Source organism: Chrysemys picta, chromosome 11 (assembly GCF_011386835.1).
Source record: "Chrysemys picta bellii isolate R12L10 chromosome 11, ASM1138683v2, whole genome shotgun sequence".
NCBI classification, from domain to species: Eukaryota; Metazoa; Chordata; order Testudines; family Emydidae; genus Chrysemys; species Chrysemys picta.
In genome coordinates, this window is record NC_088801.1 from 59,265,986 (window position 1) to 60,419,418 (window position 1,153,433).

The following is a 1,153,433-nucleotide window of genomic DNA, read 5'->3' on the forward strand; positions in this document are numbered from 1 at the left end:
GCAGAAGTGTTCTCACTGCACTCCCTCTCCCAATGCCCAGGGAGGAGAGAGAAGCTTTGCAACGTGGCTAGGTTTAAAAACTCCAGGCTCTGACAGTGTTTATACAAGAGTGGGCACTCCAGAGGCAAAGAGCCCGCCCAGAAAATGCCCTGCTCCTGCAGCCATGGATGTGAAGGAGAAAGCGAATATGGCTGTCTTGTTCTTTTTAATTTCTCACTACAGAACACGACGTTGGAACATCCCTGTGGGGAAATCTCAGCCAGGGGCTGCTGCACACTGGAGAGAGCGAGCTCCTAGTCTGCAGGAGATGCTTTCACACAGTGCTCCGCACACAGCGCTGCAGCTACTGCTATGAGGAAACCGGCCAGCTCCTCCTCCAGCCCACCCGCCCACGCACTTTTTCTCAAGGCCGCAATCTGGCAAACGTACAATTCTCCACAAACATGGCGGTGCGGGAGGGGCGCGGCAAACTCCCCCGTCAACACCCTTCTCCATTTGCCCGCCCTACAGAGACTGAGGCGGCGGTGCCGTGGTCCCTCTCTAGCTACCTGGAGGCCCACCTCTATGATCAGGGGCCTCCTCAAGCGCTGAGGGGCGGGGGGAGAGGGGTGTCTGGCTGGCGTGCGGCGACCAGCGCGGCCGTTGACGGGGCTGGCTAGGTACGAGACCAGCGGGGAGGGGCCGGGAGCCCAGACTGGCAGTTAGCAGCGACTCCCCTTTGTGTCTGGGCTGGGAACGGGGAGCGAGCAGGAGCCAGCCGGGGCTGGGAGGCGACGCGGGTGGATCCCCCGCACCCCTCCTGGCCGAGCCCGTCTGCGGCGGGCGAGGGCAGGGAACAGGCGCTGCCGCGTGGGGGACTCAGCCTGTGGGGAGACCCCACAGCCCGGAGCCGCCGGGTCGCTCTACGCGGAGCGGAGCGAGGAGGGAGAGGGGCCTCTGTCGCTCTCCCGGCCGGCGGCGAGCAGGACCTGGCGCCTGATCCCTTGCTTAGCTGGAGGCACCCGGGGGGCGCCCTCCCGTTCGGAGGGGCGAGGGCTGCGCTTGAAGAGAGCAGATGGGCCCAGGCGCAGTGACTGCGGGGACCGCTCCTTGTTAAGAGACGCGGAGAGGGCGACGGAAGGCAGAGCCCGTCCGCGGGATGGGACGCGTCTCTGAGCCCAGGCTACTTCACCGGTTGTCCCGCGTGCCCAGGGCCGAGTAAGGAGGCGCCAGAGGTGACCGTTGCTATCCGTTTTCCCTCCTCACCCCTGGATATGTTTCATGCTAAACCTGGCTGCTTCTTCGATATCGTGAAGTTGCGTGGGAAATAATCTGGGTTTCGGGTGTGACCGCAAGAATAGCTGCTCACCCAGGGGAAGGGAAATGCATCCTGGTTTGGAGACAAAACCTCCCTTTCCTATGAGCGTTAGAAAGAAGAGGAGCCAAGTCCCGAGGCATGAAGACAGATGTGTGTAATGGAGTAAGACCTCAGACAGCTCCTGTCATCTGCCGTTTGCCCTTCCAGACTGGATTGTGATCCAAGAGAGTTTTAAGATTGTTTAAAGGGAGAAAAATTCTCCTTTCGGTATTTTTTTTTCTTCTGCCTCCTTCTTTGGCTTCCTCAGGTATGAGTGCCTCTCTGCAGCACCTTTTGCTGGTGCTCTTGCTCTCCAGTGCCACCCTGCTGCTCAGCACTGCGGCTGGTAAGTAGCTACCCGGTGTAATATACTAGCCATTTTGGCACAGGGAAGGGGGTGGGGTCCATCAGTATTTCGGTATATCTGTGACCCATTAAAAAGTAGTGTGTCTCTCTCAGTGAAGTGTGATGATATTTTTAAGTGAGGACCTACTGACCATATTTGAGAATAAATCATGCTTTATTGTATAAAGGAACCCAATCTGCAGTTGAGGTTTATTTTCTCTTGGTCTGCTCATGCTGGTTAATGGCTTGTTCTCGTTCTCTCTTTTCTTTAAAGGATAATTTGGCATGGTGTTTTTTTTCTATGAAATGTTTAACATCTTTGTGAGGTAATGCCAGTATTTTTAAAATACAGTTTAATCACAAGCAAGAGCTATGTCTGGTGGCAATGGGGTCTTTGGGCACAGCCATTTTTTATTCTACTAACATCGATGCTATTAGGGGCATTATAACTACAACATTTGATATATGTTTTAGGGAAAATAGACTTATTAATAATGCATATTTCTTGGAGCTTGAAACAAAAATGAAAATTTTTCACCATTGTCATTTATAGAATAGTAAAATAAGATGGTGATGAGGAATACTGCAAGATCTGAGTGTATATATAATGTTAAAGGTTTCATTTTCCTACAGTAAATGAAAGTCTAATATTTTTGGGAAAAAATGCTCTATTTTAAATTTTTTGAAGCTCAATGTTAGATGCACAGAACAATTTGCCATGAGATTTAAACAGTATATAGCCCTTGCATCCATTGGCTTTTGATCATTGTGGCAGATTAGCATGAAGGAGCTCTCTGAAGTGTTACCCAGGTTTATTAGGCGCTAATACTTATTCCTCCCTTCTGTATGCTTTTAGCAATTTTTGGAAGATTCATAGTACCTTGGTATCTTTCTTTCCACTCAGAAGCCAGTGTAGAATGCTCAATCTTCCCAGCATTCTTTTTATAATCTACTGTGTGAGCCTCAGTTATAGGATAATAGAGAAATGTGCAGTTTCTTGTGAAGATGGCATAAGAAGATTGATAGTTGGTGCACATTTTTTTTTTAAATTATTGTTTAATGCATTTTGGTCAGTGTTCAAAATAATCTGTTTTTGCTAGTAGAATAATACTGTGAATTGGACTTGTTCGGTCAGTTTCTCCATTGCTTTACTAAGAATGGATAGTCTTCCATTTTATAAAAGGCTTTCTTTGGGGAAATATTGAACTGAAATGATTGATATGGAGCACTTTCCTGCATCAGCCTGACTTTTGCCCGTCCTTGACATTTTTAGATTATCTACCATGTTTCTCTGTGATAGTTTGGAAAGAGGATTGTTTTGAAGAATAAACCTTTCAAGGTCAAAAGCTTTGGTATTAAAATGCGTATGACTCTAAAATATCCCATTATCTAACCTTGTCCCTTAAATGTGAAACTTAAAAAAATAGTTTTGTTTCTCATTTAATTACTTTGTTAAACTTTTATGAGCTAATTTTTCTTTGTGCTGATGAGAGTGAAGGTATAATGGCACTGATCTGAGCCAGGCAGGGGATGGGCAGGTGCCTACAAGCCTACTTAGTGAGCTTCACCAATTTCACCTCGATTCTGACCTGTTATCATCACTGCTACTGGGTTTGTCTTGTACAGACTGATCGTCATGTCATATTCTTTGGTCATCTTGTGAAATGCATGAACTCATTTTCACATTATGGCTGTATAATACTTCTGCAGTTAATATGTACAATACAAAAGTTCTGTACCTCTTAAGAAGTCTTGGTGACAACTATGTCTAAGAATATGTTAATATTTTGAGATTTAGCTAAAATAACCATTCTAAAGCTTGACTATAAATTTAACAGTGTATTTCAGAAAAGGGGGAAAAAAAAAAAACATAGGAAACCCCAGGAGGTGAAGGTCTGCCTATATATATATATATATATATATATATATATATATATATATATATATATATATATATATATTATATATATATATATATATATATATGCGAATGACCCACTCCCCCGAAAGGAGCTGTGCAGTCACATCTGAGTACATAATTTTGGCCCTGTGAAGCTCTGAAATCCTTCATTAATGTCCCACACTACGTCTGACCTAGTGAATGGATAAAACAATAGTAGGTGAAATGCACTGTTGATAAACGTGAAGTAATGCACAGTGAAAGGAAAAATTTAATTTAAAACTTTATAAGGTATATGAGTAATTGAGTATCAACTCAAGAAAAATATCTAGGCATCCTTGGAGGACAGCTCAGTAAAGAACTTTGCAGCTAGTCTAAACAAAGAAAGATGTTAGGAGCATAAGAAATGGGGTGGAACATAAAACAATGGCATTAGAAGTCTATGGTTTACCCTTATCTAGAATACTGTATGCAGAAAAGGAGATAGTAGATAGGGCTCTTCCTGTCAATGTAACATTTGAAGACCTAATCGGGGGCTTAATTTGCTATGGTATAAGGCTCCCTCCGTCCCCCCCTGACTTTTCATAGGTCTATATCCTCCATGATGTCTTCCATTTCTTGCCCCCTCACTTCCCCCCCTGGACTTTGCAGGGTATAATATAATCACATATAATATTCTATATGCTGATACAATTCCCCCTCCCCCTGTGATTTTTTTCTGAAATGACACCTCTGAACCTAATAAATATGTATAACTGAAGACTCAGAATTCTTCCTGTCCAGTTACTGTGAGGAAATCTACCACGTTCCTGTAGAAAATCTCTACAGATCTTAATAAGTGTCCAGTATTCTTCTATTAAGTTTGTATAGTCATTACTCTTTAGAGGAAGGCTACTGTGAGGGAACAAGTCTCAACAAAGGGTTGATAGGACCTTTAAAGATAACCTACAAAGGGAAGGGAAAAATTGGGCTTATGCCACTTTTATTTAGTTTTATTTTGTATAAAGAAGGCTTGAGAGTCTTCCTCGCACTTCTTTTAATTAGAAATAGCAATCATATTGAATTTTCCCTTTTTTTTGTTGGAGGACTTCTTGGCTGACTCTTATATCCTGGGACCTTAATTGAAGAGGAATGGGTATTGAATCCTTGAACTTTTCTCGTGTGGCTCTTGTTAAACTCCTTTTTTTTTTTTTAAACATTTATTTAATAATCTGAATAAAAATCACTTCCCCTCTAAATCAATCAGTTTCACTACCTTGGTATCTGGGATGTATAATCCTCAAGGACCTGCATTTCAAATTGTTTTCTTTTTTTTTTTTAACATTATTAAAATTAGCATATATTAGAAAAGAAAAAAATGGGTTTGTGTCTTTTTAGGACATCTTTAAGAAATCCGTTGGTCTTTATCTGCATAGTTCTTTGTCTCAATTATTAATATTAAAAAGCTGAAGTACTTTTAAAATGGATGGAGTTCTGTAATGACTGAAGGCTTTTAAAAACCTATTAAAATAATATTTTATATTTTATATAATGAATGAATTGGGGCAGTCTTGTCTCGTTCTGCTTAGAAAGTTAGTTTCCTTGTGTTTCAAAATTTTATTCCAAATGTGAAATTGAGAGAGGTAGGACAGATTGGCAATTAAATTCAATTTCTCTAGTGAGCAGTATTTCTGACTCATGATCTAAGATGGTGTCCTCCTGTGTGGACTATTGATCAGAGGGGTAGCCATGTTAGTCTGAATCTGTAAAAAGCAACAGAGGGTCCTGTGGCACCTTTAAGACTAACAGAAGTATTGGGAGCATAAGCTTTCGTGGGTAAGAACCTCACTTCTTCAGAAGCAAGTAATGGAAATTTCCAGAGGCAGGTATAAATCAGTATGGAGATAATGAGGTTAGTTCAATCAGGGAGGGTGAGGTGCTCTGCTAGCAGTTGAGGTGTGAACACCAAGGGAGGAGAAACTGCTTCTGTAGTTGGATAGCCATTCACAGTCTTTGTTTAATCCTGATCTGATGGTGTCAAATTTGCAAATAAACTGGAGCTCAGCAGTTTCTCTTTGGAGTCTGGTCCTGAAGTTTTTTTTTTGCTGTAAGATGGCTACCTTTACATCTGTTATTGTGTGGCCAGGGAGGTTGAAGTGTTCTCCTACAGGTTTTTGTATATTGCTATTCCTGATATCTGACTTGTGTCCATTTATCCTCTTGCGTAGTGACTGTCCAGTTTGGCCAATGTACATAGCAGAGGGGCATTGCTGGCACAAGCCTATGATCCTGAAATTGACCAAAATGGACCCTGAATTTGGTAGAGCTCTGCCCATTGCCTATGGCCACTGTATCTTTCCTTTCTCATTTGAGTAGTAGTCAGGAAATCCAATTTTTGATGGTTAGATGATGGGAACTTGTTCAAGGGGAGTTAGCCTGGCAGACAGAACCACTCTACTTGCTTGAGGGATACAATTGGTACACTTGAGGGTACGTTAGTACATAAACCCTTCCCCCACAATAAAGTAGGTATTGATTAACTTTTCTGAGGCCTTACTCTTAAGGTTACCATATTTTGAGTGTCCAAAAAGAGGACACTCCACGGGGCCCCGGCCTTGCCCCCGCCCCAACTCCACCCCTTCTCCAAAGTCTCCGCCCCCTCCCCTGCTTCCCGCGAACATTTGATTCGCGGGAAGCCTGAAGCAGGGGTGGGGGTGGGGGGAGGAGGCGTGGCCCAGTCTGGCCCCCGCAACCGAGCGGCTCCCTCCGGCCCCGGCGTCTCCAGCCTGGCTCGGCTCGGGCCCTGGGGTGCCGGCCCAGGGCCGGCCCCTGGCCCGGCACCCCCGGCCCGGCCCAGCACCCCCGGCCCCGCACAGCCGGGCCCGGCCCAGCATCCCCCGGCCCCGCATGTCCCTATTTTCCCGGACATGTTCGGCTTTTTGGGATTTCCCCACGGACGGGGATTTGAGGCCCAAAAATCCGGACGTATGGTAACCCTACTTACTCTGAATGTACCAGCCCCTCCTTTTAATGGTGGTTTCTGTATGTCAGCTGTGGTTTCAAAAGTCATGTTACCAAGGTGCCAGAGAACAGAGCAGTGCACAGACAGTGCTTCTGTGTGAATGGGCCTACCCTCTAGAGATTCAGGGGTAACTGGGTAGCTGAGTCTCCTGCTTCTTTTGATCTGACCTAGGGCAAACTTTACTACTTTGCCCTGGACGAAGAGATCAGGGAAATTTAGCTGAGTTTTCCTTTTTCACTGGAGCCGAGCCTCTGCGATGTTTGCTTTTCTTTTTTTGCAGAAGAGGGATTGTCTGGCCTTGTGTTACTTTTCTAGCAAATATAGCCTAAAAGGGACATCAACTTAAAAAAAAATCTCACTGCTATTTGAATTTTTTTTTTTTACATATTAACACCAATGTTTAATATAACTGAAATAGACTAGAGAAGAATATTTTTCTCACATTTTTGTGTACTTTTTTTCAGCAATTTGTACAGTCAATTTCGCTGTTTCCTCTGTAGAGTCAGGAAGCCAGTACCCTTTTTATTGTCTTTCACACGGCATCAGGAGAGAGAACATTTTAAAATGTGATTGTGAAACCACAGAAATTAGAGGGGTACTCACTGTAGCGCTTGGGGTCTACACCAGGAGGCCTTGTAATTCATTGTTTAAAATTGACTAGATTTAAAGTGGAAGAGTGTGCCTTAAATACGGATTTACTTGGAAAGGTGCTAATACAATTTCCCTGGCCAGTGTGAAAGGGCCTTGTATGAATGGCTGCATAAATCCCATTGAGAACAAAATGTGGGTAACAGATAAACATACTAATCTGTTACTGCTAAATTATCATTTTAATATTCACAAATTAGGCAATAACTTTATGCTGACATATTGAATTGTTAGTACCACTTTCCTTTGTTCAAATAGTTCATCAAATACATATTCATTAAATGTAAATTATTTAACTTCTCTAGGCCAGATTTGGCTTTTGATCTACATCTGGCTTAACTGAAGTGTAGTTACTATACCAGGGATTCTCAAACTGGGGGTCGTGAGGTTATTACCTGGGGGGTTGTGAGCTGTCAGCCTCCACCCCAAACCCCGCTTCACCTCCAGCATTTATAATAAGGTTATAAATTAAAAACACTTTTTTATATTTAAGGGAGGTCGCACTTAGAGGCTTGCTGGGTGAAAGGGGTCACCACTACAAAAGTTTGAGAACCATTGTACTATACAATCACACTGTTGCGCCTAACAGCAGTTATTTGCCTACCTTCCTTTTTAAAATATCAGTCTTACCTAATTGTTTAAAATCTTTTGCTAAATATTTTCCTGTATGTTCCATAGTAAATTTAGAAGTATTAAAAAGCTAAAAAATTTTTTTGCTTCCATTGTTTTCTGCCAGAAGTTGTTAGGAGCTTTAATTCCCTTCATTTTAAGGGTAGACCAGTGAAATAATGCATCATGTTTTGTGTGCAAAACAAACAAAATGAACCCTTTATTATTTTTGCAGCTCACTAAAATGTACTGTATGCCTCACAAAAATAAACATGTAGAATATGCACAGAAAAGTATGTGGTCTAAATATGATGTGACAGCAAGAGAATTTCAGAAACTTACAGAAGAAGGATGAGGAAGGAGAATGGTAACAATAATAAGATTCAGTAAGGAAAGTCTTCATGGTTCCACAATTTAAAAATTTAAAATAAATAAATATATATATATATGTATGTATGTATTTTTAGTAAAAAGTGACGTAGCTTGGCAAATGAGTTCGAGTGGATTCCAAGCATATGGTATCTCATGGGAGAAGACTCAGAGGTATTTGTAAGATTAGACAATGAAAGGGATGTTGTAACTGGTGTCACTCATGGAGTGGCAGGGTCTAAGGAGAATGCTGTCAGGCTGTGTGATGTAGAGCCTTGACAGAAAAGAAAAAGAAGATAGGACTTAGGGCAGGTCTACACTGCAGCAGGGATTGATGCTCTGAGATCGATCCATCAGCGGTCGATTTAGCAGGTCTAGTAAAAATCTGCCAAATCGACTGCAGATCACTCTCTAGTCAACCGCTGTACTCTACCACCGATGAGAAGAGTAAGGTAAGTCGACGAGAGATTTTCTCCCCATGGTAACTCAACCTAAGGTACATTGACTCAAGCTATGTTATTCACGTAGGTGGAGTTGCGTAGCGAAGATCGACTTACTCACGGTAGTGTAGACATAGCTTTAGTGTGTACTGCTTTAGGGAACCAGTTAAGGATTTCAAAAGGGAGCTGGTATAGTCAAAATGATGGACAAGAAAGAAGATTTTGGCAGGCATGTTTTTGAATGGATGGAAGAAAGGCTAAATTAGTCACAAAAAACACATGAAGAGGACAAGATTAGGGCATGGAAGAATGATTGGACGTTGCGATAGGAAGGAAAGAATGGATTTTTTAACTACTGAAGAGAAAAGAGTGAGAGGATTTCATTGTGGTCTAAGTGTGGGGTGAAAGGGAGAGGGGAAAAGCTAAGGTGACACCCGCTACCTACTCCTAAAATCTAGAGAAATGAAGATGACATCTTCAGTCCTTTTTTCTTTTCAGTGTTAAACTATCTGTGTACCCGTGAGAGATGAAACACTCCACTTTTATCCTTCCCTCAATCATGTCTTCATTCCTACCGGAGACTCCCTCCAAACTTTTCCTTCTTTTACATTCCTGATTGTCTTGCCGGTTACCATCCAAGCAGTATGCTAAAAGTGCATTGAGAAAATTGTGGTGTGAAGGGGGAGGGGTTGAAGCAACATCATCTATTATTTTGGGAAGGAGCCTGCAATTGGGTTAGGCTAATAGTCTAACAGACAAGTTATGTGAGAAAATCTGGGATCCCAACTAACTACAGTAGACCAGAGTATGCCCCCAGGAACCCCAGATGAAGGTACTGTGTGTGAGTGGAACTCTGTGTCTGGAATGTAGAAGGAGCAGGGCCTGGGCAGGTTATGCTTGGAGTGAAGAGCAGGCAGCCCTGTGTTGAGTGGGGTGGGGCAGGAGAGGATGCATGCATTTTCCCTGCTGTCCTTTTTGAGTTTACTCCCCCCTCCCCCCCCCCCCCCCCCCAAAAAAAAAAAAATACAGCGTGGAAAAATTGCCCTTTAAGGAAGGTTGTGACACAGACCTATTTGTGGTTCACTATTCTGTGTCAGCAACTCTTGTCAGGCCTGACATGCTCCCTACACTTAACACACAGTTGTCGTAGTCTATATCTGAAAAGTGTCAAGTAAGATGATCTTGGAAAACTGATAACTCACTGATAATTAGTATTCTTGTGTGGTGTATGCACAGGACAAGTATAGCGAGTTATATGTATATGCTAGAACAGTGGTTCTCAAACTGTGGGTCAGGACCCCAAAGTGAGTTGCAACCCCGTTTTAATGGGGTCACCAGGGCTGGCTTAGATTTGCTGGGGCCCGGGGCCAAAGCCCAAGCCTGAGGGCTTCAGCCCTGAGGTTACAGGCTCCCTGCCTGGCGCTGAAGATCTTGGGCTTCAGCTTTGGCCCCTGCACACCTGAGGTTGGTGGGGCTTGGGCAGGCTCAGGCTTTGGTCCCCCCCTTCTAGGGTCCTGTAGTAATTTTGTTGTCAGAAGGGGGTCGTGGTGCAATGAAGTTTGAGAACCCCTGTACTGGAATTATGTTCTTCAGATGTGTTTGGTAAGCAATACATAAGTCCAGTCTGCCCTAGACAAAGGAATGTGTATTTATTTCTCTGACCAGCTTGTTTGTCGGGCAGAGACAATGAAGGTATATTCTGTACCACGAAAGATAATTGAGCAAATAATTAAGCAATCAATTTGCAAACATCTAGAAGATAAGGTGATAAGTAGCAGTCAGCATGGATTTTGTCAAGAAGAAATCTTGTCAAACCAATCTGATCGCTTTCTTTGACAGGGTAACAAGCCTTGTGGATAGCGGGGAAGCAGCAGACGTGCTATATCTTGACTTTAGTAAGGCTTTTGATACTGTCTCGCATGGCTTTCTCATAAACAAACTAGGGAAATACAACCTAGATACAATTTGTATTGTACAAATACAACCTGTAAGGAGGGTGCAAAACTGGTTGGAAAACAGTTCTCCGAGAGTAGTTATCTGTTTCACAGTCATGCTGAAAGGGCATAATGAGTGGGGTCCCGCGGGGATCAGTTCTGGGTGTCGTTCTGTTCAATATCTTCATCAATGATTTAGATAAGGGCATAGAGAGTACACTTATAAAGTTTGAGGACTATACCAAGCTGGGAGGGGTTGCAAGTGCTTTGGAGGATAGGGTTAAAATTCAGAATTATCTGGAGAAATGGTCTGAAGTAAATAGGATGAAATTCAATATGGACAAATACAAAGTACTCCACGTAGGAAGGAACAATCAGTTGCACACATACAAAATGGAAAATGGCTGCCTAGGAAGGAGTACTGTGGAAAGGGATCTGGGGTCATAGAGGACCACAAGCTAAATATGAGTCAACAGTGTAATGCTGTTGCAAAAAAAAACGAACGTCATTCTGGGATGTATTAGCAGGAGTGTTGTAAGCAGGAGTGTTGTAAGCAAGACACAAGAAGTAATTCTTCCGCTCTACTCCACGCTGATTAGGCCTCAACTGGATTATTGTGTCCAGTTCTGAGCAACACACTTCAGGAAAGATGTGAACAAATTGGAGAAAGTCCAGAGAAGAGCAACAAAAATGATTAAAAGTCTAGAAAACATGACATATAAGGGAAGATTGAAAAAAATGGGTTTGTTTAGTCTGGAGAAGAAAAGACTGAGGGGACAAAACTGTTTTCAAGTACATGAAAGGTTGTTACGAGGAGGAGGAGAATTGTTCTTCTTAACCTCTGAGGATAGACAAGAAGCAATGGGTTTAAATTGCAGCAAGGGCAGTTTAGGTTGGACATTAGGAAAAACTTTCTGTCAGGGTGGTTAAGCGCTGGAATGAATTGCCTAGGGAGGTTGTGGAATCTCCATCGTTGGAAATTTTTAAGAACAGATTAGACAAACACCTGTCAAAAATGGTCTACATAATACTTAGTCCTGCCATGAGTGCAGGTGACTGGACTAGATGACCTCTTGAGTTCCCTTCCAGTCATATGATTCTATGATTTATATAAAAGCTATCAAGATAGCAAGGGGAGGAGGTAACAACTTAGCTATCACCAGCAGAGGAGAAATGAGCATGAAGTCTTCATCAGACTCCATGGCATTTCTTCCCAGCAGGAGAAAAAGAAGTCTATCTAAGAATACATTTCCACTGTTTATTGATCTATAAAGACAGGTGGTTCAAACCTCAAAGCATGAGTTCAATCAACCTATTATAATATGATATTGTATACAGAGTGTATTGAGTAAGGTCATTTATGAAAGTTGATGACATGCCGATGATTGATATTGTGAAATGTGTGTAACAGTATATGAGAAATAATGAATACTTACTGATATTATGCTTTTAAGTCTGTGAGCCAACACAGAGATAAACAGGTTTTCCTCCAGACAAGAAGGGAGGGAGCTATCTACCTGTCTTCAATGTGTAAAGTAAGCATAATGAAATCAAAACAATGGATGTCCTATTTGCATGTGAATCAGCTGGGGAATGGGAAGCCCACTGGAAGGGAAGAACAGCATGAGGTCATTCTGCCTCTTTAATCGGGGTCAATGGACTCAGAGAGTTAAGGGGAAACAGAGCCATTTTTGCATCTTTCACCTAGGACAACAAGGGAAACCATCACCTTGTACTTCCATGGAAGGTCCTGACTGAGAGAGTGTCACCCAAGTCTGGAATGTAGAAAGAGTGGTAAGAAATCTGCCTTGAACTAAGACTGTAGCTTGTTGAGTTAAATTATAGGGCAGGCGATGACGCAACCTCTGACTGGTCTGGGTTGATCTCCAAAAGTTCACAGAGGTTCTTAAAGCATCTGCATGCAGAAGGAGTCCTTGGTAGGGCAGCTCCACTGGAGCCATGCAACTCGGGAGTCAGGATGGAGTTGAGGAGCTGCTAGGAGCACAGAGCCAGTGAGGAGGGACAGGGACAGGATCTACATATGGGTTGTACTGTTCACCTGCCTCCCTTCCTCCCTGGCGGAAAGATTAGAAGAAGCTCAGCAAGGGGAACATTGTGGAGATTTCCTTCGTATAAACCCCTTTCATTTCATGTGGAAGTGGTCAGGCATAATATTTTAAATTTTCATTGTAGCTTGTGCACAGACTCAGGAAAATAAATCTGCTGCTGAAATCCATAGTCATTAGCAGCATGCAAACCTAAGTCATCTTTCAAACATCACTTAGATAAGGAAAGGCAGAGGTAAAATATTGGCTCTTAACATGCAAAATGTATAGATATTTTAAGTATTTCTACATAGAAAAACCAAAAGAAGATACCATTAAACAGATTACAATGCAAAGAACCTGCATAATCCAAAATTATTCTTTGTAGATATTTATCCTAGTTAGTGTATCAACCTTTATATTAAATGACATAAGCCAATCACTTTTTCGTTGGAAATAAACTTCTCCCCTAACCTTGTTGCTGCATAATTAAGAATGTTTAAGATGCTTCACAGACTATGTTGTAACTTGTCTAAGTGGTTGAATTCTTGTTGGGAGTTTTAAAAATAATACATATGCAGCAGTCATTACTTTTTGTAGTATGAAGAAGTGAACTGCCCCTCTTTCGTGGTGATCCTATTCTTTTTGCAGGTTTGGATGGTATATTTATGTGCCTTTCATATGTTTGTTTATGTAGTGTTTCTTACTATGTCAACTTCAATAAAACAAATAAGTTAAAAATGAATTTAAAAATATACTTTAGAGCCATAGCTTTCATTCATAAACACTCATAATGAAATGTGTTTTCAGCACTAAAGTTCCTGAACATTTTTCACTTCATACAACCACTCTCAATCTTTTTATAAAAACATCAGTGCATAAGTAAACTTGAAAAAATGATCCTTAGCAGTGCACATAATTCAAGCTTTAATCAATATCATATTAAACCAGGATAGAGCATGGCAAACAGCCAAATCATTCTTTTGCTAGATCAGTTGGTTGGTCTGAATTACTGGTTGTGCTGACTCAGAAGAAAACTTTTAAATAATTCAACTGTTTCTCCATTACAGGGAGAATTTGCCAATTTATACCACTTTAGCTAGATCGTTCTGTCAGCATTACTATTATGGACCCATGTTTTGATCTGTTTAGGGTTGAACTGAAAACTCATAGCCTAGATTTCTTTTTCTTGAAGATTAATCAAAATTTATTTGGTACAACAGTTGTTTTGTTTTCAAAAGCTTTTGTGACCAGAACTGCAATATAAAATAGCATCTGCTTTTTCCAGCATATCTAATCTCTGTTTGTCTTTATACCTTATGGATTTAAAAACAATTTTTTTTATTACTATTACTCCTGTAAGGCTGATACAACTATGGATGATCAAGCATTTTGTAGTGATACCATGAGGGGAAAAAATGAAAAATGTCTAATGTGTTTTTAAAAATCAGTTAAATTTAATCTAGAACTACAGGCACTGCTATGCACTAATCAAAATTGTATGTTTATTTAATGACGTTGCTACAGGGCAGAGTTAGGGTGTTGGGGTGTATTAATGTATTTGATTTAAGATTAACTCTGAATATCCTAGATTTGAAATGTTTTTAAGGATAATTACATCTCTGTAATGACTTTATCATTAAGTTACTGATATGTATACAACAGTTAATTTCAGAGGTGAGATGAACCAAATAGGTCTCAATTCATAAATTTAGGGTTTGATTAATTCTCATTTTCAGTGGGGTAAGGGGTACAAATTGCAGAGGTGGTTGTATTACAAAGGGGATTCATCTTGGTTGGTAGTTCATATGCTTTTAGCTTTCCCTTCATTAAAACATCCCCCAAGTGCTGTACTGATTAACTTTGGGCACCCAGATGGAGTGGAGGATACAGTTTCATTTAATCCCCTCCAGGCAGACTTTTATTAGCAGAAACAGTAGGTACTGGATTATACTTAGAGCCCAGTTCAGATACAAAATTTGTATCCGCACCTGATCCGCAAACATGGTCCATACGTATCCTCAGATAAAAAGTGGATATCTGCAGATTTTCAGGGCTCTAATTACACTGTCAGAAGCTGATGTATGCTAAAGATGAAATAAGCACAAATTCAGTTAAATGCAAATCAGTAATTTTAGTTCAGGTTAAAACTAGTTGTCTTGGTAACTCATTTCAACATTCCTTATGTCTTTTTTTTTTTAATTATTATTATTTATTATTAAAAAATAAAAATCCATTTGATCTGCTGTTTGGTTAAATACTTTATTGCCCTAAATCCTGGATTAGGTTTAATATGAAACCTGAATATTACCTTTCTTTATCTGTGATAGACTTTTTGACATGAAAATCTGATATTTTTCTTACTATGGAAAGCTGAAATTAAACTATCTGTATCTGTTTTATTTGATACCAAATTGTATTTGGGAATTCTCAGTTTTTCACAGTGCTAACTGTGAGGGTAGATTTTGGATATTACTGAATATGCCATATATGCCAGGAAAATCTAGCCCAAAATGGAATGGTTAACCAAATAACTGAGGATATGAATATTTTTTTTAAAAAAGTCATGGTGTTCTATTAACTCTTTTTTTCAGTGTATTAGCATCATTTCATATTGGTGTTTGAATCTTTTAGCTTATATTAGTGTCTCCTGAGAGAAACATAAGTAACACATACTGACTTTGACTTTTGGACACTCTTCATATCTAAGGCTTCAGTTGTGCTAAAATTTAATATCCTATCCAACAAAATATTTGGATCAACTGATAATAGAAATTCTGATCAGATCTACAGATTCCTTCCCCACTCCTAATCATCCCATCCCCTCTGATGGTAATGTGTTTTCATTGTTTTAGCTTAGTTCAGACACTTGGCAAATAACTTTTTTATGGGATTAAGGTAGGAACATAAAATTTAAAAAACAAACCTTTTCTTGGTGGACTTTTACCCTGTTGTAAACTATTCTCGTAATCATAAACTGGATTCTTATTCTGTTTCTGGCTGTGGTGCCTAAACCCAGTTAGAGCATAATTTAATTAATATTTTTCCAAGGCTTACAGAAGAGTTAGTGGAGTATATAAAATACTACACTGCCATATCAAAACGTGAACACACACAGGAGATTTCAGTTATGAAAAAAAATTAATCTGGTTACTATAGGAGTGTTGATATCATTAAAGGTGGTGTCAGTATTTCCATTATAAATGTTGGTGCCATTTGCAGGGGCCAGGTGAAGTAACTGTTATTCTCTATTACAGGGATCAGTAATCTTTGGTACATGGCCCGTCAGGAAAATCTGCTGATGGGCTGGGATGGTTTGTTTACCTGCAGCGTCCTCAGGTTCGACCAATCGCAGTTCCCACTGGCCGCGGTTCGCCGTTCCAGGCCAATGGGGGCTGCGGGAAGCGGTGTCCCCTCCCCAACACTAGACTTCATTTGCCTTCTTAGTTCAGAAGCTTAATAGCAAAAATTTAATTGAAAACAAGTAAACAAAATGCATACAGTGCTATGATTAAGATTTTCAATGCACATTAGTCAGGAAATTGAAAGTTATCATTCCCATAGCAAGCCTTATTTATTCTTTGTGTGAAGGGGTGCTGGAACAGTTTTTATGGGGGGGAGGGGGTGCTGAGAGCCATTGAGCCAAACTGTAAACCCTGTACATAATGGAAACTACTTCAAGCCAGGCGGTGTGGCAGCACCCCTAGTTCCAGCACCTGTGTACGTGTGTGTGGTATCACATGTTGCACTAGATGCTAACTTAAATATAAAGACATACAGAAATCTACATTAAAACATTATTTAGATTAAGTCAAGCACTGTAAAGTTAGGAAATGCCAGTATTTAGGTTTTGTGCAAGTTTAATTTTCCTTCCTTTTTCATCTGTATTATGTTAGGCTTTAATTATATAACATACTATTTTTTTTCCTCCATAGGGCCCTTGTCTCATTTAGTTTGCAAGGCTGATGATGCTTGGGGAATGAAGTTGCTATTAAATATTTTACTCTCATTATTCAGTTAGTGGTCCTTGCCTTACTGCATGTCCAAAGCTTGCCATAACTACTGCAATGCATGGCAGTCAAGGTGGGCTGGGGAGCAGTCCAGAGCAGCAGTCAAGTGGACGTGGGTTGTCAGTAGCCAGGAGGTCAATCGGTATCAGACAGTCTAGGCAATGGTTAGTATTCTCACTGGGGTCAGTAGCTGGAAGATCCAATCCAATGGGCCAGGATAGTGGATTAGAGAGGCAAGGTCAGGTGAGGCGGCAGGGCAACACGGTGTGGTCCAGCAAAGTGACAGAGCAAGGCAGTCTAGGCAGTAACCAACAGGCAAATGGTCTGTTGCTCACACAGCTTCCTCTTCCTGTTGGGGTCTTTATATAGTCCAGGTATCCAATGAGAGTGCTGCTTGTCCATCCAATTAAGGGCCTGGAGCGTGGCTGCTGTGGTTCTGTAGGCCTTTAGCACTAAGGCTGTTGGTCAGGGCAATGGTTCAGTCGCTGTCATGGTGCAGTGAATAAGGATGCTGCCTCAGGACCTGGTGGGCCTAGATCTTGACGACTACGGAATTAATAATTTCCTTATGGTCTTCTCTCCTGTCACTATAGTATCGGAGGGCCTCACAGACATTAATGAATTTACCTCTACTGTGAGATAAGAGAGCACTATTGTCCCCTTTTTACAGATAGGGAAACAGATACAGAGACTTAGTGGCAGAGAGAGAATTAGAATTTATGATCTATTATTGACTTCGAGTCTTGTGCTCAGGTTATACTACCTTACTGCCAGAGATACTGAGCATCCATAATGCCTACTGACTCCAGTTGCAATTATGAGTTCTCCGTACTTCTGCTTATCAGTCCACAGGTTTCTCAAATTGGGCCCTAGAAAATGAGGAACATTAGAGGTCACCTGCCAAATTTTAATTGAAGTAACTTGGTCAACATCACATCAGAAGATTGGCAGAGTCCAGAATTAAGACTGAGCTTTCCTGTGTGGTAGTCACCAGCCTTAACCGCAAGACCATCCTTTTTCTTCATTTACTCCCCCGCTGTGTTTTTTATACATGTTCCAACTTCTAGAACAAATGAGATGAGCATTCTGTGCATCAAATGAGTCAGAGGTCCAGTGGAAAAAACAGTATGTGGCTATGTAGTTAAAAATGGTATCATTTTTTGTGTGCACAAGAAGCCAAATTAATGCCGTACAGGCAACAAAAATTTTGGCATTTTCCAACTTTGGAGTACTTGACTTTGCAGCTGGCAAGTGCTAAGTGCTGTACTTAGAGAGAAAGTTTAACTATATTGTGACAAAGTGAGGCTGGATGGCTGCAAGAGGGTCCTGGAAGGCCTATATATTAGGCCTAGAATGTTAAAGGCCCTTTTCCCTACAAGCTGAGAAGGGATTACCTCAGGTCAATTAGGGACACCTGAATACAATTAAGGGCTGCCTGAGGCCTTTAAAAACCCCTCCTCTGGGGTTTTGTGTTTACGAGACGGTTTCCTTTTTTGTTTGGTGAAGGATCACCCCTTAGGCCGACCCTGGTGCCTACAAAGGAGCACAGAAGGGGGAAGGCAAACACTGCCCAGAGTGGGGTTGATTTACCCCAGGCCTGCCACCGCCAGAGGGGAAGTGCTAAGTCTGGCGAGACGAAGAAGGTGCCTTGCAATTAGGGCATGTCTACACTTGAAACTTGGTGCAGGTTTGTGTATCTCTTTTATGTGATCCACAAGTGCTCTGTGAGCAGTGCATACACACAGAATTATCTTGTGGGTAATATAGTTTTGCCTCATATCATTGCTGCCATATAGCCCAGGGATGTTTCAAAAATATCACTCAGCATTCTGGTCAGACATCCCATGATGCATTGGTCCACTACTGTATTGTATGTATTCTGGGCATACTGCGCATTGTGGGATTCCTTCTGGGAGGTAATGGAATTCTGGGTGTTGGGGTCAAACTAAATAATTCCCATGATTCCTCTCCTTTTATCCCATCATCCATCTTGTTTTGCAAGCTATTTTCAAAGTGCTGTCCAAAAGCATGGAGGAAGCACTGAGTGTTATGATCCTTATGGTGGTGAATATAAACAGGGTTGCTGCGAGCATATTACATTTAGGTTTGTGACTTCAAGACTAGGGAGATAATGGTCCCTGAGGAGAAGCACGAAACTGAACAGAGTTCTCCTTGGTCGTTTCTTGTGGAGCACTGCTTTTGGACTCTGCCAACTAGACTTGACCAGTGGGAAAGAATAGTGCTGCAGACCTGAAATGACCAGGGTGCTGGCATAACCTAAGGATGTTAAAAGCCACTTTCCTAGAAATCTGTGAAGAGCTCTTGCTGAAGCTGCAGCAGTGAAACACCTACACGAGAGCTGCCATTGGTATGGAGAAGCAATGTGGCCATTACTATCTGGAAACTCTTCATATCTAACTGCTACTAGTCAGTAGCTAACCAGTTTGGTGTCAATAGATCAACCACAGGGGCAACTGTGATGGAGGTGTGTGCTTCCATCAGGAAGGCGCTTCCTCCCTCCACCCTCCAATCATAAGGCTGGGCAATGAACAGGAGATTATGAACAGGTTTGCACAGATGGGGTTTCTGAGTTGCATTGGATCCTTTTTTTAGGACTTGCATGCCTGTTCTTTGCCCCTTATCTGTGCTTTGGAGTTTGTCAACAGAAAGGTATATTTCTCTATGGTGCTGCAAGGTCTGTTTGATCACCATGGATAGTCCACCAGTATTAATATATAGGATTTTTTTGAAAACTCCATAACATCAGGGTCTTTAGAAACTCTGGGTATTTCCCCCCCCCCCCCCCTCCTCCCCAGTGACAAATGGGACTTTTTCTCTAGTAGTGTTGATGGACTTGATGACATTGCCATTCTTCCAGTCTTTCTGGGATGCCCTGCATACCCTCTGCTTCACTGGCTTATGAAGCCTTTTACTAGGCAATTGGACAGGCAAGAGGAACTACCCTGAGTAGCTGCAGAATGACTGGAATGTGCATTTGGGAGACTGAAAGGTAGATAGAGGCATCTGATGTTTAGGCTGAATGCTGATGAGAAATAACTGCTGCTTATGATAGCTACTTTGTGTTTTGCACAACTTTTGAAAGAACAAGGGGGAGAGCCTTGCAGATGGATGTGAGGAAGAGATTCAGAGACTTGCTGAACATTTTGAACAGACAGAGAAGATGCCTCTATGACATGCTACAACTATTCAGGGGCACAGAGTCAGGGATGCCTTATGCTTCTACTCTGAAGCTAGAAGCCACTTGTGATCAGCGTGTATACATTTGCTTAAATCACTATTACTGCCCTTGAAATCATGCATATGAACAATGGGCAGAGCTTTCTTCATGACATACATAGGGGTTCTATTATACTTTGTGGTGATTTTAACATAGTGTATCTAAGGATTTTATTATAGGACATATGAAGGTGCAGTGGAAGTAGCCATTTACATGAATTGTCCTAGATGCAGAATCATGACTACAGAGATATTTAGAATGCATTTTTAGTAAATAACAAGTGTACCAATGGACTGTTTTAGTAAAAAATACATAACAATGTGTAAATAGAAAAAGAGGAAAAAGAACTATTCCTCCCCCCTCAGTAAGTTTTAAAAAGGAGCATGCAAGTTTCTGAGGCATGGCCACAAATGTGTACATGTAGAGCACTGAAAACTATTCTTGGGATGCCAGTGGAAAGATATCTCCCTTTATATGTGAGGGAGTTAAGGGGGTCTCCAGCTGTCTACTGTCTTCTTTATTGTCCTGTGGCATAGAATGCCTAGAGAAGGATCTATTTCTGGGCATTGTTGCAGTGAATTGTGTCCCCGCAAAAGTGGAAGTCTCAGTGGTTAGAGGGCTGTAGGGGATGTGAAGGCTGTGGCACCATCCTTACAGAGGTACCAGGATGGCTTCTATAACAGCTGTGCTTGTGAGGGCATGTCCTTTTTCTTCCTCCTCTTTGTGCTTCAGACACCCTTCCCTCCACACCTCTGTCTTTTTTATGCCTCGCTTGGGATGTGCACAGGAGTTCTTTGAACATGTCATCCACCTACATAGATTGGACAGGTGTTCACTTAATACTAGCACCTCTGTCCTTGGCCACCACAAGGTGTCAGCTGCTTTGGGGGAAAAAAGAGGACAACTGGTTATTGTGAAAATTGAGGTCTCCATGCCAACAGTGATAAAATACTGCTTTTTCCTTGATTTTTGGAATTCCATTTCATAGCCTCTTCCTATTCCTTGGTGATCTTGTAGATGGTAAGGTGCTTTTATGTTCTTCCTCATTTGTGCACAATCCCTGGGCCTGTGATGGGGGAAGAGAGAGGGGGTTGTTCTGCCAACTCGGGAAAAGGGTTAATTAATGCAAGATGGGTTGTGGCCATCAGGAGTACGGACTATTTAAAGACAGTGTAGCAGAGGAAGATAAGTAATTTTGTATATTTCTCTAGCTGATATGATGGGCTCGGAATGGGGCCTGCAGATGTAGGCTAGTAATTGCATGTGTACTTATTCAGGCGGTCCTTATTTTGGAGGCTGTTTACTGTGATGTGTGTCTCCAAAAGGCAGATGAGCATTCTCTTAAAAAGCAATGGACAAACTGTGAAAATAAGCTACTGTTTGCCAGGATGATGCCCCCAGACTTATGCATGAGTGGAAGGAAGACATAAACTCTTTGGGCAGTGTCAGGAGAACTGCATTGCTGTGCAATCTCTGTGCCAAATTAGACCACTACCTTTGGTTTAAGTTCTCTCTTTATTTTAACACTTGCAAAACAGCGTAAAGAGCACTGCAAAATTAATAGACTTCTGCAGTTGCACAACGGGAACTGATATTAAAGTGCCTTACAATAAATTTCTTTGAGGAAATGGTTCTGTACCATGTATGACTTTTCAGAGGTACCTCATAATGCCTCATGTTGGGTTGTAACTTAAAATGATCTCATTAACCAATTTGGTGTCGTCATCTTGGTGGAAAAACTTATTTTTGGGGGGTGGAAGAAATCAGACATGAGAGAGAGTAATAAATACTGCAGGAGGGGGCTGTGGGGTGTGACCCAGCAAGCTTAAGCTGTGGTTATGTGTTTTGTAATAAAAGTTTATAGATGTTGTATACTGTCTGGAGTGGATGCCATTTTGCGCAACAGGTGTGTGTGTGTGTGGGGGGAGATAAAGGGAGGTTAAAAGCCATGTAGGTGGAGAGAGCCTATACCAATAAGACATGGATTTAAAGGCCAGGAGTTGGAGAGAGCCTACACTAACATGGGATGGGTGCAATGTGGCAGCACCCTGCTAGTATCCAGAACTAAGTTTTTATTTAGTTCAAATTCCCCCTCCCCCACTTACTGATGCGATCATGCAATCTTAGTGGAAGTGGTTCCTCCCTAGTTTAGGTGCCTGCCTGCCTGTGATCGGAGTGGTTCCTCTGGCTGTGCGCCCATCTCCAACCTGTTCGGGTTTTATCTGAAATTGGGGATGTTGTATGTAATTTCAAAAGCAGCAATGAATAATATTGGAATATCCTTCATGATTGTGGAGGATGGCTCACCTTGGATCCTAGGTTGTCCAGAAGAAATAGTTTGGAAGGCAAACCTGTGGGTGACCATTGCAGAAATGAGGTCTAGAAGGAAAACTTCAGTAGCTTGGATGTGTATTTAGACCCTCAGCTATTTTATTTTTTGTTTTTTCCCAGAAAAACATCATCAAACAGGTAAAGGGGGAACTAAATGCAAACCCACTGGAGGAATGTATAGACTTCCACCTCCATATCTAACAATTATTTCTTATAGAGTGCTTTTTACCCAAGGATCTCAAGGTGTATTAGAAAGATAAAGTAGTAGTAATGTTCCCATTGTACAGATGGGGAAAGAGAATTTCTTCTAAACGCTATCAACTTCTGAAGGTATTTGAGATGATGGTACAAAAATATACTTGTATCACCAGAGTGTAACACATACAGACTGTGGACTTTCTTTTGTAGCTGTGCTAGAACTTTTTTTTGGATTTTTGCCTCTTAAGTACATGAGTATAAAATGCTGGTACTGTACAAGACTAATAGGGACAAGATTTGGTCCTAATCGGGACAGTAGTAGCCTCTATGGCTGCTCTGCCCTCTGTCTCTCCAGGTTTCTTGTCCACTGGATTTGCACGGTCTCTCCAGGTTTGTCTCTCCAGGTTTCTTGTCCACTGGAGTTGTAGCTGTAAGCACCTTAACTCAAACCTCTCCCTGTGTACAAGAGCAGAGTTCGATCCCCAGAGCAGAGGTATGGTGTTTAGGGAGTAAGGTCCTGCAGCATGGGCTACCTGCATCCTGTTCCTTTCATCCCTTCTCTCACAGTCCCTGAATCATACTATGGAACTCCACCAGTTCCATTAGTTTCAGAGGTTTCTCCAGCCCTTACTTGGAGGAGAAGCACAGACTGTTAAGAAGAGCAGAACGGAGCTGATTTAGCTTATGCCAGTAGGCCCTCCTTGGTCTCCAAATAACCAGTATTCAACTGGAATTAGAGTTAAAATTAAGGAGAAATAAAGTATCTGCCCGCATAAGATATTAATGCTGCATATATAATAATTGATGCTCCAATATAGGTGTTTTGAAATCGATAGTTCCGTGGACCAGAAGCAGTCCATGAACACTTGCTTGTGGTCAGCAGTGAGCTGGCAGGTCACATGGTGCTGACTTTTTCCCAGTCTTCTGTTTCTACAGATTGTCTTCATTGTAGTGTTAGCTCAAGTTACTCTTCTTGAGTTAGTCTAGTTCAAGTGAGAGCAGCCACACTCCAGAATAATACTCATGCAGTGCAGAGTGCTTGTATTAGCAGCACAAAATGGCTGTGTCCCACTGCATTTACTAGCTCATGCATCAGCAGCAGTTGAGCTTCAACCCACACCCCTTCATGGGCCAGATAGCTTGAGTTTAACAGTGGTTCTCAACCAGGGGTACATGTACTCCTGGGGGTATGCAGAGGTCTTCCGAGGGGTACATCAATTCCTCTAGATATTTGTCTACTTTTACAACAGGCTACATAAAAAGCATTAGTGAAGTCACTACAAACTAAAATTTCATATGGACAATGATTTGTTTATACTGCTCTATATACTATACCCTGAAAAGTAAGTATAATATTTATATTCCAATTGATTTATTTTATAATTATATGGTAAAAATGAGAAAGTAAGAAGTTTTTCAGTAATAGTGTTTTGTATTTTTGTATCTGATTTTGTAAGCAACTAGTTTTTCAGTGAGGTGAAACTTGGGGGAGATATGCAAGACAAATCAGACTCCTGAAAGGAGTACGCTAGTCTGGAAAGGTTGAGAGCCACTGGTTAAAAGCACCACCAAACTTGAAGTAGAGCTTTTTGTGTGGATTGGAGTCGGGTTAGGGCAACACTCAAGTTATGCCTTAAACCTAACACTGCAGTAGAGAGAAACCTAGATGCTCGTAAAAGCAGCTGAAGAAAAAGGAAGATCCAGATTAGCTGCTGCTGCTACATAAGATGAAGGGAGGAAATGGGAGCCTCCCTCAGGCGGGAGCCACTAAGTAGAATGGTTAAAAATAACTACTTTTCCATGTAAGTTATTGTTTAAGTTGCCACAGGGTTGTTGCTCAGTCGTGAACCGGAGGGGGATATTCTCTAGACATTCGGAATTAAGATGTGGTTCACACTTGAAAAAAGGTGAGAGAACCCCTGCTCTATTAAGTCATTTCTATTTTTTTTTTGTATTTACAATATTGCATTAAGACCCTAAACAAGATTGGGGTTTCATTACAAACATGTAATAAAAAACAGAATCTTCCTCAAACTGCTTGCAATCTAAATAGCCAGAGTGGGAGGAGAGAGAGAGAGAGGCAGAGGCTTGCCCTGGCTCACAAAGCAGGTCAGCTGCAGAACTGGAAATAGAACTCTGGTTTTCTGACTCTCAGACCAGTGCCGTATCCATTAGACTATACTATTTCTTTCTGGTATGATCCCAAAATGACAATCTTTATGAAATCTCAGAAATGCAAAGTTTGTTGTGAAATTATTACATTTGATTTGATAAAACTTTTTAAGCTTAAAGGGAAATGAGTAGTGATTTTTGTCTGACAACTCATTGTGGAGATGTTAACATCTATAAAAATTCCAGCTGGTTCTTTTAAAAGTTACAAATGCACTACTTAATATTTTTACAGCTATCAACTTTTTTCCAATATGCAGGCTAATGTTCATATAAATAATCAAAAAAGCGTACAATTGTACTCATTAAGAATAAACATTTTAATTACATTTAAAAATGCATACTGCTCTACTATCGTCTAAGCTATGTTTAATTAAATATGAAATTTTCTTAACCTCTCAATGCTTGGTTTTTCTCCTGTTGCAATGCTACACCAAGCACTCCACAGGAAACTTCCCACAAGTCAGATCTATTGATGGTACTGATTATATAATCTAGTTACCCTCCTTAGTCTTCTTGAATGACCCTCTTAATAAAAAATTTTATTAAACAGCAAAGACAATTGAGCAACTACCCAAGTTGTTTTTGATAGCACAGGCAATTAATTACTCAAGTATATGAAGATATTTTAATTATTCAAGATAAAATCTCAAACAGTTTTTTGTACTGAAATTCAGTTCATCCCTCCTGCAACCCATGTGAGTGAATTTCCAAAACCAAATTGTATATAATTTTTCTATCCATTGCTCCACTTTACAACATTAAAGAATGGGTATACTGTGGTATATGTCCACCCGATCCCCCAAAAGCAACAATCAGTAGGAAGCTTCTCTATACAACCTTCCCTTTTCTTTCCTTGAGTGGTGATTGGCCCTTTGTTTGTTTCTTTTTGTTTCTTGCTCCTCTTTACCAAAGGCCATACTTCTAAAACATACTTATAACATCAGGTAAGAATTATCACCTTACAATTGTCTTTTTGTTTTTGCTTTTGTAGATCCTTTCTCCGTTTCCTTTTTCTCATATACTTTACTTATTTCCACTTTTTTCCCCCTGTCAAATGTTTTCTCTGAAGTGCCTGTTTAGCCTGAGCAGAAGAAAGAATGGGCAGCCTGAGGCATAGGCATGCACAGTTGTAAGACATTGGTTGAAGATTTTGGCATGCCATATTGTTCTAGGCATACTAATTGTAAACCCTGTGTTTGCCCAGATTTTAGGAGGAGGATCTAGGGACCAAGGATATAAGAAAAGGAGAGTTAACTTTTAGTAAGTGGCTCTCTCTTTACATCCCAATTTAATTTTTTTTTAAGAACCATGAACAGAGGTGAAAAAATGGTGTTACTATGTGATAGTCCAGTGGGCTACCAAAGTACACACTTTTTTGGAAGCTCACTTTCAGACACAGGTGGTGCAAATAATACTTAATAGGGAAAAATTATGTGGGGCTCTGTCAGCATTAGATCAACACTATTTTTATCCTTTGTTTTTCCTTTTTTTTCTCTACCTTCCGTTCTTGTTTTTTTTTTCTCACAGCACTGGTATTATTTTGACTGATTCTGAATGCATGTCTGCTACCTAAAGTAAATCCTGGAGGGCAGTGGATTATCAGCAATGGGCAATTAGCCAACACTACACAGTGGGCCTGCCGCACACACACACACTTCTGGCAAAATACTGGCAAATACTCTCCATATCTTTCTTTGATTATAACACTCTAATTTGCCATACCATAATAAAGGAATACTATAGAATACCCAGTCTGCTTTGTGTGTTGCTCAGTATGTTAAAATTAAATATGTCCATTGTATGGGAATTAGCAACATTCCTTTTGATGAGCATATATATTGAAGATGAGTGTTCTCTTAATCTCAGATGATCTAAAAGATGATAGAAATTAATAAAAACCTAAGAACTGCCATACTGGGTCAGACCAATAGTCCATCTAGCCCAGCCAGTGTGACAGCCACTAGTACCAGTGTTTCAGAGGGAGTGTACGGAACAGGATAGTTGGAGTGAATCACCCCTGTCGTCTTTTCCCAGTTTCTGGCTGTCAGAGGTTTAGGATCACCCCAAGCATGGGGTTACGTCCCTGACCATCTTGGCTAATAGCCATTGGCGGACCTGTTCATCATGAACTTATCTAATTCTTTTTTTTTAATCCAGTTACGCTTTTGGCCATCACAGCATCCCATGGCAATGAGTTTCACAGGTTAATTATGCATTGTGTGGAAAAGTATTTCCTCTTGTTTGTAATAAACCTGTCACCTATTAATTTAATCAGGTGACCTCTGTTTTTTTTGGGTGTTTTTTGGGAGGGAAAGAGTAAATAATACTTCTCTATTCACTTTTTCTGTGCTCATGATTTTATAGACCTCTATCATATCCCTCCTTCATCATCCCTTTTCTAAGATTAACAGACCTAATTTTCAGTTTCTACTTGTATGGAAGCTGTTCCATACCCTTGATCATCTTTGTTGCCCTTTTTTGAACCTTTTCCAGTTTCACTCTATCCTTTTTGAGATGGGGGGGGGGGGGGGGGGGGGACCAGAACTGGACACAGTATTCAATGTGTGCGTGCACTGTCTATTTATATAATTGTATATGTTATTGTTAGGTGGGTTTAATTGGATTGTACACACTCCTTAGTGTCGTTATGGCCAACTTTACCTCAATTTAAGCCATGTGTAACATGCCTTGATATTGAGGTGCTATGTTCCATTCTTCTGGTAAACTGCTGGGGGTTTTTCCCTCTGATTATAATGGCAAGAAATGTTGCTAATTGCAGATACTTAGCAAATTATTTTGGGGTTTAAATATATTGTATTTCTTGAAAGAGAGAGGAGAACAGAATCCTGACATAATTGAATAAGTGAAATTACAGATTGAAAAGACCTCTTAGATCATCCAATTTATCACCTTGCCTGGTCAGAATACTTGTGGAACTCCTTGGTATCCAAATTATCATCAGGATGCCGTGGGACTTTACTGTCAAAATCCTATATTAAATAAATCAAGCTAGCCACAGAAACGTGTGAGAGCTGTACAAAAACCATCATAACTTGGTCTTGGGTACTGGGCTACAGTTCGTTTGGTGTATGAAGATCATGACATGAGACTTATGAAATAAGTCCATATTTTAAGCTCAGTCCATGTGAGACAGCCATGAGAAATTCAGTAAAGTTAAAAATGTTATTTTTTCCTAGTAGCATAGAAGAAGACCAGATGAAAATAGCAGTTTAGTCTGCTGTATTACCAGTCATAAATGAAAATGCTTTCTGAGAGGTACTCCTAGGGGAATTTTACGCTCTGCGTATGTGCATAATTAATGAACCCTACATATCTTTATTTTTTGTGCAGAAAAAAGCTTCTGCCAAAATGTTGCTGCAGTTCTACCCTTTGCCCACCAGTGAGCGCTGTGGCAATAGAACAAAGCAGCAGTTCCCCGCCATCGAGGGAAGAGAAAGAGCCTGCCTTCTTCACAGCAGGCCAGATCAGGAGACAGGCTCTGGGGAGATGGACAGTGTGGGCTGCTGGAGGAGGGGGGTCAGACAGGGGCTCATAAGGGCTAGTGGGAGAGGATAGACTGGGGCAGGAACTGAATGGGAGTGGAGGCACAGGGGGGAGGGAGGTGCAAGGTCACATGGTGATGGTGGGGGGGGTACAGGTCCACATAGGGACAGGGGAGTGGCTGTGTGGGGGCACAGAGACACAGGGGGAGCGGGTACAAGGACACAGGGACAGGGAGTGGCAGTGTGGGGGCACAGAGACACATGGGGAGGAGGTATAGGGACACATAGGCATAGGGGAGTGGCTGTGTGGGGGTACAGGGACACAAGGCAAGGGGAGTAGCTGTATGGGGGCACAGAGACACATGGGGAGGTGGGAGAGGGTACAGGGACAGGGGAGTGGCTAGGTGGCACTAGGGGATATGGGGGGAGGGTAGAGAGCCACATGGGGTGAGGGTGGTGGTACAGGGCCACATGGGGATGGGGGGAGTGGGTGTCTGAGTGGGGGTGGAGGGACACATATGGACAGGGAGTTCAAGGACACATGGGGGTGCAGAAACACATAGGGATGGGGCAAATGTGCCTCACTGAATGGGAGAGGCTAGGGGTCAGCCTAGCCTCTCCCATTCAGGGAATGGGAAGCTCCCTAACAATCCCTCTCCCCTCCCCCAATTCCCCCCCTCAAAAACAAACAAACAAAAAAAACCCTGTTCCATACTTTTCCCAACAACCCTCCAAGTTCACACCCAGGCTCCTTCCCAGCAATTTACTTCCCTCTCCCTCAGCTCCTCTGTTACCCCTGACTCCCCAACACCTTTGCACTGCTTCTGAGGGGTGTGGGAGATACAGTTCTGTATTGTAGTTTAAATGAATTATTAATCAAAGTTCTGTATTAATGTGCCTAGTAAGGAATCTATTTGTCAAAAAACATTTCCTGAATCTTTTTTTTTTTTTTTTGGTCTGTATTGTTACAGACATACTTGCTGACATGTATTTTGAAATAAATGACCAAAAATGATTGAAACTGGTATGATTATATTGTTTTGTTTTGACAAAAAATATGCAGAATTTTGCAGAATTTTAAAATATTTTGCACAGAATTTTTAATTTTTTGTTGCAGAATCTTTAATTTTTTGGTGCAGAATTCCCCCAGGAGTAGAGAGAAATGTCAGAAATGGCTATTATAATCCCTTTTCTGCTTGTAAACAAGAACAACACTAGCGAGGTGGAAGACTGCTGACATAGTTGAAGATAACTTGCTAATTTCCATCTGCTGCTGAGTGAATGAAACTCAAGACTCCAGACTAGTGGGAAGAATGAATCTTCTGATTGGTACTACATAAAGAAGACCATTTTAGAGATAAGAATAACAAAACAACTCAATAAACATTGAAGATACTGAACAATAATTTCTGGAGAAATATTGTCTTTTTCTGGGTTCTTTGAGTAAATCTATATAGATAAACTTTGATGTCAGCTTAATGATGCACAAGGTTTGTGTGTAAATACCACTTGAGCACCAACATTTTTATTTATCCTGCTGTTTTTCCCTGAAATGCAGATTTTGTCTAATGTTGTTGAGGGTAGAGTAATCTGTGCAGAGCTGATGTGTTCTTTCACTCCAAGTCCCCCATAAAAGTATTATATGTATATGTAGTGTTGAATGGTTTTGATGCTTATCTTTTTCTCAGATTCTCAAATCTTTTAAAAAATGGTGGTATAATTCTGCAGGTGACTCATTTAAGAACCAATACTTGAAGTATGTAAAGGTCTGTTCAGTCAAATACAATGGACACCATCTATTCCTCTTTTATTTAAAAGACAAAGTATTGTTGAAGGTGTGGGGGGGGGGGGGGGGAAGGAGAGGGTGGGGTTTCCTGACAAAATTGCTACAAGTGGTTTTTGTTGTTGTTGTTTGTTAAATGAAACATATTTAGCCACTCTCCAAATAAACAAACAAAGGTTTTGCTTATCGGGCATATCTGTCTGGGACTCCATTACCATAGTATCTGAGTGCCTCACAATCTTCAATGTATTTACTAGTAGCTGAAAGCCTATGCTGTTGCAATGGTGTAATTAGTACAGTCATACATGTGTAAAAACTGAAAAATTTAATGGAAATTAAAAATTAGATAGAAACAGACCTCGAATCCCAGTGATGATTGAACCTGGTGATACTCTGAACAAAAAGAGCTCTCCACCTTTCTTGTAGCTATTGGCATTGCTTCATACCTACTCAACAGAGTTCCATGAGAGGACCTTCCCTCTTATGCAAAGTAAGCAGTCATGGGATAAGAGCCTTTGGAGAGGGATCTTGTCAAAGGCTTTCTGAAAGTTCAGGTGTACACTATATCCACTGGATCACCCTTGTCCACATGTTTGCTAACATCCTCAAAGAATTCTAATAGATTGGTGAGACATGATTTCCCTTTACAAAAGCCACAATGACTCTTTCCTAACAAACCATGTTCATCTATGTATCTTATAATTCTGTTCTTTACTATAGTTTCAACCAGTTGGCCTGGTACTGAAGTTAGGGACACCAGCCTGTAATTGCCAGGTTTGCCTCTGCAGCCTTGTTTAAAAATTGGTGTCACATTAGCTATCTTCCTGTCATCTGGTAGAGAAGCTGATTGAAGTGATAGGTTACATACCACAGTTAGTAGTAATTCTGCAATTTTATTTTTGAGCTTCTTCAGAACTCTTGGGTGAATACCATCTGGTCCTGGTGACTTCTTATTGTTTAGTTTATCAATTGCTTCCAAACCCTCCTCTATTGACACCTCAAACTGGGACAGTTGCTCAGATTTGTCGCCTAAAAGAATGGCTCCCTCACATCCTGTGCAGTGAAGATTGATACAAAGAATTCATTTAGTTTCTCCTCAATGGCCTTATATTCCTTAAGTGTTCCTTTTAGCACCTGGATCATCCAGTGGCCCCCCTGATTGTTTGGCAGGCTTTCTGTTGATGATGTACTTAAACTTTTTGCTGTTAGTTTTTGACTCTGACTAGTTGCTCTTCAAATTCTTTTTTGGCCCGCCTAATTATAGTTGGCTTGGCAAAGTTTATGCTCCTTTCTATTTTCCTCAGTCAGATTTAACTTCTAATTTTTAAAGGATGCCCTATTGTGTCTGACTGCTTCTTTTACTTTGTTATTTAGGCATGGTGGCACTTCTTTGGTTCTCTCACTATGTTTTTTAATTTGGGGTATACATTTAATTTGAAACTGTATTATGGTGTTTTAAAAAAGTGTCCATCTAGCTTGCAGGCATTTCACTTTTGTGACTGTACCTTTTCATTTCCATTTAATTAGCTTCCTCATTTTTGTGTAGTTCCCCAGGAAAGTCTTGCTCATCTAGTTGGGGTGGAGCTTGCCTGCCTGTGTTTGATACCCTGAACCAGGGAATCTCTGAGGTTCCATGGAGCCCTTGAGCCTTTCTCCTTCTGGTATTACAGTTCCTTCTGGAATGTTGACTTGCCTTGCAGCTACTTAAATCAGAATTGACTTCCCATTAATGGGTGAAGCAGAGAAACAACAACAAAGCATATCTTCTTCCCCTAAAAACCTAGAGGCCTGACTCCACTGAACATCAGGGGAGGTGTTTTCACAGGGTTCCAGGGAGGAAGTGGAAGAGCATACTGTGGAATCAGCCTTCCAGCCTCATTTACTTCCATACTCCCTGGGCAAGAGCTGATGGTTTTGGTGGTTCTTCCCTTGTGGAAGGGAAAATATTTCGCATGATTAGGATATGGGAACAATGTTAAATAAAGCTCTAAATAAAGTGAATTTGTGAGGGGAATAAGGTATTACTAAAAAGATCGTAATAAATTACTAGATTTTCTTATCTTGCTGTAGTGAGAAATTGCATGAAAATAGAGTTTTGGTTTCCTAACTATGAGAAAATTACTAAAACCATAGATACAGATGGATCTTGTTACTGGCATTGGGGAAGTGTACAGATTTTGGTCTACTGTGACAAAACAAAGCTGCTACCTCTTGGATCTCTGAAGAATTCTTATACTAATAAACTCTCTTCTTGATCAAGAAATATCCTATATTCTATGATCCACAAATAGAAAAACTTTGTATCATGGCCTAACATACCTTTAACCAAAATACTGTTGCCCATCTGCTGGGTGATAGGCCAGTTTTGGGGCCTTGCAGGTTAGTTTCCCATTGGAGGGAAATAAATTATTTAGAGTCTGGATATTTTTGTAGAGAAAATTGTTTTATTTACACTATATATACATCCCAGTCCTTGAACAGTGGTGAGCAGACAGCATGCAGGCAATCCCCGTTTTCTGGAATCTGAGCCCAAACACCAATGCTTGGTTCCCAAGGGAGCAACTCTGTCCCAAGATTTGAGTAGTTAGACTAATCAGAGAGCAAACTCTCCCTTGCTGTTTGCCACAGCTCCTTCCACTCAAAAAAACCTTCATCACAAAATTAAGAACAATACAGCATTTCTTCAAAGACTGAACAATGCTCAACTGCCAAGAAAAATAATTTGTAAAACTATGTGTAACAACTCCATCTGGTGCCTTTTGCTGTGACAATACAATCGGAACTTACCAATTGGCTTATATTATCTCACCTTAATTGGCAGAATAAACACTTCTTAAATGGTTATTTTGCCTAGATTTGCCCATGTGAAAATATTCCAATTAAAAAAAAAAATCTGGGAACACTAACTGCATTATTGCTGCATTTCTATGGGCCAATGGAAGAGTCAAAGTGAGCATAAACTCTTCAACTATCTGAGGGTGTCTGCTTTCCCTATTGTCAGAAAATGTATTTTAGCTACTCAAATATAATTTGCTGCCCCATGGTTTTCCAAAGACAAAGTTACACTTGCTGAATCATCAGGTGGATGATGAGTGAGGGTTTGGGAGAGGGGTTGAGTAGTCTTTTGACAGATCTGTTGTCTTGCGCCAATTGAAAAAAAGAAAAGTGGTAAAGGCATAGAATGTTTATAACATGTTAGTATGTCAGAGAAATGGTTGGAAGCAATTTTGTCTAATAAACTGAAATCCCTTTATCACAGAATCTGGCTACACCATGAAGTTCCGGATAATTTAATATTTTAAAAAAGGCAAGCAGAGACTGACAATGATGATTGGACTTCTTCAGGGACAGAAAATTAATTTATATTTGAGGTCTGTCAGCTCCTTTCTGATTTAGTTCCCATTTTCCTGTTCTTACATTACAAAATCAGGATTCAGAAGGACTTGTGATGGAAGGAGGGGAGCTGATAAGCACAGCTGTTTGCTGCTGAACTAGTTCATGAACTCCTTGAAATTATCAAGGGAAGTCCTCTACCAAAGGGAAGATGCAAATAATATGGGACTAAAAGACCTGTGTCTCTAGGATCTTTCCTACATAGGAGAATTGCCATTCTAGATCAGAATCAAAGTCCATCTAGTCCTAGTATACTCTCTCTGATAGTGGCCAATACCAGATGCTTCAGAAGAAGATGCAAGAACCTTGCATTAGGCTGTGTGGTGGGGTAATCTGCCCTGCACATAGGTCTCATCCTGGCCTCTAATATTTAGGCCATGTCTACACTACCAGCTTCTCCCGCCAATATAGCTATCGCCACTCCTTCAGGTGGTTTTATTATGTCAAAAGGAGAGCTCTCACCCGTCGGCATAGAGTGGCTACACGAGTGATCTTACAGCGGTGCAGCTGAAACCTTGCTAGTGTAGGTATGGCCTTAGATTGGCATAAGTTCTGAAGCACATTTTAATATATATTTCAAAGTTTGTTGTCATTATTTATAACTCTGGAAATTCTTGATATGTTTATTGAAATATCCAGTCCTTTTATGAATCTTGTTATATCCTTGGCCACAAGAAGTCCACAGTTTAATCTCAAATTGTGTAAATAAGTATTTCCTTTTATTGATTTTGAATTTTCCACCCTTCAGTTTCATTGAATGCCCTTTTTTCTTGTTTCATGAGACTGGGAGAACAAAGTTCCTGAGCTACCTACTCTCTTCTTATTCTTCTCCTTTCTAAGGTAAACAATCCCAGTCTTCTCAATCTCTCTTCATGGGGGAATTTTTCTAGGCCTTTGATTACTCTCATCACTATTCCCTGAATCCCCTCTGGTTCTGCAGTTTTAAGATGAGGTGACTGGTACTGCATACAGTATTTCAGATGAGGCCACACTGTTGATTTTATAAAAAGGCATAGTGTTCTCTGTATAATTTCACCATCCTATTCCTTATTAATAATATCTTATTAGCTTTTTTTGTCCACAGCTGCACAGTAAGCTGTGGTTTTCATCTGTCTACTTGCACCCAGGTCCTTTTCTTGAGTTGATACAACTGATTGAGAACCCTGTAAGGTTTGCAAGTAGTTTTAATTTTTCCCTTTAGTGTGCATTATTTTGCATTTATTGACACTGAATATTATTTGCCATCATGTTGCAGATGGACCTAGCTTGTTTAGGCGTCTTTGAAGTTCCTCACAGTCCTCTCTGATCCTGATTAGTCTAAATAATGGTGTGTCCTCTGCAAATTTTGCTACATCACTGCTCGTCCCCCTTTCCAGATCATTAATAAAAGTATTTAACTGATTGGGATCTGATATGGAACCTTGAGGTATGCTGCTGTTAACCTTTTGCCATGATTAAAATTGACCATTTAATCCTACTCCTGGCTTTGTCTCCTACCCAGTTGTTGATCCATGACAACACTTTGCCTCTCATCCCATGGTTACTTAGCTTTTTTAGTAGCCTCTTGTGCAGGATCTTGTCAGAGGACTTCTGGATGTCTAACTAATCTGTTGTCTTTTATCCATTATTTTGACACAGAATTTTGAGAGATTAGTGAGACACAATTTTCCGTTGCAGAATGCATGCTGGTCAGCTCTGCTGTATAGTCTTTACAGCTTTGTCTCATTTGGGGCATTTTTCTCCATTATTTGGTGTTTTATTGCAGGAAATCTCTGCAATCTCTGGGAGCAAAAAACAAAGACCAAGTATTTATTTTGTATAGCAACACAGATTTGTTACCTCTTGGCTACCAGGTCAGCCCAATATTAAAGTTTTTAATATTTGCTCTTTTATGCTTTGAAAGGCTACTGTAGTGTTCAGCTAAGAGTATATCCAGTCACTTTGTAATAAAGGTAGCATCCTTAACATTAGTTTCAGAAGAAGTCAATGTTTTATGGGAAACAGAATTCAACCCAATACAATTGTAGTTGCTTTGGTCAGTAACTATAGAAATTATATACTGAAAAACCATTCCTGTGAAATTACAGTTGATTTATCTGATAGGGTAATCTGGAAATTGTATCTACAGAGAAGAACACTTCTATCTATATTCCAGGTTTTCATGATTTTAAAATATTTGCTCCAGGGTACCAAAAAAATGTACCTTGATTAAATAAAAGATTAATCAAAAAGTCCTGTTAAAATATAAAATGGTAGAACCTCTCCTTTTGTTAGCCTTATAACAAAAACTGTTGGTTTCATACTATAGTTTGTTTCCAGTATATTTTTTAATGCAGTATATGTCAGGGATTTGATGTGTTCTGACTGTTTGAATAGATTATATTTTTGTTTTAGCATTTGTCAGACATGAAATGCTGCAGTGTGTGGGTTCTGAAATTCCCAGGCTAAGAGTATAGAAGAAGCAGCATGGTGAGTCCCTCTGGTGAGGCATTTCTCATGTACTTCTCAGCCAACTGTTTCCTAGGCCTCATCTACATTTAAAAGTTCGGTTGACATAGCTACAGCCCTCAGGGGTGTGTGAAATTCACAGACCTGAGCGCTGTAGCTATGCCAACCGAACCCCGGGTGTAGACGCAGCTAGGTTGCCGGAAGAATTTCCATTGACCTAGCTGCTGCTGCTGCTGCTTCTTGGAGAGGTGGATTACTGAGAGTGATGGAAAAGCCTCTTCCATTGCTGTACGGAGCATCTAACCTATGGTAGCTCTGGTAGTGTAGACATGGCTTTAACTCTGGAACGAAAGATTGACACAACAATAAAAAACATTTAAAGGTGACTTGCAAAGGGTAAAAACTCTGCCTTTTTCCACATCACTGATTTATAAAGAGAGCCTCAAACGCTTTAGTCAAAAATATTTATTTTTCTGTTTATTTTTTAAATGTTAGTAATTCAAGTCTTGTTTTATTCTGGCAGGCTTTATGGTGACTGGGGAATTAGTGAAATTATGACATTGCAAAAGTGTGAAAACCTGAGTGAGTGAGAGAAACTTTTAATCAAACTGTTAGAAACAAAGAAAGTTTTTATTAAACTTGAAAGCCTAAATAATGCTGTGGAGAAATGTCTTTATTAAAGCACTATTTTAGTGTGTCATCAAAACAGTGTACAAAGGGGAATTGGTGGACATAGTTTATTTTGCCTTTCAAAAAGTCTTTGAGGAAGTCCTTTACAAGAAGCTATTGAACAATCTAAGTAGTCTGAGAGATAATGTACTGTCATGGTTAAGAGACAGAAAAAACAGTAGAAATAAATTGTCACTGTTCAATATAGCAAAATGGTTAAAGGGTGTGTGTGTGTGTGTCTCAAGACTTCATATTAAGAGTGGTGTTTAATAATCTGGTAAAGATGGTAGACTGTGAGGTGACAAGTCTGCAGATGACTTTATTTATGTTACTCAGGACTAAAGAAGAACGTGAGGAACTTCAGAGGAACGTAAACAAATCTAGGTGACTGGGAAGGAGGGTGGCAGATTGCAATTTAGTGTTGACAAGTGCAGAGTAATGCACATTGAAAGGAATAATTGGAACTACGTGTACACATTGCTGGGTATGAATAATAATCACTTGTGGGGGAGGACGAGCTGGGTGTCCTTGCGGGCAGTTCAATGAAAACGTCTGTTTAGTGGGTGGTGGTAGTCTGAAAAATGAAGTAGGCTCTGGTCATGACTCCATACCTATAGTTGAGTTCGACTTTGCACTTAAAGTAGGGATTCAAATGCTTTGTTTTACATGAAAAATACAATATATTCGCCCCCAACTTGCACCACTTACTCTGAAATAAAGTGAATTTTCTGAGAATTTACAAGTAAATCCATTGGTTTGTGTTAAACTTCTTAAAGAATCCACTTTTTAATTAATATTAACACCTGTGATAGTCTTTTGTGTCCCAGATGATACTGACTATGTAATGCAAAATGCACCAAACTTCTCATATAGTTGAAATATTATGCATAGACTGTATTTGAATAAATTTGGTTGCAAAGAAATTAATGGTTTTTGTATCTAAGTGATACGGTTATGTAGGCTGCAGATAGGGTTATGTAACTCTCAAGTTGGACCATTCTGACATTAGAGATAACTCAATTGATCACCACACTTCATCTACAGCTAATTGGTATGTAACAATTCTTTTGGCTGTAATAAATCAGTGGTGTGAGGGAGACAGGACCTAGTCAACAGTTCTCACTGGTAGATTGTGTGGCCCAGCTGTCACTGCTGCTTAAGATTTCGTGTCCACGTGCGATCTTTTACCTTTAGCTTGAAAGGCTGTCATTGGCATTGTTGCATCAGTTGCACTGTGCATTGAGGCAGCACTGCTAGAGAAACTGGACAGATATATAGGGGACCTATTGAAACACAGTCACCAGGACTCAAGGACTGGTCTTTCCCTGCCCTCTGTTACATAATGTTAGTCTCACTGACACAGTGGTTATAGACTGTTTTGCCCGTGTGTTCTCAGGAACACTGCAATTAAAAACCCACAACTGGCCCATTCCAGCTGATGCAGGCTTGTAGCGCTCAGGCTAAAGGACTGTTTAACTGTGGTGTAGAAGTTTGGGCTCGGCCTGGAGCCTGGGCTGTAGGAGACCGTGAGCTGGAAGGGCCCAGAACTCAAGCTGCAGCCTGAAAGGGTATGTATGTCTATGCTGCAGTTAGACATCTGCGGTTGGCCAGTGCCAGCTGACTCAGGCTTGAGGGCCTCTGGCTGTGGGACTATTTAATTGTAGTGTAGACTTCTGGGCTTGGGCTGGAGCCTGGACTCTAGGACCCTGCGAGGTGGGAGGGTCTCAGAGCTCAAGTTGCCGCCCAAGCCCAAAAGTCTACATTGCAGTTAAACAGCCCTGCATCTGGAGCCTTATGAGCCTGAGTCAGTTGGCACAGGCTAGCCCCGGTTTTTAATTACAGTGTAGACTGACCATCAGTCTGTTTGTTTCCTTCTGCTCCTATCCAGGCACCCATCCTAGCTCCTGTCCCTATGGCCCTCTCCTATGTTCCTGTCACAGCTCTTTGCTTCTGTCCGCCTTGGCTCCCCCACCCCCCGGCTCCTGACTGCCTCCTCTGCTTCTATAGTGAAAGTATCTAGATGGTGCAAAGTATCTTTAAACTACAGAGAGCCTGTATTATCAATGTGTGGCCATCTGGGTGATCGTTTTCTAGAGGTTGCATCGTCACATGTTACAAAGACACCCCAGCGTCCCACTACTTTCTAGATTTTGTGTCTGACTCCACTGCTATGAAAGTCACTGACTTTGATGGGCGTGGCCCCTTTATCTTTGCCTAAACCTAAGGCCCTCTGTTTTCAGTTTTGTTTCTGTTTAAAATATCCTGTGATTTGTATCAATGTTGATTACATACGTTAAAAAATGGATGAAAATCAGTGCAAAAAATTAACTTGACAGTTTTCTGAATTAATATTGTGGGCCAGGAGAACAAAAAAACCACAAAAAATAAAAGTAAGAGGATTGAAAGTAAAATCAGTTTAATGCTGTGGTTTATTTCATGAACTATATTAACAGTATGTATATACACACATATCTTCCACTGCATTGCCTTACTTTAACAGACAGCCCCGTATTTATACTTAAACTAATTAGTAGTAACATAAACACATCTACCTATTATAATGTATTGGATCTTAACATAATAAGTATTTTCCTGTACTTAAGTTAGCAATGCGTGAAGAGAGCTGATGGGTGCTCATTGTCTGCGGCTGCAGGGGACTAAGGCTATGTCTACACTACTGCGGTAAGTCGACCTATGCTACACAACTCCAGCTACGTTAATAACGTAGCTGAGGTCGAGTTACTGCGGAATCTACACCGTGGGGGGTTGACGGTAGAAAAATCTCCCGTTGATTTACCTTACTCTTCTCATCAGGGGTAGAGTACAGGGGTTGAACAGAGAGCGGTTTGGCGGGTCTTTACTAGACCCGCTAAATCGACGGCTGATGGATCGATCTCAGCACGTCGATCCCTGCCGTGGTGTAGACCTGCCCTAAATCATAGAATATCAGGGTTGGAAGGGACCTCAGGAGATCATCTAGTCCAACTCCCTGCTCAAAGCAGGACCAATCCCCAACTAAATCATCCCAGCCAGGGCTTTGTCAAGCCTGACCTTAAAAACCTCTAAGGAAGGAGATTCCACCACCTCCCTAAGTAACCCATTCCAGTGCTTCACCCGCCCTCCTAGTGAAAAAGTTTTTCCTAATATCCAACCTAAACCTCCCCCACTGCAACTTGAGACTGTTATTCCTTGTTCGGTCATCTAGTACCACTGAGAACAGTCTAGCTCCATCCTCTTTGGAACCCCCTTTCAGGTAGTTGAAAGCAGCTATCAAATCCCCCCTCATTCTTCTCTTCTGCAGACTAAACAATCCCAGTTCCCTCAGCCTCTCTCATAACTCATGTGCTCCAGCCCCCTTATCGTTTTTGTTGCCCTCCGCTGGACTCTTTCCAATTTTTCCACATATCCTTCTTGTAGTGTGGTGTCCAAAACTGGACACACTACTCCAGATGAGGCCTAACCAATGTCGAATAGAGGGGAATGATCACGTCCCTCAATCTGCTGGCAGTGCCCTTACTTATACTGCCCAAAATGCCGTTAGCCTTCTTGGCAACAAAGGCACACTGTTGACTCATATTCAGCTTCTCGTCCACTGTAACCCCTAGGTCCTTTTCTGCAGAACTGCTGCCTCGTCACTCGGTCCCTAGTCTGTAGCAGTGCATGGGATTCTTCCGTCCTAAGTGCAGGACTCTGCACTTGTCCTTGTTGAACCTCATCAGGTTTCTTTTGGTCCAATCCTCTAATTTGTCTAGGTCCCTCGGTGTCCTATCCCTACCCTCCAGCATATCTACCACTTCTCCCAGTTTAGTGTCATCTGCAAACTTGCTGAGAGTGCAGTCCACGCCATCCTCCAGATCATTAATGAAGATGTTGAACAAAACTGACCCTTGGGGTACTCTGCTTGATACTGGCTGCCAACTAGACATGGAGCCATTGATCACTACCCGTTGAGCCCGACGATCTAGCCAGCTTTCTATCCACCTTATAGTCCATTAATCCAGCCCATACTTCTTTAACTTGCTGGCAAAAATACTGTGGGAGACAGTATCAAAAACTTTGCTAAAGTCAAGGAATAACATGTCCACTGCTTTCCCCTCATCCACAGAGCCAGTTATTTCCTCATAGAAGACAATTAGGTTAGTCAGGCATGACTTGCCCTTGGTGAATCCATGCTGACTGTTCCTGATCACTTTCCTCTCCTCTAAGTGATTCAGAATTGATTCCTTGAGGACCTGCTCCATGATTTTTCCAGGGACTGAGGTGAGGCTGACTGGCCTGTAGTTCCCCGGATCCTCCTCCTTCCCTTTTTTAAAGATGGGCACTACATTAGCCTTTTCCCAGTCATCTGGAACCTCCCCCGATCGCCATGAGTTTTCAAAGATAATGGCCAATGGCTCTGGAATCACATGGGGAGAAGTGTTGGGGGATGCAGAGGGATGGGTGATTAGTGCCTGTGAGAGGTGGAGGATGCAGGGGGCAGGGTGGTGGGTGTCTAGAGGGATGCGGGGAGGCTGGGGTGAGAAGGTGCTGGGTGTCTGCAGGGCTTTGTGGATATTGGGTGTCGGGGGAATGCAGGAGGTAAGGAGATTGTGCAGGAAGCCACGGGATTGTGCAAGAGGCCGATTTACAATCCGTACATTATATGTTTTGTGGAATGTTATTGAAAAACAACTAGAGTGACAAAAGGAAGTTAACGTCACATTTATAGACGTTGCATCTGCTTTAGACTCAGTGCATCCATCAGTGCTATGGATACTGCTACACCAGTATGGGGTGCCTGAGGACCTAGTGTGTCTAGTGGAGGAACTTTATCATGGTACATTTAGTTGTGGCAGGGTCAGTGATTGTATTAGGGACTTGTTTTCAGTAGAATCAGGAGTATGCTAGGGATGCATTCTCTGACCTACATTGTTAAATATTCTAATAAACTAGCTGATGACAAACCTGATTGAGACCCGAATAGGATATGTAACACTTAAAGATTAATCTTTAGAGGATTTTGAGTATGTGGATGATATTGCCTTACTTGGAGAGATTACTAGCCAACTGCAGCTAATGCTGGAAGAGCTGGGGAAAATTGCCATGATGAATGGTGATAAAATGGTCACAGCTATACATGACTCCTATAAAACAGGAATGAATGGTGGCCGATGCCGCATGTAGATGGCAATGGCATTGAATGGGTGAATAGTTTTATTTATCTAGGTAGTTGGTTGATGGCAAGAGGTTCCATAACCAAAGAAGTCACATGTTGGATCGGTCTTGTGTCAGTGGCATTTCAGTGTCTTGAAAGGCTTCTGTTTGGGCAGCCGGATGTTTGTGTGCCAACTAAGATATGAGTGTTCAGTGGTGGTGGTGACAACTCTGTTATATGGAGCAGAAACATGGCCATTAAAAACATCTGAGGAGAGGAAACAAAACAGTTGTCAGTGTCAAAAGTTAAGGCATGTTCTTAACATCCATTGGTTTGATTTTTATCCCAAATGAGGAGATACTTAGAAGATCCTGGCAAGTTGCAGTCTTACATCCATGGAGAACAAGACGCCTGCAGGAGCAGGTGGTGTCATGTCCAGTGTGCAGAAGAATGTATGCTTTTTACGGAAGGTCTATACAGTTGAGGTTGAAGGAAATAGAGCATCAGGCTGACCACGAATGAGGTTGGCAGATGCAATTTTGAGAGATTTAAGAAGCCTAAATTCTCCCATACTGACTTGTGTGAAGAAAGAGTATTTGCAAGGGACCATTCGAGATAGAAGTCTATTCTGCACTCCACCATTGCTACCTCATAGCCATGTGACCTGCTGTTGCTTTGTATTTGTATTTTCTTTATTTTCCAAAAGAGAAGTTGATTTTCATTAGATGGTAACTATTAAAACATGCTGATTTGCAACATAGTTGCAAGAGATATAGTCTTTATGCTAAATCTGGTACTACTTTTACTAGCCAAGATGATATACTATCTATACACATTTATTTAAGCAATTATATAGATTAATTTATATTTATTCAGATTTGTAATTTTTACTTTTGCAATTATATTAGAAAACGGTGAATGATTCATTTCTTATTTACTATATTAATTTGTTACCTATGATTTATGTCAAGCTCTATTTAGATGGAAATTCAAATGCAATAAAAAATGTACAAAAAACCTATTTTATTTAAACAGCTACCTCAGATGTGCTGGATACATAAGAACATTTATCTAAAATGTATTGAAATGTTTTTCATCTAAAACTAATTTATTAAACAAAGGAAGGCTCTGTAGCTAGTGAATTGAGCTGATTTGTTTCTGGTCACCAGGTCCTTTAAGATTTTTAGAACTAGTGAATCTCACCTTCTAACACCTAGTTTTTATTCACAGATTAGAGGAGGCAAACAAGCTTTCCTGCTTCAACTCCTAACTAGTTTCTTAACTTACAGGTGAGCTAGTCTTTGAACTGAATTAGATGAATAAAACTGAAATGAAAGGGATCCAATCACTGTACCTCCAGAGGAGGCTATTGGTGTCAAAAGCTGGTTTAGCACTTCAATATGCTCGGGTTCCAAGTGCTTAACTAGTGACTTCCACCAGTTCAGTGGTTTGACTTCCTTTAAAACTTGGCAGCAAACATACTGCTGAATATTTTTTGTATTTAATGTACATGATTTTAATAGATAATAGTAAGTTTAGGCCTTGCATAGGTCTATTTCAAATATGTTTATTTTTAAAAAATAAAACTATATTTAAGTTTAATTTAAAAAAATCTTATTTAAATAAAGAAATATTTTTTTAATGGACAATTGTCCGCCCTGATTTCTTCCCATTCCTGTATCACTCCCCAATCAAGCTGACAGTCACAGAAGGCTACATTCTAGTGAATGTATGTATGGTATACTGCATCCTGCTTGTAAGCAGGAAGATGTTTGTGTTTCCTTCCTTATATGTGTTTTACACATTTTTTTATTATCAAGGAAGACATTAAATTTTAAGCTTTATTAAGGGTTGTATGTTCAACTGTCATAGACTTTAAGGTCAGAAGGGACCATCATGATCATCTAGTCTGACGTCTTGCACATTGCAAGTCACAGAACCTCACCCACCCACTTCTGAAATAGACCCCTAATCTCTGGTTGCGTTACATGTGATTATTGGCGTTACTGAAGTCCTCAAATCATGGTTTAAACACTTCATGTTACAGAGAATTCACCATTTACACTAGTTTAAACCTGTAAGTGACTTGTGCCCCATGCTGCAGAGGGAAGTGAAAAACCCCAGAGCCTCTGCCAATATGACCTGGGGGGAAATTACTTCCCGACCCCAAATATGGCAGTCAGTTAGACCCTGAGCATGTGAGCAAGACCCACCAGACAGATACCTGGGAAAGAATTCTCTGTAGTAACTCAAATCCCTCCCCATCTAGTGTCCCGTCTCCAGCCACTGGGGATTTTTATCTGTGTATTATATAGCCAGCAGGTTTAAAGTTGCTCCAATTCTGCCAGCTTGCCCCTGCCACAAACACCCGTACTATGGCTCATTGTGTTATGAAATTGCCCTCTGATAATACTTGATCCTTTTGGCTCTCATGTTTAGATTTCAGAGTAAAGGCTAACACAGTGCAAATTCTGTAGTTCATCATTGAGAAATGATCCTGTAACTAATGAAGTACATTATTTACAGAGACAGGGCTAGATTGGCAGAGGTTCCCTTATTGTTAAGTGAAATTTCCCTAAAGCAATGGAACAATTGAGGGCAGAATTAGAATGGAATTTAAACGAAGTAAAGATTTTGTGGTAGGCAGCCAGACGACCAGACCCAGTATTCTGAAGTACCAGCTGGGTCTGTTTTCATAATCTGATACTGCAGTGTTTCTTATCTAGTTTATAGTTGACTAAAATTCATGAGAACTGCAGTATCCCCTTAAACTAGGAATTGGTAATAGGTTTTGTTGTGGATGTCTGCAGGCGAGAGGTTCACTGATCCTGTTGGAGTGTTGGCCAGTAACGTGGAGGCTAGGTCACTTTAGTTCATCTCAACATACCTCACTTATAAATTGGCTAAATTGACCCCTCTTGGTACAGTTTAATAATAATTAATAAATAAACCAAAAAGTTAGTGACTCATTAACAGGAACAAATCAGCTGTCGAAGTCTACCGGTGGATTAGAATATTAGCCTCTGAGGTCCAAATGTGCACTGCTAGTATGAGCAGGATGTGAGACATTTTTGTTGTTTCCAGTTATGAGTGCAGTCTACATATTGAGTAAGATCAATTCACTGTGAACTAAAAGCATTAGCTATGGAGAAGATTTACTCATTAGCAGCTAGTGCTGTTTCAGCAAATACTGTTATGGCAATGTAAACAGAACTAGTTTTTTCTTTGGAGGGCTGTTGAGGGGGGCCAATTTCAAACTGCTTCTGAGAGTGCTGGCTTTCAATAAAAGGAGACAAAGAAAATATTTGCTACTGTTTCTAGTAAAACCAGAACTTTATTAGCTATTCATTTATATCCTGGCTAGCAGTAAACATGCTGATGCCGTAGAGGCACCATGCACAATACCAACTTTTGTAAAGTGCTTTGAGTTCCTACAATGCAAGTTACTGATTGTTAGTCCTAATAATAAATTCAGCTCTGCTATTTTATGATTAAGTTTATTTTGAGAATTACCAGGACGGTTAGATGCCAAAACAATCCCTATATGTACAATGTAATGCTGCAAGTGGCGAATGTGCTCAGTTTAAAAAAAACTAATAAAAGGAAAACCTATGGCAATTTTTCTCCAGAGAAATCAAATTTTAACAATATTGGACTTCCCTACTTTTTTCTCTTGGGTGGTATTTCAAAGCGAGCTGGCTAGATTGTGTCTGCAAAATTTGCATGTTTACTAAGTTATTGTGTACCTACCAGTTTGGGTGCAGAAATGCCAGATCGATGGGCACGCAGTTTAGGTGATTGCTTTTGAAAATGTGGTTCTTTTAGATATGAGAAATATGGTGGTTACAAGATAAGTTTTATAATGTTATGGCTCATCTTTTTTAATGTAAATAATAAAAGGTTTGGTAAATGATGTGTATAGTATATGCACATTCAGGAAATATTGTATGTATTTGATTCCTTTAACCAATTTTAAGTCTCACTTCTTTCTCGCTTTCTCCTTCTCACTTTCTTTCTATAAATAAACTTTTACATGTTAGATACTAAAGAATTGGCAACAGTGTGATTATTGGCTAAGATCTGAGTTATATATTGACCGGGATATGTGGCTGGTCCTTTGGGATCAGAAGAACCCTTTGATGAAATTGGTTTTAAATAACTACTCATCATTAAGTCTAGTGTCTGGGTTTTGAATCCAGGACTGGAATACCTAAGGAGGCTGCATTTCTGACATCTTGTTAGCCAGTATGGTGTGACAGAAGTTTACTTTTGTTGCTGGTTTGGTATATCTTGTGGAAGAATAACCACCAGTTTTGGGGTGTGTTTGCCCTATTTCTCAGCAGCTTGTCCTGAATTTAGTTTTCTCAGTTGTGACCCACTGAGACACGGTGACAGACGGGCATGAAAGGGATTTATTAGCAGACTGCTGACTAATAAGATTGTTTATATATTAGGATCTGAATTAGCAAAATATTTCCTCTAAAGATTTTTGAGAGAGACTACAATTTTTCCCTCCTGTATCTGTTCTTATTGATATTTTTGTTAATTTATTAATGGTAGGGAGGGGCTTATTTTTGGCATGATCCCAGGCCCACTGAAATCAGTGGGAGTCTTTCTATTGACTTCAGTGTGCTTTGGATGAGACCCTTAATAGAAAGAAAATGAAGAATGAGTGGCTTTGTGCCTGTAGTTCTTTGTGACACTAGTTGACATTGACCTTTTGTTTTGAGAGGGTCTACAGTGATGTTACTTTGCACTTCTGTCAGTAAAGTGGTGGGAGTTGGCAAGGGGAGTATTTAAATTGGATTTTAAGTAAACCCATTGTGTATTGGAAGTAAGTCCATTGTGTTGCTTTGTAGTGTTGTTTTTTTTTTAAAGAAAATCCAGTCTGTTTCTTGTTTTTCATTTAGGGTGCTACAGAATGTTAAAATATGTTAATTTCTAACAGCAAGAGAGTGTCTCTAATTTTTGTTTTTGCTGGGCCCTTGGTTACTTGCTTAAGACAATACAGAAAATGTAAATAATGTAATGTAAATATAAGTAATGTTCATAATATTTACTGAAAAAAGCAACAGAGGGTCCTGTGGCACCTTTAAGACTAACAAAAGTATTGGGAGCATAAGCTTTCGTGGGTAAGAACCTCACTTCTTCAGATGCCTTGCATCCACGAAAGCTTATGCTCCCAATACCTTTTGTTAGTCTTAAAGGTGCCACAGGACCCTCTGTTGCTTTTTACAGATTCAGACTAACACGGCTACCCCTCTGATACATAATATTTACTGAAAGCAGAAGTATGTACAGTACAGACATTGCTTAGTCATAGATTCCTAGACTTATAGCAGCCTTGCAAAACTGTCAAGATCCTTTATTAGCTCTAGTACAAAAACAAGTCTCCTGCTCTTTATCATGGTAAATGGTGAAAGAAACTAATGTTTTACTTTCTTGCTCCAAAAAACTACTTGCCGCAATTAAGTGGGCAAGTGGAATTTTGCAAGAATGTGGCATAGTCATAACCTGAGTTGCTTATAGGGTATAGCAGGGGTAAGCAACCTATGGCACGCATGCCAAAGGCAGCATGCAAGCTGATTTTCAAGTGGCACTCACACTGCCTGGGTCCTGGCCACCGGTCTGGGGGGCTCTGCGTTTAATTTAATTTTAAATTAAGCTTCTTAAACATTTTAAAAACCTTATTTACTTTGCATACAACAATAGTTTAGTTATATATTATAGACTTAGAGAAAGAGACCTTCTGAAAACGTTAAAATGTATTACTGGCACGCGAAACCTTAAATTAGAGTGAATAAATAAAGACTCAGCACCCCACTTCTGAAAGGTTGCCGACCCCTGGGGTATAGTATTCTTAAGGCCCTTCATTTTTATTTTTTTATTTTGTTTAAAATTTCCAATAATTTATCTGTGATTTACAAAAATTTTAAAATGGATGAACATCAATGCAAAAAATTAACTTCACAATTGTCTGGGTAAATATTGGGGGATAGGAAGGCAGAAAAAAGCAAGAGGATTGAAAGTAAAAGCAGCTTAATGCTATGGGTTATTTCACAAACTGTACATCTACCCATATATGTGTACATACATGTTTCTTCTACTATATTGCCTTATTTTAACAGGCAGTCTCGCATCATGTAATGTACTGGATGTTCTTAATATATCAGTATTTTCCTCTACTGGAGTAATCCAAAATTCATGTGCAAATCAGTCAAAAACAAATAGCATTTGTAAAACCTGGGAATTGTTGAGAAAGGATCAGTAAAAACTGAAAACAAAGGGCCTGAAGTACTCTTCGTGGCTCACTGCATCCCCTTTCTGGGGAGGGTGAGTTAATCATGTCCATTTTGGGTTATTTGGTAGGGTGGCTGCTTCTCTGTGGATGCAGTTTTATGATGATCATTCTAAATGTTTGCACTCTGTTCCCCTAAATAGTGATAGGTATTATGTAAAAAGTGTGTGTGTGTGTGTCTGTACCTTCAGGTTGTGAAAGAATCTGAAGGAGTTTGAGTAAATTACATAGGCCTGATTTTCCTAGCCCATATCTCAGTTTCTGAAGAAAATAAGTAAGATATACTTTGCAACTCTTTTGGTAATAAGCAGACTTTGTTGCATGAAAAATAGCTATATAATGCCAGGGATCATAATGTGGGGAATAGAGATAAGCGCAGGCAAGAAGGTATTAATTTTACCTCTACATAACTCAGTTTTACTGTGTTCTCATATTAAATGGAGTACAGAGTCACAAAGCCGTGACTGCTTGAGCCTCAATCTAGTCATACGCTTACGCATGTCCTTAACTTTAAATATTTAAAATTAAGCTTGTGCTTAAGTGCTTTGCTGAATTGGGATCTTGAAGGGCAAATCTTCTCTGATAAAAGAACCTGTAATATTTCTTTTATTTTTATTATTATATTATGTTGGATTTTCATAAAGAAAAGTCATATTCTTCTTGGCATTTAAGATTTTGTGTGTTTGTGTGTAAAATAATGTTTTGTAATAGATTTATTTACAATTCTTTCTCTTTAGCATGGCCTGGTATATACGATTGCCACTAATGAATTATTGAAGGCTACAAGTAGGGCTTACACCTAATAAGAAATGAGGCTATAATAACCTTTTCAAACCCCAGAGAAAAGATTAATCGCTTCAGGACTGATATGGGCATTGCTGAGAGAGCAAAAAGCTATTTGTTCTGAAAAAAACAAAACAAAAGTTACTTCCTGAGCTGAAAATTGATTTAACAAAGAATATTAAAGGTGTGGTGAATTGCATTTATAATTTCTAGCGTTTGACATATTCGTTATAGTTTATTGAACACCTTTGAAATAAAGAATGTTGATGCTTTTTTGCTGTTTAACAAAAACAATTAAATGGATTTTTTTAAAAGTACTAATTCACGGGGGGGAGGGGGAGGGAATAGCATAGAATAAGGAAATCTTGATATTTGCCAAATATCTCTTCTTAAGAATGAGCAATTACTACCCCCAAATGCATTAGAACCATCGTAAAGTTGATAGGAATGAACATAAATCAGAAGCTAGGAATTATAGAAAATTGATAAGGGAAGCAAAAGGATAAAAGGAGAAATCTATGGCTATCAGCGTTAAGGACAATAAGGAGGAGTTTTTAAAGTATATTAAAAACAAAAATAATCCTAACAGTGGTCCATTACTAGATGGAAATAGTAGAATGATCAATAATACAGAAAAGGCAAAAGTGTTCAAAATATTTCTGTTCTGTATTTGGGAAAAAGAGATGATGTATTCTCATCATATGGTGATAACACCCTTTTCATTCCACTAGTATCTCAGGAAAATGTTAAACTTCAGCTACAAAAGCTAAACATTTTTAAATCAGAAAGTTTGGAGATCTTGCATCCAAGAGTTTTAAAAGAGCTGGCTGAGGAGCTTACTATGCCATTAATGTTGATTTTCAATTAACTTGAAATACTGGGGAAGTTCCAGAATTCTGGAGGAATGTTAATATTGTGCCAATATTTCAGAAAGGTAAACAGGATGACTGGACTAATTACAGGCCTGACAGTCTGATATTGTTCCTGGGCAAAATAATGGAATGGCTGTTATGGGATTCGATTAATAAAGAATTATAGGAGGGTAATATAATTCAAGCCAATTAACATGGGTTTATAGAAGATAAATCCTGTCAAACTAACTTGATATATTTTTTTTGATGATATTACAAGTTTGGTTGATAAAGGTAATAGTATTCATAGAATCATAGGACTGGAAGGGACCTCAAGAAGTCATCTAGTCCAGTCCCCCGTACTCATGGCAGGATTATCTAGACCATCCCTGACAGGTGTTTGTCTAATCTGCTCTTAAAAGTCTGCAATGATGGAGATTCCACAACCTCCCTGGGCAATTTATTTCCGTGCTTAACCAAGCTGACAGTTAGGAAGTTTTTCCTAATGTCCAGCCTAAACCTCCCTTGGTGCAATTTCAGCCTGTTGCTTCTTGTCCTATCCTCAGAGGTTAAGAAGAAAAATTTTTCTCCCTCCTCCTTGTAACAACCTTTTATGTACTTGAAAACTGTTATCATGTCCCCTCTGTCTTCTCTTCTCTAGACTAAACAAACCCATTTTTTTTTCAATCTTCCCTCATAGGTCATGTTTTCTAGACCAGAGGTTCTCAACCTTTTTCTTTCTGAGGCTCCCCCCAACATGCTATAAAAATTCCCCGGCTCATCTGTGCCACAGTAACTGGTTTTCTTCATATAAAAGCCAGGGCCGGTGTTAGGGAGTAGTAATCAGGCAATTGCCTGGGGCGCCATGCCACAAGGGTCCCCACAAAGCTGCATTGCTCAGGCTTCAGCTTCAGCCCCGGGAGGTGGGGCTCAGGGACCTGGGCTGCAGCCCCATGCAGTGGGGCTTTGGCTTTCTGCCCTGGGCCCCAATGAATCTAATGCTGGCCCTGCTTGAAGGCCCCCCTGAAACCTGCTTGTGGTCCCTTAGGGGGCCCCGGACCCCTGGTTGAGAACTCTTGTTCTCAACCAGGGGTCAGTAATGTTTGGCACGCAGCTCACCAAGGTAAGCACCCTGGCCGGCCGGGCCAGTTTGTTTACCTGCTGACACGGCAGGTTCGGCCGATCGCGGCCCCCACTGGCTGTGGTTCACCGACCCGGGCCAATGGGGGTGGTGGGAAGCTGCGGCCAGCACATCCCTCGCCCGTGCCGCTTCTCGCCACCCCCATTGGCCCGGGACGGCGAACCGCGGCCAGTGGGGGCCGCGATCGGCCGAACCTGCCGCGTCAGCAGGTAAATAAACTGGCCTGGCCCGCCAGGGTGCTTACCCTGGCAAGCCGCGTGCCAAACGTCGCCGACCCCTGTTCTAGACCTTTAATCATCTTTGTTGCCCATCTCTGGACTTCCTCCAATCTGTCCACATCTTTTGATATAATATACCTAGACATCTGTAAGACATTTGCCTGGGTAACTGCATGACATTTTGATTAAAAAACTAGAAAGATATAAAATTAATGTGGCACACATTAAACTACTTAAATGCTAGCTAACTGCTTGGTCTCAAAATGTAACTGTAAATGGGGAGTCATCATCAAACTGGTGTGTTTCTAGTGGGCTCCTGCAGGGATTGGTTCTTATCCCTATGCTGGTTAACATTTTTATTAATGACCTGGAAGAAGATCTACAGACTTTCAGTGATGACTGTATATGAAACAAAAATTGGAGAAGTGGTGTAAATAATGAAGACAGGTAATTGAAACAGAGTGATCTGTTTTGAATGGTAAACTGAGTGAGTGCAAGCAAACAGTATGTGTTTTAACATGTTTAAATGTATAATATTGGAATTAAGAATATAGGCCATACCTACGTGATGGGGGATGACATCCTGGGAAGCAATGACTCTGAAAAAGATTTGGTGGTTGGCCTGGATAATCAGCTGAACTTGAGCACCCATTGTGACAAAAAGAACTAGTGCGATCCTTGGATGCATAAACAAGAGAATCTTAAGTAGGAGTAGAGAGGTTATTTTACCTCTAAATTTGACACTGATGTGACTGCTGGAATACTGTGTCCAGTTCTGGTATCCCCAGTTCAAGAGGATATTGAAAAATTGGAGAGGGTTCAGAGAAGAGCCATGAAAATGATGAAAGGATTAGAAAACCTGCCTTATAAGGATAGGTTCAAGGAGCTCAGTCGATGTAGCTTAACAAAGAGAAGGTTAAGGAGTGATTTGTTTACAGTTTGAAAGTACCTACATGGAGAACAAATATTTACTAATGATCTCCTGAGTCTAGCAGAGAAAGGTATAACACTGTCCAATGGCTGAAAGTTCACTCTAGACAAATTCAGATTGGAAATAAGGTGTAAATTTTTGACAATGAGAATAACTAACCATTGAAACAATCTGCCAAGTGTTGTGGTGAATTCTCCATTTTTAAATCAAGATTGGATGCTTTTATAAAAGATATTCTCTAGGAGTTATTTGGGGGAAGTTTTATGGCCTGTGCTATACAGTAGGTCAGACTAGATGATCACCACGGTCACTTCTGGCTTTAATCTATGAATATGGCTAGCAAATTGGGGAGAATGTGAGAAGAAGGCATGGGGGCTGCCCGAAGCCGGTAGCGCTGACTCGGGCAGCTTGGCTCTTAAACAGAGCCGAAGAGTCAGGGGAGGAGCAGAGCAGCTGGAGCCCGGGAGGGGAAGTGCCCGGCCGGGGGCGCAGAGTCCGGAGGCATACGGGCTGCCCGAAGCCTGAGTGCTACCGGCTTCATGGTTTGCCGGGCAGCCTCCAGACCCTGCGCCCCCGGCTGGGCGCTTCCTCTCCCGGGCTCCAGCTGTGTTGGGGAAGCGCCGGCCGGGGGCGCAGGGTCTGGAGGCTGCCTGGCAAACCGTGAAGCCGGTAGCGCTCAGGCAGCCCTTTTCGTGTGGCTGGGAGGGAGGAGGGGAGTTAGGGCGGGGACTTTGGGGAAGGGGCGGGGAAAGGGCGGAGTTGGGGCGGGGGTGGGAAAGGGGCGGGGCCAGGGCCCGTGGAGTGTCCTCTTTTTATTTTTTTTATTTTTTAAATATGGTAACCCTACTGTACATACTCATAGAAGCACTAAATGAAATGTAACCATTATTCCTGCAGTCAAAGGTGCTGAAGCCTTACAAAAAGCATAAAGCAACAGTATGGTATTGCCACCCTCAGGGGTGGCAAGTTATATGGGCCCATGGTGCCCGGGCTTCAACAATATTCAGGGCCCAGGGGCCTGCCGCCCCCACGTGCTTCTCCTGAGTGTCCCGTGGTCCCCACTTGCTGCCCCCGTGCACCTCCCCCAGGCCTCATAGCGTCCCTGCCTTTCGCCTGCAGCTCTGCGCTCCACTCTGCTCTGCTGGCTCCTGGCATCGACTGCAGCTGCAGGGTCCTAGTGCCCCCCATGCACTAATGTCAGGGCAGGCTGACCCTGCCTATCTGCCAAGGACCCTTCCCTTTTCCAGCATAGGGCCCCTCCTGCCCCAGGCTGGGCAAGGGGCAGCCCCATCCCCCACCCCCAGTGAGGCTACAGAGAGGGGCAGCAGCAGGGGAGGAGGCGTACATGTGATGGCAGACCCCTCCCCTGCACCCACCACAGGGGAGGTGAGGGGGCTTCCTGGACCTGAGAGGGGCCCTAGGAGCACATGCAGTGGTGCGAGGTGAGTGTGCTGCCAGGTGCTATATCCCCTTGTCCTCTGTTTGGGAACTTGAAATATGGTAACCCTAGCAAAGGATCTAAAAGTTATCGCAATATTTTTTGTGATCTTGTGACCCCCTCTACAATAGCTTTGTGACCCCTTTTTGGGTAGGGACTCCCGGTTTGAGAAATGCTTCCCTAAAGGCTATTAGTATGTGGAAACAGGGTCCTGTTGAAAGTGTCTAAAATATAGCTAAAGACACAAAGTTGTGTGGGTTTTGATATTTACTATTAATTTTTACATTCTGGAATATTTTTTTTAAAACACACTTTTCAGTCCTTGAGATGACAGTTTTTCATTAGTGGAATAATAGTCTCCCCTGCTGGAAAAGCTCTAGCCTTTTGCTGTATATTGAAAAATGAGAGATTGTTGGTATGCTTTCCTGACAAATTAAGAATGCTCAGTGTTCTGTACCATGAGTTTTCCATGTCTGATATGCATTGAATGTATGTTTTAAGCTACAGTATTTATTTTCATGTTATGGAAAGTTGAAGAAAGATAAAATAAAGACTACAGTTCAGTGCTCTGGGGAGTGAGGGGAAGAGAGAGACTTAGACAATAAATCCCCAGAACTGGAAATCTCAACTTGTGATGCTTTTTTTGCTCTATGCTGTCACGTAGCAGCTGTGTGCCATCTTGACTCCGGTGGGGAGGTCCAGTTTCCTCACAGTTCCTTCACTCTGGTACTGCTGATCCTGCTGTTTTTCTGCTTCATTACACTAATCTGTGCATTGTTGGTGCCTTTTCACTTCCAGCCCTTCAGACAGGTTCAAAGGCTACTTTAATGGAACCAAAGAAAAGCGCTACAGCCCCACAAAAATATTCAACCAATTTAGCAAATATTCAATAGTATGATTACAGAATTAAATTCAGCTGCAATGGTACAATGACAGGCTTAAAGGAAATCCAGACTGAAGTTCAACCTCTTTGGTGAGAAGTTGATACAGTGAAAAACTTGTTGTTCTATTTAACGGACTGCTAAATTATGAGCTGCTGGAAGTGAGTAAGAATAGCAAACCTTTCTTGTTGCAGTTAATAATTATGGCAGAAGTAAGTCTTTCTACACAAAGATTCTAATATAAATTCTTATTTTTTAATCTTAAAATGTAATTTTTTTATACTCTTATGTTTGAAATGAACCAAATTAGTTGGTGCTACTATTGGAAAACCTTCAATATCAAGATGAAATATTTTAATTAAATTTAATTGAGCAGTAGCTATTGTGTAGTCATTATTCACTTGTAAACATGGTCTGCCTCAGTTGACAGCAATATTATATACAAATTCCAATTTAATTTGTGGTTATCATCATTGTGACAAACTTGTTTCCATATAATCTGGTTTCTGTAACATTCTTCTATGCTAATCCAGACCATGCTTTATCACCACCTTTGGGGAAGTGGGCTTGCCAGTTATGCTTCTGGTTTGTTGTGGTTTTTTTTTTTTTCTTATTTCTTTTCCATTTTCCTTTATGACCACTTGTCCAAGGAATCTGGCATGTGGCTACTTCAGTTTTGCTACCACTACACTACTGACTTAAATATGTAAGCTTGGTCAAACATCAGAATAATACTGCATTTGGAGGTCATGTTTTGGAATGTACTATACAGGAAGAAACGCCTTAATGTTATAGGTCAATCATAGACATCTTTTCCTTTTCACAAGAAATCATAACAAAGAGGATTGTTAGCTCTCTTTGTGTTGAGAGCATTTATTATGCCTCAAGTTCCTACTTGCTAGGGGCTCCTCCTTAGTCAAACTGCATCACGTATGGGTGGCCTGTTGGTCTCAGGGAATATCCATTTGGTCCCTGGAAATTTTGGTCCTGAGAGAGTTTCCCTGTACTTTTATTTGATATTACAAACAATATGTAGTGCATCTTTTGATGCAGCATTTGAACAGTAGATGTTGCAGGCTGCCTTTCCTAGGTAGCCCTAGTCTTAAGGTCTGGTCTGGCATTATGCTAAGGAAGGGTAATTTCTTAAATGTTAATAAGTTTCTTTAAATATTTTTATGTCACCTAGACATCCTAGGCAGTTATGCTGAGATGATAGGATTGTTCTTTGATTTCTTTTTGATAGTTAACTACAGTTATTGCTAGACTGTTCAGCTGCAGCTTGGCAACCACAGGAAACTGTATGGAGAGTCTCGTCCTCTCTCCATCTCTTTGAATGAAGGTGATGATTTTAGAAGAAGTGAGGGAATATAGCAATCTATATATTCAATTCAGGAAGTCCCCTGCATATGTGGATTGAAGTTATCTTTGGGGGGAATTTGAGGCTTTTTAACAGGGCTTTGGGTTGAGCCCTCTAATTGGCACTGGTTCAGAAACAACTAAGCTGCATTATTAATTTAACAGGTTTTATAAATACACATAGAGACATATAAGTACTTTTCTAAATAGAATCAAATTAAATGGCATCTATTTTCTATAATGATAGTTTGTATTGTTTGGGTCAACCCTGTAACTGGGGCCTTTAAAGAGGAGTAATCATTCTAGAGCACTATCTTACAGGTAGATGTAGTGTGAACGTGCATTATTTTTTTAACTGTTTTAATGTTTGGTTTTGATGAGATGTGAGCTGATATTGCAACATCTATCAAGTTATATTGAACATTGTCAAACTCATTAGATTACTGCTTTATTTCATTAATTCAAAGCATCAATACTTTGATTATGGTGAAAACATGTGTATTTGCTATTTGCCCAGCCAGAGTAGGGTAGAAAATACATTAGAACTGTTACATTGGTGTTAATGTAACAGTTTTGTCTTGGCTGCTGCAGATGTCTGTTTTAAAGACATGCATTTCTTTAACCCCTGTACAATTGTAATACTTTTTACAATAAGCTTTTTACATAAGCTTTTAAATCTGGGTAATACTTCAGTCAAACTGTGTGTTAATTATAACAACTCATTAAAGATTATGGTTATGATGGAGGAAAAAGGATTGAAATTACCCTAGATTAATTTAGTAATATCTGGGATACATTCTTTTCTAGAGTCCTTGTTTGTCTCTTCTCTTTGGAAGTAAAAGCCCTGCTGTCAGGCACAGATTTGCCTGTGGTTCCTGTCTATTTGGTGGAGGCTGTTTGTGGTGCTGGAGAGGCATCTGTAATGCTGGGGAGTTGCCAGGACCTCATTAAGTGCATCTTGGATCACAGCCAGGCGTCCAATGCAGTGGAGCCTCAGCATTTTCTCTGAGAACCAAGAGAAGCAATTGGAAAAGGGGGAGGGGAAAGGAAGAAAAGTCTGCTTCACCTAAGAATTGCTGTGTTTTATTGTGTTAAATGGGTCTAGCTGAACTCTTGGAATTAAATTTAGCCCTTAACATCTACTAGCTGTTGTAAAGCTGAATAGAGCATCCCCTCGCCCCCTTCTTCCTTTTTTTTTTTTTTTTTTAATTAATGAGACACAACAATTGTAATAGGGCATTCAAACTTCTGTCCTTCAATACTGTTAATAAAAGTGACTTTTCTTTTGCAGTTTTATGACCCAGATGAGAATGAAGTAAACATGACCAGTGTAGCAAAATAAGGCAGTTTAAAAGATAATTTGTGAAGTTTGAGCCTCAGATTTTCCATATCTTTAAAATTGTACATTCTGTTGAAAAGGAAATATATCAGTTGATCCTTATGTCCTTAAATTGCTCACTGTAACAGTAAATGATGTGAATGAAATGCTAATGTACATACATTTGTGCATAACTTTCTGTAATGCACATGCCTAGGTTTCTTTAAGTATATAATACATGCAATAATTAAAATATTATATGCTTCAATTACACAGCTGGAGAAATAAATGTTTACCTGCAAGAGGCCATATTTTAAGATCTTTTTAGATATTTGAGACCTAAAGTAACTCAGTCCTTCTGAGATCAAACAAGAAAGTTCGTAGCTCTCTGAAATGAAGTTCTTCTAATGCAGAAGGAAAAAGTAGAATGCAACCTGTGATCATACTACTAAACTAAATTCAAGCTATTAAAAAGTACATCTTTGTGGTGCTGGTGTAGCTTTGAGTAGTGCTGGCCATAAAATGCTCTTTGTACAGACACAGGGTAAAAAGTACTGCCTTATCAAATGTTTTGAACAACTCACATGTAAAATTGTACACTGAGACTAGCTAAGCGTGAAGGGAACCCAGAATAGTTTAGTGTTCAGCAGTTATGTGATTATAATGTGAATTGATCTCACTGAATGGCTTAGAAGAGTGTGTTACTTGGATACGCCTCAATCAGTCTCTTCTCTGTCTTCCTCATACCCCTTCCCATAAAGTCTCCAATACTGATTGAAAAAAGACATGAAAATTAAGCTACAGTGTGATACTATCCAGCACTGTCAACTGTGAAAGGTATTATTTGTTCATGTTAGCTGATTTGTTACGTAAATTAGCAAAATAAATCTCTTCCAGGCTTTTAAAATTTTGTTTCTTTTGCAAATACCTGAGTTGTAAACTAATACTGGGAGATCTAATAGGATATCCAGGAAAACAGCAATCTGGCCAGCACAGCTGGGCCAGAGGGAGATCATTTTTCCTGGAGGAATGGTGGATTTTGTTGTTGATTATAGTATGTATATGGTAAACTTCCATACAGCACAATTTTTGTTGTACACTGTGAAAATGGAAACTAAAAATGTGCCAAGTTATCTATGATACTGGATTGCGAAGTACATGGAGACATAAAATTCATGTACTCACAAATGCCCCCAAACTAATCAGTTTGTAGCAGAGCTCTCAGAATAAGTTGAACTGTTTGTTGCTGTGAGTACACTACAGCTTTTCTGTGAATTTTACAAGCAATTACTATGGACAGCTTTGCCCATTTTATGTTCCATACTTATTTTTTAGTATAAGATTTTTGTACAGCAATGAATATGTATTGTAGGTATTTACTTGACATCACTGTTCAAGATATGGGAGTTATTCTCATATTTTATTTGAGCTTGTGAAAATGCTTCAAATTGAGATGAACTATAGTCAGAGAAATTGGACACTGGTAAACACTGTTGCTCTTTGTACAGCAGCAGATTGGTTAATAGATTCATGCTGCTGCTCTCTGCAAAGGAGCCAGGTCCGAACAAGAGGCCCACTGTTCCTGTGTGTTCTGGGATGTGGATATATTCATAGTTAGTTGGGATCTTTCTCTGGGGACAGTTGGGCAACCCATGGTTGTTGGGTGTTTTTAGTTTGTTTTTTTTACTACTTTTGTTTTGGCAGTGCAAGCTGTAATATTGATGAGTGATTAAAACACTTTTAAAAAGAAGCATTGAATTTGTGTAAAACCATTCCGCAGTTTCTGAAAGAAAACATTGTTACTTTCACGTTTTTTTTTCTTTCCTCTCTCACATTGACACTTACTGTTGATGGTGGTTTTTTGTTTTTGTTTTGGTTGCTGTTTGATTCTTGAAAAAGGCTGCTTGATCAACTTATTATTTAGTCTACCTGAACTGTTCCACCTCTTACACAGTAAGACTTTGACAAAAAAAAAAAAGGGTATAAACAAGGATAAACAAATCAGTGCAAGCAAAGGAGTCCACTGAACAACCAAAAAGTAATACATGGGCTGGCAAAAGTTGACCAGCATTTCAAGTCGTGCTGTAATTTACCAGAGAAACCCTCAATTAAAAAAAAAAAAAAAAAAAAAAAGACCTACTTTGTAGGCTAATAATGTTAGTATATACCAGACTACTGATGTGTTTGCTGTTAAAATAAATTTTAGTTATGCAAACTTTGAAATTATTTGGAGCAAAAAAATAAAAGTTCAGAAACATTGGCACACACACTGGAAAAACTGTGTGTGTTGTACTTAGTTTTTAAGGCTATTGATTTTTCACATATCTGTCTCTGCCACATAGAAAAAAACGCCTGGTTGTTGGTAATGGTCAGGGGGAAATGACTTTGACCACTGCAGCACACTCATTTATTAAGGAAAGAACAGGAGTTAGGTACTTGGAAGAAGTATGGAAATATATGGTTAAAAAAAAAAAAGAGTTAGTCCGTCTATACATAATCACATCTCATTAATTTTATAAAGAATTATTTTTATGTGACCAGTTAGTCAAATTAATGTGCAAAATAGCTTGTCATTTCCACTACTCACATGTCTGACTAAAGGAGTGTTCCTTTTATATGACAAAGGATGAATATAGGACTTTGGACGACTCAGATAAGGAAAACTATGTTTAAAAGGGACCTATATTTAATTTCCATTTTAACTATCTCATCCATTTTAACTGTATAAGCATAAAGTACCTAAACCAAAATTTAGCCAGTTGGATCTTTGGACTGTTGATTTGGATTTTTTTTAAACTGTAGGTGATGCACCTTTCTCGCTGTAATAATTGGAGTCAACATTTTGGTTTGTTGTGGTTTCGATTGGAATGCTCAAAATCAGATTGCAAGCCTATACAGCCAGCCTATGGATCTGTGACTCCTATACCCACCATCCAACCTTTTTTTGCTCCTAGAAATAGCTCCTAGAAAAGAGTCTAGCAAATAATTTAAAATTAATAATTTTATCCATTGAATTCTCTCTTGTCATAATTTCCACAATCAGTTATGATTTCCTTGAATTTATTCAAATATCTAAAATATTTTTTACTCTGCTTATTCAAAATTTGAACTTTTTCTTGCAGCTGGTTAGCCCAGTTGCACTACATTTTTTTCTTTCTTGCTTGTGTACAAGAAGTGCTTATATACTCATCCAATTTTGCACATGCGGATTTAAAATTTGGTTTTCTTAAATATCTATCTATGTGACTTTGCAACTTGCTTTTTGCAAACATTTTTGTCAGTGAAATTTAATTGCTCAGTTGTTCATGGAAAGTGAACGCACAGATTGTAAGCAAGACAAGCCAAATTCATTTTAACATTTCAAAAAATGTGAAAAATTGTTTTTCATTCATAGTTATTGTTATTCTAGCTTTTAATTATTTAAAAACTTATTTTAGATGTTATTACTCAAGCTCCACACCAATGGGCATCCTGAAAATATTTTAAAAACACAGGAACTTAAGAGATGCAAAGTAAAAGTGGAACAAAGCAACAGCATTTCTTCATCACTCGTAGTGACAAATACAACGTAAAACCTCCCATTGAACATTCTCACTAGTTGGAAATCCCACACTTCATTGCTTCAGTCCTTCACCAATGCCTGCTCAAAAGCATGGGCTTTGCTGTGTGCCTTTCAGGTCAGCAAATCCAGGCTATTTTGGACTTTGGGGCACAGAGCATTTCAAAGGAAACAGGCTATTACCAAACGTCTTTATCACACAGAGGCATCAGGCTCAGGGAACTTTGCTGATAGCAATTGTGGCAGGATGACATAGCACATTTAAATAATGTCTAGCCCTTTTCTTTGCAAAGATAGCCTTGAAAATGTAAACTGATTACTAGGACTGAAAGGTTTTTTTCCCCCACTGCTTTTCATTCTTATTCTGAAGGAGAGTCAGCAGGGATGGACCCAATGGGGAATCCCTGAACTCCTTTCAGGTTTGCAGAGAGCCGTCATTTTGGGGTAAGCCGGTGTTGGAATTCCTTCCAAGACCTTTCCACTTGGACTATTCAGAACACTTTGTTCAGTTCTGGAGGAAAACTTCATACAATTCTCTTGGATCCAAAAAACTCAGTTCGACTCCAGCTCATCACTCAGATTACTTTATTAGGCATGTAACAGCTCTTTCTTTCCATGCTGGCCAGGCCCAGGTGCAGGTAATTTAGGTTCAGGGTGGTATCACAATTCAGGTCACACACTACACAATTTATATTCATTTTTCCTATTAACAGCTATGCTTCTTGCATGTGAGGACCAATCGCTTTGCAGCTTGCATAAGGCAAACTCATCATGTCAGTGTGTTTCTGCCTACTTTTGTTTATAATAAACATATTCACAATAGTTAGTAGTTTCAGAAATTACTTGTTTGAGCTTATTCAGCAGTTACTTGTTACTTGTTCAGGCTTGACTTGTCTTGTCTTAACTTGGGCCTGTTCACGTCAGCTAAATTATCCTTACAACCTGTTAAAACAAAAAACAAACACACAAACAAAAAACCCCTCGACCCACAAAAATATTTTCCCCCTTTTCCCCACCCATAAGAAATAGTCCTAGCCACCCATCGGCGTCTGCTATGACTAAATATTTTCAGGACGACTAGAGGGAAGATTAGTTGAAGCACCTGAAAACTTAACTGAGGTCATTTATATGAAATGGAGGGGGAAAGGGGTGACTTTTCAGTCCATAACCTGCTTCCTGCTGCAAGGTTATTTGGACAATTGACCCTTGCACAACTCATGTAAATATTAGCATCTGAGCCTTCCACAACCAGCTGGGGTGCACTTACCCTGTAACAGAAGACTGAACAGTGTGCCCTTGTTGCCAAGAAGGCTAATGGCATTTTGGGCTGTATAAGTAGGGGCATTGCCAGCAGATCGAGGGACGTGATCATTCCCCTCTATTCGACATTGGTGAGGTTTCATCTGGAGTACCTGTGTCCAGTTTTGGGCCCTACACTACAAGAAGGATGTGGAAAAATTGGACAAAGTCCAGCGGAGGGCAACAAAAATTATTAGGGGGCTAGAGGACATGATTTATGAGGAGAGGCTGAAGGAACTGGGATTGTTTAGTCTGCAGAAGAGAAGAATGAGGGGGGATTTGATAGCTGCTTTCAACTATCTGAAAGGGGGTTCCAAAGAGGATGGAGCTAGACTGTTCTCAGTGGTACCAGATGACAGAACAAGGAGTAATGGTCTCAAGTTGCAGTGGGGGAGGTTTAGGTTGGATATTAGGAAAAACTTTTTCACTTAGAGGGTGGTGAAGCACTGGAATGGGTTACCTAGGGAGGTGGTAGAATCTCCTTCCTTAGAGGTTTTTAAGGTCAGGCTTGACAAAGCCCTGGCTGGGATGATTTAGTTGGGAATTGGTCCTGCTTTGAGCAGAGTATTGGACTAGATGACCTCCTGAGGTCCCTTCCAACCCTGATATTCTATGATTCTATGAAGGTTCTTCCCCAAATCTTCATTTGTAGCTGATCTTATGGGAAGATTGGACTCTTATTTTTGAGGGATGACGGAAAAGGTAAAAAATTGTTTCCAAGGCTCACCCTAAAAACCTAAATATTTATTGCTTTTTGTTGGTTCCAGACCCTGTGAGTATTATATTACTGGAGATTCAAAAGTAAGTTGCTGTAGTAATGCTGCAGCAGAGCTATCCACTGTTTTATTTTTTCTAAAAACTGTGTATAGAGCCAGCATATATAACACCAAAAAAGTGAAATGTGATGAGATAGAGATGAACAGTTTCAGATCAGTTTAGATCTTTAGTATATGGCTGGTCAGAGAGGGTTGTTTTTTTTTTTTTTAATTACTTGCTTTATCCATACGAGGCAACTTGATAAAAGTCAGTGTGGTCGCTCTCCTTCCCCGTGCTAGTATAAATAGTAAATTTCTTCTAAGGCTTTTGTAGTCAGGAATGTGAATTCTTGTGAATTTCTGGTGTGGGCAGGATAGGATTAGGGTGTATCTCAGCAGAAGGTGATTGTGGGGTGCATAGATTCTGTGGGATTCTGATGTTTAAGATGCTTTACAGACTGGTTCCTGCTCTGAGAAGCTTAAGTCTAATGTAGATTATAACACAGCAAGACATTTAGTGTCCTACTTCATCTTCTGTTCCATTTTTAATTAATTTGATGGTAAATCCAAGATGGAGAGTCTGTGTCAACTTTTAGCTTGATTGTATGAGATTTACAATTTTGAGTTGAATATCAGTATTTGAAACTTAATTGGGTGTTGTTAATCTAGTACAATTTACGTAAAAAATGAATGTCAAAATGTGTACACTAGAGGGTTCCAGAAGTGAGAAGTGAATCAGAGTTGCTGATCTAATGGATTTGTGGTATTGTGGGATTTTGGCAAATGCAGAGGTCAAGTCTCCTGTGAGTGTGGCATTTAGATCTGGTATTTTTGGGAGGGAACTACTAAAGTAAGCCTTTCTACCCCTCAAAAAATCCCACACACCCCTCCATTTCATTTGAAAGAATATTGGAAAGGAGATTTTCCCGTTGTCATTCACTGCACACACTATACGAGGGGTAGGATTTTAGTTCTTTTGTCGAACATAAATGCATTTATATGGGCATAAATAAATAAATTTATTTAGTGCTGGATGTGTCCCTTGCTACAATTTTTTAAAGCGTGTATTTACTACTGTTGCCTGAGTCCTTAAACAAGGCTGAAATGTGTAGTTTGGCATGAAGAATAGGCTTTACAGGCTATCACATATTGCAAATTCCTTTTCTGGCTCTTAGAACCAGCTTAAAAGCAAGGCAATACAACGGTGTCATCTTTTTTGCCTTTCAAAGGTATTTTTATGGTAACATTGATTACTAAATCATTTCATGATGTTGGTACAAAAAGGCTGTTCTGTTTAGTTTGAAGGTCACTAAAACATTGCTACTGTACAGTAAGGCAGTGGTCTCCAAACTTTTTTGATCGCGCACCCCTATCAGTAAAAAAGTTTTGACCACGCACCCCCTGCTGCGCCAGCTCTACCATTTTACCTAGACAAATACAAAGGAGAGGATTGATGACTATTAACCAACACAGATGCTGAAGTATGACTATATAGGGCCGATATTCCCCTATAAAACTAATTTCCAAAACAAAGTCTTACTAAAATCTGTTTTAGGTATTCCCACACCATCCAGTCAAAGTCTTTCTTAGCATCCAAAGAAAGCCACTAACAGGAAGACTTGCTAGAATTAACATTATACATCAAATTCAGAGTTCTTCAGACTATCAGAAAGATGCCTGCCAGTAATGAATCCAGATTGTTCTGGGTGAACTCATTTGGGTTAGAGGACATCCATCTTTTTGCTAGACCCCTGTCATAAATTTTAGAAATCGGTTTGTATGATGCACAATTAGTAAGATCTTTTCCTTCTTTAGGAATAACCACTATTTTTGCCTCTTTCTATGAATTCGGAATGTCATTCCCCAGCAAAATAACATTAAGCAATTCAATTAAAACAAGGACCAGCATTTGCTGTAGAGATTTGTAATGCTCCCCAGAAAACTTGGGACCAGGGCCGGCCTTAGGCCAATTCCACCATTTCCCCCGAATCGGGCCCCGCGCCTGAGAGGGCCCCGCGCCGAGTGGCAGGGCCACCCAGAGTGGGGGGCAAGTGGCAAAGAATCCCTTCCCTGGCTAGAGGCGCCTTTTTAATTTTTACTCACCCAACGGCGCTCTGTGTCTTTGGCGGCGGGTCCTTCGGTGCCATCGAAGACCCGGAGCGAGCGAAGGACCTGCCGCCAAAGACTAGGAGCGCGGCCCGGTGAGTACAAGCCCCATGTGATTTTTTTTATGGTATGGTTTTTTTTGTGTTTTTTTTTTAAGTCAACCCTGCCGGGGCCCCGTCGAAACTATTTGAATCGGGCCCCGCACTTTCTAAAGCCGGCCCTCCCTGGGACTTGGCGCTCTATTGGATTTTAAATTCTTAATTACATTTTTCAAGGTCCTCTGCAGCAATTTGCCTATCAAGAGCTGCCACATCATCCTTTGAGAGCTGAAGAAGTTTCATACTTCTGAAATATCTATTTATGAGTTCAGGATGTGGATGTTCTGAAGTGTACAATGTATGGAAAAAGTTTAGCAAATGTTTGAGATCTGTTTGATGCCAGTTACTTAATTTTCCTTTTTATTTCTAATCAGCGGGATGGCTGATTTATCCTTTCTTCTTTTTGTGGTAACTTTTTGACTAAAAGCCTATCAGCTTTATTGTCTTTCTCATAATAATTTTGTTAGATATAGCTAAGTGTTCGCTCCGCCGTATCTATTTGTAACAGGTTAATCTTCCCTCTGACCTCAGTTATTTTCTTGAATACTCTTTTAGATGTTGTAGATTTGTCTGCCTTCCAAACCATGAAGTTCTTAATCAAACTCTGTTCTTCAAGAACTCTTGTCTTTGTGAGATATGATGCTTTATTTATAAGGATCCCCCACATTATCACCTCTCCAGCATCCCAGACAACACTCTCTTATTTATCCCTTCCTAATCATTTTCTTCTATATATTTTTGGAAATTTTCTTTCAGCTCTTGAATTCTAATGGAGTTACACAACAAATCTCTGTTCATCTGCTTGGTCCTTCTCTTCCCCCCCCACCCCACTGAGTGCCAATTTTTTAATCTAACACATGCAGCTCCACTAATTGCTCCTATTTAAGCCAGAAGGAGGAACAGGAAGTTTGTCTGAGCAACAAGGTGGCTTCCTATTGTCGCTATGTTGGCCCCTGCTTGTGACTATCTCCTGCACCCAATCCTGTTCCTGGTTCCAGCTCTACTCCTGGCTCTTGCCTTACTTCCACATTTGCTCCTGTTTCCACAGTGCTCTTGCTCTGTGCTTGATCCTTGCCTTACCCCCTGCCCTTACACCTTGCTATTGATCTTCAGTGACCACTCCTGGCTCTAACCCCAGCCTTTGACCTTGATTCCGGCTTGACCTTTGGCTCTAGCATTTGGTATCTGACCTCAGTTCCGACCCTCAGCTTCAATTCCTGGTTCTGATTCCGGCTTGACCCCTGGCTCTGGTAACTGGCAGTTCACTCTGGTGCCTACCCTTAGCTTTGTTCCCTAACCTGAATACCTGCTCTTCCCTTAGACCTGATTCCTCCTCTGACCACTATGCCAGACCATAACATGTCTGTCTGTGTGTGTCTCTCTCTCTCTCTGTCTACTTGCTACTAAACCCTGTTATTGACTTGAATTCCATGGACCAGATTCTTCAACCACATTCTCAGTAGCATTTACAAGTGTAGTCCTTTTTACTATAATGAGACTACTTTTGTGATTAAATATTACTCAATGTGAGTAAAGATTGCTGCATGTGGCCATACTTCACGTACAATTCCCAGATGCCTTTTCACGAAGTTCTTTATAAATTATTTAAACAAGAATTTCAGAAGACGTAGGATCTTTGTGGGTTTTTTATTTGCCTTCTCCTGTAATACTTAAAATACCCGTAATCTTGGCTTTCCTATAGAATATCTCAAATGTGTACCTTTCTGTTTACAGTTTTCTTTTGTGCTGTCTTTTTTTACCTTTACGTTTGGCCCTGTGGTCGATTTTGAAATTGGGCTGCTGATGGCTTTGTCAGGATAGTCTCTCTTTTTTCTTTCTTTTTTTTTTTAAAGTTAGCTTTTTCTGTTTAGAGAGATCTTAGTCATGCATGAATAAATGCTTCATTATTTTATGCATGAAATGTTGTTTTTCCTCCATGAGTGATTTTACTGTCTTGATGTCACTGAATGTGAACAGTTGCAAATTTCGCTTGCTGGGATTTCTTAAATTTCTTGGTCTTTCTCCATATAATGAGACAGTCAGATTTGATTTCCTTTGTTCTCTGTTTAGGCTTTTATTTTCCTCTCGATGCACAAGGATTTGTGCATCTTTGGCAATTCATTTTATTGTTCCCAGTTTTACATTATGGTCTCCGGGTGATATTATGGTTTATGTGTTCTGACAGAAAGCAATGTAAGATACAACACTAAGACCCAAAAGTGGAATGTAGAGATTGGGAAAATACCTAAATTTCCCTCATTTTGTGGGTTTTAACTGAACTGATTGTAGGGTAGTTTCTTCAGCTGACTTTATAAAAAGGTTTCGTTGTCAATGAACAATACCGCTATTGGGTAAAATTTTCAAAAGTAGCTAAGTCATGTTTCTCCTTCTCCTCCTCCTCCTGTGTTTCACAACTGTGATTTTACATAGCTCTTAAAAAAAAAAATATATAGGCAAGACACCAGAAAAACATCATAGTTACTTCTGGGGAATTCTGCACCAAACTTAAAATTCTGTGCACAATATTTTAGAATTCTGCATATTTTATTTGTCAAAATAACCCAATATAATCATGCCAGTTTTCAATTATTTTGGTGGTTTATTTCAAAATACATGTCAACAAGTATGTCTGTAACAATACAGACAACAAAAGATTCAGGAATTTGTTTTGACAAATAGATTCTTTACTAGGCATATTAATACAGAACTTTAAGTAATAATTCATTTAAACTACAACACAAAAATGTATTTCCCACACCTCTCAGAAGCAGTGCAAAGGCTTGGGGCAGTCAGGGGTAATGGAGGAGCTGAGGGAGAGGGAGGTAATTGCAGGGAGTGAATATGGAGGGTTGTTGGGTGTAGGTGGGAGAAGTATGGCACAGTTTTGGGTTTTTTGGGTTGGGGGGGTTGTTAGGGAGTTGGGGAGCCTCCCCCATGCAGACCTTGGCTGATCCCTAACCTCTCCCATTCAACCAGGAACATTTGCCCCCGTCCTTGTCTGTTCCTGCACCCCCACTCAATCTCCTCTCCTCCCCCTGCCCCTATGTGGCCCTCCACCCTCTCTTCCTGTCCCCATGTGGTCCTGCACCCCCATTCCTATTCAGCCCCTGGCTCAATACTGTCACCCCAGTCTGTCCCCTACTAGCCCTTCTGAATCCCAGTCTGTGACCTGCCCAGCAGCCACATATGTCCTGCTCGGTGTGGCCCCCCCCAAATCTTGTGCCTCCTTACCTGGCCCCACGGGCAAGGTGCTGTGAGGAAAGCAGCCTCTTCCCCTCCCGCTCCACGAGCCATCTGCCCTCTCTTCTGGTGCCACAGCAGCCCCTGGTGGGCAAAAGGTATAATTTCAGTGCCTCCCCAGTAGAATCTATTTTCTGTGGGGATGGGGCGGGGAGAGTCTGTGGGGGATATGAATTCTGTGCATGTACAGTGGTGCAGAATTCCCCTAGGAGTACATAATAAATTCCAAAAAGAAAGAGGCTAAAATAGGGTGTAAATGAACTGTGTTTAGTGCATCTTAGCAGCCTTCAGTTGTATAATCCTTCTGCTTGATATTGTTGAAAAAGTCCACACGTTCTTGGGCAGAAGAAACTTGGAGACTTTATATGTGTCCTTTCTCAGCTTGGGAGTGGAAAGTCCCGTTACTGCAAACAGGCCTGAGAGAGGGACCTCTCTGCAGACAAGCGATTGAGGATGGGACTATGGCAAGATTCTTTCGTTTCCAGTACTCTGATTTATCAAGACATTGCATCTGAAAGCAGTGTGCTCCAGCTATTACAGCTCCTACATAGGAAATACAGAGACCTTGGATTCCCCAGAAGGTGAGATAGACCAAGCAAACTAGAAAAGGGGCAGGTAGAGAGATTATCAGTCTCCCTTGCTTAAAGTTTTTCTGAATGGTGTTTATATATCTACTGAGTGACATAACTGTGCGCCTGTGCCCTTTCCCAGCAGCTCCATCTTCACTAGGCTCCAAACACTCCAGTCTCAACTTCCACTTCTGAGAAGGTACGTCAGCCAAGATGAGGCTATGCATCTTAACTTACAGGTCTCCTAAGGCCCTGTATTTCATTCCAAATGATACTGAACCAGTCAGTAATGAACCATTACCCTTGTAAAAAGTGTCATGAGTCTTCTAATGACTGGATGGTCAAGGATTCCATTTTTTTACACTACCTCTTAAAGGTGACAATTCCAATAGCACATTGGCTAACACAGGGGTCGGCAACGTTCGGCACGCGGCTCGCCAGGGTAAGCACCCTGGCGGGCCGGGCCAGTTTTATTTACCTGCTGACGCGGCAGGTTCTGCCGATCGCGGTCCCCACTGGCCGCGGTTCGCCGTCCTGGGCCAATGGGGGCGGCAAGAAGCAGTGCGGGCGAGCGATGTGCTGGCCGCGGCTTCTCGCCGCCCCCATTGGCCCGGGACGGCGAACCGCGGCCAGTGGGGACCGCGATCGGCAGAACCTGCCGCGTCAGCAGGTAAATAAAACTGGCCCGGCCCGCCAGGGTGCTTACCCTGGCGAGCCGCGTGCCGAACGTTGCCGACCCCTGGGCTAACAGATCAGATTCAGCTGGTTACCATGCTTAGATAATGGTTCAGTGCCAACTGAAAGGACCATTGCCACCATTTCCTTCCATGTATAGATTTCCTTGGTAATTAACCGTCGCAATCCTAACCAAGTCAAATTCTACTGGGTAGAATTGAAAGATAGAAAATTAATGAGACCTTAAAAAATTCTCTTTTGGCTTTACTGATTATGAAGAAGGAAATTTCCCAGTTCTTTTCTGAGTGGGTTTCTAGTCAGTGTTACTTACCATAAATAATGATACTGTGTAATTAGTCAGATGTCTATGGAAGAACTAATATAAACTAACGTACCTTAAATTAACATACTGCCATTAATATTTAGCACCTCTTTTAAAAGTGCTAGTATTATCAGGCTGGGCAGTGTACAGGCTATAATATAATAAAAGGATTCGAGCATTTGAGGCTCTCTAGTCATGGCAGTGCTATTCAGAGTCCATATTCTTATTTTATTTTTTATTTTTTTAGGGGTTTTTTGGCCTGGCTCAGCTAGTTACAAAGTGTATCCACTGGAAGGGCTATTTCTCAGTGGTTCTTCAGGCTTTGGTGTATCACTGGGGCAACAGAAAGATTTCAACATTGGATGGTCTGAAAAAGGACATGATGCTAGAATATTCAGAAATTCATCACTGTTTGAAAAGCTACAACAATTAACTCCTTTCCTCCAAAACATGCAATGGACATTAATGGGGTTGCTGTCCTAATTGCTGTGGTTGATCCTGCGTATCTTTTTGCTTCTCTGGCTCATGAAGCCATATATTGACAATCTGGACAGAAGCAAGAAGCCATTTAATTACTGCTTGTTTAACTGCAAGATGAGTGTGGAGTATTTGGCAGATTGAAGGGCTGGTGAAGGTATTTTATAATGCGTGTTGGCACCTCTGAGAAATACTTGTCTTGCATTATGCGTATGTGATGTATATTGTACATTTGTGAGACAAAAGGGAGAGGCAGTATCAGAAGAAAGGAAACTTGAGGTAAAGAGTCTGTCTGCCAGTTATGAGAAGCCTGAATTAGAGATGGTTCCCACTGTTAATAGCAGGCTCGCTGTAGTGGGATTAAGATCTCAAGATCATTTTGAAAATTAGGCCATAATTTTGGTTTGGTGAGGTACATGTTGAGGGGTAGGTGTCTTGGGCCTATGAATGTGTATGTAAATGAAATATAGTGAGATGTTATATTTTGGGCTTTTGGTACCTCATACTTTGAATAGTACTAATTTTTATACTGTGTGCTTTTGATACCTTCAGTGACTGGTGCTATTGCAATGAGAGGACTGCAGGTATTGCTGTAGCTACATCAGTGTATGTAGGCATTCACGATGATCCTATATATTAATTTAACTTCAACCAAGGTAGAATTTCCCTAGTAAAATGGGGCAATTATATTGGTTTTGCTATAGACCTCTATTGATGGGAGACAAAGGTGGGTGTGGACTTGTGCCTTCCCACTGGAAAAAAGAAAAAATGTGTTACCGTGCCATGACTTTTGAGTATAGACTAAGGCTTGGTCTACATTGGGGGCCGGAGAGGATGGCTCTAAGTTACGCAACTTCAGCTATGCGAATAATGTAGCCGAAGTCGACGTACTTAGATCTACTTACTGTGGTGTCTTCACTGTGGTAGGTCGATGGCTGACACCCCCCGTCGACTCCGCTTCTGCTTCTCGCTCTGGTGGAGTACCGGAGTCGACGGGAGAGCGCTCAGCGGTCGATTTATCGCATCTAGACTAGACACAATAAATCGACCCCCGCTGGATCGATCGCTGCCCATCAATCCAACGCGTAATGTACACATGCCCTAAGCCTTAGAGAAAGGGAAAAATGGACTGTTTAGTGAGAGCTGACCCTTTTGTCTCTAGGTTCCGCAAGGTGTTTTTCTACATTAGGGCCCCTGGAAGATGGACCTCTCCTGGGAGTCTTAATGTAGTCTCAAAGTTCTGAGCAGAGTGCCCCCCTGGAATTATTATTATTTATGCAGGATATTATGACGACACTAATTTAACCATAAATTCCTTTATTAAATCCAAAGGCCGAATGCTATTTATACAATTGCTCTAAACATGAGTAAAAACCTAAATAATAAGAAATTTACTATATTCAAACAGTAACAAAAGTTTATAAATCCGCTGAGATTCATATTGATTGGCTCCAACATGGTCAGTAATGAACGCTTTAAGAGTTTGCTTTTTTATGCCCTTTAATAAACAAGGGATATCATTGCCAACAACAGACTTCAACTAAAAACCAGTTTGAGACAGTTCACCCTTATTTTCGGTTTTAATTCAGATAAGATTTAAAACCTAATTTCTCCCCGAGGGCTTTCCTCCCCTCGTCACAGTTTTTTCCATTGCACCTGGATTCACGTAGGCCCTAATTTTTGAGAGAACACTGATGTATATAGAGTGGGAAGGTCCATGATGGCTCCTTCTAAGATAGATTTTCTTTATCTAATTTAAAACCATCTTTAGTCATTAAGGGGCCTTTCTTTTTAGAAACTTTTTTTTCTTATTACAGTAGTTACTTCTTGTACCAGGCATTCTTCGTACTCTATTCTTTTTGGTCTTAAAACTCATTATTTTAAAGGCCCTCCTTCTACTTGCTAGTCAGGGCTTTACTTTACAGCACATATATTTTCTTAAACAGCTTAAGCGAACTCTAATCCTTTAATGTTATATTTATTCTATGCCCTCTTTAACTGTTTAGGCCTTGTCTACACTCAGGAATAACCCTGTTTCAGCAATCAGTGAAGCTGCCCCAACGTATATCCCAGAGGCCTTGTCTAGGCTAGTGTGTGAGAGCAAGCTAAGATGTGCTAGCATGTTTTAAAAGCCTTGCCTTTCTATACCATGGTAAACTGGTCCAGTTCAAGTCCTAGGCTTCTCTGTTAAGCTAATGCATGCTAACATCATACCTTAAATTCTAGTGAAGACAAGGCCAGTATGTAGAAAAGGATATGTAGGAATTTACACCAGTTAAAAATCAATATTTACCTCTTTTTGAAACACTGTTCCACAAATTAAACATAAAACTATTATCAAGTACCAACAAATCTATATTTTTTTCACAACACACAATCTTAACTCTGACTTGGACTTATTCTTTATTAGTCAATATATAATGAATATATCAAACTGATGTGTGTATAAAGACATATTTTAAAGTGTGTGATGCATTTATGTTTGTGTATGATGTGTATGTATAATACTCATGTATTCCTCTTTTGTATATAGTCATCTGTATTTTGGTATTTGTGATAACTCTGATATATCTAAAGGCTTTCTAACTCAACCTAAACATTCAAGGCATAATTATTTGTTAAGCACTACAGAATAAGTGAAGTCTGAAGTTATTTTTATTTTCAGAGATAAGATGAGCTCAAAACAATAATAATTTTTTGAAAAGTGAATGACAGAAAATTTTAAACAAACCTTCTCTTTCAAATTACTTGTTTAATGTGTCCCAGTCTTTCCAGAATTCTACCCTGGAATCTGATGTGGTATGTGAACTTTGAGGTAGATTTGTTTGGTTTTAGTAAAGTTGAGGGAAGGGTTTGAAAAGTCAGATTAATAATGGGGAAACTAGCTTTAACCTAAATTATGCAGAGTCCAGCATCCCACCATAATATATATTGCAATATACTGTATTTCTGTTAACATTCAAGGTGAACAAGTGATGTGTTTACTTTTTTGTTAGTTTATAATTTAAAATAAATTACTAGAAGATGTATAAGAAAATGTTTTACTTTATTCCATTTGTTGCTGTACAATGAAATTTTGAATTACTATCAGATTATTCTTTTCTAGCCTCATCTCTGAAAACAGCAAGAACTCCTCAAAATGCTTTCCAACTAAACCAGCCGTCTACAGTGGATGCTAATCATTTGTAATGGCATCCAGGCATCTGGCTTGTTGATCCTTTGATTGAAGTATTAGTTGTCTCAGAGGTCCTGAAACCTGTCTGATCCTGTAAATTAGTGTGCTGAATCTTGTAGCATAAATTAGCACAGATAAATAAGATACTCTAAAATGCACGTTCAGTTTAGGACGGTGGTGTCTTTTCTCTGTGCTAATAAACTATTGTGTAACTACAACTGTAGCAAAAAAACCCCACGCATGGGGGTAAAACTATTTTATTTTAAAAACAAACAAACCTAAGTTCTTTTGGCACTGGATGGATTTATAGGTTAGTCACCAGAACTTGTTCTTATCAGGTTTATTACCATGTCAAATAATTCAGTCTCAGAAAAGAATCTCTCATTAGGAGAGTTACCACAAACAAGATTTTTATTATATAAATCTATCAAAAACAGTAAAGAACTATTATGCATGTAAGATTTACCTGGAATATCCAGTGTAATGTACATTTATAGCAGCATATTCAGTATAGCAATAATGTTTGACATAGCAGCAATTAAAAAAATATACACGTGGATTATATATCTTTACTATATTAATATGTATTTGCATGAATTAGAATTTTAGAAATTAGAATTAGATATTTGTTTTGAACTAGATTACGAGGGAAAAAATGAATTCATTTATTTGAAAAAAGAAATTTTAGTAATCTGTGGTTTTAAATTAGTCATTTTTCTTGTAATCTGCTACTTTGAAAGCAATAACATTTTAATGTAAATACCAGAGCACTATAAAACCTTCAAATATTATGCCTTCTCTTAAAAAAGAAAAAACCCTGAATATTGATTGAGCTAAAGAAATACAGTAAATCATAATGGTTAAATCTGGAAAAACAATGAACAAGAATCCATGTTTTAGTGACATCTGAAATTAGATAACTGATGGTTGTTCAATGTTCTTGTAGCAAAATATATTCTGTTTCAGAGGGTTTTTTTGTTGACTCTAGTGTAATTACTGGTTTGCTAGCCAGCTCGATATCCTCATTTTGTGCTTTTGGAGGATTCCGTAAAGATAGAGGCGTTGAGAGCAAAAAGCTCTTACTGGGAGATTGTCTTTCTTCAGTAAGTCTTGAGTTTTTTCTCCTTATCCTTTCTATCAGGTAGTTGAGAATGACAGTTATGCTGTTGTCCTACACATTAACTTCAGTTCTGTTTTAATTCGTCATATTGGTGTATACACTGCCTTTATGTACACTGGAGCTTAATGAGATACAACTGACTTCAACCACTAGTGGATCACAACCCATTCTGGGGGAACCTCTGTGGGCAGAATCATTCTTTTCCTTTTGATTATTCTTTCATATCTGCCCAATGTAAAGATGTAATTCTTCCTTACTATTAGATCAAGACTACAACAGCCAGATTTTCTCAAGTAACATTTTCCCCTGTGTAAAATGAATTACTGGTCATGTTTCCCAGATGTTTTTTATTTCCAGGAGGTAGATTACATGTTGGCCCCACATACTCTGATACTGCAAGTGTGGAATCTGTGAGGAAATCAGTTCTTGTAGCAGGAGTGTGGTTATGGATGCAAAGAAAATCTGTAGAGTGTAAATAATGCAGTATTGTCTTTGTAAGTCTGTAGACAGACTGAAACCATAACTCAGGGAAACATGACAACAGTACCCTGAGTCATTAATTCTGAAACCTAATGAACTTAAATGGCAACACTAACTTTTCACTGTTGACCTTTTTAACAAACATACAGTAAATATTCTTAGTCTACCATCTATCTCCTTCCAGACCTTCTCTACTCAGATTTTTGTACCTCCTCATTATGATGCATGAAGCAACTTCTCCATTTCTGCACCTGGGAGAGGGATTCTTGTTGTTGTTGTTGTCCTCCCTCCCCACCCCCTCCTCCAAGAGCTATGTGTTCTTATTAATGAAAGCTTTTCACTTAGAACACACAGTACCAAGGGTGGAGGTAGTTCTCAGTTCCTGCAGCAATGGGTTCCACAGTCTTGGACCAATCCCTAGTAACACACTGTCCCCTCCATAATGAGCTTTCACCTTGCAGTGGATAATTTTGCTGTGCCAGCAGAGTGGAGTTGATGGACCAAAGTGTTGATCCCAGGCTATGGGGCGAAATCATTAAATACATTGAAGATTACTACCTTGAAGTTGACCCAGTATTCTCTGGGGAGTTATGAGAGGGCAGGTTTGATGTGCTTGTAATATCCCATGTTGCTGAGAGGCAGGCTACTGCCTTCTGCTCCAGTTGTAGTTCTGTCAAGCCTGAAGGTTTCAAGATAACATTGCTATAGTCTACCCATCAGGATAAAAAAAAAAGTGTGTACTGTTGAAACTAGGACATTGTCCACTAGATGGTACAAAATTTCCTCATCAGTCATGATGGTAGAACATATTTGCCAGCTGACAAAAGTTTCAGCACAGTTAGCAAGACCTCTGACTTCCCCCAGAAGCTTCCTAAAAAGATTCCACAGAAGGGGAGTTCTTTGGAATATATTGTAAAATACATGTATAATATATATTACAGTGTGTGTATGTGTATGTATATGTATATATACTGCCTTTGACTATTTTTTAAAGATATTTGAAGAAGCTTTCAGGAAAAAGACTTGGTAGTAAGAATCTGGAACTGCCTTTGGAAAATTAAATGTATATTTTATAATGCATTTCCCATAACTAACCCTTCCATTGATATCTTTATATATACTGAAATCATAATTGAGTTTCTACAGGAAGTTTGTCACATCTGTGTTCTGGGAGAGATACTACTACTTTGCTTTACTTTGCCCATTGCTGCAAGGCTTCCTGTGTTGTTCCTTGCAAATACTTCACTGTGACAGCTCAGATAAACAGAAGCCAGGCAATCATATCCAGAAAAAGTCCTTGAACGCCAGTCCAGGGCAAAGATAAGGAATTCTGTCTTTTCCAGCTCCGATGAATGTACAACCGCCACTGGGAAAAGTTTGTGTGACTCAGATTCTAATTTACTTCTCATTTGGCATAATTGCAAAACAGTAGTGTGTGTATTAAGAAAAAAAATAAAAAAAGTTGATACAGTACCATCTTGGTTTAACTCATGCAGAAGTATTGTTTAATGACTTCAGGTGCGTTAACTATGTTGTTTCCCAATAATAATTGTATAATATGGATTGTGTGTATATTAGAACTCAGGTTAAAACATGTTTTGCTCCAAGATTTTCATTACAAAAATTTCTAATTTTCAAAAGTTCTATCTGCCCAGGTATGTAAACTCTAATTGGTTTTTGCTTTATTATCAAACATCATAGAAAGGAATGGGTGAGTAGATTTTGTGTTTGAGCTGGTACATTTTAGTTTTGCAAGGTTATAGAAGTGTTTATGTATACACACATTCACATTCTTAAAGGGCAAACAGTGGAGACCACTTTGGTGCACCTTGACTGAAACAGCTAATATTTTGACTTAAAATGTAAGAGTGTTTGTTTTAGAATCAACAGTGCTGGGTATCCATGTTCTACCTAGAATCATGAAAAAAAAATAGAATATAGGAGATGTTTCTTTTGGAACTGAATTCTTCTCAGTTGTTAATCATAGAAGCATTCTGCCTTACGGAATTTGACTTCATGTCAGGGTTGGTTTGGAATTGCCATCATCTTGGCTAAACATAAACAGGAGTCTTTGCTTAATAATTATTCAGACAGACAAAACTCCACTGAAGTAAATGTAAATAGGTCCACTAACTGGAAATACTGCACTCACCTGCTCCAGGTTTAGGACTAGATAGATTTTCCTATTTAGTTTTAATGGGAAGCAGAACTTTAAGGTTAAATGTAAAACAGATTAAAACTCAAAAGGATTAATTGTGCTTGCATCATTTTACCCCTTTACGTACATGTGAATTGATTATGTGCAATGTTCTATTTAGTAAAATGGTCCTTTTCTCCTAGTAAAGAGAAAAAAGAAGGGTTATTTCCAGAGCTCACTCAGCCTGTCTTAAATACAATTATTTGGGACCACATATTGTTTAGCATTTTAGCATGGCCGTATGGTAAGAGTTGGGAATGATTTGCTGTATTTGTCACATTGTATGAGATGGAGAAAGAGACAAACTGAACTTTTCCATAAGCAATGACCAATGTGATCTCATTGTTTCCTTGTACTCCCCTGTCTATCTGAGAATGTAAGCTCTCTGGGGCAGGGACTGTCTTTTTATTCTGTTAGTGCCTAGCCTGTTCCATGATTGGGGCTGTTAGGTGCTACTGTAATACAAATAATGCTAATAAAAAGAACTGTTCGGCATTGAGCAATTTTGAAAATTTGCCCCTGATTTAGATGCTATACATGGTAGCTGAGCTATTTTAAAAATCTGGATCCAGTTTTGAGCACTTTAGAATCGGAGACATTGAAAAACATTCAAAATGCTAAGCATTGAAGTAGGGATGTCAGACTAGTATGTCAAAATGCAGTAGGTCAGCGGTTCTCAAACGTTAGCAACCCGAGGACTCCCATTTTGATTTAAAAAATTTTGCAGACCCCCAGGCACCCCACTCAGCCCCAGGCCCTGCTCCCACTCCACCCCTTCCCCCAAAGCCCCACCACCACCCAACCTCTTCTTGCCCCTGCTCCACTCCTGTCCCTCCTCTTCCTGCCCCCGCTCCTCCTCCTCCTCCCTCCCAGTGCCTCCTGCACGCCCAGGAACCAAGGGAACTCCAGGGGGCTTGTTGGCCCTGCTGCTCAACTCATGCTCCTCCCTCCCAGTGCCTCCTGCACACTGGGGAACAGCTGTTCAGCAGGATGCAGGAGGCACTGAGAGGGAGGGGGAGAAATTGTTCAGCAGGGCTGGCAGATCCTCTGGAGTACTGTCGCAGACCCCAGTTTGAGAAATGCTGCAGTAGGTTATTGAAAGTGACATTGTTTCTTATGAAGTTAATTGGAGTACTGAAAAGCTTTTCTAAATTCAGATAGCTGGTTCAGCTTGTGTTCCAGTATACCCAACAACCATATTACTAATTGTCACCCACAGTAAAGGCTTTAGGATGGAAACCTTTCCTGAGGATCATAGGAGGTCTGCAGGAGATTGGCTTTCCACTTTCAGAGCTCTGCAGAAACCGAGCTTTACAATAAATTCTGCAGGTTGGCAGCGATAGTATCAGGGGAACTCTATAGGATTTCAAGATCTGTGGAAGTGCTGGTGAAGTGGGAGTATTAAAGATTTAAAGCTGTGTTTAAAGTTACTGCATCTCTTCAACCTCTCTCCTGCTGGTCCTGCAAGCTGGTGGAGTTCTTAAATTATGCAGGGCTTTGCCCTCACCCCAAGCTGGATTGAATGGGCGTGGAGAAAGCCATGCAAAGGTAAAATACTTCACGGACCTCCAGAGGTAGCTGTGTCCTGAAGTAGTCTGAGGTTCTAGGAGCTCCTCAGACACTCTGTCATGTAGACTTAGAGCACGCAAATTTTAAAAAAATCCATGAGACAGCCTTCTGACTTGTCCTTTAACTATTCAGTGTATTCCTTTTTTCCTTCCATTCCCTCTGCCTGGCCTGTTCTTTCCCACAGTGTCCATTCTAGTTATTATGATCAACTAAAGTTTTCAGGTTTTTGGGGCAGGCATGATGTACATGTGTGGATTGCAATTATATATTCTTCAAATATAAAAAATGCTATGTGAACAGTTAGGGTTGCCAAGGCACAATGCTGTAAAACTCAAAACCATAAAATACAGGAAATGTAGTTTAAAGCCATGTCCCTTCATAAATCACCTTATCCCTTATGAACACCCACAGACACTCTCAAACAATACTTCAACACTTTTACCAGCGGTAAAAACCTGAAGTTGAACTAAACTCTAAGATTATTACAGAAGACAAGGTATTTGTCCGGAGTTAATAGTGTTCAGTTATGCTTTTTTCTCCATTAATTTGTTAATATTAGATACATACCTTAAATGAGTGTAGTTAAACACAATGTGTGATTGGAAACTTCTACAATATTGTATTTTATGGTTTTACCATTACAATTTGATTTTCATTTACAGTTGCTTTCCAGTAATTGAGTTCTCCTTAGCTCCAGGGAATAATTTTGATACAGGCCATTAGAGGCCTCTGCACAGGGCTTAGACTCTTGGATTGGCAACCTCTTACAAAGGGATGGTGTGGCTTATGCCAAGGCATTTCCATGCAGGAAATGTTAGCTGCGCCCTGTGTGACTATGGAACTTGTAGTTGTACAGTGTATAAATTGGAACTTGATTATAATTTGGGGAAAGCTAAAGATACTGTGTTATAAGATTAAGCAAATAACTGCTAAAATAGGATTATAAAAAAAGTGAAAATCCATTTTGGATTGTTAACACTCTCCCTTCCCTGGTGCTTTAATCTGCTATTGCAAACCATTTAGCTATTTTTCTTTGTCAGTGAATGTTTGTGTGAGGGAACGTCAGTCATGCACAGTTACGGTGAGATAATCGTATGTTTAATGTGTGAGAAGAGGTTTTTCACTCCTGGTAAACCTGATCCGTTACCAATCTATCCAATATAGAATTTCTAACTTACCCTCAGTATCTGTTTGTTACACACTTGTCCTTTTATTTTGCACTGTGATAATATATTGTTAAAATCAGTAGATGTGTATTATAAAAGAAACAAAGGAGGAAGAGGGAAATCCACAGAAGTAGATTAGTTTTTACTTTCTATACCAATGCCTTAGTTCAGTCACAGCTGAATGTTTTTAAATAAAAGTCAAATCTTCTTGTAAATACTGAATCATTAGACCATGTTTGGAGAACTTTTGTTACAGTCTCACAATACAGACTCTTTAGAAATAATTACTGTGAAAATTTCCATCATCTTTCTTATTGCGTAAAATGGTAGAAATCAGATATGGGAAAAAAACATTAGGTCAGCTGGTCTAGTCCTCTGCCAGTGAAGGTTTGTTTTTTACGGTATGCTACTTTCCGAAGCCCCGGCAATGGCTTTGGCAGAGGGTGACTGACCCTTTAAGAGGTAATGGGTCCCACCCCACCTGTGACACAGTCAGCCTTCCTCCTGAGGTGGGGAAAATTAATGTAGCCACATAACAGGAAAGTTATGTGGTTAAATCAGCTCATGCCTGGAGATAAAAGAGAACACTACAGAGAGGTAAAGTGGAGGAGAGGAGGCCAGCCTACTTTGCCTGTTTAGGGAGAAGGGACAGAGTTGAGAAGGGACAGCTTGGAGAAGCTGAGTGAAGGTCACAGCTGGTTGGAGTTACCCCACACAGATCCCAGAAGGAGGGACTCCTTACCTAAAGAGGGAAACCTAGGTAAGTTAGCAGCCCAGACCCTCTAGAAGAAGGGTTGTGGGACTCCTGACTCAAGGAGCAGAAATATACCTGAAATATTACAAACAGACCCCAGAAAGAAAACTATGGGATCTCTGAATCAAAGGGAAGAACGGTTGGACTTGAGGGATGAAGGAACAGTGTGCTATGTTGTAAGAAACTCAATAAATGAGACCCCATCTAGGGGTATCTTACTTTAAGTATTCTGGTCTGGGAGTGAGATTTTACAAGAGGCAGATGAGGGAGCTAAGGGCAGTACATCTGCAGGGCTGCATTATGCCCCAAGGGGGTGCCCTGAAATGGCCCTCTGGCTCAAGTTTATTTAAAATGACTTGAGAAGAATTATGTACCAGAAATACCTTTTTCCGATTTATCTCTGTTAATAAAATGCAAGTTACAATTTCTTGACTTGTTTATTTAGCTTTCTTATAAGAAAATGGGATTAGGGGTAAAAAATTTAAAAGACCCAATTTCAAAGGTGATTTAGGCACTTAGCCGATATCTTGTTGACTTATAATGAGACTTAGGCTTCTAAGTGCATATGTCATTTTTGAAAAAATGGGACCTAGGCTTCTAAGTCACTTAGGCACTTATGAAAATGTTATCCTTGCTATCAGTGCTATATGAATGCAACACTATACTAAAATATGTGCAATTTGGAGCATGAAAAATCAGGTGTTACAGTGTGATTTCTCCCCAACCCCCTTTTGAATATCAAGACTAATCTGAACTTTTATTTAAAAAAAAAATTGCTATAACCCTTTTTGCTGTGAATATATTTTTGAAAATGTAAACTGTTAATTAGTGTTATATTCTCATGGTTATCTTTCTTAAAGATCCTGTGGCATAGGCGCCGACTCCGTGGGAAAAAATGATGGGTGCTGAGCATCTCCCCTATTAAAACCTCCCACTCCCTCCCAGCGCCTCCCATCCACCGCAATCAGCTGTTTTGTGTCATGCAGGAGGCCCTGAGGGAGCGGGGGAAGGAGCGAGAATGCAGTATGCTCAAGGGAGGGGTGGAGTGGTGGCAGGCGGGGGTGTGGAGCCTTGGGGGAAGGGATGGAGTGGGAAAGTTGGCACCTGTGTTGTTACAGCTACTCAGGGCCGGCCTTCTGTAAAACCCATACACAGTTCCCTTGATTTTTAAGAGGTCACCCCAAACCAGTTCACAGCTGTGCTTGGTGCCACGTGAGTTGTCACTGGTGGCACCATGGTTGCTTCAAGTTCTCTTCCAGTCAGCTCCTGCATTTCAATACCTGAAAAAGCCTCTGGCCTTGGAGTGGTGGAAAGTGCAGAGGAGTGAGAGGCAACCTGGTGTACCAGATTAGCCACAGGATTGAGGTCAAGGGAGACACATGGATTCTGATCATTGCATGAATGCTGACACACTCTGTAGCCTGAGGGAAGTCATTTAACCTTTGTTTCTCTGTCTAGAAAAAAAAGAAATAACCCCATCTCACAGGGTTAATGTAGTGATTAAAGTGTGTAAAGTTCCATGTGTACCTAATTCCCCTCTAACACTTCTATGAAGTTACTTCTGATTCTCACCAATGTGAGAGGAGAATCAGATTCTGTAGATGCTAACATTCACCAGACTGGACACACATCTCTCCTGTAGCTATGGTTTTAAGCTCTGTCTAGTTGCTTATTGGCAGAATTGTTGAAAAACTTGTTTAAATGTTGGTAACTATGCATGGACCCTAGTGCAAGTAGCTGACTTCCATTTCTACATTAGGACCCAAGAATTTTTCTTCTTCCACTCTGTTTTTTAATATAAAAATGATCAGTTAAGTTTGGGAGGGAGATGGGCAAAAAGAATTTCAAAACACTTGATATCCCCCACATCAAATCCTTATGCTGGCCTTTAGCAATATGCACACAGAGGACAGGAACTGATTGAATTTGAGGGAGAAAGTAAGGCCTTGTCTAGACAAAGTGTGTGACAATTTGTGGTGTAAATCTACAGCACACTAGCGTGCCGCACACTAGCTGTCCATATGGACCCTGCTGCCTCTCACTAGAAGTTCTCTGGTGCACTTTAACTAGTCCTGTTTCAAAGCAGAGTAGATTAAAGTGCACTAGGGAACTTTTAATGTGCAGTAGCAGGGTCCATAGGGACAGTTTGTATGTGGCACACTAGTGTGCTGTGGATTTATACCCCAGCTGGCTGTGCACTAACTAGTCATATAGATAAGCCCTAGGTGATGGTAGACTCTCTCACCCCTCCCTCCCAGTCCAACAAAGATACCAAGGCTAGATTCAATGTAGTATAAAACAACTGCAAAAACATTGGCTATAGAATAAAGGAAAAAGAGCATTTTATTTTACTTAGTTTAAGTGCATATCTGAGTCTGTTCTTATGCTGTGTGCTCGTAACTCAGGGCTGGCCCTGGTGTTCTGCCTGTTGAGGCAGAAAAGGTTTTCAGGCCCCTGCCAGAATCTCTCCTTCACCCAGCAGCTGAAAAACAAAATTATAAAACAGCCGCATGGAAAAGAAGTGAGATGCCCCTCTGGAAGTGGACAGTAACCACCCTTCTCATCTGCCCCTAAAAACATCCCTGACATAGCTCCTGCTGCTGTTCATTGATTGTGCAATGCAGGAGCATCGTGCAAAGGGGCTTGATCATCTATCAGCCCTGGGATTAGGAAAAAGAAGAGATCCTGAACACAGCAGTCCAAGGACATTCTGTACCTAGAGTTGACATACAAAAAGGATAGCAAAAGCCAGCCAAACAAACAACCCCTATAAACCAGCTGATGAAAGGTAAGTTAAATAGCAATGTTGCATTGAAAATAATAGGACAAGTTAAATTATAGCAAGCTAAATTATATAAATAGGTTACTGTAGGTTCAGAAGTGGTGAATAAGGCCACAGATAGCTAGGAAAATGAAATATTCAAGGCTTCTACAGCTTTGGAAGCCACATGTATTATTTATTTAATTCAGACCTACATTTGCCTTAAATTTGTAATACAGAGTCTTAAATTATTAATTCCCTCTTTTAAAATCTGGTAAATTAAGTATTATTGGAGTATTTAGTGTTACAAATTTTAAAACAATTGTCAACAACGATATTCAAATACTATGGATTTACAGTGGACTGAACAGACCACACACAAATGTGTTCATAAGATGAACACTGAAATAGAACACAGGAAGTTTGAAAAAGGAAGTAAACAGACTTCTGTGTCAAATCAACAACAAACATTTAAGTTGTGTAGGAAAAGAAAGTAAAATGGAAGCAGGTAGTGTTAAGGAAAAAAAAATATGATACTAAAAAATTGGGGTAGTAAGATGATGCCAAAGTTAGCAATTTGAATGGGATTCACAAAAAGTACAGACAAAAGTAATTTTTTAAATTTGATAACCAATACATATTTTGTTCTGTAGGAAAATTTGGGTTGGCTGGCTCATCAGGAGATGTGGACTACAGTTTGTTAGTACAGTTTGTCAGCTGCTAACACAATAATTTTGTGTAGAAATCCAGTCACTCTGTGTGCCTCGAGTGTTGTTTCACAGTGTGACCACTCTTACTTGAGCTAGGCTAACTTTTGAGAGACATTAACTCAAGTGTATATAGATAACTTTAGTTAATTCTACAGTGAAGACATAGCCAAAGATATAATAACTTTTTGCTTCTTGACAAATCCATATTGCACCATTTAGCTGTTCTTCACCTGAAAGTATCAGAGGGGTAGCCGTGTTAGTCTGAATCTGAAAAAGCAACAGAGGGTCCTGTGGCACCTTTGAGACTAACAGAAGTATTGGGAGCATAAGCTTTCGTGGGTAAGAACCTCACTTCTTCAGACCCTCTGTTGCTTTTCACCTGAAAGTAGTTGCCCATTGATATTTCAAAAAGCAACTGAGATATCAGTGCACAGAAATCTTGTTTTCCAAAAAGGCTAGCCTTTCTATCAGTGCTGATAATGCAGTCTGCACACTGCGCTGCCTTCGAGAGGGGTAGAACACAGACTTCTAACTAATCACTTTCTTAAAGATGGGTATGAGAATGTGAAGGACTAAAATGTATCCAGGTTCAGAAAACAACAGAGGCATGTATCTTCTAGGGTTCGATGCTATTTTAGTTCAGCAGTATCTTGTAATGAAGTTAAATGATTTAAAGCTGTCTGCATTCTCAGTCGCTTCATCATTTTGAAATCGAGATTGGTACTGCCAATCATTGCAGTTTTGGCACTGGTTTGGATTCACAGGATGGCTTTGTGTAATTGCCAAGTATTTGAAGCTGCTACTTTGCAAAGTGAAAGCAGAATAAATCCAAATAACTTTCATTAATATAAATTTGTAGTATTTGGGACATGAACTAATGTGAATGAAATATTCCCAATGACCTTCATATTAAATATGAACTCTCACATTTTTGGTATACTGCAATATGCAAGCCATATTAAAATATAAATCAGAACTCAAACAACTTTCACATTTGTTTCTCCCCTTGTGTTAAAAGGCAGGAAAGGTTTATAATTTTCTAAACACTTTCTTCTCCACTACTCTGACCCTTTGGAGTTTCCTGTTTATTTAATCTTTTTTTAAGTCCAATTCTCTTCCACAGTAGGATTCTTGGGGCTTGTCATCACTACTAGCTAAATTGGCGCTGTTGCGATTGATGCAGCGGGTATCAATTTAGCAGGTCTAGAGAAGACATAAGTCGATGGCAGAACGCTCTCCCTTCAACTTCAGTACTCCTCCCCCCCGAGAGCCACAAGCTATATCGACGGGAGAGCATCTCCCATTGACATAGTTCGACTTACAGTGGTGTCTACTCCATCCTAAGCTACTTCAACTTAAGTTACATAACTTATGTAACTTAACTAGTGTAACTTAGATCGACTTACCTTGTTAGTGTAGACCAGACCTTATACAGTTGATTGTTTTTCTGGTAAAACAGGGTTAGCTTCCTTTGGAATCTTTCTGCAGTGCTCCTAAAACTGCCAAGGTTTATCCTCCTGGAAGCTGGGCTAGAGGTGAGGAATGAAAAATTTCTAATTTTTGGACTCTTTCCCATGCTTCATATCACATTGTGCTATTAATGGCATCCTGTTAGGCAAGGTTTTGCGTCAATTTAAAGTGCAACAACATTTAAGATAACTAGTAATTTAAGGTTTTTCACCATAAATCAATATTTCAGATAGTCTTTGTCTAAAATATTATTTCTTTGCTGGAGACAATACATTTTCAGAGAGGATTAGCCTGTAATAAGAATCCTGATGAATTTACATTTGGTGCTAATACAGTGAAACCTACAAGCATGCGTGAGAGGAAACAAGTGGTTACTAAAATGCATTCTTTTCTGTTGAGCAATAAAATGTGCTGTACAAAATAAAATATGACACAGGATTCTAAGTGATGATTCTTGAAATAATTTGTTTCGTACATTAAATGTCAAAATAATATCAACAGTTTAATGAGTAAACTTAGTTGTGTACTAGTATGTGTTACTTTAGTCACATGTGCCCCTTTAACAACTAGTGGTATAAAGATGCATACTGCTACTTGGTGCTTCCAATGAGGTGAAAGTGTCTTCATAATGTTCCCAAAACAGATTCATGCCTTAATGACACAAAAGCACCCCAAAATAGCATATGCACTGCAAAGGGGGACAACTTTTACCATTCTGGGCTTTCTAAATTTAAAATCTTATTAATTAAAGAGGCAAGTCATTTTGGACCAAAAATGTAATCTGCTTTCAAATTGTTGCAATCTAGTGGGGATTCCAAGAGAGATAGATAGTGGGAGTTATATAGAGGCAGAGAGACTATTTTTGGAGAGCTCCTATCACAAACAACCATATCTTCTTCCTTTGCTATTCTGCATGCTCTTTCCCCACCTCCTTCTACTTGTCCCATTATAAATATAACTAGTTGTATCAGTAAATAGGTATAACATTTTGATCATTTGTGTTATTGTCAACTACCAACATGTAGCAATTCTGCCCTATAATGTTGTTTGCAAGTTTTTGTTTTCTTTTAATTTTCATTTCTGACTTTCACACGTGGTTGCAATATCAAAAATCCTTTCCCCTGAGATTACTCTCCTGCAACCACAAATGTTGATTGCAGCCTAACAGAAATAAGAATAGAATCTCAGCCTGACTAACTGAAATAAGAATAGAATATTTGAAGTGTAGCAGTGTCAACACTGGAATCCTTAGTCTTCCTTTTCCCCTCCCTTAGGAGTGAATGCAGCACACAGTATTGAATAGACAGGAAGAGAGGACATGTTGATCAAATACTAATGCAATTGACTTCCTGTGGTATTAATGAAAACATGACTCATGTTTTAAGTATTTTAAGTTGGATTCTTGTAAAATAACTTCCGATATTGCTATTTTAACTTAAAAAAAAAAGTCACATACATATGGTTGGTTGGTATAGTACAAAATAATTGCAGAGAACGTTAATGTGTCAGAGCATGTCCTGACATGGATGAGTCTGAAATCCCTATCAAATTAGCTTTAGTAAGCAGACAACAGACACAATTTAAATGTTTATCTTCTCCATCCAGAAACATTGAAACTGGAATAATGATAAATATTCAAATAGCAAAATATGACAAGATGTTCCTGCGTCCTGGTCTGACACAAACATCCAGCATAGTCATGAAGGTGTCTGTTGGTGAACGTTTGAAAATGCCAGTAAATTAAAATTTATTTCAGAAAGTGTTAAGTGTCTAAACTTTCTGGTTCCAAAGTGCAGGAATCCCTAAGTTGTGGGAGACCATCCTCAGCTTTGTCCACCAAAGGGGTTAAAAAGTTTAGAAAATCCCCAGTGTAGGTTTTTGGCTTCCTTGATTGGATCCAGACCTAAGGTACCAGTCACAATGAATCCACATCAATAATTTATAACCAAGCATGAATGCTTGGCCTCACAGGTGTCGGTCTCTGTTGAAAGAGTCAGTCCTTGACAGCATAGTTCTAGATATCTGGTACTTCTGGTTCCTCTTAAAGAAATGCAAAAGCATATCCATAAGGCTCTGGTTTTGGAAGTCACTGTCACAGCAAAGAGTGACATTGAAGACTGAGGCAATAGTACAGATCTTCACCCTCCCTGACATCCAAAGCTGCTGTTTCCGTGCTTGAAACCTCTTCGCAAGTCTGATAAGGGTCCTGATACTTCCTTGGAGCCAGTGGTTGCTGCTGGATCCATGGTTAACATGGTGGCCAGATTCAGTATGTCGAGCTCCTGGAACACACTCATTTGAATCAGTTGTTGGATCTGGGAGCCTCTCAAGCAGCCCTGGGTATGTTTTATCCTCAGTGCTTAAAGATAGAGAAAAGAAATGGAAGGCAATGGGCTCAGTTCCTTCTTCTCTGGGAAAGAAAAGGGAAAAAAAAAAAAGGGCTAAATCACTTTCCTTGTCTACACAAACTTCCTGGAAATGCATGAATCTCCCCCTAGAACTCCTATTGGTTTCTCAGGGAAATGTCTCAACTCTTTTGGATTTCTGCTTCACCAAGCCATTCTTGTCGTCCTTGGAAACCTCATTGGGTCAGGCCTCAAATACATGCTCTGGATTTGGAATCAGGCCACGACCGACACAACAGGCTACGACAGATCAAGGAACCCTGGGAGCATTTGAGACTTCATTCCAACCTTTCTGATGGCAAGCTTACCTTCTCTCACACAGGGTTTATGATGGAGAATTCCTTACAGGTGAAGACGACTTCTGCCTCCTGCTAGTGTGTGTGTGTGGGGCACAATATAAAGGGGGTGGACGTGTGACCACCCCATGTGTCTCCTCTGGGAAGAACTTCCAGCCTCACCTCCCTGGGCCAGGGCAGCCAATCCTGCTGGCTCCTGAGGGACTGGGGCCACAGGAATGGGGAACACATGCCTCGGGGCCTGACCTGCTCCCTCCTGAGCATAGGCCAGGGAACCCCCAGCACCTTCCCCAATGACACCCTCCTGCCATGCCCGGCCCGGGGACCATCACACTCTTCCCACCCCACCAGAGTTACTGTACTCTGTTCTTCTCCCACTATGCTCCCCTCTCCCCCAAGCACGTTTGGTCCCTCTCCCTGGCAGCCGGGGCCAGGTGAAGAGCAGAACGGAGCTGCTTCTCACGCGGCTGAAGGTGCCTGCTCTGGATCTCTGTCAGTACAGTGTGGCGGCTGCTTGCGAGAGCCCCACTAGGGAGGTGGCAGTGGCCCACTCCCTTTGCTCCCCACAGGGGTCAAGCGAGCCGGAAATGTGCCGGAGAGTAGTGGGGGCTCTGGCTGGCTTGGCCCCTGTCCCGGGCAGCTGGGCCCGGGAGGGGATGGGCTGCTGCCATCTTGTCAACCCTTCCTTGGGTCTCATCAAATGCACCCCACAGATGTCAGCCCTCAGTTCTTCACCTCTCTTGGGGTGGATTCTGCAATTCTCCCATTCTTAGATCAGGACGTGAGTTACAGCCCCCTGGGTACCAACCATGACTACTTCAGCAGGTCCAACTAGCGTTTGGATCCTGCTGTTGACTTCTGTTCAGGAGCTATGATAGTAGTTAATACACAGTGACCACACAGCTTCTTCAAACTGTATTATTTCGTATTAACACCAGGATTACAGCATTCAGAGACATGCATTAAAAATTACACAAAAAGAGACCTGGATCTTACCTGGCCTTTCAGCAGCTCCAGGCTTAGATGCCTAGGCCCATTTTAGAGACAGACTGCCTGCGTACAGCTCCTTTTTTTCTCCCAGTTTCTGTGTTAGCCTTCCTATATGCTGAACAATTGTTCCTGGTAGGAAGAGAAGGGGGGAGACCTTTTAATTGGTCAGGATCTTTTGGTCTTTAGCATCTCCCACTAATTGTTCCCCAGGGGTCTCTTAGTTGCTTTGAAGGTGTACCCATGACAGTCTTATCTCAGTCCTAACTTCAATTTCCTGCCTAGGCCAGCCCTGTCTGACTTAATCCTTTGAATTCAAGGAGGCAGCAATACAAAACTGAACAGGGAAACCAAGTCACACATAATATTAATAAGACTAGTACTGATACCTCCCAGTTCATCACACCTAGTCAAAACAGGCACTCATTCCTCTACCACTATTTATTGGTATTGCCAGTGCTTGTAGTTGCTTTTTATTCCCCAGAATGCTATTTGTAGAGGAGAATATATTTCCTTTTTAGACAGAAAGCTCTTTAGTGCAGGGACTGTCGTTTACTATGTTTGTACAGTGCCAAGCACAATGAAGGCCCCACCTAGCTGAGACTAAGTACTACCACAACGCAAATAAAAATATTATTTAAACTTCTGAGTAGAAAGCAAACATAATAGCCTTTCAATCATTTAAACCACTCTAGCAGTTTTTCTGGATTTACTTCATGTAAATTAGCCTCTTCCTTAAACTAGCCACAATGAATGAATTCTTTTATAAGGAAACAAAGTCTGGGTGGCTTCATTGTCAGTAAAGGCTAATTATTAAAGGTCCCATGTAGCAGCAACTTGGGAAGGTAGCAAAAACCTTTTTCACATGTGATCCTAGCTGTATTCAGCTACCACATGCAACTAATTTTAAAGTCTGCAGGGTTTCCCTAGGAGAAGATGATAAAATTTCTCAAGGATGCATGATTTCTTCCCCTTCCCTCTTGAAAGTCATACATTTCAGTGTTTCTGTGATAATTCTCAGATTTTACTTTTCAACAAGGAAATTAGCTTCAGTTTGGGAATGATAGTATTGTACCATCTTTTCATACATTTGTTTCCTTGGCCAGTCCCATGTCACGGAGCAGAGAATGCAGGACAGCTGAGTATTCCAGGCGTGAAGCATTTGTTCCTGTGAATAAAACTACTGCATGTGACTGGCAAGTACTTCTTAGGGCAGCATATGCTAGTCGATAATATAGGACCTTTTTGTCTTCAGCAATGTGACTGACTATCCTCATTTGAAAAGAAAAGGATATATATGAAATACTAGATAGCCAACTGAATTTTCAGGCTCATACTACTGTTTGGCATATTCACATTATAGTAAACTCCACTTAGTTTAAGTGTGATATGTCCCTTGTAGAACTCTAATTAGGGACTTGTAGTGTAGCTGAACACTGTATTATAGGTGAGGCTGGTAGGCCTGCCAGTTTTTCAGGTTGTCCATTTCCCATTATAAGACCCTATTTTCAGTTGCTTATAACTTTGCCAAACTTTAACTTTTTGAGCTGAAATTTTCCATGATGGTTGTCTGCTTTGGGCTGGATTTTTTTAAAAAACAAACATATCAGTTCAGCTGTTTCCAAGACAAGGCTAGTGAAAATATGTTGTTTCCCCCATATTAAAAAAAATATTTGAGAAGTTCTAAGATCCCCATTCATCAGAGAAGAGACTTCAGATTTGGCAAGGGGCGTTAGCTTTTGTGTAAGGGATGTAACATTTGCTTTTCCCATGAAAATCTGCTCCAATTTGGCTAACTTCTAAACTTGTGAAAAATTGCAGTTCACACATTCAGTAAAGACTAATAAAACATTATCAGCTAAATTCTCTGAAGATTCTGTCCACACTGTGTACACTCCAGCCCAGGCCCGAGCAGGACTTCCCCTACAGTTGTAACTCTGGGCTGCTGTGAGCAGACCAGGCCCCGGTACTGAGGGCAAAGAGCCTGTGTTTCCTGTGCTCTTAAAGGCGCACACACACTTGCCAAAGCTGCATGAAGGAGGAAGCTGTCTAATTCAAATTCACATGGGACAAGAGCCAGACCTGCAAGAGGAGGGAGAGTAGATTGAGACAAGGAGCTGGACAGGCAAGACTGGAACTGGCTGGGAAAGGGGATGAACTTGGGATCTCAAAGTAGGAAATGGAGACTAGGAGCCAGTATGTGAGAGGGAGACTGAGGTTGGATGAGGAGCCAAGGGCTGGTTGAGCAAGACTTCTGGGACTGGGAGCTAGGGACAGAGACTGGGACTGGTTGGGCATGGAAACTGGAAGACAGAGGAAGAGACAGGGACTAGATGAGCCAGGAGATTAGCAGCTGGAGGGAGGAGACTGGGATTGGCTGGGAAAAGAGACTGGAACTGGGAGATGTTGGGTGGGGGGTGAGGGATTGAGATTGGATGAGAAGCTGGGGGGAGACTAGGACTGAGTGGCTAAAGAGACAGACTGAGTACCAGTGGGGTAGAGGGAAAGAGATGAGGTGGAGAAGGGGGAGACAGATCTGACAAGGAGCTGGAGCATGGGGAAGGTTTGGGACAAGGAGCCATAGAGGGAGGTTGGCTGGTGAGCCTGGAGATGGAACGGGGATGGTGAACCTGTGTGAGGGTGGAGCAGGTGGAGGTTGGGATGATGGGGAGAGTCAGGAGCCAGGAGGAGAGGAACTGGGACTGGCTGGGCAAGGAGACTGAAATGGAGAGTCTGAAGGAGTGAGAATAAGATTCGGATGGGGAGTTTAGAGGAGTGAGACTACGACTTGCTGGGCAAGGAGACTGGAACTGGAATGAGAAGCTTGAGAAGTGGAGATCAGGACTGGCTGGGTGTGGAGAATGGGACTGGGATGAGAAGCTAGGTTAGGGAAGAGAGAGAACTGGGACAGGAACAGTTTGGAAGATGAGGTAGAAAGGGATCAAGCTTGGGGGGAAATGGGCAGAAGACACTGTGCCCACTAGACACACATCCTTACAGAGCCTAGAATGGGCCCAAGAAAAATTCCTGAGTCTCCCTATTCTGCTGTTGTCAGCAGAGATCTGTGAAGCCTCCTGGCAAAGTATCCTATCCCCCTCTACTGCTGGTCTACATAGAGGACGACAGCCTCCTACTACTATCAGTTACTCAGCTTAAGTCTGCGTGGTGTATCTAAAGGTTCTCACCCTGCTGATGATCCGTGTGGTTGTCAGTACAATATAACACGATGGATTTTCTGTATTTTCAATTTTTTTTTAAACCTATAACATTATATACAAAAATAACCTAATGCTAAAAAGAACATTATTAAGGTTCCCAAGTCAAGCCCTTAAGTTAGGAAATGCTAAAATTTAAGGCTGCCTGTGCAACGTTAATTTGGCCCCCTTGTATGTATGCATTATGATACAATCTTTTGTTATATTTTCATATCCTACTTTTTCCCACAGGACCCCTTTCTGATTCAGTGCACAGGGTTGACCTGATCTTGGGGTGACTTAGGCTCTTGTAGGTGGTCACTAGTTGTGTGTTCCTCATTTTCTGGTGCTTGATGTGACAGGGTGCCTGGGGAGGGCCACACTGAGAGTGCCATCCTCAGGGTAGATTGTAAGAAATAGGACAGACAATCCCCAAATCTGGTGGGTTGCTCTATAATTAGATTCACCAAACCCATAATGAAACAGCGTCTGCAGTACCACACTGGTTAATCAGAAGTGAAAACAGACCCCTTTAGATATTCCAGCCCTTGCCCTCTCATCCAGGCAACACAATCTAATATAGTGAGAGATTATTGAAAACCCATTTTACCATATGTGAGGTTCTTTCTAATCGTAAAAGATCAGACACGCGTCCTTGGGTCAGTATGAATCTCAGATCTTACCCAAATATCATGCTGCCAGTCAATCCTTAGTAAACTAACTAAAGATTTATTAAGAAAAGAAAAGAGTTATAAGAACATGTCCATCTAGGTGTCCATCTAGCCCAGTATCCTGTCTTCCGACAGTGGTCAGTGCCAGGTGTCCCAGAGGGAATGAACAGAACAGGTAATCATTAAGTGATCCATCCCCCTATTGCTCATTCCCAGTTTATGGCAAACAGAGGCTAGGGACACCATTCCTGCCCATCCTGGCTAATAGCTATTGATGGGGCTATTGTCCATGAATTTATCTAGTTCTTTTTTGAACCCTGTTATGGTCTTGGCCTTCACAACATCCTCTGGCAAAGAGTTCCACAGGTTGACTGTGTGTTGTGTGAAGAAATACTTCCTTTTATTTGTTTTAAACCTGCTGCCTATTAATTTCATTTGGTGACCCCCTAGTTCTTGTGTTATGAGAAATAGTAAACAACACTTCCTTATCTACTTTCTCTACACCAGTCATGATTTTATAGACCTCAATCATATCTCCCCTTAGTTGTCTCTTTTCCAAGCTGAAAAGTCCCAATCTTATCAGGGCCGCCGCGGGGGTGGGGGGGCAAGTGGGGCAATTTGCCCCAGGTCCTGGCCCGGTGGCGGTCTGGGTCTTCGGCGGCAGGGGGTCCTTCAGTGCTGCCAAAGACACGGAGCAACTGAAGGCCTCCCCCCGCCCCCCCGCTGCCGAAGACCCGGACCGCCATCGGTGAGTACAAGCGCCGCGGCTCCCCCGCTTTGCCCCAGGCTCCCTGATCCTCTGGGCGGTCCTGAATCTTAATCTCTCCTCATACGGAAGCCATTCCATACCCCCTAATCATTTTTGTTACCCTTTTCTGAACCTTTTCCAATTCATCTTTTTTTTTTTTTTTGAGATGGGGCGACCACATCTGCACACAGTATTCAAGATGTGTGATAAATGATTAATAGATCATATACATAAATATGATTGCGAAGTCCTTATATCAGTTTTGTAGCAGTGACGGAATAAACTGCTGGCTTGTAAAGTCTCTCTGGTAACTTCCAAACGATTGGAAGGTTCTCAGTCCATAGTTCAAGATTCTCCTTTTAGTTGTAAATCCACAGTCCAGAGAATTAGAGCAGGGAAGAGGCAACATGGAGATGCCTCAAGGTTATATCCTTTTGCCATATGCATGGAAATTTACTGACCCAAGATGGAGTCCAGAGTCACATGAGCATATCACATGCTCCTACATATTCTGCTGAATCACAGGAGGTGGACATTGGCTCCTTGGTGTCTGAGGCATCCTCAGGAAGAGCTATCTGGATGGGATGAGTTTCTTCAATGGCCCATTGTAAGAGTGGAGTGTCCTTGGTAGGCCATCAACACATAGAATTTACTAGATAGCTCTCTGAGGGGTGTCACCCAGGAACACACCACAGGTTTAAGATGCAAGTACATAGCCAATATTCATAACTTCAGGTACAAAGATGATACATGCATATAAACAAAATAATCATATTTAGCAACTCATAACTTTTCCATTGACACTTTACATGATATACTTTGTACAGGATTTGTTGCAATTGTATAACAGTGGTAGCAAGAATGATACAAATGGTCATCTTTCATATATATATATAGCATTACACTTGACTTGAGACACAGGGGTCTTACTTGCAGAAGTGCGGAGCAGTCCCAGATGCAGCTGCCATCAGTGGGAACTGTGCTTTGAACATAAAGTGCTATATAACACTAAATCCTCTGAAAATGTAGTCCAAGGCGTCTCATATTGAACACCTAAAATTAGTGTGTACTCTGACCCTAATGTCTCCGTGCTTCAGTTCCCCATCTGTAAAATGGGGATAATATCTCACCTCCAATGTTCCCTCTAATTTTTTACATCCATGTGTGGAATTAATTTTGTTATGTGCACAATTATGGAGATGATGAGTGGCGAGGTTGGGGCCGAGAGGTTTGGAGTGTGGAAGGGGGCTCAGGGCTGGGGCAGAGTGTTGGGCTGTGTGGGGGTGGGGTGAGGGCTTGGGTTGGGGGTGCAGGCTCTTGGGTGGGGCTGGGGATGAGGGGTTTGGGGTGCCAGGAGGAGGCTCAGGGCTAGGGTAGAGGGTTGAGATGTGGGGGGATGAGGGCTCTGGGTTGGGGCCGGAGATGAGGGATTTGGGGTGCGGGAGGGGGCTTAGGACTAGGGTAGGGGATTGGGGTGTGAAGGGGTGAGGGCTTTGGCTGGGGGTGCGGGCTCTGGGGTGAGGCTGGGGATGAGGAATTTGGGGTGCAGGCTGCCCCAGGGCTGCAGCGGGGAGAGAGGACTCCCTCGAGCCCTCTCGCAGCAGCAGCCCAGGGCCGGGGGAGAGGCACCTCTCCTCGCTTGTGTGGCCCTTGATAGCTGCGCAGCTTAGATGGAACTTAGCTCACCTCACAGGGTGCTGTGAAAATAAATAAATTAATGTTTGTGAAGCACTCGGATACTATAGTGATGAGCACCATAAGAAAGCCAGTGAGGAAAATAATTCTTCATAGTAGGATTTGAATAAGGTGCAGTAAATAAGATCTGGGGTCGCACAGTGAACAATGAGCAGAAAACAAACATTGAGTAGCTGCTCATTAAGAGAGCATCATCCATCAGGAGCACAGAATGAGGGCAGGGGTTCTGTTTAAATAGTATGTTGTTTTGTAATTAAAGATCGTATAATAATACATATGCAGAAGGGGGTCAATTTAATGTTGCACAGATAACCTTAAAACAGACATTTCCGAACCTTTGAGTGCTTGATTTTGCAACCTTATTATTGATATTGCAACTTTAATGTTGTTTTTGTGTGTAATGTAATATTCATAGATACCACAGAGTGTTTCTGGGATTATTATTTATAGGCAAGTTTGCTTAGCAGTCTACCTTTATATGGGGTTCTCAGGATAAGGAATATCTTGAGTTTTTGACCCCTTAGTGCCTATTTATGGTTTTATAATTAAGAGTAGTTTATTTCCAGTTCTGGAAATTTTATTTAATCTTGTTGCTACCAAACAGTTATAAACACTTTTGGGTTGGTTATAATATGGGAATGTTATTGCAGTATTAATCAAATTTTCATAAAGACATACATCTTTGTGGGACAGCAAAATAAATGCATTTAATAATTTACAGTTTTATGTTCTACAATTTAATGATTTTTTTTTTAAAGTTCAGAGTTAATTATCCCAAAAGGTCACTTGTCTATTAAACAATGCATCCTGTTAGTAGTAATCACTTCCTGGAATTGAAGGAGCCAAGATTACAGCTGCTTACATGTAGATGTGTACTGCAAATTCTTCACAGGAAATTATCTTTGCTACGGAGCATAGTGTAGACCAGTATCATGGTAGTGTGTTTGAATTCATGTGTCCACGTTCCCATGCATCAACTTTAGTGTGTCCTTTTCACAAAATTACTTTCAAAGAAAAGTATGTTGGTGGTGTAAAAAGTATGTTCATTGTGAAAATTGGAACTAATTTAGATACTTTGCACTTGTTGACTTTCAACTGAGGTCCTCCTTAAAGATATTTGTTGTTCTGTTACTAATGAAAGTATGATATAGGCTTAGTATCATGAACTATGTCTTTATGAAAGTGATGATGATATAAATAGAAAAAAGTACAAAAATCCTGTGGATAAAATCTTTGAATTCTTAGATATTCAAATATTTTAAAGTTTGTTGATCTTTTAATATTAACGCTAAAAGGAATATATATACTCAGAGAAGGCTAATGATAATTATCTAAGATTAAGAGATAATTTGGCATAGGATCAAGGTATTCATTTTCATCCTCTTTTACTGGATTTTTAAAATATCCTACTGTGAATCCCACAGGGGAGGATTGTGCATGTGCTGCTGCTCCTGTCAGCGTTTGTCTTCCCAGAAGCATTGGACAGGATCATATCATTTTCACTCTGCTGAAATGCTCTTTCTTGGCACTCTTTGCTAAATGTGGTATGCAGAGGCAGCAATAGGTGTGATGCTGGGGAGAAGAAAGTGGTCCCAATGGAATAGATTTGTGGAAGAGCAGAGACAAAAAGAAAATGGAATGGGCGATTCCATAGGCGGCACGTGATTCTTTCATTTGGGATGGCTGGGCATGAGCCCTGGAAGCTCCCTAAAAGTGTGTGTGGGGGCGGGCACTGGTGCCTGGACCATGACCCCAGCTCCTGCTCCACCCTTGCTCGGCCTCCTCCCCCCAAAGCCCCTCCCGTGCTCTGCCTCAAGGCCCTGCTCCTGCTTGGCCTCTTGCCCTGAGGCCCTACCCTCACTCTACCTCTTCCTGGCCTTACTCCCCCAAGGCGGAGAGGAGTGAGCGGCGGGTGGCAGGGAGCCTCTGGGGGAAATGGCGAAGCAAGGGCGGAGTGAGGGCAGGTCAACGGTCTGGGCGCCAGTGGCCCCCCACTTCTCACAAGCTTCCAGCAGCAGTGCTCCAAAGGTGGCAGGCCAGCACGCCTCCAAAGGGAGGCACGCTGCATCCGGCATTTCTTGACCATTTGGGGAGGCTTAGCCTCCTATGCCCGCCACCCGTCGGTGATGCATACACAATATTGGACTGGACTGGTAGTCCAGTGGGAGCCCATCAGCGTTCAGCTTGATTTAGCTCCTGATGCCAAAAGGATCTGGAAGTAATTAAATGATAATACACTTAGCACTGGCAAAAGGATGTGTACCATGTCGCTACCGAGCAATCATAATAGGTAGGCTGGAGAAGCCTCCCAACTGATGCACACTGTGCATTGGAATAATTTGTATTCCGTATCTGTAAAGTTTCAGAAATCTACATTTTTTTAATGCACTTAGTCATGTTTTTTTGTTGTTATCCTATTAACCTTGGAGTAGACCTTAGCTTTGTTTGTGACTGCGGGATTACAGGTTAAAGGATAGATGTTCATATGCCGAGAACAAAATACTCTTGAATGTTGGCTTTTGAAAGACCTAAATCACCCTTTCTATGCTAGACCTAGTGGGCTGATTATGATGTATGCATATATGCAGACATTTTTATGAAAAATTGGTTACAATCTAGAAATTGATTTTCCTGTTTTCTTTTCTTCCCAAGCTACCCAGAGTGAGGAGCGGCTGTGTGCATTTAAGGACGCATATCAACAGGACCATGGAACCAATGAGAATCAAATCTCTCAGGAGAATGGCACAATTTTATGTGTGAAAGGCACCAGCTGCTATGGACTTTGGGAAAAAACACGAGAAGGAGACATACATCTTGTAAAACAAGGTAAGTAACAGTTAAGCTTTGCTAATCCTTTTGTGTAGAAGTAACCTGTTGGTATGAAGGCTTTAATTTGCAAGGCTTTTTTTGCTAAACAATTAGATAAATCTTGTTCTTCTTCTTCTGAAACTTACTGTATGGCAGTTTATTAAGTGTGAACAGAAAGTTCCTTTTGAAAAAAGAAAAGTGTTTTGAAAGACTAATAGGTACATTTTCAGTGCATAGTTCAAGGCAAATTAGGCATAAAACACCTTTTTACCCTGCAAGTCAAGATTAAAGCTGCTTTCCTGGGTGAATTGTAGTACATTTCCTAAGTTGGCAATATGTCTGATAGAGAGTAAACTTCTCTTTAATCAGAGATGTTCATTTTACATTAACTGTATGTGTTTGATTATGAAGGACTCTATACATGAATATAATAAATATGTCACAAAATTATAATTTTCTCAAAAATACTTCCACTAATCAACCAATCTTGCTCACTAGAGAATTGGTATTTAGTGATCAAGGATGTTAAGAGAGTCATAGCTACAGTAAAAGTCATATTTACTCTGAGCAAATGCCATTTAATCCAGGTGTAGAACTTTTAGGCCATTTCTAAGTCATTTTTCAGCAGAGACTGATAATCACATCTGATAACCACACTGTAGTAGTTTAGGGAAGTGTGTAAATATCACTGGGAACCAGGTAAAAACACCACATATATTTTTCTTGTAACCTAACTCAAACTGTGTTCCCAATCTCCAGAGCTGAAAGGCTAGAACATTAATTTAATCTTTCACTTAGACTATCTCTGATTCTCTTTAATCAGTAGTTAGAGGTATCTGAATGGTACTTTAATCCATTCTGGATGTAGAAAATGTTCTTTTCCACAAAATTTAATATATTTAGAGGAAATGATTGGGGCTTGATCCACTTCTGCTGGCAACATAGCTGCAGATTACAATCATTTGCATGATAGGGCAACTATGCTTTGGGGTCTGCACCTCAAGGATATTTGCTCTTTTGTCCTCTAGAGTTTCTACGAGGGAGAACAGTTTTAAATTGTGGCCAGCGTACCTCCTGGGCAACACTGGGTTACTGTAGATCTCCTGGAACGTGTGATGATTGTGGGTGACTCATACTATTGAATGGCCTTCTCCAGGGAGACTTTCCATTGCAAGGGGGCTATATGCACTGGATTAATCCAGTCGAAGGTAGCATAACAGAGGGATGATTTGAACACTTCATATTTAAAGACACAGTGTGCAGTGTCCCAGTCAGTTACTCTTATTATTTTAATCATGTTTTTTTAAATATATTTGGGGGGCGGGTTTAATTAGGGGTAGCGGTTGGATAAGGGATAATGGCAGGAATGGGGGAGTTAGTAAACCTAAAAATAAGAGCATAGGAAAAGGAATTAAGGGGAAGAAGGTTGGGAACAGTGGTGAAGGGAAAGTGATGGGGAATATTCCAGTAAATTATTAAAGCTGTTAAAGAAGACAAAGCTACATTTGGAAGGGCTTTCAAATTAAAGACAAGAAACTTTTTCTTGTAGTGCTGGTGGAACTCAGAGTGAGGTAATGTGGTCAGAGCAGCAAGCCAGAATGATAATCTTAACAGCAGCATTTTGAATGGATTCGATGAGACAAGTTTGCTTTAATGAATACCAGAGAGGAAGAACTTGCATTTGTCAAGACACAAGATCAGAATAGACAGAATTTTATAGATATTACATAAGAATAATCTGCAGGATTTAGACATGGCCTGACTTTATGACTTTAGAGAGAAGGTCAAGACAAAGATGACATCCAGATTGTGGGTCCAAGTGACTAAGAGGATGGTACTGTTGCCTGTGGTGTCAGAAATGTAGGAAAAAGGGAGGATCTGCGGGGGAAAGATCAAGTGCTCTGTTTTGGCCATGTTGAGTTTACGGTGACAGCTGGATACCTGTGAGGAGATGTCAGAAAGATAGGTAAAGATGTGGGTTTTGATGAATGGGAGAACAGGTGAATTTGTGAGTCATTAGTCTGAAGGTGGTAGCTCAGTGGTTCTAAAACTTTTGTACTGGTGAACCCTTTCACATAGCAGGCCTCTGAGTGTGACCCCCTCCTTATAAATTTTAAACACTTTTTTATATATTTAACACTATTTTAAATGCTGGAGGCAAGCAGGGTTTGGGGTGGAAGCTGACAGCTCTTGACCCCCCATATAATAACCCTGCGACCCCCTGTGGGGTCCCGACCCCAAGTTTGAGAACCCCCGTGGTAGCTGAAGTCTTGCAAGCATATAAGATTAACCTACTCATCTGTGGAAGGAAAGAAAGAAGAGGTCCAAGGATGGAGCCATGTAGGAACCCCACTGAAAGTTAGACTGGGGGATAAGAAGGATCCACCAAATGAAACAGTGAAAATATGGTTTGAGAGGGTAGGAGAAGAGCTAGAAGAGGGAGGATGGAATTACAAAAGTTGAGTGAGGACAAGATTTCAAGGAGAAGTGCATGTTCGAAGGTGTCAAAGGCATAGATCTAAGAGAGGAAGATGGAGTACTGGCCCTGAAATCTGGCCAGAAAGAGATCACTGGAGATTTTGGGTAGAGCAGTTTCAATGAAGCATAGAGGGTGGATGCTAGATTTGGGGAGTGTCTAGGATGGAACTGCAGAAGAGGAACTCCAGATTACAGTTGTAGATGGCACATAGGACGTATTTGGAGATGAAGGGAGGAAGAGAGGCTAGGTGATTAGTTTTAAGAGTGTGGGGAGCCCAAGGTTGTTTGTTTTAAGATGGGGGAAACTAAAGTAGGCTTATACTGGAACAAGAGAAGCCTGATGAGAGTGAGAGGTTGAGGAGGAAAAAAATAGTTAATTAATTATATTTATTAATTATATTTAGTATATAAAAATGTAAACACTGGTGCAAAATCAATTTTGGTACCATTTGGTACCATTTCACTTCCTTCCTTTTGCAGGATGCTGGTCTCACATAGGAGACCAACAGGAGTGTCAGTATGAGGAGTGTATAGTAACAACCACCCCTTCCTTGATTCAGAATGGAACGTATCGCTTCTGCTGCTGCAGCACTGACTTGTGTAATGTCAACTTCACTGAAAACTTTCCTCCTCCTGACCCAACTGATACAACACTTTTCAGTAAGTCAAAACTCCTAGACCTACATGATTTCATGCTTTAAGTATAATTAATTTGAGAAAGACTTATTTTTCATGCTACTATGGAGTATTGATAGAAACCTAAAGCTATACTGTGCTGCTTTTGTTGTTGTTGTTAAATTAAAGTACATTGGCACTTCACTGCTGCTTTTATTCTTTCACAGAGGTCATACATTATCTTGCTTTGTACTTTCAAATCATTTAGGTCCTGTACACGCTGGGATTGGAACTATGCAATCTCTATAAGAACGTTCAAATATGGCTGTTGCTTAAAGAATTCTAGCGTGGTTTTCTGCCTCTTGTGGTCAGGGGTTATTTTCCGGTGCATGCAAGCCAAATGGTACCTTAGACTGTCCCCTTGGGTTGTCTGTCATGGGGTTATTTGTCAAAAAGACACTGTCCATTCTAATCAGGGAAACCATGGTAGAATCCCATTAGCAACAATTATATATAAATATGGTTATAACTAGCACCCTTCTGATCCCACTGTGAAAAGAGCATTTTAGATTCTGTATACAGTGTATTGTAAAGTTGTACACTGTAGTGCCCAAACACTTAAAGCACAGTATGGTTTGGTCAGAGTATATGGGGTCAAAATGTGTTCCTTGATCATAGTACAGTCTTGGATTTTGTAGGGCTGTAGTAAACTTCAGGAACGTGATTAAAACACATTCAGAATCTACATAGCAGTACTGTACCACCTTGATAAGCATATTGGGGTACTACAGTGTTGTAAACAGACTGCCCAATATAGTAACTTTATATACTGTGAAGAGATCATATCTTATAGCATAAGTGATAGTAGGAAGATGCAGCTAAAACCAAAAGAGATGCTGCTTTGATTAAGGTTTAGATAACAGTACTGCCAGTAATCTCCAGAAATCTGAACTGATGAACTTTCATTGCCTTCACTTTGACAGAAAAGAGTGAGAATTAAAATAAGAGAAGAGATTTCTGTGCAAGATGAGTTTCCTCACTGGAATCTTCACAAGCTATTCTAATCTCTGTTCTGTTTTGTAATTGTGTAATTTGTGACTATCAGCAGCTCTTGCCTGCAATACATGTTTCACACCACCCAACTTAATAGTGTCAGAGAACAGAAAAGAAAGAGGGGGCTGTAAGAGAGCAATTTGTATTAATCCCTGTCATGATTGCTATGCCAGGATCTTTTTGTCCTGGCGGCAAATTGAAATAGAAGAGCCTTGAGGTGGCTAGTGTCATTCCCAGGAACCTGACCTGACAGGAAATCTGGAGCTAATTTTGTTGCATCACTCCTCAACAGAAAGAGGTAGAAAATTCCTGCAGTTTTAATGGCTTAATCTATACTTCCGTACAGCCTTCTTCACTGACCATAGAAAGCCCTTGTAAATAAGGCATTTTGTGAATGTGGAGTTCTGGATTATTCATATCTACGTAAAATTAATGGTCTACCTCTGGAAAATGGCTACTTTTTTATAAGACCTTTTCTTTGTTCACATCTGATATTTGGTTTAGCCTAGAACCTCTCCCTGTATGGCATTGAAATTCTGTTAGGAATTCTACATGGATTTGACATATTAGATAGCAATATTTAAGCTTTTACAAAGAGAAAATTTATAAATTACATAACTCAAATGCTGAAGAATGCCTGTATGTCTGATAAACGTGAGAAAATTTACAGTTTTTCTCACATGTTTATCAGACACACAGGCAATCATCAGCGTTTGATTTATGTAATATAGGTAAGGTGATCCAACCCCATTTTCCTTGGATTCTGCTAAAATCAGAAATCTATTTATTATGTATTGAGAAGTGAAAAAAAAACTATTTACGAGAGCATAGCTTAGAAAGTAGTGCCAAAATTTCAAAATATCCACTCCTGAAAGTAATCCTTATCCAAATTCTTTTAGTTCTAATGTAAAACACAACAAAATGTAAACATTTAATAGATGTGGTTGCAAAGTTTAAGTAATGTGAAAGATGGAGATTCATTTTGGAAACCTCAGACTGCAAGATAGTAAGTCTTTTTTTCTTAGACCAACCTGTTTTCATTCAAAATAGCTGATGCATGAAGGCTTCATACAAGACTTAGTTGCTACATATAATCATTCTCTTTCTTATGGCTCTTTTTTTCTCCCTACATCAGTGTGATTTGATTTCTAGCAACTGGTACAATTGTGACAGTCTCTGTGGCACAAGGTCAAACATGCAATAACTCACTTATGCCAGAGCTGGACGGGGAACAATTTTCCTGTCGTGAGAATTTTTTTTTAATTTCAAAAAGTTTTCCCATCCCAAATTTGGGGAGACAGTCAAACATGTCAAAAATTTTCATGAACAGACAATAAAAAAAAAGGTGGCTCTGATCAATGAAAACATTTTGTTTTGATAATTTCAAAAGATTTCTGTTTCAATCTTTTAAATTTTTTACTATAATTAGCTTACGTTTTAAAATTAGTCATTTCCAAATATAAAAGGAATTTTTTGTTTTGAAAAGGGTCATTTTGAGAATTTCGAATTTTTTTCCAAAGAAGTTTCAAAACAAGAAATTTGCCAAAACTGAAATTTTCTTATGAGCAGATTTAGTTTAGACAGTTGGCATTTTCTGATGGAAGGATGTTTAGTTGAAAAATTTCCAACTAGCTCTTCTTACACCCTGATCCAGTAAAGCATTTAAACTGTACTTAACTTTAACCATGTAAATAGTTCCATAGAAGTCAAAAACATGCTTAATTTTCTCGAGAGATTGGAGTCTTACATACATTTATAACATTCCGTTCAGGGCATTGAGAGGTAACCATAGATATTCTTTTGTTGTAACTTTTCCTTTCATGCACAACAGAGCATGCACAAATAGAAGTTTGTTTCATATGACATTTTTCATACTCATGATATTCTAATGCGCAATTTAAAAAAAATGAGTTGGGCATTAATAAGTGTCTATGTAAGTAGTCATTAAGGGCATGATATATCCAAGTTTTCAAAAGTGGCCTCTAATTCCTGGAATACCAAATATAAATTTGAAAAGTAGGTTGATTATTAAAAGAATCTGAAAACATTACAGACCTAAATAATTTAAAAGCTAGTCAGTTTAGAAAAGTGAGTTAATAATGCTTACAGGTACTGTACTGCCAGTGAGTCAGCCAATTTTATGGTTTAACAGTTGTGTTTATTTTGCTTTTCAATTTTTTGTATTCCACCTGTAGCTGTGTGTGAAAGACATGCACAAACTGACTGTAGGGTACTCAAATTCACAAAATAAAAAACCTGAAAAAATCGAGAAACTCTTTATTTTTCTTTGATCTTTTTCAGTTACAGTAATTTTTGGTCTTACAAATAAAAATAGTAGGTCAAAATTTCCAACAAAAGGGGGATTTTATATTTAAATTTCAGCCCCATCATTTTTTGAAAGATACTTTTATAAACAATGAAAAATGAGATGTAGAATAGAATGGTCCCTGAAATCACTGTGCAGTGTGTTCAAATTAGAGTTGTTACAGGAGCCGAGCCATTGCATTGAATTTTCTGACCATCATGCATGTAAAATCTCAGCTAACTAACTATTCTTTTTTTTAAATAAATAAAAGTTCCAGGACCTTATTTTTCTTTTTGGTTAACAGTTCAGTCGTTCATTTAAATAATCTCTCATTTGACTAGCTGTAATACCCACCCTTAATACTTTTAAGATAGTATGGGAAAGACCAAACCTTTTCTGCTTGGTAGCGAGCATTTTCAAATCAAATTTTGTATACTCTGTGGCATGTAGTGCACTATATATTGCCATATCCTGCCAGTATAAAGCATCCAAAATTGGGGATGTTTGTGTCCTTCAGATGCTAAGGGTGCAAGAAGAGTGAGGAATGACATTTATGCGAAGCTTGAAGATTTATATCTACTGTATATTATTTTGAGTTATAGAAGTGTATAATGTCTTTTTAAAAAATCTACACTTTTTTTGGAAAACATTTTATTTCACACTCTGATAAGTCAAACTTGATCAGATGGATTTACCAAAAAAGGTGGTAATAAATAATGACTGACAGGGGGCAAAGTTTGACCTTATGGTTAAAGGTTTCTAGAGATCTGGGATTGATTCCTGGGCTCTGCCAAAGATTTTCTATGTGATCTTGGGCAAGTCACTTAATCTCTCTGGGTCTCAATTCTATATTTGTAAAGTGAGCATAATATTTCCCTGTCTCACTGAGTATTGTGAGAACAAATTCTTTAATATCTGAGTCACTTATATACTATGATGTTCAAGTGCATACAAGAACCTGTATAGATAGAATAAGATTGTATCCTTGATCATACGTATATTATCATTAAAATGTTGAAATTACTAAAGCAATGAAATTCAATATTAAGATTGTGTTTCTGTAACACATTCTGTTGGGTATATGATATATTTCTAGTTTAGGGAAACTGTGTTGATTTTTGTTCTTTTCATAGTAAATGTCGACTTCAATTATTAGAGGATTTGGAAGGTTATTTAAAACAATAGCATAAGGTATTATTTATGTAAAAGATTTGACTAACTCCCACAACAAAACAAGTAGGTGTTTCTCTGTTTTGGATTGCTGATTTAATGGTTTAACATTCCAGAGATGCATCATGACCTTCCTTTGCTTAATGTCCTTACCACTAAAGTAAAACATTATTTGTGTAAGAGTGCATACAAGTTTGTGAAAACTTTCTTGCGAAAGCTACACTTTTTTTTCATTTTTATAAAGTGAATAGCTGGGTCAGGTGAGTGAAGGTGGCATCCTGATGCTGCTCCTATTGTATGCAGTGTAGTTGTAGCTGTATCGGTACCAGGATACTAGAGAAACAAGGTAGGCGAGGTAATATCTATTATTTGACCAACTCCTGTTGTTGAGAGAGACAAGCTTTCAAGACTTGAAGAGCTCTGTGTGGCTCAAAAGCTTGTCTCTCTCACCCACAGAAGTTGGTCCAATAAAAGATATTGTTGCTCCTATTGAAAGTTTAGAATTAGATCATTTCAGTTGCCCTAATCCTGCTCACTCTCGCTTCTTATCTTGAACTGTTTTTCTTGAGAGTAGCATTTGATACTGGCTCCTCAAAATTGACACTCCTTTTATTTCAGTTTTTCAGCAAATGCAGAGCCTGAGCAATTTCATTCTCGGGTGATACTAGTTTTATACAGATGGAGCTCTTCTCTCTATTTTGGCAGTGTTCTGTCTACTCAAAGACAGTGATTTGTCAATAAATGTGCTTCCCTATTTGAATTCTTTTCCTTGCCCATCCTCACATGATAAATGGTCATGATTCAAAGTAAAGCTACAGACTGCTGGAAAATGGCCAGTCTCTTGTAGAGGAGAGAAGTAAAAGCAGGGTCCAAGTGGCATTCTATCCTTGATCTCTTGCAGTGTGTGAGACGGATGAGACCGAGTAAGATCTGTGCTTCAGCGTGTGTGTGTGGAGTGGACCAAAGTCACAAGTTTATTTAATCTTTTCCGGGTTAAAAGTGTCAGGATGAGAAAGGGCCACTTTTCTGCCACTGCTCCTCCTTGTCCTGGTGGGAAAGGACCAGATTAGAGAACGCTACCCATCCTGATTCTCCTCTTCACTGGTTGTGGGGAGGATCTGCCCAGTAGAAGTCCCAACATCCCACTTTGCTTCTTGGGAAGTGGTTGGAGGAAGGATTAAGCCACTTCTCCTTGTGCACTTGAGCAAGAGAGAGATTAGGCTGTTGGACACTATGACGAGTTTCCCCCCCGGGTGCCACTGAGCCCTCTGACCCGCCAGCCTGGATTCCTTCTCACATTGTGCTGCTGTGACAGGCTGCAGACCTGCTCCTGGTCCTACACTTCCTACAGCATTCACACAGGTAAGGACACAACCAGCTGCAGTTACATGCAGGTTCTCTGACCAGCTACTGCATGAACAAACAATAGAGAGGCTACAGCCAAAATAACCATGAGCTTCCCAACCTAGGACCCCTTCCCCCAAAATATAAAACCAGAATTATACCATCTTGCACTGCACAGGGGTTTGTACAGTGTAAGATCATAGATTTCAGCCCTCCCCCCTCCCCCCCCCCCAATGTGGAGAGGAATATGCAACAGCCTTTGCCACTTGAGCTACGATTTCCCATGCATTTCACTCAAACTCACTGGTTTAGATAAAGAAAAAACAATCTACAAAAGATAGATTTTAAGTGATTAAAAGTGATAGCAAACAGATCAAAGCAGATTACCTAGTATTATTAAAAAAAGCAAACTAAGCTTAATATACTAGATAGATTGGATATGAATTAGCAGTTTCTCACCCTGAGAGGTAGTACAAGTAGGCTTGCAGATTTTTAAGGGACAAGCTGCACTTGCTTTATAGTTTGGATTCCCCAGGTCTTTACAGGCTAGAAATCCCTTCAGCCTGGGTCCAGCACTTCCCCCAGTTCAGTCTTTTTTCCTCAGGTGTTTCCAGGTCCTCTTGTGTTGGGAGTGAAGAACAACAGATGATGTCTCTCCCTGCCTTATATAGCTTTAGCCTATAGTGGGAGTCCTTTTGTCCCAAACTCAGTTTGTGGAAAAACAGAGACATCCCAAGATGGAGTCAGAGTCATGTGGCCCGGTTACATGCCCTTGCATACCTTGCTGAGTCATAGCAGCTATTACTTACACGCTGCCTGGAACGTTTACAGGAAGGTTAAGTTCTTCCAGGATCCATTGTGTTTGCTGATGGGCCATCAGCACTGTCTGGCTTCTTCATTTTTATACCAAAAAGGCTAGTTGTGGATGTCACCCAAAGTAAGCATGATTGAAATACAGATACATAGTCAATATTCCTAACTTTAGATACAAAAATGATACTTGCATACATAGGATAATCATATTCAGCAAAGCATAACTTTTCCAGTGACACCTCACATGACCCATCTTGTACAAAATGCATCATAATTATGTCATAATCATATCATCATAATATCACTGTGAAGAATATGGGGTGCAGTGTCACAGACACCAACACCTATTTTTTCTGCTCAGTGAAAAGATGGGACAGAATGGATCATTGTCCTTTCCTCAGTGTCTTGCAAGGAAATGGCAGGTTGTAGGAGGGGTAATTTTGAAGTACTTACTGGGGATGCTGAATGTCCTATGAAAAGGGAATTTGCCTGGAGAAAGCTAGGTGTTTCATATGAATGGGCCATGCCTTTCATGTCTGAGTATCATGCACAGTGAAGATGAGTATCTTAGGGAGTGGATACAGGTGAGTGCACATGGGTTTGGTATATGCCTTTGCTAAGGGAAAGCATGCAGAGGGCTGCACATGGGAATAGAGCATAAGAAGGAGGTATCTATGAGGGAGATTGTGGCATATGCCCTTTAAATGGTAAAATCATTTAAAAAAAGTGGTTTTGATTCTTTTTCAATTAGAAAAATTGACAAAGCTTTGCAACATTTTTTTATACCTGCTCCTTAATCTTTTAACTGACTCTTCAATTCTTTTTCTAATTTTTGTCTGAAAATTGAAAAATGGTTTAAAAATCTAAGAAGGTAGACTTGTTGCCAGGGGAACCAGAATGGGGGGGGGGGGGCAAGGAGCAGTGACCCTCCCGCTTTAGAAAGTGGATGGGCCTGGCCCGTCCACTTTTTGCCATGAGCCTAACCCCCTAACTCTCCTCTTTCCGCCGAGGCCCTAACCTCTGGCCAGGACAGAAGCTGGAGTCCAGCCCAGGTAAGAGCAGCCCAGGGAGTCTGGGCAGCTGTGGGGAGCTGCAGACCCTCCATCTACCCAGAGATGGATATGGGCCGGGGGCTGCTCTCAGCCCCCCCTCCCCCCCGTGGGGGGGGAGGGGGGGCTGAGAGCAGCCCCCGGCCCATATCCCTACCCCCTTGGCAACCCACCTAGGGCAGGTGGAGGGTCTGCGGCTCCCCACAGCTGCCCGGGCAGCTCTTACCAGGGCCTGGCTGCAGCTCTTCAGCCCCTGAGGCTCTACCCCCAGGTCAGGCCAAAAGCTAGAGGTGTATCGGGGTAAGAGCCATGGGGCAGCTATGGTGAGCTGCAAACCCACCACCTGCCGTGGGCTGAGGGCCCAGGGGGTGGGGACATGGCCCTGGGGCTGTTCTCAGGTCCCCCACCCTGGGCAGGTGCAAGGGTCCAGGCTCCCTGGCCCGGCTCCAGCTTCTGGCTTGGCCGGGGAGGACCTCGGGGGAAGAGGAGGGGTAGGGGTGTGGCCACAGAGGGAGTGGGACCTCACGCCACCCCCCCTCCCCCCCCACACTTTTAGGAAGAATCTATCATCCCTGCTTGTTGCCATTGGTTATTTGATTGTAGGAAGTAAATTAAAAGGTTTTCTGTTTATTTAACATGGGATGCAGACTGAGTGCATTGATCAGAGAGTGACCATGTTTTGGAAGCACAAAATCAGGACGTGCTAATTAAGACCAGCAAGGGTGGACATTGAATGTGAGTAAAAAGGTTTCAGCATGTGGGATTAAGAAATGGGGGGTACAAATGGAGGAGATGAGAATGGTGGCAGGGAGCCGGTGTGGAGCAGGTTAAGGCAGTTCAGTATCCACCTACATGTTTATACTGAGATTGGGACAAAATCCAGCTTTTGCAGAACCAGCAAAAACACTTCAGACGGTCTCTTAGAACCAGGATACCTGGTCACATGAGTCAGGTAATGTCTATTAATGATTGCAGTTAGAAGTGGATCTACCAAAAGCTGAATATCTCTTAAAGATTGACTTTAGCAGCATTTAATGTTTTAACCATATAAGAACACCAGTCTCTCAACATCAAACATATCTTTACTGAATTTAAAATAGAAGCTTTGTGTGTAACTGTGGTCTGAACATTTGAAATGTTGTAAGCTGTGAAGACAGAACCTCCTGTAACAAGAAAAACTAAAGTCTATGTAGAGGTATGTTGATACAGATCTATATACATTAAAGATCAAAATGCTGATAACAGACACACAATATATTTATCTCAGTTTTGTTTGTAAAAGTGGGAACATTTCAAATAAATTTTTCCTAAAGGCATTTCACTTTGATAAAACAATAAATAGGGAATTTATTCACAATCTGCTGTTTTCATTTCATTGGATAAATGAGAGCAGCACAATGTGTCTGTTTAATCAGGGCTGTATTAGCAGAAATCAGTAGTATGGTATAACACTGAGTTCAGAGAAAAATGACCTTACCAGTATTCTTCAGAAAATATATTGGAAACTGAAAGAGAGCAGTGGGTAATAGAAAATAGGGTTTGACAGTTACTTTGATATAACTTGCCTTGATATAACCTTGATTTTGTGTGTCTAATGACAGAGGTGAAGTCAGATTTGTTTTTAAAGTATAAAAAAAATTGTTTCCACTGTTTTTCAATTCCGATTTCTTATTTAGAACTTAATCCTGCAAGCACACATTTGCTTAACTTCAAGCACGTAAATGGTCTCTTTGACATCACTGTGTTAGATTGGGGCAGGGACCAAGTTGTCTTGTGTGTCTCTAAAGTGCTGCACGTTCCTCTAATACTGTACAGACATATCTCCATTTCTACAATGATCAATACCCCCCACAACACACCTTTCAAGATTCTTGGGTCCTACACATACCTATCACAACATGTGATATACCTCATCCAGTGCATCAAATGACCCAACAACAATTATATGATTGAAACTAAACAATCACTATACTCTCAAATGAACTCACACAGAAAAGTGATGAGACAAAAACACTATCATCTGTAGCCGAACTCTTTTCACAAAGTGATCACTCCATATCCAACCTGTTGGTACTTGTCCTCAAAGGAAACCTGCACAGCATCTTTAAAGGGCAAGCCTGGGCACTTAAATTCACAACTGTGCTACACACTAAAAAACGGACTCAATAGGTTTACTGGTTTTATGTCTCATTACAGCAATGCGTAACACACCTCACTGCCTGCTAACCCTTAACTGCCCACTTCATTTTAAGTGGTCTCCCACAACTTGTGTTTACCCCCTTTTTCCTTAACAATCTGTCCCAACTTTTATTTAGCTCAGCCATTCTGGTTTCCTTTCCCAGACCTGAAGGAGAGCTCTGTGAAGCTCGAAAGCTTGTATCTTCTACCAACGGAAGTGGGTCCAACAAAACATATTCCCTCACCTACCTTGGCGCTTTTTATTCTGAGACCCACATGGCTACAACAACACTGCAAACAATCTGAATACAATGTAATAATCATCCGATGTCCATTTCTACAGTACATTTTGTATCTTTTATGTGAATGCTTCCTCAAAAGGAAGCCAAAGGCAAATACAGAGTGTGAAAATGAAAATTCTTGGACAATGTTTTAGTGGAAAATTGGAGAATAAATCAAAAGGGCAGGGCAGGAGTTGGAGGTGGAATACTATATTGCCTCTTCTCTTTTTATGGCAAACAGGGAACAGGCTAGGATGATCTACTCTTCCAATCTTTAATCCAGTTGCTATGATGAGGAACTTGCTGATATATACATCTTACACACATTTTGCAATGCTATTTAATAGGCTTAGATTGAAGAGTAACTTTCAGGGTTCCCTGTGACTTGAGAAGTAGTGTGTTTGGGGCTTTTCTGGAATGAGGTGAAAGATGTCAAATACATTTTCTTGAAACACTCCATATTGGCCAACTTATAATACTGTTTCTGGTAGCAGCTTCTAAGAAAACTAAAACCTGACCTTTTGTCTCAATGGAAGGTGTAATAAATATGACGCTCTAGACTGGTGTGTTGTAGCCATGTTGGTCTCAGGATATTAAAGAGACAAGGTGGGTGAAGTAATATCTTTTATTGGAGATCAATCCAATAAAAAATGTTACCTCACCCACCTTGTCCCTCTAGAATGGGGAAGTAGACCGACATGACAAGACTATTTCTCCTTTTGCTGATAGTCTTGAGATCTTCTCTGCTATGTCTGTAATTGGTTAATTCTGCTCAGGATACTTGGTTGCTGTTTGGCAGACACAATAAAAAGTCCTATGAATATTATCATGGATCCACAAGATTGGTGCTACACCCCCCCAGCTTTAGAACAGTCTGTACCCAGAACCTCTTCAGTGTAGCAGACCCGCAAGAGGTCTCACTCTTCCTGCACAGGGTAGGCCACGTGGCCTCACTGCCTCCTTAGACTGAACCTCTGGGACTCCAGCACTCTTCTTTCACACCGTGAGCTCTGTTCAATGAATCCAACTCAGATGGACTCCTGATAGAGACACTCTCCAGGAGTTAATGCACCTCACCAAGCATTTGCAGTGACTCTCAAACAGTGTTGTCATAACAGTTGGTTTATTAGTCAACTGGAACACAGCATAGGAAGTCCTTAGGTTAGCATAGAGAAATGAAGGTTAAAGCATAGACCATTCTGGTTAGCTGAGAGCCCAGCCCATTGAACCTCATTGTTCAGGCTGTCTCTCCCTGTCTGTCCTCCTTGGTCACTTCCCAGGTGGGAGCCCAGACTCCTTCCAGCAGCTAACTCTTATCCCCCACCTCACATTTTCCCAGTACTTTGTTCTTGAGGTGGGGAAATCCATCTTCTTCTGGGTCGTTGGTTATTAGGTGTCAATGTTCTACTGATTGGATTTGCCATTGTCTTCTCAGATTCTCCATTGATATGGGGCCAGTCATTTTTAATGACTTTTTTGGGCTCAGAAAGCTAGACGTCATTCATATCTATGTCTCTTAGCCTGCCCTGATAGCAAACAGTCCTTCCCCCCACTTCAGGTAACCATGCAAAATATAGAGGAAACTGATGCACACAAAAGATTCATAAAAATATTACAGAAAATTCCCCCTTTGTCACCTCTAAAATTAGTAATAGTAAAATAAGGGGGAGGGAGGCTGCATATATAAGAATCGTATTATACTCTCATGTGGGTAAAAACTGATTTCCAAATATTCACTTGGTCCTTCCTTCTTGAGCTGGCAGGGCCTGGGAATGCTCTGAGAACAGTATATTCTGCTCCTGGGGGGTAAGGAAGTGGCAATTCAACACACAGTTTTTGTAGTCAAAACAGTTAATTCTTGTAACTCCCTGTTGTGGACTCCATTTCAGTTCTATTACTGAAATGAGATATACGCATATAAACACTCTTACATTGGTACAGCTGCCAGCATGCTGGACAGTTGCATCAATTTCACTATACAAAAACTGGGTTTAGACCAGCCCTTAGTGCACTGTAAAAGCTCTGTCTGAAGAAGGCAGTTAATCCTACAGTGATAGGTATTTAAGAAGTGATTAAGGCTGGGTATCTTAGGAAGTCCACATGAATGTTTACAGACTATTAGAAGGTTCAAAAGTTCATAGCAAATAGCTCCAGAATGAAATACCAGCCTCTCAAAAATACTCTCCCTCTAATTCCCATTGAAGACAGATGAATCAGATAGTTTGAGTTTCTAGGCAATGCCATTAAAAAAAAAAAAGAAAAGCTTTTTCAAAAAGTGAAAAACCTTCCAATATTTTAACTTTTATACCTCCTAAAACAGTTGTCCAATTCACTTCAAATTTGGCATAGTATTTCTCTGACAACAGGAGACCACATATGGAAAATTAATTGCAGATTGGATTTGTTTTAAGGAATTTAGGGATGGGTGTTAGTCAGGTACAATGTTATCTAGGGAGTCAAAACCTTGGATCCATAATTACAGAGGCACTGATCTTGACTCAGTAGCTCAAGGTTGAGTTTTGTATTTGTGTTATATAAACACACAAAATGATATTTTTAAATTGAATCTAGAGTTGTAGAGCTAGTTTAATTTATGTAATTACATTGGAATTCCAAGAATGTGGACTATTCCTGTGTCACATGATTTTACTTTGCTCAGTTGTAGTTAATGTAGACTAAGGCGTGGTCTACACGCCCCCTAATTCGAACTAAGGTACGCAACTTCAGCTACGTGAATAACGTAGCTGAAGTTCGAAGTACCTTAGTTCGAATTAGTTCAAACTTACCTTGGTCCACACTCGACAGGCAGGCTCCCCCGTCGACTCCGCGGTACTCCTCTCGGCGAGCTGGAGTACCGCAGTCGATGGCGAGCACTTCCGGGTTCGACTTATCGCGTCCAGACTAGACGCGATAAGTCGAACCCAGAAGTTCGATTTCCAGCCGTCGAACTTGCGGGTAAGTGTAGCCAAGGCCTAAGGTGTAATGCTCATGTTCTGTGACCTTTGATGCTAGAAATTGAGATGACTGCTCTACTACTGTAGTTTGAATATAAAACGAGAATATATGAATCAAGACTTTCGCAATATAATTTGTTGTGCTGCTCTGTTACATTATTAAAAGCAGTAATGTATATTAACTGAAACATATGGCAAGTCTAGGTATGCCATCAAGATATATCATAGCGTATTAAGAATTTCTAGAGATGAAATTTAGTAGAGATACATTATTAAAGTATGTGAAGCTCAGAGATATCTAATGTGATTAACATGCAGCTTGTAAATATTAAACATGCCATCTTCCCTCCACTCATTTGCTCCATATTTTACGAATTAAACATTTGTCTTCTATAAAGCACAGACCCTGTGGAAAAGGCATTGCTTTCTAGAAGCTGATCAAACTTAGAATCACAAAAATGTAGGACTGGAAGGGACCTCAAGAGGTGATCTAGTCTATTTCCCCACACTGAGGTAGACCAAGTACGCCTAGACCACTCCTGGCAGGTATTTCTCGAAGGCCTGGTCTACACTGGGGGGTGGGGGGTGGAATCGATCTAAGTTACGCAACTTCAGCTACATGAATAACGTAGCTGAAGTCGACGTACTTAGATCGACTTACCGTGGTGTCTTCACCCCGGTGAGTCGACTGCTGCCGCTCCCCCGTCGACTCTGCCTGCGCCTCTTGTTGCTCACCTTTGGACTCTCTCCAATTTGTTCAAGTCTTTCTTAAAGCATAGTACCCAAAACTGGACATAGTTCTCCAGCTGAAGCCTCCCGCTTACATATGACATTCCTATTAATACAGTACATTCAAGAGTGATATTTGTCTTTTTTCATGACAGCATCACATTGTTGACTCATTACATTTTTGATCCATTATAACCCAGCTCCTTCTCAACAATACCACTGCCTAGTCAGTTATTCCCCATTTTGTAGCTGTGCGTTTAATTTTTCATTTCTAAGTGTAGTACTTTGCAGTTGTCTTTATTGAATTTCATCTTACTGATTTCAGACCAATTCTCCAATTTTCATAATCTGGAGATATTAGCCTCACTGGGAGTATTATAATTTATAAATCTATCTTCTATTCTGCTTTGCTATTACCATTCCTCTTACTTGATTTTGTCATGGGCACAGATTTACCATGTTTATTTTTCGTCACAATTGTTTGGTTGAAAGATTAAAAGGGACAAGGACAACCTTTAAGCTTTAGTTGTAAAGCATTCTCAGGTGCCATCTGCTAATACTATTGGCATTTAATTCCTACACCTTTTCTAACCTGAATGTGGTCATTGTGAGACAGATCTTAGCATGCAGAAAATTTTCAATAACAAGAGGCAGATAGACAATCTAAGTAGTCTTGAGCACAAAATTGAATGCCAGTAATGTAGAATAATCTGTTTTAGATCACTGTATTAAGTATGAATAACCCTATTCATGCAGAATACAGAATTATTACTTTAAAAATCTCTCAAGGGAATTTATCTTTCCTGTTTTCTTAATTAGGTATTTTCTGTAAAAGCACTTGCTTCTGTCCAGTAATGTGGTAAATTTACAGATTGAAATTTGATGCTATAACAAAGCTTTGTCTAGCACTATGGCTTTGTCTACACTAATACTGTAAGTCTATCTAAATTACTCTAGTTTAGTTACGTAAGTTACGTAACTTTAAGTCAACATAACTTGCATCGACATAAAGCAGTGTCTACGCCATGTTATGCTGATGGGATTTAGCACAGTAGTGAAGACAAGCTCTGATCCAACATTTAAAAAAACAAGATTTTTTTTTTTTAATCTTGATTGAACTGATTAAAGTTTTCACCCAAGTTTTGGACTATACCCATTAAGTGATAGCCCACTGAGGTGCCAAATAGGATTTACAGGCCAAGTGGCTAATGAATGCTGAGACCACTGTTGAACAGTACATGAACATTGGTTGCTGCGTTCCTCTGATGAGACCCTCTGATGGTGAATTCTTTCATGTGATCCGGTCTAAGAAGTCACTACCCTCTATGGTATTGTGGTTCTTTCGTGGTACGGTAGAACCTCAGAGTTATGAACACCTCTGAAATGTTTGTAACTCTGAACAAAACGTTATGGTGGTTCTTTCAAAAGTTTACAATGAATATTGGCTTAATACAGGTTTGAAACTTTACTATGCAGAAGAAAAATGCTTCTTTTAATCATCTTAATTTAAATGAAACAAGCACAGAAAGAGTTTCCTTACCTTGTTAAATCTTTTTTTAAACTTCCCCTTTATTTTTTAGAAGATTAAGTTTAACACAGTACTGTATTGTATTTGCCCTATGTATGTATGTATGTATGTATGTCTCTGCTGCTCCCTGATTGCATGCTTACAGTTCCAAATGAGGTGTGTGTTTGACTGGTCAGTTAATAAATCTAGTGTTCGTAACTCTAAGGTTCTACTGTATCTGAGTGTCTTCCAGAAGTGGGAATTAACAAAAATGAATGTATGCCTAATCTGATAAATCTGAATCTTACTGCCTTACCAGAGGAAAACTGTGTGTCAGAGTGTAGTTTTTCTTTTTTTTAACTGCATGTCCTTTATAATGTTCAAAGGGAAGGCAATTTCAAAGTAGTGCACTGTGTATTTGGACTGGAATGTAGCGAGTTTTGTGATAAATCTTAGTTCTGGTTCAAGTGTGTGTTACAGTCGGCCTCTGAGAAAGCCTTACTTCCTGTGCAAACAAGCATTGCACTTGTTTTAGAAAGTTGCATTGGTTCTGAGGAGAAAGTCCCAGAAGGTGAGGCAATCTTTTAGGTATGCTGGGCTAATGCCATTTAGTGCTTTGAAAATAAGGACTGATTTAATAAATTTACATTTAACAATGTGTTCAGTAGGCAGCCAGCAAAGAGAGCAGAGAACACCATGGCAAGGTACTTTGGTAATGTGTATTGCTGATTAGGAGTGCTACTGCATTCTGCACTGATTGCAGTTTTTCTTAAAGCTGATGCTTTCAAGCCCAAATAAATTGTGTTTTTATAATCCAGACAGGAGATGATGAAGACACTCACTAAAAGCTTCACCAGTGACCCCATGTACATAATTGTGCTATTAAAATCCCGGCTGGCAAAAAGGAAGAGATTCAAGAAAGATCAAGGGGAAAAAAATGTACTTGTGGTTTTTATATTTTGCAGGGTATATGTACAGCTGTTGATTTATATTTTAATTGTTTAAAGAGCAATTCTTAATCACGTTCTGAATAGCAGTGCCAAGGTGAGTGCAGCGAAGAGCAAGATTCCTAATTCTATAAATTCACATGAAGGGCCTGAGCAACATGCCAAAATAATAACTGAACATAAACATTCTAAAGAACTGTGCCCATATCCTGCCTGTCACCACTGGTACTAGTGCAGCAGTTGCACACGTTTCACAGGAAACTGCACAGAGAATGCCATCTAGGAACTGTTAGAGCAGTGGTTCTCAAACTATTGTACTGGTGACCCCTTTCACAGAACAAGCCTCTGAGTGCGACCCCCTTATACATTAAAAACACTTGCTTATATATTTAACACCATTATAAATGCTGAAGACAAAGCGGGGTTTGGGGTGGAGGCTCACAGCTCGCAACCCCCCACGTAATAATGTTGCAACCCCCTGAGGGGTCCCGACCCCCAGTTTGAGAACCCCTGTGTTAGAGCAACTGTAGTGATACAGGGTAAGAGAGACCAGAGCTGTGCCATACCTGACAGATGGCCCCAGCATTCAGTCTCCACACCCAGAGGCACCATGGGAGATATGCAGACCCCCAACTCCCAGAGAGGAGGGGCAGAGCCAGGCTGGGGTCTTCCACTCCCCTGTAAATTCTCTGGCCCCAGCAGTCCATTCCCCCTACCTCTTTAGTATTTTATGGAGCAAGAACCCCTCACCTTCTTGGGAGTGGTATTTGGAAAAGAGAGAGTGCCAGCCTGACCTAAAGCAGGACATTTTTTTATCTTGGAACTCTTAAATGTGAAGATAGGTCTTAACAATTCTCAGGAGGTTTGGTTACTCTGCGCAGCTTTTGTTGCCAATTGGTTAATTATGTAAAACATAGAAGTGTCAGCATCAAGAAATAAGGACCAAGAAATCTAGTTATTCAACCTGGCTACTCTTGAGAGATTGATGTTCAGGAAACAAGAAGAACTTGATGGATTCAGAGAAATATGATATTTATTTCTGATAATAACAGTCTGATATACATTTGAATACGTATGAAGTATCTGTGTTGCCAGATGAGATGCTCTAGCTTAGTTTTTATATAGAGCTTGCATATCCTTCTATTTACACCTCTACCTCGATATAACGCTGTCCTCGGGAGCCAAAAAATCTTACCGCGTTATAGGTGAAACCGTGTTATATTGAACTTGCTTTGATCCGCCGGAGTGCGCAGCCCCGCCGCCCCGGAGCACTGCTTTACCGCGTTATATCAGAATTCGTGTTATATCAGGTCGCGTTTTATCGGGGTAGAGGTGTACTTGTATTGTTTCTTTCCTCGTTCTCTTTTTCTTCTTCTCTTCAATCAAGTATTCTTCCCTGTCATCTTGCTTTTCTTCTGTTCTCTTCTTTTGGAAATCTTAGGAATATTGTTTTACTTATTCATTGAAATTTGCTTTTGTTGGTATGCGCTATTCTTTATCTCTATTTTGGTTGTTATAGTGTTTTTATAAAGTCATAAATAAAAAGAACAGGGCTCTGTTGCTATAGAAACTAGAATCCAATCATTTTAGGGCTAGTCTACATGTGGCAACACCTTAATGTGCCTTGTGTGGTCGCAGCGCTGGTTTAAAAAAAATAAAACACCCACCTCCACAAGGGGCATAACTACCAGCGCTGGGAGCGCGGCTCCCAGTGCTGGTGCACTGTCTACACTGGTGCTTTACAGCGCTGAAACTTGCTGCGCTCAGGGATGGTTTTTTTCACCCCCTGAGCGAGAAAGTTGCAGCTCTGTAAATTGCCAGTGTAGACAAGCCCTTAATAAAGTGTGAAAGAGAAACTTGTCCTTGTTGCAGTTTCCATTAGTACTGGCTTAGGAATGGGAAGTCTGATTATTCAGGCTGTTCGAAACCTACAAAGTGTTTTCCTAACTGGGGATGCTTGCTACTCTCATAATGGATACAGATCTTTCTAGATACAAAATTTTTTCTGGTGCATGTTTGTTTATTTTAAAGAAATCTTGTTTGATTTCACCAGTTCATTAAAGGACATTGCAGTGTGTGTTCACGATTTAAAAATTTTTAAGGAACAAATATGTGCTTTATCTTACAATCTAATCTATAAAAGAATAAATGAATGTGTCTTGTGGATGGTTCATATAGTGCATATCCATACAAATACAGGGCCACAGCTTTTAAGAGCCTAATTCTTTAGATAACTTTAGCAGCATGAGATGTATGTCTAAACAGGGTGAATTATGAATTCAACCCCCGAGGGCATGTGTAGAAACTGAAAGAGGAAAGGTGTAAGACAGGGCTTCTCAAACTTCATTGCACCGTAACCCCTTTCTGACAACAAAAATTACTACATGACCCTGGGAAGGGGGACCAAAGCCTGAGCTCCACCACCCCGGGCAGGGGTGCCGAAGCTTGAGGGCTTTAGCTTTAGGGGGTGGGGCTCAGTCCCAAGCCCCAGCAAGTCTGATGCTAGCCCTGGCGATCCCATTGAAATGGAGTTGCGACCCGCTCTGGTGTCCTGGCCCACAGTTTGAGAAACACTGGTATAGCAGAAAGAAGAGACCCTTTCAAATGTGTTACTAAGCATTATATGCCTCATTAAAAAAATCACTATTGTAACCATGGTCAACATGACTCATGCTCCTTGTCCAATCCACATCTATTCCTTACCTTTTTCAAGAGTTTTTTAAGATAAAGATAGAGGCTGGGATTTTCAAAGGAGCCTAATGGAGTTGGGTGCTCAGATACCATTGAATCTGAATAGGACATGGCCACTTAATTCCTTTAAGCTCCTTTGAAAAGCCCAATCAGACTGATTACATATTTCCAGACTACCAATTAGCAACCCAGTTCTGCTGAGTGCCTCCTGTCTGGTTCAGAGGATGTTTACCTCCCATTAATTTGCATAGAAATTGAGGACACTCAGCATCTCAAAAGATTGGTTCCAGTCCTTTTCCCATCAAAGCAAAAGGCAGAACACCCATTTCCATACCATTACTATGCTGGTAAAACACCTCATGTCCATATATAAAACTTTTTACAGTAGTGCACAGATATACACACACCTTCAAAGTTATACTTAGCCTGAGCAAGGCTCAAGCACCATTGCATCCTGCATCATCAGGTCACTGCAGCATTGTAACACTTGGACAGGAAATGTAAGTGTTGGAACTGCAGTAGTAAAGCTAATTCTAACAGTGTAGCCAGACAGTGTTCCTGCTTACCAGGTGGTGGCTCAGAACTCTTGCTTTGCCACCTGTCAACCTATTCACCAATTGTATGTACCCGGCTGAATCAATATTCAGCTGATCTATGCTCTGTCCAACCCTACTCTTCATTTGGAGCAACTTAGGATGTTCTTTCTTGGTCTTGTGGCACCTTTAAGACTAACAGATATATTGGAGCATAAGCTTTCGTGGGTGAATGCCCACTTCGTCGGATGCATCCGACGAAGTGGGCATTCACCCACGAAAGCTTATGCTCCAATACATCTGTTAGTCTTAAAGGTGCCACAGGATTCTCTGTTGCTTTTTACAGATCCAGACTAACACGGCTACCCCTCTGATACTTTCTTGGTCTTGGCTCTCTCTTTACTCACTCACCACATGTGTAACAAAGGAATGCAGAAATAGGTTTGCCAAGTACAACTTTGTGTTTTGTAAAACAGGTATACTTTTTAAAAAAACATCTACGTTTTATCCCATTTTCACCTGGAAAACAGAAAAAAAGTCACCGGTTAATGAGCAGACTAAGATGAACAAACACAAGTTCAGACGCACCCATTCTCCTGCTCTTCCCAATGTAGGTACTTTTCTGAGGTGAGGGCAGTTGCCACGGTAGTCTCTGCGGTGCTTTATTAGCATCTTCGACACCCCTGAGATCTGAAAGAAAGAACACAGTTAAAGGGTATGCACCTGTGCTACTTCTCATACTCCTTCCTTATATCCAAAGTGCATCCACTTTCCTCCTATCTCCCCCATAAAAGAATGACACATTCCCAGGAACCTCATTGCACTAGCTGACAGAGGAAGCCACAGTGAGAGACATGGAGGAATGTCTTCCCTTTTGGACACAAGTCCTGATACTCCTGTCTCTGGAACCTAGTGGAAAATAAGAGCGAGAAAACTGTTAGTTCAGCTGCAATACAAAGCACAAAAAGCCCAACCACAATTAAATGAAAAATAGAAAGCTATTTGAAAATATCAAATAAACGAGAAGAATAGAAGTAAGCTTCTTTGCCTTTCTGAGCACTGCTTGCCGACCCACGGTCAGTCTTGTCAGCAGCTGTAGTGTAGACATACCTTAAGGTATTTACATTTGCGTGGGCATAGCAAGGCACACCCCGTCTTCACAAGACGTGTTCAGATCCAGGACGATTCAGAGATCGCATCCATTGGAGCAAACCAAAAATATGAGTAGATGTAAATATACACTGCAGACCAAAGACACTATGCATCTTCTCCAGAGAGCTGTGCAACTCTTACAGGAGTATTGTATGTCATTTCAGTGCACGTTGTGCACCTGAAACTTGATACATAGTGTGGATGCCCTGGTCAGTGGGGCAGTTCTATACTGCAGACATGGCATTACTGTATCTCTTTAAAAATGTTTTTTCTTACCATTTCTGCTGGGTGCTTTTATTTTGCTGTAATTATACATAAAAATATTTTGCTCCTGTTTAAAAAACAATTGCTGAATATAAATGTAGAAATAAAAGGTTAGACAGATTTCATTAGTGTGACTGTTATAGACCTGACCTCTTTGTATATTGGTAGCTGTATTTTTTAAATGTATTAAATTCCATATTGTCATTAGTTGTTAATGTCAAGGTCTTGGTGTTTTTAATTTTAGTAAAAGGTGTGTATTTTAACCATATTACAGGGATGTAGTCAGGTGTCCTACTCAATGAACACTGCTATTCTGTACTTTTAGATACATATTAGATGCAAATCTAGAACAGTCATGTCACTTCCATGACCTATTTATAGGTCAACTTTACCACATTTTTTATTTGTGTGGCGGGAGGGAGGAAGAAGAAGAGGGCACAAATATAACAATCCCAAAATGGAGATCAGATAAATTTATAATCCTCCTTTTTTATGGATTCTCAGAGTTAGTATTTTCCCTTTGATGATTTTTGACACAGTGCTGAAACGAGACTTTGTTTGTCAAACTGCTGACTGTACTCTATGGCACTGGCTGACACATTGAGTAATTTAAATCAATTCCACGGTATCAGGAAATGAATGACCAGTCGTCTCTGAATCTTTTGTCTGAGAGGTAAATCAAGAATGTTTCTCTTAAACTTAGCCAAACGATTAACATCTAGTGAGACAGGTCCTTGACAGACCTGGGCAGAGATTGCTTAGTCTTTGAGAGTAAATAAGAGACCAGATATCTCATTTTCAGCAGCAAACTGTCTGTCGTTATCATATCATTGCAAGTGTGTAATGTCAGTGTGAGAGCATACAACAAGCAAATATTTTTAAAACAAAGTTGAGATTTTTTAATATCTTATGAACATGTCAATTACATTAGATTGATTTCCAAATTATGAGAAAAGATATAAAGCCATGTAGAGAAAAAAGGTGAAGAGGACTTAGAGTGCTGCAGTGCACGTTGTGAAGATTATAATGAAGATTAAAATTGCCTAATGGAAAAAACTCCCAAGATTGTAAATTCTTTATCTCGTTTATAGTGTTTCAGACAGATTAGATCAGCATGAAACATGATACAAAAGTTGTTAATGTGTATAGCTTCCCCCCACCCTATATTGAGCTGGTTCCTCCATTGAATTGGTGCAGTGTTATATGTATAAATACTAGTTTACACAGTAATGAGTAGGATGAGGATAGAGGGTAGCTGAGTCCTGCATGAAGGAGAGCACAGCTGGGTGGCCACCATATTATTCTCTCCAGTAGCAGAAGTATTACCTACTGTAGGGGGAGTGCATGGCTAAGTACTTAATTAGCATGATGAGGATCACAGTTATTCCCTGTCTCTCTAGATAAACCCATTTTCTGCCCAAACCTGCCTCTTACTAACCTGATGCTTCCAAGAGAGAAAAGTGTATGGGCAGTGTGGATGGGGTTTGATACTTATTACCAGTCAGCATCAAGAATTCAGATCATCACTTGATTTTGCTTGCAGCCATTTACAGCCTCCACTTACGCTAGAGCTGAAGTACCTCAGTCTTGCACATTTTACAAGGATCAGTCAAAATGGTACCGATACTGTCAAAAAAGCTGATCCTGAATATGCTCAATTCAATTAACAGTGATAAACCTTTATTGTGTGTTTGAAATCATAGCAGTTGCATTGATGTACTGGCTCCTTGTGGTGTTATGATGTCTGTCAAAGTGTCTTGTACGTTTATTTAGGTACCGTTACACTGTCCGTAGATGAACGTTTTTGTCTTATAATGTAGCCATTGAAATAAGAATGGAAACCTCTATCTCATTGAGTTTAAATATTTATTAAATTAAATAGAGAAAGTTACTTTTAAGGTGCTCTGAAATAGTTAACTAGTTGTCCTTCAGGAGTATCATAATGATACTTTGTTGTTTGGCACAAAGGATTTCTATCCTTTAACAGGTCTACTTTTTGCTATATGTTTCACTGAATTTCATAGTACATTCAGGATTTGAGTAAATCAGCATGCAGTACGTTTGTCAGAAATAAATCTTCATTGTATGCAAGCATTTTAAAAAAATGGTTGGCTTACCCATTTCTAATCAGATTACTACAGGTTTTTCCAGCAAGTGTTTATGTAAGGAATCGTTGCCTTGTGAAGTTGTTGCTTGCGGTAGATTTCTATTCTGGGTATACTATTTGCAATGTTAAAGGCACATATATTTACAATAGCTAGGTATTTCAGTGTGCAAAAGATTTGACTGAAACCATAAAAGTACTCAGAAATCAGCTTTGAATTGAATTCACCCTATCTTTTGAGTTCCTTAGAATTTTGGACTTTTGTCTGCAAACTTCCTGAAGAGCTCTGCATAGGCTCAATAGCTTGTGTCTCTTATCTACAGAAGTTGGTCCAATGAAAGATACTACCTCACCCACCTTGTCTCTGTTCAATCTCTTTGTGAACTTCTGTATTATTGACTGTTCAGGGTGCACTTCAAGTTTGTTAATATAGGGCAGATGGGACTTGTCACAGAGTGGAAGTAGCATTGTATTTTTCCAAACATACTCTGTAGTAGTGGGATAATCTAATGGTCTGAGCAAAGGGCTGGGAGTGTTCTGATCCCAGCCCTACTCATTCCATCTGCAGTCAAACTATTTTAGATCCTTAGGAATCTTCTGCATATGTGCAAAATATGTATTACTCTTTATTACTGTTGTTGTACTTTTCATCTTCAAGATATTTTACCAACAAGTGTCACAACAGGCCTCTGAGGTTAGGTAAGGTATTATTTCCCCCATTATACAGATGGCTAAAGTGAAGTACAGAGAGGTGAAGTGACCTCCCTAGGGTCACGCAGTGAGTCAGTAGCAGAGCTGGAAATAGACCATAGAATTCTTACCTTCTGGTTTATAGTCTAACCACTAGAAAATGCTCTTTTCCCTTGTTTTAAAATAAGTTTGTATACAAGAGCTAGTTATTTATTTGGTGAAAGTCAGCAAGGCAGAAACCACTTTTAGTTGATTTCTCAGAAATGAAAACTGCATTTCAGTTGGGCTGTTTGATCCTGGGGAGCTATCAAGTGTAAACTCTGTAGTTGTTGCCATGTCAGTCCCAGGATATTAGAGAGACAAGATGGGTGAGGTAATATCTTTTATTGGACCAACTGCTGTTGGTGAGAGAGACAAGCTTTCGAGCCACACTGAGCTCTTCTTCAGGTTTGGGAAAGGTACTCCCAGCGTCACAGTTTATTGCAACAATTTGTAACCCACTAGCCCCCTCTTTTTGTCCTATGACTGCAGAGGTGTTAATGGGCCGCTCTGCCTTGAATAAACCTCCCTCCCTTCCCCCACGTGATGGATTGTTGGATAGGCAATCTTCTCCTCCAGCCCTCTATTTCCTCAGGGCATGCCTTTATGTGGCTGCCATGTCTCTGCCTTCTCTTCATTTTCTCTTAGGCCTGGTCTACACTGGGGAGGGGGCGGGGGGGATTGATCTAAGTTATGCAACTTCAGCTACGTGAATAACGTAGCTGAAGTCAACGTATTAGATCGACTTACCGTGGTGTCTTCATTTTTATATATTTATTTTTTCTACCCGGTAGTCAGAATGAATCAAGGATCACAAAGATTTTTCCCTATTTCTGCTACTTCCTTACTGTGCCCCCATACCCCTGAACTAGGGAGAAAGACCCCTGCAGAAGCCAGTGTTTTATGTCCAGAAGGAAACTGAACCCTCCCTTGGGCAAGGATAGGAAAAGAGGAAGAACAGCCCTTCCCAAAGCCTGCCATATAGAAGAGGAGAAGGCTGTCCTCTTAGAGCACGTCTTCACTGGCAAGGTTAAAGTGCTGCTGCTTTAACGTGGCTTGTGTAGTCACGGCCCAGCGCTCTAAAAAAAACACCTCCACAAGGGGCGTAGCTACTAGCATTGGGATCACGGCTCCCAGTGCTGGTGCACTGTTTACACTGTCACTTTACAGTGCTGAAACTTGCTGCTCTCAAGGGGGTGTTTTTTCACCCCCCCTGAGCAAGAAAGTTGCAGCACTGTAAAGTGCCAGTGTAGACAAGCCCTTAGTCAGCAGTGTCCAAACGAAAAGATCTAGCCACGGCAGGCTCCACCTCTGCTGTACTATGGGAAGGGACACAAGATCCTCATCAGTGTGGAGAGAGGACTCTGCAATGACATTGGGTGCTAGCTGGGGCTGGAAGGAGGAAAAGGAAAGAGGGTAACAGAGAGAGAGCGAATGGTAGAGAAAGAGTGCTGGCAGAGCTGGGAATGAGAAAAAGTGAAAGTGATTGGGTGCTAGCTGGGATGGTGAATGAAAGAGGGAGGTATTGTACACCATTTTCCCCAGTGACCAGAGTAAAGTACAACAGAAGGGCATAGACACATTTGGAGAGTCTTTGCTGGCCTGAACTGCCTGCTGTGTGTGCCTCAGTTACTCACTCAACTGTCTACAGTGCTGGCCTTCCCAGCAGTTACCTGACCTGCGGAATCATCTGGTAAGATAAACTGCTATTCAGAAGAATGAACAAAAATAATTATTCTGGTAACGTAACTGGAAAAAACCTAATTAAGCAAGATGATAAAAGATAAAAAATGGCTATTGGAGAGAAGGCAGATGGGGAAAACAGCAGAGAAGTAGGAGGGCTAGTGGGAAAAATGGGTCTCACATTTAGTTTTTTGCCTGGTCCCTCTGACTCCTCTAGTTTTACAGGCCACTGTCAGTATATATGAATTATTTGGACATTTTAAAATCTCTCTAGGCATGGAATAAACATACAGTACATCCATGGTTTAAATAAACACAAACACAATTTTCCCGCTCATTACTGACCAACAGAGAGGTGGTTTTGGTTTGATTTATTTAAATATAGGAAGTTTTGTTCATATGGAACAGTTGAGGCTTACACTGTTGTCTGGAGGCATAAATAATGAGGCTTTCACACCTTTCTGTGTAAACACTTCAACTTTGTATCTCTGTATAGTCCTGTTTCTTTCCCTCTCACCCATGCCTTCAGTATTCTAACATTAGACTTTCTTCCAGTCATACTGTCAGTTCCTCCGGACTCTGGTGGTTTCTTATCAGGATATATCATCATTGAAGATGGGATCAAAAATCTTAAAAGTATTTTACTGTGTGTAATGCAGGCACATTGACTGAAATCAGTGCATTAACCACTGAGTACCTGTAGGAAAACAGCACTGGTTATCTGACAAACTTAATAATTTTTGAAATGTCACATAAGTGTTTAACCCACAGCTCCATAACCATAACACTTTCCTTCAAATTAGAAAGTACAGGAATGTTGTGTTGTATGTTGTACAATGTTATGTTGACTGAAAGTACAGGAATGTAATGTTGTATTGATTTACTGAAGAGCTACATTTTAATACTAGAATATTTGCTATAAATTTGACTTAAAACTCGACTGAATCCTGAACCAGAAGGCATATGGCTTTGTTAAAAATACATTAATCCTTAGTTTATCTTTCTGAACAGGACTGTAAAAGGATTAAGGAATCTGGGCTGGGGCGTTGTATTTAAACCACCCTTTGCTGCTAGCACAGCACTGTTGTTCTTTCTTTGACGCAGACCCAGACAAAGGCTGAGTGTAGCAAGGAAGCAGACAGCACGCTGACGCCTCCAGTCAATGCCCCGGCCTGGCTCCAGGATTTGTAAACAGAAACATCCTAGGCTCCAGTAAGGCAGACAGTGGCTCTCCTTCTGATCTGCATGCAGGAAGTGCCTGCTTGTACAAGCCCAGCTATTGCACATAAGCACATATAACTCAGTGTTTAGGTTTGGCTGAACCTTCTTACTGTGAAAATTATTGGAGAGGGAAGGGAATATGGGTTTACTGAAGTCATAGACAGCATTCCAAAGTTTTGTAACAGCAAAAAGATATTTTGAAAAAGAAAAGTCATAACCTTAAAGTTACAGAGTGCTTTCCATTTAAAAGCCTGATTTTTAGATTGCTCACATTTGCAGATGACACAAAGTTGGGATGCGTTGCCAATAAGGAGGAGGACTAGAATATAATACAAGAAGATTTCTATGACCTTGAAAACTGGAGTAATAGAAATGGATGAAGTTTAATAGTGCAAAGTGAAAGGTCATGGATTTAAGGACTAACAAGAATTTTTGCTATAAGCTGAGAGCAAATCAATTGGCAACGACAGAGGTGGAAAAAAACCTGGGTGTAACTGGTTGATCACAGCATGATTATGATCCACCAATGCGATGTGGCCATGAAAAAGGCTAATACAATCCTAGGATGCATCAGGCAAGATATTTCCAGTAGAGATAGGAAAGCGTTATTACCACAATACAAGGCACTGGTGAGACCTCATCTGGAAAACTATATGCAGTTCTGGTCTCCCATGTTTAAGAAAGATGAATTCAAACTGGAACAGGTGCAGAGAAGGGCTACCTAGGATGATCAGTGGTATGGAAAACCTACCTTATGAGAGGAGACTCAAAGAGCTTGGCTTGTTTAGGCTAACCAAACAAATGCTGAGGGGAGATAAGATTGCTCTTTATAAATACATCAGAGAAAATAAACACGAGGGGGGAGAGGAGTTCTTTAAATTAAGGGCCAATGTTGGCACAGGAATAGGGTTACCATACATCCGGTTTTTCCCGGACATGTCCGGCTTTTCGGCAATCGAACCCCCGTCCGGGGGGAATTGCCAAAAAGCCGAACGTGTGCGGGAAAATGCCGGCCGGGCACTTCCCCTCCCGCGGCTGCTCTGCTCCTCCCCTGAATCTTCGGCTCTGTTTAAGAGCCGAGCTGCCGAGCGCTACTGGCTTCGGGCAGCCCCCATGCCTCCGGACCCCAGCTGCCGGCCGGGCACTTCCTCTCCCGGGCTCCAGCGGCGTAGGGTCCGGAGGCATGGGTGCTGCCCGAAGCCGGTAGCGCTCGGGCAGCTCAGCTCTTAAACAGAGCCGAAGAGTCAGGGGAGGAGCAGAGCCTCCGGCCGCGGCGGCTCTGCTCCTCCCCTGACTCTTCGGCTCTGTTTAAGAGCCGAGCGCTACGGGCTTTGGGCAGCCCCCATGCCTCCGGACCCTGCGCCGCTGGAGCCCGGGAGGGGAAGTGCTCGGCTGGGGGCGCAGGGTTTGGAGGCATAGGGGCTGCCCGAAGCCCAAGCGCTACCGGCTTCACGGTTTGCCGGGCAGCCTCCAGACCCTGCGCCCCCGGCTGGGCGCTTCCCCTCCCGGGCTCCAGCTGCGCTGGGGAAGCGCCGGCCGGGGGCGCAGGGTCTGGGGGCTGCCTGGCAAACCGTGAAGTCGGTAGCGCTCGGGCAGCCCTTTTCGCATGGCTGGGAGTGGGAGGGAGGAGGGGGCGGAGTTGGGGCGGGGAAGGGGCAGAGTTGGGGCTGGGGTGGGAGATGGGCGGGGCCAGGGGGCCCTCTTTTTTTTATTTGTTAAATATGGTAACCCTACACAGGAACAAATGGATATAAACAGGGCATCAAGTTTAGGCTTGAAATTAGATGAAAGTTTCTAACCATCAGAGTGAAGTTTTGGAGGGTTGAAGCCTCCCAAAGGGAGCAGTGGGGGCAAAAAAACTAACTGGTTTCGAGACTGAACTTGATAAGTTTTTTGGAGGATGGTATGATGAGATTTCCTACAAGGGCACATGGCGCATCTGCAACTGCTAGTAGCAAATACCTCTAATAGCTGGAGATGGGACACTAGATAGGGAGGGCTCTGAGTTGCTGCAATGAATTCTTACCCAGGTGTCTGGTTGGTAGGTCTCGCTGTCATGCTCAGGGTCAAATAATCGCCATATTTGAGGTCAGGAAGGAATTTTCCTCCAGGTCAGATTGGCAGAGACCTTGGGGTTTTTTTCACCTTCCTCTGCAGCATGGGGCACAGGGTCACTTGCTGGTTTAAACTGGAGTAAATGGTGTATCTTTGTTACTTGAAGTCTTTAAATCACGATTTGAGGACTTCAGTAACTCAGCCAGAGGTTATGGGTCTATTACAGGAGTGGGTGGGTGAGGGTCTGTGGCCTGCGATGTGCAGGAGGTCAGACTAGATGATCATGACGGTCCCTTCTGGCCTTAAAGTCTATGTAAATATTTTTTCTAGCAGCTCTTCTGCAGTTTCTCATATTTTCTGATCTGTGAGATATGTCCAAGAATGTTGCTCTTGTGAAATATTTAATTATTGAGTCTGTTGCAATTAAAATAGTTTTAACCTGCCTTTGTAAAGTAGTCTCACTTTCATAGTTCTGGTACATGCATTCTTTTGTGGCCCAACATTTTTACAGATGCTGAGTAAGTGACTTCCCTCAATTGAAAGCAGTTAGCTGCTCTTTGATTTAATGTCAGAAATGAAGACCAGTAGGTCCAACATCAATGTAAGGGGACATTTTATCTTTGTGAATTTTTTTCTCATTTATTAAAGAACATAATTAAGTTTTCAAATAATTTTCATTTTCATGATTGCAAACCAGATATTGTATATAGCTTATCTTCCATCAGCTAAATGCTAATCTTGAAACCAAGATAAAGTGTACTTCATTCAATTTGCTTTTGGAGGTGAGACTTTCTCTCACCTTACTTCCATCAGTAGCCAAGAATCTATCTCTTGACTTTTTTTAAATGCAGTTTATTGTGTAGCCTACTTCAGGTTTAATTTCACATTAGCAAGGAACTTCAGATCTATCAAGACTATAATTAGAAACAGTATTTTAGTATTTGGCAGTCTTTTCACACTGTACTATTAGAAGCTAACCCACAGATGTCTCTGGACTCAGAGTAATGAAAACAGAGAGAAAAGTTGAATTGGGCTTTTAAGGACTTTGCTGAAGAAAATGACAATTTTTACACACAAGACTTGAGTCTAGATCAAGCCCTCCCATACTAAACCCAGAGGCACTAGAGGAGGAGGTCTCGGTGAGGACTTCCTTGTGTAGATGTTCCCTACGTTATCTCCTGACAGGGCGGGGGGTTGAGGAGTGGGCACAGATTTTTTTCTACACGTGTGCAAAAATGCCAAGGGCCCAAACCTCAACTATAGATTCTGGTGGATGGAGAGATATGCATGGAGGCCCACTGGAGCCACACAACCAAAATCTTGCCGTGCTTCTTCAAGGACCTCTCTGGGGATTCTGCTAAAAAGATATTACAGTCCCAGCTGTATTATCTCTCTGTGCATTTGTGTGTGCTAGAGGGGTATGTGCATTGCCATCTCTCGTGATTTCATTGCAAGTCTCATGATATTTGGTGATTTTTTTTCTTAAAGCCCGAGTTCCTAGAGTCAAGTGGTTACGTGGAAATCTCAGCTTTTGTTTGTTTGTTTGTTTTTAAAAACCCTACCCCAAATGGTTGTCAAGAAAAGCATGAACATGTGACCTAAGTGTACTCTAAATGCTCAGAAATCAGAAGGCAAATAAAAAATATCCCTAAATTTATTATTTAAAAATCTAATGAGTTTTTAAGGCCTGAATCATGATTTTTGCACACTTAGTGTTGGCAATACTGCTGATATGAAACACACATTTTGACATCGTGGTGTCTCTTGCCTGCCCTCTCCTCCCAGTCTGCTCACTCCATCCACTCCTCCCTCTACGAGGTCCAGAGGAGTCCTCCCACTGAGCTATGAGAGGAGATTGACCTCCATTCCACCTGGCAATGGGGACATCTCCACACACACAGACCCCCTCCATGAACAGATATCAGGGGTCCTTGGAATTAAAAAACAAACAAACCCTAAATCAGGTACTTTTCAACTATTTATAGATAGAGTAGAAAGTGTTCCTTATAACTTTTAAAGAACTGAAAAGTTTGTTTCTGTTTTTTAATTAAAATATCTAAGAATTCAGTAGATTACAATACACAGGTATAAAACTACACTTTTAAAAAAAAAGTTGGAATTTATTTATGTTATAAGTTAAAGGTATGGATAATGTACAGATAAGATTTTGTTTTCCATTGCATACAGTAATTAATTACATCACTATTATCAGACGCTCAGCTGTACAGGGATGAGGTTGAAGCAGTATTAATAACCTGCAGACTTCCCTCTATAGAACATACCATGTATTGATGGGAGGAGGGGCCAACAGTGTCAATCTACAGATTTCTGTAGATCCATTCATTTCAGGGTAAAATGTGGTAAACCTTGCTCGTTCACTCCTTGTGCACAGAACAATGAGCAGGAAACTAAGTTGAAACTGATGGAGTTTTTTACCTCCAAATGAGGAAAATGAGTAAGGGAGAAAATGTCCCTTTGACAAGAAATAGCACATTACAGGTCTCTTTCATCCACCAGTGATTGGCAAATTCTATAATTGCAAATATCTCAGCACTTTAAACCATCATTGCTTTTGAAAGTGTGCTGTGCTTGAAAGAGTTTTCAGTTACTTTCAACCTAAAGATTAAGGAAATGACCTCTTTATGTCTTACAGGAGAGCAGTTTTTGATACTTTTTATGAAAGATACTTTATACAAAGGAAATTGCATCATAGTGGCATAAGTATTGGAAAATTTAAGCATTCAAGACAACTCCTCTGCCTTCCCATAGTGCTTTTTGAGGAGGAGTCCTCTGGGAGTCAGGGCAGATGGCAGCTCTGTTTTGTTTTGGAAAGTTTGAGTGGGAACAGTTTAATTTGTCAAACAAATTTTCAGAATTTTCTTTTTGTGGGAAATTTTGAAATCTCTAACTTTTTGTTCTGAATTACAACAAAACTTTTTTCACAATGTCATAATTTCCCGCAGAATGAAATTCTGAGATTCAACCAGCTGTATTACAATGTAACATAAGAATGGCCCTACTGGGTCAGACCAAAGGTCCATCTAGCCCAGTATCCTAGGCCCAGATAGGCCATTGATGGACCTATCATCCATGAATTTATCTACCGTATATACTCGTTCATAAGCCGAATTTTTTAGTAAAAAAGGGAAGCACCAGAGAAGGGGGTCGGCTTATGAACTGGTATAGAGAGGGAGAGGTGGGACACAGCCCCTCCCTCCAACAGAGGCAGCACAGCCAGCAGAGCCAGAAGGGAAGAGGCGGGGCCAGAGTATCTCCGCTTCTGGCCATGCTGCTCTCCCCCCAGCCTCCGAAGCAGCTGCAGCTTTGGGGCTGGCAGGCTGGAGCCGTGCCACTCGGCCCCGCCCCGCAGAGCAGGCTGTGGCCACGCCGCCCGGCCCGCCGGAGCACACTGCAGTCATGCCGCCTGGCCCAGCCTGCTGGAACATGCTGCAGCCGCGCCGCCCAGTCTGGCCCGCTGGAGCAGGCTGCGTAGGGTTACCATATTTCAGCAAGCAAAAAAGAGGAGGGGAGGAGCCCCGCCCTAGCCCTGCCCTTGTCCTGCCCTAGCCCCACCACTGCCCCCCTCACTTCCCGCCCCCCTCAGAACTCCCAACCTTCCCCCCCCCCCCGCTCCTTGTCCCCTGACTGCCCCCTCCTGGGACCCCTGCTCCTAACTGCCCTCCAGAACCCCACCCCCTACCTAAGCCTCCCTGTTCCTTGTCCCCTAACTGCCCCCTCCTAAGACCCCCACCACCCTACCCCCCCCCAGGACCCTACCCCCTACCTGTACCCTGACTGCCCAAAACCTTATCTACACACCCCCCAGAAAGCCCCCCCCGAACTCCTGACCCCCCCCCCCGTCTCTTGACTGCCCCATCCAAAACCTCCCTGCCCCTTCTCCGACCCCCTGGCCCCCTTGTTGTTGGCCTTTGCCTAATGTCTCTGTGAACTTGCTCAGGAAGGACCTGAGCCGTTCGTCCCGGCAGGCTGGCTGGCAGGGGAGGAGGAGCGGGGGAGGAGCTCCAGACTGCCGGAGGCGATCTGCGAATGCAGGGAGGGAGGGAGTGAGCTCTGCTGCAGGGGAGAGGAGGGGGAAGTGGAGGAGGGTCTCTCTCTGGCTGTCGGAGCCCTATGTAAGTGGCACCATCCGGCCGGCTGCCCTGTTAGCCGCGCGCGCTCTGCATGGGGGGCGGGGAGTCCGGACATTTACAAATTCCCCCGGACGCTATTTTTAGCTCAAAAAGCCGGACATGTCCGGGGGAATCCGGACGAATGGTAACCCTAAGGCTGCGGCTGCACTGCCCAGCCTGCAAGAGCAGCTCCAGCCAGGCCAGAGACATCCTCCCCAGATAAGGTGGGAAGGGATGGGATGGGGAGAGTGTGGGGGTTCTGGGCTAGGGATGGGGTCATGTGGGGGGTGGTCACAGGGGTTACTCCCCTGACCCCAGCTTCTCCCCCCCACCAGTTGCTGTCCCGGCCCATAAGGGTAAGCAGCTGGCGCACCGGGACACTGTTTACTTAGGTTTACCTCCATGCCCGCGGACGCAAGGTAAACAAACCATCTCAGCCCACCAGCGGCTTATCCTGATGGCCCGGGAGCCAAAGTTTGCTGAACCCTGAATTATAGGGTCGGCTTATGAACGGGTCATAAAATTTTTCCATTTTTACTTATCCATCTTGTGGGGGGGTCGGTTTATAAACGAACTGGCTTATGATGGAGTATATACGGTAGTTGTTTTTTGAACCCTGTTATGGTCTTAGCCTTCACAACATCCTCTGACGAAGAGTTCTGTTTGCTTTTTTGATTGCTGCTGCACATTGAGTGGATGTTTTTAGAGAACTATCCACAATGACTCCAAGATCTTTCTTGCGTGGTAACAACTAATTTAGACCCCATCATTTTATATGTATAGTTGGGATTATGTTTTCCAATGTGCATTACTGTGCATTTATCAACATTAAATTTCATCTGCCATTTTGTTGCCCAGTCTCCCAGTTTTGAGAGATCCTTTTGTAGCTCTTCACAGTCTGCCTGGGTCTTAACTGTCTTTAGTAATTTTATATCATCTACAAATTTTGCCAACTCACTGTTTACCCCTTTTTCCACATCATTTATGAATATGTTGAATAGGACAGAACAGACCCCAGGGGGACACCACTATTTACCTCTCTCCATTCTGAAAACTGATTTAATTTCACATTTGAGTTCCTTCAGAACCAGTGAATACCATCTGGTCGTGGTGACTTATTGCTGTTTAATTTATCAATTTATTCCAAAACCTCCTCTAATGATACCTTAATCTGGGACAGTTCCTCAGATCTGTCACCTAAAAAGAGTGGCTCAGCTTTGGGAATCTCCCCCACATCCTCAGCCGTGAAGACTGATGCAAAGAATCATTTAGTTTCTCCGAAATGGCCTTATCATCCTTGAGTGCTCCTCTAGCATCTCGATCGTCCAATGGCTCCACTGGTTGTTTAGCAGGTTTCCTGTTTCTGATGTACTTAAAAAATAATTTGCTATTACTTTTTGAGTCTTTGGCTAACTGTTCCTCAAATTCTTTTTTGGCCTTCCTAATTGTATTTTTACACTTCATTTGCCAGCATTTATGCTCCTTTCTATTTTCCTCACTAGGATTTAACTTCCACTTTTTAAACGATGCCTTTTTGCCTCTCACTACTTCTTTTACTTCGTTGTTTAGCCACGGTGGCTCTTTTTTGGTTCTCTTACTATGTTTTTTAATTTGAGGTATACATTTAAGTTAAGCCTCTATTATGGTGTCTTTAAAAAGTTTCCACGCAGCTTGCAGAGATTTCACTTTTGGCACTGTACCCTTTAATTTCTGTTTAACCAACTTCCTCATTTTTGTATAGTTCCCATTTCTGAAATTAAATGCTACAGTGTTGGGCCACTGTGGTGTTTTTTCTGCCAATGGGAGCTGCGGAGTCGACGCTAGGGGTGGGGGCAGCGCACGGAGACCCCCTCCCCAGGAGCCACAGGAACGTGCAGGCTGCTCCCGGGAGCAGTGCAGAGGCGGAGGCCACCTGCAGCTGGAGCTCTGAGCTGCCCCTCCCCCGCAGCTCCTGGCCAACACAGGCGGTGGGGCTCCCTGCAGCTCCCAGCCACCGCAGGTGGTGGGGCCACAGCTCCTGGCTGCATCGGGGCCCCCCGCAGCTCCCAGCAGCCGTGGAGCTCCAAGCCCCCACAGGTGGTGGGGTACCCAGAGCTTGGAGCAGCCCCCGCAGCTGCCCATCCTCTGCAAGCGGTGTGGGACCCCACAGCTGGGCTCCCCATTTTGTTAGGGATATTTTTAGTAAAAGTCAGGGACAGGTTACGAGCTTCCATGAATTTTTCTTTATTGTCCGTGACCTGTCCCTGACTTTTACTAAAAATATCTGACAAAATCTTAGTCTTATTCATCATTTATATGCTACACATAAGGCTAATATTATTCTGGGGTGCATTAACAGGAGTGTCATATACAAGACACAGGAGGTAATTGTTCCACTCTACTCAGCACTGGTGAGGACTCAGCTGGAGTACTGTATCCAGTTTGGGCTCCACACTTTAAGAAAGATGTGGACAAATTGAGGAGAGTCCAGAGGAGAGCAACAAAAATGATGAAAGGTTTAGAAAACCTGACCGCTTAGGTAAGGTTAAAAAAACTGGGCAAGTTTAGTCTTGAGAAAAGAAGACTGGGAGTGGCACCTGATAAGTCTTCAGTTGGTTAAGGGCAGTTTATAAAGAGCACAGTGATCAATTGATCTCCATGTCCGCTGAAGATAGAATTAGAAGCAATGGGCTTAATTTGTAGTAAGGAAGATTTAGGTTAAATATTGGGGGGGGGGGGGACTTTCTAACTGTAAGGATAGTTAAGTACTGGAATAGATTACCAAGGGAGATTGTGGGATCCCCATCACTAGAGGATTTTAAGAACAGTTAGACAAACACCTGTCCAGAATGGTCTAATTATACTTGGCCCTGCCTTGGTGCAGGGGAATGGACTAGTTGATCTCTTGAGGTCCCTTCAAGCCCTACATTTCTATGATTCTATGCTTGCTGAATTTATTCTTTTTTTATGTTTATATTTTAGTGTGGTTTCCTGAGGGGTCAAGTGGATCAAAATAGTTTCAAATATTTTAGAGTATAAATAATAAATGTTTTAACTGCCATTTTTAGTGAGGAGACTGATACTGGGAATTAGATCATACAGACCATTTTGTGATAAACCAATCAGTGTGAGATTAAAATTTAGAATGACAGCTGAAATACTTGAGCTCTTGGAAACGGTTGATAATATTATGTATCTGTTCAGAGAGCTGGAAGCCACGCACTGTGTTATAAAAGCCCTGCAAGGCCACTGTGAAAGGAAATAATTTTAGAAGCAGCTAGAATTAATTATACTTGCAAGGTCCTTTTTGCCTACTTGGAAAAGCTACATCTTTGCAGCACTGTGTTCAGTTCTCCGCAGCTGAAGGCCACATTGCGCACGTATTCTGTAGTTCTGTTTTGTATTAAGTTCATGCTTTGAACTTCAGGATCTTCTCTATATTTGTGTGATCTCATCTCCAGTGTCATTCAGATTCCTTACTTAAAATCATCAAAACAAAAAACCCTGCAATAACAGTTTCAAAATGAATATTTTAAACCTGTCACAACAGAGAAACTTTATTGAGAGCTTTAAGACCCTGATCCTTCAAAGCAATCTGCCTGGGCAGTACCTTAGGACCACGTGAAGTCCCATGTACTTTGATAGGAGTCCACATAGGTTGTAAAGGTCTGCCTACATGCAATATTTTGAAGAATCAGGCCTCAGGCTGCACTGTTAAGAATTCAGAAGTGAATACAGCAAAATTAAGGTCCAAGACTGTCATTTTGTTCTGTGGCTAGCACAATGAAGTCCTGGTCCATGACTAGGGCTCCTTGGTGCTATAGGAATACAAATAATAATAAGGCCCCATGTACTCTGACGCAAGGTGGACCTGTATTCTGCAGCAAAGCCATTTTCGTTTCTGCAACACTCTGGTGCATGAGACTAGAAATTCTGTGGAAGCTTTGTGCAAATTTTAAGATGGAATTTTTTGTTTATTTAAATGTTAAAACGAATATTATCACTACCGTATCCTTTGTGTTACTTACTATGTCTTGATTATGAAAAACTTACATGTATGTTTAACTTTATATGTTTTGAGTAATCCTGGTTAAATTAGCGGGGTTACCCACTGCACAGAGTTAAAAGTGTGACTCTGTATGGCAGGGGTCGGCAACTTTCAGCATGTGGCCCATCAGGGTAATCCGCTGATGGGCCGCGAGACATTTTGTTTACGTTCACCGTCTGGAGGCACGGCCCCCCACAGCTCCCAGGCCACGGTTCGCCGTTCCTGGCCAGTGGGAGATGCGGGAAGCAGTGGGCTGCAGTGCTAGCTGCCGCTTCCTGCAGCTCCCATCCACCGGGAACGGGGTGAACCGTGGCCGCTGGGACCTGCGGGGGGCCGTGCCTCCGGACAGTCAACGTAAACAAAATGTCTCGCGGCCCGCCAGCGGATTACCCTGATGGGCCGCATGCCGACGGTTGCTGACCCCTGCTGTATAGGATCATGGCCGTAGTAAATTTAGTGTTTCATGTTTGATGTTAGCAGCTCATTGAGCAGAACACCTCTTCTTGAACAATTGTTAGGTTGTCTGAAGAATTAGGAAGACAACATTGTCCTGTTTGTACATTTCTTCTAATTAGTTCACATTTTACTGTTTTCCTTGCATATTTAAAGGTTGGAAACTTCATTAGTGTTTTAAATGAGAGCTTACATTTGGAGTACAATTATATGGCAAGAGTTAATTTCACTAAATATTACAGACAAAAGACATGGACTACAGAGGCCCCTGATTAAGGTTGCACATACAACCTTACGTGAACTCCTGCCCCCTTGTGTTTATTCATTACAATACAGTCTTTATTTAAATAATCACAAACTATTTCTCAAGTAATGCATTATCATAAAGTGTTTATCTACAACATACATACATATACGTAGTATCTTCTAGCACTGTCTCATGTTCTTTGTATGCCAGAAAAACATAATCAGTTAATCATTTACTGTATAAAGTACAAAGCAGACCATATATGCACAAGAGCACTTGAGCTTTAATGGGCAACATAGAGGACTAGTGGAAAGTTGTTTAATGTATATAAAAATATGCATTACAATACAGTCTTTAATTATTTGATCACATATTACTTCTGAAATAGAATGATATGATATATATAATACAGATTTGCACAACTATTCTACATTGTCTACTTGTTTATATATATTACATACAAAGAGCTACATTAAGCGAATATTATGATTGCAAAGTCAAGCACTCAAAGGTAACGAAACACCATTTTTAAGGTTGCCTATTTAGCCTTAACTGGGCCCTTTCTGTGTATGCATTGATAGTCTTTAATTACATGATCACATACTATTTTTTCTATAGGACCCTTGCCTCGTTCAATGTACAGCATGGATGGTGCTCACTAAATGAACAGCCATTTAGTGTTCCATTTTATCCTCGTCATTCAAAGTTCTACCCCAGGCCTTATTTACTGCATATTATTCACATCCTGTTCTAAATACAGAATTACTCACTTCCTCATAGTTTTTTTTTGTAATGTTTCGTGTGTGTGTGTGTGTGTGTGTGTGTGTGTGTGTGTGTGTGTGTGTGTGAGAGAGAGAGAGAGTTTATGTGACTGTGTTGGGGGACTGTGACTTGTGAGAGGCAGAATCTCTGTGGGTGTGAGAACTGATCTGTGTGAGAGAGAGACTGTGTGTGTGTGTGTGTGTGTGTGTGTGTGTGTGTGTGTGTGTGTGTGTGTGTGTTAGCTAGATATAATTAGGGAAGTGCACTTTAAGTTCCTCCCTTCCTCCCTCCCCTGCTCGGCCCGGCTCTTCCCTACCCACCACCCACCTGACTCACGTGGAAGTTTCACTCCTCCTGTCCTTGCCCTGGCCCGTCCTCCGCCAGAGACCTAGCGGCACAGGCAGGAAGGGTCCAGGGAGGGACTCTGCTCTGGGCGTTGGTGGGCCGGGTCGCTCTGGGCTTCCTGAGGCTAGGGCCCTCAGCCAGCTGGCTGAGGAGCGAGTGAGGGAGGGGGTGGGGTTGAGGTTGGGGAGAAGCCCACTGGCCCAGCGCAGGGGAGGAGCCGGAGAAGAGAGGATTCCAGCCGCAACCAGTGAGGGAAATGGTGCCCCAAATTTTGGGTGCTCTACACAGCCGAGTATGCTGTGTATACCTAAGGACGGCCCTGACTGAAGGTTTTATAGGGCTTTGCAAACAGTGGTGTATACACACTCTAAATATCATTTCCAAGGCCAACAGCCATTAAGGTCCCTGTGACATCTTGTTTGCTGGATTTTCCAGTGCCTAGGGCTGCCCCATTCAGAGTTTATCATAAACTTCCAGTATTTCCTTTCTTTGTGCCAGTCAAGATCCTAGCTGGGTCATGGGTCTGGTGTGGAAGGGAGTCCCTGGGGGTGAGGTGGTAGGAGAGCGAGCCCTCCCCATACCCAGCACTGGTGGCTCCTGTTCCATGGGGATGGGCCTGGGTCTGGATGTTGTGATCTCATGTGCGAGGTCACAGCAACACAGAGAGTCAGCTGGGCCAGGTTTTAGTGAGTGGCAGGCCAAATGTGAGTAGCACTGTAACCCCACGTGCCACGTTGCAGTGCCACTGACTCAAGTCTGACCCAGCAGCACTGTTGATACACAGGATATGGTAGCCCAAGGCCTGGTCTATTAGTGGAAGAATAGCAAAATTCCACCTCAGGATAGAGAAAATCATGAGGCTTGACATCTGAGTGGGTGCACTTAGAGAGACCAGGAATCAATTCAGGGCTTTGGGAGATACCATCAACCTTTGAGTCTAACTTGTTTTAATTTCAGCTGCTGATTGCTTTCCTAGATTTCATGCTGCAATGTATTTCTGAAGGATTATTATTCATTAAAGAAAACTAAGGATTTTAATTATATTAAGATGTCTTGATTTCAGATATAGTCCTTGTACAGTTTATGGGTTTCAAAACCTAGAGAAATGAGGGATGAGAGGAAAACAAGTGAGTTAAAAGTAGAAATCATATGAGGATAGAGGAACCTTCTGGTGAATGTATATGCCAAGTTCATTAAATCAACATAACCGAATGACCCTTTTAGAAGAAGTCCTGAACATTACACTACTATAGCATTTTCTAGTAATATAATGGACTTGTTACAGCTTTTGTCATTCATAACATTGGCCCAGCCCTCCAATTTGTATTTTTAACAGTCAACCTTGTGTGGTTGTTCTGTACATTGCCATATGGAAGACAGTGATTCAGTTTCCAGTTTTGGTGTCTCACTCGCCATACAGGCAAGAAAGGCCCTGGTGATGCTGCAGAGGTAATGTTCTCAGCCATGTTTAGCTAGTCAACTGTTCTCTCCTCCTTAAATTTTAAAGATAAAAATAAATTAGGGACATATAGTGTAATCCATACAGCATGATTTGTTTCTCATTTCTGTTACTTTGTCTGTTGTATGGTTCTGAATCTTTCTAATGTACATTAAAAAAAATGACATATACTCTTTCTCCTTTCTTTCAGATTCATCTAATTCTTTTCACCGAGATGAGACTATTGTTATTGCCTTGGCCTCAGTCTCTGTATTAGCTGTTTTGATTGCTGCTATATTCTTTGGATATAGGATGCTTGCAGGTAGAATTTGATGAGCTTTTCTTTTTTCATATTATTCTTTTAACTGTTCTTCACAATTATAATTCCCTTACCTCCCTCTATTCCCACCCCTTTAAATATATTTCTTAATGGCCCATAGAAATTTATAAGGACTCCTACATATTTTCAATCTGGGTTCTATTTTTCTTCCATGAATCCTCTGCTTAACAAATAGCTGGAGTGAAGCCATCAGTCTTCTCTAAGGCCAGCACCAGTGGGATTCTGTGTCACGCACAAAAGAATAGTTGTGTAGCAAGTAGCCATCACCTTCCCTACCACCTACGCTTCCCATCTTAGTTTTACTAGCTCGGGGGAGAAGGGTTTGCAGTGTTACTCCTGGCTTGGCATGTCCTTCACCGTAACAGCCACTGTTGCCGTCAAGTCCCAGAATAGTTCTGTAACCATTCTCAAATGTATTTTTGCATAAAATCTTAACTATCAGAACTTGGTTCCTGTATCTGCAGGGGACCGTAAGCAAGGTCTACACAGTATGAACATGATGGAGGCAGCAGCATCAGAGCCTTCACTAGACCTGGATAATCTAAAATTGCTAGAGGTAAGTGTGCAACTCAGAATTTCTGCCTCATTATTTACTCTTCATTGTTTGCTCCACCTGTGATCAAATTACCTGCCAGATATTGTTGTAATATTTAAGAAACAGATATATGTAATAAATGTGCTATATTTTCCCACTTTTGTATTGTCCTGGTTACATCTTTTGTGAACTGTGGTAAAAAACATAAACAAAATCACTAAACAAATAGAGGTTACCTCAGAAATACCAGAAGCCAAAGACATTATTTTACCTTCTCTCTTTACTCACCAGTATCACTGATATTAGTCAGAATGTGCTCTTCTTTTAGAAGAGCATTAACTACTGAAGAGCAGTAAGGGGTACTTGCCCATATTGTATTTCAATGTCACATCAAAAATGCTTTTTCTATTTGACATTGATAACCATGTTAAAAAATATTTAGAAATACAATATCTTATAGTAATAGTCTGAAACATTGTAGTAACATTACTGTAAGTATAGAATTTACTGTGGATTGCAGTAGTATATTTCAATAATAGTGGGGTGCTGCATGTTTTCTCAATTTCCTTCATGTCAAATAGTCTGCACAGTGAGGTGTTCCCCATGTCAATGGCAACTGGAGGCAGTCCAGAACTTTTCTCTGGGCCTGGGCGTAGGAATCGGAATAACTCTCCAAAATTCTCTGCCTCTGGGTGGCACAAACAGCTGGCTCCCAGGTCTCCCTTTGTATCAGAACTTTCAGAGGATGTATAAAAGATTAACAAAGTGTCTCTGTGTCTTCATTGACTTAGAGGTTTTTCCACCTCAAAACTGTCCAACTTAAAAAAATTGGGCACTGAGGAGGGTTTGAAGGACAGCATCGCTGCTCCTCTTCCCCTTATCCCAGAAATGGCAGAGAGTGACAGCAGGCCGCAGGAACTCAGCGTCCATGTCCCTGCTGAGACATTGAGGTGGCTGCAGGGAAGTCTGGCTTCTGATGGCATGTAGGCAAGGTCATCTCTAAGAAAGCTGAGCAGGCCACAGTGAAACCAGCTCCAAGTTGGAGTTTGGGCAAGGTCTGTGCCAAGAGAGTTGAGCTGACTTTATGGAAGCTTCCTTCACTAAGACCAGGTCAGAGTCAGTGACATGTTTTCAAGTCCCCATGGCTTCTCCCTTAGTCATGGGACTCCTGTTCGTACAGTTTGCAGAGCAAACAGGAAGGTTTCACTGGAGTCTCCTGAGTCTCTTGGGAAGGCAAGGTTGGTGGGAACCAGGAGGGAAGCAATTCCTGCTCTGAACCGTCATGTAGGCAACGTCAGTGCTGAGGTGGTTGAGAAGGCTGCAAAGCATCCCCCCTTCCCACAAGTTGTTTTATCTGCAAGGCTTCAGCTGTCATGAAAAGTGCGTTCTTCTGGGAGTGGACCATCTCAGAAAACGAGTGCTTGAGATAATGAGGGAAGGAAATTCGATAGAACTCACTCGTTGTCCCAGGGAGAAGTTTATCCTTTCCCCAAAAAATAATAAACCAACACTATCAACAAGACACTTCATAGCATTAGAAGACAAAGGATGGGATTAGGAACTTTGCTGTGAGTTTTTTCTCAGATCTGTATGCCACAGAGCCTGTATGTCCATCTGAGACTTGGCGGCTCCTTTAGGATCTTCTTAGAATCTCAGCACTGGATGTGGACTAACTTGAACAGGATCTGACACTCTCAGAATTGGCTTCTGCCCTAAATGACTTCGCTCTAAGGCAGGCACAAGGTATTGATGATTTGCCTATTGAGTTTTATAAGGCCTCTTGGACCCTTCTTGGGCCTGACTTGCTTCAGGTTTTTCAGGGGGGCATCAGAGAGAACATCCACTCAGTTGTCATCGAGTGGTTCTTCCTGTTGCCTAGGAATGGGGACCTGTGTCCCCGCTTTGCCCTGAATATAACATTTTTTCAAATGCCTTGGCAAATAGACTGAACATGACTGGTTCAGTCATGCACCCTGCTCAGACCTATTGCATTCCCACAGGTCCATTTTTGATAACCTTTTCCTAATGTGGGAGGTAATTTCAGCCTCAAAAATCTTTGATTTGCATATTGGCTTGATTTTCCTTGACCAAGAAAAGGCTTTTGATCATGTAGATCATAGATATTTGTTTCGCATCCTTTGTGCTTTTAGTTTTGAGCCCAGGTTTGTCCTCTGCATTCAGTTGCTGTAGTGTATAATGAGATATAGTCTTCTTCTTAAGATGAATAGTGTTTTGAGTACCCCCTTTCCAGTCTGTAGGGCACTGGTGGGCAACCCGCGGCTCGCACGCAGCCTGTAAGGGTAATCCGCTGACAGGCCACGAGACAGTTTGTTTACATTGACCGTCCCCAGGCACAGCTGCCCGCAGCTCCCAGTGGCCGCAGTTCACCGTTTCTGGCCAATGGGAGCTGCGGAAGCAGCGTGGGCTGAAGGGACATGCTGGCTGCCACTTCCCACGGCTCCCATTGGCCGCGAACGGCGAACAGGGAGCTGCGGGAGGCTGTGCCTGCGGATGGTCAATGTAAACACTGTCTCGCGGCCCGCCAGCAGATTACCCTGACGGGCTGCGTGCTGGCCGCAGGTTGCCCACCACTGCTGTAGGGGAATCAGACGGGGTTGTTCCCTGTCTGAGATATTGTATGCTCTTTCTATCAAGCCTCTGTTCTGGTGTTGCGAAAGCACCTTTCTGGCCTTTCTCTCCCTGTTTGAGCTTGTACCCCAGCGAGTCTCCACGTAAATGATGTGACTCTGTTTATTACTCATGATTGTGATGTTCAGGTTTTGACTGAATGTCAGCACTCTTTTAATCAGGCTTCATCAGCTCTCATAAATTGAGAAAAGAGTGACTCACTCCTGCTGGGGCTTGGGTGATCTCTTGTCCCCCAACTTTGCTAGCGGGCTATTGTGGAGCCGAACTGGTTTAAGGCACTGGGAATTATGCTGGAACCGGGTTATATTTTGAGTCAGAACTGGGAGGGAGTTATGGAAAAGTGGAGGTTGCAAAGGTGGAAGTTAGATTTTCTTGACTTTCCTCAATAGATTATAACAGTTTTAAATCAGGGCAAATATAGAACCTAAACAAGCTGAAAGTATATATGTCTTTAAGGGTGATATGCAAACCACTAAAAGCAAGGAGAGGTTGAGACAGCATCCTTAACTCATTGCTTTTGTTCTTTGGGTTTGCAATACATACAACAAGTAAGATTACCTAGTGCTCATAAACTCGCTAAAGGAGTATACATACTACAGTTAACTGTGACCAATGAGGTTGATTGGTCATGCATGAGCTAAAAAAACATTTACTTTACAAAATATTAGATGGTAAGAAAATTAGTTAGCAGTACAGGAAATATATGGGTTTTATCTGTGCTGTGTATTTAAAAAAATATGCTGAATAAATGAGTTTATTCCATTTCTCTATGCTCCAAACGTGTAAATTACATCTAGTTTTGCCTATGGTTGCACTGGAATGTCGTATAGACCTTTGGACAACGTTATGGTTGTACAGTACAATATATTGACTACAGTGTGTCAGTGTGGTTGTGCAGTAGTGACATTTTCGTGATGTATTGCAGTGTAGGATCTGCAGCTCCTTCAGGATCTTCTATACAAAAACTATACAAAAACAGATTGTCTTGCAGCCACCATTTTTTATTTGTTCCTTTTGAATGTCTGTGTCCCAATGGCTGCTTTAAAAACTCTATTTGGGATTTAAAAAACAATTTCAGACATAGAAATGTTTTAAATTGCTTGGTTTTGAAACAAAATTTTAAATAAAATTTTTAAAGTATTCTACCCTGAAAGGTGAATATTTATTTTTAGTAGTACCCTATAATTATTGTGTCTCGCTAATTTCATATCAAGATTGTTCCATTTAGAAATAAAAATATAGGGTTTTTTTTAACTGCTAGATGCAAACTCTCCTTGGACTCTGACAGCCAGACTTGCTTCTTTTCTTCTCATGCATCTTAATAAATATATTGCAATGCTAATGATGCCCTCAGTTACACCTGTGCAACTCTCGCTGAAGGCTTATGAGACTGCACACGTGTAACTGATAGCATCATTTGAAGATAATGGATGTAACTGAGTGCATAATTGGTGCTGCAACATTATCATCACAGGTGGTGATGTGGGAAAAGGAAGGAACCCGGCTTGACTCAGGTTGACTTTGCAGCTGGCATTTGGAAATGGATCATTTTATTTTTAATTTCCAAACTTTTAGCAAGCTGTCTGTGAAAATAAGTGAGACACAATAAACGTGGAATTCTACAATGCCATTTTTACAATGTAACTACTCAAAGTAGAACCACAGTTGTAAATTGTGACGCTGTGCTGCGGTTCTTGGAACCATGAGCCACCGTATTACCCCTTAGCCTCAACAAGTGAGAGCTTTGCTGCTGCTAAGCTATGTGTTAGCTCCCTGACACACCAGCAAACTCTTTTCAGGACTTGGCCAATCCAAACCTTGCTTAGCAGGTTATAATCAGTTCCTGAGGTCCCAGAAAAAAGAACAGGAGTACTTGTGGCACCTTAGAGACTAACAAATTTATTAGAGTATAAGCTTTTGTGGACTATAGCCCACCTCTTCGGATGCATAGATATCTTTTCTCCAGTGCACAGCCCCTCTGACTGTAGGACCTACAAAATCTTACGTTCACTGCCCCCTTTAAAGACACAGAACACAGCATCTTATTAACTTGACTAGAGGGTTAACACACCCTTCCCTTCCATCAGAGCACTGACTTGGTTTATGGTAAAAGTAAAACCAGTTTATTAACAAAAGGACATATGTTTAAGTGATACCAAGTATAAGGAATAAGGATAGAAATGGTTACAAACAAAAGTAAAAAGATGCTTCTAAGATTAAAACTCAACTTCAAACTAGTCTTTTGTTCAAAGAAGTTTTTCTCACCACAGTCATTCTTCCAGCATGTTCTTTAGCCAGAGCTCAAAGCACTTAGTTTCTTTGACTCCTCAGATGAAGGATGATTTAGGGGTTCGCTCTCCCCTCTTTATAGTCCAGTCAACCTTTGAAATGCATTTTTCTGAAGAGTATCCCCTAATAAAGTTCCTTTCCCCTGCTGGATGTAAAAGTCACGCTGTCTGGTGTAGATGCTATGCTGGCTTCTTCCCCGTTTATGATTGTTTTTACAATGCAAATGATCTTCCTGCAATCTCCGATACCCATTATCTTTTGGCCGTACCTGGCTTGAATAACATGGAAGACACACTCAAGCAGGCAGACCCACATTTCTTTGGCTAGAAAAAAATCTGTTTTACCTGCATGGTTGGTTTACAGACTATGTGTAATTTTATATATAGTGTTAATGTGTACATTTCACAATGATATTAATCACCAGTGTGTCACCTGTTCGCATCCAATACCTTACATGACACCTTTTAGATACAGATTATGACAACAGTGAGTTGGGGTACTGGGCTGGTCAAGCCAGCTGAAACTCAGTGCTAGATACCAGAGAGTCCCTTGCCTTCTGGGTTTGGGACACTTTTAGGGTCACAGAAATGCAGCTGTAGGATCTGTCTTCTCTGAGAACCAAATTCAATACAGTGTTCAAAACTTCATAGTTTACTTGGAACCCTGCTCTTTCCCTCATGGGGCAGTAACAGTTTTAAAAACAAACTTTTTAAACTGGAGTCAGAGGTCTGTATTCCAAAAATGTGTGCACACATGTATATTTCTTTGCCTGTACATAATGAGTAATTCCTTGTGGAAGTATAGCTATGCCATTATCAAATTTTAGCATGTGTATACATTTATTTCATGCAAATCTGAACCTCGGTTTTATGAAAATGTATTTCTTGAATGCTGACACTCTATTTGGTAATACATGTTGAGTATATGATAGTGAAATTTAAAATGTGGCCCATAGCTATACATATCCATTCTATTTTGCAGTGTGAAAACCTTTCTTGATCGTTACTATTTTAATCAATGTAATGACTACTTTTAACTTTTTACAGCTGATTGGCCGGGGGCGATATGGAGCAGTGTATAAAGGTTCCCTAGATGAGCGCCCAGTGGCTGCAAAAGTATTTTCCTTTGCTAACCGCCAGAACTTTATCAACGAGAGGAACATTTATAGAGTCCCACTGATGGAGCATGACAATATTGCCCGCTTCATTGTGGGAGATGAGCGATTCACTGCAGATGGACGTATTGAATATTTGTTGGTGATGGAATATTATCCCAATGTAAGTACTTCATAGAAAATAAATTGGTTTGTTTATACCTAAGAATAGTAAAATAGAGAGGATGTAGTACTGTCCACACTGGTGCTTAGGTCGGTGTAACTTACATTGCTCAGGAGGGGTCTTATTCACACCCCTGAGCAGTGTAAGTTATACTGAAATAAGTGATAGCGTAGACCCAGCCTAAGGGATTGAGGGGTGAGTAGCTAGCTACCCGCTCAGCTGTGGCCAATTGGTTGATCAGCAACAGTTGACATGAGAAACTGCAGCCCGGGCAGAAGGGGGTTGCTGCCAGAGAGGCTGAGAACCACTTTGCACCAGCAGCAGACTGGCAGAAAGCTATTCAAGGAACAGGATTAGAAGCCCCTGAGGACTGATATGAGACTGCTGGGGAGGGCACAGAGGCCCTAAGCAGGTATCACTTCTGCTATACTCTCTGAGTTGGAGCTGATAGGAATATGACATAAGGATTTGAGAATAGCTGGAGTTGAACTAGGAGGCTAGAAGAGCAAAGTCATAAAGGCCCAGTGTACGTCAAAGGGGCCTGAGGCCAGGCAAGAAATACTGAATCACCTCACCTTAATTCTCCCACAGCAAATAAACTGAGTTCTATGCAACTTATGAGGGGTGGGAGGTGGAGAGTAATCTTTCACATGAGATCTTAAAAACTAAGGATGAGTGTGGTTGCTCCATGTGGACATTAATGACCCCATGGTATATTTGTTTAAAAAAGATAGTCAGGAAATGAGACTGATGGGAATAATTTTCTTCATACCCTTCGCCAAAATGTTGTGTAGTATGCTTTGTTCTGGTTGATTTGCTGACCTCATACCAGAACTGGCTGAATTTCATCATTGGGGCTGTGTGCATACATCATAACTAATATTACATATATTGATGCTGAAATAATTATTATAAAATAATTGAAGTGTATGTGAAATATATATAACAAACACAAGCTTTAATTTTTATTTCAGAATTATTTATTTGGTTCTTGTTGGTTTTAATATATAAAATAGTTAATATATTCAGGTAATCGGATAACTTTTAAAAATGAGATTTGTCCTTGTATAACTGAGCTACTAATACCATATTCTCTACTATCCAGAAGGATGAGGATTGTGGGATGAGTCTTTGGGGTGAAAATGGGTGGGGAGCATCAGTGTTCAAACAGGAATGGAATATCCAAGGGCAATTATTTTAATCAATAGTAATAATTTATTTCTTATATATAAATGCTTCCCATCCAAGATATTTTAAGCTATTATATATATACATACATACACACTTTAAGTGAGAATTAAAAATGAATACAATAATATAAAATATTTTAAAAGCCAAACAATGTGGCATAATTTATAAAGGAGACAGTGTCCTAGGGGCCAGTGATTAAAATTGAATGCTATAAAGAATGTCTTAGGCCTTGTCTACACTACGAGAGTAGTTCGATTTTACTTGCATCGAATTTTTGTAATCGATATTGCAAAGTCGAACGTGTGTGTCCACACTAAGGACAGTAATTCGACTTTGTGCGTCCACACTAACGGTGATAGCGTCGACATTCGAAGCGGTGCACTGTGGTCAGCTATCCCACAGTTCCCGCAGTCCCCTCTGCCCATTGGAATTCTGGGTGTAGCCGGCAATGCCTTCTGGGTAACAAAATGAGTCGAGGGTGCTTTTGGGAAACTGTCGTCATCCGTCCATCACTCCCGCCCTCCCTCCCTGAAAGCGCCGGCGGGAAAACAGTTCGCGCGCTTTTCCAGTCATTGACAGCGCGGACGCCACTGTACTCCGAGCATGGAGCCCGCTGCGACCATCGCTGCAGTTGTGGCCGCTCTGAACGTCTCGCAGCTTATCATAAAGGTTTCCCTGAGGCAGATGCAGAAAAGTCAGGCAAGGAGGCTACGGCACCGCGGTGATGTCCTGAAGTCTGAGAGTAGCACAGACCTGTCAGAAAGCAGGCGACCCAGCGCCGAGGACATCACAGTGGCAATGGGTCATGTTGATGCCGTGGAACGGCGATTCTGGGCACGGGAGACAAGCACTGAGTGGTGGGACCGCATAGTGCTGCAGGTCTGGGATGAATCCCAGTGGCTGCGAAACTTTCGCATGCGGAAGGGAACTTTCCTGGAACTTTGTGAGTTGCTGTCCCCTGCCCTGAAGCGCAGTGACACCCGGTTGCGAGCTGCACTGAGTGTACAGAAGCGAGTGGCCATAGCCCTGTGGAAGCTTGCAACGCCAGACAGCTACCGGTCAGTCGCGAACCAGTTTGGGGTGGGCAAATCTACCGTGGGGGTTGTTGTGATGCAAGTAGCGAAGGCAATCGTTGATGTACTGCTGCCAAAGGTAGTGACCCTGGGAAACGTGGAGGCGATCATAGATGGCTTCGCAGCGATGGGATTCCCAAACTGCGGTGGGGCCATAGATGGAACTCACATCCCTATCCTGGCACCGGACCACCAGGCCACCCAGTACATTAACCGAAAGGGATACTTTTCCATGGTGCTGCAAGCACTGGTGGACCACAGGGGACGTTTTACCAACATCTACGTGGGATGGCCGGGCAAGGTTCATGACGCTCGTGTTTTCAGGAACTCTGGTCTGTTTAGACGGCTGCAACAAGGTATTTACTTCCCGGACCACAAAATAACTGTTGGGGATGTGGAGATGCCTATAGTCATCCTCGGGGACCCAGCCTACCCGCTAATGCCCTGGCTCATGAAGCCCTATACTGGCGCCCTGGACACTGAAAAAGAACTCTTCAACTACCGGCTGAGCAAGTGCAGAATGGTGGTGGAGTGTGCTTTTGGCCGTCTCAAGGGGAGATGGAGAAGCTTACTGACTCGCTGTGATCTCAGCGAAACCAATATCCCCATTGTTATAGCAGCTTGCTGTGTGCTCCACAATCTCTGTGAGAGCAAGGGGGAGACCTTTATGGCGGGGTGGGAGGTTGAGGAAAATAGCCTGGCTGGTGATTACTCACAGCCAGACAGCCGGGCGATTAGAAGAGACCAGCGGGAAGCGCTGTGCATCCGGGAGGCTTTGAAAGCAAAGTTCCTGAGTGAGCAGGGTAACCTGTGATTTTATAGTTTGTGTACTGAGAAGCTAAACCTGCCCCCGTTTCTTTACCCAGGTAATGTTGACTATCCTATCCAGTTACATACCCCCTTCACCCCCCCTCCAACACACGTGTCGAAATAAAAATAGTTCTACTTTGTTAAAGCACACCGTTTTCTTTAATACTGTTTTAGCGGGAATTTTTTAAAACTGGGACGCAGACTGTGGTGCGGGGCGGGTCTAGTGTTGTGATGCGAATGCAGCTTCTAAACTCAAGGATTGACAGGCTCCGCTGCGGTGGGATGCTTGTTTCAACGGAGCCTGTCACCCCTCCTGATCGGGACTGTGTGTATGGGAGGTCTATTTGACTTTGTGGCAGGGGGAGGACGGTTACAGATCCCATGCTGTGTGGCTCTGTGATCCTGTCTAAGGACCGGCGCTTAAGATCTGTAACTGCCCTCCCCCGCCACAAAGTCACAGAGCAACCCCCCCCCCCCCAACATTACATCAAAACAACCTCCCAGACTAACCGGGGCAACTAGTCACTGCATCACTGCACTGTGTATGTGCCCTGCTGCTGTGCCTGCCCCCGACTATGTACCCTGCCAAAGGAGACTGTCCTGTCCAATTTCCAACCCCCTTTCCCCTCCTCCTCCAAAAGAACATGATTGAAACAGTAGTTAACAGAAACGAATTTTTTATTATCAACTACACATGGCATTGGGAGGTGAAACTTGGACGTGGGCTTGTGTCAGGTGGGAAGGAAAGAACTTTTCAAATTTTGGGAAATGAGAGCCTTCTGCTACTAGAGCTCTCTGCAGGGGTGGAGTGAGAGTTAGCAGGGACTCTGCCGCCTCTCCTTCTTTGCACTTTGGGTGAGGTGGGTATGGGACTTGGTGGCGGGGGAGGGCGGTTAGAGATGGACTGCAGCGGGGCTCTGTCCTCCTGCCTCCGTTCCTGCAGAACATCCACAAGGCGCCGGAGCGTGTCCGTTTGCTCCCTCAGTAGTCCAAGCAGCGTTTGAGTCGCCTGCTGGTCTTCCTGCCGCCACCTCTCCTCCCGATCCATGTTGGCTTGGTGCATTCGGGTCAAGTTCTCCCGCCACTGGGTCTGCTGTGCTGCCTGGGCTTGGGAAGAGGCCATAAGCTCAGAGAACATGTCCTCCCGTGTCCTCTTCTTCCTACGCCTAATCCGCGCTAGCCTCTGGGAGTGTGATTCCAGGCTAGGTTGTGAGACAGTCGCAGACGGGGCTGTGGAAATGGGAAAAAGGGAGTGAATTCCTCTGAAAGATAAATGTAGTTGTGAACAAAGAACATAGTCTTTCTCTGTGAACAAGACCATGCACAGCACCTTTCACATGCGCACTCAGCACAAGGTCGAATTCTCGGCCTTCGCATTCTGTGCCTGGGGTCTTGAACAGCACATTTGAGAAGCGAGGCAGCACAACGGAATTTCTGTTGCAGGCAGACATGGTAAGCCGTACACTTGTGGCAGTTTAAAACTTTTATATTACCACTGGCCTCATTTCACATTTAAATCAATGTCAGTCCCTGCTGCCAGCAATCCGGCAAGCGGGAACTCTGCCCCTGTCCCACCCCCTCGCGGCTGTCCCCGGGAATGATCCCTTTCGGCTGCCCCTCTCCCGCCTCCACCGCGTGGCTGCAAACCAGCGGTGACAGTTCTGTAAAGGAACGGGAAAGCAGTCCCAACACTAACATTCCCCTACCTAATTAAAAGCAGGTCACCATGGCCGACATCACCCTGATGAGGATCTCCGAGAGCGACAAAGAGAGAATGCTCCGGGAAAGCCTCCAAAGACCAGGGCCGTATGCCGCCCTGCTGTGCAGAGCAATGATCCCCGAGTACCTGATAATCTCGTGGCGCGGCAACGTGTCGTACTTCGGAGGACCCAATAAGGCCGCTCTCCCCAAGAACCTCATGCAACGGCTTTCAAGTTACCTCCAGGAGAGCTTCATCGAGATGTCCCAGGAGGATTACTGCTCTATCCCCGCACATATAGACCGCATTTTACTGTAGCTGCAGTAGCAGGGAATACACAGTAGAGCGGCTTGTGCAGGACAATCACTGAAAACCGGACATTGCTAGATTTCTTTTCAAAACTTGCACTGCCCCTTACTAAACCGTTAAGCGCCTAGGGCACACTAATCATGAACAACCCATTCTTTTAATTGTTAATATTCCTGTTTTGTTAAAAATAAATGTTTAGATGTTTACAACACTTACTGGCTGATCCTTCACCAGATTCTGTGTCCGGGGTAATGGCTGGGGACGCTTCGTAGGGGATCTCTGTAAGGGTGATGAAGAGATCCTGGCTGTCGGGGAAATCAGCGTTGTGAGAGCTGCCAACTGCCTCGCCCTCCTCATCTCCTTCCTCATCTTCCCCGTCCCCTAACATGTCTGAGGAACCGGCCGTGGACAGTATCCCATCCTCAGAGTCCACGGTCACTGGTGGGGTAGTGGTGGCGGCAGCACCGAGGATGGAATGCAGTGCCTCGTAGAAACGGGATGTCTGGGGATGGGATCCGGAGCGTCCGTTTGCCTCTTTGGTCTTCTGGTAGCCTTGTCTCAGCTCCTTGATTTTCACGCGGCACTGCGTTGCATCCCGGCTGTATCCTCTCTCTGCCATGTCTTTAGAGATCTTCTCGTAGATCTTTGCATTCCTTCTTTTGGATCGCAGCTCGGAAAGCACGGACTCATCGCCCCACACAGCGATGAGATCCAAGACTTCACGATCAGTCCATGCTGGGGCTCTCTTTCTATTCCCAGACTGCACGGCCATCACTGCTGGAGAGCTCTGCATCGTTGCCAGTGCTGCTGTGCTCGCCACGATGTCCAGACAGGAAATGAGATTCAAACTGGCCAGACAGGAAAAGGAATTCAAATTCAAATTTTCCCGGGGCTTTTCCTGTGTGGCTGGTCAGAGCATCCGAGCTCGCACTGCTGTCCAGAGCGTCAACAGAGTGGTGCACTGTGGGATAGCTCCCGGAGCTATTAGCGTCGATTTCCATCCACACCTAGCCTAATTCGACATGGCCATGTCGAATTTAGCGCTACTCCCCTCGTCGGGGAGGAGTACAGAAGTCGAATTAAAGAGACCTCTATGTCGAACTAAATAGCATCGCAGTGTGGACGGGTGCAGGGTTAATTCGATTTAACGGCGCTAACTTCGACATAAACGCCTAGTGTAGACCAGGCCTTAGTTAACAGTGATTAAAACTGAAAATGCCTCTGAAAAAGCAGCAGCAGTGATAGACAGATGTGTAAGCAGAGAGACCTCTACAAACCAAGAACTCCCACAGGAAAAGCTCAGTCACATGCAGACCTCAGGTGCAGTGGTTTACACAAGCCAAAAATGTGTTGTGATTGTATATCAGAGAGATTCTGAGGTGTGTGATGTAAAAGTTTACAGAGTATTGTCAGGCAGTGAGGTACTAGCCTTTTTGTTACAAATCACTTTCCAAAACTTAATTTTCTGGTTGAAATTTTCCACACTTGATCTTAACCTGAGAGAGAGAAAAAATTGTTCTTGAAAGATCAAGTAAAACTAGTTCAGCTAATTTTCAAATATGAAGACAGTGGAAAAAATATGCTTTTGCCATTGTGCTATTTATATACCTGAGTATGAAATGAAGCGGGTCTTATAGGCAAACATAGTATGCAATCATGTAAATAAGCACTGTATTGTAATGCATATACTACCCCTGGGAGAATTCTGCACCACTGTGCAATGCAGAATTTGTGCAGAATTAATGTTCTGCACAGAATTTCCTTTCCCCCCACAGAACTGGGGCTGCAGAGCTGCTGGCTGCCACTAGGGGACATTGGACCCAGCAGAGACCAGCTCCCTAGCTTGCAAATATAAGACAGTGCTGGGAGGAGGGGGAGCTAGAGGGTTCCCAGCAGCTGCATTTCCCAGCATGTCCTGAAGGAAGGTGGCAGTGTGCAGGAAACTCCGTACAAGCCCGGGACTCGGCATCAGGCTGTTTCTCCCTCTGGATCCCTGGGCTCTAAGAGGAGGGGCTGCACATGTCTGGACTGGGGGGTACCCCACAGCTGAGGTCTGGGGATAGGGGATGTGGCTGTCTGGGCTGGGGCATGCCCCGCACCTGGACTCTGGGGATAGGAGATGTGGGTGTCTGGCCTGGGGATGTGCCCTGTGGCTGGGCTCAGAGGGGAAGGGGTGCCGGTGTCGGGCCTGGGGGAGCACCCCATACTGGGCTCAGGGAGGGGGCAGAGGGTATGAGTGTCTGGGCTGGGGGGTGCCCTGTGGCTGGGCTTTGGGGGGGAGGGGAGGTTTAATGGACTGTAATGTTAGTAAGACTACTTGCATAAAGGAGCGCTTGTGGGAGTAAAGATTGGCAGGATCTGGCTCTTATTTTACTGGGAATCTTGCATCTTCCAGATAGAAGAGACTGGAGTTTTTCTTCTGACACTTTTTGAAAATAAGACCTATCTAGAATCTTTTCAATTCCCAAAATGACAGCATTCAGTTTCTCTTTCAGATGGGTTCCTCCACAGCTTTGTCAGGAGCTCTATTTCCTTGTTTAACTTCTCTCAGTGGGAAAGGGGATCATGATGTTCCTGTTTCTATCCCTGCAATGTTTGTTGACTGACTGAGGGCTTGCCTACACTTATAGCACTTAGTGAAGACGCTGTCTACGTCGACGTATATATTCCACCTCTCAAGTAACTATGTCAACGGCACAAGCCCTCCTGGCTACGTAGCGCTGTCGACACTACAAGTTTGGTTGGTGTGAACGCGTTGCTCAGGGGGGTGGATTTTGCACACCCCGAGTGACATAGTTATACTAACATCAATTGGTAGTGAAGACCAAGCCTAAATCTACTGGGACTGGGAAAATACCAGGGAGATAAGTTAGTAAACCTCTTATTATGGCTAAAATCCTGATATCATTCAAAGTCCACCATTTTGTACTGAACATAGTTTCTTCAATTACCTTTGTTCAGGCACTGTTCATCAGGAATTTCAGAACATTATAACAGCTGCAAAAAATAAATGCACTCTCTTGGTTTATCTACTTTCATTTTCTGACTAAACCAAAAAACCAATAGCAGCAACAAACACTGATAAAGGTAAACTTGGGCCCTGATCCAGCAACTGATAGCATGCGGGTAGACTGATGAGTAATTTCAGGATCAGGGTGTTAGGGAGCACTGCGTGTGATGTGGACCTTTGAAAAGGTTTTGATTTGGTTATTCAACGTGATAAAATTTCAATGCACTGTTTTTATTCTTTTTCTAGGGTTCTTTGTGCAAGTATTTGAGTCTTCACACCAGTGATTGGGTGAGCTCCTGTCGTTTGGCACATTCGGTAACCAGGGGCCTGGCATACCTTCACACGGAGTTACCTCGAGGAGGTATGGTCAGGAAGGGACATGTTTACACCACAATAACTGGGATGATATCAGCTAGTAGTTGGGGGCGGGGGGTTGTTGTTTTGTTTTTAATGTTAGTAGCGAAGAGAAAATGCATGGTTTGAGAAATTAATTCATGTGAGCAGATGATGTTTCAAAATACAGACTACACAGAGCTTCCTGTAGTACATTCTGATCTCCTGAGTACTCCAGGACCATGATGTAGATCTGTAGACACTTTTATGAAAATGTGGAATGAGATACTACAGAATCCTATAAACAGGCAAGCAAGAAGCAGAGTTGCACAATTCTGCTGTATCATAGCAACAGATTACTAAAGACCTAAAGAATTTAACGTACAGTATGTTAATGAAAGAAAATGAAGTGTTCTGATATGTTGTGCAGTTCAGATATAGGTCACTGAAGTAGTGTATGTGGTTTAAAAAAGAGTGGGTATGATGTATATGGAAGGAAAATATTTAAATCTTCTGTTTTATTGTAGTTTTATTTTTCATACTATTTCATTTTTTATTTCAGGACAAAGATCATATCTTTTTGGTGTGTAAATGACATCACCTATATACTTTAATGCTTTATTACAGCACTAGATGAGACAACATACTGATATAAGCCTTTTTCTTCTGTGCTTGCATGCTTCATTTAACATTTTGGGAACTAAAGTATTACATACTAGACATATTCTGAGATGTGTGATGTAAAAAATTACAGAGTATTGGCAGGCAGTGAGGTATTAGCCTTTTTGTTACAAATGGAAAAGATAAAAAGCTGTAGAAAGATCCGTTCACCAGTAACTAGTAGAATTTGAGAGTGTGCTGAATTTTAGATTAAAAGCAAGGTTACATAAAAATAAGTATTGATATTTGCTAAGACAGTGAAACATAAAGGAGAATAGCTATCTAAATACTAGGCTGGTGCTACCATACTTGGTATTCATGTATGCTAGTGAAACTGCAGCCACCACTTTAATTTAATCATTTTGAAATGTACATCCAGGTCTCTCCGTAAGCAGCTATAATTGTGTAAGCCTTCTACCACCATAGAGAGAGAGCAATAGACCGATTTGTAAAAGCCAGCAAGGAGCTCACAGAGTTTAAGAAACTCCTGTGGTTCTATGAACATCAGATCATAACAAAATCACCTCTATAGTCTTGGCTGTTGTAGTAAACAAGTCTTGATTCAAATAATGGATATAAATTGTTCCACTGTCTAGCAGTAGTAACTTAAGAATTCTTGTTAAGATTATAGTCACAATATTTTATGATAAAAGCATTGCCAAGCCTCTGTAATAAACCTTTCCAGAAAGGTTTACATTTAATTTGTTCAGCCATATTATACAATTTATAGTGAAATCTACAAAAATTTGCTAAAAACATCTATACTGCAATTAAAAACCTCTGGCTGGCCCGTGCCAGCTGACTTGGGCTCGTGGGCCTAAGGCTAAGGGACTGTTTAATTGCAAGGTAGATGTTCAGGCTTTGGCTGGAGCCCAGGCTCTAGAACCCTGCAAGGTGGGAGGGTCCCGGAGTTTGGGCTCCAGCCTGATCTGAAACCTCTACACTGCAATTAAATAACGCTTTAGTTCAAGGCCCATGAGTCCAAGTCTGATGGCCCAAGCCAACCATGGGTGTCTAATTGCAGTGTAGACTTACCCAATGTGTGTTCAGTTGTCCAACTGGAGTAGTAAATTTAAGAGGAATCTGAGGTTCTCCTGTGGGGCAACTGAGATCCATTTCAGTAGTACTGTAGTGCGTTCAAGCATTGGAATAAGTGTGAGACGTATACTTATATAAGTGCCCCCATCTGTCCAATTTCTGCACAGACACCAAGCTAATTATAGTGAATTGCTGGTGCTTTCTTTTAAATGAGGACTCTATGAATATGGTGATCTCATGTGGACTGGCCATTAGATCAGTGACAGCAGATCCATGCTTAAATACACTATAGCTACACTGCCAAAAAATGCTGAACTATCTATTGGAATCAAAAGAAGCTTGTTGACTATTATTAGATCTATGCATTGCAATTATATAATAATGACAGAGTCCTGTGGCACCTTATAGACTAACAGAAGTATTGGAGCATAAGCTTTCGTGAGTGAATACCCACTTCGTCAGACACATGTAATATAATAATGCATTGCATATAAATAGCAAAATATCATGAACACCTGTCAGTGTTTCAGTAGTTAATAGAGCGTGTTGCAGTGGTCGCTATAAGCAGGGAAAATTGTTAGTGGCCTTAAAAAAAAAAAAGTTCTATAAAAAACAAGCAAACACGATTTGGTTCCTCTTTTGCCAAGCAAAAGAGCTACTCAAGTAATAATGAACACTTCCATCTATCCAAATAGACCATTATAAACCTGCAATTTCCCATCGCGACTTGAACAGCCGTAATGTATTGGTGAAGAATGATGGAACATGTGTAATTAGTGATTTTGGATTATCCATGAGATTAACTGGAAATCGACTGGTACGTCCGGGTGAGGAGGACAATGCAGCTATTAGTGAGGTGAGCATGAATTAAGAAAACACAATGATGAGCATTTGTAAATGGTATCTAGCAAGAGAAAAATGAATTTGGAAGCAATCTTGAAATACTTGCTTCTCAAGTCATAGGGTAAATGCAGTGGTTGCACAATTTCTATGAAGGGAAGATATTGAAAAGAGTGGGTTATAGCATTGGGGCGATGAGATTCTTTTGCCCTTTTAATAAAACATTTTAAAACAAATGAAGTGTTTTTGAAAGAGGGCATATAGACAGCCCTGGAGTTGGAAGTCCTCATTCAATAGAATAGATCTGACAGGTCAGTGGCAGTGAACGTTTTCCCACCAAAGCCCTGTGGTCCAAACTTGGAGAGACCACTGCTAGGTCCCAGAGAGTAATTGACTCTCCATACCAATTTAATCCTTTGTCTCTCTGCTGAGATCTGTAAACATAGGTGCAATTGCAATGGGGTTTGTTGTGGTGTGGATACACAGTCTTTAGGTCTTGTATTGAGATTGCCAGTTCATTTCATATAGGCCCCAAACAACCTTCAGATGGTAATAATCTTTTGTCATGACCAACCCTGAACTGGATTTGAAGCAGTGGCATAGAAGTAAAGTCTCCATGTCCCACTTCCAGCTTTCTACAAGCCATTTAGACCCTTCCATCATCCCCTGAACATCATTATACGGTCAGATTGTGGAGATTGAGGGGTGATGGCCCATGCAAGGATGTTTAAGAACCTGCTTCTTTCTGTAACTTATAGAAGCATGAATACAGTGGAATCTGAATATAGGAAACTCAATTATAGTGAAGCACTGCTTTAAGTGAAGAAGAGTGAAAGTCCCAGAATGCTTCAGTCCATTTCAGTGGACTTTGAATTCCCTTACAGTGAAGTCTCACTTCTCAATGTGTGTTCAACTGTGTTAATCTAATTCCCTTGGAATTCAGCAATAATAATAATATACTATAAATAAATAATGCTTAGTGCTTAGATGTTAATTTTCTAGAAATTCAGAACTCAATGCCTAACTGAAGAAAGAAGCAGAGAGAGAATAAGTTACCACTTTTTAAAGGGCAAGCATAAGTGGAACCTAACACTATCCAATGGGTAACGAAGAAGGGCTGGTCTGACCTTGCTACCTATTCCACAGTGAGAGTAAATATGTGTGGAGATAGACATGCGAGTAGGCATACAGTTGTCAACGTTCCCTGAACCTGCAGGAAATAAGGGGAGGCCCTACCAACATTCCTAGGTGAAGAAGATGAATTATTTTCCCAAGTAGGTCCTCTCCTGTTATCGTACAATACTCTGCTATAAAGTGAAGTTATTTGTGAAATTATCATTCCTCTATCAAAGCTTTCCACTGTGTCCTCTTGAATATGAGGACACAATACAAGGGATATAATCATTTATTTTGCATGTATTTGATAAGTATAACAGAAGCAGCATAGCGCAGGAAAGGTTTTATTATGACTAGGCTGGTGATAAGAGGCTAGAGTCCAAGAATATACATAATGGAAGTAACTGCTTTTTCTTCTAAATGATAGAAGGAAACACAAGGTAGGGTAAGAATAATAAATAGGATCTGTAATAAACTGAGTCAAATGTAGGCTTTACCTTGTGAGTTAAGAGTGCAACTGTTGGTTCCTACAGGTTGGTACAATCCGCTATATGGCTCCTGAAGTGCTAGAAGGAGCAGTGAACTTGAGGGACTGTGAATCTGCTCTGAAACAAGTAGATATGTATGCCCTAGGCCTTATCTACTGGGAGATCTTCATGAGATGCACAGACCTCTTCCCAGGTAACTAAAGAATTGATTGAAATAATGAAGTTAATAAAAAATATGGATCAGAAACCAAATTTGTGTTCTAACGTTTTAAAAATACAATCCATTACACTTGTGTTACAGAATAGATTTTTCTTAACTGTTTTTCACCATTATCTCAGTGCCATCTAGTGTTAAGGATTTTATTGGAATTAGTACAGTGTACTCAGTTGTAATACAATGGACATGGATGAAACACATGTCCTTGTATAATTCATTTGCCCTGTTAACCATCAGTACATGCAGCCTGTTGAATTGATGTAGCATCCCATGTTTCTCTCAAACCGCCTGTTCTAGTGTGCATGGAAAGTTGCGATGATTCAATGTGGATCTTCACAGCTACTCCTTTAGCATTTCATGCTAAACTCTTTCGATACCAGTATCCCCTGAAAACTCACTCAGTGCCTGTAATATGGTAGAAGGGGAAATGGGCAGGTAAAGTGGAACCCATGGGAATGCAGCCCAGAGCCACTCTTGTATTTATTACTGAGGTGCATCCTGTGGATTTAACAGGTGCTGGCATGTAGTATTCCATCTATAGCGGAACAGCTGTACATTGCATGCTGGGACCTATAGTCTGATTGTGCCTCCCTCCCATGTTACATACAATCTGTTTTGTTTCATACAAATTAGATGTGTCCCACAGGTTCCTGGCCAGTTGCCAATGCACCCCATCAATTGGGCAAAGTTTTGAGTGCCTCCCAAGGCAGTTCTAAACAATGACTTGTTCATATTTAACTAACTCAACTACATTTTGTTAATTTAAAATTTCTGTTTTAAGAGAAAGGGGAAAAAACGTCATAGGGAGCAACCTCCATGCCACCTCCTCCCATGTAAAAGTTCTTGATTCCCTGTTCTTTTTTTTACAGCTGTGATTTCATTATGGGGTTTTTGTTTGTTTGTTTGTTTTTCTTTCCCAACAGGGGAGTCGGTGCCAGAGTACCAGATGGCGTTCCAGACAGAAGTTGGAAACCATCCCACTTTTGAAGATATGCAAGTACTGGTATCTAGGGAGAAGCAACGACCAAAATTCCCAGAAGCTTGGAAGGAGAACAGCCTGGTGAGATAGCTGGCTCAAGCAAATTCTTCTTTTTAACTTTCTAAGTCATGCTCTCACTTTTCAAAGCCAAATGTTGAATCCATTTTTCTTCTACTTGACATTAATATTTAAAGTTCTAGAGCTGCTCCAGGCTGGACTTTTTAAAATACTGAATTCAATTTAAAAGAATTCATTGTTATAAAACAGTTCAGATTAAAACTAGGGGTTTTAAAAGAGAAATACTGTAATTACCACTGGATTTTTAGGTATTATAGGTGCAAAAGTACATTATATTTATTATTATTATTATTATTATATGCCAAGTGCCCAAATTTCCTCAACGTAAACAAGGCAGAAATATCAAGACATTCCATATCTGGAAATTGTATAAACTAAGAATGCCCCAAAATTTTAGCTAGTAAAAATTACATAGTATTTGCTATTGAAGCTAAGCAACATAAGGATTGTAAAGCTGAGTACTTTCTTAAATTATATCTTCTTTTGCCAAGATGTATATTCTTCAGCATTTGCAGAGCCTACAGCTTTCACCGATCATTTCGTAAATATTACCAAATTTTAGAAATATCATGTTGCTTATTAATTTGATTTCATTTGAAAAATTTATATTCTCAAAAAATATAAATAAGGCAGTTTTCTGGTTAGGAGATGAGAAAAATTTCCCAACATTTGTCTGTTCCACTGAGTCCATACAGCACTGAGAATATCTGTTGCACACTATTCCCTACTTAGTAATTGAGGTAAAATAATCTCTGTAAATTGAGGGGTTATCTTTAGGCTGTTTGTTAAAGGTAGAAAATGCAAAGTGTGATGAGTTACATATTTATTTCACAACAAATATAAAAATAGTCAAAGAAGTGAGAGAAATTGTGGGTAAAAAAAAAATGGACTAAATATTTGGCTTTTAATAAAAGTGATTTTCTAGTTGTATTGTTTCAATGGCTGAAATTTGTCTTCTTGAACCATCAGACGCTTTGGTAGTCAACGTGTAACAATCTGCGCTCTGCAGGTGATAGGGAACCTGCTCTAGCACGTGTCAGCATGTCTTAAACCATTTCAGATATGGGCACAGTCTACTGGAGTAATGTTATTGCAAGACATTCTGACGTTTTTGAAAAAGTGAAACTACCTAGAAACAGTTGCACAGTTTCATCCATGTTGTTCAAGAAAACCATGTTGCAACTATTCTCACTACAGCACTGATGTTATATTACTGGTAAATACAGCTTTGGAAGAACCAAGTTTGGCACAGTTGTAGCTAGTCCAGTTCACAATGTTGATTGGACTCTTTGGGTCTGCCCGTGTCAGCTGACTTAGGCTTTTGGGGCTTGGGCTATGGGGCTATAAAACTGCAGCGTAGTTGTTTGGGTCCAGGCTAGAGGCAGGGCCCTGGGATCTCAGGGTGGGGGAGGGTCCCAGAGCCCGGCCTCCAGGCACAGCCCGAATGTCTGCATTGCAGTTTTATAGCTCCATAGCCTGAGTCCCACAAGCCACGTCAGCTGACATGGGGCCAGCCACGGGTGTGTTATTGCAGTGCAGACATACCCTATTGATGCTCAGGTTGTGTTATTTACAGATTTGCATTTTAAATGCTAATTCTGCTGAACTATAGAACTTTAGGATTATTATAGGGTGGACTGGTAGCCCCTATATTTAGGTGACTACCATTTTTCTTGTGTTGTCACCAAGATTTTGGCAACATTCCAAAATAATAACTGAAAATGTACATTCTAATCTAATGCTGGGCCTATGCTGCTTACAAAATAATCATCAGTAGCAATACACACACTTCAGTAGGAGCACTAGGAACAGACAACATCTCTCGGAGGGGTGGGGGGAGAGAGCTGGTCTAGGCTTTTTTTAGTAATTTCCCCCACCTCCTCCAGACCCAAGACATGGTCCCACTGGCCCATTTCCCCACTCTAGGGGCACCAGTTGGGGAAAGAGCTCTCCCTACCTCCTGGGAGGAATGGGAAGAGAGGGCTGGGCTCCTCTTGACCACTCCTTAGACCGCTGGGGACATATGCTGGGTCCATCTTTACCACCCCACCCCATGGGAATAACTGCCTTGTGTTCTGCGCAAAAGTTTCAGGGTTCAAATCCCACCAATGATGCATGATATGTGACAGTTACAGTTGCACATAATGCATTTTTTGGCAAATTTACTACTGGCAGCATTTTTTTTTGCTGAACTTGAATTATGATACAATCTCTAATTACATGATCACGTTCTATTTTTTCCATAGGGCCCCGTCTCATTTGGTGCCCTGGATGGTGCTCTGGGGAATAATCAGGGTGGTGTAGTGAATGAAACAGTCTGTAGATTCCCTGCTTCATTTGCTCTAGAAGTTGGAAGGTGTGTTAATGGCTCAGCGAGGGAAATACAGGAAGAAAGAGGATGGTCTTGTGGTTAAAGCAGGTGACTGTCACAGGAGAGCTCAGGTCTATCTCTGCCACTGTTTTTGTGCATGACACTGAACATGAAATTTAGATTAAAATTTTCAAAAACACCTAAATCCCATTTTCAAAAGAGGCTCTGAAATACTGAGGTCAGTTTTGAAAATGGGTCCTAGGCTCCTAAAAAACACAGGCTCTTTTGAAAATTTAAGCCTTAAGTCAAAATGTTAGCAGGTAGCCATTAAGGTTGTTCTCATTTCCTCTGTGCCCCACTTATGACCCTGGGGAAGTAGAAGTGTGGAGCACTTGTAACTGCGGCTGTGCATGCTCCACACCTCTATGTGTGGAGCCTGGCAGCATGGTCTGGCGGAATGTTCAGAGTCTCACGTGCCTCTGCCACTGACTCATGGAATTGCCTCAGGAAAGTCTCTCTCTGCATTTCGCCATCTGTAAAATGGGGATAACAACACTTTCTTCTCTCTCAGTGAAGAGACATTCATTAATGTTTGTGAGGTACTCAGATCCTATAGTGATGAGCAGTCTGGAAGAGATCAGGAGGAAATAAGTACTCTTGCATTAATTGTGTGTCCAGCAAAATAAAGCACAGACTGTCAATTGAGTGATGAGGATAAAAACGATGGTATTCCTGAGTACTGTGCATTCTGTACACTGAATGAGGCAGGGCCTCAGTTGAAAAAAAAGTATGTGATCATGTAATTAAAGACTATCATAATCCATATGCAACAGAGCCAGAAGGAAGGTTGCACAGGCAACCATAATTCTGGCATTTCTTGACTTTTGAATAATTGACCATGGTTTTTTTTTTTTAATGTAATACATTATAAAGGGTATTAGGATTATAGCATCATGTAAATGCTCACTCTTTTGTGTAAACTAACTTTAAATGAACAGATTTGTGCATTTTTACCTTCATTCTCTCATTAAAATGTACACCAGCCTTATGGCTAAAAGTCAGTATTTCACTTTATTCAGATTACTATAAATCATAAGAAAGTAGATTAAAAACACAACATAAAAAGGAGAATAATTTTACACAAAGTTTCTCTTGCAGGCTGTGAGATCCCTTAAAGAGACAATCGAAGATTGTTGGGACCAAGATGCTGAAGCTCGACTGACAGCCCAGTGTGCTGAAGAGAGGATGGCTGAACTCATGATGATTTGGGAGAGGAACAAATCAGTCAGCCCAACAGTCAATCCTATGTCTACTGCCATGCAGAATGAGCGGTAAGAAGTGAAGTAGTCTGGTGTTAGTCAGCTGTCCTCAGTACACAGATAACCCTGGGAGTGAGATTAGAATGTTAACAGTAGCCGAGTATTCTTGGGAACTGGCATATTTATATGAACGTGTGTGAACTAGTTTGTATATGGACTTTGCCTAGTTTTGTGTAGATTTTTCACTAACTTACTGTATGAATCCACAACTAACTGATTCCTTGTAGCTTTGGATCCCCAAATTCCCACAAATTCAATACACCTATGATGTACACAACTGTATTTTGGAGAGAGAAGATCAGACTTTCTGACTGAGTTATATAGCTGCCTGAAAAATAGCCTTGTACTTTCATAGTCAAGATAAAGAAGTGATTATGAAGTATCTGTAGGAACTCTTGCTAAATGATTCATAACATTTCTGTTTAAAATGTTTCTGCTAAAAGCTTTGTGTGTTCACTGCCAGCTGAGAGACATGAGTTCAGGAAATCATTCAGATTCCCAGTCCTGTATTTTTCAATTAAGGAACCACAAGGTCAGCATTGACTTTCTAATTATTCTGATTTGCAGAGAGAGACACTATGTATTTTCCTTTTCTGACTGTAAATGATCCAAAGGGAAGGAGAGTCAGCTGAGTTGTTATTAATGCTTCGTGTCTACTAGAGATCCTGTTTGGGGATACTCTTGATACCCAGGACAGTGTGTCTTGTCTTATTAAACTTGTGTTTAAAATTATGTATCATGGATTTTTATCATAATTTGCGACTCCATGATTTTTCCTGTTTCATTTCCTCCATCCTCTCTGCAGGGCTCTCTTCATCTCCCTCACCCCAAGATCTCTTCACTGCACTTAGAGTGGAGCCTCAGCAGTGAAGTGGGCAATCATCAAATGGGATGACAAAATTCCTTACTTTTGGCTTTAAAAACAATTAAGAGGCATTGTTACATAAATAACATCCATGATAAAACCTGCTGCCCTACTAGTTCAATTTCATGGCAGCCAGAATTTTTCATGGAAGCTATAGTGTGTTATCAGAACTCCTTAAGTGGTTGGTCTTCGAATTATACATGAAGGGAAAAATAGAGACCTTCAGTGGTGAGAGGCGGTTTGTTTATATATATATATATATATGAAGTCTTAATGTCAGACTTTTTTTCTTTTCTTTTCTTTTTTTTAAAGCAACCTGTCACATCACAGGCGTGTGCCAAAAATCAGGCCATATCCAGATTACTCTTCTTCCTCTTATATTGAAGACTCAATCCACCACACTGACAGTATAGTGAAGAACATTTCTTCTGAGCATTCACTGTCCACTACACCATTGACTTCAGGGGAGAAGAACAGAAACTCCATTAACTATGAACGACAGCAAGCACAGGCTCGCATCCCTAGCCCTGAGACTAGTGTCACCAGTTTGTCCACCAACACAACTACCACCAACACAACTGGCCTCACTCCTAGCACTGGCATGACTACCATATCTGAGATGCCTTATTCAGATGAAACAAACCTACATGCTACAAATGTCATGCAGCCTGTTGGACCAACTCCTGTTTGTCTGCAGCTAACAGAGGAGGATTTAGAAACCAACAAGCTGGATCCAAAAGAAGTAGATAAGAACCTAAAGGAGAGCTCCGATGAGAATCTAATGGAGCATTCCCTTAAACAGTTCAGTGGACCAGATCCACTCAGCAGCACCAGCTCCAGCTTGCTTTACCCACTGATCAAACTTGCAGCAGAGGTGACAGGACAGCAGGACTTCACACAAGCTGGGAATGGTCAAGCATGTTTGATTCCAGATGTCCCATCTACTCAGGTCTACCCTCTACCCAAGCAGCAGAACCTTCCGAAGAGGCCTACTAGTCTACCTTTAAACACCAAAAATTCAACAAAGGAGCCACGACTGAAATTTGGTGGCAAGCACAAATCAAACTTGAAGCAAGTGGAAACTGGAGTTGCCAAGATGAACACTATCAATGCTGCAGAACCTCATGTGGTAACAGTTACCATGAATGGAGTGGCCGGGAGGAGCCAAAGCATAAACTCGCATGGTGTAACAACCCAATATGCCAATGGTGCAGTGCCATCTGGCCAGACAACCAGTTCAGTGGCACACAGGGCCCAGGAAATGCTGCAGAATCAGTTCAGTGGCGAGGACAGTCGGCTGAATATTAACTCAAGTCCCGATGAGCATGAACCCTTACTGAGACGGGAGCAGCAAGTTGGCCAAGATGAAGGTGTTTTGGATCGTCTAGTGGACAGGAGAGAGCGACCGCTGGATAATGGCCGAACAAACGCCAATAACAACAACAGTAATCCATGTCCAATGCAAGACGTTACTACACTTGGCACCCAGAGAATGACAACATATCCTGGGCAGACCCAGACTAGAAGAGCACAGAGGCCTAATTCACTAGATCTATCGGCCACAAATACTTTGGACAGCAGTAGCTTGCAGTGTAAGTGTTGACAGGATTCGAAAAATTTCCCAAACATTTTCTTACCTGAGAATTAAACATATCTGGCTGGATGAAAAATACCTGTATTGTCTCAAAGTCCAAATAGCCACCCCCCCCAAATTGCATGCATATTTAATTTCTATTGGTGTAATTTCACTCCTCCCATTAAATTAAATTTGTAGCCCCTGGCCTGAAAATATATCAGTTCTTTCTCCCTCCCCCACCTCTGGAATAAATTGGTTCCCTTTCTAATCAATTCTGCTTTCACTCTCCAAATCCAATCACTTCTACACCTCTTCCTCTTTGCAGAGCTTCGCTGCTACTGCTGTCCCAGTTCCTCTCCTGGGTATACTGGAGACCCTAAGCCCCCTGTCCAATATTTCAGGGTTGTTAAAATAAAATATTATTATAACTAGTTACATATTCCATTATTTTTAAATGACTGGTTCTACTATATTATTATGAGCTTTTCAGAATAAGTACATCTGATTTTATTGTGGTAAGTAACAACAATTACAGTTATATAAATTACTTTTCTTGAAATATTCTAATCCTGTGAGCTGATGTCTTGGTACCCAATATTGGTATGCAGCTCTCACGTATGATTAGCATTAGATACCAGGGCTGAGACCTGGAAGATCAGTATGTCCCATTAGGGGATTCAGACTAGATAGAAAAACTACAGACTGCTCCAAACCTTTGTGTGAATCCTAGTGTAATAGTAAATATGTCATCAAATAGTGTGTGTGTTGGAGAAATTAATCAACGGTAGTATAAAGCAACATATTTTTAGATATAAACAATTTTAATAGACTGTAGAATAACTGTAATCACCCTTTGGGCTTCAACAGCAAAGAAGCCACAATGGGCTTTTTGTCTTTTCCCTGCAAGGCAAAAGTAATGAAAGGTTACAGCTAAGCTCTCCATTAGTTATAGCCTCCATTAGTTATTCCCTGTTCTGTTCAGTTTCAAAGGGACTATTGGAAAGGCCTGTTTATCTTTCTTTGGGAACATTTTTTTTTTCCAAAATACCCTGTGTTCTTGGAAGAAGCCAAGGTAACTGTGATTGGAAGGCTGTGAATGTGCTTAGGCAGACAGAGAATATAATATTAGCAAAGTTATTTGGATGGGGGGGGGTTTCCCAGCAGAAACTGAGGAGATGCATATGTTTAAGTTAGCAATGTAAAACACACTGATACTTTTTGGAAAGGAAGAGTGCAAACCAGCAACACAGCACTCATTAAATACAGTTGAATGTTCACTGGTGGAATGTTTTTCTAGCTTCAGTTTGTTCTCATTTAGTAAAATGAATTAAGTTAGGTTTGCGGGGGTTTTTTTTTTTTTTTTACAGTCAAATCTCAGTTGCTGATATTTAAACACAGAAAAGGTGACAAGCAGCTGTCTTAAAGGTTTCACCATCCTCGATTCAAGTCCTGGTTCAGGAAAATCAGAGAATAGAACAGGGGTAGGCAACCTATGACTGATTTTCAGTGGCACTCACACTGCCCAGGTCTTGGCCACCGGTCCAGAGGGCTCTGCATTTTAATTTAATTTTAAATTAAGCTTCTTAAACAAAACCTTAGTTACTTTCCATTCAACAATAGTTTAGTTATATATTATAGACTTATAGAAAGAGACCTTCTAAAAACATTAAAATATGTTACTGGGACGCAAAACCTTAAATTAGAGTGAATAGATGAAGACTCAGCACACCACTTCTGAAAGGTTACTGACCCCTGGAATAGAACATTTGGCCTCAAAATGAAAAGCTAGGTTTTGTCTGTGATCACGTATGTAAGAACCTATTTGCCAGGTAGAATGGAATTTAAAAGGTAAATGATGTAATGATACCATTTAAAAACTCAGCATTTACTGTCCTGTAATATTGCAGTAGTGCTTTGTCTCCCATTCCAAGAATAGAAAAATAGCATGGTTACAAAAGTCACATTAATGTAAATGCTGAGGGCTAGATTCTACTCTCTTACACCAGTGTATACGTAGGGTAACTGAAGTGACTCCACTGGAGTTACTACAGATTTACACTGTAATAATGGAGAGCAGAATCTGGCCCTTTGTTTTAATGGCACCTACTGTACATAAATACTAGTCACCTCTCCTGTCACTATTGCTAGTTTTGACAGGATTTGTTTTTTTCAGCCTACACGTACATGTAACCACCTTGAACTCTCAAGCATGCTCTTCTTGTAACATTTTATTTTCTACTTTTATTTTCAGTAGATGACCCATCACAAGATGGCAAACCGGGCTCAGGAGAAAAGATCAAGAAACGTGTGAAAACTCCATATTCACTTAAGCGGTGGCGCCCTTCAACATGGGTCATCTCCACCGAACCACTGGACTGCGAGGTCAACAACAATGGCAGCGAGAGGGCAGTCCACTCTAAATCCAACACTGCTGTTTACCTTGCAGACGGAGGTGCTGCCACAACAATGGTGTCTAAGGATGCAGGAGTGAACTGCCTGTGAAATATTTTAAAAGCCGACGAAATGACATTTTTGCATTATTTGAAACAAACACGCAGAAGACATTTTAAAAAACTGCTTTCTCCTCCTGTCAGCACCCCCTGCCAAGAACTCGCTTTAAATAGATTTCAGCTATGCAGAAATTTTTTAGCTTATGCTTCCATATTTTTTGTTTCATTTTTTGAACGTTTTTGCACTTTTATTTAGTATCGCTAAAGTTAAGTCTGTCTGGTTTTGACCACAGAATTATATATATGTGTATCAAAAATGTGGTCTCAAAATATTTTTTTAAAAAAAATAACAAAAAAATGTATTGCTGATAATCAGTTTGGACCAGTTCCTAAAGGTCACTAAAAACATAAGCAGACTATAAGACAGGTTTGACTGCAGTGGTGTCTTGTATCCATGTTTTGATTTCTGTGCACAAGTTAATTAGTATGTTTCTATGTTACAGAGTGTATTATCTTTTGAACGCCCTACTTTTCTTGTGTTATGTTGAAATGTGCAATAGTCTATAGTTCACAGTATGCTTTATTGGAAAGTGTGTTTATAAAACTGCCACACATTCTCCCCCTCTTTGTGAGTATTGGTTAATTTTTTTCTTGACAGTTTGGCAGTCGGTCATTAATGACAGTGAACTTTGCACACCATAGCCAGCTTGAAGCAGCTGCCATTGAGCTCTAAGATTATAATGGGAAATGCATGAATTTTCCCCACCTTGAAAGGACTTTTAAAAGGAACAAACAAAATCTGATTTCAGCTGCCTTTCTTTTCAACCTTCCATATCTTAATCAGTTTCCTTCATAGGAGACATGACACTGGAAGGGGAAGTTCAAAGCAAGACTGTGTTGAACAAAATGTGAGGAAACAAAGTAAGTCTGCCATTTTTCCATTTGATTTTTGCTGCAGTTTCACAGTTTGTATTTATGAACATTTTTTATTGATTGCTATTAATGTGTATTTATCAGAAATCCTAATGAACTGTCCTACTAAGATCTTGAATATAAGTAGGTTGCATTTTGTTACTTACAAGAGAAAAAAGCCTGACTTATGATTGACACAAACGAGTCATGTGATGAGCAGCTAAGCATCTATTCAATACCTCCGCAGAGGTAAATATTGAGGTCTGGAGCCATGTCTATCAAATTGCATATGCAAGTATGTTTATCCTAATTGGCGACAGCTGAGTTAAGTGAAAACTAGTTTTCTTAGAGTTTTGTATAGACCTCTTAATTCATCTGGCTATTAGAATTTTAAACATACACTTTTTAAAGTTATGGCCATGCGGGAGAGATTTCCATTTTTTATGGTGAAAACACTCAGAATGTATGTAACACTACATACATTGACTTCATGTATTGTGACCATTAATCCCTTGAGGTGAGTGACCACAACTTCTTCCCAGGATACTAGAACTTGTTGTCTATTTAAAAATAAGTAATTACTTCCTTACTGGCCATTGCACCCACATGAGGCTTTTGTCTCAAGAGTGATTATTTACCCTGCTGAAATAAATTTAATAAGAAGTAATTAGCTAAAAAATTGAAGTATTTAGCGTGGTGTGGCACTGAGCAAAGCTTTGTAGCTGTATTTGAAAACGGCTCATGTCCCAACACCTAAAAAACTGTAGAAAAATGATTCCGTCAGCATGCCAAATCCCTATGACAGGATGCTGGCAGTCAAGATTTGCCACCAAACTTGCCTTTTTTCAGCTGACTGAATCTGATTTTCTGTCCTTTCAAGACCATTCATTTCCTTGATATTGCTCTGGTACAATCTTTCCCCATAAGATAACTTTCTAACTCTCTTTGAGTCTCTGATGATTACCTGCCATATGTAATATATGGCCTTTCATATCTGACTCTGTTTCAAAAGCTTCCTTGTTTGCATTCCTGTCTCTCTCTGGCATCTTATAATGCTTCCTAAATGCTGTAGGCCAGATTCTGCTGTCAGATACACCAGTATAAATCCAGAGTTACTCTGCTATTATACTGGTGTAACTGAAATCAGACTCTGGCCCAGTGTAGTTGCAGGAGTGTAGATCAGGGCAGAATTTGGCCTCCAGCTCTTTAAGGACTGCCCGGGTCCTTACACCCAAATAAAGGCCCCTGCTTTTCTCTTAGGCACAACTTTGTTAACCTAATGTATAAATATACAGTTGCTTCTCTTTATGTTACTAAAAAATGTTCTCCGTTTTATTTTCAGTTCTTTCTCCTGCTTGCCATCTGTTGCAATCTTACATCCCAGATATTGAAACCTTGCCATTTGTTCAGTTGGCTTGCATTACACGCCGATCTGAATTCTTGGCACGATAGTCATAATATTGCCTGGGCTTTTGTTTCTTTGGGGGTTTACCTTAACTTGAAATTCTTCACACTTTTTGGATCTCTGTGTGAATTTCTGGAGTACAATACTTTGTTTTTTGCAACAATCACGGTATCATGTGCATAATGAAGATTGCTCACATCTCTTCTAGTGACTTTTTGCTTTGCCTTAAGTGTAACCTTTATCATCATTTCAGAGTGTTAGTTTAAAAAACATCTGTAAAACACTCTGTGACAGTTCTCAGGGCATCCAGGACTGTCTCTCACCTTGGTTACCCCCTACCTCCAGCAAGAGGGAGTCTTTCTTACGGTAGCTGGGTGTCAGCTCCTTGACACCATGAGTCTTTCAGCCACTCAAGCACTCTTCTCTGAGCTATGCCATCCCTAACTTCACCTTGCAGGTTAATAAGTGGTGCACCCCAATCCCTGAGTCCTTTTGAATTATTCCCCTGCCATATTCAGCCCCTAGCATTAGCTACTCACAAAAATTCCAGACCCGCCCATTTTATCTTAAATCACTGCACCTGTAAACCACGCAGCACTTGTGAGCACTTATACTAAAACAAAACTAGGGTTATTTAAGAAAGAATAAAGATTTAACTAGTGAAGTGAGAGAAAGTGATAGAAACAACTTATGACAACGCAAACCTGGGTCTACACTTACCAATGGTTATCTTTCTTATATAATAAGGTCGTCTTTCCCCTCAGGGTTCAGTCAATTGCTGAGCTGGCGGGTGTCACAAGAATCAGGATCTAAATGTTCATGAAAGCCCCCTGCTCCTTAAGTGGTTTCTATAGATACCTTTTATGTTACTCTTTATGGATAAATATCCTGTAAGATGTGTTTGGTGCAGTGAGTTTGTCAGGTCTGAGGTGAGAGATGTTTGCAAAGAACAGGGGCCCTTTGCCAAGGAGCCTCTGTATCACATACTCACACTCTTATCTAAGGGTTTGTCTATACTACAGCCTATGCCAGCAAAATTTATGTCGCTCAGGGGTGTGAATATTCCATCCTCCTCACGCAACATAAGTTACACCGACATAAGCACTCTTGTGCACATTGGGTATGTTGGCAGGAGACCTTTTAATGCTGACATAGCTTCTGCAACTCGCAGAGGAGGTTTTATTACGCCAATGGGAGAGCTCTCTCCCGTTGGCATAGAGTGTCTTCACCAGATGTGCTGCAGCGGCACAGCTGTATGTATAGACATGGCCTAAGTTGAAACATGCTAGGAAAAGAAAAATTATATGCTCTAAATACTACTCCTTTCTGCCAAGGCTGATTACACCAGTCTTGTAGCTTTTGTTTTAGGCCAATCCTTTGTAAGAATTCAAACTTTTTTATGCTTGATGCAATCAAAAGGTTTAATAAAATCACTGTATCAGATGGAAAAGTCTTTCTGGCATTCTGCAATTTTCCCTAAGCATCCTTAAAGCAAATATAACTTTCACATTTCTCCTGTCTTTCTCTAACCTTTTGCTGAAAACCTTTGGGGTAAATCACAATTGTCAGAAAGTATCTGTTGTATAATCTATCATGGATAAATATCATTTGTAACATAGTAGAAATATGTACACTTTATCCCAATATGAATTCTAGATCAAAAGGAGCAACTTTATTACTTCTAAAGGTCAACCCAAACAAATGTTAGGTATATATTAAAATGTTCTAATTTTGCAGCACTAGATGAGGTGAGACTAAATATGGCTTAATTCTGATGTATAATTAGCAAAGCCTTTGTTTTGCTCACAGTAGGTAATCTTATCTTTGCCACAGAACACAGTTCCTGTAATTAAATTACATTGAATTATAGCTCACAAAAGTACCTTGGAGAGTCATACTTAAGGTCAAGTCAAATACAAGAGAGAGAATTCTACAAATCAAACCTATTTGTTAACTAATGTACAGTAAATCAGTTTTGGAAAGTCCAGTTTATTTCTTTGTTCTTAAAAAAAATACATCAATGGATAATGATGAAAGTTTTTAAATTACCATTTTTCTAAATGCATATTGCAGACAATATAAATATATCAAAATGACAATAGACTGATATTGTAAATAGCAATGGATTGTGCCAATGTCAAATAAGCAATGGTAGAATATTTTATATGTTCACTTCTAATATGGAATTCAAGTAAAATGTCACAACAAACATAGGTGACCTATCTATGTGTAGGACACTCAGAAATCTTACTGGTTTTAGAAAATCACACGTATTAAATCTAAAGGACTTGTCCACGCAAATATGTTGTCTGTTCACACATTTCCTACTCCTATGAAGTTATTTATCAACATCACACAGTTAGTTTTGAGAATAGGAATTCCAGCCATATGTGTAGACATGCCTATATGGTGATAGATTTATTTTCTTTTTAACAGAGATAGAGATTTATGAGTAGATTATGAGGAAATTCAGGGGAAATGTTCCAGATAGTGCTCCACAAATGCATATGTGCACACCGGCTAAATAATTAAAAGATAATCCCACTCTTGCTATTCCCAGGCGTATTTAAATTGCAGAACTAAAAGTAAAGAAATACTTCATTTAAAAGAAAACCAGGATGCATTCTGATTATATCATTTTCCAAACCCGGGAATACTTCATTGTAAAAAACACAAATTTTGTCTGTATTATGTTTTGTTAATATAATAGTTCACTTCCCAGTCTTTTCTGTCATTCATTCACATCTAGAAAATTACCTGGTTTTAGTGGCAACACAGTTTTGTTATTTTTTCAAAGTTTTTTGGGGCAGAAACAAAAGTGAAAGGGATGTTAGCAGGTTGCAGGGATAAACTGAAAAATGTTTGATATGAAGTTGTTTAGAAAGTAAATATCCTCCCACCCAACAACTTACTCCAGAAAAGCTCTTTAATCCTGAATGCTACAGGAAAAGATACATATATTAAAAGAGACATGAACATAGACATGTATGGAAGAGATTATCAAACAAAATTTGATAAGTAATATATTCTTACTCAGCAAATACATCTTATGTACATAATATATATGCTGCATAATTTCAGGGGCATGCAGTTTGCTGGACCCCTCCATGTGTTCTAATGATATTGCTAAAGTACTTTTGAGAGAGAGAAATTAAAAATATACATATTCCACTAGGGTAACAGTCATGGAAATATATTCAGATTTTTCTAATGTGATAAAAAATGAAAACAGCACAACTATTTTGTCCCTTAAACATTATCTATACAGCATAGCCTTTCTGGAAATAGTATATATGCGCTGCGTTTTACTGCCAAAATGTGTCAGAACAATGCATCTTTTATGTTATTTGATTTTTGAATATAGATTTACATTCACAGCTTCCAGATCCTGACTTTGATCTATAAAATCTGTAGTTACGGGTGCTTAGCACCTCTCAGGATTTGACCTCTTATCCATAATGAAATCTGCTTCCCACCTTTTTTGGTACATATAAAAAGAGTTAGTAAACCATGGGCCGGCTATAAACACAGAAATTGCAACCTGAACATCTGTCATGAGTAAAATTCATACACGTAAGTCAATACAGAAAAGTTTTAAATTATGCTGTGATTCATACATGCACACAGGCACTGACTTTTGGTTTTCCCGGTGGGTGCTCCACCCCCTGCTCCACCCTGAGGCTCCACCCTTGGCCTGCACCCTCCTCCGAGGCCCCACCTTCACGCCTCCCCTAATGCTCCCGCTGCTCACTCCTCTCCATTCCCTCTCCTGAGGCTGCCCCAACCGCCGCTCCCTCCTCTCTGCCCCTCCCTCCCCTAGCACCTCCAACCAGCCAGCCCGAGAGCTGATCAGCGGCCAGCCCCAAGGCCAGAACCAGTGTGGCTGGTAGCTGCTGAGCATCCCCTATTTTTTTTCCATGGGTGCTTGAGGCCCGGAGCACCCATGGAGTTGGTGTCTATGTACATGCACCAAATAATTGTTTTAATCTTGTTTTTTCCTTTATCATTTTCTCTGTGGTAGCAATAAGGAACTATCTATAGTATAGAGTAAATCTGTAGGCTGTCCCCTTATCCAGATGTCAGAACTCATTTGTAACAAATCTAACAAAACATTCACCCACAGATAGACATCTCATTAGCCTATGAAAACTGGGCTGTAGATCATTCAGCACTTTCTCTACATTTAGATTGTGGATTTTGCACTCAGGTGTGCAGCACATCAGGTAGATTTGTATTTCTCAGTTGTTCACATTTTATATGCATTACTTTTAACCCTTTCTTACTGCAAAAGCTATACATACTGCAATGGAGCCATAATACATTTTTGTATTTGAAATATTGTGTATGTATTTAGATGCATATGTGTTATGCATTAATTCCATTTTTAAATACTATGAGTTGGGTATGAAATAGGCACATATAATGTCCTGATCAAATATGTAGTTTTTCACAGGCCATTTTTAAGTTGCGTCTTCTCCATGTTGCAATAGAAATTGGACTACAACTATGAAACTAATACAATTCCTCCTTAATACTTAATATCCCTCAGAATAGAACCTGGTCATTGACTGTATCTGGACTGTATGTACTTTGAAGAAAGGTAAAAAATGGGGAATACAGTCAATATGAAATGCCTTTGAAGCTGAATAATTAAAGGTTGTTGGGGTTTTTTTTAAGTTACACTCAGAACATTAAAATTAAGTCTGAAATAAATCTAAGATATTTAAAGAGTAATATTTGACATTTTCTTTTACAAGACCTTTGTGATGTTATAGCTAAGGTTATGTGTGCAGTTCTGATATAAATCCAATTTTTCACAAGGCCTTAAATATACTGAAAAAAATTCTCTTCTTGGGTTAAAAGTTATACAAAGCTTCAAGTCAGGAATATATCTGTTTTGTTTTGGTTTTGTGTTTTTCATTTTTAAAATGTAGTTTAGTTTTGGTGTAAAATAATAATTAAACAGCTGTCACATTTTGGGCTTCCTTCTGCTCTTGCTGAAGTCAATGACAAAACTTCCAATGACTTCTGGCAGGATCAAACTTTTGGCTCTCCTGGGAATTAAAATGGGAATTTTATTTGGTATAACTTTGTCTAAGAAATAGTTTGTACAGGACTTGATTCAATTTCCATTAAAGTCAGTGGGAGTCTTGCCAGTGATTTCGGTGGAAGCAAGATCAGGCCCCCTGGCCTTCTTTACAGTAGATTTCCCCCCTTTTTATAATTTCTCATCATTGTTACCACTGGTGTAGCTCCAATAGCCGGAATGCTAATGTACACAGGCCACTTCTGGGTGCCGGCATTTTGAGCAGGGTTAGATAATATTCTAACTAAAGCTGCACCAGCAGGTCTACACTAGTCCAGCCATGACAGCAGAGCTGCACCAGTGGGAGCACTGGCAGGACATTGGAAGATAAAGGGCCTGTTTCTCACTAACTGTAAGGTTCCTTTATAGTGGTCTGGGCTCTGATGTAGTCACAGCCATTGTCCAGGATTCAGATTAAAACACGTGCCAATGCCATTTTAAATAATCTTACTATGTAGCTCAAGTGGTTTAATTTACATCATTGCAAAATAAAATCGAACCCAATGAACTGCTGATCTGTAATAATCTGAAGTTGACAGTGATTCCAAAGGTGCCATTCTAGTTAATTTCAATACATAATCCATGTTTCAACAAATTCAGTAATTGGCCTAGGTTTGGAAAAGCTCCTTCAAATCTCTTCCATTCTCTTGGGTAAATTAATCCATGAGTTTGGGGACAAGGGGGCGGAGTTGTAGGGGTGGCTAATTGGCTGTTTTACAATTTACAATGAAAGGTTGTGGCCATTTCCACACTTTTGCCGGTTTGTTAAAGATCGAAACTAGCTCCTTTCTTTAGAGTTTAGTACAGGGGTAGGCAACCTATGGCACGTGTGCCGAAGGCGGCACGCGAGCTGATTTTCAGTGGCACTCACACTGCCTGGGTCCTGGCCACTGGTCCGGGGGGGCTCTGCATTTTAATTTAATTTTAAATGAAGCTTCTTAAACATTTTAAAAACCTTATTTACTTTACATACAACAATAGTTTAGTTATATATTATAGACTTATAGAAAGAGACCTTCTAAAAACGTTATAATGTATTACTGGCACGCGAAACCTTAAATTAGAGTGAATAAATGAAGACTCGGCACACCACTTCTGAAAGGTTGCTGACCCCTGGTTTAGTATTCGGGGGGCTTCCAAAAGTTAGCTTTTCACAGTTGACTTACTCATTTTTCAGGCTGAGTAGTAATTTGCAAGATTTCTTTCTGGAGCACTTGATTCAATCTTGTGTGTTCAGAACCTGATGATGATGTAGTCTGCAGCCTAATCATATGTCTTAGGCTACCACATGCATGTTCGGTCACCACTGAAAGGAAAGGAAATAGTTAATGGGATCAAGTAACATTAAGGTTGTGAGGAAAGCAGGTAAGGCCAAGTTAATACTGAGTTCATTTGTCACTTTGATTTTCCTGGTTTGTGGCTTTTCTCTCTCTCTCTCTCTCTCTCTCTCTCTCTCTCTCTCACACACACACACACACACACACACACACACACACTATATATATATATATATTTTTAAAGGAAAATATGCTGTATTCACATGTTATATATGCTGGAATCATACCTTACAATTGTTGTTCGTTACTTCTCCCCCCCTCCCCACGATATACAAGGACAACGGCCAAACACTGATTTGTAGGGTTTGGTGTTTTGCAGAAGCTGAAGTGTGGAGATGTGAAACTGCTGTTCTCCTTATGAAAGAAAGGAAAACTATAACCTAGAGAGCATTAATTTCTGAATGAGCTTTTCTGGGGGAAAAAAGCCTAAAATAATAATTTTGGAGTATCACCAGAACCCTTTTGCTAACGGATATTGTTGTGGGTTTTCTTCTCTCAAATTACAGATGAAATATCATGTATGAATTTATAAATAGTTACTTTCAGTTATTTTCCTTTTGTATAAGCTGCCCAGTACCTCGCTATGCTGTATAAGTTGTGTTTTATGGAACAGTGTGAGTATGAAATCTAAAAAGCTAATTACTTTTCCTTTTTTAATCATCTGTGGATGCCACTATGAAAGCTGACATCGTTAAGCCACTACAGAGTTTTCTATGAATACTTGTAAGAAAATGCTTTGTTACATATGAACCTAAATAAAGAGATTGTATTGATACAAACGCAGGGATAAGAACATTTAAAGACTATTCTTTAGGTTTAAAAGGCTTGCTGTAAAACGGTGCATTATTCCATTTATTAAAGATCATATTCGTGACAAAACGTGTGGACTTTTGTGAATTTGTGACAGTACCATTAACTCTGATTAGCGTGAGCAGGGGCCAGGCCACTACAGTGGAGGGGGAGTTAGATAAAATTTTACTGGCTAAATCATGTGACCTTTGTAGACGTTTTGGCTTTGGTCCTGCCCAGAGGAAATGTGAAGCGTTGCATGTATTAAGCACTAGCCAAACAAAAATGAACAAAATGGGTTCAACTGATTTCAGATTAAAACTAGAATTTTCCCATCACCCATAAATAGGATGTTCATCATTTATCAGTTGGATTTGGCCAAAAGGTTTTACACCCAGCTGAACTTGGACTGAGTGCATGAATCTAATCTTTTAGCTCCAAAGACTACCACCAAAGCAAAATCAGTGGTAGTTGGGAGTTTATCCTATAGCAGATATAACTAAACTTTTTAGAGGAAGGGAAGCATGTCCCAATGGTTAGGGCACTCGCGTAGGACTGCTGAGACCTGGGCTCAAGTCCCTGTTCTACCACAGACTTCCTGTGTGACCTAGGACAAGTCACTTGTCCTCAGGTCCCCCATTTGCAAAATGAGGATAATACCATTGAGAGATAAACACATTAAAGACTGTGAGGTGCTGAGATTGATGGTAATGGAGGCCATATATGTACCTGAGAGGGGGGGTGTCTCATTACTTCCCATATAAAGCAATGATTCTCCTTATGGCCCAAGGTGTGTGTGCCTTTGCAGGAGTAGGCTAGAGTAGAAAGTGCAGCTGTAACCCCTTCTCTGCCCAGAACACCTTGCATAGGAGGCAGCACACATTGAATGCCATGGGGGAAGAGCCAATAAGCACTTCACGCCCCAAGGGAGTTGTGACCATGTTGATACCTGGCATAAATCTCTTAACCTGTCAAAGTCCAAATGTGAGAACCAAAATGAAGGCTGCAAACGTTACTCCTGGAGGAGCACAGGTGCTGCCATATAGGGCAGTCCATCTACTGCCATGTCTTGTGTCCAATAGTGGCTCGTAACTACTGCTTCCGAGGAAGAAATCTGTTTCAGAGGAAGGAACTACTGCAATAAGGAGTTATGAGATAACCTGCACCCAGGGGGAAAAGTTTGCTCCCAAGTTCCAGTAGCAGTTACCTTGTGCCTGAAGCTTGAGGGTTTAATGCCTTCTGAACTCCATGTTTAGTTTATTAATATTTCCTAGTATAATTTTAGCTATTCCTGTTATTCACATACATCTAATCCTTTCTGAAGCCTCAGGATCCTTCACATAAAAGGGACATGGAAAATGGCAAGCTGGATATTAAAATCATTACTGATCTGGGAAAAGTCTGGAAACTTACTTCTCAATCATACCGCCATGAAGCATAAAACAAATCCTATTACCTTGCTACTGTGCTTTTGTTACTTTGACTGAGTCTAAGCTACACATTGAAACTACAAAGCCTGTTGTGCTTTGCTCATGTTAAGAGTGTGAGAGGAAATGTTACCATTTTTGTTTTGGTCGGTATGTGAATAGTTATTGCAGACTATTTACTTTTATTTCATATTTGCTTCTCTGCAATTCTGTACTTTGCTCTGTTTTCTATCCCCAAATAAAAATATAATTTTTAAAGGCGCTTTGATTCTAGACTGTTTATTTCACAGTCAAGATAACATCAAAGCATGAGTCTCCATGAAAGAGAGAGAAAGCACAGTATAGTGTTGTGTTGCGCTCTCAGCGTGTGGAAAGGCAAGGAGATGCCTTACATTTATAGGTGCAGAACATCTCCCTGAAATTTAAACCACAGAAGGGCAGTGGAAGCTGAGGACAATGTATAAGACCCAAGCTGGATTTTCTGGGGTATGTCTATCTATTCTTTGGTTATTCCAAATTTCTGGCCAGAAATTCAGAGGGGGGTCATCCCCAGGATGTCAAAATGTGACTGATATCTCCCAGGCACATCTTGAGGCCCAAACTCACTCAGGCTCTGTTGGGTTAGGTTCACTCTTCTTTGTATCACCTGAATGGTCTTTGGGGCAGTAGTGCGCTAGCAGGGAGGATGAGACTACCTGTCCTTCCCTTCTTTCTCCGAGCTGAAGGTAGCTTGTTTGGAGTTTCTTGCTCTTCCATACCTGCAAGGGTAACAACGAGCTATAGTTCAACGATGCACCACATAAGACCATACCGACCTGAGGCCTTGTCCTCTAGCCTCTATTACTTTTCTTATTTAAATCAAGATGTGTTGGTAGAGAGTGGGCACACAGTACCAGTAGCTGGTAGACTGCTATTAGCCTTGTATTTGCTGTGTTTCCAAACCCAGGTGGGGGTCTGAAGCAGTTGGAGAGCATTCCTCACTGGCTCAATATACCTGAACAGTGGAATGCAGCCATGAAATGGACAATGCTGTGCAAGAACAAGGGGGCCATCCCTAGAGGGTGATGTTGTGAGAGGAAACCGTGCAGACACATTCATTGGTGCACTCACTCTGCTCTTCTCAGGTCGAGGGCACCACAACTGCCCCCTGTGGGGCTCCAGAATGGACTGTAGATGAGGAAGCCTCCAATAGCACCTAAACTCAACTACTACCATGTGGTCTGAGTTATAAACACTGTGGGGAGGCCCTTGGAGCTAGAGCCAGTGATCTTTCCACCAATCCAAGAGCAGTCAGGAGCCCAGGTTCCACAGGAATCATAGCAAGAGCAGGACGAATAATATATTTTTTCATTCACTGGTGTAATCGAGTCCAGTCATGGCTAGTCGCCTTCTTATGGCCAGGTGTGCCGCACAGCTCTCTGGCTGGACTAGCACCCCTTGCCAATGGTTACCCCCATGCTGTAGAGGTTTCTCTGCCTGGTAACACGGCCCTCCAGCCAGGTCACATCTGTAGTTCATCCCTTCTGGGGTCCCAATTGTCCCAAGCTAACAGGCGGAAAATATCTTTAGCAGAAACAAAAATCCTTCCAACCCTCTCTGGGGCTCTTCCTCAGCCAGTCTTCAGCTCAGTTTGCTGCCCCATTGCTGGGCTCCACCATCCTTACAATGGGCTTGTCCTCGGGGCAGGAAGGAGAACCAATTCCCATCCTCTACTCTGAGTTCTGACCAAGACCACTTAGTCTTTGTCCTCAAAGGAAACCTGCACAACATCTTCAAAAGACAGGCCTGGGAGCTGAAATTCATTATTTTGCTATACATTAAAAATCATGGACTCGGTAAAGAAACCATGAATATAGACCTCACCAGTCAAACCAATACAGCTTTTGAAAAGTCATTCACCATGAGAGGCAGAAGATTCTCCCAACCTAGATCCTGTGGTCTCCACAGGTATTTCTGCCTAAAGAGAAGGTCAAGCAAGTGAGTGATGAGGGGAAGCTTTCTCTGTACAGGCCTTTGGAACAATTACAGTGTCAGATCTCTCTGGGGAGATGCATACAGTGCTGTGCAGGGAGCCAGGCACATGTAAATCAAGGGATCATGCAGACTCTTATTACATGGAAAGGGTGACCTAGGGCTTGATCCTACAAGGATCCAAGTACCTTTAGTGACATCGGTGGGAGCTGAACAGGGCGCTGCATCTGCAACTATTACCAGACTTGAGAGACCAGCAAGTGTTTAGCACTGAACAGTGACCGTAACTGAAACCTTTGAAATGGTGGCTGAGAAACATTGTGGGGCAGATGTGGATGCCTTCATGTAAAAACTGAAGACTTGGAAACAGTCACTTCAATGTTGGTAACATCAGCCCTTGAGTATAGAAGGGACAATATGACCAAGTGTGTCCAAATCCTGACCAGTGAGATCTACCACATCACTCCATCTGGCCCCAGTCAGAACCAGAGCCTTCTAGGTTCCTGAAATCTGTTTTTGACTCATCTCTAGCAATAAGACCATCTCCATTAGTATTATAATGGAATCAGCTACCTGAAGCTAGTTCACCCTGACCCACACTGGGTGTAAATTTCAATTTCTTTTTCCCCCTTAGAAGGAATAGCTTGTGCTTCTACACTTACTGCTCCAACCATAAGCTGGTGGAGGATTATTCCAAGACCCCACCAGTCCACAGTCCTGGAGTTTGGCTCTCCTCGGAGGACCTCTGGAACAATGGTTCTGGGGTGCCACAGATGCTGTTTGTAGTGTCCTGAAACCAATGCCTGAAAGAATGAAAATCTCCGTGAAACCAGGCAATGCCCTTTAGCCCATCTCCCTTCACCCTAAGTGCATAATGTTTGGGCTTGGCTAAATATTACAGATCCTGCTACCAAATTTGAGGATGTCAGAGTTACTGCCCCATTTAGCTGGAGCAGAACAAGAGTCCTATGATCTGTGGCAAAGCAATATAAACATTCTTCCCCATTATAAAGGTAGGGCTGGTGAGGTATAAGAAAGAAGAGGCAGCTTCAGCGCCAATGCCCCGTGGTGAGTAAATATCACACTGTATCTAACTCAGAGCAGGGCCAGCAAACCCCTTCACTGTATGAACATCAGTATTCTAGATCTGGCCACAGCAATATCTAATACAAAGCAGGGGTGAATTTGAGATTAACTGAGATTATAACAAAACATAGATTCTTAAGGGACTATAATTCACTGTATACAAACTATTGGGTGCTTTGCAGAATTAGAACAGCAGGGAAAATGGGAAAGGGTATTTCACTGACACTGGTGCATTTCAGCCACTTCTCTGATTTATTTCTCTCTCTAAGATCCTCCAAGAGAGCAATAATTATGCCTTTGGAATGCACCAAACAGTGAGTATTTTCAGCAATATTCCCTGGGGAGAGGAGGACACCCCCAGGAACCTCTAGACAGTGCAGCTTTCTAAGAGATCCCTGGTATTTATGCCCTACAGTGTGACTTTAAATGTCTTCTTTATCAATCAATTATTGTTATTTTTGCATCTATTCTGGCTGAAAATCAGGCTGGAATATTTCACATCTGTGACACTGATGGAACAATGGTTAGAAATAGCCAACAGAGTAATGAAATTAAATTATATGGAAAATGCACCTGGTAAGTGTCCATATCCTGAGATGGCAGCAAAGCGACCCAAGTGAACAATCAGATACTTTCTTTGCAGAGGCCAAAATGGTCATCTTCACAAACCCATCCCTGTCCAGCAGCAGCCTAGGTAATTTGAGGTCTCTAAAAACAAGGTGAAATGGAAAAGGACCAAGTGAGAGGTCTGCAGTGGGGCCATGGATGAGCCGAGCCCCAGACTACAGAGATGCTGCTGGAACTGATAGGAGAACAACTCACGGTCCTGCCCTCAGTCAGGATTTTCTCTTCAAACTTCCATCCTGATTGTTCCCAATTCCTCCCTCTTCCCACCAGGATTCTCTATGGGCAGGACAGGCTTTTCCTGCTGTCACATCAAAAAAGGAATCTGATACTTCCAGGGTCCCTCCCCTGTCTCCACGGGGTCAGTCTTCTGTGACAGTTGGGGAAGGATCTGTGGCAGGAAGGGAGGTGGCCTTGCTCCATGACATGGAAAAGAGAGTGGCTGGGAGGAGGGGGCAGAGAGGAGCGAGCGGGGGGCAAGGTCTCGGGGGGGAAGAGGCAATGCAGGAGCGGGGCCTCAGGGGTGCGAGGGCAGGGTCTTGGGGGAATGGGCAGCATGAGGGTAGGGGCTTGAGGAGAAGAAGGGCTGGGGCCTCAGAGGCAGCACAGGGGGTGGGGCCACAGTTTGGGCACCTGTGGCTCCCGCACTTCTAGGGCGCTTCCACCGTTCCTGGCTGATTTGGCTCATGTGGAAACATCTCCACTTTCTCCGTGTACGAATTTGCCACCCAGCCTTCCCTGCTCCTCGGCAACATGCTCTGTGATCCTCCCCATTGGATGGGTGGGGGAAAGACAATGGCAGCAGAGCTAAACGCCAGCTGTACTGCCGCTGCTTGGAAGAGCCAAAGAGCAGTATATGGCTGTCGTGCCTGTGCTCACCCTACTGCTCCCTGGAGGTCTGTGGAGTCTATCTCGACCGTCTGGGAGAGTGGGTGGCCAGTCTGTTCTGTTCCCAGCTCTGCCTCCAGGAGAGGAGGACACAGCAAAGGGGACAGAATCTGTAGCTCTTTGATGTTAGGACCCCTGAGTTTACTCACTGTGACAGTGGAAGGAAGAATCTGGGCTCTTTTGTTCACAGGAAACTGATCCTTAGGTCTTATCCAATATAGTCATTCCCATCTTCCTACGTTCTTGCAATACACTGTGAACAATCAATTAAGATAACCCACTACCTTTGGACCAGATTTCAATACAAAATTCAACTATGCTGTTATCCACTTTTGACCACTAGATGTCTCTGCTTCCATATTCCAAGTAAAGAGTAGACGAGGGGTAGGCAACCTATAGCACGCGTGCGGAAGGTGGCATGTGAGCTGATTTTCAGTGGCACTCACACTGCCCGGGTCCTGGCCACCAGTCCGGGGGGCTCTGCATTTTAATTTAATTTTAAATGAAGCTTCTTAAACATTTTAAAAACCTTATTTACTTTACATACAACAATAGTTTAGTTATATATTATAGACTTATAGAAAGAGACCTTCTAAAAACATTAAAATGTATTACTGGCACGTGAAACCTTAAATCGAAGTGAATAAATGAAGACTCGGCACATCACTTCTGAAAGGTTGCCGACCCCTGGCGTAGACTCTCTCCCCCTTTACAATTGCTGTGAAACGCTAGGACGCAGGTATTGAAAGAACGAGGAATACTTGTGGCACCTCGTTCTTTTTGCTGATACAGACTAACACGGCTACCGCTCTGAAGTACTGAAAGGTATTTAGATCCCTAACTCCCATTGATTTAATGCAAGATAGATCCTCAAAGGTATTTAAGTACCTGGGCCTAGATGCCTGTGTCTTCTAGTTTTTTAGCTTCTAGCAACATGAACAAACTAACATGAATAACTTTCCAGCAGTAGAATTGTCTTTTCTGTCTATGAGAAGAGCCCTGCAGTGCTCCATCTCTGCTGCAGCAGTGGTATAAGTCATGATAAAGGAGAATGACATAGCAGGAAAGAGCACATGAGATGCCACATCTGAACAATGCATGGTATAAATGCTGTTATCAGTAGTGGAAGAGAAGTTTCTAAATCCCCCTAGACTGTGTTGGAAACTCTCAAAAGATCAAGCTGTCACCCTCCGAGCAAGTGCAGAATGGTGGTGGAGTGTGCTTTTGGACATCTCAAGGGGAGATGGAGAAGCTTACTGACTCACGCTGATCTCTGCGAAACCAATATCCCCATTGTTATTGCAGCTTGCTGTGTGCTCCACAATCTCTGTGAGAGCAAGGGGGAGACCTTTATGGTGGGGTGGGAGGTTGAGGCAAATAGCCTGGCTGCTGATTACGCCCAGCCAGACAGCCGTGCGATTAGACGAGCACAGCGGGACGTGCTGTGCATCCGGGAGGCTTTGAAAGTTAGGTTCCTCAGTGAGCAGCGTAACCTGTGACTATTAAGTTTGTTTAAAGAGAAGCTGAATCTGCCCCCGTTTCTTTACCCAGTTAATGTTGACTATCCTCTCCAGTTACATACCCCGTCCCCCCCCCTCCAACACACGTTTAAAAATAAAATAAATGGAACTTTGTTAATGAACATTGTTTTCTTTATTACTTTTTGGGACTCTGTGTGTGGGGGCTATGTGACTTTGTGGCGGGGGAGGACAGTTACAGATCCCCTGCTGCGTGGCTCTGTGATCCAGGCTAAGGACCGCTGCATAAATTCTCTAACCGCCCTCCCCCGCCACAAAGTCACATAGCCCCCCTCCCCCCCACACACAGAACTTGAAAACCACCTCCCAGACTGACCAGGGTGCCTAGTGACTGCAATGTGTGTGTGACCTTCTGCTGAACCTGCCCCCGTGTCTGTACCCTGGTAAAGGTGACTGTCCTCTCCAATTACCAACCCCCTTCCCCCCCTTCAAACACACTCTCCTCTAAAAGAACTTGAGGGAAACAGTAATGAACAGAAACGTATTTTTTATTAGCAACTACACAGTTAGGGGATGACACTGGGACGGGGGCTTGGGTGAGGTGCTTTTGGAGTGAAGGAAAAGACTTATCAAAACTTTGGGAATGAGAGCCGTCTGGTACTTGAGCGGTCTGCAGGGGTCGAGTGACAGTTTTCACGGCCCCTGCCGCCCCTCCTTCTTGGGACTTTGGGTGAGGGGGGTATGGGACTTTGTGGCGGGGGAGGGTGGTTAGAGATAGACTGCAGCAGGGCTCTGTCCTCCTGCCTCCGGTCCTGCAGAACATCGTTTGATGTCGCCTGCTGGTCTTCCTGCCGCCACCTCTCCTCCCGTTCGCTGTGTGCTCGCTGGTATTGCGACATGTTCTCCCTCCACTGGGTCTGCTGGGCCGCCTCGGCTCGGGAGCAGCCCATAAATTCTGAGAACATGTCGTCCTGTGTCCTTTTCTTTTTCCGCCTAATCTGCACCAGCCTCTGGGAGGGGGATGCTGGGGTAGGTCGGGAGACAGTCACAGCTGTGGGACGGGAAAAAGGGAGTGAATTACTCAGAAAGATAAATTTTTGTGAACAATGAACAGTCTTTCTCTGTGAACAAGACCATGCACAGCACCTATCACATGCACACTCAGGACAAGGTCGAATTTTCGGCCTTCGCATTCAGTGCCTGGGGTCTTGCAGTGGAGATCAGACAAGTGGGGCAGGACAGCGGAATTCGGGTAGCAGGCTGATATGGTAAGCCGTAGACTTTTGGCTGCTTAAAACTTAAATTATAGAAGTGCCCTCCTGTCACGTTCAAAGCAATGCTCCTAGCGTTGGCCAGTTCCTGCTGCCGGCAATCCGGCAAGCATGAACTCTGCCCCTGTTGCACCCCTCGTGGCTGTCCCCGGAAAAGATCCCTTTATGCTGCCCCTCTCCCACCTCCACCGCGTGGCTGTAAACCGCCGGTTACAGTTATGTAAAGGAGCAGGCAAGCAGTCCCAATACTAACATTCCCCTAATTCAAATCAGGTCACCATGAGCGACATCACTCTGCTGAGGATTTCTGAAACAGAGAAAGACCGCATGCTGCGTGAAAGCCAGCAAAAACCAGGGCCGTATGCCACCATGCTCTGCAAGGCAATGATAGCCTGGCGTGGAAAAGTTTCCTACCATGGAGGACACAATAAGGCCGCTCTCCCCAGGAACCTCATGCAAAGGCTTTCCAATTACCTCCAGAACAGCTTCGTGGAGATGTCCCATGAGGATTTCAGCTCTATCCCCGGACATATAGACCTTATTTTCCAGTAGCTGCACTGGCAAGGACTACAAAGTAGAGCGCCTAGGGCAAAGTAATCATGATAAACTGGACATTGTTAGATTCTTTTGCAGTAATTGCACTGCCAAAGACTAAAACGTTAAGCGCCTAGGGCAAACCAATCATGGAAAAACCCATTGTTAATGTTCCTGTTCTGTTCAAAATAAATGTTTACATGTTTAACACACTTACCGACTGATCCTTCCCTTGATTCAGGGTCCAGGTTAACACGTGGGGAGGGTTGGTATGGGATCTCTGTGAGGGTGATGAAGAGATCCTGGCTGTCAGGGAAATCAGCGTTGTAAGTGCTGTCGACTGCCTCGTCCTCCTGATCTCCTTCCTCATCTTCCCCGTCCAGTAACATCTCCGAGGAAGCGGCCGTTGACAATATCCCATCCTCAGAGTCCACGGTCAGTGGTGGGGTAGTGGTGGCGGCCGCTCCTAGAATGGAATACAGTGCCTCGTAGAAACGGCATGTCTGGGGCTGGGATCCAGAGCATCCGTTTGACTCTTTGGTCTTATGGTACCCTTGTCTCAGCTCCTTGATTTTCACGCAGCACTGCGTTGCATCCCGGCTGTATCCTCTCTCTGTCATGGCTTTTGAGATCTTCTCGTAGATCTTCGCATTCCGTTTCTTGGAGCGCAGCGATCAGATCCAAGACTTCCCGATCAGTCCATGCTGGGGCCCTCTTTCTATTCTGAGATTGCATGGTCACCTCTGCTGGAGAGCTCTGCATCGTTGCCAGTGCTGCTGAGCTCGCCACGATGTCCAAACAGGAAACGAGATTCAAACTGGCCAGACAGGAAAAGGAATTCAAATTTTCCCGGGGCTTTTCCTGTGTGGCTGGTCAGAGCATCTGAGCTCGGACTGCTGTCCAGAGCGTCAACAGAGTGGTGCACTGTGGGATAGCTCCCGGCGCTATTAGCGTCGAATTCCATCCACACCTACCCTAATTCGACATAGCCATGTCGAATTTAGCGCTACTCCCCTCGTCGGGGAGGAGTACAGAAATCGAATTTAAGAGACCTCTATGTCGAACTAAATAGCTTTGTTGTGTGGACGGGTGCAGGGTTAATTCGATTTAACGCTGCTAAATTCGACATAACCTCCTAGTGTAGACCAGGCCAAATAGAGCTAATAGGTTTGTCTAACTAGAAGATTAGTACATATACAACCAAAACTATTTCAAAATCTCTTCCTTTATAATGTGTAGAGACCATATTTATTTGTATTTCATACTCCCTTTAATGTTATATAAAAACAAACAAAACAAGACTGAACTTGAGAGGACAAGGAACATATTTTCACTACATTCTCTAAAAACCCAAGTATATGTATAGCTTTCTATCAATCATTTATGGATCATTTATCACCACAGTATGGTAATTGGATAAATGATATCTGAGCTGCCATGGTTATTTCCTATTCTAATAATACTCATGGTGTGAATAACTTTTAATAGCAGCCACTGTAAGTGCCTCTAATAAAGAGTTCTGTCTTGTTCAAATGGAGTCTTCTGTCTTGAAATTGGAACTAGAGAAGCACACTTTACATCTCCATATAAATGTGGGTCCCACCTCAATCGTGCTGCTATAATAAGCTATGTGGCTAGGCTTTAAAAATCTTACATTTTCCCAAATACACCTAAGGAAAAATAATTTGCTTGCTCATGGCCACACCCCATGTTTAAAGTTGGAAGATGCACTTTTTTCTCCAAATACAAATTAACATTCAGTACATTGTCTGCAACAGGTAAACATTTATTTTATTTTCTTGTGCTTTGTTTAGATGGAAGGGAGGCTAGTGTCTGACTCCAAAACCAAAAATCAGTACGCCTCAGAAATCCTGTGGATAATATCTTTTTACTGCTGTTGAACCTTTCCTCAAACAGAAGTCCATAACAGGTTTCAGTCACTTCATTCTAGTTAAGAGAAAATGGACCACATTCCCCTTCAGATGCTTTTTAGGCTGTTCCTTATCAGGCAGAGGGATGAGTTTTGAGTAACCCAAGTCCCTCATTCTCCTCAATAGCTGAATCTTGCCCACAATGAGGCTGTCTCTTAAATCAGATCATGAATTCATTATGTATGCTATAATCATGTAAATACATGTCGTGTGTTGACTGTTAAAGAAATTAGCCTGGTGCCTCTTCCTGAGTAATTACATTGTTATAAGTGGGGTGAAACCTTGTTATGGGTTGAGTTAAAACCTCACTGAAATTGATAGGTTTGAACTTACTCTTCAATTAACAAAACTGCAAGGTTAAGGCCCCCCGCAGACAAAAAAACTGGGAGAGAGACATGCAGCTGGAAGGAGCAGCTTAAAGCACAGGATCTGACCCATGAAGAAACCTGGGAAGAGGTTTTTGGAGTGTGGGTGCAGGCTGAAAAAAGTGTGCTTGGTACTGTGAGGGGAAAAAAAGCTGTTTCCTGCTATTTGATTCTCTCTGTATTCAGAGACACAGGATTTTCTGCATTCTTTGTAGATCAACAAAACTGCATCAAAGAAATACACGACTATCACCGATTTCTGCTCCCAACTGGAACATCCCCAGAGCTCCAAACTTTGACTACCTACTTGGGTAAAAAGGGGCAAGAATATGTTGCATATGGTGGGCTTGCAGGTGGAAGTACTGTCTGCTTTTGTAACACTGTTACACTGGAGAACAGGGTTTGCCAGACAAACATGCATTATCTAAATGAAGGTAAGTGGATCAAAGGCTTGGGATACTGTTTCATACGAAAACATTTTTTAAAAGGCTTTAATAATGTAAATGTTGTGGTGCTTCTTGTTCAAATTTGTAACAAGATTTTATTTATGGTATCTACTTTGATTTATATTCAAGCACACATCCATTGATCAGGTTGCTTTTACATAAGTTAAACCACACACTATCAAAATATCTCCCATCCTTCAGTCCACCCACCTCCCCTGATGTCAAGAAGAAATAAGCTTTACAGCTCCTCTGGAAGGTTAACAAATTGAGGATCTTGCAGACATAGGTGCAAGTTTCAGAATCAAGGAAACCTCAGAGTCCAAAGCTTTATCAGCAGTCCCTCCTGTTAAAAGAGACACCAACATGGAATCTAGTCAGCTAAAAAAATGTAAAGTAACTGAATATGTTGCCTGCTCCTGTGTCACCCACAGGGGTGCTGACTAAACAGGGGATTTATATGCAAAGTTCTGTCACATGGTTGTGGGGTGGAGTCTAATTTTTGGATTAGAATTAGAATTCTCCAATCTTTTAATTACAGCAATCATAGCTGTTGTTTGTAATAATAGCAGGTTAAAAAGATTCAGACACAAGTGTGACTTCTAAAGCATCCTTTTAAGCCTGGAAGAGCTTTAACTCTATTGCTTTCCATAACGGCTGTGCTTTTGCATGGAGAAAGAGGCAGTATCTTTGGTAGCCAGGTCCTCCTAACCCATTGATTTAGGTTTGGGACAAAGTTGTAATGTGTTTTGAAATTACTTTTGAGTGTTGTCTGTTTTAACAGGTTTTTTTCTTTTTAGCACAATGCTATTTCTGTGTACATTAGGTTGAGTAGTGGACAGTTCTACTTACAAACCCTTGGTCTGAAAAAACTGCCTGTGACATTATTGGTTTTAACCGAGGCCTGGTCTACACTGGGGGGGAGGAGGGGGAATTGATCTAAGATACGCAACTTCAGCTACGAGAATAGCGTAGCTGAAGTCGACGTATCTTAGATCGACTTAGAATCACTTACTTCGCATCCTCATGGCGTGGGATCGACGGCCGCCGCTCCCCTGTCGACTTTGCTTCCGCCTCTCGCCGAGCTGGAGTTCAGCAGTCGAAGGGAGAGCGATCGGGGATCGATTTATCGCGTCTACACTACACGCGATAAATCGATTCCCAATAGATCTTTCGCTACCCGCCGATCCGGTGGGTAGTGTAGATGTACCCTGAGTCAGGACTGCAGGTTTGGCCATTTGTTTACTTAGATTTCTTTCTTTGATTTCTCTGCTTTCTGTCATGGTTACTATTTTGCCCCTCTCCCTACCTTGTTTACCTTCATGTTTTATGTACATTCCACCTGATCTGAAAACTCTTCTTGTACGTTTTACCTTTCTGTCTCTAGGGGCATTAAGAATTTACTACCTGACATGCTTTTAAGCAAACCTAACTGAATGAGTGTTGTGTATTTAGCTCTTCTTGGGCACTGTTTGCAATACATGTATTTAACAGGATCCTTGTAATACTGGTAGATCTAAAATTAAATCTACTAACAATGGCTTTGCTCCCAGGACGTGAATCAAATACCCAGATTCAAGAAACTAGAATATTGGGGAAAGTTAGAATTTGGATCCAAACTTCGTGGCTTGGAACTTTATTTAATTTTTAAAAGAATCTAAAAATCTTTCAACCTGCCTATAATGTCTTCTCAAACGTTTGAGATCTCTGACTTAGTTGCTTATATCACTTCCATGAGTTGTGGGAGTAAAATCCTGTTGTAACACATTCATTACAGCTAACCCAAATGAATATATGAAGTACGTGCTGTTTGATTAGGACTGGGTACATGACTTTACATGCTGAACTTTGACTAGGCATAATGCATGTAAAGCCATCAAAACTGTTAATTAGTGAACAGTGTTTTTAAACGCTTTGTTTTTGTTTCTCATGGCAACCATATGGAACTGGGCCATTTTTTTCTTGGGGTGTGTCTATAATATGGGGAGTGCTATAGCCCTTACTGAAATTTCTATTGATAAGTACAGTCAGAATTGTGGCTTTGTTCCTTTGTTCCTGGAGCCAGAGGAACAAGGCTGGTGCTCTTGGTTGGCTACTGGGACTCAAGCAAAGACTTCAGCCTGAGGTAAATGTAAAGCTGAACATGCTGGGGCTGCGGGGAAGTAATCTAGGGAACAGTAGCAGCAACAAGTTAGTTAAAGGGATGCAGCAGGTGGCTGCTATTTGTAGGGTCTCTGGGTTGGGACCCGGTGTAGCGGGTTGGTCCAGGTCTCCTTCTGCCCTTCCCTGCTCTATCAGCCAGCAGGTGAAGTGGTTGAGTGCCCTGAGAAGGGAGATTACATAGGTCCAGGGAAGAAGCTGAAGACCCCAAAGGGGGTCAGTATGCATTGAACTTTAATACTCTGGAAGAGGGATGAACTGAACTGAAAGAGTGGGTCAGTTGTAGCTCGCTATAGAGTGAAAAGTCTACAGGGAGGAACCCCTGGGGGCACTACTCCTTTCCAGAGCAGGGACTATTTGAGAATCAGCCCAGAGAGGGCTGCAGAAGACCAGCAAGGGTACTGTGATAGGCCCTGTTGGACTGTATACCCTAGTCTATTTTATTTCACACATGGACTGTGTGAGATTCAGCTGGAGGGCTGAGTCACTGGAAAACCCACCTGAAAAAGAAAGACTGTTGGTGGAGAGCACTGCAAGAGCAGAGAGAGAGCAGGCATTTGTACACCCACTAGGAGGCGCTCATGTGATGAGAGGCCTTGCCCAATAGGGTTAATGTAACTTAATGCTTTTAGAAGTGAGAGAAACCTTGATGCATTGGAATCACCAGATACAAGCTTGAAGTAGGTTTAAATACTATGGGCCTGATCATCACCTCCTACAGAAAAATCCTCACTCTGAGGATAAGTTTGCTGGAAACTCCAATATTCCCTTGATGGAATTTTCTTCCTATTCTTCTCTAGAAGCAGAAGAGTATCTAACCTTGCACTGGAGAAACAGGTGTACAAACTTCAAATGTACAATAGAAGGAAAACACAACATACCAGCAACACAAACTCATGTATAATTTCAGAGGTTTATCACATGTAGAATCTTTTATTCATTTGATTTGTCACACACTTAAATCTTGATTATTTAATTTAAGGCATTTTTGGTTGTAATTTTTAAACTAGCTAGTTTCCATTGCAATCTCTTGCAGCAGCAACACTGTAATAATCTCAGTTTGTCCCTGATTGGGGAGAACGATCAGTAGCAGTATGTAAGAGAAAGTGTGTGTGTGTGTACACACAGCCACAGCCCAACTGTTTGGAGAAGGAGTGAGCTGAATAGGGGGATTGCTGACCTGCTTGTTTTTAAATTTAAAGGAGAAAATAGGATTTTTTTCCCCTATAAAGTAGATTTGAGGAAGCTAGAAAACATACTTGTTAAGTAAATGATTGTGTATGCTTGCATGCGTTTGGACATGTATTTTTCAATTTTATAGTTGTACTCCATTGTGACTGAACCAATGGCAAACTGCTCCAGAGATCTCTTCCTTTGTTCATTTAATCTCATTTTAGATTATGGGCTATGAGACTCAAGGCTACCTAGAGGCAATAGGAGTTTGTTTTTCACAGAATAGAGCTGTTCCACAAAGTCTTTCATTCTACTGGTATAAGAAGTGCTATATTAGTCCAAATCCTATTTGTCATCTTCCTTGACCCAATGTAAAAACTGAGGACAGAATTTAGCCCAGTGGTTGTGACCTAATTGTGTAAGGAGAACAAGAGTTGGCCTTTCATGTTAAGGCAATGAAACATTTTAAGTATCACTACTGACCCCCAAGATCAAGTATATCATAAACCCACAAATCCAATTCTTGGAAAAAAAGAAGAGCTAACTTTACTCTGCACATTCCTTGGCCATTCCATTCTTAAAAGAAATCCCCTCAAATCCAGGAAGTGGAGCTGAAAATTATGTAGCTGCCTCCTCTAACATTAGACCATGTATTCATGTACAACAAAAGGCCTTACTTGCCTGGGATAGAGGTCACTTTTTTTTTTTGGTGGCATTGTAGGCCTTGAATGACCAATGTGCCTTAGCAACACACCAGCACAGTGACCTTTCTCCAATTGTTTATTTGGTGGTTCTTCCTTCACCACACCAAACCTATGGAGATTTCACCATATACATTTGTGGATTTTGTTTCCTCAACTCTTCCTTGCAGTAAGCATGTACGGTATTATCAAACAGGATCCTTTTTCATACTTGTCTACTTGTTCCTTGAGTGAGGGATGCTTTCCTGCTCCCTTATTTTGCTATGTGGTTATGGTGCATGATGCATGTAATTATGCCTTGACCTTATTAGGTATAATGCAAATGATCCTTCTTTCTATTATATATGAAATCAGTGGTAAAATTCCCAGAGAACTGAAACATTCATGGACATCCTTAAAATTAAGAACCCTCAAGCATCCAGCAGATAACTGACATTTGGAACACTATGCAGAAGCGAGTTGAGTAGTATTAGCAATATCAAGGAAAAGATGGCTAGTCACGTGACAGAAATTACTATCGGGGTATATTTGTTGAACGTTGAGCAACAACTGCCAAGAAAAAGATGGACTAGACAGCATTGTGAGTTTGTTTGTTTCTACACACACACACACAAGTGTATGCACTCAATATACATATAGTACTATATAGTCAAAAATACGGCCTTTAATGTATATAAAATTGTATCCAGTTGATACTTGATGAGGAGATTGAGCTTGTAAAACACTTTTAAAAGCTCTTTGTCATATCAATACATCCCTTGTACAAGAAAGGTTAATATTTAACACTTAAAATGTCTTATTGTTATTTGTGAAGTACCTGAAGGGTTTTTTTTGTTTTTTTTCCCTTCATTTTTGTGAATTAGGTGATCTTATCTCCATTTTACAGATTGAAAAACTGGGTGGAGAGATTAAAACCAATATTGTCAAATCTCAGGCACCTAATTCCAGTTTTAGTTACCCGCGTAAAAATGGCTTAACTTTTGAAGTGATGAACTTGCTCCCCTTCCCTGGCCCCAGCCGTGTCAATAGGGTGAGGCGGGGGTGTGTGTGTGTGTTGGGGAAAGGACCGCCCACCGCATTCACCGGTGGCGGGAAGCTGAGGAGTAGAGCAGGCTGGGGCTGGGTTGCTCCGCTTCCCACCGCTGCCGGTGAGTGCGGGGGTGACCCCTTCCCCCAAGCCCGCTCCCCTGAGCGACATGAGTGGGGGTCGTGGAGCAGGCTGGGGCTGGGTTGTTCCACTTCCTGCTCCTGGCCCCCCGCTAATGCCCCGGGCCACTCTGAGTCTGGGGGGCCCCCCACAGCTCCTGCCTCCCCAGCCCTGCAGGCCTTGAGCACAGCCCAGAACCTTGGCGGGGGGGAGGAGCAGGGGCTTGGGCTGCGTAGGGCACCATAATTGTTAACCCTGGGAGGCAGTCTCCTATACGTGTTCCCACTCACCCCTCTCGTTCACAAGGTGCTCCTCAAGATACCGAGGGATCGAGTGGTGGTAATATTGATAGCCCCAGCCTAGCTCCAGCAACACTGGTACGCATCTCTCCTGGAAATATCTGTGGAAGCCCCAGTGACGTTGCCGCTCTTCCCTGACTTAATAACTCAGGATCACGGCTGTCTCCAGCACCTGCACCTCACGGTGTGGAAGCTCCATGGCTAAATCCGGTGGAACTTTCCTGCTCGGACCAGGTTAGACAAGTCTTGTTTGGCAATAGGAAAACCAGGGCCACCTACCTTGCCAAGTGGAAGAGATTCTGAATCTGGTCGGCACAGCACCGTTCGTCCCCGACGCTTGCCTCTATTCCACTCATATTGGACTACCTTCTCCATCTCAAGCAGCAGAGATTGTCCATGTTATCAATAAGGGTTCACTTGGCCGCCATCTCTGTCTTCCATCCAGGTGCAGAGGACTGGTCAGTCTTGTCCACCCTATGGTCAGCAGTTTCCTCAAAGGTCTCGACAGGCTATATCCGCAAGTTCGACAGCCAGTCCCGGCCTGGGACCTCAACCTGGTCCTTTCCAGGCTCATGGGACCGCCCTTTGAACCGCTAGCGACATGCTCCCTGCTCTACCTCTCGTACAAAGTCACATTTCTGATAGTGATAACCTCAGCCAGGAGGCTGTCTGAGCTCAAGGCCCTAACATCAGCGCCTCCTTACACGGTGTTCTATAAGGACAAGGTTCAGCTCACACCACACCCAGCTTTCCTCCCGAAGGTTTTCTCCCATTTCCACAAAAACCAGGACATCTTCCTCCCAGTGTTTTATGCTAAGCCGCACTCAAGCGGCTGGGAGAAGAGACTTCACTCATTGGATATCTGCAGAGCATTAGCCTTTTACATCGAGAAAACAAGGCCATTCCAAAAGCCTGGACAACTTTTCGTGGCTGTGACAGACAGAATAAAAGGTCTTCCAGTCTCCTCTCAATGAGTTTCATCGAGGATCACATCCTACATCCAAGAGTGTTACAAACTGGCAGAGGTGCTTGCCCCTCAGCTCACTCCACCAGGGCGCAGGCTTCTTCAGCAGCATTCCTGGTGCAGATTCCCACCCAGGAAATATGAAGAGCGGCGATGTAGTTGTCCATACACACTTTCACCACGCACTATGCCATCACCCAGAAGGCCAGAAACAATGCGGCCTTTGGTAGAGCAGTGCTCCAATCAGTGGACAACTCCAACCCCACCTCCGTAACTTACGCTCGGGAGTCACCTGATTGGAATTGACATGAACAAGCACTCGAAGAAGAAAACAGTTCTTCGAGATGTGGTGTTCATGTCCATTCCAATATCCACCCTCCTGCCCCACTGTCAGACTAGCTGACAAGAAGGAACTGAAGGGGGGTTGGGTCAGCAGGTTACTATATTGAGCACCGTGAGGGCATGACTCCAAGGGATGCCCAGACCGACCCTACGGATACTTCTAGAGGAAAAATCTTCTGGCTGTTGTGCATGTGGCGCGCGCACACCTCATTGGAATGGACATGACCACATCTTGAAGAACAACAGTTACGAGAAGGTGAATAACCATTTTTTCAGGGTGCGGAAGGAGGCTCTGGGCTGGGGGATGGAGCCGAGAGGTTCGGAGTATGAGTGGGGGCTCTGGGCTGAGGCAGGGGGTTGGAGTGTGGGAGGGGGTGCGGGTTCCAGGGTGGGGCAGAAATGAGGGGTTCAGTATGTGGGAGGAGGCTGGGGAGGAGTATGTGACCCTTCTTGACCCTCCCAAGTGTCACCTTTGTAGGTACCCAACTTTAGGCACTGAAGTTTGCAAATTTTGGACTAAGTGATTTGCCCACAGCAACTAAAGGAGTACCTGAGATGGGCAAAGAACTCAAGTAAAATGTACTCTCACAAACATAATGTGGCTAAGTTAACACTGCTGTACAGATCTTTACTATTGAATTTCCTGACCTATGTGTGGTTAATTTATTGCATTAACTTTTTTGCATTTAATTTCTAGCATTGGAGGGAGGTGATAAATCGTGAAGAAGATTGTCTATTATTGCTCAAGGACATTCACTGAGCAATCCTCGCTGCCAGTGACAAATAATATCATATATGGAACAAACTCAAAGAGCAGATAGTGCTCCTCAGTTAAAATGATATCTTATTTGTGCCTGTTACCAGTCTTTCATACATTTAGGGCGTGAAAGAGTTTCACCTAAATTACTTTAGTCTTAAGGCCTTCCTGAGTTCATGCCCATAACCACTTATTTGAATATTTAGTATTAGCACAAACCTGTATAAGGATTGTTTCCATCAGAATATTGTTCCATAGTCTTTTAATTAAAATATTTTTGAAAACACTTAATACAAAGAAGATAATGTATACTAATAGAGCAGGGCTAAGCACAGTAACAATATTATTAATAATTTATGGGATACAATTTAACATTTACTTGATTATGTGATTATAAATAGGTAATCACACTGATAATATTCAATAGCAATATCGTGTTTGCAAGCCATTACCGAAGTGAGTTTCAAGTGTAGAAAGTTCTTTTCAGTAACAAAGACGGAAGGTTTCAGAGTAGCAGCTGTGTTAGTCTGTATCCGCAAAAAGAACAGGAGTACTTGTGGCACCTTAGAGACTAACAAATTTATTAGAGCATAAGCTTTCGTGGACTACAGCCCACTTCTTCGGATGCATACAATATGCAAGAAGGAAGGGTATTTTGCCAGTTGTGGTAGGTAGGGAGCTATGGTAAGAGAGGTTCATGTATCAATTTTGTCATGGTTTGAAGTTGAAGAGCTTTTCTTTGTATTCCAAATAATCTGAACATATGAACTATAAGGCAGTTAACAAGTTATTTTTACAGGTTTCATTGTAGGGATATGAAATAGGAATCCATCAGATAGCTGTAATTGTTTCAACATTAGTTAATACTTTTGCGGTCTCCCGAACGTCTTCCAGATAGCTGGTATCATTAGTAAAGCCAATTAGCCAGAGTGATGTTTTTTTAAATTTGGTGATGAGTAACTGTGCTCTCATTACTGGTTTACTGTATTTAGAACTAACAACAATTAATTGGGCAGTTCCACACTAATGAAAGACACTTAGGACAGCTTGATGACAATTCTTGAAGACCTAGGTTCAATTCCCTGTTCATCTTCCGACTTCCTTTCTGACTTTGGACACCTCACTTGGTCTCTCTGTCCCCCAATTTCCCATCTGTAAAATAGGGATTATAGTAGTCCCTGGCCTGGGGTGGGCAGGGTCGCTCTAAGCAGAAATACATTAAAGAACCCTGAGTCATTGTGGTGACAGGGGCCAGCTATGTACTTTCACTTGAATTTTAGACAGATTTTGTTAGCTAGAATGAGTGAGTTGTGTAACTGACGCAAAAAATTACATGTGCACATAAGTGATTTAAATCAAAGATCTGTTCAGAGAGTGGCATGCTACAGCGCTGCTTGGATTTAAATCCCCAACTCACTTCTACAGGCCACTTCTGTACCTCATAGCTCTAAAATGGCTTGGTCTGGAAAGTACCCCCTTACTTGTGGTAGCTGCTAAGAAATGCCTTTGGTAAATGTGTGGAGCCAGTGCAGGGGCAGTGGGTGGGAGTCTGAGTACTGGTTTCAAGTATCAGAGGGGTAGTCGTGTTAGTCTGAATCTGTAAAAAAGCAACAGAGGGTCCTCAGAGCACCTCACCCTCCCTGATTGAACTAACCTCGTTATCTCCACACGGATATATACCTGCCTCTGGAGATTTCCCTTACTTGCATCTGAAGAAGTGAGGTTCTGACCCACGAAAGCTTATGCTCCCAATACTTCTGTTAGTCTCAAAGGTGCCACAGGACCCTCTGTTGCTGAGTACTGGTTGTGAGTGTACCAAGAGCACACTTGTAGCCTATAGATTTACAACCCTAACCTACCTGGCCACCTCCTGCTGCTGGCACCTGCTGGACCGAGGCCGAGGTGAGGGGCGTGCATGGAGGAACGGAAGCCTGGGGCCCGTCGAGGGAGACAAGAGCCCAGGCGAAGCGGTGGGGTGGGCTACAGCGTGAGGCAGCACGAGACTGGGCCGGTGGCGTGTGCAGGGGGTTAGGGCACGCGCACATGCACAGACCGCGGTGCCGCTTTAAGAGCCCGCACCCGGCCACTCAGGAGCGCGCCCCGTAGCCAATCAGGACGCTGTAGCGGCGCGAGCGGGGCTGAGGCGTGTCCAATGGCAGGCGGCGGAGGGCGGTGCGGGCGTCCGGGGCACTATTGTTGATGAGGCACACGGAGCAGGCGGCTCGGCTGTTGGCAGCGCGAGGGGCCTTGCGCTCGGGGAGGGGGGGTGCGAGGTGTTTACACCCCCTTGAGGAGCCGTCCGCGGTCGCGGTCTCTCCCGGAGCTGGACACGCAATGTCCCACCAGCGCGTGAGGCGCAATGGCTCCCCCACCCCTGCTACCTCCTTGGGGGGAGGGGGGGCAACCGTGGCGGCAGGCGGGGGAGCGAGCAGCCGCCTGCAGCCCATGCGGGCCACGGTGCCCTTCCAGCTCAAGCAGCAGCAGCAGCAACATGGCAGCCCCACGAGGAGCGGCGGCGGCGCCGCGTGCGCCTCAGGCGGGGGTCTCTCACGCGCGGCGCCTGCCTCGCGCAGCACCAGCCCCACGCGCGCAGCGCCCCCGAACGGCGGTAGCGCGCGCGCCAGCCCCGCGGTGGCCACGCAGACGCCCGGGGGAGGGGGTGGTAGCGGCCCCGCCGCCTCTGTCTCCTCGCGTGGCAGCCCCACGCGCGCCGGCGGGGCGGGAGCGCGTGGGAGCCCCCCGCGCCCTCACCAACTGCTGCCCCCTCCTCCCCCGCCACCCCCTCCGCTGCCAGGCTCCGTTCTGTCCCCTTGCGCCTCCCCCGTCCCGCCTTTGCCGGAGGGCAGTGCCACTGCCTCGGCTGGCAGGGTCCGGCATCGCCAGCGGCGGCGCTCCCCAGAGCAGGGCAGGAGCTCCCCGGAGAGGAAGAGCCCCAGCTCCCCCGTCTGCAAAGGTGAGAGAGTGTGAGTGTGTGGGCAATGGAGACCCTAGGGAGGAGGCTCTGGGGCGCAGCCTTTCTTCTCTTGGCAGCCTTGCTGGCCCCCTTCGTCTGCGGGACGATGGTGTGACGGGGGCGAAGCGCTGCATGACGGGGTGGCAGCAAGGCCCTATGTCTGTGGGTGGGCCCAGTGGTGGCGGGGGGAGGATGGTAACTGGGGACCCTGTCAGGTGGAAAGGTGGTTGACTTGGCCATTGGAAATGGGGGTGATGGTGGCTGGGGCCCAATAGTGATTGGGAGAGGTCCGCATGGGGCAGTGGAAACGTGGGTTGTGGTGGCTCAAAGCCTGCGTGGTTAAGGTGGGTAGGAGATGCCCTCACCTCCTGGGGGTGATGGCAGTGCTTGGCCCAGTGTGGCTGCACTGAGTGCTGAAGTGCCACTGCATCCAAGGTAGTAGTGGAAACTTTTTCTGTTAGGGTGTTTACACTGCAATTAAAAACCTGCAGCTGGCCCATGCCAACTAACCTCAGGCTTGCAGGGCTTGGGCTAAGGTGTTGTTTATTATGGTGTAGTTGTTTGAGCTTGGGCTGCAGCTTGGGACCCCTCAAAGGAGTTAGCTGGCTTGGGCCAGCCACAGATTTTTAATTGCCATGTAGACATATCCTTGCAGTAATCGATGTTCCAGCTTCTCAGCATATCACTTGCTGCAGAGGAAAGTATTGTTTAGTATGGGCCTGAAAGTCAGGACATTTTGTGTTCTATGCCTGGTTCCTCCACCGACTTACATGTCTTTGAGCAAGTCACTTTAGAATCAGACAAAGTGATGTCTGTCTGTAACTTGGGAATAATGACTTTTGCTTTGGTGGCAGAGGGGGACATGATAATTAACTTTTTGAACAGCAATTTACGTACATAAAGTTCTATGTAAGAACAAGTATTTCTGGAGGGCAGAGGAGGTTTGGGAGGGTGAGGAAAAGATGGGGATGCGCTCAGACTTGTCTGACTTTTTCTTCAGGACCAGTTTAACGTCACTTATTGGCTTGCTGTAATGTTTATGTAGTGAATGGCTGATGGTACTATTACACTTTTCACTTGCTAGTTCCATCATCTTTCAGTTACAGAATGGCAGTCAGTATTGCAGTATTTTTTTACGCTTGTTCTTAGTATTTACAGAAAGCAAAAAGCGTAGAGGGAGAAGAAAATGAATAAAATACTCAGCCCTTCTGTAGAGCACTGATTCTCAAACAGGGGTCCAGGGTCCCCTGGGGGTCCCTGATCAGATTTCAGGGAGTCCACCAAGGACCGAGCTTGAGCCCCCGCTACCTCCACCCCCTGACTCATGTCAATGTGCCACCTAGCTTTTCTGGGTTTGGGGGTGGGAGGGTGGGGGAGAGACAACCAAAAATTGCAGCATCACTGCAGAGGAGAGATCTCCCCCTGCCATCAGAAGGAGTTACTTCACAGACATTAAAAAGCAACAGAGAGTCCTGTTTCAGAGTAGCAGCCGTGTTAGTCTGTATCCACAAAAAGAAGAACAGGAGTACTTGTGGCACCTTAGAGACTAACAAATTTATTAGAGCATAAGCTTTCGTGGACTACAGCCCACTTCTTCGGATGCATATAGAATGGAACATATATTGAGGAGATATATATACACACATACAGAGAGCATAAACAGGTGGGAGTTGTCTTACCAACTCTGAGAGGCCAATTAATTAAGAGAAAAAAAACTTTTGAAGTGATAATCAAGATAGCCCAGTACAGACAGTTTGTTAAGAAGTGTGAGCATACTTACAAGGGGAGATAGAATCAATGTTTGTAATGGCTCAGCCATTCCCAGTCCTTATTCAAACCGGAGTTGATTGTGTCTAGTTTGCATATCAATTCTAGCTCAGCAGTCTCTCGTTGGAGTCTGTTTTTGAAGTTTTTCTGTTGTAATATAGCCACCCGCAGGTCTGTCACTGAATGACCAGACAGGTTAAAGTGTTCTCCCACTGGTTTTTGAGTATTTTGATTCCTAATGTCAGATTTGTGTCCATTAATTCTTTTGCGTAGAGACTGTCCGGTTTGGCCAATGTACATGGCAGAGGGGCATTGCTGGCACATGATGGCATATATCACATTGGTAGATGTGCAGGTGAACGAGCCCCTGATGGTATGGCTGATGTGATTAGGTCCTATGATGATGTCACTTGAATAGATATGTGGACAGAGTTGGCATCGGGGTTTGTTACAAGGATAGGTTCCTGGGTTAGTGGTTTTGTTCAGTGATGTGTGGTTGCTGGTGAGTATTTGCTTTAGGTTGGGGGGTTGTCTGTAAGCGAGGACAGGTCTGTCTCCCAAGATCTGTGAGAGTAAAGGATCATCTTTCAGGGTAGGTTGTAGATCTCTGATGATGCGCTGGAGAGGTTTTAGTTGGGGGCTGAAGGTGACAGCTAGTGGTGTTCTGTTATTTTCTTTGTTGGGCCTGTCTTGTAGGAGGTGACTTCTGGGTACTCGTCTGGCTCTGTCAATCTGTTTTTTCACTTCAGCAGGTGGGTATTGTAGTTTTAAGAATGCTTGATAGAGATCTTGTAGGTGCTTGTCTCTATCCGAGGGATTGGAGCAAATGCGGTTATATCTTAGAGCTTGGCTGTAGACAATGGATCGTGTGGTGTGTCTTGGATGGAAGCGGGAGGCATGTAGGTAAGTGTAGCGGTCAGTAGGTTTCCGGTATAGGGTGGTATTTATGTGACCATCGCTTATTAGCACAGTAGTGTCCAGGAAATGGACTGCTTGTGTGGATTGATCTAGGCTGAGGTTGATGGTGGGATGGAAATTATTGAAATCATGGTGAAATTCCTCAAGGGCTTCTTTTCCATGGGTCCAGATGATGAAGATGTCATCAATGTAGCGCAAGTAGAGTAGGGGCGTTAGGGGACGAGAGCTAAGGAAGCGTTGTTCTAAGTCAGCCATAAAAATGTTGGCATATTGTGGGGCCATGCGGGTACCCATAGCAGTGCCGCTGACTTGAAGGTATATATTGTCTGAACCTGTAAAAAGCAACAGAGGGTCCTGTGGCACCTTTAAGACTAACAGAAGTATTGGGAGCATAAGCTTTCACTTCTTCAGAAGAAGTGAAGTTCTTACCCATGAAAGTTTATGCACCCAATACTTCTGTTAGTCTTAAAGATGCCACAGGACCCTCTGTTGCTTTTTACAGGTTCAGACTAACACGGCTACCCCTCTGATACTTCACAGACGTTGACTCCATGAGCAGGCAGCAGCTACCCCAGGGGAGACACCATTGCTCTGCCATGCCATACATCAGCACTTTAGGGAGCAGGGCCAAAAGGAAGGTAGAAATCTGGGGGGGGGGGGGGAACAACACATGACTCTGTGTCCCCCCATTGCCCCATGCATTGCCTCTGATTGGGGGTCTGCAGGTTTGTCTATTTAAGTTTAGGGGCCCTGGAGTAAAAAAGAGGTTTTGAACGACTGCTGTAGATTACTAGTCCCAATTCAGACCCATGAGCTGTGTGATACTTGGAAACTGTTGTCTAGCTTGTAAGATTGCACTGGGACCATACAAAGGTAACAATGAGAACTCCTTGATTTTCATCATAGTGCTGCCCATGAGTCTGGGATCAGGAGGAGGTAATTGAAGTATTAATTTTAGGGTACTCACAATTTTTTTAAATGTATGTGCAGTGCCTCTCTCGCTAACTGCCACCAGTGTCAGCCCTGCAGAATAATGTGTATGCAGGAGAGTGATGACAAACTTTCAATATAATAAAGCATTTGGGGAACAGCACATGCTACTATTAGTAAATTGTGTAGATAATTAAAATACATTTACTAGGAAACTGAAACTTAAGGGATATGTAGAAGCTGAAGATGGTACTAAATGCTTGCATATGCAGTTTTGTTTTGCCTTAAATAGTGTGTGTGCAGGAGCACTCCTCCTACTTAGTTCAGGGATCTCAAACTCAAATCACCACGCGGGCCACATGAGGACTAGTACATTGGCCTGAGGGCCGCATTACTGACACCTTTTTCATACAAAGATACAAAAGCCCCACTCCCCCCATGCCCCTGGCCCTGCCCCCACTCCACCCCTTCCATGAGGCCCCGCCCCTGCCTTGCCTCTTCCAACCCCTTCCCCAAAGTCCCTGTCCCAACTCCGCCCCCTCCCTGCCCTTATTCCAACCCCTTCCCCAAATCCCCACCCCAGCCCTGCCTCTTCTCCGCCTCCTTCCCTGAGCGCGCTGCGTCCCTGCTTCTCTCCCCTCCCTCCTGGAAAGTCCTAAGCGCCGCCAAACAGCTGTGTGGCGGCGGGAAGCGCTGGGAGGTAGGCAGAGGAGTGGGGATGTGGCGCACTTGGGGGGACGGAGGTGGGAGGTGAGGGGAGCTATGGCGGGCCTCAGGAAATAACTCCGCTGGCTGCGTGTTTGAGACCCCTGCTTTAGTTTGTATATGCTGAGCTTATTGTACATACCAGGGGCTCTTTGCATCCCTGCATTCCCCCCACAAGCTCCTTTATGCCACCCCTCCCATCTTCTCTCTTTCCCCCCCCTTCCCTGGACACCTTGCAGCTTCCCGTCTCCTTGTTGGGGGGGAGATGGAGGGACCTCAGAAGGAGGGACACAGAGCCCCTGTCATCGAGGGCATAGCGGGTGAGTGGGATTGACAGTGTAAACAGAGGTTCTGGTATTGGGAGGAGAATGGGGGACCCTGGTATGGGAGCAGGGGGAACGGAGGAACACACAGAGCTCTTGGCAGGGGGAGATTATGGGAGACATTAATGGGTACCATGAATGCAGTTGTTTTGAATGATCTATAGACAATTACATAGGTGCTTGAAGCTGTGGCTATGCTAACAAGTCAGCAGGGGCTTCATGTGTCCCTATTTTCCCTCTTTCCATTTTCTGACCACCACCACCACCCCTCTGCCCCAAATATAATCAGTAGGGTTCTGGCCATTGATGCCTAGAACATTCCCTGGGATCTTGGAATTGAGTGGATGTGGTGTTCAAAAGTTATCACGTTACAGATGCAGAGAAGTGTTATTGAGTTGAATGTAAGGCCTTTTCAATCTTGGTCAAAAACTTAGCCTGAAAAAGTATGAGGGAGTATTTATAATTATTTTTCCCTACAAGACTGTGAAGCATGTGACAACAAGTTATGGCTACTGAAGTTGTTACTGTCTCATGAAGTTGCCTGTGCTGATCCACACTATAGAATTCGTGTCTCAATAGTTGTAATTTTCAATTCTTTCACCTCCCCCAGACTGAAAGCCTCATTTTGCTCAATATTTCTGTCTTATCTGGCCAGGGAAGATCTACAAGATTGCTTCTGAACTTGTGTTTCAGGTGGTAGTGTACAGTCCTTTATCAGACCATTAGATAGGAGCACAGTCCTGTCTGCACAGTCTTCAGTTCCCTAGTCTAGAAAACTGACAAACCTACTTTACTGTCTATCTGGCTAATTATTTTGTTTACATAAAAATCAAGGTCTGGAAACAAACCAATAACTTGGTCACTAATTGTACATATTTATGCAAACATATCTTAGAGAACAGGTAGTTCCTTTATATATTTATCAGGATGTGGAAACACTTTGTGCCATAACATGCATTTCACGAGTAGCAAGTGTCTAAATATCTTAAACAGCAGCTTTTGTGTTGACCTGGAATTAGGAAACAAAGCAAGCTTGTTTTTCATTATGGTTATTACTATTTATACTGAGTGGTCCATTACTTTATATATTGTTGGTAGTTACAATGAGTTGACTAGTCTTTTTTCCCCCTTGTGTAGCGGGGAAAATTGGAGTATTGTTAACTGGTTTTGCTAATAAAATGCGAGCTAAGGACGTGCAAACTACTTCATGGTGGTGATTAGATAATCTACTGCTCAACAGTAATTTCAGCTTTCTAGCTTTTGGAACCAGTTAATGATGGCTTAAACTATTGCACCTATGATTTGTAACCACAAGTTTTGGAGATTAAAATGTGCCTTGGGGTTAGCCAAAATATGTCTACTTCTAAATTTAGATGCTGCTTCATAACCTTTGTGCAATTTTCTACTAAAAGGTCTGATCTTTCTAGCAAGCAGCTGAAGAGAAATTTTGAATGGATAAGCTTGCTACAACCTGCTTGACTCAGGCCTAGTCTTCACTTACCGGCTGGTCCGGCGGCACGCCATCGATGTTCTGTGATGGATTTATCGCGTCTGGTTAAGACGCGATAAATCGATCCCGGATCGATCCCGGAAGTGCTCACAGTCGGCGCCGGTACTCCAGCTCGCCGAGAGGAGTACGCGGCGTCGACGGGGGGAGACTTCCTGCCGCGTCTGGACCGCGGTAAGTCCGGACTAAGGTACTTCGAATTCAGCTACGTTATTAACGTAGCTGAATTTGCGTACCTTAGTCCGAAGTCCGGACTAAGTGGGGACCAGGCCTTAGTGTTTGACTAGGTCTGATACTCTAAGCTTAGAAATATGACTAGCTGACTTTTGATTTTTAGTTTAGGGATTTTGAACTGAGTTATGACTTAGATGAGGATTGACATTTAGCTTGAGTTGCTGTTTGATTTTTTTTCTTAGTGCTGTCTAGTCCTTCCTATGCATCTGACTTGTAAACTCAGAAGTTGAGGTCCATCAACCTTTACTCTCTTCTTGCTGTTAAGCCTTTTCCGTGCTCCAGTTTGACTGGAGGCTAAGTATTGGCATCACTCTTTAGAAAAAACCTTCACATACTGATCACCAGCCTTTGATTAAATGCTTTAGAGGTCAGAAATGTATTAGGCACCAGATGAAGATAAATTATTTTTCCTTCTTGTGGGAATGGCCCTCTGTAATTATGTCCACTAGTAGCCTAATTAGTAGCTATGTAAAATATGTATTATAATATATTTTAGCCACATGCGATTGGTTTCTTGATTCTCATGTTTGTTTAGGTGAGAGTTCAGTAGATCTTGGCTCCAGAACTTTTGTTCTTAAATAATATGAAAAAAGTACCAATGCACCAATAAAGATTTTGTTGCCTTAATGGTGAATTAACTACAACGGGGTGTATTTTTTCCATATTTTTTTCCGTGCTGCTTTCACTGAGGACAAGAAATGTCTTTCTCCAGCTCCCTCAGTCTAGATACTGATTAATTTGTTCACTTTATTCCCACTCTCTTGGCTCCTCCTCAGAGTGTCCTTTCTTGGATTTTTATGTTTGCCAGCTCTAGCTCCCTTTGGCCTGTCAGGACCATGTATTATTATTCATAGTAACTTGTGTTATAGTGCGATCTAGGAACCTCCACAAAGGAACATGTTTTTTGTTGTGCTAGGCACTGAAAACAAACAAACAAACAGGCAAGACAATCTCTGTTCCAGAAAGTGCATAAACAGTGGATGAAATAGACAGAAAGAGGAGCCAACTGAAAGTTGGGCAAAGGTTTAACAAAAGATTGCCAAGTTTAGTAGAATAAGCAGGAGATGATTTTTCACTGTCCTAACCATTGATATAGGCTGCTTTTGGGAAGGCAGAGAGGTTCCTCTCAGAGCTCTTATTAGTGCCATCTCTTCAGTTCCCCCACCACCACCCGCATCTTCCATTCCCCTATACTTAGCTGCAGTCTGGTAGGGGGAGAGAGTTCTTTTCTGGAACAGCAGAGGAAGGTGCTGGATGTTCTTAATACAGGAGCTGTTTTCACAGCGCTTCTAAGCAATTGTAATGGTGTAGCAAAACCCAGCAGTAAGATCAACGGGCTGCACTGTCAACAAATGACATTCTCATTTGGGGCCAAATTAATGATCTGGGAACAAGTTCTCGCTATTTAGTATTCTAGTAACTCATCTCTCCCTGTTGATACAGTGCCCCTCAAATTATATCTTCTTACTGATTTAGCTGTCAGTACTAGAAGCGGGGAGAAAATGTGTGCTATTGGGAAACCTTGGCTTCCAAACTGTCACTATGAGATTAGATTTCAGAGTAGCAGCCATGTTAGTCTGTATCCGCAAAAAGAGCAGGAGTACTTGTGGCACCTTAGAGACTAACAAATTTATTTGAGCATAAGCTGTGGGATGAAGTGGGCTGTAGCCCACGAAAGCTTATGCTCAAATAAATTTGTTAGTCTCTAAGGTGCCACAAGTACTCATGTTCTTTTTATGAGATTTAGAGTATCCTTTTGCCAAAAATGTCCCAGGCAAGGCACAGTTGTGGGTATGTTACTACTTTTTGCCTCCCATCCACATCTTTGGATTTCTCCAAACAGGGGGTCCTAGTTTAAAACTGCCCGGTTTCTCCAAGTGTTCACTGACCACCCCAGATTTAAATTATTTGAACAGCCTATTTGACTCAGGAAAGTCTCTCTCTATTCTCCCCTTCTGGCCCCTTCCAGTCATGCATTTTAACACCTTTGATTAGCTTTGCTTCTTCAAGCCCTATTTGCAAGATATCTTGAGGATGTAGCTCATTAATCCTGGAAATAACTCTGCTTGTTTGGGGATGTGCATGCATGTGCATTCTACCAACCTAAAAGAAGCCTACTGCATGTTCCAATATGTTCACACCACTAATGCTTCCTGTGGTTTGCAAGCCAAGAGACAAACTGCCAGTTGCAAGCAATGCCTTTTGGGCTGGTATCTGCTTCTTGGGTGTTGTGATGGGGAATTGTCTCCTTAGACCATGTTCTTTACTGGTCAGAACAGTGGTCAGCAATACCACCTAGTGGTTCAGGTCCAGGGGGTTGTCAGTAGTACGTAGTATTTCAAGTCTGGGGAGTTGGTGGAATGGGAACCTGGGCCCTCCCACTCCTCTGGGTTCCATCCCAGGGCCCTGAGGCAAGCAATGCAGGTGTGTGATCTGGGCTAGGGTATCGTCCAACTTATTCCCTGGGTTACTTCTACCATATCCTGGCCTCTCCAGAGGCAAAGTGAAAGCCTAGCTTATGGTCTGCACAGTACCCTCTTCAAGAGATTGCCTTCCCCACTTAGGAGCAGCTACTCCGCTGTCTCTTCTGTGGTGGCTAGTAGTTCTGAGCTGAGGTTGACTTCCATGGCAATATGAGATTCCTGCTGGATGCCCATAGAGCTGCCACTGCGGGTCTGCTCCCTTGCACAAACTGCCATGACTGAGCTGTGCTGCGCCCTTTTAAGCTACACATCTGTTGAGAGCACACCCAGCATGTGTGGCTGGATGGAGCCTCCTGTGACCAGAGCTGCCCCTTAACCCCTTGTTCCCCAGTGTGGGATTTGTACACCTATCACAGGTGTTTATGAACCTGGTTATTTTTGATAGCTAGACAGAGAAAGGAAAGCATCCAGGTACACTACTATCTAGATGACCTTTTAGTGAAGGCTTACTTTTTACAAGGTTGTAGCGGTCCTTATGTGCAGTGCAATGCTGGTACTGTATCTTCATGGTTTCATCATGAATTGCCAGAAGAGTTCCCTGATTTCATGTCACAAACTTCTCTTTAGGAGCACTCTTGACCCAACCTCACTCTTGTTTCACTTCTTGAAGAAAAAGTTGTGGAAATAAGCTTCTTCAGACTGCTGAGGAGCCAATTGTAAGTAAAGAGGGATTATGGTAGCACAGGTAGACTTATGGTCCCTTTGCACCATGCACCACCTTCACAGCTTTGTCCAATGGGTAGATTAGAAGTTGCTCCTGCAAGTGACACGCCCAGGTTTGACAGACCAATTTGGTTACTTTCCCTCTGCCTTCTTGGTGGTAATCCTATAATTTAAATAATTATTACACTGCTTTTGAAGATTAATACATATACTTCTCTGGAAGTTGTTTGCTGCTACTTATCAGTAGTTAGCTGGAGGAAGCAGTAGGTATCCACCCAAAGGTGATAAAATTACGATTAGGGAAGCTAACGCTACCTTGATTTTTTTGAGGCCTATAACTTTTTTCTAGTACAGTGAAAGCTTTGTTATCCAGCATGCTGTGGGAATGGGAGTGCTGGTTAATAAAAAATTCCAGTTAACTGAGTTATACTTACCAATGGAATACCAATTTTCAAAGAATTAAAATACAATAAAATGAATAAAGTATAAAATAGTGTACAGGTACTCACCAATCCAGTAGTAATACTGCACTGCAGAGTGGTTGGTTTCTTGAAGCACTTATGTGTATACGGGTAAAATTTTCTATACAGTAAGTTATTTTATGACACTGCATATCACTACGGGCGTACACCCAGATCACTAAAAAAAAATGTAACACTAAAACTATACTGAACATAATTTTATCTTTGATTCAGAAGTCACTTCAGGATCTTGCAATGCCTCTGGTCATCATTATCAACATCAATTATCACTGTAAGTGTAGGAGATTGGGCTGAATCTGTAATGACCCTATGACACACCCTGGAAGCTGCATTTTTGAATAAATCCCTGATATCAGCTTGCTTACTTGTCTTTTGCCTCTTTTGCATAGAAGTAGAGTGCAGAATGTGCAATTGCATAACCTCCTGGGCAGTATAGTAGTCCTGGTTACTAGATTGAAGATTTGTATTGGAAGATAGAGAATTGCCGGTCAATTTCCAGTTGATTAAGTGCCAGATATCACAGCTTTTACTATAGTTAAACTGCTTCAGTTACATTTGAGTAGAATGAAGAGGTTTATTGTGTCAGTTATAATTAATTGGGAACTTAAATCTTCTGTTTCAGTATAATCGTTTTTGTCTACTTGTACTGGCTATGTGGCTTAAATGTTGGCTTGCTAATCACTTATCTACTACTGAAGACTTGTACTTAGTCTCTTGTGTGTGTTGCACAAAATACATTTTTATTAAGTTGTAATGTCCTAAAACATGAAAATTAAAAAAAAAAAAAAGTTGGTGCTTTTTTTTTTTTTAGTAAGGTTGAGGAAGTAAGCACTTAATCTTAGCGTAAAAGTCTGAAACTAAAGTTTCAGTAGCACTTTTTGTTGTAACAGGCAAGTATAGGGTGACCATATTTCCCTATGCTGAATGGTAAAATTTCTTGTATTTAAATGGGTTCTACAGCAATCAATCAGAGCTATGCAGTACAAACGTTCAAATTAACATCAAATTAACTAAGCCCCCGTTAAAAAGAAATACTAAGTAGTTGCATTATTTTAATTTACCTTCTTATCTTTAAGGCTTTAGGGCTCACATGGAGAGAGGTGACACATAGACACTCCCATACACCTCTCTCTCAAAAGAGGGGGATGACAGACTGATCTGATTAAACCCTCACTGATTGGCACTCTCCGCCCTCCATGCCTGGCTGGGCCCCCAGGATGGACCTGCCTCTCCTGGTACCACGTGTTCCCGAGGCAACACATTGGGGTGGAGTGGGGGGTGCCACACAGGGTCACATGCCTCCCCTCCCCAGATTTCTGTCAGGGTTCACGCCAGAATGTGGCCAGCAGCAGCCTTCTGGCACTGTGCGGGAGGGAAGGGACAGGAGCTGCTTTCAGCGGCAAGGGGGAGGAATGACCTGGCCAGTGTCTTTGCAGTGCCCATCTGCCCCCTCCCCTCCCCTGTGGCTGGAAGCAGCTTCTCCCTTCCTGCCTGCACAGTGTTAAAAGGCAGCTACCCTGTTTCCCCGAAAATAAGACAGTGTCTTATATTAATTTTTGCTCCCAAAGATGCGCTAGGTCTTATTTTCAGGGGATGTCTTATTTTTCAATGAAGAAGAATACGGTACACATTTTTTGTCTTATTATCGGGGAGGTCTTATTATCGGGGGGATGCCTTATATTACAACGAGAGGCAAAACTGTAAGTAGACCTTATTTTCGGAGGATGTCTTATTTTCGGGGAAACAGGGTAACACCTCCAGGCTGCTGCTGGTCATCGACATAACCCAACCACCTCCTGTCCCCTGGTTAAACCACGGGCAGGAAGGGGTTAAGCCCTAAGGATGTATTGTGCAACAGGGCCCAGGGAACCTGACTGTTGGGGCTTCAGTTAACCCAGCCAGAGAAGTGGCTCAGCACAGAAGGGTGCCTAGGGGACAGGATGGAGCAGCCCCACACTTCCTGGGGCAGGACCTGCGGTGGGTGGGGGGGGGGGGGCAGAAGAGCTAAGCCCCTGCCTGGGGGGCTGCTGTGCAGCCTGCAGGGTTGGGGTGCAAAGAAGCTGGAAATTGCTTCCCCTCCCTCCCCCGCCACTCCAGAGCTTCGCTGAGGGGCGGAGAGGCTTCCCCAGCGCTGTGCGGAGCTTTGGCACATGCAGGGCTTGGCTCCTCCTAGTCAGTGCCCCGGGCTGGAGTGTCTTGGGCTTTCCCAGGGCACCAGCCCAGCCAGAGACAGGGGGCAAAGGAAGGAGCCTGTTGGCCAGGTTGTTGGTGAGCTGAGCGCTCTGACCAGGGGCTGGTTCTCCGCACCGCACTGGGAGCAGAATGCGCCCTGCTGGGGGTGGGTGGGGAATATGGAGGAGCAGCGGGGCGGGGGGCAGGGGGGAAAGCATGGAGAGGACAGTGAGAGGGGGAGCACGTGGTGGGCAGCAGAGGTAACATTTAATTGGCTGCTGCCTGCCCCCACACACCAGCCACTGCAGCTGGCAGCACGTAGCCAGTGCCAGCCAGAAACGGGACGGGGGGTGGGGCCTGAGAGCTGACAAGGACTGTGCTGACGGACCAGCAGGGGGAGCAGCCGGCCCTGCGTGCTGCATCTTTGACCTATCCCAAGCCTTGCACACCCACCCCCATTATCTGCCATTGGACCCCCCCACTCACCACTGGTGGGCAGGCGTCTGGTGAGCAGGGATCCGTCCAGCAGCAGGAACTGCCAGTACTGATGGGGAGGAGACAGAAAATACGGGACAATTTGCCCGTTTTTAAGAAAAAGTCAGGACGCTTGCAGGAGAGCTTAAAATGGGACGGCTGATCATCCTATGCAAGTAGTTTAGACTCCAAGAACCAATTAAGATAACTTAATGTTCCATTATAAATATGCCTTTTTAAAAAGTGTGTTTTCCAATTCTTGCAGTTGTGTCAGCAGCTAGAAAATGTGATACCAGTCTTTGTGATGCATTGGCTGGCAGATGTCCTAGTTTAGGGGACCCCATTATTGGAGGGCGTGGGAGGGGAGGAAATGGAAGAAAATATTCAGTGTAAAGTAAATGTACTGAATTTCATTTTTATGGAAGAGGAATGTTGCCCTTATAAATTCTCACTGAATTGTATACACAAATAATTTGCCAGTAGTTTTTATAATAAAAAACGACCAAATTAGAGTAGAAAGAGAAACTGAATGTGCTTGAAAAATATTAATGAAAATCACAAATTAGTACTTTCAAGATAAAAGAAAGTTGTCAGGATGCTAAGTACAAGGCAATGTATTTCTGCTTAGAGAAGTTAAATTCTTTAAAAAAATCAGGATCTTTAAAATGTGTGGTCTGAGTTTCCCTGGGGATTTTTGAAGGCAGAAGCAGTAACTTTTTTTGTCAAAATACAAGCATTTTATTAGTAATTAATAATCCTCCCCTTCAGATACAATAGAACCTCAGAATTACAAGTACCTCGGGAATGGAAATTGTTCGTAACTCTGAACAAAACATTACGGTTCTTTAAAAAAAATTACAACTGAACATTGACTTAATGCAGCTTTAATGCAGCAGAAGAAAAATGCTGCTTTAATCATCTTAATTTAAATGAAATAAGCATAGACCTTAGCTTCCTTACCTTAGAAACAGTTGCCTTACCTTTTAAATTTCTCCTTTATTTTTCTTTAGTAGTTTAACAAGGTACTGTACTTAATTTGCTTTTTTTCTTCCCCCCCCCCCCCCCCCCCCGCCATCCGATTGCACACTTCCGCTTCAAACATGGTGTGTGGGGACTGGTCATTTCGTAACTTGGGTGTTTGTAACTCTGAGGTTCTACTATAGTTAAACTATTGCATATTTCAAGAATGTTCCTCCGTGCTTTCTGCAAACTTGATCCCATGTGTGAGTATGTTTGAGGCTCTGTACACAGTGGCACTGTAGGACTGAACTCTGTGGCAGCAACCCCAGATTTCACAGCAATGCTAATTTATTCTGTTGCCATGAAATATCCTCATTCCCATCCCATCTCTCCCACACAGATACCCGCAGCTATGGTTTATGGTTGAAAATACGCATTGATGTAAAACTTGTTTTCTACTGCCATTTATTTTCGTGGATTTTTAAGGCTGGAAGGGACCTTTGTGATCATCTAGTCTGACCTCCTGTATAATGCAGACCAGAGAATTTCCCCGAATTCCTATTTGAACTAGAGCATATATTTTAGAAAAACATCTGATCTTGATTTAAAAGTTACTAGTGATGGAGAATCTGCTTCACCCTTTGGGAAGTATTTTTTATGGTTAATTATTGTCACTATTAAAAAAAATTGCACCATACACCTCTACCTCGATATAACGCCGTCCTTGGGACCCAAAAAATCTTACCGTGTTATAGGTGAAACCGCGTTATATCGAACTTTCTTTGATCCACCGGAGTGCGCAGCCCCCCCTCCCCCTCCGGAGCACTGCTTTACTGTGTTATATCTGAATTTGTGTTATATCGGGTCCCGTTATATCGGGGTAGAGATGTATTTTGAATCTGAATTTGTGTAGCTTTAACTTCCAGCCATTGGAATTTGTTATACCTTTGTCTGCTAGATTAAAGAGCCCTCTACAGTTAAACTTTTGTTCCATATAGGTGCTTATAGACTAAATTCATCACTCTATCTTCTCTTTGTTAAGCTAAGTAGATTGAGGCCCATGGTAAGGCATGTTTTCCAATCCTTCTTTCATTCTTGTGGCTCTTTTCTGAACCCTCTCCACTTTATCAACATCCTCCTTGAATTGTAGTCGTCAGATCTGGATACAGTAGTCCAGTAGACATTGCCAAATACAGAGGTAATATAATATATCTCTAGACCTACTCAATATTCCCATCTATGTGTTCGGGAATCATGTTAGTTCTTTTTTGCCACAGCATTGCACAGGAAGCTTGTGTTCAGCTGACTTTCTACCTAAGTCCTTTTCAGAGTAACTGCTATCCAGGATAGAGTGCCCCATTATGTAAGTAAGGCCTACGTTCTTTGTTCTTAGATGTATAATTTTATGTATATTGTTTGCCTGTGCCCAGCTTAGCAGGTGATCCAGATTGCTCTGTATCAGTGACCTGCCCTCTTTATTTACCATTCACCCTGTCTTGGTGTTATCTGCAAATTTTATCAGTAATGATTTTGTTTTCCTCCAAGTTATTGATGATGTTAAATAGCTTAGGGCCAAGAAACAATCCTTGCAGGATGCCAATAGAAACACACCTTCTCAGTGATTCCCTGTTTACAATTACATTTTGAGACCTATTGGTTGTTAGCCAGTTTTTAATCCATTTAATGTGTGCCATGTTGATGTTTGTATCATTCTAGTTTTCTTGATCAAAATATCATGCAATATATAGTCAAATGCCTTACAAAAACCTGTATTACATCAACGCTATTACCTTTATAAACCAATCTTGTAATCCCGTCAAAAAAATCAAATTTGTTTGACAGGCTCTATTTTCCATAAAACCGCATTGTTTGGCATTCACTGTTCTTGTCCTCCTTTAATTCTTTGTTAATAAAGTCCCATATCAGTCATTCCGTTATTTTTCCTGCGATCAATGTCAGGCTGACAGGCCTATAATTACTTGGGTCATCCTGTTTATTCCTTTAAATACTGGCACAACATTAACTTATTCTAGTCCTCTGGAACTTCCCCAGTGTTCCAAGGCCTATTGAAAATCAGTAGTCATAGTCCAGATTGCTCCTCAGTCAGCTCTTTTAAAACTCTCAGATGCAAGTTACTGAGACCCACTGATTTATTTTTTTAAATGTCTAACTTTCATAGCTGCTCTTCTAACATCCTCATGAATTATTACTGGGTGGAAAGTATTTCATTATCATAAGAATACATCTGGCATTTTTCCCAAATACAGAAGAAAAATATTTAAGTACTTTTGCCTTTTCTGCATTGTTATTGACAAATCTACCATTTCCATCTTGTAAATTGAGCAATACCATGGTTAGGATTCCTTTTGTTCACTATATACTGAAAAACAAAAACTGCTTATTGCCCTTAACGCCATATGGTTTTCTTTGTGTCCTTTTGCTTCCTTTATTAATTGTCTACAATTCTTAGTTTCTAATTTATATTCACTACTATCAACTTCCCCTTTTTTCCATTTTTTAAAAAATAGCGGTTTCGACCTTCCCTCTAAGTTAGGTGGTTGTTTTAACAACTATTGTCTCTTAGGTGTGGGGTTGTGGACTTTTGGGCATCTAGTAAAACATTCTTAAACAATTCCCAGTTATTATTCATGTTTTTCTGTTGAAATTATTTCTGTCCACTGATTTGGCTCAGAATCTTCACCTTTGTGAAATTCGTTCTTTCTAAAGCACCAGTTATGTTACTCATTTGGGCTTTATTTTGTTTGCACACAAGAAATGTAAGCAAGTAAGGCAACACTAATTATTTAGCTTTGTGATCGGTTCCTCTTTATCTGCCAAGACAAGGTCTAGTATAGAATTCCCCTGTGTTGGATACAATATTCTGAGTTAAGAAGCTGCCACCCATATAATTCTTAGAAATCATGAGGATGTTATGATTCTGAGACCTCCAACCTATGTCACTCCACTGAAGTGCTCTGTGATAACACAGCTTTTTTCCCATACACATTATAGATAAGTGCTTAAGGAGCTGTTCACTTTGTCTTCAAGGACGGGTGTTTGTTATGCTCTCCAGACTACTGAGCTGTGTCTAGAGGTATGTTTACACTGCAATAAAAGACCTGCAGCCCCAAGTCTCAGAGCCTGGGTCAGCTGACTTGGGCTGTGGGGCTAAAAATAGCAGTGTAGATGTTTTGGGCTCAAGCTAGAGCCTGGGCTCTCAGACCCTGTGAGGGAAGGGGTGGGTCTCAAGAGCCTGGGTTCTAACCTGAGCCCAAATGTCTACACTACAATTTTATAGCCCCGTGAGCCTGATTCAGCTGACCTGGGCCAGTATTGGCAGTGATGTGGGTGGTCTTTTGCAATATAAATATATCCTAAATAACTTAGCTTGGCCTTTGTGCCCAGGGACCTTGAGAGCCTGTATCTGACTTCAACTGGTTCTCCCTGATCTCCATGCTTTCTAGCTTGTTAGTCTATGCTTTTGTCTCCACTACTTGTTTGCTGTAAGCAGGATTCAGTATTTTGCTCTCCAGGTGCGGCTGGTTGGAATAGCTAGGATTTTTCATTGTAATTAAATTAACTCTCCCTTGTGGGGAAAGTTGCAGGACAAGAGGCAACTGGAAGCAAGCCCTGCATGATAGAGAGACTGGAAAAAAAGTTGAGTACCTGGCTTCAGTGTGATACTGGATTCCTTGCCATCTTGAAAAATGCCAAATGATGTAGCCACAGAATCAGTCCTTAGGGCACTGACAGATTGAATAGGACAAGTAACAAATCTTCTTTGAGTGCTGGTACCTATGGGTATTGCACAGTGGGTATGCATTCGCTATGTGCCCCTGGAGACAGAGAGTTTTGAAAGCAGTGTCTGTTGGTCCGCATTTGCACCCTAGCACCCCTTGTATCTTCAACCAAGAAGTTAAAAGGCAGGGCAGACTGACCACTTCTCCAGTTCCCTTTCACAACCACACGGTTTGTGTTGGAACCTCCAGTGTCCAAAGCTTCAGCTTTATTCCTTTTTCTGTGAACATATATGTAGACATTTGTAAATAGCATTTAGAGTTTTATCGATAGTTTTTAGAGTTAGCTGTCCACACCTGACCCCATCCCCAGGCATCTTTTGGGGGTTGTGTACCACTCTTTTTCAACAACTAAAGTGCAATAACAATGGACAAATGGGTGTTGAACATCATCCATTCTGGCTATACAATAGCATACTTCCCTACACCCTTCAAAACTTCTTTTCTCAGCCCTTTTCGGGCGCCACTCTCACAAGAAGATTCTCAAACGAGAAGTTGAATCCCTCTTACAGTGGGGCCCAATAGGGTGAGTTCCTCTTCAGTAGAATGGGAGGGGTTTTTACTCAACTTAATTTCTGATACCAGAAAAGAAGGCCAGTTGGAGACCAATTTTTGGTCTTTGCCATCTCAAGTTTCACATGGTCACATTGGCATCTGTAATTCTATCCTTGGAAAAAGACGCGGTTTACAGCTCTTGACATGAAGGATGCCTACTTTCACGTGGACGTTCATCCCGCTCACAGATTCTTTCTCGGATTCATACTGGACTCTGATCCCTTTCAATACAAAGGACTCCCTATTGGCATTGCTACTGCCCATAGGGTCTTTATCAAGGTGTTCTCTGTAGTAGCAGCCTATATCAAATGCTGTGGTTTCATGGTCTTCCCCTAACTTGACAATTGGCTCCTTGTTGCCAAGTCACACCAAGAGGCTTATGCATTAACTTTGACAATGCTGCAACTTCTCTTTGGGGGTCAGCATAAACACCAAAAAGTTCACCCTCACTCCTATGCAGATTAGTTTAAATTCAGTCACAGAAAGGGCTTACCTGCAAAGGGAAGGTTTCATACTATGAATGATCTCATAGACCAGATCATAAGCAGTCCTTGAGTACCTATTAAGATTTCTCACTCTCCTAGGTCATATGGCTTCCTGCATTTATGTCACACCATATGCCTGGCTCCACCTTCAGTGCTTTCAGGTGTGGCTTCAAACTGTGTACTTGCCAAACCAGCAGTCCATGAACACCATAGTGACTGTTCTTACCAAAGTGATGTGATATCTCTGCCAGGTATGCGTGGGTGTTCTCTTCTATGCCACCTCACTGGACAGCATGGCCATTACAGATGCTTCCTGGCAAATCAGGGCAGAAAAGACCCACGCCATAGACATTGTCAATTTGTCTTGGATGTACTACCCTGCTGCCTCCCACAAGGGAATTCTCCCTTAAGGGAAGAAGGCCAGCACTCCAAATCAGAGATAGTTAAAATATATTGGGGGGACAGAGGATAGACTTTCAGTCAAGAGCATGCTGAGTATTGTAAACTATTCTTATGACAACCACAGATGCCCAAGGCAACCTACGACTATATCTTTCCTCTGTGGGAAAGTATAAAGTGGGATAGGTTTTTCCTGCCACACCTAAGACTTCTAAAGAATTGGGTTGTAATTTCTTCTTGCTGCTGTAGGTCACCATGCCCTAATGTCCAGATTATTGTTCCCAGCTTTTTCTGAAGGTTGCCAGTCCCCGCCACTCCCACCACCTCATTCCCCTTGAAGATTGCTATTGAATGAGGAGAGGGACATCAGCTCAGATGTAGAAGAATAGGTAGGCTTTTAGAGACCTTTTGGTCCCCAATTTTTGTCATCCCTTCCTTCCCCAAGCCACCATTTTGTAAGTCTCGAAGGTTCCTCAGTGTACACCAGTAAAAATTTATTCTGGCATCACTAACAAAGATAAATAGGCCTGTTTCCTTGGTGATCAGGGAATTGTCACTTCTAACTGGGCGGTTTTGTTGTGTTGTTTTTTTAACCTTAGAGAGTGGCCCTTTCACTATACAGGCTGTTCAAAGGTAGCCAAGTCTAGACAGGCATCATCTCAGCCCTCTCCTTCGGACATGACCACTCTCAGAGCCAACAACAGAAAGAAATAAACCAAAATGAACTTGTCATCTGAATATAAGTGCCCCCTGCATGCTTTCACAAGCAATACTAATATGGGTAGGGAGTATTGCAAGGTATGGTTCCTCTCAGATTTAGACTTTGTTTTAAGTGCACTTTTTTTTTTTTTTTGAGGAAGAGGAGGAGTCAGGGCATGCAGACAGTCATCCTAGCTCTCCCATGATTGGGAGCAATGGAACTTATCCCGTCCCTACAGAGGAAACAAGGCATTTACTCCATATTGTTTCTAGTCCAATAAAAGTTGGCTACAGAGCAGTTGTAGAACAGCTTGTATCTCAACAGATCTATGAAAAAATAAAAATTCAAGACAGATTTTCAAAGGAACACTAGCTGCCATCAACATACAGGGCTTCATGATACACAAGTATATTTGAAAGATACTTATCTCCATCTCTCAATTCGACAGTTTCACAGATACTTCCTATACTTTGCTCTTAGAGCAAAATTCTACCAGTACAGGTACTTGCCCTGAGGTTTAGCAACAGCCCTGCAAGTGTGTATGAAAGTGTCAATAGCAGCTCTCAGATTGAAAGGGCGGGAGGTATGTCTATCCCATGTTGGGCAACCTCCTTTATCCAAGCCTCATACGGTGTCGCGGTCATAGATTATACCCTCGAGTTAAGGAGCTGCAGAGCCACAGTTTTGTGAAAAATGGGAAGTGTCATTTAACACGATCTTTGAGTGGAGCTGGATACTGTCCTCCACAATCCAGTGGCTAATAGCAGGTACAATTACATCGCTTAGCTCCTGTGAATCTTTCCAAGACATCTTGTGGAGTGGAGGACAGGGTCTCATAATTCCGGGATATACAATGTCAAACTGCCAAGTTTTGAAGACCCCCATTGGTAAGTCATGATGACACAGCGGAGTCTCCTGCCATTGCCATTTAAAAAAAATTTTTTGAATTAGTGCCCTCAAGTTGTTACAACACAACAGGGTTTCACTGCCGCTCATCTAGTATCTTTGATGTACTTTGGTGCTGTGCTAGCACATACCTTGTATAATCCACAAACCAATGGTTTGTGTTGATATGTCAGTTAGGAATGATGTCAAATATTTCATTAACTCTCCAACACAAATAGAGAAGCAAAGGTACTTAATATTGCCGATACACTGTTTAAATAAATCCGCAGACAATTCACTCCCATGAGACCAATTTGGTCTCCGGTATTCCTTTATCTCTCTGATATACATATTTAAAGTTAATAAAGTATAAGCTGAAGCAGAAAAGATAATCCAGATAAGTAAGTTAGTCACAGTCACTGGGTAAGTTTTTATATGTTCAGATAGAACAGACATAACAATAGGGAAGTCAACTTGGTGTAAAACTGAACAGGTACTCAGTTCACTGCTACTTTCAGTGGCTTTTAGCTTTTGAAGTGGATGGAGTTCCTCTCACCAACCTTGAAATAGATCTGAGCTGGAATCTTGATAAAATGTTTGAGTCCTTCTGGCTAAGGCTAGGTAGCCTGTCAAGTAAGAATCCCAACTGTGCCCATCCTCCTCCCCTACCCCCCTACCCCCCCCAAAAGGTCAAAACTTAATGAAGCTAATGTCATTTTTGTTTATAACTTCATTATCAGGTTCCATGCTACAAAGAGTTCAGGGTAATGCATATTTGTTTTTTAAAACTTTTTAAAATTGGTCTTAAAACAAAAAATCTGGTTTCTTTGAGATTTGTAAAACTTGCATTTGTAAAGTGTACATTTTGGGCATGCTCCTACCAGAGGACAGAATTTTGGACTATTAGAAACAAAAGATCCAAATGGTCCTCACCTAAATGTTTCTTCTACACTACACAATTGGTGAAAGATATTGACATCCAAAATAAAGGACCATATATGTATTTTTTTTTCTCATGGGGTCCATTACATTCAAGAGAACCAGAATCAAAGATTTCCCTTTTGTACCTGTATTTTTTTAATTGAAACAACTTGGATGTGGAGTATACAAAGATCGTCAATCTTCAAAGTGTATTTTCATGTTTACAATAATTATATTTTTCTTTAAATGTTCCCTCTATTTCCCCTATCCACTGTTGTGAATTTGAAGTTTCAAGTTTGCTTTAATTTCATTGTGTGATGTCCTTATAGGGAGGAAACCTTCCCTCTTGTTTTCTCTTTCTCCCCTCCTCTTCCCCCTCCTCCCCCCACGCTCCAGGAGATAGCTTGAATTAAGTATCAGGGGGTAGCCGTGTTAGTCTGTATCTACAAAAACAACAAGGAGTCTGGTGGCACCTTAAAGACTAACCGATTTATTTGGGCATAAGCTTTCGTGGGTAAAAACCTCACTTCTTCAGTTGCATCTGAAGAAGTGAGGTTTTTACCCACGAAAGCTTATGCCCAAATAAATCGGTTAGTCTTTAAGGTGCCACCAGACTCCTTGTTGAGCTTGAATTAGACTCCCTATGGGAGTCATTGTTCATTCTCTTATGAAGGAATTCATGAAATACCCATCATTTGCAGTGATGGATCTAAATTATAGAACTTTTAAAGTACTTTCACTTAAAAATGATTTTAGGGATTTGAAGTTTGTTACTCTAGCTTTGTTCTGTTAAGTTACAGTTATGTTAGGCTCCTTTCTGCCTCAAAATATGTATGTACAGGTAATGAAAGAGAGTACTTGCTTTTCTCTATAGGCCTACACAACATCCTGTGTGCTCTATTGATACTTTTTTTTTTTTTTTTTTTTTTTTTTTTTTGCTTTTCTTAATTGAAAATTAGTTGCAGGAACACTTTGTTGAAAAATAGATTTAGTTGTGGGAGGTGGAAGGGTTGATAATTAGGCTAATTAAAACAGACCTAATACTCTTCTGTTCGTTGAAACAGCTCTATTGTTTTTCATCAGCGCAGCTGTTGTAATTGTTGTCTTGATGGAAGTGGATCTCTTATTATGTAGGTCACATCAAGGGAAACTAGCAGATGAGCACTTGGTGCAAGTAATATAGCATGAGAAACTGTAGAGGAAAATACTACAATGAGAACACCATGAATAGTTGACTGAAATGGAAATTTACATTTTGAAACAAGCAGAGGGGTTAAATGGTAGACTTGGCTGATTGTATTAAGGCAGGATTTAATAATTTGGTAGTGTCGGTCTATTCTTAAGCGTAGGTGTCTGAGTGATTATTAAAACTGTATTTCAATGTCAACTCCATTCCACCCCATCTAACTAACAGTTTAATAAAATTCAACATTATGGTATGTTTTGGGGCAATAGAAGTCTAGGGAAATATTCACACTAACTTTTTTTTAGGATCTGATATGCATCTCTAATAAAATTTAGACAACTGTTTAGCTTGGATTTAAATAACTAACAAAATAATTCTTTCAATTATCATTTAGTTTATTACAGTGTTTGGGGGGAGGGATGGGTGTATCAGTGGTGGTTTCCAGTGCTTTCTTTTGAAGCAGTTATTTTACTAGTAAGGTAACTGACTAAACTTGGATTGCTGATTTTTAGCTCCCTTTGGCTTTCTCCTCTTAAGAAGACCTTATTAAAGAGGAAGAAAAACTTTGAAAAATATTTAGATCTTTATTTAGATATGAATCTGATAAAAATGACATTTCTTATATCACTTCAGAGGCAAGTGTAACCTCTCTAATAAAGAGTTGTACATGAATGTGTATTCTGGTCCACTGTTGACCAAAGAGAGTGCTTTTTTTTACCTTGTGCTATAATGTTAAATGTAACTGACCAGTTTGATAGTACTGAGAGCCAGGTTGAATGAACTACTACTACATGTTTTCTTTGAGAATCCCCTAATGCAGCGGTTCTCAACCAGGGCTCTGGGGCCCACTCAGGGGAGGGGGATAAACAGGTTTCAGGAAGTCCACCAAGCAGGGCCAGCAATAGAGTTGCTGGGGTCCAGGGCAGAAAGCTACTACATGGGGCTGAAGGCAGGGGCCCTGAGCCCTGCCATTCAGGGCTGAAGCCAAAGCCTGAATAATGTAGCTTCTCTGGGGCCCCTGTGGCATGGGGCCCCAGGCAATTTCCCTGCAACACCGCCCTTGGCTTTTCTGTGCAGAAAATCAGTTATTGGGGCACAGGTGGGCCAGGGAGTTTCTATAGTATGTTGGGCAGGGGGAAGGAGGAGGGGCTCAGAAAGAAAAAGTTTGAGAACCCCTGACTTAATTTAGGCTGGAATGCAGAAAGTGATTCAGATTGGCCCTTTCAGCAGTGATGCTGCTGCGTGGGATGGTAGTGTGAGGAGTGTTGGGGCCAAATATGCCAGCAATTTATTTTTTATTTTATTTATTGGTCCACCCTGGCCCTAACATGGAGCAGCTTAGTGACACCATGGAGACTCGTGCTGTGGTTAAGCCTTGCTGGACACAAATCTTGTCTAAATGGTGGTTGGCATACATGTATGCTGTTGTCAAACTCCTCAGGATCATACACAAAATTGCTGCCAAGGTTCTGACCATGTGTTAACATGCCAATTCCCTGTAGTATGTGATGTGGAGAGTACTGGAAAGAACCTTTTTGATGATTCAGCTTCTCTTCTACAGAATACAGAACCAGCAAAACAATGTAGTGTGGTACATAGTAATATTTAGTGAATTTATTTGATATAGAAAAATCCTCTTCAAACCCTTACATCCATGTGGGATATTTTTTTTTTAGATTTTGGTTTTAAGGCAATTTGTCTTTGGGACATATTCAGGACAGACCTTCTCTAGGTTTTATTGAATGTCATTAAGAATAAACCACTGGTGGAGTTCCTGAACTGATCTGTGGACCATAGTTAGAAGGCTAATCACATGAAGCTAGTTTTCATTTTCGATTGCTAAATTATAGCATTTTTAGCTGGGTGGGTGTGGTTGGTTTTTTTATTTTATTTTATTTTAGTGCAAACACTCTCCTGATATTTTCAAGTATTGCTGTAGTAACAATAGAATGTTATCTGATTGTCTCATGGACTGCCTCTCCTCCCAACTGCAATGTTCCTATTAAAATGTGGTCTACGCTACAGAAAACTTTGAGGACCTCAGCTGTCATAGCTGATAGGATATTTCTGATTTTAAACGATTGATCATACGTTTTCTTGTTTACTCAACAAAATGAAGAGCTTCAGAATAGCATAGGATATGTTTTGTAGCAATTTACTTAAGTCAAACTTACAGTTTTGGCACATGACTCCATGTTGCTGGAAGTTGTATGGATTTTTTTTTCTCAAGTATTGGAAGGCTTTTATTCAGTAATCAGCTTGTAAACAATTCATAGTATATTTCTTCCCCTATCAGTAAAAGTTTGCCATACCAATTTTCTAATTCTCAGCATTTGAAAATATATATTTGACAAGTTTTAAAACTCTAAAATTCATAAGACTAAAAAGCAAAACTATTTTGTTATTCTGAAGATTCTTTTATATTGCTGTTCTCCAGTAAGGACAGTGTTTAACTTGGCCATGTTAGGCATCTGTAGAATTTCTGGGTTTTGGGCTTTTTTTTTTTTTTTTTCATTTATTAAACGTAACTCTCTAACATGGCACACTTAATGTATTTTTGTTTGTGGCTAAGTTCAAGTTGCCACATACAACAAAAATTGTTGGAATTTCTTGAGAATTAAGTGCTTATTCTTGCAACATTAATTTTGCATTAACACTTTTTTTGCATTTAATACTAAGTACACATGTGTATGTGAAACAACAGAACATTATAAAAGTATAATTCTCTACTGAGTAAGAATTCATTTGAAAACATTACAGGTTACTGAGTGAGGTTGTGGAATCCCGGCCATTGGGGGTTTTTTAAGAACAGGATAGACAAAAATCTGTCATGGATAGTCTAGATATACTTAATCCTGCTTCAATTTGGAGGGATGAGACTAGATGATCTCTTGAGGTCCCTTCCAGCCATAGATTTCTATGATTCTGTTGTTTACTTGGGAAGGCTTGTACAAAAGACTGAAAAACTTGGTCCCTGGCACTAAAGAGATTATATTTTGAAAACTAGAGCTCAGACAAGAACACATTGAGAGACCAGATGATAGTTCAAAGTTAACTTTTTTTTTTAACAATTTTGGGTGGCCTATTTTAAAAGGGATTAATGTTTGTAGGCTCCACAAGTGGATTTTGGAGAGGAATTTGAAGTTAGAGGGTGTGTGCCTGTCACTGTAGGATGGAGTGGTTTATTCTTGGTAGTACATAAAGTACAGTGCACCAAGAAAAATCATATTTGACTATGTAGTTTTGTGATAATTTTTAAATTGTGGTTGTGGAACTGAAACAGCCAGCTGTGGAATTCAGAAATGATGGTCAGTTTTTCTCTTTAAGTGTTTAAAAAAATAATAAATTGAGGTACTGCTGTTATTAATAAACCACTCTTTTTCTTGTCATCAGACCTCTTCCTAGAAATACTTTTAGTATATAATGTGTGTATTAATAACAAATATAATGAAGCTAATGTGTTTATTTCAATGCTATATTTTAATACAAATTTCACAGTAGTCTTTTCAAAAGTATTGCAAGTATAGCTGTGCTTATAAGGCTTCTCTCACCTTTCCTACTTAAAAGAATTTCAGATTTAAATGTTGGTGTCCAAGTTTACACTGGTATTTGTTTGCACATTTTTTAGTGTTGACTTTAATTAGCCACTGTCCTGGCTAAATGCATAGTACCAGAAGTGACAACTCCCACTCTCCTGTTTATATATATATATAAAGTTTTTAGAGACACTGTCAGCTGCAACACTGTTAGATGCTTGAAAAGAAGGCTCTTTTCACTAATATCCCCCCTCACTCATTTTTAACAGACTGACTTGCTCCTATGTTGCCTTTAAGGGTATGTCTAAACAGCAGTTAGGAGGGGCAGTTGCAAGGTGTGTAGGCCTATCTGAACTAGCTTTGATTTGATCTAACTTGCTGAAAAAGCAGTGTAGCTATGGCAGCACAAGTGGTAATACGGGCCACCCATCCAAGAACAATCTTGGCTGCTACCTTAGGTATGTATTTGGGTGGCTAGCATATACCACTGCCCAAGCTGTTGAGCTACACTGTTAATTTTAGCAAGGTAGCTCAGTTAAAATTAGCTCAGGTGGGCCTACATGTGCTGTGTCAATTGCAATGTATACAACACCCTAAAAGTGTAGATTTTAGGGTTTGTCCTCTGCCCAGCAACTCAGGCCAATATTCGTCAATAACTTTACACATAAATTTGTATGAGGAATATTGCTGGTAATATGGCTACCTTTTTCATATATATCACTTCTATCTTGGTACAGTCAGGAGGAATATAGGCCTCTGCATAGCTCCGTTTCTGCCTCCATCTTTTCTCTTCTCCTGTTGCTCCTCTCCTTGTCCCGTGTTCTAGCCATTCACCTTGCCCCTTTGCGTTCTCTTACAGATAGGCTTAATGTGGGAATTACTGGACAAAATTTTAAGGCCTTTGTTACACAGAGTCAACTCAATGTAGGCTGACCTTTCCACTTTAACCTTGTGTTTTCTTACATGCTGCAGCCTAACTTGGAACAACCTTCTTCTTTCTGTCTTGAAGGCATCTTCACTTTCCTTCATATCCCTCCTCAAAATTCCCTATTTTTGCCTTGCTTTCTATCAACTTCAGTTCATGTGCTACCTATTTTTTTTCATTTCCACAGTCACAAATTGCTATTTAAAAATACAGAATTTGTATGAATCACTCACTGTACAACTTCAGTTATTTTTGATTTAACCCATATTCCTCCTTTCCTGTGTTACTTTCATGTTCTACATTAGTCTAATTTAAATCTTTTGGCTCTTTGGGGTTGGGATTGTCTTTTTTTTTTTTTTTTGTCTCTAGAATGCTGTTGGAAGCTGTCTCTACACAAATATTTAAAATTAGGGCTGTCGAGATTTAAAAAAAATTAATCTCAATCACGATTAATCGCGCTGTTAAAGAACAATAGAACACCATTTATTTTAAATATTTTTGGATGTTTACTATATTTTCAAATATATTAATTTCAATTACAACATAGAATATAAAGTGTAGTGCTCACTTTATTTTTTATTACAAATATTTGCACTGTAAAAAACAATTTTTATTTTTCAGTTCACCTCATACAAGTACTGTAGTGCAATCTCTTTATCATGAAAGTTGAACTTACAAATGTAAAATTATGTACCATAAAAACTGCATTCAGAAATAAAACAATGTAAAACTTTAGAGCCTACAGGTTCACTCAATCTTATTTCTTAGGCAGCCAATCACTCAGACAAACAAGGTTGGCTACAATTTGTAGGAGATAATGCTGTCTGCTTCTTGTTTACAATGTTGCCCAAAAGTGAGAACAGGCGTTCGCATGGCACTGTTGTAGCTGGCGTCGCAAGGTTTTTACGTGCCAGATGCACTAAAGATTCATATGTCCCTTCATGCTTCAACCTCCATTCCAGAGGACATGGTTCCATGCTGATGATGGGTTCTACTTGATAACGATCCAAAGCAGTGCGGACTGACGCATGTTCATTTTCATCATCTGAGTCAGATGCCACCAGCAGAAGGTTGATTTTCTTTTTTGGTGTTTGGGTTCTCTAGTTTCCGCATTAGAGTGTTGCTCTTTTAAGACTTCTAAAAGCATGCTCCACACCTTGTCCCTCTCAGATATTGGATGGCACTTGAGATTCTTAAACCTTGGTTCTAGTGTTTGTAGCTATATTTAGAAATCTCACATCGGTACCTTCTTTGCATTTTGTCAAATCTGCTGTGAAAGTGTTCTTAAAACAAACATGTACTGGGTCATCATCCAAGATGGCTATAACATGAAATATATGCAGAATGCGGGTAAAACAGAGCAGGAGACATGCAATTCTCTTCCCAAGGAGTACAGTCAAAAATTTAATTGACGCATTCTTTTTTTTTTAATGAGCATCATCAGCATGGAAGCATGTCCTCTGGAATGGTGGCCGAAGCATGAAGAGGCATACGAATGTTTAGTATATCTGGCATGTAAATACCTTGGAACACCAGCTACAAGAGTGGCATGCGAACGCCTGTTCTCACTTTCAGGTGACATTGTAAATAGGAAGTAGGCAGCAGTGTCTCCCATCATTGTAAACAAACTTGTTTGTCTTAGCGATTGGCTGAACAAGAGGTAGGACTGAGTGGACTTGTAGGCTCTGAAGTTTTACATTGTTTTGTTTTTTGTGCAGTTATGTAACCAAAAAAAATCTGCATTGGTAAATTACACTTTCACGATAGAGATTGCACTTCAATACTTGCATGAAGTGAATTGAAAAATACTATTTCATTTATCATTTTTACACTGCATATATTTGTAATAAAAATAATATAAAATGAGCACTGTCCACTTCGTATTCTGTGTTATAATTGAAATCAATATTGATAATGTAGAAAAAACATCCAAAAATATTTAATAAATTTCAATTGGTATTCTATTGTTATACGTGCAATTAATCGTGATTAACTTTTTTGAGTTAATCGCGTGAGTTAACTGTGATTAATTGACAGTTAATATACTTAAAATAATTATTAACCAGTTTGAAAAGAAAATATCTTGGTAAATTTCATGCAAACTGTATATGATGGCAGACCATTCTGGATGTAATATAGAAGGGGAAAAGGTTACTTTTCAAAAATTCTTTTTGAAATGTAGTTCAACACTTTGTTTCTCAAATTAGACTAACAAAAAATTGATTATCATATATGTCCCTTTCCAGATTTCTCCTGTACCATACCTTGGGTGATACCAAATTTGAGTAACTGATGAATCCTTTCAATTTATATATTGTGTCCTTAAGAGAAAAGTAGGAGAGAGAAATAAATTGTCATCAGACTTCTTTTTGTTTATAATTATATATAAAAAAAAGGAAATAAACCTTAAAGGGGGAGGGAATGCTTATGCAAATACTTGAAATCTGCTCTCAAATCTATGCTGCTAAATTTTGATTCTCTACTTCATTCACAGAATAAAGACACTAAATTAGCAACACATTGTCCTGCACTCAGGTTATTTCTTTCAAGGTTTCCAACAAGCTTTTCTGATGTAAATCTCCCTGCGTAACTTCTACAGACTATTTTTGGTGCATTTTGAGCATACTTTTGAACTATAGCTCTTAATATGTATCAAGTCACAAATAAAGGTGTTATGGCTAAGGCTACATTTTAGTCACGGGTATTTTTTTTAGTAAAAATCATGGACAGGTTATGGGCCGTAAACAAAAATTCATGGGCCTGTGACTTGTCCATGACTTTTACTAAAAATACCCGCTGTTACTAAAACTTGGAGGGTTGGGGAAGGGGGCGGTCCGGGGGCTCTACAGGTGCTGGGGGAGGGGGGGGTGGTCGAGGACCCCTGCTGGTACTGAGGGATGGGGTGGGGCGGACTGCGCCATGTGGCCTGGGAACCCCACTGGTACTGGGTGAGGGAGGGTTGGCGGGGCTGGCAGGGGCTCCCTACCTGGCTCCGCATCCCTGCAGCTCCTAGGCGGCGGAGGGCAGGGGCTCCTCCACTGCTCCCACCACAAGTGCCGGCTGCCGCAGTTCCTATTGGCCGGGAACCGCAGCCAATGGGCGCTGCGGGGGTGGGGCCTACAGGCAGCGCGGAGACCCCCTCTGCTGCCTAGAAGCTGCAGGGAGGCCGCGCCCCCCCTGCACTCACCAAACTCTTGCTCCTTGCCCTGAGCCCTCTCCCACACACCCAAACTGCTGATGATGGCCATGGGGCTGCTGCAGAGGTCACGGAAAGTCACAGAATCTGTGACTTCCCTGACAGACTCGTAGCCTTAGTTATGGCATTTTCAGTTTTGAAGTGCCATGTTTTTGAGATGTAAAACATACATGCAGGCCACTTAAAGCTTTTAAAGATTATATGGTACTTCCCTCAAGAGTAGTAAAACTTCCAGGTATATAGCACCTCTCATCTGAGAATCTCAAAATATTTTAGCAACATTAAGCTTTTCAATAGCTTTGTGAGATGGATAACTGCTGTATTTAATTTTACAGATGGGTAAGGTGAGATTAAGTGACTTGGTCAAGGCAACACAGCAGGTCCATGGCCAACTGGGATCACAACCCAAGAGTCCTGAATGCCAATGTTGTCTGTCCTTGCTCATATATGTCACACTTTCCTTTCTCATAAAGTCCTGCCACTTCAGCTCTGCAGAAATCCAGTCCAATTTTCAGTTAGCGTACTTACTGTTTATCTAAATTCCTCTTTAAACTTTAGTTCAGCAGTTCCTGTTCTAAACTGAATGTTATTTTCAGCCAGGCAGTTGGTGCATTCCATTCCAGAGGTGGCTGCATTTCAGGCAAAGGAATTCCTTAGTATACATGGTTTATAATGATCTTAGAAATCCTTCACGATATATATATAATTGTAACATTGTTATAATGGTTTTTGTATTCCAGTAAAAGCTAGTAACCCCATCATGCTAAAAGATACTTGCACTGTATTTAAATTGATAAACTATACACTAAACAGTACAAGATATTTGCATAGATGTAAACATAGAAAGCAGAAGCTTACTTAAATTACTAATCAGATGTCTATAGGAATGCATAACTAACTAGACATATTTTTTCTTCTAAAAAGCAGCAAAGTGGACACAGATCCTTTCATATATGTACTGTGTAAATGCTGCGTTCTAGAGAGCTACTGAAAATTTGTTTAATTTTCCTCTTCCTAGATCCTCTTTATCTAAAATGGATAGGGCTTTTTTTTATATACGCTCTTGAAAAAATGTACAAAAAACCTGTCTAAAGGACAACTCCTAAGTAGTTTCTTGTTCTTTTTCAATGCCCTCTGTGCATTTACATTTGTAGTGGCACACCTGATATCAAGCTGCAAAAGTACCTTGAAAAGTTGTGGCTGTGGGTTGAGGGGAGGTGGTGCCATAAGCATTTCTTGTGTAAAGGTGATGGCATCACTCTCTTCTGAATAAGGGAGTGCATCCCTAACAGCCTAAGTTACTTTGCCACCTCTGGGAGCAAGCGGCGTTTGCCTTCATGTCCTGTGGACTTGAGCTTCCCTCAACCTAGCTTAAATCCTTATTGTAAATAGCTAGTTTAGAGTAGTGTAGGTTATCTTAGTATAAATATCCCTTTCCTTTCCTTGCGAGCCTTTGCCCTTTACCAGGACTGTCAGGCCCTGAGGTTTGTAAAGGCTTCAAGAGGTGTGCCTCTTACCTGGCTATCATACTGGAGATCTGGTGCCTTTTCTATTTCCGGGCTTGTCTACACTACCTGCTGGTTTGGCGGGCAGCGATCAATCCGGGGGGGGTGGGGGGGGCGCTTTATCACGTCTAGTATAGATAAATCGACCGCTAAGCGCTCTCCCGTTGACTCTGGTACTCCATCAGAATGAGGAGCACAAGTGGAGTCGACGGGAGAGCATCAGCTGTTGACTTACTGTAGTGAAGACACCGCGGTAAGTAGATGTAAGTACATCGACTTCAGCTATGCTATTCACGTAGCTGAAGTTGCGTATCTTAGATCGACTCCGCGTGGTAGTGTAGACAAGCCCTTAGTGAGACCCACTTAATAACCCCATATACAGTTTGCCACACTTTCATGCTCTGCACCAAAAGAGAGAGACATTTGAGGCTCCGGGCTCACCTGGCTTCTTGATGCTACTACCTGATATCTTATTGGGCTTATTGATGGGACATCCGTCACCGTGTCCCCTCCCTTCAGATCTCATTTCTCCTGCAGCTCCAGGTGCATGATTACTTCAGATAACTGGGTGCTAGACACCATCCAGGACAGATACTCAGTTCAGTTTTGCACCAGATTACCTCACTATCCTCCCACTCTTTCCCTCTTCAGGGACCCATTTCAAGAGAGTGTCGTAATGGAGGAAGTGGATTCACTCCTCAGGAAATGAGCCATGGGGGGATTCAATGGGAATACAGAAGGAAAAGAGATTCTCTCCCCCCCCCCCCCCCCACAAATTCCTTGAATCCCAATTAGAGGAACAGTCTGAGGGCCAACTGGACCTTAGAAACCCCAACAAGTACATAAGAATATTAAAGTTCAGGATGACCACTATCGAGGATGTTATCCATTCCTTAACCAAGGGAAATTGGTATGCAGTTCTCAGCTTAAAGGACACCTGTTTTCACTTAGCAAACAGTCACCTCAAGTATCTGGTTCTGTGTCCTAAAACTTCTTTTAACAAAACCGATAGGTGTGGGAGGCCTTCCCTAGGAGTCTCTTGCTCAAGCATTTATTTATCAAAATAATATATTTCAAACATTTATTTATCAAAATTGCCTTCTGGATAGCAATTCACTCTATTAGGAGGGTGAGTGAGCTTAGTGCTTTGGTGGCCACTCCACCTTATAATGTGGTCCTCAAAGACAAAGTTACCATGAGACCCCATCCTGGATTTATGGCCTAAGGTGCTCTCATATTCCCACTGGTCTCTATGTATTTCCCTCCTTTTATTTTCCCCCAGATCTTATTCGCAGCCAGAGGAAACTCCTGTCCATGACATACAGGAGGGACAATCAAAATCAGCCTGGCAGAACGTGCATGAGAACTGTCTCTGGACAGATGAGCAATTGATCAAAATCCCATTCTCTGATCTCTTGGGGCCAAATCCTGTTCCCATTGAAATAAAAAAAAGTTTTGCTATTGAGTTCAATGGGAACAGGCTTTGACATTTGGAGAGGAAAGAACAAAACCACTCAAGCAGGGGCTATGTTGCTTATACCACAGATATCAAAGGCTGCTGACTCGTGTGAGAAAGTCAGCAGACATCTGATCTTTGTCCATTGCAAGGGAGAAATCAGCAGTCAATGAGGCTAGAACAGTCTTTGTACTGTATCCAACTCATAAGTCCATCTGCAAAGGATCAAGGAAATATGAAGGCTCCAGATTACCTTAAAGTCCTCAGTCCCTTGGTTAGAATGCTCCCATCAGTATATGTTCGTAGTCCAGAGGCTGGAGCAGGAATCCAAACCACTATTTAAACACCTTCCGTCCGACCCACCCCTCCCCTCTTGAGGACTCCTGACCAACTTAACAGCAGAATACATATGCTAACAAACTTAAACAAAGGCTTTGTTTAAGTTTGTTAGCATATGCATTGTGCTGTTAAACCCATATAAAGAATGAATGCCCTCCCTTGCTGCATTCTGCTCTTTTAAGGAGCAGAATGCAGCTCCACCCCCCTCCAGAGGGGGGGCTGGCCTCACCAAGTGTTACCGGTACCCCCTACCCGCTAAAAATCTCTTGCCGGTACTGCATATTGGAGTGTACCACTCTACTTGCACTCCTGAGTATTCCTCTCCCACCATCCACCTGATGGCTTGCTAATCTCCCACAAGTAGGTATGCACAGAGGCCATCCAAGAAGAAAAAGGTTACTTATCAGTAACTACTGTTCTTTGGGAACTGCCTCTGTGTAGTCACACTATCCACACACCTACCCCCTACTTAGGATTTATATGTAACATCAGGTTTCTGTCCTTAGAGAGAAGGAACTGAGGTGTTTGGGAGGGTGCACCCCTTTTTATAGAGTAGGGTGAGGACTTCACTTATGCATCAGAATGCTCATGTACACACACATCCTTCCTTCCTGTACTGCTTTTCAATGCTGTTTCACAACTTGACTCTGAATTCCACAAGTCTGAATGCACAGTGGTGCCTCTCTAAGAACAAGTTATTGGTAACCTGTCTTTCTGAGACATTTATTTTCAGTATGGAGGACAAGCATTCCATGCATCATTTTAAAACATATTATAGCTAGATCACATTTTGAGTCTAAATTACTTGTTGTTTCAATATTAGGAAAACAAATCTAAATATTTTGCATACTGAAATGTCTAGTAGCTAAACTATTAACTCTTTATCTTTACATCTGTGAAGTGTCTCATTCTGAACTCTGATCATGTGTGTGTGGTTTTGTTTTGTTTGGCTAGGTTACCATACGCGTAGTCCAAAGTCATAAGCAGTCTCCTTCATAACTGTCCATCAGGATGGCTGTTTTCTGCTTAGTAGTATAAGTTTTGTTGATCATTGTGGAAATAAACTATGCAGTAGTTGACATATGGATCAACAGCCTGGGCTTTAAAAATAAATCCAATATTAAATTAGGCATAAATTTTGGTAGTACTTAAAAGTCACAGCAAAAAAAAAAACATTAAAAAAACACCCTAATAATATTGGTAATTACTTTGTTCTGTGCTTTTATAGGGAAACTCTGAAAACACATTTCATGAGAGCAATGTAATCATGGGGCAAATGTTAAAAGAACAACAACAAAAAGGAAATTTTGAGCTTCATTTCCAAGTGGTCTCTCATAGCTCCTATGGTATTACATTTTGTGTGTGTGCACTCTGTACTGAATACATAACAATTCTATTTCCAGTATGGCTAATTGAAAATTTGCTTTATTGAATTTTACTTGTTCTTGATACACACAATTTGCTTGTGAAATCTTATTATTATTTTTATTTTTCTAGTTGACAAATCACGACCGCCTTCATCAAGCCCTTCCAGTATAATTCGCCGCACTTCCTCACTGGATACACTTGCTGCTCCCTACCTCGCTGGACAATGGCCTCGTGATAATCATGGACAAGCTGCTCCCTGTATGAGGGACAAAGCCACGCAGGTAAGACAGTTTTGTTAGGTGGTGTATTTCAGTGTAAGAGACTGCTTTTTTTTTTTTTCATGTATACATTCATCTTCCAAGCTCACTTCTTTGGAATTTTCCTTCCCTTCCCAAATTCCTGGAGAGAGTTTGTTTTTCTATTTATTCCCAAATTCTTCTTTGCACCCTTGCACGCTTATGCCCCCCCCCCCCCCCCGCGTTCTATCCGAATTCGCGTTATATTGGGATAGAGATGTATGTTTGCATATGCCTTCCCCCAAGAAATTTTCTGGGAAACCCACCTAACTTTGTCACACAAATTCATTCTTATCTGGCACATAGTTTCATGTAGTCTTTTGAAGCTCATGACACTTCCCAGGATTTATATTGGTCATGTCTCCTCCTATAGAAATTACATATAATTCCACAATTCATGAACTTTGCATCTTAATACAATGGACTCCAAACCTACTAAAACTTAAATCAGTAAGGTTTATCAAGTATGTTGCAGGAAATGGCTGCATCTGTCACAATAGCCTCTTTCTGTATTCAGGACAGGATTTGAATAGTATACAGTAAATAATGCCTAGGCCACATATTGAACAATGAAGATGAAACAAGCTGTTGAATAGTTGGTCATTCAGTAAGCACCGTCCATTCTGTGCACTGAATGAGGTAGATGACCTGTGGGAAAAATATGTGATCATGTAATTAAAGACAGTATCATAATGCATACACACCAGGAGGTTGAATTAAAGTTGCCCAGGCAACTTAATTCTAGTATTTCCTAACTTTTGAGTGCTTGACTATAGATTATGGTATAGTTGCTTGTGTGATATTGCAATTATTAATTGTGCAGTATTGCTTATATACCAGAATGTTTGCTTGTGGCATGTCTACACTACAAACTTAAGTCGATGTAATGTTAGGTTGACTTACAGCCACCACAGTAATTACTACAGTGGTTCATGTCCATGCTGGCCTCCTTCTGTTGGTGGTGCGCATCCACTGATTTAAGAGGGGCAGTGTAGGGAGCTGAGAGAGCCTGGGCTCTCAGCTCTGTGTGCAGCTCCCTGCTGGGAGCCTCCCCGTCCCCCCAGGCTCCCTGCTGGGAGCATGGCTTCCCCCATGGCTTCTGTGGGGAGCTATATGCCCAGAGCCCAGGCAGAAGCCCAGATCAGGGTGAGGAGTCCAGAGCCTGGACAGGACCCCAGCTTGGGGCAGGGAGCCCCCCACCTGCCCCAGGCTGACAGCCCCGGCTGTGAGCCAGGCTCTCTTGTCAATTTCCTGACTCTAGCACGGAGCCGTGAAATTGATAAAATGAGAGCCAATAGTTGATATAAGTAACCTGCAGTGTCTATATGGACACTGCATTTCCCGAACTACGCTGACATAAGCCTCTCATGGAGGTAGAGTTATGTCGCTGTAGTAGGGCACTTATATCGGTGGAAGCAAGGCTATAGTGTGGAAACTGACACAATTAGGTCGATGTAAGCTGCTTTACGTCAACCTAACTCAGTAGTGTAGACCAGGCCTTTAGTCACGTACTCAAGCAGTACTAGAAATGTCTGTTAACACCCAGGATCAAATTAATCCCTGGTCAGAGCACTAAAGTGATTGGGACTTGTACCCACTTAAACCTAATGGGTCAAATTCTTTCCTTGTTTTAAGTGAAACTAAATTAGAGTTAATACTTCTGTTATAGTTGGGGGTAATAAGTGTTCATATGAAATAGGGGAGAGACCTACTATGTAGATTATAGGAGTGGCTGAGGTGACATCTTCATACTGATTACTTATAGGAATATCAAAGTTGCCATAGAGGGCTTTCATTCAGTGACTTGTGCTTTCCAGCAGTGTCTGAATCCAGAAAATCATAATTGCATGCCCTCTCTTAGCTTACTTGCTTCTAATTTCTCTTTTTTCTTTTGTTTTTTGGCAAGAATAAGCATACCCTTTTAAAATTAATCCTTTAATCTTCTTGTTACAGACAGAGAGTGCCTGGGCTGAAGAATATTTAGAAAAGAAGAAAGGATCTCACAAGCGTTCAGCATCCTGGGGCAGCACAGACCAACTCAAGGAGGTCAGGAAAGCTATTGTTTGAAATAAAGTTGGGCCAGGCTTGTTGCCTGCATATTTTATTACCATGAGGTTTGAAGAAAGTGCAAACGTTTGTGTTTAGTCTTTCCATATAAAGATTGGAGGTGGAGAAAATAGAAATACATAATTCTATGGCTGATCTGTTTTGTAACTGATAGGATCACCGTGTAAGACACTAATATTTAATGAAGTGGGGTAGGGAAAGCAATGAGAAATCGAGGAAGTATCCGTTAGCTGAGAGAGGAATTCAAATGGTAGTATAATTCCTGTCAAACTTAATTCTTCTTTTCGTGATGATCCAATATTGTATTCCACTGAGGGTTATGCGCCCCGAGCCGGAGCTTTTGAAAGTATTACTGTTCGGCAGTCCGCATGTGCACACTGTGCCGCATCATGGCCTTGCCTGAGGTGATAAAGGGCACGGTGGGCTATCGACATCTCCAGTTTCTTCTCACCACCTCATGGTCCAAGCCAGAGCTTCTACTCTCCAATCGTCCTTGTGACACACTTTCTGACACTTTTCAAAACCTATCCTTAGTACTGTTTAGATTTCTTAGTGGTTCTGCATTTACTTTTTCTGTTTTCTGTTCAATTCTTCCTTTCATATCAGATTTAGGACTTGGGACACTGCTTCAGTGGTGTTTCCTGCCAACCGTTACCCCACCCCAGCACCCAGTCCTGGGTACTAGGTATGCTGAAGATGCCAGGGTTCAAAACCTGTGATTCCTGCTCCCACTCATTTTCCATCAGCAACATACACCAGCATGTACTGCTTGGGGGAAGCCCCACATTGCATCCAGGTACAGTATCTGCCTCACCTGCTTGTACTTGGGAGAACCAGACGCTCCGCCTCAGGAAACACCTTATGGAGGCTGCCATGGGATCAACACTGGCTCCTGGTTGGGGAGCACTCCCTTTACATTGGCCTGAACAGGTGAAGACCGCCCCATCTACTGCAGAACCCTGCACTGGGGCCTAGTCATGAACCAAGGAAGCATGCACATAAGCATGGCAGTAAGTCTTCCTCCAAATCTAATGAGGACTCGGCACCATCCACGATTTCTGGCCACAAAGTATCCATGCGTTGTAAGTCTCACAAGAATAAGAAATGGCAGGACTGATCACTAGATCCACTGGTTTCGATCACAGACCCAGCGACTCTGCTGGCATCTCATGAACCATTGGTCTCCAGATAGATGCAGTTCCTGATACCGACTCCTCCGGCGAAACGGATACCATTGACCTCTGGGAGAATTGGAGGTGCCCTGAATCCCCATGAGTTATTCGCACTCCACGACCACCGATCTGATCACCAAGTTGAAGGGACCCTTTGCCCGCTATGCTCCTGCTACCTCCTGTTCCAAGAGTCCTAATGGCACCACCATTTGGTGAGGTTTCTGAATCCTCTGTTTTGGATGATATGGATCTCTGACCCGGTCCACCACTCCTGTTCTGGAAGCACGACTACTGGAAGGTTCCGACAAGACTGGGGCACTTCCCCACCTTGCTTTGTCTGCAGAGTTTGTAGCTGGCACTGTGGTCCCAAGTTGCACAACATCAGGGTCAACTGGGTTGGCCATACTGGAGATCATGGCCACAATATTCACCCTCTGAACGGTCCCGCTCGGTCTGGGAGGACTCCCCCACTTCATCACCACAACCCTCGTCAGGTAAGCATTCCAACATAACCCTGGATGCTGCACCGATTAGCCCGACTCCAATGGTACTGACCGATCCTGAGAAGCATCCCTCATCTTCCCAGGATTCAGCTGCCTCTTCAATCCCCTCCTTCCCCGCTGGGTGACTATCGCCAGTTCCAGGAATTGCTGCGAAGACTAGCTAATGCCCTACACATTACCATAGAGGAGGTACTAGACAGTCAATTGTAAATTGATGGGTCTACCCTTCGAACCGTTGGCAACTTATTCCCTGTTCTACATGTCGTACAGGGGGCGTTTCTGATAACGATAACCTCAGCAAGGAGGGTGTCTGAACTCAAGGCCCTAACATCAGAGCCCACTGACACCGTATTCTATAAGGACAAGGTTCAGCTCAGGTCACATCCAGCTTTCCTCCCAAAGGTTGTCTCCCAATTTCACATGAACCAGGACATCTTCCTCCCAGTGTTCTATCCTAAGCCGCGCTCAAGCGGCAGGGAGCAGAGGCTTCACTCATTGGATGTCCGCAGAGCACTAGCCTTCTACTTTGAAAGAACAAAACCATTTAAGAAGTCCATTCAACTGTTTGTGGCCATGGCAGACAGGATGAAGAGTCTTCTAGTCTCCTCCCAACAAATTTCGTTGTGGATCAAGTCCTGCATCCCTGAATGCTATAACCTGGCAGAGGTGCCTGCTCCTCCGCTCACCGCACACTCTACTAGGACTCCGGCTTCTTCAGCAGTGTTCCTGGCACAGGTTCCGACCCAGGAAATATGCAGAGCGGCCATGTGGTCCTCCATACATACGTTCGCCTCACATTATATGATTACCAAGCAGGCCAGAGACGATGTGGCCTTTGGTAGAGCAGTGCTCCAGTCAGTGGATATCTGAACTCCGACCCCGCCTCTGAATCTTAGGCTTGTGAGTCACCTGATTGGAATGGACATGAACAAGCACTCAAAGAAAAAAAGTTACTCAACTTCTCATAACTGTTGTTCTTCGAGATGTGTTGTTCACGTCCATTCCAATAACCACCCACCTTACCCCTCTGTCGGAGTAGCTGGCAAGAAGGAACTGAGGGGGTGGCGGGTCGGCAGGGCTCTATATTGAGCGCCATGAAGGCACGACTCCAGGGGGTGCCCAGGTTGACTCAGTGGATGTTGCTAGGGGAAAAATCTTCCAGCTGCCCTGCCGTCTTTCTGGTCACTCTCTTCTAGACACTGCAAGCGTGAAGTGTGCGGGTCACTTTTGGGCATGTGTTTACTGCAGGCCTCACAACTTTTAAACCTGGGGAACCGCGGCATGCTGTGGCCCCAAAGAAACGATGGGGAAGGAGGAGGGACCCCCAAAGAAACCTGATTGGAATGGACATGAACAATACATCTCAAAGAACAGCAGTTACAAGAAGGTGAGTAACCATTTTTTTTCTGGTCTCTCCAATTTTGGCTTCCTCTTCTCCTCTGCATGTTGAAGCAAACTCCACACTTCGAACATTGCAAGAGCTGCTGACCCAACACAATGGCAGACTCAGATATTCCAATCTGTGCACACTTTACCTGACGGCTTGGTTTTTGGATGGACACCATTACTAGCGCAGGAACGCTCTATGGCGGTGTGAGATGTCCTTTTAAGCAGCAGAACAGAGTCCACAAGACACTCGTATCAAGCCAAGTGAACACGCTTCACTTCCTGGATTACCAGACAGGGCCTTGTCTCTGAAGTGGTGGGCATCCCGCTACTCCTTTATATAAAGGAATATTTCCTTTATCTGAAAGACTCAGGACTGACCCTCAGTTCCATTAAGTTGCATGCAGCTGCCATTAGTGCCTTTCATCTGCTGGTGGACGGTCATTCAATCTTTACCCACCCATTAACTGTGCAGTTCTTGAAGGGCCTCCTGTGAAAATACCCTTCCATTCAACTTATCACCCCCCAATGGAATTTAAACTAATTCTCACGTTGCTAACTACCTGATTCGGACCTATGGCCTCATGTTCACTATCTCTCCATGAAAGTCGCCTTCCTCCATTGCCATTATATCGGCTAGGAGGGTTAGCGAACTCGAGGCCATAATGGCTAACCCTTGCTTCACTACTTTCCATAAAGACAAGGGCTCTTTACGACTCCACGCCAAGTTCCTATCCAAGTGGTTTCCCAATTCCACTTCAGATTTACTTACCTTCTTTCCCAGATCTCATGCCTCGAATGAGGAAAGAAGGCTTAACTTGTTAGATGTTCAAAGGGCATTGGCTTTTTATCCTGAGCCTGCCCCGGCTTGTTGGAGGGTAATGGATGCAGGGGGAATGGGACTCTGCGGGATGGGGGTCCAGATGAAGGTGGTTGGGGCTCAGCGGGTGGGGGGGGTCTGGGGCTTGAAATGGAGGTCTGGGTGTGTGGGACTCTGCTGAGAGGGGCTGAGTGCTTAGGCAGTTAGGCTTGGTGGGGTGGGTGGGTTCAACGTGTTGGGGCTTAGTGGGGTGGGGGTCCAGGTGTGGGGGGCTCATCTGGGAGGTCCAGATGCAGAGAGGGTGGGGCTCATCGGGGTGGGGGTTCTAGCATGGGTGCTCAGCAGGGGTGTGTGGAGGGGGTGAGGCTTGGCAGGGGGAATCTGGGTATGGGAGGGTCCAGATGTATGGGGGTTGGGCAGATTGTGAAGTAACCCCCCATACAGTAACCCCATCCCCCTGGCTGAGGAGCGATGGGTGCAGGAAGCAGGGGAGAGGGGGTGCAGAGCTTCCTGCAGCCAGGGGAGGTTTCTGAGGGTGGCTCAGCCACAGCCCCGCCTTCTCCTTGCAGGTGAAGAGGAAGTCGGTCCTTCCCCATCCTCAGCCCAGGCTAGTAGCTGAGCCCAATGCAAGATAGGTGCCACCAACTGAGGCATCCCTATCCGCACCAGCGCTGCCAGGGAGGAGCCTGTGACCGTTCTTGCAGCTTCCCTTTGCTTCCCTGTCAGAAGTCATTTTTCTGCAGGGAAGCAAAGAAATCTGTGGGGGACATGAATTCTGCATGTGCGCAGTGGCACAGAATTCCCCCAGGAGTAACATATGAAGTGCGGCCATGTGGAGTTCAGTACACACCTTTTCCATATACTATGCACTAGTGCATGATTCCACGATGGATGCTTCATTTGGAGCAGCAGTCCTCCGTTCCACAGTGTCCTCGCACCATCCTCCCATATAGGTACTGCTTGTTAATTGCCCTCAGTGGAATACAATAAGGGACCATCACTGGAAGAAGAAAACAAGGTTAGTTACCTGTAACTGAAGGCAGTCCGCCGTACCCTTTATTGCCTCGGGTGAGACTATAATGCGGCACTACTTTCAAAAGCTCCAGCTTTGGGCATATGGTGCATGCAAGTAACGCTCACTGGAATACAGATAGGAGCTATGCATCTCGAAGAACTTCGTTTACTGGTAAGTAACCTCCTTATCTTCAGGTACTGTCATACTGGTATGTGAGAACTGGGAATATGTGCAGGTCTTCATAGAAAAATGAAAACTAATATTTTAGTATTGTGGTGATTTATCTGTAGAGTAGCTGACTCAACATTATATCAAGTAGATTCTCATAATTAGCAGTGTTTCAGTTTTTACTTTTTTGATAATAGTCAATGTAGTAATTGAATTGAATTTGCGAAGGGAAATCTGAGACTCTTCTTTCCCCTGTCAGATTGCAAAATTGCGTCAGCAGTTGCAGAGAAGTAAACACAGCAGCAGGCATCATCGGGATAAAGAAAGACAGTCTCCATTCCATGGTAACCATGCAGCCATTAATCAGTGTCAGGTAAGGCTATGCCACTTCTCAGGGCATTGTGGGAGTTAACATAATGTTAACTCCTGTGTGTTCCAAGTAGTGATTTTTAAAGAAAAAATACTGGCATCTGTTTTGAAATACTTGATTACTGCTCAATGATGTATATCTGTGAAATATATAGAACCTTTTTGTCTTATGAGATGAAACTGATTTTCTTTAGCATGCTGAAGTGGGGTGTGTTTGTGTTTTTTCTCTAAATTTAAGAAAAAATGTAAAGGGAGTTTGGTGAAGAATATACTGATTTACAACGTAATTTGTAAGGACTCTGAGGCAGAAGGATGATATAGTTAAGTTCACTGAATTAGAAGTCAACCAGTATGGATAAATTTAATCTAATTCTATGTAATAATCTTACAGGTAAAGTGATGTGTCTAGGGTTATGACTTTGCATATAAAAAACTGCATAGAACCAGCCTGGTGGTATACGTGGTAGCGTCTTGAGAGTGAAGTTTAGTTTCTTCTTGACTCTTGGGCACTGGGCAGTCCTGGGCTGAGTGCTATGGAGGGATCCCAGTTGTCCATCAGATAGACATGAAGGGATTAGGCGTAGATGTTGACTTCCTTTGAAAGGAGTCCCATTCAGTTACCTTTAGGTGGAAAGATGGTAGCTTGTGAGTGACTCAGGGAAGAATAGTGAATCCCGAGACACAAACTGCAGAGGAAGGATGATGATAATATATTTACAAAGCATATAATTTTTCCTCTAGAACTGTAGAGGGTATGAAAATGTCCATTCAAAAGTTCTTTACTACTTCTGTGTCACTAAATTCATCCTTGTGTTTAGGATGAAGGGAGTAGCATAGATGTCTTCCCAATAGGTGCATGGTCTTGTCTCTTATCACACTGTGATGAATTCCTATCATGATTTCTCAAAAAAACTTCTTTAAATTTTAGTTTCAGACATGTACAACCAGCTGAAGAAATTGCTGGAGTTGCAGATCATGATCTCTGCACATCTTAAATTTTCAAATCAGTTCCGTTTTGTATCTAGCAATGTGAATTTGACAAAAAGGTTCTCCTTCATGGTCATGTTAATTGTTCCTAATAGAGAGTTTCCTCTGATGGGTTTTCCCCAGGGTGCCACCTGGAACCGGGGTACCACTGAGCCCCTCTGACCCCCCAGCCTGGGCTTCCCCTCACACTGTGCTGCTATGATAAGTTGCCAAGTCCTCCAAGCTTGCTCTTTCACCAGCCTACACACAGGTAGGGACACACTCAGTTGCAGAATTTACAGGCTGCTGTGATCAGCTCATCATGGGGAAGCTACAGCTAAGGAACTGCCCAGTATTATACCCCAAATCATACCGTCTTGTGCTGCACAGAGATCTGTACAGTGTAAGCTCATGAAATTTGCCCCCTCCCTCAATGTGGAGAGAGAATATACAACAGCTTTTTGCCTCAAGGTACAACTCCCACACACTGGTTTGTGATGAAACAAAGCAAATTTATTAACTACAAAAGATAGATTTTAAGTGATTATAAGGGGTAGCAAACAGATCAAAGCAGGTTACCTAGCAAATAAACACAAATGCAATCTGATCTTAATATACTAAAGAGATTGGATATAAGTAGCAAGTTCTCACCCTAAATGATGATTTAAGCTGGCTGCAGAGATATTTAGGGGACCAGCTGTCCTTGCTTGCAGCTTAAAAACTCCAGGTGTTCCTTTCACAGGCTAGAAATCCCTCTAGCCTGGGTCCAGCAGTTCCACCCCCAGTTCAGTCTTTGTTCCTCAGGTGTTTCCAAGAATCTCCTTTGGGCACTGTCAGTGAAGAACCACGATGATGTCACTCCCCTGCCTTAAATAGCTTTTGATATGGTGGGAACCCTTTGACTCCAAGCTTGGTTCCGACGCGTTTCAGTGGAAAAACACTGGTATTCCAAGATGGAATCCAGTACCAGGTGATATGGTCATGTGCCCCGGTAGTGTCATAGCAGCCATGACTCGGAGGCTGTTTGTAGCATCCTCAGGATGGCTCCCCAGTGGAAGATTAGCTTCTTCTAAGACCTGTTGTTCTCTTGAATGGGCCCTTCCCAGCCAGCCATCTAGACTGACAATCTTTTGCCTAGTGGGCATACCCCAGGTGTAAACACATTTCTAATAGATACATAGACAATATTCCTAACTTCTTGTAGTGAGGCAATTGTTACATTTATTTTAGTGATGCAAGAACAGAGTGGGATTGGCTTTTTAGGTTCAATGTTGATTTGGGCCACTACTTCAGCAAACCTTTGAATTTCTAGCTATTTTTAAATTTATTTTTCTTACATGAATTTTTACTCCTGATGCAGTGGGTAGCACTGAAGGTGCTAGATGATCCCTCTTCCATTATTTGTTATTTTGTCCTTTGGTTCTGCTGTTAATGTTGCAATGCATTTTCACTTTGGTAAAATTTACAGACCATTTTATGGTTTCTAGCTCAAATGTCTTCCCTCCCCCGTATTTTGTTCCTATGAACACTGTTTTCTCTCCACAGTCTGCTGCCCTACCTATCTGTAAATCAAGCTAAGATGATTTGACACCAGTTAAAGATCTGCCCTCCCATCTTTATCTTCCCCCAGCCTCAGACTTCACTACTTTATCTTCTCTCGCAGTCTCCCCACATTCATCCTTGGGATATTTGATGATCCCACTGACTTGTTTGGCTCTTATTTACTGACCTGCTTTCTTGATTTACTGCCTTGGATCAGTCTGTCCCGTTCCACCCTCCCCCCTCCCAATCACTTCCTTGACATTATCTTTGACCAACAAAGAATATATATGTAGAGAAGCATAACCTACACTTACTTGGAGGTATAGGATATTGGGGCCAAAGATTTTGGACATGTTTGGGAAAAACAGAAGTAATTTCCTACACTGTCTTTCAGTTATTTTTCTTATGGAAAAGTCTAATTTTTTTCAAACAAGAAGGGCAGGGGTGGAAGGTGGAGAAGCAAAAGTTGAAAAAGTAATGACAACCTGAACTATGGAGCTGCTAGTGTTTTTGCTATAACATGGATGAAGATTTCCAAACTTGTGGGGTCTCCTGGTGTCTTTTATGATGTGCAATTCATCTAAACTCACCATACTAGCTGATGCAGAACAGGTGCTTCATTAAATAGATTACCTCTTTTCCAGGAGAAGTAAGGAAGACAGTACACAGTTCACGTTTCTCATTCCATAATAAAAGAACTCGAGCAGGTTAGGAAAAAAAATTCAGTTTAAAATTGACCAAAATAGGGTTGGGGGGGGTTAGGAATCGTGAGTTATTCTCTTGTATTTTGATCAGGTGTAACTGGAACACTGGGCCTAGGGGTTGTCCTTCAAGAGATCAGCACACAGCTAATCACAGCTCTATGAAGAGACTGTTTTTTGTTTTTTTCCCTTTAACAATTACCAATTTAAACCCCTTGAAATTGGAGGAAGACCTACTAGTTGTGTTGTGGAGAGACTTTTTTCCAATCCTGGAGAGTCCAATCTAATGTGCCTGAACACTTGAAAGTGCCTCACACTTCCAATCACTGGCAAGAGCTCAGTGGGAGAGAGCGCTCAGTTGCTAGGAAGAACATCCGGCAAATCCCAGAGCAGCACCATCAGTAAAAATTAGAATGAATACCAGGAGGAAGGTTGGTTGATTGTATGTACCACTCTCTGTTTCAGATTAACAATTACAAACAGAGGAAAGCTGAAAGTAATTGGAAAGTCTTAGAATAGAAATGCTGGAAAACGTCTTGAGTTTTTAAAAAAGCCCAGAAGATAAATTATGTAAAACAAACCAAGTGAGCATTTGTAATGTACCTAATCTTGAAATGCAAAAAGATTAAGAGATTGACAGTAATGAAATATTTCTCTCTCAGTTTAGGCCAGGGGTAGGCAACCTATGGCACGCGTGCCAAAGGTGGCACGCGAGCTGATTTTCAGTGGCACTCATACTACCCGGGTCCTGGCCACCAGTCCGGGGGGCTCTGCATTTTAATTTAATTTTAAATGAAGTTTCTTAAACATTTTAAAAACCTTATTTACTTTACATACAACAATAGTTTAGTTATATATTATAGACTTATAGAAAGAGACCTTCTAAAAACATTAAAATGTATGACTGGCACGTGAAACCTTAAATTAGAGTGAATAGATGAAGACTTGGCACACCACTTCTGAAAGGTTGCCGACCCCTGGTTTAGGCCATTCTCTAATCAGCCTATGACTAAAGCTGCACTTGAGCAAAGGCTTTTTCAGAGCATTCCACTGATCTGTCTAGCTTATGGTTGGGGTACCAGTACCGAACCTCTTCTTGCTGTTAGAGAAGATACCACTCAGGACAGTCCCTAAAGTTCCTGCTGATGCAAGAAAAGGTCCTTCTTGAACTCTGTACCATGCCTCATCTGCAGTTACTTTAAAAACTGCAGTGTGGATGTTACAATGTTTCTAACCCAGTATAGGAGAGCTGCAGAAACTTTTTGGAAAACTGCATGAATCTCCATTCTTCATGTGGAATCCCCTATGGGCCACTGGTTCCAGGAAAATGATCTAGATTAAGCTGCAAGAAAGCTCATGTAACTCTTGTGGAAAATTTCCAAAGCAACTAGTGACTCATTTATTTTTCCCCTACTGCAGACAGTGAGAGACCAAAACAAAAAGCATAAGCAAGTATTTCCACAAAGTACATATGTCATGAACATACAGCTAAGGGTAGCATAAAATCCCTCTTTTACCTGTAAAGGGTTAAGAAGCTCAAATAATCTGGTTGTCACCTGACCAAAAGAACCAATAAGGGGAGAAGATGCTTTCAAATCTGTGTGGGAAGGTTTTTGTTTTGTCTCTCTTTGTTGCTCTCTCCGGGACAGAGAGCGACCAGGGCAGGAAAAATACATCTCCTAAAGCCGTATCTGAAATAAGCATCTAAGATTGCAAATTGTAAGTAATAGCAAGGAAATGCGTTAGGTTATCTTTTGTTTTAGCTTGTGAATTTTCCCTATGCTAAGAAGGAGGTTTATTCCTGTTTTTTTGTAACTTTAAAGTTTTGCCTAGAGGGGAATCCTCTGTGTTTTAACTCTTACTACCCTGTAAAATTATCTTCCATCCTGACTTTACAGAGGTGCTTCTTTTACTTTTTTCTTTATAATAAAGTTTTGTTTTTAGGAACCTGATTGGTTTTGAGTGTCCTAAAAACCCAAGGATCTGGTCTGTGCTCACCTTGTTTACCTATTTGGGTGGTATATTATTCTCCAGCCTCCCCAAGAAAGGGGTTGAAGGGGTTTGGGGGGATATTTTGGAGAAACAGGAACTCCAAGTGGTCCTTTTCCTGAATCTTTGTCTAACTCACTTAGTGATGGCAGCATACTGTCCAAGGACAAGGAAGAATTTGTGCCTTGGGGAAGTTTTTAACTTAAGCTGGTGGAAATAAGCTTAGGGGGTCTTTCATACGGGTCCCCACATGTGTACCTAGAGTTCACAGTGGGGAGGGAACCTTGACAATATATACAGTGCACTCCTCTTAAATTGTTGGCCCTTCCTCCTCTGCCTCACACTCGGAACAATTTCCCTAGAAGTTGAGTTGCAGTGCTTAAAACAACTGGGACTTTCATTCTACTTGGCTGTGAGCCAAACTTGAGTTCCCTATTGGAACAAATTCCTGTATATTAATAGTTTAGTGAGGGGAATAGTGATAGTTTAGTGGGGGGTGGAGGTGGGGGAATAGCCTTTAAAGACTTCAGAATTTTGCCCTGTACATGGAATTTCACTGTATCCAAGTTAACTGTGCTGTCAGTGGGTTCCCTTGAACTCTCTATAGCAGCTTTGGATGCTGTAGTTCTTAACTATTTCAAATACAATAATTTACTTCCTTTTAAATTAAGATAATTATGATCTCAGTGTAGAAAATAAATGTTAGAAATTATGGTAATTTCATAATAATGAAATGATTCAATCCTTTTTCAGTTTTCTGTACAAAATCAGTACAGATAATGTGTAGATCTGTCCAATCTAAGTAAGCATTTCCAACACCCTAAAGTGAACTAATAAAGTTTTGAAAACTAATAATTGTCTCAAACAAGCCATTTAGTACATTAAAAATTCAGAAGTGGGCCTCTGAGAGGATGTAGGTAAGAGTTCAAGGACATTGAAATTTAAAACAAAAATAGCATTAGTATGATGAATGCAGATATATATAAATAAGGTGTCCTTAATACTTTAGATAGATTTTTTTTATTTCAATGGAATTAAATAAGCCAGTCTTTTGGTAAATATGAATGATTTAAAAATCACTCATTATCAGTGTGTTTGGGAAGTTGTTCCATTATCAGTGTCGTTTAACTTTTTTCCTTCCCTCTTTTGAGAAGAGTTGTTGCTCCCCTCTCCCGCTTTACTGTTTTAAAAACCTATGACAGGATTTAAAAACCAAGAGTTACAATGTACAGTAGGTAATGAATAGTTACAGAAGAAAATGGTGACATGCTAAATGTATAAAGTTGGACCCTGATTTGAGTTATATAAGGTACAACTCTAAGAATATATTACATTTCAGTACATATACCTTAGTGTGTCTACGCTGCACACTAAGCATGGACTCTGACTCAGTTTTGAGCCCAAGCCACCCTTCTGTCCACACACAAATCAGTCTGACTCAAGTCAGCAAGCACTTAAGACTTGGGTCCTAGGACACTGCTGGGGGGTCAGAGCCACAGTCGTCCTGCTGTGACTCGGGTCCAAGCCCTTTCATTTTGCACTGTGATGCAGGTCAAGCTACATACTGGAGTCAGAAAGTCAGGGTAGTGCAGTATGGACACATTAGCATGGCTGTGAGACCCGGGTCCAGCAACTGTAAACCTGGGTTTACAGTACAGTTTGAATGGAGAGGGGTAACTAGTGGTGTTCCCCAAGGGTCAGTCCTAGGACTAATCCTATTCAACTTATTCATAAATGATTAGGAGAAAGGGGTAAAAAGTGAGGTGGCAAAGTTTGCAGATGATACTAAACTGCTCAAGATAGTAAAGGGCAAAGCAGACTGTGAAGAGCTTCAAAAAGATCTCACAAAACTAAGTGATTGGATAACAAAATGGCAAATGAAATTTAATGTAGATAAATGTAAAGTAACGCACATTGGAAAAAATAACCCCAACTATACATACAATATGATGGGAGCTAATTTAGCTACAACGAATCAGGAAAAAGATCTTGGAGTCATCGTGGATAGTTCTCTGAAGATGTCCATGCAGTGTGCAGAGGCAGTCAAAAAAGCAAACAGGATGTTAGGAATCATTAAAAAGGGGATAGAGAATAAGACGGAGAATATATTATTGCCCTTCTATAAATCGATGGTACGCCCACATCTTAAATACTGCGTACAGATGTGGTCTCTTTATCTCAAAAAAGATATACTGGCACTAGAAAAGGTTCCAAGAAGGGCAACTAAAATGATTAGGGGTTTGGAAAGAGTCCCATATGAGGAGAGATTAAAGAGGCTAGGACTTTTCAGCTTGGAAAAGAGCAGACTAAGGAGGACTATGAGAGAGGTATATAAAATTATGAGTGATGTGGAGAAAGTAAATAAGGAAAAATTATTTACTTATTCCCACAATACAAGAACTAGGGGTCACCAAATGAAATTAATAGGCAGCAGGTTTAAAACAAATAAAAGGAAGTTCTTCTTCACACAGCACACAATCAACTTGTGGAACTCCTTGCCTGAGGAGGTTGTGAAAGCTAGGACTATAACAGCATTTAAAAGAGAACTGGATAAATTCATGGAGGTTAAGTCCATCAATGGCCATTAGCCACGATGGGTAAAGAATGGTGTCCCTAGCCTCTGTTTGTCAGAGGGTGGAGATGGATGGCAGGAGAGAGATCACTTGATCATTACCTGTTAGGTTCACTCCCTCTGGGGCACCTGGCATTGGCCACTGTCGGTAGACAGGATACTGGGCTAGATGGACCTTTGGTCTGTCCCAGTACAGCCGTTCTTATGTTCTTATGTTCTAATGCTCAAGTGCAGGCTGGGAAACACCAAGTTGACAAGCCCAGATCCCACAGACCTGGGCTTAGCATACAATATAGACATATCCTTTAAGGTCAGATTCTGCTCTCTACTCAGTATTTCGAAGAACCATTATGCTGTGTTACAGGAAGATGGGTGCCTAGATTGTTTCTGCCTGTAGCAGGAAGGGGAGGGACTGGAAACCACAGCCCTGGTGGCCAGTTTGGCCATAGTTTCTTTTTGTTTCCACCAAGAGCTATATTGATAGCCCTCATCCTCAAAAAAGTTTATCATGAGATGAAACTCCCTACCCCCCCTTGACTCTCTGGGAGCAGCTACAACCTTCCTTGTTAAGTATTAGGTGTGATGCTGGTCCCAGTCTTACCACTGCTGTTTAGGCGGTGGAGACAATCCTGTCTGTTTCCGAAACGTGCAGATATCTGAAATCTTCAAGGCAACTACATGGAGCAATCCACTTGTGTTTGTCAAGCATGGATTGGGTTTAGCTGCTGGATTGGATACCAAATTTGAGAGAGTAGTGCTCCAATCTCTATTCAATTGATGTGACTTATTCCCACCTTCCTTAGAAATACTGCTTATCAGCCACCTACAATGGGATCCACACTGACACTTGAAGAGAGAATGGTTAATTAGCCCTAGAGAAACTGTGCTGCTTTGAGAAGTTGTAGTCCATGTGGATCCCTGCCCCGCTCTCCATCCCCACTTTTTGGAGTGCACAGCAGACACAGGTTTCAAACTGCAACTGAGGGAGCGCTGAGGCTAGTCTTCCCTGTATGTTCCTCACATGGGAGCATGAGAAGGGTCAGGGTGCATGCTGATGGATACTGCTACTTAGGGCATGTCTTCACTACCTGCCGGATCGGTGGGTAGCAATTGATCTATTGGGGATCGACTTATCGCGTCTAGTGAAGACACAATAAAATCGATCCCCGATGGCTCTGCCGTCGACTCTGGAAATCCACCGCGGCAAGAGGCAGAAGCGGAGGCGGTGGCGGCGCGGCAGCGGTCGACTCGCCGCTGTCCTCACAGCCAGGTAAGTCGACCTAAAATACGCAACTTCAGCTACGCTATTCACGTAGCTGAAGTTGCGTATCTTAGGTCGACACCCCCCTTAGAAAAGCTTACAAGCTTGTGTGCATGGAGCTATATGCACCTACAATGTAATTCACATTCACTACAACTTCTCAAAGAGCAACAGTTACTGTGGAGTAAATAACCATTTGTTATTGGTGTTTCCTTTCTTCTCTGTTTCCTTCATCTGCTATTCAACTTTACCACTTAGTTCAAAAAAACACTAATGCTTAAATCAGCCTTCCACCTCTCATGTTAAGTCCCTTCCCTCTGCTCCAAATCTTCTTTCCTTATCCCATCGATAGGTGTCGGGTCACTGTGCAAGCATCTGCCATCTTCATCTGTCTGAGGTGACACTAAGATTCACCTCCTTCCCATCTGCTTAGATGGAATCTGTCCATCGCTTCCTCAGCTTTCTTCAGGGTCTCATTCCTACCACCTCTTTTTCCATGCTGTCTTTGCCAGGTCTCCTTCCTTCATTCTCTGTATGTATCTGAACCAGCAAAGTCATGGTTCCTGGATTTTATTCACCACATCATGAACTTTGACTTTCATCCTAATACTTTCATTTTGAAATCTATTTGTGTAACGCCTCTTATGGGGCAAAGATGCCTCATCTCAAACACATGAAGGTGTTGAACTACCATCTCTGTATCACTAATGTTTCTGCATCATATAGCATTGCATGCCATTGTTGCATACAGTTGGACTTTTAGTCTCAGTGGCATACACTTGTCCTATGCAACCCCTGATATCGTATTTGATGCTCGTCCAGCACTCCCCAGTCTGCACTGTATCTCATGTTCAAACACATCGTCTTCTGTAACCCAATTGCCAAGGTACTTGAACTGGTCAGTCTGATTTAGTCTCATTCCATTAATCACTGTGTCCAGTTTCTTGTAACATCTCTTCTGACCTAAATGAATTCAGTCTGTCGTGCTCATTTTCGTTCCACGCCTACTCAGCTGATCACACTACTGGTTTAATATTTCCTCTAGGTCATACTTTGAGGATGCCGTTTTTGCTATGTCATCTGCATATAGCAGCTTCTCACCTTTTCCTACTAACGTAGTTCATCAATATGATAAACAGCAGCAGACTGAGAGCCAAACCCAGCGCAATCTCACTTTCAAAAGGGTGTGTCATTCCAAAACATGTTCAAATAATTGTTTTGGTGATCTATCTAAGGCATTCACCATGGTTATTAAGTCCTCAGACTCTCCATCTTTCCTCAGCACTGGTCTGAGAAATCCTTCTATGAGCCTTCTTGTATATCTTTCTAGGTCTATAAAAGCCCAGAAGCTATCCTCTTAGCCATTTTTCTATTCCTTGCTGAATTAAAAACATTGTCTCTGTGGTTCCTCGTCCTTTCCTAAAGCTGATCTGCTCTTGTTTGATGAGGGGTTCCATTATTCTCCTAATCCTATAATCTCTAAAATGTGTTCCAGTAACTTCAGCCCTGTGACAATAGCTTTATCCCTTGATAGTTTCCACATTCCTGGATGCTTCCTTTCTTATCTGTTGGGACCAAGAGAGACTTGCACCAGTCTTTGTGAATTCTCTTGTCTTGCCATACGGCTTTAACCCGTGGGGTCCCCAAACTGTGGTGCACGCCCACTAAGGGGGATGTGGAGGAACTTTTTTTGGGGGGTGGGGGTGCAGCAGGCACCGGGCCAGCCCCCACAGGGGGCGGGGAAGGAGCACCACCCAGCCCCACTCTGTCCTGGCCCCAATCCCACCCCCAGCCGAGCCCCCGGCTTCCACTCTCAGGCGCAGTCCCGTCTTTGGTCTCCAGTCCCATTCCTGACCCCAGCTCCCAAGGGAGGGGAGGGTGCAGACAGATTACATTACGGGTAAGGGGGGTGCGACATAGAAAGTTTGGGGATCACTGCTTTAACCACTCTGCTGGTCCATCTTGTGCCTTTCTCACTCCCAAACTTCCACGAGGTCTGCCGTCACTTCATCAGGTCCCGCTGCCTTTGTTCTCTGGACTGCATTTGTCATCTCTTCCTCTGTTATGTCATGCTCAGGCCCCACATTAAGGTCACATGTTGGCAACACCACCCTAATGAGGATTACTTTGTTTAAGAGACTCTAAAAGTATTGTCTGGCTACGCTGGAAGAAGGATAGGAAACACTGGATGTGGTTTAATTAGGCCACAATTTTATTCTTAAATTTCTGGGAGTACCCAGTGGATAAAAGTGTACAGTGCAGGTAATTCCATAATAATTTCAATGTATACACAGAGGTTTTCATCAGTCCTCTCCTTTACCGATCTTGGTCCCCGGCCAACGTGTTGCTGACACTTCACCATCTCCCTCCCTTCCCCCCTCTGTTTCCTCTCCCCTGGTCGAATGAGGATTAAGGGGAGGCAATGGGTGGGGGGGGAACTGATGCAGCAGGTAGACATAAGAGCCCCAACTCCCCGCCCCCATTTCTACTCCTTTAAAGAATACCTCCTTTAAATCCTTTACCAATCCATGTAATGTGATCACTGTATCCCTTCCCTATGGAGTACCTGCACTGGACATCCACCCCACATTTACATAATGAGTTGCGGCATCATAGCCTAACTCCAGTTTCATGTTTGCCCAACTAAGCCCCTCAACCTAACCTGCTGTGGGGAAGGCAAAAAAAACCCCACCTTCGCCTTGGCCAATCTGGCACTAAGGGTATGTCTACACTACGAAATTAGTTCGAATTTATAGAAGCCGGTTTTATAGAAATCGGTTGTATACAGCCGATTGTGTGTGTCCCCACATAAAATGCTCTAAGTGCTCTAGTCGGCAGACCGCATCCACAGTACCGAGGCTAGCGTCAACTTCCGGAGCATTGCACTATGGGTAGCTATCCCACAGTTCCCGCAGTCTCCGCCGCCCATTGGAATTCTGAGTTGAGATCCCAATGCCCGGATGATGCAAAACAGTGTCGCGGGAGGTTCTGGGTACATGTCGTCAGGCCCCTCCCCCTCCGTCACAGCAACGGCAGACCATAGATTCGCGCCTTTTTACCTAGGTTACCTGTGCAGACAACATACCACGGCAAGCATGGAGCCCGCTCAGCTCACCGTCACCTTATGTCATCTGGGTGCCGGCAGACGTGGGACTGCATTGCTACACAGCAGCAGCAGCTAACTGCCTTTTGGCGGTAGATGGTGCAGTAGACTGGTAGCCTTCATCGGCGATCTGGGTGCTGGCAGCTGTGGGGCTGGCAGCCGTAGGGCTGCATTGCACCAGCCCCTTGCCTTTTGGCAGTAGATGGTGTATTACGACTGGTAACCGTCCTATTACAAGTTGGATCATCGCACATTAGCAGAATCTTCCCTGAGCAGCAGATTGTGCAATAGGCCTGAAGGCCATCGTAATACACTAACTGCCAAGCGCCCAGTATTTGCTGCCAAGCACCCAGAAAGATGCCGAGGGCTATCAGTCACGCTGCACCGTCGTCTTAAGATGTAAAAAATAGATTTGCTCTGTATTCATTTGCTTCCCCCTCCCTCCGTCAAATCAACGGCCTGCTAAACCCAGGGTTTTCAGTTTAATCTTTGGGGGACCATTCTGTGTGACAGTTGTTTGTGTTTCTCCCTGATGCACAGCCACCGTTCTTGATTTTAATTCCCTGTACCTGTACGCCATGTTGTCACTCGGCCCGCCCTCCCTCCTTCCCCTGGTCCGTCAGATACTAGTTTCGCGCCTTTTTTCAGACCAGGCGCCATAGCTAGCACTGGGATCATGGAGCCTGCTCAGATCACCGCGGCAATTATGAGCACTATGAACACCACGCGCATTGTCCTGGAGTATATGCAGAGCCAGGACATGCCAAGGCGAAACTCAGACCAGCCGAGGAGGCGATTGCAGCGCGGCGAAGAGAGTGATGAGGAAATTGACATGGACATAGACCTCTCACAAGGCACAGGCCCCAGCAATGTGGAAATCATGGTGTCACTGGGGCAGGTTCATGGTGTGGAACGCCGATTCTGGGCCCGGGAAACAAGCACAGACTGGTGGGACCGCATCGTGCTGCAGGTGTGGGATGATTCCCAGTGGCTGCGAAACTTTCGCATGCGTAAGGGCACTTTCATGGAACTTTGTGACTTGCTTTCCCCTGCCCTGAAGTGCCAGAATACCAGGATGAGAGCAGCCCTCACAGTTGAGAAGCGAGTGGCGATAGCCCTGTGGAAGCTTGCAACGCCAGACAGCTACCGGTCAGTCGGGAATCAATTTGGAGTGGGCAAATCTACGGTGGGGGCTGCTGTGATCCAATTTGCCAGGGCAATGAAAGACCTGGTGATAGCAAGGGTAGTGACTCTGGGCAACGTGCAGGCAATAGTGGATGGTTTTGCTGAAATGGGATTCCCAAACTGTGGTGGGGCCATAGACGGAACCCATATCCCTATCTTGGCACCGGAGCACCAAGCCACCGACTACATAAACCGCAAGGGGTACTTTTCAATGCTGCTGCAAGCCCTGGTGGATCACAAGGGACGTTTCACCAACATCAACGTGGGATGGCCGGGAAAGGTACATGATGCTCGCGTCTTCAGGAACTCTGGTCTGTTTCGAAAGCTGGAGGAAGGGAATTTCTTCCCGGACCAGAAAGTAACCGTTGGGGATGTTGAAATGCCTATCGTGATCCTTGGGGACCCAGCCTACCCCTTAATGCCATGGCTCATGAAGCCGTACACAGGCAGCCTGGACAGTAGTCAGGACCTGTTCAACTATAGGCTGAGCAAGTGCCGAATGGTGGTGGAATGTGCATTTGGACGTTTAAAAGCGCGCTGGCGCAGCTTACTGACTCGCTCAGACCTCAGCGAAAAGAATATCCCCATTGTTATTGCTGCTTGCTGTGCGCTCCACAATATCTGTGAGAGTAAGGGGGAGACGTTTATGGCGGGGTGGGAGGTTGAGGCAACTTGCCTGGTCGCTGATTACGCGCAGCCAGACACCAGGGCGGTTAGAGGAGCACAGCAGGGTGCGGTGCGCATCAGAGAAGCTTTGAAAACGAGTTTTGTGACTGGCCAGGCTACTGTGTGAAACTTCTGTTTGTTTCTCCTTGATGAACCCTCCAAACTCCGCCCCCCCCCCCCGACCCGGTTCACTCTACTTCCCTGTAAACCAACCACCCCACCCCACCCTCCCCTCCCCACTTCGAGCACCGCTTGCAGAGGCAATAAAGTCATTGTTTTTTCACATTCATGCATTCTTTATTAATTCCTCACAGAAGTAGGGGGATAATTGCCAAGGTAGCCTGGGATGGGTGGGGGAGGAGGGATGGAAAAGGACACACTGCATTTTAAAACTTTAACTCTTATTGAAGGCCAGCCTTCTGATGCTTGGGTGATCATCTGGGGAGGAGTGACTGGGTGGCCAGAGGCCCCCCCACCGTGTTCTTGGGCGTCTGGGTGAGGAGGCTATGGAACTTGGGGAGGAGGGCTGTTGGTTAAACAGGGGCTGTAGCGGCGGTCTCTGCTCCTGCTGCCTTTCCTGCAGCTCAACCATACGCTTGAGCATATCAGTTTGATGCTCCAGCAGACGGAGCATTGACTCTTACCGTCTGTCTGCAAGCTGACGCCACCTATCATCTTCAGCCCGCCACTTGCTCTTTTCATCCCGCCATTCAGCCCGCCACCTCTCCTCTCGTTCATATTGTGCTTTTCTCATGTCTGACATTGACTGCCTCCACGCATTCTGCTGTGCTCTATCAGCGTGGGAGGACATCTGGAGCTCCGTGATCATATCGTCCCGCGTCCTCCGTTTTCTCTTTCTAATGTTCACTAGCCTCTGCGAAGGAGAAACATTTGCAGCTGGTGGAGGAGAAGGGAGAGGTGGTTTAAAAAAAAGACACATTTTAGAGAACAATGGGTACACTCTTTCATTACAAGGTCGCATTTTTCCTCTGCCTGCTGGTTTGGTGTGAGAGATCACTCACGCAGTGCCCCAGGCAACATATTTCGGCTTGCAGGCAGCCATGGTAAGCCACAGTCTTTTGGCTTTTTTAACCTTCTTAACATGCGGGAAAGGTTTCAAACAGCAGCGCATTTCCCATATCAAGGATGAATTGGGTTGGCCATTTAAAATGGGTTTTCAATGTAAAAGGAGGGGCTGCGGTTTCCAGGTTAACATGCGGCACAAACCCAAGTAAACCACCCCCCCACACACACACACGATTCTCTGGGATGATCACTTCACCCCTCCCCCCACCACGTGGTTAACAGCGGGGAACATTTCTGTTCAGAAGAGCAGGAACGGGCACCTCTGAATGTCCCCTTAATAAAATCACCCCATTTCAACCAGGTGACCGTGAATGATATCACTCTCCTGAGGATAACAAAGAGAGATAAGGAATGGATATTGTCTGCATGTCAGCAAACACCGGGACCATACGCTGCCATGCTTTGTTATGCAATGATTCCAGACTACGTGCTACTGGCCTGGCGTGGTAAAGTGTCCTACCATGGCGGACAGGATAAGGCAGCCCTCCCCAGAAACCTTTTGCAAAGGCTTTGGGAGTACATGAAGGAGAGCTTTCTGGAGATGTCCCTGGAGGATTTCCGCTCCATCCCCATACACGTTAACAGACTTTTCCAGTAGATGTACTGGCCACGATTGCCAGGGCAAATTAATCATTAAACATGCTTGCTTTTAAACCATGTGTAATGTTTACAAATATTTACAAAGGTACACTCACCAGAGGTCTCCTGTGTGCCCTGAGGGTCTTGGGTGAGTTCGGGGGTTACTGGTTACAGGTCCAGGGTCACAAACATATCCTGGCTGTTGGGGAAACCGGTTTCTCCGCTTCCTTGCTGCTGTGAGCTACCTACAGTACCTCCATCCTCATCTTCCTCGTTCCCCGAACTGTCTTCCCTGTGTGTTTCTCCATTGACGGAGTCATAGCACACGGTTGGGGTAGTGGTGGCTGCACCCCCTAGAATGGCATGCAGCTCCGCGTAGAAGCGGCAAGTTTGCGGCTCTGCCCCGGACCTTCCGTTTGCTTCTCTGGCTTTGTGGTAGGCTTGCCGTAGCTCCTTAACTTTCACGTGGCACTGCTGTGTGTCCCTGTTATGGCCCCGGTCCTTCATGGCCTTGGAGACCTTTTCTAATACTTTGCCATTTCTTTTACTGCTACGGAGTTCAGCTAGCACTGATTCATCTCCCCATATGGCGAGCAGATCCCGTACCTCCCGTTCGGTCCATGCTGGAGCTCTTTTGCGATCCTGGGACTCCATCACGGTTACCTGTGCTGATGAGCTCTGCGTGGTCACCTGTGCTCTCCACGCTGAGCAAACAGGAAATGAAATTCAAACGTTCGCGGGTCTTTTCCTGTCTACCTGGTCAGTGCATCTGAGTTGAGAGTGCTGTCCAGAGCGGTCACAATGAAGCACTGTGGGATAGCTCCCGGAGGCCAATAACGTCGAATTCCGTCCACACTACCCCAATTCCGACTCGCAAAGGCTGATTTTATCGCTAATCCCCTCATCGAAGGTGGTGTAAAGAAACCGGTTTAAAGGACCCTTTAAGTCGAAAGAAAGGGCTTCGTTGTGTGGACGTGTCCAGGCTTAATTCGATTTAACGCTGCTAAAATCGACCTAAACCCGTAGTGTAGACCAGGCCTAAGGGTAAAATCCCTTTACAGCCTCCCCCCCCCCCCCCAAAAAAAAAAAAAAAGAAAGAAAGGAGCAACTAGTGCAATGCCCATAGCAGATCCTGACAAACCCAGTGTAACACCACTCCCGAGGGTGGGTGCTGCTCCACCTGGTCCAGGTGAAAAAGGGCTTTTCCTGCAGCGGCATGTATTGCAGGGGGGCAGGACCTGTAGCTGCAGTCAAAAGTAGCTCTGTGGTGCTCTAGCCCTTAAAGTGGCACACACTTTTTCCAACAAGCCAGACAATGGACCCCACCACTTAATGAGATTATTTTAATTTCTTTGGCACTTGTTTACTAGTACTCTTCCCAGTCATTTACAAGTGATGTTATAATACTTTCCTTTTGTGTCTCATTTTTGCAATGCTGTAGATATTTTTGCCAGCCAACTGTGGGTAGTGTACAAACTTTCTTCTAAATCCATCCTTTAAAATGCACATATTTTGTGATCTATTTCTAGTGATCTCCAAAATTTCTATGCATTCTTGTATTTGTACTGTTGTCTTGTATTTGTCCAGGTAAGATTATAAGCTTTTTGAGACTGGAGCACTGTCTCCCTTTAAAAAAAAAAAAAAAAATAGTGCAATAATTGTTGGCTCTCCAGTAAAATGTGAATATGTGAGGTCTGAAAAAAGAGTACTTTAGATGGGCATTCCATGTCTTCATATCTAATATGTGGTGAGGAAACAAAACATAGACCTGTATTTATGTAATTTTTTTCTTCATCAGTTGTACTAAGTCAGTGTAAATTTAAAGTAACCTTCTGGAGGTACTTTTTAAGGAGAAAAAATAATTTCCTTTGCTAACAAAACTGCCTTACAATTTCAGCAAGGCTATGAATATACAGTAAGTGAAATGCAGATGGATTGGAACTGAGCATTTTAAACTACATTTAAAAAAATACTGTTAAAATAACATTGTTTCCAAAGTAGAGTACTCACAAATCCAGGAAATCCCAGGTAGAGAGCAGCAAGGTATTTCTGAGGAAAATTTACTTCTCCAAATGGAAAATTTCTTAATATGGGTTACGGTGATTTTTATTATTATTGCAAAAGGTTTTTCTTCCTTTATTCCTTAATAACAATAAGCATTCAAGGTTAGCTTTCCTGTGTTGTGGAGCAACGTGGGAGCTGGAGGCAGACTGGGTAGTGGTCAGGAAAAGACTTTTCAAGATTAGGCAGCTGTTTAGAAATTGTCTAGTTAATAGTTTTTCTCCTGTTGCATATAAACTTGCAAAATCATCTCAGAATATCTGTTTTCATCTAAAGGCACATCTTTCGTCTTAACAAAACTAAGTTTGTGCTTTGTTTTGATAAACATTCTTTCCGTGGAAAACAGTATTCTTTAATTTTTTAGCTTTTTTTCTTAAGTGTAAATCTACAATATTTATTTACTCATCTTCCCTTTGGTTTTCCAGGCTCCCATCCCAAAAAGTGTAATTGTTCCTGTTATACCCATAACCAAATCGACAGGATCACGTTTCCGGAACAGCATAGAGGGGCTGAATCAGGAGATTGAGATAATAATTAAGGAGACAGGAGGCAAGGAAGAACAGCTGATTGTAAGTATCTACTGCCCCCAAAAAACTGTTTTTCAAAATAAGCTTTTTTTTTTAAGAGAATTTTTCTTTTCACATTGACTTACTGTACAAACTTGGTAATGTAAATTTGCACATGATTAACTTGTCTTCTACTACTGAAGCAGAATAAAAAATTTCCTAATGATTAACTGTCTTCTACCACCACATGAATAGAAAATAACTTCCTTTAAATCTTTTGCTGTTCTCTTCATGTTTACAATGTTTACACTGAGGTATTTATGCCATAAGTAATCAACAGAAAAAGGAACAATTCTCTAAAACTTATTTTGGTGAGAATTGCTTTAGTCATTTTTATAGCGTTTGTTTGCTTCTTTCTCCTCCCTCCTCCCCCCCCCCCCAAAAAAAAAATCAGGAAAATTCTTGCCTATTTTGCATCAGAATTCATGGTTGTTATAAGTGACTTTCAAAAGTAACTATTTCACATACCCAAGCCCAACCCCAAAAAGGAACCACTGGTGTTTTATATTAAATTGTTACTCTTCAGTGATTGCCTAGCTATGTTTTCATATGACTGTTTGTTGCCTTTTGGAAAACACTGTCCTCATGGCTTTCTTTAAGTGTATTGTTCTTCAAGGAATTTCTTACTCTCCTGAAGTCTGACCTATCATATCATCTGTTGTAGTACAATAATTCATCTTCCTCCGAATAGGCTTCTGTTATGTAGTGGACCGGGTATAAGAAACTTCTTAAGTTGTATAGTAATCCCTTTCCTGATGAGATGGGCAGCTTCACTCATATGAAAAAGTATGATTTTTTTTGTTTTGTTTTGTTGGTAACAGCCGCAAGATATTCCAGATGGGCACCGTGCTCCCCCTCCGCTGGCGCAGCGCAGTAGCAGTACTCGCAACATGGATACCCAAACACCCGGTGGAGCAGACAGAGGCAGTAACAACAGCAGCCGTTCCCAGTCTGTGTCCCCCACCTCGTTTCTTACTATCTCAAATGAGGGCAGTGAGGAGAGCCCTTGCTCTGCTGATGACCTTCTTGCTGACTCCAGAGATAAAGGTACTACATAAATGGGCTCTACTGTTATGCTGCTCTTACAATTTAAGAAAGAGTTGCACTATTCAGCACTTGGTCTTAGTATTTATTTCATTCTTTAATAACCGGTAGCCACCCATATTCAAATGATGGATTTTCCTCATTCACTGTTCTGCCCCAAGATGTATACTAGGAGAAGGAGTTTTCACCTCCCTTGTACAGTGATGGAAAGTTAACTTTTCTTTTTCTTCTAGGCAACCTTATTTTCCCAATTCCTCCATGTGTGAAGATATTTTGTGTGCATGTGCACTCTTATACACCTATCAGAGTTTGGTAATTGAGAGGGGGAAATTCTGATCAGAAACTGCTGCTTTAGCTAGTTTTTAGAGAATGCAAGGACAATGCATACTATATTTCTCTTTTTTTTTTCCTGTTTGAGACTGTGAGCTCCAACTCTGCAGACCATGAGGTGCATGTTGCCATAGCTGCTACCAAACAAGCCATAAGGGTAACTTACTGCAGGCTTTTTGGGGTGTGTGGGTGTGTGTGCACGCATGTTGTTCTGTTTTTTGTTCTTTCTTTTTTTCTTTTCTTTAAAAAAAGAGACCTGTAAACTTCCTTACAAATATATTTTGGACATATGTAAGTGATGTCTACATGCTATTTGGAGCATAAGGCTGATCGGACATACACTGACGTCAATAAAAAGACTCCTGTTGACTTCAGTGTACGTTGGATCAGACCCATTGTGTGATTATTTAGTTATAGGTTTCCTGTTATCAGAACCCAAAGCTATTGCACATAATGCATAATTATTTTGTGAAACTCATTGTCATGGGATGTTGTGATGGCCAAAATATAACTGGGTTCAGAAAAGAACTAGGTAAGTTTATGGAAGATAAATTCATCAGTGGCTGTTAGCCAAGATGATCAGGGATGTAATGCCATACTTGGCGTGACCCTAAATTTCCAAAATTGCCTGTTCTGTACACTATCCCTGAAGTTCTGGTACCAGCCACTGTCTGAGACAGGATACTGGATTAGATAGACCATTGGTCTGACTCGGTACGGCCATTCTTATGTACTACACACACATTTCTAAAAAATTGCCAGAGCACTTGGATGATTTGTGTTCATAAATGGTGAAGAAAAGACAGCCTATGGACAACAGTGAAAAACACTACCCAAACTCCTCTAAAAGTTTAATAAACCAGTGACTGATAAACATCAAGATGGAAGTAGTATAAATGGAACTTGCCATGGAACCTGTCAGTTTACCGACTTTTTGAAATTAGCCCATTATATAAGGTTACTTTTTGATGGCAACATCATGACAAATATTTTCATAAATTCTGTAGTAGGTTTAGCGACTTATGTTTTGATATGTCTTTATCTGAGACTGAAAATGAATGCTTACAAAAACCTTACTTAAATTAACTCACTGACAAGGGTTTCTGTAGCCCATTCCTTTTTTCTTGTGTTTCATAGACTGAGAATAAAAGCATAGGGTTCCTTTACTTATAAGGAAAATGTCATCTTAACATGGGAATTTGTCTCTGTTCTAGCTATACCTTAAAATAAATCCCAGGAGAACATGCTATTAATAGCCATTTTATCATATCCCATCATATAAAACGTGACCTTTAATGGGAGAATTGCGCATTGTTGAATATTCTGTATGTTTAAACTGCCAATTAGAAAGTAGTGAATGCCTAATAGTAGAAAAACACACTTGCCTGTTACATGCACCCCCTAGCATTCGGTGCATCTTATTTGCTATATTTAATTTTTCTTTGATTACTAGGAACATTTAGATGGTAACAGTAAAAGGATTTTTGTTTAATAAGGGTTCATCTCTTGCTGCTGCTTAGTCTTCACTCGAAGACTCTGTTTGTATCTATCTCTAGGGTAACTAATTGTGATGGCCTAATCAGACAGACCTGCTATATCAGGCCAACATGTGCTATCTCCCATTGATTTTGCAAGATGAATAAAACAGCATACTTGAATTCTTAATAAGCAAAGGTCTCGTTTTTATAAAGATATTACTAGTAATTACAAATTATAAAGCTTACTATCTAGAATATTTTCATAATTTTTTTCCAAAGGTTACTGGATTTTTAATACTGTGCTTATTAATGTATCTTATTACTAGCTAAAGGTTTGCTATCATTGGGCTTATGAATGACATTTTATTTAGTAGAATTGAGTTCTGCTTATAATAAAATAAAAGATAAACCTTTAAAAACAGGGGGAAATTACTTTTTTTTTTTTCTTCCCTTTTATCTGTAAATTACCTGGCAAGAGATTTTGGTGACTAGGTGCTATATAAACATTACACTAACTAAAATTGGATTTCGGGTAAGACATCTTAACAGATATTATTAACCTAAACTTTCAAAAGTGACTAGTGATTTTAGGGTATGTCAATTTTACGTTCCCCAATTTGAAACACCTATAAGGGATCTTGCTTCCCCCCTCCCCCTTTACAGGGAAAGTGCTTTGCATTAGCACTTTTTGAATATCAGACTCCTTTAAAGTGGTCCATGTTGGGCAACCAAAAATTGAGGCACCCCAAATCAAGTCACTTTTAGAGAGTATAGACCTGTTAAAATAGCCACTCTTCCAAAACTCGGCCAATTATACATTATTTTGCTTATTCAGCAACAGGAAGTAGGAGATGCAATGTAGTTCAGTAGATGCTTTATTGGAGCAATCAGAATCCCTGAGTTCTCTTGCTGGCTCCACCATTGACTCATTATGTGATGTTGGGCAAGTCACCTAACCTTTCCTAATCTGTAAAATGGGGCTGCTAACAATTATCCAGCTTTAAAAAACATTTTGAGATCGGCAGATGAAAAATGTGATTAAAGACAGCACAGCCTTGAAAAATCTGTGTCTGTTGGGGACAATTTCCTAGAACTGCTTGACTAAAGGAGGACTGGATGAAAGGCATGAATCCACATGCTCCATTTTCCCTCTTGCTTTTAATTTCCTTAATCTTTTTTTTTTTAATTTTTTGTTGTTTTTGATACGTGCCACAAAAATCTGTCTGTTGGGAATATTGCAGTTAACATATGGCAATCCAAAAGGTGTGTAAATATTTTGGTTTTGTTTTGGATCTATGGTATCTGTTCTGTATGTTGATAATCTAGAATTTGTTTTGTTTGTTATAAAGAAAAAGATTGAAAAAATTGTATAAATAGTGTTAACAAAGAAAAGTGTGATTAAAAAGTTTTAACACAATTCAGCAGCAACCTGTCCTGATTTAAGGTGCATTGCTGATAGACCTCAAATGAGACCTGTCCGGTCATCTTGGCTGGATAGGTTGTGATTAAGATTGAGATGTGCGATTGTAAAATTGGGGTGCTGTGGAACATATGCAGGGGTCTCAAAAGAATATAAAGGAGTTGTGGGAGGGAGGAGGTTGAGAGTTGTGATATATGAAGGAGTCCATCTACAGGTGGAGGAGAAAAATGTTCCAAAGAACATGGGTAACGGGGAATGGGAAAACTCTTGATTTAACTTTGTAATGTTGGTAATGAAGGCAGTTTGGATTTGTTTGTCTTTCTTTTAAAATAAGTGGGTTCATTTAAATATTTTGGTATATTTGAGTAATTTGATATTCTTTTCCCACAGAGAATGGGAACAACTCTCCCTTGCCCAAATATGCTACCTCGCCAAAACCCAACAACAGCTACATGTTCAAGCGTGAACCTCCTGAGGGCTGCGAGAAGGTGAAAGTCTTTGAGGAAAGTTTGTAAGTAGTTCTTCAGTTCATAAGAAATATAACATTTATCATTCAGGCTGATCTGACATCAGTTAATTTAGTTCAGTGTCTGACACAGAAACTGCTCCTCAGTCTCTTAACTATTACTACTACTACTGTTAACATTACTACTTCTACAAGGGCCTCTTTGTAGTCCCATTTGTAGAACATGGTGCTCCTGGCATCGAGCTATGGAATTGTCTTGAAAAGCTGTGTACGTTGGAGGTGGTGCATGAGAGATCATCCTGCCCCATCCCCTTCACTTCCTTTGCTGCGAATGGAATTTGCCTTTGTGTCTGTGGGCTAGTTCTTCCCTTACTCTAGCTGCTTATTCTCTTGTATAGTAGGTTAGTATAGAGTAGCAGGGGATAGTGCTGCATACATTATCTGCCCTTACCAAGGGAGTCTTTGACTCTCATTGGGACCATGTGAGGCCCTTAGCCCTCTAAGGGCTTCAAGAGTTGCTCCCTCTTGCCAGTCATTCATACCGGAGACTGATCTCCATATTCAGTGCCTTTTGTGTCTGATGGAGACCCACTCGATATTCTGGTGTGAGGTTTGCTATGATTTGCACCCCACACTAGAAGGGAGGGACACTTGTGGCTCCAGATTCATATGGCTTCTCAGTGCCTAAAGCCTAATCCTCCAGTGGACCTATCAGTGGTACTGAGACAACCCTCTGTGCTTAAGTCCTCTTACACAGATACCAAGATGTACAGTACTGCTCCAGTCTCAGCACTGCCTTTTTCTGTGGGCTTGAGGTTAGGATTTCCTTGCCCTTCTACTGGTGAGAAACCCTTACCCAGCATTCCTTGGTGCTGCTGGCACTAGCTAAATCAAAAGATACACTAAAGAAATATTTTTCAAATCACCTCATACAAGTACTATAGTGCAATCTCTTAATTGTGAAAGTGCAACTTACAAATATAGAATTATTTTTACATAACTACACTCAAAAATAAAAATATTTAAAAACTTTAGAGCCGACAAGTCCACTCAGTCCTACTTCTTGTTCAGCCAATCGCTAAGACAGACAAGTTTGTTTACATTTACAGGAGATACTGCTGCCTGCTTCTTATTTACAGTGTAATCTGAAAGTGAGAACTGGCATTCGCATGGCACTATTGTAGCCAGAGTTGCAAGGTAATTACGTGCCAGATATACTAAACATTTGTATGCCCCTTCATGCTTCGACCACCAGTCCAGAGGACATGCTTCTGTGCTGATGATGGGTTCTACTCGATAACAATCCAGAGCAGGGCGGACTGATGCACATTCATTTTCATCATGCGAGTCAGATGCCATCAACAGAAGGTTGACTTCTTTTTTTTTTTTTTTTTATTGGTTCGGGTTCTGTAGTTTCCAAATCAGAGTGTTGCTCTTTTAAGACTTCTGATGGCATGTTCCACACCTCGTCCCTCTCGGATTTTTGAAGGCACTTCAGATTCTTGAACTTTGGGTTGAGTGCTGTAGCTATCTTTAGAAATCTTGTACTGGTACCTTCATTAATTGCAGATTTGACAAAATGCAAAGTGTTCTTAAATCGAGCAACACATGCTGGGTCATCATCAGAGACTGCCATAACACAACATATATGGCAGAATGTGGGTTAAACCATGGACAAGGAGACACAATTCTCCCTTAAGGAGTTCAGTCACCAATGTAATTAATGCATTATTTTTTTTAATAAGAGTCATCAGCATGAAAGCATGTCCTCTGGAATGGTGGTCAAAGTATGAAGGGGTTTTATTAATCATGAATTAATTTTTTTAATCAAGTTAATTTGTTTGTAGTTAACTCACACAATTAACTCAAATTAATTGGCAACCCTAATTTAAGGTTTCAGAGTAGCCGCCGTGTTAGTCTGTATCCGCAAAAAGAACAGGAGTACTTGTGGCACCTTAGAGACTAACAAATTTATTAGAGCATAAGCTTTGGTGGACTAAAGCCCACTTCTTCGGATGCATACAGAGTGGAATAAATATTGAGGAGATGTTTATGCTCTCTGTATGTGTGTATATATATCTTCTCAATATTTATTCCACTCTGTATGCATCCGAAGAGGTGGGCTGTAGTCCACGAAAGCTTATGCTCTAATAAATGTGTTAGTCTCTAAGGTGCCACAAGTAACCCTAATTTATACACTCTAAATATATCACTGTAACAGGGTGGCTTGCCCCTTTAAGGGCTAGAGGCCTGGGGCCAGCCAACCCTAATTATAAAATAGGAACACCTGAGTAGGATCAGGTGATTCCCCTACAAGAGCAGCAGGAAGCTGCAGAGAGAGGGAGAGAAACTAAGTAAAGGACAACCAAAGAAAGCTATGGCAGAGACTTCAGAAGAGCTGCTGTGAGCAGGAGTTATACATGTCCTCTACAAGACCCTTGACCAGGGAAAGGTTTGAGCCTGAAAGCCAGAGGGCAAAAGAAGGCTGAGGGCTAGGGAGAGCAGACTCAGGGGAGAAGAGAACCCCGAGGACTAAGATTTTGTGTTTTATGCCATTAAATTAGACCTTGGGAGAAGGGGTGGTATTGTACAAAAAAAGCCTGTGTGGTATTTATTTCAGGAACCTATAGATTCAGAAGGATAAAAAGGAGGAAGGGCTCCTGCAGACCCATGCTGGTCACTGGAGGCGCTACAGGGCGGAGGTTAAATTCCTTCCTGACATTACTTCATTGACTTCAGTGGAGTTACACCAGAAGTGAATTTGGATCACTTTTCTTTTTTACTCTTAGTGTAGTTTCCTTAGCCCTGATTAATTGACACCTAATTATAAAATGCCTTTTCATTAGGTACTTTCCTGTAATTTACAAACGTCGTAGGTCTCAGAAGGAAATGTGCAGAGAGACTGTGCAGCTGCTATTTTTTATTTTCACTGAGAGTTTTAGGAATTGTTTAGATATCAACCCTCGAGTGCTAGCAGTCATAATGTATCTTCCTGTCCTATTGCAAGCCATGGAATGTATGCTGGGAAATTCATATTCTTCAAGTAGATGCAGCTGTGTATTTCACATAAGTATGTGGGTGTGCCCAGCAGTCTGGAGCTGGAGAAATTTGCCTAGCAGTACCCATAGAGGGGCAGGGCTCATGCCTTGTGGTCATGGCCCCTCTCCTGGCTACATGAGGTGGTGCTGCCCCAACCCTCCCTTGGTTCCTTCTTACCACCCATGGCTGGAATCGGAGCTCTGTGTGGTCTCAACCTAACAACCTTTCAACTAATTTAGTTTTTTCTCTTGTTATATATACTTAGTGTTAGTTATAGTAGTTTGTTTCCCTTGGTGATGTTCTCACCGGGTTTTAAACATTTGTCATTCATGTGGGGGAGCGATCCCCTCACATAGTGCTTGCTCTATCTCAGCAAGGCCCACATCAAAGAGTGTTGCTGTTGCATGATTTGCAGGTCATTTAAGAAACGGACTCAAGTGGCTCAGGACTTTGGCCTGAAGCAGCACCTACTAGAACAGGCCATGTGGCCTGCTTCAGTATCCAGGCCCTCCTTGGGCCGGAGATCACCCTCGGACTCCGAGAGTGCAGCTGCTTCACATTCTGGAGCAGGGGCCTCCGATGAGGGAGAGGTCGGTACCAACTGTTTCCACATCAGTGGCATACCAGGCAGCTACAGGCCTCCTCTGCCTTTTGGTCCCGACCTCTCCTTTGGTGCAGGACTTTTCCAGGGCTGCATGAACTATAGCCCCATCAATCGAATGAGCCACTGAACCTTTGGGTCTGTCGTCCTGGAGTGGTACGGGGGACCTAGATACTGATAACCTCCTCTGCACCACTGCAGCTGGTGCACCGCAAATGCTTCCACGGCAGCTTTCACCACCCTCCATGTCAGTACCCTCAGATGCTCCGGTACTGTTTTTCAATTCAGGACTGAGACTGCTTCCGACACCGGCATGATCAGCACCACATCCATCGGCAGCACCGCTTCCTGCCTCATTTTGGGCGATGGACGAGGTCAGACTCACTACTTGCTCCCTCTGGTCTTGCTCTGCCCTTATCACTGGGATCCTGAGGCTCCTCTGCATCTGAATCAGGGTCGTCATCCTCCTGCTCTCCACCACCTGACCAGCATCAGCGGGCTTTGCTGGACCATTACAGGTACCAGGATTGGCGCACGTCTCATGGTTGGGACGGAGGTGCCTGGCCCGGGTGCCTACTGGTCAGCAATGCCTTATCCATGTCTGTGGCCTCCATGGAATCCTCCTTGGTCGTGGAGGTCCCACTTTTCATCTCCTGGAGGGTGAGATCACTGCCCAGGTCTGCAATGGAGACTATCAAACCACTGCAGGCACAGGGACCAGTAGTCCTCCTTCCTGCAGAGCCTCCAGAATTGTCCCAGCTGGGCCCGTCAGCCCTGGAATAGGATCTGGCTTTGCCTCAGTGAAGGGCCTTGTCTTCCTCTCCGGATGATGCTGTGCTGCCTGACTCATCCTTCCCTTCAGTACCGGAGGATTTTAAGGCATACCAAGACCTGTTGCAGCATGTACCTGCTTCCCTCATTATCCAGGTGGAGTTCTTGCAAGAGAAGACTCACAAATTGGTGGACATCCTACAGCTGTCTGCCCTGAGAGTCTCCCTCCCTATCAGTGATGGGCTGCTTGAACCAGCTATGGCTCTCTGGTGCACATCGCCTGTGGCTAAGTGCATGGAAAAGCACTATTTCATTCCTGTGCAGGGATTTGAGGGATTTTGCTCCAATCTGGCACCAAATTCTTTAGTTGTAACTGCAGTGAATGACAGAGCTCGGCAGGGAAGGTTTAAGTCCACCCCCAAGGATAGGGTTTCTAAATGATTGGACCTCATGGCAGGGCTGGCTCCAGGCACCAGACGAGAAAGCACGTGCCTGGGGTGGCACATTGTAAGGGGCGGCATTCCGGCCAATCTTGGGGCAGCCAGCCCAGCCCTGAAGGGGCACGGACCCCGACCCTGGGGGGGCAGGAACTAGTAATCCCCGCTGCTCATCGTGCTGCCGGGCTCCCTGGGATGTGCCACTCCCCGCCGCCTGCATTGGCCTCCGCCTCCCGTGCCACTCTGAGCCCGGCCTGGCCGAGCCACCACCTCCTGCAGCCCCCGGGCACTGGAAGGAGGGAGGGTTCTGCGGCGGCCCGGCGGGCAGCAGAGGCAGGGAGGGAGGGTTCTGTGGCGGGCACCGGAGGGGCGGGCCCCACTGATCCCAGCGCCGTTTGCAGTGTGCCGAGCCCCGCTCCAATGCCAGCCCCACGCGGACGTCGCAGACCCCAGTCAGCGCTGCCTGTGTCAGCCCCCTTGGAGCCTGCCCGGCTGGGAGAGGCACCCCAAGGCCGGAGGGGGGAGCCCCTCTCGCCCGGCTGCAAGTGGGCTGCAGCGCCTGGCTGCCCACCCCCCTGCAAGCCGCTTTGACCGCCCTCCACACGCTCCCTGCGGCTGCTGGGGTTTTTTTTGTGTGTTTGTTTGTTTGTTTGCTTTGGCAGTCTGTCCGCCTTTTTTTTTTTTTTTTTGCCTGGGGCGGCAAAAAAGCTAGAGCCGGCCCTGCCTCATGGGTAGTAAGATTTACACCACCTCTTGCTTACAGATGCAAATTTTTCGAACCAGCAAGCCTTGCTGTCCAAGCACAATTTTGTCAACTGGACAGCTATGTCAAAGTTTGCAGACCAGCTGCCCAAGACCCCTCATGAGAAGAATTTGGGTATTTTTCACTGAGGGCTGCATGGTGGCTAAGACATCCTTTGCAGTCTGCGCTAGACATCACGGATACCTTGGCCAGGGTAATGTCCTCTGTGGTCACCATGAGGAGGTATTCCTGGCTGCAGAATTCAGATATTACCCCAATGTCCAGCAAGCCATTGAGGATTTTCCCTTTGACCAAACGCTGTTCTTGGACAAAACTGACGAAACGCCACACTCCTTCAAGGACTCCAGGGCTACCCTGTGGTCCTCGGTGTACATGCCGGCAGTGCAGAGGCACCACTACCACATTCAGCAGCAGTAGTATTGTCCGCTGTGCATGTTTGGACAGCCTTTCCATCTTCCGAGGTAACAGGACTACCCCAGAAATAGGGACAGATTCCAAAGGAGAAAGTGGGCTGCGGGTTTGGTCAATCCATACGCCCTCCCACTGCACTCTCCAAGGGCCGATTTTGACTCCTTGATCCAAAGCATTGTTCCAGTGGTTGCTTCCACCCTTCTCATCTCCCCAGTTTGAGGACAGGCTGACCTGCTTTCACAATCCTTGGGAGCTCGGCATCAACAAATGTATCAGGTGCATGAGGTTCCAAATGGTCACTCCATCGACTATCCTCCTTGCATTGTCTCAGAACGACTGGTTTGCTGCTCTGGACCTTCAGGATGCCTACTTTCATGTGGCGATTTTGCTGAGCCACAGAAAGTTCCTTTGGTTTGTTGCAGTGGAACACCGCTTTCAGTACTTTCATGTACTTTCTTATTTCTGATTAAAAAAATAATGAACATTTAGCATAGGATAATCTATGGAGATACATTTACTCTTATGTAAATGTTCATAATTTGTGCAAAAAAATACACCCTTGAGGCTTACAGGACTTTTATAACCAACAACAGTGTACAGTAGACGATAACAATGTATGTATAGAGTACAGCAATATTCCTAAGTTAGTTACAGAATGGTGGGAATATTTTAAACAGGTGTAAATCAGTGCCTAAATAGGGTGAGTGTGAATTGGTTTGATTTTATATATACTACCTTGGCTATGATCTCATTAGATCTTATAAACTATGTATAATTACATTCAGCACATGGAGTTTTTCTGTCCAAGAAAAATGTGTTAAAGGAAAAGGAGCAAAAGCCTTATTCAGAGCCCAGTGAAGTCAATGAGTGTCTTTTTCCATTGACTTCAGTAGGCTTTGGATTGGTCCCTTGGTGAGTCAGCGGGTGGCACTTTTCTCTTGAAGGACCAAATTGTTCCTGATAGGCACTGACGGAAGTGGACAGACAATGTGGATATCCATTGCCCCAAGGGAGAGTCCTAAAGGAATTGTCTTAGGGAGACGTGATCCCTCCTTGCGCTCGCTGGTGCGTACACTGGGAGAAGGAGGGACTTACAGGCAACACAGTCCATTACTTGCTCTCCCTGGAGTGTCTGGTTTCTCTTCATGGGCCAGTGCAGAGCCAGTGGGGCAGTGACTGCTCCCCACCCCGTGGGGTGTCTTACCTCCCAGGGAGGACAGAGAGGGAGCAGTCGTTCTGCTGCTTTGAGCACAGGGAGTGGAATTGTGACTGGTCTTTACAGAAAATCTGCAGATGTGTGAGCGAGGCTCTTTGTGTCCTCTACAACCCTACGTACCTACTAGGGGAGTCAGATTTTGGCTCTGAGTTGGCACAGAACTAGTGCATCTGTTTACTGCTAGGGGGACTTGGCTACTGGAGTTTGTCTTTTAGATGAAACAAAACCCTGACCACATGTAATCATTAAAGGTCCTGAGGCACATTTTACAAACTGGTTTAGCTCCCATAAAAATTGCAATTCATGTGACTTTCTGCCCCCCTCTTTTTGTATTTGTAACTTGTAGAATCAGTAAAAATTGTTTTCTATTTCTCTGCAAAGAAAAGAATAGAAAAAATAATTGCTGTTAAGAAAAAATAATTGTTCTTATGATAGGCACCTGTAGATGTAGCTTCCATATTACTCCTGGGGGAATTCTGTGCCAAAAAAATAAAAATTCTGCACACAATATTTTAAAATTCTGCAAATTTTATTTGTCAAGATAACATGTGATCGGTGTCGGCCCACCTACCCGCTAGGGGGCGGTGGGGAGCTACGAGGTCACTGGCCGGCCTGGGTCACGCCTCCGTCAGCGGGGAATTAGCGGCGGGGCGGCTGCCAGCCAGAGTCTGTAGCGCGCCCCTCAGGCAGGGGAGCGCCGGCAAAGGTCAGTAGCGCGCCCCTCAGGCAGGGGAGCGCCGGCAAAGGTCAGTAGCGCGCCCCTCAGGCAGGGGAGCGCCGGCAAAGGTCAGTAGCGCGCCCCTCAGGCAGGGGAGCGCCGGCAAAGGTCAGTAGCGCGCCCCTCAGGCAGGGGAGCGCCGGCTAAGGTCAGTAGCGCGCCCCTCAGGCAGGGGAGCGCCGGCTAAGGTCAGTAGCGCGCCCCTCAGGCAGGGGAGCGCCGGCAATGGTCCCGGCGTGGCTCTGCCGGGTAGGGGAGCGCAGGCCCACCCTACACCACTGCGCTCCAGCCCAGGACCCTGACAGTGGCAGAACGAGGGTCCCACCACTGGGTCAGCGGGGTCGTCCCGCTACATAGACTCACCACTGTGCAGCTCTGTCCCTGGGCTACTTCCTACCCGATTGCTCGCCCGAATCCCTCTGGTCCCGTGAGTGCGTCGGGGTAGTCCGCTGCTGGCAGCTCCGGCTCCCCCTCAGGCTCAGGCTCCTCCAGCTCCTCTGGGTACTCGGCTGCTGGCAGCTCCCGCTCCCCCTCCGGCTCCTCCAGTTCCTCTGGGTACTCGGCAGCAGGCAGTCCTGGCAGCCCCAGTCCGTCCTCCAGGTGAGGTTTCCACAGGTCCAGGGCCTCCCCTGGTGTGGCAGCAGGCTCTGAAGGGAGCAGCCTGCGGTCTGCGTCTGCCTCCCTCCCTGGTGCTGCCCTAACTGAGCTAAGGGCCCCGCCCTTTATACTTCCTGTTCCACCCCTCCCCTTCCGGGGGGTGGAGCAAGCTTGGGCTGGCCCCGCCCACTCAGGCTGAGGGAAAGGCACTTTACCCTCAGGGTCGGAGGGAAGCCACCCTGGCTCCCTACATAACACTACATAATCATGCCAGTTTCAATTATTTTGGTAATTTATTTCAAAATATCTGTCAGCAAGTATGTCTGTAACAATGCAGAGACACACACAAAAATTCCCCCCAGGAGTAGAGAGTTAAAGAAACCCCTATGATAACCCAGTTCTTGTTTCTCTTCCCCCTCCACCTCCCAGATCCCAGCTGGGGGGGGCCCGCCCGCCCAGCCAATACACCTGAACCCCCTACCCCTCAGAGCCCAGCCACAGCTCCCCGCCTTGCCCCGACACCTGCACCTCCCCCCCCCCCGAGCCCAGCCACGGCCCCCCCCTTGCCCTGACACCCGCCCCCAGAGCCCACCCGCAGGACCCCCCCAGACCCCCACCCGCTGAGAGCCCAGAGATGTAGAGGGAGAAACAGCCTGATGCTCGGTCCCAGACTTCTGTGGCGTTTCCTGCTCACCGCCATCTCCTTCCCTCAGGGCATACTGGGAACTGCAGCTGCCAGGAACTCTCTAGCTTAGTCTGCCACAGCAGTGTCTTCTAGGTGTGAGCTGGGCCCAGCGGCCCTTAGTTGTGGCTAGTAGCACTGCAGCCCATTTCTGTGGGGGAAAGGAAATTCTGCACGCACAACATTAATTTCTGCAACAATTTGCATTGTTCAGCGGTGGAGAATTCCCCCAGGAGTACCATATGGAGGCATCTTTTAGGAAAGTTTGAATCCCCTAAAAATTAGGTTTAATTGAAAATGCTGGAATAAACTTGTAACTTTGCCATAAGGTCTGACTACTGGTTAAAACTATTTAAGATGTAGGAACACACATAATACATTGTAAGAGTAATATTGAAATAGTGTTGCTTTTTATTTTCAACTTGAAGAGGAGGGAAGGTCTTTAGGGACTGAGCATATTATCTCCTCAGAATTCTAATCTCTGAGGAGAATTCAGTTATCGGTTAGTTCAAAAACTATGTAGCTTTTCAAGGGGCTCCAACTCAAAAAGAAATTAGACTTGGAGAATGAAAGACTACAGATTTCAAAATACTGAACTGAGGATTACATCCAGGCTTTTTACTCTGTTACCAAGTGCAGGTCTAATAGGTGGGTGACCGTTCCTAAAGAGAAATGCTTCAAATGTCTCAGATGAAAGCATTAACGTAAATGTTTGACTTTCAGAGATACTGAACATCCATAGTTTCCACTAAAGTCAATGGGAGCTGTGAATGCTTAGCATTCTGAAAATTGGGCCAAATGGTACATAATACCCATTTCAGAAAATAGAACACAAAGTGACACTCATTTTAGAAAGTCTTCCTCCTTGTCTTCTGTGATGCTGATACATTAGGCCAGCTTTTGTCAAAGAAAAAATATAATGACAAGTTGTGGAAGTCTTCCTAAAAAGGTCAAATTAATACCTCAGTGCTGTGATATGCAGTGAATCACATCGTTGCCAGGCTTAATTCCCAGACTTTCTCAGCCAAGAAAGGTTATCTCCATTGGTTGCCTATCACCTCATCCTTTACTTAAAATATAATTTGTGGTTTTTAAACGTCTGGCTTGTAAATTGACTAATTGGCCATCTACGAATTGCCAACCCAAAAGTACACATAGGCTTAATTTGTAATTATGCGATTGGTCCTATTAACTTGAAGTTAAGATGGGATGTAAATCTTTACAGGGTTGGGTTTTTGGTTTGTAGTTTTGAGGAGCGAATGAGTATATAATAATAGTTGAAGCAGTAACGCAAGGTGTCTAGTTACACAGCTAAACCGCATGCCGCTGTTGTGCCACAGTATGAGGCACAATGTAAAAAATAGAGTGCCTGCAATCACTAGGCCAAGGGTTCTCAAACTGGGGGTCGTGACCCCTCAGGGGGTCGTGAGGTTATTACATGAGGGGTTGCGAGCTGTCAGCCTCCACCCCAAACCCCACTTCACCTCCAGCATTTGTAATGGTGTTAAATATTAAAAAAATATATATAGTAGGGCAGAGAAAAGAGATCTCTCTAGGGAGAAAAATCACCATCCCTAGAGACAGATGTATGATCTAGGGATGGTTAGTCTAAATGTGAGTATCAGGCAGCGTCATTGCCTTAAGAGGCAGAAAAGGGTAGGTGACAGTAAATAACTTGGTGATGAATTTGGTACACTAATGTATTAGTTCTGCTCTGAAAAATGAATTCGTAAAAATAGCATAATTGAGTCCATGTTTGTCAGTGATTTCCAGATCGTATTTGCTCATGTACAGGTATAAAAATGTGTTTAATGGCCAGCCCTGCAAACTCAGCATGGGATCTGAAAGTTAAGCTCCGTTTTTCTATGTTGTGCAGCATGACCACCAATGAAGACTCAACAGACTAAATTCTATCCTCAGTTACCCCTGTTCTATCCACTGATGTTTCAAAGGGTAACTGAGGGTAGGATCTGGCCCTGTGTTTTTGGGAGTTAGATTGGTATTTTCAAAAGAGTCTACGTGAGTTAGGAGCATGAGTCCTACTCTCTTTAATTTTGACTTGTGCTCCTGTCACTTAGATGCTTTTGAAAAATGCCACCACTAGTTAACAGCTCTGCCTTAGGATGCAAGAGCCAGAATAGAATCCAGCTCGTTCTGTTAACTCTGCAGTGCTATCCAGAGTAAGAAGTAGTAAAAACTTGTGTGTGTCACTTAACCACAACTTCTTAGTCAAGTAATTTTGACAGTCATTTTCCAGTATAGAAGTAAAGTACTTCAAAGTCCCTGATCTGAACCTGTGTTAGACAAAAGAATAGCTTAGGTCATAGGAGCATTGTGACAGAAATATGTACAGGAATCAATAATAATTCACCCTCTGAGAGATAGGGCATTGTACATATCAGTCGTCGTCGTCGTCATCATAATTTTTCCTGCACTATCAGTTGCATGATATCTTGTTATGCGGATGATACCAAACTGGGAGGGATTGCAACTTCTTTGGAGGACAGGGTCATAATTCAAAATGATCTGGACAAATTGGAGAAATGGGCTGAGGTAAACAGGATGAAGTTTAACAAAGACAAATGCAAAGTGCTCCACTTACGAAGGAAAATGTTTTTTAGTTGTAGTTACATTAAGTGAGGAGTTACTGTATATTGAAAGTTGTTCAAATTGCAGTGGACGGACTTAATATTTTTCCAGGATTCTGCTCCACGTAGGACACTTAATATATATTGTATAAAGTATATTGTAGTGCAGTGTAGGCTGCATATGGTCTCCAAATTATATAGATTTCAGAGTAACAGCCGTGTTAGTCTGTATCCGCAAAAAGAATTATATAGAGTTATACAGAAAGGAGGATTTAAAGCTTTAAACACTCCTGATTCTGAAATGGTATGCTGTTGAAGCTCTGACATGACACTACATGCAGAAATCATCAATCCAGAATCCACCTTTCAAATTATGACCTTTACCCTTTTTAAGATGACCAGCAAATAAAATTAGTTATATAATGAATATCTTTAATAGAAAAAGGTGTATTCTGCACATAATATAGGACCATATTGTACCCTCCTGCAGTCAAACCCATAGAAGGATGACTGGGGTTCCAGAAAACTTCAAAATTCACCTTAATTTCCTTCTAGCACTACCCTCAGTTGCAGAAGGAGGAGAGTTTAGACGAGGCAGAGGGTTTGAATTCCCAAACCCAGAGTTCAGGGGAATTCTGCTATCAGCTTTGCGCATCATAGAGCTCCTCTGAGGAAGGCTGGCCCCCTGTGGTATTATCTTCCACCAACAACATTTTCACCCAACAGCATGGCTCCCTCAGGGACTGTACTCCCATTGGACATCTTCCTTTATGGGTGTGTACTAGAAGCCAGGGAGAAGCTGTCCTGTAAGAAAAATATATCCTAATGTGTGTATTTAACAATACCATGATTTTGTAAAATCTAAATTGGACTTAGTTTGCATCATATGCATAGGCACAACCTGACAGGGATAAAAGGGACATAGTTCCCCTCCACCTGCACACACACATTTTCCTTCCTCTCAGTGCTTGTCTGTGCACGTGCGTACACAGCGCTGCTGATACACTGTAGGGGAAACAAAAATGAAAATTCTTTTCCCCTTCATGCTATAGACCTCTCCCAGCTGCTGCTTTTCTCCTTTCACCACAACCATGCCACACCCTGTGCCAGCCGAGTCCTGGTGAACACAAGTGTTGACAAATGAGGCATCAGGTAAAACTGTGTTTGGTCTTTTCTCCTTGCTGGTGATGCTGTTATGCAGCTACCACCTCCCTTCCTCCTCACTGTATCCACATTGGAATAAAGAAATAGTATTCTGGAAGGGAAACAAGGATGAGAATTGGGGAAACATCAGGAAGGGTAGCAGTGGGAGTGGAAATGGATATGTTTATAGTAAAAGAGGCTATTCCTCTGCATACTCTTCAACAAGCTCCTAAATGTGTGTGGGTGGGTTGTTTTATTTTGTTTTTTGGGGTTTTTTTTTGCAGTTATACCTTGGTTCCTTGTATCAGTTACAAACTTTTGTTCCAAATGTGGTTTTGCTTTGGAAAGGCATCATGTAAAATGGGCACTTTCTTAATCAGTACCACTTCTCCGTGTATGTCAGAGTCCTATTCGCTAACTTTAGTGTAAAAAATATAAGCTTTGACTACTTTTTACTCCTACTTTAAACCAACACAGCCTAAGGAGGAGTAAATTGTGCTCTGTTTTGGTTTCTACATCAGCAGGAATTAACTTGTTTGGGGGCTGTATTTTACTTTCCATTACAAATGTGTAACATTTGCAGATGACCTGGGTTGCAGAGGCTCAGTTGGGTTGAATTGAGCTGACTTTTGTTGGTAGAATCTATAATAACAGTGATGCAAAAATCAGAACGCAGCTTAATTTTCATTTCAGTACCTAGGGCTGGCAGTTAGGGAGAAAAAAAAAAAGTCTCTCTCTAAATAAGGCAGAGTCTGAGAAACAACACATGGGAACCCACAATGTCTTCTGAACAGAATTACTTTTCAGAGTAGAACCACACTTAAAAAGCCTGATGTAATCTAGAGCAGACTTCCATAGTTATACCATAGTGTATCTTGGGAAGCAGGAGACAGTAGGTCTGCAAGGTGTGACGTAAGTGTTTGTTTGATCTTCAGTTCTTCTCCAAGTCGCAAATACTGTCAGTTATGTGATGAATGCTCTTACTCTTGCTGTATGGGCATGCTGCAAATCATTCTAAATATGTTGATTTTTTTGTCATAGTATGTACAGGTCACCTTTTAAAGATAGTCTATGCTTTTCTGCCAGAGAGTGAATCTGATTTTTCTGTGTTGAATTTAAACCATTTTGTTTTGTGTTTTATTTGCAGGCCAAAGCCATTGCATGAAATTCCAGCCTTCTACTGTCCTGACAAGAACAAAGTGAATTTCATTCCTAAAAGTGGCTCTGCTTTCTGCCTTGTCAGTATTCTCAAACCACTTCTTCCCACACCGGATCTTACGCTCAAAGGCACTACTCATAGCCTGACTGTCTCCTCTGGCATGACACCTAATTTGCTACAGCCCATTGCCATGGCCTCCCTGTCTGCAAACACTGAGCAAGACCGGATCTCTCGTGGAACAAGTACAGTAATACCACAGACCTCTATACTCCAGCAATCAGGACATATCGAAGAAGCTGAGTGATGAGTCTCCATTGTGCAGGCATTGTTCTGGAGAGACTGCTAGGAAGACCTTGTTTAAACTAGTTGTGACTGGTCACACCTGTTTGTTCATTTTAAGAGCTCATGACATTGTCATAGTCATATTCTCCTGATCTCCATGACTATATTGGTAGCATGCTGAGAAATCTAGGAGGAAGCAGTGCCGTACTCTACTTGTGAAGACTCGCGTTCAATTTCTCGCCTGCTTTTTTTTTTTTTTTTCCCCAAGCTCTGATAAGACAAAGACTGTTACTAATTCTTTGCCATTGGAAGGATCAGTTATTGTGATGCTTTGTGTCCTTTAGACTTTTTCAACAACAACAAACATTTTGAGAGACAGCTGATGCCAGCAACCACTGTAACTTGCAGAGAGAGAGGTAACCATATGGCACTGCAAGACCCATCTTTTGTATGAAAATGAATATTTTATAACAAGTTTGCATTTTCTGATACAGAGCAGGATGTTCAAAAGACACTTTCATAGCCACTGTTTTCTCTTCTTTGGGTGGTACGTTTTTCTCAGCTGTTTTCCAGCTGCTGGGACCAAAGGATTGTTGAAATACTTTAGCAGTCTCCGTCATGTGACCTTGTTCAATGGTCCCTACTCCCAACAAAAGCAAATAAATTAATGCATACAAAATGTAAAACAAAAGGAAAGAAAAAACAATATTAGTATGTTATGTGCATTTGGTTTTGATATCAGAGGTTTGTGCTTTGGTAAACCACATTGTTCTTGAACGGCTACTCCCTAGATAGAATTCCTGTGTACATTTAATTACATGGGCAGAAAATAGCATTTTAGAGCACTTGTCCCAGTAGCGTAATCACTTTTCCCTAGAACTTTTGTTTGGGTTAAAAAATGTCTCTTCCCTGCCTCCACCCAAACAAACAAACAAACAAAAACAAAACCTGCCACTTGGCTCTTGAGAGATCTCTTGGTTACTTGTGTAATTCAGTCTGAATCATGCATCAGTTTTTGGCACAAAATTCACTCTGTTGTGGCTGATCACTGTACTATAGACCCTAGCCACATGATACTGAAATGGCTATGCATGATTCCTCATCCTTGTCATAATGCTGTTTTGTGGGTGTGTTGAGGGTAGTAGTTTGTTAGGCATGGTATTTGTTACACAGCAGTCAACAGCAACAGATATGTTCTCCCTTTTTGACTAGCAACATTGTCGAGTGTGTCAGAGAGAGGATATGTTGATGCCTGGTTCTGGTTTGCAGCTGTTACCAGTTTCCTTTATGCCTCTGTGGTTCTTTGACAGTTGAAATAAAAAATGAAAACGGGGAGGGATGTTCAAAGAGAGCTTGTTCAGGGACTGCAGTGAGATTTCTCCCAGAGTACTGAAATGCACTTCTTGTCTTTAGATAAATATCACAGTCCAAACATCTGCAACTGCTTTAATACCAAAGTATCTTCAGGTTACAAAAATCAGTTGACAGAATCCCTGTTTTGGGGAGGTGGCTTCAGTCATTTCAAAGTAGGTGTTTCAATGTATAGTCTCTGGGTCTGAATAGTCACCCACTGCATATGTGCAGCTCTCATTGACTTACATACCAACAACTCCCATGGATCAGCTGCATAATCACACACCTGTTTGTAATTACATCTTTTTAAGAACCATATCGCAAATGTAATCGTTTTGTTCTTTGTGTAACACACTGAGAATTTGGTTGCAGACACGTGAGCCAGGAAAAATACTCGTGTGTCTTAGCAGCTAATAGTTTCTATGTACTTATGATGCACATTGGGTAGTTCCTATAAATCCCACATAATAACATATAGCAATAAATCTACTAAAAGAATAACTGTAAAATGCACCAGCCTACATAAGTGCTGCATTTATGGTATAATGAGCACCCTTTTTAAAGTTCCCTAATAACCAAATTTCAACACTTAGTCCATTGTGGTTATTTATAGGGTTATTAGATCTGTTAAATTAATTAACAAATTGAGGACCAAATCCTACTCACTTTACTCATTCCCATTGAAATCAGTGGGATTACTCATGTGAGTAAGAGCACTTGGTCATGAATGAACATATTTGGTGCACACCAATAAAGTTGGGGGAGGGGAGAGTTTGATAAGATAGTAGTGGTTAGTACATCCAAGCTACATTATAAAAGATTACCATTTTAGGAATAATGGGACATTACTAGTAAATTCTATGGACACCTAAGAGAGGTCTCCTTTCTAAAACATTTAAAAATCATGGTAGCTTATTTAGACAGCGTTAGGGTTTGGACAAAATCTGATATTTTTGGCTTTGTGGAAGATGGAAATACTTAGGCAAGGGGACTTTTTGTATGGCATCCAAACTAATTTCTACTTCTTTCATAGTAACAGGTAAAGTGCTTCTGCCATTAATGCCAAACAGCATGGTGCTTATCAGGAGATCTTAACTGGATAGTTAAGTACCAAAGGGCTAAAGTCAGCATATAATAAAACTTTTAGTCTGGGGTTATTAACCGTCCTCCGTCCAAATGCATTCTAATGTCTTTGTTCAACATAGTGAATATTTTAAAATAGGAAATGGGATCTCCTATCTTAGATGTTTCGGTAGTACCAATCATTGTAATAGTTGAACATTACCCCCTCATTTAGTTAGTTCACATAGAAGTGCATTAGGAGACAATGTACTATATAAAATAGTGGGCTACTCCACTAGGAACCAAATGTAAATTCTAGTTTTTTTTATAAAAGTTGAAAAACCCCAAAACTGAATTAGAGGTTTTTTAATGTTAAATTTTTTTGAACATGCCACAGCAATGACTCATATTAAGGTGGTAAGATGGCTTCTATTTGAAGATCAACTTCTGCAAAAAAAAATTCTTTAGCCTTACATTTTTCATGCTCTTTCTTGTTCCAGAACAGAGGTATTTGGTAAAGTTTTATAGGTCTTTTTAAAGACATGGATCTTAGAATAGTGTATGGGTTTTTAACTTCTTGAAAATGGGGGGTGTTGGTGTTCCATACATCTCTCAAATATGGTCTGACATAAAGACTTCAAATTAGTTGTGACATACCTATCCCCAGTGAAAACTAGTGCACAAGACTGGCTACCTTTTTGAATTCTCTAATTCTTAATTATTTAGTCAAAAATTGTCCAGTGACCATTTACATGGATTCACAACTTGATGCACCTAGGACTTGTTTTTCTGAGGTGTTGAGTACTCCCAACTACAGTTCAAAGCAGTGGGTGGTTCAGTGCTTACCATCGCTGAAAATCAGGCCCTTAGTATCCTAAACTGGACATCCCAAATGTGAGGCATCCAAAGTTAGTGAACACTTGTTGGCCTTATTTTCTACCAACATTAAAAACAGCCCAATGTCTGTGGAGTTCATAAGCTCTGTAGAGTATAAAAGGCCTGTGCCATTGTAGTAGTAGTAATATAGCTCTAGGTTGGCAGTTGCAACTATTAAAATATTTTTCTTCCTTCTTTACTCAAGACACAGGATAATAGGATCTTATTAAACTTTCATTTGCTTCTGCTGCTTATTCCTCACCTGATGCCATAATCCCATGTGTGACATCACAGTTTAATGGGATATAGAGAAAAAAGAATGACATGTCAGGAGTATTAACTTTCAAGAAAAATCCTGTTTTCATCCATGTGACCCCAGTAAAGAAGAAAGGATGGAAAATACAGAAAATATTGAAGCAAAACTTGCTAACTTTTTAAGATTTCCATAAAACCAACATGTTTCAAAGTAGTAGCAATGTTAGTCTGTATCAGCAAAAACAACGAGGAGAACTTGTGGCACCTTAGAGACTAACAAATTTATTTGTACATAAGTTTTCGTGGGCTACAGCCTACTTCATCAGATGCATGGAGTGAAAAATACAGTTGGAAGATATCTATAACAGTACATGAAAAAATGTACTTTTCATGTACTGTTATAGATATCTTCCGACCGTATTTTCTACTCTATGCATCTGATGAAGTGGGTTTTAGCCCACAAAAGCGCATGCCCAAATACATTTGTTACTCTCTCAGGTGCCACAAGGACTCCTCGTTCTTTTTGATAAAGCCAACAGCAGTTCTTCAAGGATATTTACTCTCGAGGCTACTCTTTTAGTTTACTTTAAATTATGGTTTACGGATCTCAAAACATTGAAATTATTGGAGAGTACTGTGGAAGTTGATCCTATTGGGGAAAATAGGAGCCTGTATCGATAGGCACTTACATATCCCTCATCCTTGTAGTATTTGGGGAAGTTAAAATATGATGAACATTATGCACCTGTTAACAAACACATGAAAAACCATAGTCCGGGTGAGTTTTAGGCCTACGGCAGGGACAGCATTTCTCAATGCTTATGCACCAATTTATCACTTTTAATTCCTATTCCCAATGGGTTAAAGTTGCCAAGAAAGCTTTTCAAGCAAGGAGTTATGAGAAATTAATAAATAAATAAATGTTGGTAATGAGGGGGAAAATTAACAACTAGGGACATCCATTAGCTTTTCCTATTGGTGTCATCGGTGGCAAATAAATGGTAATGCAAAAGTCCCTTACAAGAGTACCCTATTTTTTTTTTCCTTCACCACCATCTCTGAAATAATGTGGTGTGACTTCCACACATCAGTTCACTGCCAGTGGTATCAAAAAGGTTTTACCCTTTCTGATTTATTTTCTCTCTTGCTGAAGACCAGTCATCTTTTCCACAAAAACCTTAGGGGAAAAATCTGATCTGGTAAACTGCATGGAAATAAAATGTGTAATGTGTAGTTGCAAAGACCAATATTTGGGTACCCACAGGTATTTTGATCCACCTCTGTCTCTTAATGCACATATTAGTCTTGTTTGGGGACTTTTTCCTCTATTTTTCTAGATTGATGTGAGACTTATGTCTGCTAGAAATTTCTTCTTGAAAAAACGTTCAGACTTGTCCTACCCACCCAGAATTTATTCACACATTTTCAATAAATATCTCCAAAACAGGGCTTGTGTGTTGTTTCCATTTATTCTTTGTTTTTATTTAATTATTGCCCTCACAATAAACAATGAATGACCAAAAATAAAGGGCCTGGCCATAGGCACCCAAAATGATTGTTGCTAGAGGACCAGGGCCTTTTCATCCAGTCCTGAAGTCAAGGGACCCTTCACACCTATTGTACTCAACAGGAGTTGAGAGCTCTCAGGACCAAAGCTGTTTTTCTCTGATAAAGCTCAAGTTAGTAAAGAGATCATCCATCGTAATGGATGAAAAAGCACAATGTAAGAGATAAATATCATTACTGTTAAAGAGCTTTTATGAGATTATGGTGTCAGTTTTCAAAACTGGGTACATAGGCACCTAAAATCAGAGCACTTACTTTAAAAATGCAGGGTCCCGCAGCTCCCATTGATTTAGATGGGATGTGGGGGTGCTTAGCTCCTCCGAAAATCAAACTGCTGTTATGTAGGTTCCTGTATATTTCAGAATTTAATTTCGAGACACTTTTTTTGCAAATGTTGGTTTGTGTGTATAGTTACAGGGAAAGAATATTAACCATATTTCATCCTGTTACTGCTTTCTTGGATTCGTTTTGTCTTTTGCACATAGTTTTGTGAACTTCAACTTTGCTAAAGGATTGATGTTGGGAAAGCAGCAGCTCTTGTAGGGCTGGGCTGGGCTATTTGTCTGAATTGCAGAAAGGTAATCAAAAATTGCAGTCAACCTTTCAAATCAGATCTCCATAGGAAATGTATCCTGCAAGCATTCACAGCTTCAAAAATAACCTGTTAGTCACTTCTTCCAATCTGAATCCTCAGTATATTGATAATTAAACAAAAATATAATTTTGATTTTACACTTTGTGAACTGCTTGCTTTTTATTAAATTCTGTAATTTGGGAGGCTATCGGTAAGAAGATATCCAAAAGTGCCCTTCAATTTTATTTTCGGTTAGCTGTCATTTCCTTCCTCTGTTACAGTGATAATTTGTGGAGATGCTCATATATATTGTACTGATACAGTAGAACACCAGAGTTACGAACTAACCAGTCAACCACAGGCCTCATTTGGAACTGGAAGTACGCAATGAGACAGTAGCAGAGACCAAAAAAGCAAATACAATACAGTACTGTGTTAAACGTAAACTACTAAAAAAATAAAGGGAGAGTGACATTTTTCTTCTGCATAGTAATGTTTAAAAGCTGTATTAAGTCAATGTTTAGTTCTAAACTTTTGAAAGAACAACCGTGACATTTTGTTCAAATATTTCAGAGTTACAAACAACCTTCAATCCTGAGGTGTTTGTAACTCTGAGGTTCTGCTGTAGATTGCTTTGTTACATGTAAGCTGAGTGAGTGAGGTGTCTTCCAGGAACACTGTGCCGAAAGGACCTATTTCTGAGTTTACGCTGTTGTAAATCTGGAGTAACTCAATTGAGTTAAATGGAGTTACTCTGGATTTTCACTATTCTGTCTTTGATATGCTATTTGTACCCATGTTACTTTTGCCTAACAGCATGAATCTGAGTTCTGATTTGTGAACTCTTTCCACTGAAAATATTCAAAATCTAGAATAGGTGAATTTGCCTAAAATAAAGTAGTAAAATTTCCAGCTACTTTTTTACCTTTTTTTGTTGTTTTGGCAGCTGAGACGGTTTTATGTGCTGTGGTGGTCTGAACATTTGCTTCATTCATTATCCTGAGGGTGGTGGACGTTTTCGCTACATCACACCTGAGCCATGGCCATTTCAAAGGAAAAGTTAGAAAGGGGGGATATAGGGAAGATTAGGTTGGAAGACAGTAGGTTAATCCTCACCCCTATTCCCCACCCCCGCCCCACCCCACTGCCTCAAAGACACATTGAGAGTGATTTTTCCCACCTCTTTGATAGGTTGTATAGACCCTTTGGCACCCCTCATGCCTATGGTCCAACCTGGTTAAGGAAAATAACAGCAAGCTAGAGAATTGGAGAGGCGAGCTCCAGCAGATGGCTCCCTGAATGGATCAGTGGAGAGAAGAGGACGCCTGCACTCCTCTGGAACCTAATTCAATGAAGCCGCTGCACTTCATTACTAACTAAGTGGCCATTAGAGCGGGCAGCCTTACAGAGGAAGCTGCTCAAACATTTCCTGCAAATCAAGCTCCAGACTGGTCTGGGTTTTTTCTTAATGTATTTTGGTTCGAGGAGCCTCCTGAAATCCCCTTTCAGTCCCTGAGTCAGAATCGGCTTGTTTTGCTGATCTCCACACACACAATCAGACCTACTGATGGAGGAGGCTTTTGCTGCAGAGCAGCGAGACTGGAACTATGCTCATCCTATGCCTGTGAGCAACAGTAGCTCACTTCCTCGAAGTCACGTGAGAGTGCTGATGGTTGCTAAGATCTGCCTGCTCTGGGTAGGTCCTTTCTGTTTAGAAGGCCAGAACATTTTCCCTTCTGACAAATCATCCTGAGCCATATGTGAGCTCAGGATGGAGGAGTGGGACTGAAACTTTCCTGGAAATGCCCACAAGGAGTAAAATCAAGGTGAGTTTCCAAGTGTATTAGATTTCTTTTAAAAAATAAAGTGAATAGATTGAACAGAAAAATAAATAGGCTGCTAATCAGAAATTCAGAATAATAGAACAAGATCACTGACTTTTTTTAAGGCTCATCACGGCTCCTGAGGCAGGAGACCTATTAAGAAGTGATTTGTCCTCAGCCCACTTAGAGGGGAGTGGGACCTCAAAGGGGAGGACCGAGGAAGAAATTTCTAGAGGGCTTTGCACAAGGCAAGCCACAAAAGGACTCACTCTGGCCATGGTTGGGCACCCATGCCCATAAAACACACCAAAAAGTCTAGCCTCCCTAACCCCCCTCCACCCACAAACTCACAAGAAGGGGAGGAAGAAGTACCCCAAAAAACCCAGAAGGTATTCATCCCCTAATGCAGACCTCTCCTCTTTCGAGGGAGAGGTTTTGGACCCCAAATCTGAGCAGGACTTGGAAAAATGCAACAAAAAAATTCTCCCCCTGGGAAATTTGAGGCAACATGCAAAAAAAATTGTGTCCACAGTCAAGATCCAACCTGAGCAGGCTCCTGAGGATAAGCCTCAAAGCAAAAATGTCCCTCAAGAGAGCGATTCCCGTGCATTCCTCCTTTGAGGATGTCATCTGAGAGGAATGGGAAAAACCTGGAAAAGATACTCATTAACAGGCATGACCTTAGTTTCTACAAGCTCCAAGAACCAATGTATGCTATTACTGAAGTCCCAAAAGTTGATGCTGCAGTAGCATCCCTAGCTCAGAACATTGGTTCTCTCTTCAGAAGGGGAATTCTTCCCTAAGGACCCAATAGACAGCAACGTGGAAGCCACCCTCAGAAGGGATTTCGAAGCTTCCTCCACCACCTTCAGAGTATTCCTCACAGCCACATTTTTGTGATAGATACGATGTCCTGCCTGGGGGACATTAGGGCCCTAAAAGCAGGGCCAGCTCTAGCTTTTTTGCCACTCCAAGCAAAACAAAAAAACCAGCAGCCACAGGGAGCGCGTGGAGGGCGGTCAAGATGGCTCACGGGGGTGAAGGGCGGTGCCCGCCCGCTCCCTCCACCCGTGGGCAGCTGGGCGAGAGGGCTCCCCCCTCCAGCCTTGGGGTGCCTCTCCCGGCCTGGCAGGCAGAGCCCCTGGGGCGTGCAGGAGGTGCTGGCTCAGCCGCTCCTTTAAAGGCGGCTTAGCCGGGCTGGGCTCAGAGTGGCGCGGGAGGCAGAGGCCGGTGCAGGCAGCAGGGAGTGGCGCGTCCTGGGGAGCCCGGCGGCACGGTGAGCAGCGGGGATCGCTAGTTCGTGCCCCTGCAGGGCTGGGCTGGGACTGGCGGAGCTGCGGCCCGGGCTGCCAGAGCAAAAAAAAAAAAAAAAAAAACCATGTCAGGCTGGAATGCCACCCCTTACAATGTGCCGCCCCAGGCATGTGCTTTCTCGTCTGGTGCCTGGAGCCGGCCCTGCCTAAAAGACACAAACTACCCTGACATGCACATTTCTGGGGGGAAGTCTGGGACTGGGAATTTGCTGGTGTCATACAGTATAGCTGGGGGTGATTTACATGCTGGAGGCTGTGTGTGGGCAGACCAGGAATGGTTGCTCTCACAGTGAAGCAGTGTAGAAGGCACCGTAGGTTGGAGAATTGAGGGCAGAATCAGTCCAGATTGTACGCTGGGTAATATTACAATGAGATATCTCCTCTTTAGAGCATTAGGTAAGAGAGTGGCAGAAAATACTGCAAAATATAAACAGTCTCTTCCTTCCACATTGAGTGCTTTAAGAAGGAAATACAAACCTGCCTTCAGGCAAAGATGCTCCCCACAAAAGTCTCAGAGGAAGGACAGCAGATGTGCCAAGGGAAAGTCTTGGGACGTAGGCACGAGCAAAAACCCCAGAGGAGACTTCACAGCTTCCAAAACCCCATTAAGACAACAAGCGAATGTGCCTCTACCCAGATCTGAACAGAGGAGGCAAAATCACCCATTTCTCAGAGGAATGGTCTGCATCAACCACAGACAAGCCAGTAACAGAAACAATGAGTCAGGGTTACTCCCTGGAGATACAGGCTTCACTTTAACCCTTCTTCATCCAGTCTCCCATTTCAGCAACTCTACCAAAAGCAAACTCGTCTGGAACAAGATCTCTCATCTTCTGAACATAGGAGCGATAGAACGAAGTTCCCTCAGAAGAGGGGTTCTCAGAGTTCTTCTACTTGTCATCCAGAAACCCACCGGGAGGGTGGAAGGGTCAGAGCCATCCTTGATCTCAAGAGGCTTAACAAGTGAGTGAGGGCAACAAAATGTTGGATGGAGACTCTACTTCTACGGTGTCTTTCCTGTCTCAAAGAAACCTCCTGACCTTACTGGATTTGGCAGATGCTTGTTTCCAAATTCCCATACATCCATGTAATTGCAGGCTTCTGAGATTTGCTTCTGGCACATATCGCTGACAGTACCAAAAGCTCACTTTCAGTCTCTACTTGGCCCCTAGTGTCTTTACAAAGATGCTGGTGGTGACCATAGCCAGGTTCACATCAAGTACACTCACCTATACCCCTTCCTGGACATCATTCTAATCAGAGCCTCAATCCAGGCTTCAGTGCACAGCACCATGACTCAGATTCTGGATCTAGTACAAGGGTGTGGCCTGGTAATAAACATCAAAAAAGTTCCTTGATTCCCTCAACAAGGATCACTCACCTGGGAGTGGCCATGGGCACTGTGGTGATGAAGATCTACCCATCACTTGACAGGTTCCAGGAGATCCAGAATCTCTCATCCATATTGTGCAAATGCATGATATCGTAGCTCGGTGTCTTCAGCTCCTGGGCCTCCTGGCATCATGCATGGGGATCACTCCATCAACAAGGTCACATCTCAGATGTGTCCAGGCTTGCCTGCTCAAAATATGGGACCACTCCCCAAGTGCATGACAGATCAGGTGCTGGTCCCAAATCAGGTGCTTTTCTCCTTAAGATGGTGCACAGTCCTGAGTATGTCCACAAGGACCTCCCTATAGACCTTCCAGACCCTCTACTTCTTGAAAGCAATGCCAGCTGACAGATTGGGGACCTGAAACACCACAAGGAATCCGATGCTGTGTTTCCTCTTCCCAAGGCTCCAATCTCCTGGCATTGAGAGCTGTTAAACTGGCACTATGGAGGGTCCAGAGCCACAGGGAAATCACATCTTAGTTCAGTCTGACAACATGACCAGCGTCACATACATAAGCAACCAAGGAGGGACAAGGAGCCTGATGCTACATGTAGAAGCAATGGACATAATCAGATGTGCAGAACAGTCTCTTTCTTCCTTAAGAGTACTTCACATAAAAGGAGAGCTGAACCAGAAAGTGGATTGGCTGAGCAGATGGAAAGTCAAAAACTTGGAATCATGTCTGAACCAAGAAGTTTTTAACCTGATCTTACAGAGGTTCGGTCTGCTGTCAGCCGACCTGTTAGCAAATAGAAAGGAATGCAAAAAGTCCAAAGAACTACACCAGGAAAACAGATGCCCCGTCACACAAATGGCCCTAAGGCCTGCTATACACATACTTTCCCTAGCAAAGGGAAGGATAGGTATCCAGACAAAGTGGGAACAAGCAGTGATAATCCCGCACTGGTCAAGGAGACCCTGGTTTTCTGACCCAAGAGAGCTGAAACTGGAACCAACATTATAGCTACTAGTGAGACCAGACATTCTTTTCCAGGGTCCTCTTCTCCTTCCAGACCAATGGCAACTATCAGCCTGGCTATTGAAAAAGAAGTGTTAGCAACACACTGCCTCCATTCCAGTCATAAGACATTTTGCTCTCATCCAGGGGAGTCTCTGCACTAGAAGCCTACTCCTCCATCTGGGCACGGTCAGTGTCTGGTGCCAGGAGCACACTGCAGTAAGGTGCAGGGGTCCCAGCTATTTCAGACTTTCACCAAGAAGGCATGGACAAAGATCTTCAGCCAGATATCCACTGTTAGTAGCATTCTAGTAGCAGGATCCTTGTTCCTTGGCAAAGAACCCCCAAGTACCCAGGTTCAAGAGCAGTGAAATTGGCCAAACTGGTGGTCAGGTCAGTCTTCCCAAAATGGGACATACCACTGGTGTTGAAAGCCCTAATAGCTCACCGCTTCAACCCTCTGACTTCAGTATCAGCATTCCATCTCTCCATCAAAACCTGTTTGTTGGTGGTCATTAGGTCTGCTAGGTGAGAATACCAGGTGGCAGCCTTATTTATGCAGGAAACTTACTGCATGTTCCATGATAAGGTGGTGCTGAGAACGCCACAGACATTTCTCCCCAAAGTGAACTCCCCTTTTCTTGTTTCCCAGGACGTTATCTTTCCCTCATTTTGCCCAAGGGTACTGCATCCAACTGAGAAACTGTGGCACAATTTTGATGTCAGATGTAACAGAACTGTAGGAGATGCTGTTAGCAGAAAGGAAATTATTGGATAAGAAAATGTACATTACTGTCTGTTCGTTTTCTTCCCCCACCTGCACCCCAAATTGTCCTCAGGACAACTGAGAGACTGACTTGCCTTTCCGCTATTGCTTAATAGAGGAGTGGAAAAGGGCTTTCTTGCCATGTGACAAGAACAATACCCCCTTCCTCCAACCTCATTTTTGTATTTTAATTACTCTTTCCAGAATTTCAACTAGTTTTATATATTATCTGAAGCCATCACTCCTGGAGACATTATAGGAGCTAGAGTGGCCTTTGGAGAATCCATTGATTGCCCATTTCCCTCAACAGTTGAAAGAAATATTCAGGTGAATGCTGTATTGCCCAAGACTCCTGAGGAAATTTTATTCCATCTGTATATATCACCACTACACCTTTTCTCCGGTTCCCCTCCCCTCTCCCCCAGTAGAACTGCCATGTACAAGTAAGCCTTATCACCTCCCAATTCATTAGCAGCATCCTGGCCCTAGTTCCACAACCTTCTACTCCCAGTTATCAACCCTGGGCTCAGACGTCGCCCATTTCCCAGTATCGCCTCGCTCTTGTTCCCCAAGCAGCGTACCTGCACTTCAAAGAGAGTTTACCACTGGGACGCAACTTACCTTCCCTTCTCCTCCCTGCTGCCCCCAAATCCCTTGAAGATTTTGAATAGAAGAAAGGTAGTCACCAGATCTACCTTGATCACGTATAAACTGGCCATCAGGAAGTTTAGACTTGAAATTAGATGAAGGTTTCTAGCCATCAGAGAAGTGAAGTTCTGCAATAGCCTTCCAAGGGGAGCAGTGGAGGCAAAAGACACATCTGGCTTCAAGACTAAGCTTGATAAGTTTATGGAAGGGATGGTATGATGGGATAGCCTAATTTTGGCAATTAATTGATCTTTGACTATTAGTGGTAAATATGCCCAATGGCCTGTGATGGGATGTTAGATGGGGTGGGATTTGAGTTACTACAGAGAATTCTTTCCTGGGTGTCTGGCTGGTGAGTCTTGCTGATCACAGTATTTGGGGTCAGGAAGGAATTTTCCTCTGGGGCTGATTGACAGAGGCCCTTCCTCTGCAGTGTGGGGCACGGGTCACTTGCTGGAGGATTCTCTGCACCTTGAAGTCTTTAAACCACAAGTTGAGGACTTCAATAGCTCAGACATAGGTCAGGGTTTGTTACTGGAGTGGGTGGGTAAGATTATGTGGCCTGCGTTTTGCAGGACATCAGACTAGAAGATCATAATGATCCCTTCTGACCTTAAAGTCTACAAGTCTAAGTAGAACTATTCTAGATCTTCCCCAATGCAATGTGTAGTGAGAACTAGGCAGGCCCCTAACAGTGTTAATACAAAACTCTTCTGCATACAGGGGTATGTAAATTCTTGTCTCTAAGTGCCTGTCCACACTTACAGGAGGATCAATGCTGCGGCGATCAATGCATCGGCAGTTGATTTAGCAGGTCTCATGAAGACCCACTAAATCGACCGCCAATAGCTCCTATCAACTCCTGTATTCCACCTGATTGAGAAGAGTAAGGGGAGTGGACAGGAGAGCGTCTCCTGTCAACACCACATAGTGTGGACCACGTGATAAGTAGATCTAAGCTATGTTGATTTGAGTTACGCTATTCATGTAACTCAAATTGCGTAGCTTAGATCGACTTTTCCCTTTAGTGTAGACAAGGCCTTGGTGTGCAGCAAAAGCATATGCATCAGAAAAGGTCCCCAGCCCTAACCCAGCACCTTGCCACAGATCAAAGACTCTTGGACTTGTTTTGATACAGAAGCACGTCTGTAATGGATAACACTTTTTGCATCCCTCTTGGTGTAATTGCTTATATGAAGTATTTCAATATTAGCCTGAAAACTAACTACTGCAAGCAAAATGGTGCTCCAGTATAGGGTTACCATTCGTCTGGATTCCCCTGGACATGTCTGGCTTTTAGAGTTAAAAATAGAGTCCGGGGGGAATCTGTAAATGTCTGGACTTCCGCCCCCCCCCCCATGCAGAGCGCGCGCTGCTGACAGGGCAGCTGGCCAGATGGTGCCACTTACATGGGGCTCCGACAGCCCGAGAGAGCCCCTCCTCCTCTCCCCTGCAGCTGAGATCACTTCCTCCCTCCCTCCCTGCATTTGCAGATCACCAGCTGGCCATTCGCACCGGCAGTCTGGAGCTCCTCCCCCTGCTCCTCCTCCCCGCCACACTGGTCTGAGTGCCAGGGTAAGGGGGTCGGAGAAGGGGCAGGGAGGTTCTGGAGGGGGCAGTCAAGAGACAGGGAGCAGGGGGGGTCGGGAGTTCAGGGGGGGCTTTCTGGGGGTGGGGATCAGGTTTTGGGCAGTCAGGGTACAGGTAGGGGGTAAGGTCCTAGGGGGGCAGTTAGGGTGTGGAGGTGTCTCAGGAGGGGGCAGTTAGGGGACAAGGCACAGGGAGGCTTAGGTAGGGGGTGGGGTTCTGAAGGGCAGTTAGGAACAGGGGTCCCAGGAGGGGGCAGTCAGGGGACAAGGAGCAGGGGGTGTGTTTGGGAGTTCTGGGGGGGGCTGTCAGGGGGCAGGGGTGGGGAGAGGGTTCAGAGCAATCGGGCCAGGGAGCAGAGGGGTTTAGATGGGTCGGGAGTTCTGGGGGGGGCTGTCAGGGGGTGGGGAGTGGTTGGATGGGGTGTGGGAGTCCCGGGGGTCTGTCTGGGGGTGGGGGTGTGGATAAGGGTTGGGGCAGTCAGGAGACAGGTAGGGGGTAAGATCCTAGGGGGCCAGTTAGGATGGGGGGAGGGTCTCAGGAGGGGGCAGTCAGGGAACAAGGAGCAGGGAGGCTTAGATGGGGGTGGGGTTCTGGGGGGCAGTTAGGGGCAGGGGTCCCAGGAGGGGGCAGTCAGGGGACAAGGAGCAGGGGGAGGGCTGGAAGTTCTGAGGGGGGCGGGAAGTGGGAGGGAGTGGAAGGGGCAGGGGCGGGGCTAGGGCAGGATGGGGGCGGGGCTCCTCCCGTCCTCTTTTTTGCTTGCTGAAATACGGTAATCCCACTCCAGTATAAAGTTTCTGCTTATCCTGCCAAGCACTAACGTGGAATCTCATTAATTCCTACATATCAGTGTTCATTTTCAAATAACGTGTGACCAATTTTTGGTTTCACTTTTCTTCATATTTTATGTCCGAATGACATTTCTGTTTAGCAATACAGTATAGATTTCCATGCTGCAGCAGTGAGTGTCTAAATGGGCTTGTAGAGAGGTTTCTTCTATCCCCCGCAGCAACCTCATTGCTGTGTCTTTGTGATCCAGAGCTGAGAGTAGCATGATTTGCTAGAATTTGGGGGGTGTCAGTCACACAGGTACCAGGAATCCCTTGTCTTGCAGTGAGAAGAAAACTATGGTCTCCATTGTGGCTTGCAGAGTGTCTCGGGGGACTTGAGTGTTATGTCTTAATTATCCTCATCTGACTGGGGATAATCTGACCCCACACCAGGTGCCTGGCTTTAGTTATGACCTACCACCACCAAACTGGGATGGGGGCAGGTACACTCATGCACCTGAATTGCATATCATCCACTCACCTAATTACAACAAGATTTACATCATACCAGAATTCTGCCAGTCCATTAACATTCCTCTTTAAGAAACTTGTTGAATCACAGTAAACAGCAACCTGAAGAGCATGCAAACAGCATGAAGGTAAAAAGATACAAACTTGCCCAACAAGATTTAACTTATAATTCAAAATAAAAACATTAGAAAAAGTTACCGTATATGTGGGGGAGTGAGTTGTCCAACATGCTGCAAGTGCTCATGTAATGAGATGTTAAATCACTCCCACTCCCCAAAGGATCAAAATGTACAGGTGAGCTCTACTTGTTCCCTTTTGAACAAAATACTTAATCTATTTAACAATACAATGAAAAGAAAAATTCTATTTCTACAGAGAAGTAGCTGGGTAATTCTGCTGCTGCTCTATCTGGTTTATAGTTTTATAGCTTCTGTAACTGATGAATAAAATGACTCCTTGTTAGAATAACTGCTACTCTAATGGCATTTACTGTGAGCCAACTTCAGTCGTGATTACCACCTCTGCAGCCCCTCTAAAGTACCTGTAGTTGCAAACAAAGGCAGAATTTGGCCTGTGCCTTCTTGTCTAAGGCTAATTGAATGAATAGGCTGTGTCCTGCCCATGATACAGCCCTTCTGTGCTGCTCTGTCACTGCAAAGTGTCCGTAAAGGCAGTTTAACCAGGTACCTAGGGATCCCCCCCAGCTCTCTCACAGCTAGTGTACGGGCTCTATGCCTTTCCCAGCCTAGCAGAGAGGGAATAGCCTGTAAAAAGTGGATGTGACTGGAGTACTCCTGTGCTCTGGCCCTTGGAACCACAGGCAGTTTAGAATAGCCTTGAAGCTGTTCAAAGTTGTGCTGGGAGCCAAACATGTCCAGGCCTTCCCCCAGGATCAGGAAGTCAAAGACAATGTAAAACTACCTCTGTTCCCTCCCCATTAGTCCTGCCTCATGCACAAATTGGCCAGATTAGAGGGTCTGGCCCAAGATGTGCAATTGTCCTGAAGGTTAATGAGGGTCCTGTGAAAGAGCCAAGGTACTCTCTGTCCTGAAGTATTTTCTGGAAATTAACATCTTCACATTGACGTAAGGTAACTCTTTTTGGGGGGAAAGGGACATGCAGGAAAGTAACTAGTTTGATACAACTTTGCTTGTCTTGTAATTTTGTCTTGATGAAACTGAACCTTTTCAGTGTTGATCCTGAACAGCTCGCCATATTTTCATATAACATTGAAAATAGCCATAAAATCAAGGCATCAAAGATAAAGTGACTTTTCTCTAATGCTCTCAACAGCACCCTTAATGCTTTTTCTATAGTTTGGGACTTTACTGTCTGACATTATGATTACAGTTTCCATGTTGTGTGTCTGGACTACAATCTGAAATCCTCTCTAGAAAAGCAAGAGGAAAAAAAAAAGGTTCTATATTTAAGGCCACTGTAGTGAGACATAATAAGAGCTTGTCCATTGGATAACTGTAGTCAAGCATTGAGGAGTTCATCATCTGAGCGCCCAATGGCATCTGGATTTGAAAGAGGATCCAAGTCTGCAAACAGACTGAACCAGGCTGACATATCTTGATTACTGCTCTCCATAGCTAGAAAAAAAATCAAATAAAATTACATTCTTTGTTGAACTGCTCTTTGACCCAACCAGATCTTTTAAGTAATAAAATATTTAAGTTGGCCATATCACATTTATTTAGTAAAATGAATTGGATAATTGCTATATGTTCTCTTTAATCAAAGACCATAAATACTGGACTAAATTATTAACTCCATTAGCACTTCAGAACAGCTTATTAAGATAATGAAGATAAATTATTAGCTTATCTACTATTCCACAGGGTGCATGCAAGCTAATTTTAAATAAATGCACTGTAAAATGGTTTGAAGTGTTACTGAAACAGAAACCTCCATTAGTAAGCCCCCAAAAAACAGTTCATAATGCAAAGATGAAAATTTAGACGCAAAATCCACTCCAACCTTTTCTCTGCCCCTTAAGCATATGCAGTACATTACTGGAGTGTGTCACTGTGGCAAATGTCAAATACCATAGTTGTTTGTTTGTGTTTGTTTTTCCTCTTGAAATATAAAAAAAATGATAGTTTTGTCCCTATGCCAAGTGCTTCTTAGTGCTCTGTCCTGCTGCCCATCACTCTAGTATCTGATTAGCTCATTTGGATGTTGAGAGTAGGGGAAAGAAAATAGATTTGTGCCATTTTTGGCATCTTCTGAGGCACAAAGAAGGTCTGGCTTTTTTCTAAAATAAGTTTTTGTTTTTTCTCCCTACTTATTTTTTACATGAGAAATTCAGGTCTTTTCTACCCTGTTTTTCTTGGAAGACATCATGGGCATTTGGAGAACCAGTAGAATAATGACATCACAGGTACCAAGACAGTGAGAATGCATTCCCACTTTTCCCTCCATGTGCCCAGAAGGACAGACAAGTTTTCCAACAATTCACTGGGAAAAAATCATAGAGGAGCTCAGTTTAGTGAAGCACGAAACCATGGGATATGCTTCCAGAAGTCCTAGCCCCTCACCTCAGTGAGTACAGCACCAATGTGCACACAGTCAAGTGGACATAGTTGGGTAGGGCTTTGCAGTGTGACCACTCAGATCTGGGGTAGGCCAACCAGGGTGCTCACACCTGGCTGCCACCGGAGTTAACTCTGCAGTGAAGACATACCTTTAGTAAGCAGTCTTGCTGATGCATATTGAGGAGTAGAATCTAGTTCCCTCTCAAATTGTATTACAGTGAAAGGCACATTTCATTTGCATATAAATGCAACATGGAAGTTTTTTGATTAAAAAAAGAAAAAAAACTCTGGGTTTTATAAACCTAGTGAAACACTGGAACATCATTACATATAATCTATTTATAACTTAATTTTAAAAAGATAAATGCTGGTTATGTAAGCATTAATTTCAAATAAAACAGTAGTAAAAATTATATCGTCCCTATTGAAGAAAGCTCCCTTCTTGCTCTCTGGCTGGATTAAATCTTCACTGTCTACAGCATGTGAATTCTCTAGACCAAGCAAACCATGCAGACACATGAAATTGAGAAGTGTTTGTTATACACCAGCACATGCACTTCAGTTGCTGTATAAACTCTCACCTCTCCAAGTTACTTTGGACTTTACATCTGCTGACAGCAAGACACTGGTTGATATACCCAGTAAACTACTGAAAATATGACCATAAGGGTACAGTATCTGTTTTACAAGTCAGACCCCCAAATTCCAATCCCATTTTGTAAGTGTTTACAGTAGTTACTCATGTTAATATATACGATCTGGTATTGATATGATGCTACAGTCTTTGCTGGAAGATACTAGCATCCAGCCTTGAAATAAAATACAGAAGGATAGTATTCACAGATCCATGTGCTAAAGTAATTTTCCTGTTTCTATTTTAACTCTTCAGTGCTGAGAGATGTGGACAAACATATCACTACTTTCAGAGTTATCTTGTCTCTCACCAGCAAAGTATTCTGTTTGGAATAAGCCAAAAATGTTAGGTATGAAACACTGCTTATGAAGAAACCTTGCTGCTGCAAAGATATAGAAATAACTTACACGGTGGTGGTATCTTTGGAGTGCTGTGTGAAGGGAATGACTGGTTACCAGTCAGTGAGTACGTAAGAGACCACACAGATGTCCAGCCTTAGAGGAAAAAGTAATGGATTACTGAGTAACAACCACATACCGAAGATATTGTAAAACATCATCTGAGTGCAACATATAGATCCCACGTAGAACACTGATTATTTTGTGGTAAATGCAATTAACTATGAACTTGCACTAATGCTGATAGGATTCAGACGTTTTGCTTTGGATAGCCTAAGGAAATATTAACCACCTACAAAATGTTTAATGTATCAACAGTAACCCCCTCCCACTCTTTAGGATAGTTCTGGATGTCCCACAGTTGCAAACATGCTACAATGTGATACTTAATATTCACAAAGTATATAAAATCCTGTTATTTCTGTTCTTGGTTACACAAGTGTAAACCAAAGGTATGTCTACACTACGGGATTAATCCGAATTTATATAATTCGAATTTTGGAAACAGATTGTGTGAAGTCGAATGTATGCGGCCACACTAAGCACATTAATTCGGTGGTGTGCATCCATGTACCGGGGCTAGCGTCGATTTCCGGAGCGTTGCACTGTGGGTAGCTATCCCATAGTTCCTGCAGTCTTCCCTGCCCATTGGAATTCTGGGTTGAGATCCCAGTGCCTGATGGGGCAAAAAACATTGTCGCAGGTGGTTCTGGGTACAGCCTCACCCCTCCCTCCATGAAAGCAACGGCAGACAACCATTTTGCAACTTTTTTCCTGGGTGAACACTGCAGACTCCATACCACGGCAAGCATGGAGCCCGCTCAGCTCAAGACAGCAGTCATGAACATTGTAAACACCTCGCGCGTTCTCGTGCAGTTTATGCTGAGCCAGGACCAGAAAAACGAGACGAGGCGGTGGCGGCAGCGCAGCTACAAGCGTGATGAGGACATGGACACGGACACAGAATTCTCTCAAACCGCGGGCCCCGGTGCTTTGGAGATCATGTTGTTAATGGGGCAGGTTCTATCCATGGAATGCCGATTCTGGGCCCGGGAAACAAGCACAGACTGGTGGGACCGCATAGTGTTGCAGGTGTGGGACGATTCCCAGTGGCTGCGAAACTTTCGCATGCGTAAGGGCACTTTCATGGAACTTTGTGATTTGCTGTCCCCTGCCCTGAAACGCCAGAATACCAAGATGAGAGCAGCCCTTGCAGTTGAGAAGCGAGTAGCGATAGCCCTGTGGAAGCTTGCAATGCCAGACAGCTACCGGTCAGTTGGGAATCAATTTGGAGTGGGCAAATCTACTGTGGGGGCTGCTGTGATGCAAGTAGCCAAAGCAATCACTGAGGTGCTGCTACGAAAGGTAGTGAGTGGGAAATGTGCAGGTCATAGTGGATGGCTTTGCTGCAATGGGATTCCCTAACTGTGGTGGGGCGATAGATGGAACCCATATCCCTATCTTGGCACCGGAGCACCAGAGTACCCAGTACATAAACCGCAAGGGGTACTTTTCAATGGTGCTGCAAGCACTTGTGGATCACAAGGGACGTTTCACCAACATCAACGTGGGCTGGCCGAGAGGGGTTCATGATGCTCGCATCTTCAGGAACACTACTCTGTTTAAACGGCTGCAGCAAGGGACTTACTTCCCGGACCAGAAAATAACCATTGGGGATGTTGAAATGCCAATAGTTATTCTTGGGGACCCAGCCTACCCCTTAATGCCATGGCTCATGAAGCCATACACAGGCAGCCTGGACAGGAGTCAGGAGCTGTTCAACTACAGGCTGAGCAAGTGCAGAATGCTGGTAGAATGTGCATTTGGCCATTTAAAAGGTCGCTGGCGATCGTCACTGACTCGCTCAGACCTCAGCCAAACCAATATCCCCATTGTTATTTCTGCTTGCTGTGTGCTCCACAATCTCTGTGAAAGTAAGGGGGAGACCTTTATGGCGGGGTGGGAGGCTGAGGCAAATCGCCTGGCTGCTGATTACGCGCAGCCAGACACCAGGGCGATTAGAAGAGCACACCAGGAAGCGCTGTGCATCAGAGAAGCTTTGAAAACCAGTTTCATGACTGGCCAGGCTACAGTGTGAAATTTCTATGTGTTTCTCCTTCATGAGAACCCGCCCCCTTTATTGACTGATTCTCTGTAAGGAACCCACCCTCCCCCTTCCCCCAGCTTGCTTTCAAAGGAAATAAAGTCACTATCGTTTAAAAATCATTTATTCTTTATTAATTGATTATAAAAAGAGGGAGAGAACCCGGGTGGGGTTTGGGAGGAGGATCGGCGGGAAGGAAAAGGCCACTAAAAAAAGGTTAAAAAAATGACAGTCTTTTGCTTGGGCTGTCCACTGGGGTGGAATGGGAGGGTGTACGGAGCCTCCCCTTCGCCCCCACCTTCTTACACGTCTGGCTGAGGAGGCTATGGAACATGGGGAGGAGGGTTATACAGGGGCTGTAGCGGCACTCTATTATCCTGCTGCCGTTCCTGAAGCTCCACCAGACGCCGGAGCATGTCTGTTTGCTCAAGCAGCAGCCCCAGCGTTGCATCCTGCCTCCTCTGATCTTCCTGCCGCCACCTCTCATCTCTAGCGTCTCTCCTCTCCTCACGTTGGTCCCTCATGTCCTCATGTTGGTCCCTCCCATCCTCACGTTCACTGGCTTCTTTCCTATACTTTGAAACCGTGTCCTTCCACTCATTCAGATGAGCTCTTTCACTGCAGGTGGATTCCATGATTTCTGCGAACATCTCGTCTCGCGTCTTCTTTTTCTGACGCTTTATCTGAGATAGCCTTCGGGACGGAGGAGGGAGGCTTGAAAAATTTGCAGCTGCTGGAGGGAGGGAAAAAAGGAGAGAATTTTTTAAAAAGATACATTTTGCAGAACAATGCTTATACTCTTTCATGGTGACCAACACTATTCACATTACATAGCCCATGTGATTTCTGTGCAAGGTCGCATTTTGCCTCTTAATATTGAGCGTCTGTGGCTTTGCTGCTAGAGATCACAGACGCAGGTCCGGGCAACAGAATTCGGCTTGCATGCGGCCATAGTAAGCCATTTTCTTTCAGCTTCTGCGCCCTCCTTTCCCACATACCAAGCAAAACCCGTTGAGTGCTGCGGTTTTCCTGTTAACCTTCAGCAGCAGAAAACAAACTAACCCCCCCCCCCATCCAATTCTCTGTACGATTGCTTTATCCCTCCCCCCCACCGCGTGGCTGGTATCAGGGAAGTTCCCTGCTAGCCAAACACGAAAAGCTCTGGGCCAATCCCCCCCCCACACCCCTCCCCCCGCGCTTGGCTAACTGCAGGGAAGGATTTCTTTTCAGCCACAGGCAAACAGCCCAGTAGGAACGGCCACCTCTGTCCCCTTAATTAAATTCCCGTATTTCAACCAGGTTACCATGAGCGATATCACTCTCCTGAGGATTACACAGCGAGATAAAGAACGGCTGTTGCTTGAATGCCAGCAAACACCAGGACCATACGCTGCCAGGCTTTGTCATGCAATGATACCAGATTACTTGCTGCAAGCATGGCGTGGTCAAGTGTCCTACCATGGAGGACGGAATAAGGCTGCACTGCCCAGAAACCTGGTGGCAAGGCTTTTGGAGTACCTCCAGGAGAGCTTCATGGAGATGTCCCTGGAGGATTTCCACTCCATCCCCAGACACATTAACAGACTTTTCCAGTAGCTGTACTGGCCACAAATGCATCCCAAGTCCTCAGGGCAAAGTAATCATTAAAAAATGCTTGCTTTTAAAACAAGTTTTATATTTTAAAAGGTAAACTCACCTGAAGTCCCTTCGATGGGGTCATGGGTCTTGGATACTGGCTTGGGAGGGAACTTCAGTCAGGCTGAGAAAAAGATCCTGGCTGTTGGGGAGAATGGAGTGCTGGGTGTTCTCTGCAAGCTCGTCCTCCTCCTCCTCTTCCCCGTCCGCAGAATCCTCAGGTGTAGCTGATGAGATTATCACCGCCTCAGAATCCACGGTCAGAGGTGGGGTAGTGGTGGCGGCCCCCCCTAGAACTGCATGCAGCTCGGCGTAGAAGCGGCATGTCCGCGGCTCTGACCCGGAGTGACCGTTTGCCTCCTTTCTTTTTTGATAGGCTTGTCTGAGCTCCTTGACTTTCACGCGGCACTGATCTGAGTCCCTATTGTGGCCTCTCTCCATCATGCCCTTGGAGATTTTTTCAAAAGTTTTGGCATTTCGTCTTTTCGAACGAAGTTCTGCTAGCACTGAATCCTCTCCCCATATAGTGATCAGATCCAGTACCTCCCGTACGGTCCATGCTGGTGCTCTTTTTCGATTATCGGCCTGCATGGTTACCTGTGCTGATGAGCTCTCTGTGGTCACCTGTGCTCTCCACGCTGGGCAAACAGGAAATAAAATTCAAATGTTCGGGGGGCTTTTCCTGTCTACCTGGCCAGTGCATCCGAGTTCAGACTGCTGTCCAGAGCGGTCACAATGGTGCACTGTGGGATAGCTCCCGGAGGCCAATACCATCGAATTGCGGCCACACTAACCCTAATTCGAAATGACAATATCTATTTTGGCGCTACTCCGCTCGTCGGGGTGGAGTACAGAAATCGATTTTAAGAGCCCTTTATTTCGAAATGAATGGCTTCGTTGTGTGGACGGGTGCAGGGTTAATTTGATTTAACGCTGCTAAATCCGAATTAAAGTCATAGTGTAGACCAGGCCCAAGATAAACTGAAGGCAATCTGGATTTAGGCTTGTGTAACTGGAAACAGAATTTGCCCCAACACTTTCTTTGAATTTTCTAGAAGAAATTGGAAATTCTAGGGTAACTCAGATTCAGCAGTTCAGTTCAAAGTCTGTATCTGACTTTTTTACTATATAATAAAGGGCTAAAAATAAAAGCCAGAAAATATAAATGACTAAACAGTGTGTATTTTATAGATAGAATGTGTTATCACCAAAAATAAGGACAGTGGAGATTTTCTCAACATGTGCCATCAAGTTAGCAGATTTTGCTCATATTTTGTGGATTCAAAAGCACAATTGTATACATGACAAATTCAGGACTTGTGCAAGTCTTACCCACATAAATAATCCTTATTCATGCAAGCGGTCCCACTGACATCATGAGGGCTACTCACATAAGGTTGGAAGATCAAGACCTAATTTAATAAATTGCGGAGCTACATGTTTCCAAATCTGAATTAATAGATTTTTGGTTATGTCTATAAATTGCCAGAAGGTAAGCACGCTATTTTTGGAAAGAAGCAAAACTTTGTTATTGGAAAGGGTGATAATTTACAGAATTCCTGGCTGGATTAGTTAATATTCTGAGCTTCATCACGGCAGTACTTGCCTAACCTCTACTGCACTATCATTACTGCAAGACAGTTCTTTTTAGTCCCTAATACCCTTGCACCCAATCCTTCTATGGAAATTTTGCCATTATTGTCAAATGGAAGCAGCATCTGGCCTTTTGTACAAACATAAGAAAAGATCTGTAGTCTGAGTAATTCAGATGCTTACTACTGAAGCTTCCAGCAGCATGAAGGCCAAGGTCAAGGACCTGTGAAGGTAGGAATCCAGATGAACTAGGCAGAGGTTCTGACTCTGTAGCAGGATTCTGTGAAAGGAGACTGGTATGAGGACTCCCAAGCACGTTTTGACTTTCCTGGACGATCTCTCCAGCACTTGAACAGGGACTCAGTATGTTATCCAGGAATGACAGCTCTTTCTCAAAATCTTCTCCTTCCAAAGAATCTACCAGCAGATTGCTGGAAACTGAAGGAGGAAAGAAAATAAGTTGGAAGAGTATTTTTTTGAGAAAATAATAGCACAGACTGTGGTCCTTTATGATTACTAAATTCCTGCTAACTTTTTAATATAAAATGAAGGGTCATATTTTGCTCTGTTACAAAGGTGTACCCATAAGTTCACTCTGACTTATACTTCTGTTATTGAAAGCAGGATTTGGCCGAAAATATGAATTCATATTGCACAGAAGACAAGATAACAATATACCCTCACATCTGCATGTGGTTTTACTGAAGTTAGTGGGTAGCTATGTTGGTGGGACACGCTCTCCCGCCGATATAGTGCTGTGTACATGAGCGGTTATGCCGCCAAAACTTATGTCACTCGGGGGGGGGGGTGGTTCACACCCCTGAGCGACAAAAATTTTGCCAAAATAAGTGCTAGTGTATACAGGCCTTCCTATGGATGCCTTAGTCTCCAAGTGAGCAATGGCTATTCCTGTGAGTCAAAGCCATGTAAGGGCATGTGACCCTGGACTCCATCTTGTGCCTGTACTTTTCCACAAACTGTGCTGTGGGCTTTGTTTGGGACAGTAAAATTTCATCGACATGGGAAAGGGTATAAAGACCCTGGAAACATCTCCATTTTGTTTTCATTTCCTGCTTCACTTCTTTGGACAGGATTTCTAACAAGGCAGCTCTAAACAAGGACTGATGACCCCCAAGCTGTTTGGATAATTTCCAGAGATACTTCTGCAAACTAGCAGTTTATTCCATCATTGCTTCAAACCTGGTATAAGAACTGTGCAATCACTTGCATGCATGTGATTTCCTTAACCATTGTAATTCTCTTTCTTTTCTCTTATAAATAAACCGTTAGATTTTAGTTACTAAAGGACAGACAGCAGCATGATTATTGGGTAAGGTCTGAGTTATATACTAACCTGATTTTGTGGCTGATTTCTTGGGATCAGAAGAACCTTTTGTTTGATTAAACTGGTTGTCAATAACCACTCATAATTAAGTCTAGTGTCTGGGTGGTGAAATGCCTAAGGTGACTGCATTTTTGACTTCTTGTTAAGCAGTGTGGTGAGCCAGAAGTTTACTTTTGCTAACAACCACCAGTTTGGGGTAAGTCTGCCCTATTTCTCAGCAGTTTGTCCTGAATCTGGCATCCTCAGCTGTGATCCACTGAGGCACGGTGACACCTAGTCTTTAAAATAACATCACACGTATACCCAGAACTGAACAGGGTATTCAAGGTGACGGTGTGCTATTGACTTACTGAAAATAGTATACTGCTATTGTATGTATTTTCTCTCCTTTTTAATACATCCTAATATCCTTCTGCATTTTTGACAACTGGTCAATGAGCTATTTTCATTGAGCAGTCCAAAGTGAGTACAGATCTCTTCCTGAACAACTACAATTAATTTATAATCCAGCAATGTGCGAGAGTAATACAAATTGTTCCTTTCTGTGAGGGTATTATAGACTCTTCAGGACCCAAAAGGGGGTGGAGGGCGCTCTGTGGTCATATTACACCACATCCCAGCTTCCCTAATGAAAGGAGGCAATACTTCTCTGGGAGGTAGAAATATAGGATCCAGAGGAAAGGGCAGTCAAGGAAAGGAGGCAAAAACAACTACACCTAGTTCTCAAAAGCACATCAAAGGCAGGTAGTCTCCTAGGAAGGTTGTTGCTGGTAGGAGACCAGTACTTTGGACTCCCCAAAGGATGGTTGCAGAACATGGGTGTTTATTTTGCATTATAAACCTTGTTTGAATAAGTAGCCTAAGGAATTGAGGGATTTTAGGAAGAGACTTAGTGAGCGTTGGCTTTAGAATAAATATTCAAGCCCTCTTTTCCAAAATTAGATTTTTTTCCCCCTGTATCAAAAAGGGTCACTTGTGTGTGGGAGTACTTTGAAATTTGGCCTGGCCATTTTCCACTGTGCATTCTCTTGCACTTATCTATGCTCAATTTTTCTGCCACAGTGTTGCCCAGTTGACTGACTTTATTGGATCCCTCTAAAGTTCCTGAGTCCGTCCTTCTTTTGACTAACCTAAATAATTGTCATCTGCAATTGTTGACCTTCACTGTCTATTCCATTTTCCAGATTATAAATAAATAACACTATTCATCCCAATATGGATATTTGGAGTTATCCCACTATTAACCTACTTTCATGTTGAGAATTTACCATGTCTTAGTTTCTAATCCATGACAGAACTTTATTTTTCTCCCCGTGACTACTTAGTTGCCTTAATTGTCTGTCTCTCTTGAGAAACTTTTTAAGTGAACGAAGTAGGTCAGTGAACCAAGTAGGTCTTTATTTGGCTGAAAAAGCAGGAACTTATTAGGTCTTTTTCTATACTTGGGAATTGCCCTGATTCAACAAACTGTGTAGATACAGGGGTGTTGACCCTTATATGCATACAAGGGCAAGCTCGAGTTTGTACCCACTGTGCTAATCGGGAGCCATAAAAACCATGATTAGCTCAATCCATCCTAAGGCTAGCTTGCCTTTGCCTACACTTAGGAGTCAACTCACTGGTGCAGCTACAGACACAGCTAAATTGTAGACAATGCCTTAGAGACAGTAGGGCTGGGCCTTGTAAAACAGTTTCATTAAGTGCAGAGTGTAGAGATTATCAGACTTGCTGCCACAGTAGCACCTCAGAGTTATGAACACCTCGGGAATGGAGGTTGTTCGTAATTCTGAACAAAACATTATGGTTGTTTTTTCAAAAGTTTACAAATGAACATTGACTTAATATAACTTTGAAACTTTATTATATAGAAGAAAAATACTACTTTTAACCATCTCAATTTATATGAAATAAGCACAGAAAGTTTCCTTATCTTGTCAAATCTTTTTTTAACTTTCCCATTATTTTTTTTTAGTAGTTTACGTTTAACACAGTACTGCACTGTTTTATCTTATTTTTGTTTTTGTTTTGTTTTTTGGTCTCTGCTTCTGCCTCATTGCATACTTCTGGTTCCAAATGAAAAATTTTTTTTTTTTTAAAAAGCTCTTTTGTTCAGAAGCTGTAGTGCCTACATGCTTTCAAATAAGGGCTTGAAAATGGGCTGGGGTCCCCCTGGGATCAAAGATCTGCCTTTTGCTGTTTGTATGAAAAAAAATACACACATTTGGCCAAACTATGAGCCTTTGAAAAATTTGTTTGCATATGCTCAATAGAAACTTGTTAGAAGTTGGCAGCTAAATGCTCAGAAGAGTCCATCTGCACTGAGCATTCTCTAGCCCAGCACTAAAAGGACTGAGCAGGACTTTCCCTGAAATTGCTGTTGTAGCATTGGGCACAGGAACTGAGAGCAGGATGATTGCCTTACCTGTGTTCTCAATCCTAACCAGACAACGTGGAGGAGGAAGCTGCTGAGTCAGCTACAGAGGGGACAAGAGCTGGACTTAGAAACCTAAATGGGGAGACTGGGACAGGGAACCGATTGGAAAGCTAGGATTGGGTAGTTAAGGAGACTGGGAGCCAGTGTGGGTGGAGGGGGGGAGAGAGACTAGGAAGGGTGGGCAAGGAGACTGGGAGACATTGAGGGGGAAGGAGGGCGGGGGGACTTGGAGCCTAAGATTGAACAAGGAGTTGGGGGAGACTGGGATTGAGAGTCTGGGGAAACCTGGGGTTGGCTGGCAAAGAGACTGGAACTGGAATGAGGAGCCAGGGAAGAGACAGAGTGAGAAAAGCTCAGGCTGGAGGTGATGTGGCAGGAGTCAGGCTTGGAACGGAATAGGCAGAAGGATCTGTGACCAGTAGACATACTCCCCTTCAAACCCAGAATGGTTGAGGAATAGAACCAAAGATTCCCAAATCTCAATATTCCTCTGCTGTTAGCAAATACCTGTGAACTGCCCTCTCAAAGTTTGTCTCTCATTCCCCCTCTAGTGACTGGTTCACATAGAGGATGACAATCTATTACTGCTATTGGTTAGCTCAAGCGGCAGAGGTCTGTGCTGTGGATCAAAAGGTTTTAATCCTGCAGATGACCCCTCTGGATGTCGCTATGATTGCACTACATATGATGGAATATCTGTTTTTTGCATTGCTTTTTTATAAACCTAGGGAACTCATGCCTAGAGCACAGTCCATCGTATGAACCGAATGAGACTTCAGTCCTGTGGAAACAATTGTATCATCATGTATATGCACAAGGACGCAGAATTAAGGTTTTACAGGCATATAGTTTGTGTGTTTGTGTTTAAAGATATAGCATGTAAGATCAGGACTATAAAATACACATTGGTGTGTGGCAAGCTAATGGTTTTATAGGCATGAATTTGGAGTGACTTCATTACTTGTCACCCAATCAAATTACCTGAAATCCAAAATATACATGTATTTAACATCTTACCTGCTTCACTTTCCAAATGGATAGAAGTTTCCTCATCCAACAAAATTAACCTGATTCAAAAACCAAAAAGAATTGGTCAGATTGAGCACTAAGATGCAAGATGTGTTGAAATGTTAGTGGCTCAATGCCAAAGAGAGAATTAAGGCCTACTTTTCCTTTCGCTAATGTTGGTTTTACATTTAGGTAACTCTAAGAATTTCAGTGAGGTAGTTCTGGCTTTACACTGGTATGAGTGAGAGGAAAATCTGGCCCCTTGTTTCAAAATTTACAGGGCTAAAGCCAGATCTTGAAAAGGCTGAACTCCCTTAATTCCCAATAAGTGATCAGCACTTCTATAAATTACACCATTTATTAAATGCCTAACTATTGATTTAGAAGTCTAACATTAGGCAGTCATTTTCAGACCATCCTGGCCTGTGTTCATTTTGTATTTTTACTTTTTAAATTAACTTCTCTGTGCTTGGTGAACTTAAGGTAATGGAAATTGATCAAGACAATGAAGTGAGAAAATGGTATTGACAGATATATAGAGAGTAATGCATATGAACTAATATCTATTTACTATATCTGTTTTGTTTTTATTAAGATTGCAATAGGTTCTAAAACGTTACAGATTGACACATTTCTTATAAACAATTGTGTAACTTTGCAAACTTTGGCAAAGTTGTGTAACATTTTTTGTTTAACATATATAAATTAATAAACAAGTTATCATCAAAGAAGGTCTAATCTGGCTAAGAACACTGACTACAAACAATTATTTTAACCTTATGAGATGTTTTTGGTGGAGGGGAAAAAAACCAGAAATAAAAAAATCAAGAAAATGCCAAAGTGGAAAAAGAATGAAAAGGGTTTTAAAATGCATGTTGGAGAAGAAAGTAAGTTTATATATTATTATTTATGAATACTAGGAAGCAGAGACCCTCTTCCTAATGCCCACACCAAACAGGTTCAACGTATGTTTTTAATCCTCTACAATCTCTCATCATTTTTCTTCTTGCTTACTTATCAAGGTTTGTACTGATGGTGTCTTTCTCTATCTTCTCTTTATGTTCTTCAGTGGGATTGTTTAGGGAAGGCTCCTGTGGTTGCTGAGAAGTGGAGAAAATATAATTTGAGAGGAAACTGATGATATCTACAAATTCACCTCTCCAGTCTAATGATTTGAACACAGTAATCTATGTAGCAGTAACTTCTCTCTCAATTAACTGGTTGTAACAACCATTTTTTGTAATTAAGAAATTCTGGTTACACTTTGATACTGTGACTGTAGTTACACTGTAATATCACAGATGCACTAAAATTTTGGTCATACTTTATATAAAGATTCCATTTATAAAGATTAATAGATATTTTAGGCATGTTCCAGACATGAGTAGTATGTGTTATAGATTATTATGAGCACATCATTAGACGGAGTTATAGGTCATGGATAGTAATAAGAGATCTGTTGGACTCTATAATATTCTAACAATTAACCATTTATTAAAATATCACTTATTTATTAGCTCCTTATATATTCCATTTTTATAAATGGAACCTTAATATAAAGTGTGACTACAGGGTTTTTTGCTTTTCTTTTGCTTTTTAAATAAAAATCAGATAAATGAACAACTTATTTATCCATTTGATAAACTTGCAAAATGAGCATGGGGAATGGACTGGTTTGTGCCAGACTTGTCAGTAGTTTAATTCTAGACAAATAAATTACAATTATTATTTGAATTTGAAATTTACTTCTCCAAAAAAATAGTTTTCATTTCAAGAACCATGTATCTTACAGAAATAACATGAAAACTTCACCTCAAGTGCAACAGAGTGATATGGGTGGACACCTATGAACTCCTCATGGATCTTGGACATCAGTCCTGCTGTCTTCTTGCAGAAGTGCAAAAGGGTTATCTGGGAAGGAAAAGTCAAAGGAGATATTACACAGACTTACCTCTGACAGCTATTTATATCATTATTTCCCTGTCTCCTTCAACATAAGCAAATTCTAAACAAATTGGGAGTTCTTCCCAATCCTGAATCTCCCATTTCAGTAAGAATGATATGTAAGGGATGTTTCAAGATGGAAACGTGTAACTCTATCCTCCCAGCCATCTGTTCATAGGACTTTGTATGTTCCACAGAGAGAAGAATTGCTTCTGAAACTACAGTCTTTTCTTCCAGATATTGCTGTGGAGAGGACACGACAGAGAGAAAATAGAAAAGTTCACTAGTATGAAGGAGCACAGACTCTTCTGTTGAGAGAAAGATTGGAAAGGAGGATTTCTCTCTGTCCACGATATCTTTTGGAACAATTTTGCAAAACCCCTTCTGCCATTTTTTTTATTTCAACAAGGATGAAAAAATGTATAAATATGGACACTCTCCTCTTAACAAGAAGCCCAAAAATGTGCAAGATTCTCCATTTTGAGGGTTCCTGCCAGAAACACGCTTACTTGTGAAACACTCAAGTGCCAGCACATTTGCAGTGAACAGTAAACTAGGGCTGGACAGGAGTGACTTGAGACTCACTGATTTTTCAGCCTACGGAGAGTAGCAGTGAAAAGGATTGATATTGGATGGGGGAAGATTTATCCAAACCACGAAAAAATTGTTTGGGTTCAGTTTCTTTCAGGGATCAGGTTCGTTCTTATAGCTTGAACTGGTTTTCTTGTCCAGGGGCCATTGTAATCAATCCAGAAGGCTTTAAGAGCTGCTCCCATGACAACTGATGAGCAAAGCCTTTTGGGTTCACTTCAGTTAGGAAGGCAGGACGGAGAATTAGGCTTGGGAGTTCTGAGAATATCAGAAGCACTGCAGGTGGCAGAAAATAAACACAGCTGAGCAACAGAATCCAGGCACGTACTTCTGCTCAGTTAGGCTTTGCATGGAAGCACAAGCTCTTTGGTTAGAGGCTCTGTTTTGATAGCTGAATCTGTGGAGACTGTGTTACAGTAACTTTAGGGACAAAGTGAGAAAATGGCTATACAACATCAATGGCAACATTTGCCTTCAAAAAAAAGTCCTGTTAATTAGAACTAAGACTCCCATCTTTCTATAGTATATACACCTCTACCCTGATATAACATGACCCGATATAACACAAATTCGGATATAACACAGTAAAGCAGCGCTCCAGGGGGGCAGGGCTGCGCGCTCCGGCGGATCAAAGCAAGTTCAATATAACACTGTTTCACCTATAATGCGGTAAGATTTTTTGGCTCCCGAGGACAGCGTTATATCGGGGTAGAGGTGTATATGTTTCCACCTAAATGCCTTTCTTCAATACATATTTCTAGTTTCCATTCCATTCTCTCCTATTTTCAGCTCATTCTGGAGTTTTCTCCAGATGTTGCTAAAATTCAGAAAGCACTGAAATGAGGAAAATGGACACTTGTAAGTTGGATGGATCACAAACTTATTGAGCCTGATCCACCACAGCATTGCTTCAGCTTCATGGCAATTTAACTTCATGCATTTACTCTCTAAACCTGGGATACAACACAGCCTCTTATAAAATAGAAATTCTTCCAAGAAATCCCAATGGAAGGTGCTAAAGCATTGTCTGTACGAGTTTGCTATGTATTTCAAAATGTCATCGCAATATGGATTATGGAGTATTGTGTCCAGTTCTGGGCACCGCATTTTAAAAAAGATGTGGAGAAATTGGAAAGGGTCCAGAGAAGAGCAACAAGAATGATTAAAGGTCTTGAGAACATGACCTATAAAGGAATGCTGAAAGAATTGGATTTGTTTAGTTTGGAAAAGAGAAGACTGAGAGGGGACATGATAGCAGTTTTCAGGTATTTAAAAGGGTGTCATAAGGAGGAGGGAGAAAACTTGTTCACCTTAGCCTCTAAGGATAGAACCAGAAGCAATGGGTTTAAACTGCAGCAAGGGAGGTCTAGGTTGGACATTAGGAAAAAGTTCCTAACTGTCAGGGTGGTTAAACACTGGAATAAATTGCCTAGGGAGGTTGTGGAATCTCCATCTCTGGAGATATTTAAGAGTAGGTTAGATAAATGTCTATCAGGGATGGTCTAGACGGTATTTGGTCCTGCCATGCGGGCAGGGGACTGGACTCGATGACCTCTCGAGGTCCCTTCCAGTCCTAGAATCTATGAATCTATGAATATTTATAAATTAATCAGTGTGTGTATTCAAATGCTTCCTTCACAATGGAGATATCGACCATCAACTATGTCCTGTAAATATCAGAAGAGAGGATGCTATCACCAATGCATTGCTGCTTATAAGATCTTGTTCACTTCTTGCTCTGGTTTAACAACTTCATTTTCCCACATTATATCAAAAAGTTAGATTTCCTTCAAATATCCAGTATAAGGCATTCTGCAAAGCTAACATGGATACCTGATAGATAGCAAGGGAATGCGACAACATATTGCAGCGACTAGCTCCAAGTAGATCCACCTTCTGACAGACATCCATTTTCAACTTGTCAAACTGGGCTTTGGTATTTTTCACTTGCGTCTGCACCTAGAACCATGAAAGTTGAAATATATAATAGCAAAAGGAGATCATAGCTATGTGTGTGTTTTGCAGAAAAGAACCCCTGAAAATGTTTCACAGGCCTAGTATGTATAGCAGTCTCATCCTGGAGAATCTATACACTCAAGATTGCATGGCAATCTGTAGGAGTAATTTGTAGGCCCCATTGTTATAGGTATTGCACATGCACACATAATGTAGAGATTGTCCCTGCCCTAAAGAATTTATAATAAAATGTCAAAAACCCTAGAAATTAGCTGCTAATTATCGTCTGCCAAAATGATAAAAATATCCTGTTTATATGCAAGAAAGTAATGTTAAAGTTGACACAGCATTCAGATAAACACAGGAAATTCAGAAATCCACAGCACCTTTAATTGCCCACTTGCAGGAATTCACTACAATCTGGTCTTGTGACTGCATACAAGGGCACTATCTGATAGTAAGTAAGGAGTCTGACTTCCCTTCACCCCACTTTTTGGTCAGGGAAAGTGCTAAAAGAATAGTTGCAGGGAGGCTAGAATGAGGAAGGCAAGGCGCTACACCTGAGTTGGGAAATCTTTATGATGTATATTTTTTGCTTATGGTAACGTGCTTTGATTTTTGCTGATAAGCACCTTCTCCTGCTTCAATAATCAATATTTTTTTTTCCTGACTTCCCTCAGCAGCTTACATGTAGTGTCAGGGATTTTAAAGCAAGAAGGAGAATATATGTACACTAACAACATGGAGCAGAAGAACCTGATGAAGTGGTAAAAGGAACAGCAACAGAAAGAAGAGAAGCAACATCAGCTCCAGTAACTTATGCAGTGGCAGCAGCAACACCACCACCAACAGGAACTGAGATGATGAGGCAAGCTGCTTTGCTTGTCAAGAGAGGTGATCTGTCTTCTGTTACCCTTACAGGAGGAGGGTTCTTAACCAAAATGGAACCTCTGTATTATAATGAAGATCATACAGTATTCTGTTTTTCAATTATACTGTATTTTATAACTAGTAAGTCACATGGCCTTGTATTGTGTGACCACATGATTTACTGTAATCAAATACTAAGACATGTTTCTACTAAGAAAACTTAAAACATCCTACTGGTGCATCCTAGTATAAAAGACAAGGCTGTGGTGGCCAGACACACCCAGCTGTGAGCTCTGTGCCTGGAGTCCAGGCAGCTCCCAGGAGCCTCAGTGCAGCTGCTAGGCTCCCTACAGCTGAAATGGTACTGTACGTGGTTTGTCCTTGTCGACACTTGCAACTAAACCATGTTCAATTGCACCCATTGCTAGCAAGAAGAAGGAAATAAATACTTTTCTGAATTTCTCCATTTGCTTGCAGGTGTCAGGATCCAGTTCTTGGGACACATCCTTCATCCACAGTAGGGCCCCTCTGTATTCTATGCGGGCCTGCTCCATATGATCAATTGTTAACAAGGTATCAGACACAGCCCTGTGACTGAATGTTGCCAGTTCCTGCCCAAGGCGAGACAAGGGGGTACAAAGGGCTACCCTGGAGGTAAAAGAAAGGAACAAGTAGAATGGGTTATATGCCAAATGCAAATACATATTCGGTTGTGGGGGAGAGCTGGGAGGAAACAAACAGTAAATTCCAGTAGGAGACAAGCTACAATTTTTGTGTATGTGTGACTATATGTTGTGTTGAATGCTTTCTTGCATGTAGAAAACGCCTCAAAGGGTCTGACTCTGAAAGGTACTGACCACCTCCTGCTAGATGCCCTCTGCAGTGAATGGAGCTTGCCATTTTGCAGGATAAGACCTAGGGTACATGACTACACTGCAGCCAGAAGTGTAATCTGCAGCTTATGTAGAGGTACGCATGCTAGCCATACTCTAGCTCAGGGCTAGTCAACAGCTGGACCATGGGCCAAATCCAGACCACCAGATGTTTTTGAACAGACCACGAAATCTTTTTATTTACTTATTATTATCATTATTGTTATCATCTTTGTATTATTCTCTCTAGAGTCCGGACCTTGACTATACCTGAACCAAGAAATTTGGACCTTGACAAAAAATAATTGATTACCCCTGCTCTAGCTGTACGTACCCGTCTGAACCTCCCGAATACATACCCACTTGTGCAGCCTGTGCTGAAGCCCATGCTGCTGCATCCTCAGTTCTATATTTAGTGAGCTAGATAGAAAAAAGCTAGCAAGAGTACATCTACACAAGCTGCCATTCACATGTGTGGCTGCAGTGTAGTCATACCCCAAAGTGGTCAAACGCTACAAATGCCAACATTCATAAAAGAGAATGGTCATACATAACTTAAAAGAAATGTAGCAAGCTGCCAGGACCAGAAAGGATGCATTCATGTAGTATTCATTTGGAATTCCCAGGTTTCAGAACACAAATGGAATTAAAATATCATACAATAGTAATGAGTAATGTTGTGCTCTTGGCATCACATACTAGACAAGCAGGTGAAGGTTCTGGTCCTGATAGCATGGGTGTATGTTTCTGCACACTAGCAGCAGTACTGTTAAAAATGTCGTCAACCTCCAGCTAGCTGAAAGTGGGCATTTATAACTTGACTGCATAACGGTTACGGTTTAACACTGCCTAAGCAACTCTGTTCTAAAGGCTCTTTTTCAGCTGTTTATAACTTGCCAAACTCTCAGCTGTCAGGCTGAAACTTGCCAGGTTTGGTTTCTGCTTATGAGTGGACTTTTTTGGAAAGTTTGAACAACATAGTTGAACCATGTTTTTGAGAAAAGAGTATGGGAGAAAAAATACACCTTTGGCATAAAATGTGTGTGACAAACCCACCTATTATCAAGGCTGCCCAATGCTTTCCATTATAAGACCACATTTTCAGTTGCTTATAAATTTGTAACACTGTAACCATTCAAATTTCCCATGCCAGGTGTTCAGCCATTTCTGAGTATGAAGCAAGGGAAAAATAAGTTGTTTTGCCCATGTTATAAGAATTCTGGTGAGCATAAGAATGGCCATGCTGAGTCAGTCCAATGGTCCATCTAGTCCAGTATCCTGTCTTTCAACAGCGGACGGTGCCAGATGCTTCAGAAGGAATGAACAGAACAGGGCAATTTATCAAGTGATCCATCCCTCATCATCCAGTCCCACTTTCTAGCAATCAGAATTTTAGGAACACCCAGCGCATGGGGTTGTGTCCCTGACCGTTTTGGCTAATAGCCATTGATGGATCCATCCTCCACGAACTTATTCTACGGGTTGACTATGCGTTGTGTGAAGAAGTACTGCCTTATGTTTCTTCTAAAGCTGCTGCCTATTAATTTCACTGGGTGACCCCTGGTTTGATATGTTATGTGAAGGGGTAAACAACACTTCCTTATTCACTTTCTCCATACCATTCATGATTTTATAGACCTCTTATCATATCCCACCTTAGTCGCATCTCTTCTAAACTGAACAGTCCCAGTCTTTTTAATCTCTCCTCATATAGAAACTGTTTCATACCCCTCATCATTTTTGTGGCCCTTCTCTGTATCTTTTCCCAATTATAATATAGATAGATAGATAGATATTTGAGATGGGGCATCCAGAACTGCACACAGTATTCAAGGTGTAGGGTACCATGGATTTATATAGTGGCTTTAGGAGATTTTCTGTCCTATTATTATATCCCATTCCTAATGTTTTCTAGCATTTTGTTACCATTTTTGATTGCCACTGCACATTGAGCATATGTTTTCAGAGAACTATATACAGTGACTTCAAGGGCTGTTTCTTGAGTGTTAACACCTAATTTAGATCCTGTCATTTTGTATGTATAGTTGGGATTATATTTTCCAATATGCATTACTTTACATTTATCAATATTGAATTTTATCTACCATTTTTTTTGCCCAGTCACCACATTTGATGAGATCCCTTTGTAATTCTTCGCAGTCTCCTTTGAACTTAACTAGAGTAATTTAGTATTGTCTGCAAACTGCAAATTGTTTACCCCTTTTTCCAGATCATTCATGAATATGTTGACCAGTACTGGTTCCACTGCAGATCCTTGAGGGACTCCAGTATTTACCTCTCTCCACAGTGAAAACTGACCATTTTATTCCAACCCATTGTTTCCTGTCTTTTAACCAATTACTAATCCATGAGCAAACCTTCCTTCTTATCCCATGACTGCCTACTTTGCTTAAGAGCCTTTGGTGAGGGACCATGTCAAATGCTTTCTGAAAGATTAAGTACGCTTTATCCACTGGATCACACTTGTCCACGTGTTTGCTGACACCCTCAAAGAATTCTAATTGATTGGTGAGGCATGGTTTTCCTTTACACAAGCCATGTTCACTTTTCCCCAACAAATCATGTTCATCTATGTGTCAGTAAAGAACTGAATTATCAATTGTTTCAACCAATTTGCCTGGTACTGAAGTCAGACTTACTGGCTTGTAATTGCCAGGATCGCTTTGGGAGCCTTTTTTAAAAATTGGCATCATATTAGCTATCTGCCAGTCATCTGGTAGAGAGACTAATTTAAGTGACAGGTTACATACCACAATTAGTAGTTCTGCAATTCACTTTTGAGTTCCTTCAGAACTCTTGGGTGAATACCATCTGGTCCTGGTGACTTATTACTGTTTAATTTAGCAAAACCTCCTCTACTGACACTTCAGTCTGGGACAGTTCCTCAGATTTGTCACCTAAAAAGAACGGCACAGGTGTGGGAATCTCCCTCAAATCCTCTGCCATGAACACTGATGCAAAGAATTCACTTAGCTTCTCTGCACTGGCGTTGTCTTCCTTGAGTACTCCTTTAGCACCTCAGTTGTATACCCACAGATAGTTTCGCAAGCTTTGGGACTGGGATGAGAAGCCTGAGAAGAGATTGTAATTGGCTAGTTGAGGAGAATGGGACTGGGACAAGAAGTCAGGAGTGTGGATGATACAGGCCTGGGACGGAGACAGGGCAGAAGAGATCAAGCTCGGGGTAATTGGGCAGAAGAGTCTGTGCCCACTAGAGCATACTTCCTTGCAAAGCCTGGAATGGAACCCACGATTTGTGAATCTCACCATTCCTGTACTGTCAGTACATATTTGTGAAACTCACTGTCAAAGTGCCCTATCCCTCTCTAGTCCAGGTCCATATAGAGGATGACAACCTATTTTCACTATCAGTTACTCTGTTAGCTCAACTGGCAGAGGTCTTTGTGGAGAATTTAAATTTTCCAACACTGCAAAAGACCCATGTGGATGCCAATACAATGCTATATGATGGAATTTCTATTTTGTTGGTTCACTTTTTTAAAAACTTGAGAAATTAAACAAAAGCTACTTTGGGCCCCCTTGTGCATATGCATATGCATTATGATACAGTCTTTAATTACATAATCACATACTAATTTTTCCCCACAGGAGTCCTGCTTGATTCAATGCATAGGATGGACTTGCTCTGGGGATGAATCAGGGTTGCGTAGTGAAGAAGGCTGTTGTCTGTACAACCCCTGCTTCATTGTAAAGGCAACCTTAATAGTGGCATTTCTTAACTTTTCAGTGGTTGATTTTGCAACCTTGATGTTTTTTTTTATGTAGTCTTTTTGTGTTTAATGTATACAAACACACACATTACAGTTCTCACTTCAGCAGGAGGCAATAGAAACAACATTTGGTATAGCGGTAATACCTAATTGGACTTATTGATGCTTTTTGGTGGTCCAATAAAAATACTTTGACAAGCTCTAGGGTTTTAAAAATCTATCATGAAGATACTGTAATTTTAAAAATTATAGTAGGAGATGGTTGTCATTAATATCCCAACATTCTATTACCACTGCACATTTATGCACAAAAGAACAGAGTGAAATTTTAGATCAACACATTAAAAATGTGTGGAAAAATAATCTCCTCCAGTGTTATCATTGAGGCAGGGTTAAGGAGGATCCTTGCCTTGTTCCATAGAGTCTTTGAAGGGCTTCAGCCTTGCCTCATAGCACTGTCTGGCAAATAATTCTACATTTTGGAAATTAACTTTATCATTTAATTTTTTTAAAACCCTAGGAAATTCCAAGAAAAAAACTGCATTAAAAGAAATTGAAGACCATGATCCTGATTAATTTTCTGCATACAAAGTTAAATGCGAGTCCTCCTGTGCATAAAGTTAAGCACCTGCACAAGTGTTCGCGGTATCAGGACGTAAGATGTAAGGTGAAGAACTCAAAAAGTTAACTAACTTTGCCCCACATTCATATAACTTATGATAGTCTTACACAATCATATGCTATTATTTCTAAACCTGGTTGGAAATTTTCCAATAGAATATTTGTTTGTTGGAAAATGCCAATTTGTGAAACGCAAAATGTTCTGCAGGTTTCAAAGGAAATTGGCCCGGGCCTTCCAGGTTCAACTAATCTTTCAAAGGAAATTAGCCAGGGCTTTCTGAGCTCCTGGCTCATCATCAGTCCGCCTAGTGGCTGCTGAGGCTCCAAGGGGTTCCAGGTGTCTGGCCCCTCAGCAGCCTGAAAACTTCAAGGCCAAGTTCCAAGGCTCCCAGATTCTTGACAGGTTTCCTGGGATGGGGGCAGTCATGGAGCAGTGGAGGCCAGGGTTTTCAGGCTACACTCCTTGACAGCCCCAGAAGCATATTTCATTTCAGAAACAAAATATTCCAGAATTTGACTTCCACAAGAATTTGAGGTTTTGATTTGTCCCAATTTGAGCTGAATTTTTTCTCCACACCTCAAGTTGTTTTGTTTTTGAAGAGGTGAAATTCACTTTCTTGTTCAGTTATATTTATTTCTACAGGTCCCCTGCTAAATTTGATGTGTAAGCTGAATGGTGAATAGTGAATGAGGCAAGGTTAGACAGTCAATGAGAGGTGCTGAGAGCCAAATTGTTTGCAACTACCATTCACTTTACACTTGTGTAACTGAGGCATTTTCTAGACTAGAATTGAAGGTGTGATGTTAGCCTGTGTTAGCATATATAACACACTTTGAAAGTCTGCTATAGATAAGGCACGCTGCCTTTAACACGTGCTAAACTGGTCAAGTTAAACCTGGGGGGATTCCAGGCTTCAATTCGACCAGCTGAACATGTGTTAAAGGCAGCTTGCCTTGTCTGCACTAGACTGATGTGTTAGCATATGTTAGCTAATGTGTGCTAATCTATTTCAATTCCTAATCTAGATAAAGCCTGAGACCACATCTGGGACCTCCGTGGACAGAGTAGACTTTATATAGTGAATGAAGCATGATTAAAAATACATATTTAATCCACTGTCCTTCATCCAACCTGTGCTTTGAATTAGTCATATTTATAGTGGAAATAACGGTATGTGATCATTAACTAACAAAATAATGTATTAGGATGCAAAGTGGCATAATTAAGGTTGTCTGGGTAACCTTAACTTTTGGTATGCTTTACAATTTTTTTTTTTAAACATAGGTTCAAATTTAGAACTTACATATAACTCTTCAATGCACTTTAGAGGAGGGTAAGTATTATCATCTCCATTTTACACCTGGGGAAAACTGAAGTAATTTGTCCAAGATTACTCAGCAGGTCACTGACAGACCTGGGATTGGAGCACCCCATTTAAGATAAACTAAAACACCCCAGACTAATTAAAATGTTCTGTTTCTATCTTTGCTTCAAACAGCAGTGAAACCCATTATGAATGGCCTTATTAAAGAACCTCTTTTCAACAACCAAAGTACCCTTTTCAATGCAGAGATAGCAAAGAGAAATATTACTTCCTTCTATACATCAGATTGTTTTTCCTTTGTGAGCTTGAAGATATTGGGTAAAATGCAGTCATGGTGTAAATAAATGCAACACCCATATAAGTCTCTGGCTAACTTCTATGATGTAAATGATGTACATTAATCAGAAAACTGATGTAAATGATATGGTAGTCTAATTTGCAAGAGAAGTCCATCAGGCCTGATTCTGCCACCCTTAGTCATAATAGGTAATAATTCATACTCATAGGCCCATTAATTGCAATGGGACTGCTTACATAGTAAGGTACTACCTGACATAAATAAGGTTGGCAGAATACAGTTCTCAGAGGAGATTAAAATGAGTAACTTACACACCAAAGGCACAAACAAGGGAATACAGCAGGAAAACCAGCTAACAGGATGGTGTAACAGCACAGGGGAGATGCAGATCTGTTCCCTGCTGCAATTTTCCTGCTGCCCCTTCTCAGTGCAAGCTATACTACTTTATCATTTGCACCCACTTATAATGATTTTTGATCAATTTACTCATGACATTTAATTTACCCCACAGTGTAGACTGCAGAATTTGGCCCAGTATGTTTTGTGCAACAGTATGGGTTTTTTTGGTAAGTTCAATTCAATTCTATTATTTATATTTGCAATTCAAATTACACTGATCTTACTGTCTGTAGTTGTTGATTATTTGTATTTTCTGTATATATTTCTTCTATTATAGTCTATTTGTTTTACATAAAATTGTATTTGCTTTCCATGGATCTAACCTTAGAATCTTAAAGCACCAAACAGATGCATTATTCATGTACATAACTTTATATTAATAGCACCAAATGTAACTTGAAAGAAGACTACATAAAATAATTGAAAACCTTTGTTGAGCAGAAGAACAGAGGATCTTTCCAGTGGCTTCCATCATTTTGCCAGCTTTAGTAGCATCTTGCTCTCCTTGAACCTTTAAAAGGAGCCCTAGCTCATTTTCCTCCTCAGACATAACTATAAAAGGAAATAATTGCACAATATAAATAGATAAACTAACACTTCCAATGTATTTAATCATATTAAGAATAGTCCCCAGAGGGTGGGAAAACAAGCACATTATTGTTCAAAGTGATAAAAAGATCTTTAGCTTTTGACAGCATTTACAGTTGGATATGGTATGTATTGGTGGAGAGGAGGGAAAGAAAGAATACGTTTTAAAATAAAACATGCAAATGTCCAAATCAGACTTTTCAAGTACTTTTTTTTCATGTGGGATAGTTGGGCATCTGAGACTCTCTTTGGTAGGAGACACTGATAAAGAATATAGAGGCATGCTACACAAAAGACTTTAGTTGTTAACAAGACTTAATCTTGTTGATTATGGTAATTTATTACTACATTTAAAAATACTTTTAATTGAACTCTGATTCATAAAGGATGTACTTTAAGCAGTGATCCTTGTCTGCTTGCTTTTACTATCCTTTGTTACTTGTACTATCTGTAGAACTTTATAGAGATAACACTGCGCCATAATTTAAGTTGGAAAAACTCCCAATTTTATTTAAAATCATTTATTTTCATAAACAGGGAGGAGCTTTTCTGAAAATTTAGGGAAACTAAAATTAAGTTTTATATAAACCACTGGTTATGTTTTCTAATAGTTGTAATGGCTTCCTTTAGTTCAATGAGAGCCTCAAGAATTAGGGCTACTAGAACTAGTTGAATTAGCCATATAACGGCGTTCTTCATTTTCTGCAATTAGTACAAATATAGGTAGCATTAATGTATTCTATCACAAAATCCCAAATCTTGGCACTCAGGGTTTACACTAAAATAGTGACATTCTCCAGAAATTAAAAACCATTTCAAATATGCCAGAAGGTTGTTTTAGGTTAAACAGTTATCTGGTTTTAACAATGGATTTAAATTCAAAACATTAAAAAAAAATTAGTGGTTGTTATTACACCAAATTAAAATACATATGTTTATTGCATACCATTGAGTCTCTGCTGGTATTTCTCAATAGTCTTTAGAAGATCTATACAACTTGCCTGAATGGAGTGAAAAACCTTGGGAAAAAAAGAGTTAGTACATTAGTCTATGGAAATAGTAATGTGACTATAAATAAGAAAATGTCTGTTTGGTATATAACGTTCTACGGCCTAAGATTGAGCAAGTTTACCAGTAAAAGAAATTTAAAGCTAGAGAGATTCTTTTAGAAATCACTTGAGATAATCATATATATGACTTCCATTGGTAAATATTCTTCTAGGCAGAATCTATCCAAAGCCTATGAACCAAATTCATCTCTAGCATAAGTAAATGCAATGAAGTCAAAGGATCTTGCACCTCCTTACACTGGGGCTGAATTTGACCTGCAAACAAACTTACTCAATATAATCAGGATAGACACACACAAGAAATGAAGGTTACTTATACAGGGTATGTCTGCACTTCAAGCTGGAAGTGGAATTTCCAGCTCAAAGAGATATATCTTCACTAGCTCTGCTCAAGCTACCATGTAGTCACAGCAGCGGGAGGGGCTGGCCACCCCACATATGTGCGTACCATCTCAGACAGATAAGTACTTGAGCAGCAAAACATAGATTCCATGGCTATTTCCATGCTGTGGACTATATGGGGCCCTCCTAGTTGTTGAAAACCAAGACATTTACAACTAATACCATTACAGCATCATCTGTATTTTCTTTCCAGTCACCAACCATTCGCTGGATGTTTAGTAATTCTTTTGATAGTGGAAAAAATCAGTAGCAGGGACATCTGCAGGATGAATGCAAACATGAATGAATGTTTGTCAAAGGCAAGTGCTACTGCATGAAGTAGAAACCCAAATACCATAACACGGTAAACAATTTTTGGTTATATATGTGGAAATATAGGAATACCAAAGTGATAAATTGTAGTTGCTATCCATGATAGGTGGTGAGGCCTTAGAGGGGAAGCTTGAACTGACGGCCAGTCACCCATGAGATGTCAGGGAGACAGGCCAAGATTTGTTTCTTTTTAGACATTTTAGATCTTTTCCTTGTGAGAAGAGAGGGTAGCAAATACTCAGGAAGCCAAATGTCAAGATGGTACAACTGCAGCAATGAGTAAAATGTTTCTGTAACAGGGTGGCATGCCCCTTTTAAGGGTAAAAGGCTTTGGGACAGTCAGCCCTGTTCTGTAAGCCCCACCCTGCTACATCTGTGTAGGGTTGGATTTAAGAGGAAGGAAGCCCTGCAGTGGGGAAAATCGAGGAGACAGATTGTCCTATGGCCTCGCTGAAGACAGGAGCCAGTCAGGGACTACAGCCTGCCTGAAAACCTGGGTAAAGTGAGAGTATGCCAGCCTCTAGGTAGTGAGGTTGAAGCCTAGGAACTGGGGTTTGGACAGTTTATTGCAGCTGGGGTTAGCCTGCAAAGGAGGAAGCTAATAGTCAAGCCTGGCTGGGCTGAAGATTTGGTTGTTTTGCTATGTTCTGTAGACTTTAAGTGACAGACTCTGAGGCCCCAAAAAGATTGGACTCTGTTACATGGCTTGACCAGACAGCTAGAATGAGTCAGAGAAAATACTGGGTAAATTGAGGCAGGGCTGCTGCAATACCACTTCCAGCCATTGGTGATTGTTTCCATTTCCCTCCTAAAGCCTCTATAATAGACCTAAAAGAGCAGTATCAAAAGCTTGTAAAGGGAGATCAGAGAATAAGGAAATGTGGAAGGTGATGGTTAAGGCTGTATGTCTGTCACGGAGGTCACAGATTCCATGACTTTCTGTGATCTCTATGACTTCTGCAGTGGCCAGTGCAGCTGGCTCCGGGGCTGCTCGAACAGATCAGGCAGCCCCTGGAGCCAGCCGCCAGGGCCGGCTCTAGGCACCAGCAAAGCAAGCAGTTGCTTGGGGCAGCAAATTTGCAGGGGCGCAAAAATCCAGCATGAGAGCTGAGAACCAACAGGGGGCCCTGGGAGCTGTAGTTCCTTGGTTAGCTCCCTGCCTATAGAGCCAGCCCTGGAGCAGGGAAAGAACTACATTTCCCAGCATTCCGTTGGCCGCAATTAACAGGAAAGGGAGGGGGAAGGAGTGGAACTGAAATCTCATGCTGCAGTTTGCTGTGAATGGTAGGGACAGAGCCAGCTCTAGGTTTTTTGCCGCCCCCCCACCTACGCCCCCCGTGTTGCCCCAGCCCTGGACTCTCCCCCGTCCACACCCCCTGCTGCCCCAGCTCTGGCCCCACCTGCACCCCCCTGCTGCCCCAGCCCTGGGCTCTCCCCACACCCGCATCTCCTGCCACCCCAGCCCTGTGATCTTCTCCCCCCAACCCCTGCCGCCCCAGCTCTTGCCCCCACCTGCACCTCCTGCCGCCCCAGCCCTGGGCTCTCCCCCCCCCCCCCCCACCCTCCCTGCACCTCCTGCTGCCTCAGCCCTGGGCTCTCTCTCCCCACCACCTCCCCAGCACCTCCTGCTGCCCCAGCCCTGGGCTCTCTCCCAAAGAAAGAATTGGGTGGACTAAATGGACAGTGCACTTCTCTATCTGAAGCCTAGCAAGGGAGATCCCACTAGAATTTAAAATGAAAAGTAAGGGAGGGGAGGCTCTACTAGGACCTGGGCAGCTTTAGGTACAGTATCAGGCATGTAGGAGGATTTACACTTCTGAGCCATGGAAGCAGAAATTGACTTTTCTTTTCCAGATTTAGCTAATATTCAGAAAGGGAATCTAGCACCTGCCTTCCAGATTTGAACACCCTCAAAATCCAGGAGTGCTCAAGCTCTATTTGGGCAGCTGTTACTTCATTTCTCCCAAATCAAATATACTGATCCACTGTAACTTGCTGCAGAAAAAGTAGAATAAATTGAGCAAGAAATGCTTCCCAGTGGTTATTAGGACTGGAATTGCTATTTTCAACAGCCATTGTTTTTTTGTGTTTTTTTTTAGTTTTAGTTGTTTAAAAGGAAGACAGTGATATTGCATTGGCAAATTCCCCATAGAAAGAAAGAGTGGAACAAAAGAATAATAAAGGCACCTCAACTTTTCCTCATTTATGTAGGACAGTCTTATAATATGCATCCAGATATCCTTCAATCACACAAGCTGAAAATTGTTCCACTTTACTGCAGTTCTGTAACCATATGGGAACCAATCCTGTCTGTGTTCTGTGCACATCCAAAATTCCTGCTGAATGACCCACCCTGGGAGTGAGTTACCAGTGACCCAGGGCTGGGGCGGCAGGAGGGTGCAGTTGGGTGGGGTGGGGGGTAAAGAGCCCGGGGGGGAGTGGCAGCCAAAAATTTCTTTGCTTGGGGCAGCAAAAAACCTAGAGCCGGCCCTGCCAGCCGCACCGGCCACTGCTGGGGCACTTTGGGTGTTGGAGGGGCTCAGGGTTGGGGTGCGGGGTGGCATTTACTTGGGGGGGGGCTCCATGGAAGTAGCCGGCATGACCCTGCAGCTCCTAGATGGAGGGGCCAGGGGACTCTGCAGCCGTGCGCTGCCTGCACCCACAGGCACTGCCCCCGTAGCTCCCATTGGCTGCGGTTCCTGGCCAATGGGAGCTGCAGAGCTAGAGCTCGTGGCAGGGGCAGCGCAGGGAGCCCCCTGCCCTTTCCTCCCCCTTGGAACTGCAGGGATATGCCGTTCGGAGCTGAGGGTATATCTACGCTACAGGGGGGAGTCTATTTAAGATACGCAAATTCAGCTACGTGAATAGCGTAGCTGAATTCGGCGTATCGCAGCCGACTTACCCTGTTGTGAGGACGGCGGCAAAATTGACTTCTGCGACTTCCCGCCGGCGGCTCTTACTACCACCTCCCCTGGTGGAGTAAGAGCGTCGATTCGGGGATCGATTGTCGTGTCCCGACGGGACGCGATAAATCGATCCCCGAGAGGTCGATTTCTACCCGCCGATTCAGGCGGGTAGTATAGACCAGGCCTGAGTAGGGAGCCTGTCAACCCTCTCCCTCCCCAGCACCAGCGGGGGTCCTGGGCTGCATGCGGCCGCCTGCTCTCCCCCAACTCCCCACACCAGTGGGGATCCTGGGCTGCGTGCCACCTGCCCCCCCCAGCACCAGCGGGGTTCCCAGCCTCCCCAGCACCCGCACTACCCCTGGACTGCCCCCCAGAGAACCTCCAGCCCAAGTTTTATTTAAGGGAATATAGTACAAATCATGGACCGGTCACAGGCCGTGAATTTTTGTTTACTGCCCATGACCTGTCCATGACTTTTACTAAAAATATCTGGGACTAAAATGTTGCCTTAGTGATGGTCAGACTAGCTAAAGAAATTGACTAGCTACAAGTGTGTGTCAAGATGTCTTAAATGCAGCTTCACAAATGTCTGAAAAATGGTGGTTTTTCCAGTTTGTTGCACTATTATGATGCATGCTTGAAAGAAAAGACAGTGATAACCTAAGAAAAAATTCTTCTGTTTTTATGTATTAAGGAGATCTATTTTAACCAAAGGTTATCCTTCATAAGAGAACCTATGTAGTAAAAGAAAGGCTACTGAAATGATGTGGATAATAGTTAATGAATGTAATGTGAAACTCACTTATTTAAATAGTTCATACTGCAGTCAAATAGCTTTCATACCACAAATGTTATTGTTGTGTCTTACATGTAATCAAAGATCTGGAGATGCTCCAAAAATTCAGAAGAATGGATAGTAGAGAAATGTCTGGGTTGTAAGGGGCTTTTTCCTTGCAAAAATTAATGCCTCCATTTAGCACGCAAAAAACAGGATTTGGACATTTAATTTGTAGCAGATTAGAGATTGCTTAAAATGGCTGGCATCTACATCTCAGACTATTTTTCTTAACAAGACATCTGTTGCTTTGATTCCCTTGCTTGGATAGACTGGATTAGAAGAGGAGAATCGACCATAATTTTTCTAAAAATTCAAGTTACTACAGAGAAATCATTTTTGTAATTTCTTTCCTCCAAGAGAAGGCTTTTTTAAAAACACATCATCTGATTTTTTCAAAGGGGTTCTAATTCTTATCAATTTTAAACTAGATTGATTAAGGCTGTAGGAGGTCAAATTAATGACCTCAAGTCATACAATCAGTGAGTTAGATCTGGATTTCAATTACTGCCATGTAAATCTGGATTAACACCATTGATTTTGCTAGAGCTGACTGAATGGCACCATTGTTTTTAATTGAATTACTCCGGATTTACAATTGTCTAAATGAAGTCAGAATCTGGCTCAGTGGAGTTTAGATCTAGGATTCCTTCTGATGTTCTCATCCTCTTACTCTACTGTAACCTTGTTAAAAATAATAACTGTCCACTGCTGGAGGCAGGTTAATAGTTTTACTTTGTGTTCCTATCAGCAAGAGGGCAATTATTTAATTTGTTTATAAATCTTGTAGCTACATCAAAAGGACCACTGATCTCTTGATCTAAGAAAGAGGGGAAATGTTTTGTGCAGTGCAAAGACAGAGACTGCACTCTGTTTCAGTCCAGAGCACACACTGCCAGAAAATGACTTAAGGCATCCCTCGTTCATCGGCAGTGAGCCTTCAGTTATCAAATCAGACACATGGAGGAGTTATGTCACCCAGTAGCCTTTAATGCTGCATCTGTTCAAAACTGAACAGAAAAGCATATTCCAAAATCCTTTCATAAATAAATCCTCAGAGTCCTCAATCTAGCTGGCAGAGCCTACATGCTACACTTAAGTTAATGCAGAAAACAGTAAACAGCTAAATTAACCCACTATAGTTTGTTAAAAATAAGCAGTGATTTATGTGTAGACATACTAATGACAATTCAGTTAACTATAAAGTATTTTATTGTAATAACTCCTTTTGCTTCTGAAAAAAATTGATAAGAAATTAATGCCACTCTTACACTACAATCCACGTGAGCTGCCCATTCCACTGCAAGCAAATAGTACTTGTCAATATACCATTAAGTCACTGGTAGTAAATGCTAAGAAAATGTAATGTATTCACTAGAATTCTGCAGTGTGCTATGGATACTTTTTCCATCACTCTGCCAGACACCAATTCTGTTGCTTCAATGTGCACAGGCCTAGTCTACGCTAACGTTAAGTCAATTTAAATTGCCAGCTGTTGACCTACTTGTGCTTAAATTTATCTCTGGCTAACTTAAGTGCCCCATTACAGTGAGCCAGTAAAACCACCTCCACAAATGGCATGGAGCCATGGTTGACCTATTGAGGTCAATGCAGTGCAAGTGTAAACATGCATGTCGTGCATGACCTGTGTCAACCCTAACAGTCCTCCAGGAGCTGTCCCACAATGCCCCATTCCCTGCAACAATGACTGCTCTAGTCACAATTGCAAACTCCACTGCCCAGGAATCACAGAAACCAGAAGACAGCCCCACCTTTTAAAGTGCCTTGCATATTTTTGAAATGCCTTTTCTTGATTGCCTGCCTTGGTGAGTACAGCTAGCAGCCCTAATTTGTTGTATGCATCTGCCCAACCAACCATGCTGGCTCCATAGAGTAGACCGGAGATATTGGATCTCCTGGGCCTGTGGGGAGAAGAGGCTGTGCAAGCATAGCTATGGACCAGCTCTAGAAACATGGACATCTGCAAACAGAATGCATGGAGGATGCAGGCGGAGGGGAATAACAGGGATCAGTAGCAGTGCCACATGGAAACTAAGGAACTGCGCCAAGTATACCCAAAGGCCAGGGAGTGCAGCAATCAATCTGGTGCTAAGCCACAGATGTGCTACTTTTACAAAGGCCTGCATGCCATACTGGTGGAGATCCTACCAGTACCCTTCAGGAAACCTTAGAGAAGCCTGAGACAGACAGCCCTGCCATGATCAGTGATGAAGAGAAAGAGGAGGAGACAGTTGGGGGGGCTTCAGCTGTCCCATGAGCCAGAACCTATTCAAGACTCCACCACAGTCCTGGCAGCTGAGCATGGACAAGCCCGATGAAGGGCAAGGGACCTTCGGTAAGTGTGCACATACGTTTTTCCTTACAATGTTTAAATTTAAAGAGGTAGCAGTACAACAAGCAGAGGTAACGTTGGCATCTGCTTTTCATTCCCCTGTTGAATTAAATGGCGAGGGGAAGACATGTGGAGCAGTTTGTGTATATACATAGGGAGATGTCCCTTGTATCCTCCAGTGAGATCTTGAGGAAACTTCAATGGAAATACTCTGCAATAATCTCCAAGGGTTGATAAGGCTGGCTGTATTATTTCTTCCTTCTTGGTAGGACACTTTCCCACAGCACTCTGTGATGAGTTTGGCTGGCACCATTGCAGTAAACAGACTAGAGGCATATGGGCCCAGGTGGTTTCAGAACGCCAGTAGCAGCTGTGCTCTTTGTGCCTTTGTTGCCTTCAGGAATGAGATATCTGCTTTAAACCACCACTGCCTGTGGATAGAATCATAGAAACCAATTTTTTCAATCTTCCCTCATAGGTCATGTTTTCTTGACCTTTAATCATTTTTGTTGCTCTTCTCTGGACTTTATCCAATTTGTCCACATCCTTCCCAAAATGTGGCACCCAGAACTGGACACAATACTCCAGTTGAGGCCTAATCAGCACAGAGTAAAGTGGAAGAATTGTGCCATTGCCTTATACTCATACCCATGGAATAAGAACTGAACATTTATTGTTTCATGCAACTGAAGTTCCCTCCCCCATACTCAATCCTAGTGGGCAATAGTTATTATGGCTGGGGTTGTGGAGCGGTGCTGTGCAGAGGCGCTCCACAGCCAAAGTGTCAATAAACATGTCTTATTACAAGTTTTTATGGGAATAAGAGAAGGGAGTTTTGAAAATTTTCTTTCCCATTCTGTTATGACTGTAAATCCAATGATACAGCTGCCTGTTTTTATCAGCAGCAGTTGCTGCTTTGAGGGATGCCCCCTCCATACCTGCAGTATGGCTAACCCTGATGAGGAGGAGAAAAAAGAGGATGAGGGAGAACATGTTCAGTGAGAGTGTGCAAACCAATGCTGCATTGGACCACAAACACCAGGCATGTCAGACAGCATGGAGAAGAAAAGAGGGGACAGGAGACAGGCCGAGGAATCCCAGCAGGAAAAGGAGAGGAAGATGCATCAAGACATTATGGGTCTTTTCAGGTAGCAAACCCAAATGATGCAGACCCTGATTGACCTACATGTCCAAAAATCCTGGCCTCCCCACTTTTTGCAGTCCTTGGAGAACTCCACAGTAGCAACTCCCTACACCCCCCACATTCCATGTGGCATCATAGGCCACCTCCTTACCCACCCCCATTCCATATGGGGGGACAACAAGGAAAACCACAGCTTCACAATTATGTGAGAGCCACAGCTACATGGACTACATTTGTGCAATGAAATGGAAAGAAATTATTGCTGCCTTTCCAATTTCAAAGTCCCATTTCCAGGCCCAAAGAACAGTCCATCACAGAACACTACTATAGCTGACTGTTAAAGTGTGGTTTCAAAGCCTCCTTCAGCTGCATAGCTGTACATTGGGCTCCTATAATAGCCCATGTCTGGCTGTTCAAAGTCAACAGATAGCTTCTCCACCTCTTCCCAGTCAGCAGCTTTCCCCCCTTTGCCTGACAGATGTTACACAGGACACATCAGGCAGTTACAACCATTGGGATATTTTTCTCACTGAGATCCAATCTAGTGAGTAAGCACTGCCGGCATCCCTTCAATCTACCAAAAGCACATTCAACAGTCATTCTACACATGCTGAGTCAGTTGCTGAATCTTTCCTTGATGCTACTGAGGCTTGGGACTCGTGTATAGCTTCATCAGCAAGGGGTAGACTGGGTCCCTCAGAATCACTATTGGCATTTCAATATCTCCAAAGGTAATCTGCTGGTCAGGAAACAACGTGCCTATTTGCAGCTTTCTCAACAGTCCTGTGTTATTGAAGATATGAGCATAATTCACCTTCCTTGACCAGCCCACATCAATATCAGTGAAGTGTCCCCAGTGATCCACCAACGCTTGGACAACTATAGAAAAGTAGTCCTTTCTGTTGAAGAACTCTATGGCAAGGTGGGCTGGTGCCAAAAAAGCAATGTGCATGCCATCTATTGCCCTCAGTCCAATTCAGGAACTTCACTGCTATAAATCCATCCACTATGTCCTGAATATTGCAAATAATCACAGTCCTGCATACCAGGAGACAAATAATGGCCCTACACACTTGCATGACGACAGCCCCCACTGTGGATTTTCCAACTCTAAAATGATTTCCCACTGACTGGTAGCAATCCAGTGTTGCAGGCTCCCAGAGAGTGATCACAATTCACTTCTCCACTGTCAGAGCAACTCTCATTCTGGTGTCCCTGCGCTAGAGGGTTGAGGTGAGCTCAGAACACAGATCCAGGAATGTGGCCTTTCACATCAGAAAATGCTGCAGCCATTGCTTATTGTCCTGAGCCTGCATTATGATACAATCCCACCAGTCAGTGCTCAATTCATGGACCCAAAAGCAGTACTCCACTGTCTGCAACTGCTCCATGAACACCAACAACCTTGAATTATTTTCTGAGATGTTCCTCTGCAAAATGTCCAAGAAGAAATTGTCATGTCCCCTGTGTTCTTGTGGTACTCCCTGAGTGTTTGAAAATACAGGAGAATCATGTGTCCTGTATTTGCAACATTCATGAGAATAGTGCAGAGCACTGTGGGCTCCATGCTTCTGTCTGAGATGGTGGACACCAAAATGTGCTGCACAGGTTTGTGGGATTTAAAAAAAAAAAGGCATAAAAATTATGGGATGGAGTAAGTTGCATTCTGGGAACCTGACCCCTAGCTCCCAGAGATTCCTTGGCAAGTCATTTCTATCCCACAACACATTGCGAAAAGTTCCTAAAAGATCTCATGTCAAACAGCAGCGTGAGGCACACTGAGATATCTACCCGTGGTGCACTGTACTTTACATCAACACAATTACACCTAGAGAATATGCGCAGTGCTGACGCAAGCAGCCAAGTATGCATGCAAATGAGCAATGCACAAACTTTGGTGGCTATACAGCAATGTAACTTGCAGCAACCAAAGTCTGTAATATAGACATGGTCACATAATCCTTACGTTTACCTCTAGTTTGGCATCCAGCTCTGCATCAGATGCAACCACATGCTCGTCTTCTTTCTTTCCTGTAACTTTGATTAGGACTTGCTTTGTCTTCCAGTATTTCTTCTGCATTCTGCTGACTACAGACTGGTCTTCTGACCTATATTTTCCATTGGTATCCTTGGAGTGACTATGAGAAAGAGATAAGTAAACAGATCAAAAATTGTTTCAACAATTTACTATGTATACAACAAAGCAAGAAATTAATAAAATATTACCATTGCAAAACAATTTAGCCAATCAGTGCTGACATAGTACTTTCTGAATGTTCTTTGAAATCTATTTGTGCATTATGTCTAGTTGGTATGAAAGCCCCATAGTCCATCATAATGATGTCTGAATTGGTACTTACATATTTTTAATCATTAGGACTATTTACTGCAGCGTAGCTTGAAAGTGATTAGTACAATTAAAGCTATATGGAAAAAGGAATTTTGATATTTCAATGTTTGTTTTCATCCCAAACTGGGATGGGAACTCAAATTTTCACAAAACAAAAAGGTCTGAAAAATTAACATCTTGACAATGTTATTTTGCAAAAATTATTTTAAGAATTTTATTTAATTTTTAAGAAATAATTATTTTAATTTAAAAATATTGTCAAAATAGCAATTTGAAATAATACTCTTTTACTTTTAAATGACAGTTAAAAATTATTTTCCTTTTGGAGCTGACATTTCACTTTTCTCAAAAGAAAATGTTTTGATTTCTGAAAGAAAGGAAAAAATTGCAGAAATCAACTTTCCCGCAGGAAAGTTCAATTTTGACAAACCCATCTTTTCCAATGGGAGAAAAAGGTTCATTAAAAAAAATGCAACCAGCTGTATATACAATGTTGCAGGTATTTGTAAACTTCCAATTTTCTACCCCACACATAGCTACTTCACCGAACATGGTGCTTCTGCTTATGGCCACTGACTAAACAAAGCTCAAAATTCCTAGCTACTTTAAAATGTGTAGAATATAGGCACTGGAAAAACTAAATGAGGGAACTTTTTGGCTCAATGGCTCAGAAAACTGATTTTCATTCAATAGAAATTATATCAGTGTTTTGTCTATATAGCTTTTAAATATATTGAATGTTAGCATGCTTTCAAAGGTTTAAAGGTAATTTCCAAACGACTCAACAAAAAACACATCTGTTCATGAAATATATACTGAATGCCACAGGCGCCAACTTTGTGATTTCCTGAGAGATGCTAGACCCCCGTTCTGCCCCAGGCCCCACCCCCACTCCACCCCTTCGCACAAGCCCCCGCCCTACCTCTCTCCACCCCCATTCCTGACCCATTCCGCCCCTTCCCCCCGCTTCTTCCTGCCCCTGCTTCCCCCCCTTCCTCCCAGAGCCTCCTGCACACCGCTGAACAGTTGATCACAGTGGATGGGAGGTGTTGAGAGGGACGGGGAGGAGCTGATTCCTGGGGCTGCCGGTTCCGTGGGTGCTCCAGTCCCAGAGCATCCACAGAGTCAGCACCTAGCACCCAAATAACAAAGTCAAAGGGACATAACTTGCCTCAAAATGTTTATCTTTCAGGTTCTCCAAAGTCACACCAGTTCAGATCTCATGTGAAGACCTGACAAGTATTGGTTGACTACTAGAGAGTCCATTGGAAGACATTTCACAGGTTTGCAAACTCTTTGTCAAACATATTTCCACCTCTTGACTTGTTTAAATATTTAAGTGACATAGCCCCTATTATCTTAAACCACATCTAGAACATGCCAGGATAAATAGGGAACACTAGCAAAAGTGGGACTAAAAAAAAAAAAAAGCTATAATAGGATTATTAAACTTGCATAGAATAGTCCCAGATATCTTACAACTATTTAGATACGTGGACAGTTCATTGTACTGTTTGGAACTGGTAACAACAACAAATGCTAAACATGTCTATATAATAAAGAAGATATTGTAATTTTTAATGAAGAAATTAAAGCCTGTGGACATGCACATATGTTAGGTGGCTCTAGAGGATCAGGGCTAACCATCTGTCATTGCCATATCATTTTTCAGTATATTGATCTTAAATAAAGAAGAGAAAGTCTAAACAGCTTCACAACTTTAAGATCCTGTCAGATATTGTATTAGAAGAAACAGTTATTTGAAACCTTGCAATTCTAGAAGCCTTGTAAAATGATGCCAGGCACAACATCTCCATTTGATACATGCAAGCTTGATTTACAAACTGGATCAGCACTACCTGATACTATGGCCCGTGAGGCCTGATCCTGCAGGTTATTAGATGTGACTGATTTGGAACTGCTCTGTAATTTATGAATACTGCATGTTGACCTGGTTATTGGGGTGTTTAATGTATAAGTATATTGATTTAGTTTTAATAGGATGAGAAAAACAAGCAGGATAGGAAAGAATGGCTCAAAATAAGTCACTTCTCAGCAAACATTTGAGAGTTAAGTGACAGTGCCCAGAAAGGAAAAGCCTGAGAACACAGGAGATCAAAAGAGATGTGGCAAGTTTAATTAGGACTGCTCTTTCAAAAGAAGGGGGAGAGAGTTGTTTGGGGGAACCACACTGAGACACAGGGACCTACTGAGTGTATTGGAAGAAGTTAGGTCTGCCTAGTTTACAACCAGGTGACGATAAGACTTTAGGTAAGAGAGAAACGTGTAGACTGTTTTAAATTTCTTTTTCTCTAAATGCATTGTTCCTACTGTTAAAAATAAACAGTACTTATGTTTTAAGATGACAGTTTTATCACAGTATGCCATTGGTCAGAGACTCCCAGAGAAGAACTGCAGGTGTTTGAATTCAGTTGGTCCTGCAGAGTAAGAACAGTGATACACAGGGTATTGTAGCCAATAACTTGGTCTATTTATGAGAGATTTGTCGAATTCCATCCCAGAGTTGACCAGATGCTTGAGGGCATGCACTTAGAGAGACCAGAAAGGGGACAGAGGTGCCCAGTAACCATGATACTGAGCATCTCTCTGTTTCTCAAATGAAGTTCATGAAGACCTAACTGGGGCTATTTCTATCAAAAAGTAACTGTCACTTTTATTAAAGACCCTATCCTGCAAACTTGCAGTTTCCTATCAGCTTCAGCAAGACTCCACATGGGCATAGGGGTCAATCTGCACAGATCAGCTTGCAGGATTAGTGCTTGAAGCCCCAATCCTGCAAACAGTTATGTATATGCTTAACATTGCATAACTTTCAATGGAACCATTCATGTATTTGTATGTTTGCAGGAGTGTATGCAGCCATATAGAATAGATGAATTCCTAGGAGGCAAACATGGGTGGGGAGGGGGGAAGTGAAAATCTCCTTCAAGAACATAAATGCAGAATGTTAAAATAAATGTTTAGGTTGACAAAAGTAAATAAAAGGGGAATATCAAAGCTAAGGCTGACACACTAGAACAGACTTGTGCCCGTGGAACCCAGGCTACAAGTACTGATGGTGTAAGTCTACCTGGAGTGTTGCTTCCTGCAATAGGTGTTGACCCTGTCCACATCAGCAAGGCAAATTACTTCAATACCAGTTGAGAAGGGATCCAGGGGATTAGTTCTTTTATACAGTGTGGACTCAACCTAGGAGAACTTTCATATGGAAGACTGTTTAAACAAGAGAAAGGTGGCTGGGTACTGAAGGAGAGGAACATCAGATAAGATGGGAAAGAGAGAGTATTTGTGCCCTAGCCAAAACTGGCTTTTACATTTTTTTCAAAAAGCAATCTTGAAAACTATTACAGGAAATAATTTTGTAGCCTCTATTAATCTAAGGTGATGGGAGAAACACCTTTTAAAAAATATATAATTTTCAAGTCTATGTTACTGCTTTGGCTAAAAAACAGTGTGAAGCTTTCCTCTTTTCCACATGGCTGTGCTACCTGAAACACTTTTCAGGTCACTTCTTGTAAACCCCTTCAGGGTCAGGGAACACTCATGTTGTGGAGGAGTCACCAAGAAAACAAATTCAATGCATAGGACGGGAGATAGAGGGATAGTAGGAAAAGAAATTACTCAAATGAAACATTTTTTAAAAGATTATTTTGTTTCTTTTAACATTATAAACCATGTGCAGTCTTTTTACAGCCTTTTCTCCCCAGGAAGGATAATGCTAAATTTTTTCAATAGGCTCTCTTTTTTTCAGCAATATTTTTCTTCTGGGTATTATATGTTGCTATAAAGTAACACACTCCTGACTCACCTAGGATGGCTATCCATTCTGCTGTGGCTCTTGTTACACCTATGGAAATAGACCAAAAAATTGTTTTTTCTCTTCTTTTCACTTCCACCACGTCATTCGAGAAAAAGCACATTTAGTACAGAGAAGGAACAGCAACTGAAAGCTGAATCATAAAAGAGCAATAAAAAGAAATTTCTTATATGTTGGGCAGGATACCATGGTCAGGGGCAAGGTTACAGGAGGGAGAAGGGGACTTGACCTAAAACAATATTTCAAAAGAGAGAGCCGAAAAAAATCTCACACTTATCTAAAGTTGCTGAGAACTTACAGAAATCAAGTTTCAGGGCTGTGGGAGTAAGAAATTAAAACTAGAGTTGGTTGGGAATTTTTCTATTAATTGTTTTTCGTTGGAAAATGACAATTCATCAAAACCAAAACTGTTCACAGGAAAAGGTCAGTTTCAGTGAATTTCCCAGGTCGAAATAAATTTCAAATTGTTGAAATGGGATGTTTCAACATTTTCTAAACCAAAAAGTTCTTTTTTTAAACTACTTTGTTTCAAAATGTAAGTTAATTTATAGGGGGGGAAAGGTGGAATAAAAGGTCAGAATGAAACATTTCAATTGATCCAATCTGGATTATTGGTTCACAACTATTTGAGATTTTGACTTTGTCCCAATTTGGGATGGGAAAATTTCTGAAATCTCATATTCTTCTGGGTTGGGAAACTAGTTTCCTACCTAGTTGTGATGAAAATAAAACCTACTTTTTCAATCCCCAGAATAGCACTGGGCATTAATAGGGTGACCAGGTGTCCGGTTTTCGACCGGAACACCTGGTCAAAAAGGGATCCTGGCGGCTCCAGTCACCACCGCTGACCAGGCCATTGACTGTCCGGTTGGCGGCGCTGTGCAGCGGGGCTGGCAGGCTCCCTGCTAGCCTCCGCACCACCCGGCTCCTGGGAAGCAGCCGGCATGTCCCCCTCTGGCTCCTACGCGTAGGGGCAGCCAGGGGGTGCTGCACGCATATGTGGAAATAGCCCTCTTACTTCCTACTAAGATGTTACTCTGACCAAACATCATCTGCTCCTGTTTTTTCATTTGTTGTCTTCTATACTCAGCTGATGCTTAGGTCAAGTTGTTCCTCCCTCTCAATTGAGGGGGAGGGTCTTTAGTTTTGGGTGGGTATAGGCTTCTAATAGCACAAATCAGTCTGGGTCCTAGGACACTAGGGGTGTGGGTTAGAGCCCAAGTCCCACTATGACTTGGGTCCAAGCCCTGCCATTTTGCAGGGTGAATGCAGGTCAAGCCGCAGACCTGAGCCAGAAGGTCTGAGTAGTGCAGTATGGACATGTTAACATGGCTGTGAGACCTGGGTCCAACAATTGTAAATCTGGGTTTACAATGCAGTGTGGTGCTCAAGCTGGCTAGGAAACCTCAAGTCCACAAGCCTGTATCTTGCAGACCTGGGCCTTAGCCTTAGAAATCCAAATCTGAGAGCAGTCTAAAAGCCTATTTGGGCACGTATGCCTCTGAGCTGAGCTAATTAGGTTGTAAAGTCTGGAGGAGAGGGACAGGGTATGTCTATGCTGAATGTAAGCCTAGGGTTAGTAGAACTTGAGTTAGCAGTCTTGGGTTTGTTAACCTAGGGCTTGAGCGTTGACACTCATTTGTAGCCCCACCTTAGGAATTGTTGAATCCTGTGTGCCAATGTGGGGTTCCAGTGTCTACACTGTATTATGCAAGCCTGAGTCCAGCCACCCATACCCCAGACTTTTTAATGTACTCCCAAAATGTGGCTGCTTAGCCTCGGATTAGCGTGATTTGTGTGTAGACGTGTGGCGTGTGGGGGAGGCTAGGCTTGAGTCTGAGTTCAAACCTTGGGTTTATACTGCAGTGTAGACATACCCAAAGTGTCTTCATACCTGTTAGTACAGACTCCAGCACACTGGGTCTCCAGTTTGATTGGAATCTGTAGATGCTGTAGAAATCTGATAGTTGATATCTGATCAGTAGTTTGAAGACATATGTTAAATGTTATTCAAATGAGAGGGATGCCAAGTAGCATCCCCATGAGCCAGTGGAAATGAAATCCCATTTTAAGCCCTGCACTAAGGGCCCCCCTGGAAATTTGGGGTGGAAGGGCCCTGGTAGCCAGGAGAAGAAGAAAAGGGTTGCTGAGAACAGTGAGAGGCATGCGTGGCAGTAACTGGCAGTGATGAGGTGCTATGTGTTGGGGGAGCAGTAACTGGTAGTGATGAGGTGCCAGAATGCAGGGGGCATGAACTGGCATTGAGGGGGAATGCTGTGGGGGCACTAAGATTTTGGGGGGTGCAGTAAGTGTCATTGAGGGAGATGGGGAAGCAGTAACTGGCATTCATGGGGCAGGCTGTGGGTGGGGGAGGCGGTAACGGGCAGTGGGGAGGCGGCGCGTGTTCTGAGTGTGTGGGGGGTAACGGCAGCGAGAGGGGCGCGTGCTGTGTGTATGGGGGGCCGGTAACGGGCAGCGGGGGGGGGCGTGCTGTGTGTATGGGGGGGGCCGCTAACGGGCAGCGGGGGGGGCGCGTGCTGTGTCTATGGGGGGCCGCTAACGGGCAGCGGGGGGGGGCGCGTGCTGTGTGTATGGGGGGCCGGTAACGGGCAGTGGGGGGGCGGCGCGTGCTATGAGTGTGTGGAGGATAACGGACAGCGAGGGGGGCGCGCGCTGGGTTTATGAGGGGGCCGGTAACGGGCCGCGAGGGGGGGCGCGCGCTGGGGGGCGGGGCCAGGGAGCCCTGCGGAGGGGCAGTAGGTTTACGGTCGGGTGCCGTGAGGGGCTGGGAGCCCCCTCCACCCCCCCAGCCCGGTGTACGGCCACTGACAGTCACTCACCGCCATGCAGCCTGCGGGGGCCGGTGACGGTTCCGGCCCGTTGGCCCCCACCCAGCGTTGCAGCAGGTGCCGGCTGTGGAGCTTCCTTGGGACCAGGCGAGCCGCCCCGCCTCCCAGCACTCGAGACCGGTACGGGCTGTCTGTCACGGCGGAGCGGGTCAGGTGGCGGCTGGGGGGTTGTACTCCCGCCCTGCCCCGCCGGACTGACACGGGCTAGTAGGGAACGGGGGGCATCCGTGACCCCAACCTGCAAAGCACCTGGCTCTGCCCTGGGCCAGCAGGCCCCACGTCCCATTCCTCGGGCACCCCCTCTACACCCCATTTTGTGCTGTCTGGTTGCTGCCCTGACACCCAGAGGTGGCTGCATTTCAGTGGTACCTTTATAAATAACGCGTGTGTGACCTACTGTGGGGTGAAAGGGTCCCTGTGCCCTCAAATATTTAATCCAGCCTTAGTTGATGTTGTCATGTTGTTTTCTGGTGGTGGTTGTTTGCCCAAGGGTACGGGGGGCTTTACAGGCAAGTAAGAAGACATGGGCTCTGCCCTTTTAAACTTCCACTCTAAACTAGACATGGCATTGCCTAATAGTGTCAACCAGCCAAGGATGGGGATGGGTACAATACAAGTTTTCTCCTTGTCTCCTATATAGGCATAAAAGTGAGAGCTAATAGCACAGGCCAGAGCAGCGATGCCTGATGGAAAGCTAACCTGGAATTAATTTTGTTTTGAGAAAATCATCTCCACTGTCATTCCAAATCCTATGGACTATTATGGCCCCGTTTAATTTTGAAGATGGTGACCAGCTCCAAAGGTAATAGGGGTATGCAGATTTTGCTGTGTATTCCAGTGACATTTAAAATGTCACATTTTCCCCCCAAATATTTAATTGTGTTCCAGTTGAGGGAGCTCTGAAAACAAGACGTTTAAAATGGGGCAGGGGGAGGGAAGAAATCCTGCTGAGACTGTTCTTCTCCTTGCATTCAACAAAAATCATCCAGAGTGAAAGATGTACCTCTGAGGTAAAAAGAGAAATGAGGAAAATCAAGTGGGGGGAAAAAAATGAACACAAAACTTAAGTATTGCTCTGTGTCAAAAACTAAGTAGGCAGCCTCTTGTCTTAAATAACTGCTTTAAAATATTTCTCTATACTGTCCAGTACAGTATTATTTGATGTATACTAAGAGACAGCTTCTGCTAGCAAACCTTTGATAATTGCTTAAAGTTTTCAATGTAAGTAAAATGTATAAGAAAAATGAAAAACAGTTGTAAAGACTTTTCAGTTAATTAAGAGATTGACCAAAATTGTGATTCTTAGAGCAAGACTGGTGAAAGAATAATTAGCTATATAATTCGGTCCTCACAGCAGTGAAACATAGTTGAGTATCTTTGTGGAATTGTCATAAATCCCATCCAGTATTCTCAAACTATTGATTTATTCCACTCTACAGCCCCAATCCTGCAAGTTTCCATGGCCAGCCCCTGTGCTGATGTACAATAACTTGCAGGCTCAGGGCTTAAAAGGAAATCAGCACCAGAATTCTCCTTTTTTTTTTAATGCCAACTTCAAAAAAGAAACTCACAAGCAGGCTATTGATTAGACAAGGTATAGAAGAAAGGAAATTATTTTTAACTTAAACAGGAACAAAGTAAAAATCTGACATGGCACTTCTTTCCTATCCAAAAGTTAAAAGGCACTTTTAATTGCAAATCCTACAGTCCTCACTCAGGCAAAAATGAGTAAATGCTGCAATATGATCACTTGTCATTCACCTTATTGTTAAAGAAACAAACTATTTCCCAGTTTATTTATATAGTTCCTTGCTCTGCGTGTATAGTTAGGACACACAAAATTGTACAAGAAAAATATACAAAAATATATTGGTCAGAAGTAGAATCATCTTCAGATGGGATACTCAAGCATCCTTGGTTCTAGAGAATTTTCATTGTGTTCCAAGAATTCATTCACTATTTGGCCCCTATTTTAAAATCAGCTCATATTGACCATTCAAATTGGTATGATGAAAGAGGTAAACACACATACTCCTGGAAAAACTGCTTCATTAAGACCTTTGTAAATTAGAGCATAGGACCTGAACAGAATCTATAAAACATTTTCAAGGCCAGTTAAACAATTTTCCTTAATCTCTAGATAGACTCTGAATGTAAACTGAGTAGAGAGCAGGGGAGATACTGATGTAATCTTGTATTGTGTAACATCTGGTATCATTTTATAACGTTGGGCAAGTTATAGTGCTTTTCTAAATTAAAAAACAACTGTGAACCTTTTGAACTACAACCCGTGTGTAATCCGAAGGTGACCACAAACACTAAACACAATGGATCATAATACTGTAATTTCAAGTGGGCCTTTTTTGATCGTTACAATATTTGATAATTACTTAAAACTTCAGCTGGTCACTCCAGTGATGCAACTGTAGCAGACACAAGATTTTGACTCATTGCCTGAAACATGTCACAATTCTCTTATGCTGGAAGAATGCAGATCTTGCAATTATGGATATGGTTCTACCAGTACTGGCTGTTGGATTTCTTTTGGTTTGTTTCTTTAAACATCAGCCTTGATATCTGCTCCCAGGGAAAATTAGTAGGCAGAGCAGAATTCTGAAGATGTATTTACAGTAGCCTCATACTGTTCTGAACAGAGGACAGGTTTGGCAACAGGGATAACTAGAAAGAAATATGAAAGTGGTGTATCAGCAGCTCACACTGAGTTCTGGTATTAAAGGGGAAATCCAACAGCAGAAACAATTAGAAAGGTGCCCAGGCCTATGAGACTGAGTATTAAAACATGCATCCGAAGAAGTGGGCAGTAGCCCATGAAAGCTTATGCTCTTATAAATTTGTTAGTCTCTAAGGTGCCACAAGTACTCTGTTCTTTTTTTGTTAAAACATGAGTTCTCTTGGGGGTTGGGGGGAGAGGAAGGCAAGATTATATATTTATTTATGTGCATCTATTAATCTTAAAAGAACAACCCATGTGTATAACCTGTACTACTTATTTTGTCTGTCAAAGCTACAAAAATAAGTGGAAACTAGAACTATAGGTCATTCACACACTGGTAATCCAGAGAAATAATACTCACTGACTGATGTATCCATTTTTTAAATTAGCTGCTGGTGGAGAACACAGCTAAGCAGCAGTATCTTTGATTAAAACACAGTAACAGCTCAAATGGTTGTGTGCATGAGATTTTTTTTTCTTTACAATTAAAATGTATATTTTAACCTTTGGAACATTATTTACTTCTAATCATTCATATCAGAATGCAAGTTTAGATGTCCTTGTCACTATACATTCAAACCACGGACCTTTTTTTTTTCCAAGTTAAAAATAAATAAATCAGAAAATAGAATTTTTCCCTCAGGTACTTTTATAAAGACTAGGCAAGAATGTAAATTACAAACCTAGAAATGGCCTTTGGAATACTCTAAAAGGATAAGGAAAGCAAACTGATCCCTCCATCAACTAAAAGGCCACTCCATCAGTCTTTCTTCAGTCAAGACCCTCTCTACAAGTCAGTTTTGCCTAAGGATTACATGTCTAGGCACAAAAATACCTCATTTTTACATTCTTTAAAAAAAAAAAACAAATTAAACCAACAAAGCTAAATTCTATTGCCTTTCAGACCCTTTTAATAATTCATAAATGGTTTTTGCTTCATTACTTTAATGTCTTTTATTGCTGTCAGAGAATCTTGGAACACATCTAAAGTCTTTCTTTACATGGGTACCACTTGAAGCACACAGTCAGATTTTTGTAGTCCTCAATGAAGAATAATATGGGGACCTCTATTCTTAGCCTGTGACTTAACTATGTTGTAAAAATATTAATCTTATTGAAAACCAAGACCTATCTAATTTTTAAAAAATGCAAAAACTCTCAGGCTTTAAATGTTTGGGGTTGGTTTATAACAAGAATGTGTAGTTTAGGAATGATTAGTTCCTTTGATACCCTGAACTATTTGTATACTATTTAATGGAGCAGAGCTCTTCCACTAGAGCTTGTAATGAAAACAGTATCCCCAGGGGAGGAAGTGAGCCCCCATGGATGTCTAACTAGTTTGTTACAAGATTGAAGCCTTGTGAAATTTCTGTGTTTTCCTCCTCCCCCCCCCCCCCAGAAAACAGGTGAATTGTTGATCTATATCCTCTAAAATAAAGCTGATTGTGCATTAAATGCCACATCCTCAACCCAGCTAAATACACAGATTGCTTCTAATAAATTGTAAAGAAAATTCTCTGATGCAAGTTATTTGCTGATGTGAAAATATACCGAGAGATCTGACCACTTAACTTGCTCTTTGTTACAGAAGAATGTGTTCTAGTACTGAGATTCTCAGGCAACTCCCACACATGTTGAACCCTTATATTTTATACGAAATATTACTCAGAGGACACCAGATTAAGATGATTTACTAATTTCATGTGGGGGAGGGTAAGAGAAAAAAATCATATACACAACTCCTGGGGGTATCCAGCTGAGAATAGACAGTTACAATAAATGGATCTGATAAAACATTGCTTTGTCTGCAGTCTTTTTGCCAACTGGTACTTAGAGCTTCAGTTTGGACCAGGCACCCTATACTGCACAATAATTCCTTAGCAGTTGGATATTCCATTAATATATTACTGTATAGGATGTTAATCTGGCTAATGAATTGAGCATTTTTTTTCAATATCAGCCAGTAATTTTTTTAAAGTGTACATTTACACCACCTTAACTTATGAATGACAGGAACCAAAATATTCCATTTGCCAATAAAATCAATAGAGAACACCTTGAAACTATAATGGTGACATAATTTGCATCACAACTCTATTAAAGACTTTATCCTAATTCCATTTCTTTCAGTGGAAGCAGGATCAGATGTTGTTCAGGGGTGAGGGGTGAATCTTGAGCTAATAAGCACCTCCAGCCCGCACTGAAGCACCTGGAACTTGTGTAACTCAAGTACCTACTTGAGCTCAGACCATAATATACTGAACTTTATAGATAAAAGCTTTATAAAAAAGAGAATGTGAATACAAAATAATTTAGTTTAGTGAGTAATTTGTCTAGCAATCTCAGTAACACTTTACTTTTAATAAACTCCAATGTTCTTTATATAGTCCTTATGAGAGAAAAGGGGACAAACGTTTGATTTCAATATCAGACCAGATAAGTGTGAGGTTGCTTGGTGGCTCTGTCTTTCTGTTATAAATACATATACATGTTGCTATAATACAAAACCAGAAAGGGCTGCTCTCCGGTACAAAGTAGAAGCAGACAGTTTTTCTAGGAGGCTGTTTTCTTCAGATGCTGAACTGTACGTTATCTAAAAACTTCCAACAGGTTAGGGCTACTGGAAAGTAACCTCTAAAATCTTCTTGCCATTCATTTTCATGCTCCAACATCAGAGGTTGTTGCTGAATATCTATAGGAATATAGCTTGTTGTCTGCCCCTCCACTCAACAGCAACTGTAAGGGGGAAAAACAAGTTGTACCCACTGTTAAACCAAGTAAATATCCACACAATTTTTGTCCCTGGGCAACACACATGAGCTGAATAAATATTTAAAATTATTCCTCAGCAGTCTGATTCTGTTCTTCCTCTGAAGAGCTAAATGTCAGGAGTAACAAACAATGGTGATGTGAACCCCATAGTCAGTTTTAATTGGTTCAAATTCAGAAATAATACAGGCCTATATCTTACCCTCCTACAAAAACCAATTAGGGGAAGGTAAAGCTTACGTGAAAATGTCTAAGGCTTTCCCTGGTCTGCCACATCTTAGTCTAAGAGGTAGGGCCCCTGGGACTGTGGAGTTGGGGTCTCCAAAACCTATGCTGTGCTTAGATACATGCAGCTGGGCCCCAAGGTAAACATCATGCTCCTGCCCATGCCACAAAAGTGGCAGCACACCTTTGCCAGGTCCAGCTGCCTGTGCATGCTACCTCCATAGTCTAATGCCACAGAGGAGAAAATGCCGCTTAGAGAAGCACGGGAGTAATTTTCATCATAAGTTCCCATGTCCAGAGAAAGAAACATGCCACCTTGAATGGCTGTTCTGACTTCCACCCTTCCTTGATTTTGTCCTCCTAATGCTATGGTGCAGAGCTTTCATATAATCCCCATGGACGGGAGGGGGATGGCCATCTGGTAATGATGCCGAATAACCACTTTTCCCCTCTAGAGAGTCCACCCTAACCCATCCCGCTACAATTAAGGCCTTCTGGTCTCCTCCATGCCATATAAACAAAAGGGAGAATATGATCCATGAACACCAACAGGAGATATCCAATAGTAAAAAGTTCATTGTTGTTCCCTAGTTTTGAATTAAACATCAATCATACCATCATCAGCCCCTTTCCCATCCAAAACACACACTTAAGGAATAAAATCCTGTTCCTCGAATTCTTACCCCTGCTTCTGTCCATTCCACACACAAAACCTTGTCTTCATGAGCAGCCAAATCATAGAGAGGAGCCTTGCAACTGATAAGATAGACATTTAGAGTCATAAATTAAGTAAAATGATATACAAAGTTTTCACTCCTAGAAAATTCTGGGTTTGATCACACTATAATCTTGTAACATTTAAAAACCATACTTCTACCACTATACTTCTTGGGGGAGAACAGAATTAAGCCATACACTAGTCTTCCACCACTGAATTCAGACAACAGTTGTTCCTGATTCTAGCATGTATTTCTGTACGATTGTGTCTATACTAGGTAAGTGGATCACTGGTAACTAGACCAGTCAGATAGCATCAGTGGTGCAGGATGTCTACACAAGACATGCTCTTTTGGCCCACATGCACACTTGTACTATATTACACCATTAGAAAGTTGCACTGCCTTTTGGGTACGCTCTGGAGCAGTGTCTTGTTGGAAATTTTGAAGGGCCTTCTGGGAGCCCAGAGGAATTGTGGCATAAGCTCCCATAAGGCTTTGGGTAGCGGTGCCATTTCCTACTCCTTTTCACAAAATGGAAACCGGGGTGAACACTTAGCTCTTGTTTGTTACTCAATAAAAAAAGATTCTGATGAGACTAATGAAGAGCAGTTGTAAAGCATCTGAGGCAAGGCCATGGAGAACGTTCTGAGAGCACCTCCAGAGCAACAGAATCAGAGCAGTAGCTACTGACAATCTTTGATGCCCCCACCCTGGAGTAGCTAGCTTTTATGCAGTATCTGAGGATTATATTCACTCAGGAAATGCAATTTTTGGATCCTGACCAGGGCCATGGACTGATGAGAGAAAGTTGTTCAAGGTGTGGCACCAGGAACAGTAGGTGCATAACTCAGAATAGAGGAAACAATCACTGTACTTCTGTGGTGAGCTAGCCTTAACACTGCAGCACCAAACCAACAGGATGAAAGCTCTGTTCGGTGTCAGAAAAAAGAGTGGTGACTCCTCTGTGGCAGCTGACTACCCCAGATGGCTACTGGTGAGTAGGGCACCATTTTTGTGTTTGGGAAGTCTTGTGGGACCTATTGTTGTGAAGGTGTGCATGGTAACACAAACATCAGATATCTACAAGTCTATGAAGTCCAAGACACGTCCCCAAGAAGCTCACATGAGTTTTTAGCTCTACTCCTGCCATGTTCAGCATAGGAAAAAATCAAAAATAGTAATCTCATTAAACAAGTTGCAGGCAGGTGAAAAACTAGGTACACAGTTTATTATTAAAGCCTTGATTATGCAATCAAACCCTAGACCAATTCGTCTTCTCTACCATTACCCCTTTCAAGTCAGATGTTGTTTGACTTAGACTAGTGGGTCTCAACCTTTCCAGACTAATGTAACCCTTTCAGGAGTCTGATTTGTCTTGAGTACGCCCAAGTTTCACCGGACTTAAACTACTTGGTTACAAAATCAGACATAAAAATACAAGTGTCACAGCACACTATTACTGAAAAACTTCTTACTTTCTCATTTTTATCATATAATTATAAGCTAAATTGATTGGAATATAAATATTATACTTACATTTCAGTGTATAGTATATAGAGCAGTATAAACAAGTCATTGTCTGTATGAAGTTTTAGTTTGTTCTGACTTTGCTAGTGCTTTTTATGTAGCCTGTTGTAAAACTAGGCAAATATCTAGATGAATTGATGTACCCCCGGAAGACCTCGCATATCCCCAGGAGTACATGGACTCCTGGTTGAGAACCACTGACCTAGACCTCTCGCTTTTGCAAGTATCTCTTTCAGACACAAACTACTCCTTTCCTTGCAGCTACGTGTTATGAAATGTCCACAATGGGGAGCAAATCAAACCACACACATTAGGCTCCTTCTGGAAGACAGATACTCCTAAAAATCTTGCTAGCGTAACTAAGGTTAAAAAAAAAAAAAATTAAACCCATTAGCAAAATTATTAAGGAAACCTCTTTCCACGTCATTTCATTCAGTGCAGTATTGCCACAGAAATCCTGGGTGGGAAGGTCAATGCAGTTGATTTCAATGTCCAGCCACAGAGCTGCTGGCAGAAGGCAAGTGCATTTCTCGCTCTTCTATTAGGTGTTTCTAATCTCCATATGGATTCCAGAAATTTAGTTGGGAGTCTCCATTTAACTTCCCCATATGCTTTTGTTGTGTCACTAGGCTACATGAAACTCTACGTGCTACCTGTGAATATTAAAGAATGGCATTTACCTCCTTGTGTCCCAAATCTTGACAACGTTGTCTAGAGAACCTGAGATTAGCTGTTGCTCATGTGTGGGGGACCACTTCACAGACGTCACCCAGCCAGTGTGAGAGGTCAAAGAGAGGAGTACCAAGGAACCATCTGGGACAGAGAAAATGAAAACCCACCACCCCAATTTACAGAAATGTATACAGGTCAGTTTAAGATATTTATAAAATCCACCAGTATACGAGAAGCAGTCAAGATTAACACATGTGGGGGCCGGGTAGTTCTTCCTGCTCATCATGTCATAAGATTGTTTCAGACAGCATGAGAGGTTAAAACGCACGCACGCACACGAGCTCCTGTAGAAAGGACAAAAATCTAACCACCTTATTGTTACCAAAGAGGCACGTTTTCAACTGTTGAAGGAGTTTCTTTGATGAAGATTACTGAATGGCTCTAGGGATCAGTAATGGGATATGAAGCCTTTTATCCTCTATGTATTTTGGCGCCCCAAGCACGGCAGTCAGGCGGCTTTTGGCAGCGTGCCTGCGGGAGGTCCACTGGTAACGTGGATTCGGCGGCATGCCTGCAGGAGGTCCACTGGTCCCACGGGACCGGCAGACCTCCCGCAGGCATGCCGCCGAAGGCTCGCTGACTGCCGCCCCTACAGCGACAGGCAGGCCACCCCCCGCGGCTTGCTGCCCCAGGCACGCGCTTGGTGCGCTGGTGCCTGGAGCCGCCCCTGCTTTTATCTCTAGATTATTGGTTCAAATCTGGCCTGGTTTGTAGTGGCTAAAAAGACATTCCTGTCTGGCTTATGATGTGTGGTAGTCTCTCTATATCATGAACTGCAATGATTGGCAGTCATTTCAGACTTGTAAGGAGTACAAAGTTTGATCAGACATGTAATCAGCTACTTTTTCACTTCTACAGATGGTCTCCCCTATTCAGGGTTTAGGCACCCTGACAAAACAGTGGCATTTAACCCACTGATAAAAGTGACCTTAGATTTTAAGGCTGTTAGCAGGGCAGCTTTCAAAATTCACTAAAAAAGAAATGTCTTTAAAAGAGAAGAATTGGATTTGTTTTCCAAGTTACTGTCTAAGAAATGAAAGTTATTAAGAATGAAAAAAAGTAATGCCTCAAAAAGCAAAAAGCAATAGTACTTAAAATAGCCAATTAAATAAGCTACTGCTGTGGTCAGCTGAAACAAGGCTCACTAAGAGCAGGGAGGGAATGAGGATAGCTTCTCATCACTTTACACAGTCATGGGGGCATTTTTGCAATGGAATGTGGAAAGGATCCGGGTTCATACAGCTTTCCCTGTCCCCACTGCTCCTGTTAATTTTTGGTTAAAATCATCTAGCTCCCCAGTTAGGAAACAGTTACAGACAAATACCAAAGTTTGTGTGTGTATAACTTATGAAATGTGTTAAGATGTACCCCCTTCTCTCAACACACATGAATTTGAAAAGTCATTTGTGTTACCCACACATTCACTTTTGCTCACCTTTAGTGCGGGGATCCCATAATCTAATGTGTCTGTCAGTACTCCCAGATGCTAGACGCCGACACAGTGGTGAGTAGGAGATAGAATTAAATACTTTGTTTCCAGTCTGCATAAGAAAAGAATTCATAAGTTAGGAGCTACTCTTGTACAAATTCTAAATTCAAACTGAACTGGAGTTACACCAGTGAGAATTTGATGAAAAGTTTTAATGTACAACATGTAAACAAATCTCACCAAAGTTGATTTGAGACCTCCTGTCTCCACATCCCATATTTTAATTGTATGATCCCATGATGCACTACAAATTTCTTCAGCATCTGACCACAGCACAGAGGAGATGGCTTCAGTATGGCCAGAAAGAGTTGTAATGGGAGTCTAGAAATTAAATAAAGTATTAAGATCAGAAAAATAGTGGCTTAGTTATTGTAGAAAAAAAACATTATTTCACCAAATAAATGTATGTAGATTAATTTTCAGATATTTCATTAGAAATTTCCCCCTACACGTATTTATCAAAAAGGGAAAATATTTTCCATTTCCATGCTTTTCAGCTGAGGTTCTACATAAATCCTGACCACTTCTTACCCTGGTTAGTCCAAGCTGTTCAATTTTCTGCTTCTTCCTTGGTCTGTTTGCTGCTTCCTCTATTTCATCCTCTTCATCTGTAGGCACTATGATGGAAAGAAAGTCAAGCTTGATTTAGAAGGGTTTGGGATGCATTCCCAGCTAAGTACTTCTTACATGGCCCCCCCCATCACCACAGTATCCAACTGCCTGCCAAACATAAATTTAATCCTCAACACTCCTGTCAATTAGATCAGTATTATTATTCCCATTTTACAGCTGAGGAATTTACGCACAAATAAATTTACTCAGATCTTCCACATCCTAGATGAATTCCTCTACAAGACCATCCTTCTTTCATGGAAAAAAACTATCTAAATCCATCCTATATTCTGTACACAGTCACTCTATATTTTAATTTACACATTTATATATAAATGTAAATGAGCATTTTGAAAGGAGGCATCCAACTGGCTAGCGAAGGACTGTATGTTATTTTATGTCACCAGATCAGGATCAGTTTAGTCAATTTATTGTCCCTCAGGTCATGATGCCTATAAAAGAAGATTAGGAAAAGAGTCCACAACTTCTTAAAGTGTCCATATTAAAAACTACAAACTGTACAAGCCTATTGAATGCTAAAATCTGTAGATAGTATTTGGAAAAAAGACACCCAGTTGGCAGTTATACGTGAAATCTAAGTGTTTAAATTAAGTTTACGCCATGGCCCTGTAATTAAATCTGTGCAGAGGTCTGCCACATTATGTCAGTGCAGACTGGGGGCTTTAATCTGTTTTAAGTAACAGTGTCCATTATCACAGAAAAACCAGAAGTTAAATTTTTAAAACTGAACTCTTGGCACAGTTACTGTTGCACCATAATAAATGACTATAGTGAGGAGGCGTGGCCTCCCTCTGAGCCTGATCCGCTCCCCATGCCCTGGTAGGTGGATCCAGGCAAGCCACGACCTCCCTCCCCCTCCCCAGAACCAGAAGGGCGGGACAGGAAGTTTAAATGGCAGGCCCTGCAGTTCAGTTGGGTGAGAGCCGGAGAAGGGAGCAGATGTCTCTTGCCTGCTGCTGAGCCCTGTGCCCGAGACGGAGCTCTACAGTGCCGAGGACCCTGAAGGGGTGCCGCTGGCCACATACCCCGAGGAGAAGGAGGAACCCCAGGAGATGGAGGTACAGTAGGAAGTAGCCCTGGGGCACTACCAGAGTAGTTTGCCAGAGTAGGTCAGTGTGTTTCAGTGGGATCCCTGCTGACCCAGTGGTGGAGGGTTCTGCCATAGTCAGGGCCCATGGTTAGGATCCGGTGGAGTAGGGTGGGTCTGGACCTCCCCACCCCCTGCTACCAGCCCCACCCTTGGAGTTGGCAGCCTCCCCACCTTAGGCTGGATGGCCTGAGACAGCTTGTTGCTCTGCCCCACTATAGGCAACTATATTTAAGCGGGGGGAGGGGGGGAACCCACAAGAATATGCATTTTATTCTCAGAAATGGAAAATGTATAAAAGCAGTAACACGTCAAAATAAGAGTTTCTGGTATAACTGAACAATGTATTATATATATATAAACTTCAAAAGTGAAAAATTAAAACATAATACCCATTTAAAATGGTTAAAATAAAATCTATTCAGAAGTTTCAGTCATTCCAGATCATTAAATTTTAAAACTCTCAATTAGAGCCAAAAATCTCAGGCAAAGTATTCATAAAATATTAATCTTACCTGCAGACCAGATCTTTAACATCTTATCCCAAGATCCACTGCAGAACTAGATGAACAGAAACTTTTTATTAAAAAGATTATGTAAAATCCAGTTAGTTCACATAAGCCACAGAAAGTCATCTTTCTGCTCAAAATGTTGCCTATGCTACCAAAATCATCTTCAGCTTTTTGTGCAATATTAAGGGTTTTATGTATCTTTTCTTTTCAATACAGCAAATTACTTCCATTACGTCGAATGCAAGGCTATCACCAATTTATAAGTGCTTTGGTATTCACAATTAATACATAGGTTTATACAAATTGTATGCACTTGACAACATATGACCAATTCACATGCGGAGGACAAAAAAATGTGATTTTTACACATAAACAAGCAACACAGAATCCACAACTCACTAGCTCAACACAGATCATCTGCAAGTAACTCACTTTAGTTCTTGTGCAGTCAACTGCTATAGAGTCCACACTTCCAGCATGTCCTCTACAACAGTGAAGGGCTTTCACTTTGTTCCTCTCTACATTCCACTCCCACAGCAGGATAGTCTGATCCAGAGAGGCACTGAGTAGCAGGCATGACAAACTATCTAAGGAAGGAAGAAAGTGCCAACATACAAATCCAATTAAGGAAGTCTTTCTAAAAATCCTTTTAGAGGAACCAAGATTAAGATTTTAAAAATGTACACAGTGACCCAATACAAATTGAGAGATTCATGTAAATACACCGGACCCTAGCTAGAATGTGGGATTTGGGATCCATGCGCGGTACTGCGTTAAAATGAAGTGCAATTAAAGTAATTAAATTTGGGATCCATGGCCGCAACCATGTTGTGTGAATTCACTCTATATAGACGCGTGTTCTAGAGAGGGTCCGGTGTATTACAGATTTAAATGTACAAATACTAATGAAGATTAACTTGGAATATTTAAATAGTTATTTGAAAATACTGGAGTTTGTTTAAAAAGTATTTTATCATGAGGGATTTTACTCAATTATTTCATTTCTAATATATTACAAGCAGTGCTTACAATAGCTGTAACATTTAGGTTGGCAACTGAACCTGTATGTTTTCCAGTAAATTGCTCTAGCCCCACTCCCAACCAGTATAAGGTGTACTGACCTTTTTTCACCCATGTCACATCTTTCACCACCTCTGTGTGCCCAGCAATTGTCATGATGGATTTTCCTTCTAAAGACCAGATTCGAGAAGTCTGATCATAAGAGCCAGTCAAGATCCTAAGGGATGCAGATATTGAAACATTTTTTAAAGCCAATGGTGCATCATGGGAGATCTTTTCAATTAGGAACTTCGAAACTATTAGTATGATAACCAGTTGAGAGACATGAATAAATAAAACATCTCCTTTATGTAAATCTTAGTCCTCTTTGAAATAAAAAAAAGTTAACATTAAAATTTAACTTGTTTGCAAAAACTGGATCAAATTTAGATTTTAATAGGTTCAAAACAAACTTTCTTAAGGAATGAATTAGCTGTGGATTTCTAGACAAGTTATACAGGAGAGAGAAGTGAGAATATTTATCATTCTGGTAAATTAAATGCTGAAGTCTCAGGTCTAATTTAAGACCAACCAAAGAAAAATTATAATTATAATAAATTCTTTACACTGATTAGCAAAGCATTTTCAATCCATTAATAAATGGGGGAGTCTCAGTGTAATCAATAGTTAACAACAGCTCTGGAAATATCTATAGTAGAACCTCAGAGTTACGAACACCAGAGTAACGAACTGACCAGTCAACCACACCCCTGATTTGGAACCGGAAGTACACAATAAGAAAAAGAAATAGTAAATACAGTACAGTACTATTAAACGTAGATTACTAAAAAAAAAAAAAAAGTGAAGCAGCATTTTTCCTCTTCATAGTAAAGTTTCAAAGCTGTATTAAGTCAATGTTAAGTTGTAAACTTTTGAAAGAACCACCATAATGTTTTGTTCAGAGTTACAAACAACCTCCATTCCTGAGGTGTTGGTAACTCTAAGGTTCTACTATAGTAGAAAAGACAAGTAGTGTGGTAAACATTTCTTTAAAAGCACTCCAGATAAGGGTTTTGAAACTACAGTAATAACTTGGAATTAATATTTGAAGTATAAAATATTGAAATGTTAGAAATAAATGTAAAAAGACAGCAAGATGTTACTGTTTTATTAAAGGAGATATCATCAGTGCTACTCATCAAATCTAACTCATACCAGGAGCAAATCTCATCCTCTTATGCATGGTACCTTCCTACTTGGGTTAAAGTTACTGTCAAGGTAGCATGGAGGAGCTCAAACTTCAGCTAATTTCCCAGACATATGGCCTGCATATAAACAATTGATTTAAAAGGTAGAAAAGTCATTTAAAGGAAAAGAGAAATATAGAATGGGAAGAAAACTATGTTAAAGAGAAGTACCAATAAATAACTATGGAATCAGCTACAGACAGTGGGAGAAACCAAGATGGAAACTTATGACTGGCTTAGTGGGTCTGCGATACCATTCTTCCGTAGCTTCAATAGAACTGATCCAGTCGTCATGGAACATGCATTCCTCGGGTTGAGGTGCAGTGTACTTCTCCACATATTCTATTTCCACCACTTCCTCCTAAACTCTCAAAAGACAAGAAGCCCATCAGTGTGCTTTTTCTTTTTAAATAAACAATCACAATGATCTAGTACAGTAGTTCCCAACCACTCCGAGCAGTGGTATCAATTGGCAAGACAAAGGTATCAACTACACAAGCCGGAGTCCCCTACCTTCCACATGACTGTGTGCGCTCTACTCTGCCTTAGAAATTGAGCTGCTACTGCAAATGGGGATTCAGGTAGCCCTAACTCCTTGACAGGCAAGCATATGCATAACTGAACAGAAGGCAGATGGTAGCAATGCATCAGGGCGCACAGCACAAAGATTCATAATTAAGGTCCCAATGCTGCAAACTCTTAAGAATGTGTGTAATTTTACTTAGGTGAGCAGTCCTATTGAAGTCAATGGGCCTACTCACATGATTAAAGTTACACACATGCTTAAGTGTTTGCAGGATTGGGCTCTTGGCGAATGAGTACAAGTACATCACTACTGATCAACGCTACCTATTGGCTTATCAAATTACTACTAATACAGTGTTTAAAAGTAGCTACAGATGATTTCCAAAGTAAGTGTTGTTCCTTTTCTTTTCTAGGTTTTCCCTACTATGCTTAGTAGTGGAGTGTCTATAACACTTCATATCATTTGACCCACATAGGGCCACTGACTACAGACTAGCAAAGCAGGAGACAAAAGTACATTGATGGTGACCAAAATGGGACCCTCCAGAACTGTATGAAACCAGACAACAGGAGAAGGAAGTGTCTCAGGTTGCTCAATAGCAAACTCTAATCATTAGGAGCACTTTCAGGCTCCAAAGCAAGTCTTGGTGAATCCTCCATGGGCAAAAGAATAATGCAGGGTCTTCACAGGAAAATAAGGGAAATTACTTGGGCTTCATCAGAAAGGCAAAGGAATACTAAGGGAGAAAAATACATGGAATATAGAGAACTTTCCTAATCAGAACTGTAAACCACATCAAATTTAAAATCTGTATCTAATTAAATGGTCTAGGTCGGGATCTTTAAATCCCATCATCCTACAGTGTGGTCCACAGAAAGTGCGTCTGACTTACTGTTGAGATGTTTTCCGCTTCCATGTGTTTGACCAGTGACATACGCAAGAACTGGCCCTTGACAAGGAAATCAAACTCCACATATTTGTGGTCCTCTAAGACAAACAAGAAACAACGTTTAAATTTCAAGTCTTAACTTATACAATCCAGAAAAAAGAGCAAATTTTAGGGACTGAAACTAAATTTTGTTAAAATAAATTCAGGGGCCACCTTCTTCTCCCAAGTATCAGAGGGGTAGCCATGTTAGTCTGGATCTGTAAAAAGCAACAGAGAATCCTGTGGCACCTTTAAGACTAACAGATGTATTGGAGCATAAGCTTTCGTGGGTGAATGCCCACTTCGTAGGATGCATGCACTCTGTTGCTTCTTCTCCCAGTTACAACTGTTCAACCACATTATCTAAAAGGGATTACACAGATTTAACTGAGGGCAGATCTTGACCCAAAGGATCCCTTGGAGAAAACAGCACCTAAGTTTCTATAAGTAGCATCTCTGGAGCCAGGACTCCAGGCTTCTAAGGTGTTACCTCTTCAATTTTGGTTGCAATTTGAGAAGTGAACAACAACTTTTAAAGTTTTACATGGGCTGAGACCCAGTTATACCGCCACTTCTGTCTGCTGGAGCATCTCTGTCGTTGGCTAACCAAAGTCCCAGGTACCAACCTTTAGAATTTGCCTCCCCTGATTGCTCACCAGGGAAAGAGTCAGGTGAGTTTCAAATAACACTGCAAGGTTTTAGTCAGTCAACTGAATTAAAATTTTTGTTTCTATTTCTTTTTTTTTTTCTCTTTCACTTTAGTTGGATGATCTAGACAAAATGATTTTTATTGTTAGCATTGCAATAGTGCCTACAGGGAACGATCAGGATTCCAATGTGATAAGTACTGTATAAATAGAATGGGGGGCTGGGAACAGTCCCTTCCCCAAAAAGCTTGTAATCTAAATATGTAGCCAGACAAAAGGTAGATAAGAGCCAAGTGAGAACAAAGTAATGGTGAGATTGACACAACAGGTATGTCTCTTTTATTTTTAAAAACACAAAGGGCAGGACTGCTTATGGGTTTTACACTCTTGATTTCCCCCAAACATTCATGCGATCAGTCCTGTGCAAGCAGACCCGTACTTGTGTATGGTTCCACTGACTTCAATCGAACTCTGGCTTGGTCTACAAAGTTATATTGCCATAGCTATGTCGGTCAGCATTGTGAAAAAACCCATACCTGGAAGAGTGCTTTTGCCAATGCAGCTAAAGTTGTTTGGGGAGGGGATGTTCCTACACTGACATAAGCACTCTCTCTTAGGGTAGGTCTACACTTACCTCCTGGTCCGGCGGTAAGCAATCGATCTTCTGGGATCGATTTATCGTGTGATCCCGGAAGTGCTCGCCATCGATGCCGGTACTCCAGCTCGGCGAGAGGAGTACGCGGCATCGACGGGGGAGCCTGCCTGCCGCGTCTGGACCCGCGGTAAGTTCGAACTAAGGTACTTCGAATTCAGCTACGTTATTAACGTAGCTGAATTTGCGTACCTTAGTTCAAAATGGGGGGTTAGTGTGGACCAGGCCTTGGTGAAAACTATTTCTACACTAGGGGGCTATTCCAGTATAGCTATGCCAGCATAGACACCATACTGCATACACGTACAGTACATCTTTGTGGGCATAAGGATCCATCTGCATGGATCTGATTGCAGAATCAAGGGCTATATTTTTAATAATCATGTACGATGCCTAGAAACTGTTAAAGATACTATAAGACAAGTAAGAACAATAAGGGAGGTAAGATCCTCTATGAAAATTTGAAAGGAGAATTTTGCCCAACTGTGAAAACAATTGTTTTTCCAACCAAGGAATCTTGACGAGTTTCTATGCTTTACTGTACGCATGTTCATAAGTCTTTTAAAGAGTGGAACCTTTGTATTTTAAGCCCCTATAGTTTACACACTTATGAAGAGATTCTAAATACTTTAGTAAGTTTCTATTTTTTTTTTAAAGTATTCCTTTTTCTAAAAGAGGTAAATCGCCTTCCAAATACATACCATGTTTAGCTTGCAGCAATTTATTGATGATGTTACTGAGGTCAGCAATTTCAGAGGCTGCTGGGATAGAGAATGGAACATCATCTACTACATACCTAGAGGGAAGAAAATAGGAATTTACTTATTGAGAAGTGCTGAAACTCACAGCTCAACAGGTACAAAATAAGCATATTATTTAAAAGTCTGTGATACAGCTCTTTTTGCAAGTGAGGGGTTTAAACACTTTGCAGTTTGAATGGACACATACTTTATTTGCACTTGTTTCAAGAATCCTACCCATCCTAATCTCATTATACTGTATAGTTTAGGCTCCCTTTGGTAAGATTTTCTGAAGTTCAACTCGTGCGTAGCCAAGCAAGAACCAGGAACACTTTTTTTCACCTTTTTTGAAACTTCCTCTAACATTCACAAATACAATAGCTCGTAATATACACTATAGTATCTCCAAATTCATCTCGATCCAAGCGAAATCCAGCTGGTAGAGAAGCCACTGGCACGGGGAAAGTACAGAAAATGAGTGAATATTAAAAGAGCTGCTAAAGCCCCACCGCTTACAGTTGTACATTTGCCAGATTATGGCCCTGATCCCATTCCCCCTAAAATCAGAGAGGATGCCTCTGACTTCAGTGGAAGCAAAAGGCAGGCCACTGTGTAAATCTTGATTACAGATTTTATGGAGGCACTCACAGATATTTTCAATTAACTTGTAGGAGTTTATGGAGTTTTGTTAGGGAATGTTGTTTGCCAGGAAAGATTAAGTAAATAAATCTATCCTCCCCAACCAACCAACACTACAAACCATCCACCCACCCCAGTAAGATTTGACCGTGTAGTAGCCTCAATTTCCCTTCTTCTAGTTGCTCTCCTTCCCACCCACCCTGCCGCGGTGGTGGCCTGCACATGGTGTGTGACCGCTCACAATGAGCATCGCTCATCAGTATCGTTCCTGTCCGCGTTTCCCTTGCCCCCCCCCGGGCAGTTAGGCCACCCCACACTCACTTGTGGTTCTCGGTAAAGAACCGAGCCTGGAGCTGGGCCATTGGGTCGGAGAGGGCGAGGCTGGGCCGGGGCTGTGTGTGTGCGCCTGTGCCCAGCTGAGGACTGACACGGGGTGCAGGACAGGAGGCTGGACCCGGCCCTGAGCTCTCTCTCCCCAGCCAGCGGAGCAGAGAAAGCACGTGTCTCGGAGCCGCAGTCAATCAGTCCGGAGCAGCAGCACAGATCGAGCATTCCGCCAGTGATTAGTGGGGGCTGCTCTTAAGGGTCCGGAGCCGCTCCCTCTGTCAAGCCGCGCTGGACGCTCCGCCCACCAGTTCCTGGCTGGGTGAGAATGGGAGCTACTCGCACACACACCCACGCTGCAACCTGTGAGGCAAATGCAGAGACCCCCCCCAACCTTCATTACGGCGGGCTCCATGGAAACTACCAGTCCCAGCATGCAGCGCGGCCCACGGAGGATGAGAATGGCAGTCAACGAGGTGTCCCGAGACTACAAATCCCAGCATGCATAGCGCGAGAGGCCACAACTCCCAATATGCCATGCGCCCCCTCACAGTCGGGTAGCGACTTCGTCCCCGTACCACCTGTCAGCTTCAGTAAGAGCTTTTGGGGGCCATTATTTCCGGGTTGTATGGTGGCCCATGGGGACCACACCACACGGTAGGGAGTGCGTTGCTGCGCCTGCGCTATACGGCTGTCTCCATGGTGGTGCCTGCGAGAGCCAAGACGAGGTTGAGTAGACTCGTTCTGAATTTTCTCTCCGCTTCCCTGACTCCCCTGCAGGGTTCGCGGCAGCCGAGGCGGGAGGAGCCGCGCCCAGTCTGCCCTCCCCACCCCCACCGCGCGCGGGGCGTTCTGGCTTCCAGACCTGCCAGGGGGCTGCGGGGCGGCGCCGCGGAGGAGGGGGGCAGCCCCCCGGGGCTATTGTTCTGCGGGGCCAACATGGCGGGGGCCCGCTCTGCCCCCGGGAGGTCCTGGCAGGGCGGCCGCCCGCGCTGCTCGCCGCCCGGCGTAAGGAGAGGTAGAGCCGCTGCCCTGCCTCGCCTCCACCCTGGGGGGGGGGGTGGACAGCAGAGCCCTGGCTGGACCCGGCCCGCAGCCCCTCAGTGTGGGGACGGACGGGGAGGGGAGAGGGGTAATTAGCACAGGACCGCTGCCCCCAGTGAGGGGAGAGGAGAGGAGAGGGGTAGTTAGGACAGGACCCGCTGCCTGTCGGAGGGGGGGTGGTGGTCTGGACAGGACCTGCTGTGCTCCCTGGAGTCAGGACGTGACCTACTGTACCCCTTGGGGGGTGGTAAGAGATTAAGGGTTCAGGTTAAGGCCCATGGGGAGATGGAAGAGTGGGTATCAAGCCTAGATCCCACTGCCTTCTTCCTTTTGAAGCGGAAGGCTTTTGCTGTATATGTCAATGAGACATTGACAGGTCCACTCATCATGTTTGACATTTCCCTCTACAAATTGTGCTGGTAGAGTTGGTGACACAGCCCCTGGGATGTATGCATATAAACATGTATGCACACATCCTGTACAATTCTCTAGGAGATACTGAGTTACTGGCATATACGATTTGGGTATGTTTCATGTACTTGTTCACTGTTGATGATTTACTGATGTGATTTGGTGAACCTTAATGTTCATGTAACATAACATCTAAAAATAAAGTTTTATTAAAATCAAATTTGGTGGATTTTAAAAAAGTACTGTACTTATAAGTGAATTCAGTATTTTGGAAAAAGATGTTTGGCTGGATACCTTGCATCTGTTTGATTCCTTTTGCATCTTGTTAACGGTTAGTTATGGCCTCGCTATAAGTGAGTAGCTGTATCTGTCTATAATGTGTGGTGGTTCTACGGGTAACCTGATGGAGAAGGAAGCGTTGTCTTGGTGTTTTAAATTAGTAAGATTTATATGCTTTCTTCAGAAATAGTTTTAAAAAATCGACGTCTTGCAAGTGTAATTGATGTAAATGCTTTTTTGTTGTTTTTTTAGATCTGTAATATGTACACCTAGTTTATAATTGCAGAAAGACACTAAGCAATAGCTTTTCCACAATTTTTTAAAAAGCCTACTGAATAATTACTATACTTTATAGAAATAACATGAAAGGCACTATATAAGTGGGTCAGCAGTTACTCTGAGTCTTTCTTAGCTCCCATCACAACAAAGATTAAGAAAATTTTGGTCATACGTTAAAAATATGTGTGTGGCCAATGTAACTCATTTTCATTCAAGAAGCCATGACTATTGAATATGCTCAATTACTTTACTATCACTGATACCCATCATTAATGATTTAGTTGATGTAGAAATGTCTCATAAAACACACTTCTTTTGAAGGGGCATTTAATTGCATCGAGGCTGTGTGTCTGTCTCAAAGTTTCTCCTAATTCAGCACTATTTTCATGGAAAATTGGGGACAATATTGCTATGGATTCCTTGAGTATGACATAACTAAGGCCCTACCAAATTCGTGGTCCATTTTGGTCAATTTCACAGTCATAGGATTCTAAAAATCATAAATTTCATGATTTCAGTTATTTAGATCTGAAATTTCACGGTGTTGTAATTATAGGGGGTCCTGACCCAAAAAGGCTTTTTTGAGGGGGAGGAGAGGTGTTGCTGTACTGCTACCCTTGGTGCTGCTTGCGGAGGCACTGCTTTCAGAGCTGAGTAGCTGGAGAGCGGCGGCTGCTGGCCAGGAGCCCAGTTCTGAAGGCAGAACCGCCACCAGCAGCAGCGAAGAAGTAAGGATGGCATAGTATGGTATTGCCACCCTTACTTCTGTGCTGCTGCTTGCAGAGCTGGGCCCTCAATCAGTAGCGGCCACTGTCTGGCCGCCCAGTTCTGAAGGCAGCAGCAAGAGTGGCATAGTATGGTATTGCCACTCATACTTCTGCGCTGCTGCTGGTGGGGAACTGCCTTCAGAGCTGTGTGCTTGGCCAACAGCCGCCATTCTCCTGCTGGCCAGCTCTGAAGTCAGCACAGCAGTAAGAGTGGCAATACCATGACCCCCCCTGCAACTCCCTTTTGGGTCTGGACCCCAAATTTGCGAAACACTGGTCTCCCCTGTGAAATCTTTATAGTATAGGGTAAAAACACACACAAGACCAGATTTTCATGGCCGTGAATTTGGTAGGGCCTAGACATAATTAACTTCTTTAAAACTCATTTTTTTCCTATCATAAGATGGAAATAAGATCAACAGTAAGGTATTTACTCATCATAACTTCTCTTATTGGTACCAGAAAATATGAAATTGTACACATCAAATTTGATTGTACCTTTGTATGACTCCAGGTACAGATTTCAAGAAGTGTCTTTGTATTTTTGCAAATCCCCTTCTGTTTTTTCAGTGTATGCTTCTTGTGCAAAGCATGCTTATCTGCCAGAGCAGTGGAATAACCTGTCCCTTTTGCAACTTAGTTTTCTTCTATAACTAAAATACTGTAGTCATGAGAATAATTAGAAGTTCAGTTCTAAATCTCAGTGCTCCCATCTGCATTTAGGGTCCTCTCTTTCACTGCCTTCAGTAGGAGGCCTCACAATAATAGATCTATGGAAAACAGGAGCAATACTTGGTAAGAGAACTTAAAGTCACTTCAGTCTGGAACTGCCACACATTGGGAACCATTGCTTGCTATGTCCAGGTTACTGTTTCTATTAATCGATACCTAAAAATGTCATATAAATTTCTGAAGTGTTGGAAAAAAGAAAATACACAAAATAAATTATAAAATATTCTGGTTGAAAAAAATTAATAAACCTATCATACATTTTTTAAAAATAATGTTCTGACTACAGTAAGAGCTTCTTATAAAAATATTGGATAGTGTGTTCTGGTCACAGTACTAGTTTCAGAGCTGTAGTCTGCTGAGGGTTAACTGGTCTGTAAAGAGGAAAAAATTCACCTCCATCTTGCTGGTTCCCAGTCCCTCTGTAGAGTTTGGTGTCCTACACAAAATAAGTTTGCTGATCGCAAAGTAGTTGGCAAGAACATACAGACTAAAAGAACCACCGCTATTGGTGACCATAGTCTCATGAGAGTAATAAAGGACTGAATGGGCATTGTCTCTGTCTACCCTAGGCTTTTTTCCCCCTTCACTAAAAAGTCTGATCAAAGCTACAGTGGTTCAGCTTCACTGGGATAACTAGCATACAACTGGATTCTAGGTGGTAGCTATTATTTTAAGTCTCATGTTATGTAACCCTTCTCAGAACAGGTATATATTTCTCAGTGTTTAAAACGCTGATGCCAGTCAACACCTTGCCTATGCTCGCACTTCCACATGCCGGTGTTTGTATCTATAGAACTGAACCAGTGATAGCAACAGTGGTAAATTTTAAAATTTCATACTGTAGACATAGTCATTGGCTATAAACTTCTACCCCTACAAGGTGGAGCAGGGTACTGCAAATGTTTGTGCGGTACCTATCTGACATACCTGCAGAGAGCTCTGCTTTCAATCCAGCACTACAGAAACATTAAATTCATTCATACACACACAAAAAGGCCGATAGAGGAACCAATATGAAAATAGAACTTCATTCTCAACAGTCTATAAAATGTATAATATAAAATAAATGTATATATTAAATAATCCAGATATATTTTAAAGAATCCAGATATATTTGGTAGCTTTACTCCAGATTTGTAAATGCTGCATCAAAGGGAGAGGGAGTTATTTGGGTATACTAGTTGACCCAGACAAAATCTTCAACATGTGTATAACTGAACTGTCTGAATTGAAGAACATAATAGCAACTATTATTTTGTAATCTATTATTAAATATTTACTCCTAAATGAGATATTAAAATTACATCTCTGGAAAGCCATTGTGCAGACAGTGCAATTAATTTTTCTCAAAAGGCTAAATTGTATTGCTTAGACTAAAATACCCTATTTTACTATTTTTATTAGAGAGATTAATAATACATTTAATAATAAAATTCAATTTCCAATCAATTTTTTCTGTTGCTCTTGATATTCTTCGTATCTGTGGCTGAAACTTTCCATGTTTGGTCTCAGCCCCACAAGTGAAATTATTTTGAACGTTTAAGCTAACTGTTTTCAAATATTTTGGAGATATGGGAGAGATGAGGGGGGGGAATGCTTTCCCTCTGTGATCTGGTTTAAACATGGCAGATACTAGAAATTAGGAACCTGTCATTTTGTATAGTAATTGAGAATTTAAAAAAATCCAAGTTTGATGAAGCTAGGTTAAATGAATTTAAAGATATGAATGTTTGAAGTTGGAATGTTGTTCAAATGCATTGGAAGAATTTATCTCTGAAGGATGATTCACTAGCTCCAAAAGCCAAATAGGTCAGGCTTTCCTTTTCCATCCATCTCGTGTGGCTTAGCCAGACGAACTTGTGTGCTCGACAGGCTGAATATGTCTGTTCAAATAATTTACCAGCTAACTTGATGGAACTTGGAAGCTCTGCTGATGAAGGAAATAGAGCAGGGGTAGGCAACCTATGGCACACGTGCCGAAGGCGGCACGCGAGCTGATTTTCAGTGGCACTCACACTGCCTGGGTCCTGGCCACTGGTCCAGGGGGCTCTGCATTTTAATTTAATTTTAAATGAAGTTTCTTAAACATTTTAAAAAACTTATTTACTTTACATACAACAATAGTTTAGTTAATTATAGACTTATAGAAAGAGATCTTCTAAAAACATTAAAATGTATGCCTGGCACGCGAAACTTTAAATTAGAGTGAATAAATGAAGACTCGGCACACCGCTTCTGAAAGGTTGCCGACCCCTGAAATAGAGGCTGAAAGGCAAAGCCAAATAGGTCCAGTTACGGCAATTTATCAGCTGCACGGTTGAAACTGATGGAATGTGTAAAGCTTGTACAATATGCAAGCTAAATACCGTGGAATACTTTTTCTTATTAAGAGAAAATTATTTGAGGGAAAAACTCTGGAAAAAATCAGGATACCAAAATTAAAATTTCTTCTACAAAGATGGCCTTGTTTTATGCCATGTATATTTCATGGTGTGTGGTACACTTTAACATATGTAATGAATTAACTCACTTGGTGTTCTATCGGTCATTGCATAAGATAAAAAGTGCTCAATCCAGGCAAAACTTAGGTCCTGCAGAAAGTGGTAGGTATCACTTCTCTTTGTATGCTTGAATGTTGTGTTCTGGGAAACTGCTGCTGGGGGTTCCTTCTGTGGAATTAGAGGTACAACTGAAGTTCTAAAAGCCTCTGGCACTTTTTCTGTTCATCCCTGGTCCTGGCCAAATTCCAGTTTGGGTAACTGCACTCTTCCTGCCTAAAAATGCCCCTGGTAAATTAACAGAATAGACGTTTGCCTTCATTCTGACACTGTTGTTAAGTATTACTCTAAAATTACTCCAGAGTTGGCTGCATGTCAGAGATGGGTGAAGCAATTCTTGTGTGTTCATTGTAAAAAATCCATTAGTGAAATTTTTATAGAGTGTTTTCGTGATCCCTCTGGATGAAAGGCATTAATTATATAAATGTATATGGTCACTTTTTGTATAAAATACATATATGCACAAACAATGGATTAAAATCTGCCAGTCTTACTAAAGCAAAACTTTTTGCAGTAAGAGCCTATCCATGATCCTGTAGAAATCAATTGACATTTTTCTTGGGTGAGAACTGAATAAAGATATGTCAGGTTTTGGCACCTTATGAAGTAAGGGCTATCTCACAGTCCCATGCAAGTCAATGGGAGGTTTGCCATTGATTTCAAATGGGATGAGGCTTTTCCTAAGTTCATAAGATCTACATTTAAAAATAATAAAAAAATAAATGCAGTGACCTATAGAATGAGGTAAAAGTACATCCTGGATGGGAGGCTGAATTAAAGTACTGTGACTTTTCCAGGCTGCCCTGTAATGGAAGAAAATGGAGTTGACCATGATGTCAGCATGGAAACACCTAATGACTTACTGGTAGTCAACTGTAATAGTACAGGAGAGTCAGAAACAGATGACCAAGTGTTTCAGGTGAGAGATTAGTTGGGGCATCACTGTGAAGCTGGTTTCTTTCCATCCTCTGTGAAGAGTCTACAACATAATGATAATCTGTTTACCCTGCACATCAATAAGCAATCTGTTTTTCTCTCATTATTTCACAATGGCTTTACACAACATGTACTACGGTCTTTACATTGATTTCTAATACAGATTAATTTGGAATGAGTGAATGTCTGGCGGGATTCTCATCAGTTTGCATTCTGATAGCAAAGCTAGAAAATCACATAAAAACACTTCATGTCTTTCAATGGGTGTATTTGTATGAACTTTTTTAATTTTAAAAATTATTGAAAGATTTTCCTTCACTGAAGGAAATACCCATTGAAATGAGTGGGAGCTGCAGGTATTCAGCACTTATAAAAATCAGGCTGCATATATTTGTGCACATTTTGATGTAGGAGTCTAACTTTAGGTACCGAGGTGTGAGAATTTTGGCTGTAGTTATCTATTTCTAATCAAAATGTCTTTAATCCAGACAACATGCATATGTGTTTCTTAGTTAATTCTACAATTTAAAATAATTCTTTTGGCAATGTGATCATGTACCCTGTACCATACAGTGTATCTTAAAACAAACAGTTCCATTCGTTCATTGCCGTTACTCTAATTTATTTATAGGCCCCAAGCCACAAATCTTTTGTCTACTGAAAGTACAACAATGGGTACTAGATTTTTCATGCTATGTGACCAGTTTCTGACCTGCATATAGAACATAGAAACATTTTTCCAGTTATTAGAATTCGTCATTAACAAACTTTGTGTTGTACTAGTGATTAGGTCATAAAGGTTCAGAAAATAATGAATGTGTGATTTCTGGAAGAAGTTAAGCAAATTCCACTCTTCTTTTTAGGTTGTTCAGATGACATTAAAACACTCCATCATATGGGTTTCTTACAAAAGAGCTGTCTACTTTGGAGTTCTTACACATATTTTCCCTTCAATCTAGTATTGTTTCTGAGTGTACCCAGATTGCTAATAGTGCAGAAGCTTCCTAGCTTCAGCTGATAGCTCCCAAACGAAAATGGGATGTGCTATAACCATAGACCAAGTTTGACAGGTTTGGTGAGATCATAAGTATAGATTTTAAGAGATGTTTACATAGCCATATGGAGCTTATGCATTGTATTGCTTTTTTGTACTGCCTCCATGCTTCATATTCTTATGTAAAATTTGACAAAGATACTATGTCAATTTCTATGTTGTGGTTCTATTGACAGCCAAAAATGAAGAAGTATTGATTTGAGACTCAAGTAGCATATTTACAGATTTTTAAGACATTTGAATTAAAAATTGTTAGAGATTTTAAAAATTAGATTAGCTAATTTTTCCCTCCCCACCCTTTCCTTTTAAATCTTTGCCCTCCTACTTGGTTTTAAGTCTTCTGGGTGGATCCAAGCATGTTATTTTGAAATCTAACTATTTTTGGAAGCAAGTCTTGGGTACATGGGGTTTTGCTTCACCGTAGCAGAGGTTGATTATTTTAGGAGGCAGAAAATAATATTTTCATCATGGAAGCAGGAACAGAAAATAAAATCACTAGCCAATAGACACTTGAACACTTGGGAGGAAAGTTCTCTATGAGAATGAAACGTAGCAAGTAATGTATAAAATATATTTAAATTATTATTTAAAATAGAAATAAGAAGTTGATACTAAGATTAAAGTATATTTCACTGTTTTTCCCTGTAAAAGCATCTAACCTGCATGGATTCCAGGGATCCATCATTTGAACAGAATGACTCTCCAGCAGTCTTGCCTATCACAGTGCATGTTTCAGACAATTCATCTGTGTCATCGAATACACCAGTGCAGCTATCCCAGGCTCAACCTCTTTCCACAGAAGAGTTCCATCTGGTAGACCAGAATGGCCAGCCTCTATATGAACTACAGTCACTAGGGGATTCCAGTACACAGATGGTGAGTACATATAAAACCATGCACCTGCTGAGCTCACAAAAGAGGAACAATGTTAAGGACAATGTCCTGAAGTGGTTTAGAGTTTCTATATGAAAATGTTTCAGACTCTGGGAACAAGATAATGCTTTTCAGAGTGGTTTATTTAGTTCTCAGTTGTCTCTGCTCAGGTCTCCAGATCCCGAGTTAAGCCAATACTGACTTTAATTCATAAAAATCTAATGTGCTTCCATCATATTCTCAAACTATATAGAAGACCATCTCACAGTGGGAACAGTCCTCAATGCTCCCATTCTTCTTTCTCCCCTTTACTGCTTATTCTTTCCTCCTCTTCTCTCTACTGCTACCCTATGAGCCACTTTTGCTGAATGTTGGGAATTGTGAACACACTCAGTGGAGTATAAACTTTGTAATGATACCTTACAAGAGACCTTTTGCATGAAGCATATTCCAGTTACATTATATTCACATTCCAAGCATATTTTCAGAAAGCATATGGAGTGCAATGTCACACCTTCCTCCTGAACTTACTGCCAGAGACTTGGACATTGTCCATGGCGGAGGTAGTACATCTAAAATTCCTTTTTTTTTTGGACAGGGTATTTGCTACCCAGTTCTCTTTTCTTCTCCTCCTGAGCATCTTTCTGTGCTTCAGTCTTTTTTGTGTTTTAAGTCCAGTGCTTGCTGGTGTGCAGCCCTTTGTTTGGCTGCTTCTACCTTCATGGCAGCCTTTTCCCGGGCAAATTGCTCATCAATTTCCATTTGCTCGATGAGCTGGGATACCACAGCGAACAACCCTCCTGCCAGAACAGGCATCCCTCCACTTCCGTCTTCCTGAATTACACTCCAGTCAGCTTCAGCGCAGACCTAGAGGTTGGGCCACACCTCATTGCAGTTCACTGAAACTGAGATCCACTGAGCTCAGGGGCTTCTTAGTTAACAGGGACTTTCCCAGCGCCCAGTGTTCAGCCTTCTGGGAAATTTGCAACCTGTGTAGTTCTAGCTTCTTCTCATCTTCACTCTTACTTATTTTGCTTACTTTTCTGTCCCTATTTCCCTTACCGAAAATAAGCAAAGAGAAAATAACAAACCGATAATCACTTTGTCTGTTCTCCAGCCAGCACACTTAAAACTCACTTAAAATCACTACCAGTGTCTCAAAGCAATCAGCTGTGCACAGATCCTGGTTGACTATGCCACTGTGACAGGTTCGGTCACAGAGACCCCCTTGGGACTGTTACCTGATGTGCTGAAACTACCACTCAGCCAGTTTTCCACTGCCAGCTTGGGGCTTAGAACACTGCCTTGTTGAGCCAGACATGCTAGTCTGCTGCAACACAGACCCAGGTCTGGTCCACCCCCCCAAAGCTGAAGACTTTAACCAAAAACTGCTCAGCTGTATAAAGCTTATACAGGGTAAACTCATAAATTGTTCGCCCTCTATAACACTGATAGAAAGATATGCACAGCTGTTTGCTCCCCCAGGTATTAATCACGTACTCTGGGTTAATTGATAAACAAAAGTGATTTTATTAAGTATGAAAAGTAGGATTTAAGTGGTTTCAAGTAATAACAGACAGAACAAAGTAAGTTACCAAGCAAAATAAAACAAAACACGCAAGTCTAAGCCTAATACATTTAAGAAACTAAATACAGGGTAAATCTCACCCGCAGAGATGTTCCAATAAGCTTCTTTCACAGACTAGACTCCTCCTTAGTCTGGGCCCAATCCTTTCCCCGGTACAGTTCTTGTTAATTCCACCTCAGGTGGTAACTAGGGGTTTTCTCATGACTTCAGCCCCATTTGTTCTGTTCCACCCCCTTTTATATCTTTGGTACAAGGCGGGAATCCTTTGTCTCTCTCTGGGTTCCAACCCTTCCTTCTAAATGGAAAAGCACCAGTTTTAAGATGGATTCCAGTACCAGGTGACATGGTCACATGTCCTGTGAGACTCCAAGCCTCCATTCTTTCCGGCCTGACTCACAGGAACACAGGAAGGCTTACAAGTAAACAGAGCCATTTACAACCAATTGTCCTGGTCAATGGGAGCCATCCAGATTCTAAAACACCATTAATGGCCCACACTTTGCATAATTACAATAGGACTTCAGAATAATACTTCATATTTCTAGCTTCAGATACAAGAATGTTACATTCACACAAATAGGATGAACACACTCAGTAGATTATAAGCTTTGTAATGATATCTTACAAGAGAACTTTTGCATGAAGCATATTCCAGTTACATTATATTCACATTCCAAGCATATTTTCAGAAAGCATATGGAGTGCAAAGTCAAATATGGCATCAGCGGTAAGTCAGTCAATGATATACCTCTTCTACCTTTCTCCCCTGATTAATTTGCGTATAACAATGGCTCACAAGTCTTACATTTTCTCTTTTTTTTTTTTTTAAATAAAAAATTAAATAATTGATCCGAAGTTTTTTGCTGGCATATATTGTACATCTACAGAAAATTACAATTAAAAAGACACCTTGCTCATCCAAATTCCGTGTGTGTGTGTGTGTGTTCGTTTTTTTTAAAAGGCCAGACACCAACCAAAAAAAAAAGTTAGAAACAGAAGATGAATATTTATTAGATAGGGCTTACCTTTTTTCACAGTCTAAAACTATTTATTACCTCAGAGAATATCTACAAAAAAGAAAGTAATTTGGTTTGTCAGGTTTCCTGAAGAATGTCCTGAAACTTTTCTAATTCCAGCTCTTCCATAATATGTCATATCGGTATACAGCAGTTTTACAAGACTATAGATTTGAGGAAATTGATATATTTTGTACTTGTTATTATACGTGACTATAACTTTAATTTAGGGAAACAGCAATGATTTTCAGTTTCAGATAGTTAATACACTTTTTTAAAATCCTTTTCAATAGAGCTGGTAGCAGTGTTCAAAGTTTCAAACAAGGCTGTTTGGATGTCAGAACAAAATCACAATTGCTTCTCTCTATTTTTAGCTTAATAAATGTTAAGTTTTTAAAAGGTTTTGAGCAGTTAGAAATCAATGACACATACGGTATTTTAGAGTGTTAAAGTGGACTGTCTTCCATCATAAACCCTCAAATTTCTCATACAGTAAAATCAAATTACTCTGCAAATGTAAAACAATTTCAAAGGTAGTTATTATTCTGGTAGTAACCAAAACATGCTAATGCCACTGAAAACTGGTTAACCAGATCATGCTATATAGTTAGTATTACAAAGTATTTTTAATTCTTATTTTAATAGATGATTGTTGCCAGCCAGTCAGAACATGGACAGGTGCTACATGTAATTCCTTCGACCCAGCAAGGAATGGCACAAGTGATTATTCCTCAAGGGCAACTTTTGGATGTCACCAGCACGCAGGGTGAGTTTTATCTGTAGGACTTGAGGATTGTCTGTTCTTGTGGCCAAACACATATCAAATGATCCAACTTTATGAATTCTTTATTTCCCCTTTCCTTCAATTAATATTGTAGATATAATACTAAATACCGTATATACTTGATCATAAGTCGGTTCGTTTATAAGCTGATTTCCCCCCCCCCCCCAAGATGGATGAGTAAAAATGGAAAATTTTTATGACCCGTTCATAAGCCGACCCTATAATTCAGGGGTCAGCAAACTTTGGCTCCCGGGCCATCAGGATAAGCCTCTGGTGGGCCGAGATGGTTTGTTTGCCTCGAGCGTCCGCAGGCACGGAGGTAAACTAAGTAAACAAAGTGTCCCGGCGAGCCAGCTACTTACCCTGACGGGCCGGGACAGCAACTGGTGGGGAAATTTTTGGGGGGGGAGAAGCTGGGAGTCAGGGGAGTAACACCCTACATGACCCCACCCCTAGTCTGTGACCCCCACACTCTCCCCACCCCATCCCTTCCCACCTTATCTAGATGTCTCTGGCCTGGCTGGAGCTGCTCCGGCAGGCTGGGCGGCGTGGCCGCAGCATGTTCCGGCAGGCTGGGCCGGGTGGCATGACCGTAGTGTTCTCTGGCAGGCCAGGCGGCCCAGCCACAGCCTGCTCTGGGGGGCGGGGCTGAGCGGCACGGCTGCAGCATGCCAGCCCTGGAGCTGCAGCTGCTTCAGAGGCCGGGGGGGAAGCAGCGTGGCCAGAAGCAGAGAAACTCTGGCCGCGCCTTTTCCCTTCTGGCTCTGCTGGCTGTGCTGCCACTCCTTGCTCCCTCTGTTGGGGGGAGGGACTGTGTATATTCCCGTTCATAAGCCAACCCCCTTCTCTGGTGCTTCCCTTTTTTTGCTAAAAAAAAATTGGCTTATGAACGAGTATATATGGTATTTGCATTTACAGCACTGTTCTTCTGAAGATCACCATGCATTTTACAAATGTTATTTAAGTTGGGACAAGATTCTTGTGAAATAAGTATTACATATTATGCCCATTTGAGATGTAGTATGGGTAAGTGGAGGTATTGAGGGTGCAATTATGCCCCGGTTTACATCCCATGCCATCCTATAAACTTAAGTGGGCATTCGCAGAGCTAGCGTGACCAGACGCCCTGATAAAATCAGGACTGTCCTGATATTTAGTTCTTTGTCCTGCATCCCGACCGAGGTTTTTTTTTTGCTCCGACGGCGGCACTCCGTTTTTTGGGGTTTTTTGCTCTGCCAGCGGGTACCCCCTCCCCCCCCATGTGTCCTAATATTTTGTTCCTCTCATCTGGTCACCGTAGGTCGAGCCAAAATAGATTCCATGTCTATCTTTCACTTTCCTCAGGTACATTGTATGTCACCAAATTTGCGTATTCCTGGCTATCTATGCAGTTAGGGGCTTCTGCTCCTTCTCTGAAGGAACAAGTATCTGTGGTCCACATATAAGGCATGCTTCAAGGCCCACTTTAGTAAATGGAAAGCTTCCTTTAACTTCAGAGGCTTTGGGTCAGTCCCATAATTCTAAAAAATCTGTGAAAAATCAGTGAGGAACCCCAGACCCAGTAACAACAAAATCTCTGGAGGCACCCTCAGCATCATTCCCACAAGAATAAGCGGATGAAGTTGCCAATAGTGAATAAATAGCTTTGGGGCATAATGACTTTTTTTTAGTCAAGATTTTGGAATGTTATTTCCTGTGCGTTCTGTTCTCTTGACAGTACCATTTGAAGCAGATGTCCACTGCCAATGAGTCTGTCTTGATAGCCCTGGATATGAAATTATCTGCATTTTACTAGTTTTATGTAATATAATTAATAATATGGGGCTTTTCATCAGTAGATCTCAAAGCATTTCACAGAAACCCAGGGAGGGAAGGAGCGTAGTCAGTGCTATTATCCCCATTTCGCAGAGTTATGCAGAGCACTGAGAGGGCAAATGACTTGCCCAGTGTCTCACAGAAAATCTGCAGTGGAGCACATCTCCAAGTCCCATGCTGATGCCCGAACTTCTAGTCCAGCCTTCCTCTGTGCATGCAAATACTCAGAGAGCCTCCCCTCCTAACTTTAACACTGTACATCAACAAATTTATCTGAATTTTGTGTTGAGTAGGTAGCAGTCTATGCTCTTTAGCTAGGCTATGAGAACAGTACATTTCAATTACAGTACATAGCATTGATTTTGACTTTTTTAAAAATAGTCCTACATTTGAAAAGTGACTTTCACTGGAGTCTCAACTTTCAGGACACTTTCCTATGGCAGACCTTTAAAAAAAAAAATGTCACCAGCCTACCCCTCAACCATTATTTTAAAAACAAAGAAACCTTCAGAAGCTGGCTTCCTTCCTGATGTTAATAAAATCCTGAGTATCTTGGGGCTTGGTGGTGTGCTCTTTATTTTGTTTGTCTTTTGCAACATAGTCTGCTAGAACGGAGAAAAGCAGTACATAATTACATGTTTGGGGTTTTCAAAAATTTTAAAAGGATTTTATTATGTTTCCAAATTGAGACTTTTGGGATGTTGCACTTAAAAATGTTTAACATCTACTTTAATAATTTCTACTGGGAAAAAAATATTAATGTTTGTGCTGAGTCAGACAAGTCTGTTAGCAGGTACTGCCAGTTTGAAGTTATTGTTATATTGTTTAAATTTATAAAAGTGAGGTAACTCATTTCAAAGCAGTAAATGATGCCAAAAGTGGTGCTTTTACATTATGGGCCTGATCCAGTGAAGACAATGGAAATTAAAAAAAAAAAATCTACTCTGAAGCCACATACACTGAGTACTTAGGGTATTCACTGAAGAAAAATTAGTATTTTGCCATGGATTTCATGGGGCCAGGAGGATTTCACCCTTGATATATCAAGAATACATTTTAAGCACACAGTAAGGTGCAATGAAACACACCATTGCATGTGCAGATAAGCTTGCTGTTTTCTTAAGAACAATTTAGGCACCTAGTGGAATTGCAAAAATTTGATTGTTCGCTTGTAAGTTTAGCTGAACACGAGGCTTATCCCAAATTTCAGAGACAAGTTCTGCTGCTCAGAATTTCATAAAGAGATACTCATTAACAGACATCCACAGGCCTTTCTGTGTGAATGATCTCTGCACCACATCTACCAAGAATTTGTCTTCGTTCTCAGACAAACACTGGTTTAATTACATTCACGTTTTTCTTCAAATTTTCCTTTAACTGCAGACAATTTGGAAGTGTCTCAATCTAGGAATATTTGCTGTGTGTACTAACTGCTGTTAGTAGATCAAACGTAGATGAAACGTTTATCCTAACTATTTATTGAATAACCATTACATTTTTCAGTAAAGAAAAATGGATTTAGAATCAAATTCTTGAAGTATAATCCCATTATTGACGCTGAGTCTCTCTGTGGTCTTGGACTAATACCTTTGCTGTTTCAAGTTCTCTAGCTGTATAACATGGGTAGTAATAAAAATGTACTTTACTAGGGATGTAAGGATTAATTTGTGGTAATATGTTATTTTGAAGATTAAAAGAACTATATAAGTGATAAATATGATCATGGGCGTGGTTTGTGGGAGCCGAGGGGCATTGTCCCCTCCAAACTGCAAGCCTCATCTTGTCTTTCTAATATCTTGGGACCCACACAGCTACAACTGCAATGCATACATCCGTTAGGATTAGTAATTTACTGTATATTGAAGATGTCCTTGCATGCTTAGATGGAATGACCTGAGGCATGGGCCTACCCATTTGTTTGCTCCTGATTAGGTGCGTAACAGATTTTAGTGTCTTAAACCTCCCTTGTTGAAAATATTAAAGCGAATAGAGGTGTAATTTGTAGCCAACAGGGTTAGACTTGCAACTATGATATAGATTTTTGAAAATGTAGGACAGATTTTTTTACAAGTTGTAATTATTTGTTTAATCATGTAGGGATTTATCTGCTATAGTGGAGTTACAAAGATGAAACAGTATAACATCAGTGATGTATTTGCATGCATATACCTACATTTTATAAATCATCACTTTTCATTCATAATTATTTAATTTCTCTATAATCTGCCATCCACTCCATTTAAAAAAAAAAATTAATGGAGATATCCTATCTCCTAGAACTGGAAGGGACCTTGAAAGGTCATCGAGTCCAGCCCCCTGCCTTCACTAGCAGGACCAAGTACTGATTTTGCCCCAGATCCCTAAGTGGCCTCCTCAAGGATTGAACTCACAACCCTGGGTTTAGCAGGCCAAGGCTCAAATCACTGAGCTATCCCTCCCCACTAAATTCCTTTATTTCATGTGCAAAAATGCTTGCTTTTCCAACAGATCACAATAAATCATAACTTGTCATTTCCCCGTTCTTTGTGCAGTTATTAAACAGGAGGGTGGTGTGGTTTTTTTCCCCCAAAGATGTTTCAGAAGAGAAACGCAGTGACGGGAACTTGCAGACAGTAGCAGTGACGGCTATCGCAGACAGTACAAGCAGTTACATACTTCATCCCCAAGCATCTCTCACAGTGTCCAAAAAGACTACAACCAGGTAGGTGAGAAGGTAAAGAGCAGATCAAGTATCACTTTGCACCACAGACACATACAATTAGTCATATCATCAATTTCAGTTCATTTTTGTAATTGTTATTACAAAATTATTATAGAACTCTCCACAAGTAATTGCAGTCTGTAAATACTATTGAGTGACATATTGTAGGCTGCAATATATCATTCAGGGAACAGCTGTAGATGTGCCACTGCCCTGGGAAGAGGGGTAAAATATCTAAATTCCAGAGACAGTGGGATGTATTCTGATTTCATACTGGTGTACATTTAGAATAATTCCATTTAAATAATTGAAGTTACTCCAGATTAATACTGGTGTAAATGAGGTCTGAAAGTGACTCAGTGACTGAGCATAGGGAAATCATGAATCTGAGTAAAGTTTCTTGTATTTGCTATGTGGGAGGGAGGCTGTTTATTAGGAATTCTAGGCCAAAGAGAAGAGCGGAATCTTAAAATGGAATTTGAAAGAACTCAGAGTCAGTTAGGTACAGAGAAGCTGTTGGTGTCAATGGGAAAGCCCTATTTCCGCTGATGTTCAGGGGGAAACTCCTTGGGCTTCTTCTGAGAACTCTGTGTAGAAATCTTTGCTAACAGAGTTTTCCTATAGTTGACCTTTGAAAAGTATATTAATGCAGCACGATTTCTTAAAATTAGAAATAAGCTACTTTCTCCTTATATCCTTTTGGTAACAATACACTATGTTTCTTGTGCTTTTAGTTGAGAATAAATTAGGATTCCTTTTCATATAATTAATTTTGATTTTAAAAAGAGAAAATCTCTACAAATTGTAATTTTGACCTTTTATTTCGTGTGTCCCCTCTTTGGTGAGCCTGCCTTCTTACATTAGGATTTGGTGGGAAAGCAAACATGTTAGGTCATCATCACTGCAGCATAATGTTGTTTTGCAAACTGACTATATTGAAGATGTTTCTGAAATGGAGTAAAAATGTTTTGTGAACAGACGTTTGAATGTAAGTTTTTGGAGATGTTATGCAGGAAAATAAATGTCCTGAAAGCCAAACATATCTGTAGCTGGATTTTAGGGCTCTTTGTGTTGGCAGTAGGTGATTTACTTGGGTCTTGGAATTCTTGGAATGGTAGACAGATCTTGATGGATTTAGGGAGTTAGAAACAAAATGTGACCCTTCGTGTAGGGACCCCATGATGCTCACATGAAGCACTTTTTGGTAGCTGTTTTCAATAATTTAAGAATTGCTATATTTGAAAACAAGTAACATTTAACATGTATTTGATGTCAGTGTAGGCTCCAGAATTCTACCATGGACTTCCTTGTATACTGGAATCTTTAACAAACTCCACCAGTCTGTTTTAACAGTGTTCTAGCTGTGATTTTTATCAGGAAGCTATATGGCTTATATTTTAAGTATGTGCTTAAGAGCTCTGGGGGAGGACAAGGTGGGTAGGTAAATCTTTTATTGAACCACCTTCTGTAGCTGAGAGAGACAAACCTTGGAGCTATACAGAGCTCTTCCTCAGGTCTATTCTTAAGTGCTCAGGTCTCTTCTTTAAGTGCTTTGCTGAATTAGGCGACCCAACTAAATAGGAGAATACAGAAGCCAGAGAGTGGCGTTTTAAAATATGGCATTGTGTGAAGTTTTACAGTAATTGTGAGTCATGTTGAGAATGAATTTTTTCATAAGTTTCTAAAGATAATTGTCAGTTACAGGTGTTGTTATAGTATCTACAGTTTGGCAATAAAAGTTATCTGCAGTCATAATACAAGGATATTGACAAAGGGACTCATATATTGCCTTTACTTTGGATTTGATGTCACTCTCTTGATTATCTGTCTATATGTTTATTGCGTTATTTTTCAGGATAGTGGAAGACCTTTTTCCTGTCCCTCTCCAGCCGCTGCCCCCAAACACTCCTACGTGGGCCCGTCGTCTCAGGAACTGCGAGGTGGGCTGCAAACAATCCTAATTCTACTCAGTTCATCTAGATTAAGAAACTCACAGAATAAAAATGTTAGTTATGCAGATTATTTGCATTTTAAATTTCACAGTGCTATAAATAAAAGTCTACCACTTTTAAAAAGTGCAAGTGCTTTATAGCCATTCTTGGGTGTTGTGCAAACCGCAGTGGTTTGTACTAGAAACTGCTTCATTTGATTGCATTTAACAATCCATTAATTGGAGAATTTCTTTCTTGGGGCCCAAGCCTGCAACTGTGCCTGTAACTTTACTTTCATGAGTAGTCTTATAGGAATTGAATTCAATGGGATTGCTATTGAGAGTATGGGTCCATGCCTGGTTGCAGGATCAGACCCTTAGTCTACGAGAGTAAAGGTACCATAATATCAACATTCCAGAAGGGCATTTATATTTTAATACAATCACACAACTTTACTTAATAGTCTTCTATCCCAGATACCACAATATGTACTTGTTTCTCTCATTCATCAAAGGACTTTTCTCATATTCTCAATTATTTTTCTTCCTTGAAGTGAATATTTTTTCCTTTAGCTTTCCCATATGCCGCTAATTTTGTTATAGAAAATTCTTTACATTTATAAACCAGACTGATCCCCTTCCTACTCTTAGTTATTTTTTTAAAAAATCCATAAAATCATTTTATTTCCATTTATATAGTGCAAGCATTGCACCATGATAAATGCCACAGAATTTACATAGTCGGTTTAAATTAAACTTTCCTCCTAGCATGCCATTTTAACTAAACCAGGAGTCAGCAGCTTTTAAATCTGAGAACTATATATTCTTAAGCTGTCAAATGTCTGATTGCAGAAATGTCACTTTGTGGCTAAATGTGATGCTGCTGACACGTGTAGACATCAGTTGATTTTAAATTCCTGAGCAATTGAAAATTCCTCTCTGTGCACACTTTCAAATAATCTGTAAACTCATTAAAAAACACAGATAAGACTTATTTATCACATGCAAGTGTTAATATAGTATTATGTATATTGATATACACCCAAAAGCCAGGAAATTGGTAACGTTAACTTTACCATATTGAACATTAATTTTGATTACTAATTTGACTGTTAAAAATATGTGCAGTATGTACAACATGGGTGAGTTAATCTTGTTAGGATATTGCAAAGTTAAAGCTCTCATATCATTTGGGGATAGAATTTTTGGTCATACTTCATATTAAGGTTCCATTTATACATAGCTTATAACAGGTTAATAAATGATTAATCAGCTGGTAGAGTCCAACAGGTCAATTCATTGCAGATAATCATCTCTAATCCCTTCTATTGTTTTTATAGCCATCTATATCACACATGCTGCTCCTAACTGTAACATTTGCGTAACATCTGTTAATCATTTATTAAAAGTATTTTATTTTATATAAAACTTTATTTGAAGATCAATGGGGGTTAGGTCCCTGAGTCCCTTAGTCCCCTTTCACATTTCCACCTACCGTGTTTAAATTCATAACCGTAAGATCTGCATTCATATAGCATTTAATGTTCTAAAATTGTAAGAAAAAGAAAAAAATACTGCTTCCGTTTAAAATGCCAGTTCTACTCTGAATAGTGAGAATGTAAGATCTGGTCTCCGCTGGTCCACGGAACTATTCAGAGACATGTTGTTCCCTTTAGTAACAAAAATAAGTTTTATTGTTTTACTGCTTTTTATTCTTGTTAGCCCTGGAGAGCAGGAATGAGCTGAATTCCATTCCTTCTTGTGTATCATCAGCAGAATTGTTTTACTAAGTCCCAGTCGGTTATACTGTGCAAGCCCATTGGATTGCACAGGTATCATTGAGGGCATAATCTGGGGTTTTCAGATGTAATTTAGCCGAGCTTGTCCTGTGGAACCCTTCATTGCTGGCGATATGTTAGAAGGAAAGAACCCGAGCTAAGTTTGCTGGGCTGGCAGTTAGAGAAAACTCTTCTTTACTTCTCCGCTGAGCTGAGCACACTGGGGACAATAAACATAGTATCCCAGAATTCCACTTTTTCAGTCACTTTTCAGGACAAACTGAACGTGAACAATGTTAGCGCCTGCACGGGTGCCCTGGGAGAAAATAGCACATGGGGGCTTTACCTGTTGTGCTTGTGCAGGAGCTGACTGCAGTACAAAATTGTTGTTTCCTTGAGCACTAGGCTCAGGACCCAGTAGCATTCCGCAGCTCAAGAAGGTGAAGCAGTCAGCGCCTCAGCTCCAGTGCATGACTGTAGGACTGATGTCTGTCTGGCAATAAGCACAGAGCAGCAAAAGCTGCACCTTTCCCAAGTCAGCATTAAGGGCTGTTGCTGACCATGCTCCTCCTGTGCCTAGCTGAGCCATTCTCCCTACATCTGTTCTGTTCAGGCAACTTATCACACATCACTTATGCAAAACTATGAGCTTTGTCTGTGCATTTAAATGGCCCAGGTAAGCTATGGAGTTTACTTCATTGAGGTGAATCGGAGCAGACATTTTGATGTAGCTTATTTTTTAAGTGAAGGATTATAATTTACAGTAAAGGATTTCTGATGGGCTGAATTAACGAAGTGCCTTTTCGGCTGTGTGGAAGGATGTTGAACACTTCACAGCATTCCTAGAAGCCAGATCCATTGGACAGTTGTGCAAGTTTTTGTGGACCATGACTGGAGCAGATAGGTTCATGCTTCCTGTGGTTCCATTATTTCCTCTCAGAAAGATCCCAGGGGTTGGTATAAAACAACTAATCATCCATCTGAAGGCCCCTTTTTGAGAAAAATACTCTGTTCTATGTGTAAGTAAAGCGGCGGTGGGAGACTGACTTTATTTGGGCTATAGGGCCATCAACTTACAACATACAACTGTAGGCCTGTCTTACCTCACTAGGATGGCGTATCCATTGTCCTTGTACCTGGCAGACGTAGGGGCTTGAATGAGAATAAGATGAGGTGTTGATTAAGGAAGCCTCTGGAAAGTGTGGTGGTGATGTATTTGCTCCCATTATTGAAGACCTGTTCCTGCCTTTTGTAAAGGAGGTGTGTAATCTGATGCTCGTTTGGATAACCTCACTGCACCTGGCTTCCCAGGTAGCATAATTGGCCCAAAAGACCAATTATTTATCATCCGTGTTTGGCTAGGCAATTGCAAACTTTTACTGTAAAGTTACTGTATTTCTCACTAGACATCCTTCTACTAACTAGCCTCATAGCTTTTTGACCGTCAGATTGGATTGCTGCCATGTGCTGTAGGTGGAGCTACTCTTGAAGGCACAGAAGTTTCAGCTGTTGCAGAATACAGCTATTCACTTACATAGCAGACCTGGCTGCAGGGAGTACGTTGCACCAATTCTCTGCAGTGATGATGGACTTCCAGTTCACTTCTACATGCAATTCAAGATGTTTAGTATGATCAGCAGAACCTTGTGTGGTCTGGGTCCAGGCAACCTGAGACTTCCTCTTTCTGTGTGTAACACTGTGATGGTTTGAGCTCAACCTTGGGTGTCTGAGCTAAGAAATCCCTAAGATTTGAATGTAGAGGAGGGCTGGAGGCAAGGAATCTCAATGGAGGTCCTTTTGCTCTAGAAGTTGTTTCCCTCATTGGTCTCACAGAGCCCAAATCTGTTGACCAGCATGGCGCAGGGGGTTGGGTTTGTTTTTTTTCAGGCATTTGCCTGATGATAGTGGTTGTCGGGCATATGTTTAATTGTATCAGCTTGTTCTGTATTTTATATTCTAGTGTAGACTAGAATGTTGACTGAGTGAAACATACAAGACTAAATACAAGGTAATATTACCAGTTTCAGAGCTAAGCAAAATAAACATACAAATGGAAGGCATTCCTGCCACCATCAGGCAAATCAGCTCAGAGCAGGTTTTCATGACCTTCTGGTAAGAATGCATGAACACCTTTACTGTTGTGATGGACATATACCATTGTGGGAACATGATATCTTGTGTTGGTATGCCTAATCTACATTATAAGATTAAGAATAAATATAAGAAGGTATGTATAGCAGATATCAGCCATCTTTTTAATATTTACATTCTGTGTGAAACTTTTTCTTAACTTAGCCCGATCAAATAATAAATACAGTCTAAAGTAACACTTTAAAAAAGAGAGCCTCCCCCCCCCCTGCAATAAATAAAGCACTTAAATAAAGTAATTGGGGGGGGGGATTATAGCAAGTACAAGGCTGCCACTTGTTAAATGATGATGATCTCAAAATCACAATCCGTTGTGTAATTCTTCATCATTTTTTCCTGATCAGGTGTTTAGTGGAAGAAAGAATCCAAATAAATGTGTTTTTATTATATGTAACCATTGTTTTCATTGCCGAGAATAGAGTGAATGTATTTTCTCTGATGTATTTTTTTCAAGAATGTTTTCTCCAGAGAAAACTAAATGTTCTCTCTTTGGTTTAATGCTCTCAAACCTGTGCTCTGAGTTAACAACCTGCGCAGAGCAGATTTTTTTAAATTTCTGGCAGATGCCAAAATCTCTTCTGTCCTTGCAGCTAGAAATAGCAACGAGCATTTTGCCTTCCCATTCTGTAAGTTGTGCCTGCAGCTCTTCCAATAGCTAAAGACCCAGTACATTTTCTGTACACACCAGCAGAGAGTAATTCCCTTAAAGTTAATGTTAGTGTTGCAGAGAGAGAATTTTACCTAGTGTTTCTGTCTGGGTCTTCAACCTCCTCAAGAACTCTCAGAACATGTATTTTTAAAAACCAGACTTTCCAAGGCTTTTGCTTTTATGCTCTTGAGAGTCAGTGATTTATCTATCTTCAGATCCAATTCAGTTGCTTTACTTCCCTACTTCTCTGCTGTCATGGTTGATTCAGTCCATCCTATTTTTCACTCTATCAACTCTGTATTTTTTTTTTTAATTTTGTGTTTTTAATTCTAAAGATAATCAAAATTTGTAATAAAGACTATTATTCCCGCTCTGCAAGCATGTGCACTCACGGCAAATCTTATATCATTTGGGCCAAATTCAGTTATATTGTAAGTATGCACAACTCCATTGTCTTCAGTGGAGTTGCATCTACTTTTGCCAGGGCTGAAAACATGGAATCATAGACTTGCAAAGGAGCCAAGTTATTATTGTCTGAGAGGCCGGAAAAACATCAGGGGAATGAAGACGTCAAGTGAAACACTACCATGTTTTGGTTTTTCTTAAGGTCCAGTAGCGCTCTTGCTGCTGCTTTTTATTCTGTCTCTGTCTCCCTTATCAGTCACAAAATGTACTTCCATCAGTGGGTTTACTATGTACATTGGGCCCTTTTCAGCTTTCATCTTAAAAATCTATGGAATCATCTACTTTTCTGAAAGTCTGGTTACATCTTTCCACTCTGAATCATTTCTTTTATAAGGGTTTTAATGTGCTCACTTTCTGTGTCTGGCATCTAGCAAAGTATCTGCTACTATAGTTTTTCTAGCACATACATTTTCCAGCTCCGCAGCCCAAAGAGGTTGTATTTATTTTCAAGTTGCTCCAGAATGGTTTGCAGAGAACCTGTAGCATCTCGGAGGGAGGGGTGGGGCGGGTGCCAGCTATGTGCTGTATGGCATTTGTTTTTCGTTCTGTGGTTTTCTCATCTGTTTCCTGGTTGGTGGATTGGGGTATAGATGAAGCCCATTGATGACCAACTGTGATCATCAAGATGGCATGCAAGTGACTGACTGTGACTGGTGTGTGTGACAGAAACTCTGCTTGAATTATTTGTTCCTTCTCTTAGATGTGACCAGCAGGTCACCAAAAATATTTTCTAAAATTCACTGGCATTTAATAAGTATTTATTTTAGTAGAAAAGTCTGAAATGAAGGGAATGGTCCAGGATAAAGGAACTCATTTGGTTCTGTCTTTTGGTAATAGAGACTAACCCCATTTACCTAAATATCAGTTAATGGAAGGTCAGTTACAACTCCTGATTGCATGCCTTGCTCCCTCACCTACCCAAAATGTATTTGTGTTTGATAGATTTTGGATATCTCCAAAACCTTTAGAAACTGGGTTATACTGTAGATAACTGTGTTATAATAATGGACCAATGCTCAGACATTCAGAGTATTTTACTTACGATCTCAGATTGCTGACAAACACCTGTGGTATGAGCTCACTGAAGGCTGGTCTTGTGTTAGACCCTATGGTAAATCTGGTTGTGATGCAACCAGTGCACAAAGCATTTCAGACAGTCTCCTCGCCTGCCACCATGCCAGAGTCCCTGACTGCATTCATTTTCTTGGGTACCGACAGCAGTCAGATTGGTGAATAATCCTATTATTTCACCTCCTTTCCATGCAGAAAATTGGGGACTCGTACCGCGGCTATTGTGTGAGCGAGACAGAATTAGAGAGTGTTCTAACGCTACACAAGCAGCAAACACAAAGTGTGTGGGGGACGCGCCAGTCTCCAAGCCCAGCCAAACCCGCCACACGGTTGATGTGGAAATCTCAGTATGTCCCATATGATGGGATCCCTTTTATCAATGCAGGTAATTAACTTTTTTTTTTAATAATTATTTTCAAAGTTTCAAAATCATTAGTCAGTTGGCCAAAAGAAGGACCCTCATGAAGCTATACCTTAGTATTCTGGCAGAATGTTACTAGGCATTGGTAAAATCAAGGCACAAATTTGGGAAAGGATGGCTTAGTGGTCTAAGCCCAAGTTTGAAACATTTAGATTCCCTGGAACACAGGTTCATGTTACAATGTGAGTGATTCAAGCCCTTCATCCTTTAGAGTTAGGTTAATTACCATAAACATCTTTTGAAGGAGACCTTAAAGATGAGGGTCCTGTCTGCTCTGTATGGACATTGAAGTTTTCATGAGGGTGGTAAGGGATTGATCCATCAACATTACTAAGGTTTCTGGGGGTCCTGCCGAAAACCTTGGGCAGTAGGAATCTATAAGGTATTTAAAATCACTCTAAAAATTTTTTTCAGAAAACTTAACCAGAGAGATGACTCTTCTAAATAAATATGTAGACTTTACCAGTTTGTGATTTCATATTTCTTGAGTCATAAAGCGAGTATTGTATGAGCGTGAGTGTGAATTTTAGATGTGAAACTGGTCAAGTCTCTTCTTGATTAAATGGAACCTATGGGATACGATACATGGTTGACTGCAGGATGCATTTGTTTGAGCTGAAAGTAACTGAAAAAGTGAAATGTCATCACCCATTTTAAAGCTAAGGCCATTCAGCTATGAAGAGGTGCAAGAATATATTAAAGGACAAATCCAGAAAAACAAGCTTTTTTTCCCCCCACCCCAAGAGAGACTAGATCTTTTTAGCAACTTGTGAGACTAGCTTAACAAATGATTCTCCGAGAGAGAGTGAGAGTAAAAACATGCTCAGTTAATATTTTGTTTTAAAAAATATTGTGGATTAATTTAGCTTGGTTTTAGTATTGCCTGCTTTGGCCAGACAGAGAGGTACGGAAGCACTGTATATACTTTGTACACACAATTCTACTCATGAATTTTACTTCTATTTTGAACACCCCTGTTATTAAAAACCCAGACTTCTTTTGAACAGAGGCTGCGGGTTAAAATGGAACCCTGATTTACCAAACCCCAGTTAACTTGACTTTCTAGTTCATTGAAGATCGGTTATGTTGCTGTGGTGTCACACTTACTGAGGCTCTATAGAAGTAGAGTTTCAAGCCTGCAGAGGTCCTGAGCTGTGGAGGACTGAAGTGCTGTTCTTGTGGAGTTTCTAATCTCTGCATAAGTGGAGTTGTTCTTCAGTCCCTGGCCTGCCTCTGCTTCTGCTGAACCAGTTAGCTTTGAAGAAGCTGGCCAACATTGTGTATTGTGAAACAGAAAGTTTCAATATCCAAACCCTGATTTTATTAAGATTTTGGACACTTGAGACCTTGGTAAAATCAGGGTCCTGTCAAATTATTTTTGTCATGCATGCAGGCAAGGACGAGGTTGAAACTATCAAATTCTTTTTCATTTGTGATCTAAGCCAATGTTTGTTCCCAGATTTCCAGTAAGAAAAGTCAGTGCTCTAGTCCACTATATCATCTGGTTCCTTTTTTGAATAGCATCTCTATTTGCGTTGATATTTTAATGTCACATGCTCATGCAAAATATTATGGATCATCATTTAGAATCAGCTCATATCTCAGCAGTGTGACACAATAAACGCATCTGTTATTTCAAAGCTAGAAAATGGTATTTAAAAATCAGGATGCTAAAGTATTTGGATTATGAACGGTAGGTGCTGGGGAACAAAGTTAAATGTTCTTCAAAACAAATAATGGTTTCCTTCCCAGCTCTGTCATGCTACCTATATTACTTTACTCCTCTTTGCCATATGTCTGAATAAAAGAAACCAATTACTCTAATGAAGTTTGCACAAATGTTGTGGAAATCTATCTTTCTTGCACTGTAATATTTGTATTGGGTATCATGTTGATATAATATTGGTTAATAGAAGAAATTGGAATCAAATTCACAAACCTTAATAACCTGTAAGAAATCAAGTAGCAGCAAGGCTAAAGAACTGAATACGGCACAAGAAGTAAGGAACTCCCAAGTTCTGATTTCAGCTGTGCCTTTGATTTGCTGTATAATTTAGAACCAGATTCTGTCACCTCGACTTGCATTTAGTACGAGCAACTTACTCAATAAATAACCCATAAGACTACTAATTGTGTAAAGTGCTGCTGCTAAACATGAGTAAAGGTGGCAGAATCTGGCTTCAAAACTTTGTGTTTCAATTTTTACCCCTGTAAAATGGCTACGATAATATTTAATTACCTACCTCACAGGTGTTATGTGAAGATTAGCTAGTTTGGAAAGTTCTTTGAAACTGTGATGTGTTCCATAAGTGCTGAGTAGTATTATGGGGAAAGCAGTCACTCTGTAACTCAGGCACCCACAACCCTGAACATGTGTTCTTCCAAGAAGAGAATGAAAATAAGTGCTTCAAATCACTCTTCTCTCCTCAGAAATCTTTTTTGTTGTCGTCTGCTGGCTGGAACAGTTGGATGTTTGAATTAATAACAGAACCAGTTGCTTTCTGTCCACAGGAAGCAGAGCCATTGTGATGGAGTGCCAGTATGGGCCCAGGAGGAAAGGTTTCCAGCCCAAAAAAACTGGCGAGCCGGAAAATGCCTCCTGCCAGCTGTACAAAGCCACTTGTCCAGCACGGTAAGCATTAGCTACAAAGCTGAAAATGGCAAGGCTCTGGTCTGGAGAAGCTGGTAACTGATGTAAAAGAGCTTGCATCTCAAGAAACCTAACTGGTAACTGTGTTGTGACATAGATTTATAAATATATTGTGCTTTGTCTCCTATACAAGTAGGAGTTAATGCTCATTTAGAGAGAAGAAGGATAAGTTCCCATGAAAAGAAGAACAGGAGTACTTGTGGCACCTTAGAGACTAACAAATTTATTAGAGCATAAGCTTTCGTGGACTACAGCCCACTTCTTCGGATGCATATAGAATGGAACATATATTGAGGAGATATATATACACACATACAGAGAGCATAAACAGGTGGGAGTTGTCTTACCAACTCTGAGAGGCCAATTAATTAAGAGAAAAAAAACTTTTGAAGTGATAATCAAGCTAGCCCAGTACAGACAGTTTGATAAGAAGTGTGAGCATACTTACAAGGGGAGATAGAATCAATGTTTGTAATGGCTCAGCCATTCCCAGTCCTTATTCAAACCGGAGTTGATTGTGTCTAGTTTGCATATCAATTCTAGCTCAGCAGTCTCTCGTTGGAGTCTGTTTTTGAAGTTTTTCTGTTGTAATATAGCCACCCGCAGGTCTGTCACTGAATGACCAGACAGGTTAAAGTGTTCTCCCACTGGTTTTTGAGTATTTTGATTCCTGATGTCAGATTTGTGTCCATTAATTCTTTTGCGTAGAGACTGACCGGTTTGGCCAATGTACATGGCAGAGGGGCATTGCTGGCACATGATGGCATATATCACATTGGTAGATGTGCAGGTGAACGAGCCCCTGATGTTATGGCTGATGTGATTAGGTCCTATGATGATGTCACTTGAATAGATATGTGGACAGAGTTGGCATCGCCCCAACCTAAAGCAAATACTCACCAGCAACCACACATCACTGAACAAAACCACTAACCCAGGAACCTATCCTTGTAACAAACCCCGATGCCAACTGTCTGGTCATTCAGTGACAGACCTGCGGGTGGCTATATTACAACAGAAAAACTTCAAAAACAGACTCCAACGAGAGACTGCTGAGCTAGAATTGATATGCAAACTAGACACAATCAACTCCGGTTTGAATAAGGACTGGGAATGGCTGAGCCATTACAAACATTGAATCTATCTCCCCTTGTAAGTATTCTCACACTTCTTATCAAACTGTCTGTACTGGGCTAGCTTGATTATCACTACAAAAGTTTTTTTCCTCTTAATTAATTGGCCTCTCAGAGTTGGTAAGACAACTCCCACCTGTTTATGCTCTCTGTATGTGTGTATATATATCTCCTCAATATATGTTCCATTCTATATGCATCCGAAGAAGTGGGCTGTAGTCCACGAAAGCTTATGCTCTAATAAATTGGTTAGTCTCTAAGGTGCCACAAGTACTCCTGTTCTTCTTTTTGCGGATACAGACTAACACGGCTGCTACTCTGAAACTTCCCATGAAAGTGGATGTGGCTAGAATCTGAGAGGTCTCCTAAATCTGTTATTTTGGAGGGAATGTATAGCTCTTGCCATTCACCAAAGACCTCTTCCTATCCAACTCCAGTGGCATCTTCTCTGTTCTCATCCCCCCTTGAGCTTTCTGCTGTCAACTTCCTGGGTTTCAGGAATGGCTCTGCACTCTTCTAATTCACTTCTTACCTGACCGGCCAGTCCTTTAGAGTACTTCTGGGGCTTCTCCACCCTTTGAACCTCTTTGCTTGAGTTTCCTGCAGTTTCTTTACAATAAAAATAATCTGAAATAAAATAGTTGATGTTTCTGCCTTCAGAAGGATAATGAAGCTGGATTTTTCTTTTTTTGTATTTTTTTTCTTTTTCTTGGAAGGATCTATATTAAAAAGGTTCAAAAGTTTCCTGAGTATAGAGTTCCCACTGACCCCAAAATTGACAAGAAAATCATAAGAATGGAGCAAGAGAAAGCTTTCAACATGCTGAAGAAGAACTTTATAGATGCTGGAGGGGTCCTCAGGTGAAATTTCCACTCGTTTCTTATCTGGACAAATGGGGGTTGAGGGGGGGGGGAAGGAAAATCAGTTGTTTGGCTATTTTTAAAAGGGGCTTCATTAAAATATCTTGTAAAAGGTAGAAAACCATTCACAAGGGACTCCTAAGTGTTTTGTAAATGTGTAATATACTGTACTGTGGGAGTTATGTAAAATACGCTTCAGAATACAGACCGAAGCAGTTATAGGATTGTGGGTGTTACCAACAATGAGCCAGACCTCTCCCAACCTGGATGGCTTTGTGCCCCAAAGGCAGCTGACCATCGGAAGATCACTCCCAGTATGGGAGGATCTTTAGATGCTGTACATTGGTGTAATGGCTTCTCCTTCACAATCTGCCTTCCTGTGGCTGTCAGAGAGCATGACTGGGAGAGAAGGAGAGTGTGGTCAGAGCAGTCCCTTGGGGCTGTTGGCAGCCAGCACGAGGTAGCAGAGCCTCAAATCAGTTGCTCTTCCTTATGCCAGGGGACCAGAGTAGCCCCAAGATCAAAGGAGCACAAAGGTAACTTTTGTGAACAGCCTGACGGAGAGACCAAAAGAAGGGTTTTCCCCCCTACGAACCCTTATTCATGTGGGTAGAACGTATCTACATAGACCTATTGACATCAGTGGGATTATACACGAGTAAAGGGTTGCAGTACTGGACCCATTTACCTTATTTGCATACGACCATAGTGAGTGGGGGGGAGGAAAAGGGAACATTAATAATTTTTGGTGAAGATAATGTCAGTTTCAAGAACCATATTAAAACACCTATATACTGTAAACATGAAGGCTCATTAATGGGTAAGTGTAGCTGGGATCTACCTAAAGGGTTTGATCTTCTGCATTTGATTCATCTCTGCCAGCAAAATCCAGGCTGCAGTCATGCAATGGCAGAATGTCTGCCTAGGAAGAGTCATAGCGTGAGGATGTTTTATGAAGTTATACTCCATTAGGGGACCTGGAATAGACTGTTTTTTTTCCAGGGAGAAAGGAAGGCTAGAGAACCCAAAAGATGTGCTGAATCGGCACATCTCCTTGGCAGGTTCTATCTGTAAAGCCCGGTTGAAGCCCTAACTGCAAATGAAAGCAGTTCCCTTTGGCGAAGGGTGGCAGCAGTACCACCGTCTACCCTTTCTAAGGGATGAATTCGCCCTGAGGTGCAGCTCTCTCCATGGGCTGAAGGGAGTGCTTAACCCCCCCTCTGCTTGCAGAGATGAATTAAGCCCCATATTTGCTTGTAATGCTTAGGCAAAATGGAGTGAGCCAAGGGTAGTGAGTCTGAATATTTGTCTGTCAGTGTAAATTAGTATTATCTGAACATTATTTTTTGTTTACATGCAATACCTAAAAGTATTAAATAGAAAAACAAAAAGTGGAATAACAATGTTTCTGTGCAATGTCTTTCATCTGAGGATCTGAAAGGACGTCACGATTAAGCCTCATCCATCCTTGCAAAGTAACTAACTATTATTATTAATCCCAGTTTTCAGACTGGGAGACTGAGGTTCAATCAATAACTATTATTATTAATCCCAGTTTTCAGACTGCATAGTGAGGTTCAATCATTTGCTCAAAGCTACAAAGCAAGTCAGTTGCATAACCCTCACAGTGTGCTGCTGTCCAGTCTTTCTCTAATGATTATACCACACTCGTAATCTGTCCCACACTCTTTCAAAAAGAAAGGCATAGATGGACCCTCCATGTTTGGGATATACTGTCCATCAGAGCAACTATATTTATGTATTTCATCTACATATTGGTCAGAAAGCATGTGGTGTCAAAGCATTGATTAAGATGTCTCCCATATGGACTGATTCAGCCCCCTCTGCATGTCTGCATTGCCATTTGGGAGAGCTGTGTTTGATTCCTTGTTGATTCTCTCCATCACTGAGCCATCAGGACTGGGGAGTGCTACAGAGCAATATGTGGAGCTGGGGGAGTGGGAGAGGAAGAATACCTCATCTAGATTAATAGCCACCTTTCTTGTCAATTAAGAGGATCATTGACATGAAAGGAGTCCTATCTAGTGCTTAGCTGTACAGATGGTACACTTGGTGCAGTGCAGAGATTCAGTGAGAGGGATGGCTCAATGAATATTCCCTTCAGATCTCAAGCCAAAAATCCTGTACTGCAGTATTGTACTCTTTTATGGAAGCTTCAGGGCACAGATTTAAAGCTTCTTGAAAGAAAAGAGTAATCTCTGGGAGTGTTTTGTTTTAGGTTTGTACTCAAAATTATGTAAAAACTGGTTGTTACTTGAAGTATTAACTATGTGTTTGGTGCAGTACAAGGCAGACATAGTCGCTGCCCCTGTGTGGGGGTGGGAGAAAGCTGTGTGTGCTAGTAATGAATGCTGTTAGTTGCGTATATATACAAGTCTTGTTGATAGTCTGATTAGAGGGTCTTCATTCAATAGCATTGTTCCCTTCCTGGGGAAGGATTTAAATAAATGATTTTGTTTTACTGTCTTTTCTCTGGAATTGTACCTGGAAACGCTCCTTCTCGTCAGATGGTATGTGCAATTACCCACCCAGCAGGCCCACCAGTATCACGAAATGGAGACCTGCCTCCCTCCTTCACCGTCCGCTTTCCCCATATCGTCTCCTGAGGAAGAGGAAGATGCAGTGAGAGATGAGAACTGTACTTTGCCCTCCCGACTTCACCCACAAGTAGCAGATAAAATCCGAGAACTGGTGTCTCAGGGAATAGAACAAGTCTATGCAGTGAGGAAACAACTAAGGTATAGCATAATCTACTCTAACTATACTGCCTTCTTTCCATATCAACTATACATTCAGTTAATCTGACTTGAAGCTATGTGGCAATGCTGATTCTTTCACGAATATATCCCCACATATAGCATTAGCTGAATTTATCCCCACATATGGCATTAGCATCTCAGTTTTTTTTAATTGGACTTTACCTTAGATATAACTACCTAGTAGTTCAGCGCCTCACACTGCCTCATACCAGATCACCGTCTAGGGCTGCTTTTCTTCTTAGTGTTGGAAATTTACATTTTATTGAGCTAGCTCTTTTAAATTCTCCTCAGAATACCTGAGGAGAAGAGCCAGGTCATGGGATCTACTAACTTGTTCTTGTCTTGTAATTTTTAACATGTTTGGAACATATTTGAGGGCAGAGACAGAGGTGGCTGCAGAAGAAGGAAAAACATCTCCTAATATTGTAAGTGTGTTTTAACTTTTGACAACACCCTTTTTCCCCCCTCCCCTTTCCAATACTTGACAGAAAGTTTGTGGAGCGAGAATTATTCAAGCCTGAGGAAGTACCAGAGAGGCATAACTTGTCCTTCTTCCCAACTGTGAATGACATCAAGAACCACATCCATGAGGTGCAGAAGTCTTTGGGAAACGGGGAGATGGTGTATAACTCAGAAAGCATCCCAGCAACGGTATTATTGGAGCTTCACGCTTTCTTCTCCTTCTTTCTTTATGAATCTCTGAGATGAATCCTGAAGACTTTACTTACATTTTACTACTTGGCCTTTATTCAGCCAAAGCTCCCGCTGACTTTGTATTCCCACTAGTTTAATTTTCAAAGGAAGTTTTGTCTGAGTAAGGATAGATTAAATTTAGGCCTTTTTAAGCATACACCTCTACCCAGATAGAATGCCACCCGATATAACACGAATTCGGATATAACGCGGTAAAGCAGTGGGGAGCCCCGGGCCCTTTAAAGTGCCACCCGAGCCCCGCTGCTTTACCATGTTATATCCGAATTCGTGTGGAGCCCAGGGCCCTTTAAATTACTGCCCGGGGCTCCGGCAGCCGGGTTCTGGCGGTGATTTAAAGGGCCAGAGGCTCTGGCCGCTGTGGGGAGCCCCAGGCCCTTTAAATCCCCATCCGAACCCCGCTGCCAGAGCTCCGGTGGTGATTTAAAAGGCCCGGGACTCCCCGCAGTGGCTGGAGCACCGGGCCCTTTAAATCACCGCCGGGGAAGCCGGTCCAATCTGGCACGGTGTACCGGCTCTTGCCATACCATACCGAACCCGATATAATGCAGTCTCACCTATAAGGCGGTGAGATTTTTTGGCTCCCGAGGACCACGTTATATCGGGGTAGATGTATATATTATCAATGAAATGTTGCTAACAGTTGATACTTTATGCAGTACTGAGGTATATAATGAGAACATGAATTTAAGGCAGTGTGGTTGAAGAAAGCGTTCAAAGGTCCTGAGTTTCAGTCCTGGCTTTACCACTGTGTTGCCTTGGGGAAGTCACTTCACAAGTCTCTCTTGCTTTCCCTATCTGTAAAATGGGGATGAAACTTACCTGTCTACCTCACGTGGTCTAGTCAATGTCTGTACAATGTTTTGAATGTGTATAGTGCAATATTAACGCTAAATATTATTACTCTATTATGTAGTAAATGTGTCTAACAGTAAATACAAAATATAAATCTTTACAAATGCGCAGTACCCCAATGTATGTTGCCCCTTAATTTTCTTCTCATATAGGGAGTAATTTTGGGCAAGCATTGACAAAGATTTCTCCAATTGTAAGACAGGATTTTTTATTAGCTATGAAGGAATCGCCAAGGAACTGGCAAACTCAGCTCTGCCAGAGTGTAATGTGGACAAGATTTTATGCTGCTTGATATAGGCTGCAGTGATAGGCCCTCCTCCACCACCTCGAAGTGCATTTGGTCCTGTAAATTGCATGGTTAATATTTAGCCTAAAGGTTAACATTAAAGAACCAAAGATCAGACAAAAACACTTTGAGAGACATAGAAAAGTGACGTGCACTGGAAGACCTGCGTTGGTGAGGATGTTATATTGACACAGGTTAGCATTTGTAGGCCTTATAAGAGAAGAAGGATGGATGCTTTGCATGCTGGTACTGGAAGTCTGTTTCACGTGTATGGGATGGCATGGAAGAAGGCAGGGAGACGAGAAGGAAAGTAAGGGACTGGCATCCCTTATGGTGGGACATAGTAATAAATAAGAGCTGAGATGAAGGCAGGTGCATAACCTTGAAGACAACAATTTGAATCCTAAACTGGATGAAGGGCAGCCAGTAGAGGTATTTGAAGAGTGGAGTAATGTGGTCTGGGTGGTGAGTGAGGATGAAAATATTGTCTATTGCATTAGGAATGGACTGAATGGGAGTGAGATGAGGAGATGAGAGGATGAGGTTGCAGCAGTCCAGGTGAGAGAGAACTATCGATGATGAGGGATGGATGGATGGATTATTTATTTATTTATTTATTTATTTATGGTATGTTGTAGAGAAAGTGGTATCAAGATTTGGTGACTCCCACTGGGTCTTTGACTGACTCAGACCCAGACAGCCACGGGGTGATGCCTCACTCCAAGCCAACGCATGCAGGGCTAAGTGAGGTTTCAAGAGCCTCAGATTGCGTATCGCTGATCTGGTGGCGCTTTAATTTCATAACATTTCAAGGTGAATTGAAATGTTTGGTTTAAAAAAGTAGGTAAAAACATACTGTATTTAAGAGCTTAATTCACAAATGTACTTTACACAAAAGCTGAAAAGTTTGTTTGGTTTTTTAATATCTGCCAAGACTGGTTCTCCTGCAATAGCTGGTGATCCCACCTAAAGCAGGGCAGGGCACAGAATTCCTTTACCCTTCTTAGGAGTTTCTGATTTTGTTAGCTTTTTGCAGGGTACATGCAGAACCTTGAGTTCAATTTCCAGCCTGTAAATGATAGAGAAAATTATTTTCAAATAGTTTGTGTTTAAAATATATCTAATTTCAGTTTTAAAGTCTAACCCCGTTCTGAGGAGGATTTAACTGACCAGACAGAAAGTGGTTTAGAATCCTTTTAAAAGCACAGTGCTTCACCTTTAATAGTTTTAAGAAATAACCCCAAAACTCAGAAAGCACTGACTTACAGAAAGAAGATGTTTTGACACTCATTTTCACTGTAGTTTGAGTCTGTACCAGTATTGTAGGGAATCCTGCTCAGCACCCTTCCCATTTCTGAGAACTGAGGTCTTTTTCCTTTCAGCTCCAGTGGACCACAGACGGTGGGAATGTTCTCACAGAAACAGTGACTGTTACATTTGCCTCACCACCTACAGAGGGTAGGAGCATATCGATATCTTACTTGTGTTCAATTTTTGTTTTTGTCACATACGTTACGAAAGTACAGATCTCCTCCCTGATTTTTAGAGATCTTGCCATTATCTTCCCTTATTTGAACACAACAAGAAGTGACCATTCTCATTTTCCCCCCCCCACACACACCCTTTACCACATGTCTGTGGAACTTGTTACAATTCCTGATATGGCAGATAGCAGTGATTGAAAACTGTAGACTTTGTCTTTTACAACATCTTTTAACGCGTACTGAAGAGCAGAACAATTTGGGTTGGGAGGAAATGCTCAGACCCTTAGAACATCTGTGTAGAGAATCTTCTAGCGTTTGCTCAGTGGAATGGTGCAGAAGGAGATGTTATTCATTTTAACTTTTTTATTGTAAAAATACAGATTTTTATCTGACAACCAGGCAGTGAGACACATTTCTTACACTCTTTCTTCAATGATATTCTTGTGAAGTATCATTTTTCTTGGTGAATGCATAAGGTGAGGGCAGTATCTCTTCACAGCAATTAATATACCACTTAACAAGGAAGCGAAGAAAAGCCAGAATATGGATTTCTGAAGGAAGTTGCCTTGTCAAAATGAATTCTGCTCTAAAATCTGTTGTGGGAGAGGTTCATTGGACTAACGTGTCTTTGCCATAAATGGGATTCTACTATTATTATTATTTCAGATTAAAACATATATAGTAAAACAAAATTCTAACGCTTGTGATTTAGACCTACTGACTACTCACATGCCTTAAGCTATGCATTGGCTTAAGTGCTTTTGCTGGATCAGGGTCCTCATTAGGAAATCTAAAACAAATTATTTACACACACACACACACACACACACACACACACACACACACACACGCTTTTAATGCAGCAAATAATAATCTCTGTTTCAGGAATACTTGATCTAGACCAGACCTGCACAACATGCGGCCCGGGGGCCGCATGCGGCCCGCGTGGGCTCACTGTGTGGCCCGCGGGGGTTGTGTAGGTGGGCTCACTGTGCGGCCCGTGGGGGGGTGAGTAGGCAAATGGGCAGGCAGTTGCAGGGAGTGAGTCGGCGAGCCGGGGGAGGGGAGCTGAGGAGGCGAGCGGCAAATCGGTGGCTGACGTGTTCTACTGATCTGGTCTGGCTCCCATCCCCTTTCCCAGGGCCAGCTCCAGGCACAAGCAAAACAAGCAGGTGCTTGGGGCGGCACATTTCTAGCGGCAGCATTCTGGCACCGGCCATCATAGGCGCCGACTCTGGGGCATGGGGAAATAGTGCCCCCGTCGCCCCAGCTTGCCTCCACTCCGCCTGCTCCCCTGAGAGCACCACCGCCACTCCGCTTCTCCCCCCTCCCTCCCAGGCTTGCCGCGTGCGAAACAGCTGTTTCATGCAGCAAGGCTGGGAGGGGGGACAAGCCGAGCGGCGGGGCACTCGGGGGAGGCGGCGGTGGTGGAGCGGAGGTGAGCTGGAGCGGGGAGTGGTTCCTCTACCCCCCCCCCCCGTTACTTCCTGCACTCCCCCCACCCGAGCTCACCTCTGCTCCACCTGCTCGCCTAAACGCGCTGCCGCTCCGCTTCTCCCCCCTCCCTCCCAGGCTTGCCGGACGCAAAACCACTATTTCGCGCAGCAAGGCTGGGAGGGAGGGAGGAGAAGCCGAGCGGCGGGCACTCGGAGGAGGCGACGGTGGTGGAGCGGAGGTGAGCTGGAGCGGGGAGCGGTTCCTCTACCCCCCCCCCCCCGTTACTTCCTGCTTTCCCCGACCCTAGCTCACCTCCGCTCCGCCTGCTCCCCTGAACGCACCACTGTTCCACTTCTCCGCCCTCCCTCGCCTGAAGCGGAGCAGCAGCACACCAGGGGGAGCAGGCGGAGCGTAGGTGAGCTAGGGCGGGAGGTCACGGGGGGGCCCGCAGGAAGCAATGGTGGGGGGGAAATGCGGCACACCGGGGAAGGAGGCAGGGCTGGGGATTTGGGGAAGGGGTTCAGAAGGGGTGGAGTTGTGGCAGGGCCGGAGGCAGAGGGGCATGGAAAAAAAAGCGGGGGGGGCGGCCAAAAATGTTTTTGCTTGGAGCGGCAAAAATCCTAGAGCCGGCCCTGCCCTCTCCAAGTGTTGCAGCTGTCTGGAGGTGCCTGCCTTCTACACCTTCCTCATTCACACCTCATTCATTCAACAGGGCAATTGATTACAAAGTGGGGGGGGGGGATCTTATTCTACTTCTAACAAAAAGACATTTTTCTTTTACCTTAATTATACTACCTTTGGGGCCCGCTATAACAAATTACCGAGGTTCAATACTGCTGTTTCGGTGGGGTGACGCTGGGGAAGGAGGGTTTGTTTCCGCGGGGCAGGTGGTGCTGGGGGGGGGAGGGTGGAGTGTTTCGGCAGCGCTGGGGGGGGTTGTTTTTGTGGGGCGGGTGGCGCGGTGTTGTGTTTTGGGTGGCGCTGGGGCAGGGTTGGCGGCTCTCGGCGGGTTTCGGCCCTCAGCTGTTTTCTTTGGAGTAATATGGCCCTCGCCACTTTATGAGTTGTGCAGGCCTGATCTAGACAGTTCCTCTGTGATAATAGAATGAATTATATTGTAAAAATAGAATGGATTAAAGAAATGCTGTATGTTTCTTTAAGCAGGAATAAGGAATGTTGAAATATAGTTGTCAGGAAGAGAAATATTAAGGTATGAAACAATGGGTCCACTTAAGCTAATGGTGGGACATTAACAGGAGATCGGTAATAGTTAGTAAGGAAATAAGATATGTATGTCTAGCCCCAGGTAAACTTATCAGTTCTGCTTCCTTTTGTCATTGTGTTAAGTTCGCGCCCTTTTATCTGTATAAATAAGATAGTTTGAGTCTTGCATGGTGCTCACATTATCTGGGTGTATTAGCAGAGTGCTTTGCTAATAAACAGAGTGGTCTGACAAATTGTGAGTCCTGAATCTGACTTTGACACTCCCATTGGGTAAACATGTGACACAGAAAAAATCCTTCCCTGCTCTCTTTCTCCTGTTCTTGTTTAACATAGAATCATAGAACTGGAAGAGCTCCTGAGAGGTCATCTAGTCCAGTTCTTGCACTCGTGGCAGGACTAAGTATTATCTAGACCATCCCTGACAGGTATTTGTCCAATCTGCTCTTAAAAATCCCCTATGATAGAGATTCCACAATCTCCCTAGGCAATTTCTTACAGTGCTTAACCACTCTGACAGTTAGGAAGTTTTTTCTAATGTCCAACCTAAACTGCCTTTGCTGCAATTTAAGCCCATTGCTTCTTATCATAGAATCATAGAATATCAGGGTTGGAAGGAACCTCAAGAGGTTATCTAGTCCTCAAAGCAGGACCAATTCCCAACTAAATCATCCAGCCAGGGCAGGGCCGTAGCAACAAAGAACGTGGCCCCCTCCGAATGGTGGCCCCCTCTGAACATATGTCCGCGCAGGGCTCCTTACAATGCAGAAACTGGAATGCGGTATTTATTTTGCCACTTTTAGGAGCCCCCTTCCTTGCGGGGCCCCCTCCGGTCGGCGGGTACGGAGGGCGCTCGCTACGCCTCTGAGCCAGGGCTTTGTCAAGCCGGGCCTTAAAAACCTCCAAGGAAGGAGATTCCACCACCTCCCTAGGTAACCCATTCCAGTGCTTCACCACCCTCCTAGTGAAATAGTGTTTCCTAATATCCAACCTAGACCTCCCCCACTGTGACTTGAGACCATTGCTCCTTGTTCTGTCATCTGCCACCACTGAGAACAGCCGAGCTCCATCCTCTTTGGAACCCCCCTTCAGATAGTTGAAAGCAGCTATCAAATCCCCCCTCATTCTTCTCTTCTGGAGACTAAACAATCCCAGTTCCCACAGCCTCTCCTCATAAGTCATGTGCTCCAGACCCCTAATAATTTTTGTTGCCCTCCGCTGGACTCTTTCCAATTTTTCCACATCCTTCTTGTAGTGTGGGGCCCAAAACTGGACACAGTACTCCAGATGAGGCCTCACCAATGTTGAATAAAGGGGAACGATCACGTTCCTCGATCTGCTGGCAATACCCCTACTTATACAGCCCAAAATGCCGTTAGCCTTCTTGGCAACAAGAGCACACTGTTGACTCATATCCAGCTTCTCGTCCACTGTAACCCCTAAGTCCTTTTCTGCAGAACTGCTACCTAGCCATTCGGTCCCTAGTCTGTAGCAGTGCATGGGATTCTTCCGTCCTAAGTGCAGGACTCTGCACTTGTCCTTGTTGAACCTCATCAGGTTTTTTTTTGGCCCAATCCTCTAATTTGTCTAGGTCCCTCTGTAGCCTATCCCTACCCTCTAGTGTATCTACCATGCCGCCCAGTTTAGTGTCATCTGCAAACTTGCTGAGAGTGCAGTCCACACCATCTTCCAGATCATTAATAAAGATATTAAACAAAACCAGCCCCAGGACCGACCCTTGGGGCACTCCGCTTGAAACCGGCTGCCAACTAGACATGGAGCCATTGATCACTACCCCTTGAGCCCGACGATCTAGCCAGCTTTCTATCCACCTTACAGTCCATTCATCCAGCCCATACTTCTTTAACTTGGCGGCAAGAATACTGTGGGAGACTGTATCAAAAGCTTTGCTAAAGTCAAGGAATAACACATCCACTGCTTTCCCCTCATCCACAGAGCCAGTTATCTCATCGTAGAAGGCAATTAGGTTAGTCAGGCATGACTTGCCCTTGGTGAATCCATGCTGACTGTTCCTGATCACTTTCCTCTCCTCTAAGTATTTCGTAATTGATTCCTATTTTGTCCTATCCTCAGAGATTAAGAAGAACAATTTTTCCCCCTCCTCCTTGTAACAACCTTTTATGTACTTGAAAACGGTTATCATGTCCCCTCTCAGTCTTCTCTTCTCCAGACTAAACAAACCCAATTTTTTCAATCTTCCCTCACAGATCATGTTTTCTAGACCTTTAATCATTTTTGTTGCTCGTCTCTGGACTTTCTCCAATTTGTCCACATCTTTTCTGAAATGTGGCACCCAGAACTGGACACAATACTCCAGTTGAGGCCTAATCAGCGCGGAGTAGAGTAGAAGAATTACTTCTTGTGTCTTGCTTACAATACTCCTGCTAATACATCCCAGAATTATGTTTGCTGGGGTTTTTTTTGCAACCGCATTACACTGTTGACTCATATTTAGCTTGTGATCAACTATGGCCCCCAGATCCCTTTCCGCAGTACTCTTACCTAGACAGTCGTTTCCCATTTCGTATGTATGCAACTGATTGTTCCTTCCTAAGTGGAGTACTTTGCATTTGTCCTTATTGAATTTCATCCTATTTACTTAAACCATTTCTCCAGTTTGTCCAGATCATTTTGAATTTTAATTGAATTTATCTTCCAAAGCACTTGCAACCCCTTCCAGCTTGGTATCGTCCGCAAACTTTATAAGTGTACTCTCTATGCCATTATCTAAATTATTGATGAAGATATTGAATGGAACCAGACCCAGAACTGATCCCTGTGGGACCCCACTCGTTATGCCCTTCCAGCATGATTGAGATGAACCTCTTGAAAAAAAACTGGCAGTTTTAGTAAGGGAGCAATAGCAGCCATGTGAAAGATTGTCTTCTTGCAAGATGTTTAAATAACACCATAGAGGTCTGTGGTTTAGTTAACTTCAATAGCGCTAATCAAGTTGGCTATCTTGTATCTTTGTCTCCTCGGGACAAGGCATCATAGTCCTGTTAGGAATATTGTATAGAGGACTCTATTGTAGCATATTAAAGGGGCACTATTAATGTTATGCTTAAAGATTTACCCACACAAACAGTTATCCTATGTTGCAATTCTTGCCTGAAGGATTCCTGGCATGTAGCTCTTGCCCCACACTGCGCGCGCACACACACACATACACACACACACACACACACACACACACACACACACAACTGATTCTTACCCTTGTTGTAGCAGGAAAAATACAAAAACAAATGTTTGGCTTGATGTGTGAATCTTCATAAATAACCTGGTGCACCTGATTCATGATGCGAAGTTCTATGCACACCAGTGTATTTACAGTGAGTTGCACACTAAGCTGGGCCTTGGTTTTTAACTTCTATTTTAGCTGCTGCTGCAATGGATCACTTTGAACTGAAAAGCACCCCTTATGCTTGGAACTCTTAAGGTAAGGATTTCAGTATGGGCAACTGTCAGAATACAGGAGGTCAATTTTTAGGCTTCATAATTTGAATAGTGTCCCTTTTTTGAGGAAGGCTCGCATGTTAGAGAAAGGGGGATCTTACAGAACCACCTGATTCATAGCATTCACCTTTATCCTCAAAACAAGTAGTGTCTGGAGGTATTTGTGTATTTTGGATGGACACACCAGGTATTTGTACCTCCAGAAGCCATTTAGAAGTGGTTCTCAATAATGTGAGAATGGGTGGGCTTATAGTATTTGGTTCCTGGATGCTGGCAGTAATGAAGGAAAATCAATTCTGTTTATTTTGGCTCCACAGATGGCTCCCCAAGACAAATGAGCCTATTAAGTATGTAAGCATCCAGTGAGATACTGTATTCTACCTGAATTCAGAGAGATTTCTGCAGAAACTGAATGCATGGCTCCATTGGGTATAGTTAGATAGTCTTCTTTCCAGCCTGTTTTGTCTTCTATTTGATCCTGTAAGGATGTGTTGATCAAAGAAATGTTTGGCTGGAAGGGACCTTGAGAAATAATCAAGTCCGGCCCCCTGTGCTGTGGCAGGACAAAGTAAACTTAGACCATCCCTGACAGGTGTTTGTCCAGCTTATTTTTAAAAACCTCCAGTGATGGCAACCACAACCTCCCATGGAAACCTATTCCAGAGCTTAACTATCCTTATAGTTAGAAAGATTTTCCTTATATCTAACCTAAATCTCCCTGGCTGAAGATTAAGCTAATTACTTCTTGTCCTACCTTCAGTGGACATGGAGAACAATTGATCACCATCCTCTCTATAACAACCCTTAGCATATTTGAAAACTGTTGTCAGGTTCCCTCTCAGTCTTCTTTTCTCAAGACTAAACATGCCCCATTTTGTTAACCTTTCCTCATAGGTCAGGTTTTCTAAACCTTTTATCATTTTTGTTGCTCTCCTCTGGACTCTTTCCAACTTGTCCACATCTGTCCTAAATTGTAGTGCCCAGAATTGGATATAGTACTCCAGCTGGGGCCTCACCAGTGCCAAGTAAAGTGAGACAATTACCTCCAGTATCATACATACAACACTCCTGTTATTACACCCCAGAATCAGATTCGCCTTTTTTGCAGCTGCAGCACATTGATGACTCATTCAACTCATTCAATTTGTGGTCCACTGTAACCCCCAGATCCTTTATTGTTATTATTCTGCATTGTGCATTTGATTTTTCCTTCCTAAGTGAAGTACTTTGCATTCGTCTTTATCAAATTTTATCTTCTTGAATTCAGACCAATTCTCTTAATTCATCAAGGTCATTTTGAATTTTAAACCTGTTCTCCAAAGTGCTTGCAATCCCTGCCAGCCTGGAGTCATCTGCAAATTTTTATCAGCATATTCTCTACTCTATTATCCAAGTCATTAATGAAAATATTGAATAGTACTGGACCCCTTGCAGGACCCCACTGGATATGCCCTCCCAATTTGACACCAAACCATTGATAACTGCTCTTTGAGTATGTTCTTTCAACCATTTGTGCATCTACTTTATAGTAATTTCATCTAGATCACATTTCCCTAGTTTGCATATGAGAATGTCATGCAGAACTGTGTCAAAATTAAGGTATTTCATGTTTACTGCTTCTCCCCCTCCCCCCATCCACTAAGTAAGTAATCCTATCAAAGAAGGAAATTAAATTGGTTGGCCTGATTTGTTTTTGACAGATCTATGCTGACTATTCCTTATAACCCTACTATCCTCCAAGTGCTCACAAATTGATTGATTGTTTAATAATTTGCTCCAGTATCTTTCCAGGTATTGAAGTTAGGCTGACTGGTCTATAATTCTCATTTCCTCCTTGTTCCCCTTTTAAAAAATAGGTACTACGTTTGCCCTTCTTCAGTCTTCTGGGACCTCTCCTGTCCTCCAGAAGTTCTCCAAGATAATTGCTAATGGCTCCGAGATTGCTTCAGCTAGTTCCTTAAGTACTCTAGGATGAATTTCATCAGGCCCTGATGACTTGAATACATCTAATTTATCTAAATAGTCTTTAGCCTGTACTTTTCCTATTTTGGCTTGCATTCCTTCCCCCTGCTTGTTAATATTAATTGTGTAGAGTATCTGGTGGTCACCTTTTTAGTGAAGACTGAAGCAAAATAGGCATTAAGCACCTCAGCTTTCTTGATGTCAGCAGTTATTAGTAAGGCTACAATTATGTCACGGAATCCGTGACTTCAGTTGACCTCCGTGACATTTTCTGTCCTGGGGTTGGAGCTCCCAGCCAGCCCCACCCTCTCAGCTCCCAGCCCCCAACCTGGTGGGGGGGACCCCGCAGCTGCCCTAAATGACAGTTTAAAATAGCTGTCTTCCAATTTCTTCATCCACTTTCTGGAACAAAAAATAGTCCCTGATACATTCCAAGAATTCATTGGAAATTTTGTATTTTGCTGCATTACTTTCCCAACAGATATCTGGGTAGTTAGTCTCCCATTACTACCTGGTCCTGTGATTTGGCTATTACTGTTATTTGTCTGAGAAATGCCTCGTCCACCTCCTCTTCCTGATTTGGTAGTCTATAGTAGACCCCCACCATGACATCATCCCTATTTTTTAACTCTTTTATCTTTACCCAAAGACTCTCAACTGGTCTGTCTCCAACCTCCTTCTGGACCTTAGAACAAGTGTATGTATCCTTTATGTACAGTGCAACCCATCCTCCCTTTTCCCCCCTACCTGTCCTTTCTGAACTAGTTATGCCCCTCTATACCAATGTTCTTTTTACTAATATTCCAGTCATTATCCCACCAAGTCTCTGTGATGCCAATTAAATAATAATTTAGCTTATGTACTAATACTTCCAGCTCTTCCTGTTTATTCCCCATACTCCTTTTATTTGTGTATAGACATCTAAAATGTTGATCAGATTCCCCCCTGATTTCCTTCTTATTACTCCTTTGACCCTTTTGTAATTTTCCACGTCCTCCCCTCAACATCTGACCATCTGTTAAGGTCACTTTTTTTAATAATTACCTGAGCTTTTGTCACCTGCTGTCATTAAAGCTAGTTTAAAGCCCTCCTCACTAGGTTGGCAAGTCAGTGCACGAAGATGCTCTTCCCCTTCTTGGTCAGGTGGACCCCATCTCTTTCCAGCAGACCTTCTTCCTGGAATAGCATCCCATGGTCAAAAAAGCCGAAGCCCTCCCATCAACACCATCTGCGCAGCCATGCATTCATCTACAGGATGCATGCGTCCCTGCCTGGGCACTAACCCTCAACTGGAAGGATAGATAAGAACACAACCTGTGCCTCTGACCCCATCACCCTCGCTCCCAGAGCCCTGTAATCACACAGCTGATCTGCTCAGAGTCAGACCTGGCAGTATCATTAGTGGCCACATGGATGAGCATCAAAGGTTAGGGATCAGAGGGTCGGAGGAGCTTCGGCATCTTTTCCATAATGTTTCAGGTGCGGGCTACAGGCGGGCAGCATAACCCTCGGCACATAATGTCAGCTTGGCAGATAGCTGTCTCTGTTTCCCTCAGCAAGGAGTCCCTGGCTACCAGCAATATCTCCTCCTCGTAGGTGCGGTGGCAGTGCACCTCCCAGCCTAGGGGAAGTGAATGGCTATTCCTCCTCAGCCATGGGGATCTGCTCATCACCTGTTGTTGCCAGTACAGCATACCAGTTCTTGGTCTTGATGGATAGCAGCCAAACTCCTCCTCACAGAGCAGCCAGTTCTCCCATCTCCTCTGGTGCTGCTGTAGTTGTCTGTAGTTAGCTGGCATCCTCCTTCCCAGATATATCCATGTGCGTTATGACATCACATTAATTTCTGCCGAAACTGAATATGATGTCACAAACAGGATAACTTCACTGCAAGACTGTGTAAAAAGAGAAGCTGGACTTTGAAGATACCAACTTCTATTCAAGCACAAGTATCTGAAACAATAGCAAGGGTAAAAGACATTGACTGTCCAAGCAGTCTCCTTTGTGTATAAGTTTTTCTTGTATTGCAGTTTGTGCCAGTATAGAATTGTTCCTTCAAATGATCAAGCAACAACCTGGGGAAAACTGGGTTGTTTGCTTACTGTGGAGAAATCCATTTCTTTCAATGTATATCTCCTTCAGCCTTTCCCCTATCCTCTCATAAGCATCGAATCCTTGTAATTATCTAGCTTCATAGGTCTTTATCAGTTCCCTTGGTTTTCTTTCATATCTGTTGTGATATATGTTCCATATACATATGGAATTAATAAACATCTACAGAACAGATCCATGTGATGTATTTAATACACTGACTAGGAAGCTGGAACATTCTTACATGTGCTGCAATAGTATCGTATAGGACATCAGGCAATAGCCCTTCCCTCAATGCACAAAGATTAATTATATAGTATTAACAAGAACCACAGTATTACTGTACCAACTGCACTATATTATTTCATAAGCAGCTAGAGTTTGGGACTCAGTGTATGTTGAAGGACTTCTCTACTTCTCACATTGCTGGATATGTTATGTGATTTCTTGCTGAAAAAAAATCACCTGCTGATTTCAAAGGTAAAATTGCAAGATACCCGGAGGACACTGGGCCAACGCAACCGCATATCTGTCTGAGACTTGAGTCATTAATTGCAAATATTTTGGGTCTCTCAGGGACTGAATATATGATGAGCCAATGGAGGATTTTTTGGGAATCCATTTAGGCAAATCTTGATTTTATAAAGTTTCAAGAGCAACTGAAACTTCCATAAAATAGGGGTTTGCATGGGAAAATACTGTAGTCTGGAAACCAGAAGGGCTTCTATATAAAAGGGCTTTGTTAAATAGTTACCTGTATTGAAGTTACACCACTTCTATGAACAGTGGAAAGAAACCTAAAGGATTTCTAGCATATGGCTTTATTGAAGAAACGTGTAATTCATAGTTAATTTTGTCTTTCCTCCTATTCCCTATGCTTTATCTAGGATGTATGTATGTTCAAACAATTTGCTTACTGCTTCGATGGAAATTCTTTTGCTTATAGATTCCCATGAATTTATAAGAGGAATGATAGAGAGCAATTGCTTTATTCCCCTTAGTAATTTCCCTATCTTTTTAAAATGCAAACTCTCTAACTTTATACACCCCTGTATTTACTTTTTCTCACATACAACCTGTTCTCCTTCCTTTGGCATCTAAGTTTTTCTACACAAAATACAGACTATTTATTATGCAAATGTAACTGTTTTTATATGTTTCAATGTTGTGATATAATGTCTTTGAGCTTTTGTTCATCAGGTTCGGGTAGGTATTAAGAGCTCCGTAAACTAACAGAATCTTTGTCATAATCTCTGTTCATTTGGTCTCTGTGGTGCTGCAGGGAGTTCACCAGGAGAATCAATCATCACGAAAGTGGAATCCAGTCAGACTGGGGAGAGCTTGCCTCCAGAGACAGCTCAGCTGTTGTCCTCGCTCTCGTCACTCCAGCCCAAGATATTTGCACAGCTTCAGGTAGTCAAGTTCTCTAACACCTTCACCAAGATGGCCAGAATTTCAACCTAGGCTGTTCTGGGAATCCTGATGGAGAGGTTGAGGACTGTAAGCTTCCTCTCCGCTAACTATCCCATATACTCGCTACATTAGTTTTTGCTCTTCTTCTTAGAGTATGCGAGGCATGCCTCAGTTGGCATGTGACCAAGCTTCATCACCAGATGTGGTTCACTAGTTGGATCATTAGCTTCCCCGGCCTGGGTACTGACAGGGATTGCAGCGTGAACACTGATCCATGCCCCCCAAATTTTTGCTAAGGGAAGCCAGATCTGAAGTAGCTGTCAGCCCCCTCTGCGGCAACTTTCTTGTATTTTTACATATTTTAGCTTTTACTTGGCGTCTAAATGATCCTACTGCTATCCTGTGAGCACTGTTAAATCCAGAGATTGTCATACAGACGAGTTAGGATAGATGCAGTCAGTGAGCCAACCCCTAAGCCACTCCTCTTACACTAGTGGTGTCCAACCGTTTTCCTCAGGGCCAAAAATGTTATTCTATAATGGGGAAAGGCCACCACTGTGAGGGAACGGCAGTTAAAGGCTGCCATTTATTTCCCTTCTCTCTCACTTCTAAAACTGTATTGAGAACCAAAAAGCAGCTCCCAACTCAGACCCAGAAACTGTAGGTTTCCTTCTCTAAGAACCCCAGTCTTGTCCTACTCCAACCAGCCTCCAGGAACTCAACCCATTGCTTTCTCCACAAAAACTCGGAACTGCAGATCTTTCCCTCCTTCCCCAAACCATGTTCCTCAGGCACATCCACACCCCAATAATTCCTCTTTTCTGGCTTATTTCCTCTTATCTGACCAGAACCAATTCTCTCCTCCCCCCAAATCAATTAAAGTCAGTTACTGAGGGCCCATGATGCTCCTACCTGGAATTACAGTAGGAGCATGACACCCTTAAAATCAACTGCTCCTGACCCCTATCTGTTTTTGTGGGTCCCTTGCTATCACTGCCCGTCTTCCCTCTGCTCTCTGTCCTGTATACCCCACCTTCTCCTGCAGTAGCTGCTGTTTTGCTTGCTTTCCCCTGTCGTCCTCCTATGAAGACCACATGGCACCTGTCCTCTGCTCTTTCACTGCCTGCTCCCTCCTCTTAAAGGAGCAGCTGCTCAGAGACAGACTCCTTTGCTCTTCATACCCACTCCCCTCCTGGGAAAAAGCACTATTGGGGAACCCAGCCTTCATTCATAATCAAATGCAAATTTCTGTTTGCCACGTCGCCCCAAGGGCCCCAATTCAGAGCCCTGAGGGTCACAAACTCTTCACACTCTGGTATTGATTGATATAGAAACACGGTGATATTGACTTTACTGTCTTCTATTTCACAGGGATTACAGCTGCAGCCAACATTCACCTCCGTGGATGGAGCAACAGCCCTGATAGCAGTAAATAACCATTCTCCTCCCAACCCTGCAAGTCTTCTGGATTCCATAGGGAGTGTGATAACCAACCACTCTCTAGTACTCAGTCAGGGACACAACCTTCACACAGGTGCCAGTCTAACCCAGAGCAACAGTGCTGCCTCCGCTATTGGAAATCTGCCTATATCAGATCAAAATCTGGTCACTATGGGCCAGCTGGTAACTGTTGGAGGTGTAGAGGACACAGGAAGCCTGGAGGCAGGGATCCATCAGTTTCTTTTGGGAGACGTCCAGACCATTCCAATACGGATTGTAGACAACCATCCAGCTCTTGGTAAGTTTAAATCTGCCTATGGTATTTAAATGCACAAATTGAGAATAAATTTTTTTAGTCATGTGTGTTCTGGGGTGCCGTGGGGAATCTGTCATCACCAAGATACTCTTTTGAATAACTGAAGGAGCAGATCCCACTTAGTTTCTAAAACAGCTAATTGAAATTTTTGAAAGTGTTTTTGCTGAAAATGGCCTTTTTAAAAAACTTGTTTGTGTCAAAAACTGTTGAACTTCTAAAAATTTCAGTTTGTGGAATTTTTCATGACTTTTTACTCAAACTTCATCATTTTTTTTCATTTACTGAAAACTGCTTTTTACTAAATAAAACATTTTAGTTTACTAAAAACAGGTTTTTGTGGTAAATAAAATATTTTTGTTTAACAAAAGCCCTGTATGTTTTGGTAAACTAACAGTTTCAACAAGAACATTTTGTTAGGAGAGCTGGGTTGTTGTTTTTTAAATGCATTTAAACACTGCAAAACATAAGCAACTTGAAAATGTTGTGTGACTTTTTTTCCCCCCAGCTAGTTTCTAAGACTGACTCAAACCGTCTTCTGGGAGGTCTCATTTTTTTCCAGTTTCTTCTGATGGAGTGCAGGGGTGATCAGTTGCAACTTTTTAAATTAAATAATTTCTTGGAGTTTTAAACATTTATCAGAAAAATGCATTAAAAAAATCATAGTAAAACCAACAAAAATGTTCTCCTTTCATAGAATAGAGAGCCCCTGAAAGCCCTTATCATCATGGGCTTGTATTCTGTGAACCTCTGCCATAGAATTTGGTACAGAACACATTATCTGCTAACAAATTGTGCTCCAGAATCTAAGCTTTCATTTAAAAAACCCTAAAGTTTTGAGCCCTAATGGCTGTGAAATAAACTGTCCAAATGTGGACCACATGGGACTGAAGCAGTCTTGTCTTCCTGACTCTACAGATAGCCAGGAAAGATAACTACAAATAGGCCCATTTTTCTCAGTGTCTGAGAATTCTGAAATGTGACTTCTGAGCAGTTTAGCAGGAATATCCAGCTAATAATGTGCTTATCCTACAATCCCAAATTGCCTCCCATATCTTTGCAAGTGTCCAAAGTCACAACTCTCTCTTAACCATCTGCCAAGCCACCTCCAGCTTCCTCACTGACAACTTTTTAAGTGCACTAATGTTTTCTCAGTACTAAATCCTGCAATACTTTGAAAATTCAAAATGTAGGGAAAGCATTAAATATACTGAAATTAACATCAAAATTATGCAAGGGGACATTTACTAATTGTATCATCTATTTCTAATTTAAATCAACAGAAATGTCAATGTTTAAATGTATCTAAAATTGCCCTGGACTTTCAGTCTGTTGCACTGAAATGTTGTTTTTGAAGCTATTCCAAATTCTTATAATTGACCTTGACTGTTGTCCTCAAAAAATTCTGTTTTTATTGTTGGTATAAGGATTCCAGAGAGGTAATCAAAAATGTCTCTTCTGTCATTCTGTGTGGCCTTTCAAGCTAGATGGTGCTGTCTCTCTAAAATACATAAAAGCAAAATATTGGTGCAAAGTTGTGTGAACTTTTAAAGAAATATTTTATACAAAACAGAAAAAGAACAAAGGGGAGTAAAGTTATAGAAACGAGACAATTTAACAACAAAATGTAGCTCTTTTATATTTTCCTGGCGGCCTCTCCACATCCCTTGAGGGTACCTCATTTTATTTGTGCTGTACACCCCCATCACTTCATAGTCACCATCCTTCTTGGCCTGGAAAGTGTGTGGGACTCCTTTCAACACAGAACAGTGCCACTCATTAATTGTCGGGAGGAGATGTTTCTAAACAGCAGATACTTCGCCTTCTTAAGGGGCCAAGTAATCCTGTTGGAGAATCCTGGAGAGTGAGAAGCCAGTAGACAATCTAGAGCTAGATCCAGAATTTTCCCCAATTAGTCCAGTGCTATTGGGCAGGCCCAAATTGAGATCATTTACAGCACATGTGTCAAACTCAAGGCCCGCGGGCCACATCCGGCCCGCCATACAATTATATCCGGCCCGCGAAATCGTTTTATATATCTGTTTTTAATGGCCCTGTGATATGACGCCCCAATAACACACACTACAAATCCCATGATGCAGTGCAATTGCCGCCAACGGCAAGCCGCGGTTCAAGTTCGCGGTCTGTTGATGTATACAACGCTAATCTCAAATCAAAGCTAGACCCCAACAATGGCCAAGAGAAAAATTGATTCTGAAAACCGAGGCTTTCAAAGCCGGTGGGAGAATGAGTATATGTTTACTGAAATTGCAGGTAAACCAGTGTGTCTCCTTTGCGGGAGTAATATCGCTGTAATGAAGGAGTATAACCTAAGACGGCACTACGAGACGAAACATGAGAACAAATTCAAAAACCTGAGCGCAGGACAGAAGCTACAAAAGGTAGAGGAGTTGAAGAAGAATTTGACATCCCAGCAGACGTTTTTCACCAAAGCAAAATCACAAAGTGAAGCTGCTGTGAAAGCAAGTTTCATTGTGGCCGAAGAGATCGCCAAATCAGGACGGCCGTTTACCGAGGGGGAATTCGTAAAGAATTGTATGATGAAAGTGTGCGACGTCCTTTGTCCAGATAAAACGCGAGCGTTTGCAAATGTAAGCCTCAGCAGAAACACTGTTGCTAATCGGGTTTGTGAGATGGCGACTGATTTGAAAACACAGTTGATTGAAAGAGCAAAAGATTTTGTTGCATACTCCCTTGCCGTGGATGAAACTACTGACGCGACTGACACTGCACAGCTGGCGATATTTATCCGTGGTGTGGATTCCAATTTGTGCGTAACAGAGGAAATACTGGACATTAAATCGATGCACGGGACAACGAAAGGAGAAGACATCTTTGGAAATGTATTTCAAAGTGTAACCGACATGAAACTGCCGTGGGAAAAACTCGTTGGACTTACAACAGATGGCGCACCTGCTATGTGTGGTGAAAAAAATGGACTGGTGGGAAGGATGCGCTCAAAGATGCGGGAGGAGAACTGTGCCGGTGAGTTGACAGTGTATCACTGCATCATACACCAGGAATCGCTGAGTGCTAAAGTCCTAAAAATGGATCATGTGATGAACACTGTAACACAAACCGTCAACTTTATCAGAGCCCACGGTTTAAATCACCGCCAATTCCAGTCTTTTCTGCGGGAAATAGATAGCGAGTTTGGCGATATGCCATATCATACGGAGGTCCGGTGGCTAAGTCGGGGAAAAGTTCTCAAAAGACACTTTGAGCTGCGAGAGGAAATCTGCCAGTTCATGGACAGTAAGGGGAAAGACTGCACAGTTCTGCGGGATGAAAAGTGGAAATGTGAGTTGGCGTTCCTGGCTGACATAACGTCGCATCTTAGCGCTTTAAACCTTCAACTCCAGGGACGGGAGCACATAATAACCGATATGCATGATGCAGTGAAGGCATTTCAAGTGAAGCTGCGCTTATGGGAGACACAAATGCACCAATGCAACTTGTCTCACTTTCCCTGTTGCCAAGTAATACGGAACCAAGAAAGTGCCACAGTTTTCCCAAATGCCACCTTTGCTGAAAAACTCAGCGCGCTGCGCACTGAGTTCGCACGGCGCTTCAGTGACTTTGAGGCACAGAAAAGTAACTTCGAGCTGCTTCGCAACCCATTTGCAGTCGATGTGGAAACCGCACCTGTAGAAATGCAGATGGAGCTGATAGAACTGCAATGTAACGGGACACTGAAGGCAAAGTACGACACTGCGGGGCCAGCACAGTTCACTCGCTTCATTCCTGAAGCGATGCCGCAGCTCCGCCAACATGCGGCTCGAATCCTGTCCATGTTTGGCAGCACATATCTGTGCGAGCAGCTGTTCTCTGTGATGAAAATTAACAAAACGTCACACAGGAGTCGCCTCACTGATGAACACCTGCAATCGATCCTGAGAATCTTCACAACACAGAACCTAACCCCAAACATAAACGAACTTGTTGCAAAGAAAAGACTCCAAGTATCAGGCTCTGACTAAATAGGACAAGAAAATGGAATGTTATGATTTGTTATGATTATACTTTTGCTTTAAATTCAATTTTTTATTTATATTTTCAGATTTTTTAATATTCCAGCATGTACAGATTTTGAATGTATTGTATTGACAGGATATTTTTTTATGAAGAGCAAAATATTTTAAGTTGAAATGTATTTATTTTGGAATGATATCCTGTATTTTGGTTCATATTAATGGTTAAAAAACATAAATATTTAGTCTGTTAAATAAATGGTTATACTGTTCGGCCCGCGAGTTTTGAGTTTTGGCCCCCTGTGCAATTGAGTTTGACACCCCTGATTTACAGGAACAAATCAACTTTTTTGTGCTAGACTTTGTGGCTTCTGAGATACTGGTCCCAGATACACATTTAGGACAAGTCAGTTAAAATCATTCCTTACAATCCAGCTTCTCTCTCTTATCTGACTGGTAGTTATATACTAGAGTAGCTTGGCTGATGAAAATATGTAACCTGTCCAGCGTGGTCATTTCTGTCCAGTATGGTCATTTCTATGTACTGGGGATGCAGTTCTAAGCTCTTATTTAAAACAACTTTTCTATTGTAATCTGTCTCTTTCATACCTACAGTTGTTCATTGACACCCTCTTCCCAAAAAGTACTTGTTTAAGATGACAAGTTTGTGTATTTAAGTGGACAGACCAAATTCAGTCTTGGTGTACTTGCATACAGCTCCCACGTCTTCAGTAGGATAGTACTTACTTACATCACGGCTGAATTTGGCTCAGTATATTTATAAGAGACACCTAAGATTCATTCCTGAAGAATGGACTCCTCATATTGTTAAAAAAAATAACTCCTTAGAGCAGGGGTGTCAAACTCAATTGCACAGGGGGCCAAAACTCAAAACTCGCGGGCCGAACAGTATAACCATTTATTTAACAGACTAAATATTTATGTTTTTTAACCATTAATATGAACCAAAATACAGGATATCATTCCAAAATAAATACATTTCAACTTAAAATATTTTGCTCTTCATAAAAAAATATCCTGTCAATACAATACATTCAAAATCTGTACATGCTGGAATATTAAAAAATCTGAAAATATAAATAAAAAATTGAATTTAAAGCAAAAGTATAATCATAACAAATCATAACATTCCATTTTCTTGTCCTATTTAGTCAGAGCCTGATACTTGGAGTCTTTTCTTTGCAACAAGTTCGTTTATGTTTGGGGTTAGGTTCTGTGTTGTGAAGATTCTCAGGATCGATTGCAGGTGTTCATCAGTGAGGCGACTCCTGTGTGACGTTTTGTTAATTTTCATCACAGAGAACAGCTGCTCGCACAGATATGTGCTGCCAAACATGGACAGGATTCGAGCCGCATGTTGGCGGAGCTGCGGCATCGCTTCAGGAATGAAGCGAGTGAACTGTGCTGGCCCCGCAGTGTCGTACTTTGCCTTCAGTGTCCCGTTACATTGCAGTTCTATCAGCTCCATCTGCATTTCTACAGGTGCGGTTTCCACATCGACTGCAAATGGGTTGCGAAGCAGCTCGAAGTTACTTTTCTGTGCCTCAAAGTCACTGAAGCGCCGTGCGAACTCAGTGCGCAGCGCGCTGAGTTTTTCAGCAAAGGTGGCATTTGGGAAAACTGTGGCACTTTCTTGGTTCCGTATTACTTGGCAACAGGGAAAGTGAGACAAGTTGCATTGGTGCATTTGTGTCTCCCATAAGCGCAGCTTCACTTGAAATGCCTTCACTGCATCATGCATATCGGTTATTATGTGCTCCCGTCCCTGGAGTTGAAGGTTTAAAGCGCTAAGATGCGACGTTATGTCAGCCAGGAACGCCAACTCACATTTCCACTTTTCATCCCGCAGAACTGTGCAGTCTTTCCCCTTACTGTCCATGAACTGGCAGATTTCCTCTCGCAGCTCAAAGTGTCTTTTGAGAACTTTTCCCCGACTTAGCCACCGGACCTCCGTATGATATGGCATATCGCCAAACTCGCTATCTATTTCCCGCAGAAAAGACTGGAATTGGCGGTGATTTAAACCGTGGGCTCTGATAAAGTTGACGGTTTGTGTTACAGTGTTCATCACATGATCCATTTTTAGGACTTTAGCACTCAGCGATTCCTGGTGTATGATGCAGTGATACACTGTCAACTCACCGGCACAGTTCTCCTCCCGCATCTTTGAGCGCATCCTTCCCACCAGTCCATTTTTTTCACCACACATAGCAGGTGCGCCATCTGTTGTAAGTCCAACGAGTTTTTCCCACGGCAGTTTCATGTCGGTTACACTTTGAAATACATTTCCAAAGATGTCTTCTCCTTTCGTTGTCCCGTGCATCGATTTAATGTCCAGTATTTCCTCTGTTACGCACAAATTGGAATCCACACCACGGATAAATATCGCCAGCTGTGCAGTGTCAGTCGCGTCAGTAGTTTCATCCACGGCAAGGGAGTATGCAACAAAATCTTTTGCTCTTTCAATCAACTGTGTTTTCAAATCAGTCGCCATCTCACAAACCCGATTAGCAACAGTGTTTCTGCTGAGGCTTACATTTGCAAACGCTCGCGTTTTATCTGGACAAAGGACGTCGCACACTTTCATCATACAATTCTTTACGAATTCCCCCTCGGTAAACGGCCGTCCTGATTTGGCGATCTCTTCGGCCACAATGAAACTTGCTTTCACAGCAGCTTCACTTTGTGATTTTGCTTTGGTGAAAAACGTCTGCTGGGATGTCAAATTCTTCTTCAACTCCTCTACCTTTTGTAGCTTCTGTCCTGCGCTCAGGTTTTTGAATTTGTTCTCATGTTTCGTCTCGTAGTGCCGTCTTAGGTTATACTCCTTCATTACAGCGATATTACTCCCGCAAAGGAGACACACTGGTTTACCTGCAATTTCAGTAAACATATACTCATTCTCCCACCGGCTTTGAAAGCCTCGGTTTTCAGAATCAATTTTTCTCTTGGCCATTGTTGGGGTCTAGCTTTGATTTGAGATTAGCGTTGTATACATCAACAGACCGCGAACTTGAACCGCGGCTTGCCGTTGGCGGCAATTGCACTGCATCATGGGATTTGTAGTGTGTGTTATTGGGGCGTCATATCACAGGGCCATTAAAAACAGATATATAAAACGATTTCGCGGGCCGGATATAATTGTATGGCGGGCCGGATGTGGCCCGCGGGCCTTGAGTTTGACACATGTGCCTTAGAGAAAGTACCTTTATAGATTCTAGTCCATTTATTCTTTTTCGTGCATAAAAATATTTCAGATTTTTCTTCAGAAGTTTATTATTTCAGCAAATTCAATTCTGCTTGCTTCATCTTTTAACACAGCAAGTGTATGACTTTGTTAAACTACTGAAATGCTGATCTCTCAAATGCCCCATGTGCTAGCCTAAATCATCATGTTTTCTGAAGCTACAGTCATTTTTTGCTTCTAATTGTATACAGTTCTTAAGAGCAAAGTGTTATCGATGGAGTTTTGACCTTAATGTTTTGTTTTGTGTTTTGCTTTTAAAGTTGAAGAAAATCCAGAGGGTACCATTTGTGTGGGCCAAGTTAAACAAGAACCCAGAGAACAAGCATTGTCTGTGGAGGCAGATAGAATCAGAGACTGCCAGAACTCTGCCACTATTTAAATCCATGAAGGCATTAAGGATTTGCAACTCAGAGGACTCTAAATGTCTTGGAAAAGAAGGCGGATATTCTCCAAACAATGCCATTCTTCAAAATAGCATTGGGACAGTCAGTATAGGCACCATACACTAGTTCTGACAGACAGCTGCTTTGATTTACAGCTGATACGGTTCACTGCCAATTCCAGGTCATTCAGTTCCCATGTGGAACACCTCCTCCTTCTTCCCTTCCAAGTTTTGAGTAATTCAGATACTATCCAGATGGTCTATTTTGCGCAGTATTTCAATAGGTCTTCCAAAATTAAATCCCTAAGTTTTATAATATGAATCAGAATGCTACTCTCACTAATCTCTTTGAAACCCTCACCTATCCTGGTACTCTGAAGACAACGGAATCTGCCCTTAAATGCATCAACAATGGCAGTCATTTTGAGAGAAAAATAAAGTCTTTGGAAATCAAGATGCAGAACTTTAAAAGTGCCAAGGGCAATGGATGCATGAAAAATGTGGACTGCATCTGATAGGAATGTTAGTGATGGAAAGGTGAAATTACCAGGTGAAAATAAAACTGGGTGATGAACAGGAGTAGATGGATTGCAAAGTAGAAGAGGATTGTTTTGATGCATTTAACATTCTGGCTTTATCATGGGGTTTACTTTCTCAACCTGCACTCTTTATTCTGAAAGGGCAGTTGGTCATAATGACTAAAAGCAGCAGTTGCATCTCCAGTGGAAAGATTGGTGGTAGTGTTTTAGCTTACTTCCCGCTTTGTGCACTTATCGTTTACATTCAGATAGGCATATGATTTAATATGCTGATGGTCATGGCGTAGGTATTAGTGATACCATGATTAAAAACAATATTCCAAATCTGTAAGCCATCTGCTGTGCTGAGATAAGCAGTAGAAAAACAAACAATATACAGAAGAGCTGTCTTTGTGGTGGTCAGAAAATAAATGGGTCTCAAGTTTTGCCTAAGACAGCTGTTAGGACTGAACAAGGGTCTATGTTGTTTCTTGTCAGTTGCGTTTCAGGAGCTAATTGAATTAATGCCAGAGGAATATTTTTTTCCTGCATCGTCAAAGTCAAGTCCGTAACAAGCAGCAAGAACTGAGTTATATTTTATGTGCCAGGCAGAATTTGTAATGAATGACTCATACTTACAAATATTTTAAAATCAGTTTTAAGCAATAAAGGAAATAAAACTGATACAACATAACTACCAAATTAAATAACAGTTGGTTTGCTTCAGATGTTGTTTATAGCAGCCTTCAAAACCATTATAGGTTCAGCTCTACAAGCATATCCATTATTAACCACTATTTCCAGGGACTTATAACTCAGCCATAACAATTCACTCTTGTTTATATAACTCGCAAGATCAGTTTGGCTATGGTTTTACTTACAGATTTGCAAAGGAAAAAGGATTACAAGTATTATTTGTGCATATAAAGGATAAAAACGGTTCAGATTGATATTATTAATGTGCGTTCAAAGTATGCACAAACGTCTTTAAATATTAGAAATCTGAAATAATCTTGAATTCCTTACTTTTGTGCATTTAAAGCTAAAGATCCTTGAAATCTCCCATTGTGCTTAGGATCTCCAAATATCTTTACATGCTGCATCAGTTAAGGTCTTACCTCTAAAAATCTTTACTCCAGAGAGTATTGCTAATACTGTTAACGTTGTTAAAATCTAATTGTTGTGGTTTAAATTGGAACATTCCAACAGGGACTGCTCTTTTTAAGTAAGAGCCAACATTACTCCATGTGGACAGTTATAGAATCTCCATTCGTGTGGAGTCTCATAGATTGCATTTAAACTCATTTCTTTTGTAGTATGCCTTATACATTTCTGTATAGGTAAATTCAATGATATTTTGCTGTGCATTTTATATTTCCGTTAAAATTGTGGCATCTCATCTAGAATGGATGTTTTGTCCTGCTTCATTTATAGCCCTGGAGTGCATACAGGATTATCTTTTTCTTTAAAATTCTGTCAACAGTATGTTAGAAGTTGATTCTTCCTCCCACTTAGCTACTGTTGAATATCATTTACCTTTTCCTGCTACTCTTACAGTTTCAGTTGGTACATTCCAGGATAAATTACCCTCCTCAGTATTCTGTGATATTGACATTGAAATCTTGATTCAGAACAGCAAATTAGTATTAAAAAATTACCAGTGACCGGTTTAAAAGAATTCTAGATTCCTGATTAATGTAAAAATCTAAGGCAAAATTTTTGCATTGATTAAATACCCATCAATTGTTGCTTATTTCCCCAGTGACAATGCTGAGGAATAACTATTCTTTTGCCAGTTACTATTCCTCCTAATATAACACATGATCTGATTCTACACTAAGCAGGAGAAAATTCAAAGGATATAGACTTTACTCTTGGTGAATACAGGCTGTTAAAGGAAACGGTCCTTTAGGTCATTTTGAATAGCAGACTAAGGAGTGACTTTACTCAATCTAGCTTGAATTGCACAGTGCCCTGAAAAGAATCAAACCAGAAGTTTTTTGTCAAGAGGGTGCAGATAGATAAATTTAAAGGGGTCCCTTACGGAGTGAAAGAAATTATATATAAATGTAAAAGTTTTAATCCCTGATTTTTGCCATCCCGTATCTCCTGTTTTTTATTTATAGAACATTGTAAAATAACTGATTTTATTTTAAATATTTCTGTGGCTGATACTCAAATTGTAGTTTCAAAATTAACTTCAGATTCTTTAAATTCTAATTCTTTCCCCTCTAAATGTATACTCTGGTTATGTCACTGTTGTCTTTGGAGAGAGCATAGTCTTTCCTCTTACAAGTTATGTTTATGTTACTTGTGTTATGTTTCACACAGGCTGAAGTGATCTGGCCACATAGGCCCACTTGTACTCAAATTGGTATTTTGGTTCGCTAGGTTCCAATTGAAGGTTACAGATAAAAGGCCCGATTCTCCTCTCATGCACGTGTATAAACTACATTGATTTCATTGTAGTTACATCAGTGTTAAACTAGTGTGAATGAAAGATGAATCGAGCCTGGTGCTGTTCTGAGTATGTTGCATAGTCATTTAATTTGAGTTTACATGTAAAACAGTTAGATATGAGCTCACAATAGGCATTAGAAACATTTCTAAAGTTAACTCTGGCGTGCTTAAAACACTTGTTTTGCAAGCCTCCTAATTCTGAGCTTCCACAGGGTTTTAAATGAACTAATTCTTCACCAATCTTTCCTCCTTATGTCAGTTGCTCACAAAGCGTGGTTGGTCAGCTTCATAAGAAGGGCTGTGTGCATGCAAAAACTGTTGGTTAAAATGCAGAAAAATCACCTAAAAGACATGGGTCCATGGTTCTTATTCAAGGCTGGAAACCAGCAAGCTTGAAATGTCGTCTTTTCCTTTTTGTGCTGTCAAGACGCAAGCTTGATCGTGTGGTCTGAAGAATGTTTCAGTTTGTACAAAGTTTAAAGAGAGACAAATCTATATATATTGTAACTTAATGTATAGTGTTCTTTGGTGAAATGTAAACTTTTTTTTTTTTTTTTAAAGAAACAGCCTGTATTGTGTGATGATTGTCTTGGTTGTATTTTTTTCTACAGGTTGAGGTGCTGTTTGTGTTAATGCTGCTTATTTAAAATAATTGCTTTTGATACAGATATATTAATATTGACTCATGAAACTGTCCATAAATGCCGAAACTTTGAAAATGCTAAGCCTTATATATATAAAAAAAAAAAAAAAAAAAACTAGAGTTAACTGGCCATTCTCAACATGATAAAAGTTTTGCTTGTTTAAAAGGAAAATTTCCATGGACACTTTTTCCCAAACAAAAAAATCTATAGAATTGTGTGTTTCCTAGCCAGAAACCCACACGTGCTTATACTGTATGTTTCCTCACTGCAATATGCAAAGGTTGAAAATGCCTAAATCCAAGTAAGTATCCACTTATTATTTTACAGCAACACAGGTGTACATATTGATATGTGCAGATGAAGTTCCTGCCCCATTGGGCTTGAAGTCTCAAGTTAGCTTTAAGACATACTAGCCTAGTTTGCCGCCGCCTCTGGAAAAACCCATAGGTGGGACAGACGTGTGTGTGTGTGAGAGAGAGAGAGAATCTCCACAAAAATTTAGATTTTTCCCCTTCCTCACGGTTCCTTCAGGGAACACAGTTTGCAACCAACCAGGCCAGTGAGGCCAACCCTGAGTCTCTGGGGTCAACAAGAGGCCAAAGTCATCTGTGCATAAGACCTTTGCCTCTTCAGTCTGCTCCTGGTGGTCCACCTTGTTCCTGGCAGTGTGGCTTCATTGGAGCTGTGCTTACCAAGTTGACTTTCAGGGTAGGTTTGAGAGGGCTCAGCAGGGAAAACTGTACAGCCTCATACTGTATTTTCCTGGATTGAAGGGAGGGGGTGGGGGCAGCAAAGCTGAGTCCCAAAGCAAGGAATGTTTGGGCTCCTTGAGGAGGGGTTAGGAAAGTGCAACCTGTGGGAGATGGTAGGAGACACCACATGGAAGAGTATGAACGCTACTCTGGGAGGGTGAGTTTCCCTACAGGGCGGTGTTCATGAGGAGAAAGGTGTTTGAGGGCTGGGGTCCCTGCAAAGGAACGAGCTGGGCTGGGGATGTTCTATCTGGTGGTGGAGGAGCCTCCATAGGGAGGAAGGTGCTGGGGCTGAGTTTCCCTCAGTAGGGTATTGATGTGGGCTGCATTGGGGTGTTTCCATGGGGTTCCTCAGTTCTGTAGCTGGATTCTAAACCTGTCACAAAGGCCTGACGTGGCTGCGGAATCTGTGGCCGTAGCAGGCAACGGCTGCTCTGGGGAGCTACAACCATGTACAAGATAAGAGATGCTTCAGTTCCCACAGACCTGCAGCTCTATTCCTGGTTCGGTCAGTACCAGGGATAGGTAAACTCCCGTCCCTAGACTGATAGCACCCCCATCCTGTAGTAGGGGAAAGAAAATCCCTGCTCAAAACCTTTGACACAGAAGAGAGGCTTCTCCCCTCAGCTTTACCAGGAAGCCATGCCTTGTTTCCTAGGCCTAATATCTCCTACTAGCCTATAGCTCCCTTTAAAAGCTCCCCACTCCTACAGCCTCAGCTCTCCCTATCCCAAATGCACACAATCTCCACCCAAGCCCTGCAGGTCTCTGTTCCTTCAACCTGTCCCCTTACCAGTGCCAAGCCCACCAATCACAGGCCCACCTACCCCAGTTCCCAGTCTGCTGCTGTTGGAATCTCCTGTCCACTGGGAGGGCTTGGTGGGTGCCCCTCTTGCCAGATCCTGGTAGGGTTGCCTCTGTGTGTGTCAATTTTTCTGTCCATTTTCTTTCCTGGTGTTTTCTCTCTCTCTTTCTCTCTCTCTCTCTCTCTCTCGTTTTTTCTTCCTTCCTTTATGGTTGGTGGGTTTTTTGCTCAACTTGTGTTTTTTTTCCCCCGTCTCAAGGATTCCCACTCCCCAACAAGGACCAGCACAGGCACATGGGGAATGGCAGGCAGCTAATTTGCATGGAGCTACTTGGTTTTACTCACAGCAACAAAACATCTTTTGTAGTTGGGGTGGAGGTAGCGGGGCAGCAGTGTGGACCCGCGTCTGATTCAAGCAGCTCTCTTCTCTGTCTCTGCTTCTTCTTCCACCCCATGCTGAGAATAGATTAAACTGATGTTCCTCTCAGTGGTCTGGATTGAGAAACTGCCCCGTCCCCTTATCTTTCATACCCTGCCAGCTCTTCATTACGCTTTGGGTGATAGCTGCCTGCCTACTTCCCCATCTACTGATAAACTATGGCGCACTCCTGCCCCTACACCCATCCAACGAGCGATCTGTTCAGGAGACCAGGCAGTCTGTCCATTTCTCTATCATGTAGTGATGGAACCTGGCTGTAACTGGGGGTGCTGCTGCGACTGCACTGTCCTTTATAGGCTCTTTGCTAAGGAAACGTCATTTGCCCAGTCTAGACAAAGCTTTCTGAGCCCAGAATAAACTGCAACAAATATCCCATCAGAATTAATTATCTTCTTACAGCAGCACATGTTGAGATCTGATTAGTGAGCGTTAAAGGCATTGTTTAAAACAAGCTGCTTCATTATTTATTTGTAGGTGGTGAGCTGGATACGATTAACCAGCAAAGAAGAATGAAGGTATGATCTTTTCCCCTGCAGAAACCTCAATGTCTGTCGGCTTTTTTTCCGGCAATATAAACTGTTACATCTGCTACTTTGAGTAAAATAGCTGACTTAGCCTCCAGCACCTTTCTCAGGCAGTATAGTCACTTCAAATAAATCAACGGAGATGTGTTTTCCAAGGGCCCCTGACAGGGATGAACACAAACAGTAATGCTAACTCTCCAGAAAGATTAGCAGATATTTAATATTTAGGGCTATATCCTCATCTGCAGCAATGCAAAGGGGACTGAAAGCTGCCTTAAGGCAACAGCTGAGGGGTCCCCCCGTGGCGGGGACTCTCGGCACGCATCGGAGCTGGCAGAGTTAGGAATACGCTGGATCAGATCAGTGGTCCAGCTAATCTGGCAGACTACCACCAACAGTGGTCTGTACCAGATGCTTCAGAGGAAAGTGCAAGAATCCTTTAATAGGCAGTTATGGGATAACCTGCCCGCAGGGAAGGTTTCTTCCTAACCCCCCAATAGCCAAAAGGAAGTTTAAGCCATGAAGCAGGGGGGATGATATCCCTCCCAAGTTGAGAGCTTTGGTTTTATTTAAAGAGAAGCCGTTGATCCAATACCTCCCCCATCCCAAGTCCTCACTATCTTTGCATCTAGGAACCATTGCTGCTTCTAGTTAGTTTTTAATATAAAAGTTTACACTAAATGTTTGGGTTTATGGGAGAGGTTGCCTAGCTTTCCAATCCAATTACGTTTAGTGCAGTGAAGAGATACAGATATATTTGTTGTGAAGGCTAAGACTATAACTGGGTTCAAAAAAGAACTATGTAAGTTCATGGAGGATAGGTTCATCAATGGCTATTAGCCAGGATGGGCAGGGATGGTGTCCCTAGCCTCTGTTTGCCAGAAGGAATGGGCGACGGGATGAATCACTTGATGATTACCTTGCATTCCACGCCCGGCTCCACGCCAGCGAGCCGGGCTTCTTACCCATTTAAAGTTTGAGAATAGGTTGAGATCGTTTCGGCCCCAAGACCTCTAATCATTCACTTTACCAGATAAAACTGCGGCCCTCCTACTCGTCGCGGCGTAGCCCCCGCGGCTCTCATTGCCGGCGACGGCTGGGTATGGGCCCGACGCTCCAGCGCCATCCATTTTCAGGGCTAGTTGATTCACCAGGTGAGTTGTTACACACTCCTTAGCGGATTCCAACTTCCATGGCCACTGTCCTGCTGTCTATATCAACCAACACCTTTTCTGGGGTCTGATGAGCGTCGGCAACGGGCGCCTTAACCCGGCGTTCGGTAATCAACTAGCCCTGAAAATGGATGGCGCTGGAGCGTCGGGCCCATACCCGGCCGTTGCCGGCACTGAGAGCCGCGGGGGCTACGCCGCAACGAGTAGGAGGGCCGCAGTTTTATCTGGTAAAGTTGATGATTACCTGTTTCCTTCTGAAGCACATGGCATTGGCCACTGTCAGAAGACAGGATACTGGGCTAGATGGACCTATGGTCGTTCTAATGTTCTTATTTGTGTTTTGGGAAGCCGGTAGTCAAGGTCTATTTTTTTCTAATGGGTTGGCATTCATGAAACTGTTTACAATTTAGATTATTTAGCCATGTTTGTCATATTTCAAATGTGTCTTCCATACAGTGTCTTCGGTGTTCTGCTTACAAGGTGATTGTGAACCATTCAGCATGTGTTAGGCTAATGGGGTTTCTCTAGTTTCTTGGAATGACTCTTTTGTTACCATTAAGGAGACATTTTGTTCCCAATGAGGTGAGGTGATTGGCTGCTGGTCTAAAAAAGGCAGAACACTCTGCACCACTGTCCAAATAGCTGCTTATTTTCCCTCTTCCGTTTGGTATAATAGTGGTAATGTTAATAGAATGCACTTTTGCTCTCCCCAAAAGTCTGTAACCACATCAAAAATCAATGTCTGCTTTCCTTTGGCATCCATTCTCCAGCCTTATTGACAGCTAACAGAGCACAAACTTCCATTCTGTAATTGTTAAACAGCACATTAGTCTAAGCTAATTAAATTTCTCCCTTTCCCCAAGCCCTTGCCTAATGAAGAACGACAAGGCTTGCAGGAGGAAGAAATTCTTAGTTGCATTGTGATCACTTAACTTTGAGGTACCAGATATGAAGGCAATGGAGAGTAAAAACATACGCATAGTGGAGCTTCAGATCTAATCTTTAGTCATTTTTCCAAAGGTACCTATGCGGTCTGTGTCTTTTACACTGTGGCAGCAGTTGTACAGCTTTTCATGCCAATAAAATATAATTGAACTGGATTTGTAGCCGTGTACACTTAGGGCGGCGTATAGAATACTTACACTGCACGTCCCCCTAGCATGGGTATGAATAACAATGTAAAGGTGAGGCACCGCTTAGCCAAGTAGAATAACAACAAACCTGAACCTTAGGGTATATAACCTACATGGCGCTTTACCTGCTCAAGCTCTGCCTCCCCCATCTTTGCTGCTATTTTTAGCAGTGTAGTGTCCCGCTGCCTCCCTGCTTCTGGAGCCTTTCCCTGCCACAGGGAGGAGGCAGCAGTGAAAGGCTGTATACTGCTGTGTGTTGCTATATGTAGCATACACGCCACCAGCAGTGCAGACAAGGCCTTAGTTAAATTAAATGGTAATGGTTATTATTTGTATTTCAGTAGCTCTGGCGGCTCTGAGACCAGGGCCCCATGGGACTAGGTGCTGGGGGGACACATAATGAGAGACCAAAAAGTTTACAATCTAAACGGGTAAGACAGACAAAGAGTAGGGAGGGGAAACAGAGCCACAGAGAAGTGAAGTGACTTGCCTAAGGTTACAAAATGGGGCAGTGACAGAGCCCAGGTCTACTAATGCCCAGTCTATCACCTAGACCATGGTGCCTCCCATTATAAATACAAATGCTTATACTTTAATTTGGACTTAATGATTTCCTGTGCTTGTTCTTTTAAGACTTTCTACAGACTTGCTTTGGATATCGTGATCATGAACAGGGTGTGCAGGATATTCCGGAAGGGACTGATGGGGTTCAGGGGATTTCAGTTCATTGATATGACTGCCCAGGAATCCCTGACCTTTGGTATGGAAGAAGTAAGGGATTTTACAACATAGAATAAAATCATCCTCTTCCTTTTTTATAATGATTTCTCTGTGTTCTGTTCAAATGTGGCAGTTATCCAGGCTGCTGTGAGCATTTACATCAAAGCCTGACCAATTGCCATCACAGAAAAGGCTCAGTTCTAGGAACCAGTTCTAGAATCCTCCTGATTCTGCATTGCCCACTATGTATATTTTAATTTAAATATATTGTTTTTCTCAGTAAATCTGATGGGCTTTTATTTTAAATCCGTTCCAGTGTGTTGTTTTTTTTTATCGAAGAGGTGAACTAAATTAAAATATGTTTGTACAATAGTTTTTCAGAAGCTTGCCTTGTCACTGAAATGTTTGTGTATTTCACTAGCTCTGTGATATTTCTAATGCAATCAATGCCTCTCCCTTTTCATCACCCCTCTTTTATTCAGGACAAGAAATATACCAAACTGTCCTTCGACCACAATGAGTTCAAGATCAGAAAGGTCTGAATGCACTTTCTCTTGTTTTTTACAGCAAGGTCTCCTTTCATCTACAGTGCAAGACACTGAAATATGTTAAGGGTCCCCATGCGAGAGGAGCAGGAATTTGTGAGTTCCAGCAAACACAATGGGGAACTCACTCCTGTCATGCAAGGACATGTCAATTGTCCATCTATTAAACCTTGTTTGTCATTTGACATGTCCTTCTGAATACTTCCAAAGAAACCATTTCACAACATTTACAGATATATAGAATTTAAGAGTGCGACATAAACACTAGCAATTGAATCAAAAACATTCTTCAGAAAGTATTGTGCCTGCGCAGACTTTGTTTAGCCAAGGGCAGTATGGGCAGGAATAGCTCAACCACTGTAAATTGTAAGTTGTTTTCCTTGTCTGTGCTTGGGCTTTGCAGTGGACCATATAAATTGGTTTCTGGACACTGATGGCTGAGTTTCAAGTGAAATGGAAAACAGACAATTTGGGACTAGTTCTATTACGTCTCTGGAAGATGACATGGTTCAGTCTTCTGGAGCGCAGATTCTTTTTGTCTTTTTTTTTTTTTTCATTTGAGACTCCTTAATTGAATGAGTGTGTGACGTTTTGCCAGGATCACTTTCCTCTCAGGGCAATCCAGATAACCAAGAAGAAACCAGAGTGGAGAACTGAGAAGGAAATAAAGCTGTTACGAAGCTGGTTGCAGTTTGTGGAAAGCTACCAAAAATACAGCCTAAATCTGCAGCTGCTTCTGGCTAAAGTGATTCGCTTTGAACGGTAAACGTCCTTGTGGGGAGGTGTAATATTTCTTTAAAGCTGTTTTTAGAATTGTACATATTTCAAGCTTCCAAATGATACCTTTTAGCCAAAAATTAGAACAATTACGTGGATAACTCTTCATTTATCTTCAGTCTATGGTGTGTCTATTGAATGTACATTAGCCTGAATGATGACTTTGTGTTTTTGCTGTCTTTATCTAATTTACTCTGTGTAGTCAGTGACATACTGATCTGTCTCTCACACTCTAGAGATTTTTCAAACCTGATCAAAGAATTTGGACATTCGATTCTCAAAAATATTAGTAGGAATTGGGCATCCAAATCCCCTAGGGAACTTTGAGATTTCAACCAAAAATGTCATGTTAGAAACTTTTCAGGTTTAAATTTTATCTGTCTCCCACTTCTTGCTCTTTGGTCCTTCTTGCCTTTCTCTTAGAGGGTTGCATTCACGTGTATGGTATTAAAGGGGGTACATTAATGCTGCAAAAACAGAAGCAGCATTAATGGTGTTCCTACGTAGAACTCCCTCTCCCGCCTGAATTTATTCCTGCCAGGAGTAGGAGACTGTGATCTCCACAAAGCATGGGATGTCAAGGTCAGGGAGTGCACACTAAAATGTGTTAACTATGTACCATGACCTTCATGTTGGAAATCATTCCCCATGGCTCTGGAGCCAAATGTGAACTCCATGTGGGACGTTACCTTTGAGTGTGTGAGCCCTGCTTGCCTGCCTCTCTTCCTGTGCACACCTACCTCTGAATATGGCCCTTGGTGTGTATTGTGGTGGAGGCTCCCCTCTCTGCTAGGTTTTTCCAGACTTTGAGGAGGCAGGAATTCACCGAGGAATCACTCCAACGCACAGATCTATCCCAATGTCTTTAGTAGCATGTAGAAAGCCCCAGTGTCATTGCAAAAAGCTGTTAGTCCAAGAGGCCTAAAAGGAGCTCTGTCTCAGTCACAAAGATTCTCAATGACCCCTTCATCCTCAGTCCTAGATTAAGGCACCCTCTTCCTATTGGGCAGTGGCTGATTCTTATATGTGGTGCAGGCTCATAGGGATCACGCACTCAGGCTGCTCCTTGGGCCTAATCCTGAGCTTCAGCTCCCTTTGGGCTTCCTGGATTCCTGCAGTGCAGCATGTGCCCTCTCCTGCAGCTCACGCAGTCCCTTCTTGGGTGGCATCCCCCGACTCCTCCAGTTGGGGGAGAGTTGACAACAGGAATAAGGGGCCAGTCAGGGCTCTATGGGGTTAGAGAAAGCCATCATCTTCTTCCTGACCACCCCCCTAGCTAGATAGGGCTTTGGAGCCAGGGCCTGCTTTCACCACAAGTGCTGATCAGTGAAGTGGGACTCCACATGTTTTATTCCCGGATGATGATGTTGAGTGTTTACAGTGTTTTGATGGCCTTACAGATTTCATGGAATTTAAGGCCAGAAGGGACCATTATGATCATCTACTCTGTCCTCCAACATAACACAGCCCATCAAATTTGCCCCAGTGATTCCTGCATCTCACTGCAGTGCCTTTAGAAAATATCAGTCTAATGTTTTTCACCTCTAGTTTCATTTGCTATTTCTCCCTCTTTTGGCCAGCACTCTTTTCTCCCATCTGGAAGAACAGAGAAGTTTCCTCTATATAATGAATTCTTCCATAGAGTACTCAGGGTTTCATTGTTAAGTGATGAGTTCCCTCACAGTGTGCCCCCTAGTTACATACATTATGGTGGTTTTAGTTCATTGCTTGATTGCATGATAAAAGATTTAATTATATATGTTTCCATGAGGGCTGTGGCAGTGGAAGGGGTTGGGCTCCACTTCTCTCATAATTCTAGAAATCCCTTCACTTTTCCCACTTCAATATCCGCTCCTCTACAGGGCTTAACATCTCAGCCACCAGCCTTCTCACCAATGGAGGTCTGGATTGGACTTTTTTTGCAGCTCCTTCATTGATGGTAATTACTGTAGAGTACGCTGAGGCACTCCTTCCTAGAAGATGGGCACAACTCTTCTGCAAGGCTGGCCCTGAGAAGTGATTGACAGGGAACAGGAACTGAACTCAAGTTGCAGAGGAAAATACCAAGAACCTTCTTTGACCAGTTCAAGTACATATGTTCCTGACTTCTTATATCTCTCATATAAATAAAACAGATGTCAGCAGATATCTGCCAGATAAAATCACTCTGAGTTAGAAAATAGAGTGCTCTGAAGTTTCCTACAGTTCTAGAGATTCCAGTTCATTCCAGCTCATTACAGAGAGAGACCCTAGCTGCCAAGTGGATCGAAACTCCCTAAAAGATTAGTGATGGTGGGGAGGAAGTCTGACCAGGAGAAGTCCCAGTGCAGGCCTGTTTTTCTGCTAGGTGGAAATAGAATTGGTGTTCCTGTGTTCTAGGTTTGGACGCAGGAGAGTCATCATAAAGAAGGGGCACTGTGGCAACAGTTTCTACTTCATCTACTTTGGTACTGTTGCCATTACTGAAGATGAGGATGGGAGCAGTGCCTTTACGGACCCAGATCCAACTTTGCTTCGGAAAGGTGCTGGATTTGGAGTGAGTGGTGTTTATAGTAAAACTTCTGTTAGTCTTAGCGTGGGAGGGGAGCTGTATGCTTACTAAACAGTAAAATAAATAATCAAGAGTTTTGGAAGGCAGATAAACCCTCATGCTTCAGCACTTATGCTAAGATAACTATTGGGGAATAGGAGGAAACTTTCCCTGGGAGCAGGCTATCCCATAACCACCTTCTACAGGGTTTCCTCTGAAGGATCTGGTATTGGTCACTGTTGGTGACAGGGTGCTAGGTTAGATGACTATATAAAGTCTCCCAACAAGGTCAATATTTGGCGTATAAAGTTGGAGAATGAACTCCCAGCCATAACTCCGTTTTTCCTTTTTCTCTGTATATAGGAAGTTGCTCTTTTAAAGGACAGGCGGAGAATTGCTACAGTTGTCTGTATGGAGGAAACAGAACTATTGGTAGTGGATAAAGAGGACTTTTTTGCTAATAAATTAGATGAGGAGCTTCAGAAAGAATTTCAGTATCGTTTCAGCTTCTTCAAGTAATTTCTTCCACTGAGATCACTCACTCCTGCCTCTGCCACTTAATTTTTACTTGCTGAATTGTTTGGCTATTCAAGTACAGTATGAGCAATTCTAATTCTACCAACAAGTGCCCAAACAGTGTAGTAACCTCTGTTGTGTGCAAGATTTTCCTGCCTTCACTGAAGATGTTACTGGAAATGAAGTAGAAGTCATTCTAGAGCAGAGGTGGGCCACATCCGGCCTGCGGAACTCTCCTGCCCGGCCCCTGAGGTCCTGGCCTGGGAGGTTCGCCCCCGGCCCCTCCCCTGCTGTTTCCCCTCCCCGCAGCCTCAGCTCACTGCGCCACTGGCACAATGCTCTGGGCGGCGGGGCTGCGAGCTCTTGCCAGGCAGTGCAGTTGCAGAGATGCAGCCTGACCCTGTGCTCTGTGCTGCGCGGAGGCATGGCTGGCTCCAGCCGGGCGGCACAGCTGCCTGTCCTGGAGCTCTGGGCGGCGCAGCTGTAGCACCGCCAGCCACCGGTGCGCCAGGCAGTGAAGTAAGGGGGCAGGGACCGGGGGGGTTGGATAGAGGGCTGGGGAGTTCGGGGTGGTGGTCAGGAGGCGGGGGTGTGGGTAGGGGGCAGGGCGGTCAGAGGGCAGGGAACAGGGGGGTTGAATGGGGTCAGGAGTTCTTGGGGGCAGTCAGGAAGGGGGGGGTTGGATGGGGCGGTGGGGGGGCAGTCAGGGGCAGAGGTTCCGGGGTGGTCAGGGAGAAGGGGTGGTTGGATGGGGCGGCGGGGGGACAGTCAGGGAGAAGGAATGGTTGGATGGGGCAGAGATCCCGGGGGAGCAGTCAGGAATGAGAGGAGGGGTTGGATGGGGCAGTCAGGGGTGGGGGGTCCAGCAGTGGTCAGGGGACAGGGCGCAGGGGGGGTGGATGGGGCAGGGGTCCCGGGGTGGGCGTCATGGGACAGGGAACGGGGGGGCGGGGTTGGATAGGGCAGGAGTTCCGGGGGGCCATCAGGGGGCGAGAAGCAGGGGGGGGTCGGATAGAGGGTGCGGGCTGGGCCACGCCTGGCTGTTTGGGGAGGCACAGCCTCCCCTAACCAGCCCGCCATACAATTTCGGAAACCTGATGTGGCCCTCAGGCCAAAAAATTTGCCCGCCCCTGTTCTAGAGGGACGTAGGTTAATGGATGCTTTTTCTTCATGACTGTTACAGTTCTACAGCTTGATCTCATGTAGTACACCTCTACCTCAATATAACGCTGTCCTCGGGAGCCAAAAAAATTTACGGCGTTATAGGTGAAACCACATTATATCGAACGTGCTTTGATCCACCGGAGTGCGCAGCCCCGCCCCTCCGGAGCACTGCTTTACCGCGTTATATCCGAATTCATGTTATATCGGGTTGCATTATATCGGGGTGGAGGTGTACAGAGTCTTATATACAGTTGTACTGAAGGAATATTGTGATGTGTACAGTTTTCATTATACCTTGAAAGAAATGGGAGGGAGAAAACCATTTTTGCATTGTAATGAATGCATAGAGCACTAAAGTCTGCTGAAGTTCATGAACATAAGGATGTTTGTGCTTTTATTCCATTAAAAAAACATAATCCTGTTTTTTATATCCACTCTATAAATAATCTAAGGCAAGTTACTGGGGCTCCCTGGATGCGCAGGGGCCTGCCTGCATGGTGTAACTTGCAGAATCAGGACCTAATCCAGAAAAAGCACCTTCCTCCCATTAGTTTGAACTCTAAAAAGATCACAGTTTCCTCAGTGAAATAAGTTTTTCCTTGAGTCCTCTAGTTGGAATGAAGTGGTCATATGAAAAGATGTCTGTATTATTTCCTTTTCAGAGGTCTAGATCTCTTTGCAACATGGCCTGATTACTCAGTAGAGAAAATAGCTAATTACTGCAAAGCAGAGAAATTTCACTATGGACAAGTGGTAGTCCGGGACATCATGGAGTCAGCCAGCATAATATTCATTACTCAGGTATGATCCATCCATCCATCCCAATACTGTTCATCTTGGGCCAGCAGACTAAAACAGTGACCAGAGGCCATTACAGGTGAAAGTGGGGAATGAAGCACTTGTCCAGATACATCCCCTTGGTGATTTTTTTCCCCTGCTAATGGTGTCATGTCTTTACGTAGGGCCAGATTCTGACATCTTTGCTCACACTGTGTGGTATCTTACTTCACCAGAAATCCCACTGATTCTGTGCAGAGTATGTTACTACTCAACGTGAATAAGGCTCTCAGAATCTGACCTGTCAACAACAAACTCTTCACAGAAGGAAATAGGGTATGTCTACACTGCAATTAAAATCCCACCGCTAGCCCGTGCCAGCTGAGTTGGCTTCACAGGGCTTGGGCTAAGGATCTGTTTAATTGCGGTGTAGATGTTTGGGCTCAGGCTAGATGCCCAGGCTCTAAGACCCTGCAAGGTGCGAGGGTCCTTGAGCTCAGGCTGCATCCCAAACATCTACACTGCAATTAAACAGCCCCTTAGCTCAAGCCCCTGCCAGCTGGCACGGGCCAGCTGCGGATGTCTATTTGCAGTATAAATATACCCTAAGACCCCTCTAAGTTTTGTAAAGCACCTAGTTCATTTTCAGTGCTAAATAAATATTTATTAATGGTAGTTATCAAAACATGCTAGGGGGAAAGAAAACTCTTTTGCTGTGAATGCCTTACCTCTCCCTGTTCTTGTTCCTTCACTTTGGAATGGATTCATTTCTGTTGCCTCGATGGGAGCACTTGTTTGCACTAGTATATACTTCTGGGGGCGTTCTGCACCAAAAATTAAAAAATCTGACTCTCACAATTAAAAATTCTGTGCACAATATTTTAAAATTCTGCATATTTTATTTGTCAAAACAACACAATATAATCATGCCAGTTTCAATTATTTGGGTAATTTATTTCAAAATACCTGTCAGCAAGTATGTCTGTAACAATACAGACAACAACAAAAATTCAGGAAATGTTTTTTGACAAATAGATTCCTTACTAGGCATATTAATGCAGAATTCTGAGTAATAATTCATTTAAACTACATCACAGAACCGTATTTCCTGCACCCCTCAGAAGCAGTGCAAAGGCTTGGCGGAGTCAGGGTAATGGAGGAGCTGAGGGATTTGGAATTAATTGCTGGTAAGAAGCCAGGGAGTGAACCTGGAGAGTTGTTGGGTGTGTGGGGGAGAAGTATGGAACAGGGTTTGTTTGTTTTGGGGGGAAGGGCAGTGGGGGGGGGATTGTTAGAGTGTTGTGGTGTTTTCCCCCATGCAGACCCCAGTCTCTCCCATTCAGTCAGGCACAGCTGTCTATGTCCCCATGTGTCCCTGCACCTTCACTCAGCCACCTCCTGTCCTCATGTGGCCCTGCACTCCCACTCAGCCCACCCCTCCCCTGTTCCCATATCCCTGCACCCGCACTCAGCCATCCCCAATTGGCTCAGCAACCCCACTCCCATTCGGCCCCCACTCCAGTCTGTCCCCCCTACTAGCCTTTCTGAACCCTAGTCTATGTGACACCCCCTCCCAGCAGTCCCATGTGCCTGGTTCTATCTGTCCCTCCCCCATAAACCACATATATCTGTGACTATCTGAGCTGTCTGCCTTCTCTTCTTGTGCCACAGTATCCCCTGGTGGGTGAAAGATGTAATTGCAGCACCTCTCCAGCAGAATGTATTCTTTGGAGAGAAGAAAAATCTGCAGGGGATGTGAATTCTGCACATGCACAGTGGTGCAGAATTCCCCCAGGAGTAAATATAGATGTCATTACCTTGGTAACAGAAAATTGGCTGCAACAGAAATGCCTGAGATAGGTAGGCAGACAAAAACAAATTTAATTTAAAGGGATGGCACCATAGTTTCTTAAGGGAACAGGTACTAAAATTACTTACAGTCATGCAAAAAGTACCCTGCACATTTTCAGGTGTAATACTGCAATGATCATCCATATTTCCTGATGGGTTACACTGGCTTTTACACAGATAGTACTACATATGAAACTGTATATATAGTAACAGGTTTGTGGAATGTTAATGAAATTCAAATACTTTCTGCCAAGTTGCCCATGGAAAGTGAGTTTAAAATCCACAGAGATACTGAGTTGCAATGTCATCCATTTATTATAACCCTTATTTTTTCCTATTTACCTCTTCTTCCTTTTTGTCACTTTTTGATCCTCATTTATTGAGTCATGTCTGAATATACATTATAAGATTGTTGGGGCAGGGATTGTTTTTTTAATTGTTCCTGAGTGGTATCTAGCATACTTTTGGACTCTCTGAAATATTTAATAACAATGGCACACTTGCTTGATAACACCCACTTAATGATGCCAATAACATTATGCAGAACAAAATGATACAGCGGTAGATGTTTTGCTCAAATCCAGAATAAAAGACAATAATTGGTGTATTTTTAGCATTTATATGCACTAACCATTTTGAGATGATGTGGTTTGAATGATTGTTTTATTTTCAGTGTAAATATATTGTCACTTGGCAACAAAAAATTATACAAAAAGAATTTGGAAGGACATTCCAAGCCCCAAAGGCCGGATTGCCCTAATTCAATGAATTACTGCTGAACAGCTGTATTATAAAGGTCTTATTTAAAGCCCATTGAAGTAGATGGAAAGATTCCCAGTTATAAGACCCTTCTGACAGCAAGTGTTCTCTGCTTACACAAGTAGTCCTGCTGTCCTCAGTGGAACTGCTCGTTTGATTTAGAGGTTGTAGGATTGTTCCTAATTTGCTTAGAGCAGATTTGTTTGCTATATCCAAGATAATTTACAGTATGGACAGTACAATAATTTGTGTAGGAAAAAGACACCTCTCCAGAGATGGGATTATTGAGTACTTCTGAGAAGCATTGTTGTCTGATGGACTGAGGTGTTATCTACACTTACTGGGGGTTCAATATGTGGCAATTGATGCATCGGCGGTTGATTTAGTGGATCTGTTGAAGACCTGCTAAATCGATTGCAGCTCACTCTCATGTCGATTCCTGTACTCCACCTGAACGAGAAGTGCAAGGGGAATCGACGGGAGAACGTCTCCAGTCAACATCGCGTAGTGTGGATCCCACAGTAAGTAGATCATAGGGTATGTCTACACTACGGGATTAATCCGAATTTAGATAATTCGGATTTGAAAAACAGGTTGTATAAAGTCGAAATGAATGCGGCCACACTAAGCACATTAATTCGGTGGTGTGCGTCCAAGTACCGGGGCTAGCGTCGATTTCTGCACCGTTGCACTGTGGGTAGCAATTCCATAGCTATCCCATAGTTCCCGCAGTCTCCCGCGCCCATTGGGATTGTGGGTTAAGATCCCAGTGCCTGATGGGACAAAAAACATCGTCGCAGGTGGTTCTGGGTACAGCCTCACCTCCTCCCTCCCTCCCTCCCTGCATGAAAGCAACGGACGGCAGACAACCATTTTCGCGCCTTTTTTCCTGGGTGGGTGAACACTGCAGACTCCATACCACGGCAAGCATGGAGCCCGCTGAGCTCAAGACAGCAGTCATGAATATTGTAAACACCTCGCGCGTTCTCGTGGAGTTTATGCTCAGCCAGGACCAGAAAAACGAGGCGAGGAGGCAGCGGCGGCGGCAGCGCAGCGACAAGCATGATGAGGACATGGACACGGACACGGATACAGAAACCACGGGCCCCGGTGCTTTGGAGATCATGTTGTTAATGGGGCAGATTCTATCCATGGAACGCCGATTCTGGGCAAGGGAAACAAGCACAGACTGGTGGGACCGCATAGTGTTGCAGGTCTGGGACGATTCCCAGTGGCTGCGGAACTTTCGCATGCGTAAGGGCACTTTCATGGAACTTTGTGACTTGCTGTCCCCTGCCCTGAAATGCCAGAATACCAAGATGAGAGCAGCCCTCACAGTTGAGAAGCGCGTGGCGATAGCCCTGTGGAAGCTTGCAACGCCAGACAGCTACCGGTCAGTCGGGAATCAATTTGGAGTGGGCAAATCTACGGTGGGGGCTGCTGTGATGCAAGTAGCCAAAGCAATCACTCAGGTGCTGCTACGAAAGTTTGTGACTCTGGGAAATGTGCAGGCTATAGTGGATGGTTTTGCTGCAATGGGATTCCCTAACTGTGGTGGGGCGATAGACGGAACCCATATCCCTATCTTGGCACCGGAGCACCAAGCCACCGAGTACATAAACCGCAAGGGGTACTTTTCAATGGTGCTGCAAGCACTTGTGGATCACAAGGGACGTTTCACCAACATCAACGCGGGCTGGGCGGGAAGGGTTCATGACGCTCGCGTCTTCAGGAACACTACTCTGTTTAAAGGGCTGCAGCAAGGGACTTACTTTCCGGACCAGAAAATAACCGTTGGGGATGTTGAAATGCCCATAGTTATTCTTGGGGACCCAGCCTACCCCTTAATGCCATGGCTTATGAAGCCATACACAGGCAGCCTGGACAGGAATCAGGAGCTGTTTAACTACAGGCTGAGCAAGTGCAGAATGGTGGTAGAATGTGTATTTGGCCGTTTAAAAGGTCGCTGGAGATCATTATTGACTCGCTCTGACCTCAGCCAAATAAATCTCCCCATTGTTATTTCTGCTTGCTGTGTGCTCCACAATCTCTGTGAAAGTAAGGGGGAGACCTTTATGGCGGGGTGGGAGGCTGAGGCAAATCGCCTGGCTGCTGATTACGCGCAGCCAGACACCAGGGCGATTAGAAGAGCACACCATGAAGCGCTGTGCATCAGAGAAGCTTTAAAAACCAGTTTCATGGCTGGCCAGGCTACAGTGTGAAATATCTGTTTGTTTCTCCTTCATGAAAACCCGCCCCCTTTATTGACTGATTTTCTGTAAGGAACCCACCCTCCCCCTTCCCCCAGCTTGCTTTCAAACCAAATAAAGTCACTATCGTTTAAAAATCATTTATTTTTTATTAATAGATTAGAAAAAGAGGGAGGGAACCCGGTTGGTATTTGGGAGGAGGATTGCTGGGAAGGAAAAAGCCACAAAGAAAAGGTTAAAAAAATGACAGCCTTTTGCTTGGGCTGTCTACTGGGGTGGAATGGGAAGGTGTACGGAGCCTCCCCCCCCCGCGTTCTTACACGTCTGGGTGAGGAGGATACGGAACATGGGGAGGGGGGAGGGTGGAACAGGGGCTGAAGCGGCAGTCTGTTTTCCAGCAGCCATTCCTGAACCTCCACCAGACGCCGGAGCAGCCCCAGCGTTGCATCCTTCATCCTCTGGTCTTCCTGCCGCCACCTCTCATCTCGAGCGTCTCTCCTCTCCTCACGTTGGTTCCTCCTCTCCTCACGTTGGTCCCTCCTGTCCTCACGTTCACTGACTTCTTTCCTATACTTTGAAACTGTTTCCTTCCACTCATTCAGATGAGCTCTGTCACTGCGGCTGGATTCCATAATTTCCAAAAACATCTCGTCTCGCGTTCTCTTCTTACGACGCCTTATCTGTGATAACCTTCGGGATGGAGGAGGGAGGCTTGAGGAATTTGCAGCTGCTGTAGGGAGGGGAAAAAAGAAAGAATTGTTTTAAAAGCTACATTTTGCAGAACAATGCTTATACTCTTTCACGGTGACCAACACTGTTCACATTACATAGCACATGTGATTTCTGTGCAAGGTCGCATTTTGCCTCTTAATGCTGAGTGCTTGTGGCTTTGCTGCTAGAGATCACAGGTCTGGGCAACAGAATTCGGCTTGCATGCGGCCATGGTAAGCTTCTGCGCCCTCCTTTCCCACATACCAAGCATAGTTTGTAGAGTGCTGCAGAAGCCTGGCCAATCTCAGCCAGTTGGGGGGGGGGCAGTGTGGGGGGGCTTGTCTGGGCCCCTTCAGGCAAGTAGAGTGCTGCGGTTTTTCTGTTAACATTCAGCAGCAGCAGCAGAAAACAAACTAACCACCCCCCCTCTCGCCATGAATTCTCTGGGATGATCACTGTACCCCTCCCCCCCACTGTGTGGCTGGTATCAGGGAAGATCCCTGCAGGCACCAAACTAACCCCCCCCCCCCCGCCGCCGCCCCCCTCCCGCCATGAATTCTCTGGGATGATCACGGTACCCCTCCCCCCACCGCGTGGCTGGTAACAGGGAAGATCCCTGCTAGCCAAACGTGAAAAACTCAGGGCCAATTTCCCATCTGCGCTTGGCTAACTGCAGGGAAGGATTTATTTTCCGCCACAGGCAAACAGCCCAGTAGGAACGGCCACCTCTGTCCCCTTAATTAAGTTCCCGTATTTCAACCAGGTTACCAGGAGTGATATCACTCTCCTGAGGATTACACAACAAGATAAAGAACGGATGTTGCTTGAATGCCAGCAAACACCGGGACCATACGCTGCCAGGCTTTGTCAGGCAATGATACCAGATTACTTGCTGCAAGCATGGCGTGGTCAAGTGTCCTACCATGGAGGAGGGAATAAGGATGCACTGCCCAGAAACCTTCTGGCAAGGCTTTCGGGGTACCTCCAGGAGAGCTTCATGGAGATGTCCCTGGAGGATTTCCGCTCCATCCCCAGACACGTTAACAGACTTTTCCAGTAGCTACAGACTTTTCCAGTAGCTGAACTGACCGCGAATGCAAAGTCAGGCAAAGTAATCATTAAAAACCGTTTGCTTTTAAAACAAGTTTTAAGTAATCATTAAAAAACGTTTGCTTTCAAAACAAGTTTTATATTTTAAAAGGTAAACTCACCTGAGGTCCCTTCCATGGGGTCAGAGTCTTGGGTACTGGCTTGGGAGGCTTGGGAGGGTACTTCAGTCAGGGTGATAAAAAGATCCTGGCTGTTGGGGAGAATGGAGTGCTGTGTGCTCTCTGCAAGCTCATCCTCATCCTCATCCTCCTCCTCTCCCCCATCGGCAGAATCCTCAGGCGTCGCTGATGAGACTATCCCCGACCCAGAATCCACGAACACAGGTGGGGTAGTGGTGGCAGCCCCCCCTAGAATTGCATGCAGCTCGGCGTAGAAGCGGCATGTCCGCGGCTCTGACCCGGAGCGGCCGTTTGCCTCCTTTGTTTTTTGATAGGCTTGTCTGAGCTCCTTGACTTTCACGCGGCACTGCTCAGAGTCCCTATTGTGGCCTCTCTCCATCATGCCCTTGGAGATTTTTTCAAAAGTTTTTGCATTTCGTCTTTTAGAACGAAGTTCTGCAAGCACTGAATCCTCTCCCCATACAGCGATCAGATCCAGTACCTCCCTCACGGTCCATGCTGGTGCTCTTTTTCGATTATCAGCCTGCATGGTTACCTGTGCTGATGAGCTATCTGTGGTCACCTGTGCTCTCCACGCTGGGCAAACAGGAAATGAAATTCAAATGTTCGCGGGGCTTTTCCTGTCTACCTGGCCAGTGCATCCGAGTTCAGATTGCTGTCCAGAGCGGTCACAATGATGCACTGTGGGATAGCTCCCGGAGGCCAATACCATCGAATTGCGGCCACACTAACCCTAATTCGAATTGCTAAAATCGATTTTGGCACTACTCCGCTCGTCGGGGTGGAGTACAGAAATCGATTTAAAGGGCCATTTACATCGAATTAAATAGCGTCGTTGTGTGGACGGTTGCAGGGTTAATTCGAATTAAAGCTGATAAATCCGAATTAAAGTCGTAGTGTAGACCAGGCCTAAGTATGTGGACTTCAGGTACGTTATTCACGTAGCTGAAGTTGCATAAAGTAGATCAATCTTCCCCCCGTAGTGTAGACAAGGCCTCAGTGTGGGCCGGAAACTAAAGTTCTTATCCTGGCACTGTCAGTGAATTCATAGGTAACTTTTCCAAGGCCACATAGCTTTTCTGTGTCTCAGTTTCTCCATTTGTAAAATGAAAATAATGCTTACTTCTCTATCTACCTCAGGGTATTGTAAGGATTATATAATCAATGCTTGCACAGCACTTTGAAGACCTAAAGTTCCACAAGTGTTAAGTGTTATTACTGAATGGTAGTCCATGGCTAATATAATAATACCTAACTCTTAGTACTTTTCACCCATAGATCTACAAGTGCTGTAGAAGGTAGATAACATCTGCATTTTACAAGTGGGGAAAGCAAGGCACTAGGAAATGGCTTGCCGAAAGCCACATGGCAAGTCAGAGCCAGTGCTGCAGTATTAACTTTATTCTCCTCATCTGTTTTATTAGGGGAAATGTGAAGTTTTACGTCTGGTTGATCTCATCACTTGCCCATCCTATCACAAGTGGATCAGTCAGCAAATGGATTTTCCCAAACCCAGTCCTTATTACTCTATGGAGACTGGTATGTTACAGTGATTTCCAGACATATATAATTTGGAAAACTTCAGCGTTACCAGCCTATAGCTTTGTAGTTAATGACTCATAACTTTGTGTTATTCTTTATCTGTATTTTTTGTTATAACTTAATAGATTTTAAAGACAGAAGGGACCATCATTCTAGTCTGACTTCCTGTATAACACAGGCCAAGTTAGAACTTAGCAGTGGGAGATAGAGAAGGGGGAATCACAGATGCTCACAAAACAGAACCTAGCCCTAATCCTATGCTTTTCAGGGTTACAGACATAGGTGCTGGAGGACCCGTGGAAAAAAATAGTGGGTGCTCAGCAGCCCCGAAGATCAGTTTCTCTCTCTTCCTCTCAGCTCTCCCGCCCGCTGGCGGCCCCACCGATCAGCTCCTCCCACTCCCTTTCCAGCACCTCCTGCCCACCTCAATCAGCTGCTCAGCAGCATGCAAGAGGCACTGGAGGGGGGAGGGGAGAGCAAGGGTGGGGCGTGCTTTGGGGAGTGGCCAGAACGGGGTGTGAAGAGGCAGGATGGGGGTGGAGCTGGGATGGGGATGGAGTGGGGGTGGCAAGGGGTGGGGATGGGGCATTGGTGGAAGGAGTGGAGTGGGGGCGGGGCCTGGGGCAGGGTGGAGGTTGAGCACCCCCGGGGAAATGTGGAAGCCAGTGCTTGTGGTTACACATACCTCCAAGACACACAATACAATTGGTTAAAGCCTTGTTTTCTCAACTCCCATTCTTGAAAATCTTATTTCTATTAGGAAAGAGATTTTTTTTTTTAAATCATACCGGTGCCTTTGCTGGGAAGTTGACAATTCACCCTGGTTTCGTTGGCCTCTAGTCCTGGAGCTTCATTGGTGAGCAGGATCTTATCACCATTTCATAATTAAATGGCATGCAAGGTCTCAATCCTGCAAAGGGAGCTGTCCATGCAGACGGTTGTGCCCACATCATGTCCTAATAACTTCAGCAGAACTCCGTGCAGGTATAAGGACCCATGCTGGTGGAGTTCACAGAATTAAATAACTTAGCTTTGACTAGTCATAAAGGAGTTTTCATTTCCTTTCTTTGCAGGCATCACAGGCAGAAAAAGATTCAATAATTTTATGTGGAAGTCCTTTCCTGTGCAGGATCTGAGTAATCTGAAATCGATGTATGTCCCACCTGTTAATCATCAGAAGGATGAAATTTTTGAAAGGCAATACCTGGCTTTAAATGGGAAATATAAAAATGCACACACAAAGCTGGAGAAACAGGACAGAGGTGACAGTAGAAGGTAGGATGAGTTATGGGTCCCCCCATAGATTACTGATCTGGAGCAATAACAGTAGAAGTCCCAGGCTTGCTTTCTACACCAGGACTTTAAGTAAATAAATTGTTATACTTCCCAAAGTATTTCTGAGACCCACTTCTCATCTCACTAATGGCTAGTGCTGGCCAAAGGTTCTTGAATGAAAAGATTTTTTGGGGAAAAAGGCCTTTTTCGAAAACGATTTTTTTTTGTGTGAGAAAAATTTGTCAGTTTTTTTTCTTGTTTTTTTGCATTTTTTGTGCTTTTTAAACTTTGGAAATGTTAATCTAAAACATTATCAAAATTATTGCAATTTTTTTATTTACTGCAACAAAAATATCAATGTTTATGATAAAAATATTGTGGAGAATTTGAGAAATTAAAAAAAGAGATGGTTAAATTCTGAACGCTTCAAAATGAGAACTTCAAAATTTATCACAAACATAGATTTTAATTTTTCGATAAGTTCTGCTTATGGTGGTGCAAATAGGAGCAATTCCACTGAAGCGAATGAAATTACTTTGATGTAAAATGAGATGAAAATTAGGCCCAATGTTGCAAGCACAGAACAGCTTTTACAAAGAAAAAAATGTCACCTCCTTATTATATAATGACTACAGTGTATTTCATTGTAAGAAGACTGGTACAAAAAAAGAGTTTGAGACATATTTATATATAGAGTTTGAGACATATTTATATATGAATGGGCTATGCAGAGCAAAGGGAAACAGGAATAGTAGTTATGGTGGTAATGACAAAAAAGGGGGAATGGGTTTCAAATAACTAATTCCTTTTCATAGATGTTGAATGTGGTGGTGAGACATCCAGGACACCCTAACCCTGATAAGTTTATGGAAGGGATGGTATGATGGGATAGCCTAATTTTGGCAATTAATTTATCTTTGACTATTAGCAGTAAATATGCCCAATGGCCTGTGATGGGATGTTAGATAGGGTGGGATCTGAGTTACTACAGAAAATTCTTTCCTGGGTGTCTGGGTGGTGAGTCTTGCCCACATGCTCAGGGTTTAGCTGATCGCCATATTTGGGGTCGGGAAGGAATTTTCCTCCAGGGCAGATTGTTAGAGGCCCTGGGTTTTTTCGCTTTCCTCTGCAGCATGGGGCACGGGTCACTTGCTGGAGGATTCTCTGCACCTTGAAGTCTTTAAACCATGATTTGAGGACTTCAATGGCTCAGACATAGGTTAGGGGTTTGTTGCGGGAGTGGGTGGGTGAGATTCTGCGCCCTGCATTGTGCAGGAGGTCAGACTAGACGATCATATTGGATCATATAGGCCTTAACGTCTATGAGTCTATAGACAGGTGGAGATCACTGACGGTGCTGAAGGGAGAAAGTTGGGGATAGGGAGATAGATTAGGGTGTCGTCAGCATAGAGGTAGCAGTTAAAGCTATGTGAGTGAATGAGGTCACCCATGGAGAGAGTCTAGAACAGTGGTGGGCAACCTGCGGCCCATCAGGGTAATCCACTGGTGAGCCGCCAGACAGTTCGTTTACATTTGCACGGCTGCCCGCAGCTCCCAGTGGACAGAGGAGAGGCTAATGCATTTGAATGTATTAAATGACAAAGTTGTTTACATTCTATTCCTGTTGGTCTGTTAGATGTGAAAAACAATTACCCTGATTGAGGTGGTGTCATAATAAATACCTGTAAAAGATGGTTCAAAATAAGTTAACATTTTTGTAGATATGATGACTTCAGTGATGATGAGAAAGAAGTCGTTCAGAAAGAAATATCAGGGTTGTTCCGGAAGAAGCTAACTGTTCTCACACCACATGGAGAAATACCCACTGCTGTTGCCACAGCAATTTACACTAGGGTCAATGAAGTGCATAAAGGGGAACTCCTGGTGAGTACATCCAGAAGGGAAAGTTGCTATTATAAGTTTGTGTCTTATCTAGCAGCAAAAATTCTTCTGACCTCACAGTCACACAAACCCTGAAAGGCTACACATTCCTGTTCCTCCAAATATTATGAAGTAGAGAACTAGTGCAAATCAGCTCTTCATGTCCCACAGTCCATATATTTAGTAATCAGTCCTGCAGTAGAGGACTTCTTTGTGGAAGAGACGGCATGGAATGCTTTGAGAAATTCTATCCCTGCTGAAGGGAACAGATTGCCCCAAAGAATCATATGTACTTTCCAAGTCTTTGGATCACAGAAAACCCTCAACATTTCCAAGGCTGGCTGTCGTAGAAGCTGTTTCCTGTTAACTTAAGGCCATGGGGTTATTACCTTACATAAGAGCTGACATATGATCAGTGGTGTGATATTACTTCATACTTCTAGTGCAGAGTGAGGGATGACATCCTGGAGGCCAAATTTAGGCTGCTAGGGAAGAGACTGAAATCCAGGACCTCTATGGTGGCATTCTCAGAAATGCTCCCAGTTCCACGCGCAGGGCCAGGTAGGCAGACAGAGCTTCAGAGTCTCAATGCGTGGATGAGACGATGGTGTAGAGAGGAGGGGTTTACATTCATTAGGAACTGGGGAAACTTTTAGGATAGGGGGAGCCTATACAGGAAGGATGGGCTCCACCTAAACCAAAGTGGAACCAGACTGCTGGCACTTAACATTAAAAAGGTTGCAGAGCAGTTTTTAAACTAGGAGATGGGGGAAAGCCAACTGCTGCAGAGGACCATGTGGATCGGACAGAGACTTCTCTTAGAGGAAAGTCTATTGATAGAGATTCTCTAGGTTCTAGTCAGAATAAGAGGATGGAAGAGGATAATGAAAGGGCCACATCAGACGAGAAACATTCACATAAAGAATCGGACACATTAGAAAAGGGCAGACAGATAAACAGTGACAAGTTTTTAAAGTGCTTGTACACAAATGCTAGAAGTCTAAATAATAAGGTGGGTGAACTAGAGTGCCTTGTGATAAAAGAGGATATTGATATAATAGGTATCACAGAAACCTGGTGGACTGAGGACAATCAATGGGACACAATCATTGTGGGGTACAAAATAAATCGGAAGGACAGAACAGGTCGTGCAGGGGGAGGAGTGGCACTACATTCAAAGAAAATGTAGAATCAAATGAAGTAAAAATCTTAAGTGAATCCACATGTTCCATAGAATCTCTATGGATAGTAATTTCATGCTCTAATAAGAATATAACATTAGGGATCTATTATCGACCACCTGACCAGGACAGTGATAGTGATGATGAAATGCTAAGGGAAATTAGAGAAGCTATCAATAATAGTGGGGGATTTCAATTATTGACTGGGAACATGTCACCTCAGGACGAAATGCAGAAACAACATTTCTCGATACTTTAAATGACTGCTTCTTGGAGCAGCTGGTACGGGAACCCACAAGCGGAGAGGCAACTCTAGATTTAGTCCTGAGTGGAGCGCAGGAGCTGGTCCAAGAGGTAACTATAACAGGACCGCTTGGAAATAGTGACCATAATATAATAACATTTAACATCCCTGTGGTGGGAAGAACAATTCAACAGCCCAGCATTGTGGCATTTAATTTCAAAAAGGGGAACTATGCAAAAATGAGGGGGTTAGTTAAACAGAAATTAAAAGGTACAGTGACTAAAATGAAATCCCTGAAAGCTGCATGGGTGCTTTTTAAAGACACCATAATAGAGGCCCAACTTAAATGTATACCCCAAATTAAGAAACACAGTAAAAGAACTAAAGAAAAGCCACCGTGGCTTAACAACCGTGTAAAAGAAGCAGTGAAAGATAAAAAAAACTTCCTTTAAAAAGTGGAAGTCAAATCCTAGTGAGGTAAATAGAAAGGAGCATAAACACTGCCAAATTAAGTGTAAAAATGTAATAAGAAAAGCCAAAGAGGAGTTTGAAGAACGGCTAGCCAAAAACTCAAAAGGTAATAACAAAACGTTTTTTAAGTACATCAGAAGCAGGAAGCCTGCTAAACAACCAGTGGGGCCCCTCGATGAACGAGATACAAAAGGAGCGCTTAAAGACGATAAAGTCATTGCGGAGAAACTAAATGAATTCTTTGCTTCAGTCTTCATAGCTGAGGATGTTAGGGAGATTCCCAAACCTGAGCCGGCTTTTGTAGGTGACAAATCTGAGGAACTGTCACAGATTGAAGTGTCACTAGAGGAGGTCTTGGAATTAATTGATAAACTTAACATTAACAAGTCACCGGGACCAGATGGCATTCACCCAAGCGTTGTGAAAGAACTCAAATGTGAAATTGCGGAACTATTAACTAGGGTTTGTAACCTGTCCTTTAAATCGGCTTCTGTACCCAACAACTGGAAGATAGCTAATGTAACGCCAATATTTAAAAAGGACTCTAGAGGTGATCCCGGCAATTACAGACCGGTAAGTCTAACGTCGGTACCGGGCAAATTAGTCGAAACAATAGTAAAGAATAAAATTGTCAGACACATAGAAGAACATAAATTGTTGGGCAAGAGTCAACATGGTTTCTGTAAAGGGAAATCATGTCTTACTAATCTATTAGAGTTCTTTGAAGGGGTCAACAAACATGTGGACAAGGGGGAATCCAGTGGACATAGGTCCCTCAGCAAAGGCTCTTACGTAAATTAAGTTGTCATGGGATAAAAGGGAAGGCGGGTTCTTTCATGGATTGAGAACTGGTTAAAAGACAGGGAACAAAGGGTAGGAATTAATGGTAAATTCTCAGAATGGAGAGGGGTAACTAGTGATGTTCCCCAAGGGTCAGTCCTAGGACCAATCCTATTCAACTTATTCATAAATGATCTGGAGAAAGGGGTAAAAAGTGAGGTGGCAAAGTTTGCAGATGATACTAAACTGCTCAAGATAGTTAAGACCAAAGCAGACTGTGAAGAACTTCAAAAAGATCTCATAAAACTAAGTGATTGGGCAACAAAATGGCAAATGAAATTTAACGTGGATAAATGTAAAGTAATGCACATTGGAAAAAATAACCCATAGAATAACAATATGATGGGGGCTAATTTAGCTACAACAAATCAGGAAAAAGATCTTGGAGTCATCCTGGATAGTTCTCTGAAGATGTCCACGCAGTGTGCAGAGGCGGTCAAAAAAGCAAACAGGATGTTAGGAATAATTAAAAAGGGGATAGAGAATAAGACGGAGAATATATTATTGCCCTTATATAAATTGATGGTACGCCCACATCTTGAATACTGCGTACATATGTGGTCTCCTCAGCTCAAAAAAGATATACTGGCACTAGAAAAGGTTCAGAGAAGGGCAACTAAAATGATTAGGGGTTTGGAACGGGTCCCATATGAGGAGAGATTAAAGAGGCTAGGACTTTTCAGCTTGGAAAAGAGGAGACTAAGGAGGGATATGATAGAGGTATATAAAATTATGAGTGATGTGGAGAAAGTAGACAAGCAAAAGTTATTTACTTATTCCCATAATACAAGAACTAGGGGTCACCAAATGAAATTAATAGGCAGCAGATTTAAAACAAATAAAAGGAAGTTCTTCTTCACACAGCGCACAGTAAACTTGTGGAACTCCTTACCTGAGGAGGTTGTGAAGGCTAGGACTATAACAGCGTTTAAAAGAGAACTGGATAAATTCATGGAGGTTAAGTCCATTAATGGCTATTAGCCAGGATGGGTAAGGAATGGTGTCCCTAGACTCTGTTTGTCAGAGGGTAGAGATGGATGGCAGGAGAGAGATCACTTGATCATTACCTGTTAGGTTCACTCCCTCTGGGGCATCTGGTATTGGCCACTGTTGGTAGACAGTATACTGGGCTAGATGGACCTTTGGTCTGACCCAGTACGGCTGTTCTTATGTTCTTATGATGCCAGATGACCTCATGGAGGACAGTTTCTGCATAACCACAAACTCTGGGCTGTTGTGTTCCACTTATTAAGGTAGCCAGGGAGGAGACATACCTGGACTGCTTGCCTTGGTTATCCCCTAGGAATTCTCTGCTGATGGAGATCCTATGGAGTCCAAGCAGAAACTTACATCTGCTTCCCCTCTGACAAAAACCATGAGGGAGAGCAGCCAGTGATAACACCAATTGCTCTTCCTCAAGATGAATTTCCTCTGGTATCCAGGTTGGTGCAGGGATGTGGTAATTGAGACCTTCCCGGCCTTGCTTGGGTGTCTCTTCTAAACAATGTTTATACAGTAGCAAAATCTCCTTCAAAATCTAGAAAAAAAATCACTATTTAGCCGTAAAGAATTTCTAAAATGACAAATTCTCAAACTACCTCCTAAATGATATATATATTTTTTAAAGTTTACTGTCAAATTCTGTACGACTCAACATAAACAACATATTCAGATGTGTGTGTGTACCGGTACACCAATCCAGAGTACATGGTGATGTGCAGATAGCTCTTTATTGTTTTGTTTACCCCTCAGGGGATAAGCCAGCATCTTCTACCTGAAGATAAGCAAGATAATCGGAGCATGGTTTTGGTCAGTCAGGGAGCTGAGGTCATTCGGTTGAAAAAGGAGAAGTTTGAGGAATTAGCAGATCATACAACAATAATGAATTTACACAAATTACAGCCGAAGTATCCCAGGTAAGTGAAGTTAATGTGTCTGGAGAGAGACATGTACCCATGAACTAGTGCTCAACAAAATAAAAAAGCTTGTTGGCTATTATTTACCCAAACTCATTCTCACTTAATTAGAATTCAAGGGTGAAATTTTGGCTCTGATTAAATCAGTGGGAGTTTTACCATTGACTGAAATGGATCCAGGCTTCCACCAAGTGTCTTTGATCCTTTTCAGTGACGATGAGCTGTGTCAAAGCTTTCTGGAACAGAACGACTGGAAAATATTCAAGAAAGATCTGATGAATCTTTTCCTGGAGAGAAAACTCACAATGATGGCAAGTTCTCAGCATGTGAAGCCCAAGAAAGTTATTTATAGTTCCTGGAGTGTGAATCAAGCAGGTATTCTAGACCTGACCACTACCCACCATCATCTTCCAACAGGCACTCAAGGACTACAGCACAGATACGTCCCTGTCCACATAGGACAGAGAAAGGATTCTGAGGGCCTGCCAAATATTGAGCTAAGGTTGATTCATGGCATTGCTGTACCACGGCCTAGTTTGAAAGGATTGTTCTAGTGAGTTTGAGGAAATCAGCATAGAGGCAGTTTGAGAAGCCCAAAAGTGAAACCGCAAATTTTTTATTTGAATGTTACAAAAATACTTGAATTTTAAATAGAAGTAGTTTTCCTCCAATTTCTATGCAACAAGTAAATGTTCCTGCCTGGATTTCTGCTGTGAACTCTGAAGTAAACTTATTTTTCACAGTGGTAATCTGATTTCTATTAGCTTTGAGAAGGAAACCTGTTTTCACCATTTCGTTTTTCTCCGCAAGATGGATATTTTTATAGAAGGTTAAGATTTTCTGTTATTTATATTTGATCCTAAGATACCTTCACATTCTAAACAACATATTTAATACAAATAGAAACTGAAGAAAGATTTTAACACCTCTCTGAGTTCAGTTGATTGGGAAGCCATGTGAAGTTTAAAGTGTTCATTGACCACTGCTGTAGTTTTTGTTGTGCTTCAGTATGTTTGGGATGCTGATAATATGGCTTAAAGTTTAGACTGTTAAAATGTGTTTCACACAGTCTTACATGTTTGAGTTTCCAACACTGCAGATGAAATTTTAAATTAAAGTTTTCAGTTAAATACAAAATAATTAAAACATTTCTATTAATATTTTTTTAAATCGTAATGTGTGATCATTATTATAAAGAGTGAGATTTTAGAAATATATTAACAGACTGAAAAGATGTGCTCTTTCCCCATGTCTTCCCTCTCAAAAGCAGTTTTGAGAACTATTTGCCATTTATGTCAGGCTTGCACCAGCAAAATATATTTCTGGTACCTTAGTCAACATAAACCAGATTGAGGCCCTGATCCTGCAAAGATTTACACGTGCTTAACTTTATGCAATGTGAGTAATCCTAATTAAGTCAACATGACTTCTCGCAGTGCAAAAGCATGTGAGTAAGTCTATGCAGGATTGACTATTTTTCTCTGTTAGCTATACAATGTAGTGTATGAAAACACATGTATGCTAAATTGACTATTTTTCTCTGTGTTAGCTATACAATGTAGTGTATGAAAACACATGTATGCTAAGGCTGAAAATGATCAAATAGTATTTTTATCTCAACGGATGTGAATACGTTAGTAAGACAAGATATGGTTTTAAAGAAAGAATATCCACTTAAATGTATTTGTACAAATGTTAGTTTCCAAGAGAATTAGTCAGAAATGGGGAAACCTTTTCTTTTGTCATTAACGATTAAAAGTATGAAAAAGGTAAAATATGAGGTGAAGGCGCATGCTGATCTCTCAAAAGGAAAACAGTTTGAAGAGCTGATGATTCACTGAGTCTGATCTTGTAATTTATGTGCATCTGTTACTTGCATGCATGAGGACTTTAGAATTGTACCTTTGGTTAGGACACCTATAGGAATACATATCCTAAGTGGCTACATAATAACAAATCATACTGAAAATGGGGGTGCGGGAGCCTGGAAGGTGGATTGGAAAATGTAGCTTCTGTCTGTTCCAACAGGTTCTATAATTCATGGACTGAAATGAAGGACATTAATCATGATGAATGCAGTATGGTGTACATTTTTGATGTAGGCTTTAGAGTTCTCCACATGTTAGCTGACCCAGTTTTGTGCATGAGCAATTAATGTATTTCTGACATGCTGTTGTCTGAGCTAATCCTGAGAGATATCGGTTAAAAACATCCAGTAGAGCACTGAAGTCTCTTGTACCTTGAATCATCATAACAATAAAGAAAATTAAAATGAGGCAACAGAGAATTTACTGACAGAAGCACATGAACAGAGGTGAGATACTGGAAGAAATTGTGGGCCTGATTTCCAGAAATGCTGGGCAGTTGTAATGGATGTTCTTTTAAAAACAACAACACCACCACCACCACACACCAAACTTGTCTAACTTGTTCATAGTATGAATCCAGGTGATTCTTTGATAAATAACTATTGGATCATTTTCATTCTAAATTACATATATATTTTCATACACAGTCTTAACTCATAAATATTCCATCCGCTCAATTCCCAATAGTTCAGCTCTTTAGTGCAGTTACAGGCCAGGCTACTGGTTCAAATCCAGTTGGTGGTAAACCTAAAGTATTTAAAATATGATGATTTGTTTGCTCATGCAATGAAGTGTTGGTTACAGGTTAGTTCCTAAAGTAAATAGTGCACAGCTCCAAACTGTCACAAATTGATATCTTTGTTGGCAGTCTCATCAGGTAAGACACAGACCTGAATATGTAAATACGTTCTTACTACTATAGGAAGTCGGCAGAACAAGGTTGTCACACTGATAGGAAATGTGGGAACGTATATGCTGCTTCTTTTTTTTTTTTTTGCTGTATTTGTTTTGTGGATCAATACCATATTTTGTACTGGATAACTCCGCTGAAAACCTAGTACACAAAGGTATAAAAAACAATGATTAGTATAGAGAAGGTAATTTGAGCAATCCTGTGTGCCATTGTTGATGGCAACAATTTTAAAACTGTAAAAAGGAAATACTTTTTGACACAGAGCATAATTAATCTGAGAAACTCATGGCCCCAAGGTAGCATTGAGGCCAAGAACTTAATAAGATTCAAAATAAAATTAGTCATATGGAGAATTAGAACACAATAATAGTAGACATTATCTTTTTTATATACAAGGGATATAAACCCTCGTGCTTCAGGGCATAAGCCATCCACTAACTGATGGAGGTTAGGAAGAAACTTTGTTTACAGGCAAGTTATTCCATAATTTTTCCCGGGGGGGGGGAGGTTTGGGTTGAGGTTGGAGGGGGAGGATTTGCAGTTTAATCCAGAGTGTCTGGTACTGGCAACTATCAAAGACAGCTTGCTGGTAGATGGACCACTGTTCTGATCTGAGCTGGTATGGTAATTCTTTTGTATGTTCAAGTGATGCCAATATGAACACTAATGTTTACTAAAGACTGAAGCAACCCATTTAATGCAAAAAACAAAAACAAAACAAAAAAAAACAGTTCTTGAAAAGCTGCTGCAAAAGTCTCTTTGCAAATATTTTAAAAAATTTCTTTCCTTGTTATTACGAAGCTGTCAGTAGGAAAACACCAGATTTTTGTTTCTTTTGGATGTATTTGTTCTTGCTGATTATTCACAGCTTGAAAGCCTAATCCTTTGTTTGTAACATCATAATCATTTACACAGCAACCAATCATGTCACAATGGATTAGGAGTCCAGGATGGGAATTAGTACAGTTAATAAGGCATCAAAACCCTTAAAAGTTGACTCCAACAACTGACACCACTTTTGTTTGAGTGGCAAATTAAATGAATAACCAGTTTTTAAAGAAATGTGTATATATATTAGTGGGTCTTTGGCCCCTATTCTTCCCCCGTTCCCCATGCTCTATACCCTGCTGAGAGCTTATTGTTATATCATCATCAGGAATCAGGCAGCATACACTGCCCGAGGGTGCAGCTGTCTGGCAAACAACTGCTATGTAAACAATACAGTGTTGGTGTGGGAAGGAGTCCCCACCCCCACATCCAGCAGGTGCAAGAGAACAAGTCCTGAGGGGAGGAGGTGGAAGAGAGTTATACGGGCCCTACCTTTTTTCCTCTCCCTCACCATAGCGGCTGAAAGGGCTAATGGGTGTAAGTAGCAGCAGGAGGAAGTGGGAGCTCAGCACTAACAGCTGACTGAATTCCCCAGCACTGCCCAGCTGTCCTTGTATTTGATTTGGAGTACAGAAGCCCCTTCCTCAGACTGCTTGGATGGGATATGTCTTCATCCATCCTCTTCTGTCTCCTACTCAGCCAGCTGCCTTTATTTGTGGGGGCTGCTGCTTAGTTCCTAGGCTACCCAATTTTTAAAGGATGTGTGTGAGGTTGAGCAGGTGTCCCCTTCCTCACTGATACTAGTAGCAGTTCTTTCCAAACTGTTTGTGCAAGCCTCAGGCAGCTTCTGCTGCCCTCTGCTGATGAGAGAAATAGCAAATATCAGCAGGGGGCAGAGCCTATGGGGACTTCACAAATCCTAAATTCTATTTTCTTTAGAAGATTAAACTTAGTCATTTCTCTGTAACACTAATTTTAAACAAGTTTGCACAAAACCATTCTGTCAGAAGCAAAGATCTTATTTTCATGTGAATGTTTTTAAAATAAAGGAAAAGGAAAAAGAAACTTGGATATGTTAAAGAAATAGAATACATGGTTCTAAGAAAGTCTATGAAGCACCACCAACTCAATAGATTGTGCGATTAAAGACTTTGTAACATTCAGTTTAACTGTTGGCTCTATCTTATCTTGCTTGTTTTATGGTAAACAGTTAATCACTGAGATCTGCAGTGTGAATGAGTCATAAACTCAGTAATATTATAAACTTGTTTCCTTTACTTTTGACTAGAGAATTATAATTCTTGAATTTGGTAGCAGAACTGCAGACAATCTGATATATACATTTTTCCATAGGGTTTTTTTCTGATTAAATGTTTTTATTGGATTTTGAATAAATATACAATCCATAGGTAGCGGCAATATACTCTCTAAAGTCCTGACCCTCTCCTAATAAAGTCAGAGAGTTTTGCCATAGACTTCAATTAGTTCAGGATGATGCCCTAACAAAGGTTCATGAACAGCAGCTGCATGTGTTGGTTCCTACTTATTTCTGTTGCTAAACTACAATAAAAGACAGTTTAAAATAAATTAAAATATCCTCCTAATATTAACTTTCCATGTAAGCAATTGCTTTAGTTGCCACAGAGCTGTTTTGATCATAAATTGGAAGGAAGGTGTTCCACAGAGTCAGAGATGAGAGGAGAGGTGGTTACAGAAGATGTCTGTATTAAAATGTGATCCATATTAAAAAGTTTTTGAAAAACCCTGCATCATGTAGTAACAGAAATGATGTATATATGCGAAAGAACAGAAGTAAACATAGTAAAGTTGGAAACATAATGGAAGAAAATAAAGTAACATGGCATGTACTCCAGACCAAAAAATCCTAACACAAAAATAGTCTAATTTGTCCCAGTGAACTGAAATAAATTATTTCTAAGGAATGCCTTAAGTATCACAGTGTTTTTATGTGGAAAATTAATTGAATTTTTTGCTGGGTGAATTCTGCAACCTTTTGACTATGCTGTCCTTGAATTTTGTGGGGGGAGAGTAGTCAGTGCAAACAAATTGCAAGAAAGAATTAGATGTGCACTGGTAGATATTACAAATAAACTATCAGTTTTCTTATGACAGATATAAAATAAGTCTTCCCATTCATTCTGAAATGAGTGATTTGATCCCACAATGCTGTTGAATGCGGTAAGCTATCTTGCCCTTGTAATATTTGCAAACCAGTTAAGTTACTTTATAAAACATATATAAAACATATTCTTTACATTAAAAATTATAAAAATGGTTTTACTTTTATTACTTCTGCCAACAAAAATTAAAGTGTGAAAAATTAATTAAATGACAAATCTGTAATAATGAAATAAAAATCACAAAATGTAAACAAAGGAAAAGAAATACAAAAAGTAAGGTAGTCTGTGGAGTCTTACTGTAATATAATAACCTTTATTTGGCAAAGTTTTATTTTGAAGTGCAAGTATTTGATAGAAATAGCCTTTACTTAAGCAGTAAAGCTCCTATTCTGCAAACATTTATGCATCTGCTTAACTTTATGCACCTGAGCATATCCATTGTTTACTGGATTGGGACCAGACAGTTAATCAGTTAGGGAAATACCATGTAGTGACAGGATAATTAAACAAATTACCATGTACTAAAATAACAACTTGGTTATCTCTGTGTTTTAAAGGAGAGCATGTCACAGGGGCTTTTGCAGTAATATGTAACAATGTAAACAGTGGCACTATCAAATAAACTCTCTAAACAATAGTTGGATAAGAGGAAAGACTGAAAAGAAAAGTCGTATTTCCTTTCTGAAACTTGTGGTAGCTTTGCTTTAACATGATAGACACCACAAGACCGATATTTTGAGAACAGGCATGAGAAAGAACAAAAGGAAGTAAGTGAAAGTCCTATGGGCTAAAAAAGAACGATTGGAAGAACCAAAACCCATTGTAAATGGGAACTAAGCTATTTTCAAATGGCAACAGATATGACCTGCAGATGATGGGAGATTACCGGTGTTTCATACATAAAGGAAATTTTTCAAATAAGACTAAAAGTAGAAAAGGGGTAAGAATATTTAATTGATAATGGCCAATATGCCCCAAACCAATCCTTGGAGAGCCTGCTTCAGGCATGGGAACTCAAGTTTTTATTACTGTTGTAGTCCATAAACTGGAATCCTGGACCTGTATACAGTGTGAGAGCAGGATTTTTCTGGTATTGATGTATGTGATTACATTGATTATTTGGCTTCTCTGCATCTCCAATATTTTATGTTCCCATTCATGGAGAGCTCAAGGTACTGAATACTTGTTTCATGTCATAATTAAATACTTTGATTTCAAATGATGTATCAAACCCTTGCTACCATTGGTATCTTTTCCTCCATATAGCTAAGCATTGTACAGTAAAAGCTGTGTTATCAGAAATGCCGGTTTCTAGCGCTTTCTGGATATCTCCCACTACAAATCTTTATAGGGTTGCCAGGTATCTGGTTTTCATCTGGAATGCCCGCTCGAAAAGAGACCATCAGAGCCGGGTCTAGCTTTTTTGCTGCCCCAGGCAAAAAAAAAAGGCGGCCGCAGCGAGTGCGTGGAGGGTGGTCAAGGCAGCTTGCAGGGGGGTGAAGGGCGGCACCTGCCCACTCCCTCCGCCCGTGGGCAGTCCTCCGGCCTTGGGGTGCCTCTCCCGGCTGGGCAGGCAGAGCCCCCCGGGGGCTGCAGGAGGTGCTGGTTTAGCCACTCCTTTAAAGGCAGCTCGGCCGGGCAGGGCTCAGACCAGCAGGCAGCGGGGAGTGGTGCGTCCCGGGGAGCCCGGCGGCACGGTGAGCGGTGGGGATCGCTAGTTCGTGCCCCTGCAGGGCTGGTTGCTCCAAAATTGGCCAGAATGCCGCCCCTTACAGTGTGCTGCCCTAGGCATGTGCTTTCTTGTCTGGTGCCTGGAGCCGGCCCTGGAGACCATGGTGCCTCTGGTCACCCCCCTCAGGCCCTCTCACACACCTCACGCCTGCTGAGTGTTTGCTATGTGCTGGATGGGGACATTGGTTAACACTGATGCTCCCTTGTCCCTCCAGGCAGTCAGCTGAGGAGACAGGTCCTCTGCTGCCCCTGAAGGGGCCAGACTGAGACACCCATGCTAAGGGCCAGCTTGCTGGATGGATGGTTCCCTGGGACAGGCCCTTCCCTCTGGCTCCTACAGAGCCAAGGGAGCATATTCCTGCCAGAAGCCAAGATGGCGGCGTCTCCTCCCACTCCCCCCCCAGCTCGGCGGGGCGGGAGCCAGAGCCGGAGTCGGAGCCGGAGCCGGCTGCGCTGGAATGTGGGCGGGACGGTGCAGCCGGGCCCGGCCTCCTGCCTGCGCCCCGCCGAGCTGTGTCGGGCAGCTGCATTAGCGGCTGCGCGCTGAGAGGAGCCGCTCCCAGGCCGGCCGCCCCCTGCGCCCGGGGTAAGCTACCGGGGTGGGGAGGAGCCGGGCCCGGCGGAGCCTAGACGCGAGAGCCGAGGGCGGCTGACAGGGCAAAGGGCGGAGGGACCGATGGAAAGAGGAGGCGAGTGTCAGAGGGGGTCGGCCCCTCGCCCCGGAGATCACTGCCCCGGGGGCAGGGTGCGGGGAGTGGGGCTGGGGGCAGTCAGCAGCGGGGGGTCACCAGACATGGGGAGGGAGAACTGGGGGAGGCCGGGAGGGAACCTGACCGAGAGCGGCAGGCAGGAGGGGTCTGAGGGCGCGGGTGGGAATTGCCAGAGGGGGAAGAAGCAGCGATGGCTATTTGTGGCAAGGGCTCTGCCAGCTTGCCCTTTATCGGCTCTTACTCATTTGTAATCCTCTGAGGTTTGTTGTTACCTTTGCAGCTGGGGTTTGAGGGGAAACTCTTGGGCTGTGTCTACACTAGGAAGCAGCGCGAGGTTTTGGCCCTTAGACCTGGGAGCTGCAGGTTCCCTTCTTAGTTTGCGTCTTTCTCTCAGGGGGGAGCCTGGCTTTGGGCATAGGGTGGGAGGGTTTTAACTTACTGATGTTCTGCATTCTGCTTGCCTGTGTAGTCTCAGGGAATAGAATAAATAAATAAATAAATAAAGCAGGCAACAAACATTAGTTAATTTTGTAAACTTAATATAGAGATTTAATTTAACTTTTAAGATGATGGGAGGGTTATGGGAGTCTAGAAATAAGATGTACAGCATATAGGATTTGTGTTTGGTTTTTTTGGTTCATAATTTATTTCTTTTTTTCTACAGGTCAATTATCCACATTAATATTGTTTGGCTTTTTTTTTCTTCTACACCTCCAAGAGTATTGTATTCTCTGCCTTGTAGCTTTATCCTGTTTTTTTCCTGTTTAACTCAGCTGCAAAACACAAGATCATGAAGGCTGTAAACCAATTGGTTCCTTGTTAGAGATGTCACTGATAAGAGAAATAGAGATTGTCTCTACCTAGTTCCTGAGGTCTCCAGTGTTTAAATATGGATTTCTCTCTCACAACATAAGCCTGAAACGTTTATTTTTACTCTCTGAGGTTAATACTGAAGTGGCATTGATGAAGAGGAGCTACTTGACAGTTGCCTTTGACTGGTTGAATTGTGCAGCATTGTTTACCCAGGAGGTACACTGAGATCCATTTGTTTTCATCCTTGACATTGTTTCCACCTGGGTTATGGCAGAATTCTGATACAAAAGCAAAAACGTACAGGGGGAACAATTTGGAATATAAACTGAGCATGGTAGGATCTTGAACGCAAATTGTCGTAAAAGGAGAGACGGGGAGGTGAAGGAATGGCATCCAGAGAGAGGCTGTATGAACTTTGGATGCTTTATTGTAACAAGGTAACTCTTCTCTTATTTTTCCTTTTTTTTTTAGACACTTTCTTTGCACACCTTAATAACAGGAGGTATTAAGTTTGTTTTGTTGTCCCCTGGATGGTTATTTAATAGCTCTGTGTGGATTCCAAAACAATCGTATAACTCACCAAAAATTAAGATAAAATTATTTGTGACTCACCTTAATAACAGGAGGTATTAAGTTTGTTTTGTTGTCCCCTGGATGGTTATTTAATAGCTCTGTGTGGATTCCAAAACAATTGTATAACTCACCAAAAATTAAGATAAAATTATTTGTGACTTTACATTTTCTTTTCTTTTTCTGTTTAATATATACTACACAAAACCTAACCCAAACAAACCCTACATTAAAAGAACATTATTAAGGTTGCAAAGTCTCGCACTCAAAAGTTAAGGAATGCCAGAACTAAAGTTACCTGTGCAACCTTAATTTGGCACAATTCGGTATATTCAATATGATAGTCTCTATCCTATGATCACATAGTATTTTTTCCACAGGATCTGTTTAATTCTGTGTACAGGATGGATGGTTCCTACTTAATTAGCAGCTATGCAATATTTTATTTTCTTCTCATTGTTCAACATGTGGCCCCAGGCCTCATTTACTTCATACTATAAAAACCTTGATCTGAAGATAGAAAAGCCAGTGGTGCTCATCTCTACAGTATCTAAGTGCTTCACAGACATTAATGAATTTATTTTCAAAGCAGCCTTATGAAGTGAAGGGATAGTAGTGTTATCCCCATTATATTTAACATTATATAGTGCTTCATATGTTCAGAGCACAGTTCCTGTTGATTTCAGTGGCAGCTGGGAATGCACAGCATTTCTGCAAATCAGAAGTTTCCACACAGACACAGAGTAATTTTAAATGGGAAGCATCTGAAAACATTAACCATTTTAGAGACCGTGTCAATGAAGTGGGGAGGAATGGAGAGGGTGCACATGGCTGCACCACAGCCCATAGGATTGGTAGATAATCAAGCTAAATTTCAGTGGTGAAGCTCATACGAAGTTGGTCATGTCAGAGCACAGAACAAGGCTCATGGCAAAGATTTTAATGGGATGTGACCTGACTACATTTAAGGGCTTTAAAAATGGAGAGGGTCACCTTAAAAAATCCATTTGCCATGTTATAGACAACTAGGATAAAGAATGTAGGGTGGCAAAATATAGTCACAGCCATGCAGCCCAGTGCTCCGGCATTCTGTAACCAGTAGAGAAGCCTTTCCCCAATTATTTAAGTAATATAGTTCTGCCCAAGGAGGTTTCACTGTTTGTTCTGAGCTTTTCCCTTGTATAGACTCACATTTTCCCTTAATCTTTGGCCTGGTAGGTCAGTCACTGACTTGAAGGCAACATTGTCGTCTGTCAGCCAGCTATTAGGGGTATGTCTACGCACCACGATCTTGAGGTGTGACTTTAGCTCGGGTAGACATATCTGCACTAGCACGGGTAAAAATAGCAGTGTTGATGGCTACAGGCATCACAGGCTTCAATGTGGGCAGTACAAGCATGAGGGGCAGATATTGGGTACATACTTTTCCAAGAGACTGAGTGCTACCTTTGTATTATTTCAACCTAGAGGGACCCTGCATATTGAGAATCTTAAGGCCATCCTAAAATTCTGATCTGCAGGTAACAGTGACAGGTGAGACAATCAGACTGTTGACCTCTTGGGCTTGTCCTTAAACAAACAAACAAACAAAAAGTTGTGCATAACCAGTCATTTAAAAAAAAAACCCATGCTTGTGAGCACTGGATTTCTGCTTTATTTTCATAGAGTCCATCTGCATTACAATAACAGTGCTAGTATACACTGTTCTCTCTGTCTTGGTTAGCAATGTCCGTACTGTAACATGTTTTTTCTATTATTGTTATAGTGTGTGTAAAGGGAATTGTAGATCTAAAATTTTATGGGTGTTTAAGCCTTGGGCCTGGACAGAAAGGTGTGGACTGATGACTGTTTTAATAAATGGTGAGTTAGTCTAAAAAAAAAAAAAAAAAAGCTAAAACACCATTATTTAAAACAGTTATTTTTCTCTGTATTGGAGGAATCCCCAGCAAGGGAGACCTGGCAAATTTCTGGCCCTTTTCACAGTCTGCATGGGAAAAGAAGTGGATTTCTATAAGAAAATAAGTGCCTGTAGGGGTACCAGTACAACAGTTCTCTACATAATCTAGTTATCACACTTCTGCTCCCACTGTTTAGGTATAGACACTTAAATGCTGCATGCTGAGGTTCATGTGCAAACTCTTTTATATGCTGTACTTCTAGTGCTTCATTCTTATGGGGTTGTCTCCCAATTAAATGCTTTTCAGATCTCGGAGTAGTCTCTATGATAAGATAAATTAAATTAATTTCGCTATCTGCTTATGGAAAAATAGAGAACTTAAGTAGTCAGAGCTGTCAGTCTAGCAGTTTTCACAAGGACTAAATAATTCATTTAAACAACCCTCTGTGCCCAGTGCTATATCTGAATCTTTGTAGAGTGAGTCAGGTTAGATGCTGCGTTTTTGTAAACAAGCAGTTTTCATCCATTGGCGTTGTTCTTGCTCTTAGCCTTACTATTCTGGGAAATTAAAATGAACTTCACCTTGAGCTGAGGAAGTAACCCAACATGCCTTCTGCTTCTTTCATGGATATTTTCAGTGAAGGTTCCTTAGGGAAGATAATGTAGTTGTTGCCTACATTATTTGGGGGCAAATATAATATGACTTCTGTCTGTTTCTGTAAATTGATTCAGAGCAAAACTTTTCATGCCACTTTTACCTGCTCACTTTCAGAAGTCACCGTCTGCCACTGGACATTTTAAAACAATCTACTGTCTCAGCAATCTGTACCAAAAGACAATGGAATGTACTGTAACTGACCTCCATATGAAATGTCCCAATGCAAATAATTAACTCTGACTGTTAAACTTCTAAACCCTTCTCTATATAAAATGATGATAAATTTTTGTGTAAAGTCTTATACATATATGTCTGTATAAAATATAGTGAGTTTATAAACAGAATAAATGGATTTGTGATCAGACCAGCCTTTTGCATTGTAAGGCCAGGTTGAACCACATAATTGAAACTGATTCATTCAGACAAATGATGTTATAGTTCCGTTTCTAAAAGAAACTTGGCTCTTGCAAAATTATATTGTTTAGTTGTGGTGAAAGGTATGCAATTTAACCAGAATATAACCTTTTTTGACATTCAACTTTAAATCTTATGAAACACACTCCTTCCCACCTCACACCCCCCCCCCCCCCCGATGGCATCCTCACTTAAACTTGCACAGGTCTTCCTTTTTGTATAATTGCTGATTTAACAACGTGATTTATGTTGCAAAATACTACATAAAAGAGCAATAATTCTATGTCAAATAAACAAGCCTTCTATATACAGTTTGAATGTGTATAAAGTGACAAAAACAAAATATTGGATTACTTGAAATAGTTGTATATAAGACTAGACTTTCTTGCCTCTACCTGTATTCTTGGAGGATTTTGATTTATTTAAAGCAACAGAAGTATAAATGAACTGTTTTTAAAAAAATCAGCTTTCTCCCAGTTAATTTAATTAGAGGCGATATATCAAAGACTTTAAGGCCAGAAGGGACCATCATGATTATCTAGTTCAGGGGTCGGCAACCTTTCAGAAGTGGTGTGCCGAGTCTTCACTTATTCACTTTAATTTAAGGTTTCGCGTGCCGGTAATACATTTTAACGTTTTTTAGAAGGTCTCTCTCTATAAGTCTATATTATATAACTAAACTATTGTTGTATGTAAAGTAAACAAGGTTTTCAAAATGTTTAAGAAGCTTAATTTAAAATTAAATTAAAATACTGATCTTACGCCGCCGGCCCACTCAGCCCGCTGCCGGCCTGGGGTTCCATTCACCTAGTTCAGCAGCGGGTTGAGCGGGGCTTGCGGGACCCCGGCTGGCAAAGGGCCGGCAGCTGGGACCCCAGACCGGGGGTGCAGGTGGGAATGTGGGGGTGGTGGTGCAGGAGCTCCCGTTTGGTGTGGGGGGTGAAGGAGTCAGAACGGGGCTGGAGGGGTGTGAGGGGGTGCAGGGGTCAGGGCAGAGGGCTGTGTGTGTGTGGGGGGGTGCAGGGGTCAGGGCAAAGGGCTGGGTGTGTGGAGGGGGTTCAGGGCAGGGACCCCAGACCAGGGGTGCAGGTGGGAATGGGGGGGGTGCAGGAACTTCCGTTTGGTGCTCGGGATGGGGATGTGGGGGATGCAAGAGTCAGGGCATGAGGTGTGGGGGGGCTGGGTATGTGTGAGGGGGTGCAGGGGTCAGGGCAGAGGGCTGGAGGTGTGTGAGCGGGTGCAGGGGTCAGGGCTGAGGGCCGTGTGTGTGTGTGTGGGGGGGTTCATAGGTTAGGGCAGAAGGCTGGGTGTGTGTGAGGGGGTGCAGGGGTCAGGGCAGAGGGCTGGAGGGGTGGGGGTGGTTCATGGGTTAGGGCAGAAGGCTGGGTGTGTGTGTGGGGGGGGTTCATGGGTTAGGGCAGAAGGCTGGGTGTGTGTGTGTGGGGGGTTCATGGGTTAGGGCAGAAAGCTGGGTTTGTGTGTGTGTGGGGGGGTTCATGGGTTAGGGCAGAAGGCTGGTTGTGTGTGTGTGGGGGGGTTCATGGGTTAGGGCAGAAGGCTGGGTGTGTGTGTGTGTGGGGGGTTCATGGGTTAGGGCAGAGGGCTGGGGTGGATATGCCCCGTCCCCAACTCTTCTCTGCCTCCTCCCTGGAGCAGTGAGCACGCTGCGGCTGGCCTTGGCTCTGCTCCGCTCCCCCTCCCCCGGGCGATCAGCTGATCGGCGGGAGGGAGGGGGAGGGGCAGGAAAGCACTACGCTGGGGGAAGAAGCAGGGAAGGGGGAGCTTGGCTGCAGGCATGACCAAGCTTCTGCCTCCTGCCCCCGCAGGAGAAATCGTTGGGCGGGGGGGCTGAGTGGGGCCAGGACCCCGTCAGGCAGCAGCGTGCCATCAAAAATCGGCTCACGTGCTGTCGGTTGCTGACCCCTGATCTAGTTTGACTTCCTGCACATCACAGGCCACAGAACCTCACCCGACTCCTCTAATATGCCTATAACCTCTGGCTGAATTACTGAAGTCATTAAATCTTGATTTAAAGACTTCAAGCTACAGAGAATCCACCATTTACTCTAGTTCAAACAGCAAGTGATCTGTGACCTGTGCCGCAGAGAGAGAGAAAATCCACCAAGGTCTCTGCCAATCTTACCTGGGGAAAATTCCTTCCCAACCTCAAATATGCTGATGAGGTAACCCTGAGCATGTGGCCAAGACCCACCAGCTGGACACCTGGGAAAGAATTCTCTGTAGTAATTGAGTCCTCCCCAACTTGTGTTTATCTCCAACCGTTGGAGATATTTGCTAATAACAGTCACAGATGGGCCATATGCCATTGTAAGCAATCTCATCATAACATCCCTTCCATAAATTTATCAAGCTCAGTCTTATAACCTTTTAGATTTTTTGCTCTCACTGCTCCTCTTGGAGGCTATTCCAGAAGTTCACTTCGCTGATGACACCTTCATCTAATTTCAAGCCAAAAGTTGTTTGATTGTCAGTTTATATCAGTTTATTCTTGTGCCAACAGTGGCCCTTAACTTAAACAATTCCTCTCCCTCCTGGTGTTTATCCCTCTCATGTATTTAAAGACAAAAATCATATCTCCCCATAGCCTTCATTTGGTTGAGACTGAAGAAGCTTGGCTTCTCTTGTAAGGTAGGTTCTCTGTTCCTCTGATCATGCTAGTAGTCTTTCTCTGCACCTGTTCCAATTTGAATGTATCTTTCTTAAACATCAGTGACCAGAATTGCACACACTATTCCAAATGAGGTCTCAACAGTGCCTTGTACAATGATAACATCTATCTCTACTGGATGGGCTCTGTGTCAGGCTGAGAGAGAGCTTTGGGAACACTCTTTCTTTTAAAGTTATCTGTGGCCATGAGTGGGTGAAACCTACATTGTTCTTCTCCTAGCTACAGTGTTACTAATGAAACATTAAACCAAAAATTAGTACTCCACAGACATTTAGAGAAGTCGTTCTTTGAATTCTAGAAACATATGACAAAGTGTCACCGTTCACTTCTTAAAGAGATTTGTTTCTAATCATTCATGTACCTGTTATTTGAATAAATATAAAATGATTGTATTGTAATGAGCAGGCTAATATGTGTTTTGTGTCTCTGCCCTCTACTATATAGAATCTGAACCATTTAATTATGTCATAGTAGTCCCAATATTAGAACTAAGTTAGTGGGAATTTTTTTTTGGTTAGGTGGCAGGGGCCTTTGCTTTTGAAAAGAAGGATCTGAAGTCTGGCCCCATTTTTAATATCAAATTCCAAGTGCCCTTACTGTGCAGTATAATGACAACACTGTGAAGTTCCTAGATGGCCACAGATTTGGTATGGCCTTATTAATTGATAAATATTGTTCTTTACAAGTTAATAAGGAACATCCAACTCAAAGTACAAAAAAGTTAAACCATTCAAAATTATTTAGAATCAAATATTACAGAAACTAAAAGAATAATCATTGAATCTTAAAAGGCATCACATACCATGAAACTGGGGTCAAGTGTGCAAAAGCTCAAGAATATCAGAGCAACTCGGATATAAATGGATAAAAATTTGGTTAATGTATGATGAAACTCTTGTACTGTAACATATGAAACTTGGTCCTCCACATAAAACCTCACTGGTGCAGTTGCTTAGAGGAGTAATACAAGACTGATTCAAATAACAAGAATGACAAATTAAATAGCTCAATTAATTTTGTATGGAACAAAAAAAAAATGGTATTGGAAGGAATGGTAGCCAACAGTCCATTAATTTAGTGTTGCTTTATGGGTGAACTAAAATGTTGTCAGTAGGCATTGTTAAAATAGTTATGAATTTCAGAAAGACTGACAGCCACTTTTTGGTAGCAAGCTGTTCCTGACACAAGAAACAGGACACAAGGGGAAGATGTTATCCCTTTGTAAAAACAAAACAAACACCTACTAATGACAAAGATGAAAAGCTGCTTAAAAGATCCAACCAATAAAACTTTTTAGTCAACCTTTAAAAAAAAAATACAGTAGCAAACATCCAAAAGTGTGGGGAAGGAAATCTAAACCTGATTTCCATCCTCATACAAACAGTATTCAATTTTAGCTTCTCAATATGGGTTGAGACCTCATATTGCAGTATAACTAAGAACATATAATAATGTATTATTCCCACCCTCTGTCTAAAAGAGAGATTTTCAAAAACTCCTGTGTGATTTATGAGTCTAAATTCTATTGATCTTACGCACTTTTGAAAACTTTACACAAAGAACAATTGAAGAGAGATGAACAAAGTCACTGCAGTGTAGACTCCTGACAAATAAGTATGAGCAGGTGATAAATAAACATCACATAGTTAACATTATTCTTCTTGTACAGCTATAAGAGCTAATAAAATTAAGGTAGGTAATAAACCATTAATTGGCTACAAAAAGGTAAATAATATAATTTCAGGTCGCTAACCACCCTTAAAGCCAGACTATTAAATTATAAGGTTGAAAAAAAGAACAACATGTTTTTGGGGACATGTTCAAAGAGTTTGGACAGAAACAAACAATGGATGAGGTTGATTAAATTATCAGTGCAATGAGACTCCAGTGGAGTTTTATTTTAAAATAATGTTCACAAGAAAATGCTTAAGAGCATGTGGAAGTATCCCATAAAACATTTTAAAACTAACAATGGTAGCAATCGGAAATGAAAGACAGAAGTTACTGGGGGGGGGGGGGGATTGAAAAGGGAGTGGGCAGATAGACACACACCTTGGCAATAAGGTCAGAAATATCTATAGAATTCAAAGAGAAGATTAAGGATTCATAGTTTGACTCTCCTTTAGAATTATTACAAGATAGGACACATGATATTTGTCATCCCCATAGGAAAAAGCTATTCATTCGAGTGAAAGTTGGTGGAAAGAATATAGGATGAGACTAGGAATAAAAAGAATTATTTTGTCCAAAAGCATCAATCAGAGATTAAAGAGAGATCCTGGCTTCTTTGAAAGAGTAACTGAAAGTTTATGTGGACAAGAATACAAGCTTAGCCTAAATTTTTCCAGTGACCACAACTCCAAAAATAGTTATGTTTTATAGTAGAACTCTTAACACATGTGGTTTCTGTAGGTGCAGACTCATGGGCGGTGTTGGTAGCACCACCTATAGTTAAGCTTGCCCAGTGCTTTCAATTATAAGTCCCAGCTTTCAGTTGATTATAACTTTGCCAAACATTAACTGTTTGGGCTGAAACTTTCCAGTTAGGTGCCTGCCTCAGGCTGAACTTTGTTGGAAAGTTTCAGCTAAAATGATTCAGTAACTTTGAAGAACAAACTTGGGAAAAAGTATATTTTTGCCCATGTTAAAAATTCTTACAGCCTTTTTCACTGAGAAGTTCTAGGGTCTGCATGTTCAGGAACAAGGGCTTGAAGTTTGACAGGAGGCTCAACCTAGCGCCAGAAATATGCCTCTGGCTGTCCCTGTGAAATTTCACCCAAATGCGTCCAAGTTACAGGTCTCTGAAGAATTGCAGATCACTTAATAGCACATACACAATTGATTGCATATTATTTTTTCCCCACAGGACCCCTGCTTCCATCAATGTACAGGATGGACAGTGCTCCGGGAGTGAATGGGGTTGTGTTATGATTGAAGCCAGTGTCTGTAGGACTTCTGCCTCATTTGTTACATGTGATCATGTAGTTAGAGACTATCATAAGTCACAGAAGAGGGCAAATTCTGGCATTTCCTAACTTTTGAGTCTTAGTCTTTGCAGCCTTAATGTAAGCTAGTATAATATATAAGAAATAATTTGCAATATAACATAAGCCAAGAACTGGTGATATCAAGCAGTGAGAAAAAACCATTAAGTCCATGTTTATACAAATAATAATCAACACTCAGTAAAATCCAAATCTGATGGGTAATAATCAAAGTAGGTGTCACTTTGAAATAAAATGTGTTAAAAGAGATAATGTTCCATTATATAATGCCTTTTATCAGAGGCATTCAAATTTCTTTTCAAGCATTTGTGAATTTAATCTCCTCACGCTTGCAAGATAAATATTATCTTCATTTTGCAATTGTGGAACCTGAAGCACAGAAAGGTTGAGTGATGGGATCCCACAAGAAGCCTGTGGTAAAACAAAAATTAGAACTGAGGTCTTCTGGTTCTAATTGCTTCAGCATCCTTTCTTCCAAATAAGTTCATGAGGTTACCAGGGAAATTTGAGAAGTTGTCTTAAAAACAAGAAGAAAAGTCCTTTTAGTAATAAGGTGCAGACGGTTGTCAGATAAGTGTGTTCTTTAATGACTTATTGCCTCAAAATAAGATCCACTGTTAGTTTTAAAATAAATAGGACTCTAATGAACAGTCCAGGTGGTAGTAGCAGATATATCCCTAAGACACTCCTCAAATTCTAACAGGAATTATTTCAGTGTGTGGTAAACTGCTATCCTTATGGGAAGAGATGAGAACTATTGTGGTGTTTAAGCAAAGTTAGAGCTGGAGAAAGTATGAGGTTCTAAGGTTCCAAATTCAAGCCCAGCACCAATTGTAGACCTCACTTTACCTCTACCAACAGTTAGAGAGAATGGGGAAAAATAATACATTAGTATTAGTATCACAGAAATGAAAGTCTTCAGGTAACAAATCTTCAGGCAATACAAACAGAGTGAAATTACACTATTGTGGCCATTGTAGTGATAGCCATGTTGGTCCCTAGATATTAGAGAGAGCGCTCGAAAGCTTGTCTCTTTCGGCAGCAGCAGTTGGTCCAATAAAAGATACTACCTCACCGACCTTGTCTCTCTAATATCAGTTGAAATTTCTAGGGTTCTTGAACCTCCTTGGAATATATCTGAGGCCTTGTTAGCTGATAGTAGACATGCAGGAAGTAACTTTTTTAAGCAAGTTACTTAGGCAGATATAACTGCTTATCTGTAGAGATTAGTATGACGTACAGTGGCATTATCAGGCACATTGTTCTGCCTTAAGAATGTTTTTAACTGAGGGAAAATTTCCAAAAGTGCTTTAGTCTAGTTTCATTGAAACCACTGAAAATTTTACTTTCTATTTGCAATGTGTAAAACTATTGATATATTATAATTGTCTTTTTGTTATCAATTACTTAAACCATTTTCTAGAAATTAATTTACAAAATCAGCTAGGTCCTGTCATATGGCTCATAGGTACACATTTTTCTGCTGATGGGAATAACACTGGGAAAGTCAGGTAAGGCATGACAATTGCCAGTCTTCTACAGAAATATAGTGAGGGCAGATTTGTGATTAATCAGAGCATGAAGTAAACACTCAAAATAAAAATGAGAACTTAAGAAGTTTATCACTTGGCTATAAAATATACTTCAGGATGAAACTTGGCTCATATTTGTTTATTATGTTTGGGCAAAACTAAGTGCCTACTTTAAAAAAAAATAAAATCTAACGGCACTTAGGGCTGAGTCCTGCTCCCATTTAAACCAGTGCCAAAACTCCCATTGATTTCAGTGGGAGCAGGGTTTTTACCATACACCTTATTTTGAGCTAGTGATCGGAATTTCCATTAACCCCAAGGTCATTGCCCTGTGACTTTGGATTGCCACTCAAGATATATTTTTTCTAGAACTCTTGGAAATTGCTTGGGATGTTCCCTGGTCCTTAATTGTTACATGTATCTTTCGTCTTTTACTAGTTCTGCTCTGTTGGTTCAGTTCTATTGACAGCTAAGTGAAAATTACTAGATTCAATATATCACTGGATTGTAAATCATGTATTTTTTGCCCCTTCCTGTTTCATAATTTGAGCAGTTGACTCTGGCTAAGCAGAATGCTATATCTGCGCTGAACAGAGCACTTCTCTGGTAGTGCAGGCTGGAACAGAGAGTTGATGTGGATCATTGGTATTTTACAAGAATAATACCACCGTGCTCTTATATAGTGCTTTTCATCCGTGGATCTCAAAGTGCTTTACAAATGAGGCAAGCATCATTATCCCTATTTTACAGATGAGGAACCTAAGGTACAGGGAGGTGAAATGACTTGTCCAGTGTCATCCAGCAGGCAAGTGGCTGAGCTGAAAATAGAACCTGGGTCTTTTGGATCCCAGTCCACTGCTCTTTCCACTAGGCCACCATAATGTGGCATTATTCAGATCTGTGTTTATTATCTGGTTTGGGTCTCTTAGGTGATTTCACAGCCATGTACCAACTCCAAAGGTGCAAAGTTGGGGTCTCATCACCAATAAATAAATAGATTTTAAAAAGAGGAGAATTCTTATTTTTACTCGAACAAGATTCTGCTTGATTTTTAAACTGGTCTTAGAGTAAGATTGGCTTGATAAAGAAGATAGTGAGTGAGTGTTTTGGTACTGCTGCACTTCTACCTGTTACTTTCTCCAAACTTCTCCATTAAACACTCATGCCTTTGGAACCTCAGAAATCAGAAAAGTAATTGTGTGTGAGTATCGGCTCTTTAGTGATTATCCAATTGCCTGTCAAAGGTGAGACTAAAAGATAAGTTTTCCTGATTAGCATGTGGAAAAGAGAAGAAATAATACTGAGTTCATTTCTAATATTTTTAAGTGGTACTCTTTGGGTATGTCTACACTACGAAATTAGGTCGATTTAATAGAAGTCGATTTTTTTAGAAATCGATTTGATACAGTCGATTGTGTGTGTCCCCACCAAGTGCATTAAGTCAGCGGTGTGTGTCCACAGTACCGAGACTAGCGTTGACTTTCGGAGCGTTGCACTGTGGTAGCTATCCCACAGTTCCCGCAGTCTCCGCCGACCATTGGAATTCTGGGTGGAGCTCCCAATGCCTGATGGGGCAAAAACATTGTCACCGGTGGTTCTGGGTACATGTCATCAGGCCCCCTCCCTTCCTCCCTCCCTCCATGAAAGCAACGGCAAAAAATAGTTTCTCGCCTTTTTTTCTGGGTTACCCGTGCAGACGACATACCACGGCAAGCATGGAGCCCGCTCAGCTCACTGTCACCGTATGTCTCGTGGGTGCTGCTGGCAAACACGGTACTGCAGTGCTACACAGCAGCATTCCATTGCCTTTCCTTGCAGACGGCAGACAGTGCAATATGACTGCTAGCTGTTGTCGTCGTCCCGTGGGTGCTCCTGGCTGACCTCGGTTAGGTTGGTCGGGGGCGCCTGGGCAGACACAGGTGCTCCTGGCCGGCCTCGGTGAGGTCGGTCGGGGGCGCTTGGACAAAAATGGGAATGACTGCAGGTCATTCTCTTCTTTAAGTTTCGTTTAATGGAGATTCAGTCCTGTCTGGAATATCATGTCAGCTGGAGGCTTCTGCCTCAGGCTGCTCTCCCAGTCGGCAGCACCGCACAGTCGCACCTACCCCTTGGTCCCATGGCTCATGAAGCCCGGACAGTAGTAAGGAGCAGTTCAACTATAGGATGAGCAAGTGCATAATGGTGGTAGAATGTGCCTTTGGACGTTTAAAAGCTCGCTGGTGCAGTTAACTGACTCGGTTAGACCTCAGCGAAACCAATATTCCCATCGTTATTACTGCTTGCTGTGTGCTCCACAATATCTGTGAGAGTAAAGGGGAGATGTTTATGGTGGGGTGGGAGGTTGAGGCAAATCGCCTGGCAGCTGATTACAAGCAGCCAGACACCAGGGCAGTTAGAAGTGCACAGCAGGGTGCGCCGTACATTAGAGAAGCTTTGAAAACCAGTTTCATGACTGGCCAGGCTACGGTGTGAAAGTTCTGTTTGTTTCTCCTTGATGAAAACCCGCCCCCTTAGTTCACTCTACTTCCCTGTAAGCCAACCACCCTCCCCTCCCCCCTTTGATCTCCGCTTGCAGAGGCAATAAAGTCATTGTTGTTTCGAATTCATGCACTTTTTATTAATTCGTTACACAAATGGGGGGATAACTGCCAAGGTAGCCCGGGAGGGGTGGGGGAGGAGGGAAGCACAGGCGCAGGGTAGTTGTAGGGGCACCCCCTAGAATAGCATGCAGCTTATCATAGAAGCGGCATGTCTGGGGCTCTGACCCGGAACAGCCGTTTGCCCCTCTGGTTCTTTGGTAGGCTTCACGCGGCACTGCTGCGGGTCCCTGTTATAACCTCTGTCCTTCATGCCCTTGGAGATTTTTTTTTCAAATATTCCAGCATTTTGTCTTTTGGCACTGAGTTCGGATAGCACAGATTCATCTCCCCATACAGCGATCAGATGCAGTACCTCCCGTTCGGACCATGCTGGAGCTCTTTTGCGATTCTGGGACTCCATGGTCACTTGTGCTGATGAGCTCTGCCTGGTCACCTGTGCTGATCAGCTCGCCACGCTGGGCAAACAGGAAATGAAATTCAAAAGTTCGCAGGCCTTTTCCTGTCTACCTGACCAGTGCATCTGAGTTGAGAGTGCTGTCCAGAGCAGTCACAATGGAGCACTCTGGGATAGCTCCCAGAGGCCAATACCGTCGATTGCATCCACACTACCCCAACAGGGTCGATTTCAGTGCTAATCCCCTCATCAGGGAGGAGTACAGAAATTGATTTTAAGAGCCCTTTAAGTTGACAAAAATGGCTTCGTCGTGTGGACGGGTGCAGGGTTAAATCGATCTAACACTGCTAATTTGACCTAAACTCGTAGTGTAGACCAGGGCTTTGTAGTGGTATTTCTTTTTACTTGCTTTATCGAGACTGTAAGTTGTCTTATGTTTTGTTGCAATTCCATGTTAATAAAAAAATTAATTTTAAAAGTTGACCAAAATGCTTGTATGAATTTTAAAAATGCAAGTCAATAAATATTAAACCATGTAAGTCAGAACAGAACTAGTTCAAGATCTGAGCTTAGGCTGTCAGGATTTTTTTTTTTCCCCCCTCCTTCAGCTGATATTAGTAGCCAACTTTAGCTGCTGTTCATTTCAAACTTGGACAAATATTACTTGTAATACTGTAGTGTGTGGGAGCCGTAGTAATATTTTATACTTCTGCTAAGTTGAAGAATAGAAAGTTTTGAAAATTTTTTAAAATAAGTTTGTGCCCTCTAACACACATCAAAATGAAGGCCACAGAAGGGTCTTACAGTGAGACAGTTCTTTTGTCTTTATAAAATTTTTTCCTAACCCCGCTCCCCACACAGAAAAAACAGACCCCATGATAAAAGAAAATACCCAAAACTGTTTTAAAGACTATCATAAAATTCTGCTTTAGATAGACAAGTTCAATTAGAATGAAAGCTGTTAGTCTTAGGAGGTGGATTAAGGGCAGATTTTCATATTTAATGCTCTATTTCTATTAATTTTTGTAAGTGTAATTCAATCTTAGTATTGTCTGAATTATTTTAATAATTTAAAAATAATACTCAGGAAAAAATAGTTCCTGCTCTACTTTTGTTGTAAGGGCACCAATAATGAGATACAGTGAAGAGCTTGTTGGGTGAGTAAGTCAAAGTCAACTTTGGAAGATTGAATGACTGAAAAAAGATGCACATACTATTTAACTTCACCCAGGCTCAGTGTTTTGTGATAGCAAGCTAAATTTAATGACTTCAAACAACTGTCTTGTCAGACAAGTCTGACATGCATTCTGAATTGCATGCTGGGGATTTTTGCCTTTAGATCATGGAATGTGTTAACACTGAAAATAGCCGCAGGCAGATCCAACTTTTGTTTATAGCACTCAGTACCGGTACTTCCTGTATATAACTATAAAAATTGTACCGAACTTTGCTCTTTTAATTCTTCTTGAAGTTTGATTGAAGCACAGTGAAACCTCTACTTTGCTTTTCTTGCAAGTTTCATGAGGTGATCATTGAAATCTAAGTATAGTTAAACCTAAAATCAATTGATTTATGAATAAATGAAAAACTGGAAGAGTATTCAAGTGACACTGTCAATTTGAAACCAGGGTAAATTTTTCAGTGGTGACTAGGTGACTTGATCCTAAGTCCCTCAAGCCCCACAGACTTTCAGTGAGATTTAGGAGCCTTGAAAATGAGACTTTTAGGGTTCTGTGTCACTTAGGTCCTTTAAAATTTTTTACACCTAGTCAATTTAAAAAATAAATCAAAAGTAATTTGATGCTACTTTCCTCACCATTTAAAAAAAAAAAAAGCCCATTCCTAAAAGAAAATTTTCATTTTCCTGTTGGTCTTCAACTTAGTTCAAAGCTTAACGCTGGATTGCAGTTGGTTTTTCATATTGTTTGCTTCTGAAAGTTGCCGTGTCCTTCAAGAGAGCATAACCTGATAATTCTAGGTACTTTGTGCTTTGTTTGGATTTGTGTTTATAAGATTTGAAAGCTTACTTTCCCATTGCATTACTTACCGAGTTTAAAGACTGCCTTGCTAGACCTAGAATTTCCCTGCAAATCGAATATAATAGTCAGAATGTATTTACTATTTGTACAGAAGTATTTGCTCACAAAGTGTAACTTTCTATATGGCAGTCTAACATGCTGGCTAACCTGCTTTATTTTGAAGCTGTTTTCTGAAGTAATGGAATGATTGCCTTGGTAAAATATACAATTGACTTCTAAAACGACCTGTAAGAATCACTGTACTGTATGATCTGGCAACATTTCTTTTTAAACTATAGCTAGCTTGAATAGTATTACTCCCTTAGGAGACTGTTATAAAATGGAGGCTTAATGTATGCTATTTTGATGGGGGAGGGGAAGTGTGTGTAAAAATATTTGAAAGGAAAGAACAGGAAAACATTTTCATTTCCAGATGATCTGAGATATCTTTTGCTTTAATTGACTTGCGTTTTTTCAAGATGACTGAATAATGTTGCCATAGTAGCTGTAAAGGCTAATGGTCAAATTCTAATCTTCTTTATCCCTATGCAAACCCATTGAGCTCAAAAGCCTAGAATTAGGCCCTAAGTATTTGTGGTTCGCTTCTTGATCATTATGTAAAGAGCTTAGCACATTTTTGAACCCACTTTTGCTTCCACAACAAGTGAAACATATTTTATAATTGTCTTGCTAAAAACTTAGGTAAATGGATAATTATTTAACTTCCACTTTCTAATTTAACCTCTTGGAATTCTAAGCCTTAAAAAAATGCTGTAGATGTCTTGAAACTCCTAACAGATATGGAGATATATATTAAATGACGGCGGAATTTTTGAAACATATCCTGCAAACTATGTGAGGTAGTTTTCTTGGTGGTAAATCAGTTGTTTTAGGCCATGGACTTGTGGATTTGAATCCCAAAGATACAAAGAGCTGTGAGATTTTTTTCTTATAAAAATAAATAAAATATTAATCACAGAAAACTTAGCTAAATCTCTTATTTTTGTAGAAGGTTGACCTAATTTGTGTTCTCATCAATTGAACAGTAGTAAGAACAGTAATAAAAAATAAAATAATGAAGTCTGACCAAGTTATAGCTTCTCCATTCCTCCACCTCCAAAGTGCAAATCAAATTCCCTTCTTCCTATTTCGGTTAAGAGTTAAAGTGTGTCTACATTTGGTGAGAAAACTAGTACAAGGACATTGGTTTATACACAGTGGTTTGTATTGTTTCTCTTTGTGATGCTATAGTATACTACCATACAGTTTTTGTCAGGAGAGTGTGGTGCATCTCCACATAGCAGCGTTAAATTAATTTATAATGGTTGCCTGAATTACAGATCTAGGCCAACTCCAGATTTCTGCTTGCAAGATGTCAGCAAGGTTTAATTATGGAATGAAAGATAAGTCTTATTCCATGGCTTCTACCATTATTGCTGTTAGCAGGGCCTTTGGGTAACTTTCAGATGTGAGACACTATATTGTGGAAGGGCTGAACCAGTGCAGTGTAATACTTGTTTTCTTGTCTGTAGCGGAAGGGGGATCCATATGACTGTATTGAATTAATTGGACTTGAGCCAAAGATCTTGTCCCAAGTGGCTCAAGCATTTGGTACAGTCAACCCTAATAAAAAACCCCAGGGTGCAAGCCATTGTCCATTTCATATTGAACCTGAGGTGTCCCAACCCTCAGCTCCCCACAGTCTTTACCACAACCTGGTAACATGTGAAAACTACAAACTGCCCTGTCTTCACTAGGATTTTACCTCGTGTTGGTTACCATGTGTTAGTTAACACAAGATAAAACATTCCTTTTTTCCAAGTGAAGACACATCCTAAGGAACCTTGCCTCAACCCCTTTGTAGGGGTGGGACAGAGTAGTAAGGAGTGTCACCACAGGAGGACCCTCTCATGTCAATTTCTTAGTGCTGGAAAGGAACAAATTTTCGTGTTTTCTGTTGTTCTTTAGAACTTATAACTGCTTCTCTATTCGCACACTAGATGAATGCTATTACCTCTATGCCAATATGTAACAGTGTTTAGTACTCAAATGCACTTGCCAAGATTCTGGCACATGAACTCCTGCCCACTGTTCTGCTGCTGTTTGGTTTACAAATTACATCATGGAAAGAGAGTAAGTGGTGGAAAAATAAAATTACCCCTTCTTCCCCCCTCAAAACCCAAAACCCTTGTGAGGAGGAGGAGAAGAGAAGAAAATGAATGAAGGAGGAATCAGACAGGAAAATATTCTAAAACCACTTTTATTAAATTTTAAATTGGGGGTCAAAATTTACCGTAAAATGTCTTTCTGTGCAAGAAGAAACTACTGATATGCAGTGGATGTACACCAAAAGCACAGAAAGGAGTTGATATCCATTAATAAAGTATCTGTTTATATTATGGAAATATAATATCAAAGGAAAGCGAAGACATGGGTATTTTAAAAACACCAAACTCCAACTTTGCAAACCAAGGGATGTCTTCTAAACAAATTGGATGGCCCTCAAGAATCATAAAATCATGGAAATGTAGGTTTGGAAGGGACTTCAAGAGGTCATCTAGTCCATCTCCCCTTATGTAGAGGTAGGGCCAAGTATACCTCTGAAGGTGAGTATTCAGCCCCCATCTCCAGGAGCTCATAGGTTTTGTCACTGCTTGACCACTATCCACACTCCCCAGTATGAGTTCAATCTCTTAGGACTGCTCATAATTAAAATTTGTATGACTGGCTGCTCACAACGAGTGTCCGTGATGGATATTGCTGAAGCTGGGCTGATCATGGTTTAGCTACAAGTGTGAAAAAGGAAGAAGCTTGACTAGATAGTTTATTTGCCTACACTTTATCCTTCCTTCTTGCCTTGATTTAAGTTGTTTTGTGCTGTCACTTGGATGAAAACCTATAGTTATCTTGGCTCAATGAATGTATCAACACTTATGTACCAAGGAAGATTTCTTTACACCAGTGTTGTGATGTACAAGCTCATAATTCTAATGACTGAGAATAATAATTTGGCTTGGAGGGTGAGGAGAGAGATGGTTGAATTAAAAAAAAGTAAGCTACATGTAGTAGCCAGATAATATTGTAGCTCTTAGTTTTACCAAAAATATATTAGATATATAATATGTATGTTTAGGAAATAAGTGCCCACTGCTGTGTTAACTGTACCCCCATTACAAGCATTTGACTCGCAAAGATGAATTTAATTCTGTGCATCACAAATATTAGAATATTTAAATCTGTGGCCCTGTTTAACATCTTTAGCTTTTTTCTTTTGTGGTGTACGTAATCATTTATTTCTTACATACCGGTATTTCACGTCTGGTAACGTTCTCTTTTACTGCTTGTCTGCACTGTTAGTCTTATAAAGGGATTAAAAGTTAAGGATAAGGAGCTTTACTTGATTTTTAAGATTGAAGTAGATTGAGAATAAAACAATATCCATTAAAAAGGAACAAAACAGGCATTTAACCTAATTTTTTTCAGACTTCCTTCCCCCACTATCTTTTGATAAACCAAATATGGAGTCTGATATGGAGTTGGTTGCATTACTTGCCAACACTATCACAGAAGTGTACTGTCATCTAAAGATGGAGCTCAGCTGTGTCAACAAATAAATTTATTTGAGAATAATATCGCTTTGGTAATTCGACTTTACATTTCAAAAAGAGCTTATTCATTCCAAGGAAAACATCAGTTCCGCCAGTTGGAAAGTAAATAGATTCAGTTTCTGTGCTAGCAGTGAGCATTATTTTAGTTGTAGGCTAAGCAAATTAAAGAACACATTCATAGCTATAAACGTATGGATTTCCATTTGTAAAGTATCACTCTGTCCCCTCCTAACCAAGAAGATACTCTAGTAATTACTGAAATAATGGCTCCCTTTCTCCCTCGTTTCTATTTGTTGAAGTCTTTACATGCCTGTGACTGTCAATTCATATGTTTGCTGAAAATAATTTGCTGTAGGGTTATTAGAAAATAAATGACTACAGCTTCTACATTTGAAAATTTTGAAACCATATCAAGAAAAGTAAATCTGATATTTCAATAATAGTTTAATCTGAAGCCAGCAACATTTTAAAAACATTTTATGCTATTTTTAGACAATTCTTTTTTGGATGTTGGTATGTCTGAATTCCTGTCCATCATTTACTTTTGGTTGTCCATATATTCAACTTCTCAAGTCTACAGTTGGCTGCACTGGCCCCATCTAGGAGAGATGGATACCACGGTGGATTGATTTAAATCATCAATCTTAATCATAATTTTAATCAAAAAGCAGGATTGAAACCTTGATTTAAATAATTGATTTTAATTTTGTTATGCATTTGTACTTTTTAGTTATTTTTCTAAAGAGAGTTCATTCTCATTGGTTGGTATATCCATTTAAAACATGTAGATTTGCAAAGAAATATGGATTTACACTGTTGGTAGTTTTTGCTAATCAGGAAGATTCACTATTAGGGTTACCATATGTCCGGATTTTCCCGGACATGTCCAGCTTTTTGGTCCTCAAATCTCCGTCCGGGAGGAATTTCCAAAAAGCCGAACATGTCCGGGAAAATAGGGAGGCATGGTAAGGGGACCCCGAGTGAGAATGGCTGCAGCAAAGCCAAAACTAGCAACTCCTCTGATCTGCGGGGGCATGGAGGCGGTGGCGGCATCCGAGCGTGCAGCCGCCTCCTCCCTGGGCTCCAACTTTCCCGGCTCCCGCCACTCTCCACCGCGGCGGGGGCCAAAGCAACTTCCCCAGCGCAGCAGCAGCTGGAGCCCGGGGGGTGGGAGGGAGGAGGAGGAATTTGGGGTGCTCAGGGGAGGGGGCGGAGTTGGGGCGGGGACTTTGGGGAAGGGGTTGGAATGGGGGCGGGGCCGGGGCCCTCGTGGCGTGTCCTCTTTTTTCACTGTTTAAATATGGCAACCCTATACTCTATGCAGTATTTATATACATGTATCCAAGCAATTATATAGCTTAATTTACGTTTATTCAGAGTCTTAATTTTTACTCTCATGTTAGAAAATGGTCAGAGGCATTTCTTATTTAATAGATTTGTGTCAAGCTGCCTTTAGATGGAAATTGGAATTCTATTAAAAATACATAAAAACAGCATTTAAATGTTTTTTTTATTAGATAAATGAAACTACTTTAAATGTGATGGATACATAAGGGAAAATGTTTATCAAAACATGCTTTGCATTTAAAACTAACTTATTTATTAAATGAAGGAATTACTAATGCTGGTAAATTGAGCTAATTATGTGTCTGGTTTCCACATCCATCAAGTTTTTAGAACCAGTAGATCTTATTCTTTTCCACCCATATATTGGAAACAGAAAGTAAGCTGCTTCTTTTTTTTTTTAACTCTGAGTCAGTTTCTCAACTTCGAATGAACTAGTTCAAACGAAAAAAAAATTCTGTATCTGCAAAAAAGGCTACTGCCATCAAAAACTGGTTTATCACTTCAACAAACTCTGGGTTCAGGTGCTTAGCCAGTGACTTCCAATATTTCAGTGGTTTGACTTTCTTTAAAACTTTGACAGCAAACATATATTAATTGAATGGTTGATCTCCAGCCCTGACTTATTGTGTTTGACACGACTGATTGTTAGATGCCGATGTCATAGCAGCATCTACCCGAGTACTTTGTATTGAGAATATTGGCAAGAAAATGAGGTGGCGTAAGTGAATCTACTTCTCCAATTTAACTTTATTGTTGGGTATTTCTTTCTACTGTTTCTTGAAATTTTTTTTCCAAATTTCAATAGCATTGTAATAGAGCAGCTATCTTTTTGTAATTTGTCTAAAGTGATGGAAATAGATTTCAGTATATCATGATAGCTTGACCAGCTTAGAACATATTAAAATATGCATAGCTTTGTCTACACTAGGCTATTAGAATATAATGAATACCTCTAAAACACCTCTATATTGTACTTTAGAGAGAGCCTGAGGAGGAGCATTGGAAAGGGAAAAGTGAGTATTTTTCAGATGGGAGTAGGAGTGGGGAGATCGTGGAAAGGAACTGAGAGGTTGAGTGAAAAAGGGAGAGCCTGAGAGTGATCAGCTAAAAAAGAGAAAGTGAGATTGGGAGGAAGGGAGGGAGAAGGGGATAAGAAGAGCCAAAGAGATGGGAAGGAAGAACAAAATGTAATGCAAGGAGAAAGCAGAAGGAGAGGGAAGGAAAGATTGAAGAACAGACATTGAAGGTTGAGGGAGGGGGAGAGGAAGGAAAAGGCCTGTCTATATATCACAGCACTGCACTTTAAATCATATTGTGGCCTCCTTCAGGGCACCCCACTCAGGTCTCAGGCCCCTTAGCCATCACCTGATTCAGAATGGGAACCTGTGTTCCTCGCTCTCCAGACCTGGGGATTTAGACTGCAATTCCTTCTGCAATTCACTGTGGTCATTTTAGCAAGTCTGAGTTTAGTTCAGGACCTTCCATCCTATTCTCTCCCAATGACAGGGTTAACCAGTGACCAGCCAGCCTTCATAATGCTTTTGTTCTGAATAAATACATTTTCTCTATAAAACATAGTATCTTGAAAATGATTAACAGCTTACGTGCCTGCCTGTTTTAGGAGGTGTCACCCATCTGTTAGGGGTTTGGGATTAGAAAGAGATGTCCATACTGCAAGTGTTACTTATGGAGAAAGGCTTTCTCAATGAGGAAGGCTTTGCAGCATTTCCTACAGATGGTCAGACTGGATTTGCCCGATCGCCTCTGGAAGATTATTCCATAGCTGTATCCCATTGACTCAGAATGTTTTGTCTCCCACTATACATGCTTCACCCTGAGCTTTTTGATCTGTGTTGTCAGAGAAGTGCAGCTGTTGCAAAAATGGAATAGAGTATCGGAAAAGCGAAAAAGAAGGCAGAACAAAAATAAGTTGAATGCCAAAATTTTATGATAAATAATATGTGCATGTTTGAATTTACACTTTGTGTATGTCTAGATATTGCCAAAGCATCTCTGCCAGGAAAGGCTTATCTCTGGTTCATCAGTTTACTTCTGAAAAATCAATTTTTTTGCCTTTTGAAATGCGTGTACACCAAATGACAGATATTCTGACAAGCTTTCCAAGGGGACAGTACTTCCAACATTTCTGTCAAGGTTACCTCCCTCTTTCCCTCTGCAAACTACTCACTTTGAACCGTGCAGTGTAAGGGAGGAATGTAGAGGGAGATAGGAATGTATGGGAGGGGGGAGCTTTAGTGACATCGCCCACTGAAATGCCAGCAACCATTAATACAGCCCTTAGTGGTGCCCTGAGAATGGAATTTGGCCTCTAGTCAAAAGATAGTGAATGTCACTAATATGCTCTAACGAGATAAACAAGTTTTTGTTTCTCTGCTAGTCCCAGGTCTACTTCTTTCCATGCTGTTGTGCAGGTAGTGACTAATTTGTAAATTGCATGTGAATGGATCTTTTAAAAAGAGAAACAAACAAGCCAAAGGCTCCTGTTTTTCTGGGAGTGATTCACCACCTAGTATTACGGGGTAGCCGTGTTAGTCTTTATCCACAAAAACAACAAGGAGTCTGGTGGCACCTTAAAGACTAACAGATTTATTTGAGCATAAGCTTTCATGGGTAAAAAAATCTCTGAAGTGAGTTTTTTTGCCCACGAAAGCTTATGCCCAAATAAATCTTTAGTCTTTAAGGTGCCACCGGACTCCTTGTTGTTTTTACCATCCAGTATTGGTATATAGTGTGATTTTTTTTTTTCTTTTTTGCTTTAAAATATGCTACCAATGAGTCTTTAACGCCTTTACACAAAAAACTTTGTCCATAAGACACTGAAACAAGGATGCCTTTCCAAGCCCCACACTGGGCCCTTAGTGCGCATATCCTTAAACCATGTGAGATGGGAGAGAAATAGCAGCCTCCTTGGGGGCCAGTCCTTGCCCAGTGCACAAAGACTCGTTCTGAGGTGGTAACTAGGGGAGCAGTGTCAGCAGGAGCTGGGCTTGAGAGAGAGGTATCTTCAGAACCCCTGGACATCTATCTGTGATACAGGCGATGGTTGGCTGATGTCATGTTAGTTCTAATTTACTAACGTGATGTCAACCAGTCGTTACTTTGATCACTTGGTCTTTCCACTCACCCTTTGTCTTGTCTATTTAGATTATAAGGTCTTTGTAGCAGGGATGGTTTTACTATTTGTACAGCACCCAGCACAATCATGATAGTAGTCTTTTGGGTGCTATAATAAAGAACAAAAAATAATTCATGTTCAGACTGACCCCCTTATTGCCAGGAGATGAAATACAACAATGAAAAATATGGAAAAGTGTATTTGTAATAGAGATCACTCCCCAATGTGGTGTTCATAGTATGAAGTTATATACGGTGCACATGTTATACATTTTTTATTCCATATATGATTCTTTGCATGGTTATTGCTGGAATACAGGACAATTTGAGTCCTATATTGAGTTGATACAGAAAGTGGGATATGGGGCAAAAAAAAAAAAAGTTACATTCCTTAAAGCAAGAGTCTAGTGCAGGGGTTCTCAAAGTTTTGTACTGGTGATCCCTTTCACATAGCAAGCCTCTGAGTGCAACTCCCCTTATACATTAAAAAACACTTTTAAATATATTTAATACCATTATAAATGCTGGAGGCAAAGTGGGGTTTGGGGTGGAGGCTGACATAATAATAACCTTGTGACCCCCTGAAGGGTCCCGACCCCCAGTTTGAGAACCCCTGGTCTAGTGTCATCCTAATTAATTCTAGTGCAAAATACAGAGCATTTTATTTAAATCTCTTTAGTAAGTATATGTTGATTTAAAAAAAAAGTTAGCATCTTTTAGGAAGCTGACAACCACTGGAGAGTATTTGAGGCTTGTTATAGAATGTCTAAAATATTTTGTTTGAAATTGATACCAGGAAGCAGCGAAGTACTAAAATGGATGTGTAACCAATTGGAAAGAGCTCAATTTAGTTGAGAATTTCGGATGAAAATCTTTTGGTTTGGGCCAAAAATTTAATTTTCCCCATCAAAGCTTTTTTTAAGTAATATTTTTAAATGTTTTCTTGTAGATAATATCATTTCTCATACAATTCTGTCGATCATCAATAAACATAACAATTTTTCTTAATGTGTTCCTTTCACTTTACAGAAAGACCCAGATTATTTGCAGCTTTGGCTGGACAGTTTTGTTTCTAGCTATGAACAATTTCTGGATGTGGACTTTGAGAAGCTTCCCACGAGGTATGTAGAAATTCAGATCTGCTCATCTTGTGTTTGATACCTGGCTGTGTTCTGGGCTCCAAATCCTGTTTAAAATGGTTTGTTCCACACCAGTATTTCTTGACTGGCACTCACAGTCCCATTCTTTAAAGGTCAAATTTGGGTTGCTAATGATGAAACTAGGTAAACAGTGGTATTTGCATCAAACCAGGAAATGGCATCAACATAAATTTGTTTTTGTTAGCAGAAATTTACTTATTACAGCTCTTTGTATGTTGCTGAAATAAGTATTCTGCAGTAAGCCTGGTGCGTGAAATAATATTTTGGTGGTTTAAAAGAATATATAATGGAAAGATCTGGATAGTAGATATCGTTTTGCAATTTAATCTCTGGGATTATTTTAATATTAAGGATGAGTTAAAATTCTAAATTTGACTAATATAGTTGAAAAAATGTGAAAATAAGTTGCTTCTTTACTTGTCTGCTTAGACCTTAGTACAGGCTTTTGTATATTGTCCTGCAACAGCAGTGTTACCAGCCCCAAGCATTGAAAAATCATGAGATTGATTTGAAGCATTGATTTTAAAATATAATAAATGTTTGGTTCTTTTATGCCTTCTAGTTTTTGAGCCTTCAAGGTTCATGTTCTCAAGCTTTTATTCACAGCCATGAGGGCTAGAATTTTTTTTTTTTTTTTTTTTACACTGAAAGCATGGCTTTAGGAGCTAGGGCTTTTAAGAAAAACCAAATACTGTGAGACTCAGGGAAAAAATCATGAGAGTTGGCCATAGTACTGTAGCCAATATTACACTGTCTAAAGTGATAGTGATGAATGCAGAGAATGAGGCTCCCTGTACTGTGGTTCTGGTCCTAAATCCATTACTATCAATGTTGGATCAGGTTTCATTTAGGTATTAGCAGTGTCCACAATTGTTGCAAGGAAACATTGAACCCTGAAATTGGGTCCTAGCATCTTAAAAGTGTACTTTTTCTTAGCTATGTGTAATAATACTTTTCTCAGTGAATATAATATATTCATATAGAATTGATTATATCCAATTTATAACAAAAACTAAAAATGTTCTGTTTTGTATTGCATAGTCTGTCAGTTTTGCTTTGGTGAGGCAAAAGTGTATCCTCATAGGGTTTTTTTTTTTTTTTTTTTTTTGCCTAGAAAGTGCATAACTTCTAAATTGTCATTCTATAACATTAAGTTTAGTATGAGAAATGTTAACAGTGGAATAACTGGACTAAATTAGAAGTGTTCGGAAGTGTTTATCAAATACAGAATTGTTTTTATTTTTCAATAGCAACATGGCAGAAGATTAAAAAGAAAAAACATAAACCTAAAGATAAACTGTGCAAAAACAATGACAGTGTCTTCATTGTTCAGAGTGATAGTTTCAAGAGCTCAATATAAAATCTGGTATTTTGCTGAGATTAATGACAGGATTAGTAGTGTGACCTAAAAGAGTAGGACTGTTTAGGATTGGACTCATTTTGTAACAGATGTAGAGAGAAAATGTCTAGCCAAAATAAGGGAGAGGGCAGGTGACTATTGTGTTTTGATGGCCAGAAATAAATATCCTATTATGAGACAGTTTATGTTCATTTTAACAATAAATCGGTTTCTGTCCCTGATTGCGCTTAGATATAATCACATTTGGTGACATCCTTCTGGACTTATTTTGTCATACATTATAAATTGTTGTAACTTCGATGGTGCAGGATTTCAAAGAGAAGAAATACGAAAGAATCAGAAACAAATAATTCAAAATAAATATGGAGATATCACTTTATAATCTGCACATTACACCATGACATTCACTTGTACCAAAGCTAATCTCTAATTTGTGTCCCGGAGTTGGTTCACCTTTATACATTTTAATCAAAAGCTAATTCTCCCTTCGATTCTGGAAGTGGTTGTGTTCTGCAAGCTGAAATGAGGAATTGTTGAGGGAGAGAAAGATGCTATGTGTACTTTCATCTGATAGGATCTCAAAATGCTTTACGGCTACTGCATATGCATGCAGCACTTGATAGACATTTCTGAGTGAAAGGCAGCTGAGAATGAGTGTTGCAAAACAGGGCAGGGAGAGGAAATTTTGAACAAACTAAGGCACCCTACTTTAATGAAAAATGCCATGGGATTTATGTCCATGAAGAGAATATGAGACTTCAATTTTATCAGCAAAAAGACCAAAACACAGCTGACTTCATGGAACTCTAATTTACTTGTCTCTGAGGCATGAAGGAGTGACTCGGCACTACTGAGATTTGCATCTAAATGGGTAATACCACATGTGGGTCTGATTATAAGAACATCTTTTTCTGCACATAAAAATATATTTCCTTTTAAATTTTGTATGCCAAGTTTGGGAACCTGAAAAAATCACATTTTGTGTAATACATATCTCAAAAAACTGTGAATTAATTTGTTCTGGAAGTGTGGATAAAACATATGGTAAGGTGTTATAGGCCAGAGAAAGAACTATTGGTTGTAGAGTTGGTCTTCTTTTGCTGCCCCATGCCTCAGCACGATTGCTACCTATAGTTTTTTATAGTGTTTTGTCTAGTTTAGATTTAAGTGTTTCAAGCAGTGGGTTTTATACCACTTCCATTGGGAAGATGAGTACTCAGCAGTATAATAGATCTGTTGACATCTGTGTACATTGAACATGAGAGATTGTCGCTCTACTATTTTTGCATTTTTCAAAGCATCTATTGCATCTTACTATATTTACAATTGAAAGGGTAATGTCTTACCAGCTGGTTAGAGGTTATTTTCCCTGCTGAATGGGGAAGAAATTTTTACTCTGTTTAATAACTGCAAAGGCAGTTTGAGTATGTTATCAGTTTTCCTTTTGTTTTTGGCTTACATGCTGTTAAATTTACAACAAAGAAGCTTAAAGGAAGTTGTTGAAAAACAAATCAAACATATTTTTACATACTTTATGGTATGAGTTCAGACCCACATAAAAATGACTTAGGACACAGTCACAAATAGCACATTTATCAAGAGTTTATGGCTAAAAAGTGAAGTCTGATTTTCTGCAGTTTTTGTATTTGTAAGTGTGTGCTTCCTTTTGTAAAAATGCTAATCTGTGGTTAAACTGCAGCAGGATGAACAACAGTTGGAAGCTGGTTTGACTCCATTCACACAATTAATGTGGCAGATTAACATGTTCACCCATCTTAATGCAAAGATTGAGAAAATAATTAATGAGAGAATTATATTAAGTCCACGGATGCATCAGATTTCTTTCACTTCCAGGTTTTGATGATTTGCTGATAGTCTGACATTAAAGACAGCGGTTCACAGTTACCAATGAATTGCACCTCTGACCCCTCCTAATCTCTGCCAGTGTAGCCTCCTTCATGTCTCTGCTATCACATTCTCCTATTGTAGATCTGCACCGCATTGTAAACCCATGTCTGGGATCCAGGCTTCTGGACTCAGTGTTTCCAAGCCAGCGCTTGAGTGTCCACACAGCATTGTAAACCTGGGTTTACAGTGGCTGGACCCAAGTCTCACAGCCATGCTCACACATCATACTGTGCTAGGCGGATCTTCTGATTCAGATCTGTAGTTTGATCTGTGTCCATATTGCAAAATGACAGGGCTTGGACTTGAGTTACAAGGGAAATCAGCTTCTGACCAACACTCCTAGCAGGATCCTAGAACCGGGTCCCGAGTGCTCGTTGATCTGAGTCAGAGAGATTTGTGTGTGGACAGAAGGGGTGCTTGGGCTCAAACGTGAGTCAGAGCCTAGGCTTAGTCTGCAGTGTAGAGCATGCTCCTACTCTCAATACCTGGCCCTGTGTTGCAGTCCCTTGGTATTAACTATGATTTCCTCAACAAGTCTGTCTTAGGCTCAGATCTCCATTTCTGGAGAAGGAAGTGAGATGGCTAGTGAATCTGTACACATGTTAGAATTTTATCTTGGCTTGTGGATGAATTTCTGACCCATGTCTTTAAAAGAAAAAATACATACAAAAAACAAACATCAGTTAATATCAGATTTTCAAAAGATTTTCCAATTCCCCTTTGAAATAGTCTTGTTTACACAGCTAGCTATGCTAGGAAAAGCTGATACTGTGCTTTATGTACCCTCCACAAATCTGACTGATTTGCTGCGGTGATGTGCTAAAATCTTGCTCCATGAGGGATAAGAAATCTTGCTTGTTTCAAATAAACCTGTGTTAAATTTTCAGTCAGAGCAGCTCTACCAAAATGGGCATTTTTTACTCTGCACACAATCTCTTGTTATGATTTTTTCCCCAGTGGCTTGTACAGTAGCACAGAAAATGTGGAATTGGTAATAACTTCCAGTCTTGCTCCCTGAGGCTTTTTTCCCCCTCTGTCTCATCAGTCAGCCTGTCTTCGGGTAGGGTGACCAGATGTCCCGATTTTATAGGGACAGTCCCAATATTTGGGACTTTTTTTTTTTTTTTATTTGGGCTTCTATTACTGCCTGCCCCCTGTCCCGATTTTTCGCACTTGTTATCTGGTCACCCTATCTTCGGGGGCGTGTGGCATGAGGGAGTTGCTGCTTACTTTACTGTGCAGCATTTAAACCTCTTGCTGAGAAACTACAGTTTGCCTTTTTGGAAAGCTATTTGTCCAGCTTAATTTAAATTATTAATCGAGAAATTTGTGGCCTGTAAAGGATTCTGTGTACATTGGCTTATGCAAAATGTGGACATATACACTTGGTATCTAGAAAAAGGAGGCTGCCTTCCCAGAAAGATGCATTTCTTTTTTGGAGGTTGTGTGGAAGGTAGTAGTTGCTCTGTCTCTGTATGTCTATTTCAGACAGCACTTGTATAGCATTCTAAAGGATCAGGAGAGTGTGCACAGCTGTACTGTATATGAGTACTTTGAGTTCAGCTAGATGGTACTAATATTTTGGAAATATACAAGGTTTACATATATACCAGTGGGTTCTACTTAGGAGAGAGAGTCTCTCTGGTTTGCTTAGCAAACTATATCAATTTCCCCTCTTTTCCTCTGCAGAGATTTTTTTCTCCAGTGTTAACAGATACAAATTATTTTGGCCCCAAATAGTGCTATATTTTCCTTTTAAATATTGGTAGGTACCATCTGAATAGTTGTTCCCCCCTGTCCATAAAATTCCACTTTTGGAGTTGGACCTGATTTTAGAGGTTGATTTCTCTCGCTTACTATATCTGGTTCTAACTAAAGGCTGTTGCAGGCTGGGTCCTCCAGTTGTTGCCCAGCTCTTCATTTTCCCATAACCATTTACCATATGTTTCCCTGAAGTATCCCCCCCTAGGTCAGACAGCTGACATGACAGAGCATCTCTTCATCAGCTGAAAGAATGAATGAACAGCTCTTGGACTGAAAACTGCGCTCCCTGCAAGTGAGATAATGACAAAAGGAGTCTATAGTAAACATTGCTGCTCCAGCGCATCTGAGCATTTCCAGGATGTTATTGAACCAGAATAATCTATATAGCAGTCTTGTGTGTTCTGGCCTTGCTGCTGTTTTTGTCTGTAATTTTCTTCTTCTGAGCCTCTCTGATATTTTACACAAATCTTTTGAACGTAGGAAGATCAACTGGTGAGAATGCATAATGGTTCCCTAGGGTAAAGTCTGGGTATGGCAGGACTCGGATACATTGATTGTGCCAACATAACAGTATTGTGCTTTCTGTTTCTTTGCTTTTTAAAAATAAGTAGAGGAACAAATCTATTTCCTGGTTTGATCTCCAGAAACTAGTAATGATGGGGCAGCAATTATTAATGCACCAGCCAAGTGCCAGGAATCAGATGGATTGCTGGGGATTTCTGTGTGCCAGACCCCTTATTTTCCAGTTTTCTCACATGTAATATTCCCATTAAATTTCTTAGTTGTGTGTCTTGTATACTTGGGATACTGAAAAATTTCACTGTGGATATTGAGTAATTGGGCTTCAGTGACTACTTTGTAGTTAATATTGTATTTATTTGGTTACTTTTGATCAGTACCAGTGATTGTAAACATTTTTAATAGGGTGTCCCATATCTTAATATAGAAAATATATTTTGTATTACCTTCTCCTTGATTTGGGATTGCACGGACCAGTTCCCCTTGTTTTTCCTGTGGCAACTAGAGCAGTTACTTACACGGAAAAGTAATGTTAAGAAAACCATTTAATGTATTTTTAGCTGCCTTTCAATACAATTTAACATCCGAGAACAAGGAGGAAGAGCTAGCACAATGTGACCAGGCAGTTTTTTGTGGATCACCAGCAAATGTTTATGAACCACAATAGCCCCAATTTAGGAACATGTGTATTATAGTGGCTTGAAACAGTGCACACAGATACACAAGATGTACAAATAAAAAAAATTTATTTACATAAATTTAATTATTTTGTGTATTTTTTTTAAAGGGTGGATGATGTACCTCCTGGAATATCACTACTTCCTGACAATATTCTGCAGGTCCTGAGGCTTCAGCTGCTACAATGTGTCCAAAAAATGTCAGATGGACTAGAGGAGGAGCAACAAGCCTTGTCACTTTTACTTGTCAAATTCTTTATCATCCTTTGCAGGTATTTATTCGGTCTGGCTGCTTCTTTCACCAGTGTATTGTTTTGTCTGGGAAATCTTGATTTACTTACAATGATATAGATTGAGATTCTTAATACACATACAGTGTGACAAAACATTGCCCAGTAGAGACAGAGACTCTCCATATTGCAGTCAAAACACATGGTATAATGAAAGGAAAAAAAAACCAATAATATGGATAAAGAAGGCCATGATGAGAAAGGGACTGAGTGGAGAAAATGACAGCATATTATTTGTATTTAAACTGTGTATATGAAAGTTCAAATCTATGTTACATAACGGAAACAAGATTTTTTTTTTTAAACAGATTGCTAATATGTTTTTGGCCATGAAATAACTTCCAAGGGAACAGTCCAGGGAAAGCTGATTCACATTCTTAACATATTTACGTGCCCCTTAAATAGTTTAGGAAAATATTTTATTTTATATTACTGGCATCTTCTGAAACTTGTATCTTATTTTTTGTGATATCGCTTAACCATATACCAAGCAACCATATAAGTAGAGCTCTAAAAATGTCCATTCCTCCCAAATTTTAAATTGTTCATTAACACAATTTAGAATACAACAGTTTTTTCTCTAACCATGTCTATTGAGACAGAGCTGCTCTATTTTACACTCTGCGACTGTCCCCTGAGGAATATCTACAAAATGAGCATAGCTCTGTCACTGGCCATGCCCACTCCTCACCTCCAATATGTCCCCATGAGGTGGTCTAGAAAGGACCCAGCTCTACTCCGGCCAGAGAAATCTCCTTTTGCTGGGGGTATTCCTCAGGAACCTTTTCCAACCTTGTGGTCCTTTTGCCCTGCCGGAACAATGAAAAGGCACTGTATGGCAAGAGACAGTTGTGCCCAAATTGTGTTAAAATTCTAAGGATAAGTTAAGGAAACAGTAGTAGCTGTAGCTTCAGATTTCTGTGCTTTGTCAATTTTAGTTAGTCTTTGAAAAAATATCCTTTTTTGTCATTGAACTCCTTATTTTAGTTCACATGCCTCAAGGATTGAGAAGTGTGTTTGTAACACCTACAATATGCAAGCAGGAGTGGTTTTCTTTTGCCTTTTATGATTTGTTTAGTGTTCTAAAAATATACGCTCAGATGCCTATCTTTTTTTCATTATTATTTATTAAATGAAAACTGAGAATAGGCCTGTGGAAAACTCACTCGGAGTTTTAGAAACCATTTGTGGCTAAGCCACCAGTTTTCTTAGTGATGTCAGAGGAATAATTGTTGTCTTTGGTATCAGATTCCATTTCTGAGTTTTGTTTATTTAGAATGCTCTGTGAATCAATTTAACTTCTGAAATCTGAGATTCCAGATAAAACAGACATGACTGGAGCTCTGACTGTACTCTAATTTTCTTCTAGCTGGAAGACACGTATGTATATGTATAGTAGCTTAATGTGAGAGGCATAAACATTACAGTATATTATTTTTGTGGATATTTTTAAAATATTGACACTTGTGTATTATTTTATATTGAATGCTAAAAAAAAAAGCTTCAGAGATCTGTTCAAATAATATTACAATATACAAACAACGGTGGCTCATGTTGCTCCTACAGAAATCTGGCTAATGTGGAAGAAATTGGGACTTGCTCCTACATTAATCATATCATCACCATGACTACACTCTACATTCAGCAGGTACGTGGAATTACAACTCTCATATATATATTGCTGCTAGAAATACAGAAGGAGGATTGGGGGCTCAAGATTGGGAACTAGGGGGTCTGGATTTTCTTCCTAACTCTGCCACAAACTTCTTGTGTGATTTTAGGCAGGTCACACATTCTTTCTGTACCTCAGTTTTCTATCTTTAAAATCAGAACAACAATACCTACCCATGTTACTGCAATAATTTGAGGCTTCTTTTACTTAGGCTTTACAATCCTTAGTTGAGAGTACTCTAGAACAGCCAAGTATTCAGTTTATACTAAGTTGGAGGAGTGAATGAAAGGCTGAAGAGAAGGCTCAATCATTGCATGTTTATATGTAGCGATCCCTGTTCTTGAGCAGTAATGCATTTTTTTACTGCTTATTTACAAGCATCTGAAAAGTCTCAATAGAACAGTTTTAAAATGTGTTCTAAGCAATTGAAGTTAAAAGAATTATTTTAGAAGAATTGGTTTCTTTAGTTAGGAGGTGATTTCAATACTTCAGTTTATGGTGCGTGTTGAAATGTCAGCCATACTTAGGAAGTATTTGGGTAGGGAATATTTAAAATTGTGGAGGTCTTTTTACCCACAGTGTACATGTGAAATTGCCATTAGCAGCCGTGAGTGTTATGCACGTATATCAGTAGAACCTTTGAGTTGATAATTATTTTTAGTACATTGTATATTGCATATCTCAGTAAAGCAGAAGGAACGGAAGCTTGGACTGGGATTTTCAAAGGATCCTAAGTGAGGCAGGTTCAAATATGCCATTGAAAGTCAGTGAGAATCGGATGCCCAACACCCTTAAGGTCTCTTGAGCATCCCAGCCTTAACTCTGTTGCTGGACTTCTTTCTTCCACAATTTGTGTTCCTAGAAGCATTCTGATCATAATTGTTTCTTTTCTCTCAGTTAAAAAGCAAAACAAAAGAGAAAGAAGTGGCAGATCAATCACCTATAGAAGAGTTTGTAAGACACGCATTGGCTTTTTGTGAAAGTCTCTATGATCCATATCGAAACTGGAGGCAGCAAATTGCAGGGTATGTCTTTACCTAATATGGTAAATTCTAATACTGTGATAATTTCTTTAAAATGTTACTACAGTGATATTTAATGGTTTCAACACAACCATGGTCACCCCACACCAAGCTGAAATGAGACTTAATTACACTGACACACTTGGGGCTTGTCTATACTTACCGCGCTGGTTCGGCGGCAGGCAATCGAACTTCTGGGTTCGATTTATCGCGTCTAGTCTTCGCCGCGATGGGATTCCCAAACTGCGGTGGGGCTATAGATGGAACTCATATCCCTATCCTGGGACCGGACCACCAGGCCATCCAGTACATTAACCGAAAGAGCTACTTTTCAATGGTGCTGCAAGCACTAGTGGACCATAGGGGACGTTTTACCAACATCAACGTCGGATGGCCGGGCAAGGTTCATGACGCTCGTGTTTTCAGGAACTCTGGTCTGTTTAGACAGCTGCAGGAAGGTATTTACTTCCCAGACCAGAAAATAACTGTTGGGGATCTGGAGATGCCTATAGTCATCCTCGGGGACCCAGCCTACCCGCTAATGCCCTGGCTCATGAAGCCCTATACAGGCGCCCTGGACAGTGCAAAAGAACTCTTCAACTACCAGCTGAGCAAGTGCAGAATGGTGGTGGAGTGTGCTTTTGGACATCTCAAGGGGAGATGGAGAAGCTTACTGACTCGCCCCTCCTTCTTGGAACTTTGGGTGAGGGGGGTATGGGACTTTGGCGGGGGATGACGGGCGGTTAGAGAGAGACTGCAGCGGGGCTCTGTCCTCCTGCCTCCGGTCCTGCAGAACATCCACAAGGCACCGGAGCATGTCCGTTTGCTCCCTCATTAGTCCAAGCAGCGTTTGAGTCGCCTGCTGGTCTTCCTGCCGCCACCTCTCCTCCCGTTCGCTGTGTGCTCGCTGGTATTGAGACATGTTCTCCCTCCACTGGGTCTGCTGTGCCGACTCGGCTCGGGAGCAGCCCATAAGTTCTGAGAACATGTCGTCCTGTGTCCTTTTCTTTCTCTGCCTAATCAGCGCCAGCCTCTGCGAGGGGGATGGCATGGTAGGTCGGGAGACATTTGCAGCTGTGGGATGGGAAAAAGGGAGTGAATTCCTCACAAAGATAATTTTTTGTGAACAATGAACATAGTCTTTCTCTGTGAACAAGACCGTGCACAGCACCTATCGCATGCACACTCAGGACAAGGTCGAATTTTTGGCCTTCGCATTCAGTGCCTGGGGTCTTGCAGTGGAGATCAGACAACCGGGGCAGGACAGCGGAATTTGGGTAGCAGGCTGACATGGTAAGCTGTAGACTTTTGGCTGCTTAAAACTTAAACTATAGCTGTGCCCTCCTGTCACGTTCAAAGCAATGCTCCTATCGTTGGCCAGTTCCTGCTCCTCGCGGCTATCCCCGGGAAAGATCCCTGTATGCTGCCCCTCTCCCGCCTCCACCGCGTGGCTGTAAACCACCGATGAGAGTTCTGTAAAGGAACAGGCAAGCAGTCCCAATAGTAACATTCCCCTAATTCTAAGCAGGTCACCATGAGCGACATCACTCTGCTGAGAATTTCGGAGACCGAGAAAGAACGCATGCTGCGTGAAAGTCAGCAAAAACAAAAACCAGGGCCGTATGCCGCCATGCTCTGCAAGGCAATGATCCCAGAGTACTTGATGATAGCCTGGCGAGGAAAAGTTTCCTACTACGGAGGACACAATACGGCCGCTCTCCCCAGGAACCTCATGCAAAGGCTTTCCAATTACCTCCAGGAGAGCTTCGTGGAGATGTCCCATGAGGATTTCTGCTCTATCCCCGTACATATAGACTTTCTTTTCTAGTAGCTGCACTGGCAAGGACTAAAAAGTAGAGCGCCTAGGGCAAACTAATCATGATAAACCGGACATTGTTAGATTCTTTTGCAGTAGTTGCACTGCCAAGGACTAAAACGATAAGCGCCTAGGGCAAACAAATCATGAAAAACCCATTGATAATATTCCTGTTCTGTTTAACATAAATGTTTACATGTTTAAAACACTTACCGCCTGATCCTTCCCCTGATTCAGGGTCAGGGTTAATGCCTGGGGATGGTTGGTAGGGGATCTCTGTGAGGGTGATGAAGAGATCCTGGCTGTCTGGGAAATCAGCGTTGTAAGCGCTGTCGACTGCCTCGTCGTCCTCCTCACCTTCCTCATCTTCCCCATCCGCTAACATCTCCGAGGAAGCGGCCGTCGACAATATCCCATCCTCAGAGTCCACGGTCAGTGGTGGGGTAGTGGTCGCGGCCACACTTAGAATGGAATGCAGTGCCGCATGTCTGGGGCTGGGATCTGGAGCGTCCGTTTGACTCTTTGGTCTTCTGGTACGCTTGTCTCAGCTCCTTGATTTTCACGCAGCACTGAGTTGCATCCCGGCTGTATCCTCTCTCTGTCATGGCTTTTGAGATCTTCTCGTAGATTTTTGCATTCCGTCTTTTTGATCGCAGCTCCGAAAGCACGGTCTCATCGCCTCACACAGCGATCAGATCCAAGACTTCCCGATCGGTCCACGCTGGGGCCCTTTTTCTATTCTGAGATTGCATGGTCACCTCTGCTGGAGAACTCTGCATCGTTGCCAGTGCTGCTAAGCTCGCCACGAAGTCCAAACAGGAAATGAGATTCAAACTGCCCAGACAGGAAAAGGAATTCAAATTTTCCCGGGGCTTTTCCTGTGTGGCTGGTCAGAATATCCGAGCTCGGACTGCTGTCCAGAGCGTCAACAGAGTGGTGCACTGTGGGATAGCTCCTGGAGCTATTAGCGTCGATTTCCATCCACACCTACCCTAATTCGACATGGCCATGTCGAATTTAGCGCTACTCCCCTTGTTGGGGAGGAGTACAGAAATCAAATTTAAGAGACCTCTATGTCGAACTAAATAGCTTTGTTGTGTGGACGGGTGCAGGGTTAATTCGATTTAACGCTGCTAAATTCGACATAACCTCCTAGTGTAGACCAGGCCAAAGAGTATTGGAGTACTAATCTATCCAATTTCATCAAATAAAAACCCAGGTTTTTTTATTTGAAAGTTCTGGAGAGAATAGATAGCCAGGGTCCCAGCTGAGGACTTCCTGAGGTACATGTTTGGAAGCAGATTAGCGATGTATGCTTTATGCTGGGTTCTAATAACCGAAATAGTGTATGATTTTTGCTAGAGATGCTACCTGTTCCCTTATTTTAGTACTAAAAATAGAGATTGAGAGGAAATAATTAATCTATTACAAATCTCTACATACTCCTGCTTACTTTTAAAACATTTATTAAACATTTCAAGTATACAAATTATAGTTTACAAAACAGATGTTGTTTTGTTAGCATTATTGTGGTATTCATTACCACAGTATCAAAACAAAATTTTAAAAGGCTCTGCATTTAGTTGGAAGCTGTTGCACTATGACCTACATAGCTGAATCAAATATGTGCCCAATCTTCATCTGAAAATTTTACTAGTAATAATTTCTTATAGTGGCTTTCCTATTTTCCCAGAAAATGGTGTCTTATGAATCCATCAGTTTTTCCAAGGGATAACAAAATTTCCCTACTACAGCTGCCCAAAATATGGGGAAAGGAAGGAGATAAGAGGAGGAAAACAATAGAGAGCGCCTTATCAAATAAGATCCAGTCACCGGAGACCTCAGGCTCTGAGAGGAGTGCTAGTGAGGCTCTGAGTATTTCAAGAACCACGAAGCATGTTAAGATTCCAACTAAGTCCCATACCTCAGCGGAAAAGGGCTTAGTACCAAAGAATGCTACTACGAAGAGACCAGCTTCACTGGAATCAATCAACTGTGGAAGATTTACCTTTCAGTGGTCAGAAGCTTTTTGCAGATTCCATGGATGACTCACTTCATAACCTACTCTAGGGCAACACTTAGGTCTTTAGGGATATACATGCCTGCAAATAAAAGGAAGTTTAGCAGATCTCAATCAGTACAAAGATCCCAACCTGCTCTATTTTCCACCTTCCCTAGGCCACTGAACCACTGGCTAAGAGGTTGAGGTTTTCAAAGAAAAAGTCTGCAACTACCTTGACTGCTTTATCCCAGCCTTCACCATCACGCAAATGCCAGTTTTGCTGGTTTGGTCATGAGACGCGACCACCCAATGACTAGGTTTTATCAGCTGCATGACACAACCCCCCTTCCTCAATTTGATCACTGCCTCTCTATTTCATCAAAGATGGGAGGCTATAACATTAGACAAATGGGTATTGGAGGCTATTACTTCAGGTTATACTATCCAATTTACCTCCACCCTGCCCTTTCAACCCCTTTCCCCATCCCTTTTCAGGGACCCCCTCTCAGAGCAGTTGCTGCACAGGTTAACCTGAGTAGACATTTCTCTAAATTACGAATGGGAGTTGGACTCTCGTGTCCTCAACAAAATATTTCTAGCTTGTGGATTTTCAGAGGTCAACCTTTTTGCCATAGCAGCAAACACAAAGTGTAGGAAATTCTGTTCTAGATGGAGATTCAGTTCCCAATCTCTAGGAGACGCTTTCCTCATTACATGGTGAGATGGGGTATGCGTCCTACACTGGCCCTGCAAGAGCGGAGTTAGGCCAGGTGGGCCAAATCAGCTGATTCGTCTGCAAACAGGGAAGCTTTAGGCTGGAGGTAGCTAATTAATGAGAGGGACAGGTGGGGCTTCTACAATAGACAGGAAATTGGAAGCAGAGGAGGGGGCAGGGAGAAGTCTGCAGTCACTCCCTGGGAGAAGGAAGGAATGTTGGGGGGCTGTAGAGACAAGTTGCCTGAAGTTACTCCCTGGGAGAAGGGAGTGAAAAGACTGGCAAACCCAGGGGAGTGGTGAAGGCAAGGATTTATGGAAGCGGCTCAGGGAAAGGCAGCAAGGTGCAGGGAACAGACCTTAGCTGCTGTGTAGAGGGTCCCTGAACCGGAACCTGGAGTAGAAGGTGGGCCTGGGGCTCCCCTGCCAGCCACTGCGGGAGTGGCATTGTGAGGCAGTGAAGGAGAAGACTGCCTGAGACTACTGGAGAGCAGGAACCTTCATACACTTTCCCCTCCACCCCCCGGGAAAGGGGAAACCACAATAGTGACTGGAGGGCTGAATCATGAAGAGGACAGCAGCAGCTCCTGGGAGCGAGAGAGGGGCTGCAGAGGAGAAGCTAATGGGATGTAACCACTGGAAGAAGCATTGGCCTGTCTGAGCTAATCCTCAGAACTGCCAGGACGTGGCACCATCCAGTGGTGAGCAGAGTAACCTGTTACACATGGACAAAGCGTATTTTCTGTGCATATCCTCCAACTCCATTGCTCTTAAATGTCCTTAAGATCAGACAGGACTAAACCAAAGACATTTTGATTGCACCAACTTGGCTAAGACAAGTTTCCTTTCTTTACTTCATCAAACTCACCTCTCGCCATCTGTGGTGGCTCCTGATCAAACCTCGACTGTTGTCTCAGGTTGTGGGTCAGACGCTTTACCCCAGTTTGAACATCCTGCTCCTACAAGCTTGGTTCCTTAATGGATCTCAGGACTAGAGATCACATGTTCATTGAAAGTACAACAGATACTCTTAAATAGCAGAAAGGAATCCACTAGACATATTTACCTTCGGAAATGGAGAATATATAACCTTTGGTGTAACTGGCGCCTTCTTTCTCCCATGCAGTTGTCTCTTTTCTCAGTCTTGGATTACCTTTTGGAATTGAAAAAATTAAGGCCTTTCTATGAGTTCCGTCAAAGTTCATTTAGCAACAGGAATAGCTTTCCATGTGCAAATAGAAGGTTTCCCAGTATTTGCTCATCCAAGCATCGCAAAATTCCTGAAAGGACTTATTAATCTTTTTCTGCATATTAGAGCCCCTACACTGCTTTAGGATCTCAGCATGGTTCTTAACTGTCTCATGAAACAACTCTTTGAGACATTAGCAATGTGCTCACTGCTACATCTGTCTATGATGAAGACACCCTTCTTGGTGGCAATCACTGCTGCTTGATGGATTGGGATGACTCTAATGGCAGACCCCCCTTTACTTTGTTCTCCAAGGAGAAGGTATTCTTACAACCTCATTGAAAGTTCTTACCTAATGTGTCCTCTGAATTTTGTCAGCCAAGCTAGTCACCTTCTGTTTTTTCTTTTTCCCTAAGCTGCATCAGTCTACACAAAAAGTCTGCTTTTTATATGCTAAACGTTGAGGGTGTTAGTCTTTTACTTGAACAGAAAGACCCCTAGACTCTTTGTTTCTGTAGCAGATAGACCTAAGGGAGTGCCAGTCTGGCAGCCTCCACTCAGAGACTTTCTAAATTGATCTCTGGATGTATTATTGCCTGTTATGGTTTTGCTGAGGTTACACCTCCCCTAAGAGTGACTGCATGCTCTGTTAGATCACAGTCTACATCTGTAGCTCTACTCAAAGATGTTCTGGTTGCTGAAATCTGTAGGGCTGCACCAGGCTCCTCAGTGCACGTGTTTTCCGACCACCAGGCCCTAATTCATGCTGCAAGATCAGATGTGGCAATAGACAATGCAGTTCTTTCTTCAGTCATGGACTCGCTTCTGAAACTCCCACCGCCTTAAGGGGTTACTGCTAGGGAGTCACCTAAAGTGGAATACGCGTAAGGACACTACTTGAAGAAGGAGAGGTTACTCATCTTCTGGAGTAACTGGAGTTCTTCAAGATGTGTGTCTCTGTGGGTGCTCCAGTACCAGCCCACGCAGATTCATAGACTTGAAGGCCAGAAGGGACCATGTGATTATCTGCTCTGGCCTCCTGCACGTTGCAGGCCACAGAACCTCACCCACCCACTCCTGTAATAGACCTCTCACCTCTGGCTGAGTGACTGAAGTCCTCAAATCATGATTTAAAGGCTTCAAGTTACAGAGAATCTACCATTTACACTAGTTTAAACCAGCAAATGACCATGCCCCATGCTGCAGAGGAAGGTAAAAAACCCCTAGGGTCTCTTCCAATCTGACCTGGGGGAAAATTCCTTCTGACCTCAAATGCGGCGGTCAGTTTGACCCTGAGCAAGACCCAACAGCCAGACACCTGGAAAAGAATTCTTTGTAGTAATTCATAGCCCTCCCCATCTAGTGTTCCATCAGTGGCCATTGGGGATATTTGCTACTAGCAGTCACAGATCGGATACATGCCATTGTAGGCAGTTTCATCATACCATCCCCTCCATAAACTTATCAAGCTCAGTCTTGAATTCAGTTAGGTTTTTTGCCCCCCATTGCTCCCCTTTGAAGGCTGTTCCAGAGCTTTACTCCTCTGATGGTTAGAAATCTTTGTCTAATTTCAATTCTCTAAACTTGTTGATGGCCCGTTTATGTCCATATGTTATTGTGTCAATGTTGTTCCTTTACTTAAATAACTCCTCTCCCTCCCTGGTATTTATGCCTCTTATTATTTATAGAGAACAACCATATCTCTCTTCAGCCTTTGTTTGGTTAGACAAGGGGTTCTCAAATTTAATTGCACCATGACCCCTTTCTGACAACAAAAATTACTACATGACCCCAGGAAGGGGGACTGAAGCCTGAGCCCACCCGAGCCCTGCTGCCCTGGGAGGAGGGGGGCCAATTCCAAAGCCTGGTGGGGCCAAAACTGAAGCCCAAGAGCTTCTGCCCCAGGAGGGGTGGAGGGGCCTGTAACCTGAGCCCTACCACCCAGGGCTGAAGCTCTCGGGCTGTGGCTTTGACCCCGTGTGGTGGGGCTTGGGCTTTGACCTCGGGCCCCAGCAAGTCTAATGCCAGCCTTGGCGACCCCACTAAAATGGGATCGTGACCCATTTTGCTTCCTGACCCACAGTTTGAGAACCGTTGGGTTAGACTAAGCCAAGCTCTTGAGTCTCCTCTCATAAGGTAGGTTTTCCATTCCTCTGATCATCCTCATAGCTCTTCTCTGCACCTGTTCCAGTTTGAATTAATCTTAAACATGGGAGACCAGAGTTGCACATAGTATTCCAGAGGAGATCTCACCAGTGCTTTCCTATCTCTACTAGAAATACCTCACCTGATGCATCCTAAGATTGCATTAGCTTTTTTTATGGCTGCATCGCATTGGTGGTTGATAGTCATCCAGTGATCAATCAGTACACTCTCTTCTCCTCTACTTTGGAGCTGCCTCTGTAGGCTTTGCGATAGAGAACAAACTGCTGTGGTTCACTTGTGAAGAAGCCCTATATAACCTCAGTACAGGGCCCGAGGATGTGTAGGGCGCATGTTCAGGCAGAACTAGCACTGGTTCCAAAAATCCTTGATCAAAGGCTTAGGGGCACATGCACACCTAAAATGGAGCACCCACAGAGTCATACATTCTCGAAGAACTCCAGTTACTACACAAGATAAGTAACCTCCCCTTCTTTAGAGAGGCAAGTGTCTTCAAGGTGACAAATGAGTCTTTCCTAAATACTTAGAGAATTGTGCAGATACTCTTCTGACTAAATGTGAGAAATGTCCCCCATGCTTAATGTAGGACAAATGAGGACAGTGGTTCATATAAACCCATTTGACTATGTATTTTGCATCAAATTATATCTAATATATTTTAGCTTGTTTGTTGGGATAACTAATTTCCTAGAGATGCCATTTGTGGTCATAAACAGTCTGCAGGATTACCTTGCATTTGAGTAGAGATACCAGGTGATAATGTAAAAAACTAAGAATATGATGTAAATTTTTCTTAAAAAGACTTAGAATAACCATGGTAATGTAAGGCAGAGCTCTTATTTTAATTAGTCTTAATATTGTTATGTTGGAAGGTGTTAATGACTGCCATCAAGCGGGTCTTTGATTTGTAGACAATCACGGACCTTGATAAAGCTGCTGGGTGTGCTAAGCTCTTGCCTTTCAGGCTAAATAGAGGAGCAATTAAATGCCCCTTTATGTTGTGACAGCTGGAAAAAATGGGTAAGCATTGCCCAAGTCAATGTGCTGCATGCAAGGCCGATCAGAAGTTAAACTTTGTGGGCTGAGGGGTTTCCCTGAGACTGGTTGTGACGTTATTGTCGCGAACTGTGACCATATAGACTATTGTTGCAACCAATGTGATATAGTGGCACCAAACCTTGTACACGTGTGGTCAAGTGAGGTGTCTGAGGAGGTTATGATTTGCTGGTTATGATTGTGCTGTCTGTATGCATGTATCATTTTTGTGTTTAAAGTTATAAGTATTGGCTCTATACTGTCTGTATTTCAAACTTGTGCTATGCTTCTGGGTGACACCCCAGACAATTTGCCATCAGCACTGCCTAGCCTGCTTGATGGCCCATTAAGGACCATCAGCTATACAATTGACCAGTTGAGAGACGGCAGATACACCTTGTGACTCAGCAAGGCATGCAGGGACATGCCTATGGACCTAACTCTAAGGTTTTTCTATGCCATGTGCTGGGTGGCTTGTGGTTGGAACAAAGAAAGCACAAGCCACATGGCAAAAGGACTATAAAAGGCAGCAGCAGCATCTCAATTTTGTCTTCTATCCTGCTTCTTACTTCTGGAGGAACCTTGCTACAAACTGAAGCTCTGAACAAAGGACTGAGTGACCCATCCCAGCTGTGGATGTACTGCAGAGACTTGATTTGAACCTTCAGTTTATTTCATGCTACAAGCCTGAACCAAGAACTTTGCCATTACTGTATGTAATTGATTCCATTTAACCAGTTTTAGCTCTCATCTATATTTCTTTCTTTTATGAATAAACCTTTAGATTTTAGATTCTAAAGGATTGGCAACAGCATGATTTGTGGGTAAGATCTGACTTGTATATTGACCTGGGTCTGGGGCTTGGTCCTTTGGGATCAAGAGAACCTTTTTTCTTTGTTTTCATAACCATTCGTCCCCATAATGAGTGGCACTGGTGGTGATACTGGGAAACTGGAGTGTCTAAGGGAATTGCTTGTGTGACTTACGGTTAGCCAGTGGGGTGAGACTGAAGTCCTCTCTGTTTGTCTGGTTTGGTGTGCCTTACAGATGGAGAACCACCAGCCGGGGGCTGTGACTGCCCTGCTCTAAGCGATTTGTCCTGAATTGATACTCTCAGTTGTGTCCTGCCAGAGGTGGCGGCATTACACTGGGACCCCACCCCCATCCAATCGTCCCCTGCTCCCCGTCCCCCGGGATCCCCTGCCCCTTATCCAACCCCCTGGCCCCAGCCCCCTTACCATGCCACTCAGAGCAGCATGTCTGGCCGCCGTGCTGCTCGGCTGGAGCGTGCTGTCCTGCCGCCCAGAGCGCTGCCCGCACAGGGGAGGGAGAACAGCAGGGGCTGGGGGCTAGCCTCCCTGGCCGGGAGCTCAAGGGCCGGGCAGCATGGTCCCGTAGTTTGCCCATCTCTGGTTTAGGGAGACAGGATTTTGTATACATTCTTTCTAAATAAAAAGGATTGTCCCAAATAAATATCTGACTCATATCATACATTTTTCCTCTTAATAGAAACAACATAGCAGGACTCCAAATATTGGCTAGCCATATGGGCCAAAAGGGGCAGCAATATAAAGCTACAGAATGATGTGCACTAAATAGTTCATCCTTAGTAGTAAATTTTTTTTTTTTTTTGGTGTTTAGTCTAGAGTATCATGCCAACTACTAAAAACTGCTCCCAACGTATAGATTCTTGCTTTAATTTATATAATAAGATGAAATTCTCTCTGTATGTGTTCCCTGCTTTATGAGTAATGCAGATTCATTCTATATACTTATTTTATCATTCTCTCCTCCGTCTGATCATTTTCCATTGAATCTCCTTTGAGGATTGAATCACTTTAGACTCTACACAGTGTATCTTTAGTTAATAAGTACTATCATACTCCCCTTAAAAGCTCTTACATTAGTGAGCCTTATGGACGAGGCTTGTAGTTTTCTTCTCAAAGTCATGTGTGAAGTTGTGTAATAAAGAATAAATCTGTGGAAAATATACAGTCTGAGAACTCCATCTATCCAACTGTCTTTTACCTCTTCTACTTCAAGAGAGTTAAGCAAGCAAGTAAACTAATGACACATCAGTGGAGAAAGGGACGGTAGTTCTGGCTGCTGTGTAGGGGCAATTATCTGGTGTGTGTTTTAAAGAAATTTGTGATTCTGAAGTACATGGGAAATTCTCACCAATTTTAGTTGTGAGAATAGCAAATACTTCCATTGTTCATATTCTCAAAATGTGGGAAGTGCATGTGCTCCCTGGATCTTCTGAATGCCTACTTTCATATTACAAAATTCTAATGACGTCCAAAGATATGCTGTGTCGTATTGGAGTTCCACCAGCACAAAGCTATTCCTCTCTTAGAGCCTTTATAGTCTGTCCCCTACTTCCTGCCTATTAAATATAGTGTTTCATGTCTGTTTATTGGTATGGAAGTTGTTAAAAAGCCTTATTGCATGCATAGCCCCCCTTTCTTTGATTTTTATAATTTATGCAACCTTTTCTGCAGTTTTGCAAGATGAAATTAAAATAGTGCCATATTTGTTCCTATAGCACTGTGGGTCAGGATCCCAAAGTGGCCACTACCCTGTTTTAATGGGGTCACCAGGGCTGGTGTTAGACTTGCTGGGGCCCAGGGTTGAAGCCGAAGCTTGACCCGCACCGCCTGGGGCCGAAGCCTAGGGCAGTGGGCCTCTGAGGTCAGCCCCCTGCCCAGGGTCATGTAGTGATTTTTGTTGTCAGAACGGGTCGTGTGCAATGAAGTTTGAGAACCCCTGCCATAGCGAATGAAAATATTGTCATGATGGATTGCAAGATGGTACTATTTTATTTTGCACAAAGTCAGAAAAGCATTGGTAGCGATTGGACATCTAAAATAGTGAATGCCAGTGAAAATGAGATCAGAGTCTAAAATAGGGAAAGAACAAGTCAAAAATTACTTAGTTAAGTTAGATGTTTTCAGATCTCCGGGACTTGATGAAATGCATCCTAGAATACTCAAGGAGCTGACTGAGTAGATATCTGAGCCATTAGCAATTAACTTTGAAAAGTCATGGAAGACGGGAGACATTCCAGAAGACTGGAAAAGGGCAAAGATAGTGCCCATCTATAAAAAGAGAAATAAGGACAACCCAGGGAATTACAGACCAGTCAGCTTAACTTCTGTATCTGGAAAGATAATGGAGCAAATAATTCAGCATTCAGTTTGCAAACACCTATAAGATAATAAGGTGATAAAATAACAGTCAGCATGTATTTGTCAAGAACAAATCATGTCAAACCAACCTGATAGCTTTCTTTGACAGGGTAACAAGCCTTGTGGATAGGGGGGAAGAGATAGACATGGTATATCTTGACTTTAGTAAGGCTTTTGATACTGTCTCGCATGACCTTCTCATAAACAAACTAGGGAAATACAACCTAGATGGAGCTACTATAAGGTGGATGCATAACTGGTTGAGAGAGTAGTTATCAGTGGCTCACAGTCATGCTGGAAGGGCATAATGAGTGGGGTTCCACAGGGATCAGTTCTGGGTCTGGTTCTGTTCAATATCTTCATCAGTAATTTAGATAATGGCATACAGAGTACACTTATAAAGTTTGCAGGGGATACCAAGCTGGGAGGGGTTGCAAGTGCTTTGGAAGATAGGATTAAAATTCAAAATGATCTGGACAAACTGGAGAACTGGTCTAAAGTAAATAGGATGAAATTCAATAAGGACAAATGCAAAGTACTCCACTTCGGAAGGAACAGTCAGTTGCACACATACGAAATGGGAAATGACTGCCTAGGAAGGAGTACTGCGGAAAGAGATCTGGGGGTCATAGTGGATCACAAGCTAAATATGAATCGACAATGTAACACTGTTGCAAGAAAAGCAAACATAATTCTGGGATGTATTAGCAGGAGTATTGTAAGCAAGACACGAGAAGTAATTCTTCCGCTCTACTCTGCACTGATTAGGAGTATTGTGTCCAGTTCTGGGCGCCACATTTCAGGAAAGATGTGGACAAATTGGAGAAAGACCAGAGAAGAGCAACAAAAATGATTAAAGATCTAGAAAACATGACCTATCAGGGAAGATTGAAAAAATTGGGTTTGTTTAGTCTGGAGAAGAGGAGACTGAGAGGAGATATAACAGTTTTCAAGTACATAAAAGGTTTTTACAAGGAGGAGGGAGAAAATTGTTCTTAACCTCTCTGAGGATAGGGCAAGAAACAATGGGCTTAAATTGCAGCAAGGGCAGTTTAGGTTGGACATTAGGAAAAACTTCCTAACTGTCAGAGTGGTTAAGCACTGTCAGAAATTGCCTAGGGAGGTTATGGAATCTCCATCATTGGGGATTTTTAAGAGCAGGTTGGACAAACACCTGTCAGGGGTGGTCTAGATAATACTTAGTCCTGCCTTGAGTGCAGAGGACTGGACTAGATGACCTCTTGAGGTCCCTTCCATTTCTATGATTCTATACTTCAGAAGCTGTGATTCTTATATTTTTGCAGGACACACGAATTCTGGTTTCATGCAACAGACATTAATTGATACCACAGTTCACATGGTGGTCCTTCTCCATACTACAAAAGTATTTTCAAATTTAACATGTCTAACGCATCTTATTGTCTCATTGTTTGTGCTTATACATTTTAAATGGGTGGGAGTTAAGGTACAGAAAGTCACAATGAGTCATAAGAATTAGATACTATAGAAACAGTATTCTATAAGAATAGTAACCCGAATGTGTAAAATATACAATTTAAATACATTTGTACATGCAAACAAATACATTTATCACCTACCCATGTATTATAAAGAAAAAGGCTGAACATTTATCTAGAGGGAGCTTGATTGCAACTGATCCACTTCAAGCTCTCAGTTTCTTTCTCTGTTCTAAAAACTAAGCTATTTTTTCTGAATTGGTAGAAGATGGAAGCCAGAATGAACAGAGAGAAGTATGACAGAAGGAATCATTTTGGTTTTATGAGATTAAAATGCTAATATAATCACTGTTGAAATAAAGATTTAAGAGCAGTATCAGTGAGTAATTTTCCTTAAAATTAAAATTTTTCCATAATAAACCCCTGATACAGTTTCTTGCCCATTTTCAAATTGCATGGTGTAGAAATTTGGCAGTAAAGTTGGTGGCTTGGTTGCTGTTATTAAGATCAAATAACAGATTTCTCTTTTTAAAAAACCAAAACCATATTGTAAATGTTAAGCCATTTTAAGTGTGGAGCAGCGAACACATGACTATTTGTGACTCAGTTTTCAGGATGAAAACACTATCCTTTCTTTTTGATCTTGTAGGTTAAAGATACTGTAGTTTGTTTCTGCAGTGTATTTGTGACCTATTCACAAATAAACATTGGTGCCATCTCTAACTTCTCTCATGTATCATTTTTTGATTGTAGGCGAATCCTGAGTAGTGTTGAAAAGAGCAGACAAAAGTATAAACCTGCTTCCCTCACAGTGGAATTCATCCCTTTCTTTTACCGTAAGTACTATTGCCAGTGTGTGTGTTACTGATCACCTTTCAAGGAACAAACTTCTTGGTGCCATAGTTCTAGTCCCACTGTAAACATTTGATAAGTGCCAAAAGCTGCCTGCTTCCTTTCCAAGGTGAGGGCTTATTGAAGTTTGCTCTATCTCTTTTTGTACCTAAGAATTTGGCTTTGTTTGGAGTGCCATCATCATGCCATCCTCATCTGTGGTATTGTGGACTTTCTCAGTCTGGATCTTTCAAGCATTTTCATGGTGCAGCATACCATATTTTAATGAAGAGATGGTCTCATGGCTCACCTACTGTATCCTATACTGTTGCACATGCAACCTGCCTTTCCATTTGTGTTCACATAACATTGCTGTGGCAACAGCAGAAGTTATGGCATGGAAAAGTAATATTAGGAGAGTATTTATGTATTTTCAGTTGCCTCTTACGTGTTTTAGCCACTGGAAACAAGAAAAGCCAGAACCACGTAACCATCAAATGCTCTTTGGACCATAGTTTGGTAACATCTGTGCTAAGCTATGTTTCTTCTGGTCAAGTCATTAAATGTAGCTGTGACAACTGTGTAATTTCGATTTCAAACGTTCTTAGCATTACAAATGGCTTCAGGATAAATCAAAAGGGGAGGGCCTCAAGAGACATGTACTGTATTTTGATACACCATTACATAGACTGCTGTGCCTAGGACATACAGTAATTGTAGGACACTCTACCAAGTTTTGTCCTGCTCTCTAAAGGTAGGAAGAACTATGCAAAGGAGCTTTGTGGATGAATGGCAACAGAATATCCCGAACTCAACGCTCTGAATTGCTAAATGCCCTCAGCTACATGTGGCCAAAGCATTTGTTGATATCGCATAACTGCCAATAATTGCCTTCTCTGTTAGTTTATATCTGCTGATAGATGAAATCTCCAATGTTCTGCTCTTGTCGGAGTTACTTTTTTTGGTCATCTCTTAGGCTTTGTCTACACTAGAAAGGGTTTGCATGGCAACTATGCCAGCAAGTGCAGGTGCAGCTTGTACCAGCAAAAATAGTTATTTTGCTGGTATAGTTTGTCAGTTCCCCAAACAAAATAAGCTGTACTGGCAAAAGGACACTTCTGCTGGTACATCTGTGTCTACATTAGTGCTTTTGCTGACATAGGTTGTTGGTTAGAGAGGGTGTTTTTTTTTCCCCTCTCCACACTTCTAACTGACATAGCTATGCTAACAAAACTTTTAAGTGTAGACCAACTGTCTTCTGCCTTCTAAAACCGTTTTTCTCATTTTTTGTTCAGATAGTTCTTCGTATTAATAATTTACAGCAATAAGGTTTTTCTTTTTATGCATAAACAAGAAAATGATGCAGTAACTCCTCACTTAATGTTGTAGTTATGTTCCTGAAAAATGCGACTTTAAGTGAAACGATGTTAAGCGAATCCAATTTCCCCATAAGAACTAATGTAAATGGGGGGGTTAGGTTCCAGGGCAGCTTCCCCTACTCTGCAAGCACCAGGGGCGGGGGGCTCAACCCTCAGCCCGCCCACTCCACCCCTTTCCCCAAGCCCCCACCCTTGACCCGCCTCTTCTCCCCCCCCCCACCTCCTCCTCCTTTACTTTCCACGCTGCGTCCTGGCTCCTCCCCCCTCACTCCCCTCCCTTCTAAACGCCGCAAGCCAGCTGATTGCCACATTTGAGAGGCAGGGGAGGGAGGCGCGCCAGGTCCTCGCTCCTCCCCCTCCCTCCTGCCTGGGACAATCACCTGGCTTGCCTCGTTCGGGAGGCAGGGGAGGGATGTGGAGCCTGTGCGCCGAGTCCTCGCTTCTCCCCTCCTGCCTCCAAAACTCCACAAACCAGCTGATTGCGGTGGGGAGGAGGGGAGAGGCGCTGATCCGTGGGGTCTGCCAGCGGGCGGGAGGCGCTGGGGGCGGGGGGGGAGGGGGACATAGGGAGGCTGCCAGCGGTGGAGAAGGGAGGCTGCCAAATAACGTAAGAGTGGAGCATTGCACAACTTTAAATGAGTATGTTCCCTAATTGATCAGCAATGTAACAATGAAACAACATTAAGTGGGTCGACTTTAAGTGAGGAGTTACTGTACGCTGTACATGAAAGTTGAAAAAAAGAAGAAAAGAAAAAAAGAAAAAAAAGCTGCATATGCAATGGATGTAATCTCCCTGTTTTAAACCCAGATTCAGGAAAGCCTCTTTATTCAGGACAGTGGAGATTGAATTGAATCGAATCCAGTGGAGCTTAAGTGCATACCTAAGTGCTGTCCTGATTTGGTGCCTTAATGAGTGCTCCCTTACATTTCTTTCTGATAATAATAAAATCTATAAATCCTTGTGCCCAGTTCATTTATCCACCCATCAAACTTCCTTAAATAGTTGAAGACGAGTTTTGTGTTTCTTCATTCCTCATAAGAAAGAATTGATGGTAGAGGCAGTTATGCCTCCCCAGCGGGTAAGAGGAACAACTTGCATATGAGTCATATTCTAAGGTTGAGGTGTTTCAGCTTAATCATGGGCACAAACCATGTATTGAAGAGTGTGGTCTGGTATAAATGCTACCTTCTGTAAACAATGATTGCAGGTAATTCTTTTTTTCTTTCTTTCTTTGTATATATGGCAAAATGCACTAGTATGTAAGAGCAAAAGAGAGTGCTTAGAATGAACTGGGAGAAATAAAAATAGCTACCAACACTTCATCAGGTTGGAGTACTTCTCCATATACTGTTAAAATGGGCTGATGGTTTTAGTATATGCTTGGCATTAATGTTAAGCTATTTCTTCTTACGTAGACATTGTTTTTTGTTTTAGCCTGCATTGAATTATTCTAGTATTTTTCATTTGTTTTTTGTTTGACTATTCAGGCACTTTAAAAGTGACATTTTAACTGCTGGCGTGTGACATTATTGGAAGTTTCTCACAGGGCTAATTCCAAACAAAATAATCCTTTGTGGTTTTGGTTGTAGCTACTCTGTGTGTCTAAGGTTATTGCTATAGCAACAACTTCCAGGTTAACATTTACTGCTCAGAAAAATTCCTAAGGCTATTTGTAAGTGGTTTATGTCAAGTTATGGTATGAACAAAGTTGCAGGACAAAGGTCCTGTGTATACCGCTATTGCAATCAATAGTTTTCCCAGTGACTTTTTAACCGGAGCAAGATCAGGCAGTTTGGCACTGAGCCTTTCCATATTGGATTTTTTTAAGCTTGTTTATAAGTGGTACTTCACTTTCTTTTGAGGAAAGAGATTAAAAGATATGAGTCTCCTTATTTTGGGATACACAAATGACTTTTTCCTCTTATTTCAATAGAATGCTTTCAAGAAAGTGAACATCTCAAGGAAAGCCTGAAGTGTTGCCTGCTACATCTCTTTGGAGCCATTGTGGCTGGTGGACAGGTGGGGAGAATATTGAAAAATATTATAAAGTAATCTCAGCTATTACAATGTGTAGGGTTCATCTTCTGTTCCTCATGTAAATGTTATGGTTTATGGAATATCGGGTATCTATCAAAAGGCAAGTGTGTATTGCGGAACAGACTGTATCAACAATTGACTGTGGATTAGTTGGTTGTGTGTGTTACCGGGATTGGGACTCCATTGTGCTTAGTGCTATGTAAGACTACTAAGAGACAGTTCCTACCCCAGAGAATAGTTGGGAATTGTAATAACTGTGTATGCACGTGTGTATATGTGTTCTCCTTCCATTGACATAGCTATCACGGAGGTGAATTAACCACACCAGCAGGAGAAACTCTCCTGTCGGCGTGGTAGCATCTTCACTGAAGCGCTACAGCTGCACCGGTGCAGTGGTGCTGACGCAGCATTTTAAGTGTAGACCTGCCCTTATATGTTCTTCTCTGCTGGCACAATGAGGATAGCGTACTAAATTAAAGGAGTGTTTGTGTCTGCTCGGTGCCAAGAAATTTAGAAAGGAGTACGAGAATAGACTGGAATTGCAGTGTACTTACACGAAATCATTTGGTCTGGCATTGCTGAGGAAGGAATTTGAAGTATACCTGTGCAGCATAAGTGGCACAGAATATATGGGTGGGGAAGGGAAAGAGAAATGAGATCAGATGAAGAGTGGGATTAATCACTGATTTGAATTTGATTTGAACATCAGTCTCCTGTTCAGAATTTCTCAGATATAGCTTAGAAAAAATGTTGCCGTCTGAGCACGTGATACTATAATGTGTCATGCCCATTCTGTCAAGTCATGTGATATGTCAGTGTTCAAAAGCAGCCTGTTAGCCAGGACTTGGCATGAGTGAGCACCGTTTTAATCTTTTTTTTAAATAACTGATAGGAAGGAAGTATGGGAATTTCTTTTTTTTCTGTGCAAGTCTCTAGTCCAGTACAATCTGACTGCAAATTGTAAGAAGACGCATGTCGAGGCAGAATAAGGCACTTTAGTCTTACCCAGTTTATCTTGTAAAAGGTTAACAGAGAGCACTGTCTTTAGAATAGTAATCCAACCTCAAAAAAAGAAAATCAATTCTCCATGAGCAAAGAGAATTTACATGGCCCTTGGTGACCATTGTAATACAGTATGTACTCCAATCACAGATAAAGATTGCTCTGGGTAATACAGGAAGGCTAGTGTTCTTAAAATGTTTATCATTAGTTAATTCTATTTTAGGTTGAAATTCTGAACTCACTGAGAAATTTGGGAATATGTGAAAACAGGGGTCTGTATGAAAGTCCGAACTTAAACTCTAAATTCTGCTAAGGCAAAAGATGTATTACACAATAGAATATGTATATTATCAGTATCACTTTGAATAATTCAAATGCACACTAAAATTAAAAGCCTGCAACCAAAATAAGTATCCCTTTCATGTTGAAGTCAATGTATATTAGACATATAGCTAAAGAATATTAATTTAAAAACAGGAATTTAAAAAAAACAACAAAAATCTTAATCCCCCCTCACACCAAACCCTGCTATTGCAACTTTAAGGTTACAGACTTAAACACAAAAAAGTCAAGATATGCAAAAACTGAGGTTTAGAGATTGCGTTCATTTATGTATAAAATGAGTGGGTTAATATTACTAGAAAAATATTTTTTGCATTTATTTCAGAATATTTTTATAAAAATATGTAACCGTGTCATTAACATGTCATTAGCGTGTCATTAACAGGCTTTTTTCGTCTTTACATACATTATGTATTCACGATATATAGTGCCAAATTCTGCTTTTCCCCTGTAAATATACCCTTTGAAGCCATTAGGCTTAATTGAGTAGAATGCCCAGGATTTGGCCCAAAATCTATATTGATCAACACAACCATAGTTGACTGAGGAGATAAATTAACAATGCTCTTATTAGTACTATATTTATTAGAGTTCATATATCTTGCATGATTCAAATTGAAACTTGTTGATTTTAAGTATTTGGAAGAGGCTTGATACCCTCAGATTAAAGTACAGTTGTTTTTATTGTGCATTTCAGAGAAATGCTCTTCAAGCCATATCTCCTGCCACCATGGAAGTCTTGATGCGTGTTTTGGCAGACTGTGACACCTGGGATGATAGGGATCCTGAGGAAGTGAGCAGGAAAGCAGAGCTGACTCTTAAGTGCCTGACAGAAGTAGTGCATATCCTTCTCACCAGTAGTTCAGACCAGCGGCAAGTGGAGACCAGTACCATACTGGAGAACTACTTCAAGTTGCTTAATTCAGACCATTCAGCGTTGCCTAACTCCAGGAGATCTAGGCAGTGGGAGAATAGGTTCATTGCACTGCAGATCCAAATGCTGAGTGAGTGATGCATCCAGACAATTCCTCTAAATCTGTTTTGTTAAAATTTTCATAATTTTTTAAATGAAGTGATTTAAGCAAGTATAATTATTCAAGTGTGTTTTCACTTATTTAGGTTATTTAGGTAAGAAATTGAATATTTTCTTGTTGGAATTCATTCAAATATGTGCCAATTTGCTTTTAATTCAAAAAATATTAATCACATGAATTGGTTACTTTTTGGTTTAAGGATGTCAGCCTACAAACAGTTCAGGGGCAATGAAAAAAGATTAGAAGATCTAGTACCTGTTATGGACTTCCATTTAAAAGTTATCATTTGGCAATAGCTTCCACACAACCGTATCTGAGAGATTGCAGCTAACCCCTATACAATAAAAAGGGAATACCTGGAATATTTGAGCTATTCCAATGTGGTAGATATTTGCCATTTTTAGTTGTGTAATTGGAATTATTGCATAGAACCATAGAAATGTAGAACTGGAAGGGACCTTGATAGGTGTCAAAGTCAGACTCAGGACTCACAATTTGTCAGACCACTCTGTTTATTAGCAAAAGCGCTCTGCTAATACACCCAGATGATGTGAGTGCCATGCAAGGCCCAAACTACCTTATTTATACAGATAAAAAGGGCGTGAACCTAACAAGATGACAAAGGGAGCAGAACTGATAAGTTTACCTGGGGCTAGACACACACATCTTATTTCCTTATTAACTCTTACCGATCTCCTGTTAATGTCCCACCATCAGCTTAAGTGGACCCATTGTTCAATACCTTAATGTTTCTCTTCCTGTCAACTTTATCTCAACATTCCTCATTCCTGCTTAAAGGAACATACAGCATTTCTTTAATCCATTCTACTTTTACAATACAATTCATTCTACTTTCACATAGGTTATCTAGTCCAGTCCCTTGCACTGAGGCAGGACTAAGTTTTATCTAGATTATCAAGTTCTTGTCTAACTTGTTTTTAAAAACCTCCAGTTATGGAGATTCCACAGCCTCCCTAGGTTACATACCTTAGATGAGACAATAGCCTTAAACCATAGGATATAATTCATTGGTTAACATTCATTTATTATTTGTATTTTTTAAAGTTGATGTAGAGAATGGGGAGATGTAAATAAGGCATTTCTTGCCCACCAATACTTTCATTTTCTCAACATTTTGATATCCGTGTGGATGATACTGACTGTTGGCAAACAAAATAAGATGGCTTCAGAATGTTGAGGAATAACTGGTTGATGAGGAAGCAAATATTTATAGATATTTTAAATAAGAAGGCATGCTTCTTATATACGTGAAAATGACAGTGATTTTAAAAAGAGCCTCAGAACAATTGAATATATTCCGTAGCTGAAATTTCCTCCAGATACAGTAGATCACATGTTGGTTTCTGCTGCTTCAGAATGTTTTGCTCAAGGCCTAGTATTTTATGCTGGAATTCACTTCAGTGTTTATCAAAGCATTCATAATTTTTTAACTGATTCTCAGTGCATAACATTTTTCCATGGAGCCTTCAATGTAGTGTTTCTAAATTTGTCAGCAGTATAATGTTAAAAAAAATGCTTAAGGATTAGTGTAACTATTTATTTTTGTGATTTTTATTTTTATTTTGATAGACACCATCACAGCCATGTTAGACTGCACTGATAGGCCTGTTCTGCAGGCCATTTTCCTTAATAGTAACTGCTTTGAGCATCTCATCCGACTGCTGCAGAACTGCAAGGTACATTCCATTATTATTAACTTCTTATTTCTGATCTCAACAAAATGTTGGGCTTCTTGTAAGAGTTCAGTTGTGTAAATCATCTTTGTATCTTGGCTCTAAGTTTAAATATAATCCTTTTGAGTATCAAGTACTGGACTTGTATCACTGACCTAGTGAGTGTTTCAGAAGCTATAAATATATGTAATTTATGAAGCAGAAGTACATCTTGTCTTCCAAATATATTAACCATGCTTGTATTGATAAGACATTGGGTAGTGAATGCTCACAATTTCTCTTTGAGAAATGCTTGTATATACTCTAATCTGTGTCTAAATTTTGTTTAGTTTGGTGTCAGAATCAATCTTTCCTACTATGAGAAGTCACTTATAACTGTTAGCAGATGGTGGATTGATTTCTAATGTCAGGGATGCATTCCTCCATTTCATAGAATCATAGAAGATTAGGGTTGGAAGAGACCTAAGGAGGTCATCTAGTCCAACCCCCTGCTCAAAGCAGGACCAATCCCCAACTAATATCATCCTAGCCAGGGCTTAGTCAAGCCGGGCCATAAAAACCTCCAAGCATGGAGATTCCTCCACCTCCCTAGATAACCCATTCCAGTGCTTCACCACCCTCCTAGTGAAAAAGTTTTTCCTAATATCCAACCTAGACCTCCCCCACTGCAACTTGAGACCATTACTCCTTGTTCTGTCATCTGGTACCACTGAGAACAGTCTAGATCCATCCTCTTTGGAACCTCCCTTCAGGTAGTTGAAGGCTGCTATCAAATCACCCCCACTCTTCTCTTCTGCAGACTAAATAAGACTAGTTCCCTCAGCCTTTCCTCATAAGTCATGTGCCCTAGCCCCCTAATCATTTTTGTTGCCCTCCACTGGAGACTCTCCAATTTGGCAACATCCTTTATGTAGTGGGGGGCCCAAAACTGGGCTCAATACTCCAGGAGTGGCCTCACCAGTGCCAAATAGAGGGGAATAATCACTTCCCTCAATCTGCTGGCAATGCTCCTACTAATGCAGCCCAATATGCCTTTAGCATTCTTGGCAACAAGGGCACACTGTTGACTCATATCCAGCTTCTCGTCCACTATAATCCCCAGGTCCTTTTCTGCAGAACTGCTGCTTAGCCAGTCGGTCCCCAGCTTGTAGCAGTGCGTGCAATTCTTCCATCTTAAGTGCAGGACTCTGCACATGTCCTTGTTGAACTGCATCAGATTTCTTTTGGCCCAATCCTCCAATTTGTCTAGGTCACTCTGGACCCTATCTCTTCCCTCCAGCATATCTTCCTCTCCCCCCCCCCCCCCCCCAGTTTAGTGTCGTCCGTGAACTTGCTGAGGGTGCAATTCATCCCATCATCCAGATCATTATTGAAGATGTTGAACAAAACCGCCCCCAGGACCGACCTCTGGGGCTCTCCGCTTGATACCGGCTGCCAACTAGACATCAAGCCATTGATAACTAACCGTTGTGCCCAACGATCTAGCCAGTTTTCTTTAAAAAAAAAAAACCACACACACACTGGTGTTCAGTTGCAAGGGTTTCAGAATACTTGGTCTGAATTCCTGCATAGCTGAGATTAGGAATGAGCTTAATTTGTTACAAAATGCTCTTCTTGGATGCCTATTCTTTTTAGAAGGGACATAGTATTCATATTTCCTACTTTCTCTGATTCCATATTAATCCCAGATGACCATTGATTGTAAGCCAGCGCCTTTCACTGAAGTTGTTATGCTTTTATAAGATGAATTTTTTCCCAAATAAAAAACTACATAAATATGAATACTGCCTAACTTCCTGGGGTTTCATATTTCATTTGTTTTGTTTTCATAATGAAGCTGTTGACGTGGCTGTATTGAACACTTCTAGATAATTTAATGCTAGCTACGTGTGAATTATTGTACAATATTCCATTTAGTTAGAAAATATTTGAATGCAATAGTACTTTAAAACGCCCACATGTAAATTTTGATCTAGTCTTTCTTACATTGATTTAAGTCAGGGACAAAATTGGGAGAAATATTGAGTGTGTTGTATAGTGTTTGTTTGTGCTTTTAACTTCTTTTAAAAGTACATTATTTGGCCTTACCAAGGTTTTTTTGCACTTCTTTTTGGGAATCTGTACCTGTTTCTGTACTGATCTTACACTCTTTGAAATGCTGCTATAAAAGAGAGATTTATGTTTTTCTAGACTGAGTCTTATATTATCATATGATGTTATTATTTAGCTGGTTCATGGGCACTCTAGGCCTGCTCCTACTCCCACTGATGTCAATGGCAAAACTCTCATTGACTTCAAGGCCAACAATATTATGGCCTGTGTTTTAACCATTCTTCTCTCCTTGAATTTCACTCTACCCTTTTGTCATCAGAACTCTTCACCAAGTCAGACTTCTGTATTGTATATTGGCTTGTATATTACTACTATTATTACACAGAGGGATTCTTTGGTGTTGTCAAATTTGTGCAAGTGTTTTGCTTTTTTACACTCTAAATGACCCCAAGGACAAGATCATGTGTTTTCCACATATAGTACAACGCTCTACAAAGATGAAGTCAGTTGTGAGGTTAGTACACTTCTTTTGTCAAATGCCTCCACTAACCAGGTAGAATCTTGCTAAAAATATTTTTTCCTCATTCTTGAAAATCTGCCACACTTCTATGTTTGCTAGTGACACCCCAAATGTATAACACCACAGATAACAGAAGAGTCAGCGGTTGTTCTTGACACAATGAATGTGTTGTGTGTCTATGAACCTGGAGACTAGGAGACTTGCAGAGAGGGGAGGGAGTAAAAAAAGAAATCAAAACTGATTTCTGTTGTGAATACTCCCAGGAGCCACATAATAGAGGCATATTTCTGATCTTACCTCAAAATTGTCTTCAGCTTTGCAGATCGTCTTCAGAGAAGATAGATGAACTTCAGCTAAAGAATTCAAAGCTTATGGAAGAGAGATGTCTTCTCTTTACTCTTCTTTGGGGCTGGGGACCCAAAACATACGTTTTTTTGAAAGCTGTTCAGCCAGTTCAGATGTTGCTCTGAAGCCCAGTTTATCTGATCTGAAGCCCAGTTTATTCAGGGCTGTCCCCTGGAATGTTGAGGTAACTGAGGTTTCACTTTATAGCTGTTGAAAGGGGTTTTATTGGTACACTAAGAACATCTGACATTGCTTCTTCGTGTATCTTGAACGTTTTATATTGATGGGAAACTTTCCTTAAATATAGATCAAATTTGAAGAATAGCAGTGGTTACTATGCCCAGCCTTATGTGGGCTAAAGAAAACATTATTCTTCTATGAATAGTTTTCTGGATACAAGAATTCAAAACCAGAGAGAGCCATCTACTTGGGCCTTTTAATAAATACATGGTTTTAAAATCTCTAGTTGCTTATTTTTCTCTTCTATATGTCTGTTATGGGAAATGAGTTAAAATGAATTTGTTTTTTCTATGTCTGTTCTTGCCTCCTGTTCATAATTTTATCTTCAGTTGCTAATGCTGTAATTCTCTCCCCATATTATAGCTATTTTGCAGTGTTAACAAAAGTATAACAGCTTTGGTCATGACAGATGCCTTTCAAACTAAGCAATGTTTCTAACTTTGTAGGGTTCTTAATACTTTTGTAATGCAGAGTAGTACCTGTGATTGTTGTCCTGTGTTTGCCTTTGATTATTGACAATCTTCAGTGAGTACGAAAGGAGTGGTTTTAAAAAATAGATTTTGCATACCATTTCATTTTTCTGATGGATATTTTCTCTGAAAAGTGACAAGCTGTCACTCTCCTCTGTTTTCAAAAGTCTTTTTTTTAATTACTTGGTCTGGAAAACTGTGTATTTCTAAGAGCCTCTTAACTCGCAATCTAAAAGCAGAAGAGGGCAAAGCTTCAGAATAGATCCAGCTTTGGGTGACTGAGTTCAAGTTCTTGCCAAGCTGCCAACTCATCAGGATGACTGAAAATTTCCCCCAGTCCTTCCAGTCTTGAAGATTGTGTCCCTCACAAAGCTGCTGCCATCGCTATCTCTGGATTCTGAAGTGTTGTACAGCAGGCTTTTCTAGATTGTTGGTGTCACTTCAGCCCTCCTACAAGATGAAACATAAGTAGAGAAACTAGGAGGCTGTGCTTCCTTCTTCCCTTCGCGTTTCTAATGTCTTACAGTTGTCCTCCCTCCTTTTTTAACGTGAATGTTGAGAGCCTCCAGTCCTGCACTTAGTTGCCATGCATCTAAGAACATTAAGCCAGTAACAAAAATAACTTGTAATTAGTACTGTTTCCATGTCTCCGCAATTACATCTTTTGGTTTATTTCTGGAAAACAGAATAAGCTAATGAATGTTTAACAATAGTTTGATATAATATTGGAAGAATTAACAAAAGACTGATATTTGTTAAGAATTGTGTAACTCACCAGTGTGAGATCATGTATGCTGCATGTGAAACATAAATTCATCCCAGGCTTCACGATATTCGCTGCAGGTAATGTTTAATGCACCTCTTTCCATTATTCTTGTCTCTGTTTCTAACAGTTGTTTTTAAATGCTAACAATAAGGTGGCAGACAAGAGTGAAAAAGACCTTGCCAACAAATTACTGACAGAAATGAATGAGGACCAGGTACCTACACAATTTTGCTTCATTTGAAGCCAAGACAGAGTAGCAGTCAGTGGGAAAAGTGATTCCTGTACTTTACCTTATCCATCCTCCTGAAACTGCTGCAGCTGGATGAATTCAGACTGCTGCACAGACCTATGCATGTTGTCTTTGGAAAATAATCTTTTATGATAAGCAAATTACACCCATGACTTCACATGTATGGAGATGCTTCAAGTTGTAGGTATTTAAAAAAATATTAAGTACAAATTTTGTTCCTTTTAATCTGAGGAGGGTGAAGTACAGGAATAGAATCCCAGTATCAATGCTATCAACCTGGTGGTGATTTCGTTTTTTCTTTTTTGCTTCTGTCTCAGCACGGTGGTCTATTGGGTTCTGGGGCTTTGTTTGTGAATCTGTATGGTTGTAGTTGATGTCCTGATTCTCTGCTTGTCATCAAGAACAGATGTTCACAATACAATGGACAGGCTGAATGTGGGAGGTGAGAAGAGTCTGTTGTCTTGAATTTCCATTAGCATCATGGAAAACATCAAATGCAAATTCTTACTGTATCACTCCTTATAGGAGTATGGAGATTGTTACTGATTTGTTCTCATTTAAATAGATAATGCAGTGCTGAGCACATGAAAGTATGTAATCTAGAAATCTTGATTCTGTTTAAAATAGCCAATCCTGTTGGTAACTCAGTGTGAGGATCTGCATGTAGACATTTATTCACTAACTTCTCATTGAACTAATATATTGCATATTGGACAGAGACTGTCACATGGAGTCTGTTGATTTGCATAGTTCCACTGGTCAAGTTTACAAAGGGACCTGCTGATATATGGCACATAATTTTCTGTTCATAAATTATCATGAAAAATACCAGTATTCAGAGGAATTAACTAATAGAAAACATAAAAGGAAAAGAATTATTTGAGACTCATTTTGTTTGAAAGTAGAGTGTCATCCTCTAAGAAGGATGTAAGAGGCAGTGAAGTTATTGGACTGTGCTGGTATAACTAATCACTTCTAATGTGTGTGTGTATTGCTTTGGAGCCTGCACTGAGATTAAAATGATGTTCATCTCCATTTGTTAAAGAACAGATTGTCAGAAAGCTATATACTCTGCAGTGCACACATACAGTACAAGGGGTTGGTTACTTTCTTTTCCTCCCTCCCTCTTGAGATTGTCCATTAACAGCATGAGGAAAATTTGTACATTTGTCCATCAGAACCTTTTACTGTAATGTGTGTGAACGCTTCTTTCCTCTTCTTGAACTACATGGCTAGTTTTCTGTCATTGTGTCCTTTCTTGTAGGTTGTGGTGTCATGAAATCCATGTTGGTGGGGAGATGATTGTAAAGCATGTTAATTAACTTTGATTTTCATCCTGGCAGAAGTGCACAGAGTATCCTTCAGAGCAGAATTCTATTTAATATGTTTGTAAGTAACACCTGTCTCTGCTGCTTTCAGGTGTTTCAGGGACAACTAGACTGCTTGGCAGTATCCACCATTCAAGCCCTTACAGCAGTGTTGCATAAATCTCCAGCTGCGAAGGTAAGCATACATATGCATAGGTCTGTTTATGGCAGCCATCTTTCTCATTTCTTGTTCAACATTTTAATGTAAAACCTTGAAGAATTGTTTATTATTATTAATTATTATTATTATTATTGACAGCAGGCCCCAACCAGATCAAGAAACCCTTTGTGCTTTTCTTCCTCATGCTCCTCTTATGGACTACATCATCATTTGGGCTGGGACATTAATTTAATTTTATGTAAAGTTGGAACATGATTTCTGGGATTAGAGCTAATTTGATTGGTTAATAAAAAACAGAAACTTTAAAAACTGAGTGTAAAGTAATATTCTCTGACAACTTTTCCTGCAATGAAAATTGCGCTAAGTCCCATGAATGTTTGAAGGGGCACCTACATACTCCGCATTTTAAGTGAATTTTTCAACAGTGACTTTTTTGCCTCTCGCTACTTTATTCCAGAAGCACTTCACATAAACTCCTGTTTCTTCCAACAAATTCACTCATATTTAAAAATGTGTTTTCCACATTGTACAGATAACAATTGAAAATACCCATGCAAAGAGAAGGGAATTCACTTAATAGGATGTAATTGCTGTTCATTAACTAATAAGTAGATATATATAACTGTGTAGATTTTACTGCTTGAGAGTTGTTTTCCATAAATTCAGTGCAAGGTAACCAGTTTTCAGAATACTTTCCCATATTTAATAAAGTTTCTATCTCAAATATTTCTCAAATATTATTAAATCAAGACATTTTTCTAGGAGAATATTTTACTTAAAAATGATTATATACTAGTTTAGCTTCTGCACCTACTTGTGTTCGTTTTCATCTTATTCTATAGGTTCAACTAAATAATAAAACAATTGGTATTTAACTAATAAACTAAAAAGACTAACATTTTGAAATATATTAAAACAATTGTACTGGAGATTTTGTTTATGGTTTATAACAAGTAAAATAAAGCTCTTCTCTGTGCCTGTGTACTTCTGTTGTAATTTGCCACCTAGAATTAAAGCATTTATTAAGCTACAGAATATATTTTTGCATGACATAATATTATATGCAGTAGTGTCATGAATCTATAACTATAGGGCTAATCCAAAACTCGTTGAAGTCAATCAAAAGACTATCCTTAACTTCTTTAGATAAGGTTTGTAGTATGTTCTCATAAAGGGTAACATAACAATAAAGCTAGTTTTGTGTTAATGAGACCCTATTAATGCAGGTAAGTAATTAGCCACTAGAGTTAGTTGTGTCTGTCTCTTTTATTATCCCCAACAGAAGTTGGTCCAATAATTACCTCCTCAGCCTGTTCTCTCTAATATGCTGGACTGACACAGCTACAACGGCACTGCATACTTTTCTTAATGTTACTATTTTTTTTCCTCTTCAGGAGGTCTTTAAAGAGCGGATTGGTTATGCACATATGTATGAAGTACTAAAATCTCTGGGTCAGCCTTCGCGAGAGTTGCTAGAAGAACTTATGAATATGGTGAGACATGTGCTTGCTCTGAACATTATCTAAAATGGCTGAACTTCTGGACAGCTTTTCTGCCTCTATTTTGTTATAGTAGGCCAGTAGTTCATCTTTGTGTTCTATGCTCTTTTTTTCCAGGCTGCTGAAGGTGATCACGTGTCTGTTGGAATTTTGGGCATTAGTAACGTCCAGCCCTTATTGCTGCTTATCCAGTGGCTTCCAGAGCTAGAGTCACATGACCTTCAGATCTTCATCTCAAATTGGTTGAAGCGAATCTGCTGTATTAACAGGCAGAGTCGTGCCACGTGTGTCAATGCAAACATGGTCATCCGCATCATTGAGACATTAAACTTCCACTCTTCACTCCATCGCACTTGTGCTGAGAACCTGATTGGCCTCCAGGGTTCTTTGGGAAGTCAATCAATGAGCTCTGAAGAACTGCATCGACTAATACGACTCTTGAGGACTAATGAACCAAAGCAGTCTCACCCTTACGTCATCCCTGTGATGCGTGCAATTCTGGCAATGGCTCGGAAGCAAGGCCTGGACAGTGCCATGCAATATTTCAACTTGTCCCCCAGCATGGCAGGAATTGCTGTGCCACCTATTCACAAATGGCCAGGCTCTGCATTTTCCTTCAATGCTTGGCTATGCCTAGACCAGGACCAAGTTACACCTGACATCACCAGCAAGGGAGGAGGCAAGAGGAAGCAACTATACAGGTATGCTTGCTGTGATTACTTTGTGTGGAGGAACATCTCTTGGTAATCTGCATCCCATGGCATATGTGGTAGCGATGCTTATATTTATATAGCACATTTTATACCAAAATACTTGATAAATTGAATATCGGTTGAGTTTGTAAACAGGAATGGCTTCATCCACCACCGAAGACATGACTATACTACAGGAATAGCCATGCAAAATGCATGGTTAAGGGTTTCTGTATTGGAACAATTATACAGCTAGTGTGTATAGGAAGGTGCAATTCTATAACGATATTAAGATTAAATTATTTGGGTAATGCATATTAACATATGTTTTCTCATCCATGATGGCATTAAAAAAAGAAAAAAGGACCCCCTAATTGTAACAGGTAACCATGCATTAGTAAAGTTCGGCCATAAAATATAACTGCCTCTGATTTTAACACAGGTGTTCAATAACAAACAAGTGCAAAAATTCAGGATAATACCTGAAAAATATCCTTTTCTAACTGGAACTTCAGGGGGAGATTTCTGCGTTTGGAATTTGGCCAAGACACCTCTTTAACCCTTTTCTCATATAAGCAATGCCATAGATTGACTCATTTTAAGATATAAACGACCACTTTTGATTATTATCTGAACTACAGGCCCTCCAGCAGCACAGCGCTCCAGAATATCATGCTGGGGTATTAGTATAGTACTGACTTGGTTAAAAGTGCCACCTGCTTAACTCCCATCACCATTTCTTTTATTTTTTTAAAAAGGTCTCTCATTCAAATCCTGACCTAAACCCATATAGTTTCTGAAATCTAATGGTATTATAGCATAAGGAGAAATGGCTGCAGCTGCATTTGGACTTGATGGTTCTAGAATAGTAGTTTGCATGTTTAGTCATTAAATTGCATTTAGAATATGATGTATTTTAGTGTGTGGTGGAGAGAGGGTATCCTATGTTACGCTGCATATCCTGCTCGCCAGATAGGGATTGGTGTTGGCTACTCAGATGAAGTTCTAAGATTCTTGATTGAAGGGGATATAATAGCAAATAGGAAATAGATAACAAGAATAAATAAATGATTAAAAACACAGGTGGTTACTTTACTTTGTTTCAGTGGAAAATGCTTTTTTAAATATACAACAGAAAAGACTGAGCTAGCTGCTATCTCCAGGCTTTGCAGTCTATACGTGCATTATTAGGTGAAGGGCGGACACCGTCGACTTAATGTACCCACTCTACACGCATGCACTGCATTCATCATTTGAAAACGTATTATGTCTACTTTAAGATGAGGTATGATGTGGAGCTGGCAAGTAGTGCCATTACCTTAGGAGTGGGGGCTGAACAATGATGCCATCAACACATTAAAACGACCACTTTGAAATCTTTGCATTTTTTCTATGAGTTTAATGATTCTACGTATTATTTCAAGATGTAAAATTGGATTTCTTTGTGTTCTCAATGCATCACAACAACAACTGTAGAACTGTGGGACTGGAAGGGACCTCGGTAGGTCATCTAGTCCAGTCCCCTGCACTCAAGGCAGGAATAAGTAATAACTAGACCATTCCTGACAGGTGTTTGTCTAACCTGTTCTTAAAAACCTCCAATGACAGTGATTCTACAACCTCCCTAGACAATGTGTTCCAGTGCTTAACTGCCCTGACAGTTAAGAAGTTTTTCCTAATGTCCAATGTGAACCTCCCTTGCTGCAATTTAAGCCCATTGCTTCTTGTCTATCCTCAGAGGTTAAGGAGAACAATCTTTCATTCTCCTCCTTTTAACAAGCTTTTACATACTTGAAAACTGTTACTATATCCCCTTCGTCTTTTCTTCTCCAGACTAAACAAACTCAATCTTTACAATCTTTCCTCGTCATGTTTTCTTTAATCATTTTTGTTGCCCTCCTCTGAACTTTCTCCAGTTTGTCCACATCTTTCTGCAGTGTGGTGCCCAGAACTAGATACAATTCTCCAATTGTGGCCTTGTCAGTGTGGCGTAGAGTGGAAGAATTACTTTTCGTGTCTTGCTTACGGCCCTTCTGCTGATACATGCCAGAATGATATTTGCTGCCTTTTTTTTTTTTTTTTGCAACAGTGTTACACTGTTGACTCATATTTAGCTTGTGAGCCACTATACACCCCAGATCTCTTTCTGCAGTACTCCTTCTTGGGCAGTCATTTCCCATTCTGTATATGTGCAATTGATTGTTCCTTCCTAAGTAAAGCACTTTGCATTTGTCCTTAATGAATTTCATCCTATTTTCTTCAGACCATTTCTTTAGTTTGTCTGGATCATTTTGATTTTTAATCCTGCCCTTCAAAGTACTCGCAACCCCTCCCGTCTTGATATTGTCCACAGACATTGAGTATATGCTCTATGCCATAATAATTTATGAAGATATTGAACATAACCAGACCCAGGACCAATCCCTGCAATATTCCTACTCCCGAGGGAATTATGTGCCAAAAATTTAAAAATTATGTGCACAATATTTTAAAATTCTGCAAATATTATTTGTCAATAAATAAATGTGGCTCCAGCATGGCAGTGAGGGGCACAGGCCACTGGCTGCATTGAGGTGGAAGATCACCCTGAAACCCCCACCTACCCCATTACAGGGACTCGGCTGTGACACTGCACCTGACCCTGACACAGTGCAAGGGCTGGGCCTGTCCCAGAAACACCCCGGGGCCCCGACCCTCTGTGCCAGGTGCACGAGGTGTGGGTCGGCAGGCTGAGTCCATCAGGATCCAAGTGTGGAGGGGCTTAGTGTGGGGGAATCCAGGTGTGGGGCGAGAGGTTTCTATGTGGGGCAATCTGGTTGTGGGCATCTCAGTGGGAGATCTGGATGCACAGGAACTCGTTGGGGGGTTCCGGGTGCAGGGGCAATGGGACTCCAGGTGATGGTGGTTGGGCTCAGCGGTGGGGTCTGGGTGTGGGAATTCAGTGAGGGGGGGTTCGGGTGCAGGGGGAGTGAGGCTTGATGGAGTGTGGGTCCAGATGCAGCTGGTTGGGGCTCAGTGGGGTGGGGGTCTGGGTGTAGGGGGGCTCATCAGAGGGGTAGGGGGTAGGGCTTGTCAGTGTGAGGGTTCAATGGGCCTGCTTAATGGGGGAGCCCCAGCTGCTGCCGAGGGGATTCCGCATGCCGGGATCCCGCTTCCCCCATGATTCCCCTATCCCCTTTTTCTTCTCCATCCCCCTCACCCCACACCCGAATTCCCCCTGCCCTATTCCACTGCCCTTCCTTCCCCACTCCCTCTTCACCCCCACCCCCTCAGTTCCCTTCCCTCATTTCCCTCACCCCCGCTTACCCAGCTCCACCGCAGGAACTCACTGTTCCACAGAAAATAGGAAGGCTCCCAGAACACAGAAAGGGAGCGCAACTGGCAGTAGGACCCAGGAGGCTGCGTTCAGCTGCAGAGTCAGCGGAGCCCGAGACAAGACCCAGCCTCTGAGCTGGGCAGCTCTGCATCTGCAGAAATGAGGAGGGATGGGGGGCAGTGGCATGTAACCCTGTGTGCTCCCCCATGCCTCATCTCTGTTTGGGGGGCTGTCCCCGCCAAAACTGCACACAAGGTTGTGCCTCCCCGCCCCCACAAGGCTTCCCTGCTGTTTTCTGCAGGGAAAAGCAGGAAATGTGTGTGTCTGGGGGAACATATGTTTTCTGCTGCGGGCACGCCGTCCCGCAGAATCCCTCCAGGAGTACAGTCACTGGCACACATGTATACTTAGCCCCATTTCCCCCCGCCCCCCAATGGTGATCATGCAGGCACGCACGTCCAGCCCTCCTCCCCCGTCTCTGAGGCTGCTCCAGGTACATTGGAACAGACGCGCTGCTTGGGCTGCCAGGGAAAAGGTGTGTGTCCCCCGGCAGATTTTTTTTGCATTTTTCTGTGCAGGGGACACAGAAAAATGTGGGCCATATGAATTCTGCTCAAAATTGGTGCAGAATCCCCCCAGGAGTAATACCCCACTGGATATGTCCTTTGAGCTTGACTGTGAACCACTGATAACTACTCTCCGGGAATGGTTTTCCAATCAGTTATGCACCCACCTTATAGTAGCTCCATCTAGTTTGTTTATGAGGCAGTCATGTGAGACAGTATCAAAAGCCTTTCTGAAGTCAAGATATACCATATCTCCTGCTTCCCCCCATCCATAAGGCTTGTTACCCTGTCAAAGAAAGCTATTAGGTTAGTTTGATGTGATTTGTTCTTGACATATCCATGTTGACTGTTATCCCCTTATTATCTTCTAGGTGTTTACAGATTGCTTGCTTGCTTATTTGCTCCATGATCTTTCCGGGTACTGAAGTTAAGCTGACTGGTCTGTAATGCTATAGGTTATCCTTATTCCCCTTTTTATAGATTGGCACTATATTTGCTCTCTCCCAGTCCTTTGGAATCTCTCCCGTCTTCCATGAGTTTTTTGAAGATAATCACTAATGGCTCAGATACCTCCTCAGTCAGCTCCTTGAGTATTCTAGGATACATTTCATCAGGCCCTGGTGACTTGAAGACATTTAACTTGTCTACAAAATTTTTAACTGTTCCCTATTTTAGCTTCAAGTTCTACTTCAGTTTCACTGGCATTCACTATGGTAGACATTTGATCGCTACTAACCCTTTTGGTGAAAACAGAAACAAAAAAGGCATTTAGCACTTACATGACTTCCACATTTTTTATTATTGTCTTTCCCCTCTCATTGACTAATGGGCCGACCCAGTCCTTGGTTTTCCTCTTGCTTCTAATGTATTTGTAGAATGTTTTCTTGTTACCCTTTATGTCTCTAGCTAGTTTAATCTCATTTTGTGCCTTGGCCTTTCTAATTTCGTCCCTATAGTCTCGTGTTTGTTTTTTTGTATTAATCCTTCATAATTTGACCTAGTTTCCACTTTTTATAGGACTCTTTTTTGAGTTTCAAATCACTGAAGATCTCCTGGTTAAGCTAGGGTGGTCTCTTGCCATACTTCCTATCTTTCCTACACAGTGGGATAATTTGTTCCTGTGCCCTTAATAATTTGTCTTTGAAAAACTACCAGTTCTTTTGAGCTGTTTTTCCCTTAGACTTGCTTCCCATGGGAACTTACCTACCAACTCCCTGAGTTTGCTAAAGTCTGCCTTCTTGAAATCCACGGTCTTTTTATTCTGCCGTTTTCCCTCCTACCATTCCAGAGAATCATTTATCATTTCATGATCACTTTAATCCAATCTACCTTCCAAATTCTCAACCAGTTCCTCTCTATTTGTCAAAATCAAATCTAGAACAACCTCTTTCCTAGCTGCTTTTTCCACCTTCTGAAACAAAAAATTGTCTCCCGTGCATTCCAAGAACTTGTTGGATAATCTGTGTCCGGCTGTATTAGTTTCCCAACAGATGTCTGGGTAGTTGAAGTCCCCCATCACCACCAAGTCCTGTGCTTTGGATGATTTTGTTAGTTGTTTAAGAAAAGCCTTATCCACCTCTTCTTCCTGGTTAGGTGATCTATAGCATACTCCTACCATGACATCACCCTTATTCTTTTACCCCTATTATCCTTACCTTGAGACTTTCAACAATTCTATCTCCTATTTCCATCTCAACTTCAGTGCAAATGGATACATCTTTGATATACGAGGCAACACCTCCTCCCTTTTTTCCCTGATGGTCCATCCTGAACTGTACCCTTCTATACCAATATTCCAGTCATGTGTGTTATCTCACCTAGTCTCTGTGATGCCAACTATGTCATAGTTGTGATTATTCACTGTATTTCTAGTTCTTCCTGTTTATTCCCCATACTTCTTGCATTAGTATACAGACATCTAAGATACTGATTTGATTTCCCCTCTATGTTCCCTCTTATCTCTCTCTCGTCCTAGCTGTAATTGCCCATGCTCCCCCCTTCCCCCCCGATTCTGACCCTTCACCCAGATCTTCATGTTTTTGACCTGTGGGCTTTTGTCTCCTGCTCCCGTCAAACCTAGTTTAAAGCTCACCTCACTAGGTTAGCCAGTCTGTATCCAAAGATACTTTTCCCCCTTCCTCAATAGACCCCATCTCTGCTCAATAGTCCTTCTTCCAGGAACAAAATCCCATGGTCAAGGAAACTGAAGCCCTCCTGGTGACACCAGGGATTCAGCTCCAGGATGCCTTGGTCTCTGTTTGAACCCCTACCCTTGACCGGAAGGATTGAAGAGAATGCCACCTGTGCCCCCAACTCCTTCACCCTTACTCCCAGAGCCCAGCAGTCACTTCTGATCTGTTCAGGGTCATACCTCATATGTATGTGAGTGCCCACATGAATGATTAGCATGGGTGAGCAGTCAGAGGGCCAGATTGTCCTCGACGATCCCTCTGGAACAAGTATGGCAAGAGGATAAAGCAAAATCTAATAATAAATTTGTATAGGTATCATTGAAATGTAATCGCATCGGTGACATTTCTAGTCAACATGATTATCGTCATCTTTTTCATTGTGATATTTGTCAAGAGTGCATGGGTTACCAGTTTTCGTTGCCTTTGTGTGTACGAAGTTCTGTGCAGGGAATTTTGCTCTGACTGAAGAGACAGTTGATTGTGCAGCAACACCTACTGGTACAGGCACAAATAAGGTCTTATAGAAACTCAGATGCCATTGTGCCCTTGAAGAATACAGGAAGTAGTTCAGCATACACATTTTTCCATCCATGTTGTGATGGTGAACTGATATACGGCTCACCTGTGTGCGAAGGCCCCCAAATTTTTGTTTATCAAGATGTTTTTTTTGAAATGCTCTTCAAAACTGTCCTCACATGGTGGGAGTTTGGCCAGTGACTTGTCATTTTTTGATGGCTAGATTCAGGCACAAGCAATTCAGGATTCTGTGGGTCTCCTTTTCTTTCTTGCTCTGGTCATACAGCACTGCTGCCAACTTCCTTGCTGCAGAAATTCTGACTTGTCCATTATTTTCTCCCAGTTTGGCAAGATCTCTGAAGCAGTAAGCTCCCTTTGTTTTCACAACATTAAACACAATTTCCCCCCTGTACCAAATAGGGATGGTACATAATCACATCCCATTAATGCATGTGCAGTAGGAAGTATGTTGCAGAAGTCAGGAGTGAGTGCATCACAAATTGCATGCACTGATGTGAAGCAACACTTGTCAGTTGTGCTAGAAATGGTGCCTGTTTCAATCCACGTGTTATCTGTGTGTTCATTTTTGGAAAGTAGTGAACATCAAGGATGAAAACATTTGTATCAGGTGACCTCCTTACTATGGTTCTTTTGACACCAAGAAGCCCAAAAGCCATATTGGCACATACAGCATGCAGAAGCATCCTTGTGTCTGCTTCCTCTTGAGTACTGTACAAGTCTTGGGCTTCTTCACCACCTCTACTAATGATGGACTTCGCTACTTCACCATTGGAAAAGCCTCCAGCAAGGAGGAGTGTTGGTGTTGAGTGTGCTCCTATGCTCTCTGGTGCTTTTTGAACCCTAGATTCACAGATGAATTTTACAAATGACTGCTTGTTGGATGTCATCTTTAGAAACTTTCCCATGGTGGCACAGAGAGCATCCACCAATCACCTGGTATTTCTTGCATCCAACCTTAGATCATGTCCAGCACTCTCTTTTTGCAGTTTTCACAGAGTTACTGTTATCATATCTGTCAGACTTTGATTACAGAATTCGTGTTGTCAACTGCTTTTAGGACCTGCCTTCAGTACTCAGCAGCCAGTTCATTGAATGTGGGAAATTTGTCTCCAGCTATCATTTGTATGACAGCCCTGGCATCTCTGATCTACGCTGTCCTGGCAACTCCGTTTCTTTGTTGTATGCTCTTAGCTCATGGATTCTTTCTGCTTAGCGCTTCCAGCTGATGCCCTAAGTGAACTTGGTTTTTATTGCTCCATCAGCATGGAAGAGGAATATAGGCACAGATCCTATTGGGTGACTAAGAACAGTTCCGTTTGAAACATCACCGCTACATCTTGCTAAGGACAAGGCTCTGCAGGAAAAAAACTTCTGAACTGACGGCTGTTGTGATTTCTCTTCCCTTGCCATTTACATTTGGTTATCTTGGCAATTTCAGTAAATGTTTTGATGCCAGATTTCTTGACTGGGCTATATGTCCCATCAGAATCAAGTGCATCTCTCTCAAATCTCTCCATTTGTTCTTCACCAACATCTTCTGTTTTCAGTAGAGACTTGTGTACATCCTATGTTACATGCAGTCTGGTAGATATGTTGATAAGCGCCACAGGATATGATTCATTGTCATATAGTAAAATCTGTAATATGCTCTTTTTCCCTCTTAAGTGAGAAGGCAAGACTAGTTTGTGGACTTTTTCTTCACTGTTTCTTGTTAGGCCACTTCTTTCTCTCATAGCCTTTGCATATTCATAATATGAAGCTATGTATTCCCATCTTTAGCACTAATACTGACCTATGCATAAGTGTCACTGAATTAAAAAGCTAGTTCAAAGGCTAGCACTGCATACATAGGCAATTACAAATTAAAATGTTCTAGCAGGCAGACTAGATGCTACTTTGTATCTGCAATAGCTTATAAATGAAGAAGCATTACATTAAGAATTCACAACAGAGTCCTGTGGCACCTTATAGACTAACAGACGTATTGGAGCATAAGCTTTCGTGGGTGAATACCCACTCCTTCACACATGGTATTCACCCACGAAAGCTTATGCTCCAATACGTCTGTTAGTCTATAAGGTGCCACAGGACTCTGTTGCTTGTTACAGATCCAGTCTAACACGGCTATCCCTCTGATACATTAAGAATTCATGTTCATTTATATCTACCCACTATGCTATACAAACTGTGGGCATGAATTCTAGTGCTACAGGTACACAATCTTCAGTGTGGGACTGATGTGGTCAGCAAATTTCAACTGAAAACTGTAGATAACTGTTGTCACTTCTGAGATACTTTGACAATTAAGAATATGTTATGTCAGAACATTTCATGGTAGTATATTAAGGACAAACAGAAAGTACTCCACTTAGGAAGGAACAGTCAGTTGCACACATACAAAATGAGAAATGACTGCCTAGGAATGAGTACTGCAGAAAGGGATCTGGGGGCCATAGTGGATCACAAGCGAAATATGAGTCAACAGTGTAACGCTGTTGCAAAAAAAGCAAACATCATTCTGGGATGTATTAGCAGGAATATTGTAAGCAAGACACGAGAAGTAATTCTTCCACTCTACTCCGCACTGATTAGGCCTCAATTGGAGTATTGTGTCCAGTTCTGGGCGCCACATTTCAGGAAAGATGTGGACAAATTGGAGAAAGTCCAGAGAAAGAGCAACAAAAATGATTAAAGGTCTAGAAAACATGAGGGAAGATTGAAAAAATTGGGTTTGTTTAGTCTGGAGAAGAGAAGACTAAGAGGGGACATAATAGTTTTCAAGTACATAAAAAGTTGTTTACAAGGAGGAGGGAGAAAAATCATTCTTCTTAACCTCTGAGGATAGGACAAGAAGCAATGGGCTTAAATTGCAGCAAGGGCAGTTTAGGTTGGACATTAGGAAAGACTTCCTAACTGTCAGAGTGGTTAAGCACTGTAAGAAATTGCCTAGGGAGGTTGTGGAATCTCCATCATTGGGGAATTTTAAGAGCAGGTTGGACAAACACCTGTCAGGAATGGTCTACTCTAGATAATACTTAGTCCTGCTTTGAGTGCAGGGGACTGGACTAGATGACCTCTCGAGGTCCCTTCCAGTTCTATGATTCCAAAATGTTGATATTTGCCATATTTGTCATGTTAAACAGCTTCACCATTTCGGGGAGGGGGGAACGGGACGGGACTTGTCCATGCAAAACCAATACAAAGTCTTTTAATACATTGTTGTTTGGTAGCTTTGACCAAGAAGCACCATATTAAGGTGTTGAAGTTAATTTAAACAGTAAAAATTGTAAGTATAGTCATATCGCAGTGTTTCTGGAATTGTGCAACAAATGAGACTTTTTCATTTACCTCACCTACAGGCTTACAGCACCACTTGACAGCTCCTCATTATACCTCATCTAAACATACATAAAATAAGCTTTCAAATTGTGTGTAGGATGGGTACATTAAACTCCAAAATTATGGACCTTTTTGGAGAATTGCTGCACACTTGTATAACTTTCACTTAATATAGATGCACCGTCTGTTTATTCTGTAAGTGCCATGACTAATAATGATTGTAGTGAAAATGCTTTTCATAATAACCACATTTGAGGGAATGTAACAGGCTTGGACAATAATTTTTTCACATATGTTTCATAATGAAGTGTTCAAGGTATGAAAAGAGCCTAAAGCCAGGTCTGCACTAGAAAACCGGGCAAGCCCTCCTATTGTAGCTTCTACTGGCAAAGAAGTGCTTTTGTCAATATATCTTATACCAGTTGGGTGAGCAAAATAAGCTATACCAGCAAAAGCACTTTGATGCCAGTATAACCACATCTACGTTTGGGCTTCTGTCAGTATAGACATATTGCAAAAGATTACCCAATTCCCACTCTCATGACATTACTTTACCAGCAAAAATTTCAAGTGTAAACCTGACCAAAAAATTCCCTATAACAATTTCAGATTTCATGCAATTTCTGTCAAAATGGTTCCTTAAAAAGTGTTAGAAATAAAAGCAACAGTATAGCAGGATAGTTACTTTTGTGTGTAATGTAAATTTAGTAAAATACTTGATTGTAGAAAAATACTTCCTAATTCCTATAACAGGAGCCTCCAAAATGTCCCAAGTAAACATAGTATTGGCAATTTACCACAGGCCTAAAGGCAGCCTTTTACTTCACCCCTCCTGACAAAATGGCACAGATTAATAAAGATGAATCTAGGTTTCATAGAGGTGTTGCTTGCAGAAACTACAGTCCCCCACATGCAGTGTTTTATATTGAAACCAGCATAAACTCTGTGGATTTAAGCTGAAACGTTACATGCTGGAACCAAGGTTTGCATCTCCATGTAAAGGTGAGGATGGCTACAAACTTCTTTGAGAACACTGGACCACTTTTATCTTGCACACCATGTTTTAGGGTTCCTTGTGCCTACAGTTTACTTGTAGTTGTTGTTTGTTTTTATTAGGTGAACCAGAATGTCACTTTGAGGATCCTTTTACTCATTAGATATGACTAGTGATGATGGAATGTTTTCAGCCATGCTGAACAATTTAAACCGGTTTTGTACTGAATTCACGTACCGCTAGATACTTTTCAACAGTTCTGATAAACTATCTCATGGATTTTTCATTCTGTAGCTTTTTTACAGGAAGTGGGATGGGTTTCGAGGCCTTCATTACCTGCTCTGGAACGCTGGTGGTTGCAGTTTGCACAAAGAGAGAATATGCAACAGTGATGCTGCCAGAGCATTGTTTGTGTGATTCCCTCTGGGTAAGATCTGCTACTTGCTACTTAAATGTACTTTGTTTAGGACAGACTAGCCTTAGCTAAAGAGAAGCAGCTGATAATCTTAACAAGTGATTTAGATTTTTTCTCTTGAATAAAGACACATTCCACTTCTAAAGATAAGGCCTAATCCTTAAACATGTGAGTAGATCTTATTGTAGAATTATTTGTTTCATAGGGTTTTGAGGGCAGGATGAGGGTATATTCCTGGGTGTGACTTAACAGTGAGAGGCTTTGAGGAGTTGCTGTTTTTATTTATCAGCTGGCTGAGGTAAATTGTTGTCTCCATTTCATTAGTTAATGCTGCTGGCTTGTGGAATTAATTTGTTCATTAATATTTATACTATTGGATGGTTATTGCAAGTCTATTGTCAGGGGGCTTATAAGTTTTGTATATGTTTTTAAATGGTAAATCTAAATAAATGTCAGTGTGGCTACTTAGGCAAATAATGATAACAGGATAGGATCTGTAATCACAGAATCCTAGAAATGTAGGGCTGGAAGGGACCTTGAGAAGTCAATTCCAGCCCCTTGCATTGAGACAGGACCAAGTAAACCTAGATCATCCCTGCCAGATGTTAGTCCAAACTGTTTTTAAAAACCTCCAATGATGGAGATTCCCACAGCCTCCCTTGGAAGCTATTCAATAACTATAAGAAATCCTTATAGTTAGAAAAAAATGCCTAATCTCCAATTTAAATCTCTCTTGCTGCAAATTAAGCCCATTGTTTCTTGTCCTTCCTTCAGTGAACACGGAGAACAATTGATTGCTGTCCTCTTTATAATAGCCCTTTACGTATTTTAAGACTGTTAACAGGTCCCCCCTCAATCTTTATTTCGTAAGATGCCAGGTTTCTTTAACCTTTCCTTATAGGTCAGGTTTCCTAAACCTTTTATCACTTTTGTTGTTCTCCTCTGGACTCTAATTTCTTCATATCTTTCCTAAACTGCCCAGAATTGGACACAGTATTCCAGCTGCGGCCTCACCAATGCTGAGTAGAGCAGGATAATTGTCTCCTATTAAATATAATAGTTCTGCTAATTTTTGCAACTGCATCACATTGTTGACTCATATTCAATTTGTGATCCACTATAACCCCCAGATCCTTTTCAGCAGTACTACCACCTAGCCAGTTATTCCCATTTTGTAGTTGTGCATTTGATTTTTCCTTCTTAAGTGTAGTACTTAGCTCTTGTTTTTATTGAATTTCATCATGTTGAATTCAGACTGATTCTCCAATTTAAGGTCTTTTTGAATTCTAATTATGTCCTCCGAAGTGCTTGCAACCCTTCCCATCTTGGTGTCATCCACAAATTTTATAAGCATACAAATGGTTACTGTATCTGCAATCTCTGTAAAGGGGCCGTGTCAGTGTTATGGTAATTCTCCTTAAAAAACGTCAAAGGAATAGAGAAGAAACATAAATGCAGCTGGATCAGTTAGATGGCTCCTGAGTGGTGGGATGTGTTACGGGAACTTCTAAAGTTTATAAACTATAATATAGTTCAAAGTCTAAGGCTTAGAAAATGTGAATAAGTTACTCTGCTGCCCCATCCCATTCCTAAGGCTATATTTAGGGACTGCATTGCATGATTATGAAGGGCGTCACATGTCTTTTTTTCCCTCAAAAATCTTTTTGTAATGTACACTTTTTAAAAAAAAAGGAAGGCATTGATTGATACTTGATCTAATCTTTCAGTGATTCTATAAAAGTTTGTGGTCTGCTGTAATTTTTTCACCCATTTAATCGTAGCAATGTTGGGCAGACATGCAGAATTCTTTTGTTGCATTTTAATAAGAATCTAATCAAACTGTACTGTTATATTGCCTGTCCAGCACAACATAACTATTGTTCATATGCCTGGAAAGAGGCCCTTTGGTCAAAGCTTTGTCTACATCTACGTCAATGGACAACAGAAGATCTCTGCCCCACTTAGATTTCCTGCCATGAATGAAGTAAGTCTTTTCTTCCCATCAGACCGCTATCCTAGGGATTTCTTGCAGAAGAAAGGTTTGTAAAATGGCAGTCAGATAAAACGAAGAAATAAAAAGGGAAAATGGGTCATCTGTGATTAAAAACATGATAGAAGCTGATTAGCAGTTGTTTTCATTTTTCAAGTGTTGAGGATAGCTAAGTTCATCCCCAGCATGTCTCTTTGGGCCATCTCAAATACAGCAGAATAGAAGAGGACTTGATGTTGACCAAGAATTATCTTTTCATGGTGATTCAGTGGCCTGTGTAACCTCGTGTTAGCTCCTTTTATGTGTGGTGTGTTTTGGTTTTTTTTTTGTTTTGTTTGTTTTTTTTAAACTACTGTCACAATTAGCACTAACTGCCTCCCTTGTTGGCAGTCTTGTCAGCGAAGATGGTGGGTTAATGCACAGCGGAGAACTACCTTGTCTCACTAAGAGGGTAGCACACAGGAAGTTTGAGTAATCTTGCATGTGACATTGTCTGTGCTGTATTTGGTTAGGGGATACATTAATAGGGACATTTCTTTTCAGTGCTGTTAACTGATCATTTCTACATGCTAAATACTAAATTAACCTTAATCAGCACAAGCCAATAAAATGCCAAAATGATTATACGTTATATGTGGATGCTGTTGTAAATCATTGCTCCTTTTTGTGGAACAAGTCCGTTTTAAACCTGGGTTACAATGTTATGATACTGAGCCATTATTTTTATTTTTATAGGCCCCAGTTCTGCAATCCTTCTTGGTTTGGGGCATATATTCATATGAGTAGTTCCATTGACTTCATTATGACTACTTGCATGACTTACATGCTTCCTGTAAAGGTTGAAGAATCAAGTACTTAGTTATTAAAAGCAAACATAACTGCTGACTGTAAGACAAAACTGTTGATTTTTTTGATGCATCTGTGAGAGTTTTAGAAACTCTAAAACATTCATTCAGCTTCTTTTATAAACATTGAGTGGGAGGGGTACCTCTTGCTGCACAAGATGGCATGGGAAGATGGCACTGAAGCTTTTTATTAGTGCAAGCAATCAAGCAGAATACTTCATATGACAAGATTATTGTAGAAGATGCATCTTGCTTAAAGTATGATCCAAGGGGAATGGTCTGCTGGGACAGAAACCTTGATGCTCCCTGCAGAGGCCAGTAACAGGCCAGGGAAACAAATTACTCCTGCTTGGAGGATTAGTATGCACTTTCTAGTGCTTTTTGTGCAAAATGTACACCAACAATGTATTGCTGTCTTTCTACACCTGTTTCCTCAGTCAAGGCAGATTTGCTCTGAAAGGTCATTAGATTTAGTTCAACTCACTTATTTTTTATGTTTAATTTTGTGAAAGTCTCAAGGATGTTTGACATTTGGCTGTAACATTATTTTATTTATTTTTATTTTTCTTCCACCGTCATCTCCAGCTTTTTACTTCTTGCTGCATTGGTTCAGCTGGTCAGAGGACAACCACTCCTCCTCCATCTCAGATACCGGACCCACCCTTCTCCTCCCCTATTACGCCTCATCGAACATCTCTAGGTGGGATTCTCTCTCCAGCTAGTTGGGGCGGACTGCTTGGGAAATCAGAGTTGATCACCAAGTTGATCTCTGCGGGTACCCAGGACAGTGAATGGGGATGTCCAACATCACTGGAGGGCCAGCTTGGGTCAGTTATCATCTTCCATGAAGCACTGCAGCCCTCGCAGGTGAAAGCTTTATATTTGGCAGGTAAGTGGTTGTTGGTGGTGGTTGTATAGTGGTAACATCTACAAGCCTAGCTATGGACCAGGATCCCATTGTGCTACGTCTGTACAAACACCACAACAAAAAGATGATCTCTGCCCCCAAAGAATTTACAGTCTAAGTACACAGCTTGCACTGTGCCAAACTGGTAGATATGTCCTTCAAAATAAATGTATCTTTTTATAGTAACACATTTATGTTATACTATATTTGCTATATTTACACAGATTCTCCTATTCCCCTATTATGCATCAAATATATAGACATGCAGAGAGGTCCACAAAAATTTATATCCACCAATCCTGAAGAGGTGTTAAAAAAAACTTAGACAGATATCGACCAATTTGGGCTCTCATTTAAATGAGTGAAATCTGAAGTATCTCCATTAACTTCAGTGGAGCTACTCTGGGTTTAAACAAATTAAACTGAAAGCAGAATTTGGCCCATTAGCTAAAAAAGTTGAGTAAAAATCTTTAGTTGGGTATTAAGATTAGGCAATTAAATTACTCCGTTAAAGGCCACAGCTTTGTCCATATTGATTTTCATCTTACTTTTGCATATGTTTTAAAGATATTTTCAGTGTGCTGAAGTATCTGTTTTATTATTGGTCCAGATCCAGTTTCAAAAACCTAATGTATTATATAACAATTAATAAAACTTAAAAATAAGTCATACTTCTGTGTGATCTTGAAAAGAAAACTAAACTTGTCTGAAGGGCTTGAAAGGCTGAGCTCTTTGAAGTGTGAACCACTTGTATAAACTCTGCAACCTTGAGTGTCTTTTCACATTATTTGTTAACATATGGGCATGTAAGTGAGAGTATTCAAGTGTATTGCTGTGGTTGATAAGCCACTTAGAAGTCATTCAGCCTTGGGAGCTCATCCTTTAGGATTTACATTAGCAATTGAAAGATGATCTTTTCCAGAACATTTTGATGATGTGTATAAAACGATCTTTAAAAAGCTTAGGTGTATGAGTTACATGATGTATTATTACTACCAAAAATTGTAAAAAGAATGCACTTTGATAAGTGAATAATCACAGCATTTTAAAATAAATGTAATCTCATTTTGTTACTATATAAAGCTGTCTTCAGGATCTGATCTTCCTAACTGCTGATGGTCTTTAGGGAGAGATGACAGTTGAGTGTAAAATGGAATATTTGTAAAGACAAAATACAATTTTTGAACATACAAATCTCATTTCATATAACTTAATTTGTTTTTTAGCCAGAGGTTTATTTGTAAAGAGTAAAACCCCATGGAATCAGTTATTTTTTTAAAATAATCTTTTGGTTAAGGAGATATGTCAAATATTTGGTCAGGATATGTGTAGTTCAAGTGTCCTATTTGTATCTCTAGCAGAGTGTAGCGTAGTAAAATTTATTAACACAAACTTTAAATCTAGCATGTACATAAAAATATTTTACAGGCCCAAACTGTCTAACTCCATGGAAATCCCAAGAGTCTGAAGTGGCAGATCTGCCCAGTAAAGTGCTTCTTCACTATACACCCAAGGTAGTAATCCGCATGTTTTCCATTTGCTTACATACTTTACAGTAGTTTGTTTTTTCTAAAGGTTAAAACATTCTGAACAGTAGCTTTAAATATCTACAGATTAACTTGGATTAACTTTTAGAATGGAACAGGTTTGCTTTTATGGACAAAATTTTCTTTATTCCTTAAAGTGATGTTGTCCGGCTATGCCGGAAGGACAGGAGACACTGGCTGTGATTTAATTAGGCCACAACTTTATTCCTAAATGTCTGTGAGTACCCAGCAGATAAAAGTGTACAGTGCAAGTAATTCCATAACAATTTACATATACACAGGGGGAGTGCTGTCAGCCCCACCCATCAAGTGAGGTTGGGGGGTGGGGGCTATAAAGGAGAGAGGGTTGGCTCGCTGAGGAACCAGTCATAGCCCCGAAACTCCTATTTCTGCTCCTTTAAAGAATACCTCTTTTAAATCCTTTACCAATCCATTGTATCTGATCACCATATCCTTTCTCCATGGAGAACCTGCACTGGATATCTGCCACAAGGAGGCTCCAGCAATTAGCTTGTCTGCTTCCCCCCGCATACCTAGCCAGGCTCCCAGACATCTACTAATGTCCTCTTTAATATTGGCCAAAAACTTGTCGGCTCCCAAATCTAATAGGGTAGACCCTATCCTCCCTGAATCATTCTGATGCCCCCTTGCTAAGTCCGGATGAGAAATTACTGATCCCCCAGTGCCACCTATGGATTTGGCCACCTCCCTATTCACATACCTCCTACACTTGTCAACCTGAGGGGGCTTCACAGCTCCCCGCCACACCCTGCGGTGCAATTTGTCAGACCAGATAACTTTTCCCTGGAGTAAAAATTCCAGGATCTGCCCCAAGTCTCTTTTAGCTCTGATCAATAAGTCCACCCTTCTACGCATTCCCTAATAATTTTCCCCGAGGTGAACCACAATCATATCTGTTTGCCAGAAACTGGAAATGGATGACAGGGGAGTGAGCACTTGATGATTACCTGTTCTGTTCATTCCCTCTGGGGCACCTGGATTTGGCCACTCTCGGAAGACAGGATACTGGGCTAGATGGATCTTTGGTCTGACCCAGAATGGCCATTCTTATGTTCTTATTTGTTGCCTGCTCAGAGGCCATCACAGTGTACAGATGGGCCATCAGCTGGTCCCATAACGTGCCCCTGCTAGCTCAGGATTGCCTCACCACTGATGTCCAGCTGCACACCTCCAGACAACCTGGAAGCCTACATGTGTGCCCAGTAAACAATAGTGTGCCCACAGATCTACACCGCTGTCTGCCTGGCTGCCAGTGTCTGGAATACAGACATAAGGGAAAATTAACACTGATTCCCCACCTGGGGTCTCACATACGTTCTTTTTGCTTCAGAATGCCCTACACCCAATTGCCTGAATTGCACTAGCCCCCAGACCTAGCTGGACCACTACTGTTACCACCCCAATCCTGAATGAGTGGGAAGCAATTCATGTGCTAAAGCCCCAACCCTGTCAGACCCCCGTCTTAAAAACTGTAACAAACTAGTATGTTGTGAGGGGATTCCCATCGTCATGAATCAAGAGGGACCCATTCTTTCCTGGCCTTATTGCCACGTATGCCCTCACAGCTCCACTCTGCAGATCCCAGGCTCACCATAATGAATTCATCCTGGCCTCCTTGATCTGCCTTTGACATCTTCAAAGTTAATATCACCGATTGCCCCTCCCAATATATATCTCTCAATTCTAAAGCTCTTCCCGAAGAATCCCTACAGGACTCAAGTATTAGTTTGCTGACCCTAAAGCTCCAAAAAACGCTACCGGAAATGCCTCCCTGACTGTGCAACTTACAAATGTAGATTTGGTTTTGTTACAAAAACTGCACTCAAAGATAAAACAATGTAAAACTTTAGAGCCTACAAGTCCACTCAGTCCTATTTCTTGTTCAGCCGATTGCTAAGACAAACAAGTTTGTTTACATTTATGGGGTCCTACCTGTAATTCCCCATCCTGTAGTGCACTTTCACAATAAAGAGATTGCACTACAGTACTTATATGAGGTGAATTGAAAAATACTATTTCTTTAGTTTCTTTTTTACAATGCAAATATTTTAATTAAAAAATAAAGTGAGCACTGTACACTTTGTATTCTGTGGAATAATTTAAATCAAAATATTTGAAAATGTAGAAAACATCCAAAATATTTAAATAAATGGTATTCTGTTATTGTTTAACAGTGTGATTAAAACTGTGATTAATCGTGATTATTTTTTTAATCTCCCGATTAATTGCAATTAATATTTTTAATTGTTTGACAGCCCTAATGGATACCCATTGCAGTATTGGACAGAAAGGACTCCCTTTCATGCCCTGCCTCTGCAACTTCCATCTGGTGCTGGTCACACTCTGGTGCTACCAGCCTGGTCATTCTCCTGTCCTGCAGTCTGTTTGTTCAAATGTCCTGGCTGTGGGTGACCCACTACACCTTGTAAGCCTTGTAGTGCTATGGAAACAATTTTGAAAGCAACTACCCAGATGTCTTGAATCAATTCTCTGTTAGCTACCGCACCCGCAAATGCAGCTAGTTCACCATGGGGAGTGTTTGCTTCCCCAGGATCCATGCTACTTCCCAGCAGAGGGGAATCCATTTGGTAGACAGACCACGTTGGGAACCACCTACCCCAGTCCTTGCCCGTGCAGTGAAGATCCCACATCCCCGGTCTCCCCTGGTCTCCCAAGCCCCACTCTGTGCACCCTGAACTGGGTTTGGAACTTCCATCCCTGACTGGAAGGGGGACACCTTCGCTCCTCCTGTTCTCACAAATCTGCTAGAGCCCTGCTCTAAGGAGTTTGAAACTTCTTCCCCTTTTGCCCCAAAACACTTGCTTCTCCTGCTGCAGGTTGGAGGGAGGACGCCTCCCCCCTCCACCTCCCTCTTCTCACCAGTCTGCTACCATGTGGAGCCACTAGAGAGTGAAGTTTATGCAGCTGTTCCTGCTGCACAGCTGGTCCAGTTAAAAGAGTGGGGTGGACCTAAATAGTCCCCCCTTTCTTCCAGTCACCTGAGGTGGGGGATGGGTCACCGTCCCCACACTAACCTGGTCTGAAGCTGCAGCACTCTGGCTGTCTAGCCTTTAAAGGGATCACACACCTTTTCCTACAAGCCAGACAATGGCCCCCACTGCTTAATGTGGGGTAAGGTCATTTTACATGATATTGTGGAATAAAACTTAAAGAACCACAGCTGGATGGCCCTTTGGGGTGGTATCAGAGTGTTTGTGTTGTGAGCCTGTTATTCTCGCCCTCCTGCTTTTACTGAAAAATGGTGTGTTTTGTTTCCCACCCTTTTAGGGTTGGTAGCTTTTTCTGTGCATTTACTTTTTGGTTAGAATGTTTGATGCCGGTATTAATGCCTCACTTAGTATAAAGGGTATGAGTCAGCACTCTCTCCTGAAGGACAAGTTGATAATCTAACTAATTTCCATTGACATGAGTAGTGTGGGTTCCTGGATTAGGCCTTGCACTGTCCATAACTAAACTATAGATTTGTGTATTTTATTTCTCATTCTACCAAAAGGCCAAGAATGCTGTAAGTGGTGAAATTGTGAATAGTGAATCCAAGATACTAGGAAATGTATTCTGGGTATCCCACATTGTTGAAATCTTGCCATTAGTATCACCACAATGCTGTTTCCTGCCTTACCTCAGTATGCACTCTTATGTAAATTTATACAGGTAATTCAGTGACCCTGAATTTGTTTCAGAAGTAATGCTGAAGCTCATATTTTCTTCCTTTTTTTAGGCTTGCAGAAACCCAATCTGCCTTGACCTGTCCACAAATCTTTTACATGGAAGACTAACTGGAAACAAAGTAGTGAACTGGGACATCAAGGTAAATTAATATTAAATCATCACAATCTGATGTAAATACAAAGTAGTTATCGTATACTGGATGCTTAAGGAGTGCTAGACGTTCCCATTGTGCAGGAGCAAAATCACACATAGCAGTGTTTGTTTTCAAGTGAATTAAGTTAATTTTAGGGTTGTGGTGGTGTCAAAGTAAATTTTGGGAAAGTGGAGTCAGGCTAACACAGTCATAGATAATGTTTCAAAACAAACTTAAAATTAAAATATTAAAAAGTTTTGGGGTACTGCAAGTAATAGGTTTTATATTTCGAAAGCATTTTATGACCTCTACCTTTTTCACCCTAAATCTTCAAAGTGTTGAACAAACATCAGTTAATTAATTTTCCTAGTCCTCCATTTACGCCAATGTTTCTCTCATGTTCCCACTTCCCCAGAAATACTCTAACGATTTAGTTCTTGCAGATTCATGGAGAGAGGAAGAGATTCACTGAGTGTGCACCAGCTTAGTCTATTATGTCACTGTTTACCTGTTTATTCACTAACTCACCCATCTGCCAACTCATTCGCACACACTAATCTCACACTAGGGCTCACTTACTTGGTATACAAATTGAAATGAACTACCATGCAGGAATCCTCAGGTACAAAATATTTTTTTTCTTCCTTGAGTGCTTGCTCATGTCCATTCCATTGTAAGTGTGTGTGCTCGCCACATGCAGCAGTGCCAGAAGTTTTTCCCGGAGTAGTATCCATAGGGGATCAGCTCTGGCACCCTCTGGAGTGGTGCGCGTATGTGCCGGTATAAGGGTCGCCATCGGCTCCCCTCTCCCTCAGTTTCTTCTTACTGCCAGTGATGGTGCTGGAACGTCTCCTTGTTTCAGCAAGCTTTTCTGTCTCTACTGTGTCTAGTAGTGAATTTGTTTTATAAAGTAGTTTAGTTAATAGTTCCCTTAGTGTTAAGTTAGAAATAGTTAGTTAGTCCTGTACGGGACTCGGCCTAGGTAGGGGGCATGCCTCGGTCCCTGGGCTTCAAACCTTGTGACTGTTGAAAAAACATATGGTAGTCAGTGATCCCCGTAGAAGCTGCCTGAAGTGTTTAGGGGAAACAAGTGTCACATTTGCAAGAGCTTCAGGCTACGGACTAAAAAGAAGCGGGACATTCATCTCCGAGTGCTCCTTATGGAGTCGGCCCTTGCACCGGCCTCAGAACCAACAAGATTGCACTCTGCTCCAAGCACTGCAGCTTGGTCCAGAGCACGCTGCCGGCACCAATCCTCATGCCCGGTACCAGCTTGTGGGAGGGTGCTGGTTGAGAAGCCCTTAGTCAGCTCCTGCCACTCCACCCTGATCAAGAGGAATAGATTGGAGCTGGGTGAATAGCCCGGTGCCTGCCTGGTAACTGGCCGCACCAGCCAGTCTTATTAGCCCAGAGCTATAAAGGCTGGGAGGAAGCCAGAGAATGGGGGGGAAAGGGAAAGAGAAAAGTCAAGCACAGAAGGAGGTGGGAGTCTCCTAGTCTGTTGCGGGCTAGGCCTGTTGTAGGCAAACTAGCTGTGAAGCCTGTATACAGTTGGGAACTCACGGTGGGAAATCTACTGAGAATAAAGAGCATGGGTGTTGCACCAGACTGAAGTGTCCCTGACTCGTTGAAGAGGGAGGCCAAGGGACCGAATACCCAGGTGCGCGCATGGAGCTCGTTACACGTGGGGGCTTGTCCAGGACTACAAGCCACCGCCAGGGCGTGGCAATCCGAAGATGGAGGGAACCTTGCAGTGGCTAGCCAAGCAGCAGGAGGAGATGCAGAAAGCACTGCAGGCCTTCCAGCAATCCCACCAGGTGGAGAGGCAGGCCTTTACTCGCCTGACAGGCCGGACAGCAGAAGACTCTCCAGGACTTTATCAGAGAGCAGGCCAATGTGCAGCAGCAAAAGCTGCAAAAGCTGGTGAGGCCCCCGGGAGGAGATGGCACCCGCGCGCCAGGGCTAGTCCTATGTAAGATGGGCCCCACCGATGAGCCCGATGCCTTCCTTTATACGTTTGAGCGGGTGGCCATGGGCACTGAATGGGATAGGGCAACCTGGGCCCTATGACTGGCCCCCTATCTGGCCGGCAAGGTGCAGGTTGCCTATATGGCGCTAAACAATGAACAGGCCACGGATTATGACATGGTGAAGGTTGGCCCGGTGGATGGGGGGTTTGAGGTCCCAAACCTTTGCCTGGAAGCTGACGGACTGGGCCACGTGTTGGCTGGACACCCAAATGGTGGGGGAAATCATGGAAAGGGTGATCCTTACGCAGTTCTACAGGGACTCTAAGAGACTACGCAAGTCTGGGTCCGGCGACACCAGCCAAACATGGTAGAGGCCGCTGTTAAATTGAGAGTACGCGGAGGTGAATTTTCCTCGAAAGGAGGGTAGGACATGCCGAGACCTAGAGTGGGGGAGGAAGCCTTGAGAACCCCCCTCCCCTGGGAGAAGCCCAGAGAAGAAGAAGAAGGAGGAGACCAAGGGAGCCCCTAGTCTCCTGGAGCAGCTGGCAATGTGCTGACAATGTGGACGGCCAGGACGTAAATGTAGGGACTGCCAGAGATGGAATGTGGCCTAGCCAAGTTTTGCAGCTGGACTGAAGTTGGAGGGTGGAAAAAGGAACGAGGGCTGGCCACCATCCCCGTGCAGGTGAGGAGGAAGACCCAGAGGGGCTCGGGGGACACGGCCTTGGCCCACTCGCTCATTCAGAAGGGACTGGTGAAGCCACATTGCTTTATCCCCGGGGCAAGGATGAAGCTGGAATGCATCTAAGGGGATTGAAAGCCCTGCCCCGTGGCCCAGGTGCCCCTAGAAGTAAGGGGCAGATTTGTCTGGTAACAGATTGGGGTAGTAAAGGAGTTACTGTACCCCGTGGTACTGGGGACAGCCTGGGATCCCTTCCCAAAAGGGTCTGACCTGATTCTGGTGTTGGAAGGTGTGCTGTTCGTGAGCCCGCAACCACTGTCTCCCTGTCTGACCTCAGTTGGGGAGTGCATCTCGATACACTGCAGACTCAAGGGTTATGGTCTCAAAAGGAGCTTGCGTTGCATATAAATGTCAGGGAACTCAGAGCCATCCACCTGGCTTGTGATATCTTCCTTCCCCAACTGTCCGGCCGGGTGGTGCAGGTGTCGACGGATAATATGGCTTCCATGTTCTATGTCAACAGGTAAGAGGGAGCTTGATCATCAGCTTTGTGCCAGGAGGCCTTCCGTCTGCGGGACTTCTGCATCCAGCATGCAATCCACATGGAAGCCTCTCGCCTCGCCGGTGTCCAGAACACACTGGCTGATCTCCTTAGCAGGTCCTTCTTTTCTCACCATGAGTGGTCCCTTCGCTCAGAAGTCGTCAGAGTGCTCTTCCAGAAGTGGGGAGCTACCCGAGTGGACCTATTAGCCACCAGACGGAACAGAAAGTGTCATCGGTTTTGTTCTCTCCAAGGCCTTGGCAGAGGCTCGCTATCTGATGCTTTTCTCCCCTCTTGGTCAGGAGACCTGCTGTACGCCTTTCTGTCAATTCCGCTTATCAGCAAAGTCCTCTCAAAAATAAAGAGGGACAAGGCACGGGTCATTATGATTTGCTCCAACATGGCCTCACCAACATTGGTTTGGCATGCTCATGGACCAGACCGGGGCAGGCCGGTGGCCACTTCCAAGCTGCCCGGACCTACTCTTGCAGGATCACGGTCGACTCCTGCACTCGAACCTCACCTCTTTCCACCTCACAGCTTGGATGCTGCATGGCTGAATCCAGAGGAACAAGCCTTCTCTAGTCAGGTACAGCAGGTTGTCTTGGAAAGCAGAAAGCCTTCCACCAGAGCAACTTACCTGGCAAAATGGAACTGTTTCTCCTGCTGGGCATCAGAGCAGAATATCTCCCCTACTCAGGCGTCTCTGCAGTCCATCCTGGATTACCTGCTTCACTAAAAGCACCAGGGTCTCGTCTTCTCCTTGATCAAAGTTCACCTGGCATCTTTGCATCCAGGATAGATCGGTGTTCTCGCATAAGATGTTGATCAGGTTCCTGAAAAGCCTTGGAAGACTCTTTCCACCGATCTGGGATTCAGTTCCCCAATGGGACCTCAACCTGGTCCTCTCCAGACTCATGGGTCCACCCTTTGAGCCTATGGCTTCTTCCCTTTCCTACTTGTCATGGAAGGTTACATTCCTTGTAGCTATTACCTCGGCAAGACATGTAAGATTAAAGCCCTCACTTTGGAGCCCCCATACAGGGTATTCTACAAGGACAAGGTCCAGTTGCGGCCCCATCCGGCCTTCCTGCGAAAGGTGGTGTTGCACTTCCATGTCAACCAGGATATCTTCCTCCCGGTGTTCTGTCCAAAGCCTCACACAACCAATAAGGAGAGGCAGCTCTACATTCTAGATGTCAGGTGTGCCCTGGCTTTCTACCTGGAGTACACCAAGCCCTTCTATAGATCAACCCAGCTCTTTATCACGATCACTGACAGGATGAAGGGTCTTCCAATGTCCTCTCAGAGGATTTTGAATTGGATCACCACCTGCATCCGCACTTGTTACAAGTTGGCACAGAATGTGCCTCCACCAGTAGTGAAAGCTCACTCAACTAGGGCACAGGTGTCTTCAGGTGCCTTCCTGGTGCATGTCCCTATCCATGACATCTGCAGGGCCACAACGTGGTCTTCAGTTCATACGTTCACAATGCTTACGCCATCACCCAGTAAGCCAGAGATGACACTGGTTTTGGCAGAGCTGTGTTGCAATCGGCACTCCTATCTGCCTCCAGTGGTACTGTTTGGGAGTCATCTACAATGGAATGCACATGAGCAAGCACCCTAAGAAGAAAAGACGGTTAACTTTCATAACTGTTGTTCTTCGAGAAGTGTTGCTCATGTCCATTCCATGACCCACCCTCTTTCCCCCTGTTGGAGTTCTGTCAAGAAGGAACCGGGGCGGGGGGGAGTCAGTGGTGCCCCTTATACTGGCGCATACGCGCACCACTCCAGAGGGTGCCAGAGCCGGTCCCCTATGGATACCACTGAGGGAAAAACTTCGGGCACCGGTGCATGTGGCGAGCGCACACACCTACAATGGAATGGACATAAGCAGCACATCTTGAAGAACAACAGTTACAAAAGGTAACTGTCTTTTGACGTGGGGTTGACCTGAGTTGTGAGTGTAGGGAATTTGTAGTAGAAGACTATAGTTGAGGACTAATATATGCACAAATAAATGGGAGCTGTCTGCAGTGAGCATGAAGTTCAGACTCTTGTGAAAGACTCCCTGTGTCAGTAATAGTGTACATTTAATGACAGCTATTCTATACTGATACTCACTCTGTCTCTCTCAAAGTGAACGTTGTAGGAGAATAGGCTTTGTGTTAGTTGACTGATACACTGCCAGAAAGTGTAGGAACATTTATTAGTTAATTTTGGGTGGTCCAATTTATATGAACAGTTTGAAACTGCCATGGTTTTGTTATCCTTGCCCAGAGGTGTAAGAATGCTGCTTGTACACCACTGGTTCCGTGTGGAGCTATGTTGAGCATAGTTCTGCTCAGCAGAAAGTGTGAAGAGCTCATTATGGGATTGTCAGGAACCGGCAACCCCCCACCTCCAATTGTGGTCTTTAGAAGACACTACATAGGTGCTGGTGGGGGCACTGTCTAGGAATTCTGTAGGGTTAAAGAGAAACGAGATAGCAGTCTCAGACTTCAGACAAGTGTTCTGCATGTTAACTAGTTGGCTTGTGCTTGTGCCTATGTAGCATATCTCTGCACTGCCTCTGAGAGGTGCTTCCTGTTTTGTTCTCACAGAGACAGCAAGGGCCTATTGGAGAGATACATTAGGTGTGAAAAAACTTGACAAGGGCCTGCAGGAGAGGGATTCTGCAGGCTGAAGAGAGAGGTGTTGTGAAGAGGTATGGGGTGGAGCGAAGCAGTGGAAGGAGATAGTAATGAGAGAGATGGGGAGGTAAACGTTGGAGAAGGAGAGTGGTGTCCCCTTCCCAGTACCCAAAAGGAAGAAGTGGGGGAGTACCCACATAGTTTTTGGTGGTTTTTGTTTTATTGTTTGTTCACCTGAGATGTCTGCATATGAGAGAATGTGGAGGTTGGCCCTTTGTCCAAGTGCTTAAAATTAAGAATACAGTATAGACCCAAAATAATCATGACATAAATTTAAAATAATTATTTTTAGTCTGTAGATGTGGTATGTGCTGTGAAATCTCTCTCCAAAAATCAGTCTTTCAGTTGTGACCATTCGTGTAATTTATTAAAGAACTCTGATACACTTCAGTTTTCAATGCACCGAGAGCATAACAGGTATCCCTGGCTAGCTTGCTAACCGCTTATCGAATTTGTCAAATTCCCTATTGGTGTACAAAGGATGATGAATTTTAGGAGATAGTAAAGGAGTAGTAAAGGAATATAGGTTTCATTAACATTACTTAGCAAATGAAATAATTTGCGTTATCATTTTATTTGTATTTAAACTTTCTGAAGCAGAGACTTTTTATAGGGACACTATTAAACTAAAATTCACATGTATCTAAACTTTTAAATATATTTTTTAGTGTTAATTCAAAGAGATCAGAAGAGAGAGTACATTTCTTTCTGGTTCTCCAGTATATGTATTTGACAGTATTTTCTGTCATGTTGTCTATTTCACTTAGAGTGAGTTTCCCATGTTATTTGTCAGGTGTTTCATGCAGCAACAGAGGAGAGAAAAAACAAATTGTTGTAAAACCACAGAAGTTAGCTGAAAGACTTGCAAACAATTGTTGTTTGAAACACCTTTAAATCTACTTTTAAAACTGTTGTGAAGTTGTTACTGTTCTTTTTAACTAGTTTCCAAGTGACATGGAATTCTGATTAACTCATAAGTACATAAGTGCCCTTCTTATTTCTTTTACATTAAATATTAAATAGGTATTTCTTTTACATTAAAAAAACAACAACAAAAACCCTACAAATTTGTGCATGCTTTCTCTCTCCTCCTCCCTATAGGATATGATAAATTGTATTGGTGGATTGAATGTGCTGTTTCCACTACTGGAGCAGATCAGTTTTCTCAGTGGACAGGTGCCTGAGAGGTCTGAAGGGGAAACTATACCTCAGGAACTGGTGACTCCAATAGAGGGAGACTGGGTGGTGTTATCATCCACAAAGGCTTCAGGTAGGAAAGTACTATAGATTTGAGACCATATTAAAGTTAAAGGTTTAATAAAAACAGAGGACTACAACAGTGGAAAGAATTGGTTTATATGATTACATATTAACTCTATTATAGTAGCCATGCAATTTTAATAAACTATTTTTACTCTGAGTTGGACATCAAATAAGATTTCAGCACTGTTTAAAATTAACTTCAAGAACACACAGGACACATTCATAGAATGAATTTAATAGCAGTATTTTGCTGTATTAACTTTATGTACTGAGTCAAAATGTGCACATTTATTTCTAAATCAAGTGGTTCTTTTGCATATCTAGAAAAATAAAAAAGGGCCTGATCCAAAGCCCACTGAAGTCAATGGCACATTTTCCCATTGTTTCAGTGGGCCCTGAAGTATTTCATGTTACGAACCAGTAGCCTGCAGAATTTTAGTTAAATTACTGAAGTTCTTAGTAATTTATGAATATGCTTTTAAAAAAACCCATATGAAACCACAGATTTCCCTCTTTAAATTTTAAGAAAACTATTTTTAAGTAGCTCTTCAGCTGTGCTGAATTAACAGCTTGAAGAGAATTCTTGTAATCTTAGCAGAAGCCTCTTAGAAATTAAGACTTGTGAAGGAATATGATACAACTTTTGATTTTGCTTCATTATTTCTCCCTCCTAATTTAAAGTAGTTCTAGATATAATAGGCATATCCGAATGTGGGGAAAGAGGAAGAAATGTATGTGTAGAGCAAGTGCAGAACATGCAAAAGACGATCCAGGTTATGGCTTAGAGAAGAGTATCTTGTCCAGTGTCACAGGTGAATGGACAAAGCAGCTGAAGTCACGACTGGCATTTGCTTTGTTCTGGGGAAGCATATAATGACTTTGCCTCAGCATCACAGGATCTAAACACCATCTACAGCAAGGTAGCAAATATCAGTGGAGAGAGGAAGCTCAGGAAAATAGTGGAGAATAAAAACACTTGATTTCACTTCTTATTCCTCCTAATTTGACACGATAATGAAATGATAAAAAAAAAAAGGGTTTTAACTGAACACTCTGTTTTGCAGAGGCTCGTCTAGAGAAGAATATTGTTGCAACTTTCATCTTGATGATAAAGCATTTTATTCAAAGACACCCTATTAACCAAGATAATCTCATTCACTCCCATGGAGTTGCTACCCTAGGAGCCTTGTTACAGAAGGTGAAAATTTATTTCTCATGTAATCAGTGTTATGGGTGAAATCCTGATTCCATTAGGCCATGGTTTCATTCTAAATGTCAAAGGTTTTCTGAGGTTCAGACTATTGTCAAGCGAGTATCTGTGCTTGCTGGTGCATAGGAACATAGAGTTAGCATAACTAACTTTGTACTTCCCTTCTGTCTTGCATATGTACAGATACAATACATAGACTAGTATAATATTTATACATTCTTGTAGATTTCTGAAAACAAGATGTTATGATCACATTGATGACTCCTAGTCATAGTGTTCTGTTCACTCCCTCTGAATCATCTGGCACTGGACACTGTTTGAAGACAGGATACTAGGCCATTTGGACATTTAGTCTGACGCAGTATGGCCATTCTTATGTTTTGCTGTGTTTGTTATAGATTTCCCAGTTCAACTATTTAAACTAGAACAAAAATCAGATAAAAATTTCTGTCAAAAATCTTTAATTCAGATGACGAATTATTGAATTATTTCAAACAGCTGTTTGGTTTAACAGAGTTGTTGTAAGGAAAGCAAATACTGTATTGTTGTGCAAGACTAGGGAGTTGATCTGATTTTAAATATCAGTTTAATAGAAAATGCATATGCTGCGCATTAAATAACTTATTATTATATCCCCTGTACCCATCTGTTTGAATTTTAGGTGCCAGGCAGCTTGATGGATGTGAATGTACTGATGGCTCTGCAGTTATTGATAGAACAGGTCTCTGTGGAAAAAAATGTGCAACTTTTGCAACAGATGTATCAACATTTACTTTTTGACTTTAGTATCTGGAACCGTGGAGACTTCCCTTTCCGGATTGGTGAGATCATACAACTTGAGATAGTTATGCTAAAACACAGTACCTTTGCTCTTCATAAATCCCTGTCTAGGTTCTAACGGAAAGCTTTGTATTTTAGGACATATACAGTACCTTTCCACAATCATCAAAGACAGCAGGAGGCTCTTCAGAAAGAAGTATGGAGTGCAGTTTCTACTAGACACACTCAGGATTTATTATGGGTATGAGGTTTATGCTCCTTAATTTGTTGTATGCAATTGTTACCTTTTTCACAAAAGACCAGGCAGAAAACATGAATTAAAAGTGAGAGCTCATCAAGTTTTTGAGTTTAATTCTCCTTTACCTAAATTACTACTTTCCCTTGACCCCTGTGTTAGAACTAGACTGTAGCAAGCCGGGGCCAGCTCTAGGCACCAGCAAACCAAGCACATGCAGAATTTCAGAGGCGGAATTCCGGACACCTTTTTTTTAGTAAAAATAGTAAGTCCCCAAATCAGGTTTAGGTCCACATCTGGGGGTTTATCAGGCTCCAAAACCCAGTTCTGTTTTTGGCTACTCCCACTTTGTCATCTTGAATATCACTCCAAGGATAAGGTAGCAGGGTTACTAAAACAAGTAGTGGAAGTATTAGCAGAGTGATATTTATAAATCATAAATTGTGTAATGCAAGAAATGTTTTTTGTTTTTTTTTTACTGACCTTTTTTCCTTGTCTGTGTTAGTAGTGGCTGTAAAGACAGTGACTTAGCTCCAGATGACCTCAGAACAATACAAACATTCCTATATGGACTGATCAAATATTTCCTAAGCAAAGGTGGGACACATGACGAAATACAGAGCATCATGGGATATATAGCTGCGACCAGTGAAGAGGAACAGGTATTTAATATGGCAATAGTGAACATCTGCAGTTGCTTCCTACTTTTTAGTGTTTAGGAGTTTTGACCATAGCTTTGTTGAAAGAAAGAGACAAAAAAAGATGCAAGCAAAATCTAATGCAGCATATATGTTACTACTTTGTAGTTGTGACAGGCTATAGAATTAAGCCCGTTGTAGAACTGCATAGGGGACTGTGCAATGGGCAATACTTTAACTGATGATCCTATTCCTTTTTCTCTGGTAAGCATGCGGGTTGGGTAAAATGCAGAGTGATTGGATATCAGTATTTTTCTAAGCCTGCATAAAATGGAGATAATTGGACTTCATTGCTCTAAAGTTGTAATGATTTATTTTTTCTGTTTATATTCCATTGATATGGTGGTTGGTTCTCTCCATTCTCCCTGTCCTCTGTCCCTGACTCTCTCTTTTTCCCTCTCTCCCATCACAAGGTCTACCCTGGCTCCTTCCCAGTGTCTGCTTCCTACATTTCTGCTCTTGTGCTATGTAGCTTTGCTGGCAAAAGTCCTGTGACCAGGCTGACTTCCTCCATTACAAATCTGTTTTCTTTTCTTCCAGTTCTCCCATCTTCCTAGCTAAAGTCTTCTTCACCAACTCAATTGAATCTTATACCCACAATCCCAACTGACTTTTTAGCCACCTTTTGACTCACTCCTCAAACCCTCCCTTCCCCTCTTCTTGCCACCATTTCTCTTTCTGCACAGGATTCTTTCAAGAGAAAGTTGACAAGGTGATGTGACCTTCACCCTCCCCTTGGCTGATCACTGATGCAGAAGTTTCTCATCTGCTCTCCTTGTCTAATGCCTCCATTTGTCCCAGTGATCCGTCCCATCTCCTGATCTCCCTTGTGCCCACTCTCATTCCCTATTTTACTCTTCTCCTTAATCTCTCACTCTTCTTTGGCTCTTTCGTCTCACAATACAAACACGCTTTAGTCGTTCCCATTGTAAAAATATCTACCCTTCACCTTCACTTGCCTCTCCAAAGCCTTATCTCCCTTCTCGCTTTCATCTCGAAGCTCATGGAGCACATTGTTTATAATCACTGTCTGGAGTTCCTCTCTTCTGTGTTTGTTTGTACAGCACCTAGTACAATTGGGTCCTAGGGCCACTAGGCTCTACGGTAATACAAGTAATGACAAATGCTCAGTTTAAGCCTCTTTTGTTTACAGTTTTATGCAAGTGCCCTCTGTGCATGTGTGTGTATATATTTAGGAACAGCTTTACAGACACTAAAGTTGATTGTAAATATAATATGGTTGAAAGGGGCATTGAGACTATTCTGAAAATGTGATGTAAGATGCTGTATTTAGAGGGAAAATAGGATGTTTCCCCTTGAGTTGGGCATTATAGTCATGGTTACATGGATTATGGGTTTTATTTAGGTGTGTGTTTTTATTTCGTAGCTCTGTGGGATTCTTGATATACTCTTCAGCCTACTTCATACAAGCCCAACCCGGGACCAGCTTTTCTTGTTGCTTTTTGAACCAGGAAATGCTGATATTCTCTATGCTCTGTTACTGAATCAGAGATATTCTGACAGGCTAAGGGAACTTGTATTCAAGGTAATACATTTAGTATAAGTTCTTTAATGGTAACTTTTGCAAATGTATGCTCTCTTTCATCTGAAATATCTTTGGCAGCTAAACCCTGTTTTAAAATGGATACAAATTTATGTAGAATATATTAATTTAGCAAACCTGCTTATAGTTATTCTTTAGTAGTAGTAGTAGTAGTACGCTGACTAGAAATTATAAATTCTTCACAGTTGCTTCTTACTGTACTTTTCATAATGGAAACTGTTGTCTTCCAGTGAAGTAGAATATTTGAAGATTTGGTATCTTTAAAGATCAGAGAGCACCTGCATTTATGTTTGTATTAGTATTTATGTTTTGGGGGCATATGTCTTTAAAAAATTATGCACAGACTCAGACTCTATTAATAAGATTGCTTGGTATTTGTATATAGAAGGCACGTGTAATTTTCTGTACGTATGTGATTTATGTAATCTTTCTTCGCAGATTGTAGAGCAGATGCTGAAATGTACTAAAGTCTATGAACGGAGTAAACAACGTATGAGACTCAGAGACGTGGGATACTCTGGGCTAGGGCTCCTTCTGAATGAATCCCCAGTTACCATTTCTCTTATTAAAAATCTTCTTAACCAAATTCTGTATGCAGGTAATCCAAGACACATTAACAGATTGCCTACTAGTATTAAATCCCTGCTGGATTTTTTTTAAGACAAAAATGTTTGATTATGGATTATTCCCTTATTTATTTTAAGCCTCCACCCCCTAGTCTGTATAGTGGTGATGAAAACCAATCTACTTAGTAAAGTTATTCTATTCTAAATGTGCTCCAGGTTAACACATTTATGCTGATGGTTTCAATATACTTAGTGTTTAAACTTAATTTCTTAAAGGTGAGCTGCAAAACAAACTTACATTTGTCACATTTACTAATCCTTGATGTATAAAGATGGCCTCAAGGTTTTTTTTTCATTTTTTCCCCTGCTTGTATGATGTCTGTTTGTTTGTATTCCCACCCTGCAGATCCTGTTGTGAATTACAGAGACCTCATAGCTGTGGTGCACCTGTCTCATAGAGCAGATATAAATGTTAGAGTGGCCATCTGCAAAAAGGTTAGTGTTCTTAAAAACAGGAGGTCATTTTACCTGTTGGTAATGATGTGGGGAGCTGCAGTGCATATAGTAGGGGTATATGACATTATGTTAATTTTAAATTATGACTCATGCTAATAATGTGAATCTCTGATGAACCTGACCTGCTGTTTGTACTCCACATTACTGTATTATCAGTAATTTTTAAACTGTTCTATGTTCTATGATTGTCAAATGTCATGTATTTTCTACAGAAAGGAAATACGGAACTGTTTTAATGACCAACTTCTCTCAAACGATGTTCCAAAGGTCATGAACAGAGGTTACTTTCAGAATTTTACTCAGTTATTTTAAGAGAACATTTTCTGTGGGTTTTTTTTGTTTTTTTTAAAATTCATTTCTAAAAAGGTAGGTTGTGAGCAGAGGAAAGGTGCAAGGCAGAAACCGAATTTAGTGTGATCCTAAACTGGTGGTGGTGGTGCAGAGAGAGAGAGACCGATGGAAGAATGAAAGAATAAAAAAGGAAAACAGTAAACCTAACCACTCACCATTCATCCTGGATATTTTTGCTAGTCTACCACGACGATGACACTATTGGGGGGTCGTCCGGGCTTGATGTCGATCCAGGAGACGATGGGCCAGGCTCATCTGCTACTGGTTGTTTTTTCTTGAAAAACATAGTGATCGGCAACTGTCGTTGTTGTCTCTTGAGCTGCTCAAACATTTCTTGATACTGTCTCAAATTGTCCGTAATACTACGTGTGTTTTTGAGGCTTTGTTCCATAGAGGGATCATATTCAGAAATTAAATCATTCAAGTGTTTGTTTCGCTGCTTGGAACACTTCAGCAAATTTATGAAGATTCCAACTTGCTGGCTTTTCCTGTTCATCATCATCTTCGTCTTCTGTAGACGATTTTATCAGTTCCACTAACTCTTCATTAGTAAATGTTTCTCTATGGCTCTCAATTAATTCTTCAATTTCTTCCTCAAGGATGTCGACGAAGCCATCACCACCCACTTGCCTGGCTACCTGAACAGTGTGTTTCACTTCTTTGTCAATGGTCGGGAAACGCTTAAAATCATTCACACATTCTTTCCATAGGTTTCGCCAACATGCAATAAAGCCTGAAACAGTCAATGCATCCATTGCCTGTTTAATATCAGTGATGCAATTGGCAATGTTGAAGGACTTCCAACACTCCATCACATTAAGATTGGGATCAGCATCCATAGCGCTACGTATCCATGAGAACGTAAGCCTCATGTACGTGGCCTTGAAACAGCGAATCACGCCTTAGTCGAGAGGTTGGAGGATGGCGGTGGTATTGGGGGGGTAGAAAGATGACTTCAACGTCGTTATGCACAAACCGGAGTGCCTCAGGGTGGCCAGGAGCATTGTCTACAATCAGCAACACTTTAAAGTCAAGTCCTTTCTCTTCGAGGTACCGCTTGACCTCCAGAATGAAACACTTGTGGAACCAATCCAGAAATAATACTGCCATCACCCAAGCCTTTTTATTTGATTGCCAGAACACAGGCAGGAGATTTCTGTTCTTGCCTTTTAGGGCACGGGGATTTGCAGCCCTGTAGAGCAAGCCCGGCTTTATTAAATGCCCAGCCACATTGCCACAGAACAACACAGTCACACGGCATTTACTGCTCTGAAGCCAGGGGGTTGTCTTTCTGATTTCGAAATGTAAGTGCAGTTGGGCATTTTTTTCCAGAAGAGCCCAGTCTCGTCAGCATTAAAAACTTGTTCCGGAAGATAGCCCTTTTCTTCTATGATTTTTTTTAAATTGTTCGGGATAGGCTTTTGCTGCCTCTTCATCGGCAGATGCAGCTTCACCAGTAGTCTGCACGTTTTTGAGGTTGAAGAGGTTCCTAAAACTGTTAAGCCAATTCCTTCTCATCAGAAGGCTGTCCCTCTTCGGCGGGAGGTTTGAACAGTGCGTAGAGGCTAAGAGCCTTTTCTCGCAACGCGTTGCCATCGATAGGCACATGTTTACGGTTCATTTCTTCCAGCCATAAGTTTAATGCCTTTTCAGTCTTCACTAAAGTCTTATCACACACCTGGCTTGTCACCGTAGCAGTTATTGGAGCACTTGATGCCACGGCTTGACGAATTTCTCTCTCTTGAATCTTGATGGCACAGATGCTAGATTCATTGCGCTCATATTTACACGCCACGTTGGAGACCGACATACCGTCTCTCAATAAGTCCAACACAGACAGTTTTTCCTCCAGCGTTGGAACAGATTGCTGTTTCTTCGATTGAGCACCAGATGAAGTAGTTAGCTTGCGTTTAGGGGCCATAGTGTACGAAAAATAGGTATCTTTAAACACTAGAATCACACTCAGTGCGGCGAGATGCTCACCCTATGAGAGGCACGCGGGAACTGAGACCAACTGAGAGAACAGCAGATTCACGTCTCCCATCTCACTCTCACTCCGGGGCATACGCTCATTGCGCACATATAGTTGAATTCACGTAAGTTAAATGCGCGTATGATGCGACTCCACTGTGTGTGTGTGTGTGTGTGTGTGTGTATATATAATCACCATTATTTGTCCTTTTTATTCTAGCTCAGCTGTTTCTAATCCGATATATTTTGTAATTTGTTCTATTGATTTTGTAAACTAGTGTTCTGAATATGGATATGTGTTGTGGTGTATGTGACTGCTTTTTGTGGAAATAGTTGTAAAAGGGGGCCTAAGAGATGGAAACATTACCGATGTGCTATAGTTAGCTTTGTACTTTATTTTGATATCAAGGAAACTTTGTTTTTGCATTTAGTAATAAATTAATGGGGGGGGTTGTATTTTTTTAATCATACATTGTTAGTTTTTAACAAGCTATATTCTATTTCTTACCACACCAATCATTATTTTCTTCATTAAAATAAGATTTAGGTTCAGTACAATAAAAGAAATACGTGCAATTTTCAAAATAATTGTATGACTGTCTGATGTCTAACTTTGTTTTCTATTGTAAATGATTACTATGTGATTATCTTAATTCATGCAAAATACTGAAGATCCATACCAACACGAGAAAGTTAAATATGTATTTCACTTTCTCCTGTGAAGAATTATCTATAGCTCATATGTGCTGTATGCCTATTGACTAATTTATATTACAAGAATTTTTTCGCAGAAGACATAAAATGTAATGGAGTATGAAATGTGTGATTAAAGGCTAGAATGACTGCAGTTATGTAGCAAAGATTAACGTGTACATGCTTGGATATTTAGCCTGACCTCTTGTGCTTTCTGCAGGTTTTACAGCTTTTACAGTCCCAGCCGGATGCAGCACAGCAGATTTCTCAACAGCTAGCCTGGCAGGAGACATTGGTTAGACTATTCCTAAAAGAAAACTCCGACATCAGGAATGGACTTAAAGAGAGCAGGACTGACTCTACAAAGGAAGATGAAAAAAAAATTCCTCCTGAAGAGCTTCGGAAATGCTATCCTGATCAGACAGAGGGGGGGAAAGCTGGTGGCTTTGCCTCAGTTAATGGTTCATATGATCAGTGGAGCGTGGAAGACAGCAAATCTTTAGATGTCACCAGCTGTTTTTCTGGTACATTGCTGGAAGGTACTTCCGTGGAAGAGATGACTTTCAGGTCAGAGGATCAAGAAGAGTTATGGCACAGTAATCCTTCACATTTGCGTTTAGATCTGTCTAGCGTGGACTCTTATGAGCTGGCTGATAGTGGGAATCAAATGACAGATAGCCTACCCAGCACACCATCACCCATTGAAAATTCAAAGCCATTCTCTGGTCAGCCTGACAAAGAATCAAGCGTCATCAATGATATGGGATTCAGCGTTGATCTTTCGTTATTTGAAAACCAAGGAGTAAGTAATCCTCCCCATCCTGTCTAAACATGTATAATTCACAGTCCTTTTAATTCTTTTAAAATACTCTCCCCAATTAGATAGTTATGCTGTTCTCCCTCTAACAGAAGAGCGGATAAAGCAGCTCATTTGCATTTGGATATCAGTGCTGTTTGTTGCAGAATAAACATCCAGCTTTCAAAGTTGTTGTTTTTTTAAGTTTGCTGGCTGAAATTGTAACTTTATTCTTTAAATCAAAGCTATATTGGAATGACCTGTATCATCCTCATCAAGGGAAAAGTTGTGCTATGGCCAAATCAGTGGTACTAAGACTCCAGTCTAAATTCTTGCATAGAAAGTAAAGCAAATATTAATTTAATAATCTGGACTAAACATCATTGCAGCATAATTTTAGGTTAATGTTTTCATTTAGTCAGTGGGCAGACTCTTTAGGCTACAATGTTAAACATGATGAAACTTTCCAAGCATTGTGTACTGTAACGAATAACAAACCTCTTTGAGGCATTCTGAACTATGAAGAGTGTGAATTCCTTGATTGTTTCATAGGGATCTGAAGAGGAACTCATACAGTTGCTCACAGATATCCTGCTCTGTGTGATGTGGAAAGGTTTAGAAAGGTTTGACGATGCTGTCTGGATTGAGAGGGGACAGGTGTTTTCTGCACTGACCAAACTGGGGATATCTAATGAGTTACTGCAACCTTCTGATGAAATAAAACTCAAGTGAGTATAGTGTCATGACAGATTTCTTCTTTTCTTTTGGAGGGGAAAGGGAAAAAAAGATGGAATCAGAGTTACATTAAATCCTGGTGAAAGACACTTAATTGATTTACTTTGATCCCCTTCATTCTCATGCAAGTATGATCAGACGTATATCTACACATCTGTACCTATTTATACATTGAATTTATTTGACAGAACTTAAAATTGTATGCCCCTGATTTTTATGAAGATCACAATCTCCTTAATCTCACTGGTTTACGGAGTAGAAGACCATAATATCACTACGTACACTTAGGCTCAGTTAAATATTTTATGGGATTTTTTTAAAAGCCACTTACTCTTAGAACATGTGATAATTACTTTGGGATTTTGTTTTCCATTAAGCTTGCTAGAGAAGATGCTGGAATGGACAGTCACTGATAACAGAGACACAAAAGCTCTTCCAACACATGCTGAAAATGCCTTCCGGCTCCTGCTCATTGTACAGGACTTTCTACAGGCAGAAGGGCTAGTTAATTCAAACTTATGGACAGAAAAGGTATAGTAGCTGCCTAATGGAAACTCTCCTAAATTATAGAGGGGCTGAAACATTTATGAAAGAGTTGTCAGTTTGAGTAATGTCACCTTGTTCTTCAATCATATGTAGGACCCTACCAAATTCACGGTCCATTTTGGTAAATTTTAGTGTCATAGGATTTTAAAAATCATAAATTTCATTATTTCATATATTTAAATCTGAAATTTCACAGTGTTGTAATAATAGGGGTCCTGACCCAAAAAGGAGTTTGGGTGGTGGGGTCGCAAGGTTATTGTAGGAGGCTTACAGGGGTACTGCTACCCTTATTTATGCGCTGTTGCTGGCGGCGGCACTGCCTTCAGAGCTGTGCGGCAGGTGAGCGGCGGCTGCTGGCCAGGAGTCCAGCAGAAGTTAAGCATGGCATGGCATGGTATTGCCACCCGTACTTCTACACTGCTGCCTTCAGAGCTGAGCCCTCAGTCAGCAGCCGCCACTCTCTGGCTGCCCATCTCTGAAGGCAGCAATGCAGAAATAAGGGTGGCATGGTATGGTATTGCTATCCTTACTTTTGTGCTGCTGTTGGAGGGGTGCTGCCTTCAGAGCTGGGCACCTGGCCAACAGCTTCCGCTCTCCAGCCATCCAGCTCTGAAGCAATGCAAAAGTAAGGGTGGCAATACTGTGACCCCTCCTAAAATAACCTCGTGACCCCCTGCAAATCTCTTTTGGGTCAGGACTCCCAATTTTAGAAACACTGGACTCCCCCATGAAATCTGTATAGTATACGGTAAAAGCACATGAAAGACCAGATTTCACAGCAGGAGACCAGATTTCATGGTCCGTGATGTGTTTTTCATGGCCGTGAATTTGGTAGGGCCCTAATCATGTGACATTTGTTTTAACTGGAGACTAAGCAGAGTGTGTAGCGGATTTGACTGCCCCTTTAAATACTGGAATTTTATATGCACATGCCATAGGGATATTAATATTGCAAGTACATGAGTCCTTAATGGCACCCTTGATTAAAGAGCCTTATCTTTACAGACTACAGAAAAGCTACATGAATGCTAGAACAAATGAAACAGTGCTAACCATTTTCTAAGTAGGTGTTGGTCCAGTGGTCAAATGGTATGTTTCATATTGTATGTGTTATTTAAAGTGGCAGCCAAAATCATTGCATTCATTCACTCTCTGCTCTTTGTCACAAACTGAGGAAGGGGACTTTGGATTTTTAACCCTGATTTTACTTCCAGCATGTTTGTGAGCAGATTTTGGGTCAGATGCAAAAGTGACTTAAATGGCTGGTGGAAGTGTGTGGGTGGGTGTGAAAGTTCCAAATTCAGATGGCTGTGTAAGGTCAAGCTGATGTAATTTACATGCCAAGGGGGACAGAAAGGTGAGGTAGTAGTGGAAAAGCAACCAACAGGAAAGCATAAGAAGGTATAAAATAAAGAAGGCTCCCATCCTCTTGTTGGTTGTTTTTCCTGCTACAGAGTTCTTTCCTGTCTGCTCCATGTGCAAGTTACACTGACTTAAAATTTACCCTAACAATTGTATAATCTATGAATAATGATTAAGGCTGCGAGTCTGTAATGGAAGTCACGGATTCCGTGACTTCTGCAGGTCCCTGTGCGGCTGACCCCAGCGCTGCCCAAGCAGTTGTCTCCAGGACTAGCTGGTCAGGTGGCCCCAGGACAGCCACCCCAGCCGCTACTGTAGCGACTCTGCAGCCAGCCGCTGCGGTATCAGCCACTGCTCTGGTGGTCCTGAGCAGCTATCCCCGGCCAGTGTGGCCGATCCTAGGGACCACCTGAGCAGTGGTCCCCGGGTGGCTGGCGCAACTGCTTCCAGCAGCCCCTGGCAGCAGCCCCTGGGCAGGTGGAGTAGCTGCTTCCCAGGGTGGCCTATGCAGCTGCTGCCAGATATGGTCCCTGGTGGCTGGAGTGGCCAGAGTAGCTACTTCCCTGGACGGCCCCCGATGCTGCCTGGGCGGCCCCCGATGGTGCCTGGGCGGCCGGTGCAGTTGCTGCCGGTGGCCCCCAGCAGCTGGTGCCACGGCTAATCCTGTCCCCCCGGAGCAACAGCCCCCCAGCAGCGCCCCCCAGCATGCCCCCCCCCCAGCTTCTCCCCTAGCAGCGGCCCCTTCAGACACCCCTCCCCCAGCAGCGGTCCCAATGCCTCCAGCAGTGACCCCCTTAAGATTTAGTCACAGGTATTTTTGGTAAAAGTCACAGACAGGTCACGGGCTGTGAATTTTTGTGTATTGCTCGTGACCTGTCCATGACTTCTACTAAAAATACCCGTGACTAAATCGTAGCCTTACTCATAGTGTACGACCCTTGGCACCAACACTGTAGTAAAGACATTGGTACTGCCGACAACCCCCTCCTCGGTACTGATGCTCTCAGTACCGCAGCACTTTTTCCGCCCCAAAGATCTTCTGGTATTTTTAGGATTGTAATCTCCACTCCTTGGTACTGACCTTACTCTAGCTCGCTCGGTACTGTGCCAACTTACTCAACCACCCAGATCAGCTCCTCCTTTATCCAGTGACCAGGATGCTGATGCTGATGAAGGGGAAATGCACTATGTTTCTTAGATTATAAAAAGATTAATTTTACTCCTAGTATATGATTAATGACATCAACATAAGCTTGAGAAGAAGAAAAAGAATGGAAGTGGCCCAAGGTTCTGAGCACCTCACAGGATCAAACGTGAAGGTTACAAACGGCAGGGATCCTGTTTTCTTAATTCTCTCAAAAGCATCATGTAATGAAACAATAAATTAATTTTTCATTTAAATTGGATAAAATGGAAAGGAATGTAACATAAATGCACACGGAGTTAAAATGTTTTACCTTTTATGGTGTGTATGCACTTAAGTGTAGAGCCGTTTTTAATCAAAACAATCATATTCTCAGCCACTGTATTTGTAGAATTGACACTTACCAGGGATGACTTAGAGAAATAGAGTATTAATTTTATTTTTATATACACACACAACTATTTTTGTTCAGGGGATAGATATTTAGTCAAACTGCACCCGTAGCTGTTGCAGTCCTGAATTCTGTCACAATTAGTTGTAGAACCTCTGTCCCAGAGTATAGTTAGTTAATTACATTGGATTAAGTTGAAGTAAGGGGGACAGCCTGCTTTGTTTGTTGTGGTAGGGTATGTCTAGACAGCCTGTGGCAGTGAGCTTCCCTGCCGGGGTTGATAGACTTGGGCTTGCATTACTGCACTACAAATAATTGTATAGACATTGGAGCTTGGGCTCTGAAGCGCACCCACTTCTCTAGGCTTCTAAGTCTGAGTTCCAGCCTGAGCCACATCCTCAATGCAGCTATTTTTAGCAAGGCAGCACAAGCCCAAGTGTGTTGACTCGGCTGGGGGGCTTGCTGCCACAGGCTATGTAAACATACCCTTATAGACCTCATCAGACCTTCAAAATGATTATTTGGTGACTTGACTTGTAGTTATACTAGTGTCTCAGCACTTCGTATTTTGTTTCCTTTTTCTTCACACAAATCTTTCACTTTTACACTAGCTTTTAGAAGAGCTGGTGACACTCATTGACAGCCTGTCACTCTGGTACTCTGCTGGCCCAGAATGGATCAAGCTCTCCCAAGTGCAGGTCCAGTTGCTCCTGGGATTCATTGGACAAGATAACTTACAGGTTTGTGTTATATTAATGTGTCTAATACTATATGTAACATTCGTGCTGATTATGTAACACTAGAACTTTCAGTGACTGTAGGGATGCAGTTCGCTTCACTGAGCTTGCTGATGTCACGATCCTCAGACATGTTATAAATGAGAGGCTTCAGCTGCTGCCACCACATGCAGACTCGTTACATATTCCTCTCCATCCTCAGCTCTTGAAAGCAGTTGCGTTTCTAACTCATTAAATTAGATTGTAAGCTCTTTGAAGCCAGAGCCATCTCTACTGGGTGTGTCTCTGTGTACAGTACTTATCACAATGGGACTGTGATCCAGCCAGAGGCATTTGGGCAGTACCATAATGCAAATAAATTAATAGTGGCTCAGTGTATTGAAATCCTATACTCTAACTTACTGGAAGTTTCACACTACCTAACAAACAGCGATAGGAGTCACACAAAACCCTGTGCTGAAATGTAGCATGCATGCACTAGCCTCACAGGGGTTTGGTTTGGTTTTTCTCTGTCCAGGTTTGCGCTATGGCAGCAGCCAAGCTAAACACCCTTCTTCAGACCAAAGTAATTGAAAGCCAAGCTGAGGCATGCTACCTCTTGGGGAAGTTGGAAGGCATCCTGAGTAGATCAATCAAAGAGAAGACAGAAACATACGCATTCTTGATTCCCCTTGTTCGAACGCTGATATCCAAAGTTTACCAACTTCTCTTCATGAACCTGCACCTACCCTCGTTGCCTCTCACCAATGGCAGCCCCTCTTTCTTTGAGGACTTCCGGGAGTATTGCAGCTCTGATGAATGGCAAGTTTATATTGATAAATATGTAAGTAATGGCTTCTTCTTGGCTTTCTTTCTATTTTCTTCCATTAGGGAGGAGAGAATCTGTTCAGCAATCATCTTGTTTTTTTTAAATATTTCTTGTGCATCAGATTATTCCATATATGAAACAGTATGAAGTCAGTACATTCAGTGATGGTCATGAGCATATGGCACTTTATTGGAAGGACTGTTATGAGGCATTAATGGTGAATATGCATAAGCGAGACAGAGAACGAGGAGAAAGCAAGCTCAAATTTCAGGTAAAGTCTTTTCTAAAAACAGTTTGTACTTTTTCAGGAGCAAGGATAGGAAATTAGTTTGAAACTTATCTGACCCCAGTGATTGTTGGGGGGGAAAACACTGCCAGTGATCATGTGTATTCAGAGATCCTAACCATCATCATACCTCCATTTTGCATGCGGATTATTTTATTGATCCAGTATTAATAACCATTTTTCCACTCATTTAAATCAATGCTGTTTGTCTATTTTCCAGTACTAAACCTTTTGATATTTCAAACTTATTTTAAATGGTGATTTTTACAAATTTGTTTGACCCCGGGTCTTAATGATTCACTAACAAAGAACAATCAAATACAGCTACCCTGATTTTGTCCGGTGGATCTTTTTTTATTCAGAAATATTATAGTAATGTCTCCTTGTTTGTTGTTTTGGATCTGGTCCTTCTTTGATTCTCCCAAGGCTAGTTCCGTGCTCTTATGGATTTCCATGGTAGTTACAATGTAGCATAAGTAAACACTCACTGGTGTTAGCTCTTTGGTTCCCCAGAGTTGCAGATCACACTGGCTGATGCTTTAGTGTGACATACAGCACGTACCATGCTCCACCTTGACAGCTTCTGTAGAAATTTCACTGTAGAATGAAGCTTACCTGTTGAGGTATCGAGTAAATAATGAAAGAGCGATTGGAGTGATTGGGACTGGACCCGTGGTCTCCTACCTCCCAGGTAGATGCCTGAACCATTGGATTATAGAGTCATTCTCATTCTCATTCTCACTCTCTCTCTTTGGCCCAATGACTGTTCCACTGTGGATTAATACTTAAATAGTCACTTTTTCATTATTTATCCAAAGTGGAACAGCTTCAACAGGAGAGATTGAGGGAGTCCCACATCAGAATATCCCATAGTTCAGCCTGCTCCTGAGACATGGGAGACCCCTGTTCAAATATTTTTCTCCCCTTCTGCCTGAATGGGGAATTGAATCTGGATCTTCCAGATCCCAAGTGAGTGCTCTCACCTGTGGACTAAAAGTTAGACAATGGGCAATCTCCTCCAACTCTGACCATTTTGTGTGGAGCAAGGCAGGCATTCTCACAAAGAATGCTTTGTGACTCCATACGGCTGGTTCCTGTTCGTGGATCACTAAGCAGAGTTGGTCGTCTCCCTGCAGGGTGGGCGTAGGTGCCTATCTCTGAGAGAGGATTGGGGCTCAGCACACATCCCTCTCATCAGCATCTCCCAATGGCTAACGTAGGGGCACATTGTAAGGCACCTGTCTCTCCCCATTCATGGGATAGGCAACATTGGTGCTTAACACAGGTTTGTGGAGTGCAGTGTTGTTCCTGTGATTTTTATGGGCACTTAAAAGTTGGGCACTGTGACACTCAGCGTTGTAAAGCCTAAATTCCTTTTGTGGATCCTGGCCTAGATGCTTGTGTTTCCTGCCCTCATTTAGCATGGTTGTGAAGCTATTCAGCACATACTGCTGAAGTAAGCAGAATTTTTGCAGTTACCTTTAATATTTCCTACTTACTGGTGGAGGTTTTATCCTTTGCATGAGGCAAAATGGTTTTTACAGAAGACGAGGTGCATCAGATTTATTTACAATGTTGCTTTCAGGAGTGTTTTGTGGAGCCATTTAACCGAAAGGCACGCCAGGAGAACCTGCGTTATAACAGCATGCTAAAACAGCTTAATAGTCAACACACCGCTACTCTGAGGCAGTGGAGAGCAGCCCAACTTTACCTGACTTGTGAACAGGGCCCCTGGGCTGAAAGGTAAGAGTGAAATACTTTATTCCAACATCATCTTATGTCTAATAGAAAGTCGTCCAATCAATTTGCTTTCTGTTTCATATAGTTGTAATTGCAGAAGGTTGTTAAAGTATTCTGGTAACCATCCTTGATATATAAGATTACCATTGAGTGTTCTCTTTTTAATGTTTATCTGCATTTAACTAGCAAAATACCAGTGCTAAAGTTTAATATATAACTCAGCTAGATGTTACTGAAAAGTAACATGTAAAAAGTAGCTATGTATAAAGGAAATTTAAAACTTACATGAGAGAAACTTAATGTACTAAAGACCAGTGGTTGTATAATGTGTTTCAGAAGGGTGAGATACAATGGATATTTAACACAGTGCTGGTATTCTGTAACAAATCAAAGGCTAAAACCTGGATTAAGACAAATTTGAACATGATTATTGTGTTATGCCTACCTGAATTTCCCCATCAATTTCATTTGGATAAGATATTCTTTACTGCCTGTCCAGAACTGTCAGGTACTCTTGCTGTGAGCTATTAAACAGCTGCTGTATTTCAATGGAGGATGTGCATAGTATGTTAGGTGCTAAAATGTTAGATATTGTACAATGTATCTTACATTTGTTATCTATTACTTTTAAGGGTATATGATTTTTTTTTTTACACATTATGATTTTAAATACAGACTCTGATAGAATCAACTCATTCCCTCTAAATATTTGGTTTTTATATCTTAGTATAAATATTTTTGCTATCTCTAGGAAACAGAATCCCATTCACTGGAAACTTTCAAATGTGGAAAACTACTCGCGTATGAGGTTAAAACTAGTGCAAAATTACAATTTCAACTCCCATCAGGAGGCCAGTGACCTGAGAGACAATTTAGGTAAGATCCAAATTCACTGTTGCATTTCCTCACTTATAATTTAGATCATGGACTATTTATATTCCTGATTCCTTAGCAACCTTTTGCAAATTTTAAACAGGGTTTTGTAGTTATTTTAAAATGCTTTTTTTATTTTCTCCTCTAAACAAACCCACATTTCCTTATTATGGAAATATATGTTGTAAGATTAAAAAAAGGATATATGGTTGATTCGAATAAAGTTTACTTGAAAAATCTGTTTTAATGGGATACTGTCAACTTGCTTAGATCCAAAGCGGAATCTTCCTTCAAAATAAATCTCATTCAGCATCCCTAGAGAATGCTTTATGTCTGCATGTTCATATTGCCAAAGAACCCCTCCCAACTCTGTTTTTCATATGAGCAAACAAATAGTTTTTCAGGGACCTTTACAATATTTATATTTCTTCAAGCAAGGTAAATGTTGAGACTAAAATATGTTGAAATTATTGCTTTAAACTTGAATCAAGCCTATGTGGTATCATGAAGAATTATAGATGTGATCAAATATTTGGCCACAGTTATAACTGTGAGTTATAAACTGAGAGGTTAAGTGTTGCATTTTTCACAGTTGGGGGTATTTTAAATTATTCTATGTTCCCCAGAATCGTATTTTGTAAGATTGCAAACCATCCCTTCCCCAGTGCTTGTCTACATGGGGACACGCAGGAAAATTAATCCAAATTAACTAACAGTATGGATTTGAAGTAGATTATTTAAACCACATTAAACTCTTGTGTGTACACCTTCATTCAGAATTAAAGTGGCCTTAATTTGGTTTAGTTTAATTCACGTCCAAAGTAAATTAAACTAAACTGAATTAAGTCCATTTGAATTCTGAAAAACAACATCCATACAGGGATTTAATGTGGTTTAAGCAATCCACTTCAAATCCGCACCTTTAGTTAATTTGGATTAATTTTCCTGCATGTCCCTGTGTAGACATGCCCATGGATATTATTCGACTCCAGTAATTGTAGTCAGCTGCCACAGTTTAGCTATCCAATAGTACTGTGGTGAAATACAAATCTATATTTTGTTTGAGCTGAAAATATCTTTATTCCAAAAGGGATGCAGCAGACACAGCCATCTAGTGAGTCACTGCTCCTGGAGGTGGTGAAGCAGGTGAAAGTTAGTGACATGGAGGATGATATACTTGAACTGCCAGAAGAGGACACAACTGCTGGTGCAAGCATGTATGTATGTACAGCACTTTGGGGAACCCTGAAATTCATCTTTCCACTGGGGATAAGGAGTGGGAAATATTTCCTGGACTGGGGTAGATGGTGCACAAAACTGCCCTCTTTATTTCCTGTTATGACTAATGGCTTGTCTACATGGGGACACTCAGGAACGTTACACCATATTAACTAAAGGTGTGGATTTTTAGTTGGACTTGTATTAAACCTCTGTGTGGAGACTCTCATTCAGAATTAAAGTGGCCTGTAGTTTAACTAATCCACATTAAATTCACACACTTAGCTAATTTGGATCAATTTTCCTGAGTGTTCTCATGTAGACAAGCCCTGAGCCATTCAATCCAGCATTTATAGTGTTGCCAGTGGAAAAGTTGCCATTGGGCTTACAATAATATAATCTCAGTTTAGAGAGGGGCAGCCCTTCACGGCCAGCTCAGGTTGCAGGACAGGGACAAGAAGGAGGGCTACTACACTCCCAGGTGGTAGCATGGCACCTGCTTGAGCAGTGGTAGCTCTTCCTCACTAAGCCCTGGTCTACACTGGGGAGGGAAGATCGATCTAAGTTACGCAACTTCATCTACATGAATAACGTAGCTGAAGTCGACGTATTTAGATCGACTTACCGCGGTGTCTTCACCGTGGTGAGTAGACAGCTGCTGCTCCCCCATCGACTCTGCCTGTGCCTCTTGCGGTGCTGGAGTACAGGAGTCGATGGGAGAACGCTTGGGGGTCGATTTATTGGGTCTAGACTAGACACAATAAATCGATCTCCACTGGATCGATCACTGCCGGCCGATCCGGTGCGTAGTGTAGACATACCCTAAGGGAGCTACTATTGGATAAATGCGCATTGTCTAACAAGCATGGAGATTGGATAGTGATACGCCACTCATAAAAAAAATAGCAGCAAGCAGAAACAGGTTTTCTTTACCCTCTTTGCTAAAATAATGGGGTAGAATTGTAGATGGGGAGTGGGCACATCAGTGAGGGCCTATCCCTGATTCTCTTTAGCCCTAGTCCTGGGCTCAAGTTGGACCATCCTCATGGCTACTCTAACATGCACCAGCTAGCAATGATTCCCATGGGGCCATCAGCAAATTAAGCATAGCTGGAGCATAGCAGACTTCAATCCTGTCCCTTCCTCTGCTCCCTCCCTCCCTACCTGCCTCTGACATGCCTGCCGCACCAAAAGAGGCAGGAAAAGAGCCATGTAGGTGCCAGCTATGCTGAGCTGTGTGCCTACTGGAGACATCCCCTAAATCTGGGGAAATGCGTTCTTTATGCCATCTGAGTGGCTCAAAAGAAGTGAAACGGAGATGATAATATGCCCCAATAACTGCAGATGCAAAATTGCGCACACAATTCTTTGTACCATAAAATTGTAGGTGCAAAGAAGAAGCCTTGTTAAAGAGAGGCCTGTAAAAGTGATCCGAATATTTTTATTTATATGAATAATTATATACTGCCTTATATTATACCTTTAAAGTTACAAAAGTCAGTTCATGTATTTATTTAAAAACTAAACAACTTTGTATTCTAAACTTTTCAGTAACTTCTATTTGAAATATTGCCACAGTTTGTTGTCTCTTGGAACTAGGGGGGCAAGGAGACTTTATAGTGGATTTTATGTGTTGGCTTATTTTTAAGTTTTTGCCTTTTTATTAATCCAGAGATATGAAAGTTGGCATTATACCTTATACTGTAACAATAGCAGATCCATCCTGTAAGATCTTAGTATATAAAAGAAGTGACTGGAATAGAAAGATTAAAAAGCTCTGCTATGAAACGAACAGAGGTTTGGGGTATAAACGCTGAATCAGAGAACTCATGAGCCTACTAATGAAAGTGAAATAGTGGAATGTTTTGTATGACATGCTCTGAAGGCAATTCAGATTTGATTCTTTTCTAAATTGTGCTTTTAGTTTGTACCTGGTCGAACTGTGCAGTCTAGAAAAACACATGACATGGGATGGTGATGTTGTTGTTGTTGTAGGGATGAAAAGGAGGAGCAGGGTCAGAAAGAAAAATTGGTACTGTCTGAAGAATGTGAACTCATTACACTAATTGATGTAATACCTGGCAGACTGGAGGTCACTACCCAGCACATCTGCTTCTATGATGGCAGCATTGAAAAAGAGGAAGGTGAGCATCACAATAGCTCTACTTCCTCGTAATTCTACAACATGTTCTTTCCAGCTAAACTTTATTTTTTGAGAACAAATACCAGTGTGATTGACATCTAGAAACCTCTCTCTTAGCTAATTAACAAAGTTGTATGTAATGCTCATTAGGCTAATGACTTCATATAGTTTCTTTCGAGCAAGGGGTCTGTAAATGTAGCCTATCCACTGAGCCATTTTACTAGTGCAGTCTTAAATTTTTTGCCCCCCTCTCCTGGTGTAGCATTAAGACTGGTAATCATATTCTAAGGAACAAAATGTCTTTGTCTAATTTATATGAGTAAATGGCAGTTCCCTGTGATTTCTGCCATGCTGTTCACCAGTTATGCTAACCATATGAGCTTTGTCACCTGTATGAATTGATAAGAAAAGTAGTTTGTAAGCATTAATCAGCTATATCTGTTTGAGCTTTTATAAAAAGGTTAATGTGTATAGTTTAACTCTGATATGTGAAACTGATCTTGAGAAAATTAACTGAACTGTTTCACCAAAAGAAACTGGATCAATAACTGAAGTTGTTCTGTTCACAGGAGTAGGTTTTGATTTCAAATGGTCCCTTTCTCAAATTCGAGAGATACACTTGCGCCGATACAACTTGAGGCGGTCAGCCTTGGAGATCTTCCTAACTGATCAGACCAACTACTTCCTTAACTTCAATAAGGAGGTATGGAATTGTTAAAGCTCCCCTGGTGGACTCTCAGCATAAGTGACAAATTCTAGTTTAATGGCCATGGCTAATTTGATTTTTGGCAGCTTCTGCAGCATTATATTAGGTCAAAGTACTTGCTAGATTGAGCTGCTCTGAGAAATTAGAATATGGATCTTTTTATGTTGTTGAAAACCCCAGTCTGGTTTCCAGTAAAATTGAATAGTCAAAAGAAAAACAAAACTCTTGAAAAAAATAAGTGCAATTACTATTTAATTTCTGCCTCATGAGAAATTATACCGGGGGTAATCTCAACTTCTTTGTACAAAACAAATCATAAAAACTTTGTACAAATGAATTACAAAGCAAGGGAGAATTACTATCCTACTGTCATGCAGAGGGGGAAATTATTTATATCTTGTCCTTCTGATGGTTTGCAAATGCTGTGCTAATGTTTTCTTGGATAATTTAAATAGGATGAGGCTAAAATGAATAACTGAACAGGGCTGGGTTAGATGGTGATGAATTGGTAAATGTTATGAATAGCTGTTAGATGGTGAATATTTAAAGTGAATAATTCATCAGAGTAGCTTGTGTAGAAAAGACTGATACAATATTAAACATGAAAAATGGCAGTGTTTTCTATTATGTTTATGTGGGGATAATGTGTAATTTTGCTGGGTTGTGATTCTGCAAAAGTAGTATTTCAATTAATCACAAATAATGCCCATTTTTAGCTCCTACAGCTGAATAAATATCTTTTTGGCAGCAAGAGGGCAGCACAGTTCAAAAATGTAGTAATTTTTTGCTTCATTAAGAATTTAATCTGTAGAGCAGTTGCTTTTGGTTTTATTAGCTGAATTTTCCAGTGTAAATGTTTTCTTATAGGTGAGAAACAAAGTGTACAGTCGAATCCTGTCACTCCGTTCTCCAAATATTTATGGGACCAGATCTCCACAGGAACTGTTTAAAGCTTCAGGCTTGATGCAGGTAAGATGATTTCAGCTGAAATGATTTAGGGTGTTTCAGTGCTTCTCAAAGAACTGCTTAATAATAAAGTAGTTAAACTAGGATATTTCATCTGACCTCTAAACTTTTGCATGTGCAATTGTGTGTGCACCCAATTATTGGATTTATACCAGTTTGCAGGCCTGTTTGTGTCTGCAGATGTTAGACATACGACAAAAATTAGAGGACAGTTTTGAAAATTTGTCTTCTGGTGTCAGCACATGGGGCTTAGGTGAAAATTTATTTTGCTCTGTGTACAAATTATTTGCTTTGTTATCTTATTATGGGTGCATTCAACAAAACCCACTTAAAGATGTAGAGGTGTGGCCATGGTTCCTTGCTTCAGGTGCAGTATTATTGGCTTGTAAGCGAAGTGTCAATTTTCAGAAACATCATGAAATGTTGGCAATTTATCTAACTTCACAGGGCAGTCTTATTTTTCTGGGGTGTTTTGTTTTGTTTTGGGGGTTTTTTGGGCATCAACAGATGCTGTAGTTTTCTGTGAGAAATAGAGAAATGTATGCTCTTATTAACATTAAGATTTCTCCAGTTTCCTCTTTTGTACCTTCACCTTCCTAGCTCTGCACCTCAGCCACTTTCCTAGACAAAGAGGAATGGGAAAGAAGTTATCATCACCAATCCTTAGTTAGATGGAAGGTTCAGAGTTACATAAGGCACTCCTTCATCTTAAGGATATAAAACACTAAGTCTGCAACACTTTCACAAGGATACTGGAATATTTCACTGATGCATATACAGTTAATTGAGAAAGATCAAAAGACTTTTTTTTTTTTTGGTTATTGGAGTTCTTTAGCAAATGCTCCCTTTTTCCAATACTTATTTACCTCTCTCCTTTACCTTTTCAGCTTTTTTTCTGTTTTGCTTTTTCTCCACTATTGCTCTTTCCCCCTTTCTTCTGTCCTTTTTGTTTGTTTGTTTAGTTTCATTTAGTTTTTAAAAAAACTTATTGCCAGTCTAGGGCTGTTAGCTGTCCCCTGCATTTAACCTGAATTTGACAACCCCTTGCCTCTGCCAGATGTCAGCTAATCTCATCAAGAGACAGAGCACAGCCACAGATGCAGGAGGAATTTTAAACTAAGTTCTGAAAATTGAAATTTGCAAATTCTTGTGTTTAGTCTAGTGCCCCTCACTATGAGAAATATCTCCTGGTAGGTGAGCATTGACAAGACACACTCTACAACGACAACAGTTTCTTCAGTTTAATAATTTTGGTGTTGCCTTTCCTTGTCTTCTTCAGAAATGGGTGAACAGAGAAATATCAAACTTTGACTATCTCGTTCAATTGAACACCATGGCGGGACGAACTTACAATGACCTGGCCCAATATCCTGTGGTAAATTTTTTTGTTAATTGTCACTGGATAAATGTGATTATTTTGTGGAAAGATGGATTTTATATCTGAATTTTGAACTGTGACTTTCTAGTTTCCTTGGGTCCTGCGAGATTACACATCAGAAGAGTTGGACTTGAATAATCCTGCTGTCTTTAGGGATCTATCCAAACCCATTGGAGTGGTGAATGAAAAGAATGCCAAAGCTGTGCAAGAAAAGTAAGTATTAAAATTCCCAGTTATGTTTCTCTCTCCATTTATTTTAGCTTTCTGATGGGACATTTTAAGACTAATAATAATTCATTCTGAGAATTCCATAACTATTTGTAACTGTGACATTAATTGTTATAAAATTAGCCTGTTTGTTTGATGGCAAAGACCTACATTAGCCAGATAGCTTGGAACTGTTAGGCAGCGATGCTGTTATATTAACAGCAGCATTTGCAACATTAAAGAGTCAAGTTTTATTGCCTCTAGCTCTAGGAGTTAAGAAATCTTTTTCAGGTTGGTTTGTTTCTCAGGGTTCAAGAGAGGAAACACAGGGTTTCAGAGGAACTAAGGGGCACTTGTCTGAAGTTGACTGGATCCAGATGATTAAAAAGTGGGTTATCTTGTCCCCTATACATGTTTCTGGATATAGGCATCCCAGATGCATGGTGCACTGGTGGATTTGACTAGAAGGAGGGATTACCCTATTTTGGGTCTGTGCTTCCTCCTGGTATTCTGAGCCCAAATTTTATCCTTGAAATAAGTTGAATCTCTTCTCTGGTAACTTTGTTGTAGATAGGAATGACAGCTACTTCCACTCACACATGAGCGTAGTCATCCTTACGTTTTGCTGGAGTGGGGAGCGAACACTTTGTCTTGTCTTGGTTGTCAGGCAGCAGTTGTCAAGTTTCTTCCCAAACAGGGTTTCTCCTGGGAATGGAAGATTTACTGTGAATAATTACCTGATATCCATTGTTGGAGTCAGTGCTAGTTCTTGGGCACTGAGTTTGTTTCTATGGCTTTTCCTGGCAGCCTCATGGCATTCAGTGATACATCTGCTATCTGGTGCATCAACTGGGTGGGAACTTGCTGGCTGTGTCTTTTGGGACCTGAAATGGGAAAATAATTATTTAACTCCTAAATGCACCTCTTCTTCCTGCAATCAGAGGCACTCAGTATATGTTGATGTAATTTTTAACAAAACTATCATAGGCCACTTAGCTAGTGAAAAACAGTTAGTGATGCATCTGTTGTGTATTCTCTGTATACTATAAATATAATTTGTGTGTATCAGACGTAGAGTGCTGTAGTTATGATTTTAAAGATTTCGATCTCTGTCGTTTAGATATGAGAATTTTGAGGATCCTCTTGGGACGATTGACAAGTTTCACTATGGTACTCACTACTCAAATGCTGCTGGTGTCATGCATTATCTCATTCGAGTAGAGCCTTTCACCACACTGCATATCCAGCTTCAGAGTGGCAGGTAAATTGTGAATGAACAGTAATATCTGTCTCTTCTCCCTCAACTTCAATGATGGCTTTTTAATGGGCGCTGTCAAAATGTAATTTGAGCTTTCCAACCTACAGGTTTGACTGTGCAGATCGGCAGTTCCATTCCATTCCTGCAACATGGCAAGCCCTTATGGATAACCCAAATGATGTGAAAGAGCTTATCCCAGAGTTCTTCTACTTCCCAGAGTTCTTGGAGAATCAAAATAGTAAACAGACTTTTCAGAATTTATTGAATAGAACATGCATCCCACACACTACTAGAGAGCATTGTCAGAACCTGTTTAAGAACATTGAGGAAAACTGTTCTTGATTAGATTGACCATGTGAAAATTACTTTACAGTCAAACTACCTTTTAGCCATTTAGTGAGATGCTAGTTATGCTAAGCCACTATTTAACTTTGTAATTTAAAATTCTTACCCAGAGTTCTGGGATGGCTAAGAGTATTGATGTTTGGTTTAATTTAAAAGAAGAAAAAGGTATTTAAGTTGAACATTCTAAATTGCACTCATTACAGTTAACTTGCTTTAACTGTTCTGGGTTCTAAATCCACCTCTTCTGGAAGAGGTATGCTAACCTGGAACATGAGATCTTTTTTTAATTAGACAGGCCTGTAGAATCTAGACTCATAACTGGTATTTTCAAACGTGGTCTTGTATAACTTGAATTTACAGCAGTCTAAGACTCCAGGATTCTTCAGAAGTAAGAAAGCTCTTGTTGAACATAACCTATGTTGTTAAAGATAACTTTCCCTGCATGTTGACATGAGACATTACACTTTTTGGCTTCTTGCATTTCACTTATTAGATTTACTTATTCGGCTTCTTAATCTCTGATCTAGTGATCAAACATATTGTAATAACTTTTGAAACCAAATTGTCTCAATTATATTCCCTAGAGTTTAACTTGGGTCAGCTACAAATCTCCAAAGAGGTAGTGAATGATGTTGTTCTCCCAAAATGGGCCAAGTCACCTGAAGATTTCATTTGTAAACACAGGAAAGCACTGGTAAGACAATGACTACCTTAATCTTTGGATGAAGTAATGAAACAGAAATACAGTACATGCTTTTATTTTTATTTTATATATATATATATATATATATACACACACACACAGAAGAAATGGGAAGTTGATAGTAATTAATATAAATCAGAAGCTAGGAACTAGATGATTGATAAGAGAAGCAAAAAGACACAAGGAGAAATCTATGGCCAGCAAAGTTAAGCACAATAATAAGGAATTTCTTTAAATATATTAAGAACAAAAAAAATCCTACCAAAGGTACTAGTCTATAGCAGGATGGAAATGATATAATTATCAATAATGATGCAGAAATAGACAGACATGTTCAATAAATATTTCTGTTCTGTACTTGGGAAAAAGCCAGATGATGTAGTCTTATCATATAATCAGAATATACTTTCCATTTCAACAGTGATTGTTTACTTTGTATGGCTGATGTGGATGTAGAGCAACAACTATAATTTTACATTTAGGTGATTAAGACAGATAATTGCGTCAGGAGTAACAGAGTGTATCACTGTGATGCTTCCTTTGTATTTGTGAATCGGGCATTGAGTTGATATATGTTCCATGGTCTGTTCTGGGTGACCACAGTTGCACACTGAAGAGTTTTTAATTTTCCATTTGTGCATCAAATATCTGCATCTGTCATGGTTTGAATGGATGAGGTTTAGGGTTGCCCATAAGCTTTGGGGAAGATTGAAACCAGGAATCTTCTGCATTGGGTCTTTCACAAGGTGTGTGTTTGTGACTTCTTGTGAACTCCATTCAGCTTTCCAAGCTTCATCAGTGTTGAAGTTGCATTTTGAAGGTTAAGCGCGTGGGTCGAAAAGGGCTTGCGTGACTTCAACCAGTGGTGAGGGATCCCGCTGAGGTCCTGGTGGAAGAGGAGATGTTCATTTTCTTTGATTCGCTGGACTTCCCAGAGGGTTGGGCGTCACGGAGAACGGATGAGGGGAGCGATATGTGACAGCACGGGCAGTCAGGGTGTTGGGGTCGATCTGAGGGTTCCACCGATGCACTATATTGCAGTGTTCAGTTGGACATCACCAAGTCGAATGTGGCTACTTTTGGTCCATACTTTTGGTACAGTACTCCACTACGGAGTACACAAGTGCCATTGCTGATGTCCATAGCGCTGATGCTCACCAGCTTCTGCTTGCCAGTTTCTGGACCAGATTGACACTTGTCTTCATATTGGTGGCTACTTTCTTCAGATGGGTCGTGGAAGGTTAGCATGTGGTCCAGCTTCACTCCAGGATAAGTTAAAGTGGGGTCATGTCGCACAGTGTTGCAGCAGCAAGTCAGTTTCAGGATGTGCTTAGTCTTCCTCTTATTAAGATGGAATGCGGTGACTGTTGTTTTGTGGGGGTTTGGTTTGAGCCTGTATTTTCGGAAATATTCCTCCCTGATGTTTAGATCCCCATTCACGGTGGACTCAGTGTTGTTGAAGGTGGCTGCTTGCATTACCAGGACAACGTCATCCGCATATGCAAATTTGCATGACTTCATTGACAGCATGTCACTTGTGTAGACATTTGAAGAGTGTTGGGGCGAGTACTGAGCCTTGTAGCAGTCCATTGTTGAGGAACTGGGGCAAACTGACTTTGTCACCAAAATGGACACACAGCCACCTATTGTCCAGCATTGTCCATAGCAGGCATAGTGTTTTGAGGCAGAGGATGATCCTTGCAAGCTTTCAGAATCAGGGCTTTAATCCAGACCATATCATAGGCCAACAGGTCTACAGAGGCTGTGCTGGTTTTGGATTTCAACAGTAACTCAGAAGGATGTTAAACAGCAGCTACTAAAGTCAGACATTCTTAAATCAGCAAGTCTGAATCAAGAGTTTTTTGAAAGAACTGGTCAAGGAGTTCTCTGGCCCATTAGTGTATGATTTTCATTAAGTCTTGGAACACTGAGGAAGAAAGCTATGTTGTACCAGTATTTCAATGAGGTGACTCAAATAACTATAGGCCTGTCAGATTGACATCAATCCCAGGCAAAATAACAGAATTGCTGATATAGGACTCAATAAAGAATTAAAGGAGAACAATATAGTTCATGCCAATTAACATTGGTTTATGGAAGGAAGATCCTGTCAGACTAACTTTATCTTTTTTGATGAGATGACAAGTTTGGTTTGTAGGTAATAGTACTGGCGTAATAGACTTCTGTAAGGCATTTGACTTGGTACTACATGACATTAAGAAACTAGAAGGATACAAAATCAACACGGTGCACATCAAGTGTATTTTAAACTGGCTAACTGATAGGTCTCAGTATGTAAATATGGCAACATTATCAAGAGGGTGTGTTTCTAGTGGGGTCCCATGGAGATTAGTTTTTTGCCCTATGCTATTTAACATTTTTATTAATGATCTGGAAGAAAACTAAATTATTACAGATAAAGTTTTCAGATGACGCAAAGATTGGGGGAGTGGTAAATAATGAAGAGGACAGGTCATGGATACAGATTGATGTATATTGCTTGGTAAGCTGGGAGCAAGCATACTGCTCATTTTAATATGGCCGAGTGTCAGATCATACATCTAGGAACAAAAAACACATGCCATACTAACAGGATGGGGGACTCTATCCTGGGAAGAAGTGACTCTGAAAAAGGGGTCGTGGTGGATAATCAGTTGAACATGAGCTCTAGTGCGACGCTGTGGCCAAAAGGCAATCCTTGGATATATAGATAAAGGAATATTGAGTAGGAATAGGGAGATTATATTACCTCTGTGTATGGTATTGGTGTGGCTGCTGCTGGACTACTGGGTCCAGTTCTGGTGCCCACAATACAAGAAGAATATTGATAAACTGGAGGGGGTTCAGAGATGAGCCACAAGAGTGAATATTGGTCTGGAAAACCGCCAGAGCAGCTGCCCCTCTGCAGTTCCCAATGGCCAGGAACGGGGAACCGCAGCCAATGGGAGCTTCAGGGGAGGTACCCGTAGGTGAGGGCAGCGCATGGAGCCCTCTACCCTCCCCCCTGCCCCTCCCGGGACTGCAGGGACATGGTGCCAGCCGTTTCCAGGAGTTGCCACCCTGGAGCCGCTCCAGGTAAGCGGTGCCAGGCCAGAGCCTGCACCCCGAATCCTTCCTTCCTCCCATCCCCCTGCCTGCACCCCATCCCCCTGCCCGGAGACCCCTGCTGCACCCTGCACCCCAACCCTCTGCCCTGAGCCCCCGGTGCACCCCTCCTGCACCCCAACCCTCTGCTCTGAGCCCCCTCCCACTCTCCACACCCCTTCCTGCACCCCAACCCCCGGCCCTAAGACCCCTTGTACACCCGGACTGCTCCTGTGCCCCAACCCATTGCCCTGAGCCCCTTCCTGCACACTGCACCCCGTCCCACACCCCACACTCCCTCCCACACCCCAACCCCCTTCCCCAGCCCTACATTCATGGCCCTGCATGCAATTTCCCACCCAGATGTGGCCCTCGGGCCAAAAAGTTTGCTCACCCCTGGACTAGATGATCACAGTTGTCCCTTCTGGCTTTCTAATCTATGACTAAGCATCAGGAAGTTTACTGTTGATCTTTTAAATTTTCTGTTTTAAAATTTCATTCCTTTACTCCTAGCTGTAATCCTTCATTGTAATTATTAAATAATAGGGCTGTCAAACGATTAAAAAAATTAATTGCGATTAATTGCTGTCAAGGCTGGATCCCCACTTTGAACTTTAGGGTACAAATGTAGGGGCCTGCATGAAAACTTCTAAGCTTAACTACCGGCTTAGCTCTGGTTCCGCTGCCACCATCAATTTTCCCTCCCTGGGAAGCCTTGAAAAACCTTCACCAATTCCCTGGTGAATACAGATCCAAACCCCCTGGGATCTACAACAGGGAGAAATTAACCATCCCCCCTCCTTCCTCCCACCAACTCCTGGTGAATCAAGATCCAAACCCCTTGGATCTTAAAACAAGGAAAAATCAATCAGGTTCTAAAAAGAAAGCTTTTAATTAAAGAAAAAAAAGGTAAAAATCATCTCTGTAAAATCAGTATAGAAATTAACCTTACAGGGTAATCAAACTTAAAGAGCTCAGAGGACTCCCCTCTAGTCTCAGGTTCAAAGTACAGCAAACAAAGATAAACACTCTAGTAAAAGGTACATTTACAAGTTGAGAAAACAAAGGAAAACTAAGACGCCTTGCCTGGCTATTTACTTACAAGTTTGAAATAGGAGAGACTTGTTTAGAAAGATGTGGAGAACCTGGATTGATGTCTGGTCCCTCTCAGTCCCGAGAGCGAACACACTCCCAAACAAAGAACACAAACAAAAGCATTCCCCCCCCAAGATTTGAAAGTATCTTGTCCCCTTATTGGTCCTTTAGGTCAGATGCCAGCCAGGTTACCTGAGCTTCTTAACCCTTTACAGGGAAAAGGATTTTGGAGTCTCTGGCCAGGAGGGATTTTATAGTACTGTACACCGGACAGCTGTTACCCTTCCCTTTATAGTTATGACAATTGCGCTCTTAAACAATAAGAGAATACCATTTATTTAAATATTTGTGGATGTTTTCTACATTTTCAAATATATTGATTTCCATTACAACACAGAATACAAAGTATACAGTGCTCACTTTATATTTATTTTTATTACAAATATTTGCACTGTAAAAAACAAAAGAAATAGTATTTTTCAATTCACCTCCTACAAGTACTGTGGTGCAATCTCTTTATCATGAAAGTTGAACTTACAAATGTAGAATGATGTACCAAAAAAACCTGCATTCAAAAATAAAACAATGTAAAACTTTAGAGCCTACAAGTCCACTCAGTCCTACTTCTTGTTCAGTCAACCACTCAGACAAACAAGTCTGGTTACAATCTGCAGGAGATAATGCTGACCGTTTCTTGTTTACAATATCACCTGAAATTGAGAACAGGCTTTCACATAGCACTGTTTTAGCCGGCGTTGCAAGATATTTACGTGCCAGATGTGCTAAAGATTCGTATGTCCTTTCATGCTTCAACCACCATTCCAGCATCCATGCGTCCATGCTGATGACGGGTTCTGCTTGATAATGGTCCAAAGCAGAGCAGACTGATGCATGTTCGTTTTCATCATCTGAGTCAGATGCCACTAGCAGAAGGTTGATTTTCTTTTTTGGTGGTTCGGGTGCTGTAGTTTCTGCATCGGAGTGTTGCTCTTTTAAGACTTCTGAAAGCATGCTGCACACCTCATCCCTTTCAGATTTTGGATGGCACTTCAGCTTCTTAAACTTTGGGTCGAGTGCTGTAGCTATTTTTAGAAATCTCACACTGATACCTTCTTTGCATTTTGTCGAATCTGCTGTGAAAGTGTTCTTAAAACAAACATGCTGGTTCATCATCCGAGACTGCTATAACATGAAATATATGGCAGAATACGGGTAAAAGTAGGAGACATACAGTTCTCCCCCAATGAGTTCAGTCACAAATTTAATCAACACATTATTTTTTTAACAAGCATCATCAGGATGGAAGCATGTCCTCTGAAATGGTGGCCGAAGCATGAAGGGGCATAAGAATGTTTAGCATATCTGGCACGTAAATACCTTGCAACGCTGGCTCCAAAAGTGCCATGCGAATGCCTGTTCTCATTTTCAGATGCTGTTGTAAATGAGAAGCAGGCAGCAGTATCTCCCATAAATATAAACAAAAGAGTTTGTCTTAGCGGTTGGCTGAACAAGAAGTAGGACTGAGTGGACTTGTAGGCTCTAACGTTTTACATTGTTTTGTTTTTGAGTGCAGTTATGTAATAAAAAAAATCTATATTTGTAAGTTACACTTTCATGATAAAGAGATTGCACTACAGTACTTGTAGGAGGTGAATTGAAAAAATACGATTTCTATCATTTTTTACAGTGCAAATATTTGTAATCAAAAATAATATAAAGTGAGCACTGTACACTTTATATTCTGCGTTGTAATGGAAATCGATATATTTGAATGTGTAGAAAAACATGCAAAAATATTTAATAAATTTCAATTGGTATTCTATTGTTTAACAGTGCGATTAATTGATTAATTTTTTTGAGTTAATCGTGCGAGTTAACTGCAATTAATCAACAGCCCTATTAAATAATACCTCTCCTTTGTTCACGTTAATGTCCTTAGCGCATATGCATATTCTTACACATCTATTGAACTGCTGCTGATGTGCATGCATCTTAGGCAGTTTGTGGGCACTCTAATTTTTTTGTGTTTAACCCCACCAGTGTATCTGGGAGAAAGAGTTAGTACTTCAATTGCAGATATTAATTCTTTTTGTTTTAGGAGTCTGAGTATGTCTCTGCTCATCTCCATGAATGGATAGATCTGATTTTTGGCTACAAACAGAGGGGACCAGCTGCAGTGGAGGTGCTCAATGTGTTCTATTACTGTACTTACGAAGGTACAAAACTATGCTCTCTTCTTGTCATTGCAATCATATTTGTGGGGTTTGAGAAATATCTGGAAACAGATTCCTCATCATGAATGCAGTATAGTGCCATATGGTAAAAGAACAGAATATTTGATGATCAGATAAGGAAATGTGAATTTTTAGTTAAATACCCTCTTTAGCCCGTCTGTAGGAACTTTATAATTGCTTCTGTTCAATTAACAAACTGTTCTTTAAGATTCCATTGGAAACATAATGGAAAACATTGGAACTTATTTTCTAGAGTCTAGTCATAGTGATTTACTATAGAACATATTTTAGAAGGTAAACTTTAGAAAGTCTTTAATCAAGAAAGTATATTCTGGGTTATTTTTTGCATGCATTAAATAAAGAAAATTTATTTTCCCAGAAGCAGATGCTGCAATCAAAACACTTACTAACTTCTGTAGGAGAAAGTTTGCAGAATGGAACTTTTAGAAGACTATGTAAAATAAACTCATGGTGGTTGATAATTATATAGAGAGAAGGGGTAATGGTTTTGCAGTTAGTGTATATTTTCCTACATGTGTTTTGTATCTCTTTCTTCAGTGAATTATGTGTAGACAATGCTGCTTTTTTTTTACTGCCCTCTACTATTCTGGTTATGATTCCAGGAGCTGTGGATTTAGATGCCTTAACAGATGAGAAGGAAAGGAAAGCTTTAGAAGGGATGATTAACAATTTTGGACAAACACCCTGTCAGCTGCTGAAGGTAAATCTCTTTTTGTAGCAATAAACACACAAGTTCCATATCAAAAAGTTTTGGGAAGATATACATTTGAGTGGCAGGGGCTTGTGGAAGGATCGTGCAACCATTGTGATGGCCATTGTTCCTTTAAGAGTCTATTCCAGGTATTATAACCTGTAAGTTCTAGGAAACCCGTAACTTTTAGGAAAGTTAATCTTCTAGGGTGTTATCATTAATAAAGAAGACCTGGTATAAAATTTTCAAAAAAGACTAATTCCCATTTTCAAAGATGACTAGACATTTAGGAGCCTAAGTCCCATTGACTTTCAATTAGATTTAAGCACCTAAGTTTCTAAGGGTATGTCTTCACTACCGGCCGGATCGGTGGGCAGCGATCGATCCCCGAGCACTCTCCCATCGACACCTGTACTCCAGCTCGGTGAGAGGCGCATGCAGAGTCGACGGGGAAGCGGTAGCAGTAGCAGTCGACTCACCGCGGTGAAGACACCACGGTAAGTCGATCTAAGTACGTCAACTTCAGCTATATTATTCACATAGCTGAAGTTGCGTAACATAGATTGATCCTCCCCCTCCCAGTGTAGACCAGGCCCAAGTCACTTTTGAAAATGGGAATTAGACTCCAAAGTCACTTAGGAGCCTTTGAAAATTTTATCTCTGGTATTTCATCTTCCGATATAACTTAAATAGATGTGGAAACAACTTTCTTCATAATTTTGCCACTTAATATTTTTGAGCGCTCACTATAGCTCTGAGAAAAGCCCCTTCAGATAGACTTGCCATCTAGTCAATTTTTTTAATCAGATTATTCATAGGAGTCGTTTGCCTTCTGCATGCCTTTAAAAATTATTTTATAGTACTAGGTATTTTGTTAAATATGCTCCTGTAAGACCGGAAGTACATTTTTGTTGGCGTTAGTCCAATTCTCCACTTCTATTCCTTTCTGTCCAGGTTTCCACTCCAGTTTTCCCTAGTGTCTAGTCCTAAGGCTGTCTAAATTCTAGAACAGATGTGACATTCTACAAGTGTTATGTATAGTAACCCTTTCATGCTAGCTTTCATGAGAGGAAAGATTAACAACATGGCTTGTAATAAAATCTAAATGTTCCTTTTTTGGTATGAATGGTAAATATTTCTTTCTCAAATAATAAAGCCAGCTTTAAGAAAAAGCCACCAAATGAATGTAACAAAAGCTTTCCCTCTCCCTATCCCATGTAGAGTAAATCTTCCAAGTAAATCAGCCAAGGTTTTCTTTGAATAGAAAAATGGTCTAGAAACAGTAATTCCAGAGGACTCCCTTCATCTGAATTTAATATATTGAGTTAGAAATACAGTTTACATTCTCCTCTTGACTCTGAATACCGTACATGACTTGAACAGTTCAATAAAAGATTATTTCCTGCTATGTTGAGATTGTGTATAAATTTGATTTAAAAAAAAATTGATATTGTCTCCTAGGAGCCTCATCCTGCGAGATTATCTGCAGAGGAGGTAGTACAGAGACAGACCAAAAGTGACAGCTCAACCCTGAATCTGTTCCAGCATCTCCCTGAACTTAAGTCATTCTTCGTAGAGGTAGCAACTGACACATATTGCATTGCATGTGTTTTAAGCCTAGTCTGAAACCTCTAATACGTTGGAATAAAAGGTGGTCAGCAGAGTAAAAATAAACTTGCTTATAATGTAAAGAAAATTTTGTACAAAACATCTAATAAATCATTTGTATAGAAGGAGATGTTTCTTTGCAGTGAATTTACAGAGGTTGAGTAAGTTTACTTACCCTCATCCTGCTGTGATTCTGTAACATTTATTTTAACTATCTAAATGTTACATTTTATCCTTTTTGCTTCCTTAGCCTTCCTACTTTCCAAATGCCTACATGCAGGCTGGAGAGAGATATCCTGGGCCCACTGTAGGCAATGGCAAAATTCCCATTGACTTCAAAATGGTCAGGATTTCTTCCCTAGTGTTAGTGGCCGAACTTAGCTATTTAAGATGTGTGTACCTCTACCTGGTAGTGCAACTTTATCTACCAGGTAACTAAAGTATTTGTACCACCTATGGATGTTTGTCAACTGAAAATGTCATTTCTCGTAGGGTATCAGTGATGGTGTTCCCATTGTCAAGGCTGTTGTTCCCAGGAACCAGTCACGTTCCTTTATGTCTCAAGGGAGCCCAGAGATCCTGGTGAGTTGGATGTGTCAGTACAGCTGTTTGAAACTCTGGGTTACATATGACTGCACTGTTCCTAAAATTAACCTTTATATTGACAAAATGTGGGTGCTAGTAATGTTCTAGATGTCATAATGACATTGGGGGTAGAGATAACGTGTTACTATCAATCTGAATCTAGGTTCTTATAACAGTCCCCATCTTAATAATCTCTTTGGAAGTGCTCATATATTGTTTAATTTCTTCCACTCACATTTGTGTAGGCAAATTAGGCATAAATAAACCTGTGGCTAGTCAGGTTTTGTACACCTGTGTCTAAAGATTTGATTCTGTTCCTTTCAAATCACTGACAAAAATAGTACACTACATTAAAACTAGATGGAATTACTTTCACACTGGCTCAGTAACAAAACAACTCTGGGAATGTCTTTTAATTTGTCATAACTTTAAATGCTAGTTACTACCACTGAGTATTTCAAAGAAAATAAAATATAAGAATTAAATAATTATGATGAAATGCATGTGCAAAGCACAGGCCTTCTTACCAGCCTGTCTCAAGTACCAGTCGCTGTTCTAGCTAGCCAATATATATCACACACAAGCATCATTCACTGTTCTATCTAGGCAGTATATACCATACGTTAGTCATAACTAAGTAGGGCTTTGGAGCTGTGCTCCGGCTCAGCTCCAGGCAAAAACCTGCAGCTCCACTGCTAAGGAGCTGCTCCGCGCTCCAGCTCCGGGTTCCGCTCCAAAGCCCTCTAACTAAGGCTAAGATTTTGTCATAGTTATTTTTAGTAAAAGACACAGACAGGTCACGGGCAATAAACAAAAATTCACGGAAGCCGTGACCTGTCTGTGACTTTTGCTGCTGCGGCTCCATGGTTTCCCCTGCCACCGTGGTGGCTGGAAACTCCAGGGGGCCCCTCCTCCACCCACTGTGGCTGGGAGCTGCACGGTGACCATATTTCCCAAAGAGAAAATGGGACACCCCCAGGCACTCACCTGAGGTGTGTCCCCTCACCCGAGTCTTTTGCCTCTTCCTGGAATCCTGAGGAGGGCTCAAGAGTCTGTCACCTGTCGCTAGAACCTTGCAGGGGACCTCCTGTCGCTGCTGTTGCCTGTCACTAGAACCCTGCCAGGGCCCCGCTGGCTGCCAGCTCCAGAGTCTGAAGCAGAGAATGTCACGGAGGTCTCTGGAAGTCAGGGATTCCTTGACTTCCATGGCGTCCATGACACATACGTAGCCTTAATCATAACTCGTTATTTTAAAAAAATAATAAAACAAAAAACCTCAGACTCTCCATCCTGTCCTCATGATAGTGCTAGCCTCAGCTGGATCAGTTTGGTGGTAAACTCTCGAGAGACCTGTGTTGGCTCAGATGCAAGCTGTTATTGGGAAAGACGCGCAAAGAAGAGGGCTTTGCAACATGACACAATTTCATTGATTTTTATCAAACTTACTTTTTCAGGTGATAGCAAGTCTGAACTGCATTATTGGAACCCACGGGTGGCTACCATATGATAGAAATATCTCCAACTATTTTACGTTCATCAGAGATCCAACTGTGACAAATCCCAAGTAAGTAAAGAGGAGGAAAGGTGCAGAAGTGAACTCTATTATAAAAATAGTATGAGTCAAAGTACTATAGGTACACAGTCTTCTTCTATAGTGATTTGATAGCATTGCTTTAATTATCTGTGATTTTTAATTAAAACCTAACATCTATATAGTGTGCTTTACATTTTTCAAAGCTTTGACATCCCCTAATATTAATTAAACTACAGTTTTTCTCTGAAAAGTGACTATAAAAATGCTATTGTAAGGTTCTGTCTTCATTGTCTATTACTGACTTTCAGACCAATTTACTAAAATGTTTTTCTAACTGCCAGCCCTGCAAACTCATTCTGGCATCTGAGAGTCAAGCTTGCTTCATTATTCTCATGCATCATCGTTCATAATAAGTGTTCTGCAGATCTGGCCTTGTTTACACCTATGCAGTTCATATCTTCCAGCTATGTTTTCAGTGACATCTGTGCAATTCCCATTGCATTCACTAGGTTTGCAGAAGGGTAACTGATTGGAATTTAATAAACTCTTTAGTTGGTGATGGACTAAGAGGAATAGAGCTCACTCTTCCTTACATATGTTAGCTTGACAGTATTAACAGGAGTCAAGAGTAGTTAAAACACTAGTCATCAAAGTGAACAGATATGAGACTGAATACATGGGAGGAGTAGATTTCCTGAGTAAGAAACTACCATTTATAGTCCCTTTCCACAGTAGAACCACACTTTAGATTACAAACTGTACCACGCCTTTTGATTGTTTACAAGAGGTTTGTCTTTTTACAGAATTTTGAAAAAATGTTTTTCTATAAATACTATTTAATGTGGATTAAAGTTATCCACAGAGTCTAAAACCAGGTAGGATATTGAATAAAGAACTAGCATGAAATCCTGGCCCCCCTGAAGACAAAGGGAATTTTTTAATTGATATCAGGAGTGCCCGGATTTCACCCCTGGTGTTCCTAGGTACATATTCTTTATAGAGCATAATATTAACATAGGGCAAATCTTAACTGTAAAATTTGTTTGCAGAACCCAGCGTAGCATAAATGGTCCTTTCGCTCCAGGGCTAGAGATCACCTCTAAACTGTTTGTAGTGTCCCATGATGCAAAGTTGCTGTTCAGTGGAGGGCACTGGGACAATAGCATTAGAGTGACATCGCTTACAAAGGGCAAGTTAACTGGACAGCATGTCAGACACATGGGTAAGTAAACTATTTTTGTTTTGAATTATGAAATTACATATTTTATACATGGTTTTTGTAACACAAAAATCTGACACTTTTGACTATTACAAGGCTCAGTCTTTTATAAAGGATAATAGAATAGTGTACTTGGATCACATTGTAATGAAAGAATACGCTAGTTTCTCCCATTCTTGCCATCACACTCTGTGGTTCAAGTAGGACTAATGAAAACCTATGTGCCCAAGTATTTATATAGTCATTCCAATAATAGTCTAGTGTGTTTTAAAAACGATCTTTATTTTTTTAAGATAAGATAATAATGATTACTTTTAATGTTTGTCCTGCTCATGGCTAGGGCTTTATTACTACAACTAGGATTTTAGACTCTAATCAGTCTTGAAAATGTATACCACATTCCTGGAGTAGAGTTTGTGTTTGTTTGCAAATGTAACTACGTTGCTGGCATGCTGCACAGCATCCCATTGCCACCAAATGTCCATCCGTTTTAAAGCCAGATAAAATGTTTAGATAAGATGCAAAGTTAAGGTAATTTGTTTTCTTTCCTTTATAGATATTGTGACCTGTTTGGCTATAGATTTCTGTGGAATCCATTTAATTTCAGGTTCCAGAGACACGACGTGTATGATATGGCAAATAGTTCAGCAAGTAAGTATTCCTGCACAGCTTTAGAAGCAGCCTTCTGAAGGGTTTTGCTTTAGTGCTTTGTTCACCAATCTACCAGTCCAGTTTGTTTACAGACTCATTAGTGTTTCATTAGAGGAGTTGTTCATTTATTTGTTTGCTCTGTCTGTCATGTTTGCAGGGTAAAACAGACTTCTAAAAATTATGATGAGTTCTGTATCTCTCTTAGACTGTTCCATGGTTTTCAAGTACACTTATTAGTGTCTCTGCTCCATTTATTATAGTGGCATTAATGTTGTTACCTAGAGTACTTTTATTTGGTTAAGGTGCTTTGCAGACCATATATAACACCCCTTTGAGGTAGATAAGTAAATATTATTCCTATTTTACTGATGGAGAAAATGAAGCTGGAAACTAGAGAAGGTGGCCTGTCCAGCATCTCAAGAGTTTGTGTCAGAGGCAGGATTAGAATTCAGGTGCTCCTGATTTCTAATCTTGTTCTCACAGTACTAGATCACATCTCCTCTCTTCTGGTGTTCTGTTTCCTTAGTGTGAAATGCTGATGTGTAACTGTCAGTGGATGGCTGGCTCTTTAAAGAGAGGTGGGTCTCAGCCAACTCTCTTCCCCACATGGGGACAATGAAGGTCCTTTGACCTCTGGGTCATATGACTCAATCAGGCCTCTGTGATAGGTAAGGGAGAGGTCTGGTAATGAGAGACCAGGGGGAGATAAGGTATGTCTACGCTGCTATTGAACACCCATGGCTGGCCTGTGTCGGTTGACTTGGGCTCAGGCTACGGGGCTGTTTAATTGCGGTGTAGGAGTTCCAGATCAGGCTGGAGCCTGGGCTCTTCGACCCTCCCCCCTCGCGGGGTCCCAGAGCCTGGGCTCCAGCCCAAGCCCGAACATCTACACCAGGGATCGGCAACCTTTGGCACCGGTTTGTTTACCTGCCGCGTCCACAAGTTTGGCCGATCGCGGTTTGCCGTTCCAGGCCAAAGGGGGCTGCGGGAAGTGGCAGCCAGCACATCCCTCGGCCCGTGCCGCTTCCCGCAGCCCCCATTGGCTTGGAGCGGTGAACGATCGGCCGAACCTGCGGACGCGGCAGGTAAACAAACCAAAACTTGTGATTTCACAAATGGAAACTAGATATGATTTTTAGCGTGCTAATTTAAGCCCCTAAAATGTGAGGTTGCCTTTACCAATGTTAAACATAGCACAAAATGGCAGGGTCTAAATAAAAGAAGACCCCAAGGTGATGATAGTGGAAAGATAATTTTAGCATAAGTTTTCATTCTTCTTTATAAAAGGCAACTTTTGAACTAGGAAAACATCCTGGTTTACACTTTTGAGAGCCTGGTAATTCCTATACATGAAAGCAAGAGAGGGAAGAAGGAAAGTGGACTGCATACACAAACAAAGTAACTTGGTAGTAGTGACTTTTGGCATCATTGTTCTTATGCTGATGTACCAGCAGGCTACCAGTTTTCTGAGTTAATAAAACTTAGCCCAGCCCTGCGATACCCCTTGATTATCTTGGTTTACCAGATGTTCTTTGCAGACCTCAACATGCAAGTTGCATTTATTAAGGCTATTAGGGAAAATGGAAGTGTTACAAGCTACAGCTCCTGCTGTGTCTTCCGGACAATATGCCTGATTTTATCTTCTTGTATCTTGTATAAGAGTCATTTAGAGCTAAATCCAGCTAGCACACTGTAATGTCAGCACATTGGCATGTAAACAGATACTCTGACAGATGTATGCAGTGAACAAGAAATCCTGCTGTCACTTAGCAAGATACCACATGTTTGACAGGTTATACACTGAGAACATTTTACAGCTGCTTTCAGAAAGAAAGTAGTTGACGCAAATGGAGCCAACCTCAGAAAGTTGAGGGTAGAACTCTCTCTTGTTGAATCCATATGCCTAGAGCTAACTGAAATTTGGAATTCCCATTTCACAAGAAATTCTGACATTTTAGCATTTGTTTGTGCCAAATTGGGACTAAAAGTTTAAATTTTGAAATTTTGTCAGTACAGAAATTATGAAAAAATTTATTAATGTGTCAAGATTTTGACATTATTGATTGAAGTGAATTCCGATAGTGATGCATTATCTAATAGGAGACAGATGCACGCATTCTTCCATACGGGTCATGATCCTTGGTGGATTACATCTCCCGTAATGCATGTAATCCTGTAACTCCCATGATTCACCATGCAGCTCAGGCAGAGAAATCTGCATTTCATTGTGGGAGACGGTGTCCTCCAGGGAGCCCAGCCATAGGAGAGAATCGGGGGCCTGAACTACAACTCCCATTAGACAATGTGCTGATAGGGAAATGCAGTTCAAGGTTTTGTTGAACTGACTCAAAACTAATTGTTTCTGGTCAATTAAGAAAATCAGAATATTCCAATCTAAGTTGAACTGACCTGAAATGAAATATTTCATTTAGGTTTTCCTTATGGAAAATTGAAATGTTGGGCAAAATCAAAATTTTCTTGTGGAAAACTTTGGTTTTGCAGAAACTGCATTTTCCATCGGAAAATCATTCCAGTGGGAAAGTCCTGACGAGCTCTACTTATTTATTTTACTTGGTCAGACTAAGGCCCCTGCTAAGACTGCTTCTTTTCCCTACCCCAACAGTGCAAAGCAACATTCAAAGGAATCCCCAGAAACCAGTTAAGCCACTTTTTGTTTGGGGGAATCTTTGGGTGGTTTAAGACCCGTGTAATTGACTCCCTTCCTCGTAGTGTCCAGTGTAGGGAGCATGTAGGGGTCATTGTCAGGAAAATAGGGTGTGGCCAAGAAGCTGCAGTCTCCACCAGATCCCTGCCGCCATGAGGGCCATAGACATTTAATTGGGAATTGGGGACTGAACCAATGCCTAATGGCCCCACGACTAGGGCAATGCAAAGGTGGCTTACAACCATAAGCTCACGCTCACTTTCTCAGTTGCTGTACTGGTGCAATATGACCCATTCCCAGGGTGTGTTCAGTGCCTAGATATTATGGGGATTCGTGCTCTATAAATACCCGTGGCAGACAGATCAATAAATCTTGCACTTGCTGTGTATTTCAGCATTAGCACTCATTGGATTCTGAATTGATCATGCTGCTTTTCCCTGAACCCATGTCCCTGTTGCCATGGTGTGTCCCATTGCGTGCATCTGCTAGCACCCCTCTACGCTGCCAAGAGGTTTTGTCCCACCAATATGGAAGTAGTGGGACAAATGTCCTGCCTATTGCTACTTGTTCACTCCGTTGCTCTGCATTGCCAAATTCTTTTCTGGATCCTCATCCAGTCGTGTGTTCTGATATATCTTCTTGCTGCTTAGCACTGTCACGTGTGCCTCATATTTTCAAAGTTTTGGTTGGCATTCATTTCTCCATACTGTAAGGCAGAAGAGAAATTGTTTTCATACCCATCTCTTTAGACACTGTGCATGCCAACAACAGACCCCATTTAAAGTGATTTTGAATATAGTTACATTATGTTAAAAGTGAAATGGAAGTACCAAATTGTTTTGGAGTGGTGGAGTTCCCTTAATGAAAGCTGTACCCTTACAGGAAGTTGTTTTGTGAAAAATATTGTAAGAGATCCATTATATCTCTCACAAAGCAGAATCAGATTGGCTGTTACTCTATATTGCCTCAGGATATGAGACAAAATTGAGATAATGTTTATGCAAAATAGTCTTCACTCTCTTTAATTACATTCTGAAGAAGACAGTGAACACAAATATCAAAGGAGTTTAATTCAGCCTTGTGATTTAATAAACTGAGGCACAAAAAGGGATGCTGACTTAGGTGGCTCTAAATGTGAGCAACAATAGAAGTAAAGTGTGATGGCTGGCCTACCTCAAGTACACCCACTGCATATGATGATAAAGATATCCTGTATGTGTTCTTCAACTGTGAGAAAATCTATAAATGTATCATTTTATGTTGATATCAGGGAGGAGTTCCTGTAGGCCTGGCACCTAAACCCTTGCAGATTTTGTATGGACATACTGATGAGGTATCCAGTGTTAGCATCAGCACTGAACTGGACATGGTGGTATCTGGAGCCAGGGTAAGCATCTTCATGATTTTCCTTCAAAGGAGTGATATTTACTACTAGGATTAGTGTAGCTGGAAAAAACATTACTGTTTCCTTGTTTCCTCTTTTCCCTTTTGGGTAAGGAGCAAGTCTTGCACCATGTCAGCACACACACTGCATAATTCACTTACTCTCATACTGCTCTCACAGAGTAGGCCACAGTTCTTTTGCACAGGTAAATGTCTGAAGTGTGTATAACCATCTGAAGAAATCCAGTTTCCTGTAGGAATACTCATGCTACCGAACTCCTTTTCTGACTCAGCAAACACAAACTACTTGTCTTTACCTCTGAGGCTCTCCACAGCTTAGCCACACCCTACCTACCAGCTCTATCAAGCTGTTGACCTCTGTTTCCACTCTGATGATGGCCCACTTTCATCACTAAATAGCCCAATTCTACCTCAAGCACCTTCACATTTTGTCCCATTCCACCCCTCAGGCATGGGAGGAGGCTCCCCATAAAAGATCTGCAAAGCCACTCTTTTGTCTTCCTTCAAATTCGCTGCTCTGCCATGATGCCTCCAAGACACTTGATAACAGCTACGCAGGGGTGTCCTGTGACTGCTACTTTCTGTGTGAAATACGATTTGTTTCACTGCTACCTTTTCCTCCTCCTCCCCCACCCGCATTTGTTTGTTTTTCTCCACCTGTTGTCTCCTCATATGCTGAGATTGTAACTCTTAAGGGGAAGGACTCTGGTTTTTTTCACTATCTGTGTAAGGTGCCTAGCACAGTGGGGCCCTGATTCCTGTCTGGTACCTGTAATTCCTTCTTCAAGAACTACTACTGCACCTTAAGATCTTTTAAAATGTTATTTTCCCTTGCTCCAAATAATTACCTTATGTGAATATTACCGTAAAGAAATAGCATTGAGTTTTTTGTCTTAACAGGATAGCACTGTGATTATTCATACTATTCGGAAAGGTCAGTACATGAGGACTTTGCGACCACCTTGTGAGAGTTCCCTTCTGCTGACTGTTCCCAACCTGGCTGTATCCTGGGAAGGACACATAGTTGTCCACACCAGTATAGAAGGAAAGACTACTCTCAAGGTACTTCACAAGTTTCAACCCAAGGTCATAGAATGCTGGTGTGTGTTTTGCTGTAAACACTAAACATAAATGTACCTGGGTTTTTTTTTTTTTTTTTTTTTTTGAAGTAGAGCTAGTTTCTTAGGAAATTCTGTGTGCTAGCTTCCCCACAGCTGCACCAATGTTTCTCAAACATTGAGAGGGACAGTCTGACCTAGAGGGACAACCTTTAGGGTTCATGGTGTAATTCATTCTCGCTGCCTATTCAGTGTAAGGATGTCTCTTTTGATGAAGGCTTGTGTAATTGCGCCAAGAATTGGAAAGAGGCTTGTACCTAATGTTAACAGTCTGTGTTTGTTAACTTTCAGGACATGGTGCAAGCCCCAGCTTTTTTCCTTGCCCTGTAGGATTTGGGAGGGTGGGTGAGGCTGGGAAGGGGGACTCTGGTTTGTTTGGTGGGGCTTATTAATTTTTTGTTGTATTCGTGTTGCTGCTGGGGTTGTGCTATCTGTGGGTGAGTGCCAGAGGCTGTTTAAGTATGAATGTATTTTTAAGTTTGTCAAGCATGCCCGTAGATCAGATTGTAGTGCGGTAAAAATATAAATAAATACAGGTTGAACCTCTCTAGTCCGGCACCCTCGGGACCTGACCGGTGCCGAACCAGAGAATTTGCCAAACCACAGGAGGTCAATGAAGAGTGCCAGTGGGTCTCCATAGGTGTGGGAAGTAGGGTGCGGAGGGTGCTGCAACGCACCCAGTGGGGGCCCCGCTGCCACCTGGGGTCCCAGCCGCCGGCCTCCCGCCATGGGGCTCCAGTGCCAGCCTCAGCTGCCAGCCCCTCGCCCAGGGTCCCAGCCACTGCCCCCAGAGCTTGAACACTACTAATCAGCTGTTCGCAGTGCTCCGGAAGCACTGGGAGGGTGGGGGAGGAGTTGGTAAGCGCAGGGCCGGCGCACAAGAGGTGCAGGGGGTGGGGGGAGCTTGGCGCCAGTGGATGCTCCGCACCCATTAATTTTTCCCTGTGGGTGCTCCAGCCCCGGAGCACTCATGGATTCGGCGCCTATGCTGGACCACGGATGTTGCCGGACCAGGGAGTGCCAGATTAGAGAGATTCAACCTGTATTTAATTCTACAAGCTGCCATCAGATACTAACAGCTTTAGTTACTACCAACCCTGGCTAAATTCCTATTAACAAGCTGAATGTATAAGTAATAAATCCTTAATCCGTTCAATCCTCCATGAGTAATTTCTTTTTAATCTCTTCAGGATAAGAATGCATTACATCTCTATTCTGTGAACGGGAAGTATTTGGGCTCTGAGAGTCTAAAGGAGGAAGTGTCAGACATGTGTGTGACTGGCGAATATATCGTGATGGGGAGTTTACAAGGATTCCTTTCCATACGAGATCTCTATAGGTAACAGACCAGCATCAGTAGATTATCACTGCAGATAAGATGTACTGCACCAGCATGGTGGTTTATTTACATATAGGTATTGGTGTATGATGTGGAGATCATGAAGGGTGTGACTTGTCATTCTTTTTCAAAAGAAGTCACAGATGGCTATTCTCTCATTGCCCTGTCCCCTGATACTGGAAAATCAATTTGCAAAGGAAATCCAAAATTACAACCAGGTCCCTTATGCTCCTATTTGGATTTTCTGAAGGGCAGGAAAGACCTATTTGTCAGCTGGGAATGCCACTTCTGGTGCATGACTGCACTGACAGCCCTTATCCCAATACTGGGAATGTCCTCCTCAATATCTGGGAAGGGACAGAGTTGGATGCAGACTTGGGGCTTGATCCAGCAAGATACTGAGTATCTGTGACTCCCATCAAAGTCAGTGGGAGCTGTGGGCTAAGCTCCTGGCAGAATCAAGCCCCTGGTGAGCAGCTGTAACTTCAGTTTAAAATCCTCTCTTCTTTCCGCTGTGCAGATTCACTGGCCTTTGCCCCCAGAAGGAGGAAACATACCTCCTCCAGGGGTAACTGCAGCACTAAGTCTGCTCTCCTGTCACTCTGCAGAGAGGATTTCTTTCTCTACTGATTCTGTCCCCAGTGCACAACCCTGTTACTAAGGCTGTAGCCTGGGGATGGGATTTGACCCTCTATGTCAGGGGTGGGCAAACTACGGGCCACGGGATGGATCCGGCCCGCCAGCCTTTTTAATCCAGCCCTTGAGCTCCCACTGGGGAGCAGGGTCTGAGGCTTGCCCTGCTCCGGGCCCCAGCTGGGGAGCAGGGTCGGGGGGCCACTCCGCATGGCTCCCGGAAGCAGCGGCATGTCTCTCCTACAGCTCCTATGCTTAGGGGCAGCCAATGGGAGTTGCAGGGGCGGCGCCTGCAGACGGGGCAGCGCGCAGCAGAGCCGCCTGGTCGCGCCTCCGCATAGGAGCCGGAGTGGGGGACATGCCGCTGCTTCCGGGAGCCGCTTGAGGTAAGCGCTGCCCAGAGCCTGCACCCCTGAGCCACGCCCCCACACACACACACACACCCCCCAATCCCCTGCCCCGGCCCTGATTCCCCCTCCTGCCCTCTGAATCCCTTGGTCCCAGCCCGGATCACCCTCCTGCACCCCAAACCGCCCATCCCCAGCCCCACCCCAGAGCCCGCATCCCCAGCTGAAGCACTCACCTGCCCCCCGCACCCCACTTCCCCAGCCCAGAGTCCTCTCCTGCACCCTGAGCTCCTAATTTCTGGCCCAACCCCGGAGCCCACACCCACAACCAGAGCCCTCACCACCTCCTGCATCCCAACCCCAATTTTGTGAGCATTCATGGCCTGCCACACAGTTTCTATACCCAGATGTGGTCCTTGGGCCAAAAAGTTTGCTCACTCCTGCTCTATGTAGAAGTTCACTATAACTTGAATTACAGTGTATTGAAACAGATTGGGACTTACTGTGAAACCCTATTTTATAATGCATCTGAGTTCACTCTCAGTGAGTTCAGCTGTAGTATGGCTCTATCCATTACGTATAATGTATAGCACTTAAATATTTAATGTATTTTTTGTATGGTTTTGCTTATTTCAGCCTGAATCTCAGCATCTCCCCCTTAGCCATGCGACTGCCGATTCGCTGCATTTCTGTTACCAAAGAATACAGCCACATCCTTGTAGGCTTGGAGGATGGCAAGTTGATTGTCGTTGGTGTTGGCAAGCCAGCTGAGGTAAAACCCACCATCAAGAACTTTGTCTACCGAACAGTGGGAAATTCACTTATTTCTGCTTTCCAGTTGAGCAAGAGGTCTCCTCTATGGCAGGGCAAACTTAAGAGCAAGTTTGAGTTTTCAGTGGGGAAGAAATAATTTTTGAGACGGCTCTATGCATAGAGATTTCTCTTTAAGAAACGAGCATATAGGGGACGCAGATGGGAAAAAGCAGACTCAGTTGGACTAACCTGCAGACTTTGTCATAGTCGAATAAGCAAGTGGTCAGAGTAACTAACATGTGAATGTGGTAGTGTTGTCTGTCACTTCTCAGAAACAAGTTCTGAATAGTATGTGATACCTTCGTTATAAATGATGAAGTAACTTCCCAGAAGAAAATTGGAAACAAAAAAGAATGAGCTACTTTCTTTTAAGTTTTGGCTTTTGTCATATACCCTTTACTATATGTTGCCTCCCTTTTTGAAAAAATCCGTATTTCTCACCATTCAGAATCTCTCATTGTAACTGCACAAAGATACCCTGTGTAGCCTGCTCTGTGCTCCTTACGGTGGATGTAAATGTATAGGTACTGCATATGCACTATCAGTTACAGAGCATCCCTATGTAAAATAGCAATACCCACTTTGTCATGTTCAAAACAGGGGTTTCACAGTAACTACTTGTAACACCTCTGTCAAAGTATTTCACCAATATTATGAAGAGAGGCAGGGTTAGGCTTTCTGAATCTCTGGAGTGCTACAGTTTATTTTAAGTTGAAAGTTCCTACTATTAACTATTACAGCCAGAAGGGTGACTTTAAATTGAGGTCTGCTTGACCTTCAGTATTTGCTAGAAAAGTGTGTATTAAAGTAATGTATATTTTATTAATTTTGAAAACATACTGGCATCTTAGTTCTAAGTGTCTGACATTTTTCTAGTTAAGGGAACATAGTTTACTGAAATATATCCTGCTTAGGATCTTCACAGAATGAGAGCCTGATCCTGCTTCTATAGAAATCAGTGGCAAAACTTCCATCCATTTCAAATTAAACAACTTTTTCTATTATAGAATTAATGGATAGCTTCTTGTGTTGTAGATAAGAGACTCTTGTGATAGCTTTTTAAAAATCACCAGTGTTTTATAAAGATTTTCCAGTCTTAGAAAAACTCTGCTAGGCTGGAATTTGTCATTCATTATCTGAGATTTAAAGTAAATTTAATTAAGAACAAAGAAATCTGACTTCCCCACTATGCTACATTCCTAGGGTTGGATTCCTCCTAAGGATATGCAGGTTTTTCCACAAGCTTTATGAGTGTGTTCAGTTTATAATTCAGAGCATTTGGAGGATTAATATCTGTATAAACCGATTAAAAAACAATAATGGTAGGGACAACATTTATCCCATATTTTCCTGTTTCCTCTGATTTGTAAAAATCATTTTATTGTGTTTAAAAGGTATTAACTTTTTTGTTTGACAAGTAAAATATGGAGATAAGAAATTAAGGACTTTCAAATTCCTCCTACAGAAGGTAATCTCTGTTACGAGTTGGGCTTCAGTAGTGATACTATATTTAGCCTTAGAACAAAAGGAGGTTCTTTCTAAATATTTTATTAAACATAATATAGTAAAGTGCTGTTGAGACTAAGGTTGACCTTTTGCCTTTATGCTTTGACAATATAATCAGAGATGGAGTATAATGAATTTGTGTTCTGGTCTAGAAAGCCATATAGTTGCTTAGAACACTGCAGAAGTCTGCAGGATCGTTCCCTGTTCGAGCTGACACCACTGATGACTTGTTGGATTCTGTTTTAGCTGCTCAATATATAGTTACAAAGTGCCAGACTTATGACGAGACACTTTTTCTGAACTTTGTGCCATTGAAGGATGATTTTCTTTAACCATAAGGGATTTCATATTCTGGTCTATTGCCAGAATAGGATCACCACTGGTCAATCCCAGGTCTGGTAGTTATGAAGTTAATTAAAACAGTTTCTGACAGAATACTGTCAGATATTCAGATATGATACAAATTCACTAAATCCATGATTTAACATTGCCTTTGGTTACTTGTCACTGTGAACAGCTTATTACTTGTCTTTACTTATGGAATATTCACTGTAGATTACATTTGTTTAATAATTCTTGCACTGAACACTTCACCCAGGATCAGTGGAAGTCTAGAAATTTGGCATCATGAGAACTCTTCTCTATCTCTTTCTCCCATTTTGCCATCGCTGACCTGCAATAGTCCATCACTTACAGGACATTGTCAAGTAGTCTTTTTAATTATCTTTTACTCTTCATTTCTAGTAATTCCCTCTTAAAATAAAATGTTCTTCCTACTAATTTTGTTCATTTCCACTTGGCAATCATTTTTTCTTTTTAACAAAATAGCAATTTAGAATCCAGAACCCACTCCCCACAAAATAAGAACAATTTTAAAGTAGGTAAAGTATTAAACCTATCTTGCCTGACAGTGTCCCTTTAACTGTTCAAAAGTGGAAAAGATAATGATCAACATTTGTCTTTTTGTTCTTTTGTGCCAATCGAAGAATCATCCCAAAATGTTATCTTTTTTGTTTGTTTGTCTGAAATAATTTCTGTTGGTATAATTTTGTGTTTGTGCAGTATCTTGTGTTGTCTGCACTTCTCCAGAATCCGCGTCTGAAGTTCCTTTTTTAATTTATCCACCTTATCCCTTCCCCCTCCTTTTGTTTCTCTGGATTACTTTAAACAGATGCGCTCAGGTCAGCTTTCCCGAAAACTGTGGGGATCAAGCAAACGGCTCAGCCAGATTTCATCGGGAGAGACTGAATATAACACTCAAGATTCCAAGTGATTGCTGCTCCTGAATTCTCTCATGGATTCCAGAAATTTGTTTAGTCTTTTGGTCACTCTAAACATATCTCTCAACTTTCTGATGAGTGTTTCAGGGACTTATCCTTGACAGTCAGTTGAAGACCAACATATGGTAGAGGTACAGTAATTTACATATGCACACATGCAAATTAGCCCACAATTGCTTTTATTACTTTTTTCCTAATCACATTGATTTGGTAGCAGTAGAACTCTTTCTAGATTATGTGCTGGAACTGAGTTTCAAAAAAAGACCTCCAAGTGCATTAAAACACAAATGATATCATATACAAGTGAATAATGCTAGATGTTCCTCTCTTGCTTGGAAGAGATTAACTCAAATTCAAGGAAAATATCCCATTCTCATCTTACATCTTTGTAATACCAGGATCATAAACTTAAAATTCCTTCAATTGCAGATATACTGATAAAATTGGGACAGTTGAGAGTTATGACTTCAAATATATTCTTCAGACCAATCAGCTTGCTGTGTACTACTGTAAATGATTATTAATAATCCTCTATTGCGTGGCTCCTGAGAGAATCTCTTTTAGACTGTTCTGCAGGGAGCACCTCAGTGGCACTATTTGATTGTCAGAAATTGTTTAACTGACATACAACAATGAATTATAACCTTGTAGGAATTGGGTAGGGTGAATATTTGCTGCAGAACATTCTTTAGGTGGTTTGGCAAGGCAACACGCACATTTAGAAATCCCTTGCATGTTTTAAGATCTCGTATTAATACAGAGGGAATGAGAATCACATTTCCATGTCTGTCAAGATTGAGTTGTTCTTCATTAATAGCATAATTACTGCAAACCAAAATGTTTAATTTCAACATTAAGATCACCTGAAAAACTTTGTATCATAATTTTACATTTACCATACCTTGTTTCTTGGCTCTGTATTTGTCAGACAAGTAACCTGGTTTAGCCATATTCATATTGCTGGAAAAGTAAGTAGAAAAATCCAGATACTATATGCATATGTGGGAGAGGAAGACATCACAGCCCTGCATATACTGTAAACAACAAAAATAGTACTCAAAAGCTCAAGTACTCTTGGGAAAACCTTACCTTCAGGGCAAAGAGTAAAATTTTTTAGGTGGGAATATGTAAATAGAGGAAAATATTGTTCCCTTACATCTTTTGTGGAAGTGGTAATAATTGAAAACAAGATGTCCCTGTAGCCAATGCAGATACAGAATTGATTTAGTTAATATTTCTCAGACACCTCTCCCTTCTTCTTCCTTATTTTATTACTTACGGAGGTGAGGATATGTTGTATCTTTTCTAAATATTGCCTGATTTCCCTAGCACTGGAGAGTTGTTGAACTACCGAGGCACCCCATACAATATAATCTAATTTCATTCACTTTAGTGCAATATTTCTTGATAGTCTAAAGAAGTAGTAATCACTCTTTCCAAGACACATTTTTTCTTAAATCAACATCCCAATCTTAATTTCATAAAGAAAATAATGACCCTATATCATGCTTTTATACACTGAATATTTGTAATGACCTTATTACTTACTAATCTAAAAAGAATTGTGTTGCTTGTTTTAACCGTTACTTTCAAATTATATCAATTATTACATCAAGTTATATCTGATCAGTGAACAAATTAGACAAGATTATGTATAACTATAACACTAACTAATCACTGTGACAGATCTAATCATCTGAAAATTATGCGGAAATGGAAACATTTCTCTGTGGCACTTGTCAGTATGGTATTTAACCCCATTTCTCTCTGTCACTCACTCCCTCTCCCCTTCACCTCCCCACTTTGCAATGAGTTATGGACATGGGAAGAAAGTCTACATGAAAAAAAATATATTAACTAGTTACTGATACAATAACAATACCAAGGATACTCTGGAAGTATTAAGTGTATGTGAATGTGAAGTAGGTTTGTCTATTGTAATTTCAAAAGTAAGAGATTTTGAAGAGTTATTGAGACAGAAGTTTAGAAGAATCACAGTTTTGAATGTGTGATTTTATTATAGTTAAGTGGGATTATATTGAATTTTCAAATGAATTTGCTTGGGGATACTGTGGTGATGGTTTTATAACTGTACATTTAAGATATTAAATGTGTATATTTGGATTTTTTTAAAACTATGAGACTGTTTGACTAGCAGAATCAAAGTGGAGAAATTTAGAAAGTTAATGTTCTGTGTAATGCTTGGCCAGAACACAAGTTTTTCTGTTGTCATTTGTGCAGAGAGTTCACATGTGAGTTTTTGAAAGCATCTTTATTCGTATTAGGTATTTTATGCAAAAGTTTTAATTTTTGAACTGGTGAACATTTTAGCATTTGTAGCCATGTAAGAAAATCAGGGAAACTGGTCAACCTCCACAAAATGTAATGTAGGTTTAGAAATTGGAGAGATGCGGGCATTTGTATTATAATAATGATAATCTGAATATATAACACTTTAATCCAAGGATTTCGGTGCTTTACAAGCATTAGTTAAGCCTCACGAATGTTAGCTACTGGTATAAATTAGAGCTGCCCTCATAATGCTCTGTCTTGGCGCTAAGGGACCAACCCTGCACAAACCAGCAACAAGATCATGGGAGTACAAAGGTGAGTGTTAAATCACATTTACACACTACTTGCATTTTGTGCAGATTGGCCATAGCTGAGCATCTGGTCCCTTGAGAATGAAAGGTGCTACTTAAATTCCAATTTGTCGTCTTTTCATGCACCAGCAGCAGCAGTTTTCTCAACTACTCAACAGTGTCTGTCTGCAAGCAGCACTATACTTTGCTTAATCTGTAAAAGGAAGCTGTAAATAAAAGATGTGGTTTGTATGTGAGAGCTATAAGTAAGGAAGAATTTACCTGGTGTTCCACTTTGTTTAACTTATTTTCTTTCATTTTTTCTTGAATTAATTTTACAATTTTTTTGTGGTTGTATGAATTGTGGCTGGTTTGCAGTCCACATTGAGCAGTGGACACTGAATTAGTGCACTGCACTTCTTCTAAGATTTAAATGTTTACTTTTGATGACTCTTCAAGCTATTAGTGCTCTTGGATACCATCCCCTCTGCTCTTCTCGTAGAGTGAAAATAGTTATCAAAATACAAGTTCTCTTTAATCTTTTTACACTATGATTTATTTATTTAACTTTGTTTTAGAAAGTAAAGCTGTGACATGACGCAGTTCTGACTATGAATTCAGATCAGGCTAGTCTGAATACACAGTTGCTTTATAACACTAAGAATTTTTAAGTCCCTTTTGTAGGTGTTCTTGTCTTTTGTTTAACCATTGGAGGCCACAGTGATATCTATGGAAAATAAAAAATATTGCTTACCTGTGAGGTGGACTTAAAAGAAAAGCTAAGTCAGCACTGTAAACATATGTATTTTTAAAAAAAAAAAAGCTGAATATTGACTCATCTCCGCCTAGTAATTTATAAACTGGATTCCCCAGTTAGCAGTATTCAGTAACTTTCACTTACAGTCTGGGGAAGTGCTTAGAATAATTTTGTTTCCAATAAAATTTGTGTTAGATTATCAATGTTATCGATTTATGTTGCAAGCCTCAGTGGTGGTAATTCTTTTTGGTTGTCTTATTTTTATGTACTGTGGCGAATGTTATCTAATATCATACTAAGTGTTCATTTGGGAAATGCCAGCATTCAAAGAGTTATACACTCATTGTCCAAGTTAAGGTAAAACAAAACAAAACACGTGGGTAATATTGCATCAGCGTATTTATTTTCTGTGTATCATACTCACCTTGTGCAATCTTTGAAACTTTATCTTTTCCATCATCCACCTATCTTCCCACCACCAGCACACACAAAAAAAACCCTGTTTAAACCATCTTTTTCCTCTTATTTAAAATATTTGTGGAAGGGCGAGGTCTTAATTCAGAAAGCACCCAGTAAAATCTTTGATTAATCTAGATATTCATCTAAGCAAAGCTTTTCTTCAATACCTGCTTTAACTACAAATAGTATTATAAATTTTTAAATTTAAATGGCATATGGACTTTTAAGTAGCCTATTGAATTGATTGTTTTGATAAGGAGCCTCTTTAATGTCTTAAAAACAGAGTTCTCCTGCAATGCAGAGGATTAAAACAATAATATTCCGCCCCATTTAAAAAAATAAATAAAATCCCACAATCTAGAAACGGATAGCCAGTGAGTGATCTCCTATTACTCTGGTTGTGTCTTAATGGAATTCAGTGGGTGTTGGCCATCTAACTCCCTTAGGCTCTGATGAAAATCCTACCCATTATCTTTAAATGTTCTTATTTGAGAGTTCATATATAGCTATCATCCACTAAAAAAAGATTTCATCTTGTAGATTACTTAGTTGAAGAAGTATGTTTGTGTATGGCCTGCAGTACTGTAGAGAGTTTGAGATCAGGTTACATTTTTTTCTTTTCAAGGGCTATATTAAAAATCTGATCTTTTATTTGGAGGAAATGCTAAGACTCTTTATTAAATATACTGGTAGGCCTGATCCTGTGAACCAGCTGAAGGCCCTAATTCTGGAAAGCACTCAAGTGTTGTCCTGAAGGGGAATGCTTGCTTGAACCAGCCCATTGAGCTTACTACTATGACAGCAAAGGAGTGACTTGCACTTGTGAGCACTACATCTGTTAATGTTCAGAGGATTGGGCATATAGTTCTGTAAACATCAGATTCAATTCTACAAATCAGGAATCTTGAACAAATCTTTAATCTCAGATTTGATTAACAGAATGTACCAACTATACACTGAAATGTTCATAGTTCTACACAAGCTAAGTATTAAGAGGGTTAAGAAGTTTTTAAAAGAGGTTGTTCTTAGATCATTTACACTTCACGATACTGCTATGCAGTAATGGTGCAAACTGGGCTATTTTTAATCCATTTTATTGAGTCTGTCATTCTTTGTAGAAGTGCAGTCATGTGTGGCTATGTAACAAATAATTATACAAGGAAGATACTTAATCAAGTGCTCCCATGACAGACTGTAATGATTTATAGATGTAGTTTTAAAATCATTTCTTCTGCTGAATCTCAAGAGTTGCATTCAGTGTTACAAAGTGAACTTCCTTCCTTGTTCTGGTGGTAGAGTTTTCCAATACCCATCTGTACGTTGCCTCTCTGGACGCCCACATCTGAGGCAATACAGGCGGGGAGTTCAGTGGGTGAGTCCATGCATTCTGAGGAACCCAGTTTCACTCTATATTCCTCACCTCTTCTAATAACGCTTGTTAGCCCACTCTTCCAAAGGTCTGCAGTCCCCTGCCAGGCTACTGCGATTCAAACTAGGTAGCAGGAGCTGTACAGATAGTATAATAGGGTTGACCCCTTCTGTTGGAGCCTAAGCACCTTAGCATCACTGACCTTGGGACTGAGTACACGAAAGCAAGATAACCTAAAAGGTCTATTTTGTCCATCCCAAGGTGACAGTCCAGAATTGTTCCTTACACTAAATGTAGAGTGCTTAGTGTAGCTTAAATGTGTCAGGTGCTAGGGTTTCCATTTCTACTCTTGGAAAATAGTTCTACAGTCTAATAAACCTGATGCTTGAGGAATTAGTGCTGATATTTAATCTAGATTTTTCTTTGTTCAATTTCATCTTCCACACTGAGCTGTATCCCCTTGGAACACTGGGGATGTTTTCTTTCTGTTTGATACCTAAGTCTTTCACATACTATATTTAATTGCCAAACTGTGCATGTATAAAGCAACAGAGGGTCCTGTGGCACCTTTGAGACTAACAGAAGTATTGGGAGCATAAGCTTTCATGGGTAAGAACCTCACTTCTTCAGATGCAAGAAGTGAGGTTCTTACCCACGAAAGCTTATGCTCCCAATACTTCTGTTAGTCTCAAAGGTGCCACAGGACCCTCTGTTGCTTTTTACAGATTCAGATGAACACGGCTACCCCTCTGATACTTGTGCATGTATAGTTATTTCAATCTTTCCGCAGAACCCAGTTCCTCTAGCTCTATTCATGTGTTGCTCCCATCTGGATTCTTAAACATTTCTGGTGCTCAGATCTGAATGGTCTATGGGGCCTTGCTACTAGTGTATAGAAATCCTACTGGCTCTTTCTGACACTGCAAACTCATATCTAATCTACTGTCCGCTATTTCTAGCCATCCTTCCAAAATGCTGGGAAGGGAGGGTCTCCTGTTCCAATCATAGTTCCAAACCATGTGGTGAGGATAGGTACAGGGTTTCCAGTTTTAAACTATAACCTCACCCAAGCAAGAGTGTGAGATTAAATATCCAATAAAATTTGCCATTGGGGAGGGAGTGGCAGAGGCCAATTTTTTAATATAACAAGGAAAATTTTCAAATATCAATAATGAATTTTTATTCCTAAACTGAGACCATCATTTGCCTAGAAACAAACCCTTAAAACCAGGAATCCCATGTGCATCTAACTAGGAGTATTTTCTTTAGTCATTAACAAATGAGAGCTGTGTTCCATGGTATCCTAACTTAAAGAAAGTAATTGCAAGGACTCAAGTAGTGAAAGTTTGCCTTGTGTTCTGCTCCTGTAATGAGCTCTGCAGGAGCAGTCCAGGCATTGCTCAGTGAAGGGTTAGGGCCAAGCTGTCTGTAAAGAGCCACCCTCTCTGATCAATTTCTTGGAGATAGTGCTGCTACTTAAAACAAAGTTTTCTTAAGGAGTTTTTAGAGTGGAAAATGAGACTCACTGAGATGTGCCTCAGCATTTGCTTAAATCACTATAACTTTTGGTGGAAACAGAACACTAAGCCTTATTTATAGTGTGACAATTAACCATCTCTTAATTCTAGTAATTATGATTGTGCAATTATATGATTACAAATGGATTTAATGCCAAAAATGCCTTTAAATAAAGTCAAATTTTAGTTAGTTGAAACTAGATATATTCAACACTAATAGCCTTCTAGCAGTGTAATGAATTTGCTGTTAGTCTTCTGTGCAATACCTTCATCCCTTCTGGGTGCTTTTAAGGTTTCGTATATACTGTTTGTCTTATTTTAATATGTATTATGTTCCAATGGCTAAGTTTTAATAATTTTAAGTGTGTATATTGGCTAATGTTGGATTTGTTTCTGTACAGCATGATGGAAGATGTTTTAAAATTTTGCACTTTTTCTAGTATTTGCAAATTTGTAATCTAAATTTTTAAATGCACACTTATTTTGTACATAATGATTATTAAATTAGCTTTGTATATAACAGCTGGGGCTGGAGAAAATAAATAATAATCAGATGTGTGATTTCTCTGTGCTTTTTTCATGGTGTGGTCCAGTATTTATAACTATACCAAGAGGTTGGTGTGTTTAAGACAGGAACTACTACTAGTCTGTTGCACGTTTTATTAAGACAGGTAATAAATAATAGGCTCTGGAGGGGGAATAACAAGTGTGGGGGGGAGGAACCTAGGCTAGGCAGCATGAACCGATGTGACCTGGCCTCCTAATCTGCTAACATCAAGAAACGTTTTTGGGGGGAAGTATTCTCGTTGCCTTTAGTGGGGAAGGAACAGATCTCCCTTCAGCAAGCAAGTAAATAGGGGAGTCTTTCTGCTTCCAGGTAAGGTGCTGTCAGGAAAGGCTGGAGAACCATAAAATCTTCAAAAAGCAACAGAGGGTCCTGTGGCACCTTTAAGATGCAAGTGAGGTTCTTACCCATGAAAGCTTATGCTCCCAATACTTCTGTTAGTCTTAAAGGTGCCACAGGACCCTCTGTTGCTTTTTACAGATTCAGACTAACACAGCTACCCCTCTAATACATAAAATCTTCAGATTCCCTTGCATGGCAAATCCTTATTTCACCAGCTAAGTGGAGAAGAGGGAGCTGCTTTCTCTCATGCCCCCACTACACAAACTACTAAATCCATACTACAGGTTGGACCTCTCTAATCTGGCACTCCCTGGTCCATCAACTTCCGTGGTCCGGCATAGGCGCTGACTCCGTGGGTGCTCCACGGCTGGAGCACCCACAGGGAAAAATCAGTGGGTGCGGAGCATCCACAGGTGCCAAGCTCCCCCCTCTGCCCCTTCCTCTTGCACGCCGGCGCCCCACACTTACCAACTCCTCCTCCTCCCCCCCCAGTGCTTGCAAAGCACCAAGAACAGCTGATTCGTGGCGTTCAAGCTCTGGGAGGGAGGGGGAGGACCTGGGGCCAGCAGCTGGGACCTGCGGCCAGCATTGGAGCGGCCGGCTGAGCGCACCCCTACTTCCCATGCCCATGGAGACCTGCTGGCACTCTGCATTGACCTCCTGTGGGTTGGCAAATTCTCTGGTTCGGCACCGGTCAGGTCCTGAGGGTGCCGGACTAGAGAGATTCAACCTGTATAAACTAGCCTCAGGAGGGTATTCTTCCCTAGTGCTGCAAGGAAATGTTTGAGATTAGTCAGTTCCTACAGAAATAAAAATAGTGAGTAATGGGTTCTTTAAATCCTGCTTTATTTACAAAATTTATTTTTTCCAGACCTGGGAGCTCCTCTTTTCACTATCTTCCTTTAGGATCTGGTGTTTCACTGCAGGAAAGGTCAGGGCTTCTGGGAGTTACTATCGGTCAGGAGGAAACTGAAATCTGTTCCAGGCTGGTGTTCAGTTGGTTTCTCACCTCTGGAACGAAGACAAGAACCATGCTGTAAACTTGGCAGTCAAAGTACAAAGGTGAACAGTCTATTTTGCTTCCTTTTACTATCAGATCTGGGTCCTGGAAGCTATGTGGAACTCTTGGGCTACCTGCTATTAGGTATTGAACCTTATGGCCTAGTCCTTCACCATTACTCCAATCCATAGTTTTTCCTCATGTGACTAAGAACTACAGGTTTAGGCTTTTAGGACTCAGTCTGACACCCATTACCATCCAATAAGTGACGACTGCTATGTCTACAGTGTAGCTGGGAGGGAGTCTCCCAGCCTGGGGAAGGCCACCACAAGCTAGCGTGCTAGAAGTAGCAATGTGAACATTACAGCTTGCACTCTCAACCTGCCCAAGATGGAATGGGCACACTGCTATTTTTAGCACCCCAGCTTGAGCTGCACTGGAGATGTACCCTATGGGATCAGGCCCTGAACTAGTAAGGCTGATATACCAGTACACAGCTGCAACTCATTTTTGAAAGGGCACGCGGTAGCCCAGTAAGTGTGAATGGGTGCAACACCCCACAAGGGTGCAGTTACAATCATCCTTTCTGCTGTTGAAGAAAAACACAAGCTTTGATTAAAAGCTAAACAGAATTGAATACCTCAAAAACAGCCTTGCTCCAGTTACTCCTTGCAGGGTGGCTTTGTCTCCTTCCACTAGTAACATTGCTCCTTCGCGCAAACCCTGAATTGACAAGAAATAAAACCCTAAGCTGTCACTTGAGCTCCAAAACGAGAGATCCGAGTTAACTGGGAATTCTTAATTTAACTGGGAATTTATCACTTTGAGGATTGACAGGTTCTTGTCCCAAGACCCAGTATTATTCAAATTATTATATAGTTGAGAATCTCGATGTGCACAGTTGCAACACTCACACTATAGGAACTCTTCTGTATTTACAAGTATTGTTAATAAATTTAGCACAGTCACAAACACTAACTCAGTAAGGTAGATAGCGATAATACAAAAAGTATCTCTGGTTGAGCATCTAACCACAAGTTACCTTAAGGGTTATTTTATTTCAGCTCGCTTAAAGCATTTGACTCATCTCTGGCAACCTGGTGTTTATTTTAACTAGTAGTTCTCACAGTGAAGAGTACGGTCTCAGATGGGCAATCCCCAAGATGCATTATTTGGGCACAGACAGCAATTACTGCCTATATGCTGACTCCATCACCTGTGCCTAATAAGGATGGCACTTCAAAGATGATAGCACTAGGACAAAGTAGGTAAATCATAGCTAGTGTTGTGAGGATGATTTCACTTTCTACAATCAGTTCACTGTGTCTTTAAAACATGTGAAGGGGAAATAAAATGGTTCCTTGGGATCCTTCATTAGCTTTAACTACCATCATTCTCAAAGTCTAGTTTGTCAAGATTGCCATACAGCAACCAATGAAGTCTGTTAGAAACCACAACTAGGTATTTCTCAGACAGCAGGGATTGGGCATGCTGGCTAGGATGGAAAACCTCTGAATGCTGACCACCTACACAGCAGTGTGTTGTCATGACAAGTGTTTAGTGATAAAGATGCTTTGCCCCCAGCTCTGGCCTCAGCTCCTCTCCGTCCCCTATTCTGCCTCTAGCCCCAGTTCTGCCATCAGCCTAAGCTCCTCTGCTGAGCCAACTGTGCTGTAATGGAGGGGGGCATGGACAGATTCCATTACTGGTAAGAGGAGTGTGACAGGTAGAGTTTGGGCACCACTGCTCTACTCTCTGCAGCCAGAGGCAGATGGAGGCAGTGCTGCATACAGGGTCTTTCTTGCATAGAACAAGAGGCCTTGAATATACAGGATGCAGATTAGAGCAACTTGAACAAGGTTGAAGCTAGCAGTGAAACGTCTCCATGGTAGAAGATGGACAGAAAAGCCTTACAATACTATGGGAAAGATTAAGACATCTAAAATTCAATACCTGATTGGAGAGGGTGCATTCATATGACTTGAGTTCTGGAGATGAGAGTTTGAGTGGGATGTATTACTCACCAGAACTGGAGGGGTGTTTGGTTCCTCATGATACTGAAGTATCCTCTCCGCACGAGTCTCCTGGAATAGCAGGATCTAGTGTGAGTCCAGGTTTAAGTAATTTCTGCTATAGGAGTACTTAGAAATTAGAACCTTCTAGCTAAATATCACAAAGCACTTCAAGAAATGTTAACTTGATAATGTTTCCTAATGCTCCTACGAGGTAGGCAAGTATCATTCCCAACTGAAAAACTTCATTTGCTTGAAGCTTATGGGTGTAATATTGGCCATACTGAAGTCAATGGCAAGATTCCCACTGACTTCACTGGGGCCAGGAGTTCACCCTGTATCTCAAATACTAACCATTTGTTAAAATGTTGCAAATAAAAAAAATCTAAATTTGGAAACCCAGAAAGGTTCCACTTCAATTTATTTTAAGGTTAAGGAACTATTTGATTAAATATTGCTCTGTCCCTCATACTGCTGGAGGTAGTTCTGTAAGTAATTTCTGAATGAAGGAGAAAGGGGACAAGGTTTCCACCATGAACTAGCTACATATTTCTCCTTAATAGAAATGACATTTAAAGCCCTAATCAGGTTTCCTTGGCAGAGAACTCTGCCATGTAACCACGTGCCCTTGGAGTTGTTGGTGAGCCAAGTGACAGAAATAAGCAAGCGTAAAGAAGGGATAGAAGGACACAGAGGGAAAGAAGAAAGCCAGAAGGATTTATGAAAAGGTCAGAGAAACACAAAGGGCAGAGACAAGCATTTATATCCCACACAGCTTTGCCCCCTAGAAGTTCTGCAGAAAATTGAGCAGTAAGAAATACTAACTGTTAGCTTGCCTCTAGAGCAGCAGACAGTTTTTTTCTCCCTGCAAAACTGATTTAAGTGTACCTGTACATCCATATCTTAAAACAGACCTACATTTAAAAAGTTTGGGTCCGGGTCCTCCATTTCTCCATGGTTCTGAGATGGAGAGTATCTTTTATTGTCTCCAAGAAACTGCCTGTGTGCGGACAGATACCATCCTTGTAAATAAAAGGCTGAAGTACTTTGTATCATAGGAGCAAAATTCCCTGGAATTGTGCTCTTAGGAGTTAACTAGTTGCAAATTATAGGTGGTTTGTTCAGCTATTACAATTTAAATTATCCTAGCTTCTTACTGAGTAGACCTAAATTCACAGCTCTGCACCTTAGTCTATGTATATGGACTCTATATTTGATGTAATATTTTCTCCTCTGAATTCCATTTACAATCTGTGCTCACTTCAGCAATAAACCTTAAGTTCTCAGATAAAGTGCCTTGGGGTGGGTGTAGTAATTTCCATATCCCTTACAGGTTCCATAAACCAGGGGTTCTTAGATGACTTTTGCTCCACCGTGACCTGAAAGTCTCAAAAGCAAACTCTTGTAGATGTGTATAAAGCCTCAAGACATTTCTAGATGGAATGTCACAGTGGACCAGAAAGTTAGACAGTCTCTAGTGAAAGTTTTCCTAATGCTGCAGATATCGTTATTCAAGTTTTTTTTTAAGTTTGCCCTTTAGTATTTTCCCTTGCCCACCTAAGCAGTACATGCCAGCAGTAATATTAACTGTATTAGTCATCAAAAGGCCTGAGTTAGCCATCAAAATTTGTTCCACCTCAGTAATACTGTTGCCAAGTAACCTTCCCATTCCCAAGGAAAACCTTCCAAGAGGAGGCTAGCAGTAACAAAGGTTCCTTTGCTTCATTTACATTTCAAACAACTCCAGCAGGCAGCTGCTAGACAGCAGCAAACTTTACAAGTCACAGCATATGCATATTGTACTCAGACTTTAGTGTACTAGCTCTGCAGCTGGCGGAGAGGTACTTTACTTACACCCATGTGAGTGCTGTTAACATCTGGATCCAAGTAGTGGGGGTTGATGTTAAAAGGAACCAATCCAAGGGCCTGCAGAGAAGGTGGGTACACGATTGGCATGTCATTGGTTGTGTTGATGCTGATAGTAGCTACGTTAGTTCCTGCACTGGACCCCATGTATGGAATTCCATCCTGGAAGATAAAGCAGCACTGTAATAGGAAAGGTTATTGCTGCAAGAAACTTAGTTCTTGATGCCAGAGATGAGACTGATGCCTTTTGAAACTGTTGGAGAGAAGGGATGTAAAAAGTAAGGTAAAAAAATTGGTGAAGTCAAACTCCCCAACTATAATATCTTTAATGCTAGATGGGGGAAGTTGAGGTGAAGTAACTGCCTCAAAATTACATACTCTGAGGCAGAGCTGAAACTGAATCCAGATAAACTCAATCCTGTGCCTTAACGTGTCAAACTCTGTAGGGAAATGATAGTGCACATGTTCTGACAATACTCACTGGTGAGAAAACATGCATATTCTTTTAGACAACATTATGCTTATGTTATTTCAGGGTTATTTACCAAGCATGTCTCGGGGTTGTTTCTGTTGGCAGCACAGCAAGTGTCTGCCTGTTATATTTTTATGAATTCATTTTCATCCTGTTCAAAATAGCCTAAACTTTTGGTGCCGCTGGTGCTTTTGGAGGCTAAGACCTTTTTGCCCCAAGACTTCGAACCCTAAACACAGGTAAGGGCCAGATCCTCTGGTGGTGTAAATCTGCAAAGTTCCAGTGAAGTCCGTGAAGATGCATCAATCTAAACAACCTGTGAGCTGAGTGCTGCAATCCTAACCATACCGTCTGAAGTTAATATTGTTATAATGCAAGTACAGAATTTGAGATACGTTCATTATTGAAGGGCTCTGCTGGAAAAATGTTTCATGCTGGTTTGAAAGGAGAAAAGTGGTTACTGTGTACTGGTTTTTAAATCACTACTTTACTTAGGACCATATCTTTGAAAGTATATAAGCTCCCAATCAGACTGATTTCAAATGGGAGTTAGGCACCTAAATACCTTTACAAATCTGGCCTTTGATTCACAGAAATAGGTGTACAAAATTGCTGAGAACGTCAAGGTTTTCACAACTAAAGCCTGGTTCTCCTTTTGATAGTCAGAGTGCTGAGTCCCTGCCTAGATAGCAGTAAAAAGCTCTTTTCAAAAGGCCACATCTTTCCGTTTCTTACAGTTCCAGTCAGCTTTGTCACATCAACAGCATCTAGTTTGGGGTGTTGATTCATCCCTTCCCTTTGAAAGTGTCATCAAGAAGACAGGCCAGCAGCTGGGTCTCACGTTCCCCCGAATGCCAATTCTGAGTTTGTGTTGGCTCCCAACTGGCTCCTCAGTTCCTCCAGACTCCAAGACAACAGGGAACAACGCCACCCTCCTCTTCACATTTGGGAAGAGCAATGTCCAAGTTTTCTTATCAATACTACTGCTCTGCATGGACAGAATATCTGTATTCCACCCAGGAAGGAAAGAATTGAGTTCATTTGTGCCCAGAGATGTTAGCTAATGTGGGCTAAGTGTGCCACCCAAGATGGGTTACCAAAAGTACCAGCAAGGGGAGGGTGCCAATAATTCAGAGAAGAGTCAAGCTACCAACTTCACACTGAAGTGAAGTAGCTCTGAAGGTAAAAAGGAATAGTTCAAGGGAGCTTATGCCACCAGACCAATGCAAGGCACGGAGAATGTTAGACCTTTTAAAACAGCTCCTTGTTCTAACAAGGACCTGGTGTGGGGTGTCAGGAATTTTCTTAACAGCAAGAGCTTGGTGTAGGAAGCATTCTGATGAGGCTATTTGGATCAACATAATGCCATAGCTCATATCTGCCATCACCTAGGCTCCATCTGTGTGGACTGCAGTAAACCACCCCAAATAGTGTGGAAACCTGTAGCTTCTTCCTGCATGTCTTCAGTAGAGATGTTAAATGTACCTCAAATGTACTAGAAGCTGTGCAGCATCAGAGATCAATTGACCGATCCAAGTGATTTGCTAGGTAGCTATTTTTGCTGGGTTTAAAGCAGTTGCTCAATTACTCTAAGACACATCATTTATATGGACCAAGTCAGCAGTATTTGATAAGAGCTCTTTTGATAAAAGCCCTCTTTTCAATTTGGTAGCTCCTTCAGGCCTTACTTTTTGTAACTTTTATTACACCTAAGGATAAAATCTTCTGCAATGGTATGTGCCATACACTGTTGTGCAATTTGTAGAGCCAGCTGAAGGAGGTTAGTGTTGACACTCCTCATCATCTTCCATATGCATCACAATATCTAGATTGGCTGAACATCAAGGGTAGCAAGGTGTTGCAGTCCACCTTCCAATTTCTAACTGTGCCTCTCCACCACCACGTTTGACAGTCTGCATTGCTGTCCCACCGTCATACTGTGAAGAGTGGGCTTAGCTAAACTTATGCAGTGTGGCAGCCACTCCGGCCATTTCAATCAGCAGCCGCTTAAACCTAATCCAAGATTAGCATCCCAGGTTGCAAACAAGTGGATGTAAGGGAGACATTTCTACTGCCTTCTTGTGGCATCCCCTGTGAGTAGCATAAAGCAAAATGAAAGTAGACAAAATGCAGAACGTAGGCACGTTGCCAACTGTCCTTTTCAACCCTGATTCATCTTTCAGAGTTGTCCTTATGACTCTCAAAACCAGAATGGAGAACCACCAAAGACATATGCACCAGTCCCATGAGGCTCAGAAATACTCTTGCCAATTATGGCCAACACTCCTGATATTCCAGTTTAGTGACATCTCAGCATGGGCTATGTACATGGGTAGAATCTTAGGACTGGAAGGGACCTCAAGAGGTCTTCTAGTCCAGTCCCCTGCACTCAAGGCAGGACTAAGTATTATCTAAACCAGGTGTGGCCAAACTATGGCTCGTGAGCCACATGCAGCTCTTGCAGTTAGAGTGCAGCTCATGGAGGCCCCCCCCCCCACACACACACACATTCTCCACCTACCAGACTTGGGGGGGGGGGGGGGGAAGCTTGGGGCTTCTGACCTCCAGCAGGGTGGTGGGACTAGGTACTTCTGCCTTGCAGGGATGGGAGGGTCTAAGGGCTTTAGCCCCGCAGAGGGTGTCAGGGCAGAAGTCACACAGCCCTGCAGGTGCCGGCCCGTGAGGGAGATTCTGCATGTCTTGCGGCTCTCGAACTTCTGAAGACTATATGTGGCTCAGAGGGTCAGTAAGTTTGGCCACTCCTGATCTAAACCATCCCTGACAGGTGTTTGTCTAACCTGCTCTTAAGAAATTTCCAGTGATGGAAGATAGAGATTCCACAACCTCCCTAGGCAATTTTTTCCAGTGCTTAACCACCCTGACGGGAAGTTTTTCCTAATGTCCAACCTAAACCACCCTTGCTGCAAGTTAAGCTTGTTGCTTCTTTTCCTATCCTCAGAGGTTAAAGAGAACAATTTTTCACCTGTCTCCTTGTAACAACCTTTTATGTACTTGAAAACTGTTATCATGTCCCCCCTCAGTCTTCTCTTCTCCAGACTAAACAATCCCAATTTTTTCAATTTTCCCGCATAGGTTCTGGCAACTTGCTGCATACTCACATACTGCATCCGTCTAATACGAGGAACTAGTTGGGTACAACAGGGCCTGCCTCAGTGGTATCTCCTTGTGGCCCAAAGAGGCACTACTCACCCTGTTGCAGGGTCTCTGACAGCCGGCTGCTGCCTTTCACAGGGGCTAGGGCCATGGCGCTTTGGCCCTCTGGCTAAGGCACACTTGAGTCCCGCCTCTTATGGGGTATTAAAATCCAAAAATAAAGGAATACCATAAACTTAAAACCATGGTTGTCTGAGGAGTCTTCAGCCGGACCCAGCCCTTCTACTCAGGGCTTGTCTTCATGCAGCCAGTCCTTTTAGTCAGTTGGTCTTCCTGGACCTGGTCAACCCATCCAGGCAGTGTTTGAGAAATCTTGCATTACAAAGACTAATCTGAAGTCAGAGATGAAACACTTATGTTACTTCATGGGAGAAGAGTTCCTTGATGTTCTTTTGCTGCTGAGACGCCTGAGTCCATGCACCCAAGCATAGCTAAGAGAGCTGGAGGACTTGAGGGATTGGTACTAAGATACAGAGTCTCACTTCTGGGGCACTGGCTTGAATCTAAAGTACATGTAGCTGGAACCTACTCTACACTATATGTGGGCTTGGCAGAAGTCAGTTTTTATTTTTAATCATTTCTATAGATATCAATTTTAAGCATTTTCAATTTAAATGTTCAGTTGCACAAAATTATGGGTTTTGAGTATTTTTCAATTTGTATCTATTTACATTTTCATAGTTGCAGGAGATTAGAGGGGTCAGAAAATATTTAATAACAGACGTTGAAATTCAAAAAGTTAAAGCTTTATAACCATTAAACACAGTATCATCATGTCAAAAATGTACAAAATAAACAACCTTAAATCACACAAACAAGTTCTCAAGCATTTCTTACTTTGCATATCTGTACATTTTGATGATTAATTTTTTGTTGGTTTATGTGTGTATGGTGAAATGGATGTTTATTGATAAAGCTAATCCTTCTAAGTCAAATTACATGTGAAAGGAGTGGTTGTTTCAATTGTGTTTATAGTGGACAAGATGGATACCTGACCTTTAAGTGTCTCTCTCCTGCTATCTGTACCCTGAGCCAGTCCATCTCTTCTTTCTACCCACATGAGTCTCTTAAAGGAGAGATCATAGGCGCCAACTTTCTCGGCGCCGGTGGGTGTCCACGCCCCTGGTCCCACCCCATCCCTGCCCCCATTCCAACCCCATCCCCAAAGTCCCCGCCCTAACTCCACCCCCATTGGATCCCTGCCCCGGCCCCACCTCTTCCCCCAGCATGTCGTGTCCCCCGTCCGCCCCGCGAATCAGCTGTGTCACCGCGCAAGCTCTGGGAGGGAGGGGGGAGAAGCAGGACGCGGTAGCCCGCACAAGAGAGGAGGCGGAGGCAAGCTGGAGTAGGGGGGCGGGGCAGGGCCACGGGGAGCTGCTGGTGGGTGCTACGTACCCACCAATTTTTTTCCGTGGGTGCTCTAAACCCAGAGCATCCACGGAGTCGGCGCCTATGGGAGAGATAATGGTTGATTTAACTCAAGTATGGGGATAGTGGTTTCTCCTTGGGAGAAACATATGGCAGCTATTACTAGATTACAGCATGAATTACTACATTTTGTTGAGTGGCCATGAGACTGCAGTTGAAGATATGGACATCAATAAAATGTAAGGCCACAAGGGATCATTATGATCATTAGTCTGGCTGCTTGTATAACACAGGACATAACATTTCACCCAGTAATTCCTGCATAAAGCCTCAAGGGTTGAATCATAGTATTCTAAAGTGTAGCAACCATATATAAGCAATTAAAAAAGCTTCTCCAAACACTAAGGAATACAAGCTGAACAATATCCATCCATGCCCTTTGTAATTTAGTTTGTGAATCATTTAGGTTACCTCAAGAACTCTTTTCCTGATCTCTTGGAGCAGACTGTTGTCATAAAGAGCTTTCAAGAGCCGAAATGTGTTTCCACCACCTGCAGGAAAACAGTGTAGCTTTGCCTTATTTCAGACTAAGAATTGCCAGATTAGAAGACCCCAATGGGCCATCTAGTTGGTATCCTGCCTGCAGCAGTAGGTAAAGCCAGCTGCTTCAAAGGAATACTGACCTCAGATGAGGATCAGTTTATGCCCTAGAGAATCTCGGTCACATTTACCCCAGCTAATGTACTTGAAGATACCAGTCTAATATGCACGAGTAAAGTTTTTAAATCCTATACACAATCCTATACTATAGCGATGTGATCTCATTCCAGTTTTTAGGAAGATTTGATATCTGAGAAAGAATGGATGAATCCAAAACTCAATCTTCTGTTTATTCAAACTACAGATGATAATTCCTTCCTACGCTGACACAGAATTTAGAGAAGGCGGCAAGAATCGGATCTAACTGGTAGGAACTTGACAATCTGAGAAGTGTCTTTATTAACGCTTGGTGAATTTAGCGGGCTCAGTGCTGTGACTACAACTAGATTCCCTACTGGCAAATTGATTCCAATGCAGCAACTGCACTTACTCCTCTGGACCGTCATCATTAGAAGAAGTTTATTAATGTCTGTACAAGAAACAGACTCGACCCTCTTAGTCAAGGTTCATGCTTTGACTACACCTTGTGCACTTATGGAGAGCAAGAACATTTTCGGAAGCGTTTACAAATAAATTGAAAACTAGGTCTTGTAGCCTGATCCATAGATTAGGTATTAATTATATTGATTAATTATATTAAGAATCCTCAGTTAACACTTTGAGGATAGACAGGTTCTTGTCCCAAGCTCAGCCCCAGTATTATTCAGACTATGATATGGTTGGGAACTCTTCTATATTTACAAATAGTTTATTAATACATTTAGCACAGTCAAACCCTCCAACTCAGTAACGTAGATACAGAAAGTACATTTGAGTATCCATGCTTGCTACATCCCTTGCAGAACAACCTGAAATGTTAGCCGTTATCTTCCTCCTCATCACCAGTGGCCATCATTCTGACACATCCCTGGGGCAGTGGGAGAGAGATGTAGCCCACAGGCTGGGAGGTAACTTTTACAATAGGTTACGCTGACATCATTGTGTCTAATGTATATTCAGTAGGGGTTTCTCCACTCTTCCGTATTTGTATTTCCTCATCCCTACTAATGTTGAGGTGTCCTTCTTATATAAAAGTTAGTATATTAACCATTTCAATTTATTATCATAAGTGTCAATTCGTTGCCATGGCACTCTTGTGGTTGGATGTTCTTTCCAAAGCTTTCCAAAAGATGGTGTTTAGCTCATGTTTCTGTGGGTGGCTGATGTCAATATTGACAAAATTCTCCTTAGTCTTTCCAGTTCCCCAAAATTTAGGGGTTACTCTCGGATCGTTTATCTGTGCCAAAGTTCATAGGCCTCAAGCCTCAGCTAACTGTTGAAGCCAATGTCTTAAAGGATACAAGCCTGTCAGTTTGCTGTATTAGTGCTGAATATAATAAAGGCAAGGCAGAGAATATAATAAAGACAAGCTAGTCTTATGGGCTACAGTCTAAAGTTATGCTCAGCAACGGTTGGTGTAGACAGATACAGTACCTGAACGCCAGAAGAATTCAAGTCACATTATTATTTCTGCCTCCATCAAATGGGGAAACAGCCTGGATTCTCTTGGTTTTTTTAAATCAGGATATCTCCATTAATCAATATTATCTCCTACAACTAGAAGGGACCCAGAAAGGTCATTGAGTCCAGCCCCCTGCCTTCACTAGCAGTGACCAAGTACTGATTTTTGCCCCAGATCCCTAAGTGGCCCCCTCAAGGATTGAGCTCACAACCCTGGGTTTAGCAGGCCAATGCTCAAACCACTGAGCTATCCCTCCCCCCCCAAGGTTCTGTTACTAACCTTTTTTGTTCTGCCTTTGCCTCAAGTGTATTTTTAGTTTAGATGTCAAATCCAAGCCATGACAGTGTAGTATGTTGTTAGGAGGGCCAATCAGAGTTTAGACCTAAATTATAGGGGTTTCTCAATATAATTGATTCTCTTTAAAATTGAGAGATCCTGAGACAGACATCAAACCCTTATAGAATTTTTGTATTCCCAACATTTCAGCATTCCACTAGTGAATGAGACCCTGAAACAGATGTCAGTTTTCATTGTTCAGATGCAATATGATACACAACAGTATAAACAGTGAAATGTCTAAGTCTCTGCAAGATCAGGTCTTAACATGTAGCCCCCACCCCAATATACACTCCTAATCTTAACTAGAAGGGAACTCCTAATTGCCACTGTGAACTAGAAATGTTTTCTTATCTGAGTTGTTTTTAATGACCAGCCCTCTTGGACAGAATCAAGTCCTTCAGTCCCGTTTCTCCTATATAAGTGTTGTGTGAGACTGCACTAATTTTTCCATGTTATACTTAAGGGGGGAAAAGGTCCAAAAACTAACACTTACCAATAAATATTGCTTCAGATTTCCTTACAGCTGCTACAGGATCTGAAGATTCATGAATACTGTCTAACCCATATCCTACAAGAAAACATTTGTTTATCTACCTTTGCCATTTCTATTTAAATAAAGATATGAGATAAGTCGCACCTATTTTCCAAAACCCCTTACAAGAAGCTACTAAGGAAACATAGCAGCCAGAGGTTGAGATGCAAAGTACTGTCATACAGTACAAGCTGGCTAGGAGACAGAAGATAGGAGGAGAAGGTCAATTTCAGGCTGGCAAAAGGTTAAGAGGTATGTGCACCACAGGATTATTATAGCAATGGTGGTGTTAATTAGATTTATGGGTGAACTGGAAAAAGAGATTAAAAGGAAGCTGGCAAAGTTTAAAGATGAATAGGCAAAACTATTCATGCTAAGCAGGATGAGGGAGAATGTGGAAATTACTAGAGAGCCCTAACAGACACAGGATTGGCCAATACAGTGCAAAATGCAAGGCAAGGAATAATTTGCACTATTCAGACAAACACACAAAGGAATGAATAAATGAACTATTCATATTACATTGTTGAGGTTTCGGTTATCTGGAGCCACACAGGAAAGTGGCCTGTTAGGTGTCATTGTGGACAGTTCAAAGATAACATCTGCTCTTATCTGTTGAGGGGGGATTTTGTTTTATTTTTGAAGAGCAGAATTGTTTAACTAGATTTTGTACACCAGTTAGACAGATATAGAAGTCATGCAACAGCCTCTATTCCTTGATACTGGCCACTTGAAAAAGCTAGCATGTCTATTCACCAGAAAAAACCCACAGAACTAAAGTTCATGCAAAATATTTTAATAAGTCACCATGTTGATATCCCCCTACAGAAACTCCAGCTCCATAAGCAGGATGCTGTCTTACCTAAACTTTCAAACTTCTCTCTTGCAGTCTTGGCATAGGCATCTCGATCATGAAGAGCGTAGGGAATAAACAAAACTCTCTTCACCTTCCTAGGAAAGACAGATAACATGATCACAATTTGGGCAAACAGTTTGGTCTTCATCAGCTTTGTTATATGGGCGTAACTAGTTGTAACAGCAGATCCAAAGTTTAACCTACTTGGTTTCTCTCTCTCTCCACTACCCCCATTTAAACTTTCCTTGTGACCTAACAAGTTGGAGTTAAATGCAGAGATCACAAGTGGTGATGAAAGCTTCATATTGCTGAGTGGACATAAAGTTGCATGCTAACGGGGGTGAAAGGGAAGGGCTGCTTTTCCTGATACAACCAAGAAGAGGTTTTAAGAAGGCCTAAGATAAAGTAGCCTTCCTCTTCCTTCCTTTTATTTTAAAAAAGAAACTGTTTGCTTTTCCTACTTTTCCATCCACAACATCTGATTTCCAAAGCCCTGAACGTCACCAAACCTTCAGTGACAATGCTGATAATGAGTACCAACAATCTTTTTAAAATGAATAAAGTTCAGGCTATGACTAACTTATGCCTGCTGTGTGACACTCCCATTTTATCAGCCTGTGTTCAGCCCTACAAATTTCGCTTAAAACTAAACACTGCAGCATTGTTTCTCAGCATACCAGTCTCTTGTCCCGTTCTACATATGTCCCTAGAAGGGCCCCAGTCTCAATGCAACACCATTGTCTATACCAGGAATCCAGCTGTGTCTCATGGTCCAGGCAGCCCTTCCACCTAGCGCACTAGCCTCCCCGCCCCATACTCTCACACACACACACACACACACTCTACAGCACATTGTTTGATATGTCTGCTTAAAATGTAACCACTATGTTCTCTTCGCTAGAGCAGCCAAGACTGAGCTACACCATTATGAAGTGCACGGGGCAGCACACCTCGTCAGTGCTTAGCAGACAGAGACAGGCGGCTGCCATGAGTTTACACCCTAAAACTACCCAAGGGATCTGGGCAACCCCATTCCCATTTAAATGATCGGGAACTGGGCACCCAAGCACCAGCGGCAGCTTTGAAAAGCGCCAGCGTTGGTGTACAACTGGAAGGTGCTGCTGGTTGTCTGGGCACAGTGCTAAAGAGGAGGCAGCACTGGAAGCCCTGCCCGGGGGTCTCGCAGAAGGGAAGCACTGCAGAGTAGGCACAGACTCTCCACTTGGGCCGCTGGCCCAGGCCAGCGCACGCGCCTCCCTCCAGCTCTTGGTGGGCATCAGCAGGTGCCGCGCCCAAAGACGAGGCCAGCACTTGGGGGCACAAGCTGCTCCCTGGCTCTGCACACGCCACAGGCGCTAGCCCAGTGGGGTAGCGGAGTCTGGCTGAAGGCTTGTCCGGGCAGTGCCCTGGCACAATGAGTCACGAGAGCAGAGCCGCCATCTAGGGGTGACCAGATGTCCCGATTTTATAGGGACAGTCCCGATTTTTGGGTCTTTTTCTTATATAGGCTCCTATTACCCCCCACCCCCATCCCGATTTTTCACACTTGCTGTCTGGTCATCCTATGCAGCCTCCCCAGGCGGGGTCGCCGGGCGCTGGCACCTACTGCCCGAAGAAGCTCCTGACTTGCTGCTCGCAGTGGCCCAGGTACCCTCCGCCGCGCAGGGTGGAGTTGGACACCAGCAGCAGCCGCCGGGGGGGCCCCATCAGCGCAGGCGGGTGTAAAGCGCCGCTGAGCAGGGCGGAAGCCAGCGCGCGGTCCTGCCCCTGACCTCGGCCCCGCCCCTCGGAGCTCTGCGGCTCTCAGCGCCGCCGAGTCCGGCCCGGGCTGCTGCGGGGAGGGGCCTGGAGGGAACCGGGGGGGCACCACGCCGGGCTCGATTGCTCTGGTCTGTTCGGCCAGGCCGCCTAGTTGCCAATCGACCTGTGCGGGGACGTGGAGAGCCCCTGGAGCAGCGCGCACGGCCTGGGCCATGCTGGACTTCGCGATCTTCGCCGTTACCTTCCTGCTCATCCTGGTGGGGGCCGTGCTCTACCTGTACCCGGTAACTGCCACGGGGGGGGCGCGTGTTCTACCCGGACCCGGTCACTGCCGGGGGGGGGCGCGTGTTCTACCCGGACCCGGTCACTGCCACGGGGGGAGGGGGCGGGGCGCGTTCTACCCGGACCCGGTAACTGCCACGGGGGGAGGGGGCGGGGCGCGTTCTACCCGCCCCCGGTAACTGCCACGGGGCGGGGCGCGCTGTACCCGGACACTGCCACGGGGGCTGTGCTCTATCCTTGTTGATATTTAAACAAAATAGGGTTTTTCACTGCAAATGTGGCATCACAGTTTGACAAGCGCTGATTTTTTCCCCTCAGTTTATTAACTGGAGATGCTTAAGCAAACTGCTGGTTTTTGCTTAGTACCAGTGTTTTGCCTTTATAACAGAACTGTATGGGACAGGCATTCTTGATAATGTTGAGATTGCACTAGGAATTGTGTTAGTTAAAAACAGCGTTTCTGCAGGTTGCGTGATAATAGTGGCTATTTTAGACAAAAAGTTTTCGGTGATGGAAGGTATTCCCAAAAAACATTTTTCTGATTTTAAAAAAAGGATTCTCTCACCCTGTTTTTAACAATAGTAAAATTGATAAAACTATGGTCCTAAAAACCTACCATCACTTTGGAGGGGCAAGCGACAAGCTGTTGAGTCACCACTCTGGTGTCCATGTTCAAAAAATGCTATTGGCATTGAATTAAATATGATTTTCCATTAGCTCACCTTAATACATAGGGAGAGTGCAAATCTCTGAAGATTCCCTAATTTCTGTGTGTATTGGGACTATTTAAGGGAGGGGGGGGGGGTTGAACAATTTTGTCCTGTTATAAAATTGTTAATTCAATGAAAGGTTATAAGCCTGCAAACTGGTCTTTTAATCTGATATGAAAAGCTTGAAGCAACAGGCCAATAGATGCTAAAATGTGAATCTTCTGAGGCTGATGCTGAACTTTGAGCATCATTTTCTTTCCTCTTAGGCTTCTAGACAAGCTTCAGGTATCCCAGGGATGACTCCAACAGATGAAAAGTAAGTGGCTTCCTCCTTCGCATTCATTTTAACTGACCTTTGTTGCTGACACTGTTCATATAAGTGTGTTTTTTATTCCTGTTACTCTTCCCTCAGAGATGGGAACTTGCCAGACATTGTAACCAGTGGCAGCCTGCATGAGTTCCTGGTGAATCTGCATGAGAAGTATGGCCCTGTTGTCTCTTTCTGGTTTGGAAGACGCCTTGTGGTCAGCGTGGGGTCCGTTGATCTCCTAAAACAACACATTAATCCCAACAGGACATGTAAGTTTAATTTGCTTTCTCTCAGATTCATTTCTCTGTTCGCTTTTACCCAGGGTTAAATTCTGGCTCCACTGAAGTAAATGAGGGTTTTGCCATTGACTTTGAGGGAGGTAGGATTTCATTCACGGTATTTAAAGGAGTGAAATTCAGCTTGAAACTGAATGAGTGGTGTGAGCTTAAGTCTCTGCTACTGCTTATAGAGATTGCATTTAAATGACAAAACATTGTAACCATCCAGTGGTCTTTATAAAATTAGTTTGGTGATCTTTGTCCACTTCCCAGTGAGCAAGTATTCACATCACAAACCAGCCCTCATTAAACAAAGAGGCCAAAGCCAGAATGGTCATGGAGAATAAGCTACCCAACCTCTCACCTCGATAGGTAGTCCCACCAGGAAAAATGTAGGAAAACCTTAACTGTGAGCTCTGTTACACTGTCTCCCCAGTGAAAATGGAAGCTCCTTCACTTTGGGTCACTTTAAAATAGATTGGACAAAGTAGTGTGGGTTGTACTGTAGGGAAGAGAAGAACCTAGCACTGGGCTAGATGATCTTGCAGGTCTCCTGACTAAATTCTATTTCTTTGTGAAAATAGAATTCTTATGAGCACTAGACTTTGGTGACATGAATGAATTAAAAAGGCAAATATAGCCAAGTCCCCATGTACTCATTGGGAAGCTTGGTGTATGTTCTGCATCAAGGACTCTGAATTCTCTTGCACTCTAAGGCAGCAGGACAGATTCTGTGGTAGTTTCAAATGAATTTTAAAAGGGAAGATTTTAAACATAAGAACGGCCATACTGGGTCAGACCAAAGGTCCATCAAGCCCAGTATCCTTTCCTCTGACAGTGGCCAATGGCAGGTGCCCCAAAGGGAATGAACAGATCAGGTTATCATCAAGTCATCCGTGCCCTTTCAACCAATCCCAGCTTCTGGCAAACAGAGGCTAGCGACACCATTCCTGCCCATTGGCTAATAGCCATTGATGGACCTATCTTCCATGAATCTGTCTAGCTCCCTTTTGAACCCCGTTATAATATTGGCCTTCACAACACCCTCTGGCCAGGAGTTCCAGAGGTGGACAGTGCATTGCGTAATTTTTTTTTATTAAATTAAATTTGAAAATGGATAATACAATTAGTGCAGATATTAAATTTAGCTTATTTTAAGAAGTCCTGTATATTTTATTTTTCTTTGTGTAGCAAAATTCTGTATTGGAAAAAACATTTGATTCATAAAAATTGTCAAGAGGGAAATATCCTACTGGGTTTTTTGGCAGCAGGGTAGGAGGGAAGTGGGGCTTTTGGCACTAGGAAAGGTGTGGCAGGTGTTCTGAGTCAGTAGGAATAAGCACATTGGTTAAATGTTTCTACTTAAAGGATCAGCAGCCAACTAGCTACCCATGGTCATGTTTAAATTGTCATCATTAGGTTTCAAAGTTACCAACTTACTGAGATGAATCGATGCAGTTCACACACCGAGCTAATTTTTCAGGCTCTCTGGAGACTCATAAGGGTCAGGACTTTTGTTTCCCTTTGAAATGAAAGCTTGGATTCCAGATCATGATTCCTTGGCAAATTCCACTGCTGCAGAAGATGAAAGGGGGTCTGTATAATTTAACATGACACTGTTTTCCATAAGAGACGTGGCACTCCTCTGCAGATGGGTAAAAGGAGTAGGTGTTAGTAACAGTAGTGCAATAAGAGCTCATTGGTGTGGGATTGTATGAGAAGCAACGTTATAGCCGAAAGTAAAAGATTCTGGAATTAGATTTCCCCTTATTATATCCTGACACGATTGTTGAAGGTAGTGCACATCCCCCAGCTCTTTCACATTGACTGACACATTGTGTGCATGTCTGCAATGCTAGTGGGTAAAGTGAGGCCACAGAGCAGTAGAAGAAAGGAGACGAGCAGCACTGTATCCATGCCTCTCTCTGGGCCTCCATCCCATGAAATAATTGATTCTAAAATGAGCTTGTGGAGCAGTAGAACAGCAATGTTGTATCCATGAAGTAAGATGTAAACAGATTGTAAGTGAGCCAGGCTGCTAACTAATTGCATTGGGGTCGGGTTGTAGTGTCATCTGATGCTGTACCAAGTTGATGACATTATCAGCCAGGGACGTTGTAGCAAGTTATAACTTATTGCTGCAGTTCTCATAAAAATGGTGAGAAGAGCCAGTTGACTGTTTATGTAGCATGGCGGCACTGCACTCCAGGGAGACACTCCTAAGTATGCTAGGAGCAGCATGCTGTACTGTCACATGGAGGATCCAGTTCTGGGTCCCAGATTTCATGGAACAAGAGAGGTTTTGAGCTCTGTGGAGACCATTCCTGGAAAGAGGAAATGCCCTGTATTGCTGTCAACTTAGGAGCAGCACTGACTGAGTTCAAAGGCAACTGAGTTCATTGTTCTTATTCAGAAGAATAGGTTGCCCTACTTTTGGAAGCCTTTGAGCAGGGAGAACATAAAGGGCAAAATGAGGAAATCCTAGAGGATTCTCTAAATTTCCCATTTCTTCCCCCACAAATCTGTTTTGACTAGTGATATTTCAGACTTTTTTTTTTTTTTTGGTTGGTTTGTTTCAGCGGATCCCTTTGAAATGATGCTAAAGTCCCTGTTGAGGTACCAGTCTGGACTCAGTGGGGATGCGGGGGAGAGTCACCTGAGGAAAAAGCTGTATGAAAACGGTGTGACCAAGTCCCTGCAGAGTAATTTTGCTGTCATCCAGAAGGTGAATTGCTTCATTTGAAGGCTTGTAGTTTGCAGGCCAGCTTGTAACATTTTCCCAGAGAGAACAGCAATCTGTGGCCTTTAGTGGAGAGATTAATGGGGATAAAGGTTGGGGTAAAGGAGCAGAGGGAAGGTTGGTTGTGGAACCAGAACCATGTGCTGATTTTGAGAATGTTTTAAAATCTCAATATTCTAACTTCTGGACTTTTATTTCTTCTATTATTATTATGGAGAGGTGGTAGCTAAGTCTGATTTTTATTTATTTATTTTTGCTCTCTTCCTCAAAGTCCTCAAAAATATAATTTCCACTTCGCATTTTACATATTCCTGGTCTGAGATTGGTAAATTTGAGGTTATTTGCACAAAATTTTGCCAGAAGCTGGGAATGGGTGACAGGGGATAAATCACTTGATTGGCATACACTCTTGAGCAGGTCTGGCATCCCATCGAGAACAGATCACTGGCACTCATGCACACTGTGAAGGGACAGACACATGTATGAAGCACATTATTTTCTATATTAAGACAGAGGAATCAATGGAACTGATATTGTATAAATTGCTGTCAGAATGCACAAAGTAAACAAAGTGAAAGAAATGCTCCTCCCCCCCCTTCCCCCCCCATATTCCAGGTGTGGTTGACTTTGTTACTTGCAACAATATTAGATAGCAAGTTTCACAGAGAAATGTAATATTGGTGGTGGTAGCATCCATCTAACTGTATAAATACAGTATGAATATGCTTTTGTTTGCATTAGCTCAATACATTTAGAAGGAAGGACGGGTTTTTTTTACATTTATTTCAAGACATTAGATACAACTAAAATTGCTGTAGTGTCTGAGTTCTAGGTATATCTCCAGAGGGTGGGAGCAGGGCAGGATTCCAGATGTTGGGATTGTACTCAGATGCAGAGCTCTTCTGTTGACTCACTCTGGCAGCCAAATATAGTAAGTCCTATTAGCTCCAACCCATGAGTACTAAACGGTTTAAGCATTCCTTTGCGGTAGAGGGAGCAGGCTCTCAGGGGTCCTATGGGGAAAAACCGTAGGAACAGCCAACCTTAGCAGGAACCTAAGGCTGAGGTTTATTGTTCTTTTAATAATAATAATAATAATAATAATAAAAAAAAACTGCAAGAAGGGGTTCCGTTTGAGTCATATCCACTGTCTGGACTGTTAAGAGCTGGGTGAGAATACTTCCTCTTTAAGGTGTGTTTCTAGAGAACAATGGGGTGAAGTGGTAGGTCAAGGAGATTATTGTAGCTTTCTGATTTCCTTTCTTTTAGCTGTCTGAAGAGTTGCTAGCAAAATGGCTGTCTTTTCCTGAGTCTCAACATGTGCCCCTTTGCCAACACATGCTGGGCTTTGCCATGAAGTCTGTCACACAGACAGCAATGGGCAGTAGCTTTGAAGATGACCGGGAAGTAATTCAATTTCGCAGGAACCATGATGCGGTAAGTCTCGGGAAGAGCCAGGAATGTTCTCCTAGATCCTGTCAATTTTCCAGATTGATGGCATTAGCCTCAATCACTGCATAGTTTAGCAAGGGGTACAAAACGCTGGAGCAGAGGCCTTCACCTTGGATGTTCAGGTTGGTAGGGTCTCCAAGCAGGTGATTTCACCACTATTTTGTCCCAATTACACTTAGTCAACATAAAGAAATAGCTAATAAGTATATGCAAAAACGAGGAGTCCGGTGGCACCTTAAAGACTAACAGATTTATTTGGGCATAAGCTTATAAGTATATGGTAATTTTTGTAAGGCTGGAGTTTTCTTAAGTACCTACAGGAACCAATGTTATATATGCCAGCAATGCCCCTCTGCTATGTACGTTGGCCAAACTGGACAGTCACTACGCAAGAGGATAAATGGACACAAGTCAGATATCAGGAATGGCAATATACAAAAACCTGTAGGAGAACACTTCAACCTCCCTGGCCACACAATAGCAGATGTAAAGGTTGCCATCTTACAGCAAAAAAACTTCAGGACCAGAATTCAAAGAGAAACTGCTGAGCTCCAGTTCATTTGCAAATTTGACACCATCAGATCAGGATTAAACAAAGACTGTGAATGGCTAGCCAACTACAGAAGCAGTTTCTCCTCCCTTGGTGTTCACACCTCAACTGCTAGCAGAGCACCTCACCCTCCCTGATTGAACTAACCTCATTATCTCCATACTGATTTATACCTGCCTCTGGAGATTTCCATTACTTGCATCTGAAGAAGTGAGGTTCTTACCCACGAAAGCTTATGCTCCCAATACTTCTGTTAGTCTCAAAGGTGCCACAGGCCTCTGTTGCTTTTTACAGATTCAGACTAACACGGCTACCCCTCTGATACAGGAACTGGGTATGTGCAAATGTCTTTGAAATCTGATGGCATTTGAGTGCTTAACTCAAACTCTTACGAAAATCCCATTCCAAATCTTTGATTTCTGGTCCCTTTTTAAACCCTCAGTGTTGTGAATAAAGAGAACATCTGAGGTGACCACAGTTAGTCCAAGTAGAGGCCGCCATCCACACTTACAGAACCATCACGCTACCTGCAACGGTAATTATGCAAGATTGGAACTTTGTGATCAGGAGGCACAATACTGAGCTGAAATTGGGAATGAATGGCAATCCCTTTGTAAAGGTTTAAATGGGGCACCGTGATAAATGCTATTTAGTTCTTATAAGTAAATGGACCACAGTTACTTTGAATCTTGGATGTTGTGCCATCTCCCTTTGACCAGCATATCTTGGATCCTTTATGGACCTTTCTAAAATCAAGAGTAAAAATATGATGTGACCTATGGTAGGATGCTACTCTAACATGCAGAATAAGTAGGTTGAATTTGTAGCCCTGGTGTTTTTGTGCCTTGGGACACCATGGCTTGGAAGTCTTTGCTAATAGAGGTAGGTTCAGACTCCAAGAAGTGGACATATGGGAACTAATTTTCACAGGTGCTGAGTACCACTCTAGCTGAAGTCAGTGGGAGCTGTGGGTGCTTGGCAATTCTGTAAATTGAGGCCATATTTTCCCACTTTTCTCTCAAAAGCAATCTCTGAGACCCATCATGTGAGTTCCAGACTTCAGCCAGAATGCTGATGGCTCCAAAGATGAGGATTCGAGGGTGCAATGGAGAAAACACAGGAACCCAGTGTTTCTGTCAGATATGATAAGGGCCTCTTAAAGATTATCTGCAAAGGCTTGTTTTTAAAATTTGGGTTTGTAACCTTTTTTGCTTCCTTGTGGATAAATGAGGCATACAAAGGATTTTTTATACCTTTTATAAATAGTAAGAATGTTAAGTCTTGTCTTCCCAGGTTTTGCTAGAGCAGTGGTTCTCAATTTTTTTTCCGCAGACCACTTGAAAATTGCTGAGAGTCTCGGCGGACCACTTAATGATCTTTCCAAATGTTGTTTGTACCATTAGCTAACTATTGTAAAGCACTTTGGATAAAAGCGCTATATAAAAAAAACTTTATAATAATTAATGTTTTTTGTTCTACAAATAAAAGCACACAACTCATATTTTAATATCAGTAGTCTTACCTTTCTAATGCGATGGATGTGCCCTCTCTCCCCTTCCGCGGCAGCCCCGAGATGGAGCTGGGAAGGATGGGGGTCTCTTCTCCCTCTGCCCCGCCGCGGCAGCCCCTGAGCTGAGGCTGGGAAGGATTCCCGTCTCTCACCACAGCCCTAGAGCTGGGGGATGTTGCCTCTTTCTCTGGCCGCCGCAGCCCTGCATGTCCCAGATTCCCCCAGCCCCTCTTCTCACCCCACTTCCTCCTCCCACCTGCCCCCTATTCTCCCTCCCCCGCCCCCCCCCAGGCCGCCACCTCACCTTACATGTGTGTCTTCTCCAGGGTCCACTAATTAAGTGGTTGGCCCTTCGTTCTCTTGTGTGCGGCTGCCCAGGCATGCACCTTAGAGGAACTATCCACGGACCACCTGAATGGAGCTCATGGACCACTGGTGGTCCACAGACCACAGTTTGAGAACCTCTGTGCTAGAGGAATCCCTGAGGTGTCTCTGGAATGTACATTGTGAGCTTTTGCACCTTACCTAGAATGACAGGGGTGTTGAATCTTTAACAAAGATATCTTCTCCAAGATGTTCAATAGTCATTGGAATTAAATGCTTGTTAAGAGAACCAAAGAATTTTACAGTCTGACCAAAAGCTCTTCCTCTTAACCTCAGTCACTTAGACTTGGGCTACCAAATGAGCCTCACAGATCCCAATCAGTGATGTAAAAGTAAGGGCCTTCCTTCTCCCACTCAGGAAATATCTCATTTTTTCAGTTGTAATTAATCCCCTGACTGCATCATCTCAGCTCAGTTCCAGCAGCACTTTGCAAACAGCCTCACAAACACAGCAGCACATGTGATTGTGCCCACACTTAAAACAAGACCTATTTCTTGCTCCTATAGGGAAGGGGAAGTCTTCATTTTTGTGTGTGTGTGTCAGGATAAAGTTAGGCAAAGCTGCCAGCAACCTGTGACTTGGAGGGTAATGGAATTCATCTGTACCTCTTTCAGATCTGGGCAGAAATTGGAAAGGGTTTCTTGGATGGGTCACTTGACAAAAGTATGACCAGGAAAAAGCTATATGAAGATGGTAAGTTGTTTTGTTTTTCCACCACCACTCCCAACTCCCCCTATTGGCTCATTCACACACCTGTGGTTACTGTGTTTGAGGTAACTACCATATGAAGGTGTTTGATTTGCCCATATTTATTTATGTATTGGTTTTTCTGTGGAATTGATCACCATAGCATCTGATTACCTTGCATACTTTATCGATTTTCCTGTGCGGTAATGAATTTTTGTCATCTCTATTTTACAGACAAGGCCCAGAGAGGTTAAACGACTTGCCCAAGGTCACACAGGAAGCTTGTGGCAGAGCCGGAAACTGAACTCGGATTTCCTGAGTTCCTGTTTAGTGACTTAACTACAAGACCATTCTTCCTTAGTTAGCCATGAAGCAGAATGTAGCAGTCCTGAATTGTGGCTTTAACCAATGCCTTCCGTGCTGTACATTGGTATTCCCAGTATAGCTTACTATTTTCAGTTATGCATCTGGTTCTCTCATGTCAACTTTCATATGCTGCCATATCAGATTATTTTATTTTTGTGCTGTTTTGTCTCTCTCTTTAATTATTATGAAAATATTAAAGTAATATTAAGGATTTAATTTAAACCCACAAAAACCGGGTGTTCCCGTTCTTGCACTTGTGCTGTGTGTTTAAGGACATTAGGCCAAATTCTGCTCTGTTAAGCTGATGTATATCCAGAATTGCCTTCATTAGTATTACACCAGTTTTATAGCAGTATGACACAACAGCAAACTCTGATCTCCTTTATTTTGTGTGTAAGTTCTGCTGGTGTCCCCAGACAGCATGTGAGAGGGAGGAGGTCTTGTCCTGAAGGCACTGGCCTGGGACTTGAAAAATCTAGATTCCATTCCTGGCTCTGCCACAGACTTCTTGTGTGACCTTGGGCAAGTTATTTAATCTCTCTGTCTCTTAGTTCCCCATCTGTAAAATGGGGATAATGAATACTTCCCTTTCCCCACCATTTGTCTTTTCTACCTGGACAATTTCTTCAGAAGGGGGACTGTCTATTACTATATGTTTGTACAATCCCTCACACTATGGGGCCCTGATGTTGATTGAGGTGCTACAACAATGTGAATGATTAGTAGCAATAACTCTATAGACTACACAGGCTGTGAGATCTGAGTGAAGTATAAGAATGTTTTGTGGGGTGATTTGTTAAACCCTGAATGTTATTTGATCTTGCTCTCGTGATCTGAGCTGTACCATTGATGTGTCAGCTTATTTTGTGATCTCTCTCTATTTGACTCACGCATTTTTAGATTAAATTACAGTAAACTTCTTGCAAATTGACACTAAGTAACATGCTCAGTACAGAGTCTTCTTCTATCAATGGACACAGGATGGACAGTTTGCCTGAAAAGCTCTTTGGGAAGATGGATTCTAGAAGAGTCCTCTGCTGCTTTTGGGTGTGACCAGCTTTTAAAATAATGATTTGTTTGTGTGCCTGAAGCTCTGATGGAGATGGAATCCGTCTTAAAGAAAGTCACAAAGGAGCGGCGGGGCAGGAGCTTCAACCGACACGTCTTCATAGACTCCTTACTGCAGGGGAACCTGAGTGACAAGCAGGTATGTACAGCTATTGTGGACGTACCATTACATGCTAATGGAGTTTCACTAGATCAAGTGTAAATTACATCTTAGCATTTGATTGTCTGTCTTGCATCTCGTTCAGTCCAGATTCCTCACTATTGTATAACGTGTATTTATTTTCATCTTCCACTCTTTAAATGCATTATATTTTTGGTTACTTTCTGTTTTGCTGCTTTATTGTTCTATTAACTGGATGGATATTTATATTAAGAATCTTTCTTTGCTTAAGTACCCGTTTTAAGCCTTGCATTAATAAGAAAATAACAGAAGTAAGGAAACAGAGGTTAACAATGGACAAAGCATGAATTCACAAGTGGCGTTGTAACTAATATGTAGCTATTAGATTAAGAAATAGTAAGAAGAAGAGTAATGTGTGATAAGCTTGCAGTTGCAGCTTTGCTTACTAGCACCGTTTGTAGCGCATGAGTAGTTTTATAATCTATACAAGGATTGATTTGCAAAATTAGTAAGACTCATAAAGCATGTGAATATAGAATGCAGAATATAATACACATGTTGGACTCTTTTAGAGTATGTATATAATCTGATTTATAATTATGTACGTTGGAGTTGTGGTGCACCCTAACCAACCCCTACACGTGAGCCTGATCACCTCAGTTATAGCTTTATGAAATTCCAATAAAGAACCCTCAGGGACAAGTCCAGATTCGCACTGAGTTTTTTGAATTCCAGAGGACTGGATAAAGTGTGCTCCCAAAACTGGACAAGGCATTCTGGATAAGCCAAGTGGAAAAGGTCTTGGAGGGAATCCCAAAATCCTTCCAGGGGAAGCACTATAGAGAGAGTTCAGTCCTATCCTTCCATGCTGGATTTCATGCTGTCTTGAGTTAAGGTGATTTAGTGTGGTGGAATGGAAGATGTGATTTGTCATTAAATTCTTTAATGTTTTCTCTGACTCCATACCCCTGAACCAGATTTTGTTTCATAGATCCTGGAAGACACGATGATATTCTCTCTGGCAGGGTGTGTAATCACGGCTAACCGTAAGTAGAGAACATAGGCAGCTTTCAACTCTGTAACAGAGATAAGGGGACTAAGCTATATTTAAAAAAAAAAAAAAAGCATGGTGAGATGAAATTTATCTTCATGTAAAGAAAAAGCAAAATTTCCCTTTTCTCTTTATACTAGAAATTTATTCAGGCAGGTATTTCTACGGCATTGTCCAGGTTCCCTGTTGGCGCACCTTTCTAGTTAGTGGGTTCTAGTGGATTGAAGCCAAGCTGTTAGACGCCCCCCTCCCCCCCCCCCCCCCCGCCCCGTGTCATGTAGTGAGTCTTAAAATTTCCTGCTGCTGTTTTTCACTTGGACTCTAAGCCCATCCAGCTGATGCTAAATTAGATGAAATTGTACCGAGGGGAAGCAGCCCAAAACGATCATCCCTTGAAATAAACTGTGTTGCTCTTGGAAGATTTAGAGCAATCTGATGTTTGACTGGCTGTTTCATGTTTCCCTACAGCCTGTATGCTATCGACTTTTTTTTTTTTTTTTAAGTTACTTGCTTTCATATAAGGATTATGAGAAAAGCAAACAGAAATAAGAACCAAATGGAAACCTTTTGGCTGCACACATTGTTACTATGTTGGGGAACTTTTCTAAACTAAATCTGAAGGATTAATAGGCCCAAAGTCATCCAACTTATCTGGAATCCTGAAGACAACCGTCCAAATATAGCACTTAACCAAGATGTTGAAGGGTATTGAAAGTCAAATAGCAAAGCTCACATAAAGAGAATGTCAGTGATACAGGGAACTCTCTCTACCAGTGTTTTGGCTGTTTAATTTTCTGATGGGACCCCCTGTACAACCTCAAGAGTAGAAAATGGCAAAATGCCTGCTCACTCTTACTTCTTGCAGCTTGGAAACACTACTTCACATGGGCTTATTTCATCTTAGAGCTGTCTATCGTTCTGATAATTTTATTGGAGAAATCTGCCTAGATAGTATATCATAAAAGTCTCTTGCTAGATACAAAAAAGACCAGATCCAGCAACATGGTACAGGGAGTTGTTATACACCCCTTGTGCCACCTGAATCCCTCTTGTGCACAGAGAGAAAAGGGGGGCAAGTGACAATATTGCTGCCACCTTCCCATCAGAGCTCCGCCAGGGGGCTATAAGAGCTCCATTGAGGGGAAGTGCTAAATCAGTGAATCCCCAACTGCTCAGTAACATCCCTTTCCTGGCCAGCACTGTCCACTCTCCTATTACCCACCTGCGGGAGGGGAGGTTTTCGCTGCTTTCTCCACATGCGTTGGAGCTCACTTTGGTAGATTTACTACTCAGGACCCTTTAGTTAAATCTAACCTGATGGTCTAAATTCTCCAATTACCCTGAGTGCTGGTCTGTGCGCAGGCAGTATGACTGTTGTAGGAGCTATGCTCTGGGGATTATGGGAAGAGCAGCAGTATGGAATGGTTGACCCTTCTTAGGACTGTCTGGTCTCTTCTGTGTGGATCATGGAGCTGTGAGGCTGCAGCACCCCAACCCCATTAAATGACCATTTCCTTCTTAATCCACTTGGTTTGATCATTTTCCAGTATTTCCCAAGTTTCTTGTCACCAGGACAGGAAAAGGGATTCCAGATTGTAGTATCCCTGGGTAGCATCATTCAGACTCTGTCCTATTATTCAGTATAGAATCAATAAGGTGTACTGGGTAAATTCTATACAGCTACATTTTATAGTTCATACAGATGTTATCCTTTCACATTTGCATCTCTTGTCTCCCTAATGCCTCTTCACTGCATTAGAAGAGTAACATTGCAGAGACAGACCAGGAAGACTGGAGTTGATTTGTCCCCCTTAAATGAGGAGATGGATTTGCTGAGCCAGCACTCTCCTTGTTCCTTTCTTAGTGTGCACCTGGGCAGTCTATTTCCTGACAACATCAGAAGAAGTCCAGCAGAACCTCTACAAGGAGGTGGACCGAGTTCTCGGAAAGGGCCCACTTACACATGAGAAAATTGAGCAGCTCAGGTGGGTCCACGTTAAGAGTGGGAGAAGCACTCAAGCTAAATAAGATGTCATTGTGATCCTGTATGCTAAAGGCTGACTCCTATCCATGCTGGTGAAAGGAGGGGGAGCAGCAACATTGACCAGTGTGTCCAGTGATTCAGGGAGCATGCCCATCAGAAGCCCAGGTGGAGTTTGCTTGGAGTCAGTGGGAGCATTTCCCTTGACTTCATTTGGAGCTGGATTGGGCCCCATGACAAGATGCCTTGTGGTGGGCTCAGAAGCTATGCTCTGAACCATGTCTTGCCACTCCTTTGAGCAGGAACAAAGGGGGTATCCTTGGCTGGTGACTGTTGTTGATGGCTGTGTACCCCTTTGGAAAAGTCCAAGAGGAGTGAATAGGAGAGAGACTTTTTCTGTAGGTGTTAGAACCACACTATAGAAAGCAACAGAGAATTATACCCCTGGTGTAGGATTCTACCAGATGGTTTAAAAAAAAAAACGTGTTAGACTCTATTCAACTGTAGGTTTTTAGACAATTTCACTAGTACCATATTAAATTTCTGTAGAACTTAGTTTCAACCTTACGAATAATAGTAATCTAGGTGTTGTTTGTGTTGCAGTAGTGCCCAATCAGGAGTGGGCCCGCTTACGTGAGGTGCAGTACAATATAGTCCCCACTCTTATTTAGCACTTAAGTGCTTTACTGAGTTGGGACCAAGGTGCAGAGGATTAAGAGTATTAGGGCCCTCCAAAGTAGGTGTGATTGGGAGCAGTGGGGACATGACCTGAGGTGGTTGATGAGGACAGGGCACTGTGCGCTGCACTTTCAACAAGGAGGATTAGGAGTCTTGCCAGTGTCCCTAAAGCATGTGCCTCAGCGCTTAGATGCCACAGTGCTAGATGCCTTAAACAAATCTCAGAGAGTAACTCCAGCCACTGATGCAGCATACCTCTGCAGTCCCCTGCTATAGCTATTGTAGGGCCCTGTGGAGCAGTGGAACGCTGGAGAGAGAGCTTCCTAGTCTCTCCTTGATGAAGTTTGTTGTCTAGCTGCTATCAGCTGGCCACTGAACAGATACTATTTTTATAACCTCCCATAGAAACCCGCTTGCTTCATCTGCAAATGGTTCAGGACTCCTCACTGAGTGTGTCCTGGAAGCAGCTCTGGGAGAGGAGCTGTGATCCCAAATGCAGAGGGTCAGCAAATCTAGGGCAGCCTTATGCAGAACAGCCATTCCTGATACCACAGAAACATGCACTTGCTTGTCTCAGAAAAAGCTTTATTGGCACAGACTTCTGGTTGCAGGTATTGCCGGCAGGTCCTGTGTGAGACGGTGCGGACAGCAAAGCTTACGCCAATTGCTGCACGGCTGCAGGAGCTGGAGGGAAGAATTGACCAGCATATTATCCCCAAAGAGGTAGGACAGAGCTGGGAGCTCAAACTCGCCCTCTCCTCTTGGTTGATTTTGTTCTTTGCGATTCTGAAGTTCCCATTATCGTGGAGAAGGGGAGCACTGTGCCCAATTACTGTCAAAGCCAGATTATTTCTCCAGCACATCTTACACCAAGATGACAGTCTGTCTTTGATATTTGTGCAGTTTAGCTTGGAGCCTAAAAGGTGCTCTTCCCCTTTCCTCTGTGAAGAGACTATTCTAGAACCCTGAGTGGTTCATTATAATGCCTTCCATGGACTCCTTCTGCTGGAGTGTCTGTTTCTGGGCTAAGTTGTGCACAGCAGATCCTAATTTAAGAACATAAGAATGGCCATATTGAGTCAGACCAGTAGTCCATCCAGTCCAGTATCCTGTCTGATAGTGGCCAGATGCTTAAAAGGAAATGAACAAAACATGGCAGTCATCAAGTGATCCATCTCCTGTCATCCAGTCCCAGCATCTGGCAGTCAGAGGTTTACGGACACCCAGAGCATGGGGTTCCATCTGTGACTATCTTGGCTAATAGCCATTAGTGGACCTATCCTCCATAATCTTATCTAGTTCTTTTTTTTAACCCAGTTACACTTTTGATCTTCACAACATCCCCGGCAACGATTTCCACAAGTTGACTGTGCATTGTGTGAAGTAGTACTTCTTTTTGTTTGTTTTAAACCTACTGTGTATTAATTTCATTAGGTGACCCCTGATTCTTGTTATGTGAAGGAATAAATAGCACTTCCTTATTCACTTTCACCACACTATTCACGATTTTATAAACCTCTATCATGTCCCCCCTTAGTTGACTCTTTTCCAAGTTGAATAGTTCCAGTCATTTTAATCTCTGCTCGTATGGAAGCTGTTCCATACCCTTAACCATTTTTTTTGTTTTGTTTTTTTTGTTTTTTTGCCCTTCTTGGTACCTTTTCCAGTTCTAATATATCTTTTTTGAGATTGGGTGACCAAAACTGCATGCAATATTCAAGGCATGCGCATACTGAAGATTTATGTAATGGCATTATGATTTTTTCTGTCTTATCTATCCCTTTCCTAATGGTTCCTAATATTCTGTTAGATCTTTGACTGCCACTGCACATTGAGCAGATATTTTCAGAGAACTATCCGCAATGACTCCAAGATCTTTCTTGAGTTGTTATAGCTAATTTAGAGACCATAATTCTGTATGTATAGTTGGGATTATTTTCCAATAGGCATTACTTTGCATTTATCAACATTGAAATTCATCTACCATTTTGTTGCCCAGTCACCTAGCTTTCTGAGAACCCTTTGTAACTCTTCAGTCTGTTTTGGACTTACAAAATTACTCAAGATAGTTACCCGTATCGTCTGCAAACCATGCACCTCATTGTTTACACTTTTTTCCAGATCATTTATGAATGTGATGAACAGCACTGATCCCAGTAGAAAGCCCTGGGGGACACGACTATTTACATCTCTCCATTTTGAAAAGTGACCATTTATTCCTAACCTTTGTTCCTGTCTTTTAACCAGGTACTGATCCATGTGAGAATCTTCCCTCTTATCCCATGACTGCTTACTTTGCTTAAAAGCTTTAAGGGACCTTGTCAAAGGCTTTCTGAAGGTCCAAGTACACTATCCCATTGGATCACCCATGTCCACGTGTTTGTTGACCCCCTCAAAGAATTCTAATGGATTGGTGAAGCATGATTTCTCTTTACAAAAGCCTTGTTGAGTCTTACACAACAAATTGTGTTCATCTATGTGTCTGACAATTTTGTTCTTTATTATAGTTTTAACCAACTTGCCTGGTTTGGCTTACTGGTTTGTAATTGCCAGGATTACCTCTGAAGGCTTTTTTAAAAATTGGCATCACATTAGCTATCCCTCCCTTCATCTGGTACAGAAGTTGATTTTAAGTGATATGTTACGTACCATAGTTAGTAGTTCTGCAATTTCATATTTGAGTTTTCTTCAGGATTCTGGTGACTTATTACTGTTTAGTTTATCAGTTTGCTCGAAAACCACCTCTACTGACACCTCAGTCTGGGACAGTTACTCAGATTTGTCACCTGAAAAGAATGACTTAGGTATGGGAATCTCCATCACGTCCTCTGTAGTGAAGACCTATAAAAAAGAATTCATTTAGCTTCTCCGCAATGACCTCATCTTCCTTGAGTGCTCTTTTAGCACCTCGATTGTGCAGTGGCCCCACTGACTGTGTGGCAAGTTTCCTGCTTCTGATGTACTTAAAAAAAATAAAATAAAAAAATTGCTGTTAGATTCTGCTAGTTGCTCTTCAAATTCTTTTTTGGCCTGCCTAATTATACTTTTACACTTGGCTTGCCAGACTCTGTGTTCCTTTCTATTTTCCTCAGTAGGTTTTGACTTTCAATTTTTAAAGGCTGCCTTTTTTACTTTAACCACTTCTTTTACTCTGTTTAGTCTGGTGGCATTATTTTGGTCTTCTTACTATTCGTATTAATTTGGGATATACATTTAGTTTGAGCCTTTATTATGGTGTTTTTAAAAAGTTTCCTTGCAGGCATTTCATTCTTGTGACTGTTCCTTTTAATTTCCGTTTAACTAGTTTCCTCATTTTTGTGTCGTTCTTCTTTCTAAAGTTAAATACTACTGTGGTGGACTTCTTTGGTATTCTCCCCCACGCTCATGTACATTATGGTCGCTATTGCCAAGCGGTTCAGCTATATTCATCTCTTGGACCAGATCCTGTGTTCCACTTAGGACTAAATCAAGAATTGTCTCTCCCCTTTTGGGTTCCAGAACTAGTTGCTCCAAGAAGTAGTCATTAATGGTATCTAGAAACTTTATTTCTGCATCCTGTCCTGAGGCGGCATGTACCCAGTGAGTACGGGGATAGCTGAAATCCCCAATTATTATTGAGTTTTGTTTTTTAATAGCCTCTCTAATCTCCCTGAGCATTTCTAGTCAACATCACCATCCTGGTCAGGTGGCCAGTATACTACAGCTATCCTCTTATTATTCAAGCATAATTTCTATCCATAAAGATTCTGTGGTACTGTTTGATTGATTTAAGATGTTTACTATATTTAACTCTATGCTTTCTTTCACATATGGTGCCACGCCCCCACAAGCATGGCCTATATATTAGGTCCCCTGGTATTAGTGTCCCATTGATTGTCATCACTCCTCCACCAAGTTCCTATCATCATTCCACCAAGTAGGGTCTGATATTGTCACCTTTACAGATACAGAGAAAGACTTTACTCTGCATGCAGTCCACTGATTCCAGTGGGACTTACTTGCAAAGTAAGGGACTAATGCAGAGCCCATAGAAGTCAGTGGGAGAAGGGCAATAGATCAGGCCCTAAGGTACTACTAACTATGAGCAAGGGTGGCAGAACTGGGCTCTTAAATTATAAAATCCTAATTTATGGGCAGATGCTGCTTGCCTTACTCACTGACCAGAACAAAATCTATTGCAATTCCACTTATTTCAGTTGAGTTGCATCAGCTTGCATCGGGTATGAATTTGGTCCAATGGGACTAACTCACATAAACAGAACAGAACTTGGCCTGTAAATTGTAAACTCTTCAGAACAGGTATGTCACAACAGAGGTGCTGGAAAAAAAAAAAAGTAAAGGGCCCTGGGACTGTGATTAAGGACATTTGGAAGCCATATATGGTTGACATTTACAAGGCAGTGCTACTTTTTGAGGGTTTGGATCTCATTTCTCTCTCTCACTCGCGCTCTCTCTCTCTCTCTGTACTTGGTTGGGTTGAGCAGAGCCGACACAATGGTGCTGGCTCCCTTTTGCTTACATTAAACTGCTCCCTGACACACGTGCTCTGTTTTAATTTCAATATGGTTTTGAGTAGGTTCCTTGCACAAATGGAAGTGATGGCTTGAATTTATGCTGGTGATGGGCTCAGTCCCAATCTTTAACATACTTTGCATTATTTGTGCCTGACTAGTTGTGGGAGGAATGAGGAGATCATGTGTGAAACAGGTTTTGTCTTTGTGTACTAGAGATGGGATTTAACCAGATCCCTGGCCAACACCCCCAGAATTTTAGTGAAGTTTGAATCTGTATCTGAACTTGTGACTGGCTCCTATCTCAATATGAGCTAAACTTGAACTCTGGATATGAACACCCTGGAAGTTTGGATCTGGATATGAACTTAGTGGCTTGATTCCCCACCCTTTATAGAAACCAACAGAGTCCAATTAAAGTTGCTCTAAAGACCTATGCAATTGAATAGAAAATGATAGCTTAAAAATTAAAGGTGTTGGGGATAGGATATGCTATTAAATGTGATGTGATGGTCCCCAAACCCCCAATTGAATGGTGTCCTTTTCTATTATGTTCTATATAGAACTCTTCCATAAGGGCTGTCTAATGGTTACTGTCTAGTGGTAACTTTATCCCTGTTGTGTATTCTACACTGACTCAGATGTGTTTTTTCTTTTCTTTTCATTTCAGACTCTTGTGCTTTACGCTCTGGGTGTGGTGCTTCAGGACAGTTCAGCTTGGGCCTCACCCTATAAGTATGGGATACCAAAAGCTTTATTATAGTTTGTTCATTTTTTCTTTTGGATTTTGCCTCTCAATGTCCCTATGGGTAGGCTGTCAAACCTTCCTTAAGTAGCCTGTCGTGGAGAGAGGTGGAAGGAACTCCCTGCTAAGATTTGTTGTGGTCTCTTGATTGTCACCAAGGCCAGGGTTTTGGGTAACTCCAAATGTGATCTTGCAGGCTACATATTGGTTGTGTATTAAGGAGAACAACAACAGATTTTCTGATTATTCACAGCCCTCCCTTGGCAAATGCCGTGGGACTATTTTTCAGGTTTGCTGCAAGGGGAAAACAGTGATTAAAATGGATTTGAAATCACTGTTCATTACTATAAAACAATGGCTCACGGGAGGAAATGTCAGTCAAAGATTTTTGTTTTTTAAGGGGAAGGAAACTCTTCCTCAGTATTTCCACCCATGAAAACAAAAAGGATCCTGGCCTGAAAATTAGAACTCCAGAGGGCAAAAGGAAATGCTGTAGTTTGCTTTGGCCTCCAGGTGGCAATTTTGAACACTGGTTTAACATAGCTTAGGCAGGAAGGAATGTGGGTCAGTGATTCTAGTCTGAGAGAAAAGACAGTGGAGCTTGTGGGAGAAAAAATTGCTCTAAGGGCTCTATTCTTTCTCTTACAGCCATAACCCTTGCTTCAGTGGAAGAGGGAGGGCAGAGAGGCCTTCTGCCCTATCAGCATCATGCTAGCTAATGCCTCCAGGAGCACTAGGGGATCATACATCAGAATGATAGCTGCACTGTCCTTAGTTTGACAAGGGGGCACTGGCTGGAGAGGAAGCTGGAGAACAGGGCCATGGCCCACAGTCAGCACAACACACACCCAGTTGTTGCCTGCCAGTAGACCAAGGGCTGAGATTGTGGCTGACTTGGGGAAGGGAGGCGTGTTTGAGGGTTTCTTGTGTGCCCTCCTTTTGCCCACCTGAGCAAGTTTAGCCACAGTCCAGTCCTAATATAGTGTGGGTGAATGTCAGCTCTCAACAGTTTTTTCTAAATGACCGAGTTTCCCTTCTTGTTATACCATCTGTAATTGGCCACTTTTAATTAGGGTGCGAATGTAGACCCCATTCCTCCTGCCACTGAAGGTCAATGGGAAAACTCCTTTTGACTTTAATCGGAGTAGGATCAGAGCTGTAGTTCATAGGCACAGGCAGGGAGCGAACGGTTTGAAGTGTAATGGAAAGGATCTAATACACAGTGAGAGAGAATTGCCTTAAAGTCATCTAATTGCATATTTTCTATAATATCATAGCTCATGTTTTAAGCTGCCTGGCATTTTATTAGTCTCCTGTCGGTTACTTGATTATGGGAATTTCATTTTAATTAAACCAGTAGTTCCCTTAAAGCTTTCATCAACCCAATGTGAAACAAGTTCTTCTCGTTCTAATGAATCATCAGCTTCCCCCACACACATGCCAGCTGCTTGAAGTGGAGGGTGAGGGGCAAGAAGAATTGGAAATCTTCATGTAAGCAGTGGAGAAGGAAAGGAGAGAGAAATTAGATTGCATGTGCTCTTCGCAATCTGCATGATGTAGGAGGGAGAAGGCGTTCGATTGATGCAAATAGCAAAGTAGTGGAATCCTGAGTTTTAGAATTTCATTAATCTCTGCCCCTTATGTGTACAGAGGTGCGCACACACACACATGCATGTATAGCCAGGAAGGAATCAGTCCCTGTTTTGTCTTACAGATTTGATCCAGACAGATTCAATGATGAATCCGCTATGAAAAACTTTTCCCTACTGGGCTTTTCGGGAAGTCAGGAGTGCCCAGAGTTGAGGTGAGATAAAGAAAAGGCTATGTTTATGTGTGGATGCAGGGGAGGAAGGAACAGCTTGTTCCTCTTAAATTTGTCAAGTATTGAACACCAGCTCTGGCAGACTGTATCAGCAGTGACTGCAGAATTTATCTCATTGTCTTTTTATAATTCTTTCCCCCTAGGTTTGCCTATATGGTGGCTACAGTGCTGCTGAGTATGTTGGTAAGGAAATTAAATCTGCATCCCGTGAAAGGGCAGGTCATGGAGACCAAATATGAGCTGGTAACCTCGCCAAAGGAAGAAGCATGGATAACTGTATCCAAGAGAAGCTGAGTGAACAAAGCCAGGAGTGTGTGTGAGAGAGAGTGCCTCAGAGAGGAACCCTCCTGCATCATGCTGAACTGGTCAAGGGTTTAATGTCACTGTTTCATTACCTTCTATGTTCTTAACCCAGCAGCCTCTTGGTATTTTTTGTAACTCAAAAAAATTGTCATATTAAAGTAGATTTAATCCTTATGCCTTTTGGATACATTATTTTGACCTCTAGCCATTTTGTGTTCAAGGAAGCAACATAATCTTACAGTTTACTCATAAGAACTGCAGTATTGGAATAGGCCAATACTCCAGCTAGCCCATTATTTGTCAGTAGCTAAAGCTGGATGCGTCAGAGGAAACCATAAAGCCCTCTAATGCAGGGCAAACTTTTTGGTCTGAGGGCCACATCTGGGTATGAAAATTGTATGGTGGGCCATGAATGCTCACAAATTTGGGGGCTGGGGTGCAGGAGGGTGCTCCGGAGGTGGGTGTGGGCTCTGGGGTGGGGCTGGGGATGAGGAGTTTGGGGTGCAGGAGGGTGCTTTGGGCTGGGACCCAGGGGTTCAGAGGGTGGGAGGGGGATCAGGGCTGGGGCAGGGGGTTGGGGCACGGGAGGGGGTCAGGGGGCACTTACCTCAAGCAGCTCCCAGAAACAGCAGCATGTTTCCCCCCCCACCCCACCCCCGTGGCTTCTATGCAGAGGCACTGCCCTGTGCAGAGGCGCCACCCCTGCTACTCCCATTGACTGTGGTTCCTGGCCAATGGGAGCTGCTGCGGGGTGGGGGCAGTGTGCGGAGCCCCCTCGCTGCCCCTATGCGTAGGAGCCAGAGTGGGGATGTGCCACTGCTTCTGGGAGCTGTGTGGAGTGGGGCAAGACCCTGACCACACTCCCTGGCTAGAGTGGGGCAAGCCCCAGATCCTGCTTCCTGGTGGGAGCTCGAGGGCTGGACTAAAACGTCTGGAGAGCCGAATGTGGTCCCGGGCCATAGTTTGCCCACCTCTGCTCTAGTGCAAGGCTGTACTAGGCACTGTATTAAACACAGTTTTCTGCTGGTCCCTGACCCATAGAGCTTACAGTCTCACTAGGCAAGATGCCCACAGGTGGGGGAAAGGGGAGAACACCCCAGCAGAGAGTGATGGCAGCGAATAGCATGTTAGTTTCATAATGCACTTTTTTAGAGGCTTTTAGTTAGGATAAACTACATGGAAAGAAAAGGGAGGGGCAAGGGAATGCTGGAGAAAAAAGGGGTGTTCGGGGCAGGGGAGAAGAGAGAAAGGGGCAGGTCAGGTGTGAAGTGAAGCAACTAGGCAGAGGAAGAGTTGGAGCAAATAGCCAATCAGCGCAGGGCAGAGACAGTCCAGTCAAAACCGTAGGAAGTTCTGTGACTGGCCCAGGTCCCTGCTTTGATGCCTTCTCAGCCCAACAGCTCCAGCTGGCTGGGGTCTCTGGTTGGTTTGTTCCTCTCCCGTTTCTCCTCAAGGCCATACAGTGAGGTGGGGGGAAGCCAGGAGACATCACCTGAGTCCTAGTTTTCCCCTGATTGGGGGGGGGGGGGGGGGTCCACTGAACTGTGCTGGTGGGGAGGGGTGGCCCTGGCTGGTCATGGAGGGCTGGGAAGGGAAATGGTTGTCCAATTCCTGCTAAAACAGCAGTGGCAGTTTTAAAAAGAACCAGGCAGGGATTCTCCAGCCAGCAGATTTTGAGGCCAGCATCTGATTTAATCAGCATCAGGAATGATTGCTGAACATCATTAATCGCATAGCATGAGGTCACTACAAGGCTGGCAGAGCAAATGCTGGAAGTGGAGAGGGCTGATTTTATAGGCCTTTGGGTTAATATTCTAATTTACAAGTAAAAAGCCCCTTACAGAGTCCTCTTCCCAACCATTGTTAGCCAAATTAGCACCAAGTACAACCTGTTTGTGCACTCTCCCTCTCATTGCCCTAATACAGTAGTTCCCAACCTCTTTTTTTTTTAGCGTGTTCATAGATTCTAGGACTGAAAGGGACCTCAAGAGGTCATCTAGTCCAGTCCCCTGCCCTCATGTCCCCCTTGCCCTAAATCTTGACACACTTGGTGTCCTCTCTCCTTTATTCTGTCCATTTTCTCACTCTTCCTTGTTTTTCTTTTATATGTGCTTTCCTCACCCACTTCCCCCTGCTCCTTCCCCCTAAACCTCCTACATCTGATAACTCTGATCTCCATTCCCTCTCTCAACACGGTGCTGGCTGTGCTCATCTGGGGGGTGGAGTAGAGAAGTTTGGGCTGGAAGGCTGCTACTTCAGCTTGCAGCCACCCACATGTGAGCTGCTCTTGCAACCAGCCATTTTAAGAGCCACAGCAGAAGGGGAGAAGCTTCCAAGGAGCTACCTTCTCCCTCATCTGCAGAAGGGTCAGCATGTTTCAGGTGGGGAGATAGATCTGGGCAGCTGCAGCTTTCTTCACCTACACTGTGATCCTTTTCTCTGGCACCTCCAGGTTGGGAAACACGGCTCTTCTAAAAGTGTCTGTTTCTTTATTGTTGCTCACTGCCAGCCTAAACAGTGTCCTAGTGGCTCTGATTGGATTAACATCTGATGCCACCTTCAGTTGAAATCTAAACCGAAAACCCTGCCTTTGGGTTCAGAACATCAGCTCTGCTTTTGTGGAGCTGATGAGATTCAAAACTCCAGAATGGTCCCTGATCCCATTGATACACAGTGGTGGGTGGGAGGGAAAAATATATTTTACTATCTTTGTTTTCTGGGTAGAAAAAGAACGATCACTGTGTGACTCAGCCCCTTGCACCTCACTGATGTTTATTTCATAATGAATTACGCAAGAGCTCCATTAATCTGACCTCCATGTTACTGAAGGTTGGTCCTGCCCCAGATAGCAATGCACCCTAAGCCTTGCTTCACTGCTTATGTAAAACTCAATTTTCCCAAAGGTTGCAGATATTTCCAAAACTCTTTGGAAAAATAAGTATACACAATTTTAAAATATCCCTGGTGTGTAGGGGAGCCAAAATGGAGGATAATTTATTCTTGGAGTGGCAGAATAACACTATCTGTTGAGAATAGCTGATTTTGTAGTATACTTAAGGCCACAATTTGCTTTCTTACTGTCACACAATGGGAATGATGATTCAGACACTAGGAAGCTCTTTCAAAAATAATTGTCCAAAAGTATCAACCTTCTGTTTAGTTCTGTTCAGAGTTCCCAGAACTGGGATAAGATGTATTCTTGTGATGTCCATTAAAGTGTCAGGTACACACAATGCTTATTCACCTCTTATACTGGTGTAAATTGGGAATAACTCCACAGCAGTTGTAAACTTAGTCTATGTCTACACTGTGCACAGTTAGGGGAATGCAAACAATATACTAGTGTAAAAATCAGTAAGTGGAGAAGAATCTAGCCCAGTCAGGTGGACGAGGCTAACATCTGAGGAATAGCTTGTATTGGCTCTAGTGGTCAGTGCCAGTGTAAAAAAATCACTGCCCATATCACCTAGGAACTGTGCCAAGTGCTGATAGAAATGGGAGGAAGTGATAAATGCCCAGAATACAAGTTTCTAGCACAGGTACATTATTATTACACTTCTTTGAGTGACATTAAGGTTGTGACTGAATTATTTGCTTAACACTGTAAGCAACCATTCTTCATTGCTTACTATCTGTCATTTCAAATTGGAAGATTTAGTTCACAAGTCATCAGCCCAGCTGCACTTTTTTCTTTAACAAAATGACTTATTTTACAGGCAGCAGTTCAAGGGTCATTGCTATCTGCTCCCTTATTAATACATACACCTCTACCCCGATATAACACTGTCCTCGGGAGCCAAAAAATCTTACCACATTATAGGTGAAACCGCGTTATAGCAAACTCGCTTTGATCCGCCGGAGCGTGCAGCCCCGCCCTCTCAGAGCACTGCTTTACGGGGTTATATCTGAATTTGTGTTATAGTGGGTCATGTTATATCAGGGTAGAGGTGTAGTACATTTTCATATTCAAAGCTCAAAAATACATTTTTTGGTCATTTCCGGTAGGCAGCTGTTTTTTCTCCAATGTGCGTGGGGTTCATTGGCTGGGGGTTTTTTTAAGTGAATGTTTAGGTTTGCCATTTTAGCACCTTTGTCAAAGCATTCAGACAGAAAGCCCCTCTAGTCAAGAACAGGGTCAACTTATGCAGCAGCAGTACAGCCCTTGTGGAAAAGTCCTATAGAAACTAAACGAATAGGATGGTAGAGAAATTGCCTCCACAGGCTTTTTTTTTTTTTTTCTTTTTTCTTCAAACTGTCCTATAGACTTCTACAGTAGAACCTCAGAGTTACAAACACCTTGGGAATGGAGGTTGTTCAGCGCATTGAAATGGTCATAACTCTGAACAAAACATTATGGTTGTTCTTTCAAATGTTTACAACTGAACATTGACTTAATACAGCTTTGAAACTTTACTATGCAGAAGAAAAATGCTGCTTTCCCTTTATTTTTCTAGTAGTTTACAGTTAACACTGTATTGTGCTCTATTTGCCTTTTTGTTTGTGTGGGGTTTTTTTGGCTCTGCTGTTGCCTTATTGCAGACTTCCCAATGAGGTGTGTGGGCCTGGTCAGTGTGTGACTGAGGTTCTACTGTATTCTGTAGCAAAACTATAATTCTCTTAAATCCTATAGGATGGTTAAACCTTATACAGAAAGGTTATTTTCTGTTATCTGTGGTATTTTAGCATAGAAGTAAGACCTGTGTAGGGGTGAGCAGTAAATCTGTCTCCCTGCCTGTTTAGGTTCCTGCAATGAGAACCAAGCAAGTTCTGGAGGCGCTAAGTGGGTACAGAGGGCTGCCTTTTTATTCGTATTGCGGCATCATGGCGCTTGTCTTTAGCGGAGACTACAAAGGGGGACAAGAAGTGCTATTATGGTGGTAGTTTTGTGATACAGGTACTTGTCAACTAGGACAACCATCTTATTTCAGCCAGGCCTCCACATAGCCATTAAATGGCATTAGCTCGTAGTCACTATTCCCCAGCATATAAACCAGTTGCTTAGGAATAGTGATATGCATAGCCTATTACCTGACGTATAAGAAATGGCTGACAGTATTTGTGGCATCCATCTCTGGGCTGAGTGCTGTATATTTCACTTTGCATCCTGCAGTGGAAATAACTTTCAGGGCCAGCTGACTCTCGCTCTCTGAAAAGTCTTTGTTTGGCCACTCTAGGACTCCTCTGTTAAAACACCTTGAAAAGCTTAAACTCCCCATTTATGCTGTGTTGAATACATCAAACCCCAGTGGTTGTCCATGCAAACTGGAAAACCACTTGGATAATACCTTCATGGGCACTTCAGAACCACCCATTTTAAAGGTCAACTATCACTACACTGCAGTGTCTGAGATAATATAGAAAAATGTGCTCTGCCATTAGGTAATAACTAGAATCTCACCTTTCACTGTGACCCTACTTGGCTCTTTTCAAGGCTTTTATCATTACTGCAGAAAGAACTACCTGGAATTAGATGCTGGTGTATAGATACCAGCATCTGATTAGTGCACTAGAAGTACACTGGATATTTGGATCCATTCTGTATCCAGCTTTATATATGGAGCTAGTGCAAAGGGAGCCAACTAGGATCACATCTGTGAAAGCAGTTTGGGGAACAGGTCTCTACCCCTTTCTCCCTCCTGGAGGTGCTCTGGTCTGAAACTTAAAGCAGCAGCTTTTAATGCTTGAGTTAAAGGTATTCGTGGTTAAGCCTTCAGCCACCCGAAGTTGATACCACTGCAACTATACTAGGAGGTCAGCAAGAACTGCATTTGGCCTGAGCTAGGGCTATTAAATGGGATGCAAGGTGTTTCCCTGGCGCTCAAAGATGAGCACCACATTGGCAGCTGTCTCTTTTAGGGTTCTCAGTGATCACTTTTCAGTTAGGCAGATGCCACATGACATGTCTTGTGCTGAAGTGCCAGGATTTGGGGGATGGGGAAGGGTAAAAGGAACCACCAGGAAAAGACACATAAAATACTTCATATATGAACAGGAGGGTGGGGGGGGGAGAGAGAGGGGGAAGAGAAGATAAGAGTTGTCATGGCAATGTTGCCTCAAGATATATATTTTTAAATCTCTGAATTTTGGCATTCAAAACATATTTGCATCTCCCTGAAAGGTTTGGGGATTTTAAAAAAAAAGCATTTTTCCTACTTTTGGGGGCATTTTTTTCCTGGAGAGCCAGCCCCCCCGGATAAATTATGTGCCATCAGCCTGATATTAACACTGTCAAAGAAAAATTTTGTTTCCAGCAGGACAGAAGTATCCATCGTTGTCCTGTTCCCTTGGCCAAATGCCTGGGAAAAAGCATATGATCATCTCCCTGACGGAGGAGGTTGTTTAGCAAGGGCCAGTGCTTGCCATTAAAAGCCACATGGACAAATTTTGTTGTGTTCCACCTCTATAAATGCCACAAGCAGGGCCGGCTCCAGACACCAGCTTACCAAGCAGGTGCTTGGGGCAGCCACTTCGGAGAGGGGCGACACGTCCAGCTGTTCAGCAGCAATTCAGCGGATGGTCCCTCACTCCTGCTTGGAGCGAAGGACCTCCCGCCGAATTGCCGCCGCAGATCGCGACTTTTTTGGGGGGTGGGGTGGGAGAGGAGGGGCTGCTTGGGGCGGCCAAAACCCTGGAGCCGGACCTGGCCACAAGGACTCCTTGGTTTTTTTTTTGCTGATACAGACTAACACAGCTACCACTGAAACCTGAATTCTGATTATAGTCAGTGCTTAGATACCAAGTGATATAGCACCTCCACTAATTTAACTGAAAATAGAAGTTGGCCAAGAGAAACTAGGGACTTAAGATTCAAAAAAAGCAAAGAAAGAGGAGACAAAACGTTGGCCCTAGTCAGAATCCTGCACGTGGGTTATAGCATCATGATCCAATGGCTGGAAGTTGAAGCTAGACAAATTCAGACTGGAAATAAGGCGTCCGTTTTTGGCAGTGAGGGTAATTAGCCATTGGAACAATTTACCAAGGTTCAGTCTCCATCACTGACAATTTTTAAATCACAGTTGGCTGTTTTTCTAAGATGTGCTTGAGGAATTAGTTTGGGGAAGCTCAGCAGCCTACAAATGATCATACGGATCCTGTCTGGCATTGGAATCAATACGCTAGGGTTGCCAACTGTCTAATGGCACAAAACTGAACACCTCTGCCCCAAGGGGGAGGGATAGCTCAGTGGTTTGAGCATTGGCCTGCTAAACCCAGGGTTGTGAGTTCAATCCTTGAGGGGGCCACTTAGGGATCTGGGGCAAAATCAGTACTTGGTCCTGCTAGTGAAGGCAGGGGGCTGGACTCGATGACCTTTCAAGGTCCCTTCCAGTTCTAGGAGATGGGATAGCTCCATTAATTTAAGGCCCAACCCCATCACTCACTCTCCCCCACCCCCACTCACTTTCACGGGGCTGGGGCAGGAGGTTCGAGAGCAGGAGGCGGGTGAGGGCTCCAGGGTGGGGGGTTTGGGTTGCATGAGCGGGCTAGGCCAGGGGATAATGGGCTCTGGGTGCAGGCTCCAGATGGGGCCAGAAATTAGGGTTTCAGGTTTGGACTGAAGGGTTCAGAGTGCAGCTGCATACGGGTAAGGACGGCCCTGCTGCCAGGGTCCCTTTTCAACCAGGCGTTCCAGTTGAAAACCAGATGCCTGGTAACCCTGCCATAAGCACCTCCTGTGAAATCCTGCTACAATCAATGCAAAGGCTCCTCTGGTGACAGCAGCATTAATGGCACCATATCCCCTCTTGGCTGTAGGGCATCAGTCAAGCCTCAGCAGAGATCAATTTCTTAATAGCCATACACCACTAGCATTCTCTGCTCTGCTCCCCTCCCCCCCCCCCATCATCAAATCCAAGCAGGTCACTGGTATGACGAGCCCAGAGATGAGAGATCTGACTCCTCTCCTGCCAAATTTCTGGTCTGACTACAAAAAGGTATTTTTAACTGACACTTTCAAGTCAATAAATGACTCAGCCACTGCAGCAAGGGGACTATTGAGCATCATACTTGAAAAGCCAGGACTCCTTGGAAACACAGGATCACATACTGGTAAGGCAGCCTTCATCCTGCCAACAGAAATACATTGTAGATCTTTTAGACAAGACTTCTGCAACCATGGTCCTCTCTGCTCCATAGTAGGTAAGAGGACACTGCTTCAGCTACCCAGTAAGCAGTGATGACTTGCCTGTTTTTGCCATCTTTCTATCACAAACATCCAGGCTGTTCCCCCTTTCAACTCATGTACATTTGCTCTTCAGTTCCCAGGCAAGACAGAACATGATACAGGCAGCACCTTCTCCAGCTCACCCTCTGTATTCTTCTACTTCCTGTTCCTCCCAACTATATATATAACCTCCTAGTTACTGAGCCAATTGTCTCATTAGCCCAGTAACTACCACCCAGGTGTCAATAATCCCCACCCCGCAACAGAAACTGTGACCCCTGCAGCCTTCTCTATGCTGCTGTGACTTCAGTGACCAGAATGCTATAGTTAGCCCTCTGTCAAAGAATCCAAAAACCCAAGACACATTTTTTGCGGGGTAAGTGACAGAGCTGGTCCTAGTGTCATTGGCCAAAATGTCCACTCCCATATCACCGTGTAGGGTGCTGTGTGCCAGCTGCCTGAGTGACAGCATTTCACTGATGGCTGAGGCCATTTCTGTATATATATGGTGTATAAAAGCCTATGGGATGAAAAAGTACTATATAAATGCCAGATATTAGCCTCTTGCTAGGACAAATAGCAGGGTTGTAGCTGGGACCCAAATTATCACAGGCTATTATACCAGGGAAGGATCTAACTATACTAGAACAGAGGAAAAACAGTAAGTAGCCCTTGGACATTTTGGTCAGGGGGTGTTAAAAACCAAGCTGTAGTTTCAGCTAGTGGAAATCAGCACCGAAGTCAATGGCGCAACACTAGGGTTACCATATCTAATAAATAAAAAAAGAGGACCCTCCACGGGCCCTGGCCCCGCCCATTTCCTCACCCCAGCCCCGCCCCAACTCCGCCCCTTCCCCACCCTAACTCCGCCCCCTCCTCCCTCCCACTCGCAGCCACGTGGAAAGGGCTGCCCCAGCGCTACCGGCTTCATGGTTTGCCAGGCAGCCCCCAGACCCTGCGCCCCCGGCTGGCACTTCCCCAGCGCAGCTGGAGCCCAGGAGGGGAAGCGCCCAGCCGGGGCGCAGGGTCTGGAGTCTGCCCGACAAACCGTGAAGCTGGTAGCGCTTGGGCTTCGGGCAGCCCCCTTGCCTCCGGACCCCAGCCGCCGGCCGGGCACTTCCCCTCCCAGGCTCCGGCGGCGCAGGGTCCGGAGGCCTGGGGGCTGCCTGAAGCCGGTAGCGCTCGGGCAGCTCGGCTCTCTCGGCTCCAGCCGCGGCGGCTCTGCTCCTCCCCGACTCTTCGGCTCTGTTTAAGAGCCGAGCTGCCCGAGCACTATGGGCTTCAGGCAGCCCCCATGCCTCCGGACCCTGTGCCGCCGGAGCCCGGGAGGGGAAGTGCCCGGCCGGCGGCTGGGGTCTGGAGGCAAGGGGGCTGCCTGAAGCCCATAGCGCTTGGGCAGCTCGGCTCTTAAACAGAGCCGAAGAGTCAGGGGAGGAGCAGAGCCGCCATTTTCCCGGACATGTTTGGCTTTTTGGCAATTCCCCCCGGATGGGGGTTTGAGTGCCGAAAAGCCGGACATGTCCGGGAAAAAGAGGACGTATGGTAACCCTAAGCAACACCAATGTAACACTAGCTGTGTATCTAGCCCAGGAAGAGTCAAGGTTCACCTCCAATTGACAACATTTTATTCCCCCTTCACAGGGATTTTCTTACATCTTTTGAAGACCAGATTGGACAAACACCTGTCATGGTCTAGGTTTACTTGGTCCTGCCTCAGCGTAGGGGGCTGGCCTAGATGACCTCTCGAGGGCCTTTCAGCCCCGCATGCCTATTATTCTATCTTCACTGGTGACAAAGACAAGTCATGGCACATAGTGGCAAAATACTACTTTATGCAGCTCTAAGACATAGTTTCTTGTCATTGTGATTCTCTTTGTTGTTGCCTGCTCAAGCCAGACTCTGATACTTTTTTTTAACTGATCAAGAGGGCACAGTGGTGGCCTCATGCCACACCACTAATATTGAAAGGCATGGCACACCCTGGGTTTGTAATTCCTGGAATGGCACATTAAACAATTTGCCTGTGCAGTTTATTCAGATGTAAGCGACTAATTACATATATCTTTGTTAGTCCATCTACTCCTTGAAGACAATTTAGGCCTTTCAGCTCTCATGCTGCACAGTGACTCTCCAGTTCTGAAATCTGTATTATGATGGAACACTTGGAGAGCCAGCAAATCTAGGCTAACAGAGGAACAGCAATTCCTGCTCAGTAGGTTTCAGAACCCAGTGTTGTCAAAGGCTGATTGATAGAGATCAATCAATCCTCGTGTTGCTAGTGATGGAACCCAGTGTACTACAGTTTCAAAACAGTACGTGCATCCGACAGTGGTAACTGGATTATCTCTGCACAACCATTTGAGAAGCTGCTGGCTTGTTGCAGCATTTATTAGCATTCTTATGTAGTTCTAAGCTTTCCACAAATAAGATTTCCATTCCAGCAAAGCAACCTTCTGGCAGATTTGCTACTGCCTAACACCTTCTTGCATGCAAAGGAGGGTGATTACACATAATGTTGCAAAACTGCTTGCAAATTTGTCTTTTCTTTCATGCTTTGCAGGAGTGTTGTCCTGTTTTCACCCATCGCATTCTAAAAACCTTTGCACAGATGAAAAGGCATCTTAGGAGCAATAGGACTAAGTGAGTTCATTGAAGATGATAGTGATGACTGCACGAATAGACTGTGGTGTGCCCTGGAAAGTCAACTAGCACAAGTGGGGAGAATGCAGGTGTCCCACATTCAACATTGAGCAAAGCATTGTATTAGAAGGAGGATGTTTGAATCACTTAACCCTTCAGTCAGCCAGTGGAACAGTTTCACATTAAATCTGCAGGAGATTATGCCTTGGATATGAAGTGACTTTACTTGTAAAAAAGAAGCAAATTCATCGCTTGCTAATTCACCATTCCAATTTACCGCTAGAGTGGGCCAAGGTTTGCGAGCTTTTATTCACATGTATTGTTATTTATTGTATGTAGTTTCAATGAATTCAATACAACTATTTGCATAGCCTAGCACAATGGGGCTTTAAACTCTGTTGGGACTTCTAGGCATTGTGGACTAGATTTTTAAAGGTATTTAAACGGTGTCTAAATATTCAGATAGATGCCTAATGGGATTTTCAGAGTAGCAGCCGTGTTAGTCTGTATCCGCAAAAAGAAGAACAGGAGTACTTGTGGCACCTTAGAGACTAACAAATTTATTAGAGCATAAGCTTTCGTGGACTACAGCCCACATATGCATCCGAAGAAGTGGGCTGTAGTCCACGAAAGCTTATGCTCTAATAAATTTGTTAGTCTCTAAGGTGCCACAAGTACTCCTGTTCTTCTTTTGAATGGGATTTTGGTGATGTTGAAAATCCCACTAGATGCCTACTGTCACTAACAGATAGTTAAGGGTTAATGCCTCTTTTACCTGTAAAGGGTTAAGAAGTTCACCTAGCCTAGCTGACACCTGACCGGAGGAACCAATGGGAGGACAAACTGGTTCAAAGGGAAGGAGGGAAGTTCCCTTTGTCTAAGTCAGAGTTTCACTTTGGACCGGAGTGGGAAAGCTCCAGAATTCAGCCTCTTATTAAGTAGTGAGTATTAGTGAAGGAAATAAATAGGTTTATGTTTATTTCTTTGTAACCTGTCTTGTGCAATTAGAGGAATCATCAAATTGGGTATTTGGGTATTCTTTGTGGAACTAAGTTTTTGCCCAGGGGAACATCCTCTGTGTTTGAAATCTGTTGTCTGTGAGAGTAGCTGGTATGCTAATCTCTCCCAGAGGGTTTTCTTTTACCTTTCTTCTCTTTAATTAAAAACCTTTTTTTTTTTAATAACCTGATTGATTTTTCCTTGTTTTAAGATCCAAGGGGGTTGGATCTGGATCCACCAGGAGTTGGTGGGAGAAAGAAGGGGGGATGGTTAATTTCTTCTTGTTTTAAGATCCAAGGGGTTGGATCTGTGTTCAGCAGGGAATTGGTGAAGAGTCTCTCAAGGCTACCCAGGGAAGGGAATTAGTGCTTGGGAGTGGTGGCAGTCAGACCAGATCTAAGCTGTTAATTGAGCTTAGAGCTTCTCATGCAGGTCCCCCACATCTGTACCCTAAAGTTCAGAGTGGGGAAGGAACCTTGACACCTACATATCTTTTAAAAATCTGAGCCCACCTTAATAAAATAATTAGTAATAATAATAATAATAAAAAAAGGGTTGCTAGATCAGATCTCAGGTTTTTACTGTAGCACAGCTAAGTGGTTAGGGACCAATTCTATTTATACTGAAGTTGATGGCAAAACTCTCTCTGACAATAATATGCTGGAGCAGGCCCTTGATGGTGAATTTTTCATACTAGGAGGTAAAAATACTGCAATACTACATCCTGCGTTAGCCTTTTTGCTTTTGCAGCTGCAGTGCTCAAATACAGTAAACCAAACCCAACAATCTAATTTTCTAAATCCCCTTTGTGTTGAAAATTCCGCTTGCCTTTACATTTCTTTTCCCCCATTGCACAGATATTGAAAGTATTGCCTCAGCTATAATCTTCATTCTGTGATAAGATAGGGTTTTTCACAGCGTGGTCTCCTCCTAAAACTCCACCAAGTCTTTCGCTTATGTGACTCATTCAATTACGCATGTGGGCAGGCGTTCAGATAATAAAGGTAGTTAGCAGTGAGAAATACTGCTGATTCCTGAGGAGGTGGAATTCTACTGCTGGTGTTTTATCATAAGGGCTGCTAAATTCACTGAGCTTCCAGCCATTTTAGAAGCTAAACATTTCTCCTTTCTGCTATTTTTTTAAGAGCTACTTACAAAAATCAGGTTGGCAGTTAAGGAAGAAAAAAAATGTCATACCAAATGCAAGTTTGCTGCTATCCTCTTCTAAGTGACACTTCTCAATTTCTGGCACTTTAATGACTATAACCAACCCATGCCCAAAACAATATCCTTTATCCTAGTTGAGCGAATGCTTAAATGATAGTTGATACACAAATGGGTGCTGTTCTCCTGATTCCAGAAGTGCAGACAGCAACTGTGCCTAAGTGAATTGTTTTGTTTGGAAAAGCTACATGTACTGATAAAAACCAGACTATTATACAAATAAATGATAGGCCTTGGAGATTATGCCTACTGCAGATCAGCAAATATAATTAGATTGCAAATTCCAAGGGAACTTTTTATTTAATGAACATTGGGAAAAAAATGCACATCTCAAACTCTGTGCAAGGGGGATTATTAACTGGTAGTAAAGACAGCTTTGATGTGGAAGTCTGCTGATGTATTGAAATTGTATGCAGATGAAGGCTTCAAAGGGGATGCAAACTGAACCAAAACCAGAATTAGTTAAAGCAGACAAATTGATTAGCACTGAGTTATAGGCCTCCGCACATTAACGAAAATGATTAACCGTTTGGTTGCTGTAGTCCTATTGGGGAAACATACTTTTTTTTGAGGCTGCCAGATGTGGCTGCTCTATAGAAAACAGCTGCTTCAGCATACGCACATTCCAGCAACACTGAATGGATTGGACAGGAAATTACAATATTTGTACTTCACACGCAGGATGCGGTGTGATGTGAGATCAGTGATTTCTTTGCAAAATGAAATTCCTAGAGCAGGGAAGCCAGGCCCAGGTCTTGAAGCTGTGAACCAAGGTAAAGAAGGTGTCATATTATATATAGCAAATCCACGCTACAGAAAAATATATAGCAAGAGGGAAAATGCATTCCTTGGCTTAGCGTTTGTTGAACATTGAGCGCTAGGGAACAGAAACTTTAGAAAGGAGGAATTTCCCTGGCTGTCCCCTACAAATAAATTACAGTGTGAGACTGGAAACGTGTATATAGCTGTACATTTGGCACACTGATATACCTGAACTTCAGAGTGCAGCTTTCTTATTATTATGATCCTTTATTTATTCCAGTAGCGCCCAAGGGCCCCATTGTGCTTGGTGGTGTACAAACACCCAGCAAGAGGCAGTCCCAAAGAGCTTTCCAACAAAGGCTGGGGTTTAAGGAACCTATGAAATTAGCAACAGAGGGTCCCGTGGCAAGTCTTGCATCTGATGAAGTGGGCATTCACCCACAAAAGCTTATGCTCCAATACTTCTGTTAGGCTTAAAGGTGCCACAGGACCCTCTGTTGCTTTTTACAGATTCAGACTAACACGGCTACCCCTCTGATACTATGAGAATTAATTACCCAATGCCTATTGAAATTCAAGGATTTAACTAACTCCTGTAGGCTCCTTTGACAATACCGACAATCGGCCGAACCTGTGGATGCGGCAGGTAAACAAACCGGCCCGGCCCGCCAGGTTGCTTACCTGAGGCACGAAGAGATCAGTGTCTTAGTTGAGGTCACACAGGAAGGCTGGGTCAGACCTAGGAATTGATCCTAAATCTCTTGAGTACAAGGCTAATGCTTTAACCATACAGTCAGCCTTCCGGCCAGAAGGTCTACTGGGTCTGGAGTGGCTTGAAATGCATACAAAGGCTGGTCTGGTACAGTAATCACTGTGAGGGGAGGGAATGACATTTTCCTGGGTGGCTAAACACACTGGTTTTACTGGCTGACCAGGTACCTTTCAGTAAATCTCTATGCCAACACAGACAGATATAAAATTAAACTGTCATCAAAAAGAGAAAGTGTCAAATCTGAGCTTTTGTAGCAAAAGGAAGAGAGCAAGGCTTTTGTTCCTGATGACTCAAGTGTTTTCAAGCTTTTACAGCCAGAGTAGGATGACACTGACAGGGGGAAGCAAGCTGTCACTGTGCCGTCTTGTGTGCATGAAAAGGAAGAAGATCTGCAGGTGCTGCCAGGCTAGTGTGAGGGAATTTGAGCAGGCAATGTTGTGGTTCATGTACTGTGTCTAGAGGACTGATCAGGGTCATTCTGATTAAGGAAATTTTATACAAAGTTCCTGAACATATTGCAACACAAGTGATTGCTTCTGAAACGCAGTATTTAAAGGGCCCATAAAAGACTAAGGATATGTCTAGACTGCAAAAAAAACAACCACCCCTCATGACACTGAGTCTCAGTCAACTAACTTGGGCTTGTGCTACAGGGATAATAGCAGTGTAGACAGTTGGGGTGTGAGCCCTACCCCCCCCCCCCCCCACTGAGTTTCAGAGCCTGGTCTCCAGCCTAAGCCCAAACAACCCCAGTGCTATTAGTAGCCTCAGAGTGCAAAACCCTGTGAATCCCCCGCCCCTGAGACTTGCTTCTGCAGGGCTTTTTTTGTTTGCAATGTAGACATATCATAACAGACCTATGGGGCCAGCATTAAGGTTGTTTGGGGGGGGTGGGGGTGGTCAGTGAGAGCTTAGGTAGTGGTGTGTGTGATTTGTGTGTTAAGGCTGCCTTCAGAATAATGTATGTAACCTCATATGACTGCCCTAGAAGTCTTTGATGTTTTTAGTGATGTATGTATTAGTTTGTCTTGTTCTAAATTGCCCTTAGCATCCTTAACACAATTACTGCTCGTTTTTTTGCGGTAGAATGTGCACCTAGAGCTCACTAGCTTGTGCTTCATGCACACCCAAAACATGCAGGGTGAAATCTCGCCCCCCATTGAAGTGAGTGACAAAACTCCCACTGCCTTTAGTAGGATCAGAATTTCACCCCATTGTCTTTAGTCCTTTTGCACCCAAATCTCCCATTGCAGAATTGAGTCATGTGGACACATTCATCCACTGACTTCATTCAAGTTACAGAAAGGATGAATTCCATTCCCCATTTCCTTGTTTTTAAAATTACTCAAATATGAAACGTTGTCTGCAATGCATCCTTTCTGTCTCCTATGGGAACGTGTCTATGTGTACGTCTAATTCCAATTAGAAGAGACAAAATGTAGGTTGTGTTTAAAAAAAAAAAAAGTACAAAACCTAATATTAAGAAAAATGGATTTTTATGTGTTTGTTTTGAATGAAATCAGATTGCATTCTAATCTGCTTTATTGATAAATATGTACAGTATTCATCAATGGGTATTAGATCGCAGAACCAAAATGCAGATATTAGGCCAAATTCTGCTCTCCGTTTCACTGTGTAACTATGGAGCAATTTCATTTAGGCTAATGGAGTTACTCTGGATTTACATGGATGTAACACAACCAAACTCTGTTCAATTACTTATAAATGTAGCATAGCACGTTCAACAGGACAGCTGTGTTCACCTCCTCAGACGGACTATTTTTCTAAGATTCCCTCAAATGCTGTTCCAAGTGTATTGTTACTCTGTTTTCCACCTCATCCGCCGCAAACCATCAACTCCTTTGTTATACACAGTCATCTGGAAACATTACTTAAAACAGTCATGCTGATCCACAGATCTATCAAAAGTACTTCAGGACTGAAGCCACTGGACCTGAATCTGATCTCATTTAGAGTGGGGTAAATACAGAGTAACTCCTTGAAAGCTAGTGGGCTACAGGGGTGTAAAAGTGATGTGATATCAGAATCAGCCCCACTGCAACCTAATTCAAAGCCCCATCAAGTCACTGGGAGTCTTTCCATGGACTCCAATGGGACTGAGGTGAGATGCTATAAATGTATGTATGCGTGATTCAGACGAAAAGGAGTCTTTCAGTAATAATAATCCTGGTCCCTTCTATAGCCTCGTCCATCCTAGAATCTTAATATGCTTTAACAAAGTGGCCAAGCATTATTATTATTCCCATTTTCCAGAGAAGGAAAACTGCAGCACAGAGGTTAAGATGTGTCCAGTAACCTAGTGGGGAAATTGATACCTGGAATCCAGGCTATAATTCTGACCCCCGCTCTGAGTTACCACAGTTCAAAGAAATCTCTACCTTTGAAACAAATGGTTCCTTTATACTCCCTCTCAGGGGAGACAATGGGAGAAGGATTGTCTGAATTTGCCACGTAAATATTAGGTCAACTCAGTGCTTCACACTGTTAACTCCGTTTTCCAGGGAATCATCAATCTCCATCTCCAATAATTTAACAGTGGATCCATGAAATTCATACTTTACCACCACAATAAAACTATTTGAGTGTGATGGAAAGTGCTGATGCACTCCTATTAGCCATGTTGGAGAAGAAGGTGGATGGGTGGGAACAAGGCCAGGATGCTAAGCAGAAGCCACAGGGTCACGGAGGGGCTGCTTTCATGGACTAGCAAAAAGGGATTATTCAACCACATGTGTGACAGAAGCAGGAAAGATTGCTTCATACACACAGTTTACCACAATTTTCAGACAAAGAAAGTGTGTATGCCTTCTATGGTTATGAATTATTCAGGAGCAGCACATATGTTTGGTAGCATTGTAAAATAGCCAATGGAGCATAAATCTTGACAAATTTTGAGACATGTTTCTGTGTCCACGTATTTCTCTTGGTTCAAGTACAGTTCCAAGCAAGGCTGGATTAAGGCATAGGCACTATAGGCCCAGGGGTCCCAGCTCCTGGAATCATGTGATTACACCAGACTCTCAGCTTTCATGTACAAAGTCAGTTATTTCTTATAGTTGAGAAGAAAAGCTTGAAAATGTGAACCATGTGTAACCTGAGGCTGCAGAGAGCCTGAAACAATAGTTGTGAGCGAGGTGAATTTCCCTAGGCATCTCAATGTGGTTTTACCTCCAAGACCCACTCCTTTGAGGGCCCCATCAACACTACCCTTGGTGGGGACTCTGTGTGGCAGAAGAGGAGGGAGCCAAGGGGCCCAGGTTGCCCCGCTTGACCAGTTCTGATGTTGCAGAGACCCAGCAGCCCCTGCCTCCCACATGGCCATGCCCAAGACAGCAGCAGGGTAGCACCATGGCCCAAGACTTGCCGCCCGCACAGAAGGAAATGGGCTGGGGCATGCACATCCCCACCCAACGGGAGAGCCCCTGCCCAAGTCCTGACACTGTGGTCTGGGAGGGTCCCCAGCTCTTCCCCAAGCCACCTGTCCCAGGTGGGGAAGCAACAGGGACGGGTCTGCAACCTGGATGCTGGGGCTTTCCATGGGGAGTGTGGGTGCTGGGGGGTCCACAGGACTGCACAAAACGTCCCTCTGCACTCTCTGGGCAGTGCCCTACACTGGAATTAGGAGCCCAGACTTGGCACATCCCAGCAGTACCTTCCTTGGCTGCAGCCTGTGACAGTCTGTACCCTTATATTCCCCCCTTTTACAAGACTATGATAAATTTTATACAAAGTATGCCTTGTGAGGTATCATTTGAAAACTCAATCTACTGAACATTATTGTCATGGTAAAATCTGTGTAACAACGCTGTCTGTAAAGTTATAAGATTCTACTGTATGACATTGCTGAGACATGTTCCAAGTTTAGAAAAGCAGGCACAGACCAGTTCCTCAGAGACAAAGGGTTAGCCAGCACTTCAGCCAGGTGTCAACATAATCAAGTGGACAATCACCTGGGTAAGCCGCTATTCTTTGGCAGGAAGAAGGGTGTGAGTGAGAAATGTACATCTGGGCAAGCAGATTTGCTGTCATCTGAACCCCAGCTGGAGATGATTCTTAAAGAAGAGAAATGCTATAAGAAGGGAGAACAGAAGACACAAATCATCTCTCTCATAATTTCTACTCATGGCATCAACAACATTTGAAAGACTAAAGGAGCATCATTGAACTGGTCCTAGCTGAAAAATCCAGCCAGACTGCTGTGATCATGTGGTGAGAAAATACTTTTTGCTTTAAATTCACTTAGCTTGTTAAATTAGATATTAATTTGCAGTTTACTTTTTATTACTTTATAACCCATTCTGACTTTTATGCCTCATTACTTGTAATCACTTAAAATCTATCTTTCTGTAGTTAATAATCTTGTTTTATCTAAGCCAGTGGTCACCAACCGGTAGATTGTGATCGTCTGGTCGATCGTGGAGCCTCTGCCAGTCGATCGCAATCTCCAACTGCTAAAAGTCCGGTGGCGGAGCAGGACTGAGGCGGGCTCCCTGTCTGCCCTGACCCCAGGCCACTCCCAGAAGCGCTCAGCAGCATGTCCCTGCGACACCTAGTGGGGGGCAGGAGGTCTCCGCGCTGCTCCTGCCTGCAGGTACCGCCCCTGCAGCTCCCATTGGCCGGGAACGGGGTACTGTGGCCAATGGGAGCTCTGGGTGCAGTGTTTGCAGGGAGGGGCAGCGTGCGGAGCCATGTGCCCCTCCCCACATAGGCTGCAGAGACATGCTGCTGGCCTCTTCTGGGAGTAGCGCGGGGCTGGGGCTGGCAGGGAGCCTGCCTTAGCCCTCCTGTGCTGCCGACCAATGTAAGCACCTCCTGGCAGGAGCCTGCACCCCTCACCCCCTCCCGCACACCAACCCCTTACCCCAGCCCTGAGCCCCCTTCCGGAGCCTGCATCCCAAATTCTCTCCTGCACCCCTGCCCCAGCCCAGAGCCTCCTCCTGCACCCATCACCCCCTCCTGCACCCCAATCCCCTGCCCCAGGCTCATTCCGGAGCCCCCTCCCACACTCTGAACCCTTCAGCCCCAGCCCTGAGCCCGCACTCTCTCCTGCACCCCAACCCTCTGCCCAGCCCGGTGAAAGTGAGTGAGGGTAGGGGAGAGTGAGCGACGGAGGGCGCGGGGGATGGAGTGAGGGGGCAGGGCCTTGGGGAAGGGACGGGGTAGATCCTGGGTTGCATTTAAATTTAAAAAGCGATCTTGTGCTTAAAAAGATTGGAGACCACTGATCTAAACCAATGTGTGCTTGGATTGAAAAATTTGAACCTCCATTTGAGATAACAAGATTTGTGTATAATTAAATGATGGCCTTTTTATGAGCTTGTACTTCACCAAAGGAAAGAGATGGGCAGTACAAGATGCACATTTCTGGGGACAAGTCTGGGACTGAGAATTTGCTGGTGTCACTCTGAAATACAATTCAGGAGTAGTTGGCTAAAAGTACTAATATAATTCATCTGGGAGTGATTTTTGCAGGCTAGAGGTTGTGTGTAAACAGACTGGGAGTGGTTGTTCTCGCAGCGAAGTGCTGTTAAATGCACTCCATTTGCAGAGTTGAGGGGACACAGCTGTCCAACAGTCCAAGTAGTACCCTATGGAATGTCACAAAGGTACCATTTGAAGATTCATAACTTGCTGATCATTATTGTCCTGGCAAAATAGGTGTGGCAACATTGTATGCGAAGTTATAAGATTCTACTGTATAATGTTATTAAGGGGGAAGCAGCCACAAACCAGTTCCTTGAAGACAAAAGGCAAACTGATCCCTCAGCCAGGTGTCAACTAAATCAAACGGACCATCACCTGGTTAAGTGGGCAATTATTTAGCAGGAAAAAGGGTATAAGCGAGAAATTTACATCTTGGCAAAGAAACAGCTGGAGGTTCCCATCCCCACAGACTTTCTGTCTCCTGACCTTTGGAGATGGTTCTCAAAGAGAAGAAAAGGTACAAGAATGAGGGGAATGGATGCCCCAAATATTTCTCCTTTTCTTTCTACCCACAACACTGGTGGAACAAAGAAACAGCTTTGGACTGAGGGAGAGATCCTGCCTCACAGGAGTTCAGCCAGTAAGACTGCTGAAGCATGTGGTGAGAGAGACTTTTTGCTTTGAATTCATGTAGCTTGTTAAATTCAGAATTATTTGTGTTTTTACGTTTTATTTCTTTGTAACCAATTCTGACATTTATGCCTCATTACTTGTAATCACTTAAAATTTATCTTTCCATAGTTAGTAAACTTGTTTTATTGTTTTATCTAAGCCAGTGTATTGGTATTGAAATGTTTGGGATAACAGGATTTGTGCATATCATTTTCTATTAATAAAATGACAGACTTTATATGAGCTTGTGTTGCCCAGGAGAGGACTGGGCAGTACAAGATGCACATTTCAGGGGGGAGGTCTGAGAGTGGGAATTTGATGGCATTGCTCTGCAGTGTAATTCAAGAGTGGCTGGCCACAGCACTCATAAAGTATAGCTGAGAGTAATTTTATATGCTGGAGGCTGTGTGTGGGCAGACCAGGAGTGATTGCTCTCGGAGTGAAGCAGTGTAAAAGGCCGCCCAGGCTGGAGAACTAAGGTGACACAGCTGTTCAACAGTCCAGATTGTACCCTGGGTAATGTCACGCAGCCCCACAAACTTGCCTGTGGCAGGCTCTGCCATCTGTGAGCCACGTGCCAGATTGAGCCTATGGGGCACCCTGTGTCCCACTATCTCCACCCTGGGTCAGGTGCCCTGTTGGAGAGGAACTGCTGTTGCTCTTGGGGTGAAGGATTCCCTGCTGCCACTGCTAGGGAGGAAAAGGGGACCCTATCTCACTGCCTGCCTCTCTGGGACCCCCTGACACCATTACAAGTTATCTTATGTATTTGTATATTTGATTAGAGGGTGACCGTTGCTGTGACATGTGGGCTTTCCATATTTAAATTAAAAACAAAAAATATGGGTCATTCAAATAGGGGACTCCATAAAATTGTGTACCGCCGTGCCTTGCTATGATGGTGGTGATGATGGGCGATCACTTGTTACCGAGTATGATCATCTTCCATGGGAGTTATGGGTCCTCAGGTGGCTAATAAGGCCAATTCTTGAACCACAAGCTCTATTGCAATGAGGGCAGATGTTTTCAGGCTCAGCAGGAGGCTGTTGACCATGACTGGAAGCCAGTGTCTCCTTCCTTCTGCACCTCTTGTCCTCTTCAGCTTGTCGGCGAGCAAGTTCAAAATGCAGGGAACATCACATAGGACTTCACTCCATTAAGCGATCCTGGGCAAGTGTCTCCCAAGTGTCAATGTCAATATTACACTTTTTTAGGTTGTCCTTCAGTAAGTCCTTATAACGCTTCTGTTGTCCACCCATGTTACGGTACCCTTCTTTCAGCTGAGAGAACAGGACCTGTTTTGGGAGGCGATGGTCTGGCATCCGGACAACGTGACCAGTTCAGCGGAATTCCTGACAGATGATCATTGCCTCGATACTGGTGGTCTTTGCCTCTTCCAGGACGCTAATATTGGTGTGCCTGTCTTCCCATTTGATCTTCAGAATCTTACGACGGCAGCGTTGATGGTGCCTCTCAAGGACTTTCAAGTGGTGTCTAGAGGTTGTCCAAGTTTTGGACCTATACAACAGTATATCCTCTGGCAGATCAGGAACAGGATCTTCAGATGTGAATTCTCCCATGAGAAAGCCTGGCTATTGGTCTGGCAAGATCAATCCAGGAGCTGAGAGCAAAAGGGCTCAAGCAGATTTTAACTGTGTGCATATAATTACCTCCAAGACGTTAGAGGGAAAATGAGATCTTTGGGCCATTAGTGATTATCTCTGACAATTTGTGGAGGACAGGAGAGATCCCAGAAGACTGGAAAAAGGCAAATATAGTGGCTATCTATAAAAAGGGGAATGACAACCCAGGGAATTAGAGAGCAGTATGCTTAACTTTGATACCCAGAATGATCATAGAGCAAACAAACAATCAGTTTGTAAATACCTAGAAGATAATAAGTGATAAGCAACAGTCAACCTGGATTTGTCAAGAACCAATCATGTCAAAACAGCCTATATTCTTCTTTGACAGGGTAACAAGCCTTGTGAATGGGAGAAACAATAGATGTGCTATTTCATGATGTTAGTAAGGCTTTAGACATTCTCACATGACCTTTTTAAACCAGAGAAATATAGCCTTGCAAACCTACTAGAATGTGGGTTCACAACTAATTGGAAAATCGTACTTGGAGAGTAGTTATCAATGGTTCACAGTTAAGCAGGAAGGGCATATTGAGCACAGTCCTTCAGGGATTTGGTTCTATTCAATATCTTCATAAATGATTTGGATAATGGCCTAGAGCAGTGGTTCTCAACCAGGGGCCTGAGGGGGCTGCTAGCAGGTTCTGGGGGTCCACCAAGCATGGCCAGTGTTAGATTCACTGGGTCCCATGGCAGAAAGCTGAAGTCCTACTGCATGGGACTCAAGCCTGGGGCCCAGAGCCCTGCCACCCGGGGCTGAAGCCAAAGCCTGAGCAACTTAGCTTCGCAAGGGCCCCCGTGGCCTGGGGCCCCAGGCCATTGTTTTGCTTGCTACTCCCTAATGCCAGCCCTGGCTTTTATATGCAGAAAAACAATTGTTGTGGCACAGATGGGCCGTGGAGTTTTTATAGCATGTCGGGGAGCCTGAGAAAGAAAAAAGTTGAGAAGCCCTGGCCTAGCGTGTACACGTATAAAGTTTGCTAACACTACCAAACTGGGAGAGGTTCCAGTGTTCCCTTTAATTTTTCCCACTCATGTGCAGAAGGAATTTTGTTGTGTCGCAATATGGAGGTGCGGTGAGAGGACTCCCCCTAGCTCTCTCTCCCCACAGCAGCACCTGGACTGCGGGGGAGAGGTGCCTCTCCCTGCAGCAGCAGCTCCTGGGCTGGGGCTGCAGGATAGGCACCCCTCCCCCGGTCCCAGCAGGTCCAGGCCTGGGCTGGGTTTGGGCCAGGGGAGGGGCGTCCGGGCTGAACCGCTCCGTCTGCGCTGCTCTGGCTGGGCCGCTTCGGCTGCGCCTGGGTCTGGTCTGGGCCACAGCAGAGTTGAGGCTGGCAAAGGGGTGCCCTGGTCGCAGCAGGTTGGGGGCCGGGCTAGGTGGGGGCCGGGGGAGGGGCACCCCTCCCCCAGATGGTCCCTGGGTTGGTTCTCTGAGAGCCTGCGCGGTGCTAAATAGCTGTGCGGCCACGCAGCTTACAGGGAATTTAGGTTGCAAGTGCTTTGGAGGACAGGATTAGAATTCAAAATGATCTTGACAAAGTGGAGAAATGGTCTGAAACAAATAAGATGATATTCAGTAGGACAAATGAAAAGTACTACACTTAGGAATGAATAATGAATTTCACTAATGCAAAATGGGAAATGATTGCCTAGGAAACAGTACTGCAGAAAAGGCTCTGGGGGCTATAGGGGATTTCAAACTACATCTGAGCCAACAATGTAATACTACTGTAAAAAAAGTAAACATCAGTCTGGAATGTATTAGCTTGTGTTGTAAGGAAGACAAGAGAAGTACTTCTTCCACTTTACTCAGCACTGATAAGGCCTCAACTGCAGTACTGCATCCAGTTCTATGCACCACACTTTGAGAAAAATGTGGACAAACTGGAGAAAGTCCAGAGGAGAGCAACAAAAATGGTTAAAGGTCTAGAAAACATGACCTTTGAAGATATGACTGAAAAATATTGGTTTGTTCAGTCTGGAGAAGAGAAGACTGATGGGGGACATGGTAATAGTCTTCAGGTATGTATATAGCAGCAATGGTGATTTAAGTTAGATATTAGGAAAACTTCCTAACTGTGAGGATACTTAAGCACAGGAACAAATTACCTAGCGAGTTTGTGGAATCTCTGTCATTGGAGGTTTTTAAGAAAAGGTTAGACAAACACCGGTCAGGGATGGTCTCGATCAGTGTTTCTCAACCTTTTTGATACCAGAGGCTGGCTTGCTGCCTTCTTAAACTGTGTTAGGGAAATCTCAGGGACTGGCGCTGCTCCATGGACTGGTCATTGAGAAACACTGGTCTAGATAATACTTAGTCCTGCCTCAGTGCAGGGGACTGGACTAGATGACGTATCGAGATCCCTTCCGGTCCTACATTTCTATGATTACAAACTCCCTCTCACCAAAATCTGTTGCTATCTAATCCAAACCAAAACTCTTATCAGCATCTTTGGAAAACCTTCCTTGCAGGTCTTGGCAAATCCTCATTTTGCAAACAGATAATGTAGGGATTATACGTGGGATGAGTTCTGACTGACTGGTGCCAAAGAAGCGAATGAGTGAAGAGTCCTGAAGTTCCTGACCCTCTGTTGGCGGAGGGCATGTGCCAAAAGCCTCTGGATCTTCATCCTAGGCCTGGAGTGTGTGTGAAGAACACCTGGAGCTGCAGAGGTAGGCCAAGGGGCAAAGGCAGATGTAGTACAGGGGTGGGAGGCAGAGTTGATGTGGGTCTGAGACAGTGGTGTAGGCACAATATGAATTAATGTGGGGCTGAGAGGGCACAAAATTGATGGGGGTGCATAATTAATTGATATGAGGCTGAGGAATTGGCAGATCCGAGCTGGGACACAGAATTAATTAGTATGTTGAAGGTGGTGGGCGGGTTGGGAAACGCTGGAAGCTCCACATCAGCAGGCAGTACTTCATACACCATTTTTTGTAATGTGAACTCAGTAGGGTCTTCTAGCCAGAGCTCCTGCAGCAGGGGTCAAAACCTCCTCCTAGATATTTGTCAAGGTTGGCAACACTGCGAAATTCACACACAACGGTGGGGGTGGGCCAGGAGTGTTCACCAATCAGAAGACAGACTAAAAAACATGATTGCATCTTAAAAAGAATTGAGTGTTTTTTTGGGGTGTGACTCATGAACTTCGAACTTCTGGAATTGGCAATACTGGGATTGTACAGTATTGAAATCTTCAATGCATGTAGTTGTAGAATACGTATGGTAGCATATTTCATTGTTTTCACATGTCTATATGGCGTTAAACTGGTTACAGCTATGAAATATGAATTAGTCTCATGAAACCTTAACTGCTTGTAGAAAAATTAACACACACTATTAAGAAGTTTTAAGTTGCAAAATTTAAACGGCATTTAAAATATTAGACTAACGCTTTGCCTATGAGGATTTTAAAGCACTTTAACAAACATTACATCCAATCACTTCTCCCATGGGAAAACCTGGGAGTAGGGCTAAGAAGTAGACGTCTCCAGGAGTTTTTCCTTGCAGTGATTTCTTCCCAATTATTCTCTTGAGAGAAGGAGCAGAATGGGGCTTGCCCAAAGGCTGTAGGTCTGGCTTACAAATCCTGCAGATTCTTTAGAATCCACATATATTCTAGGAAATCAATTGGAGGCCAGGCCCATCTAGGTGGAGGTCCTTGTGCCAGCTCTAAATCCCCGGCAATATTCCCTTCCACAGTGCCATGGCTGTGGAGCTCCAATAGGACTGCAGTGTTGGGGCTTCTCTAGCTGGTGGCTACTTCAGAATCCCTTGCATCATGGAAACTGTAAGAATAGAAATGTAATACTGCCTGGGTCTGTACTACATTTGTGGGAGAAGCTCTGTGGGGCTCATGGGAGAGTGATGCATGTCAGATTACCCTCTCCCCCTGTCCAGATACCCAGCCCTGAAAAGAGCTCTCCTGGGAAAGCTGAAATGCTTCTCCAGTGGTGGCTGACCTAGCTTTCTGTATGGGAGGCGGAGTTCTGTGCACAGAAAAGGGACTTTCTATGCAGATTAAAGAGAAAAATGATCAGGAATTAAATCATTCAACATTCACGTGGGATGGGTATTATCATTTTAATTGTATAGATGTTAAGTGACTTCCCTGAGATCACACAGTAAATCAGTGGCAAAGGCAAGAGAGCCCTCTGGATTATAAAATGTTCTCTTTTGATTTTGAAAAGCATACTGGTTTGTGGCTCAGAATTTACCCTTTCACTCTCCCTGTACAATAGCTGCTTTTTAAGTGGGATCCATACAAAAGAAACTTTTTATTCTTCTTCTAATTAGAACTGAGGAGTGGTTGCATAAAAAGCACAAGAACCTGATCCTGGTGCACATTGTAGTCAATTACAAAAGTCCTGTTGAGATGAATAGGTGCAGGATTGGACTTCTGTTTCAGAAATGTGCTGCTAGCTTGACACTGACATGCTACAATTACATAATTTAGAAAGACAGCAGCACAAAGTCAAAAGTTCACAAAATGGAAATGTAGGTCAAAATTGTTAGTAAAGAAAACACCATTCTCAGAGGACTTAAGTCACAAACCTGAGGGGGGAAAAATTAAGCCCAGATTCAGCAAAATACTTAAGCATGTCCATAATTTTAAGCATGGAGTAGTCACATTGACTCCATTCTTAAGTACATTAATAAAATCTGGTTGAACAAAGTGCTTGACATTGGCTTTTTGAAATGATTCCCATAACTGTGAAATTACTAGGTATCATCACTGTACAATAATATCTAGTACTTTTCCTTGAATTTTTGATGACAAACTCAGTGATATATACTTTTCAACGTCAGTGTATAATACACTGTGATTTTAATATATTTTTATATTGTCTTAAATATATTGTTTATATTTGTTTCTTTTTTAGGTGTAATTATGTGATCATCAGGCATCTATCTTCAGCAAAGGGGCAGCAAAATATACAGAAAGGCATGAAGTACAAGAAGTGGGCTGTAGTCCACGAAAGCTTATGCTCTAATAAATTTGTTAGTCTCTAAGGTTCCACAAGTACTCCTGTTCTTTTTACAGATTATACTGGCTCCAATGGTTTATTTGTGAAATTCACAGGGGAATCTTCAACATGTGTTAGACTAAGGTAAATAGAGTATAGTCACAATATATTTAAAAAACAACAACACGGAGTCCTTGTGGCACCTTAGAGTCTAACAAACCACAATTTTAGCCCATGCACGTCGGCGGAAGCACTCTATGTAGAAGTCCAATCTGTTTTTTCGACCTTCAGGAGGAGTCCACGTAGAATCCTTCTTTTTGTAGCGTTGCAAGGAAGGTTTGTTAGTCTCTAAGGTGCCACAAGGACTCTTTGTTGTTTTTGCTGATACGGACGAACACGTCTGCCGCGCTGGAAACTGTCACAATATGTTTAGTCAATAATGGCCTTTAGTTTAATTGTAGTATCAGTTAATTGTTGTTACACAGCATCCTCTGTTCAAGGATTATATTTATTTATTTATTTTTTACCTGTGATGGAAACTAAAGAGAAACAGAGAATGAAGGTGTTGGAAACTTACTGAACTTCAAGGGTCAGATTTTCAACTCTGAAAGGATGGAGGCGTACAATGATTGTACACCCATTTACTCGCCTCAAACTCTCATACGCACATGTATACAGGGGTCTAGATGTGCAAGTGCAAAATGCCTGTTTGGTGCACAGCAGTGTGTAAGGAAACAATTCTGGGGGCTGCTAAGTTCAAAAATGCAGCACTTAGAGGCAGCAAAGGGATGGATGGAAGTGCGGAGAAAGAATTTCCTTGGTTTCATCCCTGCCCCCAACTCCATCTCTTCAGTCATAAAATACAATCCCTGCCCTGAATAGCCAGATGGTCTCCTTCTGTTCTCACCATCCCTCCTGTTTCATCCCTCTTCAATTCCCTCCCCTCACTCCTCCTCGCCCCTCCCCAACCCCCCCTGCTCCCTCGCCCCTCCCCTCAGCTCTCCCTCCTGCCCCCTCCAGGCTCACTGTCCCTCCCCTCTGGCTCCCCGCGCGGTGGGGACGGGGTTACTAGCGAACAGCCCCCCATCCCCATGCCAGGATGAACCGGAAGTGTGTGTGCGCGTGAGGGGCGCCGGGGGGGGGGGGGGTCTGTCTGGCCCGGGTTCTGCGCCTGCGCGGTTGGGTGCCCGGTTGTTGCGCCGCGCCGCGCCGCGGTGGGTGTTTCTCTCTCTCTGGGCCCCCGGCCGGGTCTCGGCGGCGAGGCGGGGGCGAGGATGTGAAGATGGCGGAGCTGCAGATGCTGCTGGAGGAGGAAATCCCGGGCGGGCGCCGGGCCCTGTTCGACAGCTACACCAACCTGGAGCGGGTGGCCGAGTACTGCGAGACCAACTACATCCAGGTGCCGGCGGGACCGGGCGCTGCGAGCCCGCCTGGCCAGCGCGGCCGGGCCGGGGCCGCCTCTCCCGCTGGCTGAGGGGCGGGGGGGGGTTCTCCAGCCCGGCTCTCTGCCCGCGGGGGCGCAGCGCGGGGGGAGGGTTTGGTACCGCGCCGCCTCCGGAGGCAGGTTCACCTCCAGACAGTCCCCCCCACCCCCGGGGGCGACAGGGCGTCGGAGCGCTCCCTCGCTTCCCAAGCCCCTGCCGCGGCGCGCCCGCGGGTGCGTGTACCTTGGCGCCCACCGCCTCTCCCTGGTGCCCAGCCTGGGCCGGTTACAGCGGGGAGGCTGGCGGTGGGAAAGCTGGAGGGGTTTGACATCTAGCCGGTATATTGCGAAGTACCCACACTTCGCGTGTAGATAGACCCCTACGGGACCGGACACGGTAACGCTGGGGTGCAACCTCCCCGCGCGCTGGGGGTGATTTTTTCCCCATCCGAGCTGATGTGGCCAACTGGGGAGGCAGCTGGCTAGTGGCGGGCGCCGGGGGAGCAGAGCTGGTCAGGGGTGTAGGGATGATATAGATGGGGGACGGGAGAGATGAAGCAGGAGCGGTATTACAGGGCGCAGCCTTGCTGTGATCTTAGATCAGATGCAACCACTTTCCGTCAGAATCATGGAGGAAGAAAGAAGCGAGAGATCGGTGGTCAGTTAGGTTGGCAGCAGTCACAGAGGCAGGAAGATGGGGTGACGGGGCTGGCTGTAGATATTGGTGGGGAGTAACGTGGGCCGAGTATGTGTGGAGAAAGGAGAATAGTTACTGACAGTAGTGGAGCATGGCAGGCGGCTATCAGAATGAGATCACTGTTGTGGGGCGAGGAGTATCCGCAAAATAGAGATGTATCCAGTGATGAGGGGGGAAGGTGGAATCAACAGCCTGGTATCTGTGGAGAATTTTACAGAACTCTCATCACTATAGTACTTTACAATCATTAAAAGAAGTGCCTGGGACCCCAGTTTCATATTCTCTGTCTCCCCCATATGGAAGCCGTTTTTGTGTGCTTCTTTCAGAATGGCACATAAGGATGATAATAGCTGTGGCCACTTTGAGATGTTGGTAGGATTACTGTATGATATAACCAGTGGGGAAAGAATAGTTAAAATAATGTCACTATAGAGGAGATTACACTGTTTAATTCACAGCATCCACATCATAGAATGACCAACCTTTTATTAGGAAAAAGATTTTATTTATTGATATTTTAAGTCATTTACAATAAAACATTTCAATTAGTGTGATGACACAGCTAAATACGTACCTGGTTACAAAATGAACAGTATTTAACAGCATGTTATATATCATTACCATTTCCCCTTTTTTCAAATTATTTAATCATGACTGTACTTTGATAATATGAATGTTTAAATATACATGTCACTTTTTAAAATCTATATTCTGAAGCTGACTGTCTTTTGGGTGGGTGGGGAGAGCCTCAAAGGCAGAGGAAGTGTTTTCCTGTGCAAGGTGTATCCATTTTTTTGAGAGTTTATCTGGCACTGTTCTCACAAAATGTTAAGTCCTGCAGTTTGTGCAGAAGGTGGTCAGGGTTGTGGTCATTCTTAGCTACGGTGGAGAATTATGCCTCCAAGAAGCCCTGTCTTCAGCTTCTACTTGTTCTGCCATGGTCTTCTAGAACAGTGGCTCTCAACCTTTCCAGATTACTGTACTCCTTTCAGGAGTCTGATTTGTCTTGCGTACCCCAAGTTTCACTCCACTTAGAAACTACTTGCTTACAAAAATAAAAAAGTCACACCGCATATTGTTACTGAAAAATTGCTTACTTTCTCATTTTTACCATATAATTATAAAATATTGTACTTACATGTCAGTGTATAGTATATAGAGCAGTATAAAGTCATTGTATGAAATTTTAGTTTGTACTGACTTTGCTAGTGCTTATTATGTAGCCTGTTGTAAAACTAGACAAATGTCTAAATGAATTGAAGTACTCCCTTGAAGACCTCTGCATACCTCTGGTTGAGAACCACTGTTCTAGAATTTCCTTGTGTGTTTGACTGCTGCAGTTTCAGGAGGTCTTTGTTATGGAGACCTTTGCGATATCTGAGGGCTAGGCCCAAGCTAAGTCTAAGATTTGAATGTGATCTAATATTGGATGGGTAGTGAGTACAGTGATTGGAACATGAAAGTGATATGCTCATATTGATCTCTTTGTCATCAGTTTGTCAGCAGTTTTGTGTACCAGTTGGTGATTTGTAGGGTCTGTGGTTTTATTCCGAAGTATAGACATTGTTGTAAAAATGGGCGGATGTGTAGATCACTGTGAGAAGTCTGATAAGATTAATTTGCTAGTATCACTTAATAGAGAATTGGAAGTATACTGTTAACATACTTTGATTTTCTTAGCAACTTGAAAGGTGCTTCAAATATCTTCAGGTATCATCGAGATCTCTGCATGGGAATTGGTAGCTGGAGCAATTGCTGTAATTTGATAGGTTTCTTATGAAACTAGGTATTCAGATTGTACAACTTTGGGGGTCTTAAATTTCAAATATAGAAATCTGGCTAATCAGTCATACTTGATTTGTTTTATGAAGGGTCAGAGTTACTTCAGCACCATTTAAAAACAAAAACAGGTAAACCTTTCTTATGGTTAGTGTTCAACAAATAGGTAACCAGCCTTTCCTTGCATGTGCTAGTACAACACCCTAAACTCTTGTGATAGCAAATGATCAGATAAAATATCAAATGTATAGTAAGTAATTTAAATTCATTGCAAAAATAAGAGGAGAAAAAATGTGAAAGACCAGTGTTTTGGCAGAAAACAGCATTCTTCATTTATAGCTCTAGAAAAATGTTTGCTCTTCTTAAATTCTCCCACTGAGTCACTCTTTAGTACATCAGCCAATATGGTGACATGCTTTTCAGCAGCCATTAACTCTGCTGAACAGGAAAATAAATTGATACATGCTATGGAAAAATGAAATTTCCAGACCACACTCAAATAATTCAGACTTTTTTTTTTTAATATCTGACTTAAAGCAAAAATAGGCATAAGGTTACCCAGAGCAATAAATGAGTTTCTAAACTTAAATTCATAAACATAGCTATCAAAATATGCAGTCTTATACAGAAATGGAATAAAAATAAACATTATTCAACAGACAAGACTTATTCCTAAAATAAAAATAAGTTGAGGGAAGCACATAGTAATGGTCTCTGCGTTTTCTTTCAAAAAAGATATAATACAGCATGTACATGCATTTTTTTCAAACAACTTTGTTCAGAAGACTCTTTATCAGAGCTGTTAGGGTTTGCTAATCAGAGGCAGGAATCTAATGCTGGTTATTCATAGCCTCATCGTCTCATGCTCTGCAGATTATACCCAGTTCAGTGCTCAGTCTGCACCATGTTGTAAAGTTAACTTTATAGAAGAGTAGCTAATTTATGATCAAGAATTTAATTAACTATTCAGGGTCTCCATTTTTACAAAAACTATTTGCATAATACAGTGCTTTTGTATGGGTCTCTTATAAAAAGCAAAGAATGCTCAGACTGGTCAATAAACCATGATTGTATAATTGTGGTGTTCTAGAATTTTCTTTGCTGTTCCAAGAAATGTTGCACATGATGTGATTGCATATTTTTTCTAATCACACTTATTTGTATTACTAATGTACTAAAGTAAATCCTAGCATTATCTTGGCTTATCCATTTTTTGGAGGTTATACTACAGGTCTCTGTGAGAATAATCAACTATTATACTCTGTTCAGACCTTTTTTGGTTTAACCAGTAATCACTGCTTCTCTTAAAAAGCCTCTCATTTCATGCAGTGCATCTAGCTTCCAAAACTCATGAACTCTCAAATCTTTTAGCACGCTTTGAAAGTGAGTTGGAAAAATTACCAGATACATGCTGGCTAGAGGACTAAGCCTACTTGTCACAAGCAGATATAAAAAATTAGAGTGGAGAGCGTCCGCCATTGAGGTCTGTGGTCAAGTGAAAAACCAGCATGCCACATCCAGTTTCTGGGATAGGTGCTGGGATTTCTACCAGCTGCTGTCCCTGGACCCTTCTGAAAGTCAGTGTAATTCTTAGCCTTTGACGAATGTGATGCTCCACTCCTCTCTAGTTGCTGGAAAGGAAGAATGAGCTCCCTACCCCCCTGCCCCCCCTTCAGAGCCTCCAGGTGGCTGTGAGAGGTGTGGGTTTCCAGTATTGTCCTGGCTTCTCCAGTCTCCTGGCTGTTGTGAGGAGAGGAATGGTCAGTAGGTCTCTACTACTTTCTTTCCTCTAGAGCCACTACTTTTCGAAGCCCTTCAGTGCCTACTCTCTGCTGGTGCAGGTAGGTTCCCTAAGCAGTAGGACTGTGAAATCAACATGATTCTTGACAGTTTTACCACTGCCCATAGGGATCTGAGTGGCACCATCGAAACTGACCAGAGTCGTTAACTTCACTCTGCTGTTTCTTGCCCAAACTGAATCACTGTTGAAAGATAGGAGCTGTCTATGGACTCTACAAGACAGTACTGCATTTCTTTATATTTGGAAGATTTTTCCACAACTGTAAGGGGTATAAACTTAGCTTTCATTGAAAAGAAAAGAAAAAGGTGCAGCAATAATTAATAGCCTTCTAGGCTCTTGTATTGAGAAGGGAAAGTTTCCTGCTCCTGGGTGGAATTTTCAAGCCTATTTCAGTTGCCTTCCCATTTGTTCTTAGCAACCCTACCTCATCATGGAACATAAACAAGGGATTTTACTGTATAAATAATGTTCAACAAACAAATACTCTACTGCAGTATTTGCAACCCAAACATTCTGTTCAGATTCTTCTTCTAACCTTACCCATCACTATACCATATTGTAGCTTGTGTTAGTACATGAGAAACTGACTATAGCCAGATCATTCTATTTTCAATGTCCAATCTAACAGAATTGCACAAAGTAAACAAACAGCACAAATAATGTAAAGTAAACAGGTTTATTAAACTTCCATTGTTTTAATATTCAAGTGATGCATGCAGTAAATTTGTTTAAAAAATATTTTTTACCCGACTGTTCCTTTAAATTTTGTTTTCTTTTTAAGCTAGCTCCTAGTGAATTAGTCGTTATACTTGGCTCTTACAAATATGCATGGAAGGCTTGTTCTGCAAATATAAAAGAGTCATTGATGAGTTTAAGGCTGGAATAGTTGAGGAGTGCAGAAAGATGCTGATAAATTAAAGCTGCTTAACAAAATTAGGGAACTGGCAAAGCAAATCTGATGGATCTGTGGACGAATCAGTACATAAAACTTTCAGACTTGTTAGACTTTCAGCCTGTTGTTTCCCCAAGGCACATGCAGTTTTTACCATCCAGACTACTGTAGCATTCCACAAAAATCATGTAATTTAAATAACTGCCTAAGGGAAGGTCCGAGTACTCTCTCCATTTACAGTATCTAATTATTTTTTTGAATATCGTTGAATACCAAACAGTATAATAGCTATATAAACTGAACATAATTTGTTAATAAAGTTGTATGTAGCCACTACTCCGTCGAAATAAAGCAAGAATTTGTTTGACATGTCTCTCTTTAGGTTCAAAGTTATCTGCTGGAGAGTGGGAAATTCTGATCATTTTCCTTAGGCCATGTCCACGCTATGGGCGCTACAGCTTCCCACCTCCCTGAGCAGTGGTAGCTAGATCGATGGAAGAATTTTCCTATTGACTTAGCTGCGTCTACACTGGGAATTAAGTTGTCTTAAACTGTAGTGTGCCAGTTTGAATTTTTCACACCCCTGAGTGACATAGCTAGGTTAGTCTATGTTTTAGGTATAGACCAAGCCTAAGTGTCTTCCTTTTTGTGCTCTCCCCTTGAGTTTCCCCCTGCAAATTCAGTGAAAATCTTACAAGTGCTATTAAAAACTGTTTTCCCAAGCTAGAAGTATTTTATAGAGGGGGATAACTGAAACATGGAATATTTTGCTATGGAGTCAAGATAACAATAGTAGTAATTGTATTTTCAAGTTTTGTATTTACTATAACGTGTCTTTTCCTCCTAGGTGCCTAAACTGTCCAGGCTGTCAGTCCATTAGGAGGCTAATGGTTTTGGCAAATCCTGTTAATTAAATGTGAGGGTTTTTAGCCTCCATGTCTAGGTAACGGGATAACCAAAATATCTCCTTCCTGTGGAATGGCACGAGTAATGAGGCTCAGGTAGCTAGGAGAAAAATCAGACTGATACAGGTATTTCAGATTTAGAATGAGCACTTTAATTTTTTTTTACATATTTTAAATATACTGTAAATATCTAAAAAGGAGTATTATTTTACCCAGCACTATGTGTACATGTTTTCAATTGATTTTTTTCTTAAAAAATGACTCTTTACATTTTTTTTTATATCTAGAATAATATTCAATGGTGTGTATTCATTCATCGCAAGCACATCCGAGTTGTGGTCTGCTGTTACTGTGTATTTATCTTGTGTTCCAGGTTTATGGAGAGATCATTAGTGTGTTGGTTGAATTGGTATTGTGATAATCTCTATCAGCCCAGTTTGCCTCTCTCTCTCCCCCCCCCTCCCCCATGAGCCATATAACTGGTAAACTAGGCCATGCGTTTATCACTCAACCACTGTACTTTCCCTTTTTATAACTGTGCTACATTTTACAAAGAGTTATTCAAAACATTTAATAGGTTCACTGAGTTAAAAACCATGGTTTGTAAAATAGTAGGATTGATTCTTCTGTAAGTGTGTGCAGAAATAGCATGAGCCATTTGTTATCTGTGTTAATGGGAGTTATCAGTATTACTACCCTGTGTACTGATGGAAAAACAGAATTTATGAATACTATATAGTTACTGCTGGAAAAGAGGCACGTCTATTCTTGTATTGTTGAGTATGTTTGTTGAGAGTGGCATTTTGGTAACTATCTTCTGCTGTATATCTACTATATTAGCGATCATTAATCTTTGTGGCTTTAGTGCTTTAGGTTTCAGTGCAGGAAGTGGTACACCATTGTGGTGAATATCTAAAAAAACCCCAAAGCCTTCACCAAGGAGATTCAGCTAAGTAAAAAACCTCAGATCTCCATTAAGTTAAATTGAACCATAACTGGAGGAGAAAGAAGAACTTCTCTAGCTCGTGTGTTTTTATGACAGATTTTAACTGCAGTCTGAATGCATGTGCTGGCCCAGTTTTAGTAGAATTTGTGAAGAAGATGTTTTAAGCCATTCTTTGTTTACTTGTGTGTAACTGAAAGCATTTTGCTTACCAATAAACATCTTCCTTACCAATGAAAAATCTCTAAATTTTGTTGCTTATCCATTCACTTGAGCAAGAACCTTTGTTAATGCACTTTTCATAACTTATAAAGCAAGATAATGCTCTGTTAGATGGGATATGTAATGGGCAACATAATGTATTTAGGTAATTTTTTTTCAATTTTCAGGGCTCTGATTAGCCAATTTGGACACTATTTTTTCCTGGAACTGAATAAATTGTTATGCAGGTGAAAATGGATCTCATGCATGTTTCAGTCAGAATGAATGGGGTTTTGCGCAACCTTAATTTTAGGTTCTTGGATAGTTTAAATAGAAGTTGACTAGGTTCTCAGGGAAGGAGTTGCGTGAGGATTAAAATTACATGGGAGACACCACCCTTAAGCTTTGAACACGGAAGGAAACCTTGCTGTTAGACTTTCCATAACAACTCTCCCCAAACCACAGAATGATGTGACTGAATATGAAGTGTAAACCATTTTTTATATGGTGGCTTATGTTAGGAGGATGTGAAAATTTCACGTACTTACTTTTGAGTGTTGAGGACGAAGTTTCCCCGGAAGAGTGAGGGCCTAAGTGATTGTCTTTTTTGTAGATTAAGTGTTCATTTAAACAAAAAAAAGTTTTTAACCCTTCTGGTTAATAAAGTTAGTCTTTCAAATGTGAAGTGGTTGTTAACCAATCCAGGACTTCACAAAATCTGCAAATGAAAGGCTCCATTGCCTCTTAGCTGCGCCAGGCAACAGTAGAATGAAATTAACTCTGATCAGTTTAATTGTTTCAGTTCAGAACCTTGTGGGCAGTAGTGAAACTGTCAAGAATCATGTGAATTTCCTGCTTTTGCACCTTTGGAAAATGTGCAGCACTGCAGTTATTCCTGGGAGTGGAGGACCCAAGTAGGCTGGGGGACATATATTTTAGAAGTGTAGTAGGCAGGATCTATATCATGTGCTGCATTTCACAGAAAAGAGGCATCAGTTTTGCTACAGCTTCTGTATCCTGTAACTACCCAAATTTTAGTGGAATTTTCTTAGTCTGTTAATAATAGATAATAGTGTTTTGTTCTTGCATCTTTTAGTGATGGATTAGTATTAAGCCTAAATGAAGGTCTGCTGTTGTTGTTTTTAAAAAAGCAGAATATGTTCCTTTGACAGTATGTGCAAAGCTGCTACTTTAATAAATGGTCTAAAATGAGGTCGAGTAGGTTGAATTAATTTAATAATAAATAATAATAAAAATAATTAATGGAGATATCCCATCTCCTAGAACTGGAAGGGACCTTGACAGGTCATCGAGTCCAGCCCCCTGCCTTCACTAGCAGGACCAAGTACTGATTTTGCCCCAGATCCCCAAGTGGCCCCCTCAAGGATTGAACTCACAACCCTGGGTTCAGCAGGCCAATGCTCAAACCACTGAGCTATCCCTCCCCCAAATTTGTCTTGGCTTGTAATTCTAACATTCCTAAAATTTTCTTATCATAGTTAAATGTTTACTGAATAAGAATACTGTAATGAATTTTCAACATAGTTCAGAAGTATTTGCCACTCTTTTATTAGTACTGGAACTGTGAGTGGTGTTAATCTCACTGTAAAGCTTCTGTTTTATTGATCTTTCCCAGCAGGAAGTTGTCTGATACAGTTTGAGACATAGGAAATGGGGCTCAATGTTTGAATGCGCAAGAAGGCAGGAGCTGTTTGTTCCAGAATATAGGAATCAACCTGGGATAAATGAACAAATGTTTATAAATTTGATGAAACTTGTGGGGTGTGTCCACACTAGCCTTTACAAATGTGTTAAGTATCTCAAGAGAATTGGTGACCAATTAACTCAAGGTAAAGTCCAATTAAGATAAGCTTTAAGTACTAGTAAGTTTAAAAAATAAATAACGTATGATGTAAAAGGAATGGAATAGAAAATACTGAAAATATTACAGTGCTGTTATATAAACCAATATACAGCGATGTGGTGTGTTGTATCTACGGAGGCATTCTTCAGCATTTTCTCTATCCAACATTTAGTGAGTTAACTCTAAAAAGGGGTAATATCCTTCCTTGGGCATCTTGATTCCACAGCGTGGTTCCCTCTCCAGAACTGGCCAGCTGTTGAATGTGCAGGATCCTGGAGCAAATGATGTAGCATTGTATAAAGGATCAATGTGTGCTTAGCCTTGCTAGCTAGGACATTGGTGATCCTCAGAATATCATAGAAAGTGATTTTGACGTATTTCAGGAAGTACCCACACAAGCACTTAGACCAGCCTTTCAGAAGTGGGGTGCCGAGTCTTCATTTATTCACTCTAATTTAAGGTTTCACGTGCCAGTAATACATTTTAATGTTTTTAGAAGGTCTCTTTCTATATGTCTATAATATATAACTAAACTATTGTTGTATGTAAAGTAAATAAGGTTTTTTAAATGTTTAAGAAGCTTAATTTAAAATTAAAATGCAGAGCCCCCCGGACCGATGGCCAGGACCAAGGCAGTGTGAGTGCCACTGAAAATCAGCTCGCGTGCCATAGGTTGCCTACCCCTGACTTAGACTGTAGCCTCTTCTGTCTGAGTTCATTTCCATACATAAGTCTATGAACTGGAATCCTAGAATGGGGAGAATAATCTGTAGAGTCAGGATCTTCGATATTACACTTGTTGACAATATTTCGCCTTTCTGGTGGATCTATTGTCAACATCTTTGCTTGCAATGTAATAGTTTGCCTTCAACAATTTTTTTTTTTTTGGCTGAGTCCATTACATAAAACTGGTTACTTCAGTTGATCTATCTTTCTCCAAATGGAAGAGAACAGTACTCAAGAGCATGCCCAACAAGATACTTAATGAAATACATGAACATAACTTTTGTAAACAGTTAATGATCATCTTGTGAGCTGTTAGAAATACTAAATTTGGAACTTTTTCAGCATTGTGCAGTCCTTAATTGATATGCACCAAATATCATGGATCAGGCTCAAAAGAGCATTTGGAACTATTAAAAGCCAATGAGAACATTGACCTTTTGGCAACCTTGGAAAAAGTCAAATTTTGGATATCCCCTCATGTATTGGGGGGGTTCAAGGTTGTGTACTCAATGTCAAGATTCGAGCTCAATATAAATGTGTAAATTGTCAGTGAACCAGCCTGTTACAAGCCTTTGTAATATATTAATGCTACTCATTCAAAGACAGTTTACAAATGGTATATACTACTTTGGATCTATATTCTTATAAATCACCTCACTGTAGCAAATGATGTGCAGTTAATGGTAAGCTGGAACGCAAACTGTAACAGTGTACAACATTTAGGACAGAAAGTGAAGAATACTATTTTGAAGGCCCATACTTCACTGAGCTAGGAATGGATTTAAAGGTGAGTTGAAAAGGGGATAGAAAAATTGGGTTGTGTCACTTTTTTCTGTTTTATGATCAAAGAAGACTTGCATTTTATTTTTGCAGATGTGTGGGTTTTTTGGGTTTGACCTTAAAAATATAAGCAGTATGAGGTTTTGTCTTCACTGTTTTTGATTTTAGGCTGCCTTAGAGGATCAGAGAACGGGAGTGAGAGCTTTCTCTGCCCTTATTTGAAAGGTCATGATGTTACATCTTTAACAAAGATCTTTCTTCCCAGCTGTTTGTCAGTTGTTTGACTGAAATAGGTGCTAACAAAAACAGTTTTGACAAGTCTAACTTAATCCTTTCACATGGCAGTTGCTCAGCTTTCACATTCTGAATACGTAATGTTGGCCAAGTTCTGCCGTTGACATAGCAACTTCTAGGAATAACAAAGCAAGATCTCAATTTCTAAAGTTTAAAAAAAAAAAAAAAAAAGGGCAGAAAGCTCTTTTGGAGGAAAAAGTCCTTTGTCTCTTTCATAAACCATAAAGAACCAAAAATGAGCACATTTTTTCTTTTGGATGTCACCTTTAAGACAGCATTGTGTCATATGTGCTATAATAAAAGCTATGTTGAATCAGCAGTTTTCCACAAGTGGAGCATCCTTTGAGGCTGATATACATCATTTCATTTGGTGAGGAGAAAGGTTGGTCTTGTGGTTAAGTACTGGAATGGAACTCGAGATTTTGGCATCAATTCCTGGCTCTACCCCAGACTTCCTTTCTGATTTTGGGTAAGTCACTTACACTCTCTCTGGGCTTTGGTTCTCCACCTGTAAAATGGGGATAACACTTCCTTTGTCTGTCCTGTCTATTTAGATTGTGTACTCTTTGGGACAGGGACTGTCTTACCGTGTATTTGTACAGTGGTTGGCACAATGAGGCTCTGATACCAGTTAGGGGCTATAAGCACTACCATAATACAAGTAGTAAACACTAATGGAGGGGTAGCTATGAAAGGCCAAACAACCCCAACGGTTCTGTGGGAGTTGGAGTGAGATACAATTTAAAGAGGAAGAATGTTGAATTTGAGACCCTGAAGTGCAAGGATTGCTCTGAATCTCTGCAAAGGGGTTTTCTGTTTTGTATATGTATTTTGTGAATTTGTCAAACTTATTTCTAATTTTGCTGTTAAACAGCTACACCACTCCAGGATGCCATTGTCTACATTGCACGCTTCTACACAAACCCGAATCACACCTTGAGCAGTTATGTTCTGTCTACCTAAACTCCCATGCAGTTTTAATTAATATAATTCATATGTAAAATGCTTTTTATCTGTAGATCTCATGGCCTTACAAAGGAAGATAAGTATCATTTCTGTTTCACAATATGAGGAAATCAGTAACACACAAGTGAGTTTACTTCCCCAAGGATCCATCTCCACTGGGCTTTAAGCAGTGCCATTAACTGTGTGCAAACAGTTTTTACTGTAGTCCTGCTAAAGCTAGTGCTAACATGGGATAGCCAAATGGATGCATGTGTGAAAGGAAGAATAGTCTTGTGGTTAAGGCATTGGGTTGGCAGAGCTCTGTGTGGATACAAAATGTATCCACATCTGATCCGTGATCCCCCAAAATGCTCCCTGGATACGGATATCTGCGGATTTGCAGGGCTCTATGGATCGGAACTCAGGAGAACTGTGTCCTGTTCCTGGCTTTGCTAACGCCTCCTGTGTAACCTTGGTTATTATCCCTCTGAACCAAGATTCCTCATCTGTAAAATGAGGTTTGTACTTCCCTAATTAGGGGTGTTGAGAATATATTGTTGATAAATTGTACAGTCAATTGCTTGATCACACTTTGGTTCCTTATGAAATACACTCAAGAAACCAAATAACCAATGTCAGGTATATTAATATGGTACAGGAAAAAGGTTCTATACAATATCAGTCTCTGAAGAGCAGTCCCGTACAGTGATGGTACAGTCACCCTACAGCAAAGGTGTGCTCTCCCAAGTCACACATTTCAGCTGGTATTATTTATATGATTTTACAAGTTATACGTCTCCTTATGCATCACTAAAATCCAACCCTCAGTTTGACCCAGTTCCCTAACTTGTTGTTCTTTTCCTTCCTTATTTTGTTCTGGGTGCTAGCCTTCCAGGTACTGGTCTGTGAAGGGTCTTCCTTAGCTTGTACTAAGACATAGAATGACTGTATCTTGATTTTTGGCAAGTTTCCTCTCCGCTTAATGCAAATACTTACTTCAGCAAATGCTAGGAGTTATAGGATACTTAGCATCAGTGAACTGGATCATGGTATAGGCCAGCTTAGGCTGTATCACTGTTGCTTTGTGTGTGTGTATATGGATAATATGTATTGTTAATATGATACATATTCATATACTTGCCAGCATTATTAGTTAGCAATATGTAAAATGGTCTGATATTACAGTATGAACACCATAGAAAAGCCAGTAAGTAAAGTAAGTGTGTGTGTGTGTGTGTGTGTGTGTGTGTGTGTGTGTTTTTGGGATGGTGGTGGTTAGGGTAGACATGAAGTTGATGGGAGTCTTCTGGACTTAAGGAACCAGTGGGAATGAGGGAGGGAATTGCATGAGGAATAGAGAAATGAATGCATAGTTTAAAAAAATCCCTTGATCAAGTGCATCTGTAGTCTTCACATCCCATAACTTTTCAGGAACAGTAAGCCTAAACAGCTTTGTTTAGAGATGGGGCTATCATTTAAACAAGTCCCTGTCAAATAAAAAGATTCATTGTGCAGAAGTTTCATTGACCATGGTATAAAGGAACGCCCCTTTGTTCATGCAGTAATAGAACTTGTTGAATATAGATTTAAAATACCTGTAAGGACAATTCAAAGACAAATGAAATCACTTTAACCATGAAAGAATTCAGGGTAAATGAACTTTTTGCCAAATGAACACGAATTAAACTTGTTTCAAACATTTTTTTCTTAATTTTGATCATTGCATCTTTCCAGTGTTTGTGTTTTGTCTCTGAGATAACCAAAAAAACCACCAGCAATTATTCATTTTTCTGTGTATTTTCATTGCTTCTGGAATTTATAGCTTGGTGATACATTTGCTGAAGGTTGAAACTTAACTTCAAAGGTCCCAATTTAGCAGTGACTTCAATTCACTCTACCAAAAATGTAACTTTAACTATTGAATTATATGTTTATTAGCCTGTGAGCACTGACAGTGGAAGAAATATTAAGATTGTGTTACCAACTCATTCTTGAAAGTCCTATTTTTCCTCTTACTCACTTTTAAGACGTTCATCATGACCTCTGAGTACTGGATACTGCTTTCTTCAGTTCCTGTCAGCTAGAGGTGCCATTAAAGTGGTGCAAAAGTGTCTACCACTGGTTCTATGCACTACTTTTGTAGTGCTCTTAATCCTTGATGTCCAAAAGAGAAATTAGTCTTGAAGTATGGACCCATACATGACTTAGCTTTATTCTTACCTGTAGATGGCGTCTTCAAATTGAAATCCATTTGTTTTTCCCCATATAGTCCCTCACTACCTTAGTGGTCATGCTTAATATTTCAGTTGCCTTTGATAACTATATAGTAATACAAGTGGCTTATCTTTACATCATGTAATGCTTTGGGACTGTGACTCACTAGTGGATTACAGCTTGTTTTTGGAAATCTCTGTGTTGTACTGGCATTCTCTTGTTGATAGCAATTCTGATAGTAGAAGTCTGCATTGCTTCCAAAAATAAAAGTAGGTATACTGGAGTATATCTTTCATTCTGTCCCTGGATATCAATCGGGGATAACAGGAAGGACATGTCTATCAGTGTCTGCTCACAACCTCTTGCAATCGCCATATGGGAGAACAGAAGAGGTGGTAGAACAAGTAGTAAATGTCATCAGTTATTGGTTCATTATATGGTCTGATGGCAATAGCTATTTTGAAAAGCTGTTTTAAAACTGACAAGATAGTATAAGTGACAGTCTTGCTTATGCAGTAGCTTTTTCAGAAAACCTTTATCCAAAGACACCAAGGATAGCTGCAGTATAATCCTATGCAAAATTAACCCCTCCCCCCCATCACATTGGAGCTGGATTCTAAATATCTATAACTTTAGGGGAGGCTGATAGGGAAGAATGGTATTGTTAGGGGAAGATTTTTGCATTTTGAAACACACATACCAGCCTGGAAATGAAAATTAGTTATACTAAACTCCAAACATTAGACGGGGCAGTGCACAGTTATGGTCACCTGAACAACCTTAACTCTGCTCCACCTGTACCTTGCTGATCCCCTCTGCAGTGTATGCCCATTGCAGCCTGTGTTAAATCTCTCAAATATATCCATGCAAAAAAGGATACTTTTTAAAGGCCTTCATGTCGTTTAAAGAGATATTTTCCGCTTTATTTGCATAGTTTGCCTTGCATGTGAAGAAACTTTGGAGTACATGGCTTTGGTTTTGTGCTTATATGTTTAATACATAAATGAAATATATCTGTCACCCTGTCTCAGTTATGTCAACAGTTGAAATTTTGGCCTTGCCCTTAAGATAACACCAGATAATAGTAGCTTTATGTGTGAAACTCACATTTGGAACTCCATATACTTCTGAGGAATGTGTTCGTTTGCTAAAGAGAAGTAATTAAAAGCCTCTATTTGGTAACATGTATAATTTTAAAGATGTCATGAATAGTTTGTAGCTATCTAAAAACACTTTAGTTTAAGTGTGGTCATATATAGCAAATGTGAGTAAGATAATTCCATTAGATCACTTTTGGAGATGGTCCCCTATCTCCTGTTCCTAAGATCAGATCGCTTTTTCTTTGTTTGTAACTCTGTCTCCCATTCCTTGCTCATGAGATTGTGTGCATGGGCTGTGCCGTGCCATGGAACCCCCTTTTTGCAAGATTGCCTGCCTCCTACCCCCCTTCACACCATCCACATGCGATATGCATCATTTGGGAGAGCCTCATTGGGGACATTAATGTCCTAGAAAAGCTTCCAACAGTGAAATGCTTGAGCCCACAACTGTCCATTCCAGCTCCCTCAAAAATAGTCAAAGGCATGAGTCCTTGCCAAGACTAATGGATTGAAACTCACATGGAGTTTCTAGGCCAAGCAGTTTTGGACTTAAAATAAGCCAGAAAACATTTAAAAAACAGGTGAGATCACATTTTAACCCTTATTCTTTTTAACCTTGAAGCTTCATTAACTTGAAAGAATCAAGCAGTTGTCTAGCAAAAGTATTTCATATATTTGAGTGTATATGGTTAATTTTAGGGAGATCACATTGCAGGAGTGCTCTTTGTCCCTTGTGGTCAGCTACCCTTCAAGTGCATATCAAACCAGCTTTGCCGGTAGATTGCCATCCTGCTTGGCTGATATGGGAGGCAAGCATGAAGGGACTAGTCATGGTTCAGTCATTCTTAAGCTAGGGATGTAAATACTGTTTAAAAAGTTAACTGTTTAAACGATTAAAAATGTCGTTTAAATGGCTAACTGATTAACTGTCTGGCATGGCTAGGGCTGGGGCTGATCCGATGAAACCGGTGGGGATGTGGCTGGTTCAGCCGGGTGGTGCTGTTCCGTCCACGCAGTGTAGCTGGAGCAATAAGACTATTGCTTACTGGTTAACCTTTTACAGCCCTATTTTAAGCTTATTCCATTCTAGCCTCTGTTCAGAAGTTCCTCTGCATCCACATGGTTGCTAACAGGCAGTTGCAGAGCTGCTGTCTTGGCAGAAAAGTACCACACATTTATTTAGGGGGAAACCTATTTGGCTCCACTTTCAGAACCTTATTTCAGGTAATTGTGGGTCTGCCACCATAAGAGTTCTCCCTGACCTTCAAAAGGGCAGGCAAGTTTAAGCTGCAGCAGTAGGCCAAAGGGAGAACTTATGCTTTGTTGTGTACCTGCAATCTGGAACTGAAAGATATGTGAGCACTCAGACTGCCTACAGATGAAGTATGTGTAGCCCACAGGAACAATGTAATGCCAGATTTACCTGATCAGTCTCCTGTACAGGTCTCCCCCCTTCTCCCAGTTATCAGGATATGATCAGCTGTTAATTTCTGCTTAACAATTATGATCCTAAAATGAACAAATTAACAGGACAAATTAGCTTTTATTGGCTTGCTAGCCTTCTATTATATGAATTTTATTACCTGTAGATCACACTTTGTTTCCAGTCACTGATCTGATGTTATACATATGACGTGGTAAATTGCAATGGAATAAAAAATGTTTTATCTCTTTCTTAAATCCTAGCTGTGCTATTTTTAGTTTTCATTCATTAGTTTGTTGCACCCTCATGCTCCAAGAAAAGAATACTGTTACAAATTGGGTACATAGGCTAAGTTTGAGTGTCTGTTAGATATACCTGAATGTTGGTGATGTGTCATAATTAAGATAAATGTTCTAATGAAATTTGGGGCTGCTTCATGTCTTGTAACCAAGCAAAAGCTGCTGTAAGAGGAGTCCCAGGTTCTCCTTCACAGTTACAGGTTAGCTACAGTCATTTTCTATTTTTGCCCCTTGCTCTGCCATGTCTTTTCTTTATCCTCCTGGACCTACAGGCACATAGGACATCCACCAGATTCCTCCGTTTATTTTGCTTTTGTGCTGGTCTGTTCACGCTTCTGAGTGTCATGTTGATGGATTGGGCTTCTTCCTCTGTTGTTCTGCATAGTGTTTATTTAGGTTGCCCTCTTTTTTTCCAGGTAATGTCACTATTATCACTTGACATTTAAGCTTTGTGTTGGTGGCATCCTTAAAGAGTGTCCTAAATATGTCTGTCATCTTACCATATTTGTTTTAGACTGATTTGCTCTACTTAGAATTTCTGATATTGCAAGAAAGTCTTTCTAGTGGGCCCTGAGGATCTTCTGTGGGCATTTACTTTGGAATTCATTGATCTTATCAGTTTCAGTTATGATTCCATCCTCCTGTATGGAGCAGTCATGGCACATGATGACAATGTTAAAAATTCGTGTTTTTTGAGTCCGGGTCAATCATGCTACTTGCATAAACTTAAAATAATTTAGAAAAGTTGTTTGCTTTTGATATTTGTTGCCACAAATCCTTGCACATCTTACTCCCTAGATAGATAAAATGGTCTGTCTCTATTAATTAAACATAACTTTGTGAGTATTGTACTGAAATATTGTGAAATGGGGTACCATATTTTGCTTTTCTCTCAAGACATTGCTCTCTGAAAATATAGTCCCAATACTGAGCAGATAGCGGTGACACCGTGCACTTGAGAAATGATCAAAGTTTGAGACGTGAATTTAGCTTTTTGCTACTGTAGAAGAGGTCTGGAATGTTGCAGAGACAGTCCCTGGAATAAGAGTTCTTGTAGCTCTGTGCTGATCTGCTTGGCCAATTCAGGTGTGATAGTGAATTGGAAATATGGTCGTTAGATTATAGGGTAGAGCAGGGATCAGCAACCTTTCAGAAGTGGTGTGCTGAGTCTTCATTTATTCACTCTAATTTAAGGTTTCGCGTGCCAGTAATACATTTTAACATTTTTAGAAGGTCTCTTTCTGTAAGTCTGTAATATATAACTAAACGATTGTTGTATGTAAAGTAAATAAGGTTTTTAAAATGTTTAAGAAGCTTCATTGAAAATTAAATTAAAATGCAGAGCCTCCTGGACTGGTGCCACTGAAAATCATCTCACGTGCCGCCTTTGACATGCATGCCGCAGGTTGCCGACCCCTGGGGTAGAGGATCTTGAAGATGAAGGAAGTGAGCATTTTTTTTTAATTTATTTTTTTTTTAACACAAACTTCTCCAAGTGCTGAGGATCTTCCACCTTAGGAGAAGAGTGTTCTGGTGACTGTACAAATGTCATCTACTTTGTCCACTGTGCTTGCTATTTTCAGCCTCTTTTCAAATCTCCTTCCTTGGTTTCTCATTGCCTCTGTCATTAAACTCTTTTATTGTTGCCTACGAAGCCTCGTGTAGCAACCTAACTGTTTGTTCCCTCCAAAAGCATGTCTTAACTATCTCCTTAATTTCCTCCTTTTCCTGTCATGGTGGGTCTTTTTCCACATAGCCCACATATATCTGGCACTCTTCTACCTAGTCCCCAGCCTGGTCTGCCATATCTCCACACCTCTTCCATGTGCCAAATAAATCCTAGGTATCGAGGGTTGCCAGTTTTGGTTGGACGTATTCCTGGAGGTTTCATCACATGACATAATCTTTAATTAAAGATTAATCTTTAATTCCTGGAGGCTCCAGGACAATCCTGGAGGGTTGGCAACCTTTATATCTGTCTGGAAGGTTCTGAGCATGTTAGTTCTATACCAGTAAGTTGGTTTCATGGCTGTGGTTATGATTTGAAATCTCTCAGTAGGGATGTGTATTATGGCTTCTATCTCTTGGCACTGTGAGACTTACCAACATATGTAAAATTATCTGGTATTATCACTCATTAGATAGGATGAAATTTGGTTTGTATAGGAAGTAGTTTAATAATTCTATTGTTTGGGATAAAATGAAGGTTTTATTGAAACATTCCAGGTTTAAGTTTGGAATTATATCTCAGGAAGGAGCTTTCCTTTTATTCAAAGTAATTCCAGTTTCTATATGATCTCTTTCTCTTTAGAGATTATGTAAAACAATCCACCTTCAGCCAAACTTGGGTAATTAGTAAAAGTTCTGCTAGTTTATATATAATTTTTGGATTGATTGAAATGTACTTGCTTTGCTTTGTGAAAGTTCTGAAATGGCTTCAGTTGTAATAGCCATCTCTAATTGTGTCTCTCTGAAGGGGGAAAAATAGCATAAAATGGCATTACATTTTTATTCAACTTCTCTCAAGATGGTTGTGACAGATGGTGTGTAGCCTGTCCAATATGAGTTCTGCCAGCTGCATAAATATTGATTTTAAAAAAATGGTGTTCTTCAGTTTAAAAAAACAGGTCTTGAGAAATACGTACCTCCGTTTGGATGGAAATGAAGTGCTGCTAAGTGTTGATGAAACCCTTGTTGATAGGAGTGGCTAATGGATATGTATGCAAGACTTGGGTAGAAGAGCAACACTTTGTGCAGAAATCAACATCTGAACATATCTGAAAGGGTCTATTGGAACTGCAGTGTTACGTACATTCTAAAGAGCAGGAAATAAGAAATATTTGTTGATTTTGGGGGAGAATATATGTTAAAAATGTTCTCTGGAAATATCCTTGTAATAGGAAGAAAATTTGTGTAGCAGAAACTATTTAGAACTGGGTATTCCTTGATTTAATGTATGGTTATGATACTCAAGAAATAATCTGATGTAAAGGTGGATGTCCACATGAGAGGAAGGCCTTACTACCAAAGAGACACTTTCTGGAGCATCTTTAAAGAGCTTGTCTTGTTCATCTATACATCTGTCACATAAGGAGGGATCACATATTTTTCAGCATACTAACTTCTTATGCTGGTGTAGCAGTATTTCCCATCGTATTTCTCTAGCTGCATGCTGTTCTGTTTTTATAGTTGTCTTTGTAAATTTGACAATACAGAGTTTCTATTGAAATCAAAGTGGATTGGTTATCTTATTTGTCTGGGTAATATGCTCTGATGGAACTTTGTTCCCTAACCTCTAGAAGGGTAGCTGACTGTAAAAGGCCAAGGGCATAGAAAAACTGTGATCTCCCTCCAGAGTGATGCTACAGATTACAGTGGTTTGTGAGGGTTACAAGGAGACTAAGGCGTTGTTGCAGTCTTTCTTGTAGGGACTCTGCCATGTCAGGTACTTTAAATCTGTAGTAGTGCAGTATTTCCTTGTTAAGTTATATTCTGTCTTCAGCTAACCTTTGTATCTTTTACTTTCTTTGTGTTAAATGTAGAAAATGTTAAAAATTGAAAATGTTGAATATTAAACAAATGGGATCCTCTGTAAACAAGAGGACAGGCTAAAATGTTTGAGTCTGCTTACGGATTGCTTCCAAAATATTCTTTAGTACAGCTAGTATTCTCAAGTATTCAAGCTCACTCTTTGCAGTGACTTGCTGTCTTTCAAGGTTCTAAGCTTTTGATTCAGAGGAGTTATTTTGTACATAATTTCCTGTCCGGATATGGGTAAACCAGTAAAAATAACCATTCATAGACAGCAACAGAGGGTCCTGTGGCACCTTTAAGACTAACAGATGTATTGGAGCATAAGCTTTTGTGGGTGAATGCCCACTTCGTCAGACACATAAGTTTTGGGTGGTTTTGGCCATCATTATGCCAGTGGTTTGCTTTTTAAATGCAGCTTTTTCTTTTGCCATGAATGCGACGCTGAATTTATGCTTTGGGTGGAGTACACATATCTCACAGCAAAGAATTACCATCTCATTTAGAAGCATATGACCACACTAGGATGAGCTATTTTCTTCTTCTGTAAGTAAGCAAAGCGTCAGTCAAACTCCTGCCAGTACAGATGTCCACTCACAAAAATCTATTCTAATCAGAAACACCAGATCAAGTTAATTTGATGCCCTTTTGTTATAGATTTCTCTCCCCACCCCCTCCAATGGTGATTTGTAAGTTTGTGGTTGATGTGGCTTTATACAGTTTACTTAAATTTCCAAAATGCTTTGTTCTTTCCCAACTATTTAAATCTTAAAAAAAAAAAAAAAAATTCAGATCTTTTATAGGCAGGTTTTACACAATCAGTAAATTACTTGACAAATACTACTTACCATTTTTGCACAAACAAAAAGAATGCCTCTTGAATAGCTAGATTAAGAAAAATGAGCAAGTCCAGTGTGTATGTGCTGCAGAACTGCTGGATGTTTTCTGTTGAACCTGTAGTTTTTGTTGAACTATTAAAAAAAGATGACGGGTTTGAAAAATTGTAGACTTACTCTCCAGCCTTCCTTCTGTGATCTGACATTCATTGTTGCATAAATAATGCCTAAAACATGAGTAAGTTTTTATTCCATATCTATTTACCTTTTCCAAATGTGTTTACAAGTTGTATTATAGAATAGGTTAGAGCATTTATTACCTGGTCACCTTGCAGAGCGCTTGCTGAAAACAAACTGTACTTGTAATTGAATTTCTGTGTATTTGGAACAGATGGGACGCAGTGCTTTTCTCTGAGACAGGCAGCACTATCACCAATCTCTGCCAATCTTTAGCACCCTCTGGCTATTCTCTTTGGCTGCAATATCTAAGCCATTTCAAAGTCAAGTTTTACAATGTACAGTAGAGATGATCAGACATTAACTTAGTTTTTTTCAAACTGAGGGTGAGATTTTGGAGAAAATAGGTTTGGCTAGTGGGTTTAGTTTGACTTATTCCTATCAGAGAAAGCCAAAGGCTTTTACAGTCAGCAAAAATATAAAAATATTTGCTGTGGGTCAACAGTATCTCAAAGTAAATTGTGCATTCTTACAGTAGAACCTCAAATTATGAACACCTCAGCAATGGAGGTCGTTCATAACTCTGAAATGTTTGTAACGCTGAACAAACATTATGGTTTACAACTGAACATTGACTTAATACAGCTTTGAAAAATGCTGCTTTCCCTTTATTTTTTTTTTAGTAGTTTGTTTAATACAGTACTGTACTGTATTTGCTTTCTTTTTTTGTCTCTGTTGCTGTCTGATTGCGTACTTCTGGTTTCAAATGAGGTATGTGGTTGACTGGTCAGTGCATAGTCCTCCTCATTTAGTTTAAATAAGTACAATTACATATAATAGATCCAAGTTCATACTGTTTTGTGCTATAAGCACAATCTGTACTCTTTATATTGCTTTAAAAAACCACACACACAAAAAAACCCAACAACCCCAAAACACATTCCACATTTTGGGGCAAGATGCTTCGCAATTTGTGTGAAAATAGGTCATGCTTAAAAAAACAAATATATATAAAATAAATAACTACAGAAGACTTGATGCTGAAGTGGTAAATTATAAGTTGCAGGTTGTATATAACAGAATTTCCTACACTTTAACCACATATGAACACAGATTTCAAATGTTGAAGTAAATGGACTAAAGTTGTTTCAACTGGTAAGAAGTGAGTAACTTTTAGCTTTAACATCAAAACAAGTGTGTTTTACATTTAGATTTGTGATAGTTATCTACTATACACTTTCTTATGGTTCTATAGTTAAGTCCTTTAAAGTGCACTTTTACTCTGAAAAATGCCACTGTAAACAAGGCCTTGTGAGGTTCTATCTTTGAGAGTTGATGGCTCCATATCAAATTTGCTCAATTGATAATTGAAAAGATATTAAACAAACTGCCAGTCCTACAGACTCAAGCTGTTCTGAGAGTCCAGCTGTCCTCTTTTATGTGTGATCACCATTAAGAGTTATATGGGACTTCACCTGACATTTGGAACTTGGCTAGCAATTCTGTTGCTGAGTGAGCGAGACTAGAATCCCGCTTGCTTTCCCAGTACGGTCTGTTGTGCAGTGATAATAGGAGCAAAAAACTAAAACAATACTGTTGGAAAAATAAGCAGATATAACTCTGAAAACACACAGGGAGCAGATCTGTTTAGTAAGAAGATACCACTTTATATAGTAACTTTTCAGAGCAGACTTGCGTTTCTTTCCTTTCTGGCTTCGCTTCCAAAAAAGCTGCTGGGATTCATGTCGTGGGTTCTGCTTGATGGCTCTTTTTCATCAGCTTACCTGGTAGTATATGTCAAATACGTTTGAAGGCCTTCACAAATTACACTCTCCCTGCCAGAAGGGAGGAGAGGGCTTGTGTTCTCACTACTCTACTCTGCTCTCAATTCTGTGGCTGTTGCATAGAGATGTGTCTGCTATTTTCCTCTCCCTGGTCTTGTCTTAGTTAGTGTCTGCCCCTGTTTCTACTTGTAGAGTTCCTTAGCAGCAGCAGAATTAAATTAACCTGTTTGTCAGTTTCATTGTTGTCTATAGAGTTCCTAGAAGCAGCTCTGAAAACTGTCTGTTGCAGAGTCAAGGTTGGCATTGCATTTATTTATCTTTAAAATATGAACCAAATATATCTTTACACATATAAAGGGCAAAAGGCTTAGTTTTTAAATAAAATGACTCTGTAGAAGTTGATGGCACTTGCCTGAAGAAACTTCCTACTTGCCCTGGATGAGTGAGTTTCTCAGCCCCTGGCTGTTATGAATCTAGTTAGTCATTGCATTTTACATAATTATTAGTTGAGTTATAGTTCTTGCCGGTGCAAAAACTTGACCCAGTTTGAAATACAGGGAAGCACATGTTGTTTTTGGTTGAAATTGCTAAATAACAGTCCTTCCAAGCTTCTACATTAACTCTTGTTTAAAGGATCCTGGATTACCAAAGCAGAGGAGTGGTGATTATGTGGTGTTACATTCAGACACCTATAGAATAAATATTTTTCTACTGAGCTGTCATTTTGAAGTGTGATCTTTAGAAACAGCAGGTTCAGAATATTTTAAAAAAATGTCCTGCATTATCGTCCTGCCTGAGGAATAAAATAGTTTGAGAAAAGAATGGCTAAAATGGTCACTTTTCTGCTAATGAGCGTAGTCATGAAAGAGAAGCTTCTTTGGTAACCTTGAAGAACATATTTATAGGTTGGTAAGTAAGTGATAGTTCAACAAGCACAGCACAACTAGTACTTTTATGCAAACATAGTGGCTTTATAAGGCCACCAGATTCCAGGTTTGGTTTTTAGAATTTAGTCTTGGGTCGGTCATCACCTTGGTTTTATACATGGTACTTTTAAGACCCTGCATCAATCCTTTGTAGTTACCTTTCTGTCATCTGCTGAAAGTGGTCATGTACCCACATAGAGACATCACTTTTCTCCATTCCCACTACTCCGGGGCAGATCATACTGTTCCTGCAGTATTCCAAGACTCTGCTAACATGAGGGCAAAATATTGGCCCTGTGGATCCTACAGAAAATACTGTTACCTCACAAATGTTATACATGTGATGTGAAATTTGGTTTTGGCTTATACTTTTCTTTGTCAGATTTTTTTATAATATACTTTATTATAATGCAGTGGTTCTGAAACGTATTTGATCGCACACCCCTTCTTTGTGTTTGTAGTAGTATACACCTCCCCTACCACCACACAAGTACATATAGCGATAAAAAAAAATCCATATGCAACTCTCACTAAATATTAAAAAGAGTAAAGCATTGATTCAAACAGAGCCAACGATCCATTGTAATGAGCAAAAGCAGAACTGCGATTTGTGGTTGTTACTTACAATGAAATGTGCACACAGTGTCGTAGCAAACAGATTAACTTGCAGATGGCAATGACTTTGTATAATGCTATGCAAGCTTAACAGAAATCCGCCACAGCACCATATAGAGTCAAACGCACAGCGCCATCTGAGGACCTGATATATCTGGAGGAATCAGCTTTGCTAGTTATTCATTGCTGTGGGTAAAATGTGTGCAGTAAGTTTTCTTCCCTCAGCCCTAAAGCTTCTCATGTTCCCCTTCATAATACATTCCATACACCCCGCACCAAGGGGGCCTGCTTCCCCAGTTTGAGAACCTCTGTTCTAATGTGAGATACTTGATATGTATCTGAAGACATTTTGTTTCCTTGAGTATATCCTTCCAGCTCTCTGGCTGCATTAGCAATAACTTTATAAAGCACTGAACAAGAATGTGTGATTTTTAAAGAATTGAACAATGAGCTCAGGGATTTGTGTAATCCCAGTATGGTTATTTCCCAACTAGTGATGGCCTATGGCTTAGCCACTCAAGATTGTAGCTTTATGGTGTAGGTGAGCGTGTGCTGTGCCTGGAAGATTTTATGTTGGTTTATGCAGATGGTGATTGAGGTACGTGCTGTGGTGAGAGGCCATGTGTGTTGTGTGGTGGTGTGTGGGTGGTTTTCAAGAACTGCAGCAGTTAGGCCAATTAATCCACTATCTGTGCAGTCTCCCTCATACAACCAGTGAAATTGTTGCATGCAAATTAGCTGTAGAGGAAGGATGGTCGGCTTGATAGCGTAGTGATCAAGGACTCTTGGCATGGCATAGATACATGCCTTACTGGAACTGTACATGATATGGGTGTAATTCATAAGTCAGAATGGCAGAGAAATCAAAAATTTGAATGCTAACAGACTGCAAAACCCACTGATGATTCAACCCAGTGATATTCTGAACAAAGAGCTTAAAACCATGCTTGTAGCTGTTTCCATGACTTCCTGCTGACTTTTCAGGCATTCTAGTCTTCAGGTAACAATCCTGGAATCTCATTATGTAGATGAGTGATTATGCAAATACCTGTATTTGAGTTATTATAAAACCCTCTATTTTATCTGCTGCCCTCAGAATTAGGCATCCATATGCCCACAAGCTTGACCACTTGAACTTCTGACACCCCTCATAACTCCAGATAGTAAATATAGTTAATTGAAAATGTAGTTACCTATAAAGATGAGTGATAAGATTTCTTTAAGTCCCAAGGCAGAAGGGGAAGGATGGATATTGAAAGGGGTTGTGTTGACAAAGTGGGAAAGGGTTTTGAGGTTGAATTGACCATGTTCGATGTCGGTAATATGCACAAGGGCTTTTGAGGGTTGTAAATTCTTTGTGGCAGGGTCTCTTGTTCTATGTTGGGTTCCACTGTGCAAGGCAGTGTACAATGTTCTTGGTTGGTCCCTAGGCACTATTGTAATAAACATGAATAAATGGAGCAGAGGAATTTTTATAGTAGTCAGAATACAGAGATAGGTATAGTCACTGTAGAATATTGAGAAATAACCTTAGTGATTATACCAGGGGTCGGCAACGTTCAGCACGCGGCTCGCCAGGGTAAGCACCCTGGCGGGCCCGGCCAGTTTTATTTACCTGCTGACGCGGCAGGTTCGGCCGATCGCGGCCCCCACTGGCTGCGGTTCGCCGTCCCGGGCCAATGGGGGCGGCAAGAAGCCGCGGCCAGCACATCGCTCGCCCGCGCCGACCCCTGGATTATACAAACCCCTGCACTCTGACTAATACTTAATTTAAATAGATAGCACCCCTTTAAATTGGAAGGTGTTGTCAGCTCTCTTAACAGGGTTGTAAAGTCTGTCATGTTCATTCCATTGTGGATGTCTGTAAATGTAGGTCTTATGACTATGTGAATGTAATAGGGGGTTTTGATTTGCTTTAATTTAAGTGCATTTCTGTTCCGAAAAGTGACTGTAAAGTCATTGTTGAATCCATATTTGTGTCAGTGACTTTCAGAAAAAAAAAATTGAGTTGACTACTGATGCACTTTACTTCTGTAGTATTGCATCCCCTTTCAAATTTTCTTAGTATACTATAGCTTCTTTCTGAATGTCACCACTGTATATGGCTGCACTCAGAAAGCTGTGCTATTTTCTTTGACTTGTGTATCATCGAGTAGTAAAGATTATACAGGCCAGCTTTCATCTAAGGTCTTGTCCACATGACAAGTTACTGTCATGCAAGTCAGGATGTGAATCTACAGCACGCCAGTTTGCTGAGTGATAATGCTCCATGTGGACACTGCATCAGCACAGTGAAAGCATAAGCATGATTTTCAGCCTTTCAAAGAAAGAAAACTCGCAGCTTTTGATCAAAGTAAAGCATATGTATGTGAAAACTAAAGTCTTTCATGTTTTTTGTGAATGTACTGAAAGATGTCACCAGTGTCCCCATACCATTTCTGAGGGAAATAGCAGATTTACTAGTATTAGCGGCATGAAACAATGGGGCAAGTGATTAGATGCCAGTGCAGAGTGATCATTTGTTGTTTCTTTGACATGTGTTGGATTGATGCTCTTGACACAGACTACACATTGAGTGTGGTTGTTTGGTATTGGCTTCTTTGGCACTTTTAAAATATGCAGTAACTATTTTAGAGGACTGCTAAATCTTTTTCATTACTTAAGAAAATGACAGAATTAGTATTAGATTTTTTTATACATTTATTTGAAAACTAGCTTTTTCAGAATTTTAGGGCTTGGCCTGATCTACATTCCAGTACTTAGCAAAGATGTGGAAAACCTCCATGGCACCAGTTGCAACAGGAATAGAAGGGTTTGAGTGGCATTGAGAGTGGGGAAGAGTGAGTTGCAGTTAAGCTCTGGAAGCTTGCAGTGCCAGATTTCTAACGGTCAGTTGGCAATCAATTTAGAGTTGGAAAATCCATAGCAGAGAGCATTGTGATCCAAATACGTAAGGTCATTGATCGTCTCCGACTACACAGGATTGTGACTCTCGATAGAGTGCAGAGGAAATAGTGGATAGATTTTGCAGCAATAGGGTTCCTGAACTGTGGTGAGCGATAGATGGTACACCCATCCCTATTCTGGTGCCAGCTCACCTTGCCACTGAATACTTCAACAGAAAGGGCTACTTCTCAATGGTTATGCAAGGGCTGGTGGATCAATTGGAGCATATCATGGACATCATTGTGGGCTAGTCAGCGAAGCTGTCTGATGCTTTCACCTTTAAGAAAACAGGACTTCTCAAAAAGCTGCAAGCCGGGACATTCTTGCCCAGTGGGCTTATTACCACTAATGATGTTGAAATGCCAATAGTGATTCTGGAATACACAGCCAGCCCTTTGCTCTCTGGGCTTATGAAGCTAAACAGTGGCCATCTCAACAGCACTGAAGAAAGATTCAGTTACCGGCTCAGATGTAGAATGACTCTCAAGCGGGGTTTTGGTATAGCTCCATGCAGTGTAACATCTGTGAAGCAGAGGGGGAGAAGTTGCTGCCAGGGTGGACGAGTGAGGTGAACTGGCTGTCTGCAGAACTTGAACAGCCAGATACAAAGGCTATTAGAAGAGGGCACCATGGAACAGTATGGCTGAGTGAGGCCTAAAGACCATTTTAACAGACAGGCACATTAATGTTGTCTGATGAACACTTTATGAAACCGTGATCATGGATGGGTTTCTCTTGCTTTGAATTCTGTAGTGCTTGGTGTAAACTATTAAATATGGTGGGTTGCTACCCCCTCCTCCCCCCATGAATTCGATAATGCTTAGTGTGAACTTTTACGTATTGGGGCAGGGAGAGAGGGGTTATTGCTTCCCACTATTAACTCTGTAGTATTTGTTGTACAGTAATAGACATTCAGTTTCCAAAAATAGAGATTTGTTTTGTGAAAAGTAGTCAACAAAAGTGAAGTGCAAAAAAAAAACCAGGGTAGAAGCAGTCTAAGAGGTACATAAGTTATTGTCTGAGCCTGTGGTTTTCATTGGTCTGTTTATGTGTAGCTGTAGTTCCCCTTATTTTCCCCCGGTTTGACGTGGTAGGAATGTACACAATGTTGGCATGTGTTGGGTTAGGGGTTATAAGAAGCAGTTGCCTTTGAGTTATCCAAGGATTGGAAAGGCTGCGTAGTTGATGGTCTTTAGACATGTTAGCAGTCTTCTGCAACATTTGTGTTTGTTGCTTGAGCAAACCCATGATGTCTTGGTGTATTTCCTAATTCCCATTTTGGTCCTTTTCCCTTTCCTGGTGCAGCTGATCTCTCCATTCTCAGTCCATTCTCCATGGCTAATCATATGCTCCCTCTAAGAGCTGTGTTCATGGTCCGAGGCCGTGGAGGATTGGAGGGCCTTGCCGAATGTATCCTCCCTAGTCCTTTTCTTTCTTCTTTTGAGCACTGAGAGACATTAAGCAGATGTGGAGGAGGAACTTTCAAGGCCACCATGCCGGAGGCTACTGATTAAAACAGACAGATAAACTATTAGATTTATAGTCACTAAGGAAAGAGAGAGATGTCTCAAAACTCCCATAAATACCTTTAATAAGATATGCTAATTGTCACTTCTGGCTTTTGCGTGTGTGATTGCAGCACCATTCTTTAGCTCAAACCATGGTGAGTACAGCCTATCATAGTGAGGGTGTGTGTGTGTGTTCTGGTGCATGGAAGCTTTAAAAATTGGGTATGGGACAAGTGCAATCAATATTGGTAATATTTTCATTGGCGGACGTAAGCTTGGCTGATATCTCACTCCTGAGGGTGACAAAGGCATTAAAGGAGTCAGCTGCTACTGGTGGCTGAAAGGTGTTAGCCTCTTTACGACTGGACTGTCGTGCCATCTGAACTCGTTGCAGAGTGGTGTGGGAAGGTCTCCTATCATGGGGGAAGAAACAAGGCTGCCATTCCTAGAAGTGTTTGAGAGTGAATTGTACAGTATCATAATGAAAGTTTCATTAAGCTCTTAAGGGGACAAAAGGGACATCCCTATTCATATAAACAAAGTACATTTGCATGGCTTTTGCTGCCTGGCCCAACAAACCAAAGAATTGAAAAACAGAAGCTGACTGTTTCTTCTACCTCCTCCCAAGCACAGGACACTTATCTGATGTGGATTGTGTAATCGGGCTGTCATACTACTTTTTTGAATTTATTCTCTAATATTTTATTTTCTAACACATTATACCTGTAAAGTAGTCAATCAAAAGTCAATGCCTTTGTTTTTCTAAAGTTCTGAATGGGATGAGCACCATTTTTAAATGGCAAAGAAGGGTGGCAGGCAGTTGGGGAGAGGGAGAGATAGAGGTAGATGCGGTTTTGGGCAACAAAAAGGGGGAAATTCACTGAGGAATAATTCATGGTATGTATAAACTTACCTGAGCTCCCTTTCCCTTCATTAGCAGGTTCCTCTGTGCTTGCCTGGCAGAACAGGCTTTACTCCAGATGAGTTTCAAACAACTTCTGACTTGTAGCATGGGTCTGACTTGTGACATGTCGTACCCCCAACTGTTGTGGCAGGGGTCTCAACCTCAGGCTCTTCTAAAGTGTTCAGTCATATCAGGGGTGCTAGTGGGATTCCTGCCAGGTATTGGATGCTGTTCATAGTCTGTGAGACGACACTAGATTTCTTGTTGCCCGCCCTCACCTTCTGATATGCCTGGCGTAGTTCCTTCACATTCATCTGGCACTGCTGCTGATCTCTGTTGTGCCCTTTTGCCAGCATCCCCCATGCAGTCTGCTTGTAGATGTTGGTGTTTCTATGGCTGGTCAGTAGCTGTGTTTGCACTGCCTCTTCTCCTCACAGGCTGAAGAGATCCAACACTTGTTGACTGCTCCAAAGAGGTGCACATCTAGTAGCTCTCCATTTGTGGAGCTGGCATGTTCGGATGCACACAACAAGGGTAGCCTGGTAGATATGCCAAGATGATCAGAAAAAGGCTTTTCAGAAACACTAAGGGTTTTAAGGGAGAGGCGAGGGGGATTGTCGGACAGCTGGGAGGTGGGGTTCCAAATTGTGAACAGAGCGGCCATTGTCACGGGGACAGAGGAATTGTCGGACAGCTGCTGGAGGACTGTTGGGTTGACAGATCATGTAGTGTGTATGCTCTCTGAGAAGCGGTAGCTAGGTCAATGGATTTTTCACACACCTCTGAGCGATCTAGCTACCTCAACCTAACTTTTTAGTGTAGACCAAGCCTTGGGATTTGAGCATGCTCTAAACTAATAACCCTAACATAGTTAGTTGAAGCAGATATTTTCGTGTAGCATCAAAATAACAGAAGTTTCTCTCCATTTATTTGCATACTTATCGCCCTTATCATGTAAGATATTAGTAACTTTGTACATGTGTATGTGATGATTGGTATTTTTTCATGGCTTCTATAGTTTGTTCTATGACAGTAGCTCTCAAACTGTGGGTCGGGACCTCAAAGTGGGTTGCAACACCATTTTAATGGGGTCGTCTAGGCTGGCATTAGACTTGCTGGGGCCAAAGCCCAAGCCCCACCACCCAGGGCTGAAGCCAAAGCCTGAATAGTGCTGGGTGGTGGGGCTCAGGTTACAGGCCCCCTACCTGGTGCTGAACCCCTTGGGCTTTGGCTTTGGTCCCCTCTAAAGGGGTGGTGAGGCTAGGGTGAGCTCAGGCTTCAATCCCCCCTTCTGGGGTTGTGTAGTAATTTTTGTTGTCAGAAGGTGCAATGCATTTTGAGAACCCTTGTTCTATGAAATCAGCTGCTATGCAAAATTAAATTTATGTTTTATCTCTGTGGTAGTGTGAAGTGTTCTGTCCTGGAAAAATAAATGAGCACATAAATCTACAAGCCTATACAATGATTCTTGATATTTTAGGCCAAATTTAATGACTATGGAAGATGCCAATCAATCTTAGCACAAAGGGGGTGTCTGGGGTTAATTTTTGAATATTCAGAAGCATGATATTTTGACAGTAATCCTAGTTTCCCCTTTTTTGTTGAGCTTTATTGGATCTTAAAATACCAGAAGTTGACTCAAGTGACTTCATATTTATACACAATACTTGACCTATCAAAGTATAGAAGTGATATTTTTGAATGAACAATAAGTTAGGTACTCTCAGATAGAGACTTGGCAGGAGAGAGTGCTTCAGGTGGCATTGAATGCAGAAAAGCTTACTCATTCTTTTGATTGGGCAGAGAAGATGCTTTGTAATGTGGGATATTTTAGGTGCCTGGCCAATACATATCAACCCTGGCTTGCCACCTGCTGATCCTTGGTACCTTTGAGACTTCTAACACACATATCAGAGGTGTGTGTGTGTGTGCATTCCAGAGCAAACCTCATTAATAAAAATGGTCTGTTTAAAACAGAAACTTGTTAAATATTTGCTCCCTAATTTCTCTAATAGATATCTAATTTTCTGGTTATCCTGGTATAATTAGTGAATTAATGACTTTCAGTTCTCTGTTTGTTGTCACCGGAAGTCAGTGGGCGGGACAGGAAGTATAAAAGGTGGGCCTGGGAGCTCAGTTGGCGGCAGCCGCCAGAGGAGCCAGACGCCTCCTGCTTGCTCCTGAGCTGGGGGACTGCCGCAGACTCCTGAGGAACTGAGCACTGGTCAGAGCCGCCTGCTGACCCGATCGCAGAGAAGTGGCCAGGATTACCACAGGCCTTCTACCCGGACAATCTGGAGGACTCCCTACTGATCCAGGTACACCCTGAGGGGGAGTTAGGAAGTGGCCCAGGGGCAGCTGACCCTAATCTGGCTGCAGCGCTGCCGGAGATTAGGTCAGAGTGTTATGGTCAGGATCCCCACTGACCCAATGGCAGATCGCTCTGCCACTGGTAGGGTCCTGGGCCAGGACGCAGTGGAGCAGATGGGCCTACATCCCCCCGCTACCCCAACCCTGAGGTGGTAGTCTCCCCCCTCTCTCGGCCATGGAGCCAGTGTTTGTTGGAGATAGGATCCCTGAACCCCATGCTGCTCTGCCCTGGTTACAGGCCTGAGATATTGACGCTTGTTGCCCTGCCCTGACTAAGGGTTTGGGCTCCCTGATTGTGTTTGCTGCTCGGCCCTGACCGCAGGCCCAAGCCCCAGACTCGTGTTGCCCTGCCCTGGCCTTGGGCCATCTAACTGTGTTCACTGCTCATCCCTGACCACAGGCCTGAGCCCTAGACTCCTATTGCCCTGACTGAGGGCCTGGGCTATTTCACTGTGTTTATTGCTCGCCCCCTGAAAACAGGCCTGAGCTAGAGTCTCCTGTCACCCCGCGAATTTCCCCTGGTGGGCGATGTAGAGGTGTGTAGTGAGGCGGTGTGGCCTCCCACAGACCCAGATGGAGAGGAACCCCACTGCTAGACCACTACATATGTCTTGAAACTTCTGTAAAAATCTGAATTCTGTTTGCCAGTGCTTAACAGAAGCCACAAGTGGGACTTCCTTTTGCAGTAATCAAGAGAAAGTAATGGCTTCTCAGTCCGATTCACTGCAGATTCTTTTGGAAGGTTCACTTAAGGATTTGCAGTGTTTGGTTTAGAAAATACGGGTTTTGTTGTTTCATTACTAAAAATCCTGTTTTTAACATGTCTGGTAGGAGTTAATGGAAGGTCATTGTATGTGTTGGAAAAGAGGATTATCAGATTCCAGACACCTCATCTGTGAATGGAATTAATCCCATATTGACCTGTTGAACTTCTGCTTCTACTCATGACATCTAAATATTATTGTGCTAACGTACTGCACTTTATAATGCCTATAATGACACTTGTGAAATGTGTTGGCTTGAATTAGAGAATTTACATTTGTGATTCTTTGTAAGAAATATGTTGATTATTGTTAGCTGCGGTTTGTTATACATTAATACCTTTCAAGTTGTGTGCACTGCAACAACCTGACAGATAACCGTGCAGAAGTTGTTCTTGTCCGTATCAACTACAAAATATATTTAAAGAAATGTTTTAAAATTTAATTTGAGACTGCTGCTAGCATCAGGCACCAAGAGGTGACAGTTCGTCTTTAGCAGTTTAGAAGCCCAGAGTTTCCAGCTGGATTAACCTCAGTCTAACTTTACTGTGTAAATGTCCAGTGATTGAATCATCACAAAAATTACATTTTGGTAGGAAGTGACCAAAATCCATTATTTGCCAGAGTTTTCTCTAATTTCAACATTTCCATTGATAGGTCTCTGTGATCTCTCTTGGTGGTTTTGTGCCATTGTCTAGTTGAATCTACTGATAAAAGCTTTCTTTTCATATTTGTCCTTTTCATTCATACTTGTGCAACTTTACTTGTCCTTGTCATTGTTATTCTTGGTCAACCTCAACTGTGTGTTCCATCTTATTTTAAATGCTCTCTGAATCAGTTTTTATAGAGCTATCATGTTTTGTTTCTTTAAGCTGTATAAGTGAAATTGTGTTAATTTCATCATATCCCTTATTTTACCTTCCAACATTTCAGTTGCTCCTTTGTTCTCTTTTTATAGGAAATTGCTCATGATTGTTACACAATGGCTCACAGGCTTCATCACCGCTCTCTAGAGTTATGTGCCATTTCACCTGGCAGTATTTTTAGGCAAATGTCAGTGTTTTGGCTATCTTACTACATTGTTGTGTGTTCATTTAAGAGGTCACTTAGTCTTTTCTTCTCTCATCTCCCCCCGTCTTTTTCTGCACTTCAGCTATCCAGCCAACAGCATCCTATTTTTTGTTTCATTAGTTCATTAGCTGTTGTTACTAACTGTAAAACTTTGCGTTTTTCTATATTAAAGTACAGTTTTGCAAACTCTTATTTTGGGGTTGATAATAGATATGTTGTATAGACGGCAGGCTGGACCAGATCTTGTGCAAATCTTGTGTCATAATACTGTAGCACAAACTGTGTTCCTCACTTTGGCAGAAAGCTAGTGAGCTGCTGGGCCGGTCCCCTAAATAATCACCTTTGCATTTATTACATCTGAGTCCTGTCTCTTCTCTATTGTGAGGAGTACCACCACCAGATTGAATAATACAACTATTTTCCCCCTTGTTTTATAATTTATCATTTGTCTCTCACCATACCCAAGGTTTGAGGTAGACTCTGAACCCACATTTGATCATACCTGTGTGTGAGAGCAGATCCTGTGTTGAAAACTTCCTAATATCTTTTTAGTAATGATGCCTGAAAGTGAGCCATGCCATTGTGCTATGCAAAAGAATGGGTACATGACATCACTTACATTCTGCTTGAACTTTAAAACTATGCAGTGGCATCTAAATTCAGTGAATACTTTGACTCCCCTGAAAACCACTGAATATGACATTTGTGTATTCTGTCAAGTAAGGCAACAAATAGGATAGACACTAAACACGCTATCTGTGTAGGCTAACTGTCACCTGTAAATTGGCTAGTGCTGACAGAGAGAAGATATCAAATACTGTAGTCCTAAACTGCACCTCCTTGAGGCAATGAAGACGAGCCTTATGAGAAACACATTTGTGATGCTCAAGCATCTACTTAACATTATACTTTTGAAATGTCAGAATTACAAGCATCAGTTACTGAGGTATTAAGCTCAAATCCAACACAATTTAAATGATAAAACCTTAAAGATAACATGAGGCCATGACTATGGCTATGAAAGCATGATATGTACTGTTAAGATGGGCAGAACTGCAGTGGTGTCCAGGGCCGGCTCTAACTTTTTTGCCGCCCCAGGCAAAAAAAAAAAAAAAGCGCCGCCCTGCCGTAACACACTCCCCCCCCCGAGCGCCGCACTGCCGAAACCCCTGCCCGCCCCACCCTGAGTGCCGCGCCGGGCAGCCCAACCCCCCCCCCCCCGAGCGCCGTGCCGTGGCCCCCCAGCGCCGCGCTGCTGAAACAAAAACAAACAAAAAACCTCAAGCGCCGCCCCCCCGAACCAAAAAAACAAAAAACCCCGAGCGCCCCCCGCCACCCCAAGATTGGCCGCCCCTTCCAAGGTGCCGCCCCAAGCACGTGCTTGGTTGGCTGGTGCCTGGAGCCGGCCCTGGTGGTGTCTACTCTCAAAAAGAACGTTCCTCCTGTCCAGCTAGAGGAGCAGTCTATCGATCACTTTGCATGCTACTGACTCTCCCATCATGAAGAAACCACAAAACCTAAAGGTTCCAGAACATATATATATCTGAACAGTTCCAGCATAGCTGAAAAGGGTATGTACATAACACAGACAAGAATATTTCACACCATCACTGACTGAAATCAGTGTTGCACCATCTCTGTCCAGGTAATGATTGATTCAAGATGAAAGATTGATTCTGGACGAAAATAAAATACTTGAACTGACAGTCAAATTGTCCAGTACGGTCCCTGACACTGTTAAATATATTGTGAAAGTTGCAAGTTACAGCACTATTCAAAGACAACATTTGTAAAGCAGTATGTTACAGTACAAGGCCCACACAGATTCTTCAACTGAAGACAGCCTCTATCCTTGGACATGGTCACAATGTGAACATAGATTTACTAAAGATCTTTGGATACGTGACACTTAGCACCAATTGCTTTAGCAATATCCAAACCACTTGACATGGTATCAGGAAACTGACTTCCAACTAAAGCTCCATATTGACATCACTAGTTGCTCAGTGTCATCAGATGATTCCATTTTGCATCTGGAAAAAAATGTGGAATAAGATGATAAAGTAGAAGACTCCACAGAGTGATATAGACATTTGTGATTTTTATTCGGGCTGTTAAGCGATTAAAAAAATTAATCGTGATTAATTGCGAGATTTAAAAAATTGCGATTAATTGCAGTTTTAATTGCACTGTTAAACAATAATAGAATACCATTATTTAAATATTTTTGGATGTTTTCTATATTTTCAAATAGAAGCTCGAGGCATGGAGCAGGGGGCTTCAGCTCCCTCGCCACTGATGCCTCCCTCCCCACCCAGAGGTATGCAATTAATGCATTAAAAAAAATTAACATGTTAAATTTTTAAAATAGTTTAATGGCTAACAGGGGTCAGGCTAGAGACTCTTGCCTATATGCTCGGGGTCTTACTGATCACCATATTTGGGGTCGGGAAGGAATTTTCCTCCAGGGTAGATTGGCTGAGCCTCTGGAGGTTTTTCGCCTTCCTCCGCAGCATGGGGCAGGGATCACTAGCAGGAGGGTCTCTGCCGATTGAAGTCACTAAAACACAGGATTGGGGACTTCAACAGCAGAGTCCAGGGAAGGGGTAGGGACGGTTTTATGGCCTGCAGCATGCAGGGGGTCAGACCAGATGATCATAATGGTCCCTTCTGACCTTAAAGTCTATGAGTCTGAGTGTATGAGTTTGTTTTCAGTTAATCACAGACATTCAGTGTGATTAATTGACAGCCCTAATTTTTATACATGTATACATCATTTTCACAAATAGGATAAAGTTTTTAATTTTTTTTGTTTTTAACTTTAGTTTAAATGAGGGAGAGTTGCAGTGTATTCAGCAATCCATCCCATAATATGTAATCCAGGACATACGCTTATTAGTGTCACCATTCAGTTTGCCTAAACTATGTTTCTCCGTCTGAGAACCAGAGAGCTACAGGTCATCGGCCTGCACTCTAAATAAAGAATCCCCATTGTGCTGGTTTATAATGGAGCCCTGTCTGTATTGCCCCTCACAAATAAAAATATATATCACTTTGTTTTGTATTGTGTAGTTGTCTCCAGTTTGAATCTAGCCAGGTCAGTGCCTTCATTAGAGGTAGAGGAGTAAAGGATTTGAGTGAGCATAGAGATTAAATTACCATTTTACCCTTGAGGTAGTCCCTCTAGGTCAGGTTTGAAGTATATTAGTTGAGACTGTGTACTTGACATATTTATGGATAAACAGTGGACCTCAATCTTTAGAGTTATCAATCTGGTTTAAGATTAAAAAAATCAGAAATGATCTGTTAACAGTGACTATGCTTAAACTTTGCTTTTGACTGATAGCTTAATCGTTTGACTTCGGTATTTGGAGTAACCTCTATATTTATATATAGGATACCTAGGTGATACTGCAAGTTATGAGGGAACATTTGTTATTTAAGTCAATTGACATGTTTAAGCATGTTAGCAACAGTTAATACAGTTTTTAAATTGTTAAGTAGGATGTCTGGAGAAGAGAAGACTGGGGGGTGGGGTCTGGGGGACATAAGTCTTCAAGTACATAGTTCTCCTTAACCCTGGGGGATAGGACAAGAAGTAATGGATTTACATAGCAGCAAGGGAGACTTATAATATATATTAGGAAGTTTTTCCTAATATATAAATTGTGTTAAGTTATATATTAGGAAAAACTGTAAGGGTAATTAAGCACTGCAACAAATTACCTAGGGGTGTTGTGGATCCCCATCACTGGAGGTTGTAAGAACAGGTTAGACAAACACCTGTCAGGGATGGTCTAGAACAATAGCTTTTAGTCTGTGGACACCTGGGGGGGTCTTCAGGCTAATATCTAAGGGGTCCGCGAAGGGTGACTTTGAAAATAAAGTTTCAGATCCCACAAAAGGCATTCTGTTTTTCTGATCAATGAAAAGTACGTGAATACCCCACGTACAGGTCAAAACCTGAAAGTGTTGTCATTACCATAGAAGCTCACAGTTTAGCGCCCTTTCTCATGCTGTGTCAAATGCTGTGCTGAGCACGTGCAGTGTTTATAGTTGAATTCTTTTCAGTCAGTTTTCGGTCTAAAACTTCTATGGCAGGGGTCTGCGGACCACAGATTGAATTTCCAAAGTGGTCTGCACCTCAATTTGAAATGTTTTAGGGGACTGCAAATGAAAAAAAGGTTGAAAACCACTGGTCTAGATAATATTTAGTGCAGAGTACTGGACTAGAGGACCTATCGAGGTCCCTTCCAGTCCTAGATTTCTATGATGTGAGGGGGAAAAGTTGCATGACAGTTAGATATAGATACAGCCTTTTCTTCTGGAGACTTGGGGTTAAAGAATATTTTGTTCAGAGGTCAAAGATGGCTAGGTTTCATTCTACCCTCCATTTTTGATCATTACAAATCTGATCTTAGGATGGAGGTGTACTTAATATAGCTGTGTGGGGAAACTTCTGGAGGGCAGATTCACAGTATACTTGGCCCAGGCTAAAGCTGCTAGCTTCTATCACTTTCATGAAACCCAAATTTACTCTCAAAATATTAGAGAGATGTAAATCGAGTTATTTTGGAATGTTGTCATTAATAGCGCTTTTCAGAGAGATGGCTGACAATTGTAAACTCAAATGCCAATTGTAATTAACTTCCATGTGCAGCACATTTTGCAGGTTATACTGTACATGTGAAAATTTTGAGGTTTCAGGTTCCTATGCCAAACAAAATATGTGCGGCTTTCTTTCAAAGAGTTTCAGAGGCTGAGCAAAATACTGTGATTAACAGATGGCCTGCAAAAATGCATGTATTATATTACAAAGTTTCTGTGCTTAAAGTAGTTACAAAAGTGGTTACAAGATAATGTTAATATAAAATGTGTAAATGCTTTCTTTATTTTGGTGTTGAGGAGTTTTCTTCACTGCAAGTGTTTGCTCACTTAGGTTGTCTATACATAAGATGCTGTACCGCTGTAGTGCTTCAGTGTAGATGCTGCCTGCGTCAACAGGAGGGATTCTTCCGTCAGCATAGGTAATCCATCTCCCCAAGAGGCGTTAGCTGGTTCGACAGAAGAATTCTTCCATGGACCATTAACCTAACACTGTCTACACAGGGACTTATGCCTACACTACCACTTATATTGGTATAATGTAGGTCACTTAGGGATGTGAATAAGCCACCCCCCTGAGGGACATAAGTTACACCGACCTAAGCACCAGTGTGGACAGTGCTATGTTGTGGGAGAGCTTCCCCTGCCAACATAGCTACTGCTGCTCATTGGGGGTGGATTAATTAAGTGGATGGGAGAGCTTTCTCTCATCGTCTTAGAGCGGCTACACTAGAGAGTTTACAGCGGCATAGCTGCGTCATTGTAAGCTCTCTAGTGTAGCCATAGCCTTAGGTTGTTTTATCTGCACCTGAGAGACGTAGCGATGCCAGTGTAACTTTTCAGTGTAGATCAGCCTTGAGTTACTCCACTTAAGTCTGGTCTACACTAGAAAATTAAGTTGGCATAACTACATCTCTCAGGGTGTGGCGATGGATTACCTACACCAATGGGAAAATCACTCCTGTCGGTGTAGACACTGCCTACGCCGAAGTGCTATCGCTGTGGCAATGCTGCTGTGGCATTTTAAGGCTAGACAAGCCCTTAGTGAGAGGGATCACACTGAACCATCTCAACTGCACAGAGTAATTGAATTAGCAGATGATGACTTGGTTGTAATTTAGTCTGTTGCATCACTACTACATTACTCCAGAGTCACCAGCAGTTGAGCTTCAGCACTGACTTCCTCGATGGGCCATCTCGCTTGAGTTTAAAGCACCATTTAACTCGAGCTACAGATTTTTGTGTGTGGAGGGGATTGGATTAGTTGCAGAACTTGAGTTATTAGTCGAGCTAATGCTGCAGTGAAGACAAGCCCTAAGCTGCAGATCCTCAATTGGTATGAATTGGCTTAGTTCTGACTTCAATGGAGCTACATCAGTCTACACCAGCTGAGGAGCTGGCCCTGAACGTAAAATAGATTAATAGATTTCTCTTTTAACAACGGAGTCGTAGCACAGGCTGTGCTGTTTTTAAAATGATAAATTGCCTGTCTCTTGGTCTGAAAAAGTTTGGCTGCTAATGATTGTGAAATGGTTAAAAATCCTTGTTGCATTTGGAGATTTCTAATGTCAGCTGGCCAGAATGTTCTCTGTGTAGATTCAAATTGGCATTTTTGGTTCTGTTCATAGAATTGCCAAGATGCTGCAGAATAAAACTAATAGGATTACAGACAGTTTCACTATTGCCATTCGCAAATCTTTTGAGCTGTGAAATTGTCTGGTTGTTTATCAGTTGTAATGCTTCATGCGCTTGGGAAAACTGAGCTGAAGTCATTCACAGGGAAATGGAGTAGGGAAGTAGGTGGATCTCCATTACAGCCAAAAGGCTTTGGGGTGGGGAAAGGTGACAGAGCGCTCTCGCTCTCTCTCTCTCTCTCTCTCTCTCTCTCTCTCTCTCCCCCCTCTGCCCCCCGTTCCTGTCCTATCCTTTTCTCTTTGGGTGGGTTGGGGTGGGTCTTCAAGTACATCAGACTTACAGTAGCCGAAGGATATGAAAAGCCCTAGAGACAGCATTCTACCCACTTCCCATCAGCTGGTCATAATGGAAGGGAAGTTGGAGAGGGGACATCTTACCATGGCATTTTTCTGCGTAGGGACCCCACCTTGTGTTCATAGTAGTTGTCAAATACATTAGTCAATTCCTGCCGTTGCTGGGTTGGCAAAAAACTGTCTGGCCAGTGTTTTCTCCCTTTGGATTATGAGCTGGGAAATAGTCGTTGGTGTGGTTGAGCAGCAGCTGCCATCCCTTTTCCTAGGAAGCAGGCTGGGAGAAAGAAGGGAGCTATGTGGGCAAAGAGGAACCTGCTAAGACTAGGAGGAGGATGTATTATGTTGATTTTGGGGGATGGGTGGTGACAGACTGAAATATTGTGTATATGTTGACATAGGTATTTTTCATGAAGGCTAGCAAATTTAGTCCTCAGGCAAGTGGGTGTCAGGAAAATTTTTCAGGCCCTGGAAATAATTATTCCTGGAGTAGAGAGACACGGTTTACATTCAGTGTTTCACAAAATATTTGCACTCAAGTGGATCATTGACCAATTTGGTAGCATTATAAGAATCTGAATCATTCGGCTAGTATCTCTATAACAAAGGCACATATCAATTTTTTAAGATTAACCTGTGTGAAAAATACATAGAGTGAGCGGCAAAACTTCTTTAGAATCTAAATATAGCTTAGTATTGGGGCATGGAGACTAGGCCATTTGTAAAAGCAATGAGGAGTCCTTGTGGCACCTTAGAGACTAACAGATTTATTTGGGCATAAGCTTTCATGGGCTAGAACCCACTTCATCAGATGCATGAAGTGGAAAATACAGGAGTAGGTATAAATACATGAAAGGATGGAGTTGCCTTCCCATTTGTGAAACTCTTTAAGGGGGGGGAGATAAATGAAACACACAGAAGTACTCAGAGTAGCAGCCGTGTTAGTCTGTATCCGCAAAAAGAAGAACAGGAGGACTTGTGGCACCTTAGAGACTAACAAATTTATTAGAGCATAAGCTTTCGTGTAGTCCACGAAAGCTTATGCTCTAATAAATTTGTTAGTCTCTAAGGTGCCACAAGTCCTCCTCTTCTTTTTACACAGAAGTACAATATTCAGTGTTTTGTTTTCTGTGGCAGCAGTCAATTCTTTTAGTATTATTTAATATTTATATCACTGCAGTAGTGCCCAGAGGCTCTGGTCAGAATGAGTGGTCTTTTTTGCTGGATGCTGTAGAAACAAATGTAGACAGTGTCCTGGTGGTCAGTTATCTTATGATATTGATGCACGAACAAAGAAAAATAACTTGAAATCATAGTAGAACCAAGGTACCTGTACTGAGAGTTATTTTTGTGGCCATGCTGAGAATAGGCATTGCCTAATAAAAGGCTGTTATCTTTTGGCATATGTTAATATGGAAGACTAGAGTTCAGAATCTAGTCTTATGACATCAGTTCAGAATCTCAGATTTGTTTCTCTTGCAACAGTTGACATTTCTCATATCTTAAACAATGCTTTTAACTGTATTCCTTGAACTAATTTAGGTGTTTGTGATGTCCTCTGCTGTTCTAGGAGAAAAGCAGAACCTGAGGGCATGAGTTCTTAGCAAGTTATTAATTCTAAATCTGTTTCAAAATATCTGTGCCTGTGTTACATTTTTAAATGGCAATCTTCTGGTTTGGTATCCCTAAATATTTCAGTGTCAAATTTTCATGTCCAGTTGTCTGAAAGTTGAACAAAGTGAGGACTGATTAAAAAAGGAGAGCGAAGAGTACAGGCAGTTCTCGACTTAACAACATTCAAATTACGATTGACGTTTATAAATTGACATCCTGTTTCGACTTTCCGATGTCAGTTTTGACTTTATGACATCAGTTTCAACTTTACTATGCTCGATCAGACATTGTTCCTATGGAAAAATCATGTTACAACGTTTCGACTTAAGACATGATTTTTCAGGAACCAGTTGTGTCCGACGACTGCCTGTATTCAAACTTGTAGGAGTATTAAGGTTTTTTATAAAATGTACTACTAATTGAATAATTTTAAAGTGATTTTTCTAGTATGGTAATTTTGCTACCATTTTAGGAAAACAATTACAGTTCATCCATTGTGAAAACTCACTTCCATTTTAAAGCCCATTTTTAAAGCCCATTTAAGCCCATTGAGGTCTGAATAATTGGAACAATTGAATATTCTATTTGGCAGATTATTTCAGGCATTTACTGCCAGATCTAATTAAAGCACACAAAGTTGAGAGAGGAGTATTGGAATTCTGTAATGAGCATTTTGCATCTGTAAATGGATAAATAAACAATCATGAATTTAAAAATATTGTGGAAATTTTATGTTTTGAGTACTGGTGAGTGCTTTGAGATCTACTGATGAAAAGCACTTTAGAAGTAGGCATGGCAGAATTCGATTTTTATTTTGTTGCAATTTTGATGATTGATTGTTGATTTTTATTTAAAAATTTCCCCTGATTTTTAACAATTCTAATTTTCACAGTTGCATGAAATTAAGTGTGGGAGTTAGGGCAGCGATGGCACCCTGTGCTGCAACACTCTTCAGGCACAAAGTGCAGGGAAGGCTGCAGTCCTGGCCGGGCAGAGCAAATGCCCCTGGCCAGGACTGCCAGGTGGACAAACTCCTAGACACCGGGGAGACCATTCAGCAGCAGGTGACTTCCCCTGCAGCCATCTTCCTCCTCACAGCCCTGGTTGGGATCTCTGCTCTACCCTGCCAGGACCGTAGCTTCCCCTGCAACTTGGACTTGCAGGGATTCAGTATCATCAGGGAACCCTCTGCAGCTCCGCTGTCACAGCCCTGCTCAGTCGCTCCCATGAGGGCTTTTTGTGCTGCTGCAGGGCCAATGACACCCAATCCCTGGAGGCGCAAGGTGCATAGAGGGGAAGGATGGGGACTGCACTTGTGAAGACTGTTGCTGATGGATATGTTCTTGTCCGTTTCATTGTATCAGCTGAAATTGACATTTGCTGACATCTGTCAATTTAAACCGAATCCTGCCAAGCCCATGTGTAAGAGCTAACTAAGCATTAGTAGTGGTACTAGTGTATTTTTTAAAGGCTTCTTGAGACAGGATATTATATAACAGCTTCAAAAAATTTCCTTTCATTGCAAAAACAAGAAACTCTGTTTGACTAGTACCGTTACTTAATCTTTTTTGGGTAATTAAGAATTTTAGGTCAAGAAAGATAGTAATTTTAATATATAATGAGATAGACTTGATTTGGTAGAATTGTAGAAATTCCTGTCCTTTAGAGGGATGCAAGTGCAATTCATATGACAAACCTTCATGTCTGTCAGTTCCTTTTAATAAATGTTTTTTCTTTTTCTGCTTTTAGTCAGCAGATAAACAGCGAGCTTTAGAAGAAACCAAAGCCTACACAACCCAGTCCTTAGCAAGTGTAGCTTATCTGATCAACACTTTGGCCAACAATGTTCTCCAAATGCTGGATATCCAGGCATCCCAGCTTCGGCGCATGGAATCTTCAATCAACCATATTTCACAAGTGAGACAGTTTTTACTTATATCATCCAGTATGTGTTACTGAAATCATACAGGAGATAAAACAAGGGTTTGGTTTTGCATGGTGTGGATAAGAAAAGACATGCTGCTGCCGCGCCTCCCAGTCTGGTCCGCCAGAGCAGGCTGCGGCCGTGCTGCCCAGCCTGCTGGAGCAGCTCCAGCCAGGCCAGAGACATCCTCCCCTGGCCCTCCCCAGATAAGGTGGGAAGGGATGGGATGGGGAGAGTGTGGGGGTTCTGGGCTAGGGATGGGGTCATGTGGGGGGGTGGTCACAGAGGTTACTCCCCTGACCCCCAGCTTCTCCCCCCAAAAAACATTTCCCCACCAGTTGCTGTCCCGGCCTGTCAGGGTAAGCCGCTGGCGCGCCGGGACACTTTGTTTACTTAGGTTTACCTCCGTGCCTGCGGACACTTGAGGTAAACAAACCATCTTGGCCCACCAGTGGCTTATCCTGATGGCCCGGGAGTCAAAGTTTGCTGACCCCTGAATTATAGGGTCGTTTTATGAATGGGTCATAAAATTTTTCCATTTTTACTTATCCATCTGGGGGGGGGGGGTCGGCTTATGAACGAACCGGCTTATGATAGAGTATATACGGTAATTTACAGATACCCTGAAGCATGAGGTTTGATAGTCCCTATAATTTATATTTAGCTAGTGTAAATACAGATGCTATTTTTTCTGTTCTGTTTTGAATCTTGCTGTTTGTAACAGTAGTTTCTACCTGTTAATGAATAAAGTAGCATTTCCTGTTGTCCATTTTGAACTTATTGTGTTTTAATTTAGTTTTCTCTTGACATTGATTATGGGACACGGTAAATTCAAATAATTAATTTATATAATTAAGCTATAAAGTAAAATGTAAAACCAGGTCTTTGAAAAAAAATCTATTTACTTATTTACCAAATGAAGTACAAGAGTTGATGTTGAAAAGCACTCAGAGTAGAGTATTTTCCTGTGAAACATGCACAGCTCTAGGTTCCTGATAGTATCATCTCTTTCAGGTTTCCCTTTGCCCCCTACAAGTCTACATGTGTTTGGCATTTTAGTGTTCTTTACAAAAGCAATTCAGGTCAACACTTAATGTTGCAAGTTGATAGAAAGATCATATAACGTTCTGTGGGGGAGAGGAATCTTAAGACCTGCCTGCTTTTCCAGAAGTGTTGCCAAAGTAAGATGTTGCTTGATCACGACATCAGTTATGTATTTCATTTTAATATTTGCATATAATTAAAATGACATGAAATAAACTGTTTCTTCTGGTTTCTAAACATGTGTAAGAAAAGTTGGACTCATAAGTGACATAGGCCTTGTGGTTAAGCAGGACTTGAGAAACTCAAAAAGCTTCATGATCTAGTGGCTATCATAAACTTCTACAGGCTCTCAACTTTTATTTTAAAAAATCTTGTGTTTAGCCCTTGTGCTTATGAAGATTATCCCTCAAACATGCATCACTTTCCCCCTCTGTCCAACAAAGTCTTAAATCTGCAAGTAGCTTGCCACTGCTTGTAGCTTTGTTGGCAGCTGAGTAAATCCTACTGCTATTCAGAACCAATGGGCTACAGTGTAACTGACAAAAATGCTTCTTCCTTCCAGCCACCAGAATGGGTTGAGTCCAGGCTACAGATTTACCAAAGACCTACTGGCTTGTGATTGATAGAAAAGGATGTGAAACGCATTGAGCAGGATGTTGGGACAGCACCCTGGCAGGAATTCCAGCATCCTTGCTTTCCCAGTAGCTGGGGGAGGAGGTGGTTGGGTTCTCACCTAGGCATTTCTGCTGGACAATGGTGGGCACTATATTTTGTATCAATTTTTGACTAATAGGTATAGTTCTCGGGCTATTAGGAGTTTGGTAAAATTTCCAGTCCTGGATGTGATGGGATTGGGTGAAGGAGAGGTTGATGCAAATTAAAAGAGGCTAGTGTGATATTTAGAAAGATTATTTGACAGGGGGAAGAGTGGGAGAAGAAAGGAAACAAAGTAGAGATAAAGAGATAGATAGGAGAGAAGAGGGGCTGGATGGAGAGAAGTTAAAATGGAAGCTGACACTGAAGACAGCACAGGAGAAAATGTGCCATCATCTATTATAGGAAAGGAAAGAGAGGAGTGAAACCAGGAAGGGAAAGAAAGTAACAAAGGTGAGACATAGTAGGTTCCACTTTCTTAAATGTACTTAACAGAAAGCAGTTAGATATGTTGTCATTAAAGAGTGCGCAGAGTACAGTGCTTTAAATTGCAAGAGGTATGGCAGCCAGGTATTTTCCACCCCACGTAGCAGGTTTAGTCTTCGGTCTAGTAGGTGACAAATCTTGCAAGCCCTGTGGTTAAAAGAGAGGCTAAAAGCTGGAAAGTCTGGGTTCCATTTCTTCTATCACAGGCTTCCTGTGATCTTGACCCAGTCACTTAATTTGTGATAGTTTCCAAATCTGTAAAAATAAATATATTATTTAATATTTGTGAAGAGCTTTGAGAACAGCAGGCATTATAGAAGTGGAAAGTATTATTTTGTCCAGGCTGATCAGTTTTGTATGCTGCATATGTGAAAAGTTTGTTATATTTTTGTCCTGCAGTTTATGCAAAGCAGCTTTTTTTAGGAATGCCATCGCATTTCCAATTGTCTGTTTCTTTCTGAGAATATATGACATTTATACTAATTGAAATGTGAGTTTATTTTGTTGCCACTAGTACAAATGCAAAATGCTTCATTATTACAAAGAAGTGCAAAATTACCAGTGCCTAACGGAAGGCTAAAGGCTAACGGAAATATATCTGCCAACATTTTCAGTGCTGCATTTGTATAACAAAATGTAGCTAAAAATGTTTTTTCAGAGTTTTTGGCGTCTTTTTTAAATATGTGCTCCTTTTGTTGAGACTGTAGCATTTCATGTGAAGGACATTTTCAGTGCTTTCATGAGAAACAGTGATACCATAAGAGTGAAGGTTTAACTGGGGACATTGGCAGCTGTGCTGGGCTGCTGTCAGTCTGCAAGGATATCAGTAGTTCCATCTCTTAAAACAAAAAGAACAGCCCCCTCAACCCCCAACTATTAATGACACAGTCATTTCTCATTTGTCTGCCATGTGGGTAATCATTTGCAGTGCAGGACGATTTTAAATTAATTTATACAAAGTTCTCTGGAAAGGCACACTTAATATATGCAATGCTTGAATTTCAGTGTTCAAAGACCAATTAATCCCATTGTATGATTGGTACAATATTGTCTTTCAAATATAGTTCAACTTCCATACGTTTTTAAAAATCAAATTTGGTTTCATTTCATAAACGGTATCTGTATGAAATAATAAAGAGATGATTCTTGTCCAGAAGCTTTGATTATAGCTCCTATTGCAAGATGAACTTCTTGGAAGACTTAAAAAATAAAATACATATAAATTCTCAGTTGCAGAAGACTTCTACAGTGTTTATTACTTTTCACGTCCAGTGTAAAGATGCCAGTCGTACTGTTTCTAGTGCTAGTTGGAATACTTCATGTGTGCAAGAAAGTCAAAGGATTTTAATTCAGGCTGATCTACTTCATCCACTCTGCTTCAGAATGGGCACAGGTCCACCTCTTCCTTCAATTCATACATGGCTATGCTTCAGAGTAGTATTTTGATCACTTCAGACGATCCTTAGGCTTGGAAAACAGTCTGTAGTACAAAATCTGAGATAAGGATGAGCTAATCTGCCTTTAATTCTAAACAAGGAAGAACTGAATCTTGACTGTCCTGTCAGCCGGAATTTATGAGACAAGTGCTTTCCAAATCAATATTTTGCAGAATAAGCCGACCTGGCATTTTAAGTAGGAACACTTTTCAAAATTGCTTGTTTGTTAAAGTGCAGTTCTCTTCTGAAAAGACACTTAATTTTAAAAATGCTATTCTGGAGATCCATGCTCATTTTGTTCAACTAATTTAAATGCCAAATTTGATCAGTTAACTTATTTTTTTTTCTAAATGCCAACCCTGCAAACTTAATCTGAGCACTGAGATTAAAGTTGACAAAGTCATTTGAGTATTTCAGGTTATAGGTCCCTAATCAGGAAAGCATCCCTTTCTCATAATTAGGTCATGGTTTTTACTTGTATAGTGTTTACTAGTAGGCAGAAAGCTTAAACCCTAAACACATTTGTTATATAAACATCAATTCATAATTATAAATATATCTAAATACCACATTTATTTCAGTTGTTGAAGTTCACAAACAGAATACTGATGGCTTCTGAATTCTCGAAACTAATATTGGAGCCTGAAAACTTGCCAAAGTGGTTTAAGGGGTGATTTTGTAAGGTTTTGTAACAAATAATTTTGTGTACAAGGCCAGTTTTTAAATTTCCATCTGTCAACTGTAATGTCATAAATCAAGATACTCCTGTTGTGTTGTCATAAAGAGCTCAAGAAGTAGCAGTAGTTGGGACGGGCACAGCACTAACCGAGCACCTCACACAAAGTAAATGTTCCTTTCATTGTTTTCTACTGCAGAGCCGGAGATTAATCCAGGTGGCTGGGGTAGAGTGAAAATACTGCTTCATTCTTGATCTCTGCCCTTGTCCTTCTCATTTATATCCCTCTTCCTCCAACACCATACCCAATGGGTGGCTTGTGATGTGTACAGAGCTGCAGGGCCCCCCCAGCAACCCACAGTCTTGAGCTTCTATTCACTGCTCCCATGGCACCTAGCTAAGCTGCAAGAGCATGTGTGAGCCAGCCCAATGTAGCCTCCATTGGAACCTCCCACCCTACGTGGCATTCTGTCAGGAAAAGTTTGGAACCACTGTCCGTTAGTTGTCTCTTGTCACAAGCTATGGGAACAACAGCCAGCTCCAAAAGTGCCAGCACAATTGCATAACTTTCCAGAACTGGAACCATGTATTACCAATTTATGGAATGGGATGAATTTCAGCATCTTAACAATGCCATCACAACTGCTGTTAAACTGATATTAGTTAAAATATAAATCTTGAGTCTAGGCAACTATCTTCTAAAAATCAGTTGGTCAAGTTTGTGAACTTGCCAAACGTAAACAGGGACTCCTATGTTAAAGCAACAAGCCAGTTTTAAAGGGACAAGAGTTTGGAGTTCGAACTGGTGCGGACCAGGGGAATCCGAGTGTTTAATTAAAACAAAGCATCATGAAGGCCCGCGGTGGGTGTTGATGCAATATGATTTCTGCCCAGTGCTCTGAATGTTTAACTCCTGGCGAATAAGTATTTTTAAAATATTTAAGATCCATTCCTTTCCAAAAACATTTGTCAGTGTTGTTGAACTTAGTGATTTCTGTCTCCAATCAAGTTTTTAAAAGTGAATTTTAAAAGTCTACTAGCCACATACTCTGAGAATAGTTGCAAGTCCTAGTTAGAATTGTATGGAATCTTTTATGTTTTTTCAGAAATCCAATTTGGAAGCATTCAGGACTCCTTTTGCAATTTCACTTCTGAAGTTTGTCAACAAATAGTCAATCTTTTAGAAGGCCAATTTAATAATCTGAGAGACTGCTCTTACAGGATTTTGAAGATATTTCTAATGTAAGAGGTGGCAGTAAATTGGTGACTGCTCAAAAATTATCTAATGCACTCATTATTAGTGTAACCCCTTTCCAGAACTGACTGGTACAATATTTTGCCAAATTACATATTGAATATTAGCATTTCAAACTTGCCTAGAGAGTTACGGATGGAAGAATAGGTTGGAACATGTACTTAAACTGCCTCAAATGTGTTCTTTAGCAAATGCTGTTTTCTGAAGCTACTCTAATTTTCTCGGAGTCATCTTTAATTGCTTATCAAAAGATTAATAGTAACTGTTCCTAAATTCTGCCCAGATATTTACCATCTGACAATTGAAAGCAGTGGCCCAAAGTTAATAGAGCTTTGGAGAAGTTCACAAAACAATGTTGACAGTAGCCTGAAATTGCTGATTAGGGACAAATTCTAAGTTGTCATTGGAAAAGTTATGATTTGCTGAATATGATTATCCTATTTGTATGCATGTATCATTTTTGTAGCTGAAGTTATGAATATTGACTGTGTCTGTATTTCAGATGTAGTTACACATGGATGACACCCATTAGGCAAGATGCGTTCAGTCTAGATAGTGGGTAGGGAAGGGCCTATCCAGGGCAGTGAGTCATTAGGGGAAACTATAGGTCTTAGGAGAAGCTTATCCATCACCTGGTGAGCCCTCCTGAGGGGCTGGTCAGAGAGTCTGCCTGTAACTGCAACTGGGTGTGTCCCAACTTGTGTGAATGCTGGTGGAAGTGTAAGACTGGGAGTGGGTCTGCAGCTTGGCACAGCAGCACAGTGTGAGGGGAAGCCCAGGCTGGTAGGTCAGAGGGCTCAGTGGTATCTCAGTTTCAGGTGGCACCCCGGGGGGAGCCTGTTACGCCCATGCATTTTAAAATGAAGATAATAAATAGAATCTTTTTTACTCCAGAGGTTTTCTGAGGAAAATGTTTTCATGATAAGATCAGCTTGATAGAAGTTATACACTATTGAATAAACACACCGTCAGTACTTGTTACTTCAGGGATTTATGACAGTGGTGATGGTAGTCACCTGTGTATTGAGGATCATAGAATTTCTGTTTCCTTGGTTGCAGATTAATCTGAGTTGTCAGTTTCTCATATAATCAACTGCCTCAGTGTTCTTGCAAGATAGTTGGTTTAGAGAATAAGATATTACATCTGCAATAGTCTCCCAACCAAGCACATTAGTTTCTTGAAAAACCTCTGTCTGCAAAATCTTTGCAGGTAGAATTCTTTGTATATTTACTGAAGTGAGTGCCACGGTCAGATCCTCAGTTGTTCAGTAGTTATATTTAAAAGATAAAGATGCAGTTTTGGGTTGCCATGCAAGCCCATTTCCATTGGATCATTTTCTGTTTTAATAAGTTTGAGTATTTCATTATTTGATAACTATAGCAGTGCCTCAGCTAATACAGTATTCCTCAAGGAAGACCGATGTGTTTATACTCTTAATAAGATACTATTTAATTCATGGAAACAAGTTTCTGCAGTGGCAAGACGGCATCTCTTACAAAAGTTAATAGCCCCGGCCAAGATTATGGTTGAGCAAGGTAAGAACAAGTAATTTAAAATCTTTCTCCCATCAGAAAAAAGGATAGTGCTTACATTTTAATTGCCCTTAATACAGAGAAGTCTAGCGCAAAGTTCTGGAATGTTTCATTTTTAAATTTATACTTGATCAGCCATCTTATTGGTAATCAATGAACTACAAACTTTCCATTCAATTTTAGGACCCTGCACAGTCCTGATATTCAGGGCAGAATCTTCAGTTTTTTCTGACGTAGAGCGGGAGGAAAAGAGTGACTTTAGCAACTCTCTGTATTGGAATGTTTACATAGTTAATTTTTGAACAAAGGAGTTGAAGCCTCTATTCTATACCTGGCAAAATGTAGTTACATGTCATGGAAAATGTTGTGTATCATGGGTTAACAGTGTCCAAATTACATGATAGCATTTCAAACAAGGCCTTAGTGTTAGTATTATCGCAGTGCTTAGGCTCCCTAGTTATGGACCAGGATTCCTTTCTGCTAGGTTGCTATGCAAACAGAAGAAAATACTGAGGACTGAAACGAAACATAGTTCACTGTTAGATCAGTGTTTGTGTATCAGTTAAGCTTCATAAGATGCTCTGGTATTTTTTTCTTTACTCCTAAAATGGAGGAAGAAAGAATACTGTGCAATTTAACTTTGTGTAAGAATTAACTCCTTTTAAAACTTGTAGTTGATATAGAAGGGATACGGTTGTTGGATCAAATGGATTGGAAAAGGATTTGAAGGAAAGCATCCCTTCAGGGTGCTGAGTAGGGAAGTTTGGGGCCTCCTACATCTGGAACAGCAGAGAGCTGACCCCACTCCTTCTTGCACTGTACAATTTGTTGCTGGGTACTCTCCGATATTTTAAGTGAATAAAATAGAAGCCTAATTAAACCACATCTACTACGTCCTGTCTTTCTTCTGGCATGGACAGACAAATGATTTTCTGTTTGTAGGTTCAGTATTTTCCCTCCCATGGAGTAGAATTATAGCTCTGAAGAAAGTCTTGCTAAAATTGATTGAAAACTTGTGTATCTTCTCTGAAAAGTCAGTGTATTAATGGCATTTTTGGGTTCCATGCCTACTGTTGCCAGTGATGATTTTCTTTATCGCATATGTTCAGTTTACCAGGAAAAAGATATTCTAATTGCCATGCCTTCAAGCCCAGCTTAGATTCTGAGTCAAACTGAGTTCTTTCATCTCGCCAAATCATCAGTAATAAAGGTTATTACATATTGGCAGTCCATTGTCTTTAGCTAATGGCTCTGTTGGGACACCCTATTTTCTTGAAAGAGTTTGCATAAGTGTAATTGACTGGAAAGTAATAAAAATGGTTCTGATGCACAAGATGAAATAGAATCCCGTCTGCTCTTACTTTTGTTGACTGCAGTGTAAACAAGAGTGTAAAGCACTAAAGTTATTTTTGTTGCTATGAGAATGTGTACATGCAAAGAACAGATCTCTTGCTACACATAGGACTTTGTATAAAGAGGACTTCTCTCCCTCTTGACTGCGTAAAGTCAGTCTGTTACCATTCACAAACACTAAATTCATGTTTAAAATGGTAACAAAAAGGAGAAACTAGAAATCGCAATGAGGGTGATTTTGATAGGATTATATAAGCCCACATAGCTGAAACTTTCTTCACAGTATAAATTTCCTCATGTGAAATGACCAAATTTGAGGTCAGCAATGGGTTTGACCAAAATGTTGGTTTCAAGTGCTTTGTTATCTTGTTGTGACTTTGAAATGGTGGTCCATAGAACTGTTTCTTTCGCAATAAGAAAGTAAGTCTGCCTTCAAGTTACATTGCTCTTTCCTTGTTGTGTCCCAAGCCAAGACCCTTAGGATTTCCAGAGGATTTTTTGACCAGTTAAATAAAAATCCATCCGATACCTCTGTTTACCCTGCACAATTGCTCTGTTTTGTGCAAGTTCTTTTGGTGTAATTTCAAATGTGACCAATTTTACTGAAACTGGATCCAACAGCAAGCTAAGGAAAACCATATCAAGTGACCTAGAGAGATTAGCAATTAAAGCTGCAGGAAATTGGGGAGGTTTGGTATTAAACATAATTCTGTGTCAAAGGAGAAGAACAATATTATCCGTTTTGATACCACTGCCACTATGAATGAATAAATTATAATGAGAAACTACTCCACAGTCTGACAAAACAAATTAATTATGTCCGAGTTTTGTATTACAAGACACACACACACACACAAACTGGGGGAAACAAACTGGGAAAAGACCTTTGGGGCCTCATCAGAGTGAAAGACGTTTGGGAGGGTGACTATTAAATTATAGGAGTACTTGTAGCACCTTAGAGACTAACAAATTTATTTGAGCATAAGCTTTCGTGGGCCTACTTCATCGGATGCATGTAGTGGAAAATACAGTAGGAAGATATATATACACACAGAGAACATGGAACAGTGGGTGTTACTATACACACTATAAGGAGAGTGATCAGTTAAGGTGAGCTTTTATCAGCAGGAGAGAAAAAAAAACTGTTTGTAGTGGTAATGAAAATGGCCCATTTCCAGCAATTGACAAGGAGAGATGAGGAACTGTGTGTGTGTGTATGGGGGGGGGAATAAGCATCGAGAAATAGTTTTACTTTGTGTAATGGCCCATTTTTTTCTCTCCTGCTGATTGTTTCATGTTCTCTATGTGTGTGTGTGTGTGTATATATATATATATATATATATATATATATATATATATATATTTCTTCCTACTGTATTTTCCACTACATGCATCCGATGAAGTAGGCTGTAGCCCACGAAAGCTTATGCTCAAATTTGTTAGTCTCTAAGGTGCCACGTACTCCTGTTCTTTTTGTGGATACAGACTAACACGGCTGCTACTCTGAAACCTATTAAATTATAGATACTCATTTAACATTTAAAATTGCTGTCAAAGTACAGAACTTGTTAAATTAGTGAAACCTAATTAATAATACTTACTAATAGAGCGGAAACATTAGGAGGGATTTTGCTTAATTGTAAAGAGTTCAAGTGAAATCAGAAGGTGGTAAGTTCTAACAGTGATTGAACAAAAGGAGTGTAAGCAGCGCTTACTCAGCAAATATTTATACTGATATATCTGTATATAACTTCAATTCATAAAATCAGGGAGCCAAATCAATTTTTTAATACCAAATGTACACTTAATATTCAACACTATTGGTAAACGCATTATGTTTTGCAGACGGTGGACATCCATAAAGAGAAAGTTGCTAGAAGAGAAATTGGCATTTTGACTACGAACAAAAACACCTCAAGAACCCACAAAATCATTGCACCAGCCAACCTGGAGCGACCAGTTCGCTACATTAGAAAACCTATTGATTACACAATTCTAGATGATATTGGACATGGAGTGAAGGTAGGTGATGTTATAAAACACTCTTAAATTACTGTATGGTTTCAAAATGTAAAGACCTGGAATAGTGACTTATTCCTGTCTTCCTCGTTGCAGCGTGGGTTTTCTCAATTTGTTTAGTCCAGAGGAATCCCCTGGTCCTGTTTAACCTTGCAGACCATTTTACCCCTGATTCTGGGTATGCGTATGACCATGGAACTCCTCTGGGGCAGGGATAAACCTGCTTACTTGATAGAGGCTAATGCCATTGCCCTTGTTTGAATCCGTTGTCAGGAGGTACCTGAATAATGAGAGGCTATTAACCCTCTGTCCCTTCCCTGCCTGAGTTACTGCCACAAAATGCATTTGTTGACCCAGGTGTAATACCAATAGTGCTACTCTGTGGCTCACTAGCAGGAGGTATTTGTGTAAAAGGCGGCATTTGGTGGGCTTTAGTTTTAGTGGTTGTTGAAGGGAATTGTAACATGAATGATGTCTAATGGGTTTTCTGAACCTGAAGACTGCCACAAAAACTTGGGCCAGCCAGTTATGCCTTTTTAGGAATTTTTTTAAACACAGATTTGGGATGAACAGTACAATTTTTAGGGCCTGAGTTTACATGTAGTTACTAGAACTGCACAAGCTAATTAGGCACTAACTGCAAATTTGGCTAGATCCAGAACTGCCTGCTTTTTTGCAGATACCTGGTTGGTGTACACAGTAATGCCATATGCAAATTAGACATGCATTTTAAAAAATCACATCTAATGTAAATAAAATCTTAGCAGATGTGACTTTATCATTTTTGTGCTATTAGGAAACCATTTGAATTTAAAAGAGGATTGTCAACATTACTTTCTGAAAGAAGAAATGTAAATAACATGAAGCAGTATTATTTCCAAAACACATACATTAACAAATCCACAAAACTTTCAAAGTAGTGGTGCAGTAACATTGCTTTGATTGCAAAATTTCTTGTGCTTGACATGAATTTCATTATTTCACACTGTCTGAATTACATTTTATAAAGTTAAGTGACTAATGCAAGTAGACAAATCAGCTTTGAATTTAAAATTGAAATTCAAAGCGTTCTTCTTTAAGGATATTTTCAACAAAGCAATATTTTATTCAAGAGCTTTTGAACATTGTTTTTATGACAAAGTCATATCTTAATCTTCATTGGAAATGTTTGCTACTCAATTTGTGTACATAATCCGGTAAAAAAAAAATGATGTTTTTCAGCACATGTTTCAGAAATATTTCATATCTTGAAAGCTCTTTAAGAAATCAGCTGCCTCATATTAGAATCTGCTGTCTGCTTCTATAAAAGAATTTGTGCATATCAGCAGAATTCCTTATGGTGAATCAATGAATATATTAACATGTGGAGCATAAAAGTGCTTTTTTATGATAACTTTGATTTAATGAGATTCTTCCAGGACAGATTAAGGAAAAATTATTTATCTCTGCTACAGCACAATTTAATTTAGACTCAGCTGTACACCCATTGTAATCAGAAATCCCGTTAACTTCAGTGCAACAAGATCAAGCCCAAAGTGATATGATAAAATATGTTCTTGCGAAAGAATCTGACATCAGAGCTGCCCAAATGAATGGATTATCACATTTTCAGACCCTGTGACCAGGTCCTGTGACAGTTGCTTAAAAGCAAAGTTTGCTCCAAAGAACCTCTAAATTGTGCTGCATTTTTATTTAGGACATGAAACTCTGTAAACATTGTGTAGTTTGTCAAATGATCATCAGTGTGTACTGCTACTTGAAATAATAGTTTCTCTTTTGTCTATGAGGTCCACAGATCTGTTAACTAATGGGTTCTCATCCTTTATGCAACTCTATAGACAGAACTAGTCACCTCACACTGAAGAGTTCACTATTTTTTGTGTGTCTGTGTGGTTTGTTTGTTCTGCCTCCATAGCTGCAAGGAGGTTTATTGGGCTCTCTGCTACAGAGCAAAAACATTATTTAAAGGAAAGATTTTGGCTATAAACTTACCTCTACAGCACGAAACACAACTATAATGCAAGCCAACCAGCTCATCCCCATACTCCCCTTTTCTCCTTCTCATAAAAGGGCTCCTGTGGGGACTCAGGAGATGTTGAGCATGACTCCCTCCAGGGGTTTCCCCAGCCACCTGATACCAGTTTGTGCAGGAGGTTCCTCAATCTGTGTTCGTAGCCCCTACCCATTGGACATCCCCTCCAGCTCTGTCCCAGGGTATTCGCTTCCTCTCCAGGGGCAGAATTTTATTCCTCTAGGAAGTTTTCAGTCACCAGCAGCCTCAGTTGAGGACAAGGGTTGGAAGAGTGTTGAATCCTGGGATTTAGCATAATTGACCTGACTCTGGTATAGCAATTTTTCTTCAAAGGTGGTGTTCTCCCCCTCCCCCCCCCAGTGCAGACTATCTAAGCCTCACTCTCATGAGCTGCAGAAAAGGTGTTCAGTGTCTGATCAAGTGCTTTACAGTTTCAACTTCAAAATGTCCAGTGGCTGCACAATCCAGCATACAGATAGGATGAGGATATCTTTATGCTGGGATGTTAAGTGATTTCTTATAGCTACATCTTTAGTTCATCTTCCTAAGATTTATTGAGCACTGCCATGGGACCTAAAGTTGGTCCTTAACATCTTGACTCTTTATCTTATTGAGCCCAACAGGAAGGCATCCATATATTTCCTCTCCATCAAAATGGCAATCCTGGTAGCCATTACTCCCCCAGAAGGTGGCAGAGCTTAGAGCCTTATCTATTGAGGGATAATACTACATATTCCACAATGATATGGAGTATGACGAATGGCGAGTATGATTTTTTTGGGGGGCTCTGTGAAAAATTCTCTCCCAAGAAAGAAGTTGTGGCATATATTGGATGTTGGTAGAGCCTTTGAGATCTACCTCTGTCACACACAGTGCTCCATTGATTCTCTACTGTCTGATATATAAAGAAAAGAGAGTATCAAAATCCACTGTTTCAAAATGGCTGAGATGGTGAATCCATGAAGCCTAAAAGTCAGTGTCTCTTTCCAAGCAAGTGAGGTCAAAGTCCACACACTGAGAGTGGCAGCAGCTGACCCGGCTAAGAAACTACATGTGCTATGAGATCTGCAGCACAGCCACCGGGTTATCCATTCATCCCTTTTCAAAAATGTATAAGCAGGCATCAGTGGATGGTTAGAGAATGTTTCATGCTGTGGTTTGAGTAGTGGAGAAGGAATTTAAAATCCTATATGTAGTTAGTTCTGTTTGAACCCTCCCTGAAGCCACACTATGAAAATCCCATTGGTTAATGAAGCAATGGGCCTTGTAGATGAAAGAGAAGAGGGAAATTTTATTCTAATTTGCTAAAAATTTCCTTCCTCTGAATTACATGATCCTCAGATCTGACCCCAGTAGGATAAAAAATCCTGTTCAGTTCATTCAAATTAGCTCAAAATTATGCTCTACAGTAGGAACTCACAGTATATTCCTGTAGTGCATATAATCTCATTAAGTTTCAGACCACAGGGGATATTAACCTTTGCCATGGAAACTGTCTCAACTGGTGAGGTCTTCAGAGTAGCTTGCCATGCTCTTCCGTGGCAGTGACTGACAAGTCTGGTTCTGGTTATGTAGCTTCATGAAGCTGAGAGCCTATTGATCATTAGATCTGTGGACCTTGTAATTTAGAGGAAATTTTCAGTAAATCAGAAAAATGTATTATACCTATATAATATAGTGGGGTTTATTTGGGAACTAAACAATGGATGACCCAAAATATGGTATGTCTAGATGAGTAACAGTTGGGATTCCGAGCTGTTCAGTGTTCCCAGTATCACATAGGGTATAAGAAAATGCAGCATTCTTAAAAATTACTTAGAACTAAAAAAAAACAAATAAATAGTCAAACCAATGGACTGGTATTTCTGAATATAGGGCTTGTGAAACGATCTGGCATTGTGGCAGCAGAACATAAATAAAACTTAACTTTAAAAGCTAGTGCCTAAACTCCCAATTTTACTCAGCCTTTGGAGTGCAAAAAAATTGAGATTCAGGGTTCTCCTTGCTAGGAGATCTTTCATCACTTCAGGTCGAGTGCTAGCTGACATGACAGGGCTGGCTGACAGGACACTTTTAGATTAGGTTAATACTCCAGAATGAATGTGCTTCTGCTTCAGTAAATTGGAATTATAGTAATACGCTTCTACCCCGATATAACGCGACCTGATATAACATGAATTCGGATATAATGTGGTAAAGCAGCGTTCCCGGGGGGGTGGGGGGTGGGGTGGAGCTGCGCACTCCGGCGGATCAAAGCAAGTTCAATATAATGCGGTTTCACCTATAACGCGGTAAGATTTTTTGGCTCCTGAGGACAGCGTTATATCGGGGTAGAGGTGTACATGTAAAACAAAGTTTACTCTCATCCAAATTCTCATAATCAATGAGGATGCTTTTTGCCACCTAGTATAAATTCACTTGTAAAGTTAATCCACTTAGAACCCAACACTGTCACTGTGGGGAAAATGTTGACCCTTGGAATATTAGCAGTGGGAGAACTTGAGTGACTGCGCTGTCTCATGAATAGTTGGATATTTAGTTACCTACTTAAATTTAAGACCTATCTGGAGGCTGTTTGATTAATCAGTGTGTCTATTAAAAGTTTCATCTTGAAAATCTTTTGTTCATGGCACATTCTGCTTTAACCACTCTTTCTATGATCTATTGATACATTATTTTGTTGATGCTGAATGCTTAACTTTTTCTTTATTTCCTTTCTCTTCATATCCTGAAGTTCCAACTAACCTTTCAATGCTTTTTTCCCTTACCTCTTTTATTTGCTCCATGTATGCATTAAGTGGTTGCTTAGATTTAAGGTAAGAAACCCCAGGGCTGGATTTCCATTCTTATTCTTTAGAGACTATTACACATGGGGAGAGATTTGAAATTAGCATGTCATTAATAATAATTTTTTAAAAGAATAAACCATTCTTTCTCCCTCCTTATGTATTCTACCTTCAGTCTCAGTGTGATTTCAGTGTGGTTAGACATTTTGCAATATAAATGGATGGATTTAATGTAACTAATATTTGCAGTTAATTATAAAAGCTTACTGTGAAATGTTGACTCATTTTAGTAGAGCTAGTTTTCACCTAACAAGGGAGAAATAGTATATTTACACTGAGTAGGAATAAATGGCATATAAATGAGTAATTAGCCGAATTTAAACCTCCCCCTGTGTAATACTCTTTTTATCCTATATACGGTGTGATTTATGATTCACTTTGTGACCAGTATTTCAATGTAAAATTACTCAGATAAAGGGACACCAAGGTTGTGTTGCAAAATCAAAAATATTTTTTATATTAAATTTTGCATTTTTTTTAAAGTTGCAGTATCACACATTAGTTACTTTAAATAAATGTCAGTTACTCTTTATGTAAAATACTATATGTATAAAGGCAAAATTTTACACATATTTTCTCAGACTTGGTAATATCACTATGCAAAATGTTGAACCACTCTTAAAAATATCAGATTGCTTTTAGTATGTCACTAACTTAGCAGTATTATGTTAACTCATCAATGTACTTAGGCCACAATCCTGAAAACTGTCATATATGAGTACTCCCAGGTGAGCCTAAGGCCAGCTCTACACTACAAACTTACCTTGGTATAACTGTGTTGCTCAGGGGTGTGAAAAATCCACACCCCCGGGTGATGCAGTTGTGCCAACCTAACCTCCAGTGCAGACAGCACTATGTTAACATATCTACTGCCTCTCGCAGAGGTGGATTAATTACACCGACAGGAGAAGCTCTCCCTTAGGCATAGTACAGTAGCCCTATCAAAGGAGGAAATTAGATTGGTGGTTTGCATGATTTATTCTTGAGAAATCTATGCAGGCTATTACTTATTACCTTATCTTCTAGATGCTTATAAATTGATTGCTTAATTTGTTGCAGTATCTTTCCAGGTATCCAGACTGACAGTACAGCATTTGTAATGCAGTAGTAATGCATTTTTAATACTGAATTTCCCAAAGAGAGTTTCTGTAAAAATCCTATTCTTGGTGTGGTAACTTTGAGTGATTTGGAAAAGCAGCTGGCAGATTCTCAAAGTTTTCATTGCTTTCTCCAAGTTATGCAGAAGTAATGATCTAAAAGTATTGTATGTTCACTTCATTATAGATAAGAGCTGGCAGGTTCTCTTCCCCTTTGCAGTGATGGTAAGAGCCTCTTTTCTGCCTTTCAGAGTAAGAAATTCTTCTATCTATAGAACTTGAATGATTCTAGTGTAGGTCAAGTTAGAATTTTAAAGTTGCTTGTCAAAGAACATCCTTGATTTCAAGTTTGATTAGGCCAATCAGGAAATGTGTGTCAGACAATCTTTTGTTGCCGGATTTGTGGGGTTTTCTTTATTTATATAAAAAAAAAAAAAGTTGTGCTGTATGTTGCACTTTCAGGTTTAAATAGTTCATTTGATCTGATTTGCACTTAAAAATCCTAGGTGCACAGACTGGCACATGTGACTTGAAGCTGCAAGTGAAAAATGGCCTCCATAGTCATATAAATACAATTGAATTGCAGTTGTGACCCATTTTTGAGGAGATTACATATATAATACTTACCGCATATGCTCGTTCAGAAGCAGAATATTTTTGGTAAAAAAGTGACACATCAAAGAGCAGGGGTCGGCTTATAAACGGATCTACACCAAAATTTGATGATTTTAAACTCTATGGAAGCATTGAATTAAATATCTAATACATTGTCATTTTGTTTACCTGGAGCGTCTGCAGGCATGGAGCCCCTCGGCTCCCTGTGGCTGCAGTTTGCCGTTCCCAGCCAATGGGAGCTGCGGGAAGTGGCGCGGGGCCTGCATCCGGCCCTTTGGACATTTTAATCTGGCCCTCGAGCTCCTGTCAGGGAGCAGGGTCCGGGGCTTGCCCTGCTCCAACCAGGGAGCGGGGTTGGGGGCTTACCCCACTCTGTGCGTGCCGTGGCTCCCGGAAGCAGCAGCATGTCCCCCCTCCGGCTCTTACGCATAGGACGCTGCCCCCGCCCCAACCACTGTCCCAACTACTACCCCCGCAGTTCCCATTGGCCGGGAACCGCAGCCATTGGGAGCTGCAGGGGCAATGCCTGCGGATGGGGCAGCGCAGAGCTGCCTGGCCATGTCGCTGCGTAGGAGCTGGAGGGGGGACATGCTGCTGTTTCTGGGAGCTGTTTGAGGTAAGTGTCAGCAGGAGCCTGAACCCCTGACCCCCTCCCGTGCTCCTGCCCCAGCCTGGATCCCCCCATCCACTCCTCTGTCCCAGCCTGGAGTACCCTCCTGCACTTCCCACCCCTACCCCAGAGCCCACACCACTTGCTGGAGCCCTCACCCTCTCCCCCTCACCCGAACTCCCTGCCCCTTCCTCAGTCCAGATCCCCCTCCACACCCAGTGGGTTAGGTCTGACTTCTTCTCTGGAAAGTGCCTCCACTTGAGATCTGATCCTGAAGAGTATTCTGTATTTAAAGAAATGTTCTCTATTGACATGTTCACTGCTATTTGCAGCTAAAGGGTCATGGGGTTTAAAGTAGATCCTGTTGTTAATGCTTCAGATCTATAGACAGTAGTTGCCAACATGCCATGTGAATGAATACACAATACACCTGTGCAAATGCAGGGGCTCGTAGCATGTCTGGTGATTAAGTGTTAGTAAGACTATACAATACATCTATGTATCTATAAAATATTTGTTCAAGGGACTACTTTTTTACCCATGAAATCGTTCCTGAAGGTTGAATAGTTCAATCAGAGCAATTCTGCAGTTCATTCAAGGCTGCTGTCATGTTAAAAAAAAAAAAAATCGCTCTAATTGTAGTAGTTTCATATCAGCTATAAGTCAGTTACTGCGTAATAGATTTACACTGCCATGCAGTGGGAGACTGAAGGACTCAATCTATTTCACGTATCAAAGTGAAGATTGAGATGGCTTGATTATGGTCTAGAAGACTACAGGGAGAAGATTTCTGATAGCACAGAGCTCTTTTAATCTAGCAAAGACCTAACCAGATCTAGTGGTCTAAAGCACCTGGAAATATAGAATAACCGGAAAAACCGATTTTTAAGGGTGAGGGTAATTAACCATTGGGATGTGATGGATTCTTTCACTTGAAAAGTCTTAAAATTGGATGCTTTGTATAAGATATGGAGTTAGCATGGAATTGTTCGTTGAGCTTTCCTAGGCTCTTTTCTGCTGAAAAAGCTTATGGTGTGAGAGGGAGGCATGGTTAAAAATTGAAAAAAGCTGGTTTTGGGGAGGTTTGGGAGATAAAAAATAAGGGCTGGTAGGCTTGGCGATTGTTTTCAAGATGGCCTGCAAAGGAAAAAATGAGTGTTCACCTATTTTTTTTTCTTTTTTGTGATTCATAAAGAAGGCAGCCTGAACTTATGAAAGGAGTTTCCTGCCCCTCCTTTTTTTATTTTGCATTAGAAAAAGGGGGGAAAAACCTTTGAAAACACACCTTTTGAGCTGCCTTTATACTTCATAAAACAAATATGTGCAAGTAATTTTATTTCCTGTGCAGTTCACTTTTAAATATTTGCAGTTTTGTGTGTTCTTCACCTTGCCTTCCACCAGTTTCGGGGCCTCTAGTGATAAGTGTTGCACGATCTCCAGACTTGTTCTGACCATGAATTAAATCCATGCTGTCCTTGAATCAAGGACTTAGATTCAGTTATCTCGTCAGTATCTCCTGTCATTTTTTCTTAGTCACAAGTAGATCCAGGAATCAAACACCTTAGAAGTATTTGTGGTTATTGTAGTTCACGGGGCACTAGAAGACAATGCAGCATGCTACTTTTCAAAATCTTTTCAAGTGCCTAATATAGAAAGAATTAAGTTGCTTCCTTTTTTGCAGTGAGAGTGGGGAGTTACAGCCTAATACATCACTGAACAGTCTGACAGTACTTACATCCATTTATTCATTCCTGAAATAGTCTGGGTGGGAAACCTAAACTCCTCTTTATACGGGGTAATTAGAGTGCAACAATTTGGTCTGCTCTTCAATTACTTGGCGCATGAACACCTTACATTTTAGGAGGAACTTAATTAGGAAATAAAATCAGAACCTCTTAGCAAGCAGAGTTATTCTAGAAATTAAGTATACTGGACAAACGTAAAAATCTGGCAGTGAATGCAAGAGTAACGTTCCATTCACTTGCTGCTTATTTAAAAAAAAAAAAATTCTTTAGGGTCACTCCTTTAAATTTCCAGAGTTGGGGATTAGTGTAGGAAGATATCTGTGTATGACATGCATGTATGTGCACGCATAGAAAGGGTATACAAAGTGGATCTAACTGCAGATGTGTGAACATTTTCCCAGTAATGGGGGAATGAATATTTTCCTCTCTATTTCTGGTACTAGAAATCCTTACATAGATGGTGAAGAGGGACTTGAAAATTGCATCTTTCTTGGGTTGGGGGGTTAGAGATGAACTGACTTGCATCTCAGCTAAAGTTACTGATGTAATTTCCTACTTTATCCTAACGCTATCTCTCTCTCCATTTCTCCTCATCCAAGATAATCGGAAAGCTTTCTCTGTATGTTGTATGGTATTGTTCTAGCAGTGAATGTCAGTCAATGTTAATCAGAACTGTTGAAATAGCTGTATATTTCTCATTGCTTTTCTTGATTATTTGGCCTTAAGTCAAAGTGGAGACTGTTCAAACAGAGCTGTGTAACTGACAATAGCTAAACTTAAATCAGTCAACCCTTTCAGATTTGTAAAACAGCTCTGTGAAACTTTGATTACTTGCTCTCTTTCAACATTACAACTTCAAAGTCATCACATGGGGGAGTCTAAATTTAATCATGCATTACCCTCCTTTAATTTTAGTCTTTTTAAAGAATGTCTCCTTTCTTTTTCACTGTTTAAATTCCTAGTTAACAAAGAGATTCTTGTACTGTTTTTAGTTACGTTTTCTAAAGCTGTTTCTTGTCCATCTTATGTAAAAGATATTGGCAATCACTGGAGTTCTACATTGGTGAGGCAAACCGCAAGCATGACTTCCAATTTTCTGCTACACTGTTCACTTTACTTTACTTTATCCTCCAACTATTCCCACTCCAACTCTCTGGGGCTGGGACTATAATCTCTGTTTGTTTGTACAACTCCGAGTATAATGGGAACCGAATACATTATTGCAGTTCCGATTATTATTGTAGTAGTATTACTAATAACAGTAATGTAGTTTCTTCTTTAAACTTTGAGGGGTATGTTAAAGTAGATTTAATCATATAGTTTAAGTGTAATCCTATAGGTAGTGGTTATGATGCAGTTTGTGTCCCCGAGTGATAGACACTTATGGGAGGTTTGAAATATCTAGGATGGAATTTTCGAAAGTGCTCCCACTGGTCTAACTCTGTTCCCATCTGAAGACCTTTGAAAATCCTACTCGTAGATCTTAATGCGCCATTGACGTCCTCTGCATAAGAAGTGACCTAGGAGTTAACATTAATAAAGGTTGTTTGTTTTAAACAGCTCGGACAGGTAAGTGGGTGATACCGACAAGTTTTGATGAAAGGAGATGAAGGAGATTCTGCAACTTTAAAAAAAACAACCAGCTTTTGGGATGTATTTTCCATGTTCCGTGTATGGAATAAAATGCACTTTCCTTTCATTATACACTTTCCCTCTCCCCCTCAAATTGATGTAGTTCAGTGCTTACCTAGCCCTTCACTTAAAGTAACTTTAGTTTTCATGTTGCTTAAAGTTGGCTTAAAGGACTTTATGATACTATTTGCAAGATATGTTTGTAAAACTAATCAGAACATTTGAGACTTTTACTGTCTCAAAAATTCTAAAAATCTCAATAGTCGCTTCTCTAAACTTTTTCCCTCCCTTCCTGGCAAGCTAAAAGCAGCATAGCTTTGAGATTTCCATCTTCTGTTTTCACCTTCTATATAGGAGTCAAGTTTCAGTGTGTCAGGATATTGCTATATATTAATCCTTAAATAATCTCTGTCATTTAAACGGCAACACAAATAAACACTGCTTGGCTTTTGGAGCGATTAAAAGGGTGTAATTTGCCTCTCAGAATATTTCTAAACATCACTAACAACTTGATCACGGAGCCTTTTCTATAAATAGGGGGACTTACTTTCTGGAAATATGTCATGTTGTTTGGAAACAATACATGTTGGAAATGATATACATTGTAGCTGTGTGCAATAGAGCATGGCATGGGTATCAGAAAAGGAGAGTGTAAAGAGTATTTAATAACGGGAAATAACCAACATAAAAACAATTAAAACCCTAAATTATTTAGCACGAATCATTTGACATTATTTATATGATGGGGAATAGATTTAGGGCTCACAGATTAAAAAGATATTTTATAGATCCTCCCTAAATATATGTGTATAAATTCTCTACCTGCTGTATCTACCTTTTGTATGCAGCCAAAGAGAGCTGTTAATTGGCTTGGTGAATACATCAAAAACAAAATGTTTTGATGTTTATAATTCATGATGTGAGTAGTAATTATGTTGTCAATCAGCACTGAGATCAGTCAACATTGATGCTGATGACTTAAATAGTGAAATATTAACTTGAATTTGTGGTTTCTGATTATCTCACTATTTTCTAAGGAAGAAAACTGGAAAGATCACATCAGTAGTATTCATGATTTCTTTTTTCCTAGTCCACAAACTAGAGATTTAGTTTAGCTTAGACGGTTATAAATTTAGTTTGGCTGCATGTTTTGTGTATGTAGTTTATGTTCATTAAATAGTTTTGGTATCTTAATGTGAAAACATTACAATATATAGCATTCTTGTTTAAAGCATTTTATATTAAATCTTAAAATGAGAGAGATTAGTTCTACTGGAGCATACCTTGAATATAAAAATAACTTTACTAAAGTTTAGCTGCTCTTTAGTTATATTAATTACTGTATTGTGGCCTAGTATGTAACCCTACTTAATCCTCTAGTTTTTTTAAAGTCCATTCTCAAAAAATATGGGGCAATTAACATTAAGCAGTGCAACCAGAAATAACTGCCTTTTATCTTAAACAAATAAACAAAACAAAAAAACCCGAAAACTACTTCCTCGCCCTGCTAAAAGAGATTTTTAATTGGATTAAATACAGATCAACATCAGCAGAGATTTAATATTCATGTGATGGCCTAAAGGCAAATGCAGTTTCTGTATATAAATCTTTGCAAACCCCACATAACGAAGAGTCCTTTGAGTGCAACTGTTGACCTCTAGCAGAGTAGAAGTTGCATATGAAATGCATGGCCTCTCAGTTTTTTTCAGTTTAAACCTTCCCCTGCCTCTTTAGTACTATAGAATGAATTTTCAAGGAATCTTGCTATCTTATTGCCTAAAGTCTGAGTATAGTAAAGGCTGTTTTTTTCTCCGTTCTTTCATGCAGGTTAGTACACAGAATATGAAGATGGGTGGGCTGCCTCGTACTACTCCACCTACCCAGAAACCACCCAGCCCACCAATGTCAGGAAAAGGAACTATTGGGTGAGTACAATTACTGTAGACTTAATATTTTCGTAGAGAGTAGATGGGGAAGAGATATTCGTAAACATCTGAACACCTACATTTCTACCATGGCAAAAATTTTAAACATCTTCCTTATTCTTGCTTCTTGTCCACCATCTAAAGATGGGCTGTGAGACTTGGAGAAGTTTTACCACCATCCTTTGTACTGACCACATCTTAAATTGTAGGTGATGTGTTGCTGCCTGTAGATAATGAAGGTCATTAGAAGTTTTATTCAGGAAGCCTTTCTTTGATTTCTTTTGGCTTGTATTATCGGTGGTGGATAGAATTAGTGGTGTGTTTTTTCTGACAGGTTGTACCGTCTATCTGCAGTAGCTAATGTAATATCTAAACTGACATACTGTGCCACAGGTTGGGCATATATGCTGTGAACGGTAAAATGTGCTTTCCAGTGGAGCTATGAACCTGAATTCTACATTTGCTTCACCTGATAGAGTCCTTATGAATTATGTCCTGAGGAACAGCAGCCCTTCTAGTTACTGCATTGATGTGGTGCATGTTCATGGTAGCATTCTCTGAAATGCTTCCGGTTCCAGGCACAGGGCCAATTAAATAGGCAGAACTGCGGGGTCTAAATGTGTGGATGAGACGATGGTGTAGGGAGGAGGGGTTTAAATTTATTAGAAACTGGGAAAACTTTTGGGAAAGGGGGAGCCTATACAGGAAGGATAGGCTCCACCTAAACCAAAATGGAACCAGATTGCTGGCGCTTCAAATTAAAAAGGTCGTAGAGCAGTTTTTAAACTAAGGTCTGGGGGAAAGCCGACAGGTGAGAGGAGCATGTTGTTCAGTGGGGAGGATCTGTAAATGAAGATTCCCTATGTCCTAATGAGGAGAGGATGGAAGATAAAATACAGGTAGGCTCTGATGAGAAACAGTCAAATGAAAAAAAGTCCCATTCAGTTACATCATGTAATGGCAGGCAGCTAAAAAGTGACAGGTTTTTAAAGTGCTTATATAGCAATGCTAGAAGTCTAAATAATAAGGTAGGTGAACTAGAGTGCCTCGTATTAAATGAGTATATTGATATAATAGGCATCTCAGAAACTTGGTGGAATGAGGATAATCAGTGGGACACAGTAATAACAGGGTACAAAATATATTGGAAGGACAGAACTGGTCGTGCTGGTGGTGGGGTGGCACTATATGTGAAAGAAAGCGTAGAATCAAATGAAGTAAAAATCTTAAATGAACCAAACTGTACCGTAGAATCTCTATGGATGGTAATTCCATGCTTATATATAGCAGTACGGATACAGAACACTTGACCAGGATGATGATAGTGACTGTGAAATGTTCAGGGAGATTAGAGAGGCTATTAAAATAAAAAACTCAATAATAATAATGGGGGATTTCAACTATCACCTTATTGGCTGGGTACATATCACCTCAGGAAGGCATGCAGAGCTTAAGTTTCTTGACACCTTAAATGCCTGCTTCTTGGAGCAGCTAGTCCTGGAACCCACAAGAGGAGAGGCAATTCTTGGTTTAGTCCTAAGTGGAGCACAGGATCAGGTCCCGAGAGGTGAATATAGCTGGACTGCTTGGTAATAGTGACCATAATATAATAAAATTTAACATCCCTGTGGCGGGGAAAACACCACAGCAGCCCAACACTGTAACATTTAATTTCAGAAAGGGGAACTACACAAAAATTAGGAGGTTAGGTAAACAGAAATTAAAAGGTACAGCACCAAAAGTGAAATCCCTGCAAGCTTCATGGAAACTTTTTAAAGACACCATAATAGAGGTTCAACTTAAATGTATACCCCAAATTAAAAAACAGAGAGCACCAAAAAAGAGCCACCGTGGCTAAACCACAAAGTAAAAGAAGCAGAGAGAGGCAAAAAGGCATCCTTTAAAAAGTGGAAGTTAAATCCTAATGAGGAAAATAGAAAGGAGCATAAACTCTGGCAAATGAAGTATAAAAATATAATTAGGAAGGCCAAAAAAGAATTTGAAGAACAGCTAGCCAAAGACTCAAAAGGAATAAAAAAAAATTTCTAAGTACATCAGAAGCAGGAAGCCTGCTAAACAACCAGTGGGGCCACTGAATGATTGAGATGCTAAAGGAGCACTCAAGGACGATAAGGCCACTGCAGAGAAACTAAATGAATTATTTGCATTGGTCTTCACGGTGGAGGATGTGAGGGAGATTCCCAAATTTGAGCCATTCTTTTTAGGTGACAAATCTGAGGAACTGTCCCAGACTGAGATGTCATTAGAGGTTTGGAACAAATTGATAAACTAAACAGTAATAAGTCACCAGGACCAGATGATATTCACCCAAGAGTTCTGAAGGAACTTAAAGGTGAAATTGCAGGACTACTAACTGTCGTCTGTAACCTATCATTTAAATCAGCTTCTGTACCAAATGACTGGAGGATAGCTAATGTGACGCCAATTTTTAAAAAGAGCTCCAGAGGAGACCCTAGCAATTACAGGCCAGTAAGCCTGGCTTCAGTACCGGGCAAACTGGTTGAAACTATAGCAAAGAACAAAATTGTCAGACACATAGATGAACATAATCTGTTGGGGAATAGTCAACATGGTTTTAGTAAAGGGAAATCATGCCTCACCAATCTACTAGAATTCTTTGAGGGAGTCAACAAGCATGTGGACAAGGTGGATCCAGTGGAGATAGTGTATTTAGATTTTCTGAAAGCCTTTGACAAGGTCCCTCACCAAAGGCTCTTAAGCAAAGTAAGCAGTTGTGGGATAAGAGGGAAGGTTCTCTCATGGATTGGTAACTGGTTAAGAGATAGGAAATAAAGGTTGGAATAAATGGAGAGAGGTAAATAGTGGTGTCCCCCAGGGGTCTGTACTGGGACCAGTCCTATTTAACATATTCAAAAATGATTTGGAAAAATGGGTAAACAGTGAGGTGGCAAAATTTGCAGATGATACAAAACTACTCAAGATAGTTAAGTCCCAGGCAGACTGCAAAGAGCTACAAAAGGATCTCTCAAAACTGGGTGACTGGGCAACAAAATGGCAGATAAAATTCAATGTTGATAAATGCAAAGTAATGCACATTGGAAAACATAATCCCAACTATACATATAAAATGTGGGGGTCTGCATTGGCTGTTACCACTCAAAAAAGGGATCTTGGAGTCATTGTGGATAGTTCTCTGAAAACATCCACTCTATGTGAGCAGCAATCAAAAAAGTGAACAGAATGTTGGGCATCATTAAGAAAGGGATCGATAATAAAACAGAAAATATCATATTGCCTCTATATAAATCCATGGTACGCCCACATCGTGAATACTGCATGCAGATGTGGTCACCCCATCTCAAAAAAGATATATTGGACTTGGAAAAGGTTCAGAAAAGGGCAACAAAAATGATTAGGGGTATGGAATGGCTGCTATATGAGGAGAGATTAATAAGACTGGGACTTCTCAGCTTGGAAAAGAGATTTAGAGGGGATATGCTTGAGGTCTATAAAATCATGACTGGTGTGGAGAAAGTAAATAAAGAAGTGTTCTTTATTACTTCTCATAACACAAGAACTAGGGGCCACCAAATGAAATTAATAGGCAGCAGGTTTAAAATAAACAAAAGGAAGTATTTTTTCACACAGTGCACAGTCAACCTGTGGAACTCCTTGCCAGAGGGTGTTGTGAAGGCCAAGACTATAACAGGGTTCAAAAAAGAACTAGATAAATTCATGGAGGATAGGTCCATCAATGGCTATTAGCCAGGATGGGCAGAGTTGGGCCTCTGTTTGCCAGAAGCTGAGAATGGGCGACTGGGGATAGATCACTTGATGATTACCTGTTCTGTTCATTCCTTCTGGGACACCTGGCATTGGCCACTGTCGGAAGACAGAATACTGGGCTAGATGGACTTTGGTCTGACCCAGTATGGCTGTTCTTATGTTCATGTAATGGCTGGTCCTGAAACAGAGCTTATTGTGTTAAATTCAAAATAAAATATTTACATGTATGCAAACTACTCTGATTTAGTAGTGAAAGGCAAACTGACTCCTCAACTGCTCGATTCAGATCAATAAAATAAGCAAAACAGAAAATTCCTGCATAGGAAAAGGGTTTGGGAAATGGAGAGCAGAAATCCCATCCTCCACTCCCTGGTCATAAATTGGATATTGCATACGTGTGGAAAAACAATTTTTTTGAGTCCCTTAGATTTTGCTACACGTAACTATAATTTTACACTGGTAAAAGATCTGTGGCTGCGCTCTAGTCTGACTAAATTTGCTTCTGTGCATATTGCTTTTTTTGTCCAGGCGTCACTCTCCCTATCGCACACTGGAGCCTGTGCGTCCTCCAGTGGTACCAAATGACTATGTACCTAGCCCAACACGTAATATGGCTCCCTCGCAACAGAGCCCTGTTAGAACAGCTTCTGTGAATCAGAGGAATCGCACATACAGGTATTCAGTCTACTCCTGCACAGAATGTGTTTGGCCTAATACAGTAATCTATACAAGATGCACTGCTGTGATTAAAATCAAACCCAGACCCTACAATAGAACCTCACTAATACACTATTGACTGGAAAACCCATTGTGCATTGACACATGGACACGATTAAAACAAGAATATTCCATCATAACATTTACTTCACTTTTTTCCCACAATTACACTTTAATTTTGTAAGACATAGTACTTCATAACGTACTAGTAAAATTGTGTAGTAGAAACAGTCATAGTAATATGGAACTTTGTAAAGATTAAATAGAGTGATGTTGCAAAGATTTGGGGAGATTATTTTGTGTGTGCGAATTATGAGGTATGCTTATTGGAGGACTACAAATTGCTTGTGCTTTGTAATCAAAGTTTTTTTTGAAAAATAAAATCTTGAGACTTTAGGATGAACAGTGCTAAACAGATCTGTGAAATTGAAGTAATCATAACATATAAATGAGGAAACCACTAGCTTTGAATCCAGAGATGGACCACAGTTATGATATATAACAGAAGATACTGTTCCCCTCTCACTGACCACTAGAAAACTTCATCAGTCCTAGGAATTGTCAGAGGTATAAGATGCCACAAGAGAGCTCAAATTGTCTCTCTTGAAATGTTAAATTCTTCTTTAAAAACATTTAAGGAGGCTGGCAAATAGCTTTATACCATATCCATTCTAAACACGAGAAAACTTGACTTTACTGAGTTCAGGAAATGTTGATAGATTTAACCCTTCTACTCCCAACAATACTTAATGTAGAAGCATATATAGTAGAATCTTGCTAATCTACATCCTTTATATAACCTGTACAAAAATGGGCTGTCTCTCTCCACTCAGCAATGATTTATAGTATTGCAATGATGTCAAGTTAATTAGCTTTTCAAAATGCCATATATACTTGTTAGATTACTAGTGCCAAAGGAATGATCATTCTTGATCCAAACTAAATGCTTCTGTGAAAAATGTTTGTTATATCAACTTCAGTTCTTCGTTTCTGCCAGTCATTAGTGTGAAGTAGCAAGTTTCCACTACATGTTTTTTATGTATTTTCTCTATGGACCGGATTATTAATGTTTTGGTGGCTTTGGTTTTTTTAGCAGCAGTGGGAGTAGTGGAGGGAGCCACCCAAGTAGTCGGAGCAGCAGTCGAGAGAACAGTGGAAGTGGAAGTGTGGGTGTACCTATTGCTGTCCCCACTCCATCTCCTCCTAGCGTCTATCCAGGTAAATAGGAATCTCACCTTCCTCTCTTTCTGTCCAAGTCCTAATGTTGGAGTTTATTTACTGTTGTGTTTGCAAGATTCTGAGTCTCTAAGAGAATTTTTCAAGCCAACTTTTCCAGAACCATACAAACTTTAACATTGTTTTGGTGCTAAGAATTAAAATGTGGGTACACTGATATCCCCTGAGTGTGGAAATGTTTGTTATGCAGATATTTGCCCGTCTGTTTGCCTTTTATGTCAATTGGTTAATCAAAACTGTTGATTCATTTAAGCCAGTTGAGACAGGAGCTCTTTGACTAGATGTGACTAGACAGGACACAGCATTGTTCCAAGAAAACAGTGTCTCTCCGTCCTTTTAGCCAGATAAATAGTCTTTCATTTGCTTTCTGTTCATGTAGGCATCTAGAAGTTTATTAGAAGCTTAGATTTTTTTTTTTTTTTTTTTTTAAGGCAAGGACACAGTAAAGTAAATCTTCAGTATACACATGAAAGCAGAGCAGATTATCATGGAAAAGGCAGTCTGTCAAACAAACACTTTTGGTTCACAGAAAATAGTATTTGTACTCTCCCTTCTTTTGCTCATGTAGTGTTGAGGATTTTCTGTGTGCTTCTTTCCTTAGTCTTCAAAATGAAGGAAAAAATTATTTAGCATAAAATTGTGTTCTGAAAAATTATTTTTCTGGGCCAAAAATTGCTATGGGAAACTTATGGTTTCCCTTTGCTATATGTTTAATTTTGTACAAAAGCTGCAGAGTTCTGTGCTACCGATTGGAGAGTAACTAACAAAGGGGGAAAGCAGTATTTCTTAAAGTAATGACTTTCATTGAGAAGTACAGACGTTAGTTTCTACATCTGTAATTGATAGCAGACTTTCTTGATCCAGGTACCCTTATTTGCTGCATATATTGGAATGTTCCTTTAACATAAGCTTCATTTTTTTTCTCATCCCCTCTTTTTGTGCTAGAACATTTAATGTTTACTGAATATCTAACACTGAATTGTCAGAAGGCTTTTCTAATCCTTGCTAACCTGATCTCCTTATTAACTTTACCTCTTCCTCCTCTTTTCACATAGCCCCCGCTGGCTCAGCTGGCACTTCTCCCCTTCCTGCTACCTCTGCACCTGCTCCTTCCCCCCTTGCTCCTGCTCCTGCCCCCTCCGCTGCCCCAGATGCTGCTGCTGCAGGAGCCCAGCCTCTTGCTGATGGCTTCACCTCTCCAACTCCCCCTGCTGTTTCTTCCACTCCCTCAGCAGGTGAGTCTCTGCTCCATTTCATAGACAGGTGAACCAAGATGTGAACACCATCTGAGGCTTTTCAGAGATCCTTAGGAGTCGTTGATCTTTATGGCTTTTTCTGGTTTGGTTTTGTTGGATATGAGTTTTGTCGGAAAACACCTGTTCTTCCAGGAGATTCAGAATATTAGTCCTGTAAACAACCACTATATTGTATGCTTGCAGCAGTATGGATAATGTAAACTCTCAAAGAAGCGTATGTAGGATAAAGGCAGCAATTCTTTTGACATCTAGTAATTGTTTTTCTTCAAATGTTGGATTCAAAATGGTGCCTCTAATGAAGTGGGTGATGTGTATGGTTTTGTGTGACCTGACTCCCATGAGTAGGGCCCTACCAAATTCGTGGCCATGAAAAATGCATCACGGACCTGAAATCTGGTCTCCCCCTCCTGAAATCTGGTCTTTTGTGTGCTTTTACCCTATAACTATACAGATTTCATGGGGAAGACCAGCGTTTCTCAAATTGGGGGTCCTGACCCAAGAGGGAGTTGCAAGGGGGTTGCAAGGTTATTTTAGGGGGTCACAGTATTGCCACCCTTACTTCTGCACTGCCTTCAGAGCTGTGTGGCCGGAGAGTGGCAGCTGTTTGCCAGGCGCCCAGCTCTGAAGGCGGCGCCCCGCCAGCAGCAGTGCAGAATAAGGTGGCAATACCATACCAGGCCATCCTTACTTCTGCGCTGCTGCTGGTGGTGGCTCTGCCTTCAGAGCTGGGATCCTGGCCAGCAGCTGCCGCTCTCCAGCAGCAGCAAGGGAAGCAGTACCACAACCCCCCCTACAATAACCTTGCAAACCCCCTCCCCACCCCACTCCACAACTCCGTTTTGGGTCAGGATCCCTACAATTACAGCACCATGACATTTTTGATTTAAATAGCTGAAATCATGAAATTTATGATTTTTAAAATCCTATGACCATGAAATTGACCAAAATGGATCGTGAATTTGGTAGGGTAGAACCATGAGGTGTCTTGAGCCAATATCTCTCCTTTCCATTAGTTGTTGCAAAAGAGGCATACGTTTTTGATTCACTACTAGTGAAATGGAAGTTTTAATACACAAATTGAGTTGTTTTCTGCCAAAAGGCATTGTTCAGTAGGTGATCTATATTGCATGTACTCAAGCTTGCTTTCTTAACATTGATACAGCCTCTCTGCATATTCATTTCTTTAATTGCTGAAGTTTCAACATGTGTTATTTACTAAATATAATGTAAGACTAGTATGTACTGCCTTTTGTTTGATTGATTTGGATGTAGTATTGTTATGTAAAGATCTGTTTTATATATCAAAAATGGCTTACATGTATTTGCAGTAGCTGATTGTAATGGGTTCTGCTTCTGATCACAGAGCTGTATTAGTTCAGATGTTTAATAACTTTGGTCTACATTCAGGCTTATTTAGAAATTTTGTAACGTGCCAGAAAATATTCTTTAAATAGTGTTCAGTAAAAGTGTAAAATTAAACATGTATCACTATTTTCTAATCTCATCTATAAGAATTCTTATAATAACTGTAGAGGCACCTGAGCTGTGATGAATCTCAGTGGCAACAAATCATCATAATCTCTGAAGTATTTGTGCAGTTAGAAGATGAGATTGATCAGACAGAAGTTGGATTGATTTTCAGGTTTTGGTGTATGAAAAATGTTACAGGTCTCTAGGTCTTAAACTGCACTACTTGTGGATTTTCTATAAAACAATCAGAATTAAATAAAAGTGAAAAACTCAAGTCCTTTAATAAAAATGCAGATGATCTGATTTTAAAAAAATAATTTACTATCTTCCCTTTGTTAAGAAATAAAATAAGAGGTGCCTACTTTCTCCTTGTATGAGCCTAATGCTCAGATGACTTCCCTGAAATAGGATGCATGAGGATAATAGTTTTGTTTTACAGGGTTGTGATTTTCCCCAGCCTGAAGAAACTCATTGTTTTTACCCTTCTAGGGATAAAAAGGCCAATAGAAAAGCCACTAATTTTATGAAACAAAACCTATTCTGTGTGATTGACTTTGAGCATATTTATTCCTTAAATACAACAAGTACATTGTTATAATTCTGTAAGTAAAACAAGAATCCGATAATTCTCAGTCTACTCGTCTACTTTACATCTTTTGTATTTTCCCACGGATATAGATAACAGAGTTAGTGTTGAAAAAGTAAATAACGTGTTAGGATATTTTGGCCAATCCAGTCTCTTTTGGGACTGAGAGGGACCAGACATCAATCCAGGCTCTCAAAATCTTTCTGAACAAGTCTCTCATATTTCAAGCCGGCCAGACAGGAATGCAGATTCTTAATGGATAAAATTCAGGCCTCCTGTCTTCACTGACTCTACCTACTAGCAGCATCCCTCTCCACTGACCAGTGACTCCACCCATTCTCCTCCTCCCCTAGGCTTCTGGACAGTTCTGTAACCTTCTTACTCTTTCCTAATAGGCATAACACGAACCTTTGTGATCTCATCACTTCCCTGTTAGCTTAAAGCTTTCATTCTCAGACTGAAATTGCACCCTAATGTTTTTAATACATTAAACCTTTGCTTAAAGCTTTTTTTAATCAATCAGAGTGACAGATTCAAAAAATGAGAGAAGGACAGAAATTCACGGGGTTGAGGGTTTTTTTGGGCGGGGGGAGGGGAAATCTTTGGGTTTTTTTACAACCATGGGATTCACCTATAATGTTGTGGAGGGGGAACCATGCAAACTGTCTAGTTTACCTTAGTGTCAATAGCGTGCTTCAGAGCTTTAATTAGATGTAAACACATGGTAGCTTAACATCATGGTTTATGACTGGTTCAAGTGTGATGACAATGAGATTCAAGTTGAATTACTAGTCATGATTTCTGTGGTGTAGTTTAAAGTAAGCACATTATTTACTAGATGCCTGAATCAGTTTGATATAGAAATTGTGTGTGTTGCAATGGTAACATTGGTTGGAATAAAGAGGTAGTATTGAAGGGTTGAATTAATTAAAATTTTTCTAATACATTGGAACATTGTGCTGGATTCCCTTTCCTCTGCCCAAGCTGTTTGTTCTTTTTCATTCCCCCAAAATGATCCTCCACACATTTCCTGAGAGCTGTGGCTGTGACACACCTCAGATGCCTGTGGTCTTTAGTCATAGAATATAACATCTTTGTGGTCCCTAGAGATGACTTCCAGTTGAATTAGCAGGTACCTTGTGAGTGATTTGGACACTTGGCTAGCTAACAATGAAATGAAGAATCTCTGTCTGATTTGTGAATGAAATTCTAGTTCAATTTGAAAACAACCTCCATTCATGAATATACATTTATTGTGAAGCATCATATAATATTACTAACTGGAAACAGTGTTCTCCAATTCTAACATTTTAAAGCTAAAGTTCCTCATTTTTGTATTTGCTTTTGCTGGTGGTGCTAAGTATAGCAGTTGAGCAAGAGTTATTTTTCCTTGTGTCAGTATTCTCCGACATTCAGAGTTCAGCTGATCTGGCAACTGAACAAAATGCTCTTAAGATGCAGACTTACTGTTCTCCCTCCCCCCCCCCCACCCCCCCCAAATTCAATCCTTGGAATAAATCTTGAATGTAGGCATAAAAAAGCCAGACTTCAATCTTTTCTCTCTGCTAACGCATCTTTCTTTCTAACCCAGGTCACCCTGTTCAATTCTACAGCATGAACAGACCTGCCTCCCGGCATACACCCCCAACAATAGGGGGCTCTTTGCCATACAGGCGCCCTCCTTCCATCACTTCGCAAACGAGCCTTCAGAACCAGATGAATGGAGGGCCTTTTTATAGCCAGAACCCAGGTAAGTGGGTTACTTCGGTATATCCAATCCAAAACACCAACGTGTTCATAACTTCAAAGCTGTGAAGTCTGTTTGAGACTGCACTGTTTCCACAGTAGATTTTGTGTGCTTCTTTAGGTGATTTCTAAAACAGTATTGGTAGCCCTGGTAGGGCTATTGGCCACATATAAGGTGTTCAGTTCCCATTAATGCAAACAGCCTAGAATAGTTTATTTTTAATTGAAGTGAGTTTGTAAAATAAGTGTCTGACTCAACAGGACAGTGTGGGGAGGCACTACACACAATCCCCATTACACTGCTCATCCAGTGGATCTCATTCTTGATCTGCAGTACCCCTGTTGTTCCAACCAATCCTGGTGTGGATTGAGTGTTTGGTCTTTCATGAACTATTCGAATCCTGGTTCCCCATTACTTCACCCTGGAGACTTGTATGTTTCTCTCCTGAATAATGGTCAGTCTAGGAGGCTGGCCTTCCTCTCGGAGTGTGTTTTATCAGGCATCTAGGGTCAGGATGCCATTGGTGCTAGATATGGTAGATAGGAGGAGCTCTGCCACAGGAATCAAGTTTCATATTATGCTAGTGTTAGTCTAACTGGTGACCCTTCTCTAAAAGTAGAAGGTTGAATTCTTATCTGCCTCAATTTTGAGGCTTAACAAGAAGTGACATGTTCTGAATCTGAGTAGGAAAGTGCTGGCCGTTCATATAACCAGACCTCTTGCCCACATTTCTGATTAGAGAAGGGAAGATGTATAGCTTTAGAACAGATTTTCCTTTATACAGAAGATGCAGAGAGATTCAATAGGAATGTTTGAAGATTATTGATTTTCAAATTTCTTATATTTAAGCTAGATATGTGCAAGTGGTGCAGTGATGCTATTCTACAGTTCTGCAGTTTTAAATTGTACACTTAACTTGAAATTATGCTCAGATTCCTCTGGCCTAGAGGATTTGATCAAACTCAAACATATCATTTTATCTCTAATTGCTAGCTAGCCTCAAAGAGACATTGATTTGAATCCAGGAGGACGAGGTGGTAGTGGTGGGTGGGGGAGTGAAGATGCATGACTAAATTATACTCTCTGCTTGAGGTATAGTATTTGTAATGTACATTTATATGCATGTTGATTGAAGGGTGAAAAAAGATATAAGGAGAAGGTAAAGGAAATAGTGTCAGATACAACTAAAAAGAAATGCCTTCTGAAGTAAAGAGGATTTTCAGTATATCCAGAGTGTTCTTGACCACTGTTCTGTATTTCTGTTTTTAATGAACTGTCCTTTGGAAGTTACCACTATTGTATTGTAAAAGATGCCAGATATTCTGTAAATAAATTATGTAACCATAATTCAGTCTGTTTACCCGAGAAGAAAGTAATGATTAAAAGGATTATTTACTTGAACTGTAAATCACAAAGAAAATACTTCTGTGACAGGGACACCTGGCACAGCATAAATAAGGAGCTGCAGCAGAAGATGTTTTCTAAATCAATGTGTGTCCAGGCAGAATGTGGAATCTTAGTTGTATTCAGAGGGGTATTAAGGCAGGATCTGTGTATCTGGACTCCCAGGAAGGGAAGGGGAGCCTTTGGACTCGCAAAGTTAGAATCCATGAGTGGGGCATATGACAAGTGGGGGCTGTGGTCTCCCTTCGCAGAAGGAGGAAGCATTGGCAGGATGGGGGACCATGGCTGCTTCTTAGCCCTACTGTAGGGTGGGGGGAAGAACAGATCTTAAAGTTTGGGGAGACCAGTGGAGGGGGGAGGTGGAGGAGAGGATTCTTGGGGTGGGGAGGTGAAGGAAAGGCCTTTGGAGATTATCAGTGCTGTTTTTTTTTTTTTTTCATATTGTGTGGATTTTGTGCAGGGGATATTGATGCATTTTCCCTCAGATGTATTTTATATGCTTTCGGCATGAATGTTTTTTTTTTTTTTTTTTTTTCTTTTTGGATAGCAGTACTAAGGCTATTTAACTTTTATGCTGCAGTGGTGCGGCTGTTTTTGGAAGGCTGTGGGAATGTAAGCATATCTTTTGTCTTTTATAAATATGTCTAAAACTGGGTTCTGAAGAACTACTACTAATTGCAAATTACTGACTGAGGATAAAGAGGATTTTATGACACACTTTCCTTGTGGGAAAGAAGGAGAACTGAGTAAAAGATGGCACCTACATTACAATCACTTCACTCATCACTGAAATGCAACTGCTTCTGGGATGCGACACCAATGCTTAGTAATACTCAGTAATATTGCCCAACAGTTATATTTAGTGAAGTATACCGTGCCCAAATGCAACTATAGGGAGGAATTCAGAACAAAATTACCTGAGTTAGAGTAAGTACAGAATGCTGGTATTAACATCCCTAGTCTTTTCATAGATTCCAAGGTCAGACAGGATCAGTGTGATTGTCACAGTTCAGGGAAATTGCACCTGTATTCCCCCTCTGTGTCCAGTGAGGGCACCCACTCTAGATGCCAGGCTCCTCAGAACAATCTATATGCCTGCTGATAAGCCTACCAGAGAACACCCCAACCCAACGAGGACTCTGGCTGTTGAGTTCTTCACACACCAGGAAGGGATTGAAGGGATTTTTTCTGTGGGCAGAAGTTCAAAAGAGCTGTTAGCTCAGAACAAGCCCTCTTTCCCCTCCCTCCCCCTCATGTATCTCTGATTCACTTCTTTATACAGTTTGGGTCTTTGATCTGCAGAGACCCTGAATAGGTAATCAGCCAGACAATGGTCCCCTCCTCAGGGCGAAGTTTCAGAAGGTTGGATCTTTGCATAACCAGAGGTGGTGGGAACTGCACTTAACTTCATTTATCTGGTGCATTGTTTAAAATAGTCCTTTGAAGCACATAACAATTCCCAAGGTTTACACTGGTCACATCTCCCCCTAGAGAATCCCACAAGAATACATACACTTTGCATTTTTAATACAACAAATTCCTAAAATACTTAAACTTCATTGAATTAATCTTAATTGAATTCAGTAAGGTTTGTCCCGGATATTGCAGGAAATTGCCACATCTATCACCGTGATTATCTAGTCTGATATCCTGTATAACACAGGCCAAAGAACTTCCCCACAATAATTCCTGGAGCATATCTTTTAGAAAAACACCTAATCTTGATGGATCCTCCATCACTAACCATTTTTAAAATCATGACCTTGGGTAAATTGTTCCAATGGTTAATTACCCTCACTGTCAAAAATATACACCTTATTTTCAGTCTGAATTTGTCTAGCTTCAAGCCATTAGATCATGTACCTTTCTCTGCTAGATTGAAGAGTCCGCTATTAAATATTTGTTCCCCATTACTTACTCTAATCAAGTCACCTCTTAGATGAGATGAGCTCCTTGAGTCTGTCACTATAAGGCAGGTTTTCTAATCTGTTAATCATTCTCATGGCTCATCTCTGAACCCATTGCAAGATTCTTCTTGAATTGTGGTCACCAGAACAAGACACAGTATTCCAGCAGTGGTCGCACCAGCTCCAGATACATAGCAAATTAATCTCTCTACTCCTACTCGTGATTCCCCTGTGTATGCATCCCAGGATCACATTAGCCCTTTTGGTTACAGCATCGTACTGGGACTTATGTTTCAGCTGATTATCCACTTTGACCCCCAAATCTTTTTCAGAGTTATTTCTTCCTAGGAGAGAGTCCCCCATCCTGTAAGTATGGCCTACTTTGTTCCTAGATGTGTACATTTACATTTAACTGTATTAATATGCATATTGTTTGCTTGCATCCAGTGTACCACGCAATCCAGATTGCTCTGTATTAATGACCTGTCCTCTTCAATATTTTAACTCCTCCCTCCCCCGTTTGCGGGTCATCTGCAAACTTTATCAGTGATGATTTCATGTTTTCTTCCAGGTCACTGATTTAAAAAATTAAGTAGTGGAGGGTCAAAAACAGATCCCTGTAGGACCCCACTAGAAACAGGTCTGCTCAGTGATTATTGCCCATTTACAGTTACATTTTGAGACATACCAGTTAGCCAAGCTTTTAATCCATTTAATGTGTGCCCTGTTAATTTTATATTCATTCTAGTTTTTAATAAAAATAGTCATGGGTGCCAAGTCAAGCATCTTACCAAAGGCTACGTGTATTACATCAACACTATTATCTTTATCAATCAAACTTGTCATTTCATTAAAAAAATGGTTAGTTTGGTAGGCTCTATTTTTCATAAACTCATGGGTGTTTGGCATTAAGTGATTGCTTTCCTTTAAGTCTTTATTAGTTGAGTCCCTTATCCGCAACTCCATTATCTTTCCTGGAATCGATATCCGACTGACAGGCCTATAATTACCTAGGTCATCCCATTTACCCTTTTAAAACACTGGAATAACATAAGCTTTCTTCCAGTCTTCTGCAACTATCCCAGTGTTCCAAGTCTTATTGAAAATCAACTTTTAATGGTTCAGCAAGCTCCTTGGCCTGCTCTCTTAAAACTCTTGGATGCAAGTTATCTGGATGTGCTGATTTAAAAATATGTAACTTTAGTATTTGCTGTTTAACATCCTTCTGAGATATTAGTGGAATGAAAAGTGTTCACATATGATGAGACTACATCATCTGTTTTTTTCAAATAACGAGAAGAAATATTTATTGAAAATTTGGCTGCCTTTTCTGAAATATTATTGATGATGCTATCATTTTTATGTGGTAGTGGACCAATACCATTGTTAGGATACCTTTTGTTCCTAATATACTTTAAAAACCTACTCCTTATTGGCCACAGATTTCTCCTTGTGTCCCTTTGCTTCCCTTATCAAATTTCTACAACTCCTAGCTTCTGATTTGTATTTGTTACTATCAACTTCCCCTTTCTTCTGTTGTTCTCTCTCTCTATTTTTATAGCTGCCTTCACTTCTTCCCTAAACCAGATTATTTTTTTAACCAGTATGGTCGTCTTCCTTGATTGTGGCTTTTTGGGCATCTACTAAAGTGTTCTTAAATGTCTCCCAATTAGTATTCACATTTTATTTCTGATTAAATTCTTCCTCCTGACTGATTTGGCTCATGATTGTTTTCAGCTTTCTGGCTCATTTAAAGAACCAAGTATATATGTTCCTGATTTTGACTTTATTCTGTTTGGACATTATAAATGTGATCCAGTCATGATAACTTGTCCCTAAGGTATCATTAAAGAGTTGCCGATCACAGAGATAAAAATTATCTGTCAAGACTAATCTTATGAAGTACAACAGGGTCTCTAATGACACAAATAGCCAAGACCTCTATTTGACATCTCCACTAAAAGATACTGACTGACAATCCATAGCAACCCTTTCAAAATATTAACTAATCCATTTTAAATATCAGTTGCAAAATAAAAATAAAAAGTGTAGACATTCTACCTTAAAGAATAATGCCAAGTTTCTTTACAAAAAAAAAAAGAAAAAAAGAAAAATTCTCTTAATACCATCCTGCTTTTAAAACACCACACTTTTGCACAGATCATCCATACACTCCGATTTTTAGCCCTTTATTTTAATGAGAACTCTGTACTTTTTAAAGGAAGTTAAGGAGGGTGATGGAGAAATGATCTTAAATAATTAAATATATTTTTCCTCTGCCTTCAAACAAAATTATTTAAATTGTTCATCCCTCCTCCCCCCTCAAATTTATATTTCCTCTACAGTTATTTCTCTTGAGGGAATTTTAAAGTGAGGATCTAGACCCCTGAAAATAAGTTTATAAGAGAAGTACTGAAGGTTCCTTCATCTTCCAAATGTGTGCAGTTTCTCAAGGGTTATCTTTCTTATTCACACCGAACACAAGTGAATTGCTTGTTTCCTGAGGTTGTTTGGGGGGTATCTAGATAAATCCCTTCTGGTCAAAGATTTATCGATACAATTCTTTAGGAGCTGTTTCAAAAAAGTATCTTCAAAAAGTCTGTCCGTGTTCTCCCTCTCTCCCCCCCTCCCCCGCACAGTTGGTTCCACAGAGGAGCTTGGGCTGAAGGTGAAGCTGGGGGCAGAATGGGGGATGGGGTAGGAGCTGGGGCTAGAGGCGGAGCTGGCCTGGGCGCGGAGAGGGAATGAGAGCAGAGCTGGGCTTGGCGGGGGAGAGACCTGGGGGCAGTGTGTGGCTGGGTGGCAGTCCCTCCCTCCCCCTCATGTGGGCTGCCCCAGGCCCCACTGCGCTCCCCCCCCCATCGTTCCCCCATACCCATCTAAGGGGGGTGCGGCCCACAGTTTGGGGATCGCTGCATTACAGAGACAGTGGGTGAAGTAATGTCTTTTATTGGACCAACTTCTGTTGGTGAAAGAGACAAGTTTTCAAGCTTACATAGAGATCTTCAGCTCTCTAAGCTTGAAAGCTTGTCTTTCACCAAGAGAACGTGGTCCAATGGAAGATATTACCTCACCCACCTTCTCACTCCAATATCCTCAGACCAGTGTTACCTGAACACTGTCAGCAAATCAATAGTCTGTTGTTGACCAAAAAGGAAAAACTCTCTTGTTAGAGCTGTTCATAAAGTTTTATATTGAACTCCAATAAAAATAAGAGTTTAAGAGAAGAAAGTATCTTCATGGTAGTTAGATGAAACAAGTTCTTAAACTGAGTTTTTGGTGTTATGAAAAGGAGCTGGCATGGGAATTTTCAAATAGAGAGAACTAAAACTTGCTGCAAGTGATATTTATACTTCTTAAAGCTCTTCTTAAAACTCCCTCTTTTGGATGTCATCCTTTTTGTCACACCTCCTTTGGTAGGTTGCTGTAGTGCCTGAATGATGGATATGTCTACTTTCCTGTTTGTCGCGTTGTTTTATTTCTAATTTATTTGTCTTTTTTACTCCTTTGCTGCAGTATCCCTTGCTCCTCCTCCTCCTTCCATCCTACAGGTAACTCCACAGTTACCACTGATGGGATTTGTGGCCAGAGTTCAAGAAAATAGTAAGTTTACTTCGTCCTTCTGCTATGATTGGGCATTGGGTCTGGCCTTCGTTTCATGTGTGGAAAAACCTCAGGTGTACGTAGCCAGAATTCTGCTTTTTAATACTTTGCTTTGTTTGGTGAATTTCAAATAAAACAGGAAAAAAACAAACAAGATGAAAAATATTTGTCAAGAGAATCTAATCCTTTCTCCTCCCCAACTTAGTGTCTTAGTGTATTTCTGTTCCTAAGTTCTAGCGTTAGGTCCCCATGAAACTAGTTAGGAAGCTCTTGAAGAGAGACCACTACTTTTAATCTGCAACTGTAGTTCTAGAGGGTGTTTCTTGTTGATCTTGCTGCTTCTTTTTAGTTTCAGATACTCCCCCTCCTCCTCCACCTGTAGATGAGCCAGTCTTTGATGAGTCCCCACCTCCACCTCCACCCCCAGAAGATTATGAAGAGGAGGAGGCAGCTGTGGTGGAGTACAGTGATCCTTATGCTGAAGAGGACCCTCCATGGGCACCAAGGACCTATTTAGAAAAGGGTAGGTTCAGAGAGAGAGATGGTGGTATCGTCAATTCTACAGTCTTTTGCTAAAAACCCTAACTTCAGAATTTACATGCGTTAAATGAGAATCTTTCAATAGGTCTGTTGTTTGCTTTGGATAATCAAGCTTTTATATCATTAATCTGCAATTCCTAAAGAAGTCACTTTGTCACCTTCCTGTCAGTCCATGTAATTTCTGATTGTAGAGATTTGGTCTGGCTGGAGAATTGATTCCCTTCAGTTGAATCGCAATGGTTTTTTTATTCAGATGAATTCTCTAGGATGCCACCATGTGTCTAGTAGTATCAGTTGTTGCTGTGTATGACAGGTTTCTTGCACATTGCTTTGCTAACACAATACTGCATATTAAGAGTATGCTACTGTGTGGTATCCCAGCTGATTTCTCCCCTCTTCCCATTGTACTGAGATGGTGCCTGTAAAGTACATTCTGCAAGGTTATCAGGAACATAGGACAGGGAATGGACTTCCTGGGTCATTAAGTCCAGTCCCCTGCTTTCATGGGAAAACCATCATATTATCCTGTTCATAAATTTATCAAGCTCATTCTTAAAACTAGTTTTAGGTTGCCCATCCCCACTGCTCCCATTGGAAGGTTTTCCAGACAGTCACTTCTCATAGTTAGAAACCTTCTAATTTCCAGCCTGAATTTATTCATGGCCAATTATACTCATTTGTTTTTGTTACCAACGTAGGCCTTTAGCTTAAATAGCTTTTCTTCCTCGTTCCTGCCCCTTGATGTGTTTGTGTTTGAGTCACAGTAATGATGCTATAGTTAAGGCTGCAACTGGCTTTCTATTATAACTCCAGTTTTAACCTCTCCTTGATCCCTTAAAAAAAGAGACCTGTCTGAAATTTTGCATGTTACTTTGACAGAATCGTGTTTAGGAAAAGTTTCAGGTTTAAGCAAAGTATGTTTGAGAAGTGAGACTTTGGAAGGCAAGTACCAGGCAAGCTCCTTGTGCCACATAGCTGGCATTAGCCTTATACCCAGACTTAGACGTCTGTCAAGATCAAGACCTTTCAAGCTATGCTGGCTTTGTCAGGTCACCTTCTTCCTTGAGGTAGCTTCTGTATTTTCCCTCAAGCAGTATGCAACCCCCCATTCTCCTGAGGGCTACTGGATTTCGTGAACCTTTAGAAAGCAGTGCTTCTCTCTCAACAACAAATGTTCAGACATGAGGTTATAAAAGGGCTGTCTGGTGCCAACCACCCCCGTTCATTCCATTCTGTGGTTAGCTGTGTGTGTAGGAACTTTCTCTTGATGGCTGCAGGGGTTTGTGGAGATTTTTATCCACGTCTCCCCTAAGGGTTGTTAGATGGTCGGTGGTTAGTAAGTGTTGGATAGCTTGTGGCTGTTGCACCATGGACGTTGATGTTGGCTGACCAGACCTCCAGAGACAAGGGCAGATTTTAGTAGTCTGTGCACATTGTACTTGTTGGCTTTGTCTTGGGGATCCAGCTAAGTGTGGAAAAGCTTAGCTCTTTCCTCTCCTACACTTTCCGGAAGACATCTGTTCCCACGGTTCCTAGTGCAGTGTGTGGCACTGCTGTGGTGACAGCACTGACCTTGCCTTACATTAAAATGTCCATGTTAAGTGATTTTGGCATGCTGATGACACACATCAGAAAGGTAATGGTGACTTTCAAAAGCTTATCTCTCTGCCAAACTTAAATGGGAATTCATGGGACAAAGAAAAGGCACTTCCCTGCCCCTAGTGTTTTATCCTTGCCAAATTTTGAAGGCCTCTTGAAAGCGATGAAGTTAGAGCTTCTCACAAAAATAGTTTTAAGAATCTCAGAACAAAAAGTGTGTGTGTGTGTGTGTGTGTGTGTGTGTGTGTGTGTGTGTGTGTGTGTGTGAAGCTTAAATTCCATCTTGACTGGGTATCTTTTTTGGGAATTAGTTATACTAAATTTCTTTCACAGGCTAAAAATATGGTTAATATAGAACAGGGGTAGGCAACCTGTGGCACATGTGTTGAAGGTGGCACGCAAGCTGATTTTCAGTGGCACTCACACTGCCCAGGTCCTGGCTACCGGTCCGGGGGGCTCTGCATTTTAATTTAATTTTAAATGAAGCTTCTTAAACATTTTAAAAACCTTATTTACTTTATATACAACAATAGTTCAGTTATATATTATAGACTTAGAGAAAGAGACCTTCTAAAAATGTTAAAATGTATGACTGGCATGTGAAACCTTAAATTAGAGTGAATAAATGAAGATTCGGCACACCACTTCTGAAAGGTTGCCGACCCCTGATATAGAGTGAAAATTCCTGTATTACTGCCACTGAAAACTTTTCTGCAAGAAATCCTGGTTCCAGTTGTGAAGCAGAGCAGTGTGCCCAATAAGAGATATAAAATGTAGCACAGCAAGACTTCCCAACTGTGGTAGTGAATGTTACACTTCAACAACATTCACACTTAGGGTTGCCAACTTTCTACTCACACAAAACCGAACACCGTTGCCTTGTGCCCTGCCCCTTCTCCGAGGCCTTGCCCCCCGCTCACTCCATCCCCCCTCCCTCTGTCCCCATCGTCACTCACTCACTCATTTTTACCAGGCTGGGGCAGGCGGTTGGGGTGTGTGTGTGTGTGGGCTATGGCTGGGGGTGCAGGCTCTGGGGTGGGGCTGGGATGAGGGGTTTGGGGTGCAGGAGGGTGCTCCGGGCTGGGATTGAGGGGTTCAGAGGGCGGGAGGGGGATCAGGGGGTTGGGACATGGGAGGGGGTCAGGGGTGCAGGCTCCGGGCGGCACTTACCTCAAGCAGCTCCTGGAAGCACCAGCATGTCCCCCTCCCATCCCCGACTCCTACGTAGAGGAGTGGCCAGGCGGCTCTGCACACTGCTGTCTGCAGGCACCGACCCCGCAGTTTCCATTGGCCACAGTTCCCGGCCAATGGGAGCTGCAGATTCGGCGCTTGTGGTAGACGGCAGCGCGCTGAGACCCCTGGCTGCCCCTATGCGTTGAAGCCAGTGGGGGGATATGCCGCTGCTTCTGGGAGCCACGCAGAGCCACGGCAGGCAGGGAGCCTGCCTTGTCACGCTATGCTGCTGACCAGACTTAACCTCCCGGTCAGCGGTGCTCACCGGAGCCCCCAGGGTCCCTTTTTGACTGGGCGTTCTGGTCAAAAACCAGACACCTGGCAACACTATTCACACTGCACCAAGAGAAAAAATTAATGCATGCAAGAAAAATAAATTCAGTACAGTAGCTGGGGAAAAAATGAAGATTGTGAAGAAGCAACCTCCGCCAGTCCCAGCAAACTGCAAAACTGCTGTCTCTTTTCCTACCTAGTTGCCATAAGTGTGGTTCACGAAACACACAGACTTCTCCGGTAGGCTGAGACAACTTGTCAGACAAAATATTTGACTTGCAGGATATTTGCATGAATTGCTACACCTAGTGACCTTTCCATGGGTCTGATTGACATCGTTCTATTGATGTCCACAGACTCTTTTGTTTGCTTCAGCTTATTCCTGTCAAGGAGGCTTATTTCCATCAGGGAGGGCAGGAAAATAGCTATTGATACAAAGCATTACTGTCGCAGTGGAGTGTTCTGGAATGGGGATGCTGATTATTGACCTTGGTGCACCTGACATGGACTGATCAGCTTTTTCTGGAAGGTTAAATCTCTCCATTGCACTTCTTTCTGTGAGAATAGGCGGCATGTTTTCTTCAGGCTAGGACCAGTACAGGTCACTTTGGTAAGTCTTTACCCTTGTTGATTAGATTCATTGCTTCACTAACATTTGCTTTTTGCTATTGTACCTTGAGTAGTATTCAGGGGGCTCAGCATTCACTCTGTTTCTGTTGCTTGCTGACACTGCTTATGCTGCGAGGCATTTTCTGTTGTGTGACGCTTACTGCCCTGTTACTGTGTTCATAAGGAACAGTGAGTCTCAAATATTTCCTGAGGAGAACTTTCCACGTGTGAGACTTCTCACTTTTTTGGCTGTTATGGTATTTCCTAACTCCAAATACACTTGTAGAGAGCAATCTTCACTAAAGTTCTGGTAGCCTTGTCACCTGGACCTCAGGAAAACGTCACTGGTCTTTAATCCAGTGAAGAATAAAGGAGACTGCAACTGTTTGTTGTGTTACTAATGCAGGGTTTTAAAGAAGTGGGACATAGTTGCTAGTTAGAGTCGGACATAAGGTTCAAAGCTGGTGGGCGGGCTGATGTTGAAGTGCAGCTAATGGACAAAAACTGCTGAGTATTATATCTGCTTACTTGTGGAGCAAAGACTGCTTTTTTCTGATTACTCCCGTTCGCGGTTGTGGCTCTTCAGTACTGTGGGAAAGTGAACTAGATTCTGTTCTGCGTCAGCAGAATTAACTGCATTCCGGTTGCAGGGCGAATATCTGCCCTCGGTTCCAGTTGGGCCACCCCATTGTTTTCAGCCTGGTGGCCCGGGTTTAACTGGGGGCACTCACTGAATCGTTTTGCGATGGATACACGCAAATAACTTTCATGTCCCAGGGCGAATTTGCAGTGCCAGCTCTTAGGGGAGGAAAAACCTCTTACGTATGAATTGAGCACATTTTGATATGGAAGTCAGAACCATAATGAACATGACTCCCCATGAAGTCATTTTATTCTGAGAGATTTGGGCACCAAGAAGTTAAATATTTGAGGAGGTGAGCGGTTCCTGGATGAAGCACTGATATCCTCAGATGAAAGGAGCCATGTAGGTAGGACTAGACAGACAAAGGCTAAAGAAGTCAAATGGGTAAGCCTAAGATGGCAGCAAGACAGCTATTCATCAGCCTTCAGAGTGACTCTTCCAAATCTCTTCTGAATGGCAATGTCAGGATTATGCACGTTCCCGTATGAAACAGGGTAAATGGGGAACTGCTGGTTTGTAAATGATTTCCATTGTGAAGGAATTTGATTCTTCCCTCCTCCCACCCATTAGCTTTCTGCAGAAGGCAGGTTCCTTTTGCTCCACAATGGCAGCACCCAGACGAGCCCTCCAGCGCTTATTCTCAGATGCCATCGTAGAGGTGGAGTTTCATTCTGATCTGATCAAGGATCTTTTGGGGGATCCCTAACCCCCTCTTCCCACAGCATGGTTTTGTTGGGCAAGTTTTTACAGTTACAACAACCTTTAAACAGTACCCTCAGTCTGTGAATGGAGTCGGAGGGGCAAGGTAGGAGAGTTGGAGACTCTTCTGGCTCTGAATGACCAGGGTGGGGAAGATTGAGTTTTGAAGCCTACCTAGTTGTGAACAGACAAGTATGTAAAAGGTGGCTCCAGTTTGTTAGTAAAGGAAGTTTGGTGCTCTTTGGAAAGAGGAGATCTGAGAGAAAATCAATAGTGCAAATTCCTTGTGGGTTGAGGATGTAGATGAGATGAGATGGTCATGGGCCTATGTTTTAGACCACTTAACCAGCCAAAATAAGCTCTGAAATGACCGTAAAGGTGTATCTGATATGGGGGGTGCCCCAAGGGGCAAAAAATTGGGAATGTCTGCCATTTAGCTGATAAAGGAGTACCAAATATTGTTATAAATATAAGACCCCGCAGAAAACGCAGGATTCCAACCTCAAACTTATCCATATATTACCTGATTGATGAGGAAATATAATGCAGCCAGTACTCTTCTCCTGCCCCACCCCCACTGGTGAAAGGAATTATATTGTTGTGCTGTGTCTCCCCCCTCAAGCTTTAATGGCCAGAAATGTACCCTTACCAGCACAGCGGGGCCCAGTAACCTCACTAGGCCTCAGGTGATGGCTGTTACCCAATAAGTTCAGGACAGCCCTTCACCTGCCATCAGGTGTACTCAGGTTTTAGGCTAAGCAGCTCATCAGACATCAGGATGCTTCAGATAGCAGTCTTGGATGCACTGTCTCAGCTTCTTGGGGCAGGGAGGAGAAAGCAGTTGAGTGCTGAAAATTAAAATGTGAATGGTCACACAGCAAAGTCGTACAGTCAGCGTTCAGTAGACACAGTGGTCTGTGTCCTCTGTTTTGAGAGATTTCTGCTTCCAATGGTGTTCCCCATTTTAAGTATAGGAAGTGTATCTCAAACCGGTAGAATCTTTCAGAATGGTATAAATGTTAAGTGCAATCCCTGTACTATTCATAAAGCGAGCTTTCTGCCTGTGAAATAAACCCCACAAACCAAACTCCCAGGAAATGAGTAACCATTCTGTTTAGCTAGGGAGTTTTCCTCCCACTTTACTAAGGGAAAGGGAAGTCTTGATTCATCATTCTTTCAGCCCTTAAGCACCTAATACAGGGGTTCTCAAACTAGGGGTTGTGACCCCTCAGGGGGTCACAGGGTTATTATGTGAGGGGTTGCGGAGTGTCATCCTCCACCCCAAAATCCTGCTTCGCCTCCAGCATTTATAATAGTGTAAAATACTAAAAAAGTGTTTTTAATGTATAAGGGGGGTCGCACTCCGAGACTTGCTGTTTGAAAGGGGTCCCCAGTACAAAAGTCTGAGAACCACTGACCTAATAGTTCCGTTCACATACAAAACTTCTACTTGTCATAATCATACTCTTATTCCCCTGTTTCTTGCTTGGAGGCTTTGGGAACAAGTGGGGAATCTGGAGTTTGAGATGTGTGAACTGCTTATAAGGAGTAATGCATTTATACTTTGGATTGTAGTCAGTGGAGGAAAAGAGGCTGAGGTTGGATTTTGTGGGATTGGTAACAGAAGTGTCCTTGATCAAATTGTTTAAAACTTTTACAATTCTTCACCGAAAGTTACTGGTATCTCATTAAGTGTATAAGACAACTATTGCCACAGAAGTGGTTTTGTCATGTATCCATAGTTTTCGTGCTATAATGTGCTCAATCCTGTTGAAGAATTGCTGTGAATCACAACAATATGTTGTACTACATATATATGGAGTCTATTCCATTAACATTTTGTTTTGAACATGTTAATATTCATGTGCAGTAACAGATGTCTAAACTTTAAATGGTACAATTACTGCATTAACGAGACCTCCAGTGTTTGATCTATCCTTTATATCTTGTGTTGATACAAAAGAATAATCTTGAAACTACAAAATATAGCATTAGCTGTTTTGGGGGGGGAAACCTGTATTCATAGTGAAAGTGTATCTGGCCAGAAGAAAATACTTTAAATTTGAAACAAGAATGCTTCTCAAGGGACAAGATCCTGCTTCAGTCTCCATCTCTGACTTTTATGGGCCTGTGAATGAGAACATCTGAAAGCAGCAAGGTATGTGTAAATGTCCCAGCAGGCAATAAGCGTGCTGATTTCGGATTCACAAGGTAAATGATGTTGGGGGGGGGAAGGGATTTATATTGGATATATAAAATAGAAGAGGATGAGGTGGGAAATGAACTCCCTGGTGTTAGTTCAGGGTCCCTGCCAAAAACTAATTCAGATCCTGTATCTTGGCACCAGATGATTAAGGGTTGATGAAATGAAAATAACAAGAGAAATTGAGGTTCTTCCAATGTATGATGAGCTAAACAATAGCTCAGTGAGATAAGAGAAACTTAAGGAGATCTTGAAGGCAAGGGTGGATACCACTGTGAATATGAATAATTTGGTTGCTGTACAAAAGCCACCTCTAGATATTTTATTACATTTTACTGGAGTTGGGAGAGGAGAAATTTCTTTTCTAACATGCCAGGGCAAACAAGCTCTAAAGCTAAAGTTCTACACTGAAGGGGACTTTCAGACTGGAGGAACTTACATATTTATCCTACTGTGAACGAACAAAGCTTTATCTGCTGCAAAATAATTATTTCCATGGCAGTGGCTTGTGCTCTTATAAACAGGATTGTCTGTGCTACATGATCCAGAGAAGAAAAGCTGTTTTTTGACAGACAAGGTGGACATTCAGTTGTCCCCAATTAGCAGTAGCCATGCCAATGATTTTGTGTGGCTTTTGGTATGTCTGTTTTCTTAAACTTTAACTTGATAGGAAAGAACTTCTAAGAGACCAAATGACTGTAGCTTACTTATGCAGAATTTGAGGATGTAGAAGTAGGAAAGCTGTTGGGAAGTGCAATGGATATAGATTGTGGCTGCTCTGAAAAGTGACTAGAAATGGCACCTTGGGGTTCTATACTGCACAGCAATACTACACAATAGTTTGGGGGAGGAAGTAGATACCAGATCCAGTTTAAACCGCTGGAGAAATGTAAGTAGGCACGGTGCAGTGTTCTGGGAATGTTAAATTTGGGCAGGGCACCGTATGATTTTAATGACCACTGGCAGTCAGAACTTCAGTTTTTTTTCTCTTCCAAAAGCCCATCCCGTGAGCACCACAGTGCCTCATCTAATCTTATGCTGGGGTGTTGCCACAGGATGGGGCCCATGCTAAGGAAGATTTTTAACCAAACAAAGCAAATGGTCAAGAATGGATATTTAGAAGGGAGAAATCTTCCTCCATGCCATTTAGGAAGGGAATCTGGTCTTATCCTCTCATTTCACTTTCAGAATTCCCGGGTCTGGGAGCAAATCTTGGATAGGTTTATGGTCAGTTCGTTATAATCCATCAGACGATTTCTGACAAACCAAATATATAATTGTCTAAAAACTATGCAAAAATCATCAGCTGGAAAAACCAGGTTATTACAGCCCAGTGGATAACTGTATTTTTAATCTTTGCATTGAAATGTGTTCAGCTACACCTGAAAATAGGCCCTGCCTAAAACTTGTTAGAGGGAAGGTTGCCACCTGTTGAATCCCTAATACTTCTACTTCAGCATCTGGAGCTCTCGCCGAAATACTGGCCTGACTCTGCATAATTTAGGAACTCTGCCAAGATCACAGCTTGAAGTGGTGTGACTGCAGACAAAAGGATTAAGCATTCTTTGAGAATGAGGAAAAGGGCCCAGTGCAAAAGTAATTCACAGAAGGAACAGATTACAAGAAGAGATCTATCATGCAGATTTTAGTTTTTTCTTTCTATAAAAAAGTCATTTTATAAGAGAATCAAGCAGCCAGACTTCCATTGTTTCATCATGGAATGACAAGGAAACGTACGTTAGTAAACTAGAAACGCTGAATGTATTCCAAAGGATCAGAAGGGACTGGTGCAAACTGGTACATGAGGAAAGTAGGGAATCAGAAGGTACCATCTAAACAGATGGATTATTGGTCCTCAGTTAAGACATTTTTCTCTTAAATGTCTTGCTCTTCTGAGTACTAGACAGGGCAGGAACATTTTAGTTAAGAGAAAAACACCTTAAAATTAGGATCAACAGATCCACCAGGAACTTTCATGTATTTTAAAATAGGAATTTGCGAGTATTGTATCACACAAACAAGAGTATCCTGATTAAATAAAAATGGTTTTCAATGCTAAATTTCCAAGATCAAAACCAAATACAATAAATATTTATTCATTTCACCATTTGTGTTTTATTCCCTTAGAATGGTACATCGAAAACTGGTTAGAATGCATTAATTTACAAATAGAGGAATGTAAAGAAGAGCCTATAACGCATGCTATTTTTTAATGCACTTTGTACAAATGACATAATTCTACAGGTCAATGTTGCACATATTAACAGTGTTTGGCAGGTAGCTATTCTGACTCTCCATTGCATTGTGGTTATGAATTCTGCTTCTCATCCTGAAAAAGCCAGTACCTATAGCAGACATTTGTACTGAACGTCTCTGGGACTTCCGTCAATGAAAAGCTTCATCTTCTGTTTGCAAAATCATCATGAATTTTGCAGTACTTCAGGACACTTGACTCCTGAACTCATGCTGTTAATTATTTCCCCCTGGATTTGGGTCAGATAACTTCTGTTAATTCGCTAGCGTGAAGAGTCAGGAGTGCAACATGCATTTTGTTTCAAGGCCTGTGCTCGGTGTGCCAATGCCAACTGCTTAAAGTGATGATTGATGCAGTTTGCTGAAGCAGTATTCAGATTTTGGCATGTGTAACTTGCTTTCTGGTGGGGAAAAATCTATTGGGTCACCCTCTCACTTTCCAATACAGGAAAGTCCTCTGCTTAATATTTCCCAGTGGTTTGACCCAAGTGATTTGGCTTCCATCACTTCCCTAAGAAAACTATTCCACAGCTTAATCTTTCAAGAAGTTTTTCTAATATCTAGCCTAAGTTTTCCTTTAAAGGGTCATCTGATTAGATTTACTTTAGCAAACCCCCATTCTCTGGATAATGTATCTTGGCACTATGAGTCCCAGAGCTGGGGCTGCACCTGTGCATTCCCTGACTGTGATATATTTGGGATTGAGGTTACATAGAAACCCAGAGCTCCTACTTCCCCTACGTTCTTTTCCTACTACAGTTGAGAATTGCTCCTGGAATCCTTTCCCCTTCCAGACTTCATTACAGTGCTCTTTGTTCCTTTTTCCAGCCTGTGTTTGGACAGGTCATTAGTTTGCATTTTGCTAATCTATAACAATTGGCATTAGTTTAGTAGCACGTGGTAGTGTTAGTAGCTTTGCATTTAGGGAGTTGTCTGTGCCCGTGTGGAGCCAAACCAAACTTTGTCTAATCCTACTCTATTTATCCATCGTGATGGATCTGGAAGATCAGCATTCAAGAAAGCATTGAGTTTTTATATCAATGATGAGAACAGCCAGAGTTCAATCAATAAGGATTAGAAAAAAGCCCAGCATCAGTTGGGAAGTTTGGAAGGGATTTGTGGTAGGTGGGGAGCAAATTCTGGGATACCTCAGGTGAGTGGGGGAAGTAGTTTTTCCAGATGGCCTTAAACACGAGAGTGCTGCACATTGTGGCCAATGTAGTTGCATTTTCTCCTTCTCCCACCAGTACCTTCCCTTATTCAATGTTTATTTTTTCTCTCTCTCCTCCCTTTCCTAGTGGTGGCGATTTATGACTACACAAAAGACAAGGAGGACGAGCTCTCATTTCAGGAAGGTGCCATCATTTACGTCATTAAGAAGAACGATGATGGGTGGTATGAGGGTGTCATGAATGGAGTGACGGGGCTCTTCCCAGGGAACTATGTGGAGTCCATCATGCACTACTCTGAGTGAAGACTACAGGGTGCAGAGCTGCACCTTGCACCACAGGAACTGTCAGGACTCCTCAGCTCTCCACCAGCCCCTACGGGCCCACCCAAGTGAACTGAATGAAGGATAATTGTAACAAAACCACTCTTGTTTTTTGCTTTTTTCATTATACAACAATAGCGATTTGAGTTGTTTGAACAAATGGCTCTTCCAGCTGCCAGCAGTGGCTGTGCCCGACGTTGAATAAGCTGACCCATTCAGATGTAGATAGTGGAGATGTAACGAACTTGTTGAGTAGCTGATACTTGACTAAAATTCAGACTGATTCAAGCGTGATCTGGAATCTTTCTCAGGAATACTGTATGCCCCTGTGCTATTACCTCTGGCATTAGTGCCTGGCACCGGGACATCCGGGATGCCAGTGCAAAGGGTTAATGTAACTGGCCAGTGGAAATCCCTCACTTTTTCTACACTCCCATGCAGCTGGAAAGACACTTGTGTGCTAGCTAACATTTGTATTCCTACACAAAGCAGTTCCTGTATCTGACTTCCAGATGGTTCGTTACATCTTTAACGTAAACACTTCTGCAACTGCTCTGCATGTGTAGACTGATGTGGGGGCTCACAGAGCTGGCTTGGGTTCACTTACCTTTCGATAATTAAGATGGATGCAGCACAGAAGACCTCACCATTGTGTAATCTTAGTTCTTTGACTGCCCCAGGTTAGATCTGTGTTATGCACTGGTGTAGAAAGTTATCCCCTTTGGCATGAGCTCCCAGCCTGCTGGTGCAGAGGGGTTAAGCTGAACACAAATGCAGTGTGTGGTGCTGATGGGCGAAATTAAGTTTATAGGTTCCTAGGGAGTCTGAGGCTAACTCTAGGAGTTAAGGTTTGAATCTCTTCGTGCATGCTTGCACGAGACAGATTATTCATCCTAAATGTCAGTATTACGCACAGTGTAATTTTAAAAGCCAATCAGGTCTTGTAAATTGGCTCTTTTTTTACTTTGGTTCCAGATCTGAGTATATGCTGTGACCGCTCTGTGCAGAGGCAGGACAAAGAGCAGTTGTCTTCTTCAGGTCTATACCAAAATCTCCTCTCAGTGGAAGTAAAAAGGGCTGCCATATGTGTCGGTTTTCCATGGAAAGCTACGCACGAACTGCTTGTTATTTTAGAGCTTTTCCCTGCCCCTTCCAGTGTTTATACCTTTCAGAGCTATACGAGCCAGGTGTGACTCACATACTATAAAGGTTTCACATACATTTGTAGGTTGCTTTTTAATACAGTCTCAGATGAAAATGCCACCACTGGAGTTGGCTTCACAGATGAGCGTAAAGACCTCAGAACAGTCATTTGTGCCAGTTTAGGAAGAACTTCAAACAAAAGAGGAGTGTTAACGTAGTTCATTAACATAGCAAACTGATTGACCTGCTGTTGTAGTCCACCTTCTGGAGGAGGGCAGAAGTCTGATCTCCCATAATAGGGAGCCATGTTTCTTCCTGAACTATCTTTATTTGAGCCCAGGTGAAATTCCAGCCAGTACCAACAGTAGCTTATTCAAGTCTAGATAATGCTGCAGCAGTCTGCTAAGGCACGTGTGTACAGTGGAATCTTGCAGGGAGAGTAGTAGAGGGAACTAACTGGAGGCTGGTTTTCCTTCCTTCCTTAGTAAAAATGTGCACAGTCAAGCCAGTCTCATAACTCAGTATCTCGTGCAATATCTTGCCAGCGATGTGCATTTAGAGCAAGCAGGAACACTTTGGCTAGATGGGACCTTTGCTAAGCTGTGCATCAATCTGAGGGGGCGGGAAAGGAATGGACAAATTGTGCATTTCTTCCTTATACTCTGGATATGAAGTCTCCTTGGAGCTTTTCTGCCTCCCCGTACTCATTCATAGCTGGCACTAGAGCCTAGGTGCTGTCATGAAATGAAGTAGGATGTGAATTAAAGTACAAGAGCTATTCTGGGCCATTTTGTCATGTAAACAAGCCCCAAGGGCATGTCTGCAGGGCAAGTATCAGGGGAACCCATCTGCTCCAATGCACACGGCTAAAGCCCGGCTGCATTGTGTAGTGTAAAGGGGGGACCACCTGCTCCTCAGAGCGCTTGATTATGGTCCCATCTACTCTACAAAACAGATGTGCTTTTTCTGAGCCTGGGACCTCGGTGTTGTAAGTGGCGCCCCGGACCTGGATATGCTTGTGCCATAGACTGGGCACAGAATCACTATTCCTTAAACTAGCTGTTTCTATGGAAACATGGCTGGTGTGGCGAGCTCACAAAGCAGAGGAGTTGTAGAGGCCAGAAGGTCCTGACCCCTCCCCAGCAGACAAGATGGTGCAGGCAGCATAAGCTCCTTGCCACTTACGAGGTGGTTCACCCTGTAGAGCTGCTGTGGAGGGAGTTTCTGGGTCACCTCCTGCTGGTTTGATGCTTTTTTATGCAGTACTAATGTTGTAAAAAACACTTGTTGGGTTTTATGCATATTTTTTATTTTGTACAGTTTTGAATTCTGTAGATTGTCCAGGGATGATGCTATGTCATGAGCATAGACCAGGCCCAAAGTAATCGGATTTTGTATGTACTGTTACATAGACTGCATGCTATTAACGTCAGTGAGGGTTGTGGTTCCAGTTCTATCATTTATAATCCCCATCTCCTTTTCCCCTTTTATTTAAATGGTTACTTCAAAAAGGGGTGGGGGCTTGGGCCATTGGCAAAACTTGCTATTCAAATCGATGCAGAACTTCTCTGCACGGAGTCCTGCTGCCAAAACTGAAATGAAGGTGTTACAAGTTACAAGCTGTTGATCAAGCTGTTTTTCTCTCGCTGTAGGGTGGGTTGGGGGGGTAGGAGAAAGGATACAGCAGCCTAGCCCAAAGCAGACTCTAAATAGTAATTCTCCCCCCTCCTGCTTTTTTCCCATCCACAAACGGGAGGTGGGGGGGGGGGGGGAAGAAGAGCTAGTCCACCATTGCCTCTGCCACTGGTGGCAGAGGGTTCGTTGGTGAAGAAATGGTGCTGTGCAAAGAGGAAGCGCTACTCCCTCCAAAATAAAGTTGTGATTTCCTGAAAAAGAACAAAAATAGTTCCTGCTTCCACCACAAAGCTACACAACGTGCGCACATTCAACGTGCCAGTCTGGCTACAGCTACAGTGCAGAGAGTCGGTCTGGTACCTGTAACACAGCCAGGGGGAGGCTGGGGGCTTTGGGTCCTGTTTCTTTAAATACATATGTGAATCCACTGGCTGTTTTTGCTCACAGCTGCTGTCCTCAGAGGGGGAGTACACAAAAAAAACAGTGGTTCTAATATCCTGAGCTACTATGGTGATACGTGCCACATAAAAGTTGTGCTTCTTCATGTATTGCTCTGAGGGGGCCTCCTGTTTTCTTGTCCTGCTGCTCAGAGGCAGGGCACGGAGAAGCTTTGCGGCTGTCTCAGTAAAGCAACAGGGGGGAAATAAGTTCCAGTGCCATTTCACAGTCATTTTCAGGGATGGGGGAAGGGAGTGGTTTATTGCCCCATGCTGCTGCACATTCTGGAGAATTACAGAGTATGACTTGACCAGCAGCAGATTACAACTACTCCAAACCAACCCCCTTTGGGGAGGGAAAGAGCAAACAATTAGGGAGGTTCTCATAAGTAATGGTTGAGTTGTTTAGCCCAATGGCTACCCCACCCCAGCAGTTGTCAAACAAGAGTGGCAGGGGATAGAAGGCTAACACCTGCCTCCAATGTAGATTTGTCTCCCTTCCATCTAGGCCAATTTTGGAAAATTCAGGGGCATCACCTCTCTCCCATGTAGGTCTCATATTCTCCGCCCCTCCCGGGCCATTGATTACTTCCCCTGAGCCTGGGAGGGCCCCTCTTTTCTCACTCAATGTAGCCCCTCATTATTGCGAAGCTGAGATCTGCTCTCCACAGGGAAACGGAAATAGTTGCCAACCAAACTCGTGTTTGCTGTTCATAAGGGGATCATAGTAGCAGGAAAACCCGACATTGACATCCTGTGATGGGGTGACGTATGCTGAAAGGCTCTGCTGCCTGTCTCATAGCCTGTGGGGGAGTAGGCGGTGCTCTTCACACAGCACAATTTGTTCAGCAAGGGAGGCTCCCATCCCCACTCACCCTCTGCCAGAGGCACCAGTGGACTAGTGTTCTCCTTTTGGGGGGAGAGAAAAACAGCTTTCGCACTGAGGTAAAATAAACCCTGCCCTTTGATGCTGAGTCCATCATTGTCCCCAAGCTAGGCTGTCCGGTAACAAGCTCTGAGCACACACCTTGGGGGCTTTTCTGCTGCATGCCAGTGACAACTAGGATGTGCTTGTTCTAAAAATAATAGTGTGGCACCATCTTTGGGAAGATACTTGAAAGCTAAATCGATGAACCCAGGTTTTGAGAACAATTCACAGAGAATGTTCCACTGCTGCTTTAGTTTGAAATCAACATGTTACATGCAACTTCCCCAGCCAAAAGTTTTCTCTTTAAGGGTACAGGAAAGTATTTATTAGCACATTGCAGGGTTGTGCCTTAACAAAGCACACGTCCCAACAGGGTGTTTGCTAAAGCCTGGATGGCAACCTGTTAAGAGGTAGCCTTTCTACCCACCTCCTGCTCACGAACTAATACAGGACTTCCTTCGCTGAGGGCAGTGCCGTTATGTGTTTTTATTGATAAATTCTACCGTTGAAAAATGTGGAAAAACAGCTGTGTACAAAGGAGTTTTGCTTTAGCAAGGTTAAGCGCTGACATCATCTGAGATTTTTGTAAAGAACAAGTGCTTATTTTCATCTTTGAAAAGTGTCTTTTGCAACTTGTATGGACATGTGGTTACTATGAATTCTCTGGAAAAACCTCACTGTCTAATGTCCTCTTGTTCCTGTAAATTTTTCTTCAAAAAATAAAACACCCAATTTAGCTCACTCTAAGCAGCAATTTTTGGCTCTGGGACTTAATATGGCTGATCTATTCAGAGCCCTCACTCTGCTCTTGAGGTTGTAAAGTAAGTTTCAAAACATGCATGCCACCAGAAGATGGTTAGTGGGTGTGTGCCATTCAAACCCCCTTCCACTGATTGGGGAACATTAATTTTTAAAATTTTTTTAATTGTACTTGGAGTTAACTGTTGCTGTGTACTAAACCCTCTTGTTACAAGTCCTGAATAAAAAAAACAAAGCACACATCAAAGTGTCCTGTGAATATCCTGCTTCTGTAACAGTCCATGGGTTAATCACAACTGCTGTCCAGCTAATAATGGGCATGGCTAGACAAGCATCTGTCACACAGCTAGCAGCAGGCTGTCAGGTGGACATACTGTGAGAGAGCAGAGCTGTCCCCACTGCATCATTAACTAAGACAGATGCATACAGCATGTCATCCACTGTGGGTTAATGATTTCTAACCTTTGACTAATGCTGGTGATTGTATTTTCCAGCTTTGCATTTCAGTGCTTCACAGAGGTGGGTAAAATCAAATCAGTTCTCCTGCTCTGTAGGGTGGTATCAGAGCCACTGCCCACCAAATCTCTTTTGCACAGGGGCAGTATCAGCCTTTGGACTTCGAGAAATAGTTGGTGATCCAAATTCTTCCCCCAGCTCTTGGTCTGGATTAAGACACTGTTGCTAGGCACCAGTGGCCCTAGCTCATGTCTAACCATCATCTGAGAACAGAACAGATGTGGAACACAAACAGCTGTGCTAGCAACAGGAAGTCTGTTATGTTCCTCCAACTAAAAGGAGGGGATGAGTGCTACAGCTATTGCTTAGGAAAGCGGGCACAAACCCATCCATGTCTAGCGTTTACGACTGGGGGGCACAGACTAACCTAGGTCAAGCAACTGCAATAGCCTTACTGCCTCTGTTCTTTGGAGCAGCATGTAAAAGGAACGGAAGGGGATGGTGGCGTGAGGTTCTCTAGCTGAAGCAGCAGGGGTTGGCCAGATCTGGGATGTAAAAACCTCTCTCTTAGTGGCCTTAGAGGAACAGCAACTCCACTCTACGTTGAATGCAGGGGGCAGAGAATCTTTCTTAACCACCAGCCTTACAGTGCCACCCAGGGCAGCCCCAACCCAAACGATACCTACTTCGCATGAAGAATACTCGTCTTTCAAACAGGACTACATCACCGTGCACTAGGCCTTCTTGCTCAAGGCAGACAGCGCATAACAATGTGGTGCTCTGTGCAGTTCACCCCACAGTGCAGTGTAGACACTCCATTCATTCGGTTCTGGTAGCAGGCTGCCTAACATAATGCCCACCAGAGCAGAAGGCCCGGAGCCTGCTTCAACACAATATGCTAACTGCCTATTCATTAGCATTTTGTCCTCATATTTACATCATTTTAGTTTATAGAAGTGTGTAAATACACTATACTGTACATAGAAAACCTATTCAAATACATACAAAACAAGCTGAACTTTAAATCAATGCAGGTGACTTTAAAAATCTTATTAAATACTTCAGATCTGTTTAGCCCACACCAGGTTGCGTTTGTGGCTTTCCTATGTAATCAATGTATTTCTAGTAAGGAATGATGAGGTTACATAACATTTCTAGGAAGCTGACAAGAATGAACCTGTGTTTTAGGTCTTAGTTAGTTTCAGAACAGACCAGAGGATTTAGTTTATACTTCCAGAACCTGCTAGTCCCATGAAAGCCTTCACTCCAGCAAGGCACATTATAATCTCATGAAAAAATAAAATGGCAAGACAGGGAAAATAAAACAGAAAGCATTAAATTTAACTACATCTTTATTGAATTGTGCATATTCTATTGTATAATGAGCTATAGTGGGTACTTTATAATGCAGTATTTCTTTTGTCCTCTCCCATGCTTAAAAAAGTATATTTATACATATATTTATATATATTTATAACATGGCAAAGCTCCCCCCAGCCTGAAATTGTCAAGAGTTTAAAAGAGCCTTGTTTTTTGTTTTGCGAGAGGGGAGGGGGAGCAGTCCCATTCAAAGATAAAATGTGCAATTTTTTTTTAAAGCAGTAAACATATGAATGTATTTACAGCACACGCTTGCTGCACAGACAAATCATTGTAATGAGATCTTCTTACATGTGCATCTCCACTATTACAAAGGACACCATCAGTGGCTGCTAACAGTTAGTGTAAGCCGTGAAACAAGCAGTGATGTTCCAGTTAATGCTTGTTCCGTGGCAGTTCAACAGACAAGAGTTACCACTTATGAAGAAGCAGACAGGAAAACCAACCCCATACCTCCCCTACAGTCAAACCCCAGAAGTGTTGAAGCCCACAGTTTTGCGCCCTTTCTCACACTGTCAAATGCTGTGCCTTGCACATGCAACATTGACTGAATTCTTTTCAGTCAGTTTCCAGTTTGACGTCTATGGCAGGGGCGTGTGGACCAGAGGTTGAATTTCCAGAGGGGTTCGCACCTACATTTGAAGTTTTTCAGGGGTCCGCAAATGAAGAAAGGTTGAAAACTACTGGTCTAATTATTACACTACAAATGTGCAACAGCATCTACTCCACAGGGCCACAAGCTGCCACCTCTTGCAAAATACCTGCCTTAGCTCTTCATGCTGTACATTGGCACCTGCTGACCTCTTTAATTTCGCTGCACCCCAACTCCAACATGCTCATTCTCAAGAACCAAGAAAGCAGATAACGGCTACATCTTTGGTAGACAGCAGTGTAATCACAAAGAAGTGCAGCTAGGGCAGTGGTGGATAAAAGACTCATGGTAGAGGACGAGGTCAATTCTCATGCCTTCTGAAAGTATACTCAGGACTTAAAACACCTGGCAGAAGCACTGTTGCATCCACCATGCCGCTGAGATTGTAGTCCCAAAAAGGGGTTTTAAATTTTATACTAGTAGTTCCTTATTTCAGGAACACTATTTGCAAGTCATTCATTAGTGATTCTGGTACTGCACCCCCCCAAAGCAAGGCAGGAATGTGTGTGTGGGTAATTGACAGTCTTTCTGCCCAGCCTCTGCTGCAGCTCCTCTCAAGCGCCGTACACAGGCCTGATAGGTGCTAAACACCCACAGCCTCCATTCACTCCACCTCCAACCCCAGAATTAGGGCCAATGTGAATCCAGGTGGACCATTACTGGCTCCATTCTCTGTGGTGTTTTTTTATTTAACTATACAAGGAAGAAAGTACAGTACTGATTTTCTCTTCAAAGCTTAACTAAGATTGTAATTCATGAGATGTAACCATCAGCAGAACCCTTTGCTCTCAGCACCACAACTTGGTATTGGAATGCTTTGCTGGTTCTCCCCCTGCCCCCAAATGAAGAGACTTGAAAGGGAAATGGCAAGTCACTTTACAACAAGAATGCCGATGTTATAAATAAAAGCTTTACAGACAGGAATCTTCAGGGCTTAAACATTTCAAAGGAAACAGAAATAACATTTCCCCTGAAGTGTTTGCCACACATCTGCTCTACAGCATCCTCCTAATTTGGAGAACCAGGAACTGAAAATGAGTCTAAAGAGAAGTATATGAGACTATTTTCACTGTCCAGCCTGAGGGAAATCGCCCCTCCCCCAAACATAAAATAAAAAGCGACGTAAAATATTTAAAATCATTTCAATGTTAATATGCTAGAGTATTAGTAACAGTAGAGGAACACTGCCTAAATTACTAACATGTACCCTTCAAAGAAAAAAAAAATGGACAGATTATTTGGGTCTTTATCTCAGGTTATGGCTGGCTGTTGAATTAGAGTTTAGTGTCAAAACTTTGAATAGCTGAGATTTCAGCAAATTCAGTTTTATGGAAAAGGAAAACCTGCATGCTGAACATTTGTGAAGTTGCAAAAAAGATTTACAGTGAGTTGCAACAACCCCAATGCAAATTTATAAACAAGTGTTCTTGGATTTAATTTTCAGTAGCGCTAATAGATAGACTGGAACATATTATGGCCAATTTCTCACAGAACTCCAGCTCAAATGGGAGTTTTGCTCCATCAAGGACCAACAGACTTCTTCCCTATAAAACCAACCCTGCAAGCTGATACTCATCTACCACGGAACATACCATGGTGATCAGCTAGTCTGACCTCCTGCATAGCATGGGCCCTAAGACTTCCCTGAATTAATGCCTGTTTGAACAAGAGCCTACAAATATAAAACATTCTGTTCTGAGTCACCCCACTGCAAAGCCAGAGCAACGGCATTGATTTCAGTGGAGGTATTCTGGATGGAGTGGTTGTATCACGCAATAGTCATTTAGATTCCTATATGTTAGGGCTGCATAAAAAACAAACTAACAAGATAGTGTCAGCTGAAGCTGACACGAAAAACAATTTCACCTTGTCGCCCGCTAATGTAATAGGGCTCTTCACAGTTTTCTGTAACAAGTGGAAAAAATCATTTTTTCCTTCTAGTGCTGAACCTGCACTTTCACTTCTCTTCTAATGGAAGAAAATAGTTTCAACCCAGACTGAGGATGACTGTTCTTGGATTTAATTTAACCCCTGGGCACTGAGGTAAAAAGATGAAAATAGCTTCTTACTGTGCAATGCTAGAACATCCAAGCTCTAGACACTAAAGCGATTTCAAAACTACACTTGGCTGAGAACTGTTTACATTCCTTTTTCTCTGTTCTGAACCTAGTGGACAGTCTGCTTTTTCCTGCGCTGCGCTACAAACAGGGATCGTTCTCTCTAGGCACATTATGGAGATGCTCTCTAGCTTTGCAGACCTGCACATATTCAGTGCAGTAAGTTGACATATTTGCTACATTCAGAGCTCAAATGTCCATCCGTGACAAAACAACAGTGTTTTACAAGCACAATATTACCAAGGACACCGCGCTTGTGTTTGGATGATCAATGCTCTCCACTTTCATGTTAAAGGGCAATGTGCTCCTACTTGCTAGAGGACATCAGCAAAACACGTCAGCTATTCCTCCAATTTACATGTAAACTCATCCTGGAAAGTGTGGACTTCCACACTAAGCTATTTTAAAACACCTGAATTTCAATCACTCACACGATAACTTATGATCTTTATTCAGAGGTGATCAACTACATGTTAAAAGTACTTTTTGTAATTAATTGACAGTCTATGAAATTAAGCCTGGTCGGTCTTTCTAAAGGAACTGAGTCCCAGCAAAATATACCACAGGACTAACTATGGCTCCTGCCGCAATTAAAACGGAGGCAGAAATGCCCCTTTAGCTGGATGGCCACAGATGCTCCCAAGGAGAAGCAGCACCAGGATAACTTTCTCCCAGGTGAGCACTGGGATGGGCCAACTCTGTGTTTTGGAGTCATCATAATTTACCCTGAAGTGGCTCCCTGGTTTCTGGTCCTCCACTGTTTCTGTTTCAGTACACACTTGGCTTTGCTTTTTACTTTCTTCTGACTGAAGATGTTTGGATTGAATGAATTCTGCCCCCTTCTACTAGGCTGTGGCACTTAGCAACTAGTGGTTGCTACTTGCTCAGACATTAGAAGGGATAACCAAACTTGGCTCCAGTTCCTCCTATTGCTCGTTTTACAGAGCTGTTCCCTAGTCCTCTTCTCTTTCCCCCACTTACTCTCTGACCTCATCAATTCTCACAGTACTTATTCTGATGCCTCAGACTTGCCATTTAGCCCCAGAGTTCCACCTTGTCCCAAACGTAAGAGAAATCTAGTGGCCTGTGACTGTGTTATGTGTTCATGTCACTCTACCTCCTTCACTCAGCGATTTCTTCCTGCCTAGTTTGTATTTTTCAGTACTGACATACAGTAGGCGCATCAGTTAGCTAACCTAAAGCATCACTGCCTTGCCTTGCTGTATTGAAAGCACCTCTGTCCTGTCTTGGCTGGCTTATGTTTAGCCAAGTGCTCTGAAAAAACACACTCCTTTTATTCTCACATCAATTCTAGTCCCTCAGGCAGCTGCAACTCCAAGCACCTTGCAGACCCATCAGTGTTTCCTGATTAAAGGTGAAAAAATGTTTTTTAAATAAAAAGCTTCAGATTCTAAATCATTAATGTACACAGGCTGACTAGAATAGTCACATTTTCTTACATGGATGTCATTTTCTCTTGTGCTTCCATACTAGGATCTATCGTAGGGCTTGTGTTTCTCCTACAAGACTTGTGAAAATAGTGTTTTACATATTCAAACATTAATTAATCCCCACAACACCCCAGTGAGGTAGATCGGAGTTATCCCCATTTTCCAGATGGGAAAATAGGTATAGAGAACATCACAACAGGCTAAGGAATGCAGCTCTGGGATCAGCTGCTCTTGCAAGAGAAAAAAAGCACTCTGAGTGGAGGTCCTAGCAAGTGGCAAATATTTGTTTAAAAGTAATTTAAACTACACCTGTATTTTGTTAATAATATGGGATCAAACCGTCTGCTCCGTTGGTCTAAAGTATGGCTGGTCAGCTCCAAGGTGCTATGCTGACTAAATACAAATTATGGTCAATTTATGGTCAATATTCTTTGCAGAAACTACTTTCTCGCTACGAGAGAGAGGGGAAGCAAAGAGGTTGAAAGAGAGGGAAGAAATGAGGCAATTTCCAAATCAATGAGCAGGGAGAAAATTACTTGCAAACAAGGCTTATACATTTGAATACTAGAACAGAACAGCAAATAAGCTGGAACAGCAGTTGCCATCAGGATTCTCAAGGTTTGCAATGGCAAGCAGGTTATTTAATTTTTGCCACCCTGTGGTCTAGTTTCAGTACACTTCGTTGAGAGCATTGCAGCCGTTTTTTACGACTTAGCTTGTACCAACACTGGACTGGGGACAGACACTAGCAAAGACTACAGTACCTTGAAGAAGAGTTTTGACAAGAACACAAATGCTAAAAAATAAGAGGTGGGAAAACCAGAACTCAAGGAGAAGCTTCAACCCCGCCCCTGCACTGACCCTATTTTAAAAGAGCACTGCATCTTTTGGTTTATATAACTCATGCAGGTACAGAAATAAAATACATGGGAACTGTGGACATTCACTGCGTTAACATTTCTTCAAAGACACAAAAGGTTGTCGGATTGCCCAAAGCTAACAAATAACAAAAAGATTGAGTTCCTGTTCCACTCACTCTTTTTGCTGCCAATATGGAGTTCTGTTTTCTGACTTCCAGCAAACTGTTCAGTGGCCTGCATTAGTGAGCACAGATTCAAGATCCCATGGGAAACAAATATTAGACAAATGAACCTGATCATAGGAAACAGAGAACAATTCTCATCTGCCTTTGAAGAAATTGCATTTAAGACATTCCTCTGCCATAATTACGAACAAGTGCAGATCCCAGAGGCACCTACATCAAATGAATAAAAGAAAGAATGATAGGGCTGACACGCACCAGTGGAGTTATGGGGGGCGGGAGGGAGGAGGATGAAGATAAAAGAATCAACTAACTGATTTAGCTCCCAGAGAACATGGCTGCATGCTGGCAGTGATCAGTAGGTAAACTGATCAATAAAAACGACGAGGCTAGAATTCCTATCTGTGCACCTGTAACTCCACTGGAAGGCGCGAGATCGAGGGCCAGCATACAATACAAGCAGCAGCAGGAACAATGTAGAAAATTACAGCACCCATTATTTGTAGCATAGTTCAACCATCTTGTTACTAAGACACTAATCAGCTAACTGAGCATGCTTAAAATCAACAATGCCAATGCTTTTAAGGACACTTTATAAGCACAAAAATAGTAGAAATAAAACTTTTGTGAACAGTTTGAAAGATACAAAAAAAAAGTGCCTTTCCACAGCAGTGCTTTAAAAATGCACACAATGGTATATTCTTATTGCTCAAATAAACTACTCTAAAATATTACAACGATTTCCTGGAGGTGCTGAAGCAGATTCAAAGTCATATGAAACAGGTCAGCAGAGACAGCACCACTCATTTTTTCCTAATCAAACACTCGTTTCCTCACGTGGATTATTATTACACTTTTAAAAAGGGGGAACGCTGTAACGATGCTTCTCACATTGACAAGCCCAAATGGCAAATATTCTCTCTGATCAAATATTAGTTTCTACTTTATCGACGCACGTGATCTATTGTAGCATTGCTTGTGATTTCTGGGCTGCTTTCTTGGTTTCTTGTTTTAGAAAAAAAAGTAAGAGCATTTAGAATTTATTTTTGAAGGAAAAAAATGGTAAAAATCTGACCACCCCAATCTTGATAGTGTCCCTTTAGTGATCAGGGAAATTCACACAAACGAGCATGTTAAGGTACAGCGCTAATATTGGAGTTATTTTACAACGTACACTGTACTGCACATGCACGAGATGCAAGATCGCTTATACTAACTCTACTATCATATCACAATGTCCGATACCCAGGTAAGACTGCACAATCAAAAACTAGCAGATTACAAGAAAAAGGATTCTATTATTTTGATCTTACGGTTGTAATCAGCAATAAATAAATAACAAATCAAATAAAGTATTCTATTTCCACCTAATAAGGCCCCTGATGATGTAACTGGATTCCTAACAGATTTTATCAGCTCCCAAATTATATATTTTTTCAGTCATCTTCCATGACTGCCAGAAGTGCAATTTGTTAATTAATAGGCTTATGCATTTGTTGCCATCTCAAAAGGTCAAAGAAAACAGGTTCCCAGCTATTTGTGGACCGAAATTACCGCTCCCATCCCTCCCTCCCCAAATGAAAGCTTCTAGCTCACAGCTGGCGAATTACACACACTGCTTCCGCAAGGGTTCTCAGCCATTTTTTGTAAAGATAATTCATCTCTTCAGGCACAGATAAGGTGAGCATCTATATATGGTGTGTGCATGTGGCAGAGAGTATTACTGAATACAGAAACATACCTGTATTTTCACATGTACTGATGATGCATCACATGACAGATCGTTAAGCCTCCCAATGTGTCAAAGTAAGGAATTGTGGCTACCAGACTTCTTACCACATTAGAATGTGTATTGGATTGGAATAATATATATGTATCCCACTTACTGTACGGACAAGGAACTTGGAGCTGTGAGTGGTTTTCAAATATTTGGAGGGGGAGGCTCTTTATAGTATAAATATATTTCACTCCAGCCCATTATATATAAACTTTTTTTTTTTTTTTTTTGCTCAAAATGTATTTATTTTCAGTAGTATTACGACCAGAATGTTTTGGTATGTTGTGTCTGTATTTTCAATCAATTGAAAATGTACAGATACTGACAGAATGCTTCAGTTCTGTACCATTTACCCGTCACAAACTGCTAAAAGATGCTTTTTTGATTTAAAGTGCCCCCTACATCTTCATCTTCATGTAAAGGTTTGACTGGTTAGAGTCCAATTCCGAGTAATATATACGTCAGTGGACTGAAACAATAAATACAGAGCTACAAAAACATTCTGGTTATCTTCTATAACTGCGACGTAATATATCACAATCTATTATATAACTACATTTATAATACATGCACAAACTTATCTCACATGGACAGACACTACAAAAAATTTCTTTTTTTTCTTAAATGCAGAAAAAAGTAAGAAAGGTTTTTGGTCCAATCCATATGAAGGATAAAAGAAATTGCAAGGGAGAGGACAATGCCCCTCCACACCCTTGAAATAGTCAAACCCAAACCCTCAAACTTTTTGGACTAGTTCTGAAGGGGAATGCATACAGTTACCCTTGGTGACAGTGGGTGACCACGTCTTCCTCATGTTATCGCACAAGCCACATGTTCTCTCTCCACACAAAGTACAGATTTGCTGATTGTAGAATTGACTGAAAGTCACGCAAAATAGAGTTCACCTAGTGATTACCAGTCCCTAGACAGCTTGGTGTTCTGATCCCTTTTGGGGGGAGCAGGCGGTGGCCCCCTCCGCAACGTTGCATAGCCTGATATATGACTGCCTCCATAGCTGCCAGTCTTTTGCTGGTCTGCAAGCAGTTCCGGTGGGGGTGGAGGCAAGGCCATGTCATCCATCGTGGCAGTCGGCTCTGTTCTGGACACACGGGAAGAAGAGAGAGAGCCATGCCGAGTGATGGACTTCCGCTGCAGAGTCCTGTTTAGGTCTGCCAGGAAGCCAGGCTGAACACTAAGGCTGGACTTGGGCGAGGTGGGCACTTGTGGACTGACCGGCCCCTGTGATTCCATGATTTCTGCCTGCGTAAGCCGGGTGCTGTCATTCCGCTTGGGACGTGTGGGCGGAGGGGCTTTTTTCACTGATGATTTAGACCAGGGCTGAGGCTGCGGATTAACAACAGCAACTTTTGGAGAGGTGCTACCTGAAAACACAGATGGGATCTCTACTGGTGGTAAAGGCAGATCTATTTCTGGTGGAGGTGGTGGAAAGTCTGAATCGGATGGAGGAGAAGGAAATTCTACCATGGAATCCTTCCCAGACACTCCTACTGCAGGTACCTTTGCTGAAATACCTCCTTGCTGAAGAACTATAGGCAGATTCACCCCAGAAAGATTTAGCTTTCCTGGCTTTGGAGGAGCTGCAGGAGGAGGTGGAGGCTCCTTGGAAGGAGATCCTGAAGGCTCTGGTGGATGTGCAAATTTGCTGACAAGGCTGTCCACCGAAGGTCTCTTAGATTCATGATACTCAGCAGAGCTGCTGGATTTGATGCTAGAGTTTCGTTGAGGTGTTGGAGGTGGTTTCTTCCCTCCAGGACTTGAGGTCTTGCTGGCCTTTTTGACTGGAGATCCCGCCTTGTCCAGGGTAGGAGAAGCTGCAGAGGGAGCTGGGGAAGGTGGCGGAGGAAACACTAAGCTGCTCTCAGGTGGTGGAGGAGGAAAATCAGGAGATGGAGCAGAGGTGGGCTGCCACTTGGGCTTTGCTTTCACTGCTGGGGGAGACTGTGGCGCCCCACTTACTGGGACAGGCTTTAAAGGCTGAGGCTCTGTGGCTGGAGGGGTCGGGGGAGGTGGAAACTGACTGGCTATCTGCTTCACAACAGAGGGCACAGGAGACTGAGGGGATGGGGGAGGTTTAACAGAGAAACTCTGCTGTTTTGGTAAGGTGGGTGGGGGAGTAGGCCCTGGAGGAACAGGTGCTGGTGGAGGAACTTGGGAAGCTGTGAAATTTGGCTGCTTTTTTATTGCAGGAGGAGGGGGAATGGGCCCGGGTGGCGGGATGTTGGTCACGATGGGCGATGCTGCCTTTGCACTTGCCTGCGTGGGGACAGGTAGGAGGGGTTTAGGAGGGGCTGGGGGGGGAGGCGCTGCAGGCACAGGGGGAGGTAGAGGGGGTGGTGATGACACAGCCACTGGAGTAACGTTCTGTGGAACCTGATGGATTTTGAGAGGGGGTGGTGGTGGGGTGAACGGTGGCACTGACGGGGGGCAGGGGGCTGGTTTCAGCTGTGCCATAGCTGATCCGGGGGTAGGTGGAGGAGGAGGTGGGGGAGGAGGGGGAGCCACCAGCATGGGCAGTTTTCCCAGCGCTGGGGGTGGTGGCATTTGCTGGGTGATGGGGGGAGGTTTAAAGAGAGGCCCAGCATGCTGGGAGGCATTCTGCAGCCTCGTGATCGTGCTGTACTTGACAAACAGGGGGGCTGCTGAGCCGGTCGAAGGCGTAGACTGGCTGGGAAGAGGCGGGGGTGGTGGCGGAGGAGGGGGTGGAGGAGGTGGTGGTGGTGGCGGTGGGGGTGGTGGAAGGGGAGGCGATGGCTGAGAAGCTGTGTATGGGGTAGCCACTTTAATTTGTGGGGACATGGCAGGTGCAAGTGAAGTGAAGGGTCGGCTCACAGACTCCATTTTGGCCTAAAAGACAGGGAGTTAAACAAAAAAACAAAAAGAGAAAGAGAGAGAGATTAAGAGAGGGTATAAAGGCAAGTTCTAAATGTCTGTCATTGAAAAAGTAAGATGCAGACTACAGCATGCAGGAAACGTAAGCACAACGATGCAGCACAAGGAAATTCTGAACACGGACAAGATGGAGTGCGCTCATGGAGGGGGTGGGGTGGAGGTGGGGTCTCACAAGGACAGAGTCCTAGGTTTACTCAACTATATGCCTGAACAATAGGAGGAGATGGATTGGAGCTGAAGTTTTCTGATCAGATAGCAGTTCAAGGAGGCGGCAGGTGCATTGTGTTTGGGTGTTGAGCACATACAGAAGTGAGGCACGAACCCGCGAAGATTCCTGGGGGCAGACCTGTGTGCCCATGCAGAATCCCAGTAATGTTCATGGGATTCCAGATGGGTAAGGGATGTACCCAGGGAGATCCCCTTGCAGAGAGCCCTTAGAGAGGAAGCCATGCAGAGTAAGAGACACGGCAGATGGCCGTTCAGGTCCGTAAGACTGAATTTGGACCAGGCTGATGCTAGGCCTTCAAGAGCACCTGTCTTTCCACGATCTCGACCGGATTAGGAAGGGCTATTATTTTATGCTAGCTGTGGTGATGGCATTATGCTGCTAATGTTTTGATACATGGAAGCCTGAAAATATTCTGAGAAGTGTGCAGGACACTATAGGAACTAGCTCCACACGCTGGTACATCGAGACATTTTCATCCAACATGCACTCAAGTTCAACAATGCAGAGAGAAAAGGGGAATTTTATGGAAAAATCCTCTAACATTCAGTATAAAATAATAAAAAAATTGATACACAAAAACTGTATTGGTAAAGAAGAGCTAGACATGCAACTGAATGTAAGAGAGAGAGAGAGAGAGAGCGAGCGCGCAGGGATGAAAAGAAATGGGTTGAGAGAGGAAGGAATACTGCATTCTACAGTCCAGCCAATTCATTTGGTTTTATTCAGTAGCATTAGGGTTAAAGTTTTTTAAATTGTAAATCTAAATTTCTGTTAAAGATTAGAGAACATAATTATATTTACTCCTAAGGTTTAACAACACCACATCCTCCTTATAACATGGTCCCCCTTTGAGCCAAGCAGTGAGTTTCATGATGATTGTAATAGAAAGCCTACTTAGGGCTTGTCTATACTTACCACGCTGGTTCGGCGGCAGGCAATCGAATTTCTGGGTTCGATTTATCGCGTCTTGTCTGGACGCGATAAATCGAACTCAGAAGTGCTCCCCGTCGACTCCGGTAATCCTGCTCGCCGCGAGGAGTACGCGGAGTCGATGGGGGAGCCTGCCTGCCGGGTCTGGACGGCGGTAAGTTCGAACTAAGGTACGTCGACTTCAGCTATGTTATTCACGTAGCTGAAGTTGCGTACCTTAGTTCGATTTGGGGGTTTAGTGTAGACCAAGCCTTAGTAACTGATGCCAAAAACAGCTTACTAGAATGGACAGCCACAGTTACTAAACATTTTATTAGGACACATTTTGTCAGTGCCACTGTATATTATGTATCAGAGGGGTAGCCGTGTTAGTCTGGATCTGTAAAAGCAGCAGAGGGTCCTGTGGCACCTTATAGACTAACAGACGTATAGGACCAGGAGCTTCTTGGGTGAATACCCACTTCTTCGGATGCATCCGAAGGCTCATGCTCCTATACGCCTGTTAGTCTATAAGTCTTCGCTGCTTTTACTATATATTATATATGACTAGCTAACTTATATGAAAGGATTTGCATATCAGTTTGTTATAAGGGTCAATACATGGATAGTATTATATCAACTCTTCATTTGACTGGGAGAAAACAAATATTAACTTATAATGAAATAGATAAGACAAATAGAATAACTTATAATGAACGTGATGTGTACCTCTATTTGTCAAATTAAGCTAGTAAGGCAAGGAATTGGACAAAACCCTGGAGCAATTCAACAGGTTCAAAAGAAAGATTAAGATTTCTTAAAAGGGTTAGTCTGCAAGATTCTGGTAATGTCACTCAGGTTAATGTGCTTTCAAAACAGCCCCTGACCTTAATTCTGCCCTGTATAAGGCATGCCGGGCACGCAGACCTTAGCTGTGTTGGGCTTCACGTTTGACACCTGAGACAGTAAGGCAACAGGAGAAACACAAGGAGCATCAAACACAAAGAGGGTGACAGAAGCGTAACAAGCACGCATCAGGGCATGGCAGAGTTTGCAAAGATTGGGAATTAAAGACTGCATGCGAGGGTGTTCTGTGACCCACTTTGTCTTGTCGTTTAAAAACCACATTCTGAACTCTCACTTTGACTCTTCTTTTGTATTGCCATCGTGGCTATATTTAAAATTATATTTTAAACTAAGTAAATAAAAAGATCAACCTAAAAAACACTGTATTTGGTGTCCTTTACTGTACTGACCTGAACTGGTTAATAAAATATTATTTGGCAGATATACAAGTCTAATTATTCAGAAATACAGAGTCATTCATTTGCTCCAACTGTATTGTCAAAGAGCAATCTTTTTATAAGCAATTAGATTACCATATGGTTTTTGAACATGCTTTTAAAACTTTAAGATATAATTAAGCATGAAGAATTTTGCCTGGCATCTAGGAGGGCGATTTTTGCACAAAGCAATAAACACATGGAATATTGAGGAAAGGACAAAGAACAATGTCTCTGAACTTTAAAAAAAAGCACAATGATTTGTAACAAATTACGAAAGTGTGTTCAGTGAAATTTGGTTTATAAAGGCCTAGAAGATAATTAATTCTGTGTTTCATTTTTTTTTCTTCTCTGAGGCAGTTAAAACTAGCTTATATTTGCAGTTGTTAATTCACAATGGTGAGGTGTATCTTTAGGAATATTTAGAAAATACACCAATGCTATTTATAAGGAGAAAGCAGCTACTACAGTTTGTATATGCAATAGCTACACTATTGTTAAAGCATTTTTTTGGTATGCAGAATTACTCTATATGCATGGATCTGGGATATCACAGCACACTGACAAAATACACAAGAACAGCTTCCCTTGCTCCATACAGTGTGTTAATGCCTTTATTAGTGTTTCCTTTTCTGGGACCCCTCCAAGACATTTTTTGACCTAAAGGATTCTCACTATCCCCTGTCCCTTTACTATTCACAATCTCAAACTTGCATTATGATTCTCCTTCTGCTCAATGGCCAGACTCCCTCTGAGGCTCCACAGTGTTTTGTCTGACAAAGGTAACCAAGCAATGAAAGGCCTTCTCCCAGCAGAGGACTGATGACCAAGCACAAGTCCCATAATGATCCGACTCTGGGCTACAACTCGACTGTCAAGCCAAGCCTCCATTCTGAAACTTTTCATCTTGCTTGGTTTCCTTTAAAAGCTGCAAACATATTGTGTGGACGCTATGATAAACACTCTGGCACTGCTGGAATCTAGCCAGTCAATGATCTGCTTTTACCAGGAATGTTTCAATGTGATTCTAACTGCCTCATCACAACACCAACATTTCAGTGACAATATTCTTCCTCCTCCCTCCCTCCCCCCAATATATCTTAATTCTTATTATCTCCTTAATTCTTGGAGCTCTGGTATTACTGAGGTCAGAGACCCAGGCAGGACCAAAATTAGGTACTATAGGCAGTAGTGAATGTTGCATTTAAGGTTATAACTCAATCCTTCAGTTGTAACCCCTTACACTTAACTTTTTCAAAAATGTACTTTTGAGATAAAACATCACATACTTTGCATAAGTGCAAAGGTCAACTCTGGAAATTTTTAGGGCAATCCATTCACCTGTGTTGGGCAAGTGTGGGAGAAATACAATTTTTCTTGTTTGAAAAAAAGTTGTTCCACTTTTTGTTGCAGACAAGTAGCTTCAATTGCTGAATTATAAAACTTTAGTCTTTGTACATGGATAGCCCTCAATAAGGAACAGTCTAAAAAAATGTGTTTTAAAAATTGCTTTAATCAGATATAGTATAAATTCTCTTAGGTTTTGGGCACTATGGAGTTGTAAAAATACAGCATCACGAGTCCACTGTGCTCCAAGAAAATTAAATGTAAAAGACTTTAGTGCAGTAGGAAGGTTTTTCAGGTTTAAAAAAAAAAAATCAGGAAATGAAAAGTTACAGTTCTCACAGCAACATTATCTCGCTCACATTGCTGTACCTATTCAAATTTTCAAGGGCAAATGCACTTTTGCACATGCCCAACACCTGATTAGATTATGCATGTCAGGATCACAAGCATGGATTGGTACGTGGCACACAAATGATCAGCTCTTGTGCACTTTTAAAAGTTGGTCCACAGTATGCAGAATTTGTTACTACTAGACTCAGTACTGAGTGATCAGATTTATACAAAAAATAACCCTCCCCATCAAAGACTCTAGATGCTCCGATAAATTATGAAAACGTAAAAGGTACGTGCAGGGTAGATGAGTTACCATTGCTTAGAGAACTATAACTTGTATGTTGCTTAACTTCTGCATATTTGAATTTGCATCAACTTATTTTCTTCATGTAGTTATATATTCCACAACCTCACATCACCACTGGAGGACAAAGTGAGATCTGTATGCTTTTTCTTTAATACATGTTCCAATTTTAAAAATGTTGTCTTTTGTCAAATGAATTCAGTATCTGTAACAGATGCAAGATTGACAGCACGGAAGGAAGTAGTCCGAAGCATCTCTCACATTGTCCTGCCAATATACTTCAACTCTGACCTGACACTGTTAATTCAGATTCTGTGCCTGTTCAGCGCCTGGGCATCGATGCCAAGACTGCCAACAAAGTCATTCATAGTTGCAATTTTTGTGGTGTGTTATGTTGTTCACGAGAAATTGCATTAATGACTTATTTCACAATGGAGGTGTATATTACTAACCCAGAGCAGACCTGAGCTGAAATCCTTTATACCCAATTACTAACAACACGAGGCATCTGCTCTCCTCTCACTACCCAGTTACTACTTCTGTTTCATATTTTGTCTACAGCATATTAAAACTTACTACTTCAATTTTCATGGAACCCAAATAAAAGCACCTAGGGAAATGCCACTGGAGCAGATTTCAAAACAGGCTCATGTGTCTGTCTGCTCCTAGCACCATCTCTTGGTTGTTCTCAGCCTCACAACGGAAGGACATGACTCGTCTCTTAAGTAAAGAGATCTTCCTGAAAGCATTTCATTCAACTTTTTGGCAGTTAATATTTTTGCTTGGCCTTTTTTTAAACACTATTCAGTAGAATTTTTAAGCCATGGCTGTTAGGGTGACCAGCTGTCCCAAGTTTATAGGGACAGTCCCGATATTTGGGGCTTTTTCTTATATAGGCGCCTATTACCGCCCACCTCCTGTGCTGATTTTTCACACTTGCTATCTGGTCACCCTAACAATGTCTTACACGTAATAATTGAAAATGGCTACAAAACCCCTCACGTATAAAACCTGACAGGACGCTCAAGAGGTGACTCATTACCCCGGAGAAAGCTACATCTGAAAAAAATGATAATGCAGTATGTTGAAAAGGTGGAGTAAAAAGAGAAGAGAATCCCAGTAAAGATACAGATGAGAAGAGATGTCACTCTTTCGTACATTTTGTGGGGGTGTTGATTCTCATGCTAAAGTCTTCTTGTTACCTTGCTGGACTCTTCCAGCTGAGTGCCTCGCTTCCAGGCCTCAGAGAAGATAGAGCTGACAATACTTTGGGAACGGACATGGCCAGTTGGTTGGGTGTCAGAAACTCCACTGTCAGATTGATTAGAGTGATTTGACTGAGACTCTGTTTAAAAAATATGAAACACAGGAAAAAGTTCATTTTTATCAAAGTCAGTCAATGAGTTTGTAGTGTGACACTTTCATGAGTGACACTTGCTAGGCACAGAGGTGACAGGCTAATTTCATGCCTGCTAAAACACATTATCTCACCAAAGGACATTATTTCCAATAAAACACTTAGCTCATGGTCAGACACACTGGAAAATTGCTGGTCTGAAACACCCCCTCTCTCACACACACATCCAAAAAAACCAAACAAATCCCGACAATCACACCTGCAACCTTGTGAAGATAGCAGCTTATCAGTTGTGTTATGTGAAGACTATCCTGTTCCCAGGCCTTGCAGAAGCTTCTGCTCACGTTGCCTAGCCCAAGGATGCCATGAAGTCACAAGAGTTGTAACTTAGTCCTGGTGACTCACCAGATAGCTTTGCAATGCCCTGTCCATGCAAACATAACCGTTCTACAAATAAATTGTTTTCAGTAGAACTATGCTTGACTACCCATTGCAGGCTCAAACCCAATTCCATACCGTTGTAAATTAGCTGTAAACAATGAGGTAGAGGTGCAAATTGTTAACTAATTTTTGAACAGCTATTTGTCTTAAAAATGAGCTTGTCACAGGACTGGGACCAATGTTTTAAAAAGTTTGTGTGTGAACAGGTTTGTGGCGTTTCTGCCTTTGGGTAGAGACTATTTTTCATGTATTTATCCCACCAAAGCAGTTTAAAAACTATACACATCGCCACTCATCATGAAACACAAGCCTGGGATGTAATTTTTAAATTGGCGAGGACAGGTATGAGGCATTTGAAAGGATATTTCCTTTTCTCAGTTTCAGATCAATTCTCTTTTTGGCTGTGAATGAGAAAAGGACATTCTATTAATATCAGTCACAACTAGTAAAGAATAGAATAGAATGAATTGCTTTTTGAGATTAAAGACAGCCTAGAAGTACTGGAAATAACTAGTCAAATTCACTAGTCTTTTCTGGAGTTTTCAAATGGTTTCCGAAGCAAATGGTATTTAACAGTATTTCCATTATGGGTCAGGCTATTAGAGTTACCTGGTAAACTGGAAGAGCTGGATCCTGACTTGATACTGGAACTTGACAAGGAAGTCCAGTCATATGCTGACTCTGTCCTCTTCAGGGCTTCCTGGTAGTTCACATACAGTTGCTTCCCATACTAAACAAAGAGAGGAACAATAAAATTAACAACTGTTTAGACTGTGCCTGTTTCAGCTGGTTGATTTATGTCCCAAGCTTCTTTTGCCCACTGTTTCTTTCAGACATGATGAGCAGCAGTCTCTCCGCAGAGGCACTTAGGCAGTCTGATTATTTTTCAGTAGAGGTCGTGTTTTTCATTTAGTTTAAGAACAGTCACATTGTCTTTTTTCTCTTTTATTATCTAATTGCTTAGAGAACTAGAAACAACCTGGTTATCCTGGAGAAGAAAATGTCAAACTATCTGATAACATACCAAGTGCAATAAAATCATCTACTTAATCCATTGAGCCAAGGTGCTGGTTCTAAGGGCACATCTACACTACCCGCCGGATCGGCAGGTAGCAATCTATCTATCGGGGATCGATTTATTGTGTGTAGTGTAGTTAATTTTAGGTCAGTCTTCTCGCTCTCCCCTCACTGACACATCATCTGTCTCAGTAAGTTACTATATAGATAACACTATTAAATAGCACTACATTGCAAGAATGGAAGAGGAATAAAATGATTCAGAGTAGTTACCTTAGCAATACGAATGCCATTTATCCACTGGTGTAGAGTTCTCACATCATCACAGCAGAGATATTTGATATACTGAGACTTCTTCTGAATCTGAGGGTGCTATAGAAAGAATATTTAGTCTATCAATATTTTAATCTAAAGAACATTAAGAAGAAGAATTAAAGAGTTAAAAAATGCTATTCTTGAAGAGTGGGCTTCAAAACACTTATTCAATCCCTGGCATTTCTACTTTCAAATCCAGTGGAAAATTAAAGCAGGAAATGCAAGAAAAACATTCAGCTGTCAAGGTTCAGATCAGGACTTCCTAACTGTTGAAACTGTGAAATCATTAAAGATGGGATATATGCAGTTGGTAGGGTGGGGTGTTGCAGAAAAAAAAATTACTTGCCACCCAAAGTGGCAACATGGGGACTGTCTGGCCAGCACCCATTTCAGGTTTGCAATACCATAAAGGGGCTGTTCTTACAGCGTTTTGGTGTAGGAGCTAGTTTGTCCCCTTGGAATCGTTGGATGTGGTCATGCACTGACTTGAAATGATCAGAAAATTTCCACTTTCTAGAAGCTGCAGGAGGGGGAAGATGGTTCTCTCTGATGCGGTGGAAAAGAAAGGGTTAATCCATTTGATCTTTACCAACACATGCATCGTTGAAGGAGATGGGAAGAAGAAAGCTAATAATCCACCTTTCTATACTGCCAAAACCAGGCTTTGAAAAAACAAACCCGCACTAGCTTTTTCCACCTCTAACTGTCTTGAGAGTGGAAGAACAGGGTTTGGTCACTGGTTGGCACAATTACTTTTATTAACAGTTTAGCACAGTTACTTTTATTAATATTTTAAATACAAAAGCCTGTAAGATGAAAACTAGCTAATATTTCTGCTTCAGACAAACTACTTGCCATTCCCTCCTCCGCCCCACAGAAAAGAAACACAACTCTGCACAGTTTATTTAGAAAAATATTCTATTTCAAATTCAGTCTGTGACACAGATTCAAATAAGAGCAGTATATTTGTTTTTTCAAATTCTGATGATGGAAGCCACTTTGGCTGGAATACTTTGTCATTTCCCGTTCAGTTTGTAAGAGTTATGCGTCTCACAGCTGCCAGTATCTCTATTAATTCCTTCAACAGATTACGGTTCAGTTATACAAAGGTTTGCTGGATGATTCAAAATATCCCCATTTTCTTTAAGAAGAACAGGAGTACTTGTGGCACCTTAGAGACTAACAAATTTATTAGAGCATAAGCTTTCGTGGACTACAGCCCACTTCTTCGGATGCTGTAGTCCACGAAAGCTTATGCTCTAATAAATTTGTTAGTCTCTAAGGTGCCACAAGTACTCCTGTTCTTTTTGCGGATACAGACTAACACGGCTGCTACTCTGAAACCTGTCATTTTCTTTAAGGTTATCTCTTACATAAGTCCAAGATCTTTTAACTCCTTTTGAGAACACTTACTCACACTATATAGTCCAATGAACACTGTTGTTTGTGTCTCATTTTGAGTATTTGTGAAATGTGAGACTGAGATATATATCACTTCAGGTGCAGAACATACAATTGGTCTCATTCTACTGTTGAATCATTAAGCACTCCAGTTTTTACTAATCTTGCTATCAATTCCTTTAGCCTATGTGTAGTACAGAAAAACAAACAAACAAAAAAAAACCCCCACACCCCTGTACAGCTCTGCTCAGAATAGAGGCATAGAAAAGTTGAATGACTTGCCCAAGATTATGTAGCAACTTAGTAGAAGACACAAAAATAGAGCCCTGAGTGCTGATTCCAGTTCTCTGTCCCAACAGCTGATTAAAAAAATTTCTGAACTTTCTGTCTCAAATTGTACCATAGCTAAAAAGAAGTTCTCCCTAAAATCTAAACTTCAGGATCAAAGCGTTAACGTTATAACATGGCATACAAAAGCTACAGCCCACATTTGAGGGCAGATTCTGCCACCCCTAGTACTTTTCTAAATCACTGAAACTACTTGTGCAAGGTTCACACATGAGTAAGAGGGGCAGAATCTGGATCTTAATGCTCAAGATTTGACTGCTTTGGTAAAACGTGTGCAATCTGGGTTTTTTTCTTTCAAACTGCCTGAATGTAAGTAGCACAAAATTGAATAGCTATAAATAAACCTTCAATCTGTGAAACACTGCTTCACACTGCTGGAATGTAGGTGAGAGAAGGCCCAACACTACTTAAAATCTCATGTTAACTGTCTGGTGATATACCAACACCATATTTCACTTACACCTCAAAAAACACTATAAAAATTAGACCAGCTAACCCCATCACATGCATTTACTTAAACAACTCACTGCAATTCTCTAAAATTAATGGGAAATTTTTGATCTGTTAAAATTTGAGTTAAGATTTTTTCTATGGCTCCATTTACACTCAGAATGGTAAGAAAACAATTTTAATAAATTTATTCCAGTAAGATTTGGCCCGGTACACTGGCTGGCCAAGAAGTTATAGAAAACAGCTTAATGAGAGCCACATCTGAATCATGTAGACAGGAAATGACTACCGCTATGATTATGTCACTGAGGTCAAAGAAGTCAGGGAATCTGTGACTTCCAGCGACCCCCGTGACATTTTCTACCCTGGGGCTGGATCTCCCAGGTGCCCCCCCCCTCAGCTCCCAACCCCTGCCCTGGTGGGGGGTCCTGCAGCTCCCAGTTGCAGTGGGGGACCCCCGCCCCACAGCTGCCCCAGCGCAGCAGGGAGACCCTGAAGTTCCCAGCCGCAGCAGGCAGCGGGGTGACCCCCCGGAGCGCCCAGTGCAGGGGGGTGAGGGGATCTCGCAGTAGCCCAGCTCCTGCAGGCGGAAAAGGCTCACACTCGCTGCAGGTGGAGGGAACCCCCTGAAGCTCCCTGCCAGCATGGGCAGTTGGGGCCGACCCTAGAGCTGCTTGGCCACTGTGCAGGGGGAGATCCCAGAGATCCCACAAATTGCAGCAGTGGGGGACCCCGGAGCCCCAGCAGCTTTGGGTGTTGTACCTGCCTCCCTATCCATTTTGACAGGGATATTTTTAGTGGAAGTTAGGGACAGGTCACGGGCATCCATGAATTTTTGTTTATTGCCTGTGACCTGTCCATGGCTTTACCAAGAATATCTGTGACAAAATCTTAACCTTAGAAATGACACACCGGAAACGTAGGCATAATCTGTACTTGCCTTGATACTCGACATTCTGGAAATCAATTTACATCAAATAATCTATAAATATCCACAAGTACTTAAATCTCTGCTTTTAATTGCTCTCAATTATCTGCAGAGGAATCATGTGCCAATAACTTAAGAGGACATGAAAAAGAATTTTCAGGTTAGATTTTAACTAATGTTTCTTAACCCAAATATGAAGTAAGTAAGTATTTTTACCTCTAACTGTGCACAAATATATGATAAAGTGTCTCATGGAAAGATATCATCTTTCCATAAAGTTTGTGGACATGCACTAGAATAACTGACATGTCTGCTGTTTGGTCATCGCATATGCAATGAAATGTGAGATGTGACCGATGACAGAAAACAAGTAACCGTACTCCTGTTAAAGGGGAACAATACCTATTATCCCAGTAGTGGCGCTAGAGTTTTTGCCGCCCTAGGCGGCAGCGCTCCTCTGAGCATTCGGCGGCAGGGGTCCTTCCGCTCCGCATCTTCGGGGCACTTCGGCGGTGGGTCCCGGAGCAAGTGAAGGACCCGCCACCGAATTTCCACCGAAGACCCAGAGCGGAAGGACCCCCCGCCGCCGAATTTCCGCCGAGGACGGCAAAATGCTGTCCCCCAAATCCTGCCGCCCTAGGCGACCGCCTAGTGGAAGCGCTGGCCCTGCATTATCCTCATCCAAGCATCATTTTTAAGTTCATGAAGAAACATTTCTTACCATGAACACACAGTGAAAAACTGTTTCAAAATAATTTTGAGTCTACCACTGCCAACACCATTTCTAACATAAAAATATGGGAGTCGAATGGAAGCCTGGCACACCTTAAAGACACCTGACAGCATTTCAGCTATTAACTCTGTGGTTTAAGATGAGAGCTTTAACTAAAATGTTGCAATTGGGCAACTGCTTTAACCACATTTGTTTCCTTTACTACGTATTCCCATTTGCATTCCCCTATATGAATTTTTCAAATCAGATCCTTCTCTGGCATGCAGTGTTCCTAAAGAACACATGAATAACTCATCTTTGAGTTTTTTGTAAAAAGGACGTTAGGCTGGTGTATACATTGCAAACTTTACCCTTTAGGTTTAAGGTAGTTTAATCTATGAAAAAGCTTATGATACTATTGAAGGTTTCTAAGGACGTTTCCCTCCTACATAAAAATGAGTAAAATCAATGTCACTGCAGCTTCTGAAACAGCCACAGCCTAAGCACATTCTCTCCTAGCCCAGAGGCCCAGGGTAGGTGTAAATATGGCCATCACCATGGGTATGAAATGAGCCCCAACAAGAAAAGGAATAGGAATTCTTGGGACAAAATGCTCCAGTCCATGTCCCCTCCTGCCTATCAGCATCCTGGAAAGCTTCTCCCTTTCCCCAAACACATGGCAGCATGATACCTCACTGGCCACCTGACTCCTGGCAGCATTGTAACCGTGTAATCACTCTGTGCGGGACAGAGGAGAACACACTGTGGGACCTTTTGTTTCAAGCATTTTTATTTATTTTTTGCAATTGTCAGTGGGAACATATTATTTAACGTAATACTTTCTAAGCTCCTTCTCGGCCCTTTTGTATGCGTGTAGATCATTTATAGAGAGGAATCAGCCAGCTACGTGGGGGTGGGGAACAGCAAAGACCTCTGCAGCTAGTTCTCCCTTCTGCATTGCGCCACTGTTGCACTTTATTCCACTCTGTTCCATGTACTAGGAGGTAGCATAACACACAATAGAAATGTATTTCTCAACGTATTTAATGAGAATATCACTTGCTCTAGGATTTCTAGAAATGTGGTATCTTTAAACAGACTGAATTTTTTCATAATTAAAGTTGTATTCCCGACTGAAAACTCTTGGTTAATTTTCCATTAGTTACAGCATTGTGGAAAGCACGCTCTGCATTACAGCCTGTCTCAGCATCCATTAACTTTCTGTATTAATTCCTCCTACCTCATCACAACTAGAACCTAGTTAGAAGAATCTAGCTGTTGGAGGACTCTAGACAAAAGTAGCATGTATTTAAAATTCCTAGAGCACCTTTATACTTGCTCTGTTTGGTAAAACATTTAAAAACATATAACAAGTTACCTTCAGCACTAAACAGTAATCTGTAGGTGCTTTGTACTTGTTCCGATAGTCCTGTCCGTAGTAAACATTGACATGATCTAGCTGAAGAAAGCACACTAGATCTCGCGAGACCTATTAAACATACAAATATTCAGTTATGAAAAAAATTAATAAGGAAAATCAGAGCCACAATGAAAAACCTTGATTTAAACACTGCCAGCTCTTCACTCCTAGGCCTGATCTACACACAAAATTGCACCAATTTAACTAGCAGTGCAACGTTTCTACAATTTTGTTAAACTGGGGGCAACTATATGTGAGGACACTCTTACTTTGGTTCAAGTTGGCAAGCTAAGCCAACGCAAGCATGTGCCCACATGTAAAGTTGCACAGGTAGGTAAATAGTATAACGGCTAACGGGTCAGGCTGGAGACTCTTGCCTATATGCTCGGGGTCTTACTGATCGCCATATTTGGGGTCGGGAAGGAATTTTCCTCCAGGGCAGATTGGCTGAGCCTCTGGAGGTTTTTCGCCTTCCTCCGCAGCATGGGGCAGGGATCTCTAGCAGGAGGGTCTCTGCCGATTGAAGTCACTAAAAACAGGATTGGGGACTTGAACAGCAGAGTCCAGGGAAGGGGTAGGGACAGTTTTATGGCCTGCAGCATGCAGGGGGTCAGACCAGATGATCATAATGGTCCCTTCTGACCTTAAAGTCTATGAGTCTATGAGTTCTAACTAAAATGAGCCAGTTGAATTGTGGGTGTAGACAACCACTTTGTCGTTCCAGTCTAAGAGCAAAGCACTTTAGTCCGAGTGGATGCACCAGTTCCAAGAAGCTACATTAACAAACAGTTAGAACTGAACTAAAACAAGAAATTGGTGCTACTGAAATTCAGTATCAGCTAATTTTCCAAGGACAAAATCCCTGTATCTGAATTTTAACCAATAAGAAGTGTAAAAAGTGAAGAGTTACGTATCACAGATGGAGGAAAATACTATAGTTATCTGAAACAACTTGCCAGCACGTTCCAAAATGTTTAAGATGTTTCTTATTCCATTTACATTAAAAAACAGTATTGTTAATTAAAATGTTGAATGAATCATTAAGACTAACAAACAATATGCCAAGTGGAATAGGTCTATGCAGCAAATCCTTGCATAAGATTTTATTTTTTTAACTAGGATATGCTTTTTCAAATCCGTGTATTTTTGGCGCATTACTAGTTCAAAAATTATTTGTTTGTTTCTTTTGACAGTATTATATTCCAGGCCACCATTGAAACTTAAAATGAGCAGAGGGTCAACAGGAAAAGTCACATGGGGAACTCTTCAGCAGCTGCCGGTAATATAAGCATTCATTCAGAACCTCACTGTTTTAAGATTTCATATTCAAGTATTTCTGATTGTAAGGTACACCTTTTTTACATGGTGTCTTATATGTAGCTTGTCTAATGAAATGGAAAGCCTCAAAGAGGAAGACTAATATTTGAAATTTACTTAGTTCTATGGGGAGCCAATGTACTGATCAGAACAGAACACTGGGTTGGGGTTTATTTGCTTTTGGTGACCAGCTGTTAGGAGGTGAGCTGCTGTGTTTTAGACCAGCCATTTCCACGTACAATGAGTTGCAGTAAACCAGCCTGGAAGTCACAAAGTCAACAATCAGTGCAGCAATTTTCTATTTTTCCTCCAGTATAGTATGACGTCAACATAGAAAACAAAGTTGTAGAAATCATGCAGAAAAGGTATGATCTACATTGATTCCAGAAACTATGGTTGAAAATAGACTAAAAAGAAACCCTTGAATATGAACTACTCAAAACAGTGCCATTTGGTAGTCTGACTTGCATCTGAAGAAGTGAGGTTCTTACCCACGAAAGCTTATGCTCCCAGTACTTCTGTTAGTCTCAAAGGTGCCACAGGACCCTCTGTTGCTTTTTACAGATTCAGACTAACACGGCTACCCCTCTGATACTTGGTAGTCTGAATGACTCAAACTTTCCTTGGCACATATTAGTCAGGGACACACTAAAACTTGTAGTGTCACTTAGTCCTTCATCTGTGAAAAAGGTCTATGGGATTAGGCAGGAGAAAAGAAATCAAACTGCCCTGAACTGTACATACACACACTCTTTTTAAGAGAACTATTCTACTCTGAACAAACGTATGCTGAGCTCTTCCAAATGGAAGATCCTTGTGATCTCAATTTTGAATTGGGGGTCAGATTGTTTTACATCAAATCCTTCTTGAATAAATTATTGTTCATTTATATTTTAAAGCTATGTTTTTAATTGATGGATTGTAATGATAATCTAAGCAAGAGCATAGTGCAGCCAAAATTCTGAAGTAATATTCAAGGCTCCTTCTACCCATACACATTTAAATTATCAAGAGGATGTTCATTTTGCTTGAGTTTTTCGTTCATTACCAGACGGCAGGTTGAAATTAGACAATCACTCTTAAGAGCTATATTTTATAAAAGTAAAACTAAAGAAGACACCTTTGCTTTTCCTTTAGGGACATAGTAGATTCCAGAAGCTCGCAAAAGAAAATAACGCTTCTTCCAAGACTTCTTGCCATCATCTTTTAGCCACAGGACTCCTTCTATTTCTGGCACAGTTACAGAACTTCCACAAAAACATTCCTAGAGAGAGCCAATGGCAGTATAGAAAAAAAGAGAACATATAAAAACATATTAATATTTTAAAATGATGAACTGGACTGAGTTTAGAAGCCTGGGGGTTGAAGTCCTTTATTCATCTAGAGAATATACACCTCTACCCCGATATAACACTGTCCTCGGGAGCCAGAAAATCTTACTGCGTTATATCGAATTTGCTTTGATCTGCCAGAATGCACAGCCCCGCCCCCCGGAGCACAGCTTTACCGTGTTATATCTGAATTCGTGTTATATCGGGTCGCGTTATATAAGGGTAGAGGTGTATATAGCATAATTAGTGACTGCTCCACTCAGTTCTAACATGAAGGGTAATTATGAGTATGTGCCCATTTGAACTTTGCGTCTGATTTAATAGTTCTCCCCTCTGTACAGAATGCCAATAAAGGTGCTACTTATTGACAGGTGTGAAGGTTTCCTAACCAATGCTTATCAGTAATAGTCCCAAAAGTGCTCCAATGGCTTTAACCAAACCTGAAAGACATGGGCCCACACCTCAGCTGTACAATTTCCCAGGCATACACAAAAACCTCACTAATAGTCAGTGGGCCCAACTATGATCCATCTTGTGTGTATTTTGCTATTAGTGCTATCAGCGGAAATGTAGGTCACACTTTATATTAAGGTTCCGTTTATTAAATAGATAATAAAAGCATTACAGATGTTATAATCATAATCCAGAATTGACTGGTATATGCTACAGAAAATTACAAGCCTGGGGTGGGGGGCTCAGTGTTCATGTCATGCTCACTGTCAGTACCTGGCCTGGGGAAGCCAATGATTTAACCAGCAGACCAAATTTGGTAATTAAACCTGGTCATGTGCCACATGAAGCATGTTGCGCATATGCTAAGACGACGACAAGCATAGCACAAGGTGGGGTTATAGCTGGTCAAATGCCATGGCTATAAGCAATCTTTTGACTCACTGGACTCTAACAATCTATAAAAACCGTTTAATCATTTATTAAGTCATTAATAATTTATCATTTATACACTATTTATAAATATAAATTGAAGTCTAATTTTAAACATTCATTTACATATTATGAATTCTTTTTGTTTTAGTTGTCTTACCTCCAGCAGCACTTCTTTATTTCTGTCTGCCATCTCAGAGGTTTCTTTTTTCCCCAGCAGGTAGTTCTATAACAAAAGAAAATTAAAGGATGAAACTTCTATTGAAGTTTTGAAGTCAAACCAAGTTATCTTTTTCACTTCCTCGTGCTGATAAGAGTTTAGCTGTTCTAAGACCTGTCTGGTCCACTAGTACAGCTAGATAATATTTAAAAAAATGATTTTGGAGCAAAATTGAGACTCATGTGGTAGGTTGCTAAAGAATAAAAGAAACTAAAATATTGCATTCTGTAATCTTAAAGGGCTGGAAAAAACTCTTTTGTATTTTCAGGAATATTAGCCAGTCCATGTGACATTACCTTAAGTAAAAGCATCATAAGCTGCAGTTCTCAGCCATCGTGGTTAGCCATAAAGCCAGTCACTGATTGGTGTAATATAAACAGATAAAATTAAAAATCCAGAATAAAAATTAGATGAAAAAAATGTGGGCCTTTAGTAGACTACTCCATCCCATCATTCAATATTCTGGAAGGAGCGGACATGGGACTGTTCTACGCTTTTCCACTCCATCTCTATAGTTTTTCATAATAAATAATAATAATTAATACTTTCTATGAAAGAAAATCATGATAAACAATAACTTCTGAAAAAAGAAGCCAAATAGCAATTGTTTATCCATACGGTGTGTGTCTCATCAGTATGATATAATCCTTTTATCCAGTAAAGTGATTCTGCACTCTTCCCCACCTAAGCTGGAAGGGGTTGGTACACTGACCGTGAGCATCTTCCAGACCCCTTTATACTCACGTGCTCTCTCTGGAAGCAAAACAATATTCATGGTATTAGGTCAGACCAAGGTTTTTAACTGAGTAACACGTTCATGCTGACTTCCATCTACAGAAGGCCCATTCTTATTACTAATAGCCAGTGACATGTATTGATGTCACTCATGTATTGAGGAATACGCTTTCAAAAGTGACTAAGATTTTGGGTGCCTCAGCCGGAGATCACAGAAAGAGGCCTGATGTTCAGTTCTCGCTGAAAATAGATGCTCCTTATAAAGGTATCTCAAGTTGGGGCACCGTATATCACTACTCGCTTTTGGAAAGTGAAGCCCAAGAGCCTAGTGTATTAGGTACCTTGCAGACTTAAGAACATGATCCATGCATAGGGTTACCAGATAGCAACTGTGAAAAAACGGACAGGGGGTGCAAGGTAATAGGCGCCTACACAAGAAAAAGTCCCAAAAAACAGGACTGTCCCTTTAAAAGCAAGACATCTGGTCATCCTATCCATACACCCAATATACAGACTAGAGGTTAAGCAAGCAAGTGATCAAGGTGATGTTAAACATGCCTTTGTTAATTCTTTATTTTTCAAATGGTCCTTTGTTTCGATTCCTGATTTTATTTTCACCTCTCTGTCCCCTCAGTGCTGTAGGCCTCTAGCATTACATCATATTTTTTTCATTAATGTTTATAATCAAGAAACCCTAATTAACATCCCTCCGTAGTTAATTTTTGAAAAAGAACAGTGACCTTTTTGTTGTTTGATCAGGAAACAGCTGAATGAAGACGGACCCTGGCTTCCTCAGGCATTCGCTCTCCTTATCTCTCTGCCCCTCCCTTGTAGGCAGCTGTCTATCCCACAGAATCCATCCAATTCCCCTCACCCTATCCTCGTGAGATGGTGTGGGGGGGGCATTGCCAGTCTCCCCAAAGTGATATGTGTCACAACTCAAGCTCAAACCCTTTCCTCCGGACTGTCTAGATGTGAATAGCACTAAGTATTGGTGAGTATTCCATGCAAACTGGTTACATGGGCTGCTATTAATTCCACTAAACTATTCACACACTTCGAAAACGGATTGGTTAGATCATCAAGGATTTTCATTTAGGGGGCTAATCTTGCGCTGACCACAGAGTGTATTCTGGAGGTACTGTTAAAATGCAAAGCTACTGTGTGTGTTTGTACAGATACAAATATCAATATAAAAATGTTGACAAAGGTGCTACCAAGAGACATTTATAAGCTTAAAATTAAGTGAAAAAAATCAGCTTCAGACTTACCTGGGGATTTTTGAAAAGTGCATATTTTTCTATACGTTCCACAAATATAAGTTTGTTTTGACTGTCTCTGGTCCAGTTTAGAAGATTTTCAACTAAATTTTCATGGTCCTCGAAGATTCTTTCTGCATAAACGAGAAAGAGCAAACAAGTAAAAAAAAAAAAATTCTACTCTCTCACATTTTGTAACATGACCTCAAAGCAGGATCCAGTAGGTGGATAAGATGTGAGGAAAAACACAGATATATAGTTAACAGTTTGTTAAAATGGAAGCCAATGGGAGCTGAGAGGACGGTGCTGGGGGAAGGGGCAGCACACGGAGCCGCCTCTCCTCCCTCCCCCCAAGGATGTGCAGAGATGTGCCAGCAGTCGGCTGCTTCCGGAAGCGGCATGGGGCCAAGGCATGCAGGCAGCCTGCCTGAGCCCTGCTGCGCTGCTGGACTTTTAGCGGCTGGTAGATTGTGATCACCTGGCAGAGGCTCCAGGATCGACCAGTCTATCGTGATTGACGGGCTGGTGATCACTGTTTTAGAGTGTAACGAAGCAAATAAAGTAAATTCAGTTTTTTGTTGTTTTTTTTAAAAGCCCCATGACCGCTAGGGGGCAGTCAAAGAGCTGCAAGTTGCCGACCCCTGGGTTAGATGTTTGTATACTTACAATATAAACACAGTACAGTGAAGACCTGAATATTGTATTTTCAGCTATTTATCATCTCATTTGAAATTTATAGTTCTTACATACCCAGGTGACTTTTTTTAAACAAGAATTATGTAAAAATAAAAATGAAAGAACACTCTTGATGTTCTAACTGAAAGATGGTTATATAATAGCTCAGTGGTTTGAGCATTGGCCTGCTAAACCCAGGGTTGTGAGTTCAATCCTTGAGGGGGCCACCTGGGGAACTGGGGCAAAATCAGTACTTGGTCCTGCTAATGAAGGCAGGGGGCTGGACTCGATGACCTTTCAAGGTCCCTTCCAGTTCTAGGAGATGGGATATCTCCATTAATTTCTAATTTCTAATTTCTAAGTGTGCATAGCTAATTTAGGATCACAGGAAAATTTAGCAAGCCCTACCTCATTTGATTAAAGTGAAATGAGATAAGGAAGCTCAGGAACTTTGCAGGAGAACAGTTGCTCTTCTGCAGAGTCTAGTAGCTGAAAGAGCTTATTAAACTTCATTGCACATTCAGTTCATGAACAATTAATAAGGCAAAAGCAATGTATACCAGTTAGTTCACCCTGCTGTTACTACAGGCTCTGTGAAAAAGGCCCTGCCGAGCCCTTGTCTCCTTCACTATACAATTAAGTATGAATTCTCTGACAAGAGCCTTCCCTCCTTTACAAAAAGATTTCTAGGTAAATCAGTAGGAACTCTGAGCCATTGACAACTTTGTGCACAATGGCATGCAGGTTTCTTTTTTAGAATTCTGGTGGTGAACTGCTAAATTGTCTAAGCAAACAGGTTTGTGTGTCTATTGTTTTTTGATTCTTCTAACACCCCCATAAGAAATTATATTGAACAATCTAGAATATGAAACTGTTGAGATTGCAAAGTTACCCAGTCAAGACTCAAGAAAGGCCAAAGTTAAAGTTGCAAAGTTAAAGTACAGCTATGGAGGCTAGCACAAGGGATAATGTTTTATGAATGGACAGAGCTCCACATTGCTGCTTTACAGATGTCAACAAGTGGCACTTCATGAAGTGAGGCTACCGAAACTGCCTGGGCTCTGGTAGAGTGGGCCCTCCTACCAAGTGGAGGAAGGTATCAGCTAACTGTAACAGAGCAGGGAGGTGTACTGCTGTTAGAATAATATGGTGGTGAATACACGAGTTTTACAGTTTCGCCTCCATGCAAAGGGAATAAGAATTTGCTTCCCCTTGCTTGCTGACATAGAACACTTATGTTGTCTGACATTACCTAAATATGCAGGAATTGTATGATCAATAAGAATTCTTTGCATGCTACTCGGAGAGCTCTCAGGTTCAGGAGGTTTATGAGCTCGTGTGTTCCTGGATTCACAAGGAGTCCATGTTTCTTGTGTTGTGTGGTTGTCCAGATGGGGGTCTCATCTTAAGGAGGAGGCACCTATCTTCTCAGGTGGGCACAGAGTGAAGGGAACTCTCTCTCCCCCCACGTTCCTGCTCTGACACCAAGCTAGATAGTCCCACACTCTGAAGCGGGGGGTGGGAGAGAGGAAGGGAGGGAGGCAGGGAGCAGGATTAACTTGTCCATATTGTGTCTGCTTGGCACATACACCGTCTGAAGCCAGGCTTGTAGACAGCAAAGCCAAAGTCTCACAAAAGGTGTCATGTAGGTACAGGATCCCATTTGACCAAGGATGATAAGGTTTGAACAAACCAACATCTGCAGGCTCTTTGTGAGAGGACTGATTAAATTGTTCATGGATTGGAATCTATACGGAGGGAGATACGCTCTGGCTCAGAATCCAGAGTCACTCCGATAAATTCTATGGTCTGTGAGGGAACTAAAATGGACTTTTCTGCATTCACACAGATTCCCAGTGATGCTAGAGATGAGGTGGTACCACCTAACGAGATCTCCCTGTCCATAGTCATCTAGGTAAGGAAAGACTGTCAAGCCGTGGCAATAGAAGCTTGCTGCCACAAATGAAAGTACCTTCGTAAATGTTGCTATTCTTACGGGGAGCACCCTGTCTTGATAACAGTTTGGACCTATAGTAAACCACAGAAATCTCCTGTGAGAGGGATGGACATCTATATGAAAATAGTCACCCTTCATGTCAAGAACTGTGACCCTGTCATCTCTAGGAATGGGATTATCGATGCCAAGGTGACTATCCTGAATCTGAATCTGTGGATAAAGACATTGATTTGCCGGAGGTCTCTATCCTCCCTTTTCTTTGGGATGAGGAAATATTTGGAATAAAATCCCTCTCTAAGCTTTCCTCGTGAATGAGTATCCTCTCGTGAGAGTGGTCCCTAAAAAGGGATGGGTAAGGTGGTTTTGGAGAGGAAGAGGAACTCTACAATATAGCCTGAACAGATGGTGTTGATGACATTTGTCTGTTACCCACCAGGTACAGGAAAACTGGGCTAGGCCCCCACCAAAACTGCATGTTGGGGGCCGAAAGAGATGGCATCTCAGTTGGTTTGCAACCCTCGGAGGTCCCATCAAAAGTACTCTTGACTGCAGTTGTGGTTGCAAGGAGGAGGAAAGAGAAGCATTGTGTTTAATCCCTCTTCTGCTTCTGCTGTGGTTCATATACCTTTGATGGTAGAAGGGCTGTGGTACTGGTCTAAACTGCTTATGATACTTCATCTTCAGTGCTGGTGTATATATACACCGAGGGAGCAGAGGGTTGCCCTTGAGCCTTTCAATGAACAGGATGACTCAGGGTATGTCTACACTACGAAATTAGGTCAATATAGAAGTCGATTTTTTAGAATTTGATTTTATACAGTCTATTGCATATGTCCACACTAAGCGCATTAAGTCGGAGTGCGTCCTCACTACCGCGGCTAGCATCGACTTACAGAGCGGTGCACTGTGGGTAGCTATCCCACAGTTCCCGCAGTCTCCGCTGCCCATTGGAATTCTGGGTTAAACTTCCAATGCCCAATGGGGCAAAAACTTTGCCACGGGTGGTTTTGGGTACATGTCGTCAGGCCCCCCTCCCACCCTCCTTCCACGAAAGCAACGGCAGACAATTGTTTCACGCCTTTTTTCCGGGGTCCTGTCCGCCGGACCCGCTCAGCCCGCTGCCTGCCTGGATGATCGGAACCCCAGGCAGGCAGCGGGCTGAGCGGGGCCAGTGGACGGAGCCCCAGACCGGCAGTGCAAGCTGGAGGCTTCTACCTCAGGCTGCTCTCCCAGCCGGCAGCACCGCACGGTCGCACCTACCCCAGCTTGCCCCTTGCTCATGAAGCCTGGACAGTAGTAAGGAGCAGTTCAACTTGTGGAATGACAAATCCAGAACGAAGGATTGCACTCTATGGGCCACGTTAAGATTATTTCAGAGTCCTAGATAGCATTTAGTCCCTATAAAAGGCTTCATGAAAATCTCCCCCTGCCCCTAACAAAAATGTTAATTTATCAGAGCAGCTGAAAGGGGTAAGGAACCTGGGACTATAACTTAGAGAGAGCTTCCATATTATTTAACTCATAATTAATATAATTTAAAGTAAAATTTCACAGCCTGAACACGGTCTGTTCTAAGACTAAAAATGTAGGAGGAGAGTCAGAAAAAGGAACAGTGACCTGTTTCTGCCCAGTTTCGAACTGGGGATGTTTCGTGTGTTAGGTGAACGTGATAACTCCTACAGTACAGGGCTTCTCTTCTTTTGCCACAGACTTAGCCGAATGCACAGGAATGTTTTCTCTAGCTACAAAAGCAGGGCTGGCTCCAGCGTTTTTGCTGCCCGAAGCGGGGGGTGGGGGAGGTGGGAGAGAGGCGGGAAGAAAAAGAAAAAACAAAAAAGCCGCGATCGGCGGCACTCCGGCAGCAGCTCTACCGCCGCCGCTTCATTCTTCGGCGGCAATTCAGCAGCAGGTCCTTCCCTCCGAGAAGGACCGAGGAACCCGCCGCCAAATTCCCGGACGTGCCACCCCTTTCCGTTGGCTGCCCCAAGCACCTGCTTGCTGCACTGGTGCCTGGAGCTGGCCCTGTACAGAAGCTACCTAATGCAATGTCTATCTAGGGCCTTCCTGCTCACAAAGCGGTCATGCCCCCGCCCAAGGTGACACAGCGCGGAGTGCATGTGACATAGCCACCTGGCTCGGGCAGGATCGCTAGCGAGGCATGATACTTTTGCCGTTAAGCAAACACAGCAATTCTTTCCTGGCCTCTGCCACTGAATGCCTCCATTCATTATGCTGTGCCCTATCAGTGTGGGAGGACTGCATGAGCTCAGAAAACGTGTCATTGCGAGTGCGTTTTTTTCGCCTTCTAATCTGTGATAACCTCAGGGACGGAGAATGATAGAGGGAGCGTAGAAACATTCTGGGGGGGACTGCATGATCACTTGTGCTGCTGAGTTCACCACCCTGGCCAAACAGGAAATGAAATTCAAAAGTTCCCCAGGCTTTTCCTGTGTACCTGGCTAGTGTATCTGAGTTCAAAGTGCTGTCCAGAGTGGTCACAATGGAGCACTCTGGGATAGCTCCTGGAGGCCAATACTGTCGAATTGCATCCACACTACCCCAAATTCGACCCGGTTATGTCTATTTCAGCGCTAATCCCCTCGTTGGGGAGGAGTAAAGAAATCGATTTTAAGAGCCCTGTAAGTCGACAAAAATGGCTTCGTCATGTGGACTGGTGCAGGGTTAAATCCATCTAACGCTGCTAAATTCAACCTAAACTCGTAGTGTAGACCAGGGCTCAGTCTTTTAGCTAAATAAGTTATTTCCGTCAAAGGGCAAGTCCTTCACATTGGATTGAACTTCGCTGAGGCAAGTCAGGATTCCTGACACATCACGATAGTTGCCATTATCCTGAGGCTGCATCAACTGCAGCCTGTAGGGATGTTCTAGCCACCAATCTACCCTCCTCGATAAGCACTTGAAATTGACTGCTATCCTACTGAGGGAGCTTGTCTCTGAATTACAAAATTTTAGAGACACTGATACAATCACACTTTGACAACAAAGCCAGGTAATTGCAGACTGGTGGATGAAAATATTTGTTATGAGTAGGTCCACACATTTGGCCCCTTTATCTGAAGGAGTGGGCTTTGTGTGGTGTTTCCTTTTCCTTTCAGTGGCCACTTGAACCACCAAAGAGTTTGGGACAGAATGAGAGAACATGTGTTCTGTACTGTCCAACCTTCTCCTAGACAGTTCAGCTATTAGAGGCCTGTTGTCCTAGTAAGGGGTCAATGTACAACGGTTTGCTACTTTGATTGGAGTTACCAAACAATTCAGTTCAAACACAACACTGGATTAGTTTCAATTAAAAATAAAACAAGTTCATTTAACTATAAAGAGACAGATTTTAAGTGAATACAGGTACAAGGTATTAAAGTCAGAAATGGTTGCAGAACTCTAAACATAACCGACAATCAAAATGATGACAATTTATTCCAACAGAGGCTGATGAACACTAATAGTTTTATGGATCAATAATATTTAAATTCGTATGAAGTCCATATGGACAAGTGCTAAGTGAACTGATAATACTAAGATAAAAAGTAGGAATCTAAATTATTAACATGTTTACTTACCCATTTGTAATTCAGATATGGTTTCTACCAGTGACCAGTCTAAACTGTAGCCACAGTGGGATTTGTCCATCAGATTGTCCAGTACTTGTCTTACTGTCTGTCTCTCATCCACCATCATAGTTTTGGAGCTATCATCAGACATGTGAACTCTGATTACCAGCTGTGACCAGAAGGGGAAGAAAAATAACAGGGATTAATTTCCCAAACATATTTCTTATTGAACCTAAATTACAAAAATAAAGTTTAGCTCATATAGAGTTTATATCAAAATCAATTCCTTCTCCCTTAAAGATGCAAAGAGCCATATTTAATAGCTAGATGTTCATTTCAAAACCCACTTATCAAAAGGTCGTGTTCCCTTTGTAAAAGGAAAAAAATCTACAATATGTAGTTTTATTTTAGTTATGCATTAAAAAACCCAACATATTGCCAAAAAAAGAAACTTGTCTTCACACAAGCTTGTCTCAAGCAACTAGATGCAAGCACAAATGCCTTGTATAAATTCATATGAAATTTTACGCATTGCTCTTTTAAAAATTGATACAATGATAATTTATTTCCATTGATCTACCGGACGATTAATTTTTATTAATTACTGTTTTCATTCTTATGAAAAAAAAGAATGCAAGGCTAACGTGTTGTTATTAATTGAAAATGATATAAAAGGAGAGTTTTGTGTATTGTTGCTATTGCTCATAAATTTGTATTTTTCATTTTTTTAGCATCTAGATTTTCCTAACTAACTTTGTCAAAACCAACAAAAAAAAGCATATAAACTCAGAGTTTAAGGTCAGACGGGACCATTATGACCATCAAGTCTGACCTCTTGCACCTTGCAGGCCAGAACCTTGCCCACCCACTCCTGTAATAGACCCATAACCTCTGACTGAGTTAGTGAGATCCTCAAATCATGATTTAAAGACTTCAAGTTACAGAGAATTCACCGTTTACTCTAGTTCAGGGGTCGGCAACCTTCGGCACGCGGCTCGCCAGGGTAAGCACCCTAGCGGGCCGGGCCGGTTTATTTACCTGCTAACGCGGCAGGTTCGGCCGATCGCGGCCCCCACTGGCTGCGGTTCGCCGTCCCGGGCCAATGGGGGCGGCGGGAAGCCGCGGCCAGCACATCACTCGGCCCGCGCCACTTCCCGCCGCCCCCATTGGCCCAGGACGGCGAACCGCGGCCAGTGGGGGCCGCGATCGGCCGAACCTGCCACGTCAGCAGGTAAATAAACTGGCCCGGCCCGCTAGGGTGCTTACCCTGGCGAGCCGCGTGCCGAACGTTGCCGACCCTTGCTCTAGTTTAAACCTGCATGAAGTGAATCATATTACTGGTCGAAGTACATGAATATTTGAAAACTCATCTCCAGAGTACGGTATGTCCATAGTATTTTAGCATCCCTATTTAGTTAAAAAACCCAACACACTTAAAATATATAGTATGAGAGCCATACAAGGAATTCAGGTCTTAAGTATGATTAAAAAGTCACAATTATACATAAATACATGGAACACAATACAAGTGTCTTTCCAATTATGATGGGCAATGCAAGTGGCATATAGCTTTAATTTAAAAATTTGCAAGTCATAAGACTTCCGCCACTTTCTCCCATATTTTGCATAAATATTAGTCTTTCACCGATGGGGCAGTCAAACAAACAAACAAAAAGTTCTTTATTTTAAATTGTCTTTACTTGGAACAGGGCCGGCTCCAGGCACCAGCTTGGTAAGCAGGTGCTTGGGGAGGCCTCTCCGGAGAGGGGCGGCAGGTCCAGCTATTCAGCAGCAATTCGGCGGACGGTCCCTCACTCCCGCTTGGAGCGAAGGACCTCCTGCCAAATTGCCGCTACAGATCGCGATCGCAGCTTTTTTTTTTTTTTTTTTTGGGCTGCTTGGGGCGGCCAAAACCCTGGAGCCAGCCCTGACTTGGAAGGTGTGTGGAGAAAGCAGTACTGTTTTAAAAAACTTAACTGCTAATTCCCTGCTGTTTCACTATTACTTTAAAAAGAGGGCAGTGTCCATATAAAAATTATACCTCAATCTAATCTGTTGCCTACACTAATATAGTAAAACAAAGAATGTTAGAATCTTGTTTCCACATTTTATGCTATTGATTACTTTTTTCGCACCTCACTCAGCTTGCAAAGTTAAAAAATGTTAGTTGATTTGTTCTGAATTCTCACACTTTGTGCTAAAGTTGTAGCATTTGATTTGCAAATATTAAATGTGGCATGTTTAAATATTAACATTTTTCAGGGATTTAAACACTGGACATCATCCTGTTAATATTAAGAGATACAGATTTATTTATTAAACATATCTAAATATTGGCCCTAAATTACTTGACAGTGTCCCTAAATTTGGAGGCAACATCTTTACTATATTTGACATAGCATCAAGGCCGGCTCTAGGCACCAGCAAACCAAGCATGTGCTTGGGGCGGCACATTTTCAGGGGCGGCATTCCAGCCTTTTTTTTTTTTGCGCTTCGGGCGGCAAAAGCCTAGAGCCGGCCCTGGCAGCAGCAGCACATCGTGCGCAGGGGGCGCCCTGGGGCCACTGTGGTTCGCACCGCGAGAGCAGCGCCTGCACTTTGTGGCTGGGCCGGGCAGGCTCCAAGCGAGGGACACTCGGGCTGGGGGCTGCCCCGCGAGGCACTCAGAGCTGCCTGCAGTGCTGCAGCCGGGGCTGGGCGAAGCAGCCTGAGCCGCCCAGGGACTGTGGCAGGGCTGCCAGCAGCAGCAGCAGCGGGGCCATAGAGGGCGGGGTGCTGCCGTGCGGAGTCCCGCTCTCCGGGGCTCTGCTCCCTCTGGGGCTGCCCTGCCCCAGCTCCTCAGCCCCCTGCCGGGGCGGTCCCCTGGCTCTGCCCTCCTGGGTCCCAGCCGGTCCTGGAGACGGGAGCCCTGGCTTGAGGGACCCTGGGCTGAGGCACGTCCGGGAGCCTCGCTGCTTACTCCGACCCTGCCAGCGCCGGAGGAGGGGGGAAATGGGTGGAGTCAGCACTGGTGGGGAGGAGCCCAGGGCTGGGGCGGCAGGGGGAGCCCAGGGCTGGGGTGGCAGAGGGTGCGGGGGGGAGAAAAGAGCCCAGGGCTGGGGTGTGGGGCAGCCAAAATTTTTTTTTGCTTGGGGCGGCAAAAAAACCTAGAGCCGGCCCTGCATAGCATCAAACACTGTCTATGTTTTACAATTACTACTCTTCTGCCTATTATTATTATTATTATTATTATTATTATTAACTAAAGGAGGGTTTGTATCTTGCAAACTGGAAGTTGGAGAGCCTGATACAAGTATATTGAATGAGAGTCTATAAAGAGGACAAGACAATTTGAAATGTGAGGCTACTGAACAGGCAAAGACAACTGAATAAGGCTGGATCTCTGTTTCAGATGTGAATGCACATTGCCAAAGTCTTTTAAATCTGTATCTGGCTGTAGAATAAGCTACTTAGAAAAACATGATGCCACATCATATAGTGTAAGTTCTTGATTAAGCCCTGACTGGATGAGAAAAGGAATAGAATAGTTACTTAAAATTTGAATAATCTAACTACAGATCAGAGAGCAATGTCCCTCAAAAGAAAAACTGAACATAAAAAGAAGTCTTTTTTTTATTAAAATAGTTTAAGGGTAATTAACAGAGAAGAGCAGAATTGAACCCATATTTTCTGATTCAATAAGGATTACCTAGGCATCATGTAAAATAATATAAATATAGCTTACCTTTTTCACTTGTGCCTCTTTAATCTTTTCCAAAGCAACCCTGATCTTCTCAGCTTTCAGTTTAGCAGCCTGCTCTTCCTGTGGGGATACAGCATACCAGTTAAACGAATGTCAGTCTGATTTTAGGACTTCAAAGCTTTGAATTATGAGGTTACCATAGGGTAGAATTTGAGAAGGAATACTAGTTTCCCCCACTGACAACAACCGCTACTGTGGAAATTAAAGGAATCATTGATGCTGAAAAAAACGACTACTTTTAAGATGCAAAGACTTCCTGTATCTGTCTGATATACACACAGATCAGACCCTGTGACTTTGAAGACAGAATACAATTGTTTTTCTGCACTTTGCCAGCCAATATTGCATCATTCCTTTGCATTCTACTTTTTTCTTTTGCATCCATCAATTACTGAATGCTTTAATTTGCCAAAGATTTACGACAGTCCCAGCTCATACCATATTTGCCAACAGTACAATTAAACACATCCAACAGATTTTCAGTTTATCAAAGTTAACATCACAATGAGAGACACCATAGCTTACTGTTACAGACACTTCCATTAAATAGTATTCCACGCTATTCCAGTCTGTTAAGGAAGCTTTTAATATGTTAAACCGCTTGGAAATAGCTCAATACTTGCACACTACACCTTTCATCCATGTTCCATTCTATGTTTTTCCTCAAAAAAAAAAAAAAAAAAAAAAAAGGTTCAGATCACCAAATGTAAGAAGTTAAACCTTCTTCTTTGATACTCTTCCTTTTAAAAATCTAAGTTTGTTACAATTTAAAGCACATTAAAAACCCAAGGAATCTGAATCCATTCTAGCTCTTAATTGCTTTTCATAAAGAAACCGGTATACTGCAACATTACTAATACTTACTTTCAATCTCCAGCAATCAGCCTATATAATATTACTATTGCAATAGAGTTGAAGTGATCTGCTGAAACAAGAAACCACTTCTGCAGAACCTCTGCCTGCAGGTTTCAAATTTCAGAATTCTAAGATTTGGATTACTATAGCGTGAAGTGTCTAAGAAGCACATAAACCACTTTGTAGAACTCATAATTAGAAAGCCACACAATTAAAAATACTTATGTCAGTCCCCTCTCAAAAATAGATTGCTTTCAGAGCAAAAGTAGCACAATGATGGAAAGACAGCCCCAACTACAGCGATTAACTCTTTATCATTTCATTCTACAAATAAAATCACTAAGCCGCTTCTCTGTTACACTGTTTGGATGAAGTTGCCTTTTATTTACTGACAAAGATTCATCCATCTTCAAATCTGTGCAGCACTTCATTAGGAGTAACACTGTTACTGGCATTTTTCACTTCTGTGAAGCCATTGTTGTTATTCTCATCCTCTGGAGTGGCTCCTTCCTAGGCGACTTTGTCTTACTTGTACTTAGCCACTTTTGTCCCCTCATTCTCAGACTGTACTTCTATACTACACAGTAGAGATGGCAACAGCTGTGGAGGGGTATAGACTTGCTTGTGAGAAACATAATCTTTTTCAATAAGAGGAGCCAATAAGCTGACAAGAGCAGTAATAATTGGGGTTTGAAACATTAGCTGAAAACTCAATTAGGCAAAGAACAACGCTTTTTATTAGGCTAGTGAGAGACTCATTTTAATTTATCATAAAGATGGTATCACATAACTAGGAAAGGTTATACCAGAATATATTGTTTAGAAAAAAGGGAAAAACACAAAAACCAACAGTAAGATATCTGAAAAGATTTTTAAACTTTAACCAAATGACATATAATTCCAGAATTTTAGAGTATTCATCCTACCTCTTAGTCCTGGTTGTTTTCATCCACAAAACACTTGTTATTCAAAAGCAAAGAAAAGCTCTATTAAGATTTTTTTTTTTTTAATTTGGAAGAGTAAGGTTCTACAATTAATCATTTTATGCTCTGGGCTGCTCCTCAAGACAATAAGAGCAAGATGGACCCTTTATATAGTTTTAAGACCAATTTTGAGAAACTGAGCAATTTCTGGCTTTTACAATGGTATCTATGAACTCAACCATAAACCTTTATTTCTGTACAGAGGCTGCAAACATGTTCAATTTGGCTTTTTACTTAAGTCAAGGGGCCCGATTTTTCATCCCGCTGCATGTTGTACATGTGCACGTGAGTACACAACTATCAAAAAGGTAGCATTTTACACCTACTTTGCACAGGTACACGTGAATACACAAAGACCAAGGCTTTGGAGAATCAGGCCTCATGGCTCGAATACACCTGTGCCAGTGCACCATAATTATCTTTTCTGATATTCTAGTCTTAAATGATTCCTTAGCAGAGAACCATGATAGACTGTGTGGTGGTTTTATGATAAACATGTTTAAGTATGTGCTGTTCCTATTACTAAATTCATTTTCATTTGAAACTTTAAGGATTGGCTCCAGAGATGAAACAGTAGCCTATAATCATAGAAATGTTGGACTGGAAAGGACCTCAATAGGTCATCTAGTCCAGTCCCCTGCACTGAGGCAGGACTAAGTATTATCTAGACCATCCTGACAGGTGTGTTTATCTAATCTGGTTTTAAAAACCTCCAATGATGGATACAAGTATCAGAGGGGTAGCCGTGTTAGTCTGAATCTGTAAAAAGCAACAGAGGGTCCTGTGGCACCTTTGAGACTAACAGAAGTACTGGGAGCATAAGCTTTCGTGGGTAAGAACCTCACTTCTTCAGATGCAAGTAATGGAAATCTCCAGAGGCAGGTATATATCAGTGTGGAGATAACGAGGTTAGTTCAATCAGGGAGGATGAGGTGCTCTGCTAGCAGTTGAGGTGTGAACACCAAGGGAGGAGAAACTGTTTCTGTAGTTGGATAGCCATTCACAGTCTTTGTTTAATCCTGATCTGATGGTGTCAAATTTGCAAATGAACTGGAGCTCAGCAGTTTCTCTTTGGAGTCTGGTCCTGAAGTTTTTTTGCTGTAAGATGGCAACCTTTACATCTGCTATTGTGTGGCCAGGGAGGTTGAAGTGTTCTCCTACAGGTTTTTGTATATTGCCATTCCTGATATCTGACTTGTGTCCATTTATCCTCTTGCGTAGTGACTGTCCAGTTTGGCCAATGTACATAGCAGAGGGGCATTGCTGGCATATGATGGCATATATAACATTGGTGGACGTGCAGGTGAATGAGCCGGTGATGTTGTAGCTGATCTGGTTAGGTCCAGTGATGGTGTTGCTGGTGTAGATATGTGGGCAGAGTTGGCATCGAGGTTTGTTGCATGGGTTGGTTCCTGAGTTAGAGTTGTTATGGTGCGGTGCGTGGTTGCTGGTGAGAATATGCTTAAGGTTGGCAGGTTGTCTGTGGGCGAGGACTGGCCTGCCTCCCAAGGTCTGTGAAAGTGAGGGATCATTGTCCAGGATGGGTTGTAGATCATTGATGATGCGTTGGAGAGGTTTAAGCTGAGGACTGTAGGTGATGGCCAGTGGAGTTCTGTTGGTTTCTCTTCTGGGCCTGTCTTGTAGCAGGAGGCTTCTGGGTACACGTCTGGCTCTGTTGATTTGTTTCTTTATTTCCTTGTGTGGGTATCGTAGTTTTGAGAATGCTTGGTGAAGATCTTGTAGGTGTTGGTCTCTGTCTGAGGGGTTGGAGCAGATGCGATTGTACCTCAGTGCTTGGCTGTAGACGATGGATCGTGTGGTGTGACCGGGGTGGAAGCTGGAGGCATGAAGGTAGGCGTAGCGGTCGGTGGGTTTTCGGTATAGGGTGGTGTTAATGTGGCCATCGCTTATTTGTACGGTGGTGTCCAGGAAGTGGACCTCCCGTGTAGATTGGTCCAGGCTGAGGTTGATGGTGGGGTGGAAGCTGTTGAAAGCATGGTGGAATTCTTCCAGGGCCTCCTTCCCATGGGTCCAGATGATGAAGATGTCATCAATATAGCGTAGGTAGAGAAGGGGCATGAGTGGACGGGAGCTGAGGAAGCGTTGTTCCAGGTCAGCCATAAAAATGTTGGCATATTGTGGGGCCATGCGGGTGCCCATAGCGGTGCCACTGGTCTGGAGGTATATATTGTCACCAAATTTAAAATAATTGTGCGTGAGGATAAAGTCACAGAGCTCAGCAATAAGTTGTGCTGTGTCATCATCAGGGATACTGTTCCTGACAGCTTGTATTCCATCTGTATGTGGGATGTTTGTGTAGAGAGCCTCTACATCCATGGTGGCTAGGATGGTGTTTTCTGGGAGGTCACCAATGCATTGTAGTTTCCTCAGGAAATCTGTGGTGTCACGGAGATAGCTGGGAGTGCTGGTGGCGTAGGGTCTGAGTAGGGAGTCCGCATATCCAGACAGTCCTTCAGTGAGAGTGCCAATGCCCGAGATGATGGGGCGTCCAGGATTTCCAGGTTTGTGGATCTTAGGTAGTAGATAGAATAACCCCGGTCGGGGCTCTAAGGGTATGTTGATTTGTTCCTGTGTTAGTGTAGGGAGTGTCCTGAGTAGATGGTGTAGTTTCTTAGTGTATTCCTCAGTGGGATCTGAGGAAAGCGGCCTGTAGAATTGGGTATTGGAGAGTTGTCTGGCAGCCTCCTTCTGGTAGTCAGACCTGTTCATGATGACAACAGCACCTCCTTTATCAGCCTCTTTGATGATAATGTCAGGGTGGTTTCTGAGGCTGTGGATGGCATTGCGTTCTGCACAACTTAGGTTATGAGGCAAGCGATGTCGTTTTTCCACAATTTCTGCCTGTGCACGTCGGCGGAAGCATTCTATGTATAGGTCCAGACTGTCATTTCGACCCTCAGGAGGAGTCCATGTGGAGTTCTTCTTCCTGTGTTGTTGGTGGGAGGGTATCTGTGTATCAGTGCGCTGTTCAGTGTTATCATGAAAGTATTCTTTGAGTCGGAGGCGGCGAAAGTAGGCTTCCAGATCACCACAGAACTGTATCATGTTCGTGGGGGTGCTGGGGCAAAAGGAGAGTCCCCGAGATAGGACAGACTCTTCTGCTGGGTTGAGTGTGTAGCTGGATAAATTGACGATATTGCTGGGTGAGTTAGGGGTACCCCTGTTGTGGCCCCATGTGGCAACTCTGCCCACATATCTACACCAGCAACACCATCACTGGACCTAACCAGATCAGCTACAACATCACCGGCTCATTCACCTGCACGTCCACCAATGTTATATATGCCATCATATGCCAGCAATGCCCCTCTGCTATGTACATTGGCCAAACTGGACAGTCACTACGCAAGAGGATAAATGGACACAAGTCAGATATCAGGAATGGCAATATACAAAAACCTGTAGGAGAACACTTCAACCTCCCTGGCCACACAATAGCAGATGTAAAGGTTGCCATCTTACAGCAAAAAAACTTCAGGACCAGACTCCAAAGAGAAACTGCTGAGCTCCAGTTCATTTGCAAATTTGACACCATCAGATCAGGATTAAACAAAGACTGTGAATGGCTATCCAACTACAGAAACAGTTTCTCCTCCCTTGGTGTTCACACCTCAACTGCTAGCAGAGCACCTCATCCTCCCTGATTGAACTAACCTCGTTATCTCCACACTGATATATACCTGCCTCTGGAGATTTCCATTACTTGCATCTGAAGAAGTGAGGTTCTTACCCACGAAAGCTTATGCTCCCAGTACTTCTGTTAGTCTCAAAGGTGCCACAGGACCCTCTGTTGCAATGATGGATAGTTTACAACCTCCCTAGATAATTTGTTCCAGTACTTAACTACTCTTACAGTTAGGAAGTTTTTCCTAAAGTCTAACCTAAAACTCCCTTGCTGCAATTTAAACCCATTACTTCTTGTCCTGTTCTCAGTGGTTAAGGAAAACAATTTATCACACTCCGCTTCATAATTTATGTACTTCTTTTCACAAACCGATCACTCCATATCTGACTTAATAGTCCTCATCTTCAAAGAAAACCTGCACAATACTTTCAAAAGAAGAGTCTGGGAGCTTGAATTCATTACTCTGCAATACAGACTGAACAGAGACACTGAATTTATGGGTTAATCTGTACCCCATTAGCCCCTCCCTCTTTTTCTCCTATGATGACCATTCACTCTACCTTGAATGGTCCCTTACAATATGTGAAAAGTGACAAAGAGTCCTGTGGCACCTTATAGAGTAACAGATGTATTGGAGCATAAGCTTTCGTGGGTGAATACCCACTTTGTCAGATGCATGTAGTGGAAATTTCCAGAGGCAGGGGTATAAATATGCAGGCAAGAATCAGTCTAGACAGAACGAGGTTAGTTCAATCATGGAGGATGAGGCCCTCTTCTAGCAGTTGAGGTGTGAACACCAAAGGAGGAGAAACTGCTTTTGTAGTTGGCTACATTCACAGTCTTTGTTTAATCCTGAGCTGATGGTGTCAAATTTGCAAATGAACTAAAGCTCAGCAGTTTCTCTTTGGAGTCTGGTCCTAAAGTTTTTTTGCTGCAGGATGGCTACCTTTAAATCTGCTATTGTGTGTCCAAGGAGATTGAAGTGTTCTCCTACAGGTTTTTGTATATTGCCATTCCTGATATCTGACTTGTGTCCATTTATCCTTTTACGTAGGGACTGTCCAGTTTGGCCGATGTACATAGCAGAGGGGCATTGCTGGCACATGATGGCATATATTACATTGGTGGAGGTGCAGGTGAATGAAAACTACAATGCATTGGTGATCTTCCAGAAAACACCATTCTAGCCACCATGGATGTGGAGGCTCTCTACACAAACATCCCACACACAGATGGAATACAAGCTGTCAGGAACAGTATCCCTGATGATGCCACAGCACAACTGGTTGCTGAGCTCTGTGACTTTATCCTCACGCACAATTATTTCAAATTTGGTGACAATATATACCTCCAGACCAGTGGCACCGCTATGGGCACCCACACTGCCCCACAATATGCCAACATTTTTATGGCTGACCTGGAACAACGCTTCCTCAGCTCTCGTCCACTCACGCCCCTTCTCTACCTACGCTACATTGATGACATCTTCATCATCTGGACCCATGGGAAGGAGACTCTGGAAGAATTCCACCACGATTTCAATAGCTTCCATCCCACCATCAACCTCAGCCTGGACCAATCTACATGGGAGCTTATGCTCCAATACGTCTGTTAGTCTATAAGATGCCACAGGACTCTGTCGCTTTTTACAGATGCAGACTAACACGGCTACCCCTCTGATACTTTAACATAAGTAGTTAGCACATATTGTAAACAATCTGTTCCACCTTGCATTCTGCTGTGAGGCTGGGAGTACTTTTCCCAGATCTGAAGAAGAGACAGGGCAGACCCCTGCGGGACTCCACTTGATATGTTCTTACAGCTTGATTTTGAACCAATGGTAACTACTCTTCTGAGTACGCCTTTTCCAATCAGCTGTGCATTCATCTTATAAGTAGGTTTGTCTAGGCTATATTTCTCTAGTTTGTTTATGAGAAGGTCATATGAGACAGTATCAATAGCCTTACTAAAGTAGAGATCTCACATCTACTGCTATTCCCGGGCTCCCCGCCCTCCACAAAGCTTCTTACCCTGTCAAAGGAGGATATTAGGCTGGTTTGACATGAGTTGTTCTTGACAAATCCATGTTGATGATTATATATTGCAATATTTTTAACTTTTAGACTAAAACTATTAGAAATTAAATTCTAAAATTGTAATTTCCCTAAAAAAGATCTTATTTACGAGCAGCAAATGCTAAAGAAGATTAAAATTCATGTATAAGAAAAATCAAAGCAAAACTAAATACGATTTTTTAAAAAATAGTTAGGACTGTTCTTTAGTTATTAAACAAAGCTTTTCTTTTAAACTAGTTGACATGTCAAGAACAGTATAGCAGATTTGGCATGTAATGCTTCATTAATGCAGGGTGGGGAATTATGTATTGTCATGATTTTTTCCCCAAAAGTACAATTGGATTATGATTTTTTTTAGAAGTATGATTGTATTAAAGTTGGTATTTTTCAAAGTTTGCTAAACTCTAATCAATCTACCTCTTTTCCCCTTCCCAGCCAAACAAACCATAAAATAACAAACCTTGACACAAGGGACAAAGAGGGTTAACAAACAAGAAGCCTATGCAACCAGACAGTGTACTGAGCTAACTACATTTCTCATTCCATGTGAGATATATTTTCATGAGAAGACAGACAGGTGACAGTAATATATTTGAATACACCTGCAAGCCATTCAACCACATAAACTGACAACTGTTGTACACAACTGTCTACATTTTAGAAATATGACATACTAATCAATCTAATCACATTTAGCATTAGCAACTCATTTCCCATGCAATTGTAAACAGACCTAAAATATGAACTTAAAATAGTTTAGAACCTGTTGGAATTGGAAACAGCAGCACAACTTACTAAGGTCCTAGACTCAGTGTGACTATCCATGCAAGCATGTATTTGTATGATTGAGGCCTAAAAGAAGTTTATTCCAAACAATGAATCTTATTGAAATTGCATCTAGTTACAGAAGAATATCACTAATTAATCACATCACAAATACAGAATCCCAATAGTTCTCAAAAAAATCAAATTTGCTCTACCTCTCAAAGCACTAATAGCTAGTGATATCTTATTAATACAAAATATATTGGCGTACAGTGAACAGAAATAGATAAAAAACTAAGCTACACTGTGATATAGTGTTCTTGAATAATTAAATTATTTTGTTGGTTTTCTTGTTTATTTTCAAAACTGGCAACTTGCAGTGATTCTCTCAATCAGTGAATTTCAACTGCATCTGAATATTACTGTTATACAAAAAACCTATGTTAATGCAATTTCTTAAAGTAGCACAGTTAAAACTGAAAAAAACCCCAAGGAATCAAAAGTTAAAAGGTTTCTTTAATAATGCTATTTCGTAATTCCTTGTTAAATTTGTAATTAAATATGTTCTGTGTTTTAACACAAAAGAAGTAGGCTGTGCAATTGAGTTAATGGTACTCCAAAAACCTTAACTTTTCCATTACTTGACTTCTTACATTTTATTGTACATTAATGTAGTTTTTTGCAGATGAATTCCTTATTTTTGGAGGTTTTTTTTTTTAAAGAAAAACTTATCTGTATTTAATAAAGCTAGCAATCAAGTGATACTATTTAAGCTATGAAGTTCACACTTCATTTAAGTGAATGCGGTAGACAGGATTTCATAAAACATGAAATGGAATCCAGTAAATGTTTTTAGTTTAATATTTGAAAGTTTTCTCCAGAAAGTTTCTCTTTAAAGGAAGTGCAAGCAAGAAATCATAATCAAATGCACTTTGGCAATATTAATCTGTACATAAAAATTTCCCAGCCAAAAAAAGTGTACAATTTAAAATGCAGCTTGATGATAATTTTAAATGTATTGCTTTATCTAAAACTAGATAACATCTCTCAGTGGGATAAACACTTTTCATGCACATTTTCATTTGATGCCTTGGCAAGTGTGTACACATGAACACCTTTCTAGTATACAATCCACCAGAAGCAGGAAGAACATGAGGAAAGACATGAAACTGGGAGAGCGGGGACGGGTGGGGGGGAAGAGGCACACTCAAGGTTTCTGCCCATGCCACCACATTTCTTAATTCTCATGCATCCAAACCTGTAAAGTGGTTTTAAAAAGGTAAAAGAGGAGAGGGCTGGGAAAGAGCAGAAAAATGACCTTTGTTCTAGGCTGCTGTTAAAGTTCCTTTACTACATAGCAGCTGGAATAAATTTCCTCAGGAAAACAGATAGCTGCTGGCCAGTTAAAAAAAGTGTTAACACAAGTATAACTTACTAGAAAAAACAGTAGTTTTAAAGCAGGGGTGGGCAAACTTTTTGGCCTGAGGGCCACATTGCGGAATAGAAATTGTATGGCGGGCCATGAATGTTCACAAAATTGGGGTTGGGGTGCAGGAGGGCTCTAGTTGGGGGTGCGGGCTCTGAGGTGGGGCGAGGATGGAGGTTTGGGGTGCAGGAGGGTGCTCAGGGCTGGGATCGAGGGGTTTAGAGAGCGACAGGGGGATCAGGGCTGGGGCAGGGGGTTGGGGCGTGGGGAGAGGCTCAGGGGTGCAGGCTCCGAGCGGCGCTTACCTCAAGCGGCTCCTGGAATCAGCGGCATGTCCCTTCTCCGGCTCCTATGTGGAGGCGTAGCCAGGCGGCTCTGCACGCTGCCCCATCCGCAGTCACCGCCCCTGCAGCTCTCGCTGGAGTGCCGGAGGGGGCCATTGGAGCACAGAGGAGCCGAAGCGGGGCCATGCCATGGCTTCCAGGAGCCATGTGGTGCAGGCCACGACCCAGCACCCCAACCGGAGCACTGGAGCCCCTGACCCAGCGCCCTGGCTGGAGAGCTGGAGTCGGGCCGAGCCGTGCGGTGCAGCCTGTGACCCAGTGCCCCAGCTGCAGCGCCGGAGCGGACCCCAACCCAGCGCCCTGGCCGGACTGGGGCTGAGGCGTGTGGTGTGGCCTGACTCAGCATCCCGGCCAGAGCAGGACCAAGCCGCGTGGTGCGGCCCGCGACCCAGCTGGAGCAGAATCGAGCCGTGTGGTGTAGCCCCCGACCCAGGGCCCTGGCTGGAGGAGAAGCTTGCGGGCCAGCTTAAAAAGGCTCACGGGCTGTAGTTTGCCCACCTCTGTTCTAAAGTATAATTGGCAAATACAGCCTAAGCCTACCTATTTAGCAAATATGCCCTTGTTGCTTTACTATATTGCCATAATCTACATATAGTCCTGGTCTTCAGATTTGCCCAGCTTCTCCCTAGGAGCACTTAAACTTTTTTTTTTTTTAAATAATCAAAGAAATGGTGCACAGAAGGTGGACATTAGTGAAGTCTGTCTCCTGATATAATGGATTGCAAGTCTCTCAAGACAAAACTACATAGTCTTCCTCATCCAATCTGGTCATTGCTGAATAGAATCAGAGTCCATACCCTTCATCTCCTCTGATATAACAATTCCAAACTACAGGGGTACAGTAATTATGATTCCCAACATAAACAGTGCCAGAAAGTTGACAGCAATATATTAAAATGCAAGGAGTGCCTCTTGGGGTGTTACCGGCTCTTTTTCTACGTTACGGAAATAATTTAGGAGTTGTCCATAAGAGACTTCTAAGCATCTTTTCTTATGTAGGGTGTTTTTTCCAGATTACACAAAGTAAGAGCACTCAAAATAGCAAATTTGATCCTTTCTTTCTATACGAAGACAAACTGTTGCTAGTAATTTTAATTCATTTGAAGGATGTTATTGTTTTCTGGCCGTATGAGAAAAAACATCCATGTGCTTCCCACAGCTTAATTTTTATACCTGTAAAGGGGAGGAGAACAGAAGAGCTTTCAGACTCCACAGACTTTTGACTCCACTTGACTTTTTTAGCCAAGAATGCTAGCATGAATCTTACACGCTCTCCAAAAACTTGGAATCTTTGATGGATATTTGCAGTAACTCAGTAGAGTATATTTAAAATGAGACAGCCTTTAAAAACAGCCTGACAAGAGGAAAAGTCACTCTAGTAAAAGTGTTGGAGGGGTTTTTTTTTTGGGGGGGGGGTGAAGGGTGACAGGAGGGAGGGAGGGGTGAGCATCAAGCCTATAAACCCAGAAGTGGGAACTGCATTCTATCAACAAGGAAAAAGTCACATGCAGGTGGAAAGAAGATGCATCACCTTGGTCAGCAAATGAGAAGGCTTTCCTGCAATGTTTCTCAGAAGAAGGGATGTTTCCCTGTCCAAATAGGAGTGCTTGTGCAGAAAGAAAAAGAGAAAGAAAATAAGTCAAAGGAAATCAGTGCAGTAATTTTATAGTGTGTTGATTATAGTAGACAAGCAGAGTTTAAGCAAACACTTAAAAACCTTCCGCACTTAACTTCCCCACACAAACTCCTCCCATTCATAAAACTCTAACGATCTCTAGACAATGAATTCCAGAAACGCTTTTGACGGAAAGCAAAGGTTTAATAAGCAGTTGTGCTATTAAAAAACACCATCTTGCCCTTCACCTGTTTTTCAATGGCATAACAATTATAAAATACCCTTAAAGAAAATGTTTTCTTACCTGTTACTGATTTCTTTTCTACAAGATACTGGCTAGGATTTTCAAAATTACATAAGTTACCTAGGAGCACGAGTAAATGGGACTTACATTACTAAGTCACTTATGTAATTTTGAAAATCCTATCCACATCATGCAAATCCTATACAACTGGGCTTGCTGCTTCGGTTGTGCAGAGATGAAGACAGCATAGAACTGTCAGTCATGAAACCAGGACATGCTGGTCAAGCTTTGCACCCTGGCTGCTTTTCCCAAGAAGACGACTTCCAAAACTGCAGAAAAAAACCTTACCATAATGAGTGTCACTGATAATCCTGAACTATGGCCAACAAATTAATGTACAGCTATCCTCTCTCTCAAAATACAGTCCCCACAAGATGGGTCAGATTGCCAAATTTCTCACAAGTGAGAAATTCGCAGAAAAGCCAAGTTTTCTCTCTCCTACAAGAGTTTGTCTGACAATCATCCCCATTTGGAAAGTGACCAAGAGTTAAAATTTCCCAGATGAGAGAGCAGATCAAAGACAAAATATGACTCCCTCCTGAATGTCTTAATGCCAGTAAGACAAAGGTAACATGAAGTCTTCTGTTCAGGTTTTAGAGCTGGTAAAGCATGGCTTTCCCTTTTGGGCAGCTTTTGCTATGCTTTACCCAGGCAGCTATTCCACCAGTAAATTTGGCAGAAGCCAGATTCTGCCTGAGGTGGGAGTCTTTGTTCCATTGGTGTTAAATGGCTACCTCATTGGCCAAGAATTTAAATTATACATAAACTGCATCAGCCACAAAGGAAGATGGGAAGGATATTTTCTAGAGAACGGACTTGACGACCTTCTCTCAAGTCATTCCTGAGAGGTCACTACAATAGGGTATTATTGCTCTGGAATAACATCTACAGAGGATAAAGGTCTGGAAATAGAGGATTCAGTGTTTCTCTCTAGGGAGATGTCTGTTTTACTAATCCCAGGGTAAGTAGGGTAAGAAAGAAATCCCGCTTTGAGCATTTATTTAGACTGGGAAAATGAGTGCTGTTTTAAAACATGTTAGCTAATGCATTAGCATTTTCCAACACAACCAAGGATATGAAAGAATACCACGTAGGGGGCTGTGCCATCAGAGCTGCTATTTCTCCTGTTCTCCTAGCGGAGGTAATCGCGATCAGGAAGGCCATTTTCACTAAGAGGTACGTAAGCGAACAGGTGGCCAGGGGTTCGAAGGGAGGCCTGGTCAATCCTTTCAGTACCAGGTTTAAGACCCAAGTGGGAGTATGAAGTCGAGGTTGTGGGAAGAGGTTTACTATGCCCTTGAGGAACCTTTTGGTGGTTGGGTGTGACAGCACTGAGTATCCCTCTATTGAGTGGTGGAAGGCTGTTATAGCTGCTAGATGAACTCAGAGAGCTTAGAGATAGACTATGCACTGGCCCAAAAAAGGGCTCAGACATGTGGAAGAGTCACGGATGTCAGGAAGTACACCAAATTCGAAACCTGCACCATTTTTGCAGGTAGGTACGTCGTGTTGAGGACTTTCTGCTGCATAATACCACCTCCTATGCCTCCTTCGAACAGGAGCTTTCTAAGTGTTCAAACCAAGACGACGACATTCCATGAGGCGGAGAACCCCCAAGCTGGCATGTAGGGTATTGTCCTCTGAACTGGGAGAGGAGGTGCGGAGTGACAGGGAGAGGGATTGGTGGGCATGTCGCAAGCTGTGACAGGTAAGGGTACTAGTTCTGTCTCGGCCAAGTAGGAGTGATCAGAATGATGTATGCTCCGTCTTTTTATTTTCAGCAGGACCTGCGATAGTAAGGGAAAAGGAGGAAAGATGTAAAGAAGGTCTCCGTCCCAGCGGAGGAGGAGAGCATTAGCTCTCCAGGGAGCAGTAGCGTGGACATTTCTTGTTCAGGTAAGTGGTGAACAAGTCTGTGGTTGGTGCCCCCTGAATAGACTGTGAAGTTCTACTGGGTCTAGCTCCCACTCATGATTGCATGGGAATTTGCAACCGAGACTACCTGCTATTGAGTTTTGTGTGCCTGGAGTTAGGTTGCTGACAGCGTAACAGTGGAAGATGCACCACTTCCATAGTCTCATTGCCTCCATGGAAAGGGAGGGTGACCTGGCTCCCTCTTGTCGATTGTCTGTTAGATACTCTTGTGTGATACTTTGATCAGTAGGAGGAAGTGGGTGCCGGCATTCCTGACCGCCTTTAGCTCGAGGTGGTTGATGTGAAGGGGTATCTCCATAGGTGACCATTTGTCTTTTGATTAAAGGCCATTTAGATGTGCACCCTACCCTATGAGCAATGCTCAGTGGTAAGAAGTTTGAGAGTGTCAATATGCAGCCCAAGAGTCCCAGCATGGCCACTGGGGTGGTGGTGGCATAGAGGTTGGGGGTGGTGCCCATGGGTGGGGCTATCTGAGGGTATGCTCGAGGACCCTGTTGATACTAGGCACTGTAAGGAGCCTGGGAGGAATACTGTGATTCTGCCTCCTCAGGTTCGCTATCTGAGCCTTCACTAGAGAGCGGGAGGAGCATGACAGAGCGGCGGGGAAGACTCCCATGCTGTTCGAAGACTTGGTGCAGAAGTCCCAACACCGAGAAGAAGAGATTCCAGTATGTCTGATACATGAAGGTCCCTAGAGTGTCTGAATTCCAGCAGTGCCGACTGACTCGATGCTGCTGGCGGTACAATGGAGGATGAAGATCTTGTCCATATTGGAAGCTCTGGTGCCAAATGAGGTGCCGATGGTACCTATGTAAAATTGCATACCGGTAATACCTTTTTAGAGGAGTGCTTACTCCTGTCCTTATCCCTCAGTGTCGTCATGGCTCTCTCGGGTCTCACTGTGGGGGATTTTCTGCTCTTTTTCGATGATTTGTGAAAGGGCTAGCCATTTGTTTCTTTGACCCACAGCCTTTATACGTTGAAGGCTCTGGGGAAGACTCACATCTTCCAGGTGACTTGTGGCGTGGGTCCAGAGAGGGTGGGAAAGCCGCCTGCATGAAGATAATTTTCTGTCCAAGTTCTCTATCCTTACGAGACCGGGGTCTGATTTCCTGGCAAAGATCACACTTTTGTTGAATGTGGCCTTCCCCGAGGCAGCGAATGCACTGGGAGTGCTTGTCTACAACAAAGATCGCCTCTTTGCAAGAGAGGCACTTCTTGAAGTCTGGTGAGTGGGGCATACCCCATTGAGGGAAGGGTCCGCAACAAGGGGAAAAAAAGCAGAAAAGTCTTTTATTTTTACAAAAATGAAAGGGGGGGAGAATAAGAAGAGAAAACACTACAGCTAGAACTACAACTAAGAACTAGGAGGCTAGCTAACTACAGAAATACAAATCAAAAGTAATGGTCCTAATGGACTAGGAACAGTTCCGTTTCTAGCCAGGGGCGGTTGAGAAGGAACTGAGGGGGAACTAGCCCGCATGAGCTGACTAGCCTCGTGGCGCAACATAAGGAGAGACTGCACATGTGTGGGCCTAACGGATACTGCTACCAAAGTTCTCCAATCAGCAGCACAGGGACGCAAGCACAACTACAGGGGAGCACCCGTAGAGACACTACTTGCAGAAGAAGTGAAGCTTAACTATAGGAATGTGTAAAATGTAAATAAAGACTTGCCTGCAAAGTTTCCTGCCCTTCCTAAGAACTTCTGCTCAGCAAGAATGGAATGTATCACACTGCCTTATCAAGAGATTGACCAAATTCTTTGGTGAATAAATGGGGAAATACTTCCTATTCAGCTTGGCTGGGTCAGGATGGAGCTCAAGGGTGTCTATAACATTTCTTAACGTAGGATCAAAGAATTCTGTTTTAATAAGCTCCTCACTAATGTCCTTGTTGGATTTAATGGATTCCAGCTCGCCCTTTCTTTTGCGATGCAGCCTCATGGCTAGAGAGTATGCTACTTCACCTTTTTTCTAGGGCTGTTTATCCTTAGCCTTCTTGGATATCAATGACACAGACAGGTGGGAGTTGGGACCTCACTTTCCCCCAATGAGGTAGCGCTGTTTCTTGGAAAAAGCAACAGAGGGTCCTGTGGCACCTTTGAGACTAACAGAAGTACTGGGAGCATAAGCTTTCGTGGGTAAGAACCTCACTTCTTCACTTGCATCTGAAGAAGTGAGGTTCTTACCCACGAAAGCTTATGCTCCCAGTACTTCTGTTAGTCTCAAAGGTGCCACAGGACCCTCTGTTGCTTTTTACAGATTCAGACTAACACGGCTACCCCTCTGATACTTGTTTCTTGGAAGGAATTTTTGACACGAGATTGTTAATAGCACCTTTCAGGAGACACCTCTTCTCTACCCTTCTTCCCCACACTGGCCATCTTGCCTGCTGTCTCTGTGTGTATTGGGGTGGGGGTCAAGAACACATACTCACAGTAAGGCATAAAGAAGCCCAAATGCCTCAGACCACAGAGAATCAAGAAAAGAAAGCTTAGCAGAAAAGGGTACTGCTGGAGTTCTATGTATTTATTGTTTAGCTGAAAATATAACACGAGGCCTGCAGTAACAGGGGCTTGGTCTGGAGCACAATGGTTGAGCTGTGGGAAATTGTAGCCAGGGTGTATGGCTTAAGGGGTTTCTCACCTCCATTACTGATTAATTTGGGGTAGGATTGCCAGACATTCTTATAAGAGAAAAGAACAATATTTTGCTAGTTATAACAATCAACTATTAATTTCAGCGAGAGTTGAGGAAGCTCAATATCTTGCAAGATTGAGCCCTAGCAGCACAATTATGCTATTGGCAATCATAGCGGGTATTATCCAGCATAATTACAGTAGTATCTGTCACAGAGAAGGGGAATTCTGTTCTATGCAGAAAAGTGGACGTATCCTATATACCTTAAAAATCAGTGCTGGTACAGGGAAGTGTAAATTTGCTCAGGGAGCATTCTCCTTGCTAAGCAAAGGAGCTTGGCAAAGCAACAACTGTGTGTGAATTTAACATTCTTCAAGTACTTGAAATGAGTAAATACCACAGAGAGAGAATAATAATTTAGGGTGGTCCAATGGAGTAGTAGGCACAAGGGAATAAGTAAAAAGGATTATTTACAAGATTACTTTTGTTCCATTTTATGGGGCAGAAATACACTCTGCAAACTTAGTCTGCACTTTTAAACCACTTAAAATCTACGTAATTCAACTATCAGAAACGTTTTGAGATTGATATTTGTTAAGTTATGGAATAACTGTCCAAAAGCAGTAATGGAAACCTCATTGCTGGAGACATTTCAAGACGAACTGGATAAAAAGCAATAAAAATTTACTATAGCAACAATTCTGCATTGGCCCCTAAGGATGGATCAGATGACTCATCATCCAATTTTCCCCTCTCTAAATTCTATGATTCTATGCTACAAAAATGCAGGTCAGTATTTTGACCTACAAACCCTTGACACAAATTATCCTTTTAAGTATAATCCTAAATGAACATATTTTTCCTAGGCACAATGTACATCTAGAATTACCATTGACATAAAATTCAGAAACCCAGGTAAGAGTTATGACATACAGATAAAAATAAAACTTGCTACTCCAAAAGGGGTGAGCAAAAACTTTTCATGGTAACTCTTTCATATTTCTAAATCTTTAATACATTTAGCCAATATGTCTGGATTATCAGATATTTCTATCCTTTGCCCATCCAACTTTAACTTAATTTGTTAGAATAAGTAGAATGCAGCCAGTGGCAGTAAATTTCTGCCCAACTGCTTTTAGAGTCTAAATATTATATTTAGACAAAACAGTAAAAAAGACCGCAGCCACAATATAGTATTTCTTAATGTATCCATATTTAGTATTTGCCAGGTGGCCAATACAATCCTGTGTTCCGTTAAATTTTTTTCCTGCTGATATAGTTGATTCATTGACTCCTAGCACAGACGGCCAATCAGTTTCCCATAACTAAAAGACATTTCCCACTGTTAGTCCAATAGAAAAAGTACATTTCTTTCCCTTAAGGGTAATGTCTGTAACACTGCAATCAGGTAGCATACAATTGAACACTAGAAATTAAAAAGGCTTGAAACAGTCTGAGACTATTAAGAAAAATGGTTAATTTAAAGACAACCCCCTACCTCCCTGCAACATTTATCCTCCCATTAAAATGAAGAACAGAGCATGGTTAGGAGAAAAGGGTCTTTCTAGAAGGGGAGTAAGGGAGCTAAAGCACTGCATTAGAAGACATTCATTCTGGTTTAGTTATGCCATTTGCACACCTATATCTAGAATACTCAAATAATTAATGTTTTCTAGTCAGTACACACCAGGCATAACATGACTTCTTCACGTACATGTAATCAAGACGAAGTCAAGCAGAGTGTCCGTAGAGTTTGCTAAATAGGTAAAATGGTCAGGTATTTCTAGCTGAGCTTCTTTCACAAAGTATTCATTCAAGCCAAAAATTGTACACACTGTGTACACAGGGCTAGAATCCCTCTACTTGATTTATTTATAGGTAAACATTTTGAAACACCATCTTTTCTTTAAAGACATCTGATCTTTTCTTTACTTGGACTGAATTTTCTTAACTTCCCTTTCCCAAGTTCTTGTATAAAATGAAGCTATTAAATCCTACATGCAATGGAAAGAGTGGGAACATTCTTGAAGAACTTCATCCTGCTGTATGCACTAGACGAAACTTCATAAAATTAGATATCTGCAAATATTCAAATACTCGTTTTCTGCTTCCTTTCAGTGAAGCAGTTTTAGAGAGTCAGCAAACTCTTATGTCAACTACTGCACACTGTAAAGGTATAAGCAGGTGTATTAGCTTCTGTGAACAATATGGGAGATTACTGCATTATTTTTATAAAATGTGTGACTCAGTTTACTTGTTCAGTCTTGTGCTGCTTGTTACCTGACCTCAACAGGTTAACTTCTTTTCAGAGACACCCACTAGGAGTGAGGAATGGGTGATCAATGCACTAATGTGTGTCAAGTAGCCATACCTGGGTGGGTGAAGGGACTATTGAGATACATTGGCATGTGAATAAATCCACCTGGGTAGTACAATAGATAATGTTTTCACGCCTCAGCTCATAGACAGCCGAGTGCTAAAGAGGTGGGCAAACCAAAAGGACTGGTTCTACCAAGCTGGCTGGTAACTAAGCATTGGATCATCTGGTGGAGGACCTACAATACCTGACAAGGTTGATCTGGAAGTTACCCGAGGAAGGGAACTGAAAGTTATAAGAGATAGGGTCATAACGCAGAGGTCATACAGATTCCATGATTTGGAAGCCATGTGCAGGAGAGAGGAAGGATCCTGGATACCTTAGAAGACTCTGACCAAATCTCAAAGAACGCTCAAGAGCAGTGAGGAAAAGAGGCTGAGAGTGGCATATAGGGGTTTTATTGTTTTTTTCTGGATCTGTGTATTGTGCTGTCTAAACTAATGAATGATTGCTTCTAGAACCTTGTTGCAAAGTCTATTTGCTTCAACTATCCACTGTCCTTGAAGATGTGAACTGAAAACCTGAGTGCACACAAGGTTGGAGTTCTCGGTAAGGGGTTTGCTTAAGCTACTGAAGAGTCTGGAGGCGCCAGCACCAGTTTCAGGGCCTGGGCAGTTGGACTGCAGGGTCTCCGAAGGGGTGCTAGACAAAGGATCTGTATCCTGAGCGTATGCCTAACGACCCAGAGCCTGAGGCAGTGCTTGGACTATGCTCAGACTCAAGAAGATTAAGAGTACAGGGGTCCAGTGTGGCAGAATCCAAAAGCAGCTTAGTGAGTGTCCTGTTGTGGGAGCTTGATGAGGGCCGTGACAGCTTTCTGCAAGGATCTCACTGCAGGATTTCTTCACAAAAGGTATCCAGGTGTGGTCTCACCACAATTAGTGTAAGCAGTCCAATGTAGCTTGTTTTGGCCATCACAGAAAACGCAAAAACGTTTAGCGTAGAATGAAGGAAAGACGACTGATTTTACAAGTCAGCATTATATATGCTTGTAGCTGATCTTCTTACCAGAAGCACTCGTTTTTCAGGGGCCATGTTTACAACACACACAAAAGGAACTCACTATGTTTTGCACAATAAAGAATAAATTGTCAAACAATTTTTAAATACTTTCCTTCTTTAAAATTTATTTTAAAAGGCCAGGGACAGATGCAAAAGGAAACATATGGTGAGAAGAAAACAAATGAGTGAAATTAAAAACAGAAAATGTACAAAATGAATATTTTTTTTATATATATATATAAATATATTATATATTTTATATATATATATAAAAATTGAAATACTATTAACAAAAAAATTAATGTAGCTTGAATTGCAATTCAAGCTACATTAAGTTTTTTGTTAATAGTATTTCAATTTTTGCAAGTTCTAACTTTACAAGTTGCACTTAGATACCATAAAATGAACACTATATCAAAAATGATTCAAATCAAAACCAAGATTCTCTAACCAAATATTCTCATCCGATAAAAGATTTATAAAAACCTAATCCATATCCTTCACAACAACCCTTAAAATTACAAAAATGAAAAATATTGCAAGCTATCACATGCATAAAAATCCCTTAACTGCAAATCTAATCCAAAGATCTGAAAATCAAATAAATACAGAAATAGGGGATACCGCTAATAACTCTACCAAAATTAAACTTTAATCTCAAACACAAGCAGTAAAATAAATAAATAAATAAATAAATAAATAGATTTAAGCACGCAAATGTGTTAACACATCACATTCCACGAATCAACCACAGGTTTTATTTACAAGAGCTAAGTTTGAATAAAATGGACATTAAGTTCCTTTTAATTTCAATAAATATATTTTTTAAATGTAAAATACTTTTCACATATAGTTCATTCAATAAAAAACAGCTTGCCTTGATGTTCATAAAAACATCTCCTATGTACTTTGTTCCAAATTACTTTTAGGACTTCAAAAGATTTCCTGCATTCCTTCCTTCCTTGAAAGAAAGGGACATCCATTATCTTCAGGCCTACATACCAGGGGGGTTCATGGACCAGCTGTTGGGTATAGCATTTTATAATATTTTCAAAGATCCCGCCACACAAACACTGGATTTTTATGCTATTCTAGGAAGAGAATTCAATGCTACAACTCTATTTGCTCCTATTCACAAATAATGCAAACATTTATAACTACAGTGCAGAATGACCAAGCATGTTTTCAAGCATTTAGAATATAAACTTCTATACAAAACACTTCCACCCTACTGTTTACATACACTTAACAGCTACATAAGATAAAAGGTCATATGTACCATTTTACTCAGTGTTTTCTTGTAAGAATGTAATTAAAACTAATGTATGTGTCAAGCAACATTATTAGCTGTACCACAAATCTTTTGCCTGTGTACTGGTATTGACAATTTCTCCTTCCATGGTAGCTAAATACTCAGTTACAATTTGGTAGTCTTAACTTATTTGAAAGAAAGGAATGGAGTTGGTCTGCTTCATATTTTTTCTTTGCTATAAACAAAGAACAGATCTGAGACTGCAAATATTTATATTAATCTCAATTTATAAACAAAAACAAAAAAGACACTCCCATCTGTCTCAAAGGGATATTTATGAATCATCTAAGACTTCTGAAGATTCTAGTAAGAGTTTTAGCTTTCCCAAAAATAAACATGAGACAAAATTGTAAGGAAGTCTTTGTTAGACAAGACAAAACAGATGGACTCAGAGGACTTGCACATAGCAGGATGATGATTACTGGAAAGTACTGTGTTGAAGTGTATTGAACTGCAACAGAAAATCTTTCAAATATCCAAAAATAAACAGTTTCCCTCCCCTTTCACAAAGAATGGCAGTTTCCTTTTAATAAGCTCAATGGACTGTTTTTAATTCCTGAGGTTAGTAGGGCTCAAGAGGAGAACAGACTTCAAGTTTAAGTTTAAAAAAAAAAAAAAGGCTGTATGAAATTCCAACAAACACTAAAGTGTTTCACACACAAATGGAATGGATTACTTCTTCCCAGTCAAATGTCTAAAACGTGCCTCATGGGTAGCAAATTTATACATATAGACAAAATATGTCTGTATGTCAACCTGTTTATTTACAAAGCTGCTTTTAAAATATGCACATAAAATACTGCATCTTGCAAGTATATGATGCTCAGAGTTACTACACAACATGCCATACACTTAAGATTGGCAGAATTAATAATTTCAACGGATATTGATATATATTTTAAGCTTTTTTTCCTATTTTTATCTATTTAAATTTTCACAGCTGTGCAAAATTATGGCTTTTAAGCTTTTTATCCCAATTTTTATATATTTAAATTTTCAGAATTGCAGGAAAGCACTGGAAAAATTGGACAATGGGGGGCATGGAAGGTCACACAATTATTTAATGTCAGTAGGCATTGAGATTCAAAAAGTTATAGCTTTATAACCGTTAAATCACAAATTGTCAACATCACCTGTCAAAAAAGTAAATATCCTTAAATCAAACACTAGAATTGTCAAGCAACATTTTTCTTACTTTGCCCAAAAGTAGATTTCGATGATCAATGGAAATACTTTTTCACTGGTTTGTGTGTATACAGGGAAATTGACATTTACCGACAAAAAACTAATCCTTTCAAGCCTACATACAAATTATTATTAGACATGAAAACCCAGAAGTTAACTAGGGCTGCAATGCAAATGAGCTGCTTATTTCATATCAGTTCCTTTATCTAAGGAGGTTGCTCCTTTGAAGTATACTATATGGAGCAATCTCTCCATTCAGAAATAGGTGGAATATACCTATGAAAACTTATGTTAAATTATGATCCTTAAATACATCTGTTATATTTAATTATGTATTATTTGAAAGATTTATAGACTTTACATTATCCAAATATTAAAATACTGTACTACTGTCAGATAAGTTTACATGTTCTTTACACTGTCCTATAGACAATACGTAATTAACAGTTTGATGCAAATTTCACAATTCTTCCCCCCCAAATCTTCTGAAATTTCTTAAGAACTTACTCTAACTTGCTATTCTTAGCTTTCTGTTACAAAGTAGATTTAATCTATATGAAACTTCAAACAGGCTTTAGATAGACAACATCCTCTTAAGGGTCTCTTTATAGAATGATTCACCCCAGTACATGGAAAATGTGTGGATCTCAGGAACAGCAGAACATCTTGCTACATTTCTTATGAAGTCATTTACATTGTAAATGGAGGAGGTCCCCACTAAACTTTTTCCTTTAAAATACAGTCAGTGCTGCTGCATTCAAATCTACAGAAATATACTGCAGTGACAACATAAGGCTATTGAAATTTACAAAGCAATTTTTTCAAATACACTATAAAAAAAATCATAAAAGATGTTTAGAGCTACACACTGCCCAGCCATTCTGTAATCTTACTGCAAAGTTTGCACTTGGTCTGTTACTTAGACAGATGGAAAACAACAGCACATCAGAGCAAAAGATATTTACCAATGACAAAGATCACAAATATTGTAGACAAAAAAAACCTAACCACAAATTTTGCATGAATAAATAGTAACAGTAAAGCCATTAATCAGATGTTTAAAAAATAAGAACTAAGTCAATATACAGATCTAAGAAAGAATGACCATCAAGAACAACAAAAAACCCAAATGACTAACACAGAAAAGTTCCTACTTAGCGTGGCGAGGAGAAAACCCATAAGTTTTTCTGTATATTTTCATTCACAGAGTAATTGTTCTATACATGTGAATAATTTTACTAAAGCTAGAGTACCGTATGCCATTATCCAGTTGACTGATTAATTCCTTTTATATAGAAATTCATCTATTACTAGGATATCTACATTTGCTGTGCTCTTGTCTAACTTATCTTCTACAATGACTTTACCAAAAGGAAGAATCCTGAAAAACACCCATGGAAAACACTGGGTTACGAATAAATGGTTTTTCACCAGAAGTTTTTCCAAAGACTAACATGACTGATCAGGTTTTGGATTTTTTTTTTTAAACTTTATTTTTATGAGTGAAGCAGAAAACCTACATATCGAATCTAAATAATATTCTATTTTCACAAGATTCTCTGGGCTTATCAAGCCCTATTAAAATATATTATGAATACTAAATTGTTTACCTAATTTAGCCAGCTGAGGGCATTGTTGTGCAATTTATGCTTTACAGATTCGTTGCAAGAACTAGAAAGATGTTTTACAATTCCATTTTTAAATCATATCTGTTCTCAGAGATAAAAATTTAGAAAGGGGATGGGACCAGAAACAGTGACATAAGAAAAACCCACATTTTGACACTCTTAAAAAATCCGGGTAAAGGTCACTGTACTGTAATTTCAAATTGTAATAGTATTTCCTATTCTTCAGAAGAAAAAATGTCTAATTTGAAAGAGACTAAAAAAATGTAAATAAGTTTAAATACATTAAATTCTGTAGACAGACTTGCCTACCAAACTGAGTTTTTATACTTTTATTCTATTGTTATAAATAAATACTGAGAAGACTTTAGTCCTGGTTCTGCCACTAGCCTGCTGGGTGACCTTCATATGCCTTAGCATCCCCATCTGTAAAACCAGAATAATGCCACTGACCTCCTTTGTAAAGCTCTTTGAGATCTACGGATGGAAAGCACTGTATAAGAGCGAGGTATCATTATTATAAATCCTAGAACGCAACTAGTGGAGAAATCTCATATTGCACCCTTCCCTGGGAATGGCTGAAGCTTTGCTAGCAGCAATCAGGCTTAACACACGGTTTTAACTAGAGTGTGTAAATAGCTTACTCAAACTAGTACATTTGGGAATTAATTGCTAGAGGATAGGTAAGGATCAACTATAAGGAAGTCTGCAAAAAGTTACAGGTTATGATACAGGCTTCACTACAGTCTCCATTGCTGAGGTGTTAATGTATAAGGCTCAAATCACTGATGCAGTTTCTAGTTACAAGGGGCACTGGTATACCCACAGGCGCACAAAAAGGAGAGAGACAGACAGACACGTTATAACTTACAGGAGTCAGCTCAGCCTCCTCTTCTGTGAAGTCAATGTGACGCTTGGACTGCTTGATGGGATGTCCCACAGAAACATTATGCTGTGAAAATGAAGGAATGGGGGAGGAGAAGTGGGAAAATGAAAGAAAAAGGAAGAAGAGGAAAAGGCACCATTTATTATCATGCAGGAAGAGCGGGAATGAGCAGTGATGTGAACCAGTAAAAGAAAGAGAAGTGAAAATAAACATATCAAGAAACATGCAACATCCCTGCTCCCACCCTGTTGTGCAACAACTATCAATAATTTTTAAGGATAAGAATAGATGCTTATTTTCCCCTTCCACCTACAAAAAATACACAATTTGTTTGTGTATTACATTCTAGACTACTAGGAAAGAAAATAGTAACCAATTTCTGATGAGTATATTTGTTTATTTTCATGTAATATAGGTTATTACCCATTTTTCAGCTACACCGAAACTGATTAAAAAGAAACCAGACCCAGATAATACACATTAGTAAATAGCTATGGGTTTGTGACCTAAGATTATATTCTCTCCTTTGCACCTTTTGTCCTACCTCCCCACAAATATCCCAACCCCAAACAGAAAATAATGCCACTTATAGCACTAAATTTTCCTCCTTTAACTAACTACAAATCTAAACCTAACAATATGTTAAACTAAAATGGAAGGCTGTTTTTGTTTTAGTCATAACCAGGCACATGCAATCCTTATCCAACTGGGTAAAAATTAACCGATATCACGTGCAAGAATGACACAGCAGCAACGCAAGAATAAATGAGCCTCCAATTGTCAACTGTCCCTTCAGTATGTCTCACTCCACAGCATCGAGCTCCTCTATCACCCATAAAAAGCCCCAGTTTGCATTTCTGGAAGTTGTAACAGTATTTGATTTATTAAAGAAAACTACAGAAATTGCTTTCACATTTTACAATTCTACTGAATGCTGCTATGTTCCTAATTTTGGTCAGCTGTTCCAAATGTGTTTTTTGGCCAAGTATGGCCAAACAAGTAATCTTGCTAATTTTACACAGATGATGCATCTCTAGTCCCCTCTCTTCTCCAATACGAATCTCTGTACTTTTTAAAACATTTAATTATCTCAGTATCAGGAGGACAAGAAACTGGTTTACAAAAAACAGAAAAATATTCTGTGATCATATATTATTTACAAGCTCCCATACTAATTCATCACAGCTTTTAGGGAGAGATTTTCATTGGGAGTTGGTGCTTTTGACAAAAAACTTTTTAATAACATCACAGCATAACACTGTCACAATCCCATTTTTCTGTTTCTCAGGTCAGATCCAGTTCCTTGGCAGAAATCTGCCTCCTCTTAAGTATGAGTTGTGCAGATTTTCTTGTGAGGTTATTAATCTAGAGGTTTTTAAACAGGGTTCTATTGATTTTTGAATTCCTGTTCAATTATTTTCTTATAGCTTGTCTACACAGTGAGGTAATGCACAGTATGAGGGTGTGATTTCTAAGTCCACTAACATGTTGCGCATTACTTGGTCCATTTAGACCTTGCTGGTGCGCACTAAAAGTTTTCTAGTGCTCTTTAATGTAGTGCTGTTTGAAACAGTATCAATTAATGCACAACAAAAAGCACATCCCCAGAGTGCACATTATTCCACCATGTACACATGCCCTTAGTTTGTCCATATTAATGGTACAGGATATATTATGCATCTGTACCTATTGAATGTGTGTGGGGACGGGCGGGGAGTGGAGGTGGAAAGAACTATTTATATTTTCCTACTGGAGTGCACTGTTCCAAACCTGTCATCTTCAATAATGGACATTTGAGGAAGGGGAAAGGGAAACTGATTTCTCATGGGGACATGTGAAAGAGTGAAGTGTTAAAAGGCTTAGAAAGATCACTTTACTGGGGACAGCTGTGGTATCAACACTGATTAGTCTATTGTCATCAGCATCTCTAATCAGAAAAAGCACATGCACACTTGGATCCAAACACTTCAAGGAGGTTCTAGTTCAGCTGACTGCTATTGGCAAGTGTCTATACTCCTTCCATAGATCAGGAGAAAGCCCATCATTTGACCAGCTCAATGAAGGTTGAAGTCTTGAGCTAAGCCTCTTCTTCTTAGAAGGATACAGAGTTGGGCACTGGAACTTCTCATGTATTTGAAGTCTCCAAAAGAACATGGAAGGGAGACAGAGAAAGAGTGAGCGAGCGCAGTCCTATTTACATTTTGGGAGGGGCTAAGACAGTACAGTGCTGATACTTATATAAGTATCTGGGTAGACAGACATCTTCATACCAATATGAGTCACCTGCAAGAGGCTGTTGGTAAGGCTTCTTAAGAAATAGGTTCAGATAACTGGTCATAGTGGAAAATTTTAGGATTTTTTCCTATCATACACACAGTTTTCTCTTCTGTTTTAGTGGAATGAGTTCATGTTCTGTTTTCAACCCACCTAAGTTTCTGGTAGACAGTGCAGTAGTTAGCCAGTACTTTTAGGAATTAATATGTTTTTATCTCTCTCTCTCCTACTGCTCCTTGTGTTTGCTTTTCATAGCTTTAAGAAAAGTAAGTTAAAGTGGAAAGGAAACAGTCTATCATGTTTGCCTTCAAAACACATTGCTTTAAAATCACAGAGGGATCGGAGAGACAACACTTAGCCCTAAAACTGAATGTAATTAAAATATGGCTGTAGTAGCAGCACCATACATTTTAAAATTTTTATTCTACAAGTCAAATATCAAATTCCTTCATTACGGTCAATTTAACCAGCCAGTTGTGACAGATGAGACATTTTTTAATTTAACTGGAATGATGGAAAAACTCCATTAGCACAGTATATCCTAAAACTATGATTAGGGAATTGGTTCAGTACTGTCTCAGAGGGAAGAATGTCACCTATTGAATGACCAAGAACAGTTCCCCACATCAAGTAGGTTTTCCAGAGGTTTCCAGTATAAACACTGACCCAGTCTAAGCTTTCCTAGCTTGCGTGATCTGAAGACATACCACCAAGTGCCATAGCTGCAGGCATGGAAATGCAATAAAAATAACATGCTGATTTTAAATAACTTAACACCCAGGTTATATATTAACCAAGAAAACCATATTAACTGAAATGTCAAGATATTTCAGCAATTTAACTACCAAAACTATTCATTAAATGGTTGGACGTGAGAAAGTGCATGTAGGCTTCTAGCACTGTGCACCGAGGTTGATACTATTTTCACAAATGTTAGCAATGAACTACCTAAACAAATGATAAAATTGATTTGCAAACAGACTGGAGTTTTAGTTTTCTATGATCTTCCATTCCAAAGTTCTTCAAATTCCTCCCCACAGTTCATCTCACTTCCTTTTTTAAAAAAAACCCTCAGTAAAAACAATCAATATTCTCCAAAAAAGACTTCCGTTACAGACTACCTTGTAGCTATGGTACATCATACAAACAGAATGCCATACTGGTCTTATACACAAACCATTTATGGGAGTAGCTAATGCAGATGAATATTGCAATGCATAAACAAACAAGTTCCTAAAAATTACAAACTGATAAGTTTATCTTTAAGATATTTTGAATAACTCCACAAGATTTGGCAAGTTTTGATTTGTATTTCAGAAACATTTTAATAACTGGACTGCTGATACTTGTGCTGCCAAAACAGCTGAAAACCAGATAGCGTTTCAGAATGATGGATTAGCAGAATTTTCCTTTATTGTTGAATTTGGGGGGGGGGGGGGGGGGGGGGGGGAGTCAGAAATATCATTTGTGATAAACTGTTCAAAAAAAAAGTGGGGAAGGGGCAGGAGAAGGAGCTGTGTTAACAACCATGGTTAAGTCTCATATTTATTAATTCTTTCAATTTGCTAAATTTTACAGGCTAAAGAAATGGTCATTGGAAGCAACCACAGCCTTCGTGGCATGTGGCCAACAGTTGGAATGCCTTAAAATAACTGGCAAAGAACAGGTTTAATTTGAAACCTCAAAGTTAAAGTCCCAGTCCCTGATTGGTGCAAGTCACGACTACACATAGCTGCTTATATCCTTGATACATGCTAACCGCACACAATTCATAGAACATAAGGAACAGAACATAGGCTCCCAAATACACATACAAAAGCCAATACTCCCCACGTTAAAAGTGTTCAACCTAGAGATTAAATAGGCCAAACTTGTTTTAAGTCATTACAAGAATAAATTAATAGATTCATGGATTATAACGCCAGAAGGGACCAATGCAATCATTCAGTCTGACCTCCGGCACAATGCAAGCCATACAACTTCTCTGAATTAATTCCTGTTTGAACTAAAGCACATATTTTACAAAAAAACCCTAAAGTATAATGAAATTCAATGATCCAGGTCTATTTTGAAAGAGAAAATTGCTTATTGTAGATGGTCCACAGTCAATGTTTGTCTTTTTATATATGAATATAGTTAAACATATTAATATACAATATGCTAGTGGTCACCATATAAACATTTAGCAAGTTAACAGAGATATGTGAGATTTCACACCTGTATACTATTCTAAGGACTGGGAAGCTTTTGTTATACAGTGTCAAATACTACAGGTGTTAATTTAATGATGGCTGTCAAAGATGTACTAACTATGCTGAGTGAATTCTGGTGCAACTCCTATAATTATTTTCAAATACGTACACAGAGGTTCCTTCTCTGTCCTGATTTCTACATCTTACACCTTGTAGATAAGTTTAAATTAGGGTTGTCACGCTATTAAAATGGTTCATTGTGCTGTTAAACAATAATAGAAAAACCATTTATTTAAATATTTTGTATGTTTTCCACATTTTCAAATATATTGATTTCAATTACAACATAGAATATAAAGTGTACAGTGCTAACTTTATATTTTTGATTACAAATATTTGCACTGTAAAAAACAAAAGAAATTGTATTTTTCAAGTCACCTACTGCCAGTACTATAGTGCAATCTCTTTATCATGAAAACTGAACTTACAAATGTAGAATTATGTACAAAAAAACCTGCATTCAAAAATAAAACAATGTAAAACTTTAGCACCTTCAAGTCCACTCAGTCCTACTTCTTGTTCAGCCAGTCAGACAAACAAGTTTGTTTACATTTGCAGAAGACAATGCTGCCTGCTTTTGGTTTACGTCACCTGAAAGTGAGAAAAGGCGTTTGCATGGCACTGTTGTAGCCGGCGTCGCAAGATATTTACATGCCAGATGTGCTAAAGATTCATATGTCCCTTCATGCTTCAACCACCATTCCAGAGGACATGCGTCCATGCTGATGACGGGTTCTGCTTGAGAACAATCCAAAGCAGTGCGGACCGATGAATGTTCATTTTCATCATCATGAGTCAGATGCCACCAGCAGAAGGTTGATTTTCTTTTTTGGTGGTTCGGGTTCTTTAGTTTCCGCATTGGAGTGTTGCTTTTTTAAGACACCTGAAAGCACGTTCTGTCCCAATCAGATTTTGGAAGGCACTTCAGATTCTTAAATCTTGTGTTGAGTGCTGTAGCTAGCTTTAGAACCCTCACATTGGTACCTTCTTTGCATTTTGTCAAATCTGCAGTGCAAGTGTTCTTAAAATGAACCACATGCGCTGGGTCATCATATGAGACTGCTATAACATGAAATATATGGCAGAATGCAGATAACACAGAGCAAGGGGACATACAATTCTCTCCCAAGGAGTTCAGTCACAAATGTAATTAACACATTTTTTTAACAATGTCATCAGCATGGAAGCATGTCCTCTGGAATGGTGGCCAAAGCACAAAGGGGCAAACAAATGTTTATCATATCTGGCATGTAAATACCTTGCAATGCCAGCTATCGAGGGACTGGTGAGGCCAAATCTGGAGTACTGCATCCAGTTTTGGACCCTCCACTACAGAAAGGATGTGGACTGTAGTGGGGTGGACACCTGCTCCTGCCTGGGAGGGCTGGAAAGCAGCCCTGGAGAGGGCTGGCAGTTCTAAAAGCTGGGCTAATTGGGGAAGCAGCCGCAACTGAGCCACACCCCAATCAGGCCATAGCTGGCCTGTCTAAGAAGGCTGGGAGCCAGGAGCTCAGTCACTCTCTCTCTGCATTCAGAGAAAGAAGGGCCTGGCTGCAGGGAGCTAGAGACAGGGTACCTGAGTGGAGCAGGGCTTGGGAAAGGCAGAGAGGCTGGGGAGCTCCAGCCTGGAAAGCCCCAGGCTGAGGCCTAGCATAAGGCCAACAGGTACTGGGGGTTGCAGAGGGCAGCCCAGGGGTACGCAAAGGCAGCAGGTCCAAACCCAACCTTGCCAGTGATGAATAGGCTGATACTGCAGTCTGCCCCAGGGTATGGGGGCTAGATGATGACTGGCAAGAGCCTTATACTGAGGCGAGGTGGGGATAGTAGGTGGGGATTTCCCGGGGAGGGGAGACCCTGAGAGATAGGGGTTACTGCCAGGGGGCAGCACCCCAGCTAACAGGGCACCGTAGTCCAGGGAAGGTCATGGGGGGTCAAGTGGAGGTGGATCACTGGCCTGCAGAGGGCGCTCCAGGCTGGACATAGAGCTAATTCCCTGAGAGACCGGCAGGAGGCACCGCAGGGGTGAGTCCAAACTGTTACAGGACAAATTGGAGAGAGTCCAACGGAGGGCAACAAAAGTGATTAGGGAGCTGGGGCACATGACTTATGAGGAGAGGCTGAGGGAACTGGGCTTATTTAGTCTGCAGAAAAGAAGAGTCAGGGGGGATTTGATAGCAGCCTTCAACTACCTGAAGGTGGATTCCAAAGAGGATAGACCTAGGCTGTTCTCAGTGGTGGCAGATGACAGAACAAGGAGTAATGGTCTCAAGTTGCAGTGGGGGAGGTCTAGGTTGGATATTAGGAAAAACTATTTCACTAGGAGGATGGTGAAGCACTGGAATGGGTTACCTAGGGAGGTGGTGGAATCTCCATCCTTAAAGGTTTTTAAGGCCCGGCTTGACAAAGCCCTGGCTGGGATGATTTAGTTGGCGTTGGTCCTGCTTTGAGCAGGGGGTTGGACTAGATGACCTCCTGAGGTCTCTTCCAACCCTAATCTTCTATGATTCTAAGAAGAGGGCAGCATTATCTCCTGTAAATGTAAACAAACTTGTTTGTCTTAGCAATTTGCTGAAGGAGAACTGAGCTGACTTGTAGACCCTGAAGTTTTACATCATTTTGTTTTTGTATACATTTTGATTTCAGTTACAACATAGAATACAATATATATGGAAATGTAGAAAAATATCCACAATATTTAATAAACAATAGAATACCAATTGAAGTGTAACATCGCGACTAATCGCAATTAATTTTTTTAGTTAACCACACAAATTAACTGTGATTAATTGACAGCCCTAGTTTAAATATGAACAAGTACAAAATCAAATTCTGTTAACTGGAACTACTTATTGCTAAGTGATGTATTATCATGGTATAGAAGCTGGAGTCTCCTGCTGCCACACAAACTGAATTACAGATTTTAAGAACTATCACATTAGGAAAAAATGCAGTACTGTGCCAGAAACCAAATGGCAGGCTTCAAAATTATCTGCAACCCCTTGAGTATACACAGTACCCTAACAATGACCGCCCATGAATGGATCTTTTCACCAAACGTCAGATACAAAAACTAGCTGGGTGGGCATGACTGATGTTCTGCTCCACGCCCTCCTCCCCCAATTATCTCCTTCCCTCTACTGCTGCCCTATAAAGAGCTCAGTGCAAGAAATCCTCTTTAGGGAGACAGAATTAGTCAAATCATGATCTACTTTCCTTCTCTTTATTAATACTATTATTAAATTAGAAGCGTTACCTGTAAATTATGTTTTTGCATCTCAGAAAGTTCAGGTTAAATCTTTTGGGTCAGTTACTCATTACATAAGTAAAAGGGAAAAGTACCAATCAAACTACAAGCTGCAAGTATTAACCCAAGTAAGGATTTGTGAAATAATTTATGGAAAACCAAACTGCTTCATTGCAAACGTTTCACCAAGGCTTCCCTTCTCTCTACCCAAGAAGTGGTTACAACCCATAGGGAACCTATGGGCAAACAGAATTTCCCATTACTCCCAAGTCAAGGTACCTTTAAGGCTTTCCCTTTCCCTAGGCCTCTAAAGTGAATAACTGAACACTCTAATCTCTTTCCAGACAGAATTTCAGATCAACCTTGTATACATCTATAAAAACAATGGGTGTTTTCATTTAGTGTTACCCGGGTTTTGTCATTCTCCTCTCATTATTCCAATAAAACCTGGGGAAGGGGAAAAAAAGACAATTCCTTAAAACCACTCTGCTACTGAACAAGACAAGGAAAGCATATCAAAAGGGCAGAGCTGCCAAGCCATTGACCCTTCCTATAGAAACTATTGTAGCAAATAAAAAGATTTCAAATGTTGGCAGCCTTAAGGACATAGAAGGTCAAAAGGGAGACAAGGCAGAGTAAAAGACTAAACTCAAGGTTCCATGTAAGGACAACCTGCCTAATAAAAGGATTTGGAAAGGAGGGCCCCAATTAGGAACTTTGTCTATGGAAACACCTTAAAGACTAACCGATTTATTTGCGCATAAGCTTTCGTGAGTAAAAACCTCACTTCTTCGGATGCATCCGAAGAAGTGAGGTTTTTACTCACGAAAGCTTATGCCCAAATAAATCGGTTAGTCTTTAAGGTGCCACCAGACTCTTTGTTGTTTTTGTAGATACAGACTAACACGGCTACCCCCTGATACTTTGTCTATGGAGAATATTAAGGGCAAAAACTTTGCTTCCAAATCCACTCAATTCTCTCAATGATTCATCATTTTCACTATAAGCAAGAGCTTAGAATACAGCCCCAGCAGAGAGAGATTTAAGCAGCAGGGTCTTTGAAGAAAATCTTTAATTTAAGTAAGGGAATAGGAAATAACTTCTTTGCAGATACCAAGAGAGAAACCTTTTCCAAATCCTACAGGAGATACCTTTCCCTTTTAGTTCAACTAGTTAGGACAGGCAGTACAGTAGTGGTTGTCTAAAACTGTCCTTTCTATCAAGGAAGATCTGAAAGCTGTGTGCTCCAGCCTTTTCCCTCAAGTGCAACTAGACAGGAGAACAGGATCTGGGGGTTTGTTTCTTTCTTTTCTCCAGAAAACTGTCCCTCACCTGGTTTGTAATGGAAGAAGTTCCAAAGTTTTGCTTGGATGTGTAACAGGGCCAGATGGGAGAGTAGTGTAGGATTTTCATGACTGGCCAAAAAGGCACTGAAATTTGATGAACCCTAAGGGTTCATCATCTGAGGCCTTCTGACTAACAACCCACACTGTAATTCCGGCCTGTCCAGAAGTATAGCCAGAGTAATCACCTCATTAAGAGAAGCTAAGATGGCCCGAGTCATGAAGATAAATGCTAAACCACACAGGACATGCGCCTTTTGGAAGGACAGAGGCAGTTCTTTTGGAAAGCGCCGGGAACTCTCTCTTGCCACCAAATGAAAAATGACAAGTTTTGCAGGAGCTCTGCACATTTCTTTTCTGGGGGGAATCCTGCCTTTCTTTTTCAGTTGTAAGGATGGATTTAATCAAGCACAGGCTACTGTGGAGTTTATTTTGGGGGTGCTTAGGTATCACGCATAGGAACATGTGAGTGGATGAATGGAGAACTGCATCTGGTTTTTCTTTCTCAACAAATCAGGAGAAGTTCCCCTGAGCTAATGAATTTAGTTCTAAATAGTTAATTAATGATTCTTCAGAAATAAGGCAAGCTCTCTAACAGAGGAATCAGGCACTTCCCTCAGGGTAGTGAGATAAAACATATCAGACAAAAAGTGTAGTAAAACAAAGCATTCTCGTTAAACAGATTGGATGTAGCTACTACTACCCCAAAGAAAGGAAATAGGATTTGGCTCACACACTCATATCAAATGACTAACAGACCCCCTGTTACCTTCCTCAAAGAAAGCATTCTTATCAACTTATCTGGGCAGAGAAACAATAGACACATTCTCATGAGAAGCAATCAGTCTCCTCATGTTAAAAAGGGGAAGAGTTTATGAGGCCAGCTCATACTCACATCTACAACTGCTTTCAGGTGCAAGCAATGGTTCAGAGTTGTGAAAACAGTACAAAACAACCCAGTAATCATAGATTAATGATTAGAGTAATCTGCTGCACACCCTTATGCACACAAAAAAGCAACTTCTTCCCTACCTCCTCTTCTATCTACCTTTCGAGTTATTGTGATCAACCCTTTTTTCTTAAAAAAAAAAAAAGTTTAAGTCATCAAGGAGCAGTAGAGTGCTTATTACTCACTCCATAGCAAGAACTAGAAAGTCCAGGAAAGACGGAATGCAGGATTATGTCTTCTTTGCCAAAACTTTTCGAGCAATCTGACTGATGCTTCAGCATATCATTTGCAAGACAAGACTGACTGAGACAAGAGTCTCAAACTGATGAAACAGCTGCAGAAAATACATTGCACTAAAAAAGTTAACATACAAATCTTGGATCTAAGTTTTTCCTATGCGCATCTACCAAAAAAAACAAAAACAAAAAAACAAATTTACGTAACCCCTTTGTCTACTCAGACTGAATTCGATCCATAGGTGCTATTTACATAGAGCTACTCATGCAGAAACACACACAGGAAAGAACAAAACAGTTTATGCATTTTTAACCTCCTATTTCAGTGCTTTTGTGGCCAATCATAGGATAACTTACTGTGCATAAAGCAATGCCATGTATTAAGTTGATGAATTTTTAAAGTGTTTTGGGGGAAAAAAAAGAAAAAGTCTTCAATGAAGATGAACATAAAAATTCAGTATGTTTAAAAAGTTTTTTGAAGGTCTGAAACAGACTACAAAAAGTATTTATTGGATTAATAAATTAACTATTTCAGGAGTCAGATTGAAGGGTTTTCTTGGTTTATTTTTTAATGATAGGCTCATAGATTCAGAACCTTATTGACGCCTGTTTCACTGAAAAAGCTGACCTCAAACTCTGCACATATACACTTCTAACGCTTCACTCAGGCCTTGGCTACACTTGCGAGTTACAACGCTGTAAAGGCTCCCCCAACGCTGTAACTCACTCCCCGTCCACACTGGCAAGGCATTTGCAGTGCTGTATCTCCATGGTTGCAGCGCTGCATGTACTCCACCTCTCCGAGAGGAACAGCAAGTATTGCGCTGCCGCTGCAGCGCCAGTGTGGCCGCCCAATGCACTGTGACTGGCCTCCAGAATTATTCGGCAGTATCCCACAAATGCCTGTTCTAGCCACTCTGGTCATCAGTTCAAACTCTACTGCCCTGGCCTCAGGTAACCAACTATGTGACCGACCCTTTACATTTCCAAGGAATTTTAAAAATCCCCTTCCTGTTTGCTCAGCTCGGCGTGGCGTGGAGTGCTATCAGCGAATCTTTCCAGGCGACCATGCCTCCATGCGCCACGTGAGCCCCAGCATGGAGCAATGGCGAGTTGCTGGACCTCATTAGTGTTTGGGGGGAGGAAGCTGTACAGTCCCAGCTGCGCTCCAGCCGTAGGAATTACGATACCTTCGGGAAGGTATCAAAGGACATGATGGAAAGGGGCCATGACCGGGACGCCCTGCAGTGCAGGATTAAAGTGAAGGAGCTGCGGAGTGCCTACCGTAAAGCCTGCGACGCAAACGGCTGCTCAGGTGCTCCCCCTGCGACCTGCCGATTCTACAAAGAGCTGGATGCGATACCTGGGGCTAACCCCACCTCCACTTCGAGCACCACCATGGACACTTCAGAGCCGGTGGGGGGGGGGGAGGGAAGGAGGAGGAGGAGGAAAACGGGAGTGATGGTGGTGGGCCAGATGGAGATACCCCGGAATCCCTGGAGCCATGCAGCCAGGAGCTCTTCTCGAGCCAGGAGGAAGGTAGCCAGTCACAGCGGCCGGTACTTGGTGGAGGACAAACAGAAGAGCAGGTTCCCGGTACGCGGTTTGTTTGTTTTTCTTCGGGAAGGAATTTTTTCGGTGCAAGCTCTTTGGGAGAGGATGATTAGGCATGCATGCCTAGTTGCGGAATAGTGCATTGATGTGGTTTATCACATCGCGGTAATCGGCCTCGGTAATCTCCTCGAAAGTGTCATCCAGAACGTGTGCAATGCGCTTGCGCAGGTTTATCGGGAGAGCCACCGTGGTCCTTGTCCCAGCCAGGCTAACGTGACCACGCCACTGTAACGCGAGGGGCGGGGGGGACCATTGCTGCACACAGGCAAGCTGCATATGGGCCAGGGCGGAAGCCGCATTGCAGTAGAAGACCATCCCCCTTGCTTCCCAGGTCACCCTCAGCAGCGAGATATCATCCAGGACGAACTCCTGTGGAAAATGTTGGGACAGTGTTCTGTGTAGGTGCCCCCTGAAGCTGTTGGCTCTCCCCAAGGCACAGAAACACAGAGGACAGTGCAGCCCATAAACAATCAGTCCCCCTTACTCACCATTTTGAGGCTCCCATGGGATGTGTGTGCTCTGTTTCGGACGGGAAAATTATGCTATTGTGTAGACCCTGTGTGATTTCTACTCCTTAAGTGCGGGGGGAATCAGTACTCTGTCTGGTATAAACAATGCTGCCTCTGTTAAATGTTGCATTTTGCCTATACAGCTGCATTGACCTTGAGACCTCAGCCGTCCCTCTTATCGCCTGCTCAGAGACTGCAAAGACTCAGGAAGAGACCGCGAAAAAGCAAAGACGACATGCTGCAAGAAGTGATGCGGCAATCGATTAAAGAGAATGAGAAAGCACAGAACTGGAGGGAGAGAGAAAGCAGCGCACCGGCGGCAAAGCACCGCGCACCGGGAGCAAAGCACTGATAGGCTCATAAGCATCCTGGACTGCCAAGCAGACGCTACCCAGGAGCTGGTAGCCATGCAGAAAGAAGAGCAGTACCGCAAACGCCACCCCCCCCCCCACAGCCCTTGTCCCAAAACTCTTTCCGTTGTGCCCCACTGTCACCTCCAACCCACTTTCCCCAACTTCCGTGTTCTTCACGCCACCCGCTGCCTCCAACACCAGTATCTAAACCACCCAGCCCTGAAAACCACGACCCTTACCCTCTGCACTCAACCCCCATCACCATGCAATATAGCTGTCCTGAAGTGCAGCACTCACTGCACAGCACACTAGATAGGACATACGCGAATCTGTGATTGTACTGTTCCCCACTCCACCCCCTTGTTTCTTTTCAATAAATGGATTTTTTGGCTTTGAAAACATTTTTTATTATTCCATAAAAGTAAAAGACTCCTTAGCCCAGGAAATAAACAGGCACTGCTTAGCAAACGGTGATTCCTAAAGATTGGAACTACTGCACTTCACTCCCATGCAGGGCACCAGATATCACTGCTGGTTTTCAGCCTCAAATTGCTCCCTCAAGGCATCCCTAATCCTTGCAGCCCCGCGCTGGGCCCCTGTAATAGCTCTGCTCTCTGGCTGTGCAAATTCAGCCTCCAGGTGTTGAACCTCAGAGGTCCATGCCTGAGTGAAGCTTTCACCCTTCCCTTCACAAATATTATGGAGGGTACAGCACGCGGATATAACCGCAGGGATGCTGTTTTCGGCCAAGTCCAGCTTCCCATATCAAGATCGCCAGTGGTCCTTTAAGCAGCCAAAGGCACACTCGACAGTCATTCGGCACCAGCTCAGCCTGTAGTTGAACTGTTCCTTGCTGCTGTCAAGGCTCCCTGTGTAGGGTTTCATGAGCCACGGCATTAACGGGTAAGCAGGATCTCCAAGGATCACAATGGGCATTTCAACTTCCCCTACTGTGATCTTCCGCTCTGGGAAAAAAGTCCCGGCCTGCATCTTCCTGAACAGCCAAGTGTTCCGAAAGATGCGTGCGTCATGCACCTTTCTGGGCCAGCCTGTGTTAATGTCAATGAAACGCCCACGGTGATCCACAAGCACCTGGAGAACCATAGAGAAATACCCTTTCCGATTAACGTACTCGGATGCTAGGTGGGGTGGTGCCAGAATAGGAATGTGCGTCCCATCTATCGCCCCTCCACAGTTAGGGAACCCCATTTGTGCAAAGCCATCCACTATTTCCTGCACTTTACCCAGTGTCACGGTTCTTCTGAGTAGGATGCGATTAATGGCCTTGCAAACTTGCATCAACACAATTCCAACGGTCGACTTTCCCGCTCCAAACTGGTTTGCGACAGACCGGTAGCTGTCTGGAGTTGCCAGCTTCCAGATTGCAACAGCCACCCGCTTCTCCACTGGCAGGGCAGCTCTCAATCTCGTGTCCTTGCGCCGCAGGGTGGGGGCAAGCTCCTCACACAGTCCCATGAAAGTGGCTTTTCTCATCCGAAAGTTCTGCAGGCACTGCTCGTCATCCCAGACTTCCATGACGATGTGATCCCACCACTCGGTGCTTGTTTCCCGAGCACAAAAGCGGCGTTCCACGGTGCTGAGCATGTCCGTGAATGCCACAAGCAATTTCATGTCGTACGCGTTACGCAGCTCGATAGCATCGTCGGACTCCTCACCCTCACTCTCACTTTGGATCTTAAGGAATAGTTCGACAGCCTCAGCAGTTCAGATTCCATTTCCCGCAGACAGATCGCGCTGCACAGAAACCGTTGAAAGATGGCGCCAAAGGTGGACGGAAACAAAGGGATTTCTGGGATGTGAAGCGATGCATCACGGGGCATTGGGACAGGACCCAGAATCCCCCGCACCCACGCCCCCTTCCCACAACCTACGGCGCCAGAATGGGAAAAGGTGCTCTGTGGGATAGCTGCCCATAATAGCACTGCTCCCAATAGCGCTGCAGTTGCCGCAAATGTGGCCACGACAGTGCACTGGGCAGCTGTCAGTGTGGATAGACTGCAGCGCTCTCCCTACTCAGCTGCACGAAGTCAGGTTCAACTCACAGCGGTGTACATCTGCAAGTGTAGCCAAGGCCTCAGGTACAAGGCAGCCAGGAGAGAACAGGCAATAACTGCACTCACTATAACTTCCATTGATAGGGAAACATCTTCCCAAAGTTTCACCTTTACTCAGGATGGTATTAGGTTTCTATCCCTCTCCAAAGGTCCAAAACTAACCCCCTCTAAAGAAATATAGAGCAAACTAAATGCAAGAACAGTAAAATACCAAATAAATGCTAGTAGGAGATTGGCTACAACTCCCAGGTCTGCCTCAATTGGTTTGCAAACAGTTAGAAGAGCACTTAACAAGTGACAACTACATCTCAGGCTATAAGAAAGACACCTTGATTTTTTTTGTTTAACCCATACGGGCATATCTCCAGTTAAGAGGACACTAATGGGAGTACAAATTATATAAATAAAATCAATATGAGTTATTCATTAATTTCTAAGCATTTTATATAAATATTAAGCACAAATGTGGCCTTGAGAAGTTCATGATCTTCAGTCCAAACTACAGCATTCAGCCTTAATAGATAAACTTATTTCTGCCTCATATTTATAGATGGAAAAGTCATTCTTTTGCTTCAGCTGGAGTGAAATATAGCATAGCATTCAAACTGGGTTAATTATCTATAAAAATAAGCCCCATTTGTTCTTGTTATCTCCTTTGAATAGAGAGGAAACTAAGTAGTGTGTGTATCAGTACAGGACACTTCTGAATGGCAATCAGGTTATCAGTAATAGTTTCTAATGTCATCAAAGCATCATGAGTAATCCTTTCTTATAGAAGCCCTCTGATTCACTAGGACATTCTTTCATATCCCTGTGTATACCTCCAGTTATTCCAAATTTGCATCTCAAATTAATTTGGAATTTTCTGAAGAATTTCATTGTTGGTGCTTATGCAATATTCTCTCATCATACAGATGCAAAATACTCATTATGACACCAAAAATCTCAAAAGAACATTTGCAATTTGCAGGTTTAGAGAGTAGATGATGGATTTTCTTCTTTATGGATTGCTTCAGGGGAGCAACCATATCATGTCGGTATAAGTATAGCTCTCTCTATTTTGGCTCTCCAATCATCATTTCTATTTCTGCAAGTGATGCAGCATTTAAGATCGCTGAAAGAAAATTTCTTAAAAGGCACAATGGGATATAAATATGAAATTTCAAAGGCACTCAGTAAATTGCCATGTATATACTGTATCTTCTTTTTCTTATGTACACCTCTACCCCGATATAACGCTGTCCTCGGGAGCCAAAAAATCTTACCACGTTATAGGTGAAACCGCATTATATCGAACTTGCTTTGATCCACCCGAGTGTGCAGCCCCGCCCCCCTGGAGCACTGCTTTACTGCGTTATATCTGAATTTGTGTTATATCGGGTCGCATTATATCAGGGTAGAGGTGTATTCTAAATATATATATATATATATATATATATATATATATATATATATATATATATATATATATATATATATATATATAGTTTTACCTTGGAGCTAGCAGCAGAATGATTTGTCATGAAATAAAGAGGATGTCAAACTGGAATACTTTATGAAGACTGAGGGAGAATTCAGGCCCGAAGAAAAATAACCGATATATAAAAGCAGCAAGAACTTCAAGTACATATGCTGAATAATCTCTTACTATTGAACATTTGAATTTATCATATAATTTTCAATGTACTATATTGTGTTATGCAGTAAAATCTATAATGAATTATCTGAATTATGCATGTTTTTTCTCTTTCTATATAAAAACCAAAAATGATTCATAGCATACTATATGTTTTCCCCCATTTTTTTGGAATGGAGTAGTAATACAAAGGTTACATCTTTGGACAATGTAATTTTAAAGGGTATGCCAGTCTGACTAGTTTTAAATATATTAACATTATTAACAAAAAGAATGAAAAGGCTCTTCATGAAGTAGATGACCAAATCTATCATGCTACCACTAATCTCCCCGCAAATACTTTTCAAAAACGCTGGTTTAAAATAGCTATAAGTGAATCTCCAGATAACAGTACTGGAATTCTTGAACATTTAGCCTAGTAACTTTTAAATCTTTAAAATACAGAAAAATGTTAAGATGTAAATAGATAGGGTGGTGGGAAACCCTGAAAAAAAGCCTTACCCTTTCTTGCAGGAATCTTTTTTAAAAGAAAGCAAGAGAACCAACATCAATGTACCTAAGAAAAAGCTAACCCTCACTCACCCCACCATACCACATTGAATATGCATGGCCATGAGCACCATTAGGGTAGGACTGAAAGAGATTCTTTAAACTTTGTTTTACGTAAGCTTAAATAAAACCTACATTAAAATAATGATACTCTACCTCAGTAATGGGTTGCCCTTGCTGTGTCAAATCCAGTTCCTGAGGTCTTGTCATTTTATCAATATCCAAGGAGTCCATGCTGGATGCTGCAGAGGTTATGCTGGAACGGGATGAGTTACTGATCGAGCGCACTTCAGTATCACTCACTGTGCCAGCTGATGCTGTCCTCCTATGCTGAGCAGTAACTACAGGTTTAGCATCTTCCATTACAGATTGCTGGGCTGCTTCATCCATGCTCATAGAAGCCTTCTCTAACTGGGCAGTAATGTCCTCCAAGGAAAAGTTGGCATTTGAAGGCTTAGTTACCCTACCAGATGAAGAGGAGGATCCTTTTATACTGCTGTGTTTAGAGGAAAGTCGACCAGCAGGTGGTTTCTGAGCTACTTTTGTTTCTGTGGCTAGACGCTTCATTGCAGCACTATTTGCTGATTGTGACCCAATGCTGCTGAGCTCCTGCTCTATGGAACAAAGATCGGCCATGAGGGCATCCAGATCCACAGTCTCCCCCTGATTCAGGGCTTCTGCAAGGAACAACAGGCATTAGCTTCCTTATGATTAACCCATTTCTCAATCCTGTTCTCCAAGTAGTGCTACTTTGCACTGGACAAAATAGAAACAATACAGTAATTTCACCATTCTGAATCTACAACACTCAAAATAAAATGTAGTTGTTAAAATTTAATTTAATTTCAGAGAAATGCATTTGCCAACATGAGTGCCAGTAATGGAAGCCTATGATGTCAGTGAATTTTTTTTTCAAATTTACAGAAATGCTTAATGAGCAACTGTCTGGTTAAAAACCCTCGTTGACATTTTTGAAGCAATGCAGAGATGATCCCTACACATTTTTCATTATTTTATTGGAAGATATGTGGCAAAATCTCCCACACTGCTTTGAAAACCAAAACTAATTTTTTTAAATGGCAAGTTTCCTATACTACTGCCAGAGTCATAGATAATGAAAAACTGACAAAGCTTTTTATAATATTTGCTTTTTTGTTTAACCGAAATATTGGACCTAATTACTGCATTTCCCCTTTTATGTGCAATCTTATTTAGATTTTTTCCCCCCATTTCTATCCAATGTGGCTTAAGGAACAAACTTATCAATTCCCTCTTTCATTAAAAAGGTTATCAGAATAATTGTTCTTTACAAATAAGTAGATTCTGATTCTCAGACATTAGCTGCTGAAAGACACCCAGTTTGGGACACTAAGAATTCTGTCTCACATAAACAGGATAATACAATGTAAGCAAACTAGGAAATGATGCCCTAGTATGTCTAGATGCTATGTTTTAATGCTGTAGGATTTTAGCGTTTTGTAAGATGGCTGCTTTCTGATAAAACAAATATTCATTCAATGTTAGAAAAAAATTGAGGGTCTTAGATAATTCTGTTTACCATTCAAATTGTACATGGAGAAGCGATAGGAGAAATTGGCAATGTTGGTTTCTTGGCGAAGAGGGGATTTCTTTACTGGCTCCATGGGCTTGTCCGTATCCAAACTCTAAAATAAATAAATAAATAAATTGAGAAGAGAGAAACGAAGCTAAAATAAAGTTTGCATTTAATATAACAGGAGCTGGTGGTCAAACAATATTACAAATATGGTTGAAAGCTTAATTTCAGTGGGAGAAATGTAATCTAAGAAAATGAGTTCTCTTTTGTATGATTTGCACTAGAAAAGTATTTAGTTAACATGTTACTGAGATTAACGTCAACTGTCCAACTATGAGAGATGTTAAAATAAATTCATTCTGCTGCTATAGAACTGAAAAGAAGGAAAATATATTCTTAAATTTGTTTTTCAGTAGTATTGTTCTACCTCACCATTTTGAAAGAATTACTTTACTGAGATTTTCTACAGTTACCCGGATCAGTTTGACTATCAACGTAATTCAGAAAAAAAAAACCAACATATCAGAAGCAAGAGAGAGGACTTTTTAAAGTAAATTTGCCTAAATTATCAAATTACCTTTACTAATATGGACTATTATTTTTTAAATATATTAGTTATGAAAGTGAGCTTCATTCCATCTTATGAGAAAAGAGCACGCTGTGCATATGTTATCCATTATGGCTTTAAAAACACATGTTGATACGTAACAGAATACTTTAGCAACTGTTATGTGGCTAGATATATTAGACAGTACTCTATGAATATTTTACCATTATAATAAAAATGCTCAATATATTTAATTTGTTTGTAAATTCATGTTCTGCTGTTTTTGAAATTATAGAATCTTAGAAAAATAGGGCTGGAAGGGACCTTGAGAAGTCATCAAGTCCAGCAGGACCAAGTAAACCTAAACCATCCCTGACAGGTGTTTGTCCAACTTGTTTTTAAAAGCTTCTAACGATGGGGACTCCATGACTGCCTCTGGAAGCCTATTCCAGAGCTTAACTCCCTTTCTAGCTAGAAAGTTTTTCCTAATATCTAACCTAAATCTCCCTTGCTGCAAATTTAGCCCATTACATCGTGTCCTATCTTCAGTGGACATGGAGATTAATTGATCACCATCCTCTTTATAACAACCCTTAACATATTGGAAGACTTATCAAGTTGCCCCTTGATCTTCTTTTCTCAATACTAAACATGCCCAGTTTTTTCAACCTTTCCTCAGAGGTCAGGTTTTGGAAACTTTTTATCACTGTTGTTGCTCTCTGCTGGACTCTTTCCAATTTATCCAAATCCTTCCTAAATTGTGGTGCCTCACCAGTGCCAACTAGAACGGGACAATTATCTTGCGTCTTACACACAACACGCCTGTTAATACACCCCAGAATCATAATTAGCCTTTTTGCAGCTGTAGCACATTGACAACTCATATTCAGTTTGTGATCCACTATAACCCCCAGATCCTTTTCAGCAGTACTACCACCTCGCCAGTTATTCCCCATTGTGTAGCTGTGCATTTGATTTTTCCTTTCTAAGTGAAGCTGATTTCAGATGAATTCTCCAATTTGTCAAGGTCCAATTTGAATTTTAAACCTGTTCTCCAAAATGCTTCCAACCCCTCCCAGCTTGGGGTTATATGTAAGTTTTATAGCATACTCTCTCCTCTATTATCCAAGTCATTAATGAAAATATCTAATAGTACTGGACCCAGAGCTGACCCCTGTGGCACTCCACTAGATATTCCCTCTCAATTTGACAGCAAGCCATTGATAACTAGAGTATGGGCTTTCAACCAGTTGTGAGCCCACCTTATAGTAATTTCATCTAGACCACATTTCCCTAGTTTGCTTATGAGAATGTCATGCAGAACTGTGTCAACAGTCTTACTAAAATCAAAGAATATCACATCTCGCTCTCCAGCCTCAACTCCCAGGAGTCATCCCTCTGCACCAGGCCAGGATTAGGGTTGCAGTACCAGGGTAGAGGGTGCTGTTGCAGATGGTCGGTGCCCAATAGACAGTTTAGTACAGTGCACCCACTGAAACAGGAGCCTACATCTGCCCGTTTCAGAATGAGACTGTCTACATGGAGAGACAATTATACTGCTATAGTTACATCTATTGTGATGCTCTGTACGTCGGGGAAACACCCAGCACCCCCCATGTTCATCCTTGTAAAATGATTGTGTGGTATCCAATGCAAAGTTGATCATGTTGGGTGTCTTTGGAAGGCTCATGATGCAGTGAGCATTGTTGCTACAGTGATGTTATAGTAATTATTTAAACAGTAATGTTATAGATTGTAATTTCATTTATACAGTTATGAGGCTGAAAATGTGTCCTCGTGGCCTAAAGCAAGCCCAGGCAAAAACTCCCCAAGAGCAGATAGGCAGTTCACACCTCATCAGGGGATATATGGGACAAACCGAGCCCAGCCTCACAGGAACAAAGGACACTGGCCTAGGCAACAACAAAAGATCTGTTGGACTCTCGAGTGAGTCACCTCCCTTCCTTTGGTCAATTTGGGACTGCGATGAGGTAATGCTCACCTGACTCTGAAGAGGGAGGGAGGCAAAGTCAGGAGGGAAGAAAACATGTTAAAAGGGAGAGAGTTTGCCACGCTCTTCCTCTCTCTTCCACCTACATCTACAGAAACCACACCAAATGACTGAAGCGCTGATCAAAGGGGAGAGCCTGGCTGAAGGGTAACCAGCCAGCCTGTGGTGAGAAGCATCTAAGTTTGTAAGGGCATTGAAAGTGTTAAGATTAGCTTAGAATGCGTTTTGCTTTTGTTTCACTTGATCAAATCTGACTTGTTATGCTTTGACTTATAATCACTTAAAATCTATCTTTGTAGTTAATAAATCTGTTTATTCTACCTGAAGCAGTGCATTTGGTTTAAAGTGTGTCAGAGACTCCCCTGGGGATAACAAGCCTGGTGTATATCAATTTCTTTGTTAAACTGACGAACTAATATAAGCTTGCAGTGTCCAGTGGGCGTAACCGGACACTGCAAGATGAAGGTTCCTAGGGTTGTGTCTGGGACTGGAGATATTGGCTAGTGTCATTCGGTTGCACAATCCAAGGAACAGTTTACATGCTAGAGACTGCGCATGAACAGCCCAGGAGTGAGGGTTCTCACAGCGGAGCAGGGTAAGGCTGGCTCCCAGAGTCATGGATTGGAGTGGCCTGGCAGATCACCGGTCCAGAGAACACCAGGGGAACGTCACATCTGTATACTGGTATAAATTTTTTTTTTAAAAATCTCCCATGTAGACAGGCCCAAGTCTCCTAAAAGCGAAGTTTCATAGGAAGAAGTAAGTTTTATCTACTACCAGAGGTAGTATTTTAATTTTTAATTGGGGATCCAGAGGTGGGGTAGGAGCTAAAGGAAAGAGATTCCCAAACTCTAGAGAAGGGAGATTTAATTCCTGAATGCTTTTCAGCTTCCAAGGTAGCCATGTAGCATTGTTAATTAGTTTGGCAGTTGAACCTCACAGAAATAAGAATTTTATTTCTCTGTTTCTTTCTTATCTTCTTTCAACTCATTTTTGAACTGCGTGATATACATCTTTTTCCCTCCTCACCCGACACCATTAATTCGGTCAGACATCCTCCCCACATTTTGTTTGTCTTTGCCCTCAATTGCACTTGAAAAATCCAAGTGATAAAGGTGAATGTGAGCACCTTAAATCATCAATTTCTGCAGATTAAGTTTAGAAAAAAAATCATTGCTATTCCTTATAACTGGGAAGACAACCATCCAAATGTAAACAGAGTGTAAATCAGTGATGTACCACTGTCTTCCTCAGGCTGCAAACAGATGGCTCTAGTGCCTCTACTTTTATCCAGAGATTTCCCAAGCAGCACCTGAGTGAAAATGTGCCTATTTAGAACCTAACAGGCGACAGTAAAACTGTCAAGAATCATGTGAGTTTACACACTGCTGCTACTGGATACAGTTATGACTATCAGTAAAGGTAGGAACTGGAGTTATTTGTGGGTGATGAGGACCAATATGGAAACTGAGAAGAGTAGGGGAGGCTTAATTCCTCAGACTGAACCCATAGTCTCTGACCTATAGTTTAGACCTCTTGATAAAGTCTCATTTGCTTATTAAAAAGTTTTGGTCAGGAGTACATACATTATGCATAGTACAGAAATCAAGCGTTATCAAATTACTTTGTGTCCCATGAATATTTATATAGATAGGTTCTAGTGACAGGAGCAGAACAAGTTCTCACCTAAGCCTTTGCAAGGTGAATTGGTGAGTTTTATAAGACTGCTAAAAATGCTGGTTGGCTATAGCAAACCAAGAGAAAATCGTGAATGGAACCAAAACACAAAATAAGATACTCCTTAACACCCTGGCACTAGCAAGCAGGATGTCCTGATGCTAACCACTAATGCAAAATGCATTAGTGCTAAATAGTATAAGGTATTGACTGCAAGTGCTACAGGGTTTAAGACTACATTTTGTAACACTTTTATGGTGGGGAGGGGAGGGGTTATGGAGGGCACAGTGAATTCAAAAGATCTCCTGGGCACCATAAAGTTTAAACATATATTTTTTTAAAAAATTTCCATCTGGAAAAAAAATCTTACTTTGCGGTCCAATAAACATCCAGTGAACCTGGGAAAGAAAAATTCAGAGAAGACAGACCTGTTTTTCCATTGCTCCAATAGTCCAGCTGGAATAGAACAATGAATGCACTAGGAATCTGTGCAGGGAGATACTCTGGATTTCTTGCAAGCTCTAATTATGCTCATGCCAAATCTTAACTGTGACCTCAGCCACGTTAAGGGACAATAACTTTTCAAGTAAATGGACTGTGTGACAGTCAGATATGCCAATCTGTTGATATAGATATAAGAGTGTATGAGGTCACTTAAGGTTTTGCATGAGAGCACAAGTCTGATGAAGCTGGGATACATATTACTTTTCAGGGCCTGTGGGAGATGGAAGTGAAAACCTTATAAAGCGATGGAATGTATTGGCAACAGCACTGTGAGCAATATGAAGGTGGCAAAAAACACAGGACACTTTTTCCTTAACTATTTATTTCCAGAATTTTGCGATTTTGCCTGGGTGGGGTAGGTCCTGATGCAAACTTAACTGTCAGTAAATGTCATTTTTGTCAATTAATAATACGCCAATAAATTCCAAGAGGTTGTGTGTACATTATGAAGCTAATGGTGCATTATGAAGCTGAAGTGAGTTACGGGGATTGAAGGCTAAAAATCTGTTTTGAAACTCCTCCTCTTGCAGATGTCTATGTTGAGGCATACAATTATTAATGGAGCCATTGGCTTTGCAAAAGGTTCCTATCTAGTTAACATAACTTAGATTTGTAAACACAAGATTGTGAAATAAATTTGCCACTCAAATAGTTTTCTGTTCATCTAGGAATGAAGATTTTTCAAGGCTCTTTATCCATAGGTTCAGAATTAAGAAAAATCGTTCCTTAAACAAAATGATGTAATATACAACCTGACATTATTTATTCTATTTAATATCTTATATCTATCCATAAAAATATTACCCCCACTAACTAAAAAGATATTAAAGGACAGGTGCCATTTCCACAGAAAGAACAGTTACTTACCCTACAGTAAGTGTGGTTCCTTCAGATGTTGTAGTCAGTGTGAATCCCATTGTAGGTACGCATGTGCCTCATACACATGAGATCAGTGTCTTTAAAATAGCAATATCCACCGGGGCCTTGCATGTACCCTGAGCTGCCTCATGCTCCAATGTGAGGGAATTAAAGGCAGAGCAGCTGAGACCTTCTCGTGGTTCCCCCCCACTCTGAAGTCTATGATAGTTGAAAACTCCAAAATGCAGGGACAGAGGGCAGGTCACAGGGTCCAACTAACAAGAAAGAACCCAGTTACCACAGGGTAAGTAAAAGTTTGAGTATGTGTCAGTGTGGATCCCACTGTAGGTTACTGGTAAGCAGTATCCCCTGGGGATCATGAGATAGAAGGGTTTCAGCTAAATTAGTCAAACAGTGATTGAAGATATGCTTTCCCAAACTTGGCCTCAGACTTGACCACTAAGTCAAAGAGTGATGTTTAAGAGGTCAATAGGTTACTTTGCAATGCTCCTTTGTAGATTTCTGATATCGGCATATTCTTAAAGTAAGTGGAAGATGCTGCTCGAGATCTGGTTGGTATAGGCCTTAATGTTCAGTGGGAGAGGTGCACCAGCCAGCTGGCAACACAATAATACTCTGTTATCCATTTTGTTATTTTCTGAAGAGATGGCCTGACTTTTAGAGTGCCAAGCTATAGCCAGAAATAGATAGGAAGACAGTCTGAATGGTTTGGTCCTGTCAATGTAATAAAGTCCTGGACACAGTTAGTATGCATGCAACTTCTTATCTTCCAGTACAGGGTGTGGTTTTGGGAAGAAGACAGGATTGGTTGACTGGTTTAGATTAAATTCCGAGACCACTCTGGGGATGGATTTCATGCAAAGTCTTTAGTATCACGTTACCCCTATGAAATGATATATAGGGATCTTCTGACAGACACCTGAACCCCATTCACTCTTCTGGTTGAAGTGATAGTCACTAGACAGACCATCTTCAGAGGGAAGTGATGCAAGAAGCATTCCAAAAGAGGTTCAAACCGAGACTCCAACAATCTGAGGAGGACTATGTTGAGATTTCAGGCAGGAGTATGATCTGTGACTGATGGGAAAGCATGCAATAGTCCTCTGAGAAACTTCAATTCCCGTCTAGTGAGAAAATAAGAACATAAGAGTGGCCATATTGGATCAGACCAATGGCCCATCTAGCCCGGTATAATCCCTTCTGAGAGTACCCAGTACCAGTTACTTCAGAGGAAATAAACAGAACAGAAAAACTACTAAATGATCCATCCCCTGTCCTCCAGACCCAGTTTCTTGCAGTCAGAGATTTAGGGACATCTGGAGCATGGGGAGGTGTCCCTCACCATCTTGGTTAATAGCCACTGGTGGACCTATCCTCCACGAACATTTCTAATTCTTTTTAAAACCCAGTTATACTTTTGGCCTTCACAACATCCCCAGCAAAGAGTTCCACAGGTTGATTGTGTGTTTTGTGAAGAAGTACTTCCTTTTGTTTGTTTTAAACCTACTGCCTAGTAATTTCATTCATGACCCCTGGTTCTTGTGTTATGTGAAGGGGAAAAAACACTTCTCTATTCACTTTCTCCCCACCATTCATGATTTTATAAACCTTTGTCATAATCCCCCTTAGTCGTCTCTTTAAGATGAACAGTTCCAGCCTTTTTATAATCTCTCCTCATATGGAAGCTATACCATATCCCTAATCATTTTTGTTGTCCTTCTCTGTACCTTTTCCAATTCTAATTTTGAGATGAGGTTACCAGAACTGCACCATTACTCAAGGTGTGGGCATACCATAGATTTACATTGTGGCATGACGACATTTTCCATCATCTTATCTCTCACTTTCCTAATGGTTCCTAACATTGTTAGCTTTTTTTTTTTTTGACTGCCGCTGCACATTTTCAGAGAACTACCCAGGATGACTCCAGGATCTCCTTCTTGAGTGGTAACAGCTAATTTAGACTACATCATTTTGTATGTACAGTTGGGATTATTTTTTCCAATGTGCATTACTTTGTACTATCAAAGATTAATTTCATCTCCTATTTTGTTGTCCAGTCACCCAGTTTCGTGAGATCCCTATGTAACTCTTCGCAGTCAGTTTTGGACTTAACTATCATGTGTAATTTAGTAGCATCTGCAAACATTGCCACCTCACTGTTTACTCCCTTTTTCAGATCATTTATAAAATATGTAGAACAGCACATAAAAGACTGAGCACAACCATACAGGCAGATGGCAAGATGAAATTGCTGTGAGGTGGACCTGGATAGAGGTGAACAAAATGCCAGCTTGTTTTAAGTTGTAGAGCATCTTCAGTATCAATGCCTGGACTGAGTCCAGACCATATTTGGCTGCTCATACCGAAACCCTCTTCTATTTAGATGAGGAAGTCTTTCTGGTCAACGTTGTCTTGCTCTGTATCAGGAACTCTTGGACCCCGAGGGAGCAGTCTCTGTCTGCAGTTTTCAGTCAGCCCAAAGCCATGCAAGCAGGGACTGAGTCAGAGAGTATCTGCCAAGAGATACTGTGAGATCAGATCCAAGCAACCTGAGAGCTGGACAGGCAGATGACTGAACATTTGTAGAAGGCCTGTCAACCAAACTTCCTCTGCCAGTAGGCAGTCATGAGAATGATCATTGCTTTGTCTTGTTTTATTTTGGATACTATCATAAAGATCAGAGGAAACCAGTGGAAAGGCATTGAGAAGGCTTTGGGACCACTAAAGAAGGAAGGCATTTGGTAACAATTTCAAGCTCATACCTCCTCTGAAACAAAAGTTCTGGTACCTGACATTGGTGGCAAACAAGTATCACAGGGTCCCCAATGAAGGAACATCTCATCCATGATGGATCTCCACAGTGACCACTCGTGAGTGGTAACACAGTCTCCTCAGACATTTGCCAGAGTGTTGCTGACTCCTGGGAGGTGAAGAGCTAGTGGAATTAACTGCTGTTGGTAGCACCGTATCCAGAGCTTGATTGCCTATAGACAGCAGGGAGAAGAGTGTGTACTACTTTGTTTACATAGTCCATTGCAGACGTATTGTTTGTCAAGAGCTGCACTGTGGAGCTTTGACGAACGGGTAGGAAGGATGTGCAGGCTAACATGATGGCTCTGAGCCCCAGGACACTGACGTGCCTTGCATTTGTTGATGGTCCAGGTGGGCACCCCACTTATCCCTGATCTGTGATTAAAATCATTGTTGGGGAGGCAGAAGAGAATGGTAGCCCTCCACGCATGTTTTTGGGTTCCACCACTTCGCTTCTGCAATGATGTGAAGTGTAACCACCGCTTCTTGCTCATTTGGTGTTTATCTGGGGTATAGACCGACCTGAGCTAGAGTTGAAGAGGCCTCAGGTGAAGTCTGGCAAGTAAAGTCAGGAATGTGCACAATGACATATAGCCCAGCAGTCCCAGACATCCTTGGCCCATTGTAGCTGGGTTTGAGTCTATCTGAATTAATAGTGACTGCATCAACAAGAACCCTGACTTTGGGAAGGTACGCTCTCACTAAACAGAAGTTGATCAAGGCTCCTATGAACTCTATTAGCTGTGATGGGATAAGAACCCCCCCCCCCCCCCTTTTTTTTTTTTTTTTTTTTTTTTTTTTTTTTTGAGTTCACCAGAAGGCCTAGCTGAGAGAACAGGGAGAGGACATATTACAAATGTGCTGCTGTTTCCTGGTGAGATCTGCCCTTGTTCAGCCAATTGTCCAGGTAAGGGTAAACATGAATGACCTTCCTTCTAAGATGTGTCGCTACTACCTCTAGGTACTTTGCGGAGACTCTAAATGATAATGATTGGGCCCCACTCTGAATCTTAGGTACTTCCTGTAGCCGGGTGGATAGCGATATGGAAGTATGCATCCTACAAGTTCAGAGGCACACACCAGTCTTGAGTCTGAGGCGATAGGATGATGAAGGCAACCATTACCACCATTCTGAATCTGAAGCAGATTGATGTATTTGTTCAGTCTTGTCAGGTCTAGGATAGGACAAAGATCTCCTTTTTTCTTCGGGATAAGGAAATAATTGGAACAGAAGAAGCCTCCTTCCCTGTCCTCCACATTTACCTCTTCTATGGCTCCTCGATGAAGTAACGAGGCCACTTCTGTCTGTAACAGGCTCTCATGAGGAGTGTGCCTGAAAAGGGATAGGGAAGGGAGGTGGGTAGTGTTTAAGGAGTGGAAATGTATAGGGTTGTCTTGGGCCCTTATGCATATTTGTTGGCTGTGAAAAGCTGCTCAGGCCTGGTGGAAAGGGCTTCCCGAAGGTGAGGGCAGGCTCCAGATTGGAGTCACATGAGCTATCGAATCTGCCATCTCTGAGAGGAATCTGGGTTGCCTAAAGGGAGAGAGAAGCATCCCCTGGATCTCTTTCTTTGTGGGTAACTCCAGCTGTGGACTCTGAGAATAGTTCAGTGTCCTCTGCCTCTGCTGGTACTTTTGTGGTTTCCTAGAGGCGGCCAGTGTGTAGATTCCCAGGGGCCACAGCGTGGCCCTTGAGTGAATGGGTTGCTTCTTCTGTTTGGAATACCAATATGAAGATTTCTCCACACAGCTGGTTGAACAACCAGTTTCAAAGTCTGTAAGTAGAATAAAGGGTTGGACACTCACTAGGTGCAGTCTTGCTGTAGTGGATGGTAAGAGAACTAAGGGCGGGTTGCAGCCACTCTGCCCTTTATGCCCTCGCACAGGAGCATAAAGAGACTCAGAGCACATGTGCAGACCCAACAGACATCACTTTTCTAAAGACTCCAATCTCATGCACATGAGGTGCATGTGCTCCCTATAGTGGGATTCACGTTGACACATACTCTAAGAACATATCGAAACATTAAAAATTAATATGTAACATTGGTGCCAATTACTTATTGAAATATTTGACCCTTGTATTCAAAAGCGTCCCTGACCTGTGTGAGTTTGTCCAGCTCCCCAAGCCATTGTCCAAACATCTTGTCCAGATCTTGGTCTTCCTTATCACTATCTTCTTCTGCACCATGATCAAGTTCTTCATCTGATAATTGCTCCATCTGAAACACAAGAAATATACCAGTCAATTTACACTCAGCATTTAAAAAGCAGCAACAGGGTCTCTTTGGAGGATTGCAATAAACTATTTGGGAACATTCTGCAGGACTGGAGTTCAAGAATCTTATTAAATATCTATCTACAAATGACATCACTACACTGGGAAATGACATCACTGACCAAAATCATGGAAAAATTGTACTACTAAGTAGACATTTGAAACTCAGATATTTCTGAGAAGCTACTGAAACCTATGCAACAGGTAAACTTTTTGTAAGATAGTAGTAAGTTTGATAAATTTTCTGCATTAAGTAAATGTAGTTTCTGTTTTTACTCTCACAAGGCTGAAACAGAGACATATTCATATACAATATAATCCGCTCAGTAAACATGCTTAGATTGGAACCCCATGTAAAATGAACTAGTAAATGTTCCATCTCACTCCAGTGCATTTTAGTTGCTTTTTTCCTCCTAAGACTGACATTTCTTGCTACCATATTCTGGTTCAAAATGCTACAACTGTAATCAACCCGGCATTCCAAGGGAACCATTACTATTTATTTGTTAACCACTGAGGTGCTTGGATTTGTAACAGACATGGCCAGATTAGCAGCTACCCCAGTTGAGCACCTGGCATACAATAGTAACAAAAGTCCCCTCCTCAAACAGTTTACAATGTAAACAACAGATAAAGAGAATATAGAACTCACTAAGAAACCCAGCAGGCAGGAATAACTTGGGGGGAATAATTTTTTTTTTTTTAATTCTTAACTTGCTTCTTTTGGGCACTGCAAAGTCAATGAGTATTTAGAAAAGATGCTAATCAAGAAAGCATGGTAGCACAAAGCGTATAAGAGGCACAATGGATAAAGGCAAAGACGGAAGCAGGATACGAAATCATCAGCTCTATTCTCCTCTGCGGATAATGAGCAAAGGACGAAGTAGCATGAAGGAATTCCAGGTTCTGGTCCTGCCTCCTGATAAAAGTGAAGATATAAACTTCCAGAGAGCTCCTTCACAGCAGTTAGTGTCTCTGCTACTTTAGGTCATGATCAGAGGTTTGAAAACAATCCCTTGGGTGAAGAGAAGGGGAGCTTTTCCCAAGTAGGTCCTCTTCTGTTATTACAGTGATTTTTTAGATGTAAAAATCACATCTTTTTGCCGTGTCCTTACACTGCTTCCTGGCATATCCATGCACGTGATTGCTCGATCATTGCACTCCACCAAGTCACATGAAGATCATTCATGCTCAAACAGGTGGCATGCCAGGAGATACTTCATATTTTGAGGCTCTCTGCCACAGTCACTGATATTGGGGCCACTGATAAAGACCCACTTGATCATTGCATCTCCAGACTGGCCAACTTGAGTGGGGAATCCATTATGGCAGTGCCATAAAGTCCAGGGTTGATCTGCATCGGGTAGGTGATCGACTGGTAGGAGTCGGTGTGCACAGGCCGTTCTCTACTCGTTTTCAATAACTGAACCCTTGTCTACTTGGGTGACAATGTCAGCGGTTTAACGGTGCGACTTCAGTTGATTCAGGTTGATGTTATATCATATAGCGGATGTCGTGGATCTGTGCAAGGCTTTGTGTGCTACTGTACTAGCAACTTCCCCACATATATCAGGAGGAGCAATACCTGTGAGGATGTAGAGGCTGTTGACATGAGTAGGCTTAAGACATCCTGTAATATAGAGGCAGGCAGTGGTAAATACAGGTTCTAGCTTCTTCCATGAAAGGGATTCTGCCCACACTGCACAGATATATTCAGGAATGGAGTAGCAAAGTGCCAGTGGTGATGATCGTAAAGTGGACCCTACTTTGATGTAACAAGCTTGCCAAGAATGTTGTGTCATATGCGAACCTTGGGTTTAGTTTTCTCAATGTGGGCTCCAAAGGAGGGTGTCCGGTTGAGAGTAACACCTAGGTGTAGGGGATTTACGGAATGAGTAAATTTTGTCCCATGCCAGTTTAGCTCACATTTGGCCTCAGTTTTTGAGATAGAATGCACTGATGTCTTTGCTGTAAAACATACCATCATGATAACAGAGTCCAGCATAGTTGCATTTCTGTCTGCTGTTACATAGATTCCAAAAAAGGAAAAAAGAAAATTTAACACAATTAGTACTACAGTATTTGGTTGAAATATTGTTCAAGTTGGGGGATGCTGACTTAAGGCTAAGCCTGCTCCCACTGAAGTCAACAGGAGTTTAGCTGTTAATTTCAATGGGAACACTATTGGCTTATTATCTATTTCCTCCTCCTCTTACTCCAAAGCTATATCCCAGGGGTTTTTCTTGTTTTGTTTTTAAGGTTGAAGAGAGCTTACATCTCCTTATTTTGGAGAAATTGCTGACATTTTCAGGAAGTGCAGAGATCTGGTTTAAAATTACTGAAATTATTTTACAACTTGCTGTTTGAAGACCTTAGACCAGGGGTCGGCAACCTTCGGCACGCAGCCCATCAGGGTAATCTGATGGTGGGCTGCGAGACATTTTGTTTCCATTGGCCGTCCACAGGCACGGCCTCCTGCAGCTCCCAGTGGCCACGATTCGCCTTCCCGGCCAATGGGAGCTGCAGGAAGCCGCAGGCTGCAGGAACGTGCTGGCCGCCCCTTCCCACAGCTCCCATTGGCTGGGAGAGGCGAACTGCGGCTACTGGGAGCTGCGCCTCTGGACGGTCAAAGTAGGCAAAAATGTCTCGTGGCCTGCCAGTGGATTACACTGATGGGCCACGTGGCGAAGGTTACCAACCCCTGACTTAGACCATGTTTTTTCATACCCACAAGAAATGGCATGCAGCATTCGCGAACAGATGTACTTCCAAAGCCTTCAAAAAGCAAAACCAATATACTATCCAACAGCAAATAGAAAAATAAGCACTTATTTTATATAAGTATATAACAAAACATCTATACATACACAAAGTGGAAATAGCATACAAATAATAAACTTCAACGTTCATTATTTGCAAAATCCTGAAAAAAAACCCATAAAGGTGATGCAGTGCATTAATTATTAAAGTCATTAAATAGCTAAATAAATGAGAACATAGTCTACAAGTATTGGGGACTAATACACACTAAACTGCAAAGGTATGAAATACTTTCATGTGTGACTAGACATCCTTGTATTTTTTCCCCAAGCACTTCTATTAGAGCAATTTTTCCCCCATTAATACAGTAGCAGAGAGCTCACTCAGTCAGTCTGTGTATGAGGGAGAAATTGCAGATTTCAATTTTCTCAAAATAATCCTTTTGGTCACAACAGTTACTGCAATCTATTTCTTAATGTTAACTGATAATTCATAAACACTTTTTTAAAAATTAAAAGGAAACAGGCCAAAGCAATAATTTTTAAGTGTGGGTCCTTGAACTTAGGCTCCTAATCTCATATTTAGGCCACTGAAAAACAAAAGGCCACTTCTATTTAGAGGCAAAGAGCAACTCCGGCTGCTACTAAATCACTGGGAGTTCATTATATTTGAAAATCAGGCCATTTCTTATTAAAGATTCTAAATACAGATTTAGAAACCTAACTTTAGGTACCCAGATTTGAATAATTTTGGCCTTCATCAGCCGCTTAGCCATGGCAGCAGTTTACAAGCACAAAATATCAGTAGGCAGTGATAGTCTCCCTTCTACCTGAGCAGGTGAGAGAACGTATAGTTTCTGAACCTCCTGACAGTGGCCCAGCTCTTCAAAATGTTTATTTACTTATTTTGGCATGCATGCAAATTTTTCCAAGGAAATGCAAGTGAGTGAAAGGAAATGGTGATTTTTAACAGTTTATAATTCTGCTGAATCTGAATTTAGTTTCATAGGACAAAAGAAAATACACTTCTTTAGTCATAAGGCTCTCTCCAAGCCAAGTATCAAAGGCAGAGGCGCCAAATTACTCAGGTCCCGGGGGATGCTTGACCCTCGCTCCACACCAGACCCTGCCCCCACTCCACCTCTTGCTCCACCACAGGCCCGTCCCCATTCAACCCCTTTCCTCAAGCCCCCACCTCTTCCACTCCTGCTCTGCCCCTTCCCGCCTCTCTCCCCAGTGCCTCCTGTACACCATTGAACAGTTGATCCGCGGCAGGTGGGAGGCACTGGGGAGGGGGGCGCAGAGCTGATCAGCTGGGCCTCAGGCAGGTGGAAGATGCTGGAGGAGAGGGGGAGGCACTGATCCACAGGTCTGTCAGTGGGTTTTCCGTGGGTGCTTCAGCCCCGGAGCACCCATAGAGTTGGCACCTATGATTAAATGTCTGCTACTAACAGTAGCGGTGTTATATGTTCTTAAAAAAAACACACACACACACACACACACCACAAGCATCTTTTAGAAAGGAAACTGGTAGGCAACCTAAATAACCAGCTCCCCTGTAATACACACTGGTGGTGACAATTACTGAACATATATTGTAAGTGTTCTCATTACACCACAAAACAAAATATGGAAAAGGATTTCTATAACTGGGTTTGAAATTAAAAGTGAGTCAACGTAATACTATTGTGTCAGACCATTTGAATGATACCAGCACCTAACACATAGAAAGTATAGTTACACAACCCAAGAATGAGTGTAGGACCACTACAGTTTTCATCCTTATGATGAGAGGAGACAAAAGCAAGGATTTTTTTTATTAATATATTTAAGAACCCATTCTTCTAAAGTGACATTGCCCCTGCCATTTACAAGATCAGTACAAAGCACCCAAAAAGCTAGAGCGCTAACACGAAGTCCATAGTGACATCTAACATGCCACATTACATTCTTTCATGCTAACACTTGAACATGTGTTCATTGCCAGCAACAGACTAAAAGAATTCAACTCTCTAGTCCAAGGAATTCAGCTGACCACAGTTAAGCAACATCACTCAATCCACTGGAAATGCAGTCTCACTGCATCACAAATAGCTGACTCTACACATCTGCAAACAAATGCTGCTTAAATGAGCCACAGAGAATGCCAGCAGTACATCCCGTCAGAGTTTAAATATTGGATGCTCTCCAGATTTCTTCAGCAATGTTATAATACACTGTATGCTCACTGCATGAAGAAACAAAAGAAAACCTTCCCCTGAAAGAGACAGTTACAGCTGTAAGATTTCATTCCCAACCTCTTTTATGTAAAAATCAATGAGGTTATGGTGACCATCACACAGGAAGGAAGGTTTAACCTTCTACATATTCCAAAGGTTAACTATCCATCCATCCATCAAGATTCATTATTATTAAATAGGTACTGGCAATTTCTAAACATTCCACCACTGGGCATCTCACTCACCTTAATATACAAGCATGGTTCAGTTGGTCTCATGAGACAAACATATAATTTTAACTTTTACAAGGAGCATCCAACCATAGATAGATTGTTTTACATTAAACCACTGCAGCTATATATTTGATCTGACAACTGTGAAAAAGAACAGTAAGTCTATTCAGAAAAGGCCAAAGCTCTGAAATGCAATGGAAACCTGTTTATCTAACATCTGATTTAGTGGCTCATAAATAATTTAGTAAGTAGCTTAAGTATCCAAACCTATTTACTAATTTTCTGTGGCTCTCCTTTCCCCCTAGTAAGTTCTGAAAGCAGCAAGGTCAGCATCATTGCAACCGATTCCCTCTACAATTCCACCACTCCTCAAAACACCCAAGACCTCCACCAGTAAATCCTGCATTCATACCAAAATGCAAAATTAAAAAGAGGTTTAAAATTTCCAGGAGGAAAAGACGAGCAGCACAAGTGATGAACTGAGAATAGAGCATACAATGGAGAGGAACAGATCAGGGCTGAAGAAGCCCAACAAACACTCTGAGGAGTTTGGTGGGGAGAAGAGAGGCATAAACCCTGGAAAGAAGGCTTCTCTCCCAAAGAAGTGAAACAAGAAATAGATAAATAAATAATAATAAAATAAAAAAAGGATGTGCTGTATGGCTTGATTTGGCCAAATCTTGAAATGAGTTGCAATTTCCAACATAAATTAACTAAAAGGTACTGGTTATTTTTTAGTTCAAAAATGGCATAAATTTTAATCTTGTTACAAAATTCTAAAATACTAACTTTTAGAGAAACAAAGTTATGGTTTGAACTGTTACAAATACTGAAGATATACAACTAATAAGATGTAGGACTACTACATCTACATTCAATCAAAGGGCATAAGCAACCTGGGGAACATATTTGCAGTGCTGCTGTAGCTGTGTTGGTGAAAGGGACAAGCCTTTGAAGAGCTCCATGGAAGCTCAAAAGTTTGTCTCTTTCACCAACAGAAGTTGGTCCAATGAAAGACATTACCTCCCACCCATCCAGTCTCTCTAAGGGGGAAGATATTGTATTTACTGTATTAGAGAAGGATATTTACTGTGGCCAATAAAAAGTGAGATTTTGTTTGAGAGAAACTATTCAAATCAAATCAATCATATCTAAAAAAAGTTGATTTTTTTAACAACATTTCAAACTATAAAACTAAGATTTAAAAAAAAAAATACTTTTCATTCATGTTTTATTTTTCCCCATATCATTTTACTTGGCTAGTGAAATGGATCAGTTTCATTTTCCGGTTCTCGTGCCACCACCTTTTTTTTTAAATATATATAAATTATTTTTGAGCTCCCTAAAGTATTGCTAAGTGCTGTACACGCACACAAAAAGTCCTCTGTCCCAAAGAATGTACTGTTTTTAAACATAGGGATGCTGTTAACTTTTTTACTTTAGATGCAAGTTATCAGTAATTTCAGGTACTACAGCTGTGCCCTTAAGTCTCCCTTCCAATTTCTGTGATTTAAACAATCAGATATGGGGGAGGTTTGGGGGCTATGTTCCTCTTCCCTTGATGTCGTATGAAAGACCGACAGACAGGGGAGACTCACTGACTACACAGGGGTAAAGATACTAACTTTATACAAAATGCTGTCATGCACAAAAACATTTAAACAAGAACTTTTTTCTCCAGTTTGTTTAGTAACCTTAGGTGTTTACTTGGAATAAAAGTTGGTTAAAAAATAACACAAAACTGTTACTTAAATTGATAGTGTATCTTTAACAATGCTATTACATTTGAGCATTAACACATTTCTATTCCTATTAAGTTTGGTAAATACCTTTAAAAAAAAAAACTAAAATAAGATTAAATTTGGAGGCTAAGGTATTTGGTGCCTTTTATATGGGTATGTAACACACAACTCTACACACAAAAACCTTGGGAAATCAGACTGATATAGAATGATCAAATATATGGAAATTATGAAATAATGTAGGCAGTACTTAACATTTACAGAGGTTTTACGTGGCTAGCATCATCCTCCCTTACAGTATAGTGGGCAGCAAATGAAGGGTAACAAACTGTATTTTGCAATTAATTTATTCAGTAGCATTTTTCATAGTTTATTCTTCCAGTAGACGAGAGTATCTAGTAATTATTACTGCATGTTTATGAAGACCTGATCTAAAGGAAATAGTATCCCCCATGCTGCAAACTGCTCCTCTAATTATTTTAACCTGGCATCAGACACTTTGCCCTAATTCTATTTATTCAGTAGATATAATTTAGCAGCCCAAGGAAAGCTTTTACAAGCACAGTACTGTTTTACATCAGGAAGCCTGTGCTGTCTGCCAACTCCTTTGCAGCCCCACCCAAGCTATCCTAACATCAGCTGTATTTCCTATAAGTCAGTGTCTGTTCCCAAAAAGCACACTAAGGGTATGTCTACACTACGAAATTAGTTCGAATTTATAGAAGCCGGTTTTATTGAAATCGGTTGTATACAGCCGATTGTGTATGTCCACACATAAAATGCTCTAGGTGCTCTAGTCGGCAGACCGCGTCCACAGTACGAGGCTAGCGTCAACTTCCGGAGCATTGCACTATGGGTAGCTATCCCACAGCTATCCCACAGTTCCCGCAGTCTCCGCCGCCCCTTGGAATTCTGGGTTGAGATCCCAATGCCCGGATGATGCAAAACAGTGTCGCGGGCGGTTCTGGGTACATGTCGTCAGGCCCCTCCCTCCCCCGTCACAGCAACGGCAGACAATAGATTCGCGCCTTTTTATCTGGGTTACCTGGGTTACCTGTGCAGGCAACATGGAGCTGAGCTCACAGTCACGCTGCACCGTCGTCTTAAGATGTAAAAAAATAGATTTTCTCTGTATTCATTTGCTTCCCCCTCCCTCCGTCAAATCAACGGCCTGCTAAACCCAGGGTTTTCAGTTTAATCTTTGGGGGGGACCAGTCTGTGACAGTTGTTTGTGTCTCTCCCTGATGCACAGCCACCGTTCTTTATTTTAATTCCCTGTGCCTGTACGCCATGTCGTCACTCGGCCCCCCTCCCTCCTTCCCCTAGGCCATCAGATACTACGTTTGCGCCACAGCTCGAGCCGAGAAGCGGTTCGCGCCTTTTCTTTGAATTCTGGGTTGAGATCCCAATGCCCGGATGATGCAAAACAGTGTCGCGGGCGGTTCTGGGTACATGTCGTCAGGCCCCTCCCCCCTCGTCACAGCAACGGCAGACAATAGATTCGCGCCTATTTACCTGGGTTACCTGTGCAGACAACATACCACGGCAAGCATGGAGCCCGCTCAGCTCAGCTGAGCTCACCGTCACCATATGTCCTCTGGGTGCCGGCAGACGTGGGACTGCATTGCTACACAGCAGCAGCTGCTAACTGCCTTTTGGCGGTAGACAGTGTAGCATGAGTGATAGTCGTGGGGCTGGCAGCCGTAGGGCTGCATTGCACCAGCCCCTTGCCAGGCGATGGTATATTATGATTGGTACCCGTCGTCATCGTATTGGTGTGGCTGTCAATCATGGCCACCTGGGCAGACATGCTACTGTTTTGATGATGACGGTTACCAGTCATAATATACTATTTTCTGCCAATTGCCCAGTATTGTCTGCTAAGCACCCAGAAGAGGCCGAGGGCGATGCTGGGTGCTGGCGGACGTGGGGCTGGCAGACGTGGGGCTGCATTGCTACACAGCAGCAGCCCCTTGCCTTTTGGCAGATGATGGTATTTTATGATTGGTACCCATCATCGTCGTATTGGTATGGCTGTCACTCATGCTGCAGCATCGGCTGCCACCTTAAGATGTAAAAAATAGATTTGTTCTGTGTTCATTTGCTTCCCCTTCCTCCGTGAAATCAACGGCCTGCTAAGCCCGGGGTTTCCAGTTTAATCTTTGGGGGCACCATTCTGTGTGACAGTTGTTTGTGTTTCTCCCTGTTCCTGTACCTGTACGCCATGTCGTCACTCGGCCCTCCCTCCCTCCCTCCCGCCCTCCTTCTCCTGGTCCATCAGATACTACTTTCGCGCCTTTTTTCTGACCAGGCGCCATAGCTAGCACTGGGATCATGGAGCCCGCTCAGATCACCGCGGCAATTATGAGCACTATGAACACCACGCGCATTGTCCTGGAGTATATGCAGAGCCAGAACATGCCAAGGCGAAACCCGGACCAGGCGAGGAGGCGATTGCAGCGCGGCGACGAGAGTGATGAGGAAATTGACATGGCCATAGACCTCTCACAAGGCACAGGCCCCAGCAATGTGGAAATCATGGTGTTACTGGGGCAGGTTGATACCGTGGAACGCCGATTCTGGGCCCGGGAAACAAGCACAGACTGGTGGGACCGCATCGTGCTGCAGGTATGGGACGATTCCCAGTGGCTGCGAAACTTTCGCATGCGTAAGGGCACTTTCATGGAACTTTGTGACTTGCTTTCCCCTGCCCTGAAACGCCAGGATACCAAGATGAGAGCAGCCCTCACAGTTGAGAAGCGAGTGGCGATAGCCCTGTGGAAGCTTGCAACGCCAGACAGCTACCGGTCAGTCGGGAATCAATTTGGAGTGGGCAAATCTACTGTGGGGGCTGCTGTGATCCAATTTGCCAGGGCAATGAAAGACCTGGTGATAGCAAGGGTAGTGACTCTGGGCAACGTGCAGTCAATAGTGGATGGTTTTGCTGAAATGGGATTCCCAAACTGTGGCGGGGCCATAGACGGAACCCATATCCCTATCTTGTCACCGGAGCACCAAGCCACCGACTACGTAAACCGCAAGGGGTACTTTTCAATGCTGCTGCAAGCCCTGGTGGATCACAAGGGACGTTTCACCAACATCAACGTGGGATGGCCGGGAAAGGTACATGATGCTCGCGTCTTCAGGAACTCTGCTCTGTTTCGAAAGCTGGAGGAAGGGACTTTCTTCACGGACCAGAAAGTGACCATTGGGGATGTTGAAATGCCTATCGTGATCCTTGGGGACCCAGCCTACCCCTTAATGCCATGGCTCATGAAGCCGTACACAGGCAGCCTGGACAGGAGTCAGGACCTGTTCAACTACAGGCTGAGCAAGTGCTGAATGGTGGTGGAATGTGCATTTGGACGTTTAAAAGCGCGCTGGCGCAGTTTACTGACTCGCTCAGACCTCAGCGAAAAGAATATCCCCATTGTTATTGCTGCTTGCTGTGCGCTCCACAATATCTGTGAGAGTAAGGGGGAGACCTTTATGGCGGGGTGGGAGGTTGAGGCAACTCGCCTGGCCGCTGATTACGCGCAGCCAGACACCAGGGCGGTTAGAGGAGCACAGCAGGGCGTGGTGCGCATCAGAGAAGCTTTGAAAACGAGTTTTGTGACTGGCCAGGCTACTGTGTGAAACTTCTGTTTGTTTCTCCTTGATGAACCCTCCAACCCCCCCCCCGACCCGGTTCACTCTACTTCCCTGTAAACCAACCACCCCACCCCACCCTCCCCTCCCCTCCCGCTTGTAGAGGCAATAAAGTCATTGTTTTTTCACATTCATGCATTCTTTATTAGTTCCTTACAGAGGTAGGGGGATAATTGCCAAGGTAGCTGGGATGGGTGGGGGAGGAGGGATGGAAAAGGACGTACTGCATTTTAAAACTTTAACTCTTATTGAAGCCCAGCCTTCTGATGCTTGGGCGATCATCTGGGGTGGAGTGACTGGGTGGACGGAGGCCCCCCCACTGTGTTCTTGGGCGTCTGGGTGAGGAGGCTATGGAACTTGGGGAGGAGGGCTGTTGGTTACACAGGGGCTGTAGCGGCGGTCTCTGCTCCTGCTGCCTTTCCTGCAACTCAACCATACGCTCGAGCATATCACTTTGATGCTCCAGCAGACGGAGCATTGCCTCTTGCCGTCTGTCTGCAAGCTGACGCCACCTATCGTCTTCAGCCCGCCACCTCTCCTCTCGTTCATGTTGGGCTTTTCTCATCTCCGACATTGACTGCCTCCACGCATTCTGCTGTGCTCTATCAGCGTGGGAGGACATCTGCAGCTCCGTGAACATCTCGTCCCTCGTCTTACGTTTTCTCTTTCTAATGTTCACGAGCCTCTGCGAAGGAGAAACATTTGCAGCTGGTGGAGGAGAAGGGAGAATTGGGTTGTCCATTTAAAATGGGGTTTCAATGTAAAAGGAGGGGGCTGCGGTTTCCCGGTTAACATGCGGCACAAACACAAGTAAACCACCCCCCCACACACACACACACACGATTCTCTGGGATGATCACTTCACCCCTCCCCCCCACCGCGTGGTTAACAGCAGGGAACATTTCTGGTCAGACTAGCAGGAACGGGCGCCTCTGAATGTCCCCCTTAATAAAATCACCCCATTTCAACCAGGAGAGCTTTCTGGAGATGTCCCTGGAGGATTTCCGCTCCATCCCCATACATGTTAACAGACTTGCTTGCCTTTTTTTTTTTTGTAATGTTTACAAATATTTACAAAGTTACACTCACCAGAGGTCTCCTGTGTGCCCTGAGGGTCTTGGGTGAGTTCGGGGGTTACTGGTTCCAGGTCCAGGGTCACAAACAGATCCTGGCTGTTGGGGAAACCGGTTTCTCCGCTTCCTTGCTGCTGTGAGCTACCTACAGTACCTCCATCGTCATCTTCCTCGTTCCCCGAACCGTCTTCCCTGTGTGTTTCTCCAGTGAGAGAGTCATAGCACACGGTTGGGGTAGTGGTGGCTGCACCCCCTAGAATGGCATGCAGCTCCGCGTAGTAGCGGCAAGTTTGCGGCTCTGCCCCGGACCTTCCGTTTGCTTCTCTGGCTTTGTGGTAGGCTTGCCGTAGCTCCTTAATTTTCACGCGGCACTGCTGTGTGTCCCTGTTATGGCCTCGGTCCTTCATGGCCTTGGAGATCTTTTCTAATACTTTTCCATTTCTTTTACTGCTACGGAGTTCAGCTATCACTGCTTCATCTCCCCATATGGCGAGCAGATCTCGTACCTCCCGTTCGGTCCATGCTGGAGCTCTTTTGCGATCCTGGGAGGACTCCATCACGGTTACCTGTGCTGATGAGCTCTGCGTGGTCACCTGTGCTCTCCACGCTGGGCAAACAGGAAATGAAATTCAAACCTTCGCGGGTCTTTTCCTGTCTACCTGGTCAGTGCATCTGAGTTGAGAGCGCTGTCCAGAGCGGTCACAATGAAGCACTGTGGGATAGCTCCCGGAGGCCAATAACATCGAATTCCGTCCACACTACCCCAATTCCGACCCGCAAAGGCCGGTTTTATCGCTAATCCCCTCGTCGGAGGTGGTGTAAAGAAACCGGTTTAAAGGGCCCTTTAAGTCGAAAGAAAGGGCCTCGTTGTGTGGACGTGTCCAGGCTTAATTCGGTTTAACGCTGCTAAAGTCAACCTAAACCCGTAGTGTAGACCAGGCCTAAGATGATCAAATGTCTCATCTCATTTAGATTTAAACTCACTCACTCACTGGCCCTGGAAGGTGAATATTCTTAGCACAAACCCCATTGCTGATAATGGACACCGCTGAGTAACAAGTGTTGTCGACATAAAGTGCTAGTGTAGATATGGCCCAGTCTACTCATATAGAGTACAATGCAGGATCAAGGTCTTGCACTCAACTTGCCAACTGACATGTTGTGCACAACGAGTCAGAATTTGCTTGCTTCTGGGAACCAGAAAATTTTTGGACAGAAATTATTAGTGATTCTGGGTATCTCCATTTGTGGGTGTCATGACGCACGTTAAAGGGACCATGAACAGTAAAAAGTATTTTCAGAATCAGACTAAGGACTTGTCTACAGCAGTGGTTCTCAATCTTTCCAGACTGCAGTACCCCTTTGAGAAGTCTGATGCGTCTTGTTTCCCCTCACTTAAAAACGACTTGCTTACAAAATCAGACATAAAAATACAACAGTGTCACAGCACACTATTACTGAAAAATTGCTTACTTTCTCATTTTTACCATATAATTATAAAATAAATCAATTGGAATATAAATATTGTACTTACATTTCAGTGTATAATATATAGAACAGTATAAACAAGTAATTGTATGACATTTTAGTTTGTGTACTGACTTCACTGATTTTTTTTATGCAGCCTGTTATAAAACTAGGCAAATATCTAGATGAGTTAATGTACCCCCCCCGGAAGACCTCTGCATACCACCGGGGTACATGTACCCCTGGCTGAGAACCATTGATCTACACTATACTTATTTGGGAAGTCTCCTATCATACAGTTACCACTGGTGACAGAACAGAAAACAAAAAACAACCCTGCAATATATTCAAAAGGCAGAAGGCCCATGATTAGCCACAAGTGGCATGTTGTTTTTTAAAATAATCCACATGCTACTGTAATAAGCACTATAAAAATGGTGATACCTCAGTGCCTACAACCAAGAGAGATAGTAGTATCAACTAAGTACTGACAGACGAGCCACCCTTTGGCCAGTTAGCCTCTGTTAAATCTATATATGTATATTTTTTAACTGATTGGCCTTTTCTGGTTAAATGCCTGTTACTGCGGACTTCCCTCTATTAAAAAGACACAATAAAAAAAAAAAAATTAAGTGAAAGATACTAGGGTAAGGTAACATTCATGTTGCATAAAGTACTTAAAAGTCATAAATTTGAATAAGCAACCCCTCTTTTATTTAAATCCAGCCCATTGGGCATACATATTCTGGCTGACATTTTCAAGGGAGCCTAAAGGAATTGAGTGCCTAACTCCACAGGGTTCCTTAACCATCATCTTTGAATTTTGCTCATACTATTTTAGATATGCCAGTGTACCTAAGATTGTGGAGACAAGTGGATTTTCTCTTGTACACAATCACCTCATTAACTATTGCATCAACGTATACTACACACACACAGGGCACAATTAAGGTAGCAGTTCAGCTTTAACATTCTCATTCCCTGATTAATGCACAATGCAGTGTAAAGGTTGTGCCTGTAACCGTTTTTTTGCTTGGTTGGTCATGGGTTCCCTCCCCCCTCCACATTTAATATAAATATATACAGACAAATAAAAAGAAATGTTTTCAGGCAATTAGTACCCAAAAACCTTGATCAATCTTCAAGGAAACTTAAATGTATCTCTATTCACAATATCAGTATATCATTGAGAAACTAGACTCTGCTGTAGTTTATCCAAAACGTGAATCTGAATTCTCACTTTGAATTCCCAAGAGTGGACTGGGTTTCTGAGTGACTTCAGGCTATAAAATTGTTGCTAATAAATCAGACAGCAGATGAAAGCTGAGCCAACATTAAATTTGCTCTATGGCAAGCTATCCAGGGCCTGAACAAAAGTAATTCGCAAAGTTCTAGCAACTGATCAAAATTAGTTTCTGTATACTTTAATATTTACTTTATTCTTCTTAAATATTGAGTGTCCACATCATGGGGACAAAATAAATTCCAACACACTGGACTCTGATGCCATTCAGAACCCATCTAACTTTTCAACAGTAAAAATAATTTCTTACAATTTGCTATTACTGGCTTCAAGAACAATATATTCAGCGGATCTATCTTTAAAAGCTGAAGGGATAACAACTCTGCTTGAATATTTATGAGCAGAAACCTGGACATTTGCATTAAAAAATTGAACATTCATTTTTCTTGACAAGACTGAAAGAAGGGTAGTTAGACAACAGCCTTAGGAATCTTCTCCAAACGAATCTTTTCACCAGATTTCTACTTAATTTAAAGCATATACTAGAAAACAGTACCCCTTTCAACATATTATCTGAAACAGTGTTAGAAACATAGTTCAGATAAATTAATACTTTTTAGTTCTGTTACTTAATTTTAGATGCCGCAGACAAAGAAATCCCTAAATGTGGCCTGGTGTTTGCATATTACTTACCCACAAATTTAGCTAGATAACATATATGGTACAAAATACGTGTCAGTCACAAAATTCAAATTCAAACCACCATATAAACAAGAATTATCTTTTTTATATTATGCCCCATAACAGTCTCCTGCAAATCCACTACGTTTAGACACAACTTTACAAAAGTTATGCTTCAGTTTATAATTTTCCAGGCTTGTTCTCACCTGACCAGGTGAAAACTTATGGAAAGTTTGATAAAAATCCTTTGACTGTTTCAGTTACCCAAGTGTGAAAACCAAAAGGCTGTTTACAAATTCTAAGTTATTTTTCCCCTTAGGTTTTTTATGGAATAATTAAAATATATAATTTTAATAGTTAAAATTCCTCATTTATCAAGTCCACAAAGATAATGTCCATTGCCAAGTTTTAAAAAACAGATTAATAAAGGACTAAATGTAATGTGTAACAATAGTACATTGTTTTAAAACCACTTTTAGCATTAACCTAGATTAGAAAACTATAGTGCATTAAGTCTACCTTTAAAGATGTCTTGCAAAAGGAAGACAAACATTGGGCATATGCTGTTTTTCACTTCTTTAGGATGTACAAAGAATGCCTAATTATATTTTAATATCAAATTATGTAATTTTTCCAGCTTTTTTTTATAATATAAAGTCAAATACTGTATTATCTAGGGTGGGCACCTATGACTGGAGGAACTATTGAAATGGTGGCACAAGGGAGGAATTAAACATTGAACTAATAAGAGGATAAGATTTTTTCCATCTGAATATTTAAAACCCTGTTTTGTTTGGTTTATAGATTTTTATTCAAAATGTTAATTAGTCAATGAAGATTTAACATCACCACCACTTCAAATATGTTGTTAAGATGTCATCATAAACATCTCTTGTACTTTAATTCTCCAATAAAAACAAGGGAATATCAGCGTTTATATTTTTGAGTTTTCTACATTAACAGAAAAAACCTTCTCATCTGCACACAACACACATCTTCTCAGGCCTTTTTAATACATCAAAGCAGTAAAAAAGACCAACTTTTTAAAAAATCCTTTGCGGGTCACATTTAAACAACAATGTAGTGCTTTATTTCAATATACAGTCGTTTCGATACACGTTCATATGGTTCATGTGTTTTATCCGGAGCATATTAAAATTCACATACTATATATTAATTTCATTTGGTGATCATTTAATGTTTCATTTGGCATTGAATTTCCTTTTTTGAAAAGTATCTAAAATGATGAAACATTATGGCTGACAAACCGAGTGCAAGAAAATCAGGTAATTCAATTTTCAATTCCCTTAACAGTGTGAATTGTAATTATGAGGAATGGAGGGGAAGACACTACCTCATTCAGTACACAGGATGGATAATGATTAGCGAATTAAATTAGGGTTGTATAGTGAAGGAGGTGGTTTTCCATAGGACTCCTGCCCTCATTTGTTGCAAGGTGTGTAATAATGAATGAAGCAGAGAACTTCAGGAAGAGAAAAGGATGATCTTATGGTTAAGAATGTCACCCAGGAGAATAGGATTCTCTCCCTACTCTCCCACAGCATTCCTAAATGATGCTGGACAAATCACGTAATCCAAACTATTCAAAGACAACCATTAACTATGTGTTCCTCAGTTTCCAGATGCCAAAGAAGACACAATTGGGGTCAGATTTCTAAAAGTGCTGAGGACTCAACTGTAAATGAAGATGGCTGGAACTCTGCTTTAAACACAAAGTGCTACAAAAATGCAAAATACTCTGGAAAAAATCAGACCCTTTATATCTCAATTTGGGCACTGAAAATGAAATCTCTGTCTCAGCCTCCCCTCTGTAAAACAGGAATACTACTATCTAAACTTATAGGAGATATGGTGAATAAATTCATTAATATCTGAGAAGCATTCTGATACTACAGGCACAGCACTACAAAAATGACCAAGAGGCAATATATATAATTTTTGACTCCATGCAGAGTTTGTATGGTGGGTTTTAAATAACTTGTGAGAGACACTGAATCAGGAGGATTGTGCACTGAACGAGACAGGGGTTCTGTAGAAAAAATAGTATGTGATCATGCAATGAAAGACTGTCTAATAATGTACATATACAAGGGGGCCAAATGAAGGTTACACAGACAATTTAATTCAGCCATTTCCTAACTTTTCAGTGCTTGACTTTGCAACCTTAAAAGAGTTTTTAAAATAACAGTTTTTTGGGGGGGGGATGTAATTTAAATATATTTGGAGAATTTACCTCAAGTCAAAGAAATTTACTAAGGTGATTGGAAAAAATTTGCTAGGATTATGTTGCATCTTATGTCAACCATTTGGGTGGCTCCCAGTTTAAAAAAAGCAAAGGCTTTGTTCTGCCAGATGAAAGAAATATTTACAAAAGGTACGTCTGATTACAGAGATTTATTTCTTAACTGATGCAGTGATTTTAAAATTCGTCAAACTGTGTGGCTAAACCAGGGATCGGCAACCTTTGGCATGCAGCCCGTCAGAGAAATTCACTGGCAGGGAGGGCCAGTTTGTTTACCTATAGCGTCCACAGGTTCGGTTGATCGCAGGTCCCACTGGCCATGGTTTGCCGTTCCAGGCCAATAGGGGCTGCGGGAAGCGGCATGGGCCGAGCAGGGGTGGCTCCAGGCACCAGCGCATCCAGTGCATGCCTGGGCCGGCAAGCCGCGGGGGGCGGCCTGCCGGACACTGTGGGGGCGGCAGTCAGGGAGCCTTCGGCAGCATGCCTGCGGGAGATCCGCCAGTCTCGCGGCTTTGGCAGCAATTCGGTGGTGGGTACGCCGAAGGCGCGGGACCGGCGGACCTCCCGCAGGCATGCCGCCGAATCCGCGTTACCAGCGGACCTCCCGCAGGCATGCTGCTGAAGCCTGCCTCACTGCCGTGCTTGGGGTGGCGAAATACAAAGAGCCGCCCCTGGGGCCGAGGGATGTGCTGGCCGCTTCCCACAGCCCCCATTGGCCTGGGATGGCAAACCGTGGCCAGTGGGAGCTGCAATCAGCCAAACCTGCGGATGCTGCAGATAAACAAACCGGCCCGGCCCACCAGCAGATTTCCCTGACGGGCCGAGTGCCAAAGGTTACTGATCCCTGCTTTAAAGAGACTGCGGAGCACACAACCCTCAAGCAAGTTGGGCATCCAAAAAAAGTCACTAGACACTTTTGAAAATCTTGGCTTGACACTTCTTCTAGTCACATAAAGATGCTTATAAATAACAACTTTTAAGGCTTAATGACTTTTACAACTCCTGCAGTGCCTGCAACTCCCACTTATACTGAGTAGCTTGCAATTATATTGGCAGTCTTACTGGGAAGCAAATAAGCATGGAACAAAATCAGGATGAAGAAGATGGGACACTACAACAAGAATAGAAAAGAAAAGGAATGACCTGTTGAGTGCTGGCCTAAGCCAATGCACATCTTGCACATATGCACAGTGTAACCTCATTTAGCTGAGCAATTTATAAGCTTAGGGCTATAATCACTATAAGCCTTACTATCCCTGTGGAAAGTCTGATTTTAAAGGCTCTTAACCTGGCCTACTTAAAACCATTTTCTACCAGGCTGCTCAAGGGTACTTCTCAGCAACAGCAAGATACGTTTAATATAAGATGTGATTATTTTTAAATGGGGAAAGATTTTTGTTTTGTTTTAAACTCTCCTTATAATTACCAACCTGTATTACTTTTTGTTCTAAACGTAAAAAGATCACCCTCAAAAAAAAAAAAAAAAAGCAGCCACCCTGAAAAATTTCAGAAAGTTGTGAGCATTTGAAAGCAGGGACTTGGAACGGAAAACATTGTGTCCCCTCAATTATGATGTTTGCTGCCCTCATGACTCCCATTATAATACTAAGTTAAAAAAAGTATAAACATAAAAGATAACTAAGCTGCTGAGAGTTTTTAAAGTGACAAGTTTTTAAAATCTTATCCCTGAAGTCAGTTATATGCTTCCTACTCTTCTCCCAGTGTCTCACCAGGAAGGCTTCCCTTACCATCAACATCTGGTAACTAACATAGTTAAACTGGTCTTCCATGTGAAACCCAATTGTACTCCAGCTCCAAAGGAAGCGTGGCAGGAGTATTAGATTAGAAACTTTACTTTAGTTCACCTCCCCTTTCCTTCTCATTACTGAGGACTCGATCATTTAGTGTGAACTTTTACATTTTGTTCAAAGTTACAACACAGCTTTGGACTATAAATATAATTGCTAAATTTTGTCCCTTACAAAATTCTTAACAGGAGTTTAAGAACAGGATTTTAATGACTTAAAGCAGCTGGGAGATGGAGGATGAACACATTAGGGAATCTTTAAGCAAAGAAACCCAAAAAACAAAAAACAAAAACAAAAATAAACCACCATGCATTTCAACATACTTCAAACTGATGCCTATCAGATGAGTGCCCAATCACTCTTTGGTATGGTATGGTAATCAGCAGGTGTGACAGCCAGGCCCCCTTTCTAGCAGGCTAAGTGCATGTCCTTTCCTGTTGTTGTGCAGTAGGGGTGGCACTTCTCTTTACACTTACCTCTGTTGACCCATGCAACAAGCAGGATTTTATCTTGAAACATAAGAAAACCTTAACGCATGTATACTAAGAGTGTTTTGCAATTTCCTTTAAACAGGCTGGAGCTGCAGTAAAATAGCTATTTTAAAAAGTTAAAAGTATGTATAGCCACACAAGATAACCAAACACACCTAACAGGATTCCTCACACTACCACTGAAATTAAATACATGTCTACGCACGCCTTTTAAGAGAAACTGTCTTAATGCCTTTTCTTTTAGTAGTATGCAGTGTTGTAGCTGTGTTGGTGCCAGGATATTAGAGAGACAAGATGGGTGAAGTAATAGCCTTTATTGGACCAACTTTTGTTGGTGAGAGAGAAACAAGCTCTTGAGCTTACTCAGCGCTCTTCTCCAAGTCTCAGAAATGTACTTAGTGTCACAGGTAAATACAAGGAGAAAAAGATTGTTTAGCGTAAATAGTTAACACATTTCCCTTTAGTTGTCATTTTAGGCTTAAAAACAGATGATTTTTACTAAGCTTTCTTAAAAAAAATCACTGTTCACATTAATATGTATCATTTTGGAATAGGATTTCTGTAGCCACACAAATCCTGTAAATTATCTTTTGAACAAGCAACCCATTTCCTTACTGCTTACTTTCATCCCAATTTTAGAAATCCGCTATATCTGAATATCCAAGTCAGAATTTGTATAAACTTCTGAACCTCCACATAATTTCTATGTTAATAACCACAACTGGCAACTAAAGCTCAAACTGCTCACAAATATTTTTCTAGCATTAGAGCACAGGTATGTATCCCCAAAATGCAGATTGGGAACAATTACCGGTCTCGGATAAGTTACTGAAGGAGCATTCATAATAATGGCTATGTAGGAAGGATTGGAAATAGGCAACCAGAAGAAATTACTTGTCCATATTTGTCCGGAGTGTGATGAAAAATAAGGCATGCCTGAGTTGATCTTGAAAAATGCCATGATAGATAACTTACGATACAAGAGAGAAGCATTTTTTGGGGAGCACAAGGTAACTTTATAAGAATACCAACTTTCAAACACTGCCAAACTTGTAACATCATATGAATAACCCTTAGATCAATTTTTGAGACCAGGGACAATCGCTATCCCCCATTTCCACAGATTCACACTCATATCATGAGGCGTGATAGGGGGATGCAACAAGATGCTAGTATGGATGGGAAACTCTTGGAGAGTATTCAGTAGAATGAACACACACAAACAAGAACTTTCTGCTTGATTGGTGGCTTTCAGAAAAAGGAGTAATGGTTTTTCCTCAAATTCATATCTAGTACTGCAGTTTTTAGACCTCATTTTGATTAATTCCAACAAATTGATGTCTCAATTTTTGAACTAAGATTACCCAAGCACTTCCTAACTGTTGGGTCAGTTGTTGAGTTTAGCATGCAGGTGCTGGGTGGTGTTGGTGGCCTGTAATATACAGATTGTCAGACTAGACGATGCGATGGTCCCTTCTGACCTTCAACTCTATGACAAAGTACATGAATATCCAAAAGTCTCTTTAGGAGGTGCTCACTAACACTATTTGGACATCAAGGTGGTGAACCATCATGGCTTAAGACCTTTAATTTATTTTTGAAAGCATGAAAACAGGAGAGAATGACAAGAACAAAAAGCAGCACACACTGAATTCTACAAGACAAGTTTCCGTTTATAACTAACTTTCCCCAGAAATGTAACGAAAAGCTGGCTTATGCTCTCAAAAGTTGTCAGAGCCCCTACTGAAGTCAGCCTAAATGAACTGACCACTATTATATCCTAGATTTGAAAGGTCTCACATCTTTGGAGACTATCTATAGGAGACCAGAGGAGAAATTACATCCAAAAATTCTTGGAATTTCTGCTGAAAGGGCTAACAATCACATCTGAAGGAGCGAGCAAACAGTAAAACCTTTATTCTCTCTAATATCTTTCAATGCCTGATCTAGTGGCTCGCCAAACAGATGCTCTCTTGAAAAGGAAGAGCTATATCATTTCATTATGTTCAATTTCCTGAACCAAGACATCAGCCAGAGAAATCAACTGGATGTAAGGCTAATTGTCATAAAATTAGAGCATCTCAGGCTGCATCATGTCACAGAGGATCTTTTATGAGACAACCTGTAGACTTCTTAAAGCCATTGTTTAGCTAGTGACTCTATGAAAGGAAGGCTTTCTCCAAATAAAATTTTGCTTAAAAAATTCTAGCCAAGCAGAGGGTACAAATTCAGGTGTGTCCATTAAACCCAATTTCCCCTAAATCCACTCCTCTCACCAGCGGCAGGAGTAGTCTTGCCACTTCTCTAAGCATGAACTGGGGAAAGAATAAACTAATATAGTATGTATAATCTTAAAGCCATTTTAAAATGCAGTCTGTTTGTAATTCACAAGGTATGCTTTTTATTTAATTTTAAAAATTAGTATAAATTTCTCAATATCTTCATTATGCAGTGTAAGAGCTTGTATCAGTGAAACATTGACACTGTACTTTCCTACATCAAATAATGTTGACTTGTTGGACAGGTTTGTGCTGTATCCAAACTTACACTTGAGTAGAAACAGAAGGTTCACGGAGAAAAATTAACTAAAATATTTTAATTCAAGTAGAAATTAAAAACTTGATTCCAAAACTGTTTAAGAGAGCTACTCAGTGTAAATGGCAGTATTTCTATAGTTTAAAATTCTGCAAACCACTACTGGGCTATTTTTAAATTGTTAGCAGGAAGTACAGACAGACAGGATGTATATGCAGGGAGCACTTAATTATAATTTAAACAAAATACATCTTAATGCAGCTGCAACCTTAGCAAAAGAGGGCATCTGATAGTTGTTTGAAAAGGTTTTAGAGTGTCAAGCTAAGAGTGGCTACTTAATTTGTGAGTTTAGTGTTCATGAAAGTGAAGTCCTGGTTACACTGGACTATAGGCAACATCCATTTAATTTTAGACATCCACCTTACAGCATTTCAAAATAGCGTGAACAAAACCACGTCACTCTGCCCTACACCTTTGGTAAACTATACTAGACTAAGTGAGGCATTCAATAGCATCCTCTCCTCTCACATACAATCTAATGTCTCAATCATGACGTGCAATAACCCTGTTTATTCATTCCTGAACTTTCCTTTAGCATAGACTGCTTTTCATGCTAAATTACATCAAAGTTGGTTTGATTTTGCAAGGCTCACAGGGAATTATGGGAAAGCACTAGCTCATTTCCATTTGTAATCATTCATATCAACTCCAGGAGATTAACATGCATTTAACCTTAGGATAATGCACTTTCCACTCCTCTCCTTCACACCACTATGCTGACATTCATATCAGCCTCTCCCTGTTTCTGAACAGACCAAACACTTCTACCCTAATGTAACTGCTTTTGAGTGTTACAATTGACAATGTTTTATTAACACTATTACTATCAGCATGTTTCAGCTAAAACAGTTCATCTCAAATGTGGCCACCGTGGCCAGGGGTTTTTCCTGCGGCCACAACAGCCTCTTGGGCAGAGATGGGGGAAGGGGCAAAGCAGTGACCCCTCCCTGCAGCATCCAGGGGCTCCGGCTCAGGGCTTCAGCCCAGGGCCAGTCTTACTGGACACAATGGTCAAGAGGCAAGGAGTGGGGGGAGACTGAGGTGCGAGGCCCTGGAAGGCAGCTCAGGGCAATGGGGGAGGGGGCCGCGATGGAGAGATTAGGGGAGTGGGTGGAGGCAACAGGGGTCAGAGGGGATCTGTAGAGGACCCGGGGAGGCAGCAGGGCCAGAGGCACCAACATGCAACTGTACATTCTTTTTATTATTGAGTCTGCAAAAAACCCCTACCAAAAAAAATTGCAATGATCTGGACATCTATATGTGCATATTTATTTGTTTTTCTAAAGTTACTTAAGTATTTTAGGAGAATTTGTCAGAGCGGCCACCAGCAAGAGTTCACTGTCCATGGGCTTGTACACAGGAAGGGGCATGTGCCAATGAGCTACTGCTTTAATGCTGACACTCATCTATGGATAGGCTCACCATGGAACCAACAGTCAGCATTGTTATCACAGTACCACTGTGATTTCAGACATCTGTTTATTAACCAGATACGAGCTTATCAAAATCAATCATCTTACAGTGCTTATGCAAGCCCTCAGGTGTGAAGCAGAATGATCTAAATTAAAATCAAAGAGGAAATAATGCAAACAAAACTGATAATATTTAAAGAGGTATGCACTTTACAATAGAGGTATGCATGTTGATCATAAAACCTTTATGAATTAATGGATGGAATTTGTGTTTCAGAGAAACATGTACTAAGAGTCACTATAATAAAACTTTTTTGGTCAAAAGGATCTCTATGGGAGGTTAAACTAATTATCTATGCCAATACTCATTTTTGAGATAACAAGTCTATCAAGCCAGAGACTCTGTCAATTTATACAATGTGGGTATTATACAATACGACTCAAGAGAAGTTGCCAAATTCCTTTCAACGGGAACCTAGAGTCAACCCTTGAGCCATAGCTTAAAAATGAAAGAGTAGTGTTTTAGCTGCTATGATAAATAATCAACATTCTTCAGAAGTTGCTCTATGTACCCAAATGGAAAACTTGATACATCTCTATGCTAAACCTGAACTATTGCAGCCGGAAGTTGATTTGAGATTTCTGTGAAGAATTAAGATTACATTATTAGCGGCAGCACTTCTACTAAACTAGAGCTAGTAAATCTCTGGACAAAGAAAAAACACATTTCAAAGAACCACAAAATAAATGTTACAGATCTCTAGAATATATTTGTCCCTCATTCTTAGCATTTAATTAAAATGTGCTGACTTAGAGTTTTATAATTAGCTATTACAGAGAGTACATACTATAGACACCTATAATTTTAATATATTTCTTCCCTACTCCTAGAAACAATCTCTTTGTCATGAAGTTTTAAAGCAGCAAGAGTGTAGAAAAAATAATTTTAAAAGCACCAGTTTTAAAGAAAGATTCAATAAATCACCATCTAGTCTTACCCCTGAGCAATCAAGAAAACATAACTCTACTTCGGAACTTCTTAACCAAAAGATAATTTTCTCCTCCCTCTTAAAAACTATTCAAATAGTGACGAGTACATTATCTGCAGTTTGTTTTAGGTTTACTTCTAACAACATCTTCCCCAACTCCTACATTCTATATCAGGGGTTCTCAAACTGGGGGTCGTGACCCCTTCAGGGTGTCGCAAGGTTATTACTGGGGTGTCGCAAGCTGTCAGCCTCTAACCCCGCTTCACTTCCAGCATTTATAATAGTGTTAATATAAAAAATGTTTTTAATTTATCTGGGGTCACACTCAGGCTTGCTGTGTGAAAGGGGTCACCAATACTAAAGTTTGAGAACCACTGTTCTATACCATAGTAATCATAGATATCACTGTATGGTTAAAAAGATGGATTACGTTTTAAACATGATTTGGGTCGAAGAGAAAATGGATAGAATAAGTACTTTAAAAAAAGTTGTGCTAGAAAAAAGATTGAAAGTTTGATTACTAAAAATGGTCTGTATAGTGCAAGTTAAGTCATAGTAAGAAAATCACAAAATATTTAGAACTACCTAAGAAAGATCCGCTGAGGAGCTGGAGGGGGCTAGCATGAGTGACAGCCAATGGGCTCAGTGAAAGAATAGCTCATTTGTTATTAAAAAAAAAACCTAAATTGATTAAATTCACACCTTACACAGACCAGCCCTGAGACTGAGCCAACTGCTACTCATTTAGGCCATTGTCCTACTGCGAACACACCCGTCATGCCAGCAACCACAGTAGGTGGTCCAGAAGGAACTCCTTACCTGCATCCTTTACCAGGTCTGCTAGGAGAGCCTGGAGGATGCACTGTGCAGAGCGTGTATCACCAGAACACTCCAACAGTGCCTGAGGTGGAAAGAGAGAAGATGGGGCACAGCCGCATTTGTGCGGAGTGGGAAAGTCCTATGCTAGATGCATCCGCCTTTCCTCTTGCCACTGCCTGAACAGAGTTAAAAGATTCAGAGTCCTCCTGACAAGCCTCACCAGACTCCCTTGCATAAGACCTCCATGATTCCTCCTCAGCAACCAACTGGGAGACTGCTAGTAGTCAGGAAAGACCACATGAAGAACAAGAGAGGAGCCATTCTCCAAGTGACCAGTCACAGTTCAGAGAGGACTTGCATTCCACAGTCAGCCACTGCAGCATGACCGCCCTGCCACTACTATAGCAAGAAAAGATTACAGAACAACCCCTGCTACTGCTGATGCCAAGAAATGCCTCCCTACAAGTTGCTAAGGAAGATTCACAGATTCCAAGGCCAGAAGGGACCATTATGATCATCTAGTCTGAGATCCTGTGTAACACAGGCCATAGAACTTGTCAAAAATAATTCCTAGAGCAGATCTTTTAGAAAAATATCCAATCTGGATTTAAAATAGTCAGTGATGGAGAATCCACCACGACCCTTAGTAAATATTGTTTTAATGGTTAATTACCCTCACTGTCAAAAATGTACACCTTATTTCCGGTCTGAATTTGTCTAGCCTCAACTTCCAGCCATTGGATCACGTTATACCTTTCTTTGCTAGACTGTCCAGCCCATTATTAAATAAGTGTTCCCCATGTATGTACTTATAGACTGGAAACAAGTCACCCCTTACCCTTCTCTTTGTTAATTTAAATAGAGTGAGCTCTTTGAGTTTATCACTATAAGGCAGGTTTTCTAATCCTTAATCACTCTTGTGGCTCTTGTCTGAATCCTCTCCAATTTATCAACATCCTTCTTGAAATGTGGGCACCAGAACAGGACACAGTATTCCAACCACAGTTGCACCGTGCCAAATACAAAGATAAAATAACCTTTCTACTATTACTAGAGATGCTCTGTTTATGCATTCCAGGGTTGCATTAGTGCCTTTGGCCACTGCATCACACTGGGAGCTCAGGTTTACCTGATTATCCACCACAGCTCCCAAATCTTTTTCAGAGTCACTACTTCCCAGGATAGAATCCCCCGTACTGTAAATATTACCTACGTGCTTTGTTCCTAAATGTATACATTTATATTTAGCCATGTTAAAATGCATGTTTGCTTGTGCCCAGTTTACCAAGTGATCAAGATTGCTTTGAATCAGTGACCTGTTCTCGTCATTATTTACCACTCCTCCAAAAGGAAGCATGGAGCAAGGGTGGGAAAATATGAAATTGATGGAGCATGTATATGTTGGGGGATGTAGAATGAGAGCATATTTCACTCAGGAATGTCCATATACCACTGATTGAGGCAGAAATTTTGAGTGAGCACCTTTAAACTTTTGGAAGCATGTCACTGAAAAAATCCTTCAGAAGTGCCTCAAAATGGATTAAGCGACAACTCCCCTTCCTCCCCCGCCCCATATATAAAGTAAATGAAACAGCTTTCAAATATTCCATGTTAATTTTGTTTATACATCCTCTTCACTGGAAGGAGGAACTAATTATCATAACTTTATTCACTTATAGTATATGCTATGGCTATTACTATCAGTTTGAGATAAAAAAAGCTGAACATATAAAAGCTACCTGACAGAAAACTAACATTATAGCTAACTGAACACTGCTCTTCAGAATCAGTAATGAAGGAAACCTAATAAGACACTGTGACATTATTGACGAACTGTGACCGTAGTGGCACCAAATCTTGTATAGAGAGGGTCAAATAAGGTGTCTAAGACAATGTTATGGTTTGCTGGTTATAATTATGCTATCTGTATGCATGTATCATTTTTGTATTTAAAGTTATATGTATTGGCTCTATACTGTCTGTATTTCAAACTTATGCTATGCTTCAGGGGAACACCCCAGACAATTTGGTGTCAGCAATGCCTAGCCTGCTTGATGGCCCATTAAGGACCATCAGCTATACAAAAGACCCATTGAAAGAAGGCAGATATATCTTGTGACTCGGCAAGGCATGCAGGGACATGCCTGTGGACAAAACTCTATGGTTTTTCCATGCCATGGGATGGGTAGCTTGTGGTTGGAACCAAGAAAGCACAAGCCACATGGCAAAAGGACTATAAAAAGGCAGCTGCATCATCTCCATCTGGTCTTCAATCCTGCTTCTTACTTCTGGAGGAATCTTGCTGCAAACTGAAGCTCTGAACAAAGGACTGAATGACCCATCCCAGCTGTGGATGTACTCCAGAGACTTGATTTGAAACTGAAGTTTATTCCATCACTGCTACAAGCCTGAACCAAGAACTTTGCCACTACGGTATGTAATTAATTCCACTTAACCAATTTTAGCTATCATCTATATCTTTTCCCTTTTATGAATAAACCTTTAGATTCTAAAGGATTGGCAACAGCGTGATTTGTGGGTAAGATCTGATTTGTATATTGACTTGGGTCTGGAGCTTGGTCCTCTGGGATAGAGAGAACCTTTTTTCTTTTACTGGGATATTGGTTTTCATAACCATTTATCCCCAGAATGAGTGGCACTGGTGGTGATACTGGGAAACTGGAGTGTCTAAGGGAATTGCTTGTGTGACTTATGGTTAGCCAGTGGGGTAAAACCGAAGTCCTCTCTGTTTGGCTGGTTTGGTTTGCCTTGGTGTGCAAAGGAACCCCAGCCTTGGGCTGTAACTGTCCTGCTTTAAGCAATTTGTCCTGAGTTGGTACTCTCAAAAGTGTCCCGCCAAGGGCAGCATTGTTACAGACACAAAAATCATTTAAAATATATAAGGAAGTTCATTGTGTACACTTAATGCTCTCTGAAGATCTGTTGATGCTGCAAAAGCACATTACTCCAGATTCCAAGCAAATCCCACTGGGGAGATCCATTTTACACTGTACTCCCTGGACAACGCACCTAAGGCAGATAACTGCCTCAATTCAAACAGGTTCCTCCTATGTCAGGGATTAGAGAAGCAGGAGATCTAGAGAAGCTGGCAAGTGATACATGTGAAGAGATGTTATCAAGAAGATTCCAACTACAGTTATTAAGACCAAATCTAAGTCCTTTGACAGGCATTCAATTTTTTGGAGCATATGTATTCCATCCCTGACAAGGGAAGGGAGTTAATTAACTCCCATGGAAAGAGAAGTACATACCACACCACTGAGGAATTGTGCAAACAGTTTGTACAATTCCTCAGTGGTATGACACATACTTTTCCTTCCAAGAAGGAAGAGGCTGACAGCTGGGCCTTATTAAGGAAATAGGCCTTTGAACCATGGGGTAGGTCACTGTTCCCAGGAGGAGAGCACTTTCTGGATCCCAGGCTAAGAGAACGCTGCCTACACAGCTCAGCACTGAAACACATGGAAAATGAGCAACTCTACTGTCAGGGGACATTAGTTCTCCAGAGAACGCTACAACCACAATCAGTGATATTTCAGGGCAAGAGGATCCTTCTAGCATTTAAAAATTACTATGGTGTTGTTCCTTGGAATTTCAACACCAAAGTCAACTGAACCCCTGCGACCCCACTAAAATTGCACATTTTTGCACATAAAATGTTCTCAAATTTACCTTACAAAAGGAATTCTTGGTTACAGCCACTCGAGACAGACTTTTTCATTTAAATGCTGTTCCATTAAGTGAATGAGCACTGGGCACAACTTCAAGCAGGTGTCTTGGGTATATACAACTTTACATTTCAGCACGTTTGCTAGTTGAGTTTTGTCATTCAATGTTCGATTATTATTTCTGGCTCTTCTCTCTAAATTTAGTGTTTTATTAAAGTCACTATACTAAGGTCAACCTCTCACACTTAACTGCCAGTGAAAAAACCCATACTAGGATTTTAAATATATTTTTACCTTTGTATTAACAGTTTATTAAAACAAGTTATCTAACATCTTTGTACCACGCACATACCAACTAAATCATAAGAAACTAAGGAAATTTGTGGATCAATTTGTAGACATTCTGTAAAACTCCCTAGTGGCTAGGGTTGCCAACTGTCTAATCGCACAAACCCAAACACCCTTGCCCTGCCCCGACCCAAGGTCCTGCCATGCCACGCCCCTCCCCTGGTCAGACGCCCCGCCCCTCACTCACTCATCTCCCCTCCCTTCGTCGCTCGCTCTCCCTCACCCTCACTCACTTTCACCATGCTGAGGCAGGGGGTTGGAGTGCAGGAGGGGATGAGGGTTGCAGGCTCTGGCTGGGCAGCGCTTACCTCAGGCCGCTCCCAGAAGCGACCAGCATGGTCTGGCTCAGGGGCAGCCAGGCGGTTCTGCGCACTGCCTCTGCCTGCAGGCACCACCCCCGCAACTCCTATTGGCCGCAGTTTCTGGCCAATGGGAGCTGCAGAGTTGGCGCTCGGGGTGCGGGCAGCGCACAGAGACCCCTGGCCACCCCTGTCCTTAGGAGCCAGAGGGACGTGTCAGTCACTTTCGGGAGCTGTGCGGAGCCATGGCAGGTAAGGAGCCTGCCTTAGCCCCACTGTGCCGCCAACTGGACTTTGCCTTTAATAGTTACCAGGAGATTGAGGCCGATCCGGGAGACCCCCCCCCAGCCAATCCGGGAGGGCTGGCAACCCTACAAGTAGCTTCAATGACAGTTAGCATTAGGGCATATTGACAATAGACCTGCACTGGTAGAGTAAATGAGGAATCTCATTTTTGCATCAGTTGGCACATGATTTTATGGTGTTTCCTGGAGACAGACCTGAGACCTTTTTTCACATTCCAAGGGCCTTGCCCTTCACAAATTCCTGCAGCTTGCAACCAGTTAAACATTGCCAATACAGGAGAACCTCAGAGTTATGAACACCTCAGGAATGGAGGTTGTTCATAACTCTGAATAAAACATCATGGTTGTTCTTTCAAAAGTTTACAACTTAATACAGTTCTGAAACTTTACTATGCAGAATATAAAATGCTGCTTTTAACCATCTTAATTTAAATGAAACAAGCACAGAAACAGTTTTCTTACCTTATCACATCTTTTTTTTTTTTAACTCCCCCCCCCCCTTTTTTTTTTTTTTAGTAATTTACATTTAACACAGTACTGTATTTGGGGGTTTTGGGGCTCCTGCCTGATTGCATACTTCAGTTCCAAATGAGGTATGTGGTTGACTGGTCAGTTCATAACTGGTGTTCATAACTCTGAGGTTCTATGTACCAAGTCATTCTGTTTGACCTAATCTAGGCGCCACATATCTTCAAAGGTAAAATATATATCCTGCCTTATTCAAATAGCTCACTAGCTCATAAAAGGAGCTTATAATTGTTTGTGGTCAGAGGATATTATGTTTGAAGCATAAACAGTTTATTTTTGATATTGAGATTTTTTGGGGGCTTTTCAACATTGTAAAAAAGCCAGAGCAATCTGGATGGATTCTTATTTTGTAATTATATAGCAAAAGAAAATACTAAAAACTGGGTAAAAAACTAAGCCATGTTTGCATTAGTGGCAGGTGTGCCACAAGATGGTTTAAAACAATTAAGAAAACTACTAGTAGTCCTTTTCAAAATGAGTCATCTGAGTATTCTTTGTAACACTTTCCTGAAACCATAATTTAAATTTCTACAGCTATTTTCTTAGCATAATTTAATGATTGAATAGATTTGTTTGTTAATAACATTCTGAAGGTAGTAACAATTAAAAGAGGCCTTTCAAACTAGTATCAGACAAAATCTCATTTTCCATTACTATTAGGAACACAAATTCACTTCTTCATGAAGCAAAAGTAACTGTTCTCCAAAGTATCACAAGGTATTGTGCTTAAACACACCTTATCAAATGTATACCAACTTCATTTAAAACAAACCATAAAATTAAAAATATACACATTAAAAACAAGCTCTGAACTCAGAAAACATCACAGTTCATCTCCTCAGTACACTTGAGGACAGAGTACAAAATCATAGCAAGCACAGCATATTTGCACCAATTATAACAGCTCTCTCAGCAACTGAGAGCCTTAAATTATAGTTTAACCATGGAACAGAATAGGTAAAGCACAGACAGCAGCAGTACAAGCTTACTCATATGCTCTCTCTTTGTGCTAGTTTTGGAGTAGCCGCATCCAAGGATGTTTGTAACGTTCACCTCAAAATATTTAGTATAAGTGAGTGAACTGTAGGTAGATGGGCAAATGAAGTTTGTGCAGCGGACGAAAACAAAGATACTGGTGAATAGCTATACGTGGAGGCTGAAGAAAACCTGCACAGCTTTTGGGTCATGGTATCTGGTAGAGAATCTGCATTGAGGAATATAATTGAACTGATTATTAGTCACTGCGGGAAGCGTGAATGTACTTTGATGTGAGAGACCAACTTTATGCAAGACGACAAAAATCTGAGGAGCATCATAATGAGATTAAGATAAATTCTTTTGGGCTGTATTTCGAGCACACTGTCCCTGACTTTCTCTTTTAGCTTCCCATATTGACAGACTGTTCTTCCCTTGTATGTGACTGTTCTTAGGTATAAGTAGCAGCTTTTCTTTACTACCAACACCAAATATATTTAGGACTTCTGATTTTCACTTTGTTTCAGTATTTGATCCAACATTTATGGACCAAATGTCAGAATTTCCTCTTCACTGGTATGAGAAATACCCTGGTTATCTTCAGGTCTCTAGGAAAAGTTAAGCCTGCTATATAATGGGTTCTGATTCCTTGAGAAGTTTGCATAAGGTTTTATTTGGTTTATTGAACCAAGTATACACATTTCTCTTACAACAGCACATGTTTTCATTGCTCTGACAAGAGATGGAAGGGTGAGAAGCATTGAGAGATCAGAGCTCTGGAGATTGAGAGTTGCTGGTGATGGGCTTCAAAAAAAACAGTATAGAACAGTGGTGCTCACTAGGGCACTGGGGCTCCCTGGTGGTCCGCAAGAAGGTTTCAGAGGGGCCACCAAAATAAACCAGAGAGCAGGGGCTGAAACGCGAAGAACTTAGCTTTGTGCGGCCCCCGTGGCGTGGTGCCCTGGGAAATTGCCCTGCTTGCTACCCCCTAACACCGGCCCTGGATTTTAATATACTGGATATGCAGAAAAACAGTTGTGGCACTGGTGGGTGTGGAGTTTATACACCTTGTTGGGGGAGCTTCAGAAAGAAAAAGGTTGAGAACCCCTGGTATAGAAGATTCCCTGCTGCATTCCTTTACAGCTATCCAGGTCAAAACTGGAGTTCATTGATAAAGTATGGCTCATATAGACCACTAGGTAGTAGTAACTACATCTAAACTTTAATATTTTGGTTGTGTGGGAATGTATGCTAATGTCAGAAGACAATATTTTCAGAAGTGCCTAAATCCTACTGAAAATCAATTTCCCTTATAGGAAAGGGAGTGAGACTTCAGAGCCTAATCACGGACGCTTTTCATAATCCTTAGCCATAAGCATCAGAGTCCAAAGTGTGACTATATCTACAATGCTGATTAGTTTTTAATAACTCACAGGTAAAACAAGTTTAGCAAATTGTAACTTATTCCCCATTTATAATTCAGAGTAAAGACACAAATTCCCTTGGAATGAAACCCTTCTACACGTCTTCTGCTAGATTCTTACTTAAAGTAAAGAGACAAACTGATGCTCTGACCAGGACACAAAGTGTGGCTTACCTCTAAATACAAACATTTAAAATCAAGGAAGCTTCATTCAAGCTAATGACATACTTTGATTAAAGAGGTAACAAACAATCTTTAAAAATCGCTCCCTCTTTCTTCCTCCAAGTCAAATGAAGCCCAGTTCCCTGCTGTGGACATCTGAAAAGGAAACTTCTGCTCACTCTCGGTCAGCAGGAGTGGGAAACATTGCTCCCACTGTCCCTGTCCCTCCTACACACATCTTGGGAAAACGGGTATCTGAAAGATCCCACTGCCCCCTAAAATTCCCCGTCACCTACAGCAGTTTGGAAACTTTTGGATATATATGAGAGAGAAAATGTGATCCAGTTCTCCCACCACCAACCATAAAATACTGTTTTGGTGGGCTGGGTGTCTAGATATGGTGGGCAACTCAGATCATTAGCTGTTCGTCTAACTGCTGTCTTTAGTGGCCACTGCATAAATAAGCCTAGAATTATTGCCTGGCTCTCCTTCCCCACCCCACAAGAAGAGATTCTGCTGGACCAGTGATATCTGTAGTTAGAAGGTGCTGATATCTGCTTTCATTCTTCGCAGGTTGCTCTGCAGACTTGCACCAAATTAACTAAACTGGTTTTAATTCACAGCTTTTGTTATTTTGGTCCATGTGTGTTTGTGGACATTTATCCAGAAATAAAAGTGTTCACACAGGGTTGCATCCAAGCAAGAAGTGGTGTGAATAAAACCAATTTTGTGATTTTAGTGGGAGTTTATGTATAGACAAGACTTCGGAAGAGACCAATGGTCAGTACTCCTGTGTGGGGTTGGGAACGAGAGAAGGCAACATTACCATCCTTCCTCACAAAAGAGAGAAGCCACTGATCGAGCTGCATAGAGAAGAAGGGACTGAAGATTGGATCTTCTACAGGGAAACTAAGGATCACCACCCCATCCTTGACAATAAGCTCCTCACCACCACCTAGTGGCTCCTCTTCTCCCCAATGAGCTGTGACAGACAGATTCCGCTTGTGTGTTGTGAGGTGAGGGCCAACAGCAACTCTTTTTACCTGTGGACTGGTCCATTCACTGGCTTTTCTTTGCAGGTGAGTGAGATCAGGGCTGAGTGGAGGGTTGTTGCGTACTGAAATTAGCTTATGGTCCTCTGCTTATCTCTGTGGTTACATTTTCTGTATTCCTTTCTGACCACATCGGCAAATGTGGCTGTAAACCAGTGCAGAACAAAGGATTGTAAAAGTGAAGACCTGAAAATTTGCACTGTACATAAGTTATCTGCAGACCTACAAAATAACATGACTGCCGTATAGTGAGGTAGAGCTGAGGAAGAGGAAAAGAGTGAGAGTAGATGTCAGAAAGAAGACATAGGTGATTACTATCACCAATGAACAATCCTGCATAATTACCTAATTAGCTATTAAAAAGGAATAATTCTGCATCTGTTGAACTGCTGTTTGAGGCAGCAGAGGTAATCTGTCAGAAGGTGGTAGCTTCAAGGACGAGACTCCTTCCAAATCAATCTTTGAATTAAAACACACACGCAGGTTGGCACAGTTACAGCAGCATTCTTTTTATCATGTCCCCACAAGCTCTCACTTCACATATCTAACCTCCCTTCTTTCCGTGCTTTTTGAATTTGAAAGCTAGAACTGCTAAAAATGTATTTTCACAAAAGTGGATCATTAAACCTTTAAGAAAACAAATGTTTGTATATGACAGAGGAAATATGGTATTATTTAGCCCTTATATTCTGCAAAGTTCTAAACCTTTCATTTTATTCTCTGCTTGTTTTGAGGGAATCCTTCTTACAAATCTCTCAGATGCTGGGGCCTTCAATGTGAAAGCAAGGCTTGACATTTTATTTCTTCTGATTTTACTGCCAAAAAATGTTTGTATCCCAGCTTTTGGAAGTGGAACATCTATATTCTAGGGTTACAGAGTCACTGTATCAAGCCACCTTTGGACAAAAATATAATAGACAACAGGGCCCTGGAGAATTTTATCAGCAAGTTCAACAGCAACAAAAAAAATCCATTTCTGACACACAATTCAGTTTTAACATCAAGCTTCATTAGATATCTACAGGGCTCTCTTTGACCCTAAGGCAGCTGGGAATGGGAAAAATGACAGCGAGTTAAATTCTGCACATGACTCTCCATAACTAGAACTTGGATATTTCAGTGTAGACATTTTTTAAGTTCTTACACATCACCCTTCCCAGGATTACTATCCTACATACATATTAGTGATGTGCATTTCATGAAAAATTCTAAAGAAGTTTGAAAAGCAAGTAAATTGTAATTAAAGAAGCCCTTTCATAATCATTAAAATACAATGGCCTACTATGGTCAATTCCTCATTACAATATTACAAGTAAAAGGTTACTATTAGAATTTTTTAAATATTTGAATGTAAAAGGGTACTATTAGAATTTTTTAAATATTTGAATGTGTTAACAAGCAGTCCATTGTTCTACATAAGCACTTCATTTGCACCTATCTAAAAGCTTATTCATCTGATTTACTAATAGATAGGAGAAGTAAATAACTCCACGTTGTTGCCAAATGTAACAAGAAATTAGAAAATGTCAGATTATTCTATGCTTGCTGAACTCTCACAGTCATGCCCTTCCTAAAGCACAAATGCCATCTGAATTTACAGAATCAATACTTATTTATAGTACCACCCTGGCTAAACTTAAGTTCCTTTCTAAAACACTTATGCCTGTGTTCATGAAGTTGATCACCAATGTAGTCATTTCCTTCAGCATAAACTGGACATTGGCAGGAAACATGTCTCATAACTAAAACAGTAATACCTTAAATACATGGAGCAAGAGGGACAGAATGTACTAGTTCCTGATATTCAGTTTTTAAACACTGGTTAAACACATTCTACTCTGTCTTAAGTATAAAGGGTGTCTCAAGATTTTTGGGTGTTTCAGACAACCAAATAGTCTCAAAGAAAGATTTTCAAGTGAAAGAACTAGAATAATGTTTTTCTTCAATGCATTGGGCCAATTTATACTGGCGGGGGAGGGGAGGGGAGGGAAGGGAAGTAATCTAGTTCACAAAAATTAACTCTCAGATTATGTCAAGCAAAAGTTGGTAAAACATTTTGCTGGCACTCCCCCTCAATTAATAACAGTAATTTGGAAAAGATTTATCATGAATCCTGCACAGAGCTAGAATAAATAAAAATGAAGGAGGAAGGAAGTTCTTATTTATGCCCTTGGTCAAACAAAAAACCATTATGTCATTTTAACAGCTGTGTAACAAATTGGCACGGTTCAGACTAAAGTGTTTTTCTAAACAACATCCCAAAAGAGCAATTATTTTTGTTTCCTCAAAAATATCTTCTTTGGCATAGAAACCCCTCTATGGAGTGAACCAGATAAATAAACTTCAGAATACATTCTAAAAGAAGAATGCATGTTAGGTACCATATTGAATATTTTTACTGTTGGGAGCAGCTCTACTAAGTTAATCATGTTGTGCAAGGAATTACAGAGTCACTTGTGACACCAGAAATGGTAATTACTTGGCACAAATTCACATCTTGTTTAAAAAAAACCAAAACACAGTTGTCAAGAACCAGCTGATATGTATTAATTTTTTTGTAGCTGAAATAAAGAAAACAGAGGCAAAACTAGATGTTTAAAACACAGATCACAAGGGGCAGTTTAAAAGCCATATTTTAAAATTACATCTTAATTTATTGTTACTAGCATCTTAAAACCTAAAGTGAAATTGTTTCCAAATCAAATCTGCTGTTTCTACTGTGCACCATATTAATGGTAATTTTATCTAAATGCAGCAATTTGTGACATCCCAGTATTTACAATCTAACATTTACTTTGGATCCCTCTAGCTAACATTGTCTCAGTTGTAGTAGTTCAAAGTGTAAGTCCAAGCAGTTGTAGACAAAAATCTCAGAGTTAAGACACTTTTATAAAAGATTTACTTAACTAAATAAAATTAGCATCATTCCTGAAATTTTTCTATTTACATGAAGTGGAAGTTGACAGATAATGCACTGTAAGCGCATTAATGACAGGTAAGCAATGGAGGGGTGGGACAGCACTGAGACCCTCAACCATGCTAATTTTTTTAAGCAGTACCTTCATTTTGTGCCTAAACTGCTTGACAGTGTCCCTTTACTCTTAAAAAATGAAACTACAGTTAATAAATAGAAACAGCTACAGTTAATAAATAGAAAGTGTCAAAAAGAAAAGATTTTTGGAAAAGTTAGGCAAAGATTAAATATAAATAAAATTAAAAAAAATTTGTGTGCAGTACAAACCTTAACTGTGACCACTTCATTGTCCTTATAGCAAGTAGCAGTAACTTCCATTTCTTTATTTGGTTCTAATTATCTCTGTTGAATTGTATGATCATACGGTGTAACAGGTACAGCATCTCTTGACAAATCTTTTGACAGCTCAATTCTACCTGACTCCAGTGCATGAAGGAGTGGTTTGATTGGCTCCTCCTTTCTCCTGCGGAGCTCCTGAGCTTCAGGAAACTCTTCAAATGAAAGAGATTCCACACAGTTTAACTGAGCGTTTGAGCTTCCTCCCAGCCTGATGAAGTGATTCCGTGGTGCTTGTACAACCATTGCTCTGGCTAGCACTTACTATCTACAATTTTTAACTCACAAAAAGCAAGAAGGAAAGTATTACAGGATCTTGTTCACTTACATCACAACAGCTGGTCAAGCTAATCATAACTGTAGAGAATGGATCAGTGCTACAGAACTGCTTTCCCAGGCTAAAAAAGCAGCTTTCCTGTTGCATTTATTCATTTGTATGAATCTGACCAGCCTCAAGAAAACAAATCAGCTGGTAATATTACACAGTAGAACCTACAATCCGAGTCAGTTTCATATTCAAGGCAAGCCAGTACATATCTCATAACTGTTCCATTGTACATGAAATAACTAATATCCCTATTTGCTGTTTGGTTGTAGCTGTATTGGTCCAAGGATATGAGAGAGACAAGGTGGGTGAGGTAATATCTTTTATTGTACCAATTTCTGTGTAAGCAAAACCATATCTCTTTCACCAACGGAAGTTGGTCCAATAAAAGATATATCTCAGTCACGTGGTCTCTCTAGTATCCCTACTAGTTAGAGCACCTTGACAGTGAAAGTAGCAAACACCCTGGAATCACAATTTTTGCAATTTAATTATTTAAAGGCATCTAGAGTATGGGATGGATGCTTATTAATTTTATGGATCTTTAAGCATAAATTCTTATATAGAATCTTTGATTTACAGATCCAATCTAGAAATCTACCTGAAGAGATAGACTGATTAGTCACACAGCAGCGCTTGACTTTGTCAGAGAGCATTTTATGGATGGAGTAGGCGTTCACACATTTCAACCTGACAAACATGACATGGCTGGTTCTCAGTATAATGAGGAAAGTTATCTTGCCAGTCAGTGTGAGAAAAGTAGGGGAGGGTCTGGGGGGAAGAGCAGCACTCATGGAGCTCAGACCTTAAAAAAAAAAAAAAAAAATACTGTTATAAGCCACTATTTTCTTTCCCACGTCACAGGCCAAGCTTCTGAATTTCCACAACTGAGTTCCTATACTTGTCAGGGAGGGTGGGTAGCTATTTGTCACTTAAGGCTGAAAGGACTAGTCCACTTAAAAACAGGTTTTGAAGTAGAGTCCAAGTGATCACAGAGCCTTAGAAACACACACACACACACACACACACACACACACACACTTAAGAGCTCAGCAAAATATTCATAGAGATCATTATTTAGGAAGTATGGCTTCAGCAAAATAAAATATGGCCTTTAACAGAAGTCAGGTGAATTCAGAAGTAAAACATTTCCCCACCCCAACCTGCAATAGTACAACCATTAAATCAGGCCAAAAGAAACACAACCCAAAAAAAACACATTTAACAGAACAAAACTAAAAAAAGTTCTATCGCCACCCAAGGAAGGTTCTAAGAAGTAAAATATATCAAATGGCAAATCCAAAGGAATTCAGAATATAAATAAAAACTTCAGGTTAGTAATACCATGCCTAAGCATTAAGTAGATAAGACATCAAAAGTTTGTTTCACATACTGTTCTGTACAAGAATTAAGAAATAAAAACTAAACTAGTGCTTGGAGAGTATTTAATAGTTCCCAGTTTCTACTATTTACATTATTAAAAGTAAAAATATCCTTCTGTACATTGGGGCTTCTCCATACAAACTGCGATAACCTTTTCAAACACTGAGATAACTAATTCCAAGCACTTCATTTTTGGCCTGGCGATTTGTCACATGTAGCACCCACTTAAAGATTAAAGGATGCCACATCCTCCTCTATAACCATTAGCTGAAACAAGCCATCTCAATTCTCCTTCCTTTTAAAACACAAGATCAGAAAGCATTCTCTTCTTAAGCTATTTACAGATCACAACTGTGGATGTGCCAAGCTGCCTGAGCACAAGTAGATGGGAGCCAACACCACCAGTATTAATGAAAACAGCTGCCTCAAAATCTAAATTGAGATCCTACATCTCCACAAACTGAACTCAAGCAAATTCAGTGCTCCATTCTAAAAGGAGTGATGGCATATCAGTGTTGAGAGAGGAAAACCACATCAAAAAATGAAAACTCAAGCAACTAGTCATAAGATTGTCACATCCAGGGTATGCTATAATATATGCAGATAGGAAATGCAATGTGTCACATTTTAAAGATGGAATAATAAAGCTATGACTAAGAGGCTAGAAGTAAAACCCAAAGGGTTGTGGTAGTGGTGTCTGGGTTTTGTTTTAGTGAAAGCAGCTGCTGCTGCAGAGAACCAGCTAGGTGCCAGCCTCTGTCCCTGAATGCCTGACATCCAGAGGCTACTTGCATTGTGTTGTCACATTAATTTTTTTTTTTTTTTTTTTTTTGGGGTAAAAACAGAGAAAAGTTAAAGTTTTTTTCAGCCTTCTGTTGCTCTTTATCATTTTGGGTTTTTGTCTTCTGGGAATTTTCTACAATAAGAGAAGAGCTGCTCTTTCACAGGGTGAATGTGATTCATCATGATTTAAATCACTAGTCAGGAAGACTCGATTTAATCATGGATTTCTACATAAAAGTGCATTCGGGAATATGCTACTCAAACAGTTTCACTTTTTTTTCTACTGCCTGTCCCTCCCTTCTCACATTTATCGCCAGATTTCTCCTCCAGATCTATTCCGCCCCCCAATAATCTTCTATTCATTGAACTTTTTGAAACTTTGCACTTTTAGAGATTGACTCTGTGTACACAAATTTGCAGAGGGACAATAGGGTTGAGATCTGTTATTTCTCACCTCTATATATTAATTATTTATTTAAAAACATGCTTGTTAACAGCAAAATGCTATCTCTGGACACACAAATCCACAGTTTGAGAACTGCAAAACTAAGCATCTCTGATGGTATCTTCTAGACCAGTGGTTCCCAAACTGGGGTTTGCGAAGTGTTACAGGGGGTTATCAAGGGAAAAAATCCCTAATGGCAGACAGAGCTGTCCCTAGGAACCCCGGGCAGCACGGGGCCAGCAGCCCAGAGCCCCTGGACTTCCAAGAGCTAAGCAGATCAAAGCAAACATCTCTCTCACACGGAGATTTAAACTTCAAGACTCCTTATAAGAAATGGAAAGGGAGGGGGATATTTTTTGCTGTTTTTAAAATTAAATAGGCAGCTAGTCTCATTTTTAAAATGATTATGAAGAACAAGTTTAAGCTTTGTTGTAACGTGTGTTGTTTGCCTGCTCAAGACCTGAATGCTTGTGTAGGAGGAACTACCTTCATGCTGTTTCACATCTGATACTGCTTGATGAAACATAGGAGTCTTGTCTTATAACAGGCTTATTCAAAGTGATACAAGCTACGAAAGTGAGATCTTGGAAGAGTGTTGCCGTTTTTGTAATGTAATAAAAATACTGTAATGATAATAATAATAGTGTGTAATGAGCATATCATAAAAACTAATTTTATATTTCCAAGATCACTGCTTTTATAATTTATACTCAGGTAAAGGAAAAAATCCCTGAAAATATTGATTTTTAGGAGGGGGTTCGCGAGACTTGTTATTTTAGTGAAAGGGGTTCACAGGTTGTTAAAGTTTGGGAATCACTGTTCTAGACTAAGCACTGAGTCCCATTGGATAATAGAAAGATTAACCTAAATAATCTATACAGAAGCCTCTGGAGCCCCATAAAATTGGGTCCCTAATCCATGAACTATTGGAACTCATTTACAAAACTTTTCTTAAACATTACATGAATATATTGTCTCATACTATAGAATTAGAAGTTATAATCCCTATTCCATTACGAGATCTTTGAGCGATAATGTATCTTAATTAAAAGTATCTTTAGATAGTTTTTTTCCTCAAAAAGCCGATCAAAAAATCCGATTTAAATAAAAAAGATTTTTTTAAATAATTGATTTTTATCCACCCTTTGCTCTTTCAATGGAAAATCCCCCAACCCTGACTTATCCCATTTTAAGGGGCGTTTTTTGCACTATTTCCCATTGTAGGTCCCCGAAGAAGAGGCACAAAGAGTAACGAAGGTAGCTTTGGATCGATTTCTCACTGATTTTATTGCAATGCCAAGTACAGCTAGTCACGGAGAGTAGATAAATGCTTTCAGTCCCCTCTGCAATCACCTTTACCTATATCTATTTTACAGGCCATTAAATTAGCAAAACAGAAGCAGAATCACAATTCTTCACTACAGAGCCTTGTCTATACTTGTGACTTTTACACAAAAATCTCTATTGGTGCTACCACCATTGGGAGACCACGAGTGGGTTACCACTAAGTTAACATGAAGCTTGAATACCTTATATTACATCTTCTTGATTAATTTATTTCTGATTCACAGTGCAGATTTAATTATCACAGTAGTAACAACAAAAGCCACTATAGTTTGTGGACTTTTGTAGCAGGATTTGGTGTACTGTTTAAGTTTGTTCTCTTCTATTTGACTTGTTTGATTCCTACAATATGTCTTTTGAAAGGATGATACATGTAACTGAGGGGAAAGTCACCTGGGGACAACTCTGAGAATTCCCTCAAGGCTTGTCTTCACTACTACACTACACTGGTGCAGCTGCATTGGCTGCAGCTGCGCCAAAGTAGTGTGTCTGGGGGAGACACTATGTCAACGGGAGAGCACTCCCCATTCAACATAATGACTCCATCTCAACGAGAGGCAGAAGCTATGTCAGCGGGAGACAGCGTTTTAAGTCCATGTAACTTATGTAGCTCGGGGGGTGGTTTTTTCAAACCCCTGAGCGACCTAAGTTACATCGACTTAAGCTGTAGTCGAGACAAGCCCTCAGTGTGGGAGTCAATGAAGCCAACTTTACCCAAATGGGACAGAGCAAGGCCTAAGATCTGGGCCAAGTTATCTAGTCTCCTTTCATTGTTCCATAGTTGTACGAACCATTACAAACCCAATGCCTTGTATTTAGGTGCTGAGTGAATAAATAAAAGTACCCTGAAACCCTGCCAAAAGTTAACATTTTCATCAGGGCAAAGTAAATAAAATAACCAATTGAGCAGATTTGCATCAACATGTACATAAAATTACAATATTACGAAAAAGTGACAGTATCTTAATTAAAAGGCTAATGTAAATTTAAGATCCACGGAATAGTGCTAGAATTAACAACTGAGTGAATGCTTGATGCTAAGGTGCTAAAACACTATAATGAAAACTGAAGTTATCAAGAACCTTCTCAACAAAGCTGCCAGTAAACCTGTCTTTACAACAAATCTGCGGAGTTGACTGGCCAGCCTGTGCGCTCATATCTGTAACAGAACTTTAGCTACTTCTGTCATCCTGTAGTCCAAACTCCAGTGAATCCAAACTTTGAAAAGAAAAGCTACCATTAAAGAACCATAAACAAAATCTGACTACCTTTGGATGTCCTAGCCTTCCGCACATGTGGGAGGCATGGGGGAGAGGTATCACTTTAGGACAACTTATTTTCAATATATTGTCAGCCTCATTTATTGATATTTATAGAGAGAGCATCCATATACACCAGGGAAGTGTTTAATAGCTTATTATGGAAGGTATTTTTCCATCGACAATGTTTTAGTTATCTAAAGATACTAGGTCCACCCTTGAAACACTGCAACAGCGCAGCTGCACAGGTGTAGCTGCACCACTGTAGTGCTTCAGTGAAAATGCTACCTACTCCGATGGTACTCCACCTCCTCAAGAGACAGTAACTATGTCGATAAGCGAATTCTCCCATCAACTTAGCACTGTCTATACCGGGGTTAAGTTGGTTTAATAAGTCGCTCAGGGGTGTGGATTTTTCACATCCGAGCGACATAGTAATAACAACCTAATTTCCTAGTGTAGACCTGGCCTAGAAATGCATTTTCAAAAACTGGTTTAATATTTTCAGTTTGAAAATCTTCAATTGACCTCATTATCAAACCTGGTGTATGCCAGCCACTCCTTAAGAATAACAGTGGATGAAACAGTGAAGGATTACAAGCCAAGTAATTAATTGCACATATGTCACAACAAGGGAGAGAAAGTATTTCAGGCAGCACTCCATTATCAGATAGCCTTACGCCCCTTACAGACAGTATCTTCACAGAAAAAACACTTTCAATCTAAATGGTAATATACAACCCAAACCTCTTAAAGCTACTGGTGCCTCATAAGAAGCTTGGAAATAGATGCCATCTAAATAAAATGTATTTCTGTTCACTTATTCTTTATAAAGATCACTTGCAAGGACACAGGATGTGTCAAAAGTTTATTCTTGGTTCCTATTTTTCATCTGAAGTCACAACTCTCTTTCAGAGGACAATCATTTCAAAAGCATTTCTGTGAAGTCACATGCAGGTTCTGGAGTTATGAGAGGGCTAAATAGTAAATTCACACAAAGATCCCGTTTTAATTCCAGTATCTTTGACAATATTAAAAAAAAAAAGTAAGGAAACTGAATACAGAAACTGATCAGATCCTCAACGCCAGCTCCAACAACTTCATACTGTGTAAGGGATTCCCCCCCGACAGAGGGGAATCCACAGGGAGTGTAAAACTAATGTAGCCACTTACGCCACCCAATCCTCTTGCCTCCACAAGAGGAGCACGTTGGGGTGGGGAGTGCCAGGAAGTACACGGACTTCTGCCGTATCCACACCTGGTGCAGTACTCCCTCTGTGACTACTACAGCCAATGGAGAGCTTAAAGCAGTCTTTAAACTGCTCTAAGGTACATCAGGGCAGTTTCAATCCTACAGCAAGCTCGCAATCAGTGAGCAGCAAGGTTGCTTAGAGTCCCCTTTTCTCTGCACTCAACCAAGCTGCACACTGAGGATCTGGCCAATAGTTGATAGCTATTTTAAAACTGAAAAATATTTTCAGTTTTCCATGGGGCATCTGCTGCCCTGTAACACATCTTCATTATTTATGATTTCCATGGCTTATATTTCAAAACCAAGTTACCTTTCTAAATAGACCTAGAATATCCCACTTCATTTTCTTTCAAAGGGGAGGAAAAAAGAATTTGAATAATTAACACACACTTTCAATGGAGTCTCAAAATGTGAATACGGAGTTCTTTTTCCTAAGACAGCACTGCAAAATGTCAACTGGATAGTTTGGCAACACACAATCTGCCTCTTTACAATTGTTTTCATACTTAAAGTTCTCAATCTCTTCCATTTACAGTTAGATCTGTGCAAATAACTGATTTTTTAATTTGATGACAATTAAAAAAATTAAAAATCATTTTGGGCTGAACAAAATGTTTTGTTCAACCCAAAAATCAAACATTGTGTCAATGTCTAACAGTTAATTTTTAAAAACAACATTGAAGGATGTTTCATATAAAAAAGGTCAATGTTTAGTTTAAAAAATGTTAAAGCATTTCATTTTGACACTTTCCGGATTTTTTTTATTTTTACATGAACAATTTGGTGAAACATACACAAAGTCGCAAAACATTTTAATGTCACTGAATCTGCATTTTTCACTCAAAAAGTTTCCGCTGAAAATTTTTGCCAGGCTCTACTTTACAATCCCACCTTTGCCGTGCTGCTGCAAGCTATTTTCATTAGGTGCTTTCATTTAGTATTTTCTTCATGCTTTAATCTACTATGAAGAGTGACCAAAAATGGCATTATGGGATTCCTTGTTTGTCTCACATGCTTTATAACCAAGTTCCTCAATTTATAAATAAAAAGTAGGGCTGTTGATTAATCGCTGTTAATTCACACGATTAACTAAAAAAATTAATTGCGATTAAAAAAGTTAATCATGAGTAATCGCAGTTTTAATTGCACTGTTAAACAATAGAATACCAACTGAAATGTATTTAATATTTTGGACGTTTTTCTACATTATCATACATATAGTATTCTGTGTTGTAATTGAAATCAAAGTGTACATTTATTACAAATATTTGCACTGTAAAAATGATAAAGAAAAATAGTTTTCAATTCACCTCATACAAGTACTTTATTGTGAAAGTGCAACTTACAAATATAGATTTTTTGTTACATATCTGCACTCAAAAAGAAAACAATATAAAACTTCAGAGCCTACAAGTCCACTCAGTCTTATTTCTTGTTCAGCCAATCGCTAAGGCCTGGTCTACACTAGGCGTTTATGTCGAAGTTAGCGCCGTTACATCGAATTAACCCTGCACCCGTCCACACTGCGATGCTATTTAGTTCGACATAGAGGTCTCTTTAATTCGACTTCTGTACTCCTCCCCGACGAGGGGAGTAGCGCTAAATTCGACATGGCCATGTCGAATTAGGCTAGGTGTGGATGGAAATCGACGCTAATAGCTCCGGGAGCTATCCCACAGTGCACCACTCTGTTGACGCTCTGGACAGCAGTGCGAGCTCGGATGCTCTGACCAGCCACACAGGAAAAGCCCCGGGAAAATTTGAATTGGAATTCCTTTTCCTGTCTGGCCAGTTTGAATCTCATTTCCTGTCTGGACATCGTGGCGAGCACAGCAGCACTGGCAACGATGCAGAGCTCTCCAGCAGTGATGGCCGTGCAGTCTGTGAATAGAAAGAGAGCCCCAGCATGGACTGATCGTGAAGTCTTGGATCTCATCGCTGTGTGGGGCGATGAGTCCGTGCTTTCTGAGCTGCGATCCAAAAGAAGGAATGCAAAGATCTACGAGAAGATCTCTAAAGACATGGCAGAGAGAGGATACAGCCGGGATGCAACGCAGTGCCGCGTGAAAATCAAGGAGCTGAGACAAGGCTACCAGAAGACCAAAGAGGCAAACGGACGCTCCGGATCCCATCCCCAGACATCCCGTTTCTACGAGGCACTGCATTCCATCCTCGGTGCGGCCGCCACCACTACCCCACCAGTGACCGTGGACTCTGAGGATGGGATACTGTCCACGGCCGGTTCCTCGGACATGTTAGGGGACGGGGAAGATGAGGAAGGAGATGAGGAGGGCGAGGCAGTCGGCAGCTCTCACAACGCTGATTTCCCCGACAGCCAGGATCTCTTCATCACCCTTACAGAGATCCCCTACGAAGCGTCCCGAGCCGTTACCCCGGACACAGAATCTGGTGAAGGATCAGCCAGTAAGTGTTGTAAACATCTAAACATTTATTTTAAACAAAACAGGAATATTAACAATTAAAAGAATGGGTTGTTCATGATTAGTGTGCCCTAGGCGCTTAACGGTTTAGTAAGGGGCAGTGCAAGTTTTGAAAAGAAATCTAGCAATGTCCGGTTTTCAGTGATTGTCCTGCACAAGCCGCTCTACTGTTTATTCCCTGCTACTGCAGCTACAGTAAAATGCGGTCTATGTGTCCGGGGATAGAGCAGTAATCCTCCTGGGACATCTCGATGAAGCTCTCCTGGAGGTAACTTGAAAGCCGTTGCATGAGGTTCTTGGGGAGAGCGGCCTTATTGGGTCCTCCGAAGTACGACACGTTGCCGCGCCACGAGATTATCAAGTACTCCGGGATCATTGCTCTGCACAGCAGGGCGGCATACGGCCCTGGTCTTTGGAGGCTTTCCCGGAGCATTCTCTCTTTGTCACTCTCGGAGATCCTCATCAGGGTGATGTCGGCCATGGTGACCTGCTTTTAATTAGGTAGGGGAATGTTAGTGTTGGGACTGCTTTCCCATTCCTTTACAGAACTGTAACCGCTGGTTTGCAGCCACGCGGTGGAGGCGGGAGAGGGGCAGCCGAAAGGGATCGTTCCCGGGGACAGCCGCGAGGGGGTGGGACAGGGGCAGAGTTCCCGCTTGCCGGATTGCTGGCAGCAGGGACTGACATTGATTTAAATGTGAAATGAGGCCAGTGGTAATATAAAAGTTTTAAACTGCCACAAGTGTACGGCTTACCATGTCTGCCTGCAACAGAAATTCCGTTGTGCTGCCTCGCTTCTCAAATGTGCTGTTCAAGACCCCAGGCACTGAATGCGAAGGCCGAGAATTCGACCTTGTGCTGAGTGCGCATGTGAAAGGTGCTGTGCATGGTCTTGTTCACAGAGAAAGACTATGTTCTTTGTTCACAACTACATTTATCTTTCTTAGGAATTCACTCCCTTTTTCCCATTTCCACAGCCCCGTCTGCGACTGTCTCACAACCTAGCCTGGAATCACACTCCCAGAGGCTAGCGCGGATTAGGCGTAGGAAGAAGAGGACATGGGAGGACATGTTCTCTGAGCTTATGGCCTGTTCCCAAGCCCAGGCAGCACAGCAGACCCAGTGGCGGGAGAACTTGACCCGAATGCACCAAGCCAACATGGATCGGGAGGAGAGGTGGCGGCAGGAAGACCAGCAGGCGACTCAAACGCTGCTTGGACTACTGAGGGAGCAAACGGACACACTCCGGCGCCTTGTGGATGTTCTGCAGGAACGGAGGCAGGAGGACAGAGCCCCGCTGCAGTCCATCTGTAACCGCCATCCCCCGCCACCAAGTCCCATACCCACCTCACCCAAAGTGCAAAGAAGGAGAGGCGGCAGAGTCCCTGCTAACTCTCACTCCACCCCTGCAGAGAGCTCTAGTAGCAGAAGGCTCTCATTTCCCAAAATTTGAAAAGTTCTTTCCTTCCCGCCTGACAGAAGCCCACGTCCAAGTTTCACCTCCCAATGCCATGTGTAGTTGATAATAAAAAATTCGTTTCTGTTAACTACTGTTTCAATCATGTTCTTTTGGAGGAGGAGGGGAAAGGGGGTTGGTAATTGGACAGGACAGTCTCCTTTGGCAGGGTACATAGTCGGGGGCAGGCACAGCAGCAGGGCACATACACAGTGCAGTGATGCAGTGACTAGTTACCCCGGTTAGTCTGGGAGGTTGTTTTCATGTTATGTTGGGGGGGGGGTTGCTCTGTGACTTTGTGGCGGGGGAGGGCAGTTACAGATCTTGAGCGCCGGTCCTTAGGCAGGATCACAGAGCCACACAGCAGGGGATCTGTAACCGTCCTCCCCCTGCCACAAAGTCAAATAGACCCCCCATACACACAGTCCCGATCAGGAGGGGTGACAGGCTCCGTTGAAACAAGCATCCCACCGCAGCGGAGCCTGTCAATCCTTGAGTTTAGAAGCTGCATTCGCGTCACAACACTACACCCGCTCCGCACCACAGTCTGCGTCCCAGTTTTAAAAAATTCCCGCGAAAACAGTATTAAAGAAAACGGTGTGCTTTAACAAAGTAGAACTATTTTTATTTCGACACGTGTGTTGGAGGGGGGGTGAAGGGGGTATGTAACTGGATAGGATAGTCAACATTACCTGGGTAAAGAAACGGGGGCAGGTTTAGCTTCTCAGTACACAAACTATAAAGTCACAGGTTACCCTGCTCACTCAGGAACTTTGCTTTCAAAGCCTCCCGGATGCACAGCGCTTCCCGCTGGTCTCTTCTAATCGCCCGGCTGTCTGGCTGTGAGTAATCACCAGCCAGGCTATTTTCCTCAACCTCCCACCCCGCCATAAAGGTCTCCCCCTTGCTCTCACAGAGATTGTGGAGCACACAGCAAGCTGCTATAACAATGGGGATATTGGTTTCGCTGAGATCACAGCGAGTCAGTAAGCTTCTCCATCTCCCCTTGAGACGGCCAAAAGCACACTCCACCACCATTCTGCACTTGCTCAGCCGGTAGTTGAAGAGTTCTTTTTCAGTGTCCAGGGCGCCAGTATAGGGCTTCATGAGCCAGGGCATTAGCGGGTAGGCTGGGTCCCCGAGGATGACTATAGGCATCTCCACATCCCCAACAGTTATTTTGTGGTCCGGGAAGTAAATACCTTGTTGCAGCCGTCTAAACAGACCAGAGTTCCTGAAAACACGAGCGTCATGAACCTTGCCTGGCCATCCCACGTAGATGTTGGTAAAACGTCCCCTGTGGTCCACCAGTGCTTGCAGCACCATGGAAAAGTAGCCCTTTCGGTTAATGTACTGGGTGGCCTGGTGGTCCGGTGCCAGGATAGGGATGTGAGTTCCATCTATGGCCCCACCGCAGTTTGGGAATCCCATCGCTGCGAAACCATCTATGATCGCCTCCACGTTTCCCAGGGTCACTACCTTTGGCAGCAGTACATCAACGATTGCCTTCGCTACTTGCATCACAACAACCCCCACGGTAGATTTGCCCACCCCAAACTGGTTCGCGACTGACCGGTAGCTGTCTGGCGTTGCAAGCTTCCAGAGGGCTATGGCCACTCGCTTCTGTACACTCAGTGCAGCTCGCAACCGGGTGTCACTGCGCTTCAGGGCAGGGGACAGCAACTCACAAAGTTCCAGGAAAGTTCCCTTCCGCATGCGAAAGTTTCGCAGCCACTGGGATTCATCCCAGACCTGCAGCACTATGCGGTCCCACCACTCAGTGCTTGTCTCCCGTGCCCAGAATCGCCGTTCCACGGCATCAACATGACCCATTGCCACTGTGATGTCCTCGGCGCTGGGTCGCCTGCTTTCTGACAGGTCTGTGCTACTCTCAGACTTCAGGACATCACCGCGGTGCCGTAGCCTCCTCGCCTGACTTTTCTGCATCTGCCTCAGGGAAACCTTTATGATAAGCTGCGAGACGTTGAGAGCGGCCACAACTGCAGCGATGGTCGCAGCGGGCTCCATGCTCGGAGTACAGTGGCGTCCGCGCTGTCAATGACTGGAAAAGCGCGCGAACTGTTTTCCCGCCGGCGCTTTCAGGGAGGGAGGGCGGGAGTGATGGACGGATGACGACAGTTTCCCAAAAGCACCCTCGACTCATTTTGTTACCCAGAAGGCATTGCCGGCTACACCCAGAATTCCAATGGGCAGAGGGGACTGCGGGAACTGTGGGATAGCTGACCACAGTGCACCGCTTCGAATGTCGACGCTTTCTCCGTTAGTGTGGACGCACAAAGTCGAATTACTGTCCTTAGTGTGGACACACACGTTCGACTTTGCAATATCGATTACAAAAATTCGATGCAAGTAAAATCGAACTACTCTCGTAGTGTAGACAAGGCCTAAGACAAACAAGTTTGTTTACATTTACAGGAGATAATGCTTGCTTCTTCTTATGAGCAATATCACCAGAAAGCAAGAAATGGTATTTGCATGGCACTTTTGTAGCTGGCATTGCAATGTATTTACGTGCCAGATATGGCAAATATTCGTATGCCTCTTCATGCTTTGGCCACCATTCCAGAGGACATGCTTCCATGCTGATGACTCTTGTTAAATAAATAAATAAATAAATATTAAAATTTGTGATTGAACTTCTTGGGGAGAACTGCATGTCCCATGCTCTGTTTTACCCACGTACTGCCATATATTTCAGATGATGACCCAGCACACGTTGTTCATTTTAAGAACACTGCAGATCTGACAAAACGCAAAGAAGGTACTAATTTGAGATTTCTAAAGATAGCTACGGCAGTCGACCCCAGGTTTAAGAAGTGCTTTCCAAAATCTGAGAGGGACGGGATGTGGAGCATGCTTTCAGAAGTCTTAAAAGAGCAACACTCAGATGCGGAAACTACGGAACCCAAACCTCAACCTTCTCCACACTGCTTTGGATTGGTATTGAGCAGAAGCCGTCATTAGCATGGACTGAGTGGACTTGTAGACTCTAAAGTTTTACACTGTTTTGTTTTTGAGTGCAGGGTTTTTTTGTACAAAATTCTACATTTGTAAGTTCAACTTTCATGATAAAGAGAGCACCACAGTACTTGTATTAGGTGAATTGAAGAATACAATTTCTTTTGTTTTGTTTTTTTTTTACACTGCAAATACTTGTAATCAAAAATAAATATAAAGTGAGGACTGTACACTTTGTATTCTGTTTTGTAATTATATTTGAAAATGTAGAAAACATAAAATATTTAAATAAATGGTATTCTATTATTAACAGTGCAATTAATCGCGATTAATTTTTTTAATTGCTCAACAGCCCTAATAAAAAGGATTTTTTTTCCTCATGTCAGCAGTGATAAGAAAACTTGGGACGCTGATTTCTCCTTCTCATCACAGATAGACAACAATGAAGATTCTGCATGCCAGGTTATGTCCTCCTTTACCTCTTCCCACTGCATGCAATTTATGCCCTCAGTTATACCTGTACAACCCTACTCACACTGGTTTCACTGAAAACAGATTTTACATTGCAAATCAAATTTAGTAAATAATTCTTTTGATGCATACATAGAAATATAATCCATTTAAAATGTTAGCTCTGTAGTACTAACAGGAGTAAGTAGTAGTAATACTTTGTCACTGAAGCAAGCAGATATGACCTTGAATACACAGAGAAGTCACATGTGGTATTATGAGGAGTGGTTTTTAGTAATTGATTTTAGGGGTACAATTTAAGCCAAAAGAATTCCAAAAGATCAAGACCAGAAAGCATGAATACGTCCTGCATGTTATTTAGTACGAGGACCAAAGATCTACAAATATCACATTCAAGACAATGTTTTGCCCACCTTTGAAATAAAGTAAATTGGGAAACGGCAGAGTAAATAAACAAAGTGACGAGGAAGTGACAGCATAACAGTGTGGATGAAAGCTGACCACGGAATCATTTAATTAATCCAACATTTACTGTTTCCTGAAGTACTGCTTTGAGGCAACCCTCACTTCCTCTTTTTAAGTGCTGTCCTGTATTTCAGACACTATAAATGCATTAGTAATACAAGGACATCAATTGATTATTTACACAATGCAAAGACATGGATAAAACTTTAGCTCTACACATAGCAAGTCTCCACTCCAAAATAAATTTGGACAAATTAGTTTTAGGCAGATTATTTCCTCAGTAACTTGAACAAAAATACATCCAATATTTCAGCAATACCTTTAAGGCATGAATACTAAACATTATTTCTCAAACTACAGTTCAATAAACATCTTGCTGAGTTTGTGATTTATCTCGCCAAAACTAGGAAGATATTTTTTTATTGGACCAACTTCTGTTAGTGAGAGACAAGCTTTCGAGACACGCTACGCTGCATACGAACACTAGGAAGGCCATCATCTATGTACAGTTTAAAGTGCAATTCTACCTTGAAAACTGATCGTTAAAAATGGCATTGCCTTAATCCACAGATGACTGGATACACACATGTTCACATATAAAACTTTACTGCGGTGACAAAATGTTTCTACCTCATGTTTTAGAGGCAAGTAATACTTCTGCAATTTATCGAGTTACAAAAGACAAATACTAGGTAAAGAACAAGGAGAAGTGGGGATTCATAATAAAATGACTACTCAATTTCAACAGTTACAAGCAAACTATAAAAATTACAATGCACAAAGTTAGGCTATATTTTACACTTTCTTTTCACTGGAATATTATATATATATATATATAATGCTTTAGGTAGCTAGACTGTTCATCTATACATTCTAAGTTCTGTAAGGCAATAAAACACCATCATGCTACAGGAGCTAGTATGAACATTTGTTGTTAGCACTTTATCGCACAATGTTCAACATTGCCAGTTTTTGAAGTCTTAAAATGGTAAGAGAACAAGTAAAAAATGGTGAGTCATGACTTACAACAGATGCTTAATATATTATACTCAAATAATTCAGAGTCAATCAAGAGTCCTACTTTTAAGTATCTGATCAGTCTGCTTTCCTAACATTGTTTGAATCTTCCTAAAACACTTTAAGGGTAGGAAAAACAGTACAACCCATTTCAGAAGCGAACAGGCAGCTGCTGAAGCTGTCAACAGGCTATGCCTTTTTCAACTCCTATGGCATGTCACAACACAGTGAAAGCATGCTCAGTTATAAAACCAAATATTTAAATCTACACTGGAAGGCTAAAGAATGCAGACAGCATAGGGTCAGCTGCAACTTTTAAGATTTTCATTAGAGCACAACTGGTTCTTTATCTTGACCCTCAATTCGCTCCAAAGTATTCAAAATTAAGATTTAGGCAGCTTTAACTAGAAGAACAGAATAAATTAAATGTATGTAAGAAACCAATCTAAATATTAAAGCATTTTATCTGCTTGAAATACATTTAAAACTGATTAATGCACTTTCTTTTAGCACTTCTAGTCTCAAAAGATCAATCTCTGATACAAGTTTTTGAAAATATTCCCTATCAGGTGTTGTTTTAGGATACATTTGTTCTTATCCAATTCGGTATCATCAAGCCCATCATTTCTACTCTGGGTGTTCCCTATACTCTGTGGCATAGAAGGAAAGTGCATAATATAAGTCTTCGATCCACTTTAAGAAACTTCCAGATGAAAAACCTTCAAAGCTCTTACACATGTGAACTATAATGAGAAACATATTGCACAGTACAAGAGGGAAAGTTACTTAGGGTTAATTCTGATTCTCTGAAGATCTAATTCCTGCAGGACTTGGACTCTTGCTTCTTAATTTGAAATCAAAGCTCAAAAGAATTTTGAATCCCACAGGCAAAAGAATTTTGATTCCAGAGTACAGCAACAGCAGGGTAGATTTTAAGTTAGGCCACATATTGGCCATCGTGCACCCACCTTGGAGGATATAAACACTACCTTCCAAATCTTTCAATTAATTTCTTCAGTTGTACAGGAGGTGAAGCTTCCAAAATAAGCCTATTTCAGGTGATGGGTTATGAAAAAAATGCCCTTGATGGAAAAAAGCAGTCTTGTCATGACCTTCTAGTTTCAGGCCAAACAGGTCTTACCAAAAAGAAAATTTACTCAGATGTCGACTTAGATATGGACCTTTTGTATGCATGGTCCAGAAAACTGGCATCAAAAGAAACAAAAGTTGGGAAGATGGAGCTCTTCAGTCCACTCCAAACTACCTTTTGACATCAAGCATAAGGAATATGGACTCCTGGGGATAGGCGTATAGGTGTGAAAAGGATGTTGACAAGATGAGAGTGTCATGAAGTGGAACTCCATCACCACTCTGGAGAGGAATCTCAGATGAAACTACACCACCATCTTATCCTTGCAAAATCTGATACAAGGTGCATAATAACCATATCCTGAAGCTCTAGGAACAATTAAGTCTCTCTTTCGGAAAAGACAGCCTTCCATACAAGAAACTCACAGGAACCAAACAGTTCAAGGGAGTTTTCATCAGTTTTGTCAGAACATTATCCTCCCAGGAGTTGGGTGTGGTATAATGAAGTGTTTTGGGTTTTGTTTTTTTAAAGTCATGCCCAATATGAACCTAACTTAAAAGGAGCTACCTAGTCTACATTTAGCTAGTTCATGATAGACCAAAATAGTTGAGTGTTCGACTTCGTTCTTTAATAGTTAGAATCTAGCTGTTTTTGTGCAATTAAGTGGATCCACTCTGACCTGTATGCACCGTAATGAATAGTTGTCTTGGCCACCAAGATCACTGAGTTTTGCTTGTACTTTTGCTAACAGAGGAACTGGTGAAAGGATGTAGAGAGAAGGAAGGCATCACTTGCTAGTGCTAGCTGTCCACAGTGCCATGAGCGGAAAACTGATTTCTTGTATATATATGAGTGGCAAAGCACTCTGGTGCCCTTCACAATGAAAGAAGATGTGATGTGTCTACTCATGACAATGTATCACTGATCGGCTTAATCTATCTGTGGTCTTATTTTCTTTCCTTGCCAGATATGTGGTGACTATAAATGCCTTGTGGAATAGATTCCAGTCTCACACTTCCAAAGGTCTGGTGCACCTCCCTTGAGTGTTTATGTGGAACACGGTAGTCTTAATTTTTGAAATGCCATCTTTCTGAAAGCCCTTATGCATGTGTCCACCCTCATATCAAGACCATTTTTGTGCAACTGCTATTGTTTGAAAGACAGAGTTCCCTGGCTCTCCATGCATTTGGATGCATCCACAATCACTACAGTTTGGTAGGAGGACTCATTCCTAATGGTAAATTTTCCCTGGACTGCCACTAGGCTATCCATTTTCTGGATCCAATGTAAGTGTCCACTCTGAGGCTTGCTTCCACTGGGATTTCAAGAGTCCATTTATGTGGACATGCCTGTTGCATCCATGAGCTCCTATATTTGAAGCATAGAGTGAGCTGTCACCTAGGGGCTTATTCTCCTTTCAGCCAGACTGACGTCTTGAATCCTGTCCCAAGTCTGGAAGGACTGGAATCAAGCGGTGTCTAGCAAAGTTTCTATGTACTCCACTTACTGGAGACAAATTAGGACTTTTGGTAGTTTATGATGAACCATAGCAACTCACCATGGTGTTGACAAATTGATCTTTTGACATGATCCACAGTGGTGTGGGTGAGTGATCTTGATCAGCTGGCTATCTAAGCAGGTGAAAGGTATGCCCTCCCAGCTTGTGCAGGTACACAACAACTGCCACCACCCATTTCATGAACACGAACAAAACCAACTCAAAAGTCAAGAAAGAAAATTAATAGTGCTTGTCCTTTACTAGAAATAATATCTTTCCAGTAGTTGAGAAATGCACCTATGTGCAAGTAAGCACCCAGAATCTCTAGAGAGCTCAGCCAGTCGCTTTCCTCTAGAAGAGTTGTAGTAGCCACGTTGGTCCCAGGATATGAGTAAACAAGTTTTTAAAGTCTGGATAAAAATTATTTCCAGCTTGAGGAAGATCAAATTCAGACAATAGCAAACCTTCGCTCTAACAAGAAGCTACATAAATGCTAAAAAAGAGAGACCTATAATGGGAACACTGACAACCCTAGAATTGTCATAGTGTGAACCATGCTTCTATTAACAATTATAGCATTGCACCTTAGAACTGAAAACCTGCACACAGCATTCCATCAGAACCTGATATTGAACTGTTCCCAGGCGCAGTTCTTGACAGAAATTTCTCACTTTAGGAAGAGCTAGTATATACACATTTTATTTAAAAGTAAATACAGTAAGGGGGGTTAATGTAATAGGGATTTAAAAATAGGCTCTATCCTCATTACACAGTGTCTCTCCTGAATGAGAGGTACCCTTGCCAAGCAACTCACCTGCAATATGCTCATCAGCTCAACAGCATTTCACCCAAATAAACTCAGGGCAAATTTGGGAGAATGTATTTTGTATTTAAGTGCCAAGAGACCATAACAACTTCTCTAATACTGTTAAGTGAATATGAACCCCAGGAAGAGAAGAGCTCAACCTCATCATGAATCTGAAAGTAAGTTAACTTACATCTACCAAAGGAGGGACTTATGGTTAGAGCACAAGACTCTGAGGAAAGAAAACTGAGTTAGGTTTCCAACTCTGAGAGACTTGTGGGACTTTGGTGTCAAGTATCAGAGGGGTAGCCGTGTTAGTCTGAATCTGTAAAAAAGCAACAAAGAGTCCTGTGGCACCTTAAAGACTAACAGATGTATTGGAGCATAAGCTTTCGTGAGTGAATACCCACTTCGTCAGACACATGTATTCACTCACGAAAGCTTATGCTCCAATACATCTGTTAGTCTTTAAGGTGCCACAGACACTTTGTTGCTTTGTGGGACTTTGAGGCAGAAAGGTCCAGTGAATTTCTCGTTTCCCCATAATTACAGATGGGCACCTTTTACAGATGATGACCTTCATGCAATCCATTCTTTTATATTGGAAACTACAACTAATGTCACCAAACCAATGAGCATGTACATGAGAGAGAGACAGACAGATAGACAGACAGATGGGGAAAATGCCACTTCATGGGTGTGTCGTGAGGCTTAATTCATTACTTACGAAGCACCCTGAGATCCTATAATGATAGGTGCCACAGAAGTGAAAGTATTACTACAATTTAATATTTCACTAACTGTTGAACATTTAACTGATTGAGGAACTGTTCATGGGATCCATGTGTAAGATCACATTGGTACAAAGTATTCATCACTAACTTTGAGTGCTTGAAAAAGACCTTTGGGGCTTGCTCATCAAAAGTATAGAAATAAAGAAAACTGCTAATGGCTTTCCTGAAGAAGAGCTTTGTGTGGCTTGAAAGCTTGTCTCTCACCAGCAGAAGTTGGTCCAATAAAAGATACTATCTCGCCCACCTTGACCTTCTCCTTGGAAGAAGTAAGGCTTTTGGGGTCAAAGACATTTTAAATATATTATGCCTGCTGAGGATTATTCATATTTTAACAGTCAATTCCCAAATACTGAAGAAAATTAAGAGTGGATTTGCTTAGCAATATGTCCCATCATGTTTGAAGCAGTTAGTGGGTCTGAATCCTAGAGAATGTAAAGTCCTCCTTTCCCACAACATAGCCATCTGTTTATTGATGTTAACCATACCATAAACTCTTCGTGAGGAGTAGCTTTTAAGGAGAACATATAACTGATTAAGATCAGGAGTGCTTAGTATATTTCTGCATAACTGTGGATTCTGTAGGGTTTTCCTGAAAAATCTGTATGATTTTACAAACTTGCTTTTATAGCTCTCTATCTATAGATAAATAGATGGTGCATTCAAACTGGTGAATCATTTTTAAAGCCAACTAAGATACCTATCTACTTCAAGACATTTGTTGAGACCAGCTCTCACAAGGGTGCATACACAAGCTCCTAGCAGAGTCCTTTGAAATAAAAGGGCATGGCAGATTAAATTTGAGCCAAAGTGTAGGTTTCAGTTAAACAAGCTTTTACAAATAAGGGCAATAGAACCATATCAATTTTTAAAACTGAACTTTAAGGATTTTTTTTTCTTTTTTAACAAACACCATTTCCGTGGGCATGCAAACACTTCAGACTTGCTGAGAGAGAGAGAGACTGACTATATAGCAAAGTGCTACTAGTTCTGCATTTCACTATTTTTGAAATCTTCATGTGTATTATTTCTTATTTTATGTGCATCTCTAACTTTGTAAAACACAGGAATGAGAAATGGAGTACCATTCAGCATGATTTCAGAGAGTTTTATTTTACATTTTTCTCTAACCTCATTCTGCTAGAAAAGCATTTTAGAATCTTACTGCTACCTCTAAACAAGAGTCATTAAGATTCTCCCCCCCCCCCCCCCCCCCCCAATCTCAGTAGTCCAGGAAACCTTTTAAACAGTCCTGCCATTTTTGATCACTTTCAGTCAGGCATATATCTATATTTGAACGGTTAGTGAAATCCAAAAATGGAACGATGATTCTTCTGCCAAACCACAGGTTTTGTTCAGCTGAGACTTCTAGAACTATAAAAAAGCCACATTATGAGGAATACATCTGCACCATCAGTTTAAAGATAGATTAGAGCACGTAACACAATACTTTTGTTGGCTCTCCTCACACAAACTCCAAATTTAAGGCCTAATTTACATAAAAGGAAAAAAGATATTCTTGATTCCTATTCTAATATTGTATGTTAGAATGAAAAGGCAGAGGACAGCAAGAGTAGCAGATTTTCAGTTCTGCTGTAAATAAAACCCTAGTTTTAAAGTAAGTTTCTGAAGTTCATCACTGTAAAGTAGCTTAACCAGCAAGAAGACCAATAAATATATCCATGCTCTGTGGATTTCAGCCTTTCACAAAATCCAGATGTAGTTTGTTTGTATTACCACAATAAAACAAATATCTCAAAACAACTTGCAAATATAACTTTGCAATCCAGACATACCACTTAAAGGTTACGTCAAACTTTACAATACAGTGCAGCTTGATTTAAGTAAATAATTCAAGAAGGAGAGTGTTTTTTATATGGTGGCATAGGTGCCAACTCTGTGGGTGCTCAAGCCCTGGAGCACCCTACAGAAAAAAATTAGTGGGTGCTTAGCACCCACCTACAGCCAGCTCCCCCGCCCCAGGCCCTCCTGTCTGCCACGATCAGCTGTTCCGCAGTCACTGGGAGGCAGGGTGAAGGGGAGGAGTAGGGAGCTGGCGCCTGTGTATGGTGGTGAAAAAATAAAGAATACTTCAAGTTTACCTCTTGCATTTTTAAATCTAGGTAGTACAATGACTAATTCTTCTAAGTCGGGGGTGGGCAAACTTTTTGGCCTGAGGGCCACATCTGGGTGGGGAAATTGTATGCAGGGCCATGAATGTAGGGCTGGGGACTGGGGTGCAGAAGGGAGTGCAGGGTGTGGGAGGGAGTGCCGTGTGCAGGAAGGGGCTCAGGGAAAGGGGTTGGGGCAGAGAACGGGTGTGGGGTATACAAGAGGGCTCAGGGAAGGGGGTTAGGGTGCAGAAGGGAGTACACAGTGTGGGAGGGGGCTCAGGGCAGTGGTGCAGGGAGGGGTGCAGAGTGCGGGAGGGGGCTTAGGGCAGGTGGTTGGGGTGCAGGAGGGATGCGAAGTGCGGCCAGGGGCTCAGGGCAGGGGGTTGGGGTGTGGGAGGGGTGTGGGGTGCAGCAGGGGGTTGGAGTGCAGGCAGGGGGCTCAAGGCAGAGAGTTGGGGTGCAGAAGTGGTTTGGGGTGTGGGCTCCAGCCCAGTGCCACTTACCTGGACCAACTCCGGAGTGGCAGTGGCGCACACTGGGGCCAGGGCAGGCTCCCTGCCTGCCTGCCCTGTCCCTGGCCCCGTGCCACTCCACTCCGTGAAGCGGCCAGCACCAAGTCCCTGCGACCCCTGGGGGAGGGGGGGGCGCAGAGGGCTGAGCGTGCTGCCCTTGCCTGTGGGTACCTCCTCCGAAGCTCCCATTTGCAAGGAACGGGGAACCACGGCCAATGGGAGCTTCAAGGGAGGTACCCACAAGCAAGGACAGAGCGCTCAGCCCTCTCTCCCCCCTCCCCTCCCGGGGCCGCAGGGACGTGGTGCCGGCTGCTTCCCGGAGCAGAGCGGGTCTTGCGGCGCCACAGGGGTGGCAATCTGGCCCGTGGGCCGTAGTTTGCCCACCCCTGTTCTAAGTCATAGCTCAGATTTCCATATTTGACAGTATACTGCCAAATTTCCTTTAGATGTTACAAAAGAAAACATGGTCTAGTGCTTCACCCACAGGATTGAGAATCCAGAGGTCTGAATTCTGTTCCTGGCTCATCCACAGACATGTACTGCGATTTTAGGAAAGCCATTTAACCAATCTGAGCCCCTATATCCCATCTTTAAAATAGAAATAACATTCATAACTTCACTTACGCTGGGTGATGGTAAGCAGCCAGTGGTCATAGTACAGATAGGTATCAGTGACACAGAGAAAGATAGGACACAGGTCCTAATTTAGGATGCTAAGTAAAAGATTAAAGTGGGAGTGCTCCTACATAAACAATATTTATAAATAGTATTTACTTAGAGAGTTACAAAAGGGATCTCACTAACGTAGGTGACTGGGAAACAAAATGGTAAATGAAATTCAATGTTGAGAAGTATAAAGCAACACATATTGGAAAAAATAATCCCAACTATACATACAAAATGATGGGGTCTAAATTAGCTGTTGCCGTTCGAGAAAGATCTTGGAGTTCTCTGAAATGTCTGCTCAATGTACTGCAGCACTGAAAAAAGTTAACAATGTTAGGAACCATTAAGAAAGGGATAGATAATAAGAAAACATCATAATGCAACTATATTAATCCATGGTAGTCCCCACATCTTGAACATTGCATGTAGTTCTGGTCTCCCTACCTAAATTAAATATATATATATTAGAATTTGAAAAAGTACAGCGAAGGGCAACAAAACCAATCAGAGGTATGGAACAGTTTCCATATGAGGAGAAATTAAAAAGACTGGGACTGTTCATTTTAAAAAAGAGACAACTAACAACTAAGGGCGGGGGGGGAGAGAATATGATAGACGTCTATAAAATGACTGGAGTGGAGAAGTGAATAAGGAAGCGTATTTACCCCTTTATATAATACAAGAACCAGAGGTAACTCAATTAAATTATTGGGCAGCACGTTTAAAACAAACAAACAAAAAGCACTTCTTCACACAACACACACTTAACCTGTGGAACTCATTGCCAGGGGATTTTGTGAAGACCAAAAGTATAACCGGGTTAAAAAAAGAATTAGGTAAGTTCATGGAGAATAGGTCCATCAATGGCTGTTAACCAAGATGGTCAGGGACACAACTCCATGCTCTAGGTATCCCTAAACCTCTGACCACCAGAAGCTGGGACTAGAAGACAGGGGATGGATCACTTGAAACTGCTCTGTTCTGTCCATTCCCTCTGAAACATCAGGCACTGACCACTCACAGAAGGCAGGATACTGGGCTAGATGGACCACTGGTCTGACCCAGAATGGCCATTCTTATAACAACTTGGTTCATCATGTGTAAGACTCTACGATGCTCAGATAGAAAGCACTCCATACATGACAAGTAATTTAAATATTCATTGATAATGAAGTGACATGTCTACATAAACAGAATAAAGCAGTATGTCACTAAATCAGGCTTTGGGCCAGAAAGTGAACAAGAAAAATTCATTTCAAAATATTTTCAATCAACTAACCAAAAAATAGCTTGTACACCTCTACCCCGATATAACGCTGTCCTCGGGAGCCAAAAAATCTTACTGTGTTATAGGTGAAACCGCGTTATATCGAACTTGCTTTGATCCACCGGAGTGCGCAGCCCCACCCCCCGGAGCACTGCTTTACCGCGTTATATCTGAATTCATGTTATATCGGGTCGCGTTATATCGGGGTAGAGGTGCATAATGTAAACTAAACCAAACTATAATTGTATAAAATGTCACATAATGAAATGCTATTTACTTATTGTAAATTATTCTTGAAGGTACGGTAATATAAGTCAGAAGACACTTCAATGTAGATGACCATTCAAAAAAGCCTGGTATTACCTTTGAAAGATCCAGGCTAAATCCCCATCATCCATACAGAAAGACTGACTCAACATGATGCATGTAACTTTTGGAAGACATACTATCTAATCTAACTAACATCAACTGGTACATGTATAAGCTAATTAATAAAAAAACAGTAATTAGGGTGAAGTGTATATAATTTGTGCACTTAAAAATATATTTCTTACTGAAGAGACTTCAGAAGTGAAACCACTTGCTAACATAGCTGAAAGTGCAGAGCATGAACCAGTTTGTTTTGTTTGCTCTGCATTGGACTTTCAACCTCAGTAGGAATACAAGTCCTTCCCAGAAATACTCAAAAGTACTAAGTTACCATTAACTTATATTTACAAATATAAAGTAGAGATAAGCTATTCTTAAATTCATTTTTAGTTTGCCTTTTTTGGGGTACTTTTTAGACTATGCATTGACTTGTAATATCAGTTGCTCCTATACAATTACAATGGATTGGTAGTTCTCTGCACACCACAGGTATGCCATAATTTCTTTTTTTAGCTCCATTTCTTACAAGAGAAAAACTTAATTTTCATAAATAAGTACAGTATCACAGTAACTAGAGTTTTATCACTGCTGTATTACTAGGCTTGGCAGAACTAAATTTTTAAAAATAATTTTGATGGATATCATCAATGCTTATTTTTAACAACTGTTTTCAATTTTTATCAATTTAAAGTCTCACCGGCACAGAAAATTATGGGGGGTCAGAATTATTCAATGACAGTAGACATTCAGATTCAGAAAGTGAAAGCTTCATAACAGTTAAAACACATTGTCAACATCACATGACAAAATATACAAGCCTAAATATCCTTAAATCAAACTCTAGGTTTTTAAAAAACATTTTTCTTATGTTGCCTACCTATAAATTTTGATCATCAATGGAAATATTTTTTAGTTGGTTTGTGCGTGAAATTAATGTTTACTGACATTTACCTATAAAAATCTAATCCTTCCAAGCCTATACATTACCAACTGTAGTTTAAATAGTACAGAAAAACTCAGTAAACTCCACTACCCAAGTTGCACGTTAATAGGTAAGAATATGCGTTCTGTGGCTCATCTGAGAACTTCACTCATTTTCCCATTCTTTCATACCCTTCTCCCTGTCAGCAACGGGAAGGGAATGGGAGCTTTAAAATTTTCTCCATAAAACATTCCTTGCCTTATTTACTGAAAGGGAAGCTTCTCATACCTTCCTTCTGGCAAAGAGTTTCCAAATTCCCAATCCTTAACAATCGTGGATTTTTATTTTTAAATGAAAACAGGAGGATATCCTACACTACTAGTACACCTCATTACAGTTTTTTTTTCTTTTTACTGTGTACATACCATTGCTGCAACACAAATCAAAAAGTCGCTTTTCAGTTCTATGGAGCTGCTCTGAAGGAGCCAGCACAGCCAAGAACTAAGTCATCTGCTGATGGGTTGGAGTGTGCACTTCAACAGAGGTGCAGGAAAAGGTAGACTCTCCACCACTGCTATCCACAAAGTAGGTTTTAGTTTCTGAAAAGTAATATCAGTGAAACTGGCACACACAACTATTGTTCCTGCATTCACCTGTTCTCCTAAAAAGCTTCATATTACTATTGAGTTGTGTGAGTTGTGTGTCTCTTAAATCTTGTGTACAGATATCATTAACTAAAGTTAAATTGCTAGAAATGCCAGAATCTAGGAAATTTTGATAAGCAAAACACAGAAGTTTTCCAAATACAATAGTTATAAATTACTCTTTTGGAATAGTCTGTAAATTTTACTGTACCTATCAAACCAAGTCAGCCAGAATTATCTACCCATTGTCTTAAGCCATGCATTAATAAGGTAGGCTGTGAGGTGTTTATTCTCATTTTCTCCAAGGAAGTCATCATTGAGCTTGTTTGTTTGGGCTTTTTTAAATTTTTTAAAAACTTAAGGAAGTAATTTCACAAAGGGAATTTAGTACATACATTTTGACTAAATGTATTAGTTTGAAAGGTCCTTAAGTTATCTAATCACACCTGACAAAAGGAATGGTTGCAGATGTTCAGAAAGCCCCTGGGAGACATCTGCATTAGTTAATACAGTTTATGAAATTTTAGAATCTGAAAATGACTAACAATTATGTGATTAAGTGGGTCAAGGTACTCTTTTGGAGTTCTCAAACAGCTGACAATGACACAGTTCAAAAGAATTTACACAATCAATGATTAATATTTATATAATTAACTGATTACTCCAAATGCTACTTTTCCTCTCTCTCTTACTAACACAATAGTCAGAGAAAGAAAAATAGTTAAGTCTATTAAACTTAAGGGAGAAACTAAAACAATACTGTTTTAACAGAGATCAAGTAGAGGGACACAATTTGGATACTAGAAAATTCAGACAAATGTGATTTAAGTTAAGACTTCCAAAAAGTGTTTCAAAGGAAGGAGGAAGGAAGATATCAGAAACGAAACAAAGAGTCAAGAATGTGTTGAACTTAGAAGCAGAGTTGACAGAGTAACTGCAAAGAGAAAAAAAAGTGAATCTCTATCCCAAGGGAGCAGGAGCTTGAAATACATACAGATAAAAGGACTGGATGGTAAACTAAGAAGTGTTCCATTGCCATCCAATCACCAAGAGGATAGTGCAGAAAAGGCACAAAAGCAGATGAGTACTTTAATAAGATTACATGAACAAAAATGTATGAGCAGCATGGCTCTCTTGATCTTTCCAACGAGGCAGTTAAAAAAATATCTAAGTGATCTACCAAGACATCAAATTAAGCATATGTGGTCAATGTTGCATGAGTGACCATTACTGTTATAATATTTAACAGACATTATAAATTCTTGCCACAGTTATGTTTTGATAATAGTACTTTAAAGTGTAAGATTTAATGGATCAAATTCCTAATGGCAAATAAGCACCCTGCAGAGTTGGCAATCTGCTTTGGAAACATGTAAAGCACACAATGCAAAATCAGGAGCCAAGTAAGAGTGAACAGGATTTGTGACTATGTAGATAAGAAACAAGAGACTTGTTAAATGGTTTCTAGGCAGAAATTCTCTTAACCCTTGGGATTTTTTACATCGTATCACAGGTTGAACACTATCCATCAAGAAATGTGACAGACAGGAATTACAGAAATCTAAATCACCTAAACTGGGATTGAAAAAGAAGATGCCTTAATTCCTGCATTCAAAATCAACACAGCCACGAGGCCTCCTCAGAGATGAGGTTAACAACATATAAAATTAACTTTATTCTGCCCAACCTGTACACAATGAAAAAGTTACCACCTATGCAGGTTCAAGAAACTTTTGAAATAATACATTAAAGGACAGAAAAATGGAGAAATGACCTATTAATTAAAGAAAACAAAGATCTAGTTTTATTCCATATTGAATGGAACACACCCCAGTATTGTATCGGGATTAGTGAGGAGGCACTGAATGCAGGAATAGGATGTGAACAATCCTCATTATCAATATACTAATGAAAAAAGAATTTCGAGACTGGAATATTAATGAAAAGACCTGTACCTTTACTTCAAAAAGTCTTAAAAATGTGAAAAGGAGATTATGCATGACACAGGTGGATAGTTTCATTAAGAGGCCAAGTCTACACTAGAAAAGCATAGCTCAGGACAAACTGGTGTTTAGTTTAATCAGTTTTCTGAAATGAAAAAGATGCTTGAAGAAGTCTTAAGTGCAGCTTTCTGAAACAGAACTGAATGGTTTGTCCTGGACTACATTACAGTTAAACTGTTTCAGAGAATCAATACTGGACCCACAGCCTACACCCATTACTAGCAACAGATATGATTTCTAGGATAGGCCAGATAACAGAGGAGATATGATGGAACAACACACACTTCAGCGCTCGGACCCAAGTTGAATACTATCTTAAATCTAGTTACAAATTTATACTTTCTGACTACACTAATACCCAGAAGTAGACTACATATAACTGTATACAAAATCTAAGTTTGTTTTTAAAAACGTTATTAATAATAATAATTAATTATCACGACAGCATTTTCACCCATAAGTTTCATTGTAAGATAATTTTGATCTTAGGTTTACTTGAGAATTTCACTGACAAGGAAAGGAAACTATACCTGTAGTAAGATATAGGCAGGGAGTAAGAGGGTACTTGGGACACTCAGTCAAAGACTGTTCCATGTCCCTAGAGATATTGCGAAAACAAGAATAGGGGACCCAAGATACTAGTGCCACAGCCATAAAATAGTTTTATCATCATCTAAGAAGCAGAGAACCATTAAAGTATTTATAATTTGAATACTGAAGTCAAATAAATTTGGACAAATATTAGACAAGTTATAGAAAAGAAAATTCTCAATTTCATAAGTACTGTAGTCTCATTCAATAGTCTTCATTCTAAACCACGGAAGATTAGCAATAGCAACAAACAATGAGCTCCAACATTAAACAGGAAGGCATAGGCTTAACATTACAAATCTGGAAGTACAGAATTTTTGCAAAACTAATGCACTTCCCGTGTCAATGTCACTCTGTTTTGGAACATCATTACTGAGCTACAAAAAAAATCCACCTCAGTTATGGAAATAATTTTTTTTAAATTGATTCTTCTAGATCACCCACAGTTTAGCTGGATATATAACACTCCAAAATCCACTCCCAATTTGACAAAGTCAGCCAACATGAGTCATGACACAAGCAATATCCACAGAGAGAGAGAAAGGCTATGATCTGGAAATGAAAGTGAATACATTTACTGAAGCTTGGGGAGTATTACCTACAAGAGAGTTTTTTAAAAAATTGAATGTATGCCTTTTTTTTTAAAACCCTCCTTTATGACACTAAAATAGGACAGTGTTAGGGGGTTGGGGTTTTTTGTTTTTAAACCCAACCTTTTACACCTTAGAAATAAAACCAATGCCAACTCTGATCTTGTTGAAAGACCGAAAGCATGTCTCAGAAGATGTATATTATTAACTATCACACCTAAACTGAAGGGGCAGGGATACTAAATTTTCTCCAAAATATAGTCACTGACCTTAAAGAGGTGTTACTTTTAACCAGTACAACAACAACAACAAAACCTTTGTGATCTCTGTTGCTCAGCTTTCAATCCTATGATGCTATTATTTCACTAAGGAGAATTTCAAAAGGGAACAGGCGATAAGGCTACCACATTTGGGTCAACTCCTACAAGCAGGCAGCTGGGTCAGAGAACTACTGAGCAGCCGCTTAACTAGGCATTGCAACCACACATGCCCTGGGAGGAATATCTGGAAGGAGCCCCTGAAGTCAGCGTATATTCTTACATTACATAAAGTGGTTGTGTGTTTGTTTTGCTGGTGCTGTCTTCCATGACACTTGTGGTTGAAGCTTAGAAGATAGTGCCTCAATGTGAAATAGGAAAAGATTGGGGAACCTGGAAAGTGGATGCCAAAAATCACTTTGTCCTGAATAGTTATTCATTGCCTGGATGAAACTAGAAGAGAGGGATCAACCCAGCATCCACACTGGGGAGCTAAACCACAGAAGTTCATAAATCTAAACCGGCCATAAAACTAGGACAGAGAAGAAAATCTACAGAATACATTATTTGTATTGTTTTTTTTAAATGATGGGAACAAAGCAGGTATATTGGAAGGCGGTCTCCTCTTACTTGCCAGAATAGACCAAAAAATGTATTTCTTAGCAAAAACACACACACAATGCAAGAGACTCAGACTTCAATTTACTTCAACATATATAATGTTAACAGTCAGAATCTAAGCAAGCCATTTTACCAGTCATTGTCTATAAAGATGTAATTTCATTATGAAAATATTTCAAGCATAAACACATTTAAGGACATTTCAGTAGAAAGCGGAAGTACAGCAGAAATAATCAAGATGCCGCACCTCCAAGTCATTGGTTCAAATCTGATTCAGAATGGTAGGGTCAGAAAGTAGTTACTATCTAATAACATTGGTAGAGAGAACAAAGACAAAATCCACCACTATTGGCACCTTTGTGGGCAGTCTCAGATGCTAAAAGATTGAATATGCATGTAGGCTGAACTAACCTTTCACTCTAGAGTTGTCTGTTCCACGTGTGAGTTGAGTAACACTGAGGGAGAAGAAGAAAAGAAGCTTTCACTGCCAATGGTTGCACTTTGAGTACTATCAATACAGTACCTTTTAAAAATAATGCAAAGATGGTGAATTGATACAGTGAAACCACAAATGATAACTTTCCAATACAAATTTGGATTCTAGAAGCAGGTCAGGAAGCAAGACACAAAGAATACTTCTCCATAAGTTAGCAGTTGCCCTGTACAACACTCAGGTCTTTATTAAAAAGATTCCTTATTTCTCAATTTTTCAAAGACTTTAATGAGGTTTCTTCTCAGTTTTTTACTGTAATATGCAAATTACAAAACACTTAAATGTCCAGACAAAAATATCACTTATTCATCTGAAGAGATATGAGGTGAATGAACAAGTCTTTCTAGTGATGAGGTGGGTGAGGTAATATCTTTTATTGAACCAACTTTGTCTCTCTTATACCCTGGAACCTACACAACTACAACAACACTGCATTCAAGTCTTTATAGCAATCTTAAATATGTCAGTTTCTTACTAGAACAAAATTCAACTGAATTATGATAGTAGGCTCCAGGGCTAATAAGCTTTTAGCTCAGATAACTATTTGGTCATGTGGAATTTTAAGGATCCATTTCACATGTTTCTCTTCTCCCTAGTATTCAGTTAAGTCAAAAAAAACTTTGGTGGAAAGAACTCCATTTGCCATCCTTATTTCTTAGTGACTCAACACCATAGTTACACATTCTGATGCACATGCTTTTAGACATGCTGTTCCTGGTGGGGAAATTGTCACAAGTGGTAACCATCAGAAAAGGACAGTTCAGGAATTCTTCATTAAAAGACCTATAGTAACCTACGTAGTCAGCAAGATTATAAAACATCATCTAGTGAATGATTAAAATGTTAAACCTTTAAATATAGAGTCATAGCTCTATTTTTTGCCCAGTGCATTTATTATTTGCAAAGGCAAAGAAAAAATTGCAAATAATACATTAGATCTGCTTTAAATTATCAGAAATATGCCTCTGATTTAGCACCAACACTTACTTTCTCTGAATCTAACATACAAAATTCTCATCTAGAAAAATATTTTAAAATATTCAGCCATTAAAGAATGTTATGTGTTGTTCACTGTAAGATGGAAACTATTCTATTTCAAAATGGCTTATTAGTTTATAATATTAAGCCTTTTGAGATATGCCTTTTTCAACAGAAAGAGCATTTAAGGGAATTTAATGCTTGCAGATTAACAACAGTAGAACCTTAAATCCCTTGTCAACCTAAAGACCAATTACAAATCAGGCAATGTTAGTGGAAGCTTCCCACCAGTAACCCGTAACCTTGTTGTACAAATACCTAAAGGCAGAAAATGTCACGTCCGTTCAATCCTTGTTGACTTGTACCTACAATTTGACTAAGGTGTGTTCTGGACCATTAAAATAGCTTCTTTTATTCAAAACTAAATTAGGCAATTATTTTTTAGTATCAATTATATTTCATTATTCTCTTTAAAAAAAATCACTCAACTGTTGTGTGTAGCCATATTCTATTGTATATAAATTATACATAGGTCTAATGTCATCATGCATGTTTCAAGATCAAAGTTGCTGATTTAATGGTTAAAGAGTTTTAAACGACACACAAATCCAAGAGTCTTTTCATTTCAAGCCTTGTTTTCCGGGGATTCCTAATTCTGCTGTAAAAATTCCTTTGCGTAAAACATCTAAGCCCAGAAGTATTCTCTTCCCCCTCGCCCGCCCAAAGTTTTTAAGGAAAGGGTATTGAAACATCATGAAGCAATTGTACATATGTGTGGTTTATTGGCACAATGTGCATTTTACATTCCTATTCAATTAGGAAATAAATCAAACGTAGCATGCAAATATTATAAACCAGTGGTTCTCAACCAAGGGTGCACGTATCCCTGGGGGTACACAGAGGTCTTCCAGGGGGTACATCAATTTATCTAGATATTGGCATAGTTTTACAACAGCCTACATAAAAAGCACTAGCAAAATCAGTACAAACTAAAATGTCTTGTTTATACTGCTCTGTATACTATACACTGAAATGTAAGTACAATATTTATATTCAAATTGATTTTGTAATTATATGGTAAAAATGAGAGAGTAAGCAATTTTCAGTAATAGTGTGCTGTGACACTTGTATTTTTATGTCTGATTTTGTAAGCAAGTAGATTTTAAGTGGGGTGAAACTTGGGGGTACACAAGACAAATCAGACTCCTGAAAGGGGTACAGTAGTCTGGAAAGGTTGAGAGCCATTGTTATAAACTATGTATTTAAAAATCCTTGTGGGTAATATTTTTGCAGAGTCTAATAAAATTAAAGGCAGGCATTTAGATTATAAGCTCTTTGGGATAGGTACAATCATTTTCTATGGCCTCAATCCTGTAAAAAATTATACAAGCGCTCAATTTTACATACTGAGTAGTCCCATTCAAGTCAGTGGGTCTACTCCCAGGGCATAAAATAAGCATATGCTTAAGTCTGTACAGGATCAGGGCCTATGTATGTACAGTACCTAGCACAATGGGACCCCAAGCAGGCTGAGGCCAATAGGGGCTACTGAAATATAAATAATAGTGAACAAAAATCATATGAGAACTCCAGACTCTGAAATCTGGATCCAAACCTTCTCCACTGGGTAAATAATTCAGTAAAATCAGTTTCATAATGACAAAAGCAAGGGAATTTGAAGACTAACTTTAGCCTTATCTTCAACTTACACCTCTGGATAAGGTTTCAAAATCCATCTCTAAATAATAGGTGATCCTAAATTCCTTACATAACATTTCTAGCTGTTAAGTAGAAAAGCACTTTTTTTGCTTTAAAATTCTCTCTTTTAATGTGGTCCAGGTTGTCAGCAAAGTGCTCAACACATGATAAATGAAAATATCAGTTTTGAAAGTTGTCCAGTGCCCTATTTTGTTCCAAATTTTGATTTTCTACTTAACTTGAAAATTCACAAATAAATCTATTTGCTATTCTGTTCGCATGGCTATTTTATGACTTGCACTTTCAGCTAAAATGCAAGACGTTTTTATTTGTTTGGAGTGTTATTTTGTTTCTGTTTTTGTTTTGCTAATGAGAATTTAAGGAGCGTGATTTTCAGCATAATGTGTCTTAGCATTTGTTTAGACATGATTGGCTACTTCAGGCTTTCAACTTTGTCCCTGTTTGATAGACTTTTTTCCTCCAGGGGCATAAAGTTGCTTTGACACTACATATTTTTTCTTAAGAGTGGGGGTGGGAGAGGGAGCGTTACACTTCCTGTCAGTGCTGGAACAATACCAGACAAAGATGTCCCAATAAAAGACTTAAAATAATATAATATTCCAGAAAGGAGAACAAGGGGTCTGATATTTATGTGATGCGTTGATACTCTTCTAACATACAGTGCTTTAAAAGTTTAGAACCAATTCCTATCTTTGTTTCAAAGGTTGGGTGGGGGAGAGAGATAAAGTAACACAATGTCTTTATGGCTTAAGAAAACTGACCAGTCTATTAGCAAAAATAAATAAATAAGCGAGTAAGCCAAAAAACATTAGTTACAATACCAGACGGTATCTGAAAACCCATTTTGAATAAAAATACAGTAAGTACACTTATACTGTAGCCTACATAGATAATGGATCAATCTTGCACGCAGTGACCCAAGCTTAAATTGAAAGATATAATTCTGTACCTATGGTAGTTCAATACATATTCTTATTAAAAGCAGCCTGGCTTTAAAAAAAAAGAAAAGAAAAAAAAAAAACTTTTTTTTTTTAAACCTCAATATACAGAGAGTTCCTAAACAATTAATCATAATGAACTACTGCCCTGGAAAATCTATTTTAAACAAATTCAAGGTTACAGGTAATGGTCTCAAGACATTATTATGCAATCTCTCAGGGAGGACAGGTTTTATATTACACATAGTGCTCTCTTTCATATGAAAAATCTTGGTACTATGAAATTATCAAAAGGCTAAGATATGCAACAATTGGTAAGCTATACTCCTTTCTTTGACTGGAGCGTTTTGTTTCTTAACAATATTGTCTACCATGCCACCTACTAGCAAATCTAGAAAAACATGGGTAGCAGAACACTTCATCACAGGGTGCTGCTCTGAAAACTAGCCACTTTAGGGAAATCATCTATCTGGAGGGTGGGGGAGAAGCTCCAGAGGCGCTTCCCAATTCCATACTGTGAAAAAGCTTCACTACCATGGACTCTTGTAACAGTATTCCAGTGCCACCCAGAGATATGAAAGCCACGTGCTAAGTGAAGCATGGCAAAACAATTAGCTCTATATTCCTCCCACTCACCTACCATTCAAAAGAGTGACTGAAATATTACACAGGGACACTGTCAACTTGTTTTGTGTCTTTTTTTAAATTACTAATTTAAAATTCCAGTTTCTGATACAGCATCTTTTAGGTCAGTGGTTTTCAAACTTTTGTACTGGTGACCCCTTTCACATAGCAAGCCTCTGAGTGCGACCCCCCTAATAAATTAAAAATACTTTTTTATATATTTATCACCATTATAAATGCTGGAGGCAGAGCGGAGTTTGGGGTGGAGCTCGCGACCCCCCCCATGTAATAACCTCGTGACCCCCGGCGGGGTCCCGACTCCCAGTTTGAGAACCCCTGTTTTAGATGGTATGTCCGCAGTAGGCATTCTTAAGTGATTTTTCTATTTCTTGTCTATTTTCAGAAGGGTCTGTCAGCAAAGGAGTAGTTGGCTGTACACAAAAAACAGTGAAACTGACTAAGCATAAAGTAAAACTGGAAAGATTTCCTTCCTTCTGTTTTAAAAACTTTAGGTGTTACTGGTAACTACAGTAGTTACATAATTTTCAGCAGAACTGTGTTTTTCAAGTTGATATGTCCCTTAAGAAAAGTCATTCTGGCATCCAACATAGTTTTAAGTTACATCTACAATCACAGAGAACAGTGGTTCTCAACCCTTTCACAACAGAGCACCAACTGACTTTATAGACACTTTAGTACCTTATTTATAGAAAACGAGTAGGTGCTTCTTTTTCTGTGCATTTTATTATCCTTCTGGGTACATGTAACCAGGGTCAAAATCACCGCGAAAACAACTAAATACAAAAATCAAACTAAAACATATAGATATGTTATTAGTTGCCACATAATAAGACAATTACCCAATAGAAATGAAATAACTTCTCTGTTCATTTTTAAAGCTATCAGTTGCCTCAAATAATAAGCCATTTTAAAATGGAAAAGAAAAAACTGAATACAGATGTATAGTAAATTTAACTGCTATTCTAACATTCAAAATATATTTCTGTATACAGACACTCCTCTTTCTCCTCCCTCTGGTGATTTTCTCTATGCACTAGAAAACTCGCCTCATCTTCATGAAAACCAATGCAGACATCAGCCTTGCCTGGGAGGTTCTTCAAGAATCATTATGCCCCTCACCAATATGGATGGCAAAATAGCTACAAAAATACGGTTTTTTTTAAAGGAATTTAAGGAATTAAAAATTGTAAATAATCAGCCTTGTTCTTTTCCTCCTACATTAAGGAAAGGGGGTTGATTCTTTAAGTTATTGCCATATACATTTGGTTAGTCGGTGGATGGGACTATGGTGCTTTCAGCTCCACAGGGTGGGGACTCACGAAAGCTGACATTGTCTGAATGCCACAAAACAGATTCCTCTCACATCCCCGGTCTACTTTCAACCCTTTTCTTTTCAACCAAATGAATCACATTCCTATTTTTACATTAAAGCTCTTATTTTGCACCTCAAGCTCAGACAAACCGCTGACAGGATTCAAATGGAGAGGGGCGAGAGAAAGAGACGAACCACAGCACCTTTAAACACACACACACCCATCAGACCCTCTCTTTCCAAAGCTTGAGCTGAACTGATTTTTAAGGGGGAAGAGAACTGGAGCCATGAAGAGTGTAACAGACGAGGGGCGAGATGCGGTGCTGCTGCTGCTGGGGCAATCCCAACCCTTCCTCTTCTACACTCTGCCTGGCGTGACCCTATGGAGCAGGGATGTGGTAAAAAAGAGGATCCAGCTCCTCCTATTCCCATCCCCCCCCCGCCCCAAAATATAGGGGAGAGCCCTTCTTCCTCCCCCCATCCAGCTTTATTACACACACTTCTAGGGCACCACAAGATCCGATCTATTATTGCCCCCCTCCCCAAATCACCGCCCCCAGCTGGGATGTGCATATCCCCCCCAGGCTGGGGGCGCTCCCCAGACAGGACAATAGGGCGAGCCCCCAGCCTCTGCCCCATACACCGCGGCTGGGACCCAGCCACCACCCCCGGGGAACCCGCTGCCCAGGCCGGGGGATACAGCCCGCGGCTACTGCCAGCAGAGCAGGACGGGAAGGGAGAGAGGAGGACCGGCTCTCGGCTCCCCTTCCCGGGCAGGCGCTGAGCACTCACCGCGGCGGCGGCTCCCCCGGCTCCTCCTCTCGCCGCCCGGCTAATGGTGGCAGCGCGGCGCCGGCGGCTCCCCCAGGCGCTTCCCGGCCCCTTCGCTCAGCGCGGAGCCGCCCCCGCCTGGCAGCCCGAGCGCGTCCCTGGCCGGAGGCTGCGGCGCGTCTTCTCCCCACGCCCCAGTGCCTGACTCAGCCTCAGCCCCGCCGCGCCGGGCTCTCCCCGGCCGCTCACTTCCGGCGCGCAGGCCCCGCCGCTCCCTCCGCCGCAGCCCGCTGGCTCCCCCGCTCCATTCATCCAGCCCCGCGCCCGGCCTGCTGTGAGGGGGGAGGCGCCGCCTTCCAGTCAGCGGCGCCCGCTGCCGCCTCCTCACCGCTCCCGCCACGCGCCTACGCTACCGCGCGCGGGGGGCCGGCCTTCTGGACCCCCGCGCCTGAGCCCACGGCTGAGTGTCCACATTACCGCCTAAACGGGCTTGCAGCTGCTGGCGCTGGGCCTCACAGCTGTGCTAACATGCCCACACTGCACAAGAGGGGGGACCCTCAGGCCATTGATTTGTCCCTCAGGCAGCCCCCTGTGCCTTACTGGGAGCTGTATTAAAATGGAGATGTACCATTTTATATACTGAAGCTTAGGCTATTGTATACTTGAGGGCAATAAAAATGTGCACTGGTGAAAAATACATGGTAGGCTAAGGGAAAGCGTGTATCCCTCAAATATCCCTTAAAATGAAGAATTGTTCCTTATTTTTCATGTGTTTTCCCCTTATTTCTATGCAACAAAGGTGGTCACCCTACTTCTGACTCAGCTCTGCCCTGAGCTGCATCCATGTTGCAAAATGACAGGGCGTGGATCTGAGTCACAGCAGCATTCAAGTTCTGATCCACCCTGCTCATCCAGTAGGGTTCTAGGACCTCGGTCCTGAGCCCTTGTGGACTGGAGTCAGACTGGTTTATGTGTGGACGGAAGAGGAGCCTGTCCTCAAAACTGAGTTAGAGCCCAGGATTAGTGTTCAGTGTAGACATATCCAGCCTTCAGTGCTACCCATTGATTGTTGCACGTCCTGGGACTGAGTGGGGGCAGAAGGGAGATGCACTAGCCTTGGTTGAGGTGCCAGCTACCGTACAAGGCCAGCGGGGCCTATGCACACCCAGCACTAGCTCCCTCTAATCTAAAGCAAAAGGTTATATTTTCAAAATTGCCCAGGGATTTTCAATGACCCACCTGAATCAACTCAAAAGGGACTGCACTTTCAGAAAGTGCTGAGCCTTTGAAAATCTAATCCTTCTCTGCAGTATCTCAGGTTGGACCCCCACTCCCCAAATCACTTGTCACTTATGAAATCTAGGCCAGAATCTTTACCGGTAAATTCCAATTATCTGAATGTTTAAAGGGATACTAATTATTCAAAGGTTTGGGGTTTCATAGGCACAAAATTTAATTTTAGTTTAATTCTGGATTCTAGAACTAAAAACTAACTTCAGCTCATCTGAAACTCACATAAGCAGAGTTTGGATAACCAGGGTTTTCCCAGTCTTCCATCTGAAAACTCCAAAAGCATTTCACGGGAGCTTAAATGCAAGTCCCAATTTTGTTCCCTCTGGACCCAGTTCATCCTTGACCTATGTAGTCATTTATGTAAGAACATAAGAGCCATAATGCGTCAGACCATCGTCCAGTTTGCCCAGTATCCTGTCTCCAACATTGCCCCTGAAACTCTGGTGTAACAGATCAAGGCAATTATGGAGTGATCCACTCCATCTTCCATGCCCAGCTTCTGGTACTCAGAGGTTTAGGGTCACCCTGAGCATAAGGTTGCATCCTTGGCTCTCCTGGCTAATAGCCATTCATGAACCTGTAAGCAGAGTCAGGATGAGCTCTATCCTGACATCTGGTGGTGAATTATGGTGAGTGTGGAAAAGAACTCAAGGGGCTGATCTTGTTTGCATAGGCACACCCACTCGCCTGGCATGAAACAACAGCAACTCAAAGTGGTTACTTTGGCTGGTGTGGGATCCTCAGTTTTTTCTGTTATTGGGGGGAGGAAGAATAAAGTTTTGTTACCCTGATTCTGTGAATCAAGGCCAGTGGAACTGTTGTATGACAGAAGGACTGAGTGAGTCCTTCACCATTACCTAAGTAGCACTTGCTTGACAAGGGGCATGGGTTACAAAACACAGTGAATGGAGAGAGGATGGGAACAGGTATTTGTACCTGATGGTATGGGCCCCCTCTGAGGGTTTGAAACACCAATTGCACTACTTCCTCTCTCCACTGTTGAATATCAGAGCTAACTTTGATTCCATTAGGAGTCTAGTTACAGGCTGCTGAGCTGAATTCATTTTGGGCCAATGGTGCATTAGCACTGGGGCTCCCCTGCTATGAGCTCGAATTGCTAAGAGCTGAAATCACAAAAGAGCTAAAGTTATTAAGAGCTGCGATCACTGAGTGCTGTGTTAACTAGTGGGGGAGCCTGAAGCTATATTGCTAAGTGGCTGGCAGAGCAGCTAGCAGAGTGGAGCTTCGCGGGGACCGTTGGAGCAGAGCTGAGCGGCTGGAGGAGCAGCGAGCAGAGCAGAGTGGAGCCTTGTGGGAGCGGCCCAAGGGATGGCAGAAGTGGAGCAGAGCTGAGCGGCTCACAGGTCAGTGAGCGGAGCAGAGCGGAGCAGCTGCCAGAGCAGTTCATGGGACGGCAGGAGCGGCTCATGGGACAGCTGGTGGAGTGGAGGGGCTCGTGGTGAAGGCTGCGGCGGAACCCCACGGAGAGGCAGCTGGTCGGCCTCGGATCACGTAAGGTGCCCCTTAACACCCTGCGTGCCCCCCCTTTGAACTCTGGGGCTGCACTGACCAGGGACAGAGACGTTGGGGGGTTGTTGGACTTTTGGGACTTTCGTGATCCTTGGGTTGCTGGTTTCAAGAACCAACGGGAAAGGACACAGCCCAATTTGCTGGGGTGGGTTTTTGCTCATGGTTTGTGTTATGAACCTGTTTGTGGTGTTTCCAATTTAATGCTGATGTCGTTTACCTCATGTTATTAAACATTTTCTGTTACACTCAGACTCCGTGCTTGCAAGAGGGGAAGTGTTGCCTCTTAGAGGCACCCAGGGGGTGGTATGTAATTGTCCCAGGTCACTGGGTGGGGGCTCGAGACGGTTTTGCATTGCGTTATTGAAACGGAACCCCTAGATACAGAACCCGGCCCTTGTTGCTGCCAACTTAGATGGGCAGAAGGGTTACAAACCTATCCTCCATGAATGTATCCAGTTCTTATTTTAATCCAGTTATACTTTTGGCCATCACAACATTCCCTGGCAATGAGTTTCACATGTTAGTTGTGTGTTTTGTGAAAAAGTACTTCCTTTTGTTTTCATTAAACCTGCTGCCTATTAATTTCATTGGGTGACCCTGATTGTTGTAGTACGGGAAAGAGTAAATAACATTTCTCTATTCACTTTTCCCACACCATTCATGATTTTATAGACCTCTCTCATATCCTTCCTTAGTTGCCGCTTTTGTAAGCTGAACAGCCCTAATCATTTTAGTATCTTCTCATAGGGAAGCCATTCCACACCCTCCTCTGTGTTGCTCTTCTCTGAACCTTTTCCAATTAATCTATATCCATTTTTAGATGGGATAACCAGAACTGGACTGATGGATTACTATTGTAGTATGCTGATATTTTCTGTCTTATATTCTATCCCTTTCCTAATAGTTGCTAACATACTGTCAGCCTTTTTGACTGCTGTTGCACATTGAGCAGAAGTGTTCAGAGAATGATCCATGATGACTCCAATATCTGTTTCTTAGGTTGGCAACAAGTAATTTAGAGCGATCATTGTATATGTATATTTAGGATTTTTTCCAGCGTGCACTATTTTGCACTTACCAACATTGAAGTTCGTTTTTCCATTTTGTTGCCCAATCACCCAATTTTGTGAGATTCTTCTCTAACTCCTTGCAGTCTGCTTTAGACTTAACTGCTTTGGATTTGAATAATTCTGTATCACCAACATAAAGTCAGTTAAAATATTACCAATACAATTTTGCAGCATTTTGCACTGGTATAAGTACTACCCAAAGTACAGGGCAATAGTGAATCAGTGCCTACATGTTCCTCACTATAGCTTTCATGTAACAAGTAAAATTTCACCTTACATGACCCTAGAATAACTTTAGCTATCACCTCCAAAATAGTTATGAACTCTTCCAACATCTACATCACTCATCCTATACGTTTATTTAATAGAAGACGTACATATTAGTGAATTAAAAAGTCCAGAAAGATGTCTTCCAAGTCAGACTTACAGTTATTAGAATTACTAAAGTGACATTTTACAGACATTTTTGGTAAATATAAAGGTATAATTTATGTAAATTGCCTTAATTTGTGATTTATATATTTTAACAGTATTTTTGACAATTTTTTTGGTCTAAAAGTTTGCTTATTTACAAAAGTAATCTTAAACTTTCATTTAATATTTCTCATAACATTTTTAAACAAAAAGTGTTGTGTAAATATTCCTTTCCCTCTAAATATTTGTGCTAAAAATAGATTTCAGCACAAAATATTATATACAGAGCTCTTAATGTAGTTTGAGAAAAAAAATCTTAACCATTAAGTACACAATTTTCTATTGTGTCAGTCTCTAAGAGTTTGTGTTGACAACTGTGTGCTTTTCTGTGGCACCAGGTCCTTGGAAATCCTTGGAGGAGTTCCTCTCCTGTACCTCTTCTAAAGTATGCAGTAGGCAAATTTCTCTTTTACTGATCTTGGGAAGTCAATAGTATAGTAATAACAGTTCTTTCCTGCACAGCTTAAGTGTACCAGCATATAGCCAATCACCACCGTGACCACTCTATAAAGTTACACTTATATAGATACATACGAGACAATTTCAAACTGGTGCAATTTACACCAACTGAGGATCTATCCCATATGTTGTACTACCCTCTGTTGGTCTTTAGATTGCAAACTCCCCAGGGCAGGGACTACACTGTTTTTTTCTGTTTGGAAGGCATCTGGCATATATTGGGCACTACTGAAAATAATAAAATACAAGATGAAAACTCTGCTGCTATAAAATTTATTAAGTGGGCTTCTGGGGAAGATGCCTTCTTAGCAGAGCTCCAAAGCTCTAGTGGAGGAGAGACTGTGCTTATGGGAAGGCACTTTTTCCCTGTGCCAAAATTGTATTTTAAATTTTTATTTTGTGAACAAGAGGTTGGACATGTGTAACATTTTATGCATTGGGATTGGTCACTGAAAACTTGAACATGCAACCTATACATGTTGTTATTTTCTCCATTATCTTATTACAAGTAAATAAAAACAGTTTTGAGAAATAATGGCTATTTTATTTTTTATAGAACATTAGCCTCTGCACAAGATTTTGCCTAGGTCAAAAGCAACATTAAGCTGCACATCTTAAAATAAAGCCAGTATAAAAACAAAATTTTACATGTACCTACAATTAAGACTTTATAACCAAGGCTAGGTCCAACTCACTTCTATAACTTCATGCAGAAGATACAGAAAAACATCTTGAATATCCAAATAATCTTAACAGTTGTGTTTCCAAACTGCATGCAATCCTGTGAAATACTATGGATGAAAAATATCCTGCACAAGCTTGGAACAACGTAATGGGTGCAGAAATATCATACTGATTGGACTACAGACCTTACTGCCATTTATAAAACATCAATCTTCAATAGATTCATAGAAATGTAGTATTTTGTCAACAAGAATGTGTATTATTCTTCTGTAATTGCAAACAACAATATGCCCAGAATTTTAATCTAACCATTCAAAATGTCACACACTTAATGCAACCTTGTTTTATAAACATATGTTGTGGGTTTGTCTCACTGAATGTCTGGGTTCAAAATTATTTTATAGACGTGATAGGTATGTTAATTTTCACTGCAGCTCTGTGATTGTTGGTTGTCAACAATGACAATGCTATCGGTGGGCGTGAAACTGATCTTATCAACAGGTTATATTGTGTCTCCAGATTCCATTAAGCCAGTCATGCTTTTTAAATGACTTACAATGACACTGAATGGATCAGAGCAACAATGAAAAAATGGTAATAAAAATTAATCAAGTTAGCACAATGAGTGGGTTGCTGTGAGATGCAACCAGTCCATTCATTCCTAACTTCATACTCCAGCTTGTACCGGCTTTCAAACTGGCATTAGAACAATGCCACCCAAATTTCCAAACCATAAAGGTTCAGAGCCACACATAGTCATAACAGTTCTTCAAACTTTACACCCCATAGCTTGCATCCATAGTGGGGGGGGAAAGTTTGTGGCTAACTAACACAAAGCCTATTTTTGGCACATGGAAACTTTAATCCATTATCTCAAAGCTGTCTAAGCAGACAATACAACAAATTTCATGCAACATGGATCAATTATCTAGACTATCTCAACACTGAGGATAGAATTGATCTGCAACTCCTCTACAGGATGCTGGATAGTCCTAGTTCATGTACTTAGATGAGTTACAAATATAGATATCCCCAAGATCAAACAAGTACTCATGACCTGCAATAGGCTTAGGTTGAGATTTTCAAAAGGGCATCCATCTCCTAGTGACATTAATAGCCAATAATACAAAAATAGTCGAGTCCTCTGCATGTCTTGAAAATGTCGGTCTGTGTATATACTCCTTTCAAGTGGGAAAGTATCAGCTAGTATATTGTACTTAATCAGGTTAATAATTCCATGATCATTAACACCATCTTCTTGATTCTCAAGTGCTTTTTATCAATCACAAATTGTAATGATTACAAAGCAGCAGTGGTAACTGATATTTACTTTTTCTTCTTGAAAGTTTTTCCATGTTGTGTTTTAGTTGTTCTGAATAAGAAAAATTAAAAAAAGTTTTACACACACACACACAAAAGTTAGAGGGATCTTCTGCAAAGAATGTACAAGGCAAATCAGACATTTTGGAAATGTGGGTTAAAAAAAAAATCCCACTCATTTCTTAAACATTTTCTTTACTTTGTTGGGTTCATCATAGCTGAAAAACAACTTGATCTAGAGATGCCAAATTTGATGCCTTACCCATTTACAGAGCTCCTAGAAAGCATCAAGGTCAGCAAGACTCATCTTCACACTTTAAAAATACTCACAAAGATCTTGCTCAGCCTTAACCATGACAGTTGCTACTGTAGTTGTAATGCCACTTCCAACTGGGAGTTGTTATGAAGTAAAATAAACTGTGTTGTATTATTCTGTTAGCAATGGACAAACCATTAATTTCTATTCATATAAATTAGGGCTGTCAAGCAATTAAATTGTGATTAATCATGCTGTTAAACAATGAAATAATACCATTTATTTAAATATTTGTGGATGTTTTCTACATTTTCAAATATATTTATTTCATTTACAACACAGAATAGAGTGTAGAGTGATCACTTTATATTTTTTTATTACAAATATTTGCACTGTAAAAAAGATAAAAGAAATAGTATTTTTCAATTCACCTCATACAATCTCTTTATTGTACCTCTGGAATGGCGGCTGAAGCATGAAGAAGCATACAAATGTTTAGCATATCTGGCATGTAAATACTTTGCAACACCGGCTACAAAAGTGCCATGTGAACGCCTGTTCTCACTTTCAGGTGACATTGTAAATAAGAAGCAGGCAGCATTATCTCCTGTATATGTAAACAAAACTTGATTGTCTTAGCAATTGGCTAAACAAGAAGTGGACTTGTCGGCTCTAAAGTTTTACATTGTTTTGTTTTGAGAGCAGTTATGTAACAAAAAAATCAATCTACATTTGTAAGTTGCACTACAATACTTCTTGTATGAAGTGAATTAAAAATATTATTTCTTTTATCTTTTTTGCAGTGCAAATATATGTAATCAAATAATATAAAGTGAGCACTGCACACTTTGTATTCTGTGTTGTAATTGAAATCAATATATTTGAAAATGTAGAAAAACATTCAAAAATATTTATAATAAATTTCAATTAGTATTCTTATTGTTTAACAGTGCAATTAAAATTGTGGTTAATAGAGATTTGAGAAAGTAACAGACTTTTTAGATAAGGGAAATGCGGTGGACCTAATATACCTTGATTTCAGTAAAGCGTTTGATACGGTACCACACGAGGAATTATTGGTTAAATTGGAAAAGATGGGGATCGATATGAAAATCCAGAGGTGGATAAGGAACTGGTTAAAGGGGAGACTGCAGCGGGTCATACTGAAAGGTGAACTGTCAGGTTGGAGGGAGGTCACCAGTGGAGTTCCTCAAGGTTTGGTTTTGGGTCCCATTTTATTTAATCTATTTATTACTGACCTCGGAACCAAATGTAGGAGTGGGCTGATAAAGTTTGCGGATGACACAAAGTTGGGAGGTATTGCCAATTCGGAGAAGGATCGGGATATTCTGCAGGGAGACTTGGATGACCTTGTAAATTGGAGTAATAGAAATAGGATGAAATTTAATAGTGAAAAGTGTAAGGTGATGCATTTAGGGATGACTAACAAGAATTTTAGTTATAGGCTGGGGACGCATCGGTTGGAAGTAACGGAGGAGGAGAAAGACCTCGGAGTCCTGGTTGACTGCAGGATGACTATGAGTCGGCAATGTGACGTGGCCGTGAAAAAAGCCAATGCGGTCTTGGGATGCATTAGGCGAGGTATATCTAGTAGGGATAAGGAGGTGCTGCTTCCGTTATACAAGGCACTGGTGAGACCTCATTTGGAGTACTGTGTGCAGTTCTGGTCTCCCATGTTTAAAAGGGATGAACTCAAACTGGAACGGGTACAGAGAAGGGCCACTAGGATGATCAGAGGAATGGAAAAACCTGTCATATGAAAGGAGACTCGAGGAGCTCGGTTTGTTTACCCTAACCAAAAGAAGGTTGAGGGGGGATAGATTGCTCTCTTTAAATATATCAGAGGGATAAATACCAGGGACGGAGAGGAATTATTTCAGCTCAGTAATAATGTGGACACGAGAACGAATGGATATAAACTGGCGGTGGGGAAGTTTAGGCTTGAAATTAGACGAAGGTTTCTAACCGTCAGAGGGGTGAAATTTTGGAACAACCTTCCGAGGGAAACAGTGGGGGCGAAAGACCTCTCTGGCTTTAAGATTAAGCTTGATAAGTTTATGGAGGGAATGGTTTGATGGGATAACGTGATTTTAGTCAATCAATCAACAGTGTGCCATCGCTGGTAAATAGTATCAATGGTCAATGAGGGTCTGGCTGGAGAATCTTGCCTGCATGCTCGGGGTTCTACTGATCGCCATATTTGGGGTCGGGAAGGAATTTTCCTCCAGGGTAGATTGGCAGAGACCCTGGAAGTTTTTCGCCTTCCTCCGCAGCATGGGCCGGGGATCACTAGCTGGAGGATTCTCTGCGACTTGAAGTCCTTAAATCACAGGATTTGGGGACTTCAACAGCTGAGTCAAGGGAAAGGGGGTGGGTCAGCTTTTGTGGCCTGCATCATGCGGGAGGTCAGACTAGATGATCATACTGGTCCCTTCTGACCTTAAAGTCTATGAGTCTATGAGATTCATTTTTTTAATTGAGTTAATTTGTTTTGAGTTAATCGCTTGAGTTATCTGCAATTAATTGCTAGCCCTAGTATTTTTTAAATGTATAACTGAAATTCCTATGGAGCAGTATTGTGATCTGCATTTCACAGCTGGTGAACTGAGGCATGGAGAGACTAAGTAACCCACCTAAGGCCACACAAAGTCCGTAGCAGAGCCAGGAACTGAACCCAGCTTTCCTCAGCTCCAGGCTAGTGCCTTAACTGCAATATCATCCTTCCTCCCATACTTATTCAATGAGATTCTCTTTAAAGAAGCATATGTGTTGTCAATGTATAATAGTTGGTAATTCATCTCTCCTCTAATCCATTCATCATTCTTTAAACTGGCTACTTCAGAGGAAAGTGAAACATCCTCACCACATATCTGATGGTGAGAAAATATTCCTTCCAGACCCTCATTGGCAATCGGCTTAATCATAGAATATCAGGGTTGGAAGGGACCTCAGGAGGTCATATAGTCCAACCCCCTGCTCAAAGCAGGACCAACCCCAACTAAATCATCCCAGCCAGGGCTTTGTCAAGCCTGACCTTAAAAACCTCTAAGGAAGGAGCTTCCACCACCTCCCTAGGTAACCCATTCCAGTGCTTCATCACCCTCCTAGTGAAAAAGTTTTTCCTAATATCCAGCCTAAATCTCCCCCCACTGCAACTGCTACCACTGAGAACAGTCTAGATCCATCCTCTTTAGAACCCCCTTTCAGGTAGTTGAAAGCAGCTATCAAATCCCCCCTCATTCTTCTCTTCTGCAGACTAAACAATCCCAGTTCCCTCAGCCTTTCCTCATAAGTCATGTGCTCCAGCCCCCTAATCATTTTTGTTGCCCTCCGCTGGACTCTTTCCAATTTTTCCACATCCTTCTTGTAGTGTGGGGCCCAAAACTGGACACAGTACTCCAGATGAGGCCTCACCAATGTCGAATAGAGGGGAACGATCACGTCCCTCAATCTGCTGGCAATACCCCTACTTATACAGCCCAAAATGCCGTTAGCCTTCTTGGCAACAAGGGCACACTGTTGACTCATCCAGCTTCTCATCCACTGTAACTTCTAGGTCCTTTTCTGCAGAACTGCTGCCTAGCCCTTCAGTCCCTAGTCTGTAGCAGTGCATGGGATTCTTTCATCCTAAGTGCAGACTCTGCACTTGTCCTTGTTGAACCTGATCAGATTTCTTTTGGCCCAACCCTCTAATTTATCTAGGTCCCTCTGTATCCTATCCCTACCCTCCAGCGTATTTACCACTCCTCCCAGTTTAGTGTAATCTGCAAACTTGTTGAGGGTGCAATCCACGCCATCCTCCAGATCATTAATGAAGATGTTGAACAAAACTGGCCCCAGGACTGACTCTTGGCAGCCGGTATCAAGCGGAGTGCCCCAACTAGACATGGAGCCATTGATCACTACCCGTTGAGCCCGACGATCTAGCCAGCTTTCTATCCACCTTATAGTCCATTCATCCAGCCCATTCTTCTTTAACTTGCCAGCAAGAATACTGTGGGAGCCGTATCAAAAGCTTTGCTAAAGTTGAGGAATAACACATCCACTGCTTTCCCCTCATCTACAGAGGGAGTTATCTCGTCATAGAAGACTATTAGGTTAGTCAGGCTTATACTGCTGAAGCATGAGATTTGATAGTCTCCTGCATTGTTTTAATCTCACACAGCTGCAAATGTTATCTTTGCTCATGAAGCTTTCTAATCCTTTTTTTAATTCTATCAAACTGTTTGCCTTGATGACTTCCTATGGCAGTGGGATTCTACAAATAGAGAATACACTGCATAAAGGAGTATTTCACATTTATTGAGGAAGTTCTTTTGTTATAGGACAAGGAGCATCCCTAATCAGCTTTCACTATACAACTTGTTATTTTATCTATCTCTATTATATCCTCTTTTCCGTTCCAGCAAGTAGCCCGATGTTTGAGTCGTTCCTTCAAATGGGAGTTGAAGGGTGATCAGCACGTCATAGGATTGGGTCCTCTAATCTCTGTTACCCTTTCCAAACATTTGTGTTCCACTAGACTTTTCCCACTCTCTTTGTTTTACATAGCTAAGTTTCCTGTTCATTTTCAAGTCTTGTCCATGGCTCTTCTGCACATATTTGAGTGTGTATGTGCATGTATGCAGGCACCCACCCTCATATACAAGTTAACAACCACACACAAAAGGTGGAACTTTCAAATGTGCTCAGCATTGGCTCAATTTGACTCCTACTGAAATCAATGGTTGATTTCAGTGGGAAGAGAGCACTGAGCACTTTTGAAAATCCCACCCATAGGGATCAGTTATATTGAATCTGCTTGGCTCAGGTTAACTGTAGGGCATTTCAATCTCCATGTGGTGGGATATTCCCAGTTAATCTTAAGCCTTCAAAATGTTATTTTAAACATAAGACTATTTTACACTTGTAGGGAAAATATTTTCCCCTACCATTTAAATCTTATTATTTTTTAAGTATGTAATATTAAAGAGTTTTCTGCTGAGAGATACATGAGTAGCTGTTTTTCAAGCAGCAGCTAGACTTTAAGATCTGTTGGACTCCTTAAGATTTATCAGTCCTCTATGATTCTCTCTTCCTCCCCCCCGCCCCTTCTTCTAACTTGATACGGTCACAGGGAGAATTACGTGGCCGAGTCCCAGCCTCCGAAGTTACATGACACACCTACACAATAGAGATTTTTATTATCCTATTCTCAAAGAAAAGAGTCCATACCTCTCTCTGTGACACATCATGTGAAAAACAGTAGGTGAAAAAAGTAAGCGTAGAAGATGAATTTGAGAAGGACTATTAACACCACAATGAAGACAGACAACATTAACTGGGATGAGGAGCAAACCCAAGCTTGGGAAGTTTTCAAAATGAGTGACAACACCTAGGATAGCAATGTTATTTTTAGGAGAAGTCACTAGAGGCACAACATGGGCATCTATAAACAGTCTGAAATTACAGAAATAAATAGAGGGGCCAATCTTGCCTACAATTACACCTCTGAGTAACTTTGCTTATTTGAGAAATCCCATTGAAAACAATGAGACTACTCTTGTGCATAAGTGTTTGCAGGATCGGGCCCATAGTTTTCTTAGAAACTAAGGCACAAGCTTTGGTTTTGTTATCACAAATAACCTTAATTTTTGCAATCATAGAAGATTAGGGTTGGAAGAGACCTCAGGAGGTCATCTAGTCCAACCCCGTTCTCAAATCTTTAGTTCAAATAACGCAATAGTTTTCAGTAAGAGAAGATCTCAGAGTGTAGCTTCAAGGAGAGAGAGAGAGAGCGCGCGCGCAGGCTTCATCTCCCACTCTGTAATGCTCTTGGCCAGTTGTACAATGTAAGTAGGGCTGGAGGTTTGTTCATGCACATTATTAGGAACTCCATAGAGAAAAGGGTAAAAACATACATATAGATTTTGCAGTCACCAAGGCATCTCTGTAACTACAACCCAGTTCCACAATAAAATAAATAATAATAAAAAGGTGGGGTGGATTTTGGTTTTGTTTTCACTTGTTACCTATTTATTAGCCTCTCTTGCAGCTCTGGATTTAGCTTTGTAGTTCTGAGGAAAGTTTGATGGGCTGGTCTCTCCCATAGCTCTTTCTGCTGTGATCTCAAAGGCATAGCAGGCCTGGATAATACTTGCAGAGAAGACACTTAAGGAAAACCCAGGTATTGTAGGATGTATTGCTGGTGATTCAATAGGTGACACTCTTCTCTCCAAGTCAAGTCAGAACTAATGTCCCAGGAAAGCGTTACGAGGGCCCATCTTGTCAGTGATACCATCTATAGGGTGAGATGTTAGAGGCATACATTATACTACTTAAGATTTCAGTTCAATTATAACTTTCTGTTTTCACTTGCTCAGGACTCTAAAAATAAAAATTCACTTTAGGCTGAAACTTTTATATTTGGTATCATCCAAAAGGCAAAGTTTGAACAAAGTCTGGTCGGTCATTTTTGAGTTAGGAGATCAGGAAAGAGGTGTACTTCTACCATTAAATATTAGAAATGGCTGAAGTTCAAAACTTAAAACCTTATATGGAGCAAATACTCACTAAGGAATAATTGTCTAGTAAGTTTGATTTAAATAATAACTAAGTTATAAATGATTTTATGCATGTTCAATAAAATATATTAGTGATTTAACTGAAAAATCTGTGATCAGATGGAGTTAAGAACATAACATAAGAATGGCCATACTGGGTCAGACCAAAGGTTTGACAGGTTTCAGAGTGGTAGCCATGTTAGTCTGTATCAGTAAAAACAATGAGGAGTCCTTCTGGCACCTTAGAGACTAACACATTTATTTGGGCATAAGCTTTTGTGGGCTTATGCCCAAATAAATTTGTGAGTCTCTAGGGTGCCAGAAGGACTCCTCGTTGTCTTCTGACAGTAGCCAATGCCACGTGCCCCAGAGGGAATGAACAGAACAGGTAATCATCAAGTAATCCATTCCCTGTCGCTCACTCCCAGCTTCTGGAAGTTCTGCAACTTCTTAGCACAGCTAGTTTTTGCCTGTATGTATAAGATAGTATAGTTTAAAATCAGTGGGGTTGCAGAAAAATACAAGTGTGCAGGTGCATAATTCTGGAAGTAGGTTTTTTGTTCATCTCCTGTAGCAAAACAGAGCTGCACATCTCCAGGGTGTTGCAGCTACACTGTTATAGTAGGAATAGGGTGACCAGATGTCCCAATTTTATAGGGACAGTCCCAATTTTTGAGTCTTTTTCTTATATAGGCTCCTATTACCCCCCACCCCCATCCCGATTTTTCACATTTGCTGTTTGGTCACCCTAAGTAGGAAGAGTAATTATTTTAAAAGAAAAAAGACAAAAAATTACACTAATGTGATTTTAAGGTTGCAAGTTTCAACAGAACAGTCAGCTAATGCAAATAGACATTAAAATTCTTATACTGAAACACTCTGCACATTTTTGAATACTGGTTAGATTGTTTAAATGTTCACTTTTATATGAATTTGATCACAGTGCCATCAGTTCAGCAGGAACAGGTCTGGCTACTTTGATCTCAGTGGAAATTGGGGGTGCTCATGGTTTTTCATGAGATTCTCAGCACTCATAGGTTTGGGTCCACTATAAAGTAAGTGCCATGTGAGTGAGTTAACGTGAGATTCTTAACTTCTGAATTTTTATTGTAAATTGGGTCCAATTTCTCAACAAAACTGAAATGTTCCCTGGGAAAAATTCCATTTTATTAAAAGGGCTTTTCATTGGTTTCCAATGAATAATTCTGCACCAGCTTTATTTGGGATCCAGCCATGACCATGTAGTTCTTCATATTATTTTTGCTGTGTAAAAAGCAAAAAATACACAAGATAAAACACTGTGATTGTGACAGTAACTGAGAAGTCAGGCAGCAGAGCTGAGAGTTGATGCTGTGTCCTTATCTCACACTATCATAAACAAACCAAAGTAAAGAGAAATCCCATCAGAGGCAAGTATCAGATTGCAGCCAGATCGCCAGCTTGCAGAGATCAGGGCTCTACTACTGCATGAGCCTCCAAATTTTCTTTTGCCAAGTATGTGCGGAGGAAAGGGCAACTTGATTGTTGTTGCCAGCTGACTCCTTTTGTGGTACAAACCAATAATTCAGCTTGTTGCTGCTGGTTCACATGGACCTGGGTAACACTGGGCATTGTGTGGGGAGGTATAAAACTTTCTTTTCAACCTTCAGGTCTCATGTGGCTCCTGGTGTGAGGGGAGGCAGGAATGCATGCAGCAATAGACATCATGTGACTGAGGCCAGATCCAGACCAGAAGAGGCTTGCTGGTATAAGTATACCAGCGAAACCTTCCTAGCGTAGATGCAGCTTATACCAGCAAAAAAAGTGCTTTTGACAGTATAGCTTATAACTATTCAGCAAGCAAAATAAGCTATAAATGGCAAAAGTACTTTTTTCCGGTGTAACTGTGTCTACATTAGGGCTTTTGCAAGTCTAGAAATATCACAGACACAAAAAAGCAGAGTTCTAACCAGCATTGCTATACTGGCAAAAAAGTGGTTTTTGGGTAGACCTGGCCTTAGTTTTTGACCTTCAGGAAAACTCAGCAGCATGTGCTGCCTGCACAAGTCACATTGCCACCCATGGAGTCCCTGGGTCAGCAAAGAAGTCAATGTGATAAGTGAGCATTCCTGGAGCAATTTAGGGCTTGAGAGCACAAAGCAGGCAACCCTCCTAGGACTGTCACAGATGGTCCCGTACTTCACACTAGACTAGAAGAGAAGGGCTAAGGAGCTTTAAGCAGAGGCTCAACAGCAGCAAAAGCTGAATTACCAATAACTTTCAAAGAACAGAAAAAAGAAAAGAGCCTCAGACACTCCAGAGCAGGGGATATGGTTGTGAGGAGGTAGAGAAGAAAGTCTGTTGGGTGGGGACATCAAGGATTGCTGAGTCTAGGAAAGTGAGAAAGTCTCTTTGAAGGGATGCAAATTGTATTGAATTAGGATGGAAGAACTGGAGTGGAGATTCTAGAACTGGGAGAACCGGGAGAAGCGGGATGGGGTGGAGGAGTATGTTTTGGGGACTATTAAGAGAGAATGGAAAAGACTTTTTCAGAGGGTGGGACTGAACCCCAATAAGCCTTAATCTACTCCTGTAGACTTCTCTCGTTCGGCACACACAACTCCAGGTGAATGGTAATTCTGTATGCGGAACTCAGGCAATGAAGAGAAGCTAGAATGGAGTGGCAATCCTCACTTTTAATTTCCTAGTGTTGTTGGTTTGTGGCACAGCCCCAACATAATTGAAACCTAGTTTGTGTATTTAAGTTCCTTGTTTCTCAAAAAAGACATTTCATAATGAAATGCGTCATCTGTAGCGAACAGAACAGCTCTGAAGGAGACGTTCTCTTCAGCCTAAATTATGTTTGCTGTGCAAAAATTAGGTCACATTATCTGTAAGTAACAATCCTTGAGACTGTTTATGAAAACATGTACTGTGCACACAAAAAATACAGGATATTTTAAACCTAAATGTCTTAGCTGTTGGTTTCTGAAAAAACAGTGAAATCAGTTGCAAGTGAGCACTCCTGGTACAGACAAAAATTGGTTCCTCTGTGGATTCTGTTTTCTTATTAAGATGAAGCAAAATTGTACTCAGTGATCAAAAGTTTCAAGCCTAGGTACCTAAAGCTAAAAGCCTAAGGTCAAATCTACACTGAAGATCTATATCAGTATAACTACATCACTCAGGGGTGTGAAGAATCCACATCCTGAGTGATGTAGTTATACTGACCTAAATCCCCTGTATAGATAGTGCTGTGTCGAAGGGAGAGCTTCTCATGGGGACATAGCTACCACCTCTCAGGGAGGTGGATTAACTACGCTGATGGGAGAGGCTCTCTCATTGGCAAAGGAGTGTCTTCACTTAAGTGCTACAGCTTAATAAAAGTGGTATGATTTTCAGAAGTGCTTAGTCTACACAAATCTCACTCAAATCACCAGGAGCTGCCAGCACTTTTGAAAATCCAACTACTTCTATTTAAGTGTCTAACTTTAGGCTCCCAGGTTTGAAATGTTAGGCCAATGTGTTTAGTGATAATTTAACAGAGCAGGACTTGTCTAATAAAAGGTGGTCTCTTATTGAGGTTACAGTGGAACAAGACAAATTGATATTTTTTATTGTTAACAATATACAAATGTACATGCAACGAATAAACTATTTTTAATTGTGAGCAAAAAGTTACTCTCAGCTGGGATTCCTTTGTTTTAGTCTAGAGTGGAGCTGGATTTTTCAGTTTGTGGGCAATTCAAAAAAACTCCATTTGTTTTGGGTCAAGCTAAAAAATGTTTCGGTGAATTGAGGACCCGAGAAAACACTTGTTTCAGGTTGAACACACATTTAGTTTATTTATACTGAAACTCACAGAATGCTTTGATGTTGCCAAATGTGCATTTTTCACCGAATAAAAGTTTCAGCTGAAAAATTTTACCCAGCTCTAGTCTTCCCAGGACAAATTCCTTGTCTAGAAGTTTCTGAAGTTCTTTAATTGGCACAAATTTATTTAAGGTCAGATCACTTTCCTGAGATGACAACGTTCATCCATTGACATTAGACCCAACCACAGAGCCCCTTTTCAGGCAAAAGTCATGTTTGCTTTAACAGGAGTTTTACCTGAGCAAGGATTTCATGATTTGGCCCATTAGTTCCTAACTATAGCCATAAATAACTATGGAAAGAAAAAAAATACAGACAACAGTATATAAAAATACTAACCCTTTATAATTACATGATTAATCTCAAAAGCAAGCAGCCTGGGCTTGATTTACTCAATCTGGAAGAGGGTGATGAAAAAAATCACACCACCCTGTACCAGCCTCTCCTCCTGTACTCAGGGAAGAGTCACCCCACAGGTGGTCAGGCACTGCACCTGCCCCGCCCTTTGGATTGTTTTCTGGCCTTTTCCTGAGGTTTCCCAGGAGCATACTGGCAGAGGTTGCGCAGAGGATATGCTGATCCAGCATGTCTCCCATCCTTATTGGCCATGCCCCTTTCCCAATCAGTGGCTGCTAGTTTTGGGGCTGTGCTGCCCACCTCCTCAGGTGCGGGGGAAGAGAGAAGAAAAAGAAAAAGGTCAAAGCCACTTTCAGCTGCTCCATGGACTTTCTGCCTTGAGAACCATGTGCCTAGGGTTATACCAGCAAAAGCCAGCATAACCCACTGCTGAATATATCCTCATGTTTCTCTTTGTTCAGGTGCTTTATTACATGATCATGCCAGAAGCAACAGTGCTCCTCTACTAACCTCAAACACCACATTTTAGGGTCCATCCTACCAGGATCGCAGGGGAGATTTCAGTGGCTAACTATTTCAAATGTTAATGAGAACCGCTTGAATAGTTCTGGTTCTGCTAACCCTTGTGTGTTTGGGACAGAATTCTATTCTCTCTTTGGCATCCTGCTCTATGTAAAGCGATTATAACAGATACTAATAAAGTCACCAGCAAGTCAGTGAAAGGTAAGATGCCCTTACATGCCAGGGAGATATTTTGGGGCTAAGTGGTGGTCCTGCATTGGCTAGGTTATCAGTAGAGCCAATCATCAGAGTATAACCAGGTTACTTTAGCATGGTAGGAAAAAGACAATGTCTCTTGAACAAAATCCAACTTCTCTCTGGTTTCAAGGAATCTGTTCTCTCTCCATTCTTAAACCACATTTCTAAACTCTCAAGTATACAGAGAATTCACACAAAAAGCATGTCCCACATTTATCTTCCCCTATGCAGTCTCTCTAAAGTGTGGCAAAAGCAGCCTCTCTCCTGTCTGTCTGGTGGAATGCTAGTGAAGAAAATAAAGAATACTCTTTGTGTCTGTATAGTTTGAAACCGGGTTTAAGTACAGAATACACTAGAGCTATCAGAGGTCTTAAGAGTCCCCCCCCGCAATGCATTTTGAATCGGTGCCGTGTTTGAAGGCTATAGGTGAAATCCTGTCTCCATAACTCTACTGGAATCAATGGGAGTTTTGCCATTTTCTTCAACGAGGCAGGGATTTCACAAGCTGTGTCAAGCAGAAGGCAGTTGTGTTTTAGATCATCACTTAGCTTGCTACAAGTAAGCTATGCTGTAAGCTCTTGGAAAGACCTGATCCAATGCCCATTGAAGTTAAAAGGAAAGACTCCCATTGACTTTAATTGGCTTTTAGAGCCGTCCCTAAGAACCAGCACAAAACAGTTGGAGAAGTGGCATAACCGGATTGATGTAGTGTTTTACACCCCCAGAGTTCTTTACCAATAACCAGTTTATCCCCATAATGCCCCTGCAAGGTATTAAGTACACTGGTATTGAGATTCAGGGCCTAATTTTCAGAGGGTTGAGCACCCAGCACTTCTATGGAAATTAATGAAATAGATGGTGCTCTTCACCTCTGAAAATCAGGCCCTAAGCAACCGACTCCCATCCACAGTGGCAGTCTGTCAAGCCAGGGTTAGAATGCACAAGTTATTGGCTCTTAGACCAAAAAACCCTTTGTTTGATAGGGTTGCATTACAAAAGCTATTTATTTACTCTAACTACTTAAAGACAGGAAGTGTAGTCATCTGCTGACAGCATTAATCATCATTACCACACGGTTTGTCACCTTCATTAGAGAATAATGTATAATATAGCTTCCTGATATGCAGTAAGCAATTGTATGGATTTTGGTATTTTCTGTGGTAAGGACCAAATCCAAATAAAATTGCACACTCAGTGGCATGTTATGCAACTATAGAAAACAGCAAGATAATAGACAGCTAAGAGCCTCTTTATGAGCTGTATTGCATGTATCCATATGGGCAACAAAGCCCCTACTCATCTCGCTCCATACAAAGGGGAGAGACGTGTACAAAATGCAGCAGAAAGGGAGGGAAAAGATGGCTATGCTTGGCTTTTCCCCATTTCAACCCTCTCTGCAAAATGTCTGTGCGGCCCATAGACCATGAGGGGGCTGGGAAGAGAAACAGGGAAAACGTGGGCAGGAGTCACTCTAAGCCACATGCTCTCCTAGAGAAGCTGCACAGGCAGCCCGGTAAGCGTTGCAGGAAGTTATGCTGCTTGAGGCAGTATTAATTCCCCTGCACACTGTAAATCCCCAACACCTCGACCACACACAGTACAGTTGTGGGCTGGCTGATCCGTGGCAGTCTAGTCATCAGCCCAGGCCTGTACCCAGTGGACAACTGGAGGGAAACGCAGTAGGACAGTCTGTGTTGCTGGACAAGAACTGTGGGGCTAGGGACTTGGTTTCTTACTGATCCAAATATGTTGTTCTCCTTCCTGGTCTCAATATATGCCATTTAGTTCAAAGACTAATTTATTGCCTTTCAACAACTTTTATGCAGGAGGTGAACATACCCCTATGATTCTGATTGCTTAAGTGAAAGTAAGGCTGTCAAACATGTCCCTAATTTCCCTTCTTATACCTCAGTTTGCTTCATCCCCTTTCAGAGACTCTCTTGTTACTTGTATAACAGTCCATACAACTCAAGGATTTGCATTCTTTCCCTGGATCCTGCAGGCAGTCCACCACTATCTGTATTGGTGAGATACCAGACGTGCGCTCCGTGTTCTAAACCAGATCTGGTCATTTAGTATGCTTCATTCTATTACTGTCAGCCATAGCAGACATCAAGGATGTATAAACTATAATCTGGGAATGTACCAGTTGGAAGTGACAGGGGAGGAGAAAGACCTGGGTGTATTGATTGATCTTATGATGACTATGAGCCACCAATGTGATGCAGCTGTGAAAAGGGCTAATGCCGTCCTAGGCTGCATCCAGAGAAGTATTTCCAGTAGACATAGGCAAGCATTAGGACCATTATACAAGGAACTGGTGAGACCTCATCTGGAATACTATGTGCAATTCTAGTCTCCCATGTTTAAGAAAGATGAATTCAAACTGGAACAGGTGCAAAGAAGGGCTACTAGAATGATCAGAGGAATGGAAAATCTACCTTAGGAAAGGAGACTCAAAGAGCTTGGCATGTTTAGGCTAACCAAAAGAAGGCTAAGGGGAGGTATGATTGCTGTCTATAAATACATAAGAGGAACAAATACCAGGCAGAGAAAGGAGTGAAAGATAAGCGCCAATGTGGACACAAAAACAAATGGATATAAACTGGCCATCAACAAGTTTAGGCTTGAAATTAGGTGAAGGTTTCTAACCATCAGAGCAATGAAGTTCTCAAACAGCCTTCCAAGGGGAGAAGTGTGGGCAAAAAACCTAAGTGGCTTCAAGACTGAGTTTGCTAAGTTTATGGAGGGGATGGTATGATGAGACTGCCTACAATGGCAGTAACTGATCTGTGACTGGTAGCAACAAATATCTCCAACGGCAAGTGATGGGAGACTAGATGGGGAGGACTCTGAGTTACTACAGAGAATTCTTTCCCAGACATCTGGCTGGTGGGTTTTGCCCACGTACTCAGGGTCTAACCAATCACCATATTTGGGGTCAGGAAGGAATTCTTTCCCAGGTCAGATTGGCAGAAACCCTGGATTTTTTCCCCTTCCTCTGCAGCATGGGGGCACTTGTAGGTTTAAACTAGTGTAAATCAGGGCTGGCTCCAGGCACCAGCGCAGCAAGCAGGTGCTTGGGGCGGCCAAAGGGAAGGGGCGGCACGTCCAGCTCTTCGGTGGCGGGTCCCTCAGTCCCTCTCGGAGGGAAGGGTCTGCTGCCAAAGTGCCACCAAAGAAGAAAGCAGCATGGTGGAGCTGCCGCTGAAGTGCCACCGACTGCGATTGCGGCTCCCCCCCCCCCCCCCACGCCGCTTGGGGCAGCAAAAACCCTGGAACAGGCCCTGGTGTAAATAGTGGATTCTTTGTAACTTGAAGTCTTTAAATCATGATTTGAGGATGTCAGTAGCTCAGCCAGGGGCTAGAGGTCTATTACAGGGGTGGGTGGGTGAGATCCTGTGGCTGCAATGTACAGGAGGTCAGATTGGATAATCACAATGGTCCCTTCTGACCTTAAAGTCTACGAATCTGAGAAAAACCGGTGTCAATTACACAGAAAATAAATTCAGAGCCAAAAGACTACTTATTGTTAGTGGGGCATGTATGATGGGAAAAGGGTCAGGATTTGACCTCCTATTGTTAGATATCAGTCTCATTACTACCGGAGGCATCTGGGATAGCTAGAAAATTAAACAGTGATAATTTACTCCATTGTTTGTGATGACCTCATGTGTGTCAAATGATCTACTTTTTATTGCTGCCATATAACTTATCTCCATGGAGATCCTCCATTTCCATTCATCTTCCATTTAAAGAATGGTTCTTACCCTTCTGGTAATGAAGAATGCTCTCTGATGCTAAATCAATATAGTGCTATCTTGTTTGCAAGCAGTGAGATAGTAACAATACAGTTACACAACCATGGTGTGAACTCTATTTATCTTAATAGGATGTTTAAAGTCTATTTTTGATCATTTAAAAATCTTTACTTTTCAGATAGTTTGTCTGAAACAAAGAGCAAGATGTAATCACTGAAACGTTAAGTACTGGTAAACAACAACACAATGTCCATTCAAAAAGGTATATTAGTAAATTAGTGCAGAAAAAGTATTTAGTTTTGCACTCTGCCCTTCCGAAAAGATCTCATGGTTCCAGTGAATTTCAATGCAGTTTAGCACTGACACACTCTTTCTCCCCAAGTATCCCTATTTATAGCTTTGAAAATGTTGGCAGGTAAGCAACAACCCCTTCTATTCCCTTATGGCACAGGGAGCTGCACTGGAAGAGTGGAACAGAATGACTTAAGGAGAGCAACAAAACGACCTGTTATACTCTCTCAAGCATCACATTGGCTGAATGGTTGCCCTGTTCAAGGTGGAACTGTTTAATACATTAGTTACATGTTCTGTTCAAAGTGTGTACTCAGAGTCTAAAAACACCCTGCTTGGCAGCTCTGCTTCATTTCATCCTCAGCATAACTAATGAAAATAAGGTGTATCTTCTGGACTGCAGTAGACATGACAACTGAAACTGTCTTAAGACACAGCTGGCCTTCACCGTGTTGTTTTTTTCCTCATGCAGCCTGAGTCTCTTAGCTCCACAGTGGCAGCAGGGTGCACAGATCTGTTTTTCTACAGATATCACTGCGTTTTGCTTTCCCAGTCTCTGTCTGTAGTTTGCTGTTTCCAGCACCCCCTCTTTGTGTTACTGGAAGTATGGATGCTTTCTTAATACAGAATGGGAAAATGGCTGAATCCACAGATGTATAAATGTTAACCATACAAAGCTAAAACCTGGGGGCCCGATCCTAGACATCTTATCTCAAACAAGTCTTCCTTATGCACGCTAGTGGTTTCATTGATTTCAAAGGGATTGTTTATACGCATAAAGGATATATGTGCAGATGAGACAACACAATGAGATCTGCTTTTTGACTTTGATTTTGACAATGTAACTAACTGGAGACTATTAAAGAGAATGATAAAGAATTTCTAAGCAAGATTAAGAAGCACATGAATAGTTTCATTTGACTATATGTTGAGATTGTTAGCCGAACAGTCTCACCTTTTTACATCATTTCTCAATGCTTGTGATGGAGCATTTTGGAATTAAAATCGTACTTGTGGCAACTTTTGGAAATGTCCAGTACAGTATATGCATGCTGGAGGCAGTGACATCCAATGATTAGAGCAGGGAATCACTGGGCTCTGTCACTAATACATTCTGATCTTGGGCAAGTCACTTAATTTCTGTGTACCTGAGTTTCCTCATCAGTAAAGTGGGCACCATAATATGTACTGCCCTCCCCAGCATATTTTCAGAACCAATATCTGTAAAGGCCTCGGATGAAAGTGCCATAAAAAGCGCAAAAAAAAAAAAAAAAATCTTTCAACAGGAAAGTTACCTGGGTGCATATACAAATTTGCCATGTTGAATTAAATAGCCTTGTGTAAGAAATGTAAATGTAATGTGCATCTCAGACTGTTGATCTGTGACATTCCATTTGGCAGCAAGTGCAGAGCCGAATGCCAGCTGGTTTTGGGATTCCACTTCACAGCCCTTTCACGTGCATGTTGTAATGTTACATATTTACAGACACAGTTATCAGTTAAACTGCACGTGTGGCATCAGGGTAAAAAACCCAGGACCTTTTGCTCCTGATAAGACCACTAAAACTTGAGCCGTATTTTAAAAGAACAGACCTGTGAAATTCTTTGCATTTACAGAACACCTTCTATCCAAAAAAACTCAAACCTTTTTACCACATCAATGAATTCCTCTAAACACCATCACTGTGACATAAGGATGTATTATTACCCCCTTTTAATAAAAAGATGGGCAAACCGAGGCACATAAAATGTTAAGTAACTTGCCCTAGTTCATACAGGAGGTCTGTGCAGAGAGTAAAGACCCAGGCCTCCCGACTCGCAGTCCTAGCTTCAGCCACAGAATCTGCCCTTTTCCATCAGCGATCTAGATTATATGCCAATCTTTGCCATAGACTTGCTGTGTGAGCTCGGGAAAACCACTGATCTTCTCTATGCCTTGGTTTCTTCCTTTGTGAAACAGGGATACTATCTATTGCACAGAGATGCTGTGAAACTTAATTCAGTAATGTCTGGAAAGCTCTTTGCATTCTTCCAATGGAAAATATGACGTCAGTGCGAAGTATAGTATTGTTCTGTAGTACCTATGCACTATAGCCTGGGCACTAAAATGGCACATTAAGACCTACTTCCCCATAATAGCTTCATAAAATGTCAGTGGACTCCAGTGAAGATGCTCAGGAGGTTCACTGACATCTACACATATACAAAGGAAGGGCTCTTTGAGGCTGATTGGGTTCACAACCAAACAGAGCCTTATTCCAAGACACCTTCCTATTGAAAAATGGTTTATATTCTGGAAAACACTGCTGGAGAGATTACACTGGACACAACAAGTTAAAAGGAAGGGATTGACTGGATTGTTAATCTCTTTTCCCTGCAAGGTGACTGCCCATTTTGGAAAGAGGTAGTGAAAACCTGTGGGTACAAAGTCATTGAATCCATCTTTTCACTAGATTAACTGCTGGCTCCCCAGTATCTTTTGTTCAGGTGCTATCACCTGGTTTTGGCTGTGCAAAACAGTCCCCCCAGAAAATTCACTGGAGGACTGGTAGAAAGACTGACTCACTCCCCTCCCCTCCCCCCAGCTTATTGCCCTGAGGCAGTTCTCAGCATGAGACACCTCTGGGACCAGTCATTTACCTTTTCTTACATTCCCCCTCCTCAAACTGCAGTAATTCCTTAATCTCATGTCCTTCTATTGGTGGGCTGCAAATTACCATGCATCAGGCACAAATCTTCAGGGTATCTTCAGGGAATCTGACAACTGTACCCAGATTTACCAAATACACAGATGCCTGCTTATTCCGTTTCCAGTGAAAGCGACCAACCCTTTGCCCACCTCCCCCGTGGCCATTCCAATCCCCACTTGCCCCTCTCACCTTTAATCTGAAATCTGGACCTTACATTAAACTAAACTGCTCAGGATACACAGGATCAGTTTATGGACAAAGTTCTATTATTAATGTGCCGAGTCACTCTAGTAGCATATTATCATCTGCTTATCGTATGAGGTAGAGGCATGCAGTTAATCAAAGAGGCAATATGTTCGGTTAAGCTTTTATATAATACTTACTTTAGCAGGCATGACTGGGAGCAACAAGATGACAGGCAAATTACAGGGGGGTTTACTACTGAGGCAGCAATTTAGAGGAATTGCTTTTACATTCCTTTGGTTATCCACGTGTTTCAATGTTTTGGCTAAATATAGAACAGCCAAACCTTTTACAATGCAAAACAAATGACTAAAAATGGGGACTAGGGAGAAAAACCAAAAACCAACAACAAGCCACAAACAGTGCAGCAGGAAACAACACTATATGGAACTTATTCAAGTATATCATCTGCAGTTTCTCAGAAGATCACAGTTATAAAATGAATCATGGCTGGGCTATAGTGTAATTCTGACTCGAATTTGTTGACAAGGGGTAGTTGATTTGCATAGCAATACAGTAAACTGTATTTGTCTATACCAGCATCTACAAAAATACACATCAGTAAGCAATGAAACCGGTGGTCGCAATAGACGAGAGACTTCCCAAAGGAGGGTCCGATCCGGTCCCATCCAGTCAGGCACCAAGTGATCTCAACTTCTATTGGAGTGGAGAACAGTCAGCGGCTCACAGGACTGGGCCCGTAGGAAAGGGAATAAAGAAGCATTTTATTGTTCTGCCAAATTGTTATTTCAGATTTTCTCAGATGGCTTAAGTAAAAGTGTTGCAGGTTGGTCCATCTGCAGGGATTGAATCTAGGCCCTTGGGAGCTTAGAGCATGACCCTCTCCTGCTTGGGTTAAAGGACTAGAAGTAGGTTTTCAAAGGCACAAATGGTACTATCTAGTATTGGGAGTTAGGTACCTAACTGCCATTCATGTTTCTGAAAATCTACCCCAAGGCCCATTAGCTCCAAGGCAGTAGCAGACTGATAAATCTCTATGTGATCTAGCCACTAGAGGGGAACAGAGAGCCACAATGAGTTAGCATGGGCTACATACGATATGTTAAGATTTCATTCTTGACAGAGCAGTCTAGAAAGGATTATTGGACCAGTAGAAGCACTGGCCTACGCAACATATTCAGACACTCTTAGCATAGCAGATAATAGCTTTCGTTAAAGATCTCATTATTTGTTACTGTGGATTTAGGAAGTTATCAATAATGGGGTTTAATATTAAAGTTAAAGGAAGTGACTAGGCTAGAGCTCATTGAAAAATAAGGACATTTTCCATGTTTTTACTAGAAGAATTGCAAAAGTTTTCAACCACATCTAAATGTGACTCTGGGATTTGATATTGTAGGATCATGATGTTAGTTCATGTTTACATCTTTCACTTTTCCTTTAGGGGATGCAAAGTTTTGAAAACAAAAGTTCAAGGTCTGTCTAACCTTTAAGAGGGTCTTACTCCAACACTAATTATTGAAATTCTGCCTCATTTCATGTACCAAGTCCCCTTCTACAGACAGTTAATTCTGTCTGTAGAAACAAACCTTATTCAGATTTAAGACAGCGGGAGCTTAGTGCAAGTAAGGGGAGCAGTATTTAGTCATTTATGATCTTTTAAATGCAGATGTTAAATATCCCCAAAGGTACCGGTTTAGAAAAAGTTCTGAAAGTGGGATTTTCAAAGTTATCTAGGTCCAGATCTGGATGCCCATTTCCAATTTATTTCTAATGGGGTTTGAACACCCAGGTCCCATTAGGCAGCTTTGAAAAACCTATCCTAAATATACAGACCTGCAGCTCTCCCGAGACCTCCACTGAGCTTGAGTAATCCATAGAGACTCTATAGCTTTGCATTGCTCCTTGTTTCCACCACTCATATCTTTGGCAACATGGGTCCTGCAAGAGCCATTTCTCATGGGCTCCCGCACTGATCTTGGAGGCAAGTTTCATACAGAGAAATTGGAAAACAAGTAAGATCATGTTATAGGCTTAGTATTGTTTTATTTTTGTATTTCCACCACTGTGATCTATTAGTTTGGACATCTGACTAGACTGGGAAAAAACCCCACTGGAATACATCCTCCAGGGAACCATCCCACAACCAGCTCTAATGTCTATGATTCTCTTACTTGTAAGGGTTTTGGAATCTCTTCAGTGGTTACTGAAAGAAAACAAATCTCAATGAAATCAGAGCCCAGAAGTTACCTGAGAATAGGGTTACCATATGTCCCATTTTGGCTGGGACAGTGCCTTTTTTAAGCCCTGTCCTGGCCATCCTGACTTTTTTGGCAAAAGTGGGCATTTACCCATTTGCGCTTGCCAACTTGATCAGTTGGTAAGAGCAAACGGGACAAACGCCCACTTTTGTCAAAAAAAGTGGGGTGCAGAAGAATGCACGGGGATGGGTGGGGAGGTGAGCGGTGATGCCAGCCCTGCATGGGGGTGGGGGAGAGGCAGGGCTCAGGAGGGGGGGCAGGCAGGCAGGGCTTGAGTGAGCAGCGATGCCAGCCCCAGCGTTTGAGAAATATGGTCACTATCTAGTATGTGCATTGCTGCTCACCCAAGCTCTGCCTGCCTCCTGTGTAGGGGAGGGGCCCTCGGGAGAGCAGCTCAGGCCATCCCTGAGGTGTTCTGTTTTTGCTTTGGGAAATATTGTCATCCTACCTAAGGAACGGTTAATTTTTTTCCTTAAATACCCATGATTATATCACCCCCCCTATCTGAGATTGCCATCTCGGAGCTGTAAATTCTGCAAGCTTACACTCAAAGTTTCCACCACTTCATTCCCTCAAGGGTAGGGAATGAGGTTTGGCCTTATTCTCACTCACTAGGCAGGGCTATTAATCCCCTAAACCCAAGTATCTTGTGTGTGGGGGGGGGGAGGAAGGGGGTGGCGGGGAATCCAGGTCCATCAGTTTGGCAGCCCTGTGCTTTTACACTGCTCCCAGAGCGTCCTGACCTACCCCTGCCTCCAGGACAGCACACACATATCTGTACCTCAACTTCCCAAGTTGGGGGTGCACAGATCCAACACATTGGCCCATCTTTAATTTGGGTATTTGTATTTAAAATTAAATGCTTGATTTTAGTTATTAACAGAACTTATTAAATATCACTAGGCCAGATTCTACCACACTGTAGAATACATACTTACTCAGGGTATGTCTTCACTACCCGCCGGATCGGTGGGTAGCGATTGATCCAGCGGGGATCGATTTATCACGTCTAGCCTAGATGCGATAAATTGACCCCCGAGCACTCTCCCGTCGACTCCCGTACTCCACTGCCACAAGAGGTGCAAGCAGAGTCGACGGGGGAACGGCAACAGTCAACTCACCATGGTGAAGACACCACGGTAAGTCGATCTAAGCACATCGGCTTCAGCTATGTTATTCACGTAGTTGCATAACTTAGATTGATCCCCCCCTTAGTGTAGACCAGGACTCAGTGTATTACACGGTCTGACTCAGGGTAGCAAAATCTGGTCCTATGCCATTTTTGTTGTTCAAAAAAAAGACAAACCAAACCAAAATCTTGATCCAAGTTCAGAACTGGTGTAAGTGGGTACAGTAATGCAGCTGCTCCATTGTCTTTAGTTACACGCTACTGCAAAATAAATATAGTCCCCAGTCAGGGATCAGGCCCCCCTTGCGCCGTACATATATGTACTCCCAGACCCAGAGACATTACCATCTTGCATCTGCTTATACCAAGCCTGACTTAGGGTCATAATTACATCCATATACAATGTGTTTTACACACGTGTTAATCGTTTTTCCTTGTAATCTCTTGTTCCCATTTTAGAAGTATTAGAAAGTCCCTGATGTTTGGGCTCAGTGCCTTTATGGATTTGACAGATTTTAAAATAGCCAGTGGGTGATTTTCCATGTACTTTCTGCTTTCAAAGTAACATCATTGAAAATGTTTGCTTTGGACAAGGTTCCTCAATGCAGGCTGATGAGTACCTTCTTGATCTGGTTTCCTGCCAGTGTGAACTTTTTTTTATTTTGCTAAGGAGCTCACTCCCTAGTTGTGAGAGTGGAATGGAATGGGTTTTGTGGATTAAGAGTGTGCTGCACCGCAATTAGGAGTGGCAAGCGTAAAAGAAATTCTGACCTCCCTGAAAACACCCAACACTATCATTGGAAAAAGCAGATTTAATACTTTACCGTATATGCTGCATTGCCTATTCAGGCAACAGTCATTCAATTCAACAGAAGCTCTCCTGTGTGAGGACTAAATAAAGATCGAAGGATTTGGCCACTCAGGAGAAGAGAAAGCCACTGATTCCATGGGGACTGTTCAGCTTATAAAATGCAGCTCCTGCAAAACTTAAAATTCTGTGGGTTCGGCAGGAATGATGTAGTTCTCAAGATAGTATAAAAACAAATAAAAACACCCATTAGAAGTTCAACAACCTCGCAGCCTGTCCTTGATTCATAAGGTTTTTCCTCTCTCTCTTTTCTCCAAGTTAGAAAACCATCAAGGTCAATTTTACAATTTCTAACAGGAATCCCTGGTTTAAATTTAGAGCAATAGGAAGTAATACTATGTAAACTCCAGCATTAGAGCAATTGACTAGATGACACAATCAGAATGATTTTAAGATAAGGCAGCACCAACACTAGCTTTACAAGTATCCAGTGTTCAAAATAGTACAGTCACTAGATCTATGTCGTATGTTCTGGAGCAAGGGTCAAATCCTGCTTGCCTTTTGGGAGGCACATTGGATTACTCACTTGTGTAAAGAAAGCTGGATTCAGTTTTTGGAGAGACAAAATGGATTTGCTAAATAATGGGGATTCGTTTTTACCATATAATGCAGCATTTTAAAAAAGACATTTCTTTTCCCTCTATGTTGTCACGTTATTGGGTACAATAACTAGGCACAACATCGTAGAGATTAACAAGGTTCTTCCACGCCTCATTCACTCTAATTCTATTTGTGAACTTCTTTGCTTTGCTGTATTTCAGTCAGCGTTTTAGGGGTATCTGATTTTTCCATATGTGGAGGAGATGCTGGGCATGACTGTTCTTAGAAAGCAGAGCAGTTCTCTCACTTTGAGATGTATTAAGCACAATGCACCAATTTGGTTTTCAATCTAGAGTAAATTTTGGCTAGGATTTAGGATCAGGGCTGGGAAGCACATTCTGATTTGACAGTGCTGGAGTCTTGTGAGCTATTCTGAAGTTTCTGCCATTTGGGGCTGTAATGGCATGAAAATATCCATATTCATTAAATTTGCGATGCACTGGAACCAGAAAATAGGACTCCTATGGTTACGGGACCAAAGCGATAAGGGTGGATCTTTGCTCCTATCCACGTCCTCAAAATCAGAAGGGGTTTGGATTTAAGGTTCTGGTTTTGGCCCATCTCTACTATTTTGGTAACCACAGAATGATCCCTTTGGGCACAATATTAGCTGACATGTCTTGGGCTCCTTACATAGTTTTCTTCATACAGAACACAAATGAAGACATTCACCTGTGTCTTTTTGTTTATGCTTCCTGTGGTGATTCATCAGTCTTCCTATTCAAAGCACCACTTCTTGCCAGAGCTGTATGCTGTGTACAATACTTTTTGCTTCACTAATACTGCATATCCTGCTCTGGATCTGGCTTTCCTTCTCCATGAGGTTTGAGCAAAGTCTACACAATTTGATAAAAACATTTCACACCCATCTCATGCAGTGGAAACTCTATGGATGTGGAAACAAGTCCTTTATTGGTTTAGGGGGGGAGGAATAGCTCAGTGGTTTGAGCATTGGCCTGCTAAACCCAGGGTTGTGAGTTCAATTGTTGAGGGGGGCCACTTAGGGATCTGGGGCAAAAATCTGTCTGGGGATTGGTCCTGCTTTGAGCAGTGGTTGGACTAGATGATCTCCTAAGGTCCCTTCCAACCCAGATATTCTATAGAATTTACTTTTCTACTCAAGGCAAGAGAGGAAATTTGAATTTGCGATTTAGGATTTCTGAGAACCTATAAAGGCTCCTATAAAGGCTGGAACATAAAATAAATCGTTTCCCTGCTGCCAACGTATCTGACAGAAGTTTGATACAAAGAAGAACCAGCCTGCCCAGAGACCTTCAGGATACTTTGTTATTGACCTCACCCTGAAGATGTGTCACTGGTTCATTCACTCATTGGGCTCGTTAACTGTTACCATAAATTCTTGCCATACCTGGCAACAGTGTTGTACTCACTAAATCAGTTGCTTCAGAACGGGAAATGCTGGAAATGGGTAAAAGAGGCTTTCCAATAGGTTGATGCCAACCCACCCATCATGGGCTGCATGACATGATGCATGGGCTGCCTGGCTCATCCATGATGCCAGCCCAGAGGCAGCAATTCACACATGTGGCATGAGAGGCTCTGCTATTGCAGACTTGAGCTACACCGTCCTTGGTCATCTGTAAACAGCAGAGGCAAAAGGTTGAGAAGTTGAGGTCATCAGAAAAGTTACACAACCAAAAACTTTTCCAGATGATGTAGTGTCAGTTTATGGATTTTACACAGTGAAAGCAAGGAGATGGCAGCATAGCAGGCTTGATTCTGTGCTTCAGAAACCCAAGGAGAGCATTATACATTGGAAAATATTACAGTTTATGTGGCAAAGAACAGAGCCAGTGCTTTGCTGATGAACTAAGCACAGCCCACAGATTGGACAAAGTGGTGTTGCAAGAGAGAATCCCAGGCAGACCGCCCCAGAGCCGACCGTAGTGTTCTGGGCATTGCCCCTCTGACGCTCCTGTTTCAAGACTACTAGATTTTCTCATCTGCCGCAGAATGCTGGCATGCTCTTCAGCTTGGGAAGACTCAACGATTCTCCCCAGTCTCTCCCTGTCGGATCTCAGGATTTCCCCTGTCAGCTGCAGTGCCTGGAGGTACATAGATAATGGCAAAACTACCCTCAGGAGTGGCCTCACGTAGATTCAAGGCCAGATGTGGGTGACATTACCCGGGGACTGCATTAAACTGTTAACTTTTCATCTATATAAAGACTGTGCCCAGGCACATTTGAATACAGTATAGATGTCTGTTATTCATGGAATCTGGCAGTGTCCTTAGTTCCGTAAGTTACAGTGATGGAGAAGTGACCATTATTTTGGCAAAGAAGATGTTCATTATTAGAGCGCCAAGCTAGGGGGGAAAAGCAGGAAAGGGGAAAACCTGAACTTGACTATTATTTGACTTGTTCTGCCACTCAGCTCTGAAAAGGGTTGTTCTGAGCCACTGTAAAATGACCTCTGTCAATGATGCAGCGTGGAAGTTTGAGCTGTATTATTCTGCATTGTAATGCTTCTGGGGTGAACGGAGCTCTTGTAAGTAGGGACACAGTATTTCTTCCATATGGAAATATTAAGACAGGGGAAGCTGAGAAAATAGGTCAGAATATTCCTAAGTGTTTGTCTAAGCTGCTTTTCAATGCTCATGAAAGGTGTCAAATGGATAGGGCTGAAGAATAAAATCCTTTATACATCCACTGAAGAGGTGCAGAATGCGTAGGGTCTCTAAGCTTCTTTATAGCAATAGCTCCATCTTATTCTGAAAGGATCAACTCTAGGGTGCCTTCTAGGGCTAAGAGGTAGTTTAGTCTCCTTGTCCATACAGACCTCACTCTCTGCTGAGATTTTGACAGCAAAGATGTCTGGCGCCGGGAACTTCAGACAATTTTTTACTACTTAGTCAATGAACCCGTGTTGTATTTGTGAAAATGTTAACAGTGTGTGCCATGCTCTTACAGTTCTAGCTCTGAAGATGTTGAATTATTTCCTAGTGGCCCAGCAAACAAAAAATTTACAGTATCACATCAAATTCACTAATAACAAAATCCTATTAAAACTGTATTTTCTCACCATGGAAATGCAAGTCATGAGATCCTTGCGAACAGGCGTCTTAGTCTGCAGGGCAGATCCTATTTTACATTCTTAGAGCTTTGCTAAGTCAAAGTTATGTTGATTTACCCCAGCTAAAGACCTGGCCCTGGATGTTTATTGCACCTTTTAAAATCCTCTGGACTTTCTCTCACCTCACATTACAATAAAAACAAAAAACAAAAAACACATTTTTGGGGTATAACAGGACGGTAATCAGATCTGTTGTGGACCCATAGAACAATCTCTGTTGTGATTTAGTCCCTCTCAGAAGCCAGCATAGGTGTTTTTCCAGGGGGCTTTGACTAAACACACTGTGTATGGGAACCAGAAATAAAGCAATGCCAATCAAGATCCCCCCGCCACACACAAACAACACTTTAAATCTAGTTTTTAAACAAATTTATATCTACACACAATTCAGCCTCTTAATAGCAGATGAAGTCATTCTTATTTTGCTATTAGCTTAATTCCTGTTTATCATGGTTTGTAGGTATGTTCCCAGAATAACATCTATTAATTTATACTTCCGTTTTTGGTGGAGTTTTTTTTTTTTTTTTTTTTTTTAAATACACCAATTACTTAAGCAATAAGACATGAAAGGGAGCAGATTGTTGGTGTTATTATCTTGGAGTCATGCTGTAATCAGACTGGAGGTAAAGAGACTTTAATCACTCAAGTGCAATATCCATTTAGAAGTCTGCAGTCCAATCCTGCATGGGGCTGGAAGGAGGAAAAGCAGTGGCATTGGTGGTGGTGGTGGTGGGGGGGGGACGGACAACAACATAAAACAGCCGTTCAGTCTAATATGGAGCTACTCCCAAATCTAGCATGAGGTTGAGTTGCATAACAGACTATTTACCAGTAAACTGGCTTCTGCATTCCTCATTTCTGTCACATGGATGAAGACTCGGAACCATTGCCTGAGTCATATCAAGCCTGCTCCCAACCTTTGGGAGGCCTCTGTTTATATGTGAAAGGGATGTGGGCTTTTCACTATGCTGAGCATGATGTGCATTTCTCCACAGTCTGCAGGTGTGGCCTGTGCCTCTGCTGAATGAATGTGCTCAGTTCAGCAGAAGCCTAATCCAAAGCCCTTTGCAGTCAAGGGGAATCTTTTGTGCTTGTGAGAAGTGCAGGATGAAAAGCCCTGGAAAGTAAAGACTTTCATTTCTCCACAGAACAACTACAACATGGACAGTGGCAGTGCAAGTCTCCTCATACCAGCCTACCAGTGCTTTGGACAGGGCCGGCTCCAGGCACCAGCTGAGCAAGCAGGTGCTTGGGGCGGCCAGGGGGAAGGGGCGGCACGTCGGGCTCTTTGGCGGCAATTCGGAGGAGGGTCCCTGTCCCTCTCGGAGGGAAGGACCTGCCGCCAAATTGCCGCCGAAGAAGAAAGCGGCACGGTGGAGCTGCCGCTGATCGCGGCTTTTTTTTCTTCTTTTTTTCTCCTATCTCTTTTTCTTTCTCCTCGCCACTTGGGGCAGCAAAAACCCTGGAGCCAGCCCTGGGTCTGGAGGGGTTCCAGAGAGAGTAGGCCCGTCTCTGTACTCACTATTCCAGTGCTTGGGTTCTACTTGGACTGCTAACAAGGATACCAGTTCATGCCAGTGCTGATGGCATTTTCTTATGCGAGTCCTTTGCCAACCAAACTATGAACCTAGAACCTGACCACCAACTTTTGATGATCTGTGACATATGGTACCTTCTCCCTGAAAGTGTATGCCATGCCACCTCCCTCCTTATATTCAAACACCCATCAAAACTCACTTCTGCTGGAAAGTGTGAGAGGAGAGGGAGCCACTAACCGAAGCCACTGTCTCATCAAGATGTGGATTTGCCTTATCAAGTAAACTATTCCACTAGCACCTCCCAGGCAAGCTCCCTGTCCCCTTACTGCCCATTCTGTTTTTCTTTGTGAGCCTCATTGTTAAATTATATTAAATTTTAGGCCCTGATCATGCAATGAGCTCCGCACGAGCAGATCTCATGCAAGGCCCATTGAAATCATGCACATCGCTCACTTCATACTCGATGGGGGCCTTTATTTGTCTGTTCTTTGGGGCAGGAACTATGTTTTTACTTGGCTCAGGCCATGCTCCACCACGCTTACTCACACTGAGTAATACATTATGCTGAGAGTATTTCCATTGAACTTCTTGTGGAATAAGGCACTACTTAATGTGAGGAACAGTGGCAGAATCAAGCATCTCACACATCTCTGAACTTCAAAAAATAAAAAAATAAGTAGAGCTAAGATGCAGTACATATTAGCAACTGTACTGATCTCTTCCTGGAGTGTCTTACTTGATATTATATAATGAAAATTATTTTGTAAAATAAAAGGAAAATAATCAGACTACTTAATTTATTGGCACTAATTGATGTGGATACTATAAACAAATGTCAGAAAGTCCCATTTGTACCCAGAATTTTAAGGCCCCTGAAGTTTTTTTTTTCAAAGCACAACATCTTCTCTATATTTTAATACAACTATTAAATTCAGCTGCAAAATTAATTTTCATCCATTACAAGTTTCTTATTAAATCTCTATCAAGAATCATATGTGAATGAATCTCTCCTACTCTTTCCTTGCCCTGTATTTTAGTCTTTGCAGCATGCTTCAGGATATAGTGATATATGTGAACTTGTAACCACTCATAATTAAAGGACTGATTTATTACAATATATATAGCTTAGCTGCAGATCCTTTGCCTGAAAGTCATTTTGGGTGCTTTCGAATTTAGAGCATATGAAATAGAATTGGGATCATATATTCTTCAGTGGTGTATGGGAGGAATTTTTGGGAGACAGTTGGAAGCGGAAATCAGACATGAACAATGAAACATCTTTTGCCGAAATAAGGTAATAAATGAAAATATACATATATTTACCATATGAGTCAAGGAAAATGGTATTGAACATTTCAGCTAAGAAGTGGCATTGATAAAAGTTCACATGACACTGAAGAAGCTTTATACCACATCTTAAAGGGACACAGTCTTAATTATGTCAAAAATATTAATCTGCACTTTATTTTTGTATATCTGTTTGCAGCATGCACAGAAGTCTTTATATGGAGTTTTTGGTTTCAGTTCAAATGCTTCAGTACTCACTTTTAAAATTAAACAAAAAAACAAACAAACAAACAAAAAAACCCCAATGCTGTCAACTCAGCAGTCCTGACCAACCCATCGATACCAAAACAGGATATGCACACAATGACTGCAAACACATTTCAATGAGGAAACAAATTTCAATTTCAAGCTTCCAGGTCATTTTTAAGAGGGCTAGGGGGGAAAAGGAAAACATATATAAAATGTAAACCACATTGACAGTTTCTTTATAAAGCCAGGGTAGGAACCAGAATCTGTTTTGCCTGCAGACAGGGATTTACTAGTGCACGTCACACGAGAGAGCATTTGTCATCGGTACATGTCACAGAAAGAGAGCATTTGCTAATAGTTTACTCCAAAGAAACTATGGACTGACTGAGTCCTCCTCCTGTCTGACACTTGCTCATACTTGATTAGCCAGCACTGTTCATATCTGCTCAAAGGTGGCAAAACAGAAGACCATGTGATGCAGCTGTTGCTATGGTATCTATGGGTTTTTAAGGAACAGTGAAGAAACAGTAGCATGAACCCTTGCAGCTGACACCTGAGTTAAAGGGACATTGGCAAGGATGACAGACTCAACATTCTTAACCTCCTGCATACATTTTTGGTCAGATTTTCAAAAGTATTAAGCATTTGCAGCTCTTAGGGGCTTCAATGGGAGTTGTGTATGCTCAAAGCCTTTGGGGAAAAAAGAATCAAGCCATTTATTTCTAAATGCCTCCCTAGTACATGGGGAAAAAAAAAAGCCTTATCCACCTTAAAATGACTGCAGCATATTAAAAACCCAGCTCCGCACCTGCATGAGAAACCACCATATGAACCACTGAAACTACAGTGCATGTGATGACACAACAGCTGGCATACTGCACTGACCCATCCCTGTCTCTGTTTCATGCATGTGAGCTTGGAGACGCTAGAAATGTACCCAAAAAATCTTGCTCAAGTATGCTTCACAAAGCAGGATTCTGTTTATTTTAATCCCCTGCTGGGGAATGCAAGCAGTGAATACAGCAGGTGGGAGAGAAGGCATACAGCATGAGGTACATGTGTAACTAACAACACATACAGCAGTTCTGGGGCTGTCATTTCAGCCAGACCAGAAGCAGCGGTTGTAACACTGCTGAAGTCCTCATTTTTGGAGCAAAATATTATCAGGAAGATTTTTCCCCCCTTCCAATGGAAGGTTTAAAGGAGCTGGCAACTAATAAAGGTGGTTTTGTTTGGATGAGCCTTATCTGAACTACCCAAATCGCTGGGGTCTGCAAAACCTCAGAAGACCAGACATTTCCTTCAATGCTGCTGGAGCTTTCCTTTTCTCTGTAATTGTTTTGGTGAGGTGTCAGTCACAGAGGTGTGTGTGTGTGTGTGTGTGTGTGTGTGGGGGTATTCTGGGTTACCCTGGGAAGGACATTGTGGTTGTAGGCAAACACCATGTAGGTGGAATATTATTTGGGACCCACCCTCTGAAGTGCTTAAGCGTGATACTCCTAGCAGGCTACCAGTGATTGGAATACCATGGCATGCCAGGACCCCCTACCCCCATAAGGAGCTGCCAATTACAGCTTGATTCAAGTCTGGGTGTCGGTTCTGGGTAGTTCTTATTTTATCTTGACCACTTCCCCATCCCTACAGTCAACTTTGATTATGTCCACTGAAATCTCTTCTACACAACCAAATCAAGTTTGCCAATAGCAAAGAAACAGTAAGAGAGATGGAAGAATCTGATCTGTATTGGAAAAGAACACAAGGGAATTTGTTGCCTCACATCCTGAACATTTACGCTTCCCCTGTTGCCAAAATTCTAAGAGAGAATTTAAAATTGATTCCTTCTCCTTGCTACTCCCATTTTGAATATTAGCAATCTAATGCATTTATCACTGAAATACATGTTGTTTCAGAAGTATATGATGCTATTTATATTTGATAGGAATGCAAAATGGTTTGTAAATTTGATCTATAAAACAAGTATTTGCAAGAGTCGTGTGTGGTTTAATAGTTCACTCACATAAACTGGTGATAAAATATGCATTAGATTAATGTATAATCCAATATTATAAGGCTTATTTTTTCCTGACAGAGCATTAAAAATTTAAAATGACTTTTTTCAGCCACAAGTCTCTTGCAATGACCTAACCAATCCTTATTCTAGAGTGAATTATAACCTGATCCTGCTACCCTTAAACATGAATAGTCCCATTTTACATAACTAGCCCCACTGACACCATGGGGGACTACTCAAGTGAGTAAAGATTGCAGGGCTGTGCCAATAGTTTGTATAAGATGAAATTGCTTCCACGTGTTGCTGAAATATTTCTTATTCGTGGCTTATGAATTGGCTTATTAATTCTCCTTGGGAATAAGAAAGTATGTTTTAATGCACAACATGGAGGTACTTCATGGCAAAACTGCTCATGTTCGGGAGTTCAAACAAGTAGGCCTATGAAAGAGCTAAGAAGTAAAACAATGCGTGTTTGGGAACTGTTATTGAAAGTGTTTCCAGAGGACTAGTACATGGAAGTAGTACTAAGGATGAAATTCTGCAGTTAGTTATGAAGGGCTGTCCAGTTTCTGCCAGTTAATGTTCTGCTCCTACTTAACCACTCTTCCTCACAAGATTCTTCCTCTCAAGTCCCAGAGGGGATGAATTTCTGTCCCTCTCCTCTTTTCTCTCTCTTTTGGTCATCTAGCATGAAACCCCAGCCCTATGACAGAATTGAGATGTTTGTCACTGACTTCATTGAAGGCAGGATTTTACCCCCAATCTCTAATTTAATGCTTCTTTTATGCAGAGGCTACTCAACTGCATACATCCTTGGGCACCATGAACAACTCTTTCCTGTCCACTGTCTTTGTGGTGACCAATTATATTTCCATTTTTGCATCAACTTTATTAGACTAAATGTTTCAAAAGACGGAAGTGATTTTCCTGGCCAAGAAGAGCATCCTTAAGAAATGACAATTTCCTGTCTCCTGGGTCGACTCAGATATCCCACTAAACCCCCCACCTTCTTCTCTATCTGTCTATTTTCCTTTCACCACCCCCACAACTCTGCTTTGTGTATATGTGACAGGATGGTCCACTCACCGCAGGTATGGCGCCCTCTCCTGGTCACTCTAGGGATTTGCTCTCAAGGCCAACACCCCTTCCCATGGTCGCACGCCATCTCTGTCTCAGGTCTGCAGCTTCTCTCTTGTCCTAGGACTCGCAGCGTCCTCTTTGTGACTCAGCCCTCCAGCCAGGTCACTCAGTATTTCCCCCCTTCTGAGGTATATCACACTCTTTCCTTCAGCAGTCCTAGGCAATCTTCCCATTCACTGCCTCAGGTGCCACTCCTTCAATGGCTGGTAGGGGAAACCCGGGCCTGCCCGCTACTCCAGGAACACTCAACAGAGCAATTCTGGGCTTTACTCTCCCAGCCCTCACTGCTCCTTCCCAGGACTGATTCCTACCACTCCTGGTTCTTCCCCTTTCTCTAGAAGTATCAGCTCCAATCGGCTTCCTCCATCTGTTGCCAGCCTCCTGGCTTTATAGGCCCTGCTTCTTCCTTCTCAGCTGAGCCTGTTTGCAATCAATGCCAGCTCCCTGGCTCTGCCTCCAGGTGCAGTCTGTGGAGTTAATAGGCCTACCTGGCCTTAACCCCTTCCAGTCCTGTGTAGTGTCGACACCCCATCACAGTATGCCACTGCCTTGATCCTGCCTCTGCTGAAGATCCTTATTCATTTCCTCTTTTCTTTACTATTGCAACTCCCTGTTCTGTGATCTCCCTGATTGCCAGTGTTCCTTATTCCTATGTGTGCAGAAACTTCTGTTGACTTTCTCATGTGTACAGAGACAGATAAAAAAAAAAAATCCTACTTATCTGTCCTGTTCCTGATTGACTGTGCATCTGCAGAGATTCTGGCTAGCTAGTTGTTTCAGCAAGATTATGGAATAGTCTATTCAGGGACTCTTCTCCAGCAACTCCTGTTTCATGCAGTATTCTATGAAGAACTAGATGAAGCATATGTGAGCACACAAGAGATAGGTTGCCATTTTGCATGATCTGCTCTAATTTCCTGTATTTTTTTAAACAATTCTCACTCATTGCAGACATAGAATATTAATTAGGAAGATACTTGAACTTACTCTCAACGTTAAAGATAATCTGCTTCCTATGAAGGATTCCCTTAAAATCTTAGCAGGCTAGTGTATATTCCCCAGTTAATATCCATTATAGCTTTAGTCAAACTTTTTCTAAGGTGCCCTGAGACCCTTGTGAATGACGTGGGTGGCTAGGAATTAAAGATTAACAATATTAGAGTTCCTACAGAAGTAAAAGCCCCCCCCACACACACACTTCAGAATGCAGAATGGAAAGTCACTGCTCTAGAGAATTCTTGCTTTTGTTATGGCAACTTGTTCACAGCTGTTACAAAAGGAGGCAAAGCTCTGTAAAGTGAAGTCAACTAATTGGACAATAAATCAAGTATGAGAGTCATGAGTGGTGGGATGACTTTAAAATGCTAAGACTCTTATCTGGGAATTGTATTACAGCCCTGGATGAAATAACTTTTGTTTTAGGAAGATGAGGGGGGACAGATTGTTTTCATCTGCTGAGAAACAGGGGAGAAGCACTAACATTGGTATTTTGACAATTTATGATGTGAGGCATAGTGGGGGTTAGTAGCAGGAGCGCCGCCAGCTTTTCTGCCGCCCTAGGCGGCGGAAGGTCCCACCCCGAAATGCTGCCCCCCACAGAGGCGTCAGAAGGTCCGGCCACCAAAATATTGCCGCAGTTGCCGCCCCCCAAATTGTTGCGCCCTAGGCGACCACCTAGGTCGCCTAATGGGTTGCGCTGGCCCTGGTTAGAAGCAAGTGCATTTAGCAAGAATGTGTCAAATGTGCATAAAGGTCTATCCGAATTACCCATTGGCTTTTAGGAAAAAGAAAAAGGAGACAAAGATTTGGAAAGGTAAAGAGATAACTGAACTCTTAGACAATCGGTTTCTCCCCTGTACTGCATTTTAAACCTTGTAAGGCTCATTGTGTGTTTTGGTGGCCAGACTTACATTTTGCATACCCAATGAGAAGTGAGTCGTTTTTATTTTCAGCAAGTGACATTAAGAAAAGGACTCTGAAAATGGTGGACTGGGAGGTAAGACTCATGAGTTTTTATGTTGTATTGTACATATGGATTTCAGAATTCTCCCCAGTAAACATCCTCTGCATGTGTTAATAAATCTCAGTATAGAATTTCAATTCCAGTTGATCCTTCAATTTACATTTGTTAACTGGCAAAAACGAAGTGTGTAGCTCCCGTTCCTCCGTTTATACATCCTTTAAGTGTGCTGAGGACCTGATAAAGTAAATGAGCAGCACCAGCAAGTTATTCCACTGCAGTGACTGACTATTTCTCAGGGCTGAGGCCACTCATCCTGGAGGAAGGCTGAAATCACTCTCACTATTTACTAGCTCTTTTGCTGCAAGATATTCCCAATACAGAAAACCAAATGATAGACATCTATGTTGTAAGCCTGTTGTGAGCAGCTGATGGAGGCTTTTCCTAACTTCACTCTGATTTGTGACAAATTAGGTAGCATAACTTAATTTGCCAACCTCCCTCCAATTCTTTGTGCACAGTTCTGTTAAAATGTGTGGTTCCTAAACAGAAAGCTAACTGAAGTCTCAAACCTTTGTATTCAAGTGCTGTGAAACACTGAGAGGGGGTTATGTTGGCTTGAAGATGTTTTATTAGAAGATGTTAATGGTTTATTACATGCTGTCACACAAAAATCACTTATTTTATAGTGCCCAAAGTTTACCAGGTGGTTCAGCTGATATCCAAAACACCATGGCCCCTGCCCTAAAGATTTTACAGTCTAGGGAGGCACAAGACCTAATAGGAAAAGCCACAAGCTGAAAAAAGCGGGAAATAGAGGATAAGATAATAACCTCTGTAACTTGTTGCCTTATTTTAGATTTTCTGTGGACTAACACAGTAAATTCAATAAATAATAGAAAATATGAAGATTTGTAGATTGTGTTACAGTGCCTCAGTTTTAACCCAACCGTACTACCTATTTTTTGAGTGAGGGTGTCTTCCATCAAAAAAGTGTGACACTGGAAGATAAAGCCTAAAATAGGGCTGCCAGAACATGGGATTGTCCCGATGAGTGACTGTCCCATAAATATTGGCATGAGTGGCACCACCACTTTGGAGCACACCAAAATCCCCGAGCAAAGGTTAACATTAGAGCCCTTTAGATTTTGGGGGGATTACACATACGTGATACATTGACAGGATCAAACTCTGGGGAAAGTTATTGAAACATATCTTTTGTGTTCTAGATAGTAAGAGATGAATCCCAAAAATCTGGGGAGAAGAAAGAAAGAATAGTGAAAAAATGAGGAACAGGACAGAAGCTTTAATGCCATTTTCCTTTTCCTAGCATTTTCTTTGTTACTAAACCAGGTTGGTGCAGAAACCACTGGTGTTCAGACACAGACCTACTAATTTAAAGGTTAGGTGGTAGGACTGATTTCAGCTAACAGATGTTTCTGAATGTCAAATGACATTGTTGTCTGTAAGGCTCACCCAGTCCAATGGTATCCAGTCATTACAAATCAAATTATAGAATAGTAGCCACTGTGCTACTGTTAAGTGCTATATCATGTTTCTCTAAAGTTCTCTCTAGAAGGTCCAAACACAACATGGAACCAAACAAAAACAAAAGGAAAAATGAGTCAACAGTGTTCTCAGCAACTGCGATTCTTTATGACTCGTTGCTGTATGTACAAATGCTCCATTTTTCAAGACAAAACCTAAATCAGAATCAACCAGAAGGTGGCCTAATTAGATCAGTTTTAAATCAAGGTAATGCCACTTGGAGTCATTAACACATTGTAAGTTACACAATCCTCTCATGAAATAGCTTTATAAAGTTTGATGAATGGGAGGAGGGAAAGTTGAGTGGATTTGACCACCAAGATGGAAGGAATCAGAACAGAACACAATATAGTTCTCAAAGTGCTTTACAAAGCAATGAGTTGTTAGGGAGGTAATTGTTTAGGCAAATACTGCACTCACTGTGTGTTCAGCAGTAACTTATACAATATTTTAGACATTAAAATGTATTTCATTTTCAGAAAAGGAAAGTTAGGCAGGACACAGGAGTTACCATCTACTTTTAATACTCAGTGACAGAATTGTAAGGGTACTTACTGAACTCCATGTAGGGAAGGAGCTACTGGGCACACACATATTCAATTGCTTGTTTCTTTGTGAAAGCTACAATGTGGAACACTATTAGAGGCCCGTAATGAAGCTTTCTCCATAGCCGGTATCCCTGAGGAGGAGCCACTAGATGCGAGGGCATAGGAACACCCGTCTGTTTGTCAATGGGTGCATAGCAACCACAATTGTTCACAAGTGGCTGATGATTTTGAAAGCCCAATTTGAGACACCTTAGAGGGGTCCAAATTTCAGAGGACAGATACTCAGCATTATCTGAAAGTGAGGCTTTTAAAGATGTGCTTAGTTAGGCACTCAAATCAATTGATTTTTGAAAAATCTTGGCCAAGAGGTTTATTCGGAAAGAAGTAACACAAGACATACTTTCAGAAATCGGACATCTGGAAGGGCATTGCAGCAGTATATTGATATATAGATGCTGTTTTATCTGTTCAGAAGGCTAAACTCAGAATAGAAACTGAGGAGCCGTTTGTGGGAAGGAAAGCTGGACATAGATTTAGGACAGTCACTGGACACGTGTGGAAGACGACTTTCTTTGTCACTACCATTAATGTGTGTGTTTTGATTAAAAAGGTAATTATAGCCAGAGAACAGAGAGCTAAGATTTCCCATACAAGATATTGTCATATATGTTAAGTTGAAGTTATCAGTTCAGTCCAAAATAGGGGGATTATTTCAAGGTTCAGAAGAATTGTGTGATCCTGAGGTACCTTGAGCCATACTGCTGTGGGTTTGGGAAAATAACTAAAATTTGTTTGAGACACAAAGTAGATGAGGTAATATTTTTTATTGGACCAACTTCTGTTGGTGACAGAGACAAGCTTTTGAGCTTACACAGAGCTCTTTTCTTCAGGTGTGGAATTCGGGAACAGCTCATTTTGATGCCAAGAAATAATTCATCTGATGCTTGGGAATGGGCTTAATAAATAAGATTATTCTGATTCCTTGGAATATTGATTGTCACAGATTTGATCATGAGGGCCAAAGCTTTGTCACCCACCCAATGGAGCATCTTGAGGTGGCAATGAGCAAGATAAGTAGAATATAGCCTGGGGTGAGACTAGGCATCTGCTCCACGGCCAGGCCTCTTTCCAGTGAATTATGTGATCTGGTTTTTAAAAGAAACATATTAAAAATTACTTCTTTTGATTGGATGTTACTATAATTCTGTTTTCTTTAGAGTTTTCACTGCCCAACATTAGGCAGTTCTTGAAACAAACAGAAAGCCACAGTGTTCACTGAAGGCATTAGACAGCACAAAAGGGTTGCCATGACAACAAGAATTCTAAAGCGATGCCATCCGATTCCTAAAATATTTAATCAACACTTGCATTACAGGACAAACATTAAATCAGATATTCACCATGACAAGTTGTGTTAGCATTTATCGTGTCAAAATTGAAAAGCCATCTTAGGGAACAAAAGCAAATAGAGGTGAGATCTATTTTAGATATCTTTGGATGAGAAATTTACATGCACAAACATTTGTGTCTACAGTCAGTCTCATGGGGAAATAAATATAGGTACATGTGTGGATTCCACCTACTTCCTTGACTGAAATGGCACCATGCATTGCTTATAATGGGGAGAACTTGTTTTTGCAGGTTCCACACCATTATCAAGGTTAAACTGCTTTTTGGTTCTGTCCCGCCATCTCCTTTTGGGTTACATCCTAACTTTATCAAGTCAGTGTGTAGTATGTCAGACACACACACACTTCTACAATTTTACGGAATTGGGATTCCAAACATGCACAAGCTGAATTCCCACCTAACATAGTTTTATTGATTTTGCTTCTTGACGCTAGAGGACTATAATAGTAAATGTCAACCATTGGATTGCACTGCATCGTGAACTTGTATCCATTAGCAAAAGGTACCCATTTTGTGGACCAAAATGTATTGCACAGGGTACTTTAAGGAGAACAATAGGGCATCCCCATACAAAATGGTGTCAGAAAAGTTGGTTCTAGTATTGCTTCAGACAGGCTCTTTTAAACTGGGTCCTGCCCTGGAGGATAAAACTAGCACGAGAACTTTAATCCACATGCCACAGCTCCACTCCTGTCCTCTCCTTTCTCTCACTCCTACCCCTTGCTGCTCCATCCTTCTGTCTATTTTCTTTTTCTTCTCTCTCTTCATCCCCTCTCCTCTCTCCACAGCGTACTAAAGAATGACAAGAAAATACCAAAAGGGCATAGATGAGGGAACCAAGAGTAGATAAGGTGGAAGAAGAAACTGCAGATTTCTTAACCAGAACTCCCATTGACTTTCAGTGGGAATTTTGTCCAAGTGAGGAGGCATGGAGGAGGACAGGAAATGGCCCATAGAGATCAATTGTTTGTTAACTCAGATCAAGTAGTCATATGTATGCCTAGACAGCTCATGACAATGAAAAGAATGTAGGTGTAGGAGGCACACATACTTCTCACAGTATCAGTGCTTTCCCAGAGGTCTCCTGAGCATTACTTCACTTTCTATCAGTGTAAATGCCACATGTTTTTACCCTCAGGAGAGTACCAATTGGAATCTGAAAAGGCTCTCGGTGAGATTATTTATGGCAGCCCAAATACTACGGATTTACTGATTTGGCCTTGTAAGAAATCCCCAAGTGATTGATGCAACTTCCTAACGTTACTGATAAAGTAACTAAGTGATCCCTGCAACCAGTGCACGAACAGGGGTCTGCAGTTAGTATGCTAATAATATATCCTCAGTGTGCACCATAGGAATGCCTTGCCATTTCTTTGAAAATCTAAGCTAATTGCTAATTAAGAAAGAAAAGGAGGAGGTACACAATAAGTAAAGGCTTCCCCTAATTCAAACAAGTTACAGCCAACATCATTCACTTTTATCTTGTTTGCCTTTGGAGCACTGAAACCCCCCTGCAAATCTACAGTCACCAGTCTGCTGCATCTATACTGTATCATGGCTAACAGGAACACCTGAGTCTTCCCAGGCTCTTTGATGCATCATTTCCTTCTCCTGTTGCTCTTTGGATCTCTTCTGTGGCTTCCCCTTGCTTTCTGTATCCACGTCAAGCTTCTTGTCCTCCCTTTCAGGACTCTGAACATTTCTAATCCTATTTACAATTTGTCCTCCATCACGCACTGCTAAGGCTGCTCCAGATCTTTCCTTCCATCCTTTGGATCTTTTTGCACTTGTCTTTGCACCTTTTGAAAAGTTGCCTCTTATTCTAGGAACTCTCCCCGCCCCTCTCCCCACCTCAGATGTCAAACTTTCACCTATCTGCCAAACATATTTCTCCTGAAAACACTTATTTCACAAGTCTTACAGCACTGCTCTTCCCAATGCTATCATTGCCCTTAAATTCCCCAGTTGTCATGGTGGTCTCTTAGGCTAGAAAATAGTTGAAGAATCTCAGACAGCTCAGCTCAGCTCAGCTCAGCTCTCTCTCCTTTTGTAAAACAGTGACCACTGCATGCACACACATGAAAGATTAGGGCCCTGATTCTGAGCCAAACTCAGTGCAGTTTGAGGGGTGTGTGTGTCAAGAGGGCATTATATCAGCCCTATGGGAACCTGGATTTTGAAGGTGACCAAAGACTGTTCCAGTCCCAGGTGTACGTAGGAGCAGCTCAGGATTCTGTCCCCAGGGATTTCTCTAATATATGGCTGCCTGCCATGGCCCCCATGGCCCCCACTGTACTACTCCTATGTAGTAGTGAAGAATAGCCACTGTGCAGCATGGCTTGACTACATGGTCTTCCTCTCCTGACACACTCCCTCCCTCTGTCACAGCCTTGGTGGCCCTAACTGGACAGTCTCCAGGCTGCCATTTTGGGTCCCAATCCACAGGACCCAGGAGCTCTTGGCCTAAGCGGACTGTAGCTCTGTTTTCTCCCTTGGCTGCTCTGGCACATTTCCTGAGCACAGGCCCCCATAGGTTCCCAGGAACGGTACTGATCTCCCAAATGTCCCAGTAGGTTAGGCACACCCTATCCCAGGATTCCACATGTGTGGGTGCTCTGGGGTCAGGCTCACTTGTCTAGGGTATGTGATAGGTATAGCACAGAAATAACACACCCAGACTTTGCCCAGGACTCTCAAACAAGTTATTGTTTCCTTGGATACTACTAGAAATTCTCATCTAGAAATAATAATAAGTCCTACACACATTTCCATGCCTCAGTTTCCTCACCACTTTGGAGCATTCTCAGGGACCTCGGAGGTATCCATAGGGTGGCCATTTGTGCATTCTCAGAATATCAGACATTCTGGCACTTCCGGGAATGGCCTAGGCCTGCTCCCGCCAGCATGACCCTGTTCCCGCCCGTGTGACCTCACATACACAGTGAGTTTGAGGCCACATCAACACAGGAGATGCCATTTTGAGGAGCGTGCTGTCCTGCATCTGTCAGTGTGACCACTCATGCACTGTGTATGCAAGGGCAGGCTGGCAGGGGGCGGAGGTGGAGCTCCTCAAAATGGCGTTTCCCATCCGATACTGAACAAAACCAAATTTGGTTTTGTCTCAGTATCAGGCAGGGACAAACTACCCAACAAGAGGGTTGTCTGGTTCAATACCAGATGAGTGGCTGGCCTCCCTAGGTATCTGGGATCTTTCTCCTGCAGCTCATGCCTTGTCATCTGAATCATGGAGTCTCTCTCTCAGTCTTTCTGCTCCAGGTCAGCTTGCTTTGACCTTGGCTCGTCCTATATTTAAGACACCCCTACATCACCCCCTGCTTTAAAAGCAACTCCTCTCTTCCTGCCTCCTGCCCACAACACTTCCTGTGTGGCTCTCTGAGTCTTCCCCCTGACCCACCCAGCCTCTGTGGTTTTAAAGACTAGCATCAACACCTTGGTTTCTATGGGCTGTGTTCTATTTCTGTGCTATCCCTATCACACTCCAAACGCCAGCCCCCAGCAGAGAGGTAGGAGAAACCTGATTCTCCTCATCCTCAGCTGACCAGTTGTCCCAGGATACTTCCATTAGAATAGGCAGCCATTAAGCTCTAACAATCGCCCTTTGTGCTTGTGCTGAGAGGATGTGATGCAGCCCTGGTCAGCAAATGGTGGATTCCACATCCCCACAGAGGCATTCCCTGAGACAACAATTTTATCACTACTTCATAACATCAGCCGGAATGCATAAGTTTTGCAGACAGATTCCCCAAATCACCACATCCTCCCTGACTGGGTCCTCGTATGCTGGAGCTGTGAGGGAGAGCAGTGTAGGAGTGAGGAGCTGTACACCACCAAAGCCCCTTACATCTGGGGTATTGCTGGGGGAAGGGGGGTTCCATTGGTTTACAGCCCCTCTAACCTATTGGAGCCAGTATACCAGGGCCACACAGCTTAGAATCAGGGCTTAGGATCATCATCCAAATGTACGGCATGTCTGCACTGGGTTTTCTATGCCCAATTCAAAATGGCAAGTGCCTTTGGGCCGGGTCTGTGCCATCCTTTCTGTTCATACAGAGCTGAGCACACTTATAGCGCTAAGTAAGTAAGTAAATAGTAATAAACTTCAGTGAGTTATCAGGATTAGACAACACATCCAGCATAAAGGCACCCTCCTCCTCTCCAGAAACTAAATATTCCAATTCTTGTATTACAAACTCAAAAATTAACAGCTCAGAAAGCTATATCTGTCCCCCACCTTCCTAACCATTAAAAAGACAACCCCTCCTCCCCCCAGATGTTAGCCTCTGAAAATGTATTTGATTTCAATTAAGCCAAGGACTAGTCATTTCCCTGAAATGTTCACATTTTTCCAAATAGTTGTGTAAATCAAATCTGCAAGATATATTCTTTTCATGCTGAACTGACTATCTGACCTGCTGGACGGAGGCAGAACACTGCAACTTATGCACACAGACCCCTGCTCTAAAACAATTCCCGTGAATCAAGCATGGTAGGGATCCCAGTAGATTAGATGACATTTTAACAATACATTCTGGGCCGACCAAGTAGTTTTTTCATTATCAGGATGACATTTACAAAGAGTGGTATGGTTTGGGGAGGGTACATTTTTAGCCTGTCAACCCAGCCAATATTACACTTGAGACAGCACTTTGTAATTCTATAGTGTCGTCTATCGGAGGATTTCAAGACGCTTGACAAATATTCATGAATTAAGCCTCGCAATACCAGTGTGCATTAAATAAGAATTATCCTCCAAGAGATCATGCAGTTAGTTCAAGAACATACAGGAAGCCTGTCTTAGAGCTAGAAATAGACTCCAGGCTTCTTAACTCCTGTTCCCCTGCTTTGATCACAAGCCCATTCTTCTTCCCTTAAATATTTAAAAATATGAAACCACCACTAGTTAAAGATCTGAGCTGCATTTGTGTTGCCCTTTATAAGAGGTGCCTAAAATAGTAACTCATTGATCTGAAAAGATAAATTACCCTGAGCCGTGGCACTATATTGTACATGAAATATACTTCTTGGCAAGTTAATTTTCCATCTCACAAAGCTGTAGTGGGACTTCCTGAGCTCACTACTGTTCATTTTGTTTTAAGTTCTGTAGGCTGACTGCACCAGAGGAAGTGATGTTAAAGGAGGATGTCATTAAGGCATGTTGGTTAACCTGCACTCTCCTTACTTCAGTTAGATTTCTGGAGGAGAGACAATAAGTACACATGAGTACTTTACTGTATGATAATAGCAAACAAAGAGATTACAAGGAGAATGGCTACGCTAAGGATGGACTTATTTGTTTGTAGACAGTCATACTTTTGCAGGGCTTAATAAAAATGTGTTATGTTATTGCAGAAAAAATATCAGAAAGATCAGCCATTATGATTGTGTTTGAAGGTACCTACAGTAACAAAAGGTTACCTTTTTTGAGACCTAATTCCCCAATAATCTGTACTAAGAGCTACCCCTAAGGTCTCTGTTTTTAAGCTGAAAAGGAAACTTTCACTGTTCCACTGGGTAAGTTCTTTAAAATAAAACCTGTCTTCCATGTTTAAGTTGCCAACTTGGAGAATCAGTCATACAAAGGAGGCAGTTTTAGACAAGTCTAACCTCCTTGCCCAATGAAGGAAAAAAACATTCCATTTACATTTGTTTGTATTAAATAAATGTACTGGTTTCACAGAGAATCATAGAATCGTAAGACTGGAAGGGATCTCGGCAGGTCATCTAGTCCAGGCCCCTGCACTCATGATCTAAGTATTAGTCCTGCCATGTGTGCAGGGGACTGGACTAGATGTGTGACTCTCGTTATTTACTAGTGTGGTGACACTGTCACAGGATCAAACACATGCCTCTATTGGGTTGCCAATTTAGGGCAGAGATCAGGACAAGTCATTAAAAAGGAAAAAATAAGTATCTATCTTTTTGCTTTTTCACTTTTTCCTTGTTACAATCTGGTGTTGGTTTTAATAAGCTTGTGCGTTGAGACACATACACAAGCCTATGCGGAATCCTTATGACTAATTCCTATCCTCATTTTTTTTATATTGACACTACACATAGTGCAATCCTTTTAATCACCGGGATACCCTTGCAGACCGCCTTTTGTCCCAATTAACAGGAATTCCAGATTAAACAGAAGGTAGTTTTAATAGCAACGTTGCTGTCCGGAGAGGTGTGGACAGGTCCATGGAGCTGGACACAGCACTCTGTACCGAGATGAGGACTCAGCCAGCTGTTTGCCTAGTACCAAAGGTAGGGGCAGCTGTGATTCATGTGGCCTGGGGGCTCCTTTATGAGCACATTTTCTGGATGGCTGTTTGTTCCTTCCACACACAAACAGTGGTGAAGCAATTCAGTTATTCTTTGTCTGTATCAGAGTCACAGGAGGGTTTGAAAGACGATTTGGTGAAAGAGACAGAACTTGGCTCAGTAAGACTGAGCCTCACAGAACACCATTAAATCATCCTTATTACCATCCCCATTATGCAGCAGTCATTACTGTTAATTATAATTAGGTTTAAATTGGTTCCTTGGGATTTTCCAGTTGGACAGAGACCGATCATCTAAGGGAATTGCAGGGATAGTTTAGTGATATTTTTAAAAAGACACTAATAAATGCTAGGTGGACAGGCAGTTGGGGACAGTTTATATAAACCCAGCTAGCTATACAAGAGTAGCAGCCAGTGAACCGAAGGTCACATTTTCTGGGGGGAAAGAGAGGACAGGAAATTTTTAAAGAGATAAAAAAAATTAAGTGATTTGGAAGCATTGAGCTGTACATGTTGTAAAACGGTATAACCACATGAGCTCATTACTTGTGCCCTGCGCCTTTCCCTTCCTCTGTTATTTTGTTATTTATAACAGTCACTGCATAATGTCTTATGTGAGGCTGGCAGACCAGGGGCCAGCTCTTGCCAAGGCTTTAGGCGTTAGCTGAGCACTGACAAATTCATAGCTGGAAATCAGCTGTATGTTAGTATCGTTCAGGTTAGGTATTAGACTTATAAGAATGTATTTAAATTCTGTAGAGTGCTTGTAAGTTGCTGCATGCATTGATTTCACTTGTAATGTCTGTATTCGGTGCTGTCAGGTGATATGTAATTTTGCTTTATAACTGTAAAAATGCTTGCTTTGAACCCATGAACCTAGTATGGAGGAATGGTTCCTCCACCCATCAAGACTGACTATCAAAACTAAATGGGTCATTGTGGAACATCACGATACAAAGTTTTAGTTAATGGCCCTCTTACACCCATCAAGGCCCTACATGCAAGAAAGCCTGTCCCATCAGCTTGAATGCTAGAAGAAAGGGATAAAACAGTGACACAAGAATTTTTTTCACTCTCTTTTGCTGTTTGGACTCTCAAAGGTCTAAAACGAAAAAACAGAAGCAGTGATCCCCATGGTCAACCTGGGTTAGCCCTAAGAGATATTCATTGCTGACAGATTACTACAACTCTGTCACTTTTTGGAATCAGAGACACTAACTCATTTGTGTATATATGTTGCCTGCTGTAACCTGTAAATAAATCTCATTTCTTTTCCCTAGTTAATAAACACTTAATTAGTTTACTATAGGATTGGCTACCAGTCTTGTTTTTTGTGTGGGATCTGAGGTACAAATTGAACTGGGGTAAGAGACTGGTCTCTTGGGACTGGAAGCAACATGAATGTTTTGTGAACTTTGGTGAATGACGACCAAGTATCAGTAAGTCCAGCTTGCCTGTGAGGCAAGAGAGACTGGAGTACCCCAGGGGACTGTGTGTGACTCCATGGTAAGCCTGTTATAGTGCGTCAGGAGTTCACATTTGTCACTGGGTTGGTGAAATCTAATTATAGAACACACAATGAGTTTGGGGTGTCTGCCCTGAGGTTGGCACCAATGGTTGTGAGCCACTCCAGACAGCGTGACATCCTAAATTACATTTTGGACCAGCTGGGGCAGGGATGCAGTCATTTTTTGTGTTTGTACAAAACCTTGCACAACGGAGCCCCCATCCTAGTTGCAGCCCTTGGATGCTACTGCAGAAAATAAAAATAAAAATTCCGCGAAGCTTGCCATCTCACAGTTCCCACGTGACTTGCATCTTTGAAGACAAACTGACTCGCAGCAAACCTCCACAATTTACAAAGGAACCCAGCCCACCTCAAGAAAGTTATTTCTTCAGGACAAGATTCCCCAAGACCTGCCTACACATGATCAAACTGGCATCACTTGCCAAGACAAGCATTTCAGTCTCCACAGATGGTATCGATCAAACATTAGCTTCCATGGGGCATCACTGGATACAAAGGAAAATAACCACCCATATATTTCATTTAGGAGCTTCTTCTCCATCTTTCTATTTTCCGGTCATATAAAATACTTTAGGGAGCTGTTTGGGCAACACTTGTGGCTCATGGTATTTGGTAAGCGATTGCTGGCATCTTCCATACCATGAATGAAAGGGCCTCATAACACCACAAGCGGAAGAACCCTTATGAGTATATTAAAGTATCACTGACTTTATGGGTGTTTTTTTTTTTAATTTAAAATTCAGAACACCACAACACCAAATAGTGACAAACAAATAGTATTGAGTCCAGTTTTGGGCTACCCACTACAGAAAGGATGTGGACAAATTGGAGAGAGTCCAGTGGAGGGCAATGAAAATGACTAGGGGGCTGGGGCACATGATTTATGAGGAGAGGCTGAGGGAACTGGCAGGGCTGGCTCCAGGGTTTTTGCCGCCCCAAGCGGCGGGGAAAAAAAAAAAAAAGCAGCGATCGCAATCCGCGGCAGCTCAGCTGCGCCGCTTTCTTCTTTGTCGGCAATTCGGCGGCAGGTCCTTCCCTCCGAGAGAGACCGAGGGACCCTCCGCCGAATTGCTGCCGAAGAGCCCGACGTGCTGCCCCTTCCCCTTGGCCTCCCCAAGCACCTGCTTGCTCAGCTGGTGCCTGGAGCCAGCCCTGGGAACTGGGGTTATTTAGTCTGCAGAAGAGAAAATTGAGGGGGAATTTGATAGCAGCCTTCAACTACCTGAAGGGGGGTTCTAAAGAGGATGGAGCTCGGCTGTTCTCAGTGGTAGTAGATGACAAAACAAGGAGCAATGGTCTCAAGTTGCAGTGGGGGAGGTCTAGGTTGGATATTAGGAATAACTATTTCACTAGGAGGGTAGTGAAGCACTGGAATGGGTTCCCTAGGGAGGTGGTGGTTTTTAACCTCCATCCTTAGAGGTTTTTAAGGCCCGGCTTGACAAAGCCCTGGCTGGGATGTTTTAGTTGGTGTTTGTCCTGCTTCGAGCAGGGGGTTGGACTAGATGATCTCCTGAGGTCTCTTCCACCGCTAATCTTCTATGATTCTATGAAATAGTGTGTTGGATTTTTCATTCCAAGATGTCAACTCATATCAGAGGGTAAAGTCTGAACGTTCAGCTAATCAAGGAGGATTGACTGGGCAGTTTTAGGTGTTTGATAACCTTGTGATTATAGAGATGGCTCTATACTTTACCTTTGGCACAGGTTCCAGTCATGGTTTGGTCAAAGCACAAGCTCAATGGCAAACTCCAACCTTTGAACGATCTTCTGCAGGTGTTATCTTTTCTCTAGTAAGCCCCAAACCTGAAATGGTGAAAAGAAGGAAAAGGCCCTCTCTGTAGCTGGCTTAGTGGGTTAGCCCTTACAGCTTCCACAGCCTCAGTCTGTGAACCCAATGAGATTTCTAGATTTTTTTTTTTCCTTTTTCCAAAGATTGGAACAGTGCTGTGGCCAACTTGGATAAGGGTTTGGGCTTCTGAACTGCAGTTGAAGTTTTGAGATAGAAGGAGTACAGGGCTGAATGTGACAGTGAAAATCAGGGAGAAGGAATCTCCTTGGGAGGGAGCAGACAGGAATCATTCAAGTTAGGTAGAATGAAAGGTTTGGAGGAGCATTCCCAGTGTGGATACTTACCTGAACTTTCCAAACCTCTTGGGCCTACAAAATTGGAATGAAACTCCCATAAGAACAGGCTCACTCCAGTGATAACCAGTATTCCCTGTGGTCAGTGGGGTCACACATTTCTTTTGAATATACTTTTTCTATTTTGGCATTCTCTTCCCCGCCTTAGGACCTGGCCAGAACTAGAATTTATTTTATGTAGTCCACAGACCACTTTCCTAGAGCAATGTGAATAAAATGTCAAGTCTTAAAGGACTTGCAGTATTATGGTTTCTAATGCGATATACGGAATTGTGGTTTGCTTTAAAATTGGGTCATAAAAGTTCTTATAGTTTGGATTCTGCAAAATTCTGCATCATTCAAGGGTCATAGATCAATTGCCCTTATCATACAGTCTGGAGATTAGGGAAAAAATGCTCTTTTTTTCTTGGCTTTCTCCTTACAGCACAAGCCTATTCATACCTTGGAGCTCTGGTTCATTAGCGTTGTCCAGACAGATAACATACTGACGCTGGGATCCATTTTTGCATAATGGCAACTTGAGTTACTGTGTTTACTGAGATCTCGGCACAAATTACTCCAGGCTGTTTGTCAGGACAGGGGAATTAGTCTGCCTAAAATTAAAACAGAGCTGAGCCTTTGCCCAGAATACACAGTAAACCTTGCGTGAACATGTATTTACTTTTAATTTAAAACATTTCATTACCATTTTCCCAACTATCTAATAATGGCAAACGCTTGTCTCTCAATATTATTATTGAGAACGTGTACCACAAAACCAGGCCAGGCTCTAACATACCCAAACAGAACACAAAACAACAACAAAAAACAAAGCTAAAGAAATAAAGAATGGTCCTGGAATCACAGTAGTTGGAAGCATTAAGGGACAGGCCTTTCTTTGTGCTGGCGATTGAGTCACTGATATGCCAAACTCTCTAGTGCTGCTTTGGTCTGTATTTTCACAGGGGAGACTGAGGGCATCTCAAAGTGACAGTAAGGTACATCAGAGCCAATATACAGCAGTGAGTAAAGGTCGCACTGTATCTGATTGAAAACAATATCAACGGGAGCCCCATTGTACTTAATGGAACTGGTAAAGGCAGCTGATGGGGGGCAGAGAGGAACAGAGGAGATCAGGCACCCTTTTCCAAAAAGGACAAGATGCTTATCTTATTATCGACAAGTAAAGCTGTGTACTTTGCAGTAGCCGTAGTTCCCCGTGGGTAATAATGTGTGAACATGAATCAAAGGGAGGCGTCCAGGAGAACCTCAGTAGGTTCTCCTTCAGGAAAAAGAACGATTGCTGAAGAGAGGGGCACTCTCTGCAACAAGTAATCCTCAGATGGGAGTGAGGCCTACAGGATTTGACCCTGAGCACGTAAGTACAGAGCTAAAGTCTTCACACTTAGGGCAAAATTTACAACTCCCCGCCCCCAAAGTCAATCGACGAGTAAGTGGAAGGATATGGCAGTACATGCCATGTTGGACCATTAAACTCTGCTTGTTCTGTTTCCCCGATTGCCTCTTGTGTTTCTCGTCCTGATATTTCCCATCACATATCATTGCAGAGTGTACCCAGGTCAGCCCCACATCTGGAAGATGAGCTGGTGGAGCTTTGTTTTTCCTACATATATTAGTGATGACCTCGCTTCAATAAATGCCTGCCTCCTTAATAAGTGCAGTTTAAAAGGGGCATCTGTTTTCCTCGGAGAGGGCAGGACAATGAATCTGACTCACCCCTCGTGTAACTACACTGAATTCTGTATATATTGTCATCATGCCCCTTACCTGTATATATGTATATATATATATTGGGGCAGGGTCAACATGTTTTTTGTAAAGGGAAATCATGCCTCACCAATCTGCTAGAATTCTTTGAGGGGGTCAACAAGCATGTGAACAAGGGGGAGCCGGTGGATATAATGTACTTAGATTTTCATAAAGCCTTTGACAAGGTCCCTCACCAAAGGCTCTTAAGCAAAGTAAGTTGTCATGGAATAAGAGGGAAGGTCCTCTCATGGATTGGTAACTGGTTAAAAGACAGGAAACAAGGGGTAGGAATAAATGGTCAGTTTTCAGAATGGAGAGTGGTAAATAGTGGTGTCCCCCAGGGGTCTGTATTGGGCCCAATCCCATTTAACATATTCATAAATGATCTGGAAAAAGGGGTACACAGTGAGGTGGTAAAATTTGCAGATGATATAAAACTACTCCAGATAGTTAAGTCCCAAGCAGACTGCGAAGAGCTACAAAAGGATCTTTCAAAACTGAGTGACTGTGAAACAAAACGGCAGATGAAATTAAATGCAAAGTAATGCACATTGGAAAACATAATCCCAACTATACATATAAAATGTTGGGGTCTAAATTAGCTGTTACCACTCAAGAAAGAGATCTTGGAGTCACTGTGGATAGTTCTCTGAAAACATCCATTCAATGTGCAGTGGCAGTCAAAAAAGCAAACAGAATGTTGGGAATCAAGGGATTGAATCAAGGAAAGGGATAGATAATAAAACAGAAAATATCATATTGTCTCTATATAAATCCATGGTATGCCCACATCTTGAATACTGCATGCAGATGTGGTCACCCCATCTCAAAAAAGTTATATTGGAATTGGAAAAGGTTCAGAAAAGGGCAACAAAAATGATTAGGGGTATGGAATGGCTTCCATATGAGGAGAGATTAATAAGATTGGGACTTTTTGGTTTGGAAAAGAGATGACTAAAGGGGATATAATAGATGTCTATAAAACCATGACTGGTGAGGAGAAAGTAAATAAGAAACTGTTATTTACTCCTTCTCATAACACAAGAACTAGGGGTCACCAAATGAAATTAATAGGCAGCAGGTTTAAAACAAACAAAAGGAAGTATTTCTTTACACAACGCACAATCTGTGGAACTCCTTGCCAGAGGATGTTGTGAAGGCCAAGACTATTACAGGGTTCAAGAAAGCACTAGATAAATCCATGGAGGATAGGTCCATCAATGGCTATTATCCAGGATGGGGAGGGATGGTTTCCCTAGCCTCTGTTTGCCAGAAGCTGGGAATGAGCGACAGAGAATTGATAATGACCTGTTCTGTTCATTCCCTCTGGGACACCTGGCATTGGCCACTGTCGGAAGACAGGACACTGGGCTAGATGGACCTCTGGACTGACCCAGTACGGCCATTCTTATGTTCTCATGTTCTCACTTCTGTGCTCCTCTGCACACTTCCTCATTTCAGTCTGAGCTGCGAGAAGTACCAAAATACCACAAGCACAGCTGTGATCACTGGTTTTAGGCCACTAAACCCCAAAAGTACTGGAAATCACAGAATAAAGGCTATTCCCATAAGGCTTCCGGATGAAAACGCCCTGGGTATATTTGAACAAACAGCATTAGGTTATTTAGTCAAACCTTTTGATGTTTGCCCATTACTATTTAATTTACAGTAAGTATGTAGTAACTCACTGAATACCATGGCAACTAATGAAAATGCTATTGCATCACTTTGTGGTCAGGCTCTCAATAATTTCATGGGGAAGCAGTAATTAACTTCTTTTACCATGGATTCAGCACATGTAATAGTTTCCCTCCCGCATTGTTTGTGATGATTGACCCACACCTTCTCGCCACCAGACATTTGACATTTGTGATGGATAGTATCACACTGAGAAAAGCAGCAGCTAACATCCAGTGTTTTTATCTCATTCCTTAGCACCCACCCCTAAGATCTAGTACAGTACCTAGTAGAAATCCACTCTTGATCACAAAAGATAGGGCAAAGGTCACTCTTCATCAGAGGTTTCCCAGACGCGAAAAAGAGCTCTGTGTAAGTTCAAAAGCTTGTCTCTCTCACCAACAGAAGTTGGTCCAATCAGAGATATTACCTCAGCCGCCTTGTCTCTCTAGTCTTCATCAAAACATTCCAGCCTCCGGCAGATGCTACATTACAGTCATTGTATGTGATGAAAAGTAGCATTTTTAATGTTATCCATCACTTGAGTAATTTGCAGTGCATGATCTATGGCCTTTCAAAGGAAAATCTGTTCATTGGTTCCTCAATGGGCAGGATTCTGCCCATACCCACTATTTATAGATTCTAGGACTGGACGGGACCTCGAGAGGTCAATGAGTCCAGTCCCCTGCCCTCATGGCAGAACCAAATACTGTCTAGACCATCCTGGATAGACATTTATCTAACCTACTCTTAAATATCTCCAGAGATGGAGATTCCACAACCTCCCTAGGCAGTTTATTCCAGTGTTTAACCACCCTGACAGTTAGGAACTTTTTCCTAATGTCTAACCTAAACCTCCCTTGCTGAGGTTTAAGCCCATTGCTTCTTGTTCTATCCTTAGAGGGTTACTTTTTAAGTAACAGCTGTCAAAATACAACAGTGACACAAGTATACTTTACCCATAAACAGGGCCGGCTCCAGGCACCAGCGCAGGAGGCAGGTGCTTGGGGCAGCCAATGGAAAGGGACGGCACATCCAGGTCTTTGGCAGCAATTCGGCGGCGGGTCCCTCAGTCCCTCTCGGAGGGAAGGACCAGCTGCCAAATTGCCGCCGAAGAATGAAGCGGCGTGGTAGAGCTGCCGCCGGATTGCCGCCGATCGCGGCTTTATCTTTTTTTTCCCCTTCGCCGCTTGAGGAGGCAAAAGAGCTGGAGCCGGCCCTGCCCATAAAAGGATTGCAGACATGGTATCTGCCCATCATTATGTTTTATCCATTTAACAGTGGTGCCCACTTGTGAACCAATCTTTAATCTATTGTACCCCAAAATCATTACTACCTAAGAAAAAATAATATGAATATGTAATTGTAACACCACCACAAAACCTCTCCAGAACATAGTCATCTCTACCTGGCCTGGGATAGCACATTTTCTGTTACTTATCTCTTTATCAAGCTAAACTCCCCTGTTGGTCTATCTGCATCCATCTGTTGTCTCTTGTCTTATACTTAGATTGTAAGCTCTTTGGGGCAGAGACTGTGTTTTTTTGTTATATGTTTGTGCAGCGCCTAGCACAGTGGGGTCCTGGTGCATGAGTAGAGCTCCTAGGTGCTACAATAATACAAATAATAATAAGGAGAAGAGGAGCCAGGCTTATAGCCATGAAGAGGTGACTCCTCAAGCCCAACCTTTGCCGGTTTTGCCAAGGCTGAGAAGGGGGAGAGATCAAAGGAAACATCAAATCATTATAGGATCCTGGGCCTAGAAAAAGGAGCGGGATGAGTGAGTTGCCTTAGGCTGCCCAGGGCATCTCAGAGAAAACTGACACGCAGACAGACAGCATGCTGCAAGGACAGTCAGTTTCTCCCAGCCGGAGATGGTAGTTAGCTGAGCTGCGGGGAACTTACAAAAGCAAGCAAGGAAAGATCGAAGTATAAGACCCATGCATATAGACGTTTTAATGGTTTTACCCTTTGCTCTATGCCTTTGCTCGTACCTTTGGGGGAATGAATAAAGAATGATTTGGTCTGAAGGTGCTATTTTTGAGTCCCTTTAACCACCTCGCTGGTCACAGGTCCATGGAGTGAAAGGATTCACATGGAACACATGCAGCTGGATTACCATGGTTGGGAAACGGGGACTGCAGCCCAAACACTCAGTCCCAGAGCTGTTGCACTGCATGCTTCCGCCCAGAGGCAGGTACAGGGAGCCAGGCCTGTCCCACAAGAGGTGGTCTTAAGATGGACTATATGGGAGTCTAAAGTGCAGTTCATCCTGTAACTGTGACATTTGGTATTTAGTATCACCTCTTGAAAAATGTATCACCCAGGCAAGTGCTGTAGTGCTTCAGTGTAGACACTCTACATTGATGGGAGTGGTTCTCATGTCACTGTAGTTAATCCACCTCCCTGAGAGGCAGTAGCAGGCAGGTACTATTTGCATATGTGCAATACAAGCACATCTTTCTGAAAGTTTAGTCCATCTGAGCACAGTTGGTGCTGAATAGCAAAGAAAGCATTCAAAATCTAAACAGGACGTGGGATGTGAGTTTGTGTGTATGCAAAAAGCAAGGGTGAGCCAGTTTTGAAAGAATAAGAAGTCACCAGTTTCTAAAACCAAACTCAGCCCTTTAAGTTTCTGAATTGTGTGGATTATAAATTGATCAAATATTGCAGCTTGTTTCTACCCAGGGCCGGCTCCAGAGTTTTGGCCGCCCCAATCAGCCAAAAAAAAAAAAAAGCCGCGATCGCGATCTGTGGTGGCAATTCGGAGGGAGGTCCTTCTCTCCGAGCGGGAGTGAGGGACCGTCCGCCAAATTGCTGCCGAATACCTGGACGTGCCGCCCCTCTCCGGAGCGGCCGCCCCAAGCACCTGCTTGCCAGGCTGGTGCCTGGAGCCGGCCCTGTTTCTACCTTCATAATAGGTCAAACCCAAACCCTGGAAGTTATCAAAATTCAGTCAGTGAATCATGTCTTCATTTAACTTCGATGCCAAATGGAACAACTGCAAGTAAAAAAAGTACCAACAAAATAATCATCTACAACTACACCCTTCCAGCATCACTTTCTAAGAGGTGCTGCTGTCACCGCACGCACTCACCAGTATTCTTAAAACTGCATGCACTGGACCTGAACACCCACAAACTTTGGAGAAGTACAGATCCAAATCTAAAACTCAGATTTATCTTTGGCATCAATATGTTTATTTTGCTTCCATTGTCTATCTAGGACTGGAACCAAGTTTAGCTAGATGAAATGAGGAAGGAAAACTATATAGTTTTTCTGGCTAGGATTGTCTATGGCAGTGAAGGGAATCTCAAGAGAGATTTTCTTCTCATGTGATTCCCAGTGTAATGTGTCATAGAGGTAGATGCTCCTCTGAATTCCTGACTGTAATTCTCAGTAAGCAAGAAATGAACTACACACATTCATTGATGAGAAAATAGGTCCCTAGTTTGTTTAGTATGACAGGATAGGTCTCTTGACAGATGTATGCGGCACTGTGGTTTACCAGACCCAGGGCCGGTTCCAGGCACCAGCCCAGCAGGCAGGTGCTTGGGGCGGCCAAGGGGAAGGGGCAGTACATCGGGCTGTTCGGCGGCAATTCGGTGGCGGGTCCCTCTCAGAGGGAAGCACCTGCCGCCGAAGTCCCACCGAAGAAGAAAGCGGCACAGTGGAGCTGCCGCTGGAGTGCCGCCGATTGCGATCGCAGCTTTTTTTTTTTCCGCCGCTTGGGGCAGCAAAAACCCTGGAGCTGGTCCTGACCAGATCCCAAATAAACCTGGCCCTCAGTGTCTGAATACCAAACTGTTTGCACACTTCCACCTAGTTAGCCAAGGGCTATTTAAGCCTTACAAAGATAGGCCTAAGGCAAAAACCTGGATCTAAACTCACCCCAGGTATGGACCTGACCTGGATCTAGATTGAGGAATTCTAATTCTTTTTTATGTACTCGAAATGTTATTTCTGGAGAAACCGTTAGTATTTTTTAAAATCCCAACACTTTTTACCCTCTGATTTTAATTCTTTGAACTGCCCCACCCTGCCCTGCACTCTGATGTCTTGCTTCACGCACACAGATTATTATTCTTTACACTTCCTAGCCCGACTATGCTTATTGCTAAGTGGCGGCGAGAATTAATGCACATCTATCCCCTCTCCTTCTATTGGCAAGTTAATGGGCTTCTGTTTCTCCAGTCCTGATGCTGGACCCTTCCCCCTGGCATTAGTTTGGGCTCAACAATAGTTTTAAAGAAAATAAACGTGGAAACATAAGAAAACCAAAATGCAATATATGCTCAGGGCTAAAAAGAAAAGCCAAGAGCAGAAGTGAAAATATCAAAGAAAAAGACACCAGTTAAAAACTCTTTACAAATCAGAGCCAATTGGAAATATTAGAGAAGAAGGATTGTACTTTCACTTGATACAGGTCAAGGAAAGCACTAAATACTTATTCCCCTTTCTTTTAGTGCAGAGCTACTAGAGGTTTTGTTTTACTACATAGCTGTCACAGAGACTTGAAGGTATCGGGGTTATTGATCCAGGGTTGCCTTCCTCACTCTCTTCTCTTCTCTTGCTATTGAGAAGAAGAGGGATGTTTTATAGTCATCTGTGTAGTAGATTATATTTTCTGTATATACCTCTATTTGCCAGAGTTAGTTGAATTATTGGTTGATCAGACTAATTTATCCCACTTTTTCTACTCATGAATTGATCATAGCTCCAATTCCTACCGTCTCTCTCAGACAAAAGGATGCCAACAACAACATCCGAATTGATCATAAATTCATCCTGATTTCTATGAGTTAATCGTGAGTTTTCACCAAACAGCTTATATACATACACCTCAACTGATGGGTTCATAAACGGTTGTCTTTGCAAATACCCTTGTTTGTTTATTTTCCCCAATGGTGTATAGTGGATCGCCTAATTCACATGCTATTGTTTCTGCTCTCTGATTGAATGGCGGAAACTTTTAAAACAGGAGTATAACAAATGAAGCATATCAGCTAATGAGCAGCTGCTAATGCATCTCTGTTATGAGTTACCAGATGAATAATAATTTGTGTTAAAATTTACAAAATGTTTAGAATTCATAAATATACTGGCAATTGAAATCCTCAAGTAAACATGACCCCAGAACACCAGCAGAGAGCTCTAATCATGAATATAGTCATGAATCACTTTCTTCTATTATTAAACCAGTGCTGCTGCTTACTAATTTGTCTCATCTCTGCAGGGTACTTTGAAAAAAAATTAAGATTTTAATTGAATAGAACACAGAATACAAACTCCATAAGCAACTAACCATGGACATTTGACTAAAACGTAATCCGAGAATTTGACAAAACAAGGGCAAATAATACAGGTTCGCTTGTGTTTAGAAACAGGACACTTAATTTTTTAAACATTATAAGGAGGCAGCATGGTCTAGAATGGAAGACTGAGGGCCTGTCTACATGTACAGTGCTGCAGTGGTGCAGCTGTAGTGTTTAGTGAAGACGCTACCTACACCGACGGGCAAGCTTCCCTGAGAGGTGGTAGCTATGTCAACAGGAGAAGCCTTACCATCAACATAGCGCTGTTTACACCGGGGGTTAGGTCGATATAACTACGTTGCGTAGGGGTGTGAATTTCCACACCCGTGAGTGCATAGTTATACTGGCATAAGTTGGTCGTGTAGACCAAGCCTGGGAATCAGGAGACCTGGGTTTCTCATCCTAACAGTGTCTTGCCGCCTTGAACCTACCTATCTGACTTGGTAATTCTATTATGCACATTTCCATGGCATCTAGGTTTTAACTAATGCATGTGAAATGCTTTGAGCGCCTTGAAAGGAAGGCACTTTTAAAATGGTGTGTATGATGCTTTTTAAAAACTAGTATGGATTCCCCAAACCATCCAGCTTGTTCAGGGTGATAGGGTTTATTTTTATACACTCTCCTCTAAGGAATATTTTGAAAGAAATGTTTATATGGTGAGTTAAGGCAGGATTCATTTTTCTAAGAAGCGTCCAGTTTAAAATTAAGAAGTACTTCCCAGAATTTTGGTCACTGGTTCCTGAGTGGAAATATTTGAAGCTGTTGCTAGCATATTTATAATGTTTAATATTCCATCCCAGAAAACATTTCTAATTTACTATGACTCAGTATTTTTTTTTTTTTTTGCAACAGAAAAACAATGAAACTTCTGTTTCTCATCGAATTTTGGCAGAGAATGACACTCCAGGCTGGCTTTGGCAGAACCACAGTCTGAGAAAAGGTCATTCTTTTGGCAGAAAGTTGTTGATTTTGGACATCGTCTAGGTTTGCCCAGGCCTATGGAAGCCACTGTCTTCAGGTGAAGAAATCACATGAAAGTGCTTATTCTACAAGTTACTCTTTATTAGTGTCAACCAAAATAATCACTTCCTGTGAGGGACACTCAGCATGAGGTAATCCCAAGGACTATGTTCCACTGTATTATTAGGCTGGGCTGTTTAGCAGCTCCACAGATATTTCCTTAAAGGGGACGGTAATTGTATTGCACAATAAATTCTGACTTCATAAAGAGGACTGTTTGCTCCTGAGTTTGTAAATAGGGGGAGAACTGTATAGGGAAGGTCTGTCAGATGGGTGCTGTATATATTAAAAAAAAAAAAAAAAACCAGGAAACCCAAGAGGCATGCATTTAACACCTTCATAATCAAAACATTATGGGCCAAATCCTCAGCTGATGTACAGTCATAGTGCCACTGAAGCCAGGGTTGGACTTAGGGGCAGGTGACCTAAGTGACCCCCTGGGGTGCTGGGCCGGGGTGGGGATGCCGGGTTTAGGATGCTGTTTTTGTTGTTAGTGATAAAAGGGAAAATAGAATGTTTGAAGTAAAATGTTCCAGGTGTTCTGTATGTGGATTCATTTTTCACTAACCTCCTACAATGTTCTGGACCTTTGTAGAATCTCATGGAACCTTCCAGACTTTCTGAGAACTACATTTTGCTTACATATGGCATGAATGAATACAGATTTACAGATCCTAGCATACAAATTTATCATCTTATATGACAGGGATAAATGATGCAGGTAATTTGTGCATCAAAGTTGTGAAATGGGCTACAAATGCAATACAAAATAAGATATTCCAACGTTTAACAAATGCGGTTGGGGGTGCCAAAGACGCTCCTCGCCTGGGGTGCCATTTGGTCTAGGGCTGGCCCTGACTGAAGCCAGTGGAGCTCTGACAGTTCACACCAGCTGAGGCTCTGCCCCTGTATTTATGCAGTGTGGATAATTCAGGACGACTATAAAAACCTTAACCTTGACATACCCTGAGAACGGCTCAGATTTTCCAAAGTGCCTGAGTGACTCAGGAGCCTAAGGTCCATTTTCAAAAGTAACTGGCACCGTGGAGGCTACCTCTCATTGCAAGCCAGTGGGATTTAGGCTCATGAATCCTTAAGTTGCTTCTGAAAATTTTACTCTTGATGTCAATGGGTATTGGACAGCTAAATTCCTTTGAGGCTCTGGGCCATTGGGGCTTTTGAAAATGTGACTCTTTCTTTAAATTTATTGTTGCAGTAACTTTTTTTGTACTTAATTTATTTGTTTTTATACAGATAACAGAGGGAAGGAAGGGTGTAGTAATGAAATACTATCTGGGCTTTATAATGGGGTTTCCATAGGCCCTGGGCACTGTGGAGCATTACTAATCTTTGGTACAGTACCTCTCAATTGCCATTTCCCTGTTGTTTAGACAGCACTTTGTTCCCAACTGTTGTCCTGTACCCTACCTCAGGCAAAGCAGCTATCTCAAGAACTGCTGGAGTGTCCTGATTTTGTAAAAATTGACTCAGTTTTCTCCCACAAACACTGAACATGTTATTAGCATCAAAACAGAGGCAGCTCCCATCTTGGGGACACGAGCAGGGGATTCTTATCAAAACTGTCTTCACTCAGCAGATGCTAAGGGCCAGAACCTCAGCTGATGTAAATTGGCATAGCTCGTTTGACATTAATGGAGCTACGCAGGTTTGTTCTGGCTGAGGTTCTGGTCCTGCTTCACCTTCTCTACTGAAGTGAAACAAGGCCCAGATTGCACTATTGACTAGGATGACCAGAGAGCAAGCGTGAAAAATTGGGCCGGAGGTGGACGGTAATATGAGCCTATATAAGAAAAAGACCCAAAAATCAGGACTGTCCCTATAAAATCGGGACATCTGATCACCCTACTATTGACAGACAACATTCTGATGATTGGCTAAAGAGAAATGAAGCTCTTCCCCTTAATCTGAAACCCTTCTTATCTTGGAACATTTAGAGTAGAGTATGCATTTTATTTCAGGAGTTTTTAAACATACACATCATCCATAGGGAAGAAATAGCCACCGCTATTTAAGATTAATCAGCCTGCTAGAGAAATGCTTCTTTCCCCAGATGTGGAATTCTTCTCCCAAATTCCCCCCCCAAAATACACTGGGTTGAGGCTAGCATTTAAGTCCTGGACAGTGACAGACTTAAGGTCTTGATATCACAAAGTCTAGAAACAGGAACTTTTTTTAAAAGGGGAAATTCCCTTTCCATTGGGATATATAGCACTTGCATCTAGCCCTACCTATCAAACTTGCATTGTATCATTGTACCAAACTTACATTGTACCATTTCAGGTACATTTCAAAGGTGTTTTAATATATTTCCATTTTTCCTCTCGTTGAAGGCTCTATATAGATAGAAGAATGCAAGGATAACCCCAATACATTTAAGGACTTTGAAACATTTAGTTACATTTCCTTCCTGTAAAATGTGTGTGTACACAATATATTTATAATGGTGTGCTACCATGGTTTTACTGGAAGCCATTGTAGCTCGTGGAGAGGGGAGTGGGCCGGAACACAGGAGATCAGGGCTCTATTCTTGACTCTGACACTGGGGAGGTGACTTGTCCATGGTCACTCTGCCTGTCTCCCACTCTGTAAAATGGAAATAATTATATGTGCTCCTCTTTTTAAAATGCTTCTGAGCCCAACAGAGGAAAAGTGCTCCGTAAAAGCAAGCTCGCATATTGAGTGAATATCTTGGGGGGATGACCTGCATAGTTCATACAATGCCTCATGAATAATGTGACCCTTCATCAAACTCTTTATATCGCCCCATATTATTATGCATTTTCTCTCTCTCAAAGAGTGCGTGGTTACATTCACACACTCCTTCTACTGAGGATTTTTAGGCAAAAGAAAGGTTAAGTACTAACAAGTGGCCTCTAGCACTATTCACACCAAATAGCTCTTTACAGTCGCTTAGAAAGAATGAAGTTGTTTTGAGCTCTTTAGGTGGTGTAATGAGCCCATCTACTTGATCAGCGGCGCACTAGCCAACTAAACAAAATAAACGGAATAAGGTCCACATGAACAACAGCTCAGACACGTATGATCCATATCATGATATGGTGGAGGAGGATTCCATAAGACAATATTAAATATATTCTTTGCACAGTATTATAGTTTAGTTCAGTAACTGAAAAGTCAATGATTTCACAGTCTATGCACATAAGTTATATGGGAATCTGGATGACCTGCTGTTTTCCTTTTGGATTAACCTGTGTAGGACAAGCTAATGCTAATATAAGGTCACAACTAATGTTCTAGGAAGCCCCTGGGTTTTTATTAGTCTGAGAACAGAGCGTGTAGAAATGCATGTTGAGAGCTGCTAGGGTGCAGGGCGACTCCCACTGAAGTCAAGGGAAACCTCTCCATTTACTGTAATGCTGGATTCTAAACTGATTAGGCCGCATTTTTAGAGTTTATGTTCTGGGCTTTATAGAAGTTGAACATTGGAGGACACCCCAAGTCAGTGCTTCCTGATTCTTCTTCACACAATGGGTAAAGTGGTTCTCTGGCTAGGATTTCTTGGGATTGTTTAAAAGGTGCCTGATTTAGTCTGAGAGGAATCACAGTGGACCACATCCACAAGAGAGGAAAATCAGAAAGTTGCCAAAAAATCCAGTCCCAGCCATTATTGATGTAGCAGGGGACTTTTCTGATGAAAATGAACAGCATTTTCAGCTTTGTGCTGAACATATGGAGTGGTATTTTATGTCTCATGGAATTACTCAAAGAAAAAGACAGGGGCCCCTGAAGTCAATAGCAAAATTCCCATTTATTACAATGGGGCCAGGACTTCATACTGCAGAGGAGAGGAAACCTCCACCACTCCCAGTACAGGACCAAATGATGCTCTCAGTTCCAGCAGTGCAAATGTGGAGTAGCCCCACTGAAACTAGCAAGATGACTCCAGATTTGCACTGATGTGACGGCAAACAGAATTTGCCAGACAGAGTCCTAACAGCCTAGTCAGATGGAAATCTGAGTTAAAAATGGGTTAATGTCCCAAATTAACTTTATTGCAGAATATTACCAGCTATGCCTTCACTATTGCTTAGCAAGGGGAACACTGTCTGAATACCTGGGAAAATTAAAGAAAGATAGAGATGTGTCATTCTGGGCCATTTCTAGATGTTTTCTGACAGGCTTTTCTGTGGTTTGTCCTGAGCTAGGAGCCCTGAGCTCTCATACAACCATCACCCCCACTTCCACCCCTACCCCTCTGCTCCTTCAGCCTTGGCTGTGGAGAAGGACCATAGAGCTGAAGTGACAAAGGGAAGTTTCTAAAGTGTTTAGAAGTAAACAGTTTAAAAACCACTGATTAGAACAGCATGGTCCCAGTTTGGAGGAGAAAGGGAGCCAATGCAAGATGCATGTCCTTGGAAACAGAACAGTGATTTGTGCTCCTGTTAAAAGCTAGACGGGTTGGTAGTGAGGACTCTGCAAGCTTGCTGAAGAGCATGCCCTTTACACTGGACTCCACTGCAGGGATCAAAGAGAAAGCCATTAGGCAGCACTAAATACCTCACTGCAGAACACGAGGACTTGGAAAAGGCAGCACCGGAATTGCTGGTCAGCACCGAGAAAATAATAGATTGGGTAGTTAAAATGGGCCTGCACGCTATGGATGCAGTTTCTCAAATTGCATATGGACTGTCTCAAACACAATTTGGTAACAGTGCACTTAGAGCCAACACTATGCGTCAGATTGGCCCTGACCCTTCTGAGTGCTACTGCGGGAGGCGGGGAAGGTGGGGAATGGGACAAGGAGCCTTACTCCCCGTCCCCATTACCTTCTCCTCCCCTCCCCCCCCTCCACAAAGGGTCAGGGATAACTACAGTCCCTGTACTCAAGATTGTTCAAAGTCTGTTCCCCATGCTCTCCCCATCCCAAGAGTTGTGAGGGGCACAGAAAAGAGGGCAGGTAGGTGCAAGGCCATGGCTGAACTGCAGCCAACAGCAGAAGGCGCCGGCTCTGCATTCCCACTGTGCATCAGGGAAGGGATTGTACTTTCTAAGGCACAACCCCGTCCTGCACTCACCAAGGGGTTCACCAACATTCCCGCACTTAGGGATGTGCCTAAATGGCACCATTTTTACCCAGTGTGCACAAGAGAGAGACTTGAGCTTTGTGGCAGATTAAGATCAAAGCAGAATGTTGTGTTAAACAACATAATCCAAATCTGATTTTGACAAAGGGGTCGATTCCATCAGCGTTGGAGCCATTATAGGTTAAATCACCTATGTTTGCATTGATTCCAAGTATAGAGAGTATCCAATACCCAGGCAACATCATGTGAACAGTACTTTGACGCATTTGGGTCTGATAAAAAGTGTGCAGGCTCATCTGCCTGTACCAGTCATAGGATGGCACAGTTTTGCGAGACCCGACCAATATTGGTTAACGAGGCATTTAGGGAGACCAAGAATTCATAGAGATGTTCAATGGTGTTAGAAACTCTGAGCTCAAATTACAATTCCAGTTAGCTTGTAACACATGATCAACAAGCATTGGTTTAGTCATCTCACCTAAAAATCCCATCACTTGATGTGGCATTACACCCCATATTCTTCATAGAAATATTATGATATTAATATGGCATAATTAAGATATGTTTTATGCAAGATGGGTCGTGTGAGGTATCATTGAAAAGGTTATGATTTACTGAATGTGTTCACCCAATTTGTATGCATGTATCATTTCTGCATCTGAAGTTAGGAATATTGACTATGTAACAATTACAACTGTGTGTGTACTTGAGGGAACGCCCACCAGACAGTAGGCAATCAGCCTGAATGAGCCATTGAAGAAGGACAATAGAACTTTGGAAATACTGATCTCCCACCATCCTGAGAAGCTTCCTGGGATGTTGCTTTGACACTGCAGGGTCATCTGATGATGTCACCTGGTACGAAATCCCACCTTGGACACTGCTGGTATTTTTCCACTGGAAACAAAGGATTCCCACCTTATGCAAATTCTATTTAAGGCTGGGGAGTAAATCGATCAAGACTCATCTACATTGCCTCCTGGTCCAAGAAGGAAGATTGCTAAAAACACCTGAAGGAAAAGGCAGTGGTTGAGTCCAGGCTGAGACAGGGGTCCAGTCTGTAAAGAGACATAACTGGAACTCTGAGCTACAGAAACTCTGCAACTTGCCTAAAACAACATTTAGGGTGAGAAATTATATTTTGTAACCTGTTTCTTGAGTGTATTAAGCTTTGTCTGTGCATTTTGTTTTATTTTCTCAGTAATCTGCTTTGTTCTGTTTGCTATCCCTTATAATCACTTAAAATTTACTATTTGCAGTTAATAACCTTATTTCTTGTTTATTTCCAATCCCAGTTTGTGCATTTCATATGGGGGAGGGGAAGGGGGCAAAAAGCTGTGCATATCTCTCTCCGCATTGAGGGAGAGGATGAATTTTTATGAGCTTGCGCTGTGCAGATCTTTCTATACAGTGCAAAACAGTATTATTTTGGGTTTATACCCCAAAGGAGGTATGCACATGAGTGCTGGACATTCCCTGAGTTGATTCCCCCCGCACAGAGTTAACCTAAGTGTCTCTGTGTCCATCTGCAGCTGGGTGTGCTAGAGAAGGCTTGAGGGCCAGGCACAGCTAGGACAGGGTGAGGAAACCCAGGCTGGTGGTATGGGTGGAACTAGTGGGACCCCAGCACATCAGGTGGCATCCCGGATGGGGGCTTCAACCCATCACACTTGGGTATTTCATTTTTTCCAAAAAAACCTGGGCTCAGACAGAAAAGCCTGGGTTTAGCGACATGAAATTCCATGAGTTTCCACACTGATTATAGACCACAAGCCTCTTGTTAAAATTCTTGGACTGGAAGTGGGTATAGCAGCTGAACTAGCTACCAGATTACAGAGCTGGGCTCTGAATGAAGTGTCTCGTCCCAAAGATCTTGGGTGCATGCTACCCATAGATCAAAGCAGCGCAGTTGAACTATCATCCCCAGCAGCTATCAAAAGTGAAAAACCCACAACCCAATTTTTCAGAAAATCTGGGGTTTGAGGGTTGCTGTCAGCTGGCTGGCCTCTGTGTCGTGAAGTGCCGGCGGCCTTGCAGCAGGATCCAGCAGCATACCTCCTTCCCCTACAGCGGTCAGCCCAGATGGAGCCAGGCTGCTCCCTCTTATACTGGTGTTGCACTTCGAGTATGCCCAGTATGGCCATTGGGGTGTGGCTTTGTCAGCCCACACTGAGGGGTTAACTCCTGCAGTCCCAGTTCCACACTCCAAAATTCACATCTAAGGAATTTCAGACATTCTTTATGGAGGATGGTAGAACGCATGCTAGGTCAGCACATTAAACTAATGTAAAGTTTAATATGAACTCAGGAATCAGTTTGGTTAAGAGAAAAGGCATAGCACGATACTACTTTTTGCCAAAATATAATCTCTCTCTAGCTCTCTCTTTCCTTAAATAGTGACATATTGTAGCTTGGAGTCCATTCTGATGGCGTTTTGAGAGGGAAGTCAAGGCACCATAGGCCAAACTTTACCCATGGATACAGATGTTCACCTCCTATAGATGTCAATGAGAGCCATACACATTCAGCCATAGTAGATTTTGGCTCTGTGATTTGTTCTTTTTCTGTGCAGGAAATAGTTTAATATTAAAGATCTCAAGCAGCCTGACCATGCTACTATTATGCTGGAGGGTATTAATGGCTGCCACCAAGCAGGTCTTTGATCTATTAGACAATCACAGACCCTTACTTCAGATTAAATGGAAGGAGCAGTTAAATACTCCTTTATGGCATGATAGCTGGAAACAATAGTAGGCTACTACCATAGGCACAGGGTCATCTAGCAAAGCCTGAGCCAGGCTCAGCTGTAAGAGGGTTCCTTTTAAACTGGTTGCAAACTCAGATGTGAGGGCATTGTTGGCAAGCTGTGTGCATTAGAGGCAGGAATCCAGCAAGTTGTTACTGTGGCCTTGAAGGGGGCAGGGAGACAGAGCTTCTTGGCACACAACTGACTGGAGGGACAGACTTGGAAATAGTAAGCAAGGGAATGACCTGCTGTTTGTTTTAATCGACTATGTTCAGGGAGACGGGACTTTGGGTACAGTCTTTATAAATAAACAGGATTGCATCAAAGTGTATATACCTGACTTGTTTCATCCAGTTCTGCTCATAACAGAATCAGATCTACAAGTGCCCATCTAAACACTGGCTAGCCAAAAGGGGCATGCTATTGAATGTTGGAAGGTGGGCTTTCATTTCCTTTAGCATAATAGAGTTTTGCCAAGGACAAACTTTTCTTTTAAGCAACAGAGACAAGACTTCCTAAAGATAAAAAGCTGAAGTCATCAAACAACTTAACTTCCGGTTTGAAATGTTGCCATCACAGTGGTTTCAGTCAGTATGTAGATCAAGTGCTCCTGAGGGGGAAAGGAGAGGAGAGCGAGAATGTGTGACTGACTGAACAGTCTAGCCCCACCAGGTTGGCTTGTGGTTCAGTCTTCAGATTTCTTTGTGGGGGTGGCATCTACATTTGCAGCCCACCATTATCATCATGATATTCTGGATACTCACTGCTCTCAGCTTCATTCAAGCTGCTGAACTAACAGGTAAACCATTTTGATCCTTTCCATTTACTTTTCTGGACCATCATTAAGATGCAGGAGAATGTATTTCGATGTAGGTGACTAGTTACTGAAGGCTGATAAAATGGATTTTGTTTTGTTTTGTTTTTTTAATCACAATCTTCTCCAAATTGGAGCCTAAGCGCTTTTTTATTTGACTTCTCTTTAGGTATGTTTTGGAGTCAGGATTTGTTCCCTGGCATATATCATAGTACTATCATACTAGATCATAGTTTTGAACATACCACTGCTACCTTGGTGGGTTCTCTTTATTTTAGATCTAAACTGTTTTGATGACTCCACTTCTCTCAGTGTATATATTTCTGTAACCTCCAGAGTTTCCAATGTGCAGCCCTATATTCTATTGAAAGTTCACCCTGTATAAAGGGCTGCAGGACTTAGCCCTAAGTATACTTAGTGAGAATTAACAAATATGTAAAATGGATAAAAATAGAGGGTTTTTTTTTTTAGGACAATCAATGGGTTGTTGATGGTTGTTTTTTTTTTTTAAAATAATCTATTGCTACCTACTGAATAATCAATTTCCCTCTGAAAACAAAAACATGTCAATTTGGAAGCTTAAAATGTTACTGAATATTTTAAATCTTCAGTTGTTCTTTCTTAGCTTACTCTATGTCTTGTTATCACCTCTCCTATGCAGTTTTAGTAGCTTCATAATTGCCACATCTTTCAAGGGGACACATTAGAATGCAAAGCAAGGCAGGGGATGATCGTTTTTGCTAGGATAATCTCAAGTCAAAGTGCTGCTGAAATCGTTGGCCTGTGAATTCATGTTGTCAGCTCTTCTCTAAATGTCAGCATTTGTATATTTACAGGAAAAGAGATGAACAGAAACCTGTCCCCCTAACAGAACTAGTCACATGTAGACCATTCTTACATTGCTGCCGTTGCCTGACAGAAGAATTAGAAAAAAGGAGTTAGAAACAGTTCTTACATTTTTCTGCAATTCTTTTCCCTGGTTAAGGAATTGTAATTCGCATGAAATCAAGATCGATATTGCTTCAGAATCCATCAGCTTCTGCTCCTTATTCCTCTCCTGAAGTTATAATTCTCTGTTTGTAACATCATAATTATTTCCACAGCAGGCAATGGGGTTGTCACAAACAGATGATTATTATTCTAGGAGTGGGGATAAGCAGCAGGAGTAGGTGAACAGTGGGGGGGGGGGAGGGAGGAGGAGAGGGGGAAATAATCAATGAGGTGCCAGCAGCTTTAAGCAAACCCTTTGAACTGCAGTATATATTAATGATACTCCGACACACTGTCGGTGGTCCGGATCCTACAGACACTTGCATGCTTGCTTAACTTTAAACACTTGAGCAGTCCCATTGGTTTCAGTGGGACTACTCAAATGTGTAAAGTTAAGCACATGTATATGAACTTGCAGGATGAGAGCTTAAATGAGCATTTGCCACAGGGTTCTTATCCACCTTGTCTTTACATTTAGATCCTCAGATCAGAGATGCTTAATAAAGGGACATTATTATTGTTGAGCCAAATGCTGCAGTCCTTATATAATCCAAATGGCCGTTAAAGTCAATGAGAACATTGCCTGACTAAGGCCAACAAGACTGTCCCATTATTCTCGTATTATAACACTATCTCAGAGAACGCTGTATGTTGACCTGAACCACAATCTTTGCATTAGTGTTGACAAAAAGGTACTTTTTTCTTACTTGTCTTTCTGGCTGAGTAATTATTTTACTGTAATCTAAGAGGCAGCTAGATTATTCTGTCTGCAGTGTGTGTTTCATAACCAACACAGGTGGGTTCTCCCCACCCTTGTACTACAGGAAATCTGCTGGCTCATGGTTTTTATGGGTTAAAAACTGACCTGGAACCCACCCAGGTTACTAGTACATAGAATGATCTCTGGTGTGTATGCACGGTGAGCAGTGGTTTACCAGACACTAGGATGACATCAACACATTTCCTCTTCTTTGAACAAGTTAAACAGACACCTGGGCCCTGCAAATTAAGAAATTGCGTTTAACTAAAGCAGTAGTGTATCTCCGGCATTTATTACCTTTCTCCATACGGTACTTAACGTAAGGAAGGGGAGATTAGCAAGGGCACGAGTGGTTCATGATCAGGAGAAGGGGATCAGAGTAGGCTGTTTCATTTCAGGGGAAGCTGCATATCACAGACAGCTGGTTGAATTAGCCAATTAAAAAAAAAGGGTAACAGAGAAAAGACCTGTCTAAGCATCTTGAAAAAGACTGGAAGTAGCTGAACAGCACAAATTGGTAGCCTTAAGTCAGAATTGCTTTTTTTGGTACCATATCTGTGTATGTTTCTGTTTATAGGTTTTTTTAGCCCTCTTCAGTTTCCTCCCTTCCCAAAAAGAACAGGAGTACTTGTGGCACCTTAGAGACTAACAAATTTATTAGAGCATAAGCTTTCATGGGCTACTGCCCACTTCTTCGGCTTCCCAAGGCTTTCAAATGGGCTTTTTCTCTATTATGTTTATGCAGAACAACAGATTAGCTGTTCAAAACCTCATCCCATATTCCTAACAAAGGCAAAACAACTATTATTTTCAATATCTGTACTGTATGGGGGAAAAGAGGGAATACAATTATTTGCTTCTCTGGTCTACCAATCAAGCGTAGGATGTTTTTAATCACTTGCTGGCTATGCATGGAAAATTTTGGAAAAACAATTATTCTTCCTTACTTTTATGTTTTCTCTGGTTCTCTTCCTGGGTCACAATGACTTCAATGGAGTTTTACTTGCGTAAGGTGTATGAGATCAGAATGTCAGTGTTTTACAGTTATTAAGTATTGTTAAGATTTTTTCGTGATGAAAAGTCCTAAATTCTATTATAATATAAATTTAATATGAAGAATGTGGTGTGAAATGTTTTATGACAAGGGATCTTACACAGTGCAACAGTTGCTTATAAAACCGAAGGCCCGATCCTGCAAACGCTTATGCATGTGCTTAATTTGCTACAGAGAATGGTTCCACCCCAGACTTCAAGACTTTTATGAAATTGTAGATAGTGATTTTGCATAACTGTTGTTTTCTGGGCTGGGTCAGGCCAGGTGCAGTCATAGATGTTTATTATTATGTAGCACTTACAACGGAACATAGCCTTTGGAAATAGCACTCATCGCCCTACTTATGGGAAACAATTCACAAATGGAAACACCTACTAAATGTTTCAATGTTTTACCATTTTAACAAAGCCCAAGTGACATTTACAAGAAAAGTGTTTTCATGAATGCAAGATAAACTTGAACTAGGCTTGTGCAGTGTGTTAGGACACCAGCCTCTTAGAGGCCTAGGTTCAAATTCTATTTACTCGCCCAGATTCAGCTCCTGTTGAGGATTTATTCCAATCCTGTTCTGGTCACAGGTGACACAGGAGCTTGATGGGCTAATCTTATTCTCTTGTGGACCGAATATACATTTTGGTATGACTGATTTTCTCCAACAGACAGAACCACGAGAGAGGGATAAGAGGCCTTGCTGGAGGCCGGGACGCGGGTTCTTTGGTAGAGTTGCATGCTGAGGTCACACAACGCTTGCTTCCATTATGCCCCCATCCATGCACATAGCTTTCATGAGGAATAATTTGTTCCACATAATGAAAAACAAAACTGCTCAATCTGTTTAGGTGGTGGTGTGATTTAATAGAGTGGAGCCACCTGACAATGCTAAGCCTGGTTCTCAGCTTGAACAAAACATCTGTAAACAGTCCTCATCCACTGACCCATGAAATACACTTTGCTCATGCTATTAAGGCATCTTGTATTCCATATGCTTGGCTACCGAAGAACAAGAACCTATGCTAACATCTAATCAGCATTGGAGGGCTCACAGATTTGGCGGCATGGCCAAGAAAGCAGGAAATAATTTTGGGTAGAAAGGCCAATAGATTTTAATCTCATATTGTCAGCAACACATGGCTGCGGGTGCAAAAATGATCCGATACTGCAGTTGAATAGGGGAGTTTAAGATACTTGGTGCTACATACCGCACATCTGAGATTAGAAACCAGCCTATGGCAGCAAAGCACCGTGGAAGGTTATTGGGCTCCCTAGAAGAATCTAAACAATGCCTTGAGGGGCTTGCCACAGTGATGACACTTCAGAGGGTTCCTTTTGCCCCTAAGCAGGGCTGGCCAAAAGGATCTGGTTTTTCTTCATAAGTGTTTGTGACAGCGTTGCAGGCGTTTCTCTAATCGGCTAATGTTTTTGGAAGTTTCTGATCAAGGACACTTAGATGGGGAGCTCGCTGGGGCAGGGAGCAGCTCTTTGTTATGCATGCGTACAGCACGGAGCAAGACGAGACCCTAGCCTCTAGGCACTACTGCAATTCTACTCCCAATAAGAACATGTTACCCACAACTCCTCGTTCTCCAGTTATCTAAAAACTAGGCAACACTCACTCCCGGTAGGACTCGTAGGCCCCAAACATGATAAATATAAAACAATTCTGCTAGTGTCTTGCACACTCCAGCCCAGGTCATGTATTGATTTTCTTGCTAGGTTGAACCACATCCGGCTACCATGTTTGGAAAAGGTGTTAAACCCAGGCTACAGTCAATGCTAAAACATTTTCAAACAGCACTTAATTAAAATGGATTAGCTAACACATTTCAAAAGCAGGCAAATGAACCAAACATTTTTTTCCCCTGGTGGAGACAAGGCCTTAGACAGCCAAATAGTGCTCTCAGCTGTCTTGGGACAATGGGACGGAATCCAAAATCTGGACCAGTTTCTGCCAGCCTGCGCTCTCCTTGGGGGAGGGCCTCCTGGGTTTTGCAGACACAGGAAAGTAGGCAAAGTTTGCAGCAATATGTACAAGTTTGTCTCCCCCACACTAGTACGCACGGTGCTAGTCAAGCTGCAGCAAGGGGCCCCAGGAGAAATGACTGGAATCTTCTTCTCCCTTGCATTCTTCTCTTGCTAGAGAGAGGGCTCTGCAAAGCCACTATGCAATGCCTGCTCTCTTTCTTCTTCCTCAGAGAACACAAAGAACCAGACGCTAGCAAACAGTTGGAGAGTGGCTAGCTTCTGCAGTAGTGAGTTAAGCTGGCAATCAAAGAACTAATGCTGGCTGTAGGGATGCCCCCATCTTACATATATTCAAGACTCCAGTTGGTGGGTTGTCTCTGTTGCCCGCCCAGATCAGTTACTGGCCAACATGCCCTTTCCTTTCCTAGATTCCTCTGCATGTGTTTCCCTCCGTCCAAGTCCCCCATGTTTACTCTACCCCTCATAAGAACATAAGAAAGGCCGTACCGGGTCAGACCAAAGGTCCATCTAGCCCAGTATCCTGTCTACCGACAGTGGCCAATGCCAGGTGCCCCAGAGGGAGTGAACCTAACAGGCAATGATCAAGTGATCTCTCTCCTGCCATCCAACTCCACCCTCTGACAGACAGAGGCTAGGGACACCGTTCCTTACCCGTCCTGGCTAATAGCCATTAATGGACTTAACCTCCATGAATTTATCCAGTTCTCTTTTAAACACTGTTATAGTCCTAGCCTTCACAACCTCCTCAGGTAAGGAGTTCCACAAGTTGACTGTGCGCTGCGTGAAGAAGAACTTCCTTTTATTTGTTTTAAACCTGCTGCCTATTAATTTCATTTGATGACCCCTAGTTCTTGTATTATGGGAATAAGTAAATAACTTTTCCTTATCCACTTTCTCCACATCACTCATGATTTTATATACCTCTATCATATCCCCCCCTTAGTCTCCTCTTTTCCAAGCTGAAGAGTCCTAGCCTCTTTAATCTCTCCTCATATGGGACCTGTTCCAAACCCTTAATCATTTTAGTTGCCCTTTTCTGAACCTTTTCTAGTGCCAGTATATCTCTCCCAATGCTTCCTCCCCATCTCCAGCTGCTCCCCATATCCTTTTCAACAGATGCTTTCCAATTGCTGTTAGGCCAGTGAGCAGAGAGTTCCTGAGAGCAGTTTCTGAACCCCTTCTTCTGCTAAGCCACTGGTGCTCCACCCACTTCTGTTCTTCCAGTCAGTCATCTGAGGAGTGGGGATAAGGTCTTCTAGACTCCCACTAGCTTAGCTAGGACCTTTGCCCCACCCCATTTATTCCATAGCCCTTTTTAGAGGTTGAGGAGAAGGATAGCAGGTTTTGAAGCAGAAAATTGGAGGGGGACATAAACTGAGGCAGAAACAGTTTCCCCCTCAGCATCCCCTATGACTGTGCCCATCACTCAGCCAGATAGAGCCCACAAAGGCCTCGTGTAAAAGATCTGCACAAAGACTTGTGTGTTCACACACCTGCACTGTTGTGAAGGTTTTGCCGTTGGGGAGAGTCGTTCCCCCTCTCACTTCTTTTCTCTGCTCTCCAAAGGAGTGTAAGGTCTCACTTGGGAAAGACTATCCCCTTAAATAAGCAGTCTTCTATGCAGTCCATTTCAGCGATTCAACTTCTTTTGGCACCTGGTAGTACAGAGAGACCCCAGTGACATGGGGGACAGAAAACACATCATTCTTATGTATCAGGCTAATCAGATCAAGTAGGATTCTGCCTTTGTAGGAAGTGTATCTTCGGGCCATTAGTATGACAAATGCCATAGATTTAAGTCTTTGTCACTATCTTATGGCTGGTCCACATAAGAGGTTAAGAAGTTACGACAGCAGCTAGCTAGAGGAATTTCTTTTAGCTCAAGTTGTAGAGGCTCATGCCATGCTAAAGGCATTAGGGTCAAATTCCAGTGATGGCCCAACTGGGTCAGTTACACCATCAAGCTATTTGCCTTTTAATAAGGTTGTTCTTGGAACAGAAGGCACATGTATAACGGTGGTCCTCTTTTTTTGTTGATTGGTAAGCTAGATGTTAAATACATATTTCAACTTAGTGGTGTCACTAGGACACTCGATGCGAAGGAATGAATACACTGGTGTGTCTACAACTGGAACAGAAGTTAGAGTTTCAGTATTAAATGTCACATTTGCAATCCAATTCAGAATGAACACACCCTTGATCACACTGGTAGATACACAGTCTCTGTGACAGGTTTCAGAGTAGCAGCCGTGTTAGTCTGTATCCGCAAAAAGAACAGGAGTACTTGTGGCACCTTAGAGACTAACAAATTTATTAGAGCATAAGCTTTCATGGACTACAGCCCACTTCTTCGGATGCATACAGACTTGCATCCGAAGAAGTGGGCTGTAGTCCACGAAAGCTTATGCTCTAATAAATTTGTTAGTCTCTAAGGTGCCACAAGTACTCCTGTTCTTTTTACAGTCTCTGTGGGTACCGGTATTTTGAGCAATTGCATCAGCAGGACATGATTTTTTAAAAAATCATATAACGTATTTTATAAATAAGTGTTTTTTTCCATCCTCCCTCCCAGAAAACAAGATTTTAGTGGAACAGCCGCCTCGAATCACGGCATCTGATGAAAATGCTACCTTGGCTTGCAAATATGCCTATAATGGAACTGGGAATGAATTCAGAGCATCACTGAATAAAGGAGCAGACAGAGCAGTTGAAGTCTGCTCTGTTTCCTGGAATGGTTCCTTCCATAACAATCATTCAAATAAAGATTTCAACTGCCTTGTTGCAGTTGATAGCCATAAAAAGGAAGTGAATTTCAGTCTTTGGAAGCTGAATACTGACCAAACAGATATTTACTTCTGCAAAATTGAGGTGATGTTTCCACCTCCTTACATCTCCAACGACAAGAGCAATGGGACTGTCATTCATGTGAAAGGTACGACACAAAATTATAATTGTCCAATATCCTTTTCCTTACATGTGCACCTGAACGTTAGAGCTCACAGCATTGAGGTTCCCTGTCAGGTACCTAATGACTATTTCTCAGTGAAAGGCAAAATTCTTTTTCCCCCAAATAATGGGTCTAGCAACCTGCCATTTTCCTCTGATGGCCATAGAATTTACAGAAGAGTGTTGGAGCAAGGAGTCAATAAATGGAAATTAAAGTTATGGCTTTTATGTTATCTGACGTTTTTTCTATTCTATTTCTTTAAGAGATGGTCCGCCAACCACTACCATTTCAACCACCCTTTTGGGTTCTGATGGTGATTCTTGGATTTCTGGCTTTCTACAGTGTGCTAATAACTGTGGTGTTTGTTATCTGCTGGGTAAGAAATGAGTTTTTTTCCTTGCTTTATGTGACTCAGGTACACCCCCACCCTTCCACCCACCAGCTTTTGCCCGGCTAATACCGTCACCGTCCACAGTTATTGCCATCTCCAGTTTAAGAACAGCAATGGTTCTTCACTCTGGTTGCTGATGCTCATCCATTCACAGGAAACAAAAGCTGACTGCCTGTTGCACTCACATCAGTAACCAGGTAGGGAGTCAAGGCTCCATACCAGAGTCCTAACCCTGGCAGGACTCTCACTGGGGCTTTAATAGGAGATCTGACTGTGTCAGAACTCCAGGCTCTCTCACTGTCCGCCCCTAGTAACACTGGGTTGGACTGTCCCCTCTCATAATAAAACCAACAGGAGAGGGGGCAGAGGCAGGAAAACAGCAAGAAGCCCCTTGTAAACTACTTCCTAGATTATTCTCTAGAAGGATGCAACAGACCATGGAGCTCACCTACAATATGCACAGGTCCTCTGGCTCAGCAGTTAGCCAAGCCCTTCCATAGGGCTTCATTTTGCCTCCGCAGCAACTCTCCCTCTTCCCCACCTTCCCTGGTAGTCTGACTCCACTGGACTCCCTCTGGCCACTACCCTTGCTGTAAGTTGTTCTAAAACAGGAGGAATCTCCACCATGGAGTGGGCAGCATAGGAAAGATAACGCAGTCTCAGAATCTTTTCTTTACAAATAACTATGGAGCAAAAGGGGGACCCCTGACACACCCTGGCTCCATCCTCTTCTGCCTGATTGGATACGCAGATCTGCAGGGCCTGGGAGAAAGGAGATGCAGATGTGGAGGCAGCAGACTTCCTCTTCTGTGCATGGATGTGTGTGTGGGGGTATGATCCCCATATTGTACAGAGTACAGCTAGAATATTTAACTCATGTGCAGGCTTGAATAGTGAATATATAGGGGAACTCTCCTCCTTCCAGTCTCTCTCTCTTTTTAAATATATATTTTCAACTAATTACAAGATAATCTGGCTGCAATTCCCTGACCTCTCCTTTAGATTAAACCCTACATTTGAGTACAGAAACCCAGTCCCATTGCCAGTCAAGGTCTCTAAATTGCATCATCATTGTCACATAGAGGCACAAAGTTCATTGCAATGATATGCAAGCTGGATCAGGCATTGCCATTAACAAATTTAAAACCAGCGAATGCTCTCTTCTCCCCCACCCCGATTGAAGAGATTTACTCCGATTTTGTCATAGGAAAGCTTAAATGGTACAACTAATAGGTGAAATTGCTATGCAGCATCTATGCCTTGATGAAATACTATAATTTCAGATCCGTAATTTCGAGTCTGAATAATTTTCTCTCTATTGTTTGGATTTTCTCGCTCTTACGTCTCAGATACAGATTCTTACTAAGATGACATGCACTCCTACGGAGAATGGCAGTGTAGCATTCTGATTCTGTGTTGTGCTGGCTTCATCCATTTTTACCTGCTGCTGGTATCCTCTGAATAACATGTAGTCAGAGTGCTGACATACTTACAATGCTGTTGGATGTAAATAGAGCTGGCTAATAAAGATTATGGGTACAAAAAAGCTGTCCACAATGATAGAATGAATTAGGGTTTGGCCTAGCTGAAACTTTGTTCTTACACAGTTTTTGACCTCTGTTAAGAAAAAGTTCTTTGCTCTCCAAAACCATCAGTCCTACACCTTCAACTTTGTACAGTGAGGCATTTATTCATGCTAGTTAAATATTTCTATAAGCCAAAAATAACTCGGACTTAGCTAGGTGATTTTAAAATTGTACATTTGTCTATCCACACACAGATGTATATATCTATGTTATAGATTATATACATGTACAAGCACACACGTATGTATCTAATCATTTATATACACACTGCATAGTTTATAAGTAATATAATTTACTTTTGCAAATTTGAATGAAACTTGGTCACCATTTTAAAGTCAGAAAATATTAAAGTTGTTATAGTAACCTTAACTCCCCGCTGTGGCACATCGCTAACACAATTTTCACCTCCAAGGATATCTATACAACTCTCATCCAGACCAGTCAGATTAACACATGCATATCTGAGGGTAGAATTGCACTCACTGTATTCTAAAATATTATGTAGCAGTAAAGCAGTAATCCAAAATATTCCATCTGGGCCTGTCACCATTTGAAATTTAACATGTCTTCACTTCAAAGAGGTGAAAATAATCTCCTAACATTATATTTATAAGAGTGGGTTTAAAAAAAAAAAAAAAAAGATTAGAACTCAAACTCCAATCTTCCTACTGCCTTCCCTGTGCACTTCAATTACTGCAGAGTCCAAAGGACACAATTGTGGAACTCCACGGTGAAATACCAGCATAAAATATATAACTAACCTTCATGTATGTTATTCCATAGAACTGACATTTACTGCCAGCTGAGATGCTTATAACTCCAGATTTAAGGCCTCTCTCATATATGTATATATAAATAGGCATACCTACACACTTTACATGCTTTTCAGGCAAATTGTTCTGTAGACTGGCCTTCAGCGAGGACTAGCCAATTAGGAAACCTGAGCAGACTGAATTGTGTTTGCGTGTGTGGGCACATGCATGCACACACAAGAAGATTCACAAGTGTTTTGGAAAAATTATACTTTTGTCCTTACTAAAGTAAAAAATACAGACTTTGCTCAAGCTGTTGAAAATATTTCAAATGCAAGAAATTTCAGCAAAAAGATGTTTTTAGCAAGTTACAACCATAGAATTGTGACAGAGGGGAGGCCCACTGCACAGTCACTAATTCACAAGAGATTAATTTAGGTAGGAATAATGGTCTAGAGGATAGGACACGGAGCTAGACTGCAGAAGCCAGGGGTTCAGTTGCTTGCTCAGCCACAGACTTCCTCTCTGACTTCAGGCAAGTCACGTAATCTACCCTGTGCCTCAGTTTGCTATCTGCAAAATGGGGATAGTGCTTTCCTACTGCACAGGATTACTGTGAGGCAAAAGTCCATTAATGAGTGTGAGGTACAGTGCTCAGGGCCAGATAGATGAGAATAACCTCATCTCTGCTTCCTTCACCCCTCAACCAGCAGACTGCAGATTGTTTGGGAGAGGGAGGACAGGTCTGCACAGTTACATACAGGCAGGAGGCGTTTTCTGCCACTCTTATTTTGTTGACATTAGCTATTTTTTTAAAAAAATTCTAGTTAGAAGCTAGGAAAGCCCCTTGCTGACTGCACTTGCTTTACTTCTGCTGAGTCATTCCTCCAGCTAAGAAGGTGGTTAGAAGAGAAGTTAGAACACAATCTTAGTTTACAGCCTTCACTACCAGGAGAACTCTCTAATACTATAGCTTTCTCTGCAGGTGGGCTGCTGGGCCACTGACAGGCGAGGAGGGCAAATTTCACAGAACATTTTATCTGACTACTCATGCTGGTTTTTAGATTAATTTATTTAACTTTAAGCACTTGCTTCAGTGCTTTCCTGAAAAAGCCTTGGGGAATAATTCTAAGTGGTGAATATGTCTGATAATAGCATGACCTGCTTGGACAATTTATTAATTGGAAAGGAGGAAAAACGAATCAAGTCCTTTATTCATTATGAGCCCAGCTTTAAGAAACACTCTGGACTCCATGCCCAAAGACTTTTAAAAAATTATTTAGCCTATGGAGGAAAATCTAATTGCAGAAATGTTTTCATACTTCCCCCTGTAGTGGAAAAACAAGAAGAACAGAATCTTGACGAGTGACTACATGAACATGACGCCACGCCATCCTCCTGGCCCAAAGAACAAACATTACCAACCCTACGCACCAACTCGGATACACACGGAATACCGCTCTTGGGAACCATGACTATCTGCTTACCAAGCTGCTAATACCCCTGGTGTGCTTTTACTCTGCCACGTGCACTTGGACGTGAAAGGACAGCCTGCCATTAGTTTGTCATATCTGTTATATTTGATGACATCATAGCAAGTACCGGTCAAACTTTAATTGATGCTGTGTAAAAGTAGGTTGTTTTCTATGATGGCTGAAAACTAGCTACAACTCATGTTCAAGCTTGATGGTGGGTAAGGGGGAAAGATAACACTGGATCCAATACAGGGTATATTGTTCACTGTTGCAACTACCGATCTTTCCCAATCACTTTTGCCTTATATTGAACATTAATTTCTAGTTAGAAGTATGTTTAACTTGAAGAATTATAAATCTCTGAAATACAGCCCTAATTGGTTACCATTAAATATGGTACCAAGCAAACTCTTGATGCAAAAATTTGTCCCCTCTCACTTCAAAGAGGAGAATCCATTTTCAAGTTCCAAACATATGCTTAAAAGAATAGGAGAGGGTTTCAGCTGTAGGGAAAAGTCAGCAGTGAGCCATGTGGACTATTAGATTATTCCACAGATGGGCTGTAATGACAGATCCAGGACACTCAAAATCCACTATACATTAAATGTGCGATTCTTAAGTTCTTAAATTGGTAACTGTGTAATATGTGTAGGGGGAGAGGACCCCCTATGAAACAATTTCATACAGTGAGAAAGCAATCAATCTGCAAGGCAGGTCTGGAACAACAGGGGATGAAGAAAGATCTGCAGTCATCACGAAGAGAATCCTTTTGAATTATGTTGGCCTACAACAAGGAAACACCAGGACTTGGCCAAAGTCATAGGAGAAGCAGGTGAGAAAATCCTCATTAGAGCTTACTGAGGGCAGATTTTCAAAAGTGGGCCAGATTTTTGAGTGCTCAGTGCACACAGTCGGGGCCAGATTTTTAGCTGCGCTGAGAACCCAGTGTGCATACAGCATGCTGAGCTCTCCTGAAAATCTGTCCATGTAGTCTGGTGCCTAAATAGCACCTGAACTTTTTTTCAAAATCTGGCCACAGTGTTGAGTGATCAGATCATTTGAAAATTTGCTCCTAAACACCCTATCATTGGAGAGGCTGAGTGACCTCAACTCCCATTGCAGTCAAGAGGAACTGAAAACTCTCAGCACTTTGCAGGCGATGTTCAGTACCTTGAAGGATCAGGCTCTAACTGGGGCTTTCTGTTCTTATATAGACTTTTCTCTAGGCATGTTCCATGGAGGAGTAAAACAAGGGCTAGAATAAAACTCGTTCAGTGATTTTCATGTAGCATGTTTCTTTTAATGATGATTCCAAAACTGCAGTAGGGTCAGCTCAACACAAAAGCTATTCCCAAGCTTAGGAGAAGAGGTTCCTTTATCGGTTCCCTCCAATCCTTCTAGAGCTGAGCAAAAGACAGAATTTCTGTCCGTGCGAAAATTCTGATAATTCTACATTTGTTTTTATCTTGAACCAGAACAAAAAGATCCCTGGCTTCGATCTTCCACGAAGCTTATGGGCAACCCTAAGCCACCTCCACACAAACCATGGTAGATGCGGATACTTGATGCACAAATGGAACATTAAAAACTCTCCAGTGTGCGACTGTGGTCACCCAGAACAGACCATGGAATATATAACAACTCAATGCCTGATTCAGAAATACAAAGGAGGCATCACAGCAATATACCCCGCCACTCTTGATCCAATTACCTGACAACCACCTAAATGTAAAATTATAGTTGTTGCTCTATAGCTACACACCAGCCATATAAGAAGGAAAAAAATTTGAAATATAAAATTTTTTCACAGAACAGAAATTCCAAAAAAATTTGATTCAGAAATGGAGAAACAGTCCAAGTCAACATTTTCAATAGAAATGCAATGTTTTGACATTCCTGACTGAAAATGTTTCATTTAATTTTGTTGATCTGACTGGAAATGCATAGTTTTAAATCAGTTCAGCATTAAACTGCATTTCCTTACAGAGCCACATTGCCTCATTGGAATTCAGTTCAGGAGTCTGATGCCCTTGTTCTCAACTATGGACCAGGCACCCTGGCTGGACTACATCTCCCATGATACAACAGCAGTAATGTGAGTCCCATGACAGACCACTCAGCTTGGTCAGAGAGGAGACAGTGTTGCATCATGGGAAATATAGTTAGGCCAGGGAGTCCAACCCATGGGGTGGAGGTCGGGGGCTGGAGGCAAACGCTGGGTCCCATAAGCCAATGCAGCAAAACAGGGAAATGCAGTTTAATGTTGAACTGACGCAAAATGAAACATTTCTGGTCTGTTTAATAAATAGAAATATTCCAGTTTAGGTTGAACCAAATCTAAATATTTTGATTTGGGTTTCCAAAGGGAAGGAAAAAAATCAGAAATTCAGCAAAATTGAAATTTTCCTACAAAAAATATTTTTTTTTTTGCAGAAATTGCATTTCCTGTCAGAAAATCATTCTGACAGAAGATTCCTGATCAGACTTAATTCCATCCTGTCTAATTTAAAACTATACAGGGTTAAGTGCTTGAATATACCCCAAGGAATAATTTTGTGCTAAATTCCTAAATTTTGTGTTAATAAGGGAGTGCATAGGAAGACCCAATGGGTCTTTTCCTTCTTCCCTTCCTGGGCTGGATTGTATCCATGGCAGGAGGCACGTAACTCCATTGTCCCAGGAGCAAGGCAAGGCAGGAACTGTGCTGAGATGTTGAGAGTCACAGTCTGGTCCCTGCTTCTTCCTTGTGCCATGGGAGAAGTGAGCTGTGCCACTCCTTTTGCTGCCGCAGCCTACTTTCTCTCTCTGAACTAGCTCCAGTGCACTGGCTGGTACCTTGGGAGGGGTGGAGCCACACCTTGCCTCTGCCTTCGCAGCCTGACCACTCCCTGCCTACCTACATGGATGGGCCTAGCAATTTGGGTGGCCTATGCAGCGGAATAAGGGGATTCCTTACTCCCCTGCAGCAGAACTCATGAGTGAGTCCTCCATGGTAATTTTATGGATATTATCATATAATCACTGACTGCATCTTCTTCCTGGCCTTCTGAGCCACAAGTCACTGCCAAGTACTTCATCCTGTAATTTAACAGAGTGCTGCAATTAGAATATACTGTGAAAAGAATGTCTTATACTCTGGCTTAAGTATAGCAGACAAATATGTACAGAAAGCAATAATACACAGGGGCAAACATTTCTGGTTTAAAACTGCATATGCATTTCCAGACGTGAGAAACGTGTATATTTCATTGTGTCCACATGCCTCAGAGTTTTTATTGTACTTTTATAATCTTCTTTTAAAACTGTTAAATAGACGCTGTAAATTAAACTTTGAATACTTTGTAAGGCCTGACAGTAATAGACAAGTATTACTTTTTAATGCAATTGTTAATATTATTTGTTTTCTCTCCCCTAACACTTCATTGGGTTTCAGTTTACATATACAGACAGTAGCAGCGTAGTATTCTAATGCATAGTGCTTTGTAGTTCATGTATTCGGTAAGTATTTGATAAACAAGTGAACACATACTCAATATTTACACACTGGAACGCTATGGGCCCGTTTCCAAACAAACGTTAATTCATGTGGGTGACCAAAAAAGGGGCACAAATAAGGAGGATTCAACAAAAGTGTACATGTGTGGGGAGGAGCAGGAAGGAAAGTGCATGAACCCTGATGTTATGTTGAAAAGGACATCAGCATAATAGTAAAGTATTGTGGTGCCATAAATTACAGGCTGTTGAGAATGCATTTTGTGTGGTTGAAATACCAGTTTTATCGACCACTGGTGATGTGGGGGGCACTAAAGGGCTATTGTATCTGGAGAAGTGGGCACGTTAAGCCCACAGACTGGCTCTGTGAATGGGGACTAGTATCTCCTGGTTTATATGTACTCCTAACCGATTCCAGGGCAGTCATTGCTTCTACTGGTCCTACATTCAGCAAGTCACCTGAAGAGGCAAAAAGAGAATGCTCCCTGCTGTGCTGCCCAAGACTGGATAACAGGCCAGGGAAGAGGGCAGTGGGAACAGGGTCATCTGCCCTGCAGAGAGGTTGAAATTCAATCACATATGCCAGCGAGCTAGACTGCAATTTCAGTAGTTTCTTCCCCCTCCCCCCAAGAACACACCTCTGGAACTTGGATTTTAATGTTAAATGAACACAGGGGCTGAAATTGTCATTTCTACCCCTAGGTGGACATAGGGAATGGGAGGAAGGCTCCTTGCCTGCTCCCTCAACCCACACACCTATGGAAATCCTATCAGAAATCAGTGAAATATCTTTCTTGGTTCTTGCTGTTCTATGGATTCTCTCTTTATCATACTATTGTGATGAGATGACTTGTGGTATCTCCATAGGTACCCTGAACCTTCAGATTGTCTAGATTGCCAAGTCAAAAGGTCCAGATCTTCGCTAACCATTTGAATCCCAAGAACCTGACATTCTTCACCATTAACAGATGCTCCAGAATTTCTGTTGTTTCTTCTAGGACTGTCAACACTGTCTTCACATGTTGGCTAAATCATTTAGTCTCTGCCTAATCTATTTAATGTACTGGCTCTTTTACTTTCATTAATTGCTATGCAAAGCTCTGTAGTTCAACTGCCCACTCAACTTGCTAACCTTTTCCAGCATAATGAAAGTTCCGTTTTATGTTTTTCTGTATAAGCCACTCAGATGTCATTGGTTTTGTGGCAAAGATAGCCATGTGACTAATAGTTCTCTCCAGTTTTAGGTTCCAGGTAGCCTTTGAAGACTGAAGCCTTGCAGAAGTTTGAGATGCATTTGTTTTAGGTTTGAAAAATTCACATTCCCTCCCCATCCCTCTGCTATGCTGCACCCTTTCTGATTTTGAGTCTCCCTAAACTACTGATCCCCAGCAGCCGCACACTCTGCATGGCTTCCCTTGTTGCCTTTCATCTGTTCACCTTTCAGTCACACTATAGGTTTTGGATCACTGCAGAATTGTTAAGTCTGTAGAGATTGGCCCCTGCAGCTGGAGCTGCCCTGCCTGTGAGTAGCAAGTTTGTTATTGATAAATGTCAGTAAGAAAGGGAAGTATGAGGAAACACACACAAATCTACTTCAAAGCTAAAGATGAAATCTTTCCACTTTTGCAAGGTTTTTTGCTGCGCTACTGGAAAAAGTTTATTCAAGATGAATCACTGACAGAGGTGTGATTTTGTTAGTTACTCACTATAACCAGAAAGCAGACTATGGTAGGAAGTACAATACTGGGCTATTATTCTTCTCTGTCAGTGACCAGAAATGAGTTTGGAAAACAATACAGAAGAGCAACTTGCAAGCCTTATTTAGAGTCTGAGAGTTACAAAGGGAAGGAAACATTGAAAACTGCTTATCTGGATGCAAGTGGATTGATTTTCACAGTTAAGAACTTTGTGTTAGAGCATCACATTATAGTGTGTTGTTATTCCTGAAGGGCGCAAGGATAGTCTGATGTGGCCAATTCAACTGATGAGGTACTAGGAGGCTGCCAATTTCATGTAAACCCATTATCAGAGGGATAAAAAAGCCTAATGGTGTCATTCATGTTTTTACATGCATTCCACGCTCAGGTCACTAGTTCTTTGTACATTTTTTAAAATTAAAGATGAAACATAGCTCTCCTTCCAGGGTTCATAAGCCTACAAATAATAACTCAGTACTGGGGGAGGAGGGAGAAATCAAGTTAATCTTATTTGTTTTATTTGACCATTGAAGTGGCTGAGAGTTTTCAAAGACAGCTGTTTTTCTAGTTATTGTATCATTATGTGGCTTTTTCCTACTTGGCCTTTTGTTTCTAAAAAAAACCCCTATTTTGGATCAGACTGATACATTCTCACAGATTGGAACGCTTACACAAGCTGCTTTTTCATGCACATTTCATAACCAACAACATTGCATATGCTTCTGGGCAGGGCTGGCATTACGTTTGTATGGCTCCTAGCACAATATGGCCTCAGGATGATACCATAATACCAAAACAAGGACGCAAACAAACAACTTGCAACCGTACAGCTTGTAGAAGTTCCCATATTGACCTCAATGTTATAGGCAGAACAAATAGAAGTTGTTTGACCTGTTCCTTTAAAATTAATTAATTTCCCTAGGAAATTATATTAAAAATATGTTAAAGAACATTTACAGTCGCAGAGTCAAGAACTGAAATTTAGGAAATGCCAAGTTTACGGTTGCCTGGGCACCCTTCATCCTGCCTCCATGCATATGATTATGATACAGTCTTTAATTACATGATCACATGCTATTTTTTCCACAGGCACCTGCTCACTCAGGTGGCACAAGATGAGTGCACAAGGGGGCAGAGTGAAGATTGCATGGACAACTGTAAATCTGGCACTTCCTTAACTTTACAATCCGAATAAAGTTCTTTTTATGTGATTTTTGTATCTAATTAGACATACACTAGCCTACTCACGTATAAGGCAGGGGATGCCTGGAATATGACAGGAGACCTAGGATGCTTTCAAACAGCAGGTTTGATGCATAAACTGAAAATGCAGCTCCGCTATTGATAACAATCCCCATTCTGAAGGAGATCTGAGGCGTTTCATTACAAGAGCTGCACCTGGGATAAATCCCCATTCTGTCAGCTTGCTAACCCACCTTTGACGAAGCCAGCAGCTAGGTGAATGAATACACATTGAACCAGCCCTCTCTCTGATGGGGCTGTTGTGAATATTATTCATTTGCTGGCTAACAAAAATGGAAGGGACAGTGCAGGGGATGAGGCAATGTACGCAGCCCAGCTTGCCAAGGAAAAGAAAGACGAGAGGTCTAAATTTAAGCCCAACAAACCTTGCCAGCGCCCCATTAAATTAGCTCTCCCTGTTGTGAGTCAAAATAAACTAGTGCTTCTACTATGCTTGCTGTCCATGACAATCTTTGGCCTACATTAATCTCCAGCACCAGTGGTCAGGCTCAGAGCTGAATTTTTGCTCATGAAAATGATAAGGTAGATAGTTCAGCTGATTTTCAACAGTTCTTGGTCTTCTCAGCCTTCCCCAGACACTTGAAAATTGGCTGCAGAGAGGAAATTTGTTTCTTTACTTGAGCAGTTCATCTGCTTCTGGTGGACAGAGACATGGGCTGAAGTCCAGGGCAGAATGTTGACTTTGGGAGCGTTTACCCTGTTTGCTCTTTCCTCATTAGCAGCATGCTGAAGTAATGCCAAAAAAAGATATCATGAAGATAGTTATTTGGATAGCTAGGACGTGGAAAAAATAGAGTTTTCTAGCTGACGTTATTTGAGTCCAGCCTATGTTTTTATGAGGGTGCAGTCCACCACTGGGGATGAGAGAGACCAATGGGCAGGGGATAGCTAGTAAAGGGTTAATGCAGAAAGGTATCTAATATTAAAAAACATGTAACTGAAACCTTATAACAATCCTTCTGGGGATAGAGAAGAACAAATCAACTGTAAGATGCACACTATAAGGCAGGCTTTTCTTTCTTTCTCCAGCCACTATGCTACAAAAAAAGAAACCTTCTTACCTCAAGGATACATTTTACCTCTATGGGGCTCCTATACACTCATGAGAAACCAACTGTACTTGGTGGTGGTAGCCATCTTAGATCACCTGTGTGGGCTTGGGAGTACTGCTGATTTCAAATGAGAGCCCTCCTCAGCACCCTGTGTGGTTGGAATGCAGCATGGCACTTTCCCACTGAGACAGGGGAAGGTGCACAGTGTTTGGCTGTGTGTTGTTTTCTTTGGTTTGCCTGTTGTCTTTGTCTTCCCAGGGTGGCTGGTGTCACCAGCCCCTTCCTTCCGGTGAGACGAGGCTAAGACAGCAAATTGTTTTTAATGGTGAAAACAAGCAAGCAAACAAAAATAAGATGTATATAAAAGTTACAAAACCCCAACCTTGCGGGAAACACCTGCCTGAAGTGGTGGAGGGAGCCAATTAGCTCCACCTCTTTTGGTTTCAGCCAAAGAACTATAAAGCTGGTCTCAAGCAGCTGGGCAAATCAGTTATCCTGAGCTTCAGGTCAAGCGAGTGTTGTCTATTAAAGCGAGGCCTTTGGAAGGGAAGTGCTGGAGTTTTATAGGTATTTAAACATCTGAAGATGCAGATAGGTGCCTCACTGGATTTTCAGAAGTGCCTAGGCATCTAACTTCTATTTGTTTTTAATAGGAGTTAGGAGAGTAGGCACTTCTGAAAATCCCACTGGATACTTATCTGCAGCGGCAAGCACCTAAATACCTCTAAAAATCTGGATGGATATCTCCGGAGTGGGTTATTTTTGCTTACAAACACACATATGCAGACTTAAAATAAACATGCCATATTTTTGGAGGCAAGTTTATTTCTGCCCTTTCTTCTTACTGATTTTTTTTGGTTTCATTTTTACCAGACTCTTCCTTTTTAAAATGATTTTTTAATTAATCACGTTCTGTTGTAATTCTGTAGCCATGATTTTAAGTCATGGAGGCAGAGAGGCAAAATGAGGACAGAATATAAATAGAGGATGTAGCTGCAGCAACACCACAGAACTGTGCTTCTGAACCTACCTACTGTGAAAGACGCAGACAAAGCAGTCACAAAAATAAGTTAAAAGAGTCCATAGGTTACACAAAACACACAGTCTGTGGGGAAATGTCAGTTAGAAACGAGCAGCAGCGAACAGCTTTGTTTTCCTATTGTTGTGGCTTTGTACGGTGATGATGACACACAAAGATTAAGTGAAGCAGCATGAGCTCCAGTGGTTTATCGCTGCTATTGTCATCGTCGGTAACAAAAGGGGATGTGTAGGTGTCACCTGCAAAAAGAGATTCTGTTTCCAAAAGGAAAGTATCAGTATCAAAGATCAGTGAAGACTAAATGGTCTTGTTTAGTTCATGCAATTTCCTTCCCTTCTCTGACCTACGCCACTGAATTTAGTCCCTGGATTTGCCCGCTTTACCTTACTGGGATAGAGAGACTTGAGCAACAGCAAGTGCTAGCACAACTGCAGAGTGTCAAGGTCATTTGTGAATCTCCAGAATGTGTTGGCTCCCACAACGTGGAATTTGATTTTTCTTCCCCCTTCACTCCTGCTGATCTATGAAGATTTGCAGCAAGAAAAGCTATCTCCAGTGCAATCAATTTATAGAAAAAAACATTCTGTTCAGACTGTTATTCAGCTATTTAGCAGGGAGTGGAAGCAATGGGTCAATGCACTACAACACAAGGCCTTACTGATGGTTATGAATCCTCAGAGACTTGTGAGGGAGGGAGTCTTTATATATTTACACACACTTAAAATTTGCCTTCTGCATAAATTAAGGTTCCCATAAATAGTTTAAGAAGGATTTTTAAAAAATGTTTACTATTTAGGAAATAATTCTTTTTTACCTTTTCAGGTCTCCGATACCTTTCCATATATGTTTACTTTTTATAATATATCTTAAATTAATTAGGACTACGGGCCTGGACTTAAATGAAGCCAAAATATTTGCTGTCCAAGAATCAGATTTGAATAGTATGGATACATATTAATCTCATAATTCGGAGCACGGACCTGTCACATTTGGGAGAATTCAGGAATAGCATTTACTCTGAGCACTAATGATGGGTTCTTTACTTACCTATTTGCACATGCGTGCACACATGGAGTTGTGGGCCTTCTCGCCGCCTACCCCAGTGTTAGCGTGTGCATATGAGGGAGAAGAGAAGCCCTTGTTAATTCACCATCTTGGATTCCAAACATCAGCCGCAATATATACATTTGATCTCAAATGCCACAAAATTCATGACGTTTGACTTACCTTTACTGCTTATTTCCCCTAGATTGCCACCAACTTTTAGACTGGAGAAGTACCAGATGATTGAAAAACAGTGAATTTATAGTGTCAGTATTTTAAAAGAGGATTCCTTTTGTCCCCCACCCCCAAATTTGCCGAATTCTCTGTTAGGGTGACCAGACAGCAAGTGTGAAAAATCGGGACAGGTGGTGTGTGTGTGTGTGGGGGGTAATAGAAACCTATATAAGAAAAAGACCCAAAAATCGGGACTGTCCCTATAAAATCGGGACATCTGGTCACCCTATTCTCTGTACCCTTGTTTTGAGGCATATTGACATCAGTCTCCCTTTTATCCTTAGCAAAATGGAAAGGCTGGTGTCAATTTCTTTTTTATTGTAGTTTAGGGGAAGGAATTTCCTGTGGTTCACTTAGAACCATCACATGATTCATCCTCATCAAGAAACAAGGATTACTTTTATGCTTCTCTTGATCCCCAGGTTTAGACCCAGCAAACATAGTGCCTCAATAATCCCTTTCACCAAGCCGATTATCTGGATTTCACCTTCCAGATGATGAAGTTTTCCTAAAAAAATCACCGTCACCACCGTCACTACTTTTCCTGGGTGGCTGCAGATAACACTCTTGTTCAATACTCACTCTGAACCTGGTCCTGCAATGGTTTCTACAAATGTGTGACTTCACTGAATGAAAGGAATCCCATTGGGTTTACTCCCAGGAGAAACATGTGCATAAGTCTTTGTAGGACTGTGGGCTACGTTTCCGTAGAGCGTTTTTCTCCTTCATGTAAACGTTGGTTTGCTCGTCTAGGTCAAGAAGCCAGCACTCAGCACTTTCTACGAGCAATCGGCACAAATCAAAATGTCAGCCACAAACGGTGGTAGGTTAACCAATCTGGATCTGGTTTGCATGGCGTGAGCCTCTATCTGCTCTCAAATCCTCGGTCACATTGTCAGATTAGAACCTTATGGTTAGATCTACTCCAGGACTGGCCGCGTGTTCTTCCTGGAAACCAAACGACTCCTTTCTAGTGTTAATATCTGGCTTGCAAGTAGCCCAACTGCAAAAAATAGGGAGGCACAAGAGAGAGGGGAAGGAAATATGGAGAGACATCAGGCCTAACTCTCTGGAGGGAGACTGGGGTTGGGGTTTGGAATTGGAGCAGGGACTCTGCAAGAAGAGGGGGCCCAAAGAGCTGCCTAAGTGACTCATTGACACTGTGAACAGTGATTTGGGTGACATCTCTTAAGTTATCCTTCCTCTTTCCCCTCAGATCAGTGAGCCCATTGCAGTCTGGTCAGACTGGACTCGTCAATAATTATTTGTAGTAGAGCAGCACCTAGAATGTGCTTCAGCTCAGCTTACACAAATACATACACATAGTAAGAGCCCGACTCTATCCCTGTCCCAAAGAGCTTGTCGCACACACAGACAAGACAGACAGAAGGGTGGAAGGGGAAAGAGAGAGGAAGTGACTCACCCAAGGTCACAGTGCAGGACAACGGGAAGGAATAGGACCCAGGCCTCTCAAGACCCAGTCCAGTGCCCCATCTATTAGATCACACGGCTTCAATGCTCCCCAGGGGTGAGCTATCCGCCTCAAAGAAAAGGGACAGATCTGTGGCCTAATCCTGGCAAGCCCATTCAGCACACTACTGCTGTTTCCCTTCCTTTGCCATAGCTCACAACTTGAGGGCGGTCTTCCCAGATGCCCCCTACAGAACTCCAGTGCTGCCTTTCTGCTCTGTATGTTCCTCATTTCACCCCATGCACAGAATTACCACCTGGATTGTTGCAGAGATTGATTTCCCTCCGCTTCCAAATGTACTTTTGTGACAGTCACGAAGTCACAGATGGACTGGGCCTCATTTGTAGGTTCTTGAGGACCCTTGGAGGATGAGACATGGAAAGCTGTTCCAGGCTTGGAGCAATGTGATGTTAACACACATGCAAATTATAGCAAGTAACACAGGTGTCAGTGAGGGGAAGGGGGAGGGAAGCCCAAGAAAATCCCCTTTAACTCCCACAGAATAATTCATAACAGAATTCATTTGTGTTCCTGGGGGTAGGTCTTGTGATAATATTCATTGCACATGATCTACAGCTACACAGGCGTATAGTTCTCTGTCATTCATTAGACAACTCTGCGTTGCCATAAGAGACTCCCTGGCAGCATGTCTTAATTTATAAATGAGACTACACACAGCGGCTCCAGTGGGAGTGAAGAAGTTAGTGGGCAAGTAAGCGGGCATTGTGGTGTCCTCTGTTCTGAGAGAGTGGTAAAGTGCAGACAATAGAAATTCAAAGGTCTGAGTCAGAATGTGTCTGTCCCACAGCGCCTGGAACGTGCCAAGACTGACTGTCCGTAGAACCTGTTTGGAAAGGATCAGGAAGATGCTTCCTGAAAAAGAGCAGGGAGGGTGGGAAAGGAGATGTGCCTGGCTTAGGAGCCGAAGAATTGAATATATTAATCTGTTTTAGTCCTCGTGTGCAGTGGGTGTGTGCACGCAGGTGAACAGTGAGTGTGTCCCTGTGTATATGCTCACTGTCTGTGTCCTGGGGAACTCAACCTGGAGGCATTTGCATACCAAAAAGAATCCCATGGTTGAGTGAAATTTTCAAAATAATCACAGATTTCTTGCAAATATACACACTGGATATTGACCAACAAACACAGAAGGTCCCAATGTCATCATCTAGAACAGGGATCGGCAACCTTTGGCATGTGGCCCGTCAGTGAAAGCTGCTGGCGAGCCGGGATGATTTGTTTACCTGCAGCGTCCACAGGTTCGGCTGATCGCAGCTCCCACTGGCCGTGGTTTGCTGTTCCAGGCCAATGGGGGCTGCGGGAAGCAGTGGCCAGCACATCCCTCGGCCCACGCCGCTTCCCGCAGCCCCCATTGGCCTGGAATGGTGAACCGCAGCCAGTGGGAGCTGCAATCTGCCGAACCTGTGGACGCTGCAGTTAAACAAACCGTCCCGGCCCGCCAGTGGATTTCCCTGACGGGCCGCGTGCCAAAGGTTGCCGATCCCTCATCGAGAATGAGCACTACCTCCCCTGTTACTGTACACATAGTCATATTCTCACATAGCTTAATACCTGGCCCTATGCAACTTGTACCATTTAGTAGTTTTCTCGTTATCAGCCTGATCCAAAAGCCCATTAAAGTCAATGGAAAGACTTTTCAGAGTAGGGGTATGGAACAGCTTCCGTATGAGGAGAGATTAATAAGACTGGGACTTTTCAGTTTGGAAAAGTGATTACTAAGGGGGGATATGGTTGAGGTCTATAAAACCATGACTGGTGTGGAGAAAGTAAATAAGGAAGTGTTCTTTACTCCTTCTCATAACACAAGAACTAGGGGTCACCAAATGAAATTAATAGGCAGCAGGTTTAAAACAAACACAAGGAAGTATTTTTTCACACAATGCACAGTCTGTGGAACTCCTTGCCAGAGGATGTTGTGAAGGCCAAGACTATAACAGGGTTCAAAAAAGAACTAGATAAATTCATGGAGGATAGGTCTATCAGTGGCTCTTAGCCAGGATGGGGAGGGATGGTGTCCCTAACCTCTCTTTGCCAGAAGCTGGGAATGGGTGACGGGATGGATCACTTGATGATTACCTGTTCTGTTCATTCCCTCTGGGGCATCTGGTATTGGCCACTATCAGAAGACAGGAAAATCTGGATACTGGGCTAGATGGATCTTTGGTCTGACCCAGTATGGCCATTCTTATGTTCTTGTAGTGGACAGGGCACTGGACTGAGAGTCAGCAAACTTGGGTTTTATTCCCAGCTCTGCCACTGAACTGCTGTGTGTGGCCTTGGGCAAGTCCCTTCATCTCTCTGTTTCCCTTTCCATCTGTCTCGTTTATTTAGACTGTACGGTCTTTGGGGCAGGGTCTCTTACTCTGTGTTTACACAGCACCTAGCACAGTAAGGTCCCAGCCTCTAGGAACGACTACCATACAACTAATAATTTAATTGGCTTTGGATCAGGCTGTCTCTCCCTTTCAAAACTAACATCAGCTTTATTCCTGCACTAAAAACCATGCAAGGAACACGTATGATCAGAACATGCACTTGTGTTGTTGCGGCAGATGCAATGGAAACACAAAAATCTTTGAGTTCCTCTCTGCTATTTTTACTTCCCTTTCGGTGGGCCTCTTATTTACCACTTAAAACACATCTGGCCCTAACTGCTTTAGTCTCACCGCAGCGTCTTTTAACTTCGTTACTTTATTTTTATTGCTACACTAGGCAGCCTCAAAGGAAAGCCAAAAGAGCAATCTGAGCAGAGCGTTATGTAACCCATGTACCTCACTTCAAGCCCCGGAAACCCCACGTGAATCCCCTCTCACTGAATTCATCCAGTACAGCAGCATTCTAGACTGCCGCTAGCAGAGGGGCAAAGTTCACGAAAGCCATTGCCCCAGAGCACATTTGCAGCATCAGTAATTTAGGGGGGAGGCTAGGGGGTGATTTAATGGTCCAAACATATGTGCCATACAACAGTCAAATGTATCTCCAAGGCAAGAGGGAACCGTGCTATTGATCCATCATAAACCGACACTTTGCCAGCTGCCGAATAAGGGGAAAATCCTGCACCCGACTGCATAAGGCTCACAGCCCTGAAAAGCAGCAGAATCCCATTGTGTCCTCTGAGGCAATCCATGGAGGAACTGCACGCTAGCAGATGCTCTCTTGGCGTGCTACAGGAATAGCTGGGTTTGCCCATTCTCAGTCAGTGGTGCTCCCCCCAGCAACAGGGAATTGGCCAGAAAGAGGCAGAGCATAGCTAGCGTGTCTGTGAACTGTGTGGCCCCATACATAATTCATATATATGGACACTATATAAAAACGGCCCTATGATCTCACTCTAAATGATCCCCAGATTTCTCCCTCTTTACTTGTTAAGCTACAATGCACAGTCAGTCATCAGAGTCTATGAGGACTTTAGTCACAACAGTAGGTTTTCCCCATTTCTCTTGGCTTTTCTAAGTGCAAGGGCTCCATCCTGAACAAATAATGAACGCTGTTCTCAGCAACTGCTGATCTGAGTGGGACAAGCCTGGCCATGCCTAATGGAACAATCATGTATGAGGGGACATGTTATCCCAATGTTTCAGTCAGCCCTTTTGTAAATAACCCCTCCCCGTCACTATCCTCGGCAGACTCAGTCTTGGAGGCCCACAACCGTGAGATTTTCCACATCAAACCAGTGGGGTTGATGTAGCTGCACAGATCAATGGTCCATCTGGAGTAGTATCCTGTTTCCTGGATGCTTCACAGGGAGGCATAAAACCTCCACCATGCATTTAAGTGTGTAGGACTCCACCATGGATGAAATGACTCCCGCCCCTCAGCTAATGATCATCTTTTGTTCTTCATCAGGAGGTATACCATGGAGTGCTTAGAATTAGCATAACAGCATATTCTAATTTTAACCAAATAAATTATTATTAGCAGTAAATCTGTATATTATGGTGGCACCCAATGACTCGAGGGGGATTGGGGCCCCATTGTGCCAGGCACTGGACAGACATGGAAAGTGACAATCCCTGCCCTGAACAGCTTCCAGTCTAAAAGACGAACAGACAAAGGGTAGGGGATGGGGAAATGACATAGAAGCACATGAGCCCGGGGAAGAATTGGCATGGCTTTGACTTCAGCCAATAGGAACAGAAGCCGCCAAAGCAGTTTGGCGGGGGAAGGGGCGCATGGTGGGGGGCCCTCCACTTCTTCCCCCAGTTTTCCTTGGATGCAGAGATGCTCAGGGGAGACCCATCCACTCTATGAGGGCACTAGGATCCAGGTGGTGCTTCCCCTCCCCACTCTCTTGTGGCCTTGGGGGGGACGCTGCAGAAAGGAGTCAGCCAGAGAGTCCAGCTGGTAGGAGCAGAAGCAGTCAAAGCAGGGACCTTTCCACAGTTTTGACCTGACTTTCCCTGCCCTGCGCTGATCGGCTGTTTGCTCCAACTCCCTGCCCCCCTTCAAGTCACTTCACTTTCCACTTCACTTCACACCTGCTCCTCTTCTTCCCTGGCCTGGCCTCCACACACCCCCTTTCCTTCCCTTTTCTTTCCATTTAACTGATCTCCTAATTAACCTCTCCACACACACCCTGCCCCCAAATAGAGAATTAGCTGCTATTTGCTGCCACCCATTGTTCACTCTGCTGGTGTGTTCTATCCCTTCCCCCCGCCCTGGGGGCCTCTTGTCTATTAGGACTGTAAGCTCTTTCAGGGAGGAACTGTTTGCTGTTCTGTGTAGCACAGTGGGGCCCTGTTCTTGATTGTCCCTTAGGCACAACTGTAATAAAGATGATTAGTAATAATAGTTGTATGTATTGTTGGATTGTTTTTTTAATTGGGGGTAGTGAATAAGAAAGTAGGGAATGAATATGTGCAGAAAATGTCTAATTCCTTTATTGATTCTCACTGAGCTCACTGATTTTTCAGCCAAGTCAAAGTTTAATTTGAAATCCATAGGACGAGGGGCCCAATCCATCTCTCAGCATATGTGTACAGTACAAGCGCTATGGAGGCAAAGCTGCAGCCATGACACTGTAGCTTTGCGACCAGGGGCTGCTAACAGGGAGTTTCACAAGGGAGTTCTCCAGGTGAAGGAGGAGCAATACAGCACCCTTTTGGGGTAAGTGACTGTCTGTAGTGTGTGTTTGTTTGTGTTTGAGGGTTACTTGCTGTGTGCTGAGCTTGTGTTTGTCAGTCTGTTTGTTTGTTTTGGTTGTTTGAAGGACCGTGTGCTGTGGCTGGCAGTTGGAAGGTTTGAAAGCTAGAAGCCTCTGGTAAGTGGCTGAGCCTTCATCAGTGGGCGGGGCATTCATACAGGCCAGGGCTTTATAAAGCAGCGCACAAGCGACCAGGGAGCTTTGCGAACAGGGAGTTTCACAAGGGAGTTTGGAAGGGGGCGAGGGTCCCTTGCCAGTTCCATCTGTTTTCTCTTGATTCCCCTTAATACCTATAAAGCAACTACATTCATAACTTTTTGCTTAAACAACCCTTTCAGCTGACAGGGGGCTGCAGACGGGAGTTTGACAGAGGGAGGCTTACAATGGTTAGGAAGACCCGCAACACCTGTGCCAGCACTGCTACTGTCTCCTCCACCTGTGCCTGTAGCCAGACAGAGTGCCTAAGCATGGATGCCTCTACCCAGATCCTGGTGTGGTTTTGCAAAGACTGTAACTTGCAATTTCCACTTACTGATATCCAGGCTGGGGGGACCATCCAATGTGAGAGGTGCCTGCAGGTGGAATCTCTCAGGCAGCAGGTGGGAGAGCTACAGGAGGAGGTGGCTAGGTTGAGGAGCATCCGTATCCACGAGCAATTCCTCGACAGTGTCCATGTGGAGACAGCTGAGGTAGCTGTCCCAGTACACAGGACTGCTGATACACCACTGGTGGAGGAGGAGATGGCTCAGGGTGGACACTGGCAGCTGGTTACTTCTGGCAGCAGGCAGTGCTCCACCCTTGCTCCGAACCCTCCTGCCGTGGTTATAGGTAACCGTTATGCTCTTCTTGATACAGGAAAGAAGGAATCACTCCCTACAGTAAAGGAGGAGAAGCCTCGTACCCCTAAGGCTGGAAAGTCTGCTGCCACCACTGCGAATAGGAAACGTAGGGTAGTGGTGGTCGGAGACTCTCTGCTGAGGGGGACGGAGGCGCCCATCTGTCGCCCTGACATTTCATCTCGGGAGGTATGCTGCCTGCCGGGGGCCCGTATCCGAGATGTTACGGAGGCATTGTCGAGGATTATCCAGCCCTCTGACTACTACCCCATGCTACTCATCCATGTGGGCACAAATGATACTGCGCGGTGTGACACTGAGCGGATCAAGAGTGACTACAGGGCTCTGGGAGTACGGGTGAAGGAGTTTGGAGCGCAGGTGGTATTCTCTTCAATTCTTCCTGTCAAAGGTAGGGGCCCGGGCAGAGACAGATGCATCATGGAGGTGAATGCCTGGCTGCGAAGATGGTGTCGCCAGGAGGGCTTTGGCTTCCTAGACCACAGGATGCTATTTGAGGAAGGACTGCTAGGCAGAGATGGCGTTCACCTTTCGAGGAGAGGAAAGACCCTATTCGGACACAGACTGGCTAACCTAGTGAGGAGGGCTTTAAACTAGGTTCGACGGGGACAGGTGAGCAAAGCCCACAGGTAAGTGGGGAACATGGAGACCTGGGAGATGGGTCGGAAACAAGAGGGAGTGTGGGCTATATTGGCAGAGAGAAAGGAGAGTCAGGACAAAACTGGGAGGAAAGATCAAACCAGTATCTTAGATGCCTATATACAAATGCGAGAAGTATGGGGAATAAGCAGGAAGAACTGGAAGTGCTAATAAATAAATACAACTATGACATTGTTGGCATCACTGAAACTTGGTGGGATAATACACATGATTGGAATGTTGGTGTGGATGGGTACAGCTTGCTCAGGAAGGATAGACAGGGGAAAAAGGGAGGAGGTGTTGCCTTATATATTAAAAATGTACACACTTGGACTGAGGTAGAGATGGACATAGGAGACGGAAGTGTTGAGAGTCTCTGGGTTAGGCTTAAAGGGGCAAAAAACAAGGGAGATGTCATGCTAGGAGTCTACTACAGGCCACCTAACCAGGTGGAAGAGGTGGATGAGGCTTTTTTCAAGCAACTAACAAAATCATCCAAAGCCCAAGATTTGGTGGTGATGGGGGACTTCAACTATCCGGATATATGTTGGGAAAATAACACAGCGGGGCACAGACTATCCAACAAATTCTTGGACTGCATTGGAGACAACTTTTTATTTCAGAAGGTTGAAAAAGCTACTAGGGGGGAAGCTGTTCTAGACTTGATTTTAACAAATAGGGAGGAACTCGTTGAGAATGTGAAAATAGAAGGCAGCCTGGGTGAAAGTGATCATGAAATCATAGAGTTTGCAATTCTAAGGAAGGGTAGAAGGGAGAACAGCAAAATAGAGACAATGGATTTCAGGAAGGCAGATTTTGGGAAGCTCTGAGAGCTGATAGGTAAGGTCCCATGGGAATCAAGACTGAGGGGAAAAACAACTGAGGAGAGTTGGCAGTTTTTCAAAGGGACACTATTAAGGGCCCAAAAGCAAGCTATTCCGCTGGTTAGGAAAGATAGAAAATGTGGCAAAAGACCACCTTGGCTTAACCACGAGATCTTGCACGATCTAAAAAATAAAAAGGAGTCATATAAAAAATGGAAACTAGGACAGATTACAAAGGATGAATATAGGCAAACAACACAGGAATGCAGGGGCAAGATTAGAAAGGCAAAGGCACAAAATGAGCTCAAACTAGCTACGGGAATAAAAGGAAACAAGAAGACTTTTTATCAATACATTAGAAGCAAGAGGAAGACCAAAGACCGGGTAGGCCCACTGCTTAGTGAAGAGGGAGAAACAGTAACAGGAAACTTGGAAATGGCAGAGATGCTTAATGACTTCTTTGTTTCGGTCTTCACCGAGAAGTCTGAAGGAATGCCTAACATAGTGAATGCTAATGGGAAGGGGGTAGGTTTAGCAGATAAAATAAAAAAAGAACAAGTTAAAAATCACTTAGAAAAGTTAGATGCCTGCAAGTCACCCGGGCCTGATGAAATGCATCCTAGAATACTCAAGGAGCTAATAGAGGAGGTATCTGAGCCTCTAGCTATTATCTTTGGAAAGTCATGGGAGACGGGAGAGATTCCAGAAGACTGGAAAAGGGCAAATATAGTGCCCATCTATAAAAAGGGAAATAAAAACAACCCAGGTAACTACAGACCAGTTAGTTTAACTTCTGTGCCAGGGAAGATAATGGAGCAAGTAATTAAGGAAATCATCTGCAAACACTTGGAAGGTGGTAAGGTGATAGGGAACAGCCAGCATGGATTTGTGAAGAACAAATCATGTCAAACCAATCTGATAGCTTTCTTTGATAGAATAACGAGCCTTGTGGATAAGGGTGAAGCGGTGGATGTGGTATACCTAGACTTTAGTAAGGCATTTGATACGGTCTCGCATGATATTCTTATCGATAAACTAGGCAAATACAAATTAGATGGGGCTACTATAAGGTGGGTGCATAACTGGCTGGATAACCGTACTCAGAGAGTTGTTATTAATGGTTCCCAATCCTGCTGGAAAGGCGTAACGAGTGGGGTTCCGCAGGGGTCTGTTTTGGGACCGGCTCTGTTCAATATCTTCATCAACGACTTAGATATTGGCATAGAAAGTACGCTTATTAAGTTTGCGGATGATACCAAACTGGGAGGGATTGCAACTACTTTGGAGGACAGGGTCATAATTCAAAATGATCTGGACAAATTGGAGAAATGGTCTGAGTTAAACAGGATGAAGTTTAACAAAGACAAATGCAAAGTGCTCCACTTAGGAAGGAAAAATCAATTTCACACATACAGAATGGGAAAAGACTGTCTAGGAAGGAGTACGGCAGAAAGGGATCTAGGGGTTATAGTGGACCACAAGCTAAATATGAGTCAACAGTGTGATGCTGTTGCAAAAAAAGCAAACATGATTCTGGGATGCATTAACAGGTATGTTGTGAGCAAGACACGAGAAGTCATTCTTCCGCTCTACTCTGCTCTGGTTAGGCCTCAGCTGGAGTATTGTGTCCAGTTCTGGGCGCCGCATTTTAAAAAAGATGTGGAGAAATTGGAAAGGGTCCAAAGAAGAGCAACAAGAATGATTAAAGGTCTTGAGAACATGACCTATGAAGGAAGGCTGAAAGAACTGGGTTTGTTTAGTTTGGAGAAGAGAAGACTGAGAGGGGACATGATAGCAGTTTTCAGGTATCTAAAAGGGTGTCATAAGGAGGAGGGAGAGAACTTGTTCACCTTAGCCTCTAAGGATAGAACCAGAAACAATGGGTTTAAACTGCAGCAAGGGAGGTCTAGGTTGGACATTAGGAAAAAGTTCCTAACTGTCAGGGTGGTTAAACACTGGAACAAATTGCCTAGGGAGGTTGTGGAATCTCCGTCTCTGGAGATATTTAAGAGTAGGTTAGATAAATGTCTATCAGGGATGGTCTAGACAGTATTTGGTCCTGCCATGCGGGCAGGGGACTGGACTCGATGACCTCTCGAGGTCCCTTCCAGTCCTATAATCTATGAATCTATACACAGTACAGTAACAGAAGGGGTTTTTGCATCCCTGTAGTAAATCCACCCCCTAGAGAGGCGCTAGCTAGGTCGATGGAAGAATTCCTCCATCATGTTTACAGTGGGGTCGACCTAATTGTATCACACAGAGTGTGAAACTTTTCACAGCCGTCAGCCAGTAGCTAGGCTGACCTAAACTTCAGGAGTAGCCCAGGCCTCAGTTACATCACTGTAAACCTGGAATAACTCCCGACATCCGTGGAGTTATTTAGGATTGACAGTGATGTAAATGAGTGCAAAATTTAGACTTTAGGTTCCATGTTTTTCCATAGTAATTATTTTTTTCCCTCCATATCTAGCATTCTGTAGAAGAATTCCTCAAGCTTCTGGTTCATTGGTTAGACATTCTCCCATTTGCACTTCCATGAACTTCTTCATTGCTTCATTGTTCACTTCTGGAATTGTTTTTATTTTCATATTGAGCAGTCACCTGTGAGCAAAGAAGACAGTCCTGTACTTAAAGATGGCAATAAATATATGGAGATATACCTATCTCATAGAGCTGGAAGGGACCTTAAAGGGTCATTGAGTCCAGCCCACTGCCTTCACTAGCAGGACCAAGTACTGTCCCTGACAGATTTTTGCCCCAGATCCCTAAATGGCCCCCTCAAGGACTGAACTCACAACCCTACATTTAGCAAGCCAATGCTCAAACCACCGAGCTATCCCTCCCCAGTTCCTAGGCTGCTGTGAGATTTTTCAGGAAAGTCATCTGTGGTTTGGAGGTTGTTAAACTAGTTTCTAGGCGTAACATAAAAAATCCAGGATTAAGCTGTGGTCTGATACAGCAAGTGCCAGGAAATCTGAGGGCAAACATTTGGAAAAGAATCAAAGCAGCTCAATGCTGAAATAAACCTGTTTCCCTTCCTTGCCTCCTGCTCCTCAGCTAAATTGTATGGAGAGGTAAACGGATAACTGTTAATAGATCTGCACCAGTGTCGCAGATGGGGAAATTTGATTGAATTTTCCTTTCTTCACAAGCCAGGCTGAATTCCAAAGAATTGCAGGGTTTTGACCAAAGGGCAGTATTTACGTCTGTGTTTCCACCAGGCCCTACAAGGAACTTAATTTTAGGATTGTATTGACTTCATTCAGCAGTGCCCAGGGCCTATCTGTTGGGCCATTATAAGCGATTCTTCTTAATAGAGTGTTCTGATAGCAACAGTCCCCTTTGTTGCAGGCTGCACTGGGGAATAATGAATCTTAATGGCATTATGTTCTGTAGTCTCTAACTCATGTTGTTATCCATTGTCTCATAACAGAACTCATCCGTAGAAGAGGCTGCTGCTTAATTAGCTTCTATTTTCGGTGATAGGGAACCTTGCCAATAGGCTCTTGTTAATTCAGTATCAGATATGTTGTCTCAGTGACGCTCAGTTATTCAAAAATCTTTTCTTTCAAATTACTTCCCCTCTTTGGAGCAACCACTGTGAGGAACACATCTTTCTTCCAGCCCATCAGCATCCACACACACACAGACTGTGCTCTCAAATATTTTCAACAGTATAAGGAGATCAGCTGCTGTGATGCTGAATTAAAACAGAAGGTACAATGCCCTGTGCTCTACATTTGCAAGTGTTGATATCGCAGGAAGAAGAGTCTGAAAAATACCAAGTAGCAGTGCCCTGCAACCTATTCTGTTCCATGTTGGTTCTTCTCTATAATGTTGAGTGGTAATTCCAATTGGTTTACACCATGATGTGATCTCACTAATTGGGTTATAAAATATAAATCACAGAGCCTGACAAACAATTCCCTTCTTCTCCAATCCAAATTCTCTACTAAAAAAGTGAGCGACCCACTTGATGTAGAGCAGTGGTTTTCAAACTTTTTAGGCTGTATACCCCTTTCCAAATAATGTAATCTACTGCATACCCCATCTGAAATAGGGTCATAATATACCTACGATTAGATTGCCAAGTCTTACTAAATAAGATATAAATAAGATATACTAAATATATACTAAATAAGATATACTAAATAAAAATGTGTTGTCTGCTGATACGAGCGCTCACGTACCCGTAGGGTACACATACTTCAGTTTGACATCCACGGATGTAGAGCATTCTTTGGTAAGTACTGCATATACAGGTGAAGATGAAGTCCCGAAACACACTAACCTCTGAGTGAAATAAACCACATGGCCCATCAGTACCCATTTGGCTACTGTATGGGCCCTGAGAAAATATAAAACTGCTAAGAAAGAGTGGAAAGATCCATACAGAGCATCTGTGTCTGAAGAATAAACTTCATCCACAACAGAAGCAGAGGAAAAACACACTCTTCAAGGGGTCAGATACTGTGAAGCAACAAAACATGAATCAATATGGACTTCTGATTCCCAACTGACAAGCAACTGAAAATGATTTAAATAAGAGAGGCACCAATCAGAGCCAACCACTGCACCATACAAGGAGCTAAAGGGATAGATCTGGGCACAGCATCTAAATAATTAAGTAAGTCATCAGGACATTGATTCTGTTAAAAACTGGTGAGTTTCCTTATGTACCCTGAGAGAGGCCCAGCTGGGGCTTAAATGCTGGATCACCCTGTATTTCCCTGCTGAATAGAGAAAATTGTTTGCAGATGCTCTTATTTAAGAAGTCTTTGAGAGCACAGCCTGAAGTCACTTTATTTTAGTGGCGGGCCTGATTCTGGATCTCCATTCATATGAAAATGAGGAGGGAAAGAAAGGAGGGACATAAATTACGATAGGAGGCAAATGGAAGTTGCTGCGTTATTTTAAAGCTAAAGTGGAAACCCGTACACATGTAAGGACTGTTTGCATTTTTTAGTGTATTATTGTAGCGTATGATCCACTCCCTTGTTGGTTAGTGGTTGGCTGTTTAGAAATCCATTGTTCTTTTGTTACCATCCAGCAACGACCATATACCTATCCACTTCTGCATTTTCCCGTTCACATTGTGTAGTCACCCAAGCTGCACTGGTGTGTCTGCTACTGTAGATTTTCATTGATATATTCAGACATATTTCAGTATCTAGGAATTGCTTTTGAAAATATCTTTAATTAAGCACGTCATGCTATCTCCAGCTATGGTTTACACATGATAGGGTGACTGAAGTACCACACTAATGGGCACAGGATAGATACGGAGAGCTGCAAGAGGAAGAACTTCCTCACGTCACCTTACTCTTGGTTCATCCTTGTCTGTCCTGCTAGGGCTGAGTGGTCCATATGAGAACTTACAGCTCCTTGGGTTTAAACCCACTTCATGGCCCCTACTGGCCTCATCTCTAACGTTGGGCTGAAAACCAAAAATGACTTGGGCATGGACAAGAGAAACATAACTGCTGACCCTGTCCTGTAAAGGGGCAGGGGTTTCTCTTGTTAGCTAGAGAGCGGTGACTAGACGTGCCTTCCCCCAGCAACTAACATGGTGACTGTACAGCTCCCGCCCCCAATAATCAGAGTGGTGATGGGCCTTTCCCCCCTCATCAGAGAGTCTCTAAGAGGAAGCTCCTATCTACTGTCATTCAGAACTATGAGTTTGGGAATTTAGCTATCAGGACAAGGGCTCATCACGGGTGTAAGCTTTTGGTTGACTTGCATAGAGCCAGACTGGCAGAGATGAAAAGGCTGGATGGAGCAGGCATGACCCAGGGGAAAGGGCAGACTAGAGTAGCTGCCTAATCACCTGCCCCTTTCCAAACAGGTAATTCCCTCTGCTAAATTCATCCTGTCTCCATGACATCAAAAGAGAACATATCTTTTTTTAACAACAAATATGACTTGCCCACATCAGTGACTAACTACATTTATTGTCATTTAAATCGTTTTTATCTAGAAGTTGATTTTTAAAAATGTCTGAACCTGGATAGAAACTATTTTGGATGTTCAAATGCCAAACTGACAAGCAGTGAAGAGATTGTAGTATCGAGAAGCCCCTGAATGGGTAGCCTCTACCCTTCAGCCAAGATGTATTTGGGTATGGGTTGGGCTAGTCAGTCCCCAGAATAAGATTTTTATAATGGAAATGCCAGCTGACTTGTAACCATAGCAGCACATCTGCTCTGTTATAGTGGTTGTGTAATTATTTAATGCAGTTTTTAACTCGGCCTATCAACCAGCGCTGTGGGCACTTTCACAGCATAAAAACATGCAATTATCCAAACAAATCAAAATGCTAATGACCTTTCTCGAAGGGCAGATACAGCCCCAGTATGCATTACACAATCTCCTTAAAACACCCCCACAAGTCAACTTAAAACAGGGGGGAGGGGACGGACCCCACTGTGGTGTAAATCAAAATAGCGCCACTGATGAACTGGAGCTGCTCCCGGATTTACACCATTGACATCAGCGAACGGAGCTGATGTACTCCACGGAACTATGCTGATTTGCAGCAGCTGAGAATCTGCTCCATAATATTTAGAAAATTTTCTTCCTAGCCCAAAATGGAGTGCCTCCAAACTCCAGCCCCATGTCCCAGCTACACCCAAACATCTCCCCCGGTCAGCTCAGGAAAAGCCTGGCAGAACATGTGGCTTTTGTAGCCTGCTCCTGAAGGCCACCAATGCTGGTCTGGCAAGCCAAGGCAGAAAGCAAGTCTAGCAGCTAAGGGGTCCACAGCAAGAACGCCTTGTCACCTCTGCTCTCCCACAGGACGTAGATGGTCTACAGATGTTACACAAATGGAGATGTATCTGTCAAACAGCCAGGACCCAAACCATTTAGCCTGCTTCAGTGGGCTGTGGATCAGACCCTAAGGCCTGGTCTACACTACGGTGGGGGATCCATCTAAGTTACGCAACTTCAGCTACGTGAATAACGTAGCTGAAGTCGACGTACTTAGATCTATTTACCGCGGTGTCTTCACTGTGGTAAGTCGATGGCTGACACTACCCCATCGACTCCGTCTGCGCCTCTCGCCCTGGTGGAGTACCGGAGTCGACGGGAGAGTGCTCGGTGGTTGATTTATCATGTCTAGACTAGATGTGATAAATTGACCCCTGCTGGATCGATTGCTGCCCGTCAATCCAGCCAGTAATATAGACAAGTAATGTAGTGTTTTACAGGACAAAATCACATAAACTACCCAGGAAATCAGCTGACAGTGCAGCAGTTGAAGCACCAGTGTAGTGAAAGCCATCCCGCCGTCTCTGGGGAAGATCACTGTCGACTCCGCCATCCCCAGGATAGACAGCCGACTGCGACCCGACATCGTCGTGATGGATGCAGAAAAGAAGAAGGTCCTCATGGTAGACGTCACGGTGCCATCTGAAAACAGGTCACCAGCCTTCCACGAAGCCTGAGCACAGAAGGCATTGAAGTATACCCTGCTGGCCGACATCCTGAGAGAGCAGGGCTACGAGGTCCAGATACAAGCCCTGATTGTAGGAGCCCTGGGCTCATGGGACCCCCACAATGAGCCAGTACTGAGAGCGTGTGGAGTTGGGCGATGCTACGCCCAGCTCATGAGACAGCTCATGGTGTCCGACATCATCAGGTGGTCCAGAGATATCTATATGGAACACATCACGGGACACCGTCAATACCACATTGAGTAATCAAGACCATCGACCAGGGAAATAACCTACTTCCTTCCCTGACGAACCAAGGGACGCAACACACCCATGTACTTATTCGCTACACTGATACGGACTTGGACTCTTTATACATTCCATAGGTGGCGTACCCGAGCCCATTTATCCACTGACGCTTTAAAAATTCCCACACTCCAATCTGGGTCTTTGCTGGTTATGTGATATATATGTATCTCGTGATCCTTGTAACTGATACCTGTCATCCCTCATAACTCAAGCCGGGCCCCAGATGTACAGTACCTTCCCTCTTAACTTGTGTATACTTAATTTTAAACATTAACTTTAATAAAATTTTTAAATCTGTTCTCTGTGGGAAACATTGCTCATCTGGTGCTAACCATTCTGCACTAACTACAATACCCAGATGAGTTTAAGGTGTTGGCCCAGTAATCTAGTCTCTAGGGTGTTGGCCTAGTAATCTAAGGTGGGAAGGACACAGATAAAACTTGTACTTACTCTCTTGACTCTCAGTCGACAGATTATAAATGCAACATTTGTATTGCCTAGGGAACTAAGTAGGGTTCTGACTATCGCTTAATCATTTGGGATAGAAATGGTACCTAAGTGCAAAACTGAGATCCAGAATCCAAAATCTCGACATTGTCTGGCTCCATGGGTTTGTTTGATCTGCTCTAGACATAGCGTCCAACTGGAAAACGTGGAGGATGCCTTTACTTTGTTCAGAGTGGGGGTTCTGGTCTGGTCAGTTGCTAAATTTGGTAAAGCAGAAATGTTTGGAGGGGGGAAAAAAAGGTCAAAATATACCAGATTTTGCTCTGGTGACCTTTTAAATACAGAAATAAAAGGCTCAGGCAACATGACATTTGGTTGAAAGGCAGAAACTATTGTGTTGCTGATGTACTTTTGGTTATGAAATGTTAAAAGAAAAAAACCCTCTTAGAATTATAAAACAAACTGAGCTTTTGCACATGGGCAGCCTGTGCGGTGTAGGGTGATTCAGAAAAAAAATGATTCAAGAGTTAAGCGTGGATTCTATTAAGAATACAGGAAATGCAAATATCCAAACTACTGTCCTGAATTTTAACTATTCTCCTGTGCCATTCTGGAGACCTCACATTGGCTTCAGAATGAAATGAGAACCACTGTCTTTTTAAATTGCTCCCTGCATGCACCAATGTCCATGATCTTTTGACTTCTTCAATAATTGTAAGTCACTCTACACTAGGCAGGTTGATTTAAGTTGAAGGAAGCTTTTTTGTTTTTGTTTTTAATTCCCCAGATCAATTTTTTTTCTTGAAACCTCATATTCTTCTGCAGCATAACTGGACAAAAACTTTAGGCTGAGTTCTTGAACAGAAACATCAAACTAGTGGAAATTAAATAAGAAATGTACATTTGTAATTGCAGAGATGAAGTTTTTCTCCTCAATGATTTCAGTTTGGTAAAATCAATGTACTCCAGAAAACTCAGGGTATATTTGGGGTTCATAGGAAGAAAAACTCTGGATTTTCATGAATTTTCTTGACAGTCCAAACCTGGCATAAAGGCATTACACATAATTTCCACTCTTTGTCCTTTTAATAAGTGGTGGTGAGCCACTGACCATCAGCCCATCCTTGCATCCAGGTGGCATGGTCTCACCACATCTGACAACTCATCTCTCCCACCCTTCCATGCTCTTGTCCTTCAAGGATTGGGAGAACTGAGTTCTTCTCTCCTTCTCTCAAAGCTGTGATGATCTGGGGATACCTCTGTAGAACTTCTGAATGAGATTGTGAATCCTATGTATCTGTATCAGATTGCAAACTCCATTGTGAATGTGCAGTCTTTTGCCTTCTCTCTGGTCTGTCTTCTGTATAGGCTTGAGTTTTCAGAAGGTGGTGGCAAAACATAACAGGAGAGTTGTTGAAGTTCAGTGCTTTGACTATTGAATGTAATTGCTCTAGACAAAGAATGGGCTCCCTACCCATGGGAACTGAATTAGCCCGAGGGAAGTCACCTTAGTAACAGTCACCTGGCAGGAGTTTGTGCTCATGTGGGAAAGCTGGCAAGGGCAGGACACCTGATGCATGGTGCTGGAGGTTTTAAAAGAACAGAAGCTGGTCCGTTCAGGAGTCATTTTCTTCCATCCATGAGGGAGAGACCAGGCACCACGTGATAGTCTGCATGAGGCAGGGGACACTGATGGTCCTGACTTCCTAAGGATTCCCAAGAAAGGGGTGAGATAGAAAGGGATGAGCATGGCATTTATTGTTGAGTATGATCTGTACTCTCCTGTTCTTTATTGATTAAGTATAAAAGAGCATAAAGGTGTTAGACTGTGAGAAGTGTGTGTGTGTTGACTGTTTTACTACTATTGTGTGCTCCTAGAAGAGAGAAACTGTAACCCGAAGCTTCATACCTTTGGGGTGGAGTTCTGGGAGAGGGTGTGGTTAAGTACCTGGGAAGAAGAAAGGTCAGTGTTGCACTCAGAGGGGCTAGGTAGCTGGACAGCAGGGTCCAACATTCAGAGGGGGATGCCAGATAGGAGGTCTGCACTCAGAAAGTGTGCTTAGGGACCCCAAGATTGGGGCAGTGCCTCCATTCAGGCTCCAGGGGCCTGGAACACCTAGGGATCTAGAGCAGAAGAGGCTTGGATTCCCGTTGTAGCAGTCCTAGTGGATTGCTAGGATCTTGACACAAGCCACTGGACATATTCCCAAGGATTAATTTCTTCATCTTAATGTTAATGAAGGGAGAGGAAGAATGATCTTGTGGTTAAATTCTAGAACAGTGAGACAAGAGATTTGCCTTCTGGTCACTTCTCTGCCACAGACTTACTGAATGACCTTGGGGCCTTCACTTAATCTCCAGGCCTCCAATCACCATTAGTAAAAAGGGGAGACCACCAAACTCATGGGAGTGGTATGGGGCTTAATGAATTAATATCTGTAAAATGTTATGCGATCATTGGACAAAAGGTGCTATCTTGTATCAATGCAAAGAAAAACGTTATTGTATGAAACGTTGCAAGTACCTAGGGGATCTCTGTAAATACAAGCCTGGACAGTAATAGGATTTTATATTGTATTTCACTGACGTAACACCAGCTGCACTTTCGGTGTATTGCCCTTATAGCTCCGTCTGATTAGCACATTTATTTACAGCCACCTTGCACCATCTATTGGTCACAGTTGTGCATTACATTTTGACAAGTGAGACTGTGAACACAGAGTATTTTTGCCACTGACACTGAGAGTATATGTACCCGGGAATCAGAGATGTGATTTCAGCACATGTAGACGTAGTCAAGTTAGTTTTAATCTTACACCAGGTTTTACATCCACCAGTGCAACTCCTATGGCGTCAGTAGAGTTACTCTTGATTTCCACCAGGGTGAGAGGAGACTCAGGCCTCCCCAGAGGGGTGATGACTGAGCTCATCTCCCAGGACAATAAATCTTTCCCATCTTTCACTTCAGTTCAAACATTGCCCATCACCTCTTCAGTCCCTCTTACACCTGTTCTTGGTGTCCCCACTTCGGCCATTGTTCAAAGAGCCCCAGGAACATGGCCCACACAGTTATTAGAAAATTAGACTGCTTTAAGGGGTTGGGATTGACTACACTTTCCTAGGAGAAGTAGGAACATCTTCTGAACATGTCTGAACATGGCCTTAAAAGCAGTCCTCTATTGGCTGGCACACTTATCTGACAGCTTATTTCCTCCAAGGATGATTTAACTCAGCTGAGTTTGACATATTAGAGCCTCCAGGCCAGAATCTGCTCTGTTATACCAGTGTAAATCTGGAGTAACATCTTTTATACTTTTTATACTGAAATTTCACCAAGGCAACAGAGAAGAAGTTGGCCCAATGACACTGTTGCTGTATGAATAACGAAGTGCACTATTTTGTCCACTTGTCTAATTGTGCAGTGGAGAATGAAATTGAAGGACTGGACTTATGCAGCTCCAACAGAGTGAGTCTTGTGGGCCCCAGTTCTGGGTTTCATGAATATTTCAACTCATAGCTCAGTGAAAACGAGACTATCATCTATATGTGTGCATTGACATGGCAGGTGGGAGAGGCCTGCCATGAAAGTAAGCAATATGGAATAGAAAATGTATGATGCACATTTTCCCTCTTGATGAAGTTTGCTAGAGAACGAACTGTACTAGAAATAAGTTCAGCAGTAGAATTATGAATCATTAATGCTGGAGTGTGCGTTTCTGTGTGCTCTTGTTTCATGATTGCACTCTGAAATTGTGATATTCATGCTATGGTATAATGTTGGGGAAAGGTTAATAATATAATGTACGATATGAAATTTGATGATACTGGGATTTATTCCATGGGGCACTAATTTGATGGGTAGGGAGAAAGGGGTGCAGGGAGCCTTTCCCCCAGCACTAGAAAGGCAGCACTAGAAGTGTGCTAGGTGAGAGGGGACCAGATACTACCCTGACCAGTCTGTCACAGCTGCAAGTGGGATGGGATGATGGCTTAGAGATGTAGCCAGGTCACCGGTTGTCTAACTACCATCAGTTGTGGGTGGCAGGAGGGGCTGTGTTGGTCTCCTCATTAAGGCACAGAGGACTTGTATTTAACACATTATTTTCATTTATACTCTACTTAACACTAGTACAACCACAGCCAGAGCCTGGTGTTGACTGCAGACTGAAGCTGCCTGCCATCCCAAGCCCCACTTTCCAAAATGGAGGATGAACTTCGGCCCCTCGGCAACACCCCACATCCTTACTGACAGCTGCTCCAAACAGATGTGGGGTGGGGGGGGGGGAACACTGATCCTTTATAAAGCAGCAGGAAGGTGAGTCCCCAGCATGCTCCTCTAGTTGCCCTGAACCATCCTGTACTATGCTGGCACAATGGCTCTGGAATCCTTTGAGTGGTTACCATTCACCTCTCCCCCCATCACCCTTCTATGGTTGCAAATAGATCCAGCAGAATTCAGCCTCTGGTGTCAACCGTGTAATGCTGCATATGTACAAACTGGTCATGTACAGTTATCTTGACCAGCCTCTGGAAGATGTTCCCGTCCCAAGCTCTACATTGCTATTACTTATCACAGAGTCATAGAAATGTAAGGCTGGAAGGGACCTCAAGAGGTCGTCAAATCCAGCCCGCTGCGATGAGACAAGACCAAGTAAACCCAGACCATCCCGGACCAGTGTTTGTCTAACCTGTTCTTAAAAACCTCCAATGATGGGGATTCAACAACCTACCTTGGGAGCCTATTCCCTTATAGTTAGAAAGTTTTTCCTAGTATGTAACCTAGATCTGCCTTGCTGCAGATTAAGCCCATTATGTCTTGTGCTACATTCAGTGGACATGGGGAACAACTGATCACTGCCCTTAACATATTTGAAGATTGTTATCAGCTTCCCCCTCCCCCAGTCTTCTTTGTTCAAAACTATACATGGCCAATTTTTAATCTTTTCTCATAGGCCATGTTTTCCAACCCTTTTATCAATTTTGTTGCTCTCCTCTGGACTCTCTTCAATTTATTCACATCTTTTCTAAAGTGTGGCACCCAGAATTGGACACAGTACTCCAGCTGAAGCTGCACCACTACCGAGGTTGAATTACGTCCTGTTAATACACCCCAAAATGATATTAGCCTTTTTCACAATTGCATCATATTATTGACTCATGTTAAATTTGTGATCCACTATAACCCCCAGATCCTTTTAGCAGTACTACCACCTAGCCAGATAGTCCTCATTTTGCATTTGATTTTTCCTTCCTAAGTGAAGTAGTTTGCACTTTCATCTTGTTGAATTCAGACCAATTCTCCAATTTGTCAAAGTTGTTTTGAATTTTAATCCTGTCCTCCAAAGTGCCTGCAACCCCACCCAGCTTGGTGTCAGATGGGGATTTTATAAGCATACACTTCCACTTCATTATCCAGGTCATTCATGAAAAGATTGATTAATACGGGACCCAGGGCTGACTTCTGCAGGACCCCATTGGATATGCCCTCTGATTTTGCCAGTGAACCATTGATAACTATTTTTGGATACTGTCTACCACCTCGTGAGTAATTTCATCTAGACCACATTTCTCTAGTTTGCTTATGAGAATATCATGCAGAACTGTGTCAAAGCCTTACTAAAATCAAGATATATATTTCACAGTACTTGCCAAATTGGCCCTGTCTTCATCTTTCTGCTGTCGGAGTGAATGTAGCATTTTCCTATACTTAAATACTGGAATAATTGCTTGATGCCGCTGAGGTCAAAGCCCAGTAAATCTCCAGTGCCAAGTCATGCAACTATCGAGAAATAAATTTCAATTTCAAAGGTTCGTTCCATTGATTTATCTCTGGAACCATCTGAGTTTCCTTAGCTCAGCCATATCATAGATCAAATGTTTAGTATTAAATGACATGCACAATAAATTAAATATATATTCACTGTGTACTGGAGAGCCAAAGCCCTGAAAGACTTAAATACAAACAAAATGTGGATGACTCAAGCAACAGCTCAAGGCATCTTCTAACCCTGTCTGATTGTCTTGTTTTTCACATAGAATGTGCTATACACATGACTGACAAGATTCTTTTGCTCTGTGTAGTTGCAAATCAGGGTCTTTTCTCTATTCTTGGGTATCATCACAAAGCTCAGACATTTTACAGCTTCTCTTCTCTGGGGTCACACCGGAATAAATACAGCAATAGCCAGATATTTAATGAGATAAAAGGATGATTAAGAGCTATTGTCAATGTAATGTACCACTATAATCATTTTCTGCTGCTAGATAAATGATGATGCAGGTGATGCTGTTGTAGATTTTGTAATCTGATGGATACTGAGGAAGTCCTGACAGTTGCACACTGCGTATAACAACAGCTTGGACACAAAGGGTCAGATCCTCTGCTGTGCTGGGGATACTCAGTGCCACACCATCGGCAGATTCTGGCTGTAAATCTCAACCCGCTGGAGGACCCCTCAGGTACAGTGGGATTCTTCTGGTGACATGCTGCCAGCTCAGCAGTCCCTATGCCTTCCCCTGCTGCTAGGACACAAGTGCGACCGGGATGATGCTATACAGCTCTACTCAGATGCCGTTTGGGCCCTTTGGGTCTATTGACTAAGAGCTGCCCTCAAGCTGCTGGGATCAGGCCTGCAGAGTACAAAGCGGAGCTTTATGCCACACGAGGAGTCCTTCCCCACCCAGACATGGGCTGAGGGCAGTTCAGCTGCACGCCAAGATAGGACTCTGTCCAAAGCTATTTGCTGATTGACTGGTTGAGCGTCACAGAGCACCTGAAGTGAAAACAAATGGCCCAGGTGGGAAGAAGCCGTTGTTGTCTTACTGCAGGATTCCTGCATTGCTTCAGGTAATTGGACAAGAGGATGGATATGTCCTGGACTTCAGCAAACCAGAAAGGAATGCAGCTTTGTAGAAGTGCATTGGAATCAGCTGTCCATTTTCTTGACTCGGTGCCAGCTATTTCATTTGGTGGAATACTTTTCACACCAAACTTGAAGTTATAAATGAGAAGAAAACATGTAACAATTGTTTAAGGAATTGTTGCAGGTAAGTAGCACAGTTCTCCCTATAAAAGAGTTAATGCCGATCAACTCCTGTGCTACACAATATTTTCCATAAAACATGTTTACTGTGGCAGAAGTCTGCAAGGGACCCCGATGAACGTGGCACTTGGGCAACCACAGATGATGATTTCCAAGAAACAATTGATGCACTTGGCTAGAAGGGGCATAGTAATCCAGACAAGCCAACTATGATGTGTGCAGTGTCCTTCCTTTCAAACAAAGGGGGGAAAAGGTAAACACTGGATGTACATGAGGAACACCCGTTATTGTGCAGGGCTTTAGGAATGATACGAGTTCCAAAGACAGACCAGCCCATTAGAGCCTAGAAGCTGGTCATATAGGCACTATAGAAATGCAGGCAAGTAGATGGGAGAGTTTGGCGCTCCAAATGGAAGTGGCAAGTGGAAATACTACAAGCAAGAGGCAGGGGTGTTGCTCTTTAAGATCAGCTGATGGGTCTAGTAGATGGTTGGTGGATGGTGTGAGGGTGCTACTAGGTGGGCTCTGGACGTGTCACTTGAGCATTGCAAGGGGCTGGTGGAGGCTGTGAGAGCAGTTGGTTCCCCCTGCCTGTCCATGACACTGACTCCGGTGCAGTCATGGGGGTGCACTCAGCAGTGAAATAAGGAGCATCAGTAGGGACATAGGAGAGCAGCATCAAGCGGAGGAGGGAGCACAGCTTCTTCATCCCTCCCATTACCTTGCAGCCACTGGATTTTAACAGCTGCTGGGTTGTTTTGTTTTTTAAACTGTTTTTATAACAATTCCTCGGCCACCCTCTGGTGACTCACCTGCAGTCCCAACCCCCACGTAAGAATAACTCTTGTGCAGTGCTGAATAGATGTGCTTATAAAACTACAGCGCAAAGCGAATATATTAGGCCAAACAAAGCCCTGGTGTTCGCAGGTGAGGCTCATTTGACTTCAGCCGAACACCAGGCCTCGGCCTGGCTCATTTAATTGTGCTCTGCAGCCTCAACTGCTGAGCAGTGTCCTCAGCATGGCTCGTCGGTTTGTCCTCAGCAGAACGCAATTATTTGCTGCTGCTCACATTCTGTAGCCATTAGGGGGGTTGCTGGCTCATCACTTTTTTTTTGCTGACAAAATAATTGTCAGAGCGCTGTATGCCGAGCAGTGCCAGTAATTCTGGTCATGAGCAAGCATATTTAACCATTTCGATCTTCCTAGTTGATCTCACCACACAGGATGGCACGATTTGATTCTATCACAGTGAGAACTTGATATTTCTGAAGATAAGGAACATTTTGAAATGAACAAAAGGAAAACGCAGAAGAGAGAAAACTGGGGGAGAGCAGGAGGAATGGTTTTCAAGTAATGCAGCTAGAAAATGATTAAACAGTCAAATGAGTGAAGATGGTTACACTTTGTACGGGGAGCTGCTCTGAGTCACTGCAGGCATGTACTGTAAAATGCTCTACAGCCCATTTCCCAGAAGGCGACCACTTTGCACAGCTTCAAGAGTTTTATAACGGGCATTCAGAATAGAAGCAACATTTTCCAAGTACCCATACTCACCATATGTAGGCAGCCAGCCCCACAGTATCTCATTAGCTCAACAAGACAAAATTTATTGGCTCCCATTCTCATTTATACTAAAACCTGTCATTATAAGGTTGCCTTAAAGTGAGTGTCATTTACATTTGGATTCGCTTTAAGGTCCCTTAAACAGTCTGGCCTAAGGCCTAGTGTGACCAGACAGCAAATGTGAAAAATCAGGATGGGGGTGGGGAGTAATAGGACCCTATATAAGAAAAAGACCCAAAAATCGGGACTGTCCCTATAAAATCGGGACATCTGGTCACTCTACCTAAGGCCTGATCTCGCCTAAATTTTGTTTTTAAATAGGGATGCGACTTTTCTTTTTTTTTTTTTTTTTTAAACCAAGAGTGATACCAGTACAGCCCCTAGTGCGGACGCAGTTATACTGGTATAACTGACAGACCAATGTTGTTATTTCCCTGCCCACACGAGGGTAGCTACATGGTATAAAGCACATTTATACCAGTCTAATTACACACACACATAGGGGGATTGTATGGTTTTAACTGTACTGGGATCGCTGAAGCGGTACAGCTTTCGTGTGTAGGAAAGAATTTAGTGTCAATGAGAATCAGGCCTTTTATTTCTGTATTTTTACAAGACAACTTAGTTGCTGTCATTTGAAAATCATAAAAAGAGGGCTAATATCATGGCCATTTAAAATTGCAGACAAAAGGAAAATGCTTAGCAAGAAAGATGTCTATCTACTTGCAGTTTCTTCTACTAAAAATGCAACTGTAACATTTTTCGCTCAGGCTTAGCAATACATTGGTGAAGAAGTCATTTAGATAAAGTCGGAGATGCTGTATTGTTGTTGTTTTTGCGAAACAGTTGATATTTTAAAAATTAAAATGCAGAAACTTGGGGTTGGTGCTGGCGAAAAGATTGGAAAAAATATTTGCAGAAATTCCCCCCTCCCTTTTTACTCAAGATTTCATCAAAATTACAAAATTCAAAAGATTTCCACCAGCTTTGGTTAGGGCCTGATTTTAATTGGGCTCTGCCCAGTCTAATTATGTTCATAACCTGTGACAGATAATCTCACTCCTGTTTGAAAGAAAAACAAAACATACCGAGGTGCTACTCACAAGCCCTCCTTTCCTTTCTCCCCACCTCATGATTTAGCAGTCCTGCTTCACAATCTCTTTCACCCTAAATACTCAACATTTTTTAAAAACTCTGCTTGCTTCTCCTATGCATGCCTCTATTAGACTAAGCAGCTACCAGTTACACTACCCTCCTAGTAGTCCTTACTGCCCGATATCAGCTAGCCTTTGGTCAAGGATCTGTGCCCTCTGTGGCAAGTGACTAATTCCAAGCCACTGGCTTTCCCAGCTAGGTTTGGCACCTGAGGAAAAGTGGGAGGCCGTTTGAGATAAACAGATGAGTCGGATGTTTCTGCTGAAAGGATCCATAGGGAAAGTTAACCGTTGGACATTTGGGGTGTTCGATTTATCCCTGTGGGATGAACAGGGTGGTTCACACCTCTCAGAGCTATTATTTCAGGCACTTGGTAGACTCAGGGGGAGAAGTTTAGACAACACTGCCTCCATTTACATATTCAATTGTTCTTCACAATGGCAACAGCTAGTTTTGATTTGTTTTATTAATGAAAGTTTAGATCCTGGAGCACAGTTAGGTGGTGAACAGTGGATTTGGCTGTGTTACGGGTCCACTCACCGCTGATGGCAACTCTTCCTGGCCATCCTGGGGATTAGCTCTGCCAGGTGCTGCCCTCCTCTGGCAGTGTCTTTATCCGTCACCCTTTCCCACCGCGCGGGCCCCTCTCGCTCCAGGAACTGCAGCTTCCTCTTCGTAACTCATCCCTCTGGCCAGGTCGCTATATGGTTACCCCTTCCATGGGGTCTGTAACCAAGTCTTTCCAGAACAAATCTGGCAGTCCATTGTCCTTTTCCTGGTTGGTTCTATATCCCCAGTGGCTGGTGGGGGAATACAGACCCTCCCTCTACTCTGGGTTCCAGCTCAGTGGCAAGGTCTGCACTCCTATTTTTTGCTGCTTTCCCCCTGAGTCTTCTCCTACATTCCTGGCTTTCCCCCTCTTTGGGTTTGCCAGCCTCCTAACTCCCTCCTCCCAGGGTGTAACTGTGGACTACCCTCTGTAGTCCCAACATACCGTCTTCCTCCCAAGGTGGGACTACAGCATACTTCCCTGCAGCCTGCTTCTGCTCTCAGCTCCGGGGCTTTATACAGGCCCTTCCTGTTCCTGCCCAGCTGAGCCTCATTTAATCAACCCCTGTTCCCTGGCTCCTCCTCCAATTGCAGCCCAGGGAGTTAATTGACCTATCTGGCCACCCTAACCCTTTCAAGCCTTGTGTGTGGGGTGGACACCCTATCACAGGCTACACATTTCTTGGTTGAGAAATTGTGGAATATGTGGAGCCCTGCCTATGCTGACTTGTCACCAGCCCTACACATCCTTTACCAATCCCAAACTCAGCAAAAGCCTCCTCCGCTCCTCTACAAAGAGCTATGGGAAATGGTGGGTCATGGGAATAACAATTACACTTTCTTTACAAAACATTTTTTTACATCTTTTAAAAATATGATCATTAAAAAGTCTGGAAACGAACAGCAAAGGGCTTGACCCAGCTCCCCGGTACTAAAAACTACTTCATCCCTCAGTGTTATCCTACCTGAGCTATCCTGCCCCCCAAACTTAACTTGGCCGTCTAACATTGACAGAAGTATATGCACAGAAAACAGTATCAATAAGAGATTAGAAAATCCTATATCCCACTCAAGGGATTCACTTCCAATATTCGTAACACTAAGATACACTACAAATGCTGGCCAACCTTTCCAACCTTGCGGACAGCTTACACGAGACATCTTAAAGGACCCTTGTGTACTCTGTACCCAGTCAATGAAAACCAGCCCTCTTAAGGTGTTTCAAATTGGTTATGCAAAAATAGAAGCACCCAAAATCACTTGTCAACTTTGAAACTTTGAGCCTGAATACAAAAACCACCCTACATTAGTCCTTATACAATAAAATACAAACGTTCAAGGCCTACACACAAACACCTACATAAACCTTCAATACCACGTAATAAGCCCATTATTTCTTAACACCAAACAGATCCATCAGGCCGATTTTACTCATGAAAGTATCATTCTGCTTCACCAACACATCACTTGATAAAAGCTCACAGACTTTGACATAACTCAATGTACCCCGGCACCTTACGCCTTCCTGTGCATTTAATTAGTAATATGTAAAATCAACAGTACGAAGTTAACAGCAGATTTCCAGTACAGATCAAAACTCCAAGGGGGCAAAGTTAGGGATAAGTCAGGCAGGATGTTAGTGAAGGATGATTCTATGGCAGCCGGGAATTGTCTGCATCACTTAACAGTTTATTTCCAGACTTTTAAACCTCATTATTTTTAACATGTAGTTTTATTAAAAGAGTGTAATTTTGCAAGGTGGGGGCAGAGTGATAGGTGGACTCCACTGAAACATGCCTTTATTCAGGGATGTGTTTTGTTTGGGAATGTGTCTTTAAATTCATATTATGACTCTGAGTACATTAAAGGGGGAAATAAGTTCCGTCTCTGATCCAGCCACTCATATTTTCCCCTTAACCATCCCTCCCGATCCACTTGCTAGTCACATTCCCCCCACTCCTAATATCTAAGGGAAGTTCTCCTAAGTTGCCAGAATCTTCCAGTACATGCTTCTGCCTCACAACATCCCAACAATCCCCAGTGACAACCTCAAGGAGAGCATCCTAGTTATGTGGTTCTGAAAGCTACCAACCATACATGCAGTTAGATGCGGGGTGCAGTCAAATGCAACCGAACACACAGCTAAATCTCTCATCCAGACTCTCATCTCAGATCTCACTCACTCTGTGCTGCCCTTGAGAAATGCAATCGTGCCCCACCCATGTTTATTCAGAACGCTGCTGCAAAGATTTCCTAGCTCATTGCTTTGACTGTACTGCTGCGCTCTTTGCATCCCTCCACCGGCTCCCCTTTCTCCATCGCCTCAAAGAAACTTTCAAGGCCCTTCCTAGCCTTTCACCCCTCATTCCCTATTGAGGTGTCGACTCCTCCCTCCAATCGCTGCCAGCCTTCATTAATCACTTATTACATTTTTAAACAAGCACCTTTGTGCTTTCTCCCATGCTGACCCTCATGCTTGGGAGAAGCTCCTTGTAAACATCTGCAAAGCCACCTCATTTTCCTCCTTTAAATCTCTCCTTTCCCCAGGTGCCTACAGAACACTTGCTGCTGGTGTGCTGAGAGCACTGCCTATCATGCTGACCACTATGGTCTCGCTGTTTCTTTGTGCTCCCCTGTCCATCTGTTTTCACCTGTTGTTTATTGTCTTATACCGAGGGCCTGGTCTACACTAAAAAATTAGGTTGACCCAGCTAAGTTGCTATGGGGTATGAAATATCCAGCCCCCTGAGCGACATAGTTAAGCCGACCCAACGTCCAACTATTGCCTCTTGAGGAGGTGGATTAACTACAGCGAAGGGAGAAGCCATAGTGAGTGTCTGCAATGAAGAATTAGTGGTTTAAGTGTAGACATAGCTTTAGACTTGGTCTACAGTACTACCAACTTGGGTCAGTACAACTATGTCGCTCAGGGGGTGGATTTTCCACAGCCTGAGTGATGTAGTTATACTGACCTAACCTCCAGTGTAGATGATGCTATATCAATTGAAGGGCTTCTCCCATTGGCATAGCTACTGCTTTGTGGGGTGGTGGGGTACTTACACCTATGGGAAGAGCTCTCCCATCGGCATAGGTGGCATCTTTACTAAGCGCTACAATGGCGCTACAATGGCACAGCTGCGCCACTGCAGTGCTATCAGTCTAGACCAGTGGTTCTCAAAGCTAGTCTGCCGCTTGTTCAGGGAAAGCCTCTGGCGGGCCGGGCTGGTTTGTTTACCTGCTGCGTCCACGGGTTCGGCCGATCGCGGCTCCCATTGGCTGCGGTTTGCCGTTCCAGGCCAATGGGGGCTGTGGGAAGCGGCGCAGGCCGAGGGATGTGCTGGCCACCGCTTTCTGCAGCCCTCATTTGCCTGGAGCGGTGAACTGTGGCCAGTGGGAGCCGCGATCGGCCAAACCTGCAGAAGCGGCAGGTAAACAAACTGGCCCGGCCCACCAGGGGCTTTCCCTGAACAAGCGTTGGATCAGCTTTGAGAACCACTGGTCTAGACAAGCCCTTACATGATAAGATCTTTGAGGAAGGGCCTGGTTTTTTTGGTTCTGTGTTTGTACAGCGCCTAGCACAGAGGGGTCTTGGTTCATGACAAGGGCTCTTAGCCACTTCTGCAATACAAATAATAAATGAGGATGGTATCTAGCTGCAGGGTAGAATGTATGTTCTGTTGTGCACCTTCAGTACTAACTTTGAGCTGCTGTCTTTCGCATTAGGAGATGATTCATTCTCCATGTTAGTTTAGCTAACCTCAGAGTCCTAGTAGAGAGTGGCAAATGCCATTCATCGAATAGAATTATGGAGTCAACATCAGTGGTGGCTCCAAAGGGTGGGGTGAATAAAAAGGATGAGGTCTAAAGAAGGAGTTACCAACAACTACTGAGTAAAAGAGATCCATTGAATCTTATCTATCTATACCTGTGCAAGCCATTGGCAGGGGCGCGCGCAAAGGGAGGCAAGCAGGGGCCTGGGCCTCCCCCCAATAATCGGCTGGGGACGCAGAACTTCTCCAGCCCTGGGGCTGTGGTGGAGAGAATGAACTCTATCTTGGCCCCGCAGAACAGGAGCTCTCTCGCTCTCCCTGCCGCAGCCCAGGAGCAGGGTCCCGGGGCTGGAGGAGTTTGCTCTCCCCCCACCCCCAGAGGAGTTCTGTGTCCCTCACTGGTGCCCCCCCCCAGCGGTAAAATTTAAATTCCTGCGCATGCCCCTGCCCATTGGTCAATATTCCCTTGCGATACACAAGAAGTGTAGTCCAGTGCCCATTGACAAATATTCAGAAAAAAAGAGTGTAGTTAGTTGTATCACCTACATTGCGAGACAAAGGCATTCCTTTATTAAGAACTCCAGTTCAGTTCATTTTTAAACTGGTAAACAGTGCACCGTTGGGATCCATTTTGTTATTTTCACATTAAAGGTGGACAGAAAGTCCAGAGTTCTGAAATATCCGGTATTAAGTGGTTGTGTGATGCGAATTGTGGTTTCCCATGGGACCCAGATCAATACACCAAACTTGGCCATATCGGGCTTTGCAATCAAATTTTAGTCCTTTAATGGTAATGAATCAATTATTTTTCCAGCCACAGTGCTACTTCCTTTCTTCTTTACTTACTGTTTTTTTAGCAAAAAATTTTTTCTTCAGCTTTTTCATATAGAGGTCTGAATTATTTTTTAAAATAACAGTGCATTTCAAAACCTCAATAGCTCTGTGGTGAACTAACTTGCTAAAAACATGAATAATTAGAGATGATCTCACAGCCTGAGCTTAACATAATATCCTGAAACCAGATGCTATGCAAATGTTAAACTTTTCTTCTCCCCATTACATCTGAAGTTATTCACCAACCCAATGGTTTTTTTAGTTCCTGTCAATGCAGAAGAAAAACAGCATTAGGGTGGAGTAAAATGTTTTTAAAAATGTGAAATTAATTGTGGAATAATTATAATAGATTGTAATGGGAATTTTGACTGAATGGAAGCTGATAATTTGTCCTTGCTAATTATTAAACAAAAGAAAAACAGGTCCAATAACTTCAAGTGTCAGACATCAACCCAAAATGACACAGATCTTTTCAATTAATTGAGAAGCCTAGTTACCTACCTCATCCGAATACACCTAGTTATAGTAGTGGTGCACATTGTTCAGTCTGAGTTGTGTGTCCCTCTCTGTGCTTGGTCTACAGGGAGAGTGAATTTGCAAAAGCTCATAGTTTGATTCTTTAGCTCAAGCTGTTAAGGCATTTAGCTCTGGAAACGACCCAGTGAAGACCATGATGATGGTACTTAGAGTATCACATGGGGAGTAGAAAGGCTCACCTGTTATTTGGAGAGTTGTGTGGCCCCTGAGGACAAAGGAAAGAATACTGTTATTTATATGCTGGGCTCCATAACAAATAAAACCTAGCCACCAGCCCCAAAGAGTTTACATTTTAATTTTAGACATGACAGCCTCTGGGAATACCACCAGTGAAGGAATTCTGAAACTCAAGTCATCACAAGCAAAGTTAGCACCTGGACCCCTCTCTGAGTCCCACAACATCGGCAGTGGCAAAGGTGGTCCAGGGACAGGAAAGGGAGATTTCTGAGGTGAGGGAGGGGAGAGGGCTGGAGTACATTGTGCATGGAGGCCTGTAGGAAACGGAATTTAACTGAGAACAGGCCTACAGCTGCTCTAATTGAAATCAGAGGTCAGTCAGATTCCTCCCTGCATCGGAATGCAATGCAGAAACACAAAGGGACTTAATACCACCTACCTTTGCTACCTCTTCCACCCCCCCAGTCCCATTCCAGTGCAGGAACAAAGCAACTGAGAATCAGGGCCAGTAGGTAAGAGAATATATGAATAGGGCCATGGAGAAGGAAGAATATGGGCTACAGTAATACAATCATGTGGCTAGTCTGCCAAGCTGTACTGTCCCATTAAATGCACAGAAGCAGTTTTTTAGTTTTTAGCACAGAAGCTCTCCCCCCCTTTTATTAGCTGTGTGTGTGTGGGTGGAACTGAGGTGATTAGGGAGAGGAGAGAGTGCCAATGGCAAGTGTGGGGGAGTTCAGAGGGTGGGATCGGTCAGAGAGGCAGCGGGGGCATGAGGAGAGCAAAAGCTGGAGGCTGGGGATGGGAAGGAGTGGTGGGGTGGGGACAGGCATGGGAGAGGGAAGAGGAAGGACAAAAACTAGGTGATGGTGCAGGCAGTATGGTGAAGTGGGGAGAAAACAAAGGGTGGCCATAAAAACATGTGGCAGTAAAGAGATAATATTGGAGGAAACTGGGGGGCTAGGTACATGGGGTTGATGGATTAGCACAGCCTGGATCAGGGGACGTGGTGTAACCCACAAGGAGTTTCTGTGGTACAAAGGGGGTGGATGGACCAGCCTAGACCCTTAGGGGTAAGTCTGCACTGTAATAAAACACCTACAGCTGGCCTGTGTTTAGATGACTGGGGCTTGGACTGTGGGGCTATAAAACTGCAGTGGAGATGTTTGGGCTTGGGTTGGAGCCAAGTTCTGTGACTACGCGACAGGGAAGGATCGCAAAGCCCAGGCACCAGTCCGAGCCTAGATGTTTACACAGCAGCTCTATAGTAGGGTTACCATTCATCTGGATTCCCCCGGACATGTCCGGATTTTTGAACTAAAAATAGCGTCCGGGGGGAATTTGTTAATGTCCGGACTTCCCTCCCTCCCCCCCATGCAGAGCGCGCGCGGCTAACAGGGCAGCCGGATGGTGCCACTTACATGGGGCTCCGACAGCGAGCGAGACCCCTCCTCCACTTCCCCCTCCCTCCCCTGCAGCATAGCTCACTCCCTCCCTCCCTCCCTGGCATTCGCCTCCGGCAGGCTGGAGCTCCTCCCCCGCTGCTGGCCAGCATGCCGGGAGAACGGCTCAGACTCAGCAAGCTCCCAGAGAGCCCTTAGGCGAACCGAAGGCCAACGACAAGGGAGCCAGGGGGTCGGAGAAGGGGCAGGGAGGTTCTGGAGGGGGCAGTCAAGGGGGGGGGAGGGTCGGGAGTTCGGGGGGGGGCCTTTCTGGGAGGTGTGGAGAAGGTTTTGGGTAGTCAGGGTACAGGTAGGGGGTAGGGTCCTGGGGGGCAGTTTGGGGGGGGTTTAGGAGGGGGCAGTTAGGGGACAAGGAACAGGGAGGCTTAGGTAGGGGGTGGGGTTCTGGAGGGCAGTTAGGAGCAGGGGTCCCAGGAGGGGGCAGTCAGGGGACAAGGAGCGGGGTGGGTGTTTGGGAGTTTGGGGGGGGGCTGTCAGGGGGCAGGGGTGGGGAGAGGGATCGGAGCAGTCAGGGGACAGGGAGCAGACGGGTTTAGATGGGTCGGGAGTTCTGTGGGGGACTGTCAGGGGGCAGGAGTGCGGAGAGGGATCGGAGCAGTCAGGGGACAGGGAGCAGAGGGGTTTAGATGGGTCGGGAGTTCTGGGGGGGGGGCTGTCAGGGGGTGGGGAGTGGTTGGATGGGGTGTGGGAGTCCCAGGGCTCTGTCTGGGGGTGTGGATAAGGGTTGGGGCAATCAGGGCACAGGTAGGGGGTAGGGTCCTAGGTGGCCAGTTAGGATTGGGGAGAGGGTCTCAGGAGGGGGCAGTCAGGGGACAAGGAGCAGGGAGGCTTAGGTAGGGGGTGAAGTCTTGGGGGGGCAGTTAGGGGCAGAGGTCCCAGGAGGGGGCAGTCAGGGGACAAGGAGTGGGGGGGAGGGTTGGGGGTTCTGAGGGGGGCGGGAAGTGGGTGGGGCAAGGGTGGGGCTAGGGCAGGACAGGGGCGGGGCTAGGGCGGGGCTCCTCCCATCCTCTTTTTTGCTTGCTGAAATATGGTAACCCTACTCTATAGCTCCACAGCCCGAGCCCTGTAAGCCCACTGTAGATGTGTTATTACAATGTAGACATACCCATAGGGTCTTGGTCTGTAGGAGGCTCATCAGCTCAAATCAACTGTCCCATCAGTCTAGCACCAGCGTCCTCTGACTCAGGATTGAAGGTCATGTTGGGCCCTTCTTTCACAGGCTGGCAAAAGCAGGCCACCGCTGAAGAGGACAGTTTTGTGCTCCTCTCAATCAGTTCCTGCCAATGAAAAGAGGAGCTATCTCCACAGGGACCCACATCTAGCCTTATTTAGATGGAACCACAGTCATTCCAGCACAAGGCTTCTGAGCAGAGAACACAGAAAAGTGTGTATTCTTCTTCCAAAAAGGCACCCTCAGAAAAGAAACAGGATGGTAGCAGAGCTGGCATCATTAACAGAATATTTCCCAGGGCAACAGCAGTACCATGGAATCTCCCATCCTAACTGTAGCAAGGTACCAAGGGACAACAGGTGCCTGGGACAATGAGCATTGAGTTTTGTAATGCATTCCCCCAAAAAGCTTATCAGTTAATTGCATACTCAATATGCAGTGCCCATCAGCCACCAGCAGATTTAATTATGGTTGACGAGGACTAAAAGGCATCATTCACTTAACTGCATGCAGAATCCAAGCTATGGATGCTGTTCCTAACTCTATCCTTACTCTGGATAAGTCAGGGTCAAGAATAGGCCAGTAAGTCACCTCTAAAAGCTCATTTATAACATGGTACTTGATGGTATGACAGAATTTATTTGCAAATTGATTTTACTTTGTCCAACCAACCGTGTGATATAGGCCCAACCACTTATTTTCACACAACTTTGAGTTACTATACACTATTTTTATTTACTGCGTGCTCATGGGTGAGAGCAAATTCTGACTCTCCTCATGCTATCATTATTGCTATATGGGCATCACACCTAAATTACGCAGTAGTAAATGTTGTCCATTGTGTAACTATGCCAATATAGATACTCATATTATTTTAAAATTAAATATTTACCCAACTGTTAGCATTTCTTTGGAGTTGCTGTAGTCTATCATCTTAATAAAAAATTACAGTATTTTTCATCATTTTTTTCTAGTTCATAGACCAATTCATGGGTGTTTTGAATCTGTGGTGGTCCTAGGGTGACCAGATGTCCCGATTTTATAGGGACAGTCCCGATTTTTAGGTCTTTTTTTTATATAGGCTCCTATTACCCCCCAACCCCGTCCCGATTTTTCACACTTGCTGTCTGGTCACCCTAGGTGGTCCATTCGTATACCTTTAGGCGCATTATATAAGAGCTTAATAGGGTGAAGAAAAAAGAAAAAGTAATGGCCTATTATGTAGATACATATTTATAGTACTTTAAAACCTCTTTCGCCAATGATCCACAATGACTTTTTCATGGACCTGACAGACTCTCACATAAAAACAGAAGATGATTTTCAACGCTTACACAACCTTCAACACATAGATACTTTGAAAAGGTATGTCCTTAAAAGGTATTTTTTCTTAAAAGGAAATACCTGGTGATTTCAGGAACTTTGAATACTTCAACTCTGCATTGCCAAAGGGGCTGAACTAGTCTTTCATTATCTTTCCTCCCCCAATTCTTAAAGTATAACGCATGACAGATTTCAGATTGAATACATTTTCCATTTGCTGAATCGTTGTTTTGTTCATAGCTGTTTGAGGTTAACTCTGCACGTATTAATCAAACCCACTACTTCCCTTCTTGTAAAACCAAAACAAAGTCTCATGCACTTTCGGGTACAGAGTGTATGTATTTGGGATCAAAGCTATATATACACACATTGAATCTGTGTGGGTTCAAACATTTCGAGGTTCAGTATCCTGAAAGGTCTTGCCCTTTTCCCTGCAGTTCTGATTATAAATCTGATTTAATTCCATCTGGACTTGGCGTTAGAAGACAACAGGCAACTTCAACTTTCTAACGTCTGTCTCTTCGCTGGAATGCTCACGCTATTGATCACCATTGGCTTCCTCAGCACAGCCACTGGCATCGCCAAAGGTGGGTAGATCAAGAAGACCGAAGGTGTCTGGGGGTGTTTACATTTTCTCAGTTTCACCCCTTTGCAGGACAGTTATTCAGTGTAGCAAGGAGAGGACATATCTGAGGCTGGGTCTCTGAAGAGCGCAGGCTGGGAAAGTCTAGGGATTCTAGGTGGACAGGTCCAATACAATGCACTGCAACTTTTCTGGGAAAACAGGCAAAGTTTCCAGAGCAGTAGAGTTACTAGAGGTGCTAGGAAAGACTCCTGTTTAGATCGGGAATATATAAAGAGTTTAATTTATTTCAAATCAGATCCTCTGCATGAAATTGTCACTGTAGAGATAGAAGTTGAGTGGACAAAGAGCTTCTGTTTTTCCCCTCTCTTGCACTGCCAGCCACAGACAAAATAAACCCTTGCCTGACAGGGAATAATCCAAACTTGAATCCAGCTCATGGTAACAGGTCAGTCCCTGCAGTTCTTACTCACGCAAAATCCATTGACTTCCATATAGAAAGTGAAAACTACAGAACTATGAATAGCAGTGGTACATTGCAACCTGTAAAGCTATAGATGTGTGTAGCAGATTTTTTTTAACTTGTGATTTTTATTTCAAATGTTTGCTGTGTTTTATCAGAATTTGTTCAATGTAACTCCAGTGGCAAGTAGAGTTGGTTAAAAGGTTTCAAAGAAAAGAAATGTGGGCAACTCTTCCTCCCCTGCCCCAGATAAAAAAAAAAATTGGAAAATGTTTGCAAAATAGTATTCTGACCAGCTCTATTGTTAACCCTAATGATCAAGTGTGTTCCTGGTCAAAATTTATCAGCCTAGGAGTTTATTTCTACTTTTTAGACAATTTGGTTTAAATTTCCACAATCTCCAATCAATTTTAACATATAATGCATAAAGTTTTAGTATTTGAAGTCCCTTTCATGCCTTCTGATATATTAAAAATGCTTTATTTAAAGAAGGAAACCTGCAGTATACATGGTCCATTATGTGGGTCCATATCATATCTATTTAAAGAATGAGAAACAGCAGAGATCTCCAAGTCAGCTATCACAATGGGTATTCAGAAACTGCAGAATTCCTTCTTAAGGATTTTTAGTATATTAATGCAGGTGTTGAAAAAAAGTCTACAAACTGGGAGTGAAAGGAAATCTCATATCGCTTCCAAAAGGACCCAGCACAGTTTGTGTCCAGGGATGAAGGATCTTCAGGGTGGAATCTCTTTCCTTGCTTTTATAGGTTTTAAGTAAGAGCTTACATATTATTGAAGTGCATTTCTTTAATGTGTTAATTGACCATCATGCTCTGCCTTTAATCACAGCTCTCAAAGTGACCCAGCCAGCAGTGGTGTTGGCCAACAGGCAAGGAGTTGCCAATCTGGTGTGTGAATATAAGCACATTGGGAATGCAGAGGAAATTCGAGTGACCCTGCTTAAACAGACGGGCAAGGAGTACACCGAGATCTGTGCTTCAACCTACACAACTGAGTACCAGATGTTCATTGTGGAAAAGATCATTGAGTGTCATGTCAGCCCCAGCCAAAACAATGTGACCCTCACTCTCATGGGGCTGCACGCTACTGATGCTGGTCTATACATCTGCAAGATGGAGCGGCTGTACCCACCACCCTATTATATGAACACAGGCAAGGGAACACAGCTCTTTGTCACTGGTGAGCAAAGCACCCTGACTATACTACATTATTCTCTGATATATGGTTTAGTGAGCTGCTATTTTGTCTTAATAGGAGTCTAAACAAGGGTCAGAGTTAAAATCAGTTTCCAACTTGGAGAACCATTATTTGCTCTTATCTCTTTAAGAACCACCTGTAGCGCTAAGGCAGACGTGATGCATTCAATGATCGGTGCATACTTGGGCTGTCAGAGCAATGCCCCCTATTGTATGTGTGTGTGTAGATGGGTGTGTGCATAGAAGCACATAACTAGAGAAGGCCAATCATGCAGTCCTTACCCAGGTCAAACTCCCATTAAGGTCAATGGGATTTTTGAGAGGGTGTGGATTGGAGGATTTGGCCCTGTTAACATTTTGGTGAGTTCTGTTATGGAGAGGTGCCGTGCCCAAAAAGGTTAATGAATTGTGACAGCTTCCTTACCAATGTCACATTTAATCTGATGTATTTCAGATCCAGAGCCCTGCCCAGACACTGACCTGTATCTCTGGATATTAGGAGCAGCTGCTTCAGGATTGTTTATTTACAGTATCCTCATCACAGCCTGTGTCCTGAGCAAAGTGGTAAGTGCCATAACTAGAGCATCATACAATTTACACTTAATTGCATAAATATGGGAGAACGAAAGACATGATCATAGAAAAAAAAAAGGTAGGGACAAACTCACTGAAATGCTCTGGTTCCTTTTTGTTGTTCCAGTGCTAAAAAGCAGTCACAGACCTCGCTTTTAAGCCAGTTTATGGCTGCTTTGTGCTGTTAGAGTGGCAGAAAGCAGTCAGATCATACTGGTGAATCTGACCCCATGGTTCAGGTTAGTTTCTGCACTAACCTGACTGCACTGGAATCCTGAGCAGAAGGCACCAACCATTACTGGGATCTAAGACAATATCAGTCTTCATATGTACTCCGTTCCACATCACTGACTCAGCCACTGACTGGGGCCTGGCACTGTGTCCTCATTCACCTCTGTGCAAAGTGCATGTAAAAAGTGACCACGGATGAGAGTAGAGAACTTTGACCTGCCAGTATGTTACACCTACTTTCCCCAGGTGTAAATGGCCACATAAACTGAAGGCAATGGAGGGACAGAGCCCCGACCTTCCCTGTCTCTCGGCTGGTGAGAGGGGTGTACTGTCAGTTAGAAATGGACCGGAACCCAAACCTCAGATCCAAACACCCCAAACTACTGGGCACTCAGATCCAGATCCATCCTTTTCAACTAGTTCCTGGCTTTTTGAGCCACATCAAACTCCTAGATCTGAACTCCTACAATTTTGGTACAGAACTGAACTTTGTAGCTTGAACACCTCTTTAGTGCTAATTCAGGGAGGGTTTGGCTACTGTTACCTAATGCTCCTCTATGACGGCTGCTCTTCCTTCCACTGACAAGTGCATAATCATCTCATCCTACCAGAGAGACAGAGTTAAGGGAAGGTGACTAGAACAGATTCCCCTTCCCCCTCACCCCGAAAATGTGGACAAGCCAACAAATTTTGCTTATCACTGTTCTTCAGAACACAACAGTCACTGATTAAGAGTCTGTCTTCGTTGTCAAGTCTGACATTGGATTTACCTTATTTTCTTCACGTGTTTTATAGATTCGGAAGAGGAAATATCTCACTACTGGGCTCTATGTGAAAATGACTTCAGAGGAAGAGAAGAAAGTGAAGCCGTATCACATCGTCATTCGCTGAAGCACAAGAAAACAGCACAGGGCAATTTTCCAGCTGTGATGGAGATTTTACTTATTTGGCTTTCTAATTTAAACAAATAAAATCAAATTTCCTAATATAAAAGGTGGAGGGGGAGAAAAGAACATACCCTGCGATTTCTCCAGAATGTCTACAGTTTGGAATAGAATAGATTAATGAGAAGGTTATGCATTAATATTTCGAGGATACGCCTGTCACACAAATATGGCTACCTTTTGGTCATTGATTCTGAGAGTTATATTGTACCATCATGTAGCCTATATGTAGCATTAAGAGCTATTACTGTTGCAGTCAAATGTCTTGCTGTCAAACTTCAGCATATGTGTTGACCAATTTAAATCAAACACTATTAAGGCAGAGGCTTGTGTGTCATCGCAAAGTTAAACATAGGGTGTTTGTGAGACTGAGATACATTCATATATAAAGGAGTGTTGATGTGTTTCCATGTAGCGCTGTGCATTTGGTGCCATTTCTTGTGTTAGCGCTTAGCATTCCTATGGGCGCACCAGCTGAGGCTGGTGATGACACTGCTGCTGTGAAGGGCTGATCTCAGCAACTTTTCTGCCATGGTCGCAGCAATGCTGTGCAGGAGTTAACACGGATGGCATTTGAGCTAGCATGGGGTGGCACTGCTAGAGAGAAAAGGTCTCACAGTAGGAGCCTTATTAGCCTATTGCTGTGAGAATGCTCCAGCTCTGTTGGAGTCTTGCTTTTTACGAAATGCTAAATTAGCATCAATCCAAATGGCAGAAAGTCTGACGCTGCATTTAAAGAGACTATTTTCCATGAAAATGAAGAAAGTGTATAAGTTTGTTTATTAGTTATGTACAGTTCAATAAAAACCTGAAGGCTTTTCCTGAAGTCAAGTAAATTTTTCATTCATGGTTCTCAGAAGAAACAGGAAGTGGCTACATGTTAGAAAGCAGTAATGCCAAAGGAACCCATTACCTTCTAACTCTGTGTTTTTACACTCTGGTGCCCACACATGGGCATTGCCCACATGCTCACAAACATGTCTCTTTTCAGATTTCCTCCTTCAAGTATTCAGTGCTCACCATTGAAATCTGTCCAATGGTCCGTTTGCCTAATTAATGTTACCATGGCATTACTTAAAGTAGGGTTACCATATTTAAAAAATAAAAAAAGAGGACACTCCACGGGCCCTAGCCCCGCCCCTTTCCCACCCCGGCCACGCCCCTTTCCCAACCCCGGCCCCGCCCCACTCCGCCCTTTCCCCGCCCCTTCCCCAAAGTCCCCGCCCTAACTCCCCCTCCTCTCTCCCAGCCACGCGAAAAGGGCTGCCCGAGCGCTACCGGCTTTACAGTTTGCCAGGCAGCCTCCAGACCCTGTGCCCCCGGCCGGCGCTTCCCCAGCGCAGCTGGAGCCCGGGAGGGGAAGCGCCCAGCCGGGGGCGCAGGGTCTGGAGGCTGCCCGGCAAACCATGAAGCCGGTAGCACTCGGGCTTCGGGCAGCCCCCATGCCTCCGGACCCTGTGCCCTCGGCCGGGCACTTCTCCTCCCCGGCTCCAGCTGCTCTGCTCCTCCCTGGACTCAGACTTCGGCTCTGTTTAAGAGCCAAGCTGCCCGAGCCAGCGCTACCGGCTTCGGGCAGCCCCCGTGCCTCCTGACCCCAGCCGCCGGCCGGGCACTTCTCCTCCCCGGCTCCAGCTGCTCTGCTCCGGCGGCGGCGCCGGTAGCGCTGGCTCGGGCAGCTTGGCTCTTAAACAGAGCCGAAGTCTGAGTCCGGGGAGGAGCAGAGTAGCCGCGGGAGAGGAAGTGCCCGGCTGGTATTTTTCCCGGACATGTTTGGCTTTTTGGCAATTCCCCCCGGACGGGGATTTGATTGCCGAAAAGCCGGACATCTCCAGGAAAAAACGGACGTATGGTAACCCTATTTAAAGTCACAGACAATTTTCAATAAATTACGTGCAGCAGGTGATCGTAAGGATTTTAATGGCATGTTTTGTAGATCTCAATACAAAAAGCTGATCCCAGTTCCAAAACATATTTCCTTTTTCCATCTGTGAAAAAAAACTCTCTCTCAATCATGGGATATGTTTAGGTCAAAGTTCTCCACTCTGATCCCTTTGGCTAAGATAGTCACCTTCATATCACATGTGCTAAACATGGGTGAAACATTCCTACATGACATCTCTGCTTCTTCCATGTGATACAACTGATGCGCCAAACTTCATCATCTCTTTCTGCCCCGCAGATAGCAGGAACAGCTGTGGGGAAGATTCTTGTAGAAAGAGTGACAAGACAGAGATATTTCTCAATATAGGTACTGTATGCTGAAAAGTATAAGGGCACATATAACAGAAGCAAAGTTTCAGAGTAGCAGCCGTGTTAGTCTGTATCCGCAAAAAGAAGAACAGGAGGACTTGTGGCACCTTAGAGACTAACAAATTTATTAGAGCATAAGCTTTCGTGGACTACAGCCCGAAGAAGTGCATCCGAAGAAGTGGGCTGTAGTCCACGAAAGCTTATGCTCTAATAAATTTGTTAGTCTCTAAGGTGCCACAAGTCCTCCTGTTCTTCTTATAACAGAAGCAGTCAACTATTAAGATTAAAGAGCTTGGATAAAGTCTGTTCCTCAATTTATATCAATAATCATACACATGCAAATCTTCCTGCAAACCAGATGTCACCTAGTACTTAGTTGGATTTTTTTTGTATTGATCGCCAATAAAAACAAATGGAACTAATAAACATTTTCTTTCTGACTAGCTACAAAATGTATGAACTGAACAGTCCATTCTGTCGAATGGCAAATAATTTATTGATGAATGTTTGTTTTTCTTATTGACTAGCTCTTTTTAAGACTGTCTCCACAAACGATTAACATTATTTTTTTGGTGTGTGGTGCTACAGTGATAGCTCTGTGTAATTGCACAGCTGGGCCAATCCTTCAGTGGTAAGGAAGCAGTATCGCCATGTCCCAGTATTCAGAAATGAAGAGTGAGGCCTCCCAAAAATTATGAGATTGGCTTAAGAACAATACATGTGGGGTTCTTTTTGTTTGATTTTTGGAATTTGAGTCTTTATGAATCAGCATTTCTCCACGAAGGGCTCAAAACTTCGGATTTTTTTCCAGATGAAAGCTGAGGTTTTTACACAATCACATGACTCTGGCAGCTGGGGCTTTACAAAAAACACCAAATATCATGACACTCATGAGAACATTATGAGAGTGGGCAACACTGATGTGGTTCTGTTGTGCAGCAAGGTGGGCCAGGATTTAGAGATGCTGCTGCTGTTGGTTTAGCAATTGCAGGACCCTTTTTCTTTTTCTGGTTTGGGGGGGTGGGCGAGGAATCTTTTTAACTAGGGTCAGTGCTTGTGGGAACAGGGTACTGGTGTTTGGGCTAAGAGCTCTGAAATAGGGGACTGCCTGCACGTTCTTTCTATCCAAGGACTGATGTAAATAAAACAAGTTGCACTAGGAACATCTATGTTTCTGATTTCTCTACCACCAGATGGAAACTGACCTGCTATTGCTGTGCAGTGGAACAACAGTGTGTTTATTCTCCTGTTTATGAAATCATTCTCCCTTTGCTTCCCAACAGCTTCCTACGTTTTACAGCTTCCTACGTTAAAGGCTACATCTACACTACAGGGGGGAGTCGATTTAAGATACGCAAATTCAGCTACACGAATAGCGTAGCTGAATTCGACGTATCGCAGCCGACTTACCCCGCTGTGAGGACGGTGGCAAAATCGACCTCTGCGGCTTCCCGTCGACGGCGCTTACTCCCACCTCCGCTGGTGGAGTAAGAGCGTCGATTCGGGGATCGTTGGGACGCGATAAATCGATCCCCGAGACGTCGATTTCTACCCGCCGATTCAGGCGGGTAGTGTAGACCCAGCCTTAGACAGTTCCCAACCCTTCTTTTAGAACTCTTCCTCGGGATAGCCCTATAGGAAGGATTTTTGCCCCAGTGCAAACCCCCAGGTGGAGATGCACTATACCGGGGGTAGCTCTTTGGAAGCGGGGTTGGATCTTTGGAAAATTCTCTCTTTCAGAATGGGCAAGTCACAGTCTCCTACCCTGGTGATTTGTACTTACCAGCACTGCTACATTGCACTTTGCACTGCCATTGCAGGGCACTTAGGGCTGAAAAGACTTCATTGTGAGACTTTTCTTTACAAAGCTGACTGCTGTTGGGCTTTAGGCAGACAGAAAAGCCCTCTCCATTTATATGGGTGCTGGGGAAGGCTGGGGGGTGTGGGGTGTCTGGGGAAGCCATGATGGATATGTTTGGTTAGATTTGTGATGGGTTGTTTTTTAAGTTAGATGGGATTGTCCGCTCATCTGAGACTGTTGCTTCTAATCCTGGACTATGTTCTTAACTATGTCCCTACTCCAATGACAAAAATACTTTCAGTGTGTGTTATGGAAACACCCAAAAATGTATTTGTAAAATAAAAATACATCTGATCAGAGAGACTTGAAATAAATTGCACAATAATTACAGATAACATTGCGGGGGGTGGGGTGGGGTGGGGGAACCCCATAGGTTCACATTTGAAGCTGTCCAAATGTGGTATCTTAGCAGCACTTAAACAAGATAGGAAAGAAAAACAATTCATTTCTGTATAAGTTATCAAATCCTTCTGGTAAGTGACACTCTGGAAACATTTAATAGCAATCATAACCTGCTGATTTCACGTTTTACATGCAGGAAAGCTGTCCACATCAGCACTTCTCCGCAGAATAAGCTGGTTTCATAGTCAAGCTTTGGGTAGGTGTTATAAATGGCTGCCCACAGCGTATAAGAGAATTCTGTCTCTTTATTCTGTTGAAAAGATGACTCTGCCCTGTGAACTATAATATTTTCCTTTCCTTTACAACACTTTCAAATCAATTCATCATATCATATTCTATGATTAGTTTCCTTTACTTTGAAGTACTGGCTTATTCAGGTGGGATATTTTTGGGCTATTGTTGCTCTTAAGCTCTCTAATATAATATCAACTAATTACATTTAGAAATGGATACATTTTTCTCCAAGGTAAATGTGATCTGATGTCACAACACCAGTTCTGGAACTGTGGGGCTCTCTTTTCCCTCCACTTTGAAAATCCTTCATATTCATGGAATCATTTATATTGTAATTTCCCGCTTCACTTCCATCCTGCTTACTCTATTTTTGCCACTTAACAATGATGAATTAGGACCAGGCATCCACACTGATATTAGTGAATGTAATCAACAGCTTTGCTGCCATTGATCATGAGGTGTTATGGACCTGTCTGTGGACCTTGAAGTGAGTGGACAAAACTGCTTATTTTGTCGCTGTCAGATGCCCTGATTCAGAAAGAAAGCATTTGCTTAATGCTTTCCTGAACTGGAGTCTGAAATTACACTGGGTAGTTGTGGGTAATTGCTTCTCTTCCCACAGGCCTCATGTGTGAGGTGCACCAGAGTTCCATTCTGTCTCCCTTCCTGTCCAACTTGTACATGGGACTGCCAGGAGCAGAGCTGGCTGGGAAATGGTTTTCCTGTCCTGTCAAAATTTTTGAGATTTCAAAAATGTGTCCATTCTGCACTGAGATGAAACCAAGACCTTTTCACAGTTTTCCTCAACAAACAACCAAAAACCAGAATCAGGGTCTTGAACCTGGAGCTCCCTGGTGAGTACCCTAGCAAACAGCCTATTTCAGGGGTCTCTTGTGTGCAGCAATTCCATGCTAGACCTGAGAAACTTTTCCTGACTCTAGTTTAATCGCAATGGGTGTGTTCCCACAAAAAGTTTTGGTCACGGTAAATGAGTGTTTTTGGACAAAAACTTGATTACTCAAAAATTTCCCTACCAGTTCTAGTTTTTTTGTGGGGGGAGGGAGAAATCTTTGAAGGACGTATTCTGGGGGTGAGATTTATTGCTTTGATGTATTGGCTGATTTAGTTAATTCTTTCTTGTATGTCATTTGTTTGACGCTGCTAGATGGTCACCATTATGTGACAGGTTTCAGAGTAGCAGCCGTGTTAGTCTGTATCCGCAAAAAGAAGAACAGGAGTACTTGTGGCACCTTAGAGACTAACAAATTTATTAGAGCATAAGCTTTCGTGGACCCGAAGAAGTGGCCTGTAGTCCACGAAAGCTTATGCTCTAATAAATTTGTTAGTCTCTAAGGTGCCACAAGTACTCCTGTTCTTCTTTTTACCATTATGTGACTAAATCTAATCTAATTCATTCTTAGGTGTCCAGAGCTTTCGGGATGGGTGTTTCTGATTACAGGTTAAACTGAGTCTCTTTTTCTCAATATCTGTCATTTTACTGCAGCCAAGGACGTGGATTACAGCAGGTAAATACAACAACCTATAGCAAAAATCAGTTTTGTTGCATGAGGCCCCGGAATAAATCACAAAAGTTCACCCCATTACATGAACAGGAGGGACTTCACTTCCACAAAGTATGAGGCTCTCTATTGTTTTGGCGTTTTGCTGAAGCCATGTCTACACTAGCCAGCTTCCAGCAGCACAACTGTACCGATGCAGCTGTGCCGCTGTAAGATCACATGTGTAACCGTTCTGTGCTGATGGGAGAGAGCTCTCCCGTCGACATAACAAAACCACCTCAATGAGCAGTGGGAGCTGTATTGACGGGAGAATCTCTCCCACCGACATGGCACTGTGCACACTGCCACTTATGCCTGCAAAACTTAGGTTTTTTTCACACCCCTGAGGTAAGTTTTGCTGGCGTAGGTGGCAGTGTAGACATGGCCTGAAAGTTACCCCCAGCAGCTACATCAGAGAAGCAGCAGCAGAAACCATGGGAAGCAAGGGAAGTAGGTGGTGTTGAGAGATTGGATTCTGGTGGATTAGTTATATACAATGAAAAATAGCTCTGCCTTCAAATTGCAGCTATGTATTGAGTGGTTCTGGGGAGTACACAACTTACCAAGCTCCGAGCCCATGTTTTATGACAGGTACATCTGCAGAATCTCGTTAGAATTACAGCTCCATAAATCAGTTCCCTTAAATACACTGCATTTCATTTGTCTTGACGTAGGAACTGCAAGTTGGCTGATAAATGAAATGCTGTCTAGTTTCACCCTAGTTGCTATAAAAGTCTCTATTCTTTGCTGAAATGTTATTTTCAGGAGTTACAACTGAGATGTAAACCTGATCTTTTGTGGTCAATTAAAGATACCAAGGCACTTTTCATAATTGTGGGGTGTTAAAGCAAATGTCCTGGCTGAATTTCAAACCAAGACATGTTGCTCACCAATTGTAAGTTATCCTGAGGTTTCAACTGGACATGTTAGTTTTCAGTTCCTGTCCTAATTTGTTTAGGGTTGCTGTGCACCATTAAACAGCTGCTACTTTCAGTGGTGGGTGAAGTGATCTCTATATTAGTCACTTGCCCATGTCACAGAAATGATGTGAGGTTTAATTCTTTTAATGCACTTTGAGATTCCCAGAGGGGTATGCTGTTGGCGAGATTATACTGTTAAGGCAAAGCCTGTGTTGCTTGTTCGTTGAGGTATATATTTATCTATCTTGACACATCAGTAAGATGAACTATTTGTCAAACACCCTGAAATGTTGGCAAGACACCTCCCTTATGCAATAATTCTTTTATGAGAGGACAAACGGACTATGCAGGATTCCGGAAAGTTAAATACTGCTTTGTTTATGGGTTGACTAACCTGAGTTTTAGGAAGGCAGAATGTGAATGTTTGTATTTTGAAAGTGCGGTACTGACAAACAAGGAAAGAGTCATGGAAGTTTTTGTTTGCGTTCTGTTTCTACAGAGAAGAAAGATCTTTCCTCTGAAAAGGCTTATGCGACTGGTATCCGTCATATGGGAGCTCATACCACTAAAGGCAGAAAAGTTCTTTTGTATCACGCCAGTGTGGGCTTTGCCTTTGGCTATAATAGTGTTCAGTCTTTTCCTCATCTTTCAGAGTCACATGGTAACGTCCAAGTCACAGGTTTATTGTTTGTAGCTATTTAGCGGTAAGGCTCTTTTATAAGCCCCACTTACACAGTGTGGTGCTCCATCCCCTTCCAGTGGCTGGGCCTGATGGGTGTGCTAATGGCTTTGAGCTAACACATTGAGTGGGAGAGGCTCATGCTTTTAGATCCAGAGTTCTGGGGTTTGATCCCCACTGATGACGACTCACCCAGAGGACTGAGAGCCATGCTGAGAATGTGATGTGTGCATGGACGCACACTGTGGCCAAGATTTCTGGATTCCTGGTGTTGGACACCTATAAGGGAGTTGGTTTTCAGAAAGTCTTGCGGTCACAGATCGGGGCACTGTGGTGCTAGGGGCTGTACAAGCAAGTAATGAGAAGACAGTCCCTGTCCCCAGAGAATTCACAATCTAGGTTTGTGACGAAATGCAACAGGAGGAAGAAACCTGCGAATGGGGGTGGAAGAATGAAGTAACAGTAAAATGAGCTACCATTGCGACAGCCTCTAACACAGTGGGTGCAGCAGACAGGACCTTCCCCCTTGGGATCTCTGTTGTGGGGCTAATATTTCCCTTGGTGCCCAGGCCCAGGATGTGTAAGCTCCAACACTCAGGCTGCCCACTCTGAGGCCACAGAGGGTGTCTTTGTGGAGTTCTCACCCTGCACCCTCTCCTCTCATGTGTGCAGCCTGTCAAGCCTGGCCAGGATCCGGCCCTCACTTTACACGTAGGCAGAAATAACTAAAAGAGCTTCACACAATGGGCAAGGCTGGGTTTATACAGGGGATGGCGCGGCATCAGCTGCCCTTACTCTAGTAAGGTTGCAATTCCACTCAGGGGCTCTCCTCTCCTTGCGGGAACTTTTACATTTAAAAAGTATCTGCAGTCCCAAGGTTTATATTAGGGACTTTACCATACTTTAGGGAACAATATTGATGCAAACGTCCATTTTTCTGGAGGGTTATAGGCTACAATGTATATAACGGAACCCTGACCCACACTGAACAGGTCATCCTTGCTGTGTACTTAATCAACAAACACTACATTAGGAGATAATACAACACTACCTTCCAGAAACACCACAGTCTGCTCCAGTCTGCTCAGTGAGCTGCATGACAGTTCTTTTCAAGGCTAGCTTTGCTTTCTCTGTGTACACAGAAGCAGCTTCTACTGATAATACCACTGCAGAGGTTGTGCTACGCAGGGAGAGCTGACTAGACAGCAAGAGATGTGCCATGTGGATCAAAGAGGAAAGTTTATATTCCCGCTCCTGTGCCGGCCACCAAAAGGCAGAGAGAGTCCTATTCCTCACAAATAGTAAGATTAACTCGTAGTACTTTACAACATCAGAAGCTTCAACTGGAGCGGAGAATGCTGCATTTCAAAAGCTTGGATCAAATTGATTAAATACAATGACAGACTGCTTCAAACGTCAATTTCAGTGAATATCAGCTCTTTGGTATTACAGCAGAGGTGGAAGAGCTTTAGAAAACTCAAATGGCTATTGACTAGCCACTTCCCTTAAAAAAAAAAAGTTCTCCAAGCTCACTGTTCTTTCAGACATTATTAAAAACAAAGGAGACAAAACAAAGTATCAGACCAGACCAAACCCAGATATCATGCAGACGAGTGTGGGATAAATACCTAGACACAAGGAAGTTCTTTGTACTCCACAAAATGTGGGGGGAAAAATCTCAGTAAAGAGAGATACATTTCCATACCTTTTATATCCAGCTCACATGTAAAGCTAAAATACTAACGCTGAACCATCCCAGTTCTAAGAATGCCAAGTAAAGGGAAAAATGTTAATGGCCAAATGAATCCCCACATCACCGCTCCCCAACTGCTGCTTCCTACTTCAAGACAGGAGATGCACCAAAGTCAGAAAGTCAAGCAAACATTAGGGAGCCACCATTGATGTCACCAGAAAACAATTCAAGTCCTACAGAAATAAATGAGTCATCAAACAGGATGGAAAGACTGGTCTTCTTTTGCATTTGTGCAACAGTCACTATCTCAGCCAACACTCAAGAGACTGAACTGGAGATCTGCAGAATTCAAAATATGAGTTGCTACAGTTTGAACTAATGAGCCAAGACACCCTACCCGGAGCTGTAACAAACTCTCATCCTCTGGGATTAGGCACAGAATGGGACTGATAACACACAGTAACCCATAGGTTACATTTGTACAGCATCTAGCACATTTTGTGGGCACTACCAAAACTAACAACTGTACCAACAATTAATTATTCCTGGGCTGTAAGAGATGCTGGTTGTCAGGCCCAGAGACTGCAGCCCATCTGTACTCAGAAGTATGAGACAGACAACAGCAGGACAAGCTTCCTCAGTGTTCACTGCCAGCGCACCTCACTCCCAACCTGCTCTGCTGGTGAGAGGGTACTTGAGTCTGAAACAGCAAATGTCAGTTAGGAGGCTGCTGTTTGAGATATGGACAGCTGTCTTCTAGGGAATAGACAGGAGCCATCAACAGTCTTCTGATGGCAAAATCTTGTAGTTGTTACTTACATAGGCTGGATCCAAACCAGTGAGAGAAGTAAAAGGCTGCACATTTCGTTCCTCCCCAGATCTGTTCAGTCCCCTGTGTACTGACAAGATTTAAAGTAAAAATATAACAAACGAATATCTGCCAATAACTGGAAAGTTGATAGAGTCAACCCTTTGTGTTGAGTTGAGATAAATAGATACACAAAATAAGTGTGTGAACATTTCTTAGTAGATTGGGTCTGTTGAAGCTAATCGAATGACCAGCTACCATTTAAACTTTGCTAACTCTAAGATAAAATTCAGGTATATCCGTCACCTGTTTTCTGGGAATGCCTTTAAAAAAAGGCTTGCTCCGCTGTGAACCCACTTCTGGAACGGTGGCATCCCAAAATCTTTAAGATGGCTCAGTCAAAGTGGAGCTTCCATACAAGAGACTGAAATTAGCACCATAAACAGCACAATGGGGACCCTGCGGTTGGCCTGTAGGCATTAATACAATATAAATGCTGTTTTGTTTAACAACAGAAGTGTCAGCCTTCAGGCTTTCTGTGAGAAGATTAAAAATACTAAGGCTTGAGATCTATCCAACAAGACAGACAATTTGAGACAATGCAGACATTCTCCCCTCATATCGATCCATTAATTCAGGCTAAGAGAGAGACTCACTGCTCACAATGAAGAGATCATTAGGGGCTGATCCTGAGAGATGCAGAGCACTTGAGTTCCTACTGAACTCAGTTTGAGAAACAGGTGCTTCCTGGCAAAGAGATGGAAGTAAGCTTGTTAAATTCTGCAAAGCCAGGGATACAAGTGATATAAGCAAGGAACAAAGAATATGTTAGGACATTGTTAGAAACACCCAGAGATCATCTGCAAAACAGCCCAGAAACCCAAGAAGAGGCCAGTTAAACAATATGTGTGATCCATGTGGTTAAAAGTAATGTTTTATGGTAGTCATTTCAATCATATGTGCTCTCTAGAGAAAATACATTACTGATTTCAGTGTTTAGTTCATTATGAATCTCATTAATATGCCAAATTCTCTTTATTGCTTCCAAAGGGGAAGAATTCACCCTTTGCTTCTGTAAGGCAGCTCCTTACTGTGATTTCCTGTAATTCTATAGAACCCTTTTACAGAGACTTTGGATTTTGGGCTATCATGATAGGATGGAATTATTCTATCTTGATGAGACATTACACAAGATCCTCTTCACATGTTTCATTGCCTAAGTTCTTAACGTCCCTTTTTCCAAATTAACCTGTTGACAGGCCAATACTACGTACTTGCTTGAACACCGATCTTGCTTTGCATTTGTTTTCAGTCCCTACATCACCTTAGAAATAATATTGACAATGGAAAGGCAAGCACGTGTTTTAGCACCTGTGGTATACCCATCAGTTAACTACCATGTTCCCAGTTGGTAAATTAATTTTAAAAATGGTTTAGAAGGCCAATATTCTCTCCTAATATATATTGTGGGCTATATAGGAACATTTTATCCTAAAAACCCTCTATTCTTTGTGGGTGAACGCTGTCCTCTTGCCATTATGATTCTGATTTCACTAATAGCTTGATCGGGTGTTAGTCTTGCATCACAGTCCGCACCTATACCTCTCCAGGAGGGAAAAAGTTACATTCAAAATGAAACAATAGTGACGCAATGTCATCTTGAGCAATGACTTTCATTTCAGCTATTCTGTTGTCTCTTGCTCTTTCCCTGTTTCGTAGCATGATTTGATTCAAATGTTTTTAACAAGCTTGTGCTTTGTCATCCAACTAACGAGCCTGGATCAACATAGTGTCAATGCCTGCATAGAAGAATGAACCTTATGCTCTGCGGTGAGACTTAGCAAATCTTTCTGAGTATGGTGAGCAGTCCTCCACTACCCCGCCATTGTCCAAACAGAAACAGCGAGCTTGGAGCCGGACAACAAAGACATTTCACCGATATCTCCAGAGCAGGCTTCAAATTCCATCACCGAGGCCAACAGTTTTCTTTAAAATTTGTACGCTGCGATTATTTAAACTCGGAATCCTGGGAAATAACATGTAAAAATCAGGCTTTGACGGCTATAAAATCCACAGTCAGATTCTGATGCTCATGACACCAGTTACATTCTGTAGTAACCCTACTAAAGGTCCTGGGTTATGCTTGGTTTACACTGGTGTAAATGAAATGGGAAACCAGCCCCCAACTTAGCTCTCCCCATGTTACAGTCGTTAACTTAGCCTGGGCAGGAGAGTGACCAATGCACCCTGCCATAGCTCATAAAACCGTTGCATTTAATTGAACTTCCCTTTGTTACAAACAAAACCATAGAGCCAATGAAGTATTGTTTCTCATAGGAAGATTGCCTTTCAATAGAACTAGTTGGATCAGAAGATGTAAACTGATGAACACAGATGTAACAAGAGTCGCCTGTAACGTTATCCGTGCATAATCACCGCATTTGAATAAGAGAAGCTTCTGGGGTTTCTTCTGATTGTTCTTGTTTTAAAAGGCTTTTACTGGAGACATTTTTCAGACTGTAAAGCTGCTGTCAGGGGCGAAAGAAAGGAACCGATTTCCTGCTGAACTTTCTAACGAAGAGATAACCTATAGATCAGCAGCACCCCCATGTGGCAGTTCCAAGCAATTGCAGGAAGTCTTTTATCTTATTTGTTCTGTGTTTGGGAGAACAGAAAGGATGACAAGAGTATGACCAGACTCTGTAAAGTCTAAAGGGAACCCTATAAGGTCACAGCAATCAGTGAACATTTGTTAGTACCCCAAGAGGCTTGATCACCAATTAGCATGAATACATTTGCATACTGATGTGTGATATTATTCCAGAGGAAAGTGCGTGACCCACATGTGAAGCTTTGTTCAGGGAGGTACCACAGAGCCCTTAAATAAAGGAGTATCTGAGGAGAGCAGGACAGAGTGCGACAAAAAAGTCTCTTTGCAAGTTGGGCCGTGCTGGGAGCTCCTGGTCTTCAGAAGGGCCTTTACTTTGTGCTGCCCAGGCTGTGAACTGTCCCAGAGGCAGAGGGACCATAATGAATGGAGTCTTTAAGAAAACATCTCCCCTCATTCATCTTTGTTTCCCTTGCTGTCTGAAGAGTTTCACTAGCAAAACCTCCTAGTTTAACTATTCAGCTGAACCTAGTTCCAATTATAATCAAAATGGGAAACACAGGCTTGTCCATAACATAGGGCACATGCCTTCTCCCTTACTACATACTGATGAGAAAGGGAACATACCAACTTGCATGTTCCTGTGGGAATCCTGTCTAGAACCAGCTTTTTTACCTGTCTAATAAAGTGACAAATCACTGATCGTTATTGAGATCCATGTGACAATGCAGAGAATTTTCTGTGAGCCGCTGGGCAGGCTCAGAAGCAATTTGACTTACTCTTCATTAGTCATATATTGCTACACTTTTCTATCCCTTTCATGCCATCCCCTCTGAAAGTAACTTCCCTCCAAACTACAGCAATGTCCCAAATCTCTGCAGCATTCTTACTGCAAGATGGTGTGTGTGTGTGTGTGTGCGTATCCGTTAATGTACAGAATGGATCCGAGACATTTTTACTAAGTTATGAATGGCTCAACCATGTCAGCCCTGTCTCGGAGGAAGTTTGGGGGGCGGGGGGGTCTAGGAGGAATTTTGCTTCAAGAAACAAATCCTTCTTGACTCTCCCAGCACTCTGGGGTAGCATGCCAGCTGCTACACTCCTTTAGCAGGGGCATCATGCACCCAGTAATGTACTCAATTAGATCTTCCTAACCCAGGGGACGGAGAAGAGGAGTAGGCCCTGAGCACTAAGGAGCATGTGGTTTTTACTTTCTCTGACCTGTAGGTTGGAAGTAGTGTTTGGTACAGCTCCTTGGGTCCTTTGCTTACCCTTTGCACATGTGTAGAGCACAAATAGATCAAGTAGTTCTGAACATAATGCATGCAAAACAGAGCAACCTTGCTTTTATTCTTACATAAGCTGGGGTTCCTCTCTTCTAGGTTTATATGCCACGCCTACCAAAGCAGCATTTGTTTAAGCCTCTCTATAATGGGAACTGCATAGCAAAGCTCAGTGTAGCTTGTTCAGAAAGAACCCCCCCCAAATTAAGATGAGCTTTTAAGATGGGATTTTGAAAAGTGCCTAAGTCTGCTGGGGAAAGTCAGCACCACGTGTGCTCCTAAGTCACTTGGGTGCTTTTGAAAATCCAACTCTTAATTTTGCTTTGTTTCATGTCACATTTAAATTTGCCATTTTCAACATTCATCTTAAATCCAGATGAACATTCCATCAGCTTGCTTCTTACTGCAACTTACTACCGTCAGAGACTCCATGTTGAAACCCAGCCTATGCAGTTGTAACTAAAGTTTACCTTTAAACAATAAACACTAACATTGGTGAGATAAAGCCACACCACAAAACCCACCCACCACGGCAAAACGCTCTTTCAATCCAAAGTGTTGTTGACCAATAACCACAGGTGGGCGTTCCCACCCTACTGTAACACACTGAGTAATTCTGGTGAAAAGATTTTTGTAGTGGTGTTTAGTTTAGTGTCATACGGTCACTGTGCTTCTGAGTCCAAAACTAGGGTGACCAGATCACCCAAGTCAAATATCGGGATGCGGGGGGGGAGGAGGAAGAGGGTGACGCTGGGGTGGCGTGGCGGGGGGCGTGGCAAAAACAAACAAACAAACAAACAAACAAACAAACAAACACCCCCCCTTCCTCCACAAGTGCTGGAGGGAGGCCCGGGAGACGCAGGGGAAGCGCGGGGCCAGGGTGAGTAAGAGTCCGGCCTGGCCCCGAGCAGGCAGGACTCAGTCGGGTGGTAGGGAGAGGAGAGGGGTGGCCTGCGGGGCCAGGCGCCGGCTGTTCTCCCCCCCGGGCAGCGGGACTCGGGAGCAGCCGCTGCTGCAGCTCCCACTGCCGCGGGGGGAGGAAGTGGCCATGGCCAAGCTCGGCGGCTGCGGCTCTGGCACCCCGAACCTCCTGAGCCCGGGCCCGAACCCCCTGAGCCCGGGCCTGCTGTGGGGACCCAGCAGCGCGCACGCTGCGCCCAGCCCCTGGCCAGTCGCGTCTGGGCTGCTGCCCAGCTGGTGCAATCCCGCGGCGGCCCCGGAGTGGGGGCAGCAGGCCCCAGCCCCCCCGTCCCGCTCGGGTCCCGCAGGGGAACGAACAGGCCTGGGTTGCCGATGCCTCCGCCCCGGGGCCGCCGCGGGATAGCACCAGCTGGGCAGCAGCCCAGACGCGACTGGCCAGGGGCTGGTTGCAGCGTGCGTGCTGCTGGGTCCCCGCAACAGGCCCGGGCTCGAGGGGTTCAGGGGCGCCAGAGCCGCAGCCGCTGAGCTTGGCCATCGGCCGCTTCCTCCCCCCGCGGCAGTGGGAGCTGCAGCAGCGGCTGCTCCCGAGTCCCACTGCCCGGGGGGGAGAACAGCTGCCGCCTGGCACCGCGGGCCGCCCCCCTCCTCTTCCTACCGCCCCACTGAGTCCTGCCTGTTCGGGGCCAGGCCGGACTCTTACTCACCCCGGCCCCGCGCTTCCCCTGCGTCTCCCGGGCCTCCCTCCAGCGCTTGTGGAGGGAGGAGGAATGGTGAGCCTGGGGAAGAGGCGGGGATTCGGGGAGGGAGCCAATCGGGGGAGGAGGAAGCGGAGTCAGGGTTGGGGGCGGGGGCGCAAGCACTTCTGGGCTCCGGTGCATTTCCTTGTTTGTCCAGTGTCCTGACCGCACATCGGTCGGGACGCGGGACAAACAAGGAAATATCAGGACAGTCCCCATAAAATCGGGATGCCTGGTCACCCTAGTCCAAAACCCACAAGGGGGTTAGATTTTATGGTCACACACTTTCATGACAGATGTACACAGATACCCACTGTCTACACAGAGAGCCAGATAAAGGTGAACTAGATCCCTAGGCATATCCCTGCACGGGGCTCCACACAGCCTCCACTCAAGCTGAGGCTGGACTGGTGGCTTGTCCCCCCCCTACCCCAGCAGTGGCTGGCCCCACAGGGTGACAGGTTAGCCTCCCCGGAGCTGCAGCAGCAGCAGCAGGGGGGCCCTGTCCGTCCAGAGCAACAGGGCATGGGGGCAGTCAGCTTCCTCCATGGTTCTTCCCTCTCCTGGAGGCTGTCTGGCATCAGGCCACATTTTCGAGCTTTTCTTCCCAATGATGAGGAGAAGAAACATGGTGGTTTTTTAAAAAGGAAAGCTTAGATTCAGACATCACATGACTGTCTATACATTACTTAATGTAGGCTAGGATTTCATGGACCACCGTTTTTCTTTCTTAGGGTGTGTGATAGGCATCAGTGACTGTGAAATACTCGGAAGGAGCTAATCTTACACTTTCGAGAGACTGATTCATCGATGAACTCGATAGCATGAACTCGATAGCATTTACTGAGAAGAAAAGCCACATACACCCCCCCACAGCAAACCCAACTCATCGTATCTGTTCTGCAGAGAAGCGCTCGCCCTGCTGCTGAGCTGAGGTGAGTCCTGATTGTTTCCATTGCCCTGCACTGCAGTATCCCACAGAGCTGGAAGAAAAATCAGAGTAATAACAAGAGAGAAATGAGCTGCATTTGGGGCCAAAGGCTCTGCCTCCTTGACTGACTGTCACTTGTCTACCCGCTCAACGGGAAGGAGAGGAGGGTTGAAAGCCACAACAAAAATTAAAAATAGCACAGAAGACAGTCCCCCTCCCCCCCCCCGCTTCCCTTAGAGAAAAAAATAAAAACACCAGAGCCAAAGTTTCGTGCTCTGACCCTGAGGGGGGCAGCATAGAGGCTCCAGAATATAGGCCAGTTATTGAAGCAGAGAATGAGGAGCAGCAGGAGAAAATATAATATCATTTGCATAGACAGACTTTGGCATCTTCACACAAAGGATCACAAAATGCTTTGCAAGAGAGAGAAGACTGAGCACAGTTGTGGGCAGTTGCCCGTTTACAGGCAGAAGCAGAGAACTGGGAGGTGAACATAGAATCAGGTAAAAAGAGCAGAATGCTGAAATGTAAAAATGTATAACTCGGTTAAAAGATGAATAAAGGGTATATAATAGATAACTAGCTGCTAGTAGGGAGAGGGTAGTAACACAGCTAGAGCAGGAATGATGCAATTTAACTGAGCGAAGAAGAATATCAGAAGCATAATCCTCACAGTGAGTTCTATTAGGCTGTGCTACCACCATCTGAGCCATCTGAAATTAGACAGGACAAAGCAATACACTGTAGAGAACAATCTTATATTGGCCGAGGGCTGGACGAGGTCACTTCCCAGCTGAACTGCGTGTGTTGTGTTCTATTATTTAGAAGCAGCAACGTTGAAAGTAAGGATTTTTCCCAGATTATTTGTAACTGGGGCGAATGGAAAGATGCAGTAATGGGGAAGGGGCAAATGGGGTTTAAATCTCAGTGGCGTGGTAGGGTTTATGGTAAGATTTAAAGACAGGATGTGACTTAGTAGCTCAGAGGAAGGGGAAAAGTTCCAAAGAGATGAGTCAGTGCAAATGAAAGAGGGTCTGGTTTGGTGTGTGGAGCACCACCAGGGGAAGCCAAGATGGGAGAGGTGGAGTGGAACAAGCTGTTAGAGGAATAGATGGATAGACGACAGGAACGTGACCCTGAAGAATTTTAAAAGAATAAAATGACAGGGGGAGGGAAGTGAGCTGCTGGGCCCAATGTAGGTTGGAAAAAGGAAACACGTGTGAGAGACCAAAAATAGCTACAGATATAGGTAGCGTGCTGTGGAAACAGATTGCTTGCACCAGATGTCAGCTGAAACCGGCGTTAGCTTTTCTCAGTAAAAATATCCCTGTGAGTGGGAAAGTATTAGCCCCATTTTACAGAGGGAGAAAACAAAGGCAGGAAGGCTAAAGGAGGTTAAAGGCAATAAGGGATTCTGTACAGGGTTGGATTAGAATATAGGGGCCCCTTGCTTTCAATCCTGTGCTTCGTTACCTAGACCAGGCTGCTTCTCATGTTAGCAAGTTATGCCGCTTGTGATCAGAGGCTGCACTGGCTCACCATCCCAGGAACTGGCTCAACTGCAATGAGCCAGTATCCCACTAAAAGGTGCCTGACAATGGTGCTGGGAGAAAAAGCACTTTTTGAGAAAGGGGCGAGTAAATTAATGTCTAAAAAAGAGTATTCACCCCAGGTGGTGAATTTTGGCTTTGCAAAGCATGTGCAAGCCAGTCCCGTTATTTATAAATGATTTGATATTTGGTAACATTCAAAGCACATCCCAAGTGAACCAAGGTCAGTCTCTGGAATATCTGCCCAGTGTCTGAACGGGTCATCCAGGTATTTCCATGGGTAGCGCACACTAATGCCATTCAGATCATCTTTGTAAATTCAGGAACGCTAACAGGCTCAAATACAGCTGAAACGAACCAAATCCCCTAGATTCTTAAGTTTTTTCCCCATCTTCCACCAGCTCTAATAATAAAAATATACATGTATAAATAATCATTTGGATGTGGATATAGCCCTTTTGATCCCAAAGGATCCTAAAGCATTCCCTAAACCATGGATGTGCAGCTTCCTCTGGGACAGAGAGCAGCAGCCCAGAGCACAACAAGACAAAAGCAGAGCGAGAAAATGTTGGCTGTGGACACTGCATCACTCCCTCTACTTTTACAGGTTTCAGAGTAGCAGCCGTGTTAGTCTGTATCCGCAAAAAGAAGAACAGGAGTACTTGTGGCACCTTAGAGACTAACAAATTTGTTAGTCTCTAAGGTGCCACAAGTACTCCTGTTCTTCTTTCTACTTTTACAGAGAGGCCATGAGATCGTTAATGTCCATGCAGATCAAACAGGACCTCGGGTTTGAAGGTCGCATTTGAATGAGCTCCTGGAAAGCTAGAGGGCTGAGCTGATCCACCTGGGATTTGACTTCGTGTTTCCATCGAATTCCGGGTGCTTCGATTCCAATGCGTAGACCAGTAAGCCATTCCCTCAGGCTTACTGTATCCACTAACAGCTTTAAAACAAAGACAGCAACAAGTTGTTTAAGAGAAACTGATGGCGGAGAGTGGCTGGTGAGAAAGCAATTTGACATAGATAAAGAACCAAAACAAATTTGTGTCATAACTAGTTTGCTGGCCACTGGTTATTTGCAAGACACATACTAGATAGGGGATGGTGGTGCATGCAGGGGATGGATTAAGCTGGAAGTAGCCACCCGTGAAAGTGAATATCGAAGATGGCCTATATTCTATGAGGTAAACTAATGACACAGATGCTATCGCTGCTGGGAAGATGAAAGTAAGACGTGAGCTAGGGGAAAACAAAAGCAAAAACACAGCCACCCCCCCACACACAGATGTGTGTAATAGCAAAACCCCTGCTGACATAGCTATAATGTTGCGATGGGTTATTTTAAATAAAAGAGCCCTTTAAGTTATGGTATAATTCCACTCATTGCCCACAAAACCACTTCCTTTCCTATGAAAGGGGCAACAATGACAAAAATGTCAATTCTCCTTCAGCTTTGAAAACTTAAGGCAGACGGCTGAGGCTGGTGTCTGTGTCAGACAAGTATGAAGTCAGGAGTTTTAACGTTCTGTCTCCTCTGCCTTCAGTTGGAAGCCCTCTGTGGTAAGTGGCATTTGGGATTTTGCTTCTTACAATAATCATCCATAAGGCATTTAAGATACGCAATGACCAGATGTGTAAATGGGGAATTACTCAGGATGGGGTTGGGGGAACAGAAACAGTTAAGAAAAATAGTTGCCAAGAGGAAAGATGTCAGTCTCAGCCTTATCACCACCACAGAGGTTGGTGCCAGCACAGAACATTCGCGCTGTCTTGAGACACACAAAAATATGTACTTTGGCTGTTTCACTCATCTGCTTGGAGTGATCTTTCAGCTGTAGCTATTGTAGTGCTTAGCCATCTTCCCTTATGGAGTAGAATCTAATCTATTGGAAATGTAAAAGTGCGCCAAGTGCCTGTGTGAGGAGATCCATACTGAGCTATTGATTTCAAGGAGGAGTCATGTTTGGGAGGGGAATTCTTTTAACTTGGAAAACATATATGGGCTGGAGAAGTGGTTTAGGTCATTTATATTGTAGGCTGGAAATGCAGAGTGATTTACAAGGAGCCATGGCTGATGCCATCGATCTGAAAATGACCATAACACTGACAAGGCATTTTATTGGATTCAGCACCTATCACAGCATTGTAGTCTGCAAAGTATAATGCCATAGCTCGCTTCTTTTTAACTTCTCGGAAACCCACCTTCCATTACATACTATTCCAGTGCAGAAATTCAGTCAATATTTGATTAAAATAAGAAATCTCATTAACCTACATACTGTTGTAGGATTTAGTGTGATTTGTCCTAAGTAACAATACTCTGAAGTTTGGGATTTGGTGGGTATTATTACCACTAAGCCCCATTTAAATGTGTTCCTTTGAAGGTCATGCCTAGGGCCAGTGGAAGTATGTGCTACTGAAATTCCAGTGCTATAAAGTAGGTTTAAAGTCCCTGTGGAATTTCAGTACTTTCAGGGTTTTATGCAGAAATTAAGCTTTTGTTTAAGTAAAAAGGACTTTCTAGCCCTTCTGATTGTGAAGATACGCTTCAGAACGTTAGCTCAGGTACTGCCGGCATCCAAAGCCTTCAAACAGGCAGATTGAATGCCATGGCAAAACTCCCATTGACTTCAGTGGAGTCAGGATTTCACCCACTATCTCAAGTAGTGTGTGAGCCGGCCCTTGTCTCAATGAGGAGTTAACTTGAAAAGCTGTTAATGAAAACCAAACATCAATACTAACCACTTCCATTTTGGCGGAAACATCCAGCCAACATGCTTTATCCAGTGTAGCTGGATTCAGTGGAAAGGACATTTCATACAAAAAGAATGAGACTGTAAATGAATGTTCTCTCAGACACTGGAATTTTTTTGACCCTCAAGCTGGGAATCAGGGGGAAAGGAGGAGCAAAGGGAGGGTAAAGAGGGTGATTTCAAAAGCTCCTCTGAGGGAAAAAATGAAATCTCTCAGGAAATGTTTTTCTACATTGCTTTCAACATATACCACGGTAATTATTTACTATTATTATTATTATTAAAATGGACAAGATGGGGTGAAATAAGGGGCTGTTTGATTTAGAGTATGTCAACAAGGATGCAAAGAATGTATGGAATATGTTACCCTATAAAATACTATTTCCAAGCATTTGAGCAGAATTTCATTAGGAAAAACATAGTAGCATTTTAACAAAAATGCCTGCAGATTTGCAGGCCCTAGCCATGATCTATGGATATATTTCCAATCAGAAACTGTGCCATGTAAATTAAAATTTATTTTAGTCTTTGCAACTTTGTGGTATAATCTTGATAAAGAAATCACTATGAGAATGTGCAGCTTCATGCTGCAGTCCCTACCCAGACGGCTAGTGACTTCATTTCAATGGAATTTGATCCTGCATAAGGCATGCAGGACCAGGGACTAAATGGAGAAAACGAAAACATCAGGCCCTCAATCTAATGTGAGTTTTTTGTATTTATTCAGTTTACCTTGGTAGGGCTTTACATTGGTCCCTTTTGAATTTCTCCCTCAAATAAATTTCCCTAGGATATTTGTCCACAAAATCTCCAAGAGATTCCCTATTAGTAAACTGCCTGTCTAAAGGTCATGGTAACACTGCCATAGGGCTGCAGATCAGACAGCAGTGGGGTTCTGGCTGTGGAAAGTTGTCTATTCTATATTTTTCATGTAACCATTTAAAAAAGTTAACATTTGCCAACCGTTATCGTGGGTTACAATGGAAACCTCCTATTGTCAGTGTAGGGAGAAGCCATGCTCATCTCAGATACTAGAGTGAGGTACTGAATGGCAAATGCTGACATTTTAATAGGGACCACCATAATATTTATCCCTATAGCATAGACAGGCAAGTAGTACATCTGTGGCCACCACCTTTTTTCCTGTAGGATATCTCTGCTCTTTGAGTCTGGGCCCTGATTCTACAAAGACTTATGCACACACTTAGCTTCAGCCATGTGAGTAGTTTAACTGAGTTCAGAGGGCATCGGCTTAGAGGGGCTGGATGGGTCAGTGCTACAGTAACTTAAAACTGTTTTTGTTTTCTTTATGCTATTGGAAGAAAAAAAAAATCCAAGCTCATCTTCAGCAGCTGAGATTGTGTTTGCGACTTTCATGAGTACGTTACAACTAACATGCGTCTGACGAAGTGGGTATTCACCCACGAAAGCTTATGCTCCAATACATCTGTTAGTCTATAAGGTGCCACAGGACTCTTTGTTGCTTGTTACAACTAAGGCTCTGTTCTGAGAGTCAAACCACAAAACAAAAACAAAATCCCCTCACCTCCGCCCAACGGTCCAAGACTATTTCCACCCAGCCGTCCCACCCTCAACTCCAAGTTTCAAAATGAGGGTTAAACTTTATTTTATTTTTTAAGTCTGTTATGGCCAGCTGCAATTTTACCTGGGCTGTTTACAAATGGCATTGAGTCACTGACCAGTCTGAAAGCCAGTAGCAGCTGGTAGCCAGCTGGCAAATAAAACACCTATTGGTTACTGGCCATCCAACCACTACTGGTGCAGAAATCCTTGAGCCCCCACCAAAGTGTCCACTGACTATATTGAAGATGCTCAGGAAGATGTTCTAACTCAGGAAGCATGGTGGCTGCACTGAGTTAGAAACAGATGTTAATCTCTTATGGAAGCCAACATAGCTTATGCACGCATGTCTGCACACGCATGCCTGTACCCATCAGCTCCACATTGCAACCAGAAATATAAGTGGCCAGAGTCTCCTTTTCCTTAAACCAGGGTAAACCAAGAGAAACTCCACTTAAGTCCAGAGTTACACCTGCTTGTGTGAGAGTTTAACCCCTGCCACAGGCTTCTTATTTCTATTGCATTACTTCAGCCTGATTTTAATGAAAAAATACCTTAAAGATGGCACCATTCCAAATGCTTTAATACAGAAAAGGAAGGGGCCATTTTGCACTCTGTCTAAAAAACAGTGCTTATACACTCCACCCATCACAACATCTACGTGTATGTTAGGGAGCGACATCACAAATGTATCTAGCTAGTTCCTATCCAGGATTGATGGGGTCCCAGAAGTAACATCCTATCTTGGAACAAGGAAAATTTATCCGTGTGGACACACAAATCTCCTTGTCTGCCTCACTCCACAATGATTGATGATAATGAAAAAACTAATGATGTTGTACTGGCCTGTCAGAAGGGTTACCCATTCCAAGTGACTGGATTTTGCCAACTTGTATCACCTGCTAAAGCTGCACATTTGGGACAGTGAAGACAGCAGAAGCAACCACTAGCTACTGGCAAGAACTCTAAAGGTTCAGAGGTTCGCACAGTTTGGAATTCATTTCCACCCAATACTACCTAGTAGTTAGAAAACAGTATTCACTACAATTTCTATATTAATCATCTTGCAACTTTCAGAGACATTTTTGCAACACTACATGACCGTCTCCATTTTGGCAATGAAAAACTCAGCTTTCAGTGGCAAAGCTAACTTGGGCTCATGAAGTATGCCTGTGAAACTGGTGATCTTTTGTTGTTCTCTTATACATCATTAAAACCTCATTCATGGGAGTTGCTCTCTTTACGCTGCGATAATCACAGAATCACTAAGGTAAGGCTGGAAAGGACCTCGAGAGGTCATCTACTCCATGCTGAGGCAGGACCATGTATACCTAGACCATCCCTGGCAGGAATCTGTCTAACCTGTTCTTAAAACCACCCAATGAGAGGGACTCCCTAACTTCCCTTGGTAACCTCGTCCAATACCTAACTATCCTTATGAATAGAAAGATTTTCCTAATATCTAACCTAACTCTTCCTTGTGGCAGATTTAGCTTATATCTTGTCTATGGAGGGTAGGACAAGGAGCTGCATCCTCCCCCTTGTCATCTTGTCTCAAAACTAAACATGCCCAGTTTTTTGGTCTTTCCTCACAGGTCAGGTTTTCTAAACATTTTATCATTGTTATTGCCCTCTTCTGGACTCTCTCCAATTTGTCCATGTTTCTTAGCATGTGGCAACCAAAAGTGGACACACTTCTCCAGCTGAGGGCTCAGCAGTGCAGAACAATTACTTCTCATGTCTTAGCACACTCCTTTTAATACACCCGCAGAATATTAGCCATTTCTGCAACTGCATCACATTGTTGACTCATTCAGTTTACTCAATGTACAGTTGACTCACTCAACTCCCAGACCCTTTTTTGCAGTACTACAGCCTGGCAGCATTTTCACCTGTTACTCCACAGAAACTGGTTATTACATCATATTTACCAAAATGTTTACTCAGTCTTCTTGGTGGTTACAATTCTGGGCTCAGGAAGATACAAACTATGCTTCAGTTGGCCAAAGTCTCACATGAATTGTATGCTTAATGACCCTCCCCCCGCCATTTCTATCGCTGGTCAGCGGCAATGATGACACCTATGCCCCTCAGCATAAAAGACAGATTACCACCACTTGAACAAAAAGAATAACTTCATTAGCTTGTAGCAAAATTAGCTTGCTATTCTCTATGTGGCCAGCCACTAGGCGATGTGGAAACAGTGTGCTAAATAAGGTGACCAGATGTCCCAATTTTATAGGGAGAGTCCCGATTTTTGGGTCTTTTTCTTATATAGGCTCCTATTACCCCCCACCCTCGTCCCAATTTTTCACACTTGCTTTCTGGTCACCCTAGTGCTACATGGGTTTTTAGGATGAAATTCACTGCTGTGTAAAGCTTGTGGCCCACTTAAGCATACATAATCACATAGTCCCATTGACTTCCATGGGGCTATTTGTGGAGTGAGCTGCTATTCAGCGTTAGAAAGTGTAGCAGAATTTGGCCCTATTTAACCAAAGCAATTGAACCACAAATCTAAAGAGCCCCAGACTACTATTAAATACCCCTCAAAAATATTAGATAAGATTTAAAATACTAGGCAAACACTGTAAGCTTTACACCTGATACACTGACACATTTTCAACTTTTTTCTTCCCTTCACTGATTTGTCCATGCGCTGCCTAATTTTAAAACTAACTATCAAACTACAGCCCCTACAATTAGACAGCATTTACCAAATCTTTACTTAAAATAATTAACAATAGCACAGCAACTTCCCCCCCCCCATCAAACTTTACTTAGGAATATGCAAAGCGGCAAGAATTATTTTAATGTTCATCCTTTCTCTTGGTGCTGGCACTTTCTGTGTTTGTTACTTTCTTATACAACAAGTTTTGTTCTGTAGTGAGTATACTGGAGCTGACATCTATACTCCACCTGGGCGTTTTACCTGTCTGTCCTATCACCACAGCAGTGGGAATGGGACACCAATATTTTGACTGTCCGCATACATGGCAATAGCCCTGAAAGTGGTACAGACTATTAGAACTATCATAGCATCAGACAAGGGTAACTGACTGGGCATAGTGGACCAGAGGCCATGTGGTAACAGAGGAAGAGTATGACTCAGTCATACAGGGGTGACAATATCTTGTTTCTGTAGCACCTGCCAACTGAACACCTCAGAGTATTTTACTAATATTCAACAACATAAGTGTCTTTGGGCGCCTGCGAGGGATGTGCATATTACTAAAGGTTCTGAGGAATAGAGGGACTTGCCCAAGGTCACTCAGCATGTCTGTGGAAGAACTGGACATAGAACTCAGATCTCCCTACTCCTGGTACATTCACTAGAGTATATGTTCTTGCTCTCGCTCTTCAGGATGCATTAAGGTCTAATGGAGAGTAAGGTAGGGAGAAGCTCGCAGCCATTTGCTTCAAGTTCTGCCTCATCCCCCCTCCCCACACAGTACTTTTTACTACTGGGAAAGAAGTTAGTTGTCAAAATACAACAATTTTAAAAATAACGTATAATAGACATGACAAAACCTAACGTTTTCAAGGATTTTTTTTTAGTCTAACAAACAACTGGTATTTCTGATGTCTTTGCTAATAAGGAGGTTTTAGAATGCTTAGTGCAGGAGTGGTGAATTACTCCTGGCAATTTCCTGGCCAACGGGCAGCAAGTGGGTGAACAAGACTTCAAAGAAGTACAAAGCATGAATATGAAAGACCACTCGAGTCTTACATGCAAAAGACTGAAGCATGTAATTTTCTACGCCTGTGTGTTTGTAGAATCGGGACAAGATTGCAAGCTCTTTGGGGCAGTGACTGGATTTTAGAATAGCTTTGTACTGCACCAGGCACAATAGGGGCTGAGTCTGGCTGGGGCCTCTAGACAATACTGTAATATCAAAACAATAATATATTGGCTCATTAAAATTCTTAATTAACTATTTTCATTCTATTTCCCTAGCATAGCAAAATAAAGTTGCTTGAAGTGAGTCTTTCAATCCAAGTGACTTTTGAAAGCCTTGCTGAAAATATCGTCAGAAGTGGAGAGCCAGTCTTTTCTATCTGGCTGGCTGGCTGGCATCCTTCTGATCTTAGAAGCCCTCATAAGAGAAATATAAGGCCTTGACTATCATCTGAGTACATGGTCCAATAACTTCTGATTTTGAATCCTGTCTAACACACATCCCCTCTGTAGCTTTAGGCAAATTACTTAACTTGCAGCTTCAGTTTCTACTTGCAAAATACAGATAATACTTACTTTGTGTGGGTGTTGTGAGAATTAATGAATGCTGCATAAGTGATTGATCTTAATGCTGGATCAATTCATGCTCTTTAGCTTCTGATTTTAATGTTTTGCAATTTTATTGCATTGTAGGATTTTATTTTTTAGCACTAGAAAATGATGTCACCATCTTATCATCACATTATGACCCCTTAGTTATTTTAAACAGCAAATTACATTTTATTTTTCAGGAACTGAACGCTGTTCATCACATCGACTATGCAAAAATATAGGTAAGAGCCATTTTTAAAATAACATCTAATATTTCCATAAATTGTCTTAAATTGCAAATATTTTTTTGTATCACAATACGCTGGTTCTTGAAATGGAAACATGTCCTTCTTTACAATGGACATTGCAATTCATGCATCTTCCCAAAGGGTTTCCCAGTTCTGCTGGCTGCTGACTCCTACAAAAGCCAAACTGGGAGGTACTAGGAGATCCTCAGTCAGGTGTTTTAATTGACTTCTCAAAAATAATTTGAATAATTTTTGCTGCATATGAGGTGATGGCTTCACTTCTCATGGATTTTTGTGAGCACCTGCGGCCACAGTGGATGTGGATTTTGGGTGGTGCGAGTGGTCATGGGGTGACATTCCTTCTCCCTACCCCAGCAAGCTTCCATGATAAGAGGAGATATAAACATGTCAATTATTAGGGTCAAGCTTAATAGCTATTGCATAGAGGAAGGACAGTTTTGTGAATAAGGCACTGAACCGGGACATAGGAGATTTGTATTCAATTCTACCCCTTTGCAACCTTGGGTAAATCTTTGTGCCTCACTTACCCATCTGTAAAAGAAGAATATGATCATCATCTTCTCCCACTCTTTGTTTGTCTTGTCTATTTACATTTTGAACTCTTTAGGGCAGGAACTGTGTCTCTACACAATGCTGGGTTCAATGGGGCCTCTAGGCACTACCATAATACAAATAACTAGTATGCAGGATCTAAACACTAACACTGACCTACACCAGCTTACACTGGGTTAGTGCACATATTTGTTCAGCGGCATCTTCACAAGCTATTTTACCCCTTGTTTCAACATCTGAATACAGTAACTCCTCACTTATCGTTGTAATTATGTTCCTGAAAAATGCAACTTCAAGTGAAACCATGTTAAGTGAATCCAATTTCCCCATAAGAATTAATGTAAATAGGGGGGGTTAGGTTCCAGGAAAAAATTTTTCATCAGACAAAAGACTATATATATATATATATATATATATATATATATATATATATATATATATATATATATGATGATGATGATGATTGTGAAGCTTGGTTGAGGTGGAGGAGTCAGAGGGTGGGATATTGCCCAGGGAATGCCTTACTGCTAAATAATGAACTAGCAATTGGCTGAGCCCTCAAGGGTTAACTCTCACACTCTACAAGGCAGCAGGAACGGAGGGAAGAGAGATAGCATCGCAGACAGAGACAGAGACACACGCCGTGTGTGCGTGAGAAAGAGATGCGCATTTCCCCTTTTAGTACACTGCCTTGTTAATTAGATCAGCTTGCTGAGACCTCAGGGTAACCGGGGTGCAGAAGCAGGGGGCAGGGGGACACCCTGATATTAGCCCCCCTCTTTCTCCCCCCCCCCCCCCCCGCACAGCAAGCAGGTGTCTCGGGGAGCAGCTGTAAGGCAGAGGGCAGGAGCAGCACATGGCAGTGGGGGGAGGGACAGCTGCAATTACGAGCCTGCTGGGCAACTGCTGCACAGGGAACTTAGGGGAGCGGGGAGGTGATCAGGGGAGCGGATGGGGGGCTGCCGGTCCACCCTGGTTCCAAGCCCCCACTAGCTAGCTGCAACGGACTGCTCTTCCTGCAAGCAGTGGACAAAGCATGCGGCTGCCAAATGACGTTAAAAGGGAGCATTGCACAACTTTAAACGAGCATGTTCCCTAATTGATCAGCAACGTAACAATGAAACAATGTTAACCGGGACGACTTTAAGTGAGGAGTTACTGTATTAAATGGGCCCAGCAACAAAATGGAAGAGATTTCGAGGGTGCCCCTACATGATATAGGCTATATTTTTCTCTCGCTTTCCCGCTGTCAAGGGAATGTTCATTGTGGGTTACTCCCCAAAAACAGACAGTTCTGGACATGCACACTTCAGTAGATTTCAGTGCTACAGATGTTTACCTGGTTTGATATTTACTTGGAGATTTTCCTGCATAGTATAATTATTTTTTTCTCTGCAGAACAACCTACTGTCTCTGAGCCCCAGGTGACAGTTGAATTTCACAATGGGATCGTCAAATTCAACTTCAGCGACCCTAAAAATGTTACTGAATTCAGCATGACACTGCTGAAGGGGCACGAGAGGCAGGAAATCTGTGCATTCCACATGGAGAATGGGAAGTCAATACCTGAAACTAATAGCAGCTACTGTGAGCCAGTGCACTCTGGCAACAGCACGTCCTTCATTCTCAAAAATTTGGAAAGCAAGCACACCGGCATTTATCTCTGCTGCCTGGAAATACTTTTACCTGCTCCCTACATAGACTGTAGGGTAAATGAAACCTATCTGTATATCCATGGTAAGTTCACAGCCCCTCTCTCCTTACTCTAGCTTTAGAGATATATAAATGAGTGTGTTTCTCTAAGATACCAAAGGAAAACCTTGAATTAATTCTAGATTAGCACAAAAATCCATTCTGAGATTTACCTGCATGTGTCACAGGCAAAGTCTTAGTTATCGGTATCTGTACCAGAAGCAATATATAAATCTAATTTATGGCCTGATCTAGAGAGGTGCTGAGCAACTCCCATTGCTCACCTCTTTGAATCAGGACCTGGGTCTGTTAAGTAACTTGGGACAGTCTATCAAAATCTAAAGGACATTTTGCTGTCTACCTGAAAGGGGCTGGGACCGCACCCCAATGGGTGGTGAATGAACATCAATCATCTTTTGAGTTGCCATTCATTGTGTCTCAGATATCTCACCTTGGCTGGTTTGCAAGTGTCTTGCCTCTAGCTGAACAAGTTTATAATCTGTCCACCCAAGCCCTTGCCTTTGTTCTCTGTTAGGATGGATGATAAAACCATCCTCCCAGTTGTCCTCTCTTCTCCTTCTGTCCCTTCGCTCCCTCAGCATCTGGGGAATACCGGGGTAACCATGAAATTCAATGGCCCATGTTTTGTCAGATCTGATGATCTAGTGGTTCCTTAAAAATAGATTAATCTGTGATCCAAATCCTGTCACTTCTCTTGCCTAACATTTCCAAAAGCTACCCCTTCCTTTGTGTCTGGGCAGCCAGATTGCTCAGCCACAGCTGTGTCATCTCATGACTTAACTACAGCACTCTCCTCCGGTCTCTAACTTTGCCTCCGTCCATTTCATCCAAAATGTTGCTTCCAAATTCCTTTCTCTCACCAGTCCTTTGGACCACTGACTCCCCATTGCACTACTCATTAAATTAATACTCAATCTGGTTTGGGCCTTCAAGGCCCACCCACAGGGGCGGCTCTAGGCACCAGCAAAGCAAGCATGTGCTTGGGGCAGCCCATTTGCAGGGGCGGCAGGGATCCAGCATGGGAGCTGAGAACCAACAGGGGGCCCTGGGAGCTGTAGTTCCTTGGTTAGCTCCCTGTCTATAGAGCCAGCCCTGGAGCAGGGAAAGAACTACATTTCCCAGCATTCCCTTGGCCACTACCAACAGGAAAGAGGGGGAGGGAGTAAGGTAGCGGAGACCTCATGCTGCAGTGAATGGAGAGCTGCACTGGGAGTAGGGATACCATATTTTAACATTCAAAAAATAGGACACTCCTCGGGGAGGGAGGGTAGCCCCACCCTGCCCCCATCCACTCCCTCCGACTGCCCCCCACAGAAACCCTAACCCATCCAACCCCCCTGCTCCGTGTCCCCTGATCACCCCCTCCCGGGACCCCTGTCCCAACTGCCCCCCAGGACCCCACCCCCTATCTAAACCTCCCTTCTCCTTGTCCCCAACTGCCCCCTCCTGAGACCCCCTCCCCCAACGTCCCCCCTAGGACTCCACCCCCTACTTGTCCCCTGACAAACTCCCGGGACTCCCATGCCTATCCAACCGCTGCCTGTCCTCTGACCCAGGGCTGCGGCGGAAGGAGGGTGCAGGTGGGGGGGGTAGAGAGGCCAGGGCTGGGGCAGGAGGAGGTGTGTGTGGGGGGCAATGGTGGGGGTGAATGAGGGAGCCCAGAGCTGGGGTGGCAGGGGGTGTGGGTGGGGGGGAAGAGCCCAGGGCTGGGGCAGCAGGGGGGTCCGGCGAGGAGCCCAGGGCTGGGACGGGAGGCAGCCAAAATTTTTGTTGCTTGCGGCGGCAAAAAAACTAGAGCCGGCCTTGCCCACCCATGATGCAGCCCTGGTCTCCTTTCATAGTGTCCTTTGCCCCCTCCACTCTGTCAACAATATTAGCCTCGATACCTCCTTCACTTCTTCCTCACACAAAATCCTCTGGACAATTGCTGCGTTCTGCCTCATGCTCAGCATGTCTTCCTCGAGTCCATTCACCAAGCCAACCAATCACATCATTTAGATCCCTCTCAAACACTGACTTCTGCCATTTCCCCCACTGCTTAAAATGCATGGGGTTGCAAACCCGAAAAAAAAATTTTTTTTGTAAAGCAAGCTGGGTCACTATCTTACCAAAGCTGGTCCTCCAAGATTATGATTCTCCCACCCCAGCACACACTTTTTTCAGACCGCTCTAAGCATTGATCTCACCTACGCAAAGTGTGTGTGTGTGTGTGGGGATAATTTAGACTGCTAATCTTCAGTGATTTTTTTTTTAATATGTTCAAGACTCAGAAGCCTGCGTTGTATCAGAAATGATGTCATGGATGCTTATTGGGATCACTGTATTTTCCATGGTTTCCTGTATCTGCTGCATAGTAGCCTGTTGCTTAAGAAAGAAGGTAAGCAATTTCCATACATAGTCCTAGGTCCAAAGCTGATACGTTGAGGGCCTGATTTAGTTTGATTTAGGGTATGTCTTCGCTAGCAACGTTTTAATGTGGCTCTGTAGTCACGGCACCAGCACTGGGAAAGAGCTCTCCCAGCACTATAAAAAAACCCACCTCCACGAGGTGAGTGCACTATCTTGCAGCGCTGTAAAGTGGCAATGTTTTTTCGTGCTCAAGGGTGTGTTACAGACACATGCACAGCATGTGCTAAGAGTGTCAATGAAATGGAATTCAGTCATCAGTGACAACAGCCCAGTTTTAATTTTTTTTAAGTCAGACTAGCCTATTGATTTAAAGACCTGGAGCCATAGGAAGAAACAGCAACTTTGCACAGGTCAGCAAAAATACCTTGGGAAGCAACTCACTTGATTGTTTTCTTCAAGAGGGGAAAGAGGAGTAATTCCAGCTCTGTTCCTGAGCAAAAGCTCTTAAAAACAAAGGTAACAGCCACAGAAGAAGAGAGTTTTGTTGAACAGAGTCTGCTTTCCTCTTCCAATTTGTGAAGTTTGGAGGCGAACACCATCCGGCTCTGACTTTATTATCCCATTGAAAGCAGAGTGAGATTAACCATCCTATTAAAAGGACAAAGGCAAGAGTGAATGGGGGTTAGAGACAATCAACTAAATTCAGGGCATTTTCTTTGCAGACACAGCAATGTGAATCCAACTCCCATGAGTTCAACAGTGAATATATGCCCATGGCAGCAGTGAATGCAGCTAGAAAACCAGCATTCTAAGGTTATACTATGTCTTTACTGAATCATTCTTACATCGTTAGCAACAGGCTTTCTCTATGGGGAAGGGTTGGCCTGATCTGCCTCCAGCTGACTTTAGGAGTGTGAGTGTTATAAGTTGTTATAATTTATCTGGGTACAGGAATAGCAAACTAAAAGCAAAATCCCCAAAGAGCTTACCGATCAGAATATGGAGATATACCTATCTCATAGAGCTGGAAGGGACCTCAAAAGGTCATCAAGTCCAGCCCCCTGCCTTCCCTAGTAGGATCAAGTACTGATTTTTGCCCCAGATCCCTAAGTGGCCCCCTCAAGGATTGAGCTCACAACCCTGGGTTTAGCAGGCCAATGCTCAAACCACTGAGCTATCCCTCCGCCAACAGACCAGTCCTCAGAAATGTTAGTGCTTCAGAACATGGCGATGTAATAACTTCAAGAATGAGGAACTGATGTGAAGCATCGGTTGATTCAGACTCTTGTGATGCCACATCTTTCCCAAAAGGACTCTGGGGAAGTGCCTCTAATTCAGCTCTGAGTATATCTGCATATCAAACTTTGGATCGTTACAATAAAGGCCAGGCTGTGGCTGTTGGCCCAAGTGTGGGAGGGTGTCAGGAGCTTTCGCCCTGACATGGGCCCTTATATAGAAATCAGCCACAATTTAGAAGGGGAGCAGAGCTAGAAGCTGGAGTGATTCCGGCTTGTTTACAACCAATTCTTAATTTCTGTTCCAGGTGTGAACTTGCAAGTCGGTCACCTGTGGCACAGGAAGTTTCCTTCAGCCTCCGGCCACTTGAAATGTCAGTTTCACAGCCAAAGAGATTTTCCCAGACTGAACTCACACGATACTGATCGGCTCAACAATGAGACATTAGCTCTAGAGCTATTTCCAGTCGTGTTTTGCTTCAGATATTCTGTGTTAACTTGGGCATGGCCAAATCCATTGACTGCACATCAAATGTGACAACATATAAAAAAAAAAAATCTTGTAGTTGAAAAATGTAGAATGTTTCCTTGACAAGGATATTGCTGCATAGAGCAATTATGTTATACCTTCTGCAGAAGGTTTCTTCTATGATACCTCCCACGGAAAAAAAAATGAACTACCTCCAAAGTCCACTCCAGCCACATGGCCAGCAACAGCAGCCGTTTTACTGCACACATTACTGCTTTGTTATGTCCAGTTTAGCAAGATTGGTCTTCACACTTCTTAACAGCACCACACTAGGATACTTTAGTGTATATATACACATTCTGTCCCTTGGATGGGGACTACAGACAATAGAGAAACAATGGAAGGAGTGTATAATGTACTTTCTAGTGTCATCTAGAATCTGTTATTGTGCATTTTTTTTTTTAGTTTTTCGGATTCTCACTACATCTTCACAACCCAGACTGCAGGGATCCTCTTTTCCATGTAGAGCTAGGGAAATTACAGTTTTTTTCTAGAAGAACAAAATTCTTCCAGTAGACATTTTATATATTAAAATCCCAAGACTGTGGCTCTTAATTACATAAGTAAGGGCGGCAGGATCAGTCTCTACATGAGAAAGCAAGGCACAGTCTCCTTATCCCATCCCTTTATTTATCTGTATTACAGCACATACATGGTAAGGTACAAAAGACCAGAATATTCAAGAGTCCTTCATCACCTAGAAACAGAGGAAGATGAAGTTTAAGTCTTAACTTGGCACTATCTTGCTTTTGTGGCTTTGCATCAGACCTTTATCATTTCCCCTAGAGCAGCTCAAAGCCTCAATCACCTTCAGAGTCTATTGACAGTATGTGTTAAATGGCCCACTGGGAATCACACCTGAATATCCTGCCAGGCAGTGCATAGCACATCACTGTTCAGTTACTCTAAAATTAAAGCATCATATTAAAACCAATGTCTCTAATTCATTTACGGAGTAGAAATACCGGTAAGAAATACTCCCATTTTCTATCAGACAGAAAGCCAGGTGGCTTCTGCGATCAGGGACAGTTAACTTTAGAAAGGAGGGCAGTTAGTATCTCATAAGGGCTTCTTCACAACAACGGACCCCGAATGAGGTAGTTTTGCAGACAAGGGCTGAAAGTCCCCAGCCGAGCTGACCTACCTTCAGACAAGTATATAGAGACGAAGAGAATCAACAAATAATAATGAATAAATAATAAACAACAAACCAGAATGTCTGTGGCTAGAGCACTACACTGAAACTCAGGTCTGGGTGCTAGTGCTGGCTCTGCTACTGGCCTGCCAGGTGACCTCAGGACTTCCCCTTTGTGTACAATGGAGATAATGATACTGCCTACCTTGGTAAACCACTTGAAGATCTACTGATGAAAGATGCTAGATAACAATCCCTAGCTCTTACTTATCCGTGAAATGTGCTGACTATGAGAGCCCTGTGTAACACCTGTGAGTCCAAAGGAACCTATTACTAGACTGAGAAGGAATCTCATGAAACCGCAAGTTCCCAAGGGAAAGGTACAGAAACCTGAGGTTGTCTCTATGATATTTTCTGATAATAGACAAGGTGCGAGTCTGCCCCAAGTGGTTCAGGGGAAAAAAATAATCTAGTTCTATAAATGTCACATTTTCACACCCTGTTACAGAAACGAGCCTCTCTAGATGAGCTTAGCAAAGTTTTAGACTAGACCATTTCTTTGTTTTATATGAGATCTCTTTGCTCTTAATAAATCTGGCTTTTATTACACCACATGGCTCTTAGACTGCTTGGAAAACTTCATGCGCACCATCCTGAGGAAACAAACCCCTCAACCCATAAGAGGAGGTAAAAAAGGGAAGCGGGTGTTTGCAGTTTATCCCAGCAATGAACGGGGAGATATGTGCTTTATTTATGGGTGGTAGGTATAATAGGCCTGTGACAGGTTCGGTCACAGAAACCCCCTTGGGACTATCACCTGATGTGGTGGAATTACCTCTGAGCCTGTTTTCCCTGGCAGCTTGGGACTCCAGAACCCTGCCTTGTTGAGCCAGACATGCTAGTCTGCTGCAAAACAGACCCAGGTCTGGTCCACGCCCCCGAAGCTGCAGACTTAAACCAAAGACTGCTCAGCAGGTGACCTATTTCCAGCACCCAGACACCCAGCTCCCAATGGGATCCAAACCCCAAATAAATCTGTTTTACTCTGTATAAAGCTTATACAGGGTAAACTCATAAATTTTCCGCCCTCTAGAACACTGAGAGAAATATGCACAGCTGTTTGCTCCCCCAGGTATTAATCACTTACTCTGGGTTCATTAATAAACAAAAGTGATTTTATTAAGTATAAAAAGTTGGATTTAAATGGTTTCAAGTAATAACAGACAGAACAAAGTAAGTCACCAAGCAAAATAAAGCCTAATACATTAAGAAACTGATTACAGGTAAAATCTCACCCTCAGAGATGTTCCAATAAGCTTCCTTCACAGACTAGACTCCTTCCTAGTCTGGGCCCAATCCTTTCCCCTGGTACAGTCCTTGTTAGTTCCAGCAGACATCTTAGGTGGAAAGCAGGGGTGTTCTCATGACTGGCAGCCCTCTTTGTTCTGTTCCACCCCCTTTTATAGCCTTGGCACAAGGCGGGAATCTTTTATCTCTCTGGGTCCCCACCCCCCCCTTCTAAATGGAAGAGCACTGGAATCCATCTTAAACCTGGTATCAGGTGACATGTTCACATGTCCTGTGAGACCCCACCCTCCATTCTTCCAGGGCTGGCCCGCACCTACCCAGGAAGGTTTGCAAGTAAACAGAGCCATTTATGGGTCATTGATTCTGAAGCACCATTAATGGCTTCCACTTAACATTACAAGTTTACATTAGTAATACAAGTTTATATCTTATTCTCCTAACTCCAGACATAGAAATAATACATGCAAACACAAACACACTCAGTAGATCATGAGCTTCGTAATGATACCTTACCAGACACTTTTTGCATGAAGCATATTCCAGTTACATCATATTTACACTCATAAGCATATTTCCATAAACACTGTGGAGTGCAACGTCACAAGGCCAGGGCCTAGTGCAACTGCTGCTGATCCGCTGCAGGAAGCCTGGGCCGTGGGTCCTTGCCTGAGCCCTGCCTCTTGCCCTCCCTGCTCCATCCCTTCCCTGAGGAGACCCCCCACCACCAGCCACCACTGCCTGTTGAGTCCCTCCTTGGTTCTCTCCTCCACTCCACCCCCCTGTGATGGGTTCCACCCAGGGTGTCATCTGGAACTGGAGTACTACTGAACCCCTGTCCCATCAGCCTGGGCTCCCTCTCACACTGTAGTGCCGTGACAAGCTGCAAAGCCCTCCAGCCTTCACTTTCACCAGCATACAGGTAGGGACACACCCAGCTGCAGTTACATGCAGGCTCTCTAACCATCAGCTTCCCAGCCTTGGACCCCAGAGCAGTACCGTCTTGCCCTGGTCAAATCTGGCCAGTATATGGGTTTAAACACCCGGTCCATCTCTCACTCAATGTGAAGAGAACAATACACGCTTGTGGTAACCAAGCAGAGATTTTTCCAAGCACTCCAGTCAAAGCTCACTGGTCTCGATTAAAACATAAAATAAATGTAACTACAAAAAAATAGATGAAGTGATTATAAAGGATAGCAAGCAGATCTAAGCAGATTACCTAGCAGATAAACAAAAACGCAACCTAAGCTTAATATACTAGATAGGGTGAGAATCTGCTATTCATACTCAGTCTAACTGATGGAACAGGCAGATTTACAGATACTTAAGGCACAAGATACACTTGCTTTGCATCTTGAAATCCCCGGGTGTTTCATACACAGGCTAGAAATCCCTTTAGCCTGGGTCCAGCACTTCCCCTAGTTCAGTCTTTGGTCCTCGGGTGTTTCCAGTCCTCTTGTGTGGGGAGTGAAGAAATCTGATATCACTCCCCGCCTTATACAGCTTTAGCATATGGCGGGAACTCTTTGTTTCAAAGCTTGGTTCCCAAACCACTTTGTGGAAAAATACTGACATCCCAAGATGGAGTCCAGCATCATGTGGCCTGGTCACATGTCCTTGTAGAGTCATAGCAGCCATTACTAAAGGGCTGTCTGTAGCCTTCTCAGGAAGGCTCACTAGGTGGGGGATAAGCTTCTCCCAAGGCCTTTTGCTTTTCCTAAGGGCCCATTACCCTGAATAGGCTCTTCACAACCAGCTGTCTAAACTAGAAGCATCTTGTCTAGTGGGCATTACCCAGGTATACCTACATTTGAAGTACAGACACAGTCAGTATTTATAACTTCAGATACAAAAATGATACATGGATACAAATAGGATAATCATATTTAGCAAATCATAATTTTTCCAATGACACCTCACATGACTTATCTTGCATAAAATACATCAAAACATAATAATATCACTACGAAGAAGATGGGGTGCAGTGTAACATGCCCCTCTCCAGAGGTCCCCTCGCTCGCTGCATCCCCCCCACCTCCATCCCCCTGGTGAGATCCCCCCACATCCCTCCCTCACCTCCATCCCCCTCCCTCCCTCCCTCTTCACTCCCCTTGCCCCGGAAGCCAGCGGGGCTCAGCGCCGGCTGACAACCTGGAGCTCAGTCTAGCCAGCAGCCCGGGGTGGCCCAGCCAGGGCTCCTCTGGCCACAGGGGGCAGGCGGGTAGGCTGGGGGAACAGCCTTGAGCAGAAGCGGGGGGCAGGGGCCTAGCCTCCCCAAAGGGGGCGTTCACAGACCTCCTATGGCTTTATTGTTATAAATATTACATGCGACTCCGTGTCCCTGTTCAATTTTGTATTGCTGCCTACTTGAACTCGGAAACTTAATTCAAACCACAGCTGGTGGCTGGCCTAGGGAAGGAAGTTAGAATGATGAGATAAAACAGTCACAGGTACACGCTTTCAAAGCAGCTAAGAGAACATTGGGGCTATCACTGGCAGGTGTTACTTCCTGGGAACACTGACAGGACTTGTTTTTTTGTCTGAGACACTAAAGATCAAAAGACTATGACTGGTTAAAAGGTGCCCTTGGCAGAAAGGGGAAGGGCAAGTGCTCAGGTCAGCATACTGGGAGGCTGACACACAAACTGGGGGAAAGTAAGAGCCGCAGGCCATGTCTTCGTAAGCAATGCCTAGGGCCACGTCTACACTACCCCCTTATGTCAGCCAAACTGAAGTTGCTCAGGGGTGTGAAAAATACATCCCCTGAGCGACATCGTTATGACAGCATAAGTGATCATGTGCACAGTGCTCCGCTGGCGGGAGACACCCTCCCACTGGCACAGCTACCGCTGCTCGCTCGGGATGGTTTAGTTATGTCGATGGGAGAGCGCTCTCTGCAGCATAGAGCAGCTACATGAGAGATCTTGTAGCAGCGTCGCTGCATCAGTACAGCTGTGCTGCTGGAAGCTCTCTAGTATAGACACAGCCTAGGTATCTAGGTCAGGAGCAGCTAAAAGGTGAAGGGCTTGTCTTCATCTACAGTGCAGGTGCAGCAGTAGCGCTTAATGAAGATGCTCCAATGCCTCGTTAATCCACCTTCCCAAAAGGTGGTAGCTAGGTTGATGGGCGAGCTCACTGTCTACACAGGGGTTAGGTTGGCGTAACTAGGTCACTCAGGGGTGTGGGTTTTTCACACCCCTGAGTGATGTCGTTATACCGACATAGGTCTGTAGTGTAGACCTGGCCTATGTAAGAGCCATATGATTAGGCCTCTTTTTTAAATGTTAACCCACGTCTCTGAATGCTGTATTCCTGCAGTTAATATTAAACAGTACTGTTTGAGAAAGCTGTGTGGTTACTGTATTAACTACTATCACAGCCCCTGGAGAGGAGTCAAGAGCGGTGATCTATCTGCTGAAGTAGTCATGGTTGGTCCCCAGAGGGCTATACTCAGGTGCTAGTCTACGAGGGATTGAATTGCAGAATTCTCTCCGCCCCCCCCCCCCCCCCACACACACATGAGAGCTGAAAGACTGAGATCAGACATGTTGGGGTGCAGTTGCTGAGAATCCCAATGGTGAATCTTGCCTGGTAATCATGACAATCCCCACAGAGGGTCTCAGTCAAAAAACACATGGACTAAGGAGTAGAGATGGTCAAAATATGTTGAGAGATTACAAACGTGTTTCGGAATTTTGAAGTGGTTTCCATTTTACTGAGTTTGAAAAGGAACAATTTTTGTTATTACATGAAAAAATTCAAAGTATTTTTGGAAATGTTTTGAATTTTTGGTTTCCCTCCCACAGACACACACACTTCCCCCTTTTTTCCTGTGTGTGCAATACAATGAAACCGGGCCAATTTTCCTTCTGCCACTAACTTTTCCACAGCTGAGGAAGCTTTGAAAAATTAGAGTGGCAAGAGGAAAAATGAAAAAATGGAGAGAAAATAATCCCCTAGACAAAACTCATTCGATTGTACTCAGTGACAAGAAGGAACCAAAGAAAAAGAAAAAAAGAAAAAAAAGGAAGTGGGAGGCTAACATTTTGTTTTTATGAAAAACAAAAATTTGGAAAAAGTGGAAGCCTTTCTGTGAAAGTGTTTAGTTTTGGAAAAGATGCTGAAAAAATGTTTTGAATGAAAAATTTCAACCGGCTCTACTCTGGAATTCTCTTCCAGATCAGAGCGCTGTATATGTAATGCCTAAGTAGCATCCAGAAGGACCGTATTTGAGAGCCTAGTTTGAAATTCCAGCAGGATCAAGCTGAAATTTTCTGGTTTCAGGGTAGCAGCCGTGTTAGTCTGTATCCTCAAAAAGAACAGGAGTACTTGTGGCACCTTAGAGACTAACAAATTTATTAGAGCATAAGCTTTCGTGGGCTACAGTCCACTTCTTCGGATGCATATAGAGTGGAATAAATATTGAGGAGATATATATACACACATACAGAGAGCATGAACAGGTGGGAGTTGTCTTACCAACTCTGAGAGGCCAATTAAGTAAGAAGAAAAAAACTTTTGAAGTGATAATCAAGATAGCTCAGTACAGACAGTTTGATAAGAAGTGTGAGAATACTTACAAGGGGAGATAGATTCAATGTTTGTAATGGCTCAGCCATGAAATTTTCCATGTGTAGCCAGCAATAGATCATCACTATTTCATTAGAAATACAGCATAATGTACACAAACATCTGAGCATCTTGACAGCCACAATGGCTTGTGTTCCATACTTCTTGACTTCAGTTGTTAAATTGTAAATATGTTTGGGAAAGTATTTTGTTGAAATCTTCTCCAGCAGTTGCCTCAGTGGACAATAGCACTGCTAAAAACCCAACTCCATTTATGGTATATGATGAAAGAAGAACTAAAGATCCAGTGTCAGAAAGAAGCTTTTATTCCTGCTTTTTACTGAGAACCCCACCCCCATTATTTAAACTCTACGTTGATACAGGGGTTGCCCTTTACATCTTCCCCTAGATACCTTTAGCTAAGTATTGCCTAGAGCAGGGGTCGGCAACCTTTCAGAAGTGGTGTGCTGAGTCTTCATCTATTCACTCTAATTTAAGGTTTTGCGTCCCAGTAATACATTTTAAAGTTTTTAGAAGGTCTCTTTCTATAAGTCTATAATAGATAACTAAACTATTGTTGTATGGAAAGTAAATAAGGTTTTTAAAATGTTTAAGAAGCTTCATTTAAAATTAAATTAAAATGCAGAACCCCCCGGACCGGTGGCCAGGACCCGGGCAGTGTGAGTGCCACTGAAAATCAGCTCGCGTGCCGCCTTCGGCACCCGTGCCATAGGTTGCCTACCCCTGGCCTAGATAATATGCGGTGTCCTAGTTGTAAGTAAACACTTGAAATGGAAATTTAGCACTGGCAAGCAAACTAGGCTGAACTCAATCTTACTAAAGAGGTGGTGTTATGTAACCCTTCTGCCAGCAGCAACAAGGGCTGGGGTCAATATCCGGGGTAGAGGGATCCCTCTTAACAGTAAAACACAGAACCAGCTCTAGCCCCCATGCAGTTGTAACGCTGACAGATGCCGGTCATCGGGTGAGATTGAACCTGCGACCTTGGGAGTTTACTGGATGAGCCTGTACCGCATGAGCTAAAAGCCAACTGGCTGTTAGCTAAGGCTGTAGAGCAGACTCTTGTAACTCTCTTGCTCTCTCTCTCGTCACCACTAGATGGAACAGAACACCACACCCAGAAGGGGTGTGGGTTACACAGTAATCTGGGAAAATTACCCACCCCCTCTTGGTGCCTCTAAGAGGCAATACTTCCCCACTCGCAAGCCCTGAGTCTGTGGATAGCAGAGAACATTTTTAATAAAAAGAGGAAAGGAACCTGGCATTAGTTTGGGAAAACACCACAACCATGATTCGAATACATCTGACCATAAGCAAAACTCCCACTCCAGAGAACATCGGGCAGGGTCCTTTGCCTTCATGTTTTACCTTATGGTGTGAAAGTCCAGAACAAACAAACAAACGTGCCACTCCCCTCTCCCTGTCATATCCCACTCACAGCTGCTGTCCTTGGTTGGTGGAATCATAGAATCATAGAATCATAGAATATCAGAGTTGGAAGGGACCTCCAGAGGTCATCTAGTCCAACCCCCTGCTCAAAGCAGGACCAATTCCCAGCTAAATCATCCCAGCCAGGGCTTTGTCAAGCCGGGCCTTAAAAACCTCCAAGGAAGGAGACTCCACCACCTCCCTAGGTAACGCATTCCAGTGTTTCACCACCCTCCTAGTGAAATAGTTTTTCCTGATATCCAACCTGGACCTCCCCCACCGCAACTTGAGACCATTGCTCCTTGTTCTGTCATCTGCCACCACTGAGAACAGCCGAGCTCCATCCTCTTTGGAACCCCCCTTCAGGTAGTTGAAGGCTGCTATCAAATCCCCCCTCATTCTTCTCTTCTGGAGACTAAACAATCCCAGTTCTCTCAGCCTCTCCTCATAAGTCATGTGCTCCAGACCCCTAATCATTTTTGTTGCCCTCCGCTGGACTCTTTCCAATTTTTCCACATCCTTCTTGTAGTGTGGGGCCCAAAACTGGACACAGTATTCCAGATGAGGCCTCACCAATGTCGAATAAAGGGGAACGATCACGTTCCTCGATCTGCTGGCAATGCCCCTACTTATACAGCCCAAAATGCCGTTAGCCTTCTTGGCAACAAGAGCACACTGTTGATTCATATCCAGCTTCTCGTCCACTGTGACCCCTAGGTCCTTTTCAGCAGAACTGCTACCTAGCCATTCGGTCCCTAGTCTGTAGCAGTGCATGGGATTCTTCCGTCCTAAGTGCAGGACTCTGCACTTGTCCTTGTTGAACCTCATCAGGTTTTTTTCTGCCCAATCCTCTAATTTGTCTAGGTCCCTCTGTATCCGATCCCTACCCTCTAGTGTATCTACCACGCCTCCTAGTTTAGTGTCATCTGCAAACTTGCTGAGAGTGCAGTCCACACCATCCTCCAGATCATTAATAAAGATATTAAACAAAACCGGCCCCAGGACCGACCCTTGGGGCACTCCACTTGAAACCGGCTGCCAACTAGACATGGAGCCATTGATCACTACCCGTTGAGCCCGACGATCTAGCCAGCTTTCTATCCACCTTACAGTCCATTCATCCAGCCCATACTTCTTTAACTTGGTGGCAAGAATACTGTGGGAGACAGTATCAAAAGCTTTGCTAAAGTCAAGAAATAACACATCCACTGCTTTCCCCTCATCCACAGAGCCAGTTATCTCATCATAGAAGGCAATTAGGTTAGTCAGGCACGACTTCCCCTTCGTGAATCCATGCTGACTGTTCCTGATCACTTTCCTTTCCTCTAAATGTTTCATAATTGATTCCTTGAGGACCTGCTCCATAATTTTTCCAGGGACTGAGGTGAGGCTGACTGGCCTGTAGTTCCCCGGATCCTCCTTCTTCCCTTTTTTAAAGATGGGCACTACATTAGCCTTTTTCCAGTCATCTGGGACCTCCCCCGATCGCCATGAGTTTTCAAAAATAATGGCTAATGGCTCTGCAATCTCACCCGCCAACTCCTTTAGCACCCTCGGATGCAGCGCATCCGGCCCATGGACTTGTGCACGTCCAGTTTTTCTAAATAGTCCCGAACCACTTCTTTCTCCACAGAGGGCTGGTCACCTTCTCCCCATGCTGTACTGCCCAGTGCAGCAATCTGGGAGCTGACCTTGTGCGTGAAGACAGAGGCAAAAAAATCATTGAGTACATTAGCTTTTTCCATATCCTCGGTCACTAGGTTGCCTCCCTCATTCAGTAAGGGGCCCACACTTTCCTTGATTTTCTTCTTGTTGCTAACATACCTGAAGAAACCCTTCTTGTTACTCTTAACATCTCTTGCTAACTGCAACTCCAAGTGTGATTTGGCCTTCCTGATTTCACTCCTGCACGCCTGAGCAATATTTTTATACTCCTCCCTGGTCATTTGTCCAATCTTCCACTTCTTATAAGCCTCTTTTTTGCGTTTAAGATCAGCAAGGATTTCACTGTTTAGCCAAGCTGGTCGCCTGCCATATTTACTATTCTTTCTACACATCGGGATGGTTTGTTCCTGCAACCTCAATAAGGATTCTTTAAAATACAGCCAGCTCTCCTGGACCCCTTTGCCCTTCATGTTATTCTCCCAGGGGATCCTGCCCATCTGTTCCCTGAGGGAGTCAAAGTCTGCTTTTCTGAAGTCCAGGGTCCATATTCTGCTGCTCTCCTTTCTTCCTTGTGTCAGGATCCTGAACTCGACCATCTCATGGTCACTGCCTCCCAGGTTCCCATCCACTTTTGCTTCCCCTACTAGTTCTTCCCTGTTTGTGAGCAGCAGGTCAAGAAAAGCTTTGCCCCTAGTTGGTTCCTCCAGCACTTGCACCAGGAAATTGTCCCCTACGCTTTCCAAAAATTTCCTGGATTGCCTGTGCACCGCTGTATTGCTCTCCCAGCAGATATCAGGGTGATTAAAGTCTCCCATGAGAACCAGGGCCTGCGATCTAGCAACTTCTGCTAGTTGCCAGAAGAAAGCCTCGTCCACCTCATCCGTCTGGTCTGGTGGTCTATAGCAGACTCCAACCACGACATCACCCTTGTTGCTCCCACTTCTCAACTTTATCCAGAGACTCTCAGGTTTTTCTGCAGTATCATACCGGAGCTCTGAGCAGTCATACTCCTCTCTTACATACAACGCAACTCCCCCACCTTTTCTGCCCTGCCTGTCCTTCCTGAACAGTTTATATCCATCCATGACAGTACTCCAGTCATGTGAGTTATCCCACCAAGTCTCTGTTATTCCAATCACATCATAGTTCCCTGACTGTGCCAGGACTTCCAGTTCTCCCTGCTTGTTTCCCAGGCTTCTTGCATTTGTGTATAGGCACTTAAGATAACTCAATGATCGTCCCTCTTTCTCAGCATGAGACAGGAGTCCTCCCCTCTTGCGCTCTCCTGCTTGTGCTTCCTCCCAGGATCCCATTTCCCCACTTACCTCAGGGCTTTGGTCTCCTTCCCCCGGTGAACCTAGACCCAGAGTTCAGAGGTGCATTCACATGAGTTCACTTCTCACCTGACATGGGAGGGAAGAAGAAACATCAAGCAGTGCCTTCGCTGCCACTGCCACCGGCTCTCATTTGCCGCTGTTCACTCCATGTCGCCGCCTGCTGCTGCGCGGTTATTCATTCTGCTGCTGTCGTCCATTGTGCCAATCTGCGCTCCACCGCACCGCCATCTGTTCCGTCGCCGATGGCCCTACAGTGTGACCTTCTGCTGCCACCTGCCTCTCTACTGTGACCTCTGTGAGTCGCTCTCTTGAGGTTCCACTCTTCAGCTCTCAGTGGGGGAACCTCATTGCTAGTGCAAGCAGGGCAGTCTCTTCCATGCAGAAATGCTGCCCCACAACAGGTCTAAGCACTTAAACCTGATTATCAGTGATTTCAGCTCTAGTGGTCACTTCAAACAAGAGACTCTCAGTGGAGCCTAATCAGCTCTATCTTTAAACATGGGAGACGGGGAGCTCAAGTGATATTTATGATGCTTAGGCAGAGCCCACACCACCAGGCAGGAAAACTCACTCTCCCCCTGGGTTCTGGCATCCGAACCTCCTGCTTAGCAAGTTCAGGTCACTTGAGGGTGACCCCCTCAATCAGGTCAGGCAAGTACAGTTCTGCTGCCCTTCACTCAGACAATAAGGATAACATTTCATTACCCCTGCATTCAATACTCAAGTGATTTGTGACCCAACGTCAGCCAAAATTGATCACTTTGGCAACACAGCTCTGTCTGCTGGATACCTAGGCAGAGTAAGTGTGTTCATGTAAATGCAGTCTGGTCCTGAAGCCTTTCCCCTCCCCAGCTCATCACGGGCTGTCAGGGGAGAGCTCATTCAGTCCTTGCTTACAGTTCTATGAAGCAAACACTGGAAAGATTTGAAGACTGGCCACGGTAACTGTATAGCTGGTTTGGTAAAAAGTTTAACAATAGATGTATACAAAAGGATGCATTTTATAAAAGATACTAAGAGCTTCCCCCCACCCCACCCACAATTTAAACACCTGCAAATTTCAAAAGGGCTTGAAACCCAAACCCGGATCTGAATTTTGCAAGTTTTTCTTCATAATGGGCTAGCCTATGACCGAAATCTGAACAATCCCATCCTTTTAAGGCGGAGATTCAGGATCTAAATGTTACAGCTAATCTATAACAGGGATGAAGCATCATGATCAAATGCTAGGGGCCACATTTCCTTAGCACATGCTTTTCATTAACTTCAAGTTTGAGTCATCTTAAATTTCCCTCAGGTTTCCTGTCCATCAAGGTCTTACAATGTGTATTTAAGAGTAGGGGAGAGCAGACTGGAACTAGATTGAAACAAACAAAGGAATCACGACTGGGATCTAAACCAAAACTATCATCACACTATTATTTGCAATCAGATTTATATACAGAGATTTCAGCATGCATGTGTCTGTGTATCTTGCTATGGAGCAGTTGCCACAATAATAAAAGTGGCAAAGCCATAGGCTATCTAGGCAGGTTATTTAAAAAATTCAGTTGTATCCACAAGAGTTCCCAGGGGCTGCCCATGTAGAGGTCATTGGGGAATTGGGACTAAACCACAGAGGTGGGTTAGAGTGGAACTGATGACAATAGAGATGAAAGGTTCTATGTACCCGTCTCAGTCCCCTGAGCTATCCAGGCCATCATTTTTCAAGTAATATACCAAATCTCTCTCTCAATTCAGATTTCCCTGGGAGATGAAATTTTGAGATTTGTATTTATGCTTTAGGATTATGAGCTCAGTTCACTAGAGGGGAAGAGAGGCTCAGCCATCTCCTGCAGCAAAATGAATTGAGCAGATCAGCACACTGGAGATATGAAAAAGGGGGTGGGGAAGTGGAACTTCAGCTAATGAACATTTCTATGCTAGTTAGCTCCGCCGCTGAGTAATAAGATCTTATGTGGCTGCAGATCAAGGTTTAATAAAGAGAAATCAGCTCTGATGATCAAGGAGAAGCATTTAACTGCAGCACAGAGCAAACAATCATTAAAAAAAAACCACCTTTGAAATATTGAAGATATTTCACTCGGTAAATCCTGCATCAGTTCTCTGCATTTCTAGACACACAAACCAGCAATTCTAATCTGAAATACTTCGGCATGCTGTGTATTTTGAAACCCCGCCCCCCCAATCACTGCATCCTTGCACACATGCAGCAGCAGATTTTGCAACAGCCAGTATTGTGCACCCACGTCTCTCAGATTAGAGTTAAGGGCCAGACTGTGCATGGCCCACATAGGAGAGAAGAAAGGAAGTGGGAGGGGGGCGAGTGTCTCCCCTTTGCACTGGGGCTAGGCACAATGGCTGTCCTTGTATTCTCTTAAGTGTGGCATTGGGGTCTGTTGAGGCACAAGCTATCTCCGAAGGGGTAGAGAGGTGGGGATAAACTAGAGCCATGATCCTGCCCCCCTGAGCTCGCTGTCTATGGATGGCGGTGTACATCACACCTTCCCAAGTGGCAAGGCAACCAAATGCTCCCCCGTGAGGTGCTATGGCTCTGCGTGGCCCCCAAAGCAGGTCAATGCCTACTAGGTCAAATCCTTGAGCATAACAGTTGATATTGGGATCTTCAATCACTTGGCCACCCCGAATTGCTCCAGAATATAATACTCCTCCATGTATTTATTTAAACCAACCATTTTCCCTTTGTAAATAACTTAGGTTTGTTCTCTCTGGGGGGTTAAACTTCTTTTGGACTGAATGCAATGGAGAGCAAGGCCGTTCAGTGCACTGAGACTGGATTTTACAAGTGTGTAATCCAGAGTTATGTTGCAATACCCAGCTCAGTGTGGAAAATCAGCTACTGCCCTTGTGGGCAGAGAAGTGGATATTGAAGACCACGAGATAGAGGGGTAGTCCCTGGGTAACAAGGTCTCCCCAGGACCCTGCCTCAGTTTCCCCAATCATGCAAGCTGGTAGACCATCTCACCAGTGTGTCAGTGATGCTCCCATCAATGTCAATATTTCAGTCCCTTTTCCCAGGGATGTGTTTATTAGTCAAACACAGCTCAACATCAATCAAGTAAACAGGTTCTGCCCTCTGGCCACTCCTAAGACCTCTGTCTCAGAGGGGTTCTGCTGCTGCCCGCACAGCTCTTATCCCCCGCCAGCTCTTTCACCCAGCGAGGGTAGCAAGCCCCCTTCCAGGTCTGTTCCCTGACCCACCACAGTGTCCGAACAGGCACCTCCCTTTCATTGAGCTGCTTGTTGGTCTTTTCTCTCACCAGTTGAGGGGCACCTGATCAGTCACCGGTGGGGGCTAAACTATCTCCCCTAGATGCAGGCCTAGAGACTATGGAAGTTAGGGGAAGTGGAGCCCCCAAAGCACCCCTGCCCCATACAGACCCCTTCCCACACACAGACCTCAGAATGCTCCTACCATCCCACTTATACTCCCACAACCCTTCATGAGCCCCCCAATTATCCTGACAGTGCCCACACACTGGTGCTGGAACTAGGGGTGCTGCTGCACCTCCTGGCTTGAAGTGGTTTCCATCATAGACGGGGTTTTCAGTTTGGTTCAATGGCTCTCAGCATCCCCCATTGTACAAATTGTTCCAGCGCCCCTGCCAACACACATCCCAGTAGCTCCGACATACACCCCCCCCCACTTACTCCCAAATCCTGGCCCCCACCACCCTACAACATGCCCATGCCCCTCACAACTCCCCCCCATATCCCCTACTCACCTCCAACTCCTCCCCCCAGTCCCCCATCACTCCCCACAAACCCCATAGCCCACCAACAACTCACCCATAACCCCTCATCACCCACCACCCTGGGACCTTCCTGGCCACTCACTAGCGCACCTCTGGCTCTGCACTCCACATCCAGGCCAAGTCTGGGTAAGTGGCATTGTAACCTAGCACATTGGCTTGCAGCACCACTCTGCCAAAACAAAACACCATGGGCAGCAAGTCCCAGAGCCCAGGTCAACAGACTCAGGCTTGTGCTACAGGGCTAAAAACAGCAGTGTAGACATTCCCACTCTGGCTGGAGCCTGGGCTCTGAAACCTGGCCAAGAGGGGAGATTGTTGACCTCCCAGTCAAAAGAGCGATCAACATTCAGTTGCTGGTTTGATGGCATTAGTCGTGGTTTCCTTCATAACTGCCTCTGAACAAACCACAGAAGACGCAGCTAGTTGATACAAAAGTGTGTGTGGGGGGGGGGGGGGGGGGGGAGGAGAATCAAAAAGATCCCACCTTGTGTGACTGCTGTGAGAACATCCAAACCATGGAACACAATGTAACATAGTGCCCCAAATATGGATTCAAAGGTGAGTTGGATGACAGCCTCTGTCACAGAGGAGGCCTGGAAATGGCTTATGGACGTACAACTGCATCGATAGACTGTTGCTCTGCAGATCAGGGCTGCCCGTGGAGGGGGGCAAGTGCAACAATTTGCCCCAGGCCCCACAGGGGCCCCCACGAGAATATAGTATTCTATAGATTTGCAACTTTTTTTTATGGAAGGGGCCCCCGAAATTGCTTTGCCCCAGGCCCCCTGAACCCTCTAGGTGCTGCAGATGCCATACATACAAGAGAGGGCACGCACTGTAGTGAGAGAAAGCTTGGAGACTCACTGCTGCGTATTTTCCCCCAGTGTGGATGTACCCTCAGTTTTGGTTTTGGTTTTCTACCAGTGGTCCAGGGCCCCCTGAGATGGGGGCCCTGTGCAAATGCACATTGGTTAATCTGGGCTTGCTTAAGGGCCATCCCGCCCACTGACACTTGCTTCTTCTAATTCCAGTTTGTGATAAGTGGGCAACAGTATCCGGGCACTGGAGCTGCTGTTGATTAACATGTTGCCACCTATTACTCCTTTCCCAAAGAGTCAGCTTTGCTAAGCAAGCTTTGTTTCTCTTTCATGAGTAGCATTGAGTACTTCCTACCGCAAGCTTCAAAAAGCTCAAAGACACCACACTTCCACCAGGACTCTGACACAAGTGAAGCAAACTGAAGTTTTTCCCCCACATTTTTTCAAAGAAAAATATGTTCTTTACTGGAAAACATGGGTGTATCTGAAAAATCCACTTTGTGTTGCAACTTACGAGTCATAGTTTCCACCGAGAACTTATGGTAGGAGGAAACAGCCTATCTACCCTCCACCCAATGTAATGAAATCACATTCTTAATTTTATCTGGAAACAGAGGCATCTCCTCCACTCTAAATGGGCATCGGTCACTGAGTGCAACTCTTTTTGGTTTAGTCAAAAAGGAGGTCCTTAATTACGTCTGAAGCACCTGCTTAAATGAACATAGCAGATCAGATGTATGTCTTCTTGTCAGAATAAGACCAACCAACCAAGAAGCCATTCGCAGACCTGAGCTATGTTCCAGTAAATATAGCACATTTCCCCTTCCATGCCAATATAGCTCACAGCCAAAGAGTGGTGATAAGAGCTAATATTAAGAAAAATATGCAGCAGATTTTTTATTTAGAAACTTAGTCATGTTGATTTAGTCATTAGGCAGAACCTCATAGTCCCATAGCCACAGGACCATTTTGAGTTTTTGGTTTTTTTAGTAAGCACTTCCTCTGTTTTCTCTTCTCCTACTAGCTAGGGTTGCCAATTTTAGTTGGCTGTATTCCTGGAGGTTTCATCACATGACATCATCTTTAATTAAAGATTAATTTTTAATTCCTGGAGACTCCTACTATTACCTACTGCAACCCTACCTACATACTGCAAACCTACTACTCGCTGGATATGGTCACCAAGTTTCTAGACTATCTATGATTTAAGGGATGTTTTTTGCCTTCTCCTTTACCACAGAAACCGTGCAGACAGTCTTGATCAAACCCCCAATTTACATGAAACTCCATGGGTTTAGGGGGTTTGTTACAAACCTGAGACTCAGATCATGGTTACTGAAGATGTCATTAAAGTTTGTGAACCTTTAGAGCAAGTTTGGCTAAGTTATGAGGTTACATCTAAATCATGAAAATGTCACGGTCCCCACATTTTTCTTTCCCTTTGGACACAGCACCTGGTGAAGCACTGTATATAGTTTCTACTAGATTGGCTTTGAGAGCCATGATTGGTTCAAATCCCCATCTCACAGGGGGTGTCTTCACTGCAGAGTTAACCTAAGCTCTTACTCAGGTGTTGCCCCTAACCCCCTTCACATCCGCCCATAAAAAACAGCTCATGGGAGCTTAGTGGTGCTTTCAACCCAGGCTGGATGGCACAACTTTGGGTATGGGTTAGAACCCAACTTCCACTTTCGTTTGGGCTGGTACTCTACCCACTTTGCAGTGTGGACATAGGCTAAGCCACTTGAGTGTGGATAGTCCTCCTCAGCCTTCCCACAATTTCCCCCCCATGTACCCAGAAAGGGTAGATGAGTTCTCCCACAATTCACTGGGAAAGAATCAGAGTGGCTCAGCTTACTGTAGCACAGAGAGCCCTGGGATATGCCCCCAAAGTCCTAATGACATACACATGAGAGTATAGCACCTGTGAGGACACAATAACTCCGGTGGGCTTTGCAGGGTGCCTGCTCGCAGTCAGGATAGGCTGACTTGGGTACTGACCACCTGGGCTAACTCTAGAGCAAAGACAAACCCAAAGTGAAACTCAGGGGAGGAGGCAACTCATTGGAATGAGCCCCCCCCAAAAATAGAGAGAGTGTCAAGCTGGGCTCTTTTTGGTTCATGCATGATCACCAGCAGAAGAATCTATTGGATGAATCGTGCACTCCTACAGCAAAACTCCCACAGATATCTCCATGTATAGTCCCATCCACTGGATTTTCCCTTCTATGGAAAAGGCAGTAGGATCCCACCCTTGCTAGGACAGACCCAAAGAATCTGAGTGGAAGCACTGTGCCTCAGCAATGTCTCCCTCTCCACCCTAGTTCCCTGGCTGTACAGTTCCATCAGGGCTGCAGTTGCCCCCAGGACCATCTGGGGGGTGGGATGTTTTAGCAGAACAGAAAAAAACGTAGGCCTCATCTGTATTATCTTTTCTGGGGATTTGCCACGGAGCTGAAGATGGATGTGACACCCTGACACCCCAATATTCACCATTGTCATGTAATTAGGATATGTTTTGTACAAAGTATGTCTTGTGAGGTATCATTCTAAAAGTCTTGATCGGCTAGACCTTAATATCTCATTGGATTGTATGGGCTATCATCGTATGTGAAGTTATGAAGTTTGGCTATGTTGAAACATGTGAAGTTGAAAGCACCCACAAGCAGCCTTTGAGGTACAACAGTAAAAAGGCCAAACACTGTTAATGGCTTATTGAGGAAATGCACAAAACAAATGACAAATAATGATCATTAGAGCTGTGCAGGAACTGGAATTTCCATTTTTGCAGAAAATTCTGCAATTTCAAGTTTTGTTTTCATTCTGAATCAGAACAAAAATGAAAAAAAAATGTTTGAAATTCCCTGCAAAAACAAATTTTGAAAGCATTTTTGTTTCGGGTCAAAGTAGTTTGTTTTGATAAAATAAAAATGTTTACTTAAATATGTTTCCTTATTTCAGTCTTTTATATTTAAATAGAAAATAAAAATTATACAAATTATAAAATATAAAATCAAAAATTGAAACAAAAGTTTTCAAATTAAAAATTGAAATTTTCTGTTCAAAAAATGTGAAAAATGGTTTCATTGGAATTGACATGTTCCCATGAAAAGTTTCACTTTCAACAAAATAGCATTTTCTAACAGAAAAACATTTGACCTGGAAATTTTTTGACTAGCTTTATAAGAATAATATGAGTGCGTTTGCAGTGCCAGGCCCTTGACTAACAATTCTGCTAACAGAGCCAGAAGAAAAAACAACTAACTGATTCTACCAGTGGCCCTGCCATGCAAATGTCCAATGAGTTCTTAGAATGTATTGGGGACAACTTTTTGTTTCAGAAAGTGGGGGAAGTAACCAGAGGGTCAGTCATTTGATTCTGACCAACAGAGAGGAATCTGAAGGTGGAAGCCAATTTGGGTGAAAGTGATCATGAAGTGATAGATTTTGTGATTCTAAGGTTTGGTCTACACTACCCCCCTAATTCGAACTAAGGTACGCAACTTCAGCTACGTGAATAACGTAGCTGAAGTCGAAGTACCTTAGTTCGAACTTACCTTGGTCCACACTCGGCAGGCAGGCTCCCCCGTCGACTCCGCGGTACTCCTCTCGCCGAGCTGGAGTACCGCAGTTGACGGCAAGCACTTCCGGGTTCGACTTATCGCGTCCAGACTAGACGCGATAAGTCGAACCCAGAACTTCGATTTCCAGCCGTCGAACTAGCTGGTAAGTGTAGCCAAGGCCTAAGGAAAAGAAGGCACAAGAAGAGCAGAATAAGGACCATGGACTTCAAAAAAGCAGATTAAAACTCAGAACTGGTAGGTAAGCTCCTATGGGAAGAGAATCTAAGGGATAAAGGAATTTAAGACAGCTGGCAGTTTCTTAAGGTGACAATATTCAAGGAACAACAACTGCCAACTATCCTGATGAGAAGGAAAAACAGAAGAATAGTATAGTAAGAGGCCAATATGGCTCCATCAACTTTTTAGTGACCTGAAAAATCAAAAAGCAATCTGTCATGGCATGTCATTCCCCTGTGAGCCTCTCTCACCTCAGGGCTGGTCTACACTAACATTGTAAGTCAATCTAAGTTACTCTACTTCAGTTACATAATTGAAGTCGACCTATCTTAGGTTGACTTACAGTGGTGTCTTCATCATGGTATGTCAACGGAAGAGTGATCTCCTATCGACTTACCGTGTCTTCACCAGACCCACTAAATCGACACTGCTGCATCGATCGCAGCAGTGCAGATTTAGCTGGTAGCGTAGACATGGCCTTAGATTCAGACCACACTCACTATAGGCCACTTTCACCACCACTTTGCTTTATTCTAGTGTTCTGTCAGACTCCTGCCTGTGGAATTATTTACACATATAGAAGTCCCAGTCAGCTCCCCTCTTACTTCTGGGAGAAAGAGAGCAATACTAGCAGCAACTGGCTCTGCCTCCCTTCAGGCTCTGCACCCGCTTTTCCAGGGATAGCTTCCTCTCTATCTGCTCTGAGCTGCTGGGGTTGCTTCTCCCTCTAATTAGCTCTTCCGCTGGTTGGCTTGTCTTCCACTTAGATCCAAATTAACCTATACTGGTGAGGATTTGAGTGACAAGTTACCAAGTCAGCTCCTGACTTGGAACTCCTGTCACAGAATCCAACAAAAGGTAGAAAAATGGATGAATTGGCAAAGAGGAGTACAGCAACAAGCATATAGGGACAAAAATCAGAAAGGCTAAGGCACAAAATGGGGTACACCTAGCAAGGGACATAAAAGGCTATTAGAAGAGAGTCATTAAACACATTAGGAGCAACAGAAAGATGAAGGAAAGTGTAGGTCCTCTACTGAGTGGGGAAGGAGAGCTAATAACTGATGACATCAAGAAGGCTGAGGTGTTTAATGCCTAGTTTGTGTCAATGTCCACTAAAAAGGTTAATGGTGACTAGATAGTCAATATTAACAAGGGCAAAGGAACACAAGACAATATAGGGAAAGAACAAGTTAAAGAATATTTAGATAAGTTAGAGGTATTCAAGTCAGCAGGGCCTGATGAAATTCATCCTAGGGTACTTAACGAACTAGCTGAAGTAATCTCAGAATCATTAGCAATTATCTTCAAAAACTCATGGAGAATGGGTGAAGATCCAGAGGACTAGAGAAGGGCAAGCATAGTACCTATCTTTAAGAAGAGGAGCAAAGACTGGACCCAGAGAATTATAGACCACCCAGCCTAACTTCAATACCTGTAAATATACTTAAACAATCAATTTGTAAGCACTTAGAGAATAATAAGCTTATAAAAAGGAACAGCCAGCATGGAATTTGTCAAGAGCAAATCATGCCAAACCAGACTAATTTCCTTCTTTGACAGTGTTACTGGCTGAGTTGATAAGGGGGAAGCAGTAGACATGATATATCTTGATTTGAGTAAGGCTTTTGAGAGAGACCCTTAGTGCTTAATTTTATAGTAAAACAGATGCTGGGGCTCAAGCAAATATTTTTATTTTCATAACCGACACGGCAAGCCCAGAGGTGCTGGGACTATGAACTGCCAAGCCTAAAAGTGTGGGGGCTCAGTCCTGGAAAGCCCAGCACAAATTAAGCACTGGAGTCCCTAGTTTGCTTATGAGAACGTCATGTGGGAAATGTGGTTTAGATGAAATTACTATATGGTGGGTGCACAAATGGTTGAAATACCTTATTCAAACGAGTAGTTATCAGTGGTTCACTATTTAACTGGGAAGGCATATCTAATGGCACCCCACAAAGGCCAGTCCTTGAATATTTTCATTAATGACTTGGATAATGAAGTGGAGAGTATGCTTATAAAATTTACATACGACACCAAGTTGGGAGGGGTTACAAGCACTTTGCAGGACAGGATCAAAATTCAAAATGACCTTGACAAATTGGAGAATTGGTCTGAAATCAACAAGCTGAAATTCAATAAAAGACAAGTGCAAAGTACTTCACTTAGGAAGGAAAAAATTAAATGCACAAATGCAAAATGGGGAATAACTGGTGAGGTGGTAGTACAGCCAAAGAGGGTCTGAAGGTTATAGTGGGTCACAAATTGAATATGTGAAAAGCTAATATCAGTCAGTGTTTATTAACAGGAGTGTTGTATGTAGGATAGGGAGGTAATTGTTCTGCTCCACTTGGCACTGGTGAGGCCTCAGTTGGAGTATAGTGTCCAGTTCTGAGGCCCACATTTTAGAAAATGTGGACAAATGGGAGAGAGTCCAGAGGAGAGCAACAAAAATGATAAAAGGTTTAGAAAACCTGACAGATGAGAAAAGGTTAAAAATTGCTCATGTTTAGTTTTGAGGGGAGGTAGGAGAGACCTGATAACAGTCTTCAAATATGTTCAGGGCCCTTATAAAGAAGATGGTGCTCAATTGTCCTCCATGTCCAGTGAAGACAGGACAAATGATTAGATGTTAGGAAAAACTTGTTAATTAGTGGTAGTTAAGTTCTGGAATAGGCTTTCAAGGGAGGTTGTAGAATCCCCAATATGAGAAGTTTTTAAAAACAGGCTGGACAAACACCTGTTAGGGATGGTCTTGGTTTACTTGGTCCTGCCTCAGTGCAGGGGGCTTGACTTAATGATCTCAAATGTCCCTTCTATGTCTTACTCCTAAGGGAATACTGCGCCAAAAAATAAATAATAAATAATAACAATTTTGTGCACAATATATTAAAAAAATGCTGCACATTTTATTTGTCAATAAATAAATGTGGAGGCTCCAGCTCTAGCTTCATGGAGGTGGGAAGTCACCCTGAAGTCCCTCCTCCCACAGGCCATGGACTTGGCAGTGAGGCTGCATCCAACCCTGACACAGTGCAAGGGCTGGGCCTGCCCCAGAAACCCCTCGACCCTTGCCCCTCTGCGCCAGGTGTGGGCAGGCATGCTCAGCCTGGCAGGATCCAAGTGTGGAGGGACTTAGTGTGGGGGGATCCAAGTGTGGGGTGAGATGGTTCTGTGTGGGGCAATCTGGGTTCAGGTGGCTCGGTGGGGAGGGGTCTAGGTGAAGGTGGTTGGGACTCAGCAGAGCGAGTCTGGGTGCTGGGGGAGTAGGGCTCATTGGGGTGGGGGTCTGGGTGCAGCTGGCTTAGGCTCAGTCGGGTGGGGGTCCCAGTGCAGGGGGCTCATCAGCGTGGTCTAGGGGCAAAGGGCTGGTGCTTATTGGGGTGTGGAGGGGATTGAGTGTGGGAGGCTCATCGGGGGGTTGTCTGGGTGCAATAGGTCCAGATGCATGAGGGTTGGGTGGATGAGGGAGCAGCTCCCCATACAGTGAGCCCTCCTCCTGTGGCTGAGGCATGATGGGGGCAGGAAGCAGGCAGGGAAGGTGGTGCAGAGCTTCCTGCAACTGGGAGAGGTTTCAGGGGGTGAGTCTGACCCGGCCCTGGCTGCTCCTTGTGGGAGAAGAGGAGATGAGCCCATCACAGTGTAGGATCCATTGGCCGGGGCATCCCCAGCCCCGCTCACAGTGATTTACCTCTCTGCTGGCTGCTCTGGGTGCCCAAAACAACATGGCTGCATGGCTGGGGAGAGGCACATGACTGCTCTTTGGCTTCCCTATCAGAAAGTCATTTTTCTGCAGGGAAGCAAAGAAATCTGTGGGGGACATGCATTCTTCATGTGTGCAGAATTCCCCCAGGAGTAATATCTATGATTCTGTGCTAATGGCATAAGAAATAGAGGAAGTACATTTGTCTGTAGAGTAAGGGTACGTCTACACTGTAAAGAAAAACTTGTGGCTCAGAGTCTCAGGGCTCAAAATAGTAGTGTAGACATTCCTTTTAGGGCTGGAGGCCAGAGTCCGATACCCTCTCCCCTCGCCAGGTTAAACAGATCAAGCAAGGATGTCTACACTGCCAATTTTAGCTCTGCAGTCCAAGCCCGAATCAATAGAGCCAGGCTCTGAGATTTGATGCTACAGATTTTTCTTTCCAGTGTAGACATACCCTATGTGGCTATAACTTTGAGCACACAGAGAGCAGAAAGTGCCATCACCCTATGTACGTTCAAAGCAGTCAAGCCACTTTTGCCAGTATTCTCTTTCTCAATAAGCCCAGACAGCTCTTCAGACAACTCAGGATCAAGATTAGCAGCACCAGCAAGTCCCATCTTCACTGAAGCAATTAGATCAGGATCTTTTATCAAGATTGAAAGGCTAGCTATAGATTGATGGCATTAACTTCAGTATTAGTAAGATAAAAGTAGACATATTAAAATGAGCGATTAACCACACAGCTTCCAGGAATTGAAACTATAGAAACTAAGTTGCCTTTTTTTTTTTTTTTTTTTACAAAAGAAAAAAAACCCAAACACTCTTGAAAGGAAGATTTTACATAAGCACATGAAGCTTTTGATCTGCACAGAATGAATCTAAGATATAGAAGTGTTCATCTGTCTGTTCCCCCCCGCACACACATTGTTTAGGGCAGACGGACACTACAGCCCTCAGAGGGGCTTTAGATGTTTGTTCTCCAGCAGTGCCCAGTAGCTGGACTTGAGCACTAGTGCTAGGGACTGGAGGTAATTAGATCCAGAAAGTCCCCCAGGAGCAAGCTTGCCCAGGAATAGGGACTCCCGTAGGGGATCTGGGCAAGAAACGATGTTCGAGCTAACCTTCAGACTGGGAAGACTTCATAGGGCTATATAAGCCTTCTAAGACTTTCCTTGTATAACCAAATGTAAACTTCTTCTAGCCTTAGTAGATATTTGCTGACTCTCCAGCTGACCTCTCTAAATCATCTGCCTCCTTGGGTTTCATACCCTGATTCTTTCAGCCAGTTCCAGATTTGCCTCCCAGTGGAGTTTTGAAAGTCTACAGGAGCCACAGCTGATAGAAACCAAAGAGCTGGGTGAGCAATTCACTAAGTGACTAAAGACTTCAGACCCTGTGGCAACAGAAGCCAGAGGAAACTGGGAAGGAGAGGAGGAATCAAGTTCTGGAATCTGGGGGGGAAGGTGGGAAGAAGGTATTGCTGGCAGGGAAACAAGGACCAGGCAAGAGTTTCTAAGCTCCACAGGTTTCTCTGCTTCCTGCCTTCTCCTGGCTCTGAGCTCCTGCAGTGGTCTGTGGCTGCCCCCATTCCTAGTGCTAAGAGGAGCTGAAGAACTGAGTAAGATATACTACTCCGCCTTCCACTGTAGGTCAGACATTTTAAAACAAAATCTTTGTCAAGCTAGAGTTAAGGCTGGGAAGAGGTATCAGAAAAAAAAAATCTTAAATACTTTCTACTGATAAAAATAGTCAGACCTGAAAGCAAATAAATTTTAAGGCTAAAAATTAAAGAAACCTAAAAATGTGAAAGTATAGTAGTGTCTGCATTATAAACATGGGGTCAGAGTCAGGTTTGAGCTCAAGTCTCCCTACAGGCCACACACAAATCTGTTTGATTCAGGATGTGGGTCCAACCCCTGTTATTTTGAAGTGTGGATGCATCTCAAGCCCCAGGCATAAGTCAGAAGATCTGCATAGTGCAGTATGGATATATTAACATGGCTGTGAGGCCCAGGTCCAGCAATTGTAAATCCAGGATTACAGTGCACTGTTGATGCTCAAGCATGGACTAGGAAACACTGAGACCATAAGCCTGGGTCCCACAGACTCTGGTTTACAATGCAATGTAGACATAACCAGGCTGGTTGCCTCTAAAAGTAACTATGCCAATCCCCTGAGAAAAAGCTATAAACCAAGATAACATTTACCCATAAACTCTTTAGCCTCTTCACTGACCATGAAACTGCAACACAATACTCTGACAGCTCTTGTGCTAGCTTTTCCAGGCATATCCAGTCCGCTTGGAAAGATGTATATTACAAATGCCTGATTGAACAAATGGCGTGCTGAAGGCAATCATTCCCCATCCTTTATCAAAATGTAATTGGACACAACTCTGGAATATCTACATGGAGAAAACCACTCAGATACAGCTTCTAAGAGGCCAAAGGCTAGTGGCAAAGTCACATATCAAGTATTGGAGCTGTATTATGAGACCAGTTATAACACCAGATGCCGAGATGCACAATGTACCCCCAGTACACAAGCTGTACAAGCACAGCGTCTTCCTCACATTTAAAACCTGTACATAGATTTCAGTTTTCTTAAGACCCTTATGAAAACAGTGGAATGGAAGACGGGGGGAGTAAAGCAAGGAAGACTTGGTCCATACTACCTAACCATTTTCCTCTTGGTGTCTTGTCAGACTCATTAAAACTCCTTCCAAAAGGAGAGTATATATTATGGGCTCAATTTTAAAAATATCCCTAAGGTCCAAGTATGAAGCTGGATATTAGAAGAGGAGAGGGAATCTTCAAGCGCCCCAAGTCACTACTTCAGATGGAGCTTAATATGGTGGTGACAACTTTGTAACTCTTCTACCAGGTGTCATTAGCAGTAGTAAGGGCCAGGATCAAACACTGTCATTTAAAATGACCCAATCATTGAATTTAAGTGCCCCCCCATAGTTAACTAACATTTATGGCATGCCTCTCACACATGCACTTGGGAGGTGGGGAGGGGTGCCAGACTAGTGACCCTCCCTCTAAGTTATTCAATTGCTGTTCCATGTGGACAGGGGTTATAGAGCATGTGGATGCTTTGGTCTCCATGCAGGTGGATGCAGGCTGGGAAGAGCCTTGGCTTTTACCACAACACACTAGCTAGGACAGTAATCAGTGCCTGGTAGAGGGTTGGTGTAGATTACTTCTTACCATGAAGCAAGGGAAGGAATTTTGAAAGTCTATGACTATGTGAAGTTATGCAGCAACCCATACACATGGTGAGAGACAGTCTCAGTCTTGCCCTCAGGATGGCTCTTCATTTGCTTTCATCAAAGGGTGCTCTCCCTCCAGTTCTCAAGGGGAGAGGTGACCGTGATGCAGAAAGCCAAAGTTAAAACTGGCTTTAACATGTTGGCCATTTCAGCAGAGCTGCCATGGACTCAATGAGTAAGCAGACTGAGCCATGCTAGAAACCTATAAATTGTTTCTTCAGCCCATAGCTCAGGCACATCAAAAGAGCTGTGTGAAGGACCTAGTGTTGTACCTGACTTTTCCTGAGTAGTGGACTTTGGTTTCTAGTAGTGCCAAACTGACAGCCTTTACAAATGGGAAGGATGGTCCAGTTGTCAGGGCACCTGTCTGGAACCCAGGAGACCTACTCTGCCAAACTAACTTTCCGTGTGACCTTGGGAAAGTCACCCCATTTCTCTGCGAAATGGGCATAAATTCACTAACACACTGTTAAAGGTTACGGGGACTAGGTCAGAACCTAAGATAGATTGTTCTGAATATTGTTCACCAAGTAAGTAAATAGGTGTCCTATGAGAATGGGTGTGGAGTCAAGCAATTTTGTTTCTGAGGGAATGTGAGGGTCCACTGCCTCCAAACCCTTCCCTCTCCCACCCTGCTGCTATCATCTGACTTTAGGGAACAGCAGTTAGAATGGATGGCCCTTGTGGTGTGCTAGATTACTTAAACAAACGCAGTGAACTTACATTGTTTCCTTTTTAGCTGGTTAAACTTTTAGATCAACTCACCCTGAAATGATGTTTGTGCAACAGGAAAATGCGGTATCAAGATTATCAGAACAAGGTAGGTAATTGTACCTTTTCCTGTGAATTGACAGAGAAAGATGACAAGGGAACCACAGGTCACTGATGCAAATACAATGGCACAAGGCAGTAACCATGCATTATGTGCAGGGTAAGTGTTTTACATAAATTTGAATAAGATTCAAGTAAGATCAAAAATAGATTCAAACTTTTCTAGGTCAATTCATTTTTTTGGCATAGGGTGACCAGATGTCCCAATTTTATAGGGACAGTCCCGATATTTGGAGCTGTGTGTTATATAGGCGCCTATTACCTCCCACCCCCGTCCTGATTTTTAATACTTGCTGTCTAGTCACCCTATTTTGGCATTACACACTGACGTTACCCGGGGTATGATCTGGACTGTTGAACAGTTGTGTCCCTCAATTCTCCAATCTGGGGTGTCTTTTACACTGTGAAAGCAACCACTCCTGGTCTGCTCACACAGCCTCTAGCATGTGAATCGCTCCAAGCTGTATTATGAGTGCTTTAGCCAGCCACTCTTGAATTATCTTACAGTGTGGATTATTTTAGTTGTCCCTGGAAATGTGTCTCCTGTACTGCCCAGGGTGGTTAGATGTTCGGGGGTGGTGGTGGTGGGTGTGGGTGTGTGCTGCCCCAGCTCTGCACAGACAGCTGGCACGGCAGACCTCGAGCGAACTGCCCCATGACCACAAGCTCCGTTAAGGTATGAAGGCACCAGGCCAGGTTTATTGTCGACATAGCATGGCAATAGCACCTGGCAGACTCTACAAGGATCCTAAGACATGTATGCCTGTGATAATAAACGTAGCTCAAGTGAATGGCGGGACTTTCCATTCCCCCTCAGCTGGGCAAAGATACTCCCTCTGAGATACATCTTTATACCCTGATACAAACAAATTACGTACAGGCTCGGACATAGTTACTGCCGCCTGCTGTGGCTAGTTATCACCTTGTACATGTTGGTTCAATTAAAACATCTCTATTATGTACTGTCATCCTTATCTTTTAGGAGGGGTCAGTGTGTTCTTGTTATCCTTGGGGAATGTTTTTGTACCATCCTTGATATCAGGATGTTCCCATACCAGATGATATTGGGATTTGTTTGCGTGAGTACTTTGTGCTTAGCACTTCTTAGGAATGTGTATTTCTGCAATATCAGCCCTGTTCTTGCCAGATTCTGTGAGCAGGTCCTGCCTCATACCAGGCCTCTGATACCAGGGCTTATGTCTGTTCCTAGGACACCCAGTACAGGGGCAGCGAGTTATATGGGCCCATGGTGCCTGGGCTCCAGGAATATTCAGGGTCCGGGGGCCCGGCTCCACCAATGTTTGGAGCCGGGTCTGTCCCCCGGCCCTGCCTGGAGCATTCCCCAGCCCCCACACCCACGCGCTGCCCCCTGCGGCCCTGGAGCATCCCTGCCTGATTGAAAGCAGGCGGCTGCCTGGTGCTCCGTGCTGCTCTCCCTCGCCTGCGCTGCCGGCTGCTGCTGTCTAAGGCTAGGCTACAACACCAGAGCGGTGCCGGCGGCAGGCTGAGGCAGCTGGCTGCTGCTGCACCTGAGGAGGGGGAGGAGGCACACACATGATTGGCAGCCCTGCCCTCCCCTCCCCAGCACACACCGGGAGGCAATGCCAACGGGGCTTCCGGCCGGGAGACGTCTGGACCTCACTCACCTGAGCAGCTGCTGGGGCTTTGGTGAGTGTCTGACCCTGTGATCTGCACTCCCCACCTCAGCCCGCAGCCACTGCTCCTGCCCCACGGTGGGCAACGGGCAGCCCCATCCCCTGTGACGCTAGGTGAGGGGCAGCAGGCTGCAGCAGGGGAGGAGGCCACATGTGATGGCAGTCCCTTCCCCCCCTCAGCACCCACCCACCACAGGGGAGGCGAGGGGGCTTCCTGGACCTGAGCAGTTGGGTCTAGGGTGAGTGTTGTGACACTCTGCGCCCCCCCTCCCGCAGTCACCGCTCCTGCCCCACCCTGGGCAAGGGGCAGCCCCATCCCCTGTGACGCTAGGTGAGGGGCAGCAGGCTGCAGCAGGGGAGGAGGCCGCATGTGATGGCAGACCCCAACCCCCCCCTCGGCACCCACCATAGGGGAGGTGAGGGGGCTTCCTGGACCTGAGAGGGGCTTTAGGAGCACGTGCAGTGACAATGGTGTGAGGTGAGGGTGCAGTCAGGGGGGAGGGGGTTCCCTCCCCTGGAGCTTGCTGCTGCCAGCGGGGAGAGGGTTGCGGGGCGGGGGGGGGGAGTCTGCACCCGAAGCTCCTCTTCCTCAGCCCTGCCCCACACCAGAGTCTGTACCTTCAGCCAGCGACCTCACGCCCTGCATCCCAACCCTCAGCTCCAGCCCTGAGCCCTCTCCTGCACTGTGAATCCCTCATCCCCAGCCCCGAGAGCCCTCACCTGAGGGAAAAAACACACAACTTAAAATTTGGCGGTCAATTTGGGGTATGATCGTCTTTAGCACAATACTTGATTATTTTACACCCTTTAAAGTATATAATTGGTTGTATATGGGTACAACAAAATATAAACTTATTGAAGCAGGTGAGTGCTGCTTCTGACTTTCCACTTTTAATTGGCCCTTGTAATCTTGTGGCACCGGGGCGTTGTAGCTTCGTTTTATCCCATCAACAAATTCTTGATTTGTAGGACCCGTAATAATCAACAATGGATAAATTCTTAATAAAATTACCCAGAGAAAAAGAAAAGGGTAGTTCATCAAGTGACAGCCTGAGTTCGACACCCAGCTTGCAAACTGAAGTTATACAAAAGAAAGATGTGGCAAATCTACAAGATAAGAAAAGGAATTTTCAGCATTCTTGGCTCTCAAGATTTACGTGGTTGGAGTACAATAACGAATTAGACAGAGTTTTTTGCTCAGTCTGCAAGAACGGATCTTAATATTTTCTACAAAGGCCGAACCAACGTTTATTTCGTCCGGATTTCAAGATTGGAGACATGCATTGCATAGTTTTACATCACACGAAAAATCCTCCTGCCACAAGGAAGTGGTAATGAAGTATCCTGCTCTGCAATTGCAGGTAAATGTTTCTGCAATAATGTCGCCCAGTTACAGAAAAGAATCACAATCAACTAGGAATGCATCGCACAAACTTTTTTTTAAACAGTGTTCAATGCGTAGCTCAACAAGAAATAGCATGACATGGACATAATGAGAGTGATTCAAATTTGATGCAGGTTTTGTTGCTACACAGGACAGATTCAGAGGAACTGAGACAGTGGCTTAGTCGTACAAAATACAAGTGGCTGTCACATGAGGTTATTAATAAAATATTATATAGCATGGCAATGATGGCACTAAGACAAATTGTGCAAAAGATAAAGGCTTTAAAGTTTTATGCCATTGTAATGGATGAGACTACCAAGTTGTCAAGAATAGAACTAGTAAGTTTTTCTTTAAGGTTCTTTTCTAGTGAAGACTGGGAGATTTGAGGAGTTTATTGGGTTTTACCAAACTGACACAATGGATGCTGCTTCTCTTTTCAAAATTGTGGAAGATACGCTTCTCAGGTGTGATTTGCCCTTCTCCAATTGCCGGCAGCAGTGTTACGATGGAGCCAGTAATGTGTGGCAAATTTACTGGGGTCCAAGTCAGAGTGAAGGATCGAAAGCCGAGAATGGCATTTGTGCACTGTACTGCACATTCCCATAACCGTGCCTCACAGAATGCCCTGCATAATATTCAAGAGAGTGTCGTTATAGGTTTTCGATGGTGAAAGATCTCATCAAGGCCTTCAGGGAGTCACCAAAGCGTATGGCAGCATTCAGAGTTTCAGAGTGAAGGGGAGCCTTCTTTACAACCATTGTGCCCACCAAGATGGACACTAAGGATCGGTAGCATAAATCACTGCTCCACAACTATGAGGCTATGATGAACTGCCTGGATGAATTTAGTTACTCTTCCCATGAATTTGGCTCAAAATATAGTGGATTCTCGAAGCAACTTCAATCTTTTTCAACTTACGTTACACTAACAGTTCTGGTGAAAGCCATGGGGTCTGTATCAGAAGCTAATGCAAAAATTCAAAGCCCAAACAGGTCATTGGCAAGCGTTATGAAGAAAGTTGGCCTGTTGCACAAGGTGTTGAGCAGGATGTGCACTGACTCATCATACAATCACTTCTGGGAAACAACAGTAGAGAAGGCAAGAAATCTTTATTTAGATGATCCTACGCTCCCGAGAAAAAACGCAAGCCACTGAGATGGCTCAACCATGGAAGCCTTCCTCACACCTTCAGTGACCCCAAAGAGTTTTTTCATCAAAACTATGTCAGGATCATTGATGTTGCAAAGTTGCCATTGAATAAGAGGTTTTCAACAGAAAAGCTTTCCATTCGCAGTAAAATTGGAGAAGCATATAACTGTTGCAGCAAATGGCTTGAAACAGGACATTGTCCCAATAAGTGAAGCTTTCCATGGTGATATTAACATGGAGAGGCTATTTCTTCATTTAGAAATGTTGAGTGATATTTGCAGGTCGAGAAATTACCAGCTTAACTCGGTGAGCCAAGTGAAGCAATTTCTGAAACAAAACGAAGGCTTGAGTGACATATTGTCAAAAGTTCCAATTCTCCTGAAATTATTCTACACAATTCCAACTACAACCTGCACTGCTGAGCGATCATTCAATTGCCTGCGCAGACTGAAAAATTATTTGCGAATAATGGGCCAAGAACGTCTAAATCACTTGGCATTTCTGCACATTCATAAGAACTCTACCTCTGAATTGGACATTGCAAGTATCCTGGATGACTTCATTTCAAGAAGCAAACAATGACAAAAAGTGTTTGCTACCTCCTGAAGAACATCGCAAAAGAAGGGGCTATATTTGTTTTAATATTAGAAAGTATTTGCTTTTGAGGGTTATTGATTCAAGAGTGCTTGGTTGTTTCCGTATTCAAGAGTATTAATAAAGTTGATATTCTTAGTTAAATAATTTTTTCTTATGATAGTGATATTGTGCAATAAAGGGATATTGTAAAGGCTTCCTGTTTCCAGTCCATTTTTTACACACACACACACACACACACACACACACACACACACACACACACACACACACACACACACACACACGGTGGAGAGGGGAGGGCTTAGACCCATTCTGGGCACAACCAACTATTATACAAACCTGCTGCCCCGACCCAGTATCCTCCTAGACAATCTAAGTTCATAGAATGTCGATCATTTTATTAATAGAAAATGTCATGCATAATCCCTGTTGTCTCAAATGGAGGTTCCCAAACACTTCAATCCAAACACACTGGTTTAGATAAAATAAAACAAGTTCATTAACTACAAAAAGATTGATTAAGTGATTACAAGTAATGAGGCCTAAAAGTCAGAATTTGGTTACAAGTAAATAAAGGTAAAACAACTAAAACCTAACTTAACAAGCTAAATGAATTCAAAGCAAAGGTCTCTCTCACTGCCTAGTTTTGCAGTCTTATTGGCTGGATGCAGCCAGGACCCCTCTCAGTCCAATGCTCCTTTCCTTGTCTTTCAGGTGTTGTGGATGTTGTGCACAGAAAAAATGGAGAGAATGTGTGTCTTCTGTTCTCACCCCTTACACTTATTTTCCTCTTTGAAAATCATCTCCAGCTGCAGTTCAGGAGACAAAGTCTGTTTGCATGGGAACCCCCAGCTGTTCCTTTGCCAAGATGTAAATTTCTCACTCACACCCTTCTTCCTGCTAAAGAATGGCCCCTTACCCAGATGATGGTCGATTTGATTATGACAGGTTTCAGAGTAGCAGCCATGTTAGTCTGTATCCACAAAAAGAGCAGGAGTACTTGTGGCACCTTAGAGACTAACAAATTTATTTGAGCATAAGCTTTCGTGGGCTACAGCCCACTTCTTCGCTCAATATAAATTTGTTTGTAGTCTCTAAGGTGCCACAAGTACTCCTGTTCTTTTTTCATTTGATTATGTTGACACCTGGCAGAGGCATCAGTTTGCCTTTTGTCTCTGAGGAACTGGTTTGTACCTGCTTTTCTAAACTTGGAGCATGTCCCAGCAGTGTCATGCACTAGAATCTTATCACTTTACATCCAGTGTTGTCACACACTTTACCAAGACAATAATGAACAGCAAAGGATACCTCTCAAGGCCTACTTTTACCAGACTAGGATACATTTCATACAAAGTGGTAAACATAAGGGTCCAGACTGTTACACACAACTTGTGACTATGTACTACGTATCCAGGGCCGGCTTTAGCAGATGCAGGGCCCCACGCCAGGACATGAATTGTCTCGCACCCCCCCTCACCCCAACTCCGCCCCGGCCCCGCCTCGACTCTGCCCCCTCCCTGCCCCATTGGATTCCTCCCCAAATCCCAGCCCTGGCCCCGCGTCTTCCCCAAGCACACCGCATTCCTCCTCCTCACCCCTCCCTCCCAGGCTTGTGCTGATCAGCTGTATGGTGGCGCAAGCGCTGGAGGGAGGAGGGAGAAGCAGGACATGACTTTTTCCCCCCCCCCCCCCCGCTCCACCGGCAGCCCTGGACGTTGCAGGGCCCCATTCCGGGGAATCGGCCGAATCGGCTTAAAGCCGGCCCTGTACGTATCTGAGGCGGAATCAGAAGGTAATGGGATAGGGAACAATTGCTTGACAGTTGCTAGTAGCCATTGAACTCAGGCTTGAACAAACATGAAAATTTAACAGCTCTTGTCTCTCTAAAATTAGAGATGAGGCTTATTGGCAAGGGAAGATTATATTGCCACTGCCTTAACCATTCATTCAATGAGAAGGTGCTTGCCAGGTTAGCTTGTCTGAGCAAGGTGCTGCAAATATGTAGCCACCAGCTTCTCCTCAGACAAACCCTGAACCCTGAACACATCCCCTGCAGCCTTTGTGCACCTCACAAACACCCTTTCCTTCTCACTCCAACCTGCTGTTGTGTCTCACACATTTTAGTACCTGTTCCTTTCCCTCCCATGCCTCCCCATGTCAGTGTTATCTATTCTCTTGATTTCCACTCCTACCCACTACCACCACCCTATCCCAGCAGTTGGGAGACGCACAGACCTTGAATACTGATCCCCTGATTATCAAGCCAGTACTGGATCCTCTGGCAAACTGATACTGCCTCATTCTTCAAAACAAAGGTTTGTGGGAAGTAAGGCCTGAATTCACAAAGGGACATAGGCACCTAGAAAGTCACAGTCACAAGGCCTGAGCTGGGCACCTAGGCTCCATATACAATGAACGGGGAGAGAGACACACTAGAAATCAATCCACAAAGTCAGCACATTGGACAGGGAGCCACCTAAGCTAGCCAGTGGAAGATGCGGACAGCAGGGCCATGTCCTAAGCCCTGCCTCTCCCTTGGAGATAGGCACCTAAACCTGGGCTGTAGGGAGGCACTTGTCTCTGCTAGTGATCCAAGAGCTGGGGCATGGGGGGAAGGGGGAAGGGAGGGAGAAGATAGGCGTTTAGCCACCTACGTCATGTGTGACAGGTTTCAGAGTGGTAGCCGTGTTAGTCTGTATCAGCAAAAACCAGTTGGAGAACACTTCAGCCTCCCTGGACACTCAATAAACAGACTTAAAAGTGGCAATTCTTCAACAAAAAGAAACTTCAAAAACAGACTCCAATGAGAAACTACGGAACTGGAATTAATTTGCAAACTGGACACCATCGCATTAGGCCTGAATAAAGACTGGGAGTGGATGGGTCACTACAAAAACTAAAAACTAATTTCCCCATGCTAATTTTCCCCTACAGTTACTCATACCTTCTTGTCAACTGTTTATGGGCCACCTTGATTACCAGTACAAAAGTGATTTTTCCTCCTTTTGATAATATCCCACTTTAATTGAATTGTCTTGTTAGACTTGACCCCTCCCCCCCCCACACACACTTGGCAAGGCAACTCCCATCTTTTCATGTACTGTGTATAGATATCTGCCTACTGTATTTTTCACTCCAGGCACCTGTTAACTGGGTTTTAGCCCACAAAAGCTTATGCCCAAATAAATTTGTTAGTCTCCAAGGTGCCACAAGTACTCCTCGTTGTTTTTGCTAAGTCATGTGTGGGACCCAATCTAATAGGCATGCTCAGAGGCCACCTAACTCCACACAAAACAACAGGAGAAGGAGCAGCAGTTCCCTCAGAGCCTTTAGCTCAGTGATTAGGGCTCTGAGATGTGAGACAACTCCCCTCAACCCAGTTGAAGTTCCTCTGACTGAGGAAGAGAAGAGATTTGAACAGGGATCTGCCACCTCTCAGGGGAGTGTTCTAGCCCCTGGGCTATAGTCGCTCACTCTGACCTAATAAATATTTAATTAAAGTGGAACAACTTCTCCAGGAGAGACTGAGGGAGCCCCACATCCAAATATCCTATGGCTGTGGTGAGAGCACCAATTTGAAAGGTGACAGATCCCTGTTCAAATCCCCTCTCATCGGACAGAGGAAGGATTTGAACTGATGGTCTCTCACATTCCAGGTGAGTGCTCTAACCCTTGGACAAAAGGCTAGTTCGTCTCCCTCTGCTGGCTGTTTTGTGTGGAGTTAAGAGGCCTCTAACCATACCTATCAGATTGGGACCCACAAGTGATTTAGATCAAGGAGCACCTCATACTCAGACTTTAAGGCCAGAAGGGACCATCATGATCATCTATTCTGACCTGCACATCACAGGCCACAGAACCTCACCCACCCACTCCTGTAAAAGGCTCATAACCTCTGGCTGAGTTACTGAAGTCCTCAGATCTTGATTTAAAGATTTCAAGTTACAGAGAAGCTACAATTTGGTCTAGTTCAAACCAGTAGGTGACCAGTGCTGCACAGAGCAGGATTACAGTTTTGTGGGGTCCTGGGGCAGAGCAAGTGAGGGCCCCTCCTCACCCCTTCCTCCTGAACCCCCCCATAGCGCTCCTGCCAGGGA

At 42.1% G+C, this 1,153,433-nt stretch overlaps 17 protein-coding genes across 73 annotated transcripts; 11 read left to right on the forward strand and 6 right to left on the reverse strand.

Annotated features, from left to right (window-relative positions):
* Positions 1-571: 571 nt before the first annotated feature.
* Positions 572-171,361, forward strand: BMPR2 (bone morphogenetic protein receptor type 2). 3 transcript variants are annotated; one of them, XM_005306225.5, is made up of 13 exons: positions 572-1,682; positions 97,872-98,045; positions 100,986-101,165; positions 141,496-141,606; positions 142,089-142,180; positions 148,144-148,374; positions 156,713-156,827; positions 159,193-159,353; positions 160,987-161,134; positions 162,082-162,218; positions 165,685-165,857; positions 167,023-168,302; positions 170,538-171,361. In XM_005306225.5, exons 1-13 carry the CDS (start codon positions 1,607-1,609, stop codon positions 170,786-170,788), a joined length of 3,129 nt encoding a protein of 1,042 aa, XP_005306282.2. In that variant the 5' UTR covers positions 572-1,606; the 3' UTR covers positions 170,789-171,361. The 3 variants fall into 3 exon arrangements, with proteins under 3 accessions (XP_005306282.2, XP_065417024.1, XP_042707680.2); XM_065560952.1 differs by having other exon boundaries at positions 170,541-171,361; XM_042851746.2 differs by having other exon boundaries at positions 721-1,682; positions 101,066-101,165.
* On the reverse strand, positions 152,118-154,394 carry LOC135974157 (uncharacterized). Its single transcript, XM_065560960.1, has 2 exons — positions 153,673-154,394; positions 152,118-152,678 (listed from the first exon to the last, which is right to left on the reverse strand). Exons 1-2 carry the CDS (start codon positions 154,247-154,249, stop codon positions 152,203-152,205), a joined length of 1,053 nt encoding a protein of 350 aa, XP_065417032.1. The 5' UTR covers positions 154,250-154,394; the 3' UTR covers positions 152,118-152,202.
* A 30,599-nt stretch (positions 171,362-201,960) lies between the features above and the next one.
* Positions 201,961-287,863, forward strand: FAM117B (family with sequence similarity 117 member B). Its single transcript, XM_008166883.4, has 8 exons — positions 201,961-202,779; positions 237,780-237,931; positions 239,900-239,992; positions 245,337-245,450; positions 263,583-263,726; positions 264,545-264,770; positions 268,386-268,506; positions 282,575-287,863. Exons 1-8 carry the CDS (start codon positions 202,026-202,028, stop codon positions 282,888-282,890), a joined length of 1,920 nt encoding a protein of 639 aa, XP_008165105.3. The 5' UTR covers positions 201,961-202,025; the 3' UTR covers positions 282,891-287,863.
* A 10,528-nt stretch (positions 287,864-298,391) lies between these two features.
* Positions 298,392-343,442, reverse strand: ICA1L (islet cell autoantigen 1 like). Of its 4 annotated transcripts, none has more exons than XM_005306221.4 (14): positions 343,304-343,442; positions 342,358-342,423; positions 340,455-340,493; positions 336,248-336,413; positions 326,200-326,272; positions 325,094-325,217; positions 317,848-318,046; positions 316,406-316,531; positions 313,850-313,948; positions 313,052-313,137; positions 312,047-312,096; positions 307,434-307,688; positions 301,928-302,014; positions 298,392-299,941 (listed from the first exon to the last, which is right to left on the reverse strand). In XM_005306221.4, exons 3-14 carry the CDS (start codon positions 340,469-340,471, stop codon positions 299,826-299,828), a joined length of 1,398 nt encoding a protein of 465 aa, XP_005306278.1. In that variant the 5' UTR covers positions 340,472-340,493; positions 342,358-342,423; positions 343,304-343,442; the 3' UTR covers positions 298,392-299,825. The 4 variants fall into 4 exon arrangements, with proteins under 4 accessions (XP_005306278.1, XP_005306277.1, XP_065417030.1 ...); XM_005306220.4 differs by having other exon boundaries at positions 342,358-342,437; positions 343,304-343,434; XM_065560958.1 differs by having other exon boundaries at positions 342,358-342,413; positions 343,304-343,412.
* Positions 343,443-346,974: 3,532 nt separating this feature from the next.
* Positions 346,975-375,465, reverse strand: WDR12 (WD repeat domain 12). Of its 2 annotated transcripts, XM_065560959.1 has the most exons (15): positions 375,259-375,465; positions 373,988-374,029; positions 362,439-362,804; positions 361,440-361,534; positions 359,404-359,498; positions 358,240-358,346; positions 356,861-356,976; positions 356,172-356,326; positions 355,743-355,788; positions 354,039-354,124; positions 353,688-353,828; positions 353,454-353,559; positions 351,967-352,099; positions 349,724-349,796; positions 346,975-348,782 (listed from the first exon to the last, which is right to left on the reverse strand). In XM_065560959.1, exons 3-15 carry the CDS (start codon positions 362,477-362,479, stop codon positions 348,705-348,707), a joined length of 1,272 nt encoding a protein of 423 aa, XP_065417031.1. In that variant the 5' UTR covers positions 362,480-362,804; positions 373,988-374,029; positions 375,259-375,465; the 3' UTR covers positions 346,975-348,704. The 2 variants fall into 2 exon arrangements, with proteins under 2 accessions (XP_065417031.1, XP_005306276.2); XM_005306219.5 differs by lacking the exons at positions 373,988-374,029; positions 375,259-375,465 and having other exon boundaries at positions 362,439-363,216.
* CARF (calcium responsive transcription factor) lies at positions 363,000-423,142 on the forward strand. Of its 5 annotated transcripts, none has more exons than XM_065560953.1 (15): positions 363,003-363,098; positions 369,309-369,430; positions 371,153-371,377; positions 374,624-374,744; positions 379,149-379,278; positions 381,134-381,218; positions 387,515-387,704; positions 390,252-390,372; positions 392,240-392,383; positions 394,912-395,142; positions 395,652-395,814; positions 398,398-398,473; positions 409,973-410,103; positions 411,475-411,841; positions 419,377-423,142. In XM_065560953.1, the coding sequence occupies exons 1-15, from the start codon at positions 363,080-363,082 to the stop codon at positions 419,493-419,495; spliced, it is 2,244 nt and encodes a 747-aa protein (XP_065417025.1). In that variant the 5' UTR covers positions 363,003-363,079; the 3' UTR covers positions 419,496-423,142. The 5 variants fall into 5 exon arrangements, with proteins under 5 accessions (XP_065417027.1, XP_065417026.1, XP_065417025.1 ...); XM_005306217.4 differs by having other exon boundaries at positions 363,031-363,169; XM_065560955.1 differs by lacking the exons at positions 411,475-411,841; positions 419,377-423,142 and adding an exon at positions 404,561-404,620 and having other exon boundaries at positions 363,000-363,098; positions 409,973-410,104.
* Positions 423,143-428,422: 5,280 nt separating this feature from the next.
* On the forward strand, positions 428,423-451,770 carry CNBD2 (cyclic nucleotide binding domain containing 2). Its single transcript, XM_065561267.1, has 11 exons — positions 428,423-428,734; positions 429,148-429,201; positions 429,782-429,972; positions 432,367-432,523; positions 432,881-433,032; positions 434,860-434,998; positions 443,159-443,273; positions 444,350-444,551; positions 446,273-446,435; positions 450,921-451,084; positions 451,296-451,770. The coding sequence occupies exons 1-11, from the start codon at positions 428,552-428,554 to the stop codon at positions 451,636-451,638; spliced, it is 1,863 nt and encodes a 620-aa protein (XP_065417339.1). The 5' UTR covers positions 428,423-428,551; the 3' UTR covers positions 451,639-451,770.
* Positions 451,771-459,012: 7,242 nt separating this feature from the next.
* Positions 459,013-607,076, forward strand: NBEAL1 (neurobeachin like 1). 7 transcript variants are annotated; one of them, XM_005306210.5, is made up of 56 exons: positions 459,013-459,151; positions 459,940-460,525; positions 484,985-485,076; positions 491,454-491,615; positions 493,200-493,281; positions 494,203-494,330; positions 508,645-508,727; positions 512,036-512,121; positions 514,181-514,487; positions 516,108-516,214; positions 520,732-520,818; positions 522,274-522,357; positions 523,737-523,835; positions 523,959-524,542; positions 535,772-535,904; positions 537,757-537,876; positions 539,313-539,616; positions 541,063-541,148; positions 544,942-545,031; positions 552,016-552,184; positions 553,242-553,375; positions 554,049-554,208; positions 554,306-554,408; positions 554,908-555,064; positions 556,488-556,646; positions 557,103-557,262; positions 557,637-557,725; positions 560,982-561,563; positions 562,110-562,285; positions 562,670-562,823; positions 566,347-566,475; positions 566,990-567,295; positions 567,402-567,551; positions 569,152-569,309; positions 570,058-570,182; positions 571,270-571,396; positions 573,393-573,541; positions 574,110-574,243; positions 575,114-575,215; positions 576,492-576,587; positions 576,679-576,803; positions 577,918-578,058; positions 578,163-578,293; positions 578,985-579,094; positions 585,381-585,498; positions 586,140-586,237; positions 587,690-587,806; positions 588,329-588,418; positions 589,876-589,985; positions 591,005-591,177; positions 591,731-591,825; positions 595,761-595,877; positions 596,795-596,956; positions 598,203-598,351; positions 599,968-600,103; positions 602,822-607,076. In XM_005306210.5, the coding sequence occupies exons 2-56, from the start codon at positions 460,475-460,477 to the stop codon at positions 602,921-602,923; spliced, it is 8,178 nt and encodes a 2,725-aa protein (XP_005306267.2). In that variant the 5' UTR covers positions 459,013-459,151; positions 459,940-460,474; the 3' UTR covers positions 602,924-607,076. The 7 variants fall into 7 exon arrangements, with proteins under 7 accessions (XP_005306267.2, XP_005306269.2, XP_065417034.1 ...); XM_065560962.1 differs by having other exon boundaries at positions 459,084-459,254; XM_065560963.1 differs by having other exon boundaries at positions 459,084-459,254; positions 554,911-555,064.
* Positions 607,077-611,350: 4,274 nt separating this feature from the next.
* Positions 611,351-626,315, reverse strand: LOC101948906 (alpha-aspartyl dipeptidase-like). Of its 4 annotated transcripts, none has more exons than XM_065560969.1 (8): positions 625,852-626,315; positions 624,308-624,396; positions 623,407-623,481; positions 620,885-620,964; positions 615,388-615,561; positions 613,546-613,605; positions 612,162-612,244; positions 611,351-611,532 (listed from the first exon to the last, which is right to left on the reverse strand). In XM_065560969.1, the coding sequence occupies exons 1-8, from the start codon at positions 626,313-626,315 to the stop codon at positions 611,454-611,456; spliced, it is 1,104 nt and encodes a 367-aa protein (XP_065417041.1). In that variant the 3' UTR covers positions 611,351-611,453. The 4 variants fall into 4 exon arrangements, with proteins under 4 accessions (XP_065417041.1, XP_042707691.2, XP_023959809.2 ...); XM_042851757.2 differs by having other exon boundaries at positions 615,388-615,459; positions 625,908-626,046; XM_024104041.3 differs by having other exon boundaries at positions 625,908-626,046.
* On the forward strand, positions 626,190-647,786 carry LOC101949166 (cytochrome P450 20A1). Of its 6 annotated transcripts, XR_010591365.1 has the most exons (14): positions 626,213-626,346; positions 627,321-627,370; positions 627,467-627,633; positions 630,222-630,367; positions 631,652-631,819; positions 634,894-634,972; positions 636,424-636,539; positions 637,513-637,567; positions 639,437-639,557; positions 640,843-640,954; positions 642,353-642,478; positions 645,413-645,477; positions 647,202-647,291; positions 647,453-647,786. XR_010591365.1 is itself a non-coding variant. In XM_005306215.5 (13 exons), the coding sequence occupies exons 1-13, from the start codon at positions 626,275-626,277 to the stop codon at positions 647,601-647,603; spliced, it is 1,365 nt and encodes a 454-aa protein (XP_005306272.1). In that variant the 5' UTR covers positions 626,190-626,274; the 3' UTR covers positions 647,604-647,786. The 6 variants fall into 6 exon arrangements, 5 of the variants coding, with proteins under 5 accessions (XP_005306272.1, XP_005306271.1, XP_065417038.1 ...); XM_005306215.5 differs by lacking the exon at positions 642,353-642,478 and having other exon boundaries at positions 626,190-626,319; XM_005306214.5 differs by lacking the exon at positions 642,353-642,478.
* An 11,445-nt stretch (positions 647,787-659,231) lies between these two features.
* On the forward strand, positions 659,232-778,084 carry ABI2 (abl interactor 2). 25 transcript variants are annotated; one of them, XM_065560974.1, is made up of 13 exons: positions 659,232-659,354; positions 672,403-672,603; positions 720,570-720,737; positions 731,027-731,203; positions 736,031-736,048; positions 743,605-743,702; positions 747,999-748,145; positions 749,281-749,405; positions 750,479-750,658; positions 754,327-754,485; positions 761,310-761,396; positions 761,746-761,919; positions 772,747-778,084. In XM_065560974.1, exons 3-13 carry the CDS (start codon positions 720,675-720,677, stop codon positions 772,920-772,922), a joined length of 1,404 nt encoding a protein of 467 aa, XP_065417046.1. In that variant the 5' UTR covers positions 659,232-659,354; positions 672,403-672,603; positions 720,570-720,674; the 3' UTR covers positions 772,923-778,084. The 25 variants fall into 25 exon arrangements, 24 of the variants coding, with proteins under 24 accessions (XP_065417046.1, XP_065417049.1, XP_065417050.1 ...); XR_010591366.1 differs by lacking the exons at positions 659,232-659,354; positions 672,403-672,603 and adding exons at positions 675,915-676,300; positions 758,126-758,159; XM_005306202.5 differs by lacking the exons at positions 659,232-659,354; positions 672,403-672,603 and adding an exon at positions 675,918-676,300 and having other exon boundaries at positions 749,284-749,405.
* RAPH1 (Ras association (RalGDS/AF-6) and pleckstrin homology domains 1) lies at positions 777,588-947,620 on the reverse strand. Of its 8 annotated transcripts, none has more exons than XM_024104032.3 (17): positions 947,155-947,620; positions 940,689-940,732; positions 872,209-872,328; positions 861,678-861,783; positions 860,276-860,796; positions 843,071-843,151; positions 829,734-829,808; positions 818,091-818,168; positions 814,376-814,535; positions 808,178-808,299; positions 806,112-806,177; positions 804,859-805,002; positions 802,380-802,490; positions 797,121-797,219; positions 796,440-796,560; positions 795,235-795,377; positions 777,588-789,582 (listed from the first exon to the last, which is right to left on the reverse strand). In XM_024104032.3, exons 3-17 carry the CDS (start codon positions 872,326-872,328, stop codon positions 787,630-787,632), a joined length of 3,900 nt encoding a protein of 1,299 aa, XP_023959800.2. In that variant the 5' UTR covers positions 940,689-940,732; positions 947,155-947,620; the 3' UTR covers positions 777,588-787,629. The 8 variants fall into 8 exon arrangements, with proteins under 8 accessions (XP_023959800.2, XP_023959801.2, XP_023959803.2 ...); XM_024104036.3 differs by having other exon boundaries at positions 789,449-789,582; positions 795,191-795,377; positions 947,155-947,613; XM_008166853.4 differs by lacking the exon at positions 777,588-789,582 and adding an exon at positions 790,241-791,722 and having other exon boundaries at positions 947,155-947,614.
* LOC135974388 (myb/SANT-like DNA-binding domain-containing protein 2) lies at positions 883,127-885,298 on the reverse strand. The gene is made up of 2 exons (XM_065562091.1): positions 884,075-885,298; positions 883,127-883,693 (listed from the first exon to the last, which is right to left on the reverse strand). The coding sequence occupies exons 1-2, from the start codon at positions 884,613-884,615 to the stop codon at positions 883,224-883,226; spliced, it is 1,011 nt and encodes a 336-aa protein (XP_065418163.1). The 5' UTR covers positions 884,616-885,298; the 3' UTR covers positions 883,127-883,223.
* Positions 918,082-920,696, forward strand: LOC135974158 (uncharacterized). The gene is made up of 2 exons (XM_065560983.1): positions 918,082-919,132; positions 920,127-920,696. The coding sequence occupies exons 1-2, from the start codon at positions 918,556-918,558 to the stop codon at positions 920,600-920,602; spliced, it is 1,053 nt and encodes a 350-aa protein (XP_065417055.1). The 5' UTR covers positions 918,082-918,555; the 3' UTR covers positions 920,603-920,696.
* A 72,825-nt stretch (positions 947,621-1,020,445) lies between the features above and the next one.
* CD28 (CD28 molecule) lies at positions 1,020,446-1,036,004 on the forward strand. Of its 2 annotated transcripts, XR_010591643.1 has the most exons (5): positions 1,020,449-1,020,672; positions 1,028,047-1,028,406; positions 1,028,685-1,028,797; positions 1,032,485-1,033,457; positions 1,034,101-1,036,004. XR_010591643.1 is itself a non-coding variant. In XM_005306197.5 (4 exons), exons 1-4 carry the CDS (start codon positions 1,020,618-1,020,620, stop codon positions 1,032,623-1,032,625), a joined length of 669 nt encoding a protein of 222 aa, XP_005306254.1. In that variant the 5' UTR covers positions 1,020,446-1,020,617; the 3' UTR covers positions 1,032,626-1,036,004. The 2 variants fall into 2 exon arrangements, 1 of the variants encoding a protein (XP_005306254.1); XM_005306197.5 differs by having other exon boundaries at positions 1,020,446-1,020,672; positions 1,032,485-1,036,004.
* A 43,560-nt stretch (positions 1,036,005-1,079,564) lies between these two features.
* On the forward strand, positions 1,079,565-1,084,008 carry CTLA4 (cytotoxic T-lymphocyte associated protein 4). The gene is made up of 4 exons (XM_005306254.4): positions 1,079,565-1,079,764; positions 1,081,075-1,081,425; positions 1,081,897-1,082,006; positions 1,083,042-1,084,008. The coding sequence occupies exons 1-4, from the start codon at positions 1,079,707-1,079,709 to the stop codon at positions 1,083,135-1,083,137; spliced, it is 615 nt and encodes a 204-aa protein (XP_005306311.1). The 5' UTR covers positions 1,079,565-1,079,706; the 3' UTR covers positions 1,083,138-1,084,008.
* Positions 1,084,009-1,103,034: 19,026 nt separating this feature from the next.
* On the forward strand, positions 1,103,035-1,117,810 carry LOC101945045 (inducible T cell costimulator). The gene is made up of 6 exons (XM_005306196.4): positions 1,103,035-1,103,189; positions 1,110,434-1,110,475; positions 1,112,453-1,112,791; positions 1,115,032-1,115,144; positions 1,115,839-1,115,929; positions 1,116,660-1,117,810. The coding sequence occupies exons 1-5, from the start codon at positions 1,103,132-1,103,134 to the stop codon at positions 1,115,926-1,115,928; spliced, it is 642 nt and encodes a 213-aa protein (XP_005306253.1). The 5' UTR covers positions 1,103,035-1,103,131; the 3' UTR covers position 1,115,929; positions 1,116,660-1,117,810.
* The last annotated feature ends 35,623 nt before the right edge of the window (positions 1,117,811-1,153,433 follow it).

Coding starts and splice junctions, on each gene's coding strand:
- BMPR2 (XM_005306225.5), top strand. CDS start 1,607: ATGAGTGCCTCTCTGCAGCACCTTTTGCTGGTGCTCTTGCTCTCCAGT. Junction 101,166..141,495: donor AACTGATACAACACTTTTCA/GTAAGTCAAAAC, acceptor CCTTTCTTTCAG/ATTCATCTAATTCTTTTCAC. Junction 165,858..167,022: donor ACTGCCATGCAGAATGAGCG/GTAAGAAGTGAA, acceptor TTTTTTTTAAAG/CAACCTGTCACATCACAGGC.
- LOC135974157 (XM_065560960.1), bottom strand. CDS start 154,249: ATGCAGAGCTCTCCAGCAGTGATGGCCGTGCAGTCTGGGAATAGAAAG. Junction 152,679..153,672: donor ATCTGGTGAAGGATCAGCCA/GTAAGTGTTGTA, acceptor CCATTTCCACAG/CCCCGTCTGCGACTGTCTCA.
- FAM117B (XM_008166883.4), top strand. CDS start 202,026: ATGAGGCACACGGAGCAGGCGGCTCGGCTGTTGGCAGCGCGAGGGGCC. Junction 237,932..239,899: donor TGAGGGACAAAGCCACGCAG/GTAAGACAGTTT, acceptor TTCTTGTTACAG/ACAGAGAGTGCCTGGGCTGA. Junction 264,771..268,385: donor TGCTGACTCCAGAGATAAAG/GTACTACATAAA, acceptor CTTTTCCCACAG/AGAATGGGAACAACTCTCCC.
- ICA1L (XM_005306220.4), bottom strand. Junction 307,689..312,046: donor CCATTTGGAAAGTGAAGCAG/GTAAGATGTTAA, acceptor TTCCTCCTTCAG/TTTCCAGCAATCTGCTGGTA. Junction 302,015..307,433: donor TGCTGCTGGAAGCTTCAGTA/GTAAGCATCTGA, acceptor TTTTCCTCTAAG/GCTGGACATCTGTGTGGTCT.
- WDR12 (XM_065560959.1), bottom strand. CDS start 362,479: ATGGCCCAGCTCCAGGCTCGGTTCTTTACCGAGAACCACAA. Junction 354,125..355,742: donor GTTAAAGATCTGGTCTGCAG/GTAAGATTAATA, acceptor TTTCCATCATAG/TGCCTACAGATGAAGAGGAT. Junction 348,783..349,723: donor TGGAATGGACAGAAGCAGGG/GTAAGAATTCGA, acceptor TCCCCCTTACAG/TTGCTGTTGAGTGGAGGGGC.
- CARF (XM_065560953.1), top strand. Junction 369,431..371,152: donor CAGATGACCAAGTGTTTCAG/GTGAGAGATTAG, acceptor TCCCTGTAAAAG/CATCTAACCTGCATGGATTC. Junction 392,384..394,911: donor GATGCTGGAGGGGTCCTCAG/GTGAAATTTCCA, acceptor CCTTCTCGTCAG/ATGGTATGTGCAATTACCCA.
- CNBD2 (XM_065561267.1), top strand. CDS start 428,552: ATGATTTCCTGTGCTTGTTCTTTTAAGACTTTCTACAGACTTGCTTTG. Junction 429,202..429,781: donor ATGAGTTCAAGATCAGAAAG/GTCTGAATGCAC, acceptor GAGACTCCTTAA/TTGAATGAGTGTGTGACGTT. Junction 446,436..450,920: donor TGCATAAAGGGGAACTCCTG/GTGAGTACATCC, acceptor TTTACCCCTCAG/GGGATAAGCCAGCATCTTCT.
- NBEAL1 (XM_005306210.5), top strand. CDS start 460,475: ATGGCATCCAGAGAGAGGCTGTATGAACTTTGGATGCTTTATTGTAAC. Junction 562,824..566,346: donor CAAACTTATGGACAGAAAAG/GTATAGTAGCTG, acceptor CTTTTACACTAG/CTTTTAGAAGAGCTGGTGAC. Junction 567,296..567,401: donor AAGTTTATATTGATAAATAT/GTAAGTAATGGC, acceptor CTTGTGCATCAG/ATTATTCCATATATGAAACA.
- LOC101949166 (XM_005306214.5), top strand. CDS start 626,275: ATGCTGGACTTCGCGATCTTCGCCGTTACCTTCCTGCTCATCCTGGTG. Junction 630,368..631,651: donor ATTTTGCTGTCATCCAGAAG/GTGAATTGCTTC, acceptor CCTTTCTTTTAG/CTGTCTGAAGAGTTGCTAGC. Junction 639,558..640,842: donor GAGAAAATTGAGCAGCTCAG/GTGGGTCCACGT, acceptor TTCTGGTTGCAG/GTATTGCCGGCAGGTCCTGT.
- LOC101948906 (XM_065560969.1), bottom strand. CDS start 626,315: ATGAGCAGGAAGGTAACGGCGAAGATCGCGAAGTCCAGCATGGCCCAG. Junction 624,397..625,851: donor CTGCATAGGATGACCAGACA/GCAAGTGTGAAA, acceptor TGTCTTTCCTAG/GAAGGTGAAGAGAGTTTTGT. Junction 613,606..615,387: donor TTAACAGCACTCACATGGGT/GTAAGTAAAGTA, acceptor CTGCTATTCCAG/GAGACTCGTGCGGAGAGGAT.
- ABI2 (XM_005306201.5), top strand. CDS start 676,184: ATGGCGGAGCTGCAGATGCTGCTGGAGGAGGAAATCCCGGGCGGGCGC. Junction 749,406..750,478: donor TCCTCCTAGCGTCTATCCAG/GTAAATAGGAAT, acceptor CTTTTCACATAG/CCCCCGCTGGCTCAGCTGGC. Junction 761,397..761,745: donor GGCCAGAGTTCAAGAAAATA/GTAAGTTTACTT, acceptor GCTTCTTTTTAG/TTTCAGATACTCCCCCTCCT.
- RAPH1 (XM_024104033.3), bottom strand. CDS start 872,328: ATGGAGCAATTATCAGATGAAGAACTTGATCATGGTGCAGAAGAAGAT. Junction 861,784..872,208: donor AGCTGGACAAACTCACACAG/GTCAGGGACGCT, acceptor TATTTATTTTAG/AGTTTGGATACGGACAAGCC. Junction 802,491..804,858: donor TCCCTAAAGGAAAAGCAAAG/GTGTCTTCTTTA, acceptor TATGTTTAATAG/GTCTCGCGAGATCTAGTGTG.
- LOC135974388 (XM_065562091.1), bottom strand. CDS start 884,615: ATGGAGTCCTCCCAGGATCGCAAAAGAGCTCCAGCATGGACCGAACGG. Junction 883,694..884,074: donor GGGCACACAGGAGACCTCTG/GTGAGTGTAACT, acceptor CTCCTCCACCAG/CTGCAAATGTTTCTCCTTCG.
- LOC135974158 (XM_065560983.1), top strand. CDS start 918,556: ATGCAGAGCTCTCCAGCAGTGATGGCCGTGCAGTCTGTGAATAGAAAG. Junction 919,133..920,126: donor ATCTGGTGAAGGATCAGCCA/GTAAGTGTTGTA, acceptor CCATTTCCACAG/CCCCGTCTGCGACTGTCTCA.
- CD28 (XM_005306197.5), top strand. CDS start 1,020,618: ATGATATTCTGGATACTCACTGCTCTCAGCTTCATTCAAGCTGCTGAA. Junction 1,020,673..1,028,046: donor TCAAGCTGCTGAACTAACAG/GTAAACCATTTT, acceptor CCTCCCTCCCAG/AAAACAAGATTTTAGTGGAA. Junction 1,028,798..1,032,484: donor TGGTGTTTGTTATCTGCTGG/GTAAGAAATGAG, acceptor TTCCCCCTGTAG/TGGAAAAACAAGAAGAACAG.
- CTLA4 (XM_005306254.4), top strand. CDS start 1,079,707: ATGCTCACGCTATTGATCACCATTGGCTTCCTCAGCACAGCCACTGGC. Junction 1,079,765..1,081,074: donor AGCCACTGGCATCGCCAAAG/GTGGGTAGATCA, acceptor CTTTAATCACAG/CTCTCAAAGTGACCCAGCCA. Junction 1,082,007..1,083,041: donor CCTGTGTCCTGAGCAAAGTG/GTAAGTGCCATA, acceptor CGTGTTTTATAG/ATTCGGAAGAGGAAATATCT.
- LOC101945045 (XM_005306196.4), top strand. CDS start 1,103,132: ATGAAGTCAGGAGTTTTAACGTTCTGTCTCCTCTGCCTTCAGTTGGAA. Junction 1,110,476..1,112,452: donor TCGACTATGCAAAAATATAG/GTAAGAGCCATT, acceptor TTTTCTCTGCAG/AACAACCTACTGTCTCTGAG. Junction 1,112,792..1,115,031: donor AACCTATCTGTATATCCATG/GTAAGTTCACAG, acceptor AATATGTTCAAG/ACTCAGAAGCCTGCGTTGTA.